General features: G+C 47.2%; 1 protein-coding gene across 1 annotated transcript; it reads left to right on the forward strand.

Moving 5' to 3' along the window:
• The first annotated feature begins 233,823 nt into the window (after positions 1–233,823).
• TOMM70 (translocase of outer mitochondrial membrane 70) lies at positions 233,824–794,836 on the forward strand. The gene is made up of 12 exons (XM_069639990.1): positions 233,824–234,272; positions 319,139–319,312; positions 355,619–355,745; positions 380,839–380,948; positions 393,998–394,146; positions 421,426–421,633; positions 490,118–490,252; positions 494,114–494,221; positions 568,703–568,819; positions 628,536–628,633; positions 705,110–705,232; positions 792,806–794,836. Exons 1-12 carry the CDS (start codon positions 234,027–234,029, stop codon positions 792,957–792,959), a joined length of 1,749 nt encoding a protein of 582 aa, XP_069496091.1. The 5' UTR covers positions 233,824–234,026; the 3' UTR covers positions 792,960–794,836.
• The last annotated feature ends 358,597 nt before the right edge of the window (positions 794,837–1,153,433 follow it).

Genomic DNA, 1,153,433 nt, shown 5'->3' on the forward strand with positions numbered 1-1,153,433 from the left:
TAAATAATCAATAGGTAGCAATTCTCCCATCACAGCCCCAATCTTAGCCAGATGGTCTGCCTTATCATTTCCCTCCTTATCCTCTCCTGGTGTTTTTAAATGCCCACGAATTTTTCTCCAGTATATTGTTAAATTATTTTCTGACACCAATTTGTCTATGGCTTGTATCATTTTTCCATGTTTAAGTGGCTTTTTGTTGTATGTAACCATGCCTCTTGCTTTCCAACCAGGCAAATACTCCACAAAGCTATTCCGTGCATAGTCAGAATCAGTCACCAGGACAATTTCACTGAACTTTTTATCAACTGCAGTAGCAATTGCTTTATAGATGGCTGCCAATTCCGCCACCTGACTGCTCCTATCTCCAAACCTCATCCCTATACTAGGAACGCCTTCACATTTCAACCAGACATTTCCTATTCCTGCCACCAACTGTTTATTACTGTCATTTTCAATGTGAAAAGCACAACCATCCACATATACAGTTGGCAAACCCTTGCATGTTTTTTCATCAAAAGCTTTGTGTGATGATTGTTCAAATTCCTGCAAACTAGTTTCCACTTCCATTTCATTTGGTATTTGTTCAGCTGCACAGTCATGTAAGTCAGCTAACCCTTGAGCAATTGGGCTCTTTTTATTTTGTCCATATCTCACTTCTACGGGAAAACCTTGTAATGCCAGCGTCCATGAAGTGATTCTGGATTGCGCTAGATTGCCTGATCTAATTCTTTTACTCTCTAAAAATTGCAAAGGTTGATGATTTGTTTCAATAATCACCTTTTCTCCCTGAACAATGGGGCGGAAATGTTGTAGCGCCCACACAGTGGTTAATAGGGCCTTTTCACATTCATTAAATTTCATTTCAACTTGGGAAAATGCCTTACTTGCATATGCAATGGTTTTGTGATTCAAATCGTGTTTTTGTGATAACACTGCTGACATACAATGTTCAGAAAAACCTATTTCTATAAAGAAATCCCTGTCCTGTATGGGGTATGCTAAACATGGTGCCTTTACAAGACATTCCTTCAATCTAGCCACTGCATCAGACTGCTCTCTTTCCCATCTCCAGGGAGTATTTAGTTTAAGCAGTTTAGTCAATGGTTGAGTGATTTCTGCATAATTCTCAATGAACTTTCTGTTATAGCCTGTCATCCCTAATAAACTTTTTACTCCTTTCACATTTTTAGGATCTTTTAATCTTTGTATGGCCTCTATTTTCTTCCTTTGTGGATTTAGCCCATGTTCAGTCACTTCATGCCCTAGAAAGTTCACTTTTTTCTTGCACCATTGTGCTTTTTGCAAAGATACTTTGGCGCCTGCTTTCTGCAATTGGCCAAGTACATGTCTTATTTCAAAATGGCTTTTTAGGCTTTCATTTTTTATCAGGACATCATCCACATAAACTATTGTTCCTCTTTCCGCTGCATCCGGCATGGCCTTTCTCAAAAATATGCCAAATTCACTCCCACTATTGATGTACCCGAACAGAGCTCTAAGCCAGGCATATTGAGTCCTGTCAAATGTAAAGGAAAATAAGTGTTGTATCTCCTCTGCCAATGGCACACACCAATATCCAGAGGTGAGATCTAACGTGGTAAATACATTTGAACCATGTATCTGAGCTAGGCCCTGATCAATAAATGGTAGTGGCCATCTAGATACTGGTACTCTTTTATTTAACTCTCTTAAGTCTGCACACAGCCGCCATTGACCATTTGGCTTTAACACACCTAAAATAGGCGTATTGGATGTGCTATGAATGGGCCTGATTATTCCCCGTGATTCCAAATTTTTAATAATCTCTGCCAATGATTCTAAACATGCCAGCGGTAGTCTATACTGGCGTACAAACACTGGATTTCTACTACAACCTTCTGGTAGTGTGGCCACATGTAAATCAGTTAAACCACAATCATAAGCATCTTTTGCAAATACATCCTTAAACTCCATAAATATTTCCCTCAGATTGCGTCGATCCTCATCGCTGTCACATGCATCCGCTAAGGAGATCTGCTCTTCTACCATTCTGGAAAATTCTGGAAACTCTTCTGGTAAAGGAATCTCAGCGCTTTCCTCTAACTGTGTGGCTGTGTCTTTTTGTAGAGCTGCCACTTTTAAATATTTTGGCATATCAGCTTCCACTTCAATGGGCTGATTTCCTGTTTCATTTTCATTTAAATTAAATATTATGCAATCCTCTTGATGGCAGCACACTGTCTCATTTGAATCATAAGGATACACAGAATGAATTTTAAATATTCCTTTGGGCTGAGAGTCCAGGTGTTCTGGCAACTCGCCCTTGGCATCTACATATTTTTCAGGAATATTCCCAATCACCATGTTATTTAAATCTGCCGTATAATGTGATTTTTGTATGGCCATTCCTAATGGGGAGTTTTCCTCTAAATGAATATCCTGACAACCTTTATTATTTACCATGATTTTTACAGATCCCTCACCAATGTCTACCAATGGAATGTATTCATAATCCAGGCCTTGCTGTTTTATGGATTCATTCAGGCATACAAATGCATCAGAGCCTTTCATCTGCTGCCCATTTTTGCATTTCAGTGTTACTGCAAACTGTTTTGTAAATGCAGGAATAATAGTATCTTTCCTTATTTGTAATTCGACTGCATAAGGAACCAGTTGTGCACAATGATAAGCCCTTCTTTTGTCTTCAAATTCAGGTGCCGGACCACCTAGGCGTGACCATATTTTTTGATTAAGGAAATCTAACACCATACACATTCTGTGCATGATGTCATTGCCCATGTAAAATTCATTTTGTGTTCCACTCACTATCCATACATTATGGTAAATTGTTTTCTGCCCAATGCTAATTTTAAGCATGCATCTGCCTGCAATTCGGTTTTCAAAGTCTGGACTGTCCAACCCAGAAACATATTGGTTTTTAATCCTAAATTTCGGGATTTCTTCCCTCTCCATAATTTTTTGCAACAATTTCTCATTAATGAAACTCCTTTCATGTTCAAGTGCTAAAGTGGCTTTTATTGTTTTAAGATAATCATTTATACCAACATGAACCCATGGTTGCTCATCTTCCATGTGTATTTCTGCCAGAGTGGTAATGTGTTTTTCTGAATCTGTTTTAGGAACAATATTCTGTTTGCATGTTTTCTCTTTTAAATAGAAACGTAATGTGTGCTCATCTATGGCAGTCTGCCAATCTTTCCTTGGGTCCAAGTATATTTGTACAGGTAGTTTTTCATTGTCGCTCTGATCTTTGTCTTGACACATTAATATAACAGTGACACTAGGTATGCAGCTATTCTGGAGATATACCTCCACAGCATCATTTGTTTTGGCAACGGTGTGACATTCTTTTATATTGCTGTTTTGTGATTTTAGTTTCTTAGGCCTCAATGGTTTTTTGGTTAAGGACCACAGCACTCCATTCACCCCATCTATGAGAGGAGACAATCTTTTCAGGCAATCTGTCCCCATCAGAAATGGAATTTCACAAATAGATGTGATCAATACCTCTTGTTTCATTCTGTGCTTTCCTATTTTTATGTCAACCTCAGTTACACCTATGATGGGCACCTCCTCCCCATTAAAGTTATGCACTGGGCCTTGATTTTCCTTCACTGTGATCTGACTCTGTGGAGGCCTCCCTTCATTGATACACTTTACCAGCTCCTTGGACATAATTGTGGCCTGTGCGCCAGTGTCAATCATAGCAAAGGTGTGGCACTTTTCTTCTACAGTGATGGGTGCATAATATCTGTCCTCAACTTCCTCTAATACACATAAGAAATGTGAATTCTTACTGATTTCAGGGCTCACCTTTCTCAGGTCTTTTTCACTTTTGGCTAAGCACATTGTTAAATGAAAAGACATTTTTCCCTCCTTTTTACCCATTTCTGTGCGAGATATTTTATTCATTTCTCCATGTTCAGAGGTTTTTTGGAGTGTGGCCACTGTTCGCCCATCCATCTGGGTAACATCAGAGACCACATTACAACCTTCCAACTGAACATGTGTAACAACATCATTCAGCAATTTGCCATTTTTTAATTCTGTGTGTTTGTAATCATTTAGTGTCATACCAGCCCTTTCAGCCTCTTCAAAAATATGTGGCTCAAAGAATTCTTCAGGTGATTGACTTGTACCCTCCTTTTGAGTATTTCCTTTTTCTGTCTGTGTTTGGTCATTGTTTTGCTTGCCCAGGGAAGGAGCTATGGCATCCCCACTTACTCCCTGTTCACTGGTATTCCCCATGCATGAGTCATTTTTCTTAAATCTGTTCCTTTGTTCTTTTGGAATTCCTAATGTTTCTTTTTCATTTGTGCAAATCTTTACTGTTTTATTTAGCTCTAAGCTAAACCGTACCTCTTTTTTAGAAATATTTGCACTTTCTGTCACAATTTCATTTACTGGTACTTTCATTTTTAATCCATTAGGCATCTCAGAGTTGTTATGCAAAATTATATCAGAGCAATCTGTCATTTTGGCACTGCGATTATCATGAGTACTTAGTCACTTTTCGGAAGCCCCCCGGTCATTGCTATGGCCATCAGCCCCCTCTTTGGAAGGTTGTTTTTGCGCTGTATAGAGCTTTCCTATTTGCTCAGCTAACATTTTCACTTGGGCCTCAAGGCACTGGAACCTTTCCATCTCTCTAGGATCCTCTTTCTGTGGCCTAGGTCGATATTGGTTGTCTTCCCCCTGATCTGATTGGATCTATTCTGATACCTCTCAGGTGATTGATGTCGGTTGGGATGGTTTCTGAACTCTTGATTCATTTGTGGAGGGGAGCGGGTTGCACCCATCCTTTGATTATAGTCCCTTGGTGGGGAATCATTGTACTGGCGTGGACTGTAGTTCACGTTTTGCCTCATGTCCTGTCTCTCAGATTGTGGGTACTGGCCCCTATGTTGATTTCCATTATCAGTAAATCGATCCACATATCGGGGCCTATCCTGATTACCATATATCATGGTGCTGGGATCAAATCTGCTCTGTGTCCCCAATGACTAGTAGGGACCATCATTTCTTTGATCTTGATTTTGTCTCTGGTTATTGTTCATACCTGCCATATCAGGCCGATATCCTACCCGGGGTCTATCCCCTAAATACCTAGGGCTGATGTAGCTCTCTCTATTACTAGGATCATGTGTTTGGAACATTGGTACAGGAAATGGCGATCTTTGTTGATTACCCCTTTGTTCAGGTGTCACATTATTTTTACCTTGACTTTGAGCAGACTCAAGGGACATTTTGGCTGACCTGATTTCCATTACTGTGGCTGAGGGTTCTTTAGATTTAGGCCTAGTATCTTTCATTTTATCACTTTCTCTACCCTGACAATAGAGTACCTCATATAGCTTTGTGCTTTGATGTACAATCCATTCAAGGGACTTGTCACGGTCAAATTCACGGACCAATTGGGATATGATGTCTTTCTGTAGCCCATAGAAGTATGCAGTTTTAAACTCATTGGAATTTGAGTCAAAAGATACATCAAAGCGAGAGAATGCTCTTCTTAAGTCTTGTAAAAATTGGCGAGGGGATGTATTAGGTCCAGCAGTAATTGTGTACGCGACTTTCTTTGCCTCCTGCAATGACTGAAAAGGAGAAAAATGACGCCTAATTTCTTTTTCAAACTCCAGCCATGTCATATTCTGCTGTTCATTTAATCCCCTTATGATGCTGGCCGTCGGGGCATCTAAAGTTAAATGAAAATATTGTCTGTACTGTTCCTTAGGTATCTGGAGTGCTTTAAAAATGTCATGCACCGCTTCTAAGTGATCCTCAATGCAGCATTCACCTCCCTTTTTAAATGGTTTGATCAGGGCTTTAATGGATTTCATTATTTTTATGGGGCTACTTGTTGCGATACATGGAATTGCACTATTTTGTGAGTCAATCCTGTTTTCAGGTGTATGAGATTGGTGACTGCCCCCAATGGGAGTATCAAATCCCCCAAGGGCGCTGCAACCAAGTTCAGTCACCGGCCCAGTCACTGGGGCACTAGCTCTTTGGGCAGAGCTAGAATTCACCTCCACTCCATTGAATGTGGTACCCTGCCGCCTCTCTTGGGACCTGGGAATGCACATTTGCTGTTCTAAGTCCTTACACTTTTTAAGGAGTCTGGTTGCTTCATTCTGCAAATAATTATTTTCATCGCTCATTTTATTAATCGCCTCCTGCATGTCGCACATTTGCATTTGGCATTCATTGAACTCTTTATTTCTTTTGTCTCTTTCTTGAATCATTTTAATCATTTCTTGTTCTGCACTCTGGAGATCACGTTCTTTTTCACAGTGGTCTTTTTGTAAAATCTGCATTTCTGAAACAACCTCATCTTTATCCTGCCTAATGTGATCCACTAAGGCTTTTAAGTGTGCCAATTCTTGCTCACTATCTTCAAATTGTTTCTTGCTTTTGGATAACTGAGTATCAAAGTCTCTGCATTTTAATTGCATGTCTTTTTGGCATACATCCAATTCTGCTCTCAACATTTCCTGATTTTTACTTGCCCCCTCTAATTCAGTCTTTAACCTGTTAATTAGCTGAGTATCATTCTCTTGCATTCGCAGGGACTTGTTTAAAATAAACCATATTTTGCCGCATAGCCGTATTAAACAGTCTTTCTCTGCACTTTTATCGGCTGCATTCAATAATCTTGTAAGGCAGACCTGAATTATGCTGCCTTCTGCAAAAATACTGTCTAGTTTTTCTTTCTGCACCTCACCCTGAATGCGGTTACTCCATTCTAACGTGCTATTCGAAGACCAATTCCCATGTGCAAATAACTTTGCCTCTAAATATTGCACTAGATCTGAGAATGTGGTTTCCCTTTGTGACATTCTGAAATTCGTTTTTAGTGGCACACTGCTATTATAAAATGGGTTCCCTTTAATGTGCAAATGGCAGTGTGAGACACACTTGCCACGCCCAGTAGGTACTCTATGATCACTTTCCCGGCCTGCAACGCACCATAAATATGTAGGGTATTTTGTGGAGATTTGGGGCCTGACGGTATTTTATTACCGCCGAAAAATAACTTAGCAATAATCACTCTTTGTATTCACATTTGGCCATGTGCAACAATAATACAATGGACATGCATTATTTCAGCACCCAGACCTGCATATTTGGTATACGTGGTTGGTGGTATTTTGGTGAGCATAATTCCCTTGTTTTATTTGTGGCCCCAATGTCCAGAATCCCTTATCTTTGCTTAGATTTTTCGTGTGATCACTAGAGAGACCTCAGACCTGCATTCTAGGAATACCACATTTTCCAGTGATAGTGTTGGTGTGCCACCATGGGCGAACTCACTGACTTATTTACGACAGAGAGCTATATGTGGTAGTCTTGTGGTAATTTCCACTACCTTATATACGGTAGGGAGCTATGTTCAGAGAGTCTCTCTTCCCGTTGGCTCATGTACCTCCAACAAGCTATGCTACAGTCACTCACAATTATTCATACTGATTCTGACATGCACACATCTGTCTTAAAATGACCATTGCACTGTTTAAAAATCTCCCCACATCATCAGCATTGTAATGGTAAACAATAAACATCACCCGTCTGTTTTCAAATATTTTTCTGTATTATAAAAGTTGTATTTAAACACGATCTCATTCTTTACAGAAATAAAATGGTACAGTCAAAGCATTGTCTGTGACACACTGCAAAGAGAGTGGCGGAGAACAGAACTCAAATTGCAACATTAGCACTTGATTAAGGCATGCACAGGAATCCTACACTGACTGCATATTACCGTACACACTCAGCTCCCACACTTCTCATTACCTTATCTTTTTAGTTGTTCTCTTTGGCTGTTCTCTTTGTGAATGTGGCTCCCTTGGATTAACTCCAGCAAAAAGGAACGCTTGCCTTCTCAAACCGGGGTCATTGCCTGGAATTCTCAGCTTTTGCAGATAGGAATGCCTCAGCCAGTGGAAAGGTCCTTCTTTCAGCTCTCCCCAATCTCAACTGCAGCAGGACACAGGAATCTGCATTCAGTCAGGAGCCCCACAGCCAGGTCTTCTCCCCAGTAGTGCAGAAAAAAATGTCTCCTGTCTTTTTCCCCGTTACTGCCCACTAAAACTTTCCTCTCAGCCCTCTGTATGACGTGTCCCAATGAAATCCATCATCTCTCATCCTCCTACTCTTCAACAATAGCTTCGCTTATACATTTGCAATTGTTGCAAATCTGACTTCCTTCTTCCTGCAGTTACTGTGCACAAAAACACGGAGAATCAGGCAGAGAAGAGAAGAAAAAAAATCTGCACACACATTTAAATGGTTTTCAGAGTATGCCTAATTCTGCAGTGGAGAACACATTTTATTAGTGGGTTATGTTAAATAAGGTTTTATTAGTCAGGTTAATGGTTAATAGATTAGCTGTTAATTTTCAAATGTGTCTCTCGCACCATAGGCATTTCAGGTGAAAAATAGTGTGCATTTTTAAATGAGCACGTGTGCTTTTAACTGTAAAAATAGATTTGCATCTTATATGTTAAAATCGTTTTTGACTGAATAGCCTGTCTTTCCTTGTTAATCTGGTAACCCATATGGCAATGCACCGCACCCTTGTGGTGGTGGTGCTGCAAAAAAAAATGTGCTACTTGTGCAGTAGTGCTGTACTCTGTGCTCTTTGCTACCTGTGTAGTAGTGCTGTACTCTGTGCTGTAACATGCCAAATATCCTTACATATACCCTCCTTTTGTTTTTAGAACTTGGCTATAATCCAAGCCAATTCCTAAAAACAACTTGTTCTCTCTTTTTTTTTTTTTTTTTACAATATAGCAATCCAACAAAATGAATATTCATGTGCATCAATGAAAAATTTGCAATCAACACTTCATCTGAGTCCATCAGTTCATAAAATGTTTCACATTTGCCTTCTCAGTGGAAGTGGCATTACTTTAAGTTTAAATTTTCCAAGTCAATTAAAAACAACGAAATAAAACAACTAACTAAAACAAATAATTAATATAACAAATTAAAATAAATAATTAAAATAATAAATACGTGGAACTTCATATGCCGGAACTTTTGTTTTGTCTCTTTTGGTATGTCCCGACCAGCGATGTTATTCGGTTCATTCGAGTACTCTTTCATCTTGGCAATCTTGAATCCACAGTAGTCATCTCTTTTGGCATTCCGGTTATTTTGTCTTCACCTCCACCTGGAGGCAGGCATCTTTTGGTCTTCATCCAGGGGACTCCAGGACTCCATCGTCTCTCCCGTGGGCTCTGATCTCGGAACCTCCGATCAAATAATGTTAATTGTCTAAATCAAAATAGAAAATAAACAAATTAAGTACATAGCATAATACTAACTTCATCCTTTTGCCAAAAATAAAACATGCTTGGTAAAAATATTTCGTTTATATTTTTTTTCTGTTTTTTTTTTCTGAAATCAAATACAAGTTAAAAGAAAACAAGCATATATAAAACAGCATTCAATATTTAATACACTTTCTCTCTGCACACCAACCACGAGCTTCCGTTATATGTGCATTTATTTATTTATTTTTTTATATTATATATTTTTATATATATTACAGTGTTTATGTGCCATCATAACAATCAACTTTTTTTTAACTTCTTTGTCACTGCCTCCTGATTACACCCATTTATTTTCTCAAGGGACTCTATCTGTTTCTACATGCTCAAGCTGCCTGATCTCATGCCTGGGATGGCATGGTTTGATTTGATTTACATGGACAAACTGCTCTATTGCTGTTTCACCTTCATTTTTCAAAATTTTATACACTACAGGAGAGACCTTATCTATAATTCGAAATGGCCCTTGCCAGGCTGCTAGAAATTTAGAATTTTTCTGTTTACTTTTTCCAAAATGAAACTTGTACACCTGATCCCCTACATTGTATTCCTTTACTGATGTCTTTTTGTCATAATATGACTTAGCACTGTCAGCAGCTCTTTCCAGATTTCTCTGCACAAAAGCAAATGCATGTTGCAAATGCCTCCTCAGTTCATCAATATATTCATGAACTGTGGATGCACTCACTAGAGTTTGCTCATGTGTTCTGTATAGTAGGTGTTGTGGTAACACCATTTTCCTACCTGTCAAGACCTCATGGGGGCTAACACCTGTTGCTTTGGCAGGAGTCGATCTGATTGCCATCAAAACCAATGGTAAACGTAAATCCCAGCTGGAACCTGCTTCTGCCACAAATTTCTTTAAAATATCCACAACAGACCTATTGCTTCTTTCAACTGTACCTGAGGATGCCGCCCGATATGCGATATGTAGTTTCCTTTTCACACCTAGTATTTGCCATACCTTACTCATTAGAGTACTTGTGAAATGACTTCCTCTGTCTGACTCAATTCTTTGTGGCAACCCAAACCTTGAGAACACATGGTTCACCAGCAATGTGGCTGCTGTTTGCGCACTACAATCTGGTGCAGGAATGCACTCAATCCACTTTGACATCAAACATACCACACTCAAAATATAACGGTGTCCCCTGCTCGACCTTTTTAAAGGACCTACATAGTCTATTTGCAAATCTGACCATGGGAGAGTTAGGCCTCTTTTCATCAATGGTGCTCTATGCATTGGTGAAGCAGGTTTAAATTGGGCGCATACTAGACATCCTCTAGTATATAATTCCACATCATGGGACATATGTGGCCAGTAAGCATAATCTTTTAGTATTTCTAATGTCTTTTGTGAACCTCTATGGCCTGCAGTTATGGCATCATGTGCATGGTGTAGCATTAGTCCTCTGAATGAAAGGGGTACTACCCACTGTATTTGCCCTGTTATGGACTCTCTAATCATGAGCCCATCCTGTAATCTAATTCGTGTTTTGTTCTTTAATAACACCCTCAACTCTTCTTTTCCCATACAATCTTTTTCTGTTACAGGATTTTGTTCAGGATCTATCAAATGATTATAATAGATTCCCAAAATTTGATCATTCTTTTGTGCCTCAATCAAATCTTGGTCTGGCGTGTCATGACTCCACTGCACCACCGGTTGATCTACCTCCTTTGGTGCTTTAGAACGTGTGACTGCATCAATTTGTATTTCACCCATTAAATAATCAATAGGTAGCAATTCTCCCATCACAGCCCCAATCTTAGCCAGATGGTCTGCCTTATCATTTCCCTCCTTATCCTCTCCTGGTGTTTTTAAATGCCCACGAATTTTTCTCCAGTATATTGTTAAATTATTTTCTGACACCAATTTGTCTATGGCTTGTATCATTTTTCCATGTTTAAGTGGCTTTTTGTTGTATGTAACCATGCCTCTTGCTTTCCAACCAGGCAAATACTCCACAAAGCTATTCCGTGCATAGTCAGAATCAGTCACCAGGACAATTTCACTGAACTTTTTATCAACTGCAGTAGCAATTGCTTTATAGATGGCTGCCAATTCCGCCACCTGACTGCTCCTATCTCCAAACCTCATCCCTATACTAGGAACGCCTTCACATTTCAACCAGACATTTCCTATTCCTGCCACCAACTGTTTATTACTGTCATTTTCAATGTGAAAAGCACAACCATCCACATATACAGTTGGCAAACCCTTGCATGTTTTTTCATCAAAAGCTTTGTGTGATGATTGTTCAAATTCCTGCAAACTAGTTTCCACTTCCATTTCATTTGGTATTTGTTCAGCTGCACAGTCATGTAAGTCAGCTAACCCTTGAGCAATTGGGCTCTTTTTATTTTGTCCATATCTCACTTCTACGGGAAAACCTTGTAATGCCAGCGTCCATGAAGTGATTCTGGATTGCGCTAGATTGCCTGATCTAATTCTTTTACTCTCTAAAAATTGCAAAGGTTGATGATTTGTTTCAATAATCACCTTTTCTCCCTGAACAATGGGGCGGAAATGTTGTAGCGCCCACACAGTGGTTAATAGGGCCTTTTCACATTCATTAAATTTCATTTCAACTTGGGAAAATGCCTTACTTGCATATGCAATGGTTTTGTGATTCAAATCGTGTTTTTGTGATAACACTGCTGACATACAATGTTCAGAAAAACCTATTTCTATAAAGAAATCCCTGTCCTGTATGGGGTATGCTAAACATGGTGCCTTTACAAGACATTCCTTCAATCTAGCCACTGCATCAGACTGCTCTCTTTCCCATCTCCAGGGAGTATTTAGTTTAAGCAGTTTAGTCAATGGTTGAGTGATTTCTGCATAATTCTCAATGAACTTTCTGTTATAGCCTGTCATCCCTAATAAACTTTTTACTCCTTTCACATTTTTAGGATCTTTTAATCTTTGTATGGCCTCTATTTTCTTCCTTTGTGGATTTAGCCCATGTTCAGTCACTTCATGCCCTAGAAAGTTCACTTTTTTCTTGCACCATTGTGCTTTTTGCAAAGATACTTTGGCGCCTGCTTTCTGCAATTGGCCAAGTACATGTCTTATTTCATCAAAATGGCTTTTTAGGCTTTCATTTTTTATCAGGACATCATCCACATAAACTATTGTTCCTCTTTCCGCTGCATCCGGCATGGCCTTTCTCAAAAATATGCCAAATTCACTCCCACTATTGATGTACCCGAACGGAGCTCTAAGCCAGGCATATTGAGTCCTGTCAAATGTAAAGGAAAATAAGTGTTGTATCTCCTCTGCCAATGGCACACACCAATATCCAGAGGTGAGATCTAACGTGGTAAATACATTTGAACCATGTATCTGAGCTAGGCCCTGATCAATGAATGGTAGTGGCCATCTAGATACTGGTACTCTTTTATTTAACTCTCTTAAGTCTGCACACAGCCGCCATTGACCATTTGGCTTTAACACACCTAAAATAGGCGTATTGGATGTGCTATGAATGGGCCTGATTATTCCCCGTGATTCCAAATTTTTAATAATCTCTGCCAATGATTCTAAACATGCCAGCGGTAGTCTATACTGGCGTACAAACACTGGATTTCTACTACAACCTTCTGGTAGTGTGGCCACATGTAAATCAGTTAAACCACAATCATAAGCATCTTTTGCAAATACATCCTTAAACTCCATAAATATTTCCCTCAGATTGCGTCGATCCTCATCGCTGTCACATGCATCCGCTAAGGAGATCTGCTCTTCTACCATTCTGGAAAATTCTGGAAACTCTTCTGGTAAAGGAATCTCAGCGCTTTCCTCTAACTGTGTGGCTGTGTCTTTTTGTAGAGCTGCCACTTTTAAATATGTTGGCATATCAGCTTCCACTTCAATGGGCTGATTTCCTGTTTCATTTTCATTTAAATTAAATATTATGCAATCCTCTTGATGGCAGCACACTGTCTCATTTGAATCATAAGGATACACAGAATGAATTTTAAATATTCCTTTGGGCTGAGAGTCCAGGTGTTCTGGCAACTCGCCCTTGGCATCTACATATTTTTCAGGAATATTCCCAATCACCATGTTATTTAAATCTGCCGTATAATGTGATTTTTGTATGGCCATTCCTAATGGGGAGTTTTCCTCTAAATGAATATCCTGACAACCTTTATTATTTACCATGATTTTTACAGATCCCTCACCAATGTCTACCAATGGAATGTATTCATAATCCAGGCCTTGCTGTTTTATGGATTCATTCAGGCATACAAATGCATCAGAGCCTTTCATCTGCTGCCCATTTTTGCATTTCAGTTTTACTGCAAACTGTTTTGTAAATGCAGGAATAATAGTATCTTTCCTTATTTGTAATTCGACTGCATAAGGAACCAGTTGTGCACAATGATAAGCCCTTCTTTTGTCTTCAAATTCAGGTGCCGGACCACCTAGGCGTGACCATATTTTTTGATTAAGGAAATCTAACACCATACACATTCTGTGCATGATGTCATTGCCCATGTAAAATTCATTTTGTGTTCCACTCACTATCCATACATTATGGTAAATTGTTTTCTGCCCAATGCTAATTTTAAGCATGCATCTGCCTGCAATTCGGTTTTCAAAGTCTGGACTGTCCAACCCAGAAACATATTGGTTTTTAATCCTAAATTTCGGGATTTCTTCCCTCTCCATAATTTTTTGCAACAATTTCTCATTAATGAAACTCCTTTCATGTTCAAGTGCTAAAGTGGCTTTTATTGTTTTAAGATAATCATTTATACCAACATGAAGCCATGGTTGCTCATCTTCCATGTGTATTTCTGCCAGAGTGGTAATGTGTTTTTCTGAATCTGTTTTAGGAACAATATTCTGTTTGCATGTTTTCTCTTTTAAATAGAAACGTAATGTGTGCTCATCTATGGCAGTCTGCCAATCTTTCCTTGGGTCCAAGTATATTTGTACAGGTAGTTTTTCATTGTCGCTCTGATCTTTGTCTTGACACATTAATATAACAGTGACACTAGGTATGCAGCTATTCTGGAGATATACCTCCACAGCATCATTTGTTTTGGCAACGGTGTGACATTCTTTTATATTGCTGTTTTGTGATTTTAGTTTCTTAGGCCTCAATGGTTTTTTGGTTAAGGACCACAGCACTCCATTCACCCCATCTATGAGAGGAGACAATCTTTTCAGGCAATCTGTCCCCATCAGAAATGGAATTTCACAAATAGATGTGATCAATACCTCTTGTTTCATTCTGTGCTTTCCTATTTTTATGTCAACCTCAGTTACACCTATGATGGGCACCTCCTCCCCATTAAAGTTATGCACTGGGCCTTGATTTTCCTTCACTGTGATCTGACTCTGTGGAGGCCTCCCTTCATTGATACTCTTTACCAGCTCCTTGGACATAATTGTGGCCTGTGCGCCAGTGTCAATCATAGCAAAGGTGTGGCACTTTTCTTCTACAGTGATGGGTGCATAATATCTGTCCTCAACTTCCTCTAATACACATAAGAAATGTGAATTCTTACTGATTTCAGGGCTCACCTTTCTCAGGTCTTTTTCACTTTTGGCTAAGCACATTGTTAAATGAAAAGACATTTTTCCCTCCTTTTTACCCATTTCTGTGCGAGATATTTTATTCATTTCTCCATGTTCAGAGGTTTTTTGGAGTGTGGCCACTGTTCGCCCATCCATCTGGGTAACATCAGAGACCACATTACAACCTTCCAACTGAACATGTGTAACAACATCATTCAGCAATTTGCCATTTTTTAATTCTGTGTGTTTGTAATCATTTAGTGTCATACCAGCCCTTTCAGCCTCTTCAAAAATATGTGGCTCAAAGAATTCTTCAGGTGATTGACTTGTACCCTCCTTTTGAGTATTTCCTTTTTCTGTCTGTGTTTGGTCATTGTTTTGCTTGCCCAGGGAAGGAGCTATGGCATCCCCACTTACTCCCTGTTCACTGGTATTCCCCATGCATGAGTCATTTTTCTTAAATCTGTTCCTTTGTTCTTTTGGAATTCCTAATGTTTCTTTTTCATTTGTGCAAATCTTTACTGTTTTATTTAGCTCTAAGCTAAACCGTACCTCTTTTTTTAGAAATATTTGCACTTTCTGTCACAATTTCATTTACTGGTACTTTCATTTTTAATCCATTAGGCATCTCAGAGTTGTTATGCAAAATTATATCAGAGCAATCTGTCATTTTGGCACTGCGATTATCATGAGTACTTAGTCACTTTTCGGAAGCCCCCCGGTCATTGCTATGGCCATCAGCCCCCTCTTTGGAAGGTTGTTTTTGCGCTGTATAGAGCTTTCCTATTTGCTCAGCTAACATTTTCACTTGGGCCTCAAGGCACTGGAACCTTTCCATCTCTCTAGGATCCTTTTTCTGTGGCCTAGGTCGATATTGGTTGTCTTCCCCCTGATTGGATCTATTCTGATACCTCTCAGGTGATTGATGTCGGTTGGGATGGTTTCTGAACTCTTGATTCATTTGTGGAGGGGAGCGGGTTGCACCCATCCTTTGATTATAGTCCCTTGGTGGGGAATCATTGTACTGGCGTGGACTGTAGTTCACGTTTTGCCTCATGTCCTGTCTCTCAGATTGTGGGTACTGGCCCCTATGTTGATTTCCATTATCAGTAAATCGATCCACATATCGGGGCCTATCCTGATTACCATATATCATGGTGCTGGGATCAAATCTGCTCTGTGTCCCCAATGACTAGTAGGGACCATCATTTCTTTGATCTTGATTTTGTCTCTGGTTATTGTTCATACCTGCCATATCAGGCCGATATCCTACCCGGGGTCTATCCCCTAAATACCTAGGGCTGATGTAGCTCTCTCTATTACTAGGATCATGTGTTTGGAACATTGGTACAGGAAATGGCGATCTTTGTTGATTACCCCTTTGTTCAGGTGTCACATTATTTTTACCTTGACTTTGAGCAGACTCAAGGGACATTTTGGCTGACCTGATTTCCATTACTGTGGCTGAGGGTTCTTTAGATTTAGGCCTAGTATCTTTCATTTTATCACTTTCTCTACCCTGACAATAGAGTACCTCATATAGCTTTGTGCTTTGATGTACAATCCATTCAAGGGACTTGTCACGGTCAAATTCACGGACCAATTGGGATATGATGTCTTTCTGTAGCCCATAGAAGTATGCAGTTTTAAACTCATTGGAATTTGAGTCAAAAGATACATCAAAGCGAGAGAATGCTCTTCTTAAGTCTTGTAAAAATTGGCGAGGGGATGTATTAGGTCCAGCAGTAATTGTGTACGCGACTTTCTTTGCCTCCTGCAATGACTGAAAAGGAGAAAAATGACGCCTAATTTCTTTTTCAAACTCCAGCCATGTCATATTCTGCTGTTCATTTAATCCCCTTATGATGCTGGCCGTCGGGGCATCTAAAGTTAAATGAAAATATTGTCTGTACTGTTCCTTAGGTATCTGGAGTGCTTTAAAAATGTCATGCACCGCTTCTAAGTGATCCTCAATGCAGCATTCACCTCCCTTTTTAAATGGTTTGATCAGGGCTTTAATGGATTTCATTATTTTTATGGGGCTACTTGTTGCGATACATGGAATTGCACTATTTTGTGAGTCAATCCTGTTTTCAGGTGTATGAGATTGGTGACTGCCCCCAATGGGAGTATCAAATCCCCCAAGGGCGCTGCAACCAAGTTCAGTCACCGGCCCAGTCACTGGGGCACTAGCTCTTTGGGCAGAGCTAGAATTCACCTCCACTCCATTGAATGTGGTACCCTGCCGCCTCTCTTGGGACCTGGGAATGCACATTTGCTGTTCTAAGTCCTTACACTTTTTAAGGAGTCTGGTTGCTTCATTCTGCAAATAATTATTTTCATCGCTCATTTTATTAATCGCCTCCTGCATGTCGCACATTTGCATTTGGCATTCATTGAACTCTTTATTTCTTTTGTCTCTTTCTTGAATCATTTTAATCATTTCTTGTTCTGCACTCTGGAGATCACGTTCTTTTTCACAGTGTTCTTTTTGTAAAATCTGCATTTCTGAAACAACCTCATCTTTATCCTGCCTAATGTGATCCACTAAGGCTTTTAAGTGTGCCAATTCTTGCTCACTATCTTCAAATTGTTTCTTGCTTTTGGATAACTGAGTATCAAAGTCTCTGCATTTTAATTGCATGTCTTTTTGGCATACATCCAATTCTGCTCTCAACATTTCCTGATTTTTACTTGCCCCCTCTAATTCAGTCTTTAACCTGTTAATTAGCTGAGTATCATTCTCTTGCATTCGCAGGGACTTGTTTAAAATAAACCATATGTTGCCGCATAGCCGTATTAAACAGTCTTTCTCTGCACTTTTATCGGCTGCATTCAATAATCTTGTAAGGCAGACCTGAATTATGCTGCCTTCTGCAAAAATACTGTCTAGTTTTTCTTTCTGCACCTCACCCTGAATGCGGTTACTCCATTCTAACGTGCTATTCGAAGACCAATTCCCATGTGCAAATAACTTTGCCTCTAAATATTGCACTAGATCTGAGAATGTGGTTTCCCTTTGTGACATTCTGAAATTCGTTTTTAGTGGCACACTGCTATTATAAAATGGGTTCCCTTTAATGTGCAAATGGCAGTGTGAGACACACTTGCCACGCCCAGTAGGTACTCTATGATCACTTTCCCGGCCTGCAACGCACCATAAATATGTAGGGTATTTTGTGGAGATTTGGGGCCTGACGGTATTTTATTACCGCCGAAAAATAACTTAGCAATAATCACTCTTTGTATTCACATTTGGCCATGTGCAACAATAATACAATGGACATGCATTATTTCAGCACCCAGACCTGCATATTTGGTATACGTGGTTGGTGGTATTTTGGTGAGCATAATTCCCTTGTTTTATTTGTGGCCCCAATGTCCAGAATCCCTTATCTTTGCTTAGATTTTTCGTGTGATCACTAGAGAGACCTCAGACCTGCATTCTAGGAATACCACATTTTCCAGTGATAGTGTTGGTGTGCCACCATGGGCGAACTCACTGACTTATTTACGACAGAGAGCTATATGTGGTAGTCTTGTGGTAATTTCCACTACCTTATATACGGTAGGGAGCTATGTTCAGAGAGTCTCTCTTCCCGTTGGCTCATGTACCTCCAACAAGCTATGCTACAGTCACTCACAATTATTCATACTGATTCTGACATGCACACATCTGTCTTAAAATGACCATTGCACTGTTTAAAAATCTCCCCACATCATCAGCATTGTAATGGTAAACAATAAACATCACCCGTCTGTTTTCAAATATTTTTCTGTATTATAAAAGTTGTATTTAAACACGATCTCATTCTTTACAGAAATAAAATGGTACAGTCAAAGCATTGTCTGTGACACACTGCAAAGAGAGTGGCGGAGAACAGAACTCAAATTGCAACATTAGCACTTGATTAAGGCATGCACAGGAATCCTACACTGACTGCATATTACCGTACACACTCAGCTCCCACACTTCTCATTACCTTATCTTTTTAGTTGTTCTCTTTGGCTGTTCTCTTTGTGAATGTGGCTCCCTTGGATTAACTCCAGCAAAAAGGAACGCTTGCCTTCTCAAACCGGGGTCATTGCCTGGAATTCTCAGCTTTTGCAGATAGGAATGCCTCAGCCAGTGGAAAGGTCCTTCTTTCAGCTCTCCCCAATCTCAACTGCAGCAGGACACAGGAATCTGCATTCAGTCAGGAGCCCCACAGCCAGGTCTTCTCCCCAGTAGTGCAGAAAAAAATGTCTCCTGTCTTTTTCCCCGTTACTGCCCACTAAAACTTTCCTCTCAGCCCTCTGTATGACGTGTCCCAATGAAATCCATCATCTCTCATCCTCCTACTCTTCAACAATAGCTTCGCTTATACATTTGCAATTGTTGCAAATCTGACTTCCTTCTTCCTGCAGTTACTGTGCACAAAAACACGGAGAATCAGGCAGAGAAGAGAAGAAAATAAATCTGCACACACATTTAAATGGTTTTCAGAGTATGCCTAATTCTGCAGTGGAGAACACATTTTATTAGTGGGTTATGTTAAATAAGGTTTTATTAGTCAGGTTAATGGTTAATAGATTAGCTGTTAATTTTCAAATGTGTCTCTCGCACCATAGGCATTTCAGGTGAAAAATAGTGTGCATTTTTAAATGAGCACGTGTGCTTTTAACTGTAAAAATAGATTTGCATCTTATATGTTAAAATCGTTTTTGACTGAATAGCCTGTCTTTCCTTGTTAATCTGGTAACCCATATGGCAATGCACCGCACCCTTGTGGTGGTGGTGCTGCAAAAAAAAATGTGCTACTTGTGCAGTAGTGCTGTACTCTGTGCTCTTTGCTACCTGTGTAGTAGTGCTGTACTCTGTGCTGTAACATGCCAAATATCCTTACATATACCCTCCTTTTGTTTTTAGAACTTGGCTATAATCCAAGCCAATTCCTAAAAACAACTTGTTCTCTCTTTTTTTTTTTTTTTTTTACAATATAGCAATCCAACAAAATGAATATTCATGTGCATCAATGAAAAATTTGCAATCAACACTTCATCTGAGTCCATCAGTTCATAAAATGTTTCACATTTGCCTTCTCAGTGGAAGTGGCATTACTTTAAGTTTAAATTTTCCAAGTCAATTAAAAACAACGAAATAAAACAACTAACTAAAACAAATAATTAATATAACAAATTAAAATAAATAATTAAAATAATAAATACGTGGAACTTCATATGCCGGAACTTTTGTTTTGTCTCTTTTGGTATGTCCCGACCAGCGATGTTATTCGGTTCATTCGAGTACTCTTTCATCTTGGCAATCTTGAATCCACAGTAGTCATCTCTTTTGGCATTCCGGTTATTTTGTCTTCACCTCCACCTGGAGGCAGGCATCTTTTGGTCTTCATCCAGGGGACTCCAGGACTCCATCGTCTCTCCCGTGGGCTCTGATCTCGGAACCTCCGATCAAATAATGTTAATTGTCTAAATCAAAATAGAAAATAAACAAATTAAGTACATAGCATAATACTAACTTCATCCTTTTGCCAAAAATAAAACATGCTTGGTAAAAATATTTCGTTTATATTTTTTTTCTGTTTTTTTTTTCTGAAATCAAATACAAGTTAAAAGAAAACAAGCATATATAAAACAGCATTCAATATTTAATACACTTTCTCTCTGCACACCAACCACGAGCTTCCGTTATATGTGCATTTATTTATTTATTTTTTTATATTATATATTTTTATATATATTACAGTGTTTATGTGCCATCATAACAATCAACTTTTTTTTAACTTCTTTGTCACTGCCTCCTGATTACACCCATTTATTTTCTCAAGGGACTCTATCTGTTTCTACATGCTCAAGCTGCCTGATCTCATGCCTGGGATGGCATGGTTTGATTTGATTTACATGGACAAACTGCTCTATTGCTGTTTCACCTTCATTTTTCAAAATTTTATACACTACAGGAGAGACCTTATCTATAATTCGAAATGGCCCTTGCCAGGCTGCTAGAAATTTAGAATTTTTCTGTTTACTTTTTCCAAAATGAAACTTGTACACCTGATCCCCTACATTGTATTCCTTTACTGATGTCTTTTTGTCATAATATGACTTAGCACTGTCAGCAGCTCTTTCCAGATTTCTCTGCACAAAAGCAAATGCATGTTGCAAATGCCTCCTCAGTTCATCAATATATTCATGAACTGTGGATGCACTCACTAGAGTTTGCTCATGTGTTCTGTATAGTAGGTGTTGTGGTAACACCATTTTCCTACCTGTCAAGACCTCATGGGGGCTAACACCTGTTGCTTTGGCAGGAGTCGATCTGATTGCCATCAAAACCAATGGTAAACGTAAATCCCAGCTGGAACCTGCTTCTGCCACAAATTTCTTTAAAATATCCACAACAGACCTATTGCTTCTTTCAACTGTACCTGAGGACGCCGCCCGATATGCGATATGTAGTTTCCTTTTCACACCTAGTATTTGCCATACCTTACTCATTAGAGTACTTGTGAAATGACTTCCTCTGTCTGACTCAATTCTTTGTGGCAACCCAAACCTTGGGAACACATGGTTCACCAGCAATGTGGCTGCTGTTTGCGCACTACAATCTGGTGCAGGAATGCACTCAATCCACTTTGACATCAAACATACCACACTCAAAATATAACGGTGTCCCCTGCTCGACCTTTTTAAAGGACCTACATAGTCTATTTGCAAATCTGACCATGGGAGAGTTAGGCCTCTTTTCATCAATGGTGCTCTATGCATTGGTGAAGCAGGTTTAAATTGGGCGCATACTAGACATCCTCTAGTATATAAATCCACATCATGGGACATATGTGGCCAGTAAGCATAATCTTTTAGTATTTCTAATGTCTTTTGTGAACCTCTATGGCCTGCAGTTATGGCATCATGTGCATGGTGTAGCATTAGTCCTCTGAATGAAAGGGGTACTACCCACTGTATTTGCCCTGTTATGGACTCTCTAATCATGAGCCCATCCTGTAATCTAATTCGTGTTTTGTTCTTTAATAACACCCTCAACTCTTCTTTTCCCATACAATCTTTTTCTGTTACAGGATTTTGTTCAGGATCTATCAAATGATTATAATAGATTCCCAAAATTTGATCATTCTTTTGTGCCTCAATCAAATCTTGGTCTGGCGTGTCATGACTCCACTGCACCACCGGTTGATCTACCTCCTTTGGTGCTTTAGAACGTGTGACTGCATCAATTTGTATTTCACCCATTAAATAATCAATAGGTAGCAATTCTCCCATCACAGCCCCAATCTTAGCCAGATGGTCTGCCTTATCATTTCCCTCCTTATCCTCTCCTGGTGTTTTTAAATGCCCACGAATTTTTCTCCAGTATATTGTTAAATTATTTTCTGACACCAATTTGTCTATGGCTTGTATCATTTTTCCATGTTTAAGTGGCTTTTTGTTGTATGTAACCATGCCTCTTGCTTTCCAACCAGGCAAATACTCCACAAAGCTATTCCGTGCATAGTCAGAATCAGTCACCAGGACAATTTCACTGAACTTTTTATCAACTGCAGTAGCAATTGCTTTATAGATGGCTGCCAATTCCGCCACCTGACTGCTCCTATCTCCAAACCTCATCCCTATACTAGGAACGCCTTCACATTTCAACCAGACATTTCCTATTCCTGCCACCAACTGTTTATTACTGTCATTTTCAATGTGAAAAGCACAACCATCCACATATACAGTTGGCAAACCCTTGCATGTTTTTTCATCAAAAGCTTTGTGTGATGATTGTTCAAATTCCTGCAAACTAGTTTCCACTTCCATTTCATTTGGTATTTGTTCAGCTGCACAGTCATGTAAGTCAGCTAACCCTTGAGCAATTGGGCTCTTTTTATTTTGTCCATATCTCACTTCTACGGGAAAACCTTGTAATGCCAGCGTCCATGAAGTGATTCTGGATTGCGCTAGATTGCCTGATCTAATTCTTTTACTCTCTAAAAATTGCAAAGGTTGATGATTTGTTTCAATAATCACCTTTTCTCCCTGAACAATGGGGCGGAAATGTTGTAGCGCCCACACAGTGGTTAATAGGGCCTTTTCACATTCATTAAATTTCATTTCAACTTGGGAAAATGCCTTACTTGCATATGCAATGGTTTTGTGATTCAAATCGTGTTTTTGTGATAACACTGCTGACATACAATGTTCAGAAAAACCTATTTCTATAAAGAAATCCCTGTCCTGTATGGGGTATGCTAAACATGGTGCCTTTACAAGACATTCCTTCAATCTAGCCACTGCATCAGACTGCTCTCTTTCCCATCTCCAGGGAGTATTTAGTTTAAGCAGTTTAGTCAATGGTTGAGTGATTTCTGCATAATTCTCAATGAACTTTCTGTTATAGCCTGTCATCCCTAATAAACTTTTTACTCCTTTCACATTTTTAGGATCTTTTAATCTTTGTATGGCCTCTATTTTCTTCCTTTGTGGATTTAGCCCATGTTCAGTCACTTCATGCCCTAGAAAGTTCACTTTTTTCTTGCACCATTGTGCTTTTTGCAAAGATACTTTGGCGCCTGCTTTCTGCAATTGGCCAAGTACATGTCTTATTTCAAAATGGCTTTTTAGGCTTTCATTTTTTATCAGGACATCATCCACATAAACTATTGTTCCTCTTTCCGCTGCATCCGGCATGGCCTTTCTCAAAAATATGCCAAATTCACTCCCACTATTGATGTACCCGAACAGAGCTCTAAGCCAGGCATATTGAGTCCTGTCAAATGTAAAGGAAAATAAGTGTTGTATCTCCTCTGCCAATGGCACACACCAATATCCAGAGGTGAGATCTAACGTGGTAAATACATTTGAACCATGTATCTGAGCTAGGCCCTGATCAATAAATGGTAGTGGCCATCTAGATACTGGTACTCTTTTATTTAACTCTCTTAAGTCTGCACACAGCCGCCATTGACCATTTGGCTTTAACACACCTAAAATAGGCGTATTGGATGTGCTATGAATGGGCCTGATTATTCCCCGTGATTCCAAATTTTTAATAATCTCTGCCAATGATTCTAAACATGCCTGCGGTAGTCTATACTGGCGTACAAACACTGGATTTCTACTACAACCTTCTGGTAGTGTGGCCACATGTAAATCAGTTAAACCACAATCATAAGCATCTTTTGCAAATACATCCTTAAACTCCATAAATATTTCCCTCAGATTGCGTCGATCCTCATCGCTGTCACATGCATCCGCTAAGGAGATCTGCTCTTCTACCATTCTGGAAAATTCTGGAAACTCTTCTGGTAAAGGAATCTCAGCGCTTTCCTCTAACTGTGTGGCTGTGTCTTTTTGTAGAGCTGCCACTTTTAAATATTTTGGCATATCAGCTTCCACTTCAATGGGCTGATTTCCTGTTTCATTTTCATTTAAATTAAATATTATGCAATCCTCTTGATGGCAGCACACTGTCTCATTTGAATCATAAGGATACACAGAATGAATTTTAAATATTCCTTTGGGCTGAGAGTCCAGGTGTTCTGGCAACTCGCCCTTGGCATCTACATATTTTTCAGGAATATTCCCAATCACCATGTTATTTAAATCTGCCGTATAATGTGATTTTTGTATGGCCATTCCTAATGGGGAGTTTTCCTCTAAATGAATATCCTGACAACCTTTATTATTTACCATGATTTTTACAGATCCCTCACCAATGTCTACCAATGGAATGTATTCATAATCCAGGCCTTGCTGTTTTATGGATTCATTCAGGCATACAAATGCATCAGAGCCTTTCATCTGCTGCCCATTTTTGCATTTCAGTGTTACTGCAAACTGTTTTGTAAATGCAGGAATAATAGTATCTTTCCTTATTTGTAATTCGACTGCATAAGGAACCAGTTGTGCACAATGATAAGCCCTTCTTTTGTCTTCAAATTCAGGTGCCGGACCACCTAGGCGTGACCATATTTTTTGATTAAGGAAATCTAACACCATACACATTCTGTGCATGATGTCATTGCCCATGTAAAATTCATTTTGTGTTCCACTCACTATCCATACATTATGGTAAATTGTTTTCTGCCCAATGCTAATTTTAAGCATGCATCTGCCTGCAATTCGGTTTTCAAAGTCTGGACTGTCCAACCCAGAAACATATTGGTTTTTAATCCTAAATTTCGGGATTTCTTCCCTCTCCATAATTTTTTGCAACAATTTCTCATTAATGAAACTCCTTTCATGTTCAAGTGCTAAAGTGGCTTTTATTGTTTTAAGATAATCATTTATACCAACATGAACCCATGGTTGCTCATCTTCCATGTGTATTTCTGCCAGAGTGGTAATGTGTTTTTCTGAATCTGTTTTAGGAACAATATTCTGTTTGCATGTTTTCTCTTTTAAATAGAAACGTAATGTGTGCTCATCTATGGCAGTCTGCCAATCTTTCCTTGGGTCCAAGTATATTTGTACAGGTAGTTTTTCATTGTCGCTCTGATCTTTGTCTTGACACATTAATATAACAGTGACACTAGGTATGCAGCTATTCTGGAGATATACCTCCACAGCATCATTTGTTTTGGCAACGGTGTGACATTCTTTTATATTGCTGTTTTGTGATTTTAGTTTCTTAGGCCTCAATGGTTTTTTGGTTAAGGACCACAGCACTCCATTCACCCCATCTATGAGAGGAGACAATCTTTTCAGGCAATCTGTCCCCATCAGAAATGGAATTTCACAAATAGATGTGATCAATACCTCTTGTTTCATTCTGTGCTTTCCTATTTTTATGTCAACCTCAGTTACACCTATGATGGGCACCTCCTCCCCATTAAAGTTATGCACTGGGCCTTGATTTTCCTTCACTGTGATCTGACTCTGTGGAGGCCTCCCTTCATTGATACTCTTTACCAGCTCCTTGGACATAATTGTGGCCTGTGCGCCAGTGTCAATCATAGCAAAGGTGTGGCACTTTTCTTCTACAGTGATGGGTGCATAATATCTGTCCTCAACTTCCTCTAATACACATAAGAAATGTGAATTCTTACTGATTTCAGGGCTCACCTTTCTCAGGTCTTTTTCACTTTTGGCTAAGCACATTGTTAAATGAAAAGACATTTTTCCCTCCTTTTTACCCATTTCTGTGCGAGATATTTTATTCATTTCTCCATGTTCAGAGGTTTTTTGGAGTGTGGCCACTGTTCGCCCATCCATCTGGGTAACATCAGAGACCACATTACAACCTTCCAACTGAACATGTGTAACAACATCATTCAGCAATTTGCCATTTTTTAATTCTGTGTGTTTGTAATCATTTAGTGTCATACCAGCCCTTTCAGCCTCTTCAAAAATATGTGGCTCAAAGAATTCTTCAGGTGATTGACTTGTACCCTCCTTTTGAGTATTTCCTTTTTCTGTCTGTGTTTGGTCATTGTTTTGCTTGCCCAGGGAAGGAGCTATGGCATCCCCACTTACTCCCTGTTCACTGGTATTCCCCATGCATGAGTCATTTTTCTTAAATCTGTTCCTTTGTTCTTTTGGAATTCCTAATGTTTCTTTTTCATTTGTGCAAATCTTTACTGTTTTATTTAGCTCTAAGCTAAACCGTACCTCTTTTTTAGAAATATTTGCACTTTCTGTCACAATTTCATTTACTGGTACTTTCATTTTTAATCCATTAGGCATCTCAGAGTTGTTATGCAAAATTATATCAGAGCAATCTGTCATTTTGGCACTGCGATTATCATGAGTACTTAGTCACTTTTCGGAAGCCCCCCGGTCATTGCTATGGCCATCAGCCCCCTCTTTGGAAGGTTGTTTTTGCGCTGTATAGAGCTTTCCTATTTGCTCAGCTAACATTTTCACTTGGGCCTCAAGGCACTGGAACCTTTCCATCTCTCTAGGATCCTCTTTCTGTGGCCTAGGTCGATATTGGTTGTCTTCCCCCTGATCTGATTGGATCTATTCTGATACCTCTCAGGTGATTGATGTCGGTTGGGATGGTTTCTGAACTCTTGATTCATTTGTGGAGGGGAGCGGGTTGCACCCATCCTTTGATTATAGTCCCTTGGTGGGGAATCATTGTACTGGCGTGGACTGTAGTTCACGTTTTGCCTCATGTCCTGTCTCTCAGATTGTGGGTACTGGCCCCTATGTTGATTTCCATTATCAGTAAATCGATCCACATATCGGGGCCTATCCTGATTACCATATATCATGGTGCTGGGATCAAATCTGCTCTGTGTCCCCAATGACTAGTAGGGACCATCATTTCTTTGATCTTGATTTTGTCTCTGGTTATTGTTCATACCTGCCATATCAGGCCGATATCCTACCCGGGGTCTATCCCCTAAATACCTAGGGCTGATGTAGCTCTCTCTATTACTAGGATCATGTGTTTGGAACATTGGTACAGGAAATGGCGATCTTTGTTGATTACCCCTTTGTTCAGGTGTCACATTATTTTTACCTTGACTTTGAGCAGACTCAAGGGACATTTTGGCTGACCTGATTTCCATTACTGTGGCTGAGGGTTCTTTAGATTTAGGCCTAGTATCTTTCATTTTATCACTTTCTCTACCCTGACAATAGAGTACCTCATATAGCTTTGTGCTTTGATGTACAATCCATTCAAGGGACTTGTCACGGTCAAATTCACGGACCAATTGGGATATGATGTCTTTCTGTAGCCCATAGAAGTATGCAGTTTTAAACTCATTGGAATTTGAGTCAAAAGATACATCAAAGCGAGAGAATGCTCTTCTTAAGTCTTGTAAAAATTGGCGAGGGGATGTATTAGGTCCAGCAGTAATTGTGTACGCGACTTTCTTTGCCTCCTGCAATGACTGAAAAGGAGAAAAATGACGCCTAATTTCTTTTTCAAACTCCAGCCATGTCATATTCTGCTGTTCATTTAATCCCCTTATGATGCTGGCCGTCGGGGCATCTAAAGTTAAATGAAAATATTGTCTGTACTGTTCCTTAGGTATCTGGAGTGCTTTAAAAATGTCATGCACCGCTTCTAAGTGATCCTCAATGCAGCATTCACCTCCCTTTTTAAATGGTTTGATCAGGGCTTTAATGGATTTCATTATTTTTATGGGGCTACTTGTTGCGATACATGGAATTGCACTATTTTGTGAGTCAATCCTGTTTTCAGGTGTATGAGATTGGTGACTGCCCCCAATGGGAGTATCAAATCCCCCAAGGGCGCTGCAACCAAGTTCAGTCACCGGCCCAGTCACTGGGGCACTAGCTCTTTGGGCAGAGCTAGAATTCACCTCCACTCCATTGAATGTGGTACCCTGCCGCCTCTCTTGGGACCTGGGAATGCACATTTGCTGTTCTAAGTCCTTACACTTTTTAAGGAGTCTGGTTGCTTCATTCTGCAAATAATTATTTTCATCGCTCATTTTATTAATCGCCTCCTGCATGTCGCACATTTGCATTTGGCATTCATTGAACTCTTTATTTCTTTTGTCTCTTTCTTGAATCATTTTAATCATTTCTTGTTCTGCACTCTGGAGATCACGTTCTTTTTCACAGTGTTCTTTTTGTAAAATCTGCATTTCTGAAACAACCTCATCTTTATCCTGCCTAATGTGATCCACTAAGGCTTTTAAGTGTGCCAATTCTTGCTCACTATCTTCAAATTGTTTCTTGCTTTTGGATAACTGAGTATCAAAGTCTCTGCATTTTAATTGCATGTCTTTTTGGCATACATCCAATTCTGCTCTCAACATTTCCTGATTTTTACTTGCCCCCTCTAATTCAGTCTTTAACCTGTTAATTAGCTGAGTATCATTCTCTTGCATTCGCAGGGACTTGTTTAAAATAAACCATATTTTGCCGCATAGCCGTATTAAACAGTCTTTCTCTGCACTTTTATCGGCTGCATTCAATAATCTTGTAAGGCAGACCTGAATTATGCTGCCTTCTGCAAAAATACTGTCTAGTTTTTCTTTCTGCACCTCACCCTGAATGCGGTTACTCCATTCTAACGTGCTATTCGAAGACCAATTCCCATGTGCAAATAACTTTGCCTCTAAATATTGCACTAGATCTGAGAATGTGGTTTCCCTTTGTGACATTCTGAAATTCGTTTTTAGTGGCACACTGCTATTATAAAATGGGTTCCCTTTAATGTGCAAATGGCAGTGTGAGACACACTTGCCACGCCCAGTAGGTACTCTATGATCACTTTCCCGGCCTGCAACGCACCATAAATATGTAGGGTATTTTGTGGAGATTTGGGGCCTGACGGTATTTTATTACCGCCGAAAAATAACTTAGCAATAATCACTCTTTGTATTCACATTTGGCCATGTGCAACAATAATACAATGGACATGCATTATTTCAGCACCCAGACCTGCATATTTGGTATACGTGGTTGGTGGTATTTTGGTGAGCATAATTCCCTTGTTTTATTTGTGGCCCCAATGTCCAGAATCCCTTATCTTTGCTTAGATTTTTCGTGTGATCACTAGAGAGACCTCAGACCTGCATTCTAGGAATACCACATTTTCCAGTGATAGTGTTGGTGTGCCACCATGGGCGAACTCACTGACTTATTTACGACAGAGAGCTATATGTGGTAGTCTTGTGGTAATTTCCACTACCTTATATACGGTAGGGAGCTATGTTCAGAGAGTCTCTCTTCCCGTTGGCTCATGTACCTCCAACAAGCTATGCTACAGTCACTCACAATTATTCATACTGATTATGACATGCACACATCTGTCTTAAAATGACCATTGCACTGTTTAAAAATCTCCCCACATCATCAGCATTGTAATGGTAAACAATAAACATCACCCGTCTGTTTTCAAATATTTTTCTGTATTATAAAAGTTGTATTTAAACACGATCTCATTCTTTACAGAAATAAAATGGTACAGTCAAAGCATTGTCTGTGACACACTGCAAAGAGAGTGGCGGAGAACAGAACTCAAATTGCAACATTAGCACTTGATTAAGGCATGCACAGGAATCCTACACTGACTGCATATTACCGTACACACTCAGCTCCCACACTTCTCATTACCTTATCTTTTTAGTTGTTCTCTTTGGCTGTTCTCTTTGTGAATGTGGCTCCCTTGGATTAACTCCAGCAAAAAGGAACGCTTGCCTTCTCAAACCGGGGTCATTGCCTGGAATTCTCAGCTTTTGCAGATAGGAATGCCTCAGCCAGTGGAAAGGTCCTTCTTTCAGCTCTCCCCAATCTCAACTGCAGCAGGACACAGGAATCTGCATTCAGTCAGGAGCCCCACAGCCAGGTCTTCTCCCCAGTAGTGCAGAAAAAAATGTCTCCTGTCTTTTTCCCCGTTACTGCCCACTAAAACTTTCCTCTCAGCCCTCTGTATGACGTGTCCCAATGAAATCCATCATCTCTCATCCTCCTACTCTTCAACAATAGCTTCGCTTATACATTTGCAATTGTTGCAAATCTGACTTCCTTCTTCCTGCAGTTACTGTGCACAAAAACACGGAGAATCAGGCAGAGAAGAGAAGAAAAAAAATCTGCACACACATTTAAATGGTTTTCAGAGTATGCCTAATTCTGCAGTGGAGAACACATTTTATTAGTGGGTTATGTTAAATAAGGTTTTATTAGTCAGGTTAATGGTTAATAGATTAGCTGTTAATTTTCAAATGTGTCTCTCGCACCATAGGCATTTCAGGTGAAAAATAGTGTGCATTTTTAAATGAGCACGTGTGCTTTTAACTGTAAAAATAGATTTGCATCTTATATGTTAAAATCGTTTTTGACTGAATAGCCTGTCTTTCCTTGTTAATCTGGTAACCCATATGGCAATGCACCGCACCCTTGTGGTGGTGGTGCTGCAAAAAAAAATGTGCTACTTGTGCAGTAGTGCTGTACTCTGTGCTCTTTGCTACCTGTGTAGTAGTGCTGTACTCTGTGCTGTAACATGCCAAATATCCTTACATATACCCTCCTTTTGTTTTTAGAACTTGGCTATAATCCAAGCCAATTCCTAAAAACAACTTGTTCTCTCTTTTTTTTTTTTTTTTTTACAATATAGCAATCCAACAAAATGAATATTCATGTGCATCAATGAAAAATTTGCAATCAACACTTCATCTGAGTCCATCAGTTCATAAAATGTTTCACATTTGCCTTCTCAGTGGAAGTGGCATTACTTTAAGTTTAAATTTTCCAAGTCAATTAAAAACAACGAAATAAAACAACTAACTAAAAAAAATAATTAATATAACAAATTAAAATAAATAATTAAAATAATAAATACGTGGAACTTCATATGCCGGAACTTTTGTTTTGTCTCTTTTGGTATGTCCCGACCAGCGATGTTATTCGGTTCATTCGAGTACTCTTTCATCTTGGCAATCTTGAATCCACAGTAGTCATCTCTTTTGGCATTCCGGTTATTTTGTCTTCACCTCCACCTGGAGGCAGGCATCTTTTGGTCTTCATCCAGGGGACTCCAGGACTCCATCGTCTCTCCCGTGGGCTCTGATCTCGGAACCTCCGATCAAATAATGTTAATTGTCTAAATCAAAATAGAAAATAAACAAATTAAGTACATAGCATAATACTAACTTCATCCTTTTGCCAAAAATAAAACATGCTTGGTAAAAATATTTCGTTTATATTTTTTTTCTGTTTTTTTTTTCTGAAATCAAATACAAGTTAAAAGAAAACAAGCATATATAAAACAGCATTCAATATTTAATACACTTTCTCTCTGCACACCAACCACGAGCTTCCGTTATATGTGCATTTATTTATTTATTTTTTTATATTATATATTTTTATATATATTACAGTGTTTATGTGCCATCATAACAATCAACTTTTTTTTAACTTCTTTGTCACTGCCTCCTGATTACACCCATTTATTTTCTCAAGGGACTCTATCTGTTTCTACATGCTCAAGCTGCCTGATCTCATGCCTGGGATGGCATGGTTTGATTTGATTTACATGGACAAACTGCTCTATTGCTGTTTCACCTTCATTTTTCAAAATTTTATACACTACAGGAGAGACCTTATCTATAATTCGAAATGGCCCTTGCCAGGCTGCTAGAAATTTAGAATTTTTCTGTTTACTTTTTCCAAAATGAAACTTGTACACCTGATCCCCTACATTGTATTCCTTTACTGATGTCTTTTTGTCATAATATGACTTAGCACTGTCAGCAGCTCTTTCCAGATTTCTCTGCACAAAAGCAAATGCATGTTGCAAATGCCTCCTCAGTTCATCAATATATTCATGAACTGTGGATGCACTCACTAGAGTTTGCTCATGTGTTCTGTATAGTAGGTGTTGTGGTAACACCATTTTCCTACCTGTCAAGACCTCATGGGGGCTAACACCTGTTGCTTTGGCAGGAGTCGATCTGATTGCCATCAAAACCAATGGTAAACGTAAATCCCAGCTGGAACCTGCTTCTGCCACAAATTTCTTTAAAATATCCACAACAGACCTATTGCTTCTTTCAACTGTACCTGAGGATGCCGCCCGATATGCGATATGTAGTTTCCTTTTCACACCTAGTATTTGCCATACCTTACTCATTAGAGTACTTGTGAAATGACTTCCTCTGTCTGACTCAATTCTTTGTGGCAACCCAAACCTTGAGAACACATGGTTCACCAGCAATGTGGCTGCTGTTTGCGCACTACAATCTGGTGCAGGAATGCACTCAATCCACTTTGACATCAAACATACCACACTCAAAATATAACGGTGTCCCCTGCTCGACCTTTTTAAAGGACCTACATAGTCTATTTGCAAATCTGACCATGGGAGAGTTAGGCCTCTTTTCATCAATGGTGCTCTATGCATTGGTGAAGCAGGTTTAAATTGGGCGCATACTAGACATCCTCTAGTATATAATTCCACATCATGGGACATATGTGGCCAGTAAGCATAATCTTTTAGTATTTCTAATGTCTTTTGTGAACCTCTATGGCCTGCAGTTATGGCATCATGTGCATGGTGTAGCATTAGTCCTCTGAATGAAAGGGGTACTACCCACTGTATTTGCCCTGTTATGGACTCTCTAATCATGAGCCCATCCTGTAATCTAATTCGTGTTTTGTTCTTTAATAACACCCTCAACTCTTCTTTTCCCATACAATCTTTTTCTGTTACAGGATTTTGTTCAGGATCTATCAAATGATTATAATAGATTCCCAAAATTTGATCATTCTTTTGTGCCTCAATCAAATCTTGGTCTGGCGTGTCATGACTCCACTGCACCACCGGTTGATCTACCTCCTTTGGTGCTTTAGAACGTGTGACTGCATCAATTTGTATTTCACCCATTAAATAATCAATAGGTAGCAATTCTCCCAACACAGCCCCAATCTTAGCCAGATGGTCTGCCTTATCATTTCCCTCCTTATCCTCTCCTGGTGTTTTTAAATGCCCACGAATTTTTCTCCAGTATATTGTTAAATTATTTTCTGACACCAATTTGTCTATGGCTTGTATCATTTTTCCATGTTTAAGTGGCTTTTTGTTGTATGTAACCATGCCTCTTGCTTTCCAACCAGGCAAATACTCCACAAAGCTATTCCGTGCATAGTCAGAATCAGTCACCAGGACAATTTCACTGAACTTTTTATCAACTGCAGTAGCAATTGCTTTATAGATGGCTGCCAATTCCGCCACCTGACTGCTCCTATCTCCAAACCTCATCCCTATACTAGGAACGCCTTCACATTTCAACCAGACATTTCCTATTCCTGCCACCAACTGTTTATTACTGTCATTTTCAATGTGAAAAGCACAACCATCCACATATACAGTTGGCAAACCCTTGCATGTTTTTTCATCAAAAGCTTTGTGTGATGATTGTTCAAATTCCTGCAAACTAGTTTCCACTTCCATTTCATTTGGTATTTGTTCAGCTGCACAGTCATGTAAGTCAGCTAACCCTTGAGCAATTGGGCTCTTTTTATTTTGTCCATATCTCACTTCTACGGGAAAACCTTGTAATGCCAGCGTCCATGAAGTGATTCTGGATTGCGCTAGATTGCCTGATCTAATTCTTTTACTCTCTAAAAATTGCAAAGGTTGATGATTTGTTTCAATAATCACCTTTTCTCCCTGAACAATGGGGCGGAAATGTTGTAGCGCCCACACAGTGGTTAATAGGGCCTTTTCACATTCATTAAATTTCATTTCAACTTGGGAAAATGCCTTACTTGCATATGCAATGGTTTTGTGATTCAAATCGTGTTTTTGTGATAACACTGCTGACATACAATGTTCAGAAAAACCTATTTCTATAAAGAAATCCCTGTCCTGTATGGGGTATGCTAAACATGGTGCCTTTACAAGACATTCCTTCAATCTAGCCACTGCATCAGACTGCTCTCTTTCCCATCTCCAGGGAGTATTTAGTTTAAGCAGTTTAGTCAATGGTTGAGTGATTTCTGCATAATTCTCAATGAACTTTCTGTTATAGCCTGTCATCCCTAATAAACTTTTTACTCCTTTCACATTTTTAGGATCTTTTAATCTTTGTATGGCCTCTATTTTCTTCCTTTGTGGATTTAGCCCATGTTCAGTCACTTCATGCCCTAGAAAGTTCACTTTTTTCTTGCACCATTGTGCTTTTTGCAAAGATACTTTGGCGCCTGCTTTCTGCAATTGGCCAAGTACATGTCTTATTTCAAAATGGCTTTTTAGGCTTTCATTTTTTATCAGGACATCATCCACATAAACTATTGTTCCTCTTTCCGCTGCATCCGGCATGGCCTTTCTCAAAAATATGCCAAATTCACTCCCACTATTGATGTACCCGAACAGAGCTCTAAGCCAGGCATATTGAGTCCTGTCAAATGTAAAGGAAAATAAGTGTTGTATCTCCTCTGCCAATGGCACACACCAATATCCAGAGGTGAGATCTAACGTGGTAAATACATTTGAACCATGTATCTGAGCTAGGCCCTGATCAATAAATGGTAGTGGCCATCTAGATACTGGTACTCTTTTATTTAACTCTCTTAAGTCTGCACACAGCCGCCATTGACCATTTGGCTTTAACACACCTAAAATAGGCGTATTGGATGTGCTATGAATGGGCCTGATTATTCCCCGTGATTCCAAATTTTTAATAATCTCTGCCAATGATTCTAAACATGCCAGCGGTAGTCTATACTGGCGTACAAACACTGGATTTCTACTACAACCTTCTGGTAGTGTGGCCACATGTAAATCAGTTAAACCACAATCATAAGCATCTTTTGCAAATACATCCTTAAACTCCATAAATATTTCCCTCAGATTGCGTCGATCCTCATCGCTGTCACATGCATCCGCTAAGGAGATCTGCTCTTCTACCATTCTGGAAAATTCTGGAAACTCTTCTGGTAAAGGAATCTCAGCGCTTTCCTCTAACTGTGTGGCTGTGTCTTTTTGTAGAGCTGCCACTTTTAAATATTTTGGCATATCAGCTTCCACTTCAATGGGCTGATTTCCTGTTTCATTTTCATTTAAATTAAATATTATGCAATCCTCTTGATGGCAGCACACTGTCTCATTTGAATCATAAGGATACACAGAATGAATTTTAAATATTCCTTTGGGCTGAGAGTCCAGGTGTTCTGGCAACTCGCCCTTGGCATCTACATATTTTTCAGGAATATTCCCAATCACCATGTTATTTAAATCTGCCGTATAATGTGATTTTTGTATGGCCATTCCTAATGGGGAGTTTTCCTCTAAATGAATATCCTGACAACCTTTATTATTTACCATGATTTTTACAGATCCCTCACCAATGTCTACCAATGGAATGTATTCATAATCCAGGCCTTGCTGTTTTATGGATTCATTCAGGCATACAAATGCATCAGAGCCTTTCATCTGCTGCCCATTTTTGCATTTCAGTGTTACTGCAAACTGTTTTGTAAATGCAGGAATAATAGTATCTTTCCTTATTTGTAATTCGACTGCATAAGGAACCAGTTGTGCACAATGATAAGCCCTTCTTTTGTCTTCAAATTCAGGTGCCGGACCACCTAGGCGTGACCATATTTTTTGATTAAGGAAATCTAACACCATACACATTCTGTGCATGATGTCATTGCCCATGTAAAATTCATTTTGTGTTCCACTCACTATCCATACATTATGGTAAATTGTTTTCTGCCCAATGCTAATTTTAAGCATGCATCTGCCTGCAATTCGGTTTTCAAAGTCTGGACTGTCCAACCCAGAAACATATTGGTTTTTAATCCTAAATTTCGGGATTTCTTCCCTCTCCATAATTTTTTGCAACAATTTCTCATTAATGAAACTCCTTTCATGTTCAAGTGCTAAAGTGGCTTTTATTGTTTTAAGATAATCATTTATACCAACATGAACCCATGGTTGCTCATCTTCCATGTGTATTTCTGCCAGAGTGGTAATGTGTTTTTCTGAATCTGTTTTAGGAACAATATTCTGTTTGCATGTTTTCTCTTTTAAATAGAAACGTAATGTGTGCTCATCTATGGCAGTCTGCCAATCTTTCCTTGGGTCCAAGTATATTTGTACAGGTAGTTTTTCATTGTCGCTCTGATCTTTGTCTTGACACATTAATATAACAGTGACACTAGGTATGCAGCTATTCTGGAGATATACCTCCACAGCATCATTTGTTTTGGCAACGGTGTGACATTCTTTTATATTGCTGTTTTGTGATTTTAGTTTCTTAGGCCTCAATGGTTTTTTGGTTAAGGACCACAGCACTCCATTCACCCCATCTATGAGAGGAGACAATCTTTTCAGGCAATCTGTCCCCATCAGAAATGGAATTTCACAAATAGATGTGATCAATACCTCTTGTTTCATTCTGTGCTTTCCTATTTTTATGTCAACCTCAGTTACACCTATGATGGGCACCTCCTCCCCATTAAAGTTATGCACTGGGCCTTGATTTTCCTTCACTGTGATCTGACTCTGTGGAGGCCTCCCTTCATTGATACACTTTACCAGCTCCTTGGACATAATTGTGGCCTGTGCGCCAGTGTCAATCATAGCAAAGGTGTGGCACTTTTCTTCTACAGTGATGGGTGCATAATATCTGTCCTCAACTTCCTCTAATACACATAAGAAATGTGAATTCTTACTGATTTCAGGGCTCACCTTTCTCAGGTCTTTTTCACTTTTGGCTAAGCACATTGTTAAATGAAAAGACATTTTTCCCTCCTTTTTACCCATTTCTGTGCGAGATATTTTATTCATTTCTCCATGTTCAGAGGTTTTTTGGAGTGTGGCCACTGTTCGCCCATCCATCTGGGTAACATCAGAGACCACATTACAACCTTCCAACTGAACATGTGTAACAACATCATTCAGCAATTTGCCATTTTTTAATTCTGTGTGTTTGTAATCATTTAGTGTCATACCAGCCCTTTCAGCCTCTTCAAAAATATGTGGCTCAAAGAATTCTTCAGGTGATTGACTTGTACCCTCCTTTTGAGTATTTCCTTTTTCTGTCTGTGTTTGGTCATTGTTTTGCTTGCCCAGGGAAGGAGCTATGGCATCCCCACTTACTCCCTGTTCACTGGTATTCCCCATGCATGAGTCATTTTTCTTAAATCTGTTCCTTTGTTCTTTTGGAATTCCTAATGTTTCTTTTTCATTTGTGCAAATCTTTACTGTTTTATTTAGCTCTAAGCTAAACCGTACCTCTTTTTTAGAAATATTTGCACTTTCTGTCACAATTTCATTTACTGGTACTTTCATTTTTAATCCATTAGGCATCTCAGAGTTGTTATGCAAAATTATATCAGAGCAATCTGTCATTTTGGCACTGCGATTATCATGAGTACTTAGTCACTTTTCGGAAGCCCCCCGGTCATTGCTATGGCCATCAGCCCCCTCTTTGGAAGGTTGTTTTTGCGCTGTATAGAGCTTTCCTATTTGCTCAGCTAACATTTTCACTTGGGCCTCAAGGCACTGGAACCTTTCCATCTCTCTAGGATCCTCTTTCTGTGGCCTAGGTCGATATTGGTTGTCTTCCCCCTGATCTGATTGGATCTATTCTGATACCTCTCAGGTGATTGATGTCGGTTGGGATGGTTTCTGAACTCTTGATTCATTTGTGGAGGGGAGCGGGTTGCACCCATCCTTTGATTATAGTCCCTTGGTGGGGAATCATTGTACTGGCGTGGACTGTAGTTCACGTTTTGCCTCATGTCCTGTCTCTCAGATTGTGGGTACTGGCCCCTATGTTGATTTCCATTATCAGTAAATCGATCCACATATCGGGGCCTATCCTGATTACCATATATCATGGTGCTGGGATCAAATCTGCTCTGTGTCCCCAATGACTAGTAGGGACCATCATTTCTTTGATCTTGATTTTGTCTCTGGTTATTGTTCATACCTGCCATATCAGGCCGATATCCTACCCGGGGTCTATCCCCTAAATACCTAGGGCTGATGTAGCTCTCTCTATTACTAGGATCATGTGTTTGGAACATTGGTACAGGAAATGGCGATCTTTGTTGATTACCCCTTTGTTCAGGTGTCACATTATTTTTACCTTGACTTTGAGCAGACTCAAGGGACATTTTGGCTGACCTGATTTCCATTACTGTGGCTGAGGGTTCTTTAGATTTAGGCCTAGTATCTTTCATTTTATCACTTTCTCTACCCTGACAATAGAGTACCTCATATAGCTTTGTGCTTTGATGTACAATCCATTCAAGGGACTTGTCACGGTCAAATTCACGGACCAATTGGGATATGATGTCTTTCTGTAGCCCATAGAAGTATGCAGTTTTAAACTCATTGGAATTTGAGTCAAAAGATACATCAAAGCGAGAGAATGCTCTTCTTAAGTCTTGTAAAAATTGGCGAGGGGATGTATTAGGTCCAGCAGTAATTGTGTACGCGACTTTCTTTGCCTCCTGCAATGACTGAAAAGGAGAAAAATGACGCCTAATTTCTTTTTCAAACTCCAGCCATGTCATATTCTGCTGTTCATTTAATCCCCTTATGATGCTGGCCGTCGGGGCATCTAAAGTTAAATGAAAATATTGTCTGTACTGTTCCTTAGGTATCTGGAGTGCTTTAAAAATGTCATGCACCGCTTCTAAGTGATCCTCAATGCAGCATTCACCTCCCTTTTTAAATGGTTTGATCAGGGCTTTAATGGATTTCATTATTTTTATGGGGCTACTTGTTGCGATACATGGAATTGCACTATTTTGTGAGTCAATCCTGTTTTCAGGTGTATGAGATTGGTGACTGCCCCCAATGGGAGTATCAAATCCCCCAAGGGCGCTGCAACCAAGTTCAGTCACCGGCCCAGTCACTGGGGCACTAGCTCTTTGGGCAGAGCTAGAATTCACCTCCACTCCATTGAATGTGGTACCCTGCCGCCTCTCTTGGGACCTGGGAATGCACATTTGCTGTTCTAAGTCCTTACACTTTTTAAGGAGTCTGGTTGCTTCATTCTGCAAATAATTATTTTCATCGCTCATTTTATTAATCGCCTCCTGCATGTCGCACATTTGCATTTGGCATTCATTGAACTCTTTATTTCTTTTGTCTCTTTCTTGAATCATTTTAATCATTTCTTGTTCTGCACTCTGGAGATCACGTTCTTTTTCACAGTGTTCTTTTTGTAAAATCTGCATTTCTGAAACAACCTCATCTTTATCCTGCCTAATGTGATCCACTAAGGCTTTTAAGTGTGCCAATTCTTGCTCACTATCTTCAAATTGTTTCTTGCTTTTGGATAACTGAGTATCAAAGTCTCTGCATTTTAATTGCATGTCTTTTTGGCATACATCCAATTCTGCTCTCAACATTTCCTGATTTTTACTTGCCCCCTCTAATTCAGTCTTTAACCTGTTAATTAGCTGAGTATCATTCTCTTGCATTCGCAGGGACTTGTTTAAAATAAACCATATGTTGCCGCATAGCCGTATTAAACAGTCTTTCTCTGCACTTTTATCGGCTGCATTCAATAATCTTGTAAGGCAGACCTGAATTATGCTGCCTTCTGCAAAAATACTGTCTAGTTTTTCTTTCTGCACCTCACCCTGAATGCGGTTACTCCATTCTAACGTGCTATTCGAAGACCAATTCCCATGTGCAAATAACTTTGCCTCTAAATATTGCACTAGATCTGAGAATGTGGTTTCCCTTTGTGACATTCTGAAATTCGTTTTTAGTGGCACACTGCTATTATAAAATGGGTTCCCTTTAATGTGCAAATGGCAGTGTGAGACACACTTGCCACGCCCAGTAGGTACTCTATGATCACTTTCCCGGCCTGCAACGCACCATAAATATGTAGGGTATTTTGTGGAGATTTGGGGCCTGACGGTATTTTATTACCGCCGAAAAATAACTTAGCAATAATCACTCTTTGTATTCACATTTGGCCATGTGCAACAATAATACAATGGACATGCATTATTTCAGCACCCAGACCTGCATATTTGGTATACGTGGTTGGTGGTATTTTGGTGAGCATAATTCCCTTGTTTTATTTGTGGCCCCAATGTCCAGAATCCCTTATCTTTGCTTAGATTTTTCGTGTGATCACTAGAGAGACCTCAGACCTGCATTCTAGGAATACCACATTTTCCAGTGATAGTGTTGGTGTGCCACCATGGGCGAACTCACTGACTTATTTACGACAGAGAGCTATATGTGGTAGTCTTGTGGTAATTTCCACTACCTTATATACGGTAGGGAGCTATGTTCAGAGAGTCTCTCTTCCCGTTGGCTCATGTACCTCCAACAAGCTATGCTACAGTCACTCACAATTATTCATACTGATTCTGACATGCACACATCTGTCTTAAAATGACCATTGCACTGTTTAAAAATCTCCCCACATCATCAGCATTGTAATGGTAAACAATAAACATCACCCGTCTGTTTTCAAATATTTTTCTGTATTATAAAAGTTGTATTTAAACACGATCTCATTCTTTACAGAAATAAAATGGTACAGTCAAAGCATTGTCTGTGACACACTGCAAAGTGAGTGGCGGAGAACAGAACTCAAATTGCAACATTAGCACTTGATTAAGGCATGCACAGGAATCCTACACTGACTGCATATTACCGTACACACTCAGCTCCCACACTTCTCATTACCTTATCTTTTTAGTTGTTCTCTTTGGCTGTTCTCTTTGTGAATGTGGCTCCCTTGGATTAACTCCAGCAAAAAGGAACGCTTGCCTTCTCAAACCGGGGTCATTGCCTGGAATTCTCAGCTTTTGCAGATAGGAATGCCTCAGCCAGTGGAAAGGTCCTTCTTTCAGCTCTCCCCAATCTCAACTGCAGCAGGACACAGGAATCTGCATTCAGTCAGGAGCCCCACAGCCAGGTCTTCTCCCCAGTAGTGCAGAAAAAAATGTCTCCTGTCTTTTTCCCCGTTACTGCCCACTAAAACTTTCCTCTCAGCCCTCTGTATGACGTGTCCCAATGAAATCCATCATCTCTCATCCTCCTACTCTTCAACAATAGCTTCGCTTATACATTTGCAATTGTTGCAAATCTGACTTCCTTCTTCCTGCAGTTACTGTGCACAAAAACACGGAGAATCAGGCAGAGAAGAGAAGAAAAAAAATCTGCACACACATTTAAATGGTTTTCAGAGTATGCCTAATTCTGCAGTGGAGAACACATTTTATTAGTGGGTTATGTTAAATAAGGTTTTATTAGTCAGGTTAATGGTTAATAGATTAGCTGTTAATTTTCAAATGTGTCTCTCGCACCATAGGCATTTCAGGTGAAAAATAGTGTGCATTTTTAAATGAGCACGTGTGCTTTTAACTGTAAAAATAGATTTGCATCTTATATGTTAAAATCGTTTTTGACTGAATAGCCTGTCTTTCCTTGTTAATCTGGTAACCCATATGGCAATGCACCGCACCCTTGTGGTGGTGGTGCTGCAAAAAAAAATGTGCTACTTGTGCAGTAGTGCTGTACTCTGTGCTCTTTGCTACCTGTGTAGTAGTGCTGTACTCTGTGCTGTAACATGCCAAATATCCTTACATATACCCTCCTTTTGTTTTTAGAACTTGGCTATAATCCAAGCCAATTCCTAAAAACAACTTGTTCTCTCTTTTTTTTTTTTTTTTTTACAATATAGCAATCCAACAAAATGAATATTCATGTGCATCAATGAAAAATTTGCAATCAACACTTCATCTGAGTCCATCAGTTCATAAAATGTTTCACATTTGCCTTCTCAGTGGAAGTGGCATTACTTTAAGTTTAAATTTTCCAAGTCAATTAAAAACAACGAAATAAAACAACTAACTAAAACAAATAATTAATATAACAAATTAAAATAAATAATTAAAATAATAAATACGTGGAACTTCATATGCCGGAACTTTTGTTTTGTCTCTTTTGGTATGTCCCGACCAGCGATGTTATTCGGTTCATTCGAGTACTCTTTCATCTTGGCAATCTTGAATCCACAGTAGTCATCTCTTTTGGCATTCCGGTTATTTTGTCTTCACCTCCACCTGGAGGCAGGCATCTTTTGGTCTTCATCCAGGGGACTCCAGGACTCCATCGTCTCTCCCGTGGGCTCTGATCTCGGAACCTCCGATCAAATAATGTTAATTGTCTAAATCAAAATAGAAAATAAACAAATTAAGTACATAGCATAATACTAACTTCATCCTTTTGCCAAAAATAAAACATGCTTGGTAAAAATATTTCGTTTATATTTTTTTTCTGTTTTTTTTTTCTGAAATCAAATACAAGTTAAAAGAAAACAAGCATATATAAAACAGCATTCAATATTTAATACACTTTCTCTCTGCACACCAACCACGAGCTTCCGTTATATGTGCATTTATTTATTTATTTTTTTATATTATATATTTTTATATATATTACAGTGTTTATGTGCCATCATAACAATCAACTTTTTTTTAACTTCTTTGTCACTGCCTCCTGATTACACCCATTTATTTTCTCAAGGGACTCTATCTGTTTCTACATGCTCAAGCTGCCTGATCTCATGCCTGGGATGGCATGGTTTGATTTGATTTACATGGACAAACTGCTCTATTGCTGTTTCACCTTCATTTTTCAAAATTTTATACACTACAGGAGAGACCTTATCTATAATTCGAAATGGCCCTTGCCAGGCTGCTAGAAATTTAGAATTTTTCTGTTTACTTTTTCCAAAATGAAACTTGTACACCTGATCCCCTACATTGTATTCCTTTACTGATGTCTTTTTGTCATAATATGACTTAGCACTGTCAGCAGCTCTTTCCAGATTTCTCTGCACAAAAGCAAATGCATGTTGCAAATGCCTCCTCAGTTCATCAATATATTCATGAACTGTGGATGCACTCACTAGAGTTTGCTCATGTGTTCTGTATAGTAGGTGTTGTGGTAACACCATTTTCCTACCTGTCAAGACCTCATGGGGGCTAACACCTGTTGCTTTGGCAGGAGTCGATCTGATTGCCATCAAAACCAATGGTAAACGTAAATCCCAGCTGGAACCTGCTTCTGCCACAAATTTCTTTAAAATATCCACAACAGACCTATTGCTTCTTTCAACTGTACCTGAGGACGCCGCCCGATATGCGATATGTAGTTTCCTTTTCACACCTAGTATTTGCCATACCTTACTCATTAGAGTACTTGTGAAATGACTTCCTCTGTCTGACTCAATTCTTTGTGGCAACCCAAACCTTGGGAACACATGGTTCACCAGCAATGTGGCTGCTGTTTGCGCACTACAATCTGGTGCAGGAATGCACTCAATCCACTTTGACATCAAACATACCACACTCAAAATATAACGGTGTCCCCTGCTCGACCTTTTTAAAGGACCTACATAGTCTATTTGCAAATCTGACCATGGGAGAGTTAGGCCTCTTTTCATCAATGGTGCTCTATGCATTGGTGAAGCAGGTTTAAATTGGGCGCATACTAGACATCCTCTAGTATATAAATCCACATCATGGGACATATGTGGCCAGTAAGCATAATCTTTTAGTATTTCTAATGTCTTTTGTGAACCTCTATGGCCTGCAGTTATGGCATCATGTGCATGGTGTAGCATTAGTCCTCTGAATGAAAGGGGTACTACCCACTGTATTTGCCCTGTTATGGACTCTCTAATCATGAGCCCATCCTGTAATCTAATTCGTGTTTTGTTCTTTAATAACACCCTCAACTCTTCTTTTCCCATACAATCTTTTTCTGTTACAGGATTTTGTTCAGGATCTATCAAATGATTATAATAGATTCCCAAAATTTGATCATTCTTTTGTGCCTCAATCAAATCTTGGTCTGGCGTGTCATGACTCCACTGCACCACCGGTTGATCTACCTCCTTTGGTGCTTTAGAACGTGTGACTGCATCAATTTGTATTTCACCCATTAAATAATCAATAGGTAGCAATTCTCCCATCACAGCCCCAATCTTAGCCAGATGGTCTGCCTTATCATTTCCCTCCTTATCCTCTCCTGGTGTTTTTAAATGCCCACGAATTTTTCTCCAGTATATTGTTAAATTATTTTCTGACACCAATTTGTCTATGGCTTGTATCATTTTTCCATGTTTAAGTGGCTTTTTGTTGTATGTAACCATGCCTCTTGCTTTCCAACCAGGCAAATACTCCACAAAGCTATTCCGTGCATAGTCAGAATCAGTCACCAGGACAATTTCACTGAACTTTTTATCAACTGCAGTAGCAATTGCTTTATAGATGGCTGCCAATTCCGCCACCTGACTGCTCCTATCTCCAAACCTCATCCCTATACTAGGAACGCCTTCACATTTCAACCAGACATTTCCTATTCCTGCCACCAACTGTTTATTACTGTCATTTTCAATGTGAAAAGCACAACCATCCACATATACAGTTGGCAAACCCTTGCATGTTTTTTCATCAAAAGCTTTGTGTGATGATTGTTCAAATTCCTGCAAACTAGTTTCCACTTCCATTTCATTTGGTATTTGTTCAGCTGCACAGTCATGTAAGTCAGCTAACCCTTGAGCAATTGGGCTCTTTTTATTTTGTCCATATCTCACTTCTACGGGAAAACCTTGTAATGCCAGCGTCCATGAAGTGATTCTGGATTGCGCTAGATTGCCTGATCTAATTCTTTTACTCTCTAAAAATTGCAAAGGTTGATGATTTGTTTCAATAATCACCTTTTCTCCCTGAACAATGGGGCGGAAATGTTGTAGCGCCCACACAGTGGTTAATAGGGCCTTTTCACATTCATTAAATTTCATTTCAACTTGGGAAAATGCCTTACTTGCATATGCAATGGTTTTGTGATTCAAATCGTGTTTTTGTGATAACACTGCTGACATACAATGTTCAGAAAAACCTATTTCTATAAAGAAATCCCTGTCCTGTATGGGGTATGCTAAACATGGTGCCTTTACAAGACATTCCTTCAATCTAGCCACTGCATCAGACTGCTCTCTTTCCCATCTCCAGGGAGTATTTAGTTTAAGCAGTTTAGTCAATGGTTGAGTGATTTCTGCATAATTCTCAATGAACTTTCTGTTATAGCCTGTCATCCCTAATAAACTTTTTACTCCTTTCACATTTTTAGGATCTTTTAATCTTTGTATGGCCTCTATTTTCTTCCTTTGTGGATTTAGCCCATGTTCAGTCACTTCATGCCCTAGAAAGTTCACTTTTTTCTTGCACCATTGTGCTTTTTGCAAAGATACTTTGGCGCCTGCTTTCTGCAATTGGCCAAGTACATGTCTTATTTCAAAATGGCTTTTTAGGCTTTCATTTTTTATCAGGACATCATCCACATAAACTATTGTTCCTCTTTCCGCTGCATCCGGCATGGCCTTTCTCAAAAATATGCCAAATTCACTCCCACTATTGATGTACCCGAACAGAGCTCTAAGCCAGGCATATTGAGTCCTGTCAAATGTAAAGGAAAATAAGTGTTGTATCTCTTCTGCCAATGGCACACACCAATATCCAGAGGTGAGATCTAACGTGGTAAATACATTTGAACCATGTATCTGAGCTAGGCCCTGATCAATAAATGGTAGTGGCCATCTAGATACTGGTACTCTTTTATTTAACTCTCTTAAGTCTGCACACAGCCGCCATTGACCATTTGGCTTTAACACACCTAAAATAGGCGTATTGGATGTGCTATGAATGGGCCTGATTATTCCCCGTGATTCCAAATTTTTAATAATCTCTGCCAATGATTCTAAACATGCCAGCGGTAGTCTATACTGGCGTACAAACACTGGATTTCTACTACAACCTTCTGGTAGTGTGGCCACATGTAAATCAGTTAAACCACAATCATAAGCATCTTTTGCAAATACATCCTTAAACTCCATAAATATTTCCCTCAGATTGCGTCGATCCTCATCGCTGTCACATGCATCCGCTAAGGAGATCTGCTCTTCTACCATTCTGGAAAATTCTGGAAACTCTTCTGGTAAAGGAATCTCAGCGCTTTCCTCTAACTGTGTGGCTGTGTCTTTTTGTAGAGCTGCCACTTTTAAATATTTTGGCATATCAGCTTCCACTTCAATGGGCTGATTTCCTGTTTCATTTTCATTTAAATTAAATATTATGCAATCCTCTTGATGGCAGCACACTGTCTCATTTGAATCATAAGGATACACAGAATGAATTTTAAATATTCCTTTGGGCTGAGAGTCCAGGTGTTCTGGCAACTCGCCCTTGGCATCTACATATTTTTCAGGAATATTCCCAATCACCATGTTATTTAAATCTGCCGTATAATGTGATTTTTGTATGGCCATTCCTAATGGGGAGTTTTCCTCTAAATGAATATCCTGACAACCTTTATTATTTACCATGATTTTTACAGATCCCTCACCAATGTCTACCAATGGAATGTATTCATAATCCAGGCCTTGCTGTTTTATGGATTCATTCAGGCATACAAATGCATCAGAGCCTTTCATCTGCTGCCCATTTTTGCATTTCAGTGTTACTGCAAACTGTTTTGTAAATGCAGGAATAATAGTATCTTTCCTTATTTGTAATTCGACTGCATAAGGAACCAGTTGTGCACAATGATAAGCCCTTCTTTTGTCTTCAAATTCAGGTGCCGGACCACCTAGGCGTGACCATATTTTTTGATTAAGGAAATCTAACACCATACACATTCTGTGCATGATGTCATTGCCCATGTAAAATTCATTTTGTGTTCCACTCACTATCCATACATTATGGTAAATTGTTTTCTGCCCAATGCTAATTTTAAGCATGCATCTGCCTGCAATTCGGTTTTCAAAGTCTGGACTGTCCAACCCAGAAACATATTGGTTTTTAATCCTAAATTTCGGGATTTCTTCCCTCTCCATAATTTTTTGCAACAATTTCTCATTAATGAAACTCCTTTCATGTTCAAGTGCTAAAGTGGCTTTTATTGTTTTAAGATAATCATTTATACCAACATGAACCCATGGTTGCTCATCTTCCATGTGTATTTCTGCCAGAGTGGTAATGTGTTTTTCTGAATCTGTTTTAGGAACAATATTCTGTTTGCATGTTTTCTCTTTTAAATAGAAACGTAATGTGTGCTCATCTATGGCAGTCTGCCAATCTTTCCTTGGGTCCAAGTATATTTGTACAGGTAGTTTTTCATTGTCGCTCTGATCTTTGTCTTGACACATTAATATAACAGTGACACTAGGTATGCAGCTATTCTGGAGATATACCTCCACAGCATCATTTGTTTTGGCAACGGTGTGACATTCTTTTATATTGCTGTTTTGTGATTTTAGTTTCTTAGGCCTCAATGGTTTTTTGGTTAAGGACCACAGCACTCCATTCACCCCATCTATGAGAGGAGACAATCTTTTCAGGCAATCTGTCCCCATCAGAAATGGAATTTCACAAATAGATGTGATCAATACCTCTTGTTTCATTCTGTGCTTTCCTATTTTTATGTCAACCTCAGTTACACCTATGATGGGCACCTCCTCCCCATTAAAGTTATGCACTGGGCCTTGATTTTCCTTCACTGTGATCTGACTCTGTGGAGGCCTCCCTTCATTGATACTCTTTACCAGCTCCTTGGACATAATTGTGGCCTGTGCGCCAGTGTCAATCATAGCAAAGGTGTGGCACTTTTCTTCTACAGTGATGGGTGCATAATATCTGTCCTCAACTTCCTCTAATACACATAAGAAATGTGAATTCTTACTGATTTCAGGGCTCACCTTTCTCAGGTCTTTTTCACTTTTGGCTAAGCACATTGTTAAATGAAAAGACATTTTTCCCTCCTTTTTACCCATTTCTGTGCGAGATATTTTATTCATTTCTCCATGTTCAGAGGTTTTTTGGAGTGTGGCCACTGTTCGCCCATCCATCTGGGTAACATCAGAGACCACATTACAACCTTCCAACTGAACATGTGTAACAACATCATTCAGCAATTTGCCATTTTTTAATTCTGTGTGTTTGTAATCATTTAGTGTCATACCAGCCCTTTCAGCCTCTTCAAAAATATGTGGCTCAAAGAATTCTTCAGGTGATTGACTTGTACCCTCCTTTTGAGTACTTCCTTTTTCTGTCTGTGTTTGGTCATTGTTTTGCTTGCCCAGGGAAGGAGCTATGGCATCCCCACTTACTCCCTGTTCACTGGTATTCCCCATGCATGAGTCATTTTTCTTAAATCTGTTCCTTTGTTCTTTTGGAATTCCTAATGTTTCTTTTTCATTTGTGCAAATCTTTACTGTTTTATTTAGCTCTAAGCTAAACCGTACCTCTTTTTTAGAAATATTTGCACTTTCTGTCACAATTTCATTTACTGGTACTTTCATTTTTAATCCATTAGGCATCTCAGAGTTGTTATGCAAAATTATATCAGAGCAATCTGTCATTTTGGCACTGCGATTATCATGAGTACTTAGTCACTTTTCGGAAGCCCCCCGGTCATTGCTATGGCCATCAGCCCCCTCTTTGGAAGGTTGTTTTTGCGCTGTATAGAGCTTTCCTATTTGCTCAGCTAACATTTTCACTTGGGCCTCAAGGCACTGGAACCTTTCCATCTCTCTAGGATCCTCTTTCTGTGGCCTAGGTCGATATTGGTTGTCTTCCCCCTGATCTGATTGGATCTATTCTGATACCTCTCAGGTGATTGATGTCGGTTGGGATGGTTTCTGAACTCTTGATTCATTTGTGGAGGGGAGCGGGTTGCACCCATCCTTTGATTATAGTCCCTTGGTGGGGAATCATTGTACTGGCGTGGACTGTAGTTCACGTTTTGCCTCATGTCCTGTCTCTCAGATTGTGGGTACTGGCCCCTATGTTGATTTCCATTATCAGTAAATCGATCCACATATCGGGGCCTATCCTGATTACCATATATCATGGTGCTGGGATCAAATCTGCTCTGTGTCCCCAATGACTAGTAGGGACCATCATTTCTTTGATCTTGATTTTGTCTCTGGTTATTGTTCATACCTGCCATATCAGGCCGATATCCTACCCGGGGTCTATCCCCTAAATACCTAGGGCTGATGTAGCTCTCTCTATTACTAGGATCATGTGTTTGGAACATTGGTACAGGAAATGGCGATCTTTGTTGATTACCCCTTTGTTCAGGTGTCACATTATTTTTACCTTGACTTTGAGCAGACTCAAGGGACATTTTGGCTGACCTGATTTCCATTACTGTGGCTGAGGGTTCTTTAGATTTAGGCCTAGTATCTTTCATTTTATCACTTTCTCTACCCTGACAATAGAGTACCTCATATAGCTTTGTGCTTTGATGTACAATCCATTCAAGGGACTTGTCACGGTCAAATTCACGGACCAATTGGGATATGATGTCTTTCTGTAGCCCATAGAAGTATGCAGTTTTAAACTCATTGGAATTTGAGTCAAAAGATACATCAAAGCGAGAGAATGCTCTTCTTAAGTCTTGTAAAAATTGGCGAGGGGATGTATTAGGTCCAGCAGTAATTGTGTACGCGACTTTCTTTGCCTCCTGCAATGACTGAAAAGGAGAAAAATGACGCCTAATTTCTTTTTCAAACTCCAGCCATGTCATATTCTGCTGTTCATTTAATCCCCTTATGATGCTGGCCGTCGGGGCATCTAAAGTTAAATGAAAATATTGTCTGTACTGTTCCTTAGGTATCTGGAGTGCTTTAAAAATGTCATGCACCGCTTCTAAGTGATCCTCAATGCAGCATTCACCTCCCTTTTTAAATGGTTTGATCAGGGCTTTAATGGATTTCATTATTTTTATGGGGCTACTTGTTGCGATACATGGAATTGCACTATTTTGTGAGTCAATCCTGTTTTCAGGTGTATGAGATTGGTGACTGCCCCCAATGGGAGTATCAAATCCCCCAAGGGCGCTGCAACCAAGTTCAGTCACCGGCCCAGTCACTGGGGCACTAGCTCTTTGGGCAGAGCTAGAATTCACCTCCACTCCATTGAATGTGGTACCCTGCCGCCTCTCTTGGGACCTGGGAATGCACATTTGCTGTTCTAAGTCCTTACACTTTTTAAGGAGTCTGGTTGCTTCATTCTGCAAATAATTATTTTCATCGCTCATTTTATTAATCGCCTCCTGCATGTCGCACATTTGCATTTGGCATTCATTGAACTCTTTATTTCTTTTGTCTCTTTCTTGAATCATTTTAATCATTTCTTGTTCTGCACTCTGGAGATCACGTTCTTTTTCACAGTGTTCTTTTTGTAAAATCTGCATTTCTGAAACAACCTCATCTTTATCCTGCCTAATGTGATCCACTAAGGCTTTTAAGTGTGCCAATTCTTGCTCACTATCTTCAAATTGTTTCTTGCTTTTGGATAACTGAGTATCAAAGTCTCTGCATTTTAATTGCATGTCTTTTTGGCATACATCCAATTCTGCTCTCAACATTTCCTGATTTTTACTTGCCCCCTCTAATTCAGTCTTTAACCTGTTAATTAGCTGAGTATCATTCTCTTGCATTCGCAGGGACTTGTTTAAAATAAACCATATTTTGCCGCATAGCCGTATTAAACAGTCTTTCTCTGCACTTTTATCGGCTGCATTCAATAATCTTGTAAGGCAGACCTGAATTATGCTGCCTTCTGCAAAAATACTGTCTAGTTTTTCTTTCTGCACCTCACCCTGAATGCGGTTACTCCATTCTAACGTGCTATTCGAAGACCAATTCCCATGTGCAAATAACTTTGCCTCTAAATATTGCACTAGATCTGAGAATGTGGTTTCCCTTTGTGACATTCTGAAATTCGTTTTTAGTGGCACACTGCTATTATAAAATGGGTTCCCTTTAATGTGCAAATGGCAGTGTGAGACACACTTGCCACGCCCAGTAGGTACTCTATGATCACTTTCCCGGCCTGCAACGCACCATAAATATGTAGGGTATTTTGTGGAGATTTGGGGCCTGACGGTATTTTATTACCGCCGAAAAATAACTTAGCAATAATCACTCTTTGTATTCACATTTGGCCATGTGCAACAATAATACAATGGACATGCATTATTTCAGCACCCAGACCTGCATATTTGGTATACGTGGTTGGTGGTATTTTGGTGAGCATAATTCCCTTGTTTTATTTGTGGCCCCAATGTCCAGAATCCCTTATCTTTGCTTAGATTTTTCGTGTGATCACTAGAGAGACCTCAGACCTGCATTCTAGGAATACCACATTTTCCAGTGATAGTGTTGGTGTGCCACCATGGGCGAACTCACTGACTTATTTACGACAGAGAGCTATATGTGGTAGTCTTGTGGTAATTTCCACTACCTTATATACGGTAGGGAGCTATGTTCAGAGAGTCTCTCTTCCCGTTGGCTCATGTACCTCCAACAAGCTATGCTACAGTCACTCACAATTATTCATACTGATTATGACATGCACACATCTGTCTTAAAATGACCATTGCACTGTTTAAAAATCTCCCCACATCATCAGCATTGTAATGGTAAACAATAAACATCACCCGTCTGTTTTCAAATATTTTTCTGTATTATAAAAGTTGTATTTAAACACGATCTCATTCTTTACAGAAATAAAATGGTACAGTCAAAGCATTGTCTGTGACACACTGCAAAGAGAGTGGCGGAGAACAGAACTCAAATTGCAACATTAGCACTTGATTAAGGCATGCACAGGAATCCTACACTGACTGCATATTACCGTACACACTCAGCTCCCACACTTCTCATTACCTTATCTTTTTAGTTGTTCTCTTTGGCTGTTCTCTTTGTGAATGTGGCTCCCTTGGATTAACTCCAGCAAAAAGGAACGCTTGCCTTCTCAAACCGGGGTCATTGCCTGGAATTCTCAGCTTTTGCAGATAGGAATGCCTCAGCCAGTGGAAAGGTCCTTCTTTCAGCTCTCCCCAATCTCAACTGCAGCAGGACACAGGAATCTGCATTCAGTCAGGAGCCCCACAGCCAGGTCTTCTCCCCAGTAGTGCAGAAAAAAATGTCTCCTGTCTTTTTCCCCGTTACTGCCCACTAAAACTTTCCTCTCAGCCCTCTGTATGACGTGTCCCAATGAAATCCATCATCTCTCATCCTCCTACTCTTCAACAATAGCTTCGCTTATACATTTGCAATTGTTGCAAATCTGACTTCCTTCTTCCTGCAGTTACTGTGCACAAAAACACGGAGAATCAGGCAGAGAAGAGAAGAAAAAAAATCTGCACACACATTTAAATGGTTTTCAGAGTATGCCTAATTCTGCAGTGGAGAACACATTTTATTAGTGGGTTATGTTAAATAAGGTTTTATTAGTCAGGTTAATGGTTAATAGATTAGCTGTTAATTTTCAAATGTGTCTCTCGCACCATAGGCATTTCAGGTGAAAAATAGTGTGCATTTTTAAATGAGCACGTGTGCTTTTAACTGTAAAAATAGATTTGCATCTTATATGTTAAAATCGTTTTTGACTGAATAGCCTGTCTTTCCTTGTTAATCTGGTAACCCATATGGCAATGCACCGCACCCTTGTGGTGGTGGTGCTGCAAAAAAAAATGTGCTACTTGTGCAGTAGTGCTGTACTCTGTGCTCTTTGCTACCTGTGTAGTAGTGCTGTACTCTGTGCTGTAACATGCCAAATATCCTTACATATACCCTCCTTTTGTTTTTAGAACTTGGCTATAATCCAAGCCAATTCCTAAAAACAACTTGTTCTCTCTTTTTTTTTTTTTTTTTTACAATATAGCAATCCAACAAAATGAATATTCATGTGCATCAATGAAAAATTTGCAATCAACACTTCATCTGAGTCCATCAGTTCATAAAATGTTTCACATTTGCCTTCTCAGTGGAAGTGGCATTACTTTAAGTTTAAATTTTCCAAGTCAATTAAAAACAACGAAATAAAACAACTAACTAAAACAAATAATTAATATAACAAATTAAAATAAATAATTAAAATAATAAATACGTGGAACTTCATATGCCGGAACTTTTGTTTTGTCTCTTTTGGTATGTCCCGACCAGCGATGTTATTCGGTTCATTCGAGTACTCTTTCATCTTGGCAATCTTGAATCCACAGTAGTCATCTCTTTTGGCATTCCGGTTATTTTGTCTTCACCTCCACCTGGAGGCAGGCATCTTTTGGTCTTCATCCAGGGGACTCCAGGACTCCATCGTCTCTCCCGTGGGCTCTGATCTCGGAACCTCCGATCAAATAATGTTAATTGTCTAAATCAAAATAGAAAATAAACAAATTAAGTACATAGCATAATACTAACTTCATCCTTTTGCCAAAAATAAAACATGCTTGGTAAAAATATTTCGTTTATATTTTTTTTCTGTTTTTTTTTTCTGAAATCAAATACAAGTTAAAAGAAAACAAGCATATATAAAACAGCATTCAATATTTAATACACTTTCTCTCTGCACACCAACCACGAGCTTCCGTTATATGTGCATTTATTTATTTATTTTTTTATATTATATATTTTTATATATATTACAGTGTTTATGTGCCATCATAACAATCAACTTTTTTTTAACTTCTTTGTCACTGCCTCCTGATTACACCCATTTATTTTCTCAAGGGACTCTATCTGTTTCTACATGCTCAAGCTGCCTGATCTCATGCCTGGGATGGCATGGTTTGATTTGATTTACATGGACAAACTGCTCTATTGCTGTTTCACCTTCATTTTTCAAAATTTTATACACTACAGGAGAGACCTTATCTATAATTCGAAATGGCCCTTGCCAGGCTGCTAGAAATTTAGAATTTTTCTGTTTACTTTTTCCAAAATGAAACTTGTACACCTGATCCCCTACATTGTATTCCTTTACTGATGTCTTTTTGTCATAATATGACTTAGCACTGTCAGCAGCTCTTTCCAGATTTCTCTGCACAAAAGCAAATGCATGTTGCAAATGCCTCCTCAGTTCATCAATATATTCATGAACTGTGGATGCACTCACTAGAGTTTGCTCATGTGTTCTGTATAGTAGGTGTTGTGGTAACACCATTTTCCTACCTGTCAAGACCTCATGGGGGCTAACACCTGTTGCTTTGGCAGGAGTCGATCTGATTGCCATCAAAACCAATGGTAAACGTAAATCCCAGCTGGAACCTGCTTCTGCCACAAATTTCTTTAAAATATCCACAACAGACCTATTGCTTCTTTCAACTGTACCTGAGGATGCCGCCCGATATGCGATATGTAGTTTCCTTTTCACACCTAGTATTTGCCATACCTTACTCATTAGAGTACTTGTGAAATGACTTCCTCTGTCTGACTCAATTCTTTGTGGCAACCCAAACCTTGAGAACACATGGTTCACCAGCAATGTGGCTGCTGTTTGCGCACTACAATCTGGTGCAGGAATGCACTCAATCCACTTTGACATCAAACATACCACACTCAAAATATAACGGTGTCCCCTGCTCGACCTTTTTAAAGGACCTACATAGTCTATTTGCAAATCTGACCATGGGAGAGTTAGGCCTCTTTTCATCAATGGTGCTCTATGCATTGGTGAAGCAGGTTTAAATTGGGCGCATACTAGACATCCTCTAGTATATAATTCCACATCATGGGACATATGTGGCCAGTAAGCATAATCTTTTAGTATTTCTAATGTCTTTTGTGAACCTCTATGGCCTGCAGTTATGGCATCATGTGCATGGTGTAGCATTAGTCCTCTGAATGAAAGGGGTACTACCCACTGTATTTGCCCTGTTATGGACTCTCTAATCATGAGCCCATCCTGTAATCTAATTCGTGTTTTGTTCTTTAATAACACCCTCAACTCTTCTTTTCCCATACAATCTTTTTCTGTTACAGGATTTTGTTCAGGATCTATCAAATGATTATAATAGATTCCCAAAATTTGATCATTCTTTTGTGCCTCAATCAAATCTTGGTCTGGCGTGTCATGACTCCACTGCACCACCGGTTGATCTACCTCCTTTGGTGCTTTAGAACGTGTGACTGCATCAATTTGTATTTCACCCATTAAATAATCAATAGGTAGCAATTCTCCCAACACAGCCCCAATCTTAGCCAGATGGTCTGCCTTATCATTTCCCTCCTTATCCTCTCCTGGTGTTTTTAAATGCCCACGAATTTTTCTCCAGTATATTGTTAAATTATTTTCTGACACCAATTTGTCTATGGCTTGTATCATTTTTCCATGTTTAAGTGGCTTTTTGTTGTATGTAACCATGCCTCTTGCTTTCCAACCAGGCAAATACTCCACAAAGCTATTCCGTGCATAGTCAGAATCAGTCACCAGGACAATTTCACTGAACTTTTTATCAACTGCAGTAGCAATTGCTTTATAGATGGCTGCCAATTCCGCCACCTGACTGCTCCTATCTCCAAACCTCATCCCTATACTAGGAACGCCTTCACATTTCAACCAGACATTTCCTATTCCTGCCACCAACTGTTTATTACTGTCATTTTCAATGTGAAAAGCACAACCATCCACATATACAGTTGGCAAACCCTTGCATGTTTTTTCATCAAAAGCTTTGTGTGATGATTGTTCAAATTCCTGCAAACTAGTTTCCACTTCCATTTCATTTGGTATTTGTTCAGCTGCACAGTCATGTAAGTCAGCTAACCCTTGAGCAATTGGGCTCTTTTTATTTTGTCCATATCTCACTTCTACGGGAAAACCTTGTAATGCCAGCGTCCATGAAGTGATTCTGGATTGCGCTAGATTGCCTGATCTAATTCTTTTACTCTCTAAAAATTGCAAAGGTTGATGATTTGTTTCAATAATCACCTTTTCTCCCTGAACAATGGGGCGGAAATGTTGTAGCGCCCACACAGTGGTTAATAGGGCCTTTTCACATTCATTAAATTTCATTTCAACTTGGGAAAATGCCTTACTTGCATATGCAATGGTTTTGTGATTCAAATCGTGTTTTTGTGATAACACTGCTGACATACAATGTTCAGAAAAACCTATTTCTATAAAGAAATCCCTGTCCTGTATGGGGTATGCTAAACATGGTGCCTTTACAAGACATTCCTTCAATCTAGCCACTGCATCAGACTGCTCTCTTTCCCATCTCCAGGGAGTATTTAGTTTAAGCAGTTTAGTCAATGGTTGAGTGATTTCTGCATAATTCTCAATGAACTTTCTGTTATAGCCTGTCATCCCTAATAAACTTTTTACTCCTTTCACATTTTTAGGATCTTTTAATCTTTGTATGGCCTCTATTTTCTTCCTTTGTGGATTTAGCCCATGTTCAGTCACTTCATGCCCTAGAAAGTTCACTTTTTTCTTGCACCATTGTGCTTTTTGCAAAGATACTTTGGCGCCTGCTTTCTGCAATTGGCCAAGTACATGTCTTATTTCAAAATGGCTTTTTAGGCTTTCATTTTTTATCAGGACATCATCCACATAAACTATTGTTCCTCTTTCCGCTGCATCCGGCATGGCCTTTCTCAAAAATATGCCAAATTCACTCCCACTATTGATGTACCCGAACAGAGCTCTAAGCCAGGCATATTGAGTCCTGTCAAATGTAAAGGAAAATAAGTGTTGTATCTCCTCTGCCAATGGCACACACCAATATCCAGAGGTGAGATCTAACGTGGTAAATACATTTGAACCATGTATCTGAGCTAGGCCCTGATCAATAAATGGTAGTGGCCATCTAGATACTGGTACTCTTTTATTTAACTCTCTTAAGTCTGCACACAGCCGCCATTGACCATTTGGCTTTAACACACCTAAAATAGGCGTATTGGATGTGCTATGAATGGGCCTGATTATTCCCCGTGATTCCAAATTTTTAATAATCTCTGCCAATGATTCTAAACATGCCAGCGGTAGTCTATACTGGCGTACAAACACTGGATTTCTACTACAACCTTCTGGTAGTGTGGCCACATGTAAATCAGTTAAACCACAATCATAAGCATCTTTTGCAAATACATCCTTAAACTCCATAAATATTTCCCTCAGATTGCGTCGATCCTCATCGCTGTCACATGCATCCGCTAAGGAGATCTGCTCTTCTACCATTCTGGAAAATTCTGGAAACTCTTCTGGTAAAGGAATCTCAGCGCTTTCCTCTAACTGTGTGGCTGTGTCTTTTTGTAGAGCTGCCACTTTTAAATATTTTGGCATATCAGCTTCCACTTCAATGGGCTGATTTCCTGTTTCATTTTCATTTAAATTAAATATTATGCAATCCTCTTGATGGCAGCACACTGTCTCATTTGAATCATAAGGATACACAGAATGAATTTTAAATATTCCTTTGGGCTGAGAGTCCAGGTGTTCTGGCAACTCGCCCTTGGCATCTACATATTTTTCAGGAATATTCCCAATCACCATGTTATTTAAATCTGCCGTATAATGTGATTTTTGTATGGCCATTCCTAATGGGGAGTTTTCCTCTAAATGAATATCCTGACAACCTTTATTATTTACCATGATTTTTACAGATCCCTCACCAATGTCTACCAATGGAATGTATTCATAATCCAGGCCTTGCTGTTTTATGGATTCATTCAGGCATACAAATGCATCAGAGCCTTTCATCTGCTGCCCATTTTTGCATTTCAGTGTTACTGCAAACTGTTTTGTAAATGCAGGAATAATAGTATCTTTCCTTATTTGTAATTCGACTGCATAAGGAACCAGTTGTGCACAATGATAAGCCCTTCTTTTGTCTTCAAATTCAGGTGCCGGACCACCTAGGCGTGACCATATTTTTTGATTAAGGAAATCTAACACCATACACATTCTGTGCATGATGTCATTGCCCATGTAAAATTCATTTTGTGTTCCACTCACTATCCATACATTATGGTAAATTGTTTTCTGCCCAATGCTAATTTTAAGCATGCATCTGCCTGCAATTCGGTTTTCAAAGTCTGGACTGTCCAACCCAGAAACATATTGGTTTTTAATCCTAAATTTCGGGATTTCTTCCCTCTCCATAATTTTTTGCAACAATTTCTCATTAATGAAACTCCTTTCATGTTCAAGTGCTAAAGTGGCTTTTATTGTTTTAAGATAATCATTTATACCAACATGAACCCATGGTTGCTCATCTTCCATGTGTATTTCTGCCAGAGTGGTAATGTGTTTTTCTGAATCTGTTTTAGGAACAATATTCTGTTTGCATGTTTTCTCTTTTAAATAGAAACGTAATGTGTGCTCATCTATGGCAGTCTGCCAATCTTTCCTTGGGTCCAAGTATATTTGTACAGGTAGTTTTTCATTGTCGCTCTGATCTTTGTCTTGACACATTAATATAACAGTGACACTAGGTATGCAGCTATTCTGGAGATATACCTCCACAGCATCATTTGTTTTGGCAACGGTGTGACATTCTTTTATATTGCTGTTTTGTGATTTTAGTTTCTTAGGCCTCAATGGTTTTTTGGTTAAGGACCACAGCACTCCATTCACCCCATCTATGAGAGGAGACAATCTTTTCAGGCAATCTGTCCCCATCAGAAATGGAATTTCACAAATAGATGTGATCAATACCTCTTGTTTCATTCTGTGCTTTCCTATTTTTATGTCAACCTCAGTTACACCTATGATGGGCACCTCCTCCCCATTAAAGTTATGCACTGGGCCTTGATTTTCCTTCACTGTGATCTGACTCTGTGGAGGCCTCCCTTCATTGATACTCTTTACCAGCTCCTTGGACATAATTGTGGCCTGTGCGCCAGTGTCAATCATAGCAAAGGTGTGGCACTTTTCTTCTACAGTGATGGGTGCATAATATCTGTCCTCAACTTCCTCTAATACACATAAGAAATGTGAATTCTTACTGATTTCAGGGCTCACCTTTCTCAGGTCTTTTTCACTTTTGGCTAAGCACATTGTTAAATGAAAAGACATTTTTCCCTCCTTTTTACCCATTTCTGTGCGAGATATTTTATTCATTTCTCCATGTTCAGAGGTTTTTTGGAGTGTGGCCACTGTTCGCCCATCCATCTGGGTAACATCAGAGACCACATTACAACCTTCCAACTGAACATGTGTAACAACATCATTCAGCAATTTGCCATTTTTTAATTCTGTGTGTTTGTAATCATTTAGTGTCATACCAGCCCTTTCAGCCTCTTCAAAAATATGTGGCTCAAAGAATTCTTCAGGTGATTGACTTGTACCCTCCTTTTGAGTATTTCCTTTTTCTGTCTGTGTTTGGTCATTGTTTTGCTTGCCCAGGGAAGGAGCTATGGCATCCCCACTTACTCCCTGTTCACTGGTATTCCCCATGCATGAGTCATTTTTCTTAAATCTGTTCCTTTGTTCTTTTGGAATTCCTAATGTTTCTTTTTCATTTGTGCAAATCTTTACTGTTTTATTTAGCTCTAAGCTAAACCGTACCTCTTTTTTAGAAATATTTGCACTTTCTGTCACAATTTCATTTACTGGTACTTTCATTTTTAATCCATTAGGCATCTCAGAGTTGTTATGCAAAATTATATCAGAGCAATCTGTCATTTTGGCACTGCGATTATCATGAGTACTTAGTCACTTTTCGGAAGCCCCCCGGTCATTGCTATGGCCATCAGCCCCCTCTTTGGAAGGTTGTTTTTGCGCTGTATAGAGCTTTCCTATTTGCTCAGCTAACATTTTCACTTGGGCCTCAAGGCACTGGAACCTTTCCATCTCTCTAGGATCCTCTTTCTGTGGCCTAGGTCGATATTGGTTGTCTTCCCCCTGATCTGATTGGATCTATTCTGATACCTCTCAGGTGATTGATGTCGGTTGGGATGGTTTCTGAACTCTTGATTCATTTGTGGAGGGGAGCGGGTTGCACCCATCCTTTGATTATAGTCCCTTGGTGGGGAATCATTGTACTGGCGTGGACTGTAGTTCACGTTTTGCCTCATGTCCTGTCTCTCAGATTGTGGGTACTGGCCCCTATGTTGATTTCCATTATCAGTAAATCGATCCACATATCGGGGCCTATCCTGATTACCATATATCATGGTGCTGGGATCAAATCTGCTCTGTGTCCCCAATGACTAGTAGGGACCATCATTTCTTTGATCTTGATTTTGTCTCTGGTTATTGTTCATACCTGCCATATCAGGCCGATATCCTACCCGGGGTCTATCCCCTAAATACCTAGGGCTGATGTAGCTCTCTCTATTACTAGGATCATGTGTTTGGAACATTGGTACAGGAAATGGCGATCTTTGTTGATTACCCCTTTGTTCAGGTGTCACATTATTTTTACCTTGACTTTGAGCAGACTCAAGGGACATTTTGGCTGACCTGATTTCCATTACTGTGGCTGAGGGTTCTTTAGATTTAGGCCTAGTATCTTTCATTTTATCACTTTCTCTACCCTGACAATAGAGTACCTCATATAGCTTTGTGCTTTGATGTACAATCCATTCAAGGGACTTGTCACGGTCAAATTCACGGACCAATTGGGATATGATGTCTTTCTGTAGCCCATAGAAGTATGCAGTTTTAAACTCATTGGAATTTGAGTCAAAAGATACATCAAAGCGAGAGAATGCTCTTCTTAAGTCTTGTAAAAATTGGCGAGGGGATGTATTAGGTCCAGCAGTAATTGTGTACGCGACTTTCTTTGCCTCCTGCAATGACTGAAAAGGAGAAAAATGACGCCTAATTTCTTTTTCAAACTCCAGCCATGTCATATTCTGCTGTTCATTTAATCCCCTTATGATGCTGGCCGTCGGGGCATCCAAAGTTAAATGAAAATATTGTCTGTACTGTTCCTTAGGTATCTGGAGTGCTTTAAAAATGTCATGCACCGCTTCTAAGTGATCCTCAATGCAGCATTCACCTCCCTTTTTAAATGGTTTGATCAGGGCTTTAATGGATTTCATTATTTTTATGGGGCTACTTGTTGCGATACATGGAATTGCACTATTTTGTGAGTCAATCCTGTTTTCAGGTGTATGAGATTGGTGACTGCCCCCAATGGGAGTATCAAATCCCCCAAGGGCGCTGCAACCAAGTTCAGTCACCGGCCCAGTCACTGGGGCACTAGCTCTTTGGGCAGAGCTAGAATTCACCTCCACTCCATTGAATGTGGTACCCTGCCGCCTCTCTTGGGACCTGGGAATGCACATTTGCTGTTCTAAGTCCTTACACTTTTTAAGGAGTCTGGTTGCTTCATTCTGCAAATAATTATTTTCATCGCTCATTTTATTAATCGCCTCCTGCATGTCGCACATTTGCATTTGGCATTCATTGAACTCTTTATTTCTTTTGTCTCTTTCTTGAATCATTTTAATCATTTCTTGTTCTGCACTCTGGAGATCACGTTCTTTTTCACAGTGTTCTTTTTGTAAAATCTGCATTTCTGAAACAACCTCATCTTTATCCTGCCTAATGTGATCCACTAAGGCTTTTAAGTGTGCCAATTCTTGCTCACTATCTTCAAATTGTTTCTTGCTTTTGGATAACTGAGTATCAAAGTCTCTGCATTTTAATTGCATGTCTTTTTGGCATACATCCAATTCTGCTCTCAACATTTCCTGATTTTTACTTGCCCCCTCTAATTCAGTCTTTAACCTGTTAATTAGCTGAGTATCATTCTCTTGCATTCGCAGGGACTTGTTTAAAATAAACCATATTTTGCCGCATAGCCGTATTAAACAGTCTTTCTCTGCACTTTTATCGGCTGCATTCAATAATCTTGTAAGGCAGACCTGAATTATGCTGCCTTCTGCAAAAATACTGTCTAGTTTTTCTTTCTGCACCTCACCCTGAATGCGGTTACTCCATTCTAACGTGCTATTCGAAGACCAATTCCCATGTGCAAATAACTTTGCCTCTAAATATTGCACTAGATCTGAGAATGTGGTTTCCCTTTGTGACATTCTGAAATTCGTTTTTAGTGGCACACTGCTATTATAAAATGGGTTCCCTTTAATGTGCAAATGGCAGTGTGAGACACACTTGCCACGCCCAGTAGGTACTCTATGATCACTTTCCCGGCCTGCAACGCACCATAAATATGTAGGGTATTTTGTGGAGATTTGGGGCCTGACGGTATTTTATTACCGCCGAAAAATAACTTAGCAATAATCACTCTTTGTATTCACATTTGGCCATGTGCAACAATAATACAATGGACATGCATTATTTCAGCACCCAGACCTGCATATTTGGTATACGTGGTTGGTGGTATTTTGGTGAGCATAATTCCCTTGTTTTATTTGTGGCCCCAATGTCCAGAATCCCTTATCTTTGCTTAGATTTTTCGTGTGATCACTAGAGAGACCTCAGACCTGCATTCTAGGAATACCACATTTTCCAGTGATAGTGTTGGTGTGCCACCATGGGCGAACTCACTGACTTATTTACGACAGAGAGCTATATGTGGTAGTCTTGTGGTAATTTCCACTACCTTATATACGGTAGGGAGCTATGTTCAGAGAGTCTCTCTTCCCGTTGGCTCATGTACCTCCAACAAGCTATGCTACAGTCACTCACAATTATTCATACTGATTATGACATGCACACATCTGTCTTAAAATGACCATTGCACTGTTTAAAAATCTCCCCACATCATCAGCATTGTAATGGTAAACAATAAACATCACCCGTCTGTTTTCAAATATTTTTCTGTATTATAAAAGTTGTATTTAAACACGATCTCATTCTTTACAGAAATAAAATGGTACAGTCAAAGCATTGTCTGTGACACACTGCAAAGAGAGTGGCGGAGAACAGAACTCAAATTGCAACATTAGCACTTGATTAAGGCATGCACAGGAATCCTACACTGACTGCATATTACCGTACACACTCAGCTCCCACACTTCTCATTACCTTATCTTTTTAGTTGTTCTCTTTGGCTGTTCTCTTTGTGAATGTGGCTCCCTTGGATTAACTCCAGCAAAAAGGAACGCTTGCCTTCTCAAACCGGGGTCATTGCCTGGAATTCTCAGCTTTTGCAGATAGGAATGCCTCAGCCAGTGGAAAGGTCCTTCTTTCAGCTCTCCCCAATCTCAACTGCAGCAGGACACAGGAATCTGCATTCAGTCAGGAGCCCCACAGCCAGGTCTTCTCCCCAGTAGTGCAGAAAAAAATGTCTCCTGTCTTTTTCCCCGTTACTGCCCACTAAAACTTTCCTCTCAGCCCTCTGTATGACGTGTCCCAATGAAATCCATCATCTCTCATCCTCCTACTCTTCAACAATAGCTTCGCTTATACATTTGCAATTGTTGCAAATCTGACTTCCTTCTTCCTGCAGTTACTGTGCACAAAAACACGGAGAATCAGGCAGAGAAGAGAAGAAAAAAAATCTGCACACACATTTAAATGGTTTTCAGAGTATGCCTAATTCTGCAGTGGAGAACACATTTTATTAGTGGGTTATGTTAAATAAGGTTTTATTAGTCAGGTTAATGGTTAATAGATTAGCTGTTAATTTTCAAATGTGTCTCTCGCACCATAGGCATTTCAGGTGAAAAATAGTGTGCATTTTTAAATGAGCACGTGTGCTTTTAACTGTAAAAATAGATTTGCATCTTATATGTTAAAATCGTTTTTGACTGAATAGCCTGTCTTTCCTTGTTAATCTGGTAACCCATATGGCAATGCACCGCACCCTTGTGGTGGTGGTGCTGCAAAAAAAAATGTGCTACTTGTGCAGTAGTGCTGTACTCTGTGCTCTTTGCTACCTGTGTAGTAGTGCTGTACTCTGTGCTGTAACATGCCAAATATCCTTACATATACCCTCCTTTTGTTTTTAGAACTTGGCTATAATCCAAGCCAATTCCTAAAAACAACTTGTTCTCTCTTTTTTTTTTTTTTTTTTACAATATAGCAATCCAACAAAATGAATATTCATGTGCATCAATGAAAAATTTGCAATCAACACTTCATCTGAGTCCATCAGTTCATAAAATGTTTCACATTTGCCTTCTCAGTGGAAGTGGCATTACTTTAAGTTTAAATTTTCCAAGTCAATTAAAAACAACGAAATAAAACAACTAACTAAAACAAATAATTAATATAACAAATTAAAATAAATAATTAAAATAATAAATACGTGGAACTTCATATGCCGGAACTTTTGTTTTGTCTCTTTTGGTATGTCCCGACCAGCGATGTTATTCGGTTCATTCGAGTACTCTTTCATCTTGGCAATCTTGAATCCACAGTAGTCATCTCTTTTGGCATTCCGGTTATTTTGTCTTCACCTCCACCTGGAGGCAGGCATCTTTTGGTCTTCATCCAGGGGACTCCAGGACTCCATCGTCTCTCCCGTGGGCTCTGATCTCGGAACCTCCGATCAAATAATGTTAATTGTCTAAATCAAAATAGAAAATAAACAAATTAAGTACATAGCATAATACTAACTTCATCCTTTTGCCAAAAATAAAACATGCTTGGTAAAAATATTTCGTTTATATTTTTTTTCTGTTTTTTTTTTTCTGAAATCAAATACAAGTTAAAAGAAAACAAGCATATATAAAACAGCATTCAATATTTAATACACTTTCTCTCTGCACACCAACCACGAGCTTCCGTTATATGTGCATTTATTTATTTATTTTTTTATATTATATATTTTTATATATATTACAGTGTTTATGTGCCATCATAACAATCAACTTTTTTTTAACTTCTTTGTCACTGCCTCCTGATTACACCCATTTATTTTCTCAAGGGACTCTATCTGTTTCTACATGCTCAAGCTGCCTGATCTCATGCCTGGGATGGCATGGTTTGATTTGATTTACATGGACAAACTGCTCTATTGCTGTTTCACCTTCATTTTTCAAAATTTTATACACTACAGGAGAGACCTTATCTATAATTCGAAATGGCCCTTGCCAGGCTGCTAGAAATTTAGAATTTTTCTGTTTACTTTTTCCAAAATGAAACTTGTACACCTGATCCCCTACATTGTATTCCTTTACTGATGTCTTTTTGTCATAATATGACTTAGCACTGTCAGCAGCTCTTTCCAGATTTCTCTGCACAAAAGCAAATGCATGTTGCAAATGCCTCCTCAGTTCATCAATATATTCATGAACTGTGGATGCACTCACTAGAGTTTGCTCATGTGTTCTGTATAGTAGGTGTTGTGGTAACACCATTTTCCTACCTGTCAAGACCTCATGGGGGCTAACACCTGTTGCTTTGGCAGGAGTCGATCTGATTGCCATCAAAACCAATGGTAAACGTAAATCCCAGCTGGAACCTGCTTCTGCCACAAATTTCTTTAAAATATCCACAACAGACCTATTGCTTCTTTCAACTGTACCTGAGGATGCCGCCCGATATGCGATATGTAGTTTCCTTTTCACACCTAGTATTTGCCATACCTTACTCATTAGAGTACTTGTGAAATGACTTCCTCTGTCTGACTCAATTCTTTGTGGCAACCCAAACCTTGAGAACACATGGTTCACCAGCAATGTGGCTGCTGTTTGCGCACTACAATCTGGTGCAGGAATGCACTCAATCCACTTTGACATCAAACATACCACACTCAAAATATAACGGTGTCCCCTGCTCGACCTTTTTAAAGGACCTACATAGTCTATTTGCAAATCTGACCATGGGAGAGTTAGGCCTCTTTTCATCAATGGTGCTCTATGCATTGGTGAAGCAGGTTTAAATTGGGCGCATACTAGACATCCTCTAGTATATAATTCCACATCATGGGACATATGTGGCCAGTAAGCATAATCTTTTAGTATTTCTAATGTCTTTTGTGAACCTCTATGGCCTGCAGTTATGGCATCATGTGCATGGTGTAGCATTAGTCCTCTGAATGAAAGGGGTACTACCCACTGTATTTGCCCTGTTATGGACTCTCTAATCATGAGCCCATCCTGTAATCTAATTCGTGTTTTGTTCTTTAATAACACCCTCAACTCTTCTTTTCCCATACAATCTTTTTCTGTTACAGGATTTTGTTCAGGATCTATCAAATGATTATAATAGATTCCCAAAATTTGATCATTCTTTTGTGCCTCAATCAAATCTTGGTCTGGCGTGTCATGACTCCACTGCACCACCGGTTGATCTACCTCCTTTGGTGCTTTAGAACGTGTGACTGCATCAATTTGTATTTCACCCATTAAATAATCAATAGGTAGCAATTCTCCCAACACAGCCCCAATCTTAGCCAGATGGTCTGCCTTATCATTTCCCTCCTTATCCTCTCCTGGTGTTTTTAAATGCCCACGAATTTTTCTCCAGTATATTGTTAAATTATTTTCTGACACCAATTTGTCTATGGCTTGTATCATTTTTCCATGTTTAAGTGGCTTTTTGTTGTATGTAACCATGCCTCTTGCTTTCCAACCAGGCAAATACTCCACAAAGCTATTCCGTGCATAGTCAGAATCAGTCACCAGGACAATTTCACTGAACTTTTTATCAACTGCAGTAGCAATTGCTTTATAGATGGCTGCCAATTCCGCCACCTGACTGCTCCTATCTCCAAACCTCATCCCTATACTAGGAACGCCTTCACATTTCAACCAGACATTTCCTATTCCTGCCACCAACTGTTTATTACTGTCATTTTCAATGTGAAAAGCACAACCATCCACATATACAGTTGGCAAACCCTTGCATGTTTTTTCATCAAAAGCTTTGTGTGATGATTGTTCAAATTCCTGCAAACTAGTTTCCACTTCCATTTCATTTGGTATTTGTTCAGCTGCACAGTCATGTAAGTCAGCTAACCCTTGAGCAATTGGGCTCTTTTTATTTTGTCCATATCTCACTTCTACGGGAAAACCTTGTAATGCCAGCGTCCATGAAGTGATTCTGGATTGCGCTAGATTGCCTGATCTAATTCTTTTACTCTCTAAAAATTGCAAAGGTTGATGATTTGTTTCAATAATCACCTTTTCTCCCTGAACAATGGGGCGGAAATGTTGTAGCGCCCACACAGTGGTTAATAGGGCCTTTTCACATTCATTAAATTTCATTTCAACTTGGGAAAATGCCTTACTTGCATATGCAATGGTTTTGTGATTCAAATCGTGTTTTTGTGATAACACTGCTGACATACAATGTTCAGAAAAACCTATTTCTATAAAGAAATCCCTGTCCTGTATGGGGTATGCTAAACATGGTGCCTTTACAAGACATTCCTTCAATCTAGCCACTGCATCAGACTGCTCTCTTTCCCATCTCCAGGGAGTATTTAGTTTAAGCAGTTTAGTCAATGGTTGAGTGATTTCTGCATAATTCTCAATGAACTTTCTGTTATAGCCTGTCATCCCTAATAAACTTTTTACTCCTTTCACATTTTTAGGATCTTTTAATCTTTGTATGGCCTCTATTTTCTTCCTTTGTGGATTTAGCCCATGTTCAGTCACTTCATGCCCTAGAAAGTTCACTTTTTTCTTGCACCATTGTGCTTTTTGCAAAGATACTTTGGCGCCTGCTTTCTGCAATTGGCCAAGTACATGTCTTATTTCAAAATGGCTTTTTAGGCTTTCATTTTTTATCAGGACATCATCCACATAAACTATTGTTCCTCTTTCCGCTGCATCCGGCATGGCCTTTCTCAAAAATATGCCAAATTCACTCCCACTATTGATGTACCCGAACAGAGCTCTAAGCCAGGCATATTGAGTCCTGTCAAATGTAAAGGAAAATAAGTGTTGTATCTCCTCTGCCAATGGCACACACCAATATCCAGAGGTGAGATCTAACGTGGTAAATACATTTGAACCATGTATCTGAGCTAGGCCCTGATCAATAAATGGTAGTGGCCATCTAGATACTGGTACTCTTTTATTTAACTCTCTTAAGTCTGCACACAGCCGCCATTGACCATTTGGCTTTAACACACCTAAAATAGGCGTATTGGATGTGCTATGAATGGGCCTGATTATTCCCCGTGATTCCAAATTTTTAATAATCTCTGCCAATGATTCTAAACATGCCAGCGGTAGTCTATACTGGCGTACAAACACTGGATTTCTACTACAACCTTCTGGTAGTGTGGCCACATGTAAATCAGTTAAACCACAATCATAAGCATCTTTTGCAAATACATCCTTAAACTCCATAAATATTTCCCTCAGATTGCGTCGATCCTCATCGCTGTCACATGCATCCGCTAAGGAGATCTGCTCTTCTACCATTCTGGAAAATTCTGGAAACTCTTCTGGTAAAGGAATCTCAGCGCTTTCCTCTAACTGTGTGGCTGTGTCTTTTTGTAGAGCTGCCACTTTTAAATATTTTGGCATATCAGCTTCCACTTCAATGGGCTGATTTCCTGTTTCATTTTCATTTAAATTAAATATTATGCAATCCTCTTGATGGCAGCACACTGTCTCATTTGAATCATAAGGATACACAGAATGCATTTTAAATATTCCTTTGGGCTGAGAGTCCAGGTGTTCTGGCAACTCGCCCTTGGCATCTACATATTTTTCAGGAATATTCCCAATCACCATGTTATTTAAATCTGCCGTATAATGTGATTTTTGTATGGCCATTCCTAATGGGGAGTTTTCCTCTAAATGAATATCCTGACAACCTTTATTATTTACCATGATTTTTACAGATCCCTCACCAATGTCTACCAATGGAATGTATTCATAATCCAGGCCTTGCTGTTTTATGGATTCATTCAGGCATACAAATGCATCAGAGCCTTTCATCTGCTGCCCATTTTTGCATTTCAGTGTTACTGCAAACTGTTTTGTAAATGCAGGAATAATAGTATCTTTCCTTATTTGTAATTCGACTGCATAAGGAACCAGTTGTGCACAATGATAAGCCCTTCTTTTGTCTTCAAATTCAGGTGCCGGACCACCTAGGCGTGACCATATTTTTTGATTAAGGAAATCTAACACCATACACATTCTGTGCATGATGTCATTGCCCATGTAAAATTCATTTTGTGTTCCACTCACTATCCATACATTATGGTAAATTGTTTTCTGCCCAATGCTAATTTTAAGCATGCATCTGCCTGCAATTCGGTTTTCAAAGTCTGGACTGTCCAACCCAGAAACATATTGGTTTTTAATCCTAAATTTCGGGATTTCTTCCCTCTCCATAATTTTTTGCAACAATTTCTCATTAATGAAACTCCTTTCATGTTCAAGTGCTAAAGTGGCTTTTATTGTTTTAAGATAATCATTTATACCAACATGAACCCATGGTTGCTCATCTTCCATGTGTATTTCTGCCAGAGTGGTAATGTGTTTTTCTGAATCTGTTTTAGGAACAATATTCTGTTTGCATGTTTTCTCTTTTAAATAGAAACGTAATGTGTGCTCATCTATGGCAGTCTGCCAATCTTTCCTTGGGTCCAAGTATATTTGTACAGGTAGTTTTTCATTGTCGCTCTGATCTTTGTCTTGACACATTAATATAACAGTGACACTAGGTATGCAGCTATTCTGGAGATATACCTCCACAGCATCATTTGTTTTGGCAACGGTGTGACATTCTTTTATATTGCTGTTTTGTGATTTTAGTTTCTTAGGCCTCAATGGTTTTTTGGTTAAGGACCACAGCACTCCATTCACCCCATCTATGAGAGGAGACAATCTTTTCAGGCAATCTGTCCCCATCAGAAATGGAATTTCACAAATAGATGTGATCAATACCTCTTGTTTCATTCTGTGCTTTCCTATTTTTATGTCAACCTCAGTTACACCTATGATGGGCACCTCCTCCCCATTAAAGTTATGCACTGGGCCTTGATTTTCCTTCACTGTGATCTGACTCTGTGGAGGCCTCCCTTCATTGATACTCTTTACCAGCTCCTTGGACATAATTGTGGCCTGTGCGCCAGTGTCAATCATAGCAAAGGTGTGGCACTTTTCTTCTACAGTGATGGGTGCATAATATCTGTCCTCAACTTCCTCTAATACACATAAGAAATGTGAATTCTTACTGATTTCAGGGCTCACCTTTCTCAGGTCTTTTTCACTTTTGGCTAAGCACATTGTTAAATGAAAAGACATTTTTCCCTCCTTTTTACCCATTTCTGTGCGAGATATTTTATTCATTTCTCCATGTTCAGAGGTTTTTTGGAGTGTGGCCACTGTTCGCCCATCCATCTGGGTAACATCAGAGACCACATTACAACCTTCCAACTGAACATGTGTAACAACATCATTCAGCAATTTGCCATTTTTTAATTCTGTGTGTTTGTAATCATTTAGTGTCATACCAGCCCTTTCAGCCTCTTCAAAAATATGTGGCTCAAAGAATTCTTCAGGTGATTGACTTGTACCCTCCTTTTGAGTATTTCCTTTTTCTGTCTGTGTTTGGTCATTGTTTTGCTTGCCCAGGGAAGGAGCTATGGCATCCCCACTTACTCCCTGTTCACTGGTATTCCCCATGCATGAGTCATTTTTCTTAAATCTGTTCCTTTGTTCTTTTGGAATTCCTAATGTTTCTTTTTCATTTGTGCAAATCTTTACTGTTTTATTTAGCTCTAAGCTAAACCGTACCTCTTTTTTAGAAATATTTGCACTTTCTGTCACAATTTCATTTACTGGTACTTTCATTTTTAATCCATTAGGCATCTCAGAGTTGTTATGCAAAATTATATCAGAGCAATCTGTCATTTTGGCACTGCGATTATCATGAGTACTTAGTCACTTTTCGGAAGCCCCCCGGTCATTGCTATGGCCATCAGCCCCCTCTTTGGAAGGTTGTTTTTGCGCTGTATAGAGCTTTCCTATTTGCTCAGCTAACATTTTCACTTGGGCCTCAAGGCACTGGAACCTTTCCATCTCTCTAGGATCCTCTTTCTGTGGCCTAGGTCGATATTGGTTGTCTTCCCCCTGATCTGATTGGATCTATTCTGATACCTCTCAGGTGATTGATGTCGGTTGGGATGGTTTCTGAACTCTTGATTCATTTGTGGAGGGGAGCGGGTTGCACCCATCCTTTGATTATAGTCCCTTGGTGGGGAATCATTGTACTGGCGTGGACTGTAGTTCACGTTTTGCCTCATGTCCTGTCTCTCAGATTGTGGGTACTGGCCCCTATGTTGATTTCCATTATCAGTAAATCGATCCACATATCGGGGCCTATCCTGATTACCATATATCATGGTGCTGGGATCAAATCTGCTCTGTGTCCCCAATGACTAGTAGGGACCATCATTTCTTTGATCTTGATTTTGTCTCTGGTTATTGTTCATACCTGCCATATCAGGCCGATATCCTACCCGGGGTCTATCCCCTAAATACCTAGGGCTGATGTAGCTCTCTCTATTACTAGGATCATGTGTTTGGAACATTGGTACAGGAAATGGCGATCTTTGTTGATTACCCCTTTGTTCAGGTGTCACATTATTTTTACCTTGACTTTGAGCAGACTCAAGGGACATTTTGGCTGACCTGATTTCCATTACTGTGGCTGAGGGTTCTTTAGATTTAGGCCTAGTATCTTTCATTTTATCACTTTCTCTACCCTGACAATAGAGTACCTCATATAGCTTTGTGCTTTGATGTACAATCCATTCAAGGGACTTGTCACGGTCAAATTCACGGACCAATTGGGATATGATGTCTTTCTGTAGCCCATAGAAGTATGCAGTTTTAAACTCATTGGAATTTGAGTCAAAAGATACATCAAAGCGAGAGAATGCTCTTCTTAAGTCTTGTAAAAATTGGCGAGGGGATGTATTAGGTCCAGCAGTAATTGTGTACGCGACTTTCTTTGCCTCCTGCAATGACTGAAAAGGAGAAAAATGACGCCTAATTTCTTTTTCAAACTCCAGCCATGTCATATTCTGCTGTTCATTTAATCCCCTTATGATGCTGGCCGTCGGGGCATCCAAAGTTAAATGAAAATATTGTCTGTACTGTTCCTTAGGTATCTGGAGTGCTTTAAAAATGTCATGCACCGCTTCTAAGTGATCCTCAATGCAGCATTCACCTCCCTTTTTAAATGGTTTGATCAGGGCTTTAATGGATTTCATTATTTTTATGGGGCTACTTGTTGCGATACATGGAATTGCACTATTTTGTGAGTCAATCCTGTTTTCAGGTGTATGAGATTGGTGACTGCCCCCAATGGGAGTATCAAATCCCCCAAGGGCGCTGCAACCAAGTTCAGTCACCGGCCCAGTCACTGGGGCACTAGCTCTTTGGGCAGAGCTAGAATTCACCTCCACTCCATTGAATGTGGTACCCTGCCGCCTCTCTTGGGACCTGGGAATGCACATTTGCTGTTCTAAGTCCTTACACTTTTTAAGGAGTCTGGTTGCTTCATTCTGCAAATAATTATTTTCATCGCTCATTTTATTAATCGCCTCCTGCATGTCGCACATTTGCATTTGGCATTCATTGAACTCTTTATTTCTTTTGTCTCTTTCTTGAATCATTTTAATCATTTCTTGTTCTGCACTCTGGAGATCACGTTCTTTTTCACAGTGTTCTTTTTGTAAAATCTGCATTTCTGAAACAACCTCATCTTTATCCTGCCTAATGTGATCCACTAAGGCTTTTAAGTGTGCCAATTCTTGCTCACTATCTTCAAATTGTTTCTTGCTTTTGGATAACTGAGTATCAAAGTCTCTGCATTTTAATTGCATGTCTTTTTGGCATACATCCAATTCTGCTCTCAACATTTCCTGATTTTTACTTGCCCCCTCTAATTCAGTCTTTAACCTGTTAATTAGCTGAGTATCATTCTCTTGCATTCGCAGGGACTTGTTTAAAATAAACCATATTTTGCCGCATAGCCGTATTAAACAGTCTTTCTCTGCACTTTTATCGGCTGCATTCAATAATCTTGTAAGGCAGACCTGAATTATGCTGCCTTCTGCAAAAATACTGTCTAGTTTTTCTTTCTGCACCTCACCCTGAATGCGGTTACTCCATTCTAACGTGCTATTCGAAGACCAATTCCCATGTGCAAATAACTTTGCCTCTAAATATTGCACTAGATCTGAGAATGTGGTTTCCCTTTGTGACATTCTGAAATTCGTTTTTAGTGGCACACTGCTATTATAAAATGGGTTCCCTTTAATGTGCAAATGGCAGTGTGAGACACACTTGCCACGCCCAGTAGGTACTCTATGATCACTTTCCCGGCCTGCAACGCACCATAAATATGTAGGGTATTTTGTGGAGATTTGGGGCCTGACGGTATTTTATTACCGCCGAAAAATAACTTAGCAATAATCACTCTTTGTATTCACATTTGGCCATGTGCAACAATAATACAATGGACATGCATTATTTCAGCACCCAGACCTGCATATTTGGTATACGTGGTTGGTGGTATTTTGGTGAGCATAATTCCCTTGTTTTATTTGTGGCCCCAATGTCCAGAATCCCTTATCTTTGCTTAGATTTTTCGTGTGATCACTAGAGAGACCTCAGACCTGCATTCTAGGAATACCACATTTTCCAGTGATAGTGTTGGTGTGCCACCATGGGCGAACTCACTGACTTATTTACGACAGAGAGCTATATGTGGTAGTCTTGTGGTAATTTCCACTACCTTATATACGGTAGGGAGCTATGTTCAGAGAGTCTCTCTTCCCGTTGGCTCATGTACCTCCAACAAGCTATGCTACAGTCACTCACAATTATTCATACTGATTATGACATGCACACATCTGTCTTAAAATGACCATTGCACTGTTTAAAAATCTCCCCACATCATCAGCATTGTAATGGTAAACAATAAACATCACCCGTCTGTTTTCAAATATTTTTCTGTATTATAAAAGTTGTATTTAAACACGATCTCATTCTTTACAGAAATAAAATGGTACAGTCAAAGCATTGTCTGTGACACACTGCAAAGAGAGTGGCGGAGAACAGAACTCAAATTGCAACATTAGCACTTGATTAAGGCATGCACAGGAATCCTACACTGACTGCATATTACCGTACACACTCAGCTCCCACACTTCTCATTACCTTATCTTTTTAGTTGTTCTCTTTGGCTGTTCTCTTTGTGAATGTGGCTCCCTTGGATTAACTCCAGCAAAAAGGAACGCTTGCCTTCTCAAACCGGGGTCATTGCCTGGAATTCTCAGCTTTTGCAGATAGGAATGCCTCAGCCAGTGGAAAGGTCCTTCTTTCAGCTCTCCCCAATCTCAACTGCAGCAGGACACAGGAATCTGCATTCAGTCAGGAGCCCCACAGCCAGGTCTTCTCCCCAGTAGTGCAGAAAAAAATGTCTCCTGTCTTTTTCCCCGTTACTGCCCACTAAAACTTTCCTCTCAGCCCTCTGTATGACGTGTCCCAATGAAATCCATCATCTCTCATCCTCCTACTCTTCAACAATAGCTTCGCTTATACATTTGCAATTGTTGCAAATCTGACTTCCTTCTTCCTGCAGTTACTGTGCACAAAAACACGGAGAATCAGGCAGAGAAGAGAAGAAAAAAAATCTGCACACACATTTAAATGGTTTTCAGAGTATGCCTAATTCTGCAGTGGAGAACACATTTTATTAGTGGGTTATGTTAAATAAGGTTTTATTAGTCAGGTTAATGGTTAATAGATTAGCTGTTAATTTTCAAATGTGTCTCTCGCACCATAGGCATTTCAGGTGAAAAATAGTGTGCATTTTTAAATGAGCACGTGTGCTTTTAACTGTAAAAATAGATTTGCATCTTATATGTTAAAATCGTTTTTGACTGAATAGCCTGTCTTTCCTTGTTAATCTGGTAACCCATATGGCAATGCACCGCACCCTTGTGGTGGTGGTGCTGCAAAAAAAAATGTGCTACTTGTGCAGTAGTGCTGTACTCTGTGCTCTTTGCTACCTGTGTAGTAGTGCTGTACTCTGTGCTGTAACATGCCAAATATCCTTACATATACCCTCCTTTTGTTTTTAGAACTTGGCTATAATCCAAGCCAATTCCTAAAAACAACTTGTTCTCTCTTTTTTTTTTTTTTTTTTACAATATAGCAATCCAACAAAATGAATATTCATGTGCATCAATGAAAAATTTGCAATCAACACTTCATCTGAGTCCATCAGTTCATAAAATGTTTCACATTTGCCTTCTCAGTGGAAGTGGCATTACTTTAAGTTTAAATTTTCCAAGTCAATTAAAAACAACGAAATAAAACAACTAACTAAAACAAATAATTAATATAACAAATTAAAATAAATAATTAAAATAATAAATACGTGGAACTTCATATGCCGGAACTTTTGTTTTGTCTCTTTTGGTATGTCCCGACCAGCGATGTTATTCGGTTCATTCGAGTACTCTTTCATCTTGGCAATCTTGAATCCACAGTAGTCATCTCTTTTGGCATTCCGGTTATTTTGTCTTCACCTCCACCTGGAGGCAGGCATCTTTTGGTCTTCATCCAGGGGACTCCAGGACTCCATCGTCTCTCCCGTGGGCTCTGATCTCGGAACCTCCGATCAAATAATGTTAATTGTCTAAATCAAAATAGAAAATAAACAAATTAAGTACATAGCATAATACTAACTTCATCCTTTTGCCAAAAATAAAACATGCTTGGTAAAAATATTTCGTTTATATTTTTTTTCTGTTTTTTTTTTTCTGAAATCAAATACAAGTTAAAAGAAAACAAGCATATATAAAACAGCATTCAATATTTAATACACTTTCTCTCTGCACACCAACCACGAGCTTCCGTTATATGTGCATTTATTTATTTATTTTTTTATATTATATATTTTTATATATATTACAGTGTTTATGTGCCATCATAACAATCAACTTTTTTTTAACTTCTTTGTCACTGCCTCCTGATTACACCCATTTATTTTCTCAAGGGACTCTATCTGTTTCTACATGCTCAAGCTGCCTGATCTCATGCCTGGGATGGCATGGTTTGATTTGATTTACATGGACAAACTGCTCTATTGCTGTTTCACCTTCATTTTTCAAAATTTTATACACTACAGGAGAGACCTTATCTATAATTCGAAATGGCCCTTGCCAGGCTGCTAGAAATTTAGAATTTTTCTGTTTACTTTTTCCAAAATGAAACTTGTACACCTGATCCCCTACATTGTATTCCTTTACTGATGTCTTTTTGTCATAATATGACTTAGCACTGTCAGCAGCTCTTTCCAGATTTCTCTGCACAAAAGCAAATGCATGTTGCAAATGCCTCCTCAGTTCATCAATATATTCATGAACTGTGGATGCACTCACTAGAGTTTGCTCATGTGTTCTGTATAGTAGGTGTTGTGGTAACACCATTTTCCTACCTGTCAAGACCTCATGGGGGCTAACACCTGTTGCTTTGGCAGGAGTCGATCTGATTGCCATCAAAACCAATGGTAAACGTAAATCCCAGCTGGAACCTGCTTCTGCCACAAATTTCTTTAAAATATCCACAACAGACCTATTGCTTCTTTCAACTGTACCTGAGGATGCCGCCCGATATGCGATATGTAGTTTCCTTTTCACACCTAGTATTTGCCATACCTTACTCATTAGAGTACTTGTGAAATGACTTCCTCTGTCTGACTCAATTCTTTGTGGCAACCCAAACCTTGAGAACACATGGTTCACCAGCAATGTGGCTGCTGTTTGCGCACTACAATCTGGTGCAGGAATGCACTCAATCCACTTTGACATCAAACATACCACACTCAAAATATAACGGTGTCCCCTGCTCGACCTTTTTAAAGGACCTACATAGTCTATTTGCAAATCTGACCATGGGAGAGTTAGGCCTCTTTTCATCAATGGTGCTCTATGCATTGGTGAAGCAGGTTTAAATTGGGCGCATACTAGACATCCTCTAGTATATAATTCCACATCATGGGACATATGTGGCCAGTAAGCATAATCTTTTAGTATTTCTAATGTCTTTTGTGAACCTCTATGGCCTGCAGTTATGGCATCATGTGCATGGTGTAGCATTAGTCCTCTGAATGAAAGGGGTACTACCCACTGTATTTGCCCTGTTATGGACTCTCTAATCATGAGCCCATCCTGTAATCTAATTCGTGTTTTGTTCTTTAATAACACCCTCAACTCTTCTTTTCCCATACAATCTTTTTCTGTTACAGGATTTTGTTCAGGATCTATCAAATGATTATAATAGATTCCCAAAATTTGATCATTCTTTTGTGCCTCAATCAAATCTTGGTCTGGCGTGTCATGACTCCACTGCACCACCGGTTGATCTACCTCCTTTGGTGCTTTAGAACGTGTGACTGCATCAATTTGTATTTCACCCATTAAATAATCAATAGGTAGCAATTCTCCCAACACAGCCCCAATCTTAGCCAGATGGTCTGCCTTATCATTTCCCTCCTTATCCTCTCCTGGTGTTTTTAAATGCCCACGAATTTTTCTCCAGTATATTGTTAAATTATTTTCTGACACCAATTTGTCTATGGCTTGTATCATTTTTCCATGTTTAAGTGGCTTTTTGTTGTATGTAACCATGCCTCTTGCTTTCCAACCAGGCAAATACTCCACAAAGCTATTCCGTGCATAGTCAGAATCAGTCACCAGGACAATTTCACTGAACTTTTTATCAACTGCAGTAGCAATTGCTTTATAGATGGCTGCCAATTCCGCCACCTGACTGCTCCTATCTCCAAACCTCATCCCTATACTAGGAACGCCTTCACATTTCAACCAGACATTTCCTATTCCTGCCACCAACTGTTTATTACTGTCATTTTCAATGTGAAAAGCACAACCATCCACATATACAGTTGGCAAACCCTTGCATGTTTTTTCATCAAAAGCTTTGTGTGATGATTGTTCAAATTCCTGCAAACTAGTTTCCACTTCCATTTCATTTGGTATTTGTTCAGCTGCACAGTCATGTAAGTCAGCTAACCCTTGAGCAATTGGGCTCTTTTTATTTTGTCCATATCTCACTTCTACGGGAAAACCTTGTAATGCCAGCGTCCATGAAGTGATTCTGGATTGCGCTAGATTGCCTGATCTAATTCTTTTACTCTCTAAAAATTGCAAAGGTTGATGATTTGTTTCAATAATCACCTTTTCTCCCTGAACAATGGGGCGGAAATGTTGTAGCGCCCACACAGTGGTTAATAGGGCCTTTTCACATTCATTAAATTTCATTTCAACTTGGGAAAATGCCTTACTTGCATATGCAATGGTTTTGTGATTCAAATCGTGTTTTTGTGATAACACTGCTGACATACAATGTTCAGAAAAACCTATTTCTATAAAGAAATCCCTGTCCTGTATGGGGTATGCTAAACATGGTGCCTTTACAAGACATTCCTTCAATCTAGCCACTGCATCAGACTGCTCTCTTTCCCATCTCCAGGGAGTATTTAGTTTAAGCAGTTTAGTCAATGGTTGAGTGATTTCTGCATAATTCTCAATGAACTTTCTGTTATAGCCTGTCATCCCTAATAAACTTTTTACTCCTTTCACATTTTTAGGATCTTTTAATCTTTGTATGGCCTCTATTTTCTTCCTTTGTGGATTTAGCCCATGTTCAGTCACTTCATGCCCTAGAAAGTTCACTTTTTTCTTGCACCATTGTGCTTTTTGCAAAGATACTTTGGCGCCTGCTTTCTGCAATTGGCCAAGTACATGTCTTATTTCATCAAAATGGCTTTTTAGGCTTTCATTTTTTATCAGGACATCATCCACATAAACTATTGTTCCTCTTTCCGCTGCATCCGGCATGGCCTTTCTCAAAAATATGCCAAATTCACTCCCACTATTGATGTACCCGAACGGAGCTCTAAGCCAGGCATATTGAGTCCTGTCAAATGTAAAGGAAAATAAGTGTTGTATCTCCTCTGCCAATGGCACACACCAATATCCAGAGGTGAGATCTAACGTGGTAAATACATTTGAACCATGTATCTGAGCTAGGCCCTGATCAATGAATGGTAGTGGCCATCTAGATACTGGTACTCTTTTATTTAACTCTCTTAAGTCTGCACACAGCCGCCATTGACCATTTGGCTTTAACACACCTAAAATAGGCGTATTGGATGTGCTATGAATGGGCCTGATTATTCCCCGTGATTCCAAATTTTTAATAATCTCTGCCAATGATTCTAAACATGCCAGCGGTAGTCTATACTGGCGTACAAACACTGGATTTCTACTACAACCTTCTGGTAGTGTGGCCACATGTAAATCAGTTAAACCACAATCATAAGCATCTTTTGCAAATACATCCTTAAACTCCATAAATATTTCCCTCAGATTGCGTCGATCCTCATCGCTGTCACATGCATCCGCTAAGGAGATCTGCTCTTCTACCATTCTGGAAAATTCTGGAAACTCTTCTGGTAAAGGAATCTCAGCGCTTTCCTCTAACTGTGTGGCTGTGTCTTTTTGTAGAGCTGCCACTTTTAAATATGTTGGCATATCAGCTTCCACTTCAATGGGCTGATTTCCTGTTTCATTTTCATTTAAATTAAATATTATGCAATCCTCTTGATGGCAGCACACTGTCTCATTTGAATCATAAGGATACACAGAATGAATTTTAAATATTCCTTTGGGCTGAGAGTCCAGGTGTTCTGGCAACTCGCCCTTGGCATCTACATATTTTTCAGGAATATTCCCAATCACCATGTTATTTAAATCTGCCGTATAATGTGATTTTTGTATGGCCATTCCTAATGGGGAGTTTTCCTCTAAATGAATATCCTGACAACCTTTATTATTTACCATGATTTTTACAGATCCCTCACCAATGTCTACCAATGGAATGTATTCATAATCCAGGCCTTGCTGTTTTATGGATTCATTCAGGCATACAAATGCATCAGAGCCTTTCATCTGCTGCCCATTTTTGCATTTCAGTGTTACTGCAAACTGTTTTGTAAATGCAGGAATAATAGTATCTTTCCTTATTTGTAATTCGACTGCATAAGGAACCAGTTGTGCACAATGATAAGCCCTTCTTTTGTCTTCAAATTCAGGTGCCGGACCACCTAGGCGTGACCATATTTTTTGATTAAGGAAATCTAACACCATACACATTCTGTGCATGATGTCATTGCCCATGTAAAATTCATTTTGTGTTCCACTCACTATCCATACATTATGGTAAATTGTTTTCTGCCCAATGCTAATTTTAAGCATGCATCTGCCTGCAATTCGGTTTTCAAAGTCTGGACTGTCCAACCCAGAAACATATTGGTTTTTAATCCTAAATTTCGGGATTTCTTCCCTCTCCATAATTTTTTGCAACAATTTCTCATTAATGAAACTCCTTTCATGTTCAAGTGCTAAAGTGGCTTTTATTGTTTTAAGATAATCATTTATACCAACATGAACCCATGGTTGCTCATCTTCCATGTGTATTTCTGCCAGAGTGGTAATGTGTTTTTCTGAATCTGTTTTAGGAACAATATTCTGTTTGCATGTTTTCTCTTTTAAATAGAAACGTAATGTGTGCTCATCTATGGCAGTCTGCCAATCTTTCCTTGGGTCCAAGTATATTTGTACAGGTAGTTTTTCATTGTCGCTCTGATCTTTGTCTTGACACATTAATATAACAGTGACACTAGGTATGCAGCTATTCTGGAGATATACCTCCACAGCATCATTTGTTTTGGCAACGGTGTGACATTCTTTTATATTGCTGTTTTGTGATTTTAGTTTCTTAGGCCTCAATGGTTTTTTGGTTAAGGACCACAGCACTCCATTCACCCCATCTATGAGAGGAGACAATCTTTTCAGGCAATCTGTCCCCATCAGAAATGGAATTTCACAAATAGATGTGATCAATACCTCTTGTTTCATTCTGTGCTTTCCTATTTTTATGTCAACCTCAGTTACACCTATGATGGGCACCTCCTCCCCATTAAAGTTATGCACTGGGCCTTGATTTTCCTTCACTGTGATCTGACTCTGTGGAGGCCTCCCTTCATTGATACTCTTTACCAGCTCCTTGGACATAATTGTGGCCTGTGCGCCAGTGTCAATCATAGCAAAGGTGTGGCACTTTTCTTCTACAGTGATGGGTGCATAATATCTGTCCTCAACTTCCTCTAATACACATAAGAAATGTGAATTCTTACTGATTTCAGGGCTCACCTTTCTCAGGTCTTTTTCACTTTTGGCTAAGCACATTGTTAAATGAAAAGACATTTTTCCCTCCTTTTTACCCATTTCTGTGCGAGATATTTTATTCATTTCTCCATGTTCAGAGGTTTTTTGGAGTGTGGCCACTGTTCGCCCATCCATCTGGGTAACATCAGAGACCACATTACAACCTTCCAACTGAACATGTGTAACAACATCATTCAGCAATTTGCCATTTTTTAATTCTGTGTGTTTGTAATCATTTAGTGTCATACCAGCCCTTTCAGCCTCTTCAAAAATATGTGGCTCAAAGAATTCTTCAGGTGATTGACTTGTACCCTCCTTTTGAGTATTTCCTTTTTCTGTCTGTGTTTGGTCATTGTTTTGCTTGCCCAGGGAAGGAGCTATGGCATCCCCACTTACTCCCTGTTCACTGGTATTCCCCATGCATGAGTCATTTTTCTTAAATCTGTTCCTTTGTTCTTTTGGAATTCCTAATGTTTCTTTTTCATTTGTGCAAATCTTTACTGTTTTATTTAGCTCTAAGCTAAACCGTACCTCTTTTTTAGAAATATTTGCACTTTCTGTCACAATTTCATTTACTGGTACTTTCATTTTTAATCCATTAGGCATCTCAGAGTTGTTATGCAAAATTATATCAGAGCAATCTGTCATTTTGGCACTGCGATTATCATGAGTACTTAGTCACTTTTCGGAAGCCCCCCGGTCATTGCTATGGCCATCAGCCCCCTCTTTGGAAGGTTGTTTTTGCGCTGTATAGAGCTTTCCTATTTGCTCAGCTAACATTTTCACTTGGGCCTCAAGGCACTGGAACCTTTCCATCTCTCTAGGATCCTCTTTCTGTGGCCTAGGTCGATATTGGTTGTCTTCCCCCTGATCTGATTGGATCTATTCTGATACCTCTCAGGTGATTGATGTCGGTTGGGATGGTTTCTGAACTCTTGATTCATTTGTGGAGGGGAGCGGGTTGCACCCATCCTTTGATTATAGTCCCTTGGTGGGGAATCATTGTACTGGCGTGGACTGTAGTTCACGTTTTGCCTCATGTCCTGTCTCTCAGATTGTGGGTACTGGCCCCTATGTTGATTTCCATTATCAGTAAATCGATCCACATATCGGGGCCTATCCTGATTACCATATATCATGGTGCTGGGATCAAATCTGCTCTGTGTCCCCAATGACTAGTAGGGACCATCATTTCTTTGATCTTGATTTTGTCTCTGGTTATTGTTCATACCTGCCATATCAGGCCGATATCCTACCCGGGGTCTATCCCCTAAATACCTAGGGCTGATGTAGCTCTCTCTATTACTAGGATCATGTGTTTGGAACATTGGTACAGGAAATGGCGATCTTTGTTGATTACCCCTTTGTTCAGGTGTCACATTATTTTTACCTTGACTTTGAGCAGACTCAAGGGACATTTTGGCTGACCTGATTTCCATTACTGTGGCTGAGGGTTCTTTAGATTTAGGCCTAGTATCTTTCATTTTATCACTTTCTCTACCCTGACAATAGAGTACCTCATATAGCTTTGTGCTTTGATGTACAATCCATTCAAGGGACTTGTCACGGTCAAATTCACGGACCAATTGGGATATGATGTCTTTCTGTAGCCCATAGAAGTATGCAGTTTTAAACTCATTGGAATTTGAGTCAAAAGATACATCAAAGCGAGAGAATGCTCTTCTTAAGTCTTGTAAAAATTGGCGAGGGGATGTATTAGGTCCAGCAGTAATTGTGTACGCGACTTTCTTTGCCTCCTGCAATGACTGAAAAGGAGAAAAATGACGCCTAATTTCTTTTTCAAACTCCAGCCATGTCATATTCTGCTGTTCATTTAATCCCCTTATGATGCTGGCCGTCGGGGCATCCAAAGTTAAATGAAAATATTGTCTGTACTGTTCCTTAGGTATCTGGAGTGCTTTAAAAATGTCATGCACCGCTTCTAAGTGATCCTCAATGCAGCATTCACCTCCCTTTTTAAATGGTTTGATCAGGGCTTTAATGGATTTCATTATTTTTATGGGGCTACTTGTTGCGATACATGGAATTGCACTATTTTGTGAGTCAATCCTGTTTTCAGGTGTATGAGATTGGTGACTGCCCCCAATGGGAGTATCAAATCCCCCAAGGGCGCTGCAACCAAGTTCAGTCACCGGCCCAGTCACTGGGGCACTAGCTCTTTGGGCAGAGCTAGAATTCACCTCCACTCCATTGAATGTGGTACCCTGCCGCCTCTCTTGGGACCTGGGAATGCACATTTGCTGTTCTAAGTCCTTACACTTTTTAAGGAGTCTGGTTGCTTCATTCTGCAAATAATTATTTTCATCGCTCATTTTATTAATCGCCTCCTGCATGTCGCACATTTGCATTTGGCATTCATTGAACTCTTTATTTCTTTTGTCTCTTTCTTGAATCATTTTAATCATTTCTTGTTCTGCACTCTGGAGATCACGTTCTTTTTCACAGTGTTCTTTTTGTAAAATCTGCATTTCTGAAACAACCTCATCTTTATCCTGCCTAATGTGATCCACTAAGGCTTTTAAGTGTGCCAATTCTTGCTCACTATCTTCAAATTGTTTCTTGCTTTTGGATAACTGAGTATCAAAGTCTCTGCATTTTAATTGCATGTCTTTTTGGCATACATCCAATTCTGCTCTCAACATTTCCTGATTTTTACTTGCCCCCTCTAATTCAGTCTTTAACCTGTTAATTAGCTGAGTATCATTCTCTTGCATTCGCAGGGACTTGTTTAAAATAAACCATATTTTGCCGCATAGCCGTATTAAACAGTCTTTCTCTGCACTTTTATCGGCTGCATTCAATAATCTTGTAAGGCAGACCTGAATTATGCTGCCTTCTGCAAAAATACTGTCTAGTTTTTCTTTCTGCACCTCACCCTGAATGCGGTTACTCCATTCTAACGTGCTATTCGAAGACCAATTCCCATGTGCAAATAACTTTGCCTCTAAATATTGCACTAGATCTGAGAATGTGGTTTCCCTTTGTGACATTCTGAAATTCGTTTTTAGTGGCACACTGCTATTATAAAATGGGTTCCCTTTAATGTGCAAATGGCAGTGTGAGACACACTTGCCACGCCCAGTAGGTACTCTATGATCACTTTCCCGGCCTGCAACGCACCATAAATATGTAGGGTATTTTGTGGAGATTTGGGGCCTGACGGTATTTTATTACCGCCGAAAAATAACTTAGCAATAATCACTCTTTGTATTCACATTTGGCCATGTGCAACAATAATACAATGGACATGCATTATTTCAGCACCCAGACCTGCATATTTGGTATACGTGGTTGGTGGTATTTTGGTGAGCATAATTCCCTTGTTTTATTTGTGGCCCCAATGTCCAGAATCCCTTATCTTTGCTTAGATTTTTCGTGTGATCACTAGAGAGACCTCAGACCTGCATTCTAGGAATACCACATTTTCCAGTGATAGTGTTGGTGTGCCACCATGGGCGAACTCACTGACTTATTTACGACAGAGAGCTATATGTGGTAGTCTTGTGGTAATTTCCACTACCTTATATACGGTAGGGAGCTATGTTCAGAGAGTCTCTCTTCCCGTTGGCTCATGTACCTCCAACAAGCTATGCTACAGTCACTCACAATTATTCATACTGATTATGACATGCACACATCTGTCTTAAAATGACCATTGCACTGTTTAAAAATCTCCCCACATCATCAGCATTGTAATGGTAAACAATAAACATCACCCGTCTGTTTTCAAATATTTTTCTGTATTATAAAAGTTGTATTTAAACACGATCTCATTCTTTACAGAAATAAAATGGTACAGTCAAAGCATTGTCTGTGACACACTGCAAAGAGAGTGGCGGAGAACAGAACTCAAATTGCAACATTAGCACTTGATTAAGGCATGCACAGGAATCCTACACTGACTGCATATTACCGTACACACTCAGCTCCCACACTTCTCATTACCTTATCTTTTTAGTTGTTCTCTTTGGCTGTTCTCTTTGTGAATGTGGCTCCCTTGGATTAACTCCAGCAAAAAGGAACGCTTGCCTTCTCAAACCGGGGTCATTGCCTGGAATTCTCAGCTTTTGCAGATAGGAATGCCTCAGCCAGTGGAAAGGTCCTTCTTTCAGCTCTCCCCAATCTCAACTGCAGCAGGACACAGGAATCTGCATTCAGTCAGGAGCCCCACAGCCAGGTCTTCTCCCCAGTAGTGCAGAAAAAAATGTCTCCTGTCTTTTTCCCCGTTACTGCCCACTAAAACTTTCCTCTCAGCCCTCTGTATGACGTGTCCCAATGAAATCCATCATCTCTCATCCTCCTACTCTTCAACAATAGCTTCGCTTATACATTTGCAATTGTTGCAAATCTGACTTCCTTCTTCCTGCAGTTACTGTGCACAAAAACACGGAGAATCAGGCAGAGAAGAGAAGAAAAAAAATCTGCACACACATTTAAATGGTTTTCAGAGTATGCCTAATTCTGCAGTGGAGAACACATTTTATTAGTGGGTTATGTTAAATAAGGTTTTATTAGTCAGGTTAATGGTTAATAGATTAGCTGTTAATTTTCAAATGTGTCTCTCGCACCATAGGCATTTCAGGTGAAAAATAGTGTGCATTTTTAAATGAGCACGTGTGCTTTTAACTGTAAAAATAGATTTGCATCTTATATGTTAAAATCGTTTTTGACTGAATAGCCTGTCTTTCCTTGTTAATCTGGTAACCCATATGGCAATGCACCGCACCCTTGTGGTGGTGGTGCTGCAAAAAAAAATGTGCTACTTGTGCAGTAGTGCTGTACTCTGTGCTCTTTGCTACCTGTGTAGTAGTGCTGTACTCTGTGCTGTAACATGCCAAATATCCTTACATATACCCTCCTTTTGTTTTTAGAACTTGGCTATAATCCAAGCCAATTCCTAAAAACAACTTGTTCTCTCTTTTTTTTTTTTTTTTTTACAATATAGCAATCCAACAAAATGAATATTCATGTGCATCAATGAAAAATTTGCAATCAACACTTCATCTGAGTCCATCAGTTCATAAAATGTTTCACATTTGCCTTCTCAGTGGAAGTGGCATTACTTTAAGTTTAAATTTTCCAAGTCAATTAAAAACAACGAAATAAAACAACTAACTAAAACAAATAATTAATATAACAAATTAAAATAAATAATTAAAATAATAAATACGTGGAACTTCATATGCCGGAACTTTTGTTTTGTCTCTTTTGGTATGTCCCGACCAGCGATGTTATTCGGTTCATTCGAGTACTCTTTCATCTTGGCAATCTTGAATCCACAGTAGTCATCTCTTTTGGCATTCCGGTTATTTTGTCTTCACCTCCACCTGGAGGCAGGCATCTTTTGGTCTTCATCCAGGGGACTCCAGGACTCCATCGTCTCTCCCGTGGGCTCTGATCTCGGAACCTCCGATCAAATAATGTTAATTGTCTAAATCAAAATAGAAAATAAACAAATTAAGTACATAGCATAATACTAACTTCATCCTTTTGCCAAAAATAAAACATGCTTGGTAAAAATATTTCGTTTATATTTTTTTTCTGTTTTTTTTTTTCTGAAATCAAATACAAGTTAAAAGAAAACAAGCATATATAAAACAGCATTCAATATTTAATACACTTTCTCTCTGCACACCAACCACGAGCTTCCGTTATATGTGCATTTATTTATTTATTTTTTTATATTATATATTTTTATATATATTACAGTGTTTATGTGCCATCATAACAATCAACTTTTTTTTAACTTCTTTGTCACTGCCTCCTGATTACACCCATTTATTTTCTCAAGGGACTCTATCTGTTTCTACATGCTCAAGCTGCCTGATCTCATGCCTGGGATGGCATGGTTTGATTTGATTTACATGGACAAACTGCTCTATTGCTGTTTCACCTTCATTTTTCAAAATTTTATACACTACAGGAGAGACCTTATCTATAATTCGAAATGGCCCTTGCCAGGCTGCTAGAAATTTAGAATTTTTCTGTTTACTTTTTCCAAAATGAAACTTGTACACCTGATCCCCTACATTGTATTCCTTTACTGATGTCTTTTTGTCATAATATGACTTAGCACTGTCAGCAGCTCTTTCCAGATTTCTCTGCACAAAAGCAAATGCATGTTGCAAATGCCTCCTCAGTTCATCAATATATTCATGAACTGTGGATGCACTCACTAGAGTTTGCTCATGTGTTCTGTATAGTAGGTGTTGTGGTAACACCATTTTCCTACCTGTCAAGACCTCATGGGGGCTAACACCTGTTGCTTTGGCAGGAGTCGATCTGATTGCCATCAAAACCAATGGTAAACGTAAATCCCAGCTGGAACCTGCTTCTGCCACAAATTTCTTTAAAATATCCACAACAGACCTATTGCTTCTTTCAACTGTACCTGAGGATGCCGCCCGATATGCGATATGTAGTTTCCTTTTCACACCTAGTATTTGCCATACCTTACTCATTAGAGTACTTGTGAAATGACTTCCTCTGTCTGACTCAATTCTTTGTGGCAACCCAAACCTTGAGAACACATGGTTCACCAGCAATGTGGCTGCTGTTTGCGCACTACAATCTGGTGCAGGAATGCACTCAATCCACTTTGACATCAAACATACCACACTCAAAATATAACGGTGTCCCCTGCTCGACCTTTTTAAAGGACCTACATAGTCTATTTGCAAATCTGACCATGGGAGAGTTAGGCCTCTTTTCATCAATGGTGCTCTATGCATTGGTGAAGCAGGTTTAAATTGGGCGCATACTAGACATCCTCTAGTATATAATTCCACATCATGGGACATATGTGGCCAGTAAGCATAATCTTTTAGTATTTCTAATGTCTTTTGTGAACCTCTATGGCCTGCAGTTATGGCATCATGTGCATGGTGTAGCATTAGTCCTCTGAATGAAAGGGGTACTACCCACTGTATTTGCCCTGTTATGGACTCTCTAATCATGAGCCCATCCTGTAATCTAATTCGTGTTTTGTTCTTTAATAACACCCTCAACTCTTCTTTTCCCATACAATCTTTTTCTGTTACAGGATTTTGTTCAGGATCTATCAAATGATTATAATAGATTCCCAAAATTTGATCATTCTTTTGTGCCTCAATCAAATCTTGGTCTGGCGTGTCATGACTCCACTGCACCACCGGTTGATCTACCTCCTTTGGTGCTTTAGAACGTGTGACTGCATCAATTTGTATTTCACCCATTAAATAATCAATAGGTAGCAATTCTCCCAACACAGCCCCAATCTTAGCCAGATGGTCTGCCTTATCATTTCCCTCCTTATCCTCTCCTGGTGTTTTTAAATGCCCACGAATTTTTCTCCAGTATATTGTTAAATTATTTTCTGACACCAATTTGTCTATGGCTTGTATCATTTTTCCATGTTTAAGTGGCTTTTTGTTGTATGTAACCATGCCTCTTGCTTTCCAACCAGGCAAATACTCCACAAAGCTATTCCGTGCATAGTCAGAATCAGTCACCAGGACAATTTCACTGAACTTTTTATCAACTGCAGTAGCAATTGCTTTATAGATGGCTGCCAATTCCGCCACCTGACTGCTCCTATCTCCAAACCTCATCCCTATACTAGGAACGCCTTCACATTTCAACCAGACATTTCCTATTCCTGCCACCAACTGTTTATTACTGTCATTTTCAATGTGAAAAGCACAACCATCCACATATACAGTTGGCAAACCCTTGCATGTTTTTTCATCAAAAGCTTTGTGTGATGATTGTTCAAATTCCTGCAAACTAGTTTCCACTTCCATTTCATTTGGTATTTGTTCAGCTGCACAGTCATGTAAGTCAGCTAACCCTTGAGCAATTGGGCTCTTTTTATTTTGTCCATATCTCACTTCTACGGGAAAACCTTGTAATGCCAGCGTCCATGAAGTGATTCTGGATTGCGCTAGATTGCCTGATCTAATTCTTTTACTCTCTAAAAATTGCAAAGGTTGATGATTTGTTTCAATAATCACCTTTTCTCCCTGAACAATGGGGCGGAAATGTTGTAGCGCCCACACAGTGGTTAATAGGGCCTTTTCACATTCATTAAATTTCATTTCAACTTGGGAAAATGCCTTACTTGCATATGCAATGGTTTTGTGATTCAAATCGTGTTTTTGTGATAACACTGCTGACATACAATGTTCAGAAAAACCTATTTCTATAAAGAAATCCCTGTCCTGTATGGGGTATGCTAAACATGGTGCCTTTACAAGACATTCCTTCAATCTAGCCACTGCATCAGACTGCTCTCTTTCCCATCTCCAGGGAGTATTTAGTTTAAGCAGTTTAGTCAATGGTTGAGTGATTTCTGCATAATTCTCAATGAACTTTCTGTTATAGCCTGTCATCCCTAATAAACTTTTTACTCCTTTCACATTTTTAGGATCTTTTAATCTTTGTATGGCCTCTATTTTCTTCCTTTGTGGATTTAGCCCATGTTCAGTCACTTCATGCCCTAGAAAGTTCACTTTTTTCTTGCACCATTGTGCTTTTTGCAAAGATACTTTGGCGCCTGCTTTCTGCAATTGGCCAAGTACATGTCTTATTTCATCAAAATGGCTTTTTAGGCTTTCATTTTTTATCAGGACATCATCCACATAAACTATTGTTCCTCTTTCCGCTGCATCCGGCATGGCCTTTCTCAAAAATATGCCAAATTCACTCCCACTATTGATGTACCCGAACGGAGCTCTAAGCCAGGCATATTGAGTCCTGTCAAATGTAAAGGAAAATAAGTGTTGTATCTCCTCTGCCAATGGCACACACCAATATCCAGAGGTGAGATCTAACGTGGTAAATACATTTGAACCATGTATCTGAGCTAGGCCCTGATCAATGAATGGTAGTGGCCATCTAGATACTGGTACTCTTTTATTTAACTCTCTTAAGTCTGCACACAGCCGCCATTGACCATTTGGCTTTAACACACCTAAAATAGGCGTATTGGATGTGCTATGAATGGGCCTGATTATTCCCCGTGATTCCAAATTTTTAATAATCTCTGCCAATGATTCTAAACATGCCAGCGGTAGTCTATACTGGCGTACAAACACTGGATTTCTACTACAACCTTCTGGTAGTGTGGCCACATGTAAATCAGTTAAACCACAATCATAAGCATCTTTTGCAAATACATCCTTAAACTCCATAAATATTTCCCTCAGATTGCGTCGATCCTCATCGCTGTCACATGCATCCGCTAAGGAGATCTGCTCTTCTACCATTCTGGAAAATTCTGGAAACTCTTCTGGTAAAGGAATCTCAGCGCTTTCCTCTAACTGTGTGGCTGTGTCTTTTTGTAGAGCTGCCACTTTTAAATATGTTGGCATATCAGCTTCCACTTCAATGGGCTGATTTCCTGTTTCATTTTCATTTAAATTAAATATTATGCAATCCTCTTGATGGCAGCACACTGTCTCATTTGAATCATAAGGATACACAGAATGAATTTTAAATATTCCTTTGGGCTGAGAGTCCAGGTGTTCTGGCAACTCGCCCTTGGCATCTACATATTTTTCAGGAATATTCCCAATCACCATGTTATTTAAATCTGCCGTATAATGTGATTTTTGTATGGCCATTCCTAATGGGGAGTTTTCCTCTAAATGAATATCCTGACAACCTTTATTATTTACCATGATTTTTACAGATCCCTCACCAATGTCTACCAATGGAATGTATTCATAATCCAGGCCTTGCTGTTTTATGGATTCATTCAGGCATACAAATGCATCAGAGCCTTTCATCTGCTGCCCATTTTTGCATTTCAGTGTTACTGCAAACTGTTTTGTAAATGCAGGAATAATAGTATCTTTCCTTATTTGTAATTCGACTGCATAAGGAACCAGTTGTGCACAATGATAAGCCCTTCTTTTGTCTTCAAATTCAGGTGCCGGACCACCTAGGCGTGACCATATTTTTTGATTAAGGAAATCTAACACCATACACATTCTGTGCATGATGTCATTGCCCATGTAAAATTCATTTTGTGTTCCACTCACTATCCATACATTATGGTAAATTGTTTTCTGCCCAATGCTAATTTTAAGCATGCATCTGCCTGCAATTCGGTTTTCAAAGTCTGGACTGTCCAACCCAGAAACATATTGGTTTTTAATCCTAAATTTCGGGATTTCTTCCCTCTCCATAATTTTTTGCAACAATTTCTCATTAATGAAACTCCTTTCATGTTCAAGTGCTAAAGTGGCTTTTATTGTTTTAAGATAATCATTTATACCAACATGAAGCCATGGTTGCTCATCTTCCATGTGTATTTCTGCCAGAGTGGTAATGTGTTTTTCTGAATCTGTTTTAGGAACAATATTCTGTTTGCATGTTTTCTCTTTTAAATAGAAACGTAATGTGTGCTCATCTATGGCAGTCTGCCAATCTTTCCTTGGGTCCAAGTATATTTGTACAGGTAGTTTTTCATTGTCGCTCTGATCTTTGTCTTGACACATTAATATAACAGTGACACTAGGTATGCAGCTATTCTGGAGATATACCTCCACAGCATCATTTGTTTTGGCAACGGTGTGACATTCTTTTATATTGCTGTTTTGTGATTTTAGTTTCTTAGGCCTCAATGGTTTTTTGGTTAAGGACCACAGCACTCCATTCACCCCATCTATGAGAGGAGACAATCTTTTCAGGCAATCTGTCCCCATCAGAAATGGAATTTCACAAATAGATGTGATCAATACCTCTTGTTTCATTCTGTGCTTTCCTATTTTTATGTCAACCTCAGTTACACCTATGATGGGCACCTCCTCCCCATTAAAGTTATGCACTGGGCCTTGATTTTCCTTCACTGTGATCTGACTCTGTGGAGGCCTCCCTTCATTGATACTCTTTACCAGCTCCTTGGACATAATTGTGGCCTGTGCGCCAGTGTCAATCATAGCAAAGGTGTGGCACTTTTCTTCTACAGTGATGGGTGCATAATATCTGTCCTCAACTTCCTCTAATACACATAAGAAATGTGAATTCTTACTGATTTCAGGGCTCACCTTTCTCAGGTCTTTTTCACTTTTGGCTAAGCACATTGTTAAATGAAAAGACATTTTTCCCTCCTTTTTACCCATTTCTGTGCGAGATATTTTATTCATTTCTCCATGTTCAGAGGTTTTTTGGAGTGTGGCCACTGTTCGCCCATCCATCTGGGTAACATCAGAGACCACATTACAACCTTCCAACTGAACATGTGTAACAACATCATTCAGCAATTTGCCATTTTTTAATTCTGTGTGTTTGTAATCATTTAGTGTCATACCAGCCCTTTCAGCCTCTTCAAAAATATGTGGCTCAAAGAATTCTTCAGGTGATTGACTTGTACCCTCCTTTTGAGTATTTCCTTTTTCTGTCTGTGTTTGGTCATTGTTTTGCTTGCCCAGGGAAGGAGCTATGGCATCCCCACTTACTCCCTGTTCACTGGTATTCCCCATGCATGAGTCATTTTTCTTAAATCTGTTCCTTTGTTCTTTTGGAATTCCTAATGTTTCTTTTTCATTTGTGCAAATCTTTACTGTTTTATTTAGCTCTAAGCTAAACCGTACCTCTTTTTTTAGAAATATTTGCACTTTCTGTCACAATTTCATTTACTGGTACTTTCATTTTTAATCCATTAGGCATCTCAGAGTTGTTATGCAAAATTATATCAGAGCAATCTGTCATTTTGGCACTGCGATTATCATGAGTACTTAGTCACTTTTCGGAAGCCCCCCGGTCATTGCTATGGCCATCAGCCCCCTCTTTGGAAGGTTGTTTTTGCGCTGTATAGAGCTTTCCTATTTGCTCAGCTAACATTTTCACTTGGGCCTCAAGGCACTGGAACCTTTCCATCTCTCTAGGATCCTTTTTCTGTGGCCTAGGTCGATATTGGTTGTCTTCCCCCTGATTGGATCTATTCTGATACCTCTCAGGTGATTGATGTCGGTTGGGATGGTTTCTGAACTCTTGATTCATTTGTGGAGGGGAGCGGGTTGCACCCATCCTTTGATTATAGTCCCTTGGTGGGGAATCATTGTACTGGCGTGGACTGTAGTTCACGTTTTGCCTCATGTCCTGTCTCTCAGATTGTGGGTACTGGCCCCTATGTTGATTTCCATTATCAGTAAATCGATCCACATATCGGGGCCTATCCTGATTACCATATATCATGGTGCTGGGATCAAATCTGCTCTGTGTCCCCAATGACTAGTAGGGACCATCATTTCTTTGATCTTGATTTTGTCTCTGGTTATTGTTCATACCTGCCATATCAGGCCGATATCCTACCCGGGGTCTATCCCCTAAATACCTAGGGCTGATGTAGCTCTCTCTATTACTAGGATCATGTGTTTGGAACATTGGTACAGGAAATGGCGATCTTTGTTGATTACCCCTTTGTTCAGGTGTCACATTATTTTTACCTTGACTTTGAGCAGACTCAAGGGACATTTTGGCTGACCTGATTTCCATTACTGTGGCTGAGGGTTCTTTAGATTTAGGCCTAGTATCTTTCATTTTATCACTTTCTCTACCCTGACAATAGAGTACCTCATATAGCTTTGTGCTTTGATGTACAATCCATTCAAGGGACTTGTCACGGTCAAATTCACGGACCAATTGGGATATGATGTCTTTCTGTAGCCCATAGAAGTATGCAGTTTTAAACTCATTGGAATTTGAGTCAAAAGATACATCAAAGCGAGAGAATGCTCTTCTTAAGTCTTGTAAAAATTGGCGAGGGGAAGTGATCCTCAATGCAGCATTCACCTCCCTTTTTAAATGGTTTGATCAGGGCTTTAATGGATTTCATTATTTTTATGGGGCTACTTGTTGCGATACATGGAATTGCACTATTTTGTGAGTCAATCCTGTTTTCAGGTGTATGAGATTGGTGACTGCCCCCAATGGGAGTATCAAATCCCCCAAGGGCGCTGCAACCAAGTTCAGTCACCGGCCCAGTCACTGGGGCACTAGCTCTTTGGGCAGAGCTAGAATTCACCTCCACTCCATTGAATGTGGTACCCTGCCGCCTCTCTTGGGACCTGGGAATGCACATTTGCTGTTCTAAGTCCTTACACTTTTTAAGGAGTCTGGTTGCTTCATTCTGCAAATAATTATTTTCATCGCTCATTTTATTAATCGCCTCCTGCATGTCGCACATTTGCATTTGGCATTCATTGAACTCTTTATTTCTTTTGTCTCTTTCTTGAATCATTTTAATCATTTCTTGTTCTGCACTCTGGAGATCACGTTCTTTTTCACAGTGTTCTTTTTGTAAAATCTGCATTTCTGAAACAACCTCATCTTTATCCTGCCTAATGTGATCCACTAAGGCTTTTAAGTGTGCCAATTCTTGCTCACTATCTTCAAATTGTTTCTTGCTTTTGGATAACTGAGTATCAAAGTCTCTGCATTTTAATTGCATGTCTTTTTGGCATACATCCAATTCTGCTCTCAACATTTCCTGATTTTTACTTGCCCCCTCTAATTCAGTCTTTAACCTGTTAATTAGCTGAGTATCATTCTCTTGCATTCGCAGGGACTTGTTTAAAATAAACCATATTTTGCCGCATAGCCGTATTAAACAGTCTTTCTCTGCACTTTTATCGGCTGCATTCAATAATCTTGTAAGGCAGACCTGAATTATGCTGCCTTCTGCAAAAATACTGTCTAGTTTTTCTTTCTGCACCTCACCCTGAATGCGGTTACTCCATTCTAACGTGCTATTCGAAGACCAATTCCCATGTGCAAATAACTTTGCCTCTAAATATTGCACTAGATCTGAGAATGTGGTTTCCCTTTGTGACATTCTGAAATTCGTTTTTAGTGGCACACTGCTATTATAAAATGGGTTCCCTTTAATGTGCAAATGGCAGTGTGAGACACACTTGCCACGCCCAGTAGGTACTCTATGATCACTTTCCCGGCCTGCAACGCACCATAAATATGTAGGGTATTTTGTGGAGATTTGGGGCCTGACGGTATTTTATTACCGCCGAAAAATAACTTAGCAATAATCACTCTTTGTATTCACATTTGGCCATGTGCAACAATAATACAATGGACATGCATTATTTCAGCACCCAGACCTGCATATTTGGTATACGTGGTTGGTGGTATTTTGGTGAGCATAATTCCCTTGTTTTATTTGTGGCCCCAATGTCCAGAATCCCTTATCTTTGCTTAGATTTTTCGTGTGATCACTAGAGAGACCTCAGACCTGCATTCTAGGAATACCACATTTTCCAGTGATAGTGTTGGTGTGCCACCATGGGCGAACTCACTGACTTATTTACGACAGAGAGCTATATGTGGTAGTCTTGTGGTAATTTCCACTACCTTATATACGGTAGGGAGCTATGTTCAGAGAGTCTCTCTTCCCGTTGGCTCATGTACCTCCAACAAGCTATGCTACAGTCACTCACAATTATTCATACTGATTCTGACATGCACACATCTGTCTTAAAATGACCATTGCACTGTTTAAAAATCTCCCCACATCATCAGCATTGTAATGGTAAACAATAAACATCACCCGTCTGTTTTCAAATATTTTTCTGTATTATAAAAGTTGTATTTAAACACGATCTCATTCTTTACAGAAATAAAATGGTACAGTCAAAGCATTGTCTGTGACACACTGCAAAGAGAGTGGCGGAGAACAGAACTCAAATTGCAACATTAGCACTTGATTAAGGCATGCACAGGAATCCTACACTGACTGCATATTACCGTACACACTCAGCTCCCACACTTCTCATTACCTTATCTTTTTAGTTGTTCTCTTTGGCTGTTCTCTTTGTGAATGTGGCTCCCTTGGATTAACTCCAGCAAAAAGGAACGCTTGCCTTCTCAAACCGGGGTCATTGCCTGGAATTCTCAGCTTTTGCAGATAGGAATGCCTCAGCCAGTGGAAAGGTCCTTCTTTCAGCTCTCCCCAATCTCGACTGCAGCAGGACACAGGAATCTGCATTCAGTCAGGAGCCCCACAGCCAGGTCTTCTCCCCAGTAGTGCAGAAAAAAAATGTCTCCTGTCTTTTTCCCCGTTACTGCCCACTAAAACTTTCCTCTCAGCCCTCTGTATGACGTGTCCCAATGAAATCCATCATCTCTCATCCTCCTACTCTTCAACAATAGCTTCCCTTATACATTTGCAATTGTTGCAAATCTGACTTCCTTCTTCCTGCAGTTACTGTGCACAAAAACACGGAGAATCAGGCAGAGAAGAGAAGAAAAAAAATCTGCACACACATTTAAATGGTTTTCAGAGTATGCCTAATTCTGCAGTGGAGAACACATTTTATTAGTGGGTTATGTTAAATAAGGTTTTATTAGTCAGGTTAATGGTTAATAGATTAGCTGTTAATTTTCAAATGTGTCTCTCGCACCATAGGCATTTCAGGTGAAAAATAGTGTGCATTTTTAAATGAGCACGTGTGCTTTTAACTGTAAAAATAGATTTGCATCTTATATGTTAAAATCGTTTTTGACTGAATAGCCTGTCTTTCCCTGTTAATCTGGTAACCCATATAGCAATGCACCGCACCCTTGTGGTGGTGGTGCTGCAAAAAAAAATGTGCTACTTGTGCAGTAGTGCTGTACTCTGTGCTGTTTGCTACCTGTGTAGTAGTGCTGTACTCTGTGCTGTAACATGCCAAATATCCTTACATCCCCCGGGTTTATTTCTCTGTGGTGTGCTCGTCGAGCAATGCTTTCACGCTCGTTGTGTCTTTCCCGTCTTGCTTCCATCTCGATGATGTCTGGGTCAGGCGCTGTCCAGTCTGGGTGTATGGGTAGCTCCGCCTGGATTGGAACTCCAAACATGAGGGCCGCCGGACTGACCCCTGTGGCTGAGTGTGGGGTTTGACGGTGTGTCCTCAGAAACCGAAATACAGCTTTCAGCCAGGGGTGTCCTTGATTCTTGGCGATCCTGATGATCTTGTTCAGTGATCCCATGAAGCGCTCTGCGTCACCGTTTGCCTGAGGCCATCTTGGGGTGATGCGTTGATGTTTGACATTGACCTCTTTGAAAAATTCTTTTAGTTCTTGACTGGCAAACGATGGGCCATTGTCACTTTTGATTTTCTTGGGAATGCCGTGAATTGCGAATATTTTCTCTAGTGTGAGGATAGTGGTTTCGGTGTTTGTCGAGGCCACATGCTCAACTTCTGGGTACCTGCTAAATTCGTCTATTACTACTAGCAGGTATCCTTCTCCAGCGATGGTGCAGTGGTCCATACTGACGGCCTCCCATCGTTTTGTGCTTCGGGGGGCGCAGCTGAGAGGTTCGGGGTTTGCTGGTCTCTGTGATGCTTGGCATGCTGTGCAGGATTCTACGATTTCTGCAATTCTCTGGTGCATGTTTGGCATCCACATTCGGGACTTTAAGTAGGCGGTTGACTTGACGATCCCTTGGTGTCCACTGTGGGCCAGCTTGAGCGCCCTGGCCTCGAGGGATTCCGGCAATGTGATCCTGTGTCCTTTCAGTATTACGCCTTCAGGTGCTACGGATAGTTCATGCCTGATGCCGAACAAAGCCCTGAGTTTGGCTTGGGCCGTGGTTGTTCGGTGAGACATTGACATGAGGTATGTTTTCCAGTTGCCCGACTGAATAGCTGCTGTTGTATGCTTCAGGACTGTGTCTTCTGCTGTTTCTTGTATTACTTCCTGCAGTGTCAATGCTCGTGGTCGGGCGCATGCTATCACGTGGCAGACATGTTCGTCTGTTTTTGTTGCGTGGTGCTGTTCTTTGTCAGTGGCTGGCCGCGGGTGGCGGGACAGGTAGTCCGCCGGATTGTCTGATCCTGGGCGGTATTCTACTGCAATGTTGTAGGGTTGCAGCTGCAACATCCACTTTTCAATGCGGGCGGGAGGGTGTGGGGCGGAGCCTCGGAATATCGGGACCAGGGGCTTGTGGTCGGTGAAGATTTTCGCCTGTTTCCCTAGCAGGTAGACTTTAAAATGGCGACATCCCCACAGAATGGCCAGGGCTTCTTTTTCGATGTGTGCGTAGTTTAGTTCCGGTTTGGTGAGGGCTCTGCTGGCAAACGCGATTGGAAATATCGTGCCATCTTTATCTGTTTGGGTCAGCACGGCCCCTAGGCCAACCGGGCTGGCGTCGACAAGAAGTTCGGTCTGTCGGTCTACGTTGAAAAATGCCATGGTGGTGGAGGCGGACAGGGAGTCTTTTATCAGTTGAAAAGCCTGTTGGTGGACCTCCGTCCACTCCCACTGTCGATCTTTCTTGGTTAGATCCCTGAGTGGGTTGGCGATGCTTGCCAGATCAGGGATGAACCGTGCACAGTAAGTGGCCATTCCCATAAAACTTCTCACTTCCGAGGCTGACTTTGGTGGTTCAAATTCTTTTATGTCTTGTACTTTTGATGGGTCTGGGGATACCCCAGCTGTGCTGAAAATGTATCCGAAGAAACAGAGTTCCTTTTTGTTGAATTCGCATTTGTCTGCGTTGAGGGTCAGTCCGGCATCCTCGAGTCTCTTTAGGACTGCTGCAAGGCGTTGGTGATGGTCGTCTTTGTTCGATGCATATACAAGGATGTCGTCACTGATGTTAGTGGTTCCCTCGAGGCCTGTGATGACTTTCCTGATCTCATGCTGGAATACTTCCGCCGCCGATGATATTCCGAAGTTGAGTCTCTTGTATCGCATCAGGCCAAGATGGGACGAAAATGTTGTGATGTATCTGGATTCTTTCGATAGTTTTAGTTGATGATAGCCGGACCGGAGGTCGAGCTTGCTGAAGATCGTCGCTCCCGTGAGGTCTACAATGAGTTCGTCAATGGTGGGAGTGACATGGCGCTCACGGCCGATAGCTATGTTGGGGAGCCGCATATCGATACATATTCTTACTGCGCCTGGTTGTTTTGGCTTCTGGGCTACTACCATCGGCGAAACCCACGGGGTTGGTCCAGATGTCTTTTCGATGATCCCTGCGTCTTCAAGCTTGAGTAGTTCCTTTTCTACGGCCTCTCTCAGGTGGAATGGGATTCGCCTGTGCCGTACTGCTTTGGGTTCGATGGTGGGGTCTATGTGTAGCTTAACTGTTCTCCCTTTTAGGCGCCCGATGCCTTGGAACAGCTTTTTGTGCCGCCCCAAAAGGTCGTGTAGTTCATCGTGTTGTGTACTGAACGCGAAGTGTATCAGTTCCAACTTTTCAGCTGTTTTGCAGCTAAGGAGGGTTTCACACCCGGCGTCTACCACGTATATTCGGGCTCGGCAGCTGGCGTTACTGTGGGCGAAGTTGGATTTGAATGATCCTCGCACAGGCAGGGGTTTCTTTGATCCATAGGCGTATAGCCTGACTTTCCTCTTGAGGAGCTCTGGCCTGGGGTTGAGACTGTTAAATGCTGTCACTGGTATGACATTTACTGTGGCACCGGTGTCAATGATAACTTTCAGTGGGTTTCCATCGGAGAGGATGGTGCATGTTGTTCTCCTCTTCTGTCGTGATTTCCGTGGGTCCACTGCTGATATTAGGTGCACTCGGTGTGTACGTCTTTTCCCTTTCTTTCTCCTTTCTTTGCCTTGCCTTTCGGGGGATGAGTCACTGTCACTTTCGTCGCTATCACTCGTGGTTTGGGATCTTTGTGATTCGTCGACTGCCCTGGCTTTTCCTCTCCGCGTTGTTTGGCGGGTTTCCTTGGGTGCGAATCTCCTACGTGGTTCTTGTGATGGCCGCGGGTCTGCGTCACGGTCATTCTTGTTCAGTGGGTTTAGGCAGACTGCAGCGTAGTGATTCAGGCGGTTGCATTTTCTGCATGTTGACCCCCATGCTGGGCAGGAATCCCCTTTATGCCATGGGCCTCCGCACCACTTGCACGATTGGTCACGCCTTTGTGGTGGTTGCATTCTCGGGTTCTGTTTCGGGCGGGTGCCCTGGTGTCGGGAGATTGCTGCTACGTCTTCCGTCGGCCCTGTGTTGTCTAGCGGAAGCCTCTGAATGGCTGCTTCCATGACTGCTACTTGTTCCTCTGTCTGCTTGCGGAGTCTTGCCATCTCGAGGATGCGTGACAGTCGTACATTCTTCTCTGATAGTATTGCCCTCCTCAGTTTCTCAGAGGAGATGCCGTTGATGATTTGGAGGCGAATGGCGAATTCTTCGTCCGGAAATTCGCATCCCACAGCCATTTCGCGAAGGCGAGCGTGAAACTTGTCCACTGTCTCTTTTTCTCGTTGTCTCGCCATGCAGAAATGGAACCGCTCGTAGTCGGGGTTGAGGTCCGGTTTGAACATGTTGGAAAGGGCGGCTTTTGCTGCCGCGTAGTTGGCATCGCTGCCTCTGTTTGGCGTGGCGTTGAATAGGCGCAGGGCGGCAGATCCTATGTTGAGGAGGAGGAAAGTGCGCATTTTTTTGGGCGCGGTGATGTCTCTCGCGTCGAGGTGCATCTCGAATTGTTGTATCCATATTTCCCATCTGATGGCCGCTCCGTTAGTGAACGGGTCGAAGGGTGGCATGAACGTGGTTAGCGAGGGGTCTGTGCGTTCCTCGGTGAGGCTCCTCCTCGACGTGGACCTGGCGCTGGACTCTGATGGGCTGGACGTCGGGTCGGACATGTTGTGTTGTGCGGCGTTGCGGCGCTGAGTTGCAGCTTACCGTGTGGTGGTGGTTGGGCCTGCGTGGGCGTGCAGCGTGTGGTCTCACGTGCGGCGCTTTGGTTAGGCAGGCCTGCGTGTCCTGCTTCTCCCTCGTCGTGGGGTCGTGATCTGCTGCTGGGTGCAGCTGCCAGGGTTAAGGAGGCTGCTCCCCGGGCTGTCGTTGAATGTGAGAGAATATATAAAAAAAATTTTTTTTTTTTTTTTTTCTTTTTTTTCTCTCGTTGGGGCCCTGGGGTGCTGGGGCCGCTCTTCGCCGCTGCTGGAGGTTACCTTTGATTGTGGGCGGGGCCGGCGTCGTTATCCTGCCGGCTCCGCGATTGTGTAAACGCGGGTCTGTGGGTGCGAAGACCGCCGTTGTTGTCGGGGCTCGCAACCCACTTTCCGCCTCGTCGCCAGTGTGATATATGCCTGCAGGCTTCTGCAGGCAGGACAGCTGTGAAGCGAGGCCCTCGCGCGGGGCTCCGCTGGTGTCGCAGTGCGCGGGGGCGGCGCAGCAATAAAGCTCACGACTGCTCTTATAGTTGCATAAACCCGGACTGGCGTTGAAACGCCAGTTCCGGTGATACCTTTATTTTTAACATCCGGCGGTAGTGTATCACGTGACCCTGCTTCCAGGGACACGTGACACCACACATCACACGTGTCATTCATCACAAGAAAGCAATGAAAACAGTCCTGGCCTGGTAATTCCGATTACATATATATAATATATATATATATATATATTTATATATATATATATATATATATTGAACTCTCTGGGCCTCTGAAAGATCGTAAAGCACTACGTGCTTTTGATTTATGATGGCAGAGTGCAGACTGCATGGAGCAAAACAGCTCGGCATGCTGGGATCCTTTCTGCGCCCTCCCCCGCTTAACACCACCAGGCCCTGCTAGGATGCACTCACTCACCTTGACCACACCAGAGTCGGAGAGGGCAAACTTCTTCGGCCTGCAGGACCGTTCTTTCTCTCTGTTGGGCAGCAGGGCAGGGCAGGGCAGCTCAAAAAGTTCCAACTACGAGGACGATGGAAGAGAGAGAGGACTAGTGTGGGTGGATGCAGCCTGGGCCATCACCTCACCCCCACACTGAAGTCATTGGCTGCCACCAGCGTAGATACTGTAATCTCATTGGCTGTTTGCCAGCCATTGGCAAACAGCCAATGAGATTACTGTATCTATGCAGGGAGGGAAGGAGACTCCCTCCCTCCCTGCATATTACAGATCTTTGCTGCGCTGTTTGCGCACATAGTGATACTGGTGGGGCCACTCCTCGAGCGCCCCGCCAGCATCCTACTTAAAAGGGTTACGTAAAGTGCGTGGAGCTACGAGCTCCACGCACTTTACTATAAGCAAAACCAATGCAAAACGGGACGCGCCCCGCTGTTGCAGCCGACCCATGAAAAGGAATCCTATTCAGGGGCCGGCTGCAACAATAGGAATGTAATTGCCGCCAGTGTCTCGCCACAGCGCCCCCATGAGGTGGAAAATACTAACAAATTCAGAAGAAGAACTTCTGAACTTCTTCTGAATTTGTTAACAGTACTCACACCTGGTGGGGGGCATAAAAGGGGGGGGCGGCGCCCTGCCGCCCTATGATAGCAGCCGCCACTGGGCCCCTCCAGCTCACCCCTGAAAAACTGAAAAATATATTACGATTTGCTCCTCATAAAAACAAATGTCCCTTCTTCTGGGTGCTCCAGCACGGGAGCAGGACTTTTTTCATTTCAATAGGGCACTGCTGCTACACCAGAATGGGACAGCCTTTGAAAGACTGCCCATGCTGGTGTGGCAGCAGGACACTATTTAAGTGATAAGCTCTCCGCTCGTACACAGCAGCTTGGAGCTTTTCATTTAAATAGGACATTGCTGCTACACCAGTACAGGGTAGCTTCTGAAAGGCTAGTGTGGCAGCGGTGGTATCAGGTAATATTATCCCCATATATATGGTTGCCGTAAATAATATCGACGGGAAAAGGTTGTGGCGATATTATATGGGTTACCATATATATGGGGACAGGGGCAAAACATTTTTTTTTAAAAAAGGAAAAAATAAAAGTTTGGGGGTTTTATGCAATAATGTCGCCACAAAAAACAGCCATTTTTCGGCGATATTTTTGCATGGCGAGATTTTTGTGGCGACATTATTACATGGAACCGCAGCGGTGCCCTATCACCCACCAGATACCGAGGGAAGCCCTGCGGCAGACCGGCTTACAGCTGCCCGTCTGCCTCATGGAGTAGAGCTTGCTGAGGTGGGTCGTAGCAAGGTTCTGTACCGAACTGGGACTTGCCTGTAATTCAGAGACCTATTCTAGAATCAGAGGACGCTGCTCTAGTATTTGTGTGAGTGGGTGGGGCCTGTGCATAGGGGATGTAGCCGCTTCCCTCGTGTGCTGAGGAGGGACACATTGAAACAATCAGTGATGGATCTTAGCATTCTCAGTGTCCCAAAAACGAGTCTCTTTGGGTTGTAGTTGAAGACTGTGATGGGAGGCAGACCTAGTTCTCAGTTGTCAAACCCTCAGAGGAAGCCACTCCTGAGGGTTATGATCAAGCTCAGTGGGACAACTTGTCAACTAACTGCCAACTCACCCTAGTTTTGGCAGAGCCTCCATTGTTTGTGATTGCCCAGATACAATTCCCTTTCACACTTTCCCTTCAACATAAAAAACGTACAGTAGTCACTCAGTGGCCGATTAAAGCTTGCACCCTATGCCTGTTTAACCGCTGTGAGAAACCTGAAGGTGTCACCCTGGCTAAATCCCAGAGATCTGTCGTCCTGGTGGCCAGGACATGGCCATCGCTATTGGATCCTGTGGGTGGACTAGTGAGGGAGGATAACCTGGATGGGGTGTCCTCGGGGAGTGTGAGTGGGACACTGACGGGTGAGAAGTGGTATCCCCCTTCCTTCAATACCTTTTCCCCATCCTCTTCCGTAGGACATTCAAAAACACTGCCCCCCCTTTTCCGACACAAACACTTTCGCACAACATGAAAGACAATGGACTAACACCAGAGCCATTTACCTGACTTGTCCCAATACCAGGGTCAGGCAAAAGTCAGGCAATTTATGAGAATCACACACACCTGACAGCCCTTTCCCTTCCCCAGAGGGATAAAAAGGGGAGCAAGAGAGCAAAGAGAGCACAGTACGAGCGAGGCAGACCGCACAATGAGACAGCTATCAAGACCAGGCAGTTCAAGAGGAGGAGAAAGGCAACAAACATCGAGAGGCAGACGAGGAGAGACACAACCTTGCCCTTCTTGACAAAATCCAGCGAAACCTCTGCAAAAGGAATCGTAAGACCAAGGACAATAGCCCAAGTGTCCTGCAGCAGATGTCAAAGGTACACCGAGCATATTGACACTGATAAGCTGGATCGAGGAAGACTCCTGCTACCATGGTACCGGCCATGACTCCAGTTGCGAAGAAAACCAAGCGTTTCATCACAGCCAGTGAGTCGAAGGGAAAACTGATAAGAACCGGGCTGTGGGGAATGAAAGTTGCAAAGTGGCAAAGTAAAAGAAGTTCAAAGAAAAATTGTAAAGGGGAGACCAGCTGCAGAAGGGGACCAGCAGCACGTGGGTGCTGCTTCGAGAAACTCTGGTTGACTCTGATTGATCCCTGAGTGAAACTACAGATACCAGAAGGCCGTAGGAGAGCCGTCGAGATAGCTCAAAGTGGTCATGCAGGAGGTCAAGCAAAATCCCTGTACAGTCGAAAGCCTTTGACCTAGGAACTATAAGAAAGCAAGGGAAGTAAGGAACAAGTTACTTACCTGTAACTGTTGTTCTCCAGCATGGGTCTGGGATGGATTCACATGCTCATGAATATTCCCCGTCGTCGGGCTGGGAATCCTCGGTAAAGAAAAAATCAGTTTCAGTTTCGTTTCTGAACTGTCTTTCTACTAGTAACCAATCACTGGTCTCTGGGTCATACTGCCCCCAACCAATGACTGCGCTCAACCTAAGCCCCTCCTCTGGCAGCCATCTTCAGATTTGGTAGCACGTAAAGTGGCAGTAGGACCAAGAGAAGAGCAGCAGAGGGGTTGGAGGGAGGGTTCACATGTGAATCCATGCCAGACCCATACTGGAGAACAACAGTTACAGGTAAGTAACTTGTTCCTTCTCCAGCATGGGGTCTGGCATGGATTCACATGCTCATGAATACAAGAATACATAGCAGTACACACATGCACAACCACGGGAGGTGGCAAGGCTCAACATTAAGCATTTCAACAACCCAACATTAAGCATCTCTTACCTCCTCACCAGGCTCACCTTCAGGTGAACAGGTTGCGCAGTACTGCCTGGCTGACTCTGGACTCCTCCCTGGAATCCCGGTCGACGCAGTAGAATCTCGTGAAGGTGTGCGTCGACCTCCACTTAGCAGCCCTGCAGATGTCCAGCAGTGGAACACCAGACAGGAACGCCATGTTAGCAGCAATTGCTCTGGTTGAATGGGCTCTCGGACGGCCGGGCAACGGTCGGTTTGCCAACTGGTGACAGTGCATGATGCAGTGCATGATGCAGCCGGAAGCCATCTGGAAATGGAAGCCTTCGAGAGAGCCTTCCCTTGGTTCAAAGGTCCAAAGTTCACAAACAGCTGTGATGTCTTCTGAAGACTCTTCGTACGGCCCACGTAGAACTTCAGCGCTCCAGCCACATCCAGTGAGTGCAAAGTCCTCTCAGCCGGCGACGAAGGCGACGAGAAGAAAACAGGTAACACCAAAAGCTCGTTGAGATGGAAGTCCGACGGCACCTTGGGCATGAAGGATGGGTGCATCCTCAGCACTACCCTCATCTCGTGGAATGTCAGGTCTGGAGGATTACAGGAGAGGGCCTGGATCTCTCCCACTTGTCGTGCAGAGGTGATGGCCACAAGAAACACTGTCATCCACGACAGGAACGTCAAAGGGGCCGAATGCAGAGGCTCGAATGGCGGCCCCATGAGCCTGGTCAGCACCACGTTGAGCTCCCACGCCGGGGCCGGGGCCTTCACCGGCAGGAACAACTGGAACAGTCCTTTCATGAACTCCTTCACCAGGCGATGAGACCACAGAGATGACCGCCCCAGAGTTCTGGTGTAGCGGGAGATAGCCGCCAGATGGATCTTGATGGAGGCATGTGCCAGCCCTGCATTGGCCAGCGATAGCAAGTACGGCAGCACTTGAGGGGCCGTAATCCACAGAGGGTTAATCTTCTGTGCACGTCACCAGACAGAGAGCCTCTTCCATTTGTGTCCACAGCACTTGAGAGTCGAGGACGCCCTGGTCTTTGCAAGCAAGCACCTCCTTGCAGTCTGCTGGGTTATTGTGCCCTCCGAACTCTAGCGCTGCAGGAGCCAAGCCTGCAGGTTTAGCGATCCTGGGTCATGATGGAGGATTGCGCCTCCTTCCCTGGCGAGAAGATCCGCGTCCGTCGGTAGTTTGACCAGGGGGACGCTGACATGTCCAGAAGATCCGGGAACCAGATCTGCCTCGGCCACGCCGGTGCGGCGAGGATCACCCTGCACCGGGACAGTCTGGGTTGACTGAGTCGCAGCAGCAACGGCAACGGAGGGAACGCATACAGGAACAGGCCGTCTCAGGGGAATGAGAAGGCATCGCCCATGCTCCCCGGCTGGGGAAACCTGCTGGCCAACCTCCGGCACTTGGCATTTGTCGCCGTTGCGAATAGGTCGATCTGGGGATTGCCCCATCGTCAGAATAGGAGTTCCACTTGATCCTGACGAAGCTCCCACTTGTGGCACAAGCGTAGCTTACTGCTGAGTGAGTCGGCGATGGTTTTCTTTATTCCTGCCAGATGGAAAGGTACCAGGAACATCCCTTGGGCAACGGCCCAGTGCCACATATCCTGCTTCCTGATGTAGAACATTGTGGTGGTGTTGTCGGTGAAGACCCTTCCCACCTTGCCCTTGAGGGACGGAGGAACGACCTGAGGGCCCAGAACATGGCTCGGAGCTCCAGGACGTTGATTTTTAGTGACCTCTCCTACGGTAGCCAAAGGCCTCTTGCGTGGAGATCTCCGGTGTGCGCTCCCCATCCTTCCAGGGAGGCGTCCGTCGTCACCGTTTCCTGATGGTCCGGGGTCTGGAAGTTCATGCCTGCTGCTAGATGCACGTGGGAGCCCCATCACCGGATTGCTTGGTGGAAAGTCTCGCTGAGTGAGATCCTGTCTTTGAAGCTACCCGCCGCTTGCATCCAACAGGCGTCGAGGAACTCCTGCAGTGGTCGCATCCGCAACCTGCATAGGCGCACACGGTAAATGCACGATGACAACATGCTGAGTATGGACTTGATGGACCTCACCACGTCCATGGTCAACAGCCGTTGTACCTTGCCCAAGATGGCCTTCATCCTTTCCTCAGACCGCAAAGCAAATTGCGCCACTGTGTCGAGTCTGGCTCCCAGGAACAGGGCGTCTTGCGACGGTACCAAGTGGGGTTTTGCGAAGTTGATCGAGAATCCCAGATCCGTGAGCAGTTGGACGGTCTTCGCTGTGTGATCTACGGCGAGTTTCCTTGACTTTGCTTCGGGTGAGCCAATCGTCCAGGTAGGGGTAAATGTGGATCCCCTGCATACGCAGCCGCGCCACCACCACCGGTGCCAGGCACTTGGTGAAGACCGTGGGTGCTGACTTCAATCCGAAGGGAAGGGCCTTCAACTGATAGCGTCGTCCTTGGACCATGAATCGTAGGAACTTTCGATGTCCTTTGAGAATGGGGATGTGGAAGTAGGCATCCTCCAAGTCCAGCGCCGATAGGAAGTCGCCTTCCTCCAGCTGTCCCAGCACGTGCTGGAGGGTGACCATCCGGAATTTCTAGGACTTTATGTATTTGTTTAAACGACGAAAGTCCAGGATGGGTCGCCAACCGCTGGTCTTCTTTCAGACGAGGAAGTACCGCGAGTACACTCCGGAACCCCGGAGCCTCCTTGTGACGAGTTCTATCGCGCCCTTTTTCAGCATTGCTCTTACCTCCGAAGTAGCTGTGGGACGTGGTTTTCCTTCCTGGCCACAGGTGGTAGATGGGGTACTTTCTTTGGAATTCCAGAGTGTGCCCGCGGCCCAGCGCGTCCAGCACCCAACGGTCTGTGGAGATGGACTCCCACACGCTGATGAATTTCACCAGCCGGCCTCCCACCGGGGTGCTTCGGTGGGGGCCCGATGCCGTGGCCGGTTCAATCCTGCTTTGCCGAGGCCTTGGCGCCTTGGCCTCCCTGGTGACGACGACGTCCTCCGGCCTTGCCGCAGCCTCTGTAGGCCTCCTGTGAAGATGAATGGGCCGCTTGGCGGTACGACGAGGAACCGCCACTAAATCCTTTGGAGGCACCTTGAGACTTGCCTCCGGAGGTCCGAAAGGGCGACCGTCGTTGTTGGAGAGAACCCAAGGCCCGGGCCGTCTCGGTATCCGCCTTGATGGCCTGCGGTGACTCGTCCACTACCTTGCCGAACAGGTTGTTCCCGTCGAAGGGCATGTCCAGTACCCTGGTCTGCACGTCCTGACGGAAATCGGTGGCCTTAAGCCAACCGCGCCGACGAAGGCAAACACTGTTGCCCATCTGGCAAAAGCCGGTGTTGGCGATGTCCGTGGCCACCGTGATGGCGTGGTCCGAAGCCACCTCACCTTTCTGCAGGATTTCAAGGGCTTCTGCCCTCTTGTCGCCTGGGAGGAAGTGCAGGAGGGGAGCGATCTTGAACCACAGCTCCCTGTCGTAGCGCGCCACGATCGCAAGGGCGTTGGCCACTTTGAAGGTCGACGCCGCCGACAAGATGACTGGTCACCCCATGGCGTCCAGCTTCTTCCCCTCGCTGTCTGGTGGGGAAGTGGAAGCTGATCCCGTCGCCCCTGCTGATTTCTTCTTGGCTGCAGCGCAGACCACCGAATCCGCGGACGGCTGAGCTCTGAGGCACATCGGGCAGAATCTGGGACCCAGGAATTCTTCTCATAACGGTCCCTCTTCGCAGGAGCCGTGGACGGGTTCTTGAGTAGCGACAGACCTTCCTCCCAGATGTCGTCTAGTAACGGTACTGAGAAGACGGTCTTCCTCTTGGCATCCCGTCGCTGGTAGAGGAAGCCCTCCTTCTTCTGTTCTTCGGTACAAAGTTGGAAGAACTCCGAAGCCCTGGCGATCATGGTGTGGAAAGAGCCAATTTCGTCGGGAGAGGAGGCCCGGGCAGGAGGTGATGGGAGATCCGTCCCGTCATCACCACCGCCATCGTCCGTCCCCGTCGTCACTGTCTCCGTTCCAGTCTCATCCCTCGGTGGAGGGGAAGGAGGTGAAGGCTGGAAAGGAGGGGGAGGATGGATTCACCTCCGCTTGTTCAGTGGGCTTCCCGACGGTCCAGGCGCTGCTGGATCATCCAATGGGTTAAGGGCAATCTTGTCTTTATCTCCATACACAGGGCCTGGATAGCCATCAAGATTGCTCCTGAGTTGTGCTGTGGCATAGGCACCAGTTGCGACGGGAGCAACGGCTGGGGAGCAGGGTCCTCTGTCTCCTCCACGGTCCACGGCTCCTTATCAGCTCCACCATCGCTTTCTACGTCTGCCTCGTCGGGATCCCTCCCGTAGGACCGGACTTCCTCAAACCTCTTGTCCAGGATCTTTGCAACGCCAGCCAGCTCATCTTCAGAGGTGGTATCTGTGTCTGTTATGGCTACCGTGCCCCCCCTCTTTCTCTACCCGGGGTTTCATGGGGGTCTTATTGATAGGCTGAAAACAGGATTCCCTCCGGGGTGGCAGGGAAACTCTAGGCCCGGATGTCGTCTCTATTGGGTTAGCCTCCACAGGCTTTGCCAGGGCCGCCACGACTCCTTTGATCGACGCCTTAGCCGGGTGGATCAGTGCCTTCGTGACTTTGGGCGTGCCTGAGGCCTTCACCTTGTGGGGAGGGTCGCTGCCTCGCTCCCCCTCGGCTGTCGGGATCCCTCATTGTCCATTCCGACATGTTCTTACAAACGCACAGTCCTTCTCCATGTGCGATTTGTCGTTGTGAAGGCAGTAGAGGCACCGGGAGTGCTCATCTTCCTTGAAGACATTCTGTAGTCCGTATCCAGGGCAGCTTCTGAACAGCTTGGGTCCTGGAGTTGTGTTTCCCTTGTCCTGGGTGTAGGCCTCAAAGGTCTTCCGGAATCCTCCAAGAAGTGAAAACTCGATGAAAATTCGCCCTTGAGGGGCATATAAAATTCTGAAACGGGTCCCCGTTGATCGGAAGTAAACTCTTCGAAAAATCGCAAAATGCAGTAAAAGCTTGAGAGCTATAGCACGAGGACTCTTGAACGTGCGGTAAAAATCTGAAGATGGCTGCCAGAGGAGGCGCTTAGGTAGAGGGCAGTCATTGGTTGGGGCAGTATGACCCCGAGACCAGTGATTGGTTACTAGTAGAAAGACAGTTCAGAAACGAAACTGAAACTGATTTTTCCTTTACCGAGGATTCCCAGCCTGACGACGGGGAATATTCATGAGCATGTGAATCCATGCCAGACCCCATGCTGGAGAAATCCTGCAAACATTGAAAGTAAATGTGAATGTGAAGTTGGCCAGAGTGAACCCGGAAGAGTGATGCTGACTAAGAGGGGACAAAGTCTAAAGTCCCAAAAAACAGTGCTTTGACAAACGTGAACCTGGTAGAGGGATGTCCACAATGAACTGTTAGAAAAGACATTAAGATTTGGGAACCAAGAGAAAGCCATATTGAACCCGGTGGAGGGAGGCTGAAAGCAAAGAGTGGTCTGCGCCCGGAAGAGCGGGACCCAGGGGTGAAGCCATCACCTGAAAAATAAGCCATAGTGAACCCAGTGGATGGAGACGGAAAGCAACGAGGGGTCTGCGCCCGGAAGAGGGGGACCCAGGGGTAAAGACATCCCTGTTAGGGAAAATTCTCAATTATGGCTAATTTCCCTCACCTAGTGAGTCCCCCAGCAGCTTTGCTGGACCTCTGGAGTTTATTTTTCTCCACTTGGTAAGAGTGAGGGCTTTTCCCCCACTCTTACCTGTGTTTTGCTATGTGTTTCCATCTGTTTTTGTGAGTGTGGACTCTGAAGTACACCACTTCGGTAGCCCCCTTCTTTGTGTGTGTCACACAGCACCTTCAGTGCCGTGGTATAGGGTTGTCTTTGAGACTTCCCTCGACTCCATTTCTGAGGCGACTACTGTCCCCCAGAAAAGGGTAAAGTTACCATTAACTTTACTCAGTCAATCTACCACAGATCCAGTACACCCCATCTTCCATGGAGTACTGGAAAGGGTTAACTCGTATCCCTTTTTATCTGTACCTCCTAGAGCATTGTTTCGCTCTTTTAACATTTAGACTTGGCTGGTGGCAGTGGTATCTAACCTAACTTTTCTACCGTGATTATATTAGATAAACGTGGTACTGTTCTTGGCTATTATATTAGCCTCGAACATAAACCCGCTTGCCCAAATCGTCTTTCTTTTTGCTCCGGTTGGGTTTATTCGCCATTTCTTTTTGTTAAAGTCCTTCTTGTGTTTTACTTTGCGTGGCAAACCAGATTCGCCTTCTTTGTTCACTGTCTTTTGGCGGGCTTCTGCTCAGAAGCCCTCCTCAAGGCACCTGGGTGTCTAGGTAGGCTGAATGTGAGGGAGGGGTGTAGTCACCCCCTGCACAGGGTATCCTAGGAAACCCAAGTTGCACTTTGTCATGAATGGCCAGGGTAGTTGTCCGGGCTGGACAACCCCCTTGCTGGGTGATTGACAGCCAGGCTGCGTGAATGGGGTTTTTTCGCATAAAAGGCAGGTCTCTTGGGCTAGAAGTCAGAGAGTCGCCATTGGAACTACAAGGAACGGAAGAGAAGCGGAGAGAACGATGGCTGCTGCAACTACCCCGTCCCAGTGAAGCCCTGCTGCAGTCCTGAGCTATCTGCCCTTCAATGACTCAGAGAAGATCCAGTCTGGAGTCTTCTTCCCTTGAGCTTGGTGGGAATAACCAGCTCATCTTCTTCAGCCAGAGGATCCTCTTCCGTGGTCGAAATTGCTGCACACTGCTGTAGTGGTCCGGATAGCCACCTGAAGAGCCTCTCCTGTTTTTAAGGAGCGCACCTTTTATTCCGTGTCGCTGCTGCTGGCCTCACCCCTGCGTGGTGCAGACCCCCTTCAGACGTCTTTCCTTCTCGACGAAGCTCCAGGAATCGTGGGTCTGCGGGAAACCAACAGGAACAATTGCCAGGGCACCAGCTGCACCATTGGAACAAGGTACTGTGTTCTGTTGAGGAAACTGGGTGAATCCCTTTTCTTCATTTTCAAGGCTTGCCCTTGTCTTCCCTCCTTCTTATAACTTTTACTTCCGAACATTGACAATATCGAAGTACTTTTGGCTGCGTTGAATCGTGAACTGTCTGACCGTGTGATCTTCGGCAACTGGCCCCAGCGTCTTTCGATCTGGCTCCGGCCCTTTGACTTTTGAACTCCTGTCTCTGAGTGCTTCTTGATTCTGCCTGCCTAACCAAAATATTGCCTGCGATTTTTGCCTCCAACTCCCTCTGGGTATCTCAGGTGCTAAGTGTGTTTTTGCCCCGGTAGCATTTCATGTCACGGATACGTGTTTGTTTAGTAGACCGAACTGTCAAAAAGTGATCACAATCGTATTCGCGGTAACGTGTTTTGTGCCTAACACCGGTTCATTCCAACACAGGGTTCTTACCTTGAGACTTACTGTACAAAGTGAATTGGTTAGTTGTAGTATATTTAACTTGTGGTTTTTATTGAAGTTTCATAGAAGTATTGTGTTTATAACGAATGGTTTAAAAATAAATGTACATATATTTTTCTACCTGAAACCTTGAGTCAGTGTTTGCTTGAGTCACAGTAATTGTGGTCCCTTTGTGTAATCTCTGCTACTGCTCATATACTCTTGAGATAAGCCTGGCTGCTCCGCTACTACTACCACTATGACATAGTAGTACAGGCTTGTACCAAAGGTAAAACTTGTATCACCATCTGTAGTCTTAATTGTGTGTAGTGGTCCCTAAGGGCAATGCACAGGATTCTGCCTAACAATCCCCTGAGGAATACGTAGAACAGAACTTTGCGTTTGTTAGTCATTTTTGTAAACCTATCAGGCCCTCGGAAACAGGAGACTCAACCACTGAAGGCCTTGATATCGATAGGAACTGTTTTAGGATCCAAGCCCAGAAGAGTGGGTTCCCGGGATGGAAGTCATCACCCAAGACCCACTGAAAGGGGACTGTATATATGATTTGTGGAAAGCGATTGGTACCTAAAAAGGAACTTTGTGTTTGTTATTTTACTCACCCTAGAAGGCAAGAGACTTTTTGAAAATAAAAGAGACTTGGCCATCGAGGCTCCTGATAAGCTAAAACAGAACTGTCGTCTCATGCTGGGAGAGCTCGAGACTGTGCTGTGCTCCAAGATCCCACCTTACCCCATGCTCAAAACGTGGGCAAGGAAGACCCAGGCTACCATATCCTGACATATTATTTGTGAACACTTCTTTCTTTTTTTGAAAGCTATCCCACACCCTTTTTCTATTAGTTGGAAGGCTTGGCAATAGATTTCTTAGTATAGGCCCTTTTTCATTTGACACAATGCCACTAGGACTGCCTTATTTTCGTTTGATGGTCGACGCTTGCCCCTATCTTAGATTTAGGTTTAGATTAGGCGTTTTTCCAACTTGCATACAGTTTAATAAACACCCTTGAACTGTCTTTACTGTTGCCACCATGAGTTCCTTACACCGCCCCCCCCCTTTTTCTATCTGCCCCCTCATCCACAGAACTTCCTGACAAGAGTTCATATCTGCCAACTAGATATATGCCACCACACATAGTACTATGGGTCTATAGGAGGCACAATTAGTGGGGTCTTTCCTGGGCTTCAGGATTAGCGTAATCATGGCTTCACCATAGAAGGAGGGAGGCAGCCTTGCTGGAAAGCTTCTTGCCAGACTTTCAACAAGTGCATGGACACTTTAGGACTAAATTCGTAAAAACAAATAACGCGGTTAAACCATCCGATACCAGGACATTTGAGGTGGGTAGCGCTGCAATGGCATTCATTATATCCTTTTCCGTGAATGGGGCATTTAAGAGTATAGGGTGCTCTGATTTAACTTGCGCATTGGCATATTGCATAGGTTTGCTTTGAGTTCCATAGGGAATTGTGTATTCTTCCTAGCATACAGTGGGCCTCATCACGACGTAACCCTGAAATCCGGCGGTAGCGCTATTACCGTTGGATTTAAGGGTCCGCCAAATCAGGACTTCGGCGGATTTCGCCCCAGCTCTTGGCTTGGCGGAAATCCACCGAAAATTCTGCGGTATTAGCACGAAATTTCCCCATTGAGCCCAATGGGGAATGGGGCATTCCCGAATGGGCTCAATGGGCAATGGGGATTAACATTACCGCCAAACTCATGATCCGGCGCTATTAGCGCCGGGGAGTTCGGTGGTAGGGCAGATAGCGCCGGCGCTAATAGCGCCGGCGTTACCGCCCAAGTCGTGATGTGGCCCAGTGTCTTGCTAGAAGTATGAAACATATACACTAAGTCACTCAGATCTGACATAAGTGTCCCTTCATCGTTCAATATGGTCGCTATGTTGGTAGACCCCCGTTCAGAATGCAAAACAAAAGTGGTGATGGCTGGAATGTTTAGAATTAATCTTAACTACTGGCATTGCTCTGGGCAACCCTCCAGGCCATTGTCCTTTGCCTGCCAAGCCATTACAAAAGGGGAAAGACCATATGCAAATCAGGCTTGGTCCCACCCCAAAAGGGGCAGTCTAGCCTGAACTACTAGGTCACATCCCTTCTGCACGAGACCACAAGCATCCACAAACATGTTTTGGTCTTGTTAGGTCTCATCAGTGAGGCGTAGCTTGGGTCTCTCGGCCCAGCAGTCACGGGACCCATGTCTGGGCATACCCGTCCCACTCGGGGTGACTACAGCAAAACAAAAGAGGTGATGGCTCTTTCAGAACACATCAGTAAGGCTAGTAAGCGGCAGGTCTTCCGTCCTCTCCATATTTCGGGTCTGTGTCTGGGCAGAAACTAATTCCACCTCCTGCCAGTGAGCGGAATTGGTCCAGTTGAAGTTTTATGGATGGAAGCAGGATGTTATTGCTGGACCTGATCCATTTCAATCTCAAGTTGTCTGATCTCTACCTCGAGTTCCGTCAAACTCCTCCTTATGGCCTTATGGACTCCATTCTCTATGCCTATGCAGCATGAAGATAAACCTTGACTATGTGCCAGATAACAAATAATCAGGCGGACCAAGCTGATATTAGTTTAAAATAAGGTGTTAATGACCTCGTTGATCCCACTTTTAAATGCTACATCAGACAGTGCATGCAATTTAAAATGCCAGAGAAGTTGCTCAATCACATTCTCCTCAAGAAGAAATGTCCACAATAAGCGGGGGTGTTCTGATAGAGTCCTGAGGAGCAGAATACACTCCCGAGACCTATGTAACAGTCCCGTCCCGATTAAGATACATTCAATCCGTGACTGCATTTCATGGACTGAAGAGTAATATGAATATTCCCTATCACTTGGATGGAGTGTCCTCCACAGGTCTAAAAGCTCAAAATCATAGATGCCCTTGTGAATTTCCTGTGCAGTGAATGAAAGAGCTCTCGTAACTCTGCTGGATCTACCAAGGGAGGTGCTTAAAATGGTGTTGAAATCTCCAGCCTTTATAAACTGGGTATGAAGATGATTAGCACATTTACTGCTGTTTTTGCTGCCTATGCTCACGTGAGGTGGAGGAGGAGGAGCATTTAACCCTAACACAAGCGTGGAGAGTGGCGCGGAGGTGAAGTCAAGGCACAAGTGATTATTGGTGCGGGACTGCCAGCCTTTCCAGTCTGTATTTGCTACCTATGCTCATGTGAGGTGGAGGAGGAGGAGGAGCATTTAACCCTAACACAAGCGTGGAGTGCTGCACAGAGGTGAAATGGAGGCACAAGTGGTTATTGGTGGTTCGTGGTGGAGCGGCATGGAGGGGGTTACTCCAGTCACCAAGGTCTGCAAGTAAGTCATTGGCCGACCTCCGTTGGTAACCCGGGTTTCCTCACCCCTCTGCACTTTGGTACTTCTGCATGATAGTGGAGTGCAGAAAACCTGTAACCTGAAAGTGGGAAAGTGAAAGCTGGACTGTTGAAAAACTGTACGTGAATATATTTGCACTGCCCTCCACTTTTACCTGCTACTCTACGTCCAGCCAACTGAGTGGCTATTTACTTATTCCGGCAATTGGATAAGGAGGAGTGTGCCAAGCTAGAATCCCTCCCGTGAGCCGTGCTACTGGTTGACTATTGATTTGCCGCTGAAATCTATTGCTCTCCAATACCTCTAACTGTTTCAAGTTTTGTGTTTATGAGAGTGGGGTTAGGGGGAAACAGACAGACTAAGGATGCTCCTTGAGCCATCAGGCTTTCCCTGTCCCCCCTCTCTGGGTCTCTGGAGGCTTTTCCTGGGGACTGGCTGCCGGTGGCCATCTGTAACCGTGGGTGTTGTGGCTGCCTTTGGAGCCGAATAGTCCTTACTAAGCTATCAATCCAGGGTGGCAGGTGGCTGTATTTGTCCCGCAGATGGTTGAGGTCCTCTGTGGCCAACAAGCCATTATCATTTGTTTCTTATGCTCTGGCGCATGCCAGAAGGTCCCACTGCATAGTCACCATTTAGACATTGACATTTTAGCGGTCTGTTTACTCTTTTTAACCAATTTTATAATGGCTCAATTTTACAGTTCTTAGGTGCATTTCCACCATAAGCAAGGGATGATCGGAGACCGGGGGTGCTGACAGAAAGGGCAAAAAAACGAAACAAATTAAAACGGCCCAGGAGCTTTCCAAGGTTAAGCCCCATCTTTTGCAACACTCCCTTGATTCGTATTTGGAAGACATGGCCAGCAAAATAGTGAATCGCATTACTGTTACTGGAAAAGCAACATGGGATGCTATTTCAGGTTCAGGAGGGAATCCCAAAGGTAGCACCACTGAAAGAAATAGTTGTATTGAGGGGATGGGGGCCTTAGGGGGTACAGTGGTTCAGGTAATGCCTCTACAGGAGCAGTTGCTCGGGGTGTGTATGCCTCAGGATCCTCTGCACCCTGGTATGGAGGCAGATAAGGAAGTAGAAGTGGAAGGGGAGGGGGAGAGACTAGGGATGGGGGACCGGATGGTGAGTGTTAGAGGTTACAGTTTATCATATTAGAAGTTATTATATTTAAATGTCTATGTATTGATGGGCTTGTGTGTGCAATACATTGCATCCATAACTTGGTTACTGTTGTCATAATATGTTCACTGACATCACCTCCTGGAATGTGGAGTCTCAGGATCTGTGGGACTCCAAATTCCACTAGGTCAGTTGTGAAGATTTCCCCTGGCTGGGGATCGTTGCTGTTACTCATCAGGAATCTTACTAGAAAAGGTGTATTGTTTGCTTGGGATGAGAAGTGTATGAAGGAGTTTACAGACATTAAACAGGCTGTGGTGAATGCTCCCGAATTGATCAGTTTTGTAGAGTCAAGGAACACTTTGTTATTTGCGGATGCAAGCAACTATGGCTTGGGTGGTGTTCTCATGCAGGAGTATGGCTCGGAGCTTTATACTGTGGAGTTTGCCTCGAGAACTCTTAAGGAAGTTAAACGTAGGTACTCTATTGTTGAGAAAGAGGTGTTTTGGTGTCTGTCTGGGGTGTGGAGAATTTTTTTTTTTTAAAACTTTGGTTTTATTAACATTTTCATCACCAAACGCATTCACATGAAATCCAGTGACAGGCCCGAGGGCCTCCGCCCTCCCACCCCCACCACCCCAATGCAATCCCACCCCCCTGAAAAAAAAAAAAAAAAAAAAAAACCCACATCGGGGCTTTGAAAAACGAGCTTTCTTAATCTGGAGCTTGGAAGCGAGCATGAGCGTTGACTTCTAGTTTGGCCGTTTTCCGTCTGCCGGTTCCCAGGCCCTGGGCACCCACACCATTCCCAGTTCCACGATACGGATCAATGGACATCCCATCCCCAAATCTGTTGCACCCCGTACCAGTTTGCTTGAAAGGAGGCCGAGTCATTGTTCACCATTGCCGTCAGTTTGTCCATCAAGAACATGTTTTTGACCTTCTGTAGCCATTCCACCTTGGAAGAAGTTTCTGGGCTCTTCCACTTTTGGGCGAGGGCAACCCTTCCCGCTCGTAGCATTGTTTCCCACATTCTAGGGTACCTCAATGTGTCCGTGTCCTCTGGGGGGAGGCCCAGCAGCATGGTCAGAGGGTTCTGGGGGAGCACTTCCTCCGAGATTTCAGCGATCCAGCCCCTTACCTCCTCCCAATATACCTGTACCTTCGGGCAGTGCCACCACATGTGTGCCCTCGAACCAACCTGGTCGAAACCCCTTGGGCATGCTGGGGATACACCTGGGAACATTTTTGACAACTTTGCAGGGTCTCTGTGCCATCCCTGGAGGATTTTAAAATTATGTTCCATATCCGCGGTAAATAAATTCCCGTGGAAGGCTATTTTAAAGATCCTGGAACAGGCGTCCTCCGAGATCTCCCCTGCCAACTCGTTCCAAAAAGAGCGGAACCGCCTCCTCTCCCCCAAATTGACAGTGTTCAAAATTTTATACACCCCTGAAACCGCCCCCTTCCTGGAAGACGCTGCATCAAGAAACTTCTCAAAGGGGGTCAGTTGTCTCTTCAAGTCTTGGCCCCAGGCCTGGTCACATAGGATGCCCTTCAAGCGGAGATATTCAAAGATGGATAGTGACCCCTGACCAAGAGCATCCCTCAATTCCTCATATGTTAGGAATTCTCCCTCCCTGAACATCTGCCCTGCCCATTCCATCCCCGAGTTGGACCAGGACTGTGCACAGCGGAACCCCCTACTGCCCAGTTTGAGGGGTTGGCTCCATAGAGAGGACATCGGGGGCGGCCATGACATTAAGTGTGCTGTCTGGGGGCCCTCCCGCCAGATTGCCCATAGAACGCCTAATGTCGGGTGGGACTTCAGTCTGTTCGGGATAAATTTTCGCGGGGCCCATAGAAGGTCCCGAACCTTTAGTGGATGGGTATCCATGTCCTCCAGATAGGACCAGTATGTGCCCAGCCCCTCTTTCATATGCTCCAGGAGGACACGTAACTGGGCGGCGCGATAGTAAAGTTGGAAATCTGGCAACCCAAACCCTCCCTCCTCCCTGGGTAAAGTCAGGACAGTTTTTGCGGTTCTCAGTGTCCTATCCTGCCATATAAACTCACGGACCGCGTTTTGGAGGACCCTGAAGGTCAGGTCAAGAACGACCGCGGGAAGAGAGGTAAAGAGATACAACAACCGTGGAAGAATGTTCATCTTGACTGCCGTCATGCGGCCGTACCAGGACAGGATCATGGAGCCCCATCTCCTCAGGTCTGCCGTGATCCCCACCATCACAGGGTCGTAGTTAATAGGGGCAAGATTGGAAAGGTCCCTGGGGAGGAGAACACCTAGGTATCGGATAGCGGTTTTCCCCACTGTTATCCCCTCCAACCTGTCCAGGGAGTCCATACCTGGGTCTAGTGTTCTCATGGGGAGGAGGACCGATTTGGATGCGTTAATTTTGAGCCCTGAGAAGCGCCCAAATGTGGCCATCAGAGACAAGAGGGGGGGGAGCGAGAGCTGCGGGTCCACCAGGTAGGCCAGGATATAATCTGCGAACAGGGATAGCTTAAATTCCACCTCACCTCTCTTGATCCCCTTGATATCTCAATGAGCTCTGACTGCGATGGCCAGGGGCTCCATTGCAAGAACGTAAATTAGGGGGGAAAGCGGACATCCCTGCCTGGTTCCCCGCGAGAGGGAGAACGGATCCGATAGCCTGCCGTTCACCTGAACCCTAGCCTTCGGGGCCCTGTATAGTGCAGCCACCGAGTCCCGGATCTGTGGCCCAAAGCCCATTCTCTGGAGGGTGAGTGCCATAAATCTCCATTCGACCCTGTCGAACGCCTTTTCAGAGTCCAAGGATAGGACACTCGCGGCAAGATCTGCCCTCTGTGCATGGTGGATCAAATCTATAGTTTTTCGAATGTCGTCTGAGCCCTGACGACCCCCTATGAAACCCACTTGGTCTCCGTGGACTAGTTTCGGCAGGACCCCCTCTATCCGCCTCCCAATCACCTTGGCCAGGATCTTCACGTCAGTATTCAACAAAGAAATCGGGCGGTAGGAGTTACACTCCGAGGGGTCCCTACCGTCCTTGGGGAGCACCACTATGATCGCCTCCATTATGGAGTCCAGGAGAGACCCTCCCTCCAGCACTGCGTTGAACACCTTTACCAGATACGGAGCCAGGGTAGAACGGAACCTTTTGTAGAAGGCTACTGAGTAGCCATCCTCACCAGGTGAGGTACCCCCCTTCATGCCGCTAATCACTCGCTCCACCTCATCCTCGGTCACCGGGCCCTCCAACCCGCCGCCATTTCCCTGGAAAGGGCTGGGATCTGTATAGAATCTAGGGTGTGGAGAAATTTAAAAGAAACTTATGGGGATGAGAGTTTACTATTTGCACTGACCAGAAACCATTGGTTAGTACATTTTCTAAGGGTGGTCTGGAAGGTGTGTCCAGACGCATCATCAAGTGGGTGAGCAGTTTACAAGGTTTACAATTTGTTATGATGCATGTGCAAGGAGAAAATAATGTGGTTGCAGATGTATTGTCGAGGTCTGTGATGAAAACAGTAGAGAGTGGGGAAGGTACTGTCCATGAGGAGGAAGAATCTGGTGAAATCTTTTGAAGTGGAAGGGGAGGGGGTGAGACTAGGGATGGGGGACCGGATGGTGAGTGTTAGAGGTTACAGTTTATCATATTAGAAGTTATTATATTTAAACGTCTATGCATTGATGGGCTTGTGTGTGCAATACATCTTATTCATAACTTGGTTACTGTTGTCATAATATGTTCACTGACATCACCTCCTGGAATGTGGAGTCCCAGCATCTGAGGGACTCCACATTCCACATTCCACTAGGTCAGTTGAGAAGATTTCCCCTGGCTGGGGGTCGTTGCTGTTACTAACTCAATAAAGAGTTCATTATAACTTTGCGCAGTGTGGATCCATCATTATGTGTCTTAACAGTGAGGGAGTGTAATAACGGATCAATTGGTGAATAGCCATATGGGTGGGAGCCCGGAGAGGGGACTGAGACAGGATCTAAATTCCCCCTCCAGGGGGGAGGAGGATCCCTCCAGGGGGGAGGAGGATAAGCTCTGGCTGGAATCACTTCTAGATGTAAAGCTCAAGCCCCTTTAGACCATCCTAGAGTCATTGCAGATGTTTAAGTCTGGGGTAATGAACACCCTGGCTATCCTGGATGACTCAGAGTTCTAACAAAAAGAAATAAGTATGGTTGGTGTTGGGGCAAAACCAAATGGTAAGATACTATTGGGGGGGGGGTTGAGTGGTGAGAGTCCTGGCCTGGTCCCTGAGGTTGGCGGGCTGGTGATGCCGGCAAAGGATAATGCAATAACCACACAGTTAAGCTCAGTAACTGTTAATTCAAATTTTACGGGTACTGGGAGGTCCGACTTCAGCTTTAGGACTTCATAGGGACACTGGGGTTAACATGCATATAGAAGGGCTGTAGAAGAGCATTTTGAATATACTGCCTGCAGCAGCCCCTCTTATGGGGATTATTATGAGGGTGTACCGGGGCTCCCTAAGTGTGGATTTTAATTAATTATTTCACTAATGAATAAAACGACCTATTGGATCAACGCCAACCTGATTGGACCAAGCATTGACCCAAGCCTTATATTAATGGCAAGAAGGGTAGGAAGGGTAGGCCAAAAACCCAAATGTATGAAGGGGGACTGCATAGTAGTTTCCTTCTTAGATGCAACAATGGTTTGTTATTTGGTCAACTCTAATTTATCCAGAGGCCTAAAACCAAACAGCTACAGTCTCCATAGTAGGCTGGTCTCTCAGGATTTGTTTTACGGTTGTACAGGGAGGGTGGCTGATTCAGGGAACCGCTTGAGCAAATTTGTTAGGAGGAGGGAAGCACATAGTTACCCCATGCACAGGGGCCTTTGTATCTACCTCTTGGCCACAGATTACCCTTCGGATGGAGGTCCAACCCTAATTTAGAAAGATTGACCCCACAGAAGGGAGAGGCGCATACTATTGGGGTTGAGGTAGCTAATCGGTATGAGGCCCTAACCTCATGTGAAGATCTGGACTGACGTACGGCTGACCGGCCCAGCCCAGTCGACTGGGAGCTTTGTGAGTGGGGGCGGGGAGGGAAATGAAGAATGCAGGTCTGGGTGTACTCCTAGTACAAGAAACTAGAACAGTGAAAGGGGAAGAAAGGCGCATTCCAGGTTCACATGTGGGCCAGATATTCTGGGCATCGGGCTACACCAAAAAGGGAGGTTTTGGGATCCTACTCCGCAGAAACCTTAGGCTAGAGTCGTCAGTTTGGAGCAGAGCAGATGGAAGAGCGGTGGTGGTCTCGGGAAACCTGGAAAACTCCAGAATGACCATAGTAGCCATTTATGGCCCAAATATGGGTCAGATGCAATTAATGAAGGAGGTACTGAGGGAGGTATTGGATAGGGCCGAGGGGCTCATCCTCTTGGGAGGCAATTTTAACATGTGGGCGGACCAGGGATAGGATCATAGTGGGAAGCCGATCCCCACAGGTAGTAGGGGGGGGCAGCCATACAGAGGGTTCTTGGACTTAATGTGGAACCACAGGTTGGTAGATCTTTGGAGGCAGACTCACCCAATTATGAAAGGCTATACATTTTACTCCGCAGTCCATGGGTCCAGAACCAGGATTGATTATATATTTCTGGAACACCAGCATATGAGCAGAACTGATGCTTGTAACCATCACCGGGTTAGCTGGTCAGTTCATGATCTGGTTTGGGCAGACATTATTATATCGGGTTTAAAACCGAGGGAATCATTGTGAAGGTGCAACAACCTCCTATTGAGGGATGTGGGTTTTAGAGAGCAGATGATGTTTTCAGCCATTAGAGAGTACTTTGAGTTAAACAACACTGGTGAGGTTCACTTGGAGACAGTATGGGAGGCGGCTAAAACTACATGGCGGGGTAGATTGATTAGTGAGGGGGCGGCCAAGAAGAGAACTATAACGCTCTTGGCCCACAAACTAAGATCTGAGATACGCCTATTGGAGAGAGTCTAGGGGAAGGAAGAGGAAGAGAAGGAGAGAGACCTGGGGATCACCAAAACCAAGAGACAGGAACTTAGAGAAATGGAGATGGGTGAAATTGTAGCAGGCCTCCAACACCTGAGACGGAAATATTACGAAAAAGGGGATAAGGCGGGTGCCAGGCTGGTGGCGAAGCTCCGCGCCCAGCGGCCAGATAGATGGGTGGCAAAGATCAAGAATGGGAAAGAGGGGGAAACATCGGACCCAGAGGCGATAGTGGGAGAATTTGCCAGTTTCTATGAGATATTGTACGAGAAGGAAGGAGTTATAGGAGGGGAAACATTAGAATCCTATTTGCAGGGAGTGACCCTCCCGACCCTTAGACCTGGAGAAGTCTTCACCCTGGAGGCCCCAATAACAGATGAGGAAGTTCTCCGGGCAATATCAGGTTTGAAGCTGGGGAAGGCCCAGGGAGAGGACGGGTTCACGGCAGGCTTCTATAAGGCATTTGCAGGCAAACTGGCAGATTCCTGGCGGATCTGTTCACAAATATTATGTCCACAGGGAGGGCCCCTCCGTCATTTGGGAAAGCATTAATCATGGTCATCCCCAAAGAAGGCAAAGACCCCGCGGACTGCCAATCTTATAGACCAATCTCCCTCCTGAACGTGGATGCAAATTTGTTCACCAGAATAATTGCAACAAGACTAGAGGGCCTCCTTCTGGGGCTCATCCATTCTGATCAGGTGGGCTTCATACAGGGGAGGCAGGGAGCAGACACCCTCAGGAAGACTCTCCATTTTATGAGGGAGGCAGTACCCAGGGGGGGCAACCCAGTCTTGGTGGCCATAGATGCCGAAAAGGCCTTTGACCGAGTCAACTGGGAGTTTCTACATGGGGTACTAGAGAAATTTGGTTTTGGTGAGGGTGCCCGACGAGCGATCAAGGCTCTGTGCACAGAACCGTCAGCCAGAGTTACGGTAAATGGGTGGCTATCATGTAGATTTAATTTTCAGCGAGGGACCCAACAGGGCTGCCCCCTCTCGCCCCTATTGTTTGCAATGACCATGGAGATTTTGGCAGAATATCTGAGGGGGTCCCCTGATGTGATGGGTATAGATGTGGGAGACAGAACCTTTAAACTCGGTCTCTATGCAGATGATATAATGCTTCACGTGAGGCAGCCAGCCCAATCTGTCCCAGCCGCCTTGCGGGTGATAGAGGAGTTCGGGCATTTTTCAGGATTGAAGGTGAATGTGGGCACATTTGGTCCCCACCGGTGAGGGACGCGATCCCTGGCCACAAACATTATCAGTCCTGGCTTGAAGCAGGACTTTGCAGGGTGCGTCAGTTGGTGAAAGAAAATATATTCATAAGCATCCAGGAACTGGAGGAAGCATTGGGCACTGGCAGGCTGTCCCCACTCCTCTATCTAAGATTGAAGGGGGTATTCATGGCAGGGAAATGGAAGCAGCATATACAGAGGCCACTCACCCCAGTAGAGAAGGTCTTGGACACGCATGTAGATATGAAAGGTCTCATCTCCCTCCTGTATACAGCGCTTTTGTCCCGCCGTATAGGAGCAATCAGGGGTCTAAGAACGAGATGGGAGAGGGACTTGGGCTGTGAAATTGGGGACGGTTTATGGGTGTGACTCTGTAGTAGGGCATTTAAGACCTCAATTTCGTGTCAATATAAGATGCACGCCATAAAACTACTTCACAGGTGGAAATATGACCGGGTAGTACTCTCCAAGATGTTTCCAGCGGTGATTCCCCGTTGCTGGCATGGATGCAGGGAAAAAGCCAATTATTGGCATATATGATGGACAGGTCACAAAGTGCGCACATATTGGACAGAAGTTTTGAGCTGGATCAAAGAGGCGGATGGAGGATCCCACCCACTAGACCCAATCTTAGTATTATTTGGACTTGAAAGAAGGGATGAGCGGTTGGACAAGCTTCCACACCTGTCACATTGTTTACTTTTAGCGGCCAGAGCCTGTCGAGCTAGAACTTGGAAAAGGACCTGCCTCCCCATGAAGAAAGAATGGGTGGCAGTGGCCAGGGATATTTATCTTATGGAAAAGATCACAGAAGCTATAAAGGGATCCAACGTTCTGATAGAGACTGAATGGCTCGGGTTTGTTAGTGCTTTTAGTAACTGGGAAAGTACTGGTTGAAATTCCTGGAGAACAGTGACTATGCCCCACCAAATAGTTAACTTGGAAAACACAGACTTTAATTCAGAGGAATCGGGCCAATTCTGACGATCTAGTGCCCGGTCGGGACTGCCGACAACGGATTGAACAGTATAAGTGAAAGCAGTGATCAGAGACCGTGCCTTGAAATGGGGTGGGGGAGGAGGAAGGGGAGGGTGTATACGCCAGGGAATTATCACATTTTTTTTGTTTAAGATTTATAGGGACACAAGTCCCTTTCATGTTTGCTCCGAAGGTTCTCTGTTGTTTCATAAAACCAATAAAAATAAATAAAATTAAAAAAAATCCAATGTCATTCTCCTGCAAGAGACCTGGGCCTTGGAGACCACGCTGTTAGATTGCTACACATCCTAGGGAATCTCAGTGAAAAAAATGCTAGAGTAAGATGTTATGGGGGTCTGGCGATTTTGATTTAAGCCTCCCTAACCTGTAGGTTTAGGGTAGTGGATACTAACATGGACTACCTACAGGTGCTCCGTATTTTACCCTCTACGGGGGACCCGTTAATCATTTTGAACCTTTATAACAGCCCCCATAAGGCTGAGGCAGACAGGTTAGCCAAAGTCAAGGCGTTTATTGATGACTTATTTCTAAACAGGAGGAATCTTAATGAGCAATGCATATGGGGAGGAGATTTTAACCTCAAAATGGGTGTAGGTCTGCCAAAGGATCTGTTAGATCCGCTGGAGGACTGGTCACTGAACATCCCCTTGCCCACAATGAAATATGGACGGGTATGTGCAAAGGGTCTCCAAATGTGTTTATGGCTCATCGAATAGGGGCTGCGCACGGTAAACGGATGCAAAGCACCCGATATACCGGGTAACCTTACCTTCAATAATCACCAAGTTTGGAGGGGGTATGGCCAGCAACCGGGCAACGAGGATGTGATTCCTCACTACTCTCAGTCCGCCAGCTAGATCCTGCCTTTATCCTGACAATTCATGTTGTTAAACTCACGAAAATAGCTTCCAAAAGTGGCGGAACCCTTACGCAATGGGTCGCTGCACTGTGGACCTGAACCGACGTGTGGTTCCGGAGATACGTGCTGTGGAATCCAGAAGCGGCTGACTGCGTATGCCAGACGAGATGGCCGCTGGGACTGCGAGTTAAGAGGAAGGTGCGCATTACGTTAAAGGCTCCACTGAACCAAGTGCCCCGCGACAGCAACTACCATCACATCGCTGAGGCCGAAATCAGGAAGACTAAACACTGATCCCAACCCCAAACAACACTGCGAGTAGGCGGCGAGCGCGTCCATGAAAGCATGCGAGCACTGGCATCCCCTGCTCCAATACGAGGTGGAGCAACCCTGCTTGAGGATGACAGAGAGGACCAACCGACGTTACGATCCTGATCACTGCAGCGACAAGGTAAGCCAGGCTATGGGTCCTCCCCCTGATAGGATCTCCAAGTGCCAGCGAGGCTCGGCTCCTACCTGCTGCCCCAGCGGTCGATGGGGCGGTCCCATCTGAGGCTGCGAGAAGCTGCTGTGGGCCCCTGGGAACGACGCGACCCGAGCTAGCAGGCGAACCAAGGAAGGCTGCTTGAAGGTGCTCTCGTTGCAGGAGAGCCAGGTCGACACCGAATCGAGCAGCGCCTGCGACAAGGAATGAGCGGGGGCAACCAAATCAAACACGTCTCCTACCCAGAGACGGTGCGAAGAAGCTAAACTGCCTACCAACAACGATACACAGCAGAATTATCCCTGGACCCCAACCTCTCACAGTGGGACCCTGAAAGTGGAACGCGACACGTGGATTGCAACACACGTGCCACAAAGCAACCGAGAATAGAAGGTAAGATGCCTACGCTGAGGGCATGGCTGTTATAAGGTGAATGAGAACTGCGCACTGAATCTACAACGCTCCGAGCTCCCAATAAAGTAGTGAAGTGGCTGAGCGCTGAGTGTCCCTGGTGAACCCAATAAGACTAATATCCTGTGAATACATCACCAAGCCGCCATAACACGCAGCAATAAAAAAGGTTTACACACTTAAAATTGCTTGTGAGCCCAGACCGTTATCAAAAGCGACCACCTGCTGGGAGGCGAGCTTGTACACAACCGGTGCACCGACCTGAGTGGCAGCATGCACTTCAGAAGCTGCAAGGATTTGAGAGAGCAAAACAACATTCTGATATCACTGGCCCCGATCAAAGACTACTACTGAGGACAACTGAAACAAGCACGTCTCCCAGGAAAGGAGGCAACTGGAGCACTGGCCTGCTTGTCCGTGGCGTGAAGCGGCAACAGGGCCCCTAATCCTGCACTATACGAGTCTAAGACACACGTTTAAACTGAGACTAATAGCAACACCTCCTTCCCGAAAGATAGGGTGCCGACCAAGTCCTCAGGATCACAAAACAAAGGAGGGAGAGGGCATAGGTGATAACGCAGCAGACTTCTGGGAAGAAAACCACAAAGTGGACAGTGCATATAAACCGTAAGAGAAACCAAAAGGAGGGAAGAGGTGTTAGAGATTGCAACGGCACCTCCCTAGCGAGATAGAAGCCCAGGCTTGTGGATCCGCCGTCTTCGGAATACCGCAGCAGGGTGGTCACGAACAGCACCATTTGGTAATAAATGCTGGACAGTGCACGTGTGAAGGCGGAACAAGTGTCTCTGGTGAACCACTTGACCAGTATCTACAAGATCCTGAACCAACAGCAACAACTGGATGGTGCCTTGCCGAATCGTTGCGCCCGAAGCGAGCACCCCACTGACCTAAACAGTTGCACAAACATCGGCTGAGAGGGAAGGGAGCAACTGCAAATCAACACTGGCTTGACCACCATGGTGTTAGGACACGTACCTGGAAGGCTGCGGGTCGCCACTTTCCTTGGCAGCTCTATTCCAGGTATCGGATCAGCGGGAGGGAGATTCCTCGACGTCCGAATCAGCTGTTTGGTTCCGGCTACAGGTGCACGTGTGTGCCGCGGACCAAGGCGATCGATGGCTTGTGCTCCAAGCCTCGTTCTCGCCCCGGAAGGACCGCGGCACATGCGCGGAACTCTCCTCGCTCCAAGCCTCGGTTTCGTGTCGCGGCTGTAAATAGTGGTCGGGTGCAGGAATGAATCGCGTCTTAACGCGGTTCATTCCTGACCCACCGTTGTTTCGCCGCCCGGCTCCAGTTGGATCCTGTAGCCTATCGCTCTGCTTCCCTGCCTGGACTTCCAGCCCCCCCCTGCCAGGCCCCTTTGTTTTCCTGCCGGACCTTCCTGTTTTCCCGCCTGGTTCCCTGCTTTCCAGCCAGGCCGTTCAGCTTCCCTATCTGGTTCCCCTGTTTTCCTACCGAGCCATCCTGCCCTCCACTGCTTAGTTTCCCTGCCTGGTCTCCTGCATATTGCCTGGTTTTCCTGTTTCCCTGACTGGCTCCCTACTCCTTGCCTGGCCTCCCTGTTTTTCCCATGGTTCACTCTCCCTGGTTTCTCTCCTTTGGGGTTCCCTGAGGTCATTCTGTCAGCCTACTTGGTATCCCTATTTTTTGTTGCCTTGCTGGGGTACCAGTCTTCTTGCCTGCCCCAATTGAACCTCTGCATCGTTTGGACTCGCCTGGGCCTCGACTCTCCGGCTACTCGGCTACCCATCATTCCTCAGCCTGCATATTGACTGTTACTTGGATTCCCATTGAACTGAGAGTGCCTGGTTCATCCCAGCGACCTTCTGAGCTCTCCTCCTGGGCTATTCTACAGAGCTCTCACCTCACTGGACTTCAGGACCTCCTTGTCGCCCGTCTTGCCTGTGCCAGCTACTTCGAACCTAGATCAACTACAGGAAGAAGATCTTTGGCGTCGGGGGGTGGCCCCCGTCCATTCCTGTGCCCTCAGGACTGGATTGAGGCTGCTTCCTTGTGCCATAATCTCTACTGGTTTACCCGAATTTCAGACTGGCTTCCCCAACGCGGACATCATCCGGAAACAGAGGTACGTCCAAGTTGCATGACGCACACCTTAACAGATTAAGACGCCTTACTACCAGTTCAGATTCTGAGATAGATGAAACCGAAGATTTAAGAAACGAAATTAGGGCCCTACGTGCTGAGATGTCTGCCCTAAGTCAAGAGAATCTTACCCTGCAACAAGCAGTGGCACATGGGGCCAGTTCTGTCATCTCTGCAGAGACTGTAATGGCTCAGACTAGTCCGGTTAAGTTTGATGGTGATCCTCGCCGAGTGGCCGAATTTTGTAACCATTGTAGGATCCATTTTTTGTGTCGCCCAACGCACTTCAACCAAGACAAGGCCAAGATTGGATACATCTTGGGAAATGTAGTTAATGCATTGGCCTGGGCAACCCCACTGGTGGTAGCCAAGAGCCCCATTCTCGAGGACTTCGTTGCTTTTGAGAAAGCATTTTTGGAAGTATTTCAATCTCCTAAACTCGCGGCCACAGCTCAAAATCAATTTATGGATTTAAAACAGGGGTCGACCGATATTATTTCCTACATCAGTCGTTTCCGGCAATTGGCCACCGATTCTCAATGGCCAGAGGTTACCCAGAAGACGCTCTTTCGAAGGGGCTTAAGAGAGGAATACAAGGATGAGCTACTTCATATTCCTGAACCAGATACCTTACAGTCCCTCCAAGAACAGGTCTTACAAATCGATCACAGGTTGGCCAAGAGACGAAGTGAGAGACGGCATTCGGAGAAAACACTTCCTCGATTCCTGAATCTTCCATCCAAAGCGTCGGGTTCCACCGAATCGGCGCCAGAACCGATGCAACTCGGAGCCGTCAGAGGTCCCTTGTCGGAGGCGGAGAAGAAAAGAAGAAGAGATCTCAGGTTGTCTGTTTTGTGGGGCCTCAGGACATTACCTCAGTACCTGTCCGCTTCGACCACTCCGAAAGTCGGAAAACTAAATGGCCTGTCGTATGTAGGGAAGGCTACGTCAGGCCCTTCTTCTTTTCCAGTCCTTCCAGAGAAGACGCAGGAGAGACAGCCCATGCAGCCTGTGGTCCTCATGGCTCTGCCTATTATAGTCTCTTGGTTGAGTAACAAACCTGTTGAGGTGTTAGGCTTGTTGGATTGCAGAGCTTCTGGTAATTATATTGATGTCGATTTTGTGGCCAGAAATGGAATCACCTTGCTTGAAAATAAGCGTGTCTCAATGGTGGAGGTTATCGATGGGATTCCTCTGTCTTCAGGCCCTGTTCACCAACATACTGAAACTTTGCATCTACAGATCGAAGGGCATAATGAACAGATCTCTCTAGATGTGATTAAGACACCCACGTACCCCATTATTTTGGGATTACTTTGGTTGTTGCATCACAATCCAAACATCAATTGGGAGCATCGAACATTGGTATTCTGTTCCGATCGTTGCTCCAAGGAATGCTGTATTTGTGGTCCCACTCAGACAACTGCCTCCACTTCAACACAGACCGATGGGGAGAACAGAACCAGTCTATATTCTGTTGTCTCAATTCCACCGAATTTCAAGAAGTTTTCTCTGAACCAAGTGATATTCCTTTACCTCCACACAGATCATTTGACTGCACCATAGACCTGTTACCAGATTCCGTAATACCGCATGGTAAGGTGTATATCCCTTTATGTCCCAAGAGAGGGAGTATATCTGCAGGAATGTCTTCAGAAAGGTTATATCGCACCTTCAAATTCTCCAGCCGGGTTTCCATTATTCTTTGTCAAGAAGAAGGAGGGTACCTTACGGCCTTGCGTCGACTATAGACAGCTGAATGATATCACCAGAAAGGATAGATACTCGCTCCCTTTGATTCGAACTATTATGGAATCCCTACACAAAGCCCGAGTGTTTACCAAGCTCGACCTACGAGGGGCTTACCATTTGGTGCGCATAAAGCCTGGAGACGAATGGAAGACAGCATTCAAGACACCATTGGGACATTATGAATATCGGGTAATGCCTTTTGGCCTGTGCAATGCCCCTTCCGTCTTCCAGCGTCTTATGGATCATATATTTGCTGATTTAATCGGAGTCTCTGTGTGGGTGTACTTGGATGACATCCTGGTTTTCTCTGAAGACTTGAAGGAACAGACTCCTCAAGTGAGGGAGGTCCTTAAGCGACTACAACAGAATCATCTATATGCTAAACCGGAGAAGTGCCTGTTTCATCAGGATCACATCGAATTTCTTGGATACATGATCAGCGCCTCCGGGATAAATATGGATCCGGCAAAGGTCTGTGCCATCATGGAATGGAAGACTCCCAATGACCGACGGTCTCTCCAACGCTTTCTCGGTTTCACCAATTTCTATCGCCGTTTTATACCGGCTTTTTCCAAGGTGACTGCTCCACTGTCCAGTTTGACCAGTACCAGGAAGAGTTTTGAGTGGGGATCGGAAGCCTCGGCTTCTTTTCAACAGTTGAAGGAGGCTTTCAGCACTTCCCCGATACTTTGTCATCATCGGGAGGATAGACCGTTCATAGTAGAGACTGATGCCTCCGACTTTGCGATTGGGGCTGTTCTGCTACAACATGATCCCAGATTGGACATGGAATTTCCTTTGGCATATTATTCCAGGAAACTCACGGCCAGCGAAAGGAATTATCCGGTTATTGAAAAGGTACTCCTGGCCATTAAGACCACCTTTGAAGAATGGCGTCACCACCTCCTAGGGGGCCGGTTTCCGGTGGAGGTACGCACTGACCACCGCAACCTACAATTTTTACGATCTCTTCAATGTAGGACTTCTCGGCAGGCCCGTTGGGCTTTCTTCTTTTCACATTTTGATTTCAACATCACCTATGTACCGAACTCTCGGAATGTGAAAGCAGATGCATTGTCTCGATCCCTTGAGGATGACATCAAACATGAAGGCAGAGATCAGCCAGTGCTGGCCCCAAAACATTTCCTTCTGGCCTTGGTACCATTCTTACAGAAAGTAGCCCAAGAGACGTCAGTGGATTCCAAACGGTCTGCTTTACTAACACACCCACAAGTGCGTGAGAAAGATGGCTTGCTGCTTTTTCGAAATAGATTATACTTACCCACCGAAGCTCTACGTAAAGCCATACTGCATGGTTTACATGATTCCAAGATTGGGGGACACCAAGGAGTTCGATCTACACAGGAAGTGATAGCGCACCAATTCTGGTGGCCTGGTTGGACTACTCAGGTCAAGCATTACGTAGAATCCTGTCCAACCTGTGCCCAAGTCAAGACTCCCCGCAGGAAACCTTTGGGCTTATTGCATCCTACTGAAAGGCCACCTTATCCGTGGCATACACTTGCCACAGATTTTATTGTGGATTTACCAAGTTCCGAAGGCAACACATGTATCATGGTGGTGGTCGACTGTTTCACCAAGATGGCTCATTTCATTCCCTTTGAGAAGATACCAACAGCAACTCAGATAGCTCTATCCTTTTTACAAAACATCTTTCGCCTGCATGGGTTTCCGGAGAAGATTATTTTGGACCGGGGCTCTCAGTTTATCTTAGCTTTTTGGGGCCAACTGTGTCGACATCTGGGAATTCATCAAGCCCTTAGTTCTGGTCACCATCCTCAAACTAATGGGCTGACTGAGAGGACAAATCAGACTTTGGAACAGTACCTGCGATGTTTCACAAACGCATCTCAGTCTAATTGGACCTCCCGCCATGCATTGGCCGAAGTGGCCTATAACAATTCAGTCCATTCGGCAACCGGGTTCAGCCCCTTCTACTGTTCATCTGGGCTTCATCCCAAGCTGCTGCCTCTCTCTCCTGTTCAACCCAGCCCAGTTCCGTCCGCGGATCAGTTGGTTACCGAGATTCACTCCCTTCACCTTCGGACAGCTGGTACCCTGGCTCAGGCACAAGAATGCATGAAAAAGACTGCCGATAAACATCGGAGTCCTGAGCCTCAGTTTCAAGTGGGAGATTGGGTGTGGCTTTCTTCTAAGGACTTGCCAGCCCGTAATTTACCATTGAAATTGGCTCCTAGATTTCTTGGTCCCTTCCAAATAATCAGACGGGTTTCCCCGGTGGCCTTTAGGTTGGCCCTACCTGTGTCCTGGCATGTTCATCCAGTATTCCACGTTTCATTATTGAAAATCTATCGCCCTGACCCTTATGGTCGTTCACCTTCACGTCCAGCACCCATCGAGGTTGAGGGTACGCCCGAATTTGAGGTCCAGGAAATATATGATTCCCGTTACCTCAGGGGAAGGTTGCAATTTTTGGTCGACTGGAAGGGTTACCATGTCTGTGATTGCACTTGGGAACCTGTGGGTAATGTCCATGCACTTCATTTAGTGAGAGAGTTTTATTGCCTTCATCCCTGGAAACCTGGTGCTCCTGGCCTTTCTGGAGGGGGTTATGGTGTTAGGACACATACCTGGAAGGCTGCGGGTCGCCACTTTCCTTGGCAGCTCTATTCCAGGTATCGGATCAGCGGGAGGGAGATTCCTCGACGTCCGAATCAGCTGTTTGGTTCCGGCTACAGGTGCACGCTTGTGCCGCGGACCAAGGCGATCGATGGCTTGTGCTCCAAGCCTCGTTCTCACCCCGGAAGGACCGCGGCGCATGCGCGGAACTCTCCGCGCTCCAAGCCTCGGTTTCGTGTCGCGGCTGTAAATAGTGGTCGGGTGCAGGAATGAATCGCGTCTTAACGCGGTTCATTCCTGACCCACTGTTGTTTCGCCGCCCGGCTCCAGTTGGATCCTGTAGCCTATCGCTCTGCTTCCCTGCCTGGACTTCCAGCCCCCCACTGCCAGGCCCCTTTGTTTTCCTGCCGGACCTTCCTGTTTTCCCGCCTGGTTCCCTGCTTTCCAGCCAGGCCGTTCAGCTTCCCTGTCTGGTTCCCCTGTTTTCCTACCGAGCCATCCTGCCCTCCACTGCTTAGTTTCCCTGCCTGGTCTCCTGCATATTGCCTGGTTTTCCTGTTTCCCTGACTGGCTCCCTACTCCTTGCCTGGCCTCCCTGTTTTTCCCATGGTTCACTCTCCCTGGTTTCTCTCCTTTGGGGTTCCCTGAGGTCATTCTGTCAGCCTACTTGGTATCCCTATTTTTTGTTGCCTTGCTGGGGTACCAGTCTTCTTGCCTGCCCCAATTGAACCTCTGCATCGTTTGGACTCGCCTGGGCCTCGACTCTCCGGCTACTCGGCTACCCATCATTCCTCAGCCTGCATATTGACTGTTACTTGGATTCCCATTGAACTGAGAGTGCCTGGTTCATCCCAGCGACCTTCTGAGCTCTCCTCCTGGGCTATTCTACAGAGCTCTCACCTCACTGGACTTCAGGACCTCCTTGTCGCCCGTCTTGTCTGTGCCAGCTACTTCGAACCTAGATCAACTACAGGAAGAAGATCTTTGGCGTCGGGGGGTGGCCCCCGTCCATTCCTGTGCCCTCAGGACTGGATTGAGGCTGCTTCCTTGTGCCATAATCTCTACTGGTTTACCCGAATTTCAGACTGGCTTCCCCAACGCGGACATCATCCGGAAACAGAGGTACGTCCAAGTTGCGTGACGCACACCTTAACAGATTAAGACGCCTTACTACCAGTTCAGATTCTGAGATGGATGAAACCGAAGATTTAAGAAACGAAATTAGGGCCCTACGTGCTGAGATGTCTGCCCTACGTCAAGAGAATCTTACCCTGCAACAAGCAGTGGCACATGGGGCCAGTTCTGTCATCTCTGCAGAGACTGTAATGGCTCAGACTAGTCCGGTTAAGTTTGATGGTGATCCTCGCCGAGTGGCCGAATTTTGTAACCATTGTAGGATCAATTTTTTGTGTCGCCCAACGCACTTCAACCAAGACAAGGCCAAGATTGCATACATCTTGGGAAATGTAGTTAATGCATTGGCCTGGGCAACCCCACTGGTGGTAGCCAAGAGCCCCATTCTCGAGGACTTTGTTGCTTTTGAGAAAGCATTTTTGGAAGTATTTCAATCTCCTAACCTCGCAGCCACAGCTCAAAATCAATTTATGGATTTAAAACAGGGGTCGACCGATATTATTTCCTACCTCAGTCGTTTCCGGCAATTGGCCACCGATTCTCAATGGCCAGAGGTTACCCAGAAGACACTCTTTCGAAGGAGCTTAAGAGAGGAATACAAGGATGAGCTACTTCATATTCCTGAACGGATACCTTACAGTCCCTCCAAGAACAGGTCTTACAAATCGATCACAGGTTGGCCACGAGACGAAGTGAGAGACGGCATTCGGAGAAAACACTTCCTCGATTCCTGAATCTTCCATCCAAAGCGTCGGGTTCCACCGAATCGGTGCCAGAACCGATGCAACTCGGAGCCGTCAGAGGTCCCTTGTCGGAGGCGGAGAAGAAAAGAAGAAGAGATCTCAGGTTGTCTCTATTGTGGGGCCTCAGGACATTACCTCAGTACCTGTCCGTTTCGACCACTCCGAAAGTCGGAAAACTAAATGGCCTGTCGTATGTAGGGAAGGCTACGTCAGGCCCTTCTTCTTTTCCAGTCCTTCCAGAGAAGACGCAGGAGAGACAGCCCATGCAGCCTGTGGTCCTCATGGCTCTGCCTATTATAGTCTCTTGGTTGAGTAACAAACCTGTTGAGGTGTTAGGCTTGTTGGATTGCAGAGCTTCTGGTAATTATATTGATGTCGATTTTGTGGCCAGAAATGGAATCACCTTGCTTGAAAATAAGCGTGTCTCAATGGTGGAGGTTATCGATGGGATTCCTCTGTCTTCAGGCCCTGTTCATCAACATACTGAATCTTTGCATCTACAGATCGAAGGGCATAATGAACAGATCTCTCTAGATGTGATTAAGACACCCACGTACCCCATTATTTTGGGATTACTTTGGTTGTTGCATCACAATCCAAACATCAATTGGGAGAATCGAACATTGGTATTCTGTTCCGATCGTTGCTCCAAGGAATGCTGTATTTGTGGTCCCACTCAGACAACTGCCTCCACTTCAACACAGACCGATGGGGAGAACAGAACCAGTCTATATTCTGTTGTCTCAATTCCACCGAATTTCAAGAAGTTTTCTCTGAACCAAGTGATATTCCTTTACCTCCACACAGATCATTTGACTGCACCATAGACCTGTTACCAGATTCTGTAATACCGCATGGTAAGGTGTATATCCCCTTATGTCCCAAGAGAGGGAGTATATCTGCAGGAATGTCTTCAGAAAGGTTATATCGCACCTTCAAATTCTCCAGCCGGGTTTCCATTATTCTTTGTCAAGAAGAAGGAGGGTACCTTACGGCCTTGCGTCGACTATGGACAGCTGAATGATATCACCAGAAAGGATAGATACTCGCTCCCTTTGATTCGAACTATTCTGGAATCCCTACACAAAGCCGGAGTGTTTACCAAGCTCGACCTACGAGGGGCTTACCATTTGGTGCGCATAAAGCCTGGAGACGAATGGAAGACAGCATTCATGACACCATTGGGACATTATGAATATCGGGTAATGCCTTTTGGCCTGTGCAATGCCCCTTCCGTCTTCCAGCGTCTGATGGATCATATATTTGCTGATTTAATCGGAGTCTCTGTGTGGGTGTACTTGGATGACATCCTGGTTTTCTCTGAAGACTTGAAGGAACAGACTACTCAAGTGAGGGAGGTCCTTAAGCGACTACAACAGAATCATCTATATGCTAAACCGGAGAAGTGCCTGTTTCATCAGGATCACATCGAATTTCTTGGATACATGATCAGCGCCTCCGGGATAAATATGGATTCGGCAAAGGTCCGTGCCATCATGGAATGGAAGACTCCCAATGATCGACGGTCTCTCCAACGCTTTCTCGGTTTCGCCAATTTCTATCGCCGTTTTATACCGGCTTTTTCCAAGGTGACTGCTCCACTGTCCAGTTTGACCAGTACCAGGAAGAGTTTTGAGTGGGGATCGGAAGCCTCGGCTTCTTTTCAACAGTTGAAGGAGGCTTTCAGCACTTCCCCGATACTTTGTCATCCTCGGGAGGATAGACTGTTCATAGTAGAGACTGATGCCTCCGACTTTGCGATTGGGGCTGTTCTGCTACAACATGATCCCAGATTGGACATGGAATTTCCTTTGGCATATTATTCCAGGAAACTCACGGTCAGCGAAAGGAATTATCCGGTTATTGAAAAGGTACTCATGGCCATTAAGACCGCCTTTGAAGAATGGCGTCACCACCTCCTAGGGGGCCGGTTTCCGGTGGAGGTACGCACTGACCACCGCAACCTACAATTTTTACGATCTCTTCAATGTAGGACTTCTCGGCAGGCCCGTTGGGCTTTCTTCTTTTCACATTTTGATTTCAACATCACCTATGTACCGAACTCTCGGAATGTGAAAGCAGATGCATTGTCTCGATCCCTTGAGGATGACATCAAACATGAAGGCAGAGATCAGCCAGTGCTGGCCCCAAAACATTTCCTTCTGGCCTTGGTACCATTCTTACAGAAAGTAGCCCAAGAGACGTCAGTGGATTCCAAACGGTCTGCTTTACTAACACACCCACAAGTGCGTGAGAAAGATGGCTTGCTGCTTTTTCGAAATAGATTATACTTACCCACCGAAGGTCTACGTAAAGCCATACTGCATGATTTACATGATTCCAAGATTGGGGGACACCGAGGAGTTCGATCTACACAGGAAGTGATAGCGCGCCAATTCTGGTGGCCTGGTTGGACTACTCAGGTCAAGCATTACGTAGAATCCTGTCCAACCTGTGCCCAAGTCAAGACTCCCCGCAGGAAACCTTTGGGCTTATTGCATCCTACTGAAAGGCCACCTTATCCGTGGCATACACTTGCCACAGATTTTATTGTGGATTTACCAAGTTCCGAAGGCAACACATGTATCATGGTGGTGGTCGACTGTTTCACCAAGATGGCTCATTTCATTCCCTTTGAGAAGATACCAACAGCAACTCAGATGGCTCTATCCTTTTTACAAAACATCTTTCGCCTGCATGGGTTTCCGGAGAAGATTATTTTGGACCAGGGCTCTCAGTTTATCTCAGCTTTTTGGGGCCAACTGTGTCGACATCTGGGAATTCATCAAGCCCTTAGTTCTGGTCACCATCCTCAAACTAATGGGCTGACTGAGAGGACAAATCAGACTTTGGAACAGTACCTGCGATGTTTCACAAACGCATCTCAGTCTAATTGGACCTCCCACCTTGCATTGGCCGAAGTGGCCTATAACAATTCAGTCCATTCGGCAACCGGGTTCAGCCCCTTCTACTGTTCATCTGGGCTTCATCCCAAACTGCTGCCTCTCTCTCCTGTTCAACCCAGCCCAGTTCCGTCCGCGGATCAGTTGGTTACCGAGATTCACTCCCTTCACCTTCGGGCAGCTGGTACCCTGGTTCAGGCACAAGAATGCATGAAAAAGACTGCCGATAAACATCGGAGTCCTGAGCCTCAGTTTCAAGTGGGAGATTGGGTGTGGCTTTCTTCTAAGGACTTGCCAGCCCGTAATTTACCATTGAAATTGGCTCCTAGATTTCTTGGTCCCTTCCAAATAATCAGACGGGTTTCCCCGGTGGCCTTTAGGTTGGCCCTACCTGTGTCCTGGCATGTTCATCCAGTATTCCACGTTTCATTATTGAAAATCTATCGCCCCGACCCTTATGGTCGTTCCCCTTCACGTCCAGCACCCATCGAGGTTGAGGGTACGCCCGAATTTGAGGTCCAGGAAATATATGATTCCCGTTACCTCAGGGGAAGGTTGCAATTTTTGGTCGACTGGAAGGGTTACCATGTCTGTGATTGCACTTGGGAACCTGTGGGTAATGTCCATGCACCTCATTTAGTGAGAGAGTTTTATCGCCTTCATCCCTGGAAACCTGGTGCTCCTGGCCTTTCTGGAGGGGGTTATGGTGTTAGGACACATACCTGGAAGGCTGCGGGTCGCCACTTTCCTTGGCAGCTCTATTCCAGGTATCGGATCAGCGGGAGGGAGATTCCCCGACGTCCGAATCAGCTGTTTGGTTCCGGCTACGGGCGCACGCGTGTGCCGCGGACCAAGGTGATCAATGGCTTGTGCTCCAAGCCTCGTTCTCGCCCCGGAAGGACCGCGGCGCATGCGCGGAACTCTCCGTGCTCCAAGCCTCGGTTTCGTGTCGCGGCTGTAAATAGTGGTCGGGTGCAGGAATGAATCGCGTCTTAACGCGGTTCATTCCTGACCCACCGTTGTTTCGCCGCCTGGCTCCAGTTGGATCCTGTAGCCTATCGCTCTGCTTCCCTGCATGGACTTCCAGCCTCCCCCACCCCCCACCAGGCCCCTTTGTTTTCCTGCCGGACCTTCCTGTTTTCCCGCCTGGTTCCCTGCTTTCCAGCCAGGCCGTTCAGCTTCCCTGTCTGGTTCCCCTGTTTTCCTACCGGGCCATCCTGCCCTCCACTGCTTGGTTTCCCTGCCTGGTCTCCTGCATATTGCCTGGTTTTCCTGCTTCCCTGACTGGCTCCCTACTGACTGGCTCCCTACTCCTTGCCTGGCCTCCCTGTTTTTCCCATGGTTCACTCTCCCTGGTTTCTCTCCTTTGGGGTTCCCTGAGGTCATTCTGTCAGCCTACTTGGTATACCTATTTTTTGTTGCCTTGCTGGGGTACCAGTCTTCTTGCCTTCCCCAATTGAACCTCTGCATCGTTTGGACTCGCCTGGGCCTGGACTCTCCGGCTACTCGGCTAGCCATCATTCCTCAGCCTGCATATTGACTGTTACTTGGATTCCCATTGAACTGAGAGTGCCTGGTTCATCCCACCGGCCTTCTGAGCTCTCCTCCTGGGCTATTCTACAGAGCTCTCACCTCACTGGACTTCAGGACCTCCTTGTCATCCGTCTTGCCTGTGCCAGCTACTTCGAACCTAGATCAACTACAGGAAGAAGATCTTTGGCGTCGGGGGGTGGCACCCGTCCATTCCTGTGCCCTCAGGACTGGATTGAGGCTGCTTCCTTGTGCCATAATCTCTACTGGTTTACCCAAATTTCAGACTGGCTTCCCCAACGCGGACATCATCCGGAAACAGAGGTACGTCCAAGTTGCGTGACGCACACCTTAACACATGGGGAAAGACAGGGCAAAGAACGCGACAACGCAGAGCAAAATGGAGCAGTACACAATCACTACCCAAGTTCCCCCGCAGGAGCTGGGCAACTCTGGCGATGCATTGGGACCGAAGGATGACAATATATCCCTTAAAGACATCATGAATGCTATCACCAACTCTAGGACCTCTATGGAAAAAAGATGAATGGCATAAGTACTGAGGTGTCGCTATTGCGCCATGAGCTGCAAAAATTCATGGCTCGTACCGGGGAAGCAGAGGGCTGCATGTCAGAAACAGAGGACAGCCTGAGGACTGTAAATCACCAAATGACCGGAGCGTTGGCACGCCTCAAGGCACTGGAAGAATGAGTAGAAGAGGGCGAGGGCAGAGCAAGACAGAACAACATCTGGATCCTTGGATTACCTGAAAACCCTGAAGCATGGAGCTATTCCTAGAGCAATGGCTTGTGGATCTATTCGCTCCCAAGACCCTATCAAAATTCTTCTCAGTTGAACGTGCTCACCAACGGGCAGACAAATACCCAGAGCTCCCCCGCGCACGGTAATAGCAAATCTCCTGAACTATAGGGATCGGGACGCCATACTGCAGATGGCCAGAACTAAGGGCTCCATAACATTTAATGGCTCCAGAATCGCCTTTTTCCCAGACTTCAACAGGGAGGTTCAGAAAGCGAGGCAGTCCTTCGACCCACTCAAGAAACTCCTTCATGCTGTTCACATAAAATACGGACTTCTGTTCCCAGCACAACTGAAAATATACCACAACGGTACGACAGTGAATTTCACGGATCCCAGAGAAGCGTGGAGCTGGGTGGAAAGAAACCTAGAGGGTGACTGGAGGCCGAATCGGAGGCAAGACATCACCCACGACCAGAGAGAGCACCACCTGAGCTCCCACAACAGGAGATGGAAGCACTGCCAAATGAAGACAATGACTTCTGGAAGCAATCACATCCTGTTTTTTGAAGGGGATACCAAATATAATGGCTAATAAAGGGCTATAATATTTGGTATCCCCTTGATGATGAGGGGTAACATTTAACAACATACTGCTTGAACTATCCCTTGCATTGGGGAGGGGAGTACATCATAAGCCTTCACTGTGACAGCTTCTGATGCCATCCCATCCTTTTTTTGAAGGGGATAGCAAATATGATGGCTAATATAGGGTTGTAATATTTGGTATCCCATTGATGTTGGGGGTAACATTTAACAAAGGACTGCTTGAAATATCCCTTGCATTGGGGAGGGGAGTACATCATAAGCCTACACTGTCACAGCTTCTGGAAGCCATCTCATCCTTTTTTTGAAGGGGATACCAAATATAATGGTTAATATAGGGTTGGAATATTTGGTATCCCCTTGATGTTGAAGGGCAACATTTAACAAAGCACTGCTTGAACTATCCCTTGCATTGGGGAGGGCAGTACATCATAAGTCTACACTGCGACAGCTTCTGGAAGCCATATCATCCTTTTTTTGAAGGGGATACGAAATATTACAGCTAATATATAGTGTTGTAATATTTGGTATCCCCTTGATTTTGAGGGGTAACATTTAACAACGCACTGCTTGAACTATCCCTTGCGTTGTGGAGGGCAGTACATCATAAGCCTACACTGTGACAGCTTCTGGGAGCCATCTCATCCTTTTTTTGAAGGGGATACCAAATATTACAGCTAATATAGTGTTGTAATATTTGGTATCCCCTTGATTTTGAGGGGTAACATTTAACAACGTACTGCTTCAACTATCCCTTGCGTTGGGGAGGGGAGTACATCATAAGCCTTCACTGTGACAGCTTCTGGAAGCCATCCCATCCTGTTTTTGAAGGGGATACCAAATATAATGGGTAATATAGGTTTGTGATAATTGGTATCCCCTTGATGTTGAGGGGCAACATTTAACAACGCACTGCTTGACCTATCCTTTGCATTGGGAAGGGGATTACATCATAAGCCTACACTGTGACAGCTTCTGGAAGCCATCTCATCATTCTTTTGAAGGGGATACCCCCTTGTTTTTGAGGGGTAACATTTAACAACGCTCTGCTTGAACTATCCCTTGAATTGGGGAGTGGAGTACATAATTTCTGTGCACTGTGTCTCTGGGCCAGCCCAACAGGTGCTTGGGGCACCAACACAAAATTAATGTGGCAGGGATCACCCTGATCGTCGTGGTCACACAACAAGACCGCAGCTGCCGTGGGCTCCCAGACAAGCAGCGATCACACAGAGGGCCAGTGGCCTGGAGGCACTCAGTTACACATGCTGGTCTGGGGCACCCAAACCGCACCCAGACTAGCAGGGCCGCAGGCCTGTGATCGCAATGGGTAGGCCTGCATGCCCTACACAGTGAGACACAGAGACAGAGTGCCATTACATTTAGTCTACCACCGTGGTATTGCATGTGCATGCAGAGGCTCCTTCTTCCAGTCAGGTATGAGGCTGTCATGACACATCCTTAGAGGGTGTGAGAAAATGGGGCGAGACCCTCTATTCTGTGAGGGGGCCTGACTCTAGAGGGTGTAGAGAGGAATGTCAAGAGAGGATTAGAGTCAAAGGCCTAGAACAAGGGTAGGTTTTGACTCTAATCCTCTCTTGACATCCTTAGAGGGGCAATACATCTTCTTGAAAGGGAAATACCACAAATACTCCCACTATGCTATGAGATGTGTAATATATACATTGTCAGTCTCTTTTATTGTGTGATTTATCTGCGTTTCATGTCAACCCTTTAAAATGAAATATTATTTGTATGTGTTTTACGTGACTGCCATGATGACTGCACCGCTACACAACACCCTCTATAGTGAACCCATCTATCGGGTCAATTTCCCTAAGGAGGTAGTATTTCGGAGTATTTTTTCAATTTCTAAGCGTAGTTTGTGTACCCATTTCCATCACTGTTGGCAGCTTGCTACTAATAACCAAATAACCCACCAAGTGTTGGCAGCTGTGATTTTTTTAAGCTACAAATAACCATATAACCAACTAAGTTTCATTTAACTCAATGCAGCTCAGCTGACTGATCAAGTAACAGTGGCGTACCGAGCCAGGTGTTAGGGGGGGGCACGCTGCCACCCGACAGGCTCTTTTTAGAGCCTGGCCGGGACTTTCGTCAGTGGGCCACCCTTCCCTTTCGGCACCTCAATGAGGGTGCCCAACGAGAAAGGTGTCCCGCTGGCAGGACAATGTGTGCTCAGTAATTTCTGCTCAGCGCAGTAATTGTCCTGGCAGCAGGACACCTTATCCTTTCCGAAACCTCTGGCAGGACAATGTTCCAAGGAGCTCAGGGCAGCAGCAGAGGGGATCGCAAGTTGCTCTGTGTCAACAGAGCATTTCAGTGTGAGCCATTAGGCACTATTGAGAGGGAGGGGGTACTATTAGCAGGGACTTTTGTCCTTTTAGAAATGTGCATGGCAGGGAGTGATCAGGTTTTAGAAGGTTGCATGATGCTGCAGGCTTTATGAAATAATGACTATGGCTTTACCCAAGGGGGGTATGTTAGGCTCACATTAATCTGCATGATGTTATTGTGACTTTGCATGCAGGGAGGGGAGAATAAAGCCAACCAAATCCATCCTCTTATTGCTCAACATATTTCTATAATGATATATAGTGTAAAGTTAATAGTGAAAGGGACGTTTGTTATGTAATGTGGTTTGCTTCCAAGGCATTGATATAAATAAAGTGTTATTTAAGCACATGAAATGCAAAGGGAAACATTAATAAATATCTAAATAAACTAAAACTGTGAAAATGTGCTCAGTTGCTTAAATTGTCTCCATCCCGGTTTCACTATTAACCAAAGTGTGAGATGCTGGGCAGATCATGAAATCAGACTGTGGCCCTCATTACTACGCTGCCGAAAAGGGGAAACGATGGCGGAAATGCAATACCGGCATCGAATAGCGCTCGGTGCGACTATGACCCGTCACCGCAAAGTACGAAGCCATTAGCGACACCGTAGTGAACGCCAACGCTAACTGCACTAAGCACGCACGCGCGCGCCATGCCAAACCGCAAACACCAACATGGTGCAACGGTACGCCAAATACAACCCTAGCGGACATGTACCTAACGCCATCAGGCATGGCGGAATGGACCATTCCGCCATGGCGAGAAGTACGGCATCGCGAATCAACCGTAAACGGCCCCACTGAGTGCCTGTACACCGCTCCCTGCCCACAAAGTACAACTCCCTGTAGGTGCAATGAAGTCACAATGCAACCATTGAAATGTACAAAGCACCCATGCATGCCAACGAACAAAAGCAACACAAGAGGGGCCAATGGGAGCTGCAGGTCACAGATGGCACGAATACAGAAGCCATCCCAATGGACATGACCACAGTCCCCCACCAAGAAACGCACGCAAACACAGGCACCTGTGCCCAGCAACATTCCGAAAATCACATCATTCCACCAGTCCACCTGGCTGACCGCCATCTGTTACACAAAACCCAATCCCCCGCCCCTGAGCATGACAACATTCAAACTGTCATATAGGCAGCCCCCATCCCTGACATCACGGGCTCAGTAGGCAAACGCGCCCAGTACAGTACCACGCAACTAAACCCCGAAGCAGGAACCCAATGCAGATCTCCTCACAATACATCGCCCCACAAATAGGCACATGCCACATCACTTGCAAAGAAAAACGCTACACGGCCCAAATCAGAATAGAAATTTAATGCACAACAAAATCACCAAGCCCATACAGCCATCAGGCCATGAACTCCAAAACACATTTCACCATTGTGGGCTGCATCCGCAAGAAATGACCAGCCCCTACTTGTGTGACGCCCTGTTCCATCATGGTACACAGAGCCACATTCACGTACGAAAAGGCAACATGGAAGCGCACACAACCGCAGGGCCGTCCCAATGGGGAGGCACTAGTCCAGCTGAAAGGCCGAAATGTTGCTCCGAGCCACCAGTACTGCGTAAGGGCATGTGGGCCACTGGCGATCGTCCCATAAGATCGTAATGCTGCTCCACCGATTAACACGAAGCAGCAGGTGTCGGGAGTAAAATCCATCTGCAGGAGTGGCATACAGATGGCAGTGGCAAAAGGGGAGGAGATACCTGTCAACCAAAAGAAAAGAACAAGAACAGAATGGCCATCAGAACTACATTCGAACAACTCACTTCAATGAGCACACGAAATCCACAGCCATATGCATGCTAGCCCACTCAAAAGGATCATCACCACCCCAGAGCCACTTGCGACTCATAACTAACTATATCGAGGTGTAAACACCATCACAAACGAGTGTACCTGTGCATGCGTCTGCCAAAACAGAATCCATCAGATGGGAATGTTAACGTGCATGGACACAAGTGTCTGAGGGCGCGTCGAGACAGGGAGGGCCCAACAAGGCCAGATAGACGATGGTCCCACTATGGCAGCCCTGCATCACATAGCGTAGGGGAGGCGGATAGATCCCAAGAAGCCCTGTACATGGCAAACTCTGTATCAAATCCCCTGCCCATGCATCCATTCATCATTCCCTCATCCCGGGATCAAAACGCCTGAATGATTACTCACATGACATTAGAAACATCCATTGAGTCTGTGCGTAATGCAGCCTGCTAAATCCACAGTGCCCCAGCCCGTAAATCCAGTGATGTGAAGTAACATGTATTTGGGAATGGCCGGCCTCATCGCCCACGTAGCCATTGCGCATCCCAAACTATTCATATCAATCATTGCTCCCTCGCCATGGGCCTTGTCTCAAGGACATAGAACAATAGAACATTATATTTGCAGTCAGACCTGTGGGCATCTCCTCGCCGCTAGCTGGAAACCGAAAGCGCCGCCCTTCGAATTCCTCATTTGCAACATCACGTCGAGAAGGCATCTGTGGCCGTTTGAGATCACTAATTATTCCATCGAGTGCGGCTGTGTGTGAAAATGGCAACTGCCTTCACCCACAAATGGGAAGCCACGCCCGTCGTTGCAACTCGGTACAGTGATGCATGAGGGCCCACCGTTACTCGAGTACTACGTTCCACTGACCCTTCACAAGTCCGTTCGCGACTGCACAGATAGAATGGGAAACAATGGGACCACAGCAGAATGAACATATCAACCAATCTTACACGGCCATCGGGTACAAATACATGAATGCAATAGCAAGATACAATTACCCGATTTGCAGCGTTGTGCGCGGGACATGCTCGGCCAAAGGGGAGAGCAGTTTGCACAGGTGGAATCAATCACCACAGGTGGAGGCCATACAGCCTGGAAACACATAAATTGCACACCCAGTCTCCTCCCACAACCACACCGAAATGCTACCGGCAGGACTCGCGATGTTGGCCCTGGGGGACCTGATAGCACTGCAAGTGCTCCGACTCCAAGAAGAAGACGAACAACAACTACAACCAGCCGCACGGAGGAGACGCAGGAGGAGGAGGAGGCCAAGGCAGGGCCAGCAAGGCCCAGCAGCACAGCCACTACCACCACGCAGGCAGCCCGCAATCCCACGCCTCCGAGCACATCCGTTCAACCTCACTGATGAGCAGATCCACACCCTCTACCGTCTGGACCGGGACACCATAGCCGCCATTGTGGACATGACACAGGCTGACCTAGTCAGCATGATAGATAGCCCAACCGCCATCCCACCCCTACTGAAGGTGGTGTCTGTACTCCACTTCCTGGCCACAGGCACCTACCAGCACACAGTCGGACAGTTGCATGGCATTTCTCAGCCACTGTTCTCACGGACACTATTCCAAGTGCTCGATGCCCTCCTGCAGCACGCAGACGACTACATCTCTCTACCACGCTCGGAGCAGGAAATAACCAACACAAAAGTGGGATTCCATGCACTTGGCGGCATACCGGGTTGCATTGGTGCCATCGACTGCACCCATGTGGAATTGGTCGTCCCACATGCCATGGAGGCCCAGTACCGCAACCGAAAACAATTTCATTCCCTGAATGTACAAATGGTGTGTGACTCCAACAGGATCTTTACGCATTGTTGTGCCCGATTCCCTGGATCAACCCATGATTCCATGGTCTTGAGGAACTCTACCATACCACGCTACATGGAGCGACCCGCAGGGAACAGATCCTGGCTACTCGGTGTGTCTCATTGCATGCATGATGATGTGGGGTATGTGATTTGGCAATGTACTGGCAGGAAGGGGAGGGGGTGTGCGTAGGTATCAATGGCATTCCACATCCTACGTTTCTCGTCCACATACAGGTGATGCTGGATATCCACTGAAGAGATGGCTCCTCACACCAGTCCGGAACCCACGGGACCAGCATGAGGAGGACTACAACCATGCCCACTCACGTACCCGTGTAGTCATTGAGCAGGCATTCGGCCTACTGAAGACTCGCTTCCGGTGCCTCAGCAGGTCTGGCGGGGCACTCCTGTACCGCCATGAGAAGGTTGCAAAGATGGTGATGGCATGTGTCATGCTCCACAACATGTGCGTACGTAGAAATGTGCCCATGCCCCCTGACGCAGAACTGCAAGCACCGGATGATGGTCATGATGAGGGTGGGGATGTGGCAGCACCTCAAGGAGTCTGCGAGGCACCGGAGGCCCGTGACATTCGTCAGCATCTCATTGATGTATGCTTCTAGCACTCATGCCTGGTGGCTGATACATGGACACGGGACACGTGGCACTGTGTGTGTCTGGAACATGCACAAAATGGACTGTACGCCTATGATGGCCTAGTACACAAAGATCAATGTCCACACATCTCATTGGTTGATCGTGCACTGTTTATGGCATATGTGATATTATGTTGAACACCCTATCGACCCGCCACCCAAGTGAGCCCAACACACCCCCTCCACCCTCCTACCTCCCCCCCGAACACCAGTGTCCAAAGATGCTCATTGTCAGTGGGCTGTCGCTATTGCATGCCCCCTCTGCGGGTATCAGGGGCACCCCTGCCTGTGGAGCGCCGGGTCCTCCCAGATCTACGTTGGGGGCTGCCCTGGACGGAACTTGCAACGGATGATGTGTCTGCCTGCTCACGTCCATGCATGTCCCTAAGGGTTTGCGAGAGCTCAGTGAGCACACGGCGCACTGCGGCAAGTTCGGCACATACGTCTTTGGACGTCGCATGCAGTTCCCCCCTCAGGCTCTCGGTGCTTCTCTCAATTTGTGACCTTAGCGTCTCTGTGCCTCTCTCCATTTCTGCCCTAAGTGTCTCAGTTGATGTTTCTATGTCTGCCTTGGTGCCCCCACATTCATCGGCATGGTCCTTGAGGAGTGTGGCCAGTTGCTGCTGTTGTTCGATCAACTGGTCGAGGGACTGTTGCCTCTGCTGGGCCATGGCCATTTGCGGGGGTGTCGCAGAGGGGCTGTTGACCTCATGTTGCCTTGCCACAGGGCTTGGGGGGGATGGGCAGTCGTCGTCTTGTGGGTGCCCCTGCGTGGTATCCTCATGTTGTACGGGATGGGACAGACAGGGGGATTGGGACAGGTCATGGATGGATCTGACTTCGGCATCCCCGTTTTCTGTGTCCGAGCATGCTGCCATCAATGGGGTGTCACCTATGGTGCTGCTGCCACCAGAGGCAGTGCCTTCTGTGGCATCCATTGGGGGGACCTGTGGTGGTGGTGTTGTGGGCATGCTGGCTGCTGGGGTGCCTGTTGATGTTCCCTCCTCTGTGCTGCCACCTGATTTGTGCTGCTGCCGTGTCTTGATGCGTGCAGCTGAGGTGGAGGGTCTCTGGCCGTTGGTCTTGGCCCTCTTTGCAGGTGTGCTGGTAGGGGTGTCCTGTAGCTCGTCGTTTGGATCGGACCCTGTGGTGGAGTAAAGGAGGGCGAGGGTTATTGATGGGTCTGTGGGAATTGGAATGGCATTGTATCACATGCTTTGGGGTGGTACCTGAGGGTGATTTGGGTCGGGGCCTTGGAGGTGCTTTCATTTGTGTGTGGAGTGAGGGTGCAGTTGTTTGGCAGCCTGCAGTTAGGGTGTGCCTGCTGCACGTGTAGTGCGTGTTTTAGGGGATTTTAATTATTTATGTATTTATTGTGGTTTTTAACGTGCGCTATCAGGCCGATGTGTGTGGACGTTCTCCTGGACATGTGTTTCTGTTGCACTATGTGGACACATGGTACTTCACATGATTGGACATTGTGGATTTAGCATTGTTTTATCAGGCCCACCTACCTGAATCTTCGGATGTCTGCACTCCTTTCTCCATCCCTCCGACTCCCTCTATGCTCTCCATTCCGATGGTGGAGGCACAGATTTCTTCCCAGGGGGTCAACTTGATGGGTGATTCAGGACCTCCCCCGGTGGCTGTGGCAATGTTGCGGTTGGCAGAGAGTATGCTGCGGACGCGTATCCGCAGGTCGTCCCATCGCTTGCGGCATTGCTGTGGGGTGCGGGGTGCGGTCCCCACCGCACTTACCCGCTGTGCCACCAGAGCCCATATGGCCTTCTTGTTTGCAAGTGCCGTCCTGGTCATTTGCGTGGAGAAGACGACGGCAGCATTCTCCTGGAGGGTCTCTGTTAGCACGGTGAGTTCCTCACGGGAGAAGTGGACCTGCCGCTTGCGGTCGCACGCTTTCTTCGCTACTTTTCCCATTTTTCTTGGTTTCGCTAGGGTGGTTGACGGGTTGGGGTGTGTCTCAGGGTGGTGTTTTTAGTGGTTGTGTGGTTTTAGTGTATTTATAGGTGTACGCCGGGATGTTTCCCGTTCCGGGCCCGTGTTTTAACTTCCGTTTCCGTATATTTCCGGCCACCGTACTTTCCGGTAGGCGCACACTGCGGTGACCGCTAAGAGGGGTGGCGGTATTGCACCTGGGGCGCCGTACGGCGGCGGTGTGGGCCGTTTTGGGGTCATTTCCGCCATCGCGGACTTTGCACTTCCGCCATGGCGTGGTGCTCGTGCCCGATGGGTCGGAATGGGCCGGACTTTGCTCCTTCGTGCAATGGCGGAAACGCTATTTACGCTGTGGCGGTCCGGTCAGTCGCTTTCCGCAAGGGTCGTAATGAGGCCCTGTGTCTTATCTGCAGCTCTGTAAGTGATTCACTTCAAAGCTTTTGTGTTAATGTATGATGCTGTTATTAAAAAAAATAAAAAAGCCTGACTTGCTCCATATATAACAGTGCAATTTAGGTATTTTGCACCACAAAATTATTTGCCACTTGGCTTACTTATGACAACTTATTCTAAAGTCAGTTGCATTCTGGCTCCAAGTATCAAAGACTGATGATGCACCTTGCGATTTGCTTTCTGTGAAGTAATTTCTGTTGGTGCAATCCGTATGCAAATTATTTGATGTGCATGTATTTTGCCCAAGAGCGCCTGGACAGAGCTCTAATAGATGAGTTCCCTGCATCTGCAATGATTCTGCCGTTTTCTTTTTGTTGTGTTAAAATGTGAGATGCCACTAGTAATGTTACCAAAAAAAATAGATTGGGGCAGGGGTGGGCGGTTTGTGGGCACGAATAAGACAACCCGGGATCGAGGCTCGCGCATGCGCAGGGAATAATAAACGCGGTCCTCGGGCAGTTCAAGCCGTGAACCGGAGCAATCACACGTCTCCGGCGTGAGTTCCTGTATGCGTGTGCGGATGTCTGTGTGACTGCCAGGGTGGGCCCCCTGCCAGCTCCCACGCACATAACACTGGCGACGAGGGCGGTCACGGAGCTGTTCCCTGCTCTGACGGCATCGGAGAAGCGGAACGTTGCTCCGTGTTAACACGGACCCACACGCTCGGCCAGCGGCCATTTTCTTTCTCCTTTCACACGCAGATTGCAGTGGTTGCGGCCCGCCAGGGTGCTCGTGCGCCATCTGCTTTCTGCACTATTCCGCACCAATTTTTGGAACCTCCACAGCCCAGCTGCTGCAGGGCTGTGGCAAAGAAAGAAAGAGGACAGCCAGAGGGTCTTCAGCATCAAGTAGACTCTTCCACCCTGCCCACCAAGCCGCCTGCCAAGCACAGCTTCCAGTGAGTAGCACTCATCACAATGGGGGAGGAAGAAGAGCTGGAGGGTGTTGTTGCCCCAATACCACGCAGGATGCACAGTATTTTAGCCCCCCCTGCCCGAATTTGATACCACAGGCCCCCCATCCAAGCTGGGACCGAAGTGGCTCCTATGGGTCAAAAAGTTAGAAATGTTCTTCAGGGCCTCGGGGGAGACGGATGATGAGGCGAAGATAGCCATCCTGGTGTATTCTGCAGGGACAGAGGTCCACCGGATATATGACTCTCTCACCATCCCAGTGGTCACATATGACGCAGTTAAACAAGCACTCCAAGACCATTTCCTCCCCATGGCGAATGTTGACTTCGACAGGTTTGTCATGTGCGCCGAGAAACAACTGGAAGAGGAATCACTGGACCAGTTTTGTGCTCAACTTAGGCACTTAGCAAGCTCCTGCAGATGGGTAAACGAGGAAGAAATGGTTCGCAACCAGCTGCTGCAAGGGTGTAGCTCAGGGAAACTGAGGAGACAAGTCCTGAGGGAACCTGGACTTACTCTGCAACAAGTTTTGAACACGGGGAGAGCCTACGAACTGGCTGAGGTCAGGGGAGCAAAGATGGACGCAGCCACGCACTCCAGAAAGGAAGAGGAAGCATTTGCAGTAGGACGCTCGGCCCCAGGGACACCGAAGAGAGGAGACGGCCCCACAGCGCCAGGTACTGCTTCGTCGTGCCCCTACTGCGGGTATGACCTGCTGCATGTGGGTGAGTGCCCTGCCAAATCGAGAGTCTGTGGCCGGTGTGGCACACCGGGACACTATGCGAGAGTGTGCAGGGCTACGGCACCAGTAGCAGCCTCAAGAGGACCTGAGAGAGTTGGCAGAAGCGACAACAGGAGAGTAAGGGGTGTGTCGGCTGTCGAGCAGGGCATGCAAGATCTCAACATCGCGGAAGAGGAAGAAGAAGAGGTTTTCTTCATTTCTAGCATTGCCAAAGGCCCTGGAAAGAGTCAACAACCTACATGTACAGTAAACATCGGAGAGGTCCCCACTCTGGTCCTCATAGACACTGGGGCGTCAGTCTGCGTGTTGGCAACTGAACACTACAATGCACTCCCAGGCCCGCCAGGTTTGACAGAGTCCACAGCACGGATATACGCATTTGGAGGAGACGCACCCCTAACCATCCAAGGAGTGTTTGTGGCTCCAGTAACTCATGGACAGAACAGAATAAAAGCAAGGTTCTTTGTCACAAGCGTAAGCCCACATTCTCTTCTGAGTTGTGCTGCATCAGAGGCACTGAACCTTGTGCACTTCACTTTTGCAGTATATCACGCTGATCTGGACCGCCTGTTACAACGCTTTGAGATGATCTTTCAAGGTATCGGAAAACTAAAGGCCGACCCCATACAGCTGCACATTGTTGGGTCAGTGAGACCGACAGCGCTCAAACATCGCTGCATCCCATTCCATCTGAGAGCACAGGTGGAAAAAGAACTCCAATCACTGGTGGAACTCGACATCATTGAAAGGGTGGAAGGACCCACCCCCTGGGTCTCTCCAATTGTGGTGGCCCGAAGCCCAAACAGCCGGGTGCAGTACGGATCTGTGTGGACATGAGGTTGCCCAACGTAGCAATTAAGAGAGAACGTCACCTCACGCCCACCTTAGATGACATTGTTGGTGAACTCCAGGGAGCGAAAGTCTTCTCGAAGCTGGACTTGAGATCGGGCTACCACCAGTTAGAGCTCCACCCCGAGTCTAGATAGATTACCACCTTTACGACTCATGAGGGATTATACCAATACAAAAGGCTCAGCTTCGGGGTCTCGTCCGCAGCTGAGGTTTTCCAGAACGCCATCAGGGAGGCTCTGTCAGGACTCAAAGGGGTCATCAACATGTCGGATGACATTTTGGTCTTCGCTAGATGAGAAGCTGAACATCTAAAGCGCCTAGAAAACACTCTTGAGAGACTACGCAGCCTCGGTCTGACCCTGCACAAAGAAAAGTGTGAGTTCCTGAAGGACAGGCTCAAATTCTTTGGATTCATATTCCATGCCGGGGGCATCTCCCCAGATCCGGAGAAGGTGAAAGATATCCGAGAGGCATCCCCGCCAGCATCCCCAGCAGAAATAAGGAGCTTTCTGGGGATGGTCAATTATTGTGGACGTTTTATTCGAGACCTGGCCTCCTTGTCAGAACCCCTGAGGGCACTCACCAGGAACGACGTAGCGTGGTCCTGGACTGGGAAAGAAGAAAGGGCATTCACTGCCATCAAGAATGCCCTATCAGGACAAGAAACCATGGCCTATTTCAACCCTGGCTGTGAATCAGAGATCGTGGTTGATGCCAGCCCTGTGGGTCTAGGAGCAGTCCTCATGCAGGCAGACCATCAAGGGACCATGCGACCCATCGCCTACGCGAGCAAAGCTCTCACCGAGACCGAGAGGCGCTATTCCCAGATTGAGCGAGAGGCCTTAGCCATATTATGGGGGTGCAAACACTTCAGAATTTACATTCTAGGGAAGCCAGTTGTCGTTGTTACAGATCACAAGCCCCTCATCCCGATTTTGTCAGGGACCTCGTCCAAACCACCACCTCGCATAGAAAGATGGATGCTTTCGCTCATGGAATATGGGGTCAAGCTACTCTATCGCCCAGGGACACACAACCCTGCGGACTATCTATCCCGCCATCCGGGTACTGGGCGACCCAGGGACTCACTGGAGGTGGCAGACTGTGTAGAAGCCACACACATGGTGGTTGAATCGGCACCGCCCGTCGCCCTAGCACGCCAGGAGATCGCAGATGAATCTAACATGGATAAGGCGTTCATGAGGATAAAAAGTGCAGTGGCCACCGGGGAATGGCGGGAAGTCCTCCTGAACGATTCCTGCAGGAATGAGGGAGCGCAAAAAGATCTGCAGGCGCTCTGGAAGGCGCGCCATGAGCTATCAGTGGCAGATGATGGTCTCCTGTTAAGGGGACACCAAATCGTGATCCCAAGGACGCTGGTGGGGAAAGTCCTGCAGCTCGCCCACAAAGGACACCAGGGGATTGCGAAGACAAAAGCACGTCTTCGATTGAAGGTCTGGTTTCCTGATCTGGAAAGCAGAGTTGAAGAGTTCATAAGAACCTGCATACCCTGCCAGGCTGCGAGCCCAGTGGAGAGGGGGCCGCCGATTCAGGCCATGGAAAGGAGTGACCGTCCATGGGGGACTGTACATGCAGACTTCGGGTCCACAGGTCGAGGCCTAAACTCCTTGGTGGTGACTGATCAGTGGTCGCGCTACCCAGAGGTGGAGCTGGTCGAATCCACAGCCAGTGACCACACCACCCTAGCCATGGACAAGATGTTCGCCACACATGGGTTCTCCCTGGAGATATGCTCGGACAACAGAGCACCGTTCAAAGGTCAGAAGTTTGCTCGCTATTGTGAGGAAAGGGGAATAAAACATCCGAAAGTCACCCCACTCTGGCCAAGGGCGAATGGAGAAGTAGAGCGCTTCATGCGAACGCTCAACAAAGTGTTCCGCATATCAGTGAATGGGGGGGGGAAGACCTCCGGCACAACCTGTTCGACTTCCTCAGAGAATATCGTACGACCCCACATCAGTCCACTGGGGTCACCCCCGCAGAGGCCCTCTTCAAACGGATACCAAGAGGACTGTTACCTGAAGCTGAAGGGAGACAGCCGGGAGAGATCGACAACAGCCACGTGCGGACGGAGAGAGCTGCTCAGAACGAGAGAGAAACAATACAGCGAGGACTACCAGAGAAAGAAATAGCAGTAGGAGACACTGGGCCTCATTACACGGAAGGCGGTGAGCCATGGCGCTAGTAGCGCCATGGCTCATGCCGGTAAAATACTGGCACCGCCTTGGCGGAAAGGGGATTAACCGCCCCATTCCAAGGTTGGTGGGGCGGTAAATCCCCCTTCCGCCATTGCCCTTCCCCATTCCCATTTCTGCCCCATAGGGCTCTATGGGAATGGGGAAGGCGCTAATTACGGCACCGCAATTTTGCGGTGCCATAATTAGCTCCGAGGTCCCTTAGCGGGTTGGTTTTTAACGCCTGCAAAAAGCAGGCGTTAAAGCACCTACCCGCTAAGGGACCTCGTAGTAAGGCGGTAATGGTTAACGGTCACGGTTAGCATTAACGGTGGCCGTTAACCATTACCGCCTTCCGTGTAATGAGGCCCACTGTGCTGGTACGCAATAGGAGACCGGAAGGAAAGTTGTCACTGCCATATGAAACACAACCACTGGGAGTGACACACGTCAAAGGATCGATGGTCACCGCCGCCAATGCACGAGGGACAGTCACCAGAAATGCCTCGTTCTTCAAGCGCATAGGTGCAGCGAACTCCGAGGAAGATGTCCGGCAAAGCCCACTACATGACACCGAGGTGCCACTAGAAAACCATGGACCGCCAGAGATTCCTGGGACACCAGAGATACCTGATGGTGGGGCATGCAGGAACCCGAGCCGGGCGGGGCACAAGCCGCCGCAGAGGTTCCAAGACTTTACTATGGACCCTGCCTCGTAACCAGTGGCACGCTGATAGCGAAAGTTTGAATATAGCCCTGTTGGTTTTAATGTTTGCAAATGTTTGTTGTTTGGGGAAAAGGAGGGATGTTGCATATTAAATACGCCAGCACTCGCATGCGCAAGCGGGATCGAGGCTCGCGCATGCGCAGGGAAGAATATACGCGGTCCTCGGGCAGTTCGCGCCGGGGACCGGAGCAATCACACGTCTCCGGCGTGAGGTCCTGTATGCGTGTGCGGATGCCTGTGTGACTGCCAGCGTGGGCCCCCTGCCAGCCCCCACGCACATAACAGAAATGTGTGCACTGCATTTGAGGGGAAAGTAGCAGGAGTGTCACTGTGGTTGTCCCTCAGCCTCTCTGGCAATGCTGAATACTCCCCTGACTGGACAATATGGAACTCAGGCGTTATGACAGTGTTGTGCAACATTTGGTACCCCATACCAGGCTCTGAACTCTCCTACTTTGGTCTGCGATCTACGAAGACAGCCGAAGACCAGGGGATACCGGATCGGTATGGGATACCAAATATTACAGAACACCCCTGCTGTTGATGAGTGGAAGTTCTACTCCGGCCTCTGTTGCCCGCGGGCCCTTCACCCCTTTACTTGGAGGCGGGTTGGATGGCCCGCCCTCCAGCAGTCCGTGCAGCCTTCCCTTCCACTCGCACCGCCGCGATGAGGGCTCGCAAGTGTTACGTTCCGCCCTGCGTCCCGCTACGCGGTGACGCAGGGCGTTCCTAATAAAAGACCCGCCCCCGCGCTCGGGAGGCAGTTCCGGGGCAGACCATCCACACGTGTGTGTGTGCTTCATTGCTGCTCTTGCTGGAGCTGCACCACAGGCCGTGCGGCCTAGTCCAGCAACGCCAGCCCACGCGCGCACACCGAGGGTCGGAACATAACAATGGCAACGAGGTGGAGCGAATACTAACACACGCTCGGCGTTTACGGCCATCGCAGCGAAATTTTGGGACACCCGGTGGGGGGGGATCGCACACCTGACCCACCCCACCCCAAAAAAAAAAAAAAAACAACATTTTTTCTTTTTTTTCTTTTTTGCCTCTCATTCTCATTCGCCCTCTAATTGCCGGCTGGGCAGTGTGGAGCCATCTGGCATCTGGCCTCCCACACTAGAGGGCAGCAACACGAACTGGCATCAGAACCACGTGGGAGCACCAGTTCCTGAACTTTCCGTCACAGTGCTTGGAAACCGCAGCACTTCCAGGGAAGGCCCAACTTCACGGCGCTGGTGGTCGCCCGAAGAGCTCACGCCAACACCGACCAGGTACACGTCAACATGGCGGCCGGTACCTCCACCCCTGGGCCCACCACGCCGCCAAGAATTGCGGCAAACCTGTCGCTGACATCCCCACAGCCTCGCACACAAGGAGGTTCATCGACATTGGTCCAGCCTTTTGACCCCTTTACCGACACATCATCGAGTGGACCCTGATGGCAGCTGTGGATCCAGAAATTCGAGATGGCGATGGAGTGCAAAGATATAACGTCGGCCAGGAAGATGAAGCCGCACCTACTGCTCAGTGTGGGTGACGAGGTACTGCGCATTTTCAACTCCTTGAATGTTGACGATGGCCAAGATGCATACCAAAGCACAAAAGATGCCCTCACGGCTCATTTTCTCCCTCAACTGAACCCGGACTATGAGACTTTTATTTTCTGCACCACCATACAGGCAGCGGACGAAACCCTGGATGCCTACCACACTCGGTTGAGGAAATTGGCCATGTCCTGCGAGTTCACGAATGTTGAGAGGGAGATCAGGAGGCAAATTATTAACGGCATACACACAGAAAAACTAAGATGCCTGATACTCAGCGAGAGAGGTATTCCCCTGCAACGGATTCTTGAACTTGGACGACAAAGGGAACTAGCTCACACCAGAGCGGCCAACATGGAGGCCACGCTACACAGATTGCAACCTGCTCTCAACACAGCCATGGTGGCCCAGATCACCAACAAACAATCCTCGAGGGATGAATACAGTGGGGGCTGTGGCCAGAACAGGTGGCAACCGCGCATTCCTGGGCCCACAGAGTGCGGCTAGTATGGTGGCCCACGACATGGCCGCCGCAACTGTCCTGCACAAGGCACCACATGTGGCGCCTGCGGCAGGAAGGATCATTATGCAAAGGTATGCAGATCATCGGGCACCTCCGCGCAGCCCCCACAGAACCTTCCGGAGAAGAACACGACCAAGAAAAAGAAGCAAGCCAGTGCAAGGAGGGTCGCAGTGGCCAACTCTTCCACGGAGGAAGAAGGGGATGATGTCTCGGCAGGGCAGCAAGATCCCGGTAAGGACAACGAGAGGAAAGGGAGAAAGGTATACCTGGTGTCTGCATTAAGCCAAGGCCAAGAAACACAAAGAAAATCTGTCCGAAGGCTCAAGTGCATGGTCACCGTCCAAAACCAGCGCATTCTCATGACCATTGACACAGGCGCCTCGGTGAATGTTATGCCAACAAGCATATTCCAGACTCTAAATCCTCAACCAGACCTGAAAAGCACAGACACGCTGTTGTATGCATACGGCAGCCGGAAGCCCCCCAGTCATTGGCAGGTTCCGCACTACGCTGGAGCACGGCGAAAACAGACTATGGTCGAAAGTCTATGTCGTGAAGGCAGGAATTGAAAGCCTCCTGAGTGGGGATGCAGCAGAAGATCTGGGAGTGGTCAAATTCATCTGCCATGTCGATGAGGCCGAGGAGGTGGAGAAAATGTTGAGTCAATACCCCAAGTTGCAAGATGGAATAGGCTGCTTGAAGGGCAAAACCATCAGGCTGCACATTGACATAACAGTACAGCCGAAAGCCGTAAGGCATCGGAGGACACCTTTCCACATGAGAGAACAAGTCGAGCAGGAACTCAAGGCACTGGAAGAAGCCGGCATCATAGAGGCGGTCACAGGGCCCACACCATGGGTCTCCCCAATGGTTGTCACGCGAAAGCCTAAACAGCCCGGAAAAGTCTGGATTTGCATTGACATGCGTCTCCCTAACACTGCCATCAAAAGAGAACGCCACATCACCCCAACGATCGACGAAATCGTGGCGGACCTCACAGGGTCTTGTGTATTCTCGAAAGTTGACTTGAAGGCGGGTGTATCACCAACTCAAACTCCACAGAGACTGTCGCTACATCACAACATTCTCGACGCATTTGGGGTTGAGGAGATACAAACGCCTGAGTTTCGGGATATCGTCCGCTGCTGAGGTATTCCAGCAAACCATACAAGAGGTCATCAGGGGCATCCCTGGTGTCCTCAACGTGAGCGACGACATTCTGATTCACGCCCCCGACAAGAAAGAGCATATCAAGAGGCTTCATACCCTACTGGGCAGACTACAAGAAGCTGGACTGACCATACACAGGGAGAAGTGTGAGTTCCTCAGATCGGAAATCACTTTCTTTGGTTACAAGTTTGGCAGCACGGGCATCTCCCCTGATCCCCAGAAGGTCACAGACATTCACGCGGCAAGCCCACCGATGACCCCCACAGAGGTACGCAGTTTCTTAGGTATGGCTACCTACTGCGGTAGGTTCATCCGAAACCTGGCCACCCTATCTGAGCCACTACGGGAACTGACGAAAGCAAACATCAAGTGGGACTGGGGGCAGAAGTGCCAAGACTCGTTCGAAAGCATCAAAGAATCCCTGTCCGTCGACACCAAAATGGCGTATTACAATACCGAGCTGCCCACAGAACTGTTCGTGGATGCAAGCCCCGTTGGGCTCAGAGCCATCTTAATGCAGGTGACGAAGGAAGGGGAGAAGAGACCGATAGCCTACGCCTCAAGAGAGCCCTCACGGAAACCGAACAGAGGTACTCCCATATTGAGAAAGAGGCCATCGCCGTGCTGTGGGGGTGCAGGCACTTTCATCTCTACTTATATGGGCGGCGGTTCACGGCAGTCACTGACCACAAACCCTTACTACCTATCTTCATGGGAACGTCGTCACACCCTCCGGCACGAATCACCAAATGGCTACTACATCTTCAGCAATACGACTTTGATCTCATCTACCAACCAGGCAGTGGAAACCCCGCAGACTTTCTCTCGAGGCATCCGCGAGCGGCAACCCAACAAGAAATCCAAGTGGCCGAAGAGACTGAGGAACATATATGCCAAGTGGTACACGCAATGAGACCAAAGGCTGTGAGCATCGAGGACATCGAGTCAGAAACTCACAAGGATCCTTATTGCAGCTTAGTGAAAGATGCCATTATCTCAGGGGACTGGAAAACCTTCATGAGACACACACACAACAGAACAGCGGAAGCGAAAGGGTTTCTGTCCGGCATGTTCACCGTTCGGCAAGACTTGTCGATCACAGAAGGTGGATTGATACTGAGAGGAAACCGCATCGTAATCCCTCTCAGACAGGATAGTGGCCTTAGCGCATGAAGGACACCAAGATCTGGCAAGGACAAAAGCCCGCATAAGGCACAGGGTATGGTTCCCCCAGATCGAGGAACGGGTTGAGACACTCATTAGCACGTGCCTAGCCTGTCAGATAACGGGGGCCCCGCCAGAATCGGAACCAATTCTATCGGCGGAACGCGGCCGCTCTCGGTGGGAGGCCATCAGCATTGACTTCTACAAGCTACGAGAAGGCCTCCACCTTTTGGTGGCCGTTGATGACCACTCCCGATATCCGGAAGTTGAAATAGTCGAATCCACAGAAGCGGAAGTGGTCATTCCGGCCATTGAGAAAATGTTCGCAACTCACGGACTACCTACCTCCATCAAAAGTGACGATGGGCCACCGTTTACAGGGGAGGAATTCAAAAACTATCTGCAGGACCTTAATATAAAGTATCATCACATCATGCCGAGATAGCCCCAGGCCAATGGGGACGCAGAATGTTTCATGAGAACCATTATCAAGGTGCTAAGGGTATCCAAGGAGAACGCCAGCCCATGGAAGGTTGACCTCTACCGTTTCCTCCGGAACTATCGGGTCACCCCCCACAGCACAACCGACATACCGCCGGCGGACCTCATGGTCGGCACCGTCATCAGATCCTCGATTCTGCACCATCCAAGTAGGACCCCAGACGAGGTCAACGAAGGACGCACGGAAATGAGGAGAAGGAGTGCCAACGCCCACATGAGTGGCAAGAGGAGAGCGAGGCCGTCCAATCATCAAGTGGGGGACCAAGTCGTCATGCTACGCAACCCCACCAAGTCAAAACTCGACACCAGATACGAGGAACTGCCACGGACCGTCAGTGACCGGCACGGAACCATGGTGACTGTGACACGAGGACGCCGTCAAGTGACGAGGAACTCGCCGTGGTTCAAGGCGGTGTCTCGCAACCTGTGGACTGACAGTGAGTGCCACCAGGAAGACGAGGACGCTCAGCCCAGCGAAGAAGAGCCTGGGTCCATCCCGGATGAGACAGGAGCGATGGATGGAACTTGGGAACCGCTGGATGCCCCCGGCCTCGAGGACCTGACCAGCGAAGGTGAGCCAGATCATGAGCCAGGGGGGTGTAGGCCCCGAGAAGGGCGATACGGTCTGAGATCTGCAACGAGACCGCCAGCCAAGTTAAATGACTATGTGTGGTAGTTTAACGCAGCCGGACCACAAACATTAATGGCAGGGTAGCTATGGGTTAAAGACGTGAACAGATGTTGAACTTACAGTTGTTGCCAGTTATTGTTATGTTTGTTTGTTTTATAATAAAGGAGGAATAATACGTTCCGCCCTGAGTCCCGCTACGCGGTGACGCAGGGCGTTCCTAATAAAAGCCCCGCCCCTGCGCTCGGGAGGCAGTTCCGGGGCAGACCATCCACACGTGTGTGTGTGCTTCATTGCTGCTCCCGCTGGAGCTGCGCCACAGGCAGTGCGGCCTAGTCCAGCAACGCCAGCCCACGCGCGCATGCCGAGGGCTGGAACATAACAGCCAGACTGTGGGTATTGAAAACCTCTCGTCGCCAGTGTAACGTACTCGGAAGCTGCCTCGCGTGAGGCAGCGCACCCACACGGTCTCACTCAATCAGGCCACACACTTGTGGAGAATGACACAGGAGGATGAGACAAATGTGTCTTTATTCTTCTCACTTCCAATATGAACTAACTCTTTCCTCCTGCCCCACCCCCCCCCTTCCCACAGCTCCCTGTCCCCTGACACATCATGACAAGGGAGCATTACAGTGCCGACGTCACAGTTCTGGGGACTCACATAGCACGTGAGTGACAGGTTGGTCATGTGACCAGATGTGACGAGGAAAAGTGGGTTTGTTCAAAGTTAGTTGTTTCCCGCCAGCTCTTGTGTAGTTTTCTTTTGCTGGGCGCTGTGCACATCCTATGCTGGAGCATATGCGACAACTGGTGACGAAGGGGCTGTACCCCGTGGCGCAGCAACAGCCCGTGTGTCCCGCTCCTGTCTGAGTTGGGACACTGAAGTTCGGACCATCGGAGCAGTGTGCCTGCTGCCCACCGGTGCTTACATGCTCAGCGACATTGAGAGGAGAACCGGGGCAAGGCCAGGTGTGGCCGGGCGTTGGGAGTGCTCTGTGGTGAGGGAGCAGCTCCAGTGTGAACATGATCGAGGGCCATGCATGGCGAATACACACCGGCAGAGTGAGCCCTACTGCGAGGCTGCTTAGAGGTGATGCGGCCGCACGAAGGAGCCAGCGGGCCCAGAATAGATCTCACAGTGGCTCCTGGGAGGTCACACAGCGTGCTGCTCCACAAGCACCATGCTCACAGAAGGGGCACCCTGAACCTGCATCTGAAAAAAAGGATTAAAAGTGAATAAAGACAGTAGTTCTCTGTGAAGGGGACAGCTAAGCATAATTGAAGGAGGTTAGGCCCTGTAGAGGAACACACACACTCGCCACCCCATTGGTAAAACTATTCCCTTTGAGTGGTGCGCTGGCCCTGCGTAATTTAGACTCTCGCCCACACTAAGGGTCAGGATAACGGGGCAGGACTAAGCCAAACACTGGATGCACCTAGCAACCTACACTAGAGTGCTCCGACTCCACAACAGGATGGAGGACCAGGCACAGGCAATCCCAGGGCGGGCACCGGGAGGTGTAGCACAGCAACTAGCACAACAAGTAGGGAACTCATTCCCCATACCAACACTGCTCCCTTTTGACATGTCAGATTCATCGAATCTAGGGCCCAGATGGGCTGGATGGATTAGGGAATTTGATGTTTACTTAAGCGCGCTTTGTCAATAAGATGACAAGCGAATAAAAGGGCTCCTCATGCTCACTGTAGGCCCTGAAGTGAGGGACATCATTTTTGACCTATCTGAAGACGTGGAGTATTACTACCCATAGCTCTAGCGCATCCTTAATGAACACCTTGCAATACACAAAAATGTGAATTACGAGCGTCACATCTTCCACACCACCATTCAGATGGAGGGTGTATACATGCACAAATTCGGAATGAGTTTGAGATCTAAGGTCAGAAACTGTGATTTTCGTTGCTATTCAAATGTCAATCTGTTCGCATCTGTGCCATTCAAGAAGAAACTGTTAAAAAAGACGCACACCCTAGTGGAAATTCTGGTGTTAGCAATAACTACCATAGCACTGGAGCACCAGGTATCATCGACGTGGAGAAAGTTGCAGATAACTCCCGCTGTGGCAATAAAAAGAAGAAATGCTGCAGAAAATCACAGTCCACACCACGCCAGTGAGAGAGGATAAGCAAGACAAGAAACACTATTTCTGTTGTGGGTATGAGTTTCCCCACGAGGGTTCATGTCCAGCCCTAGGACAGGAGTGCTCAGCGTGTGGAGGCGAAGACCATTTCAGGGAAATTTGCAGGGCACACAAGGGATGGGACCTTGATCATATCGGAACAAATCACCTACCCTCCATGCAAGAGAGGAGAGACACAAACGCTCTGATAAGAAGCATACATTCCAAAAGTGGCACAGTTTCAGGTCCACGCACTCCTGCTACCCCGAGGTACGCAAGACAACAAAGAAGCGTATACATCAACTACGAACATCAACCCCATCGACAAGTGAATCTTACACACCATCAAGCTCAGAAAGACGCAAGTGTTACCTGTATGCCCTGGGCAACCCGGCGGCAACGGCTCACAGCCGACATTTTCATTGAAGATACTAGGAAGGACATACGATTTCCTCATAGAACTGGCACGACTGTGATTGCATTCCCTGAGGACGTGTTCATGAGACCGAATAGACCACCCTGTCTGAAGAAAGCACGAAAACAGATTTCCGCTATGGCGCAAAGGAGCCCAGCGATAAAGGAACATTCACCACCACATGCAATTATAAGGATAAATCTGATCGTCATTATCCACGTCATTGCTACAGAAGCCACCAGTGGATGTAGCCTAAGATTCAGATTAGCCATTCAGATGTGGTTAATCCACATCTTATACCGCATCAGACCGACAAGTATGTCACTGCCATGGCCAGAATAGAGGCAACCTTCCCATCCCTGTTCAAGGGGATAGGCAAGCTTACAGGGCGACAGATAAAGCTACATATTGACCCATCCATCAAACCAGTAGCGCAACACTACAGGGGCATACCTCTCAATATCCAGCCCCAGGTAGAGAAGGAGCTGCAAACACTCATGAGAGACAACATCATCGAGCCTGCCTCTGGCCCCACCCCTTGGATTTCCCCGGTGGTCTCAGTGCCCAAGAAAGGCCCACAGGGCAAATCATACTGTGCATAGACATGAGGATGCCAACCAAGTAATCCTAAGAGAGTGTCATCAAACACTGCGCATCACGGACATGATGCATTTGCTTAACGAATCAACTGTTTTCCCCCGACTAGATCTAACGAAAGGATATCACCAGATTGAGATAATAGAGGAATCGCACTACGTCATGACGTTCACCACTCATTTGGGTTTGCTTTGCTGCAAACGATTGAGTTTCGGAATTTCATCAGTCGCAGACATTTTCCAGGAAAAAATAGAGAGGGTGATTTGCCACATCCCGGACTGTATAAACTACAGTGATTACATACTAATTTGGGGAAAATCATAAGAAGATCATGATGCCACTGTTCTGAGGGTATGCAGAGCGCTGGAGGATGCCAACTTGACTCTAGAGACAAATGCAAGTTTGACAAGTCCACCCTGAAATTCCTCTGCCACATCGTTACAGCCAAAGGTATCAGCCGCACCCAGACAAGATTAGAGCACTCACAGAGGCCTCTCATCCAACCAATGATATGATATGATATGATATGACATTTGTAACGCGCCTATACACAAGTTTTTCGAGGCACGATGAGGCAAGGAAGGGGGTACAGAGGGAGGACAGAAACAGCGATCTTACTAGGCCAAGTCACATTGAAATCGCGCAAGTGCAGGGGACGGGTGAGGGGAGGGGGCAGTGCTGTACATGGGATCAAAACAATAACAAGAAGTGCGGCCAGCAGGTGGCAGGTGCAAGGGTAAGTGCAGACAGCAGATGTCCAAAAGTGCAGGTATAGGGACTGTGGGGTTACAGACAGACCCACGTGCAAGGGTTGCTGGGAGGCAGTGCAGGTGTGCAACTGGGCGGGCAGGGACCTGGGCCCGAAATCAGAGGGTAGCCAGGTGACTAGTGCACAATCAGACAGGAAATCAGCATGGAAGAGGAAAATAGAAGGCAGAAGCAAAGATGAAGGTCTTGAGGGGCTTCCGGAACCAGAGATGGTTCCCCTCAAGTTTCAGAGAGGCAGGGAGGCTGTTCCAGATGGAGACCCCAGCTGAAGAAAGAGATCTACCACCAATTTGTTGCTTGGAGAAGCGATTGACCCTGAGGGAGTTGGAGGTGGAGGTGCAAAGAGCTCGAGTAGGAAGGTATTTACGAAGAGAGAGTTGGAGGTATTGAGGACCCAGGCCCCAGAAGGCCTTGTGGACAATGCAGAGGGTCTTGGGCGTAATCCTTGCAGCCATTGGGAGCCAATGCAGAGATTTCAGTGCTGGAGAGATATGATCCTTGGACTTGAGGCCGAGGACAAGTCTTGCAGTCCTGTTTTGGATGAGCTGCAGAGGGCAGAGAGTAGAAGCAGGCTGTTACTCACCGGACGGCAAATAGCCGAGGCAGGAGACCACGTCTGCTTTTCATTGGCTTGTTGATTGAAGAGCTCAGGTTGGAGCCTCCACCCGAGCCTCCTCTCTGTGAGGGAAGAGGTTTTTTCTATGATATGATTCTTTGCTGTGTATTGTACCAGACAAAGAGACTGATCACCTAAAGTAGCGGGGAGAACGCACTGCCGCGGACCCAGCTGAAAGAAAAGAGAAGCTGTAAGTAATTGGTAGTAGAATGAATCACCACTAAATACCAAAAAGACAGGGAAATACCTGAGCAACACTCTCCCTAGTCCACCAATAAGGGCACACACCAGGATCTTCCTGCAAGTGCAGAAAGGGAGTTTACAAATACGTTTCTGACTATTAGGGGAATGTTATAGGAAGAGAAGTATGTCTTACCACTGGTTGATTTAGCATTAGCTTGTGGAATCCAGGGAAGGAAACAACGATAGTACAAAATAATAAAAAGGGAGGTTAGTGAGGACTCTAGACCCGCGCGGCACGAGGAGCGCACTAGGTACGAGTTGGTGCACTGTCAGCAAAGCGTCCCTACGTTCACTTGAAGTAAGGAGAGGAATGCTGTCCAAGATGTGGGAAGAGAGTCCAGGGCAAAAGGATTCAGAAATAGCAGCAGAGTCAGTACAAGAATCAAAAGGTGACAGTAGCAGAGTTCAGTACAGATAAGCGTAGAGGCTTAAGAAACCACAGGATCACTGACTGGTAATCAGGATGCAAGCACCAGACACAAGAGGGTAACATCACGGATAGCAGACTCACCGTGTGTTCACATCGTGGAACAGGTGCTTGATGAGTTCGGAAGATCAAACAGTCAGTAAAAAGATCGGGAACGTAGTCCGTAGGCAGGCAAAAGGGTTCAGTACACGGGCTGACGATGATTGAAGCAAAACAGAAGGCAAACGTAGTCCGTAGGCAGACAAAAGAGTTCGGTACAGGGGCTGACGAGGATTGAAGCAAAACAGAAGGCAAACGTGGTCCGTAGGCCCGCAAAAGGGTTTGGTACACGGGCTGACGAGGATTGAAGCAAAACAGAAGGCAAACGTAGTCCGTAGGTAGGCAAAAGGTTTGGTACACAGAGAAACCACACCAACGTAGGGGATAATCACAAGGAGTCCGATATGAGGAAAACAAGATCTCGTACAGAAAGAGTCGTTGAGGAAATAACTGGCAATGAAGACGAAACTTCAGAACCCCGGTTATAACTATAAACAGAAGCAGCATTCAGTGAGTTGCAGCTGCTTAAATCAAATGAGGAGGCGGACGTACGCCGAGAAGGAGGCTCTCGTGCGCCATTGGTGGTGATCCTCACATGATGAGTGGAGCCTCATGGGAAATGTAGTGCTGCATTAGCCCTTCTCCACGGCAGCTTCCACTGAGCATAGAACGGAGCTGAAAAGCGCTGCACGCCAAGACAGAGAGCTATGACCTTGTGTGCGTTCATATTTGAGGGAGTCCGCCTGCCCTGATGTATCGGAGGGAACAGGTGTGTATGGAGTAGGCGCTGAGGTGTAACACAGGCAGATTTAGAAAGAGGCTTTTGTAGTAGTCCAGCCTAGAGAGAACCAGAGCTCCATTGTGGCTTAGGTGTGCTCATTCCTTGGCCTTGCAATTTAATACTCGCAATATCTCCCTGAGTTTGAATTTGTTAGCACCCCTCTGCGTTTACTCATGAAGAAAGACTAGTCATTCTCTAAGGACACAGCATGCCAGACTTTGTTTGACTGTATCAGGGGAGACATCGTGAGGGCTGTGTGCACATCATATTTTGACCTTAACTTGAATACAGAGCTGACTGTCGACGCTAATCCTGTGGGACTTGACGACATTCTTGCTCAGCACTCTGACAGTGATAAACCACCACGGAGGATTGTCTCTTATGCTAGTAAGAGTTTGATCGAAGCTGAGCAACGCTACCCTCAGACTGAAAAAGAGAGTCTTGCCATTGAGTGGGCATGCAAGCATTTTCATTTGTTTCTATATAGGAAGCCATTCACCATCATTACTGACCATCAGGCTCTGGTCACTATATATGGAAAGCCATCAGCGCAGATGCCACCTCGCATCGCTAAGTGGCGTCTAAGGCTACAGGAGTACAGATTCAACAATGTTCACAAGCCTGGAAAGGAGGCTAATCCAGCGAATTTCCTATCTTGCCATCCGAGAAAGGCCCAGGAGCATGCAAGTCACAGTGATGAGGGGTATATCAACTATATTGTGCATCATGCCCGCCAACCCACCCATGATCACGCTGGAAGAACTCTCCAAACTGACACGGGAAGACCCAACTCTGTCATTAATATCCTCTTGCCTCAAGAATGGGCGGTGGTGTGCAGCAGACAATAACACATCACTGAATCCAAACATAGACACCCGTCCGTGGAGCACACTGTTTCAAGTGAGGGATGATCTATTCCTTGCTCCATCCGACATCTTGCTAAAAGGAGGCAGAATCAGACTACTGTCCCAGCTGCATCAGAGGGCCATCCATGTGACACACGAAGGGCACTTGGGGATTGTGTCTATCAAAAGAATGCTCCGGCAAAAGGTGTGGATTTCCGGCATCGACAGCCTGATTAAAAAAAAAAAAATGAAATCATGTCACATCTGCATCATCCTACAACCTCATGTTAAGGATTTTAAAGAGGCGTCACACTCCAGGCCAGGACTCTTTATACTGGCAGCGCACAATTAAAACACTTTTAAATTTATGAATTTGGATTCAGATTTGAGAAGGCAGCCAACCTGTTTCACACCCCCCTTAACGTATATCCTGTGTCGCAATGGACCATGAACCAGGCAAGTGTGTAATAATGAAATATTTATTTTAATTTTGAATAAAATGAAACACATTCAATGTAGGGCAGCAATCACCAGTGTGGTGACAAGAACACAATAAAATTATAGGATACACTTAGTTTAACCTTTTTACATAAGATATACAATGCACAATTGAAAGAAAGCAAGATAACGTTTGGGTAGTGCTTTTCAGATAGCAGCACAGTTAGTATTTCCCCCTGCAACACTCCCTCAAACCCCTGTTAAGCAAATTTTGTGCAAGTAGAAAGGAGCAGCAATGAGTCAGATATACTAGGCAAAAATCGGAATGCAAATCTGACCTACCACCCCTGAATGGGAGGCAAAAATCAGATTGAGCTCACTTGAAAAATAAGCAAAAAGGCAATCAGAATTACTAAACAGTTGTTTTACATGTGCGGTTGAATGAATAAGGCAAGAATGTGTATAGCTGTATCAAAGAAGCAAGAAAACTCGCAAACTACAAGGCAATGTTCTAAACCACAGGCATACAGTTTAGGAAATCGACTTTGGAAGGAAAAACAGTGCAGCAAAATCACACGTGGCAGGATTACAATTTCTTGACTTTTACGGGTTTAAATAACAAAACGGCTTGGAAAATGAGCTAAACAGACAAAATCGGAATGCAGTTTTAATGCTAAGGTACAAAGGCACATCACAGGTATGATATGAAAGTCAAAAGGTTACACTGGATGGATGATTGTATGGGATTCTTAAAGGGAAAGGAAAAATCTGCTTTTTAAAATAAAAGCAGTTGCACAGGGAAAATCGGTTTTAAAAGGAAAATGACAAGTTTTACTGAGACTATATTTTAGTGGCTAGAAAAGAGGAACGCTGACCGCGAAAAACTTTAATTTGCAATTTTAACCCCTTCACGCTGTGTGTCTCTTTATATGGGAATTAATTAATTTATTCCAAATGGTACTAAGGATTTATAGTACGGACTGAAATTATTTGGAAAGATAGGCGCTAACACATGGAGATTACTACAGATTTTCCTAAGGACAGGATACACAGAGGATTCTGACAATTTAAGAAATGACTAGGGTATTTATAGGATTTCTATGGGATTGGACATAATACCAAGTAACATAGCAAGGGATGCAGTTTTTTGGTTACTGGGGAAGGGAAATACTTACAACAAGCACTTGAATGGGGTAGTTTGGACAGCGAACTGGGTTTCTGGGCAGCGAGGCAAGATCTAGTCACTGCGCAGCGGCAGGCTCTCCTGGAGGGGGACAGCTGGGCCTAGTCCGGTCACTGTGGACAGCGAGGTGCATCAACTGGGCAAAGCAGGTAGTGGGTCTGGTAACTGGATAATCCCAAAAAGGTTCATCCTTTTCCCTGAATTATTGGGATTTTTCTAGGGTTTAATTCTGGATAAGAGGATGGATCTGCTATCAGCTACCCCTGGCCTGGCATTGGAATCTGGAATCTTGCAGGGTGAAGGTGGAATATCTGGATCTCTGGATGTTGATTTATGAATGCTGGATTTTCTTGAATGTCTGTCTCCCCCTAAGCTTCCTCTGTTTATGAACCGGATGACATCAGAGGATTTTTACTATGTGGGCAGAACTAAGCTAACATTCCTCTAAGAAGGGATAGGTCAGCCTATGTATGTCGCTGCCTCCCTGTAAGCAGATTGGACTGGAGGAAGTGACTCAGCTTTAGTGGGTGTGTTTTATGAGGTGCTTTTGTTTCACCAAAGTTACTTTTGCCAAAATATGTTATGGAGTAAAACACTTATTTTTACAAATGTCCTCATCAGGAAAATTAGATAGGCCGATTCCATATTTCACAAGGGCCATTTCTGTCCAAACACCAAGTTTGTGCAATATTGTTTAGTCATTCTGGCACTCTTTCACCATTTCCATGGAAAGCATCTCAACTAAAATTCTACAATTGTCTACATATATATATATATTATCACGGGGCATATTTTCATTAAGTTGCAAAACTGTACCATGTACGCTTTCCCCCAAAATGACATTTTACTGGCGTTTGCGTCCCCAACATGCTAGAAAAACCTACAATGTCTTATTTTAATGGCGCAAAACTGACATTTAGGCCCTTATTCACAGAGCGTTTTCCAATGGGGTTTTGCCATTATAAAACGCTTCTGTGAATTGGGCCCTTAAACGGTCATAATTTCACATTACTGTTTCTTTTGATTACTGAAATAAATGTCATGATGTGAACAGTCTTTGAAATCAAATGGCCTGGCTTTGTTTACAAATATGGGCAGTCTTTGATACTCCCAGCCAAATGTCAGGCTCTGGTCAGCTTAGCCCAGGGCTGCCATGGATTTGCCTTTGATCCTAGACAGTTGAAGCTGATGTGAGGTGTCAGAGGATTTCACACCTCTGCGCCAGGGCAGTCCAATGTCTCATGCTGCAGCAATGCTGCTCCGTCTGACGAGGTCACCAGATTCTCCACCTTGGCTCCTTTCGTGTGCCATGGGGGTTGGTTCACTTGGGGAAGGTAATTCTGTTCCCAGGGGAGGCAGGGCACCTTTTTTTTTAAACGTGTTTTTAATAATTTTTCAACAAGGAAAACATACGGACCAAACATATCCGTAACAATCCCTCCCCCACTCTCACCCTCCGGAAGGTCTCTGCAGGTTTGGCATTTTGTGCGTCCAGGTCCAATAGTCCTTCATATGAACATGTCCAGAATCCTGATTTTGTGCGGGCACCATTGCTCCATATAGTCCCCTTGTAGATATTCTATGACTGGTCCCAATTGCATCCTCAATTTCTGGCGGTCGCCTTGAATGTTGTACGTGATTCGTTCCATCGCTAGGTGTGTCCAGATCCTTTGCAGCCACTGGGGCGACGTTGGTGGGGTTTTCTGCTTCCACTTTTGGGCAATGGCCAGCCATGCCGCTATAAGCAGTCCCATGAAGTTCCGTTTCTGTGCCTTCATCATGGACTTGTCTCTGGGATTCCAGAGGCCGCATAGCCACACCTCCTCGCCCAGGTTCCCTGCTCCGGCAAACATTGCATCCATTTGCGTTTTTGACATCTCACCAGAATTTTTGGATAACCGGACAGTCCCACCAAATGTGTCTCCAGTTGCCCACCGCACAACATTCTCTCCAGCACTTGTCCGGTGTGGATTTGTACATTTTGTTTAATCTTTCCGGGGTGTAGTGCCATTGTAGTAGGATTTTCATCCACATCTCCCTTGTCTGTACAGCCCATGTTAATTTAGGGATTGCCCCCACATGTATTCCCATTTGTTTCTTGGAACTTCGCCCCCGAGCGTGGCTTCCCACTTTTCCATATATAGCTATTTATTCTCCTCAGCTTGGGCGTTAAGATGCTTATACGTATCCCATACAAATTACTTGGTCCCTACGTGTGTCATAATGTAGGTTTCAAATGGGGTCAGTTCCCTTGTCGCTGCGTATTTAATCCACGGGGAGAGAAGCCAGTGGTGTAGTTGCTCATATTTATATCTATCTTTATTGGTGAGACCGAATTTTGTTGCACATTCTTCAAAGGTTCTGATTTTTTGGGATTGGTACATGTCGCCAATCTTCATGCAGCCCGCCTCCTCCTATTTTCGATATGCGCCGTCCTCCATCCCTGGTTGGAATTCTGGGTTTTTGAATGATGGCATAAATGGGGCCGGGTCTTTTGTCAGTGTCTCTCTTTGGGTGGCGGTGTCCCTTATCCCTATCGAAGCCTTCATGACCTCGCTGATTTGTACGTTTGGATGTATGTGTTCTTTTTTCATCCAGAGAAGATGGCAGAATCTGGTCGTAGCGACCGCTCTGTCCTGTGCTACCCACAGCTTCTGTGAGGAGTCTGGTATCCACTCTTTCAGGACCCATAGTTGGGCTGCTTCATGGTACTTGCGGAAGTGGGGGAGGGCGCAGTCCCCGTTCATTCTCTGTGCCATCAGGACTGCACTAGACACCGTTGGAGTCTTTTTCCGACAAGCGTACAATGTTATTGCTTTGGATAATTTTTTGAAGAAGGCGGCTGGGACTCTGATTGGCAGCGCCTGGAAAAGATACAGGAGTTTGGGCAGGATTGTCATTTTTGTTGCTGTGATCCAGCCCCACCATGATGTTGAGAGGGGATTCCATTTCTCTATGTCCTTCTTGATATTTCCCAGTTTCTGGGGAAAGTCCTCTTCGTATAGCTCTCCTATGCGGCTGGTTAGCGTGACCCCCAGATACTTTCACTGCCACCTTCAGTCCGAGATTCTTTGCTAGCCTGTGGAATTTTTAGCCCCGGGATGGATCCGTAGGTCTCTATTTCCTGGAGATGGGACGTCAGCGATACCATTGGGCCTCCCAGGGTCACCAACATATCGTCTACGTATGCTGCTATTTTGTGGGAGATTCCCTACATATCTATGCCTTTTATATCTTGTCTGTCCCTTATTCGTTGTAGGAGGTGCTCGAGGAATATGGCGTACAGTAGAGGCGAGAGCCCTGTTTGGCCCCCTCTCTATCCTGATCTCTTCTGTGAGTTCCCCGTGAGTTCCCCGTTTACTGCGATCCTTGCTCTAAAGTTTTCCCCCATGCCCATCTTCCCCATGATGCGAAATAGCAAGGACCACTCCACCCGGTCGAATGCTTTTTCTGCGTGTAGCGCGAGTAGGACTGCTGGTATGTGCGTGATCCCTACCTTCTTCATCAAGTGGGTTATTGTCACAATACGGTTCAGATTCTTCAGACCCACTACCCTCCTGCGACTTCTCACCTGTAGAACTGGAATCTGTGTTGAAGTGCACTGGCTCTCAGTACTGGCGTGTGGATGGTGTGGAAACCCTACCTCGATAGGAAGCCACAGCGGCCACCTGTGAGCTGTGGTCCCTGTGGCCCCTCCACCGAGACAGGTGGAAGGAGGGGAGAAAGCCACAGGCTAAACAGAACTCTATGCCAGTTCTATACATTTCTGGAGTGTTTGAATCGAAGGGGGGTATTGGATGGTGTGAGTCCAGAATAAATCTTCAGATCTGGTAAATTGAAATCGAAGACAGTTCGAAGAACAATCCAAAATAGAAGGAAGCAGCAGGTAATGGAACCGGCAGCATTAGTAGCAGTGATGACAAAAACAACAGGAGATTTATGAAAACGGGAAAAAATTAAGGAGAAGGAAACTGGATAAACACAAGAGAAAGCGAAAGAAAAGATGAACGGAAGTAGAAAGAAACTTGCAGCGGCGAGAGAGGAGAGAACGGGAACGAAAGAGCAAAAACAAGGAAGCGGGCGGAGCGAGGCACCGAGGAGGAGATGGGGAGAAGAAGCAGAGAGAAAATTCACACTGTGTGCGAGACGGAGGAAAAGAGCGCTGAAACAATCACTGGAGCAAGCGGAAAGCGAAACCCAGATGTTGCAACGCACAGGTAGCTGGGAGTACAGGAAATAAGTACTTCCCAGCTTGCCGTGCGTCGCAACAGAAACGTGAAAAGACTAGACCGTCACCTTAACCTAAGATATGTAGGATTATTTAGCGTGTTTTTGGAGTGCAGCACCAATGCATGAGATCAATGTATTGCTATAATGCGGTACAAACAATTGCACCATTTTTTTCTCCCGCAATGCCTCTGTTGCAGGAGACACATTAGAGGATTAAAGAACTAATATAATTAACAGTACTAACATGATCTTAATTTATTAACATCATAATGTGTTCTCCAGTGCAAAATGAGGTGGAAAAAAAACAGGCTCTGAAAGTCATTTTAAACGTGCACTTGGATTCATTTTTTTTCTCTGTTCACTGTGTTAGCTGGATGCAAAATCTGCATGCCAGGAAATGAGTAGATACAGTTTCTAAACCGTATAAGCCAAGCCATTGTTAAAAGAGGAGGATAGATTATTGTGCATTTTCATTGGTGACAAGTCACCTTAAGGGCTGTAACAGAGGTCTCTTGGTACATTTCGGGGTGGAAGAAAGGCAGAGGGCATTTTACACAGCTCTGGGGAAGACCTGGCTGGAGTTTCTATGGGGTTTTCCTGATTGAGAGGTGCCGTCCCTGTCCATTGCTGACTTTCCCATACTGAAGATTCTAGTCGATAAGCACCGGCTTGAGAGACCGCAGATCAGAACTCCATGTCCTCGCTGGGGTGCTTTGAAGGAAAAACCTTGAGCCATTTAAAGAAAGCGACCAGTCCGGGGAGTTCGCGTGCTAAACAGCTACAACTCGCTGGTAATTATCTTGTATGAAAGTGAGGGTGCGGTATGTGCATGAGACCTATTTTAGACAGGCAGCATAGCGATAGCTTTTCACTGTGTTCAAATTACACATTTTAATGTTGCCAGCTAAAGGCAAAACAAACTATGTAATTTTTTCTCTCTCTTGTGCAAATATGAAATGAAATTCGTAGTGTTCTTGCATTTTGTCTTTCTCATGTTTTTATTTCGGAAGAGGATTGTCTCACGAATGGTAATGTATCATTGTAAAATGAAATTGTAATAACACAGTCTGCCTAAGAGTATTTTTGTTTCTGTTTCATTTGGTGTCTAAAAAAATATTATGCCACAGAGGGAATGATGCTTAAAGCGCCAAGTTTATATTCAGATAAAGTAATGTTATGAGCAATTATAAATAGCTGTGTGCGTGGTTCCACTCAGTGTATATATGTGTGTGTGATTTCTGAGTGGAACATAATGAAATAGTTTGCTGGACGTATATGAGTCAGCAGAAAGAGAGGCCTCTGGAAATAGTCTCACTAATGTAAATAAATAAGTGATTATACCACATGTTATTGTGAATACTTTATGAAAGCATAGCTCACTGGTGTAGATAAATCAGTGATAACAGCCATAAGTGGCATTCCATATGTAAATGTGGTGTTCTTGAATAATGTAGAAGCCTGAGGCCTCTAGAGATCACAAGAACAGTCTAAACAAAAGAAAGGGGTTTTGTATTTTGGTATCAACAATGCCTGACGCTGTGGGCGTATCGAAAGGGTTTTCCGTTATGTTGTCCACCCCACTCGAACTCCGAGAGTCTTCAAATTCCCCTTCCTCCTCACCTGAAGAAGATGAGAAGTCCAACTTCTTTCCGCGGGATCGACGAGTGAAAGTCCTCCTCTCCTTGTGTAGATAGGGTCGGCCTCGGGAGGAAGCCACCGCGACCCTTTGGGAACGAATCAGTGGTGACTCCCCCCCGCGACAGACAAGTGAGGCAAGGGGAAAAGCCTTACAGCACAAAAACCCCTTCGGAGTGTAGATATCCGATGCAGCGGAACGAGAGGATAATCCAAGACCAGCTGGAATATGGGAGACCAGAAAATCCTGCGGGTAGGGCGAGTAGAGAGAACTGCACTAAATGGAATCAAAGGGGGGGGGGGGCAGAGAGAGAACTCAAAAGAGGCAAGGCAGGAGAAGAGAAGGGAAGCGAGCTATCCAAGCGCCCAAGTGAAATAACGGGGCACAGGCAAGAGAGAGAAGAGAAAACAACGGAAAGAGAGAGGTAAGCAGAGGAAAATAGGACAGGAGCGGAACCCCGCCAAGCGAGAGAACTGTGGAGCGCTAGCAACGAAGAGGATTCAGAAGTTGCAACGCGCCGAGCCGCCGAGCGTAAAAAGGGTAGTACACACGGCAGCGGCCATGATGGAAAGGACTAGACCGCTAACAGCGCTTGGGAGCACAACATGGCGGCACAGTCGGACGACCGCCATATTTCCACCTCTTCCATAAACGCCAGGAACCTGCGGTTGTGACAGTATGCCCCCTTCGAAGTCGGGTTCCCCCCCCGGCTTGCTGGGATGTAATCTGTGAAACTGACGTAACAGACAGGGAGCATGTACATGGGTCCGAGGTTCCCAGGTATCCTCAGATGAAGGATAGCCTTTCCAATGAATCAGATATTCAAGGCAACCTCTGTGGTAACGAGAATCCCGGATGTGGGAGACCTCGTGTTCCTCAGAGGTGGGAGCAGGCAAAGTGTGGAGTCTGGGGGTATTCTGTTTTCTGTTCCCTGATACGAAGGGACGTAATTGAGAGGTATGAAAGGTCGGATGAATGCGACTAAGATTCTTAGGCAGTCTGAGGCGATAAGCTACTGGATTGATCCTGGATAGGACTTCGAAGGGACCAATAAATCGGGGAGATAGCTTAGAAGGACGTACCCAGCGGGGCAAAAACTTGGTGGATAACATGACCTTGGATCTTCTGTTCCAATCCGGTACAGGTCTCCGGTGTTTATCAGCTTGTAGTTTGTTACGGGTGTTGGCCTTTAGAAGACTTTGGTTGGCGGTGTTATGGGCTTCCTTTAATCTAGACAGAGAGGTTTCTAAGGATGGTATGGGAGTCTCAGTCCAGAAGGTGGGTACTATAGATTTAGGATGGTACCCATACGTACAAAAGAAAGGGCTGATCCCAAGTGCGCTGTGTACAGAATTGTTATAAGCAAACTCAGCTGTTGGTAAGAGGGAAACCCAGTTGTCCTGTTGTTGGTTAATGAAACACCTCAAATACTGCTCAAGGGTCCCGTTTAGCCTTTCCGTCTTCCCGTTAGTCTGTGGGTGGAACCCAGAGGACAGAGCCCTTTCGATACCCAGCAGTCTGCACAAGGCAGTCCAGAATTTTGAGGTGTATTGGCTCCCACGGTCAGACACGATCTTTTTGGGGAGACCATGCAACCGGAAGGCATCTTTCATGAAGACTTCCGCCATAAGGGAGGCCGAAGGTATCCTGGGTAAGGGGGAACAATGAGCCAACTTCGAGAAGGAGTCCACAGTTACCATGATACAGGTACAGCCCTGGGAAACTGGTAGATCTACGATGAAATCTGTAGATATGTGCTTCCAGGGGCCTGAGGGAATCGAGTCTTTTTGAAGCAGGCCAAGGGGACTTCGAGTGGAATGTTTATTTTGCATACAGGTCAGACAGGTCTGGATGTATGCCTGAGTATCGGCTCGCATACAGGGCCAGTAAAAGGATCTCTGCAGTAATTCCAAAGTCCCTCGTAAGCCTCTATGCCTGGCCACCTTCGAGTCGTGACACCACTGGAGAGCTTGTATTCTGAGGTCCTGTGAAGGAAGGATGAGCCTCCCTCGAGTGAAGTACAGACCGTCCCTCTGATCCACCGGAGTCCTCCCCATTTGCAAGAGCGTTTCTTCTGGGGAAAGAGATCTTTCCCTCACTTCTTCCAAGAAAGACGATACAGCGGAAATGATCTTGATATGGGGAAACATGAGCTCTTTCTCGTATCCCAGAGAGGTCTCATCTCTGCGAGATAAGGCGTCAGCAACATGGTTTTGGGTACCAGGTATGCATGTTATGAGGAAATGGAACTGTGCAAAGAAATGCGCCCATCGGGCTTGTCTGGTGTTATAACACATTTGTTGACGTAGGATCTGTAGGTTCTTGTGATCAGTACGTATCAGGAACGGGTGTAAGCTTCCTTGGAGAAGATGCCTCCATTCTAGACAAGCCAGTTTCATAGCTAAGAGCTCCTTTTCTATGACGGAGTAGTTTAGCTGACTAGGGTTCAGAGTCTTGGAGAAATAGGCGATGGGATGTTCTTGGCCCTTATTTGATTGTAGGAGAACGGCGCCAACCGCACCCGCGGAGGCGTCGGTCTCAAGAATAAAGGGAAGCAGTTGGTCGGGCTGTCTCCGAATAGGGGCAGAACAGAACCTTCTTTTCAGGCAGATGAAACTCTCCTCGGCTTCCCTGGACCATCGAAAGGGCCTGGAGGCTTTCTTTAGTAAGGAGGTGATAGGCAGAGTGAGTCTGGAAAATTTGGGAATAAACTTCCGGTAAAAGTTGGCCAGACCCAAAAATCTTTGAATCTCCTTGACCGACGAAGGGGAGGGCCAGCCTAGAATAGCTTCGACTTTCTTGGGATCCATGGCGATCCCCTCGCTGGACAATATAAACCCCAGATAGGAGACGGAGGATTTGGCGAAAGCACACTTTTCCGGCTTGACCAATAAATGATGTCGCTGCAGCCTGTGTAATTCTTCCTTCACATGACGAGTATGCTCTTCGGGCTGACGGGAGTAAACCAGAATATTGTCTAAGTAGACAACGGTGTTTTGGCCCAAGAGATCAGAAAATATACGGTCCATAAACCTTTGAAAGATTGAGGGAGCGTTGACCAGTCCGAACGGCATAACCTGATATTCGAACAGCCCATAGGGAGTGCGGAAAGCCGTCTTCCATTCGTCATCAGTCCTGATGCGGAGCAAATTGTAAGCATTACGTAGGTCGAGTTTGGAAAAAACTACTGAGCCTTGGACGGTCTCCAGGATCTCCGAGATTATGGGCATAGGGTACTGGTCCTTGATGGTAAATTGGTTAAGCCCTCGGTAATCGATACAAGGTCTTAGGTCCTTGGAGTCCCTCTTGGGAATGAAGAATAGAGATGCTCCTGCTGGTGATCTGGAAGGTCGGATAAGTCCGTTGGCTAAGTTGTCATCTAAGTAGCGTCTAAGGACTTCCTTTTCCGACAAGGAAAGGGGATACATCCTACAAAACGGAACCAGAGCCTGAGGGACTAAGTCTATCCTACAGTCCTCAGGTCGATGAGGAGGAAGTTCCATGGGTTGTTGATCTTGGAACACTGTGGCGTACTCCTGAAGACAGCTTGGGATACAATGGATCGTGCTCCTCTCAGGGGCACACCCCGTCTTGACGCTTTCGAACAAGGGTCCTGGAAGTCACTTCCCCTGGCAGTAAGCAGAATGAAAACTTAGAAGATTTGCCGACCAATCTATGGTAGGGTTGTGTCGTCGGAGCCAACCAATCCCCAAAATGACTGGGAAATGAGCTGCGCGAATGATATCGAAGCACAGTACTTCAGTATGTTGTTGAATGGATACCTGTACCTCCTCTGTGGTGTGGTAATGAGGCCGGAGCACAGAGGGGTACCATCTACTCCCTCTACCTTCTGGTCTTCCTTCTTGGCTATCCTGCGAAGGCCTACCTTGTCGGCCCATAGGGTGTCCAGGAAGTTCCCGGCTGCTCCACAATCCAGCAGGGCCAGAGTCTCCATTTCCTTTCCTCTGAACTGAAGCTGGACGGATACCACCATGAGACGTTGGTCTTCCGAGGGTTGGGCAGAAGTAACTGAAAGAGTGACATAGGAACTGGGAAAAGCCCCTCGGTAGTCCGTCCTGCCAACTACCGAGGGCGTTCGTTTCCCGGACGTCTGGGGGGTACATCTGGGCAGTCTCTCAAGAGGTGTGTGGAGGAGCCACAGTATAGACAAAGGCTGCCCTCTCTTCTCCTCTTCTTCTCTTCCGCTGTCAAGGGCGCTCTGGTTGCTCCTATTTGCATAGGTTCTTCCCGGGTGGATGGACGAGCGGCAGGTGAGGAGGTCGATGGGTGAGTCTTGGGGTAAGAGCTGGAGTTACGGGTCTTTCTCTTTTCATTCCTCCGTTCAGTCAACCAAAAATCTATCCTTACAACAGCCTTTATGAGATCTGAGAAAGAATCGGGGCGAGTGATCCTAGCGAGCTCGTCCTTCAGCTCTTCGCGCAAACCCCTCCTGAAGATGGTGTATTGAGCCTCTTCTTGCCAGCCAGCTTCTGCAGCTAGTCTTTTGAAGGAGGATATGTAAGTGAGTAGGTCAGAACCACCCTGACGTACATCCAACAAGTCTTCACTAGCCAGGTGAGCGCTTTCAGTGCGAAGAAATGTCTGCTTGAGAAGATCCTTGAATGCTACAAAGTTCTGTAACACTCGGTCGGACTGGGACACCAATGGGGTAGCCCACGCTAGGGCATTACCAGTCAGGTGTGTGATCATAAACCCCACTTTAGCGTGATCGGAGGAAAAGGTTTTCTGTCTGAAGGCGAAATGGATATTACAAGCTTCTAAGAATTCTTTGACTTTTTTCTCTGATCCTTCGAATTTGCCTGACACCAGAGGCAAAGGCGGTAAATCTGTGACTTGCTGTTCTCTGGCGGTAACTCTCTGTTGGAGAGCGGTATTTGCTGTTTTAAGGGCTTGAACTTCCAGGTTTAAGTTTTGTACCGCCGCAACCAATTCTTGATGTTGCAGGGGAGTTGCCATGTCAGTATTTTGGCGTTGCAAGCTATCAACAATGCCTGACGCTGTGGGCGTATCGACAGGGTTTTCCGTTATGTTGTCCACCCCACTCGAACCCCGAGAGTCTTCAAATTCCCCTTCCTCCTCACCTGAAGAAGATGAGAAGTCCAACTTCTTTCCGCGGGATCGACGAGTGAAAGTCCTCCTCTCCTTGTGTAGATAGGGTCGGCCTCGGGAGGAAGCCACCGCGACCCTTTGGGAACGAATCAGTGGTGACTCCCCCCCGCGACAGACAAGTGAGGCAAGGGGAAAAGCCTTACGGCACAAAAACCCCTTCGGAGTGTAGATATCCGATGCAGCGGAACGAGAGGATAATCCAAGACCAGCTGGAATATGGGAGACCAGAAAATCCTGCGGGTAGGGCGAGTAGAGAGAACGGCACTAAATGGAATCAAAGGGGGGGGGGGAGCCAGAGAGAGAACTCAAAAGAGGCAAGGCAGGAGAAGAGAAGGGAAGCGAGCTATCCAAGCGCCCAAGTGAAATAATGGGGCACAGGCAAGAGAGAGAAGAGAAAACAACGGAAAGAGAGAGGTAAGCAGAGGAAAATAGGACAGGAGCGGAACCCCGCCAAGCGAGAGAACTGTGGAGCGCTAGCAACGAAGAGGATTCAGAAGTTGCAACGCGCCGAGCGTAAACAGGGAAGTAAACACGGCAGCGGCCATGATGGAAAGGACTAGACCGCTAACAGCGCTTGGGAGCACAACGTGGCGGCACAGTCGGACGGCCGCCATATTTCCACCTCTTCCATAAACGCCAGGAACCTGCGGTTGTGACAGTATGCCCCCTTCAAAGTCGGGTTCCCCCCGGCTTGCTGGGATGTAATCTGTGAAACTGACGTAACAGACGGGGAGCATGTACATGGGTCCGAGGTTCCCAGGTATCCTCAGATGAAGGATAGCCTTTCCAATGAATCAGATATTCAAGGCGACCTCTGTGGTAATGAGGATCCCGGATGTGGGAGACCTCGTATTCCTCAGAGGTGGGAGCAGGCAAAGTGTGGAGTCTGGGGGTATTCTGTTTTCTGTTCCCTGATACGAAGGGACGTAATTGAGAGGTATGAAAGGTCGGATGAATGCGACTAAGATTCTTAGGCAGTCTGAGGCGATAAGCTACTGGATTGATCCTGGATAGGACTTCGAAGGGACCAATAAATCGGGGAGATAGCTTAGAAGGACGTACCCAGCGGGGCAAAAACTTGGTGGATAACATGACCTTGGATCTTCTGTTCCAATCCGGTACAGGTCTCCGGTGTTTACCAGCTTGTAGTTTGTTACGGGTGTTGGCCTTTAGAAGACTTTGGTTGGCGGTGTTATGGGCTTCCTTTAATCTAGACAGAGAGGTTTCTAAGGATGGTATGGGAGTCTCAGTCCAGAAGGTGGGTACTATAGATTTAGGATGGTACCCATACGTACAAAAGAAAGGGCTGATCCCAAGTGCGCTGTGTACAGAATTGTTATAAGCAAACTCAGCTGTTGGTAAGAGGGAAACCCAGTTGTCCTGTTGTTGGTTAATGAAACACCTCAAATACTGCTCCAGGGTCCCGTTTAGCCTTTCCGTCTGTCCGTTAGTCTGTGGGTGGAACCCAGAGGACAGAGCCCTTTCGATACCCAGCAGTCTGCACAAGGCAGTCCAGAATTTTGAGGTGTATTGGCTCCCACAGTCAGACACGATCTTTTTGGGGAGACCATGCAACTGGAAGACATCTTTCATGAAGACTTCCGCCATAAGGGAGGCCGAAGGTATCCTGGGTAAGGGGGAAAAATGAGCCAACTTCGAGAAGGAGTCCACAGTTACCATGATACAGGTACAGCCCTGGGAAACCGGTAGATCTACGATGAAATCTGTAGATATGTGCTTCCAGGGGCCTGAGGGAATCGAATCTTGTTGAAGCAGGCCAAGGGGACTTCGAGTGGAATGTTTATTTTGCATACAGGTCAGACAGGTCTGGATGCATGCCTGGGTATCGGCTCGCATACAGGGCCAGTAAAAGGATCTCTGCAGTAATTCCAAAGTCCCTCGTAAGCCTCTATGCCTGGCCACCTTCGAGTCGTGACACCACTGGAGAGCTTGTATTCTGAGGTCCTGTGAAGGAAGGATGAGCCTCCCTCGAGTGAAGTACAGACCGTCCCTCTGATCCACCAGAGTCCTCCCCATTTGCAAGAGCGTTTCTTCTGGGGAAAGAGATCGTTCCCTCACTTCTTCCAAGAAAGACGATACAGCGGAAATGATCTTGATGTGGGGAAACATGAGCTCTTTCTCGTATCCCAGAGAGGTCTCATCTCTGCGAGATAAGGCGTCAGCAACCTGGTTTTGGGTACCACGTATGTATGTTATGAGAAAATGGAACTGTGCAAAGAAATGTGCCCATCGGGCTTGTCTGGTGTTATAACACTCTTGTTGACGTAGGATCTGTAGGTTCTTGTGATCAGTACGTATCAGGAACGGGTGTAAGCTTCCTTGGAGAAGATGCCTCCATTCTAGACAAGCCAGTTTCATAGCTAAGAGCTCCTTTTCTATGACGGAGTAGTTTAGCTGACTAGGGTTCAGAGTCTTGGAGAAATAGGCGATGGGATGTTCTTGGCCCTGATTTGATTATTGGAGAACGGCGCCAACCGCACCCGCGGAGGCGTCGGTCTCAAGAATAAAGGGAAGCAGTTGGTCCGGCTGTCTCAGAATAGGGGCAGAACAGAACCTTCTTTTCAGGCAGATGAAACTCTCCTCGGCTTCCCTGGACCATCGAAAGGGCCTGGAGGCTTTCTGTAGTAAGGAGGTGATCGGCAGAGTGAGTCTGGAAAATTTGGGAATAAACTTCCGGTAAAAGTTGGCCAGACCCAAAAATCTTTGAATCTCCTTGACCGACGAAGGGGAGGGCCAGCCTAGAATAGCTTCGACTTTCTTGGGATCCATGGCGATCCCCTCGCTGGACAATATAAACCCCAGATAGGAGACGGAGGATTTGGCCAAAGCACACTTTTCCGGCTTGACCAATAAATGATGTCGCTGCAGCCTGTGTAATACTTCCTTCACATGACGAGTATGCTCTTCGGGCTGACGGGAGTAAACCAGAATATCGTCTAAGTAGACAACGGTGTTTTGGCCCAAGAGATCAGAAAATATACGGTCCATAAACCTTTGAAAGATTGAGGGAGCGTTGACCAGTCCGAACGGCATAACCTGATATTCGAACAGCCCATAGGGAGTGCGGAAAGCCGTCTTCCATTCGTCACCAGTCCTGATGCGGAGCAAATGGTAAGCATTACGTAGGTCGAGTTTGGAAAAAACTACTGAGCCTTGGACGCTCTCCAAGATCTCCGAGATTATGGGCATAGGGTACCGGTCCTTGATGGTAAGTTGGTTAAGCCCTCGGTAATCGATACAAGGTCTTAGGTCCTTGGAGTCCCTCTTGGGAATGAAGAATAGAGATGCTCCTGCTGGTGATCTGGAAGGTCGGATAAGTCCGTTGGCTAAGTTGTCATCTAAGTAGCGTCTAAGGACTTCCTTTTCCGACAAGGAAAGGGGATACATCCTACAAAACGGAACCAGAGCCTGAGGGACTAAGTCTATCCTACAGTCCTCAGGTCGATGAGGAGGAAGTTCCATGGGTTGTTGGTCTTGGAACACTGTGGCGTACTCCTGAAGACAGCTTGGGATACAATGGATCGTGCTCCTCTCAGGGGCACACCCGTCTTGACACTTTCGAACAAGGGTCCTGGAAGACACTTCTCCTGGCAGTAAGCAGAATGAAAACTTAGAAGATTTGCCGACCAATCTATGGTAGGGTTGTGTCATCGGAGCCAACCAATCCCCAAAATGACTGGGAAATGAGCTGCGCGAATGATATCGAAGCACAGTACTTCAGTATGTTGTTGAATGGATACCTGTACCTCCTCTGTGGTGTGGGTAATGAGGCCGGAGCACAGAGGGGTACCATCTACTCCCTCTACCTTCTGGTCTTCCTTCTTGGCTATCCTGCGAAGGCCTACCTTGTCGGCCCATAGGGTGTCCAGGAAGTTCCCGGCTGCTCCACAATCCAGCAGGGCCAGAGTCTCCATTTCCTTTCCTCTGAACTGAAGCTGGACGGATACCACCATGAGACGTTGGTCTTCTGAGGGTTGGGCAGAAGTAACTGAAAGAGTGACATAGGAACTGGGAAAAGCCCCTCGGTAGTCCGTCCTGCCAACTACCGAGGGCGTTCGTTTCCCGGACGTCTGGGGGGTACATGTGGGCAGTCTCTCAAGAGGTGTGTGGAGGAGCCACAGTATAGATAAAGGCTGCCCTCTCTTCTCCTCTTCTTCTCTTCCGCTGTCAAGGACGCTCTAGTTGCTCCTATTTGCATAGGTTCTTCCCGGGTGGATGGACGAGCGGCAGGTGAGGAGGTCGATGGGTGAGTCTCGGGGTAAGAGCTGGAGTTACGGGTCTTTCTCTTTTCATTCCTCCGTTCAGTCAACCGAAAATCTATCCGTACAACAGCCTTTATGAGATCTGAGAAAGAATCGGGGCGAGAGATCCTAGCAAGCTCGTCCTTCAGCTCTTCGTGCAAACCCCTCCTGAAGATGGTGTATTGAGCCTCTTCTTGCCAGCCAGCTTCTGCAGCTAGTCTTTTGAAGGAGGATATGTAAGTGAGTAGGTCAGAACCACCCTGACGTACATCCAACAGGTCTTCACTAGCCAGGTGAGCGCTTTCAGTGCGAAGAAATGTCTGCTTGAGAAGATCCTTGAATGGTACAAAGTTCTGTAACACTGGGTCGGACTGTGACACCAATGGGGTAGCCCACGCTAGGGCATTACCAGTCAGGTGTGTGATCATAGACCCCACTTTAGCGTGATCGGAGGAAAAGGTGTTCTGTCTGAAGGCGAAATGGATATTACAAGCTTCCAAGAATTCTTTGACTTTTTTCTCTGATCCGTCGATTTTGCCTGACACCAGAGGCAAAGGCGGTAAATCTGTGACTTGCTGTTCTCTGGCGGTAACTCTCTGTTGGAGAGCGGTATTTGCCGTCTTAAGGGCTTGAACTTCCAGGTTTAAGTTTTGTACCGCCGCGACCAATTCTTGAAGTTGCATGGGAGTTGCCATGTCAGTATTTTGGCGTTGCAAGCTATCAACAATGCCTGAGGCTGTGGGCGTATCGACAGGGTTTTCCGTTATGTTGTCCACCCCACTCGAACCCCGAGAGTCTTCAAATTCCCCTTCCTCCTCACCTGAAGAAGATGAGAAGTCCAACTTCTTTCCGCGGGATAGACGAGTGAAAGTCCTCCTCTCCTTGTGTAGATAGGGTCGGCCTCGGGAGGAAGCCACCGCGACCCTTTGGGAACGAATCGGTGGTGACTCCCCCCCGCGACAGACAAGTGAGGCAAGGGGAAAAGCCTTACGGCACAAAAACCCCTTCGGAGTGTAGATATCCGATGCAGCGGAACGAGAGGATAATCCAAGACCAGCTGGAATATGGGAGACCAGAAAATCCTGCGGGTAGGGCGAGTAGAGGGAACGGCACTAAATGGAATCAAAGGGGGGGGGAGCCAGAGAGAGAACTCAAAAGAGGCAAGGCAGGAGAAGAGTAGGGAAGCGAGCTATCCAAGCGCCCAAGTGAAATAACGGGGCACAGGCAAGAGAGAGAAGAGAAAACAACGCAAAGAGAGAGGTAAGAGAGGAAAATAGGACAGGAGCGGAACCCCGCCAAGCGAGAGAACTGTGGAGCGCTAGCAACGAAGAGGATTCAGAAGTTGCAACGCGCCGAGCCGCCGAGCGTAAACAGGGAAGTACACACGGCAGCGGCCATGATGGAAAGGACTAGACCGCTAACAGAGCTTGGGAGCACAACGTGGCGGCACAGTCGGACGGCCGCCATATTTCCACCTCTTCCATAAACGCCAGGAACCTGCGGTTGTGACAGTTGGGGCCACAAATAAAACAAAGAAATTATGCTCATCACTATACCACAACGAAATGCATACCAACTAAATGTATCTGTGTACTGAAATAATGCATATCCACTATATTACTATAATACCAAACCCAATCTGAATGCAAGGAGTGATTATTGCTGAATTACTTTATTTTTGGTGGTAAGAAAATACTGCTCGGCCCCAAATCTACACAAAATACCCTACATATTTATGGTGCGTTGCAGGCCGGGAAAGTGATTATAGAGCACCTACTGGGCGTGGCAAGTGTGTCTCACACCGCCATCTGTACATTAAAGGGAACCCATTTCATAATAGCAGTGTGTCACTAAAAACGAATTTCAGAATGTTTCAAAGTGAAACCACATTCTCAGACCTAGTGCAATATTTAGAGGCAAAGTTATTCGCACATGGGACGTGGTCATCAAACAGTACCTCAGAATGGCATGACCGCATTCAGGGTGAGGTGCAGAAAGAAAAACTAGACAATATTTTTGCAGAAGGCAGCATAATTCAGGTCTGCCTTCTAAGGTTATTAAATGCAGCCGATAAAAATGCAGAGAAAGACTGTTTGATACGGCTATGCGCCAAAATCTGGTTTATTTTGAATAGGTCCCTGCGAATGCAAGAACATGACACCCAGCTAATTAACAGGTTAAAGATTGACTTAGATGGGGCAAGTAAAAATCAGGAAATGTTAAGAGCAGAATTGGATGTATGCCAAAAAGACATGCAGTTTAAATGCAAAGATTTTGATGCTCAACAGTCCAAAAGCAAGAAACAATTTGAGGACAGTGAACACGAATTGGTACACTTAAAAGCATTGGTGGACCACATTAGACAAGATAAAGATAAGGTTGTGTCAGAGATGCAGATTTTACAAAAAGAACATTATCAGAAAGAAAGTGACCTCCAAAATGCGGAACAAGAAATGCTTAAAATGCTTCAAGAAAGAGACAAGAGGAATAAAGAATTTAATGAGTGCCAAATGCAAATGTGCGACATGCAGGAGGTAATTAATAAAATGAGTGATGAAAACAACTATTTGCAAAACGAAGCAAATAGGCTCCTTAAAAAGTGTAAGGACTTACAACAGCAAATGTGCATTCCCATGTCCCAGGAGAGGTGGCAGGGTACCACATTGAATGGAGTTGAGGTGAATTCTATTTCTACCCAAAGGGCTAGAGCCCCAGTGACTGGGCCGGTGTCTGAACTTGGTTGCAGCGCCCTTGGGGGATTTGATACTCCCATTGGGGGCCGCCACCAATCCCATACACCTGGAACCAGGGTTCAGTCACCAAGTAGTGCAATTCCATGAATTGGAACAAGTAGCCCCATAAAGATAATGAAATCCATTAAAGCCCTGATCAAACCATTTAAAAAAAGAGGGGAATGCTGCATTGAGGATCACTTAGAAGCGGTTCATGACATTTTTAAAGCACTCCAGATACCCAAGGAACAGTACAGGCAATATTTTCATTTAGCTTTAGATGCCCCGACGGTCAGTATTATAAGAGGATTGAATGAACAGTAGCATATGACATGGGCGGAGTTCGAAAAAGAGATCAGGCGTCATTTCTCTCCTTTCCAGTCATTGCAGGAGGCAAAGAAAGTCGCTTACACAATCACTGCAGGGCCTAATACATCCCCTCACCAGTTTTTACGAGACTTAAAAAGAGCATTTTCTCGCTTTGATGTATCTTTTGACCCCAATTCCAATGGGTTTAAAACTGCCTACTTTTATGGGCTACAGAAAGACATCATATACCAATTGGTCCGTGAATTTGACCGTGACAAGTCCCTGGAATGGATTGTACACCAAAGCACAAAACTATATGAGGTACTATATTGTCAGGGTAGACAAAGTGATAAAATAAGAGATACTAGACCTAACTCTAAAGAACCCTCAGCAACAGTGATGGAAATCAGGTCAGCCAAAATGTCCCTTGAGTCTGCCCAAAGTCCAAGTAAAATTAATTTGGCACCTGAACAGAGGGGTAATCAACAAAGGTCATCACACACTGCACCAATGTTCCAATCACATGATCCTAGTAATAGGGAGAGTTACATCAGCCCCAGATACTTAGGAGATAGGCCCCGGGCAGGCTATCGACCTGATATGTCAGGTATGAACAATAACCAGAGACAAAATCAGGATCAAAGAAATGATGGTCCTTATCAGACATTGGGGACACAAAGCAGATTTGATCCCAATACCATGATATATGGTAATCAGGATAGACCCCGATATGTGGATCGATTTGCTGATAATGGGAATCAACATAGGGACCAGTAAAGAGGTCGAGCAGGGGGAACCGTTATATTTTAAGTGTGGTGTGTTTGATGTCGAAGTGGATTGAGTGTATTCCTGGACCAGATTGTAGTGTGCAGACAGCAGCCACATTGCTGGTGAACCATGTGTTTTCAAGATTTGGGTAGCCACAAAGAATAGAATCAGACAGAGGAAGTCATTTTACAAGTGCTCTAATGAGTAAGGTATGGCAAATATTGGGTGTGAAGAGAAAGCTACATATCGCATATCGGGCGGCGTCTTCAGGTGGAATTGAACGCAGCAATAGGTCTGTTGTGGACATTTTAAAGAAATTCGTGGCAGAAGCAGGTTCCAGCTGGGATTTACGCTTACCTTTGGTTCTGATGGCAAAAAAGGGCTTATCTTTGCGCACAGCTGGTCCCTTATGCAATTGAATTACAAATGAGGAAATATACTGTTATCCCTGCATTCACAAAGCAGTTTACAATAACACTGAAAAGCAAAAATGGACAGCAGATGAAAGATTCTGATGCATTTGTATGTCTGAATGAATCCATAAAACAGCAAGGCCTGGATTATGAATACATTCCATTGGTAGATGTGGGTGAAAGGTCTGTAAAAACTATGGTGAATAATAAAGGTTATCAGAATATTCATTTAGAGGAAAACTCCCCAGTAGGTATGGCCATACAAAAATCACATTACACAGCTGATCTAAATAACATGGTGATTGAAAATATCCCTGAAAAGTATGTAGATGCTAAGGGTGAATTGCCAGAATACCTGGACTCTCAGCCCAAAGGGATATTTAAAATTCATTCTGTGTACCCTTATGATTCAAGCGAGACAGCGTGCTGTCATCAAGAGGATTGCATAAAATTTAACTTAAATAAAAATGAAATAGAAAATCAGCCCATTGAAGTGGAAGCTGATATGCCAAAACATTTCAATGTGGCAGCTTTACAAAGAGACACAGCCACACAATTAGAGGAAAGCGCCGAGATTCCCATGCCAGAACATTTTCCAGAATTCCCCAAAATGGTAGAGGAGCAGATTTTGTTAGCGGATGCATGTGACAACGAGGAGGATAGGAATGAATTGAGGAAGATATTTATGGAGTTTAAAGATGTATTTGCAAAAGATGCTTATGATTGTGGGCTAACTAATTTACATGTGGCCACACTTCCGGAAGGGTGTAGCAGAAGGCCAGTATTTGTATGCCAGTATAGACTACCGCTGGCATGTTTAGAATCATTGGCAGAGATTATTAAAAATTTGGAGTCGCGGGGAATCATCAGGCCCATTCATAGCACATCCAATACACCCATATTAGGTGTGTTAAAACCAAACGGTCAATGGCGACTGTGTGCAGATTTGAGAGAGTTAAATAAAAGAGTGCCAGTATCCAGATGGCCACTGCCATTCATTGATCAGGGATTAGCTCAGGTATATGGTTCAAAAGCGTTCACCACATTAGATCTCACCTCTGAATATTGGTGTGTGCCATTGGCAGAGGAGATACAGAATGTATTTTCCTTTTCATTTGATAAGACTCAATACGCATGGGTTAGAATTCCATTCAGGTATGTCAATAGTGGGAGTGAATTTGGCATATTTTTGAGAAAGGCTATGCCTGATGCAGCAGAAAGAGGAACCATAATTTATGTGGATGATGTCCTGATAAAAAATGAAAGCTTGAAAAGCCATTTTGATGAAATAAGAAATGTTCTTGGCCAATTACAGAAAGCAGGCGCCAAAGTATCTTTACAAAAAACACAATGGTGCAAGAAAAGGTGAATTTTCTAGGCCATGAAGTGACTGAACATGGACTAAATCCACAAAAGAAGAAAATAGAGGCCATACAGAAACTAAAAGATCCTAAAAATCTGAAAGGGGTAAAAAGTTTATTAGGAATGACAGGCTATAACAGAAAATTCATTGAAAATTATGCTGAAATCACTCAACCATTGACTAAATTGCTTAAACTGAATACACCCTGGAAATGGGAAAAAGAGCAGTCTGAGGCAGTGGCTAAATTAAAGGAATGTCTTGTAAAGGCACCATGTTTAGCATATCCCATAAAGGACAGGGATTTCTTTATAGAAATAGGTTTCTCTGAACATTGTATGTTAGCAGTGTTATAACAACAACATGATTTGAATCACAAAACCATTGCATATGCAAGTAAGGCATTTTCCCAAGTTGAAATTAAATTCAATGAATGTGAAAAGGCCCTATTAACCACTGTGTGGGCGCTACAACATTTCCGCCCCATTGTTCAGGGAGAAAAGGTGATTATTGAGACAAATCATCAGCCTTTGCAATTTTTAGAGAGTAAAAGAATTAGGTCAGGTAATTTAGCGCAGTCCAGAATCACTTCATGGACGCTAGCATTACAGGGTTTTCCTGTAGAAGTGAGATATGGCCAAAATAAAAAAAAAGCCCAATTGCTCAAGGTTTAGCAGATTTACATGACTGTGCAGCTGAACCAGTATCAAATGAAATAGAAGTGGAACCTAATTGGCAGGATTTTGAGCAATCGCCACATAAAGCTTTTGATGAAAAAACATGCAAAGACTTGCCAACTGTATATGTTGATGGTTGTGCCTTTCACATTGAAAATGACAGTGATAAACAATTAGTGTCAGGAATAGGGAATGTCTGGTTGAAGTGTGAAGGTGTCCCGAGTATAGGGATGTGAATTGGTGCTAGGAGCAGTCAGGTAGCGGAATTGGCAGCCCTTTATAAAGCAATTGCTACTGCAGTTGATAATAAATTCAGTGAAATTGTCCTGGTGACTGATTCTGATTACGCACGAAATAGCTTTGTGGAATATTTACCTGGCTGGAAAGCGAGAGGCATGATTACATACAATAAAAAGCCACTTAAACATGGAAAAATGATACAAGCCATAGACAAATTGGTGTCAGAAAATGATTTAACAATATACTGCAGGAAAATTCGTGGGCATTTGAAAACTCCAGGAGAGGATACGGAGGGAAATGATAAGGCAGATCACCTGGCTAAAATTGGGGCTGTGATGGGAGAATTGCTACCCATTGAACATTTACTGGGTGAAATACAAATTGATGCAGTAACACGTTCTAAAGCACCAAAGGAGAAAGATCAACCAGTGGTACAGTGGAGTTATGATACACCAGATCAAGATCTGATTGAGGCACAAAAGAATTATCGAATTTTGGGAATCTATTATAATCATTTGATAGATCCTGAACAAAACCCTTTAACAGAAAATGATTGTATGGGAAAGAAGAGTTGAGGGTGCTATTAAAGAATAAAAAACGAATAAGACTACAAGATGGACTCATGATTAGAGAGTCCATAACAGGACAAATACAGTGGGTGGTAACCCTTTCATTCAGAGGGTTAATGCTACACCATGCGCATGATGCTATAACTGCAGGCCACAAAGGCTCACAGAAAACAATGGAAATACTAAAAGATTATGCTTAATGGCCACATATGTCCCAAGATGTAGAATTATATACTAGAGGATGTCTAGTATGTGCCCAATTTAAACCTGCTTCACCAATGCATAGAGCTCCATCAATGAAAAGAGGCCTAACTCTTCCATGGTCAGAATTACAAATAGACTATGTAGGGCCTGTAAAGAGGTCGAGCAGGGGGAACCGTTATATTTTAAGTGTGGTGTGTTTGATGTCGAAGTGGATTGAGTGTATTCCTGGACCAGATTGTAGTGTGCAAACAGCAGCCACATTGCTGGTGAACCATGTGTTTTCAAGATTTGGGTAGCCACAAAGAATAGAATCAGACAGAGGAAGTCATTTTACAAGTGCTCTAATGAGTAAGGTATGGCAAATATTGGGTGTGAAGACAAAAGCTACATATCGCATATCGGGCGGCGTCTTCAGGTGGAATTGAACGCAGCAATAGGTCTGTTGTGGACATTTTAAAGAAATTCGTGGCAGAAGCAGGTTCCAGCTGGGATTTACGCTTACCTTTGGTTCTGATGGCAATCAGATCAACTCCTGCCAAAGCAACAGGTATTAGCCCTCATGAAGTTTTGACTGGTAGGAAAATGGAGTTACCACAGCACCTGCTATACAGGACACATGAGCAAACACTTGTGAGTGCATCCACAGTTCATGAATACATTGATGAACTGAGGAAGCATTTACAACATGCATTTGCTTTTGTACAGAAAAATTTAGAAAGAGCTGCTGACAGTGCAAAGTCATATTATAATAAAAAAACGTCAGTAGAGGAATATTGTGTGGGCGATCAGGTGTATAAATTTCATTTTGGAAAGGGTAAACAGAAAAATTCCAAATTTCTAGCAGCCTGGCAGGGGCCATATCGAATTATAGATAAGGTCTCTCCTGTGGTCTATAAAATTCTGAAGACTGAAGGTGAAACAGCAACAGAGCAGTTTGTTCACGTAAATCAAATTAAACCATATCACCCTAAACTTGAGATTAAACAACTTGAGCGTGTAGAAGCAGATAAAGTCCCTTGAACATAAAAAGGTAAAGTGAATGGGTCTAGTCAATAGAAGTGGCAGAGAAGTTAAATAAAGATGGTTGATTATGATAATGGCACATAAACACTGTAATATATGTAAATATATATAAAAAAATGGAAGCTAAAATTTATGGAATTGGTGTGAAAATGTATTAAATATTGAATGCTGTTTTATGTATGTTTGTTTTCTCTTTAACCTATGTTTAATTTCAGAAAGCAAGAGGAAAAAGGGCGAAATATTTTACGAAGCATGTTTTATTTTTGGTAAAAAGTGAAGTTAGTATTGTGCTATGTACTTAATTTATTTCTCTTATATTTGATTTAGAATATTAACATATTTGTACTTGGAGGACACGGGACCAGAGGCCACGGGAGACGATGGAGTCCTGGAGCCCACGTGGACAGATTCTGGAGAAGCCCCGAAAGGGGGCAAAGATCAAGGCTGCAAAGCGATCAGCATTGAAGATGACACCAACAATATGGATAATTATGTTGATGTTCGGAGGGAACTTCAAAAATTCAGAAGCACAGGTTGTCATTAAACCTGGACCAGCATCTGGTATTGCGGTAGAAGAAGCACCAGGATTCATCATGAGTGATAGAAGGATGATTTTCCAGAACATTTATATACCATTGAATCCTGATATTTTGATAGAGAAACATTTTAACAACACTGGAATTAAAGCTGAGCAGACTAAAGAGTGGCTGGAAATAAGAAAAGAGGACGCTAAGCAGTCAATAAGAGATATATTGATTCAATTGGAGAAAACATTTGTGAATTCAGCAGACATTAAGAAGAGGAGAGGAAAAAGAGGTGCAGTGATGCTTACAATCTCATTGGTAATGTCTATAGTTGGAGCCATTATAGGTACCACGATATCAACAGCCAATGCCATTTCAGTAGGGACGCTGAGTACTAAAGCACAACAACTGAGTGTTGACCTAGAAATAATACAAAAAACATTAGATGGGATTAGAGGGGGATTGGATGAACAAGTAAGGTTCATAAATGAAACTGCGATCATATTGAATGAACAAGCGGATGTGATGTAACGGGCAACCAAGCTGATTATTAAGCATGACAGAACACTTAGTGAGATTTTGAATATAATAAGTCCTGTTGATAGCCTATTAACGAATTATATGAGAGAAGTTCAAACTGCAATTTCACAATTGATTCAAGGACATATACCATTGTACTTTGTTTCACAGGATATTATTCATCAAATGATAGAAAGGTTGACTAGGAGGGAGATTGATGTGATACAGGTAAAAATTGCATTTGAAATGGGTAATGCAATGCCATTATATGTGGACTTGGATAGGCTGGAAATTGGGTTCTTACTATGCATCCCATTTGTAGCTCCTGAACTTATTTATCAAACCAAGTGGGTACACAATGTGGGATTTTGGCAAGGGGACACATTTATTAAGATTAAGACTCCAGAACTGGTGGCATTTCAGTCATGGGAGCCTTAAGTTTACTTGATACCAAACTTGGAAACATGTGTCAAATTTAAAGAACAAAATTATATGTGCCCAGGTAAACCGTTTGTTCCTGATGCTACAGACGCTATTTGTGGTTTGAAATCTGACCCAAGTATATCAGAAGGATGTGAAGTGATCATTAGCAATATGGGTAGTGAAGAATTAGCACAGGCCAAAATGGTCAAAGGTAAATGGTTGATCAGCACCTGTTTAAAAAACCTGACAGTAGTACACTTAAATCATGGAACATATGTGGTTAAACAGGTGAAATATAATGTCTTTTACTTACAGGTTCCAAAGGATACAACTGTGTCAATTGGAGGATTATCATTGTTTCATGTTACGAATGAAATTTGGGAAAGCCAAGTAGAAAATATTGAATTTTTTCAAAGGGATGCATTTCCAATAGACCCGGACCTCGAATTCTTATTGAATCATAAAGAGAAACACATAGTGAAAATGAATCTAAGAAAGAACAACATTACGGTTAGTAACCTGGGTGTAATAGAAGTGGAAAGATTTAATTGGGGAACCTGGGGGGAACGCTCTATAGTGGGTTTAGCTGTCCTGGTGCTAATAATGGGAAGATGGTTGATTGTTTTATCAGTAAAAATGAAGAGGTTGCTCATGTTAGTGGCTACTACGGGGAGAGAAAGATATCCCAACAAGCATACATTTAAAAAAAAAGAAGAAAGGGAGCAAGTTGTATTTCTTCCAATTATGGCTTGGACCACTGCTAAAATTCTCAGAAAAAAGGAGAGGATTTGTAGGATTATTTAGCGTGTTTTTGGAGTGCAGCACCACTGCATGAGATCAATGTATTGCTATAATGCGGTACAAGAAATTGCACCATTTTTTTCTCCCGGAATGCCTCTGTTGCAGGAGACACATCAGAGGATTAATGAACTAATATAATTAACAGTACTAACATGATCTTAATGTATTAACATCGTAATGTGTTCTCCAGTGCAAAATGAGGTGGAAAAAAACAGGCTCTGAAAGTCATTTTAAACGTGCACTTGGATTCATTTTTTTTCTCTGTTCACTGTGTTAGCTGGATGCGAAATCTGCATGCCAGGAAATGAGTAGAAACAGTTTCTAAAACGTATAAGCCAAGCCATTGTTAAAAGAGGAGGGTAGATTATTGTGCATTTTCATTGGTTACACAGCTCTGGGGAAGACCTGGCTGGAGTTTCTATGGGGTTTTCCTGATTGAGAGGTGCCGTCCCAGTCCATTGCTGACTTTCCCATACTGAAGATTCCAGTCGATAAGCACCGGCTTGAGAGACCGCAGATCAGAACTCCATGTCCTCGCTGGGGTGCTTTGAAGGAAAGCCTTGAGCCATTTAAAGAAAGCGACCAGTCCGGGGAGTTCCCGTGCTAAACAGCTACAACTCGCTGGTAATTACCTTGTATGAAAGTGAGGGTGCGGTATGTGCATGAGACCTATTTTAGACAGGCAGCATAGCGATAGCTTTTCACTGTGTTCAAATGACACATTTTAATGTTGCCAGCTGAAGGCAAAACAAACGATGTAATTTTTTCTCTCTCTTGTGCAAATATAAATGAAATTCGTAGTGTTCTTGCATTTTGTCTTTCTCATGTTTTTATTTCAGAAGAGGATTGTCTCACGAATGGTAATGTATCATTGTAAAATGAAATTGTGATAACACAGTCTGCCTAAGAGTATTTTTGTTTCTGTTTCATTTGGTGTCTAAAAAAAATATTATGCCATAGAGGGAATGATGCTTGAAGCGCCAAGTTTCTATGCAGATAAAGTAATGTTATGAGCAATTATAAATAGCTGTGTGCGTGGTTCCACTCAGTGTATATATGTGTGTGTGATTTATGAGTGGAACATAATGAAGTAGTTTGCTGGACGTATATGAGTCAGCAGAAAGAGAGACCTCTGGAAATAGTCTCACTAATGTAAATAAATTAGTGATTATACTACATGTTATTGTGAATACTTTATGAAAGCATAGCTCACTGGTGTAGATTAATCAGTGATAACAGCCATAAGTGGCATTCCATATGAAAATGTGGTGTTCTTGAATAATGTAGAAGCCTGAGGCCTCTAGAGGTCACAAGAACAGTCTAAACAAAAGAAAGGGGTTTTGTATGTTGGGGCCACAAATAAAACAAAGAAATTATACTCATCACTATACCACAACGAAATGCATACCAACTAAATGTATCTGTGTACTGAAATAATGCATATCCACTATATTACTATAATAACAAACCCAATCTGAAATACAAGGAGTGATTATTGCTGAATTACTTTATTTTTGGTGGTAAGAAAATACTGCTAGGCCCCAAATCTACACAAAATACCCTACAGAAACAACATGGTGGGACATTCAATGGCCGCTCCAACGGAAATGATTCCACTGTTTCCAGGCGCCCGTGTGCATGACAGTATGCCCCCGTCTCAGGTTGACTCCCCCGGGCTTCCCGGGATGGAATTTATGAAATCTACCAAGCAAAGCAGGAGCATGCACATGGGATGAGGGTTCCCATGTATTTTCCGATCTGGGATACCCCTTCCAACCAATAATGGTATTCCAGCCTTCATTTATGATATCTGGAGTCATAAATGTGAGACACCTCATACTCCTCTTCAGAGTCAGCCTGTAAGTGGGTATAGTTGGGGTTGGAGCGCCCAAGAGAATGCAAAAAAAAAAGGTTTGAGTAAGGAGGAATGAAAAACAGGGTGTATCAGCTTGAGTCTATAAGCCACATGATTGATCTTTGAGATTATAGGGAAAGGCCCCAAGAACCGAGGAGATAGTTTAGATGGATGAGCCCATCTAGGGAGGAATTTTGTGGAGAGCCATACTTTTGAACCCACGTTCCAATCGGGTCCTTTCTGGCGATGTGTGTCTGCCTGTCGTTTGTAAGCATGCGCTGTAGTTTCAAGGCTGGAACTGGCTGTCAAATGCGCTTCTTTGATCTTGCCAAGAATGGTTTAGATTGCCGGCAGGTTGGTTTGTCTTCTTGCCACTGGGTTGATGCTTCTTGGATGCAATCCATAGGTACAATAGAACGGAGACATATTGATGGCAGTTTGTTTTGCGTTGTTATATGCAAATTCTGCAGTGGGAAGTAATGGCACCCAATTGTCTTGTTGCTGGTTGCAATAGCAGCAGAGATATTGCTCTAAGCTGGCATTCACCCTCTCGGTCTGACCATTAGACTGCGGATAGAATCCCGAGAAGAGGGCTCTTTCGATGCCTAGATGTTGACAAATTGCCTTCCAGAATCGTGATGTGTACTGTGTCCCTCTGTCCGAAATGATCTTATCCGGCAGCCCGTGCAGGCAGAATACATCTCGGAGGAACACTCTGGACATCGCTTCAGCTGATGGAATCTTAGGTAGTGGGGAAAAATGTGCCATTTTGGTATAAGTGTCTATCGTAACCATTATGCAAGTGCAAGAATTGGAAGGTGGCAATTCTACAATGAAATCCGTAGTGTTGGTACCCCAAGGACGAGTAGGAATAAGAGCTTGTTCTAAAAGTACAATAGGTTTGCCTGATTGATATTTGCCTTTGGCACATACCGGGCAACTCTTGACATAGGCTGTCACATTCCGTCGGTAGTTGGGCCAGTAGTAAGATCGCTGGATGAGTTCCATCGTTCCAGCCACACCACGGTGACCAGAAGCTGGGTGATCATGACACCAAAGTAATATTTTCTTTCGAAGATTCCCAGCCGGAATATATAAAAGATTATCCTTAAACCAGAATCCATCTTCTTCAGTACAACCAGAGGGCAAACACCGTTGGACGTCTTGTTCGTGAGCAGTGGCTTGCCTTACTTGCTGTAGAAAGGTATTCACAGATGCAATTCGTAGTTTATTGGGGAACATGCGTTCTGGAATAGACACCAGCGAATCTTCTGTGGTTATCTTCCTGGATAAGGCGTCTGCTAACACGTTTATACTTCCAGGGTGATAAGTAATACAAAAATCATATTGCCATATTGCGCAAAAAAATTAGCCCATCTGGCCTGGCGGGAATTAACACATTCCATCGTTTCCAACACTTTTAGGTTGCGATGGTCTGTGCGAATCGTAAAGGGTTGGACACTTTCCTGGAGTAGATGCCGCCATTCTTCACAAGCTTGTTTCATCGCGAGTAGCTCCCTTTCCAGAACTGAATAATTTCTTTGACTGGGAGATAGAGTCTTGGAAAGATAAGCGATGGGGTGTTCGGTTCTATTCACCTCTTGGAGTAGAACCGCTCCAATAGCTGCTGCAGAGGCGTCAGTTTCAATGATGAAAGGTTGGGATTGATCAGGTTGTTTGAGAATTGGAGCTGAACAGAATAGAGTCTTCAGATGTTGAAAACTTCTTTCTGCCTCTTCGGTCCACAGGAATGGACCTGAGCTCTTCTTTAAGATAGAGATGTGATGGGAAGCACCTCTTCCGAGAATTTGGGAATAAATCTGTGATAAAAAATCGCTAATCCTAAGAATCTTTGAACTTCTTTCACGGATTTTGGAGATTGCCAGTCCAGGATAGCAGTGACTTTTCTCTTGTCCATGGCAATACCCCCTTCGGACAGGACAAATCCTAAGTACTGTATAGAAGTGACTCTGAATAAAAAAATTTCCAATTTGGCTAATAGATGTTTTTTCTGAAGACTTCTGAGTACTTCCAGGACATGTTAAGTATGTTGAGTAGGTTCTTTCGAAAATATCAAAATGTCATCAAGGTATATGATTAATGAGATAAACATTAAATCTGAAAACATTCGATCCATGAACCTCTGGAAGATGGCCGGCGCATTAACCAAACCAAATGGCATCACTCTGTATTCATAGAGGCCAAACGGAGTGCGGAATGCCGTCTTCCATTCGTCTCCTTTGCGAATGCAGAGCAAATGGTAGGCACCTCGAAGATCCAATTTGGTAAAAAATGTGCCCCCTGTACGGCTTCCAAGATATCAGCAATAAGTGGCATTGGGTACTGTTCTGACTTGAGTGTCGTGTAGACCGTTGATACCTCCGTCCTCAAGTGACGCACAGGGGAACCAAAAGAAACCCGCTGTGCGACCTTTGGGGCCACAGGTGGGAGATGTTACTTCCCGGATCCACGGAACCTCTGGAACACCAAGGCTGCTGTCAAAAAGAGCGAGGTTAAGTACAAGACAATTACAGTATATAATCACAATAACCAAAGGGTCTGAATATCCTTACCTATCCGGTGTTTGGAAAACCCAGGAAACCTAGGAGGGAGGTTCGAGACTCAGATGAGGCGGTCCCTAGAACATGAGGACCACAGACAATTGTGGATGCAGGATAGACCACCTGTAGGACTGAAGGCGTGACTTGAATCCCAAAAAGGGAAATGGCGTAAAAGTTCAACAAGGTATCAAGGGATGATCCAAAGGCAAGTCAGGGTCGTGTCCAAAATCCAGCAACAGGTAAACAGTTCCAAGCAAAAGTACAAAGGGGTAATCCGAAGGAGTCCAAGATAGAGTTCCGAGATCAAGGTAAAGAGCAAAGCAAAACGTAACGCCAAACAGGGTCTGAAGACAGCTGAGAAGCAATGAGTGTTCCGTGTCTCAAGCCTTATATACTGAGCGTTTCGGGGTCATGTGACGTCCACCAAGGTCACGTGAGGAACGCCACTCTGGATCACGTGAGCAAGTGAACGATCAGCGTGGAGATGTAACGCCGCCTTTTCTGCTGTAAGGTCTCCATGGCAACTGCCAGTGCAGGAAGGGTTGCAATCGAGCCTGTAAATCATACCTGGTACGGAGCTTTCGGTCCATTGGGAAAACCGAATCACATGAGCCTCGAACGCTGGAGGAAGGTGTTGGGGAAATGTGAGCAGTGTTCTGGTGTGCAATGGATCGGTGTGCAGAGGATCGCCTAACAGGTACCGATCCCGAATGGTAACTCGATTGAGACCACGGAAGTCTATCCACGGTCCCAGTTCCGTTGAATCCTGTTTGTGAATAAAGAAGAGAGAAGCCCCAGCAGGGGATTTAGAGGGTTGGACAAGACCGTTTTGTAGGTTGTTATCTAAATAGGTTCTTAGAGCCTTCTTCTCTGTTTGGGAAAGAGAGAACATTCGTCCAAAGGGGACCAAAGCATCGGGAATCAAGTCTATGGCACAGTCCTCAGGTCTATGGGGAGGAAGTTCAAGAGGAGCTTCATCCGTAAAGACTTGTTCAAATTGGGCATATTCTGTCGGTAAGGAATGAATCCCTAGAGTGGTGTTTGGGTTAGTGTTTGTAGATTGCACCTTGACTAAACTGGGTTGAGAAATACAATGGTCCTTACAATATCCGGAAACAATGGCTAATTGGTTCTGAGACCAGTCGATGTGAGGATTGTGTTTACGGAGCCACATGATACCAAAAACAATAGGAAAATGGGCTGCTCGGATAATGTCAAACGTGATGGTCTCTGTATGTTGAAATACCGTGAGCTGGAGTTCTTCCGTTAAAGGTGTGATGGGACCAGAAGACAAGGGAGAACCATCTACCCCTCTACCTTCTGGTTCTCAAGCTTTTCAACCCGAGAAATACCCATCTCAGAGGACCAATGGGTATCAACAGAATTGCCCGCAGCTCCACAGTCCAGTAACACCAATGCTTCTATCCAATCAAGCTTTCCTTTAATGTGTACCGTGATGACTAATAATCAGGAATCTTCTGGTTCTGACAGAGTAGACGGTGAGACAGACAAAGAAACGTAGGGACTGGAAGTAAATTTAGCCCCTCGGAGGTTTGTCCCATTTAGCTCAGACGATAGCCGTTTCCCGACTGGCAAGATGGAAGTTCCTCACAGTTGTTAATAGAATGTTTTTTTGAAGCACAATAGGCGCATAACCCCTTTTCTCTGCGGCATCGTCGCTCCTCGGCTGAAAGGGGACCTCGAGTCGTTCCTATTTGCATCGGTTCCTCTCATTGCACTGAGGATGAGGGTGTCGGAGAGTAGGGCATGGGTCCACCCAGAATCTTCGACGTTCACTTCTTTGTTCTGCCAGGCGATGTTCAATTTGGAGAACTGAAGACAGTAAATCTGCAAAAGAGGAGGGTCTAGGTGTTCTGGCTAACTCGTCCTTGATCTCTTCTTTGAGTCCTTGCTGAAAAGTAGAAAATTGAGCTTGTTCAGGCCACCCCACCTGAGATACCAAGGTTTTAAAGACTGAAATATATGACAACACATCCATAGACCCCTGGTGTGCTTCTAATAAATCCTCACAAGCCGAGAATGTAGTCTCTGGTCTTTCAAAAGTTTGTCGAATGAGGGCTCGAAAGCCATCATAATCTTGTAGAACAGGATCTTCTCCAGTGACCAGGGGAGTAGCCCAGGCTAGGGCATTAGCAGTCATATTAGAGATGAGGAAACCTACTTTGGCTTGGCTTGTGGCAAATAAGATAGGTCTGTAAGTAAAGTACACTTTACAGGCATCCAAAAATTCTCTCACTTTCCTTGAGGTTCCGTCAAATTTACCTGATGAAAGGGGCATTGGAGGTAGTTCGGGTGTAGGTTGAGTCTCTCGAAGAGTCACCAGTTGTTTGAGTACAACATTTTCTGCCTTTTTGGGTTTGTACTTCTTGGGAAATCTGTTGCAGTACCTGATTTTTGCTTTTCAATGTTTGGACTTCTTGAGAAAGCGTATGGACTGCACCCAGAAGTTCTTGAATCTGTTCTGGGGTTGCCATGTCTGGTAGGCGTAGCAAACTGTCACAATACGGTTCAGATTCTTCAGACCCACGACCCTCCTCCGACTCCTCACCTGTAGAACTGGAATCCGTGTTAAAGTGCACTGGCTCTCGGTACTGGCGATTGGATGGTGTGGAAAGCCTACCTCGAAAGGAAGCCTATGCCAGTTCTATGCCTTTCTGGAGTGTTCGAATCGATGGGGGTACTGGATGGTGTGAGTCCAGAATAAATCTTCAGATCTGGTAAGTTGAAATCCCAGACAGTTCGAAGAACAATCCAAAATAGAAGGAAGCAGGAGGTAATGGAACCGGCAGCAGTAGTAGCAGTGATGACAAAAACAACAGGAGATTTATGAAAACGGGAAAAAATTAAGGAGAAGGGAACTGGATAAACACAAGAGAAAGCGAAAGAAAAGATGAACGGAAGTAGAAAGAAACTCGTAGCGGCGAGAGAGGAGAGAACAGGAACGAAAGAGCAAAATCAAGGAAGCGGGTGGAGCGAGGCACTGAGGAGGAGAGGAGGAGAAGAAGCGGAGAGAAAATTCACAACGTGTGCGAGACGGAGGAAAAGAGCGCTGAAGCAATCACTGGAGCAAGTGGAAAGCGAAACCGAGACGTTGCAACGCACAGGTAGCTGGGAGGACAGGAAATAAGTACTTTCCAGCTTGTCGTGCGTCGCAACAGGAATGTGAAAAGACTAGACCATCAACTTAAGCTAAGAAACAACATGCTAGGACATTCAATGGCCGCTCCAACGGAAATGATGCCATTGTTTCCAGGCGCCCGTGCGCATGACAGTTATCATCCTGATGTTGTCATGGGTTTTCCTGGTGGGCACAAAGCCTGACTGGTCTTGGTGTATCAGTTTCGGGAGCACCTTCGAGAGTCGGTTGGCGAGTATTTTGATGTATAGTTTTGCATCCGGGTTTATTACGCGATCGGGTGGTATGAGCTGGGGAGTGTCAGGTCTTTCTCTTGTTTGGGTACACCACAATCTTCGCCTCATTCATGGTTTGTGTAATGGTGCCCTTTTCTTTAAAGGTATTAAAGAGTTCCATTAGGGCGGGGCCTAGGTAATCTCTGTATCGTTTGTAGAAGTGTGCAGTGAAGCCGTCCGGGCCTCGGGCTTTGATGTTGGGGAGGTCCCATATTGCCCTGGTAACTTCTTCTTCTGTGATTGGGCTGTCCAGCCATTGTTTCTCCTCGCCCGTAATTGATGGGAGGGCTATCCTGTCCAAGTATGTGTCCTGCGCTCCCTCGTCAGGGCTATCTGACGTATAGAGGCGTTGATAGAAGTCTTTAAAGATTCTTCCAATGTCCGTCATCTGCGACTTTGTTTGTCCTTGGTCGTCCTTCAGTGCCTTAACCAACTGCTGCTGTTGCTTCCCTTTTAGCTGCCTGGCTAGGAGTCTGTCGGCTTTCATCGCCTTTATATAATACCAGTGCTTCATATGCAGTAAGCGCCTCTCGGCTCTTTTGGTGCAAATCGCTTCCAGCTGCCCCTGAATGTGCCGTAAGGCTCTCCTCAACTTTGTTGTCAACTTTTGGGCCAGTTCCGCCTGGATGGCTTCTAGTTTGGCTTCCAATTCTTCTTTCCACTGGCAGTTCTGTCTATCCCTCTGTGCTTTAAGAGCAATAAGATGTCCTCTGGTCACTGCTTTAATAGTTTCCCATAGGGTTGCCCTTGATGTCTCAGGGGAGTTGTTCCTTGCAAAGGACTCTTCTATGTGTTCTTTAACTGTGTGCCCGGTGACTAGGTCTTGGATGATTTCAGTTGGGAGTCTCCATTTCCATAGGCCCGACTGCCGATGAGACAATCTGATCTCCGCCCAGAGTGGGGCGTGATCTGAGAGACATGCTCCCATTTCCACCTGCTCGATCTTCCGGAGGAGACCCGCAGAGACCCAGAGGTAGTCGATTCTGGATCTGGAGTTGTGGTCATGTGAGAAGTGTGTATATCCTTGGGCCTGGCCCCAAATCCCTCTCCATGCGTCCTCCAGGGCCATGTTCCCCATCTTTAGTTTTAGGACCTTCGATGGTGCTCCCTGACCCGGCAGTCTGTAACTTGAGCGATCTAGGTTGGGATACCATGCGATGTTGAGGTCGCCCCCCAGCACCACTTCCGCCTTCGCAAATGTTTCTAACTTGTCCAGGCAATCTCTTTTAAAGCCATCCTGGCCCGTGTTTCGGGCGTAAATCGATGACAGGGTAAGGGGATGCCCCTCGATATGCGTGTTCAGGAATAGGTATCTTCACTTCACATCTGCCTGGACGTTGAGGATTTGCGGGTGTAACGATTTGTGGAATGTGATCAGGACGCCCACTCTTTTCTCCTTTTCGTTGGCCTGAAAGATCTGGTTATATCCTTTCAGGCGGATTCTCCCCCTGTCCTGTCTTTTGATATGTGTTTCTTGGAGTATTATGATGTCGTATTTCCGTTTATGTAGGAAGTGCTCCACCTTCTTCCTTTTCACTGGGGAATTAAATTCTCAGACGTTGTAGGTTAGGATTTTCAGCCCCATTCTTTCCTGGGTGTGTACTTGCTAATGGCGACCGGTGGACGTTTATCTGCTAGATGCGCCTCCTTCCTTTTCCCCCCTCCCCACCTCAGCTTGCCCCCCCCCAACTTCGCAACCCCCAACTTGTGTGTCCCCCCCACCCTCCATAACTGCCCCGAGGAGGGCCCTGGTGCCTATGTCCGCTCAGGCATGAAGCCCTTTGCGCCATGCCCTCTAACGTCTCAGGGATAAACTGCGGGGAGTTCTAAACCCCACTCGGATTCCAATTCCGACGCCTGGGAAGAATTCCCCCCCCTCGTCTGGATGTGGATTCCGGCACCGGCGGTCGATGCACCGACCAGGGCGGCGGACGCCCCCCCCCGCTGGGCCCGACACTGCACTGCCGGGTGTCCCGGGTATCATATTGGTTACTTCTTATTGGTTGGACGCCTTAACCTCTTGCCGATAGTCTTCCATTCCCATGGGTTTCGTTGTGTTGGGGTCCTTTCTCCACAGCTTCCCTGGGCGTTTCCTGCAGGTCCCTGAATGTCCAGAAGTTGCATCCCCTCCTCACATGTTATTATCCTCTGTTGTTTCCCTTCCCAGGAAAAGAGGAGACCGAAGGGAAAGGTCCACTTGTACCTGATGTTTTTGGCTGTCAGTTCCCTTGTGACTGGGCCCATTTCCCTCCATTTCTGCAGTCTCATCAGGGTCAGTTCTTGGTAGAGTTGTATGTCCACCCCATTTATTCCAATGTGGTCCATTGTCCTTGCTTTCCGTAGGATCATTTCTTTTTGCGTGTAGGAGTTCAGGGCGACTAACACGTCTCGGACTCTAGTGCCCCGCTCGCCCGTCCCCCGCGGACCCACTCGATGAATTCTATCTATTGGGACGTCTGTGTCTTCTTCCGTTGCCAGTATGTCTCCAAAGACCTGGCGTACCGCCTCTTTCAGGTCCTTGTCCTCCACGGATTCGGGCATGTTTTTTATCCTGATATTCGACCTCCTGGAGAGGTTTTCTAAGTCCTCACATTGTATTTCGAGATTGTGGGTCAGGCGGACTAGGTGTTCCTGCGTCTCTGCACTTTGCTGTGTTTCTTCCTCTTTGTTTTCCACTACCTTCTCCAGTGTGTCGGTTCTTTCGCCCAGGTTCGCCACCTCTGTTTTCAATTCTTGAACCACGGTTTTTAGGTCGCTTTTCATTGTCTCGAATTGAGTGTTCACGGAGGCCATAAATTGTGCCTGGAATTCCCCAAACCATTCTATCATGTATTATTTTGTGGCCATTGCTGTGCCTGGGTCTGTCCTCGGGGGGCGCTTGCCTTGCGTTCTCGCCTTTATCTGTGCTGCGGGGTCTGCTCCCCAGAGTTGGGCCAGACTTGGCTCTGGTCTTGGTTGTGGGGTCTGCGCCGCTGTTTGCTGGTGCTTCCCCCTTGTTTTTGACATGTGTCCCGTTCTCTTGAGCCCCGCTCACTGCTTGGGGGGCGGGGGGTGATACACGTCCACTTGTTGTGGCCCCTTTTGTGCATGTAATCCGTTTGTGGAGCAGCAGGTGGCTAGGGAAGAGCTGTCAGCTGGGGGGCCTGTTAGTTGGGTGTTTCTTCATAGTCTTATACCTGTTATTCTTTTGGCTTTGGCACTCTCCAGTGTATGTGCTCCTGCCTGGATCCCGCTCTTTTGAGTGTATGGCTTGGGCTTGCAGCCGTCTCTCCCCCCTGCCCCTGGGTCTCTATGTCCCCTGTCCTTCAGTGGGGTGCCGTTTTCCTTCTTAACCGGATCGTGGCCCCCTGGATTCTGGAGAGCGCTGTACCCGGGGTGGTTATATGATGCTTGGGCTGGGTTTATGACTTCCACCGGGGGGGAGGTCAGGATAGCCCGGTCCAGCCCTGGGATTACTTGGGATTACTTGGGTGGTTGGGGGGGCGCACGTATCCTTTGCTCTGTGATCGCTTCCATGCCCCCCCTGGCTCCGTGGTGCGGTGTGTGGCTTGGGCCTCCCCCTGCGCCGAGCTCCTCACCTCTGTGTTCGTCGGGGGCCTTTAGGATCCTCCGTCCGCTCTGAGGGCCGGCCTGCCTCCTCCCCCTCCTCTGGCCAGTCGGTTGCTTTGCCGCCGATGGTCCGCTCTCTTGTGGGTGATGCCGGTTCTGCCGCAGCGGGTCTCCACTGGTCCTGTAGTATGCTCACTGGGGTGGGGGTGGGGGGTTCTCTCTGCTGCTGCTGTGCTCGATGAGGCGGGCCTGCCTCCCTCTTCCTGCCGGGCTTCTGCTGCCAAGTGTGTTGGTGGCCTCGGCTTTGCCCACTTCTGCTGAGCCGCCCCTTTGCCCTTTCGGCTATGGGGCTCCTTGGTGCCCTGGGCCACGTTCCGTCTTCTTCGTGTGGGCGGCCTCTGTGTCGCTTTAGTCTGGTCCCAGAAGGTTCTTCCTGGGGACACGGTGAAGCATTCTGCACCCCAAAGGGTGGGAAGAGGTGCCACTTTGTGTGAGGGCCCCGAGGCTCTGCCGTCTCCCCCACCGGCTCTGTGGTCCTGCGGTCTGCGCTGGGTTCAGTCCCGGTCTCTGGATGCAGACCTTCCCCCACTAATGCGCTGCCTCTCCTCCCGGCTTCGTGGCGGTAATATCTTGTCCCGCCGCCGCCCGATCTCATGCGCCCCTCGCCCAGATCACACTCCGCCGGGCTCAGCAACCCGCTTTATTGTACACCTTGTCTTCGCGGCTCGGGAGGGGAGACGGAGCTCCACTCACGCAAGTCTTCACCTCTCAGCCGCCATCTTGGAATCCCCCGGCAGGGCGCCTTTGAAGTCAGTGCCTGCCAAATCTGTTCTGCTGGTCTCAAAGTAATTTTATTTATTTATTTTTCCTTTCTTTAAACAGAAACCAAGCCTTTTTGGGAGTAAATATCATGTGTATTTTAGAGCAAACCCCCATCTTCCATCACATTTCTGTGCAAGCACAGGGCATCATTTTAACATTTCACTTTCAAAAGGCATTTTCCTGCTTGGCAAAAGCACCATTTTACACGTGGGTTAATTTTTCTTGGATGTCACTGTTCTATTGTACTTGATGGTCGTGCAGATTATTAGGACCTCCATCCCCAAGTACCACACTGATAGATTTAGGTATTACTATCAGTGCAATCTTTGAGGCCACAGGTGAGAGTGTTGAAGGCCGGAAACGGGAACGCCAGAAGGACCCCCTGACCGCTGTAAGGCAATAATGGTTAGGTCAGTTAACGGAAAACGAATGACAATGCAGTAAGGCGAATCAACGTGTGTAAGCTTACCCCAGTCTGATGGGCCGGGCACTTTGAAGGGATAGGGGAGGAAGGATATCTGGGACCGGCAGGAGTATCACCGGCAGAGGCACGAAGTCCAATCGAAATTCCAAGGACACCGGGTGTTCCGTTCAACTTAACAACGGGAAAAGGAGAATGCAATCCAAAAGAGTTCCATGGTCGAGTAAGCCAATGTTCCAAGCAAGTGTTAGGGCAAAGCAGTTCAATCCGAGAGAGTTCCGTGGTCGAGTAAGCCAGAGTTCCAAGCAAGTGTCAGGGCAAAGCAGTTCAATCCGAGAGAGTTCCGTGGTCGAGTAAGCCAAAGTTCCAAACAAGTGTCAGGGCAAAGCAGTTCAATCCGAGAGAGTTCCGTGGTCGAGTAAGCCAAAGTTCCAAACGTGATAACTAAACGTTTTTCTGCTCCGGGAGCGTGGAGTTGGATCAGGTGACCATCGTAGTGAAGGAAGCAGCCGTCGATGTAGAAGCACGTGACTCGAGGCGCTTTGTTTTTCTCCTTATGGTAACACAACGCGGCGCGCGCCCTGCGTTGTTTCGTGATCCTGTATACCAACGTTGTTTGGGATAGCAACGCCAAGGTAGGTGCCAGTAAAAGAATGGTCGCAGTCTGAACGAAGACTGGCGTGGGTTGCGGGATGTTCGAGTGTTAACCTGCGCTTGTGGTGTAGAAGCGGGAGGCTGGGAGTAAGATGTGGACCTGGGAGGAGAAACGGAGGACATGACAGAACCCCCCCCCAAAGGCCCACGACCTCGTGGGCTTGACAGATGTTCACGATGGAATCGGGCAAGCAACCGCGGGGCATGGACGTCGCGAGATGGAACCCATGAGCGGTCTTCAGGGCCGTAACCCAGCCAGTCCACTAAATACTGGAGGCGTCCCCTACAGAGACGAGAACCCAGAATAGCATTGACCTCATATATATCGGGCGCAGAAACCGAAACAGGAGCAGGAGGGGCACAGATACGGGTAGTATCAGGGCAGGGCTTGAGCAGAGAGGCATGGAACACCGGATGGACCCGCCAAGCAGTTGGAACCGCAAGGCGCAAGGCAACAGGGTTGATGACCTTGACGATCTTATAGGGCCCCACAAAACGAGGAAGCAGCTTGCGGCAACCAGGGATACGGAGGTGACGTGTAGACAACCAAACACGATCCCCGATCTTGTATTCGGGTGCTGGCAATCTCTTCCTATCAGCCACTGCCTTCATGGAGGCCTGGGATTCCCGCAGATGGACGAGGGTCTGGGCGTGGACCGTGACGAGGTCGCGGGCACACGCATCAGCAGCAGGGGTGTTTGTAGGTGGGAAATCAGGAAGTGGCAGGGTGCGGGGGTGTTGGCCGTATAGTGAATAGAACGGGGAGAAACCAGTGGAGGAGTGAAGAGCGTTATTATATGCGAATTCCGCAAGATGTAAAAGGTTAAGCCATGTGTCCTGATGTTGGAGGGTAAGGCAACATAGATACTGCTCCAACGACTGGTTTACCCTCTCCGTCTGTCCGTCACTCTCTGGATGATAGGCAGAGGAAAACCGAACATCGATGCCCAGTAGCTTGGCCAACGCCTGCCAAAAACGAGAGGTGAATTGAGTACCTCGATCGGATACTATTACTTGAGGTAATCCAAAGAGGCAAAAGACCGATCTCAAAAACAGGCGCGCTAACGTGGGGGCCGAAGGTATCCCCGTACAGGGTATGAATCGTGCCATTTTGGTGTATGAATCCACGATCACCCACACAGTGTCATGGCTTTGTACACATGGTAGATCGGTGATTAGATCCATAGAGATCGTGTGCCACGGTTTAGGGGGTATCGGTAGAGGTCGGAGCAAGCCTAAGGGGCGACCCCTGCGGGATTTACTTTGTGCACAGATGGAGCAGGAATTAACATATACCTCGACGTCATGTCTCATAGAAGGCCACCAACACCAACGCCTCAATAGGTCTAGTGTACGGGTTTGTCCTGGATGACCATTGATAGCTGTATCATGTGACCAGTCTAGGGCCTGGTTGCGTGTGTCGGTAGTGGGCAGGAATAATTTCCCGTGTATGTAAGGCAGCCCATCCTGGAGGAACAGGTCCCACTCTGTTAACCTATGTTGATTCTGTGATACCCATTGGCGTATGGTGGCTATCATTGGCAGGGTAGGCGTGCAAACGCAAATGACGTGGTTCTTGTCTAACAACGTTTCAGGAAATACAGGAAGAGAGTCCTCGCCAGGTGAACGAGACAGGGCATCGGCCTTCCCGTGACCAATACCTGGTCGGTGTTTGATCATAAAATCGTAAGCGGCAAAAAACAAATGCCATCGCACCTGACGGCTGTTCAGGCATTTGAGTGTAGCCAGGTCTTGGAGATTCTTATGATCTGAATAGACTATCGTCTGGTGCTTGGCCCCCAGGAGATGGTGTCTCCAAGTCTGCATGGCATCCTTGATGGCCAAGAGCTCTTTTTCTGTAACGGTATAATGCACCTCAGACGAGTTGAATTTCCGAGAGTGGTATGCCACGGGGTGTAACCGACCTGTGGTTGAGCAGGGCTGGGAAAGTACTGCACCTAATGCAAACGAGGAGGCGTCTGCTTCTAAGACAAAAGGGAGTTCTGGGTCCGGGTGTTGGAGTACTGGGGCTGTGGTAAATCTAGCTTTGAGAGCATCAAATGCCTCTTGGTGTTCCGGAGTCCAAAGGTAAGGGACCAGGGGACTGGTAAGAGCGGTTAACGGGGCAGTGATGGAGGAAAACCCAGTGATGAAACGCCGATAAAAATTCGCGAAACCAAGGAAGGACTGCAGTTGTTTGAGATTAACTGGGACAGGCCACTCCGTGACTGCGCGTACCTTGGACTGATTCATAGCGAGACCCCCGGGTGTTATGTGGAAACCAAGGAAATCCACCTCATGGGTATGGAACAAACATTTCTCGGGTTTTGCGAACAGAGCATTCGCCTGCAGACGGGACAGAACTTCCTTGACGTGCATGACGTGTTCCTCCAATGAAGGGGAAAAGATCAAAATGTCATCAAGATAGATCACGACATATACGTCCAGGATGTCACTGAACACGTCGTTCATAAAATGCTGAAACGTAGCGGGGGCGTTACAAAGCCCAAAAGGCATCACCAGATATTCGAAAAGACCCTGTTTAGTGCAAAAGGCCGTCTTCCACTCATCCCCCTTGCGTATGCGGATCAGGTTATAAGCCCCACGTAAGTCTAACTTGGTGTAAACGGTAGCGTGTGTTAGTTTGTCCAACAGCGTGGAGATAAGGGGAATCGGGTACCGGTTCTTTATGGTGATCGTGTTCAACCGACGGTAATCAACACAAGGACGTAGGTCCCCCTCCTTCTTAGGAACGAAGAATATGGGACTCGCAGCTGGGGAAGAGGAAGGGCGGATGTGACCAAGTCGCAGGGCCTGTTGGATGTATTCTTTCAGTGCTCGTTCTTCGGACTGAGACAAAGAATAGATACGGCCTCTTGGTACTGGAGCGTTTGGTAACAGATCAATGGGGCAATCATACGACCTGTGGGGTGGCAGGCCTTCTGCTGATACTTTATCGAATACCAAGTGGTAATCCTGATACACCGTGGGTATACCGGCTGACACCACCCCGACCGTATGTGTTAGGGAAGAGTTATCTTCCATGGTAAGAGAAGCCACGACTCCCAGGATACTGGCAGGAGTGGGCGGGACGGCTGACTCAACTAAGCAGTAGTGTTGGCAGATTTCTGACTCGGAGGACACTTGTCCGGTACCCCAATTGATGAAGGGGTTGTGTTGTTTTAGCCATGGTATGCCCAGAATGACCCCAAACTGCAGAGTTGTGATTAGATCGAAGGATATGGTTTCTCTGTGATTACCCTGAATTATTACTTCCAAAGGGGCGGTCTGTTGCTTAATAGGGCCGGAAGCGAGAGAGGTACCGTCCACGGCCTGTACTTGTTCCGGGCGGTCTTTCTCTATGAGTGGTAGGTTGAGTCGATGGGCTAACTCAATATCAATAAAGCAACCAGTTGCTCCGGAATCTATGACGATCTGGACTGGGTGCCCCTGATCTCTGCTAGGAATCAACACAGCCTGGACCACTATGGGTTGGATGGGACCAAAAGCAAGGTCGGAGGTGATCGTTGGAGTGCTCGCCCTTACCCCCGATCTCAGGGGCGAGCCTTCCGAAAACCCGGGTTCTTATTCTTTGGGCGACGGGGACACTCCTTTACGTAGTGACCATTCGTACCGCAATAGAAACAGGCATTGCCAGAACGTCTACGTTCCCGTTCAGCTTGGGTTATGGGGCTGCGAATCCCTCCTACTTGCATGGGCTCTGGAGTTGGGTCTATCGAGGAAGAGGTCCGGTGACCAGAAAACCCCCCCTCTGCCCTACGCTCGGTTCTCCGGGCATCCACTTGTAACGTTAGGTCTACCAAGTCTGAGTAGATGGAGGGAAGCGATGGTACGACTGCTAGGGCGTCCTTCATGCCCCCACACAAACCCCGATAAAATACAACCGCCTTCTTGTTTTCTGGCCATGAGGTTTCTGCGGATAGCTGATTAAAGCGGGTTATGTACTCTATGAGTGTCTGTTTTCCTTGGGCTAGGTCTAGCAGTTCTAGATCCCGAGACTGCGCTTTGTGTCGAGTGTCAAAGACTTTCGCCATCTCATTGACCAAAAGATCGAAGTCGTATAGAGCAGGATGGTTGTTTTCTAACAAAGGGTTTGCCCAAGTCGCAGCCACACCTGAAAGATGGGAAAGGAGAAAGGCGGCCTTTGATATAGAGTCAGGGAAGGCATGTGGTCGGCATAGGAAATGAAGCTTACACTGATTTAGAAATGTTCGATACCTACTAGGGTCTCCCTGATACCTTTCCGGGGCTGCTAAGGGGAAAGGACTTGGGAGTAACACAGGAGTTGGCACTGGAGGGGCAGCAGGGGTAGTCGGAACCTGAGGCGTGGCATCCCCGAATTCAGCGTTATCAGGTAAAGGGTGTCGGGTGCTCTGTAGGGCGTCTAGGCGGTGGTGGATCGCTGTAGTGGCCGCGGCCATGTCGGATCTAAGGGTAGCGACCGCTTGCAATAGAGCGGTCACAGGGTCCCCGGCGGAGGTGTCCATAATCTAAACGACCAAGTAGGCTTCACAGTCTGTTCTATTGTACTTGATGGTCGTGCAGATTATTAGGACCTCCGTCCCCAAGTACCACACTGATAGATTTAGGTATTACTATCAGTGCAATCTTTGAGGCCACAGGTGAGAGTGTTGAAGGCCGGAAACGGGAACGCCGGAAGGACCCCCTGACCGCTGTAAGGCAATAATGGTTAGGTCAGTTAACAGAAAACGAATGACAATGCAGTAAGGCGAATCAACGTGTGTAAGCTTACCCCAGTCTGATGGGCCGGGCACTTTGAAGGGATAGGGGAGGAAGGATATCTGGGACCGACAGGAGTATCACCGGCAGAGGCACGAAGTCCAATCGAAATTCCAAGGACACCGGGTGTTCCGTTCAACTTAACAACGGGAAAAGGAGAATGCAATCCAAAAGAGTTCCGTGGTCGAGTAAGCCAATGTTCCAAGCAAGTGTTAGGGCAAAGCAGTTCAATCCGAGAGAGTTCCGTGGTCGAGTAAGCCAGAGTTCAAAGCAAGTGTCAGGGCAAAGCAGTTCAATCCGAGAGAGTTCCGTGGTCGAGTAAGCCAAAGTTCCAAACAAGTGTCAGGGCAAAGCAGTTCAATCTGAGAGAGTTCCGTGGTCGAGTAAGCCAAAGTTCCAAACGTGATAACTAAACGCTATGCAGCACTCAAGGAATGAGGCAGCTGTGAAGCGTTTGTTGATTGTTTCCTTCGTTCTTTTAACAGCATACAGGGATCACGTGATTCTGCTCCGGGAGCGTGGAGTCGGATCAGGTGACCATCGTAGTGAAGGAAGCAGCCGTCGATGTAGAAGCACGTGACTCGAGGCGCTTTGTTTTTCTCCTTATGGTAACACAACGCGGCGCGCGCCCTGCGTTGTTTCGTGATCCTGTATACCAACGTTGTTTGGGATAGCAACGCCAAGGTAGGTGCCAGTAAAAGAATGGTCGCAGTCTGAACGAAGACTGGCGTGGGTTGCGGGATGTTCGAGTGTTAACCTGCGCTTGTGGTGTAGAAGCGGGAGGCTGGGAGTAAGATGTGGACCTGGGAGGAGAAACGGAGGACATGACAGTCACCTTTCAAACGCAGGTTTTCCTCGAATCTTTATTCTGAATATTTCCATATCCCCAGTCAATTTCTAGTACACAGGAATCTGTTCAACACAAGGGTTCTTTGAAACTGACATAAGCAAAGAGAGAGAGAGCTTCCTGTGAAGAGTTTGCCTGTGTTATTTTGTTGCAAAAGTAAAACAATTGCTGTACGGCCTGAAACGAATTCCTCTGCTCTTTCAAAGATTTTATTTGATACAAAATGCCTTTCAGAGAAGAATAACTCTCCTTTGATGGTGTTCATCCTGAAGATAGAGGGGCAGGGATGTGTTTCACTGGAACAACTAAGTAATGTTGAAAAGATGAACATCACACTGGTGCAAAGTCCTTTTAAATGCAGAACATTTTCTTTTTCAGTTGGCAGTCTTGAGCTGGCAGCATATAAGCACTGCCTTTGAGTTCTTTTCTTGGGTGCACATAAAAAAATACTTGCGGCCATTCACTGGGTGTTCCAGGTTCCATCTCGCCCCATATGTGCCTGGCAAAGGCAGCCATTATTTTTGTAACTGCTAAAGGCAGTTTTGATGCAAAGGAATAGTGCTCAGCAGAGCCAGCGCAGCCATTCTGCTTGTAACTGCTGAAAATGAAGTTTGGTGGTGTGGTGATGTAGGGGAGTTCTGCTGGGCTGGTAAATGTACCCCCCACTCACACATTTGTAGAACCATTGCACATGACCCAGCTGCCAGACCATGTGTGGGAGGAAGTGGCGATTGACTTCTTCGGCCCTCTTCAATCGGGCATATATGTCCTGGTTGTGTTTGATAAGCACTCTCAGATGTGCAATCCCCTGCTGCCATGGCAGTTATGCCAGTGCTGGACTGCATCTTCTCCATATATGGCATCCCGAAGACGGTGAAGTCGGACAATAGTGTCATGATGCCTACCCCCGAGCATCCGGATCGAGTCCATCAGCCCCAGAAGCAGGCATCCAGGTACTCATTAAAACCCCAACAGCCCCGGCTGGGGGCTGTTTGGATTCAGTCCTGGCGCCTTAGGCACCAGGCTCATCATAGAAATCAGTCCTGGCGCCATAGGCTCATAGACTTTACTTTCCTTATGCAGACCATGCTGCAAATGAGTCCAAGCCAACGTGAGGCCTGGATGGGACTATTTTATTACAGGGACTATTTTTTACTCGGGTGTGGTTCTGGGGAACTTCTTACCTGGGACTACTTTGCAGGCTATTTAAAACACGCCCGAACAGCAGCCCATGCTTCGCGTTATTCTGCATCCAGCAGCGTGACGCTCACCGTGTCTGCAAGTCAGCATTCAGTCTTCTGCCATGCTCGCCTCGAATCCGGAGCTCCTAGACAAAAGGAAAAGAAAGGAGAGGAGGTTAGATCACGGACATTATTTGATTCCTTACCTGATTCCGGACCCAGCACATCTCCGAGCCTGGAAAGGACATTATTTCAGCACGCGTCGCTTCGCCAGCAGCAGCGCAGCGTTATACTCACCAGTCCACCGCATCTTTCGATTCGGCGCTGCCTCCATCATTTTCTTCGTCGAAACCCAACACCTGGGGGAAAACAAAAAGAATAACACGGTGAGCCAAGAAAACCGACAAAGACAATCTCTTTGCCACCATAGGCTTACCTGCTTTACCACCGGAGGTATTATTCTTTAATTCACCGCATCTTCCTATGCCGCACCTATAAAGGGAGAGAAAACAGCAAGTTAATCTCATGCAACTTTTACCGGACAGTGTTTGGTAATACAGACTCTTACCTGAACGCCATCAGCTGCCTCCAGGCAATATTCTTTTAGACCCAGCTGCAACCTAACGAGAGAATGGAACAAGAGTGAACATCGGACATATTGAACTCTTTGAACTTTATAGACACTGGAGTCAATATTCCTCTGGAACTCCTCCAGTACCTTCAACCCAGTGAAGTAACTGGTATCTACGCGCCCCTGCATGCTATGCAGGATGGAGAGCTCATCATTTAAAAACATAAGGTGAGGTTACCAAGAGGGGATATTGGAGGTGATTAGTGGGGAGAACGAGAACTGTTGGGGGGCCATCACTAAAGTCCACGAGTGGCTAAATCCCTTTCTCCACTTGCAGGAGAATACTTCTACGAGTCCAGCAGACAAGATTAGGTGGGCCAGTCCAGACTGTCATCTCTTCACTACGCATCACGTTGGTGGAGACCGCAGCTGTGCGGGTGTCATGATGCCCGCTCCCGGGGAGCCGGTTCAAGCCCTGCGTCCCCGAAAGCGGACATCCAGTCCCCAAGGAAGGACCCAGCAACCCCATATAGGGGCCCTTTGGACAGTGTCCTGGCGCCTATGTCGCCAGGCTCATAAAAGACATCAGTCCTGGCGCCATAGGCACCAGGCTCATTATGGGAGTGCTTGGGTGCACTTACCTGATGCAGACCATGCTGCAGGATCCCGGCCTCCTTAAGGCCTGAAAGGAACTACTTTACCTGTGGGACTAATTTACCATCCGGGCGTGGTCGGGGAAGGATACATACCTGATTGGGAGGAAGGATACATACCTGGAACTTCTTCCAAGGCTATTTAAACCCCACCCGAACAGCCACACGTGCTTCGCGTTGTTCTGCATCTAGCAGCTGGACGCTCACCGTGTCTGCTCCTGCATCCTGACTTCTGCCACGCCTGCCAGCATCCTGGATCACCTGCAAAGGAAGAGAAGAAGAGAACAGAAGAAGGAAAAGTCCTTACCTGCTAAATCCGCATCCCGGAGACATCTCGCCGACAAATCCTGAAAAGAAAGACTTTAATTTAAAAGCTCATCGCGTCAATCGCTGCAGCGCCACATTCCACTCACCTTTACAGGGCGCCTCCATGTTCAGCAGCGATCATCCGGATTCGCAGTCACGCCCCAGTGCCTAGGGAGAAAAAGACCAAAACAAAAGGTGAGAGAGAGAAGGGAATAAGGAAAGCTAAATCTCCATGTTAAGACTTACCTGTTGATTCATTCCCTCTTCATTTCGGGTCCACGCCGCATCCTGGCATTTCCGGACCCCGGCCACTAAGGGGAAAAAGGGACATCAGCGTTAATGAGCGAATGAAAAGACATTACCAAAAAACGCTCATTAAAGACTTACCTGATTTCTACAAGGATTTCACCTCTCATCTCGGGTCGGTGCCTGTTCCCCGGCATTCCGTACCCCGGCCCCTATGGGGAAAAAGACACTAGCATTAGTACATTAATGCATGAACACAAGGGGAACCTCTTATCAAAAAACTTACCTGGAAGCCACGCAAGTTTGGTTCTCACCAATCTGAAAATCCAGTGAAGTAACTGGATACCAACGCGCCCCTGCATCAGAAGCAGGATGGAGAGTTTGTCCTTCCAGACCCTAAGGTGAGACGCTACGAGAAATCACAGAAGGGTTTCGAGGAGGGTGAGAGGGGAAAGTGGGAGGCCGATTGCATTACCCCGCAGACAGTTAATCCCCTATTTTTGCCTACAGAAGGATACTTCTGCGAGCCAGGCAAGCCAGATTTGGGGGCCCGGTCCAGTCCGTCTTCCGAACCCTGCACATCACCTTAGAAGAGGTCACAGCAGCGCGAACCAGGCCAGCGCCTCCGTGGGAGTCAGGTGAGCGCAACACCGGGTCCGATCGACGCCCCTGTGGGAACCAGGTGAGCGTAACAGAACGCGAAGACTATCTACAAATCCCCACCCGGGCGTAATGGAGACCTCAGAAACCGACCAACTAGCCCAATTGTTAGGAGAACTTAGGGCAGAAGTGCACTCCGCGCGCCAAGAAACTAATGCCCTCAATAGAGAACTGATTGTGTCAAAGGAGCGCACTGATGATCTTGCCAGACAACTGCTGCAAAACCAAGCTGGGCAAACACCACTACCTGGACTTGGGGGGAATTCAACCCCCGTTTCATCGAGCAACCCTGTACAAGTGGTTCTACCAGGGAACATTCCTTTAGCTCCACCCGAACGCTTTGCTGGGGACCCTAAAAGGTTCGCCGTGTTCATGAACCAATGCCGCTTGCACTTTTTATGCAGACCAGGAGCTTTACCAAACGACCAAGCCAAAGTAGCCTTTGTACTGTCATACCTTAGTGGCAGTGCAGCGGATTGGTCAATTCCATTAGTCAACCAGGATGACCCTCTTCTTCGGGATTTTCAGGGTTTTCAATCGAGCATGGAAAGATTATTCGCCAGACATTCACAGGGACAGGCCCTGGATAACAAACTTCTATCCCTACAACAAGGAAACTAGGACCTGCTAACTTATATCGCAAACTTCAATAGGTTGGTGGTGGAAACCGGATGGCCAGAGGTAAAGCGAATTACATTATTTCATCGTGGACTTCGGGGTGAACTCAAAGATGTTTTGGCCCAAGTTGTGAACCCACATCAGGATTGCGCAGAATATATAGACTTAGTGGTCCAGCTAGACCACGACTTCAGAATAGAAAAGCCGATCGAGCTAAATTCGAGAATCGGGTATTGGTTAAACCCAATGTTACTCCCAAAGGCACAGATGCATCACAACCAATGCAGATTGGGGGGGTTAAGGGACCCTTAACTCAAAAAGAAAGAGAAAGGAGACGACAGATACAGTTGTGTCTGTACTGTGGGGCCTCAGGACATTTTCTATGGGATTGCCCTATAAAACCATCCAAGAAAGTAGTCGGATTTGCTGATAGAAATCAAACAGAGCCTGATTCGGGAAACGACCACGGCCGACAAGCGTAGAGGTCCGCTTGCCGAGCTTAAAGAAGGACACTCAGACCTCGCACCTAATCATACCAATGGTCCTTATTGATCCAAGGCAGCCATCACGTATGCACGCAGTTAGGGCATACATTGATAGCGGGTCCGTAGGAAACTATGTGGACCACGAATTGGCTTCTAGGATGAATCTACCTCTCTGCAAAAAGACCACTTCGGATGTTATCACCACAGTCGATGGAACTGAAATTGCCTCTGGGCCTGTAACTCATTCCACCACAGAGATGACACTGTTGGGTCAAGATGGGCATCGAGAGACTATTGTGTTTGACTTAATCAAAGCCCTGCAGTTCCAAATAATACTGGGGATACCTTGGTTGGAAACACATAATCCTTGTATTGATTGGCGAAAGAAGAGAGTAACCTTCCCGGAGTGTGCACACACCTGTTACCCGGAAAAAACCTTGAACAAAAGCATGGCCACAGTCGCTAATCCAGTCATGCAGTTACCTCAGGAATATCGTGAATTCCAGGATGTTTTCCAAAAAGAACAGGCAAACACCTTACCACCTCATAGATCATACGATTGTCAAATCGACCTCATACCCGGTGCACAACCTCCATGCAGTAAGATCTACGCCCTTACGGAACCCGAAAACCGTCACCTACGACAATACTTGGACCAATACCTTGCTAATGGCTTCATTCGTCCATCTAAGTCCCCAGCATATTCAGCTTTATTCTTCGTGCCCAAAAAGGAAGGTGACCTCAGAACGTGCATAGACTACCGCGCATTAAACCAGATCATGGTGAAGAACCTTTATCCATTGCCTCTGATCCCCGAACTACTAGACCAAGTAAAGGATGCTCGCATTTACACTAAATTAGATCTCTGAGGGGCATATCATCTGGTACGTGTAAAGAAGGGCGACGAATGGAAGACCGCTTTTCGCACCAAGTACGGATTATTCGAATATCAGGTGATGCCGTTCGGGTTGTGCAATGCACCAGCAGCCTTCCAGTATTTTATGAACAATGTCCTTCGTGAACTCATTGACGTCTGTGTTTGTAACGCTCACCTGATTCTCGCAGAGGCGCCGGTCTTGACTGGGCGACTACCGTATCTTCAAAGGTGATGTGTAGCACCCGGTTGGCTCTTTGGGCTGGACCTCTGTGCACTGTATGCCTGACGTGTAGAGTAAGATGTCTGCAGATAGAAAATATGGGGTTAATGAACTGGGGTTATTGGGGTGTCCCTATCTCTTTCCTCTTCTCCTCTCCTGTAGACCCCCAAAGGTTAACGCTCTCACCTTAGGTAAGTGAATGCCGAGCTCTCCATCTGCCTCGGGGCAGGGTGCTGTAACCAGTTTCTTCACTGGATAGGTAGCGCAGGCCTCTTGACTTCAGAGGACTGCTGTCCGTCGTTTACTGCACGAACGGTAAGTTTCGAGTCATTCAAATGTCTTTAAAGTCTTTAGTAATGATGTCTCTTGTTTTGCAGGGTTCCGGCGATGGCGGATGACGGGCTGAAGTGAGTTGAAGATGGAGCCCGTGTGATGAATAGAAGCGCCTGGAAGCACGTAAGTAAGCGCTTGTTGCCTGCTTCACGATGCGCTCTAACTGTCTTTTTATTTTGCAGGTACGAGTTCGGAGCGGCTGCAGGGTGCCGGAATACCCACTGGATTAGATGTGGAAAGGAGTAATGGCACGTGAGTATTAAAGTTCCCCAATGTCTTTAAACGCACCTTGTTTTGTCTTTCAGATGCGGGATGCAGCGCCGAAGGCCTCCGGAGCGTGCGAAGAGTTGGTAAGCTTTTGTCTTTCAGATGCCGGAATGCAGTGTGAAGACCTCCGTCGCGCACGAAGAGTAGGTAAGCCTTTGCCTTTCAGATACCGGAATACTAACCTGTTCTTGCTTGTCTTTATAGGTGTTGCTGAAGACTGGATTCAGGATGGTAAGCCTTTTTCTTTCAGATGCCGGAATGCTAACCTGTTCTTTCTTGTCTTTATAGGTGTTGCTGAAGACTGGATTCAGGATGGTAAGCCTTTTTCCTTAGGCCCAGGACCGGATGCAGAAGACACGATGAGCGTTCTGCTGCAGAGGTTGCAGAATAACGCAAAGCAAGATTCATCCACCGGGTGTGGTTTAAATAGCCTCCTGTAGTGCTTCGGTGTCTCCTTCCACAGCCACGCCTAGGTAAGAAAAGAGTTCCTGCTTTCCAGAAGAGTTCCAGTGTTCTGAATCTAGGGAGTGGCTCCAGCCCCACCCAACAGGAAAAGTAGTTCCAAACAGAAGGGGATCAGAGGCTCAACTGGCAGGCAAGTAAGCAGCATGGTCTGCTGCAGGTAAGTCCACCCAAGCATTATGAGCCCGGCGCTTCCAGCGCTGGGACTGGGCATATTTATGAGCCTGGTGCCACTGGCGCCAGGACTGGGTCCAAAAGGTCCCAATTGGGACTGGTTGGCACTCGGAACCTGGGTTATGGATCTGCTTCCAAGGGAGTTGGGAAAACCCTGACCTTTTGGAAGAAGAGATCATGACAGTACCCCCCCTCAAGGCCCCTCCCAAACCGGGCTTCTCCGGGGGTTTTGGCTTGTCAGGAAATGTTCGGTGAAATCTTTTGATTAGGCGAGGAGCGTGGACATATTCAGCAGGTTCCCAGGATCTCTCTTGGGGGCAGTAGCCTTTCCAGTCAATTAGGTACAATAGTTTAGATTTGGAGATCTTGGAGTCCAGAATGCTTTTGACTTCAAACTCGAGTTCTCCATCAACTAGGATAGGTTTTGGAGATTTGGTTAGTCGGGTTTGAGGTTGCACGGGTTTTAATAGAGAGACGTGGAAGACCGGATGTATCTTCATGTGCGGGGGCAAGTCCAACTTGACCGCTACTGGGTTTACTATGGTAGTGATGGAATAGGGACCAAGGTATCTTGGGTTGAATGTGCGTGGCCCTTTTAGAGATAGATATTTGGTGGATAACCAGACTTGATCCCCTACTTGATAGTGAGGGGCTTCCTTCCGATGTTGATCTGCTCCTTTCTTGTATTGTTCGTTAGCCCTTTGAAGGTGAGAAACAGCTTCCTTAAAGGCTTGGGTGATTGTAGAATGCAGGTAGTCTACTGCTGGTGTTTCAAGAACTTGGAGGGGATCCAACTCCGAGGTTCGAGGGTGACTGCCGTACAAAAGAAAAAACGGGGTTTTCCCAGTTCCCGAATGGACAGAGTTATTGTAGGCATATTCGGCTATCCAAAGGATATCTTTCCAAGTTTTTTAAGTTTGTTGCAGCATGCAGCGTAAATACTGTTCCAGAGTTTGATTGGTCCTCTCGGTTTGTCCGTCGGTCTGAGGGTGGTGACTGGTCGATAGTCTCACATCAATTTGAGCCGACCGACAGCAACTTCGCCAAAAATGAGAAATAAATTGACTACCTCGATCCGAAATTAGAACCGAAGGAAAACCGTGCAGTCGGACGATGTTTTCGAGAAATTCTCGGGCCAGAGTTGCTGCTGTTGGCAAGCCTTTGAGCGGAATGAAATGCGCCATCTTGGAGAATAAGTCCACGATTACTAGAATCGTATTGTATCCGGAGCATGGAGGTAGATCGGTGATGAAGTCCATAGAAAGCGTATGCCAAGGGCGAGGTGGGATGTCAATAGGGCGTAAGAGGCCTGCTGGTCTTTCCTTTTGACTCTTGTTTTGGGCGCATACTCCACAGGACATTATAAAGTCTCTGATATCTTTCTTCCAAGACGGCCACCAGAAGTAGCGCTTGATCTTTTCTGAGGTCTTGGCCATACCGGGATGACCTTCCATTAAAGAGTCGTGATAACAAGAGATTACTTTTTTCTGTAAATCTGTGCTGGGTAGGTATAATCGTTCTTGGAAATACAATAAGTTGTCCTTTACTGCAAAGTCCTTTCCCTGCAGATGCCAATTCTGTATGTCTGCTGGAGTTACAAGTTGCCTGGCTTTATCCTTAACTTCCTCTATGGATTCGGTGGTGATTACACCCAGAATTCTTTGTTCGGGAATGATTGGTACAGGTTTAGGGTTGATCAAGTGTTCTTCCACTCCCATCCGAGAAAGGGCATCAGCTTTACCGTTCTTTGTACCAGGTCGATAGGTAATTATGAAGTCAAACTCGGCAAAGAATAATGCCCAACGGAGTTGTCTAGAGGATTGGGCTTTTGCGGTTTTCAAATATTGCAGGTTTCGGTGATCCGTAATCACAGTAACGGTGTGTCGGGCCCCCAGCAGATAATGCCGCCAAGCCTTAAAGGCAGACTTGATAGCCAGAAGTTCCTTGTCAGTAATCGTGTAATTGATTTCAGGAGGCGAGAATTTGCGGGACCAAAATGCCACGGGATGCAACTGATTGGTTACCGGGTCCTTTTGTGATAGAACTGCCCCCATGGCAAGGCTTGAAGCATCAGTTTCCACGATGTAGGGGAGTTCGGGGCGAGGGTGTTTTAAGATTGGTGCAGAGATAAATTTAGTCTTCAAATCCTGGAAAGCTTGTTCCGCCTCGGGAGACCATTCAAAACGTTTGTTTTTCTTTAACAGGGCAGTGATGGGCTGGACTATTCGAGAGAATTCGGGGATAAACCTGCGGTAAAAGTTAGCGAAGCCTAACATGCTTTGCACACCTTTTACGGAGGATGGTGATGGCCATTTGAGAACTGCATCGACCTTCTTTGAATCCATACGCACTCCGCCAGGTGATAATATGAATCCCAAGAATTCAACTTCAGTCACGTTGAAAACACATTTTTCTAACTTAGCGAAAAGTTTGTGTTGACGCAATCTTTCGAGGACCATTTTCACGTGTTTCCGATGTTCAGATTCCGATGAAGAATAAACAAGGATGTCGTCAATGTAAACAACAACACATACATCTTTGAGCTCTCTGAGGACATCGTTCATAAAATATTGAAAGGCGGCCGGGGCATTGCAAAGTCCGAAGGGCATGACCTGATATTCAAATAGCCCATACTTGGTGCGGAAGGCCGTCTTCCATTCATCGCCCTCTTTTACTCGTACCAAGTGGTAAGCTCCTCTAAGATCCAGCTTTGTATATATGCATGCTTTTCTGACTTGGTCCAGGAGTTCAGGGATCAAAGGTAACGGATATCTATTCTTAACGGTGATCTGGTTCAGGGAGCGATAATCGATACAAGTTCTAAGGTCTCCTTCCTTTTTTGGAACGAAGAACAAAGCTGAAGAAGCAGGGGACTTGGAAGGACGAATAAACCCATTTGCCAGGTATTGATCCAGGTATTGTCGAAGGTGAAGGTTCTCAGGCTCGGTGAGGGCATAAATTCTACTACAAGGAGGAGTAGATCCAGGTATCAGGTCTATCTGGCAGTCATAAGACCTATGAGGAGGTAGAGAGTTAGCCTGATCCTTCCGGAAAACATCTTGGTATTCTAGGTATTCGGGAGGTAACTGGGGAGTCTCTGAAGAAATTGCGGCCAGTGCAACACCAGGTGGAGGGTGACATGTAGAGACACATTCTGGAAACTGGACCGTTCTTGCTCGCCAATCGATCAGAGGATTGTGTTTCTCTAACCAAGGTATTCCTAGAATAATCTGAAACTGAGGGGCCTTGATCACATCGAACACGATCTTCTCATGGTGTCCATCTTGACTTACTAGCGTCACCTCTTGAGTGGTATGCGTTACTGGCCCGGAGGCTATCTCCGTACCATCCACCGTAGTAATGACGTCCTTTACAGCCTTGGGACAAAGAGTTAGATTCATCCTCAAAACCATTTCATGATCCACATAATTGCCGATGGCACCGCTGTCAACGTAAGCTTCAATTGCATGTAATCGATCCGGATTATCAGGGCTAATGAGGACCATAGGTATCACGAAATGCGAGGTCACGGAACTGGTTTTCACGCTCGGCAAGAGGACCTCTATTCTTGTCGGGCGAGGTCGTTTCCCTGCTCAGAGTTTGTAACTTTGGTAACTGCAGCTCCTACTGCCTTCTTGGCAGGTTTCACCGGACAGTCTCGAAGAAAGTGCCCTGAGTTTCCGCAATATAGGCATAATTGCAACTGTTTCCTCCTTTCCCGCTCCCTTTGTGTTAGAGGACCTTTCAGACCCCCTATTTGCATGGGTTCCCCGGAGTCTACTCCTTTGGAAGGAGTTGGCGGTTTGGAAAATACTCGAGCATCAAACTTGGAACGATCGGCCTTCCTGTTCTGCAGCCTGTGATCTATTTGAACGACCAAGTCTATATAATCCGAACAGTCTTGTGGGGGATTCACTACTTGGGCTAAAACGTCTTTGAGCTCTCCACGTAGACCTCTATAAAACAGCGTAATCCTTTTGTCCTCAGGCCATTGAGTTTCCACTATTAGTCTATTGAAAGATGCAATATAAGCCAAAAGGTCTTGATTACCCTGTCGCAACGAAAGAAGCTCATTGTCCAAGGCCTGCCCCTGTGAATGTCTTGCGAACAGTTTTTCCATACTAAGCTGAAAGGCTTGAAAATCATGGAGAACCGGATCATCTTGATTAACTAGAGGGATCGACCAGTCTGCCGCATTGCCACTAAGGTACGAAAGTACAAAAGCTACTTTAGCTTGATCAGTTGGAAAGGCTGCTGGCCGGCATAAGAAGTGCAACCGGCACTGATTGATAAATACTGCAAACCTCTTTGGGTCACCAGAAAATCGTTCGGGCGGAGCCAGAGGTACATTCCCAGGTAGGTTGATCTGCACTGGATTCACAGCGGATGTTGAAGGAAGATTTGCCCCTGATGCGGGTAACGGGGTCTGTCCGGCTTGTGACTGTAGCACTTGTCTAGCAAGATTGTCTGTTCTCTCCTTGGAAATAATTAGTTCCCTTCTTAGAGCATTTGTTTCCTGACGAGCTGCATGCACTTCTGCCCTTAGTTCCCCAAGTAACCGGGCTAGGGGGTCAGTATCCGAGGTTTCCATAGCGCCTGGGCGAGAGTTTTGCGGTAGGCTTTGCGTTCTGTAACGCTCACCTGATTCTCGCAGAGGCGCCGGTCTTGACTGGGCGACTACCGTATCTTCAAAGGTGATGTGTAGCACCCGGTTGGCTCTTTGGGCTGGACCTCTGTGCACTGTATGCCTGACGTGTAGAGTAAGATGTCTGCAGATAGAAAATATGGGGTTAATGAACTGGGGTTATTGGGGTGTCCCTATCTCTTTCCTCTTCTCCTCTCCTGTAGACCCCCAAAGGTTAACGCTCTCACCTTAGGTAAGTGAATGCCGAGCTCTCCATCTGCCTCGGGCAGGGTGCTGTAACCAGTTTCTTCACTGGATAGGTAGCGCAGGCCTCTTGACTTCAGAGGACTGCTGTCCGTCGTTTACTGCACGAACGGTAAGTTTCGAGTCATTCAAATGTCTTTAAAGTCTTTAGTAATGATGTCTCTTGTTTTGCAGGGTTCCGGCGATGGCGGATGACGGGCTGAAGTGAGTTGAAGATGGAGCCCGTGTGATGAATAGAAGCGCCTGGAAGGATGTAAGTAAGCGCTTGTTGCCTGCTTCACAATGCGCTTTTTATTTTGCAGGTACGAGTTTGGAGCGGCTGCAGGGTGCCGGAATACCCACTGGATTAGATGTGGAAAGGAGTAATGGCACGTGAGTATTAAAGTTCCCCAATGTCTTTAAACGCACCTTGTTTTGTCTTTCAGATGCGGGATGCAGCGCCGAAGGCCTCCGGAGCGTGCGAAGAGTTGGTAAGCTTTTGTCTTTCAGATGCCGGAATGCAGTGTGAAGACCTCCGTCGCGCACGAAGAGTAGGTAAGCCTTTGCCTTTCAGATGCCGGAATACTAACCTGTTCTTGCTTGTCTTTATAGGTGTTGCTGAAGACTGGATTCAGGATGGTAAGCCTTTTTCTTTCAGATGCCGGAATGCTAACCTGTTCTTTCTTGTCTTTATAGGTGTTGCTGAAGACTGGATTCAGGATGGTAAGCCTTTTTCCTTAGGCCCAGGACCGGATGCAGAAGACACGATGAGCGTTCTGCTGCAGAGGTTGCAGAATAACGCAAAGCAAGATTCATCCACCGGGTGTGGTTTAAATAGCCTCCTGTAGTGCTTCGGTGTCTCCTTCCACAGCCACGCCTAGGTAAGAAAAGAGTTCCTGCTTTCCAGAAGAGTTCCAGTGTTCTGAATCTAGGGAGTGGCTCCAGCCCCACCCAACAGGAAAAGTAGTTCCAAACAGAAGGGGATCAGAGGCTCAACTGGCAGGCAAGTAAGCAGCATGGTCTGCTGCAGGTAAGTCCACCCAAGCATTATGAGCCCGGCGCTTCCAGCGCTGGGACTGGGCATATTTATGAGCCTGGTGCCACTGGCGCCAGGACTGGGTCCAAAAGGTCCCAATTGGGACTGGTTGGCACTCGGAACCTGGGTTATGGATGTGCTTCCAAGGGAGTTGGGAAAACCCTGACCTTTTGGAAGCAGAGATCATGACAGTGTTGTCGTATACATAGACGATATTCTAGTGTACTCCTCCTCAGAATCAGACCATGTTAAGCACGTTTGTGCAGTCCTTGAGAAACTACGCCAGTACAAGTTATATGCCAAATTGGAAAAATGTGTTTTTCATGCTTCAGAAGTTGAATTCCTTGGATTTATCCTGACTCCAAAAGGAGTCCGAATGGACTCTCTAAAGGTGGACGCAATTCTCAAGTGGCCATCACCCAGTTCAGTTAAAGGGGTGCAAAGCATGCTTGGATTTGCTAATTTCTACCGCAGATTTATTCCTGACTTCTCACATGTTGTACACCCCATCACAGCACTTTTGCGAAAAAACAAACGCTTCTTGTGGACCGAAGAGGCTGAAAAAGCCTTCCAAGAACTGAAATTGAAATTCACGTCGGCACCTGTCTTAAAGCATCCACGCCCGAGCTCCCATACATAGTTGAAACCGATGCATCCAGTTTAGCCATGGGGGCTGTCCTGTCCCAGAAGGATCCAGAAACCAGTCAACTTCATCCAGTAGCATTTTGGTCCAGAAAATTCTCGGCCCCCGAATTAAACTATGCGGTTACCGATAAAGAGTTGTTAGCCATCAAATCCGCCTTCAAGGCTTGGCGGCATTATCTTCTCGGTGCCAGGCATGACATTACTGTAATCACCGATCACAGGAACTTGCAGTATTTAAAAACAGCCAAGGCCCAATCATCGCGTCAACTTCGATGGGCCTTATTGCTTGCCGAATTCAATTTCGTGATCACTTATCGACCAGGTTGTAAGAATGGTAAGGCAGACGCTTTATCCAGAATCGGGATGGGAGAAGCATATTCAAACCCGGAACCGTTGCCTATAATTCCTGAACAAAGAATTCTTGGGATAACTACTCTGCAGACCTTAGAAGATATTCATTTGAAGATCCAACAACTTTTCGATTCAGCAGCCCTGCAGGACTGGGTTAAAAAGGGCCAAGATTATTCAGTTGTCAATGACCTACCTTACTATCAAGGGCGTCTATTTCTACTATACAAGGAACTACAAGAACAAGTCATCTCCAATTACCATGAAGCTCTAATGGAAGGGGACCCAGGTATTGCAAAAACTGAAGCTAAAATTAAAAGACAATTCTGGTGGCCCACCTGGGGAAAAGATGTAAAGTCATTTGTACTGTCTTGTGGCATCTGCGCCCAGAACAAAAGTCAAAAGAAGAAACCAGCTGGTCTTTTACAACCTTTAGATATTCCACCCACACCATGGCACACTTTGTCTTTAGACTTTATTACAGATCTACCGCCATGTAATGGATTCAACACCATTCTAGTTATTGTGGATCTTTTTTCCAAGATGGCCCATTTTATTCCTTTAAAAGGATTACCTTCTGCTTCAATCTTGGCCAAGGAATTTCTCAAAAATATTGTTCGAATACATGGATTTCCTTCCGTATTGATCTCTGACCGAGGTAGTCAGTTCATTTCACAATTTTGGCAGAAGTGTTGTCAATTGGCACAAATCGACGTAAGGTTATCAACCAGTCATCATCCCCAAACCGATGGTCAGACGGAGAGAACCAACCAGACTCTTGAACAATACCTACGTTGTATGCTCCACCAAACCGAAAGTAATTGGAAGGACATTTTATGGATTTCTGAATACGCATACAATAACTCTGTACATTCAGGAACCGGACAAAGCCCCTTTTATACCGTATATGGACATCATCCTCGAACCTCAGAACTCGATTCGCCCCAGCATTTAGAAATGCCGGCAGTAACTCATCTGCATTCTACTATTACACAAGCCTTTAAAGAGGCAACAAAACATTTGAAACAAGCAAAAGAGAAATACAAGAAAAATGCTGATCAACATAGAAGTGAGACCCCACCATATCGAATCGGAGACCAGGTTTGGCTGGCTACAAGACATATACCTCTGAAAGGAACTCTGACTTTTAATCCTAGATATTTGGGATCTTACACCATTAAGGCCATTATCAACCCGGTGGCCGTCAAATTAGAATTACCCTCTAATATGCAGATTCATCCTGTCTTTCATGTTTCACTTCTAAAACCAGTTCAACCCGGGACAAGATTAACAAACCACCTGACCCCACCCTAATAGATGGAGAACCTGAATTTGAGGTAAAAAACATCCTGGACTCTAAATGGTTAAATCAAGACTTTTTTATTTAATCGACTGGAAGGGTTATGGACCACAAGAAAGGTCATGGGAACCTAGTGACCACGTTCATGCTCCTCGATTGGTGAAAAAATTCCATCGGGACTTCCCAGACAAGCCAGGGCCAAGGGGAAGAACAACCTTAGGAGGGGCCTTGGGGGGGAGTGCTGTCATGATGCCTACCCCCAGGCATCCGGATCGAGTCCATCAGCCCCAGGAGCAGGCATCCAGATACTCATTAAAACCCCCACAGCCCCGGCTGGGGGCTGTTTGGATTCAGTCCTGGCGCCATAGGCGCCAGGCTCATAGACTTTACTTACCTTATGCAGACCATGCTGCAAATGAGTCCAATCCAACGTGAGGCCTGGATGGGACTATTTTATTACAGGGACTATTTTTTACTCGGGTGTGATTCTGGGGAACCTCTTACCTGGGACTACTTTGCAGGCTATTTAAAACACGCCCGAACAGCAGCCCATGCTTCGCGTTATTCTGCATCCAGCAGCGTGACGCTCACTGTGTCTGCAAGTCAGCATCCAGTCTTCTGCCATGCCCGCCTCGAATCCGGAGCTCCTAGACAAAAGGAAAGAAAGGAGAAGAGGTTAGATCACGGATATTATTTAATTCCTTACCTGATTCCGGACCCAGCACATCTCCGAGCCTGGAAAGGACATTATTTCAGCACGCGTCGCATCGCCAGCAGCAGCGCCGCGTTATACTCACCAATCCACCGCATCTTTCGATTCGGCGCTGCCTCCATCATTTTCTTCATCGAAACCCAGCACCTGGGGGAAAACAAAAGGAATAACAAGGTGAGCCAAGAAAATCGACAAAGACAATCTCTTTGCCACCATAGGCTTACCTGCTTTAACACCGGAGGTATTATTCTTTAATTCACTGCATCTTCCTATGCCGCACCTATAAAGGGAGAGAAAACAGCAAGTTAAACTCATGCAACTTTTAACGGACAGTGTTTGGTAATACAGACTCTTACCTGAACGCCATCAGCTGCCTCCAGGCAATATTCTTTTGGACCCAGCTGCAACCTAACGAGGGAATGGAACAAGAGTGAACATTGGACATTTTGAACTCTTTGAACTTTATAGACACTGGAGTCAACATTCCTCTGGAACTTCTCCAGTACCTTCAACCCAGTGAAGTAACTGGTATCTACGCGCCAGTGCATGCCATGCAGGATGGAGAGCTCATAATTTAAAAACATAAGGTGAGGTTACCAAGAGGGGATATCGGAGGTGATTAGTGGGGAGAACGAGAACTGTTGGGGGGCCATCACTAAAGTCCACGAGTGGCTAAATCCCTTTCTCCACTTGCAGGAGAATACTTCTACGAGTCCAGCAGACAAGATTAGGCGGGCCAGTCCAGACTGTCATCTCTTCACTATGCATCACATTGGTGGAGACCGCAGCTGTCTGGGTCCGATCGACGCCCCTGTGGGACCCAGGTGAGCGTAACAAATAGTCCCCAGTTTAAAGGAAACAACTTCAAAGAGTTTCCTCAGTAGATGGGATACACCCCATCGGGGGATCACGGCACTCTGGTTGCAGGCCCACTGAGCGGTAGAACGTTTCATGGCTAATCTGAAACGGGCAGTGGGCATCTCAGATACCACACACAAGCCACTGGAGCAGGCAATCTATCAACTTCTACGTGATTACAGAAACATGCCCCACAGGAGCGTGTCCAGCAGGGCAATGTTTGGGTGCACTGTATGCACATGGTTGCCCCACACCCTGTGCCCAAATGTCCCAGACGACAGTGATGCGGAGTTGAGAGAGAGACGCTGAGGCCAAAACAAAAATGAAGGAGTTTGCGGATCGACGTTGCAGGGCCTGCTCTTCAGACTTTTGTGAGGGAGAAAGTGTACGACAACCACAAACGCATAAAGAGTTGCCACCTTTTGACCCTCAGCCTTTGATTTGATTTGAACATTTATACCTTGCTCCAGACAGACTTAAATGTATAAAGGCGCAGATGTTATAGAACCACAAAAGGGAAGCATGGACGACGAAAGTGCATGCACCCTCCTAAAACAGGCCAACTTCTATTTAAACAGGAAGGTTTTAAGTGCCTTCCAGAACTGGATCAATGTCTGGCAGGCCCTAATCTCCACAGGCAGCCTGTTCCACAGTCTGGGCCCGTAGATCCCAAACCTCCTGTCACCCCTGGAGACACACATTGTGCGCGGAACGCTCAGCAACGACTTGTCCCCTGAACGCAGCAGCCTTGACGGGTTGTGGCGACGGAATTTAGAACTGAGGTATTTCGGGGCCAGCCCATCTAAGCACTTAAAAATTAGGCAGGCCACTTTGAAGTTGATCCGGTCCTCTACCGCCAGCCAATGCAAGGTTCTGCGCAGGGTTTAAACTGATCCCTTATTGCAAGCCGGCCTACCAGCCTAACCGTGGCATTATGGGCCTTCTGCATCCTATACAGTTGCTTGGCAGGAATGCCCATCAGCAGAGTATTACAGTAGTCCAAATGGGTGTTAGTCATGGCTCCCACTACAGCTGCGTGATCTTCCACAGGTATAAATGGCAGCACATTCCAGAGCAGCCGCAATGGGTAATAAACTGCATTGACCTTAGCCCCCCTTCCCCAATGTGCTTCCCTTCCTAAATTATCCTGCCACACAGAGCCCAAATTCTTAATTTCTGTAGCGTATTTTAACTCCTCCCCGAGGATACTGTGGGTGGAGAATTCCTTCGCAGTCAAGACCCGCTGCCTGGGACCAAACAGGATGAGCTTGTTTTTTGCTGCATTAAATTGCAGCTGGTTATTGGCCATCCATTTGTTCATTTCTGTTAGACATTGATTGACTTTGGTGAAGGCGTCCTCCATGTTTACGATCTTGATGTAAATTTGAGTGTCATCAGGTATGAATGGTACCTCACCCTTTGACAGCCATACGGAAAACTGGATATCTGGTCACTGCAGTTTGCCCGGATAAGACCATTACAAGAAAATGTCCCGGGAGGATTGCTCGCCTCGGAAGCAAGACGACACGAAGCAACACAGGTTCAATCACTGGGTCCGCGCTTAAAAACATCTGGGTATTTAAGCGCGTTATAAATATGCAACTAAGACAAAAAAAAAACCTATTACGCAACTAAAAAACATAACAATTCCTGTAACAGCTCCAGGATGCCCGTGGGCTGTTTAAGCACTTTAAAAGTGCGAATAAATAAATAATGCATTCTTTTTCAGAAGGTTTAGTGTGGATACAAACAGAGAGGACACCTGGTCTCCAAGAGAGAGTGATGTGTCGGGTTATTCTGGTGATGAAGATGAGTCAACAGGTGAGGGACCTGCAAACTGAGCTGACCCTGAGAACGAGATGGTCCCAGCAACTATGGGGCAGCCATGTAGTCATACAGTGTCCCATGAGGTGGATTGAAGAAATGGGGTGGGGGGGGGGGGGGTGTTGTAATATTCTGGGCATCACGTAGTACGTAACAGGTTGGTCATGTGACCAGATGTGAGGAGGAAAAGTGGGTCTATTCAATAAAGTTAGTTGTTCCCTGCCCGCCTTTTGGTATAGTCTTCGTTAGCTATGCGCTGCGCACAGTCCTATGCTGGAGGCCCTTAGGCAGACGCAACAAGACCAATGAATGACACAGTGAAACGATTGCAGAGCCACAGTCCAGGGTTTTGAACCTCGTGTACAATCTTTCCGTCATTGCAACGACAATAGGGTGACCCAACTTAACCTGTTCCAGCTTTCTTTTGATTTTATACCAGAAATCCGGCATTCGGACTCGTGATCAAATCCCTTCTCATAGCTCTCAACTTTCTGTATCCCCATGGCGGGGGAAAACGTCCGATTTCATGTTGTTTTTGACGAATGAGTTCCCTGTGAAGTGTAGGGTTTTTTTTGCGGGTGAGTAAACAGTTAACAGGGCGGTGAAATTAGAGACATGTCCGTCTTATGGTAAATAACGTGAGCACCCAGACTTCTGGACAGTGACAGCAGCTTCGGCACCAGCAACGGACTCACGCGCGCCTACTGCCAGAGCATGCGCAGCTCACGGACATCTGAGCAGGAACATCATCTGACGTTCCACGAGAGATCGCTATTCAAAGAGCAGCGCGTGCGCAGCTTTACAGCAGGGAACACTATCTAAAAGGGGGCCCATTTCTTTGCAACACCTTTTCAAGTTCTTCCGGTGACCCCTGTCCTCTCCCTGGCTGTACTGCCGCACTGTCAGGCTAATTCATGGCTGCTTCCAAACCAGTAGAGCCCTCTCAGGGAGGCTCGCTGCCTCGCTGGCAGTTGGCTCTGGCTATCGGGGCACCGCTGGTGCTCGGTGCAGGTGCTCTTTACCTTTGGAGCCGACGCCGCGCTGGTAAGGGCGGCCGGGAGGGTGAGAGGAAAACCCCCGAAGGAAGGGCCAGCCCGGCACCTGCCGCCGGTGGCCATCAGGATGGGGGCAGCAGGACTCTGCAACAACCCGACGAGATGGTGAGAGGGGCACCTTAAATTCCGATGCCAAGTGCTAATGTGGCCATCTGCTTGTATGTTAATGCGTTTTCGTAGTGTTAGTTGCATTTTCAGCTTGTTCGTCCATTGGCTTAACTGTCTTAGTGTTGGATAAACAGACGATCCAGCTTTGAAGAGTAAAACACAAATGTGTCAATGGAGTTCGGGCAGAAAGATGAGAAATTGAGGGGAACGTGTGTTAGGGGTGGGAAGTCTAGGGGGCTAGAAGCGTTAATGGATGGGGTGGCAATGATATAGAAAGAAAGGAGGGGCTTGTAAGAAATGGAAGCAAGCGAAACGCCTTGGCAATGCTAATAATGTTGCTGTGTGTAGTTTATTGCATTTTACATTTAGCATAGCGGGGAGGAATGAGGAATGATTGCAGCAAGGGAGGGAGTGTAGGGCAGCACCAGGGGCGTGGGGGAAGAACATAGAATCAATGGCAACAGTAACAGAATAAAAAAGTATCAATAAAAGCTGGGCCAGCAACAGAACACAGGAGTACTGTACAACATTTGACGAAAGGAGTGAACGTGCAATTGGGGAGGAAGAGTGATCGCACAAAAGAGGGGGGAAGGATTGACATCGTAGGGGGTGGGGGGTGACTGGGCAAGGATGGAAGGAGCAACAGCGCATGTGGGAAAAGAAGCAACAGTGCAAGTCGGGAGTACATCTGTTGGTTTAGGAAAAGGACGGGAACCCCGTCTGTGTTGACGATGGATTCCAATAGTTGTCACCAGTTGTCACGAGCAAATTAGTCCACTCTTAATACTTGGTTATATGTGTAGTGTAGATTTTAATTGGCATTCCAATAGTTGTCACGAGCAAATTAGTCTTAATACTTGGTTATATGTGTAGTGTAGATTTTAATTGGCATAGAGTTGCCACAGTCTTTGTGGCACATGTAGTGCCAATCACAATGAGAACGCTGACACATGTTTCGACCAGAAGGTCTTCATCAAGGCGGAATGGGTACTGAAGATTTATATTCCTTGGTTAAGGAGGCTGGGTAGCAACTGTGGCCATCAGGGCCTCTAGAAACAAGATGAGCGGTTACAGCGATCTTTCAATGACTACAAGTTTAACCAAGTAGTAAGACTAATTTGCTCGTGCTAGACACACTACCTCATCTGGTGACAACTATTGGAATCCAGCGCCAACACAGACAGGGTTCCCGTCCTTTTCCTATATCACCATACAGGACGTTTGGAACATTGTCTTGCAGGAACCCTGGATTTGGCAGCAGGACGCACTATAGAACACGGAACAAGATCAGTGCAGGGATCCAATTTTCCCTTAATGCTCTTACCACTACCTCCCTTACATCTGTTGGTTGTATTCACAATGCATATCAAGGTTATTCGTGAGTCTGTGATGCTATTTGTAATTTATATCCCTCCAACAGATAAGAATCGTTGATCATCCTATATAACGCACTTTCGTAAGGCAGATAAAACCATGGGATTTGAGTTCTGTATTGCATTATATTTTTGAGGTGCAGTACCACTGAGAACATACAGGGGTCCTCTTATGAAATACTGGGGCCTCTGGCATTTTATATATTTTTTGGAGCAGTGGTGTACCACTGACAACATGCAGAGGTCCTCTCAGATTTGTTATGAGGACATCTGTATGTTGTCGGAGGTACTGCATCTCTACAAAAACTAAGCAATGGCAATTGTTTTGGCGTTTGTTTTCATTGCATTTTACATTTAGCATGGAGATGAGGAATGAAGCCACAGGGAGAAAGGAATGATAATATGGGAGCGAATGAAGGGCAGTGTACTGGAGAGGTGAGGGGTGCCGTGTGGCGGGAGAAATAATGACAAAACGAAGGGGAATAAAATATTGTCATCAATTGAATGTGGCACATCGTAACTGGAAAAACAAGCTTTGACAAAGCCAACAATTATAGCTTGTGTATAAGTATTAGGCATTTGCCATGCACTGCTATTAGGTGCACAGGTACCCGCACCATTTTGCAGCTGCTGCCATCAATGGCCAGTTAATACCAGTACAGCAGTGCCATTCCCATGCCTACACAAAGCCCACACTGTTGGCATTGCTAATGCTTGTTTACAAGTGCGTTTTCTACATGAAAGGTGTCTCACGTTTTGGTGCATTGGGGATGTACATTAATAGTCTAAAAAAACATGGTAAATTGTTGGAACCTGACGCCAACATCACACCATCCAGCTTATAGCGATTTTTGAGATCCCGCAGAAAACAGCAAAAACTGAGGTTTTTGCAAAAATTTAGTTTATTAAAAAAACAAAGACAGGAGTCGTGCTGCCAAAACCTTTTTTGATACAAGTAATTCAATGCACAAGCACATCTCGTCACGCGCCTCAAAAAGTTGCCCAATCAACAAAGGACATCAGAATGGGTGCATCTTATATGCACCCATTCAGATGGCCTTTTTCACCTCTTTACAGATTTGCGCAAAGCAAGGGTCATTTCTGCGCATTTAAGAGCATATCCCTAATTTACAAACAGGAGGCGCAGAAAACCAAGGCAACCACATGCACCTGCTTTGAATAGGCATGGTGGAGGGGAGTGCCAGATGCATGACCTGGTCTCCCCTGACCCGGTCATGCAACTTTACATTTTTTTAGTGAAATTTTACAGTGATGGGCCCCTTTAATGGCCCATCACAGTGATGGCCTGCTAGTCTGTTGAACATACTGGCTGGAGAGCACTTCCAACACCAATATATTCAAAGCTGTGGCCAGCTCTTCGTTTGGGCTACAGCTCAGCCCAGTGGAAAAGCGCAGGTCACCCTTGAGAATAAGGTGGCCTGCCTATCTAAAAATGGCATATCCTTTGCTTTATTTTTAGATGCCCTATTTTTGGATTTGGGCCAAAAATGTATACTCCAAAAAATAAATATTCACAAAATGAGAGGCAAAGGAGACGGAGGGGGGTGATGGGTCAGATGGGGAGCGATGGGTAAGAAAGCAGAGGGCGAGCAGTGGGTCAGAGGGGGAAGCTGTGGGCAAGAGAGCAGAGGGGAAGTAGTGGGGTGGTGGGCCAGAACGCAGAGGGAATGTGGGCTACAGTTGGAGGGGTGGGCCAGAAATCAGAAAGAGGCAATGAGCTGCAGATTGGGAGACAGGCTAAAGGAAGAGTGCAATATAATGTGAGAAAGGATGCAAGATGCAGAAGTAGCAAGAATGTATGAAGGACTGAATACTGCAGGCGGAATTGGAGAGTATAAGGTGCAAGTACGATTTGGAGTGTGGCAGGGACTGGGGAGTTCAAATTGTGACTTGGCAGTGTGACGGCAAATGAGTATGTGCATGACTGAGAGTGAGAGGTTTGACAGTAACTTGTGATGGGGAAATTGGTACGTGTAAAGGGGTTGGTGAGAGGTATTTGAGTGTTTGGAGAACATAGAAGGGGAATATTTCCACCATCATAACGGATAATGATCAATATATTTAATATGAAATAGGCATGCACATTAAACCAAAAAGGTAGCGCAAAGGAAACTCTGTCAAGCCACTGACATCTGGGACTCTTCCTATTAAATTGAGAAAAAAGGTACAAATGATGACCACCTGGATCTCTTGTAGTGCCGCACAGTGCTCTTTTCAGCAATGTGCCAATCTTTCACCCGGCAATCAATGCAAAAACGTGCTGGAAAATGCAACAAAAAAGTTTGTGCTGCAAAATGTACCATTTCATGACGCAATATCCTGGAGGCAGGCCTGCAGATAAGGTTCATACCAGGCCTTTTTACACATTAAATTCTTGTGAATACGACAGCTTTATTTTCCTGTGTACATTTACGCACAAGTTTAGAGCAGAGTGCAGTGAAAATGTCAGGTTACTTGACAGAAAACAGATGGCTTCTTTTGATTTTTATCTACCTGGATGTAATTGCAAGCCATGGAGAAAATTGTCTGGAATAGAATTGTTATTCTCTGAAGACTTTCAAAAAAAGAAACTGCACACTGATACAAGGAATGGTTTCTTTACATTCAGCTTCTGCTTTGTTGTGTGTAGATGCTCATGGAGCAAACAGAAACAATGTGCATATTTATTTTCCTAGGATTGTACTCCTTTCGTAGTATGTCACTTTTGTGGAGGGGCTGGATCTGGTAGTAAATGCAGCAAAATCAGCGGTGATGGCCTGCTGAAAGGGGAGAATGACGATCAATTTTTTTTTTTAAATTTATTTTTATTGACAACATACACGACAGGGTGGGCCTACTGGCCTATTCCACCCGCAATAGATGCAAGAAAAAATCACATTGTCGGAAACATTTTCTGGTTAACTCCCAACCCCCCTTCCCCCCCTCCCGATCCCTCCCCCCAAACAATTGTTACGCCAACTTTAGGGAAAATGCAACTATATTTAGCATAGGGAAGAACACTTGCATAGCGCTGCGATAGAGAAAAGTGATCCTTGAGACAGTGGGGTAAGGCCATGTGGTGATTGGGCCAGGGCAAGACCAACCCTCTGAGGGGCGTGGGGACCAGCGCATAGCAACCATTGGTTTAAACTTTTGTTCCATCGCCCCTCTACAATCGCATAGTAATACAATCATCGTGCAGCAGCACTGCCGTCCACTCTTGGACAAAATCAGACATAGTATTGTTTGCTATTGCCGAGAGTTTTTCGTAGCTGAAAATCACTCTGAGCTTGCAGAGCCATTCCTCTTTGGAGGGGGCCAGGACACTTTTCCATTTTTGCGCAAGCGCCAGTCTCCCTGCCCGCAACATGGCGCATATGACCTTGGGGAAGGCATTCACCTCCGACTCCGGCATGGGGGAGCCCAGTAGGATTTCCAGCGGGTGCAAAGATGGACCATAACCCTCGATATCTTTGATCCAGTTTAGGAGCTCCGTCCAGTATACCTGTATGGACGGGCAACTCCACCACATATGAAACCAGGTTCCCCGTTGATGGCATCCCCTGGGGCAGAGGGAGGAAACATCCCGGTACATTCTAGACAATAGCGCCGGGGGGCGATGCCATGAATGGAGGATTTAAAAGTTATGTTCCATAGCTGCTGTGTATAGGGAGCCTGTGAAAATGCACTTGAAAACCGCCCTCCAGGTGTGATCCTCTATTGGCATCCCCATCCTCTCTTCCCATATGCGCTTGAAGGGTTGTCTGCCTTCTAGGTCGGCTATAATCAGCACACTATAAAACTTAGATAGCGAACCTTTGCGAGATTTACTTTTGGCCAGAATTAGTTCGAGTGGGGTGAGGGGGCGACTAAGCTGATCGGACCACCGCGGTTGGGTAAGTATCCCTTTCAGCCGCAGGAATTCAAAAACCGTGGGGGGCCTGTCCACCAGAGCCTCTGTCAAGCTGTCGTATTCAATGAAGCCCTCTTCTCGTGTAAGCTGGGAGACTCTTTCCAGTCCCATGTCAGACCATGCCTGGGTGTCCCGAAAGCCCCTCATATCCAGATCAATGGGCGGGCCCCAGAGAGATGACAGAGGCGAAGGCCATGTAGATATCAAATTATTAGCTTTGCTGGGTTTCCACAGTGACCAAAGGACTGCTAAAGTAGGATGTGTTTTGAGTTGTGGGGGGAGTGACCTGGGAGGGGCCCAGAGATAGTCCCTGACCTTCCTCGGATGTGCGTGGGTGTCTTCGACATACGTCCAGAATGTACGCATGTCGTCCCACATGTGCTCCAACATCACCCTGAGCTGAGCTGCTTTATAATAGAGCCTAAAATCGGGGAGACCGAAGCCACCATGGGACTTTGGGAGGGTCAGAGTGGAAGTTTTAACCCTGGGCCTTTTGCCGTTCCAAATGAAGCGAGGGACACGAGACTGGAGCACCTCGAAAAAGGCCTCAGGTATCACGACAGGGAGAGCTGAGAAGAGATAGAGAAGGCGAGGTAAAATGTTCATCTTAACCGAGACCATGCGTCCAAGCCAGGAGAGCGTGAGGGGGGCCCATCTTTTGAGATCGCTACTGACCTGGGCGAGGATTCCAGGGAAATTCCATTGGTATAGATGAGACAGATCTCTGGGGATGGTGATGCCCAGATACCTTGTGGATGTTCGCTCGATTCTAACCCCTTGAATGTCGGTTTTGTTCTCAATATCTTGTTCCCCTGGGCCCATTGGCATAATACTTGATTTGGATGCGTTTATTCTCAGCCCTGAAAAGGAGCCGAAAAGGTTTATGAGATCAAACAGCCTCGGTAGGGATTTGTGAATGCTGGTCAGATAGCCCAGTATGTCGTCCGCGAACAGGGAGAGCTTAAACTCGCACTCACCACATCGTATACCCCTAATCTCCGGGTCGTTCCTAACCGCTATAGCCAGGGGCTCCATGGCCAGGGCATATAGGAGAGGTGACGGGGGACAGCCTTGCCGGGTGCCTCGGGAAAGGGAAAAGGGTTCGGATGTGCCCCCATTAACTGATACTCTCGCCGAGGGCGAGTTATATAGAGCTGCGACCCACCTACAGAAATTATCTCCCAATCCCATTTTCCTAAGAACCTTGATCATGTAGGGCCATTCGACCCGGTCGAAGGCTTTTTCAGAGTCGAGTGAAAGGAGGTATCCCTCCACTCCCTGTTCGGTAGCCTCATGCATAAGGTCGAGGGTTTTTCTGATGTTATCCGACCCCTGGCGCCCCGGGATAAAGCCCACTTGATCTCCATGTACTAGGGTGGGGAGGAATTTTGCCAGTCTGTTCGCCAGGAGTTTCGCCAGTATTTTAACGTCAGTGTTTAGGAGCGATATGGGGCGATATGACTGGCATAGGGCTGGGTCTTTGCCGTCTTTCGGTAGGACCACTATTAAGGCTGACATCATTGTGGGAGGGAGGGACCCTTGATTTAGTGCACAGTTAAACAGCTTGGCCAGGAAGGGGGCGAGTGTGGATCTATAGGTCTTATAAAATTTGACTGAGAAGCCGTCGTCCCCCGGGGCCGTGCCACTTTTTAAGGAGGAGATAGTATCAATTACCTCTTCCGGGGAAATGGGGATTTCCAGAGTGTCGGCCTTGTCTGGTAGCAGGCCGGGACAGGGAGGGAATCCAGGAACCTATAAACTTCTATCCCATCCCCCTTGTATTCTGAGCAGTATAATTTTTCATAGTATAGCCTGAATTGTTCCGCTATTTTGGAGTCCCTTGCGGTCGAGTTACCGTCCACAGAGCGGATTGAGTTCACTCACCTGCTGTTCCTAAGTTCGCGGAGTCTCCAGGCCAGTATCTTGTCGGCCTTTTCCCCTTTTTCCATATATTTTTGTTTCAGAAACGAGAGCTTCCTTTCCGTTTGCCCTACCTGGAGGTGAGCCAATCTAGTGCGCAGCTTCTGCAATTCCTCCCACTGCCCAGGGAACATCTGTGTTTTCAGTTTACCACCCAGTTGTATGGCCTCTATTTTGGTTTTCAGGTCTTTCTCTTCCCGGTCCCTCTCTTTTTTTCCCCGCCCCAATGCCAATTAGGGTACCTCTGATGGTTGCTTTAAATGCCTCCCATACTCCCATAGTGCCTACCTCCCCGTTGTCGTTCAGGGAGAAATAATCTTCTATGGCTGTAAGAAGGGTTTGGCGCGTATCCTTGTCATGTAGTAGGAGGTCGTTACAACTCCATCGGGAGCTGGCTACAGGAGTAGGGGGGAGGCCGATACCAATCTTCACCATGTCATGGTCCGTCCAGGGGACGATTTCCACCCCAGCGCTGGTGATCTCACCCTGCATTGCTGAATCTACCAAAATGTAGTCTATACGCGAGAAGGCATCGTGAGGCTTAGAGTAAAAAGTGTAGTCGGGGTTCAGACCTTTCTTGGGTGTACTCGTGTCACACAACCCCAATTCCCCATTCACTGCCTGGAAGGTTGATGCCAATTTTTTGTGGAGGCGGATGTTGGGGCAAGGATTCACAGATTTTCTGTCCCTTTCGGGGCAGAGCACCATATTAAAGTCCCCTCCCACCAGGAGGGTCCCCTCCGCAAATGACATTATTGTCCCCTTCATGCTTTCCCAGAAGACGTCCTGCGCCTCATTCGGGGCGTAAATTCAAACCAGGGTGAACAGGCGTCCCCGCACATCCCCTTTTACCATGAGATACCGACCCTCGGGGTCGGCCTGTGCCACCTTAAATCCAAAGTGAGCCCCGGGGGACACCAGCAGAGCTACTCCCCTCTTCTTGGACTGGGTAGAGGCTGAGAATACCTGATCTATATTTTTAGCTTTAAGCTTGGGCTCCTTCCCCCGAACCCAGTGGGTCTCTTGCACAAAGAGAAATTGTAGTTTCGTCCTCGTAAATTCCCGCATGAGCAGTGACCTCTTGGTGGGTGAGTTGAGCCCCCGAACATTCAGAGACCCCACTGACAAAGATTGGAGTGAATCATCCATTAGGATGCGTTGTGAAGCACATAACTCCAATTTCAAGGATGCAAGCGTCATTACTCCCTCTATGTTTCAGCACCTCGCTGAGGGTTAGGAACAGCCCCCACGGTGTGATCAAGACCCCAAACTTTGGCGTATTATAACAAATTCCCCAACATCCCCTCTTCTCTCCCCCCACCCCCCTCCCCCCAGATCGCCTGGTTGTATTGAGGCATCGTCTCAAAGTCACACAACCGGCCAACCATGTCTCCCCCCTCCGGGCTCGTTACCTCATTATAAAAGCCCATTCGAGCCCCCCCCGCCCCTGCGGGCTTGATGCAAGAATTTGAAATGTAACAACATCCCCCCTTTGCAACGTCGAGTGGAGAAAGATTTCATCAGATTCTAGTAGTTTGTTTCAGCTATTCTGAGGGTCCGGCGACGCTGGTGCCACTCTCCTGAATTTCCTTTGGCCTCGTACTCTGCGCCTCTCCTTTGGGGCGTTGATCTTTTTAGGGCCCTTCGGGGTGCGCTCATGATCGCGGTCTCCCGGTTCAAAATCCGAGTTATCTAGGAGTTTGCCTGTCACTCGTTGGATGTCGTCTTCGGTGATCAGGGTATACTTATATCCCTCATGCTCGAAAGAAAGTGAAAAAGGATACCCCCACCTGTATCGGACTCCCTTGGCTTGGAGCATTTTCGTCAGAGGGGAACAAAGACGGCGTCTCGCCAGAGTGAAGGCCGACAAATCTTGGTATACTGAGATCTGGGCCCCATCACATTCCACCGGGCCCTTCTTGCGAGCTAGTTCGAGGATCCTGCTTTTCTCAGAGAAGTAGTGGAAGCGAACTAAGACGGATCTGGGGCCTCTGGAGGCTGCCCCTGCTCTGTGGGCCCTGTCGATGGTGGGTTCGTTAGTGTTAGTTCTGTCAAAAAGCACTCTCGCCACCGCGTTGACTGCCTTGACAATGTCAGCCTGGGTTTCCCCGTCCTGTTCCGGGAAGCCCAGAAAACGTAGGTTGCAGCGCCTTTCTCTGTTTTCCAAGTCATCCATTTTCAATGAGCATTTTTCTTCTCTTCTCTCAAGTTCAGACAGGCGCATGTCAAATTGCGATTCGAGAATGTCATTCGAAGGTGTGTTGTTCTCCAGTGACTGCACCCTGTCTTCTATGTTTTCAACCTTTTTGTCTAGGGTGTCCAGCCTAAGGGTGATGTCTGCGCGGAATCCTCTAATTTCATCCAACAGGGCCGCCATTCCCCTGGAGACCGAGATTGCGTCTGCCGCTTCTTGCTGCGTTTGGGCGGCCATTTCAGGGGTTGTTTGGGGCTCAAGGGACGGGCGCCGAAACCTCTGCAGTGTTTCCCTCCAGGTCATAGGCCTTCCCTGGACACTCTTGCTCCCCGGTGTCTGCCCCCAAATGATTGTGGCCACCGGGGCCTGCTTGTCTCCTTTGCGTCCCAGGGGGAGCGGGGGCCCTTGGTAGCTCTGCGGCCAGGGGCTGGGAGGAGGTTGTGGGGGGGCTGGAGCCCCAGGCAGATCACTTGTCGTGGGCGGGGGATCCACTTCCACAGGTTCTCCCAGTTTTTTTTTTTTTTTTTTTCCACCGTTGTGTTGGGGGCCGTGAGTTTTATTGCCCCCTGTGGGTGCCCAGCCCCGGGGTGGGTCTCCTTACCTCGGGGGGGCCTCTCCCACGCCACTCGTGTTCGCCCCGCGCGGGCTTCGCCAGAATCTGCGCAATCCTGGGGAGCCTCTCCCTCGCTGACACCCCGCTGGGGGGGTTCCTCGTCCTGGTGCGGCCCCTCCTTCTCCCGCTCCTCGGTCCACCTCCTGGGCCGTTCCGTTGCCGCGAGCCGCCGTCGGTTCTCGGCAGGATCCCTCGGCCTCGGACGCCTGGGCCTTTGCGAGGCCTCTCTGGGCCCGGGCTCGCAGTTGTTTTCCGCGGAGCCGCAGGGCCGCAGGAGGGAGGGGTTTCGCGCCCTCGGGGTCCGCTGGCTCGCAGCTCCGGCTCTGCTCCACTCCTGGGTCTCAGGTTTGGGCCAGGGGTGCCCGGCACCTTCGTACAGGGGCGGGGGGTGTCGGTGTCTCGCTCCGGGGGTGTCGGGGGGGGGGGGGGGGGGGCTCGGGTCCCTCGATCAGCGCCCTGGTGGGGAGACGAGCGGAGATGCTTCAACACATCTCAGCGCCCCCTGGTGGATCATGACGATCAATTTTAGGACTGTGCATTGCATGAACACTGTTATCCCCAGGGTCTACTCTTTCGACTACTTGGTGTTCAGATTCTCTGCAAATGTTGGTGCAACGGCCCACATATATAAGCAGTTCAAGCATGCGTTGCTTTGGGTTTCAAGGGCTATGTCTGTTTAAAGCCAAATCTATTCCCCCATTGCTGCAGTTCTATAAGGGAAAGGCCGCATCAGGGGCTAGATTTGGAATGTAACTGCGGGGTCACTCCAATGTTGGTGCGGTCCAGACTCTGGAGAACCAATTCCTCAAGAACTTGCTGGGGTTACCTGCTTCAGCCCCAAATTTCGGAGTACACCTGAAGCTGGGCTGCATACTAATTGAGGATACAATTTCCTTGCAACCAGTATTACATTGGCTCAGGTTATGGGGTAACGGTAAAGCTTCATTAACACACAAATATCTTTCTGTTGGACAAGGATCCAGGAGATACGATCCCATGGCTGCTCCATATTAAGAAACAGATGAGAGGGATTAATATTATGAATATTATGCACTTTTACTCTCCGAGCAGTATACGCTCCTGGAGAGAGTTAAATCGATGGACGGTATGTCTGTTTTGAATCTGGGAGATTGGACAGAGAAAGCGCAGAAACCATGAAACCTGAATCGTGGCCTGATGACCATAATGTCTCTGGGTGTTGAGCGTTATTTGCTCTGGGCAGAATTCCCTGTTGACTGTGTCCTTATATCTACAGCAAGGTTTAACTGCATCCACCTAAGGGCTGTGGTGGCAGCATGGTGGGGGGGAGGGTGAGAGTACAGATCTTGTCCGGTATCTGATGCTCCTTATGAGGACCCAACACAACTGAGCTTTTTATTTTAATTTTATTTTTTTGCCTGGTTTACGCACTAGCCAGAAGGCGGCTCATAAGACCCCTAATGTAGGTACAAGGCTTTGTACAGTATTGGCCTGCGCTAATATATTTGTTGTGGGTGGACTCTCCATGTGTGGGCTGGTCCCTACGCCTGGGCCGGTCGCTACGCCTGGGCCTTGCCCTACTGACCCGTCCCCCTTGTCGGCCTTGACTCCTCCATCTACTACTGTATCTTTGGCCTTCTTGCCACCCTCATAGGGGAGGTGGGGGTACCACTGTCCCATGTGCCCCCACAGAAGGCCTTTAAGGATGGCAAGCTACTCCACATTTCCAACCCTAACACTTGCTCTGCTGGTAAACACCCAACCAATATCTGCGACCTCCTTGAACTCGTGGATCTTGATGTACTTGCCATCACTGAGACATGGTCCAAGAACTGCTCTGTCACAAGCTTTGAGACATTCCTCCCTGAAGGCTACTAAATTATTTCTGCGCCATGCTAAAGAAGGCAGGTGGTGGAGTAGCACTGATCTTCCCTGAATGGATATGTCTATTATCCCTATTCAGGCCTACTCCTCCTTTGAGTGCCTAGTCTGCAGGCTCTCGCTCTCTCCTAAATTTTCTCTCTTCATGGCCACCTTCTAGCGGCCTCCTGGACAGCTCACTCTTCCTTTCGTAATCGGCCAACCTAGCCTCTTCTCTCCTCCTCCTCTTAACTCCTCCTGGGTGAACTCAGCATCCACCTCGACTCTCCTGACTTGTCACGACCATCCACAACCTATGCGTTTCTACCCTGTGGCTCCACTCGCACTGCGTGCCACACATTGAATGCTCGCATCCCACTTTCCATCCCTCTCACTACCTCTCTCTCTTGGACTGACTGCCCTTTTCTATCAACTCACCTGAAGCTCTCCGGTCCTCGGCAGCAACTCACCCGGCACATCCACTCGGCTTCAAGGTCTCCAGACCAATGAAAAAAGTGACAGTGGCTGCCTTTGCCTCCACCTACTCTACTCCTCCCATCCTGACACAACCCTCACTATCCTTAATTTCTCCAACACTATTGATATTCTTGCCCCTGTCATGAGGGTCCGACTGAAGCCTACCAAAAAGTGCAACTCTTGGCCTGGCTGCACTTAAACGCAAGTGCAAGGCAGCTGAGCGGAAATGCAATTCGTCTGGTCGACTATCTGACAAACTGGCCTGCAGCCTCCTTCAAAGGCAATATCGACTCTGCACTCGCTCCAAGAAAAGAGTCTTTGTTCAAGCCTGCAGCTCCGTGGCATCAAACAACATGGCCAAACTTTTCAAAGTCTGCAAGGAACTGCCCCCTCCTGCTGCAGCCACCTCCTGTCACTCCCACCTAGGACCTCTGCTCTGTCCTGGCAGCACACTTCACCACAAAAACCCAAGACATCCTCTTCCCCCACACCACAGCACACACCAACACCTGTCCTTCTGTTGGCCCCACCTCCACTTCCACTCTCCTTTCTCTCGCCCGTCACACCTGATGAGGTCGCCAGACAAGTCTGGTCTATGAACACCTCATCCAAGCAAGTTGACCCATGCCTTTCCAAAATCAAGGACAACATTGACTCCCTCGCACCAGCCTTGGCCGAACTTTGCAACCTCTCATTTTCCACTGGAGTTTTTCCAACTGCTCTCAAGCACTCCCTTGTGCACCCTCTTCTCAAGAAACCCTCTGCTGACGCTTCCTTTTCCGTCAAACTACCACCCGATCTCTCTCACTCCTTTCCTGGGCAAACTCCTGGAGAAGCTGGATATCTCTCAGCTAAACCTCCACACTGAATCAATCTGTTGTTTCCACGACCATCAGTCTGGCTTTAGAGCATCCAGAGGCATGAAAACTGCTCTTCTGAACACCCGTGAAGACCTGCTCTCAAATCTTGACACTAACGCTCCCTCTGCCCTCATTCTCCTTGATCTCTCCTCTGCCTTTGACACGGTTAACCACAACATTCTGCTCTCACGGCTTCGTGACACTTTGGGAATCACAGGTCATCCTCTGGCTTGGTTAACTTCTTTTCTCTCCAACCGCCCATCCCAGGTCGAACTTGCTGCCTTTCTCTCGACTATCACCCTCTCAATCTGCGGCATTCCCCAGGGTTCTAACCTATCCTCCTGGTTCTTCAACGTCTACATGGCTACCCTTGCACATGAGATTGCTACTTTCACCTCTAATTTCCAGTGTTATGCGAATGACGGTATCCAGTTAAAATGTCAAACATTTTTTCGAATGCAAAAATGTCGAAAAAAGAATGGCGACATTTTTTTATTTTATTTGTTTTTGGTTTAGCTAGTAAAAATAAATAGTAAATAAAAAAAAAAACAGGGTTTGTGGGGGGGGGGGGGGGAACCCCCATTTAAAAAAAAAAATCCTAATTTTTTTCTCTCGACATTATGGCATTCGCAAAAATATGTAATTCAACATATTCACTAAAAACTGCGGATGACACACAACTATCCTTCAGGCTACCCTCAGCTGCCTCCTCCCTCATACCTGACTGTCCGCTATTCAGTCATGTTGTGCTGCAGATGACCTTTGTCTCTCAATGCCAGTAAAACGGAGATTGTTCGCATTGGGACACCTGCTTCCGCTTTCTCCCTCTCACTCTGGCTGCCCTCCCTTGGCCCCGTGCTGACCCCCACCTGTGCGGCCAAAAACCTTGGGGTCATCTTCGACTCCACTCTCTACTTCTCCTCTCAGTCTAATCATTAACTACACCTCCTTGCAGGCACTCTACCTTTTCTCACTTCCCCAGCAGCTCACTGTCTCCAGAGCCCAGTTCTCTCCAGGCTGGACTACTGCAACAGCCTCTTCCTCAACCTCCCTGCGCCCTCTGCAACTCATCCAGGAAAGAACCGCAAGATGTATCCTTGCCCTCAAGCCCAGTGACTGCATCTCTCTGTCTCTGAAATCCCTTTGCTGGTTCCTTGTGGCTGCAAGGATCAAATTCAAGACCCTCTGCATTGTCCACAAGGCTTTCTGGGGCCTGGGGCCTGGGACCTACTTACCTTCAAAGTTGCCTTCCTAAATACTGTCCCTCTCGAGCCCTCCCCTCATCTAACGCCAACCTTCTGTGAATGAGCCGGTTCTCCAAGCAGATATTTGGAGCGAGATCCCTTTACTCAGCAGATGCCTCCCTCTGGAACAGCCTCCCTGCCACCCTCTGTCTTGAGCTAAGTTCCAGAAACTCTTCAAGACCTTCCTCTTCTCCTCTTCCTTCTCTCACCCTACCCTGCTAACCTAGCTCTCTGCTCTTCTCTCCCTCCTTTCCACAGAGCTTGCTCACTGGCCGCCTGGTGTACCTCCAGAGTCTCACAGGTCCCAGGCATCCATACCAGTCCTTTCTGCACTTGCCTCAGGGCCCTCCAGAGCCCCCCCACTGCACTTGTAATAACACCTTGAGAGCTTTTCTCTTAGCACTTCACCATTCTCTACCGACTGGGTGCACTTGGTCCCCTGCCCCTCCCTTGCCCTTTTCGCACTTGCATGATCTGTATATAGCCCTGCCTGAAGATCGTTCTGTCTGTTGGCCCTTGTCTTCACCCCTTAAAGTGCACTTGGAAAAAAAATCGCAGAATCGGTGTCAGGCCTATTTGCTGTATCTAAACTGTTAAATGTATCTTATTCACTTAACCTGCCTGTGCAGACTATCGCCTCATAAATCCAATGGCTTTGAGCGGCTGTGATTTCCCCCCCCACCCTCCCCGTGTTCCCACCCTCCTTGAGCGCTTTGAAACACTTGGCTGTATATAGGCGCTATATAAATAAATATTACCATACCAACATTACCATATCTGAAAACAGCATTGCACCAAAGGAAACATTCGAGTATATTGCCCTGAATTGAGCTCACATACACCACACAATGAATTGTACGTGTAATCCTTTTTAGCTGCTATCTTTTGCTGTGGTTTTTATGAATACATGTCTTTTATTGAGTTTTAATTGTCAGATAATTGTTTTTTGCACTGTTTTTATGGATTGTTCACGCATATCCGAAATTAACATGATGATTGTATAAGTCAATGGACTACATTACTATGAATGGTCAGTTGCAGCATAGTCTTTGCTCAAGGGTGAGTGATTCTCATTACACGAATCACTGGTTTTCTAGCCTCTCAAATCTTCAAGACCTGACTCTCCAGGAAGTGCAGGCGCTGTTTAAAAACAAACAAACGAGTTACATTTGTAATTGAAATGGAAACTCAGCAAAACCTGTACCTGTGATAATCCAGATGGGTATTTAAATTTATGTAGCGCTTCATGCATGGTTCGTCCAACATCTAGGTACTCTGATTATTATACATCAGTCAATACTCAGTGTACCGACTGCTGAAGGATGTTGGCCAATAAGATATCTGAGCCTGTTGAGCGCTCGTTGCTGCAATCTGTGCGTCATTTGCAGCTTGCATGTTTGAATCCCAGCAAGGCCAACTCAGCCTTTCTTTCTTTTGAGGTCGATAAAGGAGTGCTGACTTCCGTTTGGTGATAAATAAGTTCTATGTACAGCGCTTTGCCAAAAGTGCTATATAATTAACCATTTGACCATGATATTAGGTATAGAATTTAGCATGGATTCCTTGTCTCAGTGCACTGTTGTATCAGAACATTGGCATAACATTAGGTAGTAACAGCTCCAGGATATGAGGACTTTCATTAAACGTCAAAAGATAATTCTGCTATCTGACCTGAAAACGCACAATACAATTCATGTTTGCTTTACTATGTAATTGGCTAGGTTTTTGTGTTTTCAACATTTAAATATATACAGGAGAGATCAAATGGCCAGAGCTTAAAGAAATAATGAAAGGTGTATTTTGTCACAATGCAGAAAGCTGCCGCATGGTAATGATTTCCATACAGTTTTTGCACACGTTGGCTGGATGTCACATACATTTGACTCTCTTGCAATCACATTTATTCTTAAAGCTTAAAAATTGGGAGTGAAATACTCCCACTTCAAAATCTTATCTGGAGCACTGCATGGAGGGTCTGTTTAATGCAGAAAACATGGTAAAAACGACTCTGGCAGCCGGGCAGGGTTGAGACATAGATTCAATGTTAAGTAAGCGAGTGAGCGGGGCTCCTCAACATATGAGGCGTGTCTGTGTGCAGCACTTACTTAGCCCATGAGTCCAACTGAAAAGCTATAAAACCTTCTTTGTTAGGAAGTTGCTGATGTGGAGGAACCGTGATGAAAGGCAGTGAGGTGATCACACTTCTCTCCACCACAAGTTTATTCTGTCTACCTGATTGCTATTAACAAGCAATTGTCCTTCCTTCTACTTTAGTATGGTTACTGCAGCTATTTTCCAGTTCGCTTAGTGGAGTTTAAAACACCTGTTCCAGGGATCAATTTTTGTGCAGCTAAATGCCCCTTTCCACCAAACCCCCTTGCATATTTGAGATCCCCCTTAGTCGTCCTCTTTGAATGGCTGTCTCCTTCCAGTTCACATTTTTCTACAGTTAAATTGTGTCGTAGACCACCCCTTTCAATGGTTGCGATCCTCATTCCAGATCTTACATTCATATGGCTGAGACATCCTCTTCCGTTTACCCTTCTAGACTGTGAAGAGAGGTGCAGATCCAGATATGGTGGTATAGTAAAAGAAGAACTTAAGCAAGAGCAAAATACTGTGACTTGTTAATGCTACAGTCGCACAATCGCAATCGTGTATTACTTATTCTTATGTATTTTATTAAAGAACGTAAGTAAACTTTAAAAAAAAAAATGATTATATGGTAAATCACCAGTTTGACTTGGGCTGTTATACACAGGCAATGGATGAGCAACTGCAAACTATGAAACCACTTGCACGAGTGAACTCTTGACATCCTTTATGGTCATTATTACTGAAACAAAAAACATACACACAGCTCGGCTCTGGGCTGCTTTTGATTTCTCAATAAAAAATACCACCTTTTGTGGTATTCTGAATCTTGTTTCAGTTGCAAAACTGTAACACTGTAAAGTGTAAATTAACCACTTAAAACCTGGATAGGTAAAATAAAACTAATACATATAAACCAACATGACTCGTACCAATCGAGAGAAGGTGGTCGAGCCCTGTTTTTGTGATTGGAAAGGTAGAACTACAAGTCCCAGATGCAAAGAAAAAAATCAGGACTGGACTAGCGCCTCCCGAAAGGATTAGGGCATGCTAGCATATATGATGTGACACACATCTACTACATCAACAACAAATTGCAACATTTTGGAAAAATAATACATTTTTAAATAACACCACAAACAGAATTCTCTTCATAATAATAGATGATGTAATGCAAAAAAGGCGTCATTGTATGGGCAGGCCAATTGTAATTTTATTGATCCTCTGGCACTTTCTTTGGTACTGGCTCAACCAACTCAGCTACCTGGCGACAACGTGCTCCCGTTGGAAGCAAGACGACACGGAACAGCACAGGTTCGATCCCCGGGACCGCGCTTAGAAACCTCTGTGTATTAAGCACGTTATAAATAACCTATCATATCATTCTGAGTGCAGCATACAATAGTAGCCACTGAAGTGCAGCTAGCTATATCATTGTTTTCCAAAACCTACATAACTGAAAGTAAAATCCATCACAAACGATAGTCTGATACAAAATAATACCGTTTTTGCTGCAGAAAATGACTGCAATAAAAACGAATTGATTCTTTCAAACTCACTTGTGTCTCATTGGAAACAGAAAGCAGAGATCGCTTTACGCCCTGCTCTGACCTGCCTAGTTAAGGAATCCATCCAACCTATGTAAACGGTCCCACTAAGCGTGTATCCGATGAGAAGTTCATTAATTCCAGTTTTTCATTGCATTTTGGAACTTGTAGTCATTTTAAATGGCAAAACTACACGTTTCAGAACACAATGACTACATAGAGGCCAGGCTGAAAGGAGGATAAACGATGTCTTCCATGGAGCTTGCCATTACCTTTTTATATTAACAACTAAGTCAGAACCGAGAACATGTATTTAAAACTAGATCTCATCATGTAGCTTAGAAAAGATCTCCTAATTTGATTTGGAAAAACATTCAACAACAAAAAAACCTATATACTGCCGATGGTTTGAGAAAATATGACGCCACTAAAAGGCATTGGTAAAAGTAATCGAAAATGCAATATCTCTATGCACAACTAAGTGCAAAAGAAAATACCCTTCGTTTTTTCAAAAAGTAAGTGCAGCAAATTCACTTTTTTTTTATTATTTTTTTTAATTTTTATTTTAATTTTTTTTAGCAGAGCCACCTAAAATGGCACCAGGAATTACAAAATGCTGCTTTGTGGACAAGAAATATCCCGTTGGGCAGAATTACAGCATGTAAGATTAATCTTTTGCCTAGATTCCTGTACCCATGCTCGACCCTGCCGGTCCAGCTCCCAAAACAACCCCTGATGCAGCTTCAGAAGCAGATATCAAAATTAGTTTGGAAAGGGGGTAAAGCGAGAATCCCGTTGAGGGTCATAACTGGAGCGGCCAAATGGGGAGGCGTGCCTCCCCAATCTCCCAAACTACTATATATTGGCTTAGCTGACCAATGCCACGGTCTGGGTGGAACAGACAACCTCCTCCCACCCAATTGAACAGGCTAACTGCCCCTCCCAGCTAAGCTGCTCTCTGCTACACATATTGGGCACAGCATGCAGCTGTTGGCGGACTATCCTCTCGTCCACCAGGGCTACTCTGGACACATGCGCCTGGGCCCTGCATAGGAAAAAACTCCCCAATGTTCTGGGCCCTCTCTCTCTAATTCTCCAGAACCTGGATTTCTCCTCGGAAATTTACACGGCACGCTTCAGCAGATGGTCGGTGGGGGGGGGGGGGGGGGTCTTCAAACGCTCTCATAGCTGTTTCAAAATGGTGCCCCTCTCTCTTTCGAAGAATGCAAGAGTCTTTCACCTGGAAGAAACCGAGAGGTTCACCTATGCCCAGATTGGGCATTGGATCCTGCAACCAGCAGTTCGCCAAAGGGCCACGAGAGACCTTCACTCACTTGAGCATGCAATGAGGGAGGGCCTGCGCCGGGGGCTGATTACCAAACTATACAGACTACTGCAGGTCGACTTGGCCAGATGGGAAGCAGATCTGGGGCCCCCCATAGAGGACCAAACGTGGGTAGACATTTGGACGAGAATCAACTCCGCTTCTAGATGCATAACCTACAAGGATTGCGCTCTAAAACTCCTTCACCGTTGGTACTTCCTGCCGGAGCGCCTACACCACTTTCGGAAATCCATAGACCCGAGCTGCTGGAGGCAATGTGGCGCCCTTGGAATCTTTTAACATATGTGGTGGGAATCCCCGAAAGCACAGGCCTTCTGGGAGGAGGTCGTACAAATCATTGAAGCTATAACCCAGCGCAAATTGCCCATGGACCCAGAGGTGATCCTGCTAGGAATATCTAGACCGGAGGGCTACCCGAAAGCCGGTCGCTCTGCCAAATTTCTCACGCAGCTGCTTCCGGTGGCCAAAACAACCTTGGCCTGGAAATGGAAGATACAGGAGTGGCCCTAATATCCCTGTGGTGGGTTAAAGTCTGGGAGATCCTGGTAGCCAAAAGAAGTCACAAAGGAAGGAAGATTACACGGTTCTATGGACTGCTGGGCCCCAATCCTGGACTACAACAGCCAATTCCCGGCGTTGACTTTCGAACCACAGATGGCAAAACGCTTCTTCAGACCATAGGGATCCCCACTTCATCTTCCAGAAGGGAAGGACACGCGAACATGGGAAAGCGCAAGGAATGGAGGGCAGGTCGGAGGAACAGGGGTGGAGGAGAGATTGTTACCTTGAACTGCTTACTGTAACATAATTATTTGTCCTATATGTGCAAATGTCATATACCTACTGTAACTTGATATAAATAAAGTTGTTAAAAAGAAAAAGGCTACTTTGCTACATTGCACCATGGAAGATTCAATGCTAATCGATGAAGGAGAGGCTGATAAACAGACAAGGACCTGTTAACGAACGTCCCTTTGAAGTTCTCGTGCATTAGACAGCAGATGCTACAGATTCTATTGGGGCACAATAAGATAGGAATACAGAGTAGGTGCTTTTGTGACAGCGGCCTACCCACATGAACTCTTTACGTTAACCAGGAATGTGTAAAACGCACCTCTTCGCACAAGAACACATCAATGTGCTGTAATACATGAACTGGGCTACGCTGTTGACGGCTGTTTCCCCCCCCCCCCCCTCCCTTCCCTCCCCCACTTGGTGTGGGTGGGTGTGTGGTGCGTGCTTGGCTGTAGGATGACTGTTCAGGTGCTCCGGCACACATCTTGGAGCAGGGGTCTCCAACCTTTATCTTAGCAAGAGCCACTTGTTGAGGGCCAATAGTCGGGAGCTACTAGCGAGAACTATTGGGTTGGGGGGGGGGGATGGGATGGTCATAAGCATGGGAATTTGTACCAATTATTTTTTTTCGTGGATTTCCTCTTTATACAGAAAGCAAAAACATATGCATTCACTTTTCTATTAAATATAACTTTATTTCATTCATATTTATTAGCTGCTCTCTCATAAAGACCATCACCTCTAAATCCTGAGGGCTCCTAGAAACCGTGAAAATGGCAGCAGCATAAAACTGCATAGAAAAGAGTTTCACTCGTTCTCCTTTGAAGCAGAGCTGACTGGCAGCAGGGGATGAAATTAATGTTGGTGCTGACACATTCCCCCACTATACTCGTCCCTGGTGCACTGAATGGCTGTTGAGACGATATATAAATCCCTATTGAATCAAGTGATATGTGACTGAGGGAGGGCCATTGCAACAATAATGCAATTCTAGCTGACAAAATTAGAGGCCACTAACGGGAGCATGCAGGTAAAATATTTTCCCCTACAATCATTAAATCTGTCTGCAGTTAGGTCAGCCTGCATCAACATGGCCGCCAGCCGCGAGAAGGTCCCAGCCGATGGACCACACTACCAGAAAGCACTCGATTAGCCGCAACCAGGACCAATAAGGCACTCCCACCTTAACTGGCAGGCGAAGTCGTGCAGCGAAGGTACAAAGCAGACACATTTGCCTCTATGTAGCCGTCTGCTGCTCAGTGATGCTGAGGACAGCATGCCCGGCTAACATACCCTTGCCTCCACCGGCAGGTGGCTTACCTTTTAGCGGCTGCAAGTTGGAACAGTGATGGCTTAGCCCCCTCCCCCCCCCCCCTCAAGTGTCTCAAGCATGCGCCTATCACCACGGTATGTGATCCCATCAGCCTGCTCCACCCTCGCACATGCTCCTAACATGCTCACCCGCAGACTCCAGCATCTCCGCTCACGCACCAATCCCCAATTCCACCGCTCTCAGCCCAGAGATGCTGCAACCAGAAACCGCCTGCTAGGCATCAGCCTCCAACCCAACCCCAAACCACCCGACGAAAATAACAGCTTGTCACACCTCAAAAATGTGGGCATCACCCTTTCTCCTTCGTAAGCATACTCCTCCCCTTGTAACACCACCTTCAGCAAGGGTTTACCGCTGCCTACCACAGACTCTCTGCCGCACCAATCCACACCCGGACGAAAATGCACCGCACAATCCTGTACATTGACCAGTACTTTGATCCCCAAACCAAGGGCTACCTCACTGAAAGAAACCGGAGCCGAATATTGCCGCCAATCACCATGCCCTACGAAGGAATGAAAATATCATACCATTAGAGTCTAACATTGCCATGGCACGCACCTCTGCTGCTACCCCCAACTCCCACAAACTGTTACTTATGTTGCCCTTGCTACCATACCAAATGTTGCCCATGCTACCATCCCAAATGCTGCTAGAGGTGCTATTTCCAATCTTGCCATGCTACCATGCCAAATGTTGTCCATGGTACAACTTCAACTGCCTCCAATGGTGCAACTGGATTAGCTGCCACATTTCCGACTACTCAATCTGCCTACCTCTCGCATACTATGCTAAGCTGCCCCCTCAGTAACACACGCTCCCTCCCATCCCACACCTTACACATACACGACTTGCTCACTGCCCATAACCTCGACCACCTAGCAATCTCAGAAACCTGACGTCATGAAGCCTCAGGCCCCACCATCTCATTAGCACTCCCTCCAGACTATACCATCTTCAGATAAGACTGCCCTAACCCTAAAAGGGGTGGTGTAGCCCTCATAGCGAAAGAGTCCATCCCCATTAGAAAGATCAAGACTTCCACCGAAGGTAACGGCAACCTCCTAGTCCTTAAACTCGCCACATCCCACAACTGCACCATTGCACTGTATTGTCTACCGGCTCCCTGCCCCATGGCAGATTTCCAGGTAGTCCTCATCCACCTCCTATCTGACAACTTTAAGACATCATCCAAGGCCATCCTCTTGGTTGACTTGAAGCTGGGACTCGGTGATCTGGAGATCCACAAGCTAAATCGCTTGCTAAAATGCTAAACACACTAGGCTTCAAACAATCCATTACGGACCCCACACACATGTAAGGCTGCACCTTATAGACTGGCTAGTAGACCACAACTGCCCACCCTCCATCAGGTCTAATTCCCCAAGCCCCTGGACAGACCACCATGTCATCCTATTCTCCATTTACCCCCCCAACCCTGAAAGAGAAACTCTGCACCTCACTTCTCCCACCAACATTTGCCAGGAGCTCCCGCAAGCTTACCAAAGAAGGGCATTTTCACCTACAGATATCTGCACTTGGGCCATCCTTTTCCAATGACCTAGAAATACTTGCTGAAATCTACAACTCTACAATAAAACAGGCAGTAGATGCCATAGCCTCACGGAAAGCCAAACCCAATAATCGCATGAACTCCTGGTTCACCCTCGAGCTGTTAGAAATCCGCTCGAAAAAACATACTGCCCCCTCCATCTGGCAAAAAAACCGCCTAGACTCTCCCATTGAGTTTAACAAAATTTTCAAGGATTATAAAAAAGCGATCATTCAGGCCAAAGCTACATCCTTTAAGACCAGGATTGCCAGCGGCAAGTTGGATGCAAACATTTTTTTTTAAACTTTTTTTTATTAGTGGTCCAGAAAACACAAAACACAGTTACAGCTTCATCATACAAATTGAAATCAACATGGTACGGTAATATAAAGAAACAGCATCTATATCATGAATCTTGATGAGGTGGCGAGTCTAAACATCACTGTCATCATCAGAGATCATATCACAAAGAAACATTCTGAGGGGTCCCCAAATATCCTTAGGTCTGCACACCAAAGGGCTTGTGAGGACAAACTGTTCTTCAGCCTCGTTTACATAAACCAGCCCCCGGCGCAACTGCTTCACAGTGGGTGGCGCCGGATTTTTCCATTGTTGCAGGATACATTTTTTAGCCACTGCACAAGTGACATTAAACAGTCTTCTGATCTTTTCGGAGCACTTTCCTACATGCCCGAATAAATATTTCTGTGGGATCAACACCGGGGGGATTTGTGTGATTTCATTAGGTATGTCAGCCACCTCCTTCCAGAACCCAGCCACCACCGGTCAGCTCCAATACATGTGGAACGAGCCAGCGTAGTCCGCTTTGCATTTGGGGCATTGACTCGAAGTATCTGAAACAAACTTGGCTATCTTGGCCGGGGTGTAGTGCAATCTGTTAAGAATTTTGAACTGGATCACTCGTAGTCCAGCATTCAGGGAAACCTTCTTAGTAAGAGAACGATACCTGTCCCAAGTCTTATCGTCTATAGGGATCTGGAGATCTTTTTCCCATTTATCCCTGTTCAAGTTAGCCGTGGGTGAATGTGCTTGTACTATGGTATATAGGCTGGACACCCTCAAGCGGTCCCTGGCCGTGATCATCTGCACGCAGGCGTCTTTAGGGGGTTCGTCAGGGAAAGACGCCCAGTGTTTCTGGAGGGCCGACCTCATGCGATAGTATTGCAGAACCCTAAGTGAGCCCCTGCCAAACGCCCCAGTTATCGGCTGAAGGGTCGCGAACTTCCCCTCGATAAACATATCTCCGAGGCGCATCTCGTCACCAGGGTCCCAGGCTGACCGTAGGCAGACATCGTGTGTCGGAGGGATACCAGGGTAGTTCCAGAGGGAGACCTCCGGATTACACAGGGTCAACAGTCCCAGTTTCCTGAATATTGCCCCCCAGGCACCAACCGTGCAGCTAACAGGATTGAAGTCGCATGTATCCCTATAATGAACATCAGACTGTATGTTCGTGGGAGAGGTGGTTAGTTCTTCTACACCCACGTGCGGGGGGCCCCCATCCCTGGAATACCAATATTTAGAGAATTGGGTCTGGGACACATAATAATACAGTTCAAAGTCAGGAGCCGCTAGGCCACCCGAAGAGTATGGCTGTTACCTTTCCCCACCCTATTCTTGGAGTCTGCCCATGCCATAGGAAGTCTGTAGCCATTGACCTAAGTTTAGTGAAAGAGTCTTCCCGGCCAAATTGGTACGTTCACAAACAGGTACAGTAATTTGGGTAGGACTACCATTTTAAGGACTGCTATCCTACCGTGTAGTGATATCGAAAGGCGGTCCCATGATAGCAGTTTAGTCTTCAAGGCCTGTAGCGTGACATCGTGATTGTCAGTTTATAGCCTATTTTTCCCGTGCGAAACAATTATCCCCAAGTATCTGATGGACTCATTGGACCACTTCAGCCTGCCCAACGCAAACATGTTTGAGGGATCTTGAAACTACCACTCGCGCCTCCTCCCCAGTCCCTGACCGAGGACAAAGCCTGAGGTTCCGATATACAATCAGCCATGCTCCGTAAACTAGACCTTCTACATAATAAGATCCAGACCAACCGGCTTGCACTGAAACCCCCCCCCCCCCCCCCCACCCACCCCTCACCAGTCGTCCTCAACACGACACTCCACTCTTCACATTCAAAGATGTCACTATACCTGAAGTTCTCATCAAACCCTCTAACTGGAAAGGTGATATTTGCCCTGCCACACTCGCCAAGGACTGTGCAGGCACCTTTGCTCCATTCCTTGCCACCTTCATAAAGGCCTCCTTCGCCTCAGGGCTCGTCCCCTCCAGCCTCAAGGAAGCCTGTGTATGCCCACTTCTTAAAAATAAAATTTAAAAAAAAACACAAACTCACTCTACCCTACCTATCCCAATACTTACAGGATGATAACCACTGTCCCCTTCCTGCAAAATTCTTAGACAAAGAAGCCTACCTACAGGTTCAACAAGTCCACGAATCCAATCGGATCCTAGACATGCGACAGTCTGGCTTCCGCCCCGGGCAAGGCACGGAATCAGCCCAGTTTGATTAAAAGATGGACAACATGATGATGGTAAACGTGCTCTAATCCTCATCCTCCTCCTCCTCGACCTATTGGAGTTTTTTGAACTTGTGGACCACACAATACTCTACAACCATCTCTCCTCAGCTCATTCCTCCACAAACCCGACATCCTGGATCACCTCATTCCTCCAAGGCAGAGCTATGAGACTGTTCTACGACCACTCATGCGCCGCCCAAGCCACCATTCAGTGCGGCGTTTGGCAAGAATCCTACATTTTTCCCGGACTACTGTTTGACATTCTGGACTCACTCGGCATAGCCTACACCATTTATGCTGATGATACCAAGTCCTCCTCCCCCTATCTGGTAACTGAGGCAGATGGCAAGTCCCTCAACTTTGCCTATTTCACCATCCAGGCTTGGATGGCAGTAAACTGCCTCTGCCTCAATGGGGGGGTAAAACCGAATTGCTACTGATGGGACCAAAGGAAACCCTAAATAAACTCATCAACCAATACTCGGCCTTCAATATTGACAACCTCCAAACCCCAGTCTGGCTGTGAAAACCCTAGGAGTCTACTTAGACACTACCCTCTCTATGTCCACGCAAGTCGGCGCGATCGCCCCCTCAGCAGCCTACTGCACAAAATCTATTAACGCAGCCACACTCTTCCTAACCACTGGAAACTGCCTTTCTATTGCCAGAGCTATAATTGGCTCAAGACTAGATTACTGCAACGCCTTCTTTGCCTGCACCTCAGAAAAAGAAACTCCAAACCATTCAGAATAATACTCTCCGAGCATCCATAGGCATCACTTAAAAGGAACACATTTCCTCCGGAAGGAAGCAGGCACATTGGCTCCCCATCGTAAAACACTTGCTATCACCCACAAATGCATCAATCACGCAGTTCCACCCTACCTCTCTCAAAGAGTGAGTAGGACATGCGCTTCCAGACCTACCAGAACACCCTACTCCAACTGACTCGTAGTCCCCAGAGTCAAACGGGCCAGGGCAGGCGGGGCTAGTTTCTCATTCATTGCTGCTAGGCAATGGAACTCTCTGCAACTTAACCTCGGAGCAGAACCCTCACACCTTGTCTTTCGCAAAGCACTCAAAACCTGGTTGTTTGTCAGAACCACAAAGTTTGTCCTGTATTAATCTGTAAGAATGTTCTGTATGTTCCTTGCTACCAAGCCACCACTTTCTGTAACAGCGCCTCGATGCCCTGTGCGCTGCATGTGCGCTTTTATAGATGTAAAAAAAAGAGTGCGCCCAGGATCACATGGTTAAACGGAGATGTTAATCATCTGCACAATTCAAGGATTGAACTACAAACCTTCCCAACTTTACTTGGTACACATTAAGTTTTGTATTTCATGGCCGACAATAATACTGTCATACAATTTTTAGTTGCAAAATATACAACTTGCAGGAACCAGACATGTAAATCCTTATAGAAACGCTAAAAGAATCTTTGTAGCTTTGTTTTTCACATCATCGAAACAAAATCTCAGAATGTTTTTATTTTTTTATTTTTTATAATTTATTTGCAGTTTTAAAGCACTAACACAGCCCGGGTGTATCGAGGCGCTGTTACAGAATTTTGTGTTGTCTTAGTTGCATATTTATAACGTGCTTAAATACCCTGAGGTTTCTAAGCGCGGCCCGGGGATCAAACTTGTGTTGCTTCGTGCTGTCTTGCTTCCAAGGCGAGCATGTTGCCACTGAGCTATCCTCTCGGGGTCAATGCAGTCCTGGAACATCTATTTAACACCACTGCAAGGTGATGTGATGTTGGGGGGTGGCCCATGTCTCCATGATTCTGAATGCCATGATGAGAGGAGTTGTAGAGCAAAGGGGCAGGGTGACCAGTCAGCCGAGGAAGGATCACGATAGCTTCCCAAATAAGTTGAAAACGAGTGATTTTAACTGGGACACCCAATTGGCACAATTACTGTACAACGTTTCCTCGCTTGTTGAGATGGCCCCAGGACACAGAAATTAACATTCTGTGACTCAATGATTTTGTAACTGAGCATTTCGCATTACCATGGCGACCAGATCCACTGCTCTAAGAACCCCTACTCTCTCTTATTTCAGCAATGCTTTGCCGCATAGGTGGCTAGAGCCACCAAATACGGCAAAAACAAAGTGTGAGAAGGAATGGCGATAGAGGCGGCAAGGAATGTAGGGTAGGGCAACTGGTGAAAGTTGAGGGACCTGCCATAAAGACATTGTAAAGAGGGATGGGCAAAGTGAAAGAAAAGAGGTGAGATTGACTAGACTAGAGGCAGAGAGACCAAGCCAGTGCGGCGCAATTAAAGCGGTGTGCAAAGCAAGAGAGTGATCAAAACTGAGGTGACCTTTTTTGAAGAATACCCGTCTAGTCTCCGGGTTTAACCCTGAGACCCCGGGTTTCCAAGTTCTTCTCCGGGGAAGATCGTGTAGTATCTGGGTTTCCAGGAGTGCTAGAAACCCGTCCCACACTTCTAGGTGATTGGCCACTAGCGGTATGTTTGTAGCCAATCACAGAGGTGTGGGTAGATGGAGGGCACATCCAGCAAATCCCGCTGACGAGGAGTTTTACTCTTTCTCAAGTCCAGCCAAAGATGTAGGGTTTACTCTTAAGAAGGATCAGTTTAAAGCATTTGCATACATTGATGATAATTACACTGGAATAGCTGCTGAGTGAGTCATGTGGAACCTTCAGCCGGTCCATTTTATTTTAGCTGATGCCAGATTGCATGCTCGGAAGTGTAGGCCCAGACATGCAAAAGAAAAAAAGAGGTCCTATAATGCAACGTATTATTGGCTAAAAAGCCAGAGGTCTAAATCTGGAACACACGTGAGCAATAATCACCTCAGCGGAATGTATTATATAACTTTGCATTGTGCAATAATTCTCTTCCGCATTCACTAACCAGTGTCCCATGATCCAGCTTGCAGCGTCTATGAGGATATGGGATTGAAGAACTCTTGTACTGTGTCTGTGGTGCAGTGGGTGGGTTGCGTGAAAGAAAAGTGAAGGGAGGAGGTGAAGGAACAAGTGAGGAAATTCCTCTGAGACCTGACACTGCGCCCCCCCCCCCCCAATCTCCCTTGATCTGGCGTAGTGACCCGCGTGTTGTCTCCCACCCCCCAAAAATGTGCACTGCGTGGGTGGGTGAAGTCTTGGTTTATGATTATCCTTGATCGCTTATGATTTTGTATAGATTGGCTACTATCTTCTGGAGCCTAAGCCCGTGGTATATAGACTTCGAACAGAGTTGGGGCTTTAGTGGCTGCATCTTTGTTACGGGGGACAAGAGCCAATGTCTTAGCTGATGGTACTTGAATTCCTCTGTGGCGTTAGTCCCCACTAACTGTTTGCATACCTGAAATGTCATGATGGATTGTCCCCTGTACATGTCTCTTATTTTTCTGTAGCCTGCTTGCATCCAGCTGCTGTATGACTTTTGGTCCATCCCTGGTTGAAAGACGGGGTTACCGAACATCGGGGCGAATGGTGACGGGAAATGTCGTTAGGGCTCCTCTTGCCACCGCTGCATCCCAGGCTTCATCCCTGAATACACTACTTCACTTATTTTCATGTTCGGATGTCTGTATCGTTTTGTTTTGCCCAGATGTGTTGGGGGGGTTGGTGGGGGTGGCAGGGGGGAAGGAGGATGACGGGGGGGGGGGGGTGCCACTATGCCACTCTTTTATGACTTTCAGTTGTGCTGCTTCGTATTACCTACGGAAGTGCGGAAGCAACATTCCCCCTTGGTTCTTCTGTGTCGATAGGGTGGCCATCGCTATTCTCGCGGTGTTACGCTGCCATACAAACCTTGAGATCATTTTGTTCAGTGTTCTGAAAAAAGTTTTGGGAATTTTAACTGAGAGGGCTTGAAAATGGTAGAGTAGTTTAGGTAGGACCGTCATTTTTTATAATGGTCAATCTACCCCACCAGGAGATGTTGAGCGGGTTCCATTTCTCTAGGTCTGCTTTGATTTTCGTTAAAAGGTTAGGATAGTTGGAGTCATAGATTAGTCCTCAGGGTGTTAGCTTGATCCCCAGAAATGTAATGTCTGCAGATGCTTTATTCATTTGGGTTATTCGGGCCAAGTTGTCAACTATCTCTGGGTCCTCTGTTAGGTTTAGGATTTCAGATTTCTGTTTGTTAATTTTAAGCCCGAGATGGATCCAAATTGATCTAATTCTTTCTGCAGGGTCAGGAGTGAATGTTCTGGGTTTGATGGTGCCACCAGCATGTCGTCGGTGAAGGCCATTGTTTTGTGTTTAGTTTCCGCCCCCCCACCCCCAATTGGTATGCCCTTCGCCTGTGGTGCTTCTTGTATCCGTGTCAGAATTGCATACAGTAGGGTGAAGTGGGCATCCTTGCTTAGTGCCTCTAGTGAGAGGGACACGTGCAATTCAGTGAAATCCGCAGGGAAGGTGTCTTCTTTGTATAAAATCTGATCCAAAGCCCATGCTCTTCATTGTGTGGAACAGTTGCGTCCATTCCACTTGTCGAACGCTTTCTCTTCGTCCAATGATACGAGAATGGCTGGTGTGTGGGTGTGGCACACTTTTTCGATTAGGTGGCTAGCTCTGCACGTATTGTCTGCGGTTTGTCACCTGGGGACGAGTCCTGACCTATAAGCGTTGGGAGTAATCTGGTGAGCCTTTCTGACAGGATTTTGGTATATAGTTTGGCATCCAGGTTTATCAGGGCAATTGGGCGGTATGAGCCCGTCAGGATGTGGTCTTTTCCTGGTTTGGGGAAGGTGATCAATTTTGCCTCATGGAGCTAGTTATACTTCCTTGTGCCTTGAAGCTGCCAACCAGAGCGTCAGTTTTGGGGCTAGTATCTCCTGATATTTTTTTGTAGAAGGCATATGGGTAGCCGTCCGGGCCCGGTGCTTTATTTTTGGGGAGCTTTTTATTGGCTTGAATTACCTCCTCTAGCTGGATATAGCCATCTAGCACTCTCTTGTTGGCTTCTGAGATCCGGGGGAGAGAGAGTGAGGTTCTCAAGGTATGCCTTCTGATGTCCTGTATCTGGATCATCTGACTTGTATAGTGCTTGGTGGTATTTTCCCAAAATTCCCCCATTTCTTCATTCGTTGTGTTTATTTGCCCTTGTGGATCCTTTAGCTTCAGTATAGTCTTGCGCCCCTTTGTCTGAAGTTGCCTCGTCAGTAGTCTGTCCACCTTGTTGGCGCTAATGTAATACCTATGTTTTAGTCTTGGGAGCGCCAATTCTGCCTTCTTGTTTTGCAATAAGTTCAGTTCGCCTTGTAGATGTTTCAGGGCCAGTTTTGTCTGTCTATTTGGATTGCTTGCCACCTCGTTTTGTGCTAACTTTTTTTATTTTCCCCTCTAATTCTTCTTCCCACCTAGTTCTGTTTGTTTGTCCCTTCGTGCTTTCATTGCTGTCAGCTCGCCCCTTACTACCGCCTTGAAGGCATCCCATGTTACATTCTGGGGGGTAGTGCTCGTGTAGTTTTCTAAGAAGTAGAGTTCAATCTTTTCCTTTATAGATTCTCCAGTATGTCATCCTGAAGGATGTTGGTCAGAAATGTCCATGTCCAGATTCCCCCCTTATCCTATTAATGTTGAATGAGGCCGATATCGGGGGCATGATCTGAGCGGGCTATCGGACCAGTTTCTATGTTCATCGCTTTGCCCACCAGGCTTGTGGAGGCCCAGATATAATCAATTCCTGACTGGGAGTTATGCATGTGTGAACCCATGTGTTTCCCCTTTCTTGGCGCGCCAGATGTCCTGTAGTGCTAGTGCTTCAAATGGTTTTCTCAGAGCTTTTGAGGGTATTCTCGTCCCCATTCCTGTCCTAGAGCTTCTATCCACTCTGGGATCCCATTTGATATTGAGGTCTTCCCATAGTATAATTTCCCCTGTAGCAAACCCTTCTAGTGACGAAAGGGTTCCTCTCAGAAAGCCGTCTTGACCCAAATTGGGAGCGTATATTGTGGCTAAGGTGAGATGCCTGCCCCCTATTATTAAGTTGAGGAAGAGATGTCCTTCCTTATCTGCCGTACTATTCAGGATGTGTGCGTCCAACCTGTCCTGTATAGCAATGAGGACTCCTGCCCTCTTCTCCTCTGCATTAGCCTGATATGTCTGTGATGCCATTATGATTTTGACCTGCGCCTTGTCTTTCTTTTTTATGTGTTTCCTGATACATGACAATGTCTGCCTTCGATCGTACACCAGGCTTGTCGTTCCATATTTTCCTTTTTATTGGAGTGTTTAGCCCCCGGACGTTATGTGACATGATTTTTATTTGTGCTGGGTTTCCACAACCCATAATTCCCTTTGTTTTTTCGTACACTCCCATGCCCCCCCCTTTGATTTTTCTTTCTTTTTTTTCTTCCCCTTTGTCTCGTCCCATTCCCACCACCAGTTCCCCCCCCATCTCAATTGCCCCCCCCACTCCCTAACTCTAAGACTCTTCTGCCCTGAAGGGAGGTGAGGGGGGGGGGGGGCTAGGTTCCTTGTGGCATCCGGACGTGGTGTCCCTCGCGCAGGCCCCTATCAACCTCAGACTCCATTTGTCGGTGTTCCTAAACCCCACTTGAGATTCCAACTTGCCCGATTCCGAGTGGCATCTGCCCCCTTATCCTGATCCGGTGCACTGTGGTTCCTGTTTTTGGTGCATTAAAACAGGACCTACATTGTTTCCCTTTCATCTTCTTCGTCCACGTCGGTTCCTCTTTGTTACTGTTTTCCATCCTTCCTGTCTGCCTGGTCCTTTTTATTCTTTCTCGTGTTAGGCCCTGGACGTCTCCTTCATCCTGTTTTATGTTCTCCCCTTCCTCGCATGTGGTGATCCTGTGTTGTCTCCCTTCCCATGCGAAGAGTAGTCCAAAGGGAACGTCCGTTTGTACCGCACTGTTGGCAATCCGGTGCTGAACGACTGGTTCCATCTTTTTCCTCTATTCTCAGAAGTGTGGGTTGGGCTATGTCCTGATACAATTGAACTTCTTGACCATTTATTTTTAGTAGGCCTGCGGTTCTTGCCTTGCGCATCATTTTCTCTATTTGGGTATAGGATGAAATCGCTGCTAGCACATCTCTTGGTCTCGCCTTCGGTTCATTGGTCCCACCTGGTGTAGTCTGTCCACTTGGATTTGTGCTTCTGGTTCTTTTGCTAATACTTCCTCAAAGAGTTGGCGGATCGTGTCCGACTAGTCTTTGTCTTCTATGGATTCCGGTAAGTTCTTGATCCTTATATTCGACCTCCTTGATCTGTTTTCCAAATATTGCCATTGAAGTATGAGACTATTGGGGAGGCGGGCTAGCCTTCGCCCGATTTTTTTTTTTTTTTTTTATATTTATTTATTTATTTATTTATTTATTTATTCTTTCTTTTTTGTTTTGTTGTTTTTGGGTATCGTCCTCTACTTGTTGCACTGCCTTTTGTAATGTATCTATGCTTTCCTCCAGCTTTGCAATGTCTTCTTTGACCTCTTGTAAAGACTGCTTCATGTCTTCCTTTTTAGTTTCTTAAATTAATCTTGGATGGAGAGTTGAAACTGATTTTGGAATTCCTTAAAGCAGTTCTGCATGTCTGTTTTGGTCATGGTGCTGTCCCCCATGTCTCCTCGGTCGTGGAATGGGGTTTCTTGCGTGGTCTCCCCCTTTTGTGTCGTCGCCTGGTAGTCCATGCTCCAGAGTTACTTTAAACTTTTGCCTTGTTTCCCTTGGGGGAGGTAGGAGCTGGCGTTACGATCTTCTGTCTAGACTTTGACATTAATGCTGCTGGTACGGCACTATTCTTGTTCTTGTTTAGTTCCCCACTTTGTGTACTATCTGGTATGCACTGGGGCTTGGTGGAGATTTCCCTTAATTACTCCTGTGCCTGCGATCGGGCCGTGTGGTTGGGTTTATATGTTCATTTTTTTTATTTTTTTTATTTTTATTTTATATATTTGTTTTACCTTGGGTTGTACTTTCCTTTAGTATAACCTTCCAACCACACGGATTCCTTCGGGACAGCGTTCAAGTTGGACTGTGCGTGTGCCTCTGTGCTGCCTTGTATTAGCGTCCGTCTAATTGCGAGTTTGAGCACTTTCCTGTTGCGTGGATTGTTATCTGACCCAGTCATGTATGTTTGGGTCTCTCCGGTCTTGCTGAGCATTGGTTCACTGTGCCTCTTTTCGTTAAGAGGCTTTATTTTTTGGGGCTTTTGTTTTATGGCTATTAGGGTTTATTACAAAGGTTTGCCCTTCTATATTGCAGTGTTGGGGGACTGTGCGTGCCTTGAGGCTGCATCTGTACTCGCTGTGTTGGGTCCCTTGCTGATGCTCCACGGGGGTGCTCTGGAGTGCTGTGTATGTCCCTCTTGTTGTGCGCTGCTCTCTCCGTTCCCCCATTGATCTGTGGTGTTGGTATGTCACCACCTGGGCTGTTCTCCGTTTCCTGCCTCTCTAACTGGTTGCTCCTCTTTATGTGCCCCGCCTTGACTGCTTCGTCCAAGCCCCCAGCTGAGAACTGGGCCCAGGCTCTGGATCCCTGTGTGCTCTGGATCCCTGTGTGCACCTTGTCCCTGGTCAGAAGGACGCTTCTACGGATGCCTTCAGTGTTTGTTCAAAGATTCTGTGCTCAGCGGGGTGGTGGGGTGAGGGGGAGGGAGGTATAAGGGGAGGATCGGGGGTTGCTGATTTATTCATCGCTGCATTGCGTTGAGGGAGAGACGGAATCCCTCTGTCTCGGCTGCTCCGCTCTCGGGATGCCACCGCTGCTTCAACTCTGTTGCGGAATCGGGTTGCAACGATGGTCCGTCCTGGGTGGGGGCGCTGCTTGGGTGCGTTTTTCCCCTTCCTTGTGGGTGATTTCCACCTCCTGTGATTATGGAGGGGGCCGCTGTGGTCGGTGAGCCCGAAGTCGCTTTCCTCATGCTGCCGCTTCCTGCTGTGTTGTAGCTCATAGCTCCTTAGATCCCACTGGGTTTGAGTCTTCTGCTGCACACCATCCCTTTACTGCTGTCACACGCCGGGCTTCCCTTGTTGGCCAGCTCGTTTCGCACCTGCCTTCCTCCTCTCGCTGGGGTGCACCGTGGCTTCACCTTGTGCTTCGTGCTGCGTTAGGGCTCTGATTTGCTTGAAATGCTTTATTTAGCTTATGACGCGGTGGCCCGGTTTGGAGAGACACCTATGCACGTCCTCCTCTGCCGGCTGCTATCTTGGAATCCGAACTGATACAGTTTTGACACAAGCGCTCACCCCAGATTGGTGATTAATGTAGTGTGAGCTACTGAGAGATGCAGAGAGATTAGCAACTTACTCTGCGGCTAAAAGGACACTTTCAGGCACCCACCCAACCTTGCGCACTTCGTCTGCCTCTCTACCTCCACCTACCTGAGACAGCAAGTCTCACAAATTGAGCACTAGCTTAACTGCCCAAATCTCCAACTCCCTTTTATACCTGCTCTAAACCACATACAGGTGATGGACTGGTACCTCACCTGCTCAACGGCACACAGGCAACAATTAAAGAAGGCCTGCCCCACATAGGTGATAGAATAGGATACTTTTCTTTACTCTCTCTCTGCTACCATAAACCCACCCTTGACACCACCTTTTTATTTGCTAGGCTCAAATTGCACAGACGACATGCCAGTGCCAAACGCCAAGATCTAGCAAATCCAAGTAACCAAACCAAAGTTAGAAGTTAAAACAAACCCTGTGGGTCCAGCATGACCACAGAGCTAACTTCTTAATAACTTCATAATTTTGTAAAACATGGGGATTCACCCCAAGTAACTATAGGTAATTCAGACATGGAGCCCTTGCTCACTGCCTTAGAAAGGCTTGGCTTCACCTCACTGAAGAGGCCCAACAAGGCTGACCTGTGTCTGGGATTGCTGATGGTACTCTTGTTCAGAGGAGAATTGTCTAGTATTTTGGTGCTGGACTACCCCTGTGGGGGGGACCAGACAGATCTATAAATAGTTTTTTTCTTGTCTGTGGAGGGTGCAGTGAGCTAAAACGTGGTTGCAGACCTTCAGAGTGGCAGAAATTCCATAGAACAGGTTATTTGGCCCATGTTCCTTCTCTGTAGAAGGACTCTCGCACCCTTTGCAATCTAATTTCTAAAATAGTTAAACAATTCATACAAATCTTTAATTACTTTTACAAACAGATCCATATATAGTCTTTGCTTGGTACATGTACACCTCCCTTTATCAATTTTCTATTTAACTTTAATACAATAAAAGTATCAAAATCCCACAGGCAAGCAAAACGTACTCTGCAAGTTCCTATTTAATCTGCACATAATCGATAAACTGGCTTCCCCAAAATCACATATAATCAAACTCTCAAAAAGTAAATGATTCATGTGTCGATCATGGAATCATACGGATGGAGGAGTAATTGACAGACGATTAGATTTACAAATTCGCTTCTGCAGTTGCAAATTTAATGAGATCCTTTAACACAAATTAAAGGCTAACCTTCTCTTCCTCATTAGAAGTCCAAGTGTAATGAAGTGTGACTTGGCATTATCTTTTTTTCTTGTACAGGAAACTTGGCAGATAACAGATGGTGGGACATAACGTTGCATCCCACCCTGAGATTTCTGACAGATTTTTAACAACTCTGCTCCATAACTTCTTGACTGGTTTACGTTCCCGTACCATATGCCAAAAGGTGGCCACTCTTTTATGACACCAGGAACAACCCCCCAATTTGCATCCAGTGCAAATGTTTGCAAAATCACTGGGATCAGACAACTGTTGTAAGAACTTTATAATTCATTTTAAGCAACTGTTCATTGGCATACCTTTTGTATGCAAGAAAATGCTTTTCCTATAGGGTTCATAGTGTATAGCACCAAGATTATTATCCCATTATTTTCAACTTCAACGGAAGTGTCACAGATGGCCCAAAAAAACAGTCTCAAAGAAAGTTCAAGGGTTTTTATTTCTTTGTTTGTGGGCCATAGGGTAGTTTCTCTCTAGTCTTCCTTGGGTACCCAGCCATGCATAACCCTTGGCTAGGGTTAATGAACGGGATCTCCTATTGTCCAGGTTCTTGTTTTTATATGGTCAATGGTTCCCATAAGTGGGCTCACTGTCTCCCTGGGGATTTCCTAACCTTCCCTACTCTCGCCACAGGCTCGTTTTCTAATAGGAACAGTCCCTGCAGTTGCTCTGTAGTATTCGTCTAGACCAATCTTACACTTTTTTGTATATACTGTACTGGCTCCTTCTCCCTTTGCTCATCACCACCGGTCTACCTTCCCTCTTATATTTCACTCCTCCTGTCTCCTTCTGCCACCCTTTTATGTTATCTCCTTACTTCACCTTTCCACTACTATTCCTGCTACATTGCTTCTAATATAGTCCTCTTACCACCACCACGACTCTTCCAACTACTGCTACTACTTCCAACCACTTCTGCTCCACTTTAACAAACTTCTCCCCTCCAACCACTACTGCTCTCCTCTGTCCACTACTACTCATGCACCCTCCTTTGCCCATTACCAACATTCTAACAGTCACTCCTTACACACTATCCTCACTACACACTTGTCTCGCACTGCAGAACCGCTAACACTCCTGAACGAATACCTCACCTTTCCAACAATCTCTTCCAAGAACCACCCCTCCTTACTCCGTCCTACTGGTTTCTTGGTTGTCCTCCACGTTCACTACTGATCTCTCAAGGTACACCCACAACTTCCTGTCTTCCCGTAATAATCCTGATTCGTGTTTTGTCCCTATCTGGTCTGAATGCCGTTTCTCATCTGGGAAGTGTGTGTATGTGTTGAAGCTTTCATAGCAGATTTAAGACCTGCCCACTGGCACCAGGGAAGTTTGCTGTATAATGGCAGAATACAGATTTCAATGATGTTGTTCGGGATTTGTCTCTCTGAAGGCATTGATAAGTTGTTGCAATTGTTCCTGGTGGTTTAATGGTTTGATTTCATTGACCGGTCCCCCGCTTGGCTTCCCAGGTTTACTACTTTGCTTTCAGTGATGCCATGCATGCCTGTGGTGGTCTGCCCAGTCGCACACTCTTTTGTGCTGAGCGGATCTCTGATGGCTTCTCCGTTCCCTCCAATTGTTTGGCAACATTGGAGCCACAGTAAGGTGGGTAGTATTTGCTGCTAATTCTTCGGGTCCATGACACAGGTCACACAGATTGGCTGTTCCCTCCGGCTCTCTGTGATTAAAAAAGGTTACTAATTGTGAGCAATTGATTGAATCTATAGGCATGGCAGGAGACAAGGGTCTGCATCCTAGCATTCGGGTACAGGAAGGGGGAGGCAGGAATTGGGGGCCCTCTGCTGCCACCATTACACTTCCTGGGGTAGGACTGTCTCTAAATGGTTCTGTGGTAGGGCCCCAACACCCAGATGAGAAGGATGCCCGTCCTCTCCTGACAAAGCCAGAATGTTGTCATAATACTGGCCTCGTCACAAAGACGGGAGGAATACCCTGTGGATGGCTTTTGATTCTTTTCCCTCATCACATAAAGACTTCACTGTGTCCACTGCTTGCTGTCATTTGACGGATTTTGCTATTTGATGTTTTTGTTTGAACCCCTAGATTAGCCTGTGGATCTATTAGCAACTGCACACTTCAATTTCTGTGTTATAACACTGATACAGTCCCCCTTAGAGGTCTTCTGATTGATGGGATCAATTTTACTTGTATTTTATTGAATGACTTTGCTTTTATGAGGTGTAGCCCCTATGTTTATCATTTGTAGTTTGTCTGGTGTTGAACTACAGTTCCCAACGACCTAGTGGTGGAGCTGTCTTCTCTGGCCTACGGAGCTTAAAGGAGTCGTTTAAGCATTTTGATGTTCAGCCTGTTTGGCGGGACTGCTTGGCTGGCCACTTTCTTCACTTTTTGGTTTTCAGTCTCGCCAACTCGAGGATTTTCAGTTCTACTCTCTGGAAGTGCTAAGAGGTGCTGTTGTTCTGATTTTTGTCTTTTTTTTCTTCTGCTATTAATGCACAGTGACCAAACTGGTTTATTCCTCAGAGGAATTAATGGCTCTCAATGACGACTCATTTTTATTTTCTCATTGAACCTTCGATAAGCTTGTTCTGCACTTTCTTGATTTAAGTCATCCCTATGGTTGTGTTACCAGTTACCTTCACTACCTAGCTTTGGGAAACCGAATTGCATTGCTCCTCATTAATTTTGTTTTGCACTGACATGTGATTGTTCCCTCAATTATTTTATTTTAGGATTTAATTGCTATATAATGTTCCTTACAGCAACCTGGTCTAATGGTTCCACTGGCTATTCTAAATTTTTATTTTTTTTTATTAGCATTTTGAAATTTTTATAAAACAAGCCCTCCCAGCTGACACCTCCCCCCCCCCCCCCCCCCTTTAACCCTCACATGGTACAACTTGCAGACTTAAAAAAATCAACAAATATCGAACACGTGGATTTAGGACAGTACTGTAGATTAAAATCAGATTGCAGAAACTTAAGCACTTCCGACCAATCTAGTGAGAATTTGGACTGTAGCATTGGAATGGACTACTTATGCAATTCAAGTTGAACAAAGTTCCAAACCCTATAACCCCATTCAGTAACCAACAGAGGATTTTTGGGCTTCCATTTTTGAACAATTCCCAATAGTGTGGCCAATTGTAACATAACACAAATTATACATTTTTACTTTGAGTTACAACACATAGTAGGTTCAAGGATCAACAGTAAATTTGACTTCATGGAGCTGAGTTTTGATGTACCAACATTTGTTGCATAAATACATCAGCTGCCCAGTAGCCCGCCAACCCTGGACAATTCCACCAAACATGCCCCCAATCCCTGATCCGCCCTGCATTGTTCCGACGAGGAGGATTTGATTTTAAGTAAGCGGGCTGACGTATAACACCATTGGGGAAAAAAATGTATACCAAAATACCCGTAGTTGTATAGAATAGTTATATTTAGGAATATCCTTCCATAGTTGGTCCCCATTCCTTGTCCGAAATTTGTGAACCCAATGTTAACTGCCATCTTGACTTGTAATGTAGTGGGGAGCTGGGACATGCATAATTTTGTATAAATTCGATATTAAGGCCTTATTACCTGGATTAATTGTTTAAGTGGGGGAAGGGGAAGGCCCAAGATCCAGTGGCGTACCTGGTAATACTGAAAACACTCCAAGTCATCTAGACCAAAATCCAGCTTACACTGAATAAAGGTTTTGAGGTCCCTGTCAGTAAACAAATCGCATATTTTCCTATAGCCTGTCTGCTTCCATTTGGGAAATGTACAAAAATCACAGCCCGGAACAAAATTGGGATAAAAAAATATTGGAGTAAACAGTGAGGGAAATGTCGTGAGACTGTACCGCTTAGCCGCTGCATCCCATACCTCTTCTACCAAATTCGTAATCTTACTCCTATGAATGTTAGGGAGGCGATCTTGCTGCTTGGTAGAATTGTTAAATGTCGGGAAGACCCATTCCATCTTTCAGTGGGAGTATTCAAAACCTCATATGCCACTCTGGGAGGTTTATTGTTCCAAATATAATCGGAAATCCTTTTACGCAGCGTTTGAAAAAAATATGACGGGGATTCGAACTGGGAGTGCCTGGAAGAAATTATAATACCTTATGGAGAATAGTCATTTTTATAACTTTCATCGGTCCGACCCAAGACATTGATTGAGGACCCCACTGTCGCAATTGGTTTGTGTTCACTTTCAGTAGGTCTCCCCACCTTCCAGTGGGGACCGTATTTCAATGCTAAAAGGACACCTGCCACTTTAGCCATAGCATTGGCCTGTAACACCACCGGGTACCGACGAAGACGCAGTTTGTATTTGTCAGGAACTGAGATCCACGTAGATTGGAATACCTCGTCTCCAAGCACCAGTCAGAGAGAAAACAGACTCGCTGACCGGTTATTGAGGCCACAGGTGGCAGGAACAGAAAGCTCTGGCTCCTGGATGACTGTGAGGAAAAAACAGCCAAAGAAGGTTAAATAAACACCAACAGTATCGCAAACCCCAAAGAATAGAAAACCTAAAGACTCCTACCAACCGGTGTCAAGTGCTCTCTCCTAGTGTCTAGAAGCCGAGATGAGGATAAAACAGAAGTAACAGGGTGGTTACTTGCACTAGACAGCCATGGGACGCCACCACAGGGTAAAGGGGGGGGGGAAATGGAGGGTATCCTGAAAGGAGAGAGGGGTAGTTCCAAGTTAGGTTCAGAGCAGGGGGACTGTCCTGAATCCATATCCGAGGTCAAAGCAGTTCAGTTGATCAATCTGAGAAAGGCCGCCAAATCCAAGGGGCAAAAGCAGGCAGGAATCCAAGGGAACAAAAGCCAAAGTCCAGAATCCAGAGAACAAACCAGAAACAAAACCAAACGCCACACGCTGCAGGCAAACAGCTGAGAAGCGTAGAGTGGCGTCCTTGGCATCCTTTTGTTCTTCCTGTTACTGATCACGTGAGCGCGCTAGAGTAAACACGTGGTCGTCTTGAGTGGCGGTGATTTGGAGGCTGACGAATCATGTGGCACGGAAGAGGACGCAGAAGGGAGAAGGCCCTGCCCCCACACACGTGATTGTTTCCTACGTGAGGCAGTGATTATGGGGACATGCCACCGCGATCGCTGCAACTGCCATCACAATTGCCAAGACCGGAGCGGCCAGCACCGCCAACCAAGACCCCCGGGGTGCACCCGCAGCGCAAGCGCAACCTCGTGCTGGAGCGGGACGGGGTGTGCGCGGGCAACCCGGAAGCAGGTAAGCGCATGACAGTATTTATCTGATAGACCTATGTGCGTCTCTAGGAGCACCACCAAATCTGGTTGTTGACGCCCTAAAAGAGCATCCAACTTCCTACGCTTTAATGTTAAACATTTAAACTGTCCCAGTTTACTGCAATGGGTCATTGCATTTATATTCTGCTTGTCCCAGCGTATTTCGATATCTTATCCAAGAAGACCATGTATTCCCTCCCCTGCCACCCCCCGTCCAACTCTACCCAACCTGTTAAACCCACCGTAACCCCAACTCGACCACATTAAACCCCAACCATAGTCCCCTGGTGTGAACCACAGTACCTAACATAATCTGGGGCAACCAGTCCCAGCCATGGACCTACTAATATCCCAGGACAACGTGCAGGGTATCCTAGTACCCCTCATCTGTTACCAAAATGTAATGCAGTGTCTCCTCCTCCATTTTTTTATGCTGGTGTTTGGCCTGCGTCCATTGCTAGTATCGATTGCAGGTGCTTTGCCTTATTCTGTCGGTTTAGGAATTGGGCCTCTATGGCGGGACTGCTAATCCTCCTTTTGCTGCAGTTTCTGCTTACTCCCCCGACGTGATAAAGTTGCCAACTCCCACGATTTTGATTGTTTGGACGTACGGCCAGAGTCTAAAGCATTTGTGCGCCTTCCCCTTCTTGGATTTGTAGCTATGCCAATCCTGCTTCACGGGATGTGATCTGCGCTGAGTACCTTCAAGAGGGAAGAGGATTCCAAAAGGAAAGGTCTATCTACGCTTGATCCCACGATCACGTAATGCTCTGACCACCAGTTGCCTTTCACGTCTTTGCTGAAGAGCGATTTGGGATAAATCCTGAAAAAGCAGCATTTCCATGCCATTATAGGTAATTGAGCTTTGCTGTCGGCCCGTTCTCAATATCTGTTTCTTTTGCTGATAGGAGGTGCATGCTGCCAAAACGTCTCATGGACAAGCCCCAGGGTCACTCCTTTTCAGGCCAGTTCGATGTAGTCGGTCCAAAGAGATTAGGGGAGTCTCTTCAGTCGGATGCAAGTCAACAAAACTCTGGGTTATTGCATCTTTTAGCTGAGAGTCCAGAACTGATTCCGGTAAATTTCTCACCCGGTTATTTGAACGACGAGACCTGTGCTCTAAGTCTTCATATTGCAATTCTAGGTTCCGTGTGGCCTTGGCGAATTCTTCTAGTGCAATGTCTGTCTGTTTACTTTCTTGTGATAGCTGTAAGGATATTTGGCGTGTTACAGCACAGAGTACAGCACTACTGCACAGGTAGCAATTTTTTTTATATGCAGCACCACCACATGGGTGTGGTGCATTGCTATATGTGTTACCAGATTAACATGGACATATAAGTAAAGACAGGCTATTCAGTCAAAAACGATTTTAACATATAAGATGCAAATCTATTTTTACAGTTAAAAGCACACGTGCACATTCAAAAATGCACACTATTTTTCACCTGAAATGCCTATGGTGCAAGAGACACATTTGAAAATTAATAACTAACATTATTAATAACTAACCTGACTAATAAAACTGCATTTAACATAACCCACTAATAAAAATGTGTCTCCACTGCAGAAATAGGCCTACTCTGAAATTGAACTTTTAAACGCACATTCATTTTTTTTTTCTTTTTCTCTGCTGCTCTGGAAGCCAAGGGCTCGAAGGTACAGGAAATCAGTTGGTTACAAATGGTTACTGTAAAAAGGAGCCATTGTGTAGTGAGGGAGGAGATGGCATGATTAATTTCTGATTGGAGCAGCGTCATAGTAAGTATCATGCTAGAGGCAGTGATGAGAGTTTTGCTGGGGGGAGCTTGAAGAGAGGGGGAGGACAGTCGGGATTTGGCAGAGCTGGGAGAAGGACTTGTCTTCCCGGCCAACGCACCATAAATATGTAGGGTATTTTGTGGAGATTTGGGGCCTGACGGTATTTTATTACCGCCGAAAAATAACTTGGCAACAATCACTCCTTGTATTCAGATTGGGCCATGTACAACAATAATACAGTGGACATGCATTATTTCAGCACCCAGACATGCGTATTTGGTATGCGTGGTTGGTATGCGTGGTTGGTGGTATTTTGGTTAGCATAATTCCCTTGTTTTATTTGTGGCCCCAATATCCAGAACCCCTTATTTTTGCTTAGATTTTTCGTGTAATCACTAGAGAGACCTCAGGCTTGCATTTCTGGAACACCACATTTTCATTTTTAGTGTGCCACCATGGGCAATTTCTCTCTGTCTTATCTACGGCAGCGAGCTATCATGTGGTATTTTCACTATCTTATATACGGTAGTGAACTATGTCCCTGGCCTCCCTTTTTGCCGACTCATAGACCTCCGACAAACTACAACACACACAGTTAGTTATAACTGCTCATTCTGTATTACATTGTGCACACGGCTGCAACCAAATCTGATGTTTAGCTACTTTGAAAATGACAATTGCACTGTCTAAACATCTCTGCACATCATCAGCATTGTTTTGGTAAATATAAAACACACCACCCGTCTGCTTTCAAATATTTTTTTGTATTATAAAAGTTGCATTTAAACACAATCTCACTCTTTACAGAAATAAATAAAATAGCACAGTAACAGCATTGTCTGTGATACACTGAAAAGAGAGTGGCGGAGACAAGAACTCAATTTGCAACATTAACATGTGATTAAAGCACAGGAATCTCCTTTCCTACACTGACTGAATATTCTCGTACACACTCTGCCCCCACACCTCTGTAATTACCTTATCTATTCAGCCTGAGTTTTCTTCAGCTGTTCTCTTTCTGAATTTGGCTCCCTTGAAGATTAACCCCGGTGAAAAAAAGCGTCTTTCGTTCTCAAACCGGGGTTATTGCCTGGAATTCTCAGCTTTTGCAGCAGGAATGCTTCAGCCAGGAAGACAGATCCTTCTCCCAGCTCTGCCAAATCCCGACTGTCCTCCCCCTCTCTTCAAACTCCCCCCAGCAAAACTCTCATCACTGCCTCTAGCATGATACTTGCTATGCCGCTGCTCCAATCGGAAATTAATCATGCCATCTCCTCCCTCACTACACAATGGCTCCTTTTTACAGTAACCATTTGTAACCAACTGATTTCCTGTACCTTCGAGCCCTTGGCTTCCTGTAGTTATGTGGACAGAGCAGCAGAGAAAAAGAAAAAAAAAATGAATGTGCGTTTAAAAGTTCAATTTCAGAGTAGGCCTATTTCTGCAGTGGAGACACATTTTTATTAGTGGGTTATGTTAAATGCAGTTTTATTAGTCAGGTTAGTTATTAATAATGTTATTAATTTTCAAATGTGTCTCTTGCACCATAGGCATTTCAGGTGAAAAATAGTGTGCATTTTTGAATGTGCACGTGTGCTTTTAACTGTAAAAATAGATTTGCATCTTATATGTTAAAATCGTTTTTGACTGAATAGCCTGTCTTTACTTATATGTCCATGTTAATCTGGTAACACATATAGCAATGCACCACACCCATGTGGTGGTGCTGCATATAAAAAAAATGCTACCTGTGCAGTAGTGCTGTACTCTGTGCTGTAACACGCCAAATATCCTTACATAGCTCATTATTGCCTGTTCATTGACTGCAACCCGCTGGCCAAGAGTAGCAATGTCCTTGCTGAAATCTGAGAGCGACTGCTTTATTTCCGTTGTAAAAGAAGTAAACTGCGCTTGGAGGAAGGCTGAGCACTTATCTTGGAATTGCTGAAAACCTGTTGCAAAGTCCTTTTTGGCCGCCGCCATCACTGTTTCCGGGATATTTGTACCTTCGGACGAAGTAGATTGACTTGCTGCACTTGCGGAAAGCAGTCTCTGATCCCGGTACTCCCCAGAGCCTCTGCAGCGGATTATCTTTAACATGAGCGTCTTTAGAGGGCTGCTGTTGGGTGGCTTTCTTTTTGCCTCTCGGCGTATGACAGTCCACACAGGCTGTGAGTCTAGGGATAGATATTGCTGCTAAGCAGTCTATTCAAATGCTGCTTCTGTTGCTTGAGCGATGTACCAGTGATGGTGGAGCACACTGAAGTTTACCTCTCTTCCCAAGGTAGAGGTCTCAGGTTTTGGTCATTATAAATGCGATGTTACATGATTGCGATAAATTTGCAGGCCCTCAAGTGCTGTAATCTTTGATGCTAATAGACCACACGATAGCCAAAAGTCTTGCCACACTCCTTTACTAATGGAACCTTAATGAGACTATCCTGTCCCGTCTGCCCGTCGCATGACATTTATTGTAGATTAATTTCAGCGTTCAAGCAGAGGGCAGCGCCCAAGATACACACCGACGTGGGAGACTATGTAGATGAGTGCCCCCTTCATACCACAGCAGGCAATACTATCCCGATTCCCAGAAAGCCGGTAGCTAATATGCAGGCCCACGACAGCTGCACAGTCACTATCAAAGCAGTCCAGCCAACAAGCTTGCCTGGGGAATCGGCTGCATGCACATTCACTATTATGTCAGTCTAGCCCGTTAACTTGCCTGGAGAGTTACGAGCGCTTGCCGCTCTGTGCCACGCCCAATCTGAGTCGTGCTCCGAACTGCAGGCGGCATGGATGCGTTTCTCGCCGTGGCTTGCAGTAATGATGATTAATCGGGCGGGTACCCGCGTCACAAAGGAAGGGCCCGGGCCGCCCTGGCCCCCAGAGTTGTTGCGCACTGGGTTATGGATCCATCACCGGAGTACTGTTGTCCCAAATGCGGCTCTGCAACCTACTCTGGGTCGGAGTGGGGGATAAAACAATGATTGTGTGCTTTAAGTCTCGCCCACTTACTCCGTGCCGCTGTTCCATTATCAGCTGATATCTAGGCGCACTACGATGCTTCTCACTGCTCTCTTATTCCACTGCAGTACAACAGGTAAGAAAATCCCTTTAATCTGGGCTCCGGAGTCGGAATATACACGGATGGCAGGCCGCTTCTTCAGCAGAGGAGGGAAGAGATGGTTGCAAACACGTCCTTGAGCTGTGCGCCCATCTTGGAATCCCTATTCTAAATCTCTGATCACTTCTTTAGGATACCATTTTCTTTGTCTTAATAGATGAGGAAAGGGGGGCAACGGTATGGCCAATGTTCTTAAATAATTTCTTAACACTGCTAATTTAACTTCATGTAAAGAATTTGTTAACTGCTACATGGTAAATCGAGTTTGTCACCGACTAACACTTTAACATTCATACTTCTGTACTGTCCTCCTACTAACCAAAAAAGCACCCATGTCAAAAAATGCACTTTTTTTTTGGTCTTACTTTCTCCATCATTCGAATTAAAGAAATGTTTAATTCTCAGTGACTATAACATCTGGGCAGGTAAGTCTGATTCTTATTTTTTCAAAACTACTTATGAATTTTTCAGGTTCTGTGGGCTATTTGCTGAACACTGGACCTACTCCTATTAGTCATCAACTGTACTGCATTCTGTCTAACAATATGGTATTGTCACTTTGGTCTTGGACTGCAAGGACCACAATTGTGTTCTCACTCTTTCTTGTCTCCGTTTGCCCAGAATGGGCTGTTGTCGTCATAAGCGTAGTACAGTGTCCTCGACCCCTCCAATGGTCGTGGCTCTGTCCATCGTGGACTATAAGGCATTGTTGGCTGTGTTTATAATGCTCTCGCCTGCTCCAGTAGTCCTGGTTGTCTGCTCTGCATTTGTTGCAATGTTGCCAACCCCTCTTGGGGGTTCTGTGGCTCTCGGCCTCTTGTGGGCTATTTGGCCTTGTTGGCTGTGCATTTTCACCCCCTTATGTAGTGCTTTAGAGTCGCACTGGCACCCCACCCTCCTTTCTCGGTGCCGGACCGCGCTGCTTATTGAAGGAGGCGCTGGTTCCGGTGGCTGCAGAAACGCACTTTTGAGGTTGTTGGCTTGGGAGTGCGGGTGCTCTGGTGCCTTGGTCTCCCGCTTCATGGGACCTCGGGCGCTCTGCCCTCCTGGGCTTTGCAGTGTCCCGTAGACTCTGGGATTCTACCGTACACCATGCACCTGATGTAGTTCTGGCTTTCAGGATCGACCTGAACAGTGTAACGGTGCAGGAGATTCCACTGTCTGCGGGCTAGCTTAATGCAACTCTCTGGAAAGGGGTGGAGAGCTTGCTTCCAGTGGGTGTTTTCCTGGGTCAGCCAAGCTCACTGATCCTAAACCTGGCCCCGTCACACTGAGCATTTGCGACCGGGGGTGGGGGGGTGGAAGGACAATGAAGGGGGAAATTGCCCTTTTCAACTCAGATCCACGAAGCCTCCAGAAGGGTCATCGTAAGACCGGGAGTAACAGCTGTCGTACGGAGCAACAGTCAATGGTACACGGGAATCCTCCCGCTTTGACAACAAAGGCAGAGAGGCAAGTTGGCTACCGTGGTACTGTCCTTGACTCCAGAGAACAAAGAAGCCAACGGGTTCAGCACAGCCGTTGAGTCGGAGGAAGCTGATATCAAACCGAACTGAGCCAAGGTTGTGAGTAGCAACATTTTGAATGCAAGAAGAAAGTTCCAAGGACGAGTATGCTTGTCCTTTTTGCATACTAGCCTGGCAGAAAACTCAGTTGAGGTCCAGGTGCAGAGGGGTCTGGTGTCCAGCGCCACGTGGGCGCTCATTCGAAAGGCTCTAACTTGGTCGTGTTTTTGAAACTACAACAACCAGAAGGCCCTAGGAAAGGGTGACGAGAGGCAGCATAGTGGTCCTACGAGGGTCACATTAAATCCCTTGTACAATCGAAAGTCTCTGACCCGTTGCTAGGGGAAGGCAACCCTGATTGTGCACTGTGATAATTGCCAAGTGTGATCCCGACAGAGGGATGCCGAAGGAAAGCTAAAGAGAAGGAAACCCTCTTTTTTGAAACTGAGCAATACATGAATTGTATGAAGAATACATCAACTGTTGAAGGGCCGTAGCCAATGTAGCTGTATACATAATAAATAGACCCTTGTGCATATCCCATTATTCACAGAATGTAGAGAATGGGAATTCCGCCCCCATCCTCCTAGGGATTACCCACTGTTCTCCAGTTTATATCAAAGAGCTCCCCCCAGATGAAGCAAGAGATCGCCTAAACATAGACGTGCCCAACAGCAGAGTTTCAGGCGCAAACCTAGAGCATGTAGCCTAAAACAAAAGGAAAACTAGCAGCAACTTTATCCATCCATAAAGTATTAATCCACTCATTCGGGGGTACCAGGTCCTCAAGCAATCGGGAAGTAATTTCCTGGACTGCAGCACCCAACCACAGGAACACATGATGTAACCAAGCAGTTCAGTAATGTTTAATGAAGTCTGGTACACCTGTAATACCTAGAGTGGGAAACTTGATTCGGGCTGGTCTATGACCCCAGAGCAACAATCGATTTTAAGACTTTGAGTCACTTGGTAGGAAGACATGTTGGTATAATTTGGAATAGCTCTAGTAGTTGAGGTAACATTACCATTTTACTAATGGCAACCCTACCCATAAGGGGCAACAGCAGTGGGGACTACGAATCGGCAGACTTGGCCAGGTGTAATAATTCTTGTGTTTTCCTGATGCATAGTATAATCTACATTGATCCACAGGCCCAGATATTTAAATTCATTTTCAGTATGCAGAGTGAAGAACTATGCAGGTTGACTAAAGAGCAGCCAAGTAATCGATGCAAGACTGACTTTGACCAATTACTGTTTAGGCCGGACATTGGACCAAACTGTTCAAATGATTAGAATTTTAAATTTTATATTGTGCAAATCCATAAGGAACCAAGCAGAGAGGGCATCTAGGTGCTGATGGTAAAAAAAAGACAACAAAAAAAAGGGAAAATTATAGTATTAGAACAGAGCTATTGAAAGATTTTTTCTGAAAGAGTCAAGGAGACTGTCTTCCGGAGTTAGACCGGTGGTGCGCTCCAAAGGCAGCGGGGGGCCTGTGATGGAAAGCATCTATATTCTCGATGCACATGTGAAAAGGGTATACTCGACGAGTTTTGTTCAGTGGATGGTAGGGACTGATTTTAGAGGCCAGATAGCTAGTGGCAGTGTCTTGGATGCTTTTGAAAATTTAAATGGAGGGTCCTAAACGCGATCTTCTGTTGGACCGCAGCCGGTGGAGATTCCTGTGATACGAAGAAACCGGAGCAGATCTGGGGAGGTTATGGATAAACCTGACTGCAGCGTTCTGGATGACTTGGAAGCAATGTAACTGGCTGATTGGAGCATCCAGGAGAAGGGCGTCGCAGTAGTCTAGTCTGGACTCAACCATTGCCCCACAACTACAGCAGTGAGTAATAACTCCAGCAGCGAGGCCAATGACTCATTGGGGTGATGTATGTACACTAAAATATTGTCTGCATACAGTGAAATGACATGTTGCACAACATTGACCATTATGCCCGATTCAGAGAAGTCAGTCCTCCACTTTCAAGCCTATAGTTCATCGGTTAATCTGAAAAAAAGAGGCGATGGGTGCACCCCTGCCCAATACATATGCCATACAAAACGGCTTGGATATATCGGGGGGGCAAAAATTCAAGTTTCAACCTACTAGCGAGCTGTAACAGTCCTTTGCCACCTCATGTACATGCACATAGAACACTATTTTACTCAACAAGAGTCAAATATCACTGGCCAATGGCTAGTATGAGTGAAATCTGTGCACCAGGGATATATAATCATTAGTACTCAATGTAATGAATGATTATGATAGTTTAGCACCTATACACAATGTGTTTCAAAGCGCTTCAAGGAAAGGGATGGAACTAGGGAAAATACAATGACATTCTTACAGGCCATGAACAGTAAGGATGTGAAATTAACTATCGTTCTCGGCCTGACGACATTTCAGATGGAGGAAGGAAGGAAGGAAGGAAACGACATTTCAGATAGTGCTGGGGAGGGGAAAGGAGACAGACGAAGTTGCTATCATACTAGGTCCAGGGACAATTCTGAGTGCATAGAAGAAAGTAAGGGGTAGGCGATGGGGAGAAGAGAGAGGAGGAGAGAACAGAGACAGTAAGCAGTCAAAAAGAGTGGAGAAGCAAGAGGGGAGAGCGAATACAATTGCAGAATCAGTAGTAAAGCCTACTGTTGAAAGCCAGGATACAATAAGAACATGGGAACAGTATGATTCAGTGCCACCATGAATACAAGATGCAGAGGCAGTCCAGCATGAGAGTTTAGAAAGGGTGACGCAGCGTGAATCAATGAAGTCCATAAAAATCGAATCCAGCATTGGCCACAAGACGGTGAAACCATAATATATAAGGACAGACTGGAGGGGGGGGGGCTGAGGGGGAGCAGGGTAGAAGAATCAAGCAAAACGGTCAACACCTGTGTGCGAGAAGGGGGGGGGACTAGAGAGGGTAGGGATGGCCTTTGGGGACAGGGGGAGTAAACACAAGTTGGTTCATGCTTACCTGCTGTCTGAGCAGGGGGTCGGGCCGTGGGGCCTCCTGGTCCGAACAGGCTTGTATATAACTACTACAGCCATTTCAGTAAACCCGGGCCCAACGCATTGTTATTTATGAGGGGCATTAATCCCTGTGATTACCCAACTTCAATAGCAAAGGGATTAGGGTATCCCTCATCGAAGAGGGCAATATCCCACCTCAAGTACCCTGCGTAATCAAGGAATTAAGAGATGGCAGGGAAGGGCTTGTGGGTGTGTAAAACTCGGTGGGGTAGCCCGTCCGGGCATGGGGGTTTCATTTTTCTCAAATTCTGGATAAACTCGAGAAACATCCTGCTGAGTAGTCGGTGCATCCTCACTTTGCCTAAGTTAACTGCAACACATGCACCTTATCCATAAAATCAAGGCTGTTCATTACTCATCCTAATTTTGAGAGAAATGCAATGATTGCTAAAAATCTTTATTGCATTAATTATTGCCGGATTAAGCAAATATTCCCATCTGTAATTTCTATTCAGGTAATAGGCTTTCTATTTCCATCTCTTGAAACCAACAAAGCGTGTCACCAATCGCATGCACATGCTGTGTATACTTGCACAATTCAAACTTGCCCAGCCTCTCCCCATGCTGATTGGTGGGAACCTTCACCTCAGCAGCCATACGAGGCTCCGCATTTGTATGAACCACACATTCTGTGTCCCATTTCTTATCTAGTTTCCCAAGCTTGTCTGCCTTTCTCCTGGTGATAAGGGGTGTGGGGGGCGGAGGGGGAGCCTAGTCGGGGACCAAAATCATCTGTCACTGCAACATGAAGGCTAAATGGATCTGGAGCTGAAGTCTCCTACTCGGATGCCATTTTGGCAATATCGCATGTACACTTTCCTTTTAAGGAAACCAGCCAGCTCAAACCCTCACTTCTTTTTCCACTTGTTCCAAGAAGATCCTAGAGTGGCCACCATCATTCTCTGATTATGCTATGAATAGCAAATTCAACAGTTCACTCGTATTCTTCCTCACACAGATGTTTTCAATGCATACCACGGCTGACGCACTTCTTGGGATTGTGTGTAGAGGGGTATTTTATTTCATCATAGTTTTGCAATAAAACTGTCAATGAGTCACTGTTATAAACATGTGTAACTGGTCTGCGGCAGCTATGTAACTTGGGCATGTGGGCCCTCCCTTTTTACAGTGTGTCCTCCTAATTGTTTCAGACAGTGTTACCAGTAGGTGGCAGTGATTGAGCATTTTGTGAAGGTGCAGATCTTTATGTACTCCCAGTGAAGCAGGACTACAAAAACACAAGTAATTTATTGCTTTATACTTATTTGTCATTTTAGTTAACACTCCCACTCTCCCTAGCCCCTATTGGTTTCAAGTTGTGAAGAGTTGCCATCTGGCAGGGGCAAATGAGCCCTGGCTCTTTATTTGAAAAAACACAAAAACTGTTTTGTTCATAAGTAAATACAATGTGGTTAATTTCGGGAAAGGTAAATCTGCTTATCAGATTTCCCTTTCATAAAACCCCATTCAGTGCACTGCTGCATGAGTGACGTGGTAGCAGCACCTGCCCCACAGTGGCACATAGCAGGTTCAGGTCACAGATGCCTCCTTGACAGCCAAGTCTCTTTAGATATGCGCCCCTGCATAGCTACGAGGATTCTGTCCCAGTGGCATCTTTAAACTGTTAAACAAGCTATACCTAAGTTAGCGTATGAATGCCAACATTTCTGAGTTATCGCAGCCACATTAAATTAATATCAAACATGTCAGCCCTGTGGGCTTAGTTCAGCCATGGCAGGATTATGTGCATTTGTTTCAGATAAAGCTCCCCCTGCCCACTGGCAGGAGTGTAGAATTGGATGATTCCCTTTTTGTCCCTTTGTAAGGGAAGGGAACACCCTTTCCCCAGGGACAGCCACTCCACAGGAAGCTGACCTGAGAACAGGAATCGAAGGGCACACTCATTCACAAAGGGCTAGGCCTCGCATTAGGGTGCTGCATTTGATTTTATAGGGAAGGGGTGGGATTAGTGTAGCCAGGGAGACCTCTGTATAGGTGGGGGGGGGGAAATGCTGCCATTTTGTTTCTCTCTGCCTCTTTCCTGTCCCATCTGCATTCTGTAGCACAAAGCACCTTGGATGTCATGTCAGAAGAGGAAAGTCCACTCATTCAAGAGCAGATATTGGACCTTTAAAGTGGCTACCTTTAGTCCATTCACTTGTGGACCTTTACCTTTTTAAAAGAAGGGGTCTTGCACCACTTCTTGCAATCCTCTCTGAAATCCAACCATGTAATATTATTTTGCTGGTCCCTTCTTGGCGAGAGCAGCACTTTCTAAAGTCCTCCAGTTGTCAGGTGTTCCAGGCCGTGGCAAGCCATGTCCCCTAACCATCCCCAGGGGCCATTGGGGTGAACTCTGTTGCTGGACCAAATCCTGCATCTCTGCCAGCCACCCTGTTGCGTTGGACCTCAGAGTTGCAGGATCCCCAAAGGTATGTGCCAGTCTCCCCCCCCATATTTGAGAGCCAGAGGAAAGGACTATCCTTGAGACCCTGGAGTGCGATTCACATCTCCAGAAAGCCAGAACAGCTAAGATCTCTGTGATTTCGATTCTGACCCACTGCGAGCTGTGATTAAAGCATGTTCCACTGAGTGAATCTCCTTGGAAGCTGCATTCGTCCATCGCTCTCTGAACTGCCATTTGCAGCTCAACTCCAATCGCCACCACGCCAGCCTGAAGCACTTCTTTACATCTGCTCGAACCAAACAAGTACTGCTGCCTTGCATTGCTCGAGTTGCCATTTGAAGCGCCAGTTTATTCATCGCCGCTGCTAGAAGTCCATTGACCCGACCCCTGTATCCTCGGACCAAAGAGAACCACGAGAGATGCAAAGAACCCCCAAGACATTAAAAGGTTTTCCTGACTATCTGCCTCCTGCTCCAGCTTTGGGCCCTAGAGACTGGCTAGGTCATTTTTAATCTCATTTTACAATCTCAAAACATAACCTTTTCAAAATTGTCTTTTAACTGCCTTTCTTCTCTTGTCCCATCCCCCCAGAGTGCTGCATCTATTCTATCTTTGCATATTTTGGGTTCCTTCTACAGGGGTGGGTTTTACAGTGCTTTCTAGTTGGTTATTATTGTACATGGTGTGCTTGATTAAAGTGTATATTTTAATAGAACCTTGATTGGACATTCCTTTTATTTTGGACTGTTATAATTTGCTGTTTGGGTTTGCTACTGAACTGTCCTCTGCCCGTGACCACAAAAGGCAAAGGAGACCTATTTCTTAACTGCATGTTTTACTTTTAGGATTGGGTTGGTTCTTGAGTTTGCAGAAGTATGAGGGCTTTAGCCCCATACTCCTCTTTGTAATCTTGAAGGGCAGAAGACAATTTGACACACAAGTGCTTTGTAGATTATCGATGCCAGCCCCTGGTCAGCGGACTACCTTAAAGAGGTAAATGAGAGATTCTGTCAGGATTCGTAAATTAAGTAAGCGTACTGGCAATCTTCCTGGCTCTGCTCACTTACCTTCCTCGCCTGGTTTTCCTCCGCTTTTGTTACGGAGACGCGGCCCAGGACACGGACGTTTGCTCATCCGGTACGTTCTGTTTATTTAAAGCAGCCTTTTACCATGGAAACGCACTTTCTCTGCGTACCTAAGGTCACGTGTCTTTGCACGTTGTTAGACTCATGTGACCTCAGGTTTTCATGTGACCTCAGGTTTTCATTCTTATGCCCTGCCTCCCCGTTAATCTCTGCTTCTGAAATTATCATTTCTCTTGCCGCTACGGACCTTGCATTGCTTGTTTGTTATTAGTGTATGACCGTTCAGGGAGGTTTTCTTACCTCTGTCGGGTACAGTGACAAAAAACTCGTCCCCTACACGACGAGTTCAAAACTTGAAGTCAGGACTCTGTTTACTCTCTCAAGGAAATACCCTGACTTAACAGATTCCCCAGAGCTCAGACATGTTTCCCAGCCAGTCCTCATTTTATGGCATCAGGACTAGATGCTGTATATCGCTCCAAATCTAGGCATTTGTTGTGTTGGGGAAAGCAAGCCCTTTCTCCATGGACTACACACTCCTCTCCCTGTAGTGGATCACTCGTACAACAGTTGCCCAGAATATACATACTAATGAGGGGAACTAATGTTAGAAGTATCATCCAATATCATTTGCCATTTAGTGACAGAGTGCTCTGTCCCAAGCAGTGAATACAGATTTCAAACCTTTTCTGTGTTACGGCTTTCTTTCCCCTCTTAGGGAGGGCGTTGGTGGAACCACGAGCACTACTACGAATGTGTGCTTTGGTGGGTGAGAATACATTTTCGAATGCGCTTGGCATGGAAGGATAAATAAATCCGCTACTCATATTATGTTGCTGATGTCAGTTGCCTTGGAGCCACTGAGATGGACCCAATCCTGCACCTCATATCGGTGAAGCAGGAACACCACTTCTGCCTCACTTCAAAAGGCCTGATTGGTCGTTGCCATGCAACTCCTAATTGGTGGCATTTACCAAAGCTGGTCAAACTGCCAGAAGTTGGAACATTGAGTTAAACCGCAAATGCGCCTTCTAAGAAACTTAACTGGATTAATGATCGAGACGGGCTGGGGGAAAACCTATTACAAGTGTTGTTGGATAATCCAATCAATTGGTGGGAGCATTATAAAAAAGCTCAGTGCTTAGCAGTAAGTGGCACAGCTGTGTTCAACACTGGGATGGGTAAGTCGAATCCAGGAGAAGATGACGCTGGTAAAGAGAGTTGCTTCCTAGTCATGACTGTTTTGCCACTTGTACCTCTAGCAGTGGGAAGAGTCTGAAATAGCCTTGGAAACTTATTAGGGGAGCTTGACAACCGTCCCGGGGGCTGGATCAAGCCTGCCAAAATGTACCATAGCTGGTCCTGGTGGAAGTGTACCCCTTGTCTGAGCGGTGAGACTATTGACAGCCTGACAGAAAAAAAACATGCAAAAGTGGAAAAGGACTACTTGCTGGTATGGGACAGATATATCCCATTTTACTTTTATTTTAGAGTACTTTACGCCAAAGTGCTTTATACAATATATGATACTGGTCCATAAGGGCATCCAGCGGCTAGAGGGTTGGGCTGTCTGAGCCTGAAAAAACCTGTGGGGGTTACTTGCTGGTAGGAGATTGATTTGTATGAAGTGAGCTGGGTTCCATTATGGCCCTGACATTGTAAACTTGATTAGACAACCCCAGGAATATATGCATTATCTAGTTTGGTCCATGAAAAGCTTAATAGTTTACCCCATCCTAATGCTGTTGGCTGAGATTGTTGTTGGAAAAGAATACCCATGTCTGTTGTGAAAAGCCCCTTTTCTGTAATAGGACTTTACCTCCAGGCCATCCAAACAAAGTTAATAAACCATATTTAAACTTTACGTCTTACGTGCGTTTGCTCTGTTGATCCTTTGACACACCGGTTTGCACGTTTGACTCCTCAATTCTATTGCTCACCTTTTGATCTCCTTCAGAATTTTTATTTGAGTTTTAATTGCTGTTTTTTGTTTTGTGCTGGTTTGGTGAAACAAACTGTAAAACCTTGTGAGATCGCTCTTGTGCATGTCCATGATGGTTTTAATTTGTCATCTCCATCTACTTTCCATCAGATATGCTCTGTGTCTAAAAGCTTTCTTAACCTTTGTCTGTTGAACTCACCCAGGGGCATAGATTTCAGCTTGCCAAATCAATTATTTTGCCTTGGTGCCTTTTGCTTCGGGGAAGCACACATTTCCCCACTCTTCCGTCAATGTAGGACATAGTTATACACTGTAAGGCGCGAGGAATGAGACCGACACAGAAAAAAAAATGTTTTTTTTCCAAATTATTTTTCTAACAATGCAAAAAGAGGGAACAGCGAGTCCCCCTCCTATTCTCCATACTCCATGTATTTCCCACTTCCTCAAACACATACATTCCTCCCATATATGCCGACCCTCCCATCACAAAGTGCTCCTCACATTACACTTTACCCGATTGACGTCCACCCTATTCCCTCCCTTCTCCACCCAATTCACCACCTCTCCACTACATCAATCTGTCGGAGTGCCTCTTCAGGATCCGCCTCTGCCAATTGTGCCTGTGTAATTCTATACTGCTTATAAGGGCCCCACAGGTCTTTAAGCCTAGCACAGGATGAACAATTGTTATATAAATAATATTTTCTTTCCAACCTTCTAGTGAGGGACAATGAGCCACCCAATACCGTTTCCACCCTTCTTTTTATTTTCATAACAACATTTTATTGGTTTTTCAAAGCAATACAACAATCGCAACAATGCAATAATTATGAGTTGTTTCACGGTGGAGTTTCTCTCGAAATGTTTGTAGGTTGAGGGGTCCATTGCTGGCCTTGCCGCTGTTATCCATGGTCCATACTGTTCATAGACGGGTGTGAGTCACGTCTTTGACGTGTTTTGAGTGATGTCCAGTGTTCAATAAAGCGGGCTGCATTGGAGCCATCTGGTGAGTGGGGGTCTCTTAGTGAGGGCTGGGAATTTAGCCGCGTAGTTCAGAAATGGGTCCCATATGTTCAGGGTTCTGTTCAGGGAGCCTGCTTGTATTGCCATGATTTTCTCGGCCACTGCTATGTCCCAACATTAGGACCACCATAACGCTATCTAAGGACCGCTTTCGTCTTTCCACAGTCGGGCCATTGCGAATTTTGCCGCTAGCAGTAGGTGCGTGCATAGGCGGGGTACTTGCCCTGAGATTGGAAATGCGCGGTCTCCTGTTCCGCCCAATAGAACAATTCCTGGGTCCCAAGGTATGGGGAGACCGGAGATTTCTTTAATGTGTTTTTAAAATTTCTCTCCAATATGCCTCTGCCTTTGGGCAGGACCATACCACGTGAAATAAAGATCCGGGGACTGGGCAACCACACCAGCAGGTTCCGGGAATATCCGGGTTGCCTCATGAATTTGGGTTGGGGTGATATAGTATCTTTAGCAAAGTTTATAGCCCCCTTCTCTGTTCAGGATGCATTGCGAGCTTTTGTGCAATCTGGCCCATATTTTCGCCCATTCTGACCCCTCGATTTCTCGCCTTAGGTCCATTCTAGCATATATTTTTTTTATTTTTAATGAGCAGTCAGGATTGTTCCAGACGGGGGTCAGGGGTCCCAAGGCGCTACGAATGTCCCATTTCCGAGCAGCAGCTTTCCAGCAATGGACCGTAAGCTTTGTGGCTGACAGGGGACCGCTATTTGCCTGTGGCTTTGTTTGGTAGGTGTGGGAGATCAGATAATGGGGCCGGACACCAGAATTCTTCAATTTGTTTCCATTTCGGGAGATCTGTTTCTTGCACCCAGGAGAATGCGTGTGATGATTGAGTGGCTAGGGTGTATCTATCCATGTCTGGCACTCCCAGCCCCCCTGTGTTTTCCCCCTCAACATGATTCGTTTGGTGATTCGTTTTTTTTTCCCTCCCCAGACAAATTCTCGTATTTTCTTTTATAAAGCTTTTAGGGTCGGGCCCGGAATATGTATTGGTAGTGCTGTGCAGTGGTACAGCCATCTGGGAATAAGGTTCATTTTGATGGCGGTAATTCGCCCGAACCAAGACATTTCATGTTGATTCCACCTTTTTAAGGTTGTTTTGCAGGTCACGGATTAGTTGCAGGATATTGCTTGAATACAGCCTTGTTGGGTATTTTGGAATTTGAACCCCGAGATATTCGATTGTGCCACCCTTCTTATAGCCAAGCCTAGTGGCAGTCCAGCTAACCTCCGTACGTGACTAGTAATTTGCTTGATATATCCCAAAAGGGCCACCTCTGGCAAAGGATTCACCCGCTCTGCACCTGCTCTCCATCAATGGCTCTCAATACCTCAATTACCGCCTCCCAAAACCGATACACTCGAGGGCAGCTCCAAGCCACATGGAATAAGTCTGCTGGTGCAACCGCACACAAACACATTGATCTGGATTGTCGGGGGGAAGATTTCATGTAACACCGTAGGAGTATAATAACTTTGGTGCATGTATTTGAAATGTATCAATTTGAAACTACTATTAAGGGTTATATCTGTGCACAGCAATACCACCACATTTCGTCGGATATGGCAGTATCTAGTGTCATCTCCCACTTCTCTCAAGAGGACTCCGCCCAGCCCCCACGGGCCTCTTAACACATTATGATACAGTGTAGACACTATCTTCCTGGTGTCCTCAGTTTTGTATCATACCATCCAGCAAGGTGGCAGTCTCTTGTTCCCTTGGAAAAGTCAGAAACGGCCCCTTCAGGGAGTTCCGTAGCTGTTAGTATAGGCACACCTCCAACAAAGTAACATTCCATCTACTTTTCCAGCCGTACCGTTAACCGGGGAATGGGGATATGTACGCTGCATGGAACAACGAGGCAGCCCATGTTTGATACCCATTTCCAGAAGGGCAGTGTCTGACTGGAAGAATGGAAGGGTAAGGGGATTGCCACTTCATGGGATCTATTTTTCTGATTATTTTTCTGATTAAAGTTTTGGCTGCGGAATACTCTAAAGGGTTTATTTCCAACTTTTCCAAAGGAGCCGCCGACTTGTGTACGCTGGACACAATGATCGGGCTGGTGGACCATGGCAGGATGGTGTACAGACTATATAGCACAAGATTGGGGACTTTGAGGGGTGGGTGAAATCTTCCCATGGAAAGTGGGAGGCGACATTAGGGGCTGCTATAGCAGATGTGGTAGCAGATGAGGTATGGAAGTACTGTTGTATGCAGAGTAAGAAATCAGCCCTTAATAGCAGGTTTAAGTTGATACATTTTAAATTCCTGCATCAATTCTATATTCTAATATAGTTCTTCACCATTTTTTCCTCTGACACTCCGGATGTATGGCCACGCCGGCAGACTTCCTGCATGTGGCATGGATCTGTCCCCCTAGATTTTACTTTTGGGAGGAGTTATTTGAGATACTTTGGAGAGCGGATAGACATACCCCGGTTGTGGCACTGAGTTATACCAGATTACTGGTTGAAGAAGGGAGTTTGCAGGGCTGTTATTACTAATGGCGAAAGGGATTGCAATGGTGTGGGGTCGTACACGGTGCCCCATGAAGTAGCGATGGAAAGAAGATGTTCTCTATAGTAATGAGATGGAAACTGAATGTGGAATGGTTGTTCACCCATGTGCTAGACCTAAAGATATATGGGATCCATGAAAATGGTACTTAATAGTGCAAGCAGGACTGGCAGCGTCGGATTTCGGTGAGGAGACCATCTAAGAGACTGAGATGGAACATGGGACGGACGGACATGCAGGATGATGGTAATGGGGAAGGAATACACAATAAGGAACTTTGGAGTACGAACAGAAGACATTGTGTATATAGATGTTATGGCTGCCTATGCCAGATAACGTGTTGTTGAATAAAGATGTGGGTGGGGAGGGATTCGCTCAACCACTGTTCTTTCTGTGCTGTGACTAACTGAAAACAATAACCAACGTTTTTTTGTTTGTTTTTTTAAACTACCTGAAGTGAGAGAGACATTAACACTAGAATAATATATTAATTCCCTACCACCATTCCTGCAATTAAATAAGCCCGCAATGGCTAGTGTGGCTATTGAAACTGCCCAAGAACTATCCAGAGACTAATGGACAGTTAGGATAAATTCACCAAACTGAATAGGCCAAGAAAGAGCCAAAGGATTTCTCCAGTCATCCGTATCGCCCAGGGGAAAGGAGAAATAAGAGACAGAAATCAGGACATCCCAAATAAATCGTGGATAAAAGACCCAAAAAGGGAGACAGGAGGAATGTAGTTGGTAAAGAGAGAGTAGAAATGAAAGGTAGAGGAGGGGAGGATATTTAAACCATCCATGTTCACCTGCTTTTCCTGTGGTCCATCAATATGTACACCTAGCTAGATGATGTCCATTGAACAAAAAGAACCACCTATGGAAATGGGTATATGACTGGGAACGGATAGGAGGAATTCTTAACAGACCAGAGCAAATCCTACTGTGGAATTGCACCTTTCAAGGCCCATGATTCTGCAATTGTAAACAGCATTCCCGTTAGGGCTCTACGTTTCTTATAGTAATCGAAAAGCATTGAGAGCAGACTTGATACTGATGGGAAAATTAGGAAAAAACTCCAATGCGAATCACATGTGGTCATGGTAATGAGAAAATGTATCATCGTACCCCAGTAACCATCCCAATTCAGGGTGAATCGACACCAGTTAATTCTGCTGTTATTCCATTACCACCACAAGAGGCTATAATTGGTCCCGACTTTCCAAAATATGAAACTCTTGAAAAATGCTAATTCTCCCCTTTCTTACTCCTCTTTTGATTCTTGTGAAGAAGAGGGATTTGTACCAGAAGTGGAAAACAAACTTTATGAAGAAGTTCATGGAGGAAACCCTGAATAAAAGCAGGGGGGGGAAGGGGACTGTGGGCGGGAAGCCAGAGAGTTATGAGAAGGGTATTTGATGAATCTGCAGGGCTTGCAAAATCTACTAGCCCACTATCATTGGCAAGTAGTTTTTATGAAGGACGAATACCATTTGCATGATACTCGACCTTGCTTGTGTTTGCAGTAAATTTAAATTGAAAATACAGGTTTCACTGCGCATACTTGACAGCATTGCAGCAAATATGAAGTGAGCATATGGCGACATGCACCATTTTACAAAAAGCACTTGAAAATATTTTGTCACCAGTCACCTTGGGGCAAGTGCATTTCTCTTAGGTCGAGTATGTAAACTAAGGAAGTCACCCTGCAGGTCTAGTGGGATTTAAAAGAATTGGCAAGGGCTGAATCTGATGTCTTTATGCCTTTCCCGGAGGTAGCTTCTTGGCATGTGGCCAGGGGACGGCATCCACTAACTGATACTGACTCTGGCGGCAAGCTATATGAGGGAAGCGACCTTCATGGGGGTGACCTGGAATCCGATGTAAATGCATATCCCCCTTTCGGGATATCGCCTCCATTTCTCAAGCTTTTATGGCATACTGTGACAGTCCCCTTCAACCACCCATAAAACCGACTGATGACATCTATCAATATTCTGTGAATAGAATGCCAAGGACTACCTATTATTCTCATTTCTTATGTATTTAGAAACACTTGGACGAGGAGGCTGAATGGAGCAATAAGGATAGTTGAATCCCACGACGCGCCCTAGTGGTTGCGAGTTTTGATAGATGCCGGGACAGTTAAAAACCCCAACCAGCATGGAGCAGGGAGACACCGTCTTTAGAAGCTTTGCCCTCTCTGTGCTGGCCGAGAGACTGCTGAGCTGCAGAGAAGACTGTGGAGCCTGTAGGCTTGGAGGGATGGCGGAAAGACTGCTGGAGCGGGTTCGCTATGCTGGGACCGTGGCAGAAGAAGGTAAGTCCTCCCAGTGGCCATGGGAACCGAGGCAGCATCAGTGCTGCCCGAGCCCAGAAAAGGGCTCAGCAGCAGAGCGGGAGCCGTGACTGATGTGGAAGCCACTATGGGAAACCGGTGAGCCCCTGAAGCAGAGACGGGTGCGCCGGAGCATTGTTACACATTTACCGCGAGAGGACTGGTGAACGCTCCAAAAAGCTGTTGAGTCCTGAGAACTGAAGCTGGGGCACTAGGGTGCTTCGGCAACGCTATCAAGGACCGATAAAAGCCAGTGAAGTGAAAGAAAACATATGTCAAAAGGAATAAAAGCAGAAGTCGAGTTTGCAAGTGTATAAAGTGAACCACATGAGAAAAGCCTGGCAGGAAAGTACACCAGGCAAAGACACGTGGGCAAGGCAATTTCCATTGAACGTAGAAGAACCTGGCAGGGGAGTATACCAGGTGTCCTGCAAGGCTGGGATCCGCATTAAAGTTGTTTTGCATCCTAGTTGTTTTAAACAAAGAATCCCAAGGAAGACGTGTGCCCTTAGGATTTTGAATTGTTTGAACACACCTGGGGAAAGGGACATCTTTCCCTAGGCGTGGAGTGTACTGCCAATAGGGCTATACGTAACTGGTTATTGGTAACTAGAAACATGAGGAAGGTGATTCCCTGGAACTGTGAGCACTATCCATTGGGAATGTTTGTGTTGGCGTTACACCTTTCTTTTATTTGTGCACTTTCAAGGCCAAAGACATTAGCGAAAGCACCTTAAAGTTACTTTTGGAATGTGAGGGCTAGGATAGGATTTCTGACACAGGACATTTTGCTTTGGACATCTTGTCCCAGTACACACTCTTAGTTTTGGTTGATGTAGGGAAATACCTTCTACAGAAGGTACATTGAGTGATTTTTCCAACCACCTTTATTGATAAAAGGTTTGTAACCGCAATCGTGAGTTTTATGTCTCATTACTGGCTCCTCTTACATGGTGCTAGAAGTGGGATACTGACTCAGCTGATACAAACTGGGGAACCCATCATAATATATATCTATCCATTTTCTCGAGTGATTCCTCATATGATCCTAATAAACAACTGCAGGGAGAGCAATTCATAATTGAAGTGGGCGCAGAGGAAACCATCTTGAATATCACTACCAGAAAAGAAATCTCATCTCCCCATGAGTGTCAGCGGCTTCTTTTAGATGCGCCCTCTATCAAATGCTTTGAGGCCATCAGACTACGCAGTTAAACCCAACAGTAAAATAAATCTTCCTGTTAAAACCGGTGGGGTATCTCCCGCTGGTAGGCTCTTTGGGACATAATCCCAGTCTCAAGAGAAGATCTGTTATCCATCTGAATAGGTGACCCAGGAAGGTATAGAGACCCCTCACGAACCAGAGAAGTTTTATTTCATTTTATATTGGGGCAGTGTAAAGACTGGAGGGGGTATCTATACTTCTACCCTCTATGGTTGGCACACAGCACCCCAGCTAAGGGTCTCTATATGGTAGCTTGGACGAGCAACCAAGACTTAAGATCCCAGGAGATGATGCAGGCTGGTTATTAAGTACAGTAATTCCTCAAGCCCCCACAAAGGAATGTCCACACGCTATGTTGGGTTAATACGCAGCTTTTTTAAAAATATAAAATAAGATTCAGTAAAATATATACATATAAATAACACTTTCAACTCTGGTAGTTCTAATCAAAGAACAGCAATGATATACACTCTGTTACCGCACTAGACTTGCGTTCAGTGAAAATACACCAACTGCCTAGTTTTAAACAGGCATGTGAATTCTTAAGTAAGGTATACTTTCATAGATGAAGGAAGAAAGGCAGACTAGCTTCAGAACATATACAGTATAATTTCATGAGACTCAAATAATAATAATGTGTGAGGATCCCTGCCACCTGGGCAACCTGTAATGGAAAAGTTAGTTGAGTACCTTTTCTAGTCTTCTACAGCACAGTCCAAAAATGTTCAGTAATGCTCTTTTCATTTTACAGGTTCCACCACCCCAGTGTACCTGAGATGCCACAGAATAACAGGATCCAAGAGTACTCCGGGACCCCCGGACGACTCCTTAGGCTGGAAGACTCTACCTCGTCACAGTACGTTTGGTGCCTTGGCTGGCAAAGTGGCAGTTTTTTTGGCTTCACTCGAGGCCAAGAGAAAAGATGGAACTAAGTGCTTTCGGAAAGGCAGCAGTTGCGGTCTTCGTGATGGTGTCTTGGACAGTGGTTACTCTGCATCGTGGAAGTCCAAGGAAGGTGAAATTTGCTGTGGACTCTGAAAAGGCCTGGCTGAAGAAGATAAGACCCCTGGGGTCCTTGGTTGCCTTTCGATGGCGACCGGTGCCGTGGCTGAAGGTAGGTGTTGGGTTTTAGGATGTCTCGGTTCACTGTCTTTTGGATATTCGGTGCTGCAACATGGACCTCGATGGCTTCTGGCGACCTGGACTCGACCACTGGACTGGACTCTACTACGGACCCTCACCAAGGCTGGACCCTCAGGATGTCTCCTTTGTATTTTGGTGGAGGGAAACCCACCTTCCACTTCACACAGCGAAATAGAATCTTCTCTGGTGCGGGAGAAGTGGCCAGCTGTCGTGTCAGGTATGTCTCGAAGGATTCTTTGGTCAGGTGGAACTTTCGCAGCTCTGGATGTCGAGCAGCACTATGCCAGTGTGCCCCCTCTTCTATGCGGTAGACATCAATCTGGCTTCTAGCGGTCACAAACAATCCTCTGGACCCTGGGCGACACAATTGGACTTCTTCGACTCAAGAGGTCCAATACCTTCTCTTCTGGACTCACGAAGACCCCTTCTCCAGACGGCAGGCAAACAGCTAACCTCCATCTCTTGACATTAGGACAAACCCCATAATGTGAGAACCCTACCAATACAGCACCAGTCCACCATGTCCAATACCTTTTGCGCATCGAGGGAGATGATGCCGAGCTACGCGCTTGTCCCAGAGGCAATTAAGGTTTAGGACCCGGCTGATTAGGTCATTGGTGGTTTGGCCAGATACAGTGAGATCCGGGCCCACCAACTGTCGACAGTAACTCTGAGGTCTAGAATTTTCATAAAAATGTCCATAGATATTCAGAAGTAAGTGTTGCAGGCCTGTAAGCGCTGCAGTCTGTGGGGTCTTTCCCTGGTTTTGGGGAGAAGGACAGTGAAAGATTCTTCCATAGTGGGAGTAAGGCAGCCTCAGCGTTGACAAGAGCTAAAGTGCCGTCATGGGGGGAACAGGAATGTTTGAGTACGTTTTGTAAAGTAAGGCTGTGAAGCCATCGGGACGAGGCGCAGTATGTTTCAGGGATTTTGTTTCAACTTCCACCTTTGATGGGGCTACTGGGCCTACAATGGATTCCAGCAGGTTAGGGGGAATGTTTGGGGGTAGAGGAGGCCACAACAGTGGCTAGGTAGGTCAATTGCAGTTCACCAACTATTGGGGTATCCGACATGATGTCTTGATGGTAGTCCATCTTTGTGTTCAGTTTGTCTTCCCCCTGTAACTTAAAAGGTCCCATCTGGACCGTTCAACAGCTGAATATTGTTCCATGAGTGAACCTTTTTTAGCTTGTACGACAGCAGGCGACGGATTAGATATTTTATATTATGAAGCAAGATTAGATCTAATGATCAGGCAACAAACCCTCCATCCCTCTCTGCTCCTCCCCACCCCCAGCTTTCCCACCCTGGCACATGGTGTTATATCATTTTAGTGGTCGGGCTTAGGATGGCAATACATAGCATATGATTGGAGTAATTTGTCAACTGATGGCAATACCCAGGACACAATGTAAATAGCTAGGTGACGGATGAAAAAGGTTATAATGAAAATGCATCGAAAACATCAGAACTACGCTACCTTGCTGTGGGCAGCCATCCGTTCTAACATTTTTCAGCCTGCGGTACTATTACAGAAGGAGTACAATTCGTATGCAAATGACTTGATCGAAAGGGGCCGTCCTGCTAGAATTGTTTGGTCCCATCCCTTCTGCATTTGGCAAGCTACTCTGGGGATGACTCAAGCTCTGTGGAACAATTTGCTCTTCTCTTGCCTCAGTTACAGATGAGCAGCATACCAGCCACCTTTATCCAACAAAAATAAGCATAAACTCCCAACAAACCAAGGACACCTAGAAGTGTGCCAGAATGCAGTCCCACACAGTCAAGGTTTGGACCAGTAGTTTGAGTAGAGCAGTGCCACAGGAAGGAGCTCTGCTACAGTATAAATCCCTGAGATGATGAACAAAGTTCAGATAAAACATGCATGTTTCTTTTTTCCAAGAATTATTAATTTGAAAAAAGTATAGCTTAAAAAGATACCTGGTTTGGAGTTAAAATATATCAAAACACATTTGCCTGATTGCACACTTTAATTATCCATGTAAACATTTTCTTATGTATCCATGTTTTCCTTTTAGCTATAGCTAATGAATTCCAGCGGCAATACATACAAAGTCAATGTACCTTTTACTTTTTTTTTTACTTTATTTTTCAATAGTTACACTGGAACAGAGCACCGTAACATCAACAGTATATTGCCAAAGTTACATCAAGGTAAATTTTAAAAGGCACAACAAAACTCTTTTTTACTGTTCATGGAGTGACAGGGGGGGGGAAGGGTGGGAGGGGTCTGGGGGTTTGGGGGGTAGTCCCTATCAGACAACATATTACAGAGGTAAACTCTGAAAGGGGCCCAAATGTCTTTAGGGCGGCACATTGAAGGCGCAGTTAACACACATTGTTCCTCACACTCATTCACCATGGTAAGTTCTCTAAGAAAATAGTCCTTCCGGGGTGCACTGATTGACTTCCAACATTTTAGTATGCAGCGTTTAGCGGCCGCCCATGCCATGTTAAATAGTCGTCTGATAGTTTCTGACGCTTTACCTATTTCTTCAAACAGGTATTTTAGAGGCGTGGGGGAGGCAGGGATGTCACCGACCTCCTCCAGGATCTCTGCGACCTCACCCCTGAATTTCGCTGCTGTGGGGCAAGTCCAGTACATAAGATATGAAGTAGCATCGTCGCCATTACATTTCGGACATTTCCCGGTGCAGTTCCCCAAATATTTAGCCAACTTGACAGGAGAGTAGTGTAGCTGATGAAGTATTTTGAATTGGATTAATCTTAACCCCGAATTAAGGGTAACCTTTTTGGTGAGCTGGCAACATCTGAGCAACTTGTCACTAATCGTATATCCCAGGTCTTGCTCCCAGATTTCTTTCACGGTGTTGAGAGGGAGAGTGTGCTTGTACCAGAGCATATAAAATGGATACCCCCTTCTGGCGCCCATCTGTCGCCGTTATAGCCCCTATACATTCATGTGTGGGGAGGTTCCTCAGGGAAGGTTGACCATTTTGATGTAAATGCGGCCTTCATTCGGTGAAAGTGAAATCTACGAAGTGGCCCACTTCCCATTGCGTCTATACAGTCCTTCAATTCAATGCATCTACCCTTCAGGAACATATTGCGTATTTTAAACTGCTTTGCTGGGTCCCAAAGTTTTTGTAACATTCTATCAAATGTAGGGGCGATGTTTGGGAAGCTCCATAACGGGATCTCAGGTTCGTATGGGTTCGTAAATCCGATCCTTTTATATATTTTGAACCACGCATTCGCAGTAGCACTAACGGGGTCAAATTCGCAGGGGTCTTTATGCTTGGAGGCGAAGATGACTGAGCGGACATCGGAGGGGGAGGCTGCATATCTCTCTATGCATTTTAACTATCAACGATTGCAAGAGTGTCTCGTGATTATCATTGTATGTGCTTTTCCTTGGATACCCTAACCCCTAGATATCAAACCCGGACAGGGGATCCCCTGAAACCAGCCATGTCCGATAAGTCTTGGGTAGCTGGTGTTAACGGAAACAGTTCAGTCCTGGAGACATTTATTCGGTACCCAGAGTACTCCGAGAATGCGTGAACATCTGCCATTATGGGCTCTAAATTGACCCCGAATCTCTGCGTATAGGGAGATTAGTTGGGGTGGGGACCAGTCATCCTAATGCCTCTGTGTGAATGATGTAACCGGATGAATTCCACCATAGGTTCGATCGTGAGGGCGAACAGTATGGGGGGAAAAGGGGACATCCCTGCCTGGTGCCCCTGCCCAGTGGGAAGAGGGAAGAAATGGTGCAGTTGGTTAGGACCCGTGCTTCTGGGGACCTGTATAGGAGCCGGACACAGCTAATGAAGTACTGTCCCAGCCCAAAACGCTTAAGAACTGCAAATAAGTAGGGCTGTGACACAGAGTCGAAAGCCTTCTCTGCATCAAGGGTGGCAATTACCGCGTCGGCTTTGAGATTAATTTGGCTCATTACCCCGAATACACGCCTAAGGTTTAAAGCAGTGGATTGCGTGGGGATAAAGCCCGCCTGGTCGGATGTACCAATGTGGGCATGTGTGGCAGAAGTCTGGTGGTGAGTATTTTAGCAAAAATATTGGCATCTGTGTTAATGAGGGAAAGGGGTCGGGCTAGGTCATGTGCAGGGCACCGTGGCTTGGGCAGAACAGTAATTACCGCTTCCTGCATGGATGGTGGGAGCGAGCCCAGTGTCATTGCCTCCTCCAGTACTTGGGACCAGTTTGTCATGGTATTCGTTATATAGTTCCGCGCCCAGGCCCTCCAAACCAGGGGCTCTACCCGCCGCCAATGCTTTTGTAGCGGCGATGACCTTGTCTAGTGTTATGGGGGAGTCCAGTGCCATTCGAATATCAGAGGAGAGATGGTAGGGAGCTCTATACCTTGCAGATAATCTGTTATTTCGTCTATGGTCTTGGTGTCTCGGTCAGAGTATAGGGTCTTGTAGAAATCAACAAATGTACTGTTAATGTCCTGTTCTCGATTAACTATGTCCCGTGTAGGAGTTTGTATACTTGAAATTGGGCTGCGGTGGCTCTCTGCTTTCAGCATGTTAGCTAGAAATGTCCTGGCTTTATTACTCTCGCTGTACCTGCGAGCCCTAGCGGGGTTGGCCAAATACAGGATTTCCCTGTCAGCTATCTTATGAAATTGACATATTGCTTCATGAATTTTTGAAAGGACTTCTCTATTATGTGTGACACTATATTATGCCTCCAGCACTGCCAGTTTGGCCTCAGCTTCACTGAGTTCCCTCCTGACAGTGGCTAATAGTACCGTGGACTTACCCATAATAATGCCACGTACCTAGACCTTAAATGTTTCCCATAATGTGTTTCTACCGATCCCTCTTTTATTTAGAAGAACTCCTCAATTTCCGTGTGGAATGCTTCACACACATGAGGATCTTTAAGTATAGCTGGGGGGATTCTCCATCACCTAGTCTGTGGGGTGTCTGCCTGCCAGGCCAGAGTAACCGATATGGGCGTGTGGTCTGAAAGGGTACGTGGATATATATATATATATATATATCTGTCGATATCTGAACTCGAAAGGGCAGAGCTCACCAGCCAGTGATCCGTGTAGGATTTCGCGTTGTGCACCGATGAATAGCCTGTATATTGTTTCCCCATGGGATGGAGAGAGGGCTAGGCATCTACGAGAAATACCTGGGACATAATGTGTTTAATAGTGGATGCAGCCTTGGTGAGGCCCCGGGGAGTTGTGGAGGATCGGTCCAGTGCTGTATCTAGGATTGTATTTAGGTCCTCACCCCACAATACGAGGGCATCACCAACTGTGTCTAGCATACCAGGATCGTGTGGTAAAATTCTGGGTCGTCCACATTGGGCCCATATGTGTTCACTACAACCACAGTCCGTCCTGATATCTACCTCTCCCCCCTTACCCCCCCATCCCCCAAACCAGCACATATCTGCCCCAGTGCATCTATCCTACTGTCCAAGTAGCGAAAATGCATGAGGGGTATATGAGGGTGAGGACACCTCTGGGGTTGAATATTCTGTCCCATACCTAAGGGGGGCCCACCGTGGGGGGAGAAAGTGTGAAACCACGTTTTGCAGTGAATGTGTTTCCTGAAGTAACAGTACCTGGGGGTTGTCTCTAGCAACATAAACCACAACCTTCCTGGCTTTAATAGAGTTGTTAAGCCTCCGTACATTCCAGAAAAGCAGTTTAATGTCTATCCACTTTGGACCATTTATCACGCGTGCCATTGATACTAGCATTGTTAGATGCCCAGCTTGCAGATCTTGTAGCATGCAACCCTCTGATTTCATAAACATAAACGTCCAACCACTCCAGGGGTCATACCAACCTTGACCCAACATATTGCCATGGGAGAACCCTTCAATGACAATGCTCCGCCCTGTGTTGGCGGACACTATTGAACAACTACTGGAAGCACCATTTAACCTTCCGGCACCCCCAACAGGTCTTAACATAACATCAAGAATTTGTCCCCCACCCACACCATCGACCCCAACATGATGATGAAGCCCATTACCAAATAATAGGAACATTCCGGAGGTGCAAACGTCGCGGCTCACACCTGCCACAGCAGAGCAGCACTCATCCAGACTACAAAAACATACGTATTAGTTGGGGGCACCCAAACGACCATGTTTCTAGAACCAAACATCACTGACAAAGATGAAAGGATATCGTGGCCGAGGTTGTGATTCTGCAGAGGTAACGGGATGGTGGATTCTATATGCTCCAAAGCTGCTTCAGGATGATCAAAAGTGTGCACGGCCTCTGTGCTGTATGCGCAAGGTCCACAGAAATTCACGTAGGGAGTATCACCCAGCCAGCTGGAGCGGGAGCCTTGTCTTGGATGTTCTGTATACTCTGAGTGGGTTATGTCCTTCCACGTATCTGTAGCGCAAAATTCTTACTCGGATAGCCGTGGTGGAGACCGATAGTTCTTAACGTTTGATTGGGAGGAGCCCAGTTGGTATGGGGAGCTAAATATCAGTTCTGCGAAGGGTATATGTGGTTTATAAAGATGTATTCACTCCATTCAGATGACCATCGATGCTGGCTTGTTATGCACAGTGAAGTGTTGTTGTATAGAGTTATGGGTGCATAATAGCCAGTTTAGGCTGATTGTTGCCACAGTTCATGCACCACAGTCCATTAACACACCCCAGTGTGCAGACAGGAAATATTGTAGATACGGCAGGTCAGAGGCTTGAAGAGGGCCCCCAGCCAGACTCATGGCAGTGTTCCTTTACTGCAGGTGTTAATGCAATTACAGTCTAGGCAGGAGGTGGCGTACAATACGCATATGCCTCGTGGACACGTTTCAATATTATGAGGATGTAATTGTCTCGTTTACTATATCAAGCTGAGATGTAGGAGCAACAGCGTTTGCCACGGCAAGCAGATATTTAAAAATTGTGAAGAGTGCAGTCAAATGTATTCCGTTCCGTGCTTGGCGCGTACCTCACCACTACACAGTCCGCCGCCTCACTGGTCCCAGTGTTGCAACCTTGCCGATTCCGCTCTCAGCAATGTGGCTGACGGAGGCCACCAACACGTAGCAACGATCCGATTCCAATGTTATCCAGGTACCCAAGTTTAACGAAAGGGTACCAAACGCAGTATCTCATAAAATATTGTGCCGTAGGGAAACGGGATCAGCGTATGTATTCGGCGTTGGGGGATCTGGTTATGTGGCAGGCTGGATGCGTCCCGGATCCGGATGCTCCTAAAGCCCCCTCCCCCCCCACCCCTCTGCTTTCCAGCATGCCGCGGCCACCCGGCGACGGCGAGCCTCACCCGAAAGACAGGCCGGTGGTTCCGCACCATGTGGCTATGGCCGGGTCAGTAGCTGGGGAAGGGGGCCGGCCCGACTTGGGTGCTGGCCGATCCACAGACCAGCACAAGGCAGAGGGAGGAGGGGGGGTGAGGGCTCCTCAGTTGACCGTTTGGGGCTGCAAGATCACCAGCAGACCATAGACTCCAGAATAGACAGGCGGGCCGGGGAGCGGTGTAGCAAGAGCTAGGAAAAGCCAGGCAGGATCAATGGGGCGTACGAGGAAGGAATCGGAGGACGTCTGGACCGTTGGGCAGATAGCCCCCATATAGGTTAGAGGAGTATGTAGGTCCCAGGGTGAGATCAGAGGCACCTCCCCCTCAGCGTCATCCAGGCAGCGAGCTCCAGTGAGTGCAGCGTGGAGCCCAGGCTCAGCACCACAGGTCAGCCCAGACCATCGTGGTTTACAGACTGAAAATCTCAGGCAAATCTTGTCTGATTTTTTTTTTATTTATTTCTTTTTCTTTTTTTTTTTTTTAATGGATTTATTTTTTATTTTTTTCTTCTTCTGGATTTTCCCTGGAAAACGGCACTGTGTTCAATAATGTATTTCTGTTGTGTGGTCTCGTCGGGTGGCCCCAATCAGGATCTTCAGTGGCTCAGGATTTATGCCGGAGAGGAGCTCCGCATTCAGGCAGCCATGTTGTGTGCGCGCAATAGCATCCTTCGTCAATGTACCTTTCCAACGAGCCCTCTGTATTCCTCAGTCACGATAATATCGGAAAAAATGACCCGCATGTGTGCTTATGTAACATAAATTGCATGCCTATTATACTTGTACATTTGTAACTACTCTTAACAATTAAGAAAAAAAGATAAAGAAATTTAAAAATAAGAATACAAAAAACATTAGCAGAGTTAAAACTCTGCTTAATATACCTAACTGGTCAAGGTGAGATGTGTTTGCAGTCCTTCTTCATTAGAGAACTGCAATGTTTATATTCTTTTCTTTGCTTGAAAAACATTCTGTAAATATATAGGTTGAACAACTAAACCTGATTTCTAACTAAGTTACACATACGGTTTGAATAGGCTTACTATTTTTAATTTTTACTAATTAAACCACAGGGCGGGAGCCTTTATATTGAGGACAAACTTGGTTCAAATTACACGTTCCATGAAATGTCTTGCACTCAGAGGGTCTACGACCACGTTGTAGTTCACTACACCCTACAGAGGAGAAAAATACATTTGCTGATCAGTCTGATCCCACCCACAACTGCAGTCGAGCCCCGAAATGCTAGGCAATTCTCTTTACAAGAATACCATCAGTAACCCAAGGCACGTGTTTCGGCCTTGTTGGGCCTCCTCAGTGAGATGAAGGTGAGCCTCTCTAAGGCAGAGTGAGCAAGGGGTCCATGTCTGGATTATCCGTGGCTATTTAGGGTGAAAGCCCAAGTTTTACAAATTAAATGGTTGTGTGGGAGCCCCTTTGCTAAGGACGAACATGGTCCAAATAACCTGTTCTATGGAATTTCTTCCACTCTGGATGGTCTACAACAATGTTTTAGCTGGCTATTTCTTTATTCGTTTAATGTTACTTTAACCTATTCTCATTAGTTGATTACATTCGAAGAAAAAAACCTAGGAAAATTGACTTAATCGCATTTTTATAATGCCTGGCATTTTCCTCCTATATATTCTCGCTGCGCCAGATAATATTTTGAGGTTGGGAGTACCTTACTCCCTATTTTCAAACTTTGAGTAAATGTGATTTTAAGAGGGTAAAAATGACTTTTCTCCTTCGCAAGAGAATAAATTGTATGTGACATCCATCCGACATGTGCAAAAACTGTATGGAAATCATTACTATGCGGCAGCTTTCTGCATTGTGAGAGAATACCTCTTTCATTATTTCTCTAAGGTCTGGCCATTTGATCTCTCCTGTGTATATATTTAAGTGTTGAAAACACAAAAACCTAGCCTATTACATAGTAAAGCAAGCATGAATTGTATTGTGTGTTTTGAGGTTCAATAGCAGAATTTTCTTTTGATGATTAATGAAAGTCCTCACTTCCTGGAGCTGTTACTACCTAATGTTTTGCCAGTGTTATGACAGAACAGTGCAGAGAGGCAAGGACTTCATGCTAAATTCTATATCTAATCTCATGATAAAATGGTTATTTATATAGTGTTTTTGGCAAAGTGCTGTACATGGAACATATTTATCACAATTATCACCAAACCGAAGTTGCTACTCCTTTATTGACCTTGAAAGGATGAAAGGCTGAGTTGGCCTTGACTGGATTCGAACCTGCAACCTACAGATCGCAGCAACAAGTGCTCAACCGGCTGAGCCATCTTATTGGCTAATTCTATTCTATGGATTTTTTTTTATCAACTTTATTTAATAATTATACAAAACATAATACAACTGAGTAACAACAGAATGGGAACGAGCAATAGGTTAATCCATATACATCAGTGCAACAAAATGCAAATTACTACTAAAGTAACAGCTATTCAAAACGAAATCCGAAAACATGCCCACCCTCCTATCTCATGGCAAGACGTGACAACACAAAACATAAAAAAAAGGACAAAACACACACCCCTACCAATCCCCAACCTCAATATCCACAAAATAAACCAAAGTCTACACCTCATCCAAATAAATTCCTGAATGACCCCATCTCTCCTCGTACTCAGTTTCCCGATGTTGTCGAACTGCCCGAGTCTTCTCATACCAAGAGAGCGTCCGCATATCTATTGATTTTTTTTTTTTTTTTTTTTTTTTTGTATAGCGCCAACTCGCCTGCAGGCCTCAGAGCCCTCACATGACCATACAGACATGAAACATAGGCTGCCCGGAGGCGGTTAGGGGCACAATATAATCTGCGTCAGCAGTAATCTGTATCGATGGTAATATGTATTGATGGTGAAAAAGCAGAGGAACCTAGATTCCTCCTCCATCAAACAGATGAGTCTTAAGTGCCTTCCTAATCTGAGTGGCGGATGGCAACTGCCCAATGGACAATGGGAGATTGTTCCAAATCCTTGGTCCCATGCATTAAAATGTAGGTCTCCATATTTCTTCAGTTTGAAGTGTGGTAGGGACAAAAGGTACTTACTAGATTGCAGTATTCGTTTTTGAGGCAGTCTTTTGATGTGTGATTGCAGATACTTTGGGGCGGTTCCACCAAGGCACTTATATACATGGCACAATGCCCTTAATTGGACCCTTTGCTGGACAGGGAGCCAATGTAGATTCCTCCGGGCGTTAGATACGTGGTCCCTGCGTTTTATACTTCCATACCACATACAGCTCTGACAGCCCCATTTTGTATTGTCTGTAGTTTTTTTTTAAAATTTATTTATTTTTTTTTAATTTAGGTTAGCTGCTGTAGCGCCAGCAAGTGGGCTGTTATAGTAGCCCAGCCTAGAATTGATAGTTGCTGTTGATATCACCGCCCTGTTGGCTTCTGAGAGATATCGGCGATCTGCCAGAGTTAAGTGAGTCATATAGGTGCAACATGCTTGTTAAAATTAAGATTGCAGTTAAAGATCACTCCAAGTGTTTTAATGTGGTTGGATATCTGGATGCTAGATCCTAATGCTTCATATTCTGGGCCTCGCGTCTTGAGTTTGGTTACACTACCGACAGTTGGAATCTGTCTTCTTGTATATTTGACACCCACACCATCCAGCAGGTCCAAAACCAACTTGGAGTAGAGATTATATAGCAGTGGGGACCCTTGGGGAATACCACAGCAGAGGAGGACCTTCTCAGCCTTGCAGTCCCCTCGGGCTACTTTAGCTCTCCTAGGTCCCAAAAAAGATCTGAACCAGTTGGTTGCTGATCTGGAGCATCATCATTCTTTGGTTCGCCTGGCCGTCAGCTTGATCGACTAAATCAAACACGGCGGACGGGTCCAGAAGGAGCAACATGGCCACCTTCCCCTGATCAGTGATTTTGGATATGGTTGATTTAACCCCCAACAGTGCGGTTTCAGTTCTGTGTTGTTTTTTTCGGAATCTGGACTGTCTGTTGGACAGGAGGCCCCTCTTCTCACCGAAGGTATCCTATTGCATACATGCAACTTTGTCGATAATCTTTAGGAGGAAAGGGGCATTGGTTATAGGGCGGTAGTTCAGTCGCTCAAGTTGATCCAGGCCTTCTTTTTGGAGAAATCCAGAACTCCTTAATACATTCAGAACTTTCCCTTCCTTAAAAGAAAGATTGAATAGTGTAACTGGGGCAGCTATACTGGGAAAATATTCCTTAAATAAGGAAGCAGGGGAAAATATCACCCATGCAAGTGGTGGGTTTGAGATTATCAATGATTACAGAAAGTTCCTCAGTTCTGATCTGCTTGAATGAGAAGACATCGGCTTCATCATTCTCATCCTTACTAACATCCTTCAGAGGTCGGTTAACTGAGTATCGATTGAGGTATAATAATCAGTGCCTAGATGTTGGACAAACCATGTTTGAAGCGCTACATAAGGTTAAATACCTATCTGGATTATCACAGGGACAGGTTTTGCTGAGTTTCGATTTCAATTACAAATGTAACTTTCATTTGTTTATTTTTGAACAGCGCTTGCACTTCCTGGAGAGTCAGGTTTTGGACGTTTTAATTGTAGTCTTGAAGATTTGAGAGGCTAGAATACTTGTGATTGGTGTAATAGCAATCGCTCACCCTTGAACAAAGACTCTGCTGCCACTGACCATTTATAGTAATGTATTCCCCACTGCAAGGTAAAATGGATGCAAACTAGACTGTGCATAGTCATCCTTTTGCACACTGTTTTTATAATTGGAGTGTAAATTTACTGCCTGATTCATGGAATTATTTGCGCAGAAAACGCAGATTTGCATGCCTTTCTGCCTGAAAATCCCCATACTTCAAATAGGGATTTTCGGGCAGAAAGCGCGCAAATTTGCGTTTTCGGCACAAATAATTCCATGAATCTTCAAATTAATTGGAAGTGTAAAAATGATCTGCCTCTGCATGTTTATGCTCACAGCACAGGAACTCTGAAAAATACAATTGTGCAATACTGGTTTGCTTTCACTGGGGAAATATTCATTCTCAATTGCAACTTAGTTTTCCATCTTATTAATTTTACAATCCTAAAATGCTAAGAAAATAAATATGCAGTGCTTCTGTTTGCCACATGAGCAGCAGCACAGCAGAAGCTGAATGGAAATAAACGATTCCTTTTATCGCAGTGTTCAGTTTGTTTTTTTGAAAGGCTTCAGCGAAATACATTTTGTTTCAGAGGCATTTATCCATGGCTTGCAATTGCATCCAAGTAGATAAAAATGAAAAGAAGCCTTCCGGTTTCTGTCAAGTAACCTGACCTTTGCACTGCCCTCTGCTCTAAACTTGTGGGTAAATGTAAACAGGAAAATAAAGCTGTCGTATTTACAAGATTTTCATGCGTTAAAAAAGGTCTTGTACGCAGCTTATCTGGAGGCCTGTATGTATATTCTACTCTTCAGCCGATTCAAATCTTTGCTGTTTTAAAACACTTTTTCTTTTTTGTAACACAACTAAAACGCAACAAAAAATGGAATCATACCGCCCTTCTGACAACTGGACTGCGCAGACGATTCAACTTTAGACGCTCTGCCGTAGCGTTAACATTTGGTGCTCATCCTGCCTTCTGGTCATTACCTGCTAAATAAGGAACACATTGGGGTGGGATATACGCAATCTACACAAACATTGGAACACCACAGTTCATCAAATGCAATCATTGCATAAGTGTGTGGGATAATGCTCACCTGCGTTGATTAATAGAATCAAGACTCCCTGTGCTGTAAGCCTAGGTTATCTTCGTTCTGTGTCAAGACCATAGGTGAGCATTATGCTTGTTCAAAGCTATGCACTACGGATGCTGCTACGCTGTAAACAGACTTAAAGTAGAACATGTAAAAGTAGAATCGCTCGACCAGTCCGCAGTCCACTGCTCTATATCTCTAGGAGACTAGCTCCAAAACTATGCTTTAGAATTTAGATGGAGTGCGCTCCAAATTGTGTCACATCAAAGCCCGCCAGGGTCATAACCTTACACACCCATCTAGCTATTATAGCAGCCGCTCCCATTTTAAGCTTTCTGCACATCCTAGCTTCGTACTCCTTGATACAGTTAGCTACGCATAACTTTGGCTGCTCTTGGAAATACGGATACGAGATAACTGAAGAATTACTTTGTCTGTTTTGCGATAGTAAATGTCACCCCTTCTGGGTAGAATGCCTTCCTATTCACTTCCAGGGCCTTCAAGTCTGCTACTATCCAACATGACACCAGAGACCACAGCATAACTAGCTTACCTGACAACTGCTGATCGTATAGATCTCGGTTTCGTGGCCAGTCCATAAAGAGCTTCAAGACGGAATCTACGTCCCACAGGTGAGCGTACTTTGGCAGAGGTGGTGTGTAAATCTTAACTCCCCTTCCCCCTGCAGCAACCTTAGAACTGCTGGGTGTTCTACCACTGCAGTGCCATCTACCAGCTCGTGACCAGCTGAAATGGCCGAGCTGTACACTCCCACGGTCCAAAATGCCTTGCCGCCTTCTGCGAGTAAGGGCAAAAAAAGATATTACCTGCACAACAGGGGCTGAAACAGGTGATCTAATCGTGCTAGCTGCACCATAGCGTCCATCTCTTCTATGCAGAGTCATAGCTCCTGAGAGTAGTGTGTGCACAAGATTGTTTGATAAACTCATCAGACGGTCCCAAAATGCTGGGGAGGCTCCATCGACACCCTATATGCCAGCAGCAAGCCTAAAATCCTTGCTAGCGATCGTATTGATGTCCTGGTCCTCGCTAGAGCTGCTTGCAATTCCTTTATCACCCATATTTTGGGTGCTGGGAGCTCCAGGGCCGCCTTTTGTATTATCTACTATGAATCCCAGAAACTCCATGCGCTGCCTGGGAGTTGATTCAGATTTTTCTTGATCAGGAAATCCAGGGACGTCGGGAGTCGGGACACCCATTGTACCTTCTCCAGCAGCAATTGCTTGCTCTCCGCTAGTATGAGAATATCATCCAGGTAACGTATGTCTCTCTTTCTCTTCTCTCTTGCTCTTTCGCTCTTTCCCTCTCCCTCTCTCCGCCCTGTTCTAAAGCCCCAGGCGCCCACACAAGCCCAAACGGGAGGCACTTGAACTGCCCAAGCCCAGCTCGCTAGTGTGTCAGCGCCCACTGGTGTCCCTGGCTCTCTGCGCCAGGTTGTTCATTTTTGTTATTGGCCCTGCCAGGTCTAACACTTTCTCCTGACATCCTTTCCATGCCGTTCCTGAGATCCCTGGATGCCGTAGACACAAAGGTAATCCTCCTAGTATGCAGATCTGGGATCTGGGATCTCCGCAACTTTCCCTGGGAATTCCGACCGAGGACATTCTGAACGCATGTGTAGTCTCATTTCCTTCTAAATTGGTTTGCACAACCTCTGCGCCATGTATAATGCCGATGGCAACAAATTGTTAGACCTTGGGTGCACTATAGTTTCTGGGACGAACATTTCCACCAGTTCTTCCTTGAGCTACCCGAAGTGCTCTTTTAAAATTTATTTATTTATTTATTTATTTCTCTTGCCGCTCTGATTCGAGCAAGGAATGCGAGTCTGATAAGTCGGAATCTGGCAATGAGTCGCCATCCCTCATATTCTGCGCGCCTGGGAAAGGGGATAGCAGGATTGGCAAAATCAAGCTTTTTGATTTAAAAAATAAAAGCACCTCTGAGCTTGTCAAAAGCATCAACCGCCTCAGGAGTCTCTTACACTCCATTTTACATGGGGAGTAGAAGAGGGTTTCCTCTTTTGGATCTGTTCTCGCCTCTTAAAAGCACCTTCCATCTGAGACTGTCTGACTGACTAGAAGATGTGCAGTCCTTAGTGACGCTTTTTCTATTTAGGCCATCCCCAATCAAGCACTCCAGTGCTTCCAATATATCCTGAAGGGTTCGCACCCCTTGAGCCACTGCATTGACAAGGGAGTCGCCCAAGAACCCCCTTCAAGCTGATGTTAAGGTCTGCATCTTCCCCATCACTTCCGTCCTCGCACTCATGGTTTGACCCTTAATTCTATTAATCTATGTGCCTGGGTGCCTGGGTACTTGAACACAGCAGGTTGAGTGGCACGTCCTCTAAACCGGATGATCAATGAAGCCAGTGGGGATGAGTAAATGTAATCACTGCTCAGCTCTGTTGTTCACTAGAGCCTGCTAAATTGGGGTTTGTTACGTATCAGGAACTCGTATTGCCCCTATGGCCACACGTAGAGCGACCTTCGCTGCCGCCTACTTCCGTTTCTCGGAGTGTGTTGTCTGCTTCCGAATCTGTCTTTACTTAGATACGCCGCCTCGAAGTCCCGAGAACCTACGGCTCTCCCGGCCATGGTGAAGAATGAGGCAGCGTAGTGGCATACTAGCGCACCCGAGCGCTCCCGACACCTTGCTGGGAGTCATGTCGCATGAAGATCCTAGCGCGTGGCCGCAGGGTTCCATGTAATATATCTGCATCCAGTCGCACTGCTCGGAACACACATTTTTTTTCGATTGGGCGTGAACTGGGTGCCCTAATGTGAGTCCGATACTCACGGGTCCGGTCACATTCTAGATGCAGATGGGGCGCATCGAAGCGCCGCATGCACCTATGGAATTTGTGCAGAGCGCGCCAAAATTTGGAGCTGCAAGCTGACTTGTACTGCATACATTAATATAGAAAAGAGTGTAAATGCACTCTATATGCCAATTATAATTCTAAATCCAGAGAGAACGTGCAACAACACTGTTTTAAGCTCACAATGAAGGAGCAAGGAAAATAGTACTTAACTCTAGCAACACAGGTTCGATCCCCGGGTCCGCGCTTAGAAACCTCTGGGTGTTCAAGCGCGTTATAAATACGTAACTAAGACAAAAAAACACAATAACACAACTAAAAAAAACAAACCATTTCTGTAACAGCGCCTCGATGAGCGCTTTATAAATCTAAATAAATAAATAAAATAAAAATAAAAGAGCAAAAAAAGAAGAGGAAAGGACCTGGGCAGGAAATGACTAATGGTGCCCAGAGAGAAGGAAATGGACTAAATAGATATCGGATACAAAGGGTGATGTGTAGTTCAGTTTCGGTTTTATTGTGTTTTGGATGTGTTTAAAAAAATAAATAATGGTTTTAAAAGTGTGAATCTGGTGAAGCGTAGAATAAAGGAAGTTGAAGCATAATGCAAATGTGTTGTTTTTTTTCTTTATATAACCTTTTGATCACTTTCAATTGTGAACTTTTTTGTGGTGACTAAGTGCAGCCACTTTGATGTAAATGTAGCCTTAGAAAACATTCTGCAGCGAGAATACCATACAATGAGAGCTAAACAAAAATGGTTTTGCTCCCAACTTACAAAAAATGAAAATGGGTTAAAATGCTGGAGCCCCTTTCATTGGGACTGGCCAGTGTGGAAATCTACAATCTTCCTGTCGAATGACCTTCTCTGATAGGAATTGCTCATCTGCAAGCCTGACCCGACGTTTTCTGTGATGAGAATGTGTATAGCTCTGTTATGGGATGGGTGGCTCATCTTCCCAAGGCTAAGCAAATGGACATCCCTTCATCTGTCTTTGCCTTACCTAGTGGTAGCAGCATTCAAGGAGTTTGGATCAATTTTAAAGCAGGTGCAGGCCATGCACTGCAATGGTTGGTGGGCATTCCACAGCCACATAAGCGAATGTCCCTGAATTGACACTGTGGAGTCTTGAGTCCTTTTCCACCATAAAAGGAAAGGATGCCTGATGGGGAGCCCAATCTGCAAATAATGTTTCTCTAGGACGACTGCTAACGTTGAACCCTGCCATATGCATTTGCTCTTTTATATTCCAATGAACCAGTGTGTGCACCTTTAAATGATGTTAATCCTCTTATAAATAAAAACTCTTGTCATATTCTTAATTGAACGTGCCCTAACAAATGTATTCAGTGCTTAACCTATTGATCTCATGTCAGACTTCTACATAACTGTTCTTCTTGACAACAAAATGGAAATTAACCTTTACCTTAAGTGCGGGAGTGGGTGGAGCCTGCAATGATTCCTTATGGGAATTCAGGACAGAAAAAACACACCATATAACAGTTAAGGAGTTAAGCACGCTTGATTCTCCTCCATTACTCGAAGCCAGCGAAAAAACTATTTTTAGAGTCCACCTCTTCATTTCTCACTGCCCCTCCTTCGGCAGCGATGTAGCTAACTTTTTCTCTCGCAGAACTGCTTGCACGTGGAGGGACATTGGCTCTTTCCTCTTGGACACTTATCTAAATGTTACTTGCCTCCCCAAACACCCCACTAAACAAACAGATGCACTCAATATCCTCACACTTTCTGGACACTGCTTTTTTCCCCTACCCTGCTGAAACATTTTGCCCATTTACTTTGTAATTTTCTATTAATCTTTTTAACAGCTTCCTGTGCTAGTCCCCCTTTCAATCAAAAGTCGTTTGAGATTTCATATATTTTTTTTAAAAGCCACCATCTCCACTCTTTTGAGTACGTGGTATCCTCATCCCTGTAGCTGCTTGCAATATTTGAATTGTTGGGGAAATGAGCAGGTTGATTTGTGCACCACCAGAGACCCAGGCTCTGTTGTATTCTCTATTCCGTACACACTGGCCAGATAGTGGTGTTGGGAACTTTTCATCTTGTATGACTTTTCTGCTGATTTTAAGCTTGTTTATGATCTTGCCGAATCTGTCATTACTGCGACTGTTGAAAATGTGGACTTTTTTCCCCCCCCCGACCCCTTTTACACCACATATATATGCGGGGGAGACCCCCAGCACCACCCCATACTTGTATTATATGCTCCCCCCTGCCACATATATATGTGGTGTAAAGGGGGCAGGGAAAAGACATTTGCGACAGTCGCCGTCCTAGGGGCGCAGTAATGGTATTATTCCTTCTGAACTGCCTTGGTGCTTCTCAGTAGATATTATGGCACAATATGTTTTTTTTCTCGTCTGACACAATTGATTGCCCTCTTATTGTACATCTAAACCGATAGATCTTTCATTTGGTTTGCTGCAATCGTGATCAGCTTCGCCTTCTCATTAACATTTATGTTCATTGCATTTTTTTTTTTATTTACCTTTACTCCATCTTAGGTGACTTCTCTTTCATTCTTAATCGTGATGAAGTAACACACTGTTGCAAGAAATCAAATTAGCTCAAACTGATTCTGATTGAAATCTGGGGGCCTAGCTAATCTACTGGCCTTTGGCACGCTGTCTTCTGCTCACCCAGAACACTTTCTTCATTTACAATTGTTTCTGTTAAAAGGCCGAACTTCTCGGCTTTCAAGCTAAACCCAATTGTCATCACCAGTTTCTCCTATATGTGTTTAAAAAAAAAAAAAAAAAAAAGCATTGGTGGTTCTTTCCTACACAGTTCCTGTTGCCTATGTTTTTCGCCAGGATTCACTATGGAAAGTCTCTCTATCCAGTTTCCCCACAGGTTCTCCTTTTATAGGTTTCAGAGAAATTAAATGCTGTCCTGCTTTTGCCGGAGGCTTTGTTGATTTGAACCTGTTGCAGCAGCCCGTGCCTCAATTATTTGATGACCCCTTCTGTTAAGAGGTCCACTTAAAGTTAATTTGTGTTTTTACTAACCCTATCCCCCAAAAATCTCCACTAGGCTAATTCACAATTTAAAGCATTGCCGTGGACAGGCACCTTTGCATCTTGGACAACCTTCTTCAGTTACCCACCATAGCAATTTTGCTGATCACCCCGACCAGACCTCAAAACGTGCACTCCCAACTAGCTAATGAAAATTGACTCTTGACGAGAAAGAAATGGCGTGCCATCTGTGTGTATGTAGAGAATTGACAGGGCAAATTAAATTTTGTGCCTGGCTAGTAGTTGCCATCTTCGAATTTTGACCTCTGATCCAGATATTAAATACATTTATTTAGTGGTTAGAGCAGGTGAGTGGGCAACCGTTTAACTCAGTGAAGGTCTAGGTGCCCCATTTTATTTTTTTTATTTTTTGGGGGAGACTGGGTGCCTGCATGGATTCCCTCGCAGCGATCACTGAAATTTGAAGAGAAGCACCTTTTTAAAAAAATGATTTATTTTGTTTTATATAGGAACTGTGGGTGCTTTGTGAAAAGCTTCTCTTCTCCCACTAAAGCTCCATTCTGCTAAATAATTACTTATGTGCACCTTTTTATATTTAATACTTTTATGGAATATACTGTGATGAAAGTGCTTTTCTTTTGAACTTGATGGGTCATTGACCTCCTATGTTCCGTTTGTAGCTGTGGTTAATCATTTCTAGTTTTTGTGTAGTACTCCATGCCGGAATCCTTCTAAAATGTTGTGCATGTCAGTTATGATTAAGAATATTGGAACCTGTCTTGAAAAAGTGAATTTGTTGAGTAGGATGGCAAGCATTCAAGTTGTAAGCTAATAGCCATCCATCAAAAAGTTACTTGCCACCTACATTTTATACATGGGACAGCACACCATTTCTTATTCACCAAGTCAAATTTCACTAGCCAATGGATACTAAGTGTACATTTTGCAACCTTGATTGAGTTCTTGTTCTATTTAAGCATATGTTCTTCCACACCTCTGCTCTTTTTGACTTGTTTCTGTATTTTCAGCCTCCATGTGTGTTCCATTACAAATAAATACAAGGTTCGAAACTAAGATTCGATGAGCAGGAGCTAAATTTCGGTAGTCGGGAGCTACTGCTGGAGGACCCAGAGCGGATATAAAGCGCACTGCTAATTTTAATTCTGAAATTCAGGCTTGAACTCTTTGCACATAATTTATGATCCGATATGTCCTATATGTGTTGTAATTCTGATCTATGTGCCTTTTCAAACACTCAGTTAAAGTCAATGTCACATAAATGTTTGTAAGGCACGGATTGGCCTTTTCAGCCAAACGCAGCTCCTAGTAGCTGTTGGTTTAACTGAGCTCTTCACAGCGCCCAGCAATTTCAAACCCTGAAATGTAGTACTTTCTTATTATGAAGTGCAAACAAGTACAGGTTTTCATGGCCTATGTTTGTTTTAATTTTAGAGCCCACTTGATCGAGCTCAAGCAGCAAAGAATAAAGGCAACAAATATTTTAAAGCCGGGAAATATGAACAAGCAATACAATGCTATACAGATGCACTAAGCCTGTGCCCTACTGAAAAAAAAGTTGACCTTTCCACATTCTATCAGAACAGAGCCGCTGCATATGAACAGTTGGTAAGAATCTCAAATGTTATTCATGTAGTTTTGTGAGCTATTTTGCAAAAGAACCTTAATTAAAAATTACCTTTTTGTTATAAAATCATTTCTCAAACGAGATGGGCTGAAATGACTTCATGTTGCATTTCTTTATCATATAATCAGGGGTCAAGTCCTAAAAATGAACGTGGGGGCACTCCTCAACAAAGCAATGGGATGTGACAGTGCCTGCAATTTGCATAACAAGGTGAAATATGCACATTTAATTAAATTGGCTTTGCATAACCACCCAAATACAGTACGAATGGCATTTCCCTTTCATCACACACACACACACACACACACCACCCCCCCCTCTAATGGGGTTTTTGCAAAACGTTAAAAGGTGTGCTTGTGTTAAACTCAAGAACCAATACAAATGTTTTCCCTGGGACTTGCAGTACCGAAATGGGATTTTTTCATCAAGTTGTATAGTGCAGTGGTGAAGTGTCCGACCTACAAAACCTGACAACTGCGGTTTGATCCCCGAGGTCTGTTTTAATTCATAAATTCAAAGAGGGCATCCAATGTTTCTCTTTTAGCTGGGTGTGTGGGGGACAGAGTCCAACTTCTGAATAAAGTGGGTGGACTCTGTTTCCCCGCCCCCGGGTGTACCCCGGCTTGAGCCCTGCCTATATCTCAATGCCTTTACACCCCACTGCTAACCGCATTCAAAATATTTGGTTAATCAGTCTTTGACAACACCCCAATACAATCGTTGGTCGAACGCGATGCATCTGCCAAATGAGTGCCAAAAACGGCTGTAGGTGTGTGGATGGCTGTTTAGCGAGAGAAAGCTGCCACGGACCACTGGAAGTATGTGGGCCCTTGCTGAGATGATTGAGAAAGGTGACTGGTCCCCCTGTCCCAAGTGGTCCTCTCCTCATCCCATAACCCCTCACTGAGCGGGGGGAGGAAGGGGGTGGATTACCCGTTTGAGGTTCCTGGGTTACATGTCTTTCAAAATATAACTCTTTATTTTTGGGGGGGATGTCTCCCAACCCCTGAATCCTGGTTTCCCACCCCTAAAAACCATCCCTATCTGTTTCCCAAAAAGATTTAACCCTTTACCCCACCCAAGTGCATTCTTCATAAAATGTTTTGTTTATAAAAGATTCGATAGATCATATGTTCTCCAGCATTGGATCTTTCATGGATTCACATGCTTTGAATATTCCCCGTCGTCAGGCTGGGAACCTCGTATTTTTTTTTTTTTTTTTAATAGCGTTTTCCCTTGGAAAACTTCGACACTTCAGTGTCCTTTCGACGTCCTGTTGGGGCACTTACGTACCACCCAATAGGACGTAGGGTATAAATAGACCCGCCCCGCGGCATCTCCTCAGATTTCAACCGTCTCCAAAGTGTGGGGATCACCTCGTTGTTACGCTGACCTGGTATCCACAGGGACGCCACCCATCTGGGTTACTCGCTGGTATGCTTCTCAGCTTTGCCCTGAAGTGGTCTGCGGTGGAAGGTTCTGCCTTGTGGTAGAATTAGGCATGCTCTCCGTCCTGCCTTCTTTGCAGGGGTGCGTTGTCTTTTCATGGGCGAGTGCGGTCCAGTTACTTCACTGACGCCAGCCCGTTTGATATTGTTCAGGTAGGTCTTATTGCTGTTTAGTTTTGTTTCTATCCTGCATGCCTTTCTTTGTTTAAAATGTCTTTTTTTTTCTCCTTTAGGTATGCAGAGCTTCAGTGCGGCGAACTGGCGTGGTTGAGCCCCGCTGGTAAATGATGGCGCATTAAGAGCGCTATGATGCGGTAAGTAAGCGCCTTGCGCAGCGCTGCAAAGTCTTGCCTTTGCTAACCTGTGTGTTCCTTCCTTGTAGGTCGCGGTGTTCTTCAGCGCGAGTGGAATGGCCGGCGTGGTGCCAGCCGAGAGGCGACCAGCCAGGTAAGCCTTTTGAGCAGTTTGTCATTTGTAAATGTCTCTACAGCTTTCTTTAATGTTGCTACTATCTTCCTCTTCCAGGTCCTTCTGTTTGGGAGGCGTGCAGATTCGAGTAAGCTGTTCTCAGTAGCTGCAAGTGTTTAAAGATGAAGACTGCAGGTAAGATGCTGCTGATAATGATGTTCGTTTGTCTCCTTGCGGGTTCTGCTTCTCCGAGGTTCGAGGGAATAGCTGGACACGGTGAGTGTCAAGTTGCAAGCTGCAAAGTAACATGAAGCATGTTCTGCAGTCAGGGTGTGGCTTATATAGCCCAGGTAAAGTACCAGGGAAAGTAGTTCCAGGCTGCCACACCCAAAACACTAAACCGCATAGCTTGGTTCTTATGAATGAGGGCTTTTAAAGAGGATGCCAGGCTCTAGAGGCAGGAGTCCTGAATCCACCTGGCCAATGGGTTTGCCAGTGGGGGTTTTGGGCGAGGGTTGTGACACTTGTGCTTTCTACACATTGGTGTGTTGTCATTTTCTTTCCCAATGTCGGGAAAAGCGTTGTTTCGGCCCTGCGCTACTTGCGGAGAGAAAAAGGTATTTGAAGGGGACAGGCACATGGATTGCCTCTACCCTCATCACTCTGCCGATACTTGCGACATCTGCAAGGGTTTCTCACAGAAAACATTGAGGACCGCAGTCGGCGGCTGATATCGTGGCTAAACAATGGAGCCTACCCTCCATCAGAGGTATGATCGGTGCGCAGTCTAGCATCAGAGAGACCTCCCCCTGCAGTGCCTCGCTGGTCGGTGTTGGCTGAACCGTGGGCAAATAAGTCACAGCCTACAGAAAAAAGTGGCTGTCCCTCGGGGGAAACACCTGATGAAAAGGGCTCCTTCATCGTCTAAACATGGTCAGTCTGACCACTCCCGAAGGCCTGAGAAATCTACTTTGAAAAAGGACAAAAAGGACTCTTTGAAACGCTCCTCCAGGAGACCATCATAGGTCTTCCTTGAGTAGAGAATCTTCGAAGCACCTATCCAGAGATTCAAAAAAGGCGGGATTGCCTAACAAATCTGCGCCACAGCTGCCAGCGCTGTCAGCGGGAGCCCTGTCATCGACGGCTTCACTGCCGGCCGCAGTGTCTGTCTCCACAGTGGTGTTGTCGGCTTCAGTGGCGGCGATCGACGAGGGCCCGAGGTTTTCGTCGTTGATGTGCTACCAGTGAGTGGAGCTTGGCAGCCTTCGGCGTATGACGCCCTTCTGCCGGACACCTTATTACAGTAGGAGTCTGTCCTTTCAGTGTCATCGATGGAGGAGGAACGAGAGCCTGTGGTTAACCCAACAAGCCTTGGCTTACAGTGCTTTGGCCCTTCGTCTGCGGGAGTACAGAATGTTCCACCTGCTTCTCCTCTACTGAACCCGCAGTCGGTGGTGTCTCTACAGGTCTTATCTACACTGCAGTCCCTATTAAGTCAGCTGGATGCAAGATTGCCTCCCGTGGGTACGCCTCCGGTAACACTTGTCGATGCGGCAGGTGCTCCTCGGCGTTCAGCGTCCACGGCTGAGTTGCCGGCTTCCCGGCCGATGAGCACATAGCCTCCTCGTTCCCACCCGGAGGAGGGTGAGCTGCAGGACTCTGAATCCGACCAAGGTCCCAGGGACTCCATCTCGACATTTTGTCGTCGCCATCAAGAGACCAGACATGGGAGTCTGATGTGGAAATAGAAGTGCCTTGGAGTCCGGCGCAACAGTCGCCCCTGGATGACATTGGGGGCACTTCATGCCATGATGGCAAAAGCCTGTGTTGAGTTTGGTCTAACCCCAGAGCAAGAACGGAAATAATGTTTCCTATTTGACCAAATGGGAAAGAGGAAGGCAGTTTTCTGCGTTCCAATCCTGGACCATGTTTAAGGCCTACGTACCATGCAACACCCATTTTCAGAGCCTGCAGTTAAAGGCAGGTTAGAGAAAAAATGTAAGGCCCTGGACTCTAGACCAAAGTGCTTGCACAACCTACGCCTGAATCAGTGGTGTCAGCGGCGGCTAGCAGGAAAGCCAGGACACAGCATAAATGCACTACATCTCCTGACAGCGACGCTAGAAGACAAAAATGCCTTCGGAAAGAAGGTTTTAACAGTGGGAGCGACAACAGTTAAAGCCGCTAACTTGTTGGCGATTCTGGCGTGCGACCACCGCAAAATGTGGCATCGGCCGGCTCCTATGTTAGAACATCTACCCGAGGAACACAGAAAGGCGGCCATGTTGCTGGTGCGTGAAGGCGAGGAGGCGTAAAATCATAGCATTAACATCGCTGTGGATTTGGCAGAATCTGGGTTCAAGCAGATAAATAATGGGGTGGTACTAAGGAGGCAGGCCTGGCTAAAGTGCACAGACCTTAGGCTGGAGGTTCATTATAAGTTACTGGACATGCCCTGTAAGGGGAACAAATGTTTGGGGGAAAAATAGATGAAGCCCTCCAGGGCATGGCAAGGTCATTGGAAGGTTTGCAAAGCGGGTGATCGTTTCGTCCCTTTCGCCCCTTTCGTGGATCTTCAGGAAACACCCGGTTTGCTGCCTCCAGAGACCGGAACTACAATCAGTCTGGCTACTCCTCACAAGGATATAGACAAGCAGTACAGTCTACACGAAGAAGCCGTGATATTCAGGCATCCAGAAGGAGAGGAGGACAGCCCTCTTCCGCCAAGGGTAAACAAAAAAAATCACAGCAATGACGGTCTTCGAGGAAATGTGCTGGGGGACAGAGTGGCCCTACACGTCGACGAATGGGACAAAATTACATCAGACCATTTGGTATTGGACACGGTGAGGTTGGGCCACTCTCTGGAATTCAAGGACCCACCAGTTCCTATTCCTCCTGTGTATTCTGTGCAACCTCATTTTCACATCTTACATCAGGAGGTTGTACTTATGCTACAGAAAGGGGCTATAGAATTAGTTCCAGTGGCCGAGAGAGGTCAGGCGGGTTCACTCCGTTACTTCGTGGCCAAGAAACCCAACGGCAAGTGGCGACCCATTCTGGACCTTCGGGCGCTGAACAAGACTCTGCAACGCCTGAAGTTCAAGATGCTCATACTTCAGGAGGTCATTTGGTCAGTACAGCCAGGAGACTTTCTGGCGTCGTTGGATTTGTAGGACGCATATTTCCACATACCTATGCGTTGACCACACAGAAAACTCCTGCGATTTGTGGTAGGTCAAAATCCTTACCAATCCCCCAGGACATTTATGAAATGTCCTGGGGGATTTACGAAATGTTTAGCGCCGGTGGTGGCGTGGCTCTGTCGAGAAGGTCATCACGTCTTCCCTTACCTGGACGACTGGCTGGTATGCGGCTCGTCTCCGGCGGTGACGCAGGAAAGTCTCATGCGGCTGTTGCAACGACTGGGCTTCGCTGTCAACTTCGAAAAGTCATATCTATATCCCGCCAGGAACTTGGTGTTTTTGGGCGCAGAATTCCAAACTCAGTCAGGCCTAGTAAAGCCTTCCGTCGAGAGAATTCAAAAACTCGAGCAGAAAGCGGCAGAGTGGATAGTCGGGACAGTAGTGTCAGTCAGAAAGTACATGTCACTGTTGGGAGACATGGCGTCAGGTATTCTGTTGGTGAAGGACTGTCGCCTCTTCATGAGGCCAGTGCAAGAGTTTCTGGCGGATCGGTGGGCTCAAAGTCGCGGGTTATGGTCCGACAAGAATGGTGGTCAACAGCGACTTACAGGAAGCTGTTCGATGGTGGCAGCTCTCAGACAATCTGACTCGGAGTGCCGTTATTAGAGCCGGAATTTCAAGCTACAATTGTGACAGATGCCTCTCGGGCAGGGTGGGGAGCGCATCTGGGCACCTTCCAGGTCTAAGGGCTTTGGTCTCCAGTCGAATCGAGTCTTCACATCAATGTGCTGGAACTGAGAGCGGTTCATTGGGCCCTAAAATCGTTTTTACTGAGCATACGCGGCTCTGTGGTGAGTGTTGACGGGCAATACAACCACAATGTTTTACCTCAGGAAGCATGGGGGCACGCATTCCAGGATACTCTCAAGAGAGGCTCAGGAACTATGGCATTGGGCCCTCGAACAAAACGCCAATATTGTGGCATTTTCATCTGCCGGGGGTGATGAAGGTGCAGGCAGACTCTCTCAGCAGGGAAATGAACCAACTCCACGAGTGGCAGCTGAAGGAACAGCAGGTGTCGAGCGTTTTTTCCGGAAATGGGGTCGTCCTTCATTGGATCTCTTCGCCTCCCGAGAGAACAGAAAGTGCAAGGAGTTTGCCAGTAGATGGCCTCAGCCAGATTCGTTGGGGGAGGCGTTCTCGTTCCCGTGGACGGGCAGGTTCGCATACGCATTCCATCCGTTGCCACTCATTCGGCGTACCCTCCAGTGAATTCAGAAATACCCATGCCGTGTGATTCTGGTGCCCTGTACTGGGCCAGCAGCCGTGGTTCTCGGACCTACTCCATCTATCCATAGCAGAACCAGTGCGGTTACAAGTGACGCCGGACCTTCCGTTTCAAGACATGGGTGCAGTTTTGCACCACGACCCAGATTCTCTCAGTCTGACGGCGTGACTTCTAACTTTTCTGAGTTTGGCTTACTGAACATTCCTAGTGACTATCGCCGCATTTTGGAGGCGGCTAGAGCTCTGTCTACGAATGTCTCCTATGCATGCAAATGGAAAAGGTTTTGTGTGTGGTGTAAGGGTTGTCCTGGGATAGACCCTTTAAACATTTCATCGGAGCAAATTCTGCTCTACTTGTCGCACCTGGCAAAGAAATGTTTGGTGTGCTCATCCATAAAAGTACACCTGGTGCCGATTTCTACATTCACTAGGAAGAGGCATGCTACCACTCTGTTCAGTGATCATCTGATTAAACATGTTCTAAGAGGATTGTTTCAGACTTTTTCTCCTAAGAAATTCCCTCCTGGTTGGAGCCTCAATCTGGTGCTGTCGGGTCTGATGAAAGCCCTGTTTGAACCTATGTCGTCGACGCCTCTGCAGTTTGTCGTGGAAAGTGGCGTTTTAGTGGCCATTACTTCGGTAAGAAGAATATTGGAGTTGCAAGCCCTAGTGATTGATCCTCCGTATTTACGTTTCTTCAAAGACAAGGTGGTGTTAGCTACTAACCTGCACTTTATTCCAAAGGTGCCAAATACTTTTCATAAACGCTCTTCTATTGTGCTGCCATCATTCTTTGCTTCTACTTCCTCATCGGCAGAAAAGGCGCTGCATACGCTGGATGTAAAAAGAGCATTGAAATTCTATCTGAGTCGTACTCAGGAATTCAGAAGTTTATGGACCCTCAGTTAAGGGAAGAGCAATCTCCAAACAAGACTATCTCGCTGGGTCTCATCGACTATTTCCTTCTGTCACTCTAAGGCGAGAACGCCTTCGGAGAGGCGCCCGAAGGCGCACTCGACGAGATCTGCCGCGTCATCAGCGGCATTATGGTCGGGGATTCCGCTGGTGGACATCTGCCAGGCGGCATCCTGGTCAGCGCTCCATACATTTACTCGGCATTATTGCCTGGAGCAGCAGCATGGTGCAGATGTACAGATGGGGCATGCAGTCCTGCAATGCCTGTTTCAGTAAGGTAAGCCCCCACAGCCTTGGGGTATCCGTTTCAATGTTATCACTGTTAACGTCTTCTTTGCTGGTCTTGTGTTGCGTTCCTGATGTATTGGTTAGAAGTAGTCATCATGCATGGTGGAGTGTAATGCAATGTAATCTGTTCAAAGCATGTGAATCCATGAAAGATCCAATGCTGGAGAAGGGAGTAGTTTCTTAGCTGTAACTCCATTTCTCCAGCGTTGGTATCTTTCATGGATTCACATGCTCCTGCCGGCCTCACCTGCATGCAAACATAGTTGGTGCCTCTACTTTGGAGGTTAAAATCTGAGGAGATGCCGCATGGGCGGGTCTATTTAAAACCTACATCCTATTGGGTGGTACGTAAGCGCCCCAAAAAGACGTTGATAGGACACTGAAATGTCGCAGTTTTCCAAGGGAAAACGCTATTTTAAAAAAGACAGAGGTTCCCAGCCTAACGACGGGGACTATTCAAAGCATGTGAATCCATGAAAGATACCAACGCTGGAGAAATGGAGATACAGGTAAGCAACTACTCCCTTCATTCTTCATAACTTTTTTTTAAATAAAGACTTACCAGGTTCCTACAGACTTGCATTGTCCCCAGCTGTTAGTGGGTGATCGTAGGTCCAATGTGTGGGGATGCATACTCCGCCTGACCTTATTAATGTGCCCTACCAGCAAAACTATAAACCGATCTGAAGTTAACCTCCTGGATGCTAACTTGGGGTGTGCTCTAAGCCACAACATGAGGACTGGCGTGATGGCCTCGGAGGTAGACCCACACCATCTGTAACATGCAGGTGAGCCTAATTGCAACCCTCAGAGTGGTGGTGCAGTGCTGTTAGTGTAAAGACGACCACTCCTACAAGACGGAAGAAGCACTCTGCCAACTTGTAAAATGCTGTCCCACACTTGCCTACAAAAATTCGAAGTGGTGCCCGTTTCCTTGCCCTTGGACTGGTGGTGGGGACGCACAGACTTCTGCCAACTGCGCCACTCTATTTTTGTTGTATTAGGTAGCTTTCTTCACATCCCTCTTTTGTGGCATGTAAATCCATCTAACCTAAAGACGAGACTGGGTTTACGAACAAAACCTAAACCAAACTCTCTGGGTACCAATGGCAGAGCAGCTGTGCTTCACTCTAGGGATGTACAGGCCGGTAGTGAGGTACAATAAGTCACAATAGCTACCCCAGGGAATATGTCGCATTGGTATACTGAAATGCAAACCCTTTATTATAAAATTGCATGGAGAGTGACTAGAAAAGTACCTTGGGTTAAACCGAACACACTGGATAAACTCAGTGAATATAGAAGGAGTAAAGGGCTCGAGGCAGACCCATCACATGCTTAGGTTTACAGGTATGACTATTACCTGGTGATAAACCTAGTACTTGAGGGGTGGGAAGAGAAAGGAACCCTAAACCACTGTTAACCTGCAATTACACATCCATAGTTGGGGCCCAAATACCCAACCATCACTAGTTACTGTAATCATTGCAACCTGTAGCACACAGTAAAATTGCCAATGCACAGGTAGACATACTAGATACGGTACCTACAGGGAGGGGAACAATGAGGCTTGTTAACTCTTTGCTAACAATACCCAGAGTGCCACTAAAATTCAGAGTAGGCCAAGACTAGTGCCATTACACCGCTAGGAACCAATTGCTATAACGGCTACAAGCGATAACCCATTATAATTCTATAGCAGGAGTGCAGTGGTTCAATAAAATCTGTAGTAAATCTTGGGTACATGCTAAAATTCCAGCGGACCAGAGGAAAAAGAATCCATGGTCAGTTAAGTGCCTTAGTCACTTAAGAGTTTTAGGGTTGGTTTGAGTTCACTGTAGGGATTTGAAAGAACTGAGGTTATAGGATGAAGTCCATTACTTCTTTTACCCCACAGCTGCATAAAAGGCAGCCACCTAGCCCAGGGGTTCCTACATCGAAGTGCTAGTTCCACAAGGTTAACCTGGGAAGAGGACAGAAAAACGGTCCTGAAACAGTCCTAGCATGGGACATCCAGTCCAGCCAGTGAGGAGGACCAGAAGTAGCCCAGCAAGGACAGATAGAAGAAGAGGTAAGAGCAAATGACAAAGAACCCATCCAGTATAGCAAACAGATCTACGTTAAAATATACAGGTTTTTACTGCAAGCTCAAAAACATTGAATGTAAAATGATTGTTTTTCTATTTTAAATGTGGGGGTAGACCCCTGCACACCACCCCCACTTTAATAAAACTGGAATGCTCAGCTACCCTATAATGTTATAGGTAAACGTGTTTCAGTGGTAGGGGAACTTCTGCTGAAGTTCCCTCCCTACAAAAATGATTTCATACGTCCAAGGAAGCCAAAAGGAAAAAGCAAAATGTTTATGTATCCTATGAAGTCGTACAGTAGCACGGTCAAATGGGGATCTAACCTATGGAATGGGTGCAAAGGCTGATTTTTGTGTTGGAAGGACACTTTCTGTGAAAGGCTGGCCTAACTCTGGCTGGATTCACAGGGTGTATAATCTGGCAGTCTCAGCAGAACGGACTAGGTTGGGGCTTTTGAACCATAAAAGTACCAGTGATCAAATATACAGAGTTCAACATTCATTTAAAAAAGTTTATCCCTAAAATTCTCTTAGTAATGTACAGTTAGGATAAACATTGCTTAAGTCAACACAAGTCCAACACATTTAAAGCCCAAATAAGTTACAATTGATAAAAATATCCGATAAATATCTTCACAAGCTAAAAGCACAAAAGTTCATAAAATAGCCTAGTTGTGAGGAGCTTATTGACTGGAAGCCTTCTCACTACGCAACCCATTGATTTGTAAAAATGCCCTGTAAATATATTTGGCTATAAAGTGCGAGGTGTCAAGATCTGCATTCCTCTTGCAGTGTTCCAATGCCTCATTCTCCCCCCAAAACGCCTTTTAATCCAAGGATTGGCATAAGATACTTGCCTCTGAGGTCGCTATAGCTAGGGCAAAACAACATGAAACGAAGGAGTCTCGTTTGGGGCCCCCACAGGCCAGACATTCTGCAAGGATTTGATTACTCCAATTTCACGTAAAGTGAGCCACTCGCAGGGTCCCTGCACTTAAATTGTATAATAATAAACAGGCTAGACTGGGTGTGATAACATCTATGTAACGTTTGAAACCAAAGGCCTCCTAGACCTGCAGGTTCTGCTGGCCACAGGAGAGCTTTGCGCAAGCTGCCTCCATAGCTCTTTTGTGGTTAGTTCTGCAGGCCATTTTCACCACTTCCTTATTAGCAAGATTCATTCTTGAGGGCTAATCCAATACCGGTCAAGACCAAAAGTTCTGCACCAGCATTTGATGTGTTTCAGCCATGGGGTTGAGCGGCTATCTTCCAACAACAAAAAAAATATCTTCAGTTCTTTAAACATATGTAGCCCGGGTGTTATCCAGATTGATCCCAATGGTGCGAAGGGTTGGCAGCTAAATACTCAATAGGGCATACATTGCATTACAAGTGCATTATGGCGTTCGGAGCACTATGCACCATAATTGATTTTAGAAATCTGTTTACTGCCACTTCAAGGGCTATTGACTTAGCAAAAACCCAAATCTCTGCACCATACACTGCTGCGGGTATGGCCTTTAATCTGTATAGTTCGAAGACTAGGATCAGAGCGTCCTTTCCGTGCAATTAATAGAATTTCTTGATGCCCCTGCAATATTTGGTCAATGTCTTGCTGGCTTTGGAAACTTTGTCATACCATGGGCCGTTCTGAGCTAAACATAAGTATTGACCTGCTCCAGCATTACCCCGTCTAGCTCTATCTCTGTGTCTTCACACGTCTGGTTGCTCTGTCTGAAAACTAGGGTTTTGGTTTTGCTTTTGTTGATTTCCCGACAGAGGTCATCACATTTCTTTGTGAATACCGAATGCAAATGTGAAACTATGGGGGCCGAGTGAACAGTGGCTCCTTCAACATCTGTGCAGTTACTACTTGATCTGGCACCCCTATTGATGGTGGTACCTTGTTGATCTTATTGTTGCTCTTACCCATAAAGGTAGGGCGCAAGAGCCTTCTTGCGTGGAGTGAATTTTTCATATTAATTTCAATGACATTTTTTAAAAAAAGTTGATTTTCAAAAGCAGGCTCTAAGACCGCTCAGAGCGGTCTTTCTAAATCGAACTGTCATGCCCCTCGGCGCACACGAGTGCGCGCAGGGGCTGACTGGCACGGTGGAGCCGGAAGAGGGAAGTTGTGGACGCCCATATAAGTATATTTGTGTGTCTGTTGGTCTGATTCTGTACGTGGGAGGAGGGGCAGTGTTTGTGGTGGGGAAGGGAGGGCCGGGCAGTCGGTAAATGTGAGCGTGTTTGTGTGTGTGTGTGTGTGTGAGTGTGAGTGTGAGTGTGAGGTTGGTGAGGAATGCTTTGAATGGGTAAGGGAGGGACTTGGGGGTCAGGGTTAAACCCACTCCCCAATTTTTAAGAAATCCTGACCGCGCGGTAGAGAGTGGGGTTGTGGTCGGATTGCTTTCCCAGAGGGTTGGGGGGGGGGAGGGGAATCTAATTTCAAAGATGGCCGCTATAATGCATTGTACGTGGGCTGTCTTGTGTCTGTATGAAAAGTCTTGAGTGTTCTGTGTGATAAAGATTTTCCTGTGGGTTCAATTGACTTGTCTGGTGGTGGGGCTTCTTTTGCATAGTCTTATCAGGGTGCTGGTTGCTTAGGGTACTAAGATATACTTTGGGTCTGGCTAGTTCACCCATATTCATTCAGTTCGACCTGTGGCATGTGTTTGCAAACCTGTTCAGGCACTCTGCCTTCCAGTGGTCAAATCCTTGTCAGTAATGGCATTGGGAGCCCTGTGGGGTTTTTGATGGGGGTCCGATTGGGGCAACATTTCTCTGGGGCTTACTAGTCCCCCTTATGCTTGCCCCTTGTGATTTGGGTGCTCCCGCAGAAACCTTTCTCTGTGGTTGGTCAAATTGGGTTGACTGTAGGGTAGCAGTTTCAGTGTTTTCTGATCTCTTTTCTAAATATAAACTGCACTGTTGGCAAGATCTATATTTTTCAGTATAGGCCATTGGATTGGATTGTGTCCTCCCTCGTATTTGTCACCTTGTGATATTGTAGTTTGCCAGCTTTGCTGCTTCGAGGGGGAGAAAAAAAAATAATTATTATTCTTGGCAGCGGGCGCTGTATGCAATGTTGTGTCGCTGTCCCTCGAGGGTCTCCGTCGAGCATCAACATCATCGTCCTTATAAATGGCGCATGCAGCGCCCGTTGGCTGCAGGTCACTTTTGCTTCGAGTGTTTAACGACGCGCTTCAGTTTTCTTCATAGAAAATGTCTTCATCCTCGACTCCTTCAACCCCTAAGTCTGGTTTAAAAAAATGCTATGACTGCGGGTCGAAGATGTCCATTTCGGATCCTCACTGAGTCTGCCTGTGGTGTCTGCGTTCCGGGCACCCTAACGATGACTGTGTGTCCCGTCAGGCCATGACGGAGAAAGCTCTCGGAGAACGCAGAGGTAAACTGGCGGTAGGGAGGGTGGCTTTGAAGTCTTCTTCGAAGAAAGAAAAAAGGCTGGCGGGTCTCGAGACTCCTACCGGCGTAAGAATTCGACTTAGTCCCAATCGAGGAGTCGATCGAGGCAGTCTTCGTCTTCTTCAAAGAAGGCAGAGATGCCATAGGTCTCCCTGTCCATTATCTGATTCCTCTAATCACATGTCCCACAATCAGATTCCACAAAAAAATGGGATGCTTTTAGATCTTAATGATTTTCTAGAATGTGGCCTCGACCCGCTCGAAAGAATCGCACAAGAGCCCTGAGTCACCCTTTCGGACGACTCGGAAGTTGAAGGCTACTACTTCGAAGCCCAGCATGAAGCCGGCAATACGTCGAAAGTGCTCGAACCGACGAGAAGTTGTTGAGAGTATCAACTTGTGAACCGAGTACTACTTTGATACCATCGAAGAAACACTGATCGTCGAAGAACTCGACGACTTTGTCGACTTCATCAGAGCCAAACATCTCCGGCAATACCGGGTAAACTGGCGCCTTTTTCGAAGTCGTCTTTGACACCGTCGACAGCAACTTCGACTTTGTCGAAGCCTTTGCTCATTCAGGATTAATGAAGGTTTACAAACCTGGTCCAAAAAAAGACTATGTAAGTCCATGTCCTCAATGTATGAGGAGGTACAGCCCTCTGAAGAAGATTCCGTTCTTTTGTGTTACAAATTGGCACTCAGAATGTGCCTGAAGAGCTCATTAATCAAGAGTTCAAAATGAGACCTTTGATTCTCTCCAGTCGGCTAGTGGTCTTGACACCTCACCAGAACAGGAATTTGGCAGGCCTGACCCTTCTGAACATGTGGATTCCACCTATAGAAATCTCATGAATGGAGTTCCAGAATATATGGGTTGGAGCAGAGCTTCCCCTACATACGATCATGATGATATGACTGACATCCTAGACCAAGGACCTCCGAAGGACCCAATCTTGCCCTTCCACAAAACCCTTCAGAGGAAGGTTACTGCAAATTGGGATGCCCCAGAATCTGGACCTACAGTTAACAGAAACTTCTCGAGGAAGTACAGGCCTTCAAGCCGCGATCCAGAATACCTGACCAAGCACCCACACCTGAGAGCTTGGTCGTTCAAGCTGCCACATCAACCAGGCAATCGGCCTACCCTTCTATCCCCCAAGATGGAGATGACAAAAAGGTAGCTGCCTGGGCACATAAGGTTTTCACATCAGGCAGCATGGCCTTGAAATCTACTGTCACTTGTACTCTCTCAAGATTCTCTTATACCCTGTGGGACTCTGTAACCATGGCGGCTGATCACATCCCTGAAGGCAAAGAAACCGATGGCTCCGTGGTTATAATTAAACATATTTTTATTGGTTTCAAGATTAAAATAGTCCACATTTCCCCCAGCACCGCCCCTCTCTCCCCCTCCCCTTGCTCGTCTACACCCTCACCCCCCCCACTTGCTTGTTAGTCATCATAGTGACTGGAGTACTCGTAGTCCCCTTTCCCCTATACGCCCCCCCCCACTTTCCCCTGCTAGTATGCCAAGGGCTAATATGTATAAGTGTAGCCAGATATCTAAGTGTCGTATGTGTTTAAAGGGGACTGAGATGAGGCGTCGGCGGGGCGCTCCTGTGAACGCGCCACCTTACTAAGATACATTATTTTTTAAATTTCTCTTTTTTTAAAAATGTATTTATTTATTTATTTTTTGCTTCCAAGGTTTACGGTACCATCCACATGTTGGGGGGGCTATGGACTACGAGCACTCTAATCACTACGGTGACAATTCAGTGTCGATGTTTTAAATCCACGAACGGTTGTTCAAAATCAATGCAACTTGGCATCCTTACTGTCCAGATATGGGAATTGGCCATTGATCATGACATCTGGGTACAATTGGTACTTTTGTCAGGCGCAATCAATACAGATGCGGATCACCGAAGCAATTTTTTTTTTTTTTTTTTTTCTTTCAAGTCTATTTTTATTTTTAACATGAACCTTTATTAGGCATTTATAGTTTTCAGATAACAAGCCCCCATAGGGGAACATTGAAAAGAAAAAAAGTCAAGGAACCCTCTTCCACCTCACCCACCCATCCCCCTCTCAACCCAAACCAAACCCAGAGGAACTCGGGAGAGAAAGGTGACTCGCAGTCGGGACCAAATATGCAATAAAAATTGGCACAACGGGCTCAATTCATGGAAAGGATAGCCAGTGGCAACCCAGGTGGCCTCACAACTTTTACAGGCAGATGAAAGTTATCATTTAAAGTCTCATTGATTCACAATCTTCAAGGAGCAGAACCACCATCCAGTCTTGCAAAAATGAGTTCATGGTGTCGTGAGTGATCGCCGAGAGTTTCTCATACGTAAAGATCACCCAGAGTTTAGCTAACCAGTCAGCTTTAGTATGCATCACAGAGCATTTCCACTTCTGAGCCAAGGCCAACCTCCCCGCTCGCCGCATGGCCTGAACTACCCGTGGCAAAGGTTCATTACCCTCATCCGAGGCCAGCACACCAAAGAGAAGCACAAGGGGCTGCAAGGGTAGGTCGGCCCCCGTAATCTCCTTAATCCAGCTCAGGAGCTCAGACCAAAAGAACTGGGCAGAAGGACATCCCCACTAAAGGTGGAACCAGGACCCTTGTTGACCACAACCTCTCGGGCAAAGCGGGGAGGACCCAGAGTACATTTTAGCTATTCTCTCAGGTGAAAGGTGCCACGCATGTAGCATCTTGAAGTTATGCTCCGCGGCCGCCGTGTACAGGGATCCCGAAAAAAGGACCTTTTAAAAATGGCCGACCAAGTAGCCGCACCCATTTCCTCCTTCACCGAGCCCTCCCAATGTTTCATAAAGGACTGCCTAGGCTCTACCTCTGCCATGATCAGCACTTTGTAGATCTTAGAGAGGGAGCCTTTCCTACTTTTGGAATCAACTATCACCCTCTCCAACGGAGTGGGGGGGGCGGGTTAGGTCTTCAACCCACTGGGGATCAGTCATAATACCCTTAACTCACAGATAGTCAAAAATAGAAATTGAAGAAAAGCCCAGGGATTCCACAAGGCTATCATAGTCTATGAATACCCCCTGCCTGAATAACTGGGCTGCACGTTCCAAACCTCCGTCCGACCATCCCCGAGTACCCCAAAGGTTTCTTTTACCCAAATCGAATGGGGGCGCCCACACCAAGGACAGGGGGGGAGGGCCAAGAAGAAAGGGATGCATTCCCCTTGTCCTTCCACAGCGGCCACAACACAGACAAGGTGGGATGCACTTTTACTGCCCTAGGAAGGGGGGGGGTTCCCACTGCCCAGAGAAAGTCTCTCACTTTTCTGGGATGGGCATGGACCTCCTCAATGTATGACCAGTAAGTTCTCATCTCATCCCTCAAATGCTCTAGGAACACCCTTAACTGAGCCGCCTTATGGTAGCGACGAAAATCAGGCAGGCCAAAGCCCCCGTGCGAACGAGGGAGAGTTAAAGTATGATCTTTCCTCTCCAGATAAAGCGAACCACCTCCGACTGGAGAGCCTTAAAGTTCCTAGGATAATGACCGGGAGGGAGGAAAACAAGTAAAGCAGATGAGGAAGAACATTCATCTTAATCAACACCATACGGCCAAACCAAGAAAGCGTCAAGGAAGACCAGCGCCGGAGAGCCGTGAAAATCCTCACCAGAACCGGAGGGAAATTGACCTCAAAAAGCTTTGTCAGGTCTCTCGGGATCCAGACCCATAAATAAAGCGTCGCCTCCCGCTCTACCCTGATAGCCTCCCAAGTAGTCCTATCCCCCACCTCTAGTTCAGAGCTGCCCATAGGCATCAAACACGATTTTGTACGATTCATTTTCAGCCCGGAGAAGGAACCAAAAGTGCTCATCAGATTGAAGAGACTCTGGAGCGAATGTCTAAGGTTAGTCACATACACCAGTAGGTCGTCAGCAAAAAGCGAAAGTTTACAGACCAGCTCACCACACCTAACCCCCGATATACCCCCATGTTCTCTGACCGCTATAGCTAGAGGCTCGATCGCTAAGGCATGAAGCAAAGGAGAGATCGGGCAAAGAGACGAGGAAACACCATTGACAGCCACCCTGGACGAGGGGCCATATACAAAGTTGCTATCCATCTACAGAATCTAGGACCCAGACCCATTTTCACCAAAACCTTGCTCAGGTAGGCCCACTCAACACGGTCAAAGGCTTTTTCCGAGTCCAAAGATAGCAAATAAGCCTCCTCCCCGGTCAGAGCCACCTCGTGCATCAACCCGAGCGACTTCCTGATGTTGTCGCTTCCTTGCCTCCCCGGGACAAAACCCACCTGGTCACCATGAATAAGGGCAGGAAGGTGAAACGCTAACCTGGTCGCCAAGTGCTTGGCTAAAATCTTCGTCCATATTGAGCAAAGAGATGGGACAGTACGACTGACAACTTCTCGGGTCCTTCCCTTCCTTAGGGATTACTACAATACGGGCCGAAAGCATAGACGGGAGGAGTTGACCCGAGTCAAGGGCACCATTAAACAATTTGGCTAGGAAAGTGGGCAGGGCACCGTGAAATTTTTTTATAGAAAAAAACAGTGAACCCATCATCCCCCGGGGCTGTAACCAATTTCATAGCGCCTATAGTGTTTAACACCTCCTGGGGTGAAATGGGGTTTTCCAGGAGGGAGGCTTTCTCAAAGAGAAGGGAAGGAACCGGCAAGGCCTCCAAAAATTCATCTGTCGGTCCCATCTCCTTTATAGTCAGATGTATATAGGCTTTCATAATACCGCCGAAATTCGTCAGCTATCCCCGGGTCCTCTCGGCAGAGCTTACCATCCGGAAGGGTAAGGGCCTCCACTCGCCTACTCTCCCTAAGCCCACACAATCTCCATGCTAGGATTTTGTCCGCTTTTTCACCCTTCTCCATATATTTTTGCTTAAGGAAGGACAGCTTCCTTTCGGTCTGCCCCACCAGGAGAGCCGCTAACTTCACCTTAAGCTGTTGGAGCTCAGCCAACTTCCCCGGGAAGATCTGAGTTCTCAATTTACCCCTCGGCTGGATAGCCCCAATCTTTTCCCTAAGAAGCTTTTCCTCTCTCCCCCTCTCTCGCTTCTTCGCCGCCCCCAACCCGATAAGGACACCCCTGATGGTTGCCTTGAAGGCTTCCCAGACCCCCTCCAGGCTCACCTTCCCATTATCATTAAACTCAAACTCCCCAATAGCAGTCAGGACAGTCTGAGCCAGCTCCTTATCCTTCAGCAGGAGGTCATTGCAGGTCCACTGCCTCGGCCCTGTGAATACAAGGGGAATCCTCAACTGGACCCATACCAAGTCGTGGTCAGACCACGGAGTCCCCTTCACTCGAACCTCCGAACTTTTGTCGTAAAGCCCCCTATCGACAAGGATATAATCAATTCTGGAAAATGACAGATGGAGTTTTGAGAAAAAAGTAAAAAGGGGTTCAGGACCCTCCCGGGCCGAGTGCGAGTCCAAAAGCCCTAAATCATCATTGGTGCTCTGGAAGGATGAGCGCAAGGCGCCTTTGCAGCCGGGAATTTATAACCGGGCAACTGGGCAACCTATCACTCAAGTGATCAAGGACCAAGTCGCTCCCCATCATTAACGCCCCTTCAGTAAAGGTAATCATTTTGAGCTTCATCTCGGACCAGAAGCGATCCTGGGCTTCGTTCGGCGCATAAACGGAGATCAAGGTCACCTTGGTTCCTCTACAATCGCCCTTGACCATAACAAAACGGCCCTCAGGATCGCTGACCTGGGCCCGAAGAGACCAATGGGCCATCTGGGAGATCACTATTTCCACCACTCTCTTCTTGACCTTGGATGACGCATATAAAACCTTATGTATGGGCCTTCCCTTCAAAACAGGTTCTGCTCCCCTCACCCAATGAGTCTCTTGAAGAAACAAAATGTCGAGTTTCAGCCTATTGAGCTCCTTTGCCACCAGAGACCTTTTATATGGAGAGTTGAGGCCTCGCACGTTCAGCCCAGCGCCAAAGGGAAATCACATTCACCCATTTAAAAAATAAAGTCTAAGCATTGGTCCCTGAAAGAGTAAACTGGCCGAAAAAAATCTTGACAAAAAACTCTCCAGTAATTCCCCCAAACATAAGCAACTACAATGACCAATTACACCCAAAACCACATGGAACCCAACTGATCTCCATGACCCACAAAAAACATCCCCCCCCGTTCCTCCCCACCCCCCACTTCACTGAGCGCCTTGCTAGACCGCAACATCCAAACGCTGCCACACCAGGCCACCATTGGCCGCCTCTGCCTGGGCCACCCAAGATGTAAAAAATTAAATACCACATCCTTCTGAACCGCCTCACCCCCCGCACACTGTGTTCAAACTCATACACTCACTTCTTGACCCCCATTCACGGACACAATTTCCACATTAGCTTAAGTTACCCTCTTCAAGACGTAGCCAACCCCAGCAAGCCCCAAGAACCCCCAGGACCTCCCCTCTATTGAACAATGGAACCCGGGGAGACCTCTGAGCACCGTATAAGAGACAACAATTCTTTCTATATATAAAAGTGCAAATGTTATGAAATTTGACTGATTTATTTCAGCTTGTAAGGTGTGCAGGGGACGGGAGTGTCTTTAGTTTAGACACTTTTTGTTTTATGTTTAACACATGCTCCAGTGTCAGGGCGTGTATTCCTCCCCAGCACCCAGAATTGTAATAAAATCTCTCTAAATAGTTATTTAGTTTTTGAGTAATTAGGTGTGCTCTGATAGATACTTCTTTTTGTAATTTGGTAGTTGCCCTTTATGTGTGACACTGATCATTGGTAGCACCCACTATATTATGTCATTTTCGAAAATCAATGAGATTACTGATAAAAATGCCACTACTTTGGCATTTACTAACGAGGAAGCCAAGCAGATCTTGGCTCTAATTGGTCAAACTGAAAAACTTACAGACACACAGGACAGTCCGGATCGTTTGATTTCTAGATTAGAACGCGTCATTAGACGTGAGATTTCTCAGAAGCTTCATGCTTCAACTTTGGTTGAATATCATAAATCTCAACGAATTCCTAGAGGCCTCAGAGTATATCTGAGGCCAACTTTATGTAAGGAGAACAAGGAGTTCATTATTAAATGGGACCAGATATTGAATAAATGTTCATTGGACCTCATCCTCTTGACCATACAGGAACTCGCTAATTCCTTAGATTCTATTCAGAAAGAAATTACTGATCTGACTAATCAACTTTTAAAGTTGAAGACTGAACAAGACCTTAAGTGCATTTTGGAGGATATCAATCTGAAGCTCGCTTCATACAAACAAGATATTGAACAGCGTAAATTGCGTAAATTTAGGAGAGACACTTTTGACTATTACAACGATATTGTATACTCGTGGCAGGAATTTTATGCTCAAAGAAATAGGAGTAGGTTTCCTAAACCACCATCTAAATCATCAGGCTCGGATAACACTAGTGAGGGGAGTATTGGTGACCCCATACCAGGTAGAAGCTTGCCAACTCGTATTCTGGCTGACAGTGCAGATTCAGGCGAACCTGCTTTAACTGTACCGATATTGCCACGTTCTCCGCAGAGGGTTCCTTTTTTAGAAAAAAGACCCGACGTGGGAACAAGGTCCAAAAAGAAAACCAAGTGAGAGAATCCATAGTAGTGAATATTTCAAGTAAAACTCTCACCGTTAATCAGTTGGATATTTTGAATAAGGGACTGTCATTTGTTCCAGCAAGTAATTCTAGTCTGTTTGAAGAAAAAATTAATTTACATCTGTTGTTGCGGAAAATCAAACTGAAATTGTTTTTCTCTATGCAAACTTTTGACAGAACAGTTGATGAAATGGAGGATGTTTTGGAAATTAAACCTAAGAGTACGTTTGACCCTCCTATAGAAAATCCAGTGATCAATATGTTTAAATTCAAGGTGGAAAATGATTTGAAGAAAATTAAATTCAATTCAAAAACTCCAGTTAATCTTAAAGAGTCTCAACTTAAAGATATTGAGGCCTTGGCTAAAGATTTAGATCTAACGATAAAACCAGCAGATAAGGGTGGGGCAGTAGTAGTCATGGACTCTGCTTTCTATCACACCCAATGTCAAATGATGCTTAATGACAATTCCACGTATCTGCGATTGGATCGTGATCCTACTATACAGATTAAATCAGTGATTGAAGCCTGTGTGAACAGAGCTTTGGATAATGAGTGGATCTCGATTAAAACAAGGTCTTTTCTCCTCAATAAACATCCAATCATACCAGTACTATATGGTCTTCCAAAGATACACAAAAACACAACGCATCCTCCCTTGAGACCCATAGTAGCAGGAACAGACAGTATTTTAGATCCACTGTCTAAATATGTTGATAAGATCTTACAACCCTTGGTGAAGTTGATACCTACCTACTTAAGGGATACAACTGATTTTTTATTGAACATAAATGAAATTGTTTGTCTATCCTCAGAATGTATTTTGTTTTCTATGGATGTATGTAGCCTGTACACCTCGATTCCCCACCAGGAGGGAATTGAGGCAGTAGAGTGGTTACTATTACAGTCTGTGAATGTAGAATGTGATCCACAGTTGGTGATTGAGTTGATTACGATTATTTTACACAACAGTTACTTTAGGTACCAAGACTCATATTTTGCACAAATTTTTGGAACATCAATGGGGTCAGTGATGGCCCCTGCATATGCTAATATCTACATGTACTGGTTTGAAAAACAATTTGTACTAGACAATGTTGAATGGTCCAGTAAGATAATTGTTTGGAAAAGGTACATCGATGACATTTTTGGTGTGTGGTGTGGCTCCAAAGGTGAACTCAAAGTGTTTCTTGAGTATTTAAATACTGTTCATTCACGGATAAAATTTACTTTGGAAATTGGTGACCCCAAGTTACACTTTTTGGACGTTCAGTTAGAAATTGTTAATAATCAGGTCAAAACATCACTCTTTCATAAACCAACTGATGTTAATAATTTATTGCATTTTGCGAGTTTTCATCCAAAGCCAATGATTGCTAGTCTGCCATATAGTCAGATATTGCGAATTAAGAGAATTGTTATGGATACTGATGAATTTAAAGTTGAATGTGAGTCGCTCTCTAAAAAATTCTCTGAAAGAGGGTATCCAGTACAACTTTTGAATGAGGCCCAGAACAGAGCGCTCCCGATTACAAGGGAGCAATTGCTTACACCTAAGGTGAAGAAGGAGTCTGATGCAATTTTGCATATTTCCAAATTCTCTCGACAAAGTTGGCATGTTAAAAGAATCATACATAAACACTGGTCGATTCTCCATCATGATCCTATACTTCTGGGATTGTTTCCATCTCCACCAATGTTGGTGTATAGAAGAGGTAGGAACCTGAGAGATAGGGTTGTGAGAGCCGAAAGAGGCCCGAAGGAAATTCAGATGACATTGGTGACTAAAAAAAAGGGAACATTTCCTTGTTTGTCGTGTAGTCATTGTAACAATGTGGCTAAAGGAGAATACATTCTTCACCTGCAGACGGGCAAAAAAATCACTCTTAGAGATTTTGCCACATGTAAATCCACAGGGGTGATTTACAGCATTAAGTGCCCGTGTGGATTAATGTATATTGGACAGACAGCCAGATCCGCACGTGAAAGATGGACTGAACATAAATCTCAAATACGGTGTAAAAATGAGAAATCTTCAGTTGCTAGGCATTTTAATATGTCTAGACATACTATTGCACAATTGAGGTTTAATGTTTTGGAAGTAGTGAAGAAACCACCCAGAGGAGGTGACTTTTTGAGAATATTAGCTCATTGAGAGATGTTTTGGATTGACCTCTTGGGGACTTTATCTCCAAGAGGGCTCAATGAAGAGTTCTCTTTGAATTGTTTTGTGTAGGTGTCGAGGTATGGTTGGTGAATGGTTTAAGTCGTTCATAATGCATAAATTCAAATGTGTTTGAGGTCACATGGAGTGATTTGTGTTTTCCGGGTGTTACATACTGGTTGTTCCATTAGAGGTGTATGGAAGAGTAGTTATTGGATTTGGGTAATTAGTACATAACTAGGTTACTTGGTTATTTCTGAATTTGCCGCGTAGTTCATAATGCATAAATTGATATGAGTTTGAGGTCACATGGAGGGATTTGTGTTTTCCGGGTGTTACATACTGGTTGTTCCATTAGAGGTGTATGGAATAGTAGTTATTGGGTTTGGGTAATTAGTACATAACTAGTTTACTTGGTTATTTCTGAACTTGCTGCGTAGTTAGGTATGGTTGATGGACAGCAATTGTTTTAAGGCACTTATTCATTATTTTTTCAATTTTTTCAAAAATGTAGTCTTTCTTCTATGTCTATCTTCTTTTTAAATACATACACATTTATCTTTAGTACATAACTAGTTTACTTGGTTATTTCTGAATTTGCCGCGTAGTTAAGTATGGTTTATGGACAGCAATAGTTTTAAGGCACTTATTTTTTTTTTTTTTATTTTTTCAAAAATGCAGTCTTTCTTCTATGTCTATCTCCTTTTTAACTACACACACATTTATCTTTGGTGTCTTTTTTATTTTGTTTGATTTACTCACTCAGTACCTGTGTGCTTAGTTAGCATTAGCTGTGTATTTGGCAGGTTGCAGGGAGTTTTGTGCATTCTTTTAGTATTCAGTGCCGGCGGGTCACGTGACTTTATCATGTGACTACCAGGAAACAGTATAAAATGAGCCAGGAAGTGTGTTGTGGGTTGGGATCTGTTACGTGTAAATTGGAGAGGAGCCGTTGAATCTGAGGTGAAGAGGTGCGCTTCTGGAAGTAAGTTTAAGCTGTGCGGATGTGTTTATATTTATTTATGTTTGTATTGGAAAGGTGGTGTTAGTTTGTAAATGGTATATTTTGTGTTTGTTTTTTAGTTGCATTATACATATCTATAATCAGCAGGATGCTTTAGATTGGATGCGGAGTACTGGAAGTCCTGAATTTGGATTGGATTGGCTATTGATTTGCCTTAGGTAAATAATATATGTTGGAAGAGTTGCACAATTTAAATTTTGGGTTTTCTTTGAGGATTTGGGCTTTTTAACTTTCTGTGTTAAGTTGATGTGTTGGCACAAAGATGAGGTGGTGGCACAAGGTTGTGGATTTTGGTGATCGTTGAGCTGCACAGATTAGTTGCCAATGAGTAATAGGTGTTTTTTGAACTAGTTGTTTAGTCATTAAGGTTTGGTGATTTAATTACGTGTAATTGGAGCTGATAGATATACTTTGGTATTCCAGAGTTCGGCAATCACATTTCACTTGTTGAGGACGGCAGGAGTATTCGCAGGGATCCTGGTTCTGTGTACTTCGTGCACAGACAGATGCACAGACAGAGACTCTATTTTCTTTGACAACATTCCCACTGTGAGGTACATACGAATAAGTGTTTTAGGTTTTAATGCATTTTGAGATTTACATTTGGAGCCATACCAGTTGTACCACTGTGAATATACAACCACTTGTGTATGCTATGTAGAATTGTGGTTCGATTTATGTGTACATAATTATTTAATGTATTCTCTTTATTTAATGTGTTTAGTTTGTCCAAACTTTTAATGATATGTGAGATGTCCTCTAATTGTATATATATCTATACTTGCAGATATTTTTGCTCCTGAAGAAGGGGATAGTCCCCGAAACGCGTAGAGCTTGAAGCTGCAGTTCAAAATTGGGAGCTTATTTCTTTGTCTGGTTTGATTTGTTTTTCATGCTGGCCATATTGGAAGTCAGTTGATAGCTTTTTTCTGTACTTTTATGAAGATATTTTGTTACCTATGTTTTAAATTGACAATTCTTTCTATATATAAAAGTGCAAATGTTATGAAATTTGACTGATTTATTTCAGCTTGTAAGGTGTGCAGGGGACGGGAGTGTCTTTAAGTTTAGACACTTTTTGTTTTAACCCTCCCAGATAGGTCAGGAGGCCGGCTGGCTCGGAGAAGGTGGAGTCACCCTTCTAAATTTCCTATGACCTTGGACGCGACGACTCTCCACAAATCGAGAGGACTTCCCCTGGTCAGCAAACTTTCCAGGTCCATCTAGGTTTCCAGCACCCCCATCCTAGTCTCCCAAGAGTTCGCTCGTCACCCTCTGTATGTCGGCTTCTGTGACGAGGGAGTACTTATAACCTTCAACTTCGAAAGTGAGAGAAAAGGGATGACCCCATCTGTATCACACCCCCTTAGACTGCAACCATTTGGTCAAGGGACCACAAAGTCTACAAGGCGCCAGAGTAAATGCTGAAAGATCCTGGTAGATCATTATTTTAGAACTCTCCCAGGCAATGTGGCCCTTCTTCCGGGCTAAATCCAAGATCTTGACCTTCTCAGAGAAATAGTGAAACTTGACGAGGACTGACCTGGGGGCTCCAGCACGACCTCCTGCTCTATGCGCTCTATCAATCGTCGGCTCACTAGTATTACCCCTGGTCAAAGAGCTTACTTATAATTGCTTTGACAGCTCTCATGATGTCGGCCTGTGTTTCTCCATGCTGCTCCGACCACGGTCTCACAAGGGCCACTTACGCCCCCAGGGGGCGGGCGATGCTCACCAACGGGAGGCTTTCTCCAGGCAACCTCCTCCTGTGCCAGGTACTCCGGAGCTGACCAACGTGGACACACGACTTCGCGGGCCGGGCTGCCAACGCTCCCCAGAGTGCACTTCCTCGCTGCTTCACGGCACCCCGGAGGATCTCAGCCCCCAATCCACCGACGAACAGCGCCCCCAGGCACTGCTACGATCGCGCCGGTGAGGACATCACCTCCCGCGATAGCAAAGTTAGTCACACAGTGGGGGGAGCTCAGGTCTCATATCCGCACTTCCTCAGCGCTAAATCCTTAGAATAGCGCAATCCCACACGAGATCCTCCGATGGCATCCTCCTCTCCTCTTGGGGCGCAGAAACCTATCCAAAGAGGGAAGCTTGACCGCCACTACAACGGCCGCGCAGGAGACAGCCGCCCCTTCCCCACGACCACTGAAGAGCACGTTGTGGAACACTTCGGCGGGAGAAGCCCCTTTTCCGGCCCCGCTCGCCACTAAGGGAGGTCTTCTGACGAGAGCGGCAGCACCTTCGGGTGCAAAAAAGCACACAACTCGCGCTCAAGGGTAGCGGCAACTCGCGGAGGGGGTCATATAGCCGCTATCTGCATGCTGGGGAGGTCCAAAACCCAATTTTAGGCGGCCCGAGGCAGGGACAGACCGAGAAGCGCCAGCACATCTCGTCGCCCCCTGGTGGCTTCCAAGTTTATTTTTTTTAATTGAAATTTCGGACCACATAAAATATATCTCGATAAAAACCAATCATATAACATCATAACTGATTAACATTCATGTGCCGGAACTTCATTTTATCTGATTAACAATACAACTGTTGCTCTTATACTCTTTGGCAACTTCCTATTACAGAGTTTAGGATAAATTAATTAGAGCTGGGTTTACACATAGTTCAGAAGCAACAAAGGGAAAGGAGGAAAGGAAGAGAGGAAAAAAATAAAAATCATTATGTCCTTGGTACTTTTATCGAAGATGCACATCATGCAATCTAGAATCATTGTCATGGGTTCAGCAGGTATTTTACGAGTCTTGGTTGGAAGAACATATGCTCTTTTTCTGCCACATAGTCTAAGAATGGCCCCCACGTGCGCATAAACTTAGCGAGCTTCCTGTCAATCGTGACTGTCAGTTTTTCCATTGCAAGTATTTCGCAGATCTTCACCAACCAGTATGCAATGTGTGGACCCTCCACCTCTTTCCAAAATCGGGCTTGCGTGAGCCTAGCAGCCATAATTAGATGGGAGACTAGTTCGGCTCTGGTGCCCGACAGTGGGTAAGAACCATCCCCAGGAACGTCACCCAACGGTAGAATATGCGGGTCCATTGGAAGTAATGTATCGCAGATCTCCTTGATTTTGGATCGTATCTCCAACCAAAATGATTGTATTGTTGGGCAATGCCACCACATGTGTCCCAGGTCGCCTCTCTCGCCACATCCATGCCAGCACGTGTCTGTAATCTCTGGGAACATTGCATGGAGTTTATGTGGAGATGGGTACCAGCGGTAGCATAGTTTGAGAGCACCCTCTCTGACTGCTGTGCATCGTGAGGTCTTATGGGCCCTACTCCATATCTTCTGCCAAGAGTCTTGGGGAATTGTAATCCCCAATTCCCTTTCCCATGCTAACATGTAGGGTAATTTAGTCTTCCATCGGGGCGTTCGCCAGGAGGCGATAACAAGTGGCTATTTTATGAGTCTGTTGGCCCTCCAACGCTGTCAGTTCTATCCCTTTAAGGGGGTCTGTTAGCTGCTCGTTGTACGCTCTAGTGTGTGACCCAATGACGCAGTTGCAAATATCTGAACCTCTCTGTTTCGGGGAGCCCAAATTTTGACTTGCATTGTTCAAAGGTCAAAGGTGTGTTGTTCTCATAGAGGTCTCGTAACCTTAGGGGTTTCCATTCTGATCAGAGCTGATGGGCATTAGTTTGGAGGCCTGGAATGAAGGTCGGATTCTGGGTGATGGGAGAGAGGGGGCACAAACCGGCTGAGAAACCTTGTTGTGCACAGGCTTTATCCCAGCAGCGAAGTGTATTTTTCGTGGTTGGGAGAAGGGAGATTTGGTGGGTACGTGCTTCTTTTGGGAGAAATGGCAAGAAACGGAAGACACTGCTTGTTCAATATCATACCACTTAGGTAAAGCCTCACTCAGACTCGACCACCCCAGCATCACTGCTACCTGAGCCGCTCTGAAGTATCTCGAGATGGAAGGGAGTCCTAGGCCTCCAGACGCTTCCCCCCCCCCTCGTAAGAAGTCTGTGCGGGAGTTTCGGTTGTTTCCCTTGCCATAAGAACCTGCCAATTTCTTTTTGCAGTTCAAGAAGATCTCGTTCCGGGATTGTTATTGGGAGAGCGTGGAATGTGTATAGGAGCTTCAGGAGCAGAGACATTTTGACTGCGCTAATACGACCGAGCCATGATATCTCTTGCGATGTCCATCTGTGCAAAGAGTCTCTGGCTTCCTTGAGGAGGTTAGGAATGTTGGCCTTTAGCAGGCCCTCGTAGGTTGGAGCTAGGCCCACCCCTAGGTACGTAATGTGTGGAATTCCATTGAAATGGGTATGTATTCTGCAGTGCTATTGTGGCCTGTGATTCCGACAGCCCCATTTCCCATTGATTTTTTTTCAGAATTTGGGAACCCGGAGACCACAGCAAACCGAGCCAATGAGTTCATGAGGATGGGTAGGGAGCTACGGGCGTCTCTAAGGAAGCAGAGCACATCGTCCACGTACAACGCGACTTTGTGACGACTCGGTCTAGAACGAGGGGCAGGACCTCCCCTAGGAGATGAGCAATAATTTTGCTATATATCTTCACATCTGAGTTAAGAAGAGCTATAGGGCGATAAGATGCGCATTCTGTTGGGTTCTTTCCCGGTTTTAAAATTGGGGTGGTGGCAGACTCCACCATCGTCTGTGTGACAGTTCCCTCTTCCCACTGGGAGTTAAATAGTTATGTGAGGTGGGGGGTGTAAGTTCAGCTCTGAAGATTTTATAAAACGTATTGGTAAACCCATCAGGGCACGTGGCCTTGCTAATGGGTAGGGGTTTGATTGTATCTTCGACTTCTTGGGCCGTTATAGGGTCCTTTAATGTGGCGCGTAAGGCTTGTGGGATTTGGGTGACTCGTGCATCTGTTGTACATTTTTGGGCGGTTTGCGGATCCCTGGCGTGGGAGGCTGCTTGTTCTCTAAAGGTTTCCACAATGCAGAGTTTGCCCTCCTCAGAGGAAACGGGTCTGCCCAAGTGGTCGCGCAGGGAGTCTGTCCTATTCCGTTTTGCTTGCTTTTTAAGTTTTGCTGCCAATAGCCTATTAGCCTTGTTCCCTTTTGTGTAGAAGTATTGTTTTACCCTCAGCATATAATGTGCCGCTCTTGATGTATGGTGCGCTTCTAGTGCCTTTTGTGCTACAGGGAGCTCCCTCCGGGAGCAGCGCCAGCTCTTGCCCTTATGTATTTCTTCAAATTTACGGACCTCTCCCTCTAACTGGGACTGCAAGACCTTCCTGGCCCTCCCTCTCTGTGTAGCGTGTTCTATCAGGTGACCTCTGATAACAGCCTTTGCCGCGTCCCACATTACCCCAAGGCCTGTGTCCCCTGTGTTTTTCTCCTGAAAAAGGTGCATGATGGTTTCAGCTATATGGGTGCGGATTGCCTCGTCTTCCAATGGGAGATTTAATCTCCAAGGTTGTCTTTGGGGAGGGGATGCTTGGGGAGGAGTTAGTGTTAGGTGCACTGGGGCGTGATCCGAGAGGGCTTCCGGGAGAATTTCAGGTTCCATCACCCATGGGATAAGGGTGTCAGAGAGGAGGAACATATCAAGTCTGGAGAACCCTTTATGGACCGGTGAAAAGTATGTATAATCTCGTTCTTCCAGGTGTAAGAACCGCCACACTTCGATAAGGGAGTGTTCTCGCAACAGTGCAGTAAGGGCCAAGACATTTTTCTTGTTGTTTGCCATTGGGGGGAAGTGTCCCCACCAAGATTTATCTCGCCCTCCTCATGTTGCGCTAAAGTGTCCGCGAGAGAAGCAAAAAGTAGGTCTTGTTTAGCATTTGGGGCGTATAACGAAATCGGTCATTTTCCGCCCCCACAACATTGCTACTATCAGCAGGAATCTCCCTTCACTGTCTTGTATCATCTTCAGTGTTTTTAGGGGAATGCCCTTACGCACCAGGATGGCGACCCCGCGTTTCTTCGTGCCACTAGAGGCAAGGAATTTCGTTGGTTAGAGTCTACTGTTAAGGCGAAAATCGTCTGCAGGTTGAAGGTGGGTTTCTTGGAGAAATAGAAACGCTGAATCAAGTGTCGCTAGTCTATGTAGCAGCGCATTACGTTTTAGGGGAGAGTTCAACCCTTGTACGTTAAGGGTGATAAATTTAATCTCCGGGGTCGCCATTCCGGGATCGTTCGGTCTCCCTTGATGCGCTTTCTAACGTAATTTCCTCCCCGTCTGGGGCCTCTCACCCCCTAACAAATGATCCAGGGGGGACGCGTGTGGACGGATGGCACTACCACCCCGGGGGCCAGGGACTCAACAATGATCTGAGATTGACCAAAGATGTTTAGGACCATAGTAAAGACATGCTGGCAAAGTGACCAACAGCAACCGAGTAGAAACAAAAGCTATAATGAACATAAAAACAAAAGCAAAAGAGGCTTTTAGTAGCCCCAATTCTGTTTTCAACATTAACATACCGTCGGCAACAATGGGCGCAATCCGACTTCGGCGCCCCAATGAGATGTCTTATACAACCTTTGCAAACCATGAAATCCCCTTGCGGGTAATATGCCCTGTGTCAAAGTAGTGCAATGGGGTGGTCCCATTGCCAGTTCAGAATTCTGTGTGATTGGGATCGCAAATCCCACTCCAGGTAAGCGTCTCGTACATTGCAATGCAGGTATGTCAATGCCATGCCACCGTAGATCTTAGAGGCCACGATTCGGTCCATGTCGTGGGGGTCAATCTGCACGATCTACCATCTTCAAGCGTTTTCCAGCAATTGCATGTTTTCCCTCACGGGTGGCCTTCGAAATGTTCGATAAAGCTCTCATCCGTCGCTGCCAGTGCAATTTCCCATGCCAGCTCCCAGGATACCAGTTTGTCCCGTCTCTCGGGGCACACTCCACAAGATTATCAGCATGCGTTACCCAATTACTTAGGTTTACCACTGTTCAGCAGGGTGCTGACTTGTTCTTGGCAGACGTTTGGGTCGTGAGGTGAGTGTCCGAGTCATCCACGGCTTCCGTTTCCTGGTGGGTGGGACCTCCCACTCGCCGCCAACCCCTGGACCTTCTTCTCTTGTCTATTGGAGTTTGCTGAAAGTCAGGATCTACCCCTATTTGGTGGTCTCGGTCTGGTGCGGATTCGGTGACTCCTCCAGCCATTAGATCCTTCGCCTCTGCCTCCGAAGAGATTGTGTAGTGCTGGTTGTGAAAGTCAAAGATCAGTTTACAAGGGAATCTCCAGCGGTAACAGATTTTCTGGGCTTGTCACCATGAGGTCACCCTCTGTAATTGGCGTCGACATGCTAGGGTGTATGGGGATAGATCCTGGAACAGCTGTATGGATGCTCCGCGGAATTGTATTGCTTCTGATTTCCTGGCAGCTGCCATGATTTCTTCTTTCTGGTGAAAAAAGTGGACCCTGGTGAGGACATTTGGAAGGAGATATCTCCTCTGCTGGACCGATGAGTATACGCGGTGCATCCTGTCTAAGATTAGTGCTTCAGAGGGGGGAAGGCTCAATAGACTCCGGAACAGATCGCTTGCATAGTTGGCCAACTCCTGGTCCGAAACCTGCCGGGGAATCCCTCGAAGGCGCACATTGTTCCGTCTAGACCTATTTTCAAGGTCTGCCTGTTTACCCCAAATGTCCTCCTGATGTTCTTCGATCGTCCGCATCCGTTCCAGGAGCACTTCAGTATCGTGTGTTTTCTCGCATGTTACATTTTCTAGGTCATTAACCCTAGCTTCAAGTCCAGATGGGTAGTTAGCTCGGACAGCAATCTAGCCAATGAGTCTTTTGAGGTGTTTATTTCAGCTTTAATCTTGTGAGTAAAGATTTTAGCAGCTCCTCAAAATCGGTTTTGGAGAATGCCATGTCCGGGAGAGGCTCTATGGAGGGGGCTGGGTGGATGTCCACTGCCTCTGTATGACTCTGGAAAGTAGGTGCCGCCTGGGGTGTTAGAAAGGCTTTAATGTCCTGTGCTCTCCTCTTTCCCACTGCTTTGGGCATCGCCAGAGGAGCAGAGCACCGGGTCGCGATGGCTCATGAGTGGAGTGGGAGTCTATGCGGTATTGGGAGCTGATGTAGTTAGCCAGCAGTTATGTGTGATTATCAGAGGGGCCAAACTGTTCCCGACTGCACCAAGGATCCAAGATCAAAGCGAGCCAGTGAAAGTGCAGATCAGGGGCGCTACCCTAGGGTTCCAAGAGCCATTCACCAACCCAGAACCAGTCCCCCCAGGCGCAGCTGGCGGATCGCAGTAGGAACCAAGGCTCTGGGAAGGGAGTAAGGGCACAGTCCACCCCAGCCGGGGGGCAAGACCGTGCGCCAACTTGGGGCAGGTCAAGGGAGACTGATCACAAGGTCGCTCCGCTCACCTTCCTCCTCTCAGGCCAGGCTGCTCCGGCATGATGCTTTCTGGATAGGCTTCAGCTCCCGCAGAGCCGCTGTCAAGCGGGCGAGATCTGCAGTGTCCCCGGCGTTCTATGAAGGCAGAGACACGTTGAGCTCCGCACTCGAATGGGGACGCCTCTGTTCCCAGGCTCCAGCAGGATCCTCAAGACAGCAGCCCGCCGTCCGGGCTATGAGCCCCAGGGATGAGAGCGCCCGCGATGAAGCGCCCCTCCTCCAGCTCGGGCGGGCAGCACACTATCGCGTCCCTGGGAACGCCAGCCCTCTTCCTCCCGGAGCGTTAGCCTCTCACACCGCGGGTTCCACTCTCTCCTCCTCACAGATTGGAGGCACCACACCTTCAGGTCTAGTATGCCGCGTCCGGCCATCACATCAAGCTGGTCTAGGGTCCCAGAAGGACCAGTGAGTAAATGGCACGCACCACCATTTTGCAAGTAACGGTCTCCGGGGGGCTGGGGAGATTTCGGCAATTTCCTTCTTAATTCTGCTCCGATTTTCGCGGGAGTGGCTGTCCGGAGATCCCCCTCGGAGTCAGCCAGCAGTCAATGTACCTTCCACAACCTGTCTTCTGAGGCTGAAAGAGCCATTTGCTCTTTGGACATTGATAAGATGGATTTCTAAACTCTGACCTGGTGGGTAGAAGTTTAGGAGACCAACCTAGTTTAGTGGAACCTTCTGGACAAACCAGACCAATCTACAGTAGCATGGCAGACGGTCAAGACCAAGTCTCAGGAGGGGTGAGGGGGATCTGAAACCTCACAATGATCGCACACAGTAAAACTCCACAGAATACTCTTAGACGGATGTATATCAAAAATACATTTATTATAGGCCTTTATAACTAAAAATGAATAAACCAGGGTAATAAAACAGTTACCACATACGCTGTAACATATACACAAAATACATTTAGCCTAATGTGGATGAGGAGAAAATAACCACAGCCTGCAACAGAAGTTTTAAGTAAAACACAATTCTCAAATCAGGCAGTTCTTCAAAGTCAATCCCTAGCTTATGCAGTCCAGCCCTATGAAGTGGGGAGCCTTGTGCTCCAAGTACAGCAGTGCCTTAACGGGCAGTTGTGTGTAAGAGTTAAAGCGGGTCCTCTTCAAAGATCTGTAGCTGTTCAGGAAGGGGGTTGAGGTGATGAAGAATAAAGCCCTAATCTTTGAGGAGGGTCTACTCTAGCAGGTAGAGCAACTTTCGGAGTTCGGGACAAGCTGGGGAGCGCAGGCTAGCACCAGCTAATGTGAGTATCTTATCAAGGATTCTCATGCGTAAAAACATGTGGCTGTGCCAGGGGGCCACCGGTAAGTGATGCAAGTACTCACCGACCCTTGACACAGTCCGGCCGAACTTTGCCAGTCTAGTCCAGGTCGCTTATGGCTTTAACCCCTGTAGTTACACTTCGCTCTGGCTCTCAGCAGCTGTGGGATGGGACGATCGTCCTTGGTGGGACATTAGACTTTTCTCTACTCAAAGATGAAAGCAAGACCGTTCCAATGCAGCACCTCTTGGGGCACAGGGGAGGCAGGTCTGCAGGCACTTACAGCGACCATCACTACAGCGGGGTGACGCAGGGATTGCAAATGTGTGACCACAAGTGTTCACGGAGTAGTGCGCACTCATAAATCGCGACCCAGAAGAGCTAGGACAACTTGGTTTGGCTGGAGAGGGCCCAGGACCACAAGTATGTTTTTCCCAAAGTCTAGAGTATCAACTCGGGACGGTGGCACTCCTATACGATACCCTGGGTATGAGCTGGTCAGTTCACTGAAGGGCCCAGGAACACTTGCGGGGGTAAGCAGGAGGTGCCGAGAGTAGTTGGTCCCACTACTCCAAAGGGTCGAAGTGCCCTTGCAGGCCTTCTTGGTTAGATACAACAGCAGGGTCAGGTTGCCAAACCTTCCAGCACGTACTTTGCGGTTCCACAGGTCTGCTCTTTCGTGTCGGGATACTTGGCTCCTTCTGTAGTTCGGTGTGCACTTCAGTTGATCAACCTGGAATGGATGCAGATCACCTTCTCTTATCCAAGGGTCGTTTGGCGCTCAAATCTGGGATAGCCAATAGAAGACCTGCTCTCTTGCATGCACGCCAGGTGTGGGCCAATTGTGACCCACAGTGGTTCCAGTCATTTAGGCATACCAGACATACTGGCACCAGTAGTGTGTATTGGGTCCAGACTGTCCCAACCCTCTTCCTGGGCACTAGCACACGTGACATGCAGGAGACCCCGAAAGATACGGTTTTCGCGGGAGGTTGCATGCTCAAATAAGGAATACCCGAGTCTATCAGCCTGTGTGAAGGCAAAGGGGACACAATGGCCAAAGGACAGAACAAAAGACTTTGGCATGCGCTTTTTCGGCACTGGCACCAGTCTTGGGGCAAACCCGGTAAACGCTATATGGTCCATAAAAAAGGTCAACATATTTCAAAAATAAACTACTGTCACCAGTTAGTCCTATGCACACTTTTACAAACCCCAAAAAATCCTTGGACGGTGGCTAGGGCCATAAAACCAAAGGCGCTGTACTGTAAGGTCCTTTCCACACAGATAAAATGTTTCCAAGAAATGGCGACATAGCCTGAGACTAAGGGACACCTAGTTTCTCAGTACTGACAGCCTGAAGGACGTTTCCCCATAACAAATGAGCAAAAGCCCAGAGGAGTGCAGCTGAAGAGGCAGTGCTCCACTGGAAAAAGTCAGGTTAGGTAAGCGAAACAAAAGCAAAAAGTTTGTTGCGGGGCTCCATAAATGGAGGGAAAATTGCACCTAATAGACATCAGGGCACAAACATTCTATTTGGATGGAACCAAAGGCTCTCTGTTCTCTAAGGCAACCATCTCCAAATGAATAGTGTATCGTTGAATGCTATGCTGCACACAGAGGTTGCCTCATCCCGGAGGCCTTAATGCTCATCTGCTGAGTGCTGAAGCAGCTTTGGCTGCCTTTCAACAGCAAGTGCAGTGGGACTCATTGCTAAGGCTGCAGTTTGGGCCTCCCCCTCAGCTTTTTGCAGGCACTATTGCCTGGATATGAGTTTGAGAGCAGGCGCTCAGTTCAGACTGGCTTTCCTGAGGAATATCTTTTAGTTGAGCCTTCTTCCCATGGGTAGCTGCATGCTTGTAAATCTCCCAGAATGGATCAAAGGGGACATGACGTAGGAGTAGGGAGAAGTTGCCCACCATAGTCACTCTGTGGTATACTTGAGTGCTTTTTCTGTGTATTCAGCCAAATACACTGAAGCCAACTTAACCCTTAGAGGCAATTAATCACACCTTCATATAACTCTTCCTGCTTGTACCATTTTTACCCCTGCAGTTGCAAATATGTTGTTCTGAGGAATGCTACTTCTTTCAGACTGACCAGTGATAAATCCCCTTTCGCCCTTCCTAGTGATTCTGCACTGGGTGAAGTTATTCATTGTTGAGCAAATTGACCTTGTTCTATGTCTTTTGTCCTGAGTCAGGCTTGAATGTTTTATTGAGAGCTGAAACATGTTAAACTGTATCTTTGAAATATACATTAACCCCACAGGCTGGCATACTTTGATTCATTGTGTTTGACTATTTAATTTGTCTTCCGAGTTTTTCATGTCCCATTTGGTTTAATTTAACTTCAGGTTTAGGAGTATTGTTATCAATGGGCTGGTGTCAGTAGGATTTGTGCAATTTCTGTTTCTGGTTAAATACACAAATGGATTGCTTTGCAGTTTTCTCAATAAAACATTTGTATTAATGCTGTTATCTCCTGATAAAGCATGACCTTCTAAATTCTCCATTTTGCCTGAACTAAACCCTCTTAACAGGTTGTCCATTCAAAGTACTTCTCTTTAATCTCGCGACACAAAGCTTCTCTTTATGACATTTGTTTCCCAATTAAGGTTAATATGCAAGTAGTCTTCAGATTATATATATATATATTTTTTTATCAAAGCGTTTGAATCGAGGCAAACCTTTATCTGGATTCCTGCTCATTTTTTAATGGTTCGACAATGGCAGAATGAGGATGTCGGATTAATTGAACTGCCCAATGACATCCATTTGTTTCTCTAAACATTTTGTGGTTTGATTTACAGCAAAAATGGGAAGACGTGATACAAGACTGTACAAAGGCTGTTGGGCTCAATCCGAGATATGTGAAAGCTCTTTTTAGAAGAGCAAAGGCCCTTGAAAAGCTCGACAATAAGAAGCAGTGCTTGGAAGGTAAGTGTCTTGTTAGTTCTAATATAACCTATTACTTTATTGTTGTGCTGTATGCTTTACCATCAGCCCCTGCACTTGACGCAGACCCACTATTATCCCTTTCGATTGACTGCAGAATGAATCCTGAGACCACAATGGGACGCAGTTCTTTTATGATTGATAACAACGGCTCGCTGCTTAACCTCTGTCTTGACCTGAAACGCAAATCGCTGGGACAGAACCAAGTGAAGTATGACAACATCTTTGGTGGCATCGATCTCTCAGCTAGCCCTAACCTCGCAGCCTTGGCCTCAAGTCAAAGGTCCTCTGGGGAGGAAAGTGCATATGCGGAAGTTGCAACTACTGAACCAAGGGATGAAACTTAAATGGAACTGGGCCCTCACGCCTCCCTAACGTCCCCCTTAAAGTCTATCCTTTCTAAAGTGGAGGCACCGTTCTAACTATGTACAACCTTGGCAGCAGAACATCAAGAACTAAAACAGATTATCTGAAGAGTTGTAGATATTATCCTGGCCAGCTGTTCGAACTTAAGCGTACGAGGAATAACATCTACTGAGACCTATATCCACCAGCTGGCAGAAGGGGCTGAAACTGTCAAGACTGCCGAGACTAATGCCTTCGGGTTTTCAACAAGTAACCAGGCGATAGCAATGGAACCACAGCAATCTGATGTTTTCTCAACCCATTTCAAAAAAGGTAGCAGGCGCTCCTCTCCAGAAGGAACATGGCATGATAACCCTTTCTGAGATGAGTTTGCAGCACACGCTTTTTGCTCACTATACCCTTCACAGATGGGAAATACCCATTTTCATATCAGTCTTTATCCCGCCCACATGGGCAGTCCAGCACCGAAATGCCATTGTAATTCCGCTCTGATTAAGAGTACCAAAAGCAACCCCATACACGTGTTTCAGCCTTGTTGGGCCTCATCAGTGAGGTGAAGCTTTGTCTCTCTGAGCACAGTGAGCAGGGAGTCCACGTCTGGTTGCCCCCAGGTAACTCGGGGTGACCAACCCCAAGTTCCTTGCAAATATTTCAAAAAAGGTAGCAGGCGCTCCTCTCCAGAAAGAACATGGCATGATAACCCGTTCTGAGATGAGTTTGCAGCACACGCTTTTTGCTCACTAGGAACCACAACGAACTAGGGGTTGGTCACCCTAAGTTACCTGGGGGCAACCAGACGTGGACTCCCTGCTCACTGTGTTCAGAGAGGTGCAGCTTCACCTCTCCGATGAGGCCCAACAAGGCTGAAACACGTGTATGGGGTTGTTGTTGGTACTCTTGTTCAGAGAGGAATTTCCATAGCATTTCGGTGCTGGACTGCCCATGTGGGTGGGACAAAGACTGATATGCAAATGGATATCTCCCATCTGTGAAAGGTACAGTGAGCAAAAAGCGTGTGCTGTAAACTCTCATCTCAGAACAGGTTATCATGCCATGTTCTTTCTGGAGAGGAGCGCCTGCTACCTTTTTTTGAAATGTTTTCTCAACCCATCTAGTCCTGTCACCATGCATAAAGATACCCTAACTGTTATGGAGGCATCAGAAGAGGATGCAATTGAGGTAGAGAGGTTAGAGATATCTCTCCTAGGCTACTGGCGGCTAAATAGCTATGGGAAAGCATAGCGAAAGGAAAGAACATAACCATACTAAGGCTTGGGGGGGAGCGCCGGGGGGGGGCCCTATGGACAAATGGACAAAGAGCAATACAGGGAAGCGAGTGGGCATGTAGAGGCCCAGACGCAAGGAACCAGGCCATCTGGTAATAAAGCTGAACCCAACATCACGAATGACTCAGTTACTAGACACACTGCCATTGCCAACTAAATATGCGACAATGGACTTCCATAAATATCTAAGCGACCGTCCAAAGTCCTTGAAAAACCTAAGACCCCAAACCCCCCCCCCCCCCCCCCCCCTGCCAATTGGTCAAACTACAGGAACTGTCGCCAACGGCTGCCAGCCCCTTTCTAAACCAATCCAGATTACTAGCAATCAAAAGTAGGGACAATAGTATGTGTGGAATTACCAGTGGAATAGCCCCACAAACCGGGCACTTATCAAACTGGCTTCATCCGCCACGGCATTGCTACTGTGTTTGCTCACCTGCATTGTCTATGCTGCGTCTTAAACTGACGGTATGCCTTGACGATAATACGATGGGGGTGGGGGGGGGGAATAAGTTTGAAGTGGTGAACCATAGCCAGGGCTATGCTATGAGCAACCTGGAACAGGCTGCCTGACCGAGCCAGGAAGGCTGTGTTGAAACAATTCTACACACAGCGAAGATTATCTCCTGGAATATAGCAGGGCTCAATAGTTATATCTGATTCGTGTAACTTTGCCAGAAAACATGAGTTGCTGCTGTTGCAGGAGATTTAGTCATTTGGCCCTGTGAATTTCCAAGGGTATGTGAACTACACTATCCCAGCGTGTGGGGGCACGGTGGGTAGGCCATCCGTGGGCCTACGGATTTGGATTGATATAAACTTGGGGTGGAAGATGACCAATGTGGAGACCCACTCAACGGATCTGCAGGTCCTCTCGTGGCAACAAAAGAAGCAGACCGATTCCTGCTAGTTAACTTCTATAATCGACCTAAACTAGACTTTGACAGGAGAGCCATGTCAAAACTCCAGGGGCTGACCGAACAAAACATCTCCTTGAACCTCCAGGGAGAATTAAGTGTAGTTCCCGGAGACATGAATTTTCAGATTGAACCCCTGAAGGAAACACTAGAGCTTTGAGCTGATCAAGACGTAGCTTGGTCTATTCCAATTCTCAAGACGGCTCTGTCCAAAAGGGTCCATAGATGGGCACTGAAAACAGCTTGCACTGCTGCAAATCTGAACTTAAGAGCCTGTAATGGCAGAACACCAGTGGACATAATGGTTTGTCGCTTATAGACTACATTGGCACTAGCTGGTCTACAGTCTGGAGCTTCGAAAATAGCAGAAAGAAGCGAGAGTGATCACTACCCCCTTGTGTTGCATCTCTGTACAAAGGCATCGAGCCCAATGTCGAAGCCATACTAGGACAGGAGCCAAGTTGCGACCAGCTTTGATACTGAAAGGAAAACTACAAATTGGGCTACATGGATAAAAAGAGGCCTAAAGCCAGAAGTGTATGACTGATCAGACACAACCTGGGAAACCTCTACAACAGCGGTTTGTCTAACAAAATGATAATTGCAGAATTTAAACTAATAAGCAAGAAACTGACCCTCTTTCTAACGTATGCTCCAGGTCGACCGAAAGTGAATATCACAGCGCCAAATGCTTGGTACGATGAGGATTGTAGAAAGCCAAAGAAAGCCATTGGGCCTCATTATGAGTCCGGCGGTAACCGAGGCAGTAAAACCGCCTGGTTACCGCCGGACTCGTATTAACATTCCGCCTCTGTGATTCCCAGAATTACTGGGGCATTACTACCCCGGTGTCCCAGGAATCACGGAGGCAGAATGGTGTAAATCCCCATTCCCATTGAGTCCTATGGGACTCAATGGGAATGGGGATCATGGAAACACCGGCACCATCTCGTGATGGTGCCGGTGTTTCCTCGTCCGCCTGCAGGCAGGCGGTGGTAAACCCACCAGTTCAGACCTGGCAGGAACATCACCTCCCGCCTGCAGGAGTCGGGATCAGGCGGTCCGAAAACAACGGTGGCAGCGGGTTTACCGCCACCGTTATTTCCGGACCGCCTGAATTGTAATGAGGCCCATTGTCATGCAAAAGAGCCGCTGCAGCCCTGGATAAGCACTGCCTCCGGGACCTTAGTGCAAAATACAAGGCTCTAATATTAACAAAAAAGCAGAGTCAGCCAAGGCATGGTGGGCAGTCCTCCATACGGCACTGGAGCAGGGAGATGGTGTGGCCTTCTTGAGACTTGTAACATCAAGGAAGCAAAATCCCTACCAGGCTCTCCAATGGCACATCTCCGCAGAAGAGTGGTGGACTTACTTCTCTAGACTTTACGCAAACCTATACCCACTTAAAAATCTAACACAATACTGCAAACACAATAGGCATTCACATATTATAACCACAAATGCCTATGACAAACTAATATCACACAATCAAAAATAATTCTATACTAAAATCAATAAAATGTCTAACTTAAATGTCCACACAATCCAAAATAATTAACAAATTGTTGAACACTTATAAACTGACTCCTTTAAAAGATCACGTATGACAATCACATAATTAGTGAATTTGTGCAATTATTATTCAGGTCTGTAAACCATTTATTAATCTAAACCAGAAATATCTTCCTAGAAAATAAATATCCTGTACAAATTCTTAAACTAAGACTAGAAGTAACCTAACAAAAAACATCTATATAAAAATCCAAGTTTCTAAAAATTCAGAACAACAAAGCCGACATCTCTTATGCAAAGCAAATTGTACGCAATCTCTGCAGAGTACCTAAGTGATTAAAATGCAACTCATAACATTTTGACAAAATTAGCATTCTGGGAATTTGACCAAATATTATGTTAAAGGTATTTGTACCGCGCACCGTCACCAACGGAATTGGCCCTCAGGCACTCTGGAAGGATCTGCGAATAAAGGAGGGGTGGGGGGGGCGTTAGATGGGAGAAGTGCGAGAAAGGAAAGTGAGGAAGGAGGTGTCCTGTTGGCAGCCTCAAGCTTCGGTGCGATTATCGGATCGATGTGGGTCCTCATGTGCTGTTGGTGTGAGTTAAGTGTTTTTTGGTGTGGTGAAGTACGTGTGGTGTGCTGTGCGGAAAAAAGTGGTTGTGAGAGATGTATGCGGAAAGTTGAGTTTATGGGTTAGTGTATGTTTTTTTTTTTTTTTTTGGTCTTAGTCTTTGCAATTCTTGATCCACGTCTGATTGTATGGAGCTGCTATTTTAGTTTGTCCGTCTAGTTTTTGGGTGTGATGGGATGGCAAGTTTCCATCTGAGCTTTTTCTGAGCTTTGTGTACCAGGTTGAGGCCTACATTGGCCCCGTTCTGGTGTTGGTGCTGTATATTTTCATTTATCAGCTCCCTTCCTATCCATTTCCCTGTCGGTGAACCCTAGCTGCCTAAGTTTGCTTCATCGCCTAAAGGTGTGTTGACATGTCATCCTTACCCTTCCTCCTGATCTCTCCAAGTTCGTTCCTTAGTGTGATCCTAACTGATATACCTTTCATTTTGGTAAAGTGATATGCCATAAAGTGTTCTTTCCCCTCTCTCTCTTTATGGATGCTAGCTTAGGGATATGGGGAGGATTGGTTCCCTCTCTGGATGTAGTTTCAGCTGCGTATGTGCCCCCATAGGCATTCCTTCTAGTTATGGGGTGAAGAGCCAGGTTTTGAGTATTTTTCTCAATAGAAGGTGATCGCTTGTGTTATGTATTTTCTTTGGTAGCTCATTCCAGGTTTTTGGTGCAAGTTGAGAAAAAGAGTATCCTCATCTTCTTTTGTTGTATGTTTTTGGTTCCAAACATGTCACTGCTAAATCCGAGTGGTCTTGTTGGGTAGTAGACTGTTATTTTCTCTTTTAGGAACTCTGCGCCTTGGCCGTGGATTGCTCAAAATGGCAAATTATCTCTATGTAGCTTGCCAAACTATTTGTGTTACATCCTGATCCATGCTCTTTTTTTAAATTACTATTCGGATTATCCAGTAGGATCTTTCGGTCGGCATTTTGCTGCTAACATTCCAAGACAAAAACATTTAATGGTGGTGTTTGATTTTTATATTATAATAATTTATTTAATGTGATACAGTTTAAATAATAAACTTTACACATTCTAGAATAATACATATACTAATACATATACTAATACATAAAATAAAATATACGGAAATAGGATAAAAATTCATACAGTACATGCAAAATACATAGAAAAGAAATATTTATAATAAGGAAGAAAAGGAGAGGGAGAAAAGTAGGAAACCCCAAATTAGCCTTCATCCTTGTTTGTACACATGGGCACAGATTAGACGTCACTAATAAAATCGCTGAAAGTCTCAAGATCTTACAATAGTGGCAAATCAAACGGGATCAGATCTGTTGTCTGTCCAACCTTCAGACAATTAGGTATGTGTAATCCCCAGTCTGCTACTTCAGATAAGCACCAACAGTCTTTCACATGATATTTCAATCATCTGCACCCCATTTGCTATTATTCATATCTTAATGCCCAGCGTTTCTTCAATCTTTAGCCAAATATTTTAAAGAGCAGTCATCAACCGCAAACTTTTGGAGTTGATGCAATGGTGCCAAAAGGACAGATCATTGATTGTTGCCAGGTCATGGACATACCTCCCAATGTAATAGTGAATTTGCTGCGTCAGCAAATGTCTAGATGTCTCTAATGCATCACTCACTTTATATGACCGACAAATGCGTTGTTCAATGGGGATATGCTCTCTTTTACCCGTGACCATCATGGTCGGAAGCTGTTCCATTCTGAGTAGAAGTATAAAGCGTCAAAGCCTTTTGGAAGGGCAGCGGATTAGATAAGCCTGTGGTTTCATAAGAGTATAGCCTATATTGAACAAATTGGTAGATTTTCAACGTGTTGAGGTGGGGACACCTCAGGAGATGTTTTTGGTGTTTGAGATGAAGGGTGGTAAGTAGGTTCTTTAGGTTAGATTTGTGAGGAATGTGGTAAGCCACCTTTGTGTGGATTCCTGTATGCCCCATCCATCAGTCTTTTTATTAGTGTTGCGTGGCTAATTGTGTTGAATGCTGCAGATATGTCCAATAGTATGAGGGCAGATTGGGTGCCGTTGTCTGCATTTATATTTCAGGTCGTCCCATATTGATATAAGGGCTGATTATGTTCCTCTCATTGGTCTGAAGCCAACTTGCTTGTGGTCCAGTATTCCTTTAGTTACAACGTAGTTATGTAAAATCTTGTATATATGGTTCTCCAAGATCTTTGCTGGGTAGGGCACGTTGGATATGAGTCTGTAGTTGCTTGGATCTTTGATTAGTTTTTTTCATCACTGGTTTGGTCTATGCTGATCTGAAGGAGGTTGGTCCGATTCATGTTTTAAGTGATAGGTTCATTAGGTTCCGGAAGTGTCGCTGGGGTTTTGTGGTTGAGGATTTTTTTTGAAGATGTCCTGGGGGCAAGGGACACTTGGCGATCCTGCAATGTTGGTGTCCTTGATGAGTGTGGAGAAGATTTCTTTGATTATTGGTTCACAGTGGGTGAGTCTTGCTGTAGTCTGTTTTGCCCGTTGTCTGTGGTTCAACGCGGTTATGGTAGTATTAGTGCTGTTGTGTCGCTGGTCTGTTGGATTGTTTCTATTGTTGATCTGAAGTAGTTGGTGATGCTGTCACATAGTGCTTGTGTCGGGATGACGAATTTCTTGCAGTATGAAGGTTTTTGATCTCAGATTTTGAAGAGTTCTTTCTGTAGGTTGTTAGCTGATTCGATTCTTAAAGCATAGTATTTTTTTTCTTTGCTTTGAGTACTGTTGATTTGTATAGTCTAAGTTGTCTTTGGTTTTTTATTTTGTCCTGTCGGTTGTACTGTTCTCTCCATATTTTTTTTTCCACTGTGCGGTTGTTGTATTTTAGCGCTTCTGTGAACCATTTTTCAGCAAGCTTTTTTTGCTGTGACTTTGAAAGGTTTTGCTGGTGCCAGGTGGTCTAAGGCCTCGGTAATCCAGATGCTGAATGTGTTTTCCGCTACGTGTGGGGTTGTTTCGGTTGGCTCTATGGTGTTGGGTCGATTCTATCAAATTTGTTTAGCACTCCAGGTCTGGGCTTTTCCAGATTTTTTTTGCTGGTGTGTGGCATTTCCTTCCCAGCGGGTAAACGGGTTTGGAGTTTGATGTAGAATGTTATTGGGTAGTGATAACTCCATACCATTGGTGTAGGTGGCGTGGATGCGCATAGTCCTTCTCTGCAGAAGATCGTGTCCAAGGTGTGACCGTCATTGTGGGTGTATCCAGGAGGGTGCAGAGAGAGAGCTAGCTGATTTTTCTTTTTCAAACCAGATGTCGAAGTCTCCCAGTATGACTAGGTTGATGCGGTAGGTTGATAGTATGGCGATGGACTCTGCTAGCTTTGTCGCAAAGCTCGGGTTGTAGGACAGTGGTCTGTAGATCAGGAGGAACACTGGCTTGGTTGTTGAGTTCAATCTTGATGAGGTGGGATTCACAGTCTTTGACGGCTGTTGAGGGGAGTGGTGCTGCTCGAACGTGCTCTGTGTGTCATTGCGATTCCACCTCTTTGGTGTTCTTTGTTGGCGTGTATTCATTTCAAGTTGTCTGGTATGGTTTAGTGTGTGGTGGATTTGTAGTGGTCAGGTAACCAAGTTTCTGTAAGAAAGAGCATGTCTGTGCCTTCTTCGCTTAGGTCATTAATTTCTGAGTGTTTTGCATGGATCTAACTTTGTGCAGGCTGCAGTATAGTTTGTCATTTCCCTTGTGGGTTGTTTGTTCTTTGTCTGTCGGGTTTGGTGAGGTGTGGGTTAGGTTCTCTCCTGGTTGTGCTTGTTGGGAATAGTTGTTTATGGGTGTTTGATCTCTTTGCCAAGTAGTCTGATAGTAGGGTTGTCTTTGTTTTGGTTTGTTCTGGTTGGTGAGTTGTGCTGATGCCTGTCCTTTGCTCCAGTCTTTGGTGATGTTGTGCTTGGTGAAGGTAATGGATTCAAGTTTGTCCCTGATGCTTTTGTCCATAGTGTTCTCTGGGTTGGGGTAATTTGTTTTATTGGAGTGCTTGGTTTGGCGTCCCGATGGGGTCTGTATTTGTTTAGCTTCTTGCCTGCCGGTTTATTGCTGATTGTGTACTTTCACTTGCAAAGGAGCGGTATGTGGAGAGGTAGCGATGGATGTAGTCCGTGTTTTCTCTGTTCTTTGTCTGTCTCCTTAGTCCGTTTGTCATTATCTTCACCAAGTTGTTCGGAGTTGTGTAATCTTGCTGATCGGTACCTTCTTATGCAGCAAGGGTTTCCTTCTTTCTGTTTCCCATTGTAGGTTCTTTGTTTTTTTTGTGGCTAGGCATGGTGTTTTGAGTTGTGGGTTACATTTCTTGTAGCAGCAGTCCTCTTGATGAGGTTGTGTTACCAGAGGCTTGAGCCCTCCTGGTTAGGTCTTTTAACAGTTTTCCTTTATTGCTGAGTGTGGTTTTGGTGTCCTATTGGGGGGATTGTTGTTCTAGGGCACAGTTTTGTTCTGTTTCGAGGCTTTCCAACTGGTGGCTTGCACGGTGCTGCTCTGGCTAGCTTTGGGCGGTTGGGTCTTCAGTTTGCTTATGGTGAAACCCTGTTTTGTCCCTCTTACTGGGGCTAACTTGGGCGATCGGCCTGTGGGTGGCTATGTGGCATGGCTCTGTTCAATGCCTATTATGTTGAGTGGGGGTGGTGACACTGGTTGGCTGTGGACAGGGCGGGGGTTTGAACTCTGTTGCTAGCTTTCGGTTTCAGTGAGTGAGACGCTTGGATTCCAACGCAGCAGTAGTGGGACACATCTGGAATTGGAACATAGGAGCAGAGGGCAAACCCCCAGACTGGAGACATGGCAGTGGTGGGAGCTGTTAGGGAGAATTCTCTGCATAGGCTAATTTCCCAAACCTAGTGAGTCCCCCAGCAGCTTTGCTGGATTGTTGGGGGTTTATTTTTTTCTCCTGAGAGTGAGACTCTTTTTCTCCCACTCTTAGGCATGATTTGAGAATGTCCTTTGACTTTGTAATGTGTTTTATGGGATATGGGGTCTTTTACTCCATAGGGCTTCATGTGTTTTTGGTAAGTGTTACACAGCATCCTCAGTGCAGTAACACAGGGGTGTCATAGTGACCCCCAAACATAAACTCCATGCCCTGGGACTGACTACTGTCTCCCAGGGCATGTAAAGTCACCATTGACTTTACTAGTCTTAAATTGTGAACAGAACCAGTACAAACCATCATATTGTGGAAGTACTGGTAGGGTTAATTAGATGGTCCCTGGGTCTGTTTTTCGAAGGGGCACTGTGCAGTCCCCCTCTCGAGTTTCTGGCTGGTGGCAGTGGTTACCTCGCGAAATATTCCACCGGAATATTTCCTATGGGATTTTCCCATTTATTTTAAACGCAACACTTTTTTGGTGCAATGTTAAAGATACCGCTGGGTTATTTATTTAATGTTTATTCCCCGGTTGGGTCTTTTCGCCAGGACTCGGTTTTAAAATGGCGTTTGTGTTTGCCTCTAACTCCAACCCAAGTCGAGCCCTTTGTTCCACTTTTGGCGGGCTTCTGCACAGAAGCCTCCAAAAGTGGTGCCACCAAGTCTGGGTCTACAGGATGTGTGGGAGGGGGGGGGGGAATAGGCACCCTGGACTGAGTTGCCTCAGCAACTTAAGTCGCACTCTTGTGTGATTGGCCCAGTGGTGAGCTGCCCGGCTCACCACTTAGCATGTTTGAGTGACGGCTAGGACTGATGAATAGGTTTTCTGCATAAAAGCAGGGCTTTGGGGACTGGAACTTCAGAAGTCGCCACAGGACCTAAAGAATCTGAATAGGGAGAAGCTGAGCCGACCTGCGACGATCCCACCGGTGGAGCCCTGCTGAACCAACTCACCACTTTCCGACGACAGAGAAGATCTTCCTCCTGGAGAGTCTTCTTCCTTTGAACTGGTGGGGTTAACCAGCTCGCCCTCTTCGCCTTCCTGGATCGTCTCGTGGTCGAATAGCCTGTGCCAAGCACCCGGGTGGCCTGATAGCCACACTTCACCACTACCGCGAATAAAAGGGTAGTACCTTTTAACCGGGAAACTCTGCGGCTGGTTTCTTCCCTGGCAGTGCAACGACCTCCAGCTTTCCTCCACGTCGAGATCTTCTCTTCCCCTGGACGACGCACCGACTTGCACCCACTGCCAGGAACAACTTCCCCCGCTGGAGCTTTCTCACCATTTCAGGTACTGTGTCCCGCCTGGTCTCCCTTGCAACAGACAGTTAACAGGTCCCAGGTCACCCCAGGAGAGTCAAGGATTTACGGGACACATTGAACAAACTTTTCTGAACTGATCCAACTCCCTTTTTGAACTATCTGCAAAGACTGTTAAAGTGTACTTCAACTGTGTGATCTTGGGCACATTCCGCCTTGCTCTCCAAGAGTGGGCCTGGCCTATGAACTTTTTGCTCTACAGTAGACTCTGTCTTTCTTGACTTGCTGAGGTTCTTTTAAAGTGTTGGTATTGTGTGCTTGCCTAATTCTGCCTTTTCCCTCCCTTTTTAAATAATTATTGGAGTGCCATCTTGGTTAAGCGCTCACCTCTGTATTGATAAAAAGTGGTGTTCTTTTCCTAAGACTTGTCGAATAATTAATCAGGGAGGTGGTGTATATATTACTAGTGACTGTGTTTGAACTTGCTTGACCTATTAGTGCCAGTGTATTTTTACAAGTGTGTTTTTAAATAATTATATACTTTTATACCAAAGCTCTGGTCAGTGTTTGCTTGTGCTACTGTATATTTTTGTACCTAATGTGTATACTCTATATACTGCCTAACTCTTCTTGAGAGAAGTCGGACTGCTCAGCCACAGCTATCAGGTAAATCTGGGTGGTACAGACTGCTACCAATTGGGTTTACTGCCAACATCTGTAGTCTTAAGCTTTTTGCAGTGGTCCCTAAGGGAACTGCACAGGTTTCTGCCTAACAGGAACCACCTAGATTTGAAGACACCGTAGGAGGGGACGGGGGACACCTAGAATTGCAGAACAGCTTTATACGGGGAACACTTAGAATTGCAACACCAATAGCAGTGGGAGACACCTAGACTCTAACATAGCCGCACCAGGGAAACGCCTAGAATTGTAGAACAGCCGTAGAGGGGGACCACTTACAATTGTAACCGCACTAGTGGGAAAACATCTCGACTCGAGTAATGGGCAAACTCCAAGAATTGGAGCACAGCACCACTGGAAAAACACCTAGACTCTAAACACAGCAGTAATGGGGGAATACCCAGAATTTGAGCACATCAATACTGGAAATTTTAGATTTAAAAACAGCAGTGATGGGGGACACACCTGGAATGGAGCACAGCACTAGTCGGAAGACAACTAGATCTGAGACACAGCAGAAGAGGGGAAACACCCGGAATTGTAGCTACAACAGCAGTGGGGAAAACACCTAGACTCTAAACACAGCAGTAATGGTTAAATACCTAGAACTGGAGTACATCACCAGTGGAGAACACATAGATTTGAAAACCTTGAAAATGTTGGGGGGGGAGGGGCACACCTGGAATTTGAACACCACACTAGTGGGAGAACACCTAGATTTGAGGCACAGCAGTGAAGGGGACAAACCTAGAATTGGAATACATGGGTAGTGGGCAAACCCTAGATTGGAGACACAGCAGTGCTGGGGAAACACCTAGAATTGAAAAACAGTAATGGCTGTACTTCCCACCTAGACCAAACTTGTCCTAGATAGGATAGCCTAAATAAATTTGCTTGGTTGCCAAGTTTAATTTATCGCCCTCCATGCACCACTTAATTCTTGATTTAACTTGACACCCAAGCAAATTACACTTGTCTATGTTGTTGTCAATTAGATCCAATAAATAAAGGTTAAATAAACCGGGAACAACCGCACAGCCTTGCTGTACTCCTACAAAGGTCTGTACGATTGCACCCAAACACTCCTCATTATCTTGCCTGATTTGAACTGTGTAGTAAAACTAATAATTTTAACAAACCATCCATAATGCACCATTTTGTAAATTTTGTTTCACAACATGGAGCGATCCACCCCATCGTAAGCACAAGGCAGATCGACACAGGCCAAGAAGAGCGGGACTGATTCCTCAAGTAAGCTTGTTTTTGTAAAAAATGAATAATCAGTCTATTTAGGGAAGTTCAGATATATTTTCGAAAACCTGTTTGCAAGTTATACGGACATCCTATGTGGACCAATTTTGTAAATCCTCTAGCAATAATGATGTGAAGATTTTAGAGCTTGAATCCAGAAGAGAGGTAGGATGATAATTTCCTGGCTCATTATGGTTACTTTTTTTTTTTTTTTTTTTCTTTGTATATGGGTACAATAAAACGAGCTTGCCAGGAATCTGGAAAATGCCCATTTAAAGCAAAATTAACGATTTATATTTATATAGAACACTTGCCCACAGAGAGGAGCTCCCATCAGAATTAACTTGAGAAGCCTATCTGGTCCCATTTCCTCTGGACAATTTCCTTTTTTCAATCACCAGTCAATGTCTTGACATTGAAAAGAACCCTTTCGTAGGCTGAAAGACTCAATATTAAACGTCTAGAGAAGTCGATGGAATTGAAATAGTCATTCAAAACCTGAATGGTCACTGACTTAAGTCTGTTTTACCTAATAATAAGACTAGATGCGTGGCAAGAATAATTCTGACACGCATATATAGTGAATGGTGGACTTGCTTCGCCATCTGTGCTTTGTCAGTTATGGACACAGACTTCCCACTAGGGATATTACAAACACGCCCAGTCCACGTCCCTTTTGTGAACTTTGAAAACATGTGCTATACTCTGCATCTACCACTAGATGTCTGCTTATGCAAGCCATGTAAATATAAGCCGATACAAGCATCAAAAATACGATTATGGTAAGTAATGTATGCCTTGTATCACCATTGCCGTTGTGCGGTTGCCAAGCCTCCATAATCTCAGCCCATAAGAGGCCTCTCCTTCGTGGTATACACCTACATACTATGAGAACTTTGTATTCTAAATATCGGGAACATAGCAATTCATCACCCCTAAAAAGTATGTAGCCAGAACCAAAGGTGCATTGCCATCTATTAGTGACTTCAGGAAATGCAAGTCCACTGTTGGGATTCCAGTAGATGTTCACAGGCAATATGTTTAAGTCGCTTGTGTTATCATCGCTTTGCCAAGTCAATGTTGCATCTACAAAACTGCACAGCTCTGATCACCCATGCTTCTATTTTTGGGCAAAAGTCGTTTTTAACCCCAATCAGGAGACCTTGCGAAGGGCGCCCACGCTTACCTCTCATAGCTTTTTTTCAAGAATTTTGAATAACTGCCCAACAATGGGGGATTAGTGAACCAAACATCCGATGACATTTTCGTATTACAGGAAGTTAAATTTGGAGAATCTCTTGGAGGATTTAAAAAGCTAGTAGAGCCTCTACTATTGCAGGAGATCAGTGTATGATCTCCTGCAAGCAACCATTGCACTAAGTGGGATGAGGTTACGGCCCTGGCATTATCAGCGCCAGGACCACTTAAGGCCAAGCTTTCCCTTGTGGCTGCCGAAGGCAGAGCAACACAGCTGGCGTCCTGCTAAAGAACAACTTCGACGCAGCGGATACCGCCGGACGTGTTATTGCTGAGGCCACAATCCTAAAACGTCACGCCTGGCTTAAACAGTCGGGATTCAAACTAGAAACACAGGCTACCCTACTCAACATGTAAAAAAGAAGGGGTGAGGGGTAAATTGCAGAAGGTATCTAAGCTGGGAACTAGAGTGCGCGCCTCACCCCTTCTTTTTTACATACCCTACTCAACATGCCTGTTGAGCCAAATGTTTTGTTTGGAAAGGCAGTTGAGGACGCTCTGAAATCAGCCAATGAGGATTACGAAACACTTGAATCCTTTGGCCAATAAATAAACAAACCAAACAGAGGGGTGCCAATAATTGTCAGTGTTTTCGTGGCCAAAATGCGCAAAGAGGCCCAGGATACAGTCAGAGCCAAGGTTCCTCGTGGAACAATAGCCAACAGGCATCCCAGGGTAACCCCAGGGGTCAGCGCAGGGGTTGCGGAAAAGGGAGTCTCTCCCCACCAGAGGTTGAGGAACACCCTCCAAACAATGACGCCCCCCTACAGGTCCCCTCCCATTCCTCCCCAGTCAGGGGACGAATATCGCATTTCACCCACGCATGGGAGGGGATAACATCAGACAAGTGGGTTTTGTCGACAGGAACAGGAGGTTACTGCATAGAACTCCAAGGAATACCATCAAACCTCCCCCTGCACCAAAAGAAACCATCACAGGAGGAACAACTCATCCTGGTAGAGGAGGTCAAGGCCCTACTCCTCAAAGACGCCATCGAAGTCCTGCCGTACAACGAGGTAAACAAGGGTATTTATTCAACGTACTTCCTTGTTCCAAAAAAAGATCTAACCATGCGCCCGGTATTAGACCTGTGCCCTGCAAACAAGTTTGTCAAACCTCAAAACTTTCGCGTGACAACGCTACAAGGAGTAATCCCTTTGTTAAAACGGGGGGATTACATGGCAACATTGGACATGAAAGATGCCTATTTTCATATTTCAATGTTCCCAGCGCACAGAAGATTCTTGTGATTCAAAGTAGAAGACCAGCACTACCAGTTCAAGGTGCTGCCCTTCGGGATAGCGTCGTCTCCAAAGGTGTTCACCAAGGTACTGGTGGTGGTGGCAGCGCACTTACGCAGGGAGGCAATCCCAGTGTACCCTTACTTGGACGACTAGCTGATCACGGGAGAAACCTACCAACTTTGCAAGCTAAACACGCAAAGAACAATAGACCTTCTTTTCCAAATGGGCTTCTCAATAAACGAGAAAAAGTCAAGTCTGGTACCAAACAGATCGAAACCGTTCCTAGGAGCTGTATTAGATACAAAGACAGGCTTAGCCTTCCCATCCATGGAAAGAGTACAGAACATGCTTCGGCAAATACCCCAGTATCAAGCGGGTCTCCGGATAAGCATACGCAAAGCAATGCGTCTGCTAGGTATGATGGCATCGTGCATTTACCTGATTTCCCCCCCCCCCACGCGCGCCTCCATATGCGACCAATGCTGGAATGGTTGGCGAAAAAATTGTCTCAGGCAAGTGGTCAGTGCGGCGATCTAGTGATTGTTTTGCCTACACTGGTTCAGAACTTACGCTGGTGGTCAAGGGAAAATCTGCTCAAGGGGAAACCCTTCCACAAACCGGAAGCGCAAGTGCTTGTCACAACAGACTCATCACTTTCCGGGTGGGGGGCCCACTACCTTCACCACACGGCCTGTGGTCACAAGTGACTGCACAGAAACACTTCAATCTTCTGGACCTATTGGCAGTTTTCAAGGCACTACAAGCCTTCGAAAATCACCTGACAAACCAATCGGTACAAGTCCTAACAGACAGCACCCCCGCAATGTTCTATGTCAACAAGCGGGGAGGTACACACTCTCCCATATCTTCTGAGCCAGTTTGGACAGATTTGAAGTGGACACTCAGACGAGGGATGTCCTTGTCCTCCCAACATGTTCCAGGGTTACTCCACACTCTAGCAGACTCTCCTAGCAGAGATCCTCTGCCAGAAGAACACGAGTGGCAACTACACACGGACGTGGTAGACCACATCTTCTCTCTTTGGGGCTACCCTTCTCTAGACTTGTTCGCTAAAACAGAAAACAAAGTATGCCCAGACTTGGCGTCCAGGTTCCCCCAACCAGACTCCAAGGGGAATGCCCTATGGATGTACGGGAAATTTGCTTACGCTTCCCCTCCTCCCCCTCCGCCCGACTCCATCAATCGGCAGAATAGTGAACAAGCTACAAAAGTATCAGATGACACTCATCCTAGCTGCTCCTATGTGGGTGAGACCACCGTGGTATCCACATCTGCGCAAACTGGCGATGTGCGATCCCATAAAGCTCCCGAACCAGGTCAACCTGTTGACTCAGTTCGGGGGGGACAACCAAACACCCACAACCTCACTCTTTGAACCTAGCAGCATGGCTCCTGAAGTCAGAGTTCGGGCACCTTAATCTTCCACAACGGTGTATGGATCTCCTGAAAGAAGCATGGAAACCAAACACCAGACACTGTTATTTCCACAAGTGGAAGAGATTTGTCATTTGGTGCCAATCTAAGCAGATCAACCCCATAGAATGTACTCCATCACACATTCTAACCTATATGCTCAACTTGTTAGATTCAGGTTTGGTCTTTAATTAAAAGTCCACCTAGCAGCTTTATCAGCCTATACCACCTCTAAATGTTACCTGTAACTCTTGTTCTACAGCATGGATGCACATGCTGTGAGAAACCTGAGGGTATCCTCAATCCTACTCTCCCTGGATCCTCTTCTCAGATGGCCAGGGATAGGCCATCGCACTTGGACTCTGACCTTGGGGGTAGAGATGCGAGGGAGGATCACCTCGGTGGAGGGTCCTTGAGGATTGGGAACAGGGTACCCCCAGGCGAGACATGGTGTTCCCTTTTTCCCTGTGAAAGTCAACCTAACCCTTCCCCAGCTTTTAATCGGCTATTGCACAACAATCCCCCTCAAATTTCCTCCTTAAAACTACTACAGTACTGAGATGAGGAAGAAGCGACTAAAAGTACTGAACACTAGTAACCTATATCACCACTCTAGTACTGGGACGAAGACTATGCCTACAGAGTATTGTGAAGGTACTGCATGTCATTCTAATTGCAGTCAGACAACTCTTATTGAAGACTCACACCTGCAACCTGTCAAGTGGTTGCAGGTGTATACAAATGGAGGAAACCAGCAACACAGAGACCGACAGGAAGGCCTGTGTGGAAGGATTGAGCAGGGAGGCAGCTGTGGTGGGTCCTGCAGCGCAGCCAAGATGCTGGCAGAAGACCCAAAATACTTGTGGTCCCCGTGAAGAGCTGGGCCATGAAGGAACTGCAAGTTTGGAAGCCTCTTAAGCCGTGCCGCCAGAGCTGCGAGTAGAGAAGAGTAAGGCGGGAAGCTGCCAGCATCCACGGAAGCAGAGCTGACGGTGAGAACCGGAGACCCACAGGAGAGTGAGCGGCACTCGCAAGCAAAGGGAAATCGGTGAGTGAGGCTGAATACCGTCAGTTCAGCCGTCCGGAAGGAACACACAAGACCGGTGGACCGGGGCGCTCCTGGGGATTGTGGGGAAGGAGAGGCAAGCGCTGAACAAGTGAAATCGTATAAAAAAATTGATGAAACACACCCGAGGCCGCTAGTTGGGTGAAGTTGGATGAAATAGAAACGGCAAAGCAAACAATTATTGAATAACACAGTGAATTCATCTTTTATAAGCACAGTTCTAACAAACAGGAAATGCATATGAATTACAGGTATTGTTTTCTGAAAGCCAAGTAAGCGGCAAGAAAGTAAGAATAGAAGATTGCGAGAGAGCACAACGGCAAGGTGGTAATGGAATTAAATAACTACTAGGTGAACTCTTGTAATTGAATAGTGTGGCAAGATCAAGGATTGGTCCAAGTTGTGTAACATTGTCATTGGCTTGGGGCAGTGTGACCCGAAGGACACCGATTGTTAGTAGGGGAGACGAACGGTTTTCAGTCTAAAGCAAAACTTTCTTTTTACAGAATATTCCCAGCTTGACAACTGGGAATATTCATGAACAAACAAATCCATGCAAGACCCATGCTGGAGAACAAGAGTTGCAGGTTCTTGTTCCTTCTAAACTTCCCATGAATCGCATACTGAAATTCTACATGTGTATCATTGGGTTTTACCCACCTTGAACGTCATACTGCTATTCTAAATGTTTGTTTTCGTTTGCATATCATATGTATAGTGTTGGTTGTTATGAATGATAATGGTACTTACCTTTCTAAAGACCTCTCTTTGCCTGTGAGTGCATATACATTAAACCATTATTTTTACAATACATAAGTGTATCCGTGTTTTTGAACCATATGTGTGCTACAGGTTCTTTGTACCTATCTACTGCCCTCTCTCCTTCCCAAGATGAGCCTGAATGCTCTGTCCACGTTACTGTTTCATGCATCACAGGTCGATACTAAGAGTTGGAGTTTTGTGTATTTCCCTTAGGATAGTTTTATGGAGCCCCTCGTGTGGACTTCAGAAAATCTCTTCTCCACCTAGACCACAGTCCCAACCCACTTCCTGGCTGCAAACACACATGTGCCTGCAAAAAGCCTGGCTGGCCAGGAAGTGTTAGGAGAGTTTTCCTAAAGTCCACCTGTGGCAAGTCTTTATAAAAACTATCCCTTGGCATATAGGCCCCAACTTCTGGTATAAGTCTGTACTACTCGGTTTGGTAGTATGGCAGAGCACCCAGGCCTATCTTAGGCAGGAGATGTGAGCTGTAGGCGAGTACAGTGAATACATAGGCCCAAAGAAGCTCTTCTACACTTGTAGCTATAGTAAAATAGATATTTATTTTATATACACAATGTAAAGTTATATTCAGGTGAGTAAGTACTATTTTAACTAATAAACACAATAGAAAACATAAGCAATGCTTCACGTGAGTAAACCAATACTAAGGAATTATACAGATCAGGAACACAGTTCAGTGGTAGGTAAAATCACTTGTAGCAACTCGGAAAATGTTATGCGAGGAAGGATCACCTGTGTGGAGGGAATTTGGGGAGTGGGGAGAGGACAGCCATGGTATCCCGCCTTCCCCTTTCAAAATGAACCGTCTATTCCCCGAACCTTTGTAGGCTACTGTCAATCTTTTCCACTTTCTCCCCCCGTCCCCCTGTCCAAATGTCCCAAAGAAACATAACAATAATACTGGGACGAGGAAGAGACCAACTAAGAGGACATAGCCTCATTTGGATAAGACCAATATAAATCAGTATTATGTTGTAAATACAGATGCACAGCATTAAAGTACCAAAATGAGGAGGAGACCACAAGGAGTTATGCACACTTCCATTTATTCGAACCTCCCAAAACACCGCTTTGATATTGAGACGACAGAGGGCTTTGGAGGACTTGAGGTGGAATAGCCAGGCATGTCCAGCAAATAGGTTTCACCAGTCTCGGGAGGATAGCTCAGGGGCAACGTGCTCGCCTTGGAAGCAAGATGACACAGAGCAACACCGGTTGATCCCTGGGTCCGCGCTTAGAAACCTCTGGGCATTAAGCGCGTTATAAATAACCAATCATAATCAAACCATGGTCGGGCAATTAAATTCAGTGACTTGCACCTGCGGTCAATTCACACATTCCAGGTGTATGAAAATGGGGACCGCCCAGCACCGAGGGCGAGACGGCCTGGAGAGGAGGAACCGTCTTGAGAGAAGCCGCACCGCGCAGGAGTGAGCTAGACACCGGGGGGCCAAGGCAGCCTGTGAGCGGGTCTAGGATCCTGATGTCCAGTGCCCACAGCAGGAGCTGTGGGGTGTCAAAGCCTTCCAATTGCCACAGGACTGGCAGAGAGAAGCAGAGTGAATTTAAACTGGAAAGCAGAGCAGAGAAACCCAAAGGAGCTGCCGTATAAAACCAGTGAGTGAAAAGAAGGGAACACTCGTACCGGGCCCCTGCGGGGACTGGATACAAGCATGTTTAAATGCCGAACGAACTGAAAGCGGTTATAAGCTAGTTGGAACGTCGAAACAAGTGTATTTGAATACCAAACAAGCTGCAAGCTATTGCAAGCACTTTTGAGAATTGAAACAAGGAATATTGAATACCAAAAAAATACCAAAAAAAAAAATTGAAAGATATTGTGAGCACATTTGAATACCACAACGAACAAAAGCAAGTAATGAGAACTTATGAATGAAGTGAAAGCAAGGTGGTGCTAATAGTAGAAACCACGAGATGAACTGTGTGAGACACAAGTGGTGACAAAGCCAAATGATTACCAAGGAAGGTATGAAATAAGAAACTAAGTATAGACCAAAGATACAGGAACACAAGATACTCCAGGTTAAAACAAAATCTGCGTTGGCAAAAGCCAGAAGAATATGGCATTCATAACCCGCTTATAAACAAGTGTTTCAAGGCGCAACAAGGCAAGTGGAGGGGGGGGGAAACAGAGGGCGGACAAAGAACAACGATCTTACTAGGCCTAGTGACTTTCAGATCGCGCAAGCACAGAAAGTGTTGCACAGGGGTACCGGTTGCGTGACCTGTAATGGGTGGACCGTGTGGTCCAAAAACTGCAACTAGACAGAGTGACCCACATCTTGAAAAGAACCAAGGGAAGCAAATACAAGGAAGCTTATGTGTTGCAACAGTTGCTGAAATGAGCTTGAAATGAAGAAACAAAGCAATCTAGTGAAAAGCCTGAATGACCAAAGATTTGAACTGGTATTGTTTTTGGAAAGCTGGAAGATTTGAACTCCTGAGGAAGGGAACCCCGAGACTTTGAACTGTTCTGAACTTCGGGAAAAGGAGCTAATTACAAGCCAAGAGCTAGAAGAAGCTTTGAACTTAATTTTGACCACCATTCTTTTTGCTGCAGACATCCCTACACATTGTATACCATTGGCTGTGAGGGCAAGCATAGGTTTTGGACACAGACGTCTGATTTGAACTTAATGACAGTCTATCTTTAGTTTTCTTTAGGTAGGGAAATCCACCTTACTGTAGGGCAAGTTAGGCCTTACTCCATCCTGACATTCAAATTCAATAAAACATTTGATTAGAAATCTATTGTCTGTGTCTTCACACAGGGCAATCCTTTGAGATTTGTATTCATTTTCAGAGGCCTTAAGACTTTATCAATCCATCCCTATCTAGCTATGAGTGCTTCAAAGTCAGTTTGGAGGTAAGGCACAGCAACAGAAAAGGCAAAGTGCAAGAGGATTCTTCTGTTACAGGCTAGTAAACGGATTTTGCAGGTCAACTAGTGTTAAGCCTGGGCGAACGGTATGGGCGAACACCCAAACACCGAAATCGGCACTCCAGCAGCAAAGGAGTGACAGAATGACTTGGGTACATACTGTCACAAGTCCCACAGTACCTGAGGAGTTGTGAAGAAGATGCAGCTGGATTTGTTCTTGGTGTAGCAACGGTGGACCCGGTCTCCTGTTCCTTGGTTGTGATGATGAAAGGAGGCACTCTGCAAGGGATGTCGCTGCAGCAGTCGAGGGGAAAGTACTCACAGCAAAGTTTTCTTCGTGCTCCGTGAGTCTGCAGTTTTGGTGCCTTTTTACAGGCTCCAAGGATGCACGTTTACCGCCTTGCCAATTGGCCTTGATTCTTTGGTCTTGCACTCTGATGAGGAGTTTGAGGGGGATCTTGCCTCTGGAGTTCACCACACATCTGGAAGATGATGCACTGGAATATGGCCCTGGTATTGGCGGTTTGCAGCTCGGGGGTGACTCGTCGTGTATGTCGTTTTATGACTGGTTGGTCCCACCAGCCAAATGAAAGGAGTCCTGCTCTTCTGAGCTCCTCTGTTGATTAGAAAACTGGGTCAGGACAGCAGTGGTCTCCAACGTTTCTGGAAGGCGCTGCAGGCATCTCTGGTCACCGTCTTTTTCGGTTCTTCTGTTACAGTGGTCCACTTGTCTTCTCCCTCAGGATCCTGGCTTTCTGTTTTTCTCCTGACAAACATTGTAGACGCATGGAACATCTATGCTATGTAAATATGTATCTTTCATGATTTGAATTTTTTTCGATTTGTCTAAATGTTGACATTGCATAATGTGATGTTGTAATCCATGATGGCCAATAGGGTTCGCCCTGATTTCGGAGTAATTAAACTCCGAAATGCATTGGCATTTGAGCCCTTTATGCATTTAATGGAATTGCTGACCTCTGATTTATTAAGAAACCAGAATTGAACAGATAAACTTTGTTTCGACCACTAATGACTTCTGTTTTCTACTTTTGAACATCTGGAATGAAATCATTTACCACATTTACTAAATATACAGCGGCAGTTTGTCTTTGTGGAATTATAAATAGTAACCCCAAGGGGTACAGTTTGTGAGTGACTGATTAGCTTGATATTTTTCATCCAGCTTTCTGCATTGCTGTATTTTAAGTCCGGGTGTCTCTGGACTTTTCCTCAGTCTGCTCTTTTAAATTTATATATTTTTTGCTTTAACCATAAGTGGTATTAACTGATCAACATTCTTCTGAGGGATTGACTTGGTGCCCACCTATTTGTATAGCTTTTATCAGGATTTCACACTCATTCTCTGCAAACTCTCTCTGCAGTTTACAGAAAGGGGCGGGTGGCTGTCCAATCTGGACAGCGAGCCCTCCAGTGGGAACTTGTTCCTTTCAGGCACACTAGAAGACAAGGGATAGCAGAGTTTCGGGATTCTTCCATGCTGCCTGTCCTCGCAGACACACTAGAGTCTGAGCAAGCTACACAAAGGTTTCCCACCATAGACAAACCTCAAACCAGGAGCCCCCCTCTCCCAAGCCACATTGGCAGAAGGACCAAGAAAGGACAACCACACAAATGTCGATAATAAAAATAAGCCACTGTTTTGCATAAATTGTCACCCTTCTGTGCATAACTGCAGCTGTGAAAACAGCCTGCAAGCATAAATTGCACAAAAGTCGGTAGAACAGGTCCGCTGCCACCAGCCATACTTGTATGCTTTTCACTGTAACATAAAGCAATGTGAAAGGGGAGACTTATCACCTCACCACTCCACAAGGTAAAAGCTAAGATGGATAAAAAGTATCCTTCTAATCTTGAGAACAATAGTAGAAAAATAAAAGAATATACAAAGGAGTTCCCAAAGGGAGCTCAGCAACACTACACAAAGGGTGCTTTGTGCTTCAAAAGTAGATGCCTTTAAAAAGAATGGAGAAAAGCTAGACTCCATAAAAATAAAGTCAAGCAGGATGAACAAGAGTTCCCACAGTCGAAGCAAAAGGAATAAATGAGGGGAAAAAGGCTCCCCTCATTCAGAAGATTAGGAAAAAGGTTCAGCAAATAGTTCTCTGTGTCTCACAGAGGGGATATGACATACAAATGAAAAATCTCCCCAACAGGAAGAAGGGTTAGTGACAAGATGGCCAAGGCACAAACTAAAAACTTTGTGGCACGGCCATGTTTGAACACTAGCCACAGTAGGTAGCCAAATGTGGTAAATACTTTAAGGCTAAAGTAAAATGCGCCAAAAATAGCAAAAACTAACGGATGCCACCAGCTTGTACCTTAGGCACACTTAAACTATTAAAGTCCTAGCAGAACAAAAAGTATACCCCATTGTCCTGCATTGTACAATGATAAATGGGGAATGGCGTTCTTTCATAGTTTACTCTTTACACGCTGTATTATTATTATACGCGAGAAATGCATCGCTTTCCCGTTCATCGTGAGTTCATTTCCGCAATAGTAGATGGCCGTTGGTTCAGCGCGACAGTCCACACATCCCCAGTGCCACCCGCCCTCACCGGGACACACTTCGCCACACTATGCCCTGCCACACTCGCTTACCTGTGGACGCAACAAGTTGAAAAGTCCCATGTGCAAACTTGCTCTGGAGCCGTTTTCGTTCTTAATAGGACACACAGATTTACCTAAGCCTGCCGAACCGATTCCACTAACATACTTGAAAAGTGGAAAAAGTTCAAAAATTGCATTACTCTGCCTTACCTGTCTGACGGTACACCTCGGCTAGATGCCAGGAAGCTGTCAGTTCATTGAATTTACTGAAATTGCTATACCGCGTGCGCTTCAATTTAAAGAACCAGCGTGTACAATAGCAATGTGCCGGTAAGACACCACTAGTATCATGTCTCCGTATAGTAGTGACAACACAGTGGCCATTTGGGGGGGTAGTCCAGAGCCCTAACACTCGCCGACTGCTGACTCTGTTCCCTTGGGGGATAACACTTATTTCTGCATTGCTATCCAACTCGCGTGGCTGGCAGAAAGCTGTCTGTTCATTAAACGACCCAAAAAAAGAACATGTCTGTTTACATTGTGACTTTCCCTTTCAGAGTGCTCAATGCTTGCTTTCATGTACGAAAATAGAATTGCATCGAAGAAATGCCTTTCGAAATAGGCTCCACGATGCAATAGATTTCGATGAAAGGGTCTTCGCTGAAATAACATGGAACCATAAATAGTTACCAAAAGTGAAAACAGTGCAACAAGACTAAGGGAAACAGTTACCCAGTACTGAAAGCCTGAAGGACATGTCAGTTTCCCCATGACAAATGAGCAAAAGCCAATGTAGTGAAGCTGAAGACTTCACTGCATTGTAAAAGGTTCGGTCAGATTCAAAAATAAAAGCAAAGGGTTTGGGGGTCCATAAAAAAGGAAAAGTGCTGTAAAGGGAGATCTTTCTGAAAAATCAGTGTTTATAATTTGCAATTGAAATTCAATTTTTATTTATGAAAAATGTTGCGATCCTGTTAACGGGCAAGGATATGCAGGGTTTATGCAAAGAATTGGTAGTTTCTGGTTTTTCCTGATCCAATGTTAATGTTCACATTTCTTTCTAGATGTCACTGCAGTTTGCATTTTAGAAGGTTTTCAAAACCAACAGAGTATGTTATTGGCCGATAAAGTGCTTAAGCTCCTTGGGAAGGAAAAAGCCAAAGATAAGTATAAGGTAAGTTTGTTATTTCTTTTGTGAAGGCTAAGTCTGATTTGCATGTTCTGAAACATGTCTAGTACTTGTCATTAAGTGTTACGGATCTAGATGTGAGCCAGTTGCATAATAGTGATGCTTTAATGTTCAACTCCATATGACACCTTATTATCTTTTGAATTGTTACAGGATATATTTCTGAGGCTTGTGAATATGTTTAGAATCACATGCCGTTCATATATTCCAATATCTAGGGGATGTCGCTGAGTATTGCATCTTGTTTTCGAAGTTTGAAAAGGGACGTTGGCTGGGCGTGACCGTAACACTATCCCATATGTGACGTGTACTGTACCCATGAGTCTTTGAGGTCTGTCGGATTGCTTTTTTCCACCATACTAGTATGTCCCATAAATGCGGAGCTCTTCTCTTGTTACATGGTTATATTGTTTGTTATATCTATATTTTGATAATTATCGCATCTTCGATGTTCGCTTTCATCGAAGACAGATTACTGCCTGAAGACTTCAATGACTGAACTCTCGACAACAGACAGTGGTTTCCTTCAGGCTCTGGCCTTCGTAGTAGGGAGAGGTGGGGGTTTCCAACATTCTACTGATAATTGGAGAATGTCTTTTCTCCTACTTTCCTCTACTTTCCTGTGTTTGGCTGCCCTTACTGTTTCTGATAAACCTGGAAAGAACACTGTTTCAATGTTGTCCTTCCTGTAACTGGAAGTCCCCTTGGAAAGACGCTCCTAACGAGTGCAATAATTGTCTTATTCGGGACCATGACGACTGGCGTTGCAAGAGCTGTAAATTCTTTAAGCCCAAAACTGTTAGTGCGCCTGTCTAAGTGGTGGGCGGCCTGCCCCATGCATGCCGAATCCCGTTCCCCCACTGGCACAGCCGCTTTGGTCGTGGAAAACTACGGCAGCTGCGGCTCCAGTTTGGATGCCAAAGACAACCTGGTGGAGTCATCAGACTCGCACGTGTCCGTCCCAAGTTCCACTAGGCATGCCAACAGCATTGCTATGGGGTGTCCTCTGGTGACAAGTAATGCCTGCCTTGACCCCCATGATGGACACATCTTTGACTTATAGACACCACCCTCCACTGTATATATTGTGTATATCGCTACTTCTGCCACACTACAGCCGACTGTTTTTTAGGATTCTTTTTACTTGTATATATCTTTTTTCTAAAATGTTAATGTCTTTTACCTTTCTTCTGTATATATTGTACAGCACTGTAACCTAAGCAGAGAATTTCCTTGTTACTCTTTGCGCCCTGATACCTCCGGGTCTGGCGCGCATTATAAATAATAAAACAAACAAGACAAGGGCACACACTCCCTCTAAACAAACTTCCCACAGGTATTCTTCAGTGGCATTGTCCAAAAAGACAGTGGCACTTATCGCCGAAACCCAGAGAACGTCCACGTTCTCAGCCATTAATGCTTTTGCAACTGCGTAAGGCGCATGGTTCTAAATCAATCTCATCACAGGGTTCTTCCCATATATTTTCGACGCATGTTGGGTAAGATTTTCATATTTATAATCAATCATCCTTACCTATGTTAAACCCCAATAAGAAGGGTCAGTGAATTGCAAGCCCTTTCAGTTCAAGATAACTTTATTACTATTCAAAAAGACAAAGTGGTTCTCAGAACACATGCTCACTTTTCACCTACGTTAATCTCAAAGTTCCATGTTAGCCAATCCATTGCACTTCCAGCTTTTTTCCCGAACCCAACTAATTCTGCTGAAACAAGCTTCCATACTCAAGATGTAAAGAGTGCTGCCATGTACTGTATAGAAAAAAACTAAACCACTACCGAAAAATGATGAGCTTTGTTTCCATAGCAGCTGGTATGGAAGGAGATATGTCTCTAAATCCACGATCTCAAAATGGATAGCCAAATGCATCCAGGTTTGCAACTAATTATCTAACAAATCCTTCCATTTCACACTGAGAGCCCACTCTACTTGAGGTACAGGTGCTAACTTTAGCTTTCATTGCAAATGTTCCATAAGATGCAGTTTGCAAAGCAGCTACTTGAGTTCCATTCACACGTTTACTCAATAATACCGCTTAAATGCACACTCCAAAGCAGATTTCCAGGTGGGTCAAGTGGTATTAAGACATCTATTTGCTGTTGTACCGTCAAACATCCTACCCCCTTCTCCAGGTACTGCGTGCTAATTTATGCATAGAATGTGATTCTAATCAGATTCTCTAGCTTCAAAAGGCCTACATTATTTACTGTGATATATTTCTTTTACAACTTTATTGAATTGACAGTCACAAACATGGATCATAATACAGTACATATATCACATTTGTAGCTTTTCATTGATTCAGGGATCATATATCAGGCTCATCCGGGGGTTTCTGGGATGTTTTGTGTTCGACTGGTTAGGATCGGAAAGTGACCCATGTCTGTGGGTCTATTCATGGAGCTACGAGAGTAACAAAGCCCTCTTCTCACACATTTCTATAGGACAGGTCCCTACGCCATGACTGTGCGGTGGGGCAAGCCTAGCTTTCCAATTCCTCAGGATACTTTGTTTTGCCACTGCACAGGCGACATTGAATAACCTGCGTGTCCTTATGGGTACCTTCCCGATATCCCCCAGCAAACACTTCAGTGGTGTAGGAGGGATGGGGATATCTAGTATATAGCTTGGTGTTCGCCACCTTTGCCCAGAACTCTTGAATGGGCGGGCATGCCCAGTACATGTGGAATGAGTCGGCTTCGGCCGTATGCCACTTGGGACATCTAGCTGAGCGGTCTTGGGAACATTTTGCAATTTTTATGGAGTGTATGGGGGGGTGAAGTGCAGATGATTCAGGACCTTAAATTGTATCCACCTCAGACTGTTTTGGTGAGCTGGCAGTGTCGGGTCCAATGTGTATCATCCAGTGACATGCCCAAGTCTCTCTACAATACAGCCTTCATGATGTTACGTGTGGGGCTGTGGGTCTGAGCAGTTTTATATAATGTAGAGGTGCCACAGGTGACCCCAGTTGTCGCTCTGATGGCATTAGTGAATGGATGGTCTTCTGGTTCGGAGTGGAATTTGGGCCACATATGTCGAAATGCTGCTCTCATCTGGTGGTATAGTAGAGCCTTTATGGGGCAATGCCCCACCTTAGCTTGGAAGTCGGCCAGTGACACAAATGAGGTATTGGGGGAGAACATGTCCAGGAGTGTCAGTTGTCCTTGGGGATCCCAGTCTCTTTGCAGTGCTGGGTCGTACGAGGGGGAGATGCCAGAGTATTGCCATAAGGTGGATGTGCTGCTATAAGGGACAGTGATCCCGACCTGCATAAATATTCCGGACTAGGCTTTTACCATACTACCCACAGGGTCAATGTCTGTAGTGTCCCTATAAAAGTTTGCGAATATCACAGATCTAATGTCGGTGGGGGAGGCTGCATATTTTTCGATCCGGAGGTGAGCATGGTTCTCAGGATCGGTATGTATGGCTTCTAATTGGCTAAGTACAGGGTCTGGCAGTCGATGGCTACCATCACCCTGGGATATCGGGCTGTACTGGGAGAACATTGGAATCGCATTTAGATCCCATATGAGACGCTCCACGTGTCAGTGGTATAACTTTAGATTTAGTGGGGTTGATCATGTATCCCGAATACCTGGGAAACTCATCTATGTCCTGCATGATGGGGGCTAGGTTGATCTCAGGGGTTGCTAAAGTATAGGGGTGTGTTGTTGGCATATAATGATGAGTTTGGGGGGTAGGGAGGACTCTTATCCGTATCCACCGATTGGAATGTTTTTGGTGTATCAGAGCCGCCATGAATTCAATGGTGAAGGCGGAAATGAGGGGAGATAGTAAACAACCCTGTTATGTGCCCTTGCAAAGTGCAAACCTGGGTGAGCGGGTATGATTTTGTTCTGACCACTGCACAGGGGTCCTTGTATAATAATTGGATATAACTTAGGAACTGGGGTCCCATCCCAAACCACCCCAGGACGGCAAACATTTATTTCCAGGGCACAAAATCAAACGCTTTCTCAGTGTCAAGGGAGGCTACGATCACTTTGGCCCTGGGGTTCAGCTGGGAGATTATTGCGAAGAGCCTACGCAAATTCAAAGAAGTGGGTCTGGCCGGGATGAATCCTGATTGGTCCGGATGTACCAGGTGGTTCATGTGGGGGTGTTAACTGGTTTGCTATGACCTGGCATGCAAATATTTTTGTGACTGTATTAATTAGGGAGAGTGGGTGACAGGATGCATCCTCCTGCAGAGGTTTGTTGGGTGTGAGCAAGACTGAGATGACGGCCTCCCTTAATGATGGGGGGCGGGGGGAGAGAGTGTCCCAGTGATGTTGGCCTCCTCCATAGTGCTAACAGCTTAGGAGGAAGTTCTGGCAAGTAACTTTTGTAGATGTCAATAGGAAGGCCATCAGGCCCGGGGGCTTATCCTGTAGCAAGGTCTTGTATAGCCTACCCCATCTCTTCAGCGGTCAGAGGGAATTCCAGTATAGCTCTGGATTCGGACGAGAGTCTGGGAAGAGGGACTGAGTTAGCATACCGGGTGAGGTCATCATCCTAAACCGTGTCGGCATTATCATACAGTGTTGAATAAAACTCCATGAACACCCTATTGATCGCTTTCTCCCCCTTGTAAGTTTTCCCGTCCCTCCCACACACACAGTGATTGGTTGTATATAATTCTCAGACTTGACCAGTCTGCCGAGAGATCTGCTGGCCATTGTTTCCTTCCCCATATCTCCTGGCCCGAGCGGGATTGGTACAGGAACTCCCAGTCTGTGGAATTTGTCTAATTGGGCATGAAGTGAAGCTGAAGAAGTCGCATCGGGTGTTAGTGCATATGTGTTCTCCTGTGTCCGCAGTTGGGGTTTCTGTTCACTGTAATTCTAATCGTATGGCCCGTAGAGAACCATGTGCTAGGGATAATATATGGCCCCTCAACCAAACCTTAAAGGATTCCCATACTGTGGACATGGTCCACACCGAGCCTTCGTTATGAGTAAAGTATTCCTTAAGATCCACTCTTAGTGGGCCAAGTATCGTGGTGTTGTGTAGAAGAGCAGGGGGAATCCTCTGCAGCCGGTTGCTGCGGTCTTGTTGCGACAGTTGTATTCCTAGTAATACCGGGGAATGGTCCGATATGGTGCGAGGAAAGATGGAACCGTCTGTTGTATGTGGGACATGGTTTGGGGAGTATAGCCAGTAATCTATGCGTGATCCAGAGTAATAGACGGAGGAGTGGAAAGTTTACTCCTCTCCGTCTCTCTCCAGGTGTCAATGAGGGGTAAATAGTTCATGCACTGCAGGATGGCACGTGCTGCTCTGGTGTGCATACGGGGGACCCTGGAGGTTCTGTCCATCTGTGGATTGAGTATGGTGTTGAAGTACCCGCCCCATATCACCCTAGCTTTGTCCAGTGGGGTTATTAGCTTGATTATCTTGAGGTAAAAATCGGGGACATCAATGTTTGGTCCATACGTTTGTGAGATTATGCTTTGATTATTATGCCACAGGTGACGCCATCAAGAGCTTTTGCTCCAGTTTGTGCAAGCTGAGCATGCAAACTTGCCGTAACTTCATTGGACTTGGTGGTTACCACAAGTTGGCATCTGCGAACACTGGTAGGATGCAGTGATTATTGCATCAAAATGTAGGTGATACGCTGTGGACCACAAACTTAAAATACATCACTGAGGTGTGGAGCGGGTGTACTGATGGTTCATGGAAAAAAGTGTGGGTGTGGGGTGATCAAGGTCTTTGGGGGGTTTACCTTGTTTTGGGATTCTCACTTTGCATGTAAACATTGTAATAATATTTCTGAGGCTTGTGGAATCTGCTTAGATCACATGCTGTGCATAGGCCGACATCTAGTGGAAGCTGCCGAGTATTAGTTTGTTTTTCGAAACTCGAAAATGGGCGTCAACACAGGGTGTGCCAGTAATACTATCCCTAGAGTGACATCCACTGTACCCAAGATCCCTCACGCGTCTAGGATCCTCAGATTGTTTTTTTTCTGGTCGGAAGCATTTTGTGGAGTCCCCTGGCCTTAGCCATACTTTTGCTAAAATATTGATTAATTGACATCCTTCCCCATCCCAACGTCGAACTTCGACACTCAACGCCAGCTGGAGAAGAAATCGACCGCCGGCTGCTGCACGACGGATTTGGGCCTCGGAAGGCCTCGGCCCGGGCCTTGGAAGGCCTCTGGCCTCGGCCCAGCTAGTAGGGAGAGTGGGGGGTTGGACATACTCTACACTCTTGGTATCTAGGTACACCTTATACATTTCCTACACTTAACAGCCCGCTGCTGCAAGGTGCGTATGGAGGGTACTCCTTTTCAATTCTGCCCCAAGTGCAATTGATAATACCCTTGGGTCGACAGGTACGCCACGTGCAATCTCTGCTTGCTGAGGGACCACCCCGAAGCGAACTGCAGAGCGTGTAGTAGGTTTAAACCTAAGACACTTAAGGACCGTTCGACGAAGCGTTGGGCCCACCACGCCAGGCAGGCGGCCATGGCAGCGGAGGGCGCCTTCAGCGATGGCAGCGACGCCGTGCTTTTGGACGGCGAGGGCATTACGGCGTCGAAAGACAGCCAAGCGCAGGTCCCCGACCTCGGAAGGTAGTCCGACAGGGCGGCTATGGGGAAGACCCCCGGCGACACAGGCGCTTCACACACCACCCACACTAAACACACGAAGTATAACCGAGACTCTACGACGTCGAGTGCTCGGAAAGAGGCACAAACAGAACGGTCCGAATCGGTGTCCTCTGGGCGTTCGAGATCGCCGCATGACTCAAGGCAATCATCCACTCTTGCCAAGAGTGCCTCACTCTCTAGGCTAACGGAAGTTCGATCGTCGGAAGACGAAGACGACTTCCACCCCCAGGCCGCACTCCAGGAGTCAGAGCCCGCAGACGAGATCAGCACGGCCCCACGTTCGAAGGACAGGGACTCTACCCCCGATCCTCGACGCCAGGCATCGAAAACCTCCAGAGCCACAAAGGGACAGGGAAAACACTTTTCCACTCACGGGGAGGGGGGAAAACAGCAGAAGAAGCAGCCTCTGCACTCTTCCACACCTGTAAAACACTCCACTCCTCCTAAACAGGCAGACAAGACCAGGTCTGCTGATATTTCAAAGAGCAAATCTACTCAAGATAAATCTCCAAAACATTCTGAGTCATTCCCAGTTCCAAAAAATGGTCCAGTGGTGACATAGATAGGGTCATGTCAAGGATGTCTTCCTTGGCAGACTTTTACGATAAAAATCCAGACCATTTCCTTTCATATGATCCACAAGGGGCTACACCCTCAGGCTCTAATGATCCTATCCCCCGAGTAAGAAGCCCCGGTTTGAGACACCAATGAGGTCTACAGACCCCTTCGAGGTACAACCATACTCACGACCATACTTACTATATCAAGAAGAGACTTCCTTTGGTGAGGACCAAGATTTTGGCATGGTAGAAGAGCAAACCGGGACGGGCTACTATGGGGACGATGAGGACCAAGAAGAGGAAGACCCTGAAACCTACAGAGTAGATTCCCCGGTAGAAAAGGAAGCCCCAGTTACCGACTCCCCTGTCGATAACCAACCCCTCCTGAGCGAGGTTCTCGCACGTGCAGCAGAACATTTCCATATTGACACCCACGATGTCCAGGAGGAGAGGGTCTTCGCCGAGGAGTTAGTAGGAGAAAGGAGGCCTGTTGCCCAGACCACCCCTATCCAGCGAAGAATAGACCCGTCCCTGGTGAACCCGAACCTCACCAGAGCAGTCAATCCCAGAGTTGAGAAAACTTTTCAGGGCAGCCCAGTCGGATCCTCTCTATATAAGAGGACATCTGAAGCCAGACTCACTAGTTGTCACTAACACTAGTAAGAGGGCTGGAACACCCTTGTCATCGTCCGAAGCTCCTCCAGACAAGGAGAGCAAAAAACTATATGGTTTCGGCAGGAAAGTAGCCTCAACGTCCGCCTATCAGGCAAGGATTGCAAACTCCACCACCCTGTTGGCCAGCTACAACTGCCATCAGTGGGACGAAGTCGCGGCACTCATAGCCTCTGCACCGGAACCCTTAAAGGGCCAGTTAGCTCGGATTTCCGCAGAGGGTGGAGCCGTGTCTGGTTGCATTTTAAAAGCAACCTTTGACGCCACGGACAACGCAGGCAGATTGATAGCAGAAGGTACTGTTATCAAGAGACATGCGTGGTTACGGCAGTCTGGTTTTAAGGCAGAAACCTAGGCATCATTGTTGGACAAACCGGTGGAAGCCGATCTGTTTGGTAAGGCGGTCGCGGACGCACTGAAGAATGCCAAGGATGAATACGAGACACTCCAGTCCCTTGGCCAGTTAACCAATAAACCCCCTAACCAGAGAGGGAATAGTAATGTTCGCCGCCCACGCGGCCAAAATTCCCAGAGAGGATCTAACTATTCCCAGGGGCAGGGTACACAGTGGAACAACAGCCAACAGTCTACCCAGGGGTATGGCAGGGGTAATAGGAGAGGACGTGGTAAAGGCAGAGGCAGCCCCAGCAAAGGAGGTGGCACGCCTCCACCAAAGCAGTGACGCTCAGTTCAGGGTCCTTTCTCATGCAACCCCAGTAGGGGGACGCATTTCCAACTTCACCCAGGCTTGGGAAGGGATCACATCAGACAGATGGGTGCTGTCAACAGTATCCACAGGGTACTGTATAGAACTACTGCAGCGTCCCCGGAACCATCCTCCACGACAAAGAGTACACTCATCAGAAGATTCTCCTCGAGAAGATCGCCATTCTGCTAGCAAAGGACGCGATAGAACTCGTCCCGGGACACCAGGTAAACAAGGGTATTTATTCAACTTACTTCCTTGTGCCAAAAAAAGATTTGACAATGCGCCCAGTATTGGATTTACGGCCTGCCAACAAGTATGTCAAGCCTCAAAAGTTTCGTATGACTACGCTACAAGAGGTAATCCCCCTCCTAAAAAAGGGGGATTACATGGCATCCTTGGATATGAAAGATGCCTATTTTCATATTTCCATGTTCCCAGCACACAGAAGGTACTTGCGCTTCAAGGTGGACAGTCGGCACTACCAATTCAAGGTACTGCCCTTCGGGATAGCTTTGGCACAAGGGTATTCACCAAGGTACTGGCGGTGGCGGCTGCACACCTACGCAGGGAGGCAATCCCGGTGTACCCTTATCTGGACGACTGGCTCATAACTGGGGAAACCCCAGTAATTTGCAGGACAAACATTCAAAGGACTATCGACCTCCTCCACGAATTAGGCTTCTCAATCAACGAGAAAAAGTCAAGCCTGGTGCCAAGCACCTCCAAACAGTTCATAGGAGCAATCCTAGATACTCAAGAGGGGTTGACCTTTCCTTCAGAGGAAAGAATTCGGAATATACTACTGCAAATTCCGCAATATCAGTCCGGTCACCAAATAACGGTACGCAAAGCAATGCGTTTACTGGGCATGATGGCGTCATGTATTTAACTGGTCTCCCACGCACGCCTGCGTCCCATGCAGGAATGGCTGGCGAAACAGTGGCCTCAGGCAAGTGGTCAGAGGGACGATCTAGTGGTCGTTTCGTCAACACTAGTACAAAGCCTTCACTGGTGGACAAGAGAGAATCTTGCACAGGGAAAAAACCCTTTTACGATCCAGAAGTACAGGCAGTAGTCACTACCGATGCATGTCTGACGGGGTGGGGAGCTCACCATCTCCACCACACAGCTCAGGGTCTCTGGTCTCCCTCAGTGGCCAAGAACCACATCAACCTGCTAGAGCTTCTGGCAGTATTCAGAGCGCTTCAAGCGTTCGAGCCCCACCTACTAAACCTGTCAGTGCAAATCCGGACGGACAGCACAACAGCCATGTTCTACCTGAACAAGCAAGGAGGGACTTGTTCACCAAATCTGTGCAAGCTTGCCCAGAAAATCTGGATCTGGGCACTCAGACGGAACATCTTCCTGTCATCACAACATGTTCCAGGGCAGCTCAGTTCCCTAGCGGATGCTCTGAGCAGAGACTCCCTCCCAGAGGAACACGAATGGGTTCTACACAGAGAGGTAGTAGAAGATATCTTCTCTCAGTGGGTTTCCCCACTATAGACTTATTCGCCACAAGCGAAAACAGACAATGCCCAGGATTTGCATCCAGGTTCCCCCAACCAGACTCCCAGGGGAACGCCCTGTGGATGAACTGGTCAGGGATGTTTGCGTACGCTTTTCCACCAACTCCTCATCAGGAAGGTGGTGAACAAGATGAACAGAGAGTCGATGACACTCGTCCTAGTTGCTCCAATGTGGGCAAGACAACCGTGGTTCCCACACCTACGCAGGATGGCGGTGTGCAAGCCCATCAAACTTCCAGCCTGGTACAACCTACTGTCCCAGCACCAAGGTCAAACAGTGCATCAGCAACCCAACTCAATGAACCTGGCAACATGGCTCCTGAGGTCATAGAGTTTGGACATCTCCATCTACCACAGAGACATCCTAAAGGAATCTAGGAAACCAAACACAAGGCACTGTTACTTTGACAAGTGGAACAGATTTGTTATCTGGTGCCAGAGTAGAGAAATCAACCCAGTTGATTGCACTCCTTCCACTATTGTTACATACATGCTCCACCTGCTAGATGCAGGATTGGTTTTTAACTCGCTGAAAGTACACCTGGCAGCCCTGTTGGCATACACCACTTCCCATAACAAGGTCTCGTGGTGGAAAGTACCAGTAGTTAAAGCCTTCATGGAAGGAGTAAAGAGACTTCACCCTCCTATTTCGAACCCACCACCAGGCTGGGACCTTAATGTGGTGCTATCTAAGCTCATGGGCCCCCCTTTCGAGCCCATGCATAAAAGCAGTCTCAAACACATGACTTATAAAACGGCCTTCTTAGTAGCTATTACTTCTATAAGAAGGGTCAGTGAAATTCAGGCTCTGTCAGTGCAGGATCCCTTCTTTACTGTCCATAAAGACAAACTGGTTTTACGCACACACCCTGGGTTCTCACCTAAGTTTATATCTAAATTCCACGTAAACCAGTCCATCGAGCTTCCGGCTTTCTTCCAGGACCCTCAAAGCTCGGCTGAGGTGAAACTACACACCCTAGATGTGCGTAGGGCGGTCCTCTACTATGTAAATAAAACCAGACCGCTAAGGAAAACAGATCAACTGTTTGTCTCCGTAGCTAGAGGCAGAGAGGGGGATCGCGTCTCTAAGGGTGCCATCTCGAAGTGGATTATTAACTGTATCCAGCTGTGTTACTCACTCTCTGAAAGAACTCTGCCTTTCACGCCAAGAGCCCACTCTACTAGAGGCATTGGGGCCACTCTGGCTTTCATTGCAAATGTACCCCTTGACACCATTTGCAAAGCAGCTACTTGGAGCTCTATTCACACTTTTACTCAGCATTACTGCATTGACACCCATTCCAAGGCAGATACACAAGTGGGACAAGCGGTTCTAAGTCACTTATTTGCTCATGACCCTTTTCACATCCCACCTCCTTCAGGTACTGCTCGCTAATCTATGCACAGCATGTGATCCAAGCAGATTCCACAAGCCTCAGAAGGGATACATTACTCACCGTAATCGTATTTCTGATGCTTGTATCTGCTTAGATTCACATGCGACCCACCCTTCCTCCCCTCTGAGAGAAGGCGCATGGTTGCTTGTAGTCTTACCTTTCTATCTATCTGCTTGGATTATCTGTACTCGCGCTACTCCTCATGCTACCTCATGTCAGAAAAAATACAATCTGAGGATCCTAGACGCATGAGGGATCTTTGGTACAGTGGACGTCACAGTAGGGATAGTATTACTGGCATGCCCTGTGTCGACGCCCATTTTTGAGTTTCGAAAAACAAACTGTAATACTCCGCAGCTTCCACTAGATGTCAGCCTATGCACAGCATGTGAATCTAAGCAGATACAAGCATCAGAAATACGATTATGGTGAGTAATGTATCCCATACCAGGAGAGCCACTGTTATAGCAAATAACATTGCCTATCTTTTGCACGCCTAGGACTTTGCGTATTTCAAAACATTTTCATTATTCTGGTTTCTTGCGATAAATATAGAGTTGCTTCTAAAGGAGAAAGTGGATCAGCTGACAACAAAACTGAGTGGGGCTTGGGACCATATTTGTATAGGCTATTTGAAAGGGGATCAAGATGACTCTTCACCATCTTTCATTCAGGGCTATTTCCTTTAGGGTTGTTGTTTGGTACCATAGATGTTGGAGTCTGGGACAGAGGGGAGGAAAGCGGAATATTGCTTGTGTTTTTAAAGTCCCAGGAGTTGGTGCACTTATTTTTGTCCCCTTTTTAGTTTTGTTTCCTAGTCGGGCAAACCTATTGGTATAGTGTGTGTAGGTGGCATTTTGGGGAACGAAAAGCTGCTGTAATCTAATTAGTATTGGTTCGGTTTCACATTTTTCTTTCATAGGTGTTGTGCTTCAGGGTGGCGCTTTGGCTAAGAGAGGGACCAAGGATGATGGTGAATGGATATGGCATGCAATGAACTGCACTCTGAAATGGAATGGGGTGCCTTTTTTGTGAAGGGGAGTGCCATTTGGAAATGGCACCATACTCCTACATGACTCAGTGCTTGTTCCTCCTTTTAGGTCTTCTAACCAGACTTTTGCTGGCCAGTAGCCTGCGTAGCCGAATGCATTACTTTGAGCATTGCCAAGTTCTGACTTTGCAAATACATGTTTTGCCAAGCAATCAAGCTTTCTGATGCTTATCGTGAGAATAGGTTGGGAAATGCATTATTATTGGGGTCCATGTCCTTTCGCAAGCCCTGTATAGTTTTATTTGCGGCCTTGCAATGTTTGAGTGGAGCAGTAAACACTTTCGCTCTCCCAACCCCACAGTTAAAGTCTATTTTTAAAAAAATGTTTGTATGATTAATTACATATTTTCTATTCTACTTGTTTGTGTAATCTTTTATTTGTAGCATAGATTGCTTAACATTTTTGACAAACGTCAAGAATGTTCCTTCATTGACCATTACTTTGACCTTCTATTAACATTTCTTATGCCAGAACCGTGAACCCCTCATGCCGTCGCCTCAGTTCATCAAATCTTATTTCAGCTCTTTCACGGATGATATCATCTCTCAGCCCATGCTAAAGGGGGAGAAATCTGATGAAGACAAAGATAAGGAGGGCGAAGCAGCAGAAGTGAAAGAAAAGTGAGTGTGTTTATCACTGCATGTTGTTTTTGGCATTGCAGGCATCATATGTACCTACCTGCTTGGTGAAATGAAATTGTTTTTGTATTTGACGAGCTCCATTTGTTCATAAATTGTTGTCCCTTTTCTTCTCTCACATTTCAGTTATGTCTGTTCCACTTTACATCCCCTCTTTTGTGGTTTTAAGCCGGTTTGGACAGTATTTCTTTTAAGTTTACATTTTCATTTGACTCATGCAAGCTCTTCATCACCTGGGACTTAGTCCTTCCGGTCTTTGCAGAGACGAATTGGTTGCTAACCTTTCTGGCCAAACAGCCTATCTCCAGCATAAAAGCTACGCGGGTTGGTGAAGGGGATGCATCACTGAATGTGATTTTTCCACACCCATTTGGATAGGTGTGCAGAAAAATCTACCCTAAGCCTCGGTTCCAAAGAAAGGGAATACCAAACTCTCTTTGGGTAGCAATAGCCGAGCAGCTTGGCTTTGCTTAAGGCAAGGGAGAAAGTTGGTAAATGGGTACAGTTGTCCAAAACCAAAGTGGACACTACACAACTGTATATACCTTATCATAGGGTTACCCATAAATCACATTAATATAAAAAAAGGAATTCATTTGGATATAGCGGAACAGTAACAGACCTTGGGGGTAGACTGTTCCCACTCTTAAGGGAACTCTAGACATCAGTTAAATGCATTAGTCGTTATTAGGGCCACAAATGCCAACATGTTAAGTCACAGGATTCTTGAACAGCCTCTAATAAACATTATAACAGGCAAACTATATACTTCAATCTAGTACCTAGAAGAAATGAAGGGATTAAACATTAGCAACCCTACCCAGAATGGTACTGTTGGGGCAGAATTCCATTATTGGGGTTCTTTTGTCCCTTTTTATGGGACTGATGGGAAAGATTTCTCTTTACAGCACCTTTCCCTCCATTTTTATGGACCCCCCCCCAAACTTTTTGCTTTTTATTTTAGAATCTGACATGAACTTTTCACATTGCAGTGAAGCCTTTGACTTCACTACACTGACCTTTTCTCTTTTGCCATGGGGATCTGACGTCCTTCAGGCCTCCTTTAGTCTTGTTTGTTTTATCATTGTACAATGCATATTACAATGCAGTAAACTTTATTTTGCCCTAGACTAACTCAGTGGATTTTTGGTTACTTTAGGTGAGGCTTTGTTGTGTATTTTGTTTTAGCCTTAACGCACTTACTGCCCTACTCTGGCTAGTGTGCAAACATGGCAATGCCATGAGGTTTTTAGTTTCACTTGGCCATCTTGTCACTAACCCTTCTTCATGACCTGTGAGGACAGGAACGTCTTTATATGAACTTCCAGTGTCCAGGAAAGCTGAGGTTTTTCGCAGGCTACTGCAGGGCAATGTGTGTTTGCAGCCAGAAAGTGGATTTGGACGGTCTAGTCCCAATCCACAAACTGGTTTCAGTGTGTCTGAACGGTATGCATGAGCTGTGCCACCAGTGATCCTGATTGGACTGCTGAGGTGTTTGCGAGAGCCAGATCTTAGATTGGCTAGTGGCGTTTTGGCTCGTACCTGCCTTTTGGATAAGAGGACCTCTGCACCCATTCATTCCAGAGAGATCCTGGAAGAGCCAAGTGTCCTATCCATCTGCAAGATGTGTAAGGAGACCGTGGACCTGTTGGAAGAAGGCTTGGCCACCAACATCTGCTGCTGTCCTGGAAGTGCCCTGTCTTCGAAGGGATTGTGTCCTCCGACGTATTCCTTATCTTGATAGATCTCCAGCTTGCTGACCTCGGAAAATTTTTCTTCAGTAGAGGGCGCTGCGCGTCGACGTCCCTCGAGCCGATATCCCTCGACAGCCTCCGTATCGGTGGACGTCATCATGCGTATAAATAGACTTGCGCAGCGTCTGTTGCTCAGTTCCGTTTTTCTGTGCTTCGTGGGCCTCGGAATCACGTTGCTCATTTTGTTAGTCAGATATATTCTTCATTATTCCTCGAATACCAACTCTTACTCGATGGCTTCCTCATCCGAACCGACGACGCCACGGTCCAACTTCAAAAAATGCAGAGACTCTGGAAAGAAAATGTCGTTGACAGATCCTCACAGGATCTGTTTGTGGTGCCTGGCATCGGAGCACCAATGTTCAGAGTGCGAGAACTGCATGTCCATGGCGGCGTAAGCCTTGAAGGAGCGTAAGGGGAAGCTTGAGAGAGGTAAGACAGTTCGACTCCTTCGAAAGTTTCCTCGGTAGAGTCGAGACATTCGTCTCCTCGCCGACACAGGAAACATTCTCGTTCTAGGTCTTGAAGCAGTTCCCACCACTCTTCGAGATCCAAGCATTCAAGTAAGACGTCAGAGATCCCCTTCCTCTTCTTCTGTTTCTCCGGAAAGAGTCACCTGCCCCACAAAACATGGCTCTCGGGCTGAGTGGGAGGAATTCCGTAAAAGGATGCTTAGCGTCTTCGAGAAAGCGGCCTCGACCCCCTCGAAGACAGCTGAGGGTGATACCCTGGGTGAAAGACCCGAAAAAATCGAACTGCTGCGAGTCTTTGCACCCGGCAAAAGAAACTACTCGAGAGCGTCACAAACCCTCGAGCAAAGGCACTGTGCCATCGACGCCATCGTCGAAAGTCCCTTTGACGCATAAATCTGCGTCATCGACGCCATTATCGAAGGGCTTATCGACGCATAGGTCGATAGAATCGACGCTGTCTTCGACGCCGACGCCAAAAAAGAACAAACCCACGGCCGCCACTACCTCACAGCCAGTGGTCATACCCAGGGCCTCTAACACAACTTCGAGAATGTCATCGACAACCTCGAGTAGGATTCCGATCCTCTCGAGTTCTTCGAGGCCTCTTCCAATCTTCTCGACACCTTTTTTGGTATTTTCGAATCCTTTAACGTCCGCGTTGACGTTTACTCAACCAATTATGACAAATTTAGCCCCTTCTGCTCTGGAAATGGGATTTAAGCCATTTCCAAGGTCTGATCATTTCAGACCTTTGTCTTCAATTTATGAGGAAGGGGAGGATTCGGATCAAGACAGACCCTTTGGGTTGCAGAGATCTGCAACACCTGAACCAGAGGAATTTACCTCTCAGGAAAATAGGTTAAAGGATCTTAGAGAATCCTTACATGAGGCAAGTGGGTTAGATACTTCACCAGAAATATAATTTGCCAAACCAGACCCAGGGGAACATGCCGAGACCCCTTACAGAATTTTAATAGCAAGAATTATAGAATTCATGGGTTGGTCTACACCTTCACCTGCATTCCAACAGGATGACCTTACAGACATTTTAGTTAAAGACCCACAGGAGGATTGTGTGGTTCCATTTCACGCTGCATTACAAAGAAAAATATTGGCTAACTGGGAAACTCCTGAGGTTATCCTGGCGGTTAACAAGAAGTGATCAGCCAAATATAGAGTATCTGCTACTGACCCTGAATTTTTGTCTAAACCTCCAACTCCAGAGAGTCTGGTTGTTCAAGCAGCAACTTCATCAGGCAGTAGATCGGCATACCCTACTGTTCCACAGGACAGGGATGACAAAAGAGACGACTAAGAGTCTTTTCTGCATGTAGCATGGTGTTGAAATCTATTAACGCTACTTGTACGCTTGCAAGGTTCAGCCATACACTTTGGGAGTGTGCTTCATCAGCGGCTGACTGCCTCCCAGAGGGAGAAGAAAGGGAAGCGTTTCTAAACATCATTAAGGATGGTAAAGACGCGAATCCCTTCAAACTGGCATTGATTCTGCTGACCGCATCAGTAGGGCCATGGCGGCAAGTACTACAACCCGCAGATTTGCGTGGTTGCGAAAGTCTGGGTTTGCTTCAGATGTACAAGCCAGACTTTTAAATATGCCCTTTGACGGCTCTTCTTTGTTTGGTAAGAAGGCGGATGACAGCCTAGAAAAGTTAGACATCCAAAGCAGCAGCAAAATCCCTGGGAGCTGCAATCCGTCAAACGCCATATCGCCCCACAGGAACCTCTTGGAGAGAAGTCCTTTTGATTTTATTCTGCATTCGGAAAAGGCAGAGGACAGTCAGTTCAAAGAAGTCAAAAAAGATTAACCCGAGGTGGACGGGGTAAAAATACAAAAGCTGCAGCAGCAGGTGCCTCTTTAACCTCGGCACCTGCATCAGCCGCCTCTAAATCACTGAGGACTCTCCTCACAAGACACCAGTAGGGGACAGGCTAACTCAACATCTGACGGAATGGCAGGCTATTACGTCAGATGCTTGGGCAATGGAGACAGTTGCCCAAGGTTACTGCCTGCCTTTTCTACGCATTCCTCAGTCATCCACCGGGGAACAGCTCTCGGAAAGTTCCAGATTCGCTCCTCTTAAAGGAAATTGTAGACCTGCTGGAGAAATGTGCCATAGAACCGGTACCTATAGCGGAGAGGAACAAGGGCTCTGGTACTCCCTCATTCCCCCCCCCCCCCCCCCCCCCCCTCTACTTCCTATTACTGAAGGAGGACGGAGGACTGAGACCTATCTTGGACTTGCGAGAATTGAACAAGTTCCTCAGGAAGGACAAGTTCAAGATGGTAACTCTCTCTCAGATCCTTCAGGCCCTCCAGCTCCAGGACTGGCTGGTATCTCTGGACCTTCAGGATGCTTATTTCCATGTGCCAATCCATCTCAAACACAGGAAATGCCTGAGGTTCGCAATTGGCGGCTCTCATTATAAATTTCGAGTTCTGCCATTTGGGCTCACCTCCGCCCCGAGGGTCTTCACCAAGCTAATGTCGGTAGTGGCTGCAAGTCTAAGGAGGGAAGGGATTCATGTCTATCCCTACCTGGACGATTGGCTGATCAGAGCTGTATCTCCGGAACAAGCTCAGATCCAGCTAGATTATGTCTGCCACTTCCTTCACAAACTGAGCTTCTCCCTCAATTTAAAGAAGTCACAGATGATACCATCACAGAGACTCCAGTTCATTGGAGCAGTCCTGGACACTTCCCTGGGAAAAGCCTCGCCACCAGAGGTGAGGGCTCAAGATATTCTGCAGATGGTCACCAAGTTTCAAAATGCCCAACGTCTCCCAGCCTTCGACTTTTTGAGGTTGCTAGGCCTCACGGCATCCTGCATCTTCGTTGTGCCAGAGACTCGCCTGAGAATGAGATCTCTTCAGTGGGCACTAAGAATTCAGTGGTCGCAATTCTCAGGGAGAATGACAGACCTCCTTCAGGTTCCGGACAAGGTGGCTCCAGACCTTCAGTTGTGGGCCTGTCGGGGGGAACATTTTGAAAGGAGAACTTTTTTGGCAACCATGGCCGGAGATGACAGTAGTCACAGATGCTTCACTCACGGGGTGGGAAGCACATGCCAACGACTTGACCATCAGCGGTCGTTGGTCTCCATCGGAGTCCAGACTACATATCAACCTGTTAGAGCTGAGAGCAATCAGACTAGTGCTGAAGGCTTTTCTGCCATCTGTACAGGGGGAGAAATGTCCTGATAATGACGGACAACACAGTAGACATGCACTAGCTCAATAAAAGAGGAGGCGTAGGATCACTGCCTCTGTGCAGAGAGGTGATGCAGCTCTGGTTCTGGGCAATCCAAGAAGGAATCTCTCTATCGGCAGTTCACTTGGCCGGAGAGAAAAACTTGACGGCGGACGCTCTGAGCAGGCAGAGTACAGTCTCCCACGGGTGGGAACTAGCTCAGGAAGTCCTTCAACAGATCACCCTTTGGGGAACCCCTCAAGTGGATCTGTTCGCCACCAGCATCAACAGGAAGTGCGATCAGTTTTGTTCAAGGGAATTTCCCCCGAGAGGAGCTCTAGGGAATGCGTTCGTAGTGGACTGGGAGTTTCCACTTCTGTACGCGTTTCCTCCAGTCCCTGTCATTCCTCAAATGATCAGGCGGTTGAGGAGGTTCCGGAAAGCCATGATCCTAATTGCCCCGGACTGGGCCAGGAGAACGTGGTACCCGGACCTTCTGGACATGTCCATCTGCCCTCCAATTCGTCTTCCACTCATGGAGAATCATGGAGAATCTTCTCTCGTAGAAGGGAGGTCCGGTTCTCCATCCAGACAATCAGAACTCCCAACCTTCACGCTTGGTATCTGAAAGGTTGAGATACAAGGATTGGGACCTCCAGATGACGTCATGGAGGTGTTGCTTTCGGCAAGAAGGCCAGCAACAAAGACTTTATACCGCTGCCGTTGGAACACGTTTTTCAGCTGGTGTAGAGAAAAGAATATCGACCCCTTTTCGCGAGTCTATTTATACACATGATGACGTCGGCGCCGATGCGGAGGCTGTCGAGGGACGTCGACGCGCAGCGCCCTCTACTGAAGAAAAATATTCCGAAGCCAGCAAGCTGGAGATGATCTATGAAGATAAGGAATACGTCGGAGGAACATCCCATCGAAAGAACGTTACCAGATAAGAAGTAACTTGTTCTTCTAGGTGATCTCCAGGAGTCCTGCGAAGGAGCTTTTACACATTTGGAGTGGAGGGAACATCCATTCTTGTCGTCTGCTTGGATACCTGCAAAGTAGAGCCCTCTGAAGTGCCCTAGAATCACCCAGTGGTTGCCCAACCGTGAGTTTGGGCTGTCGTGCTACAGACTGGAACTTTGGGGATCAACTGCATGTGCCACAAGACTCCTCTCTGCCACATTGTGTGGTTCCAGCATCGAGGGGACTACAGGGAGCAAGCAAAGTCAGACTGCGTCGTGTGTCCCACTGCGTTGACATCGGTGGCCGTCGTCCAAACCAGCTTCCCTTCATCCACACCTGTGTAGAGTGGGGTCCTGCATCAAGACCTATTAAAGCAAAAGCCTCCTGCCAGTCGGGCGATCCCATTAATAAAATCTATAAAACGGCACCTTGCTCCTTCCTTAACACCCGCTCAGACCAGGGCTGTTAATCCAAGAGTGGAGAAACTATTTCGCTGTTCCCCTACCAACCCCCTTTACATTAGGGGGCACGCCACTCCGGATTCACTGGTTGTTACGACAATGAGGAAAAGGGCAGGTGTCCCCCCTGTCTACAGGCGAGGCACCGCCTGATGAGGCAAAAATTGTATGCACTGTGGAAGAGGGTTACGACTGCTGCAGCATACTCGATCCGTATAGCCAACAACACCATGCTATTGGCTAGCTATTCCGAGGTTCAATGGAACCTGTTGCAGGAGGGCCTTCAAGAGGTCCCAGAACCTGTGCGGGCGCGCCAACTTGCCGTTATATCCAATGGCAAGCAGGTTAACCATAATAATCTGAAGAATACTTTAGACGCTGCTGAAACAGCGGGAAGAACGTTGGCCCAGGGTACACTACTAAAAAGGCACGCCTGGTTGAGAAACTCTGGTTTCAAGCCAGAAACCCAGGCAGCATTAATTAACAAGCCGGTGGAAGATTCCAACTTGTTTGGCAAGGCTGTTGCCGAGGCTCTTGAGACTGCAAAGCAAGAACACAAGACTCTGAAGACCTTGAACCAAATTACTAAAAGGCCTTTTCAACAAAGAGGAGGAGGTTCTTGTTGTTCCTTTCATGGGTAGTCCTATTCTCGCTCACCTCACAACCAGTATGCTTCGGGGAATAACTGGTCCTCCGGTCCGGGATCTAGCTCCTCCACCCCGTATCCACACAGAGGACAACACAGTGGAAAAGGAAGGGGTCGTAATTCCACCCCCAGAGGGTCCCCGGCTCCAGGTCAAAAATGACTTTGAGATCCGGGTCCCCTCCCAGGTCTCCCCGGTCGGGGGTAGTCTAACATAATTTCTGCAGGCATGGGAGGGGATAACACACCAGTGGGAGCTCAATACCGTTTCCCACGGGTACTGCATTGAGTTCTGCCGACCACCTCGATTCAGACCTCTTGAGATCAAGACGCCTAACAGAACGCCTATGAATCCTGCTGCAAGAGGTTGAGATCTTGTAGGAAAAGGGCACAATAGAAGTCGTCTCTTCTACAGGTAAGAGGGTATTTATTCAGCGTACTTCCTTGTACCCAAAAAGGATCTCACCATGCGCCCTGTGCTAGACTTGCACCCAGCAAACAAATTTGTCAAACCTCAGAGGTTTCATATGGTCACACTGCAAGAAGTAATTCCTCGGCTAACACAGGGGATTACTTAGCAACATTAGACATGAAAGATGCATACATTCATATTGCAATGCTGACGGCACACAGAAAATACCGAAGGTTCATGATAGAGGACAAACACTACCGGTTCAAAGTACTACTCTTCGGCATTGCCTCAGCCCCAAGGGTATTTGCAAAGGTACTGGCAGTTGCAGCAGCGCAACTACACAGGCAATCCATTCCAGTTTATCCTTACCTCGACGACTGGCTCATAACAGGGGATTACTACGGAACATGCCTGTCAAATACTCAAAAGACGATGGACCTCTTCTTCAGTCTGGGATTCTCCATAAATGAGCAGAAATCCATCTTATACCCAAGTCGAGCAGTTTCTGGGAGCTCTAATTCGGACAGAAGATGGCCTTGTTGTCTCCTCCCAACGAGAGGGTTCAAAACATGCTGTTTCAGATCCCTCGATATGTAGCAGTTGAGAGGTGATGGTCCGCAAGGCCATGATGCGAGTGCGAGGAATGATGGCGTCCTGCATTTACTTGGTTCCTCACGCCCGGTTGCGCATGCATCCCATGCAAGAGTGGCTCAACAGCCAGTGGTGTCAGGCAAGCAGACAATGGGACGATCTAGTGGTTGTCTCAACAGCCCTCATTCTCTCTCTGCCATTGTGGTCGAGGAAGAACCTCATGAAGGGAAAATCCTTCAATACCCCCGCAGTAGAAGCCACTCTCATGACGGACACATCTCTCACAGGGTGGGGGGGGGGGGCCCTCACCTGCTTCAGCAGACATAGCACAGCATTTGTTCCCCAGCAGTAGCGCCCAACCACATAAATCTGTTGGAGCTGTTGGCTGTATTCAAAGCACTGAAAGCTTTTCAGACAGTTGCAGGGGAAGATGGTCCTGATCCTCATAGACAGCACCACGGCCATGTATTACCTGAACAAGCAAGGGGGCACTCACTCTCCAGGGCTGTCCAAACTGTCCCAGAACATTTGGAAATGGGTCTCAAATACAAGATGTTCCTGTTGTCCCAACACGTTCCAGGGGAACTCTATCTCCGGGCAGACGTGCTCAGCAGGGACTTTGTCTTCGCGGAATGGGGGCTTGCCAGAGTTCGACTTGTTCGCAACTCTGTACAACGCACAATGCCAAGATTACGCTTCCCAGATACCCTCAGAACGGATCCAAGGGGAACGGTCTCTGGATAACGTGGTCAGGGAAATTTTACATTCCCCCCACCCCCCCCCCCCCCCCCATACTCAACAAGATCGGGCACAAGATGCACCTGGAACCAGTCACTGCGGCAAGAGACTTTTTGATAGGAAAGAGACTTAACCACTGAATGCCCGGATTGCTGAAAGTGGAACTGTTATCTCGTGCTGGGAAAGCTTGAGCGTGTGCTGTGCTCCAGAGTCCCACCTTGTCCCGTGCTGAAAGGGAGACCTCAAGTACAACATCGTGACTTATCATTTGTGAACACTTCCGTCTTAAAAACATTATCCCCCATATCTTTTTGTATTTAGCATAAGGATTGGCAATAGGTTTTATTTGACACAACGCCACTAAGACTGCCTTATTATTATTTGATGGTCTAAGTTTGTTCCCATCTTACATTTCGATTGGGAGTTTTTCCAATCTACCTTTGCAGTTTAATAAACACACTTGAACTGTCTTTACTGTTGCCAACATGAGTTCCTTACATACCATACCAAGAAGTTGACCACAAAGATGTGGATATAGTTAGGTAGTAGGACACTTTGAGAAATATATTCATTGAATAGAACACAGTTCCCCTTTTCAGAGTTTGATGAAAATGATGGTTTTCATATGCAGTTTGTGTTTTGCGTAACTAGTACACTTGCCCAAACAGATTGCCAGGGTATGCCGATGGTCCACAATAATTACCATAATATTCACCAGATTGCTATTTGGCATTAGATGGGCCTTAGTCCTTGCATCCTCTGATATAAACCAATTTAGGGAACCACTAGGAGCTTTGGTCAGTTTCCAGCAGATGTTAGCACAGGACAACTGAAATCTCACTTTACATGGGGCCAGATCAAATTCAGTGTAAATGTGCTCTCCAGGAGCAGGCACAGGAGGAAAAAAGGTTTCTTCAATAGCTTGCACTCCAGTCTGTTTAGCATCGCAAATTTACCAATAGCCCAAACCTCAGCACCATACAGTAGTAGCGGCAGGATCTTGGCCAAATACAGTTGTGCCAATATCCCCACCACTCCTGCCCATCTTGTACAGCCCGCCCAGGACTTGGGCACATTTTTGCTCGAGTAGCTCCAGATGACATGAGCCAGTTAGTCTCCTATCAAATACAACTGCATGATATTTATATTCGTCGACTACCTCAAGTTTGTTCCCCTCTAGATGCCGTTCAAAAGGCTGGAGTTTAGCGGGCTGAAAATAATGACTTTAGATTTGTTCGAATTAATGGTCAAGGAATTGAGATCCGAGTATTCCTTGAGTTTGGACAAGGCAGCCTGCAACCCTACGGCGTCCCCGGGGCCATTTGTAGGACTTTCTCCACCAAAACCCTGCAAGACAGACCCAGCAGAAGCCAAAGGTCTGTCCTCTGGCGAGGAGTCTGCCAAGACAGCTCCTGTATCGTCTACTAAACCATCTGAGAGACAAACTTCTAAGAGAAGGGCCTCTTCAGTGGAAAGGAGTTCCTCTCCCTCTCATAAGGCTAAAAGAAAGTTGGAAGCCACCTTTTTCTATGCCTTCCTTGGACTCAGGACACCACAAGGCGTGTCATCCTGAAGAAAAAACCACCTCCAAAGGTAAGGAGGCGTTTTAAAAAAACAGGAGGGGTGGGGGCAGGGGGGGTCAGTCATCCACAGAGAAGCTGTCCAGGAGCGGCAGCAAGTTCAGGGACTCAACGACGACCAAGCCGTCGATGAAGCCACCATGAACTACGACAACACTCCAAGCCTCATCGTCCACGACCAAATCCTCCTAATCGAAGTCATTGTCCACGTAGCAGTCATCCACCAATCTCTCGTCCAACAAGCTCTCGTCGACGGATCAACCATCTTCAAAGTCTTCGTCCATGAAACCGCCGTCGGCGAAGCCATCGTCCGTGAAACCACCGTCGACGACTCCGAAAGATTGTGTCTTGGAGCACAACTGTCCGCTTTAAAAGAGATGACCGAACTCCTGGAAGTCATTCTTCAGGAGGAGTTCTCAGACATGTAAATGCTTGGTGAGCAACCTTTCCTCATTCCTAAGGAAAACAGCCCTCCTTGGCAACCAGATTCAGAGGAAATGGCTGATCCTTATGACCCGGTGCTCATGGCATCGATGCAAAGAATCATCAAGGAATTTAACAGGCGCCAAGAGCAAATGAATAGGTCTTCTGTAACTAAGGAGGCAAGAACCCCCCCTGAGGGATGCTTCACCTCGGCATAGCACGCTCAGACACTCCCCTTCCAGGAGTAGACCGCTGAAAAGAGCATGATCACCTGAGCCTCCACGTATATCCAGGAGCAGAACACTCAGTGCTTCACCGATAAGAGTCCCCTCTCCAGCATCACCTCATAGACCTCGATCGCCAGTTTGATATCCAACTACGGTACCTTCATCTGTGTCAGTATCTGATTGGCAAGAGGGACCCTTTCAGGGATTTTTCAGATCCTGAGGAAGGGGAGATTACGCAGGAACCTGATGCTCCCAGTGAATGGGATGATTATATAGTTGAGAAACCCAGGAACAAAGACTCCCCAGGTGATTCGTCACCCCGGACTATTTGGTATCGTTTCATACCATAATTGGTAAAGCTGCGGACAAGTGTCCTCGGAAGAGAATAAGTCGGTGCTTTACGAGCACAGAGAAAAACGCAGAAGAATGGTTACCACCATTCCTCTTCTCACTATATGGGAGTCTGGGTCAAAGATACTAGCCACACCTTTATCCACACCTGCGTTAGTGTTAAGACCTGAAAAGAAGTACAAGGCACCTGAATTGGCACCGCTTTGTTTAAGGGGTCATACTAAGCCAGACTCGGTCATCACAGTAGCGGCCAGAAAGAAGTTAGCCAACCCATCATCACCAATGTCAGCACCACCAGACAAGGAAGGTTGTAAGCTGGAAGCCATGGGTAGAAAGGGCTTCCTCAGCATCTCTCACGATTAGAGCAGGCAACGCATTAGCCATGACAGCCAGGTTTGACTGCTAACTTTGGCTTTCGCATGTCCAAGCTGACCAAAGATCTGACAGCAGATTTACAAGAAGAAGCCAGGTCCATCATTGCAGACGGAGAAGCTACTTCAGACCACATGATCGACGCTGCTGTCGGTGTGTCGGAGTCAGGTTTCAGACAAACGGCCCACGGCACGGTGCTAAGGAGACGGGCATGGATGAAGGCCACGAATTTCAGGCCTAAGGTGCGTGCACAAATTTTGGACATGCCCTTCGATGGGCAAGACTTATTTGGCAAAAAAGTAGTTGACCACCTAAAAGGAATTAAAACTGACACTGATGAAGCTCGAGCCGTCAATTCCTTGGAAGGATGAATATATATAGACCACAGGTCTTTTCGGCCCTTTCGAAGTTCAGCGTCAAGACGGAGGATTTTCACGTTCCTCCTATGGTCAAAAGTCGCAAGGTAACACATTCCAAGGCAACAGATTTCAATCCGCCAACAGGTATTCCTAGAGAGGAAAGCGTGGCTCTTCCCAAGGTAAAGCCCAGAACAAACAAAATTGACTATCCGATTCTTCCCCCTCTATATCGAACACCTGTGGGGGGGGGGGAAGCCAATTTTTTTCAACGCTGGAATTCGATAAAATCGGACAAGTGGGTATTACAGGTGGTCTGCAAGGGTCACACCATAGAATTCCTAGACCATCCTCCATCCCTTACCCCCACCCCTCGCAAAGTTTACATGCTGCGGAACGTCATGGCAGATGTAAAAACATTACTGCACAAAGCAGCTATAGAGCCAGTTCCTTATTCCCAGAAAGGAAAAGGTTTCTATTCCCGCTTCTTTCTAATCAAAAAGAAAAACGGTCAATGGAGGACCATATTGGACTTGAGGGCACTCAACAAATACATCAAACGCATCAAATTCAAAATGATATCCCTGCAAGGCGTCTTACCGTGGCTGAACAGAAACGACTATCTAGCCACTCTGGAGATGCATATTTCCACATTCCAATTCATCCTGGCCACAGACAGTTCCTCAGGTTCGCGATAGGAGACCTGCATTTCCAATTTTGTGTACTCCCGTCCGGGCTAAAATCGGCACCAAGGGTATTAACCAAATGTCTGGCGTCCGTAGCGGCAAACCTCAGAAGGTTGGGAACTGAGGTCTTTCCATATTTGGACGACTGGTTGATAAGGGCAAACTCCTACAGTCCAGCTCAATTGGCAGTGTAGAAAACGATAAAACTCCTAAAAGGGCTAGGTTTTTTGTTAAACATAAAATCATGCCCAGTACCCAGCAAGACTGTTCTTTTTCTGGGGGCTGAGTTCGACACCACCATTCCCAGGGTAAGACCATCGGCGGACAGAGTAACAGCCATCCTCCGCTCGACATCATCGTCCCTAGAAAGAGACGACCACGGTACACTTTCAAATCCCTCCTGGGCATGATGTCCTCATGTATATTTCTCATACCAAATTGCAGACTTCGCATGAGACCAATCCAGGAGGCCCTGGACCACCAATGGAAACAAGCCATGGGTTCATGGGAAGATGTAGTCCAGATACCGACAGCAGTGCACAAGGCACTTCTATGGTGGAATACTCCACGCAACCTGATCCAAGGGATGCTATTCCAGGCACCAACATACACTCTTCTCTTAAGGACAGATGCGTCCCTTTCGGGATGGGGAACGCACTTGGCGGACCTCCAGACAAAAGGGGCTTGGTCAGACCAGGAATCACAGTTCCACATCAATGCCCTAGAGCTCGGGGCGATACAATGGGCTCTAAAAGCTTTCCTTCCAGTAGTGGCGGGTCAAGTCTTGACCATCCAGACGGACAATACAACCTCCATACAGTACACAAACAAGCAAGGGGGCACAAAGTCAGATCTTATCACAGGAAGCTCAACTGCTATGGTCATGGGCCTTGCACCACAAAGTCCAGATCAGGGTGGAACATCTCCCGGGAGTGGACAATGTTTTAGCAGACAAACTAAGCAGGGAGTATGCGGCATCCCACGAATGGGAACTAGACGAAAAGGTAGTTCAACGGATTTGCTCCGTATGGGGCCATCCACAGCTCAACCTCTTTGCCACCTGTGTCAACAGAAAATGTCAAGCATTCGCCTCAAGGTACCGGAACATCAGTCAACAGGAGATGCATTCTCGGTGGACTGGACAGGGACGTTCCTTTTATGACTTTCCCCCATTCCACTCAAAGCCAGAGTTCTGCGCAGAATGAAGGAACAGGATTGCTTCATGATCCTAATGGCGCTGGACTGGGCGCAACAGATCTGGTACCCGACTCTGCAGCATCTATCACGGTGGCCTCCAATTCGCCTCCAGGCACATCAATACCTCTTGACTCAGCAGAACCACAAAGTCCTCCACCACGACCCAGCAAGTCTCTCCAAGACCTGGTTCCTGAGCAGTGCAAACTCATGAACTTGAACCTTCCGGTGTGCTGCTGGGACATAATCGGGGCCTCTTGAGCCCCCTCGACAAGGATCACCTACGTGCGGAAATGGACCTGCTTCTCGAAGTGGTGTGAAACATCTACGATTGACCCACTCACAGCTTCGGTAGAACAGATACTAACTTACTTATTACATTTGGCTAGGACGGGTCTCTTCCTATCCTCCATCAAGGTTCACCTGTCGGCCATATCGGCATACACGACGACTCCAGAAGCGCAGTCATTACACTTTCTTCCGGCCATCAAGATCTTCCTGAAGGGGTTGATGCGCACGTACCCTCCAACGCCCTCATCAATTCCTTCCTGGATCCTAAACACTGTACTTGAGGCCCTCATGGAACCCCCTTTCAAACCCATTCACAGATGTGAAATAAAATTCTTATCTTGGAAAACAGCGTTTTTGATAGCCAGGACTTCGGCCAGGAGGATCAGTGAATTACAAGCCTTGTCTTCAGAACCTCCTTTTACTTTGTTTCAGCAAGACCGCGTCATTTTGAGGACACACCCAAAGTTTCTGCCCAAGGTGTTATCGGAAATGACACTCACAGAGCGCATTGTTCTACCATCTTTCTTCCGGACCCATACCTATGAGGCGGAAAGAGCTTTACATTCCCCAGATGTGACTAGGGTTTTGAAATTCTACCTGCAGAGAACTAAGGAGCTCTGCTTATCTAACAGACTGTTCATTGCCTTCGCTGGCCGCACTAAAGACCAACATATCTCCAAACAAAGTCTGGCAAGATGGGTCTCGTTATGAATCACCCATTGTCATCAATTAAAGGGCGCCCCCCTCTTCAGCACACTCCACCAGAGGGAGAGCGGCATCAGTAGCGTTTCATGTAGGGGTACCCTTGAAGGACATCTGCAAAGCCGCTACCTGGAGCACTCTGCACACGTTCGCCAAACACTACTGCCTAGCAGAAGAAGTCCACAAGGAATCTGCAGTTGGACGGGCAGTGCTCCGCCACCACTTTGCGTAAGGTAGGACCAGCGTCCTTTCCCGCCTTTCCCTGAGTAGTTAACCGTTGTGTTGTTGCATGGTAAAGGTTTGTCAGAAATTACTTTTCTGCGTCTATTCTTATGCATGTACATATGTATAATATGGTGGCATGCTTTAACTGCTTGGTATTCTATTCAAGCATCTGTATCTATGAAAGATCCAATGCTGGAGAAGTCTTAATTACTTACCTGTAACTGTATTTCGAAGGGATTGTGTCCTCCGACGTATTCCTTATCTTAGATATCTCTTTCCAGCTTTGCTGGCCTCGGAAATTTTTTCTCTAGAGGGCGCTGCGCGTCGACGTCCGCCGAGTCGATGTCCCTCAACAGCCGCCGTATCGACATCGACGTCATCCTGCCTACAAAGGCCGCGCGCAGCGTCCGTTGCTCAGTTCCTTTTTTCCGCGCTTACTCAGTGCCTCGGAATTTCGTTGCTCAGTTTCGTAGAGAATTAATCCAATTTCCTCAAGATATTCGATCCATACTCGATGGCTTCCTCGTTGGAACCGACGACCCCTCGGTCTGGCTTTAAAAAATGCAGAGACTGTGGAAAAAAGATGTCGCTGACTGACCCTCACAGAGTTTGTCTGTGGTGTTTGGCAGCTGAACACCATTGTTCGGAGTGCGAGGACTGTATGTCCATGACAGCTAAGGCCCTGAAGGAGCGTAGGGGGAAGCTGGAAAAAGGTAAGACTTCTAAAGATTCTTCTTCCTCGACGAAGTCGAGACATTCGTCTCCTCGTCACCATTCGCGCTCCAGGTCTCGAAGCGGGTCCCATCACTCCTCGAGATCGAAGCACTCGAAGAGGAGACGTCGAAGATCCCCTTCTTCGTCCTCCTCTTCCTGTTTCACCTAAGAGAATCCCTTGCCCCACGAAACATAGTTCCCGGGCTGAATGGGAGGAATTCCGAAAAAATATGATGAGCGTCTTCGAGAAAGCGGCCTCGACCCCCTCGAAGACTGCCGAGAGCGATGCTCTGGTCGAAAGTCCCGAAGGTCCAAAACGCTGCGAGTCGCAGTACCCGGCGAAGGAAGCTTCTCGAGCGCGTCACGAACCCTCGAGTAAAGCCAAGACCTCGAATCCTTCTTCGAAGGTTCCGTCGACGCCGAGGTCGGTGTCTTCGACGCCGTTGTCGAAGGGACCTTCGACACACGGGTCTGTCGACTCGACGACATCCTCAACACCGGCGTCGACGCCAAGTAAAGTCACGGTTGCGGCGCACCCAGTGGCTATTCCCAGGTCTTCGATGACGATGTCGTCGAGATCATTGACATCCTCAAGCAGAATTCCAATTCTATCGAGGACCTCGAGGCCTCCGTCTTTGTTTTCGACGCCACGTTCGAAGCCTTCGGCGTCGACGACATCGACGTTTTCGAGGCCGATTACAAGAAGTTTGGCACCCTCTGCCTTGGAGATGGGTTTCACCCCCTTTGTGAGTTCAGACCAATTGAGAACAATGTCCTCAATTATGGAAGAGGGAGAACTATCTGACCAAGAAGAGACATTTGAGTTGCGGGGATCTGCAGCCCCAGTTCAAGAGGAGTTATCCTCAGAGGAACGCAGATTAAAGGAACTCCATGATTCCTTACATGAGGCAAGTGGTTTAGACACTTCCCCTGAGGTGGAGTTCGCTAGGCCAGACCCGGGGGAGCATGCTGAAACCCCTTATAGAGCCTTAATGGCCAGGATCACAGAATTTATGGGGTGGTCAACGCCTTCACAGGCTTTCCAACAGGATGACCTCACGGATATTCTTGATAAAGGTCCACAGGAGGATCCTGTAGTACCTTTTCATAAAGCTCTCCAAAGGAAAATCATGACAAACTGGGAAACCCCAGATGTCTTCCCGGCAGTAAATAAAAAACGGTCTACTAAATACAGGGTATCTTCTGCAGACCCAGAGTTTTTGTCCAAACACCCATCCCTAGAAAGTCTGGTGGTACAGGCAGCATCTTCTACTGACATCAAGACTGCTTACCCTACCGTCCCACAGGACAGGGACGATAAAAAATATGATGCTATGGCTAAGAAAGTCTTTTCGGCATGTAGCATGGCGTTAAAATCTATTAATGCTACTTGCACCCTTGCTAGATTTAGCCATACACTTTGGGAGTGTGCTTCTACAGCGGCTGACTGCATCCCGGAGGGAGAAGAAAGGGAGGCGTTCCTAAATATCATACAGGACGGTAAAGACGCTATGTGCAAATCCCTCCAGACGGGCATTGATTCGGCTGACCGTATCAGCAGAGCAATGGCAGCAAGTACACCAACCAGGAGATTTCCTTGGTGAGAAAGTCTGGTTTTGCCCCAGATGTGCAAGCCAGGCTCTTGAACATGCCATTTGATGGCTCTTCTTTGTTTGGGAAAAAGGCGGATGACAGTTTAGAAAAACTGCAAACATCAAAGGCAGCAGTAAAATCCCTAGGCGCTGCAATCCGTCAGACCCCTTTTCGTCCCACAGGAACCTCTGCGAGAGGCAAGTCCTTTCGCTTCTACTCCGCATTCGGAAGAGGTAGAGGACGTCTGGCTCAAAGGGGACAAAGAAGAACTACCCGAGGTGGACTGGGTAGATATTCAAAAGCTGCAGCAACAGCAGGTGCCTCTTTACCATCGGCATCTGCATCAGCCGCCCCAAAACCACTCTGAGGACTTCCCTCACAAGACACCTGTAGGAGGCAGGTTAACTCAACATCTGGCGGAATGGCAGGCTATCACGTCAGATGCTTGGGCATTGGAGACAGTTGCACAAGGTTACTGCCTGCCTCTCCTACGCATACCTCAGAGTCATCCACCGGGGATCAGCTCTCAAAAAGCTCCAGATCCGCTCCTCTTGCAGGAAATTTTAGACCTGAAAGAGAGAGCTGCCATAGAACCGGTACCTGTAGCGGAGAGGAACAGGGGCTGGTACTCCCCTTACTTTCTCATTCCAAAGAAAGACGGAGGACTGAGACCCATCTTGGACTTGCGAGAATTGAACAAATTCCTCAGGAAAGACACATTCAAGATGGTAACTCTTTCTCAGATCCTTCAGGCCCTTCAGTTCCAGGACTGGTTGGTATCTCTGGACCTTCAGGACGCTCATTTCATATGCCAATCCATCTCCAACACAGGAAATACCTGAGGTTCGCAATTGGCAACTCTCATTATCAATTTCGAGTGCTGCCATTTGGGCTGACCTCTGCCCCGAGGGTCGTCGCCAAGTTAATGTCGGTAGTGGCTGCAAGTCTAAGGAGGGAAGGGATTCACGTCTACCCCTACCTGGACGATTGGTTGATCAGAGCTGTATCTTCAGAACAAGCTCAGATCCAGCTAGATCATGTTTGCCACTCCCTTCACAGACTGGGCTTCTCCCTCAATTTAAAGAAGTCACAAATGATACCATCGCAGAGACTCCAGTTCATCGGAGCGATCCTGGACACTTCCCTGGGAAAAGCCTCGCCACCAGAGTTGAGGGCTCAAGATATTCTACAGATGGTTACCAAGTTTCAAAATTCCCAACGTCTCCCAGCCTTCGACTTTTTGAGGTTGCTAGGCCGCATGGCATCCTGCATTTTCCTAGTGCCAGAGGCTCGCCTGAGAATGAGATCCCTCCAGTGGGCACTGAGAACTCAGTGGTCACAATTCTCAGGGAGAATGACAGATTTTCTTTAGGTTCCCGACAGGGTGGCTCGAGACCTTCAGTGGTGGGCCTGTCAGGAGAACATTCCGAAAGGAGAGCAGTTTTGGCAACCCTGGCCGGAGATAACAGTAGTCACGGATGCCTCACTCACGGGGTGGGGAGCCCACGCCAACGACTTGACCATCAGCGGTCGTTGGTCTCCATCGGAGTCCAGACTACATATCAACCTGTTAGAGCTGGGGGCCATCAGACTTGCGCTGAAGGCTTTTCTGCCATCTGTACAAGGAAAGAATGTCCTGATAATGACAGACAACACAGTGGCCATGCATTACCTCAACAAAAGAGGAGGCGTAGGTTCACTACCTCTGTGCAGAGAGGCGATGCAGCTCTGGTTTTGGGCAATCCAAGAAGGAAGCTCTCTATGGGCAGTTCACCTAGCCGGAGAGAAGACAGCGGACGCTCTTAGCAGGCAGAGCACAGTCTCCCACGAGTGGGAACTAGCTCAGGAAGTCCTTCAAGAGATCTTCGCCCTTTGGGGAAACCCTCAGGTGGATCTGTTCACCACCAGTGTCAACAGGAAGTGCGATCTGTTCTGTTCAAGGGAATTTCCCACGAGAGGAGCTCTGGGTGACGCGTTCATAGTGGACTGGGAGTTTCCGCTTCTGTACGCGTTTCCATCCGGTCCCTGTCATTCCTCAAATGATCAGGAGGTTGAGAAGATTCCGGAAAACAATGATCCTAATTGCCCCGGATTGGGCCAGGAGAACGTGGTACCCGGACCTTCTAGACTTGTCCATCTGCCCTCCAATTCGACTTCCATTCAGAGAGAATCTTTTCTCACAGAAGGGAGGTCAGGTTCTCCATCCAGACATCAAAACCCTCAAACTTCAGGCTTGGCTTCTGAAAGGCTGAGGTACAAGGATTGGGACCTCCCTGATGATGTTATGGAGGTGTTGCTTTCGGCGAGAAGGCCAGCAACAAAATCTTTATACCGCTGCCGTTGGAACAGATTTTGCAGCTGGTGTATAGAAAAGAATATCTATCCTTTTTCATGTGGTACACCAATGGTTTTGTCCTTCCTACTTTATTTAGCGAATTCAGGCCTTCAAGTTGGCACCATCAAGGGCTATCTCGCAGCTCTATCCATCTTTAAGCGCACTGCGGAAGAACCATCCTATTTCAAGTTACCCTTGGTAATACAGTTTCTAAAGGGGTTAACTAACGTTTATCCCCCAAGACCATTCCAGGTTCCCCTATGGGATTTAAACTTAGTCCTAACTTTCCTGATGGGCACACCTTTCGAACCCCTCCACTCTTGTTCGTTAAGATTTCTTACCCTTAAGACTGTTTTATTAATAGCACTTACATCTGCTAGAAGGGTGAGCGAGTTACAAGCTCTTTCTTGTAAACCCCCTCATACAATCTTTCACAAAGACAAAATTGTTCTGCAAGTGAAGCCTAATTTCCTCCCAAAGGTGGTTTCTGAATTTCATATCACTCAGAAGATTACCCTTCCATCTTTCTATCCTCCTCCTCATCCGGGGAAAGAGGACGAGTGGTTACACAGGCTGGACCCAAGAAGGGCTTTAAGTTTTTACATTAGTAGACTGGCTAGGATAAGACAAGCAGACCAGCTGTTTGTAAGCTATGCAGGTCACAAGCTGGGGTTACCGATAACTAAGCAGACCATTTCCAGATGGATTATTTTAGCCATTTTGGAATGTTATAAACTGGCAGGAAAAGAGCCCCCTCAAAATCTTAGGGCTCATTCGACCAGAGGTATCGCAGCTTCATCGGCCCTCAAAAGAGGAGTGCCGGTTAGAGACATATGTGCGGCTGCCACATGGTCGTCCGTCCATACCTTTACATGGTTTTACAACTTGGATTCCTCCTCCAGTCAAGAGACTAGGTTTGGAAGGGCAGTATTGCACTCTATTCATCAATAAGAGGAAGCATGAAGTCAGTACTCCCACCTCCAATAACAGAATACTGCTATGGGAGCCTATCTAAGATAAGGAATACGTCGGAGGGCACAATCCCTTCGAAGAACAAGTTACTTCTTACCTTGTAACGTTCTTTCGATGGGATGTTCCTCCGACGTATTACTTATCGACCCTCCCATCCATCCCCGCAGTACTACTTCCCTTGTTGTTGCAGTTTACGCTCCTTCAGGGTGATTAGTCTAGTCTAGAAAGAATTATTGTGGGCTACAAAATGGAACTGAGCAACGGACGCTGCGCGCGGCCTTTATAGGCAGGATGACGTCGACGTCGATACGGCGGCTGTCGAGGGACATCGACTCGGCGGACGTCGATGCGCAGCGCCCTCTAGAGAAAAATTTTTTTTGAGGCCAGCAAAGCTGGAAAGAGATATCTATGATAAGGAATACGTCGGAGGAACATCCCTCGAAAGAACGTTACAAGGTAAGAAGTAACTTGTTCTTCTCCAGCATTGGTATCTGTCATAGATTCACATGCGCCCACCCGCCTCCCCTGAGAGGCTGCTCCTACGCTCATCACCCATCATACTGTAGTTCCTACAGTTCAAAATCTGAAGATGGCTGACTGGGACCGGGGCTGATCTGGGGTTCCAGATAGAGGCCGAATAGCCTCTCCCTCGCTATTCGTCTATGCAACTGCAGTGGAAATTCAAAAAGCTTCGAGAGGATGTCCAGGCGGCTTACTTTGGAGTTGATTGGTCCCACCAACTCAAGGGGAGAAGTCGTCTAGTAGCTTCTCTAGTAGCGACGAATTCGGAGCTTCAGCACATCAGCAGGGCTTCACCGGGCAAACCAATGGTCCAGGAGTTGTATCAGGTGTCTCTTCAAGTTCTTCTTTGGATTCCTTCGTCCAGTGGCCGACTCTGCCTTCCAAGCCAAAAAGCCTTGTCTTTTATGCAGGTTTCTCCCATTCATTCCAGCCTACCTGTCAGTCACCCAGCAGGGTGGCGGTCCTTGCCGGACATCCAGCCGTCCAATCACCTAAGGGTGCATTCCGGTATCCTATGAGACTAAGCACAGGGAGTTTCGGGTACCTCCCTCACTTCCTGCCCCTGCCAGACACCGTGGAGCCAGAGGTGGGTTTCACTCGTGAAGCCCACCAAAGACAAAATGAACAAAGTGACCAGTGAAGCCTGGCAAAGATAAAATGAACAAAGTGACCAAACCTGGTTTGGCGCGCAGAGTAAATCTCAAGAAAGACCTAAACAAGAAATGGCGAAAAAAGGCTATTTTGACGAAAATGGCACCCATGGGTGCTTCACTGCAGCTGCGAACACAACCCGCGGTAAAAACACGTAATGGTAGTAAAAAGAAACTCTGCCACCAGCCATTAATTGCGAGAAGGGTAACATAAAAATGTTGCATGAGAAACTAGACAAAGGGGATACTATGTAACCCCACCAGCACCCTATTGTAAGATGGTGTGTGCTGGGTCTAGAACGTTACAAATGTAAGTAGTCAGTTTCACTTTACTGCTCTTGAAAACTGTAGTTTATCCAAGAGTAAGGTATGTATACCTTGGAAAATCTGAAAGACTTCTTTGGGTCACTGCACTGAAGGTGCTGTGTGACACAATGCAAAATGATGCCTATGGGGTTTGTCAGACGCCAAAAAGAAACCGAGTTTAAATCACAGAAAAATACATGAGCGAGTGGGCAAAAGGTCTCGCTCCCTCCAGGTTTAAAATTAAAAAGTCCTAGAGCCCAGCAAAAGTGCTGGGGGTCTCTAAGGCAGAGAGGAATTGGCACATTTCTGAGAATTCTCTGTAACACTCCCACTTAGCTAGCTCCCCGGGGCAGCGTTTTGGCGATCTTGGGAGCATACGTTTCTTCAATGGGATGAAACTGAGGTCCGGGTCTCGCCACCTGCCACTCGGACACCTGGGCTTCAGTAGCTCACCCACGGGACAAGCACTGGCTTGGACGCTGCCAGCTGTCCCTAGTTTGTCCCCTTGCAGACCCGGCTCCTTCGCCACACTACAGCCTCCCTTTTACCTCAAGGCTCAGTGTCTTGGCAGTCCGTCGTCCTCCAGGCTCTGCAGGGTTCTGCCAGCTGCTGTTTCCTCGTCCTTTTCTTCACGGTCCTTCCAGCATCCCCAGCTCGCTCAGTGTGCGTAAAGTCAATTGGAGTCAGGTGTGAGTAGTTGGCTAGCTCTGGGACATTGCTGTGCTCTAAAGTCGGTTGCCCTTATTTTTCCCACGGGTAACTGCGTTGAAAGATAATTCTGGGAATTCTAGTGTTCCCTTGAGATTGTGAGTAATTTGGGTAACTTACTGTCAGAAAATGGGGGACAATCCTATTGCTGTAAATAATGGGGCAATGTTTAATTCCCTTGTTCTTGTAAGCCTCCTTTTTATCTCGCTACATGTTGGAATTGTGAAGGGGGTAGCGGGACAGGATTCATAGTAGCCCATGAAGGCGGGTGAATGTCAGGTAGGGGGAAGAGGGTGTTGGAAAAAGGGTGATACTATGTCTCGCCTTTGGGCTCCTCCCAATCCCTGAGGACTCTCCACCCAGATGATCCTCCCTTCCTTATCCACCCCCACGGTCTGGATCCAACAGTGGTGGCTGTCCCCTTGCCACCTGAGAAGAGGTTCCCCAAGGAATAGATGGGGGTGGGGAGGGCTTAGGTTTTTCACAACATGTAGAAGCACCACTGCTGTCCTGACCTCATTTTTGAATTGATTGGGATGCTCCGCCAGGGCGGACTTCCCCCTTTTTGCTGGCAGGCTTAACCACCCTAAAGACAACCTTCGATTTGAGCGGTCATCGGACGTCCTGGGGCCTTCCTGGGCTGCAGAATCCAATACCTGGGCTACCCCGACCATTGAGTGCAACATCTTGCTGCGCTCGCATGTCGCTGGATCTTCGGTGGTATCCGTGTGGAACTCCAGAAGAAAGAATCCTCTAGAGTCCCCTCACCAGAGTGCAGGACCGAGTAAACCAGAGGAATCCAACCAGCGTGAACCTTCACTCCTGGTGCTGATAAAAAGGCGCCAAACCCGCAGACGGACATGGGAGCAAGAAGAATCTGTTGCTGGCGAGTCCCTCTCTCGACTACTGCAGAGTCCCTCCTTTCATGCCCACGACCTAGAAATAGGAGGCTGGGGTCTACATCCGTGCTTTGTGAAGGCATCCAGCTGCATCATCTTCACCACTCTCCAGGTACTGTGGGGCTCTTGGTAAACTTACCTTGAGCAAGTTGTCGCTCCTTTATTCTTGGAGTGCTGTTTGTATGAGTGTTCACCCAAATATTGTCGCCCAAGCCTAATGAGCACCTACAGGGATACTTCTCTGATGTCCCTGGGCCCTTTTTGAATCAAACTAACTTGATACTTACCTGTACAGAGAAGATTTTCATCAGAAAGGCTGCATACCCATTTACTTAGGCGTTCCTTGTTCACAAACTGCAAACCTTCCATTCCTATTGACTTTGCCATTGCTGGTTTCCCTCCAAAACCTGAACTGAGGAACTCTCTTCTAGTTGGGAAAAGACTGCTTAAGCCTTACAGCCTGCTAATAAGAATTTTTACTATGGTATTTACCTGCTAATGTTGGCTTCCTTATATTTTTAACTACTTAACAACCAAGTATTGTAGCGTGTTCCACAAAGTGCTTCTTACCTATTGAAGTCCTTCATGCCTGGTTGCAAGAGACTAATGTAATTTACTCTCCTGCTTTATTTTCTTCCTATTATCTTAGTGTGTGTTGTGGGCAACTGGAGGGCCTCCTCACTTCTTTCCCCTTGTATCCTCTTCTCAGGTGGCCAGGGAAAGGCTATTGCTTTTGGGTCCTGTCCCTGTAGGTGGATATGCGAGGGAGAATCACCTGGGTGGAGGAGACTTGGGGAGTGGGGAAGAGGATGTCCTTAGGTGAGACATGGTACCCACTATTTCCCTTTTACCACAAACCCTCCATCCCTCAAGCCTTCACAGGCTTTTGTCAGCCTTTTCCCTGTTATTCTCCTAAAGTATTCCCCAAATTGCATCAGTTTGGTACTGTGACAAAGAAGACAACTAAACCAACACATCCCCATTTTTTGAAATTGAACACCTATCAACCCTAGTCAAGTACTGGGACAAGGAGGAGGACAACAAGAGAAAAGCTGGACGACTGCTTTGCTGGTGAGCGGTCTAATTCTTTTTGTAATCTAAATGGTGGCGGGAGCTTTAAAAGCTGGAAGCCTGAAACAAATGAGGCAGCTGTGAGAACGCGGGACCAAGGGAAACGGTCGTGTAAGTCCTGCTTTGCTGAGGAAGCACTTGGTGTGCACGAGCCACAAGAAGACTGTCTGGAGAAGACGTGAATGACCGGATGGAGAGACCAACATCCGTGGTGGTGGTGGAAGACCTCGCAAGTAGCTGTAAGACCGACCAGAGAGGGGGAGCACCGGGCTGGCAGGCGGTCATAGAAATAAAGCGGAGCAACTCATTTTTAATACCGAAAGAAATGAATGCAAATTGAATTAGATGAAAGGCATTTTGAATACCGAACAAAATGAAAGGAAGGCTTTTTGAATAGCAGACGAAATGAAAGCAAGTTGGGAACACTGACATCTTGAGAGGAGTGAAAGGAATATTGTGAACCTTATTTAAAGTTTTTAACTGCATTGAAATAATGATCTGCATTAACTGAAACCAGTGCTAGCAAAGCAAGCACAAAGTTGTAAGCAGAATATGAGAAATCCAACATTGCACTTTCTTGGCTGTGACCAAAGAACTGTAAGGAAACCAGCATTGGCAAGAGCCAAGGAAACGTAAGGTGGAACAAGCGCAGGGTGGTTAAACAAGCCACCATACAGTGTTGGGGAAAGTGTGACACATGTGACTGAGGCAAACCTCACTGCCGAGGAGAAGCAGGGGACTGGTGTTAAAGGAGATGCTGTCAGGAAAGGGAACCGGTTGCGTGACTTGTAATGGCTGGACCGTGTGGTCCGACAACTGCGCCTAGAGCGGTGAACCGGAATGGAAAAGCCATTGAAAACACCTATAAAGAAGCTTGTGTTGTGCAAAGACCTTGTTGTGATATTGAAGTCAAGTGCTGTTTTGAAAGCTGGAAGATTTGAACTCTTGGGGAAAGGAACCTCTGTACTTCATGAACTACTTTGAACTTGGGGAAGGGAAGCTGATCACAAGCCAAAGAGCTAGAAGAAGCTCTGAACTTTACTTTGAAAACTATTTAATTTTGATGCTGACATTCGTACATATTGTATGCCGTTAGTTGTGAGGGCAAGTATAGGTTTTGGACACAGACCGAGGTTTTACTTCGAATTTCATTACGTAGATTATCCTTGGTTTTCTTTAGGTAGGGAAATCCCACCTTGGCCTAGAGCAAGTTAGGCATTACTCCACAATGCCTTTTGTTAAATAAATCTTTGTTTAGAGAATTTGAACCTGTTATCTGTATCTGACTCTTGGTGCCGAAGTCTTTAATGTTGCCAGTTTATACTACAATTCTATTTAGATCTATTGCCTTGTGTGTATATATGAAATAACTATTTTTTGATATATCTCAACTTGTGTAAGTGGTTCTGTGGGTCTGTATGTTCTGATTTCTTTGTACTGATTTACAACTCGCATTCCTCCTCCTAAGAAAAGTCTGTCTGATGCGTAATTCTACCGACCTTCGGTTGTACAGGCTTATATCCGAAGTTGGGGCCGTGAAACAAAGGGATAAGTCTTGTAGTGTCTAACCATAATTAGACTTCTAAATGTACCTAACATGCAGAACTAGAATTTGGAATACATAGTTTGGAGGGAGTCTGCTGGTCTTTAGAATTTTTCAAAATAACTCCCTCCTGTAACGTTAAGAGTCGATTTAAGCTTCAAAACATGATACAGATAATAATTTTCTTCTCCAGTCTTTTATTTGGAAGGATGTAAAAGTCCAAATAATGGACAAAGTTGTTTTCAGTTTTATACTGTTATTTGGAAAAGACGCTGATATATTTTTTCCATTTGATCTTAGATCTGGGTACTTAAAGGCCAAACAGTACATGGAAGAAGAAAACTATGACAAAATAATTAGTGAATGCACTAAAGAAATAGAAGCTCAAGGCAAATACATGGCAGAGGCATTGTTATTGCGAGCCACTTTTTACCTGCTGATTGGCAATGCTGCTGCTGCTAAGCCAGACCTAGATCAAGTGGTCAGCATGGAGGGTGCCAATGTAAAGGTAGGACATGGGAGTATGTACACTTTTGTTTTGAACATAAATGCCATTGGTAGTCTTCTTTTACGACCTTGCTTTTACAGCCTTTTCTTCATGTAAGTGAGTTGTGGTTGTGTTGATCTAACTGGTTTCTTGTTTTGGAGTAAAATATTATTGCTTTGCTTTTGAATGTGCGTGGCAAATGCTTGACAACCCTTTCTCTGTGATTTAAAAGAAAAGTACAGTGTCACATACCAAAAAATCATGAACCAATTCCAATATGTGTTTAAGGTTCAAATAAATTGCGCAAAGAGCTTATATTTAACACTACATTTTTATCCAACAAGGATTTTTGTGTGAAAACCCGAATCCCTATTAACATACAAATCACCACGTATGAAACAGATGCTCAATACATAAATACAAGAGGACACATGAACACATTTTGAAAAATATTGTTTTCAATTTGCAATACAATAAACAAAATGAGTGCAAACCATTGAATCCCATAATACAACGACTTGTAATTTGAACTCGAAACAAACCCAAAATGAATGGCAATAAGCCCCGAGACAGCGGGCCAGTACCGCCCCAGGTAATGCCCCTGGGGCCCGTAGTTACAGGCTCGAGCGCAGTGAAGGCCTTAAAGAGGCCCCGGGGGCATTACCTGGGGCGGTATTGGCCTGCTGTTTCGGGCCTTATAGCCATTAGTACCCCGGCCCGTTAGACCGGGGTACCAATAGCATTTTTTTCTTTTCCGAAACGCTGCTGCGTTTCGAAACAGAAAAAGTCAAATAAAATGGCCGCCGGTAAAGGGAAAACGTAGTCAGTTTTCCCTTTCCATGGCGGCCATCGGGAGCGGAGACGCTGGGAACAGAAGTGTTCCCAGCGCGTTTGCTACCGAGAAAAGAAGAAAAAATAAGGTACGTGGGTTTGGGAGGTCAGGGAGGGGATAGTTTGCAGGGGAGGAGGTGGAGGAAAAAAAACATACCAGAGTCCTCGGCGGGGCACTAAGGCAGCCTTCAGCCATGGGGAGACCCGGAGCGGGGATGGCCCCGTTTCGAGCCTCCTCATTGGCTAAAGGGCCGCCACACCCCCTGCCAGGAACAAAAAGGCACATACGTGCGTGCAAGGGATTCCGGTGTGTTGCATTCTGTTTGACCCTCGCCGGGTTCTAATGTTATGTAATCTGACGTGATAATCAATTAATCAAAGCAAATTGGCAATTAGTCGGTAAGTCTACTAGAAGAGACAATATATACATGTGTGTCTTCTATGGAGAGCTCATGAAGGGAAGTCTCCTGATCTCCCCAAGTCTAGTTTCAACCGTAATCGATTGGGCTTGTTTTCTGCAGGACTTGATCCTTTTCTTTCCTTCAACATTGCTTCATTTTCAAGGGACACTCTGCACGTCCTGCAATTCAGAACACATGAAATAACCTATGTCTTTTGGAAATCCTAATTTGTTAGAGATGCAATTAATTTGATTGTACTCATTAATCCCAAGTGGTCTGGTAAATATTGTGCCTGGAGTTAGACCCTCGAAGAAACCTACAAAAAACTGTAATGTGCGAACTTGCTAGTATACAGTGATTGAAAATGTTACCTTTGTGATCTTCCTTCTTTGCAGACATATCCTTGTTACTGTGAAAACACATGTTATTTTTGATTTCCTCCGTTGCCATGAAAATATTATGCAACAGTTGGTTATGAAAATGTTGTGATTTAGCTGGTTTTGTCTGCAATTCGCCTACATGAGAGCTGTCACATTTGCAATGATGTAGTTAGATCTGTTTACTGTACACTTGGTGTACTATGCCGGGGGGGAACTATTTGGACATTTGTACAAAATTACCCGTGTGTTTTGGGCTAGCTACTCTGAGGAATGGATGACAATTATCGAGCACATGGGGGGGGGGGGGGGTGGAGAGGTGTGGGGGGATGACGTTTTCCTCCAGTAGAAATATACCATGGAGTCAGCTTTAAATTACTTTGGGTCAATAGTGCCAGTCTCGCTATTAGGCGGCAGTGTTTGGATGATAGATGCAGTCCCTGAAGAACCAAAATTATTTGGACTTGCAGACCCTTTTTCTTAAAGCCCTAAAACACGGGCATTTGGCTTTTGTAAGGAGGATGTAGAGCCACACCATTGTAACAACTGCAGTACATATGCAGGTTACACACTATAGGAGACATCCTCCTTGAGGGTAGTCGGCACTAATCACGTGGTACACATGTAGAACCCGCTTGTGATCATTTTTTTTCTTTCCTTTGTCAATGACGCAACACATTGAGCGTCACTCTGTTACTTAGTAACCGAGTGGAAGCTTTGTAACAAGCATTACTCGTAATCTGGGACAGTACACATCAGTTTTTGATTTCTTGACTCGACCCAGTGAGCGTCTTGACAATTCACTTAGCAACCTGCGCTTCTATCTGAGCGTCCGACTAGGTTGTTAAGCAAACCCGAACCACACACCATTCGCTCTGTTGCTATATGCAGCTGCGAGCGGCTAGGACATTGCCTGGCAACCCTAGCTTCAATTGAAGAGCGTACACTGGTTATTTGCTGACCCAAAAACATTGAGACAGCCATTTTCAGTTTGTCCTACTGCCAGATGCGAAGATGAGTGCTAGGACAGTTTTTCTGAAGTCTAACTAAGGGCTTAGCAGAACCATTCAAGTGAAGCATTTCAAGACTCCACTCTTAGTATAAGGCTGTAGCACCTGAGTTCATGGTAGCGTAAACAGTGCAGTTAGGCTTAACTTAGGAGGGAGAGTTGGTTGTAGAATCAGTACAAATGAAATTGTAATACAAATGGTCCAGCACTGAAACACTATGTATGTTAAAAATAAAGTATGTATTTAAATACAAGTAGACCCATATAAATCTAGGGATAAGTAAGTACTATCACACAGTATATGCAATAACAATTATCAAAACACAAAACTATGCTTGAAGGTGTACAGACCAAATTCATAAACCTTATTTGGAACACCTAACAGTAGTTCTAGGGAAGACCAAACCTTTTCATACACATTCAGTATACATCACATCTATTCTTGGGGGAGTAAAAACCAGTGGTTACTTTCATATTACATTCAGTAATGCAAGAATGTAGACCCTACCAGTTGTACAGTCACCCTCAGTACAAATCATATAACCAGTAAACTGGACAATATACTTTTTGTGAATAGTGGAACATTATTCCAGGTACAGTAAAACCTATAACTGCTTTTGTTTTTTTATAATTCTGTTTAATACGTTTTAATAACACAACAACAAAACAAACATGAATCATAGCCATACATCTGACCATGGTAGTAAGGCAATTTCAAAATGCAAAAGGAGCACTGTAGGGCCGAGAGCCATCAGACGTTTGTGGGATGAGGCAGGTAACCAAGGTTAACAGCAGTACAGATCTACTTTCATCGGCGCATCTCAGTTAGCATCAAGCCATTTACCCCATATTTTTTCGAATTTGCGGGGGCAACCCCGTGCATTATAAATCCGGCGCTCCGAGGCCGCGCAACTGTCCAGCTCATTAGTCCAGCGGTTCAAAGACAGAGGGTCGGCAGAGCCCCAGTTAGCCGCGATTAATCTTTTGCCTGCCCCAAATGCCAATGTCAAAAACATTTTTTCATATTTCGAGAGATCCACTTCACCCCCGATTCCCAAGAGTATCATTTTGGGATCCCTGGGGATTGGTGTCGCCAGGGTGGCAGAGATCGTGTTAATACAGCTGTCCCAGAAGACCCGTACCACTCGGCAGTCCCATATCATATGGTAGAAGGTGGCAGGTTCCGTTTTGCATCTGAGGCATGTCCCGTCTTCCAATCCCCACCCCCCCCATCAGGCCATGGCAGTACGTGAATAGTATGTGTGGTGAAGGATCCTTAGTTGTATTACTCTGAGTTTAGAGTCTATACCAATTTCTCTAGGGGACATTAATGCCTCTACCCAGTCTTCTGGTTCCATTTGACCTATATCCCTTTCCCACTTTTCTTTGAGCCCGTCAAGCTGCGCAGCCCCAAAGGAGTTAAGGGCTTGATAGAGCGTGGAAGTGACCTTGGAGGCAATGCTTTGCGGGAGGATATTGGTCTCAATGGGAGTACAGGGGGGTATGGTTGTCGTATCCGGGAATTGGGTGCGGATGGCGTGGGCCAGTTGCGCATGTCGAAACCGGTCCATGGGTGCGAGGTCGAATTGCTCTTGCATGGCCTCGAAGTGAAGGAGGTGGCCCTCTTGTATCGCATGCGCTAGTGTTTGTATCCCTTTTGCGCACCAGTGACCGAAGGGGCCCATCTTTACTATTTCCAGGAGGAGTGCGTTGTGCCATAGGGGTTGAGATAGTGTTGGTTTACCTTTCCAGCCTATTAGTTTGTGCGCATCTCGCCAGGCCCGGCAAATATGGTGTCATTTCGGGTAACATCGGGGGTTGGTCGTGGGTGGCATACAGGATCTGCAGTGGGGTTAGCGGGGTCATGCTCTCTATTTCAAGGCGGATGTGGGGGAGTGTGGGGTCTGCATGTATCCAGTCGTTTACCACCCCGATCTGGGCTGCAAGGTAATAGGTGCGTATGCATGGTAGACCGATGCCTCCCTCCCACACTGATCGCTGCAGCGTATCAAGGGCAATCCTGGGTTGTTTCCCTCCCCACAGCAGTGTGCGAAGGCGTCTGTCAATGAGTACGAAGGTGTCTCGAGGGATGACAAGTGGGGCGTTTTGAAGTACATACAGCAGTCTGGGGAGGGTCCTTTTGAATAGCGCCGCTCTGCCCATTGGTGATAGGGGGAGTGATTGCCAATGGGAGGTGTCTCTCTATTGAACCGGTCAATTATTGGTTGTAAGTTAAGTTGCAGGAACCCACCCAGTGTTGGGTCGAGTCGTATACCCAGGTATTTAAGTTCTCTAATAGAGACATGATATGGGCAGGTTTCAGGGATCGCAGACTCGCCGCCCTGGATCGGGAAGTAAATAGTTTTGGTCTCATTTAGCTTTAGCTCTGATATTCCCTAAGGATGCGGGAGACTATCGGGCAGGAAGTGCGTGGGTTACTGAGGTATACGAGGAGGTCATCCGCGTAGAGAGATAGTCGGTCCTCTTCCCCCCACCCCCCCCCCAGGCCAGGCGAACCCTGTCCAATTAGTGTTAGCGCTAAGCTCGATTGCGAGAGGTTCGATGGCCAAGAGAAAAAGCAGCGGGGAGAGCGGGCACCCCTGTCTCGTACCTCGACCCAAGGGAAATGATCCAGAAGACCTGCCGTTCACCCTTACCATGGCCTCCGGGTATGCATACAGGAGTTTAACCCACGATATCAACGTTTGCCCCAAGTTCATCCGGGCCATGATTGCCCACAAAGCCTCCCATTCCACAGAGTCGAATGCTTTTTCAAAGTCCACCGCCAGGAGGGCCAGTGGGGCTGGTATTTCCTTGGCTCTACTCAGCGCCAGCTGGACTCTACGCAGGTTCATGCGGGTGGATTTGTTGGGCATGAATCCACATTGGTCGGGGTGGACAAGGGTCTCTATAACTTGCAGTAGTCTGTTGGCAAGTGTTCTGGCGAAGACCTTGGCTTCGCCGTTGATCAAGGATATTGGGCGATAGGAGGCACATTCCTCCGGGGGTTTCCCGGGCTTATGTATGACGATTATGCATGCCTTCCTGAGGTCCGGGGGGAGTGCCCCCAACTCTTTGCTGCGTAGAAACATACGGTGCATGTGGGTGGGTAGTGTACCGCCGAGGCATTTCCATGTTTCTGTAGGGAACCCATTAGGGCCCGGGGTTTTCCCGGGTTGGAGCTGTGCGAGCGCCTCTTGCACCTCGGTTACAGTGATTTCGGCGTTCAGGAGGTCTGTTTGGCGCTGAGAGAGCTTCGGGATCTCGATCTGGTCAAGGTAGCGTGCGGGTTCGGAAGGCGGGCTCTCGGCCGGCGGGGTATAGAGTTTCTCATAGTAGGCGGCAAATGCTGCAACAATGTCGGAGTCATCTGTGAGGAGTGTTCCGTCTGGAGATTCAATTGCCCGTACGTGTCCCCTGGTCTGTTCGCGCCTCTCCAGCCAGGCCACTGTCTCATTCGCCTTGTCGCCTCGTTCATAGATTTGGCTCCGGACTAACTGATGGGCTATCCGTGCATTGTCTAGAGCCAGGTTGCTGAGGGCCTCTTGTGCTGTAAGCAGAGCCTCTTTCGCTTCTTGGGTGCAGTGTTCTAGGGTTTGCCGTTCGCACTCCAGGACACGCGCTTCTGCCTCTTTGATCTTTTGGACTTGTCGTCGTTGGTAGGCTGAAACTTCCGAGATAACTTCCCCGCGGAGGACAGTCTTATACGCCTCCCAGAGCGAGATCGGGCAGTCCACTGATCCTTCGTTGTTTTCAAAATATTCTGTCGTGTTCTTTTCCAGTTCCTCTGCAATTTCAGGGAGACGTAGGTGATGTGTTCAGGCGCCAGTTACGATCCGGACCACGGCAGGAGTTCTTCATGGACAATAGGAGCGGAGAGTGGTCCGAAATACCCCTTGCGAGGAATTCAGCGTCGAGGAACCTGTGATTTATTCTGCGGGGGATGAAGGCATAATCGATCCTGGAGAATGACTTGTGGACGCCAGAAAAAAAGGAGAACCCAGCCTCATTGTTGTGGAGTGAGCGCCATGTGTCCATCATTCCCAGAGCTTCGGCGAACATGGCGAGAGGTGTGGGGGCAGGGCAGTTACCTGATCTCCTGTGAGATCTATCGACTGCAGTGTTCATCACTTCATTAAAGTCCCCGCCGATCACCCATACATCGGCCTCATCTTCCAGTAGCCGGCTCCGTAGTTCGGAGAGTAGTTCTTTCGTCTGTGAGGGGGGGGGGCATAAATTGCAGCGAGGCCCCATTTCTAGCCCCAGATGTCAGCCAGTATCATAACATAGCGGCCCCGGGGGTCAGTTTTGACCTTCCTGACCTGCAGGGGGACTCGCTTGTGGACGAGGATCATCGTGCCCCTATCTCCTGTCGTGAATACAGCCTGGTAGGTGTGAGAGTAGTTGGATCTTCTGAAGAAGTTAGTGCTCGTGCCTAGCAAATGTGTTTCATTTAGAAGGGCAATGTCCGGCGAGTAACGGTTAAGGTACTGGAGCACCAGTCTTCGCTTTATGCTGGAGCCGAGGCCGTTAACGTTCCAGGAGAGCACGGTTATCTTGTTGGAGTTCATTCTATCTGCGTGGGGCTCTTATCTGGGCATCTGGGAGGATCAGTGGCGGTTGTGTACACTCGGGAGGTGTGCAGCGCTGTACTTTCGGGGGAGACGTCCGGGGGTCGTCTCATGTCGGTGTATCTGCTGCCTGGATGATGATTGTGTCCGTGGTCTTGCCCATAGACAGTGCATGATTCCTTTGCCAGCGGTTCTATGTATTGTGCCGCCTTGTCTCTTGATTCGGTTTCTTTACAGTCCGTGAACTCCCTCCCCCCCCCCCATCCTGTACTCCCTACCCCCCCCCCCCCCCAACCCCCAACTGGGAGCACCTGTCCAAACATTAAACCTATAACTTTATAAACTTCTTCGGGATAACCCGGCTGTGATAACGCGCACGCCGCATTAGGGCCGGCGGCCGCTAAGTGAGTACTCCCATTCTATCAATCTGCAGTTTGGGCCCCTTAGTACAGGGTATTCATCCCTTTTCCGTAGGGGTCCTCGACGCGTCGTCGTCTGCATTGGTCGGAGAACGAGTGGGCGAGGGTCTCCCAAGCCGCTGTGTGGGTGGGCCCGATGCACACGCCTCCCGCTGGAGTCCATGAGGACTTGGGTTTCAAGCCAGTCCCATGCATCTTTGGGGTTGTAAAACAAGTGAGTAGCACCCTCATACTGGACTTTTAGCAATGCCGGGAAGAAGAGGGCATATTTGATGGATAGCGACTGGAGCTTCTTCTTGACGGAGTCAAAAGACTGGCGGGCTTTTTGGACTTCTTTCGTGTAATCGGGATAGAAACCGACCTTGTAGCCGTTGTATGTGATCGGGCCCATGGCCCTTGCCATTTGTAGGATCGCGTCCCGGTCATGGTAATTCAGTAGGCGTGCGATCATTGTTCTGGGCGGGGCTCCCGGTGTAGGTCGGCCGGTGGGGACTCTGTGTGCCCTTTCCACGGAAAAGAATTTGGATAGCTTCTTAGGGGCAAAGACATGAGTGAGCCAGTCTTCTAAGAAGAGTTCTGCGCTGGGGCCTTCCTCCTTCTCTGGTATACCGAGGATCCTGAGATTGTTGTGCCGCGCTCTCCCCTCACTGTCCTCGGCGCGGTTTTCCAGTTGGGTCACTTTTTGGGCAATCGCGGTGAGCTGCTGTTCCATGCGGTGGACCGCGTCTTCAGTGTTAGACACCCTCTGTTCCGCTTCTCCCACCCTGCTCGATAAGTTGCGGAGGTCTTGGCCTATAAGGGACACCTCAGAGGATAGGCCGCCCATTTTAAGTTCCAAGGACGTCCTCGAGTCCCCAATCGCTTTCATAAGGTCTGACAAAGAGATAGGGGGGGTCGCTGAGTTCTCCAGGGTTGCCCTCTTCTTCTAGGGGCTGAGGCTCCTGCTGGGGAGGGGCCCCCAAGGTGTAGAGATCCATCTTGCTCTGTAGGGTTTGCCTCTTGGTTTTCTCCTTTCCCATGCTTTGGTCGTGCAGCTCTGTGTAGCAGGGATCCGGGTGCTCCACGTCCGCGCACCGGGGTTAAATGCAGGGTCGGGAGAGGTCCTGTATGGAATAGGCGATTGTGTATAGGCTGTGTAGGGTGCACACTGCGAACCTCTGCAAAAAAGTTTAGTGTGGCAGCAGCGCCGTCGCTGCAGGTGTCATCCTCGCTTGGTGGCGTGGTATTGGCTTGTGCCTATCTTCGACAAATAGAGTGGCACCCGTGGTTCCTGGGATCTAGGCCAAATTGCGTAGGGGTCTCGTGGGGAGGACTGTGCCCCTGTTCATCTGCTGGTGTAGGCTGACCAGCGTCTATCTTCACTGCATAGGGTGGCCCCCCGTGAGTTCTGCGGTTCCAGCGATGATTTAAGTCGCCCAGGGTGGTCCCAAGAGAAGGACAGGGCAGTTCCACAGTTCACGCCAAGTCCTGGGGTCCACCGTGGACAGGGGGGGGGCTCACTTGGTTGTGAGAAGAGGAGCCTTTCGTCCCCACACTCACTCCCAGTGTCGTTTTGCTGCGTATGTGACTTGTGGGCCGTGACAGCGTTCTGAGCGCTGGTATGGTGCTGGTCTATGGTTCCGTGGTCTCTGCAGCAGGCTAGTTGCAAAAAGAGCTGCGGAGGGGGGAAATAAAGCATAACATCCACCCCCACACACGTGTACCTTATTGCGGGTACATCCGTTTGCAGCGTGTCCTCCCTCAGCGGGGGAGCGCAGCTCGCGTTTCTCGCTACCGCTCGACCCCAGGTGTTGCAGTCTTGCTGTTGAGGGGGGGGGAGGAGGGTGGAGACCCCCAGGGGAAGGCTGGCGGTGCAAGCCCAGGCCGCGAGGCCGCGAGCAGAGTGGCCCCCAGGTCTGTCAGGATACGGCGAAGCATTTCTCTCGTGGATCAGGAGGTGTGCTGTGCGGACAACTCCGGGTGTTTCAGCCTGTATCTCTGCATTGTCCCGAGGGTGGAGCAGGTGTGGGGGGGGCCTCAGCGGCCGCTCGTCGGCGCCTTGGGAGCTTGCGGGATCTCGTTGCAAGCCTCCGGCTTGTCACAGGCGCGTCGCCTCGCCTGGGAGCCTCAGCGTTCTCAGCGTCTCGGGGGGGGGGGGAGGGGTGATCAACTTCTCGCGCCGCAATGGCCGCGGGTCATCCACCAGCGGTCTGCGGGCTGGTTCTGGCGTCCCCGGCCCCGGTTTTTCTACGGAGTGCAGCGACAGCAGCTCCAGTGGGTCCGCCTCCGCTGGTGGGCGGCTGAGACGGGATTAATTCTTGTAAAGGGAAGAAAATTCAGGATATTAGTAGCGGCCGCCTGGAGCCGATGTATTTAGTTCTGCATGCGTTGCGCGCGCATGCGCAGTCCTATAACTGCTTTTGTGATAAGTTATACTAGGCAAGTAAAACCCAAGGATGTAATATTCAATTACAGGTGCTTTTGAGATCAGTGAAACAGATAGAGATGATCAATAACTCTTGTAACCTATTTTTAGATGGCACACAGCTAATTCAAGGTAAGTAAAACCCATATACCTTTTCAATCTCGCAAGCAGTCCAGGTTAGATCTTTCCCAGCTATAAGGATAACTGAAGTATGTCTTATAATGGGACAATTAGAACCACAGACTGGGTTAGATAGCACAGGGAAAGTAAACCCTAATGTTACACTTTACTGAATGACTCAGTTATTCTAGGTAGTCAACCTAATACAGACTTATTCTCAACAGGCTAGCAGCAAGACCCAGTTGGGGAACACTCATACAATTATATAATTCAAAATTGACAATTATCCTAATAGGGACTAATTTGGTGATACTAACAGTTGGATGACGCTCCTACAATTACCCTGCAGGAATAATCTGGTGAAACCAACACTTTACTTTTGGGAAGAGGCACAACCTAATCACAGGAGAGTAAACTATCTCCACATCTACTTTTTATTAGAAATGGCAAAACAGTTTCTAAGGAAGAAAATATGTTAACCATACTTTTAAGAATATTGCATCACACATCCAAGGTATGTAAGAACTTTTGTAACTGTTCACTCTTAAAGTTACAGTTACCAACCAACTATTTACAAGTAAGTAACTTTTAAACACTTAATTTGTTTTCTAGGCAGAAGTCCCAATCCCTTCAAAAGTCTTTCCCTGGTTCTTGGAGCATGAGTGTTCCCAGTGGCATAGTTGGGGTCCCTAGGGACTAGTGACCAACAAACAGTGTCCGAATAGGTTCTTTAGTAGCAAAAGTCAGAGTTCCTTAGTAAAACTGGATAAACAGATAAGTACTTCTCTTCTAGGGTTAGAAGAGGGTCCAGGGGCTTCGCAGAAGACACTAACAGGATCCCATAAGTGGGACTGGGTGCACTGGAGGAGAGGCCTCGCCTTCACAAAAAACACCCCACAGCTACACAGAAATCCTAACGGACTTAAGGTAAGTACAAACTGAAGCAAACACAGTACCTCAGCAATGAAGATTTTGCAGCAGGAGGACTTCAGCATCTGCAGCCAAATACCCGGTCAGTGTATTGCTCGTCATGGTGACTATAAACAAGACCGCAGAAGGATCTTTGCAGCACGGATCGATGAAGGAGGCTCTAGGCAAGGTTTTACTCGTGGCTGATTGCGGATTTGGCGCCTTTTCAAGGAGCACAGAAGACAGAAAATCGCAGTTGAATTCTCATCGTTACAAAGGTGCAGCACTCTGGTGAGGGGACTTTTTGGACTCGCTTTGTGTCTCTGGAGATAGTGGGCATCCTGGTGAAAGGTTCAGTGAGATTCGGAAGACTGTGCACCGCATGATGGCCCGAGGTCCCAGGGTATTTGGGTATTGCAGCAATGCATGGTATGGCTCAAAAGGTCTTCTTGAGTCTAGTGGATCTCACCAGGCTCCGGGTCAGGGTCCGTGTTTGTGAAGTCCTCAGGTCGATTGTAAGGAGGGGCTGCAGCAGGCTTGGGTTACACAGCAGGCTCTCCGGTCGCTGGAAATAGTCTCCGCCACTTTTACTTCATCCTCGATTTCGGTTCCAGTGGTCGACTACTCTTCAGCTCCCAGGTTTGCAGCATTTATCAGGCATTGCAACACAACTTCTGCATTCTCTCCCTGTATTTTACAAGAAGGGGTGGTCTGGTTGTCCAATCAGGACAGCCAGCCCCCTGCTGGGATTTGTCCTCATTTAGGCAAGGCATAAGACAAAGAGCTGTGGAGTTTTGGACTCCTCCCTTGCTTCCTGCCCTCAGACAGACTGGAGCCTGGGCAGGGAGTCTAGGGGACTCCCACCGAAGATAAAAATCACACAGGAATTTCCCGCCCTGGATGTCAGGGGAAGGAACAAGAAAGGACAAACACTACAATGACGAAAAAAGAAGACTGGGCTATTTTGGAAAAATTAGCACTCTTGGGTGTCTTTACTATAGCTGTAAATACAGCCCGCGGTAAAGGTGCACCAAATGAATACAAGGTATCCCTGCCACCAGCCATTGAAGGTAAGCTTGTCCCCGTAACAGAATTGTTGCAATATTAATGTGAAAGGGGATACATTGTATCTCCCCAGCACTCCACATAAGGTGGGTTGTGCTGGCTTTACAGATTAAAATGTAAAGGCGATCCAAAGATCCTCTCTACCCTTGGGAACTGTAGTTCTCTCAAGGTGAGCAAAAGAAAGTTAAAAGGGGAGCCCATAGGGCAACCCAGCAACAACAGGCACTTATTGCCAATAAGTTGTTAAAGAGGATAACTTGAAGGACACTATGGAGAGTCAAATAAATGACACCAATAAAAAGAGTTTAAGATTGTGAGTGTGGAAAAAGGTTCCCACTCGCTGAGGTATTTAGGCAAAATATCCCACTAGTAAAGCAAAAAAGTTCTGGGATTGACCCAGGTCAGGAGGATTTACCAGTTCTGTGAAAATCTTACCGAACAACGAGCAACACTGGCTTTCTGTCAGCGTAGGTTTTTGTATTTACGGAGACGGTCACTTTTTGTTTTCTGTCTCACACGCAGTTCTGAGCCACATGCCTGACTTGCTGCATGGGCGGCTACATCGTTTTCATGACCGTGCAGAGACACGCTGGACACGCTCCATAGCGTAACACGGAAGTGGGGCATGTTTCTAAAGAGAATGCTTGTTAATTATTGTAATGTGATGCTGTGATATGCAGAATATCACCATGCAACCATTTTTTAACTAAAGCGCTTTACCCTGTTAGCTTAAGGCCTTCATGGGCCTTCTCCTGGACAATAACTTTTGAAGACTGCTCATATAAGAGCTTTGAAGACAAGGGATTTGGCGCATCCTAAGGGGAGAAACAAATGAGACACACTAGTGTAAGTGGGTTTTCCATTTTTTCGAATAGACACTTCTATACTAGTAAGGTCACACATTACTGTTTTTTTTGTTGTAGGTTTCTTCTTCGAGGGTCTAATTCCAGGCACCATATTTAATGGACAGCTTGGGATTAGGGAGTAAAATCATATTATGTGTCTCTGTAATAAATTAGAATTCCCAAAACACAAAGGATGTGTTCTGAATTGCAGGACGATACTCCCTTGAAAATGAAGCAGTGCTGAAGGAAAGAAAAGGATCAAGTCCTGAGGAAACCCAGCCCAATCACAGAATTCTGGTTGAAACTAGATAAGGGGTAATCGGGAGACTTCCCTTCATGATCTCGCTCTATAAGACAAACATTTAAATAGTGTCTCTTCTAGTAGACTTACTGACAAATTGGCAATTTGATTTGATTTAACTTATTGACCAATTGATTGCCATTTTTGATTTGATTAATTGATTCATTATAACATCAGACATGAATTGAAATTGGGATTTGATGACCAGGAGCAAATGTAGCTCCTGGGTATCCGGAATAACTAGTTAGGCAGGAGCTACTTCTGGGGAACCAGGAGCTAATGCAAACTGCGCAGCAAATCTAATTTTGTGCAAGATTCATGTTATCCAATTTTCTCTAAATGTCCCTTAAGTGTGTTCTTTATCATCCCTTATATACATCCCCAAACATGCATAGAAAATCAAATAGGTAGGTTTGCATTGCACCACTTGCCCCAGGAGTCAAAAGTAGATGCTCATTAGTTGTTGGTTTCAAGCTAAATAGGCTGCCCTTGACTATAACCAGGAGCTAAATAGCACCCAGCAACTTTGAACCCTGTCAAATGACATAACATATATTAATTTTGTGTTTCGAGTTTAAATTGAGTCGTCGCATTATAGGATTCAATGATTTGCACTCATTTTGTGTATATGTATTGCAAATTGAAGAGCGTTATTTTTGTAAATGTGTTGATGTAGGTGTCCTCTTGTATTTATGTATTGAACATCTGTTTCACACGTGGTGATTTGTATGTTAATGGGGATTCAGGTTTTTCACAGAAAAATCCTTGCTGGATAAACCTGTGGTATTGTTAATTATAAGCTCTTTGCAAAGTTTGTTTCAACCTTAAACACATTTGAATTGGTTCATGTTTATTATCCCCAGTGTTCAACGCTGTGAATGAATGGGGCACACCTACCTTTTGGTTTTACCACATGGCAAGAAAAAAAACCGGATTCCTCAAACAGCATGAATTAAGGTGAAGGTGCAGACGGGGGAGCTGGTTTAACTGCAGAACATAATCAAGAGTCCACCAGCCCTAGATTTTAGGAGTCAGTATTGCATTTTCAAATCTAGGGAAGCAGTCTATTGACTAGCTTAATTGTCTTTGTGGCTCAACTATTCATAAATGCAAACTTTTGATGAGGGGCTTGAGGGAACCGCTCCGGCCTACCCCCACTCTTTCATATTACAATGAAGTGGGGTGGATTCGGATTGATATGGTCTTAAAAAATAATGTCCTTGCCATGTAATCTTTGTAGACTTTTTTATTCCTACATGCTCTCCTTTCCTACTAACTTAAACAGATCCCTGTTCCTGCAGCAGACCAGACCAAACATTTGATCTAAACATATTGCATTCTTTAGCTATAGATTTTGCAGGTGGAACCCTGCTCACTTTTATAACCATTCCTAGTAGCCCAACCACCAGTTTGTGCTTTTATGTCTAGTGATAGGGGGGGGGCTGCTCTTGGAGTAATCTCATTTTTTGTGGGTGCATTTGTTTTCATTATTTGTGCTTTTTTTTAATGGTGGAAAACCGGGCAAATAGAGGGGTTTCTCTTTAAGGTATATAAGGCTTACGGGAACCTTGAATGTGAGGACTTAGAACCATCGCCAAATCCTCTGGAAGAACCTTGTGAAGCCTGTAACTTGGCAAGCTCCAACTGGTGACCCCTGTCCTTCTGCCTCTCCACTCTCTCAAAGTCCAATCTTGCTAAGTTAATCTCGAGCTCTTTTTCCTTGAGCAGAAGTCTTTCTCCAGCCATGGAGTCTGGCATGGATTCACATGCTCATGAATATTCTGCGTAGTCAGGCTAGGAATCTTCGGTAAGAGAAAACAGTTTCACTTTCACTTACAAACTGTATTTCTCCTTTAAACCAATCACACTCCTCTGGGTCATACTGCCCCCATGCAATGACAGTTCTCTCCCTAAACAACCTACTCTGGCAGCCATCTTCAGATTTTTACAGCACGCTTCAGTGTTGGAGTCCTTGAGTTTGCTCTCCGAGCTATTTGTATGTTTTTTCGTGTTTTTGACAGAAAAAGTTAAATTTTGTTTCAAAGAACCTGTGTGCTCTTTGCATCATCTGCTGACAGCGGAGACCTGTTGTCGGTGAAGTTTCCATGCCCCTGAAGGGCGAAGATCTTTGAAAATTCTATAAGGCCCTTGGGCCTACTTTGCGTCCTCCGACCATGATGGAGGAGAGGAAGGAGGGAAGGTCCCTCTTCAAGCTCTGCACCAAATGCGGGCTACAGAATGTGTTTGTGGAGGACAAGCACCTGCAATGCCTCTGATTGTACCCAGACCACAAGGAGCTGGAGTGCGAGATTTGCCTCTGCTTCTTCAAGACGACAAAGGACAGGCATAGTAGACTGGTAGTGTGGCTTAATGTCAAGGCCTCTGACCCGTGGTCCAAGCAGGGTCATGCCTCACCTGGGACCGGCCAGGCAGAGGAGTGGTCTTTTAAGACCTTTTAGGGGGGGGGCCCAAGACCAGGCCAGGAACTGCAAGTAGAGTCCACTGGGTTTGCAGCAGAAGCGGGTCCCAAGGTGGATAGGGCGTGATCGACATCACCTTCCGCCTCTATTGCCAGCCGGGAATCGAGCTCCTTTTCAAAGAGAAAGTCATCTACCCCGGCTAAACTACGTGAGAAATTTGAGAAGCCGCGGACGCAGGAGAAGGCCGAACAGCCCAAGCAGGCTCAACCGGTACAGGCGAAGACCTTGATGGCGATTGCATCAATGTCTGCTGCAGTCACGACAACGAAGGACGCTGATCCTGCAAGGGTAGCACCCATGGCTCAGGTGTCTCTACCCCCCCCCAAGGCGTGACACCGCTACAGTGACTTTGGCAAAGTCTGCAGGGACGCCAGAAGGGAGGATACCGGCTCGGGCCCGGTTCAAAACTCTCATGAGGGTGAATTGGAGGGGGGGGGGGTGAGTTGGCCACGAAATAGCCCTCCCAGGCTGTCGCACAAACCATGGAGGCGTTGCGCTCACCTGATCTCTGCAGAGGTGTTGGGGCACTGTTGCAGCCCTCCAAGGGATGAGGTCGCTCAGGTCCGACTTTGCCCTCTGCGCTTATGTGGTGACTGGTGGTAATAGGTGATGCTGCTCGGGACTGCTCCTATGTGAAGAATAGTGGGCGTGAGTATGCCAGCTTGTGCACCGGATCCCCTTCTCCAAAACCGTGGTACCCGTGGGATGCGCTGTCCCTGGAAAGCTCACCTGTTGATTAGTTCTGGTAAGCACTCCGTCCTGCTGTTTCTGGCAGGGGCGCTTGTATGATCTTGACCGAGTTCCTTCACTGATGCCTTGCACGTGTGTTAGACCCAAGGGCTAAATCGGAAGTGGTGGCTTGACACTTCGTGAAGCAATATAGTCTTTCTGACAATATACCCCTCAAGAGTACAAAAGGACAGATTGAGGTGAGTGTTGCTCGAAAATGAGTTACACCCCGTTACTCAGCTGGCTGCAAAGGAAAGCAAATGATTAGTATGTCAGTGAACAAAACGAAAGACTTAAACAGAAATATAACAAAGTACTCACTATAAAGTTATTAGCTTTGTCTAGTGTTTCCAGCAAGGATGTGAGGGGTAACCCTTAGAAACAGAACAGATTACACAGGCAATAGATCTAATCACGCAGACATGAATGCTGACGCGCACTCTGCTTACCAATAAGAAAGTTGTCAAGAGTTGAGGAGTGACCCACGTAGAAATAGCAGCTGTAGAAGAACAAGGTTCCAGTATATTCGTAGCCCCCCCTATTCCCGCCGGCACGAGGACGTCTGTGAAGGAGGTCCAAACGCAACAGGATCCCTGACACCGCCGGAAGGAGGACGCCTAAACCCAAGTACTTTATCCTTGCTCTGATGAGCCAACGTCCTCAAAAGTGTCCGTTGAAAATCCCAACGCCAATGCGTGCAGTCCCAAGCACCACTGAAGTGAAGAGGCGGGTGAGTACAAAGAGGGAAATCCGAGGCAGTCCAGTATAACGGTCTGAAGTCAGCAACAGACGAGAGCAGAAGCACAAAGGAGAACCGGAGCAGTCCAGTTAACGTTCTGAGTCAAATACCATTAACGTAGAGCCAAAGCAGGAGACGGGGAATCCAATATTCAGACCAAGGCATCCAGATACCGGGAAACAAGAGTTCAAACGTAGCACAGTTTACAGAAAACCAATTCAGAAGCAGCACGCCGTGCAGGATGGGCGGCCCTTAAATCATGAACAGCTGATGGCATGCATGGCGCTTCGCCGTAATCCAGGAGGCATACGTCTGTGCATTGGTAGCTAGCGTTTCCATTACAACCCATTTCGTTCTCTGAAAGAACGAACACGCGTAGACAAAGCCATAGCAGGAGGTGTTTGTATGCGCCGTTTTAACTCCAAAAGGTTGGGACAGGAAAGCAGACTTACTGGAGGCATGGGGTTGTTTTCTTCTGTGCACCGAATGTCCAACACGTGGGAAAGGAGATCTAAAGCCACGGTGTGTCACTTGGGACGGAACCCTGACAACGTGGTAGTCCAGTCCTGCTGCGACTAAGCCACTATAATTCAAGTAAGGGTTCCTGTTTGCCTTTTGTCTTTCCTCGTCTGTTTTTGTTGTATTGTAAAGTTCGTTGTCTTGTATTGCTGTCCGTTCCACTTTTGATGTTTGCTCTTTTGCTTTCTTCCCTTGCAGGTGATGATGCCGGCCCGGCAGAAGCTGCAGAGCTCGAGGCGGCAGCCGGAAGGAATGAGAAACGAAGCTGCAGAGGTACAGTAACTGGTAAATTGTTAACTAGGGGCGCGCAGGGTTCAAATTCGGCGCGTCCCTAGGACGGATGTTCTAACCTTGTCTGTCTTCTTCACAGGGTCCGAGTTAGTTGATGCGGAGTGCGGTGCTGCAGCGTCGGGATCAAGATCCCTGGATGTCAGGAGATGAGTCTGCAGATGAAGTGATGAAGCACCGGTTTCCTGGAGGTGAGTATGCAGGAGAACGCCTTTTTTCAAAGGTAAGTAAACTGGTCCAAGCGGCGGTGAGCACCACGTTGCACGCAAGTGCACAGTAACTCAAAGCACCGGCCTTAAGGATGGAGAAGCTTCTATATCTGAGCTTCTGAAGCCAAGCCCACCAGGTTCAGCCTGCCTGCCACACCCGATGAGTCGGCACATGAGGATGTTCTCTGGAATAAAGGCTTTCAGCTCCTGGAAAGTTCTTGCAAAATAAAAGTACTCCTGCACTGAAATAAAGTGTTTCTGCTCACATCTCTATATGAGCCTGGCGCAAAGGCGCCAGGGCTGAAACCAGCCAGGGCCCCTGTGTTTATGGTTACCAAAAGGACATAAGTGAGTCAAGTGACACATTGCCCCCATCACTAGATGGTGGGGTTTTTGTGTTCTGTGGCCATGACAGCACTCCCCCCTCGAGGCCCCCTCTCATGGGTGGTCCCCCTTCCCCCGGCCCTGGTTTAGTGGGGTTATTGCGGTGGAATTGCCTGATTAATCGTGGAGCGTGGACATGCTCACTGGGTTCCCAGGTCCGATCTTGGAGTCCATAACCTTTCCAGTCTATAAGGTAGTATAACTTGGACCGAACCATCTTCGAGTATAGGATCCTTTTAACTTCGTATTCTGGTCCTCCAACTATTTCGGGATCCGGTGGAGTATCGATCTGCGTACCTGGTCTCTATGGTTTTAAGAGGGAGACATGAGGTGAATCCGCATGTGGGCCAGTAATTATAATTTTGTTGCCGCAGGGTTGATCACAGCCTTGATAGTGTAGGGTCCCAGATATCTGGGACGGAATGCCTGTGGTCCTTTCAGGGGAATGTTTTTGGATGCTAACCAAACCTTGTCTCTGACTTGGTAGTTGGGAGCTTCCCTTCGGTGTCAATCCGCAAACTGCTTCTGTTTCTCTTTGGCTCTGGCAAGATGCTCTGCTGCTTCCTTAAAAACCTGTGTGATGGTTTTGTGTAATGTCGTTACAGCTGGCATTTCTAATGATTCGAGTGGGTTGTAAACTGATGTCCGTGGTTGTCGACCGTACACTATGTAGAATGGGCTTTGTCCCGTACTGGTGTGAATGGAGTTGTTTTATGCGTATTCTGCTAACCCCAAAGTATGTCCTTCCAGGTATCCTCGGTTTGTTGCAGCATACACCTTATGTATTGCTCGAGGGTCTGGTTAGTCTGCTCGGTCTGCCCGTCGGTTTGGGGGTGATGGCTTGTAAATAACCAGAGGTCGATTTTGGCAATTTTACAACACCTTTTCCAGAATGCAGAGACAAACTGAGTTCCTCAGTCTGATATCAATATTGATGGGAACACGTGTGGCTGACTATCTGTTCCAAAAACACGGTAGCCAGAGTAGAAGCAGTTGGAGACCTTTCAGGGGAATAAAATGGGCCATTTTGGAAAACTGATCTAGGACGACTAAGATGGTATTGTATCCGTTAAAGGAGAGGGAAGGTCTGTAATAAAATCCATTGATAGCCTATGCCAAGGTGCTGGGGGTACTTCTAAAGGACGTAGAAGACCTGCAGGACTTTGTTTGGGACTTGTGTTGTGCACATGTGCCACAGGTTGCGATGAACTGGACAATGTGCTTTCGCCAAGTTGGCCACCACTAATTTTTCTTTATTTTAGCCTGAGTTTTGGCTATTGCCGGATGCCCTTCTAATAATGAATCGTGATAGTTTGTGATGATTTGATTCTGTAATTTATTATCTGGGATGTACAATCGTCCTTGGTAGTATGGTAGGTTGTCCACCATCGTATACCGGTCTCCCTTCCCTAGCCATTCCTGTTGCGCTAGTGGACTCAAGTGTTACAGGTCAGATTTTAAGTTGTCTAGTGGTTGTTGCGGCAATCATGCCTTGGAGTCGACCTTCAGGGATGAGGCCACAGGGTTTGGTGTAGTGAATGCCTCTTCTCCCTCACTCATGCAAGACGGGGCGTCTGCTTTTCCATTGCGTACTCCGGGTCTATAGGTGATGACGAAGTTGTATTAAAGAAGAGAGCCCAGCGGAGTTGGCTTGATGATTGCGCTTTAGCGGTCTTCAGATATTGTAGATTGTGATGATCCGTGACGAAAGTGACTGTATGTCTAGCTCCAAGAAGATAATGTCTCCAGGCTTTGAACGCTGCTTTAATTGCTAGCAGTTCTTTATCAGTGATTGCATAATTCAATTCAGGGGCTGAAAACTTGCAACACCAGAATGCCACGGGATGCAACTGACCTGTATCGGGGTCTCGTGACAACACTGCTCCCATTGCTATGTTGGAAGCATCAGTTTCGACCACGTATGGTAGTTCTGGTCGCGGATGCCGTAGAATTGGTGCTGTGGTAAATGCTTGTTTTAGCTCCTGGAAGGCTTTCTCTGCCTCTGCGGACCAATTCATTTTCCATAGTAACGAGGTGATTGGGTGGACGATCTGGGAGAACCCAGGAATGAACCGGCAGTAAAAGTTGGAGAACCAGAGTACACTCTGTACTCCCTTTCATGGATGTCGGTGAGGGCCAGTTAAAGATAGCGTCTACCTTGCGCGTGTCCATGCGTATGTCCCGTGGTGTGAGAATAAAGGCGAGGAATTCTACCTCTGTCACATGAAAGAAGCATTTCTCCAATTTGGCATATAGCCGGTGTTGCCCCAGTTTCTCCAAAACTGCCTGGACATGGTTGACGTGGTTCTCCTTGGTGGTCGAATAGATAAGAATGTCGTCAATATAGACAAGAGTGCTGACGTCCTACAGTTTGCGGAGCACGTCATTCATGAAAAATTGGAACGTCGCCGGGGCATTACATAGTCTAAAGGGCATAACATGATCTGCATAAAGGCCATATTTTGTGTGAAAGGCCACCTTCCACTCATCTCCTTTGTTGACTCTTACTAGATGGTAGGCCCCTCGTAAGTCTAGTTTTGTATATATCTGAGCGTTTTTGACTTGATCCAAGAGCTTGGGGATAAGCGGTAACGGGTACAGTTTTTTACCGAGATCTAGTTAAGTGCTCTGTAGTCGATGCAAGTTCTCGGGTCTCCCTCCTTTTTAGGCACAAAAAAGAGGGGCGACGATGCAGGGGACTTGGCCGGATGAATGCCATTTGCCAGATACTGATCGAGGTAGATTTTTAGATGCTGGTTTTCCTGTTCTGTAAATCTGGCTGCAGGGAACTTGAGCTTCAGGTACCAGATCAATTTGGCAGTCATACGGTCTGTGCAGAGGTAGGGTGTTTGCTTCCTCTTTTTGAAAGACATCTTGGTAATCCAGGTATTCAGGTGGTAGTGAACTGGTGAGGCCAGTATGGTTTCTTTCTTCGACGAACCTGGGTTGGTAAGACCTTTTAATGAGAATCCCTTGCTATAACAGGTGTCGGTACAGTCTTGGGGAAAGGTCAGAACTCGTTTACGCCAGTCAGTCCTGGGATTGTGGGTCTCCAGCCAGGGCATTCCCAATATCATCTGGAACTGAGGAGTGCTAATGAGATCGAAGCGTGACCTTCTCAGTGTAAAGCGTCACTGGGCCGGATGATAGCTGAGATCCATCAACTGCTGTGACGTTTTCCAAAACCTGCTTCTGTCGGAGAGGAAGACCTATCCAAGTAGCCAGATCTTGGTCCATGTAATTTCCCATAGCCCCACTGTCAATGTATGCCTCCAAGGCATGTCTTTTTGTTGCTTGTGGTTTACCAGGAGCACAGGGATGACTAGATGTGAGGTCTGTATAGGTTCCTTTTCAACGCTCGACAAGTGGACCCCTACGCTTGCCGGGCGTTGGAGTTTCCCTGAGTCCTGTTCTTCTTCACCCTTGTCAGTAGCTCCAACTGCTTTCCTGGGTGGTTTCACCCAGCATTCTCGGAGATAGTGACCTGCCTTACCTCAGTACAAACAAAGCTGCTGCTGTCTCCTTTTTTCCCTTTCTGCCTTGGTGAGTGGGCTCCGCAAGCCTCTGATTTGCATTGGCTCGGACTGATCGTGTGATTTGGTTTGATTCTCACAGGGTCGCACATAGACTGAGTCCCTACCCCCATCAACCCCCCCTCCACCTTGGCCCGATCCATCCCCCGATCCGGCAATCTGTGATCGAGCTGCACTGTCAGGTCGATGTATTCAGCACATCTTTCCGGGTGATTTACTGCTTGGGCTAATACGTCCTTAAGTTCCCTTTGCAAGCCTTGGTAAAAGAGCGTAGTTCTTTTCTCCTCTGGCCATTTAGTTTGTGCTATCAGACGATTTAAGGAAGTGATATATGTTAGGAAGTCTTGATTACCCTGCCGTAGTGATAACAGTTCATTGTCCAGAGCCCGCCCTTGAGTATGCAGTGCAAATATAGTTTCTCCATTTCACGCTGGAAACCTCAAGTCTCAAAGCAAAGGATCATCCTGGCATACCAAGGGTATTTTTTTTTTAAAACTGTCTTTATTTGCCTTTTACAAAATACACTATGCATACACAAAGAACAAAAAACTCAACTGGAATAACCGGTAAATGAACCCCCCTGTAACATAGCCCTCCCCTCACCCTCTCCCAAGCAACTTATAGGCAAATTACTTTAGCACCTAGAGGAAGAAAAGAAGGAAAAGGAAAATGAACCAAAAACCAGTGTCAGCACCATCAACAGTAATCCCCAACCAATACATCTTGTCTAAGTGTACAAATCCGCAACCTACGGAGGAGGGGAACACCCCCGAGCAAACATTGCCAGGATTACAAGTCCGAGGCCATATCTTTATCCCCTTCCCTGGCCATATAGCTCCTGAAGAGGCCCCAGTAGTCCTTAGGTTTGCTGTTGGGAGGAAGCGTCGGGCTATATAGAGTCTCTTTGCATTCATAGCTAGCCATGAGGTTGAGCCAATGGTGGAACGAGGGTGATGCAGGGGCTCCCCAGTTGCGCGTCACCTTGCGACCACCAAAGCCATGCTTACAAGAAGTTTCTGGGAGGGGGAGCCAAAGTTCACCAGGGCTAATAGCCAGCATTCAGGGGTAAGTGGGATAGGAATGTCAATCATCCTCGACACCGCTTCGGCGATGCGCGACCAAAAAGCGTGGACCTGGGGGCACAGCTACGCAACATGGAGGAAATCGGTAGAGGTCTGACATCCCTTCTTGCATTCCGAAGACTGGAGTGGAAACAATTTGTGTAATCTTAGGGGGGAGAAATACGTCTGATGCAAAAATTTGAAGTGGATAAAACGAAATCTACTATTGACAGAGATGAATTTGGTCTGGGAGCAGATCAGGCCCCACTGCTTTTACCCAGGTTGTCGTGCCAACTATCCCTGAAGCGTGTGTGTGGAGATGTCTTGATCGCACGAGCCATACCATACAGGGTCGAGACAATCCTCTTGGTGGATGCCAGTGCAGTGGGAGATGAGATGAGGTGAGTTCAGGAAATCGCTCCACGTGGTTCGCAACACTTCCCTCAGTCGAAAATATAAAAGTCGAGTAATAGGGTTCCATGTGCCCCTCTCTTTGAGGACCTCCCAAGATATAAATTTCCCATCCGGCGCAACGTCACCCAATGTGCGAATCTGGAGGTTAGAGAAGTGTTGTCCAAAAGTTGTCTCTTGTGTAAGTGGGATACCCCGGATGTGGAATATGGCCATCGCGGGAGAGTACCATTGGGACAGACCGGCCCACAACGCAAGTCGGTGCCAAGCTCTAATGGTGGTGTCTACAGGTTGAATTCAGTTCTAGGACATTTCCTCCGAGCGGCCCATAGGAGGCCCCTAAGATCATCAGGATACGCAATGGCCCTCTCCGGGCGAGAATGCAGTAGGTCGTCCGAGAGCCACCACCACCACCACCACACGGCGTACTGCGCCTGCGCGATCAGATAATATAAGGAGAGGTCGGGAACATGCATCCCGCCCTGAGAATAAGGGCGACAAAGTTTCCAAGGAGGTGCGAGGATGATATTAGTTTGATCATCATACTCTTTACTCTACTCCAAAAGGACGCAGGGGGCCATATCGGAACGTTATTAAACGCATATAACAATTTAGGCAGGACCACCATCTTGGACAGCAAAATGCGAGCAGCCTGAGAGAGGGGAAGGCGCACCCAAGTGTCCACCCTGTGTCCCAAGTGTTGTAAGGCGGAGAGATAATTCTCTTCATAGAGCCTAGTGGGAGATGTGGACACAAGGATGCCCAAGCAGCGGATACTTTGCGGACACCATGCAAAGGAATCCCCAACGTCTTGAGGGGAAACACCGGGGGTAAGCGGAAGTACCTCAGATTTAGCCCAATTGATACGGAGGCCTGAAATAGCCCCAAAGTCAGAGACATCTTCTTTCACAGGGTTTAGATTGGTCTGTGGGTTTTTTACGTAGATTAACATATCGTCCGCATATGAGACAATAGAAGTATGAGAGTGGAGTGTAACCCCCGTGTGGGCATGATGGTCCCTAAGAGCGCACGCTACGGGCTCAATGGCCAGAGCAAATAGAATAGGGGCAGCCCTGCCTAGTGCCCCGCGTGGGATGAATTAGATTGGATTGGATACCATTAGTATACACCAAGGCCCGCGTGGCTGTGTACAACATACAGATCCACTGCAAGAACACGGTGCCCATGCCTGCCCGCCGGAGGACTTCAAACAGAAAAGGCCACTCGACCGAGTCGAATGCCTTTTCCGCATCGAGTGCCGCCACAGCTATAGGAACCTCGGGGTTAACTTTGTACATCAGGGTGAACAGTCTACATAAGTTATTCTGTGTAGAACAACCAGGTATGAAACCAGCCTGGTCCGGTAGAACCAGGGCTGGCATAAGAGGCAAAAGCCTGCCTGCTAATAGTTTGGCAATGATCTTGTATTCACCAGCGACAGGGGCCTATACGATGCACAATGTCTGGAATCCTTGTCCGGTTTAAGCAGGACAGTCACCAAAGCCATCCTGGTGGTCTTGGGGAGAACCCCGGCCGAGGTAGACGCTTCAAACATATTCCGTAGATGCGGAACGAGAATGGACGGGAAGGCCTTATACAACTCTGCAGTGATGCCGTCGGCCCCCGGGGCTTTGCCGTTAAGCACAGATTGAATAACTTTAAGCAATTCCTCATCCATGGGAGGGACATTCAGCAATGCACCCACTTACGGATCCAGCCATCCCAGGGCCACTCTGTCTAGGTACTCTGTGATATCGTCATGAGACGCCGTAGACTTGGACGTATACAGCGTATCATAATACTGCCTAAATGTTTTGTTTATCATCCCGGAATCTCTAGTGGGTTCCCCCCCCCTGCAGTCACAATTTCTACTATTGGTTGTAGGTGACTTTCCTGCCTGATAGCCCAAGCCAGAGTTCTGCTGGGTCGGTCCCCCTCCATGAATCGAGCAGCCAAGATCGGATCTCCCAGAAATCTATCCTCATCAGCCAGAAGAAGGCGGATCTCATGTTTCTTGGCCTCAATGCTATCTAGGGTTTTTGGGGAATTATTCTGAAACTGGGCCAACTCCAGCTCCTTCAGTTCCTTTTCCTTTGACGGAATGGATCTACGGATACACCTCAGGACTCCCCCTTCCTGGGAGATGCACCAACCCCGAATGAACACTTTAAACGCTTCCCAGACCACTGTAGGATCCGGGACGGAATGCATGTTTTTTGAAAGAATTCAGAGATAGCCTAGTGGATATCCTCGCGGAAAGCTAGGTCCTCCAGGGCTCGTGATCTAAAACGCCACCCGAGTTGTCTAGGAGGGACAGAAGGACCATCGACTTGGGCTAGTGCAGGAGAATGATCGGACAGGGTGCGGGGGTAAGATCAAAGATTTAATGAGCCACGGGTCAGTTCGGGGAACAGGAAAATGTAATCTATTCTGGTGGAGCGCCTGTGCGGACTGGAATAAAAGGTGAATTCTCGACTGTCCGGGTGTTGAAAGCACCATATGTCAATCAGGCAATAGTCCGAACCAATGGAGAACCATTTGGTAGCCGCACGAGAGAGGGATCTCTGCATTGAGGAAGACCCATCATGTGTGCGAGACAAAGACAAGTTAAAATCTCCCGCCCAAACCACCTCATACCCCGGAAATGTGCGTAAATGCATAGCGCAATTTTGAAAGAAATCCAGGCTATCATAGTTGGGGCCATATATGTTTACAAATAGGACGGACCATCCCGCAACGTCCCCAGCCACCAGGATGAAACGGCCCTCATCAGTGAGTGTTTTATGCAGTTTAAAGTCTAGTGAGCGGTGAACGTATATTGCCACTCCCCTAGAATGAGTAGAGTAGGACGAGGCAGATCTGTGAATTACCCAACCCGCCAGGGCCGGTAATTTTTGATCTTGTCCCAGGTGAGTTTCCTGGACGCATAACACATTCGCGCAATGGCTCCGCACATAGTTTGTAATGAGGCGCGTCTTCTTCCTGTTAGTGAACCCCGGGATGTTCCATGTGACCACGGTGAGTGTTGTGTTGGGGGGGTGGGGGGGTTCAGCCCCACGATGCTGGTTTACGTCTATTGGGAACTAGGACTGTGAATAATGGCAGCTAGTTTGTCAATAAGGGTATATTCTGGACATAGTGAACACATATTAAAACCCTGAGGTGCAAATGATGTCACTGATATGGAAGAGAGTACCCACCCATTTCCCCCCCCCAAACCCAATAGTACATCACGTACAACAATCAAAGCCTTTAGAACTAGGACTACCCTCCACCGCCCCCACTTACTCCCCCCCCCCACACACACACACACACCAGAAACCCCAATCTACCAGCTAGTACTGCCCCACCCAGAAAACCTATGCCAAACACACCAAACAAGAAAGCAGTGCCGCTGGGCATGGGGGGTGCTGGCAGCCGCTGCAGCTCCTTTTGTCTGGAGGCTATACCATATCCCCTGGAAAAGATTAAATTGCCATATTATCCCTTTACCTTCATCATGAACACTGAACCTGACCGAGGTACGGCCCTATAAAGGATCCAAACCATACAGAAAAATGGAACGTTCCGCTCAGCTCCTTAATCAGGGGGATCCCCGCGGGGATTCATCCGGACCCGGAATTTCAGTAGCAAACCTCTCTGCCGCATCTGAGGAAGTGAAAAACAGTGTTTTACTATTGTGCACCACCCTGAGCTTTGCAGGATACACCATTGCATAGCGCACAGCCTTTTTCCTTAGAATGTTCTTAGCGGTTTGAAACGGTTTCCTTTGGTCATGTACTTGCTGACTGAAGTCCGTAAATAAACGTATCGTTGTTGAACCCTATCTCAGCGTCTCCTTCTCCCTCGCCCCCCTCATCAACGTGTCCAGGTCTCGATTATTGAAAATGCGGGCAATAATGGCCCTCTCGGGGGGGAGAGGGGGGACCCCGGGGGCGGTCTGTTCGCCAACGAGTGGTGAGCACGCTCCACCGAAATGATTAGTGACCAGCGCGTTGTCGTAGCTTACGAACTGTTCCATATTGTCTATCTGGGTGGATTCCGCCACCCCTGTAATCCTTATGATGTTCCGCCTAGATCTCCCTTCAAGATCTTCGTTCTTAGCCACGACTTTCCGCACCGTTGTTTGGAGGGTGGCGACCTCCCGCTGGAGCGTCGCGATTTTGTCCTCACCATCCCCAATTCTATGTTCCTCTTCGGCCATTCTGTTACACAGCTTGTCAATCTGAACGGCAGAAGTGTCCACCTTGCAAGCTAATGCATCAATGTTTGCGCCATGACTGTCTGTGCTCCCCTTCAGCGCCAACAGGGTTTGATTGAGGGCCCCAATGTCAATATGAGAGGAGCCTGAGGCCAGCTCCTGCTGCGGCGGGTCACGGTCCAGCCTAGCAAATTGCTCCATTTTTAGATTGCTTTTTCTGGTTGCCCATGCGGGCAGCCACCCCGAGGAATACGCTAGCGTTTAAGTGACAATTGCAGAGAAAAAACAAAAAAAAACGTGGGGTAGAGTTATATGAATGCTCCAAGTAAATTCCAGCTACCCGCAGCAAGAGGGCACAGGCGGTCCACAGGTCCCCCGCTCCGCCCAGGGCGCCCAACACCCAGGCCACAACACCCAGATCACAGCCCGGGCCTCCACACGGCGCTCCCGACCAGGCCCCACTGCGGGCAGAACCGGAGGGCAGCCACCCCCCGGCACCACCACGGGAGCGGACCCCAGCACCTGGAGAGTGACCCAAAAATCGAGTCCACCAAATGCAGCACCCGTGGGGTAAACGCCCCTCCAGGATCACAGGCCCGAATTATGCTGAGATTCTTCCCACCGTCTCACCTGGAGAGTAACCCAAGTCCACTGATTGTCGCCACAGAGCTCCACCAGCTGGGAGTAATTAAGACAGATATCCTCCAATAGGTGCCCAATGTGCAGATTAGCCGACCGCAACAACAATGCAGCGGCAGCGACCAAGCCAAGTAGCAGGACAATGGGCCAGCCCACCATGGGTCCCGGCCGGAGGTGTGGGCTCTAGCGAGGGCGGGTGTGTCCCAGGGCCCGCGAGACCCTGAATCAAGTACGGGGAAAGGTCTCAGGCCGCCAGTCCAAATTTATGGGAGCAAGTGGGGGTCCGCGCCCAGGAGCGTCCCGACAGGAGGAGGAGCACAGCTGCCGGCGGGCTCGCCGACTCATGCCCGATTCACTACTCCAGTCCCCATCCAACCCTCCAGAACATCTCGCCGCTGCACTCCTCCATGCAGCGACTTCCTGCCTCTCACAAGCGGGGTAGACCGTGCACCACTGCCCGGTGCCACCAGGATCCCGATCCGGATGTGGGGCCGGCAGCGCACGCAGGATCCACACTCAGCCCAGGTGCCACATGTAAAGGCTGAAGCCGAAGCCGGATAGGAATCTAATCCAGCCCGACCAGTGGCAACCAGGAACCGGCAGCAGTGCACTGGGCCGCGCCGCAGACGATACCGTTGGGGAATGGGTTTCGTGCTGAGGATCCCAAGGCCCGATGGCCTGAGCACACGTTCCAGAGGCGAATGAGGGAATCACAGGACCTACAGAGCCGCCACCGCTCCCTAGGATGTGAGGATCTTTCCGCCACAACTTGAATGTAGAAACGCGGCCGGTCGCAGCGATTATGTCACGCCCCACCTACATCCACAAGCCCTCCTGTTCCACCCCGTAATTCCATCAGTACACGGCAGAAACATAGAGCACAGCAAGTCCCCACACGCACCATCGCACATCCTCACCCTCAGGTTTGTCGACAAGGGGTTGGCCGAACTAAGCGGCGCTGGTTTATGCCTCGCTCTCCATTTCTGCATTGGCGGTTGCCGTGGAGACGTGCCGCGGGCATTCCGCATCTCCGCTGCCGGCACTTGGACACTCTTCCTCCACGCGTCCAATCGCGTGTGTGCCAATCGCGTGTGTGAGTCGCGTGATCGCGGGAGCGTCTGATCACGTGCGTGGGTCACATGGTCACATGGTCACACGGTCACTGGAGCGAGCGTTCAAAAGCGACGCGCGAACTCCCATCCGCGCTTCACAGCTGATCTTGGTTGGACTACGGACGTGACGCTGCTTTTCTTGATCTTGGATTTTGCCCTTGGATTCCGACCCGCTTTCCCTTTTGTACCTGCTTTTTTCTGGCTTTGACCTCGGCTCCCCCCACAGACTGCTTCTTGGATTTCCCTTGTTTGGTACCTTGTTTTGAACCGCTCCCCCTGGACACGACCTCGGCTTTCCTCCTGGACTGCAATTGGATTGCCCTTTGGTTTAGACTTTGCTCTCTGGATCACGTGCCATATTGTTTGGCTCACAGTACCAAGTTCCGTATCAGGTGGTGATTCCATCCTTCAAGTGCATTGCCAGGCTGCTACCTTGTCGTCAACCCTGCCGGCTCCCTCAGACAAACACCCCACATCAACACTGGTTTCCAAACAACCACTCAGGGTAAGCTCCCTTGTAGATAACATTGAGGATTGTGTACTGGGTATATTTTTGTTATCTAACCCGCGTGTTTGCCTTACAGTGGTCGGGGGGGGGGGGGACATCTTCCGGCATTCCTGGTTGCGGCTGACGACATTCACCACCTGTGGCCTCGAGGGCTGCTCGAGCAGTATATTGATTGTTTGCTCGAGTGGGACTTGGGGACGGAGGTATCATCGCCTACACGACCATCAAGTCTTAACAGACTGTGAAGCCTTTTCTGGTCGTTCAGGCGATGGAACCCGCTGCCTGGGATCCCGTGGCCGCTCTAATGCAAGTTGTTGCATCCCTTAGAACGGAAGTGGCGGCTGCCACAACCACGATTCATCATCGCTTAGACAACATCCAGAGCAACCGCAACTCTTTACCGCCAGATGCCGAATTTGGGGATCCGGCACCACCAACCCCAGGCCCCTCTGCACCCCTCACGCCACCTGCTCCCGTGGTATTGCCCACCCAGTTTCCTTTGAAATCCCCTGAGAAGTTCCAGGGGGACCCCAGAAAATACCGCACCTTTATCAATCAGTGTAAGCTTCATTTCCTTTGTCGGCCCTTAGTCTTTCATGATTCCACCACAAAGGCCGCTTTCCTGCTTTCCCATCTGTCCGGGGTTGCCGCTACTTGGGCTAATCCTTTCCTTGAAAACGATCACCCGGCTCTTTATGATTTCAATCTCGTGGTGAGTGAGTTGGCCAAAATATTTGACACCAGGTATAAAGCCCAGTCCCGGGACCTGGAGCTGCTAGAGCTATCCCAGGGCAGACAGTCCTTGATAGAATACATCACACACTTCAACCAGTTGTCGGCTGAAACCTCATGGCCAGAAAATAAGAAAGCCGTGGTGTTCTACAAAGGTTTGTGTAACACTATGAAGGACGCCCTTTCTGTTGTTCCTTCCCTTCCTGACACCTATTCTGATCTGGTAGACCTGGGCCTCCAGGTAGACGCGCGGAAGTCCGAACGCCGGATGGAGTCAGGCCTTTCCGTAAAACCCTTGCCCTCTTCCCCAGATGGTGCTGGTGAACCCATGCAAATAGGTCTACGAAGCCCTATTACCCAAACCGAAAGAGAGCGTCGGAGAACCGACAATGATTGCTTCTATTGTGGCATCAGTGGACATTTTGTCAAGAAGTGCCCTCGACGCCCGAAGAACAAGGCTTCGGGTTTTGAGAAAGCTCGCCCTTGAGTACGGGGGACAAGGCGAGCTCAGTTTATAACCCCAGGGTTCCTTCATTCGGCCCAGTAAAACCAGTAGTTGTTGAAGCGGTTCTTCACCCGGCCAGGGAGTGTTCACATGAAGTCCACATCGTCATTTGATTCAGGAGCTACCGGTTGCTTCATCGACATATCATTGGCCAAGTCACTGAACCTTCCACTGGTGACCAAGATACATCCCGAACCAGTCCAGACAGTGGACGGGTCTTCCCTCGTATCCGTGACCATCCAGGGCAACCATAAGGAACAACTGTCCTTTGATCTGATATCAACACCACAGTTCGGGATAATCTTGGGCCTTCCCTGATTGAAAAGGCATAACCGTTTCATCGATTGGGGTTCTGGTCAGGTCTCATTTGAATCTGAGGTCTGCCAGCATTTTTGCCTACTGGAAGACGATGTCCTCATCAGTCCCGCAAGGGCACTCGGGGCGGGGTGGGAGGTGGGGGGGGTTGGGGGGACTACGCATAGTGGACGAGAGTCCTCCTGAAGGGGCACATACAATGGGCGCCACTGTGTCAGGGGTACCCCCGGAATACCACGATTTCCATTCGGTTTTTAATAAGGCCTCTGCCGAAGTACTACCACCCCACAGACCGTATGATTGTCCCATTGATCTGATCGATGGGGCAACGCTTCCCAAGGGGCGCATATATTCGCTATCACCATCAGAAGAAATGGCCCTGAAGGAAGGACCCTTCCACTTAGGTCACATCAGGCCTTCTTCTTCCCCTGTGGCTAGTCCCATTTGCTTTGTTCCGAAGAAGGAGGGTGACCTCCGTCCCTGTGTAGATTACAGACGCCTGAATGCGGTCACCAGAAAAAACCGCTACCCTCTCCCACTCATCTCGACTCTGCTAGACAAGCTGACCAATGCTTCCCTATATACCAAGTTGGATCTTCGGGGAGCATACAATCTGGTCCGTATGCGCTCTGGTGACGAGTGGAAAACGGCCTTCTGCTCCCGTCAGGGGTTGTATGAATATATGGTGATGCCTTTTGGCCTTTGCAATGCCCCAGCCACTTTCCAACGGTTCGTAAACGACATATTCAGTGATATTCTGGACATATATGTCGTAGTATATCTGGACGACCTACTGGTCTTTTCCCAAACTATGGCCGAGCATGTCCTTCATGTTAGAGAAGTTCTCACAAGACTCAGAAAACATTTGTTATATGCCAAACCCGAGAAATGCCTGTTTCACACAGCCGAAGTCGAATTCCTGGGTTTTCGCATCTCCCCTGGGGGGCTGACTATGAACCAGTCCAAGGTCCAAGCCATCATAGATTGGCCGATCCCTGTCACTGTGAAACAACTGCAATCTTTCTTGGGGTTCGCTAACTTTTATCGGAGATTCATCGCGAATTTCTCTTCCATTGTGGCACCCCTAACCGCATTGACCAGTCCCGCAGTGTTTGACTGGACCGCTATACATCAAGTAGCCTTTGATACCCTCAAAACCTCGTTCACCACGGCTCCTGTCTTGCAACATCCGGACCCAGAACTCCCATATGTCGTGGAAGCGGATGCCTCTTCATTCGCTTTGGGGGCCATCCTGTCCCAACCGTGTCCCTCCACCGGAGCACTACACCCGGTGGCCTACCATTCCAGGAAATTCACACCGACCGAGACACACTATACGGTCACCGAAAAAGAGCTCCTAGCAATCAGAGATGCGTTTCTGGTCTGGAGACATCATCTCCTGGGGGCGAAACACCAGACCACAGTCTACACAGACCACAAAAACCTTCAGGACCTAGCGTCATTGAAGTGTGTCAACAGTAGACAGGTTTGTTGGCATCTCTTCTTTTCTGCCTATGATTTCCTTGTCAAGCATAGACCTGGGGCGATCCATGGAAAAGCTGACGCCTTGTCCCGTTCACCAGGGGGGGTACCCCTTCCTTCATATCCCGAAATGCTTCTAGGCGAAGGCCATGTAGTTTGTGCTTGCACTCCACCCCCACCTATGTTAACTGCTATTCGACAATGGGCTGCACAACATCCCCAGGTACTAGCTGACTGGGATCCCGTCATACAAGACGGCTTGCCTTTTGTTCAAGGGAAATTATTCCTACCCACCAGTGATACTCGTAACTAGGCTTTGGAATGGTCCCATAATGCTCTCATCAATGGCCACCCAGGTCAGCGACGAACCCTGGAATTATTGAAACGCTGGTGCTGGTGGCCATCGATGCGACGAGATGTGGAGACCTATGTCAACACCTGCTCTATATGCGCACAGTGAAAAACACGGAGAGGCCGTCCATTGGGATTATTACAGCCCTTCCCCATACCCCCGAGACCTTGGCATACGGTGTCCATGGATTTGATAACAGAATTACCACGTATTCGGGGCTATGACACGGTATGGGTAGTAGTGGACTCGTATACAAAAATGGCCCGCTTTGTACCGTGTAAAGGCATCCCCAACGCCCCTTCCTTGGCCCGGATGTTTTTCAGGTCTGTTTTCTGTCTGTTCGGTCTGCCATGTGTCATTGTGTCAGACCGTGGACACAGTTCACGTCACGTTTCTGGGTGGCCCTTACCAAACTACTGGGTATTGACGCACGCTTCTCGTCGGCCTACCATCCCGAAAGCGATTGGTCAGACCGAAAGAGTAAATCAGGCCTTGGAACAGTACCTACGTTGTTTGGCCTTGCAATTCCAATACACCTGGCTTGATTCACTACATTACGCAGAATTTGCTTACAACACCCTGCATTCATCCACTGGGTCCTCCCCTTTCTACTCACTCTACGGCAACATCCACATACTCTCCCTTTTTCCGATTCCGACTTTGCCAATACCCCAGCTCTACGGACCAGGACTCCTGCGGCAAATGACTGTGCCCGGGATCTCGCATCCGTACACGCCCAAACCCTTGTCCATCTCCGGGAGGCACAGGAATTGATGCGAACAGCCGCTAAGAAAAGGAGGCAGGTAGCCCCAACATACTCACCGGGTGATCGGGTGTGGTTGTCTACGCGTCACCTACGCATACCGGGTTCACGTAAACTACTACCCCGTTTCGTCTGCCCATACAGGGTCTCCAAGGTCCTGAACCCGGTAGCTTAACTGCTCGCTGTCCCCGCTTCATGGAGACTGCACCCTGTTTTTCACACGACCCTGCCTCAATGCCACTCGCATGACGCCCGCTCCCGGCCCTGTTTCACTGGTCTCCCAGGAGGATTATTAGGTTAGCGCTATTTTGGGGTCCCCGATTGTTAGAGGGCAGTTGCAGTACCTGGTAGACTGGTTGGGCTATGGTCCTGAGGAACGGTCCTGGGTCCCGTCTCCTGACGTCCATGCTCCGTTGTTGGTGGCTTGGTTCCACAGCGAGTGCCCTTCGAGCCCACGGGGTTGTGGGCCTTTGAGGGGGGGCTCTGTCATGCGTGAATGTCACAGATTAAATGTTTATTTTTTTATTACCATGTTTCTCCAGCATTGGATCTTTCATGGATTCACATGCTTAGAATATTCCCCGTCGTCAGGCTGGGAATCCCCGGTACATTATATAGACCCTTTCCCGTAGGAAAACTTTTTCGACGCTTATGCGTCCTATCCACCTCGTTTTGTATCATGCGTGCCCGCGCCGTCAGGACGCCATGATATAAATACAGGACCCGCCCCCGTGCTCCCTCAGATTTCAACCGTCTTTCAAAGTAGTGGGATCCTCGTGGTTACTGCTAGTCGAAATTAGGTTGTATTTTCGCTTCAGCGACGTTACATTCTGGAATAAATATGTCCGGAAAAGCTTTATTTCGTCCTTGTGCGACATGTGGACTCAAAAAAGTCTATGAAGGTGATGCCCACATGGATTGTATCTACTGTCTCCACCCGCACCACACGGCGGATACATGCGAGATATGCCAGGGTTTCTCCCAAAAAACCCTTAAAGACCGGAAAAGAAGGTTGGTCGACTGGCTTAACGACGGAGCGGGTGCCTATCCGGCATCAGAAGTTGGCTCCACGGCCTCCAGGAGCAAGTCGGAACCTCCCTCGAAGAAGGTGCGGCCTGTCGAAAAACGCCCTGCGGACAAGCATACGGGGAAGCATGCTGGGTCTTCCTCATCACACAAAAAGTCCTCCTCCTCCTCATCCTCTAAGACGGAGAGGCAAGCGGCATCAAAATCCTCCTCAGGGGACCGTCCTAGGTCTTCCGTGAGACGAGACTCTTCAGCAGGGAAGTCGGCAACGAAATCAGCTACGAAGTCTAAAGGCTCGGTGCCGGCTACTTGCTCGTCGACCCCGGTGTCGCTGACGATGCCTATTACTATTCAGGCAGCAGCGGTGGGGATTCCTTCGTCGACGGTGACTCAATCTATGGCCTGGCAGCCAGAGGTTTGTGACCCGGCCCCACCTGAGGTCCTACTGCAGCCAGACACGGCCTTGTCGGGGTCGTCGGTGGAAGGAGAATGTGGCATGGTTATGCAGCTGTCGGACTTGGGCTTACGGCCTTCCAATACGTCGACGACGAGTGCGAGTGGGGGTGTGGTCCCTCTATCCTCGACGTTGCTGACCCCCCAGACGGTTTTGTCTCTGGATGTGCTTAATACACTTCAGAAGCTCCTGCAGCGTCTGGATAAGCAGATCCCTCAGCCTGGCACTTCATCGTTGATATTTTCTGCACCTTCCGTTGACGAACAAGCTCAAGCAGCTCGCTCGACGACCAAAAGCCCGTCGGCCTCCCAGGTGGTGAAGGATCGTCCTCGAGCGCAGGAGGAGGGTGAGCTATCGGAGTCCGATTCTATACGAGGTGACTCAGGGTCGGAAATTTCCCTGTCACCGTCGAGAGACCCAACATGGAATTCGGATGTAGAGGTAGAGTCTACGAGGAGCCAGGCACAACCATCTCCTCCGGATGATGTGGGAGCCTTCCATGCAATGATGGGAAAAGCGTGTTCCGAGTTCGGCTTAATTCCTGAGGAGCAAAAGAAAGACTGTTTTCTTTTTGATCACATGGGTCAAAGGAGGAAATCGGTATTTGCCATCCCAATCCTGGACCACGTGTGGCAAGAAGGCCTCAAGACGATGCGTCATCCGTTCTTGGAACCGGCTATTAAGGGGCGTATTGAGAAAAAGTTTAAAGCTCCGGAGTCCACTCCAAAATGTCTAACATCACAGCCTCTGTCAGACTCTGTGGTATCGGCGGCAGCGGCTAGGAAGGCCAGAGTACAGCAAAAATGTTCAACCCCACCAGAAAGCGAGGCCAGGAGGCAGGACGCCTTTGGAAAAAAGGTGCTCTCAGTCGGCGCCACGACGGTAAGAGCAGCCAACTCCTTGGCGATTGTATCACGATACGATAGGGAGATGTGGCATAAACTAGCCCCTATCCTAGAACATCTGCCGGAAGAACATCGAAAAGCAGCCATGTTGCTGGTACGAGATGGTGAGGAGGCCTCGAACCACGCAATTAATATTGCGGTGGACCTAGCAGAGTCTGGTTTCAAACAAATCAATCATGGCGTAGTACTACGTCGACAAGCGTGGCTCAAATGTACTACTTTCAGACCTGAAGTCCAATACAAAGTCCTAGACATGCCGAGTGAAGGAGAACATCTGTTTGTAGACAAGGTAGATGAAGCCTTGAAGGGGATGAAAGAAGACACGGATACCGCTAGGTCTCTCGGCGCCCTCCAGACAGGTAGAAGTTTTCGCTCTTTTCGCCCCTTCAGGGGTGCTTCCGGAGACTCCCGCTTTGGAGCCTCTAGGGACCGTGGATTTAACAGGCCCTCATACTCCTCACAAGGTTACAGACGTGCATCCCAGTCGGCACGTAGAGGCAGAGATTATCAAGCCTCCAGACGACGCGGCTCGGGTCCCTCGTCGACGAAGGACAAGCAAACCAGCAACCAATGACGGCCTTCGGAACGTCCTGGGGGGTCGAGTCTCATATCGACCAATGGAAATGCATCACCACAGATCGATGGGTTCTGGACACGATTCGCATGGGTCATGCGCTGCAATTCAAAAACAAGCCTCCAAGTCTTCCGCCAGTGTTTTCGGCCCAGCCCCACCTTCGAGTTCTAAGACAAGAGGTGGCGCTTATGCTGCAAAAAGGAGCGGTAGAACGGGTTCCTGTGGCACAGGAAGGACAAGGGGTTTATTCCCGGTTCTTCGTTGTTAAGAAGCCAAATGGAAAATGGAGGCCCATTCTCGACCTGAGGGTACTCGCCAAATGGCTAAAGAGCTCAAAATTCAAAATGCTAAAGCTCCAGGAGGTTATCAGGTCAGTGCAACCCATGGATTATCTGTCGTCGCTAGACCTTCAAGACGCATATTTTCATATCCCAATACGTCCACGACACAGGAGATATTTAAGGTTCGTCGTCGGGCGAAAGCATTTTCAGTTCAAGGTCCTCCCGTTCGGTCTCAAGTCCTCCCCCAGGACGTTCACCAAGTGTTTGGCCCCTATAGCGGCCCATTTAAGGAAGGACGGTCACCATGTCTATCCCTATCTAGACGACTGGCTGGTCAGAGGTTCGTCCATGGAACAAACACGAAACAGTCTGGGGTCCACGATGTCCCTCTTACAGGAACTGGGCTTCGCGATAAACTTCAGCAAGTCCTCCGTAGAGCCTTCGAGGACCTTGGTCTTTCTAGGAGCGGAGTTTCATACGCACACAAGCCTTGTAAGACCATCCAGCGAAAGATTACAGAAGCTACAAAGCAAGGCGTCGGAATGGAGATGCGGTACCAGGGTGTCGGTGCGCAAATACATGTCCCTGCTAGGGACCATGTCATCCTGCATTCCGTTGATAAACAACTGCTGTCTGTTTATGAGGCCTTGCCAGGAATTTCTAGCGGACGGTTGGGCGCAGAGCCAAGGTCGCTGGTCCGACAGACTGGTCATCGACGAACAACTGGTACAAGCACTCTGTTGGTGGAGAGTTTCTACTCATTTAACGAAAGGAATGCCTCTGGTGGAACCAGAGTTCCAGAAGACGGTGGTGACGGATGCATCGCTGAGCGGATGGGGAGCTCATCTGGATACGTTACAGGTACAAGGCCGGTGGTTGTTACAAGAGTCCTCCCTGCATATCAACCTGCTAGAACTGAGAGCAGTGTGGTGGGCTCTAAAATCTTTTCTTCCTCAATTGAGAGACTCTGTGGTGCGTGTCATGATGGACAACACGACTACAATGTTTTACCTAAGGAAACAAGGAGGAACACGTTCCAGGTCCCTGTCGATGGAGGCACAGAAAATCTGGCATTGGGCCCTGCAACACAACATGCTAATCTTGGCGTTCCACCTGCCAGGTGTGAGAAATGTGGAGGCCGATGCCCTCAGCAGGGAAATGAACGAAGTTCACGAATGGGTGCTGAACGACCAGCAACTACAACATGTATTCAAGAAGTGGGGACATCCTTCCATCGATCTGTTCGCGACGAAGGACAACAGGAAATGCCCGCAGTATGTAAGCAGATGGCCTCAGCAGGGCTCACTGGGGGATGCGTTCTCCTTCCCATGGACTAACAAATTCCTGTACGCATTCCCTCCATTTCCTCTTATCCGGAGGACGTTGCAATGGATCCTCAAGTACCCATATCGGGTGATTCTGGTGGCCCCGTATTGGGCCAGACAGGTGTGGTTTTCAGACCTGCTGCACATAGCGGCGGCGGAACCAATGAGGTTCAGGAAGATCCCCAACCTTCTGTCTCGACAAGAGGGTATCGTTTGGCATCACGACCCGGACAGCCTCAAGTTGACGGCCTGGCTCCTGACTTCGCCGAATTTGGTCAGCTAACGATTCCGGAGGAGTGTCGTATTCTGCAAGCGGCAAGAGAACCTTCCACAAACCCTTCATACTCGTACAAATGGAGGAGTTTCTGTCAGTGGTGTGTGGATCAACCAGGTTTGGTTCCGCAGTCGATTACGCCGGAACAGCTCCTTCCATACTTGCTGTTCTTAGCTCAAAAGGGCTTATCGGTGTCATCGATTAAAAGTACACCTGGCCGCCATCTCCAGGTTTACACGTCAACGACATTCCGCACCATTATTCAGCGACCGCCTGATTAAGCACTTCCTTAAAGGTTTGTTTAGGAGTTTCCCTCCCAAGAAGAGATTTCCTCCGGTGTGGAGCCTCAATCTGGTGTTAGCGTCTCTTATGAAACCTCCTTTTGAACCAATGTCATCATCGTCTCTAAAGTTTTTGTCGTGGAAATTGGCCTTCCTGGTGGCCATCACTTCAGCCCGACGTATTTCGGAAATCCAAGCTCTAATGGTAGACCCACCATACTTAAGATTTTTCAAGAACAAGGTGGTCCTTGCCACTAACCCAAAGTTCATACCGAAAGCTCCTTCAGTGTTCCATAATCATTCCTCTATTGTCTTGCCTACGTTTTTTCCAGAGCCATGCTCGGGAGCGGAGCGCACGTTACACACATTAGATGTGAAAAGGGCTCTCAAGTTTTATCTTCATCGCACGCAACCTTTCAGGAAAACGAGGCAATTGTTCGTGGCCTATGGTTTGGGTGCTAAAGGCAAAGCCATTTCAAAGCAAGGACTGTCAAGATGGGTATCGTCTACCATTTCGTACTGCCATTCCAAGGCTGGGAAGCCTCTTCTTGCGACGCCCAAGAGCTCATTCAACTAGAGCGGCGGCATCGTCGACGGCGCTGTGGTCTGGAGTCCCTCTGGGGGACATCTGCATGGCGGCTACCTGGGCGGCTACACACACTTTTACCCGCCATTACTGCCTGTCACAACAACATGCCGAAGATACTCGGATGGGACAGGCGGTGCTTCGACACCTATTCCAATAAGGTAAGCCCCGGTTGAGGGGTTAGATCTTGTTGCAATTATGATTGAATATTGTTCGTTTTCTATGTTAACAATTGCTGATGGGTACACGACCATAGGGAACGGGCATTGTGAGGAAAGTATGTGAGTTTGCATGCACGCCTCCTCTTTTCGGGATGGTACTGCTATGTAATCTATTCTAAGCATGTGAATCCATGAAAGATCCAATGCTGGAGAAGGGAATAGTTTCTTACCTGTAACTCCATTTCTCCAGCATTGGTATCTTTCATGGATTCACATGCGCCCGCCTGCCTCCCCTGGGCATGCAAACTGGTTCCCCCACTACTTTGGGGGCCGAAATCTGAGGGAGAGCGGGGGCGGGGTCCTGTATTTATATCATGGCGTCCTGACGGCGCGGGCACGCATGATACAAAACGAGGTGGATAGGACGCATAAGCGTCGAAAAAGTTTTCCTACGGGAAAGGGTCTATATAATGTACCGGGGATTCCCAGCCTGACGGGGAATATTCTAAGCATGTGAATCCATGAAAGATACCAATGCTGGAGAAATGGAGTTACAGGTAAGAAACTATTCCCTTATTTTAAACCAAAGCAGGGTGACAACAGAATAACATTCGGCAATACACATTATTCAACATTCAGAAATCCCCTCCGCCGCCCCAGACTGCCCCCCCAAGTTGAAATCTCTGCAGATCGGCTCTTTCTGCCCCTCCCCCCCCGGGGTCCTCCTTGGTGTTCAAGACCCTTAAGTCAGGTCTGGGAACTGTTTGTCGAAGTCCAGGAATGGAGCCCAGACATTTTGGAAACTGTAACAGTCCTGGCCCTGGCTGCCGTCACCTTCTCCGCCACCAAGATGTCCCACATCTTCCCCCACCACAGGATCATGATGGGACCCTCCATCGACTTCCAAGAGCGTGCAATTACGATTCTCGCTGCCAGAAGACATTGGGTCAATAATTTGGACCTTTTCCCAGATCTCGGATAGCTTCCTGGGACCGGGGTTCCTAGTAGAATAGGCTCAGGCTCTAGTGCAATAGTGACCTGGGTAATGCTGTCAATGGTGGCTTAGCATTGTTTCCAGAATAGTTGTGCTTTCGGGCATGCCCACCACATGTGGAAGAAGGACCCTGTTTGACTGCATAGTCTCCAGCAGGCTGGATCTAGCATCCGATTCATATGAAGGGGTTGGGGGGGGGTATTACCAGCACAGCAGGAGCTTGTAGGCGCACTCCCTGTTGGTGATGCAAGAGGACAGTGTGTGTCCCGAGTCCAAATGTTGTGGGATGTTTTAACCCAATTACGCTCTGCCCTGCGGCATCACTGTGTTCTGATGGCGCCAAAAACATCAAAATGGCCGCAAAACCCTGGTGCGCGCCAAAACCTCTGTAAATCGCGCTCTGCAAAGCACAAAAAGATGGTGGTGCAATCTGCCATGCATGTTGTCAGTGGTGGAACAGAGATCTCACACCTGAAACATGTCACTGGGCTCCACAACAAGTGAAAATGGAGTACAGAAGCAAAAAGCAGTGCTTTGCTAAAGGAAACCCCAAAATCCTGCTTTAAATCCTTTTTCTTGGGTGCTGAAACTGCAGAATGCCGGTACAAAACACCCTCAAACATTCTTACTGGGTGCTACAATTCACTTAGTTCAAGAATCATTGTGAACTTACAATGTCCTGAAAACTGAAAGCATCAAAGAAACATCCACAGCAAAAGTTGCCTGCCTGTGGAATCTGTCAAAATCTGGGCGCAGTACCCTCGGCAGCCTGAATGACAGCTGCCGGAAGCCTGCCTGAGTAACTTTAAACACGTAAAAACTGAAATCAAATGTTTCCAATGTAAATGGCCTGTTCCTGATAGTAACCTATGTTGTAATTGTTTAATCCCATGGTTTTAAACCAAGAAGGAGAATTCTAGCTGCTGTTTTGAAATCACCAGTTTGGTTTAAGTTAAGGAAAAATGTACCAGAATTAACATTTAAATGTAGGCCTGGCTAAAAGCTGCCCAACCAGAATAACAGTTTTCCTCACAGAGGCAAGGCCTCTCCCTCCAGCAGGAAATCACACCTCAGTGGTGATTATAGGGTGGGGGAAGAATTTGGTCTGCAGTAGGGAAGGAGACAAAGGACATCCTCCAGCCAAAGAACATGCTCAGTGTTTACAGTCGTAAAATGGCCTCTGCCGAGAAAACTGGGAGGAGACTGCTTTTGAACTGCAAGGAGAGAAAGTAGGCGGAGACAAACAACCATTTGTGGCTGGACATTCACAAAGAACATTTTGTTAAATATCACTTAAAATTGTTAAAAATACAAAAATAACATTAACATTAAGAGGCAGCAAAATTGAGCGACATGTTCTGGAAGGAAACGGCGGAAAATGTGGTTTTACACCAAATGTATTTTTGCTAGAAGTATAAACCTTTATACACTTATGCCCATGTTATATGCACACACTTGCAGAAATTTGCTTATCAATTTAACACTGTGTTCCTGATGAAAAGGGCAAAATTCTGTGAAAAGCAGGCACAAGATCTCAGCCACAGGGTTTTGAGGAGTAGCTGCTACACAAAATATGTAATCTGTATAGGTGATTGTTATAGAGGTTGCATCTGTGTAAATATGGATTGTGCCAAAAGTAGATTGTGTTCAAGGGGCAAGGGGTGGATTCTAAGCCTCCTAAACTCACACCATCAAGGTGACACCCTGTTTTTCTCCTATCAAGGTAGAGAGGAGACTCTGGCCAATCGCCTGCCTAAGGGGCGCGTTTAGGATAAACCAGCAAACACACCCCTTTATCATAAGCATAAATAGAGACATCTCAGCACTCGCACACAGATTCACCCACTACCTGATGCTGGCGGAGCACCCTGAAGCAGAGCCTTCCATCTTCCTTGATCCAGACTACAGAAACTTGGCAAAGCAGAAACCCATTGCATAGCTGAATCATTTTCAGCTAGGCCTTAAATTCCAGATCCGGAATCCCACAAACCTAAGGGGAGAATCATATACAGCTAGGCTGCGCTGTACTGCTTACCTGCTAAATAATTATCTTCAGAACCAAGAAGGGCGGTTCAATCCAATCCGGTGCCGTTCTGTGACCAGAGTGTATTGCTGACCTAGTCCAGTCCTGTGCCGTGCGGACCAGAGCACCTTGCTGATTGCAGATTCAGTCCGATGGGCCCAGCTGTCTATCCCAGAACCAGGGTCCCTTGCCTGACCAGAAATCTTGACGGACCAGAATCCTGACGGTTCCGTTTAAAAACATATCTAGTGAATATCCATAGATAAAACTGTGTCACTAGCCTATGTACCTTGCTTAGTTAATCCCTATCTTAAACCCATCCTATCTTGTCTTCAGAACCTGATATTGCTAGGAGTATTTTGAATTGGTAGAGCTTTTCTTGCGCTAAGTTTCTAATTTGTTTTCTAAAATCATAAATCATTAGTGTTGCGAATAAATAAATTAAATCCCAGAAAGAAAGTGAGTATCCACCACGTGAAGGGTCCCTGGCCAGGACTGTGGAGATCCATGTGTGGCATTCTCTTTTTCTATAGTCAGAATCTAGTATAAGATATCCCATTTGTCTTTTAAAAGTGCACTCCTGCTTTCCATTCTTGCACCTATCTTGAAAAAACGACCTCCACTAAAACGCCTATAACTTCCTCTGCTTGTAGCTTACATCTATAGCTTTAATTTGCATCTAAAATATTTGCATTCCAAATCCCTATAGTTCTCCCGTTATCGCGATTATCGCGCACTGAAAAGTTTGCAGCGAATTTTCGTTTTGCCAAATTATTACACGTGTAAAACAGCTTTTGATTGCTCCCGACCTCAATTTTAAGATTTCACATTGTTTTTTGGTATAAAATCAGTGCGTGTTTGTGTGTAACTATCCAAAGCGGCTCCCATTAGAATTATACCAATTTCAGCAATTTATACCATATTTAGTGTTTTACCCAGTCCATTCCAAGATGACTGGCAAGCTGTCAGAATGGTTTAGTTATTTCCGTTTCTCTCTTGTGTTTGCTGGGGGGAACGGGGGATTGATATTCTGTGTGAATACTGACATTCCTGAAAACCTGTTCTCTCCTCCTATTTTACCTTGTATATTGGGCAGTTGAGGGGTCTGCAGGGGGAACCTCTAAACCACAGTGCTATTTGATCTATACACACAAGTATTACTATTACTCCTGTGTATTAAAGAGATTTTGTGTTACATCACCCCATTGGTGATTGTGTACCCATTAAAACATAATTTATAAATACATAAATAAATATTTTAACTTTGCAAATCATCCTGATTCCTGGTTCAGTGTGACCAGGGGGAACAGGGGGCAGGGGGTGTTTCAGGAGAGGGGCGTGATATGAGTGGTATTTCGTTCAGAATAAATAACTTTTAGACACAAAAATAAATCAGGATTTCAGTTGTGCATTACACGCCAGGCGTTGACTTGGGTGAGTGCCGGATTGAAATCACTTACAAGCTCCACTCAGGATTGGTCCTCTATGGGGGTGCCCTAAATCTGCCTCCCACTGCGCCATACATATTGTTTTGGAGGTAAAGTCCCATAGGAAGCGTCTGTACAAGGTGGAAATCCTACCCCGGGCCGGCGGGTCTTTTAGGGTCAGTTCAAGGGGTGAGGGGGTGCAAGTTGCTGCCTGTAGGGTTTGTGGATGCGAGCACCAGTGGCAGAGTTGGGCGTAGGAGACCCTGTCCATTTCCTCCAGCCGAAAAGTTTCTTTACATTGTTCAAAAGTGCGGGGGAGGCCCCCCACAAAGAGTTGGTCTAGAGTCTCAAGGCCCCCTGCAATCCAGTTCGTGAAGTTTCGGGGGCAGGCACCGGGTGAGAATGCCGGGTTATGGAAGACTGGGGAAAATGGCCCAAGACCCCTCGGAATCCCCTTGCGCTTAAGGGCCCCGTCCCAGACAGAGTATGTTTCGTGGATGCCAGTAAGGTGTTCCAATGTCGCCGTAGCGGGGTGGAATATATGGAAAAAAGCATAGGGGGAGGGGGAGGCAGGATTGCTCTAGTTCAACCCATCTAGGGCGGCCCGAGGACATGAGCCAAGCATGGGTATGCGCTAGCTGTGCTGCCACCTGATAGCTATGTAGATCAGGGACTCCCAAACCTCACAGCCAAGGGTTACCTAACATCGTCTTTAGGGGAATCCTGGCTCTTCTGACCCGCCAAATAAATCAGAGCATATTCCTTTGAAGGCCCCGGAGTGCGGATGGTGGAATATTGACGGGTAGGGAGGTGCAAGCATACAGAAATCTGGGGAGAAGTTTCATTTTGCAGGCAGTGATATGCCCCATTAGCAATATTTCCAGTGGTGCACACCTCTTTAGGTCAGCTTCCAGCTCTTTGAAAAGCGGGGGGAAGTTTACCTGATAGATTTCCCTCGGGTATGCGGGGACCTGGACACCTAGGTAGGAAATCGCCTTCTCCCATTGGTCAGGACATACTGGGGCCAGGGACTCGCGTTCACCCGGGGTCAGGGCGATTCCCATGGCTACTGATTTATCAAAATTGATGGAGAACCCTGTGACCCTCCCATAGTTACCCATTTCTGTGAGGGCGTGTCTTAACAAGGAATCAGCTTCCGAGATGGTGAGCAGGACGTCATCTGCATAGAGGGCTATTTTGTGTTGGGAGGAGCCAACTCAGAACCCTTTAATGTTCTCATTCAGTCTGACTTTTTGGGCAAAGGGTTCCATGACGAGCGCAAACAGTAACGGAAATAGGGGGCATCTCTGTGTCGTTCGGCAGGTTAGGGGGATTGGGGCAGAGAGTGAACCATTAATTCTCAAGAGTTTTCGGGGACTGGTAGTTGGCCAGGATCATCCTCTAGAATGCCAGTCCAAACCGAAATGCCTCAAGCGAGTGGCGCATAAAGGTCCAGTCCACTCTATCAAACGCCTTGGTGGCGTCTAGGGCGACCAATACCAGTTTCTGAGAGTCTTGAGAGGCAAGATCTAACAAATTTAAAGCTTTACGAATATTATCCCCTGTGGATCTGTTTTTAATGAAGCCAGTTTGGTCGGGGTGAATTATGTCGGACAGAATCGGAGATAGGCGGTTGCCAAGGATTTTGGAATAGATGTTGGCGTCTGTTTAATAGGGCAATTGGCCTATAGGATTCTGGGTCCTTTGGGTCTCTCCCTGGTTTAGGTAGGAGAATGGTGATTGCCTCCTGCATGGAGGGGGTTACGGTACCTGATTCTCTGAAGGAATTAAAGAGTGCCACCAAAGGGGCGGTGAGTTGGGCCCGAAAAATCTTATAAAATCTGGTGGAGAATCCATCAGGGCTAGGAGCTCGGGGTTTAAGAGATTTTGACATCTTGGACCTCCTCACCTTTAATTAAGGCATCCAGGTTGTCTTGGAGCAAGGACTTCAGCTGGGGGATCCTTGCCACCTGTAAGTATTCCATTTGCTCCCTTTGGTCTCGTGGGAGTGCGGTCATTACCTGAGTCAGGTGGGCTGCTGCTAGCTGCTGCTTTTCTTGCTTGACATAATGAATTATGCCCCGTTGATCTTGCAGACCTAGAATTGTTTTGTTGTTCTTAGCCTTGGCTAATTTAGCCACCAGCAGTTTATTTGCTTTGTTCGTAGCGTAGTAAAACTGCCTGGCTTTAGCCATGAGATGTGCTATGTGTTCAGCGTAGTGGGCTTCTAGTTTGTCGGGCGGTGCGGACAGCGCGTTGGGTCTTTGTTATCCAGCCTTTTAATTTATGTATTCTTTCGGCTTCCTGTAGATCCGCCTCAAGGGCCAGGCGGGACTGACGTTTACTTCTATGGTATGCCGCTCCTTGGGCTATCAGTTCCCTGCAAACCACAGCCTTCATGGTGTCCCAGGTGTTTGCTGGGGAGGTGTCTGCGTTTGCGTTTTCGCTTAAACAAAAACTTCTGAATTGTTGTAGAAATTGAGTCTCTCAGCAGCATTTCGTTAAGCATGGGGTCGCACAGGGCCCATCTTCGCGGTGCGTTGGAAGGCGAACGACATGCTCGTAGCTCCAGGGTTATCGGTGCGTGGTCGGATAGGATCCTTGTTCAGATGGATACCCCGTTAACATAGGTTAGTAGTTGAGGAGACGTCGGGAAGAGATCAATCCTTGAAAAGATCCTATGTACAAAGTAGTAGAAGGAAAAATCCTTCTCAGTCGGGTGGAGTACCCGCCACAAGTCTACCACATCTAGAGTTCTAAAGAGGCGCAGAAGAGCTATGGCTTTGAAGTCCTTGGGCGGTGGGGGGGTGCGACCTGTCCTTTGTGGGGTCTGGAACCCCGTTGAAGTCACCTCCGATCAGTTTGCCTTCGATAAAGGGGGAGAGAGTAGGACCCAATGAATCGTAGAAGGCAGATTGCCCATCGTGGTAGCATACACAGAGATGAAAGTATATAACGGACCCAGCAGGAGACACTTAACTGCCACATATTGTCCTTCGGGACATAGTTTTGTTCCCAGAATCTGAGGGTCCAGTCCCTTAGCAAGGAAAACTGCTGTCCCCCCCTTTCCTGGTACCGTCAGAGGCTAGAAATTGCAGTGGGAAGGATCTGGATCGTAACCGCCCAAAGTCTGAGGGCAATAAATAAGTCTCCTGTAGTAGAACCACTGCAGCGTTTTCATCTTGCAATCTCTGCAGCATAGATCTCCGTTTGAGTGGGGAGAGTTCAGCCCATTAGCATTGAGGGAGACAACTCTCAAGGTCTAGTAATCCGGGTGGAGTTCTCAGCTATCACGGGCTCTGGATGGGGGGGCGTTGAGATGGAAGTGGATCAGCCATCCCCTCGGGGCGGGGGGGTGGGAGGGTCCACAGCTGCATGACACCCTGTTTTTGGGAATTTAATCCGGCCCATCAATGGGAGACCGGAACTTTAAACGGTGGGGGGCTGAGGTTTTGGGTACGCCACCCCCCTTGGCCAACTGGGCCAAAACAGAGCCCTCAGCTAACATGGCCAAGCAACCAGAATTGTGTTCCATTCAAAGGACTCATAGATGGTGTGTACACTGGAACAAGGCATGGGCCGCGGGGAGCCCGCTATCGATAACAACTGTTAGCTTTGGGAATGGCAGAGTCCCCTCAGAGAGACGGGTCGATTTGAGAAGAAGGGACAGGTGCTGGGCTGTACCCAGTGAGGTCGGAGGCGGCCCAGAGGCACGCCAGCTCATCACTTGCTCCACAGCATCTGATATTCCAGCGTTCCATATTTCCAATGCAACCGCCATGGGTTATCGTTTCCTCCCAGTTCTCGGCGCTCTTGACCAGGAAGTTTGTCTACGTTTTGGTGAGGAGGCGGGGGATTCGCCCTCCGCGCCCTCGGTGGCAAGCTTAGCAGCATCCCCAGGCGAGTCCGGGTGCAGGATCCTCTCTGCATCTTCAAGGTGGCTGATTTTCCGAAGGGGGCCTTTTGCAGGAGAATTGAAGCATGGTCGGGAACAGTCATCTGTACCGGATCTGGTGATCCTGAAGGAAGAGAATGAGCGGACGGAGGGATCTTCTCTTTTGTAGCGTGAGGAGGGAGAGATCTTGATAAATCTGAAGGGGAGAACCCTGGAAGGACAGCTCGTCCTTAGAGCGGCTTATTGCTGAGATGGCCTCCTTAGTGGTGTAGAAATGAACTCTTGTTATGACATCGGGGGGAACATTCTGACACCACACCCTGTTGTGGGCGCAGCCTATGGGTGCGGTCCAGTAACAGTTGGGGTTTGTCCAGTTGTGGGAGGAGAGATTGGAAGAAGTAGCCAACATATTCTGCCAGCTTTGTTCTCAGTCCTCCTATTTAAATTTGAGGATCTCGGATTTATCCTGTAGGGCCTGGATCGAGACTAGCCGCCCGATTCTGGCAGTTATTCCAGCTGCCTGTGTAGCAACGCGGCTCTCCATGCAGCTGCGACTCCAGAGGGCCCCCTTCACGATGCAGCCCCCCCGGGCCGAGACAGAGCAACATAGGCCATATGTCCCAGCCCCTCAAGGGCTCCGAGCCTGGGCGAGAAGAAGAGCCCGGCAGGTCCCGAATTCCCCGGGGACCCCAGAGGCGCACAGTCCAGCTGGCGGCGCAGTCCGCCACAGCGGCACCCCAGGCCCAGGAACTGCAATGCCACGCCTTGGCATATGCTTAGGGGGAGCAGGAAGGCAGCAGGCAGGCTTCGGCGAGATCCTCCCTCGGGTTGGTGTCGGGAGCGGGGTGACTGTGCAGTCCAGACGTGGCACAGCAGGCAAGGCTACTCCGTCAAGCCCTGCCGTCGGAACTCCAAGTGTGGGTGCTGGAGGTCCGGGCTGTCCCGCCCGCCATCTTGGGGTGACGCGGCGGCGGGCCCACGGGGTTCGGCACGCTCGCTCAGTCTTCCCGGGGCTCCAGCCCCTCACCCCCACGCCAGCATCCGCTCCAGACCCTCCCACGCTTAAACGACCATTACACCCCAGGAAGGGGTGCCAAATCCCATGGAAACATGAGTTATAGCGGGCTCAGCGTGGGGCCATCAAAGGAGCGTCCGCACCTTCGACGCTCTAGCCACGCCCCAGATGAAATGGTTTTAAAAAGCCGTAGTGAACCCGGCAGAGGGAGGCTAACAATTGAGAAGGGTCTGAGCGTGGAAGAAGGGGATCCAAGGGTGAAAAACCATTACCCACCAATCTGTGAATGAAATAAAGAAGAGTGTGAGAGTCTTTTGAATACATAAAGGGTGAACCCGATGGAGGGAGGCTGATATTTAAGAGGGGTCTGAGCCCGGAAAAGGGGGACCCAAGGGTGAAGAGCAATCACCCAAATGCAATCACAGAAGAACTTATTAACTTTTTGTGTTTATTTTGAGCCCATTAGACCCTTGGAAGCGAGAAACTTGTATACCGAGGGACCTGATCTTGCTAAGTAACTTTTGTTTATTAATCTTGAAGACATCAAGTCCTCGGAGGCAAGATACTTTTTGTAGAAATGAGACTTTACCACCGAAGGCCCTGATAAGCGGAGTGTGGAAATATTAGCTTGTGCTGGGGATGCTCGAGCATGTGCTGTGCTCCGGAGTCCCACCTTGTCCCGTGCTCAAAATGTGGTGACGGGAGACCCAGACAGTCGCATTCTGACTTCTTTGTTTCCTGAGCATCCTATCACACACGCTGTTGTATTTAGCGTAAGGATTGGCAATGGGTTTTTCTTATTAGATTAGGCATTTTTCCAACCTGCATTCAAAGTTTAATAAACATCCTTGAACTGTGATCACTTGTCTGTCTTTACTGTTGCCACCATGAGTTCCTTACAAAGGTGTTCTGGATAGAGAATGCAGACGAACTTGATGCAGGGCCCCTCTCCACAGGACTGGATGCAGGGAAGCTGTTTTGGACGACGGCCACCGATGCACATCGATGCAGGTGGACACACTTGTTACAGTTGTGCTTCGCCTCGTTCCTGTGGTCCCATCTATGCTGGAACCACAACATTTGGTGAGGGGAGTCCTGTAGCACAGCCTGTCGGTCACCAAAGTTACAGGTCTCAACGCGGAGCGGCAACATCTGCAGCTCAGTAGCCCAAACTCTGCAATGGGCAGCCACTAGACGATCCAGGGTCACTTCTGAGGGCTCTCATTTGCAGAACCCCAAGCTGACATTGAGAATGGATGTTCCCTCCACTCCAAGGGTCGAAGCTCCCTCACAGGACGTGGACAGCAGCAGAAGTTGCTTGCCAGGCCTTCTTCCAACTGGTCCGCGGTCTCCTTCCATGTCCTGCAGATGGACCGCATACTTGGCTCCTTCAGGTTTCTTCCAGGATCTCTCTAGAATGGGTGCAGGGGTCCTCTTTTTATCCAAAAGGCAGGTAAGAGCTGACTAAGATCTGGCTTGCGCACACACACCCCTGCAGTGGTCCAATCAGAACCACTGTTGGCACAGCTCATGCATACCATTCAGACACACTAAAACTATTTTGTGGATTAGGACCAGATCGTCCCAAACCACTCCCTGGCAGCAAACGCACATGGCCATACAGTAGCCCGCGAAAAGCCTCAGCTTTACCGAGCATTAGAAGTCCTTATAAGAATTTTCCTGTTCTCACAGGTCGGGAAGAAGGGTTAGTGACAAGATGGCCAAGAGACTAACGAAAAACCTTGTGGCACAACCATGTTTGGACTCTAGCCTCCATAGGTAGCCAAATGCGGTAAGGCTTAATCAAAATACACCGAAAGTTACTGCTGCCACCAGCTTGCCCCTTAGGCACACCTAAATTAACCCAAACTCTTGTGAGTGTTAGTCTAGGACAAAACAAAAAGTATAATCCATTGTACCTAATTGTAAAATGCATTGTACAATGATAGAGTTAACAAAAGTGATAACAAGTGGCAACAACATAACAAGACTAAGGGAAACGATGTTTCCCAGTAATTAAGTTACCCCATGACAAATGAGCAAAGGCCAGTTTAGCTTCACTGCACTGTACAAAGTTCAGTTCAGATTAAAAAAATTAAAACAAGCAAAAGGTTTGGGGGTCCATAAAATGGAGCTAAAGGTGCTGTAAAGAGAAATATTTCCAAGCAATGAGGTAGTAGCCAGGCTATCTTTTAATCTTTTTTTCTTTTTTCTTTTCAAGAGCTCTGGAATCAAATGTGTGGTTATGATTGCCTGCACTCAAGTTATTGCCTTTAGCCGGTAGATTAAGTAGAAGATCCTCCAGTGTTTTTCTAACCCTTCTCACCCTTAATAGTTTAGAGCTATTGGGTTATAATTCTCACAACCTTTGCATAGAGATGTGAAAGCATTTGACAGTTTAGAAACTGAATGCCACTGACATTGAATTCCATAACCATTCTTAAATGGGAAGAAATACTTAAGCCCAACCCTAGTTTGACATTCAGGTACTTCACATTTAAAATAAGTGACAATAAATGCATGGTCACTCTTGCTGGTAAAGGTGGAGATCACTGGAATGAATAAGTGAAATATGTAGTCTGAGATGAAAATGTAGTCTAACTGGAATCAAAATTGTCCATTCCTCCATTTTGCCAGAATCATTAATGATCCACGATCTTGCGTGCTTAGTTTTACATAAGCCCCAGTTTGTAACCAGCTTGCACCATTCTTGGCCTCTAAAGACCCTTGGATCATTTGACATGTTGGGCTTGTGTTTTGGCTACCCTGTGTACTATTTCCCTTTCTTGCCTTGAGGTGCTGATTTATCATTTGTATGCTTCATCCCCTCTCCTAGTGTGACCCTCAGAACTTTTTTCTGGACTTCTGGACACTTCCTTCTATCCCGAAAGAGTGGAGCCTTTTTCCACTCATCCATTATTTGCTCTGACTTTTGGAACTCTGTTGTGTTTTACCTTTACTATGGGGGTCTACTTGCCTCCATCTCTTAAGGCAACTGTGTTTAACTTTTGCAGCACACAGCTCCTTAGGCAGTGTTGCTAGGACCCCTTTGGGTTCTCCTTTGAGATTCTTTTCTTATCCTTACTAACTACAGTTCCCTTAAGGATTGAGGGATACTTTATATTCCTCCTAAAACTTTGTACTCTGAGAGATTAGCACAAACCACCTTATCTGGAGTGCTAAGGGCATACCTAGTATCCCCTTTCTCTCTGCTCCGGTGACTTTTTAATCACATAGACAACCCTTTAGTTATGGCTTGTGGCAGTGGACGAGTTCTAACAACTGTTGTGCTATTTTTTACCGCAGACTGTATTCTGTCTCGGTTGTGCACAATAGGGTCACCTATGTTCTAACCTGGTGGCTCATTTCTTTTTTTTTCTCCATTTCTAGCATGGTTGTCGTTTGTTAGCCCTTCTGCCGTTCTGGAAGGGGGAGGTCTGTGTGTGTATGTTTTTGTCTTTGGTGGGAACGTGCCTCTAGAATGTTAAGCTCTGCTACTGTATGACTAACCAACCTTTTTCCTTCCTAAAAGACTGTTATGTGGTTTTGCTAACTAAATAAAATTACTGTATATCTTTGTCTTAACGCGAGTGTGCCGTCGTACCGATAATACGGTACAACTAAACTGTCATTAGTGTCAAACTCTGTAACAATTGTACCACGAGCAACTACCACTGAAACAGTGGCCTTTGAAAAGTATGCACAAGTATTCCCAAGTGTGTTGGTTATTTGAACTAAGTATATTTCTAACTTCCTTTTGTAAATATCATACATTATATTTGATTATAACTTTAGAAGTGTAAGTGTTTCTTTGGCCTACTGTACTAACTGGGTTCAGTGCAATTACCTACAGCTCATATCTTCCTCCTATGATAAGCCTGTCTGCTCTACTGCTCTTACCAAGGTTCCTTGAGTAGCACAAGTGTATACGAAGAGTTGGGGACCTGTGTTAAAGACGTTTTTTTTTTTTTCTTCATCGGTTCTAAAAGTGTAAGAACTATCAAAGAAACTTCTTAAATACAAGCCTTTCAGATCTCAGGAAGGCTAAACAGGTATAAATCTTTTCTAGGGGACTAGGCGGGAGAGAGATATTTTGAGAGAAAGTAACTATAATTTTCTCGCCCTCTGCAGGTGGTCAGCTGTTTCGAGTGAGAGAGAGCGACCTGTGTTGTGTTTTTCTCCAGCATGGGTTCTGGCATGGATTCACATGCTCATGAATATTCCCCGTCAGGCTGGGAATCCTCGATACAGAAAAAATCAGTATCAGTTTCGTTTCTGATCTGTCTTTCCTGGTAGTAACCATTCACTGATCTCTGGGTCATACTGCCCACAGCCAATGACTGCCCTCTCCCTAAGCCCCGCCTCCGGCAGCCATCCTCAGATTTTTACCGCACGTTCAAGTGTTGGGAGTCCTTGTGCTATAGCTCTCGAGCTTTTGCTACGTTTTTGCGCTTTTTCAAAGAGAATTTCTAATTTTTCGGTTAAATTGAGCCTCAAGCTCCACTGTCTTTACATCCGATCAACGGGGACCCGTTTCGATAGTTTCTACGCCCCTCAAGGGTGAAGATTTCATCGAACAACGCTTTTGGAGGATTCCAGAAGTTTGAGGCCTACCCTGGACATGGCCCCGGAGAAAGGGAGCTCGACCCCCAGGAAGCTGTTGAGGGCCTGCCCTGGATGCCAGCTGCTGAACGTGTTCAAGGAAGACGAGCATTCCTTATGCCTCTACTGTCTTCACGAGGACAAAACGCACGTGGAGGAGGACTGTGCGTTTTGCGGGAACATGTCGGAGCGGACCATGAGGGACCGCCATCTTGGTCTCGCCAACTGGCTGGAGGGAAAGAGCCCGTCGGGTGATAAGAAAAAGGAAATCTGAGCAGTATTGTAAGTCCTGTGAGGGCGCCCCGGCGACGGGGGCCCAACAGAAGGCTACGCACCGCGAGTCTGCGGGCACCGGGAGTGCCGAACGGTCGGGCTCCTCGGCTGCCAGGCAGGGCGCATCCTCCCCGCCGCCATCGAACACGAGCTGACGCTCTGGCTCGGGTAAGAGGAAATCCGAGAACCCGGCCAAGCTTCTGGAGAGGCCCCGGTCGATCTCGAAGATTTCGGCTGATGGGGAGCAAGGTGGGGAGTCCTCCCGCAAGGTGAAGGCCACAAGCACACCGTCGGTGACTAAGGCCTGGATTCACCCAGCCAAGGCCTCTATCGAGAAGGTCGCGGCAACCCTGGCGCAGCCTGCGGAGGTTACACCTGTGGTAGCGGCCTCGAGGCCCAGAGTCTCCCTGCCACCTCGGAGGGAGGCATCTTTCAAGCCCATCAAAAAGAACCCCCACGAAGCCCCCGGCGGAGAAAGAAGGGGGGGGTAGCGGCCGTCGTGGATTCAGACACAGCCTCCGAGGAGGAACTTGTCGAAGTCCCTGAGAGCCACGACTCGTGCATGGAGGAAGACCAGCCCGTCGAGAGGCATCCCGACGAGGGGGACGACGAAAGCGACGTCGGCGCCGACGGGTCCCCAGACCAACCGTCACACCCGTCGCAGCCAGTGCCGCAGGACAACTCGGTTGCCATTTTGTTGGCAATTCAATCCTTGTGCTCTGAAATAAGGACTAGATTGCCTTTACCCCAGACGGAGGAGCCGGAGCCAGGCCCGACGCAGGAGCCAGGGGCAGGCCCGTCGGGAAGCCCACCACCCAAGAGGAGAAGAACACATCCTCCCGCACCCTTCCAGCCCTCGAGGCCTGCTCAACCCTCCTCCCTCTCCATGGTCTGCGGGGATGACACGGACACGGCCACGACGGGCACAGACAACGAGGGCGGCGATGACGGGGTGGACGTCCCTTCGTCCCTCCCCGGGCTTCCCTGTCCGATGCGATTGGATCCTTCCATGCGATGATCTCCAGGGCATCCAAGCTTTTCCAGCTCTGCCCCGAAGAAAAGGAACGGTTCCTCTATCAACGTCGAGAGACCAAGAGGAAGAGGGTCCTTGCGGTACCTCTACTGGATGACATCTGGGATGAGGGGCTCTCCCTCCTCAAGAACCCGTCCACGACGCCGGCAAAAAGTGACCGATACGAAAAGAAGTAACGGGTCCCCAACGCGGTCCCTCTATGCTTTAGAGCACAGCCGACCCCGGATTCAGTTGTCTCGGCGGCGGCCAGGAAGAAGGGGGAGGGGGCATGGACTTCACCGCCGGACGGCGAGGGAAAGAAGCTCGACACAATGGGATGACTAGTTATCACTTTGGCGGCAACGATTAAGGCAGCCAACGCCCTGGCTATCATTGCCCGTTACGACAGGGAACTTTGGTATAAAATCGCTCCCTTGTTGGACTTCCTGCCGGACGAGAAAAGAGGGCAGAAGCCCTGGAAATCTTGCAAGAAGGCGAGGTGGTGTCGGACCACGCCATAACGGTGGCGACTGACATCGCTGACGCTGGTTTCCGCCAGTTGGGCAACCGTGTTTGCCTCAGATGGCGCGGATGGCTTAAGGCGACGGATTTCTGCCAGGACGTACAAGCCAAAGTGTTGGACATGCCCTTCGATGGAAACAACCTGTTTGGAAAGACGGTCGATGAGTCCCTGCAAGCCATCAAAATGGACACAGACAGCCCGAGCCCTGGGAGTTCTCCAGCAATGACGGCCGGCCTTTCGGAACACCGGAGGCAAGCAAGGGGCCTCCATAGGTTCCAGCAGCGGCTCCTCTACCTACCATCAAGCGGCCCGTTCCTTGTCGCAGGAGACCTATAGAGGACGGGGCAAGTCTGGAGGTTCCAGCCGTCGTCGCCAGGGAGGTCAAGGCGGCCTCGAAACAGGACTGAACTGACTGTGGCGTCGGGCCCCCAACAAAGCACCCCCTGGTGGGAGGCCGGCTGGCGAAGTTCGTCAGCGTGTGGGAGTCCATCTTCACTGACCGTTGGGTGCTGGAAACCGTGGCCCAGGGGCATGCCCTCGAGTTTCTAAAGTGACCTTGCGTGCCACCCGTGGCTAGGAAGGAAAACCACATACCCCAGCTGCTGCTGGAGGTAAGGGCGATGCTCAAGAAAGGTGCCATCGAGCTCGTCCCAAAGAGACTTCAGGGCTCCGTGGTCTACTCAAGATACTTTCTCGTAAAGAAGAACACAGGAGGTTGTCGTCCCCACCTGGACCTGCGGCGACTGAACAAGTACATCAAGGCTGAGGTTCCGGATGGTCACCCTCTAGCACGTGCTGGGACAGCTGGAGGACGACTATTTCCTGTCGTCGTTTGACTTGAAGGATGCCTACTTCCACTTCCCCTTTCTAAAAGGACACCGGAACTTCCTCAGGTTCGTTGTCCAAGGACGACACTACCAGTTCAAGGCCCTCCCGTTCGGATTAAAGTCGGCACCCAGGGTATTCACCAAGTGCCTAGCACCGGTGGCAGCGTGGCTACGCCTACAAGGGATCCACGTCTATCCCTACCTGGACGACTGGCTCATCCGAGCAAGGACAAGGGAGCTCGCCGTAGAACACACAGCGAAGACCGTCCAGCTACTCACGGACCTGGGGTTCTCCATCAACTTCCCCCAAATCCCATCTGGTCCCTTCGCAGGTCGCCCTGTTTCTGGGAGCGAAGCTCGACACAGTAGCACGGCTGGCCTCGCCATCTGACAAAAAGGGGCGAAAGCCATCCTGGGCAAGGTGCAACGCCTGCTAGCCACGGACATAGCCAGGGTAAGATCCATCAAATCCCTTCTCGGGATGATGTCCTCCTGCATCTATCTGGTACGCCTGTGCAGACTTCGAATGCGTCCACTGCAAGAGTTCCTCGACGCTCGCTGGATCCAGGCGACCGGCAGCTTCGAGGACAGGATCCGACGAGCGATCCCGTGGTGGGGCACCCGCACTCATCTGACGGCGGGCGCAGACTTTCAGACCCTAGCTCACCAGGTAACAGTGACGACGGATGCCTCCTTGGAAGGGTGGGGAGCGCATACTGGAGATCTCCACGCGAGAGGTCTTTGGCTCCCGGAGGAAAAACAGCTTCATATCAACATTCTGTAGCTCCGCGCAGTGTTTTGGGCCCTCAGGTCTTTCTTCCGTCCCTCAAGGGCAAGGTGGTGAGGATCTTCACTGACAACACCACCACAATGTTCTACATCAGGAAGCAGGGTGGAACCAGATCCCCAGCCCAGTCCAAGGGAGCCTGGTCCCAGGAGGATAGCTCAGCGGCAGCGTGCTCGACTTGGAAACAAGACGACATGGAGCAACACAGGTTTGATCCCTGGGTCCGCGCTTAGAAACCTCCTGGGTATTAAGCATGTTATAAATAACCTATCATACATGCAAGCCCTGGATCTGTGGCACTGGGCCCCCGACCAGGGGATGTTTCTGGTACCTTTTCATCTGGCATGGATAAAGAACACCATCGCCGGCTCACTCAGCAGGGAGCTGCGCTCGTGCCACAAGTGGGAGCTACGTCAGGATAAAGTGGATCGACTCTTCAGGCTGTGGGGCAGACCCCAGGTCGATCTCTTCACGACGGCGACGAACTCCAAGTGCCAGAGGTTCGCCAGCAGCTTCCCCCAACCGAGGAGCATGGGCAATGCTTTCTCGTTCCCCTGGGACAACCTGTTCCTCTATGCTTTCCCGCCGTTGCCACTACTACTCCGGCTCGTCAACCAGCTCAAGAGGTCGCGGTGCAGGATGATCCTCGTCGCATCGGCGTGGCCGAGACAGATCTGGTTCCCGGACCTTCTGGACTTATCGGCGTCCCCACCAGTCAAACTGCCGTGGATGCGGATCTTCTCTCCAGAGAAGGAGGCGCCCTTCTTCATCACGACCCGAAGTCTCTGAACTTGCAGGCCTGGCTCCTGCAGCACTAGAGTTTGGAGGATACGATATACCGGCCGACTGCAGAGAGGTTGTTGCAAAGGCCAGGGCATCCTCAACTCTCAAGTGTTACGGACACAAATGGTAGAGGTTCTCTGTCTGGTGCCGGGCACAGAAGATTAACCCTCTACGGATTACGGCCCCTCAAGTACTGCCGTACCTACTGTCGTTGGCCAAGGCTGGACTAGCTCACACCTCCATCAAGATACATCTGGCTGCCATCTCCAGATACAGCAGGACGGGTGTCCTTGTGGTCTCATCGCATGGTGAAGGAATTTATGAAGGGACTATTCTGCTCATTCCCACCGGTGAAGGCCCCAGCCCGGGCATGGGAGCTCAACGTGGTGCTGACTAGGCTCATGGGGGGGGGGGGGGGGGCTTTCGAGCCTATGCATATGGCACCGTTGAAGTTCCTTTCGTGGAAAACAGCTTTTCGTGTGCCATCACCTCCGCACACGCGTGGGAGAGAGTCAGGCCCTATCTTGCAAGCCTCCATACTTGACTTTTCATGACACGAGGGTGGTGCTCAGGACACATCCCTCCTTCATGCCCAAGGTGCCGTTTGACTTCCACCTCAACGAGCCCTTGGTGTTACCAGTTTTCTTCTCGTCGCCTTTGTCGCCGGCCGAGAGGACTTTGCATTCGCTGGATGTAGCTAGAGCGCTGAAGTTCTACGTGGACCGCACAAAGAGTTTTCGGAAGACGTCACAGCTTTTTGTGAACTTTGGTCCTGTGAATCAAGGGAAGGCTCTCTCGAAGGCTTCCATTTCCAGATGGCTCTCCGGCTGTATCATGCACTGTCACCGGTTGGCAAACCGACCTCTGCCCGGCCGTCCGAGAGCCCATTTGACCAGAGCGATCGCTGCTACCACGGCGTTCTTGTCTGGTGTGACCCTGCTGGACATCTGCAGGGCTGCTACGTGGAGGTCGACACACACCTTCACGAAATTCTACTGCGTCGATCAGGATTCCAGGGAGGAGTCCAGGGTCGGCCAAGCAGTGCTGCACAACCTGTTCGCCTGAAGGGCCTGGTGAGGAGTTAAGAGTTGCTTAATGTTGAGTTTATGTATTGCTTAATGTTGAGCATTTTGCCACCTCCCGTGGTTGTGCATGTGTGTACTACTATCTAATCTTATATTCATGAGCATGTGAATCCATGCCAGACTCCATGCTGGTGAAGGAACAAGTTACTTACCTGTACCTGTTGTTCTCCAGCATGGGTCTGGCATGGATTCACATGCGAACCCTCCCGCCTACCCCTCTGCGGCTCTTCACTTGGTCATACTGCCACTTTACGTGCTACCAAATCTGAGGATGGCTGCCGGAGGCGGGGCTTGGGGAGAGGGCAGTCATTGGCTGTGGGCAGTATGACCCAGAGATCAGTGATTGGTTACTAATGGGAAAGACAGATCAGAAACGAAACTGATACTTATTTTTTCTGTACCGAGGATTCCTAGCCTGACGGGGAATATTCATGAGCATGTGAATCTATGCCAGACCCATGCTGGAGAACAGTTACAGGTAAGTAACTTGTTCCTTATTTTCTCTCACTCCCCTTTTCCCTCTGGGGTGTGGAGACTTCTGCTGTGACCTTCAGTAGTTGACTGCACATCTTTGGGGGACCTGTGGGGGCAGCAGCTTCCGTGGAGAAAAGAATCAGGACCTGACCAGACCTTGTTTCGCCTTTTTGCAGCATTTTGTCCATTTCTCCATGAAAACATTGTCCAAACTTTCTCCAAATTTGCACAAATATGCGTGTTTACCATAGGAATGTGTGTTCAAAGTTTAACAAATCTAGCATAAATACAGTTTGCATAAAACCACATATATTGCCATTCCTGTTCAGAATATGCTATGCTACACAGTTCCACTGCGTTTTGCAATGTAGGGCCAAAAATTAGAGTAACAATTTTGCCCTTTTTATATTTTTCACCACTTCTGATAACGAGTTAGAAGTCCTAAAAAAAAAAAATGTTCATTACATATTCTTAGCAGCAAATGGTCCGACATTTGTCATTCTCTGGAGGCAAGGAACATCCCCCCACCTTTGGGATTTCCTTCTGCAAGCCTGGTTTACGACCTTTTCACACGTCCATTTCCTGGCCTGGAGAATCTGCCATTGTTCAGTCCTTGGGAGCAGACAAAAGTCTGTCCTACCCCACAATAATCATAGGTCAGCGAGCATTTGCTGAGAGAAATGCCCTCCCCTTGGGTGGAAACCTTTTTTTCAACTTTTTGCAGGCCCAGCCAGCTTAAGTTACATTTTGACTTTCTTGACTTAAAAATCTGCGCAACACAAACTTGTTGCATCAGATGACATAGATAAATTACATTCTTAGATTTAAACCTGTCGGATCAAAACAACTGAGATCAGTGTTCCTTTCAGCAACAGCCATTTTATATTTGCTAATCCGGCAGATCTTTAGTTTTAGACAACTTTAAGTTTAATCGGGAGAGCCAATTTGACAGGCGCTGTCACTCACAGGTAGCCCAGTGTGGCTTCACACAGATTTTTGACAGGAACTGTCATTCACAGGCAATCCGGTTTTGCTGAGAAAATGTTATGCTTTTAACATTTCAGGACCTTGTACATTCACAGTGCTTCATTAGATTAAATGGATTTTAGCGCCAAGCAAGATTTTGAGTGTTGGACAGTGTTTTGTACAGGCGTTTTGAAGTTTCAACAGCACAGTACATGTCATTTACAGGCGAATTTTGGAGTACCTCGGTACCCCATGTTTACTTGTCATGGAGCCCACTGGCACTTTCTGCAGCGTGTGCTCTGTTCCAGCACACATGCACCATGGGTGGCAGGTTGTGCAGCCATCTTTTTGTGTGTTGAAAAATGCAGTTTTGGAGGTTTTGGCATGCACAAGGGTTTTGCCACCATTTTGCTGTTTCTCGCACCATAGATAGCAGAGTGAGGCCGCATAGTATAGAGAGTGGGTCAATACATCCCACACAGTGAATTATTAGAAAAACACTTAGGACTTCATTTTAAAAACATAAGACAATTGAAACATAACATCATTTATGAAGTGTTTTAAGGCCACAATTTGTTACTTTTTATTGTTACCGTTCTGTTGCAAAATGTAAGTAAAGGGAATTCCTAGTGTTATCAATGGCTTAGAACTTTGGCGCTTGGACGATTGGGATACAATGAGCATTCTACAGGGCACTTTATGGAGAAAAGTCCTAATATTGCCTAACTGTGTTCCAGATTCTGTTATTGGGTATGAGTTAGGTTTAACTTCCCTATGGTTGCAGAACCGTTTACTCTTGTATCATTAAATCGTGGTGCCACCGGCAAACTATGTATCAAAATGTAAACAACTGTTTAGTGATAGAACACAAAGTATTAAAGTAGCTTGCACATTCGTTTAGGAACTGTAAGGAACTCTTGGTGGCAACAGTAAAGACGGACACAAGTGATCACAATTCAAGGGTGTTTTTTTAAACTCTAAATGCAGGGTGGAAAAATTCCTAACCTAAATCTAAGATGGGAGCAAGCTTTGACCATCAAATAAAAAATAAGGCAGTCCTTGTGGCGTCTGGTCAAAGTAAAAGGCCTATGCTAAAAAAAAGAAATATTGCCAAATCAGAAAGTGTGTGTGTGTGTGTGTGTGTGATAGGGGCTTCAATAAAATAATTGTTCACAAATAATAAGCTAGGATGTGATTGCCAGGGGTCTCCCTTCCTTACGCTTTCAGCACGGGACAAGATGGATTTTCTGAGCACACTACACACTTGAGCTTTTACAGCACGAGCCAACAGTTCCATTCCAGCGTTCAGGTTCTTTGATGGTTTGGTCTCTTTTCAATAAAAGTCACGTGCCTTTGAGGGCCTGATATTTTCAACAAACAAAAAGAATTGTTTCACGTATGGCTTTGGGTGTCAACCCTGTGTCCCCCTCTCCCGGGACGCAAACACCTCACAAGTCGTATTCGATAAATCAATTAAATAGTTCCTTTCTCACTGAACATTGGTTGTTAACTTCCCATCCCTGGATCTCCCTCCTTCGGGCTCGGACCCCTTTTCAATCGTCCGCCTCATACCTTTGGGTTCACGGTGGCTTTTCTTTCATTCACAAATCACCATGTCTTTTCAAACATTTCACTGTGGACATTGCTCTGACGAGTTCACTCCTGGCAACACACTGTTCATCAAACTTTAGACTCTTGCACTCACGAGTCCTTTCAAACATGCACAATTTGTTTCCCCTCACGTCCCAATCTGTCGGTCAAAGACTTTTGACTGTATGGAGGATTTGACCAGACCAATGTATGACCACTTTGACCGCCTTCTGCCTTTCTCCTAAGGCCTTCTGGTAACTAGTTCAAATGCAGGGTAATCTCCTGGAGTTTCTCAAGTGAGCACCCACGTGGTGGTTGATTCTGCTATGCTGGATTTCCCCTTTTCTTATATCATTAGTTCTTTGTTTATTCAAAGTTCAATTAGCCTATTTGCTATTTTTGTTCAACACATTTGGGATCCTTTATCAGCTCTCCCCTCGGACTCACTGGCTGTGATGAACTGTTTTGCTTTCTTGTCTGTAGAGTTAAGGCCGGTACCATTGGGCCATGCGTCTCTCCCTGGCTTGGCCGTCAGCAGGGAAGGCGCCCGGGTACCGCTGGCATCTGCTGCAACACATGCTGGCTATTGTTTGCGGTCTTAAGATTCCGGTCTCTGTTGATAAGGGCAAGGTCACTTCTCCTATTGGTATCCTCTCGACTTGCGCCGTCTTTCTCCTTTTGAACTGCAGGACTGAGTTAGCTCTCCCGTCGTGCAGTCTCCCTTGCTCGTCCTGTGATCCTGTCTTCTTGACTTCCACCTTTTATCCCTGTAGGGAAGGCAAAGGGAAGTCAGGTGTGTGTGATTCTGGTCAATTGCCTGAATTTGCCTGACCCTTGTATTGGGACATGTCAGGTAAACGGCTCTGGTGTTAGTCCATTGTCTTTCGTGTTGTGCGAAAGTGTGCATGTCGGAAAATGGGGTGGGGGGCAGTATTTTGGAATATCCTATGTGATAGGATGGGGAAAAGGTTTTCAAAGAAGGAGGATACCGTTTCAAATAGATTGTGTCCTCCCACGTATTGCTTATCTTTGATATTCATTTCCAGCTTGCTGGCCTCAATTTATTTTCAGTAGAGGGCGCTGCGCGTCTATGTCCCTCGAGTCGATGTCCCTCGGAGGCCTCTGTATCGACGTCAACATCATGGGTATAAATATTCGCACGCAGCATCCGTTGCTCAGTTACGTTTTTTTCGTAAGCCGTCAGACGTAATGCTTGGTTCCTTAGTGAATCAAAACTTTTAAATTTTGTGAAGAAAAAACATTGATTCTTCGATCCACAATGGCATCTTAGTCCGCTCCATTGAAACCCTGATCCTCCGAAATGTCGGGATTGTGGTAAAAAGATGTTGACTGATCCCCACAGTATCTGTCTATGGTGCCTGGGCCCAGAGCACCTGTGTTCAGAGTGTGAAGAATGTCTTTCTATGATGGAGAAAGCCTTGAGGGAGCGTAGCGGGAAGCTGGAGAAAGGTAAGACTGTTAAATCCCCTCAAAATTGACCTCTGTCGAGTCGAGACCGTCGTCTCCTCGTCGAAAAAGATAGCATTCCCGTTCGAGATCTATAAGCAGGTCACACCACTCATCCACTTCGAGACACAATAAGAGACGCCATAGATCACCCTCATCTTTGTCCTCCAGTGCCCCAGAAAAAGTTGCTTGCCCTAAGAAGTACAGCTCCCTGGCTCAGTGGGAAAATATTTGTTTGAAAATGTTAAGGGTCTTCGAGAACGCGGCCTTGCCCCCCTAAGAGATACCTAGAGGCGATACCCTGGGTAAAAAACCCGATAAACATAAAAGCTGTGAGTCGTCGGCCTCGGCAAAACGTACTCCTCGAGAGCGTCATGAACCCTCGAGGAGAAAAAAAGCCTCAACTCATAAGGCGTCGTCCTTACCTCTGAAGTCTAAATCTGCGTCATCGACAACTTCGCCGAAGGAGAAATTACTGGCACCTCGTGCCCCTTCGACGCCATCTGCACCCGAGGCATTGGAATCTCCTTCGAGAATGTCGAGACCGGTGTCGACCCCATCAACAACATCGAAGAAAGTCCCAAATCCCTCGATGACATCGAGGCCAATATAGCTCCATCATCACTTGTGGTGGGCTTCACACCCCTTAACTAGTAACCAGAACTCATTGACATTAGCAATCGTCAGATTTATACATTCTATTCTATTTCGAAAGTAAACCTGGAAATGACAGTGGTTGGTGGTTGTAATGCTTGTGTGTAAGTTGGTATTTGTATGAATTGTTGGCATCTTGTAATTTTAGTTTTTTTAAACGAAGCACAATGAAATTTAAAAATAATGTGAACCCCTATTGTCTAGGGTATCACCATTAGAACAAGACTGATCTAAAAGGCACTTGTTCTTTTATCTAAGGCTCCCGCGGGGACGTCTTAGCTGTCCCTAGTCTATAAGATGGTTGGTGTTCTAATGGGATTTGGGATAGTGCCTTACACTTGAGATGGTTTGATTCTGGCTATTCTGCCACTCTCCATTACTGCCCTTTCTATTCTGGTTCTCTTTCCTCCCACCTTTCCACTGTCGCTTCAATGTTTCACTCCTCCTTGGTCTTGTCTCCACCCTTTGTTACTCTTTCCTCCACACTACTACTCACCCCTTTTCTTTGTCACTACTCTCCTCCACACTATTATTCTACTTCTCCCTTCAAACTAGTCTCTTCACATTCACGCCTTACATTATCCTTTCTACACATTCGCACCCAACAAACACAGAACCTTACACCATAGTACCACGTCCGCTTGCTAGGCAATACCCTACCTGCTCCACACAACACATCGTCTGCTGTTCGTTCCTCCCTTTTGCTGGTCTCTTGGTCATCCTCCAACTACACTGCTGACCTCGTCTAAATAACCCCCAACACCTTGCTTCCTCCCTTATATGTACCCTCCTCTCATGGGATTGGGTTCTGTTCTCTGGCCCGGTCTGCCCCACAGTGTATGTATATTCATTGAAAAGGCATAATTAGTGGGCTAAGCCCCGCCCACTTTACTTGTGCAGGATTGCCATTCACCAGCCATGGCGTCTCAGCAAGGTAAGTGTTGATGTTCTATATCCCTGTTATGTTTGGTCCTGGGGAGGCTCAATACTTCTCCCTTTTCAGTATCTGGCAGTCTACTGGGGGTTGGTCGTGCGACATGGGGATGCCAGAGCCTTCTGGCGGCCCCACACTGATTGTCTCTGATCTGTTCTGCTACAGCCAGTGTACCTTCCTTCTAGTGGCATGCTGCTACAGTCCGGTCTGTACTTCTGTGGGGGTGCTGCCTTTCTCTGCTGGTTATCTTCTCCATGGACCTACTGGTTCTTTTACACTTTGGATGTGGGGCAATGGCTCTTGTTTTTTCACTTGGGTTTCTCTTCTTACCACATGGACAAAATGTGAGGTCGCTAGGTAAAAGGCACACTGGCAAGTATCTGGTTGAGAGAAAGCTGGAGAATGCAGTGTACTGCACAATAACCTACTGGTACAAGATGGAAGGAGCAGGAGTTGGGGCTCTCTCAACTGCCACTGCCCACCTCATGGGTAGAACTGGCTCTGGATTTCTCCCCGGTAGGCCTCCCATCCCTGGGTGATAAGGCTTCCCATCCCCTCTTGACAAGGCCAGAAGGTGGCTTTGTCACACTGGACTGCTATATACTTGTTTAACTTGCCGTTGGCCTCTCTTCCTAAGATTAGATCCACTCCAATGCTTGTGGTGACAATAGGATAAACCATGTTTTGCCTTTGGCAACTCTCCCATTAGATGGCATAGTTGATGCACAGGTCTGGTAATGTGCTGCACACTTTTTTGCCATCTCCCCTTTTCCCCCGTCGATGGATAATCTAATCCTTCTGTTTTTCTTCACCTCTGGTGCGGTAGGTAGCCACGTACCAGACTTTCTATATGGAATAACACACCCAATACTTTCTCAGGGTGAGTGAAGATGAGTCCATGTTAGTTGGAAATTGGGTTCTCGGAATTTGGGAATGGAAAATACCTTTTGCACAGCAATACAGTGCTTGGAGGTGCTGAGTGGTAACTTCTGCCTCCACAGACACCTGCAAAATCAACTTGGCTTCATGAATCCAGAGGAACTAGAGTATCCTTAAGATATTGCTAGATGTTCTAGTTAACAATACACAGAACATCACAGTATGGAAGTGAAGGAGTGCTAAATCTTATAAAAACCATAACACAATTCCTGCTCATAATTTTCACAGTAATACCACTGGCACTTGGACCATACCATCCCTCGCAGCTGCTCCCTCGCAAAGGCTGAGGAAATAGCCCAAAATCCAAAATGAAATTCCTTTTTCAAACTGGCATAGAGGGCAAAGAGTTGCGTAATACGTGACCCCTCTCACGCTGACTAAGAGGGCAAAACCCTGCAATGGTGCAGAGTGGTGCAGAGTGGATCATCGCTTGACACTCTGCCAGCCTGCTGGGCGGAGGGGTAGGGGAACCCCTCACAACGCCCAACACACCACACTCGAACCACACCTCCCAGCTTCACATATGGAGGGTGCCCTCAAGCCTGTTCAGCCTTAGTTGCCAAATTCCGGAGAGTATATAGTGTTGTCTTTATTGAAAATATGGTATTTCTAGGGATGTTTTTTATGGTCATGAAGATTGAACTGATAATAAATTAATAAATTCCCCTCACAGTGTAAAGCAATTTGTTTAGTGTAGCCTTTGGTATGAACTGTGGTAAATATAAATAAATTGATAACCTTTAATGTAGAAGCTCTTGAAGGATTTGGACATGGGATGACCCAGTAATTTGTGAAATGTCTAATGTATCTAAAATTTGCTTTAGGGATTTTACCTCTTGGGTTATGAAGGTCTTTGGTATGAGATTGCCTACTAAAATAGGACAGTTGGATTATAATATGTTTTAATCTACTCATGGTTATCTTATTTTCCTGTATGGAATTTAATTTATGAATGTCCTTTGAGACATTCTCTTTGATGCCATGACATTTTACATGTATTTGTTGATGTTAAAACAATCAGAATTTATGTAGCTTATGTAGCTATGGGTAATTATGAATAAAATGTTTTTTTTTATAAACCTGATATTTAATACATAAACAAAATATTAGGACAGAAAATGTAAGGCGCATGAAAACAATCGTACATGATGCTGAGTTGAAACATATTGTGTTTATAATTTCACACTGGTATGTTCATTTTTTAATTATTTGGTTTGTTGCGCTGCTGCAGGTAAGCATGCGACCCTGTTCTCTGGCCATTTATTTCAAATGTGTTTTTAATGATTAATTAATTGCATCATTTTACGGTGAAGTTCAGACCACATGCTTGTTCGGTCTCCTTTTATAATGTCTGCATCTGACCTAGGCATATAGCTTTAACAGAAGAGTGAGCACTGTGAGAAAGCGGTTGTGCTTGCAGATCCCTTTCTTAGTGGATTGCTATGATAGAAACTTCTGAGCAATTAGTTGGAAAGTGAATAAGGGACCACGTTGTTATGCCTGTGCTGTCTGTTCTCCCCTCACCACTTTCTATCCCCCAGTAAGAAAGTGTCTTTTAGGGGGCGGGTGGAAGTAGGTGATGCATACAGAATACCAAATTGAAATGTATTCTTCCCTAAATGGGGACAAGATTTTTATCCTGGTTCACCAATGTCTCTTTTGGGAAATGGGTTGTCGGTTCATCCCATGGCATAAAATTCTCATTGACTTTAGACATCGAGCTTTGGATAATGTCCCGTTCTGTTCTGCATGTTTCCGGAGTACGTGATAAGGCCTGTTTACATTCCATTCCTTTCTCCAAATGTGACATTGCGAAAGGTAGTGTTGGGGGTTGTCGGTGATTATTGGGAATTTCAAATTTTACTTTGCATACTCTATCAATCGGGAGTGCTATAATTTACATAGGCAAATTTAAGAAATCTATTCAATAAAGCTTGTTGCAGAACGATCTAATTTTTAGAATATATTGTACCAGAATGCATGTGTCGGCTCTTAAGTTTAAGAGAAACCAATTAATCCTTTTAGGTAAGCCTGGCTACTTTTGAGGATGGATTGGTAAATTCCATTAATTAGAAGTGGATTTATGATTGTTGTCAGGAACAGATATTTCAGGTAGTCATTTGCCATATGTAAATCTGTTTTTAATGTCTACAGCTTCGTGCCAATGCGCTAATCAAACGAGGCAGTATGTATATGCAGCAGCAGCAGCCAAACCTTTCTACTCAAGATTTCAACATGGCTGCTGATATCGATCCACAGAATGCTGATGTCTACCATCATAGAGGACAGGTAATAGAAATGCTTGGAGCATTTCACTACATGTTTGCATTGTTTTTGTTTGAACACTGACCAGGAACGCATGTCAAGTAGTTTAAGTACACCATGTTAAATTCATTTGGGGGCGGTCCTTAAAGTTTAATTCCAGAATCACTTGTTGTCTGATCACCCATTAGGTGAATATAAACAGATTATTCACAAACTTGAAGTCCATCCTATTCTATTGGTTGTGTGTGTGTGTGCTGTGATGGAAGTAAGGAAGTGCCATTTCTAAATCTTATTAGTTTTATACACAATGTAATGTCTGTGGGGAAGGGGGGGTCTATATTTTTACATTTTAAAGTATTTTTCGTTTACCCTCTCTGTGGAGGTGGACATGATTAGTCAGTAGTGACTTGGAATGGAGCTCAGTAGGTCCCCTGTAGATACCATATGCGGTAAGACTGCCAATGCTCAAGCTTACACCCTTTCCTGAAGCTAGATCTCCTATACAGCTCTAGAATTCAGTTGGAGTCCCATCCTCATTGCAAACAGGAAACTGCATTAAGATGGACTTTCAGAATCGGCCCTGTGGACAGATTCTGAGAGGCGACCCTATTGTGATGAATAAAGACAAACCCTAATTTCTATGCAAACTCCATCCGGGTTGTGTGACTGAACAGCAAGGCTTGAACTTAGAAGGAAGGGCGTGAGAGTGGTAAAAGTTTGAGTTGCGCACACCCACAGCACTTTTTAATATGTTGGGCAGAATATATACAAATATTTATTTAGGCCTTCGAGAACTCTGATCAATTAAAAACTGCAGGGAAGTAAAACATGCAATATTAATAGGTATAGATTCAGCTTGTTGTGCTCTTCTAAGAGTATGAACACTTCACTTTTAAAAACAGTTAGAAATACTTGTCATGGTGCTGTAGTGCTGTAAGGCAAGTGAATAAAGAACTAGAACCAGGTATGACGAGACCTGCCTCAAGGCCCTGTCGGGTGGAGGAGGGGTAGCCTGTCCCCGCAACACTAATGCTAGTGTCAGTGACTGCTGGTAGCCTCCCTCCTTATCTGCAGGAATTACAGCGCCACAGCGGGATACCCAGGAGAGGAGCAGGTGGCGGCGTGGCTGCAATGAGGTACCAGGGATGCCAGGCCATGCATTTCGACCCGGCCCGACAAAGCAGCTGGCAGCACACCAGCGACATGCTCCAAACAAACGGCCGCCTCAATTTGAAGGAGGCGGAGCTTTAAGAAAGCGCAGATCCAGCTGACCGTATGGGCTTGAGCCTGTGCAGAAGGGAGCTTGCACACAACCCACTAAACCACCAGGTATCTGTTATCACACACCACTGATCACCACTTTGCCCATGTAAGCTAGAGCTTTCCCTGGGAAAAAATCCAGCCACTCCAGGGCAGGAAGACGGTCAAAAAGACAAGATGTCCAAAGGACACTAGAAAATCTAGTGGCATGGCCATTTTAGAGTATGTGGTTCTCTATATGGCAATGAGCAATAAAATAAAAAATAACGCTATAAAAGCATTCTCTGACACCAGCCCACCCTAGACATGTGATGCAATTAACCATAAAGATCCTAAAACAAAGTTACAGGGACACAGTGTTCCTACCACACTTCATTGAAGGTGATGTGTGTGGGATAAAGGAACAAAGAACTGGAGAACAGTCATAGGGACTAATGCGTGCCCCCCAAAACCGATTGGCTTACCATGGTAATTGGAGTAAAAAGGCTTCACCTCCAAGTCAGGAAAGGTTCAAAACCATAGCAAAAAGTTATTGCTGTCGGAAGCGGCCAAGCTATTGTGGGAGGTGCGGCTTGACGGTCTATCGTACCTATTGCCAGGGACGCTGCTGGATCCTTCACTGTGCACAGTTGCTGTGCGTGGTGCTCCTCTGGTCCTCGTGCGGTATGCAGTGATTATATCGAATAGAACATAACTAATTACATCTTAACAAATGATAAAAGCAACGAAAACAAAAATACCACATTTTGGAAAAAAATAAAAATGGGGTTGGGAGTGGGAATAGTGGTTTTGGGGTGGGGAAAAGTATTAAAAAAAGGGGTTGCTTTGGCAAGGGGGGGTTAATTCGTTTTTTCATTCGATGAAATCACATGCAACCGGCCCGTGCCTACGCTGCCTGGATATTCACAGCGAGGCTGCGGGGGGTTTGTCTCCACTTGTAGATTACTTGGGATCCATGGACTTGAACCAAAAGCCGGTCTTGCCACTGCTGCTACCGGACCACCTGGGCAGGATCACTAAATCTCAGAACTTTATTCCTTGTCCTGCCTTACCTCTCTACTACTACTCCCCGACTCCAACTACTCTCCCTTCCACTATTACCTCCACTCTCCACTCCACTACTATTCTCATCTCTCCTCTGCACCACTCCACTCCTCTCCCAACTCCACTCCTACTCTTTCAACTCCACTTAGACTACTCCACCCTCCATCACATTTCCCCCCCTTATTCGCTCCGTCAGCTTCCATAGCCCTCTTCTCTCCACTTCTACTTGCACACCTTACGTGCACTTTCACAATGCAGTGTCCACTCTGTCCCCCATCCAATACCTCAGCTTTTCTGAGATTCGCATCCACAGTCGTCCTCCTTTTCTCTTGGTCTGCCACTTCCTCCTCCTCTGACCTCACCCACACGTTCCTATTCCCCAGCGTTATCCTCGCCCCCCCTTTTCCCATTTGCTTCTCTTCCCCGGGCCAATGTCTCCCTGTATTCCCTGCCAGGGAGGCGTTATAAACTTCAGAATACACAGAAAACAGGCTAAGCACCGCCCCTTTTCCCATTGGGGGTCCGGTCCCTTAGTCAGTGGTGGCTTGCATTGGATGACATTCTCGTTCGTGTTAAGCATGGCTGAGTCACAGCTAAGCGTACGAATGTCTGTTAAGTTTAGGCCCGGGAGCCGCTCAGATGCTGGTTTGTGCAAGTCCTTATTAGGGAGCTGCGCCTCAGTGGCTATCTTGCTGCATGTGTCGGTGCTAGTTAGCGGGCGTAGTGTTCTCTGCTTCTGCGTATGGACCTTGCTGTTCTGTCTAGCGGTTCTCACTGGTGGACATCTTGTAACTGGAGCTGTGTTTCTGGATGCTCTGGTTGGCGTTGATGCATGGAGTGGCTTGAAATGAGAAGACAACTGCAGCAACTAATAGAGGTTATGGGGTGCTTCATAGCTGTAGTGCCCAGGAACCTGTTTGGTATAGAAAGTGCTTACGTGACTCTTACGCTTAACTGCACTTCTTAAGTATTCCTATTTATCCCGATTTGCGAACCATTGCAAACTTTGAAAATGTTTCATACTCTCCGAAACAGGATTTTTCTGAGCTTCACATTGTGTCCCTGGAGTTACCTACCGAATGCTGATCCTGGTGTGTAACATTGATTTCCCCGGCGAATAAAATGTAGTGAGTCACTGCTGTTCACTGTTCTCCTATAGAATTGCCTTTGACATAAACACATTTTTTTTAAAGAATGTTTATTGGGAATTAACTGTGCTAATCCACCAGCCTTCCCTCTTCTCTTGAGTCAAGCCTTACTGCTGTGCCGTTGCTACCAATGGAGTTTGATTTATTTTTTGGTTGGAACCCTGTGTACTTTAGGGGAAGATGGTCTCACAGCCCTCGCCAGAGGGTTTAGGCAGAATCTCCCTAATGATAACAAATCACCTTATTTTTTCCTTGGTCTTTGCCTGCAAGTAGTTATTTAAGTGTTCTAGTTCTTTTCAGTACTAACACATTTTTAAATGCAAAAACGTATTTGACTTAATGCTGTCCTAGTGGATATCGCTTTACTTAATTGGTTTATTCTCAGCCATTGTTTCGCCTAAGAGCCCTTTTTTTTTTCTTTTTTTCATCATAGCTGAAGATTTTATTAGATCAAGTTGAAGAGGCTGTATCGGATTTTGATGAATGTATTAGATTACGACCCGATTCTGCCTTGGCACAGGCACAGAAATGTTTTGCACTGGTAAGTTTATTTTCATTGCATTTACTGTTATTTTAATTTGTCACCGGGAGGATAGCTCAGGGGCGCAATGTGTTTGTCTTGGAAGCAAGACAACGCATAGCAACACAGGTTCGAATCCCGGTCTCCAGCACGTTATAAAAGAACAATTATAATGTTAAATTGGACTTCCAACTCCATATGTTTTATATAAATGCCATTGTAAAATTGCACATGCATTTCGTTCACTCTAGCTTGAGAGGTTAACTTAAGAAATCTAGAGATTATTGGACATTCACTGGAGTATTTTCTTTTTCTTGCTCCTTTTTGTGGACTTTCTAAAGATATCTTGTATGCGTTCTTTTCTGTTCTCTGGTGTTTGTTCCAAACGCCTATGGTGTGTCTGGGAGTCCAGTGACTCGTTTGCTTGCCCAGACCGGTCTACTTTACTTTTTTCTCCAATAAGTCTTAATCAAAGGCCTCATCTGCCACAACTTGTGTTGTCGACAAAGTGCTGTGGTCATTTTAGCTTTGACATGTAACCAAGACTTGTTCCCTTCTGATCTTCCTAAAAATAGCGACTGCATTCCTGGAAGTCCAGCAAGACCACATATGGAGCCTTTGTTGGGGTGACCCAGTGTGCGTGGAAACAAGAGTGTGGCTATATGTAATCATGGCTTCCTGAGACTTCAGTTAGGGAGCAGAGAGATGGGTCTTGCCACTGTTCCCCTATCTCATCCTCACTTTCCCACTTAATTGCTCACCATGTTCTTGTACCTTAGCGGAATGTCTCTTGCACCTCATATCCTCAACCTCTGCAGACTCTCTTCACCTCCTTTGATGCTCCCCCACATGCTTCTATCTCCACCCCACAGACTTCCCTCCTATGTCCTTCTCTATCTAGGCATCTTTTTTGCCTTAAGTTTCTCCAGCTCCCTTTGCTACTAATTGCCACTGTCTCCCAATCTCACACCCCTTTCTCCTACACTAATCCCTAGACACCTGTGGTTATATCAGCGCCAGTCACTCCTCGAGATCCACCCTTACTATGAGTAATTTCACTTGTGTATGGTAGTTAAGTAAGTCTGCAGATGGGTATGTCAAGGATTGGTGTTTTCACCTAGGTTTACTTGGGATAGACCGCACTAGCATTGTGGACAAACATCTTGAGGCTTGTTGGCCTTCTTGGAATGTATAGATTCAACTCCACCTTTCCAAGTGAACACTGTGCGCATAGCATTTCCTCTCTAGACGTACGCAGCAACTGCGCTCTGTGGTACCCCACAGCCTCAGTCCTGCTCTGTCTCGCAAAAGGAAGCAAAGGAAGGGTCCCCAATCCCCTAAAGGATGCAAAGTTCTGGGTTAGAACACTTTTTAATAATATAAACCAGTTCACAAGTTGACACAAGGATACTCTGATGCAGGGGTACCAGTGTACAGTTAATCTAGTATTGTTTCTTATTCAGGCTTTGGCTTTACACTGAGTATGATGGTGCAAAGCTGCTCCAGTACACAAGCTGTTTTTTTTTAGTTTTTATGAAAAAGGCGGTTAACACACAAACATTAAAACTACATTATCCTTCCTTTTAAAACTATCCCTAACTAAGCAGCTTCATTAAAAAATATATAAATGGTCTTTAAAAAAAATATACCAAGTCTATAAAATGTACTTTTAGATGAAAGGATATGTATAAAGGGCCCTTACTTGTGGCAGACAGCCTGGGCAAGGTTGCCTGGGTGAAGGCCTGCGTGGCAGTCTTTCCCATTGATGGTCTTAGAAGCCTGGGCCATGTGTGCTGAGTGCAGAAGGTCGGCCCTACAAGAGTCCTGATTCGTGCCACATATGTCAGCTTGGGGGTTGCCCTGACGGTGTGGGAGCCCCGGGGACTTCTGTTGGGACTGCTTATGCCAGGTGCGGCCCTGCATAGCAGTCAGGGGCCCCTTTGAGGTGTTTTGAGGCAGGCTGCATATGCTAAGAGCGGCCCAGCAGGTGGCGTGGAGCCAGTACGAAAGTCCTTATCCACCAGGGTGTGTGCCGTTAGTGTCCCAGAGGGTGGGCAGGCCCAGTAGTTGTCTCTGCGGCACACACTTCCTGGTGGAGAGTGGCATACTGTGACAGGAGGCCTGGACTGCGGCTGTTAGACATTGTGTGCTGCACCTCCTGGCATCGGAACACCCAGTTTGTGATCGAGTCTACGGGCTGCAGCAGGGATTGGTGCATCCCTCATCTTAACGTTGAGTCAAAGATTTCAGGCAGGAACAAGCTGCTGTTTTAGAAACAATGGCGTTCCAGTTCAGCCCTTCCAAGTGAGTGTCTGGCTCAGCTCGGCTAATTGGCTCTGCTTTTTATTTTTTTTATTTTATTTTTTTGCATTTGAACACTGCCAGTGCCGGTGGCACTAAAGAGACCACAGTATCGAGCTGCTTTCCCCAATGAAATGCCACCTATCATTTTCTGCTGCGCACAAGCCTGTCACTATAAGTAACATGCCCAAACTGGTATACAAGAATCCAATTTTGCAAACATTTGACTGTTGGGGTGAGTATTGTCAAATGAAAACCAAGCCCAATTGCAGTATGCTCAAAATAGTTCCATGCTTATCTCATCAGACATCCGTTTTAAATATAAAAATCTTGGTCCAATTTTATGTTCCCAAAATGCTCTTTGATTTATGCAAAGCAGCCAGAAACTATTGTGCCATTTATCCCCATACTCTTTCCCATATGAGTTTGATTTACAGCATGAGAGATTCACTCACGTGTTTATTTACTGCGTGAGAGAATATTTTATAAAGTGGTTGATTTACAAACTGAGCCAGAGAAAATTGTTTACAATATGCAGACTGGATGCCAACAAGACCACCCAAAATGATGCTGTGACCCAAAAAACATGTTTGCAGTGCGCTTTGTAAGTCATAGGGGGAAGCACACTGGGCGGAAAGCAGATTGCACAAGATCTATACAAGGGAATGGGGAGCCAACAGGTGAGGGGGAAGGGCAGGAAATTTGACACACAGGCAAGCAACCATGAGAGGAAACTGGAGAGCAGATCGCTCAGCCTGAAGTGGAGAATGGAGGGTGTGGACGTCATTCCTTGAAGAGGAGGGTGTTGATCTTGTTGAAATATAAATGTGAGGGGGCCCGTTTCGTGTTAACGGGGAGGAGGTGCCACAGTCTGCGGGGTTTGGGGGGGGTGCAGAATGAGAAGCCTGTATTCAGGTTCTTGGAGTTAAAATCTGGAAATGACCCTACTTCTGATTAATTGTGTGAGCGATGTTTGTGTGGGTGTGCACAATGTATCCATGTGTTCAGTGTCAGGATGCTGCATGATAGAAGTTATTTATAATACCCATATTGGCTAGGTGTGTGCAACATCACATTTGCTATATAGGGAATTTTGGAATACACTGTGGCTTCACCAACGTGATTTACAATACAAGCCTATAATGTGTTTGAAGATTCAAAGGTTATTTACAATGACCATAATGCCATAGATTGTTGTCACAAAATCAAAGTGATTTACACTAGGAATGCTGGCATTTATTATGAAGCCAGCTTCATGAAATATTTTACTCTGGCCGTGCTGCGATATATATCAACAGCTGAGCTGCATACAAATGACATACAGTGGCAATGCTGGAATATGTTGTGAACTCTGGTCTCATGAAAATGTCATATGCTTGTGTTTAGTGTTGGTGATATGGCATCTTAGATTTGTTCTTGCATTACCATAAGGAACCAATTGTAAATTGTATAGATTTTCAACCAATTTTTCTGAACAAAAAAGGTAAAAAATGCATCAATTCAACAGATTTAGAAAATGTTCTCGATCGAAATGTCAATTTCCCCTAAATTACTTAAGAAATCTCTTGCGATGGCCTGCTCTTGCACTAATTTGTCGAAGATGTTTGTTGGGAAAGATTTTTGACCTCTGGCCTGACTTTTGGAGGTCAGTAAAGCCTTCTGTTAATCTTATTTTGCCTGTGTTGCTTATTCTTATGTGTAAACTGACTGGTCCCGAAGATTCAGTACTGAGAGACTGGGCCTCATTACGAGTTCGGCGATAACCGAGCCGGAAAAACCGGCAGGTTACTGCTGGACTCGTATTACCATTCTGTCTCCGTGATTCCTGGAATTACCGGGGCATTACGACCCCGGTGACCTGGGAATTCTGGATGCGGAATTCTGTAAGTCCCCATCCCCACGGAGTCCAATAGGACTCCGTGGGGATGGGGACCATGGAAACACTGGTTCCATCTTTGACAGAGCCGTTGTTTCCATGTCCGCCTGCAGGTGGGTGGTGTTAAACCCGCCAGGTCAGACGTGGCAGGAGTGACACCTCCCGCCTGCAGGACTCTCAATCAGCCGGTCTGGAAAGAATGGTGGCAGCGGTTTTACCACCACCGTTCTTTCCAGACCGGCAGGGTCGTAATGAGGCCCACTGTCTTTTTTAATTTTTGTATTTTTACTTCTTCACACATCGCCTTGCCTTGAATAGCAGTTGGGATACTTTGTCAAAGTAACCAAAAAACCATTATGTAAAAAGTTATAAGGATACAATGTGCCCAAGACAAGTTGTTGGCAGCTGTGTGAGTGTGATTTCTACCGTTTTTGAGATATTTGCACGTTTGCATTTACCTTTCCTAATGGTAGTTGGCACCCTAAAATGGCCGTGCCATGAGATTTTCACTTGTTCTTAGGCCATCTTGTCCTTTGGCCGCCTTGCCTTCTCAGGTCAGGAATTGTCATTTCTGATGCTTGTGAATCTGTTTAGAATCAATCACATGCTGTGCATATAGTCAGACTTCTAGCGGTAATTGCCAGGTATTGCATCTTTTTTCAAAGATCAGAAAGGGAAGTAGACATGGGCGTGATTGCAACACTATGCCTAACGTGATGTGTAGTGTACCCATGATCCTTCACGCGTTGAGGTCCCCCAGATATTTTTTCCCGCCATTCTGTTCGGTCACTTTATGCAGAGCTCGTGTTTCGAGAAATTATTGCTGTTTCTTGCGTCTTTGACGCACCCATCGACTAACCTTTTCGGCTGTTCCTGGTTTGCCGTTCTGCAAACCTTTGCTGCCTCTGGAGGCTCAGCGGCTGTTGTCGGCCTTGGCCTTGAGACTTCGGCCTTACAACTGGGAGAGTGGGGACACATTTTCTCTAGACACTTTGCTTCTGAGAATGCCTTTTTCGAGGGGATTGGGTCCTCCGACGTATTCCATATCTATGACAGGTAATCGCCACAGCTATGCTGCTTCGGAAAATCTTTCGGCATCTGTGTCCTCCGTCGATGACGTCGATACGCTCTCCTCGAGGCCCTCCGTCGAGCCAACGTCACCTGATGTTATAAGTAGGACGCACGACGCCCGTAGCCTCAGTTCCATTTTTTTCCGTGAATGTATTCGCTTCGGAGATCTCTGCGCGCCTCGGTTCTTCTGAGTTCTTTTCTTTGGTTCCTCGAACCGGTTTGTGAAGTCTTCGTCGTCTTCTACCCCGCGGCCGGGTTTTAAGAAGTGTCGGGACTGCGGGTCCTAGATGTCACTGACTGATTCGCACGTCGCTTGCCTCGGTGAGGACCACGACACGGATGACTGTGTAGACTGCCAGTCACTTACTTCCGGCAGAGGCCTCGCGACAATCCACCAGGGAATCTCTTTGAAGAGTCCGGATCCGCTCCTTGCGCAGGAAATACAATCCCTGCTGGAGAAAGGCGCCATAGATCTGGTGCCTTTAGCGGAGAGGAACAAGGGATGGTATTCCCCTTATTTTTTTATTTCAATGAAAGACGAGGGATTGAGACCCATCATGGACAAGATGGTTACTCTTTCTCAAGTCCTTCAGGCCCTTCAACTTCAGGACTGGTTGGTGTCTCTTGACCTCAAGGACGCTTACTTTCAAGTGCCGATCCATCCCAAGCACAAGAAGTACCTGAGGTTTGCGGTTGGCGACTCACACTTTTAGTTTCGGGCCCTGCCGTTCGGATCGATCTCCGCCCCGAGGGTCTTCACCAAGCTCATGGTGGTGGTGGCAGCGTATCTCGGGAAAGGGGGGATTCATGTCTACCCCTACCTGGACGATTGGTTGATCCGGGCGCGCTCTACCGAGCAAGTCCTGGATCATCTGTCCATGACCTGCCACTCCCTTCAGACTGGGCTTCTCCCCCTCAAACGGCTCCAGTACATCGGAGCAGTGCTCGACAATTCCCTCGGGCAGTGTTTTCCTCCCCAGGTGAGGGCTCATCGCATTCAGCAGATGGTGCACAAGTTTCAACTTGCCCAGAGTCTCCCAGCATTTGAGTTCCTGAGGTTGCTCTGCCTCATGGCATCCTGCATTCTTCTGGTGCCAGAGGCCAGGTTGCGGATGAGATCTCTGCAATGGGCTCTCAAGATGCAGTGGTCGCAGTCCTCTGGCAGGATGTCGGACCCCATTCAGGTGCCGCCCTCGGTCGCCCAGGACCTTCTGTGGTGGGCCGTCGAAGGCAATCTGATAAAAGGGGGCTCCATTTTGGCTACCCTGGCCGGAGGTGACGATCGTGACGGACGCATCCCTCACGGGATGGGGAGCTCATGCCAACGCGTTGAGTCAGCGGTCTTTGGTCTCCGTCGGAGTCCAGACTCCATATCAATCTGTTGGAGCTGAGGGCCGTCAGGCTTGCCCTGAAGGCTTTTCTGCCGACTGTGCGAGGGAAGAATGTCCCGATTCTGACACAACACAGTGGCCATGCACTACCTCAACAAAAAGTGGGGGGGCAGGGTCACTTCCTCTGTGCAGGGAGGCGATGCAGCTCTGGTTCTGGGCCATCCAGCAGGGAATTTCAATCTCGGCAGTTCATCTGGCCGGAGACAAACAAGACTGCGGACGCTCTGAGCAGGCAGAGCGCGATCTCTCACGAGTGGGAGCTGGCTCAGGAGATTCTCCTGGAGATCTTTGCCCTTTGGGGGACCTCAGAAGTCGATCTCTTCGCCTCCAGTGTCAACCGGAATTGCGAAAGGTTCTGCTTGCGGGAATTTCCTCCAAGAGGAGCCTTGCGGGACGCGTTTGTGGTGGAGTGGTCCTTCCCACTCCTGTACGCGTTTCCTCCAGTCCCTGTCATCCCGCAAGTGCTGCAGAGGTTACGGAGGTTCGGTTCCCGGATGATCCTCATTGCTCCGGCATGGGCCCGGAGGACGTGGTACCCGGACCTTCTCGACTTGTGCATCTGCCCTCCACGCCGTCTTCCCTACCGAGAGGATCTGCTCTCACGGGAGGGGCGTCAGATTCTCCATCCAGAGGTCAGATCCCTCAACCTTCACGCTTGGCTTCTGAAAGGTTGAGGTATAAGGATTGGGACCTCCCTGAAGACGTGATGGAGGTGTCGCTTTCGGCCAGACGGCCTGCAACAAAGTCCCTGTTCGGTTGCCGGTGGAGAAAGTTCTGCGACTGGTGCGGGGTTAAGAATGTGGATCCTTTTTCATGTGACATTCCTGTGGTTCTGTCTTTTTTGCTTTCGTTAGCCCACAAGGGCCTGCAAGTGGGTACCATTAAAGGTTACCTTGCGGCGCTGTCCATATTTAAGCGCTCGTCTGAGTGTTCATATTTCAAAATTCCTTTAATTTCTTAGTTTCTCAAAGGGCTCACTGTGTCCCTGCCTTCACCTTTCCAGGTGCCCAGTTGGGATTTGAACCATTTGCGCCTTTACATTCTTGTCCTTTGAGACTGTCAACCCTTAAAACTGTAAGAGTGAGTGAGTTGCAGGCACTTTCTGTTAAGCCACCCTTCACTGTGTTTCATAAGGACAGGGTTGTCCTTAGGGTTCGTCCTTCCTTTCTTCCGAAAGTGGTATCGGAATTTCATTCAAGCCAGAAGGTTGTTCTACCGGCATTTTATCCTCCTCCGCATCCTGGTAAGGAAGAGGAGAGGCTCCATAGGTTGGATCCTAGGAGGGCTTTAAGTTTCTACATTTCACGCATGTCCCGGGTCAGAATGGACAATCAGCTCTTTATTGGTTACTCTGGAAGGCGTTTGGGACAGCTGTTACTAAGCAGACTTTGTCTAGATGGATTATCTTGGCAATTTCTGAATGTTACCGCTTGGGTGTTAAGCCCCTCGGGTAGGCTTACGGGCCCATTCTACTAGGGGTATGGCTGCCTCTAGTGCCCTGCAGAGGGGTGTTCCTATTCGTAACGTAACTTCTGATGTTTGTTAATCTGCTTAGAATCACATGCTGTGCATAGTCTGACATCCAGTGGTCACTGCAGAGTATTGCATTTTGTTTTTCGTAGTCGAAAAGGGGACGTCGACAAGGCGTGTCTGTAACACTATCCCTATAGTGACGTGCAGCGTACCCACAATCCCTCACGCGTCGAGGTTCCTCAGATTGTTTTTTTCTGCCCAGATATTGGTCGCCTTTACGTGCATCTCCTCGAGAGAAATTGCAAAAACATTTACTCGCCCCATTGGTCGTTATTTAAGATTATACATTACATTAGATCCCTCCTTCGACGTAGCTGCAAAGCTGTTTAACCGCCCAGTAAGAACTTCGGCGGTGACTTAGACGGAGGAGATCCTTCGGCGCTGCTGAACACGTGGCCTGGCATCGCCTGCCTAAAACAGTAGGGAGAGTGGGGTCGTGGGACATTTCTTGTTCTTTCTGAGAATGCCTTTCTCTTTTCCCCCCCTTTCCTTCGGGGTCATTATCACGTTTCACTGTATCCTCAGCTATGGAGAGGACTCCCTTTAGATTTTGCCCGCGCTGCATGGGCAAATTCACATGGAAAGACGAGCACAAACGGTGTAACCGTTGCTTGCCCCTCGACCACAAAGAGGATGGCTGCGCGGCCTGTAAGCTTCTTCGGCCTAAGACCTTAAAGGACCGCAGGGTCAAGAGGTGGGCAGCCTACACTATGTCTAGGTCCGATTCCTCACCCGCCGCCGCCGAGTGTGACGAGGATAGTGATAACCCGACCTCCTCTTCGGAGGTTGTAGACCTCTCTAGGGAGCGTTCCCGCTCCTTGTCTGTCCCCGGCCCCGACAGACGCCAGTAACGTCGGTAACGTCGACGCCAGATGAACCCTCGGCAGACAATTTACTCGTCGAGAGCTTGGTGCGTATAGTTTCCACTGATAGCCAGAGACGGATGGCGAAAGACACGCCGAATACCGCTCACAAGGCAGGGAAACGCCGAGGGGGTCGGAAGGAAGGCAGGGACTGCCCCCTCCGTCGAAAGGAACACCTGGCCTACAAGAAGGGTTCTCAGAAGGGGAGGGGAGTTCATCCTCGACGTTATGGGATTGGTAAAACGTCTACAGGCGGAGGGCCTTCCCTTTTCCCCCCCAGACCGCTCTGGGTTACCACAAGGGACCCTAGAGAGACTCCAGTTTTGTATGGATAAAATGGAGAGGTGTATGCCTACTCCAAATCTACCACTACCCAAGAGACCAAGAGAGGGACCTCAGGAGGACCCCAGGGCCAAATACCCTAGGCTGTTTAACCCCCTCCAAGAAGATGCAGGTTTATATAACCTCACTGAAGAGGACTCTCACTTTCATGAAGATGAGTTCTTAACTAATGAAGAACAAAACCTAGACGAGAAAGGTTTCGAGGACAACCCAGACGAAGGTGCTTCTCAGCCCTGGCAGTCCCGATCCGCGTCAACAGACCTACCGCCCTGAACCTGTCCCACCCCTAAAGACTCACCAATCGGGAACACGTCACCTGTAGATGACCAATCTACCTTTTTAATGTGCTACTATGCAAAGCAGCAGCGCATTTCGAAATTGAGACTGGGGAAATTTCTCCCGACATAGACTTTGTGGAAAAGATCATCAAGGAAAAACCCCCTGCTAGCCAAACCATTCCCCTACTCGCCTCAGTAAAGAGACAAATCATTCCTTCGCTGTCTACACCTGCGTTGGTCAGAGGGGTCAACCCAAGGATTGAAAAATTGTTTAGTCCCTCTCCATCGGACCCGTTATCCATTAGGGGCCACTCAGTACCAGACTCCTTGGTAGTAACAAACACAAGGAAGAGGGCAGGGTTCCACTATCAACCAGTGAGGCACTCCCAGATAAGGAAGGAAAGAAGCTGTATGCCCTAGGGAAGAGGATTACAGCCTCGGCAGCTTTTTCCACCAGGATTGCCAATAACTCCTTACTGGCAAGTTATGCAGACACCCAATGGGGTAAATTACGCAAAGACCTCGGAGGTGCCTGAACCCTTACGAACTCGGCTGCTGGCCACGGTTACTGAATGAACTTTAGTGAACCAGAGCATCATTAAGAATACTCTAGATGCTGCGGAAACGGCTGGCAGTTCTCTAGTCCAAGGGATCCTCCTCAAACGTCATGTCTGGCTCCATAATTCAGGGTTAAGCCGGAAACCCAAGTGTCACTCATTAACAAACCATTAGAGGATGCCAACCTCTTTGGGAAGGCGGTGGATGACGCACTAGAAACTGCAAGAAAGGATTTTGACACCATAAAAACCCTTGACCAGATTTCAAGGCCTCCCAATAAGCGAGGTTATGGCAACAAATGCTTTTTTCGAGGCCAACGCCAGCAACAACAGCAGCAATATTCTGCAGGTAACTGGTCCTCTAATCAAGGAACCAGTGGACAATACACCCAGAGAGGACAACGTCGTGGCAAGGGAAGAGGTCAGGGCTCCACCCCTAGAGTTCCCAGGCCACCAACACCAAATGAGCCGAAGATTCGGGTCCCCTCCCATGCATCGCCGGTCGGGGGCCGGTTAACATCCTTTCTTCCAGCATGGGAGGGAATAACATCAGACCGCTGGGTACTGTCAACAATAGCCCGCGGCTACTGCATAGAATTCAATCGCTCCCCTACGTACAGACCCCCAAGGGGACGACGCCTGTCACCAGAGCACCTCGCCATCCTTCTTCAAGAAGTGGACAAGCTACTAGAAAAAGGAGCTATAGAGGTTGTGCCTCTATCACAGGTAACGGAAGGTATTTATTCAGTGTACTTCCTTGTACCCAAAAAGGACTTAACCATGCACCCTGTACTAGATCTGCGCCCAGCGAACAAATTTGTCAAACCTCAAAAATTTCGTATGGTAACCTTACAGGAAGTAATTCCCCTGCTATCACAGGGAGATTACATGACAACACTGGACATAAAAGATGCATACTTTCATATTTTAATGTTGCCAGCGCACAGAAAATACCTCGGGTTCATGATGGAAGGCAAACACTACCAGTTCAGAGTGCTACCCTTCGGCATAGCGTTAGCGCCGAGGGTATTCACGAAAGTACTGGCAGTGGCAGCGGCCCACCTGCGCAGGTTGTCCATTAAAGTATACCCTTTCCTCGACGTTTGGCTCATAACAGGGGAATCCTACGAGACATGCTTCTCAAATACCCAAAAGACTGTAGACCTGTTGTTCCAACTGGGTTTCTCCATCAACAAGAAGAAATCCAGCTTAGACCCCAGCCAAACCAAACCATTCCTAGGGGCTCTAATTCGAACAAAGGACGGCCTTGTCTTCCCCTCCAACGAGAGGGTCCAAAATATGCTGTTTCAGATCCCTCAATATGTAGCTTCGAGAGGTGACTGTACGCAAAGCAATGCGCTTGCTATGAATGACGGCATCATGTATATATTTGGTACCGCACGCGCAACTGCGCCGAATGCAAGAGTGGCTCAACAGCCAGTGGTGTCAGGCCAGCGGACAATGGGACGATCTAATGGTGGTCTCGCAGGCCTTGGTTCTCTCGCTACGTTGGTGATCGAAGGAAAACCTTGTAATAGGGAAACCATTCGCCACCCCCCGCCGTGGAAGCCACTCTAACCACAGACGCATCCCTGACAGAATGGGGGCTCACCTATCCCATCAGACTGCACACAGAGTTTGGACTCAGAGCGTGGCGTCCAAACACATAAACCTGCTGGAACTACTTGCGGTCTTCAAGGCTCTGAAGGCTTTCCAGACACACCTGCAAGGGAAGACAGTGATAGTCCTCACGGACAGCACCACAGCCATGTACTACCTAATCAAGCAGGGGGGCACTCTATGCTATGAAGGCAGCGGGAGACTAGTCTGGTATTCTCCCAGGTGTCCACCAAATTGTCGACCTGAGTCGTCCATCTCTGTTGTTGATGTACAGCGGGTGATAAGCTTGTTGGAAAGAGAGGGGGAGCATGCCATTGTGTCCTATATTTCAAAAGACTATTGGTTGAAAAATCTCATTCAGGCCATGTTGGTATGTCTAACCTTATGAATCCACCTGGATTCCTTGTGAAGGAGACTTTGCTGAATGTCCGCTCCACCCTTAACCTTTTCTATCACCCACCAGAAAATATAATTTGGCGTGTGCCTGGCAGCTAGATAATTTTCAACTAGTGGTGCTGTCAACATTTTATATCTGATCTTGGACCGATGTTCGGATATTCTTGTGTTGATAGCTTGGGTGGTCTTTCCAATATATCTTAAACCGCAGGGGCATTGGATACAATAAATTACATTACAGCTTTTACAATTTGTCATTTCTCTTGGGGTCCATTCCCGCTGGCCAATTGGAAAAGTTTTCATCTTTTTAGTGAATTGACAAGCAACACAGCTTCCACACGGGAGATGACCTTGTGGACGTAGTGATGTCCACTGTGTGTAGGGTCTGGTTGATGAAGTGAATGGACCAGGTGTTGTTTAATATTTTTAGCTCATTTGTATGCAAATCTAGGAGATGGTTCTTCCAGTAGGTTGAGATTAGCTATGTGCCAGTATTTATTGATGATTTTTCTTGATCTGAGATGTGTGTGCCGTGGGTGACAACACAAGTGAAATGGTCTTCACTGTTGCCCCAGTGTCATGCGTACTCCCGGGGAACCAGACCAGGTCCAACAACCCCAGAAGCAGGCATCAAGTTATTTTGAGCAAGCCCAAAAACCCCTGCTAGGGGCTGTTTGGGTGCGGTCCTGGCGCCGATGGCGCCAGGCTCATATGGAGAGTCAGTCCTGGCGCCATAGGCACCAGGCTCGTAGAGTAAAACTTGCCTGATGCAGACCATGCTGCAGAGCTCCAAGCCAAATGAGGCTTGGAAGGGACTATTTTACCTAGGGACTATTTTTTTACTCGGGTGGGGCTGGGGAGGAATACTTACCTGGGACTACTTTGGAGGCTATTTAAACCACGCCCGAAGAGCAGCACACGCTTCGCGTTATTCTGCATCCAGCAGCGTAACGCTCCTAGAAAAAGGGAGGAACAGAAGGAGAAAAGGTTAGAAGAGCAAAACCTTCCATCCTTACCTGAATTCCGGATCCACCGCACCTTCGAGCTGGAAGAAAGAAGTATTTTACGCGCGCCGCCTCGCCTGCTGCAGTGCCGCACTGAACTCACCGGCCTTCGCAGCATCCTCACGATCCACCGCATCCTTCTGCACGTTCCCGCCGCACTCCGGCACCTAAGGGGAACACAAGAACAGCAAAGGTGAGCCAAGGGAATAAACAGAGGCAATAGTAAATACCCCCATAGACTTACCCGATAACCGCCGGGGGTACAATTCCTCTTCACGGGTCGGCGCAGTCTCCATTGCATCCTCGCTGTACCCTGGCCCCTAAGGGGAACAAAAGTACAACAAGGTGAGACAAAGGGACAAACAAGGGGAACTCTTCTCACCACAATAGACTTACCTAATTTTACCGCCGGAGGCATTATTCCCCGAACTTCATATTTTCTCTCCACACCTGAATAAGGGAGCAAGCAACAGGTTACATTCTGGCCTTATTTTATTGAACTGTGTAGGATAAGCCAAATCATTACCTGAACTTCGTCAGCTACCACGGGGAACTATTCGCTGGGGTCAAGCTGCAAACTGTAAGGAATCGGACAAGAGTGAAAGTCAGACATGTGAACTCTTACGAACTACATACTTTTCGGAGTCAATATTGTTCTGGAACTCACCAATTCCTTCGAGCCAGTGAAGCAACTGGTTATCAACGCATCCCTGTGCATAATGCAGGATGGAGAGCTCATCTTTTCAAACCATCAGGTGAGACTATAAGACAGGACATCAAAGGTGATATGTGGGGAGAACGGGGCTGGGGGGGATTTACACTCAACTCCACGGGTGGTTAATTCCCTTTCTCCATTTGCAGAAGAATATTCCTACGGGCCAAGCAAAGGAAGCTAGGTGGGCCAGTCCAGTCCGTCATCTCGGCCCTACGCGTCACATTGGTGGAGACCGCAGCTGTCCAGTTCAGATCGACACCTCTGTGGGAGCCAGGTGAGCGCAACACCCAGATTCTGTTTTGTGGTTGAAGCAAGGCCTCTCTGTTAGTATTGCGAGCCCTTTTTCTTGCTTTGTCTAGCAGTCTTTTGGGATAGCCCCTTGTTCGTAGTCGGGTTGACAAAATTGTTGAATGTCGTTTGAAGTCCTCAAGAGATGTGCAGTTCCTACGAATGCGTAGGATTTGCCCGTAGGGCAGATTATCTTTCATATTCGTCGGATGGTTTCTGGCGTGATGTAGCAGGGGATGTCTATCCGTGGGTTTTTGATGAAGGTCACATTAGTTTCCCATCCTTCTGTCGAATAATCAAATCCAGAAATGGAACTTGTAGGGTACTGTGCTCTATGGTGAATTGTATGTCCTGATTGCAAGTGTTGGGCCATTCCCAAAATTGCAATAGTTGTTCAAGGTGGCCAGTCCAGATAAAAATGACGTCAATATAGCTGTGCCACTGGCTCACCTGGTCCCTCCAGGTGTTACGTGGGAGAAAACATATTCTTTTTCATACTTCGCAATGTACAGTATTGCTTAAACTAGGGGGCGAAGGCTGCCCCCATTGCAGTGCCCTTCGTCTGTTGGTATATTTGCTTATGAAATGAGAAAACGTTTTTGCATAGTGCTATAGACCTGAGCTCCAAGATGAAATTTGCTGGCACCATGTTGTAAAGGGTCATGTGAGCCACTCCTGAACGCATTCAATCGTGGACTGCTGCTGTATGTTAGTATAGAGGGACTTGATATCCATAGTCACCAATATCGGTGTAGAGGGGTCAAATGGCATGTCCTCAAAGATTGTAATCGTGTGTGTGTAGTATCCTTTAGATACGTAGGTGTTTTCATGCTAAGTGGTTGTAAAAAGGTGTCCACAAATTTGCAGAGAGGCACTAAAATAGACCCATGGCCAGACACTATTGGTCTTTCTGGTGGGTTGCAGGGATCCTTATGGGTCTTCGGTGTGCATAAAAGCACAGGGTTCTTCCAAGCGGTGTAGTGAGGAACTCTGCTTCTTTTTTAGATATCCAGTCGCGTTGTAATGCGTAGCTCACTATTCGGAAATCTCTTCACCAAGATCTTTGATGGGGTCTTTTCGTAGGATGGAGTAGATTTCCCTGTGTTAGGACACTTTTTCTGAAGTTCAGTTAAGGGCCTAGCAAACCATTCTACTGAGGCAGTACAAGACTCCAGTCTTAGTATAAGGTTGTACCACCTGAGTTCGGGGTAGCGTAGACAAAGCAGTCAGGCTTATCTTAGGAGGGAGAGAGGGCAGTAGATACAGTACAAATGAAATTGTCATACAAATGATCCAAAGAAACACTGAAACACTGAAACACTATGTATTGTAAAAATAAAGGATTTATTTAAATACAGGTAGGCCCAGATAAATCTAGGGGTTAAGTAAGTACTAACACATTATATGAAATCACAATATAAAACACACCACTATACTTGAAAGTACACAGACCCAAGTATAGACCTTATTTGGAACACCTAACAGTAGTTCTAGGGAAGTCAAAACCTTGTTATACACATTTAGTATAGGTCAAGCCTATTCTTGGGGAGTAAAAGACCAATGATTACTTTTGGTAATTCAAGGACAGTAGGCCCTTCCAGTTGTACAGTGACTCTTGGAACAAATCACATAAACGGTCAACTGGACAAATACTTTTGGTGAATAGTGAAACACTTATTCTAGGTGCAGTAAAAACCTATAACTACGTTTGTCATAACACACAGTTATAGCAGGTGAGTAAAACCTAAGGATGTAATGTACCATTACAGATGCTTTGGAAATCAGGGAACCCCAGATTGAGGTAAGCAATAACTCTGGTAACTTGTTTTGGATGGCACACAGCTAACACGAGGTAAGTAAAACCCACTTACTTTAACTTCACAACAAAGGGGAAAGTAAAACCCAATGTCACACTTTACTGAATAGTTATTCTAGGTAGACAACAACCTAATGTAGACTTAAGGACAGGCTAGCAGCAAGTCAGGGGAAGCAAGACCCAGTTGGGGGACACTCATACAGTTATCCTAACGGGACTAACCTGGTGGTACCAACAGTTGGAGGACACTCATACAATTACCCGACAGGAATAATCTGTTGAAACCAAAACATTACTTTTGTAAAGAGGCACAACCTAATCACAGGAGAGTAACATACCTTCACATCTACTTTGTTTTAGACTGTCAAAAGAGTGGCTAAGGAAGAAAATATGTTAACCATACTTTTAAGAATAGTGCATCACACATTCAAGATCAGTAAGAACTTTTGTAACTGTTCACTCTGAGAATTAGTTACCCACCAACTCTTTACAAGTAAGTAAAACACTTGATTTCTTTTCTAGGTGGAAGTCCCAATCCCTTCAAAGTCTTTCTCTTAGAGCATGGGTGTTCTCAGTGGCAGAAGGGGGGTCACTTGGACTAGTGACCAACAGGCAGTGTTAGAATAAGTTCTTTAGTAGCAAAAGTCAGAGTTCCTTAGGAAAACTGGGCAAACAGGTGAGTACTTTACTTCTAGGGTTAGAAGAGGGTCCACGGGCTTCACAAAAGACACCCCAGCAGGATTCTAGCAGTGGGACTTGGGTGCACTGGATGAGGGACCTCCCAATCACAGAAAATACCCCAGGGCTACACAGAAATCCCAACAGGCTTAAGGTAAGTATATACCCAAGCCAACACAGTACCTCAGCAATGAAGAAGAGATTGCAGCAGGAGAACTTCAGGGACTGCAGCCAAATACCCGGTCAGTGGATTCCTTGTCCTGGAGACTGAACACAAGACCTCAGAAGGGACTTTGCAGCAGGGGTCGATGAAGAAGGCTTTAGGCAAGATTTCTCTCACGGCTGAATGCGCTTCTGCGGGTTTGGCGCCTTTTCAAGGAGCACAGAAGAAGACAGAAAATCGCAGTTGAATTCTTGTCGTTACAAAGGTCCAGCACTCTTGTGAGGAGACATTTCGGACTCGATTCATGTCTCTGGAGATACCCCAGGATGCCCATGAAGTTTCAGGGAGATTCGGAATTCGGAAGGCCGCGCACCGCACAGTGGCTGCAGGTACCAGGATATTGGGGTATTGCAAGAACGCAAGGTCGCAGCAACCCGTGGGATGGCTCAAAATGCAGGTCGTCTTGAGTCTAGTGGGTCTCACCAGGCTCTGGGTTCGGGTCGTCGTTTTCGGAAACCCCAGGTCGATGGGAAGGAAGGGCTGCAGCAGGCTCCGGTTACACAGCAGGCTCTCCGCTCGCTGAAAATCATTCCCGCCGTTTTTCCTTTGTCATCCTCTTCGGTTTTCTGTTCCAGTGGTCGACATGACTTCAGCTTCCAGGTTTCCAATATTTATCAGGAACTACAGCACAACCTCTGCATTCTCTCCCCGCATTTTACAAGAAAGGGGCGTCTGGCTGTCCAATCAGGACAGCCAGCCCCCCACTGGGATTTGTCCCAGTTGAAGGAAGGCGTAAGACAAAGGAGGGGGGGAAGTTTTGGACTCCTCCCCCACTTCCTGTGCTTACAGACTGACTGGAGCCTGGGCGGGGTGTCCAGGAGACTCCCGCCAAAGACATAACTCAAAGGAATTTCCAGCCCTGGATGTCAGGGGAAGGAACAAGAAACGATAAACACTAAAATGGCAGAAAAAGAAGACCGGGGCCATTTTGGTAAAATGAGCACCCTTAGATGCCTTTACTGCAGCTGTGATTACAGCCCGCGGTAAAGGTGCACCAAATTAGTAAAAGGTATCACTGCCACCAGCCATTAAAGGTAAGCTTGTGACTGTAACATAATTGTTACAGTTTAAATGTGAAAGGGGATACATTGTATCTCCCCAGCACTCCACATACGGTGGGGTGTGCTGGTTTCATAGAATAAAATGTAAAAGGGATCCAAAGATCCTTTCTACCCTTGGGAACTGTAGTTCACTCAAGGTTAGCACAAGAAAATTAAATGGGGAGCCTCTAGGGCAACCCAGCAACAACAGGCACTTATTGCCAATAAGTTGTTAGACATGATAACTTTAAAAAGACACTATGGAGAGTCTTAAAAATGACACCCATAAAAAGAGTTAAAGACAGGTGAGTGTGGAAAAAGGTTCCCACTCACTGAGGTATTAATGAAAAATATCCCACTAGAAAAGCAAAAGGTTCTGGAGTTGAACCAGGAAAGGAAGATTTACCAGCTCTGTGGAAATCTTACCTAACACCCTGTCTTCTAGCAGTGTAAGTACCATTTCTTTGTACTGAGCAGTTGACACCATTACTACTCCACCTCCTTTGTCTGCTTGCTTGATGACTATGCCCTTATTTTTCTGTAATGTCAGGGCTTGCTTCCCAGCTAATGTGAGGTTATGTTGGATTCTAATTTTATTGGATTTTAATTTGGTGAAGTCCTGTAAAATGCATTTTTCAAATGTAAGAAGTTCATTAGGGATTGGATTGTCCGAGGGTGTAAATACTAAGGGTTTGTGTAGGCCAGTGTCTGCTTCGTTGTCCTTAGTGTCTAAGGAGTGTTCCTGAAAGAAAATTTGTAGTCTCACCTTCCGAAGAAAAGTGCGGACCTCCATTACGGAGTTGTACCAGTCGATCAATGTTGTCGGGACGAAGGATAAGCCCATAGTCAGTATAGATATTTCTGCCTCCGAAAGGTCAATTCCGACTAGATTGAATATAGGTGTTGTTTGGGAATCAGTCCAGGGTCTTATCTCTCTCTGCGGCGGCGGCCACCCCCTAAAAAAGGAAAGAAAGGAGGTGGTGGATAAGTGTAATTTGTCTGGACAGGGCCTGCTTTGTATCAAGATTGGTCGTAAGAGGACGATCCACTACTCGATCCAGCGAACGTAACTCCTCTACGGCGATTCCTTTGATTCCGATTCGGCCTTTGTTGAGGATTTTCTCAATTAAAAAGTTGTCAGCCAAGCCATCCCGCTTTTTAATTCTAATAAAAAGCATATTGCCCCTACTTGCTTAGCTTACGCAATGCCCTCCCTTACTCAGCCAGTCAATCCACAGGTCGAGAAGATGTTTCGCCTGTGCCTTCTGATATACTCTACATCAGGGGATATTCCATCTCAGACTCCCTAGTCGTTATTACGACCAGAAAATGTGCGGGGGTTCCACTGTCTTCGTCGGAATTTCCTCCCAGTAAAAACTATAAAAAAAAAGTTCAGGCCTGGGCAGCGCAACATTTCTGCTGCCTTCAGTACCCACATAGCTAACAATACAACCCTCCTTGCTAGCTATAGTGATGTCCAGTGGGGATTACTGCAGCAGGGTCTGCAGAATGTACCAGAGCCTACTCGGTCACAGCTTCTGGCAGTGGTGCACAAGGGACGTCAAGCGACACTAGTTTAAAACCCTGCATTTAGAAATTCCAGGTTTAAACCTGAGATTCGGGCCTCGCTCATTAATGAACCGTTTGATGGCTCGGCCCTCTTTGGAAAAGCGTTGGCCCTCTTCGGCAAGACGTTGGACGACGCCCTTGAAACCGTGAACGAGCACAAGACTTTGAAGTCTCTTAATCTGATCTTGGCCAACCCATATGTAAAACGCAGTGTCTATAATACCTGCCAGTCTTTCGCTGGCAGCTTTTTCCCCCTCTCATCTCAAGGTGCTCATGGGACTGGAGACTCTCTCTGGTACTACAGCCAGGTAACATCCGGCAACTTTCAGACCACTCAACACCGAGCATTTTGGCGTGGCAAAGGTATGCAGAGAAATGCAGCAGCCGGAGGCTCCCCTGCCAACAAATCACTCAATGATTCAGGTACTCTCCCATGCTGCTTTGGGGGACGATAAACCTGCTTCACCCACTCATGGGAGGGAATAACTTCAGACCAGTGGGTGCTCAAGACTGTAAGCCGTGGCTATTGAATAGAGTTTCTCCATGCACCCCGATACCACCCGCGGAATAGCAGAAGACTATATCCACATCCTCCTGGAAGAAGTACAAACCCTGCTGCAGAAGCGAGCGATCAAGGTCATCCCAGATCTTCAGGTGAACTAGGGTATTTATTCAATATACTTCTTGTACCCAAAAAGGATCTAACCATGCACCCTGTATTAGACCTGCAAACAAGTACGTCAAACCGCAAATGTTCAGGATGACAACTCTGCAGGAAATAATCCTGTTGCTAAAGCAAGGGGATTACATGGCCACCTTGGATATGAAAGATGCATACTTTTATTTATTTTAATGTTGCCAGCACACAAAGTACCTAAGATTCAAACTAGAGAAGACTATCAGTTCAAAGTACTTCGGCATTGCCTCAGCCCAGAGGGTGTTTACCAAGCTACTAGCAGTGACAGCAGCTCACTTGGCATGTATGGAGACCACAAAAAAGACGACAACTTTTTTTTCAGCTTGTGGTTGTCCATCAATGAGAAAGCAAAGTCCCCATTCAAGTCGAAACATTTCTGAAGGCCCTAGTTCAGACACAAGACTGGCTCGTCTTCTCCTTCAATGAGCGAGTTCAAAACCTGTTCCAGATCCGTTAATATGTGACTAGTCGGGTAACCATATGGAAGGCCATCCGCCTGCTAGGGATGATTGCGTCCTGGTTCCACACGCCTGTGTGCACCTGCGCCATATGTAGGAGTGGCTCTCGAGCCAATGGTGTCAGGCAAGCGGTAAGTGGGACTATCTAGTGGTTGTCTAGACAGCCCTCCTTCAGTCTCTGTTGCAGTGGTCAAAGGAGAACTTTCTGAAAGGGAAATCTTTCACCACACCCCGCAGTAGATGCCACTCTCCAGACTGGTATATCCCTGTCTGGATGGGGAGCACACACCTAAACCATATAGCGCACAGCATTTGGTCACAATTGGTAGCAAACAAACATAGCATTCGAATGGATTGTGTCCTCGCACGTATTCCTCATTTTATGATATTCGTATCTCACCAGCTTTGCTGCTTTGGAAAAAGATTTCTCGCTAGAGGGCGCTGTGCACGAGGTCGGGGCGCTGATGTCCCTCGACGGGCTCCATACCGCATCAATGTCACCATCAGTATAAGTAGCTTCTGCCGGGCGCGTTGGCTTCAGTTACGTTTTTCTGATTGCTTCGCTCTCCTGTTAACGGCACGCTTCAAATTTTGTTCAAGAAAATGTCGTCTTCTACTCCCAAGACGGTGTTCAAAAAATGTGTCTACTGTGGCTCTAAAATGTCGATCACTGACCCCCACCGCGTTTGTCTTTGGTGCCCGAGTTCGGACCATCCTACCGGTGACTATGGCTCCTGTCAGTCGATGAAGGGGAGAGCTCTTCGTGAGAGAAAAGGTAAACTGGCGTTGGGGGGCAGGAGGGAAGCTTCCAAGGCCTCTTTGAAGAACGCTTCAAGACATAAAAAGTCAGTCGAATCGAGAGATTCTGATCGGCACAGGCATTTAAAGAGATCTCGATCACGTAGTATATCGAGGTGTTCTTCTTCTTCTAAGAAGATGAAGAGGAGACAGATCTCATTCCTCTTCGTCTGACACATCTACCGAATTGGTAAGATGTCTGACTAGGTCGGATTACCCAAGAAAATGGGATGAATTAAAAAAAACAAATGATGAAGGTCTTTGAGAATGCGGCCCGGACCTTCTCAAAGGAACCTCCAAAAAGCCATACACCGGTCGCTCCCTTGGACGACGCAGGAGAGTCAAACTACTAAAGCGAAGTCTAGTAGTAAGGAGGAAACGCAACGATCTTGACCTGACGTTAAAACGTCAAAGGCTTCTCGAGAGTCGAGTGATTCCCGGTAATGGCGATGAAACATAAGTCGTTGAAGCACTCGATGAGTTCATCAGCGCCGACTACCTTGACACCGAAGCAGAAAGAGATCTGCTACTTTTTTCATCGACTATTTCGAAGAATCCTTCGATTTCCCTCGACACAAATTCCTGAACAGAAAAAAAGGTATACACCTTTACCTAAATCAGACTTTAAAAAAGTCTATGTCCTCGATATTTGAGGAAGAAAGTGTCTCGGAGGAAGAAATATCTCCTTTTGGAGTAAAGTTTGTTACTAGAGATGTGCCAGAGGAATTGATTAACCCAGAGTCAAGATTGAGAGACCTGTGTGATACCCTTCACTCTGCCAGTGGCATTGATACGTCACCTGAGTTAGTTTCAGAAACCTGATCCTGCAGAACGTGCAGATTCAGGGTACATGAACTTGATGAACAGAGTTGTTGAATATGAGTTGGGGTAGGTCTTTACCAACCTTTGAACAGGATGATATGACTGACATCCTGGGCCAGGGCCCCCAAAAAGACCCAATTCTTCCCTTTCATAGGGCTCTCCAAAGAATAGTGGTTACAAATTGGGAGATTTGGATTAGATACTGTTGACAGCATCAGCAGATCCATGGCTGCAAGCACAGTACTGCGCGGAGTTGCGTGGTTGAGGAAGTCGGGGTTTGCACCAGACATGCAGGCCAGGCTACTCAACACGCCTTTTCGAGGGCTCGAGGCTGTTCGGCAGTAAAGCTGATGAGAGTTTAGAAAAACTGCAGATCTCCAAGGCGGCAGCTAAGTCACTTGGCGCCTCTATGTGACAGCCTCAAAAACCTTATTCTGGCTCATCTTCTTGAAGAGGTTGTTCTTTTTCATACTACTCTTTTGGTAGAGGAAATTTCCTTCATAGTGGGCATCTTTGCCCTCAGCTGCTCCTGCAGCCGCCTCCAAATCTTTGAGGCCTTGGCACACAAGACCCAATGGGAAGCAGAATCTCTCAGCATCTGAATGAATGGCGGGGCATTACTTCACATGCTTGGGCACTGGAAACAGTAGCTCAAGGTTACTGCCTTCACTTCCTAAAAAGGCCTCGGCACCATCCACTGGGAGCCAACTGTCAAAATTCCAGATCCGCTCCTTGTGCAGGAAATGTTAACCCTGCTAGAGAAAGGTGCAATAGAGCATGTACCTGTAGCGGAGAGGAACAAGGGTTGGTACTCCCCTTACTTTATCATCCCTAAGAAGGACGGAGACCCATCTTGTACTTAAGAAGCTTGTACAAGTTCCTCAGGAAGGACAAGTTCAAGATGTTAACCCTGTCTCAGATCCTTCAGGTTCTCCAACTCCAAGACAGGTTGGTATCATTGGACCTTCAGGTTTCTTACTTTCATGTGCCCCTCCATCTCAAGCACAGAAAGTACTTTAGGTTCGTGGTTAGTGGCTCTTATTTTCATTTTCGAGTTCTGCCATTCGTGCTGACCTCCTCCCCAAGGGTTTTCACCAAGCTGAAGGCGGTTGTGGCAGCGTATCACAGGAGAGGGGTGAGGGGAGGAATTTACGTTTACCCCTACCTGGATGATTGGTTGATAAGAGCTTGTTCCCCCGAACAAGCTCAGGAACATTTTGCAATCACCTGCCAATCCCTACACAAGCTGGGCTTCTCCTTCAATTACGAGAAGTCCCATGTGATACCATTCTAAAGACTCCAGTTTATCGGAGCAGTCGTGGATACTTCCTCGGGCAAAGCCTCATCTCCCGAGGAGAGGGCTCTCCACATTATGCAGATGGTAACAACATTCCAGAATGCCCAGTGTCTACCGGCCTACGATTTTCTGAGGTTGCTCGGCCTCATGGCGTCTTGCATTTTTCCAGTGCCAGAGGCTTGAATGTGATCTCTTCAATGGGCCCTCAGAACTCAGTGGTCCCAATTCGCGGGAAGTATGTCTGATCTTCTGCAAGTCCCGAGCACAGTTGCTCAGGATCTACTATGGTGGGCTTGCAGCGACCATATCCTCAAGGGGGAATGTTTTTGGCAACCATGGCTGGAGATAACAGTAGTGACGGATGCCTCACTCACGGGGTGGGGAGCCCATACCAACGATCTAACAATCAGCGGTCGTTGGACTCCGATGGAGACCAAACTACACATCAACCTGTTGGAGCTGAGGGCGATCAGACTAGCGCTGAAGGCCTTTCTGCCGTCTGTACAGGGGAAGAATGTTCTGATAATGACAGACAACACAGTGGCCATGTACTACCGCAACAAGAGGAGGCGTAGGGTAACTACCACTGTGCAGAGAGGCATTGCAGCTCTGGTTCTGGGCAATACAAGAAGGAAAATCTGTCAGCAGTTCACCTAGCCGGAGAACAGAACACAGTGGAGGACTCCCTGAGCAGGCAGAGCACAGAATCCCATGAGTGGGAACTAGCTCAAGAAGACCAAGAAATCTTCACCCTTTGGGGAACCCCTCAGGTGGATCTGTTCGTGACCTCGGTCAACTGAAAGTGCGATCAGTACTGCTCAAGGGAATGTCCCCCAAGAGGAGCTCTAGGAGACGCGTTCGTAGTGGACTGGTAATTTCCACTTCTGTATGCGTTTCCTCCAGTCCCTGTGATCCCTCACGTAATCGGGAGGTTGAGAAAGTTCAGGAAAACCATGATCCTAATTGCCCCGGATTGGGCCAGGAGGACGTGGTACCTGGACATGTCCATCTGCCCTCAATACGCCATCCAGAGGTCAAGACACTCATGGTCACACAGTGTTTCTAAGAGGCTGAGATATAAGGATTGGGACCTCCCGGATGACTTAATGGAGATTTTGCTTTCGCCCAGAAGGCCAGCAACGAAGTCTCTGTACTGTTGTTGGAATAAATTCAGTAACTGGTGCAAAGATAAGAATGTGGATCCATTTCAATGTGGCACACCTATAGTGCTTTCTTTCCTGTTACATTGAAAGGTTGGCTGCGCTGTCCATTTTTTTTTTTTTTTTTTTTTTGTAACACATTTTATTAATTTTCATTGTTCATTACAAAACAAAACCGTGACCCCTAGGGAGTCGAAAAACTTCAACTACAAAACAACCCCGGGTCCAAGATTCAGTCACACACTATAATCACCATGCTTCTTGTCAGTAATATTGCAGCAATCGTATAAGGTACATATTAAACGTATTTGGACAGTTTGCTGGCCATCGTCCCACTTTCTCCAGATCCTGTTAGCTTTCTGCGGGCATCCCCCAGCCGTTTACACCCTTTGTTCCATCGCTATACACAAGTCCACATCTGTAAGCCATTGTGCATGTTCCGGAATTATGTTGGAGCCCCATAGCCTTGCAATATTACGTTTGTTCAATGCTGTAGAGCTTGAAAACAGCAGTTTATCATAGCGCGTCATTGTTCCCTCATCCTCCACACCGAATAATAGTTTAGGATCTCTAGGAACTGTATAACCCAGGACTTTCGAAAGTGTGTCGCAGCATTGTTGCCAATATCGCTGTATGTGAGAGCAGTCCCATAATATGTGGAAGGTACCCTCCTCCCGCTGGCAGCGCAAACAGTTTGGGTCCATGATTCTGCCCCAACGGTAGAGTGCCACCCTTGGGTAATATATTCTGTGTAGTATTTGCAGTTGTATGAGACAGAGTCTGGATGATATGGCTGTCTCCCTCGGATACATCATTGTTGCAATCCAGTCTTCCAGTAGAATAGCTCCTACATCCCTCTCCCATTTGGATTTCAGACTCACTAATTCAGGTGTGGCAAAGGAGGTAATGGCGTTGTACATCATTAAGGTGATCTTGCCATCTATGCGATCTAGGACTAGATTTCTTTCCATGGCGCTGCATTCCGCCATATCACGTATGGCAGGAAGATGACCACGTATTGCGTGACCTAGTTGAGTGTGATGGTATCGCTCGGTTTCAGGGATCTGGAATTTCTCAACCAGGTTTTCAAAAGGCAAAAACTCCCCTTCTGTGATTACATCACCAACTTTCGTAGTACCCGCTGATATCCAGCTTTGCCATTTCGGGAGTTTGTACACCTCAGAAAGATTCTTATTTTTCCATAGTGGCTGGACCGGGGTGATTTTTTTTTTCCCCCTCCCACCCAATGTGTTTGTGCCTCCGCCCAGATTATGATCAGATGAGATGACATCGTTCAGGGAGTCAGTGTTGGTCCTCTGGTATAGGGATTCCAATGGAGTTATCTTCGCACCCTTTATGGTGTTGGGTCTAATGTGTGGTAGTGTTGTATCTCCATGTAGCATTTCGTTTATTATTATCATATGGCTTGCCCAATAATATGTTTGCAGATGCAGTAACCCAATGCCTCCCTCCGATATGGACCGTTGCAAAGTGTGGAGTGCTAATCTCGGATGTCCATTGCTTCATAGGAGCTTTATGGGGCCCTGTCAATTCTGTGGAATTCCTTTGTGGGAATGTTTACTGGGGTATTCTGAAGAATGTATAAGAATCGTGGCAGGGCCATCATCTTGAAGAGTGCTGCTCTCCTCAATAGGGTCAGTGGCAGGGCAACCCAGTGTTTTACATCCTCAATAGGATTGAGGTTCCGGACTACATATTCATTCAGGTCTCTCCTAATCTGTACCCCCAAATATCGGAAGTGGCTTGCATCTTCCGCTCCCTTAATCGGGAACAGTATAGATTTGGATCAGTTTACCCTTAGTCCACTAAAAGCTTCATATCTTTCCAGCAAGCGTGTTACTATCGGGCAAGAGGTGGTAGGTTCATCTAATTATAGGAGCAGGTCCTCTGCATACAAGATTTTATCCTCCCAATCATCTGCCCACTGGAATCCTCCAAGTCCGACGGCCTCTTAGTAGCGCAGCTAGCGGCTCTGTTGCCAGTGCAAAGACCATTGCAGATAGTGGGCAGCCCTGCCTTGTGCCTTTCCCTAGTTTGAAGCGCTTTGATGGCCACCCATTCACTCTAGTTTCTGCCTCGGGGGAGTTATATAGAAGTTGTATTAATCCCATAAATTGTGCACCAAAGCCCATTTGGCGCATTGTTTCCCACAGTGCCTCCCAATATGTTGAATCAAAAGCCTTTTCGAAATCAATTGCCAGCAGTGCTAGGAGGCCATGAAGACTGGAACTTCTTTCTATTGCTGCATACAACCTATTAATGTTCATGCGTGTAGATCGTTTTGGCATGAAGCCGCACTGATCTGGATGTATTAGTGTCGTAATGACTTTCTGCAGTAGTTTTGCCAACATTTCTCTGGGGGTTTGTCGACTTTGGGAATCACAACTATGGTAGCCTTCCTCAGATCTGCGGGTAGTTGGCCCTGCACTTTCGAGTGTGTGTATACACGTAGCAGATGCGGTGATATCTCGCCCATTTCTATCTTTTTCCATATGTCCACCGGGAAGCTGTTTGATCCCGGAGTTTTTCCGGATTGGAGCTGTGACATGGCCAGTATCAGTTACGCTTCTGTGATATTCTTTTCAAGCAGAGCTTTTTTGCTCAGTAGTTAGACTCGGGAGGGTGATCTCGCCCAGCACAGATGTATATATGGCAGCAGTGGGGGACCTGTAGATATTAGCATAGTAAGTCGCAAAGCCTTCCGCTATGTCCCGGTCAGTTAAAAAGGGGTCTGCATTGTCAGGTTTAATCATTCTAACTTGACTATACCCCTGATCTCGGCGTTCTGCACGCCAACAATTTACCATCCTTATCGCCGGTTTCAGATTGGTTCCACAATGTACCAGCTACATCAGTGCTTAAAGTGGGCCGGGGCCTGCCGGGGCCGGGCCCCGGCAGTCTCCAAAAAGTGGGACTGAGCCAGGGCCCTGCCGGGACCCCCCATCCGACACAACATTGGTGGGATGCATTATCCCGCTGCGGCCGCAGCTGCGACGGGAGATGCGCCCGCCAGTTGCGAGCTGACAGAAGTGCCAGCCAGGCACAGCGTCGCTGAGGCTGGCTGGCACTTCTGTCAGTCACTGTAACTTCCCTGATGACCCCTCATCTGGGGGGTCATCAGGGAAGTTACAGTTCCTTTGTTTGTCCTCGCCAGGTCACTGACCCTCAGCGAACCTGCGGGCTCCATGATCTAATATGCAGATTAGATCATGGAGCCCGCGTGTTTGAAGAGGGTGAAAGGCGCCTCAGGCTCAGTGATCTATCTGCTCTGAGCAGAGATCACAGAGCCCGAGGCGCCTTTCTCCATCGGCAAAGCTTTATAAAAGATGCCTTGAATTGTATACGTTTCAAGCCATCTTTTATAAACGTAGAAATATTTCTATGTTTATAAAAGACCGCTTGAAACGTGCACAATTCAAGGCATCTTTTATAAAGCTTTGTCGATGGACAAAGCCACCTCAGGTTTTGTCCGTCCTCAACGCTTTATAAAAGATGCCTTGAATTGTGCACGTTTCAAGCCGTCTTTTATAAACATAGAAATATGTTATAAATGTCTATGCTTATAAAAGGTAGCTTGAAAAGTGCACAAACCATAGTAAGGTAAGCACACAAGTGTGCGTAAATTACTATGGTTTGTGCACTTTTCAAGCCACCTTTTTATAAACCTAGAAATACGTAACATTGGTATGTTTATAAGGCTTGAAAGGTACACAAACCATAGTAGTGCGCATACAAATATATAAATGCTCACATACATTTATATATTTGTTTGCGCACCTTACAATTTGTGCACGTTTTAGGCCACGCCCACAATGGAAGCCACGCCCCCAAACGAGGGCCCCCCCTCAATTTCTTACCCCACTTAAAGCACTGAGCTACATACACAAGTCTGCCCCCTTTGTCTTGTACCACTTTGCAGAGTGTGAAGGGGAGCTTCTTATGAAGCAGAACGAGCACCCATGGTAAAACGAACGTGTACCGCAATCCGGTAGTTCGTGTGCTTAAATAAATTACATGTTGTGCCTGTTAGGTGAGTATCACTACATCTGGCGAGTGTCTGTTTAAAAATTGAGTGACCAGCCTGCGCTTGATTCCTCTACCCAACCCGTTAACATGTCTGGAACCGTAAGGTCCTGATATCCCTATTATTTCAAGCGCTCCTTGGAGGAGGTTTCCTACTTCAAAATTTCATTAATGATTCAATTCCTGAAGGGGCCCACTAATGTGTACCCTCCAATCCCTTTGCATGTCCCGACTTGGGATTTAAATCTTGTACTTAAGTTTCTAACTTGTGTACCTTTTTGAGCCTCTGCATTCCTGTTCCTTGAGGCTTCTAACATTAAAAACTGTCCTTCTTGTGGCCTTAACATCACCCCGCAGGGTTAGTGAGTTGCAGGCTCTCTCAGGCAAACCTACGTACACTACTTTTCACAAAGACAAAGTGGTACTTAAGGTTAAACCCTCTTTCTTACCAAAAGTAGTTTGATTTTTTTGTGACAAGTGAAAGTCATACTACCAACGTTCTACCCTCCTCGGGCAAAGAAGAGGAGAGGTTTCATAGACTGGACCCAAAAAGGGCTCTCAGTTTGTACATATCAAGAATGTAAAAATTGCGTCAGGATGACCAACTTTTTATTTGTTATACTGGCCATAAATTGGGATTAGCAGTGACAAAACAGACCATATCCCGCTGGATAATTTTGGCTATAGTTGAGTGCTACAGATTGGCCGGAAAGGACCCGCCGGATGGGCTTTGAGCCCATTCCACAAGGGGTATGGCTACCTCTGCAGCTCTGAAGAGGGGAGTCCCTGTAGCGGATATTTGTTCAGCCGCAACATGGGCATCAATGCATACCTTCATTAAGCATTACTGCTTAGATGCTTCTTCTTCCCATGAAGGATTATTTGCTAAGGTGGTACTACATTCCGTCCATGATAAAAAAATAATTGGTACTCCCACCTCAAAAAAAAGTCCACTGCTATGGGAGTCTATCATAAGATGAGGAATACGTAGGAGAACAGGGAGGAGACAATCCATTTGAAGAACAAGTTACTTACCAACTGTAACGTTCTTTCGACTGGATGTTCCTCCCATGTATTCCTCATCGCCCCTCCCATCCTACCCCGCAGTACAGTTTGCGTTATTTACACTTCTCTCTCAAAGAGTTTTTAGTCATGAGGCACGTCTGGGTGTTCTTCAAATATTTCCTTGAAAGAACAGAACTGAAGCCAACGGGTGCGTCACAAGCTACTTATACTGATGGTGACGTCGACGCGGTACAGAGCCCATCGAGGGACATGGACACCACAACCTCGTGCTCAGCACCCTCTGCCGATAACTTTTTCCAAAGCAGTGAAGCTGGCGAGATACGAATATCATAAGGTGAGCAATACGTGGGGGGAACATCCAGTCGAAAGAACGTTACAGTTGGTAAGTGACTTGTTCATCTGTTGGAACTCAAACCCCTGAAGGCTTTTCAAACACAACTACAAGGGAAAACCGTTGTAGTCCTTATAGGCAGTACTACAGCCATGTATTACCTGTACAAATGGGGGAGGGCACTCGCTGTCCAGACTGTAACGGAGCATTTGGAAATGGGCACTCAAACACGGCATGCTCCTACTGTCACAACCTGTTCCAAGGGAACACAATCTTCTGGCAGACGTGCTCAGCAGAGACTTGCAGCTACCCATCGAACACCAGTGGTGCTTGCAGGAACACATTTTACCCAACGTCTTTGAAGAATGGGGTCATCCAGACTCCAACACTGCAAAATGCACAATGCCCAAATTATGCCTCCAGACACCCCCAGAGAAAATCCTAGGGGAACAGTCTCTGGATAACATGGTTAGGGAGATTTGCTTGCGCTTTTTCCCCCCAGTTCCCCCGATCAACAGGATATTGCAAATGATGCACCAGGAGCAAGTTACACCGATCCGGATAGCACCAATGCGTGCTTGTCCGCCATGGTTCTCACATCTCATGAGAAAGTCACTTTCCCCTCCAATGAAACTGCCTTGCTCGTACAACATGCTGACCAAAGGACAACACTACACCCATGCCCCCAAATGCTGAACTTAGCAGCATGGCTTCTGAAGCCATAGAGTTTGGCCATCACCAACTACCTCAAAGGTGTATGGACATTCTTAAAAAGACACGGAAACCTAACACTAGACACTGTTATTCCCATAAATGGAAATGCTTTGTCATTTGGCGCAGTACTGGGAACATCAACCCTTTTGACTGTTCACCCACACACAGTCCTTTATGTAACACACCTCTTAGACTTATATGAGAAACCTGAAGGTGTCTCACCCGCTAGTCCCCGGGGATCTGTCATCCAGGTGGCCAGGACACGCATCGCTTTTGGAGCCAGTTCCTGGGGGTGGACCAGTGCTGGAGGATCACCTGGGTGGGGTCTTCTGGGAGTGGGACACCAGATGGCGAGACGCAGTATCCCCTTCCCTGTAACACCTTTACCCCATCCTACCAGGATACTTGGGCACTTAAGACCCCCCCCCATATCCGAGACAAACAATTTCCTACGGACAACTCCCTGTAAGCGAACCTGACATGATGATTACACACACCTGACTTCCATCACACTTCCCACACAAATAAAAGTCGGCACACGAAAACATACTCTGAGCAAGGCAAAGCACACAAGGAAGTGGCAGTTCCAAGATGGCAGTTTAATATGAGGAGAAAGATGGCAAGATCAGAGAGGGTTGCAAAGATGAAGGTACTTTTGACCTTTTCAGAGAAAGAGCCTGACTTTCATGAGCTTTCGAGAATAAGAAACTTAAGACCTGGAATTAAAGCTGAGGAAACCTGCATGGTGTGTCGGAGGTAACCGGGGCTCTCCCGCGTCTCTAGCCAAGGCGGGGAGGAGCGTTTGCTGCCGTGGTACTGTCTTTTGATCCTACATTAAAGCAGCGCCAGTAAAGCCAGCACAGACGGTGAGTCAGGGAGACTGAAATCAGACCGGTCTGAGTTGCAGCTAAGGTTGCAAGTGGCAACATTGTAACAAGATGTCACGATCCCTGTGAGAACACCAGGGGCTTTCCTAGGGACACAAGGCACACCCTCTTATGTTAGTATAGGGAGAGACTGGACACGCAGAGTGGCTGGCTGGCGCAGGCGTTCATTAGGAGCCACTTTGATTTCCACCAACATGGCCGCCAAGTTAGGATCTGCTGTGGCACTCAAGATGGCCCCCGGTAGACCCAAAGGCAAGACATCCCTGGTGGTCTAATGTTACAGGGCACGGTCTGAGGCTATAAAACCATGCCATGGGCCACACCCTGTGCTTAGCATTCCTTTTGCTACGTGCAAGAGTAGCAGAAGGAACGCTAAGCACAGGGTGTGGCCCTGCTATCTGCTACCGCTCCTATGTCCACGTGCACGCAGACTCAAAACTCATCTGCATCTATACTTATCAGAAGACGACCGTGCCTGAGCTCCGTAGCAGCCTCAGTCTTGATACTTACTTGGAATCCTCACCCATCGGGGTCCACGGCAACTGCAGCTCCGGAAACAGAGAAACTACAGTAAGAGTCTTACCTTAATGACATTGCCTGCCTGAATTTACCATTGGAAGCTTACTTACCAGAACAAGCGGTTAACTGGCTGGTATTCTGTTGGGTTGCCGCTCCACTCATCCTTCGCGCAGCGGTAAATCTGGAACAGCATTCCGCGGGATCCGCACCTGTGGAAAGGAAGAGAGAAAGACTTGTTTCAGCACACTGCGCCTCCAGACAAGGAACAATACCAAAAAAGCTGCACTTTGCGCTGCAAGCTGCAAAACTCTAGGAAGAACACAGTGCATCTGTCATGATCACATCCAGGGTTTCAGGTTTACATTCAGGAGTTCAGGCCAGGCTGGATTCTTTATAGATCTGTAGGCTCTAGGTGGGTTTAGCATGGCAAACTTGGCATTCTCACAATCCACAGTATTTAACCATAGACTTCCCTAGAAACTCAATAGTAACCAGACATTGGGCATTGATGGCTATGTAAGCCCCACCTCTGCAGTAACGTGCGCTTCGCGTTAGGTCCGCTGAGTGTAACGCTTCAGCGCTCAGCTCACAGAACCTGCAGAATAAAAGAAAAGTAATGTTAACCTGAAAAGCTCACAGAATATCTACAGACCAGACTAGTTTTACCTGACTGAAGTTTCTGCCGCCGCATTCTTCCAACAGAATAATTCTTCGTTATAGTTCCCAGTTCAGCCATCAGCTCTTGTTCGCAGCAACAGTCCGAGGTTTCTCCGACTTCTGAAGACCTGCAATACAAAGGTACCAAAGTTAAATAACAAACATTATAGAATTAAAGGTGAATGAAAATACTTGCGCGCATACGTACATGAAACTCCAATGAGTTTTTTCCCTCAGTTAAACTCAGTTAAACTCAGTTAAGCAGTTCACAGAAGGCTGTAGTCTTTTGAACACTAACTTGCGCTGTGATCTTTTCTCTGATATGCGTGCATACTTACCACAATGAAAGAACCTCATCAGGTTACAGAAGACTCTCCGTATTGTGCGCTTCAACTTTAGCAAGCGTGCCAACTTACCTCACAAAAAGGTTTTCACTGTCTTCCCTTGATAACACTGACTTCTTCAGTTAAAGCTTATTCTTCATAGAACCTGCAAAAGGAAAAACAAATTATTTAATTCAGCAAGTGAGAGCTTTCCAACTTTAGAACTTTATTTCTGATGTTTGTTAATCTGCTTAGAATCACATGCTGTGCATAGGTCCGGCATCCAGTGGTCACTGCGGAGTATTGCATTTTGTTTTTCGTAGTCGAAAAGGGGACGTCGACAAGGCGTGTCTGTAACACTATCCCTATAGTGACGTGCGTTGTACCCATAATCCCCCACGCGTCAAGGTCCCTCAGATTGTTTTTTTCCGCCCAGCCTCTGGTCGCCTTACGCGGAGCTCCTAGAGAGACATTGCAAATACTTACTACGGACCTCGGTCCTTAATTATACTTATTATATTGTTAAAGATTCCTCCCCTCGACGTTAGCTGTGAAGCTGTTTCTCCACCGAGCAAGTTTTCGACGGAGGGGAAGAGACGGAGGAGATCCTTCGGCGCTGCCGAACACGTGGCCTGGCCTCGCTGGCCAACATACAGTAGGGAGAGTGGGGGTTCGAACTTTTATCTTCTCTTTGAGAATGTCTTTCTTTCTCCCCTATATTTCCCTTGGGGTTGTTCTCACCAGTTATTATTGCCTCAGCTATGGAGAGGACACCTTTTAAGTTTTGCCCACGCTGTAGGGGCAAATACACTTGGAAGGACAAACACAAGCTCTGTAATCGTTGCTTGCCCCTCGATCATAAGGAGGACAGCTGCGTGGCCTGTAAGCTCTTGAAACCAAGAACTCTTAAAGAACGCAAAGTTAAGAGGTGGGCGTACTACGCTATGTCGAAGTCAGTTTCCTCACCCGCCGCCGCTGTTACAGAAAGTGACGAGGAGGGTGATAACTCGACGTCCGTTACGGAAGTCATTAACCCCCAGAAGGAGCGCTCGCGCTCCTCGACGTCCGTCCCCGGCCCCGACGGGCTCGGCTCACGCCCTGCTCATGGGGATGAACACCCCGGCGACAAGGACGCACACAGACCCCATAGGCCTAAGCACACAACCCACGGCTCTTCTTCGTCGAAAACGAAGGATCCATCAGCGCCGAAGGGGACGCAGGGCACTCCGGCGTCTACCTCAGACCGTAAGGGTCTTAAGCCCCACCCGCAAACGCAGCCGCGACCACCGATTGGGCTTTCATCAAACACGGGCGCTACCCCAAAATCATCCGACGTAACGCTCCATAGAGCGGCCGTCGAACAACACGTAACGCAGGCAACGTCGACACCAGAGTCCTCTACTGACAAACTCGTTGTCGAGAGCCTGGCGAGAATTGTTTCCGAAGACACACATAAGCGGACGACGAAACAAACGTCGAATACCGCACAAAAAGCTATAGAAATGCCGAAAAAGCATAAGAGTAGCCAGGAACTGCCCCTTTCATCTAAGGGCACTTCGGAACTACCGGAGGGCTTTTCAGATGGCGACGGAAACCTTTCTTTGACGTTCTGGGAGCGTTCTAAGCGTTTTGAAGGTGACAACACTGATTTCCCCCCTCCTAGACTATTCAGGGGTCCCACATGAGACCCTTGAAAGACTCCATTCTTGTATGGAGAAAATGGAAAGGTTTTTGGGAAACCAAAACCCACCCACACCCAAAAGACTAAGAATGGCCCTAGGGTCAAAATTCCTAGGCTGTTTCCCCCTTCTACAGACGTATATGACCTCACGGAAGAGGAGCAATACCTCCACGAGGATGATGAGTGTTTGGGTGGAGAGGAAGAACATGGGGAAGAGGGGTTTGAAGAAGATCCTTACACTAGTGCAGGAGCTTTCGAAGAAGATACAGCTACCTCACAGCCTTGGCAATCCTCCTCAGTGCACTCAGACCCTGATGTCTTTCACCCTTCTCCTCCCAAGGATTCACCTATTGGAAACACCTCTCACATAGATGACCAACCTTCACTTAATGCACTATTGCGCAAGGCAGCAGCGCATTTTGAAATAGACACAGGGGAGACTCTTCCTGACATAGACTTTGTAGAGAAAGTTATTAAAGAAAAACCCCCTGTTAGTCCGTCTATTCTGCTCCTGGCTTCTATAAAGAGAAGAATAACTCCTTCCTTTTCCAATCCTGCCTTAGTCAGAGGGGTCAACCCTCAGATAGAAAAGCTCTTCAGCTCTTCGCCCTCTGACCCGTTGTACATCAGAGGCCATTCTATTCCGCACTCCCTCGTAGTTACTAATGCAAGGAAAAGAGCAGGGGTACCACTATCCACTAGTGAGGCACCACCTGACAAAGCGGGCAAAAAGCTCTACGCACTTGGGAAAAGAATCACGACGTCCGCCGCCTTTTCAACTAGGATTGCAAATAACAATTCCCTACTAGCTAGCTACGCAGATGCACAGTGGAGCAAGCTGCGCAGCGAAGCAGAGGACGCACCAGAACCCCTGCGTTCATGCCTGTTGGCTACAATCTCAGAGGGAACTCGTGTAAACCAGGGCATCGTAAAGAACTGCTTAGATGCCGCAGAGACGGCTGGCCGTTCCCTGGTTGAGGGAACACTTCTCAAACGCCATGTCTGGCTGCGCAATTCGGGATTTAAGCCGGAAACCCAGGCTTCCCTGATAAATAAGCCCATAGAAGAAACACATCTGTTTGGGAAAGCAGTTGATGAGGCCCTAGAACATGCGAAGAAAGAGTTTGATACCATCAAAATTCTTGACCAAATTTCTAGGCCCCCTAACAGACGCGGCTATGGCAATAGACGCTCCTTTCGTGGCCAACGCCAGCAGCAAAACCAACAGCAATTTTACTCTGCTACCAACTGGCCCTCTAACCAGGGTAACAACACCCAGTTCAGTCAAAGAGGCCTACGCCGTGGCAGGGGAAGAGGTCGCGGCTCCAGCCCCAAAGGTTCCACGCCCAATACCAACAAATGACCCGAAGATTCGGGTCCCCTCCCATGCATCACCGGTCGGGGGCCGTCTAACATCGTTCCTTTCAGCATGGGAGGGAATATCGTCAGACCGCTGGGTATTATCCACCATAGCCCACGGACACTGCATCGAATTCAACGGTTCCCCGAAGTACAGACCCCCACGGAACCGATGCATGACACCGGAACTCCTCACCATTCTTCTACAAGAAGTAGAAGAACTACTGAAAAAAGAAGCTATAGAGGCTGTCCCCCTATCTCAGCTAACAGAAGGTATTTATTCAGTGTACTTCCTTGTACCCAAAAAGGACTTAACCATGCGCCCTGTATTAGATCTGCGCCCAGCGAACAAGTTTGTCAAATCCCAAAAGTTTCGTATGGTGACCTTGCAGGAAGTAATCCCACTGTTATCACAGGGGGATTACATGACAACACTGGACATGAAAGATGCATACTTTCATATTTTAATGTTGCCAGCGCACAGAAAATACCTCAGGTTCAAGATAGAGAACAAACACTACCAGTTCAGAGTACTACCCTTCGGGATAGCATCTGCACCAAGGGTATTCACGAAGGTACTGGCAGTGGCAGCAGCCCACCTGCGCAGGTTATCCATCCCGGTATACCCTTACCTCGACGACTGGCTCATAACAGGGGATTCTTACGAAACATGCTTCTCCAATACCCAAAAGACCGTAGACCTTTTGTTCCAACTGGGCTTCTCCATCAACGAAAAGAAGTCCAGCTTAGACCCCAGCCAAGTCGAACAATTTCTAGGGGCTCTAATTCGAACAAAGGACGGCCTTGTCTTCCCCTCCAACGAGAGGGTCCAAAACATGCTGTTTCAGATTCCCCATTATGTGGCAGGTCGAGAGGTGACGGTACGCAAAGCAATGCGCTTGCTAGGAATGATGGCGTCATGTATTTATTTGGTACCTCACGCGCGCCTGTGCATGCGCCCAATGCAAGAGTGGATCAACAGCCAGTGGTGTTAGGCCAGCGGACAATGGGACGATCTAGTGGTGGTCTCGCAGGCCTTGGTTCTCTCGCTACGGTGGTGGACAAAAGAAAACCTGTTATTAGGGAAAACTTTTGCCACACCCGCAGTGGAAGCCACTCTAACCACAGACGCATCCCTTACAGGATGGGGGGGGCTCACCTATCCCATCAGACTGCTCACGGAGCGTGGACTCCGAGCTTAGCATCCAAGCATATAAACCTGCTGGAACTACTAGCGGTGTTCAAAGCACTGAAAGCCTTTCAGGAACACCTACAAGGAAAGACAGTGATGGTCCTCACAGACAGCACCACAGCCATATACTACCTCTACAAGCAAGGGGGCACTCATTCTCCAGGACTGTCCAAGCTGTCCCAGAACATCTGGAAGTGGGCTCTCAAACACAACATGTTCCTACTATCACAACATGTACCAGGGGAACTCAATCTGCTAGCAGACAAACTCAGCAGAGACTTCCCCCTGCCCGTAGAGTACGAATGGCGGTTACAAGAAGACATCGTCTTCAACGTCTTCACACAGTGGGGTTTCCCAGAAATAGACCTGTTCGCAACTCTGGAAAACTCTCAATGCCAAGATTACGCCTCCAGGTACCCCCAGAACCAGTCCAAGGGGAATGGTCTATCGATTCCATGGTCAGGGAAATTTGTTTACGCTTTTCCCCCCCGACTCCCCTTCTCAACAAGATAGTGCACAAGATGCACCAGGAAAAAGTTACCATGATACTGGTGGCCACTATGTGGGCCCGACAGCCATGGTTCGCTCACTTGTTGAAGATGTCTCTATCTCCTCCAGTGAAACTGCCCTGCCCGTACAACATGCTGTCACAAGACAGGGGCAGGACACTGCACCCATGCCCTCAGACCATGAACTAAGCAGCCTGGCTCCTGAGGTCATAGAATTTGGACATTTACAACTTCCACAGAGGTGCATGGACATCCTCCGAGAGGCCAGAAAGCCTAACACTCGTCACTGCTATTCTAGCAAATGGAAAAGATTTGTCATCTGGTGTAGAGGGAAGAGTATCAACCCCGTTGACTGCTCTCCCACACAAATTATTCTGTACCTGACCCATTTACTGGACTCAGATCTAGTATTCAATTCTATTAAAGTACACCTGGCAGCGCTTTCGGCTTACACCACTTCACAACTCAAAGTATTGTGGTGGAAGATCCCAGTAATCAAAGCCTTCATGGAAGGGGTAAAGAGAATACACCCTCCAATAGCAAACCCAGCTCCTGGCTGGGATCTAAATGTGGTACTCACCAGGCTCAATGGGTCACCCTTTGAACCCATGCACAAGGCAACTCTTAAAGATCTCACTCTTAAGACTGCTTTCCTAATCGCTATTACCTCCATTAGGAGAGTAAGTGAACTACAGGCCCTTTCGGTTTTAGACCCCTTTGTAACAGTTCACAAAGATAAAGGGGTTCTACGCACACACCCAAGGTTCGCACCGAAATTCATCTCCAAATTCCATGTCAACCAGTCTATGGAACTACCAACGTTCTTTCAAAATCCTTCAAATCTAGGAGAAAAAAGCCTGCATACACTTGATGTGCGCAGAGCTGTCATTTGTTACATGGAAAGAACTAGTCCACTCAGAAAGACTAATCAGTTCTTTGTTTCGGTGGCAGCAGGAAGAGAAGGAGATGCAGTTTCAAAATCCACTATATCTAGATGGATTGTACAATGCATCACTCTCTGTTTCTCTCTTGCTAAGAGAGAACTACCCTTCAAGCCAAGACCACACTCTACTCGAGGCACGGGGGCATCCATAGCATTCATTGCAAATGTTCCCCTTGAGTCCATCTGCAAAGCGGCAACCTGGAGTTCTGTACACACCTTTACAAAACACTACTGTCTAGATGCCCACTCTAGATCTGATTCCCAGGTGGGACAAGCATTATTAAGACATCTTTTCTCTACTGTTCCTTCTCACAACCCACCTCCAACTCCGGGTACTGCTCGCTAGTCTATGCACAGCATGTGATTCTAAGCAGATTAACAAACATCAGAAGACAATGCATTACTTACCGTAAAAGCATTTCTGATGGTTGTATCTGCCTAGATTCACATGTGCCCACCCTTCCTCCCCGCTCGGATGGAAGGAACATAGACATCCTTTTCTATATCTCTCTCTTTTCTGTACTCACTCACGTCTAGAAGGCTCCTTCAGGGCAGAAAAATACAAACAGAGGGACCTCGACGCGTGAGGGATTATGGGTACAACGCACGTCACTATAGGGATAGTGTTACAGACACGCCTTGTCGACATCCCCTTTTCGACTACGAAAAACAAAATGCAATACTCCGCAGTGACCACTGGATGTCGGACCTATGCACAGCATGTGAATCTAAGCAGATACAACCATCAGAAATGCTTTTACGGTAAGTAATGCATTGTCATCCTCAGATATCTGCCTTTACCCCTTTGTTCTGACAAGACTTTTATCCTATATTGAGACACTTACCTTCAGAGATTTATCAGAGTTCAACAGCATCTTAGTCTTCTGAACCTCAACATCTATGCACCCCTGTGTGATTGCAGGATGGAGAGCTCCTAAAACACAAAACACAGGTGAGGAGAGTGTGGGCCTTAGAAGTAAAGGGGGAGCTTTTAAGTTGGAAGGCAGAAGAGAGCCCTTGTAGAATTTACCATTCTTATTAATTACAGTTTCTCCCCCCTTGTTATCACTTTCATGACAGGAAAAAACCCTTAAAGGACCAGTTTTAGCAGATCAACAGGGCTCTTGGATCATTACGCTCCTGCGGAGACTAGGTAAGTGTTACAGCAGGTCTATACTAAGACGTACCTCTACATCCTGTGCGTGGCAGCTGGTCTGGACCACTACTCACATTGAACCAACTGTAGTCGGATGCTTACCTGCACCTTCGACCATCTCCCTCTTCTAAACACGGTGAGCACAACCCCCTGCATGCCAGCCGGCCTACTTAAGGGAGCCACAAGGGGAGGTGGGGGGAGAGTTGGGAGACACATACTGAATATCTGTACTTGCTTGCCCTCAGGTATCCATTCAAACCCCCTTGCACATCTTACAAGAGGCTCATGTCCTACCGGGCCCCTCCCAACCTCACCATTCACTGGGCTATATCTCTTCAGTGGATCATAGGGGGAAGGAGTGGCTTAGGTCACCATCTTGACCTGGCTATTCAGTGGGGGCAACGCTTCGGAACAGTCAGGCACTCCTGCAGGGCACCAGAGGTGCGAGTTACAGGACAAATCCTGAAGCGAACAGTGTGTGAAGTGTATGTGACAAGCGACGTGAATATAATTAAACGGGAGATGAGTGACTGAACTTTTGAAGCCAAGATAGATACTGTAAACCGAGTGGTCCGGCGCCACTTGTGTGCTCATTCGAAAGTCTTGGTTAGGTATCCAACTGAGAGGTGGCAAATGTAAAAAGGATTTGTGAAACTGAAATGGTCCTGCAACGGGTCAAGTTAAACCCTGTGCACATTCGAAAGTCTTCGATGGTTAATACAAACTGATATCTTCTGAACCCGGCTGAGGGAGACTAATTATGTAAGAGGAAGGATCTGAGCCCGGGTGAGGGGAGTCCGGGGGTGACCCTGAGTCACCTTAAAGAGAAAATTCTCTGAACATTTTAAAGGGGGGAATCTGAGCCTGGCTGAGGCGGATCCAGGTTGAAGAGTGAATCACCTGAATTGAGTATTGTAAGATGAAAATATCTTTTTCATTTGTTTTAATACATCGTGCCCTCTGAATCAAGAGACTTTGATAAGTAAAGGGACTTGGGCACAGAATGCCTGGATGCTGGTAATTGAACTGTATCCTTGTGCCGAAGAAGCCAGAGAGTGTGCTACGCTCGAGTGAACCGCCTTGTCCTGTGCTAAAAACGTGCGGAAGGGAGGCAAAACGGCCTGAACATTCTGACATATCATTTTGAACACTTCTTTCTCTTTGTCATAACATATTCCCTACACTAGTTGTATTTAGAGGTAAGGATTGGCAGTCATTTTTTTTTTGTATAGGTCATTTTATTTTGACAAGAAACCACTGGGACTGTTTTATCTGTAGATTTAGGATTAGATAGGCGTTTATCAAACCCTTTTTAAAGTTCAGTAAACACCCTTGAACTGTGTCTTACAGTTGATACCATGCATCCTTACACGCAACTTGTTTTCAACTCACTAAAGGCCCACCTTTCTACCATTTCTGATTACACTACATTTTAGAGAAAAGTCCCAGTGATTAAGGTATTCATGGAATGGGTTAAAAGACTTAACCCTCCTATTTCTAATCCAGCACCTGGGTAGGACTTGAATCTTGTTCTTACAAGACTGATGGGGCCTCCTTTTGAAGCAATGCACAAAGCTAAGGGCTCTCACTTACAAGTCTGCTTTTCAGGTGACTATTACCTCTATTAGGAGACTTGGTTTGGTGAACTGCAGGCTCTCTCAGTTCAAGACCCATTTGTTACCGTTCAAAAGGATAAACACATTATGCACACAACCCCGCTTTGCACCTAAATTCATTTCCAAGTTCCACGTGAACCAATCCATTGAACTTCCAACTTGCGTTCAGAATCCCACTAACTCGGCTGAAAGAAGCCTCCATACACTTGATGTTAGGAAAGCAGTGGTGCATTACCTTGATAAATCAAAACCACTACGAAAGACAGACCAATTGTTTCTCTGTTTCCACTGGTATAGAAGGGGACCCTGTCTCCAAGTCAGCAATCTCTAGATGGATTGTTAAATGCATCCAAATATTCGCTTTCTAGGAATTTACCCTTTAGGCCTGGAGAATAATCTACTTGAGGAACAGTAGCTTCTATAGCTTATATTGTAAATGTTCCTCTGGATTCTATTTGCAAAGCAGCTACCTGGAGTTCTGTTCACACTTTCACTCAAAATTACTGCTTAAATACACACTTAAGACTGATTCTCAGGTGGGTCATGCAGTGTTAAGACATCTATTTTGGTACTGTTCCTTCACACATCCCACCATCTCCTTTTACTGCTTGCTGGTCTATGCACAGCCTGTGATTCTAAGCAGATTTCCAAGCATCAGAAGATATAAATTACTCACCATAATCGTATTTCTGGTGCTTGTATCTGCTTAAATTCACATGCGCCCACCCTTCCTCCCCTCCTGGAGCTGAAGGAGCATAGATATCTTACACCTTCTTTTCTTCTGTACTCCCACATCCTATCGGGATCTTTCATGGCAGAACAAAAACACAGGAGGACCTCTGCGCGTGAAGGATCTTGGGTACACTACACGCCACGTTGGGGATTGTGTAACAATCACGCCCATGTCGATGTCCCTTTTTGATCTCGAGAAAGAAAATGCATTATTCCACGATTATCACTAGAGGTCGGACTCTAAGCACAGCATGTGAATCTAAGCAGATGCAAACACCAGAAATACAATTACGATGAGTAATGTATGTCATCTTGTGTGTGAGAAAGAGGATGGGGCTGGGACTGACTGTCCCAGTCCACATCCTCTCGTGCCTGATAGTCTGGCAGGACGGAAGTGATGACCAGTGGTTGTAAAGTATTGGAAAACCCTGGGCTCTTTGAATGTTGCAGATCCTTTCCATTAGGGTGCGTGGGTTAGCTCCCAGCCTTAATCCTGGATTAAAAAAAGGGCTCCTGTATCTATTTGGCAGATCGTCATTGGAACATGAGGACCCCTGCAGCAGACCTGCATTGACTGCAGTGATTTGCTCCTCTGCTTGATCTCAGAAGATCCTAGTTGGTGCTTCAACCTTGGACCAGTGGGAACAATCTGTCTTGATCTCTTCTCCCGGATCCACACCTTGGAAGCCTTCAGAAGTGTCCCTGGCCATTCGGTGGACTGAACTGCTCCTTTGAGGCGACCACGCTGCATCAGTCACTATTCTGAGCAGGAGGATCTTCAGCTTATGCCATAAGTCGCCTGTCCTCACAATTTCACCTTCTCACTGCAAGGGAAGCTGAGCTGGGGCTGCTCCTGTGTTCACCACTGGAAGATTGCCTCGCCTCCTGACTGTGGTGACCTCAGCTGAAACCGTCCTTCTGCAATCCTGTGAGGTGTCCTGAAGGGTCTGCACTGTTGAGGTCTGCATCATTTATTCGTTTGTGGTTCTTCAAGTAGTTGCAATGGTCTGTTGAGAACCATGGCCAGCTCCCAACACGAAAAGTAATCTCTGCACCTGTGATCCTTGGACTCCACTCGCCCGAACCAATGACAAAAGATTGGGGACCCAATGAATCCCCAAAGACCTGGAAGAATTGGCATCCAGGGCGGGGTTGGGTGGGTTTGGGGGGGGGGGGGTTGGGGTAATTGAACATATGTTTTTGTCCCTCCCGGTCTCCCGTAGGTAAACATTGGGTGGAGAGCCCTACTCCCTAAACTCCCTTTGCCTGGCCTTTGTTAAACCTGGGTCAAGGTTTCTGTCCTGTGACTTAACTTATGAGTGGGGTACTTGCCTGATTTGAAGTAAATAGCTTACTTTAAGAACTTTTACTCACCACCATAGCCCACTGCATCAGTTTTGAAATACCTTTCCTGTAGAAAACTTGGGTCATTGTGACTTTCTGGGCTCATGGCCCCATACATCTTAGGGCGGCCTCCTAAAATCCTCGCCCCAGGGGATGTTTCTAGAAATCCATCATTAAAAAATGGAATGCCCCTGCACTAAAGATATTCACCTGCCACCACTGGCCATCAAATAATTTATAATTCCAGTGCGCTCTCTGGAGCTTTCAGAACCCTTGGCACCAAAATCCGCCTCCGATACTGCCATTAGGGATGAGTGGTCTCGGAAGGCCGGCCTGAGTTTGTGGCACAGAATATGCATCTTTGAGGAGTTTGGGAGGGCTCACGGAAAGAGCTCCCAGTGAGACACCAACATTTAGTGGTATGCCAAAGCATTTGAACGGTCCTAAGCACAGCACACGTGGCAAGCGGACCTTCTTTTTTTGTGTGCATCCCGGGTGAATCCTGGACTGTACTATCTAATTGTTTTGTAGGAACACCTGTCTTATAGAAAAGACCCACTTTCTACGGAGGGCAGTGGGGCGGGGGGGTTACATATGCTTAGTTGCTGGGCAGGTTTGAGGTTGCAGACAATCCCTTGTGGACAGTCTCCACCTGTTGCATGTCTCTTCCGTAGGTAGACTAGGGCAGACCTCTGCCTGAAATCTGCATAAAAGGAGAGGACTTGGTCATTTGAGATTGTCGATCATAGGATTCAAGTATCTGAAGCTGAAGGACTGCCAGAGACCTGCCTGTGGACTGGTGCTGCAGCCAACATTGTCCGAGGCAGATTTTTCTTTTTTGCAATTCATTACATCTGTCCTGAGCCTCCTAGCACAACTGCAGGTGTCCTGGGGATTTTTTTCATTAACTTTGAAGGTGAGTGTTAGGCAGAAACCTGTGCAGTTCCCTTAGGGACCACTGCAAAAAGTTTAAGACTACAGGTGTTGGCAGAAAACCCAATTGGTAGCAGTCTGTACCACCCAGATTTACCTGGTAGCTGTGGCTGAGCAGTCGACTTCTCTCAAGAAGAGTTAGGCAGTATATAGAGTATACACAATAGGGCTAAAAAAATACATGAGCACAAGCAAACACTGACCAGAGCTTTGGTATAAAAGTATATTATTATTTATTTAAAAACACACTTGTAAAAATACACTGGCACTAATATGTCAAGCAAGTTCAAAACACAGTCACTAGAAGTATATACACCTCCCTCATTATTTGACAAGTCTAGGTTAGTACACCACTTATTTAGCACAACAGAGGTGAGCGTGTAACCATAGATGGCACTCCAATAATTATTTAAAAAGGGAGAGGAAAGGCAGAAATAGGAAAAAAGCACAATACCAATACTTTTAAAGAACCACAGCAAGTGAAGAAAGGCAGGGTCTACTGTAGAGCAAAAAGTTCATAGGCCAGGCCCACTCTTGGAGAGAGCAAGCGGAATGTGCCCAAGATCACACAGTGGAAATACACTAAAAGTCTTTGCAGGAAAGTCAAAAAGAAGTCGGATCAAGATAGAAAGGTAATATTAACGGGTCCGAGGTCACCCCAGGATAGAGAGTCCAGGATTTACGGGACACCTTGAACAGTCTGTTGCAAGGGAGACCAGGCGGGACACAGTACCTGAAATGGTGAGAAAGCTCCAGCGGGGGCAGTTGTTCCTAGCAGCGGGTGCAAGTCGGTGCTTCATCCAGGGGAAGAGAAGATCTCGACGTGGAGGAAAGCTGGAGGTCATTGCACTGCCAGGGAAGAAACCAGCCGCAGAATTTCCCGGTTAAAAGGTACTACCCTTTTATTCGCGGTAGTGGTGAAGCGTGGCTATCCGGCCAGCAGGGTGCTTGGCATGGGCGATTCGACCACGAGACGATCCAGGAGGCGAAAAAGGTGAACTGGTTGGTCCTACCAGCTCAAAGGGAAGAAGACTCTCCTGGAAGAAGATCTTCTCTGTCGTCGGGAAAGTGGTGAGTTTCGTACAGCAGGGCTCCACCAGTGGTGTCGTCGTTGTAGATGGCTCAGCTTCTCCCCTCTTCGGATTCTTTAGGTCATGTGGCGACTTCTGAAGTTCCAGTCCCAAAGCCCTGCTTTTATGCAGCAAAACCCCCATTCATCAGCCAAGCTGTCAATCAAACATGCTAAGTGGTGAGGTGGGCTGCTCACCACTGGGCCAATCACACAAGAGTGCGGCTTGAGTTGCCAAGGCAACTCCTCCGTCCAGGGTGCATATTCCCCCTCCCACACATCCTGTAGACCCAGACAGAGTGGCACCACTTTTGGGGGCTTCTGTGCAGAAGCCCGCCAAAAGTGGAACAAAGGGCTCGACTTGGGTTGGAGTTAGAGGCGAACACAAACGCCATTTTAAAACAGAGTCCTGGCAAAAAGACCCAACCGGGGAATAAATATTAAATAACCCGGCAGTATCTTTAACATTGCACCAAAAAAGTGGTGCGTTTAAAATGAATGGGAAAATCCCATAGGAAATATTCCGGTGGAATATTTTGCGTGGTAACCACTGCCACCAGCCAGAAACTTGACAAGGGGGGACTGGACAGTGCCCCCTTGAAAAACAGACCCAGGGGCAATCGAATTACCCCTACCAGCACTTCCACAATATGATGGTTTGTACTGGTTCTGTTCACAATTTAAGACTAGTAAAGTCAATGGTGACTTTACATGCCCTGGGAGACAATAGTCAGTCCCAGGGTATGGAGTCTGTTTGGGGGTCAGTATGGCACCCCTGTGTTACTGCACTGAGGGTGCTGTGTAACCCACTTAACAAAAACACATGAAGCCCTATGGAGTAGAAGACCCCATAGCCCATAAAACACATCACAAAGTCAAAGGACATTCTCAAATCATGCCTAAAAGTGGGAGAAAGAGTCTCACTCTTAGCAGGAGAAAAAAATAAACCCCAAAAATCCAGCAAAGCTGCTGGGGGACTCACTAGGTTTGGGAAATTGGCCTTTTCAGAGAATTCTCCCTAACAGTGAGTAAGACTTATTCTAATGGATTGTGTCCTCCAACGTATTCCACATCTTTGACATGTAATGTCCATAGCTGTGCACTTCGGAAACTTTTTCAGCAGAGGACGTCCTGCGTCTATGATGTCAGGTCGATGTCCCTCGAAGGCCTCCGCCGAGGGCAACATCAGCGGATGTTATAAATAGCCTCAGTTCTGTTTTTTTTCTGTCAACCTGTTGCTTCGTGGAACTCGGCGCACCTCGTGTGTTATCATCGTTGAGATGTCTTTTTCTTTGATCCCTCTGACTGTGTGGCATTCTAGGAAGTGCAGTCACCGGTCGCCCTCCCAGTCCTCCTCGGAGGATGGTGCCTGGAGGAAAGTGGCATGCCCGGCGAAGTCCTTGACTCTGGAGGAATGGTCTGGCTTTAAGGAGCATATGTTGGCGATATTCCACTCGCAGGGCACAGTTCAGGTTGCGCCTTCTAAAGAAGCCGGCAAGGAACGGTCTCGTACCGTGGCTCGCATGCCTTGAGGTTCGTGTACGCGTCTCGCACCGTGAACCTTCGAGGTCCCGCTCGGACAAGGCTCAGGAAAGACGTGCCTCCAGGTCTCGGTCCTAGTCTCAACTGCAACCTGCTAAGGGCTCGAAGCCGGCGGCGACTCAGTCGGCGCCGTGTCCATCCGACTCAACATTGACGCTTTGCCGTCTTATCAGCCCACTGCGCCTTCGGCAATCACAACTTCGGAGGTTGTCGAACTCTCGACGTCGAAGCCTTTGGCGCCATTGACGCTTTTGGGTATTTTTGCCCGCAATTTGTCTGTGGAGTACCCTGATCTCGTGGCTCCTCCTAGGAAGGCTACTGGGAAGTCTGTGAGGCCAGTCTTGGACTCCAGGCCCTTTTCTGTCCCCAGGTCAGGGTTTCAACTCCCTCTGGATGACATTTATGAAGAGGAAGAAAGGTCTGATTTTGAGGACCCTGGTGAACTTGATGTGGCTCCAGTTTTTTCTGGAGACAGTCAATGGAGGAGTTGAGGCAAATCCTTCATGACGCCAGTGGGTTGGACAATTCGCCAGAAGTGGCATTTGGTAGGCCTGAGCCTGTGGCTCATGCAGAGTCTTCATACTGGTAGCTCATGGCTAGGGTCTTGGAGTATCTGGGCTGGTCCAGTCCTCCTGAAGACTTTGTACAGGATGATCTAACGGACATTTTAGATCAAGGTCCATCTTCTGACCCGGTGTTACTGTTTCATCTCACCTTACAGAAAAGGGTGGCAGCTGTTTGGTAGTCCCCGGAATCCCTTCCGGATGTAAATCTTTGACAAAGTAGTACCGCCCTTCCGTTAGCGACCCCAGCTATTTATCCACTCAACCCACTCCTGAGAGTTTGGTGGTTCAGGCGGCTACGGCCACCTCGAGGCAGGTGCCGTACCTTACCATCCCTCCTGATGGAGACGACAAGTGCTTCAACGGTTGGGCTCGGTAGGCATTTTCTGCTAGGAGCATGGCCTTGAAATCGGCCAACTCCACTTGTGCCTTGGCAAGGTTCTCGCACACACTGTGGCACCGTTTCATTAGCGGCTGAGCATATTCCCGAGGGGGAAGAAAGGGATGGGTTCCTTGCTCTTGTGCAAGACAGCAAGTTTGCCATGTGTGAATCCCTTCAGTCGGGTTTGGATACGGCCAACAGCGTTAGCTGATCCATGGCTGCGAGCACCGTTATACGCTGATTTGCGTGGTTGCGGAAGTCGGGTTTTGCTCCGGATGTGCAGACCCGTCTTCTGAACATGCCCTTTGATGGCGTACATTTGTTTGGCAGCAAGGCTGACGAGAGCCTTGAGGTTGCAGACCTCGAAAGCTGCGGCTAAATCTTTAAGCGCAGCTGTGCGTCAACCTCCGCCTTTCATCCTAGGGGACAACAATGGAGGGGAAGTTTTTTTTGTTACTACTCCTCCTTTGGTAGAACCAGAGGGGCCGCCAGTCAAAGGGGCCAGCAAAAAAGTATCCGTGGTGGTCGGGGAAATCGTGGTGCCAAAGCCGCTCAGCCAGCTGCCTCTTTGCCTTCAGACACTGCCGCAGCCGCTTCCAAACAGTCATGAGGCCATGTCCCATGGTTCGCCGGTTGGGGGCAGACTGTCTCAGCATCTCGAAGAATGACGGGCCATTCCTTCAGATGCGTGGTTTCTGGATACCATAGCCCACGGCTACTGCCTTCCCTACCTTCAGCTGCCTCACGACAATCCACCGGGGAAACTTTGAAGCTTCCGGATCCGCTCCTTGCGTAGGAAATTTTAACCCTGCTGGAGAAAGGCGCTATAGAACGGGTGCCTGTAGCGGAGAGGAACAAGGGATGGTATGACTGGGGATTGAGACCCATCATGGACTTGCATTGGTTGAACAAACTTCTCAGGAAGGACAAGTTCAAGATGGTTGTTCTTTCTCAGGTCCTCCAGGCCCTTCAACTTCAGGATTGGTTGGTGTCTCTGGACCTACAGGATGCTTACTTTCATATGCCGGTTCATCCCAAGCACAGAAAGTACCTTAGGTTTGCGGCTGGTGTCTCGCACTTTCAGTTTTGGGTCCTGCCGTTCGGATTGACCTCCGCCCTGGGGGTCTCCACCAAGCTAATGGTTGTGGTGGTGGCAGTGTACCTCAGACGAGGGGGGGAATTCACGTCTACCCCTACCTGGCTGATCTGGGCACGCTCTCCCGACAAGCGTTGGATCATCTTGGTCTCACCCGCCGCACCCTCCACAGGCTGGGCTTCTCCCTCAATTTCAAGAAGTCACACCTGATACCTTCCCACATCGGGGCTGTGTTAGACACGTCCTTGGGGAAGTGCTCGCCTCCCAAGGTGAGGGCTCATCACATGGACAAGTTTCAACATGTCCAGTATCTCCCGGCTTTCGAATTCTTAAGGTTGCTCGGCTTAATGGCATCCTGCATTTTTCTTGTGCCAGAGGCCAGGCTGCATATGAGATCCCTGCAGTGGGTCCTCAAGATGCAGTGGTCGCAGTTTTCCGGATCCCATTCAGTTTCCACTCTCTCTCTCAGGATCTTCTGTGGTGGGCCAACAAAGGGAACCTGATGAGGGGGGGGGGGGCGTTTTGGCAACTGTGGCCGGAGGTGACTGTGGTGACGGATGCTTCCCTCACAGGATGGGGTGCTCATGCCAACAACTTGACCGCCAGTGGTCATTTGTCTCTGTCGGAGTCCAAACTCCACATCAAGCTGTTGGAGCTGAGGGCCATCAGGCTAGCCCTGAAGGCTTTTTTGCCATCTGTACGTGGGAAGAGTGTCCTGATCATGATGGACAACACAGTGGCCTTGCATTACCTCAACAAGAAGGGGGGGTAGGGTCACTCACATTGTGCAGAGGCAATGCAGCTCTGGTTCTGGGCCATCCAGCAGGGAATTACGATCTCAGCAGTTCATCTGGCCAGAGATGAAAATGTGGCGACGGACGCTCTGAGCAGACAGAGCACGATCTCTCACGAGTGGGAGTTGGCTCAGGAAGTCCTTCAGGAGATCTTCGCCCTTTGGGGAACCCCGCAAGTGGATCTCTTTGCCACCATTGTCAACCAGAAGTGCGAGAGATTGTGCTCAAGGGAATTTCCTCCAAGAGCCTTAGGAGACTCGTTCGTGGTGGATTGGTCATTCCCAGTGCTGTATGCGTTTCCGCCAGTCCCCGTCATTCCTAAAGTGTTGCGGAGGTTCGGTTCCCACATGATCCTCATTGCTCCGGATTGAGCCATTAAGGGTTACCTGGCGGTGCTGTCTATTTTTAAGCGCTCGTCTGAAGAATGTTCTTACTTTAAGATTCCTTTGATTTCTCAATTTCTTAAAGGACTGACTGTGTTCCCGCCGTCTCCTTTCCAGGTACCGGTTTGGGATTTGAATTTGGTTTTGAAATTTCTCATGGGTGCTCCGTTTGAACCTTTGCACTCGTGTCCTTTGAGTTTACTGTCCTTTAAGACTGTGTTCTTGGTTGCGGGTACGTCCGCTCGCAGAGTGAGTGAATTGCAGGCACTTTCATCTAAGCCACCCATTACTGTGTTTTACAAGGACAGTGTTGTACTGCGGGTACGTCCCTCTTTTCTACCTAAGGTAGTATCTGAATTTCATTTGAGTCAGAAGGTGGTTCTTCCATCTTTCTACCCTCCTCCTCCTGATAAGGAAGAGGAGCGACTCCATCGGTTGAATCCTAGGAGAGCTCTGAGCTTTTACATTTCTAGGATGTCCAGGGTCAGAGTGGACGATCAACTCTTTGTAGGATATACTGGACACCGATTGGGCCAGGCTGTTACCAAACAGAACTTGTCCAGGTGGATTATCCTCACCATTACGGAGTGTTACTGATTGGCGGGTAAGGACCCTCCTGAAGGTTATTCCACCAGGGGCGTGGCTACTTCCACAGTCCTCCAGCGGGGGGTACCTATTAGGAATATTTGTGATGCAGCCACATGGGCTTCAATCCACACCTTTGTTAAACATTACTCCCTGGATATAATCCATGGTCAGAATATGGCCTTTGGAAAGGCGGTTCTTTATTCCGCAATCTGATTGGGTAATCTAAATTCTTTTCCCTCCTCCATTTACTGGTACTGTATTGGGAGTCTGTCAAAGACGTGGAATATGTTGGAGGACACAGTCTATTCGAAGAACAAGTTACTTACCAACTGGTAACATTCTTTCGACTGGATGTTCCTCCAATGTATTCCACATCGCCCTCCCAGCCTGCCCCTCTGGAGAATGTCCTATGCGATTGCAGCTTTCGTTTCCGCAAGGCTATGTGCAGTCAAGCAGGCATGAGACTGGTGCCACACGTTCTGAGGGAAAAATCTTAAACTGAGGCTACGGGCGCCGTGCGTCCTATTTATAACATTGGGTGATGTCGCCCTTGACGGAGGCCTTTGAGGGATACCGACCCAACGTCATCGACGCAGGACACCCTGTGCTGGAAAAGTTTCCAAAGTCCACAGCTGTGGACATTACATGTCAAAGATGTGGAATACGTTGGAGGAACATCCAGTCGAAAGAACATTACCAGTTGGTAAGTAACTTGTTCATCTCACTCATCTACTGTATTAACTGTGGTTTTGGAGACACTTTACTGTTTTCCTAAGGTCCAATGTGGGGAGACTGCTCTCCTTTGTTTTTGGCTTCCATTCTCATAATGTGATGTGTTGCCAGGTGAGAGGGTCCATTTCCTGATGCCCTTTGGCAGGCTTTGTACAAGAAACCTGTGATTGTACCCCTTTGTGTGTGTTAGCTGGTAGGAGAGGGGGCTGTTTGACCTGAATCCGCATTGCTCCAGAGGCTTGTATTTTGATGGGCAGATTCTAGGAGGGACATCCACCGCCAAAGTTTGAATGTTGCAAGTGTCCTTATTGCAGGGCTATTGTCGCCCCCAGCCCGGATTTTGGATATATGGAGCCAAACTTGAGGTTCTGCTGGACACTGGAAATCAGGTCTGCTGCCCTCCACTAGGAAACAAGCCTGCTGGAAGACCGAAGTCCTGCCACTGAGTCCCTCCTATCCCTTTCCTGGGCCAATGTGATATGTGCATCCGTTGAAGATCACTGAAGGGAATCTTCATTGTTAGGCCGAATCTTGGTGTCCCCCCCCATACTGTCAGAGTTCTTCACAGGAGCCTAGATTTGACCTGCAGTGATTGCTCTTGAACCTGCAACCCGATGATCCTGCACAGCGACAACAGTGAGGCATGTCTTCCCTGGCGATTTACTATCTTCTAGGCATGTTTTGAACTTTCTAGTGGTTCAGAGGCCTGAGATCACTTATCTTTTGAACAGACACCCTCCACCTCCCCACTTTCGAATTGGGTTTGCATTGGGCACATAATCCTGCCTACGGTAGTGCTATCTGGGGCTGGCCAATGATACTGCTGTTTGGGTCAGTACTTCTGTGGGTCATCCTTTGGAAATCCGCAGTTTGGGGGGCTGCTCTTCCTTTCACTAAAAACTCATGTACTGCCATTATTGACAGAGCTTGTAAAATTAACCGACAGGACATTTTATGTTGCTTACATTGATTTCAGAGCGACACTTGATACTGTGGCTATGAATATGCTCTGGAAAAAAACGTATTAATTGGGACATGCTGGGCAGACTCCTGAATGTAATTGTGTGCCTATATCAGAACACCTCAGTAAGAGTAAGATCAGACCAGCTGGGGGAATCTTACGTTCTCCTTTTCAAACACATATGGTTTAAAACAAAGGTGCATATTGGCACCTTTGCTTTTCCACCTTTACTTAGCAGACCTGTCGGACTATTTGAATAGAGCTCCGGCATATCCCCTGGACCTTGGAGACCTGCGTATAAATTGGCTAGGATATTCCAACCGCAAGTTTAGCACCCTGCTGTCCCCGGGCCAGGCACGCTATATAAATAAAAGAAATACAAATTCAAATATTACAACCTGCTATTAATGAATAACACACCAAGAGGCTTGCAAGCCCTAATAGCAAAATAACCAGATTTTGCCAGCTCGCATAATCTTAAAATCAATTCCACAAAGACCAAGATTATGACTTGGGAAACCTGGGAAAAAATCTGGTTAATGTTTAAAATGGGGATTTAATTGGGCACTAATAGAATGTGTGAACAGGTTTAAATACCTTGGTCACCATTTATCATGAACTGACCTGGTGGAGGCATTTAGAACAGCTAGCAGTGACAGCGGAACAACAGCTAGGTGGCATTAAACATTTTGCCAAAAATGCAGGATATTCCATTGCGTCACTTATTAAGGTTTCTAAGGCAAACATAACCACAAAGCTATTATATGGGGCAGAAGTCTGGGCCTCTAATAAAGTAAGAGTAGGAGAAAATAGTCGGGATGCATTAGACTTTTATTCTACCCAAGCCCTCCCAAAAGAATTTTTAAGGAGCGAGCTGAACATCAGCTCGGTAGTCACTTCTATAATATAAAGTTGGTATTTTTGGAAAATGTTAAATCCGGATTCCGCTTGAGATCCTTAAAGAGATCTCCTCTATTTCACCTTCTGTACAGATTGTACAATGTGTAGGCTGTGAACGCTTCGCTTTCTAATAGTATTGTCCCCCCCTTATGCTTAAACATGCATTGGTCATTCCTCTCCTTAAACAAAAAATCATGATCTGGTGCTCGCTTCTAATTTTGTCTTATTTCTTTGCTTTCTTTCCCGATTAAATTATTGAAGTCCATGGTCACCTCTTTGCTTTGCTCTTTTTTGGAGGACACAGAGTTTCTTGATTCTTTTCATTCTGGCTTTTGGCCCAGCCGGGGTACAGCATTTGTGTTTCGAAGGGATTGGTTCCCCCGATGTATTCCACATCTATGACGGGAAATCACCACAGCTGTGCTGCTTCAGAAAATTTACGGCGTCTGCGTCGATGTCGTCGATAATCTGTCCTCGAGGGCATCTGTCGAGCCGACGTCACTGGATGTTGTAAGTAGGATGCACAACGCCCGTAGCCTCAGTTTTGTTTTTTCCGTGAACTTGTTCGCTTCGGAGATCTCGGCGCGCCTCGGTTCTTCTGATTTCTATCGGTTCTTCGAACTTGAAGTTTGTGAAGATATCATGTCTTCGTCATCTACCCCGCGGTCGGGATTCAAGAAGTGTCGGGACTGCGGTTCCAAGATGTCGCTTACAGACCCGCATGACGGCTGCCTCTGGTGCCTCTGCGAGGCCCACGCCACCGATGACTGTGACGAATGCCAGTCTTTGACGTCCAAGGCCTTGCGGGAGCGGAAGAAGAAGCGATCTGTAGGTAGGGTTTCCAAACCCCGAAAGTCGAAATCCGCTGGGCTTTCGACCAATGATTGGAGGGGCAACTCTCCGCGTCGCCGTAAGTCCAGGGGGTCTCGGTCCTGGAGTGGTTCCTGCCATTCCTCTACCTCTTCTTGGCACTCGCGGAAGTGCCGTCACCGGTCGCCTTCCCCGTCCTCGTCCGAGGACTCCGCCAGACGGCGGGTAGCTTGTCCTACCAAGCATTCCTCTCCTGCGGAATGGGACTCATTTCGTAGTGAAATGATGGCGATTTTCAAGTCGCAGGGCTCCGTGCCGTCCGCGCCTTCGAAAGAAGCTGGCAAGGAACGCGCTAGGACCACCGCTCGCACGCCTTCGGCCTCGGGCGGTTGTCTTGATAATCGCGCGCCGTTGCGGTCCCGATCGGACAAGGTAGATCACTCTCGCCATGCCCGCTCCAGGTCCAAGTCCTGGTCCTCGACACCCTCAAGACCGTCGTAGCCTGTGAGGTCTTCTAAGAAGACGTCAGTGCCATGTCCGTCGAGGGACTCTCTCGAGGCTCTTTCTCCGAGTAAGTCTTTGACGCCATCAGCGCCGAGGCTGTCGAAGGACACGCTCGGGGCTCCGGCTTCGAGGACTGTGTCGAAGCCGTCGGCACCTCGCTCGTCGTCGACGCAGATTCCATCGGCACCCTAGACTCCTTTTGTGGAGGCTTTACCGAAGGTAGCCCGTGCATTGGTGGAAACTCGGAGGAAGGCCCTGAGGAAGTCAGTGAGGCCTGCTTTGAGCCTTTTTCTGTGCCCTCATCCAGGGATTTATTTCAGCCTCTGGATTACATCTCTGAGGTGGATGAAGGGTCTGAGGAAGGTTTGGTTCCTGGTGAGGTTCCCGACGACCTAGTGTCGGGTCATAGCCAGTTGGAAGACCTCCGTCAGTCTTTGCACGATGCCAGTGGTCTTGATACCTCCCCGGAGGTTGAGTTTGGCCGGCCTGAGCCTGGTACGCATGCAGAATCTTCGTACAGGCGCCTTATGTCGAGGGTGATCGAGTACTTGTGGTGGTCTGCGCCACCAATGGATTTTCTGCAGGATGACCTGACAGATATCCTTGACCAAGGTCCACCCACTGATCCGGTGCTGCCATTTCATATGGCCTTACAGAGAAGGTTGGCAGCGGCTTGGACTGCTCTGGAGAGTCTCCCAGCTGTGAGCAAGTCGTTGCCGAAAAAATACTGTCCAGCCATTAGCGACCACGGCTACTTCACTAGGCATCCCACTCCGGAGAGTTTGGTGGTGCAGGTGGCTATGGCCCCAGCAAAACAGGCGTTGTACCCTACCATCCCTCCTGATGGGGACGACAAATGTTTTGACGGTTGGGCGAAGAAAGTGTTTTCTTCAGGGGGTATGGCTCTGCAGGCAGCCAACTCCGTGTGTGCCTTAGCATGTTTCACTCACACTCTATGGAATTGTGTATCGTTGGCAGCTGAACATATTCCCGAAGGCCGTGATGCGCAGGTTTGCCTGGTTGCGGAAGTCTGGGTTTGCTCCTAACGTACAAGCCCGGCTTCTCAACATGCCCTTTGATGGTGTACATCTTTTTGGCAGCAAGGCTGACGAGAGCCTTGAGAGGTTGCAGACCTCCAAAGCTGCAGCAAAGTCTGAGTGCTGCAGTACGTCAACCTGCGCCTTTTTGTCCTAGGGGACAGCAATGGAGGGGAGGTTCCTTTCGATACTACTCTTCCTTTGGTAGATTGAGCGGAGCTGGCAGTCAAAGGGGCCAACGTAAGAGTACCAGAGGTGGAAAACGAGGTACTCGAGGTGCCAAAGCCGCTCGGGCAGTTGCCTCTTTGCCCTCGGCACTGCCGCAGCCGCTCCAGCTCAGTCATGAGGCCATATCCCATGGTTCGCCGGTTGGGGGAAGGCTGGCGAAGCATCTTGTAGAATGGCGTGCCATTACTTCAGATGTGTGGGTTCTGGAGATCATAGCCCACGGCTACTGTCTTCCTTTCCGGCAGAGGCCTCACGACAATCCACCAGGGAATCTCTTTCAAGAGCCCAGATCCGCCCCTTGCGCAGGAAATCATATCCCTGCTGGAGAAAGGCACCATAGAACTGGTGCCTGTAGCGGAGAGGAACAAGGGATGGTATTCCCCATATTTTTTGATTCTGAAAAAGGATGGGGGATTGAGACCCAGATTTATGTGGTTTGAACAAGCTCCTCAGGAAGGACAATTTCAAGATGGTTACTCTTTCTCAAGTCCTCCAGGCCCTTCAACTTCAGGACTGGTTGGTGTCTCTCGACCTCAAGGATGCTTACTTTCATGTGCCGATTCATCCCAAGCACGAGAAGTACCTGAGGTTCGCGGTTGGCGACTCGCATTTTCAGTTTCGGGTCCTGCCGTTCGGATTGACCTCCGCCCTGAGGGTTTTCACCTAGCTCATGGTGGTGGTGGCAGCGTATCTCAGGAAAGAGGGATTCACGTCTACCCCTACCTGGACGATTGGTTGATCAGGGCGACCTCTCGCGTGCAAGTCGGGGATCATCTGTCAGTCAACGGCCAATCCCTTCACAAACTGGGCTTCTCCCTCAAGAAGTCCCACTTGACACCTACCCAGTGGCTCCAGTACATCGGAGCAGTGCTCGACATATCCCTGGGGAAGTGTTCGCCTCCCCAGGTGAGGGTTCATCACATTCTGCAGATGGTGCACAAGTTTCAACAGGCCCAGAGTCTCCCGGCGTTCGAGTTCTTGAGGTTGCTCGGCCTCATGGCATCCTGCATTCTACTGGTGCCAGAGGCCAGGTTGCGGATGAGATCTCTGCAATGGGCTGCAGTGGTCGCAGTCCTCCGGCAGGATGTCGGACCCAGTTCAGGTGCCGCCCTCGGTCCCCCAGGATCTTCTGTGGTGGGCCGTCGAAGGCAGTCTGTTGAGGGGGGCTCCATTTTGGCTACCCTGGCCGGCGGTAACGATCGTGACGGACGCGTTCCTCAAGGGAGGGGGAGCTCATGCCAATGAGTTGACAGTCAGCGGTTGTTGGTCTCTGTCTGAGTCCAGACTCCACATCAATCTGTTAGAGCTCGGGCTGTCAGGCTAGCCCTGAAGGCTTTTGTGCCGTCTGTACGGGGGAAGAATGTCCTGATTCTGATGGACAACACAGTGGCCATGCACTACCTCAACAAAAAGGGGGCGGGGGCAGGGACTCTCCCTCTGTGCAGAGAGGCGATGCAGCTCTGGTTCTTGGCCATCCAGCAGGAAATTACGATCTCGGCAGTTCATCTGGCCGGAGACGAAAACAAGGTGGTGGACGCTCTGAGCAGGCAGAGCACAGTCTCTCACGAGTGGGAGCTGGCTCAGGTGACTCTCCTGTAGATCGCCCTTTGGGGGACCCCACAAGTAGATCTCTTTGCCACCAGTGTCAACCGGAAGTGCGAAAGATTCTGCTTGCGGGAATTTCCTCCAAGAGGACCCTTAGTGGACGCGCTCATGGTGGAGTGGTCCTTCCCACTGCTGTATGCGTTTCCTCCAGTCCCTGTCATTCCGAAAGTGTTGCAGAAGTTACGGAGGTTCGTTTCCCGAATGATCCTCATTGCTCCGGCATGGGCCAGGAGAACGTGGAACCTGGACCTTCTCGACATGTCCATCTGCCCTCCACGCCGTCTTCCCTACCGAGACGATATGCTCTCATGGGAGTGGGAGGGGGTCAGGTTCTCCATCCAGAGGTCGGTCGCTCAACCTTCATGCTTGGCTTCTGACAGGTTGAGGTATAAGGATTGGGACCTCCCTGAAGACGTGATGGAGGTGTTGCTTTCGGCCAGAAGGCCCACAACAAACAACCGTTGCGGTGGGGAAAGTTCTGCGACTGGTGCAGGGTTAAGAATGTGGATCCTTTTTCATGTGCCATTCCTGTAGTTATGTCTTTTTTTGCTTTCGTTAGCCCACAAGGGCCTGCAAGTGGGTACCATTAAAGGGTTCCTGGCGGCGCTGTCCATATTTAAGCGCTCGTCTGAGGAGTGTTCATATTTTAAGATTCCTTTCATTTCTCAGTTTCTGAAAGGGCTCACTAATGTGTTCCCACCGTCACCTTTCCAGGTGCCCGGTTGGGATTCAAACCTGGTTCTTAAATTCCTAATGGGAGCTCCGTTTGAGCCTTTACATTCTTTTCCTTTGAGACTGTTGACCTTTAAAACTGTATTTTTGTTTGCGGTTACTTCCGCTCGCAGAGTGAGTTGCAGGCACTATCCGCCAAGCCGCCTTTCACGGTGTTCCATAAGGACAGGGTTGTCCTTAGGGTTCGTCCTTCTTTTCTTACGAAGGTTGTGTCGGAATTTCATTTGAGCCAGAAGGTCATTCTTCCGGCGTTCTATCCTCCTCCGCATCCTGGTAAGGAAGAGGAGAGGCTTCATAGGTTGGATCCTAGGAGAGCGTTAAGCTTCTACATCTCACACATGTCCCGGGTCAGAGTGGACGATCAGCTCTTTGTAGGATACATTGGAAGGCATTTGGGTCAAGCTGTTACTAAGCAGACCTTGTCCAGATGGATTATCTTGACCATCCCGGAATGCTAGCGTTTGGCGGGTAAGGACCTTCTGGTGGGCTTGAGGGCCCCTTCTACTAGGGGTGTGGCTGCCTCTACTGCTCTGCAGAGGGGTGTTCCCATTTGTAACATTTGTGAAGCAGCCACATGGGCCTCTGTCCATACTTTTGTAAAACACTACTCGCTGGATTCTATCCAGGGGCAAGATTTACCCTTTGGTAAGGTGGTACTCTATTCTGCAATTTGATTGGGCATTCTAACATTCTAAATTCTTTTCCCACCTCCATACATTGGTACTGCTTTGGGAGTCTGTCATAGATGTGGAATACGTCGGAGGAACCAATCCCTTCGAAGAACAAGTTACTTTCTTACCTGGTAACGTTCTTTCTATGGGATGTCGCTCCCTCCCTACCTGCCCCTCTACAGAATTTCTTATGCAATTGCAGCTTCCGTTTTCTGTATTCATTCTGGCAGAAGATTGGTGCCACACGTTCTGGGAAAAAACTACAACTGAGGCTGCGGGCGTCGTGCATCATACTTATAACATCTGGTGATGTTGGCTCAACAGAGGCCCTCGAGGACAGCATATTGACGTCATTGATGCAGGACGCAGAAACTTCTCCGAAGCAGCACAGCTGTGGTGATTACCTGTCATAGATGTGGAATATGTCGTCGGAACATCCCATTGAAAGAACGTTACCAGGTAAGAAAGTAACTTGTTCTTCTCTCTGCCGTGCACGACCTGACTCGGATCGTGAATCGGGGCTGGGGCGGAGCCTTGTTATTATTAGATCTTTCCACTGCGTTTGACACTGTCAATCATACCATCTTAATAGGTTGTCCTCTGTGGGTATCTCTGGCCTGGTCCTGGACTGTTTCTGTTCTTTTCTCCCGTTTGTTCTCGGTCACTTTGCCTTCCGCGCGTGGGGTCCTCTGCACTTTCTGGCTTTTTTATTTTTACGTGTATATCCAGCCTCTAGTTAAACTTATGCATACTTTTGGGTTTGTGTTACTCTTACGCGGATGGCACCCAAATCCTGGTACACTTTCATCTGTCACTTTTTAGGCATACTTTTAGAATACAAGAACTAATTGAAGGGTAGTAGGCCCTATTGGTCCCAACATACAGTGTTATTCAGTTATAGACGCACTTAATTAGACCACCACTGTTACAAGTATCCCTTTTAACATATGTAACTTTCTTCCATCGAGAATGGATATACTTACACATCAATGTTACTTTTTAGAACTCAGTGCAGGGGTAGTATCTTAACTTGTTTACTTTGTACAGGGGCCTTAAGCTACTCGGGGACAAGTAAGAACTGTAAGGAAGGCATGCCTCAGGGCCCCTGCACTTCTGTCTGCATTACGCACTTCCCAAAAAGAGAACCCTATGCTCTAACCTGCCCCTCCTGGACTAGGTGCACTTATCCCTTCCCCCACTCATCGCACTTACACAAACTGAATGCACCCAACCCAGTAAGTTCTATGTCTGTCTGCCACTCTGTCCTCTTGTCCCCCCCTAGCATTGTGCACCTGAAACACTTGTGTTAGTAGCACATTAAAATGCCCAACCAACTTAACCATTCCACTTCCCTTATGTCAATGTATCCTGTCTTCATTCTAGCAAGAATTGTTCTCTAGTATGGATGTTGACCATTACGTGCCTCCACCTCTTCCCCTTCCCTCCTACCCTCACTGCTTATTGCGCACTTGTTACGCACTTGCATACTGTCAGTTTGTTTTAATGCTCCCCCCTCCCTGCTTTCCCCACTATCTGTTAACACACTTGAATTGGCAGAAAAGCCGTCAGGCCCATTATTCCTATTTTTTTTCAAACTTTGTTGTTGTTGGTTGTTATATATTGTAAAACAAACCTCACACTCAAACTGGCACTTCACGTTGGGATTCCGCTCTCCATTATCAGCTTACTTGGTGCACTACTGTGGCCATGTCCTCAGTTCTGTAACGCCACCAGGTTGTCCCCCCAGGGTCCTGCCTTGCCTGGGTTGGGTACCATCTGCCCGGGTTGGGTCCCCTCTGCCCCTCCTTCCTCAGTGATGACCCCCCCCCGACGTTACTGCCAGCTTATCCACAGCCCTCGGCCCAACGGGGTTGCTTGTGCTATTCCTCTTTACGTTCAAACTGTTCCTGTATTCCGAATTCCATGCAAGTATCTTGGCTCTGCTCGTGCTCTCTCTCCCCTTTACAGCGCTCTAGTCCACACTGACGTTTCAGCTATCGTCCATTTCTTCAGATCTGCTCACCATGTTTCTGTTCCACCCTGTACTTGAGTTCCATGTCATTGCTATATGGCGCTTCGCCAGTATGCACATTAAGTCTTTAATATTTGCTATGTGTGTCCTTTGTTTGAGCCTCTTGGGAACAGGTTCAGTAGCTAGGACTCTGGTGACCACGTTTGCATGGGGATTCCGCCTTCAGCCACCTTTGCTCGAAAAATATCCCAAAATGTTATCACCGGACAGGACCAAAACATGTGTAGCATGTCTGCCTTCTCTGCTGTGCATCACGAGCAGCTCCGGGTTTGCTTGTTACCCATGGTGGACATTCTCATGGACGTGAGATACGCTCTGTGTGAGGTAGAGCTGTGCTTGTTCTCGCGTTCCTGGATACTTTCCTCATTTACCAGAGTGCTCATGTCCTCTCCTCATCTGAAGGTTCTCTGGAGCTCATCTTCCCATTTTGCACGAGATTGCAGCTCTTGCATGTTCTTAATTCTCAAGAGCAGTTTGTAGAGTCTGGGTACCGTGTGTCCCCCTTCTATCACTTCATACTGTGGGGTACATTTATCCGCCCAGCAGAACTCCCCTACATCACCAAACTGCATTTTCAGCAGTACCAGCAGAATGAGTGCACTGGCTCTGTTGAGCACCATTGCATTGCACCAAAACTGCATTTTGCAGTCACCGAAATAATGGCTGCGCTGTCTTTGCCAAGCACATATGGGGCGAGATGGAACATGGAACACACCAAGAAAGGCTGCCAGTGTTTACCTTATGTGCACCAAAGAAAAGAATTGAAAAGCAGCGCTGCTATGCTGCTAGCTCAAAAGTTCCCCTTGAAAAAGGAAATATTTTGCATTTAAAATGACTGCGCCCTGATGCTCTTTTGCACCGTTTCAACAGTACACAGTTCTGTTCCAGTGAGGCCCAGCTATGTCCATCCATATTCAGGTTGTGCGCCAACAAAAGGGGGCATTTCTCACTGAATGACAGGCTGTGTCAGGCAAGATCTGTCAAATAACAAAACTCCACTCCAAGCCGTACAGAAAAACGGTTGACTTTTTGCAGCAAAATATCACAACTAAACTCTTCACAAGAAGCCCTATCTATCTGTGCTTATGTCAGTTTCAGTGGACCCTTGCCTTGAATCGATTTATGTGTATGAGAAAATGACTAGGGCTACAAATAATGTTTAGAATCTAGATGTAAGGGAAAATTGCATTGTAAAGTGACAGCCAAGGAAAATTAACCATGTGTAAAATGGTGCTTTTTATAAACAAGGAAGTGTCTTTTTAAAAGTAAATTGTTGAATTGAGGCCCTGTCATTGCATAGAAATGTTAGGGGGGGCGGTTTGTTTTAAAACATATGTAGGATATTTAATTCCAGCAGTTTTGCTTTCTGGTTCAGGACAGAAACAGGTTTTTTCCTGGCCTGGCTTCAAAGGACTTTGCTTCATCGGAACAGGATCTGCTTCCCTTCAAGTGGACCAGCCCCCGGGGCATATGAATAGGCAAGGGTGGTGGATCTCGCAGCCTCGTCAGACTCTGTGGCAGTGCTCCAGCCTAGCCTGGTACAATGGACTTCCGGGCCACATAGCTGTGACTCTTTAGCAGCACCTCCCCTTAACCCAAACTGGGGAGCTTAAAAGGCAACTCTACAGCAACTTTGGATTCAGGATGACTAAAGCCTGACATTTAGCTGAGGGTTGGGAAGTATGCCCTTATTTGGAAATCAATGCTGGCCCATTTGGAGCAAAAGACTGTTGTGAATTAATAAACTAGACTTTTATTTCTGCAACCGGGAAACACAGTAAGACAACAGTAACAGTTTAAATGTAATTTTGGTGGCATTAAAACAAGACATTGTAGCTTTCCCTAGCATGTGGGGGATGCAAATGGCTGAAAAATGTAAATCATGGTAAAAGTATACATTTAATGCAAACATGCTTTGTGATAATAGGTACACATCTAAAATTGTAGAATTGTAAAATTTTAGGTGAAGCGGTTCCCACTAGAAATGGTGAAAGATTAGAACAGCAAAATGATATCGTACAAATGTGGGAATTGGTATGACATGTTAAGTGTAAAATCTGTAATCTGCCTGTGATTTTCAAAAGTGCTATAACTGTAAAAATGTGAACTTTATGTCGTAACTGATTTTGGCTAAAAACTGTGGTAGGGTCATGGGCCTTGTAAGCACATCCCATAAAACGGATGTCATGTCACTGAAGTCCAACCGGCTGACAGGAAGGCAGTAACAGTAACCCCTGACCAAGCCAGTGGTTAGAGGCATGTCAAGCCAAAGGTCTGCCTCCATAGTAAATCCTCTGATGTCACCCGCCTGATAAAAGGTGGAAGCTCACAGATGCAAAGATACTCTTCTGAATTTTCCCACTCCATCCAGATATTCCCTATTCACTCTACAAGATTCCAAATGCCACTGCCAGGCCATAGCATAGCTGACCCTATCCAGGCAGGACCATTGATCCAGAAAAACCCCACTAAAGAAATCCCAGTAACTCAGGGAGAAAGGGGAAAGGTGGCCAAATACTCATTGGGATTATCCAGTACTACCTGCTTGCCCTGCTACCCACTTGATCCAGCTGAGGTGCTGCTGTCTCGTGACCAGACCATTGCCTAGCTGTTTTCTTCTAGGAGAGCACACCGCTGTGACCAGTGACCAGATATTTCCTTGCTGTCCAGAAACTCGGTTTGCTGTCCAAAATAACCCATTCAAGTGCTTGTTGTCAGTATTTCCCTTCCCCAACAACCGCAAACTGCATCCTTCGCTCTGTAACCTTGTATTAGGTCCAATCCCATAGAAATCCCCTAACTGCCTTCGTAGAAATCCTTAAAATTGTCAGAATCCTTTGTGCATCCTGTCCTTGATCTCCAAGTGTTATCTTCCACTCATGTCTGTCCTGGTATAAGTCCTTAGTATTATTTTGATTAAATAAATTAATTCTCCCTAAAAGAGGCACACAGCGTGAAGGAGTAAAAACTGCAGCTTAACCTTTCTAATTACGGGTGGTGTTTTCTTTTCTAGCTACTAAAATCTAGTTTAAGTGAAACTTGTCCTTTCCTTTCCAAACCGATTTTCTGTCATCTGCTGTTATTTTTAAAACCGAATTTCCTTTCCCATTGAGAATCTCATCCTGTCATTAATTTAGAGTCACTCCTTCACTTTATTATTCCTGCGATGTGTATCTGTTCCTTAGCATAAACACATTCCGATTCTGTCTTTCACCCATTTTCCAAGCTGTTTTGTCATTTTGAACCCGTGTAAATTAGCAAAGGCAACTTCTACGCGTGTGATTTGGCTGCACTGTGTATTTGACTTTCAAGTTGATTTTCTGAATTGTATGCCCGTTGTTAGGACATTGCTTGTAGTTTGCTAGTGTTCTTACAACCCTGATACCGCTATAATTCATATTTACCTCGCTCATTCAACCGCTCATGTAAATCAAATCTTTACCGAGTGCTATTTTGTTCAATTGCAAAGGGTTTTAAATCTGATTTCCCGTCTTTTTGTAGGGGAAGGTCAGATGTTAATTCTGTTTGTTGCTTAGGATACCGTACTGCTTGCTACCCATGACAATTTGGTTAATAGGGTTTGACGGAGTATTGCAGGGGGGGAAGTCTTAACTGGGGTGCCATCTAACCGAAAAGTAATATTGCTCTTGTTCATTTGTGCTTTGTGTATGTTATATTAGAAGGTCAAACTAAGTGTATTTCATCAATTTACCTTGTAATTATCACTCCATTGGTGATTGCTGCCCAATTTAAAATGTATGCGATTTTATTTGAATTAAAAAAATATATTGTATTACCACCCACCGGCCTGGTTCATGGTCCATTGGGACCCGGGGTATTTGTAAAGGTGGGTGTGAGACAGGTTGGGTGCCATCTCATTCTGAATTCTTAGGAAAGTCATTTTTATTTTATTTTGTGCTGCATCCTAGGCCAGTAGCAAGAGTCCTGGGCTGGTGTGTGACACCCGATTTAGAATCCTTAACAATATCATGCATCCAGCGTCCCCTCGGTGGTCTGCCCCTTGGGTAGTGTCAACCACCGCTTTCTGATCGTCTGGACCATGCTGTTGTACAACATAAATTGACCTCTGTATATGCCTTGCTGTTGCATCAAGGTCTGGAATTCGACCCATTGTCTGTCTTGCCATACGTCCGCAATCTGGGCCACTCCCTTGCCTTTCCAATAGGTTCGATATGTTGCCTGGGTCTCTGTTCGTGCACCCCCCAGTCCTGCTAGGGGAATTTGTGTGGAGCAGGGGGTCTCGGGTCCCTTGAGTTTTCCATGGCCTCTTCCTTAGGATTAGGCCTAGTTTGACCATGGTAGGGAGGGGGTTTGATCAGGGATTGGTCTATCGATGGCAGCTCTCTCGGGCAGTATTGTTGCAAATCCGGCTGTGAAAGCAGCGAGTCTATGGCTATGTCGTCTCCCAGCAATCTTATTCCAAATTTCAGTTGTCCAGCCAGGTAGTAGTGTTCGAAGTCCGGCATCCTGATCCCACCCGATTCATAATCTCTTTGTAGAGTGTTCAGGGATATTCTGTCCTCCCAGTCATCCCCAGAAGTGCAGGAGAAGTCACCATTCTGCCATCAAGGCCCAAATACTATTTGGACATTTTTTCACCAATTTGGTAAGAAGTGCTTCAGACCTATGACCTATATATACGCCAATTTAGAGAACATCTCTCATACACTGAACTTTCTTGTTTATTCATTCACAGTTGCTTGTTTCTGTTGCATTCCAAACTTGCAACTACTAGAGACGCTCATACATGCGAAACTATAACACTTTGGATTTTGTAATCCGACTTCTTTGAAAACCTACCATTTATCGGCCGATGAAGGATTGAGACAATCCATTAACTTCGGTGAGCCATAAGTGCCCGCTATAACCCATATTGGACTCTACGTGAATAGGTCACTCTAAAATTGATGGTAGTTTCAACTTGTAGATTAGTCATGATGGGCCAAATTAGCCAAACCAGTAATTCCACTCATGGAGAGAATCCACACTGGTGAACATGGATCTAGGGGTATGAACTAGCATCCCATGCATGTTAGACCCTCACCACAATACACACATTCCGGTGATGGAATAACATTTTGTTTATGAGAATACTTAACTTTCAATAATGATTCATGTACATATGTACATTGTTTCTTTTCCCCCAAAAACTTATGTCGGCCTGCTACTGATCAACCTTGGGTATGTAACAACCTTTCTGACATTAATCATGCTGCTATTTATGTTTTGGTTGCACCTTATTATCAAAATATCTGTATTATTTGATATTACGCAATTGATCTATCCAATGATGACCATTCTCAGCCTTGAGGACGACCGACTGGTCGAAACGTGTGTCGGCTGTTGATCCATTGGACTTGAACAATAAATCTTAATTTTGAAAACTGTCTATAATCCTTTTGAACTTGATATATTACAACTATATAGTTCCATGAATTCCAAATTGAATGATAGATTCTTGGATCCTTGTGCAGATCAACAACAATAAGTTTTGATTTACGTTATTAGGAGGGTCTTAGCGGAGCATTTCTTTTTGCTGCTGCTGCATTGGATCACCTATTAAGATTGGGGACCCAGCGCACCATTACCTGTACTACTTTATCCGTCTCACTTCAGCATGTTATCTTATATGTAGGCACTATCCGGGGGTAGTCGGCCCCTCTATTGCCCTCTCTGGGCTTATGTCGCGGTACCTACAACCTCTTGCTTTTTGTGTGTGGGTCCTCCCCTGCCTGTGGGGTAGCTGGGCCGTAAAACTGGAAGTGTCGGTGGTCTGCCCCACCTCCCTTGCCAGGCCCGAGCTGATCTCCTTTTGTGGTCCGCAATGCCGCCGTAACCGCCAGTCGATCGTGCTCTCCCACGTTGAGGCAGTGCTGTGTAGATGTGCCGGCTAGTCGTAGCATTCACACCTATGATGGTGATAGTCTTGTTGCAGCTAATTGTGGCTGCGAATATAGTGGCATCGGTACCCCCCTCCCTTAGTTAGTTTCCTGCTTCTTTTCTTGGGCAATGCAGGGGAGCTATCTTGTTGTCTCGTGTGCTCTTCCGTTGTGCTGTCCTGCTGCCGGCTTCCTATGCCCTTTTTTTTTCATGCGTTGGGCCGAGGGTGCTGCAAGCTGGGCTGAAGCTGTGTGCCCCTGAAGGTTTCAGTACCAGTCATTCAGGACGCTCACGCCCCGAAGACCCCTCATCTAGGTGATCCTCCCGCATTGGTCCGCCAGGAACTGGATCCAAAAGCGATGGCCCTGTCCTGGACACCTGGAAGGCAGATCTCCGGGGATTAGCGGGTGTGTCAACTTCAGGTTTCTGACAGAACCTAGTGAAACTATTTTAGAAGTTCCCAGAAGCAATTCATTGAAATCACAACCCAACAGGTGAGTAATTTACCATGTAGTCTTCTAACCTTACACAGTGACTGAAGTCAGCAAGTAAGAGCACTTATTTGAATTAACTCGGCAACCTTGCAGTTGAAGAAGAGCAGCAGCTATTCAAGGTCAGTAAGTAACCTATTATACAAAATTGTTATACTATGTCTATTATAGGAGTAGATAGTTTCAGCAAGGATACTTTTCAGAAGTGTAATATCCAGTTTTAAGGTAAGTAGGAACTTTATAACAATTTTAGAAGTGTTCTAAAGCAGTTCAGGGAAAGCATAACCCAATGATACACTTAAGAAAGACACAATGTATTTCAATGTAAGTGAGGTGCCGCAAATACTTTTAAGAGGTGCTACAAGCAACTAAAAGACCAGTATTAACTCCAAGACAGGTTTAGAAATGCTTTAAATCAGATCAGGAAAAGCAAAACCCAATAGTATGCTTTAATAATGACAATCTGTCATGCAAGGTGTTAGGCAAGATTGTGTGCAGTACTCTTTGGGAGACCAGAGCAACCTTGACCTCCTGGCAATAGGATCCCAACCTTTGATATAAGTCTGTACTACACAGGTTGGTAGTGTGGCTGAGCAGCCAGTCTTATCTCAAGAGGGGTCAATGTTAGCAGCAGTGTTTATACCCAGAGGTCTACAGTGACAAGTATTCACATACACTCTTATACTCGTGGTTTCTTGATTAAACAATTTAATTTAATTAAGTCAGTTCAATGAGCCTTCTTCAGAAGGTGCAATATATAAGCAACACACAAATACACTTCATAATACACCCTCTTAGTTTCTCTAAATCAGCAAGTATCCATTTGGGATGGCACACAGGAGGTTCCTACACCCTGAGGTGACTTAAATACTAGGACACTGTGCACATTAATATATCACTGGTACATTTAGAGCAATACTGAGTTTGGTGTCAAAAGGGTTTCAGAATAAAACAAAGGTTAAACAAATATTCTGAAGCAGGTAAGTACCTTTTTAACCCTCCAATGCAAAGTAAATTAACCCTTTCCTGGAGGAAAGGTAAAGCACAAAGTCAGAGGTAAGACACGTCTTCAGGGGGCCAGGCCAACCAATGTTAATTGAGCAGAAGTCTAGGTGCGCTGAAGCACTTCTTGCAGGTAAGTAAAAGTCTTGCTTTTAGAAGTCTTTGTTGAAAAAGTAGAATCAATGTATGGCCACAAGCTGAGCGGCTTGTGAGGGGCAAAGCTGCAAGAAATCTGCAAAAGCAACCAAGACAAGTGTCAACTTAGGACAAGTAAGGCTACACAACAAGAGGCAAGCCCCCTTAGTTTTACAGTACCTTTGGTTAGAATAAATGGTTCGAGCTGGCTTGTGTTCCTGTGTAGTGCTGCAGATCCTGTTATTCCTGGGCCTCAGTCGTGGGGACAAGAAGGACGACGTCTGGGGACTCCTGCACTACAATGGGATGGTCGGTGGCAGCAAAGGGCAAACTTCAGTTTAGTGGCACTTTGCGGGTTCAGCTCTTTGCGTCGCAGCAAATGGCACCACTGCGGTCTCTCGGATACCACTCTAGACTTTCCTTGCATCCGGGGTCCAGCAGTCTGTTGAGGTGGCTCAGGCTTGGTCCATCCTGCTTCCTGGGAAGTCCGGAGGATCTTCCTGGAGCTTGGGTCTGACTTAAAAGTGATGCACTCAATCTGGTGTTCCTCTCCTTGGCACTTCGGTTCCAGCAGCAGCTCCGAGAGGCTGTCCAGACAAGTTCACTTTGGAGTTGATTGGTCCCACCAACCCAAGGGGAGAAGTCGTCCCTGCAGGGCTTCTCTAGTCGAGGCGAATTTGGAGCTTCAGCACAGCAGCAAGGCTTTAACGGGCAAGCCAACGGTCCAGGAGTTGCAGCAAGCGTCTCTTCCAAGTTCTTCTTTGGATTCCTTCGTCCAGTGGCCTAGCTGTCAATCACACAGCACGGTAGCTGTCCTCCAAGGACAGCCAGCCGGCCAATCACCGTTGGGTACATTGCTGTAACCAAAGGGATTAAGCACAGGGAGTTTCGGACACCTCCCTCACTTCCTGCCCCTGCCACACTCTGGAGCCAAAGGCGGGCTTCACCAGTGAATCCCGCCAAAGCGAAAAAAAGGACAAAGGGACCAAACCTGGTTTGGCAAGCAGAGTAGATCTCAAGCAGGAACTTTACAGCAGGAAATGGTGAAAAAAAGACGACTTGGGCCTTTTTGAAAAAATGGGCACCTATGGGTGCCTTACTGCAGCTGCGAACGCAGCCCGCAGTAAAAACACCCAATGGTGATAAAAGGTAAACCACTCCCACCAGCCATTAATAGTAGAAAGGGTAACATAAAAATGTTACATGAGAAACTAGACCAAGGGGATACCAAGTAACACCTCCAGCACCCTATTGTAAGATAGTGTGTGCTGGTCTAGAAAGTTACATATGTAAGTAAAGTCAATTTGACTTCACTGTTCTTGGAAACAGCAGTTATCCAAGAGAAGGTATTTAAACCTTTGGGAAATCAAAGACTTCAAGGTGCTGTCGCAATGTAAAATGATGATGCCTATGGAGTTTGACTCCAAAAGAATCTGAGTCCAAAGCACAGAATATTTCATGAGAGAGTGGGAAAAAGGTCTCTCTCTCCAGGTTAGAAATTTAAAAGTCCTAAAGTCCAGCAAAAGTGCCCGGGGTCTCTAAGGTAGAAGGGAATTGGCACATTTTAGAGAATTCTCCTAAACACAAGGTAGCTAAAACCTATTGGTAAACTTGTACACTCATTCAGCTAAGAAATGATAAAACAGTACCAACACTTATTACTTTTCAGAAAGGGGGGGGCACCATTCAAAGTAAGTAAAATAATGTCTATGCTTTTTAAAGGAGCAACCAGCAACTTAAAGGTAAGTATTGTAGGGTAGGCATGAAATCACAAGTATTGACACAATTTGTACAACCTTTATTGAAAATGTTGAGGTTGGAGTAACTCGTACTCTGCCCTAAAACTAAGATGGGAGTAGTCTCGACCATCAAACCATAAACAAAACAGTCTTAGTGGAGCCTGTCCAATCAAAATCGCCTATACTAACAGCCTAATACCTAACCTATCTCTTGTACAAAAAGGAGAAAATGTATGTAAAAAGGAAGTCTGTGTTCAAATAATAATGTGGCCGTACCAGCTCTCCTCTCCACGTTGGACCTCACGAGGTAAGGCGATCCTTGTAGGCAGGATGACACACTCTGGGTCAACTTCCTACACAGTTCAAAGCCGTAGATCGAGGCCCACCTGGCCTTCCACGTTGAAAGTTCCTTTCTTTAACTTTCCAACCAAAACGTTCACAAAGGTCCCCCTCTGCCGGGCTCAGACCTCTCATGATGTAGTTTACACAAAGTTGCAAGGGGCTCCCTTCCCGTAACTTAATACACTTCGGGTCTCCCTCAATCTGGCTCAGACCACTTTTGGATGTCGAAGTCTTTCGAAAGTGCGTGGCTTTTGGTTACAGCCCACTGCAGGACCACTTCGACTCAACATTCACTATGTACTTTCACTCTTGCAGTTTGTTCGCCTTTTTGCTTAAAATAGTACACCTTTTACTGAGACTTTCAAATGGGCTACTTCCTTTTACCAGACCACTCCATTATTTATTATTTTATTTTTTTACTTGTATTTAGCCAACCTCAGGCTTTTACAAGGTCTGGAATTTTAAGTTCAAACGATCAAACACAAGTTTTTGTTACGCTCACCTGGTAACCACGGGGACGCCACTCAGCCCTCGTTGGTTGCCGGAATCTTCTCCCCGATTCTGAATGATGTCTTCGGAGGAAGTCTAGCCTAAAAAACACAGGAGGGCTGGGTTTAGAATTGGCCGACTCAGGTAAGGTATCTTCCAATCACCCCTTTGGCTTCAGCCCTTAGGCCCTTTCCTCACCTTGTTGTGGTATTAGGTGTGCTCTTCGTCCTGCGTTCTTAGCAGGGGTGCATAGTCTTCAGTGGGCGACTCATGAGTTTTCTCAGAAGCAGAAGAGGCACCCAAGTGCTCTAGGAGCCAGCTGTAGGCAGGTCAGGATAGGGTTCAGGTGCAGGAAAGGTAGAGTTCCAGAGGATATCTTCAACAAGTAAGTATTAGCTTTAGAGTTAGTTAAGTGTTTGGCTCCCTGTATGCATTCCAGCATTAGGCTTGGGGAATGGTATAGTCAAACTCCCAAACACTCGAATCACTTACTCAGCCTCACAGGATTCACACAAGACTTAAGGTAGGTATTACCCAACCCGACACAGTACCTCGGAAGAGAAGAAGAGCTTTTGGCGGTATGCCTTCAGGATGCAGCAGCACGTGACCTGGTCCTGGGGTTCTTGGTCTGGAGACTGAAGCAATGGACACTGAAGGAAAACTGGCGGCAGTCGCTTGACGGGGGATGCTTCGCACTAAGTATTCTTTACAGATTCTCGTGGATTTTGCGTCCTTTTATAGGTACCTGATGAACGAATATCACTGTTCGGATTCTCTCTGATGAGGGCACTTTAGGTATTCGAAACGTGTCTCTTGAGGTCCAGCAAGAGTCCACCAAAATCTGACCAAATCTGACTTCGGAAGACCATGTACTGCACTCAGGCTTGAGGTCCCTGTGTAGTGACTGTTTGCAGCCCAACAAGGTTGCAGCACGTTGAGGGATGGCTCAAAATGCAGGTCTTCTTAAGATTAGTGGATTTCACCAGTCTCTAGGTAGGAGTTGTCATTTTCAGGACCCCCAGGGTACGTCAGGCTCTGGGTAAGACAGCAGGCTCTCTGGTCACTGGAAATGGTTACAACCGGCTTTTCTTCCTCTACGGATCGTATTCCGGTGGTCGATTTGTAGCTTCCAGGAGTAGAGTATTTATCAGGAACTACAGAACGGCTGCAAACTCTCCCTGCAGTTTACAGAACTGGTGGGCTGGCTGAACAATCAGGACAGCCAGCTCCCCATTAGGAACTGGTTACTTTCAGGCAAGGGGGAAGACAAAAGGCTGCAGAGTTTCAGACTCCTTCCTCACTTACTGCCTTCTCAGACTCTCTGGAGCCTTGGCTGGGACTACAAAGTATTCCTGCCGAAGACAAATTCAGCCAAGCTCTTTCCCGCCACTGTTGCCAAGTAAATGAGAAAGGGGATACAGTCCATCTCGCCAGCATTCCACATGAGGTGGGGAGTGCTGGCTCACTATATAAAATGTAAAGGGGATGGAAATCCAACTTCACCTCTTGGGAACTGTTGTTAACCCAAGATATAATAGAAATTACAAAGGGAATCCCAAAGGGTAAACCAAGCCTAAACCCAAAGGTTATAGGGAACAATAAATCCAAACACACTATGGAGAGGCATAAACAGATAACCTGTAAAAGGGTAAAAGACAGGGGTCTCGGGATGATAGCTCAGAGGCAACATGCTCGCCTTGGAACGCAAGACGCAGAGCAACACAGGTTCGATCCCCGGTTCCGTGCTTAGAAACCTCTGGATATAAGTGCTTTATAAATAACCAATTACAATTACTTGGTGAGAGGGGGGAAAAGGATTCCCACTCACCTAGGGACAAGGCAAAATAATTACCAAGTGCAAGCAAGACGTTCTGGGGTTCACAAGGTCAGGAAGATTTATCATAACTATGAAAATCTTACCCAACAGGTCAAGGCTTGTAATCCCACTATTAAAAGAGAATAATTGTAGAACTATTAATGATGCAAACAAATGCCTGAATAGACAGCATAAGCAACTTGTTTGTTCGGCGGGGAGCATTAATACTAAATGAAGGTTGTCGGAAGAATTATTCTGGTTTTATAATTTTTGTATATGGCTTTACTGATGTGATTTTTGTGTGTAACTGTTTCTGACGGTTTTCGACCTTCGAAATTAGGATTTGATTGAAATTGGCACTTGTGACCTCTGAACCTGCTCTGTGCCGCTACTGGAGCATGCCCTGCAGATCAGGAAACTGATATAGTAAGGCACCAGTACACACTATGCTTTTGGCATGGAGCTTATGAAAGGGGAATCTGATCAGCAGGTTACCCTTTCAGAGATGGAATTACCAGCATCATTTTTATTAATAAAAATGGAAAACGCCAGGGCTTTCATAACCTTGCCAGATTGCAATTCAGCGCCTGGAGACTGCCCTTGAGTGAGGAGCTAGGGCGTGGGGGGTAGCAGTGCGCAGTATAAATCAACATAACGGTAGACCTTTTCTTTCTCTGTCAACACCATGTTGCATAGGTCTATCATATGTCGAAAAATGTCTTTCTGTCCGCTCAACATTCTTCAGCAAATGTAACTTCCTGCTGCTTTCCCATGGTTGGGAAAATCTGTCCGGATACATAGAGGAGCATGCATCTCGCTTTGCTCGCTCACTTTTTTTTTTTGCTCAACGAAAAGCACAGCAGCTTCCCGTTGTTTGCCAACCCTTCAAAGGTAAGCATCTACACTACAGATTAACGGAAAACCAAACCATAGTCTCAGGAAGGTTTTTGATGGTTAGACATTCAGTCTGCCTCTTAGGTGTACCTGAATCATCAGGAGTGTGTAGATTTCCCACATGGTTCTCACAGCAGTTGTAGACTACTCTGTTGCATCTAAGGTGGGCACCTTTTTAAGTTAAAGAACAGTTCATTTTGTACTTTTCTGGCTAATCTGTTAATGTGTATTCAAAGTTGCTCTTACAGAATTTAAATAATGTTCAGACTGGTTATGTTTACTAAGCATATTCTTTAACTTTGTAGTATCGTCAAGCATACACGGGTAGCAATCCCTCACAAGTTCAAGCAGCCATGAACGGCTTTGAGGATGTCATCCTAAGGTTTCCAAAGTGTGCAGAAGGCTATGCTCTCTATGCTCAGGTATGTCTTTGATTCTGTTTTTTGTATTTAAACACATTCAGTACTATTGTTTCCAGCTAACTGGTTTGAATACTGATGTTACCTGGTGGTGTTTTATATAAAAGACTGGTGCATCAGGGAATTGTGTTGGATGAAAGAAGTGTTTCATTACTTTTTCGATCGTGGTAATGAACTGAACTTAAAACACAGAGCTGGGCAGCATGTCCTATGCTGTAGTTATAGTGTGCATCATCCGAATGCTTGTTTTTCTGCATTGGTTCACTGTTAGAGATTTTCCTTAAGTACTGTGGTCATGGGATTTTGGCATATCTTGCTTTCTTCCGTACAAAGGCTTCCCTCCTTCTTCACCAGGCTGTAAGAGGTAGTGTCGCAGAGCAGCTCAGTCTTAAATCTAAGGATTTGAGCATGGTGGTTAACCTGTAAAGTATGCTCTTTTCACAAATCCTGAATAAAAGAATATCCACACACTAAACTGCATCAACTAAATGCATCACTCCAATGGGTAATTAGAAATAAAGTTCAGCTGTCAAAAAGATTCTTTCCTAAAAGGGAAAACTACAAGGAAGTGAAAGACTTATACCATCTGGGCCAGTAAGTTTTCAGAGACCATGGAACAAGTTGTGCGCATTCAGAAAGCCTTTTGTAGAAAAATGACCTTTTGTGAAAAATCCTAAAGGGGCAGTTTCTGGCGTTTTGGTAGAGTTTGCCACAGAAGACCCTATGGTGGAAAGATTAAAGCAATGGAAGGACTCTCCACCAGCACCAGAGTTGGGAGAGCAATGCCCTGGGTCTAAATAGCAGTTCTGCAGCAGGAGGTTTTGTGGTTTGTAGAGGTGAACGCTATGTGCGTCGGTTTGTGACCACTGTGGGTTTCAGCAATGAGACACCAGTGTAGATGAGACCCCTATACCATTGGGAAGAGTGATTGATGATTTGGTTGTACCCACCTCAAGAGCTGGAGCCAGAGGAGATGAGCTGAGAAGCAGCTACAGTTGTCTGTAGTTGGTGAGGCTGGGTTACTCAGTCGTCCTCTGCCCCAGGGTTCAACTTCTGTGGCTGGGGGCCTTCTGGAGATGGCCCCAGGGGATGGACGATTAAAGGAGATTTGCTTGTGCAGTCGCACCTGCAGTCACACCCGAGAGGATCAGCCACGGAAGAAGAGCCAGGGGGAGAGTTTTGTAGTGTTGGTGTAGGATAAGTGGCAGCACAGGCCCATGATAAAATACTGAGCATAGAATGTGGGTGAAGCCTGATGTCCTGGGATGAAGAAACACTGGTACAGAGTGCTCAGAATCCAGGCAGCGAAAAAGGCTCACACTTCGAATGGATTGTGTCCTCCCACGTATTCCTTATCTTAGATATCTGGTCTCCCGGCTCTGCTGCTTTGGAAATATTTGTGAAAATGCTTTGACGTCATCCGCTGTATAAAGAGCTTGAGCCGCGCCCGTTACCTCAGTTCCATTTTTCCGAGCACTGCTTCGTGTCACAGAATGGCACATCAGGTTTTTTTTCTCGCCGTTGTCCTCAACTACTCCAGTGGGTGGGTGCCAGGACGCGCCGGTGGGGCGAGAGTTTGTTGCGCCCTTTTGACTTGAAACTGCGAGGATAGTGTGGAGACATCAAAGTCTCGACAAATGGTTCCATCTGGCCCCTACTTGCTGCTTCGGGTACACCAATAATTTGATTCCAGGTCATCACATTTCTTTATCTTGGTTGACTCCGTTTTGAGGGTCGATGTATCCCGGTCGTGTTGTTGAAGCTTATAGTCAGACATGCTGACTCTTGTTTCATACTCGTTGATTCGGCCACTTTCTTTCTCGTTTCGCTTTAAAGGAACCCATCTTGGTGACAATGTCGTCCAATTTCACGTTTATTGCTATGAATTCGCTCTGCAGTGTTTGGAGGAGATGCTCTTCCCGTGTGTTTCCCTCCACCATCCCGTCGTGGCTGGCATTGGAGTGAGTGGCCACCTCAGGAGCCAAGGGCTGGGGGCCGGTGAAGAAATCCATTGGGCCTTTTTTCTTGTTGGCGCCTTTTGTCATGTCAGGGGTCGGGGGTAGTTGTGGTATGATTTCAGTATTGGTCTGCTTCAAATTTCTGTTCCAGATTCTGGAGTTCCAGTGCCCAGTGTTAGACAAAGTTTGTATGCAGTACCACTACACACAACTAGGACTGCAGGTGTAAGCAAAACCAACCTTTGGTATAAGTCTGTACCACAGTTTTTGGTAGCGAGCTGAGCAGCCAGGCTTATCTCAAGAGGGAATGTGAGCTTGTAAGGGTGTTCGACAAAGTCCTACAATGACAAGTATTCAGATAGACATTTATACTCAAGGTTTCTTGGTAAAATACTTCTTAATTTATTACACAATCATTTATAAAGCATTCACTAAATTAGGCAACCAATATCACACAAAAATACTACAATACCGATTACTAAGCAGTTGAGCTCCCTTGAAGTTGGAGCCAAATAGCATTGAAGTAGGAGCAAAAAGGCATACGTTGATCAAACTAATATTAGTTACTTTAAAACATTGCAAATAATTTGAGTTCACCAGAGGAGTTGATTCAATGCAATAGGTAGGCCAAAGTCAATGGGCTTGTGTCTTGTATAAGTAAAAACGGTTTTGGTATTTAAAACAAAGGTCTTTGCCACGGTTCTTAGAAAGTAGTTCATGGAAGAAAGGTTTGTAGGTCCGGTCACAAGCTGACTAGGCCTGCAAGTTGCCAAAGTTCCACAAACTTTTGCGGTGAGAGGTAAGTTCTCTGTTGGGTTTTCACAGTACCTTATATTGAGGAAAAAGATGCAGCTGAAGACTTCAGTTCCTGGCAGTTCCTGCAGATCTCGCTGTTCCTGAGCCTCAGTTGTGGGCACAAGAGGGAGGACGTCGGGGGACTCCTGCACTGCACCGGCACAGATCACAAAGCTAGCAAATTGGCAAATCTTCGATGCCGGTTGCTGTTCTTCAAGCACACAAGCTGGTGTCCTTCTCCCTGGTTAATCCTAACGAGCTCCGAGAATCGTATCGAGGTGGCTTATGAGTTGATTGGTCCTACTAACTCAACAGAAGAAGTAGTCCTTGAAGGGGCTTCCCTGTCGAGAAGAACTTGGCGATTCGGACCTGCAGCAGGGCTCCACTGGGCAAACCAACGATCCAGTAGTAGTAGCAGCAGCCGCCCTCTTCCAGCTAGTGTTTGGTTCTTTCGTTCCAGTGGTTGACTCTGCCTTCCAAGCCAAGAGACTTGCCTGTTAAACAGTTTTCTCCCTTTTCATTCCAGCCTATGTGCCACTCACCCAGCAGGGTGGCAGTCCTTGCCGGAAAGTCAGCCAGCCATTCACACCAGAGTTCATTTGCGTCTCCAAGGAGACTAAGCACAGGGAGTTTCGGGCACCTCCCTCACTTCCTGCCCACCCCAAACACTCAGACGCCAGAGGCGACCGCCTTCAGTCCTGGAACCCGCCAAAGGCATAGAAACAAAGGGGCCAAACCTAGTTTGGCGTGCAGAGGCAAACTCTAGAAGGACCTTTCCAAAAAGAAATGGCGAAAAAAGAAGACTGTGGCTTTTTTAAACAAAGGGGGCTTAGGCGCCATCTTGAAAAACATTTGTTGTAAAACCACTGCCACCAGCCATTTCGATAGGAAAGGGTAGCATTTGACTGCTACATAAGCTTAGACATAAGGGATACTAGGTAACCCCTCCAGCACTCTATTGTAAGATAGTGTGTGCTGGGTCTAGGAATTTAAAGACTAGTAAAGTCAATTTAACTTTACATTCCCTGGGAAACAGTAGTTATCCCAGGGAAGGTATTTAAACCTTGGGAGAGCCTAGAAAGGCTTCCCTTTGTTACTGCAGTGAGGGTGATGTGTAACACACATGAAAAGATGATGCCTATGGAGTTATCTTAAAACACCACAACCAAAGGTCACAAGAGTACAACACACATCAAAATACATGAGAGAGTGGTGAAAAAAGGCTCACACGCTCTCCAGGTAAAAAAAAATCAAGTCCTCAAAATCCAGCAAAGTTGCTGGGGGTCTCTAAGGTGGAGGGAATTAACACTTTTATGAGAATTCTCCCCAACACCCAGCCTGCGCAGGTTGTCCGTGTGCAATTTTATTGGAGATCGCGTTGTAATATCTATTTGTGTTCAACTTGTCTGTGTGACTGCTGTTTCCCAGTATGCTTTTGTATGCTTGGGGTGGGGGGAGGGCTGGGGGTGCCGGGTGAGAGGGGAGCCTGCAGCAACCCGGCGTCTTATGGAAGTGTTTCCCTTCAGTATAGTCAAATTCTGAAGATTTCCAGTGTAGAACGTGAATGCTGGTCAAGAGGAGTTGTATCCCTGGGGTGACCTCTACGCGGGTCTCTTGTATTAAGAGTATTGTTTAGGAGATTCAACTTTACAAAAATAGTGGCAGTATATCGTGGTCCCTTTCTGCAAGCAAGAAGTGTGGCATTCGCGGCAGCGCCGCCCCAGGATTTGAATAGCAATGCAGCAAAGGTTTGGAGGTCTCAGTCCTGTTTCGTGCCCAGAGGTGGTGTGCATATCTGTTGAAGTGGTCCGACTTAGACCAGCATCTCAGGCAATCATCCTCCACCAGTAGTATCAATCCACCTCTCCCCTTTTGTTACGTGAGTCAAGGGCAGATCACTGCTAGTCCGTCAGGCTGCTGTTATGCTTTGTCAATAGCCTTTCTTGTATGGTCACACTGGCATCGGTAATCTGCCCTGCTGAAATGTCCCCATCTTCACTAGGTCCGTGCTTGTCTGCTGTTTAGAGGGCCGGTAGGGTTCCTTATAGTGAGCGTATGCCACAACTGTAACCCACAGTTTACGCACTAGTTGCCCTGGTGTCTGGTGTGCTGATCTCCTTCTCATTCCACAACAGTCAAGCGCTATATGTGCCCACCCCCCGTTCCCCCTCCCCTCCCCCCCGGGGTTAGCTTTGTACAACAGTGCATGTGCGTTTCCCTGGCGTAGTAGTGCTTGTGGTTATGGTCTGCCTGGGACACCCCGCTCGACACCTTCCACATCCCCCAGGGCAGATGTGTTATTACAGTACTTACACCAGTGCGGTGGAGGGCAGCCACGCTGCCAACTCCACAGGACTCGAGAGTCCGCTGCTGGCCGCAACTGCGCTCTCTCCCCGCAGGGACAGTCAGATTGGCCGCATTCACCTTCTCGGCTTACTGCACGACCATGTCGCCTCTGCGCAGGGTCTCCCAAGGGATGACAGCTTTCCATGACTGCAGGCAGGCACTGCCCGTTCCACAGTGCCCTACTCTGCTCATGCAGCCAGGTTGACTGTCTCAACTGATTAGTCGCCGCCTGAGGTTTCAGGCAGCCATACGACCCCTCATGCGCCCTCCACAGCCCCTGGGGCTATTTGGTGTTAGGGAGAATTCTCTTACTAGGTTTGGGAAATTGGCCTTATGAGTTCCCCAGCAGCTTTGCTGGATTTTTGGGGTTTGTTTTTTTCTCCTGCTAAGAGTGAGACTCTTTTCCTCCCACTCTTAGGCATGATTTGAGGGATGTCTTTGACTTTGTATCTGCTCATGGGCTATGGGGTCTTTTACTCCATAGGGTATAATCTGTTTTGTATGTGTGTTACACAGCACCCTCAGTTCAGTAACACAGGGGTGTCATAGTGACCCCCAAACATAGACTCCATACCCTCGGACTGACTACTGTCTCCCAGGGCATGTAAAGTCACCATTGACTTAACTAGTCCAAAATTGTGAACAGAACCAGTACAAACCATCATATTTTGGAAGTACTGGAAGGGGTTAATTAGATTGCCCCTGGGTCTGTTTCCAAGGGGGCACTGTCCAGTCCCCCCTTGTCGAGTTTCTGGCTGGTGGCAGTGCTTACCACGCGAAATATTCCACCGGAATATTTCCTATGGGATTTTCCCATTGGTTTTAAACGCACCACTTTTTTGGTGCAATGTTAAAGATTCCGCTGGTTTATTTATTTAATATAAAATCACTGGTCGGGTCTTTTCGCCAGAACTCTTTTCCAAAATGGCATTCGTGTCCGTCTCTGTAACCCCAACCAAGGTCGGGGCCCTTTGTTCCACTTTTTGGCAGGCTTCTCCACAGAAGCCCTCCAAATGGTGCCACTCTGTCTGGGTTCCACAGGATGTGTGGGTGGGGGAATTGGCACCCTGGACTGCTTTGCCTTAGCAACCCAAGTCGCACTCTGTTCTGATTGGCCCAGTGGTGAGCCGCCCGGCTCACCACTTAGCATGTATGAGTGGCAGCTAGGCTGTTGAATGGGGGTTTTTCTGCATAAAAGCGGGGCTTTGGGGGACTGGAACTTCAGAAGTCGCCACAGGACCTAAGAAATCCGAAGAGGGGAGAAGCTGAGCCATCTGCAACGACGACAACACCGGTGGAGCCCTGCTGCAACGACCTCACCACTTTCCCGACAACAAGAGAAGATCTTCTGCTGAAAGAGTCGTCTCCCTTTCAGCTGGTGGGAACAACCAGTTCGCCATTTCGCCTTCCAGGACGTCTCTTGGCCAAATCGCCCGTGCCAGGCACCCCGGCGGCACAGCCAAGCTTCACCACTGTGAGCGCCAATAAAAGCAACGCACCTTTTAACCGAACAAACTCTGCTGCTGGTCTCTTCCACGGGCAGTGCAACGATTCCAAGTTTCCTCTTCGAAGAGATCTTCTCTTCCCCTGGTCGAAACCACGTACTGCATCTGCTGCCAGGAACAACTGCCACCGCTGGAGCTTCCTCACTTTTGAAGGTACTGTGTTCCCCCTGGCATCCCTTTCAACGGTTTGCTAAAGGTGACCCTTAAATCCTTGGCTTTCCAACTGGGTTGGCCCCCAGAACTTCTAACTTTATCTTTGGAATCAACCCAACCTCTTTTGAACATTTTGCAAAGACTTTTAGTGCATTTTAAACTGTGATCTTGGGCACATTTCACCTTGCTCCATTTAAAGTGGGACTGGCCTATGAACTTTGGCTCTACAGTAGACTCTGCCTTCACTAGCTTGGTGTGGTCTTATAAAAGTGTTGAACTGTTTTATTTTAATGACCTGCCTTTTTCTCTCCCTTTTAAACTAATTTTCGAGGGGATTGGGTCCTCCAACCTATTCCATATTTTTGACAGTAATCACCACAGCTGTGCTGCTTTGGAAAATTTTCGGCATCTGCGTCCTACGTCGATGCGCCGTCCCCAAAGACCTCCTCCGACGGCCGACGTCACCCGATGTGATAAGTAGGACGCACGACATCCGTAGCCTCAGTTCTGTTTTTTCCGCAAACGTGTTTGCTTTGTGATCTCGGTACGCCTCAACTCTTTGGAGTTTCTGTTGTAATCTTCTTGGTTCTTTGAAACTGTTCGGTTTTGTGAAAAAACCTGTTTGTGACGATGTCTACCTCGTCTTCAACCCTGCGTCCGGGCTTCATAAAATGCGGGGACTGTGGGTCCAAGATGTCGGTAACGGACTCGCACAATGCCTGCCTCTGGTGCCTTGGGGAGGCCCACGACATGGACGTCTGTCGACTGCCAGTCGCTCACGGCCAAGGCCTTGCGGGAGCGCAAGAAGTTGTCGGTAGGTGGGGTGTCTAAGCCCTGGAAGTCGAGGTCTGCAGGGCTTTCGATGGATGATTCGAGAGGCGACTCTCCACGTCATCGTCAGAGGTCCAGTGGGTCTCCTTCCAGGAGTCGGTTTCGCCACTCCTCTGCCTCTTCAAGTCATTCTCGGAAGCGCCGGCATCGGTCGCCTTCCCTGTCCTCTTCCGAGGACTCTGCCCGTCGCTTATCCCACCATGCAAGCGACACCGGAGGAATGGGCTTCCTTCAGGAAGAAGATGTTGGCGATTCTCGAATCGCAGGGCACCGGTCTGTCCGCGCCTCCGAGTGGGGTCGGTCGTGATCGGTCGAGAGACACTGCTCGCAAGCCTTCGGGCTCGGGTGGTCGGCACGGTTCGCGGGAGAGGTCCCGCTCGGACAAGGGTAACCGTTCTCGCCATGCCCGTTCCAGGTCCCGGTCCTCAACGCGCTTGAGACCGCGTGATCCTGTGCAGTCTTCGAGGAAGACGTCGGCGCCTTTGGCACCGAGGTCGTCGACGGCCTCTCTCGAGGCTCCGCCTCAGAGGGGGTCGTCGACGCTGTCGGCGCCTAGGTCGTCGAAGGACACGCTTGGCGCTCTGGCTTCGAGGCCTGTGTCGACGCCGTCGATGCTGGTGGTGCTGCGGCTGACGTCGACGCCGATTCGCCCTAGAAAGGCTCTGGCTAAGGTCAGGCATAGCTTTGGTCCCCAGGTGTCTTCCTCTCACCGCCTGGAGTACATTTCAGAGGTTGATGAGGGCTCTGATGAGGGCTTGGTTACGGTGCCAGATGAGCTTCTCTCGGGCCATAACCAATTTGAAGACCTGAGGCAGTCACTGCATGATGCCAGTGGACTGGACACCTCTCCAGAGGTGGAGTTTTGTAGGCCTCAGCCTGGCACTCATGCCGATTCTTCGTACCAGAGCCTTATGTCTCGGGTCACCAAGTACTTGGAATGGTTGGCTCCCCCAGGGGAGTTTGTTCAGGATGATCTTAGACATCCTCGATCTTGGTCCCCCCACTGACCCGGTACAGCTGTTTGATATGGCTCTACAGAGAAGGGTGGCGGCGGCTTGGACTGCTCCGGAGAGTCTCCCGGCAGTGGGCAAGTCTTTGTCGTGAAAATACCGTCCAGCCAGTAGCGACCCCTGCTACTTGTCCAGGCACCCCACTCCGGAGAGTTTGGTGGTGCAGGCGGCTACGGCCCCGGCAAAGCAGGCGTCGTAGCCTACCATCCCTCCGGATAGAGACGACAAACTTTTTGACGGCTGGGCGAAGAAAGTGTTTTCTTCGGGGGCTATGGCGCTTCAGGCGGCCAACTCCGTATGTGCCTTGTCTCGTTTTACACACACTCTGTGGAACTGTGTTGCATTAGCGGCTGAACATATTCCCAAAGGGGACGAACGGGATGGTTTTCTTGCTATGGTTCAGGATGGCAAGGATGCCATGGGTGAGGCTGTTCAGTCGGGTTTGAACATTGCAGATTGTGTCAGCTGGTCCATGGCGGCGAGCACCGTAATACACAGGTTTGAGTGGTTGCGGAAGTCGGGGTTCGCTCCTGATGTGCAGTCCCGGCTCCTCAACATGCCCTTTGACGGTGAACATCTTTTTGGCAGCATGGCTGACGAGAGGCTTGAGAGGTTGCAGACCTCCAAAGCTGCAGCAAAGTAGTTGGGCACTGCAGTTCGACAACCTCCGCCTTTTCGTCCTAGGGGACAACAATGGAGGGGAGGTTCCTTTCGCTATTACTCGTCCTTCAGTAAAGCGAGAGGAGCTGTCGGTCAAAGAGGCCACCGTAAGAGTGCCAGAGGTGGAAAACAGGGTACTCGAGGTGCCAAGGCCACTCGGGCAGTTGCCTCTTTGCCCTCAGGCACTGCCGCAGCCGCTTCAGCTCAGTCATGAGGCCAATGCTTCGCCGGTTGGGGGAAGGCTGTTGCAGCATCTTGTAGAATGGCGTGCCATTACTTCAGATGTGTGGGTTCTGGAGATCATAGCCCACGGCTACTGTCTTCCTTTCCGACAGAGGGCTCACGACAATCCACCTGGGAACCTCTTTGAAGAGTCCAAATCCGCTCCTTGCGCAGGAAATTCAAGCCCTGCTGGAGAAAGGCGCCATAGAGCTGGTGCCTGTAGCGGAGAGGTGCAAGGGATGGTATTACCCTTATTTTTTGATGTCGAAGAAAGTCTGGGGATTGCGAGCCATCATGGACTTGCGTGGTTTGAACAAACTCCTCCGCAAGGACAAGTTCAAGATGGTTACTCTCTCTCTCAAGTCCTCCAGGCCCTTCAACTTCAGGACTAGTTGGTGTCTCTCGACCTCAAGGACACTTATTTTCATGTGCCGATCCATCCCAAGCACAAGAAGTACCTGAGGTTCGCGGTTGGCGACTCGCACTTTCAGTTTCAGGTCCTGCCGTTGGGATTGACCTCCGCCCGAAGGGTTTTCACCAAGCTCATGGTGGTGGTGGCAGCGCATCTCAGGAAAGGGGGGGAATTCACGTCTACCCCTACCTGGATGATTGGTTGATCAGGGGGAGCTCTCCCGAGCAAGTCCTGGATCATCTGTCTGTCACCTGCCACTCCCTTCACAAGCTGGGCTTCTCCCTCAATTTAAAGAAGTCCCATTTGACGCCAACACAGTGGATCCAGTACATCGGAGCAGTACTCGACACATCCCTGGGGCTGTGTTTTCCTCCCCAGGTGAGGGCTCTTCACATTCGGCAGATGGCGCACAAGTTTCAACTTGCCCAGATGCTCCCGGCGTTCGTGTTCTTGAGGTTGCTCGGCCTCATGGCATCCTGCATTCTTCTGGTCCCAGAGGCTTGTCTGCGGATGAGATCTTTGCAGTGGGCACTCAAGATGCAGTGGTCGCAATCTTCCGGCAGGATGTCGGACCCTGTTCAGGCGCCGCCCTCGGTCGCCCAGGACCTTCTGTGGTGAGCCGTCAAAGGCCATCTGATGGAGGGGGCTCTGTTTTGGCTTCCCTGGCCGGAGGTGACGATCCTGACGGACGCATCCCTCACGGGATGGGGAGCTCATGCCAACGAGTTGACAGTCAGCGGTCGTTGGTCTCTGTCGGAGTCCAGACTCCATATCAATCTGTTGGAGCTCAGAGCCGTCAGGCTAGCCCTGAAGGCTTTTCTGCCGACTGTGCGAGGAAATAGTGTCCTGATCCTGACGGACAACACGGTGGCCATGCACTACCTCAACAAAAGTGGGGAGGGGGGGGCAGCGTCACTTCCTCTGTGCTGGTAGGCGATGCAGCTAAAGTTCTGGGCCATCCAGCAGGAAATTTCGATCTCGGCTGTTCATCTGGCCAGAGACGACAACGAGACGGCAGACGCTCTGAGCAGGCAGAGCACGAGCTCTCACAAATGGGAGCTGGCTCAGGAGATTCTCCTGGAGATCTTTGCCCTTTCGGGGACCCCTCAAGTGGATCTCTTCGCCTCCGGTGTCAACCGGAAGTGCGAAAGGTTCTGCTTGCAGGAATTTCCTCCAAAAGGATCCTTAGGAGACATGTTTGTGGTGGAGTGGTCATTCCCACTGCTGTATGCGTTTCCTCTAGTCCCCGTCATCCCGCAAGTTCTGCGGAGGTTACGGAGGTTCGGTTCCCGGATGATCCTCATTGCTCCGGCGTGGGCCCGGAGGACTTGGTACCCAGACCTTCTCCACTTGTCCATCTGCCCTCCACGTCGTCTTCCCTACCGAGACGATCTGCTCTCACGGGGGGGGGGGGGGTCAGGTTCTCCATCCAGAGGTCAGATCCCTCAACCTTCACGCTCGCTTGGTTTCTGAAAGCTTGAGGTATAAGGATTGGGACCTCCCTGAAGACGTGTTAGAGGTGTTGCTCTCGGCCAGACGGCCGGCAACAAAGTCTCTGTACCATTGCCATTGGCGTAAATTCTGCGACTGGTGCAGAGTTAAGAATGTGGATCCTTTTGAATGTGACATTCCCATGGTTCTGTCTTTTTTACTTTCTTTGGCCCACAGGGGCTTGCAAGTGGGTACCATTAAAGGGTACCAGGCGGCGCTGTCCACATTTAAGCGCTCGTCTGAAGAATGTGCCTATTTTAAGATTCCCTTAATTTTTCAGTTTTTGAAAGGGCTCACTAATGTGTTCCCTCCGTCACCTTTTCTGGTGTCCGGTTGGGATTTGAACCTTTTTTTTTTTTTTTTTTTTAATTTTATTTTTGGCGGCAGAAGGTTACATAGTACAAACAGCAAGGCCTCAAGCATGGGCACATGTTACAAGGTGGAGCAATACATACAGCATAGTACAATGGTAACAGTAACGTCAGGCATAGGTCATATAAGATTTATACAAGTATATGTTCATATAGTAGGGGTAGTCGCGGAAGGAGTGGGGGAGAAGCCGGAGCTGGAGGCGTTCGTGCTTCTACTGTTAAGGTATGAGTTGAATTCCATCCATATGTTCTTGGGGCGAGAGGTGGCAGGGAGCATGGATATGAATTCTTCCTCAGTTACGTGACCAAGTAAGCATATGGAGCCACTTCCGGTGGAATGGAGGGAAGGGACTCTTCCAATTCTGAAGAATGCATTTCTTGGCTCTCATACAACCAATATTAAGGAATCTAGCTGAACTTCTAGTGTCATCGGTCCCCCATGCACCAAACAGGACAGCCAGCGGATCCGGGTTTATCACCGTTTCAGTGATAGCAGAGAGTGTTTCTAGGATACCTTCCCAAAATCCAAGCAGTTTGTTACACGACCAGAACATGTGTAGGTGATCAGCCTCTGTCGCCCTGCAGCGGGGGCAGGGGTGCGCCGAAGTACGGGCGAACCTCGAGGTTCTATACGGAGTATAATAAAGTCTATTTAGAAGTTTGTACTGCATGGCACGGAAACGGAAATTGAGGGAGACTCTTTGGGTGTGTAGGCACATACTCTCCCAGGCCCCATCCGATATTTCCAGGGCCAGGTGGCCAGCCCATTCATCTTGTGCCCTGAAAGTGGGAGTAGGGGAAGCAGCCTGAAATATCTTGTAGTGAGGAGACCACTCCACGGGCACCACCCGAATTGGCAATGTATGCGATGGCCGGGTTGTCTGGGGGCTCGTCCGGGAATGTGGGCCATTTGGAGCGAAACGCAGCCCGTAATCTATAGTATTGGAGGGTTTCCAGGGCAGTCCCGGTGTGTCCCGGTTTCCAAGATAGGGGGTCAATGAACCTGCCTTCGGGATAGAAGTCCGTCAGTGCTTGGTATCCCAACATCCCCCAGTGTCGGGCCAGCGCTGCATCGTGGGTAGGTTCCAGGCCGGGAAAGGCCCACACAGGAAGCCACTTGTAGTACAGGGAGGCTCCAGGCGTCTGGAATAGTAGGCGCGCCCAGGCTAAAAGTCGTATTGAGAGGGTCAATGGGAGAGTCGGGTGTGTATTGACGATGCAGTATAATGGACATTAGATCGGTGCCAGCAGTTGCCAGTTTTTCTAGTTTGACATGGGGACGCACTGGTGTGCCAGGATACCAGTGAGTAGCATGTTGGGCCTGAGCTGCGTGCCAATAAAGTGATAGATCCGGAGCCGTGAGTCCCCCTAGCTTGTATGGAAGTGTCATGTCCATCCACTTTTTACGTACTGCGCCCGAATGCCAAAGGAACTGCGCAAATAATGTGTGTAGCCTGGAAAAATAGGCCTTCCCAGGCCACACGGGTACGTTGCTAAACGTGTAAAGAAGTTTGGGGAGCAGAATCATTTTAATGAGGGAGAGTCGTCCAGCAATGGATAGTGGGAGGGTACGCCACCGGAGGGCTTTGGTCTCGACTATTCGTGCTACCGCAATGTAATTATCAGCAAGGAGGGTGGATTTAGCTAAGGATATGGGTACGCCCAGGTATGTAACACCATTCGGTGACCAGCGGAGGGGGTATTCAGAGACGGGTTGCTGGGTGGATTTAGTGAGCGGGAAGATCTCTGATTTGGAATAATTAATAGTGAAGCCGGAGTGAGTGCCAATGCGGGTGATATCTCTCAGTATTGAGTCCAGGTGTGTCGCAGGGTCTCTGATATATAACAAAACGTCGTCCGCGTATAAAGATATGATTTCGGGGTTGTCTTTCAATCTTATTCCCTTGCGGGCGTGATGAGCACGGACATAATCTGCCATTGGTTCTATTGCTAAAGCGAACAGTATTGGGGAAAAAGGGCATCCCTGTCGGGTACCTCTGAAGAGTGTAAAAAGATCAGATGTTAGTGTATTGGTTCGAACCCGCGCCACGGGAGAGGTGTATAGCAATTTGATGAACCTAATCATGTTCGGGCCAATGCCCATAGTCTCCAGCACCAGCCAAGTATATCTCCAGGAGACCATATCGAAGGCCTTTTGGGCGTCTAGTGTGACCGCCACCGCCTGTACATCCTGATCAATGCGGGACATTACGTTAAATAGTCTTCTGATGTTGTGGTATGTGGACCTACCAGGTACAAAGCCGGCCTGGTCCTCATGGACCAAGTACGTCATAATGGGCAGAAATCGGTTCGCTATAATTTTTGCGAAGATCTTTGTGTCGAGGTTCATAAGGGAGAGGGGTCTATAGGACCCACATTCATTGTCCGGTTTGTCAGGCTTGAGCAGCACTGTGATGGCTGCCTCGCGCATGGAAAGGGGGAGGATAGAGACTCGGAGCGATTCATCCCAGACCTGAAGTAGCTTGGGGGCGAGTATGGAAATGTGTTCTTGGTAGAAATCGGCGGTTAAGCCGTCAGGCCCCGGGGCTTTGCCTTTGGGTAGGTCGGAGATGGCTGTCACTATCTCATCGAGTGTAATTGGGAATCTAGTTCGTCTCGAGTGGTGGAGGAGATCTCTGTGGTGGGGATCCGGTCGAGGAGTTCTCGCATATGTTGTTCAGTGTGCTCAGCAGGCTGAGAGTAGAGGGACCTGTAGAACTCGGTGAATGTGTTTAGGATTTGTTGGTCAGCCCACTGAACATTTCCCTGTTCATCTTTGAGAGGTGATTTGCGTTCGGCCAGATTCCCATTTGATTAGTGTCGCTAACGTTTTCCCGGGTCTATCTCCCTCACCATATTTCCTGGCCGCTTGAGGGCGGCCAAGGAATTGTATTTCGCTGACGGCGAGTTTGTTGAATGCCTGGAGTTCATCGGAGATCTGGGCAAGTGTGGCATGGTCGGCACCCGAGGCACCTTGCAGTTCCAGTTGCTTCAGTTTGCTTTCAGACCGGCCCAATGCTGTTCTAATTGATTTCAACACCCCAGCTTCCCGGGAGATGGACATTCCCCTCATATATATACCTTGAAGGCGTCCCATCTTATTGCAGCAGAAGTGTCTCGGAGAGTGTTTAGTTCGAAGAAAGACAGAATGTCAGCAAGTATTTCAGCCTTAAATACAACATCTCGCAGAGCATCGGATTTGAAACGCCAGGTGCTAAACGTCGGAACAGGTATCCCCAGTCTAGCTGAGAGTGTAATCGGGGGATGATCAGACAGCGTGCGAGGTAGGATCTGGGAGTCGACAACCCCTCCCATGACTCCTTTGGAGACAAAAAATAGGTCAATCCTAGAAGAGCTATCATGCACTGATGAGTAATAAGTGTAATCCCTTAGATGGAGATGTAGCATTCTCCAGGCATCGCAGATGTCGAGGGTCTTAATGTGAGAGTGCAGTCTGCGTGCAGCGCTGGACAAAGGCCGGGGAGTAGTACCAGTTCTATCTAGGGCCGTATCAAGGATAAGGTTTAAATCTCCCCCCCAAAGGATCGGTGTGCCCACATATCCCAGCAGAATAGTGGTGATCTTGTCAAAAAAATCGGGAGAGTCCACATTGGGGCAATAGGTGTTGACAAGTAGATATTCTTTGTTGGCCAAGGTACAGTGCACTACTATATAACGTCCCTCGGGGTCAGTGTAATTTTTGTGCAATGTAAACTTAATGGGTTTATGAATCATGGTTAGAACCCCCCTTGATTGAGTGGAGTAGGAGGTAAAATATCTAGCAGGTCCCCATGCTGGGGCCATGGTTCTAGGAATGTGGCCATTGGAGTGTGTCTCCTGTAGGAGCAGTATTTTGCAGCTATGTTTGTTGGCATAAGCCATGATTTTACGTGCCTTGGTGTGATTGCTTACCCCACGGACATTCCATGACATTATGACGGTAGCCATCGCAGCAACTGATACCCCATTATGTAACACGTATTCTCAATGAACATCTAGGATCCAACAATGATGTATGCCCCGAAGCTTGAAGATAAATTCGCGATCGCGGCCCATTAGTGCTCGCCCCATGCAACCTCGTGTGCCTTTATAGATAACACCCAGTATTCCCCCCCACCCTCACCACCAACCCAAGATTAGCAGTGTACACCCCACCCACCCCAAACAACGCACAGTCAGATCAGCCCCAACATGATCCAGCCTGTGCAAGAGCCCAACAGGGGCAAAACAAAAGTATAAGATGCAGTGCAATCGCAGTGGGGTGCGCTATTGCCGTGTGCTAGCACGCTTGGGACCCAAGGGTGTCTGTGAGAAATTAAACAGTGTTCGCGGTTTAGTAATGCCTGACGCAGCATCTGTATGCAGCCGTGTCGGCCCCAGTATACAACAGAGAAACGCAACATTCAACGAAGACAGGAAGTCAGCATAATCACGATGAGTGGTTCAACAACATGAAAAATTGACAGTGCGTATCTGAAGGTTTAGGTACAGTGAGTACAGCTCGGAGGGCATGGAAACTATAACAGCAAGGTAGTTGTGGGGGAGGCCGGTGGATAGTGGAGCCGTCAGCTCGCATGAGCAAACGACGATCAAGGAGAGCAAGTTTTGGACCAGGTTCAGTTATTCTCCCCCACATCTCCAGCAGGTGGATGAGGGGGAATGTGTGCCTCTATGAATTTCACCGCTTCCGAGGGCACCGTAAAGAAGTAAAGTTTGCTGTTAAATGTGAACTTTAGGCGGGCAGGGAATAGGATGGCGTATGGAATGCTTCTCTCCCTGAGCAGTTTCTTGACTCCAAGAAATTGGCGACGCTCCTGTTGAACTGCGATTGAGAAGTCAGGGAAGATTCGGATCACTTGCGAGTCCAATCTGAGCTCACCCGTCTCCCGCGCGAGGCGGAGGATTTGATCCCGGTCCCTAAAACTCAGAATTTTAGCAACAATGGGCCTCGGAAAGTCTCCCGGTTTGGGACGTGGGGCCAGTGCCCTATGGGCCCTTTCGATGGTGAAGAAGGGGGACATATCCGGGTTGCCCAACAGGTCTTTCAAAAGGTTCTCGACAGCCAGTTCAAGTCGACCCTTCAGCGCATTTTCCGGGACCCCAATAATGCGTATATTGTTCCTCCGTGATCTAGATTCGAGGTCATCACATTTGGCCTTCACCAGTTTCATGTCCGAGACAAGGGTGGATACCGTGCTCTGCAGTGTGGTTATATTGTCCTCATTGGAACTGATCCTGTTTTCAGTTTCGGTGATTCGCGTCCCTTGCTGGTCTAGTTTGGTCCTGAGAGAGGCCACATTTGCATTGATGTCATCTAGCTTCTCATGGAAAGCTGCAAAGTTTCTAGCCATTGACTCCATGATGACCGTCAGGTCCGTGGGGGGGGCCTTCTGCAGGGAGTGGTACTTCGATCTGGTCGCAAGATGTATGGGCCGAATCGGCCTCGGGCGGCTTTCGCAAATTTGTCCATGGCCCCTGTCTTACCAGTGTTCCTGGACCTATTGGACATCGTGTGTGTCGTGTGGTATAGAGTATTCAAAGTGGTTAGGCTCGTGTGGGTATCGTGTACCCTGAAGCGGGGCGGTGCAGTGACAAGATGGAAAGGGCTGCACTCTTGGTGGTGGGGTAGCAACGGCCCACAGAACCGTAAGGATAATAAATGTCCCTGAGCCAGAAAGCCAAGCGCCGGGGGTGGTGGCCAAAGGGGTTCGCCTATCATGCACAACATACCAGTCTCGCCACGATGCACCTCTTTGATTGATACCCCAGCACACACTGTTACTCGATGGATTTGTGGACAGAGGCCCATTACTCTTCACTACGCGGCAAGTCACGACAGACTGTGAAGCCGTTGCGTCGTGGAGAGTATGGAGCCTACGGCTGAGGACCCCGTGGCTGCCTTGGTACAGGCACTCACACTGCTAAGAGCGGATATGGTTGCCGCTAATGCTACGATACACCAGAGGCTAGGCTTAATCCAAAGCACACGATTTCCTTTGCCCGTTGATGCCGAGTTCGGGGAGGCCGCTGCTGCAGTACAACCTCCAACTACTCAGCCGATTGTTCCCCAGCCTCCTATTACCCCTGCACCACCTCAGTTACCAGTACTCATGCCCACGCCTTTTCCCTTGGCCACCCCAGAGAGGTTCCACGGTGATCCCCGAAAGTTTCGTACCTTTTGTAAATCAGTGTAAACTTCATTTCCTCTGTAGACCTCAGGCTTTTCCTGACGCCACCACTAAAGCGGCGTTCGCCTTGTCCCATCTGGCCGGCACCGCGGCAGAATGGGCCAACCCCTTGTTGGAAAACGACAACCCTGTCCTGTATGACTTTGAGCTACTAGTCACAGAAATGTCCCGTATGTTCGACACACGTCACAAAGCCCAATCTCGGGACCTCGAATTGTTAGACCTAACTCAAGGGAAGGGGTCTCTCCTAGAATACATTGCCCGTTTCAACCAGCTAGCCGCTGAAACGTCCTGGCCTGAACCAAAAAGGGCAGTCGTTTTCTATAGGGGGCTCAATAACACCATGAAAGATGCTATGGCCGTTGTTCCGTCCTTGCCCACGACCCACACTGAGTTAGTGGACCTCGCATTGCAAATCGACGCCAGACGTTCCGAACGTCGGTTTGAAACAGGAAACCCCATTGCCACCTCACCTTCCTCCTCCTCTGGTACAGGCAGCGAACCCATGCAAATAGGTGGCATTCGCAGTCCTATCACGCAACTAGAAAGGGATCGCAGGAGAACCGACCATGCTTGTTTCTACTGCGGCCTAAATGGCCATTTTGTAAAGTCATGTCGCAGACGCCCTAAGCTCAAGAACCCGGTTTTTCCGAGTGCTCGACCCTAGATCCGGGGACCGGCTCGAGCAGTACTTCCGTTTCCCCAGACAGGAACCCCGCCTTTGGCAGGATCAGGCCAGTGTTAGTACAGGCCACACTTAACCCTACACCCGATACCGCCCACGCTGTCTCGATTTACATCGATTCAGGCGCCACGGGCAACTACATCGACATAACCTTGGCGGGATCGTTAAACCTACCTCTGATCACCAAGCAACATCCGGAGCCAGTACAAGCGGTGGATGGTACAGCATTGATATCAGGCCCTATCAAGCAACAAACCGCCCGATCTCCCTCATTATACAAAACACGCATCAGGAAATCATCACGTTCGATCTGATTACAATGCCACAGTTCGGAATCATCCTGGGTCTTCCTTGGTTGCATCTACACAATCCCTTGATTGACTGGAAGTCGGGGCAGGTCCATTTTGAATCTGAGACATGTCAGAATTTTTGTCTCACCGCTCCTGACGACACAGAATCACCTCCACGAGCCCTAGGGGCCATAGCGCAGCTCACACTGCACGGGGATGTCCCTGCGGCTCCGGAACCTCATGTAGTGGGGGCAGTTGCCGTTGGTATCCCTACGGAATACAGTGATTTCCAGGAGGTCTTTGACAAGGGTTCCTCGGAGGTGCTCCCACCACACCGATCCTACGACTGCCCCATTGACCTAGTCCCTGATTCCGCGATTCCCTCAGGACGCATCTACTCCTTATCTCCTTCGGAGGAACAGGCACTAAAGGAGTACATCCATAAAGCCTTGAAGGTCGGTCATATACGTCCCTCCACCTCTCCGGCTGCCAGCCCTATATTCTTTGTCCCTAAAAAGGAGGGCGATCTGCGTCCTTGTGTGGACTACCGCCGACTAAATTCAATCACCATAAAATAATCGATACCCAATACCGTTGATTACCCCATTACTGGACAGGTTAAGTCACGCTACCATCTTCACAAAACTCGATCTCCGCGGGGCCTATAACCTGGTCAGAATCCGCTCCGGAGACGAGTGGAAGACAGCCTTCTGTACTCGCTACGGATTGTTTGAATACGTAGTCATGCCCTTCGGGCTTTGTAACGCCCCTGCTACTTTCCAACGTTTCATGAACGAAGTGTTTCACGATATGTTGGACGTATGCGTGGCAGTATACCTTGACGACATCCTGATATACTCGCAGGACATAAAAGAACATATAGGGCACGTCCGTGAGGTACTGTCCCGCCTCCGCCAACACTCGCTCTACGCCAAACCCGAGAAGTGCCAGTTCCACACTGGAAGCGTTGAATTTCTGGGCTTCCATATTACCCCTGGGGGTTTAGCCATGAACCAGTCCAAGGTCCGTGCGGTTTTGGACTGGCCGGAGCCCAGCAACATCAAGTCCCTGCAGTCTTTCCTTGGGTTCTCTAATTTCTACAGACGCTTCATCCAGGACTTCTCGTCTCTGGTAGCTCCCCTTACTGCCCTAACCAGCCCCAAATCACCTTTTGTCTGGTTGGAAGTACACCAAGCGGCTTTTAACGCTCTGAAGTCTGCATTCACAACTGCTCCTGTCCTGAAACATCCCGACCCAGAACTCCCGTTCATTGTGGAGGCTGATGCGTCCTCTTTCGCTCTTGGGGCGGTCTTGTCCCAACGATGCCCTCTTTCGGGTCAGTTGCATCCGGTGGCGTTTCATTCCCGAAATTTCTCTGCTACGGAACTACATTACACCGTCACGGAGAAGGAACTGTTGGCCATCAAAGATGCTTTTTCAGTCTGGCGGCATCACTTGTTGGGGGCAAGGCACGCAGTCACGGTGTTCACCGACCACCGCAACCTCCAGGATCTGGCCTCGCTGAGGTGTATTAACAGTCGGCAGGTGCGGTGGCATTTATTCTTCGCGGCCTTCGACTTCCAGATCAAACATCGTTCCGGGCTGTCCCATGGGAAGGCGGACGCCTTGTCTCGCTCTCCGGGTGGGGTGTCCTTACCTGTTTTCCCAGAAAACCTACTAAACCAACATGTCATTTGTCTCTGCACCCCTCCTTTGTCTCTGTTGGACTCGATTCGCACATGGGTTTCGCTACATCCTGATCAGGTCACCGAGTGGGATCCGGTGTTTCATGAGGGGTTGCCCTATATCCAAAACAGATTGTGGTTACCTACGACCGACGCTCGCAATCTCGCTCTGGAATGGTCCCACGATAGCGCTATCAATGGCCATCCCGGACAAAAGCGCACGTTGGACATTCTCAGACGCTGGTGTTGGTGGCCCTCCATGAAACACGACGTAGAAGGGTATGTTAACACCTGTGCTATATGCGCGCAGTGTAAGCACCGCAGAGGGCGTCCGGTGGGGCTCCTGCTTCCGTTACCTGTACCCCCCAGACCCTGGCACACGGTTTCCATGGATTTCGTAACAGACCTACCCCGGACCAAGGGATTCGACACCATATGGGTGGTGGTCGACTCGTTTTCCAAAATGGCTCGCTTCATACCTTGTTCTGGTATCCCTTCTGCCCCAGCTTTGGCCGATCTCTTCTTTAAATCGATCTTTTGTCTCTTTGGGTTACCCACGATTATAATCTCGGATAGAGGGCCCCAATTCACTTCTCGGTTCTGGCGTGCTCTCACGGCTCTCCTGGGTATCGATTCCCGCTTTTCCTCCGCTTACCACCCGGAGACGGACGGCCAGACTGAGAGGGTGAACCAGGCCATGGAACAGTATTTGCGTTGTCTGATTCTGCAACACCAACAATCCTGGCTGGGCTTGCTACATCTCGCTGAGTTCTCATACAACAATTCCGCACATTCCTCCACTGGCTCTTCTCCCTTTTATGTTTTGTATGGTCAACACCCCCGCACCTTACCTATCCCAGACCTGGCACCCTCTGACAACCCGGCTGCTGTCGCCTGTACCCACGACTTGGCGGCCGTTCAGGCCCAAACACTTGCTCATCTTCAGGAAGCCCGGGAATCAATGAAGGCTGCTGTGGACCGTAAGAGGGCAGTGGCGCTTTCCTATGCCGTGGGGGCAGGGTTTGGCTCTCTTCTCGTCACCTTAGGCTTCCTGGTTGTCGCAAGCTGCTTCCCCGTTTTGTGGGCCCATATAGGATTTCTGCTGTGATCAACCCTGTAGCCTATCGCCTCTCAGTCCCTGCCTCCTGGCGCATTCACCCCGTCTTCCACACCTCTTTGTTGAAGCCTTGCCCGGCCCCTACTCGTCTCCGACCTACGCCTGGCCCTATCACAGTGGGTGACTTAGTGGAGTATGAGGTTTCTGCTATATTGGGTTCTCGTGTGGTTAGGGGTGGACTCCAGTATCTCGTGGACTGGGTGGGTTTTGGCCCCGAGGAGCGTTGTTGGGTCCCTGCTGGGGATGTCCATGCCCCGAGACTTGTTTCACGTTTCCACCGGGATTTTCCTTCCTGCCCACGTGGTCGTGGGCCATTGAGGGGGGGCTATGTCATGCACAACATACCAGTCTCGCCACGATGCACCTCTTTGATTGATACCCCAGCACACACTGTTACTCGCCCCGGGTTGACATCCACCTCCCTAGACGTATCTTCACTTAGGGTGCGAGGGAGTCGCTGTCACCAGCGAGTGCGGGTCGTGCGTAGAAGCTGGCCCGGTTTGTTGCCTGGTTTCCATTGGCAATTCCCATGGAGACTGCGCTCGGGATGGAACACCCGATCGCGGTTACTTCCTGGTTCCGCGACGACTTCCCGATAACGTGTCCAGAGTACCGCTCACGTGATCGGGAGTCGACGCACATAAAAACCGGGAAGTTCGAGTTTCTCACCGCTTCACAGCTGTTTCACGACACTGTTCGGCGCTTGCAGATATCACGTTACTTGGATATTTTGGATTTGGACTTTGGCTTATGAATCACGGACTGGTCTGCCTACTCCTCGATCTTGTCGCTCGGAACTTTACGGATCTCGGTACTCTGGACACTTTGCTTTGCTTAACGGATTGTTTACGGATTGCCCCTTTTTGACTCTACGATCTTCGGCCATTGGCTCTACGTGTTTTGGTTTCCCTTGCCTTTCAAGTCACGGCAGAAACACAGGTACAGTCGGTACCGACCATCTGGGACACGACTGGCCGGATCTGCGGCACTCCCTCGCACCAGACCCAAGTTACCCCAGTATCATCCCTGCTGGGTTTAGGTAAGAGATTATTGCACCCTTCTTTATACCAAAGTACTGTTTGCCTGTGCTAATCTTAACTTCCTTTCAACAGCCTCTGGGGTCCTTGGCGTCATCAGATCCGGCGAACCATCAAACCACCTGTGGCCTCAAAGCTCGCACAGGGAGTATATTTACGCTTCCCTGTGGGTGATTTGTGGACAGAGGCCCATTACTCTTCACTACGCGGCAAGTCACGACATCGCCCTACTGGGGCACAGCGCGGATCTTAGGGCAGCAGTCAGATTGATCCAGGGGGGTTTGCAGAAAAATACAGCACACAACGGCCTCCCCAACCCCTCACCTCAGGCTCGGCTCACATCCGTGAGCAGGATCAGGATAGTGGCGTCTTCAGCAGAGTCTCATCACACGCAGCCGATGGTCCTGTCCGCAGAGGCGGCCAGAGAGGCCTCCGGTCCGGTAGGCCCGGAGGGAGCGTTGTCTCTGGGGCGTGCCGCGATATCACAGAGGCATCAGGGGTAGAGCCAGGCAAAGGCGGCGCGCGGGCCGCGGTCGGCCGCCAGGCGTACCAGATGTCAGGCGCCAGATTTCCGCGTTGGATCCGTCCCCGCGCGTCGGCGCAGGCAGCACAGGCGGCCCCCGCGTATCAAGCCCGGTTCCGGCCACAAGGCAGCTGGGCGCGGGGGTCAGATGGAGAGCCGTACGAGGGGCGACCCGCTGGGCCGTCAGCTGCCACGTTCACCGGGAGCGCGAGGGCGCAGCTCGGCCCCAAGCGGGGGCAGCATACAGGGTTAAAAGGTCCGATTCGGGGCCAGATTTCACAGGCAGGTGGCCCCAAGTGTCAGCAGTGTGGGAGCCAAATCTGGAGACGGGGTAGAGTAGCAAACCGCAGATGCAAGCAGATACAAAGCGGCAGCACGCGGAGCTGAAAAGCTAGGCAGCCATTTTGTCGGCTGCTCAACAGCGCCCCCCAACCTTGGTCTTAAGTTTCTTATGGGTGCTCCGTTTGAGCCTTTGCATTCTTGCCCTTTGAGACTGTTAACTCTGAAAACTGTGTTTTTGGTTGCGGTTACTTCCGCTCGCAGAGGGAGTGAGTTACAGGCACTTTCAGTTAAGCCACCCTTCACTGTGTTTCATAAGGACAGGGTTGTCCTTAGAGTTCGTCCTTCTTTTCTTCCGAAGGTGGTTTCGGAATTTCATTTGAGCCAGAAGGTTGTCTTCTGGCGTTCTATCCTCCTCCACATCCTGGTAAGAGGAGAGGCTCCATAGGCTTGATCCTAGGAGAAAGTTGAGCTTTTATATTTCATGCATGTCCCGGGTCAGAGTGGATGATCAACTCTTAATTGGTTACGCTGGAAAGTGTTTGGGACAAGCTGTGACGAAACAGACTTTGTCTCGGATTATTTTGGCTATCTCTGAGTGTTACCGCTTGGTGGATAAGGACCCACCGGCTGGCTTGTGGGCCCATTCTACCAGGGGTATGGCTGCATCTACTGCCCTACAGAGGGGTGTTCCTATTCGTAAAATCTGTGATGCAGCCACCTGGGCTTCTGTACATACTTTTGTACGTCACTACTCCCTCGATTCCATCCGAGGACAGGATCTGGCCTTTGGCAAGGCAGTCCTTTATTCCGCAATTTGATTGGGCATGCTAAATTTGTGTTCTAAATTCTTTTCCCACCTCCTTGCTTTGGTACTGCTTTGGGAGTCTGTCAAAGATATGGAATACCTTGGAGGACCCAATCCTCTCGAAGAACAAGTTATTCTTACCTGGTAACGTTCTTTCAATGGGATGGTCCGACGACGTATTCCATATCGCTCCCTCCCTACCTTCCCCGCTGCAGAATTTCTTATGCGATTGCAGCTTACGTTTCCGCAAGGCCTTGTTGTCTGACTGGCAGAAGACTGGTGGCACACGTTCTGGGGAAAAAACTACCACTGAGGCTACGGGCGTCGTGTGTCCTTATCACATTGGGTGACGTCGGCCGTCAGAGGAGGTCCTCTGGGACGGCGCATGGACATCATCGATGCAGGACGCAGACGCCGAAAATCTTACAAAGCAGCACAGCTGTGGTGATTACTGTCAAAGATATGGAATACGTTGTCGGACCATCCCATCGAAAGAACATTACCAGGTAAGAGAGTAACTTGTTCTTTCATGTGCCAATCAATCCCAAGCACAGAAAATACCTGAGGTTTGCAGTTGGCGGTTCTCACTATCAGTTTCGAGTTCTGCCATTCGGGCTGACCTCCGCCCAAAGGGGGTTTCACCAAACTTGTGGCGGTAGTGCCAGCGAGTCTCAGGAGAGGGGGGATTCACGTATACCCCTACCTGGACGACTGGCTAATCAGAGCACGTTCTCCAGAACAAGCTCAGGAACCTCTATCGATCACCTGCCACTTCCTCCACAACCTGGGCTTCTCCCTTAATTTCAAGAAGTCCCACATGGTACCATCCCAACAACTCCAATTTATCGGAGCAGTCTTGGACACTTCCTCGGGGAAAGCCTCGCCGTCCGAGGTGAGAGCTCTCCACATCCAGCAGATGGTAACAAAATTCCAAAAAGCCCAGCATCTACCGGCCTTCGATTTCCTGAGGTTGCTCGGTCTCATGGCATCCTGCATTTTTCTGGTGCCAGAGGCCAGATTGAGCATGAGATCCCTCCAATGGGCCCTCAGAACTCAGTGGTCCCAATTCTCTGGGAATATGTCAGATCTCCTGCAAGTCCCGAGCGCAGTTGCTCAGGATCTATCATGGTGGGCTTTCAACATCCTCCAGGGAGAATCTTTTTGGCAACTATGGCCGGAGATAACAGTAGTGACGGACGCCTCACTCACGGGGTGGGGAGCACACACCAACGATCTGACAATCAGTGGACGTTGGTCTCCATCGGAGTCCAGACTACACATCCTTTTGGAGCTGAGGGCAATCAGACTAGCTCTGAAGGCCTTCCTGCCCTCCATACAGAGAAAGAATGTCCTGAAAATGACGGACAACACAGTGGCCATGTACTACCTCAACAATAAAGGAGGCGTAGGATCATTACCTCTGTGCAGAGAGGCGATGCAGCTCTGGTTCTGGGCGATACAGGAGGGAATCTCTCTATCGGCAGTTCACCTAGCCGGAGAGCAGAACACGGCGGCAGATGCTCTGAGCAGGCAGAGCAGTCTCCCACGAGTGGGAGCTAGCTCAGGTAGTCCTTTTGGAGATCTTTGCCCTTTGGGGAACCCCTCAAGTGGATCTGTTCGCAACCTCGGTAAACTGAAAGTGCGATCAGTATTGCTCAAGGGAATTTCCTCCGAGGAGCTCTAGGAGACGCGTTCGTAGTGGATTGGGATTTTCCCCTGCTGTACGCATTTCCTGCAGTCCCTGTGATTCCTCAAGTAATCAGGAGGTTGAGAAAGTTCAGGAAAACCATGATCCTAATTGCCCCGGATTGGGCCAGGAGGACATAGTACCCGGACCTTCTGGACCTGTCCATCTGCCCATCCAATACGTCTTCCACAAAGAGAGGATCTTCACTCACAAGAGGAAGGTCGGGTTCTCCATCCAGAGGTCAACACGCTCAACCTTCATGCATGGTTTCTGAGATGTTGAGATACAAGCATTGGGACCTTCTGGATGACGTAATGGAAATTTTGCTTTCCGCCAGGTGGCCAGCAACAAAATCTTTGTACCGATGTCGTTGGAATAAATTCAGTAACTGGTGCAAGGATAGAGATGTGGACCCTTTTCAATGTGGCACACCAATGGTGCTTTCTTTCCTGTTACATCTAGCCAATCTGGGGCTCCAGATCGGAACAATCAAAGGATACCTTGCTGCGCTGTCCATTTTTAAGAGCTCATCGGAAGAGGTTTCTTACTTTAAAATACCATTAATAATACAGTTCTTGAAAGGACTTACAAATGTATATCCACCAATACCATTTCATGTTCCAACTTTGGATTTAAATTTAGTTCTTAAATTCCTAACATGTATACCAATTTAGCCTCTGCATTCCTGTCCATTGAGGCTTTTAACACAAAAGACTGTCCTTCTTGTGGCATTAACATCAGCCCGCAGGGTTAGTGAACTACAGGCTCTCTCATGTAAACCTCCATACACCACATTTTACAAAGACAAAGTAGTTCTGAAAGTTAAACCATTTTTCTTACCGAAAGTAGTTTCCGACTTCCATTTGTCGCAGAAAATTGTTTTACCAACATTCTATCCTCCTCCTCATTTGGGAAAAGAAGAGGAGAGAATACATAGGCTGGACCCCAAGAGGGCCCTCAGCTTTTACATTGCAAGAATGACAAAATTACGTCAAGACGACCAACTCTTTGTGGGCTACACAGGTCGTAAATTGGGTTTAGCTGTGACAAAACAAACCATATCCCGTTGGATTATTCTAGCTATACTGGAGTGTTACAGATTAGCAGGAAAATACCCACCGGATGGGCTACATGCTCACTCCACAAGGGGAATGGCTACTTCTGTGGCTTTGAAGAGGGGAGTCCCTGCAAAAGATATTTGCTCAGCTGCAACATGGGCATCAATGCATACTTTTATCAAGCATTACTGCTTAGATGCCTCCTCCAGTGAAGGGTTATTTGCCAGAGCGGTACTTCACTCTATATATGAAAACAAGAACTAGCACTCCCACCTCCAAATTGGTCGCGCTATGGGAGTCTATCACAAGATGAGGAACACGTAGGAGGTCACAATCCATTCGAAGAACAAGTTACTTACCAACTGTAACGTTCTTTCGACTAGATGTTCCTGCCACGTATTCCTCATCGACCCTCCCAACCTACCCCGCAGTACAGTTTGTTCTCTTACAATTTCCTCTCACGATGGGCCTATCAGTCACAGCATACGCCTGGATGTTCCAAAAGTATTTCCTTGAAAAAACAGAACTGAAGCCAACGGGCACAGCTCGAACTACTTATACCATCAGTGACGTCGACGCGGTACGGAGCCCGTCGAGGGACATTCGATGCCACAACCTCGAGCACAGCACCCTCTGCCGAAAAAGAAATTCCGATGTAGCGAAGCTGGTGAAACAAATTATCACAAGATGAGGAATACGTGGGAGGAACATCCAGTCGAAAGAACGTTCCAGTTGGTAAGTAACTTGTTCTTTTCACCTAAATGTACTTCAAAGTGCCATGTTAACCAGTCCATAGAACTTCCAGCTTTCTTCTAAAACCCTACCAGATTTAGCTGAAAAAGGCCTCCATTCATTAGATGTAAGGAGGGCCGTTATCTATTACCTTTACAAAATAAAGTCAATCAGAAAGACTGATCAATTCTTTGTGTCCATAGCTACTGGAAGAGAAGGGCATTGTTAGGGAGATTGTTCAGTTCTATGCTTAATCGTCGCTCGCTGTGTGACCCCTCACGTTTTGGTAGCCTTCTAGACCTTTTTCTTCTCATGAATGAGGGGTCTTTTACCCGCCATTCATGTGACGCTTACCTGGCCTCCTCGGGAGCGTAATGCCTTTTCAGACTGTGGTCCTGGTGCTTGACACTTTTGGGATTCTCTTCCTGTTTAAACAACAACTACAATAGAGTACTATAACATCTATTGACTAAGATACTACTGCATGAGATGTGTACTCTTTCAATCCCTCCCTTCTCACCTGTGTGTATCTGGTATGGAGCTCTCCATCCTGCTCTTGTACAGGGGCGCGTTGGGATGAAGAAATAATGGTAACTTGGGAGCTGAAGTATTCTATAGTCTCTAGTCACCAAATGTCTTTACTTTTAAGAACGAGTCTTGGGGTAAGTAGCTGGTAAAGATACTGTCATCTTTTGAGCTTGGATAAGTTTTTCTACGTTGGAGAGGTCACTCTTCCTAATAATTTGCTCTTTTTTCCTTTCTTTTGCAGGTTCTCGGGATTTGGGAAAAATAATTATGGCTGTAGAGTACTCCGGATTCGAAAATGTTTTAAAACGCATGTTCGCTTAAACGGAGTACTGCTGCCTTCAGGGAAGCGTGTGGAAACAACTGTGAGGTAAAACTTGAAGAACCTTCAGATATGTAAAATGCCTTGTAAACGTCTTCTTTCTTTAACTATTAAATATGTTTATTATTAATTTAAACACCTCTTGTCTTGTCTGCAGGTTTTCAGAGAACTGAGGAAAAAATACCTTCGGAAGATGCAGTGGCTGCGGAAGAAACTTCTGACAAACTGCCGCGTCTATGAGCGAAGACTGCTGACTGAAGATGCTGCGGCTGTGAGTAAACATCTGAAGAAAAATAAATGCTTAAGAGATCATCTTGGACAGGTAAGTCTTTTCTATGAACTATTGAACTCTGTAGTTTGCTTTAAACTAATGGCTCTATCTCCTTTTCCAGGTTCTGTGAGGAGAAACGCTGGTATCGTTACCCGCTGTCAGCGGAGCAGACGTGAAGCGCGGGTTCCAGCTGAGGCGGGGCTTAAATAGCTCCCTCTGCAATATGAATAGAATGTGCAGCAACTTATGAATGGACCTTGTGGCGGCCATGTTATGTTTATGGAATTACTGTAAAACAGCACGAATGTCTATGGAAGTGTATGCTGAGAATGATGCAGATGCCAAGTGTGCCAAGATAACACTCACCTTTGACCTGCTGTTGTATATAATGTTCTCTGCCTAACCTGAAAACTTGAGTGAGGGCTTTAGCCACTGACTGAGATCATGACAATTAATTATTTTTGCTCTGACCATGGGAACCCTGTTCATTATGCTTTACTTTATTTTATGGAGTAATGCTTTCCTCCATACCTTATTTTTGTATTTATTATTTGTATTAGCATTTTTGTTAATCAATACAAACAACCCACCCTCACCACCCCTCCACACTGCCCTCCCGCCAGATCAGTGTCTTTGAACCTACAGCCATGCTGGTAACTTTCTGATTTAGTCAGCTCCTTGATCATATTTATAACCTCCTAGACTTCACATAATGTCCAGTATCTGAATGTTTTGCAGGCCCCATTGTAGCATAAAATCTCTTTTCAGATAATCCAACACCCCCCCAATCTCTCCTGAATTTATCAGCTTCACCCTGAATCCTATATGGTATCCAATACATTGACTGTATCTCCCATAGTTTATGCAATCAGTGCGTTATCGTTTGGTCCCTGCACTCTTCCAGTTTTTTGCTATTACCAAACACGCTGCTTCATTAGATCTTTTTTCAGTGTTTTCAGGACTTGCGATTCTGGGCCAAGCAGCCCACGACAGAGACTTCCTCTCATTGAAGGAGGGCGTGTTCCAGGGTGCATATTCTTCATTTGTATTTTAACAGTATCCCAGAATCTCTTGATCTTTGGACAATCCCATGAAATATGTCTCCAGTCCCCTTTTCGTTTTGCGACATTGTAGTGTGCATTTTATTTAGTCTTCGATGTGTATATTGCCATTGTGTCCTTGTTTTGTACCACATCTCTCAATTACATGGACCTAGTCAATTTTGGAGTGTTCCTCCACAATTCTTCCGAATGTACCTGTGAGATGCTTTCCCCTATCGTTCCCTCACAGGCTATTTGATAAGGCCTGGTGTTTTGGGGGCTACAAGTTTGTAGTATCTGATACAATTGTGACACAAATTGCTTATCCCCACATGGGTAGTTATATAGGTCTCGGACTGCGTTAGATGTCTCACTGCTGCTTGCCTAATTTCAGGTTGCATCATCTGGCTATATTCAAATATGTCTCTCGTAGGCCTATATATTTCTTATACTCTTCAAACGTCGCTTTGGCTCCACCCCATGCCATGTCCACTATCTTCAGGCATTCTTGTTTTTTCCATTGACTAAATCCACCTTTTTATCGTACCCGGGGAAAATTGAGGATTCTCAACAGGGGAGTGAGTGGGGAAGGGCATGTCGATAGGTGTCCCATCTTCACTCCTCGGTCCCACATGTCACACGTCTTTATTACCACGCTCCATGGAGCGCTCAAAGGTCTTTCCCTCTCTGGTACCCACAGCAGAACTGCCAATAATGTTCCTGCTAATGGTCTATCGAATTGTGCCCAAATTTGGTCCATGCTATTTGTATACCATTTGTGAAAAACTCGCAATTGGGCTGCTTCATAATACCTACTGATGCTTGGCAGGCCCAACTTAAGCCCAGGTGGTGTTAGCAAATCGAAACAGACTCTGGGGTGCTTGTTTTTTCAGACAAAATTTGTCAGTTTATTAACAGTTTTAAAGACTGTCTGAGGGATCGGAAGGCCCTGGAAAAGATAATGTAGTCTAGGTAGGATCACCATTTTAACAGTGGTCATACGTCCCAACCAATAGACCTTGAGAAGGGGTCCAGCAATTGAAATCTCATATTTTCTTTGAGTCACAGTAGTTTGCTTTGTACAAATAAGCGACATCAGTTTTACTCCTAAATATATTAAGTTACTACTGGATGTTCCAAATGGAGAGAAAGCATGCATATTAGATGTTTGGTCTCTTGAGACCCAAACACAATAGTTCAGATTTTGTCATGTTTATTTTAAGACCCGACATCTTCTCCTGTTCTATTCTTACCAATGCTGCGATTGATGTTTCGGGTTTTACCAATGTCGTTAACATGTCGTCTGCGTATGTCGCAGTCTTGTGCACTTCCCCTTTGAAAGGAATGCCTCTTATCACATTATCTTGACGGATCAAAAATAACAATGGTTTGTATTTGTATTTTGTATTTGTTATTTATATTGCGCACTGAACCCCGAGGTAACTGGGCACTGGAAATACTTAGGAGTTACATACATGGACAAAAATAGAGACACAGTTGCAGTTTAGAGGGACCGATGGCTACAGATGGGTCTGGAATCAAGAAGCATTTATAAAATGGCATAAACACAAATGCAATCAGGCAATCAGAACAAGGAAGTTCGGGGCGGTAGCAAGATACAGCCGAGGGGTCTTCATTGGGGAGGCTTGTTGCTCAACCAGTTTTTAATTCCAGATTTGAATGTCAGGAAGGAGGGTTCTTGTCTGTAAGTAAGGGGTATGGAGTTCAGCGATTGGCTGCTTGGACTGGGAAGCTGGCTCCTCCTGCAGTTTTTAGGTTAAACCTAGGAACTGTAAGGCAGTGTGATAGGGCAGAGCTGGTGGTGCGAGCAGAGTGGTGCTTACAGATTTTGTCTGACCGGTATTTGGGTGCTGTGTTCGTGAGGCACATGTGCCTGATTACAAAGGTGCGGAGAGTGATTCTTTCACAAACTGACAGCCAGTTGGCATTGCGTCTAAGAGTTGAGATGTGGCTGGATCTGGGTAGGTTAAGTGCTGCTCTCAATGACTTATTTTGCAGGACCAGAAGCCTGTTTAGGTCAAGTTCAGAGGAGCCTAGAAAGAGTGTGTTGCAGTAGTCAATTTTTGACAGTGCTAATGCTCTGGCTAGTGTTAGGCAACTACTAGTGGACAGGTAGGATTTGCAACTATAGATTAACTTATTGGTGTAGGCTGTGGAGGCCGCCACCGAGCTGACTTGTTTCTTGAGGGACAGTGTTGAGTCGAGATAGACTCCCAATGTTTTTATTTCCTTGGAGACCTTGATCGCATAACCGTCAATGTAGAAGGATGTGTACCTATGGTCAAGCTTATTCAAACGTGCATGGGTGCCGACAATCGGGGCTCGGTCTTATCATCGTTAAGGCATAAACTGTTAGTGGCCACCCAGGCCTTGATTTCTAAATAGATATCATTCAATAGTTTGGTGTCTTGATCATAGCAGCCGGTGACCGGGGAGGAGGACTTGGGTATCATCTGCGTAGTTGGTGTAGAGGACACCCAAGTTGTCCAAGCGATCGAATAGGAGCTTCGTGAATACATTATATAAAGTGGCTGACATGCCCAAACATTGAGGTCCTCCCAAGTGTTGGGCTCGGGTCTGCTGAGGCTGATGGAGAAAAAACTCTGGTGGTCTGATTGGAGAGAAAGGGGTTGACCCAGTCAGATGCATTGGTGGAGAAGGCTGCAGCTGTGGTGAGGTGCCCGGTTAGAATTTGGTGGTCGACAACGTCGAAGGCTGCTGACAAGTTTAGGAGTAGGAGGATCGCTAGCTTGCCTTTGTCCTTCGCCTCGTCCATTTGGATTTTGAGGCCTAGGAGAGCTGTCTCTGTTCCATGTCTCGGCCGAAAGCCATATTGTCTGAGGCTTAATATGTTGTTTTCCTCTAAGTGCTTCTGAATTTGCAGATAAGCAACTCTGTCCAGAATTTTTAAGAGGAATGGGACGGTAGTAATGGGCCTGTAGTTTGTTGGAATGTTTGGGTCTAGGTTTTGTTTTTTTTTTAAAGTTTTTTTTTTTATTTTTTAGGAAGGGCATGACCCAAACTTCCTTGAGATTGTTAAGGACTTGATTGGAATTGAAGGATGAGTTTATCAATGTGGCGATGAAAGGGGCCAAGTCTTTAGCTACTTCCTTAATGATGGAAGCTGGACAGATGTCACCTTGACAATGAGAGGGTCTTAGCCTTTTGATGATGTCTTCCACTTTCGGTGTTACTTGGGAGAATGTGAAAGGTGTGCATTGCGGATGACTTTTCCCTAGCGCGGGTTTAGGGCGATGGCAGCTTGAGAGACTAGTCTTTTTAGATTCAATCTTACTTTGTAATAAGGTGATTTTTGTCAGCTAGTGCTTGCTGGATTTTTGTGCACCAGGCCACATCCTTCGTGCAGTCCTGGGAGGGAGGTGCTGGGGATTCAAGCGCCTTTAGGATACTAAAGAGCTCTTTAGTGCTTGATTTGGCGTTGTTGATTCTTGTGTTGTAAGCTTCTTTTTTAGTGGATAAGATAGCTGCTTTATAGGTTGCTGCTGCTGAGGTGAACAGAATTTTATTATGACTGGTAGGTGATTTAAGCCATATGGTTTCCGCCGTCCTTTTGGTGGTCCTTAGGATTTTTAATTCAGGTGTAAACCACTTGTTGAGATGGGCGATAGGTTTAGCTTTTCTTAGTTTGAGAGGTGCAGAAGTGTCTAGAGCTGATTATAGTGTAGTATTATATAGGTCGACCAGCTTGTTAGAGTCAAGGTTCTTGAACTTGGAATCGTCCAGGATGTTAAGAGGCCGGAGACTATCAATTGAGATGTTTCAGCAGTTTCTGGAAAGGGGGTGGGAGGGCGGCTGTGGTGGTACTGGTGGAGGACAGGTAGTTTTCTGGATGGAGAATGAAAGAGGTGGTGGTTTCCGACCAGGCCACTGGTTCATTCTGTAAAATCCTGATGGAACAGTTGATGTTGGACACCCAGTCCAGTATTCTACCTTTTGGTGTGTGTTGGTTCTGTGTTTGAAACCCAGTTGGGCGATGGAATTTTCCACAGCTAGGGCATGGAGATTGTTGGGGTCCTGCAGACCTAGGTTGAGGTTCCAGGTATATTGCATATAGTATGGGGGATAGGGGACAGCCTTGTCTTGTCCCACGTTTAATGTTTGACGTTAGATAAGTGTGAATTAATAGAGAGGGGCATTGATTGATCATTATAATTTACCTCTACTGTCTGTATTTCATAGTCTTAAATAGATATGGCCATTCAACCCTATTGAATGCCTTTTTTTCTGCGTCTAGGCAAATCAGTGTTGCTGGGACATGCTTAATTGCTACTTTATAAGGTGTATAACACTTCTTGTGTTGTCCCATGTTTGTCTCCCCATCATAAATCCTTATTGGTCTTGTCCCATCAGGGAAGGGAGGATGTTTCAGTCTTGCGGCTAGGATCACTGTGTATATTTTAGCATCTGTATTTATTAATGCTATAGGCCAGTAGGAACTGCATTGTCAAGTCTTTATTTGTTTTCCCTAACAGGCTCGTCTGCATTTCTGTCATTGACCGTGTTATTTTTTCGCCATGTCAAACGGAGTTAAATACTTTAGTTAAAATGGGAACTGACTCCTTAATAAGTCTGTAAAAGGCTGTTGAAAAGCCATCTGGGCCCGGCGCCTTATTTCTGGGGAGCGCCATTATCCTTTTTTCTACCGCTTCTTCTCTCATGTCTCCTTGTTAGGGAGAATTCTCAGAAATGTGCTTATTCCTCTCTACTTTAGAGACCCCCAGCCCGGACTCTAGGCCTTTTTAATTTTTAACCTGGAGAGAGTGAGACCTTTTTCCCACTCTGATGTATCTTTCCTGTGATTTAAACTGTTTCTTTTGGTTTTTGGAGTCTGACAAACTCCATAGGCATCCTTTTTGCCTTGTCACACAGCACCTTCCAGCCAGTAGCGACCCCTGCTACTTGTCTAGGCACCCCACTCTGGAGAGTTTGGTGGTGCAGGCGGCTACGGCCCCCGCATAGGGACGACAAACGTTTTGACGGCTGGCCGAAGAAAGTGTTTTCTTCAGGGGGTATGGCGCTTCAGGCGGCCAACTCCATATGTGTCTTGTCTCGTTTCACACACACTCTGTGGAACTGTGTTTCATTAGCGGCTGACCATATTCCCGAAGGGAACGAACGGGATGGTTTCCTTGCTATGGTTCAGGATGGCAAGGATGCCATGTGTGCGGCCGTTCAGTCGGGTTTGGATTTGGCGGATTGTGTCAGCCGGTCCATGGCGGCGAGCACCGTAATGCGCAGGTTTGTGTGGTTGTGGAAGTCTGGGTTCGCTCCTGATGTGCAGTCCCGGCTCCTCAACATGCCCTTTGACGGTGAACACCTTTTTGGCAGCAAGGCTGACGAGAGCCTTGAGAGGTTGCATACCTCCAAAGCTGCAGCAAAGTCGTTGGACGCTGCAGTTCGCCAACCTCCGCCTTTTCGTCCTAGGGGACCGCAATGAAGGGGAGGTTCCTTTCGCTATTACTCATCCTTCAGTAAAGCGAGGGGAGCTAGCAGTCAAAGAGGCCATCGTAAGAGTGCCAGAGGTGGAAATAAAGGTACTCGAGGTGCCAAGGCCGCTCGGGCAGTTGCCTCTTTGCCCTCGGGCAACGCCGCAGCTGCTACCACTCAGTCATGAGGCCAGGTCCCATGGTTCGCCGGTTGGGGGAAGGCTGGTGCAGCATCTTGTAGAGTGGCAAGCCATTACTTCGGATGTGTGGGTTCTGGAGATCATAACCCACGGCTACTGTCTTCCTTTTCGGCAGAGGCCTCACGACAATCCACCAGGGAGCCTCTCTTTGAAGAGTCTGTATCCGCTCCTTGCGCAAATTCAAGACATGCTGGAGAAAGGCACCATAGAACTGGTGCCTGTAGCGGAGAGGAACAAGGGATGGTATTCACCTTATTTTTTGATATCGAAGAAAGACAGGGGATTGAGACCCATCATGGACTTGCGCGGTTTGAACAAACTCCTCAGGAAGGACAATTTCAAGATGGTTACTCTTTCTCAAGTCCTCCAGGCCCTTCAACTTCAGGACTGGTTGGTGTCTCTCGACCTCAAGGATGCTTACTTCATGTGCCGATCCATCCCAAGCACAAGAAGTACCTGAGGTTCGCGGTTGGCGACTCGCACTTTCAGTTTCGGGTCCTGCCGTTCGGATTGACCTCCGCCCCGAGGGTTTTCACCAAGCTCATGGTGGTGGTGGCAGCGCATCTCGGGAAAGGGGGATTCACGTCTACCCCTACCTGGACGTTTGGTTGGTCAGGGGGAGCTCTCCCGAGCAAGTCCTGGATCATCTGTCCGTCACCTGCCACTCCCTTCACAGGCTGGGCTTCTCCCTCAATTTAAAGAAGTCCCATTTGACACCAACGCAGCGGCTCCAGTACATCGGAGCAATGCTCGACACGTCCCTGGGGCAGTGTTTTCCTCCTCAGGTGAGGGCTCTTCACATTCAGCAGATGGTGCACAAGTTTCATTTTGCCCAGGATCTCCCAGCATCCAAGTTCTTGAGACTGCTCGGCCTCATGGCATCCTGCATTCTTCTGGTGCCAAAGGCTTGTCTGCGGATGAGATCTTTGCAGTGGGCACTCGAGCTCCAGTGGTCTCAGTCCTCCGGCAGGCTGTCGGACCCTGTTCAGGTGCCGCCCTCGGCAGCCCGGGACCTTCTGTGGTGGGCCGTCGAGGGCAATCTGATGAAGGGGGCCCCATTTTGGCTGCCCTGGCCGGAGGTGACGATCGTGACGGACGGGATGGGGGAGCTCATGCCATTGAGTTGACAGTCAGCGGTCGTTGGTCTCCGTCGGAGTCCAGACTCCATATCAATCTGTTGGAGCTGCGGGCCATCAGGCTAGCCCTGAAGGCTTTTCTGCCGACTGTGCGAGGGAAGAATGTCCTGATTCTGACGCACAACACAGTGGCCATGTACTGCCTCAACAAAAAGGGGGGGGACGGCAGGGTCACTTCCTCTGTGCAGAGTGGCAATGCAGCTCTGGTTCTGGGCCATGCAGCAGGAAATTTCGATCTCAGCAGTTCATCTGGCCGGAGATGAAAATGAGGCAGCGGACGCTCTGAGCAGGCAGAGCATGGTCTCTCACAAGTGGGAGCTGGCTCAGGAGAATCTCCTGGAGATCTTCGCCCTTTGGGAGGCCCCTCAAGTGGATCTCTTTGCCACCAGTGTCAACCGGAAGTGTGAAAGATTATGTTCGCGGGAATTTCCTCCAAGAGGAGCCTTAGGGGACGCGTTAGTAGTGGAGTGGTCCTTCCCACTGCTGTACGCGTTTCCTCCAGTCGCCGTCATTCCGCAAGTGCTACGGAGGTTATAGAGGTTTGGTTCCCAGATGATCCTCATTGCTCCGGCATGGGCCAGGAGAACGTAGTACCCGGACCTTCTAGACATGTCCATTTGCCCGCCACGCTGTCTTCCCTACCGAGACGATCTGCTCTCACGCGAAGCGGGGGGGGGGGGTTCTGGCTCTCCATCCAGACGTCAAGTCCCTCAACCTTCATGCTTGGCCTCTGAAAGGTTGAGGTATAAGGATTGGGACCTCCCTGAAGACGTGATGGAGGTGTTGCTTTCAGCCAGAAGGCCTGCAACAAAGTCCTTGTACCGTTGCGGTTGGAGAAAGTTCTGCGACTGGTGCATGTTTAAGAATGTGGATCCTTTTTCATGTGCCATTCCTGTGGTTCTGTCTTTGCTTTCGTTAGCCCACATGGGGCCTGCAAGTGGGTACCATTAAGGGTTACCTGGCGGTACTGTCCATCTTTAAGCGCTCGTCTGAGGAGTGTTCTTATTTTAAAATTCCTTTGACTTCTGAGTTTCTCAAAAGGCTCACTAATGTGTTCCCACCGTCACCTTTTCAGGTGCCCGGTTGGGATTTGAACCTGGTTCTAAAATTCCTAATGGGAGCACCATTGGAGCCTTTACATTCTTGTCCTTTGAGACTGCTGACCTTGACAACTGTCTTTTTAGTTGCGGTCACTTTCGCTCGCAGAGTGAGTGAGTTGCAGGCACTTTCAGTTAAGCCACCCCTCAGTGTTCCAGAAGGACACGGTTGTCCTTGGGGTTCGTCCTTCTTTTCTTCCTACATTTGTGTCGGAATTTCATTTAAGCCAGAAGGTGGTTCTTCCGGCGTTCTATCCTCCTCCGCATCCTGGTAAGGAAGAGGAGCGGCTCCATAGGTTGGATCCTAGGAGAGCTTTAAGTTTCTACATCTCACGCATGTCCGGGTCAGAGTGGATGATCAGCTTTTTTTAGGATGTGCTGGAAGGTGTTTGGGACAAGCTGTTACTAAACAGACTTTGTCTAGATGGATTATCTTGACAATTTCTGAATGCTACCGCTTGGCGTGTAAGGACCCTCTGGTGGGCTTACAGGCCCATTCTACTAGAGGTGTGGCTTGCTCTACTGCTCTGCAGAGGGGTGTTCGCATTCGCAACATTTGTGAAGCAGCCACATGGGCCCCTGTCCATACATTTGTAAAACACTACTCCCTGGATGCGATTCATGGGCAAGACTTAGCCTTTGGTAAGGCGGTCCTCTACTCTGCAATTTAATTTGGCATTCTAAAATTCTAGATTCTTTTCCCACCTCCATACGTTGGTGCTGCTTTGGGAGTCTGTCATAGATGTGTAATACTTCGGAGGAACCAATCCCTTCGAAGAACAAGGTACTTTCTTACCTGGTAACGTTCTTTCGATGGGATGTTCCGACGACGTATTCCACATCACTCCCTCCCTATCTGCCCCTTTACAGAATTTCTTATGTGATTGCAGCTTTCGTTTCCGCAAGGCTTTCTGTGGTCATTCTGGCAGAAGATTGGTGCCACACGTTCTGGGGAAAAAACTACAACTGCGGCTACGGGCGTTGTGCGTCCTACTTATAACATCCAGTGACGTTGGCTCGACAGAGGCCCTCGACGACAGCATATCAACGTCATCGGCACAGGACGCAGATTCCGAAAATGTTCCGAAGCAGCACAGCTGTGGTGATTACCTGTCATAGATGTGGAATATGTCATCGTACCATCCCATCGAAAGAACATTACCAGGTAAGAAAGTAACTTGTTCTTCTGAACTGTATTTGAGTGTTGCTATTATATTGCTCCCTTCTGAAGAAGGCGTGGTTAACTGACTGGTAAATAAATTAATTGTTTTATCAAGAAACCTTGAGTATCAGTGTTTATTTGAATGCTTGTCACTGTGAATCTCTGTGCAACTACACTACTGCTCACATTGACCCCTCTTGAGATGAGCCTGGCTTCTCAGCCACACTACCAACCTGTGTAGTTCAGACTAACACCAAAGGTTGGGTCTCTATTGCCAGGAGGCTAAGGTTGTTGTAGTGCACCCAAAGGGTACTACCCCAAATCGCTACCTAACACTCCTAATACCTCTGTCCCCCAGAGTTACTTTTGGTACCTGTAATACACTGAATAACCCCTTAATTGTTACAGTGTTTGGGCATTTCATGGAGTACAATTGTTTGTTGTATGACAAAGTATTTTACAATATCGTCAGTTTCCATAGCTATACATCCGTTGCTTTGTATTATACCAGCAACATGGCGATTTGAATTGTCTTTTCATTTGTGTTTCCAGTAATCTGTCGGCCTTAGCTTTGATATAGTAGTGTTTTATTTTGTGTAGGGATTTCTTAGCTCGTCTTGTGTGGAGTCATTCGAACTATGTCTTAGCATCTTATTTTTTTATATCCCTCCCTACTCTTTTTCTCAGCCATTTCCATTTGTGCCTTAGCCATTATGTTCTCCCACTCTTTTTCCAACCTGTCCCTCTGTTTAGATTTTTGTGCTTGGTGTAAGATCATCTCGCTTTTAATCACTTCTTTAAAGGCGTCCCACACATTGTCCATGGACACTCCCTGTATCGTATTAGTTTGAAAATATTAACTGATTTTCCCTCCCAGAGTTTCCTGTGAAACCAAGTCATGCAATACCTCCGTTGGGAGTGTCCATGTCCAGTCGGTTGCCCTGTTTCCATCCCCTTAGCATGACCTTTATGGGGGCATGGTCAGACAATGAGATTGGATTCACCTCTATCTACTAGTGTCCCGGGCATAATCTATTCTCGGAAATGTGTGGTGCACATGTGAAATACATCTATATCTGTTCTCATTCCCTTTTTTAACCCTCCAGAGATTTTTCAAGGCCATATTCAAAATGTTTTATTTTAGTGTATCCGATGGCACCATCCCCCTTCCAGTTACATGGGCGCTTCCGTCTCTTGGGATCCTAAGCCTAATTAAAATCGCCAGTTAGCAGTATCTCTCTCTCTCTGCCTGCCCATTGTTCCATTTTCTCTTGCACTATATGTGGAAACTCTTCTTGTCCATGGTTGGGGGCATACAATGTTCCTACGGTTACCTCCTTATTCCCTATGGTTAGTCATAGGAAATCTGCCATTAGGGTCTACTAATGTATGAAGTACCTTGGCGTTTGTGTCTTTGTGACCAATCATGACTGTTTTCCCCTTTGCATTAGCTTGGAAAATCTGCAAAAAGTGACTCAGTTGGAATCTGGATTTGTCCGCTCTTCTAATGTGGGTTTCTTGGAGCATAATCTGCTAGCCCCCTTCTTTTCTGCATCTCTAGCTTGTTCCTCTTTGGTGTATTCAGTCCCTGTATGTTATGGGATAATATTCTTATAGACATCCTGACTTTGTGTGTTTTCTTTGGTCTGTGTAGCCACCGTGCCGTGCTCAATTGAGCTGATAAAACCTTGTTTTATAGGACTGTGATCTTCCCCTTCCCCCTCCCCTTCCCTATCTCCAACCCATTTTAACTCCCGACCCTCAACCCCCCCCCCCACAAACCCTCCCAACCCTCCTGCTCCATATCTGGGGCCATTATCCTATGATTCATCCCAATACTTCTTGGGAACCGGTCCACATTCAGACCCCAAACTAACTGTGAGAACTAACGATTCCAAAATCCAGTCCAGTATCTCAATTACAAACCGGCATGTTTCTTCATTGACCAAGTCCTGCATTCTCTCTTCTCCCAGCCACCTTATTCTCCCCCCCCCCCCCCAACTTACCATATTATACACTGGTGTTCTTTTCAAGTTCCATGTTTAAACCTCCTTCGACCCCATCAGCATTTACTAATCTCTCGCGGCTTGGTGGGAGGACCTTTTAGCTTCTTTCCTCTCCGCACTTGTGGGCCAGACCATTCCCAAGGTCTCCTTCCTTGCCGGAGGGGGGTCCTGTCGCTCCTCTTGTTGCCACGTCTTCTTCCAAACCTAAGATGTATAGGCCTTCAGAACATGTGGTAGTTCTGTGCTCTTTACCATCCCAGGAGAACAGGATGCCAAACAGAGTTCAATTTGTAGGGAATCTTTTTGTCGGACAGAACCCTGGTGACTGGCCCCATCGCTCTCCTCTTCTGTTACGTAGTTGCAGCCAAATCCTGAAAAAGTAGTACCTTTTGATCCATTGACTGTGATGTTCATATGGCTATGAACCGCCTTCGGTATTCCTTCTTTGACTTCATGTGAATCAAGCGCATCCAGAACATCTTGCGATCTGTCCCCCTGCCCAGATCTTTTTGGACATACCTGGTGGATTCGATCAATAAGGATGTCGTCTGGTGCAGCGTCCGACAACAGATTTGCGAAGCATTGTTGTGTTAAAGCTTTTAGGTGGGAATCAGTGGTTGTTTCAGCCAAACCTTTTATCCTAATGTTCGATCTCCAGGAACAATTCTCTAAAACCTCTGTTTGTATTTCCAGATTGTGTAGCCATTGAGATTTGTTCCAGCGGTTCTGAGTTCTGCTTTACTTAGTTGAAGACCACTGATAGACCTTGCTCCGTGGTATCTGCCTTGTTCCCTAGAGTATTTATGTCCTCTTTAATCTCCTTAAGGGAATTCCTTAGATCTTGCTTGAGACTCGTGATATGATCCTGCAAAGTTGCTGTCATCCTTTCTTCCAATCCTCTAAGGCAAGCCGTCAAGTCCTCCTTGTTAAGTGTCATGTCTCTGATCTCTTCGGGACCCTCTTCCCTTCTGCAATGTCTCTCTCACCTACAGGGTTCTCTTCAGAGGGTTGTCACCAGCACCTCTAGTTGGCTCTCCTTTACGTCTCGAACCACATTTTTTCGCAGGGGTCGCCTTCCCTTTTAGGGGATTATGCAAGCCCCCGTGAGCTTTCACAATGCAACTGTGTGTTCCTTGTCAGGGTGCCAAGTACCCAAAAACAAAACAAGAACAAAGGCAAGCTTTCTCTCTGAGCCCCACCCGCCCCCAAGGGCTTAGCCCTCACTTGTGCGGCTTTTCAGTTGGGCGATGGGTCCAATACAATGTGCTCTGCGCTCTACCCATAGGAGCGGAGAAGGGGCCTCATCCTCCGGTGGTGCAACTGCGTTGCGATTCTCCCTTCCACACCCGCATCGTCTGTCCCCTGGCCTCACTAGGCCCCAGTTGTTACTCGTCCTCTGCACCGCCCTAGGGGGTCCAGGCTTGTCAGATTCTGTTGCACTGCCTGTAACTTAGTAATGCTGCATTCCCCGCCACCTCCCCCACTTCCAGTGGGTGCTTCTTCTCGTCCCTGCCGACACTCCTCACCGAAGCATCACCACCCTTTTACCTTCAGCAGGTATTCGCCTATGGGGTGGCCTTCTCTGTGTCACTGTAGGTTTGTTTTGTCGCCCATCTCCATTAGTGTCCAACGTTGTATTTCCTCCCCACCTTCGAGATGACTGTGGCCGTGGAGAGCCTCTCTGCTTGTTCGGTCTCCAATACCTGCGTCAGGCTTACAAGTGCGTACCGGCATCCCACAAGGCGGGCTGTAGAAGGCAGCGGCCCTGGGTGCGTATTCCTTATTTTAAAGAAACGTTTTTAAGGAACTTTTTACTGCCATTTTAAAAACATTTCCACATAAAGTGAACTCCCACCCCCTGATCCGATTTCAATCCTTTGTTCGTCCTCCCCCCTTCTTCCATAGCCTCTTCTTCCTCTGGGTTGTAGGTGCATTTGCTCAGTGAAGTCCCTTCTTTTAGCGAGGCCACTAGGTCGAAGTCCCTTTGTGTGCAGGTGTCCCAATATAGTTACAGTAGTCCAAAAAGTCTTTCTCCTTGGGCACCATGACCCCCTGGATCCCTTCTGTAGAAACCCCAACACCCTGGACCAATCTGTTGGGTAAGCTTGGTGATCTCCTTGTAGAGAGTAAGATATCCATTAGAGAGCTGTGAAGTTCCATACTCTTCCCACCCATTCGTGATCCATGGCGAGTTCTTTTGACTTCCACTTTTCCACTGGTGCCAGCGCCCCGCCATCATCGGGATGACTTATACTTTGTGTTCCACGCTCGAGTGTAGTTCATCTAACGTTCCTCCTAGGCCTATCAGTGCCACACCTCTGTTACCTCCTCCTTTTACTCTCAGGGATTCCTCTTCTGCGTCCTGTATTGCCCCCCAAACCTCCACCCCAGTACTCTTGGATATACAGGCATTCCCACCAAATATGGCTACAGGTTACCTCCATTCCACATTCCCTCCAGCATAGTTTGGGTACTGAAGGGTAGTTTGGAATTTGGTGGAAGGATTACCATCTTGAATGTTAATTCTACCTAGCCATGTTCTAGTTAGCAGGCCCCACTCGATCAATTTGTTCTTAATGGCTTCTTGGAGAGGTGGGTAACTGGCAAAATGGAGCTCCTCTGTTATTATATTATAGCCTTTTTGACCCATCTATATGGGGACCTTTGTTTGAGGTTAATCTCTCCTCCTCTCGGTATCGTCAGGTTCAAGATTTCAGACTTGTGGGTGTTGATGTTTAATCTTGCGACTGTCCCGAATTGTTGCATCTCTCTGTCTATCGCTACAAGGGGTTTGTCAGTTAATGTTTAAAACATGTCATCCAAAAGGCGGTTATTGTATGGTCCCTTCCCCTAAATGGTTCCCCTGCTATTTCCCATTTTTGCTCTTAATGCAGCCAGTAGGGGCTCCAGGTGGATTGCATAGAATAAAGGCGGGGGGTTGCCCTGTTTTGTGCTGGCCTGTCCTTTGATGGGCTCGGTTCCATTTTTAGCTATACGTAGCGATGGGTTCTGGTAGTTATTGTTCATCTTTGCTAAGGTCTCCCCAAATCTCAACTTCATAGTGAGGAATAGAAACCTCCACTCCGCCCTATCGAAGGCTTTCTCAGTGTCCAATGCGACTAGGAGAGCAGGGATGCCTATTTTAACCACCTCTGAGATGCGCTATCGTTCTGGTGTTGGCACTCATTTATCTGCCCCTAACAAAGCCTGATTGATCTGTGCTTACAATGTGTTGGAGGATTTGGTCTAGGCGGTCACTCCTCCCACCCCCATTGGGTCCATTGCCTCCTTCAGTTTTCCTTCTAGGTCTTTTCCAATAGTCCAGTGTCTGTCCACTGTGAGCCTCAGTGGCGATGATAGTCCCCCCCCTAATTGTTGGCTTAAACGCGCCCCCTCCCTCCCCTTAGCTGCTGGGATGTGTCCATACAATTGTCTCCAAAGAAGCTCTCAATCCCTTCCCTGATCACATCCCTTAAGGTATCATCCCTAAACAAGAATGCAGGGTATCTCCATTTCTACAGTCCTAGGGGGCCTGTCCTCCTTTTGATTGTCAGGAGGATGGGTGCATGATCTGACAGTCATTGCCCCCACTTCTATATCTGATATCGGACCCTGGAGAGTGAGGGATAACGTATGTAGTCTTTCCTAGAGGACGAGCAGTGTGCGTGCGAAAAGAAAGTAAATTCCTTTGTCCCCCTCCTTCTTCCTCCATACATCGACTAATGCTAGCCTTTCAATTTTCTCCATCAGTTCTCTCAATGGTTTGCCCTGTACCTCTAAAATCTTCATGCTCCTGTCCTTTGCTGGGTGCCAGGCCAGGTTGAAGTCTCCCGTCAAAACAATGGGGTCTTTAGCAAATCTTTCAAGACTGACCAGTGATTTTTGGATAAAGGCATCTTGTCCCGTGTTGGGTGCAGACCGTACCTATTGTGTATACCTCCCCTGTACATTCAAGGCTTTATATCTCCCCTGGACATCGCCCTCGGTCTCTGACTGCAAGATCGAGGTTGTTCTGAAGTGCTATCAACACCCCCCCCCCGCCTTCCTGCTGTTGTCAGTGGATTGATATATTTGGTGGAAGCCCTGTATTCTTATTCTACCCCTATCCTGGGTCTGTACATGGGTTTCTTGTAAAGTTACTATGTCATGGCTTTCTCTCCGTAGATTCCTTTCAATGTTCCACCTTTTCAGCTGGGAATTTAACCCATTAACATTGAGGGATAATATGCTGAATCTGGTGTGTTTAGACATTGTCTTGAGGGCCTTCCTGTATATGTTGCTTCTTAGGACCTTGTCCTGACTCCCTCCCCCCCACCCCCTCCCTTCTCCTGTCCTCCCCACCCACCCCCTCTGCTGGGTGGGCTCAACCAGCCTCTAGCCTCTCTCGAATTGGTCTCTCGAATTGAGCCCCTCACTGCCCCCAGCTAGTGCCCCTGCAGGTTTGCCCAAACACATTCCGAATTCCCCCACCCCTTTCTCCCTGCAACCATCAATGTACACCTAATTGTTTGCCCTCCCCAGGCTTGTATTTTAGGTATGCCCTTGTACCTCTTGCAGCTAATCGTCAGTTGATGTCCTTTGCAGGATGTTTTTCCCTCTCCTGCGGTTTTCCTAATGCAGGGCCTTTCAATTGAGGTTGATATCCCCCCCCTTCTTGTTTCTTTTAGATCTCACCATCCACTCCCAAGCCTTGTGGGTGTTTTGGGCTTTCACTGGGGGGTTCCTTGGGGGTCTGTTCTTCCTCTTCGAGCCCTAAGATTCTTGCTCCCTCCTCGTAGGATGCTATCAGATGGTGTTTCCCTTGCCAGTCGAAGACCAAGCAAAACGGGGAGGTCCAGCGGTATAGAATATCTTTGTCTCCGATCACCAGCAGGACTGGGGCCATACTTTTCCTTTTCGTGAGTGGTATGTGGGACAGATCCTGGAAGAGAAAAATGTCAGTGCCATTGAAGGGTATTTGTTTCATCTTCCTCAACTTATGCAAGATCTTTTCTTTCGTTGTATATTTGTGCAGGGCTGCCAGGATGTCTCTTGGCCTTGCCCCTGGATCAGTCCTACGGGCCCCACTCTGTGGACCCTGTCGATCTTTACTTCTGGCATGTCCTCTGCATCTAAGAGATCTCTGAAGATGTTTTTGACCACTGCCTGTCAAATGTTCGATATCCTGGATCTATTTTCCAGGTCTTTGGCCTGCTGCTCCAGGTTGTGGGTCGCATTTGCCACTGGCTCTATCAGAGTGTCTGTCCTTCCAGAATCTTCTGTCAGTTCTTGGATTGCTCTCTCATTGACGTCCACCCTTTCTTCCATCTTATTTAAGTCCCATTTTATATTCTGCTGGTCCTCTGCCAGATCTTCGCTCATATCAATTTGCCTTTGGACTGCGATTGCAATGTTGGCCCCAAAACTGTTAAAATATTGCTTAAGTGCCTGTGTCACTGTTTGGTCCTGGCCCTCTTGTGGTTCTGGTCCTCCCTGGTCGGTTTGCTCCTGATTCTTTTGGATTGCTTGTGGAGAGTTAGTTTTGTTAGCCCATATCTTCTGCAGGTTGCCCTCGTGGGGCTTCCTGGTATCCTGCGAGGGAGTTGGTGGCTCTTTCCCCTGTTTTTAGACAAGGTTGTAAAGCGACAGTGGGGAGTTCCCTTCTGCTGCCTTCTCTTGCCCGCCTCTCTCGTGGGTAGTAAGCTTTACCAGGGTGCTTCTTTTGCCCTCTTTGTTTTGAGGCACTGGCCCGCCCGGCCCTCCTACCGGGGTCCTGGTTAAGCTCACGGGAGCTTATGATTGTCAGTTAGTGCCCCGTTTCGGGTGGGAGGTGGCCCGTTATTCTGGATGGGGAAGGCATTAAGAGCCCCCACCCCATCCACTGATTGCCTGCTGAGTGCCTCTCCAAGGTTGGGGTCCATTGTTGGAAGGGGGCCTGGTCTAGCATGGGCCCTTGGATAGTTTTCAGCTCGCCTTGTGGGGGGCTTTTTCTGCCCTCGCTTGGTCTCCCTCACCGGCTCACCTCTGACTATGTGGGTTGGGCGTTTCGCTCAACAGGGGCGCGCCCCTTGTCTGTCCACGCTCCCGACGTAGACCCGGTGTGCCTCGTTCTCATGCTTGGATTCCCTCTGTCTTGGGTCTTCCCTCGCTGCGCGTCTTGTTTGCTGGGCCTTTTCACTTTTCTCCTCTTTGCTTGTCGCAAGGTGTCTCTCGTCGGGGCCAGTCCGGGGGAGGGCACCCACTGTAGCCCAGGCCTTACGTATGTGGTTCTGCCGTCTCCCTTTCTTATTTACGGCTGCTTCTGAACCTCTGGGTTGCTCCGCAGCTCGCGACCTCTGGGTTGCTTATCTTCGCTCAGGCGTCTCACTGATTATGCGCCGCAGGGCTGCGTCACACTCAATGGCTTCCTATGTCGCTCCAGCCTTCAGGAGTAAGGAGTGTGGGCTCCCACCTGTTGGGGTATATCTGCTTGCCGAAATGCCTGTGAAGGGTGTTTTCGCTTTCATTATTATTCTTATTTGGTCCCGAGGTTCGGGAGAGCATCGATTACGGTGCTCTGCTGTCGGCAGCCATCTTGGAATCCCGACTGTGTATTCCTTTTGACACCAGATGCCGACTCCCTCTATCTTTACCCTAGCCCTGAGTGTTTGATGCTTGTCAGTGTCCGCTGAACTCCAGCTCGTAGTTTTGATGTTATGCTCTTCTTCCCGGGGCAAAGGGAATCTAAACTGCGTCCGCTTGTATCACTCTCTATTAAGGCACTCCGGTGGGGGTGGATTTCACTCGATCCGATGCACATCTTAGCCTGCTTTTTGTATCTGCGTCAGTGGGCCAGGCACAGAGCTTGAGGAGATGGGACCTCACACTCCGGTGGACATCTTGGAATCCCTCCATACCTTTTTAAAGGCATATGTGTTTCACTTTTGCTGCGCTCAGCACCCTATGTGCAGTGTTGCTGGGAACCCTTTTGGGCTCTCCTTTTTATTTTTATTTTCCTTCAGAACTACTGTTCTCAAGGTAAGAGGGATACGTTTTATCCTTCTTAGCTTTTACTTTTTAGAGATGTGGAGTGCCGAGCGGTTTAACTAGTATCCCCTTTCTGTCTGCTCTTTTTAACATTTGTTAGTTAAAACCCTACAGTTATGGCTGGTGGCAGTGGATGTGTTCCACCGGCTTTTGTGCTATTTTTGCTTGCAAGCTGTATTCACAATGCCGGCTCTGCACAGAAGGGTCACCTTTGTTGCAATATAGACTTTTTCACCATTTCTTGTATTGTTGTTCTTTCTTGGTCCTTCTATTATCATGGGGGGCGGGTGTCCTGATTTCAGTTTTGTCTTAGGCGGGATTCCTTTGTGTAGTCCACTGAGGCTCCAGTGTGTCTGCGAGGACAGAAAGCATGGGAGGATCTTGAAACTCTGCTATCCTTTGTCTTCTGGTGTTCCTGAAAGGAACCACTTTCCACTGGATGGTTGACTGTCCTGATTGGACAGCCACCCACCCCTTTCTGTAAACTGCAGGGAGAGTTTGCATAGGAGGAGTGTGAAATCCTAATAAATGTTGAGGTTCCTGAGGCAGAATGCATAACGACCACTGGAACAGAAGATCCGAAGATGACCGGAGACGCCTGCAGCCCCTTCCAGCAACCGCGACGAGACCACTGCTGTCTTGACCCCATTTTAGAATCGACATAGGAGCTCTGATGAGGACTATTTCCCTTTTGGCTGGTGGCACCAGCTAGCCATAAGATGACCTGCAGAATGAGCCATCCCTGGCATGTGACCGTCCTGAGCTACAAACCACCAATACCAGGGGACCTCTGACTTAATTGCAGTGCAGTCTCTTTCGAATGGATTCTGTCCTCCCACGTATTCATCTTAGATATTCGTATCTTCAGCTTTGCTGCTTCGGAAAAAACAATTCACACCAGGGGGTGCTGTGCTCGAGGGGCTAGCGTGACGTAATTTGCAGTATAAAAGACTTGAGCCACGCCCGTTGGCTTCAGTTTCATTTTTCCTACTGCTTTCGCTTTGTGTTACAAAAACGGCACTTCAGTTTTTCGACAATGTCTTCCTCATCAAATCCTTCTACCCCAAAACTGGCTTTAAGACATGCCTAAAATACGGGAAGAAAATGTCTATTACTGACCCCCATCGAGTTTGCCTCTGGTGCTTGGGTCCAGACCATCGAATTGACAAATGCGGCTCCTGTCAACCATGACCAACAAAGCTCTCAAGGAAAGAAGATGTAAATTGGCGGTGGGGGAGCAATCCTCAAAGTCTTCTTCGAGGAAATAAGGACTCAGTTGTGTTTAGTGAAAAATCACGACATAGATCGAAGAAATCTAGGCCGAGGAGTCGGTCTAGAAAATAGTCTTCTTCGAAAAAATCAAAGAGGAGGCGTCACCAATCTCCCTCATCTTATGCGTCGTCTTCCGGAAGAGGGCTCATCACCTGCCCTTCAAAGCATGATTCCCCTAGAAAATGGGAGGCTTTCAGAGCCTCAATGATACAAATCTATGAGAACGCGGCCCAGACCCCTTCGAAGAAATTGCGTGAAGACGATGCCCCAGCTCATTCAAAAAGTGACAGAGGGAGGTCAGAGACTAGGCGCTTAAAAACCGCCGAGAAACCTCTCCGACACCCCATAAAAAGTCCAAAAGGCCTACCGTTGCATAAATCGGAGGCAACAACAGACAAAATAGCGTCATTTGCCCAAACGCCATTGAAGTCAGTGTCGAAGCTATTCGCAACGCCTCTGTCGAAGACTTACTCGACGCCAGTGTCGAAGGTAACGTCGACACCTTACTCGACGGCACTTACATCGAAGGCTCCTTCGACCGCATTGAAGCCAGCGTAGACAACATCGATGCCTTCGACAAGGCCATCACAGATTCCAGCACCGATATCGACGTCTTTTGGGGAAGCTAAGGTCTGTGCCACAAAATCCTCGAGTAAAATTTATCACCATGTGCCTAGACAAGATTTTCTCAAATCTATGGCTTCTATTTACGAATAACAATCCTCTGAAGAGGACATTTCCCCTTCTGGAGTAAAATTTGGAACAAGAGATGTTCCTGAGGAGTTAATTGATCCGTATTCCAAGATGGCTGACCTATATGAATGTCTGCAAACAGCTAGTGGGCTGGACACGTCTCCTGAGGTGGATTTTGACAAACCTGTCCCTGCTGACAGTGCAGACTCGAGATATAGAAGTTTTATGAATAGGGTGATAGAATTCATGGGGTGGAATAGAAATTCCTCTATTTATGAGCAGGATACCATTATAGACATCCCTCAGTGAAGGCCCTCAAAAGGATCATGTCCTTCCTTTTCACACAGCTCTTCAAAAGAGGGTTAGGGCCGCATGGGAAACCCAAGATTCTGGACCAGCGGTAAATAAAAAATTTGCAGGGAAATATAGGCCCTCTTCTTCTGACCCGGAATAAGTAACTAAACATCCTTCACCTGAGAGTTTAGTGGTCCAGGCAGCCACATCCACTGGACATTCTACAGATGGGGACGATAAAATAATTGATGCCTGTTACCGCAAGACTTTATCTTCGGGCAGCATGTCTTAATAGTCAACAAATGTGACTTGCACCCTTGCAAGATTCACATACACCCTGTGGGATTGTATGACTACAGCTGCTGAACACATTCTTGAGGGCGAGGAGCAAGAAGGCTTCCTTGTGATTGTGAGAGATGGAAAGGAGGCTATGGGGGAAATGCCTTCAATCAGACCTGAGGATCGAAATAGTGTGTCGCCACACGATAGACCCATATGCACTCCTGGGGAACCTAAATTCAAAAGCTTTGTTACAAGGGGAGAGAGAGAGAGAGAGAGAGAGAGAGAGAGAGAGAGAGAGACCGAGACCAATCCATCTCAAGCACTGGAAGTACCTGAGGTTCTTGGTTGGCAGCTCCCACTATCCGTTTCAAGTTCTGACATTTGAGCTGAACTCCGCCCGAGGGTTTTCGGCAAACTTATGGCGGTAGTGGCAGCGAGTCTAAGGAGAGGGGAACTTCACTTTTACCCTTAGCAGCACGATTGGTTAAACAGGGCACTTTCACCCAAACAGGCCCAGGAACACCGGACCATGACCTGCCATGTCTTACCCAGACTTGGCTTCTCCCTCAATTACAAGAAGTCTCAAATGATACCACTCCAAAAGCTCCAATTCATCGAAGCAGCCCTGTATATTTCCTTGGGGAAAGCCTCGCTTCCCGAGGTAAGAGCTCTATAGATTCTGCAGATGGTGACAAAGTTCAAGAATGCCCAGTATCTGCCGGCCTTCAATTTTCTGAGGTTGCTCGGCCTCATGGCATCCTGCATGTTTCTGGTGCCAGGGGCCCGATTGACGATGAGATCCCTTCAATGGGGCCTCAGGACTCGATGGTCCCAATCTTCAGGGGATATGTCAGATCTTCTGCAAGTTCCATCCAGAGTGGTTCAAGATCTTCTATGATGGGTTTGCAAGGACAATATCCTCAAGGGAGAATCTTTTTGGCAACCATTTCCGGAGATAACTGTAGTGACAGACTCCTCATTCACGGGGTGGGGAGCTCACACCAACGGTCTGCCAATCAGCGGCCGTTGGTCTCCATCGGAGTCCAAACTACACATTAACTTGTTGGAGCTGAGGGCAATCAGACTAGCACCGAAGGCCTTTCTGCCCTCTGTACCTGGAAAGAATGTACTGATAATGACGGACAACAGAGTGGCCATGTACTACCTCAACAAGAGAGGGGGGTGTAGGGTCACTGCCACTGTGCAGATGGGCAATGCAGCTCTGGTTCTGGGCAATACAGGAACAAATCTCTGTCAGCAGTTCACCTAGCCAGAGAGACTGATACGGCAGCGGACGGTCTGAGCAAGCAGAACACTAGCTCAGGAAGTCCTTCAAGAGATCTTCACCCTTTGGGGAAACCCTCAAGTGAATCTGTTCGCGACCAGTGTCAACCGGAAGTGCGGCCAGTACTGCTTAAGGGAATTTCCTCCTAGAGGAGCTCTAGGGGACGCGTTTGTGGTGGACTGGAAATGTCCACTTCTGTGCGCGTTTCCTCCAGTCCCAGTAATTCCTCACGTAATCGGGAGGTTCAGGAAAACCATGATCCTAATTGCCCCCGAGTGGGCCAGGAGAACCTGGTACCCGACCTTCTGGACATGTCCATCTGCCCTCCAATACGTCTTCCACAAAGAGAGGATCTCCTCTCGCAAGAGGAAGGTTGGGTTCTCCATCCAGAGGTCAAGACACTCAGCTTTCACGCATGGTTTCTGAAAGGCTGAGATATAAGGATTGGGACCTCCCGGAAGACGTAATGGAGTTTTTACTTTCAGCCAGCAGGCCAGCAACAAAATCCTTGTACTGGTGTCATTGGAACAAGTTCAGTAACTGGTGCAAGGACAAGAAGGTGGATCTGTTTCTTTGTAATACACCTATGGTACTTATTTTCCTTTTAAACTTGGCCAATTTGGGGCTCCAAGTTGGCACGATAAAAGGATACTTGGCAGCGCCATCTATTTTCAAGCGCTCCTCAGAAGAAGTGTCTTCCTTCAAAATGCCTTTGGTGGTTCAGTTTGTGAAGGGTCTCGCTAATGTATACCCTCCAACCCCTTTTCAAGTACCCGTTTGGGATTTAAATTTAGTTTTAAAGTTCCTTACATGTATTCCATTTGAGCCCTTGCACTCTTGCCCGCTAAAGCTCCTTACTTTAAAGACAATCCTTCTAGTGGCAATTACATCAGCCCGCAGGGTGAGTGAGTTACAGGCTCTCTTGTAAGACTCCTCACACCATTTTTCATAAGGACAAGGTTATTCTTAAAGTCAAACCCTCTTTCTTGCCTAAAATAGTCGCTGACTTTCACCTGTCTCAAAAAATCACTTTACCTTCTTTTTATCATCCTCCTCCTCATGCAAGTAAGGAGGAAGAAAGACTACACAGACTGGACCCCAAAAGGGCTCCGTTTTTATATTTCCAGATTGGCAAAATTTAGGCAAAGTGAACTCTTTGTGGGATATAATGGACATAAATTGGGCCTAGCAGTAACGAAACAGACACTGTCCAGATGGATAATTTGAGCAATTACTGAATGTTACAGGTTAGCTGGAAGAGAACCTCCAGATGGGCTAAGGGCTCATTCAACCAGGGGCATGGAAATTTCAACAGCTCTTCAGAGGGGTGTCCCGGTGCAAGATATTTGTGCAGCGGCCACCTGGTCGTCACCTTTGAAGCACTATTCTCTCGATTCAACCTCATCACAAGGTTTTTTTGCTAAGGCCATTTTACATACGGTACATGACTAGAATTCCCCTGTACTCCCTCCTCCAAATTTATATTGCTTTGGGAGCCTATCTAAGATGAGGAATACGTGGGAGGACACAATCCATTTGAAGAACAAGTTACCAACTGTAATGTTCTTTCGATTGGATGTTCCTCCCACGTATTCATCACCCCTCCCAGCCTAACCCACCGTACAGTTTACGTCAATTGCACTCTGAATTCCTTGAGCGCTTGAGGTCTAAAGAATGCCTGGTCAACTACTCAGCTGGGTATATTGAAAAAACAGAACTGAAGCCAATGGGCGCGGCTCGAGCCTTATACTGCGAATGACGTAGACGCTCGACGGCAGCCCTCGAGGGACATCGATGCTGCGACCTTGAGCACAGCGCCCCCTGGTGTGAAATTCTTTTTCAGAAGCAGCAAAGCTAAAGATAGGAATATCTAAGATGAGGAATATGTGGGAGGAACATCCAATCGAAAGAATGTTACAGTTCGTAAGTAACTTGTTCTTCCGTGAACGAATCCTCTGAGAAATTTGATGTGCTCCAGTTGGACCCCCATCGGGTGTGCCTGGGTTCTTCTTGCGCTGCCTTTGACTGTAAGATCTGCCTATTGATGACAGCGAAAGAGCTGAAAGAGCGAAGAGGAAAACAAGTGGCAGGTAGGTCTAAATCCCCATCGACTCTGTTGACAAAACAGTCTTCAGACGAATCGAGAAATATTTCTCCTTGTCGAAAGAAAAAAAAAATCACGATCACGCAGTGGTTCTCACCACTAGTCATCTTCGAGGCATTTGAAGAAAAGGCACCATAGTTCGCCGTCTTCGTCGTAGAGTTCCTCCCCAGAATGGGTCAAGTGGGAAACTTCAGAGTAAAAATGATTCGAGAATGCGGCCTCAAGTCCCTCGAAGACTCATGAAAGCAATACCCAGGTCAAAAAACTCGACAAGAAAAAAAAAGGCAAAACCTGTGCGCTCTCGATCCTGGGAGGCAAGGAAAAAACTCCTTCAACGGGGTAGCAGGATCCCTCGAGTCAAGACAATCTCCTTTGAGGAAGAAGTCATCAAAGCCGAAAGACTCCTTGTCGGGCCCTAAAAAGTCCTTGACGCCGCACACGTCAAACACTCTACATCGATGAAAATCTCGCCGATGACATTGAGGATTACTGAAAAATCCTATACACCTCTACCAAAAAAGGATTTTTTTAATTCACATTTTTCTATTTATGAGGATGTAGAACTTTCCTCTGTCTATTCACGTTCCTTTGGCCGACAATATGGAACACCTCAGGTCCCTGAACACTTGATCTCAGAGGAATCAAGGATTACAAATAAACAGTAGCCCCTGCAAAATGTAAGCGGAGTAGATACGTCCCCAAGATTTAGAATTTGGGAGACCTGATCCTACTGACCATGCAGATGAGTCTTACAGATATTTAATGTCCATGGTGGTTGAATACGTGGGGTGGAAAAGACCAACACCAATATATGAGCAGGATGTTCTTAGGGATTTCCTGGATAAAGGACCTCAGGAGGATACCATTATTCCCTTTCAAGTGGCTCTGCAAAGGTGGGTAAATGCCAATTGGGAGACGCCAGAGTTAATTCCGGCAGTATATAAAAAGCTAACATCGAAATACAGGGCGTCCAATAGTGACCCTGATTACCTGACGAAACACCCGACTCCAAAGCAGCAGCCAAATCCCTTGGAACTGCTATTAGAAGGCCACAAAACCACCCCACCGGGACACCTTGGAGAGGTAGGTCTTTTCGCTTTTACTCTTCAGTTGGATGGAGAAGAGGACTGTTGAATCAAAGAGGTCAAAGATTCACCCGTGGTGGACGGGAAGAGGTACTAAAACCGCCCAGGCAGCGACTACTTTACCATCAGCCACTGCTTCAGCCGCCTCAAAACCTCTCTGGGGCATTGGTTCACAAGACCCCGGTCGGAAGCAGACTCTCTGCATCTGAAAGAATGGCGAGGCATTACTTCATATGCATGGGTATTGGAAACAGTTGCCCAGGGTTACTGCCTTCCCTTTCTAAAAAAAGCCTCCGAGTCATCCATCGGGGCACAGCTCTTTCAAAGTTCCAGATCCGCTCCTTCTGCAGGAAATCGTGATCCTGCTAGAGAAAGGTGCTATAGAACCAATACGTGTAGCGGATAGAAACACCGGTTCGTACTCCCGTACTTCCTAATTCCCAAAAAGGACGGAGGATTGGACTTAAGAGACTTAAACACATTCCTCAGGAAGGACAAGTTCATGATAGCTACCCTTTCTCAGATCCTTCAGGCCTTCCAGCTTCAAGACTGGATGCTATCATTGGACCTTTAGGATGCTTACTTTCATGGGCCAATCCATCACAAGCACATACAGCACCTGAGGTTCGCCATTGGCGGGTTCTCATTATCAATTTCGAGTTCTGCCTTTGGGGCTGACCTCTGACCCAAGGGTGTTCACCAAGTTGATGGCAGTGGTGGCAGCGAGTCCTAGGAGGGGGGGGGGATTGATGTCTCCCTCCTACCTGGAGGATTGGCTGATCAGGGCCAGTTCTCGCGAACAGGCCCTGGAATAGCTCGGCTACACCTGCCATTTTCTGCAGACTTGGCTTCCCCATCAACTTCAAGAAGTCCCAAATGATACCATCTCAAAGGCTCCAATTAATTGGAGCAGTCCTGGATGCATCCCTGGGAAAAGCATTGCCACAAGAAGTGGGGGCATTCTGCAGATGGTCACCAAATTCCAAAGTGGCCAGCATCTCTGGCCTGTGGTGGGCCTCTGAGGACAACATTCCGAAGGAAGAACCTTTTTTGCTGCCGTGGCCGGAGATAACGGTAGTAACTGATGCCTCACTCACAGGGTGGGGAGCACATGGCAACGGTCTGACAATCGGCGATCATTGGTCTCCATCGAAGTCCAAACTACATATCCACCATTTTTTGCGCTGAGGGCAATCAAATTAGAGCTGAAGGCCTTTCTGCCCTCTGTGCGGGGGAAGAATGTCATGATAATGACGGACAACACAGTGGCCATGTACTACCTCCACGAGAGAGGCGGTGTAGGGTCACTACGACTGTGCAGAGAGACAATGCAGTGCTGGTTCTGAGCAATTCAAGAAGGAATCTTCCCATCGGCAGTTCACCTAGCCGGAGTGTAGAATATGGCAGCAGATGCTCTGAATAGGCACAGCACAGTCTCCCACGAGTGGGAACTAGCTCAGGAAGTCCTTTTCACACTTTGGGGAACCCCTCGAGTGGATCCGTTCGCGACTGGTGTCAGCCGGAAGACCGAGCGGTACTGCTCAAGGTAATTTCCTCCAAGAGGAGCTCTAGGGGATGCGTTCATAATGGACTGGGAGTTTCCACTCCTGTACGCATTTTCTCCAGTCCCCGTCATTCCTCAAGTCATCAGGAGGTTGAGGAGGTTCAGGAAATCCATGAACCTAATTTGCTCCAGATTTGGCCGGGAGTACGTGGTCCCGGACCTTCTGGACATGCCCATCTGCCCTCCAATACATCTTCCACAAAGAGATCTCTCTCTCTCTCTCTCTCTCTCTCCTCCCTCCCTCTCTCCCTCCCTCATTCCCTCCCATCTCTCCCCCCTCCTCTCTCTGCCTCCCTCCTTCCTCTCTCCCTCTCCTTCTCTCTCTCTCTCTCCTTGCTCCCCCCTCTTGCTTCCCTCTGCTGGAAGCTTTGAAGAAACTTAAATCTTTGCCCTTGAGGGGCACTGAAATTCACCAACAATATTTGAGCATGTAAATCCATGGCAGACCCGTGCTAGAGAACAATAGTTACAGGTAAGAAACTTGTTCCTCAACTAAGATTGTGTCTGAGTTTCATTTAAGTCCGAAAATAATTCTACCTTCATTTATCCTCCTCCTAATCATGGAAAGGATGAGATGTTACACAGGCTTGATCCAAGGTGTGCACTTATTTTCTACATCTCCTGGTTGTCTAAACCAAGACAGGCTACACGGGCCACAAGTTGGGTATGGCAATCTTGAAACAAACCTTATCAAGATGTATCATTATAGGAATATCTGAATGCTACTGATTAGCTGGAAAGGATCCTCTGGATGGTTTTGGAGCTAATTGGAACAGGGGCATGGTCACTGCCACCTCCTCTGCCTTACAGAGGAGAGTCCCAATTAAAGATATTTGTGCGGCAGCTAAATGGTCGTCCATACACATTTTTACCAAACACTATAATATGGACTCTTCCGAACACAGATCTATAAAGGAAGTCCTAAATGATCATGAGTCTGAAAATTTGGACTCCCTTCTCCAGGGATACACGCACTGCTTTGGGACTTTATTATAAGATGAGGAATACATGGGAGGACACAATCCATTCGAAGAACGAATTACTTACCCATGGTAGCGTTCTTTCGACTGGATATTCCTCCCACGTATTCCTCATCACCCCTCCCAACCTCCACCACAGTAGAATTTTCCATGTGATTGCAGTCTTCGCTCTTTCAGGAGGAGTAATTGTCGGGTGTAGGATATCCTATAAACGTCAAAAATTGAACTGAAGCCAACGGTTGCTGAGCATGCTTTATACCATCTGATGTCGACATGGAGACATAGGCCTCCAAGGGATAGTCGAAGCGCTGCGCCCTCTGCTGGAAAAAATGTATGAAGCAGCTGAAGTTGGATATGGAAATATCATAAGATGAGGAATATGTGGGAGGAACATCCAGTTGAAATAACGTTACCATGGGTAATTAACTTTTCCTTTTCTGCTGGTGTCTTAGTTGCATTTGCTCCAAACTGACTTTGAAGAGCTAATACCTTTTTAGGGATGGACTGCTAAAGCCTTGATGCTATTGAAAAGTATTACAAGCCTATGAAAGTGTTGAATTGCTGGTGCTGAATAACCCTTTTTATTTATACAATAGAACATTTTTAAAGTTGCTGTAACAAGTGATTTTACTTGCCATTGATCTGTTTTCATTATCTGCATCCCTCCTTACTATTGGTTTACTCACCTGAAGTATTGCTGATGTTTTCTATTGTGTTGTTTAAATACTACTTACTAACCTGAATAGAACTGCTTTGTGTATATAAAATAAATGTCTTATTTTACTATGACTACAAGTGTGTATGAGTTTCTTTGGACCTGTGTATTTACTGAGTTCATTGTACTTACCTACGGCTCACATCCTCCTAAGATGAGCCTGGCTCCTCTGCCATTTTACCAAATCATTCTGTAGTACAGACTTATACTAAGAGTTGGGGCCTGTATAGCAAGTTATCATTTTATCGAGTCTTACATGTTGGTAGATTTTAGGGAAACGCCCCTAACCGGGATCCTGTTCTGAAGTCCGCTATCTCCAAAGTGGATAGCCAAATGCATTCAAATGTGCTACTCTTTCTAACAAAACTCTGCTTTGCACACATTACACGTGGCACTGGGGCTACCTGGTCTTTTATCACAAATGTGCCTTGCGATGCCATTTGCAAAGCGGCTACTTCGAGTTCCATGCATACCTTTACTCAGCTTTACTGTCTAGACACACACACTCCAAGCAAGATTCACAGGTGGGACAAGCAGTTTTAAAATATCCGTTTGCTACTGTACCTTCTAACATCCCACCGCATTCTCCAGGTACTGCCAGCTAGTCTATGCAAAGCATGGGATTTTAAGCAGGTCCACAAGCCTCAGAATGCATACATTACTCACCTCACTGTAATTGTATTTCTGATGCTTGTATCTGCTTAGATTCACACGTGCCCACCCTTCCTCCCCTCTTCGAGTTAAAGGTACACAGACATTGAGCATCTTACACTTGCTCCTATGTACTCACGCATACTTCATGCTCCATTTTATCTGAAACAAAACATTCTAAGGGACTTTGACACATGAAGGACCATGGGTACTACAGACGTAACACTAAAGATAGTATTAGACACACCCAGTGGATGCCACTTTTTGACTTTCGGAAACAATTCCTGCAATACTCTGCACGTACCACTGGATGGGCGTCTATGCAAAGCATGGGAATCTAAGCAGATACAGGCATCAGAAATAAGGTTACGGTGAGTAATGTATGCCATATTGTTACTATGCCAGGCATATATTTGGCTTTTTGAGACGCCACTTGACATGACCTCTGAAACCTAGTTACTTTGCAAATGCTTTTTTACTCCATTGCTACAGATAAAACCTTATTGGTGTGATCTTTGTAGCCCCAGTACTAAATACATGTTCTATATTTGTTCATATGTTTTTCAGCCGATATTTCAGTTTAATTATAGCATATATCACATTCTCTAGTGTATTACTGTAAGCTTTGTTATTTACATAATGAACTTTTGTGTGCTTTGAAGGCCCTGCAGTTAGCCACAAACTTTGTCATCATAAGTTATTTTTCTAATTTCATTCAGGCACTCACAGATCAACAACAATTTGGTAAAGCAGATGAGATGTATGATAAATGTATTGACCTAGAACCAGATAATGCCACGACATACGTCCATAAAGGGTATGTACTCTTTGAAACAAAACATTAACTTAAGCCATTATACTAGTTGCTGCAAATTGTTGTAAGTTTTAAGTTAACATGGTTTGAGTGGGAAGTGCATGTACTGTAATACATGACCAGTATAAACATTTTCACTGAAATGGTTATCGCAACCTGGTTTACTCTTTCTACCATTTGGAGATTTGGAGTAGATGCATTTGTTCATCTTTGTAATGCTAAGGGTAGGAGGGCTGGGTGCCTTGCTTGTTGAGTCTATAGATGGTGGGGAAAGGTGCAGCAGGACTGCCAGTTAGCAAATCCCCGGTTTGTTAATTTTCCTCAAGGTTTCACTATTAAAAGAACGCCCTCTTTGGTAGCGCATGGGAATTCCTTCTGGTTTACCTCCGTTTGCCAGTGCATTTATGGAAATTTGTTCATTTTTACAAGTATTCCAGTACCTTAGCTTTTTAGGGCTGTATTTCTTAATTGAACATTTCTATGCAAGACTTTTCTCTTCCAACTCAATGTTTTCAAGTGCTCTTTAATGAGTGTTCATATGGAACTCTTTTCTTGAATCCTGTATGATCCAAACTAATGATATGTCCTCTCCAGTCGGGGGGCCAAACCTTTTTGCTAATCATGAAAGAGTTTTAAAAAAAGGGGATACTAGTGCATGTATGCACCAAGGCTGTGTGCAACCGACCCTCCTTTTTATGTGTCCCTGCTCCCCAGTCACTTATTTTCTACTTACATTGGGATTAAACAAGAGCCCCATTTTTATGGCCTCAGTGGACCTCTCGGCAGCCTTTGACTGTGTTGATAGCCAAAGGCTGTGGCGCAAGCTTACATTATGGGGCCTGCCGAGGGGCTTACTGAGTCGGCTCGAAGGGGTTTATAACAACTCTGGTATACACCTAAATCAAAAGGGCGACATGTCATCTATTGTCCGCACACACTGTGGGGTCAGACAGGGGTGTGTCTTGGCTCCGTGGGTATTTAATTAGTACGTGTCTGATGCAGTTGAACATCTGGACAAGGAGGGACTGCTAGCCCCAAGAATGGGCTCCACTAAGATCGTATGGCTGGCCTATGCGGATGACTTTTTGTTGTTCGATTCCACCAAGGTGGGACTCCAGCGCCTCTTGGATATGTTTGCCAACTATGCCAAGATTAATGGCCTGATTATTAATCCCTCCAAGACCAAAATCCTTGCACTATCCAAAGGACCTCATAAGAAACCAAGCCAGTCTTGGAATTTGGAGGGGGGGGGTAAGGGTGGCCACCTCAAGAAGCCGCTATTATGTTGGTGCATATAGGGGCTTGAGAGGGCAGCTTGAGGTGTTTCTTAATAAAGCTAAGGCATTGGAAAATCAGATCTTAAAAATTGACCGCAAATACAGCCGATTTTCCATAAAACCAGCCCTCCACTTCTTTGAAGGGAAAATAGACCCCAAACTGACATATGGCTTGGAATTATGTACGGAGCTAACTGTGTCCAAACGGAACGCTATTGAAGGTGCAATTTGGAGATGGGTCCTTTGTCTACCGAGTGTGGTCCCTTTGACTGCAATCCGATATGAATTAGGATACCTCTCCTTAAGGTCTCATGTGCATTGGAGGATGCTCACACTCAAAAACTAAGAATCCACTACCTAATTCATTATAGGAATTAGTTGCAAGCAATATTGAGCTCTCGGGTTTTCTAGCCAAATTCTGCAATTCGTGTAAAATGATCCTTCAAGGCGTTGATTCCGATTTAGAGCAACTAATTACCAACCAAAAAGAAGTTGCTGGACTATGATTGGTGTCTCACTGTAGGCTGTTTTCATTCATTTAAATCAATGAATCATCTAACACACAAACATAAGAAAAGAGGTTCTCTTTCCCAGATACTCACTATGTTTCCAAATAGAATTCATCAATCTTTTCTGTTAAGATTACGCTGGAATATCCTTCCTACCTTAGATATTATGCTGAGAAGAAATCAAATCAAGGTGGAGGATAGTCTATGCAGATTCGTCCATTTAGTACCTGATACAGCTAAGCATCTTATTCTATACTGTACTCCACTTAACACCCTAAGAGACTCTTGCCTAGTCTATTGAACGATCTGTACTCGGCCAACCTACTGATCTTGTGTGACAACGATGTTTATGTATTCAAAAATACGGGAGAGGGACTAGCGCTGTCTGGATTCATCCTCAATCTTCAATTGGACTGCCCTAGATACTGTGTGGTTACAAAACTATATAGGTCACCTTTGTCATCTGCTGTATGGTATGTTTGCTCGGGCTCCTTTTTTTTCTCTTTTTTCTCTTATTCCTTCATTATTAACATAGGTAGGAAAATGTCTATCCTCAAAGAGTTTTTTTTTAAGTAACTGTTTTTATGATATGATTGCTGTATGGTTATTACTTCTGCTCTGCGATCATTTTACTCTGTATCATTGTAAATTATTTTTTTTTGTAAAGGTTTAATAAAACCGTATACAAAAATAAAACTGCCATGAGAATGTGGGCATCTGAAATGCCAACCTTTTCACCCCTTTGTGTGGCACTTTCTTAAACCTTTAAGTGTTTTGAATGAAAGCACCTGACCTTCTTTGAAAACGCGCATACATATTGTTCACACTTACTCCCTCTGAAACACCATATCCCAGGATGACACCCCTTGCTGTTCTGCTTCTATGAATTGAAATATGCAGCAAATGTTACAAGAATGTGGAACATGTCAGCACAATACAGGTTAAGTCCACTCAGCGTCTTTCGCTCTTGTCCATGGGCAGAACACGCAGCTACAATTGCCATCAAGTGCCCGACCACAACTTCTTGTTGTGAATGCCAAATAAATGTGATACATGTGAACCAGGGCAATGGAAGGGGCGAGTTGCAAGCAATTAGTCAATGAGCAATGTGGGCGAAGGAAAGGGGTTGCATGCTAGGTAAGGGAAAGGAATTGAGTAATGTGATGAATCCTGTGGAGCCATCACAGATTCCCTAGTGGTGACCTTCTCCCATGTGGCTAGGGGGCGGTAGCCGCTACTTGATCCTGACCCTGGGGGTGGTTGAATGAGGGAGGATCACAAGGGAGCAATCAACTAACGGGGAGATGTCATGACTTCTTTGGAGGAGTCATTGTTCCCCCTTTTCCCATGAGGAAGACCCTCTGATACCAGAGTTCTTAGTGGCCTATTATCATTGTAGTCAGGCCGCCACCTTTCACTCAAACACCTAAAACTCGCGCATTACACCTTTTTGTTTCTGGTGTGCCTTTATGCAAAATCAGTGAGGAAAAAACATCCAGGAGTCGAAAGCCCAAAAAGCTATTGACTTCAACTCCTGTAACCACTCAGGTACTGAGACGAGGACGACGACCAGGGAGTTTGTGCAAAGTGACAGGAGCTCGAAGTACAACATGCAGACTCATTGATTTTACAAACTTTCAATGAGCGGGTCATTTAAAGATGGCAACCACATAATGGAGACTAGCAATGTAGGAGGAAACGTTGCAATCCACGAGTGGGCTCCTGTACGAAAGGCACACTGGAGCTGGCAAAGCAGAGAAGGGTGCGGGGACAGAAAGCGAGACATTGTGCGAGAGCAAGGAGGGCTGTGGAGAGGCCCAGAGCAGTCCAAGAAGGAAAGCTGGCATGTGATTGCGGAGCTGAGCTGGATGCTGGAGGAGTGTCTGCACACGTTAAACTGGAAAGCTTGCAATGAAGCCGCACCGCAGAAGCATGAGCTGCATCGGAGATGCTGGAAGAATCCAGTGAGTCTGCCCAAAGCAGCTGGGGTGCCCGGGGCATTCCGACAAGTGATTGAATGGTACAAGTGTGCTAATGCAGAAAATGTATACAAGGGCAAAGTTTGTTTGAATGCAGTCAAGGCAAAGTAGCAAGGCAATATTCAGTCGGGTGTAGATGCCTGAGATGCCAATGTGGGGGAGATGTTTTCGGCATATATGTTTGAGCAAATATTACCATAGATATACCAAACACCACATGGTATATGCTATTTTTGTATATAAAAGAACTGTGAAATGCAGGAGAGCAGGCTTCCAGGCAATTGAAGTTGTACAAATATTCCTGGTAGGAGTGTATGCCAGCCAGGTGATCTGGAAACCCTAAAGAAAAGTCCTAGCGAACGAGTACACCAGGCAGCCGCAAATTGTATGACGATTCCTGGCAGGGGAGCATACCAGGTAATCTGTAAAACTACAAGAACATCTACATAAAAACTGTTCAACATTTTGCTTGAACAAGAACTTTAAGTCCAGTGAAGACACAAAGGAACTAGTAGCTAAAGATACATTTTTGCCATCCTGTTTACAAATCCAGGGGAATGGAACCACCCTCTGGATCCAACCGTCTTTACTTTGGAGAATATTTTCGTTGGAATTATTCTTTTGGTTTTGAATACTTTCTCTGACATCAAGTTAAAGACATTTCCTTGCACCTTTTGTTGTTTGTTTATAAGTGTGAGGGTCAGGATAAGTTGTTTAGGACACAAGGATGGCCGTTTAAGTTAATGACATCCTGACACAGTCGGATCCTTAGTTTTAGTTTCTAGGTAGGAATGTTCCTCTTTAGAATAGGGTTAGAGAGTAGTTTTCGCAACCCATTTTTATTTAATATAAATGTGTTTATCCAAGAATACAACCGCCTTGTGTCCATCTCTCATTTCTGACCCTTGACAGTAAAGAGATGGCTCAAAAGGGTAACATAGGTATGGGGCTTAATTGTAAGTAAGCAGAGGACGAAGGGGCATCAAGGTAGTGGTGCATTGGAAAAACACCATAGGGTGATGTGTATGGAAAATACCGTAAATGAGTCATGAATTATAAATCATGAAAGGCAGGTGTTAAGACAAATTTTCTGAAGTCCAACTAAGGGCTTAGTAAAACCATTGAACTGAGGCAGTACAAGACTCATCTCTTAGTATAAGACTCAACTCTTAGTATAAGGCTGTACCACCTGAGTACAGGGTAGTGCAGACAGAGCAGCCAGGCTTATCTTGGGGAGAGAGGGCTGTAGAATCAGTACAAATGAAATTGTAATTCAAATGGTCCAAAGAAACACTGAGAAATGATGTATGTAAAAATAAAGGATTTATTTAAATACAAGTAGGCCCAGATAAATCTAGGGGTTAAGTACTAACGCATTATATGAAATCACAATACAAAAAGACAAAAAAGGTACATGGAACACCTGACAGTAGTTCTATGGATGTCAAAACCTTTTCATACTCATTATAGGTCACAACTATTCTTGGAGTAAAAACCAATGGTTACTTCCAGATTACATTCATTAATGCCAGGGCAGTAGACCCTACCAGTTGTACAAGGACTCTCGGCAACAAATCAAATAAGCAGTCATCTGGACAATATACCTTTTGTGATGAATAATGGAACACTTATTCTAGGTTTAGTAAAAACCTATAACTTCTTTTGTTATAACACACAGTTGGACTAGGCGAGTGAAACCACAGGAGGTAATATTCAATTACAGTTGCTTTTGAGATCAGTGAAACACAGATAGAGATAAGCAATAACTCTTGTAACTTATTTCTGGATGGCACACAGCTAACACAAGGTAAGTAAAACCCACATACATTTTATATCTCACAGGGAAGTCCAGGGTAGATAGTACAGGGAAAGTAAACCCTACTGTTACACTTTACTGAATGACTCAGTTATTCTAGGTAATGAACAACCCAATACAGACTTATTCTGGACAGGCTAGCAGCAAGTCAGGGGAAGTAAGACCCAGTTGGAGGACACTCATACAATTCTCTTTCAGGAATAATCTGGCGAAACCAACACTTTACTTTTGGGAAGAGGCACAACCTAAGCAGAGTAAAATACCTTCACATCTACTTTCTATTAGAATGGCAAAACAGTTTCTAAGAAAGAAAAGATGTTAACCATACTTTCGAGAATAATGCATCACACATTCAAGATCAGTAAGAACTTTTGTAACTGTTCACTCTTAGAATTACAGTTACCAACCAACTCTTTACAAGTAAGTAACTTTTAAACACTTATTTTCTTTTCTAGGCAGAAGTCCCAATCCCTTCGTAAGTCTTTCCCTGTTTCTTTGAGCATGAGTGTTCTCAGTGGCAGAAGGGGGGGGTCACTAGGGACTAGTGACCAACAGACAGTGTCAGAATAGGTTCTTTAGTAGCAAAAGTCAGAGTTCCTTAGGAAAACTGGTCATACAGGTGAGTACTTTACTTCTAGGGTTAGAAGAGGGTCCAGGGGCTTCGCAGAAGACACCCTAGCAGGATTCTAGCAGTGGGACTGGGTGCACTGGTGGAGAGGCGTCCCCATCACAGAAAACAATACACAGCTACACAGAACTCCTAACAGTGTTAAGGTAAGTACATACCCAAGCCAACACAGTACCTCAGCATTGACGAAGATATTGCAGCAGGAGGACTTCAGGATCTGCAGCCAAATACCCGGTCAGTGAATTCCTTGTCGTGGTGACTGCAAACAAGACCTAAGAAGGAAATTTGCAGCAGGGATCGATGTAGAAGGCTCTAGGCAAGGTTTCCCTCGTGGCTGAATGCGGATTTGGGGCCTTTTCAAGTAGCACAGAAGAAGACAGAAAATCACGGTTGACTTCTCGTCGTTACAAAGGTCCAGAACTCTGAGGGGACTTTTCAGACTCGATTTGGGTCTCTTGGGATCCACCAGGATGCCCACGAAGTTTCAGCGAGATTCGGAACTCGGACAACTGTGCACCGCACGATGGCTCGAGGTCCCAGGGTATTGGGTTATTGTAGCAACAGAAGGTTGCAGCAACGCGTGCAATGGCTCAAAATGCAGGTCTTCTTGAGTCTAGTGGGTCTCGCCAGGCTCCATGTCAGGGTCGTTGTTTTCGTAGTGCCCGGGTCCATTGGAAGGTAGGACTGCAGCAGGCTTGGGTTACACAACAGGCTCTCCGGTCGCTGGAAATAGTCTCTGCCACTTTTCCTTCGTTATCCTCTTCGGTTTAAGTTCCAGTGGTCGACTACTCTTCAGCTTCCATGTTTGCAGTATTTATCAGGAATTACAACACAACTTCTGCATTCTCTGCCTGCATTTTACCAGAAGGGGCTGTCTGGTTGTCTAATCAGGACAGCCAGCCCCCGCTGGGATTTGTCCCCATTCAGGCAAGGCGTAAGACAAAGGGCTGTGGAGTTTTGGACTCCACCCTCGCTTCCTGCCCTCCCAGACAGACTGGAGCCTGGCGGGGGAGTCCAGGGGACTCCCGCCAAAGATAAAAATCACACAAAGGAATTTCCCACCCTGGATGGCAGGGGAAGGAACAAGAAACAATAAAATGGTGAAAAAAGAAGACGGGGGCCATTTTGGTAAAATGAGCAATCTTGGGTGCCTTTGCTGCACCAACACAGCCTGTGGTAAAGGTGCACCAAATTAATACAAGGTATCACTGCCACCAGCCATTGAAGGTAAGCTTGTCACTGTAACAGAATTGTTAGTTTTAATGTGAACGGGGATACATTGTACAACTATAGTTCTCCCAAGGTTAGCAAAAGAAAGTTAAAAGGGGGGCCCCTAGGGCAACCCTGCAACAATAGGCACTTATTGCCAATAAGTTGTTAAAGAGGATAACTTTAAAAAGACAGTGTTGAGAGTCGTAAAAATGACACCCATAAAGTGTTAAAGATTATGTGAGTGTGGAAAAAGGTTCCCACTCACTGAGGTATTAAGGAAAAATATCCCCACTAGTAAAGCAAAAAAGATCTGGGGTTGAACCAGCTCGCGAAGATATACCAGTTCTTTGAAAATCTTACCGAACAGCAGGTAATTGGTTTCAGTGGCTGTTGCAAAGATCTATCCATGACTTGCAATCCAATGCAACTCCTTGTGGAACTGGCTCAAGTCCTTATTTGTTCTAACAAGGTGGTACATACTTGCATTAAGAATGTTTCAATTAACTTGTCTTAATGACTCTACTTCTGTCGCATTGCAATTAGATTGATTATTGGAACTTTTCAATTAAATGCATCTTTATTGCATGCTAAAGTTCATATATTGTCAGCCTATTTGATCTGCTTTGTTTACTGTCGGACCATCCTCCAGTGTTCAAGACCGCTCCAAAAGTGGGTAGGCTCACTAATATGCCAACTGAATGTTTCACCGGAAATTAGCATCTAAAGGTGCCCTCTAAAAATAAAAAGTAGGGAGACTCTCGTGTTCCTTATTTTCTTTTTCTCGTAATGAATATTTTACCATGATACAATGTCTTAAACATTTTAAAGCATATTGTTGGGACAGTTCTTCTGAAGTCCAACTAAGGGTTTAGCCAAACCATTCAATTGAGACAGTAGAAGACTGTCTTAGTCTCAATATATGGTAGCATAGACAGAGCAGCCAGGCTTATCTTAGGAGCGAGAGGGGCTGCAGGAAAGCACACAACCTGTAGCATATCAAGGATTCAATAGAAACACTTACAACTAGAAGTATTATAAAACAAAATAAAGGTCTATTATCAATACAAGTAGGCCAAGTTAAGTGTCATCTAGGTGGCCAAGACACAGCCATCGCTTTTGGATCCAGTTCTTGGGGGTGGACCAGTGCAGGAGGATCACCTGGGTGAGGGGGTCTTCCGAGAGTGGGGGTGAGAGAGCCGATGGTGAGATACGGTATTCCCCCATTATTTCATCTACCCCATCCTATTTTTTAGAATTTACTGAAGTCCCCCCGTTCCCCCCCGACCCCCCTTCTTTTTTTTTTTTTTTTATTTTTTTACACAAACACTCGGCCGGGGAAGAGGGTGACTAAGAGTCAGGCACTTTACCAGAAGTGCGTACACCGGATACCAGTTGGCTCTCCTCACACGAATAAAAGGCAACACCTAAAGACACATTCTGAGCAAGGCAGAACACAAAAAGGAGCAGAATTTACAGGACAAAGGCCCACCTACTGGAGCAGAGAAACAGAGCAAGGGACGAGGCCCTCAAGGCTTCCCTACAGAAGAGAACGAGGAATGGACAAGCAAAGCAGACCACAGGGGCTGCATAGATGCCTGCGCACGAAGAATGGGGTCTAGGCTAAAAGAGTTTTCCAAACCTTTGTTTTATTCCAACTCCATGGCGAAGGACAGGGTTAGATTGACCCGTAGAGTCAGTTAAGTCATAGAACCAATGGATGTGAGAGGGCATTAAAGAAACAGGAAGGCACTAGTATAAAAGATCTACAGAGACAGAACAATATGAAAGGTATTCGAGGGAGGTCAAGTGTGAAGGAGGAACACCTTGAGGACGACAGTGTTGCATAGTGCAGAGTAGTTTGTGACGGTGTTGGGCGGGTAGTTTGGGTGATGTGTGTTAATTGTGACCGACAGTGGTATCACTGAAGCGACTGAGGCTGTGATTGTGAGTGAAAATGAGAATGAGCTAGTGTGTTTTGGAAGAAAGGGGTGTTTGAGAGGGAGAAGGGAGATCGAATGAGAAGCTAAGAGTAGTTGTAGAGGGAAAGATTTGAGAAGGGAAGGAGCAGAGAAAGAGGATGGTGAAGGTTGGTGATGGGAGGGAGTAGCCAGTGGGAGGGAAGGAGCAAAGTAGGAAAAGGGGCGAGTGTGAAAAGATCAGAGACACAGAAGAATCTGTGGAAGACAGGAGAGCAAGTAATGTAGATTGGGGGCAGAGAGGGGTGGAGAGAGTAAGAAGGGATCTTGAGGGAGAGCAGGGGCGCGAGAAGGAGAGATCGAAGGTAGAAGGAAGAGAGTGGAAGGTGCTGGTGCTAAGAGTAGTGAGAGCAGGATGAGGAGTGTGTGCATCTGCTTATCAGCACTGTGAAAACCATCCAGCTAAGAGCCTGGGAGAGTAGGGTACACGTAGGAGTTCCCAGAGGGAGTAAGATATGTTTTTGGCCTTCAAGCACCTACACAGAGATCAGGCTAGCATGCTGAGCCTTCGGAAGTGTCCCTGGACTACCCTGTGGACTGACCAGCTCTTTGCTGGTCTACCTCGCTGTAGGTGTCGCTGTTCCGCGCAGAGCCATGGAACTTTGCAGATCGTCACCTTATGCCAAAAGTTGTTTGCTCCTGGATTGTCCGCCGACTCACATCCAGGGAAGCAGTGCTGGACCTGCTACTGTCTTCACTGCTGGATGATCGCCGGTTGCTGCCTGACCGCAGGACCTCCATTGAAACTTGTCATCTTAGTGTCTTAGAGTTGTCCTGTAGGAGTAGGTCTTGCACACATCTTCACCTGAACCAAACTAAATCCCGAAACAAAGTAGTCCTTGCTGTCCAGATGTCTGAACTACCCTTGCAAAAGGAACCAAGACAGAAGAGCGAGCCTGCAACGGATTCTGGAACTTCCACAAGTGGTCTCCAAATAACTCTAAGCCAGGGTAGGTACGTCTACATGTTGCTATTCCACCCTCTCCCTCATCTCCCACGGGGTTACAAGGGTGTGTAAAGTTGTGACCTAAACTCACTTTAACCTGATCTTTGGTGGTGTAACCTAGATCAAGGATCCTTCTCTAGGCCTTAGCTAGTGTGTTGGGATTGAGTGAAGCACTTACCTGAACTTTATCTAACTTTATAAATCATAACCACTAGCACTCATCTCTATATAAACCTATCTGAAATGTATCTTACTTTGAACTGGTGCCCTTTGGGTGCCAGGGCTGGACTTTCAAGAGCTAAGGGAGCTGTTATGTAATTATTCTTTAGTCTATGCCTCTGAATACTCACCTGTATTTCACAGGTCATTAAATCAAATGCTATTCCAATTCTATTAAGGATGAATGTGTATATCTGTTTTATAATTGTTGGTGTAACAGCATTTGACTTGATGTTTTATTTGCTTAGTGTGTAACTTAAAGACCTAATAAATGTATGTTTATACTTGCCTGTCTAATTGAAATTACTGGTGTTACTCTGTCTGGACTCATTGAAGCCCTAGACCACTCACACCATTCCCAAGACTAAACCTTACCACGCTGCTACCTTGCGTTGATTGCGTTTGGCTGACCTCCGTGTCTTCCCTGTTTACCATAATAGGATGGCCTCCCCGCCAGGCTGATTTTTAAATCCATCTTAAGTTGCCTCAACCTGAGTCGTAGGTATTTTAGCGTAGGAATTCTTCCCGTTTTAAGGAACATTTGACTCCTTAGCCTTGGTTTGCCTTTGGGCTTAGGCTTCCACATATTCTTGGCTAAGGTCTATCCTAAAACCTTGAGATCATTCCCCAGAAGACCTCTACCTGGAACTTGCTCTGAACACTTGGAGGAATCCTTACCTCTCCTATATTGCCAGAGGGATGAGCATTACTGGGAAGTTTAGAAGGGGGCGGGGAAAGTCAGCCAACTTGTTAACCCTCAGAAGAGCTCTGGACAGAGCTTTTGAGTTTACAGGTGTGGAAGGCCCCACAGTCATGCTGGCTTGGTGTTTGGGATGCATAGGCTTCTGCAACCTCGAGGTTCCCAGGGACACTACAACTACTTCAGATCCAGTGTCACAGGGCAAGGAGTCGCAACAGAAAGGAAGTATCTCTTACTCTTCATAAGGCAATGCCAGATTCGCAGAATGGAACCTGTGGTCTTATCCTTTTGGACATAGGTTTTAGTTGGCCACAGTGCTTTACAAATGGTTCTAGTCAACTTCCAGCAGAACATCCAAATGAAGAAAAGATGAAGACTTCTGCAGGGCAGACTACCTCCAGAGAGTGAAGAAGAGGTGTTGCAACAGGAGTTACCACGATCAGGTGGCGACAGATGTGCTTCAATGGACGAACAAAGGAGCAGGCCTTGCACAGCTTCACTTGATGAAAGAAGGCTGAAAATGCATGAGCAGGTGTCTTGTTACAGAAGTTGAACATTCTCCAAGTTCCAAGAACGTATTTAGAACAGCGACCGCTACAGCGAGGTAGCCCAGGAGAGAGCTAGCCAGTCCACTGGTTGGTCCAGGGTTGATTCCCAAGACTTCGATCCTCGAGCAGGGGTTTAGACTGGTTGTTCCCACATGTCCAGGTCATTGAGTGTCTTCTCGGTCAAGCAGAGGAGCAGGGCTTCACCAGGACTACACTGGTGCTAGTAAGCTGCAGGGGGGTCATCATCTGGTCGTCAACTGGCTGGTTTTCTTCAGACGACTTGGCTCTGAGGATCTGCTGTTGGCTGTACGGGACATTTTTTATCAAAGATTTCGGTCAGGAGCTGGCAGTGAATATCCATTCGTGAATAGCTACTGGCCACATCTGCCCTGCAACAGACTTTCAATCGCCAGGATGTGTACACGAACCAGGCAGTCCCAGACCCCACTTCATGGCTCGCAAACCACCTCCCCTTAGTCCATGAAAGCAGCAGGTTTCCCCAGGAAAGGGATTTTCAAATATGGCCTTTCTTGTCCTGAGAAGGCAGGAAGGCGGCCAAAGTATAATATGGCCAAAGGACGAGCAGAAACCTTGTGACACAGCCATCTTAGGGTGCTAGTCACCGATAGTAGCCTTTTGCGGTAAATGCAAAACTGCACAAGCGAAACGTTACAGAAAAGGTAGAAAATATCCTGCTGCCACCAGTCCTTACTAGGCACATTGTATAAGTAACCAAAAAGCCATAAGGATACTAAATATCCTGACAGCACTTGGTGGTGTGTGCAATTGTAACAATACAAGAAATTCACAAAGCGGGACAAAGTCGATCAGTACTGATAGTTTTCTGGACATATCAGTTTACCCAAAGAATGAGCAAAAGGGCAAGGGAAGTAAACCAGAAGGCTTTACATGTGTCCAAAAAAACAGGTCAGGAATCCAAACAAAAAGGAAGGGTTGTCTATAGTAGTCTGAGAGGAAAACAGCAAAACGAAAATTATTCCTAGCACGCGCACGCCCTCACCAATTGCCAAGTCCATTTGCCATTTGTTCACACAGGAGATACCCTCCCGGTAAGTCCAAAAATAACACGATACAAAGGAACTTTAAACCAATGTTCTGGGGCAGCCCTGACATAGACTTATTAGTGACAAGTACAGAGCCAGAAAATGCTGCCACGTTCACGTCCAGGTACCCCAAAGAGGGATCCCTCGACAGTGCACCTGGGATGACTTGGTCAGTTATACTTGCCTACACTTCCCCTTAACACGCTCCCAACCCGAACACCTCTAAGAAAATGGCACAACAGTGTGAAGGGCGAACCGGACTCCAATTTGAAGCATCTGCACCTGCTACGCATTGTCAGTGGAACCTCCAGTCTGGTCTAGCCTATTGACACTATAACACAAGAACCAACAGATATTTCCTCCAGATCAACAGACTAACAACTTCACAGATTGACTCCTGAAGTTGTGTTATTTGGCCATTTGAACAGCCCTCCAAGGAGCATGGACTCCCCCGAAGATGCACGCAAACCTTACACATGCGCTTGTTACGTGAACACATAATTTTGTGTTTGAAACATTTAACACGGTAGTTTGCACAGCGTCAGTTGTCACTTCTCTACTTTATCTGTTGGACTCAGGACTGGTGTCCAACTCACTCAGCATATTTTGTAGCTCTTGCAGCTTACACCATGTCACAATGTAAGGTTTAATGGTGGAAGATTCCAGTGGTTGAAGCCTTCATGGAAGGAATTACATTCTTAGACCCACCCACCAGTAACATGTCCAGCTCCCATTTGGCATCTTAAACTCATTTTGCCAACTTTTAAACAACTCCACAAGTGCTCCCTAAAGCATTGACCACACAAGTTCTCATTTTTGGTATTGCTCTGCCCTCAATATGCAGCATTAGTGAGGTATTAGCTTTGTCAGTAGACAAAACCTTTGTTACCAGAGAGGGCAACAAAGTGGTTTGTCGAACACACAACTTTTTTACAAGTTAATTCCCAAATGTCATGGACCTTCCATCAGTTATTTGAGCTACTAGCATTTTTCCGAAATACCAGCATTACGGGTGGATAGGGCATTGCAAACATGACTCCTGTTGAGTAGTCGTGCTACATGGACCAAACGTATGCTTCGCTTCGGGTTACACCTAGAGACACAAAGGCTGTGCTGATAAACCTGCCCTGGGATGGTCAAAGCCTGTTCTGCAAACAGGTGGCTGACGCATTGCAATAATAGAGAGAATGCACCGAGAGGTTGGAGCGCTCTCAAGCTCTCCTTTCCTTAGAAGAGGCACAAGTCAGACAAAAAAGTGTGCACGGAACTTAACTGACACTGACCTACCAGCAAGCTTTTCAGATACCTCCCACATGTGGCAACATAGCCACAGCGGCTGCAGCTAAACACAATATGTCCAGTGTTATGCTGATCTAACCAAAGGGGTGGAGTATGCAGGACAGATGGATCCATGCCATCCGTTTAAAGGGGAGCAATCCCCTACAACAGCTTTCCTTCGAAAGTACCATAAAGTATTACTTGTAATATATTGATTGTGTTTTAAACAGTTTTAATGTATGTGTAGTATGTGAATCTAAAACCAATCAATTGGCCCTAGATGACATTTGTTTTGCATCAGTATGAGTCTTACTGTAGCTTGAATCGGGGAATACACGTACATATCAAATTTAGTTTAATGCAGACACATGGGGGCCAACCTGGTGTCCAGTATTAGGAGTTCGAATGGATTCTGTCCTCCAACGTATTCCTCATCTGACATGTGATGTCCACAGTTGTGCTGCCTTGGAATATTTTTCGGCAGAGGGCGCCCTTGCGTCGATGGCGTCGGGTCAATGTCCCTTCAGGACCTCCGTCGAGGGTGATGTCATCGGATGTTCTAAGTAGGACCCACGGCGCCCCTAGCCTCAATTCTGTTTTTTCCGCAAACGTGTTTGCTTTGAGAACTTGCGCGCCTCTCGTCTTCTACTCCGTAGTTTATCAGCTATGTCTTCTTCATCCACCCCAACGACTCGGCGGTCTGGATTTAAAAAATGTCAGGACTGCGGGTCCAAAATGTCCATCACGGACCTGCACCGTATCTGCTTGTGGTGCCTGGGCGAGGACCACGCCACGGACAACTGCTCGAAGTGCCAGTCGTTGACTGCCAAGGCCTTTCAGGAGCGTAAGGGGAAGTTAAAGGTAGGCCGTATCTCCAAACCCCGTAAATCGAAGTCGGTTGAAGTCGAGGGAGTCTCCTTGTCAGAGGGCATCCGGCCGGTCTGGGTCCCGTAGTGGTTCCTGCCACTCGTCCTCTTCGAGGCGGTCTCGGAAGCAGCGCCACCGTTCGCCTTCCCCATCCTCGTCGGATGACGAACGCCCAAAAAGGGTGTCTTGCCCTACTATGTCCTCTACCCCAGAGGAGTGGGAAGCTTTTAGAGTGCAGAGGTTACAGATTTTTCAAAAATCTCATGGCACCACCCCGTCCGTGCCTTCAGCTGAAGCCGGCGAGGTTCGGTCTTGGTCCGATGCTCATAGGCCTCAGGCTCAGGTATGTGGCACGATAAACATCGGGAGCTGTCGGAGGTCCCGTGCGGACAAGGTTTCGAGTGATCGCCAGAGACGTGCCAGATCCAGGTTGCGTTCTTCGTCCCACACAACTGTCAAGGCCTGAGAAACTGTCGAAGTCGGTGTCAACGCCGTGTCTGTCGAGTCTTTTCCGAGCGGGGGGCCTTCGAAGTCTCTGGTGCCTTTGTGACGCCGATCCCGGCAGAGCCGTCGATGCCATTGGCGCCTGTTGGGCGAAATTTGCCATCTGAAGCCCCTGTGGCTGCAGGTCCTCATAGATTGGCTCCAGCTGGCGCTGTGAAGCCTATTGCTGATAAGAGATGCACTCCTCTCCCTAGGAAGGAGTTTTTCCAGTCTCTTCAGAACATCTATGAGGAGGAGGCGGAGGATGATGATGATGATGATGATGGTGAAAGGTCTGATGGTGACGTTCGGCCTGTTGAGGCAGAGGCTCAGGAAGGTCTAGCTGGCAAGCATGACCAGATTGGGAGTCTGCGTCTGTTGTTGCATGATGCCAGTGGCCTCGACACTTCTCCCGAGATGGAGTTTGGGAAACGCGATCCAGCTGAGCATGCCGAATCCTCCTATAGGAGGCTGATGTTGAGAGTACCTGGGTTGGTGCAGGCCTCCAGTGGAGTATGATCGGGGTGATCTCGCTGACATCTTGGATCAGGGTCCGTCCACTGACCCCGTATTACTGTTTAATGTTGCCTTACAGAAGAGGGTGGTGGCTACTTGGGCTTCCCCGGAATCTATACCGGCGGTTAACAAGTTTTTGTTGAAAAAATACTGGCCATCCAGTGGCGACCCCAGCTACTTATCCACTCGCTCCACTCTTGAGAGTTTTGGTGGTTCAGGCGGCTATGGCCACCTCTAAGCAGGCTGTGTACCCCTCTGGACAGGGACGATAAATGCATGGCTTGTGTGGGGCGCTTTTAGGCAGAATTATATGCAGTACCCTTTGGGAACACCACACACAATTAAGACTGCAAGTGACAGTACAAATTCACCTTTGGTACAAGCCTGTACTACAGTTAAAGGTGTAGCGATGACTGAGCAGCCAGACTTATCTCAAGAGTAAGTATCAGATAGTTACACAAAGGACAGCAATTACTATGATTCAGGCAAACACTGACTCAAGGTTTTCAAGTAAAAGAATATACATTTATTTCACTCTTCAGTTGTATAACATTTCACTATTATAAGCAAGTTAAAAATCACAATTTTAATACACCACACCACTTCCCTTAAATTCCAGTTAAGCTTGCAAAATCAAGTGGGAGCAAAATGGCACTCTAGCAATTTAAAAAGGGAGGGAAAGACAAAGTTAACAGAAATTGAACCACACCAACAGGTAAGTGAGCAATAGGAACTACAATGATAAAATCAGATGGAAAAGGCTTATGGCCAAAGTCAATGGGTCAAAAGTCTTTTGCTCAAGATAATACAGTTCAGGGTAGTGTGCGGTAAAGTTCGTGCCACGGATTCCGGACGAGGTTGGTTGGCATAAAAGTTAGTTCAAAGAGAAGAGAAGGACATGCCCTCGGTTTGGAGAAAGATTTCAAACACTTTCACCACGGCTGAACGAAACACACAACCAGATTTGCACAGTACCTTTTAAAATGGAGTGGGAGCTGTAGCTGAGGCAGACGTTCCTGGTAGTTCCTGCAGGCTCACGGTTCCTGAAGAGACTGTCGGACTGACCAGAAGTAGGAAGACTGGAGGGTCCTGCACTACACAGGGAAGAAACCAGCATCAGAGCAAAGCAACAAATGAAAGGTGCGCTCCTTAAAACCCAAGCAGGGTCCAACCTTCCTGGTTATCCAGCCCACTGTAGCTCTGTACAGCAAATTCGACCAGAGGAGGGGTCCTGGCTTGCAGTTTGGGCAAACTGGTTGGTCCCACCAGCTCAAGGGAAGACGTTTCCTGGAGGATCTTCTGTCATCGGATTCTTAAGATTCGGACCTGCAGCAGGGCTTCACCGGGCGGTTCAGTCGTCGTAAGGGTGCTCTTTTGTCAACTCCTCGTTGGTTCTTTCGTTCCTGTGGCGACTCTGCCTTTCCAGTCCAAGAGAACTGCTTTTTATGCAGTTTTCCCCCATTCATAGAGCCTGGCTATCAATCACAAAGTGAGGTGGCTGTCCTGGCAAGGACAGTCACCCAGCCAATCAAACGGGAGTGTGACTTGGGTTACCAAGGGAACCCATGGCAGGGGTCCCAAGACCCCTCCCTCACATCCTGCCTACCCAGACTTTCAGGTGCCTTAAGGAGGGCTTCTGTGCAGAAGCCAACGAAAAGACGGAGAACAAAGGGACCAAACCTGGTTTGGCGCGCAGAGTAAAACACGAGAAAGACATTTACAAAATGAAAGGGCGAATAAACCCAGCTGGAAACGTAATAAAATATATATGGTCAAGCGGGTTTATGTTCGAGGCTAATATAATAGCCTAAAACAGTACCACGTTTATATAAGATAACCGCGCTACGAAAAATAGGGTAGTTACCACTGCCACCAGCCAAGTCTTTGTGTAAAGGGAGCAAAACAATGCTCCAAGAGACACCGACAAAAAGGGATGAGAATTAACCCTTTCCAATACTCTATGTAAGATGGGGTGTACTGGGTCTGTGGTTTAAAGTGACAAACATAAAGTTAATGGCAACTTTACCTTTTCTGGAGGACAGTAGTCGGCCCCAGAAAAATTGAGTCATGGGGGAAGTCTCAAAGACAACCCTGTGTCACTGCACTGAAGGTGCTGTGTAACACGCATGAAAATATGAGGCCATGGAGTAGGTGAGGCTCCAGTGCCCAAGATCACACAAAGTGAAAACACACACAGCAAAACACATGTAAGAGTGAGAAAAAAGGCTCACACTCTTACCAGGTGGAAAAATAAATAAACCCTAGAAATCCAGCAAAGCTGCTGAGGGGCTCATTAGGTAAGGGAAATCAGCCATTTATGAGAATTTTCCCAAACAGGCGCGCAAGGTATTTGCTGCTAGGAGTATGGCCCTGAAGGCGGCGAACTCAACCAGTGCCTTGATGAACTTTTTGCACACTATGTGGAATTGTATTTCACTTGCGGCTGAGCATATCCTGTAAGGGGATGAAAGGAATGGCTTTCTGGCTATCGTGCGGGATGGCAAGGATGCCATGTGTAAATCCCTTCAGTCTGAGTTGGACACGGCGGATTGTGTTGCGCGGTCCATGGCTAGGAGCACCGAAATGTGCCGGTTTGCGTGGTTGCAGAAGTCTGCGACCCGTCTTCTCAACATGCCCTTTGACGGGTCGCATCTTTTGGCAGCAAGGCTTTGTAGAGGCACTCGTGGTGGACGAGGTAGAAGTGCCAAAGCAGCTCAGGCAGCTGCCTCTTAGCCATCAGGCGCTGCCACTACCGTTTCAAAACAGTCATGAGGCCATGACTCATTGTTTTCCAGTGGGGGGCAGGCTATCGCTGCATCTCGAAGAATGGCAAGCCATTACTTCGGATGCGTGGGCGCTGGATACGATAGCCCACGGTTACTGCTTCCCTTTTCTCCATCGGCCTCACGACAATCCACCGGGGAAACACTCTTTGATGGTTCCGGACCCGCTCCTCGTGCAAGAGATTTTAACACTGCTGGAGAAAGGCACTATAGAACCAGTGCCTGTAGCGGAGTGGAACATGGGCTGGTATTCCCCTTATTTTTTGATACCCAAAAACGACGCAGAACTGAGACCCATCTTGGACTTACATTATTTGAAAAAATTCCTAAGGAAGGACAAGTTCTACATGGTCACTCTTTCTCAGATCCTTCAGGCCCTCCAACTTAAGGACTGATTGGTGTCATTGGACCTACAGGATGCTTATTTTCATGTGCCGATCCATCTCAAACACAAGAAATACCTCCGGTTCGCAGTCGGGGGATCCCACTATCATCCGGGTCCTGCCATTCGGGCTCACCTCTGCCCTGAGAGTCTTCACCAAGCTCATGGTGGTGGTGGCACCGCATCTCAGGAGAGGGGATTCATGACTACCCCTACCTGGACGATTAGTTGATCAGGGCGTGTTCTCCCGCACAAGCCTTTGATCATCTCCACGTCACCTGCCACTCTCTTCACAAGCTGGGTTTCTCCCTCAACTTCAAGAAGTCGCATTTGACACCGTCCCAAAAGCTCCAGTACATAGGGGCAGTTTTAGGCTCCTCCTTGGGGTTGTGCTCGCCACCCAAGGTGAGGGCTTATCACATTGTTCAGATGGTCTCAATGTTTCAACTAGTCCAGAGGCTTCTGGCTTTCAAGGTTGCTCGGCCTCATGGCATCCTGCATTTTTCTGGTGCTGGAGGACCGCTTGAGAATGAGGTCCCTTCAATGGGCTTGAAGGACTCGGTGGTCCCAGTTCTCGGGCAGAATGTCGGATTTCCTCTGGGTTCCGTTCTCGGTCTCAAAGGACCTTCTGCGGTGGGCTGACTAGGTGAATCTCATGAAGGGGGAGCCCTTTTGGCAACCATGGCCGGATGTCACGGTGGTGACGGATTCTTCCCGGACAGGGTGGGGAGCTCATGTCAACGACCTGTCTGTCAGCGGTCGTTGGTCTCAGTCGGAGTCCAGACTTCACATCAATCTTTTGGAGCTGAGAGCCATCAGGCTGGCCCTGAAGGCTTTCCTGCCATCTGTGCAGGGATATGTCTTGATAACGACGGACAACACGGTGGCCATGCATTACCTCAACAAAAGAGGGGGTGTAGGGTTGCTGCCTCTGTGCAGGCAGGCAATGCAGCTCTGGTTCTGGCCGATCAACCAGGGAATGTCCCTTGCGGCGGTTCATCTGGCCAGCAAGGAAAATCTGGCGGATGCTCTGAGCAGGCAGGGCGCGGTCTCCCACGAGTGGGAGCTAGCTCAGGAAGTTGTTTGAGAGATCTTTGCCCTTTGGGGAACCCCGCTGGTGGACCTGTTCGCAACCGGGGTCAACCGGAAGTGTGAAAGGTACTGCTTGAAGGAATTTCCTCGAAGGAGCTCTTGGAGACGCGTTTGTAGTGGAATGGATCTTCCTGCTACTGTACGCGTTTCCTCCAATCCCTGTCATCCCTCAAGTTCTCCAGAGGTTGAGAAAGTTCTGGATCCACATGATCCTCATTGCCCCGGATTGGGCCAGGAGAGCGTGGCACCCAGACCTTCTGGACATGTCCATCTGTCCTCCGATGCGTCTGCCCCTCAGAGAGGATCTGCTCTCGCGGGAGGAAGGTCAGGTTCTCCATCCGGACGTCAAGACTCTACACCTACACGCATGGTTTCTGAGAGGTTGAGATATAAAGATTGGGACCTTCCAGATGACGTAATGGAGGTGTTGCTTTCGGCTCGATGGCCGGCAATGAAGTCCCTGTACCGTTCTTGGCAGAAGTTTTGCGACTGGTGTAAGGGGGCGGAATGTGGATCCTTTTCAGTGCTCGATTCCGGAGGTTTTCTCATTTCTGCTTTGCTTGGCCCACAGGGGTCTTCAGGTGGGCACCATTAAAGGCTATTTGGTAGCATTGTCTACATTTAAGTGCTCCTCAGAGGAATGCTCTTATTTTAAGATTCCACTGATCACTCCATTTTTGAAAGGGCTCACAAATGTGTTCCCACAGTCGCTGTTTCAGGTGCCGGTCTGGGACCTTACTTTGGTTTTGAAGTTTCTTTGCACTCTTGCCCTTTGAGGCTGTTGACATTTAAGACGGTTTTATTAGTTGCAGTTACTTCTGCTAGAAGAGTGAGCGAATTGCAGTCACTGTCTTCTAAGCTACCCTTTACTTTGTTCCACAAGGACAGGGTCGTTCTGAGAGTTTGTCCGTCCTTTTTGCCTAAGGTTGTTTGAGAATTTAATTTAAGTTAGAAGGTGGTGCTCCCAGCCTTCTATCCTCCTAATAAGGAAGAGGAACTGCTCCATTGGTTGGATCCTAGGAGCGCCTTGAGCTTTTATCTCTCCAGATTGGCCAGGGTCAGAGTGGACAATCAGCTCTTTGTGGGGTATACTGGACACCGGTTAGGACAGGCTGTTTCTAAGCAGACCTTGTCTAGGTGGATTATCCTCACTATTGCAGAATGCTACCGGTTGGCGGGTAAGGAAGGTTGGCGAGCCCACTACACCAGGGGCATTGCTACTTTGACAGCACTCTAGAGGGGTGTGCCGGTTAAGAATATCTGTGATGCTGCAACGTTGTCTTCTATACACACGTTTGTTAAGTATTACTCCCTAGATATGTCCCATGCTCTGGATGTTGCCTTTGGTAAGGCAGTTCTCTACTCTGCCATTTTTTAATTGGGTATATCTACATTTTTTCCTGCCTCCACTCATCTTTACTGCTTTGGGAGTCTGTCATAGATGAGGAATACGTTGGAGAACACAATCCATTCGAAGAACTAGTTACTTACCAAACCGTTAACATTCTTTCGACTGGATGTTCCTCCAACGTATTCCTCATCGCCCTCCCAGCCTACCCATCTCAAGAATTTCCCATGCGATTGCAGCTTATGTCCTTCAAGGCTAAGTGCAGGGCCAAGTGCAGTCGACTCAGGTCTATAGGCATGTATGCCATGTTGTGAGAGGAAAAAAACATGAACTGAGGCTATGGGCGCTTTGCGTCCTACTTATAACATCCGATGACGTCTCCCTCAACGGAGTTCCTTGTGGGGCATCGACCCAACGCCATCGACACAAGGGTGCCCTCTGCTGAAAAAATGTCTGAAGCGGTACATCGGTGGACATCACATGTCATAAATGAGGAATACGCTGGAGGAACATCTGGTCGAAAGAACGTTACCAGTTTGGTAAGTAACTAGTTTATCTAAGGCTTCCAGGGCCTCGGACCCTGATGGGCTGTGTAACCTGATATTAAAGGGTAATCCGCAATGGTGGGTGGCATTCCACGCCACATTAGTCATGCAGGTATGTGACTCTGGGGTTATTCCTCCCTCATGGAAATAATCTATACTCCTTCCAGTTCATAAGAAGGAGCCGCAGAACCATCCACCCAACTTCTTGCAATGTTGGCTGCAGCCTTAAGCTGTTTGACAGCCTCTTGTTGGAGTTGCTGTCGACCTGGGTCAGGGAGAAGGGCCTGCTGAGCTACCAGCAGACAGGTTTTAGGAAAGGTTGTGGGACTACCCTCTTGATATGGACGTTGTTAACCCTTTTTTCGGACACGTAATGTTATGAGGGAGTGGCACTCTAGCTGTGCTTCATTGACTAAGCAGCCTTCAACAGTGTAATAAGATAAACACTTTGGGGAAAGCTGGAGGAGTGGGGCGTAGATCTCACTCCTGTACTTGATTAAAGCATTTTATAGTGACACCCAGGATAGGGTGAGATTGTCTCAAGAAGGGGACCTGTCAGGACCACTCAACACTGTATGGGGGTTGAATCGGAGGTGTCCATTGGCCCCTTTATTGGATGATCTGTTTACATCCGAGCTCCCTGCAGTGCTTAGAGCGACTGGGAACCACGGTATGGAAAGGACACATTCCATGCCTGTTGTATGCAGACGATAGTGATTCTAGATCATACACTGCTCGGCCTACAGCAATCATTTAATGCCCTGCATATCTTTGCTAGTAACCATGGCCTTACCCCCCAATGCCTCCAAAACAAAAATGATTTGTGCGAAATGAGCATACGGTGCACATTTTTTTTTTTGTATGGAGGTTGGGTGGATTAAAGTAAGAGCAGGTTAGAGTATAGGTACCTGGGAATCCCCATTAGACCTCTACCACCGGAACACTTGGCTGTGGGTATATCACACAGGATCTGTTTAAATGGTTGTCACTCAAAAGAATCATCGATATCCAGGGTGGAGGTTCAATAGTGGCAAAAATCATTGCATATAGAGTCTGTCATTCCTTGCATTCTCTAAGCATTGGGGGTATCGTTAAGGGCGGTGGAATGACTTCCTAGGCTTGAAGCAAAAATCCTTCGGTCCTTGCTTAGAGTACAAGAGAGGGTTCCTGTGGAGGCGATCAGCTTGGAGTTGGCCTTCCTTCTTTACTAACGCTTTGGAAAATGGCAGCCAGTAAGTTCTGGGCCAAGATGCATTACAGCCGTCTAGCCGACGATTCGTTATTGGGCCAGACGGTGGGGCATTCCAAAAGATTCTCGAAGAGTGTGTGGTTTAGAGATCTGGAGTGGATGGCTAAACGATGCTTAGTGGAGATTGGTTTGGGTAGTATAACAGGGTCTTGTTGGATTTTAATCTCGGAAGGATCGGAGATAAAATGGTTCGCCATGATGAAGGTGCCGCTATCGATCTGGCTGGCCTTTGCAAGTTTGAGTCCTATGTCCATCGGGCATTTACACTGGATCTCCCAAAGTCCTACCTGATAGTTACGCCTCCCTAGGGGCATGAGTGGGTTTACTTAGAGCCAAAAGAGCATGCAGACTATATGCTCTAGGCAGATGGAAACTGCATGTCGCATCCTGACCCAGTGTGGGTCACTCAGATCGGAGTATAATAAGGCTTAAAGTGAAGTCTGCTCTTACACTTCAGGCTAATTTTAGGCCACAACCTTTGGTGCAGAATCTCTGGTGACCGCTGCAGCAGCATTTTATGTATGGCAACGGGTGGCCAGGAAACTGGCTCTGGATTTGTATGTTTCAGATTGGGTTTATGTCAGTTTACAGAGAGGAGGCAGGGCAACTAGTTGTATTTTCTTGATCAATCTATAAGCCCTTTGACAGGGCTATTGGACCTTCCTATGTGTTTCTCTGTTTAAATATTTTATTATTTATATATACATTGTATGTTTTTATTTTAATTGTGAAACAGTGTAAAAGGTTCTAAATGTAACCAAATGCACTTAATAAATTAATAAATAAAAAAAGTGTTTACCTTTTTTTGTTTTAGTGCTTGGCAGGAAAGTTTTCCAGCATCAAAGATATTTGTATTCTCACACATTCCCTCATGATTTACACACAGCAGGAAAGCAAACATTCTAAGGCTGTCAACTTGTTGCAGTAGGATGGATAGTCTGTATATGTAGTGCGGGAGGTAATATTACAGGAACCCTGCTGTCTTTCAGTCAGCAAGTTGTAATGCTCCAGAACAAACACAAATGTGTATAAATGAAAACCTATGAAAGCTCCAGAAAGACACTTCCTGTTAGTTTTTGCAATAAACCCCCATACATTCACCTGTTACTGCGCCTAAAGCAAGCAGACCTAGGTCACTACCATCATAAAACCATGCCACCACCATCATAAAGCAAACTCTACCACTGCTTTCAACTGCTCATGATGTGTCCCATTATGTTTAGCAACATGGAAAATGGGGTCTTGTTTATTAGGGTTAGACTTTTTTGGTGGTACTCCCGTTTAGATTTAAAGTGTAACCCTAACCCTTTGGGATATCTTAGGAAGAACCTCCACTTGCAAGGGCTTGAGAAGACCAATGATAGTGTATGTGCCGTGTTCTAACAAAAATGAGTCTGGACTTTAACAATGGTAATATGGCTGAGCAGTCTGGGTGCCCTTGCAAGAGAGGACAGGTGCGATACTATAATACAACTTGCTCACACACACATTTACAAAATAAAGTAAGGGAAGCTGGTCCTTTCTCTAAAGGCCCGATTCTTAAGGCCCTGTCTGTGCCCTGTGCAACACATCACTGCATTTCAATTACAGAGAGAGGGCAGCAGCCCTCTCTGCCAGGACGAACGCACCCGTGGCAAGTGTAGCGAGCATCCAGCTGATCTGATTGCAATGACGGTGAGACACTGCAGCATGTAAGCCTCAACAGACCTTTTATTACAAGACTTGTTATATCTTGCCATATTTATGAACCGAGTTGGGCATCGTCTCTCCGTTGCCACAGGCTCATACATCTATGCTGGTAGCTTTACTTGCAACTAAATGCTACTGTTGCCGCATCGTCGTTTCACTCGAAAATGGCAGTCACAATATCTTTGCAACAATAGAGGGGCTGAATCCTCTGCTGCACCAGCTGATTGGCTGCTCAAAGTTATTTTGTCCAATGGATTTGATCAGCGGCAGAAGCCGCCCGATTCATAAGGCCCTGTCCGGGCTTCCGGAGCCGTGGGCCTGAAATGCTGCCGTCGCATCCAATTATTGTTTTACCAGCACATCAGCATGCTCCTGACGGTAAGATGCATTAACGGGCATCACAGTTGTGACGCCCTGCTGATGCCTGTGCTGCCGTAGTAAACCTACCCTTGCAAACATTCCACTTAACTCCCGGTTACCGCTCATAGTAAGCACATATTCTCACCTTGTTGTATAGACTGCAAAAACTACAAAGCACCAGAACTACCACATCTTGATCTTGTGATCTTACTTCTGCCTGCTTGATGCACATGACTTTAAAGCGCAAGCCATCCTTGCGCTTTTACAAATTATGTAAACTAACTTCATACTGTTATGAACGACCAGCCATCTTTGCAATTTTCCCGACAATATATTATCATTTCTCTGCTCCACACGACTATGTAATATAATTTCTCTGCTCCTAAGTGCGCTAGGCCATATTGCTTTTTGTTCACCATCTTTTTCTTGTATATGCAATACTACCTTCTGACTCTTGATTGAGTTAGGCCCTATTGGCTTTTGCTTACCATCTCACCCTGCAAATATCATATTGATCTCCAAGTTCTTGATTGCTAGGCCATACTACTGTTTGCTCGTCAGCCACCTGCAATTTTAATACTGCTAATGCAATACTGATCGTGGTAGGCTCTTGCTTGCCACTTTCTCCCGCAAATGTCGTACTAATTGTCAAGCATTTGATCGTTCGGCCTTATTACTGTTTGCTCGCTAGCTCTTGCAAATACAATACTGCTTCTCCTGCACCTGATCACGCCAGGCCATATTGCCTATTACTTGACCTCCTTCTGCAAATACGATACTGCCTCTCCTAACACTCAAACTAGAAACTTCTAAATGGTGTTATGCTAGGGCTACGCCCTAACGTCTGCGATTTCTGGCCTGCACTACCACGATGTAGTATGTTCAAATAGGTATAAACAGTCCCTATAATAACATCCTACTCTACTGACAGGGATATCAATATGTATAATACAATAAAGAGTAAGATAACACGTCTTGTTTTACTTACATCCAACCCCCTTTACACAGGAACTCTATAAGGTTTTCCGGCATCACTAGTCCTGAAAAAATGGACCGTCTGCTATGATTGATTAAAAAATGTGTATAACAAATTTTTATTCAAATAATTCGAACTGAATTTAAACATAAAACACTACCCTCACCTAACACAGTGTACTAAACACTAAAAAACAGTTACTAAAACATGAAATACAAAGTTCACTTATTTGCATGACACAAAAGATATCACATAACATAACACAAAAAAATCTCAATGTGTCTCTAAAACAACAACCATCCCACTGTTTTTTAGTGTTTAGTACACTGTGTTAGGTGAGGGTAGTGTTTTATGTTTAAATTCAGTTCGAATTATTTGAATAAAAATTTGTTATACACATTTTTTAATCAATCATAGCAGACGGTCCATTTTTTCAGGACTAGTGATGCCGGAAAACCTTATAGAGTTCCTGTGTAAAGGGGGTTGGATGTAAGTAAAACAAGACGTGTTATCTTACTCTTTATTGTATTATACATACTGCACTACCACGAGCCAGGCTCTAGCAAGTCCATAGTCCTCTTCATTCAGGCTTTCTAGCCTTAACATTAGCACAGCTCTGTTGAGCTGATCCTCACTTGCCCAGCTGATCAACTCCTAGCATACATTCTCATCAGCATAGACCTGACAAGTCATGCACATGCATACTACCACAACATTGTGCATACCACTCGCACTTAGCATTCTCCATCTGCTCATCATGTCACTACATATCACAGCTTCTAAAACCACCCTTGAGAGACATGTCGTCCAGCAGGCGGCTAATGCCCCCTACCCTAGGCCTAGCAAACCTTGTATCTCTTACTGTGTCCACCACACTACCACCTTCTGATACTATATTACTCACCAAATTCCTGCCTCCTTGCCAACCTGAGCCAACTAAACCTAACGCGACCGCAAGGACTACAGTAAGCAACAATTGCCTGCTCACTCCACTACAATGGATCCAGTTATATGCTGCCCGACTCACACCTATCCAACCCTGCCCTACAAACACTAGAAACTTCAGGCTAGGATCTAGATTAAAAAATTATCACCAACCATTAATCAAGAATAGAATCAAAACTAGCATTACGTCCTTGCCCACGACGAGAAACAAGTTAGACAACTGCAAATTAAAAAGTAATGCCACCATAATGACAAACATCACCATACCGACAAGTATGCCTGACGGTAACACTCCACTCATCAAGACAGCACTCATAAATGCTAGATCTTTGACAGCCCGTGCACTAGACATTGCGGACCTCATAGTCCTAAACCAACTTGACTTTCTAGCCATAACTGAGACTTGGCTACACGCTGCACCAGGTCCAACTCTTACACTAGGTATACCAGACAACGACATCATCCTTGGGCTAGACAGAGAAACCTCTAGAGGTGGTGGAGTCGCCTTTATTGCCAAAACTAAGCTTGGGCCAAGGGTCCTACCTAATGAAATTACCAATTGCTGCATCACGAACTATAACTATACACCTCATGTACAGACCACACTGTACCTTTCCTACTAACATTCTTAGATAGGGCAGCATTCCTACACATTCAGGCACATCTGTAATCTAACAATCTCCTTGGCCTGCAACAATCAGGCTTCAGACCAAAACATGGCACTGAAACAGCCTTGGTAGATTAAAAAACTCCTGATGGACGATAAAAAAGATAAAGGTAACTTAGCCCACCTTCTAATACAAGACCTATCGGCCGCCTTTGATTTAGGCAATTAAAAAGTCCTCTTTAATCGCCTCTCGGCAGCAGCCCATTTTTCCCCTAAAGCCACCTCCTGGATACAATCCTTCTTGGACAGCAGAACTATGAGGCTATTCGAAGCACGATCTGCTGAAGCTGTTAGAGCGGTCACCTGCGGAGTACCGCAGGGCTCGTGTGTCTCTCAGACGCTTTACAATATCTTTACCAAGCCCCTTTTTGACAAACTAGACAATTTGGGTGTCGCCTACACTAACTATGCAGATGACACACAAATCCTAATCCTCATCACTGGTGACTACGACCGACTCATTATTGATCAACAAAATCTACCTAACTATTCAAGCTTGGATGGCCGCACACAGCCTCCGTCTTAATGATAAAACAAAGCTACTTCTCACGGGCTCCCAGGCTGAAATTGAACAAACTAGGTAGCCACATCAGTTCATTTAACATAGATGGTATCAGTATAAAAGTCTCCAAGGAAGTGAAAACACAAATCTATCTTGACTCTGTCTTGACCCTGACTAGACGGGTCAATACAACAGCTTCCGCCACAGACTACACATGTAAATTAATTTGTAAACCCTTCCTGTCGACAGCAAGTGGCATTACTTTGGCAAGAGCACTTATTCTATCCAAAATAGATTACTGCAATGCCTTGTACCTAGGGACAAGCAAGCGTAATGTAAAAGAACTGCAAGTAACACATAATAATGTGCAAAGAACTTCGCTCAATATCCCCAGAACCCAGCACATAGCAGCCAGACGCAATGCCCAATGGCTCTCAGTCAGTGACAGAATTGCATTCAAAACACTTGCACTCACACATAAATGCCTTTCTGACTCGGCTCCTAAATAACTGGCATGCAATTTCACCAGAAACACATCCAACCGACCTACCAGATCCCTACACCTATACTGCCACAAAGTTCCTAGATTCAAGCTACAGAAAGCAGAGGGTAGTAGCTTCCTAGTTCTAGCGGCTAAACTATGGAACTCCATATCAGCAGCCTTAAGAGCAGAACTGTCCTACTACGATTTCAAGAAAAATGCAAAAACTTGGCTCTCAGGAGGCACTATAATTTGCCTAGCTTAACCCATTTTAACTTGTACATATCTGCGATGCACCTGTAACAACTTTTGTAATGTTGTACCGGTCTATCTTGTAACTGTAATTTCGTAATACGCCTAGATACCCGAGGGTTTGGTGTTCTCTATAAATAAACTCTTATTACTAAAAATATGCTTATGTAAAGTGGTTTCAGAAAATATCTACAATATTTAGTTATGTCTAATATTACTTGTTCCTATATTTGTCTCCCTAATATTTCAACTACATAAACATGCAAGTCAAGTTTACAGTTCTGTACTTTTTAGATACGTACAGACAGTTTAGCAATTATGGAAAAGTTTGTCAGCAGAAATTAACTAGGTAGTTAGTATGCATGCCCAGTTTTAGGAAACGGGTAAGTACCAATTGCCAGTGTTCATGGGAAGCTGCAGAAGTGGCAACTTTCTGGTTGGCTATGATTGAGAACCTCACCACAGAAGATCCGGACCCACTTTTTACAACCTGGTGCCCTTTAAAAGCATCACTGCCAAGATAACTAAAGATTTCAGATAAAATGGAACTTGTGGTTATTGGTCTGGGATGGACTGCTGACACATCTCCCAGGCAATGTTTATACGAAACAGTGGTAGGGTGAATGTCAGAAAACCCCATAACATGAACCAGGCTGCTGGAAGAGGTTGAGGATGTCTAGTAATAGGGGCCAAGGTTTGCTCCAGTGTCTGGCATTAATTTTGGTTGCAGTGCCTGTTCCTGTAACAAGGTCTACAAGCAGAGTCCGTGGAGATGCCTGGGCAAAGAAACTGTATCCACAAAGTTGGCAGCCCCCCAAGATCAGGCCCATGTAGAGCTTGTCTACGCAACAGCGAAGAAGTTCAATCGGTAAACAGATGCTCTGGTAGAAACAAAGGAATGGAGAACTGGTCAGGCAAGTGTTACTTGAGGTACAGCTATAGAAGTTGTTCGGGGCAGAGCAAGCACTTGTAAACAGAAGTAGGCTGTTCAATTTCCAGCAGGGCTTCCAACTTATTTTACAGTGGAGTACATAGTGCAGGAGTCGTAGGGTATAGAGCACACACAGGGCTGTATGGCCAGAGAAGCCAACTTTCCTGTTGTATCACGGGCTGAAGAGCTGGAAGTAGGGTTCCGCTGGATCGAAGGGAGGCATAGCTGTACTTTATGAATCTCATGAATCGGCAGCAGAGCTCCAGTAGGAGTCCTAAGCGATGGACTAATGGATTCCTTGCTACCAGAATTCCTGATCTATGATATCCTTTCCTCAGTGCAGCTGTTCTTCTGAAACTTTTCCACCACCAGGGTGCGCAGGGCGGCTCTACGTCTGCTCTGTCTGACACCTCTACTTGCCGGCGTAAAACATGACATCGGGGTCAGTATATATTGAGGCACCACACCTTGTGACATCCGTTCTTCTTTTCCACACACTTGCGCAGTCCCGTTTGAGGTCGTCTGGGTCGTAAACGTCGATGTGAGGAGAGATCATCCCCACCCCCCATGCAAGGAAAAGGAAAACATAAAAAGCAGCATCAAGTGGTCTCGCTCCCTGAGGGGAATCTCCCAACAGCATTATTTATCGAAGAAGAGCCACTATCTAGGGAAATCCTCAGAGAAGGCGGCTCAAGTACCTTTTTCGACCCAGTCTTCCACCCCAAAGAAATGGGGGATCTTCCGCTTCAAGATGCTTGACATCTTTGCCAAGGTACCGGCGGGTTCAGAGCCTATGGCTCAGTTTAGTGTTGATGGGGGACCCACTGCATCTTCTGGGACTGGCAGGGATCCCCCAGGGGATCACTCCCACACACGTATGTGCTTTGGCCTGGACTCAAAAAGGCACAAAGTCCTTCAGTGCCACCTTGCTCCGCCTTCGAGCATCGAAGTTTTAGCTCCAGCTTCGACTTAGTCTTCTGCGTTGTTGGTGCCGATAGACCTCGTTGGCACCAGTGTTCTGGACTATGCTTCTTTCCGCTTTAAACCCTTCATGTCATGTCAAAGATATATGACGAAGAGGGAGAACAGGTGTCATTTGGTTTGGAACCTTTAGTCTCCAGAGAGAAGTTTTATGGAGAATTCAAAGATGTCCAGGGGCTGGCCTCGGATCTCCAGAACGCCCGTTGGCTGGACACCTCCCCAGAGCTGAACATCCTTCAGCCCCCTCAGGCATCCTTCTGGAGACTGATGGTTGATACCCTGGGGTTATCTGTTCCATCCAGGCCTAAGATGAAATTCAAATTGACGGACATTCTTGATGAAGGCCCCAAAAAGGGAACTCTGCTACCTTTTTAATGTGGCAGTGGATGCTGCTGTACTTCAGGTGTGTTAGGGCCCACCTCTGCGCCTGCAGTCGACGAAGAGCTGGTTAGGAAGCCCCGTTCTGCCGCTTGGATCTTGCCTTCTTGTGCACTCATGCCTCCCTTGAAAAATTAGAGGTACAGGCAGTAAGTGCGAACATAAAGCCAACCACCTTCTCTACTCTTCCCTGGAGAGGGAGAGTAAGAGACTAAACGCCTGTGGGAATGTTTTTGCATCAAATAGCCTTTCCCTCCATGAAGTCAACGCCTCTTGTACCACAGCAAACTTCTCTTTCGGTCTGCCGTCCACTGTCACCAATGCAGCAGACCACATTCCTGAGTGGGAGATGAGAGGGTTTCCTGTCTATGGCCCAGGACGGCAGAGAGGCCTCGCTGGTAGGATTCTGCCGACAAACCTCAACACAGCAGATTGTCGGCTGATCCATGACCACGAGTACATTTGTTAGGCGTCACTTCTGGATGAAGATGTCTAGCTTTGCGTAGGAGTTTCAAGCTATGCTTTAGGACGTGCTATTTGATGGACAGAATCTGTTAGGGGCTAAGACCGATGACGCCCTCCAGTCCTCAATGGTTACGGCAAAGTCCTTGGGTCTGTCCATCGAACAGCCCCTGGGTCTGTCTGTCCAACAGTCCTCTGCTCCTCCTGTGAGGGGTCTGAGTTCTCGTCCCTCATCCTCCTGTCATATGCATTCGAAGTCAGGCAGCCCCAGGAAGACTGCAGGGCAGACGCTTCCCAAGCGGAAGGGGTGGAGGTTCCTCCAGAGGTGCAACCACTGTCCCCTCAGCACCACTAGGTGCAAAACCTCTGTGAGATCTTCTGCCATACATCCCCTGTGGTGGGGGGTCTTTCCCTGCTAAGTTTGGAATGCTCCAGGGCCACGTCCAATGCTTCGGTCTGACAGTTCAAACAGGACTACAGTCTTCCTTTCGTGCAGACCCTTGGATCAAGTTCCTCACACCAACTCCCTGGCTCAAGAGTCCTCTTGAAGGAGGTCAGTCTGCTTCTCTCGAAGGGTGCAATAGAACTGGTACCACGCTCTGGACATGGCATAGGGCGGTGATGGTGTTTCAACCATTTTCTGGCTCAGGAGGCAGGGAGTTCACACCCGATACTGGATCTATAGCTGCTGAATGTGTTCCTGCACAATGACAAATTCAAGATGGTTACTCTAGCCCAGATACCGCAAGCGCTCGAACTGCAGAACCTGTTGCCATCACTGGACCTGCAGGATGCCTACTTCCATGTGCACATTCATCGAAAGCACAGGAAGTTCCTGAGGTTTGTGATGGGACAATCCTGCTGTTCAGTCTTTCTTCAGCTCCCAGGGTTTTCACCAAGCAGCTAGCGTAATGGCAGCTTGCCTCAAGAGGGGAGAGCATTTTGGCTTTCCCTACCTGGACAACTGGTTTGTCTGAGCTTGCTTCCCCAACCTAGTGTCAGAGCACCTGCTCCATATATGCAGTCTTTTGCACAGCTTGGGCTTTTCCCAGAGCTTCACAAAGGCTCTGTTTTCACCATCCAAGTTACTTCTATTTATCCAGGTGGTCTTGGACACTCGTCTGGGCAGAGCAAACCTGCCTGAGGACAAAATGGCGAACCTTTTTCAGATGGTCAATGTCCTCCAATCACAGGGACAAGTCCCTGCATCAACCTTTCTGCATTTACTAGGCCTCATGGTCTCCTGCATCAAGTGGTTATGGAGGCTCGGCTGCACATGAGATCGCTTCAGTGGCTCCTTTGTTGTCGATGGTTGCATTTTCAGGGCCACATATCGGAATTCCTACAGGTTTTGACCAAAGTGGCTCAAGATCTCGCATGGTGGACCGTGAGAGAAAACTTGCTGAGGCCCATTTTTCATCTACCCTGGCCCCTAGTGGCAGTGGTCACATATGCCATCTGACAGGTTGGGGCGCTCACCTGTCTGAACTGACGGTGAACGGACTGTGGTCTTCCTTGGAGTCTTGGAGAATGACATTTCTCAAGTTGTAGTTGATCAGGGGGTACTCTGTCAATTTACCAAAAAATTATTCAGAGTGGTACATTTCACTGAAGACATAATACCGAAAAACACCGAAAATATTAAATATATATACAGTAGTGGGGTAAGGGGTTAAAATGAATCGGGATGGGGTTGGGGTAGCTTTGTGGGGGGGAGCAAATTTAAAATACAAATCAGTGTTTTTCGGTACTTTGGTTGCAATGAAATGTACCACTCTGATTTTTCTGTCGGTAAGATCACATATAACGGATCAGGGTCGCCCTGGTCGCTTTCCTCCCATCTGTGAACAGCAAGACTGTGCTGATCCTGATGGACAACACATTGCCCATGAACTACCTCAACGAGCGAGATGGAGTGCAGTCCTTGCTGCCATTCAAAGCAGCAATGCAACTGTGGTTCTGGGCTCCAGAGAATGACTTTTGACGATCATGCCGGTAGAGAGACTGTTATTGTTAATGTTGTTTATTTCTTATGTAGCTCAACTCGCTTATAGGCCTCACTGCACACAGGAAGGTGAATACAAAACAAAAATTAAATAATGCAACGTTGTAAAACAAAAAAAAAGATGGCATACGCTAAGAAGGTGGCCCCTGTTCAGGAAAGGGTAAACACTACCCACAATCTACAATCAATTTTAGTTCAGATGGCGTGTTTATAAAAAAGTTACATTGAGCAAAACATTTGGAATTGTTGGTACTACCACAACCAATAATTATACAATCCCAATTCGCTTGTGTACACCATCCATCAATCTTCATCCTCCGCAGGATCTATCTATTTTGTATCCCACCACTCGCCCAAAGGCCTCAGGGTGCTCACAAGACAGACAAAAAACTTAAAAAAGGGCGTGCAGTGATCATGGTGTTAGTTATGACGGGGATCATGTGCTTGTTCAATCTATCTCTCTATCAAAAATAAGCGTTTTTAGTTGCTTTTTGAACTGGGTTGTTGATGCACATGCCCTGATATCCGGGGGAAGTGAGTTCCAGATGATAGGTGCCCTTGCGCTAAGGCCTGCACCACCAGTTTTTTTTAGAATGACACGTGGTTGGTATAGCGTCACACTGTTATTTGAGTGGAGAGTTCGCCTAAAGGGAGGAGCTTTTACTCTCGGGAGAAGTAAAGGGGGGGGGGGCTTTGGCTAAAAAGACATTTAAACACCAGGATGGAGGCCTTGAAATGTTTTCGCTGCTCGACAGGGCGCCAGTGTAACTTCCTGCGAGAGGCAGGGATCTTGGAACGGAGACCCAGCCCACATACGGAGCAAACTGCTCTGTGACACTTGTAACTTCTTTATGTTGGCTTTGGAGTTACTTACCAAAAGACTATTGTAATAATCCAACTTCGAATTTAAAATAGCTGCTTCAATCAAAGCTTGATTACCCTCTGACAACTACAGGCGAATCTGCCACAGCAAGTTCAAGTAGGCACAAGACGATTTGAGGTATGAGATGGAACTTCTAACAATTCCAGTTCTTTGTCGCAGCCATGCCAGTACCTTATTTCTAAGGGCATCCCTAGGTTCAGGTACTGATGGTGACCTAACGTTAGTGATAATTGTTATGCTGGAAATGCATTGGGGGGACAGGGCCTCCTTGTCCTGTACTCCCTTATTTGTGTTTGGTGTTGTTTTCTGCACAGGAGTGCATGTGGGACTCCTGGCAGTGCAGCTTTTCCTCTTTTTGGTTGTGGTGAACGGAGGTAATTGGGATACCCTATGACAACCATGGGTGGGGGTACAACCCTGTACCCCTAGTGTATGTTTTTGGGCACCTGTGTAAGGCCCACAGACCAGGGTATGGGCTCGTTGCAGCTCCATGCTGAATTTGACAGGTGCTCTGAGTATCCTCTATTTTGGGATACCCAGGCCCTGCCATAGGAATCAGTGTCTTCCTGATAGGAGAGAAGATGGCCCCTGTGGCCTCTTGGTTTCTATTACATGTTAACTTGTTTTCCCGAAGACCTGGGAAGCCCAGACTCTGTCCCTTTCCCTGACTGGCTGTTGGGTGGAAGTTCCATATATGGTATTGTGGGGGAAGTCCAGGCCAGACTGGCTGGAGCCTTCCCAGTGACTGTATATTGTGGGTACACCCTTGGGGTGGGACCTGGCTGAATGGAGTGTATGACCAATGTGCATTCCATGTTATGGGTGTCTGGTATCTGTGTGCGTGACACACAGAATGAGAAAGCCCTGCCCGAAACTGACATTAATGCAGTGTGGTTTGCTGAAAGGCTGGGTGCTTGCCCCAATCCACATTCTTTATGGGTGTCTGGGTGGAAGTCAATGACCTGAATGCACTATGAGCCTGATTGCCTGCCTGCCTGAATGCCTTTCTGCTGAGTCAGTGTGAATGAGGGACCAATGTGTATGTCTGGGGACATCGGACTGACTGAATTGCTCCAAAGCTGCTTATCCTTGAAGCCCAGCTGGAAGGTTTGCTGCTGCTTACTATCGAAGAAATCCGAAAGCTGCTGTGTCTATTGATCCAAGAGAGGACCTGTTTCGTAGCTCGGGGAGAAAATCGTGCAGAAGCTGATCTTCACCAAGGCACCCTGGAAGTCAGTCCCAAAAGGCTGTCGACTGGAGCCGGGGTGCGCCGAGAAACATTGAAGTAAAGCACCAGGACGTTGCGGCAGTCAACGTCCATCACCGTCGACCGTGGTTCGGAAGATTTCCGTGACTGTTGGAAGCCTGTCAAGTCGTGTTGCCCAGAATCAGGGACAGTTTAACGCCATGCTGCTTGATGACCATAGCTGCAACACTCCATCATTGCCTTCAAACCAAGGGCTCTCTTGCCATCACCGTCGACTGCTTTGTCCTGCCAGAGAAAGTGGAGGTCGCTGACGACCGAGGAGAATCCGCCGGTGGGTTTCCCGCCACCTGAAGTCCACAAAGATGCCGACGAGTGAAGATCCAGCCGTGGTAGAGTCCTGATCGTCGACGCCGATGTACGCTGCTGGGCCTATGCTTGTCACATAGTCCTCTTTGTGGCACCTAACTCTGTTGTAAAGGTGCACTGCATGTCTCGTCTATGCAGGACATCCACTCTTGATCGGCGATGAGCACCGCAAAATTCGAAGCTGCTTTCCCGACCTACAGTTTTCTCCTTTTTGTCGTGGAATCTCGACGATCGTGGCTCCTGCTTTAAAGGCAGTCCACTCACGAGGAACCCGTCGACAAACCGTTGAAGAAACTCTGCTAAACTCTGGTACATTGGGGTAGTGGAACATTTTTGACCAGGAAACAAGACTATTTAAACATAAATTGACTGGGCATGTTAATACACTTTATTGCAGGTTGCCCAGGTGGGTGGGGGGGTCCTCCCACAGAACTGTCTTAATAGCGAGAGAACTATTCTGCCATTGTTTAACCTAACTTGTCTTCCTTCCTATGTCCTAGGCTGATGCACAGTACTGTTTGATTTGTATGCCATTAGAAACTGTCAGCATTTGGTGCACTTTAAACAAGTCAATATTTAAGTGTGGTACCACATAGACATTGTATATATTTACCATACTAGATTTGCCAAAGTACAAAGTGTTATTAATTGTGTGTATATATTGAACTTTATTTTTATATAAAGAATGCTGTTGGTACATAAAGTACTATGTGGACATTCCTTTGTGTGGGGCTTGGGGACTACACTGCACTTAAGAACCAGCCTGCATCACCACTTGAGAGCTTAAGCCGTGGTTGCTCGTCCATCCTACCATATAGAGAATCTTGGCTGGGCTGCACTGTGCTTCTACTCTGCCATATAGAGGGAAGACGTACAGATAACCCCCCAAACCCCCCAACCATCTCTTCTAGTCTTTACAATAATAAGGTTTCTTTGATCTAGGACCAGTCTTATCTGCAATATGTGGCAGCTGTGATTTATTGAGACACAAGACCTTACACGCGATGGAGTTTGTTTTTACGGAATCACAGAAATCGGCACATAAGTATCTGGACGACCCAGTTTAGCATCGGTTAATGGTGACCCATCTTTTGCTTTCCTTACGATGACTCCAGGTAAAGGTGAATCCTTAGTGTTAAGGTCAGCTGGCATCAAGGTAACAGATTTTACCAGTTCCTGCATGTGATGCTGGAAATGCATTGGAGGGACCTGTTCTCCTTTTATCATGTGTGTTCTGTGTTATTTTCTGCACAGGACTCCCTGTGGGACTCCTGGCAGTGCGGCTCTTCCTCTTTTTGGTTTGGTGTACAGACCCTTGGGATACCCTTATGGCACCCATGGGTGTGGGGTACAGTCTGCATAGGCGTGTCTGTAACACTAGCCCTATCTTGACGTGTAGTGTACCCAAAATCCCTCACGCGCCGAAGTCCCTCAGATTGTTTTTTTCCACCTAGATAACTGGTCGCCCTATTGCGGAGCTCTTTCATAAAACAGTTATATCCTTGTTTATCGACTTCATCGATTATCTGCTGATAGTAACTTCGACGGTACTTCCTGTGCTACGCCGAAGACAACAAATGACTTTCAACGCCTGCAGTGGACTTCGACGCTTAAATCCAGTGCTGGAGCCGTCCACGTGGTCGGGCCCTCTGGCCGGCCTACACAGTAGGGAGAGTGGGGTTGGGGTGGTCATATCCTTTCAGCTATGTCTCTCCTCTTTCCCCCTCTTTGCCCTTTAGGTCTGGTCTTCACCTTTATTACCTTTCGCTATGGAAAGGACTCCCATTTAGGTTTTGCCCCTCTTGCAGGCCAGATACCCTTGGAAGGACGAGCACGATAAGTGCAATAATTGTCTAACCCTTGACCACGACGAAGCGCAGTGTGCGGCCTGTAGACCCCTTCGACCTAAAATGCTTAAGGAGCGCCGCGTTAAGCGGTGGGCTGCCTATGGCATGTCGCGGGCTGGATCTTCTTCCCCCACCACTGCACCCACTGAAAGTTACAGGGGTACTAGTGATGACCAGGCATCCGTATCGGATGCCATCGACCTCAAGGCGGACACCTCTAGGTCCGCCACGCCCGTCCCTGACCCCGCTAGGCCTGACTTGAGTCACGCTATGGGGAAAACACCCAGTGGCAAGGCCGTACAAGATCACCACACTAAACACACAACCCCAACCCCGGTTTCGACGGTACCGCTGAAACGGGCGAAAGCGCCAACAGGACCGCTGAAAATTTTGACTGAATCCTCTGATCTTTAAGATCAACAGCCTTCCCCGCAGCAGCGTCTTGCGACTGGGCCTTCAAAACCTAAGGGCGCTACCTCCAAAGCACATTCGGCCGTCGAAGCGTGCTCAGCTGACACTCTGACGCCCTCGAGGCCTCCTAGTCACCCGGTAGGGGAGATATCTACTGCTAGGCCTCCTAGTCATACGGCATGCCCCACTTCGACGAACATTGCCGAAAGCATCGCTAGGATTGCTTCGGCAGTGGGGCTGAAGGAGACGTCTAAAGATGCAACAAAGCGCAAAGAGCGGGCCGCGGACACGTCGAAAGACGCGCCGCTACACCCGGATGCTCGAGAGGACTACGAAGACAGCCGGGAGCCTTTGGCTAGCGCTATTGGAGACAAATTTCAGCACCATAGGGAGGAAAATGAAAATGTTCCACCCTTGGACCCTTCTGGTTCGTCAAAATGGACCAAAGAAAAATTCAAAGGGTGTATGGACTGTTTGCAAAAGTTTCTCACTTTCAAAGCAACCTACCCCCAAGAGACCCGGGAGGACCCGCTCTTTGGGCCTGCTTCCAACATTTCTAGGAAATTAAGATCTTCTCAAGAACATCACACTTCTATCCACCAAGAAGATGAGAACCAGATGGACACTTTCAGGACATTTGATGAGGAAGAGGATACTACCTTCCTACAAGATTACACTGTGGATGACCAGGCGGATCCCACAGAAGGCTGGGAAGACACTCAACAGGTTGAGACGGAAACATGGGCGCTCCCTAATCACGACCAGGACACGGATGTCATATGTTTGGATTCCCCTCCCTCCACTCCGGCACGCCAGGTTTCGCCAGTGGACGATCAGATGGCATTCAATGCCATCTTAAGAAAGGTGGCAGATTATTTTAAAATTGCCACCCAGGAGGCCCTACCTGAACAAGATTTTGTGGAGGATATTCTTAAAGAAAAAAAAACCCTCCAGCCAAGCCATAACTCTCCTGAAATCCATTAAAAGGAGATTGGCTCCTACCCTGGTCACACCAGCCCAGACTAGGGCAGTAAACCCAAGGGTAGAGAAATAATTTCGGCCATCGCCTACTCACCCTACATATGTTAAAGGCCACGCCACCCCCGACTCCCTAGTGGTTACCACCAGCCGGAAACGGGCAGCAGTACCCCTTGCTACGGGAGAGGCACCTCCCGATAAGGAGTCTAAAAGACTGTATGCCTTGGGTAAGGAAATTACCATGGCAGCTGCTTTTCCCACGCGCATAGCAAAACACTACGTTGCTCGCCACTTATGCCGATGCACAGTGGAACCTCATACAAGAAGGTCTCCAGGAGGTGCCTGAACCCGCAAGAACCAAATTACTCGCCATTGTGGCCGAGGGCAGGCAGGTCAACCAAAATGTAGTAAAAAACACTGTGTATACTGCAGAGACGGCAGGAAGATCCCTAGCTCAGGGCACCCTGCTCAAACGGCACGCTTGGCTCTGAAACCCGTGCTTCAAGCCAGAGACCCCAGCAGCTCTTATTAACAAACCTGTCGGAGTCGAATCTCTTTGGTAAAGCAGTCAACAATGCTCTAGAGGCTGTCAAAAAGAGCATGAGACTCTTAAGTCCCTTCAGCAAATCACCCAAAAACCCTCCCCACAGAGGGGAAGCGGTTCCTGCCGGTCCTTTCGAGGCCAATCCCATTCCGCACAAAACATATACAATACAGGAAATACCTGGAACTCAGGACAAGCATCCAGCACCCCTGCCAACTATCCACCTAGGGGTCAGCGGTGCGGGCAAGGCAGAGGCTCCAACTCCAGGGGAACCACAGCCTCTGGTCAGAAATGACCTACAGATCCAGGTTCCCTCCTATGTCACCCCGGTCAGGGGGCACCTAACCTCTTTGCTTTCGGCATGGGAGGGGATTATGTCGGACCAGTGGGTTCCCAAAATGGTCGCCCACGGGTACTGGGTGGAAATTGCCCGACCCCCACAATTCAGACTGCCCAGAGCACGACGCCGGACGCCAGACCGTCTGCGAATCCCAATACAAGAGGTGGAGGCACTTCTGGAAAAGGCCGCCATTGAAGCCGTCCCTATTCTTAAGGTAAACAATGGTATTTATTCAGTGTACTTCCTTGTACCCAAAAAGGACCTCACCATGCGCCCTGTGTTAGACTTGCACCCAGCGAACAAATTTGCCAAACGTCAAACGTTTTGTATGGTAACCCTGCAGGAAGTAATCCCACTGTTGATACAGGGGGATTACATGGCAACACTGGACATGAAAGAGGCATACATTCATATTTCAGTGTTGCCAGTGCACAGAAAATATCAAAGGTTCATGATGGAGGACAGGCACTATCAATTCAAAGTACACCCCTTCGGCATTGCCTCAGCGCCAAGGGTGTTTACAAAGGTCCTGGCAGTAGCGGCAGCACACCTGCGCAGACTATCCGTCCCGGTTTACCCTTACCTAGACGACTGGCTCAAAACGGGGGACTCTTACGAAAGGTGCCTATTGAATACTCAGAAGACAATAGACCTCCTGTTCAGTTTGGGATTCTCCATCAACAAGAAGAAATTCAGCTTAGACCCCAGTCAAGTCAAGCAATTTGTAGGGGCTCTAATTCGGACAAAAGACTGCCTTGTCTTCCCCGCCAACGAGAGGGTTCAGAACATGCTTTCTCAGATCCCTCAATATTTAGCCAGTCGGGAAGTGCCGGTACGTAAGGCCACGCGCTTGCTAAGTGTGAGATGGCGTCATGCATTTAATTAGTTCCTCACGCACAACTGCGCATGCGTCCCATGCAAGAGTGGCTCAACGGCCAGTGGTGCAGGGCAGCGGACATTGGAAAGATTTGGTAGTTGTCTCGCCAGCCCTCGTTCTCTCTGCAGTTGTGGTCGACGGAAAACCTTCACCACCCCTTCAGTAGTAGCTACTCTCACGACAGACGCATCTCCCACGGGCTGGTGGGGGGGGGGGGGGTTCACCTGCTTCAGACAGCTCATGGAGTGTGGTCCCCACAACTAGCATCCAACCTTATAAATCGGTTAGAGCTGCTAGCGGTAGTCAAAGCACTGAAGGCCTTTCAGACACGGCTACAGGGGAAGACGGTCCTGGTCCTGACGGACAGCACCACAGCCATGTATTACCTCAACAAACAGGGGGGTCACACACTCTCCAGGGCTATCCAAGCTGTCCCAGAACATTTGGATGTGAGCTCTCAAACGCAAGATGTTCCTACTGCCCCAGCACGTTCCAGGAGAACTCAATCTCGGACATGCTCAGCAGAGATTTCCCACTGCCCGTAGAATACGAATGGCGTCTGCACGAAGACATCGTCTCCAACGTCTTCGCAGAATGGGGCTTCCCAGAGACCGACTGTCTGCAAATCAGGAGAACGCCCAATGCCAAGACTACGCCTCCAGGTACCCCCAGAACCGCTCCAAGGGAGAACGGTCTATGGATAACATGGTCAGGGAAATTTGGCTACGCAACCCCCCCCCCCACCCCTCCCCAAGGCCTCCCCACCACCCCCGACTCCCCTACTCAACAAGATAGTGCACAAGATGCACCAGGAACCAGTTACGCCAACCCTGGTTCGCTCATCTAATGGAAATTCCCCACCCCCAACCCCCTCCTGTGAGACTACCCTGCCCGTACAACGTGTTGTCTCAGGACAGAGGGGAGACACTACACCCATACCCGCAAACTCTGAACTTGGCGGCCTGACACCCGAGGTCATAGAGTTTAGACACCTTCAACACCCTCAGATGCATGGACATACTCAGGGAGGCTAGAAACCTAACACTTGTTAATGCTATTCCAGTAAGTGGAAACGCTTTGTCATCTGGTATAAAACCAAGGGCGTCCATCCCATTGACTGCTCACCTACCCACATTGTGTTGTACTTAACTCATTTGTTAGACTCGGGTTTGGTTTTGAATTCCTTAAAGGTTCATCTAGCTGCTCTATCAGCCTAAACTACGTCACAAAGTGTTGTGGTGGAAAATACCTTTTATTAAGGCTTTTATGGAAGGGGTTAAGAAAATTAACCCCCCCCCCCATTTCTAACCCAGCTCCCAGATGGGATCTAAATGTGGTTTTGACCAGACTCATGGGGTTTCCCTTTGAACCAATGCATAAAGCAAGTCTAAAAGACCTTACTTATAAGACGGCCTCCTAGTGGCGATCACTTTTGTTAGAAGGGTTAGCGAACTACAGGCCCTTTCTGTTCTAGAACCTTTTGTTACAGTCTACAGGGATAAGGTGGTTCTGCGCACTCATCCCAGATTTGCGCCTAAATTCATTTCAAAGTTCCATGTGAACCAATCAATCGAACTACCCACTTGCTTCAGAATCGCACTAGCACGGCCGAAAGAAGCCTACACACACTAGATGTGCGCAGGGCAGTCATGTTTTACCTGGCAAGAACGAAAACACTGAGGAAGACGAACCAGGTTTTTTTTTCATTTCATTTCAGTGGCAGCTGGTAGAGACGGGGATCCTGTCTCTAAATCAGCTATATCAAGGGGGATTGTCAAATGCATCACACTGTTATACTCTTGCTAAGAGAGAACTGCCCTTCAAGCCTAAAGCACTCTACTCGGGCTTCCATAGCATTCATTGCAAATGTTCCCCTTGAGTCCATTTGCAAAGCGGCAACCTGGAGTTCTGTACACACCTTTACAAAACACTATTGCCTAGACATGCATTCTCAGGTGGGACAAGCAGTATTAAGACATCTTATCACTACTGCTGCTTCTCACAACCCACCTCCAACTCGGGTACTGCTCGCTAGTCTGTGCACAGCATGTGATTCTAAGTAGATTAACAAGCATCAGAAGACATGCATTACTCACCGTAATAGCATTTCTGATGATTGTATCTGCTTAGATTCACATGCGCCCACCCTGCTTTCCCGCTCGGGTGGAAGGAACATAGACGTCTTACTACTTTCTATTTATGTATTCACTCTCAATAGCCTTGGGCTCCCTCATGGCAGAAAAAATACAATCGGGAGGGACCTCGGCGTGTGAGTGATTTTGGGCACACTACACGTCACGATAGGGATAGTGTTAGACACGCCTATGTTGACGTCCTCTTTCGGTCCCCGAAAGACCAGATGCAATACTCCGCGGTTACCACTGGATGTCGGACCATATGCACAGCATGTGAATCTAAGCAGATACAATCATCAGAAATTCTATTACGGTAAGTAATGCATGTGATTCCAGGTACATTGTGGTGGTAGATACTTTTAGAAGGAAATAAGACTCCTAGAGAAACAAGTGCTGGGAAGTGTGGTGTTGTGGTGGGGACGCTTGAGGGCTCTTGACACATCTTTGGAATATCTTGCTGAACTATACCAGGAGGCTGTTTGGAGGAGGAGAAGGACAGCTCTTGCTTCTGATGCAAAACGCTACAAGGACAATTAAGGACTTCAGCAACCAAAATCCTTTGCATGCTCTAGCATCCCTCTAAGACTCCCAGCATCCTACATAGACTCGGGTGCACGCGCATTTCACGCACGCATTCGAAGTGCTGTGAAGTGTGGTGGTGTGTGGGGGTGAGTAGAAAGTACTGCTGAACGTTATTACGTTTGTACTTTGTGCACATTTATGTAACATTAGTGAACAAATATAGCTAGCTATAAGATCGTGCTATGTGCTATCCGGCCACTATTTATTTTGTGTTCGGTCGGCATAATGGCAAGCAGCTTGTATAGTGGAAGATGTGCTGAGCCGGTGCAGCCTCATAGCAGTAGCATTGACCCTTTAGTGTTTCCAGCCACTAATGACAAGTGAAAAGAAGTCTGAGGATTTGTGCCTCAGTACTGTGGGTGATGACTGTGGGAATGACAATGTGGGAAAAAATCAACCTGTCTGCTTTGCCGTAACTACCTTTGTTAGAGATAAGGAGCTAGCAAAGAGGACCTTAAACATCCAGCCCTCCCATACTGCTCATGTGCATCTATGTGCAAATGATCTTATTAATGCTGCGACAACTACATTTTCTTTGCATGAAATACTGGATATGGATCAGGCGGATTGCTTTGATGCGGCTGAATGCGCTTCTGCACAATCGCACGCATCTTGTTCTGTGAATAGCAAATCCTCAAATGAAATATCAATTGGACCGGGGTAATGGCCGAATTGGATAAACGTGTTCGTTTAGCAATTGGCCTTTTAACTCCCTTAATTCCACGTTTTCGTGGTACTGAAGAGTTTAGACATAATCCTGGCAATAATCCACATGCTCTTGTATCTTATGTGGCGATTAAGCCATTAGTGAATGGCCTTACTGTTCCTAATCATGAGAGCATGACTAACGATGATACCTTAGGGCAGGCTTATTGAATACCTGGGCAATTTTCCTCCAATAGAAGAAGCGGTAATAGGCAACCTCACATGGGGAGCCGCACCTAACGTTAATCTATCATCTACACCAGACTCGCAGGGTCCCAACGCTTTGCCTGTAATCATCCATATTTTGGACCTTTTAGATAAAGGTCGCGACGTCACGCATCTGGAGATGCGTGATATTAAATACTCTATTAATGATATCCTTACTAAGCTTAATCGCTTGGAAGGTTTCATAATGGCAAGGAAGTCCTGTTTTAAAATTGGAAAGGAAAAATGCAAGGAAAAAAATCCATCTGTAATCTGCTCTCCTCTCGATGGAATGAAAATCGTCCATGAGAAGGGCTCCCAATGCCCTGCAGCCTAAACATCGGCTATTGGTGAAGGGTGGAATGAAGTTGTGCCCACTAAGTCTGATCTTGGTAACCTTTCAATTCTTGTTCATTCTTTAGCAGGATTGGTGGATGACATCAAGGCACTGAAATCCACCATAGCCGAATTAAGACTTTCCGGTTAATCCCGACTCAGTAATTCAACCATTACAGCAGAGGGAGGAGCTTTTGGATAGCCCTTCTGCTCTTACGAATATTATAGATCAACAAGCGAAGGTGGAGTGTCCTGCAGGGCCCACAAATGACAAGCCGGGTTTTTTGTCGCAGCGTTCTAAAAAATTACAGCTGCGAGCAGTTAAACTGGCAGATAAGAGAAGAAAAGCTGCCAATGAGCAGTCTAAAAACAAAGAATATGTCTGCTGGAAAAGGTAAAGCTATTAAATCTAATAATAATGATATTTCTACTATTAACATAGATGATAATTATATAATAGATCTTAACCAACTAACTAAAAGTCAATCTCACCTCTTTTGTAAGGAAACGAATGAACAGCCTAGTTGTCCTGTCCATAATTCTTTGGATACTAAGAAGGGAACAACGCCTGCACTGCCTTTTTAAAGGGGTTTCTCACATAGTCAGTTAGTGAATCCTGACCATAATGTAGTAAGTAAAGAGGTATTTCCCTCTGAATTAATGGTAGAAATTGAGAAAAATGTTAGTCGACTACTTTCCGATTGAAGGTAGGAACCAAACACAAGATTGTACTACCTAGTATGGATGGCGTGTTTATACGACAACACCCCTCCCCTTCCAAGATGGGTAATGAGCCTTCTTTGAAACAGTGCCTCTAAGAATGAATCTTATACTTGTATTTTGGGTAATCTGAAAAAAGCATTAGAAGATGGTCTGTTAACATCGGAATCTCTAATGAAACTGTTAAACCCAATGGAGGTTATAACCCACCTCACTGATACACAAAACATAGCCCATGGAGCTCCACTGTGTATTATAACTAACATTGGGGAAGGAGCATTGCCATCTGTGAGGGGCAATGTGCTTGAAAGTGGGAATGAGACATCTGCTGTTATGCAACCAGATGCTTTGACAGAGCAGACCTCGATAGCCACTGAGTCTGCGGATGTATCTATTAAGCATCAGATTGCAGAGCAGTCTCATAGTAGTGGAATTAATATTATTGGGCTTGAAGGGAAGGCTAATATTCTGGGAAATGCAAGAATTAATCGTAGCTACTTATTAGAATTAATTTCTTGCGTTCCATCTTTAAGAATACTGACTACAAAAGAATTTAATAGGATTTCACTGTCACTTCAAAACAATCATAAAATGATTTATTTACCATCTGCAAATATCCTCACATTTATCTGGTCATATAGGTCCGAATTGTTGGGTCTAGGATTCACGCTACATACCTTCAACAATGAGGAAATTGAATTCTTGCGGCACCAGCCAATCAGTCAAGATTTGGAAGAGGGTTTTCCCACTGGAGGGATAGGAGGTTCAGCAGATGAGAAATTGTGTATTTCGCAATTGCTATTCATTGCTGGTAACAACAAGGAGTTTTCATGGTTAGAGCCTCTATTAAGAACCATTTTCACTACTAAATTAGGCAAGAGTACGATCTGGCATCAGAAGAACCCAAAACTGGTAATTCTCTCATGGAATTCATGTGGTTACCTAAATCTATCAAGGTGGTTTTCTTCACTTTCCTCTTCTAAAATTCTGAATGTAATCTTGTTTCAGGAAACAATGAAAACTGATGTCTTGGTCTTACAGGGTTTCTGAACCTTTTGCTCACAGGCCACTAAGGTCCGGGAAGGACGCCCTTCCGGTGGATTATTTTTTTTTAAACTTTATTAGCATTTTCGACATAACATCCAGTGAGGCCATGCGCTGACCGTAACTTGACCGCTCCCTCCCCCTCACCCCCCCTACTTGCCCTTTGGGATAGCGAAGTCTTTAAACTAAAAGTTATCTGCATGACGCCACCTCAGTGGCTGTTGCATTGTGTGACACGCTAACGACAGGACGCTGCAATGGAGATGATGGTTGCGAGTCTGGGGCATCTGTTGTTGACAACAGGAAAGCAATGTATGGTCCCCAGATATCAGGGGGGCGTGAGTGAAGCGGTAGAGTCCTGAGGAAGTCTGTCTCTACGTCCTTGCAGTATGTGATGTCCTTAAGCCATAGACGGGAGCTTGGTGGGGGGGCCCCTGTTCCAGGTGCATGCGACTCTCCTTTGAGCCAGGATTCGCAATAAGTCTGTCAACTTCCCGACAGCCTTTGGCAGCGATTGTGTCAGGACTAGCATTGCCATTTTTGGGTCCATATCGAGGTCCGTTCCTATTATTGCTGATGTTTTCTCAAAGATTGCATTCCAGAAGGTGTCTACAGTAGGGCAGGACCATGCTAGATGAAGGAAGTCTGGCTCCGACTCACTGCATCTCTGACACACTGCCAATATAGTCTCTCTTTGAGCCTGGAGTCGTTTGGGAGTATGATACGTTTGGTGGAGGAAGTTGAAGTGGATCTGCTTAAATCTCAGGCTTATCGCGACCTTTTGCATGAGGTTGAGTATGTAGGTCCATTCTTCATCTGGGATTCTGGTGTCCAGCGAGTTTTCCCATTTTTTCTTTGCTTTCGAGCAGGGTGGTTTCTGTTCGCTGAGGAGAGCTTTGTAGATATTTGACACCAGGTGCCCTTCTCACTGGGCTTGGATTATGTTATGCAACAGCGGCCATTCGGGTGGTTGTTCCGGAAAGGTCGGGATTGCCGCCTGTAGCGAGTGTCGTAGTTTTAGGTAAATGAAGGTATCGAGGGCATTGTTGCTTCCCCTTTCTCGTGCTTGTTGTAAGGTCAGGGTGGTTCCCTCGGGGAACAGATCATGCATGGAATTTAACTGGAGTTTTGCTGTCCATAGTAAGAATACTTTCTCGGACGTGACTGGGATTCCCAGGATGTACTTGATTGGGAGAAGCGGAGAGAATCTGGTTTTGATGTCATTTTTCTTAGCGATCTTCCGCCAAATTGAGTATGTGGTGGCGACAGGGTTCATTGATTGTTGGCTGGCTGAAAATTGGCCGAAGATTATGGCACGGAGAAGGTGTGGAGTCGCGAGCGCCCTTTCAATTTGGACATGGGGCCTTATAAACTGCGATGCATACCAATGGCTCAGGAATTGTGCTTGGGCAGCCCAATAGTAGTGCTCCAGATCTGGGAGGGCCAGACCTCCCTGCCGCGTTAGTAGAGTTAGTGTGGTATATTCGACTCTCGCTACCTTACCGGCCCATATGAGATCGAGGACCATGCTTTTAATGCACTGCAGAATCTTCTGGGGAAACAGCAAAGGGATATTCGTAAATAGGTACAGGAGTTTTGGCAGAATGATCATTTTTAACAAGGATACTGTGCGCCAGAGGGTCAGCGGCAGCGATTTCCACCTGTCGATCTTGGTTTGAATGGAGACCAATTTGGCCTTGTAGTTGTCGCGTACGATGTCTTCTTTCAGTCTGGACATGTAGATGCCAAGGTACCTAACACTTGAGTGTTGCCATCGAAAACCAAAGTCGTCCGTGAATTCGACGGTGGCGGCAGTGAGTGGGAGAATGACTGATTTGGTATTGTTAATTCTTAAGCCAGAGAAACGGCCGAATTGGATTACCTCTCTCATCACAGGACCCAAGTTCTCGTCGGCATTCCGGGGGAACAGGGCCACGTTGTCTGCGTACAAGGAGATGATCATCTTGTGGGGGCCGAATGAGAGGCCTCTGTGGAGGTGGCGCAGGTCGGATGCCAGGGGTTCCATTACAAGTGCGAATAACAGTGCGGAGAGTGGACAACATTGTCTGGTCCCTCTTTTTAGGTGAATATAGGCTGAGCGCAGACCTCCTAGTAGGATGTTGGATGTTGTTTTTTTGTAGAGCAGCGAGATCAGATGGATGAAGCGTCTACCCAATCCCATCCTTTCCAGAATGTTAGGGAGAAGTCTCTGTAAAGGCTAATTTCCCAAACCTAGTGAGTCCCCCAGCAGCTTTGCTGGATTTTTGTTTTTTTTTTCTCCTGCTAAGAGTGAGACTCTCTTACTCCCACTCTTAGACATGATTTGAGGTGTTCCTTTGTCTTTCCATGTGTTTTATGGGCTATGGGGTCTTTTACTCCATAGGGTTTCATGTGTTTTTGATATGGGTTACACCGCACCCTCCGTGCCGTAACCCAGGGGTGTCGTAGCGACCCCCAAACATAGACTCCATATCCTGGGACTGACTGTCTCCCAGGGCATGTAAAGTCACCATTGGCTTTACTAGTCCCAAATTATGAACAGAAACCAGTACAAACCATCATATTGTGGACGTACTGGCTGGGGCAATTCGATTGCCCCGGGGTCTGTTTTTGTTGTTCGAGGGGGCACGTCTCCGTCCCCCCTGATCGAGTTTTGGCTGGTGGCAGTGGATACTACTTTTTATATTCAACCGCAAATATATCTCTATGGGATTTTCCCATTGTTCGAGGCTACCAACTTTAATTATTTAATTCCTATAGCCTCGAACATACCGCCGGTTTATTTATTTAATATTAATTCACAGGTTGGTATTTTTTGCCAGAACTCGATTCTAAAACGGCGTTTGTGTTCTCTTCTGTGACTCCAACCCAAGTCGAGCCCTTTGTTCCACTTTTCGGCGGGCTTCTCCACAGAAGCCTCCAAAAGTGGTGCCACTCTGTCTGGGTACCACAGGGGGTGTAGGAGGGGGGTTTGGCACCCTGGACTGAGTTGCCTTGGCAACTCAAGTCGCACTCTTGTGTGATTGGCCCAAGTGGTGAGCCGGCCGGCTCACCACTTAGCATGTTTGATTGACAGCTAGGCTGAATGAATGGGGGTTTGCTGCATAAAAGCAGGGCATTGGGGAGTGGAACTTCAGAAGTCGCCGGTGGACCTAAGAATCCGAGGAGGGAGAAGCTGAGCCGACTTGCAACGAGGACACCACCGGTGGAGCCCTGCTGAACCGTCTCACCACTTTTCCTGACGACAGAGGAGATCTCCAGTCCGGAGAGTCTTCTTCCTTTGACTGGTGGGGATAACCAGTTTTGCCTTCTTTTCGCCTTCCTGGAGCACCTTGTGGCCGCCTTGCCGGTGCCAAGCACCCGGCAACCGTAATACCACGGTTTACCACTACCGCAAATAGAAGGGTAGTACCTTTTAACCGAAGAACTCCGCGGCTGGTTTCTTCCCTGGCAGTGCAATGACCTTCATCTTTCCTCCACATCGAGACCTCCTCTTCCTCTGGACGAAACACCGACTTGCACACGCTGCCAGGAACAACTGCCCCCGCTGGAGCTTCCTTCCCACTTAAGGTACTGTGTCCCGCCTGGCTTCCCTTGAGACAGATCGTTCGTGGTGACAGTAAAGCCTCGACTTTCTAACCTGGGCTGGCCTGGGACAATCTAGCTAACTTTTCCTGACTTTAATTTCTTTCTTTGTGTGCAAACTATCTACAAGACTCTTTGGGCATAACCCCACTGTGTGAACCTGGACCTCTTCTGCTTGTTCTCTCCAAGAGTGGGCCTTGCAATTGACTTCTTTGCTCTCCAGTAGAACTCTGCCAATCCTGCCTTACTGTGGTTCTTTAAAAAGTATTGAAATTGGTGTGCTTCCATAACTCTGCCTTTTTTTGACTCCCTTTTTAATAACTTATCAGAGTGCCATTTTATGTTAAGCGCTCACCTCTGTCTGAAAATAAGTGGTGTTTCTCATTAAGACTTGTCTAATAAGTAATTAGGGTTGTATACATATAATAGTGACTGTGTGCTGAATTTACTTACCTCTTTGTGCTAGTATAATTTACAAGTGTGTCTTTAAATAAATAATGATATACTTTTACACCAAAGCTCTGGTCAGTGTTTGATTTTTCTACTGTATACCTGTACCTATTGTGTATACTCTATATACTGCCTAACTCTTCTTGAGGGAAGTCTGACTGCTCAGCCACAGCTACCAAGTGAATCTGTGTGGTACAGACTGCTACTAAGTGGGTTTACTGCAAAACACCTGTAGTCTTAAATCTTTTGCAGTGGTCCCAGTGGGAACGGCACAGGTTTCTGCCTAACACAGAACTGTGAAGCGAAAGGGCCACTCGACCGAGTCAAGTGCCTTTTCGGCGTCTAGCAATACCGCAACCGCTTGACTCCCTGGGTAGAGTGCTTCTATTGCTCCGAACATTCTTCTTATCCCATAGGAGGTGTTCCTTCCAGGGATGAAGCCTGCTTGATCGGCCAATACCATGGCGGGCATGAGGGGTAGTAGCCTCTTCGTTAGAATTTTTGCGTATATTTTCTTATCAAGATTTATCGATGATATGGGTCTGTATGAACCGCATTGGGTTGGGTCTTTGCCTGGTTTATGCAGAAGTATGATATTAGCCATGTATAGGGTTGGCGGCAGTTGGTCTTTGGCCAGAGCTTTGTCGTACACCTGTAGGAGTAGCGGGGCGAGGAGGTCTGTGTAAGATTTATAGAATTTGCTGGACAAGCCATCTGGCCTGGGTGCTTTCGTGTGGGGTAGCTCTTTGATGGCCTCGAGGATCTTGTCGATGGTGATGGGGGCGTTCAGAGTTCTCTGGGCTCGGAGTCGACCCAGAAGAGTTCCACTGTGTTTAGGTACTGCACCAGCTCGGTCGGGCTTATGGAATAATTTGAGTCCTACAGATCTTGATAAAACCTGCGGAATGCTTCGACGATGTCGATTGCGGAGTGAACGGTGTTACCGGAGTGATCTGTTCCTGCTTCTATTGATGTGGGTTTTCTATCGGCTGCTATAAGTCTCGCAAGGAGGGCTCCGGGTTGTTGCCCCTCACCATATTGACGAACTTTGTGGTGTCGGTCCAAGAATTTCACCTCTTTCGGCTGCGTTCCTGAAGGTCTCCAGTTCTTTTTTTGGTCTCTGCAAGGACCTGTGGGTTGTTGTCCGCCAGGACAGAGCCCTTGAGTTCTTTGAGACAGATTTCGCTAGAGTTTAGTTCACTTCTTATTAGTTTTAGGATTCCGCATTCCTTTGCCGTACAGACTCCCCTGGTGAAGCACTTCATGGTCTCCCACAAAGTCCCTGCTGAGGATACTGACCCTTGATTGATGTCTAAGAAGGATTTTATTTCAGATCGGAGTTCGTCTGCGAAGACTGTATCCTGTAGCGCTCTGGGTTTGAATCTCCAATGTGGGGTAGTTTTGACTGCCTGCGAGGTGGTGCATTCTAGGGACACCATGGAGTGATCCGATAGTGCTCGTGGGTGGATGTGGCACTCTCCCCATTGTAGGCAGCTATGTGTGGACACTAGGAGGTAATCTATAATCAAGCTGGTTTTCTGCACCCAGGAGTGGAAGGTAAAGTCTCTGATGTTGGGGTGTTTAAGTCTCCAAATATCGGCGAGGTGGTAGGCGCTGCATATTTCTTTAATTTGCATGCTTGCTTTGGATGGGGCCTCTGTCGAGTTGTGCGACTTGTCTTTAGCAGGGTTGAGAGATGTGTTGAGGTCTCCGCCCCATATGACCGTGTAGTGCCCTGTTGAGCTTAGTTGGGTCTTTACCCAATGAAAGTTGTTGGGGCTGTCGGTGTTTGGCGCATATGAGTTTACCAGAGTAATGTCTTCTCCATCGATATTTCCTCGTATTAGTAGCGAGTTGCCCTCTGTGTCTTTTTTTTCTGAAATTAGTCTGAAGTTTGTTTTGCTGACGAGGATAGCCACTCATACGACGAGAATGATGTGAAGTAGCGGTGGTAACCCCAGTCTTTTGCCCTAGGGCGTTCAGTAGCCGCACTCAAGTGGGTTTCCTGGATAAGAGCCACATCAACCTTGTGACGGAGTAAGTATTGAGTAATTTTTCTCACTTTGGCTGGCTGGTTTCCCCCTTTGATATTCCACGTGGCTGCGGTGAAGGTGCTGACTTTTGGTTTCTTTGTGCCAACTGTTTTTGGTGATTTGCCATTAAAATGCATGGGTGGCACGTAGTGGCCAGGGGGTGCGGGTTGAAGCGTGGTCTCTTCGTGGGCGGCGCATGTGGGTGGCCTCGAACTTGGTGAAACTTGTTAACCCCCAACTGTAGTGAATCTCCCTCCTAGTTCTCACGAGCAACCCCCAACTCGCTCGTCGTTATGACCCAACTTTGTAACGTGGAACTAGTAAACTTAAACATTGCTGTGCTAGGGGCGCTGGGATCTTCCCAAGTCACACGGCCATGGGGTGTTCAGGCCCTTACAGTGTGTTCCGGTGGAATATCCTTTCACTTAATGTGGTGTTCTGTTTCCTATGGCGGGTTCCATTGAGCTCGTTCTCTCTGTGCACGTGGTTGATTATTCACAGGTGGGCCGCAACCAGCTTGTCTAGGTATAGGTTGGCCTCTTCGGGGGTCTGGAAAAACTCGGTCCTACCCTGATGTTGTACTCTTAATCGGGCAGGAAACCACATCGAATATGGGATTTGGTTGGATCGGAGTCTTAGTTTGATGTTGGTGAAGGACCTTCTTTGGGCTTGGACGGCTGGTGAGAAATCAGGATTGAAGTGAACTGTATCGCCGTCGTGTTGTTGCACGCCTTTCTCCCTGGCCATTCGAAGGATTGCGTCTCTGTCCTTATAGTTAAGCAGTTTTGCAATTATTCGTCTCGGAGGTGCTCTGACGATGGGTTTCGCTGCCGGTATTCTGTGAGCCCTTTCTATGACAAATAATTGCGAGAGTGCCTCTGGGCCGAAGAGGGACCTGCACATCTCCTCAACGTGGTCCTCCATTTTCCCTTGGAGTTGTTTCTCCCTTACCCCAACTATCCTGATATTGTTGCTCCTAGAGTGCCCTTCAAGGTCTTCATTGCGTGCGTTGGCCGTTTTCATCTGGGCTTCGAGGGACGACACTCTGGTGGTCAGGGACACCATTCCATCATCGAAGTTGGATATTCGTTGCTCTGCCTCGTCCAGGCGCTCGCTGTGGTTGTCAAGCCTATGTTGCACTTGATCCACCTTGGATGAGAGGTCGTCCAGTTTGCTATCTAGGTTGCCGATTCCATTTTTCAATTCAAGGAGTAGCGCTCTGATGTCAAGCGCATGGGACTCGCACTCTGCTTGGCTGGGCAACGGCGGTGGGGAATCTGGTTCACTGCTGTGTCTAGATGTTTTAGAGGAGGCGCCCCCATCCAAGTTCAATTTGCGCTGTGACTTGTCGGATTTCCCCATTGCGAGTTTATGTGCACAGTGCAGGCGTTGTTCCGCTGATTCGTCTTGCTGGTGAACCAGGATGTTTGGGTGCAGGCTGCTGGTTCCAGGAAACCGTGCCGTTTAGAGGGGGGGCGTGTGCCACTGGGGAGTTTTCAGGATTGTGGTGTTGCCTGGCGTAGTTGCATGGTATGTGTCTTGTGGTTTTAAGCGCGAGATCCAGCAAGTGCCTGATGCGTTGGGGTGGTGTCAGCACCTCTGGTTACCGCTATAGTTTGTACTTGCATGGGAACAGTTTACTGTTTTGCTTTTTATTCAGATGACAGTGGTAGGAGAGCGGCAAGGTTACTTGAAGAAGTAGTGCTAGGAGTGGTGTGTGCAGGTCCTGCCTGCTTCAGCCCCCATGCGGCGAAGGCAAAGCCCCCCGCGGCGGTCCGTAAGAGAATGGGTTACCCGTGCATGCCTGGCCCTTCAGTTTGTGTGTCCAGATGATCTCCCCCCCGCCCCTCCTGGGCACTGGTGGTCTGTGCCTCTGAAGTTCCTGGCTAGCCCCCCCCGCCCTGTTGTACCCGAGTGCTCTGTTCCTCTCCCTCAGCGGCTCGGGAGCTTCACTTTCCTCCGATCTGTCAGCTCAGGGCTCCAGCCGGCAGGTGTCGCGCGGTGCCGGGGGTGGGTGCAGGGTCCCGCCACCTCTCCCTCGGACTCGGCGTCCGCAGCTGTTGGGGGCCGCCACAGGGCCAGAGTGCAGCAAGGCTAGCGGTGTCCGGCTGTGGGGATACCTGGCCCCAGCGCCACGTCCACCGCACCGCCGGGGGGCTCTCACAGGCGGCGTCGCACCGCACTCCTGCGAGGGGGGGGGGGCAGCGGGGTCCTTCCGCCGGCCCGATCTCCGGTCAGGATTTTGGCTGTGTAAAGCCCCGAGAATCACCAATTTTCTGCTGGATGGGCACCTGGAGCTTTTATGGCAACATCAGCTGCTATTGTAGGGCAGTATTCCACCGGGAGAAGCAGGATTAATCAGGATTTTGGAGGACCGTGTGGGAGCTCACAGGGGAGCAGCCATCTTGTTCGGGTCTCTAGCGCCCTCCAGCTATCACCATTAATAATAATATGGAATGCCAAACTAGGCTTATATATACACAACAGAGCGCTTATTGGCAGTAGCTGTGACTCTAAAGGGAAGGGCAAGCAAACATTATTATTCGTGAGCCTTTATTGGAATCCTCTCAAACATGCTATTGATGAAATGTTTGGTATTGATCGTTGTTTGGAAAATGCATATATACGTAATTCCAGTTATGAAATCCTGATTGAAGGCAATTTTAATTCATCTGGTCTTATGAGGATGGATGAGAAGACGGAGTCAAAAATAATGGTATTAAGAGGGCTAGGTTCAGAGGCTAGAGATGGGTGTCCTACTTTGATGATTGGGAAATGTCTTGTTAGTTGTACGGAATTTTCGCCTAAATTCACATGGAATCGTGGTTCGGCATGCTCTATGATCTATTTTTGTTTTATTTTTTTTTAATTCTGTTCCTTGCTTGAACAAATAGTCGATCCAGTGATTGTGCATGCAATCAATTGTAGCGACCTTGCCCCTATTTAGCCGTGTATAGACATTTCTTTTGCTGAACTTGTTGTTGCATTTATTAGAAATATATCGTCTGCCCATCTCTCCTAGATGGAATCCGGTATTATGTCAGCAACTTGCATCTTTGGTTTCTCTGGATAAAAGAGATGAGTATTGTATGCCCCACTGCTGTTCATCTCAGCAATGGATAAGATAGTCACTAAGACGGTTTCTAGAGTTTTGTCTCACCTCAAAACAGAAACCATGTCAAGAGCCCACTAAACACTAATTTGACTATAATCTAAAAATGTTAAAACATAGAAAGAATAGGGATCTGAGAATTATTAAAATTGATCAATTAGGCAATTCATTTTTTTTCTTTGAAAAAACATATCCTACAAACATATAAGAATAAAGTCCGAGGTATTCTCATTCTGGGTGATAAGTGACCCAGTGCTATGATTAGATCTATTTGCCAGCATTACACTTGTACTATCTGGTCAGTAATTAAGAACTCTGATTCTAGAAGAAGTGATGTTTCTAAGAACATTATTCCAGCTGATGTTTGGAAAGTATATATTGACTAAGTACCAGCTTCCAGCTTGCTTTATTGATATTACCTATGAACTAACACAAAGTTCAGCTATGCAATTACTTAAGTGGTCCACGCAAGACATTGAATGGGCCATTGGTAGATTGTGCCATTCGCGAGCCGCTGGTTCAGATGGTATTCCACCATGTGTATATAAGGCAGATCCAATTTTTTGGGCAAAACTTCTCAAAATCAAATTTGATAGAATTTTCGACTTTTTCACTTTCAGAAACTTGGTTTACCTCTATTGTATTTACGATTTATGAAAAGGTTGACCCAGCCATTCCGGATAACTATCGCCCTATTTCTTTAACTGATGCTGCTGCACATTTTTTTTCGATCCTTATTTTATATGATTTAGAAAAACATATTGCGACACACACTTATTCTAAATCTCAAACGGAATTGCGTTGGGGCATAAGTACGACGTTAAATGCAACAATTATGGCCCATATTTAGGCGGTACTAAAACTAAAGGATCTAATCCAATCTATATGGCTTTTATCGACCGGTCTGCCGCATTCAATACTGTGGTAAGAAATTTGTTATGGAAAAAGATGGCCAATCTAGGTATTCCAGCAGTTCTGATCATTTGGATTGCAATGCTCCATACAAACACTTCTTATAAGGTCAGAATTACGCAGGAGGGTGCCATGACAGACTCTGTAATGTCATATCTTGGACTAAAGCATGGTTGCAATCTGGCAGCAACGTTATTTAATCTGTATTTAAGTGACCTTGATAAATATTGGAAGGCTGCGAATATGTTTGCCGTCAAATTGGTCACCCTCTGGCTGCACTGGTTAGCATTCACAGACAATGTTATTTTATTAGATCTGGCTCCCTCAGGCCATCAAAGGAAGTTGCAGTTATTTCGAAAATGTGCGTTCTTGCGCAATCTTAGACCTAACTCTACGAAAACTACGACTATGGTCTTCGATGCAGGTAAAAAATTGAAGCATTATAGATGGGAGATTGATGGAGAAGTCATATCGCAATCATTGGAAATCATTTATGTTGACTATCATGAGTAATGAATGCCTCGTCTATTAAACTCTGGACTGATCGTCTTAATCTGAAATCAAGACACTTGTTGAGTCAAATCTTTTCTAAATGCTGCAAATTCTCCTTGGTCCTTTTGTTGGAATTTTTGACATTGAAGGTGGAGTCAGTTCTTATATATGCACTTGACTTGTGTCTGTTTAACCTAAACACACACCTTAACACCTTGCAGGGGTGTCTATTGAAAACTCCATTGCACCTTTCCTTATGTATCCCGAATTGTATAATTCGACATGAGTTTGGGTTAATCTCATTGTCCTGTAGATGGGAGTGGCGAGCACTGTCTAACTATGCTAGAATTCTGGATCCTCCCAACAATTCGCTCTATCAAGACTTTCATCAGATGACATTGGGAGGTGGTCCGGGTTCCTTCTTGCAATATCATGGGAGGATGCAAGCATTACTTGAAGAAAGTTTAGTTTTGCCAAATGATTTTAGACGTTGGGGAAGTGAAAAAGGCAAAGATCGTGAAATTACCTGTAGATGCGCAAATTGTGCTGAATCTAATGCAACTCTTAAGCACTTAGTACTTGAATACTCGCATTTTAGGGTAGCAAGAACTAATTTGCTTGTGAGATATACTAATATTGAATTTGAAGACTGCCTAGACTCCCTTTGGAATAGGAGGATGTTAGGAAAGCATAAATCATCGATTTTTGCGTTGGTACAATTATTAAAGAAAATAGAAGCTGAATTATTGAGTCATGACGGAAACTTTGCGTAAATAGAACAATATGGACAACATGGACCATATGATTCCATACGTAAGGGTACCTTTTTATAAATGACCGTAATTTGTGCAATAGTTTTGATGGACTTTCTTCGCTATTGAATATATATAAAAAAAGAAGAAATTTAAAAACCACAAATAATTTACAGTTAAGAACTCAATTTAAATATGAATGTTCACATGGCTAACACAGCTGTCCATATATAACTAGTAATTCCTTGTATTTAACACCTTTTAATATCGTGAAAGCTGTTTTTTTTTATTCTCTTTATTGAAGTTTTCAACAAATATAACAGACCCCAAAACTCCCCCCTCCCTACCTACCCCCCTCCTCCCTGGTGCTGTCCCCAAGAGTGTGCAGTTCAATGCCCCTTCTAGATGGTCGTGCAGGATTATTCCATGTCCAGGAGCCTCGGACGTTGTGGACACCAGCCAATTCTGAAATCGTCCCTGAGAAAACTGAGGACCTCTCCCCACTCACCCGCGAAGTTCTGTGTTGCATCATTGATTGCGTATGAGGCCCATTCCAACGCCACCATCTCCCAGATTTTACACAACCAGTCTTGGAACAGCGGAACATCTGGACTTTTCCACCTCTGAGTGATAATTGTCATTGCCGCTAAGGTGAGCATCACCCTCGTTCTTTCCCCACCCCCTGGACCCCTCATCGCTACTGTTGGCCTCAGTCCTAACAGGGACCATTCCGGGGGGGATGCATCCCTCCGATCCAAACACTTGTTCCATCGCTCGTTTAACGTCCTCCCAGAACGGGGCTATTTTCGGGCAACCCCACCAGATGTGTTCCGCAGTGCTCTCTTGGCCACATCCCCTCCAACTTTTCACCGATGAGCCTGGGTAGATCCTACACAGACGAGCTGGGGCATAAGGCCACCCGTACAGTATCTTATACTAAGTTTCCTGGGTCTGTGAGGCTCTCGCCAGTTAAGGGATCTTCTTCCATAACCGTTCCCAATCCGATTGCCCCAATTCCCTGCCCACAATGCCTTCCCGCCTCCCCATAAACGCCCAATGCGGCCTTGGAACTGCCCCATATAGGATCTTATAAAGTTGCGAAATGAGGGCCTTCGAACCATCATTGGTCGTCAGGAATTTCTCAAGAGGTGAGCGGTCTCGTGGCCGCTTCCTTATTCGTGGGTGCAGGAGCCAATGCTGCAACTGGGAGTATCTTAGCCTTTACCCCTCCCCCATTGCGAAGTCCCTTTTTACAATCCACAAAAGTACTGATGTCCCCACTCATATCTCGTATCTACCGACAGCCACCCTCCCGCCAGTTCCTGAATGCTCCCCCAACCCCCCTCCAATCCAGGAGTAAAATCTTTATTATTGAAGATAGGGGTGAAGGGGGATGGTAATGTTGTAATTTCCTTGCGTCGGACCAGACTGTCCCAATTGTCCGCGACCAATTTGGTAATGGAACTCAGATACATATGGTCCGGCCGATGTTGTCTACGTAGCCACAGGACCTCCCCCAACTTACGCCTTATAACTGCCCTGTCCATCTGCACCCAGTGTATCCCCTCCCCCTCCCGCGGCCATTCCCTGATCACCCTCAACTGGGTCGCCTCATAATACTGACGGAAATTGGGAAGCGCTAATCCACCCCCACTCCTCGGGTCCATAAGCAGCTGCCTACTCACCCTTGCCCTCTTCCCCTCCCATATAAACTCATTCGTTAACACCTGGAGTGCCCTAAAGAAGCTGGCCGGGGCTGCCTGGGGGCTAGCCTGAAAGAGGTAGAGCAACCTCGGGAGGATGACCATTTTTATAGCCTCCAACCTCCCTAGCCAGGAAATCCAGAGATTCCGCCACTGAAGGAGATCTTTTTTAATTATTTTCAAGAGCGGGGGTAGTTCGCCCATACAACCCTTTAAGGGTCAGAGTAATTCTTACTCCTAAGTATGTGATTCCCCCCGGGCGCTAGGCAAAAGGCGTGGGCTACTTCAATTCCTCCCTCTCCTCCCTCGCCAACGTTAGGTCCATCAATTCGGATTTATGTACGTTTATGCGCAACCTGGATGCTTCCCCAAAGTCCTCCAGCAGTAGCCTGCATTGCCTACTCGACTCTATGGGGTTGGTCAGGGCAAGGAGCATGTCATCCGCGAAGGCTGCCACTTTATGTTGCCTACCCCCAAACGGTATCCCCCGAATCCCTTCCGATTCCCGAATTGCCTGCAGGAGGGGCTCCAAGTAGATCGCATAAAGTAGGGGCGATAAGGGACACCCTTGCTTTGTACCTCTTTGAAGATGCAACGGCCCAGATAGGGTTCCGTTGACCACCACCCTCGCTCGAGGACCCTCATAATTCGCCTTGACCATCTGCAGGTAAGAGCCTCCTAGCCCCATTTTGTCCATGGTCTTGAAAAGGAAGGACCATTCCACCTGGTCGAATGTTTTTTCAGCGTCTAAAGACAAAAGCGCTGCCGGGGTACTATTCTTTTCTGCCTTTTCCACCAGATGGGCCACCCTTCTGACATTGCCCGCTGTCTGCCTCCCCTTCACAAATCCCGCCTGATCCTGGTGGATCAGATCCGGGAAAAGCCCCTCAAGTCTGTTCACTAAAATTTTAGTGTATATTTTAGCGTCTACATTAATAAGCGCTATTGCCCTTTAGGAGGATCTTTCGAGAGGGTCCTTGCCCGCCTTCAAGATTTAAGAGATCTTAGCTTCTTTCATGGACGGGGTGATCTGCCCACTACCTTTTAATGGAGTTGAAGAGGTACGTCAACTGCGGTACCAGCACTCCGGCAAAGGTCTTATAAAAGGACGCGGAGTACCCGTCGGGGCCCGGGGCCTTACCTGCAGGCAGCTTCCGGATAACCCCCCTCACTTCCTCTTCCGTTATGTCCTGTTGAAGACCGATCTGCGCCTCCCCCTCAATTTTGGCCAAGTTAACCCTTTCCAGGAATTTCTCCTGGGCTTGCTCGCAGGGATGCTGCGACGTGTATAAGGACTCGTAAAATTTCGCCATAACTTCTCGAACGTCTTCCGTTCGAGTAACCCTATCCCCCGAATCTGAGTTAAGCGCCGTGATAGTGTTTTTTGCGGCAACTCCCCGAAGGAGGCGGGCTAGCAGGGCGTCTGCTTTGTTCCCCTTAGCATAGAATTTTTGCCTCACAAGAAGCAGAGCCCCCTCTGCTTTTTTAGTGCAAAGGATCCCCAATTGCCCCACCGCCCTCCTATAGCCCTTCTGATTTAGATCTACTGGGGTTCGTCACCACCCTGCCTCTCGCCTCCTCGACCTCAGCCTCCAGGCGGGACTCCAGGACCTGTAGCTGTTTCTGTCTTTGCGCCTTGGCTGCTATAATTTCTCCCCTCATCGTGGCCTTAAATGCGTCCCATCTTATATCTTCACCCATGTCCCCTCTCTTGTTACTATCAAAGAACTCTCTCATCTTGCCCTCTATCTCCTCCCTTATCAAGGGGTCCCTCAACAAATATTCTGGGTATTTCCAACCACACAAATCCCTCCTCCTCTCTCCCAGTTCCAGCTGCATCCAGCTATTCCCATGGGCCCCACCTCTATCTCCTTAACTTTGCCCACTAGGTTGGCCGAGACCCAAATGTAGTCAATTCTGGACTGCGTCCCGTGGACTTCCGAAAGGAGGGTGTAACCTTCCGCATCCCCTTTTAGTTCCCTCCAACCATCTCTCAACCCCATGCTCACCACTTTGTCCCTCAGTTCCGGAGGCCACCGCCTGCCCCCCCGCCCCCCGGTTCCCAGAGACAGCACCGACCTATCCTTAGCCTTGTCCCACGCAATATGAAGATCACCCATTAAAACCATCCGTCCCCTCGCCCAGTTCCCTAATCTCCCCAGAAGGCCGTGAAGGAAGAAGTCCTGCCCCGTATTTGGCGCATAAATAACCCCTATTGTGTACATATCTTCTGCGATTTTTGCCCCTCACCACAACATATCTACCCTCATTGTCCCTTAGGGTATCCTCCATACGGAAGTTCACTGTGCCCCTGATGGCCAGTGCCACCCCCCCCCTGCTTTCGTGGGACCAGGCGCCTGAAAAACCTGGTCGAACCCTCTTAACCTTAAGCGGTGCTGATCCTTACGGAGCAGGTGGGTTTCTTGTAACCCCAGAAAGTCTGGTTTTCCCCGCCTTGTGAACTGCTCCAACTTTTTCTTTTTCAGCGGAGTGTTGAGGCCCCGCACGTTATGCGTTACCCATTTGAACTGTGACTAAGTATCTGCTCCCGCCTGTTATATCCCCTCCTCCATACCCCCCCTCCTCTCGATTGCTCCATGCCCAGCATCCAACTACAAGGACCCTGTTTAACTTACCCCTTGGACAGCACTTGAGGATCCCTCCCCAAACCCCCTCCCTCCACCCCCCTCCCAACCCCTGAGGACCTTAACTCCAGATCGTCCCGTCCCCCCCCTCCAGGCTTCCACGCACTTAGCGATCCCATGATGTTTGCTCTTAGCTCCCACTCTCCCCCTTATGTAAAAAAAACCCACAAAACAGCCTTTTCATCCACCACAGCTTAATATTGTAGGGCACCAATTCAATTCTCCTCGCCCCCAGATCTTTCCTCCCCCGCTGGCTCCGTCCCCCCCCCTTTCCCGGGGGCTCTCCTGTACCTGATCCCCTTCTCTTTAAGCTTAGAAGTGAGCGGACCCCATAGTCGTCTCTTTAGCGGAGTACTGATAGCCAGGTCCTGAAACAGCTCAATGCGATGGCCGTTGAAGCTTATCAGTTCTTTTTGTCTAGCGGCTCTGAGAACTGCCTCCTTTTGAGCATACCTTGTGAAAGCAGCTAGTACGTCATGTGGCCTGGAATTAGGGTTCTTGTTGAGGGGCCTGACTCTGGACCCTATCCAGCTCGATCCGATCTGAAGAGGGCTCTCCCAGCAGCTCTGCAAAGATCCCCTGAACGGTCTCCTTCAAGGCTCTATCTTGTACCGTCCCCGGCAGAAGCTTCAGCCTGATGTTGATCCTTCAAGACCTGTTTTCCATGTCCTCATTCTTATTTCCAGGTTTCGCGTTGCCGTGACGAGCCTCTCGATCGCTTCGCTGTTCTCCATGGCTTTTTTGCCCATCTTCTGCAGACCTTTCTCTACAATGTCCGTCCTCTCCCCAGCTGACTCACTTCCTGCTTGATCTCCGCCAATGCCTGATTGATGTCCGACCGCATCAGTTGAAATTGCTCTTGAAAGGTTTTCCCCAAGGATGCCTGCAGTGAGAGCATCTCCCCATGTTCATCCTGATGTGAGATGGATGCAGCTGCTTCCGAGGTCTCCGCGTGCTCCTGGTCCACACCACCCCCCCTGTGTGGCTCTGCATTCCTCCGCTGAGTCTTTGCCTGCCCACAGGGCTAGAATAGGGCCGGGGGCATCCCCCTGAGACGAGCCACTTTTGCTTGCTTTGTTTTTATTTTTGGTAGCCATGTTTGCAGGAGAAGAGCCCCATATGCGCCCTCCCAAGGGGCCTCTCCTGACCAGACCCGATCTTCTCCCCCAATACCATGGGTCTCAGTGTCACCTTTACTCCGTGAAGAGCCTGAGGGAACAAGCACCAGTCCAGGAGGCCCTGGGCCTCAGCTCCACAGATGGCGCAGCAGGGATGAGGCCTCTCGAGCCCAGAGAAGCCCCCACACCCTCTTTGGCACAATTCTGCCAGCCTGGGGGGCCCCCCTCCAGACTCCCCTCGGGTCCAATACAGTTCGGGCCCCGCCCCACCGCCTCTTACCGCACCTTGCCAGTATCTCCTGACCACTGCCCGGGCCCGGTCTCCTCACTGCGGGCCTCTGCCTCCGTATCCCCAGCCGGGGCCATTCCACGCCGCCAGCAAAAGTGCAGGCGGGCCTTTCCTGGCCTGATTCGGGGCCCGCTCCCGCACGAGGCCCCGCTGCTGGGCGGCGTCGCCGCAATGCTCCCAAGTCCGCCCGGCGCACCGGGGTCAGCCGCCAAGTCTCCTGCTTCCTACAGCCGGGTCCGACCGACCACGGCCGCCCCCGAAGGGTGCCGACACTTCTGGTGCGCTCGCCCGATGGATGGGGAAGGGCTCGCACTGCTGCAGGAGCCACAAGCCATCCCCCGAAGCCGCACAGGCACCGCTCTTTCCTCCGCCGGGGGACACAGGAGCGGGACTCTCCCGCCCGCAGCCGCAGGCCCCTCCGAGCCCGCCAACCTCCGATGCTCGGTAGGCACCGTTCCCCTTCTGCTGCTGGGTGCCAACTTGACCACGGCTGCTACAAGTTGTGGGAAGGTGCGGACCGCCAAGACTCTTCACTCCTCTACGCCTACGGGGTGGTGGAGCCGCGCGAAAAGGTTGAGGGGACAGGAGCGCCGTCGACACACATCTACCTGGTGTCGGCGGCCATCTTGGAATCCGAAAGCTGTTTTAAATTGAATGTGAATTTTGTTCTGATGTTTTATATTGTTGATATTGTATGTTATACTCACTTGTCTTTCTAAATGTGTAAATGTTTGTAAAGGTTTTACATAAACCAATAAAAAGAAGAATAAAAAAAAACATGTATGGACTGGGCTTGTATTATAACTTTATTTACAGGTTGCCCAGGTGGAGGGGATCCTCATACAGAACTGTGACTAGTGGTAGGGGCCAGGTATTCAGCCTATTGTTTCAATCAAACTGCTTTCCTCCTATGTCTATTGTTGGTGCCCTTTATTAATTGATTTGTGTGACTTTTGACCACGGTACAGTAGATGCACTTTAATGAAATCTGATAGTAATAGTGGTACAACGTAGAACTGTGTATATATATTTGCCATTGTAGATTAACTGAGCACAAAGTGAGTGATTGTGTATATAACCTTGAACCTTAATTATATAAAGACTGTGTTTTCATTAATACAGTGTGTGGACATTTCTTTGTGTGGGCTTGGGAACTACACTGTACTTAAGAACCAGCCCGCATCACATCCTGAGAGCACGTTACCAAATAGAGAATCTTGGCCGGGGTCCTCTGTACCTCTCCTCTGCCATATAGAGAGCAGGAGTACAGATACCCCCCTCCATTCTTTACAATGCATATTGGCAGGATTTAGCTCAGTCTGATTAGCTTTGTCTCTGGTCCCAAAGGTATGATCTGTGAAGTCAACCCCTTTGCATTTATTACTAGTTGAAGTAGCCAGAGCCTGCTGAAAGCTTTTAGAGATATTGTTGGCACCCTTCATATTAAAAGGTGTTTCTGCTTCACATGAATTGTCCACCATAACCGGGTGTACCATTGTCGCAACTTTGTCAACTAGATCCTGCCATAAACCAGAATGTTTTATACACTTTAGAAGATCAGCGACTATTACTTGCTGCCACTGAGAGGAGCTACACTGTTCTTCCATCTCTTCCATGGATTGCTCACTATTTGGCCCGAAGACGACATCTGGCACAAAAGTAGCTGTCTCACCTTCATCAGTGTCAGGCTGTAGAGACAAGGGCACCAAAGGAGCTACAGATTCAAGGCCAAGCACTCGACCACTAGGATCTTCATCCCTGGAATGGTCAAGATTTCCCTTAATAACAGTCATCAGTTAGTACACCTCCATTTTCTTCCTCAAATGACCATATTTTTGTCTCTTGGAGATGTCTTCCTACGAGCACTAGCAGCCACTACTGATTCTTGTAATGCTTTACAGAGCTGCCTTGTCTGATTTTCACCATCTTTCCGATAAAATCGGCAGAGTATGGTCACCACAACTCACTGAGATTCTCAAGTACCCTAGGCATCCGAGCTCTCGGCCGGATGGCACTAGGGCAGGAGGGTGGGCAAAAAAACAAGAAAAAGATCAGAGCGTAGGGCAGTAAGTATGCCATCGTTCAACACCAACAATTGGCTGACACTCCAGCCTACTTATCATTCACTCCCACACTTAGTATACAGGTCTCAATTAGTAAGCTCTACTACTACACAATTCTCGGATCTATGGAATTTCAACAAATACCAGTTCTTCCAGTCCTCTACAGCTGTTCCACCTGCTGGTGTACTGACCGCAACCGCTGGACTTCAGGCAGCACTCAACACAGCTGCTTGCAGAAGGGAAACGCCGGCTGTACGTGCTGTGTACAAGATGCTTGGAGGAGAATGTCAGTGTCTGCCTTGAGCAGACAGACTCCAGCCACCCACAAGTGCAAGCTATGTCCTGAAATGAATATTTTTGCTTACAGTGTGAATAGGAAGTGCAATTTTTTCTGCTCGAGGGAATTTCCTCATCTTGAGCAGTAGGGGATTTAATGGCTGTTAGATGATGTCAAATGGACATCCAACCTCCTTTGTGTTGCTGACGATCCCCGTCATTCCGTTGGTTCTCAAGAGATTGCGCCTGTTTGGGACCACGTTAATTTAGATCACTCCAGACGGTGCCCGGAGGACGTGGTACATGCAGTTGCAGGACATGTCCATCTGCCCACCCTGGTCCTCTTACTCTACCAATCGAAGGGGGGGGGTCCTCCTCCCAAACCTCAGCAGGCTGAACCTTCATGCTTGGCTACAGCAAGGCTGAGGTACAAGGTGTGGGACTTTTTGGGCGCCGTCTTTTTCTCCGGCATGGGGTCTGGCATGGATTCACATGCTCATGAATATTCCCAGTCATCAGGCTGCTAATCCTCAGTAAAGAAGAAATCAGTTTCAGTTTTGTTTCTGAACTGTCTTTCTACTAATAACCAATCACTGGTCTCTGGGTCATACTGCCCACAGCCAATGACTGCCCTCTACCTACTACCTAAGCCCCTCCTCTGGCAGCCATCTTCAGATTTTTACCGCACGTTCAAGTGTTGGGAGTCCTTGTGCTTTGCTCTCAAGCTTTTACTGCGTTTTGCGATTTTTCAGAGATGTAACCTCATTTTTTGGTCATTCGAGCCTCAAGCTCCACCGATTCTACTTCCAATCAACGGGTACCCGTTTTGGAACTTTCTACGCCCCTCAAGGGCGAACTTTTCGTAGAGTTTCACTTCTCGGAGGATTCTGGAAGATCTTTGAGGCCTACCCCACGTGGACATGGCCCAGGAAAAAGGAAACGCGATGCCCGGACCCAAGCGCTTCAGGAGCTGCCCTGGATGTGGACTACAAAATGTCTTCAAGGAGGATGAGCATTCCCGATGCCTCTACTGCCGTCACGATGGCAAAACGCACATGGAGAAGGACTGTGCGTTTTGCAAGAACATGTCCGAGCGGACGATGAGGGATCGGCATACCCGCCTCACCAACTGGCTGGAAGAAGTCCGAGCAGTCTTCTAAGACCTTTTGAGGGCGCCCCGGTGACGGGGGCCCCCACAAAAGGGAAAGCACAGCGAGTCGGCAGGCACCGGGAGTGCCGATCGGTTGGGCTCCTCAGTTGTCAGGCAGGGCTCATTATCACTGACGCCATCAACCACGAGCCAACGCTCTGGCTCAGGGAAAAGCAAGTCGGAGAACCTGGGTAAGCTTTGGGAGAAGCCCCGGTCAATCCCGACAGAGAAAACCGAGGGGGAGCGAGGCGGCGACCCTCCCCCCAAGATGAAGGCCTCAACCGCGTCTAAGGTCGCGAAGGCCCTGATTCATCCGGTTAAGGCCTCTATCGAGGGTGTTGTGGCCGCCCTGGTGAAGCCTACGGAGGCTACCACAGTGGAGGCGGCCTCTGGCCTAGAGTTTCCCTGCCACCGAGGAGGGGATCCTCTTTTCAGGCCATCGATGAGACCCCTGTGAAACCGCGGGCAGAAAGAGGGGGGGGGCTGTGGCCATTTTGGACACAGATTCCACCTCCAAAGAGGAACTAGCTGGCGTCGCAAAGATCCTGGACAAGAAGTTCAAGGAGTTCCGGTCCTACGGGAGGGATCACGACGAGGCGGACGAAGAAAGCGACGGCGGTGCCGATGGGGAACCGCGCACCATGGAGGGGACAGATCCTACTCCCCAACCGTCGCTCTCGTCGCAGCCTGTGCCTACGCCATAAGACAACTCGGGGGCCATCTTGATGGTGATTCAGGCCTTGTGTACAGAGATAAGGACAAGGTTGCCCTTACCCCCAAAGGACGATCCAGTGGAGCCTGGACCCTCGGAGTCCTCCAAGCAAGCAGAGGAGAATACACCCCCACCCCTTTCCAGCCTGCACGGCCCTCACAGCCCTCATCTCCTTCCCCCGTTCCTTGGGATGATACGGGAACGGAGACGGCGACAACGGAGACGGACGACAACAGTGGTGAGGACGGAATGGACCTTCCTTCACCACCCTCTGGGGCATCCCCCTCCCGACGAAGTTGGCTCCTTCTACGCCATGATCGCCAGGGCATCTGAGCTCGTCCAGCTCTGCCCCGAAGAATAGAAGAAGGAAGTCTTCCTCTACCAACGGCATGAAGCCAAGAGGAAGACGGTCCTCTCAATTCCACTGCTGGACGACATCTGGGATGAGGGGCTCACGCTCCTGAAGAACCCGTCAACGTCTCCTGCTAAGAGGGACCGGTACGAGAAGAAGTACTGGGTCCCGGATTCCGCCCCCATGTGCCTTAAAGCGCAGCCATCTGCGGATTCGGTCGATCTCGGCGGCGGCCAAGAAGAAAGCAGCGGTGGTGACAGCTTGAACCTTGGCTTCCCCGCTGTACAGCGAGGGAAAGAAACTGGACGCCATGGGACGACGCATCATCTCGTCGGTGGCAACGACTATTAAGGCTGAAAACGCCCTCGCATTTGTGGCACGCTACGACAGGGAGCTCTGGTTTAAGATTGCTCCCCTGCTGGACTACCTCCCAAACGACAAGAGGGCTGAGGCCCTAGAGATCCTACAGGAAGGAGAGTTGGCGTCGGACCACGCCATCACAGTGGCCACTGACATCGCTGACACCAGTTTTCGCCAGATGGGCAACAGCATTTGCCTTCGCCGGCGCGGCTGGCTCAAGGCGACCATTTTCCACCAGTACGTTCAGACCAGGGTTCTGGACATGCCCTTCAACAGGAACAACCTGTTCGGCAAGGCAGTGGACGAGTCACTGCAGGCCATCAAGGCGGACACGAAGACGGCTCGGGCCTTGGTGTTCTTCAACAGCGACGGCCGCCCTTTCGGAAAGCCGGAGGCAAGCATGGAGCCTCCAAAGGATTCGGCGGCGGCTCCTCCTCGTACCACCAGGAGGCCCGTTCCTCGTCGCAAGAGGCCTACAGAGGACGCGCCGAGACAGGGGGATCGTCGTCGTCGCCAAGGCCGCGGCCAAGCACGACTGAACCGGCCGTGGCGTCGAGCCCCCACCTAAGCACCCTGGTGGGATGCCGGCTGGCAAACTTCATCAGCGTGTGGGAGTCCATCTCCACCGACCGTTGGGTGCTGGATGCCCTGGCCCGCATGCTCACACTGGAATTTCTAAGAAAGTGTCCCCGTATTCCACCTGTGGCCAGGAAGGAAAACCACATCCCTCAACTGCTACTGGAGGTACGAGCGATGCTAAAAAAAAAAAGGGAGCCATCGAACTTGTCCCAAAGAGGCTCTGGGGCTGCACAGTATACTCGCGTTACTTCCTCGTAAGGAAAAAGACTGGCGGTTGGCGACCCATCCTGGACCTTCATCGTCTAAACAAGTACATCAGGTCCCAGAAGTTCCAGATAGTCACCCTCCAGCACTTGCTGCGAAGCTGGAGGAAGGCGACTTCCTATCGTTGCTGGACTTGGAGGATGCCTACTTTCACATCCCCATCCTGAAAGGACATCGAAAGTTCCTGCGTCTCGTGATCCAAGGACGGCACTATCAGTTCAAGGTCCTTCCCTTCGGACTGAAGTCGGCGCCCAGGGTGTTCACCAAGTGCCTAGCACCAGTGACGGCGCGGCTGTGCCTGCAGGGGATCCACGTCTACCCATACCTGGACGACTGGCTCATCCGGGCAGAGTCAAGAGAACTCGCCGTCGATCACACATGGAAGACCATCCAACTACTCAAGGAGCTGGGATTCTCAATCAACTTCGCAAAATCCCGCCTGGTACCGTCGCAAGTCACCCTGTTCCTGGGAGCCAAGCTCGACACAGTGGCGCGATTGGCCTCACCGTCGGAGGAAAGGACGAAGGCCATCCTAGGCAAGGTGCAACGGCTGTTGACCATGGACGTGGCCAAGGTGAGGTCAGTCAAGTCCCTGCTCGGCATGATGTCCTCCTGCATCTACCTCGTGCGCCTTTGCAGACTGCAGATGCGACCACTACAGGAGTTCCTCGACGCCCGTTGGATGCAAGCGACGGGCAACTTCAAAGACATGATCCCACTCAACGAGACCTTTCGACAAGCGATCCGGTGGTGGGGCACCCGCGTGCATCTGGCGGCGGGTATGGGCTTCCAGACCCCGGCCTTTCAGGAAACAGTGACAAAGGACGCCTCCCTGGAGGGATGTGGGGGGGGGCTCACTCCGGAGATCTCCATGCAATTGGCCTTTGGCTCCTGGAGGAGAGGTCACTACACATCAATGTCCTGGAGCTCCAATCCATGTTCTGGGCCCTGATCGGGTAGCAGGGAGGCACCAGATCCCCAGCCCTATCCAAGGAAGCCCAGGATCTGTGGCATTGGGCTATCGCCCAAAGAATATTTCTGGTACCCTTCCAAATGGCAGGAATAAAAAACACCATCGCCGACGCACTCAGCAGAGAGCTGCGCTCGTGCCACGATTGGGAACTGTGGCAGGAATAGTGGATCTCCTCTTTCGACGATGGGGCAATCCCCAGATCGACCTGTTCGCGACGGCGACGAACACCAAGTGCCAGAGGTTCGCCAGCAGGTTTCCCCAGCCGGGGAGCATGGGCGATGCCTTCTCATTCCCCTGGGACGGCCTGTTCCTGTATGCGTTCCCACCATTGCCGTTGCTGCTGTGACTCATCAACCAACTCTAATGGTCCCGGTGCAGGATGATCCTCGTTGCACCAGCGTGGCCGAGGCAGATCTGGTTCCCGGACCTTCCGGACATGTCGGCATCCCCCCCCCTCCAGTCAAACTGCTGATGGACGCAGATCTTCTCGTTGGGGAAGGAGGCGCCATCCTCCACCACGATCCGGCGTCGCTGAACTTGCAGGCCTGGCTCCTGCAGCGCTATAGTTTGGAGGGTACGATATCCCAGCGGACTGCAAGGAGGTGCTTGCAAAGGCCAGGGCTTCCTCGACCCTCAAGTGCTATGGACACAAATGGAAGAGGTTCTCTGTCTGGTGCCGTGCACAGAAGATTGACCCTCTGCGGATTACGGCCCCTCAAGTGCTGCCGTACTTACTGTCGCTGGCCAAGGCGGGGCTGGCTCACGCCTCCATCAAGATCCATCTAGCAGCGATTTCCCACTACACCAGGACTCTGGGGCGATCATCGCTGTGGTCCCATCGCCTGGTGAAGGAGTTTATGAAAGGACTGTTTCGGTCTTTCCAGTCGATGAAGGCTCCGGCCCCGGCGTGGGAGCTCAAAGTAGTGCTGTCCAGGCTCATGGAGCCGCCATTCGAGCCTCTGCTTTCGGGAACCGTTGAAGTTCCTATCGTGGAAGACAGCGTTTCTTGTGGCCATCACCTCCGCACGACGAGTGGGAGAGATCCAGGCCCTCTCCTGTAAACCTCCATACCTCACATTCCACGAGATGAGGGTGGTGCTGAGGACGCACCCCTCCTTCATGCCCAAGGTGCCGTTGGACTTCCACCTCAACGAGCCCTTGGTGTTACCTGTTTTCTTCCCGTCGCCAGCTGAGAGGACTTTGCACTCGCTGGATGTGGCTAGAACGCTGAAGTTCTACTGGGCCGCACAAGGAGTTGTCAGATGACATCACAGCTGTTTGTGAACTTTGGACCTGTGAACCAAGGGAAGGGCCTCTCGAAGGCTTCCTTTTCCAGATGGCTCTCCGGCTGCATTATGCACGGTCACCGGTTGGCAAACCGACCGTTGCCCAGCCATCCGAGAGCCCATTCAACCAGAGCGATCGCTGCTACCACGGCGTTACTGTCTGGGGTGCCCCTGCTCGACATCTGCAGGGCTGCTATGTGGAGGTCGTCACACACCTTCACGAGATTTTACTGCGTCGGCCGAATTCCAGGGAGGAGTCCATCGTTGGCCAGGCAGTGCTGCGCAACCTGTTTGCTTAAGGTGAGCCTGGTGAGGAGGTAAGAGATGCTTAATGTTGAGTTGTTTATATTGCTTAATGTTGAGCCTTGCCACCTTCCTGTGGTTGTGCATGTGCGTACTGCTATGTATTCTTGTATTCATGAGCATGTGAATCCATGCCGGACCCCATGCTGGAGAAGGAACAAGTTACTTACCTGTAACTGTTGTTCTCCAGCATGGGTCTGGCATGGATTCACATGCGAACCCTCCCGCCTACCCCTCTGCGGCTCTTCTCTTGGTCCTACTGCCACTTTACGTGCTACCAAATCTGAAGATGGCTGCCAGAGGAGGGGCTTAGGTAGAGGGCAGTCATTGGCTGGGGGCAGTAAGACCCAGAGACCAGTGATTGGTTATTAGTAGAAAGACAGTTCAGAAACAAAACTAATTTTTTCTTTACCGAGTATTCCCAGCCTGACAACGGGGAATATTCATGAGCGTGTGAATCCATGACAGACCCATGCTGGAGAACAACAGTTAGAGGTAAGTAACTTGCTCCTTATCAAATTTTCTGCGTTGTGCCGGGAGAGGAGTGTGGACCCTTTAGCCTCTGTTATCCCCTGTTTGTTTTTTTTGCCGTCCTTGGCCCAGTCAGGCCTGTAGCTGTGGACTGTAGAGGGAAACCTCGCCGCTATTTCGGTTTTTAAGAGGTACCCGGGACAGGACTGTTTTTTTTTTTCAAGAAACCCACTGTTATTCTTGCAGTGTTTGTTTTGGTGGTTTCCTCTGCGTCAGTTTGTGGTTCTGGTTTGGGATTTGAATATGGTTTTGGCATTCCTTATGGGAGAACCGTTTGAGCCCCTACATTCCTGTTCTAGTGGATTGCTCATCCTTAATTTTCTTGGTTGCCACCACTTCCACAAGAAGGGCGAGTAACCTTCAGGCATTATCTGTTCAATCTCCGGATTTGGTTTCCTCCAAAGATAAGGTGACATTGGGAGTAAGACCCTCCTTTCTTCGGTATACATCACTTTTGCCGGATGGTAACTTTGCTCAATATGTTTTTTGTCGCATTTTGTGCAACTTTTAAAAACATAATTTTACTACAATCAGGTAGATGGTAAGTTGGACAAGGTATGAAGTGATGCGGTATGCGGGAGGATCTTCACCTGCTGTTTGTGGTTTAAAAAAAAGCAGCAAAATCAGTTAAGCAAAAAGTGGGCGAAGTTGTCATTTTTGCAAAATAAATGCGGCTAACATTCATAGAACCATTTGCCAACAGTGGTCTTGAATTTGTATCTTTCTCAAAAGACGCATCTTCCTGTGGATTGTCCTGCGCCTCACTCTTCCAAGGCAGAGGAACAATTCCATCGGCTTGATCCGGTGCCAGCTCACCGATACCAAGTCGATCGGATGAGAGAGGCCAGGAAAGATGACCAGCTTTTCGTTGGTTACGCTGGTGCCTGTGCTGCCATGACTGTGACCAAAAATACCCTGTCAAGGTAGATCGTTCTCTGCATCTTGGAATGCTCTGGTTTGGCTTATAATGATGTGCCTGAAGGTCTGAGCTCACTCTACCAGAGCGGTGCCTACCACTGATGTCCTGCAGAGGGGAGTACCTGTCCTATGCATCTGCCGTTGGGTAATGTGGGCATCTCGCGTGTTTGCTAAGCATTACTGCTTGCATTCCCTTTCAGTGCAGGATGCTCATTTTGGTAGGGCGGTCTGAAGTGTTTTCTTGTCTAGGTGCTGGTGTTGCTTTAATCCCTCCTTCAGGACTACATACTGGTATGGGAGTCCATCTTAGATGAGGAATTCGTGGGAGGAAGGAATCAATAAGAACAACAAATTACTTACCTCTCTGTAATGTTCTTTTTGATGGATGGTCCTCCCATGAATTCCTCGTCACCCTTTTAATGGATAGCCATTACACTTTTGGTTCTGCAGTCCTCGGCATCAGAGTGCTAGGGAAATTGTGGAACTAACGTCACGGACACAGTGCCTCAAAATGTACTGATCCCGACCATCCTGTGCATCGCAGAGCACGTAGCAGTGTCGGGCGGAGCTGTGCTGTGGCCCCTGGTGGTGGAAAGGTTACTGAAGAACAATTGTAGTGAATCATAGATGAGGAATTCGTGGGAGGAACATCCATCAGAAAGAACATTACTGAGAAATAATTTGTTCTTCAGCTGCACAGGTTGTACTCCATGTAGGTCCCAATTGATTGGCTCAGGATCCCACCTGATGGACAGACGCGCACGCAGAGACAGATGCGCAGGCAGGCAGAGACAGATGCGCAGGCAGGCAGAGACAGATGCGCAGGCAGGCAGAGACAGATGCGCAGGCAGGCAGAGACAGATGCGCAGGCAGGCAGAGACAGATGCGCAGGCGCACAGGCAGGCAGAGACAGATGCGCAGGCGCACAGGCAGGCAGAGACAGATGCGCAGGCGCGCAGGCAGGCAGAGACAGATGCGCAGGCAGGCAGAGACAGACGCGCAGGCAGGCAGAGACAGACGCGCAGGCACGCAGAGACACAGACAGACAGACACGCACGCAGAGACACAGACAGACAGACACGCACGCAGAGAGACAGACAGACAGACACGCACGCAGAGACACAGACAGACAGACACGCACGCAGAGACACAGACAGACAGACACGCACGCAGAGACACAGACAGACAGACAGACACGCACGCAGAGACACAGACAGACTGACATGCACGCAGAGACAGACTGAGACAGACAGAGAGGCACGCAGGCAGAGACAGACAGAGAGGCACGCAGGCAGAGACAGACAGAGAGGCACGCAGGCAGAGAAACAGGCACGCAGAGAAACAGGCACGCAGAGACAGGCACGCAGAGACAGGCACGCAGAGACAGGCACGCAGAGACAGGCACGCAGAGACAGGCACGCAGAGACAGGCACGCAGAGACAGGCACGCAGAGACAGGCACGCAGAGACAGGCACGCAGAGACAGACACGCAGAGACAGACACGCAGAGACAGACACGCAGACACAGACACGCAGACACAGACACGCAGACACAGACACGCAGACACAGACACGCAGACACAGACAGGCACGCACGCAGAGACTGACTGGCACGCAGACAGGCAGAGACAGACAGACAGAAAGAAAGACAGACACAGGCACGCATCCCCCGCTCTCTGCTTCCCCCTCAGGATGTCCCCAACCCTCCAGTCTGCATGTGCATCATTCAAAGTTTTGTCAGCGAACAAGTTGGGAAAGGCCAGCCAAATGCCACTTTAGCAGGTGTACATGCAGGAATGTGGAGTAAGCTGTTTGGTTCAGTACTGGGTGAAAACCCCATCCTATTCACTCAAAGGACTTTCCTTTGAACTAGGAGTCAAACCTTGTTTAGACAGAAAGGCCAAACTGTCCGTTCCCCCTGTAAAAATGCAACTAGAATGGCTAAAAAGAAAATGGCGAGGAGACCGGAATTAACAACTTGGTTGCAGTGTTGCTTCTTTCATGTAGCAAATGGCTACCAAAGCAAAGATTTATACTGCACTGGAACCAAAGTCACTCCACTTAATTATACACATCTGCCACCACACTGACACGCTTTTTGGCTGTTAAGGCTCACCCAGAGTCAAAATGGACTACGTTTGCAGTACACCTGTATTACTGTGTCTTTTGTATACTTCGTGTCATGCTTTATCCATTTCACTGCCCTTAATGTTTGCACACATCCCAGTTGATAAAACCATTAGTCCTGGCAATGAAAGGGTATGTAAGAATTACTTTACTGTGATTCAAAATTATTTTTAAGTTTGAGTCCTGTGGTGGTTTTGTGTGAAATATGTAATTACATTGCGACAACAAAGTTGTGCAAAACACTAATAATCTATCTCTTTCTCTTGACAGTTTGCTGCAACTTCAATGGAAGCAGGACCTGGATAAAGGTTTGGAGCTGATCAGCAAAGCCATTGAAATAGATAATAAATGTGACTTTGCCTATGAAACTATGGGAACTATTGAAGTTCAGAGGTAAGTAAGAATTTATAAACTCGATCCAAGTGCACAAATATACATTGGAACTTTTTATTTTCGTTGGTTTTAAACTCCTCTGTCCTCAGACTTGGCCCGATATTCAGAAATGTGCGACACTGCTCTTGTAAATTAGACTCCCAGTTCCTTGAACTTTTTCTTTTTTACTGTGTCTATTCAGTGTGAGTCAGGGTGTCATTTCGAACAGAAATTATGTTTAGGGGATACATTACAGAAGCTGACGGTAGTAGCTAGGTGTAGGGTGCTTCTACACAATTCATTGATTAAATGGATAATGGAGGAAAGGCGGTGAAGGGCATTATGAGGTTGACAAGCATATACCTAATGCATTTAACATTTGGGGCACAGGAACATATTTTCATATGTACTATTTGCATTTGCGTTTCAGTGAGGCATGATTTGGGCAGACGGGCTAGGTGATCACATGAGAAGGTATAGAATGGGAGTTGGAGATTATTCTGGTCTTTAACAATTCTAAAAATGTTATGGCTTAGATGGCTTCAGGGATGCGTTCCAGTGGAACCGAGCAAATTGTGAAAAGGTGTGAAAGTGGGAGGCAGCATATGAGGGATGGGAAATGGATAGGATGTTGAGAGACAATGAGCAAACCTTTAGAAAGCAAGTACATGAGGATGCAGCCTGGAAGACGAAGGAAGTATCTAAAGGCTTGATAGTCGCAATTCAAAGAGCGAGACATTTTTGCATTGAGAACCATCGAGTATTGTGATGATAGGTTAAGGTGGGTGTGGATCTTGAAAGGGTGAAGAGGACGCATGTAGTGAAGCTGACAATTTTGAAGAATGTGAAGTAGTAAAGGGGAACACCAAATGCTACACTTCACAGTAGTCGGCTTTGTTAAACACCAGAGTAGAGATCCATGTTTTTGTTGAGGTGTTGGAGGATTTACGTTGAGAATCTTGAGCCTGGTAGTGGTTGCAATGAACAGTATAAACTGGGAGAATTTCAGGTTCATATCAGAGGACCCCAATGTTTTGAGCCATGGGTTAAAGGGGTTAGGGAGTCATGGGGAAGAAGATAGAATACAGAAGAGTGTTTGCGTTTTAAGGTTGGAAAAAGATGTTTATTCAGAGATAGCAGCGGTGAAGAAAGAAAGAGTGTAGCCATTTGCAAAAAAGGTGATGGTGAAAGCCGAAGGAAGAGATGGGTTTGTGCAGAGGGTGGAGTGGTTAGAGAATTGATCCCATGAAGGGCATCCATAGCGAAGGGGTGTAGGGAAACAGATCTTAGAATTCCATTTGACTGGGAGCTGTTGGAGAGAAGTTGAGGACACCCAGTTAAGTGCAGTGTTCTTAAAGCAAAGGCTGTTGAGACATTAATTCGAATGAGCATGAAGGATAGTGAATTTGTGAACAGTGGTAAGACAGTTAGAGATATGGGTGTGAGCAGTGTCTGTGAAATATTTGGAACCGTATTGTAAGGCATTGACTTAGTTGACTATACAGTTGAAGTCTACCCTTTACAGGATTTTTGAGTGATGAGTCTGCAACATTTGTTTAGTTTGTGTATGACTGTTTAAAGAAAGGTTGAAGAGGGTGGAAATGTGAGAGGGGGTGACTGGTACAAGCTCATTGATAGTTTGTGCTGTGAATGGATCAGTAAAAGCACAGGATGGTTTGGCTGAGAACAGGTGGGCAGGAGTTTGTTTGGGGAGTTTGGGAGAAGTTGGATCATGAGGAGAGAACAGCCACGATAGGAGGAAGTTGTGAGAGATAAAAGGTGGACATGGTGTCATGTATTTAGGTGATTTTTGAGAAATTGATGGCAGTCAGATCGGGAATTTGCTATAGAGCAGTTAGTGGTTGGTGTTGGGAGGAGCATGTCCCGACACATTATTATTGTGGTGGTTAGAACAGAATTTAGATGAGTGTAGTAAGAGGATATGGCAGAGTTGAGAACACTGGTGAGGTGTATGGGGGGGTAAGAAGCGTCTTAGTAGCCCATAGGAAGAGTGGACAAGTGATATTTGTGGCAGTAGTACAAGTTAGATGCTCATGATGTCCGCAGTGGTTAATGTCTAGGTGATCCATGGTTGAGGGTGTGTACATGATGGCGATTGTCAAAGGGGGTCTGTAGTGTAGTGCTGAAATCGAAGAATTATTTGTTGTAGTGGGTGATTGGAGGAGAGAAATCTTGGAGGGGGAGGCCTTGACTTGGTTGAATTAACGGGCCATGGAGTCAGATTAAATGTTGTTTTTTTAATAGATGTAGGGATAAGCAAGAGTGGGATGATATGATTTAGATATGAGAGTGGTCCCACTGGGAGGAGTCTAGTGGGGCATTTAGGAACATGTGGTTCAAGGAGTTACTTTGAGAAGGTGTAGCAGCATATGTAGGTTGGCAAGAGTGGTCAAGTTGTAGCCGATGAGCTTGGTGTCATGTTGGAGAGATTGAGGACACGCATTGCGACATCCAGGAGCGTTTCATGTAGCTTAGCCCTGCTAGACTCATTGGGCATCTTTCAAAGTACGGCTGTGTGGATAAAAACAGGAATGCGCCAGTAATACTTTACTGCCGCACCATTGTACTACAGGTTTGGCAGTGAGGCTGGAAGTGAATTTGCCCTTTTGCCTCATAAAATCTGCAGAATTATGCCAAAATCCCCATAGAGTCCTATGGATGCCAATAATGGGGGCTTACACCGCCATACCACCACTTGTAATCCTGCGCTAAATCGGTGCGACCAAGTGGCGGTTATGGTAATAGAGTCTGGGCCTCATTACTAGTTTGGCCGTAATTCGACAGTAAATCCTTCCAGGTGCCAGCCAAATGTAGACCGATGACCACTCGGACCAACGATGGATGCAGAGCTTCGGACAGATTTGTCCCACCAGCCCAGTGGACGAAGGAAACTTCTGGAGGTTTTGTCCAGTCAATTTGAAGGCAGAGGGCTGCAATGCAGTTATTAGCTTGGCCAATGCTGGCCGCTATTCCAGAACTCCAGTGAGTCTCTGGGCGGTCATAAGACTTCAGGTTCTCTCCTTTTATCCAGAAATCAGGCTCGAGGCTGCTACATATAGGAGGGACCTGTAACATTCAAACAGATGGAGGCTGTCCAACCAGGTGTCACCTCACATTCTGAATAGGAATTGGATGTATTTTGGCTGAAGTTTGGACTGGAGCCCATTCTTTTCCATTTTCAGCGAGTTCACTCATGCAGTACTGCCTGATAGTTGAGCTGAATTGCAGCGTAATCGCATGTTCTTATTTGGCAATTTCCAACCTAATTAGGAAGGAGGCGCTTAGAACAGTTGGTGTACCACAAGGTACTGACGTTTTCAGTTATTTGGTACTTGAAGCATTATGCTGGTAAAGAAATAAAGGTGCAGAACAGTGCACTGGACAAAAAAAATGGTTCACTTCTGCTGGTGGGTACACATCTCAATAGTAACTGGGATGTTACTTAAAGAAAAAAGGGGTACAAAGTATCCCTGCAGCACCCCACTGAAGGCGGCTTGTACTACACTGAAAGATTAAGTGTGAAAAACATAGGACAACACATTCCCTCCAATAGTAGCCAAAGGCACTGATCAGTGCACCAATAACTGAAGGAGAGAAGCAGGTTGGTGGGAGCAACTGGCCTGAGCCCATAAATCAGTCCGCACCCACAAAGAAAGCAGATGTGGTGGGTGACATTGAAGTCAATGGAGGACATTTTCACAAAGAGCTTTCCTAAAAGTGTCCAACAAAGTGACCCAGATGGAAATGAGCAATGAGACAACAAATGCTGTTGGCTTGGGCTAGTGGAGGAGGGACTCCTCTAGATGATGATGTCATCATTAAATACCAGGCTTCACGCAAAGGGTATAAGCTCCTCCTCACTTCAGTCATAATATTACCAGCAGCCACTGCAGTGATTGTCTCTGTACCAGGAAGGGAGAAGCAACATCTGCAAGGAACCGCCCAACTGCAGAAGTAGTAACCTTGCTTCCCCAATTTCAAAAATCAAGCTGGGTGGAAGGGTCCCAAATTATAGTCCTGAAGAAAAACATCACTAGACACACATGTTACAAGAGATGGGTACAGGTTACAATTTTCATCTTCTCCACCTAGCAAATATCCTTCGAACCACATCTGAAAGGGCAAGTCCAGAAAATAATTATCCCTTTGGAGAAAAACGCAGTGGAGATAGTCCCAGGCTTTCAGAAGGCAAAGCGGAGCTATATTGTTTATCCAGGACAAGGGACTCTGATCAGTTAAAACCCTTCCCTTTATCTGAAAATCTAAAATGGGTGAAGAAGTTGTGAACGCTGCCCCTACACTAGATTTCCCCTTTTCTCATGAATGGAGTTTGTCATTCAGGATCCATACTGCCATACCTTGAATGTAAAACCACATCGGAGATTACTGAGGTTTATGGTATTAAAAAAAACATTTTCATTGCAACATACTAACATTCTATTAATCCCTCCCGCCCCCACAAGGATCTTCTGCAAATGCATTGCAGTGGTGTTGAGCCCCCTAACAAAGGCCAATAAGATATTGGTTTAACCATAGTTGGATTTGCTGGCTGATCAAGGCCATTACACCAGAAAAAGTAAGGAAGATTTTCAGGTAATGTCTTTGAGAACCAAGCCTGCTTGTTTTAAATACAGAACTCTTACCCAATTTCAGTGCAAGGTCTTCGATACAGTGGAGCGGTTGTAGGTGTTAGCATAGCAGAATTGTCAGCAATTGCATGACCATGCAAACAATGCCTAATCTGTCAGTAAGACATACCTTTTTACTGGGCACCCGGGCTTCCTGCATCTTTATTGTCCCAAACACGAGACTGCTTTGGAAACCACTGCAGAAATGCAGGGACCACCAATGATCCTAGGAGAAACAATCCTGTGTAGAAGAGTAGACTCAACCTAACCAAGGCACTCAAACTAGTAACAATGGAGGTCTAACCTAATGAAATGAGTTACTTATCAATTACTTCAAATCAGTCACTTCTAACAGACTACTCCCTGGAGGATTGATGAACTCACATTGGGGAGGCCCGATACAGGGATTATGCTCTCCCAAAGCAAAACCTCTTTACATCGACATGCTGGTACTGAGGGCAGTCTATGTAGCCTGGAAGGCTTTTCTCCTAGAATAACCCCAGGTTCCTGCTCATTCACATTGAGAACACTGCTACAATGTACTACCTTAATAAGCAAAGAGCGTCTAGGTCTCTGGCTCCGGAATCCCGAGCAGTCTGGCCTTTGCTCCTTGTCAGTAACAAGAACATAACTGCAGTACATAATTCAGTAGCCCAGAGCACAAGGGTAGATGCCTGGTGTAGGTAAATCATGGAAGAGGTGAATCGATTCCAAAGAAATGTTGCAGGAGAACTGTGTTCCTGCTGGAGAACATCCCATATAGACCTTTTGCCATAACCGAAAACGCTAAATATCTAGACTTTGCTTCAACTGTCAGGAGACAAGGTTTCTGGTGAATGCCTGTTTGGTGGATTTATCCGAGAAGTTTTTCTACACTTTTCCTTCAAACCCCCTGATAACCATGGTAATCATCAAGATGAAGTAAGTTGGGGTGACACAAGTGATCCTGCTCACTTCAGTCTGGCCATGTGAATGGTGACACCTGCCCGTTATTTCTGTCTTTACAAGGCCTCACAGGCAATGTCCATGCAGACAGAATCACCTCTCCAAATTGAAAGGTAAAATCATCCTTCCAGCCTGCTAATATTGACTCTGACAGCATGGCAGCTGAGCTCATCCAATATGGGCATTTGAACTCCCAGATGACTCGGAATGTCAGAAAACAACAAAAAAACACTAGTAGAGCTACGGACACCTTCAAGTGGAAGCTATACTTAAGCAGTAAGCCCCGAGCTAGGGGCTGCGGGGGGCATTACTGCTTCAGGTAATGCCCCAGGGCCTACAACTATGGGCTATTACCTTAAGCAGCAATGCCCCTCAGAGATCGGGGATAACGGACTATGCATAGTCCCTTCTCACTTTCCATGGCAGCCTTGCCAATGTCGGAGCTGCACCGGGAACACTACTGTTCCGGCGCAGCCAGCGGACATGGATGCCGAAGGTAAGTGGGGAGGCGGTGGGGGTGCCTTGTGGGGATGGGTCACGGGGAGCGCACTTAACTGCCGACCCCGGTGTTGGAAGATGGTAGCCGCTTGCCCTAAGGATGCTTGGAGCAGGGGGATGTACAGTGTGTTAAAGCTGGCTCTGAGATTCCTGCTTTGCAGGAAGGCCGGCAAAAAAAAACCCTCTTCCACCGCAGGGGTTCTAATTAATATTCTGCCTTTCAGAGAGTCATGATGCAGTCATCTGTCAAACTGAATCAATCTTGCCTACTTTATCAGACAAAATCTGGTGCCTTAGAAGTGCATTTTATTATTGCTTCTAATAGCTGAATGTTGGGGAGATTTTTCTCACAAGCCTCCGGTGAGGGCTGCATTATAATCTAACCTAATGGTTAGACCAGACTCCCCAATGGTAGCAGAACTGTCGGGCTTCAATTCAGAAGAGAAGGCTGGCAGGGAGGTACAATTGTTTCCAGCGACACCATGAAAGAATACACCACACTGGTATACTGAAAAATATACACTTTGTTTCTGTGGTCACACACACAATATTTATGACGGCAGTGGGGGGCAAGGGCTCCTGTTACTGTCACAAATTGCTTCAATAAACTAAACTCCAGAAAGGGTTTATATTGACAGATGGTGAAGAGTGTGTAGGATGGTCTTGTTAGGTTGCAGGCTGGCCAAACTATTGGGTCTCTCTGGCTGGTTCCTCGACCTAACGTGGACTCCTTCCCAGTGCAAAATTTAAATTGGAGATCTGTAGCCCCCTACTAACTATTCTAAATTGAGTTTCAAGTGAGGGCCTAAAGGCCTTCTGTCTTACTTCCTAAGGTTTCCTTACTCAAGAGTTTTCGCTTCCCAGAATTGTATTATGATTCACGATTGTACCTTCATCCGATGTTCCCTCTTTCACCCCATTTAGCTCTTTCATTCCACTCTCTAGTCCCATGGTTCCCTGCTGTACCTTCCATCATCTTCTGCTCACTCCTCCCAATCTCTGATCTAACTAGGTCCTTGTTAGGGCGGTTTTTCTGAAGTCCAGCTTAGTAGAACCATTCAACTGAGGCAGTACAAGACTCCACTCTTAGTATAAGGCTGTACCACCCGATTTCTGGGTAGTGTAGACCGCGCAGCCAGGCTCATCTTAGGAGGGAGAGAGGAGAGGGCTGTAGAATCAGTACAAAGAAATTGTAATATAAATGGCCCAAAGAAAAACTGCAACATCATGTATTGTCCAAATGGTTTATTTTATATACAAGCGATTCTTGGGTAAGTACCATAACAGATCATATACACACATTATACAAACACAACACTATGCTTTCAATTTCACAGACCAAAGCATAGAGCTTATTCAGAAATCTAAAAATATTTCGAATGGATTGTGTCCTCCCACTTATTCCTCATCTTAGATATATTTGTATCTTCAGCTTTGGTGCTTCAGAAAAAAAAAAATTCACACCAGATGGCGATGTGCTCGAGGTCGCAGCGTCGATGTCCCTCGAGGGCTGCCGTCGAGCATTGACATCATCCGCAGTATAAAGGGCTCAAGCCGTGCCCGTTGGCTTCAGTTCCGTTTTTCCGACAGCTTTCACTTTGTGAACGAAAACAGCGCTGCAGTTTTTCAACAATGTCTTCCTCATCTAATCCTTCTGCCCCCAAAACTGGTTTTAAGAAGTGCCAGAAATGCGGGAAGAAGATGACTATTACTGACCCCATCGAGTTGGCCTCTGGTGCTTGGGTCCGGACCATCGAGTTGACGAGTGCGGTTCCTGTCAAGTCATGACCAACAAAGCTCTCAAGGAACGAAGAGGAAAATTGGTGGTGGGGGAGGAATCCTCAAAGGCTTATTCGAGAAGAACGAAACACTCTGAGTCTAGTGGAAAATCCCGACGTACATCGAAGAAATCTAGGTCGAGGAGTCGGTCTAGAAAATCTTTGTCTTCCTCGAAAGAAGGCGAAGAGGCGTCACCTATCTCCCTCATCGTCTTCTTTGACGTCTTCAGAAACAGGGGTTATCACCTGTCCATCAAAGCATGATTCCTTTAGAAAATGGAGGCCTTCCTAGCCTCGATGATGCAAATCTTTGAGAATGCGTCCCAGACCCCCATCAAAGCGATCGCATGAAGACCATGCCCCGGCTCATTCCAAAAATGACAGAGGGAGGTCAGAGACTAAACGCTCTAAATCCGGCAATAAATCGCAGAGGGGGTCGTTGAGAGAAACATCTGACACCTGATAAAAAGAGCAACACAATCCTACTGGTGCATAAATCTGAGGCAACACCAGACAAAATGGCGTCGGGTATCAAACCGCCATCGAAGTCTATGGCGAAGGTCTCCTCGACGCATCTGTCAAAGTCTTACTCAACGCCAGTGTCGAAGACAGCATTGACGGCTTTCTCGACAGCGCTTGCATCTAAAGCTCCCTCGACCGTGACAAAGCCTCCGTCAACGTCATTGACTCCTTTGTCGAGGTCAACGCTGATTCTGGCGCCAATATCAACACCTTTGGCGCAGCCAAGGTCTATGCCTTCAAAATCCACGGGTAAAATGCATCACCCTGTGCCGAGACAAGACTTTGATGTCTTCAATTTATGAGGAAAAATCATCTGAAGAGGAGGTTCCCCCTTCTGGGGTAAGATATGGTACTAGGGATGTTCCTGATGAACTAATTGATCCTCACTCCAAGATGCCTGACCTCTATGAATGTCTGCAAACAGCTAGTGGTCTGGACACGTCTCCTGAATTGGAATTTGACAAGCCCAACCCTGCTGACCATGCTAACTCAGGGTATAGGAATCTTATGAATAAGGTAGTAGAATTCATGAGCTGGAATAGAGTTCCCCTGTTTACGAGCAGGATGACATGACGGATATTCTCAGTGGAAGTCCTCAAAAGGATCCTGTCTTTCCCTTTCACACTGCCCTTCAACAGAAAGTTATTGCCGCATGGGAAACCCCAGATTCTGGACCAGCGGTAAATAAAAAATCTGGAGGGAAATAAAGGCCCTCTTCTTCTGACCTGAATACTTAACTAAGCATCCTACACCTGAGAGCTTAGTAGTGCAGGCGGCCACATCCACTTGACAATCAGCATACACTTCTATTCCCCCAGATGGGGACGATAAGAGAATTGATGACTGGCCTTGCAAGATTTTCTCTTCAGGCAGCATGGCCTTAAAGTCAGAAAATTTGACTTGCACCCTTGCGAGATTCACATACACACTGTGGGATTGTATTACTGCAGCGGTTGAACACATTCCTGAGGGCGAGGAGCGAGAAGGCTTTGTTGCAATTGTGAAAGATGGAAAGGAGGCTATGGGGAATGCCTTCAATCAGGACTGGACACTGCTGATGGCATAAGCAGGTCCATGGCATCTAGCACAGTGCTACGCTGTTTCGCGTGGCTGAGAAAGTATGGCTTTGCACCGGACGTGCAGGCCAGACTACTCAATATGCCATTTGACGGCTTGAGGTTGTTCGGCAGCAAGGCGGATAAAAGTTTGGAGAAGCTGCAGACCTCTAAGGCGGCAGCTAAGTCTTAGGGCCTCCATACGACAACCTCAACAACACTCCTCCTCAGGCTCATCTTCCTGGAGGGGTCGTCCTTTTCGGTTCTACTCCTCATTTGGAAGAGGGAAAGGGCAGGCTAGTCAGAGGACAGCAAAGAAAATGTCCTCGTGGTGGAAGAGGAAAAAGTGGTAGATCAGCCTCAGCAGCGGCAACTGTCCCCTCAGCCACCGCTGCTGCTGCAGCCGCCTCAAAGCCACTCTGAGGCCTTGACCCCCAAGACCCCGGTGTGAGGCAGGATCTCTCAGCATCCGAATGAATGGCGGGGCATTACTTCATATGCTTGGGCACTGGAAACAGTGGCTCAAGGGTACTGCCTTCCCTTTCTACAAAGGCCTCGGGACCATCCACCAGGTGCCAACTCTGTCAAAATTCCAGACCCGCTCCTTGTGCAGTAGATTTTAACCCTGCTAGAGAAAGGTGCAATAGAACTTGTACCTGTAGCGGAGAGGAACAAGGGTTGGTACTCCACTTAATTTCTCATCCCAAAGAAGGACTGAGGATTGAGACCCATCTTGGATTTAAGATACTTGAACAAGTTCCTCAGGAAGGACAAGTTGCAGATGGTAACCCTTTCTCAGATCCTTCACGCTCTCCAACTCCAAGACTGGTTGGTATCATTGGACCTTCAGGATGCTTACTTTCATGTGCCAATCCATCTCAAGCACAGGAAGTACCCGAGGTTCACGGTTGACGGTTCTCACTATCAGTTTCGAGCCCTGCCATTCGGGCTGACCTCCGCCCCAAGGGTATTCACCAAGTTGATGGCTGTGTTGGCAGCGAGTCTCTGGAGACGGGGAATTCACATCTACCCTTACCTGGACGAGTGCTTAATCGGAGCGAGTTCACTTGAACGAGCCCAGGAACATCTGACCATGACCTGCCACTTCTTACACCGACTGGGCTTTTCCCTCATTTTCAATTGGTCACAAATGATACCATTCCAAAAGCTCCAGTTCATTGGAGCAGTCCTGGATACTTTCTCAGGGAAAGCCTTGCCTCCTGAGGTGAGGGCGCTACACATTCTGCAGATGGTAACAAAGTTACAAAATGGCCAACATCTGGCGGCCTTCGATTTTGTGAGGTTGCTCGGCCTCATGGCATCCTGCATTATTCTGGTGCCAGAAGCCTGATTAAGAATGAGATCACTTCAATGGGCCCACAGAACTCCATGGTCTTAATCTTCAGGGAATATGTCAAGACGTCCTGCAAGTCCTGTCCAGAGTGGCTCAAGATCTTCTATGGTGGGCTTGCAAGGACAATATCCTCAAGGGAGAATCTTTTTGGCAACCATGGCCGAAGATAACAGTAGTGATGGATGCCTCACTCACGGGGTGGGGAGCCCACGCCAACGATCTGACAATCGGCTGTCGTTGGTCTCCATCAGAGTCCAAACTACACATCAACCTGTTGGAGTTGAGGGCAATCAGACTAGCGCTGAAGGCCTTTCTGCCCTCTGTACGGGGAATGAATGTCCTGATAATGATGGACAACACAGTGACCATGTATTAACTCAACAAGAGAGGGGGTGTAGGGTCACTTCCCACTGTGCAGAGAGGCAATGCAGCTCTGTTTCTGGCCAATACAACAGGGAATCTCTCTGTCAGCAGTTCACCTAGCTGGAGAGAAAAACGCGGCGGCGGACCCTCTGAGCAGGTAGAGCACACTCCCACTAGTGGGGGCTAACTCAGGAAGTGCTTCAAGAGATCTTCACCCTTTGGGGAACCCCGCAAGTGGATTTGTTTGCGACCAGTGTCCACAGGAAGGGTCAACAGGAATCGCGAGCTGTACTGCTCAAGGGAATTTCCTCCGAAAGGAGCTATAGGAGACTCTTTCGTGGTGGAATGGTAATTTCCACTTCAGTACGTGTTTCCTCCAGTCCCCGTGATTCCTCACGTAATCGGGAGGTTGAGAAAGTTCAGGAAGACGGTGATCCTAATTGCCCCAGATTGGGCCAGGAGAATGTGGTACCCAGACCTTCTGGGCATGTCCATCTGCCCTCCAATGCGTCTTCCACAAAGAGGATCTCCTCTCGCAAGAGGAAGGTCGGGTTCTCCATCCAGAGGTCAAGACACTCAGCCTTCACGCATGGTTTCTGAGAGGCTAAGATATAAGGATTGGGACCTCCCGGATGACGTAATGGAAATGTTGCTTTCGGCCAGAAGGCCAGCAACAAACTCCTTGTACCGGTGTCGTTGGAACAAGTTCAGTAACTGGTGCAAGGACAAGAATGTTGATACATTCATATGTAGCACACCTATGGTACTTTCTTTCCTTTTACATTTGGCCAATCTGGGGCTCCAGGTTGGTACACTAAAAGGATACCTGGCAGCGCTCTCTATTTTTAAGCGCTCCTCAGAAGTGTCTTAGTTCAAGATGCCTTTGATTGAACAGTTCCTAAAGGGTCTCACTAATGTGTACCCTCCAGTACCATTTCAGGTACCCGTTTGGGATTTAAATTTAGTTTTTAAGTTCCTTACATGCATTCCTTTTGAGCCTTGCACTCTTGCCCCCTAAGGCTCCTTTAAAGACAATACTTCTAGTGGCAATTACATCAGCCCTTAGGGTGAGTTACAGGCTCTCTTGTAAGCCTCCTCCCCATCTTTCATAAGGACAAGGTTATTCTTAAAGTCAAACCCTCTTTTTTGCCTAAAATAGTCTGACTTTCACCTGCCTCAAAAAAACACTTTGCCTTTTTATCCTCCTCCTCATGCAAGTAAGGAGGAAGAACGACTACACAGACTGGATCCCAAAAGGGCTCTCAGTTTTTATATCTCCAGATTGGCAACATTTTGGCAAGTGACCAACTTTTTGTTGGCTATACTGGACATAAATTGGGCCTCGCAGTTACGAAACAAACCTTATCCAGATGGATAATATTGGCAATTACTGAATGCTACAGGTTAGCTGCAAAAGAACCTCCAGATGGGTTAAGAGCCCACTCAACTATGGGGCACGGCAACTTAGGCTCTCCAGAGGGTTGTCCCGGTGCAGGATGTGTTTGCAGCGGCCACCTGGTAGTCTGTGCACACCTTTGTGAAAATCTATTCTATAGATTCCACCTCATCACAAGGTCTGTTAGCTAAGGCCGTTCTTCATACAATCCATGATTAGTATTAACTAGTACTCCCTCCTCCAAATGTATACTGCTTTTGGAGTCTATCTAAAATGATGAATACATGAGAGGCCACAATCCATTCGAAGAAGTTACTTACCAACTTTAACGTTCTTTCGATTGGATGTTCCTCCCACGTATTCCTCATCGACCCTCCAGCCTATCCCGCCGTACAGTTTACGTCAATTGCACTCTGAATTCCTTGAGAGCTTGACGTCTAAAGAATGCCTGGTCAACTACTCAGCACAGTATATCGAAAAAAACAGAACTGAAGCCAGCGGGCGCGACTCGAGCCCTTTATACTGCGGATGACGTCGACACTCGACAGCAGCCCTCGAGGGACATCGATGCCTCGAGCACAGCGCCCCCTGGTGTGACATTTCTTTTTCGAAGCAGCAAAGCTAAAGATACAAATATATCTAAGATGAGTAATACGTGGGAGGAACATCCAATCGAAAGAACGTTACAGTTGGTAAGTAACTTGTTCCTCTAGGTAAGTCAGACCTTTGTATACACACTCAGTATCTCAGTATAGGGCACACCTATTCTTGGAGTAAAAACATAAGTTACTTTCAGATTACTTTACAGTAATACAAGGGTAGTAGACCCTGTCAGTTATGCAGTGACGCTCAACAAGGAAATTGCATAGTCAACCAATTTACAAATATACTTTTCTGAACAGTCGAACACAGATTCAAGGAACAGTTTTTCTGATGTTTGTTAATCTGCTTAGAATCACATGCTGTGCATAGGTCCGACATCCAGTGGTCACTGCGGAGTATTGCATTTTGTTTTTCGTATTCAAAAAGGGGACGTCGACAAGGCGTGTCTGTAACACTATCCCTATAGTGACGTGTGTTGTACCCACAATCCCTCACGCGTCGAGGTCCCTCAGATTGTTTTTTTCCGCCCAGATACTGGTCGCCTTTACGCGGAGCTCCTCGAGAGACATTGCAGATTTCATCTCCTCGACCTTTGGTCGTTTTCCTATATTAATATATAACATATCGATCCTCCCCTCGACGCTGTTGTGAAGCTTCTCCGCCGAGCAAGATCTTCGACGGAGGGGACGAGCGGAGGAGATCCTTCGGCGTTGCCGAACACGTGGCCTGGCCTCGCAGGCCAAATACAGCAGGGAGAGTGGGGGTCGTGGGACATCTCTAATTCTTTTCTGAGAATGCCTTTCCTTTTCCCCTTCCTTTCCCTTGGGGTGGTTATCACGTTTTATTGGCTCAGCTATGGAGAGGACACCCTTTAGGTTTTGCCCGCTTTGCAAGGGCAAGTTTACTTGGAAGGACAAGCATTCACGGTGTAACCGCTGCTTGCCCCTCGATCACAAGGAGGAAGGTTGCACGGCTTGTCGGCTTCTTAAGCCGAAGACTCTAAAAGACCGTAGGGTCAAAAGGTGGGCGGCCTACGCTATGTCGAAGGCCGACGCTCCACCCACCGTCGCTACCTCCGACAGTGACGAGGAACGTGATACCACGACCTCCGCTACGGAAGTCGTAAACCCCCCTAGGGAGCGCACACGCGCTTCGTCGTCTGTCCCCGGCCCCGACGCGCTCGGCTCACGCCCTGCTTATGGGGATGAACACCCCGGCGACACTGACGCACACAAGACCACACATAAGCACACAACCCATGGCTCTTCTTTGCCAAAGGCAAAGAGAGCATCAGCGCCCAAGGAGACGCAGGTTTCACCGGCGGCCTCCTCGGACCGTTCGGGTTCGAAGCCCCTCTCGCAGCCGCGACCAGCGACTGGGCTTTCGGCAAATAAGGGCGCCGCCCCCAAATCATCGGCCGGAGCGCATCAGCAGAAAGCGCATGCCGCCGTAGAGCGTTCAACACCCATAAGGTCGAAACCACAGCTCTCCGCTGACAAACGAGTTGCTGAGAGCTTGGCGAGGATCGTGGTAGCCGACGCCCACAAGCGTACGCCGAAAGACACATCGAGCGCTACGCAAAGGTCGAAAGACACACCTGAAGGCGACGGGACACTTTCCTCGACGTTATGGGAGAGGTCGAGCCGTGTTCAGCTACAAGACACCAATTTTCCCCCGCTAGACCGCTCAGGGGTACCCCATGAAACCATGGAAAGGCTCCATCTCTGCATGGAAAGAATGGAGAGGTTTATGAATGCCCAAAACCCTCCCACTCCAAAGAGAATAAGAGAAGGGACTCAGGAGGACCCCAGGGCCAAAATTCCAAGATTAATCAATCCCCACCAGGACACAGCCTCAGACTTCCACAGTGTGTATGACCTCACTGGGGAAGAACATTATTTTGAGGAAGAGGATGATTTTATGGACGAGGAAGACGGATGGAACCAGGAGGAAGGTCTGGAGGACAGCCCAGACTCGGTAGGAGAAGGCTTCTGAGAAAATCCAGAAGAAGGACCTTCTCACCCCTGCCAATCACCATCAATATATTCCGACACTGATGTCCTGAACCTAAATCCTCCTGACATTTCACCTGTTAGAAACACGTCTCCCATTGACGATCAACCCACGTTTAATGCCCTGTTGCGCAGAGCAGCAGCACACTTCGAACTAGACACTGGGGAGCTCTCCCCTGAATTAGACTTCGTAGAAAGGGTAATTAAGGAGAAACCCCTGGTCAGTCAGACAATTCCCCTCCTCGCTTCGGTGAAGAGGAGAATCATCCCTTCGCTGTCCACACCCGCACTAATCAGAGGGGTCAATCCTAGAATTGAAAAACTTTTCACTCCTTCACCCTCAGACCCGCTGTACATCAGGGGACATTCCATTCCGGATTCCCTGGTAGTAACCAACACAAGAAAGAGGGCAGGGGTACCACTTTCCACCAGTGAGGCACCACCTGACAAGGAGGGCAAGCGGTTATATGCCCTTGCTAAAAGAATTACATCCTCGGCCGCCTTTTCGGCAAGAATTGCCAACAACAATTCTTTGCTCGCTAGCTATGCGGACGCGCAGTGGGCCAAACTGCGCAAAGACGCCGAAGAAGCGCCGGAACCATTACGTACACGCCTGCTTTCAACTATTGGCGAAGGAACCCAGGTCAATCAGAGTATTGTGAAGAGCTCTCTGGATGCGGCAGAAACTGCGGGACGTTCCCTAGTTCAGGGAATAGTCCTAAAACGACACGTATGGCTGCGCAACTCAGGGTTCAAACCGGAGACACAGGCGTCTTTAATAAATAAACCTGTTGAAGACTCTAACCTCTTCGGGAAGGCGGTGGATGAGGCTCTGGAGATGGCTAAAAAAGAGTTCGATACAATCAAAACTCTTGACCAAATCTCTAAGCCCGCTACCAGGCGCGGATATGGCAATAAACGCTTTTTTCGTGGCCAACGCCAACAACAAAACCAGCAGCAACAGTACCCTGCCACCAATTTCCAGACCAGTAGTGGCCAGTACAGTCAGAGGACAGCGCCGGGGCAAAGGAAGAGGGCGAGGGTCCACCCCTAGAGGTTCCCAAGCCCCTAACAACACCAAGTGACGCGAAGATTCGCGTCCCCTCCCATGCAACACCGGTCGGGGGCCGGATAACATCCTTTCTTCCAGCATGGGAGGGTATAACGTCAGACCGCTGGGTACTTTCCACCGTAGCCCACGGATACTGCATCGAATTCAACAGTTCCCCAACATACAAACCCCCGAGGGGACGACGCATGTCACCGGAACATCTTGCCATCCTTCTACAAGAAGTACAGCAACTGCTGGAAAAGGGAGCCATAGAGGTCGTGCCTCTATCTCAGGTAACGGAAGGTATTTATTCAGTGTACTCCTTGTACCCAAAAAGGATCTAACCATGCGCCCTGTATTAGATCTCCGCCCAGCGAACAAGTTTATCAAACCCCAAAAGTTTCGTATGGTGACCCTACAGGAAGTGATCCCACTGCTATCACAGGGAGATTACATGACAACATTAGACATGAAAGATGCATACTTTCATATTTTAATGTTGCCAGCGCACAGAAAATACCTCCGGTTCATGATAGAGGGCAAACACTACCAGTTCAGAGTGCTACCCTTTGGCATAGCATCAGCACCGAGAGTATTCACGAAGGTACTGGCACTGGCAGCGGCCCACCTGCGCAGGTTGTCCATCCCAGTTTACCCTTACCTCGACGACTGGCTCATAACAGGGGATTCTTACGAAACATGCTTCTCCAATACCCAAAAGACTGTAGACCTTTTGTTCCAGTTGGGCTTCTCCATCAACGAAAAGAAGTCCAGCCTAGACCCCAGCCAAATCAAACAATTCCTAGGGGCTCTAATTCAAACAAAGGACGGCCTCGTCTTCCCCTCCAAAGAGAGGGTTCAAAACATGTTGTTTCAGATCCCTCAATATGTGTCCGGTCGAGAGGTGACGGTACGCAAAGCAATGCGCTTGCTAGGCATGATGGCGTCGTGTATTTATTTGGTACCTCACGCGCGCCTGCGCCCAATGCAAGAGTGGCTCAACAGCCAGTGGTGTCAGGCCAGCGGACTATGGGCCGATCTAGTGGTGGTCTAGCAGGCCTTAGTTCTCTCGCTACGGTGGTGGACAAAAGAAAACCTAGAAAAAGGGAAACCCTTTGCCACACCCGCGGCGGAAGCCACTCTAACCACAGACGCATCCCTCACAGGATGGGGGGGCTCACCTATCCCATCAGACTGCTCACGGAGAGTGGACTCCGAGCGTAGCATCCAAACACATCAATCTTCTGGAGCTACTAGCGGTGTTCAAGGCGCTAAAAGTCTTCCAGGAACACCTACAAGGCAGGACAGTGATGGTCCTTACAGACAGCACCACAGCCATGTATTACATCAACAAGCAGGGGGGAACCCACTCTCCAGGACTGTCCAAACTGGCCCAAAACATATGGAAGTGGGCTTTCAAACAGAATATGTTCCTTCTGTCACAACATGTACCAGGGGAACTCAATCTGCTGGCAGACAAACTCAGCAGAGATTTCCCCCTGCCCGAAGAGTACGAATGGCGACTGCACGAAGACATCGTCTTCGACATCTTCACGCAATGGGGATTCCCAGAAATAGACCTGTTCGCAACCCTGGAGAACTCACAATGCCAAAGTTACGCCTCCAGGTACCCCCAAAACCAATCCAAGGGGAACGGTCTGTCGATTCAATGGTCAGGGAAATTTGTTTACGCTTTTCCCCCGACTCCCCTTCTCAACAAGGTGGTGCACAAGATGCACCAGGAACAAGTAACCATGATACTGGTGGCCCCAATGTGGGCCCGACAGCCATGGTTCGCTCACTTGATGGAGATGTCTCTATCTCCCCCAGTGAAACTCCCCTGCCCGTACAACATGCTGTCACAAGACAGGGGCAAGACTCTGCATCCATGCCCCCAGAACATGAACTTAGCAGCCTGGCTCCTGAGATCGTAGAATTTGGACATCTACAGCTCCCGCAGAGATGCATGGACATCCTCAGGGAAGCCAGAAAATCTAACACTCGCCACTGCTATTCTAGCAAATGGAAGAGATTTGTCATCTGGTGCAGAGGAAAGAGCATCAACCCAATTGACTGCTCTCCCACACATATTGTTCTATACCTGACCCATTTATTGGATTCAGGTCTAGTGTTCAATTCCATTAAAGTCCACCTAGCGGCACTTTCTGCATACACCACTTCCCAACTCAAAGTGTCGTGGTGGAAGATCCCTGTTATAAAGGCCTTCATGGAGGGAGTAAAGAGAATACACCCCCCGATAGCTGACCCAGCTCCCGGATGGGACCTTAACGTGGTACTTACAAAACTCATGGGATCACCTTTTGAACCCATGCACAAAGCAACTCTTAAAGACCTCACTCTTAAGACTGCTTTTCTAATAGCTATCACCTCCATCAGGAGAGTAAGTGAACTACAGGCTCTTTCTGTTCTAGACCCCTTTGTTACAGTTCACAAAGATAAAGTGGTTCTACGCACTCACCCAAGGTTTGCTCCAAAATTCATCTCAAAATTCCATGTAAACCAGTCTATAGAACTACCAGCGTTCTTTCAAAATCCTTCCAACTTGGGAGAAAGGACTCTGCACACACTAGATGTGCGCAGAGCGGTCATGTTCTACATGGAAAGAACCAGACCACTGAGGAAGACTAATCGGTTCTTCGTCTCGGTGGCAGCAGGAAGAGAAGGGGATGCAGTTTCAAAGTCCACTATTTCTAGATGGATTGTCCAATGCATCACTCTCTGCTATACTCTTGCTAAGAGAGAACTGCCCTTTAGGCCAAGAGCACATTCTACTCGAGGCACGGGGGCGTCCATAGCATTCATTGCAAATGTTCCCCTTGAGTCCATCTGCAAAGCGGCTACCTGGAGTTCTGTGCACACCTTTACAAAACACTACTGTCTAGATGCACACTCTAGATCTGACTCCCAGGTGGGACAGGCAGTATTAAGACATCTTTTCTCTACTGTTCCTTCTCATAACCCACCGCCAACTCCGGGTACTGCTCGCTAGTCTATGCACAGCATGTGATTCTAAGCAGATTAACAAACATCAGAAGACAATGCATTACTCACCGTAAAAGCATTTCTGATGGTTGTATCTGCTTAGATTCACATGCGCCCACCCTTCCTCCCCGCTTGGATGGAAGGAACAGACATCTTTCTATATTTCTCTCTTTTCTGTACTCACTCACGTCTAGAAGGCTCCCTCAGGGCAGAAAAATACAAACAGAGGGACCTCGACGCGTGAGGGATTGTGGGTACAACACACGTCACTATAGGGATAGTGTTACAGACACGCTTTGTCGACGTCCCCTTTTCGACTACGAAAAACAAAATGCAATACTCCGCAGTGACCACTGGATGTCGGACCTATGCACAGCATGTGAATCTAAGCAGATACAACCATCAGAAATGCTTTTACGGTAAGTAATGCATTGTCATACCTCTACGACTTGTGTGATAACAGTTCTACTAGGTGTTTAAGACCTTTTTGGTGTAGTATACAATTACAGTTGCTTTTCAGCTCAGTGGAACACAGTCTAAGCTAAGCAAGAATTCTTTACACTAATTGTGGGTGCTACAGGCAAACCAAGGTCAGCTTTGTCTCTGGTGTCTCGGATCCAGTCACCGAACCGATGACTGCAGTCCTGTCAATCCATGACCGAGAAAGCTCTTCGTGAGAGGCGTGGTAAACTGTCGGTGGGGAGGGAAGCCTCTTAGAAGGCTAAGTCTTTTTGACATAAGAAAACAAATGATTCGTAGGAATCGGATCGCCATAGGCACTCAGGATCTCGATCTAGGAGTAGATCGAGACGTTCTTCTTCATCTAAAAAAAATGAAGAGGAGACATAGATCTCCCTCATCATCATCATCATCATCTTCTTATTCAGAGTCGACCGAAGAAATTCGATGTCCGACTAAATCTGATTCTCCCAGTAAGTGGGAAGAATTCTGCAAAAAGATGATGGAGGTTTTCGAGAACGTGGCCCCGACCCCCTCAAAAGACCCTCGAAAAAGCCATACCCATAAAGTCGCTCCATTGGACGACAAAGGGAAGTCCAAGACTACCATGGCAAAGACCGGTAGCGTCGAGGAATTTTAAAGAACTCGAGTCGACGTAAATCCGTCGAAGACTCTTCGAGAGTCGAGCACTTCTCCAGTGCCATGCAAAAAACACAAGCCGTTGAAGACTTCGACGCCCTTGGCGTCGATAATTTCGACTCCAAAGCTAAAAACCTCCTCGACGCCAGTATCGAAGTCGTCTTCGAAGACCCCTTCAACAATTTCAGAGGATTTATCAATTCCTTCGATGCGGATAGTAGAGGAAGAAAAGAGATTCACCCCATTGCCCAGATCAGACTTTTTCAAGTCTGTCAGCAATTTATGAAGAATCTGCTTCAGAAGAGGACGAAGTTACTCCTCTTGGAGTTTCTTATGGTACAAGACAAGTTCCTGAGGAACTCATTGATCAGGAATCTAGAATGAGCGACCTGAGTGATACTCTACATTCTGCCAGTGGAATTGACACATCCCCAGAATTAGAGTTCGCCAGACCTGATCCTGCAGAGCATGCAGATACTGGGTACAGGGGTCTTATGACCAGGGTAATTGAGTATATGGGTTGGGGTAATACTTCATCCATTTTTGAACAAGATGACATGATGGATATAATCGTCAAGGGACCTCAGAAAGATCCCGTTCTCCCTTTCCACAAGGCCCTTCAAAGGACTGTGGAGAAAAACTGGGAGAAACCACCTGCTGCAGATAGCACTTTCCCCAAAAAATATAGACCAGCTGGAACGGATCCTGAATATTTGAATAAACATCCGACTCCAGAGAGTTTAGTCATTCAGGCAGCATCCACTTCAAAACAAACTGCTTATCCAACTATCCCTCCAGATAGAGAGGATAAAAAAGTTGATGCCTGGGCACGTAAAATTTTCGCGTCAGGCAGTATGGCACTTAAGTCGGCAAATGTCACCTGTACCCTAGCCAGGTTTACCCATACCCTGTGGGACTGTATTTCGGCGGCGGCTGATCATATTCCGGAAGCGAAGAAAGGGAAGGCTTCCTGAATATAGTTAAAGACAGGAAGGAGGCAATGGGGGAATGTCTCCAGTCTGGACTGGATACTGCTAATAGTATCAGCAGATCCATGGCTGCAAACGTTGTGCTACACAGATTTGCGTGGTTGAGGAAGTCAGGGTTTGCACCAGACGTGCAAGCTAGACTCCTCAAAATGCCCTTTGATGGCTCGAGGCTCTTTGGCAGAAAGGCTGATGAAAGCCTAGTAAAACTTCAGACCTCGAAAGCGGCAGCTAAATCACTTACCGCCAGCCTCTAAAACCCTATTCCGGCTCATCTTCCTGGAGGGGTTGTTCTTTTCGATACTATTCTTTTGGTAGAGGAAGAGGACGGGCTTCTCAAAGGGGCAAAAGAAACTTCCCTCGTGGAGCACGAGGAAGAGGTGCAAAATCAGCCTCGGGTGCAGCATCTGTACCCTCAGCCACTCCTGCAGCCGTCTCCAAATCCCTCTGAGACCTTGTTGTACAAAACACCAGTGGGAGGCAGGATCTCTCAGCATCTGAAGGAATGGCGGTGCATTACCTCAGATGCTTGGGCACTGGAAACAGTAGCCCAAGGTTACTGCCTCCCCTTCCAAAAAAGGCCTCAATCATCCACCGGGAGCCAATTCTGCCAAAATTCCAGATCTGCTCCTGTTGCAGGAAATTTTAACCCTGCTAGAGAAAGGTGCCATAGAGCTGGTACCTGTAGCAGAGAGGAACAGGGGTTGGTACGCCCCATATTTTCTCATCCCAAAAAAGGACGGAGGACTGAGACCCATCTTGGACTTGAGAAACTTGAACAAGTTCCTCAGGAAGGACAAGTTCAAGATGGTGACTCTTTCTCAGATCCTTCAGGCTCTCCAACTCCAAGATTGGTTGGTATCATTGGACCTTCAAGATGCTTACTTTCATGTGCCAATTCATCCAAAGCACATAAAGTACCCGAGGTTCGCGATTGGCAATTCTCATTATCAATTTCGAGTTCTGTCATTCGGGTTGACCTCCGCCCCGAGGGTTTTCACCAAACTGTTGGAGGTTGTGGCAGCAAGTCTCAGGAGAGGGGGCATTCACATCTACCCCTACCTGGACGATTGGTTGATCAGCGCATGTTCTCCAGAACAAGCTCAGGAACATCTTTCGATCAGCTGCCACTTCCTCCACAAATTGGGCTTCTCCCTCAATTTCAAGAAGTCCCACATGATACCATCCCAGAAGCTCCAGTTTATCGGAGCAGTCTTGGACACTTCCTTGGGAAAAGCCTCTCCTCCCGAGGTGAGAGCTCTCCACATCCAGCAGATGGTAACAAAATTCCAGAATGCCCAACGTCTACCTACCTTCGATTTTCTCAGGTTGCTTGGCCTCATGGCATCCTGCATTTTCCTAGTACCAGAGGACAGGTTGAGAATGAGATCCCTTCAATGGGCACTCAGAACTCAGTGGTCCCAGTTCTCAGGGAATATGTCGGATCTTCTGCAAGTCCCCAGCGCAGTTGTTCGGGATCTTCTATGGTGGGCTTGCAACAACAACATTCTCAAGGGAGAGTCTTTTTGGCGACCATGGCCGGAGATAACAGTAGTGACAGACGCCTCACTCACGGGGTGGGGAGCACACACCAACGATCTGACAATCGGCGGTCGTTGGTCTCCATCGGAGTCCAAACTACACATCAACCTTTTGGAGCTGGGGGCAATCAGACTAGCTCTGAAGGCCTTTCTGCCCTCTGTACAGGGAAAGAATGTCCTGATAATTACGGACAACACGGTGCCATGTACTACCTCAACAAAAGAGGAGGAGTAGGGTCACTACCACTGTGCAGAGAGGCAATGCAGCTATGGTTCTGGGCAATACGAGAAGGAATCTCTCTATCGGCAATTCACCTAGCCGGAGAGAAGAACACGTCGGCAGACGCTCTGAGCAGGCAGAGCACAGTCTCACACGAGTGGGAGATAGCTCAGCAAGTCCTTCTGGAGATTTTCACTCCTTTGGGGAACCCCTCAAGTGGATCTGTTCAATACCGCGATCAACCGGAAGTGCGGTTCTAAAGGAGCTATCAGCAACTCAAGAAAAAAGTATACCCTAAGGCAGGCTTATTCTGAACAGGCTAACAGCAAGTCAGGGGAAGCAAAGCCCAGTTGGGGATACTTGTACATTTATCCTAACAGGAATAGTCAAGTGAAACCAACAGCATTACTTCTGGGGAAGAGGCACAACCAATTCACAGGTGAGTAACTTAACCTTATATATACTTTTCAGAATAGTGCAACACACATTTAAGAACTTTGGTAACTGCTCACTCTCAGAGTTAGTTACCAACTAACTTCTTTTACAAGTAAGTAACTTTCGAATGGATTGTGTCCTCCAACGTATTCCACATCTTTGACATGTAATGTCCACAGCTGTGTACTTCGGGAACTTTTTCGGCAGAGGGCGTCCTGCGTCGATGGCGTCAGGTCGATGTCCCTCGAAGGGCTCCGTCGAGGGTGACGTCACTGGATGTTATAAAAAGGACGCAGCCTTGGTTCTGTTTTTTCTGTAAACGTGTTATCTTCGGAGACTCGGTGTGCCTCGTATATTCCTCATGAATGTCTTCTTCAACCCCTCCGACTCCGTGGTCTGGCTTCAAGACTTGCCGGTACTGCAAGTCGAAAATGTCGATTATCAACCTGCAACACATTTGTTTGTGGTGCTTGGGTGATAGTCAAGAAACCGACGACTGTTCCAAATGCCAGTCGCTAACTGCTTAGGCCTTGCGGGAGCGTAAAGGAAAGCTTCAGGTAGGTCGGGGTTCTAAACCCAGAAGGTCCTGTAAATCTAAGTCCAAGGGTATGTCCACCGACGACTCGAGGGGCGACTCTCCACGTCGGAAGGAGTCCTGGGGAATCTCGGTCTCGGAGAGGTTCCCGCCATTCGTCCTCGTCTCGGCATTCTAGGAAGCGCTGTCACCGGTCGCCTTCCCAGTCCTCCTTGGAGGATGGAGCCGCGAGGAAGGTGGCTTGTCAAACTAAGTCCTCGGCTCCGGAGGAATGGGCTGCCTTCAGGGAGCAGATGTAGGTGATTTTTTTCAATCGCAGGGCATAGTTCCGGCCGCGCCTTCTGATGAAGCCGGCAAGGAACGGTCTCGCTCCGTGGCTCGTGCGCCTTTGAGGTCGGGTCATCTGCGCGATCCTCGGGAACCTTCGATGTCCCATTCGTACAAGGCTCAGGATGGTCGCAAGAGACGTGCTTCCAGGTCTCGGTCCTCGTCTCCAGCGAGACCGCAGAAACCTACTAAGGGCTAGAGATTGGCGTCGTGTCCGTCGGACACGGATGTCGAAGCTTTGCCTTCGTATCAGCCGTCGGCGCCATTGTCGACACCGAAGCCATCAACGCCCTCGACGCCTTCTGGGCCTTTTGGCCGAAATTTACTGTCGGAGTTCCCTGGTGTACTGTGGGTCCTCCAAGGAAGGCTACTTCCAATTCTGTAAGACCTGTTATGGATTCCAGACCCTCAGCTGTTCCAAGACAGGACTTTTACCTCTCTCTGGATGACCTCTATGAGGAGGAGGAGGAGGAGAGGTCAGATTTAGATCGTGACCCTGTTGAGCCTCATGTGGCTCCTGTTTTTTCAGGGGATAGCCAATTGGAAGACTTGGGACAATCTCTTCATAATGCTAGTGGCCTGGACACTTCGCTGGAGGTGGAATTTGGCAGGCCTGAGCCTGGGGTTCATGCCGAGTCGTCATACTGGAGACTTGTGGCTAGTGTAACTGAATACCTTGGTTGGTCCAGTCCTCTTGAAGCTTTTATTCAGGATGACTTAATGGACATTTTGGATTTTGGCAGGCCCCGGAATCTCTTCCAGCAGTTAACAAATCGTTAACTAAAAAATACTTCCCTTCAGGTAGCGACCCCAGCTACATCTCACCCCAGTCCAGAGAGTTTGGTGGTTCAGGCGGCTACGGCCACCTCGAGGCAGGCGGCGTACTCTACCATCCCTCCCGATAGGGACGACAAACGCTTCGATGGTTGGGCACACAAGGTGTTTTCTGCGGGGAGTATGGTGCTGAAATCAGCCAACTCCACTTGTGCATTGGCAAGATTTTCACACACAGTGTGGAACTGTTTCTCTTGCGGCTGAGCATATTCCCGATGGGGGAAGAAAGGGATGGCTTCCTGGCTCTCGTGCAAGATGGCAAGGATGACATGTGTGAATCCCTTCAGTCGGGTTTGGACACAGCCGACAGTGTTAGCCGGTCCATGGCTGCGAACACTGTTGTACGCAGATTTGCATGGTTGCGGAAGTCTGGTTTTGATCCGGATGTGCAAGCCCGTCTTCTGAACATGCCCTTTGATGGCGCGCATTTGTTTGGCAGCAAGGCTGACGAGAGCCTTGAGAGGATGCAGACCTCAAAAGCTGCAGCAAAATCTTTAAGCGCAGCTGTGCGTCAACCTCCGCTTTTTCGTCCTAGGAGACAGCAGTGGAGGGAGGCTCTTTTCGTTACTACTCCTCCTTTGGTAGAACGAGAGGAGCCGCCAGTCAAAGGGGTAAGCGTAAAAGTACCCATGGTGGTCAGGGAAATAGAGGTGCCAAAGCCGCTCAGGCAGCTGCCTCTTTGCCTTCAGGCGCCTCCACAGCCGCTCCAAAACAGTCATGAGGCTATGTCCCATGGTACGCCGGTTGGGGGCAGACTGTCTCGGCATCTCGAAGAATGGTGAGCCATTACTTCGGATGCGTGTGTTCTGGATTCAATCACCCACGGCTACTGCCTTCCCTTCCTAAAGCGGCCTCACGACAATCCACTGGGCAATCGCTTTGAAGCTTCCAGGTCCGCTCCTTGTGCAGGAAATCTTGACCCTGCTAGAGAAAGACGCTATAGAACTGTTACTTGTAGCGGAGAGGAAAAAGGGATGGTATTCCCCTGATTTTTTGATCCCAAAGAAAGACGGAGGTTTGAGACCCATCCTGGACTTGAGTTGGTTGAACAAACTTCTCAGGAAGGACGAGTTCAAGATGGTCACTCTTGAACTCTCCTTCTCTCCCCCTACGCTCCTGTAACACCTGAAGATGTTTCCAGACAAGTCTGGACGATGAAAGTCTCATCTAGACTGGTGATCCCCCCTGCTTCTCCAGAACCATCAAAGACAACATTGGTTCTCTCGCTCGAGCCTTGGGCGATTTCTGTCATGACTCCTTTGCCACCGACACTTCCTTGTGCACCCCGTACTAAATAAAACTGCTGCCGGCCACTCCATTCTGGCAACTATCACTTGATCTCTATCACTCTTATCACTGGGCAAACTCCTGGAGAGGTTGGCCATCTTCCAGCTTACCCTCCTCACTGAATCTGTTGGTTGTCTCCATGACCATCAGTCTGGCTTCAGAGCAGCCGGAGGCATGGAAACTGCACTCGTGATCACCCGTGAAGATCTGCTGTCAAATCGCGACTCGAGTTCTCCCTCTGTCTTCCTTCTCCCCGACCTTTCAACCACATCATCCTGATAACTCATCTCTGCAAGACCCTTGGCATCTCAGCTCTGGCTTAGCTGACCTCACTCCTGGGCCGTCTCTCCCAGGTCCAGCTTGGTTCCTTTCTCTCCATCAGCTCTACATATGGTGTTCCCCAGGGCTCTATCCTCTCCCCCTAGCTCTTCGTCTATCAGGCACCATTGGTGCTCCTGATCTCTACACCTTCACCTCCAACTTTGTGTTATGAGGATTATATGCAACTCTTTCAGGCTACTCTCGGCCGCCTCTTCTTGCTCATCCCGGACTGTATATCTGCTATTCAGTTATGGTGCGCCTCTAACGTTCTCTGCACCAACGCCAGCAAGACTGAGATCCTTCCCATTGGGACCCATGGTCCAACTTTTTCTTTCTCTGGCCGCCCTCCCTGGGTCCTCTGCCCTCACCCTCTAGTTCTTTTTAGGCTGGACTATTGCAACAGCCTCTTTCTCAATCTGCCTACCTCTACTCTGCGCACTCTTCAACTCATCGAGAATAGGACCGCAAGACTTATATTTGGCCTCAAGCCCAGGGACCGCATCTCTCCAGTCCTAAAATCCCTTCACTGGTTGCAAGGTTCTTGTTTAAGACCCTCTGCATCGTTCACAAGGCTTTTTGGGGCAGTGGCCCGCACTATCTTCAACTCTCTTCCTAAGTACCTTCCTCCTAGAGCTCTTTGCTATTCTACCTCTAACTCTGTGGGTGAGTCACATCTCCAAGTAGAGAGTGAGGGGTAGAACTCTCCTCTGCAGGTGCATCCTTCTGGAATGGCCTCCCGGCCTCTCTGCTTTGAGCCAGACTGCCTTAAATTTCCAGAAACTCCTCAAGACCTACCTTTTTCTCCTCTTCTTTCTCTTTTCCCTCTACCCTGCTAATCTTCATTTGCTCCTTCCCTCTCTACTGACTGGCAGCCTTGTTGTCCTCCGAGTCTTACAGGACACCAGAACTTTGCCTTCACCCCTCCCCCCACCCTGACCAGTCCCCCTGCCCTTGCCGCCTGGCCCTACTTGCACTGCCTCCGAGCTAACCTTGCACTACCATGCTTGGTTTGCCCCTTATAGTCACAGCCTCCCAGCATTTCACTCAGAGCTCTGCTGCCCTGGGTGCATTTCTTCCTGTACCCTCTCCCCTGCACTCCTTGTTTGCGCACTTGCACAATCTCAATGACACAAGGCCTAGTAAGATCGTTGTCTTGTCCTGCTTGTGTTCCCCCTCGCTTGCCTTGTTGCTCCTTGAAACACTTGTGTATTGGCGCATATAATTAAGAAATCAATCAATCCACTCTGAATTGAAACTGAAATCATAGTAAAGCCATGCTGCATAGTGAATTACATCTAACCTTACAATTGAATACAGTAAAGACTAAAAGCATGAACAATTAACTTTAATGGATGAATGCATTGTGGCAAGACAACTACTTGGCAAAGTATTTGTGATACGTGGTGGCAGGGCCACGAGGCAATCCAGGAAGTCCAAGGGTGTCTTGGTGCACAGGAGCAAGTGCCAAGGAACTTGTATGTTAGGCTGAGAAGTCCAGGAACCCTGGTTGCGCGACTTGTGACGGGTGGACTCTGTGGTCTGACAACTGCGACTAGACCAGAGAATCCTAATTGGTGAGAGCTAAAAGCATTGCGAAACAAGCTCAACAAAACCACTGCAACACTTTTTAACTATACTCGTTGTCTTGGCAACAGAGTCATGAGACCCTTCGTTCTGGATTGTGCTACCTAAAATTTGGTGACCCCCAAGGATTAGTCTTGAACTATATTAACTTGAACTGAAGAAGGTAACCTTTTGAGACTTTTCTTTCATGGAACTTTTTATGCTTGGGGAAGGGGAGCTGAGAGAAAGCTGTGAGCTGGAAGAAGCTCTAAACTTTGAGTTAAACACTTTCTGTTTTGAATTTCACATCCCAAATCATTGGTTAAATATAGTTGTGAGGGCAAGGACAGGTTTTGGACACAAACAGACTTTAAAGTTGAACTCTTTGACCTACACTGTCCTTTGTTTTATTCTGGTAGGGAAATCCCATATTAGTATAGGGCAAGTTAGGACTTCAACCATCCTGACATTTCAGTTAAAACATCTTTTATTTAAACTTGAAGTCTGTTATCTGTGTCGTACTTCATGATGCCTTCACACACCTCGCCTCTCTTCTATCGTGAACCCTTCCTAAGACCTACTCCCTTATTCACTTTTCACCAGAGGCCAACTGTCAGTGGAGTCACATGGGCTTCCCAATTGCTTGTTACTTCGTCCAGCTGTTTGTTCTGTTCTCTCGCTGCCCGTGCCATTCTGGAACCTGCACTCCTGAAACAATTAAGCAAACTCTGTCCAGAAACAGGTTTGTAAGGCATTAGGTGATGGTGGCACCAACTTCATCATTCAAGTCACATTCAGGGGGTTGAATGTATGGTGCCCTCCACACTCCATTACCCTACCTCTGGGGTAGGATCGGCTCTGGCATTCGACCTAGTAGGCCACCTTCCCCAAATTGGGAGGTGTCACTTTCCCTGTGCCAAGCCTCTGACCCGGTCATTACACAGAAAACATAGTGGAGCATAGTGTAAGAAAACATAAGTAAATTGCCAGTTAAGGCATAACTTACTCTTCTCTAAAATGTAATCTCCATACCTGGTGGAGGACAAACTCCAAGTAGACTTCCAGAGGGGAGTTTATTTAATCGACCCTTAGATGATATCACAGATAGTTACTACCATCATGTTCTTCCTAGCTGTTCTCATTCTACTTGATCTCTCCTCTGCATTTGATAGGGTCAACCACTCCATCCTCCTAGAACGGCTCACTGGCTGGCTGACCTCCTTCCTCACTGCCTGTACCTCCCGAGTTACCCTGGGCTCTTTCTCCTCTCCCACAGCTTTCACCACCGGTGGCGTTACCCAGGGCTCCAACCTCTCTCCCTGGCTCTTTCACATCTATCTTGCTCCACTTGCACACCTTATTTCCAATTTCTCCCCTTCCAGTCTTATGTAGATGACACACAACTCTTCTTCAAACTTCCCTCTGATTCTCTCCTTACTACCTCCATAATTTCCAACTGCCTTTCTGCCATCCAGCCCTGGTGTGCCTCCAATGATCTCTGCTTCAGCAGCAGCAAGACTGAGATCCTACCCATTGGGACGCCTGCTCCCTCTTTCTTCCCTTCACTTTGGCCTCCCTCTATGGGCTCTTCTGCTTCGCCCAAAACCAGAAACCTTGGAGTCATCATAGATTCCTCTTTCCTTCCTCCCTCACATCCAGGACCTTGCCAAGAAGGCCCACTTTCAACACCACCTCCTCAAAGATATTATTCCTTTCCTCACTTTCTCCCGGAAGCACAAGGTCTCTAGAGTTCTCCAGCATGGGGTCTGGCATGGATTCACATGCTCATGAATATTCCCCGTCGTCAGGCTGGGAATCCTCGGTAAAGAAAAAACCAGTATCAGTTTCATTTCTGATCTGTCTTTCGTAGTAATAACCAATCACTGGTCTCTGCGTCATACTGACCACAGCCAATGACTGCCCTCTACCTAAGCACCGCCTCTGGCAGCCATCTTCAGATTTTTACCGCACGTTCATGTGTTGGGATCCTCGTGCTATTGCTCTCGAGCGTTAGTGCTATTTTTTCACGTTTTTTCTCAAAAACTTCGTTTTTTCGGTCAAAAGAGCCTCAAGCTCCACCGACTCTCCATCCGATCAACGGGGACCCGTTTCGGATTCGTCTGCGCCCCTCAAGTGTGAAGATTTCGTCGAGCTACGCTTTTGGAGGACTCCAGAAGTTTCTCAGGCCCGGTCATGGCCCAGGAGAAGGGAAGCTCGACGCCCGGAAAGCTGTTCAGGGTCTGCCCTGGATGCCAGCTGCAGAACGTCTTCAAGGAGGACGAACACTCTTTTTGTCTTTACTGCCTACATGAGGACAAGACGCACGTGGAGAAGAACTGTGCGTTTTGCGGCAACATGTCGGAGCGGACCATGAAGGACCGCCATCAACGTCTCGCCAACTGGCTAGAAGGGAAGAGCCCGTCCGGCGAGAAGAAGAGGAAGAAATCCGAGCGGTCTTCTAAGACCTGTGAGGACACCCCGGCGACGGGGGTCCAACATAAGGCCAAGCACCGCGAGTCCGCTGGCACAGGGAGCGCCGAACGGTCGGGCTCTACGGGCGCCAGGCAGGGCGCACCCTCCCCGGCACCATCAACCACGAGCCAACGCTCTGGGTCGGGTAAGAGGAAGGCCGAGCACCCGGCGAAGCTCCTGGAGAGGCCCCGGTCGAGCTCGAAGGCGGAGGGGGAGCGAGGCAGTGTCCCCCCCCTCAAGGATAAGGCGGTGAGCGCACCTAAGGTGGTGAAGGCCTTAATCCATCCGGCCAAGCCCTCTATCGAAACTGTCGCGGCGGCCCTGGCTCAGCCTGTGGAGGCTACACCAGTGGTGGCGACCTCGGGGCTCAGAGTCTCCCTGCCACCTCGGAGGGAGTCCTCTTTTGTGCCCATCGATAGGACCCCCGTGAAATCCCCCGTGGGGAAGAAAAAGGGGGGGCAGGGCGTCGTCGTAGATTCGGCCTCAACCTCGGAGGAGGAGCTGGTCGAGGTCTTAAGCCACGGCCTTGGCGTGGAAGAAGACCGGCCCGTCGGGATGGATCCCGACGCAGGGGACGACGACATCGAGGGTACCGACGGGGCCCCTGATCGCCCGTCGGATTCCCCTCTGCCAGCGCCGCGAGACAACTCGGCGGCCATTTTGTTGGCTATACAGTCCTTATGCTCAGAGATAAGGACGAGACTACCGTTGCCGACGGAACCTCTCCCGTCGGGGGACACAGAACCGGGACCTTCTGGTGTTCCCCCTACCAAGAGAAGAAGGATCCACCCTCCACCTCCTTTTCAGCCGCCGCGCCCCTTCCAACCCTCCTCCCTGTCCACCCGAGGGGATGATACGGGGACTGACACGGCAGCGACAGGTACGGACGACGAGGTTTACGACGAGGATGTACCGTCGTCGCCTCCCACCAGGGCTTCTCCGCCCGACGAGATTGGATCGTTCCACTCTATGATCGCCAGGGCATCCGAGCTTTTCCAACTCTGCCCTGAGGAGAAGAAGAAGGAAGGTTTCCTTTATCAGTGGCGCGAGGCCAAGAGGAAGACGGTCCTCGCGGTGCCTCTATTGGACGACATTTGGGATGAGGGCCTCACCCTCCTCAAGAACCCTTCCACGACGCCAGCTAGAAGAGACCGGTATGAGAAAAAGTACCGGGTCCCGGACACGGCCCCCCTGTGCCTCCGGGCGCAGCCTACCCCGGACTCCGTCGTCTCCGCGGCGGCCAGGAAAAAAGCGGGGGGGGTGCGGCCTCCACATCGACTTCCCCACCGGACTGCGAGGGAAAGAAATTGGACGCTATGGGACGCAGAGTCATCTCGTCTGCAGCGACGACGATTAAAGCTGCCAACGCCTTGGCTATCGTGGCCCGATACGACAGGGAGCTCTGGTACAAACTGGCTCCCCTGCTGGACTTCTTGCCGGACGACAAGAGGGCAGAGGCCCTGGAGATCCTGCAGGAAGGTGAGGTGGCTTCGGACCACGCCATTACCGTTGCGACGGACATCGCCGACACTGGGTTCCGCCAGTTGGGCAACGGCGTTTGCCTTAGGCGGCGTGGATGGCTCAAGGCTACGGACTTCCGTCTAGACGTTCAGACCAGAGTCCTGGACATGCCCTTCGATGGGAACAACCTGTTTGGGAAAACAGTGGACGATTCCCTTCAGGCCATTAAAGCGGACACCGAGACGGCCCGGGCCCTTGGAGTTCTGCAACAACGACAGACGCCCTTTCGGAGCAGCGGAGGCAAGGGTGCCTCCAAAGGTTCCGGCGGCGGTTTCTCCTCCTACCGTCAAGCAGCCCGCTCGTCGTCTCAGGAGGCCTACAGAGGACGAGGCAAGTCTGGCGGACCCCGCCGTCGTCGCCAAGGACAAGGCGCTAAAGCCTCGTCGAAGCAGGATTGAACCGGCCGGGGGGTCGGGCCCCCACCGAAGCACCCCGGTGGGAGGCCGGCTGGCGAGCTTCGTCAGCGTGTGGGAGTCCATCTCCACCGACCGTTGGGTGCTGGACGCCTTGGCCCGGGGCCACGCGCTCGAGTTTCAAAGAAAGTGTCCGCGCGTCCCCCCCCGTGGCCAGGAAAGAACTTCACGTCCCTCAACTGCTCCTGCAGGTGAAGGCGATGCTCAAGAAGGGCGCCATCAAACTCGTCCCAAAGAGGCTTCGGGGCTCCGGAGTCTACTCGAGATACTTCCTCGTGAAGAAGAAGACGGGGGGATGGCGCCCCATCCTGGACCTGCGACGTCTGAACAAGGTCATCAAGGCGCAAAAGTTCCGGATGGTCACCCTCCAGCACGTCCTGGGTCAGCTGGAGGAAGGAGACTTCCTGTCGTCGTTGGATTTGGAGGATGCCTACTTCCATGTTCCCATCTTGAAGGGGCACCGAAAATTCCTCAGGTTTGTGGTCCAAGGGCGTCATTACCAGTTCAAAGCCCTCCCCTTCGGTCTACGGTCGGCACCCAGGGTGTTCACCAAGTGCCTCGCACCGGTGGCGGCTCAGCTGCGCCGCAAAGGGATCCACGTCTACCCCTACCTGGACGACTGGCTCATCCGAGCCAAGACAAGGGAGCTCGCCGTGGTTCACACGGCAAGGACCGTCCAACTTCTCACGGACCTGGGATTCTCCGTGAACTACGCCAAATCCCACCTGGTGCCCGCGCAAGACGCTCTGTTTCTGGGAGCGAGGCTCAACACAGTGTCCCTTCTGGCCTCCCCGTCGGAGGAGAGGACCAGGACCATCCTGGGCAAGGTGCAGCGGATGTTGGTGGCCGACGCGGCCAAGGTGAGGTCCATCAAATCCCTCCTCGGAATGATGTCTTCCTGCATCTACCTCATTCCCATGTGCAGGCTCCGGATGCGCCCGTTGCAGGAGTTCCTGGACGCGCGCTGGATCCAAACGACGGGCAGCTTCGAGGAAAGGATCACACTCGACGAGAGTTTCCGACGAGCGATCCGGTGGTGGGGCACCCGCGCGCATCTGACGGCGGGCATGGACTTCCAGACCCCAGCCCACCAGGAGACAGTGACCACGGATGCCTCCCTGGAAGGGTGGGGAGCGCACACCGAAAATCTGCACGCAAGAGGCCTTTGGCTCCCGACGGAGAAATCCCTACATATCAACATTCTGGAGCTCCGTGCAGTGTTTTGGGCCCTCAGGTCCTTCCTTCCGTCCCTCAAGGGCAAGGTGGTGAGGATCTTCACCGACAACACCACCACCATGTTTTACATCAGGAAACAGGGCGGAACCAGGTCCCCAGCACTGTCCAAGGAGGCGCAGGACCTGTGGCATTGGGCAGTCGCCCAAGGGATGTTTCTGGTGCCGTTTCATCTGGCAGGGATAAAAAACACCATCGCCGACTCACTCAGCAGGGAGCTGCGCTCGTGCCACGAGTGGGAACTACGGCAGGATCTAGTGGATCGCCTCTTCCGACGGTGGGGCACACCCCAGATCGACCTGTTCGCGACGGCGACGAACTCCAAGTGCCGGAGGTTTGCCAGCAGGTTTCCCCAGGCGAGGAGCATGGGCGATGCTTTCTCGTTCCCCTGGGAGGGCCTGTTCCTCTACGCGTTCCCTCCTTTGCCACTGCTGATCCGGCTTGTCAACCAGCTCAAGAGGTCACGGTGCAGGATGATCCTCGTCGCACCTGCGTGGCCGAGGCAGATATGGTTCCCGGACCTTCTGGACTTGTCAGCGTCCCCGCCAATCAAGCTGCCGGTGGACGCGGATCTGCTCTCCAGGGAAGGAGGCGCCATCCTCCACCACGACCCGAAATCGCTGAACATGCAGGCCTGGCTCCTGCAGCGCTAGAGTTTGGAGGATACGACATACCGGCCGACTGCAGAGAGGTTCTTGCAAAGGCCAGGGCGTCCTCGACTCTTAAATGCTACGGACACAAATGGAAGAGGTTCTCTGTCTGGTTCCACGCACAGAAGATTAACCCTCTACGGATTACGGCTCCCCAGGTACTGCCGTACCTGCTGACGCTGGCCAAAGCTGGACTGGCACACGTGTCCATCAAGATTCATCTTGCTGCGATCTCCCGATACACCAGAACCACGGGGCGGGCGTCCTTGTGGTCTCATCGTCTGGTGAAAGAGTTCATGAAGGGACTGTTCAGATCGTTCCCGACGGTGAAGGCTCCGGCCCCGGCGTGGGAGCTCAACGTGGTGCTGACCAAGCTCATGGGACCTCCGTTCGAGCCTCTGCACTCGGCCCCGTTGAAGTTTCTGTCTTGTGGCCATCACCTCCGCACGGCGGGTGGGAGAGATCCAGGCCCTTTCCTGCAAGGCCCCGTACTTGACTTTTCACGACACGAGGGTAGTGCTCAGGACGCACCCCTCCTTCATGCCCAAGGTACCGTCGGACTTCCACCTCAACAAACCCTTGGTGTTGCCTGTATTCTTCCCGTCGCCTTCGTCGCCGGCTGAGAGGACTTTGCACTCGCTGGATGTGGCTAGAGCGCTGAAGTTCTACGTGGACCGCACGAAGTGTTTTCGGAAGACGTCACAACTCTTTGTGAACTTTGGACCTGTCAATCAGGGAAAGGCTCTCTCGAAGCCTTCCATTTCCAGATGGCTCTCCGGCTGTATCATGTACTGTCATCGGTTGGCAAACCGACCGCTGCCTGGCCGTCCGAGAGCCCATTCCACCAGAGCGATCGCAGCTACCACGGCGTTCCTTTCTGGTGTGCCCCTGCTGGACATAGGCAGGGCTGCTACGTGGAGGTCGACGCACACCTTCACGAACTTCTACTGCGTCGATCGGGATTCCAGGGAGGAGTCCAGGGTCGGCCAAGCAGTGCTGCGCAACCTGTTCGCCTGAGGTGAGCCTGGTGAGGAGGTAAGATGCTTAATGTTGAGTTTGATGCAATGCTTAATGTTGAGCCTTTGCCACCTCCCGTGGTTGTGCATGTGTGTACTGCTATGTATTCTTTATTCATGAGCATGTGAATCCATGCCAGACCCCATGCTGGAGAAGGAACAAGTTACTTACCTGTAACTGTGTTCTCCACCATGGGTCTGGCATGGATTCACATGCGAACCCTCCCGCCTACCCCTCTGCGGCTCTTCACTTGGTCATACTTTCACTTCACGTGCTTCCAAATCTGAAGATGGCTGCCAGAGGTGGTGCTTAGGTAGAGGGCAGTCATTGGCTGTGGTCAGTATGACGCAGAGACCAGTGATTGGTTATTACTACGAAAGACAGATCAGAAACGAAACTGATACTGGTTTTTTCTTTACCGAGGATTCCCAGCCTGACGACGGGGAATATTCATGAGCATGTGAATCCATGCCAGACCCATGCTGGAGAACAACAGTTACAGGTAAGTAACTTGTTCCCTCTGTTACACTCTGGGCTGAACTACTGCAACAGGCTCTTCCTTAACCTACCCTCTTCCTCTCTACGTCCACTCCAGCTTATCTAGAATAGGTCTGCAAGGCTGGGGACTGTATCTCTCGAGCCCTAAAGACTCTCCGCTGGCTCTTGGTTGCTGCAAGGATCAAATTCAAATCCCTCTGCATCATCCACAAGACTGTCTGGGGCCGGGGGCCACGCTATCTACACCTGGCTCTCACCGAATACTCTCCCACCAGATCTTTACGCTCCTCTGGCGCCAATTCTACTTATCAAGCGCTTCTCAAAACAGCGAGTTGGTGGCCCATCTCTTTCCTCCGCTGGCTCCCCCTTCCTCTGTCTTAAGCCAGATCTCCGCAAATTCCAGAAGCTCCTCAAGACTTTCCTTTTCACCTCCTTCCCCCCTCTTCCTCCCTTGCTAAACACCACAGTTACTGAGATTGGTGACAGGGCCCTCATGTATCCTTCTGGGTCCTTCCCCGCTCCTCCCCCACCCCCAATCGCCTCCAGCTTCCACCAACTCCCAGCACTTGCCTTTGGGCACCCACAGGCTTGTGTGTATCACCAAAGTGTACTTACTATTGCAGTTGACCACTCTTACTTACCAACTGATCTCTGCCAGGCACTTAACTGCTTGCAACTTACCTCCTAGCACTTCCTCAGTGGAACACCTAGCACTTACCCCTTCTCTCGTCCCTTCTCCCTCTCTGTACATGCATGCTCTGAATGCTTACAAGGCCCAGTAGGCATGCATTTTTCTCTTTATTATTAGTATATTTGCCTTCCTCCCATGCTGCCTTGTGGGCACTTTGAAACACAATTTACTTGATGTATAACTCCTTACAAATGCACAATAAAATAAATACCCCCCAAACCCCCAGCTCGGCAGGCAAACCTGTATGGCACACCAGCAAAAACAGCCCCTGCAGCAGGACAACAGCAGAACCTGCCCAGACAAGCAAATGTGGCTGGTTGTTGGAGTAACAACACCTTTCCAGGCAGTGGTAGCTTCCAAAACCAAGGTAGCAGACTCGGGGAAATGGTGGTAAAATGGCCCAGGAGACTGTCCTAGGAGATGACCAGCTACCCAGCAAACCAAAACCGGAGTCTACCAATCGGGTTTACATCAAATAGCCAAACACTAACGTCCACCCCACAGAAATTGTAGTGGCCTGCCCAGGTATGGGTCTACACCAATCCAAACGACTATGGAGGCTGCCTTCTTGGGATCACCAGGAGAGTATGTGACCAGAACTGCCGTTTTGAGGCCTGCCATGTAGTTTCCCTGAATAAGTCATCCCTAAAACAAAATGGCAGAGGGAGGGACCCTAAAATTACTTGGTACTCCAATGACTCCCATAAAGTTACATTGGGCTCATAATGCTGTAAATCTGCTTCCACCGCTGTTAAGATGGATTTCTGAACTCTGACCTGGTGGGCAGAGGTTCAGAAGACCAGCCTATTCTCTTGGAACAGGGTAACCTCTGGACAAGCCAGACCAACCAAGGTAGCTATGGCAGGCAGTCAAGACTAAGTCTCAGGAGGGGTGATGGTGACTGAAAGACCTCAATGAGCACACAAAGCAAGGACACTTACAAATTACTCCCAGACAGGTGTTAAATCAAAAATATACACATTTATTACAAGGCCTTTGTAACTTAGACCATAGCAAAGAATCACAACAATGCTAAGTAAACCAACACAACACAATCAATACAAGATATATAAAACACCATTGGCGTCTAAAGGGTTGAATGCACGAAATATGTTGACAACCTGGATCGGAAGGAAACAGGCAGTGCAGGTAGTCTTTAGGCCCCTTCGACATCAGCAACACTCCTAACTAAGAGGCAGTCCAAGCCCTAAGAAGAGAGGAGCCTTGTGCTCAATAGTACATGGCATGCAAGTGCATGCAGTTGTTCCAATGGGCAAAACGGGGTCTCTTCAGGGGTCTCTAGCAGCTCATGAAGGTGAATGAGGCAATGAATAGGTTCCCACTATTCAGGTAGGACCTCGACTTGAATGCAGAGGCAGTTCCAACGTCCCTCTGACCACCAAAATATATATAAGAAATCACAAAAAGTATAGCTGGAAAAAGCAAAAAGAGTAGGGGTCTCATAAAATAAGCTTACAGAAAACCAAAAATTTACTTTGAATGGATTGTGTCCTCCCACGTATTCCTCATGTAAGATAGTCATATCTCGCCAGCTTGGCTGCTTCGGAAAAATGATTAAAAAAATTCTGGCAAAAGGCACTGTGCACGAGGCCGTGGCGTTGATGGTCCCTCAAAGCCCGCCGTGTCAACGTCACTCGTGGTACAAATAGCTTGTGCCGCTCCCGTTGGCTTCAGTTCCGTTTTTTCCGAGCTTCGCTTCGAGACAACATGCCGCTTCGTTTTTTCCTTAGAGAAAAAATAAATGTCATCATCGACCCATTCAAACCCGAAATCGGGTTTCAAAAAGTTACGGCGTTGGGGCAAAAATGTCCATCACTGATCCCCACCAAGTTTGCCATTGGTGCTTAGTTACTGACCATCGGACCGACGACTACGGCTCCTGCCAGTCTGACTGAGTAAGCTCTTCGCGAACGGAAAGGTAAATTGGCGGTGGTGCGGAATTCTTCAAAGGGCTCTTCGAAGAAGTACAAAAAGTTGGGGTCAAAAGATTCCTCTCGGTATAAACATCATAAGAGGTCTAGATAGAGGAGTTGATTGGAACATTCTTCGACTTCTTCCAAGAAGTCGAAGAAGAGGCGTCGCAGGTCTCCCTCTTCTTCCTCCTCAGGCTCCTCCACTGAGCTTTTTTGATGTCCAACTAGGTTGCATTTTCCAAGCAAATGGAATGCTTTTCGTACTAAAATAATGGCAGGTCAAATTTTCTTCCTGTTTTACAGCCATTAAAAACTGGATGTCATCCCACTTTATTTCCCTCAATACTGATAAAGACTGAAGTCTTATTCTTTCCCTCCAACACTCTTCCCCCCCTTTTATCCACCCCCCCTCTAATCTTCCCATCTCTGCCCACGCTCGCAATCTAGGCATTCACTTTGATTCCTCCCTCTCCTTTTCCCACCATATTTCTCTTACCTCTCGCGCCTGTCGCTACCACCTTTACAACATTCGCAAAATCCACTCCTCTCACCTTCCATGACACTACACTTTTAATCTCCTCCCTTATCTTCTCTCATCTCTTCTACTGCTTCTCTATACTCTGGACTACCTGCATCTCATATCGCCCCCCCTCAAATCCCTCTACCACTCAGCTGTCCGTACCCTTTGCTTCCTTGCACCTCATGATGCCATTTCCTCCTCGCTTTCTTACCTTGGTTGGCATCCCTTTCACTCCCAACTTAAATTTCATTTTCTCTGCCTTGTCTTTAAATCTCTCCATGATCTTGCTCCCCCTTACCGCTCCTCTCTCCTCTCTTTCAACACCCCTTCCCGTTCCCCTCATTCTGCTGATCTCTTCCTTCTCACCGTTCCCCCTTCCCCATGTGCTTCCTCCTGTTTCAGCTCCTAGCTCCCCTGCACTGGAACTCCCTGCCTCTCTCTATCCGTTCCATGCCTACCTTTTTCCACCTTCCGTACTTCCCTGAAATCTCTCCTTATCAATCCCCCACCCTGATACTTTCTCCCATTACTATCTCCTTTCCCTCACATCTCCCCCTATGCACCTCACCCTAACGCTCCCCTTTTCCCTTACCCTCCTTGCTTCTTCACCCTTATGCCCGTTCTTTCCCTCCTCCTTTCCCAACCTCACCCCCTCCTTCCCTCTTACCCTCACAGATTAATTGCTCTACATACTGTTTTATTGGTTTGATTCATGTTTTGTAAATTGCTTGTACTGTTAAAAAATGTTTTATGTACCTTGTTATTATAATGTCCAGCGCTTTGGATTAAAGTGCTATATAAATACAAATACAAAAGCTACTTCGGCAAGTAGCAAGTCGGAGACTCGACATCATCGACCCGACACCAAGGCGTCGAAGACTTCGTCCCGGCAATCTAGCACATCTCCGATTCCGTCGAAGAGACATAAAAGATGTCGAGAACCTCGACGGTTTCGACGCCATCAGTGCCGATCACTTGGACGCCGAAAACCTTGCCGGTTACTACGTGAACTGTCGGCGCCCCCGACGATTCAGTCGAGTTCCTCGAGGAAAATGACAGAAAAAGAAAAACATATAAGCCAGTTCCTAAATCTGACTTTTTTAAGTCAATGTCCTCCATTTTTGAGGAGAAAAGCGACTCAGAAGGAGATGTTTCCCCATTAGGAGTCAGGTATGGCTCTAGGGATGTGCCTGAGGAATCGATTGACCCTGAGTCAAGATTAAAAGATCTCTGCGATCCCTCCACTCTACCAGTGGCATTGATAAGTCTCCAGATTCAGGTCACTAAACCTGACCCTTCAGATCATGCTGATTCGGGGTACAGAAACCTTATGAATAGGGTGACTACATGGGTTGGAGTAGGGCTTCACCAACCTTCGAGCAGGATGACCTGACTGATATCCTGGATCAGGGGCAGTAAAGAGACCCAGTACTACCTTTCCACAGGGCTCTGCAGAGAAAGGTGGAGGCTAATTGGGATAGGATAAGAAAGTGGACGCTTGGGCCCGCAAGGTGTTTACCTTGGGCAGTATGGCTCTGAAGTCCATGAACGTCACCTGTACCCTAGCCAGGCTTACACATACCCTGTGGGACTGCATTAAAGGGGCATATATAATATTCCAGAAGGCAAAGAAAGGGAAGGCTTTCTGAATATTGTGAAGGACGGCAAGGAGGTGATGGGACAGTACCTCCAGTCAGGGCTGGATACTGTTGACCGCATCAGCAGATCCATGGCTGCGAGCACGGTGCTGCACAGATTTGCGTGGTTGAGAAAGTCAGGGTTTGCACTGGACGTGCAGGCCAGGCTTCTCAACATGCCTTTCGACGGCTCGAGGTTGTTCAGCAGCAAGGCAGATGAGTTTAGAGAGGCTGCAGACCTCCAGGGAGGCGGCTAAGTCCCTTAGCGCCTCCATTCGACAACCTCAACACCCCTACTCAGGCTCATCTTCCTGGAGGGGTCTTTCTTTTTGATACTATTCCTCATTTGGTAGAGGAAAAGGACAGACCATACCGAAAGGACAAAGAAAGCTCCCTCGTTTTGGATGAGGAAAAAGTGCAAAATCAGCCTCAGCAGCGGCATCTTTGCCGTCAGCCGCTGCTGCAGCCACCTCTAAGCCACTCTGTGGCCTTGACCCACAAGACCCCAGTGGGAGGCAGGATTTATCGATATCTGAATGTATGGTGGGACATTATCTCAGTTGATTGGGCTCTGGAAACAGTATACCAAGGTTACTGCCTTCCGTTTCTGAAAATGCCTTGGGATCATCCACCGGGTGGCAGCTCTGTCAAAACTCCAGACCCGCTCCTTGTGCAGGAGATTTTAACCCGGCTAGAGAAAGGTGCAATAGAACATGTATGTACCTGTAGCGGAGAGGAACAAGGGCTGATGCTCCCCCTATTTTCTCAACCCCAAGAAGGACGGAGGTTTGAGACCCATCTTGGACTTAAGAAACTTGAACAAGTTCCTCAGGAAGGACAAGTTAAATGTTGGTCACACTTTCTCAGATCCTCCAGGCTCTCCAGCTCCAAGACTGGTTAGTATCATTGGACTTTCAGGATGCTTACTTTCATGTGCCAATCCATATCAAGCACAGAAAGTATCCGAGGTTCGTGATTGCCAGCTCTCATTATCAGTTTCGAGTTCTGCCATTTGGGCTGACCTCCGCCTCAAGGGTTTTCACCAAGCTGATGGCTGTAGTGGAAGCGAGTCTCGGGAGAGGGGGATTCACATCTACCCCTACCTGGACGACTGGTTAATCAGGGGTCGTTCACCCAAACAGGCCCAGGAACATCTGAAGATCACTTGCCACTTCGTTCAGGCTCGGCTTCTCCCTCAATTACAAGAAGTCCAATATATGATACCTTCTCAAAAGCTTCAATTCATAGGAGCAGTCTTGGACACTTCCTCAGGGAAAGCCTTGCCACCCGAGGTGAGAGCTCGGCACATTCTGCAGATCTGTAGATGGTAACAAAGCACCAAAATGCCCAGCGTCTACCAGCCTACAACTTTCTGAGGTTGCTCGGCCTCATGGCATCCTTTTTTTAAAATTTATTTTATTTTTCTTTTTTTTTTTTTTTCTTCTGGTGCCAGAAGCCCAGATTGAGAATGAGATCCCTTCAATGGGCCCTCAGGACTCAGTGGTCCCAATTTGCAGGGAATATGTCAGAGCTTCTGCAAGTACCGAGCAGAATGGCTCAAGATCTTTTATGCTGGGCTTGCAAGGACAATATTCTCAAGGGAGAATCTTTTTGGCAGCCATGGCCGGAGATGACGGTAGTGACGAACACCTCACTCACGGGGTGGGGAGCCCATACCAACGACCTGACAATCCGTGGTCGATGGTCTACATCGGAGTCCAAACTACACATCAACCTGTTGGAGCTGAGGGCAATCAGGCTAGCGCTGAAGGCCTTTCTGCCCTCTCTACGGGGAAAGAATGTCCTGATAATGGCGGATAACACATTGGCCGTGTGCTTCCTCAACAAGAGGGGGTAGGGTCACTACCACTGTGCAGGGAGGCAATGCAGCTCTGGTTCTGGGCAATACAAGAAGGAATCTCTGTCTGCAGTTCACCTAGCCAGAGAAAAGAACACGGCGGCGGACGCTTTGAGCAGGCAGTCTCTCACGAATGGGAGTTAGCTCAGGAAGTCCTTCAAGAGATCTTTTCCCTTTGGGGAACCCCTTAGGTGGATCTGTTCGCAACCGGTGCCAACCAGAAGTGTGAGCAGTATTGCTCAAGGGAATTTCCTCCGAGAGGAGCTCTAAGATACGCGTTCGTAGTGGACTGGGAATTTCCAATCCTATACACGTTCCCTCCTGTCCCCGTCATTCCTCATGTAATCGGGAGGTTGAGAAAGTTCACAAAAACCAGTGGGCAAGGAGGACGTGGTACCCGGACCTTCTGGACATATCCATCTGCCCTCCAATACGTCTTCCACAAAGAGGATCTTCTCTCACAAGGGGAAGGTCGGGTTCTCCATCCAGAGGTCAAAACTCTCAGCCTACTCGCATGGTTTCTGAGAGGCTGAGATATAAGGATTGGGACCTCCCGGACGACGTAATGGAGATTTTGCTTTCGACCAGAAGGCCAGCAACCAAATCTTTGTACTGGCGTCGTTGGAACAAGTTCAGTAACTGGTGCAAAGATAAGAATGTGGACTCTTTTCAATGTAGCACTCCCATAGTGCTATCTTGCCTATTGCATCTGGCCAATCTGGGGCTCCAAATGCATCTGGCCAATCTGGGGCTCCAAATTAGAACACTAAAGGGATATTTGGCCGCGCTTTCGATCTTTGTTTTATATTTCAAGATTCCATTAGTTATCCAGTTTCTAAAGGAACTCACTCACGTGTACCCCCAATACCATTTCATGTTCCTGCCTGGGATTTAAATCTTGTTTTAAAATGTCTAACAGGTATACCATTCGAGTCTTAACATTCATGCCCATTAAGGCTCTTAATATTTAAAACTGCCCTTCTTGTGGCATTGACATCAGCCCGCAGGATAAGTAAGTTGCGGTCTCTTTCATGCAAACCCCCTTATGCTACTTTTCATAAAGACAAAAGGTAATCCTTAAAGTTAAAGCATCTTTCTTGCCGAAAGTAGTTTCTGGCTTTCACCTGTCGCAAAAAATAATACTTACAACTTTCTACCCTCCCCCTCTTTTGGGTAAAGAGGAGAGGTTGCACAGACTGGTCCCAAAAAGGGCTCTGAGTTTTTATTTAACAAGAATGGCAAAATTGCCCCAGGACCACCAGCTTTTTGTTGGTTATACCGGTCCCAAATTGGGATTAGCAGTGTCAAAATAAACTATATACCGCTGGATTACCCTAGCTATCATGGAGTATACAGACTAGCGGGGAAAGAACCACCGGAAGGGCTTGGCGCTCATTCCTCGAGGGGCATGTCTACTTCGGCGGCTCTTCAGAGGGTAGTCCCAGTGGCCGACATTTGTTCACACCTTTAAGCATTACTGCTTAGATTCTTCATCTTCCCAAGAAGGTTTATTCGCAAAAGTAGTACTTCATTCCATTCATCAAAAAAGCTAAATAGTACTCCCGCCTCCTAACATCTTACTGCTTTGGGAGTCTATCATAGATGAGGAATACATGGGAGGACTCAATCCATTCGAAGAGCAAGTTACTTACTGGAAACGTTCTTTCGACTGGATGTTCCTCCCAAATATTCCTCATCTCCCCACCCATCCTACCTGCTGTTCAATTTACGTGATTTAGACTTTGCGTTTGCGAAGAGCTTAGTCTGGAGCACGCCTGTATGGTTCCCCGATTTTAATTAACGAAAAAACAGAACTGAAGCCACAGCAGCCTTGGAAGGACATAGACGCCACAACCTCATGCACGGTGCCCTCTGCTGAATTTTTTTTTTATAATTTCCGAAGCAGCTAAGCTGGCGAGATATGACGATCATACATCCAGTCGAAAGGAGGTTACCAGTTGGGAAGTAACTTGTTCTTCTGCCTCAACTATCTGACCTAACTGGTCTATGTCCATGCATCGACAACCATTTTTAGAAGTAATTTCTTTCAAAGAAATTCGTTGTAAAAATCTTTTTTTTTCTTTTACATTTTGGGGCTTCCCCCTCCATTTCATAATACTATTCTCCCTAACTCAACTCCCTCCCACCCATTTTAACTGCTTACCCCGCCATATTTTTAGATTTTTCAAAGTATTTTTTTTACTGTGAAACAGGTGAGGCCTTTAAAGACTGGCCTATCCCCATTAAAGTGTTGGTTCTGTACATATCTATTCCATTTGTGTGCTCCGGATAGCTCAGACAGCACGAGGGTCATAATGGCATCAGGGTAGCCGAGGAGAAAGGAGCGGATATGGACTTTTTTGCACCTCGCAGTAGGCAGACAAGTCTGGAAGAATCTCAGCATGGGTCGCCATTCCGGGATCCGGTGATGGCAGCCCTTGAACGCATTAAGTCTGTATTGAGACTGGAAAATAAATTTGACAAAATGAATCGGAAGGTATCCCAATTGGAATCTAGAGCCTCCACCCTGGAACAAAAATCTGCCGTGTTCGTTCAGCAATGCTCTCAAATGACACCAATGGTGAAACAGATGGGAGAGAAGAGGCGGTTATGAGGGAAAACAAAATCTTAGAAAACGGGCTCGAAACATTGGATAAATGTGATGTGATCTAAGCAGGTTAGGATTCATGGACTCGCGCCCGGTGCAAAAGGGGATGACCCAATTGCCTTTGCATTGACTTGGCTCCCAGAATTGCTGGACTTGAAAATAGAGGATGACCCTATTTATATTGAGAAATGCAAGTCGGGGGGAGGGGGGGTGAGGGGATTGGTGGAGTTGCTTCTTGTCATTGATAGTTATAACATTTACATTCATTATGCTGTTTTCAGATGCTTGCGCTTTATCCCCCCCAACCGCCCCATTAAGCATTAAGGGGGGCACTCAGAGTCCACATTAGAAAAATGCATTACTTGGCCATGTTCTTGTGTTCAGATTCATGGTCTCATGTTGACGGCAATGTTCTTGTTTTGTTCTGCACTTAAAACTGCAATAAAAATACATTTTACATTTTTTTTTAAAAAGCACCTGTGTTGAAGAAATGCAATGTCCTTTTTACAGTGCAGTGAAGCCTTCATCACTAAACCGGCTTGTGCTGATTTGTCATGGGTAAACTGACATGTCCTTCAGGCGGTCAGTACTGTGAAACATTGTTTCCCTTAGCTTTGTTCCTTTGTTGCCACTTTTGGTAACTTTATTGTACAATGCATCTTAGAATGCAGTACAACGAGGTACACTTTTTGTTTTGCCCTCGACTAACACTCAAGAGGATATTTGGTTACTTTAGGTGTGCCTAAGGGCCAAGCTGGTGGCAGCAGTTACGTTTTGCTATTTTTTGGTGTGTTTTGCTTTAGCTTTGCCGCTTTTGGCTACCTACTGTGGCTAGTGTCCAAACATGGCCATACAAGGTTTTTTGTTTATCCCTTGGCCATCTTGTCATATGAGGACAGGAAAATCCTTATATGGATGTCCAGTGCCCAAGAAATCTGAGATTTGCTTTAAGGGCTACTGCAGGGCCATGTGTGTTAGCTGCCAGGAAGTGAGTTGGAACTGTGGTCCCAATCCACAAACTGGTTTAGTGTGTCCGAATGGTATTGTTAGGGCAGTTTTCCTAAAGTCTGCCTGCCGGTGAGACTCTATAAAACTATCCCTTTGGTATACAGGTCCCAACTCTTAGTAGAAGTCTATACTACCCAAAGGTTTGGTAGAATAGCGGAGCAGCCAGGCTTATTTGATGAGCAGGATATGAGCTGTAGTTAAGTACCATGAACCCACTAAATACATAGGCCCAAAGAAACTTTCAAACTGTTTTAGGTATAGGAAAATTATACATTTTATATACACAGGGCAAAGGTAAATAGACACTAACCAACACAAATAGAATACGTAAGCAACACTTGTTCAGGTGAAAGCTTCAATCATGCAGCAGTCATGAACAAGGTTCAATGATTAATCAATTAATTTCTTAGCCACTCAGACAATGTTCTGTAGTGAGGAAAAAAAGGTTATTCAGAACTAGCAATGACAATATACTCCTTTTTGTTATACCTTTCTGTGGTTCTAATACTTTAGCAGTCAAATCCCTAACTAGTTAAGAGTTCTCCAAAGTCAGTTGAGGAGGGGGGTGCAAAGTCATATGCAGCAGTAGAAAAGGCAAGGTTCCACTGGATACCTTAATTACTTTCAAGTACAATGCTTTAGTGGAATAAAAAGGTTAACAGGGGCCTTGGAAAGGACTGTCTATAGGACTGTCTTTAGGAGTATTGAAGAGGATGCAGCTGGATTCTTTCCTATGCAGTTGCAGTGGACCCGGTTTCATGTTCCTTGGTCACAGTGACTAAACAAAGCACTCTTGAAGGGTACCGCAGCAGCAGTCACTAGAAAGGATCCTCAGCAAGGAATTCTTCATACTCGCACAGCAGTCTGCTGTTTTGGTGCCTTTTTACAAGCTCCAATAGTGAACGGTTACCGCCCAGTCAATCCGCCTCGATTCTGCAGTCCTGTACTCTGGTGAGGGGACTTTGAGGAGGGGGCTCTTGTCTCTGGAGGTCCAACTGGAACTCACCAAAGTTCTAGGAGGTTTCGATCACGGGAAGGTGATGCTCTGCAATTGGGTTGCATGTTCCCTGGTATTGGTGGTTTGCAGCCCTGTAAGATCACAGCAAGTTGGGGGATGGCTTGTTCTGCAGGTCATCTTATGGCTTTAGTCCCACCCGCCCAAGGGAAGGATTTGCCCTCTTCGGAGCTACTCTGTTGATTTGAAAACTGGGTCAGGACAGCTCTGGTCTCTTCGTGGTTACTTAAAGGGTCTGCCCATGTCTCTGGTCGTCTTCTGCTTCGCATCTGCTGTTTCACTGGTCGACTTGCCTTCTGCCTCAGGAATCTCACCTTTCATGAGGATTTGCCTTTTATTACTCTGCAAACTCTCCCTGCAGGTTACAAAAAGTGGCAGTGGCTTTCCATTCAGGACAGCAAGCCCCCCCAGTGGGTACTGGTTCCATTGAGGCACATCAGAAAAAGGATAGTAGAGTTTCAGGATCCTCCCAGGAGCAGAGCGAAGGGGGGTACTAGGTATCCCCCCAGCACTCCACATAAGGTGGGGTCTGCTGATCTCTCACAAGTAAAAGTTAGGAATTGATATTTTATTTCTATTGCGCTCATACACAAGTGAACAGGGGAGAACAAAACAACAAAGGACGGATAAAAAGTATCACTGTTTCTGATGTTTGTTAATCTGCTTAGAATCACATGCTGTGCATAGGTCCGACATCCAGTGGTCACTGCGGAGTATTGCATTTTGTTTTTCGTAGTCGAAAAGGGGACGTCGACAAGGCGTGTCTGTAACACTATCCCTATAGTGACGTGCGTTGTACCCACAATCCCTCACGCGTCGAGGTCCCTCAGATTGTTTTTTTCCGCCCAGCTACTGGTCGCCTTTATGCAGAGCTCCTCGAGAGACATTGCCAAATAGTTTCTTCGACCTTTGGTCGTTTGTTATTAATACCAATAACGATAGATCCCTCCCTCGACGCAGAGCCGTTTCTCCGCCGAGCAAGATCTTCGACGGAAGGACGAGCGGAGGAGATCCTTCGGCGCTGCCGAACACGTGGCCTGGCCTCGCCGGCCTTACACAGTAGGGAGAGTGGGGCTTTGTGGTCGGTCTTTCTTTTCTTTAATAATGCCTTTCTTTTTCCCCTCCCTCTCTTTCGAGGTCGTAGTCACACCTATTACCCTCAGCTATGGAGAGGACGCCATTTAGGTTTTGCCCGCTTTGCAAGGGTAAATATACCTGGAAAGATAAGCATAAAGGGTGCAACCGTTGCTTACCCCTTGAGCACCAGGACGACGGCTGTGCAGCCTGTAAATTACTAAAGCCCAAAACTCTAAAGGACCGCAGGGTCAAAAGGTGGGCGGCCTACGCCATTTCTAGGCCTGACTCCTCGCCCGCTGCCGCCGAGTGTGACGAGGACAGTGACTATACGGCCCTGATAACGGAGGCTGTAGACCTCTCAAAGGAGCACTCTCGCTCCTCGTCATCCGTCCCCGGCCCCGACAAGCCCGGCTCACGCCCAGCTTATGGGGATGAACACCCCGGCGACAAGGACGCACACAGAAAAACAACAAAGCACATACCCCCAGGCACACATTCGTCGAAGACGAAGACAGCCTTAGCGCCAACGGGGACGCCGGGCCCACCGACGTCTTCCACCGACCGTAAGGGTCGGAAGCCCTCCCCGCCACCGCTTCCACGACAGGCGACTGGGCACTCTAAAAATAAGGGCGCTAACACCAAAATTTCCGGCGACACGCATCGCAAGAGCGCTCACGTTGCCACCAAGGACTCGACGACCAAGGACTCGACGAGCAAAGGCTCGACGCTCCCTAGCGCGACGGCGACCGATCCCTCGGAAGAGAGAATGATCGCTGAAAGCCTCGCGCGCATAGTATCTAAGGACGGCCAAAGACGTACGGCGAGTGAAACGTCGAAAACCGCACACAAGGCTAAAGATACGCCGAAGGCGCCGGAAAACAGATCAGGTCAGTTCCCGACGCCGTCGGAAGGCCCTAGCCAGCAAGAAGGCTACTCAGAAGGCGAAGGGCCTCTTTCTTCGACGTTATGGGACAGAACCAGACAATTACAGGAGGAAGAATCCCCCTTTTCTTTCCCAGACCGTCCTGGCTTACCTCAGTGGACCTTTGAAAGGTTCCAGACCTGTATGGACAAACTAGATAGGTTCATGTCCATCCCAGAAGACAGGGCACCCAAGAGACCAAGGGAGGCACCCCTTGAGAGTCCAAGGGCTAAATACCAGAAGTTTTATAGCCCCATACAGGAGGACATAAACTCTTACAATCCCACTGAGGAAGACACCTTCTTCCAAGAGGAAGATGAGTTCACCTATGTTGAGGACCAACAAGAAGAGGAAGCTTTTCACGAGGAAACTAACCTATGTGAGGAAGGATTCCAGGAGGGCGAGGGCGACCAAAATCCCTGGCAGTCACCGGCTAGGTCGACTGACACAGGCAGTGGCAGTATAGCCATCAGGTCTACTGAAACTACACCAGTCAGGAACCCTTCGCCTGTCGATGATCAACCCACCTTCAATGCACTGCTGAAGAAGGCAGCAGCACATTTTGAAATCGAAACTGGAGACGTCACCCCAGACACCGATTTTGTGGAGAGGATTATCAAAGAAAACCCCCCCACTAGCCAGGTTATACCTATCCTCGCCTCAGTTAAGAGACGCATTACACCTTCTCTTTCCACTCCAGCATTGGTGAGAGGGGTCAATCCGAGAATTGAGAAACTGTTCTCTCCCTCTCAATCAGACCCATTATACATTAAGGGTCACTCAATCCCGGACTCCCTGGTCGTGACCAACACCAGAAAAAGGGTAGGAGTCCCACTATCTACTAGCGAGGCGCCCCCAGATAAAGAGGGGAAGAAGCTGTATGCCCTAGCCAAGAGAATCACTACCTCTGCAGCATTCTCTACCAGAATCGCCAACAATAATACCCTATTGGCAAACTATGCCGATGCTCAATGGGCTAAGCTCAGACAGGACATCGAAGAAGTCCCCGAACCCCTAAGGACTCGTTTACTGGCTACAGTTAACGAGGGCTCTCTGGTCAATCAAAGCATCGTCAAGAATACCCTCGATGCAGCAGAGACGGCTGGCCGCACTTTGGTACAAGGAATTTTATTGAAGCGTCACGTCTGGCTTCGCAATTCCGGATTTAAGGCGGAAACACAAGCATCCCTTATTAATAAACCCATAGAGGAATCAAACCTCTTTGGGAGAGCAGTGGATGACGCGCTGGAGAACGCGAAGAAAGAATTTGATACTATAAAGACCTTAGACCAAATTTCTAAGCCCCCCTAATAGGCGGGGATTTGGTAATAAGCGCTTTTTTCGTGGACAACGCCAGCAACAAAACCAACAACAGTACTCTGCCAGCAACTACCAGAGTAATAGCGGCCAGTACAATCAGAGGGGTCAACGTCGTGGCAAGGGAAGAGGCCGGGGTTCCATCCCCAGAGGCTCCCAAGCCAACAACACCTCCAAGTGACGCGAAGATTCGCGTCCCCTCCCATGCAACGCCGGTCGGGGGCCGGTTAACATCCTTTCTTCCAGCATGGGAGGGAATAACATCAGACCGCTGGGTACTTTCCACCGTAGCCCGCGGCTACTGTATAGAGTTCAACAGTTCCCCGAGGGGACGCCGCATGACACCAGAACACCTTGCCATCCTTCTCCAAGAAGTGGATCAACTGCTGGAAAAAGGAGCCATAGAGGTCGTGCCTCTATCTCAGGTAATGGAAGGTATTTATTCAGTGTACTTTCTTGTACCCAAAAAGGATCTAACCATGCGCCCTGTATTAGATCTGCGCCCAGCGAACAAGTTTGTCAAACCCCAGAGGTTTCGTATGGTGACCTTACAGGAAGTAATCCCACTGCTATCACAAGGAGATTACATGACAACACTAGACATGAAAGATGCATACTTTCATATTTTAATGTTGCCAGCGCACAGAAAATACCTCAGGTTCATGATAGAGGACAAACACTACCAGTTCAGAGTGCTACCCTTCAGCATAGCATCTGCACCAAGGGTATTCACAAAAGTACTGGCAGTGGCAGCGGCCCACCTGCGCAGGTTATCCATCCCAGTATACCCTTACCTCGACGACTGGCTCATAACAGGGGATTCTTACGAGACATGCTTCTCAAACACCCAAAAGACTGTAGACCTTTTGTTCCAACTGGGCTTCTCCATCAACAAGAAGTCGTCCAGCTTAGATCCCAGCTAAGTCAAACAATTCCTAGGGGCTCTAATTCTAACAAAGGACGGCCTCGTCTTCCCCTCCAACGAGAGGGTCCAAAACATGCTGTTTCAGATCCCCCAATATGTGGCAGGTCGAGAGGTGACGGTGCGCAAAGCGATGCGTTTGCTAGGTATGATGGTGTTGTGTATTTATTGGTACCTCACGCACGCCTGCGCATGCGCCCAATGCAAGAGTGGCTCAACAGCCAGTGGTGTCAGGCCAGCGGACAATGGGACGATCTAGTGGTGGTCTTGCAGGCCTTGGTTCTCTCGCTACGGTGGTGGACAAAGGAAAACCTGATAATAGGGAAACCCTTTGCCACACCCGCGGTGGAGGCCACTCTAACCACGGACGCATCCCTCACAGGATGGGGGGCTCACCTATCCCATCAGACTGCTCACGGAGTCTGGATTCTGAACGTAGCATCCAAGCATATAAACCATCTGGAGCTACTAGCGGTGTTCAAAGCACTAAAAGCCTTCCAGGAACACCTTCAAGGGAAGACAGTGATGGTCCTTACAGACAGCACCACAGCCATGTACTACATCAACAAGCAGGGGGGAACCCACTCTCGAGGACTGTCCAAGCTGTCCCAGAATATATGGAAGTGGGCTCTCAAACACAACATGTTCCTACTGTCACAACACCTACCAGGGGAACTCAATCTGCTAGCAGACGAACTCAGCAGAGACTTCCCCCTGCCCGAAGAGTACGAATGGCAATTGCACGAAGACATCGTCTTAGACGTCTTCACGCAATGGGGATTCCCGAAAATAGACCTGTTCGCAACACTGGAGAACTCACAATGCCAAAGTTACGCCTCCAGGTACCCCCAAAACCAGTCCAAGGGGAACGGTCTGTCGATTCAATGGTCAGGGAAATTTGTTTACCCCTTTCCCCCGACTCCCCTCCTCAACAAGGTGGTGCACAAGATGCACCAGGAACAGGTTACCATGATACTAGTGGCCCCAATGTGGGCCCGGCAGCCATGGTTCGCTCACTTGGAGATGTCCCTATCTCCCCCAGTGAGACTTCCCTGCCCGTACAACATGCTGTCACAGGACAAGGGCAGGACACTGCATCCATGCCCTCAGACCATGAACTTAGCAGCCTGGCTCCTGAGATCATAGAATTTGGACATCTACAACTCCCGCAGAGATGCATGGACATCCTCAGGGAAGCCAGAAAACCTAATACTCGCCACTGCTATTCTAGCAAGTGGAAAAGATTTGTCATCTGGTGTAAAGGTAAGAGCATCAACCCGGTTGACTGCTCTCCCACGAACATTGTTCTGTACCTGACCCATTTACTGGATTCAGGTCTAGTGTTCAATTCCATTAAAGTCCACCTAGCGGCACTTTCTGCATACACCACTTCCAAACTTAGTGTCGTGGTGGAAGATACCAGTTATCAAAGCCTTCATGGAGGGGGTTAAGAGAATACACCCTCCGATAGCTAACCCAGCTCCCGGATGGGACTTGAATGTGGTACTTTCTAGACTCATGGGCCCTCCCTTTGAACCCATGCACAAAGCAACTCTTAAGGACCTCACTCTTAAGACTGCTTTCCTAATAGCTATCGCCTCCATTAGGAGAGTAAGTGAACTACAGGCTCTTTCTGTTCTAGACCCTTTCGTAACAGTTCACAAAGATAAGGTGGTTCTACGCACACACCCAAGGTTTGCACCAAAATTCATCTCGAAGTTTCATGTCAACCAGTCAATAGAACTACCAACGTTCTTTCAAAACCCTTCCAGCTTGGGAGAAAAAAGTCTGCATACACTAGATGTACGCAGAGCTGTCATGTTCTACATGGAAAGAACTAGACCACTGAGAAAGACTAATCAGTTCTTTGTCTCGGTGGCAGCAGGAAGAGAAGGAGATGCAGTCTCAAAGTCCACTATATCTAGATGGATTGTTCAGTGCATCACTCTGTTACACTCTTGCTAAGAGAGAACTACCCTTCAAGCCAAGAGCACATTCCACTCGAGGCACTGGGGCTTCCATAGCGTTCATTGCAAATGTTCCCCTTGAGTCCATCTGCAAAGCGGCTACCTGGAGTTCTGTGCACACCTTTACAAAACACTACTGTCTAGATGCACACTCTAGATCTGACTCCCAGGTGGGACAGGCAGTATTAAGACATCTTTTCTCTACTGTTCCTTCTCATAACCCACCGCCAACTCCGGGTACTGCTCGCTAGTCTAGGCACAACATGTGATTCTAAGCAGATTAACAAACATCAGAAGACAATGCATTACTTACCGTAAAAGCATTTCTGATGGTTGTATCTGCTTAGATTCACATGCGCCCACCCTTCCTCCCCGCTCGGATGGAAGGAACATAGACATCTTCTACATCTCGCTCTCTTTTCTGTACTCACTCACGTAGAGAAGGCTCCCTCAGGGCAGAAAAAATACAAACAGAGGGACCTCGACGCGTGAGGGATTGTGGGTACAACGCACGTCACTATAGGGATAGTGTTACAGACACGCCTTGTCGACGTCCCCTTTTCGACTACAAAAAACAAAATGCAATACTCCGCAGTGACCACTGGATGTCGGACCTATGCACAGCATGTGAATCTAAGCAGATACAACCATCAGAAATGCTTTTACGGTAAGTAATGCATTGTCATCCTTAAGAATAGTTGTTTTAAAGGAACATATAAGAGTATGAAAAGGAGAACCCAAAGGGCTCCCCGAAACACTGCACAGGAAAGCAAGACTCCATTGAATAAAGACTCCAGAGGGGCTACAAAGGCAATTGAGAAGCCTAGAGGAGTATGTGGCTGATCATTGTTTGACCATTGTTTGTAAATCCAATGTATTAAACATAACACGAAAAAGGAATGGTAAAGTATTCTAATTATAAATGCTATGTAAATAAAATCCCTTAAACACAGGTAATGGAATGTAAATATTTGGGAATGTGTATTAGTGTAGCATCAGATTCCGTTCAGAGATGAGTTAAAGAAGAAAGCGCTGACTGCAGCATCTCAGGGTCTCGTTATACATAAATACAGAAAAATCTCCTGTTTTCCCCTGCTGGTTTACTACAAGCAAAAAGCTGTTCCAACATTGACATACACTGCTGGATCAGGTCTTTCTAATCATACTATTGAGTGCACTTGTCTCGAAGGTCTATTTGGAAAAAAGTATTGGCTTTCCCGTTGCAACCAATTAGGTATGAGTTGGAACTCCTGTCCCTCAAGATAATTGTCAATTGGAAAGTTTTGACTTTATACAGGAAATACATAATGGAGCACTCAAAATCATTAGCGACATATATTGCAGACCTATTACCTAATCACTATAATCAATCGGAAGCTTAAAAACGAAGTTACTTGAAAATAATGAATCTAGTGGCAGTCTCGGCAGAGATGGTGGTTAGGACCCCGTATAAGGCTAAACAATTGTTTTGGCGGTATGATTGGGCCCGAACTAGAGAACAGTGCACTAAATATAAAGCACTTGCACTTTTTTGTTATGAAAAGAAGATGAATGTCTTGCCAATATATCTGAAGAAAATCCCTTGTTCAAAAACAAGATTAGTTCATGAAATTTAGATTTAACTTGTGACTGACAAGGGAGGTGTTTGGTTCAAGATATATTTTTTTGTATCGCGCTTATACACAGGTGTTTCAGAGCGCGACTAGGCAATGGAGGGGAACAGGGGAGAAAGAACACAACAAATCAACGATCTTACTAGGCCCAGTGACATTGAGAATGCGCAAGTGCATGGGAAATGGAAAAGGGAAAAAGTGCATGCAAGGGAGAGGGTGGAAAGTAAGGAGCAGAGGAGAGCAGATAAATAATAAATAAAATAAATAGAAAATGGAGGAAATAAACAGTGGTAGTGTAGCTGGCAAGTGCTGTGTTTAAGGCAGCAGACTGGGTAAGTCTGATAAGTGCAGAAAAAGAAGGAACAAAAAGGGGGGAGGGGCTGTCTGGGTACAGATACAATCCCCAGTGCAAGTGGTGGCCAGGAGGCAGTGCAAGAGGGTGGCAGGGTGAGTAGGTACCTGGGCCCAGAGGACCGCGGGTGGCCAGGTGCAGAGTGCCAAGAGAGCAGATCAGCAGGGGAGAGGGGGAGCGAAGGCGGAAGCAAAGACGAAGGTCTTGAGGTGCTTGTGGAACCGGAGATGGTTCTCCTCGGTTTAGAGTGGCAGGTAGGCTGTTCCAGAGGGAGGCCCCAGCCGAAGATAGAGATCTACCCCCAGCTCGTTTCTTTGAAAAACGATTGAAACAGAGGGAGTTAGAGGAGCAAAGAGCTTGAGAGGGGAGGTATTTGCGGAGGGATAGCTGAAGATATTTTGGAGACTTCAGAGCTGGAGAGATACGATCGCAGGGCTTGAGGCCAAGGACAAGTCTCGCAGTCCTGTTCTGGATAAGTTGCAGAGGGTGGAGAGTAGAGGCAGGTAGATTTAGAAAGAGGCTGTTAATAGTCCAGCCTAGAGCTTCTGAGAGAAGGAGAGAAAAGGCAGAGTACATCTGAGGGGGTGCAGTAGGCAGTTGGACTTTTTAGAGACCTCAGAGATATGGGCAGAGAAGGAAAGTGTGGAGTCAAAGATGACACCAAGGTTCTTAGCCTCACAGGTAGGGGTAGGAGGAGGGCCATGGGAGGCCGGTCAGAGAGTGAGGGAAAAGGATGGAGATGGTGTGCAGATGAGGAGGATCTCAGTCTTGCTGGTATTCAGACAAAGATCATGGCGGCACACCACTCTTGAATGGCAGTTAGTTAGTCCGAGATGAGAGAGGGAGAGGAGGTGGCCCAGGGCAGCCGGAAAAGGAGTGGAGTGTCATCAGCGTAGCACTGGAAATTGTAGCAGAAAATGGCAATGCAGTGGGTGAGAGTTGCCAGGTATTGGTTGAAGAGCCAAGGTGAGCGGTTAGACCCGTGAGGAACACCTCAGGTAGAGAGGAAGATAGAGGAAAGGAAGGACCCCTGTTGGACCTGGGAGGGTTGATCAGAGAGGAAAGAGGTAAGCCAGGCCAGAGCCAGATCAGTACGACCCAGGTTTTCACGAAGACGGTTGAGCAGGATGGTGTGGTTGACCGTTTCGAAGGCAGAAGAGAGATCAAGAAGGATGAGGACAGAGGGAATGTTGCAGTCCAGGTTGGAGAGCAGATCTTCACGGATGTTCAGGAGAGCAGTTTCCGTGCTTCTGGCAGCTCTGAAGCCAGACTGGTGGTCATGGAGACAGCCAACAGAATTGGAATGAAGGTTAAGCTGAGAGATGGCCAACTTTTCCAGGAGTTTGCCAAGAAAGTGAGTAATGGAAATTGGGTGATAGTTAGCTGGACAAGAAGGATCAGTTGTGGGTTTCTTGAGAAGAGGATCCACAAGTGAGTGCTTCAGAGGGGAGGAGAAGGATCCTAAGGCAAAGGAGTGGTTGCAAAAATCAGAAAGGGCCGGAGCGAGGGCGTCAATGTGGTCCTTGATGGTTTTAGAGGAGCTGGGATGAACCTGTTTTGACGATGCTTTCATAGATCGGACTTGTCTAGCGACCTAGTCAGGGGAGAAAATAGGAAAGGAAGAGGAGGACGGTGGGGGGTGATTAAAGGAGGGGGTCTGCAAGCACAGACTGAGAGGGAATAGGAGGGGCAGGGGGAGAGGGTGGACCGGATGTCCTGGGTTTTTGAGATGAAGTGTGAGACAAGGGCATTGCAGAGAGCCTGGGATGCAAGAGGAGGGGGGAGACTGCCAAAGGGTGGCAAGCTCCTTGCAGATTTTAGAGTTTGGCCGAGTTGTTAGATGCCGCAGAGACATGGGCTTGAATGTGGGCTCTCTTCTTAGTGCGAACAGAGAGTCGGTATTGCTTTTGGAGCAGGCGACAGACCAGTTTGTCAGAGGATGAGCAAGAAGCCTTCCATTTCCTCTCAGCCGCCCTACACTTACGTGTCGCTAGGTCGGAGTAACACCAGGAATTGCACTTGGCGTTGGACTTCAAGCAGATCCTCATGACAGGGGCAAGAGCATCAAGAGTATCAGAGATAGAAGCGCAGAGAAGGGACAGGGTTGTGTCCGGATGTGAGTCAGCCAGAGGAGGGGGAGAGAAGGTGGCAGCGAAGGCCTCAGCTGACGCACGCTTCATAGGTCGAATGTCCAAGAAAGTAAGTGGCAGTGTTGGGGTGGGGTTGGCTTGGGGGGGGAAGAGAATGAGCGATGGGAGGAGAGAAGGCAGTGGTCACTCCAGGAGAGAGGAGTGGTCAGAGGGGTGGAGGGGGGGGAGGCCAGGGGAGATCAAGACATCAAGTGTGTGTCCTGCAGTGTGTGTGTCGGGCCAGAGGGGAGGATAGAGAGGGAGAGGGAATCGGAGGTTGCGAAAGAGCAGAGATGAGGAACTGGGAGAATCGAGGTGGATTTTGAGGTCACCGAGGAGGAATTGAGTGGTTGAGGCCAGGAGGGAGGAGGCAGTGTCATGCCACTCAGAGAGGAAAGAGGTATTTTGCCTGTGGGGCAGGGGGTAGAGAGTAGCAACAGTAAGAGAGTGGTTAGGAGAGATTGATAGCCTGCAGACAAGGCATTCAAAAGAGAAGTAAATCTGAGTGGGAATGATAATGGCAGGAATCCATTCAGGAAAGATCAGGGCTACGCCCCCTCCAGGTCGAATGGATCTGGGTGCAGAGAGGATCTTGTAGCCATCAGGGAGTGTCAAAACTCGTGACAGAGCTGGCCGTGAACCATGTCTCCGTAAGACCGAGGACATCAAGGTCCAGTTCTTCAAGGAGGTGGCAGATGTCAGAGGAGTGTTTGACAGCAGAGCGAGAGTTGAGAGTGGCAAGATGAAGAAGGTTGCCGGCCTTAAAGACCTTCCGGGGAGGGGTACAAATCGGACGTACGCCCTGCAGAGTTGTGGAGGAAGCCTGAAGAGTGGCAGAGGAGTAGGAGGAAAGAGTGTGCAACGTAGCCAAGGAGTGAGAGGAGGGGACAGCTGGATATGAGAGTAAGTTGATGAGGCGAGGGAAACGCCTATCAAAGAGGAGGAGATTGGCCTGAGGACCTTGGACCATGACACTGCCATTTACGCAGACATTAAGGATGACTCTGGAGGAGTCGGAAGAAGCCATGAGGGCATCCCAGCGGGTGCCACCATTAATGGGAGAGGAGGAGATAGAACAAAGCACAGAGATCATATGGGGGGGTCCATAGATCCGGCAAAGGAAGATACAAGTGTCTACTTGCTCAGAGGAAATGTGGCTTTTTTAACTTAACAAGGTGTTTGGAAACACTCAAACATCTTTTGATTGCATGTCCTAAACTGATAAATGAGATATCTGTTTAGTAATTAAAGAAATGTTGCAGATGGTTTTATATGGCAGCTAATGCATGGTGGTCAACGTATAACATTGAATTTATAGGTTGTATGATTTGTAGGGATAATTAGTATTTTAGAGCATGCAATTCTTTTAAAGTTTAGAATGATGTGACTATGTTACTGTTATTTTTGCTTTGGTCCTACTCTCTTTAGCAGTGTATGATCATCATAATGATGTAATATGGAATAACAATGTTATGTTAATATTGAAAGGTTGAAATATTCAGCCAAACAAACAATACAAAATTTTAAGTAAAATATACAAAACAGAGTTCCCATGATTAGAGCCGAAAAGAATGAATGAAGGGAAAAAGGCTATCCTCATTCAGGAGAACAAGAAAAGGTCCACAAGTCCAGCAAAACATGCTGGTGGTTTCACTAGTTGAGGGGATTAAGCATAATGCTGATACATCTCCCTAACAGGTATGCATGAGCTGTGCCTCCAATGTCCTGATTGGACCACTTTAGAGGGGGTTGGAGGGTTGTGCCTGTGTGGGTGCGCGCACCAGTGTGTGTGTGCCAGATCTTAGATTGGCTAGTGGGAGTTTTGCCTCTTACCTGCCTTTTGGATAAGAGGGCGACACTGGCACCCATTCCAGAGAGATCCTGGAAGAAACATGAAGCAGCTGCAAGATGTGCAAGGAGACCATGGACCTGTTGGAAGAAGGCCTGGCGACCAACTTCTGCTGCTGTCCTGGAAGAGCCCATTGTCATAGGTGATCTCCAGAAGTCCTGTGAAGGAGCGTCTACCCTTGCAGTGGAGCGAACATTCATTTGCAAATTCACCTCCGAGTCCTGCGAAGAAGAGCCCTTTTCAATGCCCCTGGATCACCCAGTGGCTACCCATCTCAGAGTTTGGTCTACCGTGCTGCAGACATCGCTGTTCTGTGTTGAAGCCTAGAACTTTAAGGTTTGGCAGCTTGTGCTACAGGACTCGTCTCTGCCAAATGTTGTGGTTCCTGCATCGAGTGGCCCTGAGATCGTAGTAGAGGTATGTCCAAGACAAGTGTGTCTCCATGCATCGCTGTGCATCAGTGGCCGTCATCCAAAACAGCCTTCCTGCATCCAGTCCTGTGGTGAGAGGGGGGGCCCTGCATAGTTATTCTGCATTCTGCATCCTGAAGACCTTGCACCAGCATCCGTCACTGACCAGAGAAGTGCTCGAACCTGCAACCCTTGGGCATCAAGCACCAAATCTGACTGCGGGAGAAGCAACCTTGTACCCTCTTCTGAAGACTTGCCAAGTCCTAAGAAGAATCGGAGTACGGGGGGCGAGTGAGTTGTAACAGTACTAACCTGAACCCCCTGTATCCTCTTTTATAAGTTTGGTAACTTTTAGAAACATTTGTAACTGTTTGCGTTCCGAAAGTGGAGTACACTTTTATTCACTAGAACAACTTGTCCTCTAGCCCTTGGAATTCTTCATTGAAGCCCTCCACTTTTTTTTTCCTATCTCACAAAACTGTGTGGAACATTTGGCCAAAGGGCCCCATACATCTTGGGGATGGACTTTTAAAGTTAGCGTTGTATCTCTGTCGACCGGTAGTGCTGCATACTAATACTTACCTTCTTTTGCAGGGTTTTATGTATTTTGCCCTGCTCCAGTGATTGTGTGTGTATATGTATATGTATATGTATATATATGTATATATGTATATATAATTCATTTAGTCTTATGTGGTAATTTTACATGCTAGTAGTATTTTTTTATAGTGTTATGGCCATAAATAAATGAGTTTGTTTAACTGTGTAAGTGTGTTCCTTGACTTTTCGCTGTGCGCTCATTGAGGATCCCTTACCAGGCTCACCCCTCCTGAGACTTGGCCTTGACCACTCGTCCAGCTACCTTGAACTGGTTTGGTTAGATCTCCCAGAGTTGTCCCAGTCACTAAACTAGCTTGGCGTTCTATACATCTGTCCACCAGGCCAGAGTATAGAAAATCAGCCCTAAAAGTACTGAAAAGAACTAAAAAGTAAGCCGCCTGATCTTTTGTGCTTTTGCATACCTCTGTGTGTAAATTATATTTTTTATTAAGATGGGTTCCTAGATTATACCCAACACTATTAATGAAGATACCTATGATGAACTAGGGTTACAGTTAACTTTCTTTTCCGTTCTGCATATTAAAAATATGCTGAATTCATACAGCTGTAATAGGTAAATAACTTTAGAGTTATTCAACTGTAACCCCAAAAGAAAAGATCATTGGTTAGGAAAGAGCAGCCGTCGGTTTTCAGAATTTGCAAAAGTCGAGGTTAAAAAGGATTGCATTCAGTGTTAACCAACGATTGAAGCCAAACAAAAAGTCTTACGGTTAAAGGGAAAACAAGCTGTTAAACTTTCCACAGACAGTACATGTCATGGTTGCAAAAGAGATTCAGGTATCCTGTCAAAGACCCCTGTGCAGCAAGTGTCTCAAGATGCCACAGAGATTGAAGGAGTGTGCCAATGAGAGTTACCACAGTCAGGTGTCGACAGGCATACATTGATGAACACAGGAGCAGCACCAGCCCAGCTTCCCTTGAAGTGAGACTGAAAATGCAGGAGCAGGCAACATGTGGCATATGCAGATGATCTGCAAAGTTCCAGAGCTCTACTCGCAACAACAGCTGCAGTGAGGTAGTTGCTTGGCCCAGTGACACTCCTGCAGGCTCAGAGCATGGATCCTCAAGCAGGGGCCAAGACTGGTTTTTCCCACCATCCAGCGGGTCGAGCACCAACAAAGGCCTTCTTGAGATCAGGACATAGGAGCAGGGCTTTACTGGGACAACACTGGAGTAGATGCTGGTCAGCTGCAGAGGTAGTCTTCGGATTGTCAGCAGGCTGCTTTTCTTTGGAGAAGACTTGGCTCTAACAGTGATCCGATGAACAGTTGCAGGAGCCCTCTTTTTATCCAAGATTCAGGGTCAGAGCAAGCGCAAGGCCACCAATTGTAAGGATCTGCACCACTTGGACAACCACTGGCCATCACATATGCCCAGCGACCAACTTTTAGAGAGATCCTCCTCTTCCGAAACCATCTCCTGATCTAAGAATGCCTTAGTCGCCATTTGAAAAAAAACATGCTAGGTAAGTAAAGCAGAAGTCTTTAGTGACCTCCCAAAAGTAAGGTTAGGGGTCAAAACAAGCAAAAAGAATGGGGTCCCATAAGAATCTATGGAGGGGAAAGGTACCAAAAGAAAATCTTTCCTAACAGCCATCTTCTGCAAAATAGTTTGGCAAACGAGGGATGCCCAAAAGCAGAATGTGGTGCAATGTGCCTATCCATAAAATTAGCAGCAGGGTTGCCCTCAAATCTCCCCGATTCGCCTAGTGGTGAATGTGAAGGCACGCTCATGGCTCCCCTCTCGGAAGGGGAGCTGTGTGATTGAAGTTGGACTAATGGTTTATACCATTCCATGAGGCAATGTCCACTCCATATATTGGTCAGCATATTTTTCTGACTTTGCAGGAAGAAAGGTAATGTGGAATTACAGGTTTGTAACTTAGTGAAATAGTTAAGTGTCTTTGTCGTGACCCTGTGTGTTATGCTAACCGTGAGATTTCTCGGTCAACCTGGACATCCCCCATTCACCAATGTTTATTAATTAAGGGTTAACACATCCCTAAACAGAATTTATTTTACAGGATATAACACATTTTTCTATAGTTGAGTACTAGCAGCATGAACCTGGCCCGAAGACCAGGTCAAATGTTGCTGGGTTATGGTGCAGCTAAAGTCTAGTATCCAGGTATTAGAGATTATGGTCCACTAATTAAATTGAGGTAAACCTAGGTCCCTTGGACTGGCAGGGGTTTTTGATACATTGTTTGGTTGTAAATATTCTTTTCCACAATGGGCTTCTGGCTGTACCTCTTCCCAGTTTGAAGTCTCTGGTGCTCTTGCCTCTTCATGTTAGGTCGAGAAGGGCAAGGAACAATGTGTCTTTAGGTCACAGAGGGAACGTGGGGGCTTTTAGCTCTGCTATATGTGCTGATTGGGGAGGAGGGAGCACTGCTTATGGTACTTTCCGGCTATTGAGAAAGCTGAAATCTGAAGATCTCAGCAGTGCTTTGCTGTCAGGGTGGCATCTTGAGCAGATACTGCAGTAGAGATTAGAACAGGTTCCCTTGCTTACATAGGGCCTCATCAAAGCATTGGTGGTATCCCGGCGGTAATTGCACCGGGATACCACCAATGCAATTAGCGTTACTGCTACTAGGTCCGGCGCTATTAGCGCCCAATCAGAGTAGTGCTAAGGCAGTCATTCACCATTTTCTTGAGTCCATAGGACTCTATGGGGATTTTTGGCTGTAATGGTGCCAAAAACGGATGGAAAGCTGCAGGTTGACAACCAGCTCAGAGCTGGAGCTAAATCTCCAGCTTTCCACCCAAATTCGGGATTGGGCAGAGCGGTAATGGTGTTACCGCTACATTTTTGCTGCTCCACACACCCCTGATGAGGCCCATAGTAATAATTGTTAGTAGATTGATGACTTGTCAACCTGACATATTAGTCTAATTTGCTGGCACGCATTAACGTTTTCTATTTATGAGTTGTGATTCTAACGGGAACCTGTTCTAACATTTTATAATAAGGCCTAGGTTGTAGGCGTTCCCTTAGTTGAGCTGCACTCTAAACTAATTGAAAGGACACATTCTCTTTTTAGAGTAAGCCTGTCTGGTGGCGCAACTGAACAGTCCATTGACCACCCTGTATCACGCAATAGAGATTAATCCTGGTCCTTCGAGTATGTTTTGCGTCTCTTTCTGTCACTCGTGCCAGCAATCGACAATGTGTAAGTGTTGTCATATAGGACATTTGAGTAGTTGTGCATTCAGCCCTAAATCACAATTGTGCATCCTTTTAACATTTGGCAGCCACCCAATTATTTGGGGCTGCCGCATTCAAACTTACCTGCTCCAACACAAAATGAAGACGGTCTCTGACCCAGACAGCCTTTTCAAATACCTACAAGATGTGGTCTTGTCTGCCTCTGCCCTAGGATTCCTGGCCCAAGAGTAGCTCAGAACATGTGTGGTAATGTTTATTGTTTTACAGAAAATAAACCACATTTCTCCAGCATGGAGTCTGGCATGGATTCACATGCTCATGAATATTCCCCGTCGTCAGGCCGGGAATCCTCGGTATAGAAAAAATCAATATCAGTTTCTGATCTGTCTTTCTCAGTAGTAACCAATCACTGGTCTCTGGGTCATACTGCCCCCAGCCAATGACTGCCCTCTGCCTAAGCCCCTCCCCTGGCAGCCATCCTCAGATTTGGTAGCACGTGAAGTGGCAGTATGACCAAGTGAAGAGCCGCAGAGGGGTAGGCGGGAGGGTTCGGATGTGAATCCATGCCAGACCCATGCTGGAGAACAACAGTTACAGGTAAGTAACTTGTTCCTTCTCTAGCATGGGGTCTGGCATGGATTCACATGCTCATGAATATAAGAATACATAGCAGTATACACATGCACAACCACGGGAGGTGGCACAAGGCTCAATATCAAGCAAAACAACAACTCAACATTAAGCAACTTTTACCTCCTCACCAGGCTCACCTTAGGCGAACAGGTTGCGCAGCACTGCCTGGCCGACTCTGGACTCCTCCCTGGAATCCCGATCGACGCAGTAGAAACTCGTGAAGGTGTGCGTCGACCTCCACGTAGCAGCCCTGCAGATGTCGAGCAGGGGCACACCAGACAGGAATGCCATAGTAGCAGCGATCGCTCTGGTCGAATGGGTTCTCGGACGGCCTGGCAGCGGTCGGTTTGCCAACCGGTGACGGTGCATGATGCAGCCGGAGAGCCATCTGGAAATGGAAGTCTTCGAGAGAGCCTTCCCTTCATTCACAGGTCCAAAGTTCACAAACAGCTGTGATGTCTTCCGGAAACTCTTTGTGCGGTCCACGTAGAAATTCAGCGCTCTAGCCAGATCTAGCGAGTGCAGAGTCCTCTCAGCCGGCGACGAAGGCGACGGGAAGAAAACTGGCAACACCAAGGGCTCGTTGAGGTGGAAGTCCGACGGCACCTTGGGCATGAAGGAGGGGTGCGTCCTCAGCACCACCCTTGTGTCGTGAAAAGTCAAGTATGGAGGCTTGCAAGACAGGGCCTGGATCTCTCCCACTCGTCGTGCAGAGGTGATGGCCACGAGGAATGCGGTCTTCCACGACAAACTTCAACGGCACTGAATGCATAGGCTCGAATGGGGCCCCCATGAGCCTAGTTAGTACCACGTTGAGCTCCCACGCCGGGGAAGGGGCCTTCACTGGCGGGAATGATCGGAACAGTCCTTTCATAAATTCCTTCACCAGACGATGAGACCACAAGGACGCACATCCTGTAGTTCTGGTGTAATGTGAGACGGCAGCCAGATGTACCTTGATGGAGGTGTGAGATAGGCCAGCCTTGGCCAAAGACAGTAGGTACGGCAATACTTGAGGGGCCGTAATCCATAGAGGGTTAATCTTCTGCGCTCGGCACCAGACAGAGAACCTCTTCCATTTGTGTCCGTAGCACTTAAGAGTTGAGGATGCCCTGGCCTTTGCAAGAACCTCTCTGCAGTCGGCCGGGATGTCGTATTCTCCCAACTCTAGTGCTGCAGGAGCCAGGCCTGCAAGTTCAGCGACTCTGGTTCGTGAGGAAGAATGGCGCCTCCTTCTCTGGAGAGAAGATCCGTGTCCGTCGGTAGCTTGTTATGTGTCGAAATATTCTTCTCAAAGTATGCAGATTAAAAGATGGACAAGCACTGGACAATACTTAAGAGTGATGAAAGAACTAGAAATCTCTTTTTAGAGACTCCAACTTTTGCGTACCAAAGATCGAGTAACCTAAAAGATCTACTTGTAAACACAAGGGACATTAGAACCAAAAGGAGTAAGTCAAAGAGAACAGGAACATTCCCATGTTTAAACTGCAGTAATTGCAATAACATCATCAAAGGGGGACTAGTCCCGCACCCATATATAGGTGAAAAGATTGCAATAAAAAGCTATGGAACTTGGAACACTGAAAATTGCATTTATTGCATACGTTGTCCATGCGGACTCTACTATGTCGGAGAAACTGGACGGAAATTGAGAATCCGGATGAATGAGCACAAGTCGTGTATCAGAAACAGAAACACTAACTCAGCAGTGGCAAGACACTTTAATGATAAACAGCATAATATCTCTCGTCAAGTTCCAAGTCTTGGAAACATTGGAAAATACAGACTCCAAAAGGAGGAGACAACAAAGAGAGGCCTACAGGATAGATCGCCTAGAAGCCTTAGCACCGTGAGGACTCATTGAAGAGTTTGATCTCAATTGCTTTCTATAATAATGATGTAACAATGCATGCTCACCGAATCATGTGAAATACAATAAGATTGCAATGTTATACGTTCATCATGTCACAAATATATTATTAGCAGGTTTACCATGTTTAACAAAGGGGTCATTTTAGACTCCCAATATCTGTCTGGAGAAGACTGTAAAGGACATTGAGTAAAAAGAGTTTCCCTTTCCATTTCCTTTTTTTTGACTACATACATGTCTAAGTATTGATAGTGTATCAAGATATATTTTCATTATTTCATGATTACATCAAGAAAAACAAAGACGTGACACATGTACCTCTAGCGCAATATCCGTCATAATATTCGTTATTTTACAGCCTTACGCATTAGCCAGTCATTACACATCTACAACCTGTCTTTGACAGTGTGCAAGCCTAATGGCAATACATGTAACCTTAAGCCACATTACATGACATCATTCTTTACTTACACTTGCTAGAATTCAAACACTACAGACACGGCAACTTATTACATTAAATCATAGCTTGCGGCTCTAAAATGCATCACGCACATTTACAATGAAGACCTATTGCCCCAACCAACATGGCCGACACGTAAGTGTACGTGCGGCCATATTGTTTATTTCACGTTGCTAAGGACAACCATACGAACCACGAACAGCACACGCCAGTCGCAGTCGACACAGCAGGACGCTGAAGCTGCACTCCAGGTAAGCAGTATAGATTGAACAGGCATACGCGATCCAAGATCGCAAGATATTTTAAGTGAATTAGTAAGATTAACAAGAGCAGAAACAAAAAGAATTGCTCTCTTCATGCTAGGCAGCGTTCTCTTGAAGATAATAACACGCACACAGACCGCGTGCATTTCGAATCTTGGCAATCAGGTTAGTGACAAAAAGCACATCACTCTAAGCATAGGCAAAAGAATTTTGAATGCACTTGATGTCGTGAAGAATCACTTTTGGCACAGTACGGGTGACATTGCGCATGAAAATAAGGTTATACTGCACTCAACTGAATGAGATGGTGCCATGCAGGTATTAATTGAAGCACATATGTGATTACGCAAATTAGAATTTATTTAAGTAATTATGCGATTAATCAAAGTGGAATGTCATGGCCTAGAAGGTATAATCATTATCATTTTAAGTAAAGTATGGGAATGCTTTGCTATGCCAGGAACACCTGTAATGATGGAATCTGTTTCTTCTTCTTTTTCTTTTCTTTGTTCTCGCATTTTTGTTAAACATCTGTTTGTCCTTGTGGGCGCCCTGTTTAATTTGGCATAATTTTTCTCTTGACGCACAGTGCACTGTGGAACTCTAATCTGATAATGTGGCGTGTTCTATTGAATGTGGATATTGCAATAATTACAATGTGTGCAACACAGTAATACCCTGGCTCTGAAGAAGGGAAACTCCAAAATGCATTAGCCGTACGGGTTTCACATTTTGCCTCATTCTTCAGCAATAACTTCATTGGTGGAGTTTAAACCAATGAAGTACAAAATAAGTTTCAAGAAGCTCTAATTTTGAAAATTAAATCAAGAATATAATTTTTTGACAAATCGTCAAAGTGTGGCGTGTAGTTTATTGCAAACCGAAAGAAACTGACTAAACCCCAAGTGGGAAACTGGGGTGTGCGGCCCACACCGAGGGCATACATGCTTAGGTCTTTTCTCTCTGTGTTCATTTTCTGTGCCCTACACGATGGCACAAGACAGTGGGCTGACCCAACTAATACATATATAATCCATAGGATTAAGAATTATCAGATTAAAAAGAAAAGTCCAATTAAAGAAGCTGTGCACTCTCACCTCTCTTTATAAGTGCTAAGAGCTACCATTCTCATGAGTCGGAACCGAGAGTGCAGAAGTGCTGTGGCAGAGCAGGCCCCGAAGGCAAGTGCAGAAGACTGTTGAGGAAGCTTGGGACCTGTGAGGCTCTGACGGTGCACCTGGTTGAACAAAAAGAGGCTGCCCTGGAGCGGGAAGGACTGGAGGGCTGGAGAAGCTGTAACAAGGGGGTTGTCCTCCCCTCTATAAATCCTAGGAGGTGTACAGGGAGAATTCAGTGTACACTGGTTATTTAGACCCTAATGGGAACGCATATCATTCTGGGCAACCATTAAGAAAAGCAACATGCTTGCTGATGCTAAACACATGACTCAAAAATATATGTAAAATGAATTTTAATTTATCATTTAACTTTCTGTTATGAGCTTTTTTTAAATAAACTTTATATTGCAAAAAAATCCAGTTGTTTCTTTTCATAACAATCCATGATGTCCATTCATGAAAAAACCTACATAGTTGAAAATTCACTATATAAAGGAAACTGTACTCAGTGACATGAGATGTAGGTTCATCATTTTTGCATATGACCAACAACTTGAAAATCAAAATGTCCTATGTCATTGAGAATGGAGAACACACTGTGAGAATTTAAGATGGGGAGATGGTTGAATCTATGTCTCCTGTGCCCGGCTAAAGTCTGACCTTATATTCGGTCTACGTCTGGATATGATGTTAGGGATTTAAGGGGCAGCACAACAAAAAAGGCCCATAGAAAGTCTGGGTGGGTGTGCTGCTGATGTTTCGGCAGGATAGGTTGATAGCCTTCTTCTTGGGCCAAAAAAAGTCAGGAGACTCACTGGTCGTGCTTCCAGTAAGCGCAGATGGACGCAGTATCTTTCCAAAATGGGGCAGGTGAGGAAGCAGATTGGAGCTGCGTGGGTATAAGGGCTGGCCTTGTTGGTGGGAGGCGACCCTTGTGTGTAGCTGGTACGGAATCCCTGATATGATGGACAGGGTCTGAGGAGGGTGCACGGGAAGTGGCACCTCAGTGAAACTGTCTCAGGTTGGAGGAGCACGTGGTGCGTGAGCATGGGGAGCCCAAATGGGGGATAACCAAGAGAAAAATCTTCGAGGCTGGGGAGCTCATGGGTAAGATTCGTCTCCTGTGGATGGAAACTCATGCGGTTTCCCCTGGTGTGGTTGCCGGCAGGCAGCAACGAGGTGCAGGCATCTCGAAATGGTGCCTGTGCTGAAGGTGCACCAAGCAGCCAGTTGGCAAACTGAAGCAGAGAGAAGCGGCTAGAGGGAAAGAAAGCAGGGGGAGGTGGTTAGCAAGAGAGAGGAGGAGGAGGAGGAGGCAAAGAGGAAGGTCTTGAGGAGTTTCCGGAACTTTAGGTGATCCGGTTCAAGATGTAGAGAGGTAGGGAGGCTGTTGCAGAGGGAGGCAGCTGCAGAGGATAAAGATCTCCCCCCATATTTCTGCTTGGAAAAATGGCTCACTCGCAGAACGTTGGAGGAAGACGACCCGAGGGCGCGGGAGGGAGAGTATTTAGATAGAGAGCATTGCAGGTTTATGGGCCCAGGCCCCGGAAAGCCTTGTGGACAATGCAAAGGGTCTTGAACTTGATCCTTGCAGCCACTGGGGGTCATTAGAGGGATTTCAGCGCCGGAAAGATATGGTCCCTGGGCTTGAGGCCAAGGATAAGTCTTGCGGTTCTGTTCTGGATGAGTTGAAGAGGACAAAGTTTAGGCAGGGAGGTTGAGAAAGAGGCGTATGCAGTAGTCTGGCCTAGAGAGGACCTGTGCTCTGGAGACGGTGAGCCTCTGGGGGAAAGTGGGAAAAGGTAGAATACCTCTGAGAAGGTGCAGTTGGTAGTGGGACTTTTTGCAGATGTCCAAGATATGAGGAGAGAAGGAGCGAGTGGAGTCAAAGATAATCCCCAGTTTTTTTGCCTCATTTGCGGGTGGGGGGGGCTTAATTATCAGTAAACAGGCAAACACATACAGGCATACTGAAGCCAGCCATCTTTCTTCCCACATGATGCATGCACCCGAAGTGTGAGCAAGAGAGGTCTCTTCTCGGCCTAGACTTCTGGTGGGCGCACACTCTTGAACACTGTGTTCAAGAGAGTGAAGCCGGGGAATGCTACACCTACAAGGCTGTTGCATGCCTGGTGTCTAATACACAGCCAGTGCATATGTCCAAATCCATGTTGGGAGAGCCAGTACGAAATACTGTAGATTGTGGGTCTTTGCTGTGCGGCCCAGCTTCATTACTTGAATGCCATTTGTGACAGCATCCCACTCTAGTAGTACACAGTGCAGCGTACACACAGACAAAGGAATGTCCACACCATATTCTTACTAAAACATAATTTCGACATACAGCAAAGCATTTCATAAAATGTAGAAGTAAAGCCACATTTCTATATATTACAAGTTAGTCACACTTGCATCTTTAGCCATTGAAAACATTCATTCAACGGAAATGACCATTCTCAATGTACCCAATTAGTATCCGTCTAACTGGCATTGTATCTTTACAAATGGGTTATTCAATAGTTAACTTATGTCTGCCTATGTTGTCATTCTTGCTGGTGGTATTTTGTTATGCTTAGTGCATCAGTGAGGAATTCTCCAACATGTTGGGGATGTCAATGCCTAAACCCTCCTTCTAATGAACTCCTTTCTCACAGATTCCCCACTTTAGAATGACATCTAGGGTAAGTATGGTCTTGCAATTTATTTTAGTGGGCATACTGTGGTTCTGCTCAGCATAGTTTGTGCCAATGACTCTGGATGTGATGTCACGGGTGGTATGCACAGTCAGCTGTACACCATGCACTCTGTTCATTTTTTCCAGCACGTTACTTTGGAAATGATCGCTTCTTCATTTAACTGTTCCGGTCTCCCCAACGCCCCTGTGCTTTAAGCCCTGTAAAGCTTGCTGGAAGTCAATGTCCATGGTAGATTTCCAAAAGTGATGTCAGGGGGTAAAGGCAAAAAGGGGCTGTGGTTGATCTCAACTGACCTCTCGGATGTCACTGAGGATGGTGGGTATTTAAAATGCTGATCTTTAAGGGGTACTACAAAGATTGAGATTGATGGGTGCCCTGCTGCAAGTTAAAATGGGAGGATTCATTCCTATAAGAACAACTCGGGCAGGGAAATTAATAAGCCCACGCCCTCACAAATACCCGTAGCCTTGAAGTCTGGTCTCAGAACAGAAGGGAGAAAAAGGAACAAATTGTGAATTCCTTTAGTAGAGAGACCCTCTTTATGATCTGAGGCAAGCGCGATTCGATGACTGAGGGAATTCCAGAAAACAGTCCAATTCAGAATCCTTAGTAACAGTCTGATGCACAGTCCACAAGCTGATAAACAGACTAGTATCCAAAATGTTAAGGCTGCATATCCCAGTTGCAAATCCAGTATGCAGTCCCTACAGCAGACCAGTCCGAACAGGTGAGTTATTGTTCGAGAACAAAAACGCAATCAAAAAAGGAAGCTTGAAGAGACCATGAAGAGATCAGTTGGAAGAGATTGAGCATACATCTTGGATTGCCTTCTCAGGGATAAACATGTAAAATTGCAAGCTATGAACCAGCCATAAAGTGTCACTTGCCATCTCAATTCTACATGTACAGGCAGGACACCATTTTGTATTCACCAAGATTCCATCACTAGCCAATGATTAGAGTAGAGTGCACATTTTGCTCTGTGGCCTAATAACGAGTGTAGATGTCATGCTGGCCACGGGCTGTCTGGCAGTTGTAGCACATTTCATGCTTTTACCAACACAGCTTGCCTGCAACCTCCAATCCGGTTAAGAGTAACAACTTCTCACCCAATAGGTTTATGACAAGGTCAGTAAGCTGACCTTGTTAAGAGGGGATAGGGACCCCCGCTCAGTCTGGGCTGGGAGGCCTACCAGGATAGAAGCCAAAGCCATTCCTGCACCAGAGGGGGTAGGTGGCAGATGAGAGGGCCCCCATTCCTGGAAATGTCTGTATCTTAAGAGTACCACTTTGAATCACACCATACCTCCTAACAATGCTTGTCAGTGTTTTTTTTCTGTTCCTCAAACGCCTAGGTCTACTCAGCCTCCACTCACTACCTTCAACTGGATGATCTTCCCACTGTTTCCCCCACCGATTGCTTGTAGATGCCTTAGTACTAAACCGTCCGTCCCTGTTGGCTCCCCACTCCCTTGTTTCTTTGCTTACCTCACCATGTTCTGCCCTCCTATGATTGCAGAGCACTATATTGCTGCCCGAAGCTAGGTCTGTGCTTAATAAATACTCTAATAATATTGAAATAATTGACCATGTCAGGAGGCAGCCAAAATCTGGGCAGACCACTGAGAAACAAGACCGCAACCAGCCTGTGATCAGATGACTCCAGACACCATGTTAGGACAGCCGTAGGAGAAAAAACACTCTAGGAATGGTTAGAAAGCCAGCGCAGCGACCAGAGAACACTGCACACTGTTTACCAACACCGGCTGGTGCTGCACTCTAACAGCCTGGTAAGACCTGCTTTAAACAAATTTACTACTGACTTCCATGGAGTGGCTTTCTAATGGATACATTTTCTTACTGACCATCCATTCCACGTGCCGACCCCCTAACACGAACTGGGATACCTTCCAATGCGGGCCGCCATTGTCTCAACACAGCAGCCCCATGCGGATAAAAGGGGTGTGGCATAGCCCCCTATTTGTAAATTGTGTTCATTGCAACACCTCCCATGCATGGAAGTCAGGACAAGATTGGCTAGGGTAAATAGTCGCATTGTAGTAGGGGAAGGAGGTTAAGAAGGAAGACACAAAACTGAAAGGTGTAGGTTATTCAGGTTAGGTCAGCGGAGGAGATGACGACAGACCAGGAGACCAGCAGCACAAAGGACATTTGACTGAAATGTGGGGGCGTTTTTTAGAAAAGGTGAACCATTGGTTGGTTGAGAGCAAGTAGTATTCTGTTGTGAGTGTGTATGCAAGATAAGTGAGTGAGGTTAGAAGTGTAGAGAGTGAGTGAAATGTGATTGTGAGAGTGAATGGGGGCTGACGGAGTCGAAGATATAGCAGTGTTCAGAGGGCGGAGTACTATTGTTTATTAGCAGTGTGGGGAAGACAGAGTAGTGGTGGTGTAAAGGTCCACCCAGGACCACAGTCGGAATAATACTCAATGATGGAGGACTCGGGTGCATGTCAAAACCCATCTTTCTTCAAACAAACCATCCTAGCCGGGGCAGCATACATGCATTTCGTTCTCGTAGCTCTCAATATTTTCAATGATTGCAAGCAAGTTTTCAATTACATCAGCAATGACTTCTCATTACACTATCAGTTTATACAACCTGCAGAGTTGTCTGTTAGGGCCTCAAACTACATATAGGTTACATAAGGGTTATTAACTTGATTGGTCTATGCCTATCTGATGGCTCCGCCTGGACCCATCCCACTCTAGATACTACCTCTAATACATCACTGCAGGGACAGCTAATTTATTGACGTTATCCATCATAGGCAGTGTGGCATGGAGACTTTCTGTTGGTTGGTACCTAACTTACCAACCTTGCACACTTATGACCGGGCTTCAAGATATGAGCAAAACCTAAGTGGGGGGGGAGAGAATTCTGCAGTCTGCCATAATACCAATTAAAGGATACTCCTGGTCATCCTGACCCAATGAGGCCTTCCCTTTCTGCCCTGTGTGCCGTCTGGTGTCTGCATGTACTGATGGAGTTATGTAGGTCTCTTCTCCTTGTTTGGCTTGTAATGAATAGCTAGTGTTCTTAATGCCTGGCCCAGGTGTTGGGGTACCGTGTTTAGAAGTGGATTTCCTTCTTTTCTTTAAGGTTTTAATTAATTGTAGCATGCATGTTGTGTTCTTTGTGGTCATTTGGGGTGCTAGTCGGTTGGACATCAACAGTTGTCTTATGCTCTTATTAAATATTAACTTGGGAGTCTACCGCTTCTTGTCCCTGGAACTGCAGTCTCGTGCCTGTGTCCTATTCATCTATTACTTCTTTCATTGTTCCTGACCCTGGCTCTGCCCGGGAGCTACTTTCTGGGCTCTGCATGAGTTTCTAGAATACTTGTGTTTTTGTAAATTCAGCATCTTGAGTTCTGAAACCTTGTTAATTCTGAGTCTTGCTGCGGCCTCTGTATTAGGAAAACTGCACCCATGTCTTCCTGTATCCATATCGGTGACCTATAGCTGCGTTTATTCGTCAAATATGTCTGCCATACAATGATGTCTCTGCCAAAGTATTTAGCATCTGATCTACCTATAATCCAACTGGCCTATCAGTATAGTGAGTCCCTTTCTTGGTACTCGGGAACCTCCAGTTACTTTTTTCTGTGTGGCACTAGTTATACTGCACACGGTTTGTGCATTCTACAACTACTTTTAGTCCCTAGTCGTGTTGAACAACGTAACTAATACTTTATGGACTGCATGGTGATTCACTTTGGTTGAGCATATTGTTTCATGGAGCTTGGGTTTACTACTATTCTCAACCATCCCTAGGTTCATGGGGTGGTCAAGCTGTCTGTAACGTCTCTTTTCTTTACGGTACTGGGGCGGTGTCGGGGCAGAAGGGATTACTGATGTATTCATCAGCCTCATCACATTGGCATGGAGCGGGCAGGGCAGTGGTGGCCCGGAGCGGGCAGGGCAGTAGTGGCGTCGTGAGGCTATGGTGGTGGCATGGAGAGGGCAGGGTAGTGGTGGCAGAGGGCAAGGTAGTAGGAGTGAGTCTGAGGGGAGCATAGTTGGAGAGGGAGGCAACATCAGCGGGTGGAGGTAGGAGGTGGACAGAGAGGGAAGAAGCAGGAAGAGAGGTTAGAAGATCAGTGAGGGACAGGAACACCAGGGTATGAGAGGAAGAGCGGGGGTGCTTGAGTGACTGTAAGCCAACTCTTACAATCCTTTTAGAACTAACATCATTGACAATGTAGGGCCAGCCTAGGAGGCCCCGGAAGGAGCTTGACTTTAGGACCTCATTATAAAATTATAGTATAGGTAGTAGGGGGTCAGTAAGCTCTAGATACTAACCTGGAGCATAAGGACGCCTGGGTTAGAGAGGGAACCGTTTAATCTACATGAGAGAGAGCATAAGACAGCTCTTGGTGCCCTGTAAAAATTTTAATAAAAACCCTCCAACCATCTCTTGACATTGATGTGCTATGTAGGCCATCTATGACTCTGATGTGCCGGCTGGACTGGTCAATTTGTTATGAGTGAGAACACTGGTGCTTGACTCCTGACCATGTCATGGATAATTGCGTGACCTGTCAAACTTAATTCAAAGGCCTACTACAAACTTGCCACCAAACTTCATCTCCACAAGGGCGGCAAGACTCCAACCAAGACTTCCACTCTATCAGACTCCTCAGAGATGTCATGCCTGGTTGAGAAAGTGAGGTAAGTGGACCCTAACCTGTGAAGGTGGTTACAAAATAAATCAAATAAAGAAACACCACAGGAGAATAGTGCTCCTTTATAGATTCTTCCTTCAGGGAGTCATTCTCACTCCAGTGTATCGGACTACTCGGAGGAATAGGGCCATAAACTAGTCTGGGTTCCCTTCCCCACCAGCACCACTACCCTGGAGCAGTGGGAGGAGGCAAGGCGTATGATGCTCGATATCCTTGCCTAAGCAATGGCGGCTTTGGCGTCAGTGCTGGTAATGGAGTCAAGGCCTTCTGAGGCCCTCGGAGGGAACTCGTTGGGTGATAACTGCACACTGCCCTGCTTGGTTCGTTCCTCTGATATTTCGACTGCGACCTATGTGCCACTCTGCTTTGATTTCAGGTGTTCTGGCCTTGGCACCAGCTTCAACACCAGCTGCATTATGAAATCGCAGTTGATACCCAGTTAGGGCAAGGTCTTCAGGACCTAACTAAACGTGGACACATTATGATGTGGTTGATCATCCGATTACCAATGGATTTACATCCATGGAAGGTGGTTGTGTGGAAGATTTTCCTGAGGAATTCTACAAGGAAAGCAGGACTACAGCTTTCTTGCCTTCCAATCTATATGACACTTGGGGCCTAGACACCTCTCTAGAATTGTAGTTAATTAGGGAGAATTTTCCACATCCCTCTGAGGGTTGTGAATCCATCAAAGGAAAAGGTAGACATTTCCAAACAAAAGAACATAACTCTAAAATAATAACTATGGCACAGCTGTTGGGCTTAACTCAAGGGCAGAGGTAGGCTGATGGTTTTGTTATTTCCTATAGTTAATCCAGAACATGCAACACACAAGTATACTGAAAATAACAAATTACTTTCCCCTGTTAACTTTCTTCTGATGGATGGTTCCTCCCACAGATTCCTCATCTTGGATATATTCTTCTGCATTGCAACTCCGTCTCCCCCAGCAGGGGTGCCATGCGGCCTGGTGTTAGGAATCCTTGAGTCATCAGTCTTGGGACCGGATGTGATGTCGACATCAATACAAATAGCACGCTTGGTGCCCCATGACCTCCTTTGTCATTTTTTTTTTTCCCTTTGCACATCTGCGTTGGGGATTAGAGACAAGAGTGCATGCTTAAACATTTGTTATTGTAAAATCCAGGGAGGGAGCTCCTTAACCTTAGGCTGGGATGGTGATGAGGAATCAGTAGGAGGAACGTCCATCAGAGTATCACCTGGGGCATTTAATTTGTTCTCCCACGAATCCTCGTTTTAGATAGACTCCTACAGCAGTAAGATACCATGGAGGATGGAAGGAGTGCCCTCCATGGCAATCATGCCATTATCTGTTTGAGGATAGCTCTGCCAAAATGATTCATTTGCAGATACTGTGTTCAGGCAATAGTGTTTTAGCGAACGTGTGTCTAAAAGACCACATCGCAAACTGACGGATATCCTTTACAGGTACTCCCCTATGAAGAGCTGAAGTAGTGTCCACACCCATAGTGGCGTGTACCCTGAAGCCTTTAGAAATCTGCTTACCTGCTCTAACATAGCATTAGAAACACGAAGCACTATCCATCTAGAAATGGTTTGCTTTGTTTTTCCCTTGCCCATCTTCAGGCCCATATAACCAATGAACAGTTTATCAACCAGTCTGAATTGGTGTGTCCTTGCTATGTAAAAACTGAGCCCTTTTGGGGTTGAGTCTATGCAGCCTTTCTTCCTCCTTGGATGGATGAGGAAGTGGATAAAAAGCTGGCAAACAAAAGTTCTGCAATATGTTCAACTCTGACATACCCTACTTACGGAACATAGAGCGCAATCTAAGAGTCACCCTGTCCTTAGTAAAGACTGTAAAAGGTAGCTTACAAGACAAGGCCTGCAATTTGCTCAGTCTTCGAGCTCAGGAAATGGCGACCAAGAAGGCTGTTTTCCATGACCCCGGAGTCTTGGAGGACATGAATGCAATGGCTCAAATGGAGAGGCCATAAGAAATGTCAACACCAATTTTCAAGTCCCATGCTGGCACCACGTAAGCGGTCGGAGGAAAGGTATAAGTCAATCCTTTAAAATTGAACCACCAAGGCGATCGTGAAGAACGACCCTTGCTCTGGCGTGTGCTTAAAAATGGATAGCGCCGATAAGTAGCCGTTGGCGGTGGTGACCTCAATGCCTTGTCTTGCCAGATGAAGAAGAAAAGCCAGCAGCCTTGAGGTATAACATAAAAAGGGATACGCATCCTGTGCTCTACACTAGCTGCAAAATGTTTTACAATGGCAGCGGTATAGATCCTTAGTTGCTGGCCTTCTTGCTGAGTACACCACCTCCATAGCGTCTTCCCGAAGGTCCCAATACCTGTACCTTAGCCTTTCAGAAGACAGGCATGCAGATTGAGCGTGTGTACGCTCAGGTGAAGAACCAGTCCTAGAGGGACCGCGAGAGGTCATCTGGCCTCCAGGGAAGATGTGGCGGACAGATGACCCTATCCAGAAAGTCTGCTACCACTTCTTTCTGGCCCAGTCCAGGGCAATCTGGATCATGCTGCTCCATACCACTTCAACCTCCTGATCACTTGAAGCATGTTAGGAATCAAATGCATACAGGAGCTGGACATTCCAATCCACCACAAATGCATCTCCCAGGGCTCCTTTCTGGGCAAAGTCCATGGAGGAGAAAGGTTCACACTTCCTCTTCACACGTCCATGTGGGGTGCGGTGAGGGAATTGTCAAGATCTCTAGAACGACTTCCTGGTACACTTCCGACTTGTGGGAGAATGAGCCCTGCTTGCTGAGGGTGTCCGCTGTCGTATTCCCCTTCTGGGTGCAGTGAATTGCTGACAAAGAAATCTTGTTCTTTAACTCCCAGAACCAGAGCTGCATTGTGCCTCTGCACGGGGGAGCGACCCTACACCACCTCTTGATGTAGTGCATGGCTGCTGTGTGGTCTATCATGATCAGGACCGCCTTCCCTTGTATGGAGGGCAAAAAGGCCATCTGTGCCAGTCTGATCGCTCTCAGCTCCAACAGGTTTATATGAAGTTGTCTCTCCAACAGGGCCTGTCAGCTTGTCCAGGTGAGTGCTGCAGCCTTTCAGAGATGCATCACTGACTAGGGTCGCCAATGGCCACAGTTGCAAAATGGTTCACTTGTCATTACGTTTTCCGTGTGAGTCCACCACAGTGGATCCTGAGCAACTCTGTTCGGGGACTTGAATCAAGTCTGTCATACTTACAGAGAACTGCGACCTTTGAGATCTGAGGCCTGTGATAAATCGCAGGAATTAGTCCCTTCTCCCCAAGGTGGAGCTCCACTGTCAGGCTAAGGAGGTGAGCCCGCACTGCAATACTCTCCCTATGGGTAGAGACAAGTGGGACCTCACTGGTAGAGCCACCCTTGAGGACATCCCATTCCCAAGAGGAACTCCCTAGAGAACCTGCCAAAGTACCAGCTTTTCCTGATAATGTCTGTGCTATTGCCAACCCATAATGGAAAACCTCCTTGATAACTCCCATTCCACTGGGACGAGTAAGAGGATGTATGGAGAAGAGAATCCACCAGAGAAAGGGGAAAAAAGGAACCGATTGCTGTGCAGGGGAAGCCCCACGGCTACGTCAATTCAAAATGGGGAGGAGTGTGGGGAAACGAAAACGCAACCTGCGAATTTCACACGCTGGCTACAGAGAGCAGCAGCCGAGATGAGACATGCAACGTCCTACAGCTGTTAGGAACCAAGGGGTATCAGGTGTGCTGCTGCCAGTATCAAGGACTCTGAATGAACTAAAGCGTGATGCACAGCGTCCCGAAGCCAAGGAGTTGAAAGATGCCGCGATAGGGGGCGTGACCACAGGAGGTTTGTGGTGGACCAGGGGGTCCAGATAACCATGCCGAGACCAGTCGATATATAGGCCAGTAACCAATATCCCAGAGCACCATCCAAGACGAATGAAGGAAGAGAAATGGATGAGGGACAACGAGAAGCACGAATGAGAAGAAAGGAAGCCGATACTCCCCAAACGAGAAACCCAGTGGTGTTAACCCTAAATACTGAAGGTAATGGCGATAACTGCGGACCAAGGGGAGTGAGAGAACGATTCTTGGAATGTTCATCCTCGTTGCTGTCAAGAGAGAAAACCGAACTAGTGAATGAGAATCATCATTAGAATGGTACACACTCATCACAGTCAAGAGAGATAATATTACAAAAGTAAACTAAAATCATTATTGGAGTCCTCATACTCGTCTTAGTAAAAAGAGCAATATTGGAACCTAAATATCAAGAGAAGAGAGCTATTTTGGGAGGGCCCCAATATATGATGAATCCAAAGGAGGCCTAAGAAATAAAACGTGCGAGAACCAAGACGCCTGAAGATAAGTTGGACTTTGTAGAAATAGACCCAGGAAAAGAGAAAAAAGGACTATAAAACTGGCCAGTACCCCAGAGGGTTGTGAGCGAAGTCTATTGGTGAACAAGAGAGGGATTAATCCTTAAAGTAAAAGACAAGAGAAGAAACTAGAGCCTATAACTCTAACAAAGGAACGTATGAATTGGCAAAAGTGATCACTAAAGAAGATCTAAAGATCCTATATTGAAAGGTGGATGAGACACAAGTCATCAAACTTCTGGAGAAGGGATCCATTTTCCTGACTTTGAGTTGTCAAAATATTGGTAGTGTCAGATAGGTTAGTGGTGGACGCTTTCAATTATAAACATTTACTGACAAGCACCTCAGCTACTTTCGTTGAGTATGGATGCCTTGTAGAATAGGGAAAGATGGGCTTTATTCCTATTCTTTAATAAACACCTTTGTAGAATGTCTAATCAGCGTCCGTGTCCTCCTCCTGACCTCCCACAGGACTCAGTGGTGCAATCTCCTTCTCCGTCGGGCTTCTAGCACCAGAAAGATGTAGGATTTAAACCGTGCACCGCTGCCACTTTCGTGGTCGGCACAGGAATTTCAGGGAGCAGCCAGTGTGGTGTATGCGGCCCAACACCAACTCCAGGAAGCGTGCTCAAGATAGGGAACGATAAGAATGTTGTCCCTCTGAAGATTGGCGGGCACCACAACCAAGGTTTAGCCACACAGACCATCCTGAAGTTCCAGAGCCGAAGGATCTTGCATAAGGACCACTGTGAATTTGTCCTTGTACAGGGACAAATTCAAATGCCTTGGGTGTAGGGTGGGCCACAGGCCCAGTCATTGTCCATGGCCCTAAGACACTTAAAAAGATGGTCAATACCAAATGGCCTGAGGAGTTTTGTTTATCCATCTGGAGCAAATCTACAAGTCTAAAACCAGGAATACCTCTGGAACACAGTCCCGTAGCCCATCAACCAGGTCACACAATCTGCATTATTTAGGCCTGCTTGGAGGATTTGCAAGCAGCCCCTTTTCCATTTGTAACTAGTTTGGTGAATCCAGCTTTCAATTTAGGGCAGGGGTTTTCAGTCTCCTCCGGTGATATTCCACAAAGAGTGGGGGTGCCTGGCAAGTGCGTGAGGTACATTGACAGCGAGCAAGGCCAGTCTACCAGATGTAAACACTCTTCAGGTGGGAAAGGTGGTTGACCTTGAGCCTGCAGTGGTTGCTTAGAAAACTACGCTCTGGAGGGTGTCGAAAGGAGAGGAATGCCAGTTTGGAAGGAGCTGGGTGGACCTTTTTACCAAATCGTTCATTTTTCGGGTCAGGCCTGCCTTAACCAAACTGCCTTGTCATGGTCTGCAAGGGTCAATTTAAAGGGCAGACGTATTTTACTAGGAGGGTCCTGGTCTGATCTATCCAGGAAGTAATTTGATGGCGCAGTCAAACCCAGCATCAAGTCTGAGCAGTGGTCTTGTAGATAAATGCAGGTAGCTTCCTGTTGGGTACATTTTTCTAAAGTCCAATTGGGATTGGCCTCTACAAGACTTATCCATGGGTTTTAGGGCCCCAGCTTCTTATTTAGGCCTGTACTACCCAAGTTTGGTAGAGCGGCAGAGCAGCCAGGCTTATCTTATAAGGAGGAATGTGAGCTGTAAATCAGTACCCATAAATCTGAACATACACCAATACAAAGAAACATGCATTTAGTTACATTACATTATATTTATTTTATATATACACAAGGCAAGTGATAACCAAAGAAATCCTGTATCAACTAATAACCTCAAACACACATTAGGCTAATAGGAAGAAATAAAGCAGGTGAGTACATTATTCTTTACTTTTTTATCCACACACTGAGTGACTTTAGTCAGGGCAGTAAAAGCACTTATTTGTATCAACATTGCATTATTGTGTCAGAAGTAGGTTAAGAATGTAAAGCGGCAACAATAACAGGTAAGTAACACTGTAGCTATTCTTTTTATGGTTGAGGCAGTCTTTTCCCTAACTAGAAACGAGTTCTTCAGTTCAGGATTTGGAAGGGAAACGAGTGTGGCCAAAGCCAGTAGGAAATACAAGATTTACTTTAGGGAAACCAGCAATACTAAAGTCTATAAGAATAATCCCCAACAACAGAACATAGCTCCCACTCAGGTGCTCTGGAGCATCTGGGCTGATATGGACACATGTTTGTGCAGGGCCTTCTCTCGGAAGATGCGGCGGGCGCGATTCTTTTAACCCCAGAGCCCGATCCCAGCTTGTCAATTTCTGTACCTTCTGGGTCTGATTTTTCTAGTGCTGGGACTGTCATTTCAATGATATAATTTAACTTAAATGGAAAAATGCCTAACTGTCCCCATCGCTTAGAGGGATTTCCCTGCCTATAAACTAAAGGTGTTTGTTGTATGTTAAAACAAAGGGAGTCCTCCGTCCATAAACCTATTTACTATACGGCCCTACCGCTTTAGGGAAAGAAAACTAAAATAAGCCAGAACAATATCCCCTTAGTTCGGGCTTAGTCCGGTCAATGTTACTTGGGCCTATCTTTGGGTATTGGTCACATGTTAAAACAGTGTTCTTCACAGTTCACCAAAGAAAGGTTTTCAGATCTCTTTAGGCTCTTCAAGAAAAGTTGTAATACGTTCTACAAATTAAATGTTGCAAGTTCTTTGAGTGGAGGGATGACTCCCTTAGGTTTCTGCCTAACAAGAACGACTGTGCAGTTCCCTCTGGGACCACTGCAAAAGATTTAAGACTACAGGTGTTTTGCAGTAAACCCACTTGGTAGCAGTCTGTACCACACAGATTCACTTGGTAGCTGTGGCTGAGCAGTCAGACTTCCCTCAAGAAGAGTTGGGCAGTATACAGAGTATTCACAATAGGTCAAGAGAACCCAATAGAACAAGTAAACACTGACCAGGGCTTGGTGTAAAAGAGATATAATTATTTATTTAAAACCACATCTAGAAAAACACACAGGCACTAATAGTAAGCAATTCAAAAACACGGTCACTAAAAGATACACTCCCTTAAAAGAATATTAGACAAGTGTTAAGTAAAGCCCCACTTATTTTTCAGACAGCGGTGAGCGCTTAACGTAGATGGCACTCTAATAATTCGTTTTAAAAAGGGAGAGAAAAGCAGAGAACAAATTGAAACAGATCCCAACACTTTTACAAGAGCATAACAAGAGAGGAAGGCAAGGTAAAACCGTGAATTCAGAGTCAGTAGGCTGGATCCGCTTTAGGAGGATCGAAACGAAATGTGTCCAAGGTCACACGGTTGCAGTGCACAAAAAGTCTTGTAATGGTTCAAAAAGGAGTTGGACCAAGGAAAGGGACCAGTTAGAGGATCAAGGCGGCCAGCCCAGTCCAGAAGGTTAAGGAGTTATTATTACCTTGTAGCAATCTTTAGAAAGGGAGGCCTGGCGGACACAGTACCTTAAAGTGGTGAGAACGCTCCAGCGGGAGTAGTTGTTCCTGGCAGCGGATGCAAGTCGGTGCTTCGTCCGGGGGAAAAGAGGATCTCGTCGTGGAGGAAGACCGGAGTCCGTTGCGCTGCCAGGGAAGAGACCAGCCGCAGAGTTTCTCAGGACCAAGGAGCGGTCCGTTGATTCGCGGTTCAGTGGCGAGTGGCTATCCGGCTGCTGGGGTGCTTGGCACGGGCAGTTTGACCACAAACCGGTCTGGGGTCTGAAGAAAGAAAGGTAAACTGGTTGTGCCCACCAGTCGGGGGAAGAAGCCTCTCCAGCTGGGAGATCTTCTCTGTCGTCGGGAAGTGGCGAGTCGGTTCTGCAGGGCTCCACCGGTGGTGTCGTCGTGGTAGGTCGGCTCAGCTTCTCCCTCGTCGGATTCCCAGGTCCTGTGGCGACTTCTGAAGTTCCAGTCCCCAAAGCCCTGCTTTTATGCAGAAAACCCCCATTCACTCAGCCTAGCTGTCACTCAAACATGCTAAGTGGTGAGCCGGCCGGCTCACCACTTGGGCCAATCACACAAGAGTGCGACTTGAGTTACCAAGGTAACTCAGTCCAGGGTGCCTAAACCCCCTCCCACACCCCCTGTGGTACCCAGACAGAGTTGCACCACTTTTGGAGGCTTCTATGGAGAAGCCCGCCAAAAAGTGGAACAAAGGGCTCGACTTGGGTTGGAGTCACAGAAGAGAACACAAACGCCATTTTAGAATCGAGTCTTGGCAAAAAATACCAACCGGAGAATGAATATTAATTAAATAAACCGGCGGTATGTTCGAGGCTATGAGAATTAAATAATTAAAGTTGGTAGCCTCGAACAATGGGAAAATCCCATAGGAAAATATTTGCGATCGAATATAAAAAGTAGTTTCCACTGCCACCAGCCAAAACTCGATCAGGGGGGACGGAGACGTGTCCCCTCGTCTAACAGACCCCGGGGCAATCGAATTGCCCCGACCAGTATGTCCACAATATGATGGTTTGTACTGGTTTCTGCTAATAATTTGGGACTAGTAAAGCCAATGGTGACTTTACATGCCCTGGGAGACAGTAGTCAGTCCCAGGGTATGGAGTCTATGGTGGGGTGTCACTATGACACCCCTGTGTTACTGCACGGAAGGTGCTGTGTAACACACATAGTAAAAACATGAGACCCTATGGAGTAAAGGAGCCCATAACACATGAGCAGTCAAAGGAACACCATAAATCATGTCCAAGAGTGGGAGAAAGAGTCTCACTCTTGGCAGGAGGAAAAAAACAAACTCCAGAAATCCAGCAAAGCTGCTGGGGGACTCACTAGGTTAGGAAATTCAGCCTAAAGAGAGAATTCTCCCTAAAACTTCTCCACCAACTTGGTGGTTTCCTTACCTCTAGTTTTATGTCTTGGACAGACTGATTGAACCCTTCTTCTCCAGATTGAAAAATGTCAGTTAAATGTCAGCCGCAACACACTCAGCAGTCTTTGCCCTGAGAACAGAGGATTTGTTCCTCCGTTGCCTCATCTGGCCATCTGTTCGCAGTCACCAGGCCCACCACGGCTGCAGTGTGGTCACGCAACCAGTTAAGACAGTCTTTATTCCATCTCAGTCACAGTAGTAGCACCATTTCCCATGCCGACCTCCCAGCATCGCTCTCTCTCGTCTCTTGCTTCCTCCATGCCACCGCCTGCTCTGTGGTGTAGCACGGCTCCACCCCTTACTTAAAAGGGGAGTGTTCTCAGTCTGCTGCTGAGTTTGAACATTCCAGCATTACTTTGAGCCAACGTTCAGGAAGCTATGTTTGTGTGTTTCGAGCGAGGATCAACTGAAACATCAGTAGTTTCTATTCACATATAGGCAGACAGGATATCCTTTATAGGGAGTTCCGGATGGGAATGGTAGTCCTTGTCCACTAGAGGGGAGCCACTGCCAGTGAGGTCCGCTTTCCCAAACACCTAGGGGATGGTTTTGTAGAGTGGACGCTCCTCTGTAGTCTCAAAGGGGGTTGATTCGCCCCTGAGAAGAAAGGACGAAGTTCACAGATCCGTCACATGGCCAAGTTGTGCATGAGATCACTTCAGTGGCTACTACACTGTCAGTGAACAATTTGCTCTAGGGGGTGCCTTTTGGACTACCTTTGCCTCAGCTGACAGTGGTCATGAATACCTCTTGGACCTGGGTGCCCACCTGTATGATGTGACAGTGAATTAACTGTAATACTCCTGGGAATTGAGGAGCACATCAGCCTCCTGGAACTGAGTCATCAGACTATCCCCAGTGCCTTTACTTCTGTCTGTGCAAGACAAGTGTCCAGATTCTGAGAGACAACGCAGTGACTATGCATTATCTCATAACAAGTGAGGTTATGTGGAGTTGCTACATTTATGCAGGTTGGCAATTTGACTCTGGTTCTTTGCTCTGGAGCATGTGACCTCCCTGTAGGCAGCATGTCTGGCTTGGATGGAAAACATTGTTTCAGATGCCCTTAGCATGCTCTCCTCAGTCTCACAACTGTGAAATTAGAACTTTCTGGACAAGATCATTGCCTTTTGCAGGACATACTCAAGTGGATCTCTTCCCCCTCCTGTGTCAACAGGATGGGCAAGCTGTTTGGTTCCATTAAGTAGGTGAATCATTGATTGTAGTGTGGAACTTCAATTTCTTATGTGTTCACCTCAGTTCCTATATTCTTGGTGACTAGTGAAGTGTCTGGTCTAGCTTTATCCTGATTGACACTATCGGTCATGGAGGACGTGGGATCTGGGACTTCTGAACATGTCCATCTTTCCTTCCTGGTGAGAGTAGACCTGCCCTCCCAGTCAACGGGCAGGGTCTTGCATTCGCACCTGAAGAGCCTCAATCTTTGTGTTTGGCTTCTGAGAGGTTGAGTTACAGTGAGTGGGATGATGTCTGACGTTGCTTTTAGTCAGTAAACTGGCTACTAAGCTGATCTTCCCCTTCAGATGGTGTATTTGTTCAAACCAAACTGGTGCCATCAGAAGTGTGGCTGGACCCTTTATCCTGTCCGACATTGCAGTTTCTGGAATGTTGTGGCTGTCCAGGGGGAGGGGCCTGCGGATTGGCACTTCTAAGAGGAATGTAACCACTATTCTGATATTTTAAAGAATTCCAGAACAGGAATTTCTCTTCATAACCACTGTTCTGCAGTTTTTGCTGGAGCTATCTTGCCAATTTCGACTGTGCCAGTGTGTTGTTCATGCATGAAATTTGACACTTGTTCTTTATGTTTCCTCAGTTGGTGCCTTAGCTTTAATGACCTTTGAGGTTGCTTAACCTTTAGGCGATTTCCCCAATTACCATCACTTCTGTAGTGTTCGAGTAATTTCCAGCCTTTTTTTTAATCTTCCTTACCTCGCCTCTTCCATGGAAAAAGTTACTACTCTGTCTTAGTTGCCTGAGTTGGAGGGAAGAAATACCAGGAAGTCTGAGCAGAGGTTTTATAGTTTAGAATTTAAGGGGGCTCTTTGATACTGTGTCTTAGATGATGGACATCAGGAAGAAAGACTGGATCTTTCCTGGTGCTCAGACTGGCAGGGCTGCTATCAAACACACTATCCAGGCAGCCTTTCTGCTGAATTTCAGAATGCTAGATCTAGCCAAGAAGGAACGGCCTGCCGGTTTCAGAGCACATACTACCAGAGGCATAGCGGCTACATCCGCTTTGCAGAGTGTTGCTCTTATTATGCACATATGTCGGGTAACTACGTGGGCTTCCCTGACTGTCTTTGGTAAGCAACACTCCCATGATTCCTGTAGCACAGGATACCCTAATTGGTCTTGTTGGGCTTCAGAGTTTATGTAGTTGATGGTTTATCACTCTCCTTCCCCCTGTTCTGTACTGCTTTTGAGTCATTCTAAAATGAGGGATTTCACTTCTGTGGTTCCTCAGCCGATGATTGTATGGAGGAAATGTGCATCATTGGAATCGGTTTGCACAATTGGCATTTACATACCGCCCATGACATCACATCCAGAGCCACGAGCACGAAGCATAGCAAAGTTGAAGCAGGTTATGGTAGCAGAAAAAGTTCCTGAAGCTAGACCTGCATTTGGAGGTTATTTCTAATGTGAGTAATCTGTGAGGAAGGACTAATTCATCAGAAAGAAAATAACTTAAGGTAAGTCCTTTGTTCTTCTATGCATGGTGCATTATACAAATTGAGTGCATTCCTTACATATGTGTGTGCAAAAAAGCAGCAGAACCTGACTTTGATTTCTTCATTTCAGAGGAAATCTTGTTAAAGCCATTGATATGTTCAACAAAGCTATCAACCTCGCCAAGTCGGAAATGGAGATGGCCCACCTATACTCATTGTGTGATGCTGCCTATGCCCAAACAGAAGTTGCAAAAAAATATGGATTAAAACCTCCAACATTGTAACCCGGACATAAAAGAACTGAAAAAATAAATCTCTAAAAGAAGTTGCTACTTTGTACTCCAACCAAGAAACACTGTTACAGGGTTCCAGATATAACAAAATATTGTTTTCCTGTTGATGCTGTTTGTCATTAGTTGCTGAATATCGATGTTAAGGTGTTGTAGGAATTGAATATTAGGGCAGTTTTTCTCTTCAAACCAATTATTGGACACCCCCAGAGGTTTGTTGAGAACTCAGATATGTTTCATGGGGCCCAAAAATATTTTGGTCAGTCAAATAAAAACTAAAGTCCTTCCACTGCCTGCACTGTTATGAATGTGATAGAATATGGGTACATTTTGTTTTATACACAAACAAGAATTTACAGCATTACTTTGTTTATGCTATTTGTTAATGATAAAATGGCAAGTGCTGTAAATAGATTTTTTTTATATACTACTGATTCCAGAAGGGTTGGTTTTGAGTTTTACATGAAACAAAATTGCATTACTCTTTGGCAGTTTTTTATATTGGTCTCTTTACAAGTAGAAAAATCGTATACATATATTTCTTGCCCCTTACCATCTCTGTCTGCCTAATTAAAGCTTGTGTATTTACTGAGATGTTCAAGCTGTTGGGATGTGTTGAGAACTTAAATGTTCAAACTAGTACCTCCTTGATCAGCAAGAATGTACTGTTCTTTCAGAGCTTGTCAGAATATTCTCCCAGATGAGAGGTGGTAAAGATTTAGATGCCCACCAGTAGTTGTAACCTATCCTCTTGTGTGCCTCAAACACCCAACGGAATTCCATAAACTTCATGACCATTAAAGGCCACATAGAGTTATCATTGAATGTAGGATGTTTTACATTTCATATTAATCTTTCAAGTTTTTTGGTCTACATGTTATCTGCCCCAACTCTTGCCACTTCATTGTTGAAATGGTAGACCATGTATAACTACAAAGCAGCAACATCCAAACGCAACCCTTAATATACCATGTTCTGGTGCTTATTTTATGCGTTGGTATTTTTTGTTTTTATCAGTTCTCTGGCAAAGGGATATTACATGCATATTGTTTTTAATTGACTGATCCAAAATGTGCGTAATCTACAAGCTTACCATTGTGACTTTACTCACTGTTTTTCATTTGACACAATTCTAAAATCTGTTAAGGTACAAAGGTCCCACTGAAGGAATAAAAATGGTAAGTACACATACCAACAAAAACATGGACACTGAAAAAGTGTCAAAAAATAGAATCGGATATACCTGTTCCTGGAGGCCTTTTTTGCTCCCTTCACAAGCTGGTAACCAAGTTGGTAGTGGCCCCAAAGGCACAGATCTTTTACTGGTAAATTCCTTTGTCTGTATGCTGTTAAGCAGCTTGTGAAATTAATATGTAGTGTTATTTTTCAAAAGGTGAATTAGTACGATCTATCAGCAAACATTACAAACCAGAAGCATCTCATCTATTAGTTCTGCATACACATTGGGACACCTGATATTTACAAGGAAAAGAAGGCATGCTGGAAAAGGAGCCTGGTAGTTTGTGAACTTAAAAGATCAACCTTCATTGGTGGAGGTTAATTTATAAAAACAGAATTAAAATGTTCAAACACAAATAATGTTGACTTATCTGTGTCTTGACTTTAGTTATGTGCATGGCCTGATCTACATAGTGACATTCAGATTTTCTTCTCATCCTCCCACCAACCTCAGCAAATAAAAATAACTTAAAAAAGGAAGCATGTGCCATTTAATTATAGCATTCCAATCATCAGACTGTTGCCTGTTCCCAAAATATTAGAATCTGCACTAAAAAGGCATTTCTCTGTAATTTTCTTTTGTATATCTTTCACATGTAAATTCACATAATAAATATGACGTTTAATAATTATTGTTTAACTGTGCACTTTGTTGCAAAATGCTGGCAATCTAACCTCTATGGTGGGGGCTCGTGAAGACGTTGCATGCACATTTGTTTTTCATTTTGTAATATTAGGACATAACATTTTAGAGACCATTGCAGAAAGGGTTGAATCCATTAAAGCTGGTGAAAACCACCTTTCTGTTAGCAATGGCATATGGAATGTAAAAATGCCATTACAAACCAGTGGAAACCCTGATTATTGTAATGTGTATAGTGCTAGCAGAATCACCACTGGTGGAAGAAAATTACTTTTATTTTGCAATCACAGTTTAGCACAAAAAATTGGTGGAAATTCTTGCAATCACAAGTTGACACTAGTATCTGGTGGGAATTACCAGCAAAAAGGGTGCTAGCTTTGAGCTGGTCTTAAAAAGACAACGCCACAAACTGCTGCCACCTGCTTGGGCTTTCAGTTTGGAAGACTGCAGGGTTGGAGGATGGGTGTTGCATGATATATTACTTACATGGCTAGGACAAGGGTCACAAAAGGGATCATTTAAGCGACCAATTGTTGTTTTGAGCGACTTAAGTATTTTCGTCTTGCGCTTTTGCTCAACCAGCAATTGACCAGCTTACTTTTGTATGTGGTCTTCCCCCAAACCCGTCCCCCGCCTCTCCATGATCCCCCTCCCTACCTTACGCTCATCTCTTTGCTTACTTATCCCAACATGCACATCAACCACTGGTTGCATATTGGTAAAAATAAGTGCATGACCAAGACTTTAAAAAGGAAGTATTTGAATTGACATGAAATGGTGCAGATTACCCATTTTGAGGATGAAAACGTTTGAGATGGGCAGAGAGCAGATCCTTTGCTTTTACCCCTTACGTGCCATTTGATCTATGGTATGACACAGCAGTTGCCATTATTAATCATACACCCCTAATGAAGCTTACAACACTGTACATATTGGCTTCCGGCACCTTCCTTCCAGTCTCCAGCTGCCTGTGGTGCTGGGGTTTTACAACTATAAACTGTAAGGCAGGGACACTCATAAATATTAAGAACAGTATCTATGTAAACATCAGTTGGTATAATTAGCATTTTGAATACATTCCTTTTTTTCATAAAGCAAATCATTTTGTATTTAGAAAGTGATTTAACAGAGTTGATTGAATTAATATTTGTTTTGTGTATGTGCCACCAAAACAGTCAACATATATGAACTTAATGTACACATATAGAAATGTCCCAAGTTGCATATATACTGGCAAATAAGTGAATAGTTTCCTAAACATCTTTTAGATATGAAATGTCACCTGTGTGACCGTACTCGAACATGTTTCTGTCTGTATAACTTTACTCCAACATTGATCAGGCAGAAAACTCTAAGCTATAACCTGGTATTTGGTGTGCAGTTCAACGTGAATTGATTCATTCAAACTGACTTCTGGCATTATTTTGAGAGAGATTTCTCATGAACACACTACTGACGCACTGACTTCTGGCATTATTTTGAGAGAGATTTCTCATGAACACATTACTGACGCACAATCATGTAACACTGGTTGCATGGAATTTAGGAAGGTGTTCAAATTATCTTCATCATTCCACATTGAAACATTTAGAGTGAGTAAACAATCTCATGTACATCCGTCGCCACAGTAGATGAATTTTCTTGAAGGATGGATAATCAAAATCTTCTTGTTTCTATGATTGGCCACTGTATTGTATAAACCACAATTGTATATGAGATTTGTAATAATGAAACTATAGTAGCCAAAGAAATCATGAATATTTTTGCATAAAGGACTGTTACCTTCGGAGTTGTTTAATGGGTTGGTAGAAAGGTATGGTGACTTTTCCACCTGGGATGTAGGAGAGTTTTGCATGTAATGCTGAAAAATGGCTTTCAGGAATTGAATGCTATGAAGGGCGTGTGGTTTGTTGCCCTTTTAGAAGTGCGTAGGGGCGTCCTCTCCAGTAGTGTGTACGTTTTTCACACAGTGTCATTGCACAACATTGCCGCTATATTATGGGTACCGTATTTGTCAAACTGATAATTATACAATCTGTCTGAAGTATTGGGGAATTCAAAGGTCAAAACGTTGTAACAAAAACATGCAAGAACTTCTGGACATTGAAACCAAGGCGATTTATGTTAACTAAAAGTTCCAAATAATCCCTTGAGTTTGTCAATTATAAGAAGAAAGGGGAGGAAGGATAGCTCAGCCGCAACACGTTTGTCTTGGAAGCAAGACAACGTGGCACAACAGGTTTGATTCCCGATCCTGCGCTTAGAAACCAATTGTTGGTATTAAGCGCATTTATAAATGAACAATACAATTCAAATAAACGAATGCCATGATTGTGCATAGAATTGGTTTTCTCAAATGGTACTAATGGATGCCAGAAGCCAATAATTTGAATTCTCCAGCATGGGGTCTGACATGGATTCACATGCTCATGAATATTCCCCGTCGTCAGGCTTTGAAGGCTCGGTAAAGAAAAAATCAGTTTCAGTTTTGTTTCTGAACTGTCTTTCTACTAATAACCAATCACTGGTCTCTGGGTCATACTGCCCACAGCCAATGACTGCCCTCTACCTAAGCCCCTCCTCTGGCGGCAACCAATTTCAATTTTTTTACTGCACGTTCAAGTGTTGGGAGTCCTCGTGCTATAGCTCTTGAGCTTTTACTGCGTTTTACTTTTCCTAAGAGTTTACTCTTATTTTTCGGTCAATTCGAGCCTCAAGCTCCACCGATTCTTCTTCTGACCAACGGCAACCCGTTTTGGAAATTTTCTACACCCCTCAAGGCCGAATTTTTCGTCGAGTTTCTCTTCTTGGAGGATTCCGGAAGATCTTGAGGCCTACCCCGCGTTGACATGGGCCAGGACAAAGGAGACACAACACCTGTTGGATCCAAGCTGTTTAGGATCTGCCCTGGATGTGGATTACAGAAGGTCTTTAAGGAAGATGAGCACTCTCGGTGCCTCTACTGCCTTCACAACAACAATTTGCACTTGGAAGAGGACTGCGCGTTCTGTAAGAACATGTCCATCCGGACATTGAAGGACCGTCGGACTCGACTCCCTAACTGGCCGCAGGGGAAGAGCCCAGCAGCAGGTGAGAAGTCAGAGCAGTCTTCTAAGACCTTTGAGGGTGCTCCGGCGACAGGGTCCCAACAAAAGGAAAAGCACCGGGCTCCTCGGCTGCAAGGAATGGCGCGATGTCCCTGACGCCATCAACCACGAGCCAACGCTCTGGCTCGGGGAAAAGGAAGTCGGAGAACCCGGTTAAGCTTCGGGAGAAGCCCCGGTCGACCCCGACAGAGAAAGCCAAGCGGGGGCGAGGCATTGGCCCTCCTCCTAAGGTGAAGCCCCAGAGGCGCCCAAGGTCGTGAAGGCCCCGATTTACCTGACAAAGGCCTCGATTGAAGGAGTCGTGGTGACCCTGGCGAAGCCTGTGGAGACTACAGCCTAGAGTTTCCCTGCCACCCTGGAGGGAATAATCTTTTCAACCTATCGAAGACCCCCATGAAACCCCGGGAACAGAAAGAGGGGGGTGCATGGTAGCCATAACGGACACAGATACCACCTCCGAAGATGAGCTGGCTGGCGTCAAAGATCCTGGACAAGAAATTTGAGGAAGTCATGTCCTACGGGAGAGATCCCGGTGTGGCCGACGAGGAGTAGCGGGCAGCAGAGGAAACGAAACGGATGTCCCCCACGCCCCAGCCGTCGCAACCGATGGCTATACCACAGGACAACTCAGGAGCAATCTTGATGCTATCTGATCCTGTGTACGGGGATAAGGACAAGGTTGCCCTTACCCCCAGAAGACGATCCAGCGACGCCTGGACCGTCAGGGAGCACACCGAACAAGCAGAGGCGAATCCATCCTCCCCCCTCCTTTCCAGTCTTCACCTCCATCCCCTCCACCAAGGGATGAGATGGGAACACCATGATCGCCAGGGCATCAGAGCTTTTCCAGCTTTGCCCCGAAGAGCAGAAGGAGGGTTTCCTCTACCAACGATGGGAGACCAAGAGGAAGACCAACCTCTCAGTCCCGTTACTGGACAACATCTGGGACAAAGGACTGTCTCTACTGAAGAACTCGTCCACGGCTCCTGCGAAGAGGGGCCGGTATGAGAAGTACCAGGTCCCAGACTCCGCCCCTATGTGCCTCAGAGCTCAGCCGTCCCCGGGTTCAGTGGTCTCCGCGGCGGTCAAGAAGAAATCAGCAGGGGCGACGGCATCAACTTCCATTTCCCCACCGGATGGCGAGGGGAAGAAGCTGGATGCCATGGGACAATTAGTCACTCGTCAGTGGCGACGACCATCAAAGCGGCCAACGCCCTCGCGATCGTGGCACGCTACGACAGGGAGCGCTGGTTCAAGATCGCTCCCCTCCTGGATTTCCTACCAGACAAGAGGGCGGAAACCCTTGAAATCCTACAGGAACCCGAGGTGGCTTCGGACCACGCTATTATGGTCGCCACGGACATCGCCGACACCGGCTTTTGCCAGATGGGCAACAGCGTTTGCCCTTGCCGGCGCGGTTGGCTCAAGGCCACCGACTTCCGTCAGGACGTACAGACCAGGGTACTGGACATGCCCTTCAATGGGAACAACCTGTTTGGCAAGGCAGTGGACGAGTCACTGCAGGCCATCAAGGCGGACACTGGGACGGGCCGGGCCTTTGGTTCTCTCCATCAAAGACGGCCGTCCTTTCGGACCTCTGGAGGCAAGTCTCATGGTGCCTCTAAAGGATTCGGTGGCGGTTCAGCGTTGTACCGCCAGGCGGCCCGCTCCTCGTCGCAGGAAGCCTACACAGGCCACAGCAAGGCCGGAGGACATCGTCGTCGCCAAGGTGGCAAGGCCTCGGCGAAGCAAGACTGAACCGGCCGTGACGTCGGGACCTCACCCGAGCACCGTGGTGGGAGGCCAGCTGGCGAATTTTGTCAGCGTGTGGGAGTCCATCTCCACCGACAGCTAGGTGCTGGGTGTCCTCGTCTACCACTCGTGGCTAGGAAGGAAAACCACTTGCAGTACTTCCTCATCCGAAAGAAGACCTGCGGCTGGTGGCCCATCCTAGATCTTCGCCGCCTCAACAGATGCATCAAGTCCCAGAGGTTCAGGATGGTCACCCTTCAGCACATGCTGGGACAATTGGAGGAAGGCGACTTCCTGTCGTTGCTGGACTTGGAGGATGCTTACTTCCACATCCCCATACGCAAAGGACATCGAAAGTTCCTACGGTTCGTAGTCCAAGGGTGCCACTACCAATACCGGGCCCTGCCCTTCGGGTTGAAGCCGGCGCCAAGGGTCTTCGACAAGTGCCTGGCGGCGCAGCTGCGCCTGCAAGGGATCCACGTATATCCCTATCTGGACGATTGGCTCATCCGAGCAAAGTCAAGAGAACTCGCCATCGATCAAACAGCGAAGACCGTCCGCCTGCTCACGGAACTGGGGTTCTCGATCAACTTCAAAGTCCCACTTGGTACCGTCGCAGGACGCCCTGTTACTGGGAGCCGGACTCGACACAGTGGCACGGCTGGATTCACTGTGGGAGGAGAGGACTAAGGCCATCCTGGGCAAGGTTCAACGGCTGTTGACCATGGAAGTGGCCAGGGTGAGGTCCATCAAGTCCCTGCTCGGCATGTGTCTGTGCAGGTTGCCGATGCAGCCACTACAGGAGTTCCTCGACGCCGTTGGATGCAAGCAGCAGGTAGCTTCTAAGACCAGATCGCCCTCAACAAGACTTTCCACCAAGCGATCCGGTGGTGGGGCAACAGCGTGTATCTAGCACCGGGCATGGACTTCCAGACCTCGGAACATCAGGAAACGGTGACGACGGACGCCTCCCTGGAGGGGTGGGGAGTGCACACTGGAGATCTCCACGCAAGAAGCCTTTGGCTCCCAGAGGAGAGGTCACTACACCAACGTCCTGGAGCTCTGAGCCGTGTTCTGGGCCCTCAGGTCTTTCCTCCCGTCCCTCAAGGGCAAAGTGGTGAGGGTCTTCACCGACAACACCACCACAATGTTCTACATCCAGAAGCAGGGCGGGAAACCAGATCCCCAGCCCTATCCAAGGAAGCGCAGGACCTGTGGCACTTGTGGATGTTCCTGGTACTCTTCCACCTGGCAGGAATAAAGAACACCATCGCCGACTCGCTCAGCAGGGAGCTGCTCTCTTGCCATGAGTGGGAGCTTAGGCAGGATCAAGTGGATCTCCTATTCCGACGATGGGGCAATCCCCAGATCGATCTATTCGTGACAGCGACGAACACCAAGTGCCGGAGGTTCGCCAGCAGGTTTCCCCAGCCGGGGAGCATGGGCGATGCATTCTCATTCCCCTGGGATGGCCTGTTCCTGTATTCGTTCCCACCGTTGCTGCTGCGACTCATCAGTCAACTCAGACGGTCCCGATGCAGGATGATCCTCGCCGCACTGGCGTGGCCGAGGCAGATCGGACACAAATGGAAGAGGTTCTCGGTCTGGTGCCGTGCACAGAAGATCAACCCCCTGTGGATTACGGCCCGTCAAGTGCTGCGGTACTTTGTCGCTGGCCACGGCGGGGCTGGCACACGCCTCCATCAAAATCCATCTGGCGGCTATCTCCTGCTACACCAGAACTCCAGGGCGGTGGTCTCATCGCCTGGTGAAGGAGTTCATGAAAGGACTTTTCCGCTCATTCCCGCCAATGAAGGCTCTGGCCCCGGCATGGGAGCTCAACGTGGTGCCGACCAGGCTCATGGGGCCCCCATTCGAGCCCCTGCATTCGGCACAGCTGAAGTTCCTGTCGTGGAAGACGGCGTTTCTTGTGGCCACTGTTACGCACCCCTGGCTCCCACAGAGGCTTCGATCTGAACTGGACAGCTGCGGTCTCCACCAATGTGACTTGTAGGGCCGAAATGGCGGACTAGCCCACCTCGCTTCGTTTGCTTGGCCCATAGGAATATTCTTCTGCAAATGGAGAAAGGGGATTAACCACCCGTGGAGTTAAGCGTAAATCCCCCCACCCCCGCTGTTCTCCCCACAGATCACCTTTGATGTCCCCTCTTATAGTCTCACCTGATGGTTTGAAAAGATGAGCTCTCCATCCTGCATTGAGCGCAGGGGCGCGTTGATAACCAGTTGCTTCACTGGCTCAAAGTAATTGGTGAGTTCCAGAACAATATTGACTCAGAAAAGCATGTAGTTCGTAAGAGTTCACATGTCTGACTTTCACTCTTGTCCGATTCCTTGCAGTTTGCAGTTTAACTCCAGCGAAGAGTTCCTCGTGGTAGCTGACGAAGTTCAGGTAAGGATTTGGCTTATCCTACACAGTTCAATAAAATAAGGCCAGAATGTAACCTGTTGCTGGCTCCCTTATTCAGGTGTGGAGAGAAAATATGAAGTTCGGGGAATAATGCCTCCGGCGGTAAAATTAGGTAAGTCTATTGCGGTGAGAAGAGTTCCCCTTGTTTGTCCCTTTGTCTCACCTTGTTGTCCTTTTGTTCCCCTTAGGGGCTGGGGTACGCCGAGGATGCAATGGAGACTTCGCCAACCGTGAAGAGGAATAGTACCCCCGGCGGTAATCAGGTAAGTCTATGGGGGTAGTTACTATTGCCTCTGTTATTCCCTTGGCTCACCTTTGCTGTTATTGTGTTCCCCTTAGGTGCCAGAGTGCGGTGGGAACGTGCAGAAGGATGCGGTGGATCGTGAAGATGCTGCGAAGGCCGGTGAGTTGAGCGCGGCGCTGCAGCAGGCGAGGCGGCACGCGTAAAATGCTTCTTTCTTCCAGCTCAAAGGCGCTGTGGATCCGGAAATCAGGTAAGGATTGAAGGTTTTGCTCTTATTCTAACCTCTTCTCCTTCTGTTCCTCCCTTTTTCTAGGAGCTGCAGACTCGAGGCGGGCGTGGCAGAAGACTGGATGCAGGCTTGCAGACACGGTGAGCGTTACGCTGCTGGATGCAGAATAACGCAAAGCGTGTGCTGCTCTTCGGGCGTGGTTTAAATAGCCTCCAAAGTAGTCCCAGTTAAGTATTCCTCCCCAGCCCCACCCAAGTAAAAAATAGTCCCAAGGTAAAATGTCCCTTCCAAGCCTCATTTGGCTTGGAGCTCTGCAGCATGGTCTGCATCAGGTAAGCTTGCAGCATGGTCTGCATCAGGTAAATTCTACTCTGAGCCTGGCGCCTATGGCGCCAGGACTGACTCTCCATATGAGCCTGGCGCCATAGGCGCCTGGACCGCACCCAAACAGCCCCTAGCAGGGGTTTTTGGGCTTGCTCAAAATAACTTGATGCCTGCTTCCGGGGTTGCTGGACCCGGTCTGGTGCCCCGGGGGTAGGCATCATGACAGCCATCACCTCTGCACGACGAGTGGGAGAGATCCATGCCCTCTCCTGTAAACCTCCATACCTGACGTTCCACGAGACAAGGGTAGTGCAGAGGACGCAACCCTCCTTCATGCCCAAGGTGCTGTCTGACTTCCATCTCAACGAGTCCTTGGTGTGACTTGCATTCTTCCCATCGCCTTCGTCGCTGGCTGAGAGGACTTTGCACTCGCTGGATGTAGCGAGAGCACTGAAGTTCTACGTGGACCACACAAGGAGTTTTCAGAGGACATCACAGCTGTTTGTGAACTTTGGACCTGTGAACCAAGGGAAGGCTTCCATTTCCAGGGGGCTCTCTGGCTGCATCATCCACTGCCACCGGTTGGCAAACCGACCGTTGCCCGGTCGTCCGAGATCCCATTCAGCCAGAGCAATCGCTGCTACCACGGCATTCCTTTCTGGTGGGACCCTGCTGGACATCTGTAGGGCTGCTACGTGGAGGTCGACACACACCTTCAAAAGATTCTACTGCGTCGACCCGGATTCCAGGGAGGAGTCCAGAGTCGGCCAGACAGTGCTGCGCAACCTGTTCGCTTGAAGGTGAGCCTGGTGAGGAGGTAAGAGATGCTTAATGTTGAGTTGTTGTAATGCTTAATGTTGAGCCTTGACTTGGTTGTGCATGTGTGTACTGCTATGTATTGTATTCATGAGCATGTGAATCCATGCCAGACCCCATGCTGGAGAAGGAACAAGTTACTTACCTGTAACCTTGATAACTTCAGGAACGCCGAAAACACTCCCCGTTCCGCCGGAACTATGCGAGTCTCGAGGCCATCGTTTCGGCAGCTAATAAACCTCGAGATATGGCCCAACGTAGAGAGGAGTATTCAGAAGGGTCACAGCCCCTATCTAAGGCAATGGCTGAGAAATCTCGACCTCATGAAGACTCCTATTCTCCAGAAGAGCCCCCCCTCCCGACCCCTCTGGTTAGTCCCTATGGACCAGTTAGGTTTGAAGGATGTATGGACAAACTTTCCAAGTTTGTTGATTTCTCTGACAAATGTATCACCCCAAAAGACCTAGGGAGGAGGATTCCTGCCATACTCTTTCAAAACTCCCAACATTTTAAAGTCCATTTCCACAGGAGATTCTAGAATTCTCAGAACCTGAAGAAGTCTATGAACATCCCTATAGTCAGGGAGAGAATCCTTTTGAGGAGACACCAGACCAGTGCCCAGACTGGGGCGATGAACAGCCGGTAGAGGAAACACCATGGCTTTCCCCACCACAACCCCAGATACAGATGCCCCTTGTTTAGATCCTCCCTCCTCAGAGGCAAGCCTCACCCATTGGTGACCAAATGGCCTTCAATGCAATCCTAAAGAGGGCAGCAGACCACTTTGAAATTGTCACACAAGAGGCAGTACAAGATACAGACTTTGTGGAAGATACCTTAAAAGAAAAATCACCCACAAGTCAGGCGATACCATTGCTTAACTCGATCAAAAAAGTGCCTCGCATCCTCATTGTTGTCCCCATCTGTTACAAGAGCGGTCAACCCTCGAGTCGAAAAGCTTTTTCCTCCCTCCGCTTCAGACCAGACCATGCCAATCCAGACCCGCTGGTAGTCACTACTATGTACATGGCAGAGGCACCACCAGACAAGGACTGTAAAAAGTTATACACCCTCGGAAAGCGCATCACTACGTCAGCTGCATATTCCACCAGGATTGCTAACAATACTCTGCTGGCAAGTTAAAATGACGTACAATGGAACGTACTTCAGGAGGGCCTACGAGAAGTCCCGGAACCAGTATGATCATGCCTGCTGGCGGTTGTATCAGAAGGGAGACAGGTCAACCAAAATATCCTGAAGAACACCTTGGATGCAGCTGAAACAACGGGCTGGGCCCTGGCACAGGGAACCCTTATTAAAAGGCAAGCTTGGCACAAGAATTCAGGTTTTAAGCCTGAGACACAGGCATCCTTATAAACAAACCAGTAGAGGAGACTAATTTGTTTGGGAAAGCAGTAGACAATGCCTTAGAAACAGCAAAGGAGGAGCATGAGACTCTTAAGTCTCAATCAAATTACAGCAAGACCCTATCAACAGCGAGGAGGTAACTCTCGCTGTTTCTTTCGGGGGCAATCCTTCACATTCCCCCCCACCCCCCGCAACCAGTATGGAACAGGGAGTGCACCATGGTCCTCCGGACAGGGCGCAACTGCCACAGGTCAATACCAACAAAGGGGTCAGCTTAGAGGTAAGGGCAGGGGTAGGAACTCCACCCATAGTAGCCAATCGCGAGGTGACTGTACGCAAAGCCATGCGACGGGTAGGGATGATGGCCTCCTGCATTTATCTAGTCCCACATGCATGTTTGCACATGCGCCCCATGCAAGAATGGCGCTCAAGCCAATGGTGTCAGGCCAGCGGACAATGGGACGATCTAGTGCTTGTCTCAGCAGTCCTCGTTCTCTCTCTGCAGTGGCGGTCAAGGGAAAACCTCTTGCAGGGGAAGGCCTTTATCACCCCGCAGTAGAACCACTCACCACAGACACATCTCTGACTTGGTGGGGGGCTCACCTCCTTCATCAGACGGTGCACAGCGTTTAGTCCCCAACAGTAGCATCCAACCACATAAACCTGTTGGAATTGCTAGCAATATTCAAAGCCCTGAAGGCCTTTCAAACACACTTCCAGAGAAAGACAGTTAGTCCTCCCGTCATATATTACCTGTATTACCTGAGCAAGGGGAAACTCACTCTCCGGGGCTATCTAAACTGTCTCAGAATATATGGAAATGGGCTCTCAAACACTAGATGTTCCTTCTCTCACAACACATTCCAGGGGAACGTAATCTTCTGGCGGACAAGCTCAGCAAAGACTTCCCACTACCCACTGAGTGTGAGTGACGATTGCACAAAAACATTGTGCCCAACATTTTCGCAGACTGGGGCTTCCCAGAGATCGACTTGTTCGCAACTATGGAGAACGCACAATGCCCAGATTACACCTCCATGCACCCGCATGCTACGCTCACCTGGTCTCTGCGGACGCATTGGGGCACGGTTGCAGCCCTCCTGGGGGTGAGGTCGCTCGGGTCTGACTTTGCCCTCTGCGCGTATGTGGTGACTGGTGGTAGTAGGTGTTGCTGGTCGGGACTGCTCCTGCGTGGAGAATAGGGGGTGTGAGTATGCCAGCTTGTGCGCCTGATTCCCTTCCAGACCCCTTCTCCCAAACCGTGGTAGCCGTGAGATGCGCTGTCCCTGGAAAGCTCACCTGTTGATTAGTTTTGGCGAGCACTCCGTCCTGCTGCATCTGGCAGGGGTGCTTGTATAATCTGGACCAAGTTCCTTCACTTGTCCCTTGCAGGTGGTAGTCCAGTCCTGCTGCGACTAAGCCACTATACTTCAGGTAAGTGTTTGTTTGCCTTCGTCTTTCCTCGTCTGTTTTTGTTGTATTGTAAAGTTCATTGTCTTGTATTGCTGTCCGTTCCACTTTTGATGTTTGCTCTTTTGCTTTCTTCCCTTGCAGGTGATGTTGCCGGCCCGGCAGAAGCTGCGCAGCTCGAGGCGGCAGCCGGAGGGAATGAGAAAGCGGTACAGTAGCTAGTAAGTTAACTATGGGGCGCGCAGGGTTCAAATGCGGCCCTAGGACGGATGTTCTAACCTTGTCCTTCTTCCTCTTCACAGGGTCCGAGTTTGTGGATGCGGAGTGAGGTGCTGAGATGTTGGGATCAAGATCACTGGATGTCAGGAGATGAGTCTGCAGATGAAGCACCGGTTTCCTGGAGGTGAGTATGCAGGAGAACGCCTGGTTTCAAAGGTAAGTAAACTGGTCCAAGCGGCAGTGAGCGTCACGTTGCCCCCGAGTGCACAGTAACACGAAGCACTGGCCTTAAGGATGGAGCACCTTATATATATTATATAGCTGAGCTTCTGAAGCCACGGCCACCAGGTTCAGCCTGCCTGCCACACCCGATGAGTCAGCACATGAAGACCAGGCCTAAGGAGCCACACCCGATGAGTCAGTGTTAGGAAAGATTTCTTAATTGTGGCTAATTTTCCTTCCATGTGGCAACCCCTAAACGTTTTGCTGTTGTTTTCACCATGATTTAGACTTTGCCAGAGAAGTGCAGCCTTCTGCCGCACTCCTCTGGGCTTTCGCTCCATTTTTACAGGGAAACTGACATGCCCTTAAGACAGTCAGTACCGGGAAACGCTGTTTTCCGTAGTTTCTTTATCATGTTGCAGCTTTCGTGCAACATGGCACAAGAGGGCACTGTAAGCTAAGTTACTGCTCTCTTGGGTCTCTAGTCTTCTACAGGCCCTAGATACTCTCTTTGGATTGTGAATGAACGGTGCAAGTGAATCAGGGACGGGATTGGTGGCAGCGATCGTTTCTTGTGTTTTTGAGCTCCTTTTGGCGTTTTAAGCGCGTTTCTCGTGCTTAGCCCAAAATGGTGGCATGGCTCCCAAAATTGCCAGACCACGAGGCTTTGTCCTGTCCGCTGACCGTCTTGCCCCTTCACCTCCCCCAGGTCGAGCCAACCCGGGGCCTTCCTTATTTGGGCATGTACTTTCCCGCGAAACACAGATGCTTTCGCAGGCTTCTACAGGCCTGTGTGTGCCTCCAGGATGGGGGCTGGGATGTCTGGTCCCAATACACATGCCTGGGACCCCCGTGGTCCGTGATGAGGTCCACATATGGTGTGAGTGTTTTATGAGCGGATCTCCCATTGGGTCCCCTCTGTTTTGGCGCGAAGGGAACCGTGGATAAGAGGGGGCTGGAAATGCCACTACCAGGTCGATCTCCTGAGTTCTCACGAACAAAGGAATACAGGAGCCAAGTATCCTGCAACCACGAGGCTGAACCGAGGAATCGCTGGTGTCCCGCTGAAGGACTGCTCCTCTGCACTGCTGTCGCTTTGTGAAACCCTTTCTACCTTGGATCGAACGAGAAGGCCTGTACTGGTACTTCGACCCTTGGAATAGTGGGAACAACTATTCTCGGCATCTTCACCATCTCCTGCACCTAAGCCTTCGGAAGTATCTCTGGGCCATCCAGCAGACTGACCAGCCTACCCAGGAGTCTTGCTCTGTAACCGCCGTCCGGTTGTGTTGTATTACGAGTCCTTGTCACTCTCACACGATTTGTACACTTGGCATTCCCAGGTCTGACGTGAGGAGTGTACATTTGGCTGGAATACACACGGCTGCTCCGTTGCCCTGCTGTGGTAACAAACTGTGCGGGTTCACTGCGTTTGGGACGTCCCCAACTCAACTTCTGCTGCTGCGGAATCTACACGACGACGAGACGTCCCCTGCTCCTATCTGAACCTGCCAGCACTGAAACAGACGCGGAGAAGCCTGGGTCTGCTTGTATCGGGGAACGGTGAGTAGCCTAGCTAGGAACTGGTCGCCCTCCTGCAGGAGCCCATAGCTTTTCCCCCGCTGTGACTAACGGCACGCCTGTCCGTACTCGCGCTCTGCTTCTGCCCACAGTGGAGGCTGCGCTTGAGTCACAGAGCTCTGTTCATCTTCATTTGTTCACCGAACTAAACTGCCTGATTCCCTCGAAGAGACTCCCCTTTTTGCCCATTGGCACCAGCATGTGCAGGTACTTTTGAGCACAAGGCTCCACTCTTCGTAGTGCTTGGACTTCCTTTTAGTTAGGTGCCTCTGAAGGCAGACTGGATCTAATTATTATTCACACTGCCTGTTTTACTCCCCATCTAGGTTGACTACACATTTCGTGCGTCTAACTCGTTAGACTCGTTTGTATTTGTATATATATATTGTATTGGTTTGGTATGTGTTGGTTTACTAGAGTTTTATTGTGATTTCTTGCTACGGTCAATGTTACAAAGGCCTTGTAATAAATGTGTATATATTTTTAATATAACACCCGCTTGGAGTAATTTGTAAGTGTCCTTGCTTTGTGTGCTCATTGCAGGCTTTCAGTCACTCACCCCTCTTGAGACCTAGTCTTGACCGCCGCGATCGCTACCCTGATTGGTTTGGCTTGTCCAGAAGTTACTCTGTTCCAAGAAACTAGGTTGGCCTTCTGAACCTCTGCGCCTCCAGGACAGAGTTCAGAAATCCGTCTTAACAAATTGGTGTACAGCGGTGGGCTACGACTGAAGGTATCCAGAGTTGCTCACGAGCGAAGGCATTGCAAGTTATTCCTACCAGGACAAGTAGTGAATTGTCATAGTATAACTTTAAAAAGGCCATAGTCCTATCTAACGGTATGGAAACAAATACCTTGTGAACTTTAAATGCTTCTAAATCTGGAACATTGAAAAAGATGTGTGGAGAGAGGGGTCTCCTCTCAAGGCACCAAATTGGATATGATCCAAAGAATTGTGGCGTGGCAAGAAGCGCAGCTTGATGCTATAACTTCTGAGGACAGTGCGGAAGGAGGTGGGGCTGCTCTCACTGGTAGAACCGACGGTTCTGCCGCTGCACTGGTCCACATTGACCACGAGGACAGGGAGGATGTGATGTCTAATGTTTCCTCTGCCAGTGTCGGTGGGGAGGCCATGCTTGAATTCAAGAAGCAAGAGCTGCTGTTTAGGCAGAAGGAGCTTGAGTTCAATATGGCCAAACTACAGGAAGAGCTTGAGTTCAATAGGGTCAAGCTAAAAATCGAACAGGCAGAAAAACAGAAAGACAGGGATCACCAGTTGGAACTGGCCAAGCTTCAGGTTGCAAATGGATCCAAGGGTCCTGGACATGGGTCTGGGGCCTCCTCTCATCCACAGTTTCCAAAAGATCTTCTCAGTGTGTATGAGGAAAAGAATGGCATTATGGACTGGCTGAATACGTTTGAGTATGCATGTGAAGTTTGACAAGTTGACAATGCTGATAAGATTGCCTGGTTACTCAGCAGACTGCCCCATTCTGGCTGTAGTGCTGAATGGGGCTCAAAGACTGAGCGAGTGGATTTCGCAATGTTAAAGCAAACTCATTTTAAAGTTTGGAAAGACTCCTGCCCAATATTTAAAACGATTCTGAGAGTACAAGAAAAAGGAAGGTGGTACTTGGGTATCTTATGTAACCGAATCCTTAAAAAACTTGCCTGGCTGGGTCGAAGGTTATAAGGTTTCTACCTTTGAAGGCATGATAAGTCTTGTCATGTTGGAAGATATTTTTGCATCTTCTTCCCCGGAGCTTAAGCAGCATTTGGCCGATTAGAAGGAGATAGATCCTAAGAAGCTGGCCATTGCCGCAGATTTATGGGGGGTCACATAGTGTCCCATAAGGACAAAACTCATCCTGGTAAGCAGGAGGAAGGGAAAAAGTCCAAAGATAAGGAGGGTGGAGAATCTGATAAATCTTCTCAAAAGGGCCACACAAAGAAAAATAAGGGTAAGACACAAGAGAACTCACAGGGTAGTGGAGGTCAGCCTCCGAAACAGAACTCTGGTTACAGTAAACCTCCCTATGTGAACAGACCCAATGGATCTTGTTTTGCTTGTGGAGCAACTGACCACGTGAAGGGGGATCCCCGGTGTAAGGTTAAACCTTTGGGGGTCCACTCCGCTAATCTGGCCTTCTCCTCCTACGAGGAAGAAGAGATTACAGGAGCATCTTTCTCCTCAGACTCCTTCCCCAGCGGGATAGAAGCTGAGGTAGTTTTAGTTTCCCTGGGTTCCTGGGAGCCTAAAGTCGCAGAGGCTTATGCTAGGATTCCAGATAATACCAAGCACTACTTTAAAGACAGTGTGCTGATCAATGGAGTGGATACTCCAGCTCTTAGGGATAGGATAGTGGGGGCAGTCGAACTGTAGTGGATTCTACCTTGGTAGACTCAGAGGAAGTTGCCAGAGCTACTCTGATGCCCACTAAGTTGGCTGACGGCCCACCTCGCATGTTCCCAGTAATAACTGTAAATCTTACTTTAAATGGTACAGCAGTCAGGATTCCAGTGAGCATTCAGAGAAACGTCCCAGGAAAGGTCTTGTTAGGCAATGATCTCAGCTTTAGGGCTCGTAGGAGACACTGCCGACAGACCTTGCACACGGTCTCAAACACGGGCAGCATTGGCCAAGCCCAATACGCCGCCCCAGCTGAAGGGGAAACCCAAGGCGAAAGGAGTAAACAAGTCAAGACGAGGGAAAGAGAACATTCCCCCGAGCTTGCCTACCACTGCGGTGGAGGAAGTTGGTCAATCGCCCGGGCCTGACGAGGAGGTGGCGATGCCTGAAGTATTTGACCCCAACGACCATCCGGAACTAAGAGACTTGTTAGTAGAAGGTGGTCCTGACGGAAGAATTCAGTAAAGGCCAACGTGAGTGCCCATCTCCGGAAGGCCTAAGGAGACAGGCCTGCTCCCAGCTTGTGGGTGAACCTCCTGGGACGCATCAGATTTATTGGGAAGGTGGACTCCTGTATAGTGAGCCCAGAGTCTACAGAAGGAGACTATAGGAGGTTGGTGGTTCCCCTTGCTGTAAGACCCTTCCTCCTGCAGCTGGTGCATGAAGTGCCCCTTGCTGGTCACCTTGGCATTAAGAGGACCAAGCAAAGGTTATCCATGCACTGCTACTGGCCCAAGATGGGGGTGCAAGTAGAAAGTCACTGCAGGAGTTGTGCCTCCTGCCAGTTATCTGGTAAGGTTGGCTCGACAATCCAAGCTCCATTGGTACCACTCTCAGTTGTGGGAGTACCATTCGAAAGGGTAGGGATCGACATCGTTGGTCCCCTTGACCCGCAAACATCCTCCGGCAATAGGTTTATCCTGGTGCTGGTCGACCATGCAACCAGAAATCCTGAGGCCATCCCATTGAAAACTGTAACTGCCAAGTCAGTTGCAAAAGCGTTACTTGGCATATTTACTAGGGTTGGCTTCCCTAAAGAAGTTGTGTCTGACAGAGGCAGCAACTTTATGTCAAAGTATATGCAGGCTATGTGGAAAGAATGTGGGGTCACCTACAAGTTCTCTTCTGCATACCACCCCCAGACCAATGGTCTGGTGGAACGTTTCAACAGAACGTTAAAGAGCATGATTGGGGCTCTGGAAGAACCTTAGAGAAGAAAATGGGATCTTCTTTTACCATGCTTACTGTTTGCCTACTGAGAGGTACCACAGGAGGGTGTTGGCTTCAGACCCTTCGAACTTCTGTTCTCCAGCATGGGGTCTGGCATGGATTCACATGCTCATGAATATTTCCCGTCGTCAGGCCGGGAATCCTCGGTATAGAAAAAATCAGTATCAGTTTCGTTTCTGATCTGTCTTTCTCAGTAGTAACTAATCACTGGTCTCTGGGTCATACTGCCCCCAGCCAATGACTGCCCTCTCCCTAAGCCCCTCCCCTGGCAGCCATCCTCAGATTTTTACTGCACGTTCGTGTTGGGAGTCCTCGTGCTTAGCACTCGAGCTTTTGCTGCGTTTTCGTGCTTTTTTCAGGAGATTTTCTCATTTTTTCGGTTAAAAGAGCCTGAAGCTCCACCGTTTCTACTTCCGATCAATGGGGATCCGTTTCGGAGTTTTCTACGCCCCTCAAGGGTGAAGATTTCGTCGAGTTACGCTTTTGGAGGATTCCAGATGTTCCGAGGCCTACCCCGGACATGGACCATGAGAAAGGGAGCTCGACGCCCGGGAAGCTATTCAGGACCTGCCCTGGATGCCAGCTTCAGAACGTTTTCAAGGAGGACGAGCATTCGTTATGCCTCTACTGTCTCCATGAGGACAAGACACACAAGGAAAAGGACTGCGCGTTTTGTGGAAACATGTCGGAGCGGACCATGAAGGATCGCCACCTCCGTCTCGCCAACTGGCTGGAAGGTAAGAGCCCGCCAGGCGAGAAGAAAAAGAAGTCTGAGCGGTTTTTCGAAGTCCTGTGAGGGTGCTCCGGCGACGGGGGCCCAACAAAAGGCTAAGCACTGTGAGTCAGCGGGCACCGGGAGCGCCGAACGGTCAGGCTCCTTGGCTGCCAGGCAGGGCGCACCCTCCCCGGCGCCTTCGACCACGAGCCAATGCTCTGGCTCGGGTAAGAGGAAGTCTGAGAACCCGGCGAAGCTTCTGGAGAGGCCCCTGTCGATCTCGAAGACTCTGGCAGAGGGGGAGTGAGGCTCGGACCCTCACCCGAAGGTGAAGGCCCCGGGCGTACAGAAGGTGACATTGGCCGTGATTCACCCTGCTAGGACCTCGATTGAGGATGTCGCCGCGGCCCTGGCTCAGCCTGTGGAGGCTACACCAGTGGAGGCGCCCTCGGGTACCAGAGTCTCCCTGCCACCGCAGAGGGAGTCTTTCAGGCCCATCGAGAAGACCCCCACGAAGTCCTCGTTGGAAAAGGGGGGGGAGGGGGTGGTGGCCGTCGTGGATACGGACATGACCTATGAAGAGGAGCTCATCCAAGTCGTGGAGGAGACACAGCCCATCGGGAGGGATCCCGATGAGGGCGACAGTGACGCAGACGAGGCTCCTCAAGAGCCCTTGCGCCCGTCGTTTCCGGCGCCGCAGGACACCTCAGCGGCCATTTTGTCAGCCATCCAGTCCTTATGCTCGGAGATAAGGACTAGGTTGCCCCTTCCCCCGACAGAGGAGCCAGACCAGACAGAGGATCCGGAGCCGGGACCTTTGGGGGGGGCCCACCGCCTAAGAGGAGGACGCATTCTAGGCCTCCTCTCCCGCCTCTGCAGCCTTCTCTGCCTTTCCCCCAGTCCACTACCCACAGGGATGATACAGGCATGGACAAGACTACGACGGGTACGGATGACGACGGAGAAGACGACAGGACGTGTCCCCCCCCTGCCCGGGCGTCCCAGCCCGACGAGATTGGATCCTTCCATGCAATGATCTCCAGGGCATCCGAACTCTTCCAGCTCTGCCCCGAGGAAAAGGAGGGGTTCCTTTACCAGCGGCGCAAGGCTAAAAGGAAGACGGTCCTCACCGTACCTCTTCTTGATGATATCTGGGATGAGGGGCTCGCCCTTCTCAAGAACCCTGCCACGGCTCCTGCGAAGAAGGACCGGTACAAGAAGTACCGGGTCCCTGACGCTGCCCCCTTGTGCCTTAGAGCGCAACCTACCCCGGACTCGGTCGTCTCGGCGGCGGCCAAGAAGAAAGCGGGGGGTGGGGCATCGGCCTCGACTTCAACCTCTGCTCCGGACGGCGAGGGTAGGAAACTGGAAGCGATGGGACGACGGGTCATCTCATCTGCAGCGACGACCATCAAGGCGGCCAACGTCCTGGCCATCGTAGCCCGCTACGACAGGGAGTTGTGGTTTAAGATTGCCCCTCTGTTGGACTTCCTTCCGGATGCCAAGAGGGCTGAGGCCCTGGAAATCTTGCAGGAAGGTGAGATTGCCTCGGATCACGCCATTACGGTGGCTACGGACATCGTCGACACCGGTTTCCGTCAGTTGGGCAAGAGCGTTTGCCTGAGACGACGAGGATGGCTCAGGGCGACGGATTTCCACCAGGAAGTTCAGACCAAGGTTTTGGGCATGCCCTTCGATGGGAACAACCTTTTTGGCAAGGCGGTTGATGAATCCCTTCAGGCGATCAAGACGGACAGGGAGACGGCCCGTGCACTGGGGGTGCTCCAACAGCGACGGCCGTCCTTTCAGAGCTCCGGAGGCAGACAGGATGCCTCCAAGGGAGCCGGCAGCAGCTCCTCTACTTACCGTCAAGCGGCAAGGTCTTCATCGTAGGAGGCCTACAGGGGACGCGGCAAGTCAGGTGGATCCCGCCGTCGTCGCCAAGGTGGTCAAGGAGGCAAAGCGGTGGAACACACTGCGAAGTCCATCCAGCTGCTCACGGACCTGGGGTTCTCCATCAACTTTCCGAAATCCCACCTGGTCCCGTCGCACGTCGCCCTGTTTTTGGGAGCACAGCTCGACACAGTGGCACGGCGGACCTCACCGTCGGAGGAAAGGATAAGGACCATCCTAGGAAAGGTGCAACGTCTACTGGCCACGGACGTGGCCAAAGTGAGGTCTATCAAGTCCCTCCTCGGAGTGATGTCCTCCTGCATTTATCTGGTGCCCCATTGCAGACTTCGGATGCGGCCCTTGCCCACTGGATCCAGACGACTGTCAGCTTCGAGGACAGGATCTCGCTATCGTTCCGTCAGGCGATACGATGGTGGGGTGTCCTCGCTCATCTGACAGCGGGAAAAGGCTTTCTAGCCCCGGCCCACCAGGTGATGACGGATGCCTCCCTGGAAGGTTGGGGAGCGCACACCGGGGGCCTCCACGCGAGAGGCCTTTGGTGCTCAGAGGAGAAGACTCTCCACATCAACCTCCTAGGAGCTCCGCGCAGTGTTCTGGGCCCTCCGGTCCTTCCTTCCGTCCCTCAAGGGCAAGGTGGTGAGGATCTTCACCGACAACACCACCACAATGTTTTACATTCGGAAGCAGGGCAGAACCAGATCCACTGCCCTGTCCAAGGAAGCCCAGGATCTGTGGCATTGGGCCATCGCTGAATGGATGTTTCTGGTACCCTTTCATCTGGCAGGGATAAAAACACCATTGCCGACTCACTCAGCAGGGAGCTGCGCTCGTGCCACGAGTGGGAACTGCGGCAGGATCAAGTGGACCGACTCTTCCGACAATGGGGCGAACCCCAGATCGATCTCTTCGCGACGACGGCGAACTCCAAGTGCCGGAGGTTCGCCAGCAGGTTTCCCCAACCGAGGAGCATGGGCGATGCTTTCTCGTTCCCCTGGGACGGCCTATTCCTTTATGCATTCCCGCCGTTGCTGCTCCGGCTCGTCAACCAGCTCAAGAGGTCCCGGCGCAGGATGATCCTCGTCGCACCGGCGTGGCCGAGGCAGATCTGGTTCCTGGACCTTCTGGACTTGTCAGCGTCCACACCAGTCAAGCTACCGACGGACGCTGATCTTCTCTCCAGAGAAGGAGGCGCCATTCTTCATCACAAACCAGAGTCGCTGAACTTGCAGGCCTGGCTCCTGCAGCACTAGAGTTTGGAGGATACGACATCCCGGCCGACTGCAGAGAGGTTCTTGCAAAGGCCAGGGCATCCTCAACTCTCAAGTGCTACGGACACAAATGGAAGAGGTTCTCTGTCTGGTGCCGAGCACAGAAGATTAACCCTCTACGGATTACGGCCCCTCAAGTATTGCCGTACCTACTGTCTTTGGCCAAGGCTGGCCTATCTCACGCCTCCATCAAGGTACATCTGGCTGCCTTCTCACGTTACACCAGAACTACAGGACGGGCGTCCTTGTGGTCTCATCGTCTGGTGAAAGAATTTATGAAAGGACTGTTCTGATCATTCCCGCCGGTGAAGGCCCCTGCCCCGGCGTGCAAGCTCAACGTGGTACTAACTAGGCTCATGGGGGCCACATTCGAGCCTATGCATTCAGTGCCGTTGAAGTTTCTGTCGTGGAAGACAGCATTCCTCGTGGCCATCACCTCTGCACGACGAGTGGGAGAGATCCAGGCCCTGCCTTTCAAGCCTCCATACTTGACTTTTCACGACACGAGGGTGGTGCTGAGGACGCACCCCTCCTTCATGCCCAAGGTGCCGTCCGACTTCCACCTCAACGACCCCTTGGTTGCCAGTTTTCTTCCCGTCGCCTTCGTCGCCGGCTGAGAGGACTCTACAATCGCTAGATGTGGCTAGAGCGCTGAAGTTCTACGTGGACCGCACAAAGAGTTTCCGGAAGACATCACAGCTGTTTGTGAACTTTGGACCTGTGAATCAAGGGAAGGCTCTCACGAAGACTTCCATTTCCAGATGGCTCTCCGGCTGCATCATGCACTGTCACCGGTTGGCAAACCGACTGCTGCCCGGCCGTCCGAGAGCCCATTCGACCAGAGCGATCGCTGCTACTACGGCCTTCCTGTATGGTGTGCCCCTGCTCAACATCTGCATGGCTGCTACGTGGAGGTCGACGCACACCTTCACGAGATTCTACTGCGTCGACCGGGATTCCAGGGAGGAGTCCAGAGTCGGCCAGGCAGTGCTCCGCAACCTGTTCGCCTAAGGTGAGCCTGGTGATGAGGTAAGAGTTGCTTAATGTTGAGTTGTTGTATTGCTTGATATTGAGCCTTGTGCCACCTCACGTGGTTGTGCATGTGTATACTGCTATGTATTCTTATATTCATGAGCATGTGAATCCATGCCAGACCCCATGCTGGGCAAGGAACAAGTTACTTACCTGTAACTGTTGTTCTCGAGCATGGGTCTGGCATGGATTCACATGCGAACCCTCCCGCCTACCCCTCTGCGGATCTTCACTTGGTCATACTGCCACTTCACGTGCTACCAAATCTGAGGATGGCGGCCAGGGGAGGGGGCTTAGGGAGAGGGCAGTCCTTGGCTGGGGGCAGTATGATCCAGAGACCAGTGATTGGTTACTACTGAGAAAGACAGATCAGAAACGAAACTGATACTGATTTTTTTCTATACCGAGGATTCCCGGCCTGACGACGGGAAATATTCATGGTCATGTTAATCCATGCCAGACCCATGCTGGAGAACAACAGTTAAAGGTAAGTAACTTGTTCCTTCGGTCATCCTGTACGGGGACCCTTAGCCATAGTCAAAGAGGGATGGGAGATGCCCACTCCCCCTGTTACTACCAACGTAGTAGATTATGTGCTGCGGCTCAGAAAACGGATGGTACTCCTGATAGGCTTGGCTAGTGATAAAGTGAAGGCAGGACAAGCGCTGGTGAAACATTGGTACGACCAGAAAACTTCCCTCATCAACTTTACACCTGCAAGTCTTGATCATGAATCCCATAAGGCCTCGAGCTTTACAGGACAAATGGTCAGGCCCTTACACAGTGGTGGAGCCCCTGGGTGAGGTTAACTATTTAGTGGACCTTGGAGGGCCTGGACAGGCTCCAAAAGTGTTCCACGTAAATAGGCTGAAGGCTTTCGTCCCAAGAGTCGAAATCGCAGCACTGCTACTGGCTTCAGATGTTGAGGAAGAGGAGTCTGAACCTCTCCCCGACCTGTTCCAAAGCGGTCCTTCAGATAGCTCCTTTGAGGGTGTCCGCGTGGCCCCTCACCTGACTTCTAATCAGCAGGCTGAGGTGAAAAGTTTGCTTAGGCAGTTTTCCCCCCTGTTTTCACAGTCACCTGGTTTGACACCTTGGTGCAAACATAACATAGACACAGGAGACAGTGTACCTACCAAACGTAGGGGATACAGGATGTCAAAGTACGGTCTTACATTAAGACCGAGGTCAACAAGATGTTAGACCTTGGGGTGATTGAACCCTCTAGTAGTCCTTGGTCCAGCCCTGTGGTTTTGGTTCCAAAGGCAGGCACTTCTGAATTAAGGTTCTGCGTGGATTACAGGGCTCTGAATGCTGTCACCAAAACAGATGCACACCCCTTGCCTCGAACAGATGAGCTGGTGGATACTTTGGGTGCCTTCAAGTACCTCAGCACGTTTGACCTCACTGCGGGCTATTGGCAAATAGCTTTAGCAGAACATGCCAAGGAGAAGACTGTGTTTTCTACTCCAGACGGCCTTTACCAATTCAGGGTAATGCCGTTCGGGTTGAAAAATGCACCTGCCACTTTCCAGAGACTTGTGAATCATGTGGTGAATGGGTTGGACGAATTCTGCCTTGCATATCTGGATGATATAGCAGTTTTCAGTGCCACCTGGGAAGACCATGTGAAACACCTCGGGATTGTGCTCCAGGCTCTTCAGAAAGCACACTTGACCATAAAGGCTAGTGAATGCCAGATTGGACAAGGCTCAGTGGTTTACCTTGGACATGAAGTAGGTGGAGGGAGGATACAGCCTCGTCCCAGTAAAGTACAAGCAGTACAAGACTGGCCTACCCCCACTACACAGACCCAAGTGAGAGCCTTCTTAGGACTCACGGGGTATTACCGCAACTTTGTGGCAGACTATGGCACCATAGCTGCCCCTCTGACCGCCCTCACCACTCCGAAGAAACCCAAGAAGGTAACTTGGACCGACGAGTGTGGAAGGCCTTCAATGGCTTAAGACTCCTTGTGCCAGGCCCGTGTCCTCAGGGCCCCTGATTATCAAAGACCTTTTATTGTGCAGGCGGACGCCTCTGACACTGGGATAGGAGCTGTACTATCGCAAGTAGATGAGCAGGGTAAGGAACACCCTATTGGTTTTATTAGTCGCCAGCTTAATGACAGAGAGCTCATATGGTCCACAGTGGAGAAAGAATGTTTCTCTGTTGTGTGGGCCCTACGGAAGCTGAGGCCCTACCTCTATGGGACCCACTTCACTGTGCAAACTGACCATAAGCCCTTAAAGTGGCTAATGAAAATGAAGGGAGAGAATCCAAAGTTGAGAGAATCCAAAGGGCTCCTATGTGGGCCTGCCAACCCTGGTTCTCATCTGATGGCAATGTCAGGCTCCCCTCCGAGGAAACTACCATGCCCATAGATAATGCTATCACAAGACGGGGGGGGAAACACTCCATCCATGCCCGCAAACTCTCAACTTAGGGGCCTGGCTCCTGAGGTCATAGCGTTCGGACACCTCCAACTTCCTCAAAGATGCATGGACATACTTGGAGAAGCAAGAAAGCCTAACACTAGACATTGCTACTCCAACAAATGGAAACAATTAGTCATCTGGTGCAATTCCAAGAGCATCAATCCCATAGACTTCTCACCGACACATTGTCCTGTACCTGACTCAACTACTAGACTCAGGTCTGCTTTTTAATTCCCTGAAGGTCCACTTAGCTGCACTTTCAGCTTACACTATGTCCCAGAAACATGTTTTGTGGTGGAAAATCCCAATAATCAAGGCTTTATCGAAGTGGTTAAAAGACTTCTGCCCCCCTATTTTCAACCTGGCTCCCGGATGGGACCTGAATGTGGTTCTAACAAGACTAATGGAACCTATGCATAAGGCTAGCCTTTAAGCAATTACTTACAAAACCGCCTTCCTGGTGGAAAGAAGTCTCCACACGCTCTGTGAGGAGAGCAGTCCTATATTATCTGGAAAAAAACAAACCATTAAGAAAAACGAACCAGTTTTTTGTTTCAGTGGCAGCTGGTAGAGAAGGGGAGCCTGTCTCTAAATCAGCCATCTCGAAGAGGATTGTAAACTGCATCACACTGTGCTACACTCTTGCCAAGAGAGATCTGCCCTTCAAGCCTAGAGCACACTCTACTCTGGGCACTGCGGCTTCCATAGCAATTATTGCAAATGTTCCTCTTGAGTCCATTTATAAAGCAGCAACCTGGAGTTCTGTACACACCTTTACAAAACACTACTGCCTGGATACTCGCTCTAGGTCCGATTCTCAGGTGGCACAAGCGGTACTAAGACATCTCTTTACTACTGTTCCTTCACACATCCCACCACCATCTCTGGGTTCTGCTCGCCAGTATATACACAGCATGTGATTCTAAGCAGATTCACAAGCATCAGTAGACCTGCATTACTTACCGTAATAGCATTTCTGATGATCGTATCTGCTTAGATTCACATGCTGTGCATATAGTCCGACATCTAGTGGTAATCGCAGAGTATTGCAGCCGGTCTTTCAAGGAAAGGGGGACGTCGACATGAGGTTGAATATCCAGTAATTGCTTCCACCGTGCTTATCCAATCCCACTCAAATAATGTTTTCTTTACGAAAGCAGGTCTAAGACCTAGATCTTCAGGTTGGACTCCTAGTTCTTTCAATAGAAGTTGCATTTTCGTGTGGTACCTTGTTACTGAATTGGAGCAATCAGTTAAAATTATATTTTTATAATCCTGATATAGGGGATTCTTGGGCGGGTCTAAGATTTTAGCATAATCAGAAAGTAATCGCCATTTACTTCTGCATGAGAGTGACACCAGTCCACATTCATGTCTCACAATGCAATTTCAGAATTGCCAAAGAGATACGCAAAGCTGTTTACATTAATCTTCCCTGCAAGATATCAAGTTGAGAACTCCTATCCTGTACACACATATCCAGGGTATATAGAATCACATGCTCTAATTTCAAATTTAGAAACTCTAGCATAGGGCGAAGAGATCATTTACAATTTTTGCGAAAAAGTAACTTCATTTGGCTGAGAAGAGTTTGGGCTTTGAGTTTAAGTCTTTCAGGCCATAGACTGATTGAGGCTGCATTTGTGACACGATATCCGAGATATATCTTCTTCACTGAGCGAGTTAACGAAACACTATTCAGTTTCCTTCTATATTGTTTCAATTTCTTGCCTGCAATAAATACAATCATTGTTGTTTTGTTAGCATTTGGTTGTAAGTTGTATTTATGAGCAACATTTTCAAATAACTGCATTTTAGTTTGCAGACCTGCAGGAGTGAGATCAAATAGAATTATATCAGCAAATGCCAAAAAATTAAGCCTCAATGTTCCAAGCCGAACTGGAAATACCCTTGCTTCATGCCAAATGTTTTCCAAGTCAGACAAATGGAGATTGAACAAGGTGGCAGCCAAGTTGCACCCTTGTTTCAAACCTAGTTCTGTGAGTATAGCTTTTGTCATTGCCCCCTCTACTGTCAATCTAATTCTATAGGCAATGTTCGTGGGGAGCTGAGTTAGCCAATAGATCAGAGTCCCAGATATTCCAAAGGTTGCAAGCTTCTCCCACAAAATGTTACGCACTACCATGTCAAAGGAATTAGACAAGTCTATATAAGACATGTAGATTGGACATGCACATTTTTATTTTTTGTTTACGCTAATAGATGGGATAGTTTTGACGCATTCAGAGGAGTTCCCATCCCTCTCCTAAAGACAGTTTGTCACTTTGCGTATAAATCATGTAATTGGATCTAGTTCTCCAATTCATACAGGATAAGTATAGCAAAGACTTTCGCTGAAGTATCCATTAATGATATAGGTCTATAATTCGCAGGATTACAAGGGTCACCTTTTTTAAAAACTGTTATTATAATCGAGGTAAACCATGAAGGAGGAATCATGTGGGTTTGAAAAATCAGGTCGTACTTGATTTTTAAAATACCCACCCAAAGCAGTGGATCAGCTTTATACACACATGGCGACATGCCGTCAGATGCTACTGCCTTTGAGTTTGATAATTTACCTATGGCCCACTCGATATCCTCTTTAGTCCAATTCATTGCATAAGCCCCTTTTATTATTAATGGCGTCTGTTTCGCTTAAATCGTTCAGGCAGTGAATATTTCACACTGATGTATTTTTCCCAAACTTCCGCTGGAATAGTGTGACTTTTTAGTCTTCATTACTCGCAGGCTGTTAATAAAATGGTGGGCTCCTTCTTTTTATTTTCCTGCTATTTCATTTGTGCTTGCTGTTTCTGATGTCTGCCCCTGCCATTCTAAGCAGGAATGACCTTGGTGGCTGTTTTGTCTTTGGCATGAATCCTTTGGATTCCCTGCCCAGGCTCCAGAGTGTCTTGAAAGGCAGGAAGTGAAGGAGGAGTCCAAAACTCTGCAGCCCTTTGTCTTCCACCTTGCCTGAAAGGGAACAACTCCCAGTGGGGTGCTGGCTTTCCTGATAGGACAGCCAGACACCCCTTTGCTGAAAAATGCAAGAGGAGAATGTAGAGGTTGTTCTGTAGGTACTGATAAAAACTTCAAACCTGGATGCCCTTCGATGGAGAAAACTTGTTTGGGAAGGTAGTCGACGAGTCCCTCCAGGCCGTTAAGGCGGATACGGAGACGGCCCGTTCCTTGGGCACTCTCCAGCAGCAGCGCTCTTCTTTTCGCTCCTCCAGGGGAAGGTCAAGCTGGTTTTCCAAAGCTTTATCTTCTTTGTCCCGTCGGCCTTCTAGATCCACGACCCAGAAAGCCTATAGAGGCCGTTCCCAGGCCTGTGGCAGTTAAGGACAGCGTCGCCGTCACCCGCCGGGCAGAACGCAGAGACTGAAACAAGCATGGACCGGCCAGCTGACGAGGTTCAACAGCCAGTGGAAGATCATGACCGGCAGATGGGTGCTGGACGCTCTTGCCCAAGGACTCGCCCTGGAGTTTCTACGCAGGTGTACCCGGATCCCCCCGGTTACCCGTTGGGTGCAGCACATTCCACAGCTCCTGGAGGAGGTACGGGCCAGGCTGCGGAAAGGGGCGAAAGGGAACTAGCTCTAACGGCTCTGGGGCTCCAGTCTATTCCAGCTACTATCTGTTCAGAAAAAAGACAGGGGGGTGGAGACCCATCCTAGACCTGCAACGTCTCAACAAATACTTAAAGTCCCAAAAGTTCAAGATGGCCACGATGCAGCTTGTCTCGGCCAACTGGAGGAAGGAGACTTGGACTTGGAGGACGCTCATTTCCACATCCCCATTCACAAGAAACATCAAGTTTCTGCATTTTGTAGTGGTGGGCCAGCACTATCAGTTCAAGGCCCTACCTTTCGGATTGAAGTCGCCCCCCCAGAGTGTTCACAAAGTGCCTGGCACCGGGGGTGGCCCACCTACCTCTACAGGGTATACATATACCCATACCTAGAGGACTGGCTCATCCAGACCCGCTTGTGAGGGTTGGCCGCCAGACACACGGAACAAATGTCCAACTACTGACGTGTCTAGGATTCTCCATCTATCCAAAGTCCTGCTTGACCCCATCGTAGAACACTCTGTTCCTAGGAGCCAGACTTGATAGTGTCCTGCTTGGCATCACCCTCTGAGGAGAGGGTAGCGGCCATTCAAGGGAAGGTGCAGCGGCTGTTTTCGATGAAGACAGCCAAGGTGCAAACCATCAAGTCATTGCTCGGCTAATGTCCTGCATTTACCTCATCCGTCTCTGCAGGTTACAGATGCAACCTTTTCAACAGTTCCTGGACGCTCGCTGGATAACTGTCCGGAAGCTTCGCAGACAATATCCCACTCAACAAGGAGTTCGGTCCAACATTGCCCGCGGCACACGGTTTCAAAACCCACCATACCAGGCGATGGTCACCACGGATGCTTCCCTGAAAGGCTTGGGAGCCCACACTGGACGTCTGCACGCCAGAGGCCTGTGGCTGCTGGAGGAGAAGGATCTCTATCAACATTCTGGAACTGCGGGGAGTGTTCTGGACCCTCAAGTCGTTCCTTATGTCTCTGAAGGGCAAGGTGGTGAAGATCTTCAGACACCACAACCATGTTCTACATCAGGAAACTAGGAACTCGATCCCCAGTGCTCTCTGAGGAACTTGAGGACTTGTGGTGCTGGGCAGTTGTACAAGAGATGTTCCTCGTCCCTCTCCACCTAGTGGGAGTCAAGAACACCATTGCAGACTCCCTCAGCAGGGAATTGTGCTACTGCAACGGATGTGAGCTTCGGCAGCACCAGGTGGACCGCATCTTCGCTGAGTGGGGCAGGCCCCAGATCGATCTTTTTGCAACGGCGGCAAACTCCAAATGCCAGAGGTTTGCAGGCATATTGCACCAACTTAGGAGCCTTGGGGACACATTCTCCTTCCTGTGGGAAGGGTTGTTTCTGTATGCTGCTTCTTGTGCTACGAGTCATCAGCACACTCACGGTGCCGATGTAGGATGATACTCATTGCCCTGGTGTGGCCACGTTCGTTTTGGTATCCGGACCTTCTCAGCATGTCAGCGTAGCCTCTAGTCAAGCTGCCAGTGGTTCCGGATCTTCTCACCAGAGAAGGAGGCACAATCCTGCACCATGACCCAGGATCGCTGAACCTGAAGGCTTGGCTCCTGCAGCCCTAGAGTTTGGAGGATACGAGTTGCCTGCGGACTGCAGTGAGTTCCTAGCCATGGCGTCGTCGACTTAGAAGTGTTTTACAGTCACAAGTAGAAGCTTTTCGCTATGTGGTGCGGGTCTCAGAATATTACCCCACTGAGTGTCACCGCCCTGCAGATTCTTCCATACTTGCTCTCCTTGCCCATGGCCAGACTTACGCACGCCTTGATCAAGGTACATCTGGCGGCTATCACCAGGTCTCCAGAAAGATCTTCCCTTTGGTCTCATCGACTCATCAAGGAGTTACTCAAAGGACTTTTTTTATCTTTCCCACCGGTGAAGGCTCCTGCCCCAGCGTGGGAACTCAAAGTGGTGCTGACGAGGCTCATCGGGGCCCCATTTGAGCCCATGCATCAGGCCCCTCAAGTTCCTCTAGTGGAAGTCTGCTTTCCTTGTGGACATCACCTATGCCAGGAGGGTAGGTGAGATCCAGGCCCTTTCCTGCAAACAGCCATACCGGACTTTCCACAACTAGAGGGTGGTTCTGCAGACCCACACTTCAACTAGCCTCTGGTGTTACCTGTTTTTTTCCCGAAGCCTTCGTCACCGGCTGAAAGGGCCTTGCACTCACTGGACGTTTCTCATGCCGTGAAGTTCTACGTGACACGTACCAAAGGTTTTCGGAAGACGTCTCAACTTTTTGTGAACTTTGGTCCTGTGAACTTTGTCCAAGGCTTCTATCTCAAGGTAGCTCTCCGGCTGCATCATGCACTGTCATCGGTTGGCGAACTGACCGCTGCCCGGCCCTCTGAGAGCCCACTCCACCAGAGCAATCGCTGTGATGATGGCATTCCTGTCTGGTGTGCCTATGCTGGACATCTGCAGGGCAGCTACGTGGAGGTCCACGCACACCTTCACGAAGTCCAGAGTCGGCCGAGCAGTGCTACACAACCTGTTCGCTGGAGGGTGAGTCTGTTCCAGAGGTAAGAGTTGATTTCTTCTGTTGAGTCTTGCCACCTCCCGTGGTTGTGTAATTTTGTACTGCTATTTCTCCAACATTGGATCTTTCATGGATTTACATGCTTAGAATATTCCCTGTTGTCAGGCTGGGAACCCTTGGTATATTTATTAAGACGTTTTCCATAGGAAAAAATTCGACACTTCTGTGTCCTATCTACGTCGTTTTGGGCCGCTTACGCCTGACCCAATAGGACGTAGGGTATAAATAGGCCCGTCTGCGGCTCCCTTCAGATTTCAACCCTCTCCAAAGTAGCAGGAGCACCTCGTGTTTTCTACTCTTTACTAGGTTGAATTTTGTCTTTCTTTCACAATGTCTGGGAAGGCGTTGTTCTGCCCGTGTGCCACGTGCGGACTGAAGAAAGTCTATGAAGGAGATGGGCACATGGATTGCCTTTATTGTCTCCACCCGCATCATTCTGCGGACAGCTGTGAAATTTGTAAGGGATTCTCACTGAAAGATCGTAATAGGCGTCTGGTGACGTGGTTGAATGAAAGGACCTACCCTTCATCAGAGGTAGGACCTGCACACAGTCTGGCATCGAGGCCTAAATTTTTGGTAGTTCATCGCCGGAGGCTCTGCAAATACAGAGCGGCAAAGAAGCCACGTTCTACAGAGAAACGTCCCTCAGAGAAACATCTGGCGAAAGAATCCTCTTCTTCATCAAAGCATAGTCCAGACCGTCAACAAGGAAAGTCTTCCTCTTTATCTTTGTCGTAAAAAGACAGATCCTTTAAAGACCTCCTGCTCACAAGACCATTACAGGTCTTCCTCGAGTAGACACTTGACCAAGCATAGGTCTAGCTCAAAAAAAGGCAGGTACGCCTAAATAGCCTGCGTCACAGCCACCACCGTCGTCAACAGGAGTTTCGTCGACGGCCTTATTACCGCCGATGCAAGCAATGCCTGCAGTGGCTTCGTCGACACCGGCAGCGACGATTGAAGGGGCTCTGAGATCATAGTCGACGGTGAATCCTCCAGAGGTTTGGCAACCGGCAGTGTACAATGCAGTTTTGCCAGATACCCTATTGCAGCAGGAATTGGCTTTCTCAATATCGTCAATGGAGGAAGACCGTGAGCAGATTGTTGGCCCAGCTGATCTTGGATTGCAAGGTGTTGGCTCGTCGACTGTCTCGGGAATGCAAAGTGTCCCTGTTACATCGTCTTTGCTTAATCCTCAGTCGGTGTTATCCTTGTAGCTGTTGACCACGGTGCAGCATCTATTGAGCCAATTGGACGCAAGATTACCCCCCCCCCCATAGGTGCACCTACAGAGATGCCGGCGATACTTGCCGATGACGAACCAGGTCCTGCTCCGCGGTCAACGACCAGGTTGTCGGCCTCCCGTCCAGTTAGCGAGGAGCCTTCACGCTCACACCCGGAAGAAGGGGAATTGCAAGATTCAGAGTCGGACCAAGGGCCTAGAGACTCTTTTTCAGAATTTTCATCCTCTCCTTCGAGAGATCCTACATGGGAATCGGAGGCAGAAGTGGAAGCTCCTAGAAGCCCGGCTCAGACGTCGCTGCCAGATGACATAGGCTCCTTTCACGCGATGATGGGCAAGGCCTGTATTGAATTTGGTCTGACCCTGGCGGAAGAAAAGAAGGAATGCTTCTTATTCGACCATATGGGGAAGAGGAGGAAGTCAGTCTTCTCCGTTCCCATTCTGGACCACGTTTGGCAGGAAGGTTTGCCAACCATCCGCCGTCCATTTTCGGAACCTGCAATCAAGGGCAGATTGGAAAAAAAGTTAAAAGCCCCGGATTCTACTCCTAAATGTTTGACCACACAGCCCTCCCCAGAATCGGTAGTGTCGGCAGCAGCTGCCAGAAAAGCCAGATTGCAGCATAAATGTACAACACCTCCGGAAAATGAAGCTAGAAGGCAGGATGCCTTTGGTAAGAAGGTATTGTCAGTAGAAGCGACGACAGTAAAAGCAGGTAACTCGCTGGCTATCATGGCAAGATACGACCGTGAGATGTGGCATCAATTGGCCCCCATCCTGGAACACCTGCCTGAGGAGCACAGAAAAAGTCATGTTGCTGGTCCGTGAGGGGGAAGAGGCATCAAACCACTCGATCAACATAGCCGTGGACTTGGCGGAGTCCGGTTTCAAACAAATAAACAACGGAGTGGTTTTGAGAAGACAAGCCTGGCTGAAATGTACGAACTTTAGACCAGAGGTCCAATATAAGGTGCTCGATATGCCATGCGAGGGTGAGCAGTTGTTCGGGAAGAAGGTGGACGAGGCCCTAAAAGGCACGAAGGAAGATTCAGACACAGCAAGGTCACTCGGAGCCCTACAGAGTGGTAGAGCATTTCGATCCGTTCACCCCTTCCGAGGATCGTCGGGGAATTCCCGATTTGTAGCATCCAGGGATCAGAGTTTCAACAGACCATCATACTCCTCCCAAGGTTATAGGCGAGCTGTCCAAGCGACACGAAGAAGCCGAGACTACCAGGCTTCGAAGAGGAGGATATTCTTCGTCCACCAAAGGCAATCAGTCAAAGTCCCAACAATGACGAGCTTCAGGACGTCCTTGGAGGCAGAGTGTCCCGTCGCGTCGACGAGGGGGAAAGGATAACATCAGACCTTTGGGTGTTGGACACGGTAAAACTAGGCCACTCTTTGCAGTTCAAGAATATGGTTGCCAGTTATAATGTCAAACAAAATAATCTCGGAAAAAAGTCAAAAATAATTAGCATGTCTATTTTTTTTATTTGTATATTATTTTTGGGTTTAGCTAGTAAAAAAAAAAGAATATACCATCGCACATTCCACCTGTGTATGCCTGTGTATTCGGTGCAATCCCATCTTCACATATTACAAGAGGAAGTGGTGCTTATGCTGCAAAAAGGGGCTATAGAATTTGTTCCGGTGGCCGAGAGAGGTCTGGGAGTTTACTCCCGTTAGTTAGTGGTCAAAAAACCCAACGGCAAGTGGCGACCCATTCTGGACCTTGGAGCTCTCAACAAAACTCTGCAACGCCTGAAGTTCAAAATGCTTACGCTTCAGGAGGTAATCCGATCTATACAGCCAGGGGACTTTCTGGCGTTGTTGGGACCTACAAGACGCATATTTCCACATACCCATGCGTCGGCTACACAACGTTTCTAAAGTTTGTAGTTGGTCAGAATCATTACCAATTCAAAGTGCTTCCATTCGGACTGAAGTCGTCTCCCAGGACGTTCACAAAATGCTTGGCTCCAGTGGCAGCATGGCTGCAAAGAAAAGGTCATCATGTTTACCCTTATCTGGAAGATTGGCTGGTAAGTGGCTCGTCGCCGGGAAAGGCACAAGCAAGCCTAGAGGCCACCATGAAACTTCTACAGCGGTTAGGCTTTGCAATCAACTTCGAGAAATCCTCCTTAGCTCCCTCAAGGAGCTTGGTATTTTTGGGCACAGAATTCCAAACTGATTCAGGACTAGTGAAGCCGTCTGTGGAGAGAGTTCAAAAACTCAAACAAAAAGCAAAGAAGTGGAAAACTGGCACCAGAGTGTCAGTCAGGAAATACATGTCACTACTAGGAGCCATGGCGTCATGTATCCCATTAGTGAACAACTGTCGTCTTTTCATGAGACCAATACATACATTTCTGGCAGACCGATGGTCCCAAAGTCGCGATTGTGGTCCGACAAGTTTGATCAGCAGCGAGCTTCTACAAACGCTTCGGTGGTGGCAACTGTCAGACAATCTGACGAGAGGGATGCCCCTGCAGGAACCGGAGTTTCATTTGACAGTGGTAATGGATGCATCGCTGACAGGATGGGGAGCCCAACTGGGATGCCTGCAAGTTCAAGGTCAATGGTCCCCAGAAGAGTCGACCCTTCTCATCAACGTAATGGAGTTAAGAGCGGTACGTTGGGCTCTAAGATCATTTTTACCACACATGCAGGGATCATTCGTAAGAATATTAACGGACAATACAAAAACCATGTTCTACCTCAGGAAGCAAGGAGGCACTCGTCCAGAATACTTTCGAGCAAAGCTCAGGAAATATGGCGTTGGGCCCTCGAACAGAAAATAAGCATAATAGCTTACCATCTGCCAGGGGTGAACAATGTACTAGCAGACTCTCTCAGCAGAGATGAATCAACTGCACGAGTGGGAGTTGAACGATCAACAACTGGCGAACATCTTCAAGAGGTGGGGTCATCCTTCCCTGGATCTTTTCGCAACCCGAGAGAACAAGAAGTGCAGACATTACGCGAGCAGATGGCCACAACCCAGCTCTATGGGGTAGGCTTTCTCCTTCCCGTGGACGGGCAAGTTCGCGCATGCGTTCCCGCCGTTTCCACTCATTCAACTGACCCTCTAGTGGGTTCACAGATACCCAAGCCGTGTGATTCTAGTGGGCGAGACAGTCTTGGTTTTCGGACCTGCTCCAGCTGTCGATAGCAGAACCTGTGAGGTTCCTGAAGATTCCGAACCTTCTATCCCAAGACAAGGGAGCAGTTTGGCATCACGACCCGGGCTCCCTCAGCCTGACAGCCTGGCTCCTGACTTTTCCGAGTTTGGGGCCCTGAACATTTCCTCGGATTGCCAACGAATATTAGAGGCAGCGTGAGCTTGTCCACGAATACTTCATATGCATGCAAGTGGAAAAGATTCTGTGTGGTGTGCAGGGATCAACCGGGGGTGGACCCCTAAACATCGCGTCAGAACAAGTTCTTCCATATTTGCTACACTTAGCGGAAAGAGGGTTGTGTTTCTCCTCCATAAAGGTTCATTTGGCAGCCATTTCAAGATTTACTCGTAGAAGACATTCAACTCCGTTGTTCAGTGATCGACTGGTTAAGCATTTCCTGAGAGGCTTATTTCAGACATTTCCTCCAGCCAAAAAGTATAGTCCTAACTGGAGTCTCAATTTAGTACTGTCAGGACTAATGAAGGCTCCTTTTGAGCCTATGTCGTCGTCGTCATTGAAATTTTTGTCGTGGAAAATTGGCTTTTTAGTGGCCATTACTTCAGCAAGAAGGCTTTCGGAACTGCAAGCATTAGTGATTGATCCCCATACTTGTGGTTTTTCAAGGACAAAGTGGTATTGGCAACTAACCCTCAGTTCATACCAAAAGTTCCAACTACATTCCACAAGCATTCTTCAATTGTGCTGCCAACATTCTTCGTGCAGCCTCTTCTCTCCATACATTGGATGTCAAAAGGGCTCTGAAGTTTTATCTGTCGTCCTCAAGATTTTAGGCGTACGAGACAACTATTTGTGGCTTATGGGCCTTCGGTGAAGGGAAAACCGATCTCCAAACAAGGACTAGCCTGCTGGGTGTCGACTATTGACTTCTGCCACTCTAAAGCAGGGAAGCCTCTGGAAAGACGTCCAAAGGCTCATTCAACAAGATCCACCTCGTCATTGGTGGCATTGTGGTCCGGAGTCCCGCTGGTGGACATCTGTCAAGCGGCATCCTGGTCGGTGCTGCATGCATTTACTCAGCATTATTGCCTAGAGCAACAGCATGCAGCGGATATGCAGATGGGACGAGCAGTCCTGCGACACCTGTTTCAGTAAGGTAAGCCCCACAGAGGGGTGTATCCTCTAGACAATATTCCATGATTGGGGTTACTTTCAATGTACCATGATTGGGGTTTTGTATTGCTAACTGCATTTGCGGCTCTGATAATATGGGTTTGCATTGCACACCTCCAAATTAGGAGTACTGCTATATAATCTGTTCTAAGCATGTGAATCCATGAAAGATCCAATGCTGGAGAAGGGGGTAGTTTCTTACCTGTAACTCTTGGTATCTTTCATGGATTCACATGCGCCCGCCGGCCTCCCCTGAATGCAAACGTGTTATACCCCTACTGCTTTGGGGGTTAAAATCTGAAGGGAGCCGCGGGGGCGGGGCTATTTATACCCAACGTCCTATTGGGTCAGGCGTAAGCGCCCCAAAACGACGTAGATAGGACACAGAAGTGTCAATTTTTTCCTATGGAAAACGTCTTAATAAATATACCGAGAGTTCCCAGCCTGACGACGGGGAATATTTTATGGATGTGAATCCATGAAAGATAGCAACGCTGGAGAAATGGAGTTACAGTTAAGAAACTACTCCCATATTCGTCATTCATGAGCATGTGAATTCTTGCCAGACCCCATGCTGGAGAGGGAACAAGTTACTTACCTGTAACTATTGTTCTCCTGCATGGGTCTGGCATGGATTTACACGCGAACCCTCCCCCTGTCCCCTCGGTGGCTCTTCTTGGTCATACTGACACTTTACGTGTGGTTTATGGTCTTTCCAACGAGAACTTTCCAACTAAAGTTTTTTGCATCGAAACCTATCCATTGAAATGTTTTGCATCAAATGCAATTTTTTGTAATTTATTTTGGGGCGCGGGCCCCATCCCCTAATTTTTACCCTTAAAAACCCACCCCAACGAAAATTAACCCTTTACCCACCACATATATGCATTTGATGCATTTTTTTCAATGGATTTGTTTCGATGGAAATGGTTTCATTGGAAACCTTTTCGATGGAAAGACTGGATACCTTTACGTGCTTGCCAAATCTGAAGATGGCTGCCAAAGGAAGGGCTTGGGGAGAGGACTGTCATTGGATGGGGGCAGTATGACCCAGAGAACAGTGATTGGTTTAAAGGAGAAATACAGTTTGTAAGTGAAAGTGAAACAGTTTTCATGAGCATGTGAATCAATGCCAGACCCATGCTGGAGAACAATAGTTACAGGTAAGTAACGTGTTCCTTTTGCTTTCCCTGGTCTGTTTTGTACAGATGCTAAAACAGTCTTTAAAGTACTGATAGCTAACTCAAGGTAAGCAAAACATACATACATTTTAAAGGAGCTGTGTGCCTTCCTAAAATGTTGGTTATTGCTTACCTCAGTCTGTTTCCACTGATCTGAAAATCAACTAATAGTATATTGCAACATTAGGTTTTACCTGCCTAGGATTGCTGTGTGTCGTCATTAAAGTGTTCAGTTGGTGTAGCTGACCTTGGTCTGCCTGGTGCATCCTAAATTAGTGTAAAGAGTTAAGAAATAACTTAGTCTGTGTTCCACTGATCTGAAATGCAACTGTAATTGAATATTGCACCAAAAGTTCTTACTCGCCTAGTATAACTGTTATCATAAATGTAGTTATAGGTATATGCCGTGCCTTGAATCTGTGTTCCACTATTCTGATTGTGATTTATTAACTGTCAGGGTCTACTACCCTTGTATTACAGAAAGTAATCTAAAAGTAGCTGATGGGTTTTGCTTCCCATGAATAGGTGTGGCCTATATTAAATGTGTTTGGTACGTTCTGACTTGCCTAGAAATATTTGGTTAGGTTTTCAGGACAAGGTATATGCTTTGGTCTGTGAAATTTAAAGCATAGTGTTGTGTTTTTATAATGTGCTTATGTATAATGTGATAATATTGAACCAAGATTCCTCCTGGCCTACTTGTATTTAAATAAACTGTTTATTTTTACAATACGTAGTTTTTCAGTGTTTCTTTGGACCATATGTGTACTACAATTTCTTTGTACTAATTCTATGTCCGTTTCTCCCAAGATGAGCCCATCTGCTCTGTCTACGCTTCCATATACTCGGGTGTTACAGCCTTCTACTAAGAGTGGAGCCTTGTACTGTCTCAGTTGAATGGTTTTACTAAGCCTTTAGTTGGACTTCAGAAAAACTGTCCTAACATAGACTTTGAACTGCACGCATGGGAGTTTTCTCCCTGCTGAATGTCGGAATTAAGTTATTCAGACAAAAGCATGTTGGAGTACTATCACACAGTTGAACTTTCATAGGTAAAGCAGGTTTAGGAATGTAACCACTTCTGCTCCTATATTGTATGCAGTGCCCAGTAGACTGGGGGCAATGAGTGGTACTCATACCCCTATACTAGCACAATATACTAATACTTGTGTATGCTAGCAACTGTTCACCAGACCATTATTGCACAGGTCATTTACAACACAGATTGTTTTCACAAATGTTAGCCTACTCATGCTTGTCTACACATGATCAGTCCATATTGTAAACTTCAAGGATACAGATGCAGCTTGAAGCTCAAGTACATGAAGAGTCCATGAAAAATGTATGGATTGTAAAAGCTACATGCTATCCCATTGATGCAAGTGACAATCAGCCACAGTGTATTATGACTAGATAGAGACAAGATTTCAAAGCTGACTGAAGTTAAATAAACAAAATTAAACATTGAGCCTAATGCACCTTAACTCGTACAAGGTTTATGCGCTTGGAGACTACTACGGAGGTGAACTAGTGCAGTATTCAAAAAAAAAAACTGTCAGATGTGACCTTTTGCTATTGTATTGCATCCTGCAATATCACTGTGCGATTCAAATTATGAGGCTATTCTTCTTGCCCCCAAGCTATCAAAAATACTATCCTTTCCTTTAACCTTCCCTACCTCCTTTGAACACCAGTTTGTTTCATCAGTCTTCTTTACCACATTGCTTCACCACTTTCTTTTCCTCCACAAACTTCTGGATACATTGGGTGGAGGTTTTGGGTGCAGAGCAGTGGCAAACGTGATGCAAGGTAATTGGGATTGTATGTACTCTTTAGTTTGTTAGCTTACACAGCAAGTACATACTGTTTCAAACTGCCCATAGGGCATATGGAGGGAACAAGGGAGTGAAACACAATAAAAAACAAAATATAAAAAACTGTGGAGGGATAAAGGAAAAAAGATGAACCTACTATGCCTTGTGAGTATTCAGAATGTGCTAGTGCAACAAGGGGGAGGGCAGAGGGGGTAGGTGCTTGTGTATTTGTGCTTGTTGGTTAGCAACAGATGAAGTGCATGATATGGCGAGTGCTACACTGCCTGGGGCCGCGTTGGGTGGAAGTGTGAGCCTCCATGGCGGAGTGTGTGACGAGGCAAGTGCTGAGGGTAGAAAGAAACTGGTGCGATTGGGTGTGGCAGATCAGGGGCCCTGAGGACGCTTAAGGGCCCAGGACACCAATCACAGCAACTGTGAGATTAGCAGAGGAGAGCAGATGGGAAGGAGGAGGTAAAGAGGAGTCTTGAAGAGCTTCTGGAATTTAAGAAGATCCTGCTCAAGGCACAGAAGGGGGAGGAGGCTGTTCCATAGGAGGGAGCCAGCTGAGAAAAGTGACCGACCGACCTGCCCTCTGTTTAGCAAAAACTCTTTACACACAGAGTTGGTGCTTTAGGAACATAGAGGTCTGGAGGGAGGGTATTTAGTAAGATAAAGTTTAAGATAGTGTGGTTACCGGCCCCAGTCAGCCTTGTGGATGATGCAGAGGGATTTGAATTTAATCCGTACAGAAACTCTGACCCAGTGAAGACTTTTTAGGGCAGAAGAGATCTGGTCCCTGGGCTTAAGGCCAAGGATAAGTATTGCTGCCATATTCTGGATTAGCTGGAGAGGTCGCAGAGTGGAAGAAGGTAGATTCAGGAGCAGGCTATTGCAGTAGTCGAGCCTAGAGAGAACCAGGGCTCGGGTAACATTGAGCCTCTGGGGGAAAGTGACAAAAGGGAGGATTCCTTTGAGAAGGAGAGGTTGAAAGTGGGACCCCTTGTCAATGTCCTATGTGAGGGAGGAAGTAGAGAGAGGAGTTGAAGATGACTCCAAGGTTTCTGGCTTAAGGAGGAGGGGGAGAGCCCATGGAGGAAGGCCAGAGTGAAGGCAAGAAAGAGGGAGCAGGGTCCCGATGGGAGGGATCTCAGTTGTACAGACGTTGAGGTGATCGCCTGTACGATCGTTGGAGGTGCACCACGACTGGATGGCAGATAGGCAGTCTGGGATGATGGACGGAGCAAGTGAGTCAGCAGGAAGTTTGAAAAAGAGGTGTCGTCTGCAAAACACTGGAAGTTGGGGGGGAAACAGAGGAGATGAGGCGTGCCAGCAGAGCAAGGTAGATGTTGGAGCCACAGGGAGAGGATAGAACCCTAGGGGACACCATGGGTGGAAAAGGAAGTGGGAGAGAAGAAGGTGCACAGGATGACTTGGGACGAGCAGTCAGTTAGGAAGGATGTCAGCCAGTCCAGTGCCTGTTCCGAGCTGCCAAGTGTATCATGAAGCCTTTGTATGAGGATGGAATGGTTGATCGTGTCAAAGGCAGCGGAAAGATCGAGTAAGACGAGGACACCTGGGGAGTGGAGTCCAGAGATGCAAGCAGTTCTTCATGGGTATTCAGAAGAGCAGTTAACGTGCCTCTGGATGCTCGGAATACAGATTGATGGTTGTGGAGACCACCAACAAGTTCGGTGTGCGAGTTGAGTTGGGGCAAGGCCAGCTTCTCTGCAGTTTCCCCAGGAAAGGGGGGGGTGATGGAAATAGTAGTTGGCAGAAGGTTTTTTTTAGGAGGAGTTGCACAAAGGTGTGGTCGTGGGAGGAGGGGAAAGATCCAGTGGCAAAATAGTGAATGCAGAAATCAGCAAGTGCAGGGGAAAGAGACAATGTTGTCCTTGATGGTTCTGGATTAGCAAGGAGAAACCTGTTTAGAAGGGACATTCATGGACCGGACAACTTTGGTAACTTCAGGTGTGACAGGAGAAGGAGCACAGGGAGGGAGGAGGGAGGAGGGCGAGTGGCTAAGGGAGGCAAGCTGGTGTGAGATGGGTTGGGAGGGTGAGTAACCAGGGTGTTCAGGATGTGCTGAGTTGTGGTGGAGAAGGGAGTGGCCAGTGCATTGCAGAGGGCCTGGGAAGGGGAGTTGGAGACTGCGCAAGGGTTGGTTAGTTCCTAGCAGATCTTGAAAAGTTCAGCTGTGGTGTTGGATGCACCGGAAACCCGCGTCTGTATGTGGGCTCTTTTCTTGGCACAGTTGGAGAGTCTGTATTGCCTTTGGAGCAGGTGGCAGGCCAGTTTGTCAGCGGATGAGCCTGGGGTTCACCACTTCAGTTCCACTACTCTGCATTTACATTTCAGGGCCGCAAGATCGGATTCGTACCAGGCTTGGAGGCAGGTTTCAGGCGGATCCTCATGACTGAGGCAAGAGTATTCATGATGGCCAAGTAGAGGTTGCTGAGAGCAGAGTCGGTGGTAGAATCTCTGGCCAATGTGAGTGAACGAGGTTGGGAGGTCTATTTGTGGCACAGTCAGTGGGCCCAAAGGACCCAGGTGGGAAGAGAGGAGAGAATGATCTGACCAAGAGAGAGGGGTGACAAGTGGGGAAGAGAGAGGGAGATAGAAAAAAAGAGGGTGTCCAGAGTGTCTAGCTGAGTTAGTTGGACCAGAAGGGAGAATGGAGAGGGAAATAGTTCAATGAAAAGAGTGGATGCTGTGACAGGGGAGTCCAATTGGATGTTGAAATCACCCAAGTGGAGGAGATTGGAGGTGGATGAACGTAAGGAAGAACCTAAGAACAGGCGCTACAACTCAGAGGAACATGGTGGTAGCGCCTGGAGGCCGGTAGATGGTAGCAATGGTCAGGGTGGAGGAGGGAGAGATGACCAACTTGCACACCAGGCTCTCAAAGAAAGAGCAGAGCCGGGTAGGTAAGATGGAAGAAGGAACCCACTCAGATGATTAAGGCAACCCCACCGCCAGCTCAGTGAGGTTGAGGCTTGGAAATGATCTTGAAGCAGTCAGGGAGGAGGGAGTCAAAAGCAGTGACTGACCTGGCATTGAACCATGTCTCGGTAAGAATGGGAATGTCAAGGTCAATGTCTTCAAGAAGGAGGCAGATCTCGGAAGAGAGTTTGTTGGGTGAGTGGGCGTCAGATGGAGGTCTTTGCCTGAGTTGGGGTACAGGGCTGGGCTACAGGGGTGTGGTACACCAGTCGGAGGGGGAGCGATAGAGTGTAGTCTGGGGAGAGGAAGGAGAAGGAAGTTAATTAGAGACAGCATGATCCGGTCACCGAGAAGTAGTTTGGTTTGAGGACCCTGGACCAGGATGAAGTTAAGGAAGGACTTGTACCCAAACATGCACAGGATATGGGAAATCTCTAAAAAAAAAAAAAAAAAAAAAAAAAAAAATTCAAATGAACTGCCTAAAAAGTGTTACTGATGTGTCAATACATGGTGGGATATTTCTCAACTTTCCAACACAGTTATTTTACAATTCTTTATCCCTCCTGGGACCCCTGGTCTACAAATCAATGTATGGAGAATGTGGCCAACTGAGCGTTCCAGGCACCCTCCAGTCTAAACCCTAATCTAAAAAGCAAAGGTTATAATTCTTGGCAAACAGAGATAATAAATCCTGTTCTACAAAATCCAGCTCTAATCTTAAACGCAAAAGAAAAGATTCTCCCGAGAAGGCTCCTCCAAGGTTTTACTCACTCTCGACGACCCCTCTGCTGTCTTGCTGCTTTCAATCCCTTCTCTCCCTATAGACCATTCCCGGGTCTCTCACTTCTGAGATTCTTCTTTTTGGCTCCTTCTCAGACGCTTTCACCTTGTCAGCGCTCCTCCCTGCACTGTTGAATTTGTTGCTGACCTCCAGTAGGTTTCTTTCTTCCCACCGTCATCTGGATTTCCACATTCGTAGGTTTGGGTCACTCCACAAGCTTGCCTCTCATTGTTTGGGTAGGTCACCCCATGATCTTTCATCTCAACATTCTCTTGTGCAGGTCTCACCATGTCCTGGTTTCTCAAGATTCATGTAGGCCTGCTCAGTGGTCACTTGGGTAGGCCTCATCATGACCAATGGCAGGCTACAAACACTTGTATCATGTTTTGGGTAGCCAGTAATTCCTCCAGCAGCAGAACATGTCGGTCTGGTCCTCTGGGATGTCTCTTTTAGTCCATAAGGTTTTCTATTTTCACTTGTACCACCCTCTGGGATTTGCTACGGCTACTACATTGTCCTCTCAGCATTTTGGGTTTGGTCTTTAGTTTGTATTCCCTCAATGTATCTTTACATGTGTAATAATGATCCTCTCTGTATTGATCAATTTGGGATTGTTCTCATCTGATCTTAGTTTTATGGATGCAGTGGGACATCTGAGCTATTTCTTTTTTTTTTTTCTCTTCTTACTCGCCTCCCCCCTTTATCTCTCGCTCTCTATATTGCTCTCGCTCTCTTTCTAACTCTCCTTTATTTCTATCTTTACCACTTTCGGGCTCTCTGCCACCCGTTCCTGAAGGGCCTTTAGGTGCATGGACTGGCACGGCCCATAATCTTGGTTGTTGCGTTTCTCGCTCAAGCAGTAGGGACAAATCCAGTGTGGATCCGAGACCAAGATCTACCGCACACCATTTGAAGACCGAAGCCTTAGAATGTGTAGGCATGGTGCAGAGAACTAAATCTCAAAGCTCGACCAGTGTTTCCGATGTGAACACTGAGTGCACAGAAAAAAGGAACTGAGGTCACGGGGCATAGTACCTCAATATATACTGGCCACGAGGTCCTGTCCTGCGCAGGGTGCAGAGACGAATTGGACAGATCCAACACAGATCTGCGCTGCAGCCCCTGACGGCAGAAAACATTCAGAATAACTGCTGTGCTGACATTCAGAAGAACTGCTGTGCTGAGTTAGGGATATCATAGATGAGCAATCTGTGGGAGGAAGGAATCCATTAGAAGAATAGTTTGGGTCTGGTCTCAAGTAGTGTACACTTGTTGGACCACAAAAATACAATCTGATTTTGCCCAGTGATTGTGTCAAGCAAAAATTTGGACCCAACCTGGTCTAGGCCTATGCCCTTACTTTGTCCCCTCCAAAACTTTAGGAACTTCCTGTGGTCCTTGCTCTATAGATGGTCCTCCTTCTGCCCCCTCATCACTTTCTTTCCTGCCCCATTTCCTCACCATCCTCTCCTCCAGGATTTTTTTCCTTTCTCTTCTTTTCCACCTACTCTCTTTCACTATCTCTACTACTTCTTTCCCCTTCTCTATACTCTTTCTCTTCACTTCACCACTATATTCTGCTCTCTCTCACACCCACCACCCCAGTCCAACTGTTAACTCCCACACCATGCCCCCATCGTGTTTCGTCTATACCATAGTGAGGCTGAGGCCAGGTCATGTGGCTGAGATTAGTGTCTGCTTAGTGAGAGTCAAAAGCATTCGTTTTTCTGAGGAACCTATTTGGGCGGGGTTATCCTTTAACTGGACCTCAGCGCCCTTATTTGTGCACTTGTGATTGCCTTTTCGAAACACGTGTCTGGGGATGCTGTTGGTACTCTTGTTCAGAGGAGAATTACCTAGCATTTCGGTGCAGGACTGCCCCAGGGCAGGACAAAGACTGATATGTTTGGGATATTTCTTTTCTGTGAAAGATAGTGAGCTAAAGACTCTGGGTAAGTCTCTCCTAACCAGGACTAATGTCTGGCAGAGAGACTCCCAGGACCCCCCTTGTCAAATTACACCGAGAAGGGAGTCATTTGTCTTCTTTTCTTGGCAAAATGTGGGCGCATGGGAACATGTCAATGTAACTGCATAAACTATTCAAGAGTCAAAAGCATGTCTGGTGATTGGATAAAGCCCTGACAAACTACCATTTTCCCAGGTGCACCAGACTGCAGCTCTGCGTGCCTAAGTTAGAAAGCGTCTTTCTGCCAGCACCTCCCAATTGATTGAATCCTCATGAGGTCCGCCATGCTTTCCCTCTGGATTCCCCTGACCTATGGTATTTGATTTTTCCTGACAATCGCAGATCCACACGCTGCTGTAAGTAGGGCCCAAGTATGTATTCTATAAGCGTTGCTCCAAACTTAAGGCCTTCATGCAGAATTCCTTAAAGATAGAACGCAGCTCACAGACCCTGCAGTTGCCTGTCGGAGTGTCTCGTTCTTCCTGCTTCCTCTATAACCATCTCTCATGAGTCTCACTCCATAACCACAATCTCAGGGCAGTTTTTATTCATACGAATGAGGCGAACGATGGGATGGGGGTCCTGGGATCTATCCCTCTGTATGCCCTGCAGAGCCTGTTTTATGGAGTGGGTGACGATCCCCTATCCCCAGAATCACCCCACATCTGTCCACTAGCCTGCCGGATGTGAACCTTTCACAAACTCCTCAAAACCCCTAACTAGTAAAAGTATGCAACGCTCAGTTCAGGAGTAGAGCCATAGTGCTCAGAGTATATCTGCAAGAGAGTGGGATGGTTTATTTAGTTGGTAGGGGAGGGTAAAACAAGATTGTCGTGCTATGTCTTGATGATGCAGACAGGAAGTACCCTGAGTGTTGAACCACTTTCTAAATGTATAAGGCTTTGAGGGCTTTTGTTTCCAGAGAGGCAACCTCCTGCTTGCAGTGTGGGTATGTGCTGGCAGGGTGCTGAGTGTTGCAGTTGCTCTTGCAACTGTAGACTTGTGTTGTTGGAATCTGGGAAGAGGGTCTTTTCAAAGCTGTGTACAGTTGACTAGTTAAGTTTGTGTGCGATTTATAAGGTGTTGAAATGTAGGGTTTGTCATAGGGTAGGTGGATGGTCTTGCAAGTTGTCCTTATCAGATTTAAGCACATTACGTCCCTGTTGGATGTGTTTTGATGGAAGCTGGTGCGCCTCTTTGTGGTTGTAGCAGGTAATTTCTTGTGTTTATGCTTTTTGATATTAAAGGGGAAGGGTGTACTCTGTTATAGTGATGTACAAAGGTGTTAACATAGTCTAGTCATTAGTTCTCTCCGATTGGTATTAATTGCTTTAGAAACAGGTAGCTGGGAGATGGTAAGATGTTCTTTTGAGGTATGTCTGTCTAGGGGTTGGTCGATTGAGGGGTGATGTTTCCACTGTGAGTGTTCTCTAATTTTCCTTGAATTGTGCATCGAAAGGCCACGTTTTAGATTTTTCCAGAATTTCATGCGGTCCTGTAATGTGCAGATTTCCCTTGGTAGTGTGTTTTTAAAGTTTGGACAACATAGTGGAGAAGGCAGAGCCTCTCTTTCTCTGAAGAATCTCTCGGTTATTATTAGCACCTCATTTCTAGTTCTTAATCTATAGTTGGTAACATGAGATTTTGCTTTGGATTAATTCTGCGCGTAGGCTGCCGAGGGATCGGTGGGAGTGGCTGAGTGTCTTAAAGTGCATTCATCTTATGACTGGTAGCCAGTACAGTACTCTGGGAGCTTTTTTTCTGGTCCCTCCCATAGAGTTTGAGTAGGAATTAAGCCACTGTATTTTCGATCCATTGCAGGTTTTTTGTGAGGAAGTCTGGCATACCTAGCTGTTGGCATAATCGATTCTTCACCAAACCAGAGAAACAACTGCTAGCGTTCTGCAAGAAAATGAAATGGGTCATCCCCTGTCTAATTGAGCATAGGTGATGGCAGCAATTTTAGACTATTGTGTTCACTTTGAGTTCCAATGGGAGGCTGTTATCCATCAGTATACCGACATTCATGCTAATTTTAGATATTCTAGTGCTGTTACCCTTTTCCAGAGGTCATAGTGGAGAGGTTTCAGGGGTGGCATGAGCCGAGACTACCTTTATTTTTCTTCTGTCTGGTTTGAGTTTTAGATTGGAAAATGGCTAGCAACCACTTGTGTGAGGTTGTTGCTGAAGGTAGTGCTGGAGACTTCTTCTCTTGTCGCTCGTTTTGTAGATGACTTGAGTGTCGTCTGCATAGTTTTAACAAATAAGCCCACATGCTTTATGGTCTTCATCGATGGTGCCGCATTGATGTTGAAGAGGAGGGGGTGGAGGGAGGGCTTGATGATTGAACTCCACAGGTTATGGTATGTGATTTTGAGCTGAAAGGGGGTAATCAAGATCCTTTCTGTCCGGTCTGTTAGAAAGGATCTCTTCCATTGTAAAGTGGATATGTGGAGTACAGGTTCTTCAAGTCATCTGATTTTATATTCTGTGGTTTACTGTGTGGAAGGCTGCTAATGTCAAGGACTCTGTGCTAAAGTGGTGTTTCCATCTGCAGGTATTTTGAGGTCGCCCCAGATGGATACAAGTGCTGGTTCAGTGCCTCATATGGATGTAAGTCAGTAGTCTAATAGGTGATTATATTCTAAATGCTCCAAAATGTGGATGTAAATATCGTTTGCATTCTCCTGCAGATTTCTCATCTGATAGATATCCCTTTCAGTGTCAGCTGTTTGGAAACATTTAGACGGTGCATAGTACTACTCGGCCGTGCCACCCTAAAACTCCTGATGTTATGTTGGCAGTGCATATGTTCAGTCACTATGGCCTGGTGTCCTTTTTTCCACACACAATCGGCATGCAGTTTTCAGAGTGGTTCTCTTCAGTGAGAACCTTTTTTCTTTTTTTTGTTGCACAATGCCGTAATGTTGGGCCCTAAAGCATTGGGTTTCAAGTGCTTTCAAGACTGCGACTCAGATATCCATCACATACCCACACTGTATATGTGTGTGGTGTCTCGGAAAGGAACACGTCAAGCAGTACAGTTTCTGTCAGCAAATGAACCCAAAAGCAATCTATGAACGGCAAAGTTAGCACTTGGGTGACCTCCATCAAAGTCTCTAGCGTGTTCGACCACTTGCTGGTGTTGCTAAACAATCTAAGGCCCCACGCCCGTAAAGAATAAACACCGCAAGATAGTGAGAAAGTGCTCGCACTCTTGAAGCGAGTAGTACCATTCATCCTCCCACAAGAAAAATGCTGACGCAACAGACAGAACTCCGATTCTTCAGAGGAGGAATGGGGTAAGTCTTTCCCACCAAGGGATGCCCTAAGGGGAAGAGTGGGAGCACTTCAAAGACCAAATGCTTCTGCTCTTTCAAAAAGCTGCTATGACTCCAGCTTCTAACCCACAAGCAGTTCAAGCACCAGTTGCGCCCAGAGGTTTCAGAGCCCAGGTAACCATTTCTGGTCCTACACCCTCGAATTACAAAACCAGTACTGGTGCCGACGGTCGAGCGTTTGTTTAACCCCGAGTCAGGGTCTACTTTCTTCCACACTGTGAGCTCTATCACCGATGAGAAAGTGTATCCGGTCCCTTTTGGCATGGAGCTGTCGAGCAGTGGAGTTGGGGAACCTGACTTTTTCCCAAGCCAGGCCAATTTGTTGCCCGTGGCTGAGGGTCTGCAAGAGGCATGTGGACTTGACATTTCTACTGACCTTAACAGCAGCAGGCATCCCCTTATGGACACAACAATGCCCAGTACAGGAGGGCAGTGCAAAGGGTGGTCCTTGGGTGTGGGCACCACGGCCTAGCCCTTCACGGCCTATGAGCTAACTGACATCTTGCACAAAACTCTGCAAATGGAAAGATCATTGCCCTTTAATGCAGCCATATCTGGCTGAACTGGGGTGTCCGACGCAGCCCTTTAAGATGAGGTAGCAATACTTAGAGATGAATGGAGATGCAGAATATACTCAAACTTCTCCAGCATGGGGTCTGGCATGGATTCACATGCTCATGAATATTCCCCGTCGTCCGGCCGGGAAACCTCGGTATAGAAAAGAATCAGTATCAGTTTCGTTTCTGATCTGTCTTTTTTAGTAGTAGCCAATCACTGGTCTCTGGGTCATACTGCCCCCAGCCAATGACTGCCCACTCCCCAAGCCCCACCTCTGGCAGCCATCCTCAGATTTTTACCGCACGTTCAAGTGTTGGGAGTCCTCGTGCTGTAGCTCTCGAGCTTTTGCTGCGTTTTCGCGCTTTTTCAGATTTTTCTCATTTTTCGGTTAAATAGAGCCTCAAGCTCCACCGTTTCTACATCCGATCAACGGCGATACGTTTTCGGAGTTTTCTACGCCCCTCAAGGGTGAAGTTTTTCATCGAGTTACGCTTTTGAGGATATCAGAAGTTCCGAGGCCTACCCCGGACATGGCCCAGGAGAAAGGAAGCTCGACGCCCGGGAAACTGTTCAGGACCTGCCCTGGATGCCAGCTTCAGAATGTTTTCAAGGAGGACGAGCATTCGTTATGCCTCTACTGTCTCCATGAGGATAAGACGCACACGGAGAAGGACTGTGCATTTTGTGGGAACATGTCGGAGCGGACGATGAAGGATCGCCACCTCCGTCTCGCCAACTGGCTGGAAGGGAAGAGCCCGTCAGGCGAGAAGAAGAAAAAGAAGTCCGAGCGGTCTTCTAAGTCCTGTGAGGGCGCCCCGGCGACAGGGGCCCAACAAAAGGCTAAGCACCGCAAGTCCGCGGGCACCGGGAGCGCCGAACGGTCAGGCTCCTCGGCTGCCAGGCAGGGCGCATCCTCCCCGGCGCCATCAACCACGAGCCAACGCTCTGGCTCGGGTAAGAGGAACTCCGAGAACCCGGCGAAGCTTCTGGAGAGGCACCGGTCGATCTTGAAGATTCCGGCAGAGGGGGAGCGAGGCTCGGACCCTCCCCCCAAGGTGAAGGCCCCAGGCGCCCAGAAGGTGACGATGGCCTTCATTCACCCTGCTAAGACCTCGATTGAGGATGTCGCCCTGGCTCAGCCTGTGGAAGCTACATCGGTGGAGGTGCCCTCAGGACCCAGAGTCTCCCTGCCACCGCGGAGGGAGTAGTCTTTCAGGCCCATTGAGAAGACCCCCACGAAGTCCTCGTTGGAAAAAGTGGGGGAGGGGCTGGTGGCCATCGTGGATACGGACACGACCTCTGAAGAAGAGCTCATCGAAGTCTTGGAAGAGGCCCAGCCCATCGGGAGGGATCCCGACAAGGGCGACGACGAGAGCGACGGTGTCGCCGATGAGGCTCCTCAAGAGCCCTCGCGCCCGTCATTTCCAGTGCCGCAGGACACTTCTGCGGCCATTTTGTCAGCGATTCAGTCCTTATGCACGGAGATAAGGACAAGGTTGCCCCTTCCCCCAACGGAGGTACCTGAGCCAGACCCGACAGGGGAACCGGAGCCAGGACCTTCGGAAAGTCCACCACATAAGAGTCTACGCCACCTCTCCCACCTCTGCGGCCTGCTCTGCCTTCCCCCCGGTCTACTACCCACGGGGATGATACAGGCACGAGCACGGCTACGACAGGTACAGATGACGACTGGACGTGTCCCCCGTCGCCCCCTGCTCGGGCGTCCCCACCCGACGAGATTGGATCCTTCCATGCCATGATTTCCAGGGCATCCAAGCTTTTCCAGCTATGCCCAGAAGAGAAGAAGGAAGGGTTCCTTTACCAACGGCGCGAGGCTAAAAGGAAGACGGTCCTCGCCGTACTGCTTCTTGATGACATCTGGGATGAGGGGCTCGCCCTCCTCAAGAACCCTGCCACGGCGCCAGCAAAGAGGGACCGGTACGAGAAGAAGTACAGGGTCGCCGACCCTGCCCCCTTGTGCCTTCGGGCACAACCTACCCCGGATTCGGTCGTCTCGGCGGCGGCAAAGAAGAAAGCTGGGAGAGCATCGGCCTCGACATCAACTTCCCCGCCGGATGGCGAGGGCAGGAAGTTGGACACGATGGGACGACAGATCATCTCATCCGCAGCGACGACTATCAAGGCGGCCAACGCCCTGGCTATCGTAGCCCGCTACGACAGGGAGTTGTGGTTCAAAATCGCCCCTCCGTTAGACTTCCTTCCGGACGCCAAAAGGGCTGAAGCCCTTGAAATCCTACAGGAGGGTGAGATTGCTTCGGACCACGCCATCGCGGTGGCAACTGACATCGCCGACACCGGTTTCCATCAGTTGGGCAACAGCGTTTGCTTGAGACGACGAGGATGGCTCAAGGCCACGGATTTCCGCCAGGACGTACAAACCAAGGTTTTGGACATGCCCTTCGACGGGAACAACCTGTTTGGAAAGGCGGTTGATGAGTCCCTTCAGGCGATCAAGACAGACACAGAGACTGCCCGGGCACTGGGAGTGCTCCAACAACGACGGCCGTCCTTTCGGAGCTCCGGAGGCAGACAAGGTGCCTCCCAAGGGATCCGGCAGTGGCTCCTCAACGTACCGCCAAGCGGCAAGATCTTCATCCCAGGAAGCCTACAGGATACGCAGCAAGTCAGGTGGTGCCTGTCATCATCGACAGGGAGGTCAAGGAGGCAAGGCGGCCTCCAAACAAGAGTGAACCGACCGTGGTATCGGGCCCCCGCCGAAGCACCCCGGTGGGAGGCCGGCTGGCGAGGTTCGTCAGCGTGTGGGAGTCCATCTCCACCGACCGTTGGGTGCTGGACGCCCTGGCCCAAGGGCACGCCCTCGAGTTTCAGAAAAAGTGCCCTCGCGTTCCACCCGTGGCCAGGAAGGAAAATCGCGTCCCTCAACTACTGTTGGAAGTAAGGGGGAGGCTCAAGAAGGGAGCCATCGAGCTCGTCCCAAAGAGACTTCGGGGCTCCGGAGTTTACTCAAGGTACTTCCTCGTAAAAAAGAAGACAGGAGGATGGCGGCCCATCTTGGACCTACGACGACTGAACAAGTACATCAAGGCGCAGAAGTTCCGTACGGTCACCCTCCAGCACGTGCTGGGACAGCTGGAGGAGGGCGATTTCCTGTTTTCGTTGGACTTGGAGGATGCGCACTTCCACATCCCCATTCTAAAAAGACAGCGAAAGTTCCTCAGGTTCGTGGTCCAAGGGCGGCACTACTAGTTCAAGGCCCTCTCGTTCAGATTGAAGTCGGCACCCAGGGTGTTCACCAAGTGCCTCGCACCGGTGGCGGCGCGGCTGAACCTACACGGGATCCATGTCTACCCCTACCTGGACGACTGGCTCATCCGGGCAAGGTCCAGGGAGCTCGCCGTGGAGCACACTGCGAAGACTGTCCAGCTGCTCACGGACCTGGGATTCTCCATCAACTTTCCAAAATCCCACCTGGTTCCGTCGCAAGTCGCCCTGTTTCTGGGAGCCAAGCTCGACACAGTGGCACGGCTGGCCTCGCCGTCGGAGGAAAGGACCAGGACCATTCTGGGCAAGGTGCAGCGTCTGCTGGCCACGGACATAGCCAGGGCAAGATCTATCAAGTCCCTCCTCGGGATGATGTCCTCCTGCATTTATCTGGTGGGCTTTTGCAGGCTTTGGATGCGCCCCTTACAAGAGTTCCTCGACGCCCGCTGGGTCCAGTCGATGGGCAGCTTCGAGGACAGGATCCCTTTCAACGAGACGTTCCGTCAGGCGATCCAGTGGTGGGGTACCCGCTCCCATCTGTCGGCGGGCACAGACTTTCAGATCCCAGCTCACCAGGTGACTGACGACGGACGCCTCCCTGGAAGGTTGGGGAGTGCACTCCGGAGATCTTCATGCGAGAGGCCTTTGGCTCCCGGAGGAGAAGTCACTCCATCAACATTTTGGAGCTCTGCGCCGTGTTCTGGGCCCTCAGGTCCTTTCTTCCGTCCCTCAAGGGCAAGGTGGTGAGGATCTTCACCGACAACACCACCACGATGTTCTACATCCGGAAGCAGGGCGGAACCAGGTCCTCGGCCCTATCCAAGGAAGCCAAGGATATGTGGTATTGGGCCGTCGCCCAACGGATGTTTCTGGTGCCTCTTCATCTGGCAGGAATAAAAAACACGATCGCCGACTCACTCAGCAGGGAGCTGCGCTCGTGCCACGAGTGGGAACTACTCCAGGATCAAGTGGATCGACTCTTCCAACGATGGGGCGAACCCCAAATCGATCTCTTTGCGACGGCGACGAATTCCAAGTGCCGGAGGTTCGCCAGCAGTTTCCCCCAGCCGAGGAGCATGGGCGATGCTTTCTCGTTCCTCTGGGACGGCCTATTTCTTTATGCATTCCCTCTGCTGCCGTTGCTGCTCCGGTTTATCAACCAGCTCAAGAGGTCCCCGTGCAGGATGATCCTCGCCGCACTGGCGTGGCCGAGACAGATCTGGTTCCTGGACCTTCTGGACTTGTCAACGTCCACACCAGTCAAGCTGCCGACGGACGCAGACCTTCTCTCCAGAGAAGGAGGCGCCATTCTTCACCACAACCCGGAGTCGCTGAACTTGCAGGCCCGGCTCCTGCAGCACTAGAGTTTGGAGGGTACGACATCCCGGCCGACTGCATAGAGGTTCTTACAAAGGCCAGGGCGTCCTCAACTCTCAAGTGCTACGGACATAAATGGAAGAGGTTCTCTGTCTGGTGCTGTGCACAGAAGATTAACCCTCTGCGGATTACGGCCCCTCAAGTACTGCCGTACCTACTGTCGCTGGCCAAAGCTGGACTGGCTCACGCCTCCATCAAAATACATCTGGCTGCAATCTCCCGATATACCAGGACTACGGGACGGGCGTCCTTGTGGTCTCATCGCCTGGTGAAAGAATTCATGAAGGGACTATTCCGATCATTCCTGCCAGTGAAGGCTCCTGCCCCGGCGTGGGAGCTTAATGTGGTGCTGACCAGGCTCATGGGGGCCCCATTCGAGCCTATGCATTCGGCGCCTCTGAAGTTCCTGTCATGGAAGACAGCTTTCCTCGTGGCCATCACCTCCTCACGACGAGTGGGAGAGATCCAGGTCCTATCCTGCAATCCTCCATACTTGACTTTTCATGACACAAGGGTGGTGCTGAGGACGCACCCCTCCTTTGTGCCCAAGGTGCCGTCGGACTTCCACCTCAACGAGCCCTTGGTGTTGCCAGTTTTCTTCCCGTCGCCTTTGTCGCCGGCCGAGAGGACTTTGCACTCGCTGGATGTAGTTAGAGCGCTGAAGTTCTACGTGGACTGCATGAAGAGTTTTCGGAAGACGTCACAGCCGTTTGTGAACTTTGGGACTGTGAATCAAGGGAAGGCTCTCTCGAAGACTTCCATTTCCAGATGGCTCTCGAGCTGCATCATGCACTGTCACCAGTTGGCAAACCAACCACTGCACGGCCGTCCGAGAGCCCATTCGACCAGGGCGATCAATGCTACCACGGCAATCTTGTCTGGTGTGCCCCTGCTAGACATCTGCAGGGCTGCGACGTAGAGGTCGACGCACACCTTCACAAGATTCTACTGCGTCGATCGGGACTCCAGGGAGGAGTCCAGGGTCGGCCAAGCAGTGCTGCGCAACCTGTTCGCCTAAGGTGAGCCTGGGGAGGAGGTAAGAGATGCTTAATGTTGAGTTGTTGCATTGCTTAATTTTGAGCCTGTTGCCACCTCCCGTGGTTGTGCATGTGGGTACTGCTATGTATTCTCTTATTCATGAGCATGTGAATCCATGCCAGACCCCATGCTGGAGAAGGAACAAGTTACTTACATGTAACTGTTGTTCTCCAGCATGGGTCTGGCATGGATTCACATGCAAACCCTCCCGCCTACCCCTCTGCGGCTCTTCACTTGGTCATACTGCCACTTTACGTGCTACCAAATCTGAGGATGGCTGCCAGAGGCGGGGCTTGGGGAGAGGGCAGTCATTGGATGGGGGCAGTATGACCCAGAGACCAGTGATTGGTTTCTACTAAGAAAGACGGATCAGAAACGAAACTGATACTGATTTTTTTCTATACCGAGGATTCCCGGCCTGACGACGGGGAATATTCATGAGCATGTGAATCCATGCCAGACCCATGCTGGAGAACAACAGTTAAAGGTAAGTAACTTGTTCCATCAATAATCAAACTGACTCAGGAAGTTGGTAAAGTGCAACTGTTTTAATATCAATGATCTAAAACGGGGAGTTACAGCGAACATCAATGAACTCGCCCGATCTTCTCACTTGATGCATTTCATTAAAAAAATTACTTTTATAATGAAAACATATCATCTTTGACGTCTACCTACTTTGCAAACTACTTGGAATGAAGATAGGCTTACAAGGAGCATCTAGGTATACGTTCCGTACTGGCCATGGAAGGTGATTGGGTATCTGACATCAGGTGGGGCAACTAAGCCCTCCTTTAGTGCATGTCACTACAAACGTCCTCAAATAAATGACATTTCATTGGTTATACAAACTATAGGGCTCTTCATTACGTGTTCCTCTATAATTGGTTGGCACCCTTGTACCCCTATGTAATATTCCACCTATGCAAACGACACACAGGCTAACATCCTGGTGCTAGTGGGCTGGTCATAACCATAGCTTCCCAGCAATTAGTGCTGTTATCTATCACCACCCTCAGAGTCTGCCAGTCAATTAGCTCTTAGAAGATTGGCTTTGGAAATGTTCTGAGCTTGAAAATATGGGGGAGTATAGGCATACTCGGTTTCCTCAGTTTCGATACAGCTAATCCCACAGTCTATTTCCATCCAACCATGTGACTGCAGACCATGATTTCGACTCTTTCTGCATTTAAAGCCCAATTAAATGATGAACCTCTAACGTCTTCAATGTTTTCATCTCTCACTTAGGGCAGGAGTTTTGTTCTTTCACACGTTCTGTAACCATTGCTTTGAACATTCAAGCCCACAGTGGCCTTGACATCCTGGTCTTGGGCCAACCAAGCCTTTCCTTGATTCATCTCCATGGTTCAGCTTTCAATTTCTAGCTGCAACACACTGAAAAACCTTTCTTTTCACTGGATCTAGCTCTGCTAAAAATGCATAGTGGAATCATCCATATTCCATACATTTCCTATGTCTATATATTGGCGAATCACCGAAATATATTCACTACATAGCCTACTTTTATGATTGCTTTATCTACTTGCGTGCTGCAACTGTACACTTGTAAAATAACTTGAATCATCTTCATTATTTCTGTAGCATGGACATCTTCGGTTCGAATTAGAAATGTTGCCCACCTTTGACACTTCTTCAGTGCCTATAGAATATCTGTTCTCTCGTCTCTGCATCAATTCTGAGTGCATCAGTTCTGCTTCTCCATGACGTCACCAATCTGCACTTTTGCTCAACTTTTCTACTTCCTCCGGGATTTCATTCAGAGGGCCATCATGTTGTTGTGAATGCATGTACAGCTTTCTCAATTGGAACCTTGTCTCAAATATTCTCTTCGGTATAGTGCACATGTTTCACCCTCTGGCTCCCAACATATTGGCAACATGGGGAGGTGCTTTGGGTAGGGGTACTTGGCTCCACCGTTACACTCGCCCCCCCCCCCCCCCCCCAACTCCCCTCTGGGCAATTCATCTATCACCCTCCCATCAATCTTCACATCTAGACATCCTTGTCTGAAGAAAGGCTTCTTTGGGACCCATATCTTTGACTCCTTTCAGGCATCCTGCTGATTTCACATGCTCAACAGTACTCCAGGACATAAGCATGCATCGTCCACTTGGACTGCAGTAGATCCACTTCCCCAAATACTTCTTGTGGTCCTTTGGATACAGGAACTTTGTTCCCTCAGATGGGTGAGTGCTGGCCTTCACATAGTCTGATTTTATCTGTCAGCTCCTTGGTCTTCCATCCTGATTCAACATCAATCATAACCTTAATTCCTACAGATTTCTTTGCAGTATTCTTACACTGTGTAATTATTATCATGATCACACAATACAAGCAGGACCATCACTATCAGGGCTCCTAGGAATTTGAACAAATCTGCCATCCATTGTGGAACCCACAAGAATATTGCTCCAAACCAACTGTCATGAGCAATGTCTTCCACTTCATCTATCATCTGACTGTGCAAGCTCATCAGCATCGAGATGGCCTCCATCAAAGTGCCATTCTCGTCATCGTGAGAAGATATAAATGTGCAACATGATTGTCCAATTTTGGCACAAACTCCTCCATCCATAGCTGTGATCATGTCCAAGACGCATCTATTATGAAGAGTCATCAGTCGTATGGCTCTCAGTTCTTCCTTGATAGCATTGAATCCATTTAGCTACATTTTTTTTTTTCATTGGCATTTTATCAAATATAACAGCTGGACGCCATGTAGCCATACAAATGTAACATCTTATATTGTGCCACGTCAGGCAAATAAAGCTGATCAATGTATTAACCCTAGATGGGGTCAAGTACATGCGGTGAAGAACATTGACCTGGAGGAGTCGGAATCTTGCATTGCGTGAGACATTTTTACCGTGGCTGCGTGGCCACAGCCACTGTTTATCTGTGAACTCTGCTCCCAGGTCGGCTTCCCACCTTGATCTGAGCTTAGCGTGGTCAGTGATCGTACTTTCAATTAGGGCCCTGTATAATCGAAACACCGGTCTCCATCCATTCTTCAGGTCATACATGAGTATGAGGAGCGTATTCGGTTGGAGTTCAGTTGGCCAATCCAGCCAAATGTGTCTGGCAAATTTGGTTATCTGTATATATCTCTGAAACTGCCCTTTCGGGAGCCCCTCTCTTTGAGTGAGGTCTGGAAATTCTCTGCAGGTATCACTTTTGTAAATGTTTCCCCATGTCACAACACCCACCTCTTCCCAATATCGCGCTACTTTCAACTCTTCAGAGTCCTATTGTGTCTTAACAAATATGGGTCTGTGCGGGGAATAGAGGTGTGAACATTTTAAGACTTTTATCGTTCGTGTCCAAACTTGTTTGCCCACAGACCGTAGAAGCGGGTAAGTAGTATACTTACTTAGTGGATGCCAAAGAGCTTCTCGTAATCATAGGGGATGGATCAGGGCTTCCAGTAAGTTGTGTTCTGTGTTAGTTTCATTGTCTAAGCACTTGGTGATAAAACAAAGTTGGGCTGCCTGAAAGTAGTACTCTAACTTTTTTAAATATTTTTTTTTTAAATGCAACTCCCTCTACTGCTCTTAATGTGTTCAGAGCATCCGCCCGTTCTGGGGTGTGTGCAATCCTTATTCCGAAGTACCTGACGGGATCATGTTCCCATTTCAAACCCCTGTCTAAAGTTGGGGTTAATGTAGTGTTGTTCAAAGCAGCTAGAGGAAAAAGGCTTGACTTAGATTTGTTAAATGTGATCCCAGACAGTCTTGCAAAGTTGTCTAATGTCTCTAGTATCAGGGGCAGATTGTGCTGTGGGTGTGATGAGTAGAGTAACACGTCATTGGCGTACAAGGAGAGCAAGTGAGTAGAATTCCCTATGCATATTCCAGCCTCAAGGTACTCCTGCCTGAGATATGCTGGGATGGGTTCCAGTACCAAAATGTATAGCATAGGGGAAAGAGGACATCCTTGGCGTGTCCCCCTCTGGATGTCCAACAATTTGGATATAAGTATCCCAGTTCTAACTCTTGCGGTGTGGGAAGTGTAAAGTATCTTGACCCATCTTCTGAAATCTGCCCCAAAACTAAAGCTCTCCAGCGCAGCTTCTATCCACTCCCAATAAACAGAATCAAAAGCTTTAAGCACATCAAGTGATACTACTACATATTGTTCTGGCACCGTAACCTACGTAAGTTCAAAGTAGTGTCACGGCCTGGGACATAACCAGTTTGGTCTGAATGTATTAGTGCTGCTATACACTGTCGAAGTCTGGATGCAAGCATCGTCGTCAAGAGTTTTACATCACAATTTAGCATAGCCAATGGTCTGAGTCACATGTGTCTGCTGGTTTTCCCGACTTGAGGATGGGGACTATCCATGTGTGTCTCATTGTATCGAGGATTTTCCCTGTCTCAGTCCTCTTCGAAGACCTTCAGAAGTGTCAGGGCTACTATACCTTGATGTTTTATAAAATTCCACTGGGAGGCTGTCGCTTCCTGGTGTCTTCACTGCAGCAGATGTAGTGATCGATTGCTCTAGGTCTTGTAAGGTGAAGGGCTGGTCAAAGAGATTGCGCTTTTGGTGAGTGTAGGTAGATTCATTTCAGTAAAAGCTTCTGCAGTAACGTCTGCTGGGATGTGGGCGTTGTGGCTATACAATGTGGCATAATAAACAGCAAATATGTCATTAATTGAAATCTGTGCTCTCAATGGTTCCCCACATTCATCCTGCAACAGTGTGATTGGTACTCTGGGATATTCCCTGCGGCATAAGGAATCTCCCCGACTTATCTCCCTCTGCATGCATGTGTGCCGTACTGGTGGTGTAGTCAAATTTTGATAATCGCACCGAAGTGGTCCGATGATCAAGTCGGGCCTCCCGAAGTGCCCGTTCCACAGCCTGCTCTGTGGGCTGCATTATTTCCAATTACCTCATTATGCTTTCTAGCTCTTCCTAGAACGTCTCCCCTAGTGACCACCTTCAAAGTTTCCCCGAACGTCCAACATCTTTCTACACTGCCAATGTTTTCCTCCAGGAAAAGGGTTAGTGTGTCTCGCAGTTGTTCTTGGAAGGCTACGTCCAACAGTGTGTTAATGGGCAAGGGCCACGTCGGAACAGGAGTACGCGGCGCCTCACAATTCCATGTTATGATGAGGGGAGAGTGATCCGATGGTACACGGCCCAAATACTCTGCGCCTCTAAAGTGCTGTAGGTGCTCAGTGCTCACGAAGATATAATGTAATCTCGTGTGGAGATCATGCAGAGAGGAGTAGTACGAATATTCTCTCTGGCTTGGGTGAATTTCCTGCCATATATCTTTTAGGGCTAGATCAGTTACTGTAGTATTGAGAGCCATTGCAGGCGGGGAGAATTTAGGTCCTAGTGTAGATCGGTCTTGTGTAATGTCGCAAACGCAGTCCTCCCCATATAAAGAAGGCCTCCCTGTGGGGGGTTATGCGGGCAGTCAGTGCTTGGACATTAGTAGGTATAGCATGGTTCGGAAAGTAGGAATTGACTATGGCTACTTCCACATTACCAATGTACACTCTGAGGATGACGTATCTGAAGCGTGCCATTAACCCATGTAAGGACACCTCTCTCGTACCTAGAATATGGGGGCCCATATACTGCACCATCCCAGTGTTTCGCTACAGTCTTTTATTCCTTGACTGTCAGATGGGTCTCCTGTAGCAGTGACACTGAGATCTTACTGCGCTGGAGGTATGATCTAATTCTATTTCTGCGTATGTATGTGCCAAGACCTCTCACATTCATGTAATGATTTTAATCTGTCATTTTGTACACTTATTCTATGGGCTAGTAAGCAAAGGTGTCCCGTGTTCCATGGCTCACATAGGTATGGAATGGCGAGAAGTGTCACATTCACATCAAACAGTAATCAATGTTGCATACCTGTGAGTTTTGTGCAGCATGGAGAACAGTTGATATTAGAAATCACATTGGTTGGTGTTATGCTCACCTGGTCTCTGCGGAGAAGTTGGGGCACGGTTGCAGCCCTCCCAGGAATTAGATCACCCCCGTCAGGTCTCTCCCCCTGCGGACAAGCTGTGGGCGGCGACAATTGGTGGCACTGCTCCTGCGTGGATATGAGAAAAATGTGAGTGCGCTGATTGGTGACTATGGTACCTCTCAAACCCTTCTGCCCAAGGTGCGATTTCTGTGGGCATGTACCGGCTCGTAAGGCTCACCTGTTAATTATTGATAGTGAGCTCTCTGTCCTGCTACTTCTGGCAGGGGCGCTTGTTGATGGGATCTAGTTACTTCGCTGATCCTTGGTAAGTAATAGTCCAGTCCAGCTGCGACTATGCTTCTCTTGGTGTTAGTCTCTCAATGTCTCTTGTCTTTTCCTCTTTCTGTTTTCTCTTTGCCCCTTCTCGCTTTCTGTCTTGGTATTATTGCTCTCAATATTGTTGTTCATTCCCGAATAACTTTTTCCCTTCTGTTTTCTTACTCAATAGATGGAAGCGGCCCAGAAGCAGTTGTGAAGGTGCAGGTCGCGGCCGGGAGGAAGATAGATGAAACCGCAATGTCCTACAACAGGTGAGTAATGGTTTAAGGAAAAGCGCGAGGTGCGACCTTAAATTTAATGTCTTTTTAATGTCTAACCTTACCTTTCGCTTTTACTTGCAGGTGCTGCGGTCGCGGATGAAGCGCGTCGTGCTGCGGTGCCAAGATGAAGATGTCCGCGTTCCGGAAGATTTGAAGAAGACGCGCACAGGTGAGAGCCCCTGGTGGTAAGAATAAAGGCAGGAAGCAGGATTTCCAAGGTAAGTTTAATCCAAGGCGGCGGTGAGCGTTAAACTGCATGTAAGTGCAGAATAACGCAAAGCGTCTGCCTCGTGGATTGGAGCAGCTTATATTGCTGCGATCGTGGGCACGCCCACTAGGCCTGGCTTGCCTGCCACACCCTGCCACTCCTAGTGAGTCAGCACGTGCAAGGCAACCCAATAACAGCAGCCCCACCCAAGAGTATATATGGCGCTGCTTTAGTGATGGAAGTTCCCATGTTAAATGCACTTTGCACCCGAAATGAGGTGCTATGTTCACAATAAAAGCATTCTTCTCCCGAATAAATGTTCTTGTTGACTGTAATTCATGAGTCTGGCGCCAAAGGCGCCAGGACTGTGTCCATCCGGGCCCTGTCTGTGTTCTTGGCCCGATGACCATGACAGCTGGGTAGAACAAACAAGACAGACAGTCCCCAAATGTGATGTGCAAGCTATGCCCAACAGTCAGGGTCTGCTAAGGCCCGCCACCGGGAGCCGACACCAGCCAAGAGCCGCGATGGGAAAATCCCACCAGTTGTCCATATTGATCAGGGTGGGTGTCATCGGCGCTCAGTGGGCTGAGTCTCCGGCTCCGGCGTGTTGATTGCGACCTATACAGCATCATTGGTCCCTGGCTTGAGACGTATCATGACCATAGGGAGTATCCTTTCAATGTCTAAGTGTTCCAAAATAGCAGGTTGTGACGGTGTGCACCAGCTGCTGCACCTAAGTAGCCGCAGTCTGTTGCCTGGTGCGCAGGGTCCTCATATGTGTCCAAGTTGTGTTCCGGCCACATCGTCGGGGCATCTGGGCTCTCAAAACTGTGATTTTCTCGCATGTATCACTTTGAGCCTCGCAGGATATGTGAGCATGTATCTTATCCCTTTCTTACGGAGTCTGGCTTTCACAGATATGAATCGGTTTCGTTGTTGCTGTACCATGGGTGTATAATCTGGATAGATGGACACTTTGGAGCCACCTCGTTCTATCACTCCCCCCCCCCCCTCTCTGGAGAACTGCACCAGAATCTCCCGATCTCGAAAACTCAATATCTTTGCTATAATCGGGCAGGGGCTTCTTCTGGAGGGACCTGTGCGCCTTCTCAACTGCAAATCCCTGTCAGCCTGCCGGCGCCAACCTCCTGGACTAACAAATTCTCAATATAGGTTGTGGGGTCTCTGCCTTCTGTATCCCCTGTTATGCCAAGAACTCGGATGTTGTTCCTACGGGATCGGTCCTCTGCATCTTCAGCCCTCTGATCTAGGAAGCCTTTTTTTTGTCTCCAACGTCTTTAGTCGGACAGCTAAGTCAGTGTTAGTGTCAGTTGTTTCTTTCAGCTGTCCCTCAGCATTCGTGACTCGCCCTGCAAGAGACCGGACATCTTTGTGTAGTAGCTGTATGTTTATTTTAACCTCATCTATCTTGTGCTCCAGTGAGGTTCAGAGAGCCGCAATCGCTGCAAGCACTTTGTCCTCTTGTGGCTCAGGACGGGCCCTTCCTTCCGCTATTTCCACACCGCTTTCCACTGCAGCAGGTGCTGGTGTCTTCCCGAGTCCTGCAAGAGTCTGTTAAGTTGCCTTTCTACTTATTTTTAGGAGCAGGCATATCAGCTGCCAGTAGTGTCACCACTTTGCTTGGGTAACGCACTTTTGAGAGTCTCTCTCTTTAAACGTACTTTCCATTGTGTGTGGTGGCCTGCGCAAATGTGTCGCAATGATAACTGATTGTTGTGACAATTTGGCTGGTCTAGCCTTGCACCGCGCTATCTCCTGCGAAGTTATCATATTTCGGTGCAACTTTTCAGGGTGCAATGACATGTATGTCACCCCAGTCTGCCCATTCGCAGGGTCAGATCGGGAGTTCATAGAGCAAACTGTACATAGCGTAACTTCGCTTTTGTGCAAAACCATGCGTGGCCCATTAATCCCATTTATCTCTCCTTATTGGCTAGGTTCCGGAAACCAGACACAGGGAGGTCTGCCGATGAGTGGGCCCTTGCATGGGCTGCCTCTGCGTCAATGGTTGCTAGAATAGTGCTAATCCGTCTGGTTTCGCATAAGGGTGTTGTGCTCCGGTGTCAGGATGTTAGTTCGGTATGCATGTAATCGTGAATAAACTTGTCAGGGGTGGCGGCGAATGCCAAATCCCGCGTTCATACAAGAAAAGGCAGATTAGCCACTTAACGCATTCGCCCGCTGGGTTTTAGTTTTCTTACCTTGGCAATCTGTAATCTGCAGCGGTAGCTGAGAGCCCACCGTACGGACTAGCAATGAAGATCTGGGAATTGCGGTTTGCGCGGGGAGAAGGTTGTCGCTGCAGGCCAGCTCACGGTGTGTTCCAGTCTGCTTGTGCCTCTCAGCAATCTCGCAGCTTGTCTTCTCCTCTCTGAGTCACTGCAAATGAATCAGCTGAGGTGGCACAGTTTCACATCCCTGCAGCAAAACCGCTAAACATCGGATTGGATAATTGCCTATCCCTCGGGTCTGATTACTATGCGGAGGGGGCAACTGCGGTCTGGACAAGCGCCTGCCAGTCGCAGCGTTCCAACCAAGCTGGCAGAGCGAGAATCTCTGCGCGCAGCTTCCCTCAGCCCTCCTGATTGCTCCCGGCTCCTGTGTTCCCAAGCGAACGTACAGCAGGGGGGTCCGCTGTGGTGCGAGCTCCTTCCCAGCAGCCGTGGCATGTCTTGGGTTGTTCGCCACACATCGCTCCAGTGCAAGCTTTCTCTTTTCAACCATCAATTCTTGGAAAGCCGCTCCCACCAGTCCGTAATTCAGTGCGCCAGCAGAGCGCACACTCAGGTGTTTATTCGCGCTACACTCCAGGGTGGTGTCCGGGTCCAGGGCACCTTGTCAGGGCAGTCTTCAGTCCGCACACCGATTGGGCGTCTCGCTGGTTTTCAGGATCTAATTCCGGTGACACCAAAAGTTCCACAAACTGCAAGCAAGACCTTCACAGCCTGCCCACCTCACCGCCACCGTCTGCCTCTTGCAGTCTCCTCAACGCAGCTCCAGGGAAGCAGGCCGCCGCACAAGCCACCATCTTGCCTTCGTTCTCGTGCACTTTTCCCAGATTTTGAGACAGCTTCTCAAATTGTCTGCAGCTGCAAGCCCGGCAAACTTTGTTTAATTTAGTCTGCAAGGCCGCCAGATCATTGTCGTTGCAAGTCAGGGATCAAATAAGTTATGAACCGCTGTTTTCAAGGATCTTTCAAGGATAAATGCCAGAGCTCAGTGTTTAACACAGCCTCACAGCATGAGCTCCAGGCCACGCCTTGAATCCCTTTATGGTAGTGTTAATCTTCTGTAGAAGCTCCCATCTGGTTATCTGTAACCACTTTGTATTTGCTGCAGTCTGAATCCTAGGCATGACGATTGTTGTGAATATCAATGAAGTCTGACTGAACAGTCTGCTCATATGGAATAGAATCAAAAGCTTCTATTGACTAGGCTGAGAAGTAGTTCTCTCTTCATTTGATTCAGGAGTTCAGCAGATCGCCTCTTCCTCAGGTGAGTGTCTGCTTTCGAAAACTCGCCAATGTCCAGGTCACTTTTCGGAATCACCAGTGCTGGAACTTGGACGTTAGTCCTCCCCAATCCTTGGGCAGCTTCATATAAGCTCTGGATCCACAGGCCCAGTAGTGATGCATTATTGCTGCTGTTCCAATACTCATTCCTGGTACGTCAAAGTTTTCTTTTGCCATATTTTCTGAAGCACAATTTAGCACCATCCAGAGGCACTATCTGCAAGCACCCTCCTTTATCTTTGACCCGTGTTAGTAGTTTAGCAAGTCTCGGCCATAGAGGCTTGCATCCATTTTGTACTAGGTCAACAGTTGGCTTGCGAAAACCAATTATTACCCAGACTCTGCATATAACCACTCCTTACTCCTATCCATCTGGAAAAAGCACTGATCCCAAATCTGCATTTGCCCCTTTCCTTCCATCGTCAAATTTCTTCTGCAGTTTTCCCCGGATTCCCAACTCTTCTGTTTACCTCCCATCTGATTCCAGCTCCTTTCACTGCAGGCTGTTCGTATCTTATCACATGATATTTAGTGTGGACTCTTGCTATTGTCTTTGTATCTTTTACATAATCATATTCATCTGGATCTGTCCATTCTGTTGCCCATGCTAAATAGGCTGTTCGGCCCATGAACTGACCTCTTGCTCAGCAGAGTGCAATGTGAGACAGTGTGCATTCTGAACATCTATTTCGATAGCTATGAAGATCTTAGACTTCCCCATACTATAAGGCAGAAGTGCACATACATAGCATTCCTCCTCCGAGGTCGTCCTTCCTACCTCTTCATGTGTTCATACCATGTGCTGTGCTGTCTAAATAATCATTTGTCATGATCATCCTCCCTTATACCTCTCTTAGGTCTCCTTCTTGCCTCATGAGCACTTATGATCATCTCATGAAGTATATCAGCATAATTCCATCTCACTGGGGGAATCATAGAAACATCTGTCAGTTTAATTAGTGTGATTACATGTGTTACTGGTGTTCGGTCAGTCACAAAATGTGTCTTTCTTCTGGCATAATATGAAGGTAACTGGATATCATAAAAAACTTGCAACCCTGTCCTCCCTCTATAAGGATGCTTAGACTTATCTGTCCCAGGACTAAGCTCTTTTATATGCACCACCGGAGTAGGAACAATCACATAAGGTCTCGGCTGCATTATAGTAGTCACATTTATACCCTCCTGCTGTATTGGAAGATATACAGGGACTACTGCCTTGTTTGGATCTACATAATAGTAAGTAAGTACTGTAAGAGAGAGAAGAATGACAACAAACATAATACATGTATATATTATATACCAATAGGTCCAACGTATACAACAGTAGCTGCTTGCACGTTGTGGTGCTCTCAAATTGGTTGCCACATTGTTTTTGCCATCAATGTTGCCCATAATGCTTAGAATTACTTTTAAGGAAGGAAAAAGCAAACTTTAATAGGGCAATCTCATAAAATGTTCTGGCAACTGCAGAATCGGCTTCACAAGCTCCACGATCTGATGGCTCGGTGCAGAATGATTGAAAGGCTCCTGAGGGAACACGAAAGAGTTTATTTTTGCCAAACCAAATGAGAATGAACCTCCAGCGATTAGTAAAAGCTAAAATGTTGTGAACGTCATCAGTCGATAACACCATCAGGAAGCTTGCTGTGTTGTCTCAGACATGAGACAGACTTACGCCATTATATCACGTAGCAATTGATTGATTTAAACTTGATTCCTAGGATCTCTCCGGAAGTGTCGGTTTGTCTTCCAACAAGATGCAGCATTCTTCAATTAAGTAATAAAAAAGCATTCCAACTAGTCTCTGAGCATTTTCATCAGACAGGGGCATATATATTTTCCATACAGTACTCAGGAAGTTGGAGGATTTGTTCGATGATAGCTGTGAGCAGTCTCCTCGCGATTGCACCATTCTTAGGATCTTGCAAAAATAAGTGAATGTCAACAGTTCTCCCGACAAGTGCAGGATATGCACAAAGAATGGAGAGAAAAACAGCAAGAATGATCCAATGAACGTTGCCAATAGGCACCACCATGGGCACCTCCAAAGAGAAACTCAGTGTAAAAGGAATCAGGATATTGTTCCCTTTTCCCATTGCAGGCACGAGAATCCAATTTTGGCATTCTTCGGTTCATTCCAAAAGTCTCTGATTAACACATTTCTGTGGTTCAAAAACAATAGTTTCTTCACTTCTTGCTTGACAGCTACAAAGAGTGTCTCGAATGAGCCACAGTCCAATTAACTCGTTCTGTCTATTGAACAGTCTCCGTGTCCTTCTTCCTCATCATCGATCTAGTCTGCACATGCTGAACTTCTTCGATGCTTGCTTCCGAATAAGGTGGGGATGCGGTGGCCTTGCCGGTATAGCTCTTTACATCACCAAGGAATATCCAAGTGAGTCTCCCTAGCACCTTCACTGCCGAAGGAGTAAAGTCCTCTACGACAAAAGGACTGTTAAACCTAGGTTGATGCCATTTGCGGACAAAGTTCTTAATCAATATTTGATCGCTGGGAAATCATTTTGGCAGTAATAGTTCTTTTTACTTGGTTGCTTTATGGTTCATTTGTGTTCTGAGACCTGCAACCTGTCTGATTGATTTGTTCTGAAATGTTAAGTACACACGTAACTCATCTACTAACAATTCCGCTGTTGTCTGGGCAACACTTCTAGTCCTCGATGGAGAAGTGAGAGGCTTTCTCAGTTGCCTCCCCGTTACTTGTTCATGGCGCGTAAGATGATGGTCAGAGCCTTCTGATTCCTCAATGCATATAATGCAAGGGGCAGGCAATGCAGCCATCCTTTTTTTCAGAGGTAACTTAAGCTTGGCTATTCTCTCGTTGAGCCCATCACATATTCCATTAGCTTGCGGGTGATCAGCTGAGGAAAACGTATGCTTTATACTGAACAATAAACTAATTTGCTCGAATACTTCACAAAATGTGGACCATTATCTGATCTCAATACCTCACATATACCCGAACTAGGAAATACTTCTCAAACTGACACTTTTGCAGCGCAAGTGGCATATGGATGTGTGCACAGCCCAGCCTCAATCAACCTTGAAAAGGGGCACACTACCATTATCATATCTAACACTTACAGACCTGCAGCATGTCAACATAGTTAATATGTAAATGCTAAAATTGACCATTCATTTGAGGAGTAACACCTCTGACTGTTCGCAGCGTGTGCAATACATACGATGCAATTTACTACATAAAATGCAAGGTGTTCTAATAAATTTGGCACAAACCAGTCCTCTGCAATTGTTCCTGCAAGGCTTTCCATGGTAACATGCGCAGGGTAGTGTAGCTGTTCCAAAGCTACCCTTAACAAGGGTACAGGCATCACCGGTTTACCAGTGCTTTCCTGGTGCCACAATGCCTCGGAAGGGGATAAAGAACACTCCCCCTGTGTCCACAGATCTTTCTCATCCTGTGGTGCTTCACCTTGAATGTCCATCAATTGCGTCTTCGATAAGTTATTAAAACTTTGATTTATTATCATCACCATTCTTTCATTCACAGCAGGTGTATCAAAGCTCATGTCTGCTGAATATGCAAATAGCTTTGCTTCTTTGTCTGCGGCTTGACTTCCACATGAGATAAAGTCTGCTTTCTTAGTGTGCGCTGCGTACTTAACGATCGCGATGGCTCCGAGAGTTGTAGTGTTTTAATAAGTCTGTCCAGTAGAGCAGCGTGTTGCACTGGAGTGCCGTCCGCTCTGAGGTATGTTAAGGATTTCAATCAAGCGACAACCACCTTGGTCTCGGCCGAGTATGTAGCGCACAATTGAGATGCTTTTCGCCTTATTTGTATGCAGATTCAATTTTGGGATGGTACACCACTCATATCACACACCCTTTTCAAATACCCCGGGTCACAATGGACCATGAACCAGGCTGGTTAGTAAAATGCAATATTTATTTATTTATTTATTTTAAAATTGAAAATAAATCATACACTTTTTTTAAATATGGGCCAGCAATCGCCAATGGGGTGATAACAAGGAGAATGCGAGCAATGCACTGGGTGTAACCTTCTAGTGGAACAGATGCACAGTACAGCAGAATAGGAGCACTTTTATTTAAGGAAAGATGGCACCCAAGTGAGGATTTCACCATGCAATGTCCCCTTAACCCACAAATAATCAATTCTGAGTGGATTAACGGAAGCAGCAGATAATAAGGAATAAAACAGGAAACGGAATCCAAACCTAACCTTCCCTCCCCAAATAGGAGGGAAAAACAGATTTTAAACCCATTGAAATGTGATGAAATGACACTCGGAAGTCGACAAATAAAAAATAAATGTGTGTCAAAAACCTTGAAGCAAATATAATTCCTCACTAAAGCAACAATGCAAAGACACCAATAATCGCAAAGAATGGATTACTAGAGCATACAGTTCGAAAATGAGTGGAAAGTTTAAAACGGATTGCCGCAAAATGACACATGCAAAAGGTTACATTTTTACAATTCCCGCCTTAAATCACCCAAACGGTTTTTAATAAAAACTGGTGAAATACACTGATGTGGAGTTTTTGGGCTGGGAGATGGAGGTACATCACAGGGATATTCTGGAAGTGAAAGTAAGTCTCTAGCTGGTAAATTGGATGAGTTATGCAAGATATAAAAAGGTGTGCTTGGAGTAAATTGAAACCGTGAACTAGGACAGGAAATCAGTTGTGAAAAGAACCGTTTTACTCTACACTAGAGTATTAAGGCTAGGCCACCAAAGATGGACACAGTAAGATCCAAGGTTGATTTGCGAGTTCCACCCTCTCACCCTAGCGCCCAACTTTGGCGGAAACCAGTCCGATCACTCGAAATATGACTAATGGCATAGGATTACACAAGACAAAATTAAAAAGAGATGGCGCTAGCACTAGAAATCAAGGGCAGGGTTGCAAGAATGATTCTGACAGTTTTAACAGGTTATCAGGATACAGAAAGGATAGCTTGGAAAGTGGGATAGGGACAAAGGCAAGACAAGATATACTAGGGGTTTCTATGAGGTGGTGATTTATAATCACAGTCCACTTTAATTTGGGATATTTGGACCGTCAACGGTTCTGGTCACTACACGGCAGCACGCCTGGCAAACAGCTGGGCAGTTCTGGTCACCAGATGGCACATCTGGACTGGCAATTCTGGTCACTGGATACTAAAGGTCAGCTGGATGGCAGGATTGCACGATAGCAGTATGGCAGCGGGCATGCAGTTAGTGGGCAGCAAGCCAGGCTTGTTCAGGATGCAAAAGGTACCACAGCTTTCCGCTTTTTAATGGGAGATTAGTGAGTTTTCAGAATTGAGGCCTTGCTGGGAATAGAATCAGCACTGCTTGGGTTCTGCAGTGGGCCCTGGGGTAGGGTCAGCAATGCTTTGACCTTGTAGTGTGGTCTGGTATCTGAATGATGAATGGAACAGGAACGCAGCGCAGGAACTTCAGGAAGAGTGTCTGTGTAGAGTCTTGTCAGGGACTATTATTTATAATGCATAGTGACATCATCAAAGTATATGGCTGGGGCAGGCTTAACAAACCACGCCTCTAACAACTGGATTGGACAAGAGTGATGGTCTCCGCTTCGCTCTCAGCTGGTTGGCTTTCTAGAAGATGTCAGATTTATGATGTGAGTTTTACAATGTCCAAAACCTTCCACAATTACTTTATTTAAAATCAATGTTTGCCCTAAATTGCACCTTCATACAGTGTAAACATCTAAACACTTACATAAGCAGGTTACATATTTTATGCAGCACATAGCAGTCCAATCCTCCAGTTTGTGAGACCTTGTTTTGCCCTTCTACCAGTTTTTCGCACTTTTCAACGTGATTTATATTACTCAAAATTCTATAACTTTATACTTGGGTGTGGATGATCAGGAATATATGTACAAAACTTTGCATTTGCAACATGGATGCTTTTCTTATTGCTTGATTGAAGGTTTACTGCCCCTTCCCACGTATCGCTTCCTTGTACTGGAAGTTTCATTGTCAGTGGGTTCAGCCCAGACTAAATCCTTTCCAACCTAGTAATTATCAGTGGGGTGTTAGTCTCTGCTGAGAGTTTATGGTGTGGCTCCCTTCCTAGGGGGAAGCTTTAACTCTGCCAACCGGAATAACCTGTTTTTGACAGCTTGCAAATCCAGCCAAGGCAGTTTAAAACATTTATTTTCTGATATTTGGTCCTGAATTAAAACAAGCTGGTGGAATAAAATAGCCCATGTGTGTATTATCACCAGCAACAAAACCCCTTCACATTGCTAGGTAATGGCAGGCTTTCATTCAACAGTTTACTTTTTAAACTGGCATTTTTCTCCTTTAGTTTTGCAAACGCCCATTTTTTACACATGATGCACAGCTGGCATTTCTTTTTACATTTGTTTTTGAATCTCTATCAGATTCCCACTCTGTCCTACAGCCATGGTTATTTTCCTGAGTGCAGGGGTTTTGTCTGAAGCACAGATGGATTGAAACTGACATGGCTCAGATAGCTGGAGTCTCTTTTGAACTACTGAGCTTTGATGCATTTGTAAAGAAATTAACATGTTTTGCTGTGCCAGAAAAGTGAAGCTCCTGGTTGATTTTTCTCAAAGTTGGTTTGACAGGGCCTGTCATTCAGAAATCATGCCTGGTTTGGCTGCTGCACAATGAGATATCCTGGGCATGGCAGGGCCTTAGTGATCAGTGGTTTAAGAAAGAACAGATGGAATTAACATCAAAGCAGCATTTTTTTAAAAGCTGAACGTTTCTTTTTCAATGGGGATTTTGGGATTTTCAGCAAAGCAGTGCTGCCTTTTCACTTTCTTCCTTTTGTATGTCAGAACATCCTGGCACGCTTGTTCAGTGTGTCCTCTTGTTCCATCCTGCCCAATGTATGCTTGGCAAGAAGGTGCAGTCATTTTTTTGTTGCTGCAAAACGCAGTTTTGAGGCCATGGCGCTCACAGGAGCCAGCGCAGCCATTTTGCTGTTTCTGCGGAAATGCAGCTTGGTGATGTGGGGAAATACTGTTGAATGGATCACTATAGCCCACATATTCCACCCCCGACTTCTATGATTCCAAGTCTAGGAAGAATCAGGCAAGTGGGATTCCTCATTCGGGCAATGCAGAGTCAGTCGGTATGAGTCCTTCCATCAGAGAGCGGTGCGTCATGCTCCTCTCGCTGTCTCTGGTTGGAATGTGGAACGACATCCCCAGCTTTCTCTTGGATCTTCCTTTATGGTGTTGAGCAACACTCCCAGATGTTCTTTGATTTCTCCTTTCCAGGTCCCCGAGGATGTCCTCCTTGGTAGTAAAGGTGCAACCAGTACAAATCGATGAAAGCGAACACAAACCGGTTACTACCATTTCCCATTAACTGCCCTCGAATCGGTTGACAGCAGTGGGATACGCCAGCATTCAATGATGACAATTGATAATGAAGAAAAATACTCCCCTTTACATAACTATACCGAAAACTCTATCTGTTCCCTTCTAGTTCTTTTTCTTATTCTCATGTTTCAGATGTCTCCTCTATTTAATTCTCTCTGGGCTCCTCAATGTGTTGCAAAGTGTGCATAGGGTGACAACTCTTTAGCTGATTAATGTGGACCCATTTCTCTTTTGTCAATTTGCCTTTGGGGATGTGGATTCTGTAGGCGACAGGTGACATTTTATCTACAATTTCAAAAGGGCCTCGCCAGCTTGGTCAAAATGTACGCTCTTTGGTCTGGTTCCTTTGGAAATTGTACAAGTAGACCCCGTCTCCTACTTGGTATTCCTTTTTGGTTGTTTTTAGATCATATTGAGTCTTCATCCCCTCTGCAGATCTTTCTAGATTCCACTGAGTGTACGCAAAAGCATGTTGAAGATGTTTACTTAGATTCTCGACATACTCATGAGTTGTGGAGGCGTTGATCAGTGTCTGCTCTTGTGTTCTATAGAGCAAATGCTGAGGTAGCACCATCCTTCGTCCAGTTATCAGCTCAAATGAAGACCTCTTAGTTGCAGAAGAAGGTGTAGATCTGTTGGCCCTCAGGACAAGCGGTAATCTGATGTCCCAACCTGGCCCAGAATCTGCCACAAACTTTTTCAGAATGCTCACAATGGTTTTATTTTACTTCTCAACTCCACCACTAGAGGACATGTAGTATGCAATGTGAACTTTCCTTTTTACCCCAAGTATCTCCCACATCTGTCATCACTTCGCTGGTGAAGTGACTACCTCAGTCTGACTCAATCCTTTGGGGTAGGCCAAAACACGAGATGATTGATCATCAGGGCAGCTGCTGTTTCTGCCTTGCAATTTGGGGTCGGGAGACATTCCACCAATTTGGTAAACAAGCATGTTGCGGTTAACATGTACTTGTTCCCCCTAGAGAGGAGTGAATCATGGGCCCATTGAAATCTACTTGTAAATATGACCAAGGCAGTGTCATCCCCTCTTGGGGAGGGGAGCTCGGTGTGTGAGTGAAGTTGGCTGAAATTGTGCACACACAAGACACTCCAAGTATTTGTCGAGGTCCTGCCCCATGTGTGGCCAGTATGCAACCTCTCAAGATTTCGAAAGTAGTGTAAAAACCCTGATGTCGGCTGTGGCCGCATCATGGGCGTGACTTAGCATCTGACTTTGGAATGAGGTAGGGACCACCCACTGGTCACAGCCAGATATGGATCTCCTTACCAACAAACCGTCTTGGATTCAGAACATTTTTGCACATTTCATTAACACCCTGAGGTCCTCTTTCCCAATGTAATCGGTATCCGTCAGGGGAACGTTCTCCGGGTCCTCAATGTGTTGATAAAATGTACCAATAATTGGATCCCCTTTTTGTGCCATGTTTAAATCAGCATGTGGGGTCTCCTTACTCCATTGGGCAGTTGAGTTAATTGTGAGCATTTGTCTGGGACCTAGTGATAGCAGTGACCTGGATCTCCCCCAACAGGGACTCTATCTCAAGGAGAACCCCGTGGGTGGCTCTGGTTTTGGCCAGCTGATCAGCTAGGTCGTTTCCAGTTTTGTCTGGTCCCTCTATTCTGGAATGACCCTTGATCTTCTTCCTATAGATGGTCATCCCACTAGAGGTGACCAGATCATCTATATTTTGGATTAGCTTGCCATGTTTAAGTGGATTGTTACCACATAGCCTGCCTCTTGTTTTCCAATTTACCAGGTGCTCCACGAACCCATTCCGGACATAATCTGAATCAGTGATTATGACCAGTTCATGGAGTTGATGTTGGATGGCAGCGAAGATGGCCTGATGAATTGCCACCAACTCTGCCACCTGACTACTATGGGGACCAATTTTTGTACCCAGCAGAGGGTTCCGGGGCACCATTCACCCAGGCATTCCCAATGCCGGCCACCAGTTCCTTTTCCCCGTTGTTGTCAACATGGTAGGAGCACCCGTCCACATAAACTGTGGGAATTCCCTCGCACTTGTCTTCTTCATAGACTTTGTGCTGGGAATTCAGGTATGCCTCCATGTTGTCCTGGGTTTTAAGACTTTTGTCCTCGAGACAGTTTTCTCTGGCACAATCATGCAAGTCAGCCAGAACTTGCGTGAGGGGACTCTTCTTGTTTTGGCCATATCTGACCTCCACTGGAAAGCCTTGCATTGACAGAATCAGGAAGTAATTCTGGAATTACTCACATTTCTGGCCCAGATTCTGTCACTTTGGAGATATTGCAAAGGCTGGTGTGGAGTCTCCACTATGATGTGTTCCCCCTGGATAAATGGGCAGCAATTCTTCAATGCCCACACCGTTGCCAGGAGTGCCTTCTCACAATCATTGAATTTTTCCTCCACAGAGGATCAAGTCTTGCTTGCATAGGATATGACATTGGAACTGCAGTCTTAAGTGTACTGCTGTTGGGCTGTCTTGCTGCTCTGTTGCCCTCTTTTCCTGTGGATTCGAATGTTGCTTTGTTAAAAAGATGGATTTTGTGCTAAGTTCCGGCACTAGTCGCCAAGAGAAATGGCAAAAGCTGGAAACACAGACTTGGATTCTGATATACAAATCAGCCTGCTTTTCTGCCTACTGACACGCCACCCTGCCGCGACCGCCCATGCAGCATAGAACGTGTCACATACTCTTTTAAGAACCTGGTGCACGCGCGTGCGCGCATCGGAAGTGCAGTCATAAGTGTACTGCTGTTGGGATGTTCGGCTGGGAGGTGGTAAGCAGGTAAATTAATCATCTAGGTGAGGACAACATTGGTGATTTCATGCTTTGCCAAAGTGCAACAATTATAGTATTTGAGTTTCTATTTTTGTACAGCTCACAGGTTACTATTGTGCACTATCATTTTCCAAAATGGTGGGAAGCTTGAGGAGCGGGAAATTTTGTACAAGAAACAAATTCGGTAATCTTAAATACTACTGTTCCGATCCTAACACATGACTGCTTTGTTGACTTGGATACATTGCCATCAGAGGGAAATTACCTTCCTGTTTCTGAGGTAGACCCATACACTCTGCCGTGTAGTCAGCAGTCACTGGCTACTGAGCCAAATGATAGTAACGACCCAAACATTTTGAACACGCCTTTACGAAATGCACCAACACAAACTCATTACATCATGAATAGAGGCACCTGTGCACTTCGTGGTTACTCTAAAGTAAGCAAGGTGACTGCTTTATGTAAGGATCATAAACTTGATGACGTGTCTGCGTGTGATAATCATATTAATGATGTCTCTATTTTGGCACCCTCTCTCATGAATGACTGGGAGAAGAGTTACCGTATTGCTTTAACTCCAGGCTCGCCTATGGTATTCCTTCCTTCACAAGTCGAACATATTTGTTTGCATAATGCAACTAATACTGAAAGTAACAATCGATGAAGTGGGTGCCCGGATTCAATTAAACACTTGTCTAGGTCTGCTTTCTACTAGCTCTCCCACCAATCCATCTAAACATGCTGATTTGAGCTTCGAATCTGCATCTATCCCTCATTCAGTGGTTAACACAAATGAAGAAATGAGGCAAGATGTGCATTCTAATAAGGCAGACAAGTTCCATTCTATGGATAATCGACTTTCCGAAGAAAAAGAAGGGGAGTCCCCTTTCCCTGTAATCACTAGTTTGTTAAACTTGTTGGATAAAGGGCATGATCTTACACTCTCCTCATTGGAAAATGTTAAATTTATGTTAGGTGAAGTCTCAGCGAAAGTCAAACTCGAGGGCTTTTTGTCCGCACAGGCAATTTTTCACGTTGAAAAAACTAAATTGACAGACGCTGTCCTATTAAAACTACTAAATCGACCAAACAATGATTTTAGTAATCAATCTACACAGACTGCGGATGGTGAGATGGGAAATGGATTTATGGAGAGATCCTATGCAAGTGCAGCCGTTAGTATTGATGGCAACGGCACAAATGTAAAAATGGATAATATTACCACTCTCACTGAAGCTATTTATTTAAACTCGCGTAAACTCGATGAAACTAACTAACATCTGAAAGAAAGAACTTTCATTTGTATAAGGATGACAAAATCAAGGATAAAACTGAAAAATTGCCTAACATGCCTGATAGTCCCTCTCCGCTGGTTACTATTATTGAACAGAATGCTTGTAACAAAGAATTTACGGTTGAGATGGGGGCTGAGTTGGAGGGTTTTATTGAAAAATCTGAACTTGATTTATGCAATGTGGACCATATGGAAGATGGTAAACAGTTTCTTTTTTCACGCAAAATGCGGCGCGCTCACCAAAGGGCATTAAATGGACAACAAAAATAAACAAAAAAAATCAAGATGCAACAAATGTGGTTAGTACTAAAAATAAAAAAAATTAAAAGCCACGGCATCTAATGAGACTGAAGATACAGTCCAGAGTATAAAACTCCCTGATGCGGAACGGCAAATTGACCTTTCGCAATTAGAGAGTCTCAGACAGCCCTTAATTTGGACAACAGTGAGGTAAAAGACATTATATTGGATAAAGTTTCATCATCAAACGGCAGTGAGCTAACCATGCAGGGTAAGCAATCTTCTCTTACAAAAACAGCTGCAAATGGCTCTTTATTTACATATTATCCAGTGATTGCAACAAAAAAACCTAAAAATTCCACACAAGGTGGCTATAAGCCAAGTATGGTTTCTGAATTTCAACATAGTACTCAAAACCTCACATGTGTATTGACACTTGCTGCTGATACACTGGCAGGTACTGAAGTAACAGCAACACCCTAAAAAAAATAATAAGTTGAGGTTTTGGTGCAGCTATCCGGAGCCCCGTTATCATGCGAAAAACAGGTCTCTGAGTTACAACCGAAAGACCTCATAAAAAAAGAAACCACTACTTCGGAACGAGAAGTGATCTATGATTGGGCTGGTCCAGTGAGCCAAAAATTAATGGACGCCAACGTCTAAACAGATCCTTCCTCTTCAATATATTTAGAGGATTTCCACAACTTAGAACATTAATATCGGATGATATAAATTGGCTTCGCTTGGCCAATCGCAACAACCACAGGATGATATGTGCCCCTTTCTCTTTAATCATTCAAACATTGTTGTGGGACCATAAAGAGGCTTTTGAGTTACTAGGTTTAACCTTATATCTTTTTTGTACTGGCAAGGAACAACACTGTTTTTAGAGGAACAAATGGAGATCCCCAACCAGACAAATAGTCAAAGTGAGACAAACTTTAATCGACCCATCCAGGAAGCGGAGTTGGCCACCCAGATTTCCTCATTGGTAGGAGCAGCTACAAATTTAAGTTGCTTGGCCCCGTTACTCATCATTATTATCGAAATGACAAAAAACCCTAAGCAATCCTAGCTGTGATGAATTCAAATTAGTGTCATGGAATTTCTTCAGGAAAAGTAATCTCGAAACATGGATGGCAGATTTGTCTTGTGACTGCTATCCTGCCATATATTTATTGCAAGAAACTGTGTACTCAAGATTTCCACATTAAATGGTTTTACCAGTTATCTGGTCCCTGCAATTAAGGCCTCCTTGGGGCGCCCGAGAGGGGGATAGCGATTCTTTTGAATAATGCGTACAATCATAAAGCGACAGTGTTTTGTTCTTCTGACTCTTTATTGGCAATAGAATATCAGTTGTTAGGAAATGCCTTATGTCAATTCCTCTTAATTTGTGTATACTTTAATCCAATTAAACGAAGTTTTGATGATTGTTTGGATGAGATTGAATTGGTGCTGGAACATGCATACCTAAAAAATCCAGATCTAAGGATCATTTTATGTGGAGACTTCAACTTTATTAGTACTGTGGTTACACCCTCTATTGAGTCTCACAAGTTCTCAATGAGACAAATGAGTTTAAGAGAAAGGTGTTGTATATGGGAACAGTATCTGGAATATCCATATTGTACCTTTTGATGTTGATGTATTTCCAGGAACTTGGTCCAGAGGAGAACAAGCTTCATACATTGATTTATTACTTTGTATCTGATGAATTGTTATCTATGGTAGACAAAGTGAAATGTTGCAATTGTAATTTGAGTGACCATGTACCTTTTGATGTTAATAGTATCCTGTCCAAAGGAAATGTTTGAAAAACAACTCAACTTAAACCTAATAAAAAACGATCTGACTAGGAATTCTGTTAGATGGAACCTGCATACATGTAGGGAATTCACTAATCTTATAAATAGAGATCTGTGGAAAGAAAAATCCCACTCCCGTTTATTCAATTCAATTAGGGAGAATTATATCAATAAATTAATTCAAGATACTCTTTATTACTTATCGCTTCGCTCCAACTCTCCTAGCATATCAATATTTGATCCTTTGTCTTATAGAATAGAAGGAATCAAACGAGCTCGCAATACCAAATTGAGGAAATTAAAACATAGATGATTATTGTTCATATTGGCTTGAAAAAAATTGAATTCAGTCAACCTATCGAAAGCAGATAAATGTTATCAAACATCAGCTGTATATTAAACATAATCAGTCCATCTTGACCCTTCTATGCAAACATGACTCTCGTAAGCTATGGGCTATTTTGAATAACAAACCTAAGTCAAATCAAAAAAGCTCTGGCATCTTATATATCAGCAGAACATTGGCAAAGGTATATTGTAGAGAAATTCAAACTACCAGTGCTTTTTGAGGGGATAAATGCTGCAATTAGTGTACTTAAATGTGAAGATTCCATCAGATTCACCAAACTTGACATATTGACAGTTATAGGTAAACTTAAACCATCGAAGGCTCCTGGTCCAGCCGGGATACCATCTTGTCTAATCAAATCAGATGCCTTGTTTTGGTCCACTATATTATTGAACAAATTTGATGACATCTTGGATACTAGCTGTATTCCAAGGTCCTGTGCAACGCGATTATTATTCAGATCTTTAAAAAGGGGATCCCAAAAATCCAGCACATTTTTGCCCTATTGCATTAATGGACGCAGCCGCTAAGGTTCTTGCAATGCTATTACTGACCCATCTGCAATCATTTATCACTGATCATATCTATTCTAAATATCAGGTCGGTTTTCGTAAGGAAATGGGAACATCGCTGAATGCGACTATTATTGCTCATATATCTGCAAAGGAACCCAATACTGGTCCAATCTACATGGCTGCGCTCTTTCGAGTGCTTTTGATTCCATCATTAGAGAACTCATGTGGAAAAAACTTTTAGCTATCTGTCCCCCCCACTTATCCAACTTATAGCCATGTTGCATTCCGATACCACATTTCAAATAAGAATAACAAACTCGGGCTCTTTGACACCGCCCATTGTGACTATGACTGGTGTAAAGCAGGGACTTAACTTGGCAGCGACCATCTTTAACCTGTATTTATGCGATATGGATCAGCTTTGGCAACATCCTTCAATGTATCCTATTAGGTTAGGAGATATGAAAATTGATTGTATTTGCTTTGCAGACGATATCCTGATTATGGATCGCACTCCATCAGGGTTGCAATGCAAGTTGAATCAATTTGACATGTACACGACCAAACATAATCTCCAGGTAAATCCAGAAAAAAACAAAAATTATCATTTTTACAAATAAAAAAAGGCTCAAATCTTACACTTGGAAAATTGGTCAAGCGACATTAGATCAGGCTGTAGCTATGCGATATCTTGGCTACACTCTTTCTGAGGCTAATTTCATTGCATCATGGACTGTCTCTTAATAACAAGGTGCGCCCATTGATTTCCATGATGAGGATTATCCTGTGTAAACATTACAATTATTCTCTGTTACCCCTGATTGATTTCTATGTCCTTAAAGTTGAGCACATCTTGCTTTTTGGACTGGATACATGTCTGTTAGATATTGAGATTATTTTAAATCTAATTCAGGGACAAATTTGGAAAAAGGTACTTGGTTTGGCGGCGTCTGTCCCAAATGCAATAATTTGTCGTGAATTGGCTCTTTCATCTATGGCCTCTAGGTGGGCATGGTGTAGACTTTCGATATTTTCAAAAATATTGCAACCAACTCGCAATTCCCTTTTTCAGGACTTGCACACGATGATGCAGGGAAATAAGGTCCCCTCTATGAGTAACTTCGTAAAAAAAAATGAAGGATATTCTTTATCATATAACTTCAACCATTGAAGAGCTCACAATGGGGTTACCAAATGTGAAGAAAAAATTATACAAATATGATTGGATTCAGTCTATTGATATGATCAAATCAACTAAAACTTATTATGAATATTGCATGTTTTCAAGAAAGAAAGAAAAATCAGCGGTCTTTATACTTAAGAGCCCTTCCAATACATTTCGTCAAATATATATTAGATTCAAACTTAATTAGTTTCACGCTTTAGAGCGTATTGGTCCATGGAAGAACCTCCACTTGGATTCCAGGAATATGTGCTGTCGGTTTTGTTCCAATTCCCTCCTGAAAGAAACTTTAAAGCACTTGGTAGTATATTGTCCATTTCTGGAGGATGATAGAATTAGTATGTTAGGACAATTTGCACCTTCAGAATTGGAGTGTTCTCGTGAATCATTCTGGAACAGATGTATGGTGGGGCACAGTACGCATATATTAGTTGCTTTTATATAGGTTCTTGCTTAAAATAGAAATGCTCCTTTCTGTGTAAGCTTTGGTGTCTGTTGTTTAACAAAACTATTATGTTATTTTTTTGTATATTGTGATTTGCACTGAAAATGGGAAATTATGTCCTTTTATTTGTTTTTTTCTTTTTGTCTTGCTCCTCCAAATTGGAGAGGTTTTATTGAGTAATCATTGTATTTCAAGACTGATTTGAAAAATGGTTGATATTTTACTTGCGATAATATTATTGAGGTATTTTATTACGTAAATTTTTCATTAAACAAAAGAAATATGACTTCATTGACCGTCAAGCTTTTGATATAATACTGCTGCCAAGCATGTATTCGAGAACCCTGTCTCCAAGAAGAACTCCTTGTTTTTGGCAGGGTAAGCTAGACAAGGCACTTGTGAGAAGCTTCTTTTGAGTTGCTTTAGTGCCTCAGCTTGTTCTGGACCCCACTCCCACTTGATCCCCCCCCCTCCTTCAACAGATGGATCAGGGGTCTTGTGAGCTCTGTAATTAGTCAGTGCAAGGAGGCTTCTTCGCTCACGCAGAGTTGTGGGGTCTTTCAGTTTAAGGAGTGCTTCCACTTTCTTCTCCTGGGGACAGAGACCCTCAGGAGTAATCTCATGCCCCAAGAAGTTGACATGGGTTCTGCACCACTGTGCCTTTTGCAAGGATAGTTTTGCTCCGGCAACCCTCAACTGTGTCAGAACATAACAGATTTCTGCTATGTGTTCCTCCACAGTTGAGCTTTTTATCAGTACATCTACATAGGCCACGTTACCCCTTTCAACCAAGTCAGGCCTCGCCTTATGTGGGAAGATGTTGAATTTGTTGCCGGAGTTGATGTATCCGAAGGGAGTCCGGGTCCATGTGTACTGCTGCCCCCGAAGGTAAAGGCATGCTTGTATTGGTCCTTCCTACTGACAGGCACAGCCCAGCCCAGTACCCATTGGTCAGTTCAATGGCAGTGTATACATTTGACCCCTGGATCTGGGCCAGCCCCTGGTCAATGTAGGGGAGAGGCCATCGGGACACGTGGACCAGTTTATTCGGCTCCCTCAGGTCAGCACAGAGTCTCCACTGGCCGGTCGGTTTTAAAATCCCCAGCACCGGATTATTAAAGGTGCCTTGGACTGGACGAATTATCCCACGGGACTGAAGGTTTTTGATGATTTCCGTCAGGGACTCCATGGATGCGAGAGACAAGCAGTGTTGCTTCATAACACTGGTGTCATTCCAGGGTCCATGGGAATTGTTGTATGGATTTTGGTGCGACCACAGTCACAAGAGTCCACCGCAAAGAGATCTTGAAAACCTGTTTCAACTTTTGCTTTTGCTCCGGAGTCTCACAGGCATCAGCTAGGTTGACCCGCTCTTCAACCATCTGCTTGAAGCCTGGGAAGGCTTCCGGTTTTGCTATCTCAGCATCTTTTGGGAGCTTTCGGAACATGGCTTCGCTGATGAAGCTCTTACCGTTGTTCACGCACACTCGGGCGAGAACAGATTCCTTCCCCTCATTTAACTGAATTGGGATGAACAACTGTTCTCTAATTTCTGAATGTCAGCTAGACTCTGAGCTGGTTTCTCATCACTTTTGGCTATGGAATTGGGATTTTCAGATTGTGAATTGGTATAAAATTTCAAAGTATTTCCTTCCTGTGTGGAATGCCACTTGAGACTGGAAGTAAGGTTGATTTTCAAGAATGACAAGGAGTTCCCATCACCAGTTTGTTGTCCTACAGCAATTACTGTCACGTCAGGTATTTGATTGTTCTGAAAATGAAACTCAATATAATCAGGTTTTTGTTCAAGCATGTGCCATTTAAACTAACATGGTTGATACACTGTTTCAATTTTATTGGCCTGTTAGTCTGCGTCCAGAGGACCTTGTTCACACAGTCTATTAAGGGGGACAACCTGCGCAAGGTGTCTTTCCCCAGTAGACAGGGTGTGCCCTCTGGAGTCACGACTATGACAGGGTGTTTAACCTTATGTCCCCTTGACAGGAATTTCCTTCCTGTCGAAGTTTTGGAGTTGTCCAGGAAGAGGGGTGAGAGGGATCTGGTATCTCTCCCCCTTCCTGAATTTAGCTGATCAAAGGCCCTTTTTGACAGAAGAGTGGCTTGGGATCCAGTGTCCACCAGAGCCGGAAATGCACATTGCCTCTGCACCTGGGCCGGGGCATAAAATCTACCCTCTTTCTCCTCCAATGAGCAAAGGTAATGTGCATTTTGGGCAAGCTGGGTGGTCAATTTCCTTATTTTTGACTCCGACACAGGGGTAGTTTGGGCATAATTATGTGAGGGAGTTTGGGGATCTGAAAGAAAGATTTGACATTCGGATGTTTGGGGAGTTTTGGGCTCCCCTTTTTCTGTTTCTGGGCTGTCCCCCCTAGCCCCCCTGTTTTGGAGGCAGTCAACAGAATCGGTTTTGAGGTTTGGGATCCCTCTGTTACTATTGGGTTTCCTGGATGCTCATTCTGGGGTTCAAGGATGGCCAATTCTGTCTTAGTCCCCACATCAACCAGTCTTCATTTAAATCCCTTGGGACCCATTTTTCTTTGGAAGAGTCCCCCCGTCCCTGAAGGAGAAGATCTTTTTCCCAGAATCCTCTAAGGATACTTCCCCTTCAAATCGGAGGACACTAACTTCCACAAAATGGGCCCTTCTCCTCTGTTCCTTGGGTTGCAGATTTTCGCGGACAGGAGATTTTGGTTCCGGTTCCTGGGTATCCAAGGCTTTTCACGAGTCAGGAAGTAAGCTTCCTCTAGGGCTTTACACCTCCCTTCCCCCCCGTGCCTCCTCCTGGGGAACCGGTGAGTTTTCAGGGTTCTCTCCCCGTCATTGTTCAGGGGTACCAGACCCTTGGTTTGTGGGGTTCTGAGCCACCATGTTCATCTGAGGGTTCGGTCGACCCCCTCAACATGCGACCCAGATCCTGGGTTAGGTTTTGGACCTGGCACTCCAGTTGGGCCACCCGTTCCAGCTGGTACGGGGGTCTTTGTTCAAATCTAGGTGGATCACGGGAAGGGTAACTATCCCTGCTCCCGTAGTACCCTGGATATTGTGAATTTTGGTAACCCTCCACCCTTGGCCTCCCCTCCCCCAGATTGGGTTGTCTGGGTTCCTGAAATCAGGAAATGAAAGGAGGGTTGTCCTGCAGGTTGGGGTTTTTTGAGTATCAGGGAAAGAAACTTAACCCAGCATTTGGAGGATTACTGCCCTCCTGTGGGAAATTCAAAGGGAGGTTTCCCGGGGCGGTACTTCCCTGATTGGACCCCCCTGGAGCTGGGTGAGATTGGTTGGGTGCCCTTGTATCGGGGGCTGATATAATCAGGGGAGTTAGGGGTCCCATTTGTGGGATTACCTCCCTGACTGCCTCCTGTTTGCGATTTGGCCTGAAGGCCTTCTGGGTTTCTGATTTTGCTGATTTTGTGTAGATATATTTCTAGGCTCCCCCATCTCTAGATCTAAAATGGGGGCAACCTTCACCTCCACCACCTTAGCAGCAGCAGGGGTGTTGGCTGGTTTGGGGTTCTTGGCCAGATTTTTATTTTCTGCAGGTTTTTGGACCTCATAAATGCGGGTCGCCTGCTCTATGACCCAGTCCAGAGATCTTTTGTCATGGAAACCCCTCACCAGCTGGGTCATGATATACTTGGGGAGTGCATGAAAGAAGGTGGTTATAAACTCCCTGCTATGCGTGCACACCCTGCTAGTGGTTTGTGCAAATGCGCATTTGAGCTCCTGCACACATTCTCGTGGGGCCTGATATTCCCTGCACTGCAGATTGTAGGCCGCTTTGCGAGCCTCTTGGGGGTTTCTGTGGGCGGAAAGGTGTTTCAGGGTGGCCGCCCTGTAGGTGGACCATCTTGAATGGTTCTGGTCCTCCAGTCCAGCAAAGAAGCTGGAGTACTCAGGGGAGAAGGTCCGTTTCACATATTATGTGCAATTCTCGTCTTTCATATGAAAAGTGTCCATCTGCTCATAGAGTTCCAAGTGTTCCCGAACAGAATATTTTGTGTTTTTATGGTATGAGGTTATGGCACTCCTAATGGCCTTAATCTGCCTAATGGGGTCTTTTGTCATAACTCTCTTGCGTTTATTTGCCTTCTTTGGCTTAGTCACCCGAGTCCACTCGTCCTCAGACTCGGAGGCGCTACTACTTGAGGTCCCCTCATGATCATCTAGGCACTTCCTGATTCTGCAAGCTTGAGAAGGGCTCGCAGAATGGTGGGGCCTAGTCTCTCCCCTCCCGTGGTGCTCAGGAGAGTAGTCTTCTGACTCTTCCCTGCTCCCAGGGTTGGCAGAGTTCCCCCCCCCCCACACTGCCCTAATTGGGTAGAGGTCTTCAGGATGCTCTTTTCGGGCCTCACTTCATTTGGTTTTTCATCGAATTGAACCAACTGGTCCCTTGGAAACTAGTATTTCTGTAGATTTAATTCCCTGACTCTCCCCATATAGGAGACTTCCTTGTCAGAGACATCAGCCTTAATGTTTGAGTATCTATACAGGGACGCCCGTCCATCACTTTCTGGGGGGTGCTGACCTGTCAGTTCCATCATGCTTGGTCTATTAAATTCTGATGGCCTCATGGTTTCTGGCTCATGTAAACCGGCAGCTATGAAGTCAGTAGTACACAAAGTGTTAAATGGGTTTGAGTCCCTTAGTACAGTGGTCCTTATGCTATGATCAGGGGTTGCCCTGTTCAGAGTCCCTCCAGTTAGGATTAAATCTAGCACCCTCTTTCTCCAACCTTGCTAGTTTCTCCTTCTCAGCCCCTACTTCTTGATAGTAAGCAAAGATCTTAGCCTTTTGCTCCGCTCTCAAGGCTTTACTGGCATCTGTGACCCGCTCTTGCGCTGTCACTTGTTTGTGGAGCCCATCACTCTTTTCACAGAGGGCCTCATTGTCTCTCTGCGCTTCCTGTATGGTTTGGGGAGGAGACAATTTCTGTTTCAGGAGACTCACCTCCTGGGTTTGTGAATCTCTGGTTTGGGTGTTCTCTTCCAGAGCACCGTCTACCCGTTTGGCGTGCTCCAGTAGATTCCCATACTCTTTTTTTTTTTTTTTTTTTTTTTTTTTTTAGTTCATTTAGTTTCTGGAGGGCTATCTCACTTCCCTGTAACTCTGTTTTTAATTAGCTTACTTCCTGGCATAGGGTGTCTTTCTCCTGATTTAGGGTACCTCTCTGTTCAGCCAGGTCATCCCTTTGTTGCTTGATGTAATTACATTTCGAAGGGATTGTGTCCTCCGACGTATTCCTTATCTTGATAGATTCACTTCCAGCTTGCTGGCCTCGGAAAATGTTTTCAGTAGGGGGTGCTGCGCGTCGACGTCCCTCGAGTTGGTGTCCCTCGACAGCCTCAGTATTGGCGCCGACGTCATCATGCGTATAAATAAACTCACGCAGCGTCCGTTGCTCAGTTCCGTTTTTCTGTGCTTCATGGGCCTCGGAATGGTTATTCAAGTAGGTTCTACTTATTCCTCGAGTATATCTTACTCTTTTCGATGGCTTTCTCATCTGAACCGACGACCCCACTGTCCAGCTTCAAAAAGTGTCGAGATTGTGGAAAGAAAATGTTGACGGATCCTCACAGGATCTGTTTGTGGTGCCTGGGATCGGAGCACCATTGTTCAGAATGCGAGGACTGCAGGTCCATGACGGCGAAAGCCTTGAAGGAGCGTAAGGGAAGCTCAAAAGAGGTAAGACTGTTAAAACTTCTACTCCTGGGGGCGTGGCTTGGAGCGCTAGCGATGCAGTCGCTCCTCTGATGCCGCCCACGGGAGACCCGCCGCCGCCACAAATATGACGCGGATCCCGGCAAGTAACTCGATCGCCGAGGCGACCCAAGGCGATCGGAACCACTGAAGCACATCTGGGCCGTGGATGAACTCCTAACGCGTGTGCGTCGTGCCCAAATCCACCCTCCGAGCCCACCACCCAGCGCCCTCCGTAACATCCAAGATGGCGGACGTTCGGGAGGCCGGAGTGAGGAGGCGAGCGACGATCGAGTGAGGGGGTGCGCACTGACACGCGCCGCCGCCCCAGCAGCAGTGGACCCAGCGGTGGACCCAGCGACAGGAGACAACCCAGGAACAGCTCTGGCGGACGTTCGGGAGGCCGGAGTGAGGAGGCGAGCGACGATCGAGTGAGGGGGTGCGCACTGACACGCGCCGCCGCCCGAGCAGCAGTGGACCCAGCAGTGGACCCAGCGACAGGAGACAACCCAGGAACAGCTCCGGCTCCGACCTCCGCCTGAGCGGTGTGGGGACTGCAGCGGCGGCCGCAAAGGAGCTCCTGCCGAGGATCCTCCCGATTTTCGGGACACCGGCGGGGACAGACAGCCCCGTGGTAGACTGCCTCCCGCCTCCCCCCTCTCGACTCCCGCATTAATCCGGGCCCCCGAGCTGAAGACGCCGGGGTCCGGTCCATATCGGGGCCCAGGTGTGAAAGCCCACAATACGGGAGATCGGCAGCAACACCCCGCGCCCTTGCCGGAGGGCACCCTAAGCAGGAGAGACCAGCATTTCCCCCCCGACGAGGGGCGAGGGACCAGAAAGCACCACGAGTCACCAGGAGGGCCAAGAGTAGCCCGCACCAACAGACTCTAACTCTCGGAGCCTCGGGAGGCTGAGTCGGCCCCCGCAAAACACCCGGGGGGCCCCACAACAAACCCGGCCCGCCGCATAAGCGTCACCAAGGAAGGCCTGAGGTTCGGCCACACTGCCAAGCACCCTACTCAAGCACCTAAAAACGGGCCCCCTCCCCAGTGGCCGCCTAACGCAATCCTGCGCACCGTCCCCATCTCTGGGGTCAACCAACGGCTGCAGAGGAGGCGCCCCCACGGCAGCAGAACCTACGCAAAAGAAGGACAACAGAGGCACGGACACAACCTCCAGGTAGACTACCTAGCCTCTCCAGCTAAAAATCCCATAACCACTAACACGTGTCCTCCACACTCTTCCTGGGGCGCCCCGGCCCACTCCATTATTTAGCAAACCCACGCATCACTCGTCGTAACGACCCCCCCACTCACCTATCATGTCCAGGCAATCGAAAGCTAACAAAACAACGGACATCCCCACAATGTTTGCTGGCGCGGACAAAAACAAAAAACAAGACTCTACCAAATTGACCCCGCAAAAACAGCTGGAAGAAAAGGATGCTCTAGCCACCAGAGGGGACCTAGTAGCCTTTATGGCGGACATTAAATCTGAATTCCGCTCCTGCTTAGCCGACCTCACCTCTAAAATAGAACAAACGGATCAAAGAATAACAGAGGTGGAACAGAGGCTGGGGGAGGTTGAAGATCGATCACAAGTTCATACTACCACCCTTAAGGAGATCCAACAAACTATCCACACAATGCAGGACAAATATGAGCTGCTGGAGTTTAAGCAGGAGGACCTGGAAAACAGGGCACGCCGCAATAATCTCCGGATTCGGGGGGTCCCATCCTCGGTCCCCGACAACAAGCTAACGGAATACATAGGCGACTTCTTCCAGGCCCTATTACCGGATCTAGACAAATCCCAGCTCCTGCTGGACCGGACCCACCGACTGCGCCCGCGCCGGGGCATGGACTCAGACCCTCCCCCAGATGTGATCACCAGGGTCCATTTCTTCACAACCAAAGAGGCCATAGCAGCAATCAGCCGTACGGAAGACAGTCTCTCATTCCAAGGTTCCCCCCTCCAGATTTATCAGGATCTCTCGCTACTTACCTTACAGAAACGAAGGGCGCTCCGCCCCCTGGCGCTTTTTCTTCAAAAACAACAGGTTCGGTATAGATGGCTGTTCCCCACGGCACTGCAATTCTCATACAGAGGCATTCTCCGACGGATCAGCCACTTGGAGGACGCAAATTCAATCATGCAGCCAACTTCACCCAGGGAGACCTCCTCGCCAAACCTAGACAAAGCTGGAGACTCTGAACCTCCTCCCTCCCCAAGGCCCAGGCGATCATCCTGGTCAAAGATCCAGCGAAACCACAAGAAATGATAACTAAGGATGACGCACACCACAGAAACAGGACGTCCCCACGGACTCTAGTCCCGACAACATCCACCCCGGACACCTACGACCTTGCCAAAAAGATCCGCCTCCTCCTCGTTGAAGGAACGAGCCTATCGAGCAGCGGCGGCGGACCATTCCCGTGGTTCGTACCCATTCCAGGGAGACTTTCCAACAGCGGTTCCCTGGATACCCGTAGTTCTCAAGACGAGATGGGACAGTTGGCCCCGTTGGCCAGGGAGAGGCCCATACCCGAAAGGTCGGGCCCCCCACAAGTTAAAGTTGCGGCCCCCCGTTGGGGTACCGCTTTAAAAACCTCAAGTGCAGAACGATACCATAGTAGCTCCCGACAGACATGGCAGCTGAAGCAATAACTCACGACCCCCCCTCAACCCAAACATCGGAACAAGTGACCCAAACAGACCACCAGACCCTGCGGATCCTCTCCCTAAATGTGAATGGGCTAAACTCCCCCAACAAACGGAGGGCAATTTTACTAAAACTCCAAGATGAAGATGCCATGATAGCCATGCTACAAGAGACCCACTTGTTGCCGGCGGACGTAACTCGGCTCCGCTCCCGGCTGTTCCCACTTCAATTCTTCGCCTCTGGAGGAAGCAAAAAGGGAGGCACTGCGATCCTCTTTCGAAAAGACTTACACCCGCAAATCCTAGAAACAAAAACGTGCCCGGAGGGCCGGTACATAGCGGTCAAATGCCTTCTTAGGGGAGACCTATACACCCTGGTCTCAGTCTACGCCCCCAACACGGGACAATCCCTCTTCTATGACTCGCTGGGCACAGCTCTTGCTGGCTTTGTGGAAGGCCAAATAATCGTAGGGGGGGACTTCAACGGGGTTCCCGATCCCACCAAAGATAGATCGCACCCCCCAACTCCAGGTGACTTTGCTCAGGCTCTCAGCCTCCTTCGGCTCTTCAGGTCCCTGGACATAATAGATTCATGGCGAGTGTTCCACCCCAACGAAATAGACTACTCTTTCTATTCATTTGTCCATCGCACCTTTTCAAGGATCGACTTGTTCCTGCTCTCCCCGCAAACTTTCCCCTCTGTCAAGGAGGTCTCCATTGGCACCAGAGCCATATCCGACCACGCTCCAATGCTCCTGGAACTCCGGGCACAGAACCCCAATCTTCTTGGCCCACGTAAATGGGCACTGTACGACCCGATCCTCAATGACATGGCCACCAGAGACAAGATCGCAATAGGCATAAGAAATTTCTTTGAAGAAAATCCCGCCTCAGACACCTCGCTAGCGAACAACTGGGACGCCATGAAGGCTGTAATAAGAGGCTCCCTAATAGCCCAAGGGGCGGCTTACCACCGAAACAGGCGCCAAGCCCGAATAACCCTAGAAAATGAACTAAAAGAGGCAGAGGCAATACAAAAAGAAAAAGGCTGGTCCCCTAAAACGCAACGGTTCATACGCACAGCAAGGAAAAGACTGGAAGCCCACTATGCGGAACAGACCGCTCAACTGCTGGCGAAAGCAAAGCAATCATATTACGCAAAGGGCAACAAGGCCAACAGGTTCTTGGTAGCCAAGCTAGCCAAACGCCGACGTAGTAACACGATCGCCAGCCTGCGCGATCCTAACGGAGTCATGCACTACTCGGAGCCTGATAAGCAACGCCTCGCAAAAGACTACCTAGCCCAAATTATGAAGGCAATCCCACGGAGCTTACCGCAACAGATGGAATACTTACAAGAGGCAGCAGTGCCTCACCTCCCCGATGCAATGAAAGACGAACTGGAGGAGCCCATAACGGGGGAGGAGGTGGAACAAGCCATCAAATCACTGAAATCGCGGGCCCCTGGGCCAGACGGCTTCTCAACTAGGTTTTACAAACTGTTTAGAGCCCAACTGACCCCGCACCTGGTTGCCCTATTCAACTCCTTCAGAGAAACTGGATCGGTGACCCCGTCGATGCAGGAATCGACCACTATCCTCCTGCCTAAGCCGGGAAAAGATCCGAGAAACCTGACCTCCTACAGGCCGATTGCCCTCTTAAACATCGACGCAAACATATACTCAAAAATCCTGGCAACCCGCCTGAATCATATCCTACCGAAAATCATTCATCCCGATCAGGCTGGTTTCATTCTGCATCGGACAGCAGGAGACAACATATGAAGAACACTGAACCTAATAGACCTCGCCTCCCGGAACTCTCAAAAACTAGTGTTGGTGGCGCTGGACGCAGCTAAGGCATTTGACAGGGTGGATTGGACATTCATGAAGCACACCCTTAAAGCCTTCGGCTTTGGACCAAACTTCCAAACGATGGCTCTAGCCAACTACAACAACCCAAAAACCAGCCTAAGAATCAACGGCCACAATTCGGACCCAATCCCCGTGTCATGCGGAACCCGACAAGGCTGCCCGCTGTCGCCCCTGCTTTTTGCACTCACCATGGAGCCATTTGCCCAAAGAATCAGACGAAACAACCAAATTAAGGGCATACAGAGTGGCCCCACGCAACACAAAATCGCCCTATACGCGGACGACGTTCTGCTCACGATCTCAGAGGCCCACTCATCCCTGAAACACGCGACCCGTGAAATCGCCACCTATGGGGAAGTCTCTGGCTTTTCAATAAACTTCGATAAGTCATCGGCTTTGGGCATCGGCCTCAATCTAGCGGAACAGGAGGCACTGTCCAAGATATGCCCAATAACATGGGGAAAAAAGGCCATCCCCTATTTGGGGGTCCATATCCCGGCAGACCCGAGAGACACATATAAGGTCAACTTTCCTCGACTCTTCACAGAATTGGAAGGCGACTTGAAACGATGGGAGACCCAAGAGATCTCACTGCTAGGGCGCATCACGGCATGCAAGATGAACCTCCCCAGATTCCTGTACTCCTGCGCCTCCCTACCAGTAGCGATTCCCACACCAACGCTCCGAGGTCTCCAAAGGACAATGCTGAACTTTATCTGGAAAGGTAAGAGAGCGAGAATCCCTCTCAGGACGATGCTGGGGGGTTCCAAACTAGGAGGGCTCGGGGTCCCGGATTTGCAAGCCTACAGAGTAGCGGCACAACTAGCACAGGTGCAGGCATGGCAAAACGTAACAAACCGCCCTAGATGGGTTGAGCTGGAACAATCACGAACACCCCTGCCCCTACGATTCTTGCCACACATCCCACCCCCCCTCAGGTCGCATTGGGGAGACCTCCTCCTATCAACTAAACACACCCTCAGCTCCTGGGACTGGGCACTAAAACGGAAGGGAGTGCCAAGGGGGCTGAGCCCACAATCCCCAATCTTCCACAACCCAACTTTCTCACCGGGAGCGAATCCCCGCAACTTTCAGAATTGGATAAACGGGGGACTAGAGACAGTGGACCAGCTATACATAGGAGGGAGACCACTCACATTCGACCAATGCAAGGAGAAATTCCAACTCCAGGAAAGAGACAGATTTACCTACATCCAGATACGCCACTGGTGCTCGCACCCCCAGACCCTCCAAGCAGCGACACGCCCCCCGACCGCTCTGGAACTCACACTGAGAGACCTCCCCACCCGCGGTAGAGTATCCACCCTATATAGACGCTTTTTAGCCGACTTCCTGACCACAAAAACTCGATGCATGGCTCAATGGGAGGCGGACCTGGGACACCCAATCGAGGACCAAACCTGGGTGGACATATGGACCAGAACTCACACCTCATCGACCTGCATCACCAACAGGGAATGTGCATATAAGGTCACACTCCGGTGGTATTACCCGCCCCTCCGACTTCACCACATAAATCCGCAATTGGACCACTCCTGTTGGAGAGGATGCGGCCACCCAGGCTCCTTCTTCCACATGTGGTGGACCTGCCCAAAGATCCAACGGTTCTGGAGGACATGCCTGGGGACCATCTCGCAGATCACCGGAACGACAATCCCCCTAGAACCAGAAGCAGTCCTGCTAGGAGCTCCGATCCCCACGATCTACCCGCGCTCCGGGCCCAGAGCGAAACTACTAACCCACTGCCTCCTGGCAGGGAAAACAGTGGTGGCACGAACTTGGAAATCCCCGGAAGGCCCTCACATAGCCCAATGGTGGACCAAACTATGGGACATTCTGATCGCGGAGAAAGTGACGGCGGCACAAGCGGGTATACTCCACAGGTTCCGGAATATTTGGGCCCTAGTGCTAGAATACGACCAGCGCTTCCCCGCCCTAACTTACAAACCGACCCGAGCCCGCTGGATCCTGGAAAACCAAGGGACCCCCGAGGCAGAACCATAGACGCTGAGGCAAGAAGCGGACAACCTAGGAGGGAAGATACCACCTCCAGAGACTGAGGAGCAATGAGGCCGAAGAACGAGGAGAGGGAGGAAACCCAGGGGGGGGGATAAGAGACTGGGGATCTATATACCTAAAGAATCACTGCTGATACTGTTTGTAATTATCATTCTGCCTTGATTGAAAATAAACAAAGTTAAAAAAAAAAACTTCTACTCCTTCGAAAGTTTCCTCGGCAGAGTCGAGACATTCGTCTCCTCACCGTCACAGGAAACATTCTCGTTCGAGGTCTCGATGCAGTTCCCTCCACTCTTCGAGATCCAAACATTCAAAAAAGAGGCGTTGAAGATCTCCCTCTTCTTCGTCTTCTATTTCCCCGGAAAGTGTCACCTGCCCCACAAAACACAGCTCTCCAGCTAAGTGGTAGGAATTCCGTGAAAAGATGCTTAGCGTCTTCAAGAAAGCGGCCTCGACCCCCTCGAAGACGGGTAAAGGTGATACCCTGGGTGAAAGACCCGGAAAATCGAAACGCTGCGAGTCGTTGCACCCGGCGAAAGAAACTGCAGAGCGTCACGAACCCTCGGGCAAAGGCCCCTTCGACTCATAAATCTGCGTCAACGCCATTATCGAAGGGCCCTTCGACGCATAGATCGGTCGAATCGACGCCATCCGTGACGCCGATGTCGACGCCGATAAAGGATAAACCTACGGCTGCCACTACTTCGCAGTCAGTAGTCATACCGAGGACTTCCATCATGACCTCGAGAATGTAGTCGATAACCTTGACGACTCCGAGTAGGATTCCGATCCTCTCGAGTTCTTAGAGGTCGTTTCATACCTTCTCAATGCCTTTTTCGGTTTCTTTGAAGCCTTTGACTTCTGCGTCGACAATGTTTTCTCAACCAGTTACTACAAGCTTTGCCCCTTCTGCTTTAGAAATGGGTTTTAAGCCTTTTCCAAGGTCAGATTATTTCAGAGCCTTGTCTTCTATTTATGAAGAAGGGGAGGATTCTGATCAGGAAAGACTTTTTGGGCTGCAGAGAACTACAACACCTGTACCAGAGGAATTTGTCTCTGAAGATAATAGATTGAAGGACCTTCAAGAGTCCTTGCATGATGCAAGTGGGTTAGATACTTCCCCAGAAGTAGAATTTGCCATACCAGACCCAGGGGAACATGCTGAGACCCCTTATAGAACTTTAATGGCCAGAATAATAGAATTCATGGGTTGGTCTAGACCTTCACCTGCTTTTCAACAAGATGATCTTACAGACATTTTAATTAAAGGCCCACATGAAGATCCTGTGGTTCCATTTCACACTGCATTGCAGAGGAAAATATCGACCAACTGGGAAACTCCTGAGGTGATCCCCGCAGTTAACAAGAAACGATCTGCCAAATATAGGGTATCTGCTTCTGACCCTGAATATTTGTTCTAACATCCAACTCCAGAGAGTCTGGTTGTTCAAGCAGCAACTTCATCGAACAGTAGATCTGCATACCCTACTGTTCCACAACACAGGGATGATAAGGGATTTGACGCTATGTCAAAAAAGGTCTTTTCTGCGTGTAGCATGGCGCTTAAATCCATTAATGCTAGTTCTACGCTCGCAAGATTCAGCCATACACTTTGGGAGTGTGCTTCATCAGCGGCTGACTTCCTTCCGAAAGAAGAAGAAAGGGAAGCTTTTCTGAACATCATTAAATATGGTACAAACGCAATGTGCGAATCCCTTCAAACTGGCATTGATTCTGCTGACAGTGTCAGCAGGGCCATGGCGTCAAGTACTACAATCTGCAGATTTGCATGGAAGCGAAATTCTGGTTTTGCTCCAGATGTACAGGCAAGACTTTTGAATATGCCCTTTGATGGCTCTTCCTTATTTGGTAAGACGGCTGATGACAGCCTAGAGAAGTTAAACATGGAAGGCAGCAGAAAAGTCCCTTGGAGCTGCAATCCATCAAACTCCCTATCGCGTCCTCAGGAACCTCTTGGAGAGGTAGGTCCTTTCGCTTTTATTCCGCATTCGGAAGAGGCAGAGGACAGCCGGCTCAAAGAGGCCAAAAGAAATTCACCCGAGGTGGACGGGTTAAAAGTACAAAAGCCGCAGCAGCAGCAGGTGCCTCTTTACCCTCGGCATCTGCATCAGCTGCCTCTAAACCACTCTGAGGACTCTCCTCACAAGACACCATTAGGGGGGCAGGTGAACTCAACATCTGACGGAATGGCAGGCTATTACGTCCAATGCTTGGGCATTGGAGACAGTTGCCCAAGGTTACTGCCTGTCTTTTCCACGTACCCCTCAGTCATCCACCGGGGAACAACTCTTTGAAGTTTCCAGATCCGCTCCTTTTGCAGGAGATTCTAGACCTGCTGGAGAAAGGTGCCATAGAACCGGTACCTGTAGCGGAGAAGAACGAGGCTTGGTATTCCCCCTACTTCTTGATACCGAAGGAGGACAGAGGACTGAGACCCATCTTGGACTTAAGTGAATTGAACAAATTCCTCAAGAAGGACAAGTTCAAGATGGTAACTCTCTCTCAGATCCTTCAGTCCCACTAGCTTCGGGACTGGATGGTGTCTCTAGACCTTCAGGATGCTTATTTCCATGTGCCAATCCATCTCAAACACAGGAAATACCTGAGGTTCGCAATTGGCAACTCTCACTATCAATTTCGAGTTCTGCCATTTGGGCTGACCTCCGCCCCAAGGGTCTTCACCAAGCTAATGTCGGTAGTAGCTGCAAGTCTAAGGAGGGAAGGGATCCACGTCTACCCCTACCTAGACGATTGGTTGATCAGAGCAGTAGCTTCGGAACAAGCTCAGATCCAACTAGATCATGTCTGTCACTTCCTTCAGAAACTGGGCTTCTCCCTCAATTTAAAGAAGTCACAGATGATGCCGTCACAGAGACTCCAGTTCATCGGAGTGGTCCTGGACACTTCCCCGGGGAGAGCCTCGCCACCAGAGGTGAGGGCTCAAGATATTCTGCAGATGGTCACCAAGTTTCAAAATGCCCAACGTCTCCCAGCCTTCGACTTTTTGAGGTTGCTAGGCCTCATGGCATCCTGCATCTTCCTTGTGCCAGTGGGCACTAAGAACTCAGTGGTCACAATTCTCAGGAAAAATGACAGATCTCCTTCAGGTTCCGGACAAAGTGCCTCGAGACCTTCAGTGGTGCGCCTGTGGGAAAACATTTTGAAAGGAGAACTGTTTTGGCAACCATGGCCAGATATAACCGTAGTCACGGATGCCTCACTCACAGGGTGGGGAGCCCATGCCAATGACTTGACCATCAGCGGTCGTTGATCTCCATCGGAGTCCAGACTACATATCAACCTGTTGGAGCTGAGGGCTATCAGACTAGCGCTGAAGGCTTTTCTGCCATCTGTACAAGGGGAAAAATGTCCTAATAATGATGGACAATACAGTGGCCATGCACTACCTCAACAAATGAGGAGGCGTAGGATCACTGCCATTGTGCAGAGAGGCGATGCAGCTCTGGTTTTGGGCAATTCAAGAAGGAATCTCTCTATCGGCAGTTCATTTAGCCGGAGAGAAGAACTTGACAGCGGACGCTCTGAGCAGGCAGAGTACAGTCTCTCACGAGTGGGAGATAGCTCAGGAAGTCCTTCAAGAGATCTTCGCCCTTTGGGGAACTCCTCAATTGGATCTGTTCGTCACCAGTATCAACAGTAAGTGCGATCAGTTTTATTCAAGGGAATTTCCCCCGAGAGGAGCTCTGGGGGACGCGTTTGTGGTAGACTGGGAGTTTCCACTTATGTTCCAGTCCCTGTCATTCCTCAGATGATCAGGAGGTTGAGAAGATTCCAGAAGACTATGATCCTAATTGCCCCAGACTGGGCCAGGAGAATGTGGTACCCGGACCTTCTGGACATGTCCATCTGCCCTCCGATCCGTCTTCCACACAGGGAGGATCTTCTCTCACAGAAGGGAGGTCAGGTTCTCCATCCAGACATCAGAACCCTCAACCTTCACGCTTGGTTTCTGAAAGGTTGAGATACAAGGATTGGGACCTCCCAGATGACGTCATGGAGGTGTTGCTTTCAGCCAGAAAGCCAGCAACAAAGACTTTATACCGCTGCCGTTGGAAATGATTTTGCAGCTGGTGTAGAGAAAAGAATATTGAACCCTTTTCATGTGGTACACCAATGGTGTTATCCTTTCTACTCTATTTGGCAAATTCAGGTCTTCAAGTTGGTACAATCAAGGGCTACCTCGCAGCGCTATCGATTTTCAAGCGCACTGCAGAGGAGTCATCATATTTCAAATTACCCTTAGTAATTCAATTTCTGAAGGGGTTAACCAATGTCTATCCCCCCGAGACCGTTCCAAGTACCCTTATGGGACTTAAATTTAGTCTTAAATTTCCTGATGGGTACTCCTTTTGAACCACTCCACTCTTGTTCATTAAGATTTCTCACTCAAAACTGTCTTATTAGTGGCTTTGACATCTGCCAGGAGGGTGAGCGAATTACAAGCCCTATCTTGTAAACCCCCTCATACAATTTTTCACAAAGACAACGTTGTCCTGCAAGTGAAGCCTAATTTCCTCCCGAAGGTGGTTTCTGAATTCCACATCACTCAGAAGATAACCTTAGCCTCATTCTATCCTCCTCCCCATCCAGGGAAAGAGGAGGAGAGGCTACATAGGCTGGATCAAAGGCGAGCCTTGAGTTTTTATATCAGCAGACTTACTAGGATTAGGCAAGCAGACCAACTGTTTGTAGGTTACACAGGGCACAAATTAGGATTGCCAATCACAAAACAGACCATTTCCAGATGGATTGTCTTAGCCATTCTAGAATGTTACAAACTAGCAGGGAAAGAGCCCCATCAAAATCTCAGGGCTCATTCAACCAGGGGTATCGCAGCCTCTTTGGCCCTCCAAAGAGGGATACCGATTCGAGACATATGTACGGCCGCCACATGGTCGTCCGCACACACCTTTACAAAATTCTATAATCTGGATTCCTCCTCTAGTCAAGAGACTAGATTTGGCAAAGCTGTGTTACACTCTGTTCACTCTTAAAGGGGAATATGACCATTTTACTCCCACCTCCGTTTACACACCACTGCTATGGGAGTCTATCAAGATAAGGAATACGTCGGAGGACACAGTCCCTTCGAAGAACAAGTTACTTGTTACCTGGTAACGTTCTTTCGATGGGATATTTCTCCGACGTATTCCTTATCGCCCCTCCCATCCATCCCCTCAGTAAAACTTCTTGTGGTTGCAGCTAACGCTCCTTCAAGGTTAATAATCAATTCATGCACAGCTACTCTTAAGCTTCAAAACGGAACTGAGCAACAGACGCTGCGCAAGTCTATTTATACGCATGATGACGTCAGCGCCAATACTGAGGCTGTCGAGGGACACCAACTTGAGGGACGTCGACGCGCAGCGCCCTCTACTGAAAAACATTTCTGAGGCCAGCAAGCTGGAAGTGAATCTATCAAGATAAGGAATACATCGGAGGAATATCCCATCAAAAGAACGTTACCAGGTAAGAAGTAACTTGTTCTTCTGGGGCTCTTGATCGAATTCTGCTTGAGAGCGGAAGTCTCATTTATTTTCCTCTTTCAACCTTTCGACCTGGTCTTGCAACATGGTTATTTGTCCTGAGCAGACCCTGTTATAGGTTAATTGTTGAGTCCGCTTCTGACACTCTAGTCTTACTGCATCTAATTGGGCCTCTTGGTCTACATGATTCCGTTGTTCGAGGACCAAGTCCTCTTTTATTTTTTTTTATGCAATTTGCAGATTCTGCCTCCAACTCGTGGCTTTATTGTAATTTTTGTTCTGCTAATTTTAGGTCAGCCTGTATTTGGTTGAATAGTTCAGATTGATTCTATGCTAGGGTTTTATTTTCCTCATGCCTTTCCCACATCACTCCCATGTGGAGATACACATAGGCCATGATTCTGGCAATTTTAATTTGCTCGTCTTTAATTTATGGGGTCATATGTAATTCACTCAAAGCTTGGTGTAATAAGTCACCGTCCTGCCATGTATCTAGGTTCATGGCAGTGACCTGTTGTGTTATTTCTTGTAGCCAGACTTTTTCATCCTGTTCTGGCCATTCACCTCTGACAAATAGCTTGTGCAGAAGGTGCTCCCTAGCCATATTGATTTCTACTTCGGTCATTTTGGACATGTTCTTTCTTTATTAATTTATTTATTTATGTAAGTATTTGTTTTTGGGGGGAGCTTGTACAGTGTAAACCAGTATTCCAACCACACAAAGTAGCATTACCTTGCAGGTTAGTCTGCTGTGTTAGACTGCCATGGGTGGTAACCAAACTCAATCCCGGACTCGAGCCCCCAAATTTGTTAAGGATTTCAATCAAGCAACACACACTTTGGTCTCGGCCTAGTATGTAGCGCACAATTGAGATGCTTTTCTCCTTATTTTTATACAGATTCAGTTTTGAGATGGTACACCACTCATGGTCACAATGGACCATGAACCAGGCTAGTTGGTAAAATGCAATATTTATTTACTTTAAAATTAAAAAGAAATCATACACTCTTTGATATGGGGCAGCAATCACCAATGTGGTGATGATAGCAATGAGAATGTGAGCAATGCACTGGGTTTAACCTTCTAGTGCAACAGACGCACAGCACAGCGGAATAGGAACACTTTTTGGTTTAGGAAAGATAGCACCCAAGTTAGAATTTCCCCCTGCAGTGTTCCCTCAACCCACAAATCAATTCTGAGTGGATAAACTGAAGCAGCAGGTAATCGGGAATATGAAACGGGAAACGGAATCCAAACCTGACCTTCCCTCCCCAAATAAGAGAAAAACAGATTTGCAATGTGATGAAATGACTCGGAAATGGACAAATAAATAATGAATGTGTTAAATAACCTTGAAGCAAATATAATTCCTCACTAAAGCAACAATGCAAAGACACTAATAATCACAAAGAATGGATTACCAAGAGCATACAGTTCGAAAATGAGTGGAAAGTTTAAAACAGATTGCAGCAAAATGGCAAGTGTAAAAGTTGAATTTTTTTCAATTCCCGCCTTAAATTACCCAAATGGTTTTTAATAAATACGGGTGAAATACACTTATATGGAGTCTTTGGGCTGGGGGATAGAGGTATATCACAGAGATATTCTGGAAGTGAAAGTAAGTCTCTGCTGGTAAATTGGATGAGTTATGCAAGATATAAAAAGGTGTACTTCGAGTAAAAGGAAACCGTGAAATAGGACAGGAAATCAATTGTGACAAGAACAGTTTTACTCTACACTAGAGTATTCAGGCTAGGCCACCAAAGAGGGACACAGTAAGATGCAAGGTTGATTCGCGAGTTCAACCCTCCCACCCCAGCACCCAACCTTGCCGGAAACTAGTCCGATCACTCGAAATATGACTAATGGCATAGGATTACACTAGACAAAATTGAAGAGAGATGGCGCTAGCACTATAAATCAAGGGCAGAATTGCAAGAATGATTCTGACAGTTTTAACATGTTATCAGGATACGGATAGAATGGCTTAGAGAGTATAAGGACAAAGGCAAGACAAGGGGGTTTCTATGGGGTGGTGATTTATACTCCGTCCACTTTTAGTTTGGAATTTTTGGACCGTCAACAGTTCTGGTCACTACACGGCAGCACATCTGGCAAACAGCTGGGCAGTTCTCGTCACCGGATGGCAATTCTGGTCACTGGATACTAAAGGTCAGCTGGATGGCAGGATAGCAGGATGGCAGCGGGGATGCAATTAGTGGGCAGCAAGCCAGGCTGGTTCAGGATGCAAAAGGTACCACAGCTTTCCCCTTTTTAATGGGAGATTAGTGGGTTTTCAGAATTGAGGCCTTGCTGGGAATAGGATCAGCACTGCTTGGGCTCTGCAGTCACCGGCAATCACCGGAATGATGCAGACATCATCAAAGTATATGGCTGGGGCAGGCTTGACTAAATATGCCTCTAACAACTGGATTGGACAGCGTTGATCGTCTCTGCCTCGCTCTCAGCTGGTTGGATTTCCATAAAATTATGTCAGATTTATGATGTGAGTTTTACAATGTCCAAACCTCCCACAATTACTTTACTTAAAATCAATTTTTCCCCTAAATGGCAACTTCATACAGTGGAAACATCTAAACACTTACATAAGCAGGTTACATATTTTATGCAGCACATAGCAGTCCAATCCTCAGTTTGTGAGACCTTGTTTCGCCCTTCTACCAGTTTTTTGCGCTTTTCAATGGGATTTATACTACTCAAAATTCTATAACTTTATACATGGGTGTGGATGATCATAAGGGATGTATGTACAAAACTTTGCATTTGCAACATGAATGCTTTTTTTATAATCCACAATACTTTGCCATTTCTGTGCCTAAAGTGTCAGTGAATTCTACCATGTCTTAAAAGAAAGCCCATTAAATAACTTTTAAACTGCAAAATTGTTACATTTTTACAAGTCTTGCTGCAGAGATAAAAGTCCTTAAAGTTTATTTATGAAATGGTCTCTGGAAGCAAATGGCAATTGTTTGTCACTGACCATTTGTTTTCTTTCTTCAGTAGCCACCAACTGTCACTTCCTCCAGAGCAAGGTGGGGGGGTTATAGCTTGATTGAAGGTTTACTGCCCCTTCCCATGTATCACTTCCTTGTACTGGAAGTTTCATTGCAGTGGGTTCAGCCCAGACTAAATTCTTTCCAACCTAGTAATTATCAGTGGGGTGTTAGTCTCTGCTGAGAGTTTATGGTGTGGTTCCCTTCCTAGGTGGGAATCTTTAACTCTGCCAACAGGAATAACCTGTTTTTGACAGCTTGTAAATCCAGCCTGGGTGGTTTAAAACCTTTATTTTCTGATATTTGGTCCTGAATTAAAACAAGCCTGTGGAATAAAATAGCCCATGTGTGTATTATCACCAGCAACAAAACCCCTTCACATTTCTAGGTAATGGCAGGCTTTCATTCAACCGTTTACTTTTTAAACTGGCATTTTTCTCCTTTAGTTTTGCAGAGCCCATTTTTTACACGTGGTGCACAGCTGGCATTTCTTTTTACATTAGTTTTTGCATCTCCATCAGATTCCCACTCTGTCTTACAACCATGGTTATTTTCCTGAGTACAGGGGCTTTGCCTGAAGCACAGATCCATTGAAACTGACATGGCTCAGATAGCTGGAGTCTCTTTTGAACTACTGAGCTTTGATACATTTGTAAAGAAATGAACGTGTTTTCCCATGCCGGAAAAGTGAAGCTCCTGGTTGATTTTTCTCAAAGTTGGTTTGACAGGGCCTGTCATTCAGAAATCATGCCTGGTTTGGCTGAAGCACAATGAGATATCCTGGGCATGGCAGGGCCTTTTTGATCACAGTGGTTTAAGAAAGAACAGATGGAATTAGCGTCAAAGCAGCATTTTTTTTAAAGGTGAAAGTTTCTTTTTCAATGGGGATTTTGACGTTTTCATCAAAGCAGTGCTGCCTTTTCACTTTCTTCCTTTTGTATATGTCAGAACACACTGGCACGCTCTTTCAGTGTGTCCCCTTGTTCCATCCTGCCCAATGTATGCTTGGCAAGAAGGTGCAGTCATCTTTTTGTTGCTGCAAAACGCAGTTTTAAGGCCATGGCGCTCACAGGAGCCAGCGCAGCCATTTTGCTATTTCTGCGCAAATGCAGCTTGGTGATGTGGGGAAATACTGTTGAATGGATCAATATATCCCACAGGTAGCTCCTCCTCTTCCAAAGTGCTAGCCCTGCGTGTACCATCGATGTCACATAGGCAGAGTCACTGTACACGGTTACTACCTGATCTGCATTCTTCTCAAGCGTGACAATCAGCGCCACTAACTCTGCAACATGTGCTGAAACATGAGACAGTAGTCGTGCACTTCTCAATACTTCAAATTCCCTGTTAGCCATGTGCCTTAGCACAGTGGCATCTGAATATCTTTGCCCACCAGTTTGGTCGATTTTCGAAGTACCATCAATAAAGAGAATCTCCCCAGCTTCTAGAGCATTTTCTTTCACCCTCAGGATTTCGTCATAGAATTCTTCATAATTTGAGCAATCGTTTGCATACTTATCCCTTGCCAGTGGTTCAGCTACAAACGTGGCAGTGTTCACTGTTTTACATCTCACTATTTTGATCGCCAGATTCGAAATAACCACCTCATAAGCAGAAGCTCTTTGAGCTGTCAGCGTACCCTTAGTTTTTTCTAAAATTGCAAACCATGCATGCTCAACAAACAACGTCATAGAATACCCCATTACTATGCTGGCATACTTCTCAATGGCGAACGTGGCAGATGCCAGCGATGGTTCGCTCCCAAGGGAAGTGACGCCTCATTACTGGGTCCAAAAGCCCACAGTAATATGCTCAGGTCTTGTACCCCAACGTAGTTCTCTGTGTGAATACTGCCGTCATAACGGTTCCATTTGTGTGCCAGAATAAAAAGAATTCCTCAGAATAATTAGGAATCCCTAGAACTGCAGCTGTGCAAATTGCTTTTTTCAACTCATCAAACCCCTCCTCCATTTCCTCAGTCCATACAATCTTTTCCTTACTTGCTTAAGCCTTTTTCAGGGCCTGCAACAAAGGCCTTGTGTATGAACTATAATCAAATACCCATGCTCTCGCATAATGTCACAGTCCCATAAATTGTTGCATATTCTTTATCGTGCATGTGCGGTTTTGCAGTTTTCAAAATTGCCTCAGCCCTTTCAGATGTAACCTGCTTTCCTTCATGCGAAATTAACTTGCCTATGTATAACACTTCTGTCTGACAGTTCTGCAATTTCTCTTTGTCCACTTTACAACTTTCTCTGCTAGTATAATCATTAGCTGAACTGAGACACGTCTGCATTCTTCTCTGACATGCTGCAGACCAAAATATCATATACGTATTGCAGCACTACACTTGACAAATCAATATTGCTTAAATCCATCTGCAGGCCTCTTTTGAAAATCGATGGTGTCTCACAGTACCCATGGGGTAATCTTGTGCTTTTAAACTTAGTCTGACGAAACGTAAATGATTCAGATCTTGAATCTTTATGCAACGGGATTGAGAAAAACGCTTTTTTGAAATCAATCACAGTGAAATATCTCGCCTGAACAGGGATACTACATAAAATCGTTGCTGGATTAGGAACTAGAGGAAACTCGGCCTCTACAATCTGGTTAATTGGGTGAATATACTGAATTTAATGCCACGACCCCCCCCTTTGATTTTTTTATCGGATACGCTGCGGAATTGCATGGTGACTGTGACATCACTAAAATGCCTTGATCCATCATGGCGTATAGTGTCTTTAAAAATACCCTGGTCTGCCTCTCGAGACGTGGGATACTGTCGTGCTGTAGGTAAAATTGATCCTGGCTTCAATTTAATCTTAAATTCCCCAGCTCCCGTTCAATAGGCCTACGTCATAAGGGCCCGCAGTCCATAAAGAAACTCGCACTTTCGCCATGTCTTAATCAAAAATTGTTGGACAGTGGCGCACTATCTTCCTTTTCTGTGGAACCTCGCGTCATTCTGCTCTAACCCAATATGTGATGCTCCTTTCGAACACTACTTCATCATCAGATGGGTCATCTTTATGTCCTCATCAGTGATGTTGGTTAATCTGTAGCCTTCTCCAATGGTGATAACTGTGCTCCATGATCTGCCTTCATCATCATACCCTATGAGCATGGCCAAGACTCCTCCCACCACAGCTGCTTGCAGCTCTCAGGGAAATATTCATCCCCCCTCTTCGTGCATGGGTATCTCGGTTCTGAAGAGAAACTAATCAGGTATTTTCATAACCTTACCCATTAGGGGGTTGTGGCTATGAGAGCCATGTGAGGAGATGCGTTCCAGAGGAGCTCCTGAGATCCTGCAAACGATCCTTGCAAATAGTGCACATACGGATGCCTATAAGCTCTGAAAACGTACATGCCCGCCTATGAGTGCGGCGAACACGCCTGGTGAACTTCTGGAGCCCGTAAGACGTATGGGGACATTGTTATGAATATTGCAGAGGTCACGTATACCTAAGAAAGGCGACACAAAATGGCGGATGGGATGCACAAACAAAGGAACTAGCTGACTGGGCGAGGAAAATAAGATAACAACGAAGGGCAGACACGGCTGTGAGGTGCAGCGCACAGGTACCTCTGCACCGCAGACACGGGCATTGATATGCCAGAAATTACGAGCGTGAAGGAGCGGAGCTGAACCTGGCACACAGTGGGGGAATCCCCTAAACAAACCACTCCCGAGGCTCGCCTGCAGCGGGAGACGGCTGCCCACTGTGGTCTCAGTGGCTGTGAGAGTACACACGGAGCGAGGAGGGACCTGACCAGACAGTCACGGCCCAGCGCCCGCATTGCATAGACCGTGAAATAATGCGGCCGGCAAGTGTGCAGCCCAATGGACAGGTGGACATGTGAGGCGGACAAAGGAGCCCTGCGAAGAGAACACCGGGATGCCCGTGGTGTGGTGAGATGGAGCGGCGCGGAATAGCCCTGCCGGGGAAGCGCCACTGCGGACCAAGTGGGCGGGGAGTACCCAAGGTGGAGCAATATTGCATGGGCCGTAGTGGCTGGAGAGTGAGGCAAGGTAGCAGTGGCCCGAAGCGGAGCACGCCCTAACCAAGGAACGCAACTAGACCACAGGTACATACTTGGGGAGATCACGTCGGACTGCATGGCAAGCACGTCCTACAGTTCTTGCAAGCAGACGCGGCCCTGCCTTGAGGAGAACTGCCGCGGATACATTGTGCAGCATACTTGTATGCGAGCGCGGAGCACGAAGGGGAAAACCAAACAGTGAGCACAAACATGAGGCTGCCACAGGGGAGGCTCAGTGGGCTCTGGCAACGCTGCACTGCAGGACAATTATAGGAGCACTGAAGGCCACATAAAAGAACGTATAATACCGGATGCCGTACGACGGACAGTCACACAGGCAGCAGTGACCGTTCCCCTCGAGGTTGACGGCCCCGGCGGAGACCTTGCGGTCCAAAACACAAGAAGCCAGCGACTGCTTGCAAAACTGCCTGGTGCATATGAGATGTGCTGAAGGCACAATCTGGGGCATAACCTGGATTGGGGCACCCGCTGGAGCCCGATCCTAACGACAAATGGACAAATGGTGAGAACAAAGGAGCCGGATGAAGATGGCATCCTTGAGCCTATGATGTGACAAAAGGAGGAGGTGCGAGGCACACCCTGGGGAAAGCATTATTGAGGACCCTATGTACATATAAGCAGCACCAGTGGCCAAATGACACTCACTGTTGGGGATAGTTGGGTCTATAGCAGCATCCAAACAGGTCCCCGAGCCCTTGGGTGCGCAGATAGGGATATGAACTACCAGAAGTCGGGGCATAATGACAATAAGAAATGGTAGCGGCCAAGTACGGCGGAGAACATAATCCATTCTTGACATAAAACTAACAGAACACGAGGACCCCCACTATAGCCCCCCCCCTCAAGTACCATTGCCGAGTACGGAATAACCCTGAAGACCATAATCCGGAGTGCCTGCAGAGAAACCCACAGAAACATCGAGATGGCAAACAAACGGGCTAAGACAAAGGGCAAACAACCCACGCTGGAAGAATACGCCAGGACACCACTAATGGCAGAAGGGGCCAGGGCAAGGAGAGGACCCCCGCCAGGGGCACTGATTCTGCAAGCAAAGACCAGCAAATCCTGGAAGCAATTGCGGACCTGAAACTAGCGTGGGAAACTATATTGGAATCGGCTATGGTCGAACAGAAGGTAGCACTGGAACTTAAAGTAGGTGCAGTGCAGGAAGAGGTGAATCTCCTCAGGCAAAATGTCAGGACGCTAGCAGAACGCACAGGCGAATTGGAAAAGGAAGTGGCCCCGAATACAGCTGCATGTGCGTCTCTCAAATCGGAGAATCACATCCTAGAACAACGAGTGAGCAATTTGGAAAACAGGGCAGAAGAAGCAGAGGGACGCGCCCGGAGGAATAACGTACGCATTGTGGAATTGCCAGAAGGAGCAGAGGGACCAAAACCCACGGATTATATTTAAACAATGCTGCTGTAAGAAATAACCAGAGGGCAGCTGACTCGAGGATTTTTCAGTGGAACGGGCACATAGGGGGCCTTAACAAGGAGGCCACCGCCAGGAGCCCCCCAGAGGCCAATAATTGCCAAGATCCTGAACTATCGAGACAGGGAAAAAATCCTAGAGCATTTCCGGAAGGGAGGAACGATACAAAGGGCATTGGCGAACATAACAGCATACCCGGATTACACACTGTTGGTACAAAGACGTCGTATAAACTATGGCGCAGTGAAAAGAAGATTGCGGGAAGCAGGCTACAATTACATGTTAATATACCAGACGAAACTGAAGGTGTACCACAAAAAAAGAGCATTGTTCTTCGACACTCCAGAGGATGCGTCAGAGTGGCTTGACACACAGAGCTGCCCATCGGAATCTGGTATCCAGAAGGAAGACGGCGCAGGTAAGTAAAATGGAGGCTGCGGTACTCACGGTGCTGCAGCCTCAGGCACTGGGACTAGAATATAAGACAGGGCAAAGACACATGGGACAGGTGTTACAAGGGCCGCATAAATGATTCTCTAAGCATGGAAATATAGTGCAAGCTATAGGAGCCTAACGGAACTAGCTCTCACACCCCCACGAATAGACTAGTTAGGTTACCGGTAGATCGGTGACACCCTGCTTGGTTCCTGATCTCGGCATTCCGAGATAGGACCAAATTCGGGGGAGCCTGAGATCCAGGGATGGAGCTGGGCATCAGTTGGGGACGGGTAGGGAGGAGGGAGGGGTGAGAACGTGTACAGTGAACATAGTTGGGGAAGAAGGGGAGGGGGGGTTAGTTGGGGAGTTAATGTTGAAATGAGATGGGTACAAGCCCACATTCATGCCAAACAAAACCGAATGGAAAAACAAAGAGGGAGGAAGGAGGGACAAAATACAGATGGCGATAGGAAGTCTTAGTATTGTAACTTGGAACGTGAGAGGCCTCAACAGTTACCAGAAGAGGAACAAAGTAATGATGTACTTGAGAAGGCTGAAAGTGGACATAGCATTACTACAGGAAACCCACCTTACTAAAAAGAAACTAGAGGTGGTAAAAATAAAGTGGAGAGGGACCACCACGGGAGCAACATACTCTGCTTATGCTAGGGGGGTGGTTACCAGGGTGGCACCCCATGTGCCATTCCAGATGCTTCAGGCCATGGCGGAACCAGATGGGAGGATATTGATGCGAGGGCTGCTGGAGAACAGAGAATTGAGTATTATAAATCCATATGCCCCTAACCAAGACACGGAGGCCTACTTCAGGACTTTATATGGTAAATATGGTCAAATCAGCCCCCTCTTGGGAGGCGCGATTATATGGAGAGGGGATTTTAATTGTATGCTATACCCCACAATGGATAGGTCAGATAGTAAACTAGATAAACCCACCCCTGTGGCGAAAGCTTTAAAGGCCCTGCTGAGAGATGTTGGACTAGAGGGTATCTGGAGACAGCAACACCCGAATGATGGGCACTATTCACACCACTCTGCCCCCCATAACCTGCATACGGGACTGGATTATATGTTTGTCGCCTCTGAATTCGTAGGGCAAATGATAGGCTCAGACTATAAGGCGAGAATATTATCGGACTACTCCCCCCTGGTCTTGGACTGGGGACACCAGCCCCCGCGAGCAAGAATCCCGACATGGAGGCTCAGAGCCAAGGCCCTGCAGGACTCGGTATTCCGAGAGGATTTAAGGGAGGAGATTATCGAATACTTTGACACTAATACAGGGAGCGTGCAGTCAGAAGAAACTTTATGGGAGGCTTTTAAAGTGGTAGTAAGAGGTGCAGCCATATCTAAATCCAGAGGGCTCCAAGGGGGCATAGAGCGAGAGCTACAAGAGACAGAGAAAAAACTGGAAAAAATGATGCAGATGGGGGGCACCTCACAGGAGGACGCCGAACAGGTGAATTTACTACAACAAACCAGCAGGGAGCACTGGGAAAGGCTATGTAAATTGAACTATAAAAAATATATAGAAAGGCAACACGCAGGGGGAGATAAACCAGGGAGGCTGCTAGCATGGTTATATAAAAATGAGACACCGATACCAGTAGTCAGAGAGATAAAGGGAGAAGATCAGACCTGGAACACCCAAGAGGGAGTAAACGAGGGGTTCCTTAGATTCTACAAACGCCTCTATGAAGATACTGGGGAGGAGACAGGTCGGGAGATTCAGGAAACACTGGAAGATCTAGGATTACCCAAATTAAATGATGAACGGGAGAACTTGGAGGCCCCAATTACAATAGAGGAACCAGAGACAGTGGTTCTGCACCTACCCACATGCAAATCCCCGGGGTTGGATGGGCTCCCTAGCAAATTTTACAAAATGTATAAGCAGGAAGTACGCCCCCACCCCCTGCTGCTGGCCATGCTAAATGAAGCGTTCGAGAGGGGAAGGTTGCCGGAATCTCTGAGGGAGGCAGTGATTATTCCGCTCCTAAAACCTGGTAAGCCAAGCACAGATTGTGGGTCATACAGACCCCTGTCTATGTTAAACCAAGATAGCAAAATTCTCATGGCAGTGTTGGCAAACGGACTCAAAGGGGTAATTGGCAAACTCATACACCCTGATAAAACAGGCTATGTCCCGGGCAGGAATATAATCGACAACCACAGGAGACTCCACCACATTATAGATCAGACAGAGAATGACCCACGCGAAATGGCAATAGCCTCGCTCGATGGAATAAAAGCCTTCGACTCTGTGAGGTGGCTATGGATGTTGGCAGCCTTGAAAGAATACGGCCTGCGACCAGGGTATCTGAGGTGGGTTAAGATGGTATATAGCTCCCCAATGGCCAGGATTAAAACGGGCACGATAATCTCAGATAAATGGCAATTTAGCACAGGCACAAGACAGAGCTGCCCCTGGTCCCCCATGCTATACATTCTTGCATTAGAACCTTTAGCGATCTGTCTCGGACAACAGTATGGAGAGATAGGGATCCACACGAAGGGGGGGGCCGCACCTGATATTGTACGCAAATGATATGTTGTTATACCTGCGCTTCCCAGAAGAAAACTTACAGTATGTCCTGGAAGTGATGGAACGTTATGCGAACCTTTCTGGCATAGCGGTAAACCCCAAGAAGTCAAGCATGTTCCCCCTGGGGAGATGTAGGGGGGCCCCGCATGGGAACCTACCTATCTTGCTGATACCCTGGCAGACCAGAACATTCCGATACTTGGGGATTAATATATACCATACGGCTGCGGACAAATATAAATACAACACGGAGAGGGCAGTGGAAGGCATCAAGAACAGTATGGGGTTTTTGACGAAGACCCCCTGGCCATGGTGGGAAGGGCGGCTTTGCTCAAGATGGTGGTTCTGCCAAGGCTGTTACACTTTTTCATGAACATCTCATATATGCTCCCCAAATGCTTTTTCATGAAACTCCACAGCCTTTGCAGGGGCTTCATACAATTCCAGGAATAGTTTGGCCCTTTTGGAAGTTGCAGAACCCGTGTGATAAAGGGGGCATAAACCTACCAAATTTCGAGATATACTACCTGGCGGGACAGCTCCAGTACGTGGCCAGATGGTTGGCCAGATTATTGAGTAGGGATTCTGCCCCATTCTTTCTCAGAGAACTGGTATGGCTATCTAAACCAGAGATACAAGGAAGTGCGAGATTGCTGGAACTGAGTTGGAGAATATGGCGCAAAGCATCCCAAATAGTGGGAAACCCGATCCCATGTTCCCGGCAGGTGCCACTTGTGGCGCTATGCGGTGAGGACACACAAATGATAAAAGGGATCCGCAAATACTGGGAACCGATGGGCCTTGCGACCCTTGGAGACATATGGCAAGAGGGGGAGGTACTAGATTTCCAGAAGATAATGGAGGACACGGGGTACATAAAGGGCAATACATTACATATACTAGAATTATCAAACGAGTGGGAGAAAAGTGGCCTGAGGTAGTACTAACGGAACAACCTGATAGTCATTGAGACGATGTATGATATCTCGAAGGGCGGGCAAGAAATATCCTGAATTTACGAATTACTGATGTCCAGAGTGGGAAAGGAGTTGTTCCAATTCAGGCGGGACTGGGAGGAGGAGGTCGGAGAACCTATGCAAGATGGACAATGGGAAAGGGCCCAGAGGTATCGTAAGAAGGTGTCCTGGAATGCGAGACTACAGCAGATCCAGTTATACGTCACCCACAGGGCATATATGACCCCGAGCAAAATCACCATGTTTGGAAGCTCAGTGATACAGAAATGCCCCAGGTGTGGGGAGGTGGATGCTGGGATGATTCACATGTTCTGGCCGGGCCTGGAGATGGCTAGATTCTGGACGGAGGGTTAAACAACGTCTGTCCCAAAAGGGGATTAAGCTGGAGGTGGATTCAGTATGGGCATGCATGCTGGGGGGTTTTGCCAGACCACAGAACCAAAAGCACATTAGTAAATTGAAAGACCTAGCCTACATCTTGGCCAAACGTAGAATCGCTATGGGCTGGAAGGCAGCCCAAAGACCTAGAATAGAGGTGTGGTGGACTGACCACCTGAAGTGGGTAGAGGCCGAGACGGCAGCATGGTACAAAGCAGTCAGTAGGGGAGGGCAGGAGGAAGCGGGACCCCCGATAGCATGGAGACAAATGGTGGCCACAATGTCGGGACTCTCCCACGCTGAACTCAGTGAAGACGACACGCTAGGGAACAATGAGGGTGATAAACCCTAAGTAACTAATTCTGAGGTATTGAAGTAGGTGCTCGAGTTAAGGGGGCGGGAGGGGGGAGGACTGTGATGTATAACATATAAAAGTAATGATGTGAAGCAAATATATGTGAATGTCCTACATGTTGGTAAAGTTTGGTGTGTTAAAAAATAAAAAAATTGTTTAAAAAAAAAAAACTTACCCATTAGACCAGGCAACCATGTTAAACAAAATGCGCATCCCAAACTTCTGGTTCTAACTCCTCATGTGGCTATTTGTCCTGTAAATGCCATGATAAATTTGCTTACATTTAAGTAATGTATTCCTGGCGTTGAACACACTATGCCTACATCAGTAAAAGAAATCGTCATGTTCAACGCCGTCATTAAATCTCAACCCACTATATTAACTTGAGTCTGTTTTGAATACTACAATGGAACAGACATATTGCATTCTCCTATAGAGACTGACAATTTTTCAGTAAAAGGAACTCTACTTGTAGCTCCTGTGAAACCCCCAGCATTCATGGCATTTCCTGACATTAAAATGTTTTCCTCTTGTTTACATGAGCGAGTTGCTCCTGTGTCTACTATAAAAGAAAAAGCGTTTGCCTCCTATTGTGACGTCAACCCTTGGTTCCGGTTGAGGATTAGGTGTTACGGATAGTAGTGAACACATCAAGTCACCCAGTGAGCTGTCCTAATGTGGGTACATACTTATTCCTGTGCCTGTGAAAGGATTCCCACCTTCGATAGTGAAACCCCCAGTCAATAACTGTCCTGTGTTTGCGCTCTGCTGTATCTGCATCGGTGCATGCTGTGACTGCCCTTGTGGTGGATTCAATGGTGCTTGCTGTGATTGCAAAGCCTGTTACGTGCTCAGCCCTTGTGCTTGTGTCATGATCTCTGCTTCCAAAAGATCAGGACTTGCCCGACTCCCTTTGAAGCAGACCCATAACCCCGGTTCCGAGTGCCAGCCAGTCCCAATTGGGACCTTTTGGACCCTGTCCTGGCGCCAGTGGCACCAGGCTCATAAAGATGCCCAGTCCCAGCGCTGGAAGCGCCGGGCTCATAATGCTTGGGTGGACTTACCTGCAGCAGACCATGCTGCTTACTTACCTGCCAGTTGAACCCCTGATGCTCTTCTGTTTGGGACTACTTTTCCTGTTGGGTGGGGCAGGAGCCACTCCCTAGGTTCAGAACACTGGAACTCTTCTGGAAAGCAGGAACTCTTTTCTTACCTAGGCGTGGCTGTGGAAGGAGACACCTAAGCACTACAGGAGGCTATTTAAACCACACCCGATGGATGAATCTTGCTTTGCGTTATTCTGCATTCTCTGCAGCAGAACGCTCATCGTGTCTTCTGCTTCTGATCCTGGGCCTAAGGGAACAAAGGCTTACCATCCTGGAATCCAGTCTTCAGCAGCACCTGTAAAGACAAAGAAAGAACAGGTTAGCACTACGGTCTTCAGTGGCAGCGCATCTCTTACCTGGTCCATTGGCTGTCACCAACGCCTCGCGCTGCATTCCGGCATCTGAAAGACAAAGGCTTACCGACTCTTCGCATGCTCCGGAGGTCTTCGCACTGCATTCCGGCATCTGAAAGACAAAAGATTACCAGCTCTTCGCACGCTCCGGAGGCCTTCGGCGCTGCATCCCGCATCTGAAAGACAAAAGAAGGTGCGTTTAAAGACATTGGGCAACTTTATTACTCACGTGCCATTACTCCTTCCCACGCCGAATCCAGTGGGTATTCCAGCACCCTTCAGCTTCTCCAAAGCTCCGAACTTGTACCTGCAAGATAAAAGGGACAGTTAGTGCGCATCGTGAAGCAGGCTACAAGCGCTTACTTACGTGCTTCCAGGCGCTTCTATTCCTCACGAGGGTTCGATCCTCAACTCTCATCAGCCCGCCATCCGCCATCGCCGGAACCCTGCAAAACAAGAGATATCATTACAAAAGACTTTTAAGACATTTGAAGTGCCCAGAACTTACCGTTCGTGCAGTTAACGACGGACAGCAGTCCTCTGAGGTCAAGAGGCCTGCACCCTTATCCCGGGAAGAAACTGGTTACGGCACCCTGCCCCGCGGCAGATGGAGAGCTCGGCGTTCACTTACTTAAGGTGAGGGCGTTAACCTTTGGGGGTCTACAGGAGAAGAGAAAGGGAAGAGGAGAGAGGCACCCAATAAACCCAGTTCATTAATCCCATATTTTCTATCTGCAGACATCTTACTCTTCGAGTCAGACATACAGTGCACAGAGGCCCAGCCCAAAGAGCCAACCGTGTGTTACACATCACCTTTGAAGATACGGCATTCACCCAGTCAAGACCGGCGCCTCTGCGGGAATCAGGTGAGCGTTACAGAACGCAAAGCCTATCGCAAAACTCCCACCCAGGCGCTATGGAAACCTCGGATACCGACCAGCTAGCCCAGTTACTTGGGGAACTAAGAGCAGAAGTGCATGCAGCCCGTCAGGAAACGAATGCTCTAAGAAGGGAACTGGTTATTTCCAAGGAGCGAACAGACGATCTCGCTAGACAATTGCTACAGTCACAAGCCGGACAAACTCCGTTACCCGCATCAGGGGCAAATCTTCCTTCAACATCCTCTACGAACCCAGTGCAGATCAACCTACCTGGGAATGTACCTCTGGCTCCGCCCGAACGATTTTCTGGTGACCCAAAGAGGTTTGCAGTATTTATTAATCAGTGCCGGTTGCACTTCCTATGCCTGCCAGCAGCCTTTCCAACTGATCAAGCTAAGGTAGCTTTCGTGCTTTCGTACCTTAGTGGCAATGCGGCAGACTGGTCGATCCCTCTAGTTAATCAAGATGATCCGGTTCTCCATGATTTTCAAGCTTTTCAGCTCAGTATGGAAAAACTGTTTGCAAGACATTCACAGGGGCAGGCCTTGGACAATGAGCTCCTTTCATTGCGACAGGGTAATCAAGACCTTTTGGCTTATATTGCGTCTTTGAACAGACTGATAGTGGAAACTCGATGGCCCGAGGACAAACGGATTACGCTGTTTTATAGAGGCCTACGTGGAGAGCTCAAAGATGTGTTAGCCCAAGTAGTGAATCCCCCGCAAGACTGTTCAGACTATATTGACTTAGTCGTTCAAATTGACCACAGACTGCAGAACAGGAAGGCCGATCGTTCCAAGTTTGATGCTCGAGTATTTTCCAAACCACCAACTCCTACCAAAGGAGTAGACTCCGGGGAACCCATGCAAATAGGGGGCCTGAAAGGACCACTAACACAAAAGGAGCGGGAAAGGAGAAAACAGCTGCAATTATGCCTCTATTGCGGAAACTCTGGGCACTTTCTTCGAGACTGTCCGGTGAAACCAGCCAAGAAGGCAGTAGGAGCTGCAGTTACCAGGGTCACAAACTCTGAGCAGGGAAACGACCTCGCCCGACAAGAATAGAGGTCCTCTTGCCGAGCGTTAAAACCAGTTCCGTGACCTCGCATTTCGTGATACCTATGGTCCTCATTAGCCCTGAACATCCGGATCGATTACATGCGATTGAAGCTTACGTCGACAGCGGTGCCATCGGCAATTATGTGGATCATGAAATGGTTTTGAGGATGAATCTGACTCTTTGTCCAAAGGCTGTAAAGGACGTCATTACTACGGTGGATGGTACGGAGATAGCCTCCGGACCAGTAACGCATACCACCCAAGAAGTGACGCTAGTAAGTCAAGATGGACACCATGAGAAGATCGTGTTCGATGTGATCAAGGCCCCTCAGTTCCAGGTTATTCTAGGAATTCCTTGGTTAGAGAAGCACAATCCTCAGATCGATTGGCGAGCAAGAACGGTTCAGTTTCCAGAATGTGTCTCTACTTGTCACCCTCGACCTGGTGTTGCACTGGCAGCAATTTCCTCGGAGGCTCCCCAGTTACCTCCTGAATACCTAGAATTCCAAGATGTTTTCCGGAAGGATCAGGCTAACTCTCTACCTCCTCATAGGTCTTATGACTGCCAGATAGACCTGATACCTGGATCTACTCCTCCTTGTAGTAGAATTTATGCCCTCACCGAGCCTGAGAATCTTCACCTCCGACAATACCTGGATCAATACCTAGCGAATGGGTTTATTCGTCCTTCCAAGTCCCCTGCTTCCTCAGCTTTGTTCTTTGTTCCAAAAAAAGAAGGGGACCTTAGGACTTGTATAGATTATCGCGCCCTGAACCAGATCACCGTTAAGAATAGATATCCGTTACCTTTGATCCCTGAACTCCTGGACCAAGTCAGAAAAGCATGCATATATACAAAGCTGGATCTTAGAAGAGCCTACCACTTGGTATGAGTAAAAGAGGGCGATGAATGGAAGACGGCCTTCCGCACCAAGTATGGGCTATTTGAATATTAGGTCATGCCCTTCGGACTTTGCAATGCCCCGGCCGCCTCTCAATATTTTATGAACGATGTCCTCAGAGAGCTCATAGATGTGTGTGTTGTTGTTTACATTGACGACATCCTCGTTTATTCTTCATCGGAAACTGAACATCGGAAACACGTGAAAATGGTCCTCGAGAGATTGCGTCAACACAAACTTTTCGCTAAGTTGGAAAAATGCGTTTTCAACGTGACTGAAGTTGAATTGTTGGGATTCATATTATCACCTAGCGGAGAGCGTATGGATTCAAAGAAGGTCGATGCAATTCTAAAATGGCCATCGCCATCCTCCGTAAAAGGTGTTCAAAGCATGTTAGGCTTCGCTAACTTTTACCGCAGGTTTATCCCCGAATTCTCTCGAATAGTCCAGCCCATCACCGCCTTGTTAAAGAAAAACAAACGTTTTGAATGGTCTACCGAGGCGGAACAAGCTTTCCAGAATTTGAAGACTAGATTTATCTCTGCACCGATGTTAAAACATCCTCGCCCAGAACTCCCCTACATCGTTGAAACTGATGCTCCGAGCCTTGCCATGGGGGCAGTTCTATCACAAAAGGACCCGCAAATTCTCGCCTCCTGAAATCAATTACACTATTACTGATAAGGAACTTCTAGCTATCAAGTCCGCCTTTAAGGCTTGGCGGCATTATCTTCTGGGGGCCCAACACACCGTTACTGTGATTACAGATCACCGAAACCTGCAATATTTGAAAACCGCAAAAGCTCAATCCTCTAGGCAACTCCGTTGGGCACTATTCTTTGCCGAGTTTGACTTCATAATTACCTATCGACCTGGTACAAAAAACGGTAAAGCTGATGCCCTTTCTCGGATGGGAGTGGAAGAACATTTGATCAATCCTAAACCTGTACCTATAGAGGAAGTTAAGGATAAAGCCAGGCTACTGGTAACTCCAGCAGACATACAGAATTGGCATCTGCAGGGAAATGACTTTACGGTGAAGGACAACCTATTATATTTCCAAGAACGGTTATACCTGCCCAGCACAGATTTACAGAAAAAGGTAATCTCTTGTTATCACGATTCTTTAATGGAAGGACATCCCGGTATGACCAAGACCTCGGAAAAGATCAAGCGCTACTTCTGGTGGCCGTCTTGGAAAAAAGATATCAGAGACTTTATAATGTCCTGTGGAGTATGCGCCCAAAACAAGAGTCAAAAGGAAAAACCAGCCGGCCTCTTACGCCCTATTGACATCCCGCCTCGCCCTTGGCATACGCTTTCTATGGACTTCATCACCGATCTACCTCCATGCTCCGGATACAATACGATCCTAGTAATTGTGGACCTATTCTCCAAGATGGCGCATTTCATTCCACTCAAAGGCTTACCAACAGCAGCAACTCTGGCCCGAGAATTTCTCGAAAACATCGTCCGACTGCACGGTTTTCCTTCAGTTCTAATTTCGGATCGAGGTAGTCAATTTATTTCTCATTTTTGGCGAAGTTGCTGTCGGTCGGCTCAAATTGATGTGAGACTTTCGACCAGCCACCACCCTCAAACCGACGGACAAACCGAGAGGACCAATCAAACTCTGGAACAGTATTTGCGCTGCATGCTACAACAAACTGAAAAAACTTGGAAAGATATCCTTTGGATAGCCGAATATGCCTACAATAACTCTGTCCACTCGGGAACTGGGAAGACCCCGTTTTTTCTTTTATACGGTAGTCACCCTCGAACCTCGGAGTTGGATCCACTCCAAGATCTTGGAACACCAGCAGTAGACCACCTGCATTCTACAATCACCCAAGTCTTTAAGGAAGCCGTTTCTCACCTTCAAAGGGCTAAAGAACAATACAAGAAAGGAGCAGACCAACATCGGAAGGAAGCCCCCCAATATCAAGTAGGAGATCAAGTCTAGTTATCCACCAAATATCTACCTCTAAAAGGACCACGCACATTCAACCCAAGATACCTTGGTCCCTATTCCATCACTACCATAGTAAATCCAGTAGCGGTCAAGTTGGACTTGCCCCCTCACATGAAGATACATCCGGTCTTCCACGTCTCTCTATTAAAACCTGTGCAACCTCAAACCCGACTAACTACATCTCCAAAACCTATTATAGTTGATGGAGAACTCGAGTTTGAAGTCAAAAGCATCCTGGATTCCAAGATCTCCAAATCTAAACTATTTTACCTGATTGACTGGAAAGGCTACGGTCCCCAAGAAAGATCCTGGGAACCTGCAGAATATGTCCACGCGCCTCGTCTAATCAAAAGATTTCATCGAACATTTCCTAACAAGCCCAAACCCCCGGAGAAGCCCGGTTTGGGAGGGGCCTTGAGGGGGGGTGCTGTCATCATCTCTGCTTCCAAAAGATCAGGACTTGCCCGACTCCCTTGGAAGCAGACCCATAACCCCGGTTCCGAGTGCCAGCCAGTCCCAATTGGGACCTTTTGGACCCTGTCCTGGCGCCAGTGGCACCAGACTCATAAAGATGCCCAGTCCCAGCGCTGGAAGCGCCGGGCTCATAATGCTTGGGTGGACTTACCTGCAGCAGACCATGCTGCTTACTTACCTGCCAGTTGAACCCCTGATCCTCTTCTGTTTGGGACTACTTTTCCTGTTGGGTGGGGCAGGAGCCACTCCCTAGTTTCAGAACACTGGAACTCTTCTGGAAAGCAGGAACTCTTTTCTTACCTAGGCGTGGCTGTGGAAGGAGACACCTAAGCACTACAGGAGGCTATTTAAACCACACCCGATGGATGAATCTTGCTTTGCGTTATTCTGCATTCTCTGCAGCAGAACGCTCATCGTGTCTTCTGCTTCTGATCCTGGGCCTAAGGGAACTAAGGCTTACCATCCTGGAATCCAGTCTTCAGCAGCACCTGTAAAGACAAAGAAAGAACAGGTTAGCACTACGGTCTTCAGTGGCAGCGCATCTCTTACCTGGTCCATCGGCTGTCACCAACGCCTCGCGCTGCATTCCGGCATCTGAAAGACAAAGGCTTACCTACTCTTTGCATGCTCCGGAGGTCTTCGCACTGCATTCCGGCATCTGAAAGACAAAAGCTTACCAGCTCTTTGCACGCTCCGGAGGCCTTCGGCGCTGCATCCCGCACCTGAAAGACAAAAGAATGTGCATTTAAAGACATTGGGCAACTTTATTACTCACGTGCCATTACTCCTTCCCACGCCGAATCCAGTGGGTATTCCAGCACCCTTCAGCTTCTCTAAAGCTCCGAACTTGTACCTGCAAGATAAAAGGGACAGTTAGTGCGCATCGTGAAGCAGGCTACAAGCGCTTACTTACGTGCTTCCAGGCGCTTCTATTCCTCACGCGGGTTTGATCCTCAACTCTCATCAGCCCGCCATCCGCCATCGCCCGAACCCTGCAAAACAAGAGATATCATTACAAAAGACTTTTAAGACATTTGAAGTGCCCAGAACTTACCGTTCGTGCAGTTAACGACGGACAGCAGTCCTCTGAGGTCAAGAGGCCTGCACCCTTATCCAGTGAAGAAACTGGTTACGGCACCCTGCCCCGAGGCAGAGCTCGGCGTTCACTTACCTAAGGTGAAGGCGTTAACCTTTGGGGGTCTACAGGAGAAGAGAAAGGGAAGAGGAGAGAGGCACCCAATAAACCCAGTTCATTAATCCCATATTTTCTATCTGCAGACATCTTACTCTTCGAGTCAGACATACAGTGCACAGAGGTCCAGCCCAAAGAGCCAACCGTGTGTTACACATCACCTTTGAAGATACGGCATTCACCCAGTCAAGACCGGCGCCTCTGCGGGAATCAGGTGAGCGTTACAGCTTGATACACTGTTTGATCTTGGGCAAACCCATCCCTATTTTGTGAACTATATGTAGGCGGAAAAGCAGTCCTTCCTCTTGAACTGCATGTTTTGTACACACCCTTGACTCCCACATATTTGTACTATATGGCCTGTCATTACACATGTCCAACATACAGGGGGAAAGTCTTTGGATCTGCCCTCCTTGCATGCCTTGATTATTGTTCTGCATAGGTTGAAACCCACCTTGGTTACTCTGGAAATTCCCTCGATTGTTCTGAAAGCCTCCTCTTCCACGGAAGTTCCCTCTACCTTGTGATGCAAATCCATTCCCTCCTTGATCAAACTGCTGTTGGTTATTCAGCTGTGGCATATTTGCTGTTTGCTGCGATCCTGACCCTTCTGCACTAGTTACATTGCCCCTCCTATAGCATAATTCAAGAGCTTCTTCTGTACCAACTTAGCCTTCGCTAATCTTCCTATTGTCGCACTCGCCATTTGATCCAGCAGAGCGGGTGAGTGCAGCGCTGCCTACATAGATTTCCATTGCCGCCCCCTGGGCGTGAAAGTGCTCCGTTGTGCCTGCATTTGTTGGTGTGTTGATTCTCTCCCTGCCCATGTCCCCTGCTCACCTGCTTCCCCTTCCTGTTGCTCTGCTCCTCCCCTGCCCGCCTCCCATACCGCCCACACCCCCGTGATTGGCTCTCCTGGGCCGTGTGTTGCCTGGGTTAGCAGCGCTGCTCGCCACGCTCACCATTTGATCCAGCAGAGCGGGTAGTGCAGCGCTGCCTACATAGATCTCCATTGATGCTCCCTGGGCGTGAAAGTGCTCCATTGTGCCTGCATTTGTTGGTGTGTTCATTCTCTCCCTGCCCATGTCCCCTGCTCTCCCGCTTCCTCCCACCAACTCTATGGTGCTCTCTGTCTCTCCTATCTTTTCTAACTGCTTCTCTATTGACTATCCTGCTCTCCTCACTAAGTCTGGTAGGAAGAAGTTTAAAAAGGACATCCTGGTCTCCAACCCAGGCCTCCCAATCGCTGACACCTACACCAGTGCCTCCTCCAAGGAAACTCTCACCGACATCCTCTTTGTCGTCCCTTCACCTGACCTATGGACCCCTCACATGGTACCTGTGCTCTCTCCTTTCTCCTCCTCTCCCATTAATGGTGGCACCCGTTGGGACACCCCCCCCTGGCCTCCTTCCACTCTTCTAAGGTCATCATTAATGTCTACTCCAATGGGACAGTCTTAGTCCAAGGCCACCAAGCCAACCTGCTTCTCTTTGACAGACGCTTTCCACGCCTCATCAACTTCCTTTCTTCTCCTGCTGTCCCCTCGCGCCTTTCCCCTACTACCTTGCCTCCCCCTTCTGCCTCCTCCTTGGCTACCTTGCCTTCCCCCTCCCTCTCTGCCCCCTGCTACACCACCAAAGGGCTTACCTACGATCTGTACCCCCCCCCTCTGGAAGTCCTTCAAGGATGGCAACCTTCTCCATATTTCCACTCTTAACTCTCTGCCGTCAAACATGCCTCTGATATCTGCCGCCTCCTTGAAGAACTTGACCTTGATGTCCTCGGTCTCACCGAGACCTGGTTCATGGCCGGCTCTGTCACTAGCTTCGACACTCTCCTCCCTGATGGCTACAAGATCCTCTCCATGCCCAGGTCCAACCGCTCTGGTGGTGGTGTAGCCCTGATCTTCCCCGAGTGGATTCCTGTCACTGTCACTCCTACGCAGGCTTACTCCTCAATTGAATGCCTGGTCTGCAGGCTCTCTCTGTCCCCCAGCCACTCCCTTACTTTGGCTACTATCTATCGGCCACTTGGTCAGATTTCTTCCTTCCTCTCTGAGTGGGCAGACCTCTCCTCCTCACTCCTGGCCTCCACCACTGAACTCCTCCTTCTTGGAGACTTCAACATCCACCTGGATGCCCCTGTCCTCCTCCCGGACTTTTTCGTGACCTCTGCGACTCGCTCTCACTCACTATTCTCACCTCTGGCCCAACTCACTCTGCAGGGCACGCTCTTGATGTTCTGATCTCCTCCGACCTTCTCTCCACTCCTCTTTCCTGGAGTGATCACTTTCTCCCATCTTCCCACCTCACACTCCCTACCCCTCAGGCCAAGTCACCTCCATCACTGCGACCCACCTTCTCGGTCATCTGACCCATGAAACGCGTGTCAGTTGAGGCTTTCGCCGCCACCTTCTCACCCCTCCCCCTCTGGCTGACTTTCACCCTGACACAGCCCTCTCCACGCTCCACTCTTATATATCTGATACTCTTGATATCCTTGCCTCTGCCATGAGAATCTGCCTGAAGCCCAAAGCCAAGTGTAACTCCTGGTATGACTTGGACCTCGTCACCCTAAAACGCAAGTGCAGGGTGGCCGAAAGGAAATGGCGTGCTTCATGTTCATCCTCTGACAAACTGGCCTGCCGTCTGCTGCAAAGGCAATACCGGCTCTCCGTCCTCACCAAGAAGAGAGCTCATATCCAAGCTCATATCCAAGCCCGCATCTCTGCGGCATCTAACAACTCGGCCGAACTCTTTAAAATCTGCAAGGAACTGGCCAACCCTGCCGCAGTCTCTACCTCCCCTGTCCCTTCCCAGGCCCTCTGCACAGCACTGACTTCTCACTTTATTTCTAAAACTCAGGACATCCTGTCCTCACTCTCCTCCTATCCCATCCCCCCCCTTCATGCCCTGCTCTTCCACTGGCCCTTCCGCAGCCACCGCCCTTCCGTCCTCCTCTGCCTTTCCCCTTTTCTCTGCAGTCGAGGTTTCTAGACAAGTCCGATCTATGAAAGTCTCGTCGAAACACGTTCACCCCTGTTCCTCCAAAACTATCAAGGACCACATCGACTCCCTTGCTCCTGCTCTGGCTGATTCCTGCAATCACTCCTTTGCCACTGGAGTCTTCCCATCCCCCCTGAAGCACGCCCTTCTGCACCCTCTTCTTAAAAAACCCTCTGCCGACCCCTCCTGCCCGGCTAACTACCACCCAATCTCCATCACTCCCTTTCTGGGCAAACTCCTGGAGAAACTGGCCATCACCCAGCTTAATCTCCACACTGAATCTGTTGGTTGTCTTCATGACCATCAGTCTGGCTTCAGAGCTGCCAGAAGCACAGAAACTGCTCTCCTGAACATCCGTGAAGACCTGCTCTCCAACCTTGACTCCATAACCCCTTGCGTCCTCATCCTGCTCGATCTCTCTCCTGCCTTTGACACGGTCAATCATGCCATCCTGCTCAACTATGATAACCTGGGTATCACTGGTCAGGCTCTGGCGTGGCTGACTTCTTTCCTCTCCGACTGACCCCCCCAGGTTCAACTTGGGTCCTTCCTCTCCGATATCTTTATCTCTACCTGTGGTGTAGCCCAGGGATCTAACCTCTCTCCCTGGCTTTTCAACCAATACCTGGCACTCCTTGCCCACTGCATCGCGCTCTTTGCCCCAATTTTCAGTGCTATACGGATGACACCCAGCTCATTTTTAGGCTACCCTCTGCCTCCTCCTCTCCTTCCCTCATCTCTGATTGTCTGTCTGCCATCCATGAGTGGTGTGCCGCCAATGACCTCTGCCTTAAAGCGAGTAAGACTGAGATTCTACTCATCAGCGCACCCGCTCCCTCCTTCCCTGCAACTCTCTGGCCAGCCTCTCTTGGCCCTCCTCCTGCTCCCACCTGCACAGCAAAAAACCTCAGTCATCTTCGACTCCACACTCTCCTTCTCTCCCACATCTCTATGAAGTCACTCTACCAGCTGCACCTCCTAAGAGGTATCCTTCCTTTCCTTTCCTTCCCCCAGAAGCTCACTGTCTCCAGAGCCCTGGTTCTCTCTAAGCTTGACTATTGAAACAGCCTCTATCTAAATCTGCCTGCCTCTACTCCCGCCCTCTGCAACCTATCCAGAACAGGACTGCGAGACTTGTCCTTGGCCTCAAGCCCAGGGATCGTATCTCTCCAGGACTGAAATCTCTTCACTTGCTCCCAGTGGCTATGAGGATTAAGTTCAAAACCCTCTGTATTGTCCACAAGGCCTTCTGGGGTTTGGGGCCACAATACCTTCAAAAATATCTTCCTTCCCGAGAACTCTGCTCATCTGCATCCAACTCCCTCATCGTCAGTCGCTTCTCCAAGCAACGAGTTGGTGGTAGATCTCTCTCTTCGGCTGGGGCCTCCCTCTGGAACAGCCTTCCTGCCTCCCTGAAACTTGAGGAGAACCATCTCTGGTTCCAGAAGCACCTCAAAACTTTCCTCTTTGCCTCTGCTTTCTCTCCCCTGCTAAATTCCTGGCTGAAATGGCAACCCCTGCACTGGGGACTGCTTTCTGTATCCCTACTGTCCTCCTACTAGCACTTATGTCTGCACTTCCTTGCACTTGCCACCATTGGCCCTTTATTTATCTTATCGACTATCCCATGTGCTGCACTTTCCCCTCCCCACGCACTTTTCCCTTTTTCCCCCTCCCCATGCACGATCTGAATGATACCTGGCCTAGTAGGATCGTTGTTTCTGTCTTCCCTTGTTCCCCCTCCCTTGCCTCGTCGCGCCTCGAAACACTTGTGTATAGGCGTGTTATAAATGCTATATCATATCATAGTCTTTCTTTTGATTTTTCTCCTGTAATAATTGGCAATGATGCATTATGGTCAGCTGTATTTCTGGCCATGGTTTCACCTCCATACCCACCAGCTTCTTGAGTGGTCTATGCACCTTATCTGGCAATCCCTGACATAATATATGATAGAATTCAGGTATAGATTTTCTCCACGGCTCCTGCGTTTCCAAGCTCCATTGCTCTTGGAAATTCTGAATATAATTAAGCGGATACTGGCGGCGTGGCTAACTTGCCATGTGAGAGGCTGGGTCGCTCTGGAGCTCCCATCGATCCGACATCATCTTGAGAATGCCCGCCTGATGGAAACATTGTTTATACTGCCCAAACGGATCGGAAGCTGTGTGAATGAGAGCTGCATATTACGCACCGCGTAGGAGCCAGAACCGTGTTGCATTAAAGGAGATATCTGCAAAGAAAGGTAATGAGATCCTGACAAAGGTCTGGGCAAAATGGCCACCCTGTAGAACAAAGGCACTAGACGAACGGATCTCGAGTGCACACAGCACATCAGGATAATGGTAATGAGGCATCCTTGCAGGAGGAGGGGGAAAGCAGCAGTGAAATTGACTGCCGAGGAGCGGAGGTCGCCAGCACTCAAAACGTGCTCTGCAAAGAAACCATAACGTACATGCGGCTGAGACGTGGTCCAGAGTGCCGCACAGCTGGGGAGCCACGGCGGTGACCAACCGCAGCATACGTGGAATTGTGTCCTCACACGGGCACAGAGCGCACATCAGTGGCAAAACATCAGTGGCGTAGACCCCACCTCTGAGCTACCGCGTGTGTAGTGTGCTGCTGGCTCTTCACTGCTACCTATGTTACCTGATGATCGGGGCGTGAGTGCCCATAGCTGTGGACAGGGGGAGGGCTGCTCCTCCCGTGGTGTGGTGATGGGTCCCCCTGGATTGTTAGGAGCTGGGCAACTAAGCTGCTGAGGCAGACTTCTGCAAGCTACTCTCCGAAGCAACACAGACCCCGAATAGGGACCGGAATGTTTCCCTACTCGCGGCGAGCGAAAGAGGTAAACCTGCAGAGGCAGAAATGACGCCTGACCCAGTGACTGTTAACAGAGATACAGAGGGTTGCCTAGAAGCCCGCAACAAAGGGAAAACACAGAGAGGGGAATGGCAGCAGGCCCCGGGAGAAGACGTTGGGACAGCTGATTGTGCACTGCCATAGAATGACACTATGGCCCAGCACCGCCACTGACATACTGCCGTAGAGGAGAACAAACAAGCAAATCACCGGTCCCGGAAAGTGGTGGTGGCCACAGGCACTGTGGTGCAGAAAGAGTCGCAGAAAGCGCAACCCTAAACACAACATGACACGGTGACACAAGCCTGTTCAACGGAGGGCTCAGATGGCTGGGCACGTAAATGGAGAGCTAGCAGCCGCAGCACCAAAGAAGCATAAGATAGAAACTCAAGCCTGAGGACAATAGGAACCGGATGGAATACGGGCAGTGTATCAGACACATGCAGAGAGAACCAAGGCCTGGCAGCTGGATATTGCGAGCACCACATGGGACGGCACCCGCAGTACACAGGGAAAATAAGAAGGCCGGTCACAGACCAAAGGGCTAATAACTGACGCTGGCAAAGAGGGGTAGCCCCTGAAGTAAGAAGGCGCATGGGCCAATCCTGTGCCCAAGAGGCGAGGGCATAGACCCAGTAACCGTAAGTAAACAGAAGAGGAAGAAGACTTGAATAAAGGGCACGATCAGATAAACAGTGGTACACTAACACTGAAGAAGACAGTACAATCAGACACTCCCCATTCTGTACAGGGCTAGCAGCCCTCAAGTAGACCCAAAGAGACTTAAGTGTTGGGTGAGCCGGCGCAGACGAGAACACTGGACGGTTTGGCCCCGGCCATCTTGAACGAAGACAACTGGCGACGCAGTTATGGCATCCAAGCTGCCCAAGGCAAAAGGAAAGCAGTCAACAATGGAGGAGTTTACAAAAACGCCACAGGCAACGAAGGGACCAGAAACAAAGAGAGGAACATGCAGACGGATACTTCACCAGCGCAGGATGAGCAGCAGGTTTTGGAGGCAATTGCGGACCTAAAAGCAACATGGGAAACCAAGCTTGGCGCAGCTATGGCTGAACTTAAAACGTCACTGGAATTCAAGATAGACGTGGTGCAAGTGGATGTCAATTTACTGAGACAGGACGTAAGAACAATAGCGGAACGCACAAGCGAGTTGGAGAAAGAAGTGAAATCCAACACAGCCACCTGCACGTCAAATGCCTCAGAAGTCCACACATTGCAACAGCAAGTGAGCAACCTAGAAAACAGGGCGGAGGAGACCCGAAGGGCGTGCTCGAAGAAATAATATACAAATAGTGGGGCTTCCAGAGGGAGAGGAGGGATTAGACCCTACGAACTACATTGAGACCATGTTGCTGCAAGATATTAAGTGGGGGCGCTTACCCAACGGTTTGTGGTGGAGAGAGCACACAGAGCTCGGACAAGGAGGATGCCACTAGGAGGCCCCCCTGAGACCAATCATCGCCAAAATATTGAATTATCGAGACAGGGAAAAAATCCTGGAGTACTTCCAAAAGGGGGGCACAATACAAAGGGCATCTGCGTCTATCACGGCGTACCCAGATTATACACTCCTGGTGCAGAGACGGCGACTGAATTATGGAGCGATCAAGAGGAGGCTGCGTGAGGTGGGCTATAAATATGTTGATGTACCTGGCGAAACTGAAGGTGTTTCATAGAAACAGGGCCCTATTTTTTGAGACTCCAGAGGAGGCGACAGAGTGGTTGGATGTACAGAATGGCCCGACAGGAACAGATGACCAGATGGAGAGTAAATAGACAAGTGAAGCAGCGGTTCCCGAGGTCGGGGTGCTGTATAAAAATGTGACTCTGGGAATGTAAAACAGCGCATACGCAATTTGGGAGATGGGCTACACATTTGGAGGTTGGGGATACAGCAGGCAAGGTATTCTATGGCATAAGAGCGAGAAATACAGATGACTCGCTCGGCTACCCAATTAGTTCGTTTAGTTGGGGTACTGGTAGTGTGGTATCCCCCTGCTGAGTCCCTAGTACCGGCGGAAGCCAAGAAAGGACTAAATGTGTGGGAGCCTGAGATCCTGGGATGGAGCTGGGCAACAGTTGGGGATGGTAAGGGTGGGGGGTGGGTCTTGGGAGTTAGGAAGTTTGTAGAGAAAGTAGAAATAGTTGGGGAGCGAGCCTATGCTTATAAATAACAGTATATGTAGCGGAAGACGATGGGGGACGGGATAGTCTGGGAACGAGCTTGCACCTATATACAATTGCGCATGGAGCGGAAACCAAGGGAGGATAGAGGTGGGACTTGGTACGAATAAGAGATGGGAGACCTTAAACTAGCGACCTGGAATGTCAGGGGGCTCAATAGTTACTTGAAGAGGAACAAGATCATGATGTACCTAAAGAGGCAGAGAATAGATATTGCAAGAAACTCACCTAACGAAAGACAAACGGGAGGTGATGAGGAAATGGAGGGGGACCATCATAGGAGCTACATATACAGCATACGCTAATGGGGTTATTACTTGGATAGCACCACAGGTCCCCTTTCAGCTATTACAGCCAACCATTGAATCAGACGTGAGGATGGTGGTGATAAGCGGATTGATAGAACATAGAGAGCTGTGTATCACCAACACATATGCCCCGAACCAAGATGATACAGGCTACTTTAGGAACCTATACAGCAAAATCAGCCCGTACACCGGAGGGGCAGTTATATGGGGAGGGGACCTTAATTGCACATTAGATCCCAGGGTGGATAGATCGTATAGGAAGATGGAAAAACCTACCCCTGCAGCTAAGACCTTGAGAACCCTACTGAGAGACTTTAATCTAGAGGGCGAGAGTACACCACCCATAGTCTAGCTGAGTGCAAAGCCTATGCACGCAGCTAGACTATGTTTGCTACTCCAGAATTGACGGGAGAGCTAGTGCGGGCTGAATACAAAGCGAGAGTCCTCAGACCACTCGCCGCTGATTTTAACATGGCAATATTTGCCTCCTAGAGCCAGGATCCCAACATGTCCGCTTAGAGCCAAAGCATTGAAAGACAGTGTTCAGAGGAGACTTGAGAAAAGAAATTGTGGAATACTTTGAAAATAACACTTGGAATGTAGAATCGGCTGGCACACTTTGGGAGGCATTTAAGGGTGTGGTGAGGGGAGCAGCTGTATCCAAATCTAAAGGGCTGCAAGGTGTTATAACACAGGAGTTACAAAATACAGAGATGAAATTGGAGGCAATTATGCATAAAGGCGAGAACTCCCTTGAAGATACTGAAACCATACGTCAATTGCAGAAAGAGTGTGGAGCGCATTGGGAGAGATTATGTAACCTGAACTATAAGAAATACATAGAGAGACAGCATGCTGGAGGGGATAAGCCGGGGAGGCTATTAGCCTGGTTGTATAAAAATGAGTCACACAGAACTATCGGAGCAGTAAAGGGAGAGAATGGACAAATACTTGACACCCAAGAGGGTATGAACAGCGGGTTCCCAGAGTTTTACCAACAACTGTATGGGGACCCGGGAGGGGGTGAATTGCTTCAGATGATTGAAACACTGGAGGATATTGGCTTACCTAAATTGGGGAATGATGAGAGAGAGAACCTAGAGGACCCATTCACGCTGGAGGAAATAGTAGCAGTGATTAAGCTATTACCTACTAGCAAGGCCCCGGGAGCCGATGGACTGCCCATTGAGTTCTATAAAACATATAAGGCAGAAGTGCTCCCCCCGTTGCTGGCAATGTTGAATGAAGCGTTAGAAATAGGGATACTGCTGGAATCCTTGAGAGAGGCGATCATTATTCCGCTTCTTAAGCCTAACAAGCCGAGCATAGACCGCTATCTATGCTGAACCAGGACAGTAAGATACTCATGGCTGTGCTGGCAAATAGGCTGAGACAAACTTATACATCCTGATCAGACCGGATATGTTCTGCACAGAAGCATATCTGACAATCTTAGAAGGCCCCACCGAGTCACAGAGCAAACGGAAAGGGACCCGCACGAGGTAGCAGTTGTCTCATTAGATGCAGTAAAGGCCTTTGATTCTGTCAAATGGCCTTGACTGATGGCAGCCCTAAATGAATATGGAATTGGGCCCACGTACTTGAAGTGGGTGGAACTGCTATATAGTGCGCCACTGGCCAGGGTCAAGACGGGAGCAATCAGCTCAGAGCGATGGCAGCTCAGTAGGGGCACTAGACAAGGATGCCTGTGGTCCCCAATGCAGTTTATCCTATCACTGGAACCCCTAACAATATATTTGAGGCAACAATACGAGGAGGTGGGAATCTACACGAAGGGAGGGCCACATCTAATATCAATGTATGCGAATGATATGCTGTTATACAAGGTATCCTGAGGAAAACCTGCAATATATTTTGGAAGTAATGGAGCGATTTGCGATGCTTTCTGACATTACAGTGAATCCCAAGAAATTGTGTACTTTTCCCTTGGAGATATATAGGGGTACTGCAAGAAGAGCTACCAGTATTACAAATACAATGGGAGACTAGATCCTTTAGATACCTATGGATTGATATCTATCACACGGTGGAGGCTGAATACAAATATAACACGTAGAAGGCGTTGGCAAACATTGAAAACAGTATGAGATTCTGGGCTAAGCTCCCTCTGGCCATGATAGGGAGGGTGCCACTGCTGAAGATGGTCGTGCTGCCTAGGTTGTTACACTTTTTTGGGAAAATACCATACATGATATCCAAGCGATTTTTTTTTTTTTTAAATTTTTTTTTATTTGTATTTTTCTTTTTTTTAAACCCCAGGGCATGTGTAGGGGGTTCATATGGCATAATACCAGGAACAGACTAGCGCTTTGGAAACTGCAGAATATGTATGATCAAGGAGGCATTAAATTGCCCAATTTCGAGGTTTATTATTTGGCCAGCCAATTACAATATATGGCTAAGTGGCTAACGGAAGACTCAACATCGGAGTCTAGATTGTTGAGGTCTGAATGTGTCCTGTTTTTCTTGAAAGAGTGGATATGGCTGCCGAAATCAGAGCTAAAGTGGTGCACGAGAATGTTAGAACTGAGATGGAAGATTTGGCGCTAGGCTTGCCAGGTCATGGAGAACCCGACCCTGTGTTCCCCACAAATGCCGCTAGTGGCATTAACAGGAGCGGACGAGCAATTGAGGAAGATAATCCGTAGGCATTGGGAACCGATTGGCATTGCAACGCTGGGGGATGTATGGCAAGATGGGAAGGTGATGGAATTTGATGCATTGGTAGAAGAAACTGGTCTACACTACGGACAGTATATTTATTACACTAGATTGGTGTGGTGGGTGAAAGAGACGTGGTCAGAAATAGTGCTAGAGGGTCAGCCCGACATGGCCATAGACACAATTTATGATATCTCAGATGGGGGGCATGAGGTCTCTCGAATCTATGAACTACTGATGTCAAGGGTGGGAAAGGAGGTGATCCAGCTGAGACGGGATTGGGAAGAGGAAGCCGGAGAACCTATGAATGATGGGTTGTGGGCGAGGGTTGAGAGATACCACAAAAAAGTGCCCAGGAATGCAAGGCTGCAACAAATCGTTATAGATTACTCACAGGGCGTGCATGACCCCCCAGAGGATTGCCCGATTTAGGAACGCAGGAATACAATAATGATATATATATATGTTCTGGGCATGCCCGGAAATCGGTAGGTTCTGGGGTGAGGCAGTCCACCGTTTAACTGAGAAAGGGATTACATTAGTTGTGGAATATGTATGGACATGCATGGTATGTAAGAAGATTCAATTCAACACTACAGCTAAGTCAATACCTAGTCTGGGATAATGAATGGAAACCCTTATTGATATATCTTTATGTCCAGTCCATGAGTTCTGGATGACTACCCCTACCGAATTTTTAGCAAGGAAAGAAATGACTGCTGATGGTTACACGTGGCTGGATTTTTAACCAAATTGCAAATTGCTGTAAAATTCGCGAGTGTGTGAATCGTGATTACGGCAAAAGTATAAGGAGTAGTCGGTTCTAGGTTCCTTGGAAAGCTGGGATTCTAAGCTTTCAGAGGAAAGTTAACTTTCGTTCCTATCCCAAACGGTTCCAGAGATACGGACGATTAAATAAAGGTAGTTTTTCGGATTTAAAGTAAACTCAAAATGACAGGTGACAGCTTGCAGCTGCAGAATTGACAAGTGACAGTGGTGCAGCTTTACAAAATGACAAGTGACAACTTCTAGGAGGCAGTTCTGGTTAGATTAAAATAGTTTGGATTAGATTATTTTAAACTAAGAGATTGGTTCTGCACAGTTCTGCTAGGTACTCACAATATAAATTTGAAATAGGCCTCGCCACGGATCTGGTCAGGTTTTGGACTGGACTCCGGTTCTGGTCTCGGCACTTCACAGTGATCTGGGTCAGCTCTCTGGTTCTGCTCACAGCAGTCTGGGTCACTCTGGATCTCTGGTCTGGTCTGTCCGGATACAGCGGTCTCTGCACAGCTCCTGGATCTCTGCACTGGTCCTGGCAAAAGTTCTTGGCAAGGGATTCAAGCAGCTCACCCGTCTATGAGTAGCTTGCAATGATTTGAGGCCTGCTGCAGAGAACTCAGCTTGTGGTTTTAGGCCTCTGATTTAGGTTCTAAACTATAAGTTCTAGGTTCTGGAGTATCTAGCTGGAGTCAGTCTGGAACTGGATCTTCTGGATGTTGTGTGGTCTGGCAAAACGCTCCGCAGCAACTGGATTTGAATGTCTCTACCTGTCCCAGCAGTCTCTTTTATGTGTTTTGAAAATGGGTGTGTGCCTGGGCCTAGCTAAGACTGCCCCTCTCTACTTGTCATTGGCCCAATTCTCCCCTCTCCCATGATTGGGGGAAGGAAATGTGAGTCAGATGCTGTAGGTTTTATGGGTCAGAGGATCCTCCCCTGGTCAGTTTGCCCACAAATCTATATTTGATTCAAATACATCCTTCCCAGATATACAATTTGTTGAAATTACATGTGCACATTATATATTCCTTATGGTCCATGCTTGTCCGCCTCTGAACTTCCTGGTGGCTTGCATTCAAAAATGACCACATTTTGCGCTTTTTTAACTGGTTTTGCAATATCGGACATTTACCCAAATTTACACACATGTGCGCAAGGAGTATGGACATTAATTGATGAAGTGTCAGATTTTTAACATGCAGACATTTGGAGTGAGACCCTATTTTCCACTAGCAACCCCCCAGAATACACCACAGGGTCCTAACGCATCTCAAAATGTTCACAGAAAAATCACAAAAATAATGATATTACTTATATAATTCTGACAAGTCCGCACTTTGAGTTATCTATCTTTTTAAAATTATGCCCTGGTCAAAAAGGGGTGTGGCTTCCCACATCACAGGGTGGACTAACTGGTTTATCCACTTCCCCCAAGCTCAGCTGCTAGCAGAGGCACTGCCCCTCCCAGTTTCCCCTAAGAGGAAGCCACTTTACGGCCCCCCAATATAACATTTGCCTGAGTCCAGGACAGGCCTTTGTTCAACTCCCTGTAGTCCCCAGCTGCTTCACCCCTAATCTAATCAACAGGGCCATGTGACCTCAGGATGCAGCCAGGCCTGGTAGCCAGGCCTGGGAACACAGCTGTTGAACCAGTATCAACTCCTGTCGGGGGTAATTGTCAGGCAGAATTCAGTTTCATTAAGCCAGGTTTCAGCTAAATGTCACTTTTTGTTCCCAGTTTTCTACATTCAAGTCAAACTGACATCACCATATTCTCACCGAACATTTAACCTCTGCAGCGGCCTTCTCAACCAACGCATCCAATTGGATTAAATCATTCTTATCCAAACGCACCACCATAGTTTTCTCGCCCTCTGCCTCAGCAGCCCCAATACTCATCCACTGTAGGGTGCCCCAATGCTCCTGTGTCTCACCAATGCTATACAACATTTTCACAAAGCTCCTCTTCGACCGTCTCAATAACATGTATGTCATCTACATGAACCACGCAGATGACACCCAGGTTCTCATCACGTTGACAGGATGCTACGAGGATGACTCTAAACTAATCAACAATATCTACTTGGATGGCTGCCCACAGCCTCTGCCTCAATGATGAAAAACAGCTCCTGATTATTGGCACCCAGGCTCGCCTTAACAAGCTCGACCTGCGGTATATGTCCTTCAGCATTGATGGGAATCCGATCAAAGTTGCAAAGGAGATTAAAAATCCATGGAATCTATCTTGACTCTACCCTATCCTTAAACACGTGAGCTCCATTGCGTCATCAACAGCCAACACGAACAAGCCAATCAATGCCTGTAAATCATACTTGTCCCCCATTAGTTGCATGACGTTAGCCAGAGCGCTAGCGCTCTCTATATTAGATTATTGCAATACGCTCTAGGATCCTCTGAACAGAATCTTAACAGACTTCAAGTCTTACAAAACAACTCCTTAAGAGCAGCACTAAACATTCCTAGATCTAGCCATATCTCCAGCCACAGACAGAAATCCAACTGGCTTCCAGTGTGCGATAGAATCTCACTTCTCACATTGGCAATCGCCCACAAATGTATGTCCAATTCTACACCTAAATATCTTTCTGACAAGTTCTCCATATACCAACCAGCCCGACCCACCAGATCCTCCCAAACTCACCTCCTCTCAGTTCCCAGATTCAACCTAAAAACTGCTGGTGGAGCCAGCTTCCCCATCCAAGCTAGAGTTAAACTCTGGCTCACTAACAAATCCAACAACTGAAGCCAGTGGCCGCCAGTGGATCTGTATTGTATCTTCATTGTTCTGATGTTTATGTCCTTAACTGTATTTATCTGATGTCCAGATCTTCTGTAACCTTGGTCGACCTACTTGCTGATTTCCTATGTATGCCTATTTATGTAAGTATGTATCTTGCAACATGTTAAGTTTTACAGCACCCAGTTACCTTAGAGTTAGGCGCGCGATACAAATAATAAACAAATACAAATGTACATTAGCAGCACGTTTGTTGTTTTGTCATTAGGTTGCTACAGCACAGCGGAATGCAAGAAGCACAGAGAACTCGTCTATACGCTTGCACATGCTTAAAGGCAATTAACCCTATGGAAGGATGGGACTTGGCCAGCCACAGAATACCTGCTAACCTATGGACATAATGACGATTCCCTAAAGGGGGCTACAGCAGGCCCCAGGAAGATGCAGTAAGCCATGATGGGCTCAGTAAATGTCCAGATGCAAGGTGCTGCGCAGACAGAACGAACCTTGGCAAGAGTCTTAGGCTGTCAAGGACATCATGTTACAACTCTACATTCCGCATCCCATAGCAAAGGTGACACCGGCAGCAGCAACGAATATTCCCTGAGAAGCACCTTAAATTCAGGGTAATTGAGCTTGCACAAGTGGACCCCAACCACGTGTCGCAGTGCAGCTGACAACCAGCCAAGCCTCTGAGACTGGGGACAAGTGGCCGTCTCTCGGCTAGACAAGAGCCTGATACATAATGGTTACTCTGATTGCCTTGGAGATTGGAATGGAATGCTCTCATGACATTAGCCGTACTCACACTATTGTAATGTGCAGACACATAGTTGCAAACTGCTGAAACATAGTAGACATGCGCTTGAGGATAGGTGTCTCGCGGGCTGGGAACGGAGTTTGTCCCAGGCTTGGGGGCCCGCGGCCTGGCCAATCACAGTGTTGCATCCAGGGGCAGATGGTGGAGGGCTACTGACCAATCACAGGGCTTACCCAATGTAACATTCCTAGAGTAACGATTTTCAGTGATGGTCCAAGTACACCACATAGCCTCTAACAATGCCTTCTATATGGTTCCATAGGGGAACTACGACTCAGCAGCCTATCCCGAGTGGCGTTAGGTTTGGGGGGAAGGAGCCAGGATTGATGCAGAATGTGACGTCACATGTTATTAAAACTCGCCAGCGAGCCAGATATCGGTGTGATGTGCCTGGACCTCGTTGGCATCTGACCACTGTGTGTTTGTGAAATAAACCACAGTAAACTTTGCTCCTTGTGTGGAGCACAGCTTCTTGGGACCCTGGAGGGAGTTAGGGCCCTCCGTGAGCTGGGTGTCCGCGGGCCCATGGCACGGCTCTGCCGGCCCCAGAAACTACCCCAACAAGTTGGAGGCCCCAGCGAGATCGTTTGTGGCGTCAGCACAGCAAGGTGCTGCGTCCTCTGCCGCTGGACCCCAGAGGGCTGCAGCATCCTCGCAGAAATTGCGAGAATACCAGGCCGCGATACCGGCAGAATTGGTCATCGGGAGCAGACTTCAAATTATCCCGCCCGCGATTAGCGACTTGTCCACGTGGTCCAGAGGGGGCGAGGCCAGAAGGCTTGTAACAACGTAAGTGTGGTCCACGCAACGAGCAACCCAATTGTGTGATTAGGGGAGGGTTGTGTAGCAGGGGGAAAAGGGACTGTGAACTTGTTTTGCAAACGGGTGTTAGGGCGTGTAGAGTGTTGCGTGCATTCAGGTTGCCTAGTAATGGTCTCCTGTGATTGTATAGGATCGGTTGTTTAACACGCTTGGGTCGTGAATGAAAAGTAGTTGTAGTGGATTCTTATGAGTTGGATGTTTTAGTTCGGCAAATAGATGATGGTTTTCTAGTAGGGATTAGCTGAGGCGATCTGGTACGGAAGGTGTCTAGCTGGTTAAGTCTCCCCGACGTGAGGCATATCACTCGTTAGGTGTCACAGCAGGTGCAGTTTAGACACAAGAGATGAAACGGTTGAAAATGGATACTCTGCTCCTGTAGAAGTGGGAAGACAGCTGTGGGAATTTGGGGGAATTCCTGGGGTGGGATTGTAATGTTGTATGTCAACGCACAAAGACTTTAACTGACCATTAGTTGGTGATGTCACCCATAGACTGTTGCATAGGACCCTGCTTGAGAACTGGCGGTAGGGTAGCTAGTTGGCATTTCCTCGACTGTCAGATAGGTGAACAGGACTGAGGTGGATCGTTAAGCTGCAGTGGCGCAGGCATAAGTAGAACAGAGCGAGGGCACGCCGCCTAAAGTACGGAGCTGTGGAGGCTCGTGGAGAAGAGAAAAACCAATACATATAAACAAACATTGCATTGTGTAACCAACATTTTTTCCTCCCTAACGTAACAGCGGAGTGTCGAAACCCTCAATTTGAGGTCAGGTAAATTACGATTTGACTTTGTTCTGTGGGAGGGCAACGGGAAAATGTATAGTGGAGCAGGGGTAGTTCAAACTCACATTCATCACATGTCTCACCTTACCCTTTCATAGGGACAAGATTATTAAGTATAGTGTCCAATGGTCCAAAGGCACGAAAGGGAAGACCCTAAGGCCATGGCCGCCTGATGGTAGTTTTTCCCCAGACGCGCTGCAATCACTCTTGACCCACATACAGACAACATACAAGGGGAAGAAATGGGCCAACCGCATGGAGATATGACTTATGGCGTATGTTCCAGGCGGACAGGCCGTGGATGATGAGCTTGCAGGGGGGTGAAGGAGGAAGGTGCAGACTCATGCGCACAGCCTCCAGCACTTCCCAGCGTTGCCTTTGATGAGATAGAGGAGGAAGAGGAGGAGCAGGGCTTATATCCCTTACAGGAGTTAGAGGAAATTAAGGAGCCGCAGGAATTAAAAGCAGCAGAAGGTTATTCAAACCCCACGTACAAACCACCCCACTATGCCCCAAAGGCACACATCCCAGGCGTCAAACGGCAGGGGAGGGGAGAAGAGGCGGATAGTACGGGCTGCAATGGGAAGAGACTGCAGCGCGCGAAAACTGAACTTGCAGGAGTAAAACCAGATGAATGGCTGGTGGCACAGGTTCTGTTAAAGCTCCAAGGGGTCACGACAGGGGAGGCAGAAGGGGCGGCAAGGGCAATTGAGGAACTGGAACTGGGAAGAGTGTATAATGGGAAGGTGACACAGGCGATAAGTACAGATCAGCAGCAGGGAGGAATGGACCACACGATTGAGGAGGAGATGAGGGATTGGAGAGTGGCGACGTTTAAGGAATTGGAATCACAAGAACAGGTAAGGAAGGATCAAACAACAAAGTTAGGTAAGGGATGTGGAGGGATTGCAGACAGGGACGCTGAAGTATTGAGAAGGGTAGTGGAGTTGGGGAAGACAGAAGAAGAGAAGGTAAAGGAAAGAGAGGAGGATATGGAACGGGAAATGGCATACTGGAGGAAAGGGATTCTGATGCAGGAGACACGTAAGTTTGAAGAAGGAAGGCTGAAGGAGTTAAGGTTGGCGAGGATAACCAGGGGGTGAAACGTAAGTGAGTAGGAGGAGCGGGCACTCAAGAAAGTTAGAGATGCCATTAAGGAGGAATTGTCCAAGAAGGGGCGCGATGAGCAATATGAGGAGGAGCAGCGGGATGGACAGGTAAGTAATGGAGATACGGACAATCGGGCGGGTGCATCCAAGATGTGTGCAGCTGCCAGCGAGGCAAAATCCTTAGGGGTGCCAGAGGAAGAGGGCGCATGCGGCTTTATGAACACCGATCTTGAAACAGTAACTACACGATACACTCAGGTACGTAGACTGACGTTTTCTGATGGGTTCTGTAGCGAGGATGAGGACGTAGAGGATAAGCAAGCAGACGAGGGATGAGAAGGGCCCTGCAAACTCTACATAACACGGACAGGCACGGGAATGTCGGAGTGCAAAACGCAAGAGGAAAGAGAGGGAGAGAACCAGGTAGGTAGTACAACTAGAGACACCGCACAAGGAATGGTTGCACAGACACCGTACATAAGTAGACTCCGGGACCTCCCAGGGCGCAGAAGGGAGGGGACGGCCGCAGTGCTAACCAAGGGAAGCGGGGGGGCTTACGAGGACACAGAGCATCTCACACAGGCCGCACACAATACAGATAACCGATATAGGCGTGGGGGCAGAGGATAAACGGGGGCCCATTCGGGTGCAGCAATACCGGCGTGCACCAGAACAGAGGGCTGCGTATTCACAGATGCCACTGCTAGAGAGTGGTGGGATAAGACCACAGTACATACCAGGGAAACACGTGGACAAGGAAAATATTAGATTGAGATTACCATCCTTGAGTGGAGGGGCCAGGAAATGGATATACGAAATGGAGGAATTAACGGCGGGACGCAGGCTAGCTGTGGGTGATGTTAAGGGGCTTCTAGTCTCGATAGTGGGCGATGCAGCGGTTGATATCTGGAAGAGGGCGGGGTTCCCAGGGGTAACTATCCACAATACCGCACACAATGGGGCACCATTTGCAAACTGCAGACACGCGGTATGGCAGGCACTATGGACACAATACCCTGACACATCAGACATTGGAGCCATCATGTCACGCAAGATGTGTGACGATGAGGACCCAGTTAGTTACATTCAGGAAATTCAAGAGCTTCGGCACCTTGAAACTCATGAGCCGTGGGATAAAACGATAGCTATCTTTTATCACATCTTGATACAGGGGTTACCAGAGCCGGTGCAAAGACAATTGAAGAAGTTGGTGGGAATGGTGGGTAAGGCATGATCGGAAATACAACTAACAATAGTACATCACTCCAGGCTATGGCAAGAAAAGATGAAGCAAAAGGCTGAGGTCAGAAAGGCGGATGAGGTGAAATTGGTACAGAAGAAATTATCAAAGTACGCCCTTGAGGGTACACTAATAACTAGCCCAACCCCATAGCAACAGATAGTGGTATAACAACCTCAGCCCCAGCCGCAGCAAACCCAACCGGCACCGCAGTACAACACTATGCAGTAATTGACACCGCAAATGGGAGGGTTGTACATGGGAATGGGTGGTTACCAGAACAACTATAGGGGAGGGGAGGATTTCAAAGAGGCCGCCAGGTGGAATGTTCAGAGGCTACCCACAGGGACAAGGTGAAGGGGAGCAGGGTTCCCATGGCAAATGCGAGTACCACAGCAGTGCTGGGTGTGTGCTTAATTGGGGCATATATCCCAGTCGTGCAGAAGCAGGGGAATGCAGCCAGGGTGGGGTGAGCAAGGGCAACACAACTATCAGGGGGGACAGGGTGGATACTATGTGCAAAACGACAGACAGATGGGGAAACTGCCGGCCGCGCTAAAAGCACCCCAATCGCAGCCACAGGTGCAACAGCAGACGATGCCAGTACAAAATGCGCAGGCGCCTCAGCAGCAACAGCTACAACTGCAAAACATAGCAATGCCACCACCCCAACACACACAGCCAGCACAACAACTGACACAAATACAAGATAATTCCCAGCAGCCTATAGAGATGACGGCAATGGTGCAGGTGACAAGGATGGGTGGGGTGGTGCAAGTTGGACCCAATCCCTACACGGGAAGTGGACAGTCATTGTACCCCCAATAGGACAGCCCACAGAGGAACTTGTTGTGTCCCATCCTATCAGTCACACCTAACCCTGCAGAGGAACCCCGCATACGGGTGGCTATAAGTGACAAAGTAGTTTCCTTCTTGGTTGACACTGGGGTGACTAGGTCATGCATAAGGGAGGGGAAATATAAGTTGTCAGGTGATGCCATGAACACGCAAGGATTCTCTGGGGCTCGAGAAGTGCTTCCATTTACTGATAACATCTCCTTATCAATTGGAGATCATGACTTATCACTAACTTTACTATACTCCAAGCAGGCGCCTATAAACATATTGGTACACGATATAATGAGCAGGTTGAACATGACCATCTCCTTTACAGACAAGGGGATAATTTGCTTCACTCCAGGCATCCATATGCTCACAGCTAGGAAAATCATCCAGGCATACTGTGGCCAGTGCGTACAAAGGGGGGAGCCTGTCGACCCAGAGACCATCTGTATGGAACAGACATGGCCCTTGCGTGGCTGCCAGGAATTGCAGGGAAAGTATGGAGGAGACCAGGTGAGTATCTCTTTAGACCAGAAACACCAGCCAATGAGAAAGGAGGAGCCTTCATATCACTTGACATAGAGGGGATAGTGGCCAGGGAGGACTGGGTGGCGGTGCATGCACTAGAAAATGAAGGGAGGGCATGGAGTGTGATAATAGCGCTGGCGGAGAGATGCAGATTAGTGCTGGTGTCAGATGAGGAACTGTTCTCTCAAGAAACAGGGAAGAGCAAAATGATGTTTGAGATGAGTGTGTACGCTTGGATACCCATAACGTATAGGGCGGTGGCACAGAGAATGGCAATGACCCTAGAGGCCCCACCTTCCTTCTGCGACAATCTGGCAAGGGTACCTGAGACGGGATATGGACTAACAGTTCATATGATGTCGGGTGCATAAAAGCATAGGAGGAGTACAAATAAAACTGAAACCAGGAGCAATACTTCCCCGAGCCCGGCAGTACCCTCTGACCAAAGAAGCGGATGAAGGTATCTATGACACAATAAGAGCCCTTATTGACAGGGATATCTTAGTACCATCAGAGTCTCAGTGCAGTACAGCGGTGTATCCTGTGCGCAAGGCCAATGGGGGGTTGTGGCATTTCATAAAAGATTTACGGCTCTTAACAGCATTGTAGAGGCGGAGTACCCAGTAGCAGCTAACCCAATGACTATCCTATGTGGCATTCCGGCAGAAGCTGCGTACTTCACAGTAACCGATCTCAAAAATGCGTTTTTCTCGATTCCTCTACACCCAGACCCACAAGATCTCACAAGCTTCATGTACCGGAACCAAAAGTGGAAACATACTCGGTTACCGTGAGTCGCCATCAATTTTCAATAGAATAATACAGATGGATTTAGCCAACGTGCAAACAAAGAGTTCGGTACTGTAGTATGTGGATGATATCCTCATCTGTAGTACCACTGAGGAGTGCAGGGAAGAATCCGTACACATGCTCACCGTCCTGGCAGAAAAAGGGTACAAGGTAGATAAGGCGAAGCTACAATACCGCCAAAAGGAAGTGCTATACCTCGGTCAGGTAATATCCCAGAATGGCAAGGGCATAGCCCCTAGTAGGGCGCAAACAATACTTGACACACCCCAACCAAAGTCGGTGAGGGAACTATAGCGTTTTCTTGGGTTATGTAACTATAGCAGGGCCTGGATCTTTGACTACAGTGCTTATACGTGTCCTCTCCCCACAGCATTAAGAGGCACAGAGGAATAACAAACAGTTGTGTTGGACAAGGAAATGACGGAAGCATTCCCTGAGCTCAAACTGGCGATATCTACGGCTCCAGTTTTAGGAACGCCAGATTACAAGATATCATTTTGTATATTCTCTCACTCAAATGGGCTGATCATGAAGGCAGTACTGACAGAGAACGAGCATGGGCCACAAGCCAATAGCTTACTACAGTGGACAATTGGACCCAGTGATGTTAATGTGAGCAACATTTGGCTGCTGCAGTGTTCGCAGTGGAGAAGGCATCACCAATAACTATGGGATGCTCCACCACATTGTACGCGGAGCATGCCCGCTTTGCGATCCTGCACAAACCAAAAAGTACACTAACGACACAGAGAGCAACAGGGTATGAAATCATATTGTCAAAACCAGAGCTAAAAATCGTGAGATGCAAGAATGTAAACCCGGCGCGGTTCCTGGCAGAAGAGTACGGAGAGGGGGAGCAGGGTCATGATTGTACATGGACCATTGAAATATACACAGAAACACGGAAGGTGGAGGAAGAACCGCTTGAGGGGGAGAGGTAATGTACATTGATGGTTCATCACAATTGACCAAGGGGATGGGATAAGAAGAACGGGTGCAGCAGTAATGAGAATGAGAGAGGATTGGAGGAGTGATGTAGTGAGAAGCGTCCGCCTCCCCACACACTATTCGGCACAGGCCGCGGAACTAGTAGACCTCTTATTAGCACTAAGAGGGAGCGAGGGGAAGAGGGTTACCATCTACTCTGACAGTGCATATGTTTCCTCGAGAGTGTACTCTGGATTATCACGATGGGTAAGATGATGGTTTAGAATGGCCAATGGCACCCCAGTGCAACATGCCCTCCTTTTGGGAGGAATAATAGAAGCAATCATACACCCGGTGGAATTAGCGGTAGTAAAGTGACAGGCGCACACTAATGGAGAAGAGCCGGTGTCAAGGGGGAATGAAGCAGCAGACTACCATGCGAAACACTCATCATACTTTGGAGAAATGTGGGATATAGCACATATAAGAAAAGAGAGGGGAGGGGTAAGAATGATGGTGATGGCGGAGGGGTACAATCATTTACCTGAAGAGCAAATAATGGAATTACAGGCAGCAGCACCCATGGAGGAAAAGGAACTATGGGTAAAAGGAGGGTGTTCAATGTCGCCCACTGATGCCCTGTGGCAGTAAAACACTACTGGCAAGGTAGTTGTGCCCCGTGCACTACTGAACACGGCTCTCTCACAACTACACCACCCCACACACACAGGGAAAGAGGTCATTGCAGCGTGCATTAGGGAATCATGGTTCGGTCCCACCTTGAATGCACAGGTTTCAAATTTCATAAGCAACTGCTTGAAATACCAACAATTCGCTGCAGGCCATATGTTGAGAGTAATAACAGGAGTAATTCCCCAGCCTTTGGGTCCATTCTTACATCTCCACATTGACTATGTGGATATGATCAACGTGTGCCAAGGATACCGATACATGCTAGTGGTGGTGTGCCCTTTCTCAAGGTGGATTGAAGCGGGACCTTGCTCCCATGCTGATGCCCTGAGTGCAGCCAGGTTCCTGGTCTGAGAGGTTTTCCCAAGGTGGGGGGGTTTGTGAGGTTCTACAGTCAGATAATGGCCCTCCTTTCGCCAATGAATTATTCTGTCATAGAACGGCCTTGTTAGGGATCAACCATAAATGTGCATGCACAAACCTTCCACAGGCCAACAGCATATGTGAACGCCTCAACGGTTAACTGAAGGAAAGTATAGCCAAAATTAAGCAGAGCACCGAAAGGAATTGGTTGCATTGCTTATCTCTAGCCCTGTTTGAGCTCAGGAATAAGCCCAGATCCGACCACCACCTCACACCCCACAAGGTGGTGACGGGAGGCCACATGCGCTTTCCCCTGACCCCACTTACTAGGGCTGTTAGAGATTGTGAAAGGACCGCAGAAGTATTCAGAACAGAAATGTATGATTACATCAACTCATTTGTTTCTAGCGCCTCTTTTATCGCTCAACAGATCCAACAGACGCAAGGAGGTACCGAGGACGGAGCTCAAGGGAAAAACAACACCCAAGCCTCTGGGAAAGCACAGCATATCCAGAAGGGGGATAAGGTCCTCCATGAACCATTCGAGACGCTAGAACGCGCTGCGCTTCACAGGACCCCATACTGTAATGAAAGTGACTGATAGGGCAATAAGGGTAGAGGAACCATATCCAAGATGCCAAGATTTACAAAGGAGACACAAAGGTTCCAGATCACCCCAATAGCCTACAGACAAATAACACTCCAGACAGTGACGATGCCCCAATTGCAAACAATGAAAGTGTTAATGGACAAATAGATAACAACCCCCCAGAACGCGCTGGCCACCCAATGATCAGACGCTCACAACTAGCCGATATCCCCACTGCTGAAATAGAACAATGCCCTCAGTGCCAAGACAATACTATGTGCAAATATAAATGTGCATTAGTGTGTGTGGAGTACTTAGTGAAAAGATCGGTTTCTAAATAAAATGTCTATACAACACACACAATCTCATCAGGAATACACTGTGTAACACTATTTGAATGTTTCTCTCTTTTCCACATATGCAGGTTGCGATTGTAAATGTTGATGTGCAAGTAGACTAAGTAGTGAGTAACTAGATGCTCCCCTCCACTAATTACCCAGAAGCACTGTCTCACCGGTATATGTATGTGATACAAAGGGGTGCCTGCACTAGACCACGGCCACTCCGAATATACTACTATGCATTCTTCGAGTATCTGAATAAAAACTATCCACAACTTCGCCCTATCCTTCGGCTCCTTAGACAATGACAAATTAGGAAGTTCTGGGAGGAAATGTTTGTATGGGCACTAAATGATAGACTAGTTCCTGGAACTTGAGGTACTAATCAGTACTAACGCATTTTATCATGATTTTCAGGCAGGCAACTTTATCACCTCGTCAGCTACAGCAACGATAAAGAAGCAGGTAAAATGACAGGGTTAATAAAAAATTGTTGTTAAAACTGTCTTCATATTACTGGGGGTGGGTATGGTCATGATTGGTGGCCAGTACATGTATGCTGCCTTGCATGCCCCAACTGCTTTAACTACTAACGCCCCCCTGACCCAAACAGCAGAAGCTACGATGTCAGGTGGAATTGCAACAATAATGGCTACGGTAAGGAGAGGGAAACGTAGTGTGGGTTCTGACACAGAGTAAACACTTACCTCACAGACGCTGCACACATAGCCAACAACATGTGGTACAAACACATGACCAATATAGGCAAGGAGGCAAAAAGGGACAGCTGCTGTGTCTGCTCGTTGATCTCATATCCATGGGAGCTTCCAGGACCTATCTGGCAACAGAAATACCAGCGGGCACAGCACAGTGCCTGTTCTATCTTGCCATGTTCCAGACCCGGGGGAGATTCCAAGGGAAAATGGCAAGACTAAGGTGGCGATCCAGAGACACTTTTCCTTACAAAGATAACTTTATAAAAACACTGCTGATGATGGACAACTATTGGCAGCAGGCAGAAGCCATTAGTGTGGGATACATTTACCCACTCAGCAGAATTCCCCTCCATCACCAAGCTGCACTTCCGCGTTTTGCAGCTACAGAATGATGGCTGCACTGTCTTGCCAAGCACCTATTGGGCAAGATGGAACAAGGAGCACATTGTGAAAGGCTGCCAGTGTGTTTTCTTATGTGCACCAAATAAGAGAATTGAAAAGCAGCACTGCTTTGCTGCTTGCTCAAAATTTCCCATTGGAAAAGGAAATGTTTTACATTTAAAATGATGCCGTTCTGATGCTCTTTTTGTTTGTTCAACATTACACTGATTTTATCAGTAAGACCCTGCTATGCCCATCCATATTCAGACTGTGCCCCGGCAGAAGGGAGCATTATCACTGAATGACAGGCTGTGGCTTTACTCTCAGCTGTACGGAAAAACGCTTGACTTTTGCTATAAAGTGTCAAAAATAAACCCTTCAAAAGAAACCCTAGCTCTCTGTGTACATGTCAATTTCAGTGGACATTTGCCTTGAACATACTGCTGTGTAAGAGAAACTGACTAGGGCTGCAAACAATGTTTGGAATCCAGATGGGAGAGAAAACCGAATTTGAAGTGGACATCCCAGCAGAATTCACCACGTGTCAAAATGTGCTTTTGCAAAGAGAAAAATGCATGTTTTAAAAGTACAATGTGGGGGGCAAGTGGCTAGGTAACACGCCATGCATCTGTGTTTCCCCTGAGCTCTGCTCTTTTGGAGTCCAAGACATGTAATTTCCAGCCACTTCAAATGGGAAATTATGCCCGATTTTTGTACGTGGGCCGAGATGAAATACTGCCCAACAGAATCGGAAGGTCTTTTGGATCAATCGCGTCCCATCAAGAGTATTTTTGGCGTGTGGCAGTTCGGCGGTGTCTAAGTAGGAAAATGGCGGCACGCACCATCAGCCCCAGCCGTTGGAACCTGCGATCATCAGCGACGCGGCGCTGGAGCCCATCAGCCTAAGTCTCCAGTGGTACCGCAGGATAAGGGAGACCTGACCATCCCTTCGGGAGCCTCACAAGACCCGAGACTTATCAGCCTAGAAGTAGAGGGATGGCTGCCAAGAAACACCCGCTGCCCGCCTGACGGCCATCCCATCTAGACGGAGATGGAGGACTCTCGGGCCGCGGCAGGCAGTATAAGCGGCGAGCGCGCTGGAGGGCCCGGGGTTGCGGAGAGCCCTCAGCCCAGTGGTGCATACCCCTCAGTGCGCTCCCTCAGAGGCTGGGTCCGATGGAGCCGGCGGCCTCGGATATAGGACCTTCTCCCATCTGGGGCGCTTGAGGAGACCGGTGGAGCTGAGCCCAGACCCCTGCCGCCCACGGCATTAGCTGGTACCGCCTGATTCACCCCCTCGGTGGCGGTGTAACGGAGTGGGCCAGAGGGGCTGGCCTGCGGCCCGCTGAGGAGAAGAGAGGCCATCCGCGCTCTCCATTGATCCGGCGGGCACCCGGAGGAGGAGCCGGAGCTGAACATCGGCGGGGAGACCGTCCCACACTGTGGGGGAGAAGAGGCACGCCGACGCTGGATACAGCACAGGGTGAGTGCTGGGGGTGCCCCATACAAGGCACATCAGAATATGAACACTAACTCTGGGGGGAAGCGGAGGGGTTTCTCAACGCCTTGACGGCAGAACTGAAAACAGCAGGACAGGCAACCCCTCACCCTTTCATAGCCTCAGAAGGGGAATTTGAACCGCGATCCACAAATTGAGCCTCCACATAAACTGAGAGCCCAGTGTGATGATCCTCACACTCCCTCCAATCGATCTGAGGCGACTGTCAGAGGGGTACCCCACTGGGTTGAGCACAGGACCTTAACACAACAGGGCAGGAGTCCCACCACACTATGCTAAAGCCCCACTGAGGAACCGAAATTATCACCCGCGAACCTGGCACTGTTGCGTCGTTGAAATAACTGGCTGACCCCCGCGCACCCCCCAAGGGATGCCTAAAACAGCCTTCAAAAAGAAAACACGGCATACAGGCCTACCTAGCGCTGCAGCCTATAGATCCGCCTGCTGCAAGTAAAATCACGGCGGGAGCCCTCCTGGCCTCACCCACAAACCCGGACTCTGTCATGGCTCTCTCCAAAGAGGACCTGCAGGGAATTCTTAGATCCCTCAAACAGGACATCACCCAAGAAATCAAGAAAGAAATCAAGACTTCTAAAGACTCACTGGCCCAATCCCTCGCGGAACTAACCTCACACCTGGGAGGGATTGAATCTAGGGTTAACGACCTGGAGAATATAACCAATGAACAATCGCTTGGCAAGGAAGTCTTAGCAGAAAGGGTGAAGGTCATTGAGGAGCATATGGAAGATATATGGGCAAAGCAAGCGGACTTGGAAGACAAGTCGAGACGAAACAATGTGCGCCTCCGAGGCATCCCCCGGAAGGTCTCTGATCAGGACCTAGCTGAATACGTTGAGTCGCTATTCTCATCCCTCCTGGAACTCCCACCAGCCGAAGATCTAAAGCTTGACAGAACCCACCGGGTATACTCCTCAGGCCAACTCAAAAGGCACCTACTACCAGATGTGCTCACTCGAGTACATTTTTTCCACCAGAAAGAGGAGATTATGGCAGCAGCCAGGAACTCGGACTCAATACAGTTTCAAGGGGCGAAGATGCAACTTTTTCAGGACCTGGCCCCCTATACCCTGGCAAGGAGACGGCGACTGCAGAGAGTAACGACCTGGCTGAGGACCAGGAAAATCTGTTATCGCTGGGGGTTTCCCTGCACGTTGGTATTTGATTTCCATAATCAACATTACATGATCTCCTCTGAAGAAGAGGCGAAGGGCCTAATATCCGGAACAATTGATGGCAAAGGCTCGGGTCCCTACACTCAAGATCAGAAGGAGACTAATCTAGACCCCCCCCCACCCAAAAGACAGACGCAAGAAAACCTGACGTGGGCCCCAATTAGAAGCGGATCTGCAGCAGGAAACCGGCTCAGAAAGCACAATCAAGGCCTTAGGGGAGATATCAACCTCAACTCCATCGGAGGGAGAAGGGTGGGCGGGCACCTGAGATGAATGTAACCTGTATGGACAATCCTTAAGGGGAAAACGTATGCCCATTGATCATCCCCCAATCCCGATTCCCCTGCGCAACAGAGCCTGGCGCAACTGACTTGGGGACCTGGGACACCGAACACGCCTCTCACCTCTCTGCTGCCGCTAAAACTAGGGGCGCCGCGCCCTCAATCCTGGGTTTGGGGATTGGGAGGCCCTGACCTATCTGAACATATACCTGGAATTACTGCAGCACTTCCCTACTTCCAAATGTCTTGTCGCCTTTATCTAAGGGCAATGAAATTTCCATGCATTAGCAGTCTTGGGCGCCGGAGTGGATGGCACCCCGATAACTTTCACACTTGGTAAAGTTGATTCTGGGATTAAGAATGGTACATTCATTGAAGACAGCAATTTGTATATATTACTTCAGAGACGTTTGCTTGGCTTATTATTTTAAGTTTAACCTGAACCCGTTGGGTTGGTATTTTGTTTACACTCACCACAGATCTGTTATGGCTCACACTGTACTGAATCACCCGAGGGAGTTTCCAATCCCCGTTCTTTTTGACTGAGCTTACCTGAGTCCAAAAACCTAAGCGACCCTAACATGGCAACCCCGAACCTCAAGTGCATTTCGCTGAATGTGCAGGGCCTGAATTCTCCCCTGAAACGTAAAGCAGTGTTTCACAGGCTGGGCTCCTTAGGCGCGTCATTTCTATTCCTCCAGGAGACCCACTTGCGACCAGATGATGAATTCCGCCTTAGTGACAGGCTATACCCCACCAAATTCTTTGCCTCAAGCGGAATGAAGAAACGAGGGGTTGCTATCCTGGTGCGCAAGGGCATCGCCCTCAAAACTCTGGGGGTGGATCGGGATGAGGAGGGAAGGTTTCTGCTAGTTACTGCTATGCTAAATGGATGTAAAATCACGTTGGTTTCTATATATGCCCCAAACACAAGACAAGACGTGTTTTTTACAAAATTATCCAGAGCTTTAGTCGATCATGCAGAGGGAGAGGTGATTCTGGGCGGGGACTTCAACGCGGTGATCAAGCCTCTAGTTGACAAGATATTGGCTCCAACATTAAACGATAGGAACAACTTCAGGGCTCTCACCGCGTTGCTAAAAGATCACCCGCTAATTGAAGTGTGGAGGTATTATCACCGAGGGGAAATGAATTATACATACTTCTCAGCAGTACATGGGGGATTCTCTAGGCTGGATATGTTTTTTATCTCAGACTCGCTCATCCAGAAGGGGCTGGAGGTAGAGATACTCCTGAGGCGCTCTCAGACCACTCCCCGGTCTTAATGACAATAGCTCGCCTCCAAGCCACCCCTCCTATGAGACCCCCCTGGAGACTAAATGACTTCCTACTAGATGACCCAATGATCTGTGCTCACATAAAAGAATCTATGGAACTATATTATAGGGAGAACGACACTGCTGATGTTAGCTGGGGGACAATCCGGGACGCAAGTAGTAAAGTAGTGATCAGAGGACACTTTATTGAGCAGGCTGCACAGAGGGGGGGAGCGAGGAGGCTACTGCAGGAACACTTACAGAGCGAAGCCCTCAGATTAGAAGAGGTGCATAGGAAGAAACCCTCACAGCGAGCACTGAGAGATTTACGGATGGCTAAGAAAGCGCTAGAGGCACATCACATGGGAAGAGCGGCCTACTGCATGATGCGCACCAAACAATTTTATAACACGAAAGGAAACAAGGCCAATAAATTATTAGCAGTTAAGCTGGGGAAACAAGCAAAGCAAAATAGGATTGACTTCCTGCGGGATGGGACGGGCAAAGGTATTTTCTCGGAAAGGGGGAAATGCTGCATTATTGAAGAATTCTTTAAAGAACATGCAACCCTGCACCGGGGAGACCCACATATGGTCAGGGATTTCATAACTGTGGCAAACCTCCCACAGGTCCCATAAATACTACACAAGCCTTTAGAAAACCCGATATCCGGAGAGGAAGTCGAATCAGCTATTAAAACACTCCCTCTTGGTAAAGCCCCGGGCCTGGATGGGTTTACAAACAAGTTCTATAAAACGTTCTGTAAAGAGCTCACCACCCACCTCAGAAAACTATTTAACGTTTTATGTGAAACGGGTTCGGTCACACAATCCATGGCAGAATCAAGCACAACCCTAATTCTAAAACCAGGGAAGGACCCGGCAGGATGCTCATCCTACCGGCCTATAGCCCTGCTTAGTACTGACGCAAAGCTATTAGCAGGGTCATAGCGCGACGGCTGGGAGAAGTCCTACCCCTAATCATAGATGGGGACCAGACAGGCTTCATTCATAGTTGGTCTGCTCATGACAACATTCACAGGGCAGTGGATCTAATAGCCCTCGCCCCTACAGTCCCAGGCCCCCTCTCATTGCTATCTCTAGATGCCCACAGGACATTCGACAGCATGTCCTGGGACTACATGGAATCAGTATTGGAGGGCTTTGGTTTCGGTACGAAATTTCTCCAGACTGGTCCTGTCGAACTTCCAGATCCCCTCCACTCGAATATGAGTAAACTCCTAATGCACGCCCCAAATATCCCTTGGTAAGGGAACCAGGCAAGGGTGCCCCGTATCCCCATTATTCTTTGCGCTAGCAATGGCACCTCTGGCTCAACATATCCGCCTTCCCTCTGGAATTCAGGGGTTTGAGGTGGGAGACCAATGCCACAAAGTTGCATTATATGCAGATGATGTGCTCTGTTTCCTGAAAGAGGCTCAGACCTCGGTTCCACCAATAATGGGTCTATTAGACCAATTTGCGCAGGTCTCAGGATTTACTAAACATGGCAAAATCAAAGGGCCTGAACTTGTCCGAATCCCCAGACACACTAGTCGCCTTGCAGGAGACTTACTCCCTTAGTTGGCAAGACACCAAGATTGCATACCTCGGAGTGCACCTGACTCCCACCTATGCAGGCATGTTAAAAGCCAACATTCCTTCCCTAATAAAAGAGGCTAAAGAATCTCTACAAAAATGGGTCGCTACAGGAAATTTCATGGCTGGGGCGCATAAGCGCAATCAAAAGGACCCTACTCCCTCGGCTTCTCTACGTATTTCAAGCACTCCCTGTCACAATCCCTGAGCGGAACTTACTAGACCTACAGAAGGAAATAACCCGCTTCATCTGGCAGCGGAAAACACCTAGAATCCAGAATTAAATTCTCACGTGGGGTAGGCATCTAGGTGGCTTGGGGCTCCCCTCCATCGCTCGATACTATCGAGCAACTCAAATTGCCCCCATCTTAAGCTGGACGAACACAACTGACCCTCCCAAGTGGCAGGATATTGAACAGCTTTTCTCTCTGGTCCCTCTCTCTCACCTCCCTTTCCTCCCACGTAAGGCGCGCGTTTCTCCGAAACCTCTCCTCTTGATCACAGGGTCCACACTTCGATGCTGGGATATATACTGTGCCACATGGGGATTCCCCTCTGGACTAGGCCCCCTCTCCCCGGTCACACAGAACCCTGCCTTTACCCCGGGGCTTCACCCTAATTCATACAAACGTCTGGACAGGGCAAGGTCCCCTGAGACTGCGGGAGCTCTATGCGGACAGCGTTCCACTGACCTTTGTTCAATGCAAGGAGAAGTTCAACCTCCCTGAGACTGAGAGATTTAGGTACATACAGATCCACCACTGGATCACCAACCCCACTGTCAAAAAGGCTGCCACTAGACCCCCGACAGGACTGGAAATAACAATCTCAGAAGGACAGAGTACCCACAGAATAACGACCTGCTACCGCCTTCTGGAAAATGTTCCGGAAGACGAGACGCTCCCCTACATGCGGGAATGGGAAGGGGAATTGGGGATTGAGATACCCCGAGAAGCATGGCAGAGAATTTGGGATAGAGCTCATAGGTCCTCTAGATTTAGGTCTGTTACGGAATGTGCACTTAAGATCTGCTACAGATGGTACTTTTCGCCGCAGAAATTGCACGCAATAAACCCAGATTACCTTGACGCATGCTGGCACGGTTGTGGAGGGAGGGGAGACCTGGGTAACTTGTGGTGGCACTGCCCAATCATCCAATCCTACTGGCTGGAAATCAGATCGAAAATCAAAGATATATGTGGAACCTTACTCCCTATGGAACCCCTGACTATGCTGTTAGGGGATGTACCACATGACGGATCCTACCCAAGATCTGGCCCGAGAGCTAACCTGATCACTCAATTACTCATGGCGGCCCGCCTTACATGCGCCCGATTTTGGAAAGAATTTGAAGGCTCTCATATAGCGTATTGGTGGGTAAAAGTTTGGGATCTCCTTGGGGTGGACAAAATGACAGCTGCAATAGAAGGCCAGACATCCAAATTCTCCCGCGTCTGGGGCCCATTCCTGGACCATGTGGCAGAAAAAGAGCAAATGTTTTTCCAGTCTAGACTGGCTAAATACCTCCTGCAGCCTTGACAAGCCTTTGATATGGTTGATGAACCTGCTAGTCTGAAACCCAAATTGGGGGGGTAGGCCCTCCTAGAATGTGGAGCCATGCAATGCTACTAAACATGGTGAGACTTTTTTCTTTTATTTTTTTTCTCTTTTCTTTCTCTTCCCAACTAAGAGCGCTATCAGTTTGTAAGCTGAACCATATCCTTTCTGGAAACTGGTGTTGAAAGCATACTTGTTTGACGTACACAAAATGTTAAAATGAAATGTTGATACATTATGTAAAATAATAATTAATGTTGCAATAGTAATGACAAATGCGGAAGCATGAAATCATACTGGTTTGATGAACACAAAATGTTAAAATGAAATGTTGATGCGTTATGTAAGAGACTAATTGATAGTGCAATAGTAATGATAAATGTGGAAGCTTAATCTGCTCCCCAACATGCAGATGAACCTGGCCGAGTTGTCAAATGAAATGTGGACTTACCGCGCACAAGAACAATTAATGATATAACCTGCAATGATTCCCAATGAATTTATATCTGTTCAATATTTCAATAAAAAGATGTTGACAAAAAAAAAGTACAATGTGATTAAGGCCCTGTCCTTGCTAGAAATGTAAGGGGGGGTTGGGGGGTTTGGGTAAAATCTGGATAATGTTTTATTTTAACAGACTTGCTTCTGATTCAGAACAAAATATAATAAAATAAATAATTAAATATATTGGCTGTACTGGGGAACCAGTCAAACAGGATTCCTGCTCAGTTTACATGGACATTTGTGTGCTGACAAGAGGAGTGGCCTTCCCCCTCCAAAAGGAGCCACAAAGGGATTTCTGGAACACATATGTGTTACTTTCTGCCCTTGAAAGCTTTGAATGGCCAAGAGGAAGAAAATAACACCCCCATCAGACTTCTGTCTGGGATTCAGCTTGCGACAATAGATTCTGGGACACCTACGTGTTACTTTTGGAAGTGACACCTACCAGTCACTCAAACTGGGGAAACTCCAGGGCAGCCCTGGGCTAAACTGACATTTGGTGGTAGCCTGGAAAAAAAATGGTCCCAGTTGGAGGACAAAGGCCAGCCCATTTTGGCTCAAGGACTATTTAATGAATAAACTTTAAAGACTGTTCATTCTATAACCGGACAATGCAGTAATGTAAATGTTTTACAGTTTAAAGGTAATTTTCGTGGCTTTCAAACAATAGGCTGTGCAGAGCATGTATGGGACGTAAACACCAGGAGAATGTAAATCATGGGAAAAGTACATATGATGGAACGTTAAAAATGTATGGAAATGTGCCCTATGATAATATGTATACATGCTTACAAGTGTGGGATTTTGGCTAAAGCGGTTCCCACTAAAAACTGCGAAAAACTATTAGAAGGCGAAATAATGTTGTACAGACCTGGGAGTGGGAACACCATGCTCTGTATGAAATATGCAATATGTCTATATAATTTGCAAAAGTGCCACAACTGTATAAATGTGTGATTTATGTCATAATTGATTTTGTACAAAAAGGACTGTGGGATGGCTTTGTACCTCATAAAAACACATCCCCATAAACTGAGTCCCCTCTTGGAGGAGGCGACCAACATAGGCTGACCTATCCGGTTCTTTGGGGTAGTTCTAGCTTAGTCCTGCCCAACAATACATCCTGTGAGTCACCCGCCTTATAAAAAAGGGGAAGCTGACAGACAGGGACTCTCTTTTGAATTTTCCACCGCCTGCATATCCAGACATTCCAGATCCACCATGCAGATTCCAGACTCCCCTTCCAGAAAAGGGATAGTTGGTTCAGGCCCTCCTATCCAGGCAGAACCACCCTTCATAACTAAATCCCATAACAAAATCCCACTAACTAAGGGAGAAGGGGGAACAGCTGTGGCACCCTTTTGGGAGTATCCTGTGACCAAACCGGCTTTTTGTCCACTACTTGCATGCCAGCTGTACCCTTGTGATCCAGTGACCAGACAGGCCCAGCTGTTGTTCTCCTAGGAGAGTCTTCCGCCTTGCTGTGACCAGAGCCTTCGAGTCCAGAACCTGGTTGACTGTCCTAAATCCAAAACTCAAGTGCGGATTGTGAGTATTTCCCCATCACAATAGCAACACATAGCATACCCCATCTTGATACTTTGTCTTTGTCCTACTCTCTAAGTAATCCTATACCTACCCTGATAACTTGTTTAAAACTGTCTGAATCCTCTGTGCATCCTGTCCTTGATCTCGAAGCGTTAGCGCCAGTCTTCTACTCATCTTTGTCTCGCATAGATCCTTAGTCATATTTAAAATAATGTAAGTAATTCCCACATAGAGCTGAACGCGGGGTGAAGAGGTTAAGTTGCAAATTAACCTTGGAGCGTACAGTGTCTTTCTTTAACAATCTAGTCTTGATAATCTAGTTTAAGTGCAACTTGTCCTTTCCTTTTTGAACCGATTTTCTCTTTTAACCGCTTTATTTTACCAAAACCGAATCTTTCCACATTGAAGACCTCATCCAGGCATTCAGCTAGAGTCACTCTTTCACTTCTATATTGTGTCTGTGATGTGCATCTATCACTTAGCCTAAAAATGCAACTTTTCAATGTGTGATTTGGCTGCACTGTGTTCCTACTTTCAAGTTGCTTTTTGAACGGTATGCCCTTTGCTGATACCCCACCTTTTAGTTGCTAGTGATATTATATCCCTGATATAGTGATGAATCATATTTAACTCCTTGATTCAACTGCAAATTAATTTAATTATTTGTCAATTTCGAGTGTCATTTTATGCAATTGCAAAGGGTTTTAAAATCCTCTTACTTTGTGTGGAAGGTCGGATTTTGATTCTGTTTGCTGCATAGTATCCCTGACTCCTTGCTGCTCCTTCATATCCACTGAAAAGTTTGAGGGAACATTGCAAGGGGAAATATTAACTCTGGTGCTATCTACCCAAATAGAAAAAGTGCTCCTATTCATGTGTGCTTTTGTGCTTTGGATAAGTTCTTGTAGGAGGTCACCAAGTGTATTTCATTAGTTTACATTGTAATTAGCACCCCATTGGTGATTGCTGCCCAATAGTCAAACTGTGTGATTTTCTTTGAATTTAAAATAAATAAATATTGTATTCCCACCCACCGGCCTGGTTCATGGTCCATTGTGACCCAGGGTATTTGTAAAAGGGGGTGTGATACAGGTTGGGTGCCAGCTCAATTCAAATTCGTAGAAAATAAAGAAAAAGTATTCTAATTGAGCGCTACATCCTAGGCTAAGGGCAAGAGTCCTTCCTGATCCAGTGTGTGACGCCCGATTGAATCCTTTACATTAGGTACATCACAGATGGTCCGGAAACAAAGGAGGTGACGTTACAATACCTACCATGTCAGTGGGGAGCGAAGGAAATAGGAGGAGAACCCGGCTTCTGGGAATGAACACAGGTACTGGTATATGGGAAGGTATACACAAAGGACAGATGGGAAGATGGAGTTGTAGGAAGCAAGGCATTGACACTATCTAAAGCACCAGTGAGTAAGGTCCAAGAAGGAAACAACAAGTGTCTCAAGGTGTGAGCCAAAAGTGCGAGCTTACTCACATGGGTGGAAAAGGAAGATGGCCCACTGACGATTATACCCCTGACAGCACCAACCCTTTGCTATCAAACCGACGGCACCGAAGAGGTGGGACACAAGGAAGGTTGCGGGTTTAAGGTAGCAGGAGAATAGAGAAGATATCTCATCCAAAGACGGGAACGGCAGTGCTAATGGATCACTATTGGGCCTGTGGTTCTAAGGCATAGGAGAAGCAACAACCAAACTGGGGTGGGGTGTGTTCCCAGGCGCACATCAACATACCCACACTGGTAGTGCCAAAAACGCATGTAAACATTGATAAGTTCCCTAAAATGGACAATGGAAGGTGCCGGAAGAAGAGATCATTAAAACTGAAGCCAGACACTGCAGACAGCACTACAGTAGAAAAGAGTACTGAGAAGAGTGAAGAGAGGCAACTATCTCTAGCTCCCAACGAAATACCTCCAGCTCACAGATTGTTCAGCTGAACAGCGATGTTCTTCTCAGTGCTTCTACATCCTGGATTTCCAGAAATATGGCAATGCAAAGTGGCTACAAATCACCCGCTGGGAACTAATGATCACCATTAACTCGACAGTGAATGGGTTTAATGCAATAAAATAACTTGGAGCGATAAGGTTATTGGCCTTGCAGAATAGGTATGTTTTGGACCTCCTCACAGCAATAGAAGGAGGAGTTTGCACCAAGATTGGAAGTTCCTGCTGTATGTTCACACCTGCAAACAATGAGGACAACGGGACATTGTCTGAAGCAGTAGCACAGCTGGAGAAAATGCACACAAAGATGGAAGAGGAGTCAAAGGGTGTGAAAAAAGATTAAAGCTGGTTTTTGTACATCTGGTCGTGGATGCCATCTTAGCTGTTGAATGACTTGAAGTTATTAGCAGGTGGAGTAGTAATGGGACTAGCATCTGCTTTCAGTGTTAAGTTCTGTATAGCGAGGTGCAAGAAGGCTGTAGGAGAAGCAGTAGGAATGAAGTTATTAATGGCCATGGACAATGACTAACACATGGATGAAGTACTAAAGGAACGCGAAAGACTGACGCAGCAGATAATACAAGCCAACGTACATCCCCCCACCATGAAGATAGAAAACCCTAGGAACCCGAAGAAGTATGTAGGGAAGTGGGTATATTGCAAGCCTGGAGGTGGCTGTGTTTATAAGTATTGGTCATTCGAAGACCATGTGAACCATTATTGACCCCTTGGTGGAATAACCAAGTTATGGTGGCTGATGGAAAACAAGAGATATCATGACGTTGTGGTCGACAAGTCGACCAGAGGGGGGACTGGAGAGGAGAAATCCGAATATACTCCCATCCTGGACAGACCCCAAATCGGAAGAAGCCCCAGCAATACTGTAGCCGCCAGTCCTACAAACTTATACCGATTCCTACCACCCCAGCCAAAAACATCTACTACAAGAAACACCACATTGGCCTACCCCACGCTCCTGTCAAACCACAAACCCAGAGTAGACGAAGAGCCACAGGACCGAACTGACATAAACCACATGGACACACTTGACTAGACATTGAATGATAAACGCCATGCAGCAGGTCGTTAGAGACACCACGACGACGTAGCCGTGTTAGACATGAAGCACACGCACAGATCCGTGCAACTGGACACGCACACACCAAACTACATGAAGAACACGAGATAGAGGACAGTAATACACATATACATTAGCAGCACGTTTGTTGTTTTGTCATTAGGTTGCTGCAGCACAGCGGAACGCAAGAAGCACAGAGAACTCGTCTATACGCTTGCACATGCTTAAAAGCAATTAACCCTATGGAAGGATGGGACTTGGCCAGCCACAGAATACCCGCTAACCTATGGACATTATGGCAATTCCCTAAAGGGGACTACAGCAGGCACCAGGAAGATGCAGTAAGCCATGATGGGCTCAGTAAATTTCCAGACGCAAGGTGCTGCGCAGACAGAATGAACCTTGGCAAGAGTCATAGGTCATAGGCCATCAAGGACATCATGTTACAACTCTACATTCTGCATCCCAGAGCCAAGGTGTCACCGGCAGCAGCAACAACTAATATTCCCTGAGAAGCACCTTAAATTCGGGGTAATTGAGCTTGCACGAGTGGACCCCAACCACGTGACCCAGCGCAGCTGACAACCAGCCAAGGCTCGGAGACTGGGGACAAGTGGCCGTCTCACGGCTAGACAGCAGCCTGATACATAATGGTTACTCTGATTGCCTTGCAGATGGGAATGGAATGCTCTCATGACATTAGCCGTCCTTGCACTATTGTAATGGGCAGACACATAGTTGCAAAGTGCTGAAACATAGTAGACATGTGCTTGAGGACAGGTGTCTCGCAGGCTGGGAACGGAGTTCGTCCCAGGCTTGGGGGCCCGCGGCCTGGCCAATCAAGGTGTTGGATCCAAGGGCAGATGGTGGAGGGCTACTGACCAATCACAGGGCTTACCCAATGTAACATTCCTTGAGTAACGATTTTTGGGGATGGTCCAGGTACACCACTTGACATAGCCGTATCCACTAACAATGCCTTCTATACAGTTCGATAGAGGAACTACCACTCAGCAGCCTATCCTGAGTGGTGTTGGGTTTGGGGGAAGGAGCCAGGACTGACGCAGAATGTTACGTCACATGTTATTAAAAGTGGCCTGCGTGCCAGAGATCGGTGTGATGTGCCCGGACCTAGTTGGCATCTGACCCCTGTGCATTTGTGCAATGAACCACAGTAAACTTTGCTCCTTGTGTGGACCTCAGCTTCTTGGCACCCGGGAGGGAGTTAGGGCCCTCCCTGAGCTTGGAGTCCGCGGACCCATGGCAAGGCTCTGCTGGCCCCTGAAACGACCCTAACACCACTAATGAACCTGACTCCTTTTTCTTACATGCACAGCGAGGCCAGCAAAAGTGGCAGTACAGCGTACAAGACCACTTACATTACAAGAAGTGGTGTTGCGCGCCTACTGGGTGCTTAGGCTGTCCTCTAATACAAGGGTGGGGGATAGTATCTTGCTAGTAGGCATTTATGGTGGCAACTTTCACGAAGCCTGAGAAGGTGACCTACTAGCATAGGACTCTTGCAGCCGAACCATGGGACCACCAGAAAGAGCTGCTGTATGATAGCAGGAGCTGATGTAAGCCTAGGAGCTCTGTGACTCACGGTATTAGGTACTATTTAATACAGTAACTTTGGGACAGGGGGCATTTGGTTTTACCCGAGGCTAAGAATTAGACTTGAGCACGTGTCTGTTAATGGCCCATCCTGGCACTTTTCCTATCTCTCTTGTGTTGCCCAGTCCCACAGGCTTTTTGCCCAACCTCTTCTGGTGACATAATACAAGTTTAGGAATGTATTTGTGTCTCAAGTGCTCTGTTTGGTCCTGCACCAGCCCACCCTATGCAATGCTGCATTACCTTTTTCACGCGCAGCAAAGATACATTGGACTGGCATATTGCCCGGACATTCCTTTTTTGAATATTAATCACCATGATCCCCTCCTTACATTGCTTCATTGGTTGCTTTTCCACATTTCACACTAGGGTAGAAGGTTGGACGTGTTGACCCCACTCTCATCCTAACAGATTCTAGCTACCCTCATGACACTTTTCTATTACACCAAAATAATCCATGTCCTCGTGCCCAGGTTTCCTAAAGGAGAATGACCGTCCCATGTCAGTTTGCGTGGTCAAAATATCGGCTATGGGTTTTGGAGGCTGCATGCATGCCTAGTTGCCAGCCCTGTTTCGCTCTAAAGCCAGTATATCTACCTCCATCAGTGACAACTCTGGAATTATGATCTGTAACTGCCTGACAGAGTTGATATGTTCCATCAGCAACTCCATTCGCAATTAGGAGTGTGAACGTTTGCAAAATGGATTTGTGTTGAAATATCATTTATTAGACGCACCCATACCTGTGTACACTCGGCCTCATGTTGTGCTGCTGCATCTCTGATGATTCAATTGCCTGGTCTTTGTGTATGGCATGGTATTCATGCAGGAGATGCATAGGCTTATGGTTGTGTGTGGCACACCAGGCTAAGGAGGTATGGCCTCAAAAAAGTCACCAGGCAATAGGAAAAGTTTACCCCTCTGTTGCATTTGTCCCAGGACCAGCTCATGGAAGCATGTCTTGTATGTCAATAGGACCTGTAGCTATTTGACATTGTGGTGTCATTCTTGTGGCACATACTAATACTATAGTGGTTTTGTGTACATGGTGTGGAATTGAACCTCTGCGGCTCAGTCTGTTACTGCCCCAGATCAAATACTGACTATTGCCAGTGGCCTCCATTGCACCTTTTTGTAGAATCTGGCTACACCCAAGACATGGCTAGTGTTTCCCGCAGTGGTTTATAGTCTTGTTGGTGAGATCATGGCTGCTCCACTTTCTCCACAGGCCCGAGGTGCTAGTACTTTGTTCCAGTCTCCGCACCAGTCTCGGACTGGCTCATAGGGCAATGTCCGGATTGCGTGCCCAACATTCTAGTGTGGGACCGTTTTTTTGGGTCAACATTGGCCTGTTTTTTGGCATAACTGGGCTACTTTCATTAGTTAATTCAATTCGCGGCTAGTAAATTTTGATCAGTGTTACTGAACTCCTATCCTTTAAAATGCAGAATTGTCAACAAATTTGACCGAAAAACTCACCTTACGGTACTGTGGCGCTGCCCCGTGTGGGACGCGTACGCCACCGCGTGCTGCATAAATAAACGGGGCATTCCCGGCCGCAGCAGAGCAACCGGGAAGCTTGAACTGAAAGGACGTGTGAGCTGTGTGGTCCTTTCGGGGTGGGGGCTTGCGGGCACGCATGGGGCCAAGGTCAAACCCCCAACAGTGGCGACGAGTGTTAACGGATGCCCGGGTCCGGCGGTGAAGGCATTCCGGAATTTTTTCCTTGAAACGGAACGTTCGGATGTTTCGTTTCACGCCGTGGCTGCGGATCGTACACACTACTGGCGGCCATTTTGTCTCTGAGGCCGTGGAACTTCATTAGGCTCTGGTTTGGAGGGTGAAGGTGATCCGGGTCTAATTTTTTGATATTCTGCTTGCAGGCAGACTAACCTGCACGCCCATGCCTGGTTTGTGAATTTTACTCCAGTTTTGGGGCTCCTACGTCGAGTGAAAGCTAGGGGAAGGACTAACATGGCAGGGCCTGTCTAGTCCACTCCACAGTTGTAGCTTAATTTTTGGAACATCCACACCCCTGTGGACTACGGCAAGGTGGAAACACAGCATTTTTCTTTGTCCCCTTCATCATCAGGACGCTGTGGCTTCTTCTTTGTCCCCTTCATCATCACGAGGATGGCTGCAGTGGGTGTCTTCTTCTCCTCCATGGGTCTTGTGGCTTGAAGCTGTCCCAGGTGAGCGAGGGACAAGTCACCACCGCCTGGTGCACTTGAGATTAGAATGGGAAACAGAGATGGGAGCCCCGATGGAAGATGGGATATGGGAACGTGCTTTGGGATATCATAAAAAGGTGTCGAGAAATGCCAGGTTCAAACAAATACAGCTTTATATAACGCACTCGGCATACATGACCCCTCTGTGAATATCAAAGTTCCGAATTATTGGGCGCCAGGCGTGCCCTAAGTGTGACGACGAGAATGCCGACATGATGCACATGTTCTGGGCGTGCCCGGTAATTGAATGCTACTGGGGTGAAGTGGCACAGAAACTAGCAGGGAAGGGGATCACGCTCAAAATAGACTCGGCCTGGGCCTGCTTCCTGGGAGGGTATCCCAGAGTGCGAAAACTCAAACATGTTAGGGAAATGAGAGATTTGGCATATGTGCTCGCGAAACGAAGGATTGCCATGGGATGGAAGGAGTGTCATAAGCCGCGAGTGGAGGTCTGGTGGAAGGACCTACAAAAATGGGCGGAGGCTGAAACAGTGGTGTGGCAAGAGGCTAGGAATGCGGGGGAGGGTGAAGAAATGGGTTCCCTCATGGCATGGAAATTATTGATAGCTGAAATGTTTGGAGCAGTGTCGGCTCCAGCTGAATCTGAGGGCGGCGATACCCTGACACACGGAACGGATACTGAATGTGAAGAACAAATAGGCTCATAAGGGGTGGGGGGATTGGGAGTGCAGTGTTTATGTTGTTAAATGTGTTTAATTATGTTTTTTTGTATTGTTGTTTGGTTTGAATAAAATAAAAATCTTGTTTAAAAAAAAAAAAAAAGACAAGTCACCACCGCCTCTCCCCCAGGTTGGACTGTTGCTGTGCCTGGAAGAGGGGGGGAGGCTTTTGTCTGCATGGTGGTGGTGGGTGGTTGAGTTGCGGCCCTCAGGACAATAGGTGGGGGTGGCTGTGCGCTCAAGCCCATGAGTGACATTGATGATCAGGAGGGTGAGGCCGCCGTAGCTGTACAGCTTCCTCAGGACGGTGGCCAAGCGGCACAACATCAGCAGGCTTTGCAGCCCCCAGTGCTTCCAGTTCGACAACCAGCGGTGGCTCTACAGCTGCCCCCGCAAGTAGGTGTTCAGGCTCCTGCACCCCAGGTGCTGCCGGTGGCACAGCCAGGTGCTCAGCAAGGACTCCCTGTCATGGCTCAGGCACGAGCCCAGGCTGCCCTGCAGCCCATGCCCGAATTTGATGCATCGGGCCCACCTTCCAGCATGGGGCCCCGGTGGAGGAGGTGAGTTGGCTGCCTTGACATGTATTTCAGGGCTGCTCAGGTGACGGACGACGACAGCATGGTGGCCACTATGCTGTACTCGGCAGGGCCTGCGGTCCAGGACATTTTTGAGTCGCTTACTCCGGTGGACCAATCCTATGATGTGGCCAAGGCGGTGCTCCTTGCGCACTTTCTGCCCCTTGCCAACGTGGACTATGAGAGATTTGTTATGCTGTTGGCCAAACAAAAGTGGTGGACACGGGGGGTCAGTCAATGTAATGGCTAGGGGACACTATGACGCCTTTGACCCGCCCCCGGACTTGGCTACGCCGAGAGCCCGCATATTCGCTTTTGGAGGACTACAACCAATACCGCTGGACGGTGCCTTTGTGGCAAGTGTGGAGCATGAGGGCTCCCAGATCAGGGCTCGGTTCTATGTGACCCCTGTGAGTAACAACACTCTCCTAAGCTGTGCTGCTGCCGAGGCTCTCGGAATTGTCAGTTTCGCGTACTCGGTGTACTTGGAAGACATCAATGACCTCCTTGATAAGTACGCTGCCCTCTTCAACGGCATTGGAAAGATGACCGGTGACCCGGTCAGGCTGCACATTGATGACTCCGTACAGCCCATTGCCCTGAAGCACCGCAGGGTACCGTTCCATCTGAGGGAGCAGGTGGACAAGGAGTTAGACAACCTGGTGAGTCTGGACATAATTTTATTAAACAAGCGAACAAATATTACATCAGTAGCACGTTTACGCCTCCACTGAAGTCATTAATTCTCAAAAAACTGCTTTGAAAAAACGCTGGCAGGCACTTTGTGTTCAAAGTTTGATGGCAAGGCTTGTGTAACGTGAGCTCAAAGAGTTCCCATGAGGAGGTGTTATTATCGAGAAGGTCGAGGGCCCGACGCCCTGGGTGTCCCCTATTGTGGTGGCTAGAAAACCTAAACAACCTGACTCTGTCCAGATTTGTGTGGACATGAGGCTGTCCAACAAGGCCATCAAGAGGGAGCGGCATCTCACCCCTACCATCGATGACATTATCGCTGAAGTACAAGGGGCCCGTTTCTTCTCCAAGTTAGACCTTCGAGCAGGATATCATCGGTTGTCCTCCACCCCGAGTCCCGGTACATAACATCGTTTACCTCCCACCGTGGGCTATACAGGTACAAGAGATTGAGTTTTGGGGTTTCATCGGCTGCAGAAGTATTTCAGAACATTATACGGGGCGCCCTAGCAGATCTGGAGGGTGTCCTTAATATTAGCGATGATATTTTGGTGTTCGCTAGGACAGAAGTGGACCATCTGAGGAGGCTTGGAAAGACTTTTGAGAGGCTGCAGTCACTGGGCCTCACCCTTCATAGGGATAAATGTGAGTTCCTGCGCCCCTCCATTGAATTCTTCGGGTTTGTGTTCAAGGAGGGGGGGTGTCGCCCGATCCGAGGAAGGTTCAGGACATTAAGAAGGCGCAGCCCCCCCGAGTCGGTGTCCGACGTGAGGAGCTTCCTTGGTATGGTGACATACTGTGGGCGCTTCATTCAAAATTTCACTTCCAGGTCCGAGCCGCTCAGGGCATTGAGGAAGGAGGAGTCGATCTGGCAGTGGGGCCCAATTGAGCAGTCGACCTTTGAGGACATTAAGAGCGTCTTAACAGCAGAGGACACCATGGCATTCTTCGACCCGGCGCTGGCGTCCGAGATCATTGTGGACGCTAGTCCGTTCGGCCTGGGGGCTGTACTGACTCAGGTGGACCGGGCCGAGAGCGTCCGCCCAGTGGCATACGCCAGCAAGGTGCTCTCGGAAACGGAGCAACGATACTCCCAGATCGAGCGGGAGGCACTGGCGGTCCTCTGGGGTTGCAGACATTTTCGACTCTGTCTTGGGGCGTCCAGTGACCGTGGTAACAGACCACAAGCCATTGCTTCCCATTCTGGCTGGGTCATCCTCGAAGCCCCCGGCTAGGATTGAGAGGTGGATGCTTGCCTTGCTTGAGTATGGAGTTACCCTGGTGTATCGGCCAGGGGCCAATAACGCAGCGGACTACCTCTCCCGGCATCCTGGAGTGCGCAGGGGAGAGGAGTACGACACCTGTGTGGAGGAGGCCGACGACCATGTTCGAATGGTGGTGGAGGGGAATGCAATGCCCCTATCCGTGCTGGAGGCTGCCGCGGCCGAGGATGAGTGCTTCCAGATCCTAAAGCACTCAATGCAGCACGGCTCCTGGAAATCCATCCTGGAGGCTCTGGCGGGGCGGACCCAGGAGGCCAGGACAGGGCTCGAGCAATTGTGGAAGGTCGAGGACGAGCTGTCCTTCTCGGAATCGGGTCTCCTGCTCCGAGGTGACCGCATAGTGGTCCCCCAATCCAAGATAACGGAGGTAATCACATTGGCCCACCATGGACATCAGGGCGCCGCCAAGACCAAGGCGAGACTGCGGCTGAAGGTCTGGTTCCCGGAACTGGAGAGAAGGGTGGATGACTTTGTTGCGGCCTGTGTGTGGTGCCAGGCGGCTTCTCCCGTGCAACGAGAGCCGGCCATTGAGGCGATGCCCCGGGGGACACGGCCCTGGGAGGTCGTCCATGCGGACTTTGGGTCGACGTCCGTAGGCACCCATTTTCTCGTAATCGTTGATGAGTACTCACGATACCCGGAGGTGGAGTTTGTGGAGTCGGTGGCCTTCGAGCACATGGTCGTGGCCGCGGAGAAGGTGTTTGCGGCCCATGGCTTCCCCATCACTCTGTGCTTGGACAATGGGTCGCCATTCCAAAGTGAGCGGTTCTCGGAGTTCATGTAGAGCTGCGGGATTCAGCACAGGAAAATATCCCCGCTGTGGCCCCGAGCTAATGGTGACTCTGAAAGACTGATGCGGATACTCAATAAGACCTTCAGGATTGCCCTGGGACAAGGGCAGCCACTCCAACGAGCCCTCTACCAATTCCTGCGAGTGTACCGCACCACCCCACATGCCTCCACGGGGGTAGCCCCGGCGGAGGCTCTGTTCAGGTGATGTCCCTGGGGCCTACTGCCCGAGGTCCGGGAGAAGGAGCCGGGAGTAATTGACAACCAGCAGGTTGAGGCCGACAGGCGGGTCAGGATTGACCAGGAGAACTTGCGAAGGGGTCTTCGCCCCCAGCTGCTGGAACCGGGAGACGAGGTGCTCATTTGCAACCGACACCCCCATGGGAAGCTCTCGCTCCACCATGGACATCAGGGCGCCGCCAAGACCAAGGCGAGACTGCGGCTGAAGGTCTGGTTCCCGGAACTGGAGAGAAGGGTGGATGACTTTGTTGCGGCCTGTGTGTGGTGCCAGGCGGCTTCTCCCGTGCAACGAGAGCCGGCCATTGAGGCGATGCCCCGGGGGACACGGCCCTGGGAGGTCGTCCATGCGGATTTTGGGTCGACGTCCGTAGGCACCCATTTTCTCGTAATCGTTGATGAGTACTCACGATACCCGGAGGTGGAGTTTGTGGAGTCGGTGGCCTTCGAGCACATGGTCGTGGCCGCGGAGAAGGTGTTTGCGGCCCATGGCTTCCCCATCACTCTGTGCTTGGACAATGGGTCGCCATTCCAAAGTGAGCGGTTCTCGGAGTTCATGTAGAGCTGCGGGATTCAGCACAGGAAAATATCCCCGCTGTGGCCCCGAGCTAATGGTGACTCTGAAAGACTGATGCGGATACTCAATAAGACCTTCAGGATTGCCCTGGGACAAGGGCAGCCACTCCAACGAGCCCTCTACCAATTCCTGCGAGTGTACCGCACCACCCCACATGCCTCCACGGGGGTAGCCCCGGCGGAGGCTCTGTTCAGGCGATGTCCCTGGGGCCTACTGCCCGAGGTCCGGGAGAAGGAGCCGGGAGTAATTGACAACCAGCAGGTTGAGGCCGACAGGCGGGTCAGGATTGACCAGGAGAACTTGCGAAGGGGTCTTCGCCCCCAGCTGCTGGAACCGGGAGACGAGGTGCTCATTCGCAACCGACACCCCCATGGGAAGCTCTCGCTCCCCTATGAGCCAGAGCCATTGGACGTGGTAGCCGTAAAGGGGTCCATGGTGACGGCCTCGGATGGAAGATCTGCCGTCACCCGAAACGTCAGTTTCTTTAAGAAGCTGGGTGATCCACGAACTGAACCACCACTGGACCCGGATGTGGCGGAGGTGCCGGAGGACGCCGGAGTTCCCTTGGGCACACCGCATTCCCCTGTCCGGGGAACTGCTGCGGAAGGACTTCCCGTGCCGGAGGTAAGCGGGAGGTACCCCCAGAGGGCTGGGCGAGGGAAACCCGCTTACCTCACCGAATACGTGCTGGGACATGTGGACAGTCTGTCCGAATAAGGGGACCCGGGCGGCTGACATTAAAGGGGCGTGGGCGTAAAATGTTGCTGTTATTGTGTTGTGTGGTTTGTAGTGTTTAGTAATAAAAGCAGTTGGGTGTCCTCCCGAAAAAGGATCTGTGTTACTGAACTCCTATCCTTTAAAATGCAGAATTGTCAACAAATTTGACCGAAAAACTCACCTTACGGTACTGTGGCGCTGCCCCGTGTGGGACGCGTACGCCGCCGCGTGCTGCATAAATAAACGGGGCGTTCCCGGCCGCAGCAGAGCGACAGGGAAGCCCGAACTGAAAGGACGTGTGAGCTGTGTGGTCCTTTCAGGGTGGGGGCTTGCGGGCACGCATGGGGCCAAGGACAAACCCCCAACAGGTACTACTCAGTCTGACAGAAAAGGAATGAATTGCTATTTGCAGTTGTGGGCCACTTTTTCTTTGGTGCCTGGGCTAATGTATGCCCCAGTCCGACCCTGCTGCGCACTGCGCTGATGGGAACGGGAACCTCCTATCTCCCAAACGCTGGACGGTTGCTACTGGACCATGTTTGTAAACACGTTTGGTTGTTGCCTCACTGGTGCCTGGATAAAGTAGCGCTACTGCATAAGCTAAGGTGTAACTGTTGCTAGATGTCACCGAGGTCTTTGTCTATTGTGACCACTTCTATGCATAATGAAAAGTGAGTTTGAGTGTGCTCCTCTGTTGTTGGTGACGCTTGCGTTCTCCCTATATTAGTAACAAAACATGCACATGATGAAGCTTGTTTCTGTTTGACATATCCTTGCAACTGTGATATAAAGGAACAGATTTGTATTTGTATTTTATTGTGTATATAGCGCTTTACTCCAAAGCGCTTTGCAGATTAACAACAATAAGAAAACATCAAACGAGAAGGAAGTATTTCGTGTGCATATCTGTGGTTATCTCTAGAGCGTCAAAGGAGAGGGACCACCTTCCTAATTGCAGGCTGCACTCTACATTGTAGGCCTGTTACTGACTTTGCATCAGGGTACTCGGACTACTGGGAGATACAAGACTGAGCAAAGGCAACATAAGACTGCACTGCCAGGCAAAATCTGATTTGCCTACTATTTGAAGGCAAGCCAGGGACTGTTCCTTTTCACAACCAAACTCCAAAACCAAGTGTGTGAAAGATTCCATTATGACATAGTTCACACAGAATGGTAAATGTCTGTTTTGCATAGCCAGTTTCCATTTCATGGTAATAGTGCTATATGAATGTTGTCAGATGACTATTTTTTAGCTTTTCCATTGCATGGTATATCGGAGAAGCGTGGAATCCTCGAAACATCCCGATCCTGGGCTAAATAGACAACCTGTTTAGGTAGTTTAAGGAATAAAATGTAGTTCTCACTTTCCATTTGTACTTTGGGTTATTAGGTGGAAATTTAGTACCACCTAATAGCTGAAACATTTGCATTAGAGTACAAGTAGGGAGAAATGGCATATGAGGAGGCACACGATGCTTGCAGCTGTTTGGTTATTTGCCCACACATTGACTGCCCATGGTCATGCTAATCCTTATGGCCATTCTTACCCAGTTCGGCCCCTCCCCACCTGAAACACCTCCTCATGGGAACTCTTTGAGCTCACGTTAATCGAGCCTTGCCATCAAACTTTGAACTCAAAGTGCCTGCCAGCGTTTTTTCAAAGCAGTTTTTTGAGAATTAATGACTTCAGTGGAGCAGTAAACGTGCTACTGATGTAATATTTGTTCGCTTGTTTAATAAAATTATTAAAATGTCTTAACCAAGTCTGCCTTCAGCCACTCACTTTATAAGCACTATACGTGTCCTTCAGTCAAGCCTTATTAACACCAGCAGTTTTGGTTTGTGTGTAGGTATTAGCCATTTGACAGGCGATGATGAGAGATGCCCAGGTACTCGTACCATTTTGCACCTGCTACCATCAATGGCGACATAATACACTGGGGCAGTTTCTGGAAAATGCCTTTCTCGTGCTTGCAACAACGCCCAAACTGCTGACATTGTCAATGCTTGTTGATTCTGGATCATTGCATGGGTGTGAAGCTACTTCAGCACCCCCTCCGACCCAAGAGTTAACAGTTAACTTCTTTAAACTATAAATGATCTTTTTTGGCCATGAAGGTGTTCCCTCCCTGCGAAATCCTAGCGTAATGAACGTATACTTTTCCCGATTAAGGCAGCCCCCATACATTTAAATAGTCAAGACACTTGAGGGAACTGACAAATCATGCTCTAAAATGACTGTTATCCAGTGAAGAGTCCTCTTGTATTATGCCAAATAAACTTCATCCACAGTGCTAGTCCTTTCTCATACATACATTTCTAAACACTCAGACCTTCACACATCACCCTACACAGTTGGTCTCATGTGATGTTAAGGAGGTTTACTCTGCAAGAATGTTTTGCTCGTATTAAAGATCCAAATACACCACTAACTGGCCTCCTAGTTGGTCCTTGTACATTCAGAAGGGTTTAAATATCAGTCTGCCGCAGCGTGAGTTTAGGGCTGTTACCGGCTAGGTACACAGCCTCTGCCTTCTCCGCCCCCGAAAGGAGGGGATAGCTATTCACATGCCGGGTTTCTTCCCAGGGTGCAAATAGTTTTATTGATTTCATTTTTTTTTTATTTTACCCCGCATGTTGTGTGGGTCAAATCGCCAGTGGAAAAAAAGATGGCCACCGGCATAGTAAATGGAGGAGGGTCTCAGTCCTTTTACCATTTGTATGGCAGGGACCGAGGACGGGGACAGAGTGCCGCGACTGGGGCACAAAGCTCCTGTCCAGCATGTAAGTGGGGAAGGAGGCGAGGGAAGGGGTGCAGGATGTCTTGGGGGTAGGAGGTTGGAAGTGGGAGAAGACAATAGGAAGGGGCCAACAGAGAAATCAAGATGGCCACACTTGACTAAGGGCCTCGGGTGGCAGTTCTTGCCCGCATTTCCAGCCATTTGACTGGCTGAGCACTCTACCGCAGGTGTGAAATGTATTCTTTATCTAATATATCATGTGTACACAGCTCTGGGTCCTGCAATGGCAACTGATGTTTTATTCTGATCAACAGGCTGTACATACACCATAATGAGCAGTTAATATTATAAACATTTTTGCAAGAATGTTAAGCTCCTCGTATATGCAAATGTTTTTGAGGCCTTTCCCTGCTTTCCTCAGCTCTGAATAAATGTATACTATGAGTTGTAGTTGGGACTGCCCTTTCATGGTTCTTAATGGATATCCTCAGCAGGGACGTCATTTGGGAGTTGTCAGGGGAAGCAGCTGCTACCCCTGCCCCCCTCTGCTACCCCCAGCCCTGTCCTTGCCACCCCTGGGCCACTGGATGAGGTGGCAGTGCCAAGCGCAGACATCTGTGTTGCACCTGAAAAAGGTGGTTGTAAATGCAGCTAAATGTGCCACAGCTTTTACCGGAAATCTAGATCTCAATAGCTGGAGAAATAACAATAAAGCAGGAAAAACGATGAAGCTGCCATCACTAACAGGTTGGCAGTCCATTAGGGTAGAATGCCTGAATGGTTGGGGTCAGAGGTGGAGCTGTCTGTGCCGCTGATACCCAGTACTGTAGCAACAGGCAGGGTATGGGGACCAGGTCTAGCTAGCTGGGAATGGGTAAGAGCAGCATGCAGTACTCAGTGACAGGCCAGTATGAACAGGCATCATCAGTGTTTCTCGTTGTCTGCTTTGTGCACCCAGTGAGCCACTGGGCCTGTGATGACAGGCTGTGCCCCAGTGCTTTCTGCCACCAATCCTGCCTGGGCACTGTGACCGTGCCCAGAACTGCCAGACCTGCATCACAGGCACACTGTAGATAGACGCAAGGTGAGATAATTAATGTACATGAACTTGCCCTCCGCCTTTAAAGTAAACCATCTGTTGCCTTCTGAAGCAAAAAAAATATATATTTGAAGGGATGGGTCGGGGACCACACAATTGCTTTGGGAACAAGAGGATGCAGTGCAACATGGGTTCAATTCCTGTTCCAGTGCTTAGAAGCTGGAGGATGCTGGCTTTAAGCAACACATAAAGGACCAAAGAAAATAATAAAATGGACCTTTTCTAGGGGTGTTGTCATGGAGCTGCTGTTTAAATTTTAAAATAAAGAAAACCTGCAATTACTGTGACCTGCAACACATTCTTCTCCTTGATTTCTCTTCCAACAAAAAAAACTCTGGGTTATTTACCAAATAAGCAAAACAGAAAGGTGATAGCTGGAAGGTTTCAAATTATTCATAACCACTGGCACATCTCTGGGTTAGATGTGTGTGCCTGAGGCTCAATGTTATGGAGGCTGGTTCTGGAGACTTACAATGTTGTACTATTGACTTACAGATGTTCGGAGAGAATGTCTCAGACGTAATGAGTTTTAAGAGTTTAAATGCATTGAATGCAGATATAAGATGTCTGAGGAGGGTAATTGAGAGTCACACTGTTGTGGTGATGAAAGAGGTTACTGGAGTCTTAAGTTGCTCGTTTGCTTGAGGTTGATGGAGTTGGAGAATGCTGGAGACTCAAGTGGCTGAAGGGTGGCACTGTGTAAACAGGAAGGTGTTGGAGCAAGGCATTGGAGGTGTAAGGTGTTGGAATGCGGGAGTGGGTGCCAGACATTTAAAGCTTTTGATGGAGGGCCCTTATCGACTCAGAGTGCATGTTGGGGGGCCTGTGGTGAAAATGGTGGGGGGAATTCAGGCTCTGGGTGACTGGCAGGGTGGGTTGCTGTGCAATGGTTCAAAGTGCATTATTGACAAGAAAATCCCTCTGTGTATTGTCCAAGTGAAAAGCATTAAGTGGTGCAGCCTCTTATTGTCTTATGTTGGTCAGTTGCTGTTTCAAGTCTGTGGCCAGACACTTGGCAGGAACTGGATGCCTGCACTTTGGGATTTCGGTCTCTTTGAGATACTCTGTCCGTTTACAGTTACCCCGAGTGATGTACAATAGTCCAGGTTGCTGTGTTGGACGTCGACTTACATTCACAGTAATGTGGTAATATGGGCCTATACACACTGATATTAACACCACATATGGTGATCAATTTGTGTATGAAATATATATCCTATTAGAGTGATATCGTAACCATATTTTTCTTTGTGTACTCAGGAACATTGCTATGTGATGCCATTTCCTGTTTTGCAAGCAGTGAAATGTCCCGTGCTGTCACTTGAGGATGGTTCCAATCATATCACCTCATGTGATGTCATCAGAGGTCAAGAGTCGTGTGATGTCACTTCCGCTACCTCAGGCATTTTGGTGAAATGAGGTCCCTGAACCTCAGAGTTTGGACTATATCCTTTTATTAACTGTCCCCATCATCCGAGCTTAAGCAGCATGCCAGGCCCCACTAATGCAATTTGTCCAACTCCTATTGACATGTTATCCTCTTCATTAATAGGAACTCATACTTAAATGAAGAATGAACATGTACACATCATCTACTGTTCATCTAGGTGATGGGCTAAATACATTTCCAGTACTACTTCTGTCTCTCCCCTGCTCTGCTTTGTTTTAGGGCTGCCTAGGAAACACAACCTGTATATTATTATACATCTTCTCTGGGTCGCCCCTCTTTGCTATCGAAAGATGTATGTCTATTGCTCAAATGCTTTTGCTTGCGTTTTCTTTAACCAAATGTTACTACCGAATGCGGGGCGAGACCCCCTCCTGCCGCTCTAACCCACCATCTACGCTTTGGGTTACGCTCTCGCCACTGACACGGGGCAAAGCCTGCATTGCACACGTTTGAATCCCCAGCAGGGCTGACTTGCTCAAGCATCCTTCTGCAGTCGATAAATTGAGCACTATCAGGTTGTATAACATCTATTTTTACAGCACTTAGAAGCAAGAGACATCTGGTTAATGTGCTGTACACACAAAATGGCTGAACTGCTATTCCTAAATTCCGACACTTGCGTAGTACAAGCTAGTAAACAATGGAACAATCCTCATTTTGATTATGTACACACTGGTGTGTACCACAGCTGCACCAGGCCCCCAGTAATGCAGGGGTTAAAAGTAGACACTAGTAGTGCTTCATTTCAAAGCAGCATAAAGGATTTGCATGGGACCAATCAACGGGGCGAGAGGAATTAGGCATTTCTGATCCCCATTTTCTCACCACTTTTGTTGTGACATACTGTACACAATGCTTAGAATTGACCCTTAAATGCATTAACGAAAAACAGTGCAGTAGTGGCATGAACCTCTTCTGTACACAATCCCTTCCCATCCTCAAAATGAGGGTGGAATATGCAAAAAACGAACCGTGCGGATTTTCTGTCATGATCTCTGCTTCCAAAAGATTAGGACTTGCCCGACTCCCTTGGAAGCAGACCCATAACCCCGGTTCCGAGTGCCAGCCAGTCCCAATTGGGACCTTTTGGACCCTGTCCTGGCGCCAGTGGCACCAGGCTCATAAAGATGCCCAGTCCCAGCGCTGGAAGCGCCGGGCTCATAATGCTTGGGTGGACTTACCTGCAGCAGACCATGCTGCTTACTTACCTGCCAGTTGAACCCCTGATCCTCTTCTGTTTGGGACTACTTTTCCTGTTGGGTGGGGCAGGAGCCACTCCCTAGGTTCAGAACACTGGAACTCTTCTGGAAAGCAGGAACTCTTTTCTTACCTAGGCGTGGCTGTGGAAGGAGACACCTAAGCACTACAGGAGGCAATTTAAACCACACCCGATGGATGAATCTTGCTTTGCGTTATTCTGCATTCTCTGCAGCAGAACGCTCATCGTGTCTTCTGCTTCTGATCCTGGGCCTAAGGGAACAAAGGCTTACCAACCTGGAATCCAGTCTTCAGCAGCACCTGTAAAGACAAAGAAAGAACAGGTTAGCACTACGGTCTTCAGTGGCAGCGCATCTCTTACCTGGTCCATCGGCTGTCACCAACGCCTCGCGCTGCATTCCGGCATCTGAAAGACAAAGGCTTACCTACTCTTCGCATGCTCCAGAGGTCTTCGCACTGCATTCCGGCATCTGAAAGACAAAAGCTTACCAGTTCTTCGCACGCTCCGGAGGCCTTCGGCGCTGCATCTCGCATCTGAAAGACAAAAGAAGGTGCGTTTAAAGACATTGGGCAACTTTATTACTCACGTGCCATTACTCCTTCCCACGCCGAATCCAGTGGGTATTCCAGCACCCTTCAGCTTCTCTAAAGCTCCGAACTTGTACCTGCAAGATAAAAGGGACAGTTAGTGCGCATCGTGAAGCAGGCTACAAGCGCTTACTTACGTGCTTCCAGGCGCTTCTATTCCTCACGCGGGTTCGATCCTCAACTCTCATCAGCCCGCCATCCGCCATCGCCGGAACCCTGCAAAACAAGAGATATCATTACAAAAGACTTTTAAGACATTTGAAGTGCCCAGAACTTACCGTTCGTGCAGTTAACGACAGACAGCAGTCCTCTGAGGTCAAGGGGCCTGCACCCTTATCCAGTGAAGAAACTGGTTACGGCACCCTGCCCCGAGGCAGATGGAGAGCTCGGCGTTCACTTACCTAAGGTGAGGGCGTTAACCTTTGGGGTTCTACAGGAGAAGAGAAAGGGAAGAGGAGAGAGGCACCCAATAAACCCAGTTCATTAATCCCATATTTTCTATCTGCAGACATCTTACTCTTCGAGTCAGACATACAGTGCACAGAGGTCCAGCCCAAAGAGCCAACCGTGTGTTACACATCACCTTTGAAGATACGGCATTCACCCAGTCAAGACCGGCGCCTCTGCGGGAATCAGGTGAGCGTTACAGAACGCAAAGCCTACCGCAAAACTCCCACCCAGGCGCTATGGAAACCTCGGATACCGACCAGCTAGCCCAGTTACTTGGGGAACTAAGAGCAGAAGTGCATGCAGCCCGTCAGGAAACAAATGCTCTAAGAAGGGAACTGATTATTTCCAAGGAGCGAACAGACGATCTCGCTAGACAATTGCTACAGTCACAAGCCGGACAAACTCCGTTACCCGCATCAGGGGCAAATCTTCCTTCAACATCCTCTACGAACCCAGTGCAGATCAACCTACCTGGGAATGTACCTCTGGCTCCGCCCAAACGATTTTCTGGTGACCCAAAGAGGTTTGCAGTTTTATTAATCAGTGCCGGTTGCACTTCTTATGCCGGCCAGCAGCCTTTCCAACTGATCAAGCTAAGGTAGCTTTCGTGCTTTCGTACCTTAGTGGCAATGCGGCAGACTGGTCGATCCCTCTAGTTAATCAAGATGATCCGGTTCTCCATGATTTTCAAGCTTTTCAGCTCAGTATGGAAAAACTGTTTGCAAGACATTCACAGGGGCAGGCCTTGGACAATGAGCTCCTTTCATTGCGACAGGGTAATCAAGACCTTTTGGCTTATATTGCGTCTTTCAACAGACTGATAGTGGAAACTCGATGGCCTGAGGACAAAAGGATTACGCTGTTTTATAGAGGTCTACGTGGAGAGCTCAAAGATGTGTTAGCCCAAGTAGTGAATCCCCCGCAAGACTGTTCGGACTATATTGACTTAGTCGTTCAAATTGACCACAGACTGCAGAACAGGAAGGCCGATCGTTCCAAGTTTGATGCTCGAGTATTTTCCAAACCACCAACTCCTACCAAAGGAGTGGACTCCGGGGAACCCATGCAAAAAGGGGGCCTGAAAGGACCACTAACACAAAAGGAGCGGGAAAGGAGAAAACAGCTGCAATTATGCCTCTATTGCGGAAACTCGGGGCACTTTCTTCGAGACTGTACGGTGAAACCAGCCAAGAAGGCAGTAGGAGCTGCAGTTACCAGGGTCACAAACTCTGAGCAGGGAAACGACCTCTCCCGACAAGAATAGAGGTCCTCTTGCCGAGCGTTAAAACCAGTTCCGTGACCTCGCATTTCGTGATACCTATGGTCCTCATTAGCCCTGAACATCCGGATCGATTACATGCGATTGAAGCTTACGTCGACAGCGGTGCCATCGGCAAATATGTGGATCATGAAATGGTTTTGAGGATGAATCTGACTCTTTGTCCAAAGGCTGTAAAGGACGTCATTACTACGGTGGATGGTACGGAGATAGCCTCCGGACCAGTAACGCATACCACCCAAGAAGTGACGCTAGTAAGTCAAGATGGACACCATGAGAAGATCGTGTTCGATGTGATCAAGGCCCCTCATTTCCAGATTATTCTAGGAATTCCTTGGTTAGAGAAGCACAATCCTCAGATCGATTGGCGAGCAAGAACGGTTCAGTTTCCAGAATGTGTCTCTACTTGTCACCCTCGACCTGGTGTTGCACTGGCAGCAATTTCCTCGGAGGCTCCCCAGTTACCTCCTGAATACCTAGAATTCCAAGATGTTTTCCGGAAGGATCAGGCTAACTCTCTACCTCCTCATAGGTCTTATGACTGCCAGATAGACCTGATACCTGGATCTACTCCTCCTTGTAGTAGAATTTATGCCCTCACCGAGCCTGAGAATCTTCACCTCCGACAATACCTGGATCAATACCTAGCGAATGGGTTTATTCGTCCTTCCAAATCCCCTGCTTCCTCAGCTTTGTTCTTCGTTCCAAAAAAAGAAGGGGACCTTAGAACTTGTATAGATTATCGCGCCCTGAACCAGATCACCGTTAAGAATAGATATCCGTTACCTTTGATCCCTGAACTCCTGGACCAAGTCAGAAAAGCATGCATATATACAAAGCTGGATCTTAGAGGAGCCTACCACTTGGTACGAGTAAAAGAGGGCGATGAATGGAAGACGGCCTTCCGCACCAAGTATGGGCTATTTGAATATCAGGTCATGCCCTTTGGACTTTGCAATGCCCCGGCCGCCTTTCAATATTTTATGAACGATGTCCTCAGAGAGCTCATAGATGTGTGTGTTGTTGTTTACATTGACGACATCCTCGTTTATTCTTCATCGGAAACTGAACATCGGAAACACGTGAAAATGGTCCTCGAGAGATTGCGTCAACACAAACTTTTCGCTAAGTTGGAAAAATGCGTTTTCAACGTGACTGAAGTTGAATTCTTGGGATTCATATTATCACCTAGCGGAGTGCGTATGGATTCAAAGAAGGTCGATGCAATTCTCAAATGGCCATCGCCATCCTCCGTAAAAGGTGTTCAAAGCATGTTGGGCTTCGCTAACTTTTACCGCAGGTTTATCCCCGAATTCTCTCGAATAGTCCAGCCCATCACCGCCTTGTTAAAGAAAAACAAACGTTTTGAATGGTCTACCGAGGCGGAACAAGCTTTCCAGAATTTGAAGACTAGATTTATCTCTGCACCGATCTTAAAACATCCTCGCCCAGAACTCCCCTACATCGTTGAAACTGATGCTTCGAGCCTTGCCATGGGGGCAGTTCTATCACAAAAGGACCCAGTAACCAATCAGTTGCATCCCGTGGCATTTTGGTCCTGCAAATTCTCGCCTCCTGAAATCAATTACACTATTACTGATAAGGAACTTCTAGCTATCAAGTCCGCCTTTAAGGCTTGGCGGCATTATCTTCTGGGGGCCCGACACACCGTTACTGTGATTACAGATAACCGAAACCTGCAATATTTGAAAACCGCAAAAGCTCAATCCTCTAGGCAACTCCGTTGGCACTATTCTTTGCCGAGTTTGACTTCATAATTACCTATCGACCTGGTACAAAAAATGGTAAAGCTGATGCCCTTTCTCGGATGGGAGTGGAAGAACATTTGATCAATCCTAAACCTGTACCTATCATTCCAGAACAAAGAATTCTAGGTGTAATCGCCACACAATCCATAGAGGAAGTTAAGGATAACGCCAGGCTACTGGTAACTCCAGCAGACATACAGAATTGGCATCTGCAGGCTCTTGTTATCACGATTCTTTAATGGAAGGACATCCCGGTATGACCAAGACCTCGGAAAAGATCAAGCGCTACTTCTGGTGGCCGTCTTGGAAAAAAAGATATCAGAGACTTTATAATGTCCTGTGGAGTATGCGCCCAAAACAAGAGTCAAAAGGAAAAACCAGCTGGCCTCTTACGCTCTATTAACATCCCGCCTCGCCCTTGGCATACGCTTTCTATGGACTTCATCACCGATCTACCTCCATGCTCCGGATACAATACGATCCTAGTAATCGTGGACCTATTCTCCAAGATGGCGCATTTCATTCCACTCAAAGGCTAACCAACAGCAGCAACTCTGGCCCGAGAATTTCTCGAAAACATCGTCCGACTGCACAGTTTTCCTTCAGTTCTAATTTCGGATCGAGGTAGTCAATTTATTTCTCATTTTTGGCGAAGTTGCTGTCGGTCGGCTCAAATTGATGTGAGACTTTCGACCAGCCACCACCCTCAAACCGACGGACAAACCGAGAGGACCAATCAAACTCTGGAACAGTATTTGCGCTGCATGCTACAACAAACTGAAAAAACTTGGAAAGATATCCTTTGGATAGCCGAATATGCCTACAATAACTCTGTCCACTCGGGAACTGGGAAGACCCCATTTTTTCTTTTATACGGTAGTCACCCTCGAACCTCGGAGTTGGATCCACTCCAAGATCTTGGAACACCAGCAGTAGACCACCTGCATTCTACAATCACCCAAGCCTTTAAGGAAGCCGTTTCTCACCTTCAAAGGGCTAAAGAACAATACAAGAAAGGAGCAGACCAACATCGGAAGGAAGCCCCCCAATATCAAGTAGGAGATCAAGTCTGGTTATCCACCAAATATCTACCTCTAAAAGGACCACGCACATTCAACCCAAGATACCTTGGTCCCTATTCCATCACTACCATAGTAAATCCAGTAGCGGTCAAGTTGGACTTGCTCCCTCACATGAAGATACATCTAGTCTTCCACGTCTCTCTATTAAAACCCGTGCAACCTCAAACCCGACTAACTACATCTCCAAAACCTATTCTAGTTGATGGAGAACTCGAGTTTGAAGTCAAAAGCATCCTGGATTCCAAGATCTCCAAATCTAAACTATTTTACCTGATTGACTGGAAAGGCTACGGTCCCCAAGAAAGATCCTGGGAACCTGCAGATTATGTCCACGCGCCTCATCTAATCAAAAGATTTCATCGAACATTTCCTAACAAGCCCAAACCCCCGGAGAAGCCCAGTTTGGGAGGGACCTTGAGGGAGGGTGCTGTCATGATCTCTGCTTCCAAAAGACCAGGACTTGCCCGACTCCCTTGGAAGCAGACCCATAACCCCGGTTCCGAGTGCCAGCGAGTCCCAATTGGGACATTTTGGACCCTGTCCTGGCGCCAGTGGCACCAGGCTCATAAAGATGCCCAGTCCCAGCGCTGGAAGCGCCGGGCTCATAATGCTTGGGTGGACTTACCTGCAGCAGACCATGCTGCTTACTTACCTGCCAGTTGAACCCCTGATCCTCTTCTGTTTGGGACTACTTTTCCTGTTGGGTGGGGCAGGAGCCACTCCCTAGGGGCAGAACACTGGAACTCTTCTGGAAAGCAGGAACTCTTTTCTTACCTAGGCGTGGCTGTGGAATGAGACACCTAAGCACTACAGGAGGCTATTTAAACCACACCCGATGGATGAATCTTGCTTTGCGTTATTCTGCATTCTCTGCAGCAGAATGCTCATCGTGTCTTCTGCTTCTGATCCTGGGCCTAAGGGAGCAAAGGCTTACCAACCTGGAATCCAGTCTTCAGCAGCACCTGTAAAGACAAAGAAAGAACAGGTTAGCACTACGGTCTTCAGTGGCAGCGCATCTCTTACCTGGTCCATCGGCTGTCACCAACGCCTCGCGCTGCATTCCGGCATCTGAAAGACAAAGGCTTACCTACTCTTCGCATGCTCCAGAGGTCTTCGCACTGCATTCTGGCATCTGAAAGACAAAAGCTTACCAGCTCTTCGCACGCTCCGGAGGCCTTCGGCGCTGCATCTCGCATCTGAAAGACAAAAGAATGTGCGTTTAAAGACATTGGGCAACTTTATTACTCACGTGCCATTACTCCTTCCCACGCCGAATCCAGTGGGTATTCCAGCACCCTTCAGCTTCTCTAAAGCTCCGAGCTTGTACCTGCAAGATAAAAGGGACAGTTAGTGCGCATCGTGAAGCAGGCTACAAGTGCTTACTTACGTGCTTCCAGGCGCTTCTATTCCTCACGCGGGTTCGATCCTCAACTCTCATCAGCCCGCCATCCGCCATCGCCGGAACCCTGCAAAACAAGAGATATCATTACAAAAGACTTTTAAGACATTTGAAGTGCCCAGAACTTACCGTTCGTGCAGTTAACGACGGACAGCAGTCCTCTGAGGTCAAGAGGCCTGCACCCTTATCCAGTGAAGAAACTGGTTACGGCACCCTGCCCCGAGGCAGATGGAGAGCTTGGCGTTCACTTACCTAAGGTGAGGGCGTTAACCTTTGGGGTTCTACAGGAGAAGAGAAAGGGAAGAGGAGAGAGGCACCCAATAAACCCAGTTCATTAATCCCATATTTTCTATCTGCAGACATCTTACTCTTCGAGTCAGACATACAGTGCACAGAGGTCCAGCCCAAAGAGCCAACCGTGTGTTACACATCACCTTTGAAGATACGGCATTCACCCAGTCAAGACCGGCGCCTCTGCGGGAATCAGGTGAGCGTTAAATTTTCGTAATCACTGGAATTCCAAAATGAATTACCTGCAGTAACAGTAATGGCCGCAGCTGGGCATGCCAGGAAAACACGAGTCATGTCATAGGGTCACGGAGGTTTGAATTATGTGTTAAGAAAACAGAAGACAGAATTACCGCAACTTTTACTGCATTTTGACAAGTTGTCGAAAATGAAATCCGATAAACGTTCTTTAGTGAGAACAATTATTTAAGCATTTCATAGTTGTGGTGCCGCCCGATGACGGGCGCGCACGCGGCGGCGTGACGTTGCACGCCGTCACGTGCAGTACAAATAAACGGGCCGTTTCCCGGCTGCGGGAGAGTGACCGGGAAGCCCGAACCAAGACGGACGTGTGAGTCTCAGTCCTTGGTGCCGGGGCTTGCGGCGATGCGCGCGGTGGGCGCCAGTCACCCTCAACAGTGGCGACAAGTGGGGGAAACAATGCCCGGGCCCGGCAGTGATCATTGGAATAATGTTTCACCGAAACGAGGTCGGAAGACAGACTTCGTTTCACGCCGCGGGTAGTGCGTTGCCCACGCGGCTGGCAGCCATTTTGTGCAACGGGCTGTGGGACTTCAGGGGGCTCCGGTTTGGGCCCTGAAACGACCCCAGGCCTAATTTTTGGACATTCTAGTAGCTGAAAGCTACATCTACACAGAGTTATGCCCAAATAGTGCATCGACTCAATTTTGGATTTTCTACGTCGAGTGGAAGCTAGGAGAAGGCCTATCTTGGCTGGGCCTGCTGAATCTAATTATATTTTGCCACAAATTTTTGGAACAACCAAAGGCATACTGCCTTTTTCATCCCCTTCATCATCATCCAGGTGACTCCACCTATCTTCATCCTCTTAATCATCACATCACAGAGGTGGCAGGAGTCCCTGCATCCAGAGGTGGTCCATGCTGAGGATCTATTTGGGCTGAGTGTTTGAGTTGCGGCCCCTGATCAACATTATGGGGGTGCCTGTGCGCTCAAACTCATGAGTGACACCGAGGATCAGGATGGAGCACACGGTGTGGCGGCGCAGTTTCATCCTCGTGCACCAGTGCCCCCGCAGGGTCCACAACCTCCAATGCAGCAACCAGCAGCTCCAGCAGATGTTCAGGCAGCGGTTCCCGCCCTCCAACCCCCAGTTCAACCAGCTGCTGCACCTGGTGTCCAGCTAGCGGCGCCTGCCATGGCACAGGTACGTGCGCATGCTGCCCTGCAGCCCATCCCTGAATTCAATGTGTCGGGCCCGCCATCCAGCTTGGGGCCCAGATGGAGAAGGTGGGTGGACCGCCCGGACATGTATTTCAGGGCTGCACAAGTGGTCGATGACGACACCAGGCTGGCCACGATGTTGTACTCGGCAGGGCCCTCTGTCCAGGAGACTTTTGAATCTCTGCCTCAAGGGAATGGAACCTACGATCATGCAAAGGCCGCCCTCCAGGCATACTTTCTGCCCCTTGCCAACGCGGACTATGAGCGATCCATGATGCTCTCTGCCAAACAAAAAGATGACGAGACCTTGGACACGTTCTATGGGCGCCTGAGGTGTCTGTCGCTCACTTGTGCCTGGGGCGACGCAGAGGACATGATCAGGACTATGCTTATCCAGGCATGCTCGTCAGGCAAGCTCAGGCGCCAAGTGCTGAGGGAGCCTGGGATAACGCTCCAGCGCATCCTTGAGCTAGGAAGGTGCCACGAGGTGTCAGATGCGAGAGCTGCAAGAATGGAGGCCGGGTCGCGCCCTATCAAAACTGAAGAGATCTGCATGATGTGGCGAGGGGGGAGAGGTGCCAGGAGATATGGCGGCGGCACACGGGACAGAGCCGGGAGGGCAGGCGAGATTTGTCAAAAATGCGGATAAGACCTGCCTCACCCAGCGGAGTGCCCTGCAGCTGGAAAGACCTGTGGACGGTGCGGGTTGCTAGACCACTTCTCAAGGGTGTGTAGGGCGGCCTTGCCCATACTGGTGCCAAGGGGCCAGGGCCGAGCTGTCTCCGCTCGCCAAGGTCAGCCGTCCAATGTCGCTCAGGTGGACCAGGGCGAGGAAGAGGCTCAGGTGGAAGAAGCCGAAGAAGAAGATGAAGAGAACATATTCTTTTTCTCAAGTGTGGAGCTTCTAAGAGGCAGGAGCCGACAACAACCAAGGTGCGTGGTCGAAGTGAACCAGTCTCCAGTCCCTGTCCTCGTGGACACAGGGGCATCGGTGAACGTCATGGCCCGAGAACATTACAATGCCATGGATCAGCCGCCCAGGCTGGTCACGCCAAGGGCGCGCATCTTTGCATTCGGTGGTGTGGAGCCCATCCCTCTGGACGGGGCCTTTATAGCAAAAGTAGAACACAATGGCTCCCACATCACAGCCCGTTTCTATGTGACCCCAGTGAGCAAGAACACTTTGTTGAGTTGTGCAGCAGCGGAGGCTCTCGGCATCGTCAGCTTCGCATACTCCGTCTACTTGGAAGACATTAATGACTTGCTGGAGAAGCATCATGCCCTATTCAAAGGGATTGGGCAGATGGCCGGGGAGCCGGTGCGGCTGCACATGGATGATTCGGTACAGCCGGTGGCCCTCAAACATCGGAGGGTACCTTTCCACCTCCGTGAGCAGGTCGACAAAGAACTGGACAGCCTCGTCGATCTATACATTATAGAGAAGGTGGAGGGCCCGACCCCTTGGGTGTCCCCCATAGTGGTGGCCAGGAAACTCAAACAACCGGGCGCAGTCCGGATCTGCGTGGACATGAGAATCCCCAACAAAGCCATCAAGAGGGAGAGGCACCTCACACCTACGCTGGATGACATCATTGCGGAAGTGCAGGGCGCTCGCTTCTTCTCGAAGCTCGACCTCCGGGCCGGCTATCACCAGGTCGTCCTCCACCCCGATTCAAGGTACTGTCAGGGATGGCACTCTATTAAGAGTGGCACATGACACCCAGAAAGGGTTGTTGTGCCAAATAAAGTGGACAGACAAGAACACACACAGCGGAAAGGAAAGAGAACGAAGAGTAGGCAAGAGTAGCAAGGGAAAAGATACAGAATGAATACCCTCTTGGGGTGTATGCAGATATAGGAAAAGAGTATTCCACGAACCTTGGTAATACCCTAGCCTTCTGCACAGTTTGCTATAACAGAGGCCCACGCTGTTTGCTCATGACTTGGAACAGCAGCTATGGATGTCTGTAATGTAGAAACGAGACAAGGGAAGGGGCAGAGGTTGACTGATGGGAACCAACAGACAAGCTCTGTACAAAAGGGTCTACAAACAGTACAAGAGAAGATACTACAGACAAATCCAGGAAAGGAGGTGATAGCAAACTAGCAGAAGGAAATGAAGGGAAAGTCGTGTAACAGGATAGGATAGCAGAGGACAGTAAGGAACAAGGTTGAGAGCTCAGAGGAGCAGGGAAGCAATGAGTAAGCCCACAGGAGTAGGACGGTAAGGTAGAAAGCCCAGAGGAAAAGGGCTTAGGGCAGCAGAGTAAAGCAGACTGCACGGCAAGGATCCCGTAAGGGCCGGGCAGTAAGGAGTGAACCCTGAGGGACAGAGCCGCTGAACGTAGAAGGTAGCAGAGGACTGTAGAGGGCTGCTAGGCCGAGAACCCAGCGGAAAAGGTAGGTAGTAGGCAGCGGAGCGTGATAAGCTGCAAGTAGGAAGGCCCAGAGGACAAGGGCTGTAGGTAGCCAGAGTGAGGTAGGCTGCAGAGCAGGGAGCCCAGAAGACAAGGGCAGAAGGCAGCCAGAGTGAGGCAGGCTGCAGGGCAGGGAGCCCAGAGGACAAGGGCTGAGGCTGGAAAGCAGCAGAGTGTGATCAGCTGCAATGTGGAGAGCCCGGCAGGGCAAGGGCGGAGGCTGGAAGGCAGCAGAGCATGATCGGCTGCAATGTGGAGAGCCCGGCAGGGCAAGGGCGGAGGCTGGAAGGCAGCAGAGCGTAATCGGCTGCAATGTGGAGAGCCCGGTAGGACAAGGGCGGAGGCTGGAAGGCAGCAGAGCGTGATCGGCTGCAATGTGGAGAGCCCGGTAGGACAAGGGCGGAGGCTGGAAGGCAGCAGAGCGTGATCAGCTGCAGTGTGGAGAGCCCGGAGGAGCAGGGCTGTGAGGCAGGGAGCCTGGAAGGCTATGGCTGGAGGCAGCAGGGTGGAGCAAGCAACAAGGCAGGGTCCAAGCAGGAGTGAAGGTAAGCAGCATACAAGATCCATAGGAAGATGCAAAAGGTGGAGGAAGGACTCTCAGATGCAAGAGGCTGAGCCACTGCAGGCAGCAGCCTTTATACTGCCTAGCCCAGCTCAGGGGCAGGCTAATTGGTTGCACCTGGCGAAGCACACCTGCAGGCAATCGGCCACCTCCCTTTCTGTTCCTGGGCTGGTGGAAGCAGCGCAAGTCTCTAGGGCTTCTGGGGGGTGTAGTTCCTTTGATAACCAATAGGAACAGCCAGGAATCGATGCTTGTAGCCAGGTGCATTATGGTATGCGTAGTTTGTTGGAAATAATAATTAAGCAGCAAAGTCTCGCAAATGGGAAATAAAGTTCCCAAAGTAAATATAGATGGATCCAAGAGTCTGTTGTAAATAAATGATAAACATATAGTCCAAATTGAGCGTAAATGGATGCGCCCATGGTGCAGGCATGACAGTATGGCCCTCTCCAGGCCCCTCTCCAGGCCCCTCTCCAGGCTCCCTGAAGACCGACCCATAGGAAGAATGTCTGTCACACCGTACAAGAGTCTTCCTCCAAAAAGGCACATCATGAAGCACCAGAAACGGGTTGCAAGGTGAGAGTCTTGAATGACGGAGATAGTACCAAAGTTCTGTACTTTTGATGTAGAAATCAGAATAGACGAAGTCTTTGGACCACAGACCCCAACTGTGTGTGCATGAAGAGAGGGACTGCGAAAAACTGCTGCAGGCTCCATGATAGAATTCGCTTTGACGGGCAACAATATGGTGCTGGAAAGTGGAGCCATAGGTACAGCAGAGTTGGTAGCTTTAGGAAGGCTTTCCAAGACATCCGGAGCAGCAATGACAACGTTAGGGTTAGCCGCAGAGAGTTCAGGAGTCACAGCGGCGGTTTTCCCATGATTAGTAGACAGTTCAGAGGTAACCGCAGCAGTGAGATCTTGAATGGCTGTAGAGAGTATCAAGGCGGTAGCAACTGGGTGTCATGAGAGAGCCAGCGGGCTGGAACGCACCTGAGACTGGTAGAGTAGAGTCTGGCAGTCTTAGTGCTATAGATACACCAGCAGGAACAACTGGAGCAGTAGTCTTAACAGGAAAACCCTTCGCTGACCTTGCAACAGTTAGCATGGCAGATGTAGGATCAGGAAGAGAAGGTGCTGAGGGATCAGGTTGTGTAGCAGAGGATTCTGCTGCAGCGAGCACAGCTGCGAAGGAAGTAGAAATCTGGGCATCGGGAGCATCAGAATTAGCAGTAGCTTCAGGAATCACAGTAGCTATAGCAACCTCAAGGTTTGCTGCAGAGACTTGAGGAGTCTCAAATGTGGCAGGGAGTTTAGGAACCACAGCAGCAGGAAGATCATGAATTGCAGTTGGAAGTTCGGGTGCTGTAGTAGCTACAGACAGTTCAGGTGTTGCAACTACTGGTAGATCGGGTACCACAACCACTGGCGATTCAGGGGGTATCGAAGAAACTGAAGATGTTGATTGCTCAAGAATGTTATCTGATAGCACAGCCACACATTGGCAAGCCCTGCTTGCCAACTCAGCATGCTCGGTGTGAACTGCACCAGTCTCTTCAGCTGCCATTGTCATTTCAGAAGAGGTTGTAAGTGTGAGTACTGGACAATAGGCAAGGGTGAGGGCGGAACCATCCTTTGACTCAGAGGGATTTCCAATTAGAAGACCTCCCTTGTTTTGCGGTGTAATGGCTGTGTGCGTGATTTGACCCACCGGAGGAGTTAATTCTTTTCTGTCAGTACAACAACCTGAGTTTCTGTGGCTGGAAGGTGAAAGAGCTGTGTCAGTCTTTAGAAGGGATACATATGCTATATTTAGGTCTTCCATCTGCTTGGTATAAGTCTGTATACTTTTCTGTATGGCAATTCCAGGCCTTATCATGTCGATCTCTAAAGATAAGATGTCAGGTGTTGGACATAGTGTCAGATGGTCTGGTGACTTGTGTCCCTTCATAAGATTCTTATAATGCAAATAAACAAAGTCATCATAGAGGTCTTCGGTCTTTCTTTTTAGGCGTAGGAGTTGTTCGTGTAGCAGGTAAGTATCATTATTTTGATCTAAAGCTTCAGAAGCTGGTGTGGCAGAAAATTCGGTTGTAGCAATGGGAAGACTGACCTTAGGGTTATTGTGGTTAGTAGATACTGTGGAAGCATTAAGACAACCGATGGTTAGTATAGGTCTTTTGTACCCAGGACCAGATGCACAAACCTCAGGATAATGACTGCCTTGTCCTGTCAAATAAGGGTTTCCAGCATTCTGGGGAGCTTGCCAAGCTGATCTTGCGCATATCACTCTGGCAACAGCGTATTGTGGTTTAGAGTCTCCCAAAATGAGTGCTATATCCTTGTCTGTTGCAGTGCTAGAAGGCTTGTCAGAAGACGCAGGAGTGTTTTTCACTGTTTGGTTTAACAAGATCTGTAAGAATTCATTATCTTGCTGTAGCTCTGCAACAGATAAGGACTGCGGGTCATAGTCGCAAATGTCATAATAATTGTACATGGAAGAAGGGTCAGCTAGCCAGTAAGTATAGTACTGTGCTTGTAAATCGTTGTTTACTAAGGCGAGACTGTCTTTTAGACTAAGGTTCTTGTTTGCTGTCTTTAGGGAAACCTTAGGTTTATGCAAAGGTTTCTTAACCCGAAAGGAAAGCATCTTTGTTCTGTGTGTGCCTTTCCGGCCTATGGAACAAGAAATTTTTGGCTCTTGCATTCTGTCAGGGATGGCACTCTATTAAGAGTGGCACAGGGCACCCAGAAAGGGTTGTTGTGCCAAATAAAGTGGACAGACAAGAACACACACAGCGGAAAGGAAAGAGAACGAAGAGTAGGCAAGAGTAGCAAGGGAAAAGATACAGAATGAATACCCTCTTGGGGTGTATGCAGATATAGGAAAAGAGTATTCCACGAACCTTGGTAATACTCTAGCCTTCTGCACAGTTTGCTATAACAGAGGCCCACGCTGTTTGCTCATGACTTGGAACAGCAGCTATGGATGTCTGTAATGTAGAAACGAGACAAGGGAAGGGGCAGAGGTTGACTGATGGGAACCAACAGACAAGCTCTGTACAAAAGGGTCTACAAACAGTACAAGAGAAGATACTACAGACAAATCCAGGAAAGGAGGTGATAGCAAACTAGCCGAAGGAAATGAAGGGAAAGTCGTGTAACAGGATAGGATAGCAGAGGACAGTAAGGAACAAGGTTGAGAGCTCAGAGGAGCAGGGAAGCAATGAGTAAGCCCAAGGGGTAGGACGGTAAGGTAGAAAGCCCAGAGGAAAAGGGCTTAGGGCAGCAGAGTAAAGCAGACTGCACAGCAAGGATCCCGTAAGGGCCGGGCAGTAAGGAGTGAACCCTGAGGGACAGGGTCGCTGAACGTAGAAGGTAGCAGAGGACTGTAGAGGGCTGCTAGGCCGAGAACCCAGCGGAAAAGGTAGGTAGTAGGCAGCGGAGCGTGATAAGCTGCAAGTAGGAAGGCCCAGAGGACAAGGGCTGTAGGTAGCCAGAGTGAGGTAGGCTGCAGAGCAGGGAGCCAGAAGACAAGGGCAGAAGGCAGCCGGAGTGAGGCAGGCTGCAGGGCAGGGAGCCCAGAGGACAAGGGCTGAGGCTGGAAAGCAGCAGAGCGTGATCAGCTGCAATGTGGAGAGCCCGGCAGGGCAAGGGCGGAGGCAGGAAGGCAGCAGAGCGTGATCGGCTGCAATGTGGAGAGCCCGGCAGGGCAAGGGCGGAGGCTGGAAGGCAGCAGAGCGTGATCGGCTGCAATGTGGAGAGCCCGGTAGGACAAGGGCAGAGGCTGGAAGGCAGCAGAGCGTGATCGGCTGCAATGTGGAGAGCCCGGTAGGACAAGGGCGGAGGCTGGAAGGCAGCAGAGCGTGATCGGGTGCAATGTGGAGAGCCCGGTAGGACAAGGGCGGAGACTGGAAGGCAGCAGAGCGTGATCAGCTGCAGTGTGGAGAGCCCGGAGGAGCAGGGCTGTGAGGCAGGGAGCCTGGAAGGCTATGGCTGGAGGCAGCAGGGTGGAGCAAGCAACAAGGCAGGGTCCAAGCAGGAGTGAAGATAAGCAGCATACAAGATCCGTAGGAAGATGCAAAAGGTGGAGGAAGGACTCTCAGATGCAAGAGGCTGAGCCACTGCAGGCAGCAGCCTTTATACTGCCTAGCCCAGCTCAGGGGCAGGCTAATTGGTTGCACCTGGCGAAGCACACCTGCAGGCAATCGGCCACCTCCCTTTCTGTTCCTGGGCTGGTGGAAGCAGCGCAAGTCTCTAGGGCTTCTGGGGGGTGTAGTTCCTTTGATAACCAATAGGAACAGCCAGGAATCGATGCTTGTAGCCAGGTGCATTATGGTATGCATAGTTTGTTGGAAATAATAATTAAGCAGCAAAGTCTTGCAAATGGGAAATAAAGTTCCCAAAGTAAATATAGATGGATCCAAGAGTCTGTTGTAAATAAATGATAAACATATAGTCCAAATTGAGCGTAAATGGATGCGCCCATGGCGCAGGCATGACAGGTACATTACCACCTTCACCACACACCAGGGACTATATCGCTACAAGAGGCTGAGCTTTGGGGTGTCCTCGGCCGCAGAAGTATTTCAGAACATCATTCAGGGTGCCCTAGCCGACCTCGAGGGCGTCCTAAACATAAGCGACGACATTCTGGTGTTCGCAAGGACGGAGGTGGACCACCTGAGGGGTCTGGCGAAAACATTCGAGAGGCTGCAGTCGTTGGGACTCACACTACATAAGGAGAAGTGCGAATTTCTGCGCCCCTCCCTGGAGTTCTTCGGGTTCGTGTTCAAAGAGGGGGGGTGTCTCCTGACCCAAAAAAGGTACTGGACATACAGAAGGCACAACCACCGGAATCTGTGTCGGAGGTGCGAAGCTTTTTGGGCATGGTCACGTACTGTGGCCGGTTCATCAAGAACCTGGCATCCAGGTCTGAGCCCCTCCGGGCCCTGACGAGAAAGGACACCATCTGGAATTGGGGTCCACTGGAGCAGGCGGCTTTTGATGACATTAGAGGAGCCCTCACGGCCGAGGACACGATGTCGTTCTTTGATCCTGCACTACCATCGGAGATCATCGTTGACGCCAGCCCATTTGGCCTGGGTGCTGTGTTGACACAGGTTGACCGTGATGGCGGCGTCCGGCCAGTTGCATATGCCAGCAAGGCGCTGTCAGACACCGAACAAAGCTTCTCGCAGATTGAGCGCGAGGCGCTGGCGGTGCTGTGGGGGTGCCGCCACTTCCGGCTCTATGTACTCGGACGCCCGGTGACGGTGGTTACTGACCATAAACCACTGCTGCCCATCCTAGCATGGTCGTCATCCAAACCGCCGGCACGCATTGAGAGGTGGATGCTGGCTCTTTTGGAGTATGGGGTGACCCTGGTTTACCGGCCAGGGGTAAACAACGGAGCTGACTACCTATCCAGACACCCCAGAGCACCTGGAGAAGGAGACCGTGACATCTGTGAGCAAGAAGCTGAGGAGCATGTCCAAGTCGTGGTAGAAGCAGCCACGCCGAATACCATGCCTCTCCAGGAGCTGGAGGCTGCGGCGGCACAGGATGAGTGCTTCAAAGTGTTGAGGCAGTGCATGCAGCAAGGCTCCTGGAAGTCAGCGCTCGAGGCCCTGGCGGGACGCACTCAGGAGGCCCGGACTGGTCTAGAACAACTATGGAAGGTTTGTGAGGAACTGTCTTTCTCTGCATCGGGCCTGCTACTTCGGGGTGACCGGATTGTAATCCCCCAGTCAAAGGTGGGTGAAGTGATCGCACTGGCACATCGAGGCCACCAAGGGGCCGCCAAGACCAAGGCCCGCCTCCGGATGAAAGTGTGGTTCCCCGAGCTGGAACGCAAGGAGGACGAATTTGTGGCGGCTTGTGTCTGGTGCCAGGCAGCCCCGCCCTTACAGCGGGAGCCGGTCATCGAGGCGATGCCAAGGGGGACCCATCCATGGGAGGTAGTTCATGCCGATTTTGGGTCCACCACCATGGGCACCCACTTCCTGGTCCTGGTGGACGAGTACTCCAGGTACCCCGAGGTGGAGTTCGTGGAATCCGTGGCGTTTGAGCATGTGGTGGTGGCGGTGGAAAAGTTGTTCGCGGCTCACGGGTTCCCACACACGCTGTGCTCGGACAATGGTGCGCCATTTCAGGGTGAACGGTTTGCTGAACTGATGGTGAGCTGCGGGGTGGTGCACCGGAAGATCATGCCTCTGTGGCCTCGAGCGAATGGGGAGGCGGAACACCTGATGAGGACCCTCAATAAGACATTTAGGATTGCCCAAGGACAGGGGCAATCCCTACAGAGAGCCCTGTACCAATTCTTGAGGGTATACCGCACCACGCCACATGCGTCCACGGGGGTGGCCCCGGCGGAAGCGATGTTCAGAAGGTGTCCGCGAGGACTTTTGCCAGAAGTCGGAGAGCGAGAACCTGCGGTGATCGATGACCAACGAGTCGAAATGGACCAGCAAGTGAGAATTGAGGAAGAGAACGTGCGGAGGTGGCTTCGCCCACAACAGCTTTCACCGGGCGATGAGGTTCTCATTCGCAATCGACACCCGCATGGGAAACTCTCCTTGCCGTATGAGCCTGAGCCACTGGATGTCGTGGCGGTCCGGGGCTCCATGGTGACTGCGTCGGATGGACGGTCGGAAGTGACTAGTAATGTGAGCTTCTTTAAAAAGATCAGAGATCCTAGAACTGACCCACCTCCTGATCCGGATCTGGGAGGAGTCCTGGAGGACAAGGCAGACCCACCCTGCATGCCGGAGTCCCGAGCTTGGGGGCTCGCCTCACTGATTACGTGCTGGGACAATTGGCTGAGGATCCGTAGGGTGAGAAAGGCTAGCTAAGGGGACCCGGGTGGATGCCAATAAAGGGGTGTTCACGGCACAAGGGTTTGTGATTTGGTTTTGTTGCCATGTTATTTTCATGACTTGTTTCAATTGCAGTGGTGTGTGGTCTGCAATGTATATAGTTCAATGATGATTGTTGGTTCTCCCTGAAAAAGGAGGAGTGTGGCGCCGCCCGATGACGGGCGCGCACGCGGCGGCGTGACGTTGCACGCCGTCGCGTGCAGTACAAATAAACGGGGCGTTTCCTGGCCGCGGGAGAGCGACCGGGAAGCCCGAACCAAGACGGACGTGTGTGTCTCAGTCCTTGGTGCCGGGGCTTGCGGCGATGCGCGCGGGGGGCGCCAGTCACCCTCAACAATAGTGTACCTATTCGCCTGTCTGTAGGTCTTCCCCCAATGTCTGCCTGTGTGATTGAGGGTATGGGCACTTTGCATTTCTTTTTTCATGAAAGTAACAGATGTGTGCATGCTTTCCAATAGGCACAGCAGACCCACTTACTGCTCTATCAAATCTGCTCACTGTCCCCAAGGAGGGGCTTGCTCTGGCTATCGCCAATATGCCTGCTGTATTTTTAGCCTGCTGCCCAATTTAAATCGTAGCGTGAACGATTCCCCGAAGGCATGCTTTGTGCCATCAAAACTGCACTGCCATTGACAGCTGGGTACACACGCCAGCAGAGGTTGCGACATGCGTCCTCCGTTCCCTGATGCACCCTCAGGCCGAGTGACGTTAACGTCAATACAATGGAAAGACTTAAAAGAGGCCCCCGTGCAAAACTCCACCCCAAGCTAAACAGAATGCACAGGGCACTGTCCCTTAAACGGCGTGTTTTTATTTTCTTCGTGTGGTTTGTTTAGGAGAAGCGCGGCAGTTCCCTTTACCTGTTGCCAACAGCTGGCATATTTTAGAAGGCACGCTTCCGTGCAGCGTTTTGCCGGGCTCGCCTGCCTCTCTGCTGGGAGAACCCCCGCAGCAAGGAGGTCCTGCAAATGGATTATGAGGAGGACGACGATGTCCACTTTGCGAAGTGGATGAGCAGCTACTGGGGCCACAGTGGGGTCGAAGACGGTGGCCACGATGGCCGAGGCAGCAGAAAGCGTCAAACGCGCCTCATAGATGAAAGAAGAGCCTCGCTTCCGTGCCCGGTAAGCCGTATTGCTAAACCCTAAATAACTATGTAATATCACTAGTAGGTTTATAAATGCACAGCATACCGTTGTTTTTATCCGACCACACACATTATGACACGGGTGTTACCTGTAAATATGTTTTTTTAATTGGCATTTGTTTTTGAAATCCCACTTAATTAGGAGTTGCAATCGCATGGGAGGTTTACTGCATGGACTCCACGGAGGGTGGTGCATGCGGAACATGTGGGTTATTTACCACCTACAGTCCTTTCTCTGGATCCCATTTGGTAATTTTGCTTGTCATTCCCAACTTCTAATGAGGTGGTATTTTGAAAATAGGAGGCATTCAAAATACAGCATGTTTCAACCGTTACCGCTAAAGTCCTAATGAGTCCCAAAGTTTGGGCAACCGTTTCCTCTACTTTGCCTGGCAAGGTGCATATCTCCACAGGTGACTTTTAAAGAACAGCGGTGTAGTGAGTGATACATTTTGTGCACATCTTTTAAGGTGTTTGATGTGCTTTGCTTGACATGGTATGAGTGGTAAAAGTTGCCAGCGAGCGTGAATTAATCGCAGCACTGCATGAATTGCAGGATACAATAATTCTAAAAATAAATGTGCAATTATACATTTCATTTCTCTTTTGCTTTGTGCAAAGTTGTCCAGTTCAGGCACATGTAAGGTAAGTGGTCTTATATAGCGCCCTTCTGCCGATAATGTGGGCCTCTCTGTGCATGGCTCTCTAAGAAAAAGGCGAGCAGGGTGTGTTAGTCGCATGGCGGGAAGGCAGACGTGGGAAACTTGTGGTATTGATGGATGCAGGTCGGAAGTATCTGTTACCTTTGTGCTGGTATAAAATACTTTGCTCTTTGTGATTGTTCTAGGTGGGCACAGGTTAGTCGTGAGGGGAGCCCCCAGGCTGTGGAGCATCAATTAAAGGTGCTTCATGATGGAAGATGGGTAGAGGCGTGGCTTTAAGTGGGCCGGGGCTAGCCAGGGCTCTCCATTTGATCTGATTGATGACATTGGAAACTAACTATCTCCTTTTTCAATACCAAACTGATATGCACTGTTTTTAAGGATCTACCTTACAGCTGTATGGCCGAACCTTCTAAGAATCGAATGTTCTATTATCTTGTGTGAAAAGCTTATTTTTAAGCTATATCACAGTAAATAAATAACATATATTTATTTTGATCAAACCTTTTACACATATTAACCATATTTAAATACAGCTTTCAAACCAGAATATTTGCACTTTCATTGAACTTATGCACACTTGATTGGCTCTGTTATGTCACTCCTTTAATTACACAGGCCAATCCTCTTTTAAAACTTTATTAGCTACTTGGGATTTGAGGCTGTGCAGACCTTTTTTAGGCCCACCCAAAAATATTGCATCACATCGAATTAGAGCCCCCCTCAATTTCTTATCCTATTTAAAGCACTGGGTAGAGAAGAAGTCTATTAGGTACACTAGACCTCGTGGGTCACCTGAAGGTGGAGAGGCAAGGGTAAGTTTGCAAAATTATAGTAATGCAGAGTTAGTTGAAGGATGAGCGGGTGAGTGAATGAAGAAGGATGGTTTAGGGCTCTGGGTTGTAGATTTCACAGAGATTTTGGTGCGGTCCAGTATCATGCAGCAGGGCAGCCACAAGTTGAAAGGGTAGCCCACTGATGGTAGTATAAAGAGGTTTGCGTTCATTGACGTACAGCAGCTAATATTCAGAAAGGATGTAGGTGTTGCCACATGCTGTTTTAGGCAGGCAAAGTCTGCTCTGATGTAATCCCGAAAGAAATCATGACAATATCTCGAAAGAAATAAGAAGACCAACCACAATTCAGAAAATAACTAAAAACATGGCTCTTCAACACCACAGACTCAAACTGAAAAACCGAAACAACCGAACGGGAAACACAAAGAAAAGGATGACTAAATTTAGGATGACACTGACAACACCCAGAATGGACCAGAGAAACACTTACTACAACAATAGAGATGATGCTAAGTCAAATAGGACACAAGCGACACCCATGAGGACAGAAATCAGCATCCCTAGCCAACTCCAGCTAACAACCTCACCTGCCACATAATTGCTACAAGGTATCATAATTTTTTAGAGTTGTGTGAATGTTAGCACTTGCCACACTTGAACTAAGTTGTGGACATTGGCATGGGAATTGACCGCATGGAGTTGTGAATGAAAGCAGGAGCCGCCCCCGGACGTAATTGCAAGCGTTGTCATGTGTCACGTTTCGAAAGGGCTGGGAGCGATAGCCTGCAAAAAACAACGGAATAAGATGATGAATTCCAACCACCGCCACATTTGATTGGAGTAGTCTTGGCTAGTTAATGCCGCGCACCTACTGCATTGGGAATGCTCTCTGGGCCGGATTTGAAGAAACGCACAAACGCCTGCCTGTCCCCCATACAGACAGGTGTCACGTAGGTGGCCGAGGCCGAACTTGGGTAAGGTTATGAATGCGAGTGAATGCCATGTATGAAAGGGACTGTGTGTATCAGACGGCCCAGATCAGGACAGAGACGCAGAAATGCTCCCACACCCCACCTGGAGAGAATACGGAAATTCAGCACCTCACTTCCATACAGCAATGATATTTAACCAATCCACTAACAATTTCACCCCTCTACATACACCTCTCAAACTCTAACCAAACACAACCACAAGCCTACCACACAACAATCCGCACAAACTTCACTACACTGCAACAACAAAACAAACCACACATAGACCCGCACAACAGTACACGACGACTACCGACCGTAAAACACCCCAAGCCCAGCCAACCGACCCACCGGGCTGAGGCCGCCAACAGCACATCACTGCTCTCTTGCACTTTTCCAGCTTATTCTCACAAACTCGCCCCCCTCCTTCCCTTTTTTTCAGAGCCCCCAGAGCGCCAGGGGACCACTCCAGTGGTGATAGTGCATGGTACAAATATCCTTTAACATTAACAAGCCAGGCAACATTTGTATTTCGTTTCATTGGGGGCTATTTATATTGCACAGACCTTTACCTAAGAGGCACTGGAACAGTTTACAAATTTCAGCATTTGCATGTGAGACGAGTGTAGTCAAAAAACAAAGGGGCAATTCACTACATTTTTAACAGACGTATGTTTGAATGAACACTGTAAAAAGTAGTAAATTAGTCGCAAGCTAATTAGTCGGAATTCACAAAAGGAATTGCAAGTTATTTACAAAAGCGTTGACAGCTTTATTGTCATGATTTCGGGAGTAATGTACAATTTTGTAGCGTACACCAAGACCAGCAAAAGTGCCCCCCCGACCACCCCTACCTACCACCGCCAATATTTATTTAGCCATTTGTAGAGCGCATCAAACCCAAAGGCATCAGTGCGCTGGTTAAGCACAACTTTGTGAAACATATAGCCATAATACAGACATACAGTTCATGGGATAAGCAGTACCTGCCCTAACCCGCCATCTACATTTTGTAAACAAATTTGAACAAAGAAATTCGATCAGTTGGGGGTTGAGCAATAGACCCAATGCTAGTGAATGAAAATGTAAAAGTTTGTTATTTGTGGAGTTATAAATATATTAGTACAACATGTGGCATGGGAGAAAATAGTTTGTTCCTGTCTGATATGGAAAGAGTTACTCCAGACAAAGCTTTACTCTGTGCCAGACCACCATTATAGGGTGTAAGAGTGACAATATGCACCTTGCATGAATGTTCTGACAGCAGTAAGTTACGTCTGATTTCTTTTTTTAATAGCTTTCAGTATACGTTAAGTGAATGCGCAAGCGTAACCTGTGCTCAGCGTAACTCATGCCAAAAATTGGTTTCTTTGTGATTTGACCCAACATGTGCTTACCCCCCTCTAGGGATATACAGCAAATTCAGAGTTTGTAGTATTGCAGAAAAGTACAAATCCAACTGTTGCGGTTGTTAGGAAAGATTTCCCTTAGGTGCAATTTTCCCTTCGTTTGTGAACCCCCTAAACCTTTTGCTTTTGTTTGGAGTACCTAACCTGATGTTTTCCGGTAGAGCCCAGGCTCCAGCTGCACTCCTCTGGGCTTCCGTTAATTTGTTATGGGGCAACTGACACATCCTTCTGGCAGTCAGTACTGGGAAACTGGTTCCCTTAGTCTTTGACTATGTTGCCATTTCTTGGTAACTTTTTTATCTAAGTGCCAAGTACCTTACAGTACCGAGCATAGGAGTCCTTTTGTTTTATGGCCCTAGCCACCCTCTAAGGATTTTCTGGTGTTTGCACAAGTGTGCCTAGGGTGAACTTGTGGCAGCAGTTTACTTTTAAAGTATTTTTACTTCATTTTTATCGACCATACCACGTTTGGGCCAAGACTGTGGCCAGTGCTGAAAATGGCCATGCCACAAAGTCTTTTGTTCTGTCCTTTGGTCATTTTCTTCCTTTGCCTTCCCCCAGGTTGAGAGACCTGGGTTTTTCTTATTTGGGCATGCAGCCTCCCACGAAACCCACATCTTTCACGGGCTCCTGCATGTCACGTGTGCTAGTGCCCAGGAGGAGGGTTGGTACTGTCTGGTCCCAATCCACACTACTGGTGCCAGTATGTCTGGTAGGCCTGAATGACTGCAACCACGGTGGGCCATGATTGGCCCACGCCTGGCGTGCATGCATGAGAGAAGATCTTCCATTGGTTATCTGAGATTTGGGTGCAAAACGAATCTTGGATAAGAGAAGGGGCTCTGCATCTTACACCGAACTACAGCAGGAGCTATGTATCCTGAACGAAACAGCAGACTAGTAGAACGGCCGGAGAAGTGCTGGAAGGTTGGCACCCTGACCCTGCTGTTGTCCCATCGGACCCCTGCTTTTGTATCGTACCAAGAAGGCCTGCAAGGGCGCTTCGACCCTTTGGAGTAGTGGGACCAACTACTCTCAGCATCTCCTGCTTACCCTCGCAAAGAGCCTCTTCGGAAGTGTTCCTTGGCCATCCAGTGAACTGACAGGCTCGAACCTGGGGTATCGCACAGGAGTGTCACTGAGTTGAGACTCAAAACATTGGGCATCGCTTACTTGTGGTCCTGGGACCTCTCCTGTCCAAGCTCCTCTGGGCTGTGTTTTATGAGAGTGTGCCACGCCGTGAGCATTTGTGGTCCCTGTGTTACCCCGCTGTGGTGACTGTTGCTCTAAGTGCCTGCAGACCTGCCCCACTGTGTCCTGAGACATGCCACACCGAAGCCATCCTTCTCCTTTCTTTGAAAGCTGAGAAAAGGCTACTGTACTGCCACAGACGATCATCCCGTACCGCAGCCGCTGAGAGCCGGAGCGTCCTGTAACTGCAGGGGTGAAACATACAAGCAGAGTGGACTACACTAGCAAAGTTTGGTCCGGAATGTGTCGAGGGTCGATTAGTACTTTCATCACTTACCGGTGGCAACCTGGCATATCCATCTGTTTTTACGCACGAAAATCCCTTGAAAGATACTCACCATGGCTGGACTAGACTGCGCTCCTCAGCTATTCCTGAACTGCGGAAGTCGATCTACCTGCAAGGATAGACCCTCATCAAGGGGTAGGGCTTTTTTCTTCATTGCCTCAACCCCCTTCCTGAACAGCTACAGCTCCCTGTGAGAACCCGCTTTTCACTTTACGCACAGCCGTACTTTGAGCATAAGGCTCCTCACTTCTTAGGGCTTTACTGCATAAGATAGGGATGACTTCGAAGAACTGCCTAATGGAGATCTGTGTTGATTTTACCCATTTCTGTTGCAGGTTGTGGTTATTTTCTCCCCTTTAATCTGCATTAGACTAAACGCATTTTGTATATATGCTACATAGTGAAAAGCGTGTGTGGTAACTTTTATTATTACTGTGGTTTAATCGTGTTTTGTTATAAAGGCCTATAATAAATGTATTTTTGTTATAAATCTATGTAAGAGTAATCTGCAGAGTTGTGGAGTTTTACTGTTTGTGCTCATTGTGGGCTTACGATCACTCTCCTCCCTCATTTATTTTTAAATGTTTTTATTGGCATTTATATTGACAAAGAGCAGTTAAACATGGATGCACAACAACATCCGGCTTGTCACGAGTTCGCCCGATAAACATTACATAACAGCAACAAAAGAAAGGAAGAAAGAAAAAAAGAGAAAAGGGAAAAAGGGGAGGAAAGAAAGAGAAGAAACCAGAAACAAACAATGAACCATAACTTTGACCGTCCCGCCTCCCTCCACTGCGTGGGTACCTGCCGGCCCCGCTTCGGGCCTCGCTCCAGGCACCATCCGGTTGTCTCCTAGAGTCCCAGGGTTAGGGTTGTTGTGGATGTGACTATTAAGTTTGCATCAGGGCGACAGTTCGTGGCTGAGGATGCACTCAAGGGGGCTTAAAATCCGTCAGGTAGATCATGTCCTTCAGGAGGGTCTTCCAGGACTCCAGTGTTGCGCTCACGTCTTCGCCTCGCCGGTTGTTCCCCTCCTCCCAGGCTTTGGTCTCAGCGCTGGTCCATCTCTCCATCTCCCTGCTCCATGGTTCGTATCTGGGGCCTCCTGGGGATTTCCAGGCCATTGCTATCGTTCTTTTTGTTAGAATGCACGCCATGTCCATTAGTTTCACCGTGTGCTTGATTTTGCTCAGTCTGGGATATGTGCCTAGGAGGCACTCCTTGGGCGTCCACTCGTACCCTTCCAATCCGGCTCCCCTGCAGGTCCTCTCGACAGCGGACCAGAGTTTCTTGGTTTTGGGACAGGTCCAGAACATGTGGATTAGGTCTGCATGCTCGCTGGTGCACCATGGGCACACTGGTGGGGTTTTCCTACTGAATGTGGATACCCTCTGTGGGGTCATGTAGGTCCTATATAGGACGTTCAGCTGGATGAGCCTGAACCTGGCGTTGCGGGACACTTCCTTCGGGTGTATCAGGGCCCTGTCCCACTCGCTCTCCGTGATGTCTGTCCCCAGGTCCGCCTCCCACCTTTCCTTCAGGATTGCACTCCTCGGGTTGCGCCTGTCATTCAGTTGGGCATACAGCCTCGCCGTGGGTTTCCAGCCGTCGCTTAAGTTGTGCATCTCTTGCACGAGGGGGTGGGTTTCCGGTTCCTCTGGCCATGTGCTCCATGTCTCCTTAGCGACCTGTTTCACCCTTTGGTACCATAGAAATTGTCCAGCAGCAAGCCCTTCTTTCATCTGTAGTGAGTCAAATTCTCTGAAGCTTCCATCCTCATACATGTCCCCCCATGTGTATAAGCCAGAGTTCTCCCATTTCCGCATTGCTGGTAAATCGGTGGGTGTCTTACAGACGTTAGCGAGCATGGGGATTTCAGGCATGTATGGTTGGCCCAGGTCGAGCGACGTGCGTGCCGTGTTCCAGACTTGTCTCCCCAGCCTCACCAGCATGGGTGGGTCGGGAGGCCCAACCTTTGAGTTCCATACTACTTCTTTGGGGTGCATTGGGGCTATCAGCTGGCGAAGGAGGCCTGTCTCAGCTGTTGGTTCGTCGGACAGCCACTTAACAACGTGTGTCAGTTGCGCTGCGAGGTAGTATTTTTGGAATTCAGGCAACTGGATTCCGCCCTCTTTGTGTGGGAGAGTGAGGGTGTGCAGCGAAAGCCTGTGTCTGGCCGGGCCCCACAGGAAGTCCCTGATGAGAGATTCCAATTTTCTGAAGAAGGGGGGGGGTATATAGTGCGTTATGTTGATGAAGTAGTACAGGAATCTCGGCAATATTATCATCTTCACGATGGCCGCTCTGCCCATCACGGAGAGTGGGAGTCGGGACCAGAATTTGGTGGATTTGCGTACCCCTCGCATTGCTGCTTCCGTGTTGCTTTCGTGTGTGGAGGCAGGCGTGTGCATGATGGTGAGTCCGAGATAGCGGAATGCTGCCGTCTGCCATTGGATCCCTATGTCCGGTAGCTCTTCTGTTTCCTTCCCCTGAAGCCCGGCCAGGGGGAAGGAGCATGATTTCCGCCTGCTGAACCTTATCCCGGAGTATGTTGCGAAGTTGTCGAGGATGTCCAGCGCTGTGGGTGCATTCATTCGGGGGTTGCGCAGATAGAGGAGGACGTCGTCTGCATACAGCGAGATGATGTTATCAGTCTCACCCGTTCTGATCCCTGCGTCGAAGAGCTGGTTCCTGAAATAGATCGCTACCGGTTCCAGGCCAAGGACATACAGCATTGGTGACAGTGGGCATCCTTGCCTTGTTCCCCTTTGGATGTCCCAGGATCCAGACACCACGCCCCCTGTCTTCACCCTCGCCACTGGGGCGTTGTAGAGCACCTTAATCCATCGTATAAAGCGCTCGCCCAGTCCGAACTCCCTCAGAGTCTCGATCAGCCATTCCCAGAATATTGAGTCGAACGCCTTTATGGCGTCCAGTGAGAGCACAGCCAGGTCTTCGTTGCTCCCTGCGGATTGTGCTATGACATGCTGGAGCCTCCTCAGATTGGCTGTGGTGTTGCGCCCCGGGACAAAGCCGTTTTGGTCCTCGTGTATTATAGACCCGATCACCCTGGACAGCCTCTTGGCCAGTATGGTTGTAAGGATTTTGCTGTCGTAATTCAGCATTGCCAGGGGACGGTACGAGTCGCACTCATCAATGGGCTTGTCAGGTTTAAGCATAGGTATTATGAGTGTCTCTCTCATGCTGCCAGGTAGTATGCCGGTCTCATATGCCTCTACATATACTCCATGTAGAACCGGGGCTAAGATCTCCTCGTAGGCTTTATAGAATTCTGGTGTGAGGCCGTCGGTTCCGGGGGTCTTGCATGTAGAGAGGGACCTGATTGCTTCCGAGATGTCCTCCTTCGTGATGGCTTCTCCCAGCATCTCTCGCTGCTCCGAGCTCAGTTTGGGGAGACCCACTTCATCCAGGGTGTCTCGAATGTCTTCTATTGGGACCAGTTCATCGTGGGCATAGAGCTTAGCATAGAAGTTTGAGAAGACATCGTTAATTGCCTGCTGTGTCCTCTGGGTTACTCCGTGTTCGTCTTTGATTTCCTTGAGGGCTTGTCTTGGTTGCTCTTTCCTGCACAACCAGGCCAGTATCCTGCCCGGTTTGTCCGCCTCCTTGTGTGCCTTAGCTGTGCGTGTGGAGAAGTCGAATTTGGACAGCCTGTCCCAGGCGAGTCGGCATTTGTTCCTGATTTCTGCCAGCTTGGGTTCCCTCTCGATGGGTGGGGTCGGGCTGTTTTCCAGTCGCCTGATCTCCTCTTCCTTGGCCTCAAGTTCCCTCTTCAGTTGCCTCCTGATTCCGCCTGCCTCTGCTATCACCTCGCCTCTGGTTACTACCTTCATTGCCTCCCAGAGCGTGCTCCATTTCTCAACTGACCCAGTGTTGATTCTTACGTATTCTTCCAGTTTTTCTCCTAGGGTGTCCTTGAAGGAAGGATCCGTCAGGGTCTCCGTGGGCATACGCCACATCGGGATGGGGGGCCTGGGGCCCTGCAAGCGTAGTTGCATGAGCAGGGGAGAGTGGTCCGAGATCGACCTGCCCAGGTAGTCCACAGAGTGCACCTGTGGGGTAAGTTCACCGTTGATGAAGAAGTAATCTATCCTGGTGTGGAGGCCATGCGGGGATGAGAAGAATGAGTAGGACCTATCGGCTGGATGAAGATCTCTCCAGATGTCGACCAGGTCCAGGTTTTCCACTGCGTTGCGAAGTGCCCTTGAGACAGAGTTGTTAGTGGTTTGTGACGTCTTGGACCTGTCCATCTCTTCATTCATGACACAGTTGAAGTCGCCTCCCCACAGGAAGGCGTCTTCTCTGTGGTGCACTATTCTGGTGCATAGTTGTTTCAGGTGGGAAGGGACCCCGTGCTGGGGGAAGTATGAGTTTACTATACATATCCGTGTGTTCTCCAACATGCCCCACACCACTACATATCTTCCGTCCTTATCTGCTTCTGTTCCCATTTGGTGGAATGGTGTGTGTGGGCTTATCCATGTGTATACCCCCCGTGCATATTTGGAGTAAGATGCGCCGCTGCCCTGCCCTCCCCAGTAGTCTGCTAGTTTGTGTGTGGCTTCCGCCAGGAGGTGTGTCTCCTGGAGCAACGCAATCGATACCTTCTTGCGCCTCAGGTAAGAGTGGACGCGATTTCTCCTTACATAGGATCCCATCCCCCTGACGTTCCATGTGATGCCATTGTTGGAGTACAGTTTCTGTCCTGGGCGGTCCCTTGCCTCTCCTGCGCTCGATCTCGTGTCGTTGGGTGCCGTTGCTTGCTCTAGTTCTGCGGATCGGCCGAGTGCTTCTCTCAGTGTCAGGTACTCATTCGTTACTTGGGTTGTTTCGGGTAGAGGGGCGGTCTCAACAGTAACACATACAAAATAACTATAACTGGTGCACACAGCTCCTGCCGGTGAGGTGCAGTGCTCAGGTGCTGTCGCGAATCTGGCCCCATCTGGGTTTCCGGCGCGAGCAGGGTCGTGCTGGCAACGGGCCAGCACTGATCTTTCGGGGGTTGTCGTTGCGTGTCCATGTGTGGGAGGCCCGGCCGGCCCCGTAATCATGTTGCACTCTCATGTCATGCTGAGGTCCAGCATGCTCGTTGTATTGTGCTAGATTGAAGTTCTGTGCGCGGATCAGGAGAAAAGGCGCTGGCTCCAGGTTATCGTGCTTTGCGGGCTGAGACGCTGTTGTCAGGGATAGGCTCTTCAGGGGCCTCAGCCAGATTGTTGTGTTCCATCCACATGGTGGCCGCGTCCGGGGTTTCAAGAAAAATCGCTCTCCCTTTGTAGATAACCTTTAGTCTGGATGGATACAGCAGCATGTATTTCAGGTTTAGTTGCCTCAGTCTGGCCTTGATTGGGACAAAAGAGTTCCTTGCCCTCTGCACCGACTGTGTATAGTCCGGGTAGATGGTGATTTTGGAGTTGTTTCTGTTGATCTCTCCGCCCTCCCTGGAGAATCTCAGGATCACTTCCCTGTCTCGGAAGTTGAGAACCTTCGCTATGATGGGTCGGGGATACGAGCCTGGGGGAGGCTTCTTCTGGAGTGATCTATGGGCTCTCTCTATAGCGAAACCCTGTGACAACTTCTCGGCCCCGATCTCCTGCTGAATTAGGGATTCTACATATGCGGTTGGGTCGGGAGTCTCTGTTCCCTCAGGGACGCCAAGGATCCTGATGTTATTTCGCCTGGCTCATCCCTCCGCCTCCTCCGACCTAGCCTCTAGTATGTCCACCCTCCTCCTGAGATCTGCCACCTCGGCTTTAAGATCTTTCGTATCCTCCATGGTGTCTTTCTGGGCGGATTCGATGTTAGTGACACGTTCTGTCAGGTTGTGAGCATCTTGGCGGATGAGCTGAATATCGGCCTTTACCTCCCCTATCTTGGTGTCTATGAATTCCTTTAGGGCCGCTATTGCCTCAAGTACTTGGCTGTTTGCAGGGCTCTCCCCCTGAGTGTCCTGCGGCGCCGTCCCCTTTGGGGTGGATTGGGCGGATGGGTGGACCTTGGTTGTGAGGAAGGGGTCCATTGTGGCCGCCTTGGGCTTGCTCCTCAGGGTGGACATTGTGGCGTTGTTCGATCGGCTGATACGCCTCTTCTGGCTGGGTTGCTGCGTGAGCCCCGCCAGTCCGTTTCGCCGGTGGCCCCACCTGCGGTGTTCCGAGTTGTCGTGGTAAGGAGTGTCTGTGGTGTGCTCCTCTAGATCTGGGGGATTCGTACTGCCCCAGGGTCCCTGATGTCTTGAAGTCAGTGGCGCCAGGTGCAGGGCCGTGCCCTGCCTGGGTGTGTTGGGCGTGATGTTGGCCCCGGGGGCCTGCTCTCCACAAGGATGACGGGCTGGGGGCGGCGTCGCAGTGTGTCCGGGTAGGCAGGGCTCTCGGGGTCACCCCCGTTAGTTGTGGAGGCTAGTGGTGGAGGGTGTTATCCGCGGCCTCAGTGTGCTAGCCCCAGGGCGGGGGAGGCAGCAACCCAGGTAGGCCCAGGGACGCGACTCACCGCCTACGGGAACCAGCGCTGGCCCCAAGTCTTGGCCGCCTCTTCATCTGTCCTCCACTGGGGGCTCCACGGGCTGTTGCGCGGCCCGGATGGGCCGGGTTGTAGGGCGCTGGGCCGCTGGTTCGTACTGTCCGCAGCGCCCAGCGCCGCGGTCCTCAGTCGGCGCCGGGAGCTCCAGAGGTTCCGTGCCGGGTCTCGCCAGGGGCGGTGTCGCAGTGTGTCCGGGTAGGCAGGACTCACGGGGTCACCCCCGTTAGTAGTGGAGGCTGGTGGTGGAGGGCGTCATCCGCGGCCTCAGTGTGCTAGCCCCAGGGCGGGGGAGGCAGCAACCCAGGTAGGCCCAGGGACGCGACTCACCAGCGCCGGCCCCAGGTCTTGGCCGCCTCTTTATCCGTCCTACGCTGGGGGCTCCACGGGTTGTTGCGCGGCCCGGATGGGCCGGGTTGCAGGGCGCTGGGCCGCTGGTTCGCACGGTCCGCAGCGCCCAGCGCCGCGGTCCTCAGTCGGCGCCCGGGGCTCCAGAAGTTCCGCGCCGGGTCTCGCCGGGTCTCGCCCTCTCCGGTCCGCCGAACTCCTCCAGGCGACAGGAGAGGGAGCGGCCGCTGATGGCGCTCCGCCTTCGCCGCTCAGGTCCGCAGCGTCAGTGCGCCGCGGCCGCCATCTTGCGCGTCGCACTCGGGGACGGGGGGGATGCCGGGCCAGAGCTCCCGCTCTGTCCCCGCCGTCCGATTTTCGTCGGGCTTGGCTGGGAAAGAAGGGGAATCGTCCCAGCTTCAAGTGAGTCCGCTTGTATTCGGTTTTGCTGGTGGATGGACTCGCTAGTCAGGATCGGATTACGGGCTCGGCCGGAGCTCGGGATTCCAGCCTCCTCACTCCATGAGCACCAGACCACCCTCTCCTCCCTCATGAGACTTAGTCTTGACTGCCTGCAAAGCTACCGTAGATTGGTCTGGTTTGTCAAGAAGGTTCCCCTGTTACACTAAACTAAGATGGCCTCCTAAATTTCTCTGCCAACTAGGTCAGAGTTTAGAAATCCATCCTAACAGCAGGCAACCTAGTCAAACCAGGACAATTGGAGAAAGGACGTTTCATGTTCCAAATTATTTATTTTTGTAGGGAATTAATAGGATTGGGCCCAGTAAATGAGGCGTGTGCCATTCACTTGGATGAATAAGTAGCCAGGGCGTGTTTAAATACTCCGTAGGAAAAAACAAGGGTTAGGTTGGACAGCTTCCATTAGCGGAACTCCTTTAAAAACACACTTCTTTTTGCTTGCTTTTCATTAGTTTTACACCAATTTAATGAGATTATTTTTCTATCCTTTGGCGATTGCAAGTAAAATACCTTTCTTGCAGAATCTTTGGGGGCGTGAGCACACACGTTATTTGAGCAAGGCTACATCGAGATTCAAACACCACCGACTAATCCGGGTAAATACTATGAAGAAGCAAAACCACGTAAGTGCAGCAGGTATACAAAGAATTACCTTCTTACAGGAGGTTACAATTAGGCATATGTATCCGATTCAAGGAGAACCTGTTTGCTGAAGTAATTTTCCCAAAAACATATTTCACCTTGTAGAGGAGGAGCCAAGTACCCCCACCTCAACTGTCCCGCCCATATTAACTACAGATTGGAAGCTAGAGTATGTGACATACACAGAGCAGTTGAATCGACAGAGTATGGACTCTGTGCAGTACCAGTGAAGATACCGACAGCAAAATGAATCCTGGAGCAAGATTCCCACTAAGGAAACCATACCTGCACACAAAGAAATATGATGTTCATTTAAATGAAATTCCTGAAGAAGCAGAGCAAATTAACAGTACAGGAGAATGGTGACGCCATGCGGAGCTGAACTGACGTACCTAGGAGAGATGCAGAGCCTATAGAATGTAAAAATTCTATAAGGCAGCAAGAAAGAATCAAGGATGAGTGATATCTTGGGATCAAGGTGAAGAAACTTATGCCACAGAGCTGATGAAGACATCAAGTTATTTTACATGTGTACAGATGCAAAAGAAACACAGGCAAGAAAAGTAATCGTGAAGCTAACCTTAAGCTTTATAGTGAATAGATTGCGGCAAGCGGCAATATGAATATATGCATATGGATAAGTGAAGGATGGATGTTTCCACTACGCATTATGGCAGTGCTGGACTTTAACAGAAGGCCGAGAGAAAGCCTCATTTTCAGTGTGTTGCAGTTGAAAAAGCAAATTGAATTACTAAGTGAATCTCAGCAAATAAGGCTGGACGAGCCAAGGTCTTATCAAACTGGACTGAACTGACATTGGATACAAAGTGTGTGAAGGAACAAAACTGTTCAGAAGGCATGAGCCAAACAAGAAAGACGTCAGATATTCATTTAACAGCACTATTTTAATACACTAGAAGGTCAATTTCATGGTCTCCAGTCACGTGGAAGGATGAAGTTTGACGAACATGATGGTCACACCTATGCATGAAGGCAGACGATGCTTTCACTCACTGAATTTCCCAGAGCTAAGAACACTCAAGGACGAGGTTCAAAAGCCTAATTGCCAATAGACCACTGAGGTGGTGTGGGATTGATATGCTAATTGGTGGGAAGCTAAAGTTAAGGCAACCTCACCAGCACCTGGATGGCTAGCCTGCTTGCTGCTAGACATAGATGGAAAAGTCCTAATGAAGGTTACAGTGCCAACCAATTGTAGAGGATCACGTAATTAGGGGTCCTATAGTTATGTAACCAATGGAACGTCGTATATTTAGTGACGTTCGTTGTGGTCATTTTTAGGGGAAGGCTTAGTTGCCCCACCTGATGTTAAGTAACCCATCACATATTCACACTTTTTAGACTAGTATGGATCATATACTTAGATGGTCCCTCAGAGCCAATCATCCACTCGAATTGGTTTTTGTAGTTTGCCACGTAGGATGACGTTAGTAACACGTAGGTTAAACGTCAATTGTGACGTATATTTTGTATAAAGTCTTAGTTTTTACTAAAATACATTGAGTAAGAGGATCGAGATTATTGATGTGTGAATAAAATCTGCAAATCCGTCCATCTCCAGGGTAATTGCTACTCATCTTAAAGTGTTGGTCGGTCCAGCACACTTGGTAGCAGAGAGGATGGTTCGAAATCCATCGAACTAAGTAAACTTTAGTGTCCCGGCAATTTTGGATGACTTTTCCTAGAAGGAAGTGAAGCTACCCGTAGATAGTGGTTAGTGTAATTACTCAAACAAACGTGCAAGTCGGGTGTGGCGGTTCCCCTGATTTCAGACAAGATCCCCTCCAATTTCTACGTGACGCTGAACGGACGGAAGGTTGATGAGGCTGTAAAAAAGGCGTATGATCCTGAGGGTCTGAGGGTCCGAAGATGAACAAGCGAATGGTGAGTAAAAACTGAGACAGTTAACAAGTGGGTGATCAGTGAAGGGGAAAAGTGAGCAACGGAGGGAGGTGGGATAAAAATAACGTGAGAATAAGAGTGTTATATATAGTGGGAAAAACATTGACTTGAGCGTGGCCGAGCAATAAGTATCGTGAGAGAGGCCACGATAAGAGAATACGCCCTGGCCTGCGCCTTAAAGGATGTAACAGAAGAAATCTTAACCCAGAGTCCCATAGTGGAACATGTAGAAAATGGATTCATTTAAAGACAAATTCAAAGGGGTCGCTTTACACTTTGTACAAAGTATTATAGAGGGCAAGGCAAGTCTTAGAGAGAAGACTGCAGAAGATATTTGTGACCGGTCGAGTGTGTTTTGTTTGTCTGTTTTGTTTTATGTGATTATGATGTCATGAATGGAAACAATTGATTGATTTGAATTGTACCTGGTGGTTATTTTTTAGCAAGATTAAAGTAAACATTGTGATTAACGGGATTGGAGCTTGCGACAAATGATGCTTGCTCTTACTATGTTATTTTTCTGAAAAGTATTTTTAAATCTGTGATTGGAGCAAGCGAGTTTCAGACAGGTTAAGAGTAAACGAGTCAAGAATGGAGGACATTACTCCACTTGTGCAGCTCTGTAAGCAGTTGCCAAAGCATGCACCAAAGCTTGGGCAGTATAGTGCAGAATGGGCTAATGGAACCGCAGATAAAATGTTTATGCCATGGCCGGAAGGAGGGTCACTATCGAAAGGTAGTCCTGCAGCATATGACAACATATCTGTATGCAACATATAAAGGAAAGAAGCTGGAGAAGAGATTAGCTAGTTTGGAGCTTTGGAAGATATACCAGGAGGAACGAGATGTGCAGCCTCCTGCAGATTGGATACTTAACGTATCCAAAGAGGCGGGTGAGGAGCCCTCTGCTCCCCTCGCTCTGTCTGAAACAAAAGACGAGAGCAAGAAAGACGATGGGTTATACCCATTGAGAGAGTTTAAAGCAGCAGCAGGGTACAGTAACCCGGCATATGAGTCGCCTGTGCAAAGCAGCGACGAGGGAATGGAGAAAAAACTGAGAGATGTAATCTCTAAGGTCCTGAGGGACAAGGAGAGACGCGATAAGGAGAGAAGTGACCGAGCAAGCACATCTCTAGATATAGGAAGAGAAATAAAGAGATGGAAAGGAGAAAGAGATGAAACTGATGAGTTAGCGCTCTTACAGAACAAATGGATGGGTGGTCAGATTTTGCTCAAACTTGATGGTAAAAGCATCGAGGATGTGAGGCAACGGGAAGATCAAGACAAGCAAGATAAAAAAGATAAAGAAAAGGAGGAACGATTGAAAGTCGAAGGAGTAAAAAGGAGAGATAGACAAAGGCGAGAGCAGTTATATCAGGATGAACAAATGAAAAAACAAGAAAGAGCAGAAGAGCAATGAAAACGTGATAACAAAGAGCGATTGATGAGCAAGAAAGGTTAGAACAAAAAAGGATAGAAGAGGAAGAACAGAAGTTACGAGACAAAAGAATAAAGAGATGAAAAGATGAGGAGATACACAGAGAAAATGAGAGAAGAGATATGAAGAAAAAAGAGGAAGACAGGGTAAGGGGGGAAGCAAGGAAGCAGAGAGAATTTGAAGATCATATAGAATGAAAAAGGAGGTAAAAAGCACGCAATCTTGAACGCCTAGAAAAAGAACTGAGGAATCCTGAGCCAGAGGTAGCATGGGAGCACATAGAGGAATTCTTCCCAGAATATGAGTCATTACCAGGACCGTCCACAGTAAATCTACACAATTATATGAGATAGAGGGAGCCTCATGTAGCGCGAGGCAAAAGGAGCTGTCTTTAGATAGACTGACTCTGGATAGAGACAAGGAGGAGAAAATGTGCACATGGTGGGCTCAAGAAATGTCAGACGAAGATAGAGAAACCTTCTGCGAGGAAGAGAGAGATGACGTGTGGTCCTGAGGGATGTTTTGCAATGGAAAAGGAAGTAAGATGGTCAGATTTAGATGCACCTGTACCCCGGTCATAGAAATCATAGACGCAGGTAGATCAACTTTAAGAGCAGCCTCATGGTGAGAGGGGGGAATCACTGCCTTATGTGAGCAGATTGAGGTCATTGCCAGGTAGAAGGCGATGTGGGACTATCGTCCCCGCGTTGGACAGACAGATGATAAGAAATGAGGAGTTTGGGGCTTCACAGTTTCCCTTGTTAGAGAAAGGGGGGGCTAGACCACAGTATAAACTGTGGCCCCAGATGGACAAAGACAATTTAAGATGTAAACTCCCAAGTTTAACTTCGGGCGCTGGGAAATGGATACATGAATTAGAGAAGATGACGGGAGGAAACACATTGGCCATAGGGGACATTAAGGGTCTCCTGATCGTCATACTTGGTAAGAGAGCTGATGATTTCTGGTCGAGAGCAGGGTACACTGGTGTTACTATAGTTAACAGTGCCCACGATGTAGCACAGTTCAATAACTGTAGAGCGGCGGTCTGGAAAGCGCTTAGAGTACTGTATCCAGACACATCTGATATGGGTGCTATAATGACCAAAAAGATGAAGGAAGAAGATGACCCGCTTGTCTACATTCAGAAATTACAAGAGGCATGGGCCTTGGAAACGCACAAAGCTTGGGGAAAATCTATACCTGTTTTCTGTCATATATTGTGCCAATGGCTGCCAGACCCTGTACAGAAGCAGCTCAAGAAGTTAATGGGTATGGAAGCCAAACCGTGGTCGGAGATTCAGCTGACCATCGCACACTATTGCAGACTCTTGCAGGAAAAGAATTGCAAAAAAGATCATGCTAGGAAAGGCAAATAGAGGCAAAATGAGTATAGAAAAGGTTATCTAAGTATACCATTGAAGGAGCAATGTTGACCAGTGTAGATGGATCGAGTTCACAGCAGATGACGAACATGCCGCAGGTGAATAACCAATGGCAGTTTGATCAGGGTAATAGTGGGTTTGTTCCACGAGGAAGGGGTGGATTTCGATTAAGAGGTTTTCAGAATAATCAAAGGAATTGGCAGAATAATCAAGGTGAGTTTCAGAACATGCAGAATGATATTCAAAACATGCAGTATGGGCAAATTAGGAGGCCACCTATATTTTGGACATGTGGCATGACAGGGTACTTTGCTCCCATGTGCAGAAGTCAAGGGTTCGTGCAAAATGGCCAATTTACAAGAGTGAGGACTTTAAACCTGCCTGCATATTCATAGCAGAATGGAGACAGATTTGTCCAGAATCAAACGATGCAGCAGTAACAAGAACCGAGAATACAGTAGGGCTTGCAAACGCAGCAAGTTGCAGTAATTCTGTCACAACAGCAGTTGCAGCACTCGCCTATGCAGATTCAACAAAGCACTAGTACCGGACAGTTAATGACCCCTAGAGTAGGGGGTGACACTGTCGATGGAGGGAATCATTTTACAGGTAATGGGATGTGGCTGGACCCACAATAGGACAGCTCACTGGGAGACTTGATGTGTTCAGTACTATCTGTGACACTGAATCCTCACGAGGAACCAAGGGTAGTTGTCACTGTAGGGGGTAAATCTTTTTCATTTTTTTAGTAGACACGGGTGCAATACGCTCATGTATATGAGAGGTAAAATGTTCGATGTCTGGAAATGCCATGAATACTCAAGGTTTTTCAGGAGCTACAAGCAGAGTTCCTTTCACTGAAGAATTACCAGTCTCTATAGGAGAGTGTGACATGTCGGTGCCACTGCTATATTCAAGGCATTATATTGGGTGAGATTTAATGATGAAGTTGAATATGACAATTTCGTTCACTGATGAAGGCATAGTGTGTTCAACACCAGGAATGCATTATTTAAATGTGTGCGAAATTATCATGGCATTTATAGGACAAATAGCCATGAGAGCAATACCTTTAGAACCAGAGGTTTTCTATTTTGTAGTATGCATTCTGTCGACATGGCTGCCAGCCTCGTAGACAGAACTATATGAAAACCTGATGAGTTTCTATTTAGACCAAAGATACCTATACTTGAAGAAGCAGGACACGTTTTTCCCTTAGAGCTCAAAGCAGTCATTGTGCGAGGAGAAATGGCTTTGCTTGATGGGAATGATGATGAGGGCCGACAATGGTGTGCAGTAATTGCCACCTGGGAAGGTTACAGATTAACGGATGTCACTGATGAGGATATATTTAGAGATCATCCATCTGATGACAGTTATATTTGAGATGAGCATTACTTATAAGGTGAAGGCTATCAAACGAGAAGAAATGAGGTTAGCACAAAAACGTCCTTAGTATTTTGATGAAAATATAGCGAAAGTGACGTAGGCCTGTTTAAGGGGGTTGAAGAAGTACAAATTAAACTGAAACCAGGAGCAATTTTACCTCGAGCATGACAGTATCCTATGTCTCGAGAAGCAGATGAAGGTATTTTCAAGACGATTTCTGCCATGATGGATCAAGGCATTTTGGTTACGCCAGAGTCACTGTATAATACTGCGGTGTATCCTATAGAGGCTGAGTTCCCTCTTGTTCCTAATCCGCCTACAATCCTATGTAATATACCTGTTGGAGCAGAATATTTCACTGTGATTGATTTGATAAATGCATTTTTCTCAATCCCATTGCACAAAGACTTGCAGGCTCTGGTGTAATTTACGTTCAGACAAACCAAGCTAAAAGGCACTTGTTTGCCACAAGGGTATTGTGAGTCTCCATCGATTTTCAATAGAGTCCTCCAAATGGACTTGAGTAACATTTATTTAGATAGTGTTGTCCTTCAATATGTGGATGACATTTTGGTTTGCAGCACTTCAGAGGAAGAGTGCAGACGCAATTCTGTTCAGCTGATGATTATACTTGCTGACAAAGGACATAAATTGACAAAGAGAAGTTACAGTATTGTCAACAGGTGTTGTACATTGGCCAATTGATTTCACATGAAGGAAAGAAGGTTACTCCTGAGAGGGCTGAGGCCATTATAAAAACAGCAAAACCGCACACGATAAAGCACATGCAGACATTTTTGGGCCTATGTAATTATGTCAGAGCATGGGTCTTTCATTACACTTCTTACATAAGGCCTTTATTGCAGGGAAACAGGGTTTGGGGAGTTGAAAAAAGCAATTTGCACAGCTCCAGTATTAGCAATCCCTAACTATGCTGAGGAATTATTTTTATTCTTGCACACAGATGGCACTGTTATGACAGCCGTCCTTACAAAGAGAACCACATTGGGGTACACACCCCTTGCATATTACAGTGGGATTTTGGACCCAGTAATGAGAGGTCATTTCCTGTGCGAACAGTCTTTGGCTGCCGCCGCGATCACCATAGACAAAGCTGCAAGTATAGTGATGGGATGCTCCTTGACGTTATTTGTAGAACATGCATTATTTGACATCTCAAAGGGCTTCTGCCTATGAAGCAGTACTATCGAATCCAGCGATCAAAATAGTTTGACGCAGAGTAGTGAATCCTGCCATGTTTGTAGCTGAACCACTGGCAGAGGATGAGCATGCAAACAACTGTTCAAATTATGAAGAATTCTATGATGAAATTCCAAGAGTAAAAGAAAATGCTTTGGCAAGTGGAGAAATTGTTTTTATTGACGGTTCTTCAAGGATCGATCAAGACGATGGACAGAGATATCCAGGAGCTGCTGTGATAAATCACACGGCCAGTGGAGAGTTTCAGATGTTAGTGAGTGCATGATTACCATCTCACTATTCAGCACAAGCTGCAGAGTTAGTGGTGCTGATAGTCGCACTTGAAAATCATACAGACCAGAAAGTAACAGTGTACAGTTACTCCGCCTATGTGACGTCAACGGTGCACGCAGGGCTAGCACGTTTGAAAAGGAGGGGCTACCTCAGAGCGGATGGCACTCCAGTGCAGCATGCCGCTTTACTGGACAGGCTCATTAAGGCACTACAACTCCCACTGGCCATCAGCCGTTAAGTGTGCAGCTCACACTAAAAGGGCAGACTTTATCTCACATGGAAATCAAGCAGCAGACGATGAGGCCAAACTTGCTGCTTGTTCTGAAAATGTGATGACCTTTGATACGATCGATGTAAAAGAAAAAATAGTGATGATGAATGCGTTTTAGAAATATACTGATCTGCCTAAGACACAGTTAATAGAGATCCAGGGGAGGCACCTCAAGATGAGAAGGATTTGTGGATGCAGAGAGGGTGTTCTTTAAACCCCTCTGAAGCATTGTGGTCACAGGACAGCACTGGTAAACTGGTGATGCCTGTAGCCTTATTAAGGGTGGCGCTGGAGCAGCTACACTACCCTACGCACACAACTAGAGAGAACCTCGCTGCAACTATTGTAGAGGATTCTTTTGTTCCAAATTTGTTAGAGCATGTTGTAGTAAATGGCATCGTGTGCCAAAATGCCAAAAATGTATGACTGGGCATACACTGCACAGAGTTAGGGGAGTTATCTCCGAGACCCACTGGCCCCTTTCAGCATTTGCATATCGACTATGTCGACACGCTGCAAGTGTTTAATGGATACAGATACATGATTGTAGTAGTTTGTCCATTTTCAAGATGGATTGAGGCTGGTCCATGTACGCACCCAGATTCTACCTGTGCTGCAAAACCTTTGGTCCGAGAAGTTTTTCCTAGATGGGGAGTATGTGAAGTAATGAGGTTAGACAACGGCCCCCATTTTGTGAATCAAACATTTGAGCAGATCAGCTTGTTGCTTGGTATAAAGCACACGTTTTCTTTGGTCTATCATCCACAAATAAATGGGATCTGCGAACGGCTCAATGGCTTTCTTAAAGAAAGGATAGCCAAGTTGAAGCTTACTTTGAAGAAAGGGTGGCTGCATTGCCTACCACTGGCATTATATGCATTGAAGAACCAACCAGGTTCGTACCACCATCTCACCTCCCCCACGTAATTGTGACAGATAGACTGATGAGGACACCCCTCACACCTCCCTCCAGAGTTAGAAGTGATGCTCATCCTGCCTCTGAAATGTTAGGTATGGAGTTACGTCCTTATCTTACTTGTATAACTCAAAGTGCTTCTGTCATTTCAAACTAGCGGAAGCAACATGGGTGTGGGGAAGTACGGAACACAGAAGGAGATGCTTCTCAAGAACTACATATTCCTCAACTATTCCCCGGGGATGTGGTTCTAATCCGGAATCACACAAGAAAGAAGTGGTATGAACCCCGCTTTAACAGTCCTTTTATTGTGGAGGATGTCAAGCCGTCTGCAGTCAAAGTGCAGGGCAGGCGTGTTTGGACGTTCATAGGAGACGTCAACATTTATGCTAGAGAAACCCCTATGCCCCCACCCCACCAGAAGCAAGTACAAGCATCGGGGAAGAACCACAGCACGTGCAGACCAGATCTATGACGAAGAAGAAGGACGTAGATGCTAACAAATAAAGATAAAGATTTTGGTGAATTGTGACTTGGTTCGGGACACTCTTTTTGTCATTTGTAAAGGAGTGAAAGGGAAGCTGATTCAAACACTGTGCAGTCACTTCAGGGTGCAAGGAAGATCTTTTGTTCTTAAGCCACAAGAGTCATTGACATTGGACTGAGGAATGCTTTAAAATTTTGAAAAAGAAGAAAAATATGGCAAACTCAGAGTTCATCTTCGACAACTGGAAGAGGGTGAAGTACCCCGAAAAGTTCCACACTGAGTTCCTGTTTGGGAGCACATATGGTATTACCCAACGACAACGTCTCGAGGATTATATTTGAAATTTGGCTCTTTATATTGCACTCTTATCTGAATATCATTGGAAGAACTAATTGCATACGAGTGTTTTTTCAAGATCTTAAGAATGGTCCCATCATAAGGAGACTACTCACGGCAATAATCGAGCAAATCTTACAGCTACCAGAGTATAGTGGGGAAAGTTTAAATGTTCCTATCCACTGAAGACGCATATAGACTGGTCAGTGTTGTTTTCTATCATCTGATTAACAAATATCTGCATCTCGTTGGGAGGCATACTGATGTGCACACGTTCTTGAGATACCCAAGAAATGATACAGCATTGAGGGAACTATTGAGAGGTGTTGTGATACAGGTTAAACGCTTACTGTGCAAGAACTTTTAGTTTAAAGTGAATAATTCCCTCGAGGGACAGATTGAGAGGTTGCTGGTAAAACAGAACTTTTGTATCGTACTGGAAGAACTTCATCATGTCGTCTGGTCTAAAGCAGATTCGAGGCATTGACTGGAAGTTTGTGTACCTCATTGAACTTGTTTAGACTTGCAGAAATTGATTTTCTTCATTGCTGGAGGTACCTGCATTTTACCTGATGAAAACTGATGCAAAAAGATCTCTAAGAACTTTGTCTTCGATCAACTCAGACGATTTACTGAGTCAAATCAACGAGCTTCCAGAAACAGTATACAATGGCGATGTATTAAAGTTAACTTTTTCCTTCCTTAGGCAATAAAATGGGTGGAGTAAACAGCAACATTATAATGCCGGATGTTGAGAGTTGCCCACGTTGTCCACAGAATCGATGTTGCAAGATATCCTACTTGTGTATAGTTTTTGCTTGCATTCTGTTCATCATAGTATTACTTTCACTCATGGTATGCACATCATACTATATAGATGTACATGATATGATATGATATGATAGGTATTTTATAATGCGCTTAATACCCAGATGTTTCTAAGCACGGAACTGGGGATCGACCTGTGGTGCTCCGCGTTGTCTTGCTTCCAAGGCGAGCACGTTGCCTTCTGAGCTATCCTTCCGAGACCTACATGGGGCTAAGACTCCAGTGAATCTTCCTGAGCAGAAAGAAGGTACAATTGTGGCAACTACTAGGCAGCCTAGACCCTATGTAGTTATTCATGTTCCAAAGAAAGATGACAAATGACTTGAATCTGAGATAAGTGTCGCTAATAATTAGTCACATGCAAAAAGTGTCTTAAAGACTCTTTTAGGGCCCAAGAGACAGGCTTTGCAAGATAAAGAGGAGAAAGAGGTGATAAAATGTGAATCTGTGCAGATGTTACATGCAAGTACACCTGGTCCTGTGATAAGCAACCCAAAGATGATCCCTAGAAGAAAGACAGGCGTGGAGATTTTTCTTGACATTTTCATATCTAAATGGTATGTTGAGCAGATAAGACGTTTTGAACTTTCTCCTACTCAGATAACATATAAAGGTACACCAGTTCCACTGACAAATATTCCTATAATTGAGCCAGCTAGAAGGAGTTATGCCAACACACTTCATGAAATGATTATGGAAAGTCATATGAGAAGAATGAGACCTAAAAGAAGTACCACTGAGGATGAATCTGAGCTAAATGATTACTTGGACAGTACAGCTCACCTGGGAAATAACATTTAATACCAACATATGCAGGGGTGTTGCTAGGTCTGGAAAAGACAGGGGGCTACTCTAATGTCAGAACTGTTGGGACTGGGGGCTAGCTGGCCTTTTGGTTGTAGCTCCTGTAATTCTACCTGCGGCTTTAACCAAAAGACCAGGGGCTATAGCCTCCTTTGCCCCCCTCCCACCACAGCAACACCTCTGAACATATGAAAGAAGTGGGAAGAAGGACTTTGGAAGAGGAATGCTTTGTGTGTGTACTCCTGTCTTACAGTATGGGCAAATCCAAGATCTTCATAGCTATTGAAATAGATGTCCAGACAGCACATTGTCTTTCGCAAATGGCACTTTGCAAGACCAGAGGCCAGTTCATGGGATGAGATGCATACCTCAAATGGGCAACTGAATGGACAGACCCACATGAAGATGATTATGTGCAAGATACAAAGACAAGTGACAGAGAATACACTAAGAATCATGTGATCAGATATGAGAAGCCTGGAGTAAAAGGAGCTGGAATCAGATGAGAGGTGAACAAGAAGCTTGACAGTGCAGGAAAGACTGAGGAAAACATCAAGCACTGGAAAAACAGAGGCCAGATGCAGATTTGGGGATCAGTGTTGTCTCCAGACGGTTGAGAAGAAGGAGTGGTTCTTTGCGACAGTTTGGAAGGCACAAGTTATATACAAGCCCCTGTGGAAGAGAATTGCCGAATTGCTGACATGGGTCGAAGACAGAGGAGGACCCTTGAAAATAATTCTGTTAGAAAAAGCTAAATTATGCTTCTGAAATGATTGGCACTAGAAAAGTCAGAGAGCATCACAACTGTGACAGAATTTTTGATGCACCAAAGATGAACATTTGTACTGCAGTAATCATGGATCACTATTGGGCATGTAGAGCCAGAGCTTATATCAGGTTACCTGCAGACTGGGGAGAAACTTGCTCCATAGTAAATGTCCATGTTCCAGCATTGGTAATGGCAAAAAGTGATTTGAACCTTAACAGTTTCCCGAAAACAGATGGTCATCTGAGAAAGAAGAGATCTGTGAAGCTAATGAAGAGAATGAAGATAGAGAACTATTTCTCAGCTAAGTCAATACAAGCTTTTGATGCCCTCCCATATGAACATAGACTGTTCAGCCAGACTTCATCAGTGTTCACAATGATCTTTATGCCAAGAATCCAGTTGGAGCAAACACCAAGTGGCTGCAGATTACCAGATGGGAATTGCTACAGACGATCAATACGACTATAAAGGGATTCAATGCAATCAGCAAAGAGATGACAGCCATAAAACTGATGACTCTCCAGAACAGATATGTCTTGGATATGATCACAGCTATCGATGGAGGTGTTTGTGCAAAAATTGGAGAATGATGTTGCTCATGTATACCTTCTCATGATGACGAGAATGGGACCTTGACAGAGGCCATATACATGCTATCAAAGCTCCATGGTCAGATAATAGACGAAGTTGAAGACATTGCTGATGACAGTTGGTTCAGATCGCTCTTTTCTTGGGTTCCACAATGGATGGCAGACATTTTCATGTTCCTTGGAGCCCGGATAGTGATGATATTGCTTGGATTTTGTGTGATCAAGTTGATATTTTCACAATGCAAGATGACAGCAAAGAAAGCCATAGGGATGAAGATCATGGTCGATGTTGAGTCAGGATGGAAGCCCAAAGACCTGACAGATGAAGAAATCAGAGACCTTGTGAAGGCCAGTATTCATGCACATGAGGGGGCGAAGTTCCTGTATCCAAAGAATCATAAGAAGTATGCAGGAAGATGGATCTACTGTAGTCCAAGTGGACAGTGCCAGCTTAGGACATGGAAGAAAGATAAGCATGTGAAAACAGCAGGATGTCTGAAGGGTGTCATAAAGATATAGATTCCAAAGAAGTCTATATTCAGACCAGAATGTCTGAATGTGAAGGATGATGTGAGAGTGGTCGATGAATCACCCAGAGGGGGTAGTCTAGAGGAGGAGCCAAGTACCCTCACTTCAACCGTCCCGCCCATATTACCTACAGATTGGAAGCCAGAGTATGTGACATACACAGAGCAGTTGAATCAACAAAGAGCAGAGTATGGACTCTGTGTAGTACCAGTGAAGATACCAACAGCAGAAAGAATCCTGGATGCAAGATTCCCACTAAGGAAACCATAACTGCACACAAAGAAATATGATAGCCATTTAAATGAGATTCCTGAAGAAGCAAAGTAAATTAACAGTACAGGAGAATGGTGACATCATGACATACCTAGAAGAGATGCAGAGCCTATAGAAAGTAGAAATTGTATAAGGCATTAAGAAAGAATCAATGATGAATGACATCTTGTGATCAAGGTAAAGAAACTTATGCCACAGAGCTGATGAAGACATCAATTTATTTTACACGTGTGCAGATGCAAAAGAAATGCAAGCAAGCAAAGTAATCGTGAAGCTAGCCTTAAGCTTTATATTGAATAGATTGCAGTAAGCGCAAATATGTATGTATGTATATGGATAAGTGAAGGTTGATTGTTTCCACTACTCATTATGGCAGTGCTGGACTTTAACAGAAGGCTGAGAGAAAGGCTAATTTTCAGTGTGTTGCAATTGAAAAAGCAAATTGAATTACAAAGTGAATCTCAGCAAATAAGGCTGGATGAGCCAAAGAAGCCATGGTCTTATCAAACTGGAATGAACTGACATTGGATGTGAAAGAACAAAACTCCCGTTCAGAAGGCATGAGCCAAACAAGGAAGACGTCAGATTTTCATTTAATAGCAGTATTTTAATACACTAGAAGCTGCATTTCATGGTCTCCAGTCACGTGGAAGGATGAAGTTGGAACAACAAGATGGTCACACCTACGCATGAAGGCAGCCCGTGCTTTCACTCACTGAATTTCCCAGAGCAAAGAACACACTCAAGGATGAGCTTCAAAAGCCTAATTGCCAATAGGCCGCTGAGGTGGTGAGGGATTGAAATGCTAATTGGTGGGAAGCTAAAGTTAAGGCAATCTCACCAGCACCTGGATGGCCAGACTGCTTGCTGCTAGATGTAGGTGGAAAAGTCCTGATGAAGGTTAGAGTGCTAACCAATTGTAGATGACCACGTAATTAGGGGTCCTATAGTTATGTAACCAATGGAACGTCGTTTATTTAGTGACGTTCGTAGTGGTCATTTTTAGGGGAAGGCTTAGTTGCCCCACCTGATGATAAGTAACTAATCACATACTCACAATTTTTAGACTAGTATGGATTGTATACTTAGATGTTCGCTCAGAGCCAATCATCCACTAATATAGGTTTTTGTAGTTTGCCAAGTAGGATGACTTCAGTAACACGTAGGTTAAATGTCAATGGTGATGTATATTTTGTATGAAGTCTTAGTTTTTACTAAAATGCATTGAGTAAGAGGATCGAGTGAATTTGTTGATGTTCGTTATGCTCCCTGTTTTAGAGAATTGATATTAAAACTGTATTTCTTTTGCTAACTACCTGAGTAGTTTTGATTATTGATGTATGAATAAAAACTGCACCCCCATCCATCTCCAGAGTAATTGCTACTCATCTTAAAGTGTTGGTCGGTCCAGAACAACTTTTCTTTACATAGTAAGTTTTGATGAAAAACAATCATTGTTGCTCTAAAAACAATGATCCCAATTTGTTTACGGTCTGCAAAGATTGTGCAAAAACATGTTTGTGTGATTATAGACTTGGTTATAAAATGAACAAAGGAAGTTTCTCCATTAGTCACCAGATGGAACAGGGTGCCGCTGGAAGTATCTATTTATTTTTCATTTTATATTAAAATGGTCGCCGCAAACATGAGCACAACCACGAATGCAAAAGGAATCCCACATGAAGCATACTAAATGCTTGATTTACAAAGCGTTTTTCAATGGACCAAAAAGTGCACAGCAGTGTAAACTCTTCTCCAATCTCTACATGAAGAGATTTAGAGAATTATGTATTTATCATACAGGAGCCTTGCCTTGCCTTGCAGTACAAAACATTTTGTGTATTAAGTTTACTATTAGAACTCATTATTGAGGAGCCCTGAAAAAGTTACTAATAGCGCAACATGTGTTGGCTCAACTCTCTAATCAGGCTCTACCCTATCAAATCAATACCAAGTCGACCGAAAAACGGTCTCTTCTTTCTTAAAATTGGAAACATAATGGAAAAATAGATGCAGCTAACTTTGACGAAATGAATACACATTGATTGGTAAACTGATTGAAATCAACGTGCATGATGGCAGAAGAAGGCTAAAAGTCATCTTTGTGAACACATCTGGATGCATTCCAATCTATCAGAAGCAGTTTTTGGATCACCAGAATTTGATAGCCAATAAATCAAAGCTAGCACATTATTTTTGAAAGCATGTTTTTTTTTTACAAAGGAATAACTGGTAATATTTCTATATTTTGGAGCATACTACTGGACCATTAGCCTTGCGACAAATACTTATTAATTGTATAAACATGTTTTCTCTGAATTGTGCCTGTTGACATATGCCACAAAGTGAAAATGAAATGTCTTGTTAATCATCAACTTTATTTTGGTATAAAACAAAAACAGTTATACAACATATGAAAACAGTTCAAAAATACATTAAAAAGTCAATTGATAATCCGTGATCTAGGAACAAGTGCATTAAGACCCAAGTCAAATGCATTTATAACAGTGTGCGCAGTCCAAATTACAGTACAAGAAAAGATGAGCTCATTAATACATCTGAGAGTAAGCCACTTCTGATTTATCATTACCTTACGCAATAATTTCCTGGGGGCCTTAGGTAGTAACAGCCCATTTGCCCAAACCTAGGTTTTCTGTGTGAAGTGAGGACCACAGCAAAGACTTAGAGATGTTGAAGGCAAGCCCCCTTGAAAGTGGGACTCAGTGTCCTAGTGTCTGAAATCGTTTTTACATACAGGTACACAAAATATCCTTTAGATGAATGGACATATGCGGCATGGCGCACATTGATTTATGGGAAGAACAGTCTGTTCAGAATTGCCTGCCTTGGAGAAGCGAGAGGTGCTTGGGAGAGAGTCCCTTCTATGGCATACCTTCAAATGGGGCAAAGGAGCATCTTGGCGAGGGCATGGCAGGCGGGACTGCGGGGAAGAGGATAAATAGGTGGGTAGGGGGCAGGGGAGTGTGGAAAGTGGTATTGTGACCCTGCAGTCGGGTCACAGAGTAGAAGGAGGGACAGAGCAGTCCACTGGGAGCAGGAGCACACAGAAGCAAATATTGGAAGCAGGCTTTCGTTCTTCGCTACGTCCGCTTATCTCCGCCTTTGCAGTCATTCGTGGCGGCACATTTGCTCCCTAACAGCGGGTCACTAGTTGTTTTTTTGCTGGTCAGAGGAGAGAGCAACCTCTTACTAGTAGTCCCTTTTATTCGGTAAATCAGGGTAGAGGCGTGAATAATGCATGGTGTATGCAATGGAATGCCTCTCGAAGCAGGTAGGGCGTACCTGCCTTCCCGTGCTGCTGTTGGAGGTGGCAGATTGCCTTGTCTGTTGGATGGCGAATGTGTCCTGGAAGTCTGCTAATTGCTCAAAGGTCAGCAAATCTAATTGTGGCGGATTCCCGTTGATAATACATGCGTCAGGACCGGCAGAGTGCTGTTGCATTTCAAAGGAGAAGTGGATTGCTGTGCAGTGCAGTAGTGGTGTTGAAGGCCCCCTTTTGGTGCTATGTTTCTCCTTGGGCAATTGGAAGTAACAGGGACTCACACGCTCAGCTGGCACACACAGTGTCCTAATCCTTGGTCTGGCAGCTTATATCTGTTCTGTACTGGTCTTGTGTGGCTGTGCGGGTCGTTGGTAAGGACAATGGACTGTTGCTAATTGGCTGTGGAGACAGCAGGTGGTGGTGCTCGCGATAGCTTGCTGTGTGTGTGTGGCTGTAAGTAACAAGGTAGTGTAGTAGAGACAGCGAGCATTGATGCTGGAATCTCTTAGGTGGAGCAGCTGATCAATAGATGGGCCTCATTTTAAGTTGGGTGGTCTGGTAAAAAAAAGTGCCATTATCTATGGATACCGGCACTTTACCGGACCACCCGACTATGGGTTTGCCGGTGGGGCAGCTAGGCTACCTCCAGCTAAATGCTGGAGGTAAGCCAGGTGCCCTACAGGACAAAAAGCCCTCAATGCCAGTGGCGGTAAATCCCCTCATGGAGTCTGAGTGGACTCCATGAATGGGGATTTACACCGTCCCGCTGGCATTTGTAATCCGGTGGGAATGCCGCCGTACCGATTGCTGATAAAGGTAAGTACCAAATGCCGGTATCCTGGCGGCTCTACCGCCAAACTCGGAATGAGACCCGATGTTCGGTGGATGCTCTTTTTTCTTCTCTTTATTAGTGTATCGGGATCGGTGGAGGCGGAGTACCTTTCTTTTTGTATGCAGGGTGGTGGATTGACACTTTCCTTGTATCTGTATGCTGGAAATCGGCGGAAGGCAGAGTACCTTCTCTTTTGGATGTCGGACTGTCACTTATCCTCCCTTATTTGCATGCCGATATCGACTGATCGTTCTTTTTTTCCTTGCATGGGATTTGTTTCTTCCCCATCGCCAGTTGTTTTGACCTTTGCAATCGGGTCACGGAGTGGAATAAGGGAGAGAGCAGTGCTCTGGGAGCAGGAGCTCATGGATGCAAATAAGGGAAGCTGAGCCAGCTTTGAACTCGTCCTTTATTCTGCCTCTACAATTTTCTGCCTGGTCTTCATTACCGTGCCATGTCCTTCCTCTACCTTCTTTTAAGGTCGTCCCTGGTTTAAGAAGGACTGTACTTAATTACTCTACAGCAGGTGGTTACAAACAAAGGTACCCTGCATGCAAAGGAGCAGGAATCGGCTGTCCTGGAAACGCATGCTTATACCAGCAATTCTAGCCTGGTGTTTTAGGGAAGATGCAGATTGACTTGCACCTTTGATTTGGTTGCTAATCACATGTTAGTCCACAGTGCTAGTTACTGGTGTGATGAGGGCTACAAATAAAATGTGAACATCTAAGTTACTGCTGCGAACCCTGTGCCTTCATTTTTAATGGTACTTTAAAATGGGTATAGATAGTAAATGCGACTGCTTCGTCTGCAATTAACTGCAGATACAGATGAGTTGTACTGCATTCTGTTATTCCTCTTTATTTCCCATGCTAACAGGGTAGATTGATATGCACAAGCGTATTTGGGGCAAATCAGATTCAAGTGTAAAGTATTTCCACGTTAGAGCAAAAGGGACATTTAGATTAAGCCAGCACAAGCATAAGCCAACATAGACATAAACCAGCAGAGGCGGGGGAGTAGCAATCATGGCCAAGATTCAATAAGGCCTTAGAGAAATCACTAATGAACCATTTGCCTCTGGTGAACTTCTCTCAGTCAAACTTCTGCTTTCTGCGGCACACACCTTTTCCATACACCTGCTGTACAGACCCCCTGGCCCACTTTCCTCATTTGAGGAAGACATTACGCATCTCCTCACCCTGAACACTAAATCAGGCTCTCAAATTATGATGTTGGGAGACCTAAACCTAGGATTCAGTGAGATAAATGATGACAACGCTACTGCCTTGGCCAAACCTCTCTTGGAACTAGGCTTTGTGCACCGTATCTCCAGCCCGAGACACAATAAAGGAAGAACCTTGGACTGGATAGCTGACCTAAACTGCAATACCAAGATACTCTCCAACTTTCCCTGTGCCTGGTCCGACCACCATGTAATTCTCTACACCATCCAGGATTGCCTGCGACCAGATCCTTGCGCTCCTCTAGCGCCTCCTGCGCCTACTAGAAATATCTGCAACGCCACACTAGAAGACCTACTGCCACTAATCCAGCCTTTATGAACCAACGTAAGTCCAACAATACGCACCCATTCTGACTGGTTGAACTGTACAACCGCACCTTGCTCCGGGCCATGGACAAAGTCGCTCCTTTAAAATTACGCAAAGCCAAACTTTTAGCTCAAATCCAAAGCCACCTAGAAATTAACAACCTTCTAGGCTTACGACAATCCGCGTTTAGACCAAAACATGGTACCGAAAAAGCCCTGATTGAACTCAAAATTCAGATGGATGAATTGAAAGATAAAGGAAATTTGGCCCTTCTCCTCCTACTCGACTTATCAGCAGCTTTCGATCTGGTCGACCATTAAATCCTCACTAGACACCTGACTTCAGCAGCCGCCTTCTCACCGTAAGCCGCTGCCTGGATTCAGTCCTTCCTAGCAGAAAGGACTATGAGGGTTTTTGCACCATCAGCCTCCGCCGATCCTGCCGCAATCTCTTGCAGAGTGCCACAAGGGTCTTGCGTGTCCCTGACGCTTTACAATATTTTCACGATGCTTCTATTCGACCACCTGGATGATTTGGGTGTCATCTACACAAACTGTGAGGATGACACACAAATCCTCATCACATTGTCACGATCCTACGATAAAGACTCTAAACTGTAGAATTACATGTTCTCAAAAATGCAGACATGGATGGCCACCCATGGCATCTGCCTGAACGACGACATGACCGAGCTACTGCTTATTGATTCACGATCTCGTCTTAACAAACAGCCAATACGTCACCTTTAACATTGACGGTAACAACTTCAAAGTTTCTACTGAAGTGAAAACATTAGGAATCTACCTGGATTCCACCCTGTCCCATCACCAGACAGGTAAATGCCACAGCCTCTGCCACAGCATATACAACCAAATTGATTAATGCCTGCAAGCCTTTCTTGTCTACCAACAGTTGCAGCTCCCTAACCAGGGCACTTATTCTATCAAAACTGGACTATTGTAATGTACTGTACCTAGGCATCAACAAATGTAACCTGAAGAAATTAAAAGTACTCAAAAATAATGCACACAGAACTGCACTCAACATCCCGAGAGCCAACCACATTTCTGCAGTAAGAAGGAACGCCAACTGGCTCCCCATGAAAGACAGAATAAACTCTGAAATTCTAGCGATCACGCATAAATACCTATCAAACTCTGCCCCGAAATACCTTGTTGACAAATTCACCAAAAGCCAATAAAACAGATCCACCAGGTCCCAATACACGCACTGGCTAAACATCCCCAGATATAAACTACAAAAATCTGGTGGAACCAGCTTCCCAGTGCTTGCAGCCAAGCTCTGGAACCCACTTCCGGTATCATTAGGAGCTGAACCATCTTTTGGGATATTCAGAAAAAACGTAAAATCCTGGATTTTTGCCCAGCAGGTCTAATGTTAACAAATGCACCTGCCACAACTTGTCACTTTGTTTTATGTATAACTGCCTGGATCTGTAACACTAGGCAATCAACTTGTATGCTTATCTAATGTATGTAATTTAAGCAACGCCTATGTGCTGTACGTAGGCTGATCTGTAACACAACTCTACAGCCAACTGGATTTTCACTGTACCTCACTAAGCTAAAGCGCCCACATACCTTCAGGTTCGGTGCTCTCCACAAATAAACCAAACTAGATTTGTGTTGGTTAATTATTAGATTGGTGTTTCTGCTGCTTTCAGTAGATGTTTTAGTTGATGAGAATTGTTGCTGACTTCACTGCATTATCAGCATATTTGAACCTTAATGTCTCCTACGTTGTGACATATCGATTTGTTTAATGCAATGTAGAATAAATACCATAGGTGTACGAGCTGGGGTCAGCAGATAACCCGGTTTTACACCTCTATTGAGTTAGATTTTTCCACTCAGTTGACAATTTAGACCGGTTTGTGGTAGGCTGTCAATGATGTCAAAGCTTTGGCTATAGTCCAAGATGGCGGAGCAGAGGGGCATTCTTTTACTTTGTCTTCCCACCATCTATTATTGCTAATTCTATTGGATGCATTTCTGCAAGATGTTTTGTCCTATGTACAGTCAGATTTTAATGAATATAAGATGGAGGCCATTCTTTTCTCCTTTTTTACTTTGGAATAATTTAGGTGGCACTATGCCCAAGTCCAGAATTGGCTGACAAACATGAAGCTCTATGGATTTACTCCTCAACTCTCACCCAGTGGAAAATCGCTCTGCTTTACTCTCTGCTGTGACCTCTCATTCAAAACACACATCGACCCAAGCAGCACTGAGTCAGTTTGTCGTCCTCTGCAGAGTCTAGCCTTTCATTCCCCTCCTCCCTGCTCCAAGTTTCAAAAGAGTTGTCAACTGAGGCAGGCAATTCAAAAGGATGATTTGACTCTCAGGCAATCCCTGCATGATGAGTATTTTACTCCTGTACAGGGTGGACTATATTTTAATATGGTCCTCGTCCTAGGTGGACAGTATTTGTTTTTTTACCCTGTCCAAGGTGGACTATATTTTATTTTTGTCCTAGTCCAAGCTGGACTGTGTCATTATATTCCCTCATGTCAGGGCCATTGCCCTCTCAAGGGCATTTTAACCTGGAAAACTGGACATGCAGCCATGCTCAGTGGCGTCAACTGACGTGGTCTTGTGGACTGATACAGCCTCCCACTTACAGGAGCACATTCCATTCCACATCGATATGTATATGTGAAGTCTGTATGACTGACTCCTTTAGCTTTTACAAATGAATGTCCTATGTAATTTCAGATATCTTGCCTCATCCAGTACCCACACTCCCTGAGAAGCTCCCCAGTCCACATTCCCTCTGCTGGACACGAGCCCTCCTGGCACCAATGCGGAGGCCCATTGTTAGGTTGAGGTCGTGAGGGATTCACAGCACCACAGCTGTATCAGCAGGTAAGGTTGTGCACTGTCAATCTTGTTCATGACTGGTGACATTTGCACCCCAATAGTGGCATGATGTGGCGCACAAAGGATTTGCATGGATGATGTGATTTGGTCATGCTTGAGTGATGATCACCGTCCCTGAAGATGTGAGTTGGACTATATGACTGTGTGTGTGAATGCTATGCATGTGCTTTTAGTTGCCGGTTGCACATCCACAACTTGCGGCTTGGAGACAGTCTTCTCGGGATGTTCCCGTACACATGCTTATGGTGAGGGCAGTAGCTTCATTTTTTGTGTGGCATTCCATTTAAACTCCTGCCATGTCAGCCTTGCATGCCGTCTCCTGCCATGTGTCCTGTCCAATAACCACTCCATGATCAGGGGTGGACTGGCCTATTGGGTAGTCTGGTAATTTCACGGTAGGCCCCAAATTCACCCCATTCCCATGAGAACATGTGGAATCACCACACAAACAACACACAAACTAGCCCCAAACTATGTTTGTGTATCCTGTGATTGCCCAGTTTGCTTTCTGATTTCTGAGGGCGACATCATCAAGATGGCTGTCAGTTGAGCCCTTTCTTGCACTTGGTGCATGCCACTCAGAGGAGCACATTGTATGGTGACATTGGATTGCGCGGCCATCCGCCCACCCGCCCTAAGAAAGTCGCAACTCTTGCATTGCTGCTGTTTTTAAAAACTAGGCCTTTTTCCCTCCTTTTAAGAAAGTTGAATCTGGGTGTTTTTTATTGCTGCTATGTTTAAAAACAAGGTATTCTTCCCCCTTTTCAGTGTTTTTAGGAAAGTTGAATCTGGGTGTTTTGCATTGCTGTTGTGTTAGAAAACTCAGTCTTTTCCCCTCTTTTTAGGAAAGTTGAACCTGGATGTTTTGCATTGCTGCTGTGTTAAAAAAAAAACTAGGCCAATGGGGGCGCTGTTGCGCAGCTGGAAGATGGCCGCTGCCTAAGAGAGCTTGCTCTCAGTGCTTTCATTTATCCTACCACATCCTGCTTAAAAACCTCTCACATTTGACAGAGCATCGCCTCTGCATCCATGAGACTATAAGCGTCCCAGTAAGTCTTTTCCTGAAGCCCTGAAGACTTTCTCTGTACTTAAGCCAATGTGGCATGTGTCATGAACCATGGACATAGCCCCTTCTGGTCTTCCTGGTCCAGACGGAGAGTGTGCTCCTTGATACTTCCAACATGGCCGTGCCCAGTGCCAAGTTCTGTACTAGCCTGTACGTCGGACACGGCACGCGCTATAAATGGGCCACGCCCCGTGCCTCCGCGCGTCTCAACGCTATCTCTAGGTAGTGTCTCGACGTGTGTGTGCTGCTCGGCATTACCCTTCCAAGTTCCTGGCCAACTCCCTTATTCTTTCTTCCCTTTTCCCCTTATTCCAGTATCTCTTACCTTTCTTCGATCCTCTACCTGGATGTCCTGGAATACGCGACTTCCTGGAACTTTGAATGTTCGCGCTGGAGTCAGACTCGACTCGCGCGCACTTATACAAGTCCCGGTCCGGCCGGGAGAAGGAGTCCTCCGCGGAACGCCACAAGAAGAGAACTCAGGTGAGCCGGGGGGAAACCTTTGACAGATTGAGACGCCAAACGATCAACACTGATACCGCTATGGAGAAAGCGGTCCAGGACCTCATGCGTTCATGCGCGGCATGCAGGAGCTAACAACCGAGGTACAGAACTTAAAGGCAGAGAACGCAGCCTTGAAACAATTAGTGCTGTCACGTGACTCTGCCAATAAGGAAGGCGTGATACTGGGTGGAGTGGTAGACAAATACGATGGATCGCCAAAATCCTTACGTGAATTTCTGCATTCCTGCCTGGTGTATTTTACATTCAAGCCCTATTATTTTTCAACTTCCAGGGCCAAGGTGGGCTTCATAATTTCCCACCTTACAGGGAATGCGTTATCTTGGCCCACTCCCCTAGTGAACTCTGGAAACGTCCTCCTGGACGATTATGATGCATTTATCCAGGCGCTCAAGTCTATGTTTGACTGCCCCGAACAAGTGTTCAGCGCCCAGGAACGCCTACTTGATTTTCAGCAAGGATCCCAGGATATGCTAACGTTCGTTACCAGATTCACACAGCTGGTAAAGGAGGCTGATTGGGGCCCTGAAGCGAGTTTCACCTTATTTCGCAGGGGTCTTAATTACGATATCAAGGATGAATTAGCCAGAGTGGCTCGCCTCAGTTCGTTTCAGGCTTTGGTAGATCTAGCCTTATAAATAGACTTTCGTATCCAGGAAAGAAGGGCTGAAAGGAAAAAGGCTAAGACTGCCTTTCAACTAATCCCTCCGGAGTCGACTGTGAAGTCCGATCCTGTCTCAACCCCTGATAACGACTCCGAACCAATGCAAATAGGTGCCTTTCGTGGGCCAATTACTCCACAAGAAAGGATGAGAAGAATTCACACCAGCCTGTGTATGTATTGTGCCTCAGACAAGCATCTCGTTAGAGAATGTCCTTTAGCCCCTCCACGGCGTTCGGGAAACGCCAGCTCCCGGTCCTAGATGGAGCGAGGTTTCGGGAGAAAGATGTCTGCTCCACATCAATCACATCCTTGAACTCTCCTGGACAGAATAACCTGGTGTTGCTACAGGCCTTTCTATCGCCCTCCAAGCACAAGACCTATCCCATACTGGCCCTGGTGGACTGTGGAGCTATGGGAATTTTCATTGATCAAGACTGGGTTATCAGACATAAAATACCATATGAGTCACGGAACATTAAACAGCCGGTGGAAGCAATTGATGGGAGACCTCTCTCTTCAGGACCCATAACCCTACAGACAAAAGAGGTCCGTCTCTCCATAAACCACCACCAAGAGCAGATTACATTCGACATCATCAAATCAGCCCATTACCCTATGGTTCTGGGTATGCCCTGGCTTCAAAGACATAATCCTTACATTAATTGGACAGCAGGGTCATTGTTTCTGGGCTCTGAGTTTTGTATGTCCCACTGCTTATCCCTGGATCTCTCCTTAACACCAGCTATTGAACATTCAGGAGAGCAAAAAACCTCACTCATGGTTTCCAACATTGTACAAGTCCCAGAGGTCTACCAGGGATATACTGATGTCTTTTCGACTGCCATAGTCCAGGCTTTACACCCTCACAGACCCGAAGATAGTGCCATTGAGGCAGATCCCTCGGCAGTAATTCCCTTTGGCAGAATGTTTATCCTTTCAGAACCTGAGAAAAAGGCCCTCCGAGAATACCTGGACATCAATTTGGAAAATGGCACCATAAGACCCTCAAAATCTCCAGCGGGTGCCTCATTGTTCTTCGTTCCTAAGAAGGATTCCAAGGAACTCAGACCCTGCCTCGACTACCGTGGTCTAAATCAATGCACCCTCAAAGATCGGTACCATCTGCCTCTGATTTCAGATATCCTGGAAGCTGTCAGAGGCGCCGTAATATTCACGAAGTTGGACCTCCGGGGTGCCTATCACTTAATCCGTATCCGGGAAGGGGAGGAATGGAAGACCGCCTTTAGAACGCCCTTTGGTCACTTTGAATATCTAGTCATGCCCTTTGGATTAGCTAATGCCCCTGCAGTTTTTCAACGTTTCATGGACAGGGTGTTTTCTGACATGCTTTTTCTCTTTGTCATTGTCTATCTAGACGACATTTTGATTTATTCCAAGGATCCCTTGAAACATGAAGAACATGTCAACGCAGTACTACAACGGCTCCGTGAAAACAAGCTCTTGGTCAAACCTCAGAAATGTCTTTTTCACGTGACTTCAGTTCATTACCTTGGATTCATCCTCAGCCCAGAAGGTGTTGGAATGGACCCTTCAAAGGTAAAGACCATACTGGCCTGGCCTGCTCCTACATCGGTGAACCAGGTTCAGTCTTTCTTGGGACTTGCTAACTTTTATCGAAAGTTCATTCCTACCTTTTCTGAGCTCGTCCAACCGATCGTTGCTCTGCTGAAGAAGGATGTTCCCTTCATCTGGTCTTCCTCGCAAGAGAAGGCTTTTCAACGCTTGAAGACAAGATTCACGCAAGCCCCCGTCCTGGCTCAGCCTGACCTAGATCGCCCTTTCATAGTGGAAACGGATGCCTCCAACCATGCCATAGGAGCAGTCTTGAAACAGGTGCTTGAGGACAAGATGGACCACCCAGTGGCTTACCTCTCTAGAACCTTAACACCCAGCGAAACCCATTACTCCGTCCTGGAAAGGGAGCTGTTGGCAATCCGCCAAGCCTTCACAGAATGGCGACATTTACTCCTGGGTGCTAGATATCCAGTCCCGGTCCGTACAGACCATCGAAATCTACAAATTCTCCAATCTATGGAGTGCAGGAACAGTCGTCAGGCGCGTTGGGCCTACTTCTTCGCCCAGTACCAATTCCAAATCACTCATGTTCCTGGATCACAAAACGTGATTGCGGATGCCTTGTCCCGACGTCCTGACTATTTAACCACTGAAGATAGGACCTATCCTACAATGTTTCCCAACACAATCTTTATAGCTCAAGCTATCAACCTCTTGGAAGAGATTCGAGCCAAAACCCAGTCCTCTGACCTCTGGAAGGACGTCTCTAGGAAGAATCCCTGGAACTTAAGAATCAAGGAAGGATACTTATTCAAGGACAATGCCTTGGTCATTCCCACACCGAAACTTCAACATAAAATAACTCTCTGCCATGATACTTTTCATTCTGGACATCGTGGTGTAACCAACATGCTCCGTCTTATACAAAGACAGTTTTGGTGGCCGGAAATGAAATGCTAGGTACAAGAGTACATCAAGACCTGTACTGTCTGCAGTCAGAATAAGCACGACAATAAGAGACCGGCGGGCCTTCTATTGCAACCTACACTGCCAACAAGACCATGGGAATGTATAGCTACAGACTTCATCGTGGAATTACCACCTTCCCGGGGTTACACGACCATCATGGTAACCATAGACTTGTTTACTCATATGGCACATTTCACGCCTCTCTATAAACTTCCTTCCTCTTCAGAGCTCGCAGGAATTTTCCTAGAACACATTTTCCTCATGGACTCCCTTCCAAGATCATATCGGACCGAGGACCGCAATATATTTCACAATTCTGGAAACATCTCTGTCGTGTTCTAGGGATTCAACGCGCTCTTTCATCTGGATATCACCCACAGACCAACTGGGCCACAGAACGTGTTAATCAAACCCTGGAGCAATATCTTCGTTGTTTCGCGACCAAGGTACAGGATGATTGGTCCCTCCTTATACCCTTGGCCGAATTTGCCTATAACAATTCAGATCACTCAGCGTTCAACGTCAGCCCCTTCTATTGCAGTCAAGGTTTTCATCCCTCTGTGTTACCTTCAGTTCTACCACATTCAACTCCAGTACCTTCACTTGATTCCTGGATTGAAACTCTCCTCAACATCCACAAGGAAGCCAAGGAACAATTGGGAAAGGCCCAGATTCGCACTAACCGATATGCTGATTCCAAAAGAAGACCAGCACCCTCCTATTCTATTGGTGACCAGGTCTGGTTGTCCTCGAAACTATTACCATGACATCTACACCCTAACAAGTTAGCCCCCCGATATTATGGTCCATTTTCCATAAAAGAAATCATCAATCCTGTTTCTTATCGGCTCAAGCTACCAGACTCTTGGAAGAGAATACATCCAGTTTTTCACACTTCTCTACTCAAACCCTACATCCACTCCACCCGGAAAACCGGCAGACCCAGTCGTGTGATTGTGGACAATCAGCTGGAATATGTAGTATCCAGAATATGTGACTCTAGGTACAAACAGGGTCGGCTTCAAAACCTGGCCGAGTGGAAAGGCTATCCTCCTAGCGAGAGAACTTGGGAACCACTATCCAACCTAAACACCCCTCGATTGCTGAGAAGATTCCATCTCATACACCCTGGCAAGCCTGGTGGGACGGGATTTCGGAGGAGGCATGCTGTCATGAACCATGGACATAGCCCCTTCTGGTCTTCAAGGTCCTGGTCCAGACGGAGAGTGTGCTCCTTGATACTTCCAACATGGCCGTGCCCAGTGCCGAGTTCCGTACTAGCCTGTACGTCGGACACGGCACGCTCTATAAATGGGCCACGCCCCCGCCCCCGCCCCTCCGCGCGTCTCAACGCTATCTCTAAGTAGTGTCTCGACGTGTGTGTACTGCTCGGCGTTACCCTTCCAAGTTCCTGGCCAACTCCCTTATTCTTTCTTCCCTTTTCCCCTGTTTCCAGTATCTCTTACCTTTCTTCGATCCTCTTCCTGGACGTCCTGGAATACGCGACTTCCTGGAACTTTGAACGTTCGTGCTGGAGTCAGACTCGACTCGCACGCACTTATACAAGTCCCGGTCAGGCCGGGAGAAGGAGTCCTCCGCGGAACGCCACAAGAAGAGAACTCAGGTGAGCCGGGGGGAAACCTTTGACAGCATGATAGTGAATGGGAGCTGCAACGTTGATTACTGAGGTGCCGTTATATGTGCGCTGCTTCGCGCCAACCCACTCCTGCTACTCCGACATCCCATCCAGATTGCTGGCTGCGGTCGCTGCATGGCGCGACTGTGAGATCTGTCGTCTGCTTACCGGACCATCGGGGATGCCTTCTTCACATTGCAGCGGTGAGTCACCTCTTGCCCCTCCATAAGTGCTACCTCTCCCTTTCCTCGAACTAACTGACTCTGGACTGGGACCCAGCGCCCTGACTGCTGTTTGGGCTATCCGTTCCCGAGCCTCCTTTCACCGGTGCTGATTGGGATCTTCCTCTCAGGGTTTGGTGATTCCAAAGACAACTTCCTCTTCTGATCCCGGGCCCCCCTTCAGGACACTGGTCACACCATGGGGGGACCTGAGCCCCTCATTGCCGTGGCTGGTCGACAGCCCCACGACCAAAGTGGAATTCCATCAATCCTATCACCATCTGCTGTCGCATTTTGCAGCTTAGATGCTGGCCGGACCGACGAGGGAACTCCAAGTAGGAGGCCCGCTTCAAATCCATGGAGGCTTCTGCTGTTGTACTTGGCTTCTCCACATGACTTTCTGTCTGCAGACTGAGTGGCCTGGAGAACGCTGATGGTCTACCTCCCGGCCTCCTGGTCTCTCATGGCATGGGGCTCATGCACTGGTAGAGCACTGGTACAGCCTATTAGGGGCTCCCTTCACACCCGGCCTCTTGGCTCTACTCCTCCTGTTATATACTACTCCCCTGGGAACAATCTCCACCTGCTGACGCCCTAGAGGAAAACTGTGCCGGTGGAGGCATTTGAGCCGTGTGCCATGATAAGTGTGCCCGTGTGAGGCATAGCCCACACTCACGTGCTCTGTGGCTGCAGTTGGAAAGTGGGTACAGGACCCTCTGCTCTGAAGATTCACTGATCACCTCTCTGCTCCTGCAGTGACACAGGAGATAGCTGTGCACTTCCCACCCCCCTGGGGCCACTCAAACCCAGGGAAAATACAATATGATGTGGAACAATAAAAAACAAGCCAAGATGGAACAGTTTGCTTGCCAGGATCAGTCCACTATCCCTCCGGCTCCAGCCTCTACTTCTACCAGTGTGGATGTGACCACCCTGAATCAGACTCTCCTAGACCTTAAGAGTAGCACAGACTCTTTTGGGTCAAAAATAGACACATTGACCTGCAAGGTTGAAACATCAGTGATACAACTTGACAAATATGTGGCCATATGACCAAAGCAGAACAGAGGCTATGAGAAAATGAGGACAGAGTCGCATTACTGCAGTGGGAGGTGGTCACTCTGCAGCAGTCAGTCTGCAGAGTAGAAGCAAACAATGATCATCTTGAAGGGAGATCCTGCTGCAATAACATCCACATAGTAGGGGTTCCAGAGTCCAGAGATATTGACAATATGGAACAGGTTGTCGAGAAACTTCTTGTCATTCTTGATCACCCTCCTATGTCCCTGATGTTCCTTGTTGAATGTGTGCACCGCTCCCTGGCCACCAGGCCCCCTCCAGGGGCCCCGGACAGACCAATCATCGCTAGGATTCTTAATTATAGGGACAGAGACATCCTCCTCAGAGCCACCAGGAACAAAGGAGACCTACGGTATGGGTCTTCTGTGATCAGGCTCTTTCTGGACTTCAGCGCACAAGTCCAGGAGCAACGGAAGACCTTTCATTCTGTAAAAATAAAGCTTAGGAAGAAGAACATCAAATACGCAATGTTATTTCCTGCCAAGCTCTGTGTAGCCCACAAAGAAAAAACGTGGACTTCACCACCCTTGCCTCAGCAAACAGATTTGTGTCAAAACTCCCCGACACCAGCGGTGGGCCCAAGCCCCCAGAGTAATGGCACTCCTGCGGCTTTCCCTGGAAAGCTGGGTACCCTTCGGACTGGGTCCCTGAGCTCTGATCACGTTTTTATGGGATACACTGTTTGAACAAAATATTATACTGGCACTGGTCACTAGAGCGCTAGAGCTGCACTCGGCACCCTGTATACACAGTCATTACGAATGATAAAGTTGTTTTGTTTGAGGGGGAGGTCTCAATGTCAGTAAGTTTGTTTCTGGCGTGGGTGGGGGATCTTGGGGTTTCTATATTGGTATCTCAGAGTCTGTTACCACTTTGTTTAAAGTCCACATTGTTAGTCTGAAAATACACAAATACAGAAAAATAAATAACTTATGTCCAAAACGGTCACCATGGCTGTGCTTCCTTGTTTACGTCATGATGTCTGTTAGTTCCCTGACGGTAATGTCCTGGAATATTAGAATGGTGCTTAATCAAGCACAATTGCATGGGGATAATGTACTATGTCTACAAGAGACACATCTCCCGGTGGAAGACCCCTCATCGATATAGAGCCTCCTTTTCATCCTAATCTAATGGGGTTGCAATTTATTTACACCAGTCCCTCCACTTTCATGATAAAGTTGTGGACCCTGAGGGTCACTACCAGTATGTCGCGGGGGAATGTTTGGGTATGAAGGTACTGTTTGTTAATGTCTATGCCCCCAAAACTGACTCACTCTAATTTTTCCAGAACTGCACCGCAATAATACACACATTTCCTAGACACAAACTAATCTGGGTCGAATATTTTAACATGAAATTGACACTGGATATGGATCGCTCTACAACTACTCAAACTACTCCCCCCAGTGCAGTTCTTGCTTGGAGAGATATAGCTAAGTCAATGGGTTTTGTTGCTATATGGAGACAAACACACCCTGGGATAAAATAATTCTTGTTCTTCTCTGGAGTGCATGGTACATCCTTCAGGAATTACTACATAATGCTCTCCCTACCCCTCGCCCTCTCCACACAAACCACTGAAATGTTACCAAGAACACTATCTGACCACTCCCCCGTACTGGCAGTTATATCAATGCCGACCGAGGTTCCCCGCTCTGCTTGTTGGCGCTTCCGACCCCAAGCTCTTGAGGACGTTGTCTTTCGGGAGGGGCTCTGTAATGACATTGTAGACTATTTTTGCGTTAATGTTGGCTCTGTCCCGGATGATCGGATTATATGGGAGGCTTTTAAGGTGGTCATTAGGGGGCGGCTGTATCTCCAGGGAGGGTGGAGTCCTCAAGACTTTGAGGGCCCTCACTTCACCGCCTGAAGGTGGAGATAAGGGAACTGGAAGGGAAGCAGGCAATGGGTAACAACCCACAGGTCTCTGAGAGACTATGTGATAGGCACCACAAGCACTCTGAACTGGAGCAGTGAGAGGATACATTCCTAGGGAATCCCGCCCTTGCGTCCAATTACTCAGAGGGGGGGAGGCCCATCCGCACACTCACCTGGGCGATGCACAGAGAGCAAGGCCCTAGCGGCATACTCAGGACCCCAATGGGAATCTGTAAACTGTAATTAATGAAGTATTTTGAGACTACTACAGTCTACTATATTCATCTCAACTAACTGTATCATCTGAAGATATTAGCCTGTACCGGGACCAGGTGGCCCTGGGCTAGATGGATCCCACCCAGGCAGATCTACTAAATGCTCCATTCACTATAGAAGAAAGAAATGAGGTTATACGTGACCTACCCAGTGGAAAGACTCTGGGGCAGGATGGTATCCCTGACAAATTTTATAAGGAATATGCTGAAATTCTGGCCCCTCACTTGTGTAGTATGTTTGAGTCTTCCTTATCCACCAGCCTACTCCCGGAGTCTACTAGACCTGCCGCGGTTACCCTGTTGCTCAAACCTAATAATACCCTGTTGCTCAAACCTAATAAAGACCCCCACAACTGTGCTTCATATAGACCCCTTTCACTTATTAACACCGACAATAAGATCCTTGCCAAACTCTTCACAGATAGATCATTACTCCATATGGGAGCCCTGGTACTCTCCGACCAAGCTGGCTTTATCCCTACGCAGAACAATCTTCGACGTCTCTTCTCTATGATACATAACATCTACGAGGAGGTCCCTATAATAGTAGCAGTCCTTGATGCAGAGAAGGCCTTCGACTCTGTTGAGTGGCCATTCCTCTTCGAGGTACTTCGTAGATCTGGATTGGGCCTCAACTATATATGCTGGATCCAACTATTATACACAGCCCCACAAGTAATCCTTACCAACCAGCGCACTTCGGACATCAACTTCCCTACTAGGGATATGCAGCAGGGGTGCCCCCTTTCTCCTATCCTTTTTGCCCTGGCAGTGGAGCCTGTGGCCTGCGGCATCAGAGAATTTCATGCGCATAGGGCAGTACTAATACATTCATACGTCTCCATCGTTTCCCTTTACGCCAACGATCTCCTATTGTATGTCAAACACCCCAGGCAGAACCTACAGGCCTTGGTACAAGAAATATCTCTATTCGGGGTATTCTCCAGGCTTTGTATTACCTGGATAAAGTCTGAGATAGTACCTCTTACCCCCTCTGTGCTTCCAGTGGACATCGGTACCTACTTTGGATGGTGCCCCCTGGGTATGAAGTATTTGAGTATAATTGTTTCCACTTCCCCCAATCGCCCCTACGTTGCTGTCCTACAGCAGCTGGATCGTCTCCCTCTCTCCCAAGCCGACTGAATAGCTCTCGCTAAAATATTAGTGGTGCCCAAACCGCAATATATATTCAACAATGTACCCCTGGTCCCCCAGCTCGATTTTGGAGGCGACTGCGATCTATGATGATGAGGTTGGTATGGGCGGGCAAACGTGCGTATATATCGCTTGATACACTATCTCTTCCTTATGCATCAGGGGGACTGGATTACCCCGATATGTATGTTTACTATCTCGCTGCCCAGCTTCAATATGCATTGTGGTGCTATGTCAGAACATCCCCACATTGGACTTGAGAAGGTTATTGCCCACCCATATGATTTGAAAGGACTACTGTGGGGGATGCCCAAACCCATCCCAAAATGCGAGATACAACCAATTGCAGTGACCCATTGGGCATGGGACCAAGTCTGCGACGATTCTGGAGTCTCAGGCAATTACCATGCAGGGAATCTGGTCTTTCCATCTAATGTAATTGCATCTAATGCCATTCCATAACATATTTCCCATCTAAAAACTTTGCATCTAATGCATTCTTTTCTCTCCTTGCCTCTACCTCTCAACATCCCCTCCTTGGAGACCTCAACATCCACCTGGATGCTCCTAATCCATCCTCTGGGCTCTTTCGCAACCTCTGTGACACACCCTCTCTCTCTCTCTGTTCTACCCTCTGTTCTGACACACTCTGCTGGATACACCTTGGATGTTCTCAAGTCCTCAGACAGCCCCCTCTCTAACCATCCCACCACTCCTCTCTCTTGGACTGACCACTTTCTGCTTTCCTCTCACCTGAAACTCTCTGTCCCCAGGCAAAGCCCAACCCAGCACTGCCACGTACCTTCTCAATTAGTCGGCACATGATGTGTGTGTCAGTGGATGCGTTTACTGCTACTTTCTTTGCTACTCCTATTCCTGTGGCTGAATCACACCCTGACACAGCCCTCTCCAACCTGAATTTTTCTATCTCTAATACTCTGGACATCCTTGCTCCTGTTATGAGGATCCACCTGAAACCTACCTCCAACTTCAACTCTTGGTATGATGCCAACCTTGCTGCCCTGAAATGCAAGTGCAGGGTGGCTGAGAGGAAGACAAACTGGCCGGCTGCCTGCTCCAAAGGCAATACAGCCTCTTTGTTCTGTCCAAGAAGAGAGCCTACATCCAAGCCTGCATCTCTGCGGACTCAAGCAACATGGCCAAACTCTTTTAAATCTGCAAGGAACTGGCCAATCCTTCTGCAGTCTCCTCCTCTCCTGTTTTCTCCCAGGCCCTCTGTGCGGCTCTGGCTTCTCACGTCACCACTAAAACTCAGGACATGCTGCCCTAGCTCTACTCCTCCTCTCCCTCGACCTCTCACGGCTCCCCTATGGCCACCTCTTCCTCTCCTCCTCCTTTCTCCTCTTTCTCTATGACAACACCTGACATGGTTTCTAGACAAGTTCGATCTATGAAAGTGTCGTCCAAGCATGTGCTCCCCTCCTCCAGAACCATTAAGGACTACATGGACACTCTCGCTCCAGCCTTGGCGGATTTCTGCAATTACTCTTTCACCACTGGACTTTTCCCCTCTCTCCTCAAGCACTCCCGTGCGCACCCCCTCCGCAAAAACGTTCTGCTGATTCAACCTGTCCGGCAAACTACAGCCTGATCTCTATCACTCTTTTCCTAGCAAACTCCTGGAAAAGCTGGCCATCTCCCAGCTTGCTCTCCACACTGAATCTGTTGGTTGTATCAATGACCATCAGTCTGGCTTCAGAGCAGCCAGAGGCATGGAAACTGCTCTCCTGAACACCCGTGAAGATCTACTCTCTAATCTGGACTCCAGCCTTCCTCCTGTCCTCATCCTCTTTGGCCTTTCGACTGCTTTTGACATGGTCAACCACTCCATCCTGATCAAGCGACTCCGTGAGAACCGGGGCATCACAGATCAGGCTCTGGAGTGGCTGACTTCGTTCCTCAGGGGCCGAACATCCCAAGTCCAACTTGGGTCCTTTCTCTCCACCACCTCTTTCTACCTGTGGTGTTCTGCAGGGCTCTAACCTCTCACCCTGGCTCTTCAATGTCTACTTGGCCCCCTTGGCCCACCTGATCTCTACCTTCACTAACTTTCAGTGTTATGCGGATGACACTCAGCTCTCCCTCCGGCTACCCTCAGCCTCCTTTCTCTCTCTGATTCCAGACTGTCTCACAATTCACGATTGGTGCACTTCTAACAACCTCTGCCTTAATGCCACTAAGACAGAGATCCTTATCATTGGGACCCCTGCTCCAACTTTCCCTCTTTCACTCTGGCTGCCCGCCTTGGACCTTCTTCCTTCGCCTTCCCTGTGAGGCACAAAACCTTGGTTTCATCTTCGACTCCACCCTCTCCTCCTCTCTGCACATCACTGACCTTGCCAAGAAGGCCCACTACCAGCTGCACCTACTCAGAGGTAGCCTTTTCCTCTACTCTCCACCCCCTGCAATTAATCCAGAATAGGACTGCAAGACTTATCCTTGGCCTCAAGCCCAGGGACCATATCTCTCCAGCCCTGAAATCTCGCCACTGGCTCCTGGTGGCTGCAAGGATCAAGTTCAAGACCCTCTGCATCATCCACAAGACTTTTTGGGACCGGTCCCGCACTACACCCAAATCTCTCTTCCTAAATGTCCTCCTTCTCAAGCCCTTCACTCAGATACCTCCAACTTGCTGAAGGTCAGAAGGTTCTCCAGGCAGAGAGTGGATGGTAGATCTTGCTCCTCTGCAGGTCCCTCCCCCTATAACAGCCTCCCTGCCCCTCTCAAACTTGAGCTGGACTACCTGAAGTTCCAGAAGCAGCTGAAGACCTTCCTTTTCTCCTCTGCCTGCTCTCTTTCCCTCTCCTGCTGACTACCTGTCTGGGACGCTGACTGGTTGCTTGGTGACCCTCAGAGTCTCCTTGGGTACCTGGCTCCTCCTTGATCAGTCTCTGCGCACTGCCTCCGGGCCTACCGCACACTTTCGGGCTGTAACTGTAACCTTTACAGTCCCCTGACTCCTTGCACTTACCCAGAACGGCACCGCACTGGCTGCACTTACTCAGAGCAATGCTGCCTTGAATGCATTTCCTCCTTCCCTCTCCCTGAAACTTCCCCCAGCACTTGGCGTCGTTGCACTTGCACGATCTGAATGACACAAGGCCCAGTAAGATCGTTTGGCTTGTCCTCCCTCTGTCTTCCCTCCCTTATCTTTTCCCGCCTAGAAACACTTGTGTGCAGGCACGTTCTAAATGATTTATCATATCATTGTGCCTGGGGATGGCTTCACTCTGCTTAGGATTTTGTGCCTGTGACAAGGATACTTGTATTTCCACTTCCTCTGACTGTATTGGCGGCTTGTGCACTTGATGTGATGGCTGTTGATGGGGTGTGTAAGAGATCAAGAGTAAGACTCTGACACATTAACAAGTTTCTGCATGAAATGGGACCTTTATTGTCAAAATAATAAGAGGTGTTGGGGAAATCCTACATTTACCTATGTCTATGAGGGGTTTCCCAGCCTCAACAAAATTAATGAACATCCGTATCAGGATGTTAAACCAAAGAGTGTACTCTGTCCTGTGCCCGAAAAACGGTAAACTGACCAATGCACGCTAAACTCAAAACAATGTGTACAAGGGGATTTTTGTAAACTATGCACTTGTAGATTTCTTTCAAACTTCCAAACATAAGGTTCCAAGGTGCCGAAAACAAAAAGGACTTAAAGGTCCACGAGAAGAAGGGCTCCTCCTTTCCCCTATGTTTCTTCCAGTCTTTCAATCTCTGTCGGACACTTCTGGAAAAAAAAAGGTCAAATAATGTTCCACTATTTGAAAGGGCTCTCCCCTTGTGTTTTTCTAAATGCAATATTTCACTTCACAGTTTCAAGGGGGACAACGTCTCCTTTGCATTTCTCCACTTTTTAGGCTTCCACAGTTTTAAGGAAAATAAGTCTTTCCCTTTGTTCCTTCGGTTTTTCACCATCCAATATATTAATACAGTACAAAGTTATTCCAGGCAGGAATACGCCTTCCGTAGAGTCTCTTTTAAACATGTAGTTCTCTTGAATCTTCAGTTTATCTCATTCAATTTCTTAATTAACTTTAAAGGGGTATGGTTCTTGCCTTTTCATTTGACTGTTCCTCTTTTTACCCCTGGAGTACTCTACTGCCAAGGTATTGCGACTTTATTACTGATCCATGAAAGTCGTATTTGTTCTCATTGTTCCACGGTTTACTCTCCTGCCAGGATATCACAATTCTATTCTTGGGTGCAGGTCCCAGACTTGCACAGTGCCTGGTTTACTAAGCTGCCAGGGCTTTTCCGTTCTCCGCTCACTCTTTCTCTCATCCAAGAAATAATGCTTGGCTCACCAACCCTTTCTAACAAAGTTCTTATTAATATCAACTCCTGTTTTCAAATATTGGGTCACCAACCCTTTCTTAACACTGGTCGTATTCGTGTCAATGTCCTTTTCCAAGCATTGGGTCACCAACCCTTTTTTCTTACTGTTCCTATTCGTATCAACGTGGTCACAACCATTTCTTAACACTGTTCATATTTGTATTAATCTCTTTCCAAGATTTGGGTCACTGACACATTCTTAACAGTGTTCGTATTTGAATCGGTTCCTCCAATTACTGTAATTGTGCTTTCTCATGCTGTTAATGATATGCACCACTCGCTCTCTCAGGGCAGCTGTGGCATTCTTTGCATCCTTCCATCATCTTCTCCTTCAGTTTGCTGACTGGGGGTGCGTCCCGTTAGCCGTTTGGCTCCCGCTTTATCTTCCTTTCCTTCTGGTGGCTCCAGCTGCCTATTTTAAAGCGGTGTGCTTCTCTTGGCCCGGTCTCTCTGCACTTTGTTCTCGCTAGCGTCTGTGCTGCCTTTCACAGTGTGTTCGCCTCTGGTGTTCCACCCAGAGTCAGCACAAGCTGCGTTCTGTGGCAGTCTCTGACTCTACCTCTTATTCTGTTCAACTGTGGGTGGTTTAAACTTCCTTGCATTAGTTAACACTTTCCAAAGACTAGAACACAGCATATACTCACTGCGTCTGGTCATCCTCATTGTTCCATCCCTCTTCCTTGTCTTAGTATTAAAAAAAGGGGGGAAGGTAGATAAAGTTGTTGGTCAAGAAATCTTGGTAATTCTTTATCTGCGTCACAATAAGCCATACAGGCATGTTGCAAAGGCACATGGGTGTCCTTAAGAATGACCTCTGAATGCTTATTTTGATTGAGTGTTTTCCTGCCATTCTGGAGTTTGTCCTACCCTAGGTGGTCCTCCCGGAGATATCCGCCTTAGGGTCAGAGTCAGGTAGCTTCTGCCTTTACCTGACCCCGTAAGAGAAGCTCCCTTCCCGAGAATCAGTGATGATGCTAGATTTTGTAACAGATGGCATTGTGGTTTTCATGTTATGGGACACAGTTTGCTTCTCACAGACGCACGTTCTCATGGTGTTGTTATGGGCAAGCTGCATTGGCCCGATTGCATCATTGAAGGGCAGCAGGGATGTGGCTTCACTGTATGTGCTCAACAGGGGTTGCAGTTCAGTTGAAGTTGTACAACCTGATTGTGTGTGTCCTGTCCCTGTGCCATTAGGCCTACTAAGGAAATGGGTGGTGACTGTGAATGAGGGTGGTGGCCCTCCTGCAGCTCTATTGCTATGACACATGTGGCAATATTATGTAGGACATAACATGCCACAATGATCTTGCATACTAGAGGGGATGTATGTAGCAATACACCACCTTAGTGGTCAAGGGAGCGGATTCGTGACTTGAGCACTTCAAATGTGTGCTCCACTATTCCCCTGCTGGCTATTTATGCTATGTTGTAGCTTACCTCATCTTGGGTGGCTGGATTTCTAATGGGTGTCAACAGGAATGGTGAGAGCAGGTAGGCACTGTCCCCTGCAAAGGGGGAAATGGTTATTATTTGCATTTCTTGTCATTTCTTGTGTCCCTGTGTCATATGAGGGCATGTGTGTGTGATAGTTGATATTTACTATTTACCCAGAAGCCAGGTGTTTTCAAAGGTTCCTGATGCAAAGGCTGTATATATTTGTGAATGGCAGTAGATGTAGCTATCATGCGTGCATCATCCTAGGTATTTGGCATTGACATGCATGATGTGTCCCTTGGCATCACAGATTACCTGTGGATTGTTGTAATGCCAATGTTTCCTGTTGCAATATTTTTCTTCTGTCTTCGGGGGGGCGGCTGCAGGGCTACATGTGTGCAGTCGATGGCTACCAGGGCGTGTCGAAAGTTTGCAACTCCGTGGAATTCCTGGCACAATCAATGCCTTGCCTGCAGTGTGCGTGGCATGTATGTGTGCCGATACACACATGCTAATATGATGCGCAATACCTGGTGGAGGCATCTAGATTGTGTGGGCTGTGATATGCCCCGACAATGTCTGTGGTGTGCTGGAATGATCCAGTAGCTAGGAAGTGTAAGTCTGATAGTACTTTCACCGGGGATGTCACTGCCTGCGAGCACAGGTTGGGTGATACCTGGTAATTCTGCCACTACCTGCCTCGGTGTAGGATGACATGGGGAGGGAATCGGTATCTTCCATACACCCTCTAATCTGGCATCCCAAATAATCTAGGTCGTGGATGGCAGATTCTGACCCTCCTCCTTCCTTGTAGTAGGATCAGTGCTAGCAATGCAGAGTCTGTCATTGTGTAAGTCCTATGGTCAATGGGGTTGCATTGCGCCTTAATACGTGAGCTTTCATTGCACTTTGTGTTTTGCAATATGCAACGAGTAACGGCAAGATCGCAAGATGTGCATTCTCCTTTGGATTCCAAGCAATTGTGTGATAACTTCTGTGAATAGAGGTTCCTTAGCGCTTGATAGGGTGTGTTTGTTGTTTGCACGCCGGCTCTCCTCCCCTACCCCAAGCCCTATGTTCTTTCTCATTTTCCTTGAATGGCGATTTAGCATTTTCTGCCCCCTATTTAGTTGTTTGCACTGGCCCTTCCCAAGCATTGCGCTTTGTGTCGTGAAAAGTGCATCAGCGCATTGCACAATAGGAAGGACCAGTGCAAAGTCCAATCCATGAATCGGAAATTGGTTTTTAGCACATTTCAAAGTGTACATTTACGACGCAAAGTCACTTTGTGCTGCGCTGAATAGTTTTCAAATTAGGCCCTAAGTCTGTAGAGGAGAACATACCTACATTAGGGTTCTATAACCTGGTCATATGGGAAAACAGGAACATTGAGCTACTAATAGCATTGGAACCTAGATGTAGGCAATATTTAACTTAAAAAGCCTGGAGCTGAGTTGGAAAGGAATCATTTTAGACTGACGACAATGCTACAAAGAACAAACACCATTATCAATGCACTATGTATATGCAGCAAGCCGTAATTTCATGTTGTACATTCAGCAGTTACTTTAGAATCCATACAGGCACACAGCAATCCCCATATGAGATCCTATTCCAAAATTAGATGCTCAGTGCAACAGTTTAGTACATGACCATTAAGGAGGCAAATGTGACCAAATTACATTGGAGGAAACGTTGGAAAACAATTTGGAGACTAAGTCAACAAAGAGTAAAAGGAGGCAATTAATGATGCTAGTATACATTTATACCCAGTAAGGTAATGGTCCTACATGACTAAGACGAGAGGCTACCAATGCACTAAGTAGACATATGATGATACATATGTGTAACACCGTCAAACACATATGTCAAAAGAAACTATAATATGGCATAAACCCAGGACTATCATGTTCCACAAAGGTGTGCTTGCAACAGGTTTTAAATTATTAAGGATAATGTGATGAATCAGAGGTGATCATCCCAAAGACTCTGACCTGGAACCCTTCTCATGTGGCCAGGGAAAGGCAGCCGCTACCTGATTCTGATCCTGTGGGTGGTATTATGCAGGAGGATCACATGAAAGAGACTTGGTTCAGGAGGAATGGGAGAACCCTCTGAACAATTTCCCTTATGATCTTACAGTCTTAATGGCTTATTGTAACATTGAAAATTCTGATGGTAAAACAAACAGGGAACATTATGGACTCCAAGTCCCATAATGCTCTTACTACTGAGACGAGGAAGAGGGGTCCAGAGTTACCAAACTATGGTGAGCGGTCTAGTGGTTGTAATGACCCACACCAGAGCGGGACCTTTAAACATTTAAAGGCCTTAAGTCCTTTAGGTGTGGGCCATTGAGAAGCAGCACGAAGAAGCAGAAGAAAGAGCCGCTGCTGTACTGACAGCAGGATATCGTACCGAGAATGTAGCAGAAGTCTGAATTTCTGGAAGATGCAGAGAACACGCAGCGGGAAGCTGTACTGAGGCCAGCTGTCCCAGGGGAGCAAGAAGCTCTCTGTGTTGCATCCTGCTCCCATATGTGGCATTCACCGCAGTGTGTGCGGAGCAGAAAAACCTCCATTTACAGGCAGCGCGAGCAGCGGGAGACTGACTGGAGCTGTCAAATGCCAGGGAAGACTCGATGAACAAAGAAGTAGACCCATCGAGTCAGAAGGCGACGAAAGGACATACCAGTGAGTTGGCCTGGTCTAGGTGACTTGGGTGCTCTGAACGTAGACCGCTGTTCAAGAATTAAGCTTTTGAATATCGAACCTTTGAAATAAAGCAAATTGGGCATAATTCTCCAATTAAGAGAGGTTGAATAGGAGACTATTGTAGCTGGCATTGCCAAAACCACAAAGGGGTGAAAATCAAGCAAAGTAAAGGCAACTTACAAAAAGGAAGATATCCAATAAGGGAATATTGTAGCCCGCATTGACAAAGCCAAAAAGGGGCAATAATAGAATCAAGGGGCTACAACTTTCCTAAAGAGGGATATCCATTAAGGGGACATTGTAAACTGCCTTACCAGCAGCCAATTGGTGGTGCAGAAAGAAACCAAAGGCTGCTGGAGAAAGGCCCTGTGTGTAGAAAGGATCAAGGGGGAGAGAACTGTAACCTGCATTGCCTGAGGCAAACAGATCAATGTGAGAATCATTGTCAATTCAATGCAATATCTTTATTCGGCATAAGAACCTTTATCACAAACTCAATTTACCATTTATTTAAAACTTGTATTTATTAGTTTTACATCGATATTACATAAAGAAGATAACATTGAAACTTATAACTTTCCCTTCCCCTCCCCCCTCCCCCCTCCCTCCCCTCGGGTCGGATTAAGTCATTTTGTCCCGGGTTCCTGATTATGCGTTGAATATGTCTGAGATTTTTATGTTATGGGGGCACCATTGCTCCATAAAGTCTGACTGGAGGTATTGCAGGGTCCCTTCCCATTCTTTTACAAATTGGTCTCCTGTTCCTTGAAGTTTGTGAGTAATTTTCTCCATTGTTATATGGGCCCATATTTTCTGAAGCCAGGTGTAGGTCAGTGGGGTATTTTTGTTTTTCCAGTTCTGTGCAATGGTGGTCCATGGTGCTATAAGTAGTCCCATGAAAGTTCTCCATTGCGTTTTGCTGTATTGCCTCGCTGTATCGTCTCTAATTCCACAGAGCCACACTTCATCCCCCATCAACCCCACATCCGGGAATATTTTGCCCATCTCATTTTTCACTTCTTCCCAAAAGGGTCTAATGTTTTTACAGTCCCACCATATGTGTCTCCATGTTCCCGCTTCGTCACATCCTCTAAAGCAGTGATTGGGTGTGTTTGGGTACATTGACTGGAGCCTCTCTGGAGTGTAGTGCCACTGTGTCATAACTTTGACCCACATCTCTCTAGTTTGTGCCGATCGGGTCATTCTGGGGATCTGCTTCCATAGGTCTTCCCATTGTTTATCCGTTGGCTCCTCCCTCAATGTTCTGCCCCATTTTGTTCTGTATGACCATTTAATGCTTTCCCCTTGTGAGTTTATGTATTTGTATAGAGTTGATACCCACTTTTTTTCCCCCGTGTTGGATGTGATGTATGTTTCGAACCCTGTATGGTCCCTGGTTGCTGCCTCAGTGATTATCTGAGAGTTTAGCCAGTGCTTTAGCTGTTCATTCCTATATCTATCGCTTTTGGGGATTCTCCTACCTGCCAAGCACGACTCTAGGGAGATGACTTCCTTGTCCTCAAACATCTCGCCTATTTTAGTAATGCCCACCTTCTCCCAACTGTCAAAAGCCCCTTGTTCCATCCCCGGTGGAAACAGTGGATTTCTACAGATGGGTGTAAATGGTCTAATCGCCGTGGTCATTGTGCCTTTTCTTGTTTGGCTATCCCATGCTTCCAGCGTGGTTTTCATGATTTCGCTTAATCTTAAATTTTCGTGCCTGTGCTGCCTCTGTTTCCAGAGGAGTTCTACCAGTGGGGTCCTGGCTACTGCTCTGTCTTGTTTGGCCCATATCTGTTGGGGATTCTCCCCCACCCACTCCCTCAGGACTTTAAGCTGTGCTGCCTGGTAGTATTTTCTAAAATGGGGGAGCGCCATTCCTCCTTCTCTGGTTGGGGCCGTGAGGACCATCCTGGCTATTCTCGGCGTTTTTCCTTTCCATATAAAGGACGATACCAATTTTGTTAAGGTTTTGAAGAACGTGTCTGGGACTCCCACCGGGAGAGCCTGAAAATAATATAGTACCTTTGGGAGGATGGTCATCTTGACTGATTGTATTCTGCCCCACCAGGATATCTGTAGTGGATTCCATCTATTTAATTCCCTTCGGATTTTTGTAATTAGCGACGGGTAGTTTTCCCCATAGAATTGTTCTATTTTTGGAGGTACAATTATTCCCAGGTATTTTATACCTTCCTGTACTAACTTGAGGTCCAGTATTTTTGCTTCCCTTTCTATGTTCGTTCTATCCCCTGCCAGGATGAGGATCTCTGATTTCTTTCTATTTATTTTTAGCCCTGAGATGGTCCCATAGTTTTCTAATTCTCTAACTGTAGCTGATAATGTGGATTCAGGGTCCTCTAAGGTTATTAGCATATCGTCCGCATACGCAATTACTTTGTGTTGCTGATCTGCCATTTCTATCCCTTTGATGTGAATTGACTCCCGTATTTTAATTAGGAGGGGTTCTTGGAAAAGAGCGTATAATAGTGGTGATAGGGGGCAACCCTGTTTCGTTCCTCTTGTTATCGTCACCTTGCCAGTAAGCTCGTCATTAATGACTATTCTGCTAGATGGGGAGTTGTAGTTTGCTCTAATGCTCGCGATAAATTGTTCCCCAAACCCCATGGATTCCAGGACCCTAAACAGTATTGACCACTCCACTCTATCAAAAGCCTTCTCGGCGTCTACTGAAAGTAGCATCGCTGGGGTGTGGGATATCCCTATTTTTTCGACCAGATGGGCTAGCCTCCTAGTATTATCGTGGGTTTGCCTGCCGGGAATGAAGCCTGATTGATCCCCGCTTATCAGTTTAGGGGGGAGCGGGGATAATCTAGTTGCCAGGATTTTCGTATATATTTTTGCATCTAGATTGATTAGGGAGATTGGTCTGTATGATGCGGGTTTATTGGATCTTTGCCTGGTTTGTGAAACACCAGCACCTTCGCTTCATTCATTGTGGGGGTCACGTTACCGGTGTCCTTGAATGAGTTCAGGAGTTTTGTTAGGATCAGAGTCAATATGTCTGCATATTTTTTATAAAATGGGGCCGTAAACCCATCTGGGCCTGGAGCTTTGTCCCTTGGGAGTCCTTTTATGGCTTTATTGACTTCCTCTTCACTGATAGGGGTCTCTAGTGACTGTTTGTCTTCTTCTGAGATTTTCGGGATCTTTAGGGCCTTTAAGTATGAAGCTTGGGCGTTTATATTGGGGTGTTCTGTGGAGTAGAGCGTTTGATAATATTGCCTCAGTGTCTCCCCCATGTCATGCGTGGAAGTTTGAATGACCCCTTCCGCATCGCATATGGCCTTAATCGTTGTTTCTTTTTGTTTCGCTCTTAATAGTCGCGCTAGGAGTCTGTCCGCTTTGTTCGCTCTTATATAGTATCTCTGTTTCAGATAGAGTAGGTTCCTTTCTGCGCCCTTCGTGCGTAACATCTCTAGTTGGCCTTGTGTATGTTTTAATGATTTTTTTAATGTCTTTGTGGGTTTTATCGTCAATTTCTCTTGGATCTCCTCGATTGTTTTTTCCAGCTCTTTTTCCCACATATGTCTTTGTTTATCTCTCGTGATTTTCATCGCTATCATTTTTCCCCTCAAAACTGCTTTGAACGCATCCCAAACTGCGCTCATTGCAACCTCCCCTGTATCATTTTGTGTGAAGTATTCCTCTATCATTTCCCTTATGGCCTCCCCTGTAACTGGGTCTTGGATCAACTCCTGCGGTAGCCTCCATCTCCATAGCCCGCTCTTCCTCCCTGAGAGAGTCACGTCCAACCATAGAGGGGCATGGTCCGAGAGGGCTATTGTACCCTTATCTATCCCTTGTATCTTTCCCAGTAACCCCACCGACACCCAGAGATAGTCGATCCTGGACATAGAATTGTGAACATGTGAGAAATATGTGTATCCCCTCTGTTCACCCTTCAGTTCCCTCCATGCATCATTCAGAGCCATTTGGTCCATTTGTTGTTTCAGACGTTTTGATGGCGCCCCCTGTCCATGTATGTTTCCTGTGCTCCTATCTATATGTGGGTTCCACGCCAAGTTGAAATCCCCCCCCAATATCACTTCCCCTCTAGCGAAGTCTTCCAGTTTCGATAATGCGTTTCTGAGAATGCCATCCTGTCCCTGATTGGGTGCATATATTGAGGCGAGTGTTATGCGATATCCTTCGATTTCCACGTTGGCGAAGGCATATCTCCCTTCCTTATCTATTATAGTGTCTAGTGGTTTTATGTGTTTTCCTTCTTTTATCGCTATCAGGACTCCTGCTTTTTTCTCCTTTGTCGTTGCCTGTGCCCATATTTTGTATCCTTTTATCCGCATTTTTTGCTTATCCTTAGTTTTGATATGGGTTTCTTGGAGGAGTAGTATATCCGCCTTCCCCATTTTGAACTGTTTCTCCAGTTTCGCTCTTTTTGTTGGGTGATTCATGCCCCTAATATTGTAGGTCAGACAGCGTATCATCCCCATTCTATTTTGTCTGTATGCTGTTGCATTCGGTCCCCTTCTGTTCTCGATTCAACTCTTTGATTCTTCCGATCCCTTCCCTTCCCTTGAACTTCCCTTCCCCCCCAACTTTGAACATTAAAACAACCAAACTGTCCCCCGAGTAGGGCGAGGGTTCCTATTGACACTAGGGCGTTGCGCCCTTCGCTCCCTGCCCTCCATACCCTCAGGGGGTATGTTATGGGGATTCCTAAACCCCATTGAACCATTTGTCTTTAGCGAGTTCCAGATCGTTGGGTCTCGACCAGACCGCCGTCCTTGAATTGTCCATTCAGCTCCGTTCCCATGCTCCCCCCTGACTGGGTCTCAGTAGCAGCGTTTCCATATCTGTTCCCCAAGTATATGTTTTTCTTGTGTTCTTCATGGTACCTTTCTCCGGGTGTCCCTCTCTGCGTTTGCCTTCTTCTGTTTGGTGTATTCCCAGCCCATAGGTCTTCTCGTTCGCTCTCTCTTGTTTGTGGCCTCCCCCTGTTCCATCTCTTCATCTTGTAGTCCCATCGTACTGAGGCCTTCTTCCAGCATGGTCACTCTTTTCTGTTTTCCTTCCCATGTAAACAGTAACCCAAATGGGAAGGTCCATTTGTAGCGGATTTGTTTTTCTATTAGCACTTTCACCAGTGGGGCCATTGCTCTCCTTTTTTGGAGGGTTATTAGTGCCAAGTCTTGATACAATTGGATGTCTTGCCCATTCATTTTTATATGCTCCAATTCCCTACTCCCCTAAGAATCTGTTCTTTCTGCGGGTAGGAAGACAGAGCCACCAGGACATCTCGAGGTCTTTCCCCTGGGGCCCCCGCTCTTTTCGGTCCCACCCTATGGATTCTGTCGATTCCTATATCTTCAATGTCTTGTGTTCCCAGAATGTCTCTGAACACTTCTCTCACTGCTTTCTTCAGGTCTTTGTCTAGCACTGATTCCGCCATGTTCTTGATTCGGATATTGGAGCGTCTAGATCGGTTCTCCAAATCCTCACATTGTAGTTCCAAGTTGTGAGTGAGTGTTACCAGGTGTTCTTGCATTTCGCTTGCTTGTCTCGTGTCTTCTTCTAGACTTTGCACCATTTTTTCCATTATATCTGTTCTTTCTTCTAGGTTGTTTATATCAGTTCTCATGTCTTGTACCGCTTGTTTCATTTTGTTCTTCATGGATGTAAATTGTTCCTGGACTGTAGACATGAATTTTTCCTGCAGGTCCATGAACCAGGTTTGCATGTCCTCCCTGGTCAGTGGTTGCTGTTGCTGGGATAGTGGTTCTGCCTCCCCTGTGGAATCTCCCTGGTTTCTCCCTCTCGGTTGTGGTGTCCCCTCTGTTGACCACATTTGTAGGATATCGGCCCCTTGTTTCGCTGTTTGGGGAGTCTGCTGGATGGGGTTCCCCTTTCCTTTTCCTCTAGACATGATCGGGCGCTCCGGCAGACAGTCTATGGGGCTCCTGCGCCCTCTTGTAGCCCTCTGGTGGGGCCTCCTCGCTTTCTTGACCTCCGAGAGGTTCTTATTTGTTGGGGGTTCTGCAGTAGTGTGTTTCTCCTTCCTGGGTTTCCCCCCTCTCCTCACCCCTGTCTTGTGGGCCTTGAATCCTGCCTGCGTGGGTGGGGGGGGACTTGTGTTGTGATTCCTTGTGTCCCCGGGGGGATCTAGTTGATGCCGGAGAGAGAGGTATGTCTTTTTTTTTTTTTTTTTTTGTCCTCTTGTTGTCTTGAGTCCCCCCCGGGGTGTGTACGCGCGGGCGGGCGCCTTGTTTCTGGTCCTCCCCCGGGCCGGCTCACCTTTTGTGCTTCGTTCTCCTTGTGCGCTCTGTGCAGGGCGGCCCCTGCTGCTCCTCTCCTGCGGTCCGCCCTGCTCGCGCTGTTTTCTCCCGGCGCCGCAGCGGCTCGGCTGCACGCCGCTCTTCCTTCACTTCGGGGCGGTGTGGGGTGATGTGAGGGCGGTTTTGTCCTCCGGGTCCGCTGTGTCCCCGATCTCGCTCTCTCGCAGCCGGTGCTTCCCGGACTCCCGATGCCGCGCTGGATGGCCCCCTGCGACGTAGGAGAGTCTCCTCCGGCGCCGATGGGGGAGGGGCTGTCTACCTCACTCTTTTGATTTACGGCGGCGCGCGCTTCGCCGCAGCGCCTGCTTCCTCGCGGGGGGGATGTATGGGGGGCAGCTTTGTAGTCGGGGGGGGCCGGAAGACGGTCCGTCACGGCTTCGGTCGTGCTATTTTTGGCGGCCCGGGCGGAGCGCGGTTTAGCTGCGACTCCTCACCCCGGCGGCCATCTTGGATCTCCTCAATTTACCATTTATATACATATAACACAACGAATTGGATATACATATGTTTTTTTTTATTTTTTAAATAAAGTAAAAACAAAGAAAAGCATGGAGCCTTGCTGTAAGTATTATCTAATGTCACTTTTATGAGGAGAGCACACTTGCAGCCTCTTTGTTAAAAAAAGTTCCCATATATCTCTGCCTCAATAACCAAGCTCGATGCACATACCTTGCAGATATAAAAACAATTTTCCTATCAGCTGAACACATTAAAAATTGCATTGCTTCCTTAATACAACAAACACCTTGCACATTAAATAATGGTTTCAGATACAATCTCCTTAGATCCAAAGCGGCAGGACAAATTAGCATATAATGTATTAATGTTTCATTAGCAAAACCACACAGTGGACATAGTCCTGCTCCCAGGGTTGACCTTGAGCATGTATACCATGCTGTATGCAACATCCCCAGCCTCATTCATACATACAAAGAACGCTCATAAAGGGGATGGATTTCATCCAGGAAGCTCAGTGTGTTTCCTATTGTTTCACTGAATAGAAACTCCAAAGCATTCCTCAAAGAGGCCCATACCACTTCCAGGTTTTCCGTAGCTTTCCTCCTTGCGTTTGCTTAATATCTACTTTTGAGGATCTTTTACAGTTCAAGGGATTATCCCAGAGAGCTCTTTCGTCCCACTTATATAATAAATGTTTTAAATGGGCCAACTGACAGCAGCTCTTTGCTCCCTCTAAAAGTAGAAAATTTGTCAGAACCTCCGGGTATGTTGACAATCCTGGAGAAGACCACAGTCTAACCCAATAAAGCACAGGTTTAAGGGTGATCTGTTCAGTTGTAGGAAATATACTAAGGAGCGATAGCACCAGGGAAGTCGGAGCACTTATAGGCAACAAAATGTGTTCTCGATACTTGACAATGGGACCGATTTAGAGTGACCCCACAGCTCTGATCCATAAAGGCCACTGACAAGGCATGCTTATCATATAACTTCAGAGCCGGTGAAATTGCCCCATTGCCATGACTAGAGAAAAGAGTGTATTCCACCGCTAAATTTGCCAGGCTAATCTTAGCCTTAACAAGTTGATCAGACCAGCCCCCTGACTCATGGAACCTAATTCCCAGGTAGTCAACACATTTTTCTTTTTACATTCAGTTCCAGGCCAAGCTCACTACACTTACTCTTGAAAATAGCCAACAATGTCTCAAGTTCCCTTGGAGATGTGACTGGAATTACCGCATCGTCAGCATAAAAGAGGGTGCGCCATTTCCTAGTCGCAATTCTAGGGGTATAGAGAGCATCCCTTTCTAATGCATCTATTATGCCCTGTATGTAGAGTAGGAAAGGAAGGGGTGCCAAGACACAACCATGGTACACCCCTCTATCCACAGCAAATATCCTTGATTGCTCCCCCCAACTCCATAGCGCACTGGTACCTCAGTTTTTTAATACCATAGTTTAATGGAGTCAACCACTGAAGTAGGTACATTATGTTCATTTAATACCTGCCAAGGAGCATTTATTGAGACTGTGTCAAAGGCTGATTTTAAATTAAGAAAAATGGCATACAGCCTGGTTTTTGAATCAATAAAAAGAGGAGAAACCATCTTGCGCTTCGGTAATAAACCCAGCCTCATTTACCCAATTTTGTAATCTGGTCAGGATTATTCTACCAAATGTTTTCCTGACAGTCTAATCATGAAATTGGGCAGTAATTCTCTGGAAGACACCTCCCCCTTTCTTGTATATGGGGACTATGGTTGCATCCCTCGAAGTCTTAGGGATTTCTCCAGAACAAATAATAGCATTAAAAACTTTAAGCATGATTGGAGCCCAGATTAGAATTTCATCTTTATAGAAATCCACTGGTATCAGATCAGGACCAGCCGCTTTGCACGGCTTTTGAGAATTCAAAACATTTTTTACCTCATTAATCGTAATGTTCCAGGTCCCCGATCGAATAGGGTCATTTTCTTTTTGCCCAAGCACATTCCCTATTAATGGGTCTGCACTCATGTACAGTCTGGAAAAATGTCCCCACCATTCGTTTTCAGAGATGCGACATAGAAGATCCTGGCCGGGGTTTGATTCCCTTGATAATACCAGTCTCCAAAAGCCAGTGATAACTCTGTGGCAGAGCCATAGGACTACCCACCTGGGTTTAGCATGCTGCTTTTTTTCTTTTTTAGTATTCGGGCCTAAGGTCCCAGAACCAGTGCTTGTCCAGAACTATGCCGGCTCTTTTAAATAAAACAAGAATCATTGTCAATGTGTACAGTATACTTGTGGAAGAAGCTATAAACCCATTTTGTTGAAGGTCACAAGACTTACCCAAGAAGCAGTTGTTGGTTCGCCATACCCCATTTAGGATTTAAGTGTGAAAAGTGTGGAACAAACCTCACCACAAAGTTGTAGTAGTATGAGTTTTTATTCTGGTAGCTGAGTAAATCAGGAAAGGGACAAATAGTGGTTAGTCCTGACCAGGAAGATGATTGGAAATTTCTGTGAATGTGGTAGAAGGTTGTGGTGGAAAAGAAGTGGCAATTCCACCACTATGTATTGATGAACTGTTGCATAACAATCCTAACTAAATGAATGAATCATCCTGCCTAATCTGTTGCTTATGAAGGAGAAATATGATGTGATGTAGAGTGATTGGTATTCACAGAAAATAATAATTATATTGACTGACTTGTCTTGCCAAACAGAAGGTTGTTGAAACTTTAACAATTGTCTTGAGGAGTGAGAAATCCTTTTGAAATGAAAACAGTCACTTTGTCAAGTGAAGGACACATGGAATGAAAATTATTTGTGTTATACCTGGCGTGGAACTTGGCTATTGAAAAGAACTTTCCTGACATTAAACTTTGGTTTGAAATATTCCGAATTGAACCAGGGGAAGGGGATTCAGCCCTGCTCACAAGTATTCCTGTTTATACATGTTATGTTTGAATTTATATGTTATTTTATGAAGTTTAAACAGCCAAATAATTCCTTTATGATTTTGTTGTATGTATGTGAGTGACAGATCATTTTGGACATTAGGTCATTTTCCTTTAGCCCTAGTTTGATAGGTAAGGAAATCCTTGTTATGGTAGGGAATGATAGTGAATGATAGGTGATTGCCTCACACTTATTATTTAATAAAATAGCCATTTAGGAGAAATCTCTACCTACTTGTCCGTCGCGCATGTCTAACCACTAACAGGTTTGGGATTGGAATCAATTGACACAAATTCGGAAACCTCATATTTGAGAAACCTAGTAAAAGAGCCTCCGATCCCACCATTGCTTCTGAACAGTCTATAGGATTTGATATTTATATTGGTAGGGGAGAATTAATACAACCTCGAGACAGAGATTTGATAGCTACAGACTTAGTCCTTATTCCTCCCCCTTGCACCTATATCAGAATCGCCTCTAAGTCAGGCCTAGCCTGGTGCTATGGCTTAGATGTATTGGCTGGAGTAATTGATCCTGATTATAGGGGAGATATCAAAATACTGATGCAGAATAATGGAAAGAAACCCTACCAAGTCAAAACATTAGAAAGAATAGCTCGGGGAATATTGGAGAAGGCTTGGTTTACAAAACGAAGCTAAAGTGTAGATGCCAAAGGTATGGAAAACAATTTATCACATCGGGGACCAGTCACAATTAAAATCAAATTTTAATAATAAATCATAGAAGTTAAAACAACCAATTAAATGAAGTGGTCCACAGTACAAAACATACATTATTCAAAATAGAAAAACAAACTAAAACAAAAGTTACGTGACAAAATAGTTCGGCTAGTTACAAAACCAGTGTGTTGAAAGAGCACAAGGGGGTACCTATTAAACAGATTGTATGGTGCCCTACTTCCGTTAGAATCAATGTGTCATACATTTAGATCTCTGGTTACAATACAGAGAGGTATCTCGACATGTTTCTGTTCCTAGCACAAGTATGGAACATTCATCAGGAGGAAAATATTAACGTAACCCAGTTACAGTTGAAATAAAGCACATAACAGTGAACACTCTCTAGCATCTGTGAGGATAAAACAGAAAAAACAAGTAGTCAGCTCATGAGTAGCAAGTTACTATGAAAAGTTCAAAATCTATGAACAAAGGCATACAGAGAGAGGAAACAAATACCTCAAATGACGCCTGTGGGTGTTCGCTACTCGGAATAGTAGGAGGTGGAAGACCAACTGGTCAATCCTACAGGAGATAAAAAAATATCTTATAAGCGTAATAAGTCGCTTACAGTAAAGCAGAAATTGTGTTTAACACACAACAGAATGGGAGACCAAAAAGCAGATGTCACGTACTGTGTGGAGGACATCACTAGGATACATCAGAAATACGAAGGTACGTAGGGGTGGATCGCCGAGCAAAATGGTCGAATCATTTCATAACCGGTAAAGTCATGTAAGTCAGAGAAACGCTATGCTCAAAATGCAAATATAAAGGCTCAGCAGTGCTCGAAATGACTATGTGGGCCATGCATCGATCCGAAAAGTAAAGAGGAAAGTGAAGGTCAATTATGTCCCGACCCGAAGATAACACCCAGGGATGTGCTACTGTGAGGTATAAAGCAACACTGGTATACCTTAGGAGAGCCCATAAAGGCAACAGTTCAGCGGGAATCCTTCGTTCGACCCTAGAAGAAAAAAATAGAAACATACGAGCAGAGCTAGCATAAATATACGCTCGTTACCCATCTCACTTAAACTAGTTCATGAGCGCTTACGAAATAAATTTTTTTTTAAATTAATATCGCTTACCCTGAACATAATAACCGCCAGAGGATAAGTGCTCTGTACGCAGCGGGAACAACTCCCCGAGTGGTTCAGGAGGCTCGTCACCGATGTTTGCAGGTAGTCATAGTTACCTGGTAGTCCTACCTCTATGATTAGTGGAACTAAGGCCAGAGCCTGAAAATACAGGGAACACGACGGCGGCCATCTTAAGAAGTAAAGTAAGTGCCTGCAAGACAGTGGCCCAAGCGTGAACAGAGGTGGAGGGGAGTGATAGAAGATCTACACAGGGGTGTACTCGACATATATAAGTCTAGATGGGGAACGTGCAAACGTAACTGTGTTGGAATAAGACTAAGGCATAGAAATGGCTAAATATTCTGCCAATCAATCGATTCATTGAGACCAATCACATCACTGTGCAGCGTATATATCATTTTTTGCTCCATCCTCAACAGTTTCTTTTCTCGAGCTGAAGAATTAGTTCCTTTAATGGCTATTAGAACAGTCCATTTAAAGTCCTCATGATTGTGCTTTAGCAAGTTGAAGTGTTTCACCATGGGAGCATTTTCAGTTCTATTCTTCAGACAGCTTCGATGTTCCATGATTCTGGTTTTTACTTTACGAGTGGTTTCTTTATCCGAGCTATTCCTTTTGACTTCCAAAACGAAAATGATTGATGTTGGCCTTTCAAAACTCTGGACCCAAAAGAATTTGACAAATTGTAACACTGAGTTTGTGGTGTATATGATCACTGGTACATGTGGACGACACTATGTGGGCAAGACCACTTGTAAAGTAAAAACCAGAATCATGGAACATCAAAGCTGTCTGAAGAATAGAACTGAAAATGCTCCCATGGTGAAACACTTCAACTTTTAAAAAAATGTATTTCGTAAGCGCTCATGAACTAGTTTAAGTGAGATGGGTAACGAGCGTATATTTATGCTAGCTCCGCTCGTATGTTTCTATTTTTTTCTTCTAGGGTCGAACGAAGGATTCCCGCTGAACTGTTGCCTTCATGGGCTCTCCTAAGGTATACCAGTGTTGCTTTATACCTCACAGTAGCACATACCTGGGTGTTATCTTCGGGTCGGGACATAATTGACCTTCACTTTCCTCTTTTCGGATCGATGCATGGCCCACATAGTAATTTCGAGCACTGCTGAGCCTTTATATTTGCATTTTGAGCATAGCGTTTCTCTGACTTACATGACTTTACCGGTTATGAAATGATTAGACCATTTTGCTCGGCGATCCACCCCTACGTACCTTCGTATTTCTGATGTATCCTAGTGATGTCCTCCACACAGTACTTGACATCTGCTTTTTGGACTCCCATTCTGTTGTGTGTTAAACACAATTTCTGCTTTTCTGTAAGCGACTTATTACGCTTATAAGATATTTTTTTATCTCCTGTAGGATTGACCAGTTGGTCTTCCACCTCCTACTATTCCGAGTAGCGAACACCCACAGGCGTCATTTGAGGTATTTGTTTCCTCTCTCTGTATGCCTTTCTTCATAGATTTTGAACTTTTCATAGTAACTTGCTACTCATGAGCTGACTACTTGTTTTTTTCTGTTTTATCCTCACAGATGCTAGAGAGTGTTCACTGTTATGTGCTTTATTTCAACTGTAACTGGGTTACGTTAATATTCTCCTCCTGATGAATGTTCCATACTTGTGCTAGGAACAGAAACATGTCGAGATACCTCTCTGTATTGTAACCAGAGATCTAAATTTATGACACATTGATTCTAACGGAAGTAGGGTACCATACAATCTGTTTAATAGGTACCCCCTTGTGCTCTTTCAACACACTGGTTTTGTAACTAGCCGAACTATTTTGTCACGTAACTTTTGTTTTAGTTTGTTTTTCTATTTTGAATAATGTATGTTTTGTACTGTGGACCACTTCATTTAATTGGTTGTTTTAACTTCTATGATTTATTATTAAAATTTGATTTTAATTGTGACTGGTCCCCGATGTGATAAATTGTTTTCCGTACCTTTGGCATCTACACTTTAGCTTTGTCTCTCTTTATAATTACAGGCTATTGTCTACCTGGACATAGACAAAGTATACATAGCTAACTGTTCTTAGCTATTAGTATACCAGGCTTCCTCCTAGTATAAAGTGTTGGTTTACAAAACCCCAAGAAAAAAACCCCTATGGGGGCTCAAATTGGAATGGGGACATACCGGGTCTGGGTCCCGTGAATGCGAATTATCGGGCCTGCAAAGGTCGGAATGGCCCGGTAATTCCCATTTTGCGGGACCTGGACCTGAGTTTGGGGGTAGCCATGCCGCTAAAAACGGCATGGCTACCTGCAAACTCGTAATGAGGACCATTATCCCTGACTAGAAGAAAATACCCTTTATTAGCAGCACCCTTTATTTAGATAATATCAGAAGATGAAGGCATGGAAAGGACAGGAGCTTTTTTTTTTTCTAATGTCCGGATTGTTATATAGAAGAGATATGGGACCGGCAGGTACACCCACAAATTGTAGTACCTAAAATCCATACAAATATTGTTCTGGAAATGGCTCATTCTCATTTGACAGTAGGCCATTTAGGAACGGCAAAAGCTCAGGCACAAATTGTGAATAGATTCTATTGGCCTGGAATTTATGCTGACATAAAGAATGTTGTCAATATAAGTCCCTAATGTCAGAAAACCAGTACTCAAATTCCTCCTCCAGTTCCCTTACAACATTTGCTTATTATAGATATCCCCGTTTCATGGCTAGGAATGGATATAGTAGGTCCTTTGGAATCCTCAAAGCTAGGGGATCGATTTATACTGTCTATATGGCAGGATTGTTATGCTAGGTTATGCTGTGCTAGGGTATGGTACATTAGGCTCTCGCATACACTTAGACATCAGATACTCCATTTTGCCTTTTTCTCCCTCTGTTTCCTTCTGCACTCTGCTCCGTGGACATGCCCCAACTTCTTCTGGTGCAGATTAGACCCGTAACAAGGTAAAGGAACACGTCATACCGTCTCTTTCACTCTACAAGTATAGCATCAGTACCATATATGTAGATAACAGTAGGATGTCTGCGAATACCGCTTATCCATATTGCAACACAATGTACCCGTACAGATTTGTCACAATTAAGATGCTGACTGTTATTGCCAAATGTCTGCAAATTACATGCCAAGTAACACCCCCATTGGGAAAATGCTATAATATATTAGTCATTACATATGATATACAACCTGCGCTCTAAGGGAGGCCCCTTCAGAGTGCTCTGTATGCCGACTGCCTACACTTGCCCTGCTCCTATTTTCCTTCTTATCAGCTGCTCCCTCTGTATGCTGTGGATTTGCTATCTAATACAAGAAGCTTGGTTTACCATCAGTCAGTGTATAATTTCCTTACTTGCTGCAAGCTGAGGCTGATGCTGAGGGGGCCCTTGGAAATGGGCCCGATCTTGGCTACCACAGAATGGTGCTGCTGTCTCTGGCCTAACTGTGCAGGAGTTTTGCTGTGGGCTGCCCTCGACCACAATCACATGGCTAAATAACCCAAGGTCCTCACCATCGGAGGTCGCTTTTATAAGCATGGCACAACTGTTGACTGTGAAGTTACCAAATCTGTGGTGTGGTTCGAGCGGTCCATTGTGAATCTCCAAAGCAGCCCACGGCTGTGAACCTATTCCCCTTGGGCTGATCGGTAAATACAACCTTATGTTCTGTCACTTTGTTTTTCTCAGCACTGCACAATAATTTTACTTACCATGTCATGTATTCACTGTCTTTCTCCCTGCACCTCCTGGTATGTCTTGCAGTCATCTGACCGGCTCATTCCGAGTCCTGCAGACGGGAGGTGTCACTCCCGCCAGGTCTGACCTGACGGGAGTAACACCACCCGCCTGCAGGCGGACATGGAAACACCGGCTCTGTCATAGACGGAACCAGTGTTTCTATGGTCCCCATCCCCATGGAGTCCTATTGAACTCCATGGTGAAGGATATGTGTGGTAATGGCTGTAATGCCCTGGTGATTCCGGCAATCAAGGAGGCAGAATGGTATTACGGGTGCAGTGGCAGCCTACCAGTTTTTCCGGCACGGCTATCGTCAGACTCGTAATGAGGCCCAAATGTGTATCATGTACATGTAATTACTGTCTATCATGTTCTGATTAAAACTGATTCTGTTTTTACTACTGTTGAGTTTTGTATTGCATTGTTGCATTAGATGTTTTGATTTTTATTTTGTCTGCTTAGGTTCAACAGTTTGGGTTACTTTTCGTTTTGCTTCTCATACTGGTTGAAGAGGAGGTTTTGCTCCTCATTGCATTTTCTTGTCATTCAGGCCTATGGCCTCCGTGAGATGTCATGGTCTATTTCTGGTTTGAAAACTATTGGGGCATGCTGCTGTCTACAAATTGAGTGAGTTTCAGAGCCACTGCACCCATGGTTAATGTGTGCCATCACATAGCCACGATTTGTGATCTTGGTGGATGTACAGGCTGGGGGTTTAGGTGTGTTGTCGCTTGGCCCTCTCGATCGGACACAGTTTTCCAATGCATTTGACCCTTGTTGTCTATTAAGAGTTCTTTTTCAGCGGGAAGCTGTTTGTATGGTCGCAGCTGATAGGGTTGCCTTGTGTTTGTCCACCGCCACCATGTTATTTTGACTTGCTACCTGCTGTGGCTTGCATTTGCCACTCATTTAGAAGGGTTCTGCGGTAAGCCATTACCACACATATCCTTCACCTACCCCAGACGTCTTTAAATTGCTGCCTCTAGGCCTGCCGTGTTTTTGGGATTTCCATATTCTCTTGGGGTTACTTTTCTTTGTGATTTTGGTTGATGAATTGACTTTGTGTTGCATTTCTGGACGTATTGTGGGCATTGTCAATATTATTTGGTACTATTAACCAGCACCCTGTCCATGCTTCAGACAACTTAGTGCACAGACATACCTACATGCTTTGCCTCAATGCTCGGGGGAGGCATTGATTGGCAAGAAAAAAAATATGATCATAGCTACATTTTCGTGATTGGCCCCTCTTCATTACTTTACCTACTACAACACTCCGAGCCTTGCAGTCCATTTCTGTGTTCTAGTTTCTGCTAAAGAGGCGATGCTGATGGCACTCAGCCGTTTTGGAGTTAAGTGCCAAATATTATTGCTGAGTTAACCCTGAGGCTGTTTGTCTAGTCTATCTTGTGTCTTACTTTATCTTTATATTCAGCAACCTCTATCAATCCTTGTTGGCTCTTGTCTCCCCTTCTGTTCCACCTCCCCAATTTGTATTCATGCTGTCACCACTGGTAAATAACAATTGCCGGGAGGTTGTTTGCTCCACCCCTCATGACCTGCACTAGCTGCAGGCCCATCTCCCTTTGTGTTTCCCTGCTCTTTTAAATTCCTAGACTTTGCCATGGGCTCTGGGCTACCCATAACACTTGTACCTGCAGGCGGGACCAATAACTTCATGTTTTCAACTCATGGGGCATTCACCTGTAAATATTTGAAAGAGTGGAATTTTTTGACTCTGGTACAAAAGGAGTTTCAGTGGCCCCTTTAGGGCTCATGTCATGTCTTGTTGTCTTGCACGAGTTTCTGGAACATAGAGAGAGAGAACATAGAGGTGTCCGATGGTAATTGGTCAGCTTATTTCGCCTGGTACAAAGTGTCTTCAGACAGGTTGCCTGACAGCCAGACTAGATCCCTGAGGAACTCTCAGCTAAGCCAGAGAAGGAATTAGAGCTATACAAGTATCCCTCAAAGGCTGGCTGGCCAAACAGTAAATTCACTCACAAAACGGGCCACTACCCGAGTGTTCATGCAGACACTGTTAAAGACTCCCTTTCAGAAGCACCTACAGTGCCACCTGTTTGACAAACTACCACCATTCCCGCCTCTCCTGAGGGCCCACACATCACCTACAATGAACCAGAGGGACCCACCACCCCCATGCCACAGTAAGCTGCCATGCCACAGCTACCCGCACCCACCGGCCAGAGCCCACCTCTGGCTCCCACACCACCCCCTGCACCTAAATCACCACTGCACTTTTTACGGTCTAGAACCAAAGTCCAACCTCTAGCTTCCTCCACCACCATTGCTCCCACCCAACATAACCACTGTCACAGCCTGGAACACAAGTGGATCTCTGACTACTCACAAAGATCACTCACTGCAGCAGACCCAAGTTCACCACAATACACTGCTGCATTGCAGGAACTTTAAAGAACTCAGGGTGGCAACAGTAAAGACAAGTGATCACAGTTTGAGGGTATTTATTAAACTGTAAATGCAGGGTGGAAAAACGCCTAATCTAAACCTAAATCTAAAATGGGAGCAAGCTTCAACCATCAAATGAAAAATAAGGCAGTCCTTGTCTCATCTTGTCAAAGTAAAAAGGCCTATTGCCAAATGCTTACAACTAATTACAGAAAAGAGTGTGGGATAGGGTTTTCAATAAAGAAGAAACTGTTCACAAATAAGAAGTCAGGATGTGATTGCAGGGGTCTCCGTTCCCCACGTTTGGAGCATGTAACAACAAACACACACATAGTTCTGTCCCATGTATACTTTGGGTGACGATTTCACCTCTGGGTCCCCCTTTTCCGGGTGTAGACCCCTCACAAGTCGTATTCAACAAAATCAACTAACCCGTTGCTTTCTCAATGAACTTTGGGTGATGACGTTCCACCCCTGGATCTCCCTCTCTTGGACTCTTGCATTCACAAATCCTAATGTCTTTTTAAATAGTTCAGTCTTCACCCCTTTTTGTCGGCCTCCCTTTTCTGGGTTCACTCTTGACAACTTTCACCCAAACATGTGGACATCCCTTGGTCGGGTTCACTTCTGTCATCACACTGTTCATAGGGACTTCATGTCTCGCCCCTTTTTGTTAGCATCCCCCTGCCGGATTCTCTGTTGCCAACCTTTACGACACACAGTTCATATGCTAGTTTCACCAAGCAGGATTAATTTCCCTTAGCTTTCACAATCATCTGTCGGTCATAGACTTACCACTGTACAGAGATTGCTAAGCCAGAGAAGGAATTAGAGCTATACAAGTATCCCTCAAAGGCTGGCTGGCCAAACAGTAAATTCACTCACAAAACAGGCCACTACCCGAGTGTTCATGCAGACACTGTTAGAGACTCCCTTTCAGAAGCACCTACAGTCCACCTGTTTGACAAACTACCACCATTCCCGCCTCTCCTGAGGGCCCACACATCACCTACAATGAACCAGAGGGACCCACCACCCCCATGCCACAGTAAGCTGCCATGCCACAGCTACCCGCACCCACCACCCAGAGCCCACCTCTGGCTCCCACACCACCCCCTGCACCCAAATCACCACTGCACTTTTTACGGTCTAGAACCAAAGTCCAACCTCTAGCTTCCTCCACCTCCATTGCTCCCACCCAACATAACCACTGTCACAGCCTGGAACACAAGTGGATCTCAGACTACTCACAAAGATCACTCACTGCAGCAGACCCAAGTTCACCAAAATACACTGCTGCATTGCAGGAACTTTAAAGAACTCAGGGTGGCAACAGTAAAGACAAGTGATCACAGTTTGAGGGTGTTTATTAAACTGTAAATGCAGGGTGGAAAACGCCTAATCTAAACCTAAATCTAAGATGGGAGCAAGCTTCAACCATCAAATGAAAAATAAGGCAGTCCTTGTCTCATCTTGTCAAAGTAAAAAGGCCTATTGCCAAATCCTTACAACTAATTACAGAAAAGAGTGTGGGATAGGGTTTTCAATAAAGAAGAAACTGTTCACAAATAAGAAGTCAGGATGTGATTGCAGGGGTCTCCGTTCCCCACGTTTGGAGCATGTAACAACAAACACACACATAGTTCTGTCCCATGTATACTTTGGGTGACGATTTCACCTCTGGGTCCCCCTTTTCCGAGTGTAGACCCCTCACAAGTCGTATTCAACAAAATCAACTAACCCGTTGCTTTCTCAATGAACTTTGGGTGATGACGTTCCACCCCTGGATCTCCCTCTCTTGGACTCCTGCATTCACAAATCCTAATGTCTTTTTAAATAGTTCAGTCTTCACCCCTTTTTGTCGGCCTCCCTTTTCCGGGTTCTCTCTTGACAACTTTCACCCAAACATGTGGACATCCCTTGGTCGGGTTCACTTCTGTCATCACACTGTTCATAGGGACTTCAGGTCTCGCCCCTTTTTGTTAGCATCCCCCCGCCGGATTCTCTGTTGCCAACCTTTACGACACACAGTTCATATGCTAGTTTCACCAAGCAGGATTAATTTCCCTTAGCTTTCACAATCATCTGTCGGTCATAGACTTACCACTGTACAGAGGATTTTACAAGGCCCCTGTATGACCACTTTGACCACTCTTCGCCTCTTCTCAAGGCCTTCTGGTACTCTCAACCATTGTCCCACGTGGTGCTGGACGCTTCTGTTGCTGGTTTTCCCCCTCTTTCAACTACAGTTTCTTTAAACCGTTGGCTACCTTTCGTTCAACACAGTTCGGTCTCTTATCGACTCTCCCCTCGACTTACCGCCTATGATGAACCGCCTGCCTTTCCTTTTCTTTGGAGTCCAGGTTGGTACCACTGAGACAAGTATCTCTCCCCGGCTTGGTAATCAGTGGAGGAGGGTCTTGTGTACCGTTGGCACACCTGCTGCAATACATGCTGGTTATTGTTCCCTGTCTTATGTTTCCATCTGTGGAGGTTGGTCGGAAAGGGCAAGGTCACTTCTCTCCTTGTCACCCTCTCGTTATGCACAGTCTTTCGCCTTGTCTTGAACTGCGGTACTGAGTTAGCTCTCACGTTGTGCGGTCTGCTTTGCTCGTCCTGTGCTCTGTGCTTCACCATTTATCCCTGTGGAGAAGGGAAAGTGCCGTCAGGTGTGTGTGATTCTGGTCAATTGCCTGACTCTTCTTGACCCTTGTGTCGGGACATGTCAGGTAAACAGCTCTGTTACTCTGTTGCCTTTGTGTTGTGCAATGGTGTTTGTGTCGGGAAGCGGGTGTTATAGTATTGGAGTATCCTACAGGATATAGAGAGGACGATATATTGTACGGGATGATAACCTCATACCAGATGGATTTTTGGTGATTTTTGTAGGGTTTGTGCAATGAGTTAGAGGATTTGTGGGAACTGCAGTTGTTGGTCACATTCTAGTGGGAAGTCGGAAAATGACAAGCAGAGGAACAGGATTGGTAGGGCTTATGAAACAAATGGGGATAGCCGGAATCGTGAACTGAACAGAGGGCATTGTGAGAACAGTAGTGTTTTGTTAAGGTAGATTGGGTGTTCAGAAATGAATTATCAGAGGCACGTGATGAAGAATGGTTGGGGTTATTCTGGTGGGCAACATGAAAGAAGTGATTCTGAGAGAGGTTATGTCGTACTGTAACAGGGTTTGGGTCTTTAATGGGTTTACCAGTGGTGTTGTGTGGTGGGATTCTAATGAAGGAGCTTCAATGGGAAGAAGGTAGATAGATGTAGTACAACCTAGGGATCTCATTCTCTTCTTCCTCTGCATAAAACCACGTCTCACCTGGGGCTTTTCCCAGAGCACAACCCCGGGTTTCCCTAGCCAGGTGATCCTTCCTCGCTCGTCCACCCCCAGGGTTGGGATCTGGGAGTGCCAGCCCTCCCCAGACCACCAGAATAAGGGATTCCCGAGGTCTATTTGGGAGAATACCCTCAGGTTTCTCACAGAACTCCCTAAACACGACCTCCAAGTGTCACATGCCTCCATGTCTACACTGAACACTAGGGATGAATCAACATCCGCCACTGCTGCCACCACCCTTATGCCTATGCGTGCCTACCATCCGGCCAATACCGATGCTGAACCTATGAGAATTCACACCCCATGGAGCTCCACAGACTTATACCATTTGGCGCAACAATTCCACACATTGCTCGACAACCCCACTGCTTTCATGGAACATGTGAACGCAGTGATTGCCTGCTATGCTCCCACCATTGGCAACCTTAAACAACTACTACGAGCTGTGCTCAAAGACACTCTATACAAGCAAATTATGGACAAACTGCAATGGCCTGACACACTGGCGGAAGGTGAGGCTATTACTGCTAATATTATCTCACTTAACGCCCTCGTCAAAGAAAAATACCTGGTAAAATCTGACTGGTCAAAAATAACAGCATGCAAGCAGAACCAGTCTGAATCTCCACCTGACTACTTATCTAGATTGACTTACTGTTTTGCAAATATTTCGATACTGCAAATGCTGGAGAATAAGCTAAACCTACCTTAGTTTCTCATTTTGTGAATGGCCTCCTTCTTGAAATTTCAAACAATATTCAAAATGTTCAGATTGGGTGGCAAGCTGAATCTATTGAAAAAGCACTGAAAGCAGCTCAACGTTTCTTTGACAAGCTCAAACGCCAGGAGCAAGATGGTGCTACCCGCCTTATAGATTTTCAGATACAGCATGATCAACAAAAGACTCCCGCCGGGGATGCCCGAGTATTCCACGCCAACCAATGCGCTCAACCAGCCCCTTCCGCTTTTCACCAGGGACACCGGCCACAGCAGACTTTTGCACACCCATTTTTGTCTGCCCAGCAACCCCTGCCACAGCAACCTTTCTGTAGATATTGTAAGCAGACAGGCCATCTCATCTAGCAATGTCCTACCGAAACCTGCCAGACAACGCCAATATGGTCCCACTTTTCCATGCAAATATTTAATTCCTCCTAACAGTTCTAATTGCTACCCTACATCCCCAGCACCACCCCTCCTCCTCCTCCTCGCCCTTCTCCTTCTAACTGGGGCTACCAGGACATGCATATCTCCTATGGTCCACAATGACATTGCCATGCTGTCTGCTGATTCTCTGACACTGAACTGGTCTTGTCCCTATCTCAAATGTGACATCCAAGGAAAAAGGGTGAATTGTTTAATTGACACAAGTGCCAGGTGCTCCACACTGCAAGCTGCAGAATTTCGATATGTGGCTGTTTCAAAGGAACATGTCAATGCTGTTGGGATATCTGGCACAGCTATTCCACACCCAGCATCAAACAAATTGTCACTAAACATCCTGCTTTTCTGTTGAGCCCTTGCTCACCTGCAAATCTGTTGGGTATGGATCTGATATGCAAAATGCATTGTACCATTTATTGTTCTCCTAATGGTATTCATATAGAGGTTCTACAATCTAGGGAAGCTGAATGTGTTTCTCCTCCAACAACCCACTCATCTGGAGCCTCCTACAAAGCCTCCTTCAGTCATCATACCCGCACAAGCTACACAAATACAACACCTTGACTCAATGCCAGTGGACCTCTGGGCAGCACATGCAATGACGTAGGACACATTCTCTCTGCTAAACTTGTTTGCATCACTCTCAATCCAAAAGTTCCACTCCTGCGTGTTCCCTGTTAGGGAGAATTCTCATTCAATGGCTAATTTCCCTTACCTAGTGAGTCCCTCAGCAGCTTTGCTGGATTTCTGGAGTTATTTTTTTCACTTGGTAAGAGTGTGAGCTTTTCCCCCACCCTTACCCATGTTTTGCCGTGTGTATTTCATCTGTTTTTGTGATAGTGGGCTCTGGAGTACACCACTTCAGTAGCCCCCCTTCTTTTGTGTGTTACACAGCACCTTCAGTGCAGTGACACAGGGTTGTCTCTTAGACTTCCCACCGACTCCATTTCTGGGGCTGACTACTGTCCCTCAGAAAAGGGTAAAGTTGCCATTAACTTTACATTGTCATCTAACCACAGATCCAATACACCCCATCTTACATGGAGTATTGGAAAGGGTTACTTCTTATCCCTTTTTATCTGTACCTCCTAGAGCCTTGTTTTGCTCTTTTAACATTTAGACTTGGCTGGTGGCAGTGGTATCTACCCTAACTTTTCGACCGCGTTTATACTACATAAACGTGGTATTGTTTTAGGCTATTATATTAGCCTCGAACATAAACCCGCTTTACCAAATACTTATTCTTTTGGCTCCGGTCGGGTTTATTCGCCATTTCTTTTTGTTAAAGTACTTCTTGTGTTTTACTTTGCGCGGCAAACCAGGTTTGCCTTCTTTGTTCACTGTCTTTTGGCAGGCTTCTGCCAAGAAGCCCTCCTCTAGGCACCTGGGTGTCTAGGTGGGTTGAATGTGAGGGAGGGGTGTAGTCACCCCCTGCACATGGTATCCTAGGAAACACAAGTCGCACTTTGCCATGTTTGGCTGAGGTGGTTGTCCGGGCTGAACAACCCCCCTGCTACGTGATTGACAGCCAGGCTGTGTGAATGGTGGATTTTCGCATAAAAGGCAGGACTCTTGGGCTGGAAGTCAGAGTCGCCACTGGAACTACAAGGAACCGAAGAGAAGCAGAGAAGAAGACGGCTGCTGCAACTATCCTGTCTCGGTGAAGCCCTGCTACAGTCCTGAGCTATCTACCCTTCAACGACCAGAGAAGATCCAGTCCGGAGTCTTCTTACCTTGAACCTGGTGAGGATAACCAGCTCATCTTCCACAGCCAGAGGATCCTCTTCTTGGTCGAAATCGGTGCACACTGGTGTAGTGGTCCGGATAGCCATCTGAAGAGCCTCTCCTGTTTTTAAGGAGCGCACCTTTTATTCACCGTTGCTGCTGCTGGCTTCATCCCTGCGTAGTGCAGACCCCCTTCAGACGTCCTCCTTCTTGCCGATCCCCAGGAACCATGGGTATGCAGGAATCTACCAGAAACAACTTCCGTGGCACCAGCTTCTTCCTTGAATAAGGTACTGTGTTCTGCTTCGAGGAGCTAGTGTGAATCCCTTTTCTCCTCCTTCAAGGCTTGTCCTTATCTTCCCTCCTTCTTATAACTTTTGCTTCCTCTGTTGACAATATCTAAGTACTCCTGGCAACGTTGAATCTTGAACTGTCCGACTGTGTGATCCTCGACAACAGGAACCCGGTTCCACTTGACACCGGCTCCGGCCTCTTGACTCTTGAATTTCTGTCAACTAGTTTTCTCTGATTCTGTCAGCCCTGACAAAAGTATTGCCTATGATTTTTGCCCCCAACTCTTCTCTCTGGTTAACTCAGGTGCTAAGTGTGTGTTTGCCCCGGTAACATTTCCTGCCGCGGATACGCGTATCTTTCGTAAGACCGAACTGTCATTACTGTCAAAAAGTGATCGCATATGTATTCCCGGTAACATCTTTTGTTTCACAACACTGGTCCGTTAAAACACAGTCTTACCTTGAGTTATTCTGTACCAAGTGAATTGGTTGGTTGTAGTGTATTTTACGTGTGGTTTTGAAATAATAGAAGTGTTGTGTTTATAACAAATGGTTTAAAAATAAATGTACTTATATTTTTTTACCTGAAGCCTTGAGTCAGTGTTGGCTTGAGTCACAGTAATTGTGGTCCCTTTGTGTAATCTTTGCTACTGCTCATATACTCTTGAGATAAGCCTGGCTGCTCCGCTACTGCTACCACTTTAACATAGTAGTACAGGCTTGTACCAAAGGTGAACTTGTATTACCACTTGTAGCCTTAATTGTGTGTAGTGGTCCCTAAGGGCACTGCACAGGATTCTGAATAACACTGGTGTACAGCGATGAGGATTTGGAAGTAGAGTGATTACACTTAGAGTGCTGCTATTGCTTGGGTTCAACTAACCACAAGGCTAAACACCACTAATTCTATTTAACTGAGAAATCATGTCAAATATGGAAAGCTACACTTAAGAGGGTCTCTTAAACTACACTGCTGAGGTTTTGAGAACCATGTGTAGGGGGAGGAGTCTCTCTGGTAAAGGAAAGAAATCTGAATTGATTGCAAAGTTAATGGGAACACAAAGTTTGGAGAGTGGGTCAGAAGGGCCTACCCCGCCAGCAAATGTGAATACTGATGTTTCTGATTCTGAGAGTGTTAATTTAGAAGAAGTAGATGAGTCCTTGTTAGGAAACCCTACAACTCCTTTGCCTGCTCAGAAAGCACAACCTCTGTCCACAGGGACCCCCACAGGTCCTACACTTACTCCTGAGTTTATTGCACTTGAGAAAATGAGACTTGAATTGGAAGTGAAACGTATTGATGCACAAACTGCCATGAAACATCAAGAGTTAAGGCTCAGAGAAATGGAGCTGAATCATGAACTAGAAATGAAGAAATTGTCTGTAGAAAATGCTCTCTCCCAGAGTCGTCTAGGTCTTCTAGCCCTAAGAGACCCCGTATGCCAAAGGAAATGATTGGTATGTATGCGACTAAACTTGATGTTTTGGATTGGTTAGCAATGTTTGAGTACAATCATGGGATTCAAGGTATCTCATGGAGTCTGCTGATTCCCTGGCTTTTCTCTAGGCTTCCCCCATTGCAAGAGATGCTGTAATGGAGTTGGGGGAGGAGGATAAACAGCAGTATGAGTGTGTGAAGCTAGCATTAATAGCTAGATTTGGGAAGACCTCTTCCCAGTATCTTAAGAGGTTTAGAACCCTCAAAAAACATGATGGTACCCCTTGGGCTACCTGGGTGTGTGAATGTTTGAAAAACTTAAAGGTTGGGTTAAGGGTTACAAAGTGAACACTTATGAAGTTTTGAGGAATTAGTTAATGTTGGAGTCCATTTTTGATGTCTGCTCTCCTGAGCTTAGACAACACTTGGCTGATTCAAAGGAGATAGATCCTAAGAAGTTAGCTAAGGCTGCTGACTTGTGGGTTGCCAACAGGGCTACCCCCAAGAATTCTGGGACAACTCAGAAGAAGGATGAGGGAAAGCAGCCAAAGAAAGACAACCAAGAGAATTCCAATAATTCCAATCCATCCAAAAGAGGGCCCCAAATATAGCCAGGGTAAGCCACAAGGGAGACCGAATCAGGCTAGTGCACCATCTGGTCCCAAACCAGATGGAGGTCAGAACAAGCTCCCATTACAGAGAGCATTTGGAAAATGCTTTGTTTGTGGGTTAACTGACCATGTGAAAGGGAATCCCAGATGTAAGGGTAAACCTTCAAGGGTCCACACTGTCTCCTTAGTCTTCTCCCAGGTGCATGAAGTACCTTTAGCCAGTGGAAACTTTCAGTTACTAGCTGATGAGCCCATGAGAGTCTCAGCTAGTGTTTCCTTAGTGTCCTTGGGTCTTTGGGAACAACAGAACATAGATGTCTATAACTCAATCCCAGATAATACTAAAGAGTATTATAAAGGTAGTGTTCTTGTGAATGGTCAGGAAACCCCTGCCATCAGAGACACTGGAGCCAGCATAACTGTGGTTGATGAGTGTTTTTTCAAGGTGGAGGATGTTGCTAAGGCACCCAAACACCTAACCAAGTTAGCTGGAGGCCCTGTGCAAATGGTTCCCCAGTTACCAGCTCTCATCCAGTGTAATGACATGACTGTCAGAATACCGGTAAGTGTGCAAAATAACATACCTGGGAGGGTCCTGCTGGGTAATGACCTTAAAACTCTTGGAGTTGTATCTAGCACCCCCAGGCCCCCCAGAAGAAGGAAGCATGAGCACATAAGGTCTGAAAGGGAGAGAAGCTTGAGAGGCTCTCCTGGGACATGATAGAAGAAACCATCACCCCAAGTCCACAGGACTGATTTACTGCTATTGCAGGTCAGAAAGAGACAAAGGGGAAACCCACGTCTGCCAGCAAGAAACCAGCAAGCACCCCTGTGCCCAGAAGGACATCTCCAAGACTGTCCAAAATCACATTTATGATTCCTCCACCAGCTTAGGCTGAGTGTGAGGTTCAACCCTGTATGGTTCAGCTAGATACTGAGGAATCAGATCTAGAAGAAGATCTTACTCTGGTAGGAGATCTTGACCCTGTTGACCATCCTGAGCTGCAGTCTTTACTGGCAGAAGGTGGGCCCAGCTGTCATGATGCCCGCTCCCGGGGAGCCGGTTCAAGCCCGGCGTCCCCGAAAGCGCACATCCAGTCCCCAAGGAAGTACCCAGCAACCCCATATAGGGGCCCTTTGGACAGTGTCCTGGCGCCTATGGCGCCAGGCTCATAAAAGACATCAGTCCTGGCGTCATAGGCGCCAGGTTCATTATGGGAATGCTTGGGTGCACTTACCTGATGCAGATCATGCTGCAGGATCCCGGCCTCCTTGAGGCCTGAAAGGAACTACTTTACCTGTGGGACTAATTTACCATCCGGGCGTGGTCGGGGAAGGATACATACCTGATTGGAGGAAGGATACATACCTGGAACTTCTTCCAAGGCTATTTAAACCCCACCCGAACAGCCGCACGTGCTTCGCGTTGTTCTGCATCTAGCAGCTGGACGCTCGGCGTGTCTGCTCCTGCATCCTGACTTCTGCCACGCCTGCCAGCATCCTGGATCACCTGCAAAGGAAGAGAAGAAGAGAACAGAAGAAGGAAAAGTCCTTACCTGCTAAATCCGCATCCCGGAGACATCTCGCCGACAATCCTGAAAAGGAAGACTTTAATTTAAAAGCTCATTGCGTCGATCGCTGCAGCGCCGCATTCCACTCACCTTCCTATGGGCGCCTCCATGTTCAGCAGCGATCATCCGGATTCGCAGTCACGCCCCAGCGCCTAGGGAGAAAAACACCAGAACAAAAGGTGAGAGAGAAGGGAATAAGGAAAGCTAAATCTCCATGTTAAGACTTACCTGTTGATTCATTCCCTCTTCATTTCGGGTCCGCGCTGCATCGTGGCATTTCCGGACCCCGGCCCCTAAGGGGAAAAAGAGACATCAGCGTTAATGAGCGAATGAAAAGACATTACCAAAAAACGCTCATTAAAGACTTACCTGATTTCTACAAGGATTTCACCTCTCATCTCGGGTCGGTGCCTGTTCCCCGGCATTCCGTACCCCGGCCCCTACGGGGAAAAAGACACTAGCATTATGACATTAATGCATGGACACAAGGGGAACCTCTTATCAAAAAACTTACCTGGAAGCCAATCAAGTTTGGTTCTCACCAATCCGAAAATCCAGTGAAGTAACTGGATACCTACGCGCCCCTGCATCAGAAGCAGGATGGAGAGCTCGTCCTTCCAGACCCTAAGGTGAGACGCTGCGATAAATCACAGAAGGGCTTCAAGGAGGGTGAGAGGGGAAAGTGGGAGGCCGATTGCATTACCCCGCAGACAGTTAATCCCCTATTTTCGCCTACAGAAGGATACTTCTGCGAGCCAGATGAGCCAGATTTGGGGGCCCGGTCCAGTCCGTCTTCCGAACCCTGCGCATCACCTTAGAAGAGGTCACAGCAGCACGAACCAGGCCAGCGCCTCCGTGGGAGTCAGGTGAGCATAACAGAACGCGAAGCCTTCCTACAAATTCCCACCCAGGCGCTATGGAAAGTTCTGAGACTGATCAGTTGGCCCAATTACTGGGGGAATTACGGGCCGAAGTACATGCCGCTCGTCAAGAGACTAATGCCCTCAGGAGGGAATTAATAATATCAAAGGAAAGAACTGATGACCTGGCCAGACAGCTTTTGCAAGGTCAAGCTGGGCAAACTCCTCTACCCGGTCTCGGAGGGAACCCCGCTCCTGTGGTTTCCAGTAACCCTGTGCAGATTAATCTACCTGGAAACATGCCGCTGGCCCCACCCGAACGCTTTGCTGGGGACCCCAAACGATTTGCCGTATTCGTGAATCAGTGTTGTTTGCACTTCCTATGCAGACCTGGGGCCTTCCCTAATGATCAGACCAAGGTAGCCTTTGTATTGTCATATCTCAGCGGCTGAGCTGCCGATTGGTCAGTTCCACTGGTTACTCAAGATGACCCGATTCTCCGTGATTTTCAAAGGTTTCAAGCAAGCATGGAAAGGTTATTTGCTCGACACTCTCAGGGGCAGGCGCTGGATGACGAACTTCTATCGCTGTGACAGGGCAATCAGGACCTCCTATCCTATATTGCAAACTTTAATAGACTAATTGTGGAAACGGGATGGCCAGAGGATAAAAGAGTCACGTTGTTTTATCGAGGCCTTCGCGGAGAACTTAAAGATGTCTTGGCCCAAGTTGTAAATCCGCCCCAAGAATGCACAGAGTATATAGACTTAGTGGTCCAATTGGATCTCAGACTTCAAAACAGAAAAGCAGATTGGTCCAGGTTTGAGACCCGGGTGTTGGTCAAGACCCATGCTAATCCCAAGGGAGTTGATGTCTCTGAGCCTATGCAAATTGGAGGCGTTAAAGGACCCTTAACTCAAAAGGAACTTGAAAGGAGGCGGCAGTTAAAATTATGTCTTTATTGTGGGAATTCTGGACACTTTCTACGAGATTGCCCAGCAAAACCGCCCCGAAAGGCGGTAGGAGCCGCTGATAAAAACCATGAAGACTTTGTTTCGGGAAACGACTCCGCCCGACAAGTGTAGGGGTCCGCTTGCCGAGCTTGAAAACTAACTCTCAGACATCGCATTTCATTGTGCCAATGGTTCTCGTAGATCCAGAACAGCCTAAGCGGTTGCATGCAATAAAGGCATACATCGATAGTGGGGCTATTGGAAACTATGTGGATCGTGAATTGGTCTCTAGGATTAACCTCCCTCTCCGTCCTAAAACCAGCAAAGATGTCATCACCATAGCCGATGGAACTGAAATTGCCTCTGGACCGCTAACACATTCCACTACTGAGGTGACTCTTATTGGTCCCGACGGCCATCGGGAGGGTGTTGTGTTTGATGTAATCAAGGCTCCACAGTTTCAGGTTATTCTTGGAATCCCTTGGTTAGAGACACATAATCCTCAAATTGATTGGTGAGCTAAGAGAATAACCTTCCCGGATTGTACACAAACCTGCTACCCAGAAAACCTGAAGATTAATCTAGCATCTGTAACCTCTGCCTCCATGCAACTACCTCCGGAATACCAAGACTTTCAGGACGTCTTCCAAAAGAAACCGGCCAACACGTTACCTCCTCACAGATCGTACGATTGCCAAATCGATCTGGTGCCCGGTGCACAACCCCCTTGTAGCAGGATTTATGCCCTTACCGAACCAGAGAATCTGCATTTGAGACAATATTTGGATCAATACCTAGCTAATGGTTTTATTCGCCCGTCAAAGTCCCCGGCATCCTCGGCTTTGTTCTTCGTGCCCAAAAAAGAAGGCGACCTTAGAACTTGTATCGATTAAAGCGCATTGAACCAGATAACGGTTAAAAACCGTTATCCTCTGCCTCTGATCCCTGAACTCCTTGACCAGGTGAAGGACGCTTGCATATACACCAAGTTAGATCTCTGGGGGGCTTATCATCTGGTACGGGTTAAAGAAGGCGACGAATGGAAAACTGCCTTCCGTACTAAATAAGGATTATTCGAGTACCAGGTGATGCCTTTCGGATTGTGTAACGCGCCGGCTGTCTTCCAATACTTCATAAATGATGTCCTTCGGGAACTCATCAATGTTTGTGTTGTCGTATATATAGATGACATTCTGGTGTACTCCTCTTCGGAATCTGATCACAGAAAACACGTGAGGGCAGTACTTGAAAAACTGCGCCAACACAAACTATTTGCTAAATTGGAGAAATGTGTTTTCCATACCACAGAAGTCGAGTTTCTAGGTTTCATCCTGACACCCAAAGGAGTCCGAATGGACTCAAGAAAAGTGGATGCCATCCTCAAATGGCCATCACCTAGCTCTGTAAAAGGGGTTCAAAACATGCTCGGCTTTGCCAATTTCTATCGCAGGTTTATCCCGGAATTTTCACGCGTGGTACAACCCATTACTGCACTCTTGAGGAAAAATAAACGTTTTGAATGGTCTGAAGAAGCCCAGCAGGCCTTTCAGGATTTAAAAGCTAAGTTTACCTCTGCACCTATATTGATACACCCGCGTCCAGATCTCCCTTATGTCGTCGAGACTGACGCATCCAGCCTAGCCATGGGGGCTGTCCTGTCCCAAAGAGATCCCGAAACCAACCAACTGCATCACGTAGCATTTTGGTCCAGAAAATTCTCGGCACCCGAGGTTAATTATGCAATCACGGACAAAGAACTGTTAGCCATTAAGTCCGCTTTTAAAGCCTGGCGGCATTATCTGCTTGGCGCTCGACATACCATCACAGTGATCACTGATCACCGGAATTTACAGTATTTGAAAACCGCCAAGGCTCAGTCATCACGGCAGCTCCGATGGGCTTTGTTTTTCGCTGAATTTGATTTTGTGATTACCTATCGACCTGGCTGCAAGAATGACAAAGCAGACGCCTTATCCCGAATTGGAATTGGAGAATCTGATACAAACTCAGAACCAGTACCAATAATTCCCGAACAGAGGATTCTAGGCATGACTTTGTTACAGACGCTTGAAGACATTCAAGCCAGAGTGAAACAACTCCTGGACCCTACAACCTTACAGAAATTGATACAAAAGGGATCAGACTTTACCATAGATAATGGTTTACCTTATTTCCAAGGACGGTTATTCCTGCCACATAATGAATTACACAAACTAGTTATTTCCGGTTATCATGATACATTAATAGAGGGACACCCCGGTATTGCCAAGACAGAGGAAAAGGTGAAACGACAATTTTGGTGGCCCTCTTGGCGAAAAATGTTAAATCTTTTGTGATGTCCTGTGGTGTTTGCGCCCAAAATAAAATTCAAAAGAAAAGACCAGCCGGTCTCCTTCAACCTCTAGACATACCACCAGCACCCTGGCACACCCTATCATTGGATTTTATTACGGATCTGCCTCCTTGTTCGGGGTACAATACTATTCTGGTAATTGTGGATTTGTTTTCCAAAATGGCCCACTTTATTCCTTTGAAAGGTTTACTCTCAGCTTATATCCTAGCCAAAGAATCCCTCGAAAATATTGTTCGGCTACATGGATTCCCATCTATACTAATCTCTGACCGGAGAAGACAATTAATTTCCCACTTCTGGCGCAAATGTTGTCAAATGGCGCAGATCGACGTAAGATTATCGACCAGTCACCACCCTCAGACCGATGGTCAGACCGAGAGGACAAATCAGACCCTTGAACAGTACTTACGGTGTATGTTACAGCAATCTGAAAGCAACTGGAAAGACATTCTTTGGATAGCCGAATAGGCATATAATAATTCGGTACACTCTGGAACTGGCCACAGTCCTTTTTATACTTTGTTTGGGCATCACCCTCGAACCTCAAACCTTGACTCACCTCAGAACCTCGGAATGCCTGCAGTAGAACATCTGCATTCTACAATTACCCAAGCCTTCAAAGAGGCAACTACGCATTTACAACAAGCCAAGAGAAAATACAAGGAGAATGCTGATCTACATTGGAGTGAAGCACCTCCGTATCAGATTGCGGATCAAGTGTGGTTAGCTACCAGACATTTACCACTCAAAGGGCCTCAAACTTTTAACCCAAAATATCTGGGACCTTATTCTATTACGGCAATAATTAACCCAGTGGCTGTTAAACTTGATTTACCCTGTTTTTCATGTGTCACTTCTGAAACCAATGGTACCCGGAACCCGACTACTCAAACCTCCAGAACCTATTCTAAAAGATGGGGAGCCCGAATTCGAAGTGAAGAACATTTTAGACTCAAAAATGTTTAGGTCAAAACTGTTCTACCTAATTGATTGGAAGGGGTACGGACCTCAGGAGAGGTCGTGGGAACCCAGCGACCATGTGCATGCACCTCGATTAGTCAGGAAATTCCACCGACTCTTCCCAGACAAACCAAAACCCCCGGAGGGAACAACCTTGGGAGGGGCCTTGGGGGGGAGTGCTGTCATGATGCCCGCTCCCGGGGAGCCGGTTCAAGCCCGGCGTCCCCGAAAGCGGACATCCAGTCCCCAAGGAAGGACCCAGCAACCCCATATAGGGGCCCTTTGGACAGTGTCCTGGCGCCTATGGTGCCAGGCTCATAAAAGACATCAGTCCTGGCGCCATAGGCGCCAGGCTCATTATGGGAATGCTTGGGTGCACTTACCTGATGCAGACCATGCTGCAGGATTCCGGCCTCCTTGAGGCCTGAAAGGAACTACTTTACCTGTGGGACTAATTTACCATCCGGGCGTGGTCAGGGAAGGATACATACCTGATTGGAGGAAGGATACATACCTGGAACTTCTTCCAAGGCTATTTAAACCCCACCCGAACAGCCACACCTGCTTCGCGTTGTTCTGCATCTAGCAGCTGGACGCTCGCCGTGTCTGCTCCTGCATCCTGACTTCTGCCACGCCTGCCAGCATCCTGGATCACCTGCAAAGGAAGAAAAGAAGAGAACAGAAGAAGGAAAAGTCCTTACCTGCTAAATCCGCATCCCGGAGACATCTCGCTGACAATCCTGAAAAGGAAGACTTTAATTTAAAAGCTCATCGCGCCGATCGCTGCAGCGCCGCATTCCACTCACCTTCACAGGGCGCCTCCATGTTCAGCAGCGATCATCCGGATTCGCAGTCACGCCCCAGCGCCTAGGGAGAAAAACACCAGAACAAAAGGTGAGAGAGAGAAGGGAATAAGGAAAGCTAAATCTCCATGTTAAGACTTACCTGTTGATTCATTCCCTCTTCATTTCGGGTCCGCGCCGCATCCTGGCATTTCCGGACCCCGGCCCCTAAGGGGAAAAAGAGACATCAGCGTTAATGAGCGAATGAAAAGACATTACCAAAAAACGCTCATTAAAGACTTACCTGCTTTCTTCAAGGATTTCACCTCTCATCTCGGGTCGGTGCCTGTTCCCGGCATTCCGTACCCCGGCCCCTATGGGGAAAAAGACACTAGCATTAGGACATTAATGCATGGACACAAGGGGAACCTCTTATCAAAAAACTTACCTGGAAGCCAATCAAGTTTGGTTCTCACCAATCCGAAAATCCAGTGAAGTAACTGGATACCTACGCGCCCCTGCATCAGAAGCAGGATGGAGAGCTCGTACTTCCAGACCCTAAGGTGAGACGCTATGAGAAATCACAGAAGGGTTTCAAGGAGGGTGAGAGGGGAAAGTGGGAGGCCGATTGCATTACCCTGCAGACAGTTAATCCCCTATTTTCACCTACAGAAGGATACTCCTGCGAGCCAGATAAGCCAGATTTGGGGGCCCGGTCCAGTCCGTCTTCCGAACCCTGCGCATCACCTTAGAAGAGGTCACAGCAGCGCGAACCAGGCCAGCGCCTCCGTGGGAGTCAGGTGAGCGTAACACCAACAGGGCAGATTTCAGCAAAGGACAAAGAGAGTGTCCTACCCTTGAAGGCCTTTGCCTACAGACAACTTCTCAGCTCAATGGGACTGAGCCTGGGAAGTAAAGGTTGCACTGGGAAGATTGCCTCTTCTACAGTGAACCGACTGAGTCAACCCCTGGAGACTGCAAAAAACGTTTAGTACCTCTAGTGAACCGATTCCAGTTTCTGCAGTTAGCCCACAAGATACTTTTGGCTGGTCACTTAAGTTTTAAGAAGACAAAGGAAAGGCTCTCTCTTTACTTCTACTGGCCTAAGATGGGTTCAGAAGTAGACAAATTCTGCAGGAGCTGCCACACTTGCCAAACCTCTGGCAAGAGTGGAGCCAAGAATGTGGCACCCTTGGTGCCTCTCCCAGTGGTGGGAGTTCCTTTTGAGAGGGCTGGGATTGACATTGTTGGTCCTCTTGACCCTCCCACATCTTCAGACAACAGGTTTATCCTGGCTGTAGTGGATCATGTCACTAGGTATCCTGAAGCTATACCTATGAGGACTGTTACGGCTCTGGCTGTGGCTAAGGCCCTACTTGGTATTTCTACCAGAGTAGGTTTTCCTAAGGAAGTGATATCTGACAGGGGATCATATTTTATGTCCCACTACATGCAAGCCATGTGGAAAACCTGTGGAGTCACCCACAAGTTCTCAACTGCCTACCATCCTCAAACCAATGGGTTGGTAGAGTGGTTTAACAGAACTATGAAGAGCATGATAGGTGCTTTAGAGGAACCCCTTAAAAGAAAGTGGGACCTTCTACGGCCATGCCTTCTCTTTGCATATAAGAGAAGTCGCTCAGGAGGGAGTAGGATACAGTCCCTTCAAACTTCTCTATCGCCATCCAGTCAGAGGTCCATTGGCCCTGATTAAGGAGGGGTTGGAGAGTGCTCCATCCCCCAAGCCAGTCAGAGTGACTGACTATGTGATAGGTCTCCGGAGGAGAATTTCACACATGATGGCAGAGGCAAGTGATAACTTGAAGACTGGTCAAGCTCTGGTCAAACATTGGCATGACCAGAAGTTTACTCAAGATCAGCTTGTTCTTGTTATGGCCCCCACAAGGCAGAGGGCCTTGCAGGACAAATGGATAGGACCCTTCAAAGTTGTGGGTAAACTTGGAGAGGTGAACTATCTGGTGGACTTAGGCAATCCTAAGGAGGCTCCCAGCGTCTTTCACACCAACCGTTTGAAGGATTATGTTTCTAGACCTGACATAGGAGCTTTGCTTCTAGCTTCAGCTCAGGAGGAGGAGGAGAGTGAACCTCTGCCTGACCTCCTCAGAGGCTTACTTTTAGATGAGCAAGTGGAAGGAGTTAATCTCTCTTCCAGTCTCACATCTGACCAGCAGGATGAGTGCAAATTACTGTTAAATCAGTTTGCCTCCCGGTTCTCACTTACACCAGGCTTGACCCTTTGGGGCCAACATGATATACTCACTGGTGACTGTGTGCCTGTCAAAAGCAGGGGGTACAGAATGTCAGACAATGTAAGAACCCATATAAGGAATGAGGTCAACAAGATGCTTGATCTCTGGGTTATAGAGCCCTCTACTAGCCCATGGTCTAGCCCAGTTGTGCTTGTACCAAAGGCAGGATCCAAGGAGTTGAGATTCTGCGTGGACTATAGAGCTCTAAATGCAGTCACAAAGACTGATGCCCATCCTTTACCTAGGACAGATGAGCTGGTGGACCTGTCAGCAAACCATAGGACATAGAACAATTCCAATTCTGTAAATTCTTTGAAAATAACTTGTGCAGTGGCTAAAAACAAGCCATAAATAGGAATGTTGGCTTAGGTTTAGGTCACCATTCAGCATTGGCAGTCTGTTGTCCAGTTTCTTTTAGTATTTTCTTTTGGTTTATTCTTTTTAAAAGTTTGAAGAAAAACTTATATTTGGGTTCTTGTTTTTTCGACTATTAACCTTCTAACTATCAAACAAATGCATTTGCATGTTTGTCAAATTGCTTTATGTTCAGTTCATGTATTATTTACATACCTATTTTGTTTTGCTAAATAAATATTTGTTACTGTTTTTCAAACATGAGACTACCCTGATTGCTTTCAGAGTCTGCTACAGCCTAAAATTTGAGTGATACCCTTGTGGTGCACCCTATCAAATAACTTGTTACTTAAACTAATTGTTAATTGAATCTATAGCAGTATGGACCCTATTGTTTTAGGACAAACTTGGTGCAGCCAAGTACCTCAGCACATTTGACCTAACATCAGGCTATTGGCAAATATCCCTGACAGACCATGCCAAGGAGATAACTGCATTCTCCAACCCAGCTGGACTCTACCAATTAAAGGTAATGCCTTTTGGGCTAACGAATGCACCTGCTACATTTCAGATGATGGTAATCAAGTTCTGAATGGGATGGAGGACTTCTGCATGACATACTTGCAGTGTTCAGCCCGAAATGGAAAGAACATATTAAACACCTAGGATATGTATTGCAGGCTCTGGAACAGGCCCATCTAACCATAAAGGCAAGCAAATGTCAAATTGGTCAGAGTACAGTGGTCTACCTTGGACATGAGGATGGAGGAGGTGAAATAAGGGCATTGCCTAGCAAAGTACAAGCTGTACAAAACTGGGCCACCACTACTATTCAAACCCAAGTCAGAGCCTTCTTAGGTCTCACTGGGTATTACAGGAACTTCATAGAGCACTATGGGACCATAGCTTCTCCCTTGAATGTCATCTCCTCTCCTAAATTCCCTAAAAAGGTCAGGTGGAATGAGGAGTGCAATCAACCCTTTGAAGGTCTGAAGAAAGCCCTTTGTCAAGATCAAGTCCTAAGAGCTCCTGACTACCACCAACTCTTCATTGTACAAACTGATGCTTCTAATGTAGGTATAGGTGCAGTCCTTAGTCAACTGGTTGAGAAAGGAAGGGAACACCCCATTTGTTTCATCAGCAGGAAGTTGAAGGATCCTGAGACAAGGTGGGCAACAATAGAATGTGAATGTTTTGCTATTGTGTGGTCACTGAAGAGGTTTAGACCATACTTGTATGGATCTACCTTCATTATTCAGACTGACCACCAACCCTTGAGATGGCTGATGCAAATGAAAGGGGAAAACCCAAAGTTACTCAGATGGACAATCTGTCTGCAAGGATTTGATTTTTCCATTGAGCACAGAGCAGGAAGTCACCACCAAAATGCTGATGGTCTCTCTAGGTTGTTTATAACCGACTAGAGGTATGAGAACCATCCAGGAGTGGATTAAATCCTCCTGTCCTTTAGTCTGGGGGGGCGAGTGCTAGGGAGAATTCTCATTCAATAGCTAATTTCCCTTACCTAGTAAGTCCCTCAGCAGCTTTGCTGGATTTCTGGAGTTATTTTTTTCACTTGGTAAGAGTGTGAGCTTTTCCCCCACTCTTACCCATGTTTTGCCATGTGTATTTAATCTGTTTTTGTGATAGTGGGCTCTGGAGTACACCACTTGAGTAGCCCCCCTTCTTTTGTGTGTTACACAGCACCTTCAGTGCAGTGACACAGGGTTGTCTTTTAGACTTCCCACTGACTCTATTTCTGGGGCTTACTACTGTCCCCCAGAAAAGGATAAAGTTGCCATTAACTTTACATAGTCATCTAACCACAGATCCAGTACACCCCATCTTACATGGAGTATTGGAAAGGGTTACTTCTTAGCCCTTTTTATCTGTACCTCCTAGAGCCTTGTTTTTCTCTTTTAACATTTAGACTTGGCTGGTGGCAGTGGTATCTACCCTAACTTTTCAACCCTGTTTATACTATATAAACATGGTATTGTTTTAGGCTATTATATTAGCCTCGAACATAAACCAGCTTGACCAAATACTTTTTCTTTTGACTCCGGTCGGGTTTATTCGCCATTTCTTTTTGTTAAAGCCCTTCTTGTGTTTTACTTTGTGCGGCAAACCAGGTTTGCCTTCTTTGTTCACCGTCTTTTGGCAGGCTTCTGCTAAGAAGCCCTCCTCTAGGAGCCTGGGTGTCTAGGTGGGTTGAATGTGAGGGAGGGGTGTAGTCACCCCCTGCACAGGGTATCCTAGGAAACTCAAGTCGCACTTTGTCATGATTGGCTGAGGTGGTTGTCCAGGCAGGACAACCCCCCTGCTGCTTGATTGACAGCCAGGCTGTGTGAATGGGGGATTTCGGTGGTTTAAAAATAAATGTACTTATATTTTTTACGTGAAACCTTGAGTCAGTGTTTGCTTGAGTCACAGTAATTGTGGTCCCTTTGTGTAATCTCTGCTACTGCTCATATACTCTTGAGATAAGCCTGGCTGCTTCGCTACTGCTACCACTTTAACATAGTAGTACAGGCTTGTACCAAAGGTGAACTTGTATTACCACTTGTAGTCTTAATTGTGTGTAGTGGTCCCTAAGGGCACTGCTCAGGATTCTGCCTAACATTCCCCTGTACAGAATATCCCCTCAAGCCGAGAAAGGTATGAAGCCTGTTATCTCTTTCCTCATTAATCATGGCATCCTCTACTACACCACTAGCCCTTGCAATACTCTGGTACTTCCAATTCAGAAAAAGGGCACAGGCAAATTCCATTTTGTGCTTGATTTGTATACCCTTAATAAGGCAGTAATAACCTTGCATCCGGTGGCCCCGGACCCCCTGCCCATTCTCTCCTGTATCCCACCTCACATCCAATTTTTCGCTTGCATTGATCTTGCCTCTGCTGTGTTCTCTGTCCCCATCCAATAGTCACCCACATGACTGCCTTGCGGGCCTGAGTCTCTTTGTTGATGGGTCTTGTCTTAGAGGTTCAACAGGTAGTATCCAGGCATGTTTTGCCATTTGCACCTCCTTTGAAGTATTAGAAGCTTTTCAGCGTACATCAGTACGATCAGCACACGTTTCTGAACTCATTGTCCTCATGCCAGCTTGCATGATCACCACACAGCGCACAGCGACTATATACACTGATTCATGTTACTGCACAAGGTACTCCCATTCTCAATGCTTTGTATGTTGAAGCCCTGATTAATGCGATTTTGCTACCCACCGAGTTGGCCATTGTGGAGTGCTAAGCCCACACTCGACTTTCTGACAGCACCTTGCAGGGTAAAACGCTGGCTGACAGCCATGCAAAAAATGCATCCCTCCATGACCTCCATGACCCTCAGGCTCCTGATTATGTGCTGCTGTTTCTCCTCTCATTTGATGACCCCCTAGCATCTCTTTACGTCCTGGTGGACCTCCAAAATATGTTTGTTGCTCCGATCGCCTATGGTGTGACAACACTGGCCGGTTAGTGGCCCCACTAGCTCTATTGCCATATCTCACTCTGTGTCCCACTCAAGCAAGGGAAAGATGACCTCAGAAGTCCAGAGATATGGTTAGCACCTATGTTTCCCTCCATTGCTCAGAAATACTGTGATCACTGTCCAACGCGTCTCACATTCAACCCTGGAAAGCCTTTGAAAACCACTCCAGGGGCATATGAAGTACCTTATGGCCCCTTTGTGAATCTCCAAATAGACTTTATTAGCATACCAAAGTGTGCCTCCTTTAAGTACGTCCTGGTCATCATTGACACATTTTCTGGATCGACTGAGGACTACCCCTGTAAATATGCTGATTCCATTACAGTGGCCAAGAAACTGCTCAAAGAGTTCATCCTACGTTTTGCCCTTCCAGTTTCCATAAACTCTGAGAGAGGCACCCATTTCACTGGACAGATTTTGCAAATCATTTGCAGTGCCTTGGGAATCCTTCAGCACTTCCATTGTAGATTTTACCCACAATCGCCAGAGGCAGTGGAATGCCAAAACTTCGACATGAAGCACTGCCTTGCCAAGGTCTGCCAGCAAACAGGTCTAAAGTGTCCTGATGCCCTCTCTCTTGTACCCTTGGACATTATAAACACTTTAAACAGAGTACGCAGCCTCTCTTCCCATGTGATACTTATGGAAAGAGGCTCATAGGCAGGAAGATGGTAAATATGTTAGGACAAATGTCTGATGTCGAATTGTATGAATTTGTGAATTAGGACCTTAGAGGCTGATGATCTATGTCTCTGAGGTAACATCCTTTCTGTGACAATCCCTGTGCCAATTCACCCTATCCCTTACATTTACCATTGCTTGTTTTGCCACTAGTCACTTGTTGCACTTTCATATCTTTATATGGCTGTTGCCAATGCTTGGTCTCTCAATTTATACAGTTCCTTTATAGCGTAGCATTTTCCAAAACTGCTTTCATTCAGATCAGTTTTCAACAGAACTTGCTTTCATTCAAATCAGTATTTGGAAAAAGTGCTTATTTTCTTGCTTTCATTCTCTACTCTTGGCAAGCCTTGCAACTTCCTCCTGGCACTTTCATAAAGCTTGCTTACGCTCACATTTTCATGTAACTCGCACTGGGGTTTCACTCTGCTCCAGGTTGGCCTTTCTTTCATCTCTTTTACAGTTCAGTATTCACAAAACCTTTCGCTTGGTTTTCTTAGCAGTTTTTCGTCATCATGATTATCAGAAGTATTCAGTAATTTGATTGAGTTCAAACTCGATCGGCATTCATATCGCCCAAACGTTCTCTCGCTCACTTGCGAGCAACTCGACCTGGAGCAACCACGCGGTCTACACCTCAGTGTCCCGGAGTCACTAAGGCTTGAAATTAAAAATCCCATATTATTCACCCAGCTCCCCACACCAGAATTTAAGGTCCATATCACATGGACAGTAGGAGTTGACAAACCTTTGAAGATTTACCTGATGGCAAGATGTCAGAGCATGCAGCCCCATGGCTTTGGGCCCCACCAGTAAGGCAGAGGAGACAGAAACCCTTGAAAATATACAAGGAAAGGTGTTTACAGGACATTTAGCTGTTTTGGGGCATGTACATGTTCCTTGACTGTCTCCCCTGATGTGCTTGCTCCAGAGATTTTTCACAGGTGAGGTCCTGGAGACGTTTTCAAAACAAATGTGAATGGGCCTCATTACAAGTACTCCGGTCCGGAATTAACACTGCCGGTAAAACCATACCGGCACCGTTTCCATGTCCACGCAATCATGACCCGCGGCCCCGGTAATAGCACCACCCTAAACCGCCACTACGGAAATAGGGTTCCCCTTAAGTCCGTCTGCACGGAAACCCCTCCGTTACCGCCAACACTAAACACCGTGAGCATCACAACTAGCGCGGACACAGAAATACTGGGAAAAAAATGGCGTAAATACCGTGATCACGGTGGCGGAACCGCCGCCACCGCGAACATGGCATTATACACTGCCTGCTGAACTGAATCAGGGCACAGGTGCACCAAATCAGCCCAGCTGGACCTAGCAGGCCACTGGGAGCATACAAAAGGGCCACACCCAGGCCAACACAACACAGAACCATGCAGGCAGCAGGTCTAGTAGCACTGGGACTGGGCCTACTCAACCTACAGGCAGTACTGCACATGGTGGCAGTAATGGCGCAGAGGAGGAGGCGTAGGCGGAGGAGGCGCAGGCGGCAACCAGCCAACCCTGCAGCTATGGCAAACCCCATTGCCCAGCCAGCCCGACCCCGCCGCCAGCCACCAATACCACGCATCAGGGCCTCACCCTGGAACCTCACCCCAGGACAGATCCACACCCTATACCGGCTGGACCGTGCAACAATCCTGCACATCACCGCCATGATTGAGGACAACATCAGCAGCCTAATTGACACCCCCACCGCCATCCCCCCCTCTTGAAGGTTGTCTCAGTTCTGCATTTCCTTGGCACTGGCACCTATCAACACACGGTTGGTGAGCTGCACGGCATATCACAACCGTGTTTCTCAAAAATCCTGGTACAGGTACTGGATGCCCTGTTGCGACATGTGTCGGAACACATAGCCCTACCCCGCACCCTCCCCGAGGTCATTGCCACCAAGTTGGCCTTCCATGCCATAGCAGGCATGCCAAATTGCATAGGCGCAGTTGACTGCACCCACGTCGAGCTGACAGTACCACATGCAATTGAGGCGGTGTTCCGCAATAGGAAACAGTATCACTCTTTGAATGTCCAGATGGTTTGTGATGCCATGCAACTGATTACACACTGCTGTGCACGTTTCCCAGGCTCATCACATGACTCAATGGTACTGCGGAATTCCACGTTGCCACGGTACATGGAACGCTATGCCGGACAAAGCACGTGGCTATTGGGTGAGTACAGCTGACGATGCTACAACCCTGTCGGAGTGGTGTGTGTGTGTCCAGGCCAATGAGCATTGTGAGTGTGCCGCTGTGACCGCACATGCATCACCCCCCTTCCATCTACCAAATACACAGCGGATGGCAAACATCATGAAGGAAGACATGACAGGGCACCACAATGTGCCCGTGCACACGCTGCCACAGCCAATCCCGTCACTGTCCCATTAACCCTGTGCCACTGCAGACACCCACCCTCAATTGAAACACTGCCCCAAAAAGCACGGGAGGCGTGTAAATGAGACGACGTGTATTTACTACGTCCGTACATTGGAGTCACTCTGCCATGTGTGGACAGCACTGCACCATGACATGCACACAATCACATTTCACCCGCAGGGCACAGTAAACATGCAAGTTAATGTGTAGGCCCATATGCAGTCAGCGACATACCTCGTGATGGCCGAAACATACCTCCAGACACTGCATGGTACATATGCATGAATGAATGATGATACAAGAATGCACAGCAGCAGATGAGGACATGATGCCACAAACACTGACATGTTCCCCCATCTACATCCCATGTAGGTGATGCGGGATATGCACTCACGCCATGGATGATGACACCTGTACGGAGACCAAGGAACAGGCATGAAGAGGCATACAATAGGGCACAGATCCGCACACGTGGAATGATTGAGAGGACATTTGGACTGCTGAAGGCCCGTTTCCGCTGTCTGAGCAGATCTGGCGGATCACTGCTGTACAGCCCAGTGAAGATGGGCAAAATCACGCTCGTATGTGCCATGCTGCAAAATATATGCCTGCGCAGGAACATCCCAATGCCACCAGACGCAGATGAGGAAGATGGGGATGGGGATGGGGATGGGGATGGAGATGGGGATGGGATGGCACCGCCTCCCCCTGGGGGTCCACATGATGGCCAGAGAGCACGGGATGCCCTGATTAGCATTTACTTTTGAGTCACAGCACATTCACAGAAATGCACAAACATGGTGACGACAATGAATTAATAGTTGCACTGCAAAATAAATGATCAATGTCCACACATGTATGTCTTGATTTGAAATGGTGATGTATTGATGTGATAACAACAGGGAAGAAGGTGCATTCGTTAGGGAAGCTGTACACCCGGGGCCACCCACCACCCAAACGTGCCCACCCCCACCCAGAGCCCATTGTCCAAACCCCCAAAACTACCTACCCCACCACCCAAACGTGCCCACCCCTCTCACACCCTGGTAGTCCACATGTGTCCTGCACTGCCCCACACACATGCCATCACTTCCGCGTGCGCTTCTGTGCCTGTGCAACCTTGCCCGAAGGACCCGTTAGCCTACTCGAGCGCCTCCTTGGACTGGCAGTAGTGGAGCTAGATGGGGTGGTAGTGTTTGATGGCCCAGAATCTGGGATTGAGGGCATCCGTGCCAGATTTGCCTGTTGGCCAACCAACATGGCCTCTACAAGCCTGGAGGTGTGGCCGTTGCCCTCCCGCACATGGCGTGCAAGGGTCACTATGGTGCTCGCAAAGCGTCCAATGGACCTCGACAGGCGACGCACTGAGGCGCTGTAGCTCTCCCTCTGCAGCCTGGATTCCTCTAGCTGCCTCTCCACCAGCTGGGTGAGGGTAGCCTGCTGGTCCTCCATCCGCTGCATGCGGGCATTCAGTTCGGCCATGGATGGGGTGGGCGACCTCATGGGAATCCCCAGTGAAGTGGGGCTGAACCCCAGCTTATGGAAGGAGCCCAGGTCTTCCAATGTGGGCATCTCCGCCTGGGGCCCCGTTTCCGAGTGCTCTTGCGGGGCACTGTTATCACTGCAGGCCGCCCCCTCTGCAGTGCTGCTGCCTTCGGTGTTGTGTTGGGTGTCCATGATAGGTTCCCGTGGCACCTGTCTAGACTTAGCCAGTGTGGAGACGGTGGGGATGTTGGCGGTGGTGGTGTGCCGCACATCTGTAGTGGCTGGTAATGTGGCCAGAGGTGCAGAACTGCCGGCAGCATCCTCCTGTGTGGTGGCGGTGGCTAGTGTACTTGCCGATGCAGATTGGCTGGCCTGTTGTGCAGTATCACTGTCACTTGAAACGGCTGTGGGGACACAAAGGGCATGCAATTAGTGTTGTTGTGGTGGCAGATCGGTGCATCACATGCGTCATTAAGATTGTACATTGAATAGTGTTAGTCGCATGCATCTGATTGCTGGTGTCTGCATTCAGTGATATTGGTTGCCATACGGATCATGATGGGTCCTTTGGCCCACACATGCACTGCCTGGGGGGGGGTTGTTAATGGGTCCTTTGGCCCACACATGCACTGCCTGGGGGGGGGTTGTAAAAGGGTCCTTTGGCCCAGTACTCACAACTGCATATTTACATGTGGCATTCATGTTTGGGCACTTACCGGCATCTGCAGGTGGGCTCACTCCTGCCTCAGCCTGCCCGATCCCATGGATTCCCTCTAGGTGGAGGACGCTGCTGCAACGCTCCTCCCATGCTTGCAGCCTCAGTGGGGAAGGGGGTCCTCCGCCTGTCCCACTGCTGCGTTGGCGGTGCGTGGAAATGAGGTTGTGTACCCTCAGCCTCAGGTCGTCCCAACGCTTGTGGCAGTCCTTCACGCTCCTCACTGCCACGCCCACGGCGGTGCACTTGCGTGCAGCTTCGGCCCACACCTCCTTCCTCCGCTGCTGTGTGGCACGCCGTTGGTCGGCGCTGAACAGCATCTCAGCATTGTCCACAATGTGCTCCACCAAGACGGTTAGCTCCGCCTCGCTGAAGCTCTGTTTGCGCTGCCTCTGAGCAGGAATCCTGGCAGACATGCTGGTGGTCCCTTTTGGCTTCTCAGAGTTAGGATTGTGCTTGTGCTGGCTCTGGATGGCAATGGATTGTGCTTTTATATGATGGTCGCCTCTCTGTTTCCTGTTTTGGCGATCATGGTATTTCCGGTTCCGTGTCCGTGGTGGCGGAGGCGGAAACGGGTTTAGCGCCACTTGTGGCTTCGTTATTTCCATTTCCGTGGGGTTTTCCGTGACGGCGGTAACGTTTCCGAGTCCGTGTGGTGCGCGCGACCGACAGCGTGTAATCGGACGGTTTTTCCGCAACCTTGCAGACACGGAAACGTTTTTACCGCCGTCACGGATTTTGCACGGTCCCGGACTGGCAGGTTGTAATGAGGCCCAAAGTGTCAGCGAGATTGCTCATTCGGGGAATATCTTTTGGCCCCACACATCACCACGTTATCAAGCGGGGAACTCCAGATCTCATGTTAATTTACTTGATATTTATGTAATGTTTACTGCCGTTGTTATGGCTCCAAAGCACTGATGGATGAATGTCCCTTGAACAGACTTGAAAACATGAAATAAAAGTAGCATTATATTGCATGCAAACAGTATTTATAATTTCAAGCAACTGTTATTAGCAGAGATGACTAGCGTAGTTGCCTCATAAAAGCCATAGTATGAAGAGAGTCAGGGCACACCATGGATTGCTCTGTCCTTGCTTATGTGACAGCAGGACTGAATTTCTCTTGGGATTCAGCTTTATTCTATGGGATGCAGTGCTAAAGGTGGAACTCGGCTAGTATATATCAGTTTATCAACCTAAAAGGCAACCGTCTGCAGTTGAGGGCTCTGCTATATTTTACATGTACTACACATGACTAATGAACAACTTTCTGCGTTGTCACTTCCAGCAATGTCCATGCGCACGTGCAGATTAGGGGGATCCATCACGCCTTTTTCCATTACACTGGGCCTTGAACGTCCTAGATCGGGCCCTGGTTGTCAATGCTTGTGAAAGGCACTAAGTGCACAGAATGGCGAGGGATGACAGATTTCTCGACAATCGGCTATGCTAGTGTTAAATATGGCATATGGTCTGAGGGCTATTACAGGCATTAGCCAGGAGAACAGTAAGCACACACAAGTAACTTCATGGCCACCTGCCAATAATACAGGCCTGAATATTTTCATTTAGGGCGAGTCTCTTACTTATTCGAAATGTGAAGTACGTTGTTTCATGTTGTGTCAAGAGAGCAGGACTCATGGTGTTGGGCCTACTAAATGACACTTCGAATGCAAGGCTTGTGGTCGACCTAGTTTCCATCTTCTTGGTTAAAGGATAAAAATACTCCTACAAGATTAAAAAGTGTACTTAATGTAAACAGTACCACTTATTTTAAAGATAGCAAAACACCAATGAACACACGATAGACCGTTGCGTTTTTCCACTGTCTCTGAAGCAGACTGACAGAAATAAATGTGAAGATAGAGTTGTGATGAGTTCAACCACCAGGGGCAAAAACACTGACCGTGTATGGAAAAACAGAGAATTAAAACCACGTGCAAAGAGCATGAGCAGATGACTTGTGGAAAGCAAAAGCAACCAAAGCAGGCTGTAGGTGGCTAACCGTTGCAGTCAACCCGTGACACGTGCCCACCACTCCTGCACCTAAGCACAGTTTTATGCTAGGACTGCTAGGGCTAACTTTATAACAGTTGCTCACCAGAACACCCCGTTTCCACTCTCAGACATCCTTTTACAAGCCATTGGAAACAGGTGATGGGTCTAGTTTCTTTCATTGATCTTAATCAAATCTACAACTGCCACTAGGCATTTGAATTGTTAAATGAAAGCCCAGCACTGGACGGGGTTGGTGTCTGAGTTACAGGAAGGTAGCTGGCCATCCTACTTGTAGAGTCTGATGAGTTACATGATGATTGTGTGCACAAATAAAAGGTGTAGTTTCCAGAATGCATGAGACACAGTAACTACTATAATCAAGAGACTTCAATCATGGATAATAGCTAGTGCTAAGAAGACCGAGTCAAAGGACTATAGTGCTTGGTGTAAAAGGAGCTGCTTAAAATCAGCACAAGCAGTACTTGGGAACTTGTGAATGCAGCATACGTTCCTTTCCCTGAACCTCGATTTTCAAACTGTGGTTCTAGTCTGTAATCTATAAAGAAGTCTAATTATCATAATGTATTCAGCATATTCCTCACAATAGCAAATATACCACTGAATATGGGGGACCTCAAGTCAATTTAGAGTCCTCCATGCAAAAACCCTGTGCATAAGTGTCATGCGGCAGCCCTGGCGGTTGTGGCAAACATGGAGAATGCATTGTATCACACGTCCCAAATCAGGTTTTGGGAACAGCTATCTGAAAAGGACTGTTCGCATTCTAGTCCTCTCTCTGCCAGAATTGTCGCCGCGTTGCAGGGTTGCTAGAACAATGCGCCGTAGCCACGGCTCATTGCATTGTATCATACTTCCTGGTACCCGCTGCAGGTATCCTAGCTGTTCTCTCCTGCTCCTGAGCGTTCGTGTGTTTTCGAACTTTTCCCCTGTTGTTCCTGCGTTTCCTTTGTCTTTCTCTTGCCTTACTAGTCTATGGTCTCCATCTTCCGCCACTCGTTCGTGAGATTTCCATTTCACCCGAGTCCCGCCTCAGCTGGTACCCGCTTTACAAGGTACACTCTATATTTACTTTCATCCGCTCTTCCGCTAACCTCTCCTTGCTGTATTTTCTCTACGGAAAGGTGTTCATTTCATCAACCGTGACAGTTCTTACCTTTCTGGTGCTTCTGCACTTTCTGCAGCCGTTCTGGCGTTTCTTTTCATTTCCGGTCTTTTACCTGATATTCTCCTTGCTCAGTCTGTTGCCTACGGTCTACCCAAGCCCTTGAATCTGCTACCCAGCCTCTGCTGTTAGAACTCATCATTCTGAAACTGTCAGAATCGTCCTCCCACCACAATCAGAACTATTTGCTGCACCAAGAGAATCACCATTCGTGAATCACCGGACACTTAACAGCAGGGTTTTTTGGTGCTAAGAGCTTTTTCCCTGCTCCGAAGGCTGGCTCCCTGGGGGTCCCCTTTGGCCCGGGGTTGTCCTCCTGCCAAGGTTGCCTCCGGTGGAGCTCTTCCTTATTTGCGCAAAAAGGTCAAGACCCAGAAGCGCCAAGGAGAAAAGAAGGTCCGAAGAAAGGAGACAACGGAGACCCCGACCAACTCGTCGGACGAAAGAGGTAAGGAGGGGTCATGGGAGAGTTCCCCTATTTGCCCGGCGTCATAGTATGCGACGCCCAGAAATGCCCATGGCTTTGTTTGAACAATACCAGGAGTTGGTGGCCGCCATTCAAGGCCTGACCGCTAAGATGCAAAATCTACAAGCTGAAAACGTAGCACTTAGACAACAGGCTTCAGCACGGAACGAAGAAAGAGGGGATTTACTCCCTATGCCTTTATCTTTTGGTAAATACAATGGTAGTGCCAAATCCTGGAAAGAATTTATGGGTGCCTGTCTGGTCTATTTCAAGTTCAGACCAAGAACTTTTGAGACTGATACTGCCTGAGTGGGGTTCCTTATTTCAAACCTGGTGGGAAACGCTTTGGCCTGGGCCACTCCTCTGGTGACGAATGATGACCCGGCCTTACAGAATTTTGACCAACTTGTCCAACTATTCCGGAACAGATTCGACCGACCAGAGGTACTATTTACCTCGTATGAAGCCATGTTAGACATCTGACAGGGCAGTTCGGATGTCCAGACCTATGTGGCTAGATTCCAAAAGGTTGCCACAGATTCAGGGTGACCAGATATGGCTCAGCTGACAATTTCCAGAAGAGGTCTTCATGAAGACCTCAAGGACGAACTGGCTCGGGTTGCACGGCCAGGTACCTTTCAAGAACTAGTTACCCTGACCTTACAGATTGAATACCGCATGATGGAAAGGCATTGGGGAAGAAGACAACGGGCCTACTCTCCTGTGACAGACCTGTCGCCTCCTACTAAAGACTCTTCTAGATCCGAACGCCCTCCGGATGAGCCGATGCAGATAGGAGCTGCACAGGGACCCCTTACTCCAGATGAAAGGAAGAGCAGAAGAGATCTAGGTCTCTGTATGTATTGCAGATCATCGAAACATCTGCTACGCAACTGTACAGAGGTACCCCCTAGGAAACAGGGAAACACCTCCCCCCGAGTCAACGCAGGGGTGATACCAGGGAATCTAGCAGCAAGCCCTGCAACCATGCACAAGCAGTAAATCTCACGGAAGACTCCAGATTGATGGTGTTCCTTTTACAGCTACAATTGAACCCTGAGAAGACTGTAGAGGTGTTGGCTATACTAGACAGTGGGGCAGCTGGCAATTTCATAGACATCACATGGGTGCAGGAGAAAGGGTTAGCAGTGTTGAACAAGCACAGATCTATTCCGGTTGAAGGGGTTGATGAAACCCCCCTTTCTTCAGGTCCCATTGTGATGGAGACATGACCCATACAAGTACAGATGGGTAGACATCAGGAAGCCATCAAATTTGATGTCATCAGTGCCGCCCACTTCCCAGTCATACTGGGAATTCTTTGGCTAAGGAGACATAATCCTCATATAGATTGGGCCAGAACACTTTGAGCTTTGATTCAGACTTTTGTCAGGAACACTGTCTTCATCATCTGTCTCAAGAAGACCAGGTGGGGCACGAGGTTGTACTCTCAACATCTGTGGTGTCTAGCATCCCTGTGCAATACCAACAGTACTCAAAAGTATTCGAGGACAAGCTACCCAGGCTTCTACCCCCCCTACAGACCTGAATATTGTTCCCTAGAGCTACAAGAAGGGGCATCAGTTTCTTTTTGCAGGATATTCCCGCTCTCCCTTCCGGAAAGAAAGGCGCTCAAAGAGTACCTAGATGCAAACTTACAGAATGGATTAATCCAAGAGTCCAAATCTTCAGGCGGGGCTTCTTTATTCTTCATCTGTAAAAAGGGCACCTCAGAATTACGTCCATGTATTGATTATCGAGGACTCAATCGGGTCACTCTATGTGACCTTTATCCCATGCCTTTGATCTGGGACGTCCTGGAAGCTGTGCAAGGTTCCACCGTTTTTACTAAGCTAGATCTGAGGGGAGTGTATCACCTCCTCAGAGTTCGGAAAGGCTACGAATGGAAGACCGCCTTCCAAACTCCTTTAGGGTTATTCGAATACAGGGTCATGCCCTTTGGCCTGGTGAATGCCCCAGCCATTTTCCAAAAGTTTATCGACAAACTTTTTTCTGATCTCCTGTTTCTGTCTGTGGTCGTATACCTTGACGACATCTTGGTATTCTCATCTAGTGCCTCAGAGCATCTCATCCATGTCAAGGAAGTACTCGGTCGCCTCCAAAAGAATCAGCTCTTCGTTAAACCAGAGAAATGCCAGTTCAGTGTGGAATCTGTTTCATACTTGGGATATATACTTTCCAAGGATGGAATCAGAATGTACCCAAGCAAGGTGGAAGCGATATTATGGTGGCCAGAACTAAAGAGCGGAAGGATGTCCAGAGATTTTGGGTTTGGGCAATTTTTATCGCTCTTTTATTCCCCATTTCTCGAACATGGTTCTCCCCATCACCGCCTTGTTAAAGAAGGGGGTCAAGTTCAACATGGACCCTACGGCATTACAATCTTTTCAGCAATTGAAGGAGTTGTTCACTACAGCCCCAGTCCTCATGCAACCAGACCAGACCCATCAGTTCATACTAGAAATCGACGCCTCAGATGCAGCCATTGGGGCGTCTCTCCTTCAAAGGTCTGTTGATGAACTCGAGCACCCGGTGGCCTATTATTCCTGGACTCTCACTATCAGTGGAAGAAACTACTCCGTACTGGAGAAGGAGCTGTTGGCCATCAAACAGGCTTGTGAAGAATAGAGGCACCTGCTACTAGGTTTCTTACAACCATTCATAGTGAGGACCGATCATCGCAACCTTAGGGTCCTCCAACAAATGGAATGCTCCAATTCTCGCCATGCCAGATGGGCATATTACTTTTCTCAATTCGACTTCCTTCTTACTTATCTCCCAGACTCCCAGAACACATTGGCCAACGCTCTTTCCAGAAGTTGGGAAATAGATCCAAGCTCTCTCCAAGGATGAGAACTGCTCTTATCAGATAAGAGGTTAATTTCCACAGTAACAGGATTTCTACAGGCGATCCAAGAAGGGATTCGATCGGAAGACAAGAGTAATTCTGACCTTCTCCTGAAAGATGGACTGTTGTACCATTACACAGCCCTTTACATACCTACACCCGACCTAAGGGCCCAAGTGCTAGCCTGGTGTCATGATGTTCCACTGGCAGGACACAAGGGTATGAAGAACACTTTGCTGGTAAGAAGGCTGTTTTGGTGGCCCACTTTACACAAGGATGTGCAGACCTATGTGTCGGCTTGCCCAGTCTGTGCCACTAACAAGTCCATGACTGGTAGACCGTTAGGACTATTGCAAAAACCTCTGTTACCAACACAACCCTGGGACCACTTCTCAATGGACTTCATTGTAGACCTTCCGTTATCCGAAGGTTGTCGTGCCATCATGGTTACGGTAGACTCTTACAGTAAACTTGCTCACTTTTCTGCCCTCTCGGGTCTCCCCACTTCCCCACTGCTCCAGAGATGGCATCACTGTTTCTCAAGAATATAGTTTGGCTTCATGGACTACCAAGAACCATACTCTCGGATCGAGGATCACAATTCACCTCCAGATTCTGGCCCACATTTTGCTTACAGCTAGGAATCCAGAGGGCACTTTCATTGGGATTCCACCCCCAGAGTAATGGGCAGACATAGCGGTTAAATGCCACACTAGAGCAATACCTCATTGCTGCCTTCAGCCGAATTCTCCTATAATAACTCTCACCACACAGCGATTAATATGAGCCCTTTCCATTGTACCTATGGCTATCACCCTCGACATTTGCCTTGGATTGGACATTCCACCTCCAATTCACCCACAGTAGACAGTCTTCTGGACACTCCGAAGAGTACCCATAAGGATGCTTTGATATCTTTGGAAACAAGCAGACAAGGGTATAAGGACAGGGCTGACCGCAAGAGACGAGCTAATCCAGAGTGGTCTCCTGGACTCAAGTTTGGCTGGCTACCAAGTACCTTCCACGATGGGTACACCTGGGGAAGTTCGCCCTAAATACATTGGTCCCTACCCCATTCTGGAGCGCATAAATCCTGTGGCATATCGACTCCGTCTCCCAAAAAAGACGAAGAGAGTACACCCAGTCTTCCACTCTTCCCTCTTAAAACCTTTTGTGTCTGACCCATTTTTAAGGAAGAGACAACAGCATAAGATCATAGCTGACTCTGAACCCGAAGAGTACAAAGTTTTGCACATTGGGGACTCGAGGTACAGAAGGGGCACTTTACAATATTTGGTACACTGGAAGGGATACTCTGTGTCTGAACGTACCTGGGAGCCCAAGAGCCACATTCATGCACCCCTACTCTTGCAACGGATTTATAGAAGTCATCCGAGCAAACCTTGAGGTACCCAGAAGGGAAGGAGGCATACTGTCATGCAGCAGCCCTGGCGGTTGTGGCACACATGGAGAATGCATTGTATCACATGTCCCAAATCAGGTTTTGGGAACAGCTATCTGAAAAAGATTGTACGCAGTCTAGTCCTCTCCCAACATGGCTGCCGCGTTGCAGGGTTGCTAGAACAACGCGCCGTAGTCACGGCTCGGTGCATTCTATCATACTTCCTGGTACCCGCTGCAGCTCTCGTAGCTGTTGTCTCCTGCTCATGAGCGTTTGTGTGTTTTCGAACTTTTCCCCTGTTGTTCCTGCCTTGCCTTTGTCTTTCTCTTGCATTACTAGTCTCCGGGCTCCACCTTCCGCCACTCGTTTGTAAGACTTCCATTTCATCCGAGTCCCGCCTCGGCTGGTACCCGCTCTACAAGTTACGCTCTCTCTCTCTCTTTACTTTCATTGGCTCTTCCGCTAACCTCTCCTTGCTGTATTTTCTCTACGGAAAGGTGTCCATCTCATTGTCTGTGACTGTTCTTGCCTTTCTGGTGCTTCTGCACTTTCTGCAGCCGTTCTGGCGTTTCTTTTCAATATATCCTTCATTTCCAGTCTATTACCTGAAATTATCCTTGCTCAGTCCGCATCCCTACGGTCTGCCCAAGCACTTGAATCCGCTACCCAGCCTCCGCTGTTAGAACTCATCAGTCTGAAACTGTCAGAATCTTCCTGCCTCCACAATCAGAACTATTTGCTGTACCAAGAGGATCACCATTCATGAATCACCGGACACTTAACAGCAGGGTTTTTTGGTGCTAAGAGCTTTTTCCCAGCTCCGTAGGCTGGCTCCTTAGGGGTCCCCTTTGGCCAGGGGTTGTCCTCCTGCCAAGGTGGCCTCCAGTGGAGCTTGTCCTTATTTGCGCGAAAAGAGGGTCAAGACCCAGAAGCGTCAAGGAGAAAGGAAGTTCTGAAGAAAGGAGACAACGGAGACCCCGACCAACTCGTTGGAAGAAAGAGGTGAGGAGGGGTCACGGGAGCGTTCCCCAGTATTGGCCAGACATGATAATAAGGTCCACCATTTGAGATACTTGGAACTATGTGATTACGAGAAGAGGGAACTAATTAAAGTTTTTGTTTATTGTGGTTGGCATGAGTTGATTTAGATCATATTCCATCTGGGGCCATGTTCCGCAGTATCGTCTCTCTTGATATCTCTATACAGGGTACTTTGTTTCTCTTGTGACTTCCATTCTCAAGACTCAAGCCTATTCAGGGTAAGGGTCTGAGATTCAATATAGTGATAACCACTGCTATGTGGGCCAGTCAAGATCGGTAATGTCCCACCAGCCCGAGCCTGGGATCAGTGCCGTTACTGTTTGTTTGTTTATTTATTTAATATAGCGCAAAACCAAACCCGCAGGTAGCCGGGCACAAACATTACAGGGATACTTGAGAACTTAGTTACAGTGACAGACAAAATAGGCAGTAGGATAGTTCAGCATTGTTACAGTCTGAATATACTTATACAGTTAATGCCAGGTGTCGGAAGCATAAAGAGCTAAGTAACAATCAACCACAGTTTGTAGTCCCGGTAGGATCCAGTGAAATTCCTCGATACTAGCAGTGGTAGTCAGAGGTCCCTATGGGGAGTCAAGTTAACAAATGGCATAGTCGGGAGCTGTCACTCAGGCTGAGTGGTTCTAGTAAAAGAGGGTGATCACATTAGATGTCATTAGAACGTATCCATGAAAGAACCTTACACCTGAAACTTGGGTATGGTTGGTCCTTTCTAAGTTCTAAGGGGAGTTTGTTCCAGGTTTGGGCAGCTATGACTGGAAAGCTAGCGTCGCCAGCTGTACTCTTTTTATATCTAGGCACCATCAAGGTATAAGCGTTAGTCATTCTTGTGGGACGGTTTGAGATTCTCTTGTTGATTCTATTTGCTAGATAGGGAGGAGCGATATTGTTGAGGCATTTGGGTGTGAGCGAAAGAGTTTTGAGGGTGATCCTGTCTTTAATTTTTAGCCAGTGGAAATTCCTTCTGGAGGTAGAGACATGGGCTCTGTTAGGAATGTTTAAGGCTACTCTAAGAGCCTTATTTTGGAGTGTTTGGAGTTTGTTAAGGATATATTTATTAGATCCCGCATATAGGCCATTACAATAGTCCAATCTGGATTTGATAAGTGCATTAGCTAAGGTAGTACAGCTAGCCTCTGTTAGGAATGGTCTACATGCTCGGATCAGTTTACAAGTATAGGCTGTGGAGGAAGTTAGGGATTTAATTTGTTTCTTAAAAGTGAGTGCTGAGTCCAGATAGACCCCAAGGGTTTTGACTGCAGGCATCACTTTGATGACATTGTTGTCAATGTTAAACAAGGCATAGTTCGGGTCAAGTTTTTTAATCGCTGTCTCTGTGCCGAGGATCAGAATCTCCGTTTTGTCGTCATTGAGACAGAGGCCATGGGATGCTATCCATGCCTGAATGAGGAGATATATCTTGTTTACCAAAGCTGAGTCTTCCAAGAAGTTACCCGGAAGGGGGATGAGGATCTGAGTGTCATCTGCGTAGTTAGTGTAGATGACACCCAGTCCATCCAACTTGTCAAACAAAGGTTTGGTAAAGATGTTGTACATAGTAGGAGACACACATGATCCTTGGGGGACACCGCAGGAGACTTGTATGGGATCAGCAGCTGCTAGGGGGGAGAAGACTCTCATTGTCCGGTCAGCAACAGAAGGATTTTACCCAAGTTATGGCATCTCTTGAAAAATGGGCAGCGGAGCCGAGGTGATTGCATGAGACTGCATGATCTACCAGGTCAAAGGCTGCCGAAAAGTCAAGGAGGAGTAGCATAGCTGATTTTCCATTATCCTTCAACTCGTCAATTTGAGTCTTAAGATCAATCAAGGCAGTTTCAGTGCCGTGAAGGGGACGGAAGCCGGATTGTCGTGAGCCTAGAAGGTTATTAGTTTCAAGGTAATCCTGAATTTGCAGGTAGGCTACCCTGTTGATGATTTTGAGTAGGAATGGGACAGTGGTGATGGGTCTGTAATTTGTTGGGATGGAAGGGTCGAGAGTTTGTTTTTTAGCAAAGGTAGGACCCAAGACTGTTCAAGGTTATTGGGCACTAGGTTAGTCTTAAAGGAGGCGTTGATCAGTTTGGAGATGAAGGGAGCTAGGTATCTCGCTGCATCTTTTATAATTTGAGATGGGCAATTATCTCCTTTACAATTAGAAGGCTTTAGGGAGAGTATATTTTTTTCTTTTTCTAGTATGGTTATTTGTTTGAAGCTAAAGGGGTGAGGAGTGTTATTAGGCTGGTTTAGGCAATGGCTGTACCTTAGGAGTAGGCTCCGATGGCAATAGCAAGGCAGCTTTTTTGATTGCAATTTTGGTTTGAAGAGAGCTAATTTTTCCTACAAGGGCATTTTGTATATTAGTGCACCAGAACTTATTTTTGGGAGTATTATCAGTTTGCGCTATGGGTGATTCCATTTTGCGGAGGATGGAGAATAATTCCTTAGTGTCAGATTTGGCTTTAGCTATTCTGTCATTGTAAGTGTTCTTTTTTGTGCTAATAATTTCCTTTTCGTACCATTTGGCATGGGTGGATAACTTAATTTTGTTCTCCTCACTAGGCGAGTGTCGCCAGATTGATTGCAGTTTTCTTTTTTGAGTTCTAAGGTCTTTCAGTTGAGGTGTGAACCAGTTATCCAGGTGTGAAAGTTGTCTGCCTTTACGGATTTTGGTAGTGGCGATCAGATCTAGTGCCTTGGTCATGGTGCTCTTACAGGTTTCCAAAAGTAAGGTTGGGTCTGTGATATTGTCTACATTGTTAAGGGTGGGGAGGAGGTGTGGAAGGAGTTGTTCTACTGTGATGTCTTTTTTACTTCTAGTGGGGAGTGGCAGGGCCATAATTATAGGTTTAGGGTGGGTAAGGTCAAGTGAACCAGAGAATGAGATTAAATGGTGGTCTGTCCATATTTGAGGAGTTATACTGGTGATACTGATGTTGCAGTTCAAGTCAGCAACCCAATCTATAGTCCTACCTTTAGAGTGTGTAGTGGAAGTGGCTTTTTGCATTAATCCATAATCATGCAGTAGTGTGGCGACAGATGTGGCATGTTTGTCATTACAGTCATTGAAGCCAAGGTTGAAGTCTCCTAATAGTAGGTTTTGCGCATGGTCTTTTGTATTGTTAGTCAAGATACTAGTTAGGCCATCCTCGAAAGTTCCTAGTGGTCCAGGTGGTCGGTAGATCACGTAGATGGTGAGAGTACGGTTACATGAGAGTTGGAGTTTGGCAATGAGGAGTTCACAGGACTGAAAAGGCGTAGTGGTGGCTAGTCTAATGGGCAGGTTGGCTTTGTGGATAATAGCTAAACCACCTCCTTAAGTATTAGGTCTGTCAACTCTTAGCAGTTGGTAGCCGTCTGGTATTGCTAGCATAATAGCAAGGCCAGCAGCCTCATGGAGCCAAGTTTCAGTTATGAACAGCAGGTCTAGGTTCTCATTAGTTAGGGTGTCTGAAATCTCAGTGGCGTGGGCTACCATGGATCTAGCATTAATGAGGGACCCAGTTAGCAAAAGGGTGCTAGTTGGTATGGTAGTAGGGGGTTGCGTCTTTTTAGTCAAAGTAGCTACTTGAGATAGTAGCTGCTTGGTGGGTGAGACGCCTAGAGGCAGAGGAGCGGGCTTGGGGTGTTGTGAACGTTTGTTCGTTGGGTTAGTTAGGTTGGTATAGCCCCTAAATGTGTGGTAGGATAATGGCTCATGTAGATAGGATAGTCTAGACCTTAGTCTCATGTTTCTATCTTTAGGTGGGCAAGAAGCAACGGGTGCAAGTGCCATGATAGTAAGGAGGCTCAATGCAAAGTGTACTGTATACATTTGGGAGGTTTTCATTATGGTAGTGGGCAATGAATAGCTAGGCTGGCCTTGCATGGGCGTGTAGTTTAGACAATGTGCTAGAATTTGGGTGGACTAGGCACGTTCAATTATACTATAAGCTACAAAGGCCTAGACATAATCAGATTAGGCAAGGTACTGGACCTAAGGCTGACCTACTGGCCTTGCATGTCTCACATAGTTGTGATAATCTCTTAGAACCCTGGTGATGCATGTATATTTTTAACAGAAGTTGGTCCTGCAACCTTCGCGGGTTCTGCGTTTCCCTTGTAAAACCTACAATCAAAGATGGCCACAATGGCAAATAGGAAAGGGGCTAAGGCCCTTTTTATTGCCATGGAGACCATCAAGAAGGAAGCCGTGGCCATGCAGCAAGTGCAGTTAAGTGTGGGGGTAGCATGCCATGGGATTTCATAGGGTTCAGAGGGTGTGTCTGGATGTCAAGGTGGACTGGAGGAGGAGGAGGAAGAGGGGTAAGTGGTCAACAACAAGATGGTCGATACACTGGGTAGCCACACAGGTGGCCAAGAGAGTGACCCAGCCACTTGATTGACTTGATGCTATCCCACCGGTGCTAACAGCTGAGGTGCACAACACATAGAATGTTGGGAAGTTTGTGTACTATTAAAATCACACAGTCAGGGCTGAATGCCACTATGTCCCGGCACTCCCCCTGAGTAGTACTCACTCCTCGCTCTCAACCTTTAACATTAGTAATGAGGGCCCTCCGACACTGACGTGATGGTCCAATTTCAGCTAGCCACTGAACGGGATTGGACACTAGGCATTCCTTTGTCTTTGAGATAGTTACATTGAGGTTCATGCCCTTCTTTTGAGAGTCGTTTCAGAGTTCTGTCACTCCTCAAGTCACTTTTGTACAATGCATGTCAATCCCTGCTCAACCGCAGTTCTATCCTTCACCACATAGACATTCCTTCCCAACACAATTCCACACCTTGATATTGCTTCCATTGTACGTCCTGCATATTGGGCCCTTTCCCTTATATCCCACATGCCAGTCAAACATACACCAGCATGTAATCGCCATAGGGGGAGAATTGCAATCTGTAGCAGGAGCCAGGGACTTGGGCAGAGCCAGTTAGGTATGTGTCACTCCTGTATCTGTAAGATCTGTTCGCCCCAGATAGACATTATATTGAATACTGCAGGGGTATATTGGACGCTAAGTTCCTGCAGGGAGGGTGTTTCCAATTTTAATTTCACTGCATTAGGATCCTTGTGTGATGTCAATGCAGAAAGGACAGTTCCCCAGTGAACTAGTTTTCGTAAAGGCCGCTCCCAGTGTGATATTGCACAAAAGACATGAACTAATAAAAATTTGATTTTATTGTAGGAAGCCAAGGGTAATTAATCAACCTTTTATAATGCACTTAATACCAGAGACCAGTCTCTGGGTGCAGGACACACCTGTGTTTCTCAGCGTTGTCTTGCTTCCAAGACAAATGTTATGCCCCTGAGCTATCCTCCTGGCTCTCTCAATGCAGTAAAGAAAGGCCTCTGTGAAGTCCATGAAATAAGGAACTCTCCATGTTAAATCTTGTATCTTCTGGTGGCAAAATGGTTGTATTTTCTGTGGACAATGTTGTTTATTACTGGGGCCTTAATTTAATATTATCTTGGGTCAATGCTGCAAGCGTTCCGACTTCAGAAAGAAAGAAAGTAAGTGCATTGTGCTCCGACTTCACAAATAAATAATTTTGACTTAAAAAAGAAAAGTTAAAGATGTGATACACAGCGCATCAGCCCCACTGCGTGTAACAGGAACCAGTAAGCGCTCTCTGCTTCCTGATTCTTATCTGCATGGCAGAGGCGGGCTGCCGCAGCTGAGTGGAGTCTGTAGTGGCCTTAAAGGATGACAGGACGCCTGGAGTGCTTCTAACTGTATTTATTGCTGAGTTACAAAAAGGGCCGATAACTTGTTGTCCATGCATGGGCAGAAACAGTACTCACGGTTGCAGTCAGGTGCCTCCCAGTTAACTTCACTGGAGGCAGAGGGTGCAGTTGGTGGCACTCAGAAGGCTTCCAAGGCACCCATGAGGCCTCCTGTGGCATTGGAGATACGCTCCTGGAAGCCAAGGTCCATAGCCCCTTGTGGCTTGTAGTTCAGAATTCTCCTCATAAAGAGCAGCGCTGGGGTGGACTGCTCACTGGTGCTCTGCCAACGTTCTGTCGGCGAGCGCGGGTCCTCGCGGTCACGTGGGCCATGAGATCTCACGAGATTGTGCTCCCGCGATCTCGCGATGTATCCACACACCTCCTTTGATGGGAAAAGGATGGATGGTCATTCCATGACAAAGTCTGCAAACTTGCTGAGTTTTCTTTTCTTTCTCTGTGGTCTGCCTTGATCTTGGAGCAAGGCAGGGTTGCGGGAGCACTCGTGGGGGGATGTGGGTGGATCAGGTTCTCCTTGTCTTGCCTTGCGCTGTGACTCCCAGAGTGGGGTTGAGTAGTTGGTGCCTGAGAATTTGTTACGGTAGGGTGACTCCGGTGTATCTCTTTCTGACTGGCGATGGTTGTCGAGCATCTCTTGTTGGTCTTGGTCTTCTCCGGTTTCCCACCATGGTTGTTCGATGGATTCCTTCCTGCAGTACATGGCCACCCTTTCTAGATTCCATTTCCTTCCGTCACTGGTGCAGATGTGGTTAAACCCTTTCGCAATGTCTTCTATGAAACTACTGTATTTGGAGCTGGTCGTAGTGTCTTTGTGGGGAAGGCGTATCTTCACCACATCGCCTTCTTAACCTCTGTGTGGCGAGCGGCTCAGCGTGTGTCTCCTTGAGCTTTCATGGCTTCTTTGTTCCGTTGCATACGAAAGACTAAGTCTTTCATGTCCACGTCTTCATCTTGGTGGAGCCAGGGTGGCACCAGTGTGGATGCTGCCTTTCTCCCCCTTAGCAGATGGAACGGTGAAACGCCGGTGATGGTGTTGGGGGTGATGCGGTGGGCTGCGACGGCTTCCTTGACAGTCTTGTACGGGTCTAGGCCCGAAGCGTACGCCAGTTGAAGCGCGCCTTTGATAGATCGGTTTGCCAACTCGACGAGCCCATTGGCCTGTGGATGGTAGAGGCTTGCTCTCCGCTGTCGAACATTGTTAAGTTTCATTAATTTCTCCATTTCTCGCACGACCAACTGGACCCTGCTGTCCGTCACAATTTCTTCGGGGAGGCCTCCGCGTTGGAATATGACGGTAAGTGCTTTGATGACTGTGTTTGTGGTGATGTCCGAAGTGAAGTCAACTTCGATCCACGTAGAGAAGTAATCAACCGTGACTATCCCATATTTGTGTTCTGGGGACATGCTGTCCAGGGGCCTGATGAAGTCCAACCCTAATTTGCGCCGTACCCCTTTTGGGACTTCGGTGGGCAGCATGGGGGCTTGTCTCACCGACAGGCGTTTGTCGCTGTTCGTGCATTTGTGGCATCTTTCGACCATTTGCCGTATGTCCGGATCCATGCCGGGCCACCAATTTGCGTCGCGTATCCTGCGTCTGGTCATGTTGCACCCCAGATGGCCTGAGTGTGCTCTGCACAATATCACCTTGCGGATTCCGCCGGGCGTGATCACTTGGTCGCCTCTCAGAATGAGACCGTTCATGGTGGTGATTTTGTTGCTCACTTTCCAGTAGGGACGTAGGCCTTCAGGGATTGCTCTTTCATCAGGCCACCCTTCGAGGACGCAGGCTGCTACGCACTGTAGGGCATAGTCCATCTCGTACTCCTTGTGACAGTGGCGCTCGCTCAGGTCCTTGTACTCGCCGTTCCGCAAGTCACTTATTGAGGCTACGACACATTCATCTTCCAGGAATGTGATCCCAGGGGCGTTGTGGTTCAGGAGCCTGGACATGCAGTCCACTTGCGCATTTTTCCAGCCAGCAATGTGGGCTATCTCATAAGTGTACTCTTGAAGCTTTGCAGCGATCCTGGCCAGCCTCGGGGTGGCAGTTTTGGTGCCGCCTTGGCTCAACATGTGAATGAGGGGTTTGTGGTCGGTGACCAATCTAAATTTCGTGCCCCAAACATAAGATCGGAAGTAGTCGACGGCCCAGGCACATGCTAGCATTTCTTTTTGTACAGTGGAGTAATTTTTCTCCGCTGAAGACAAGGCTTTCCACGCAAATGATATGATGTTTTCTGTGTCGCCTTTCCTCTGGGTCAGCGTGGCCCCCAATCCATATGCACTAGCGTCCGTTGTGATGCAGGTGTCCCAATCAGGGATGAACGGTTTCAGGCACGGTGCGTGTACAATCCATCTTTTGATTTCGAAGAAGGCTTCGTCTTGCTTTGGCCCCCAGGAGTAGGTTGCCCCTTTCTTCAAGAGTTCCCTCATGGGGATGTGGTTTCGGAGAACCTTGGGACGAATTTTGCGTAGTACTCCGTGAGGCCCAGGAACAAGCGTAATTCTTCACGAGACATCGGGCCGGAGCGTCTGTTATGGCCTCCAGTTGGTTCTTCTTGGGGCTCACCCCTTCTTTTGAGATGCTGTACCCAAGGTACTCTACCTTGCTTACTCCAAAAGCGCATTTCTCATGGCGTAGATGGACGCCTGCTTCTTGGAGCTTGCTCAAGACTGCTCTGAGGGCTTTGTCATGTGTCTCGTTGTCTTTGGCATACATGAGGATGTCATCCAGAAAGTATGAAACATTTGCGACTCCTTTTAATAGTGAGTTCATTATCCTCTGGAATGCGGATGCTGCTGAAGACAACCCAAACGGCATGCGGGTGTATTGAAATGTGCCGAAGGGGGTGATGAATGCTGTAAGGGGGCGCAAAGTTTTGTGCAATGGGATCTGGTGATAAGTGTCACGCATGTCCAGCTTCGAGAAGATTTCTGCTTCTTTCATCATGAGCACAATTTCGCTGATGCTGGGGAGCGGGAAGCTGTCGGTAACAACCTCTAGGTTCAGACTTCTCAGGTCGATGCATATTCTGAGGTCATTTCTGGATTTCTTCTTTACTAGGACCACTGGGCTCAGCCACTCTGAGGATTTCACTGTTTCGATGGTTCCTTCTTCGACCATCTTCCGGAGGTGGGCTTCTAACGCTGGTCTCGCTGTGGCAGGTACTGGTCTGACTTTGTTTCACCGGCACTGCATTGGGTTTTAGAACGATCTTGTGGATGTAGTTCCTCACTTTCCCTGGGGATTCGGAAAACAGGGTTGGAAAGACCTCTCCGAAACTTTGCGCTGCTCCAGAGGAGACCATGAGTACCTGTTCCGGGGTGCTTGGGTCCAGTTTTATACTGAGCCTGGGTTGATCGTCCCATCCGAGCACGGCGGGTCCTCTGGACGAGAAATACACCTTGGTGGTGGTGGACCTGCTTTTGAACTCAATTTGGGCTTTGATGTAGCAGAGTAGATTGACAGTTGCACCTCCGAAAACCGCCAGCTTTTGCCTGGTCGCTCTAATTTCCACTCTTGCTTGTCCCACCATCTCCTTGTACGTGTTGATGGGGAGGATTGTGAGATCGGAGCCTGAGTCGGTCAAGACACGTGTTTCCATGCCGTCCACTTTAATGGTGCAGTGGGGCTTTTCTCTCCTGGCGTGAATGGCGTTGACCATGACCACCATAGGTCTGTCCTGTAGCTCGTCATCTTCACTTGAAGCACGGTCGCCATCGACGCGGGAGATGTTTTTTTTCCACCACGTGCATGCCGGGGCCATGTGACCTATGCGTCCACACTTGGAGCACTCTTTGTTCATCGCGGGGCAGTCGCGATCGTTTGTCATGTGTTTGGTGCTGGCACATCTGTAGCATTTCGGCGTATCCTTTTGCCTAGGGCCTTTGTTTCTGGGGCTGTCACGGAACTGCTCATATCAGCGCCCTCTCCATTGCAGCGCCGTGAGTTTGGGCACTGGCAGGTGGCTTCCCGCTTCTTTGCGCCTGCTGGAGGTTTCTTCTTCTGCCCAGGCAATTTGTATGGCCTTGTCGAGGATCACCTCCTTTTATTGGATGAACTTGTCCTGAACTTTCCTGGAGTTTGTGTGAACGACCGGCATGTCGCAAATGACTTGTTCTTCGTTTTCGCCGAAAGCGCATAGGGATGCCAGCTCCCTCATCCTGGTGATGTAGTCATCCACGGGCTCGTTCCCTTCTTGTTTATGGGTGTAGAACCTCAGCCTGTGTAGCACCACGTTCTCCTTATTGGTGAACCTCCTCACTATGTGGCAGGTTGGGTCTTCTGGTATCCTCGTCGCCAATTATGTAGTAGCCTTAAAGGATGACAGGACGCCTGGAGTTCTTCTAACTGTATTTATTGCGGAGTTACAAAAAGGGCTGATAACTTGTTGTCCATGCATGGGCAGAAACAGTACTCACGGTTGCAGTCAGGTGCCTCCCAGTTAACTTCACTGGATGCAGAGTGTGCACTTGGTGGCACTCAGAAGGATTTGAGGGCACCCATGAGGCCTCCTGTGGCATTGGAGTTACGCTACTGAAAGCCAAAGTCCATAGCCCCTTGTGACTTGTAGTTCAGAATTCTCCTCATAAGGAGCAGCGCTGGGGTTGACTGCTCACTGGTGCTCTGCCATTGTTCTGTCGGCGAGCGCGGTTCCTCGCGGTCACGTGGGCCATGAGATCGCGCTCCGGCGATCTTGCGATGTCTCCACAGGTTCTTCCTCGAGAAGACTGATTCGAGTCCAGAGCAGGTGAGGTATGAACAACTTTTAAAACTTTGTGTGTTCAAGTGCATGCTCCTTGTTGTTAATTTATTTAGTTATTATGTCGCTTTCGCCAAATTGTTGTATGTATGTATGCATGCAAGTGGGTATTATGTAATGTGTGAATGATTGTATGATCTATGGGTGGCTGGGAGCATGTTTGAATGAGCGAGTGAATGGTGTTACACATGTGTTTGTGCTGTTGCCAACAAGCTGATTTTGGAAGGTGTGGGGGTGGGATGTGCCACTACATTTTTAAAATTGGAATCCATCCATGATTAAACAAGCCTGTTATGTGGCCGGAATGGTATTTTGGTGGTCCAGTCTAGCCATTTCATACTGTTGCGTGACATTTATTTTATGGGCTTTTATAATAAAGCAAGCATGATAAGTGTTATTGCCTAGCTAGACTGGCGTTTGAGGGCAGCCAGTCTAGCAATTTCTTACTGTGACATAGCATGTTTTACTGCATGATGTGTTATGTGGCTAGACTGGTATTTTGCTGCAACCAATTTGGACATGTTTTTTTATTGTAGCATGGCATTTTTAATGGAAAAACCAACAGGAGTATGTCCTTACATGGGGGTATTGCCATATATTGGCAGAGCCAGCATGGACGTGTTTTCTATAGTGTCAATACTGGCATTATGCGCAAAGCAGACATCAGTAATAATTTCCCTCCTCCCTTCAACCACTTTCCCCCTTCCAATCTATTCATCTCGACCCATGCATGCAACCTTGGCCTCCATATTGACTCCTCTCTCTCTCCTTCTCCAACCACATCTCTCTAACCTCTCGTAACTGTCGGCACCACCTCTTCAACATCCGCAAGATCCGCCCCAACCTCACCTTCCACGCTTCTAAACTCCTAATCTGCTCCCTTATTTTCTCCTGTCTCTTCTACTGCTCCTCTGTTCTCTTGGGACTCCCTGTATCTCACCTGACTCCCCTAAAATTCATCTACCACTTGTCTATCCACACTCTGTCTTCTCGGCCCTCAAGACTCTATTTCTACCTCACTCTCTCAACTCGGCTGGCTCCCCTTCCACTCACAATTGAAATTTCAATTCCTCTGCCCTGTCTATAAATCTATCCATGACCTTGCCCCCCCTATCTTTCCTCCCTCCTCTCATTCTACTCTCCCTCCCGCTCTCTCCGCTCAGCTGATCTCTACCATCTCACTGTACCCCCACTCCCTTGTGCCTCCTCACGCTTCCGCTCCTTTGAACTCTTGGCCCCCCTCCACTGGAACTCCCTACCTCTCTCCATCCGCTCCACCCCCACCTACACATCTTTCTGCTCCTCCCTGAAAGCCCTTATTCTCCACTGCCCCCTGACTCTCCTTCCCTACCTCTCTCCCCCCTCATACCCATGTTCCTCCTTCCCTTGCCCTCCACCTTTCCCCCTCTCCCAATGACCTCAAATTGGACACTGGAACCACCATAGTGCGTAGGAGGTCACCCGCATCCCTTCTCTTCCCTCCTCACCCCTCTGAGTAAATTGTTCTAAATACTGTACCACATGTTTATTTCATGTTTGTAAATTATGCTTCATTCATTACTGTATCTGTTATTATTCTGTAAAGCGCTTTGGTGTAAAGCACTATATAAACTCAATAAACTTAAACATAAACATATGGGGAATAATAGAATATATAATGTTGCAGCAAATGTTGATGTGTAAGGGCGCAGCCAGCATAGAAATGTTTTTATACTGGCATATATTGTGGGTAAAGGCATCATGAAAATGCTTTAGGAAATGCTCCTGTGCACTGTTGGTGAGTTGTGTCTATTGGATTTTTTGGATTGGGGTTACCCTACAAAACCAATTGCAAACTGGCTGATATTTTACCCAATTTTTCACACAGTGCTGTGTAATTACCATTTTAACCCAATATTCAAAAAATCTTCTCGGGGGTTTGGGTGGCAGATAGGGGTGATGAGATCCCCTCCCCGTCGAACTCTCTTTTGTTGGTTTGAGAGGAAGGGGTGTAGAGGAACCCGCCAAACTGCCTTGGTTGATTTGGGCTCCCTCATTAGGCTCTGTCGCTCTGACATATTCGTGGGAAATGTTTACACCTGTCCAATGAAAACATTCACCAGCCACCTATGGATGAGTGGCTTGTGGGTATGAATGTGTGCATGCATAGCTGGGGCACAAGAAAGTGGCATTGGACATTGATGTTTTCTTGCATGTTTTAGTGCTTTTTTAAGGCATTTTCCTTCTGGGGATTGGCATGTTTTACTCACCTAAGTGGCAAGGCCATTATGATATGTGTTCATACAAAGGGAGGGTTGAGCCACTTGTGCAGTCAGCAAGTAACTGTTTTCTTAATGTGGCATTGCTTGTTTTACTGGTGTTTTATGGCAAAATCAACAGGAAGAATAGTCTTACATGGTGGTGCAGGGTTTGGGCAAGCAATTGTGCAGTAGCAATAACATATCTTCTTCCTGTGGCAGGAGATTTTTACTGGCATTAAGAGCAAAGCCAACAAGAGAATGTTCGTACATGGGGATGCTGGCTTATACTGACAGCCAGCATGAACATATTTTTTTATGGTATTATTACTATGCACAATATTACTGGCCAAGCACGGTTGGCTAGTACATGGAGGTGTCAGGACTCAGGAGCCACGTACAGATCCCCTTCTTTCTAGCCTAGGAGAAAGATTAAAAGTTTGATTAAAACTAGGGTTGTACCTAATTTCGTCTTCGAGAAAGAATTCTGCCAAAATCCAGGTATTTGGCTTTGGTCAAATACCAGGGACAATACTTACTCGAAGCTGAATGCCTGGTTCACTTTCTATGATTAGCTATCTCTCTCTGTGTTTCATAGAGATAGCCAATCATAGAAAGCAGGAACAGGCTGCAGAAGCCAAATAAGGTCTTTCCTTATTGGCTGATACAGCCTACCGCAGCACTGAGGCCAAAGTATACTACTTCCCCACTCCCTCCCCCCCACCCGTGTTGCCAGGGGATCACCAGGGTTTGGCCCAGCAGCCCTGATGCTGCATTAAAAAAAAAGCAGCATCAGGGACCGCAGGGGCAAGACCCAGCGACCCCTGCAATTGGGCTGGGGGTTGCCGGGCCTTTCCCTGGGGGCTTCTCCCACCAATTCAAAAGAAATGCAGCCGCAGGGGCAAGACTTGGCAACCACTGCAGTTGTGCCGGGGGGTCACCGGGCGTTGGGCTGGCAGCCCCTCCCACCCATTTAAAATTCAGCAGCAGGGGCCATTGGGGCAAGACCCGGTGCGCCCTGCAATTGCGCTCTGGGGGTCACTGGGCATTGCCTTGGTGGCCACTCCTGCCCCTTAAAAATAATGCACCAGCGGGGTCTGCTTGGGCAAGAGCAATTTTACTGGGGTGACCCCTGCAATTGTACTGGGGTTTGCCTGTTTTTTTCCCTGGCGCCCCCTCCATCCCATATAAAAAATGCAGCAGCAGGGGTTGCTGGGGCATGACCCAGTGACCCCATCCACTGTGCAAAGATTTTTAAAATACAAAACAGTATGGGGGGCTACCACTGACCCCCATCCTCCCTGCAAAAATTGGCAGGTCACCGAACCTTGCCCTTGCGTACCCCATATTGTTTTGTCTTTTAAAAGCTTTTGGCTGCGGACGATGACTTGGACCAACTATTTGGTATTCGCCCAAATAGTAAATTCACTGTAATACAGACCTAATTAAAACACATACTTGCATCTTTCACCTAGTGCAGTGTGTCGACTACCCCTGCAGTAGCATGATCATCAAGTGCATTGCACAAACGTGGTGGTCCAGGCTAGCACAGTGTGTCTCAGCTTGTGCTTTTGTTGACTAGCTTGTGGTGGTAGGGAGGGGCCCTACATGTTGTGTTACGCCACTGATATACATAATATTTTTAATTGTAATTGTCATTTATATAGTTCCCTTTCCCCATTTGAATGGCCTCAATGAGCTTTGCGGTTGGAACGCCCTCAGTCCATGTATGGGAGATTATAAGAGTTACGTCTAAAATGCGTTTGTGCATTCTGCCAGGTTAGGATTTAGGAGGGTTGGCTGGCCCCCAGTAAGCAGCACTGAGGTCAGGGACGTGGGTGGGTGCTGTTGGTGGATAAAGATAGAGTGCTAGTGTAGGAGATTCGATGTTTGCCCAGCTAGACAGAATTGTTTACTTAGGTTGTCGCAGTAAACTAATGGCAGAGGTGTTGAGGTACGTCTGCGGGTTTCAGTGTGGATGGCTATGCCAGCTGCTAGACCGGATTTGCATAGACATAGCTGCATTCTAAAGTGCATGGCTGGGAAGCCGTGCCTGTGGCATGTGTCCACAGACGTGGTGCTAGTTATACATACCTTAGTCTCTGGCAGATTTTTGTTCGATGCTATTTTCTTTGGTCTCTTCAGACGGTAGATTGGTCGTTCGAGTGCATCTTTGGTGGTGTTAGCATACTACCTTTGTGGAGTTACTGGCTGGTGCCTTTCATTGTAATGCAATAGGAAACTAATTATATTAAATAGATCTTGCCGCTATAGCTGGGATCAATAGTATTGTTCCTGCCCCTGACGGAAAGAACCGTATAAGTGCTTCTTAGTGTGTCGCTTTTTCTACCTCCACAGCTATTAAAGTGCGTTCCGTGCCTAATAGCACTTTTTGAACTGGCGCATTTCCTCACCACCCCCAGTGCGACATATAGGTTTAGTGTTCTGTGCGCTTGGGTAAACCCAGTTTATTGCTCTATTATAGATTTGGACATTTCAGTTAACAAGCCACACATGCCCAAGCACCACATAGTAGCCATTTCTAAAAGTTCACCTCCAGTTCAGAGCCACAAAGCAATGCATATTGTCTTAACACGTTGCATTTGTAGCTCCTTGTGAGATTGCCAATATCTTATAGGGCAGGGCTATTTTATGCATAGTTTTATCAACAGAAGAAAGACAATTCCAAGGATGCAGACAACATGGGTGTTTCACCGTGATTGGGAATTGTCTGTGTGGTGCATTCTGACATCCTTGTGATTTGAGCAATGGGACATGCTTATTAAGCACCTTTGATGATGCTGTGGGTTTCAAAAAACTGTTCTACCTTTTATTGTAATAGTAGAATGTATTTTCCATTTCAGTTGGCAAGCCTGGGTGTGTCAGCCATAGACAAGCCATAACAGTTGAATTGAGACAAAAGTGATAAGATACTTCATGTTTGAACGTTTGCCTCATCGTTTTGCTATATTGTTGTTCTGAGGAGAATACTCTTTGCTAAATATGGCAGAAACCAGTGGTGTACATTTCTGAAGCCATTAGCATCTCTATACGTTGATGCAATGTCATGCCAAAATGATTTTGTACGTAGGATTTTAGTACAGCTGCGTAGGGTAGCAACATATTAAAGAGCAATATCCTCAAACATTTGTTTTTAATAATGTAAAATCATGTTCTTTCTTTTTCTGTTCCCGTGTAGCTTCCTAGTACAGATATGGGGTCCATGACACACAGTGAGAATCAGGTGGGCGGATAGTAAATGAGTCCCTTATACCCGCCATCTAGATAAACACAAAAATAGCATCAGGACTCGACGCACCTCTGCACTGTCTCTAGGGCTTGCTCACCTCTCCTCTAGAATGCTACATGTAGTTTACCTTCACTATTAAGGCACATTTATTTGTTGTTTCATGATCTCCTCTTGTAAGTTAACTAGAGAATTGCCAAGTGATGAGAGACCTCTCTTTTTGGCTTGATATATACTGAGGTTGAAGAATGCAAGTTGTACTGACATATTTTGAAAAAACTCTCTTGTCCTGGGGGCACTAGAGAGCCCAAGAAAGATGGTTGCGGCCTAACCGTGCTCCTGTCATCCTGTCATCGACAGAGCAGGAAAGCTGAAAATAGAGACCAGAATGAAATGATCGCAATAAAAACAGAGGATTAAGTAGCCCGCAGATGTCAGGATCATGAGGGTGCAAGATTGAATGAATACGGAGCAGAGGAAGCGCAGTTTGCAGTAGATAGCCTCTCACAGATCCCCTGCGCAGGACGAGATGCAGCCTGCCAAAGCTCGTAGATCCCAGGGGATGGGCTGTAAGACCCAAGTTATAAGCCAAGGGCGCAAGACCAGCAATCCATAACGCAATATGGGGAAAGTATATCCGACCCTACGAGCCAAGATAACGCCTGACAGCCTGGGATTGCCCCGACAGCCGTGGTGAATTTGCACTGGCGTGGGGGAACTGCAATAAGGAGAGCGCCGTGAGACGCACCAGCGCCAGGTCTCGGCGGTGAGGAGGCAACCAATGAAGCAAGTAGGGGCACTAGCCGTCCATAGCAGCCCAGGAAGAGCAGGGCACTTGGCGTACAAAACCGGGAAGCCCTGGTGCCCAGGAGTGGCGACACCCCTACTGGTGCAAGCAATCCCAGCGGAAATGCCAGCCCCCAACGGTGGTCAACATAGACGGGCAGAGCACCCGGGCCACAGCGCAAACACAAGTAAGCAGAGTGCGGTGGGGGAGACGGGGGAACCATCTGGGGGTAGTGCCAACAATGAGCAAGCCAATGGCATAGCGGATTCACCTCCATCCCCCGCCCCCCTTCGGAGAGCACGGACACTCGGCCAAACGCAGCCAAGAGGATAGGGCACAAATGCTGTGAGGTGCACACCTATCGGGCACAACCAGCAGTGTCCCTGTACACAGTGTGGGGCCGCACCCATAAGAAAGAGCGAGGTACGGCGTGCACTGAGCCATGAAGATACTCATTGCCCAATGAAAGTGGGCTCGCACCACAACGGGGAGCCCCGGGCCAGCTGGCCCTACCTCATCTAACGGAGTAAGCAAACACCCTGGGATAGCCCCCCCCCGAGAAACAACGGCCACACCGGGGGACTGGGACATCCTCACAACAGCCATACAATAGCACCAGGGTAAGGTGGCTAAAAGATCCGTCACACAGACCCGACCCACGCCAGCAAGGACGTGGCATGCCACAACCCTCATCGTAGGGCCACGGCCCAGGGTGAGACTAGGGATCGCACAGGCCCTTAGAGGGCCGCGCAAGATTCAAAACACCAGGCAGTACCAGCAGTATCAGGTGAATCCCGGAAGACCTGCCACAGTTGCGGCTTAATCACAGTGCCCCATCAATGGGAGCCAACGTCACGGCAAGAGGAAGCATAGGTTGGGAAAGACCGTTCCACAGAATGCCAAGGAGGCCGGACACCTGGATAAGCGGCACAACCCCCCAAGACATCACGGAGGCCACACCTCGCCGATGGTAACATACCCAAGTGAACGGCGAACCCAGGGGAGAAACTTACCTGGGAGCAGAAACCAAGCCTGCCCTAATGACGTGAAAAGTCTGAACCAAAGCAGTGATAAAAGCACAGGAACTCCCACCACACCATGAGGTCGGGAGCCTTGCGGGCTACACATACACCGGCCCATAGGGGATGTGCAGCGGAGACCAGATCACTGACCTGAAGGACCCAATCAAACCCACACAACAAAGCCTGCCGAGGAGGTACAATCACCTGAGATGGATGTTCAGACATAACTTCAGACCATGCTCTCAGAAGTAGGATAATAGGGCAGCGGACGCAAGAGACGAACATTACTGTACTAGACATTAAAAAAGACCTGCAGGATGTACAGACACGCATGGCGGCCCAGGCAGAGAGAATTACAGATAATGAACAGCGAATCAGTGCTATTGAAGACAGCCAGACAACTATGGCGGCGGACCTGGATGGGGCCATTCGGGAGGTACAGCGGCTGGGGGAGAAAATTGACTATCAAGAAAACCGCTCCCGATGTAATAACCTATGGTGGGCCTGCCTAAAAACAATGAGGGGTCGAACTTAGTTATATATATATGACTTCCTCCACAACACCCTGAAGATCGAAAATGTGCGGGACCTCACCATCGAGAGGGAGCACAGGGCACTGATACCGAAACCATCACCAAACGAGTGCCCAGGGATAAAAACCATGCGCCTGCTCAATTTTCAATATAAAATGGTTATCTGCAAAGCCTACAGAGGGCATGCCCCATCAAAGTGGCAGAGACGACATACGTATCTAAAACGACTTCTCTATGAAGACTCTAGACAACGCAAGAGCTTCAGCCCAATCTTTGAGGCACTAAAGAAATTGGAACAACACTATCTAAAATTGCCAGCAACGTGGTGTATCCAATTGGATAAGCAATGGCACTCATATGATGACCCTGAAATGGCATGGCGCTTCTTCCAAGAACGAGACCTGCTCCCACCCGACTTCGAAAAGGCATCATCAGATGGCCAGCACTTGGACTATCGCCCCCCCCCCAACCAAGAGAGACTGCAGGCTAGTGGAAAACGACACAAGGGAGGCAGGAAGCCAAATGGATGGGACCTACTCGCAGCTAGTAGCGCCTAAACTGCAAAATGCCCCACCACTCACCCTACAAGTGGGTAAACCGATGCACTCCAGATATCGAAAATACTAAGACACCCTAGATCCATTTCTCAGACGAATCAGAAATGTCCTCCACAAGATCAGCGATAACAGACAGCCGGACCTTGGACAGCAGATCCGATTGGGGTGCAACAGGAGAGCATTGGAGGCCAGCTGGACCACTAATGCCCCTGGCCTCCCTGAAAGGGAACAGCTGCCACATGTTTGGCATTAGTGGTTTGAGAGGCCAATCCAACGTTTCAAAATTTGGTTCTGTTCTAAAGGTTAATTGTGACTCACGTTGGAGCCAAATAGTCTGTTGCGCTCCCAAAATTAGACAAGGTCAGTGCTCTCAATACATGCCCCACAAGGGAACAATATCAGTGCTCCCGTAACAGTTGTAGCACCAGGCTAACCCAAAGAATCACATAATGGCCCTCCTCGCACTGGTGACACTTAACATACAGGGACTGGGACACCCAATCAAGCGGAGGAGAACGCTCAACAAGATGCGTGATCTTCAGGAGGACATAGTGTTCCTCCAGGAAACTCATCTGGGGAAACTGAGTCAGGGAAACTACAATGGGGGTGGGTGGGTATAGCAGCACACTCACCATATCATGGGAAGCGAGTTGGTTCGATCCTCGTAAATAAAAGAGTAGATAAGGAGGGCAGGTATGTTCTGGCCCAGGACCTTCTCCCCCAGCACCCATTACGCTTCTCAACATGTATGCCCCTTCTATGGACTCCCCATCATTCTTCACTCACATGTTTGCAGCATGGGCACAATATATGGACCACATAACACTTATAGTGGGTGACCTAAATATAGTACTAGACCCCCTTCTTAATCGCCGAGGCGCGGCCATGGGGAACCCACCTCGCTGAAGAACCGGGCAGCTCTCCAATTACTAATGTCAGACCTTCATCTGGTAGATATTTGGAGAAAACTTCACGGGCAGGAACAAGCCTTCAGGTTCTAATCGCACCCACACGATAGCTACTCATGCCTAGGCTACTGGATAGCCCCAGCCAACTCTACCCACATGATCACTGAATGCACGATCCTCCCGACCACACTTTCTGATGATACCTCGGTCTTGCTGCGTATCACCCTCCCGGACACAGTGAGTAGACCCCCCTCATGGAAACTAAATTTACGCATGCTGCAATACACAGATTTAGTTGAACAGCTAGTAGACAATACAAAGGGAATCTGGACACTCAATTTAGTGCACAGTTATACAGCATATGAATGCCGGGACGCCTTCAAACATATACACAGGGCCAATGAATCATGCATAAGTGCAAAACCTGGGGGGAAGTTGAAGCCCAACTGACGCAAGAACTCCAAAGGGCAGAGAAATGTCACAAAGAAACAAGAAACAAGCAGCTTAGGCCACAACTTAATAAATTGAGGGCACAGATAAGACAAACAACTGCTGACAGGCCTCAGAAATCCTATACCGGCTGGTGGCAGGCATGCTACGCAGACAGTGACAAACCGGTGAGGTTGATGGCCCTGGCCCTAAATCAAAGACAAGCTGGGCAAACCATCGCCTCTAATCAGGGATGAAGCAGGCAATCTTTTGGTCGGCGACGACAAAATCAATGCTAGATTTGCAGAATTGTATCAAGACCTCTATACAGCATCAGACGCAAACACAGCACAGGATATATAATCCTTCCTGGACTCTATAGGGATACCAACGCCAACGATCCCCCCAGACCACAGGGCTGCACTAGAAGCTTGCATCACAGCAGATGAAACTGAAAGCGCAATAGCAGTGCAGTCCCCCGGGAAAGCCTCGGGCCCCGACGGGATCCCCATTGATTTCTACAAAAAGATGGTGAGGAGGTGGCGCCCAGACTGGAGGAAGTGTCCAATAAGGCAGTCTCCCGCGGCTGGCTTCATCAGTCAATGCTGGTGACAAACATAATAGTATTTCATAAAGGCGGGATGGACCCTGAACTATGTGGCTCCTATAGGCCAATTTCTTTGATAAAGGCAGATGCCAACATTTTGGCAAAGTTCTTAGCGCAGCGCATTGAAAATAGCCTCCCATATATAGTTCATGAGGACCAAAAGGGGACCAATACGCAACCAACACTCAAGCGATAATATTAGGCGGCTATTGCATCTGATAGCAGGGGTGAGGGATCCGGAAGATGTGATTCTGGCAGTTGACGCAGAAAAAGCATTTGACAAGGTGCAGTGGGAATATTTTCAGGTCCTACCCCGATACGGCTTCAACTCACACCTTGTCCAACTAGTGAAACTACTATACACCAGCCGGACTGCCTCACTGGTTACCAGCGGCACTACATCCCCGGCATTCGAACTGCAATCAGGCAACTGACAGGGTTGTCCGCTTTCGCCCCTACTCTACGCCCTCTCCATGTAGCCGATAGTTATTAGACTCCAGGTGGACGACGGTGGGTGGGCATACAACAGGGCCGGGAGGAACACCGGGTGTCCCTTTACGTAGACGATATGTTGCTTTACGTCAGCAAAGTCCCCACATCATTATTGCATATCCTAGCAATACTGCTAGAGATAGGACCGATAGCAAGTTACCAGATCAATTGGAGCAAGTTGGAGGTCATGCCCCTCAGACAAGGCATCCCGTGGGACCCAGTGGGCAGGTGGTGGCCCCATTCATAATCCAAACGCAGTACATTAAGTATCTTGGAATAAATATAAGCGCCACAATGAACGATCTCTGAGATTTAAATTACCCACAGACAAATAGGAACATCTTCAATGATCTCTGCAGGTGAGAGGCCCTAGCCCTCTCCCTGACAGGGAGGATAAAAATGCTGAAAATGAACTTGTTTCCCAAACTGATCTACATTGCAGTGATGATCCCAGTCGGCCCATCACCCTCTTCAATGAAAAGTCTGGACAAGGCCATGGCTATGTTTATTTGGAGGGGGAAGAAAGCACAAATCTGTCCCCCAGTACTTCAGGCAGGCAAGACTTACAGCGGGCTTGTGGCACCATCCCTGAGAGGCTAGCATCAAGCGGCACAGATCTGCTGGATGAAACGCTGGCTAGACACACCTGACGAATCAAGTTGGAGAGCAATGGAAATTACCCTTCTGAAACCGCTAACTCCAATCGAAATCATGGCCATAACCCCTAACAGCTTACATCAAAAAACACCTGATTTTAGGGCCAACGATCTCCCAGTGGCATAAACTAAGGGCCACACAGGGGGTGCCAACCCAGAATGTGTCGCTATGGTCCAGCCTGCGGGCTATACTATCGTATGGGGTAGCACGGAAAGTGCATTGTAAACAGGAGCAGGAGTGGGCAGATATTCGACTGACGGATATATGCAAAGATGGGTCACTTTTACAATTCCAGGCTGCACGCACTAAATTGGGATTCGAAGAGGGAGACTGGCTGACATACCACACGATTCAAACCACGATACATGCCCACACGACAGAACTCCCATCTCCTACCCCCGGACCCAGGCGAGGAGGAGATGGAACAACAGTTAGAACCTTTCCCACGGATTAGGACATTTTACCAGATGGCGAGCCCCAACAACCTAAACAGGAACAATACACTAGCGTAGGCATGGCTCGAGGACCTAGGGACCCAAATAGGCTTACCAGACATCATCCAATACAACACAACTGTACCGCTAGTGTCACTAAATCTCAAAAATAGAGGGATCCAATATAAAATCTTGCTACGACTATACCATACCCCGGCCAAACTGCATAAAATGGGGATGTCCATATCCAACAAATACTGGAGGGGCTGTAGCGCTCTGGGTACAATGGGTCATATATTGCGGCTATGCCCTGATATCACTTCCTACTGGAGGGGAGTGCACAAGCAGATTACAGACATTGAGGGGTCAGATGTCGCTTTCTCTCCTGAGGTTATGCTGCTGGGGGCAGACTCTGATGAATGGCATGCAGATGCCCTAGTTCGCAAACTCATTAGTCTCATTCTGTTCTCTGCCAGGAAACTTCTGATCATCCAATGGAAAGCTAATACACCACCCTTTAGCGTGAGCCACACTCCTCTCAAAGACTTGCCAACTGGATATTCAAGAGACATTTGACGCATAATCTGGCTAGAGTGTCCAAATTCCGAGAAATAATCGACCCTTACATTTAGAGGACTGGGTGAAAGGGGGGAGTGGAAGCATACCAACTGGGACTGTTCCACCAACAATCCGGGAGGCAAGCAGCGATTGATGAGAGAGACGTAGACCATACCACGCATTTCGGCATAGTGACAGTTTGTAGGTGGGCCAGGGGGGTAGTTCTTCAGAGTAAGGGGTGGGGGATTATGGGGTTGGGTGAACCAGATTCTCAAAATGTACTTTAACGCATTTCCCGATTGATTTGGGGGAGCTAATTCGAAATATGTAAGTTTTGATTCACCTGTATTGTTTTACACAACCAAGGAAAAGATGTTTTTTAAAAAAAAAGGAAAAAACTCCATGGTCCTGTTTGACTTGGTATTTATTCTATGTCAAACGGGACTAGGATGGTCCTTAAAACAATTAAGTAAATGCCACATCTACACATAGATGGAGAAACACTTGCAATGTGCACCAGAAATATTTGAAGTACATGTTAATCAATACTTTTAAAACGATTTGAGCCTCCTGCTGGGAAGGGATGCCCTCTGCGGGTCTGCATTTAATTTTGTCACAAACCTCACCAGTCCAATTATCCACAGAATCGTTTCTATGTCTCATATGATGAAGTACTCTCGCTGACTGTGATGATGGATAATGGGGTCTCAGAGCCGGCTGGGTGCTATCAAAAGCCATATGATGCTGGGCCCAGGTGCAGCATGAGGATCCTTTGCCCACCTCACACTTGCCACACACAGGTATCAGGGGTTCTTCACCTTGCCACCTTAGATGTTTATGTGCCTTTAAGGTAATCAAGGTGAGGTGAGGGCCCTGAGCCAGCTAAACCTGTATGCTCAACCGCGCTCACATGGTTACAGAAACCTACATAAAACCACAGGGCCAAAGAGCTGGTCCTGAACCAAGAGATGGAACTCGAGGAATCCATTAGGCACATCACACAGGCTGCACACTCATATACCTAAGATTGGTTAGGCTAAGAGACTATACTCGGGGGGCAGTGCCAGGCTATGGCAAACTGATTGAGGGGCCGCCCCAGGAGAGGAATTAGCCCATTTTCAGTCCAAGATCACAACTGTAAACCATCCCCAGGGGTGCAATCAGCTAATCCTCACACTAGCTGCATAGTAAGTTCCCCTATGCCAGCGAGAGGCTGGAAGGTGGGGTCAAGCTGCTATAAAAAAGAAGGCCTGTGGCAGAAGGCTTTGGGAGTCCAGGGAAGGAGTTCATTTGGAGATGGATGTTGAAGAATACAGAAGGAATTAAGCTGAAGAGAGAGGAAGCCAGAGAAGAAGATTGGAAGGCTGGGCCAGAAGAGACGCAGGAGACTAGGTTAAGGCAGAAATAGGAGACGGAATAAAAGACCCATGGGTCTTCTTAAGATATACCCAGGAGGCTGGGAGAGAGTACACTGAGGAGACGGAGGGAAAGTAGACCGAAAAGGATGAGGAGAATCAGGAATTGCTGAAAGTAGCTGAGGGTACAGAGGATGTGCTCAGATGATCCAGGGAGGAGGAGGTGCTCAAAAGAGCTGAAGGTGAGGTGGTGCATAAAGATGCTGAGAAGGAGAAGGTGCTGAGAGAAACTGAGGAGAACTGAGGACAAGGAGGAGGTCCTCTGAGGGGCTGTGGAGGAGATGGTGATCAGAGGATCTGTGCAAGAGGAGATGGCAAGAGACATGGAGAAAGAGGAAATGGGTGTAAAGGTATATACAGAGGAGATGATAAAGGCAGTTAAGCCAGAGGAGGAAATAAGCATCGAAAAATGTTTTATATGTATATCCTGCCCATATGGTGCCACTCTTAAAAAGGCCAGCTTTTTTTAACAGCCTCAGAAAGGCCTCAAGCAATACATAAGTAAATATTCATTGAGGGATTTCACCCCTGAACAATTTATAACCAGGTGCCCTGCCTGACCCTTCCACATCTTGACCTCTTGGCGCCCCAAGCCAACCTCTCTGATCCCTCCATCCCCCTTTTTGTAGATCCCTCTAAACCTCTCAAACCACTTACCTGCTCTGGTAACCTCATTTTCAGTCACCTGGGCATGCTCGCTTCTCTTCTGCTCATTCTTCTGTGGCAGTAACTCTGTGGTTGGCATTTTATGTGTGGCATCATTTCTGGCCAGTCCATGAAACACATTCCATAGATCATGAGGAAGTAGTAGATGGCTACAGAAGAGGGTGACCAGAAAAGAGAAGTAGAGAGAAAAATTACCTTGAACTAGGGGAAAGAGGAGCGGATGAGACAAGGGGAGTGGTGTAGCGGAAACACTAGCAAGGGGTTGAGTAAGTAGGAGGTGGTGGATAGAAGACATAACAGAATCGGGAATAAGCAGCGGAGCGGAGATGAGGGGAGGATATGTCAGACCTGGACAAACATTGCTGCTGTTTAGACTTAATGTAGTCATTCAATTTTCTCCATTCTATTGTTGTTGTGACTTTACATTCGTCTTGCCTCTAGGGCTTTGTTTGCATTTCCGCACACTGAGATACCTCTGTGTCATATTGCCAAATCCTCTCCACAACTGGTTAGGGAGGAACAATGGAATCCAATACACTACAATACAGTTTAAACAGCTAGTGGAAGAATGCATACCGTAAAATTAAAGGTAGGGCTACTTACTGATAAAAGGGCTCTATCCTATCAAAATAATATTCTAGGGTAAATGAAGAGTTATGTCATAAGTGTGTTTGTGTAAGAGATTGAATACCACTTAATAACATGCCGTACAACAACCGTTTGTGCTAAGCTTCTTTTACCAACTATCCACAGAAGCCATGTCTTCCATATTTGTTGGCAAATCAGTGTAACCAATGTCTCACCAAATTTGCTTGCCAAGTTCTTGCCAGTGTAAACTGCCAGGAGTATTTAGTGCATCATTTAAGACATTTCAATTGCTGCTAGCTCTTCCATTTTCCATATCCTTAAACAAAATACACCAGGTGTCAGACAGACAAAGTATTCAATTCCAAAAAGGCTTGAGGGCAATCATTGGTGCAACAGATTTTGAAGAAACCTCTTTTCTCCAATGCCCAATGTTTTTTTATTTGCCAAGCCCCAGATTTCTGCTCCATATATTGCACAGGTTGGCTCTGGGCTTGATTTACGTCACCGGCCACCAAATGTTATAGCAAAAACAAATTTGGTACCAGACATTCAAGTAAGTATGAGCTACCTTTTTAATGTCTGATCCTTGGATGTTCCATTTCAAGTCACCCTGATGCCAAGATGGTCAACCATCCCCACTGGCCTTATTGCTTACCATGAAGGGTTAAGTTGATGGTTAAATGCTTTCAACTTTTGCAGATCATGGAATTTCTTTTCTTTATGTTAATCTTCATACCAAGTCTCCCAATAAAAGACCGGAGAAATTCAAACTGTCTACTGAGACTATTAGCAATTTTAAAGATTAGAACTGGATCATCCACATACAGTAGAATAGCCAGCCAATCACCCTAGAGGATTTGTGGCTTCTACATCAAGACTGGAAACTCCCAGTGCCCAACCATTAATATATAAGCTGAAAAGCTCATGTGCCAATATGCACCCCTGACAGAAAACCATGCCCACGGGGAAGGCCTGGATGGTTTCTACACTTGGGCACATTTTACTAAGTTTGTTCTACAGAATTGTTCTACATCGGCTATGAAAAGTGGTACTAAAATTCAGAAGAAACATATGTAATGTACCTTTCTTAAAAATGACAGATTTCACAATTAAAGTAACTAGCAAAACGTGCTCAATTGCACCAACATTTTTCTAAAACTACCCTGCACGTCTTGCCAAATGTTATCATCTTCCACCCAAGAATCCAAAAGTTGTGCTAACACTGTTGGGTAGATTTTTCTTTGAAAGCAGGAATATCTCTGCATCCATCCAGAATTTTGGAAGGTCTCTCTTCAGATGTACTCAATTAAATAATTTGAATGGAAAAGGAATCCATACTCTGGGCTCTGTAGTAAACAAATCTACCAGTAATGTATGTACCTGGGCCAGTGACATTCCCTGCTGTCTATGCTTTATGAGCCAAAACTAGTTCAACTCTCTTAAACAGCAAGAGCTCATCTCCACAATTTTCTCGGGGTATCATACCGAGGTTTACAGTCACAAAATGATTATTGTAGCTTGAATACAGGCATCTACAGCATTTGGCTGGACCGCAGCACTTTGTAATTCAACAGACCAGAAAAGCTTATGGACCTTATTTTTTTGCTGCCAAACGCAAATTGTCCTTTTTCTTGTCCTTCCAACCCTTCTTTATAGTAGGGACGGTTCTTTTATAATAGTTTCTCAATACCCTATCTCACCAATATCCTCCCACTATATGATTTCTGTGTAGACATAACATGCCTCTTTTGTTTCTCTGCTCTCCCTGTTAATTCGGCCATCCAGAGACCCAGTCCATCTTTGATGGTTTTGTCACACAAGGTTCTACCACGTTAGTTAACACCGAATAACTATAACCAATTTAACATTTTTCAGATTTCCCTCCATAAAAGGGTCCGACAATAAAATCAATAGGTCAGCATATATCATTGGTAGAGATTCTTCCAAATTCACTTTGCACGTTTGAATCCTTTCCTGGTTGGCATGGCAGTTAATTCAGAATGATCAAATTGAGTAATATTTAAATGTGCAAACAGTGGTGATGTCTTCATTTGTAATACTGCAGGATTATGATCACATTCTAACCGGCAGCCACCCACTAGAGCCCTTACACAATGTGAAAGGACCCGATTTACCAAAATGTAATCGAGGTGACTTACATTTCATTAATAACACATGTGAGAATATGGAGCGTTATCACTAGGGCAATGCCCATTTCTTGGTTTACATTTTGGAACTTGCTGTCCTGGTGTACATTTGCCATTTTTTAAATGTCTGCCCTTTACATTATCTATTCAGTAAAACAATACAACACTAAAGAAGATCCCTCGCATTGTAAGTGCTGAAATTAAGTACTGTAGCAGCTCATAAGAAATGCTGTAGTGTAGTATACAAGTGAACAACCTTTAACAACCATAGCCTTGGCCCTCCCTGAAACTTCTAACTCATGCCCACCATTGTGATGCTGTGAACCGCTGGCAAACGTCCGTTTTTGAGTTGATTGGAAATCATTGTTAACTGCAATGTTTTTACTTCACTAAAGGGGGCAGGTTAGTAGGTCAATTGTTAATGTGCTGCTTTGCTGTAAGAAGAATCCGACGGACACGAGAGAATACCAGTGTACAATATGGTGCATGGGAAGCTTTGTGGTGGCTGTGGGGGTGTAATAACAGTATAGATAACTGCTCAGTCATTTATGGATGGATGTTCTCACTCATCCAGGCTTCTATGGGCCTAAATCACATATTGCTGGACCGGCAAAATGAAATCGACAAGGGCCTCCGATTGAGAAACTGTGAGAGTAGAGTTCTAATACCAACTTCACCAATGCTTTCTTGGAATTATCATTGCATTTTTGAGTTGTGTTGGTAGAGAACTATAGCATTACAATAATGGACACTTTAATAGCACCCTGGATGTGGGTGGTGCTCGTTAGGCGGGCTGTATTGTATGGTACAAGCCTGCATTCCGAGCTTCCTGGGTGCTGCTAGAGAGCGCCTTCTTCCCTTCCCCACTCCTCCTGCCCTGCCCACACTCCCACCCCCATAGCAACCAAGTAGTTTCCTACATAGGTGCTAAGAGTATGTAATAAAAAAATAAAAAAGCAACTTGCCTCGTGCGACTAGCGCCATACTATGCTTTCCTGTCGCAGGCATCAACATTGATAACGGACTCACGTAAACAACATTGCGGTGCTCGCCTGCATATCGAGGGACGTTTTTTTCTAAAGAAAAAAAATCACTGAAACCATTAGCATCTATATAGAAAACTACACAGGTGCTAATTGCGATATTGCCCGAGGTGGGCTGACACTGCCGGTAACTGCACCGCCACCCGCATAAAAGGACCCTCACTTCGCTTGGGCCTTTAATTTGAACGACGAGCCTTTACCAACAGGGACGGTCTGCCTCCTTGGGTAATATCGTCCCATTATTGAAACATGTGCTGCACTTATTTCTATTATAATGGTGATGTTTGTTTTATTTTGTTGTCAATACAGACTTGAAGGAACCATGGTCCAGGTGGGATTTTCGGCCCAATGTTTCTAATTTACATCTTACACAGTAAAGCCAAGGCTGACATCTCTATGTATCACAGCTGGTTCAAATAAGCAGACTTCTTCATTACCGTATGTGCCAAACCTCTTCTAGTAAGTGCTCTGGGTTTTCTCGTTTCATCGCAATGTGTTATGAATGCCCCTATAGAGATGACAACATCCTGCCGAGTGTCCGACACCAGCTTCGATCACTTACAATGTGCTCATTGTCACGTTGTTCCCTCTGGCATACTGCCCGCCCACATCGTTATGTGGGAGGTCCTTTCGGTCCTTTCTTCTTGAAGCAAGGGAAGTGACGTTGGGGGAGGGAGGGCGTTGCAGCGTTTTTCGGCAGTCACTGCCGTGTGTTGAATAAAGAAGGTATTTGCTTACCCTGGCTCCCGCATGATCTGTTATCACGTCGGTTCGAGGTACCGAGCAAAACCTCACAACTGGCGACGAGGGGTGTTCGACACCCACCCGTGCCAGGGAGGCCCACATTCGAGCGGTCGCAGCGCGTCGGCGCACATCCAATCCTGAGGCCCTGGAAGGCAAGCAGAGGACCGCGGTCAGCAGAGTGGCGCGTCGGCGCTCCTCTTTTGGAAGCAGCCCCTGCTACGAGGCCTCAATTAGCACCGCAAGCAAAGTGGGTGCAGGCCCCAGCCGGCACGGAGCACGGACGTGCTCAGGGTATCACGAGGCGGCCCCTGTGGACACAGAGCACGTCACAGGTGGCAACCCCGCCCCCCCCACGCGCTACACGCCGCAATAAGCAATTCGAGGACAAAGGGAAGCCCCGCGAAGGCTGGAAGGCCCTTCGCGGACTGCCACACGGCGGCCAAATGTGTGAGGAAGCACGCCCACCACGGACACAGACCACAAGTGGCCCGCACAAGTCACGTGTTCCACATGAAGTAGCATGTGAATCCAGGCTGCAGAATAACAGCATTTCAAGGCACCACAGAGTAACGAAGGGCCCTGGGAAGCGCAAGCTCACCGGGCTGCATCAGGCAAGCCTCCAGCACCATGTCAGCTCCAGCAAATCCGGCAGCATCGTCATCAGGAGGTTCAGGAGCCATGGTGGATGATCCACAACTGGCACAAGGAACAGGTAACACCTTTCAAAACATGCCCATACCCGGTCCATTTGATGTCAGGGACACAACCAATCTGGGACCCAGGTGGGTCATATGGCGTAGGGACTTCAAGTTTTATGCTGGGGCAATTGGTCTAACTGATGACGAAGGCTGAAAAACACACTATTCATGACAGTAGGCCTAGCGGTCAGGGACATAGTAGGGGAGCTGATGAACGTAGACATTGTCACCTACGGAGAACTTCATGGGAAACTATCTGAATACTTCGCCCCTCACACCAATATTGGCTATGAGCGCCATGTGTTCCATACCACTAGACAGGAAAAAGGAGAATCGCTGGAAAATGTTGTGATGCGCCTACGCATCAAGTTGAAATACTGCGAATTTCACAGGTATTCAAATGAAGAAGCATTGAGATCCCAGGTCATAGCCGGCTGCATATCAGAACCATTCAGGAAGCAATTGCTACAAAAACAAAGATCTCTGGAGGAAATGCTCGCCTTAGCCAGCATGGAAGCTGCAGTTGAGACGCAGCTGGACAGCCTTGGCAAGGTCACCATCCAACAACCATCATCCAACTCGGACACTATCAACAAACTCTGTGCCGCCCCCTTGCAAAGTGGAAGACGCACAGATGCCACGTGGTACCGATGTGGATACGAATACCCACACGTGGGTGAGTGCCCCGCCATTGGACAGAAATGTGCCGTATGCAAGAACGAGCCAGGACCAGTACCAAGCAGACTGAGACAACACGAAAGAAGGAGAGACTCGCGGCTCAGCCCACCCACCGGGAGAGGGGAAGAAGAACAGATGGGGCCAAGATGAGAGGACAGGACCCGGAGGAGCTTGTATGCAAGAGAAGACAGAAAGTCATCAGACAGATCAAGACGGTCTCAGAGGAGGAGGTTTGTCCGTTACATTGATATGCGATCTCCGTCCGGCAGTGAATTCCAGTCGTCAGAGGATGATCAACGGAAAAAAGGGTATGTGTGGGCGCTCAACAATGCCACGGCCACCCAACACAGTCCAACGCTCACATTACAAGTTAACACCCCGCTTGAATTCCTCATTGATACAGGGGAAACAGTCAACATTATAAGGGAACAAGCATACAAATCGCTCAACAGCCCTCCAAAACTTTGGAAAGCAACGGTGGATATCTACCCATACGGCGCCACCACCCCATTACCCTGCAAGTGTAACGCTCACCTGAAAACTCTGCGGGAACCTTCTGGAACTCCAACTGACTTCTACCTTCCTGGGAACTAGACACTGAATTTCTGTGGAGAAAGTAACAATTTTCCCTTCCTTAGTTTTCCCACGTAAAACTGAAAGTCAAAACTGGTAATATGGGGGGCAGCAAAAATCTCACCTTGGTATTTCATTTATTGAGCTCTCCATCCTGTTCTATACAGGGGCGCAAGTCCTGAAGAATGGGATACTGGATAATAGTTTCTTTAGAAAGGGACTAAATTGGCACTAAACAAATGACAGAAGCCCTATGCTGCTTGGACCTAAGGGGGCATAAGCTGAGGTGTGATGCAAGTGTAGAATGACAGAAAAAACTACCTCACTACACTACAGGACGGTAATGGAAAAACACCTTATTACCAAGCGTAATATGAACCTTAGTGAGACCAAAATTATCTGACTAGAAAATCAGCTTCCAAGACAAAACTCCACAGGAAAGGGCGCGAACCCGCTACAAACAACGTAATATCCTGAAAATGCGTGAGGAATCCAAATAGCATTTATACACAATTTCAATGTATCAGATAAGGCAACACAAACGGAGCAATTGCATTTGCACTTAATAGGTGTACTTGCGTGAGAGAAAACTGCTACGAACTGAAAGATGAGGAGACCGCTATGACAGGACTGAGCCGGGAACGGCAGCAACTGGAAAAAACACAGGAAGGGAGCTGATAACTAATTAAAGTTACTCTAGGAATGAATGGAATAAACTGTGGACAAGGTCTAATGAGCGGTGACAGGGAACGGAGGTACGCGGCGAGCGTTCAGTCTGAACTCAGACAAACGACGCGAAGCGCGAGCCTCCTGAGGGGCGGGGCTTAAATAGCTGGCAAATGACAACAACTAGACCCGCTAACTAACTGACCCAGAGGCACCACCTAGCGGCCATTAAAGAAACTCAACTAACCATTAATATGGGGAGTTAGAATCAATAACTAGCTAGGGCAAATAAATTCCCTATAAACCTGCAACTCTTAGGACAAGTATGGGAAACTAAACTAACCTGTGGTCATGACAGCAAGGGGACCATCTCAGCATGGTGCGTGCACAAATCACACGCTGCAAAGATTCCTCTACACATCTTAAAGACTGAAGCCAACAGTGGGTGCATCCTCAGCTTTAAGACGGCCGTTGAAATGGGTTTGGTGCACATATTGTATCAACTCATGGCCCACAAGTACTTCACCAGACCTGATGCAATAAAACAAGTGTTCCCAAACCTGTTCAAAGGACTGGGCAAACTGAAACGCAGGAAGGTACAGCTGCACATAAACCCAGACATACCACCTGTCGCCCAACATTATCGCAGGATAGCCGTGAATATACAACACCAAGTCGAAGAAGAACTAGACAAGCTCATTAAACTCAAAGTTATTGAACCAGTCTCAGGTCCCACCCCATGGGTATCCCCCATTGTTCCAGTCCCCAAAAAGTCACCCGACGGATCAATACGCCTGTGCGTAGACATGAGGAGGGCCAACGCAGCAATAGAAAGGGAGAGACATCAGGCACCCCGGATCACTGACATGATCCATCTCCTCCATGGAGCACAAGTTTTCTCCAAACTAGACCTCACAAAAGGTTACCACCAAATCGAGATCGCTCCCGAGTAGAGATACATAACGACATTCGTCACACACCTGGGCTTATTCCAATACAAGAGGCTCAGTTTCGGGATATCTTCTGCAGCCGAAATTTTTGAAGAAGAAATACATAGTCATCAGACACGTACCAAACTGCTTAAACTATTCGGACGATGTTCTGGTCTTTGGGAAGACGAAGGAAGAGCATGACACGGCTCTGCACAGAGTGTGTGAAGCGCTGGAAGCGGCCGGATTAACACTGAACAAGGCCAAATGCGAATTTGGAAAAGGCTTGTTACGGTTTTTGGTCACATATTCTCCAGCAAAGGAATGCGGCCGGACCCGGACAAAGTTGCCGCCCTCAACTCAGCCGCACCTCCAACAACCGCGACAGAGCTCAGGTCGTTCCTAGGACTGGCCAGCTACTGCTCCAGTTACCTGAAGGACTATGCCACTATTAGTAACCCCCTGCACCTACTAACGCGAAAAGATCAACCCTACACCTGGTCCACAGACTGCCAGAGGGCATTCGAAGAGATACGCGATGCTATCACGATGGCGGAGGACATGGCCTACTTTGATGCCAAGCGACACACGGAAGTAGTCGTCGATGCCAGCCCCGTTGGCCTGGGTGCCATACTAATGCAAATAGATCCTCAGGTGCCCACAAACATATACATAGTGGCATACGCCAGAAGGAGCCTAACCCCCATGGAACAGGCCTACTCCCAAGCGGAAAAGGAAAGTCTGGCGGTGGTATGGGCATGTGAGTACTTCCAGCTGTTCCTCTATGGTAAAGAGTTCACCATAATAACGGATCACCAAACCCTACTCACAATCTGTGGGGATCCAAAGTCAAGAATGCCACCGAGAATAGCCAGATGGGGTCTGCGTCTACAAGACTACAAGTTTACCATCAAGCACCGCCCGGGAAAAGACAACAACCCGGCAGACTATCTATCTCGCCACCCAACCGGACCCGCCAACCCTCAACCGTCCATTGCAGACGAATATCTCAACTATGTCGTCCATCACCTGCAACCTTTGCCAGTGGGGTGGGCAGAAATAACCACGCAGTCGGAGCAAGATCCGGCGCTACGAATCATACGCCACTGCATACAAGAAGAAAGGAGAGCACACATGCGGCAACAAGCGAGACAGGAATCGGAGGAGGTCCAAGAGGACGCGAATATTGTACACATATGGAATACCCCGGATCATAAAGTCTGACAATGGAGCTTCATTCATGAGTCAGGACTTTGAGAACTTCTCAAAATACATGGGGTTCCAACACCGGAGGATATTACCCAGATGGCCTCAGGCGAATGGCATGGTCGAAAGATTCATGGCCAACATCAAAAGAACATTACAAATAGCGGCCATACTCAGCAAACCTTTTCAGCAAGCACTTTATCAGTTCCTCAGGGACTATCGGCACACACTGCATAGCACGACTGGAATTTGCCCGGGTGACTTGATGTTCAGAAGACCAATCCAAACGAGACTACCGGAAGACACTCACTCAGCTGAAGCCACACCGCTAGAACAGGCGGCCAGAGCCAAATATGACACAGCAAAAGCCAAGATGAAAGAGACAGCTGACCATAAAAGGAGAGCACAAGAGGCAAACATCGAACCAGGGGACCAAGTGTGGATGCGACAACCGAAACAAAGAAAGGAGGATGCCACATTCGCAAAAGACCCGTTGACCGTCACACAGAGAAAAGGAACGATGATCACGGCACAAAGAATGGATCAGTCCTCAGTGACTCGGAACATATCGCATTTCACCACACCACACCAGCAAAACATGCAGGACAGAGCAGAAGACAGCAGCGACGACAGAAGTCGGGACGCCCCCTATCTGGGAGACAGCGAGGCCTCTGAAAGTGATGACAGCACAATGCGACATGAAGAGACAGGACGGACACTGCGAAATTCAGGAAGACCTCAGAGAAGCCGTATAAAACCTCACAGACTCATAGAGGAGATGGAGTGAGAAAGAGGCAAGGACCTTGCATGTTAAAAAGGGGGGAGATGTCAGGTTGTTCCCCCTGGCATACTGCCCGCCCACATCGTTATGTGGGTGGACCGCCGTTGCGGTCCTTTCTTCCTAAGGGAGGGCGTTGCAAGGTTTTTCGGCAGTCACTGCCATGTGTTGAATAAAGAAGGTATTCGCTTACCCCGGCTCCCGTGTGATCTGTTATCACGTCGGTTCAAGGTACCGAGCAAAACCTCACACTCATGCCCTTTGACATGCGAGATTTTTATCTTCTGGGATAAGGAATTTCAGTGGTCATGATTAAGGCACCATGGCATAGTACCCTGCCTCCTACCATTGGGGCCCTTTGAATGCAATAGAAAACGGTAGGAGGCAGGGTGCCATGCCATGGCAGAGAACGGTAGGAGCATTTGCGCTAGCTGTACCTGCTACCTGTACATCTCTTTCCCTGTGATGCCTGATCCTACATTTCCCTCACACTGTCTGGAATGTACTATCCCAGTGAGAAAGTGCACGGATGGAAAGGATCATTACGCACCAAGACGAGTAAGTGTTGTATAGCTTTGTTGTTCCATAGTCAAATGTCGAAGTGCATTATAAGGTATGTTTCCCATGCATTGGTATGAATAGATGACACATTGGCTGATCTACATTCTGCACCCGAACATACAGTGTAGATATGCATGGAAACATTTGCTGATATGGTGCATACAATAGCTAGCGGTAATACTACTACTAATTTACAACACAAAACTTGTTATATGTAAAGTGTGCTTTTGTAATTATTCTCTGTATATGTAAATTGTCCTAGGATAACCTTTACTTATTGTACCTGTTTTCAATGGTGTCGATGTGTCCACTACTGTAACCATAACTGGACTCTATCCAAAATGCCTTATGTAATCTAAGCTATACAATCCTCTTGTTGCTATTGCGCCCTGTTACCCCTTGGTTAGGTGCGCATTACAAATAATAAAAACAAACAAACAAAACAAACTACTTTAGTGGACATGTTTTTAATTTTCCTAGTGACAAACCCTAGCGAGGCTTGAACACGTATGTGATTCTTCAGCATCTTTGACAAATGTATATTGTATACATACGGTTTTGTATGTGGTAATGGGTATAAGCCACTCCATTCAATTGGCAGAGTGATGCAACTATATTTCAGGGCACTGATCTACAGTCTTAGACACTGTGAAGCATAGGTGCATTACTCCCCCAGTCGCAACAGCAGGGTTGCTGTCGAGAAGCGAAAAAATGTAGACGTGAGCCCTCCGAGCTCCGTCTTGGCCTTCAGCATCCTGTCAGAATGTATCCTTTTTCTGCAGAAACTGACAGTTGGTCCCGGGCCCAGCAGGCGGGGGAGTACTCCTGGAACAACCATATTCATTTTGGGTGGACTGCTGTGGCGGCATAAGAGATCTTGGAGGCTCGGCTGCCACACCATCGCCCCGAGCACCTTGGAGTGGAGCGCATCAGCCAGATGGACCCGACGGAGATTGGTGTGCTCTAAAACCTGCTGGGGACCCGTGTGATCCAAATGCATACCCGCGTGGAGACCGGTGACTCAAAGAGGTGGTGGCTCTTCTATGTAGGACAGTTGAGGGGGGAGACTGCAGCGATCGGTGGAGCGGTGCTGATCGAGCCCAGCACATGTACCTTCTTGGTGGGCTTGGGTCCCTGGATGCTCCTTGCCTCTTTTTTCTCTCGTCCCCTTCTCTGGGTGTGTGCAGCCCTCTCGGCCATCCAACAGTGGGCAGGGTGCGGCCGAACTCCATCAGGGCCCAGGAGGCCGCAGCAGTGCTCTGGTCATGCAGCGCTAACCCTGGGCCATCAGGAGGCCACTGTCAGTGAGTTAGGAGGAGCACCACCTTCGCTTTATGATCTGATTCCATGTGACCTTTCTGATTGTAGCCCTCAAGAGTCCTCAGCCTCTTTAAAATTCCAAGGACTGGCTCGAGTGGTATGTTGTGGTCCCCCACATGGGCTATAACGGTATTTATTGGCATGTATCATCATGAATGTATTACTAATTGAGTGACACGGGATACCCATTACCTCACTACAAAAATGATTACGAGTCTTGTAGGGTTTAGCAGGGAACCCTTCCTGACAATAGAACCACAGCCTTTAAACCACAGATACTACTCAGTTACTAATAACCTAGGTTTGCATTGGACTCTACTTTCCATTCTCACTGTAACACCGTAGGTATTCGATAGGAATTGTATACTTTTTGCACAGTACACAAGTAAAACAAGTAGTTACTATCAATTCTAGAACTACAGTATATGCATTGGTAGCATTGGTACAAGACGTTCCAGTTTTGCATATCAGTACTCTTAGGCTACAGTATTGTACATTACAATTCCCTTATTCTGTCCTTGACTTTAGGCATCATAGACTAGCTGCTGCAATAAGACAATGAGAAAACTGTTTTTTTTTAAATATTTTTTTATTGACAACATACACGACAGGGTGGGCCTATTGGCCTATTCCACCCGCAATAAATGCAAGAAAAAATCACATTGTCAGAGACATTTTCTGGTTAACTCCCAACCCCCCTTCCGCCCTCCCAGTCCCTCCCCCCAAACAATTGTTACGCCAACTTTAGGGAAAATGCAACTATATTTAGCATAGGGAAGAACACTTGCATAGCGCTTTGATAGAGAAAAGTGATCCTTGAGACAGTGGGGTAAAACCATGTGGTGATTAGGTCAGGGCAAGATCAACCCTCTGAGGGGCGTGGGGACCAGCGCATTGCATCCATTAGTTTAAACATTTGTTCAATCGCCCCTCTACAATCGCATAGTGATGCAATCATCATGCAGCAGTACTGCCGTCCACTCCTGGACAAAATCAGACATAGTATTATTTGCTATTGCCGAGAGTTTTTCGTAGCTGAATATCACTCTGAGCTTGCAGAGCCATTCCTCTTTGGAGGGGGTCAGGACACTTTTCCATTTTTGCGCTAGCGCCAGTCTCCCTGCCCACAACATGGCGCATATAACCTTGGGGAAGGCATTCACCTCCGACTCTGGCATAGGGGAGCCCAGTAGGATTTCCAGTGGGTGCAAAGATGGACCATAACCCTCGATATCTTTGATCCAACTGAGGAGCTCCGTCCAGTATACCTGTATGGACGGGCAACTCCACCACATATGAAACCAGGTTCCCCGTTGATGGCATCCCCTGGGACAGAGGGGGGAAACATCCCGGTACATTCTAGACAATAGCGCCGGGGGGCGATGCCATGAATGGAGGATTTTAAAGTTATGTTCCATAGCTGCTGTGTAAAGGGAGCCTGTGAAAATGCCCTTGAAAACCGCCCTCCAGGTGTGGTCCTCTATTGGCATCCCCATCCTCTCTTCCCATATGCGCTTGAAGGGTTGTCTGCCTTCTAGGTCGGCTAATATCAGCACACTATAAAACTTAGACAGCGAACCTTTGCGAGATTTACTTTTGGCCAGGATTAGTTCGAATGGGGTGAAGGGGCGACTAAGCTGAGCGGACCACCGCGATTGGGTAAGTATCCCTTTCAGCCGCAGGAATTCAAAAACCGTGGGGGGCTTGTCCACCAGAGCATCTGTCAAGTTATCGTATTCAATGAAGCCCTCCTCTCGTGTAAGCTGGGAGACTCTTTCCAGTCCCATGTCAGACCAGGCCTGGGTGTCCCGAAAGCCCCTCATGTCCAGATCGATGGGCGGGCCCCAGAGGGATGACAGAGGAGAAGGCCATGTAGATATCAAATTATTAGTTTTGCTGGGTTTCCACAGTGACCAAAGGACTGCTAAGGTAGGATGTGTTTTGAGTTGTGGGGGGAGTGACCTGGGAGGGGCCCAGAGATAGTCCCTGACCTTCCTCGGATGTGTGTGGGTGTCTTCGATATACGTCCAGAATGTACGCATGTCGTCCCGCATGTGCTCCAACATCACCCTGAGCTGAGCTGCTTTATAATAGAGCCTAAAATCGGGGAGTCCGAAGCCACCATGGGACTTTGGGAGGGTCAGAGTGGAAGTTTTAACCCTGGGCCTTTTGCCGTTCCATATGAAGTGGAGGACGCGGGACTGGAGCACCTCGAAAAAGGCTTCAGGTATCACGACAGGGAGAGCTGAGAAGAGATAGAGGAGGCGAGGTAGAATGTTCATCTTAACCGAGACCATGCGTCCAAGCCAGGAGAGCGTGAGGGGGGCCCATCGTTTGAGATCGCTACTGACCTGGGCGAGGATTCCAGGGAAATTCCACTGGTATAGGAGTGATAGATCTCTGGGGATGGTGACGCCCAGGTACCTTGTGGATGCTCGCTCGATTCTAACCCCTTGAATGTCGGTTTTGTTCTCAATATCTTGTTCCCCTGGGCCCATTGGCATAATGCTTGATTTGGATGCGTTTATTCTCAGCCCCGAAAAGGAGCCGAAAAAGTGTATGAGATCAAACAGCCTCGGTAGGGATTTGTGAATGCTGGTCAGATAGCCCAATATGTCGTCTGCGAACAGGGAGAGCTTAAACTCGCACTCACCACATCGTATACCCCTAATCTCCGGGTCGTTCCTAACCGCTATAGCCAGGGGCTCCATGGCCAAGGCATATAGGAGAGGTGACAGGGGACAGCCTTGTCGGGTGCCTCGGGAAAGGGAAAAGGGTTCGGATGTACCCCCATTAACTGATACTCTCGCTGAGGGTGAGTTATATAGAGCTGCGACCCACCTACAGAAATTATCTCCCAATCCCATTTTCCTAAGAACCTTGATCATGTAGGGCCATTCGACCCGGTCGAAGGCTTTCTCAGAGTCGAGTGAAAGGAGGTATCCCTCCACTCCCTGCTCGGTAGCCTCATGCATGAGGTCAAGGGTTTTTCTGATGTTATCTGACCCCTGGCGCCCCGGGATGAAGCCCACTTGATCTCCATGTACCAGGGTGGGGAGGAATTTTACCAATCTGTTCGCCAGAAGTTTCGCCAGTATTTTGACGTCAGTGTTTAGGAGTGATATGGGGCGATATGACTGGCATAGGGCTGGGTCTTTGCCGTCTTTCGGTAGGACCACTATCAATGCTGACATCATTGTGGGCGGGAGGGACCCTTGGTTTAGCGCACAGTTAAACAGCTTGGCCAGGAAGGGGGCGAGAGTGGATCTATAGGTCTTATAAAATTTGACTGAGAAGCCGTCGTCCCCCGGGGCCGTGCCACTTTTCAGGGAGGAGATAGTGTCAATTACCTCTTCCGGGGAAATAGGGATTTCCAGAGTGCCGGCCTTGTCTGGGAGCAGGCCCGGGACAGGGAGGGAGTCCAGGAACCTATCAACTTCTATCCCATCCCCCTTATATTCTGAGCAGTATAATTTTTCATAATATAGCCTGAATTGTTCCGCTATTTTGGAGTCCCTTGCGGTCGAGTTACCGTCCACAGAGCGGATTGAGTTCACTCTCCTGCTGTTCCTAAGTTCGCGGAGTCTCCAGGCCAGTATCTTGTCGGCCTTTTCCCCTTTTTCCATATATTTTTGTTTCAGAAATGAGAGCTTCCTTTCCGTTTGCCCTACCTGGAGGTGAGCCAATTTAGAGCGCAGCTTCTGCAATTCCTCCCACTGCCCAGGGAACATCTGTGTTTTCAGTTTACCACCCGGTTGTATGGCCTCTATCTTGGTTTTCAGGTCTTTCTCTTCCCGGTCCCTCTCCCTCTTTTTCCCCGCCCCAATGCCAATTAGGGTACCTCTGATGGTTGCCTTAAATGCTTCCCATACTCCCATAGTGCCCACCTCCCCGTTGTCGTTCAGGGAGAAATAACCTTCTATGGCTGTAAGAAGGGTTTGGCGCGTCTCCTTGTCATGTAGAAGGAGGTCGTTACAACTCCATCGGGAGCTGGCTACAGGAGTAGGGGGGAGGCCAATCCTAATCTTCACCATGTCATGGTCCGTCCAGGGGACGGTTTCCACCCCAGCGCTGGAGATCTCACCCTGCATAGTTGAATCAACCAGAATGTAGTCTATACGCGAGAAGGCATCGTGAGGCTTAGAGTAAAAAGTGTAGTCGGGGTTCAGTCCTTTCTTGGGTGTACTCGTGTCACACAGCCCCAATTCCCCATTCACTGCCTGGAAGGTTGAAGCCAATTTTTTGTGGAGGCGGATGTTGGGACAAGGGTTCACAGACTTTCTGTCCCTTTCGGGGCAGAGCACCATATTAAAGTCCCCTCCCACCAGGAGGGTCCCCTCCGCAAATGACATTATTGTCCCCTTCATGCTCTCCCAGAAAACGTCCTGCGACTCATTTGGGGCGTATATGCAAACCAAGGTGAACAGGCGTCCCCGCACATCCCCTTTTACCATGAGATACCGGCCTTCGGGGTCGGCCTGTGCCACCTTAAACCCAAAGTGAGCCCCGGGGGACACTAGTAGAGCTACTCCCCTCTTCTTGGACTGGGTAGAGGCTGAGAATACCTGATCTATATTTTTAGCTTTGAGCTTGGGCTCTTTCCCCCGAACCCAGTGGGTCTCTTGCACAAAGAGAAACTGTAGTTTCGTCCTCGTAAATTCCCGCATGAGCAGTGACCTCTTGGTGGGTGAGTTGAGAGCCCGAACGTTCAGAGACCCCACTGACAAGGATTGGAGTGAATCATCCATTAGGACGCATTGTGACGCACCTAGCTCCAATTTCAAAGTTGCAAGCGTTGTTACTCCCTCTATGTTTCAGCACCACGCTGAGGGTTAGGAACAGCCCCCAGGGTGTGATCAAGTCCCCAAACGTTGGCGTACTATAACAGATTCCCCAACATCCCAACATCCCCTCTTCTCTCCCCCCACCCCCCTCCCCCCAGATCGCCTGGCTGTGTTGAGGCATCGTCCCAAAGTCACACAACCGGCCAACCATGTCTCCCCCCTCCGGGCTCGTTACCTCATTATAAACACCCATTCGAGCCCCCCCCGCCCCTCCGGGCTAGTAGCAAAAATTTGAAATGCAACAACATCCCCCCTTTGCATCGTCGAGCGGATAAAGTTTTCATCAGATTCTAGCATTTTATTTCAGTTATTCTGAGGGTCCGGCGACGCTGGTGCCACTCTCCTGAATTTCCTTTGGCCTCGTACTCTGCGCCTCTCCTTTGGAGCGTTGATCTTTTTTGGGCCCTTCGGGGTGCGCTCACGATCGCGGTCTCCCGGTTCAAAATCCAAGTTATCTAGGAGTTCGCCAGACACTCTTTGGATGTCGTCTTCGGTGATCAGGGTATACTTATATCCCTCGTGCTCGAAAGAAAGTGAAAAAGGATACCCCCATCTGTATCGGACTCCCTTGGCTTGGAGCATTTTCGTCAGAGGGGAACAAAGGCGGCGTCTCGCCAGAGTGAAGGCCGACAAGTCTTGGTATACGGAGATTTGGGCCCCCTCACATTCCACCGGGCCCTTCTTGCGAGCTAGTTCGAGGATCCTGCTTTTCTCAGAGAAATAGTGGAAGCGAACTAAGACGGATCTGGGGCCCCTGGAGGCTGCCCCTGCTCTGTGGGCCCTGTCAATGGTGGGTTCGTTAGTGTTAGTTCCGTCAAAAAGCACTCTCACCACCGCGTTGACTGCCTTGATAATGTCTGCCTGGGTTTCCCCGTCCTGTTCCGGGAAGCCCAGAAATCGCAGGTTGCAGCGCCTTTCCCTGTTTTCCAAATCGTCCATTTTCAATGAGCATTTTTCTTCTCTCCTCTCAAGCTCAGACAGGCGCATGTCAAATTGCGATTCGAAAATGTCACTCGAAGGTGTGTTGTTCTCCAGTGACTGCACCCTGTCTTCTATGTTGTCAACCTTTTTGTCTAGGGTGTCCAGCCTAAGAGTGATGTCAGCGCGGAATCCTCTAATTTCATCCAACAGGGCCGCCATTCCCCTGGAGACCGAGGTTGCATCTGTTGCTTCTTGCTGCGTTTGGGCGGCCATTTCAGGGGTTGTATGGGGCTCAAGGGATGGGCGCCGAAACCTCTGCAGCGTTTCCCTCCAGGTCATAGGCCTTCACTGGGCACTCTTGCTCCCCGGTGTCCGCCCCCAAATGATTGAGGCCGCCGGGGCCTGCCCGTCTCCTTTGCGTCCTGGGGGGAGCGGGGGCCCCTGGTATATCTGCGGCCAGGGGTGGGAAGGAGGTTGTGGGGGGGCTGGAGCCCCTGGCAGTTCACTTGTCGTGGGCGGGGGGTTCCCTTTCTCAGGTTCACCCCGTTTATTATTTTTTCTTTCATTTCTTTACTTTATATTTTTTTTTTTTTTTTCCCCCGTTGCGTTGGGGGCCGTGAGTTTTATTGCCCCCGGTGGGTGCCCAGCCCCGGGGTGGGTCTCCTTACCTCGGGGGGGCCTCGCCCACGCCACTCGTGTTCGCCCCGCGCGGGCTTCGCCAGAATCTGCGCACTCCTGGGGGGGTTCCTCGTCCTGTTGCGGCGTCTCCTTCTCCCGCTCCTTGGTCCACCTCCTGGGCCGTTCCGCTTCCGCAAACAGCCGTCGGGTCTCGGTAGGATCCCTCGGCCTCGGACGCCTGGGCCTTTACGAGTCCTCTCTGGGCCCGGGCTCGCAGTTGCTTTCCGCGGAGCCGCAGGGCCGCAGGAGGGAGGGGCTTCGCGCCCTCGAAGTTCGTTGGCTCGGAACTCCGGTTCCGCTCCACTCCCGGGTCCCAGGTTTGGACCGGGGGTGCCCGGCACCTTCGTACTGGGGGGGGGGGTGTTGGTGTCTCGCTCCGGGGGTGTCGGTGGGGGCTCGGGTCCCTCGATCAGCGCCCTTGCGGGGAGACGAGCGGAGATGCTTCAGCACATCTGAGCACCCCCTGGTGGATCTACCGAGAAAACTGTTTTGCAGCTAAAAGTTTTCCTGTTGCATGAGCAAAGGATGGATGCCAGCATAGGTGTCATCTATTTATATATTTTATTTATTTATTGGATATTTGAAAGGTGCCTATACAACAAATGGTTGTTCAAGGCGCCGCAAGCCAAAAAAAGGCAGGGGCGGGGGGGGGGGGGGCAAGGGAGAAAGATAACAATAACGGTCCTACTAGGCTTTGTGACATTCGAATCGTGTGAGGGCTGGAAGGTCGGAAGGATAGCTTGGGGGCAATGAGCTCGCTTTGGAAGCAAGACGTCACGGAGCAACACAGGTTTGATCCCCGGGTCCATGCTTGGAAACCTCTGGGTATTAAGCGTGTTATAAATAACCTATCATATCGTAGCATACTCTACCTTACCCATTCTGCCTCAATCCACTAAATCCACTCACCCACTCTACCTCACCCCACTCACTCAAAATATCTCACCCCACTTATCCAAAACAACTCAACTGCCCACTCACCTCACACGCTCTACCTCTCTGTGCTCATCTACTATTTCTTACCCCACTATTTCATCACTCACCCCCCCCCACTCACCCAGTTTACCTCACGCTCCTGTGCAATAGCACCTGGAGCGTTCCAAGTGGCGAATGGAATTACCAAATAAATGATCTCAGACCCAAATAACCGGGCAGACTCAAAGAATATGACATGATACTACTTTATTATAATTGAAATTAAAAATCTTCTTTTATAACACGCTTAATACTAATGAGTGGTTTCTAAGTATAGGATCAGGATTCAAACCTGTGTTGCGCTGCATTGTCTTGCTTCCAAGACAAACATGTTGTCCGTGAGCTACCCTTCCTCCCTAGTTCAATTATCAGTTCAATAGTATAGGGAAACCTGGCGAACAAACAGATTGTAGCTCACACACTCTCAGCACTTTTTCATTATGCAAAAGGCTTTATACCTCGATGTACGTCAGCTATGACATCATCCTACATGGCAAATGGTAAAAACCTATCTGGCAGAGGTATTGGTTAAGGGAACATATATACCTATGGTCTACATAAGTGTTAGTATTATCATTGGGTGCCCCTTATCTGGTAGGTACGCCTTGAACAACTTCTAACTACGTAAAATACTGATAACATAACAACAGCAGTGGATAGGCTTCTGAAACAATGTATAGTTCACCATCACATGATTGGTTGGCACTCTCTTTCAACCTTTACCACTTGGCTCATTAGCAGCATGTACGCAACACAACTTAGGTGCAAGGGAAACAACGTCAGACAACGGCCTTACTTAGCTAATTAGCCTACCATCTCTCATTAGATATGCTCTAACCCAAGACTGCTTCTTTGTAGTGGACCTTGCTGAGTGTTCTCTTTTCTGGAAATGTACAGGGAGTTGTTAGGGGTTTTGTCATAGTTATTACATAACTTGGGTGATATTTTAGCTTTGTGATAAATTGGTGGTAAAGTGTTTTGGTAAATCTGTGGTGAGCATATTCATAACACTGTCCTATACGATGAGATAAACCTTCCCCCCTTTTGTATTGTATTTTATCTTAGGGTAGAATGTAAGCATAGATTACCAGACTTTACACCTTTAGACCTTTAGTAGGATCCAAATATTACCATGTGTTGTGCTGATGACTTATTTACGACATCAGCCTACCGTACTCAATGGTTCCTGTTCAGCTTCCAGCATGCACAGCTGAACACACTCACACACATACACGTTTTCTAGCTTACCTTTATGGTTCTCATTTCTTACCCTACCACCAGCGGTAAATATTTTTACCACTATGGTATATGCGCTAAGGCACTTCCTTCTTAGCTCCACTCATCTAGAAAATAATCACCAGAGACATAATGAAACAGTTTCACCAATTTAGCTTTTTACCACTTTTATACATGTGTTAAAAATAACGCTACTTGCAATAAACGCTTGTTTCATTTCACAATAACACATTTGTTTGTTTTTACCGATGCATCGACACTGACTTGGTTATCTAAGAGAAGAAATATGAAACATAGCACAGTACAAGAAAAATATTTCTGTCATCAGCTTTTGTCATTTACCATTGAACGTGTGTAAGAAAAACAGCAAACATTTTGTTCAAAATAACACCCTATTCTAATTATCTGATGGGAACCGCACAGGCAAATGTCCTCCTCAGTTTTATTTTACAGATACTCACATTGAACTATGAAGTCTCTGCGCTTTATCAGGAAAAATCCCTCTCTGCCGGGGTTATCTGCAAAGAAGTGTTTGCAATGTCCGCACTTCTTTTCGCGCCCCGAAGGTCAGCCTCGGATCCCGAGCTGCATCCAAGGCCTGGACAGCTCAGCTCTTCCCTCTGCTCTTTCTACCTCTCTTCTCCAGACAGCCAGCAGCAAAAAACCCCACACCTTTTGTGCTTGGTGTATTTATGCCTGATGCCTGTCAATCAAAACTAAACCTGCCCTCTTTTTGACGTTTTCCATCACGCCAGGAAACTTCTAGACTTCTGACATCTCTGTCCAATCACCCAGCGAGGGCATAAATGTATCAACTTATTTCCTGCATAAACAATAACTTTTCTGAATGGCAAAGACAGCTCATTCATTTTGCACCACGCCTACTTCCACAGAAGGAAAAACAGAATTTTCCATTGTGAACTTGGTTCTCAGTATTAACAGGAGTACTAATTAATTAATGGGATATTATTTAATAGGGACGGTCAGTTGATTAAGGTAGGTTAGTTTCTTCAATGCAAGACTATACACAGATGGAAAATTCACATATAACATGAATCATTATATGTGCTCAGTGCATCTTAAATCTATTGTCTTTTGCATCCATTTTGCTGACACCTTTGAAAGCCTAGTTCACTGCCCCCATGAACTCAATGTATTATTTTTTAATCTGCTGTACTACATAATTTGCTGTCTCTTTTTGCATTTATCTATCCTAACCCCACTGAAAGTAATGTCATATTTAACTAATTTGCTGTTCCCATTTGCACTCATTTTACTGGCTGCCTCCATTGAAAGTACTGCCATCTCATTTTACAGAGTGAAGGTACATTGCTATCTTTGTCTGGAGCTGTATGAAAAGGCCGTGTTTTCTGGTCTTAGTATCACGTGTGAGGAGACCACGATTTTGTTCGTTCTGACCTTTGATTTAGTGCTATCTAATTCAATTATATTGGGTGCTGTTACTCCTTTTAGCCTATGGAGACTTGGTTGCTCCATCCTGCATGTGCTTTCTGCATCTTTGATGGCAAATAAGAAGGGGGGTCCTGAGAGTCTCTCTGCCAGACATTAGTCCTGGTTACGAGTGCCTTATGCAGAGTCTTTAGCTCACTATCTTTCACAGAGGAGAAATATCCAAAACATATCAGTCTTTGTCCTGCCCTGGGGAAGTCCTGCACCGAAATGCTAGGCAATTCTCATCTGAACAAGAGTACCAACCACAACCCCAGACACGTGTTTCGGTCTGGTTGGACCTCATCAGTAGGGGGGAGCTGTGCCTCTCTAAAAATAGTGAGCAAGGGGTCCATGTCTGGATATCTCGTGCTGTTCTACCAATATCTCTGCATTCCCTCCTCTGGTGGAGTCCTCAACCACCTACTTAATTTTCTTCACCTTTTCTTTACACTGTTGTTTCATTGTAATGTATATCTTTGTCACCCCCCCTCAGGTCATCTGCATTCTTTATATGTTCAGCCACACTCCAGGTCATATGGCAACACTCCCCAGTTATGCTCCTTACGATAGTTAAACTTAATTCCTGGGGGTACCAAGGTACTTCCTTTCTGGGGCTCTCGGGTGTTGTTTTCGGTCTGTGTAAGCTCATCCGTCACAGCATTCACATCAATCATTATCTTCATCCCAATAGCTTTCTTTGCTGTCTTCTTGCATTGTTCTATGGTTATTCTTGTAAAACCGAATCCCAGCAACACTAACACTAGTGGTGTTCTTAACAATTTGAAGGCATTAGCCATCCAGGTTAGAACTCAAGAGAACAGAGATGAAAACCAATCATCTTCTGTCTCATCTACTTCTTCCACCATTTTCATATGCAGGGTTGATAAGCGATATTGCTTCTGCCAGGTTCCATTTTCTCCATCAAGGGCAGGAATGTACATACAGCAAGAGGGCCCTATTGTTGCACAGATGCCTCCTTTCATTGCTGTAATTAAGTGCAGGACATAGCTGTTCTGGAGGGTCATGAGTCTGATGGCCCTCAATTCTTCTTTAATCGCATTACATCCTTTTATTGTCATAATAATTGTTTGCAGCAGCTCCCACCTTGTGATTTGTAGCCTCTTGGTGTTCAATCCAGTTTGAATTCCTGGCATGAATATGGCTGTAAATATAACTGCCGTCCTACTTAACAATTTGTGCTCATCTTGAATGTCGTTATAAGCTTCTATTGATTTTGCCCAAAAAATAGTTCCCTCTTTTCACCTTGGTGAGGTTCAGCGACCTCTTCTTCATTTTGTGTCAATCCATTTTTGGAAATTCAGTGATGTGCAGATCACTTGGGGGATCACCAATGCAGGAACATGTATTATCACTAGAACATATTCCTCCCCAATTCTTAGGTGGCTTCATATAAGCTTTGGATCCACAGGCCCAATAGTGGTCAATTAGCATGGCAGTTCCTCTATTCATTCCTGACACATCAATTATTTGCTCACAACCTTTGTTTCTCGAACTTTAGTCAGACCACTGTTTCTGAAACACAGTGTTGCATTCTTCATCGGCAATATGGATACAGGACCTGTTTCATTTTCAAGCCATGTTAATAATTTTGAATACTTGGCCCGTTACTTGGAGCTGTAGGGGTGCTGTCATAAATAAGTTTTGAAATAGAAAATTGGGGTTCTTTTGGTAACCAACCCACTTTTCACCATGCGCCAGATTTGAGCTGAAATTCATGCAAAAGTGTTGCAGATGTGTGTAGAAAAAAGAGGCAAAATGGAACCCCAACCTCTTGGACAAGCAAAGCAAATAAGGGGTCCACACACAATAAAGACTGCACCACACTTAATCCTTATATTTGTTTGGTTTTATTTGTTATTAAGTTATAACAAGACATGATCCAAAAAAAAAGTGCCCATTGGATAACACGTGTTTCAACACAAAAAGGGCCTTTGCCAAATCTGGGCTAATGAGGTCTGTGCATAAACAATAAATATTGAGTCAAAAAATGAATGAACAGTATAGTAGACAAAAAAGGAAGAAAAAATACGTATTGTTGAAAAAAGGAAATTAAAGTCCAAAAAACTCACATTAATCAAAGTTCAATTTTAATTTAAGAACAATTGCGAACACAGACATTTAGGAGGGGTAAAAAGGATGGGCGGTTTAGGAGTATAGAGAAAAATGGAAAGAAACCAAAAAGAAAAGAAAAAATGAGTGACATAAGTATACAAAGTGAATATGGCTGAATCTGCAATATTTACACCTAAGGTGTTGATTAACAAATGATGGGTATTGTTATATTTCTCTCTTACCTATGATCCAAATAAAGGTTCACATCTGGTGTGGTAGAAAGTCATGGGCTAAAATCCATCTGTAGGGTAACTTTAGAAATAATAGTTGTCATGGGTAGGATATATTACGTACTCTATGTTGTGTCGCATAGTTCGTGAGGTGAGTAGTCCATTTGGGATAGGTTAATTCAATTTGGGTGGGTTCCGATATGTCTCTTTTTCCAAAGGCATTCGTTATGATATATTCATATACTCTAACTGTAAATATAAATACTGTAAATATACATAAATGTATACACAAATCTATAAGGTCAAACTGGTTTACACCTTTTTATTTACATGTGGCATGCTAATATTAACCAAAAAATAGTGGCACAAGCAATGGTGTCGTGATTGGTGAATTAATGGCTAACACGGCTTGGATATGCTCTATGTAAATAAACCGTATCCCGGTTAGTGAGACTGATCTTTACGTAGGCATATATCAATAACGGCATCAGAATCTCACTGATTGTTTGTACTTTGTATCGCGCACACGTAACCACGACACATGCATGAGGCATGAGGTGGGATATTCAAATTGGGTGGTTCTGATTCATAGGGCTTCCCTGAAAAGTGCAACCAGTCTCTTCAAAGCGTCAGCGTTTCCCTGTGTGTGCGCACTTCCTAATGTGTCTTACGTTACCCAAGTAACGTTTAGTCCTTTCTTAGTGTTTGGCGCACGAAATTACACAGGCACCATATTCTGGGCTCCAAATAAATGCTTACCATTGGGCGGGACATAAAGGAACCCAAACTGTTCCTGTAGTTCAGTTTTATGTTAAATAAATGCTATTTAGAAAAATTAGTAAATAAGCACTCATTACTCGACAATCATAGTTTGCACGTTGGACTTGAAATAATGTAGTCATTTTGACTTTTGTAACCAAGTTCACATCTGGTGTGGCAGAAAGTCATGGGCTAAAATCCCTCTGTAGGGTAAATTTAGAAATAATAGTTGCCGTGGGTAGGATATATTACGTACTCTACTTTGTGTTGCATAGTTCGTGAGGCGAGTAGTCCATTTGGGATAGGTTAATTCAATTTGGGTGGGTTCCGATATGTCCCTTTTACCAAAGACATTCGTTATGATATATTCACATACTCTAACTGTAAATATACATAAATGTATACACAAATCTATAAGGTCAAACTGGTTTACACCTTTTTATTTACATATGGCATGCTAATATTAACCAAAAAATAGTGGCACAAGCAATGGTGTCGTGATTGGTGAATTAATGGCTAACACGGCTTCGATACGCTCTATATAAATAAACCGTATCCCGGTTAGTGAGACTGATCTTTACATAGTCATATATCAATAACGGCATCAGAATCTCACTGTATGTTTGTACTTGGATCGTGCACACGTAACCACGAGACGTGCATGAGGCATGATGTGGGATATTCAAATTGGGTGGTTCCGATTCATAGGGCTTACCTGAAAAGTGCAGCCAGTCTCTTCATAGCGTCAGCGTTTCTCTGTGTGTGCGGACTTCCTAATGTGTCTTACGTTACCAAAGTAACGTTAAGTCCTTTCTTAGTGTTTAGCGCACAAAATTACACGGGCACCATATTTTGGGCTCCAAATAAATGCTTACCATTGGACGGGACATAAAGGAACCCAAACTGTTCCTGTAGTTCAGTTATATGTTAAATAAATGCTATTTAGAAAAATGAGTAAATAAGCACTCATTACTCGACAATCATAGTTTGCACGTTGGACTTGAAATAATGTAGTCATTTTTACTTTTGTAACAAAGTCAGTAACAATTTACAAAGTGGTCATAAAAAACGAAGGAATTGGATGCTAACTCACATTTTACCATTTTATATGAGAACAAGACATTTGTGACTAGACAGATCTATATAAGAACATATTAACATAGATTCGGGAGGGGAAGATCCCATTTGCTTTTGTTAAATATGTTTGCTGGCTCAAAAAACTGGCGAGCAACCAAATACTCCACAAATACGTCTCTATCTTGTATTCTTTTTCTTTTTCTTTTTCTTAAGTGATTATTTTATACATTTTGTTGTGTTGGGGGCCCTAAACCGATTATGCAAATATATGTATATTTATTAGTATAACAGGTATATCAAGTTCATGTTATACCACGTTATATGAAACCCAGGAATAGGCCCTATTCTGGTACATTAGTATATTCGAAAAAATTCTCAGCTCTTAGAAAGATATCTCGGCAGGTAATCACCATAACAATTTCTAAAAAGGTTCATACAAACAGTAAATCTATAAACAGTATGAATACATACATTTCTCCTCCCCCTTGAGAGGGACAGGAGATTCACAAACTCAGCACTTGATTATACATTCCTTACAGGTAAGGTAATATATCAGTTCACAGAAAATGTGACATTTCATTGTCCTTATTTAGGCCAAACTCGGTTGCGCGAAAATTGCAAATCAGGCGGGCCTCAGCCTGGCGTAATGAATCCTTCTCGGTTTCCCCCTCTGTTACCAGTAGTTACTTTTTTCAGGCCAATGAATTTTAGATTTTTCTTATCCTCCAGTTGATGATTAGTTTGCCAGTGATGAGCTAGTGGTAAAAGTACATCTTGATTTCCAATGCCAGTAAAATGTTCACGAATTCTGGTTCTGAGTTCTCTAATTGTACTACCGATGTAGATAAGATTGCATATACAGATAATGGCATATACTGTATACTTGCTTCTGCAGTTGATGGTGTCATTAATCGTATGTGTTGTACCTCGTGAGTCTTTGAAGAGGTGTGTGTTAGGGTGTGTATGTTTGCACTGACTACATGATCCACATTTTCTGAATCTTTTCGGTAATGTTGGCAACCAAAATTCCGGGCCCGTTGGTTTGATCTTAGGGAGTAGAGACGGGCTGAGTAATGTTTTTAGAGTTCTGGCTTTTTTGAAAATTAATTTCGGTCCTTCATCAATGAACTTTGTCAGATGATGATCAAGTTTCAAAAGATACCAGTTCTTGGATAGAATCTTTTTGATTTCATAGTTGTTTTGGCTGTAAGTGGTGATATATCTTACTTGGTCTTGCCGTTGCATTTGTTTAGACGGTTTGGGAATTATGGTTTCATCCCTATTCATTTTCTGTGTTTTTTGGTGTATGCTTGCTGGATGCATTTGTTACTGTAACCGCTTTGTTTGAATCGTTGTTGAAGAAAATTACATTCTTGGTCAAAGTCAGTATTGTCTGCACAATTTCTCCTGGCTCTCACAAATTCTCCTGTGGGTATGTTGTTGATTACTGATTTTAGATGACAGCTGGTCGCGAAAAGTGTTGAATTAGCTTCTATAGGTTTGCGATATGTTTTAGTCATCAATTGGTCTCCTTTGACATAGATTGTGAGATCTAGGAAATCAATGCTTGTGTTACTTTGCGTTCCTGTCAAAAAGATTCCTAGGTCATTATTGTTCAGATGGTCTTGGAAATCTGATAGATCTTGGTCATTGCCATTCCAGATTAGCAAGATATCATCTATACATCTTGCCCATATTACAATTTTGTCTAGTGCAACCATATCAGTATATTCATGCAGATCTTCATACATACTCATAAATAGATTTGCTAGGCACTGTGCGTATTTCACTCCCAATGCTACCCCCTGTTTTTGCTTGAAATACTGGTTATTGAACAAAAAAATATTATGTTCCAATGTTATGTTTAGCATGTCTTTGAACATGGTGATATAGTGGTAATGTGAGGCCGTTTCCCCTCGAAAAATGTAATCTATAGTTTCAATGGCAGAGTCATGTCGGATTGATGTGTACATCGCTCGGACATCCCAGGTGACAAGTTTGTATGTTGACTTCCATTCTAGGTTTTGAAGAGTTTTGATTACATCTGTGGAGTCTTTGATGTAAGCTTTAATCTTTGGAACTTTTGGCCATAGAACATTATCAATGAATTCACTAATTTTCTCTGTTGTCCAACCAATTCCACTGACAATTGGTCTGCCTTCTGGAATTTCAATAAACGGTTTGTTTACCTTGGGTAAAAAATATATGGTTGGTACAACTGGATGTTGTACGGACATGTATTCTCTTTCATTGTCAGTAATAAGACCTTTCTTTTCCCAATTAGTAATTTGATCTAATATCAAATTTGTGATCATCATGGTGGGGTTAGATAAAAGTTCCTCATAGCATAAGGGTGTCGATAAATGATTGTGAGCCATTTGTATATAGTCTTTCCGGTCCATAACAACTATCCTGCCCCCTTTATTCGCTTCTTTAATTACTATAGACTGATCCATTTGTAGTTTCTTTAAAGCATGTTGTTCTTCTGGAGATAGGTTACTGGTTGGCCTATTTGTTTTGTACCGTTTTCTCCATTGTTCAAAAAGGTTGTTGATATCAGCTGATACCGCTTTCTGAAAGGCATCAATCATATTTTCTTGCTCTAGTTGAGGGGTAAATTTAGATTTGGGTTTCATTTGTTCTGTTCCTAAACTGATTGGCTTGATTCTTAGATCGTCTAAAGTTTCATGTATTTCTAAATCTTCCAATTCAAGTGATCTCAGTAAATGGATATTCTCAATATCTTGAATAGTCAATGTGCTTGGTATTGGTCTTGCCTCCTTGGGTTGGTACTGTCGTACTTGGGTTACAAAATACTTTTTTAATTTCAGTTTGCGCGTAAATTTAAATAGATCTATTTGTGCTTCAATTTGATCATATCTGCAGGAGGAAGCAAAAGATAGGCCTTTATTAAGTAGTTTGATTTCTGCTGAAGTTAGTTCTTTGGAAGAAATGTTCATGACCAGATTGTTTATTTCTTGTTGCCTGCAGCCATCCTCGCGCTGGCTCTTGTTAAACGTCTGAAATCCTCGAGGGAATCTGGTGTAAACCAGTTTGACCTTATAGATGTGTGTATACATTTATGTATATTTACAGTTAGAGTATGTGAATATATCATAACGAATTGTTCTTAAATTGAAATTGAACTTTGATTAATGTGTGTTTTTTGGACTTTCATTTTCTTTTTTTAATAATACATATTTTTTCTTCCTTTTTTTCTACCATACTGTTCGTTCATTTTTTGACTCAATATTTATTGTTTATGCACAGACCTCATTAGCTCAGATTTGACAAAGGCACTTTTTGTGTTGAAACACGTGTTATCCAATGGGCACTTTTCTTTTTTGGATCATGTCTTGTTATAACTTAATAACAACTAAAACCAAACAAATATAAGGATTAAGTGTGGCGCAGTCTTTATTGTGTGTGGGCCCCTTTTTTGCTGTCATATATAAGTATGCACTGCATTCCTTCTTCCCATCCTGTACTGGTGGCTACTTGTCCGTATACCAATAGCTGACGTCTATCCCAGCATCCGTCTGTACTCTTTTTTGTTCACCAATCCTCATCTGTCCGCCAGTCAGACCACTGAATGAGTAAAGGAGCATTCAGCTTTTCCAACATGGTTCTGTTATCACCTTCTGCATTTTTATGTAAGGATCTTCATACACAAACGTTCTCTTTGACATCCATGGTAGGGTTGCCCATTTTCCTTCAACTTGTCCTCTTGTCATGCATGCTGCTAGATGGCTAAGACACTTTGCATCATGTATAGGTACTTCTCTTGCTATAGATATTATGGCTGTGCTAATGGCATAAGGGATGAAAGTACATACATAGCAGCTCTCATCTGATGTTTTTCTCTCTGCCTCTCTTATGTGCTGATATCACATGTTATTTTTTAAATGGGCTGAATTATCAAGATACGTATTTATATCCTCATGATCTTCTCCCACATCTCTCTAAGTCGGTCAATTTGTTTTGAAATATCAGGGAAAATATCCCTCGTACTTTTGTTAGGGATAGAAATAGATGTTGCATTGTTAGTTACTTTATATACATTGTAAAACATTACTTGAGAAAATGCTATCATGAGAAGGAAGAAAAGACCACACATTGTACAAAACTTAGTTACAAGAAATATTGCAAAATAATTCATTGATCTTCTTGCTGGCAATGTGTGTCTTACAAACTGAAAAATGCCCATTCTCTTTTATCAATATATAGTTCTTGTTATTATTTATAATAATAACACTCTTTTATAGCAGTAATTGAAATAGTATTGCACTGAGGATTCTTTGGATAATACAGGCTATCTTAGGATTTCCCAAAAAGGTGACAATATCAATGTTTCATCTCACTAGAGCTGGATAGGATTGAAGTTTATATTTGAAAACAGCATACAATAATGTGTGTAATGTTATAGGCAACATAGTGTTGTGTGGTCTTCTTTGTTTTCTGCTTTCAAAACATTGGGCCTCATTACAGGTCAGGCGGTCCGGAATTAACAGTGGCGGTAAACCCGCCGCCACTTTTAATTCCGGACCGCCCGATCCCGAGTCCTGCAGGTGGGAGGTGATCTTCCCGCCAGGTCTGACCTGGCGGGTTGAACACCTCCCGCCTGCAGGCGGACGTGGAAACACCAGCACCATCACGAGATGGTGCCGGTGTTTCCACTTCCCCATTCCCATTGATTCCTGTGGGACTCAATGGGAATGGGGATTTTATTGAATTCCGCCTCCGGAATTCCTGGAACACCAGGGCTGTAATGCCCTGGTAATTCCAGGAGTCACAGAGGCGGAATGGTAATACGAGTCCGGCAGTAACTGGGCGGTTTTACCACCGTGGTTACCGCCGGACTCGTAATGAGGCCCATTGTCTCCTTAACCTAATAGGAATAGTTCTGTGAATACTGCAAAGTTTGTTTGTTTACCTTTAAACTTGGGAATACTTGAAAGTTCAAATTGTTTTTATTTTGATGATTCTCGTTGGCTCTTTGTGACTGATCGGTTCTGTAGTTGCAGAACCTCTTCTCTTGCTTTATTGTGAATGTGTGCCAGAAGGGTAAGGGTCTCTCAATTGTAAGGC

The sequence above is a fragment of the Ambystoma mexicanum genome, chromosome 7q, assembly GCF_040938575.1.
Source record: "Ambystoma mexicanum isolate Mex_15411 chromosome 7q, UKY_AmexF1_1, whole genome shotgun sequence".
Lineage (NCBI taxonomy): Eukaryota > Metazoa > Chordata > Amphibia > Caudata > Ambystomatidae > Ambystoma > Ambystoma mexicanum.

Coding starts and splice junctions, on each gene's coding strand:
- TOMM70 (XM_069639990.1), top strand. CDS start 234,027: ATGGCTGCTTCCAAACCAGTAGAGCCCTCTCAGGGAGGCTCGCTGCCT. Junction 319,313..355,618: donor CCGCTGCATATGAACAGTTG/GTAAGAATCTCA, acceptor TTTGATTTACAG/CAAAAATGGGAAGACGTGAT. Junction 568,820..628,535: donor GCTATGCTCTCTATGCTCAG/GTATGTCTTTGA, acceptor AATTTCATTCAG/GCACTCACAGATCAACAACA.